The sequence below is a fragment of the Rhynchophorus ferrugineus genome, unplaced genomic scaffold (assembly GCF_030347505.1).
Source record: "Rhynchophorus ferrugineus isolate W39M unplaced genomic scaffold, kcgeb_rfMv2 rfM2, whole genome shotgun sequence".
Taxonomy (NCBI): domain Eukaryota; kingdom Metazoa; phylum Arthropoda; class Insecta; order Coleoptera; family Curculionidae; genus Rhynchophorus; species Rhynchophorus ferrugineus.
In genome coordinates, this window is record NW_027472581.1 from 43153710 (window position 1) to 44142189 (window position 988480).

The following is a 988480-nucleotide window of genomic DNA, read 5'->3' on the forward strand; positions in this document are numbered from 1 at the left end:
TCGATTTTTCGCTCAGAAAATATCCTAGAGGCTATAAATAAATATTTTAGATATGCATATAACAGATCAATTAAAAAAAGTCCCGGCCTACCATAGTTAAACACATTTTTTGGCAAAATTAGTTTTTCTTATTCAACATAATTTCCTTCAAAGGTGATACACTGATTATAGCGACCCTCCAACTTTTCGATACCATTTTTGTAGTACGGCGACAGTTTCGGCGATCGCCTTTTCACTCGACGAAAATTTCTTCCCAGCGAGCATTCTTTTGAGATCTGAGAACAGGAAATAGTTGCTGGAGCGAATACGGTGGATGATGAAGCAATTCGGAGCCCAGTGCATGGATTTTTGCCATCGTTTTCACTGACTTGTGACAAGGTGAATTCGACACGGTCTTGGTGAAGCAGCACTTTCTTTTTTTTTCAAATGAGATCGTTTTTCGGCGATTTTGTCCTTCAAACGGTGCAATAACGCTACATCATAGTCGTTGTTGATGGTCCTTCCTTTTTTAAAGTAGTCAATGAAAATTATTCCATGGTCATCCCAAAATACAGACGACATAACCTTGCGAGCCGACTGTTGCGTTTTCCCACGCTTTGGAGCGCGTTCGTCGTGTGCAGTTCACTCGAATGACTGTCGATTGGAATTCGTAGTGAAATGATGTCACATATCGACCCAAAATCTTGGGTTTATTACGCTTGATAATATTTGAGCACATCTCCGAATCATCAAGTAGTCGTTGTTTTTGGTCAAAAGTGAGCTCGCGCGGCACCCACTTTGCACAGAGCTTTCTCATACCCAAATATTCGTGAATGATATGATGTACAAGTTCAATTGATATCCTTAGAATGTCTGCTGTTTCATTCAATTTGAATTTACAGTCATTCAAAATCACGTTGTAGATTTTGAAATGTTTTCTTCGGTAACAACCTCTTTTGGGCTTCCACTATGTTCCCCGTCTTCGGTGCTCATTTCACCACGTCTACATTTAGCATACCAATCCTTGATGGTTGATTTTCCTGCGCAGTGTCCGGAAACTCAGCAGCAAGCTACGTTTTTGCTTCAACTGTATTTTTTCCCTTCAAAAAATAATATTTTATCAACGTGCCAATTTCCTTTTTATCCATTTTTTTTCACAATAACAAAAGTTGCTTGAGTCAAAATGCTATAATTCACAAACTAATGATTCGACAACTGTCAAATTTATACACGCATCTTTTGAGGGTTAGGGCTAACCGGGGACTTTTCAATTGACCTGTTATAATGACAATTAGGAAAATTAAAATACTATTAAAAAAATGTTGTCTACACTTCTAAACTTAAAATCTAAAATGTTAAGGTAATCTTATTGAATTCGCATACAAATTGCCTTCTATATGCTATTTAATATAAACAGGAAAAATAATCTATAAATAACCCAAACTAAAAAATGTATATATATTTATATCTACCCTGTATATTTAAAACCTACTTTAATGCACGCCTCTCGTTAACTAATGCAATACAAAATTAGATTGGGATCCTTGAGATTCATTAAGAGCAGACAAGAGACCGTTTTATTCGCTCAGGAAACGCATAGAGGTTAAAATTAGAGTTGTTTTCGTATATACCAATAATTTCTGGAGAAAATGTGGATTGATTATTTTAGATGTAGGCTAGCCGATAAAATTAATCACATTTATTTTTGTTTCAGGTAATGGTGCAAAGCATTTGCAACAGTATAATTAATGGAAAACTTCAAGTATTAATAACACTATTCGTAAGTAACTTGGCGACAGTTTGTTTGTTCGTTACCATAAATAATATTCCTGCAAGAAGACTTCATTAATTTATAACCATTATTTTTAAGAACAGCCAATACTATTAATATTAAATATGTTCGTCATAGAGAACATTAATTTTTATGTCATTTCCAACAATTTGTGAAATTGTCAACTCGATTATTATTCTTACAAAAAATTTAAAAAATATATAAAAAAATATTTAGAAATCTGCTTGATATTTAATTATGATATAAATTATATATTTTTTTAATACCGTGTCATTTCTTATTTGATTTTTTCACATACATATATTTACTTATACATTTGCATTTTCTGCGAAAAAGCTATTTCAAAGGAAATGTTTATTAAGCGAATTTCAAAGTAGGGAATAATGAAATAGAAATAACCTATAAATATTAGTAAGCTTTAGCGTGGCAGCTAGCGATTATGCACACACAAAACTGCTGGATATTGGCCGTTTATTTTGGGCAAAAGTTGGGCTTTGCGTGTACCCTTTAATTTATGATTTTGCAGCTTTTAGCCACTCTGGCTTAGAGTTTTGTAGGGTTATACAAACACTCACACACACACACACACACACACACACACATATATATATATATATATATATATATATATATATATATATATAATAAAAGAAAATACTCGAGAGGCTTTAACACATATATTAAAACAATAAGGGCGATACAATATATTCGTAAACATCAAGAGAGATATGTTTATTAGAATAGAGATGTGAACTATACGAGGTGATACTGAGAAATGTGTCCTCCACGCTCCAAACGCATCCTTTTGTAATCTATGCCCCTTTAATTGAATTGAAATTATCTTATTCGTCTAATAAAAATCGTTCTGCAAAAAATGTTTTGGAAAAAGTCTAAATTTAAAAATAAGAATTCCTACTTTAACTTACTAATTCTAGTGATGGTTAATAATATTTTAGGACCATTATTCCATTCCTTTTTCAGACAGTCAATTTCAAGTAATTTACAATGAATTGATCAATACAGCACAAATAATCAAACCATTATCTCCGTCCTTTCCTCTCTCAAAATTAGTACGGGAAGAATACCGTACATCTCCGTCTGTAAACACGAATAAAAAAAGAGTCCAAGCGTACAACCCATCAAATATTTCATCATTCATAATAAAAGAACCGAAATTTAGTTTCGTTGAAGATCAAGTGTCAGCCTGGATTTAACAATAGATAAAAGATTATTGTTGTAAACCTTTGGACATTATAATTGCAGTTACTAAAATTCTTAACAGGTAACTTGAAATGTCACCGGCCTACCATAGTAAAACACATTTTCTTGGCAAAATTATTTTCTTTAATTCAACATAATACCCTTCAAGGGTGATACACTAATTATAGCGACCTTCCAAATTCTCGATACCATTATTGTAGTACGATTTGTTGTTTGCTTCAAAATAGGCCTCAGTTTCGTCGATCACCTCTTCATTTGACGAAAATATCCTCCCAGTGAGCATTCCTATCAGATCTGAGAACAGGAAATAGTCGCAGGGGGGATCTATATATATATATATATATATATATATATATATATATATATATATATATATATGTATATATCTATATATATATATATATATATATATTTGTATATATATATGTATATATATATATATATATACATGTATATATATAATAAAAGAAAATACTCGAGAGGCTTTAACACATATATTAAAACAATAAGGGCGATACAATATATTCGTAAACATCAAGAGAGATATGTTTATTAGAATAGAGATGTGAACTATACGAGGTGATACTGAGAAATGTGTCCTCCACGCTCCAAACGCATCCTTTTGTAATCTATGCCCCTTTAATTGAATTGAAATTATCTTATTCGTCTAATAAAAATCGTTCTGCAAAAAATGTTTTGGAAAAAGTCTAAATTTAAAAATAAGAATTCCTACTTTAACTTACTAATTCTAGTGATGGTTTGTTGAATTATTCGAGTAGGTGGGTTAACCTAATGCAAAATGGGTTTTTTTTAATTTATACACCGATATTTTTAACAGGTCAATTGAAAAGTCTCCGGCCTGACACATTACATCCATATGTTTTTTAGTTAGCCCTAGCCCTCAAAAGATGCGTGTATCTGACAGCTGTCAGATCATTAGTTTGTGAATAATAGCATTTTGAGTGAAACAATGTTTGTTATCGTGAAAAAATGGATAAAAGGAATTGTGTTGATAAAATATTGCTTAAATAAAAACGGCCGCATTTGAAGAAAAAGAATGTCGTGCTTCACCAAGACCATGCACCGTGTCACAAGTCAGTCAAAAGGATGACAACAAAATGAATTGGGCCTCCAATTGCTTCCTCATCCACCATATTCTCCAGATCTACCCCCTGCGACTATTTCCTGTTCTCAGATCTGAAAGCAATGCTCACTGGGAGGATGTTTTTGTCGAATGAAGAGGTGATCGACGAAACTGAGGCCTATTTTGAAGCAAACAACAAATCGTACTACAATAATGGTATCGAAAAGTTGGAGGGTCGCTATAATTAGTGTATCCCTATAATACCCTTGAAGGGTATTATGTTGAATTAAAGAAAATAATTTTGCCAAGAAAATGTCTTTTACTGTGGTAGGCCGGTGACATTTCAAGTTACCTGTTAAGAATTTAATATCTGCAATTATAATGTCCAAAGGTTTACAACAATAATCTTTTATCTATTGTTAAATCCAGGCTGACACTTGATCTTCAACGAAACTAAATTTCGGTTCTTTTATTATGAATGATGAAATATTTGATGGGTTGGGTAAAAAGTAGCGTTGGGAACTATCGACTGTCTACGAACTAATCGATAGTCAAAAAACTAGCGTCTGAAAATAATAATTACTATGTTATTTAAATGTACGCTTGGACTGTTTTTTTATTCGTGTTAACAGACGGAGATGTAAGGATTTCTTCCCGTACTAATTTTGAGAGAGGAAAGGACGGAGATAATGGTTTGATTATTTGTGCTGTATTGATCAATTCATTGTAAATTACTTGAAATTGACTGTGTGAAAAAGGAATGGAATAATGGTCCTAAAATATTATTTATGACATTTTAACATTTGCAAAGTAACAACTATATAATATAATAAAAGTAATTGGTTTATTTTATTTCCTTTATTCGTTCCAACGTATGCTTACGAATGTTTTTTTAGCCATGCCTTAAGCGAGACGGTTATGTACGTATTTCTTCTAGAACTTTCTTTGTGAAAGAGAATAAAAATATGGTTGCTGGAATCTATTACTTTCAAAAGAATATTTCCATGTTGAATGATTATTTTTGTTTTTTTATATATTTGACTTGTTAAAGAGTAATGGAGCAATGATCACTGAATATTTGTATCGTATTTTCTCTGTCAACCATTTAACCATCGCACCCTTTTTAAATACAATAATAATTCTATTTTTCGTTCCTCAGGCATATTTTAAGATTATTATTACTTCAAACTTCAATGAAAGGAGTTGTAACAAACAAGAGGTTTGAACAAACATTGAGAGACTTAGAAAATTGGAAAATGAGAATTACATAAAAACAGTCAAATTGTGTTATTATTTATCAATCAAAATATTGTTTTTTTACCCTATTAAATTAATAAATAATCCTGAAAAATATAGTTCAAAAATGCAGCTATATTAATGTACAATATTTTGTTACTTACAATCATACTACAAAGAAGAAGAGAAAAAATTATATATTTTACATATAAATCTATGTATAGTGTATTCAAAGTTTTTTTTAGTAATGCGTCATTGATATTTGTGACGTCGAAACATTACAATGTTGCCGCATCAATCTGAGTTTTAGTTCAGTTTGGCTTTGACATACAAGAAAATTCTAATCTAATTTAACTTCTACATTTAGTTCTTGTTTTCTTCGATGGTGTGTTTACTTGTCAAGTCACCTTGGTATCACTGTATATTTTATTTCTTCTGCTACTATCTGTGTTCTAATCTGTCTAAAACATGATTTCACTATTTATCAATTACTTCCTCTGTATGTCTTATCGAGTTCATCCAAACCGAAGGTGTTATGGTTGACAACGCTTGCTTCCACATATCCAAACAGTTTTTGATGGAATATCCTTCTAGACCAGTAATATCTCTGCAATTAGTTATTAATAAATATTATGACCAACGAAACCTAATCGAATCCTATTGTAACTTTTACCTTTTCCCATCAATTTTTGTTGTCTTTACACTGTTTTTGTTACTGTCTTGCCGAGAGTGTCACAATGAACGATTTTGAAATATTCAAGTTTCACCAAGATACACAAATTCAATTAGTTTATCTTCCGTGGTCTTATTTTATGCCTTTAAAAATTGAATTCTTATTATGGTAAAGTCTGGAAGTTCCATTAAACCTCTCCGATGGTTATCTTTACACCATTTAAACCCTATGGTCTGTAATATATGAAAGGATGTCCTATCCCTCAAAAAGCTGCATGTCCCCAATTCTTTTATGTATACTTTCCAGACAGACAATTTTCTCTAAAATAATTTTATTAAATTATGTTTATATCGATAAAATAGTTTGTGTACTTACTATTCTTATTCGTATATTTGGTTTATTTGGTTTTTCGTATATTTGGTTTCGAAAAAAGCCAATATCAAGATGGTCAAGATGCGCCACCCATTTTGTGTGTAGACGGGTTTTATTGGGTGAATCTAAGGTATTATTATTCATTTTGTAAGCGATGTTGTTCACAGTACCCATACTAATATTCAGCGTGGCAGCAACCCGCTATATATAATATTGTAGGGACTTATATTATTTGCTATCATCAATAATTACCTCTCTAACGGAAATTATAGGCAAAAGGTGGCCTCCATTATCTCGTTCCTTTTCGAAATAACCTATTAAAGCCGCAATCAATTTGTGACCCTGAATATCTATTGTTTTCGGCATTTTCAAACAAAGTAATATGATATATTATGAAGTGAGTTAAAATTTATTTTTAATCAAAGGGCTAAAATAATGTTTGCCGGTTTATAACCTGTAGTAATTATAACTAATATTTTTTGAATAATTTAGCGTACATCTGACAACCGGACGGCGACCAGACCGGACATATACTGATGTGATATGACGGTTAATATACGAACTATATGTTTAAGTATGGGTTCATATACTGTTTTTTAAATATAATAATATGATAATATAATAATATTAAAATAATAATGTAGAAATATTGTAGTGCTTATATTTTGCATTGTGTCTTATTTTATGTAAGTGTTTAAGTGATATACATTCAGTTGTGGCTCATAATTACTTTAAAAGTAATTATTGCTCGCAATAGCGCTGTTCTCGCAGTCGATTTATTGATCTAGTAACCCTGTGTGGAAACTATAGTCACGAAATATTAAATTTTATTTCACAAACAAGCTACAATTGCTAATTAAGTGAAAGAAGCGGCACGATTCTCATTTTTTACAACTCATACGAACAGTTAGTGTGTGCACTATAAATATAGGTTTTAACATGCTATTATAAAATTTATTTTGTTATTGACTCAGTGTTATTTAAATTAGGCCATTGAGTTGACTAAAACTCCGATTGGTAACTAAAAAGTAAGCTTGAGTAGTTGATCATATATAAAGAACGGTGTTTGTTATTAGGAACAGTCCTTATTATAATTTGGTGTCATTTAATAACTGGCCAATATTGTTCAACCAATTTCTTAAAATATCGCTTTTCAATTTTTTCTGTACTTGTTTAAATATTTTAAAGTTTTAGTTCTACCTTAAGATTTTTTTTTCGTAACAATTACGGGTAATCACCGTATCGGTCACATTGATTACTATTATTGAATCTCCCAAGCAGCAATTAGGACGATTGATTTATGGAGCTATAATACGATTATATTTAAAGGTACTTTTGTAGCTACACAAAAAACTTACTACAATTGTAACATAAAAAGCTATTTTAAAAGCATTTAACTTTACTATTTCTTACTAAGGGTTTTAAAAGAATTATAATATATGTATAAATTAAAGCCGTATGCTGTTAGTATTAATTTTTAAATTTTTTTAATCTACTAATTAATCTACTAGACAGTTTGGAAGTGTATGAGAAATAAATATAAAATACATTGATAATATAATAGAATATAATAATATAATATATATATATATATATATATATATATATATATATATATATATATATATATATATATATATATATATATATATATGTCATATATATAATAAAACATACTTGTTACAAAAAATATTGTTTATTATTTATAATTGATATTGATTTCCAACTAGGTATTTAAAATATTTCTAGCTCATAAATATCATTCAATACGGCTTTGGAATCTGTTGTCCGTTTAAGATTTAGTGGGTGAGACTTGTTTAGTAACTACTGGTTTTTGCTTTGGTGTCATAACAACTTCGGAATATGTGTAGTTGTCATCATTTAATCGTATAAGAAATAAGATATATTGATGTGATTTTGATTACTTTGACTGGATTACGTGACATTAAAATAGATTGCATTTTATAATATTAAAATAATTTTGAATTATAAATTTTTAACATATTTATATTAGTTTTACGTTCCCTAAATATTATTTTCAGTTTAAGATTCAATATTATTAGGCATACAAATTCGTTTTTTAACTTTTTTTGGTTATTAATTTTTATTTACTTCAACAAATTAGACCTGTCTTGTTCGCAATTTAATTTTGTTTATATGTCACAAAATTATATCATTATTTTTGTATCGTTTAAGCTCGGCACCGACTTTAAACAAATCAGTTGGTATTAGTTAAAATAATATTGTAAATAGATAAATATATTTAGGTAGATATTAAGCTAAATTGTGTGTATATAGTAGAATATAAAATACATGTAATAGATAGGTTAAATAATGTTTTGTTTATTTTTATTTAGTTATAACAATGATTATTATGTACACATTTTTAACGTTTGTTTTTGTGCTAAAAATAAAAGTTTGATTATTCTTTACATTTTAGTGAGTTCCTTATTTATTTTTTGAAGTTTTCTCTTTTTAGTGTTTGATATGCTCAATAAATTAAGCAGTTATTTTATTAAGTATTACAATGGATAGCTCAAGCAAAAGTATAGCCCGTATGAGGAAAAATAGGAATAAAGATACAATAATTGAAAATAAGGAATGTTTCAAGCCCTGGGGTCCGCTACCTAGTCTAGGTAATTTGACAAATGTTCCAATCAAACTAGAACAAAAATGTTGCTGCTCTGTTGGAAATCGAATCCACGACCTCCACGTGTCAAGTCAACATTCTGACCATTACACCATATAAGTATTTGCCTATAATTTTTCTACGATGTCTCATACGATATGGTTAATGATAGGGTTATCGAGTGCGTTAAAAAAACTGACTGACTTTTACACTAATTTCTTCCGATTTTTTCCCACATCAGTTCAGCAATAATATTATACACCAATATCTGATTATTTTAGATAAAAAATATGTGAAAACATTGTACATTCCTTTGAAATTAGACGTTTTCACTCGATATACCCTCCTGTCCCCCATCAGATCATAACTTGGCTCCAACGGGTCTACCTCGGTCGATTTAAGCTAATTAATTAAATATATATACATATATATATATATATATATATATATATATATATATATATATTTATTTATATATATTTGGTTTCTGGAGATATATAATAATATTTTTATTGAATAGTAGATATATTAGAATATCACGGATTAGTTATTCAAAATTAGTCATCATCCTATTTATAATAGATATAATTTAAATAATAGATATTTGAAGTTCAAAAATTGTTTTATCATGTGAGGATATTTGCTTGATTGTATCTATTAGTCAGTTTATATTATGCTAGCATCAGTTTGAGTGACGTTGCTTTGACATTTTGCACAACTTTTGAAAATTATTTTTATCATGCTCAATTAACTGCTTTGCGTTTTTATTAAGCTTGACACTGTAATCTAAACTACTAAAATGTTGATTTAGAGTGAGCGAACGCAGGAATATAGAACGAAGCTCTTCCTTATTTTCATAAGTAAATTCATTTTGTATTTTTTTTAATGCCAAATATCATTAGATTAATACCATTAAAAGCAATGCGTACTTATCGAAATGTTAGTGAAGACTTTTCTAATTTTCATGAATAAATTTACCTGGAAAAATCAATTGCGCAAACTTTACTAAACCATTTAATTCGTTAATTACACATTGATCAGGGAATTTTGCTCATAGCAAAAATTAATCGGAGCGATATTATTCTTCCTTCGATATTTAAAAAAGAAAATTATAGCCGCCCGAATTTTCTCAAAACCGTCAAACTAATAATAAAGTTAATAAAGCGTGTTGCTCTGGTTTTCGGCTTAAGAAAATTAAAGTTTTTCTCGGCGAAAATCGACGTTTCAGCTTGTAGCAGTAGCCTTTCATAAAGAGGGCGATAAATTTTAAGTTGCTCGCCGCCAACAAGTGGCCTTGTTTAAGTTCTTTTCATTGCTATATAAAACCGAAAAAATAAGAGCAACCAGCCGGCATACATACACATATACACACACACGCTGCCGGATCGTTCGTTTTCGAGTGCATCGCCTAATTTTTACCATCGTCGTCGTCTTCTTTTTGTTTGGTCTCTCGCGTGGTGTGCCTCGTCGTTATTTATTAACTTGTTTGATGCAGATAACGCTTCCTTAGTATAAGCAGCTACTGTAACACCATATGGTTAACATCAACTAAGCCAATAGCATATAAATAAGAATTTTTAATTGTGTTATTTTTTATGTGTCCAAAATAATTTTCCTGGCAGTTAATCAACATCAATCCACAGCCGGTAGTCGGGGAGAGTTTATCTCTTCTCAACCAATACGCTGCGGTTGCAGACGCAGGAAATATTCTTCACTAAATTCCGCCGCAATTGCCGATGGGCCGCTGCTGTCCTCTCCTCGGACATTGTCCGCCTCCTATTTTTCAGATCGTTTCTACATCTTTTATCGGAACTGTTCGTTGTGTCTTCCACGTAAAAATCGATTTCGCCAATACAGAATGTCAAATTCGTTCGCCTTTCATTTGACAGACATATCCAAACCATTGCAATCTGCATCATTGAATTTCCTCAACGCTGATTGTCGTATCATAAACGGATGACGTCATTTCTAAAACCATCTCGGAGAGAAACATGCAAAATTTACCTTAAGCATCGTATTTCGGACACCTCAAGCTTACAGATGTCAGAAAGTAACAGAATGTCACCTCGATAAATAGTCAAATTACATAATGTAACATCTAAAGTAACAAGAATTTTTTATAAATGTGATTGTTTTGTGCTAAAGGCAAGTTGCCTGGCTCATTCCTACTCTAATAAAAATTTATCCCTATGTCTAGATATTTCACTCATCATATATTTCATTATAATATAAGCAAGCTTCCGAACAACCAAGGCCATATTAGTCGCACGATATAACACCTCTGTCCTAAAAGATACCATAGGAATTTATGTGGTCGTTTAGGCAGTTTATAGTTGTAGTAAATTTAGTATAATAATGAGTATTGACGAAGGTAGAGTCCATCAGTTTGGTTCATGATAGTAATCTTCTGAAAGAACTGTTTTTACCCAATTTCGATAGCACATCCTGTATCGAATGATTTCCCAAGTTTTTCTTCTCCAAATTCCAATAGGCTTCGATTGAGAAACTGAGCTATCGCCTTTGGTGGCCGCATGCCCTGAACTAGAAGCTTCTGTATAAATTTCAGTAAACGTTGCTTGTCCTTCAGTTCATCTTACACCCTAAACATAAGATGTTTGTGCCAGGAATACACTTACTAGGGGTTTTTCAAACGACGCATGTTTCGTATTTGTAACTGTTTATGTTACTACGGCCTTTGAGCACTTTGAATCCACCTTTTGTAACCTTATATCTTTAGTTATGATAGTTTTGTCCGAACTTCACTTAACTATATCAAGGAATGGTTCGAGTAACTGCTGAACGATTGCCAATCCAACGTCAGCTTGTCTTCTTTTCTTGAAATAATATAAAATGGGTAGCGTTTAAAACAACAAAAACTTTTATTTTCGTATAATAAGTAAACTTGTTGAACCAAGAATTATATCATTATTTAATCTTGTCTATATTATATCACCTATTCAAACATATACTACCAAAATCACATTTTTTAAAGAAAAAAATTCAGCTGATATTATGAATGTTTTGATATAAATAATTTTTTTTTCGGCTTGATAATGCATTGGTTAAAGTGACAAGACATTCCTGCTAATGCGAGTTCGAATCTCGTAGGGCATAGATGTATTTATATGTGTGATTGTAATTCGAAATATCTCTAAGTAACAGTTTAAATACAACAAGGAATAAGCTTCCTATGTTGGGTAAGACGGATTTCTTCTGAGATGGTTTCTAAATTGGTCATCAGCCAGTCGACAGGTTTAATGCCGAGTACTGTAGTTCAGCTCTTACCTTAAGTACAGTTTTATTTAATTGAATACATTTCCAATGTATATTATACATACATATATCATTTTACTCTATGCGCTATTTTACTCTCTATATACATTTTAATCATGCTAAATCTCACACTTCTTCGTGTGCACAATATATAAATACAAATGATGAAACGGATGGCAGCGGTGTTACCTGGAGACGAGGCTTCGGCAGTCGATGGTGGCACGTCTAAACCAAACGATGGTTGAGCACTGAATGAATGAAAATACCCTTCAATAACATCCCAGATATACGTCTCGGGGCTGCCGCCAGCTATTCGTTATCGGGTTCTAGATGGCGCTGCCGGCATCCCGCCCGTGTTCAACATCTGGGATTATATTTCTGGGTATTTTGTAGACCGTTATTCCACGATGTAAAATTCGACATGCCTCAAGGTCGCTACTAAAGGGAGACAAATTTTGCGTAGCCTTATATATAATTATTATTAATATTAATAAATAATCGATTAATTCGATTATTTCTAACATTTGTTGAAACTACAACAATTTTACATCTAAACCTATAATTATTTGTGAATTAGGCTTTACGAAACCCCTATACATAATTCTTACTGCTTTAGGCATAAAGCTATATCAAATTTGTATAAGCAATATTGTGAAAAGGTAGTTTTTATGATATTTTTTTCCTGCTATAAGTAGTAGCGATTTCCCGTTCTCGTTTACTCGAAGAGCCCCCGTCTTCACGGTTCGTCTACGACCACTACAGGTCTCGTCACAATATCGTCTACCGCTTTTACTGCTACGACAAGCTTTGCCGGTATACGTTCCGAGTCGTCGGCTTCCAAATATGCCAAACGCAAACAACGCGATATTTAATATGGGAGCACTAAGCGAGGCTAAAGGTATGACGCGAAGAACTACGTCTCCGAAGCTTTGACAAATTCGTTCCTGCATTTCATTTTTTGAAGGTCTTTGATTTTTTTTAGAGATAATTAAAAACAGTTTTTTCAAAATTTGTATAGCCTGAAAATTCATGTAGAGCCAATTTAAATGAGCTTCGTCGGAAAAAAGATATGAAAATCATTCAGTGATTCTCAGTCTCTGTGTAAAAATGTTAATATTAACACTACATTTAGTTTTATATAAAGTTATATTTATTAAAATATCGATTAAATATCAATTCATTAATTTCTTTCTTGTGGATCTTACTGAAAACTACTTCGCTACCCATATTTTGTTTATGTGCAGGTTGTTGTTTATTATACTACACTACGAAAACCCTGTCTGAATTACTAGAAAATACTTTCTTACCTCGGTGTTTAACAAAATTATTTCATTTCTCAAAAATATCCACCAATTTTTATTTTATTTTGTATAAAATATTATTTTATATTCATCTTCTATGTTCTTGTCGGTTAGTTTTAAAATGTTTGTGAAGTGATGTGATATCAATACAAATACCGTTCTTTCTTCTTTCAGATTCTCATAACTTGTATGGTGTATCCAAAAGTTTCATTGGATATACCGTAAATCATAACAAGTAGTGAATTAAATAAAAACATCAATAAATAATTGACAGTTACAGTTACAAAATGATTTAAAAATACATTTGAAAATGGTATATATAATAATCTATAGATAAAAACCTATACAAATTAATTTCCATTCCCTTGATCAGGTCTTAACTATAGAACGACTTAAGGCAAGATAATTGTGCAAAAAATTGGGAAATTTCAGAAAAGTTCTTAAAGGCAACATTGGAAGATCCGATAAGGAATAACCATCCCAGTCACGCCAGTAAGTAAGCTGGGTAAAACCGGATGTATTCTGTGATGATCTCTAAGTTGGTCACTAGTCAGTCACAGTAGTCTTAATCCCGAATCCAGATAAACCCTCATCGGTGAAAAGGAGACTGAAATATATATATATAGCGCTAGAGCTTATCCATTCTTTTACAATTTCGTGGTAGTTACCAGCTTTTGGTTTTGTCTTTTAATTACAAAGCAAACACATATTCGTTTCTTGTTTTATTCAACTTTTTATTCAAGAAACGCGATCTTCATAAGCTTCTCGAGCTTAAAGTGTTGTATTTGTTTGCCCAATTACAAATATTCTTCCTTTCAGTTTTGCATAGTTAATTTTTAACAATGGGAAATTTGTAATTCATACTTCATTTACTCTATATTTAAGAATAGACGTAAACCATAATTATAGACATCATTTTTATGCAAAACTTACTAAAAGAATATATACTAAATATAAACACGCTACTTTTCAGAATAATGACTATATCTTTTCTGTATTAGCATTTCTTTGCTTTGCTCACTGTCGGCTCAAACTAGCTTTGTATATATAAATATTTAAAAGTATTAAAGCGTTCTAAATAAATACAAAATATACGTGATAGTAAAATTGGAGTTAGCAATCGCCTAAGGTCTTAAACAAAATCATTTAATTTACTTTAGGACTATTTTATTTTAACCGAAATAAGTTGCGATTTATTGAATCGACCGCATAAATACTGCCGGTCAGTTCTTATTTTAATATAAACGAAATCCTTCATTCTAAACACTTCATTCATCATATGTCAAAGATAGACATAAATTACAGTATTTTTTCCGAATAACCAAGACCGTATCAGTTGTACATTATATTAAAACCTTCATAATGGTTTTATTATGAAGGACGATTTTATTACTGATATGTGTAATTAAATAAATATATTTTTATAATATAGTTTATTGATATAAAAGAGAGCTATATTCATCTAAAATTTTTGCAGTAAAAATCAAAATAATAACATTACAGTTATTAGTATATTGAATATAGAATATTGTGACTGTGACTTTTTTAGCAATTTTATTTCCTTTAGAATTAATGGATCATATTTTAATGGAAATTTTACACAGTCCCATTACGAATAACCGTTATTACGGTACAGTAAAACTAACAAGAATATATAATTTTAAATTAGGCTCGGCTATTCTATATTATTTTCAGCCATTGTCCGATAATATCCTCTATCAAGAAGACCATTAATAATTCATAAATATTACGAAGCACGTCAAACGAACTTTTGCCAACATTGCTGGTCTAATCCAAACTAGCCGTTGTGTGCGATGTATAATCTGCAGGATGCTTTTCCCGGGATTGCCGACTTTCATTTATAGTAAAATTTAATTTCGTCTCGTCGGTAGGAAAACTCATGCGAAAATGCTTCGTATTATAATGTGGCGTATAGTTCGATTAAAAATTGGCAACTTTTATCCAAGAGAGCTTTTATGCCATATACATAGAAGGAACGCTTTATACAATTTGGTGAATATGATGCGTCATAACAGATCAATTGAAAAGTCCCCGGCCTACCATAGAAAAACACATTTTTTTGGTCAAATTAATTATTTTATTCAACATAGTTCCTTTCAACGGTGATACACCAATTACAGCAACCCTCCCACTTTTCGATACCATTTTTGTAGTACGATTTTTCCTTTGCTTCAAAATAGGCCTCAGTTTTCTGGCTTCTTGATTCGACGAAAATATCTTCCCAGCGAGCATTCTTTTAAGATCTGAGAGCAGGAAATAGTCGCAGGGGGCCAGATCTGGAGAATACATTGGATGGATCGATTTTTGCCATTGTTTTTCCTGACTTGTGACATGGTACATTATCTTGGTGAAGCAGCACTTTCTTTTTCTACAAATGCGGCCGTTTTTCGGCGATTTCGTCCTTCAAACCAATCAGTCCAATAACGCTATATAATAATCGCTCTTGATGGTCCTTCGTTTTTCAAGGTAGTCATTGAAAATTAGCGTTTTCCCACACTTTGGGTTCATCGTGTGCAGTCCACTCGGATGATGTGCTTTTTTTACGAAAAATAACTCAGCGTTTCACAAGAAAATTTATATTGACGACTGCCCGGGTGTTACCCATAATTATTTACCATTGATAATGTTTTTTTATCAATTTTTTATCATCAATGATATTTCGATGTGAACATTTTCCTATTTTTGTTCTCAAAAAACTATGTAAATCAAAAAGATTTTCATCAGCCATTATTTTTACTTATAATTATTCCGAAAGTTTTTGGCATTTGATAAAAATAATAAAATGATGCGTTTGATATTTGTTTATATTGAGAAATTCCTTTAATTCTTTATCACTCATCGTTTCTTGCAAACCAAAATAATCACTTTTAAGATGCATAAACGATATGTAATCCGATGTTTTTTGTACTTACTTTTCAAAATATTAGAGGGAACAGCAATGTATATATTAACTACACCATCTTTTGTAAGACTCTTAATTCCGATACGTAATACCGATCATTTCGTCATATCAACGTTATATTGAATATAGATTTTTTTTCAGAATTATTTTAATTATTTTGTCTTAACTTGGTAATGTTAATGAAAAATAAAATCAATCAACTCTTTTAAAAGTTGGTAGGACTAATTGAAAGCTACTTGAAAGTAGGAACATTTTGGAAAGTGAAAACCTATGTTTAGCCTAATAAACACATAGTGTTGACTCTAACTACTCTGTGTTATAACAATTCACAGGAAATATATAATCATTGTACTAATGATTTTCATAATCATCATCAATTTATATCCCATCTTCTTATTAAAATATATCTAGGCATGGTTTTTTAGATATGTCTAATGTCTAGTATTTTAATAATTAGAATAATGTCTGAGAGAAACACGTGGACTAAAATCAGGTTTTGGGAGTCTCGGATTTATAATGGTAAAATAATTATTTCTAGTAAAACATTATTTAGCTCTGACTATAGTTCTCCTTTTTTTCGATCTTAAACTGCTTTCTGATTTTCTTAAAGAAACAAATCTCGATGCTGATCGCATCTGATTTTTTTCTTGGCTATAATGATCCTTCTGTTTTCATTTATTTGTGATAGTAAATGATGTTCATAGCGTTAAATAAAAGTGTCCAAATTAATATAGAAGTATTGACGAAAATAAGGCTGTAACAAAATATCAAATAGATTAAGAAATTGGTAGCATAGTGTTAATATTGGATAGCTGTTGCGTCTTTATATGTGAAGACGCATTTAATTGTATATGATTTGGGTTTGACAGTTGTAAAAAGTTAGGTCAAGTTTATATATAAGCGGAAAAACAGTAAGCATTAAAAGATATAACAAGAATGTAAATATTTAAGGTATCATGTGCAGTGTGTGGAAATTAAAATAAGTGAATAAAGTCCATAAACAGTTCGAAATATAGTTTAATATTTGGTGAGCCAAAATCGCGGGTTAACGCCCCAACAACAGCAAATATCTTGTTCGTTCATTCCTATTTTGTCGTTCAGAGAAATGTGACATATTGCGATGTTAAATTTGTATATATTTTCAAAATTTATTCACAATATTTAACGGCTAAACACATTAATATACAATAAAAGTGACAAATCAAAAGCTTGAAATGTTATACAATAATGATATAATTTTATATTTTATATGTAATAATTGTACAATATTATTATGTATTAATTCCAAAGAAAAAGAACTAAGCGAGCACTAAAATATGAATATATACTATTTTTATAATTCAGATCTATTAAATATCTCCTACCACTAGTTAATCTGTTTAACTACTAATCTGTCTATCTGTCTACTACTGAATATCTGCAAAATTAGAAAAGTATATTAAATGCGATAAAGTATGGTCTTCAATTAAGTTGTATTTTCATTAAATTAACGCTACAAGGGTATAATATTTGTACCAATCACTTACCAGGTGTGAAGGTAATTCCTTTAGGGTTTTTTTTCGCTAAAGATCATGTTATTTACAATGGATAGTTAATACATATTTATTGAAAATATTAGCCATTTAATTATATACAATAGTTTCTCCTTTGAGACTATTTGAGACTTTGAGACTACTTCTAATAGACTCCAACACTTCATCGAGTCATTTTTAACTTATTTAAAATAGACTAGAAGTTCTGCTTTGTAAGCGCGCTTTTAAGCCAGGTCTGGTGCGATTAAACTTCCAAGTGATTTCAATCACCTTGATTTCAACCTTGAGAACGGCACTTTTGGTTTTTCAGTATTAGAGGGCACATTATTATCATCTTATCATGCCTTTGGGCATATTGTGGACGTCTTGGCCGTATTGTTGATCAACACATAGTTCAAATTAATCATTTGTAGTCCATCGCGATCAGTATTAACTGTTTTTCCAAGTTTCATCAGTTCATAATATACGACACCAACCTGGCCCCACCAGAAACAGAGCATAATTTTGCTACTAAAGCGATATAGTCTTGCAGGGTTGTCGCCAAGTTATTGATGTTTTTTTCACTTGATATTTTCGAAATAAATCCATTTTTCATCACGCGTTACTATTCGATGACTTCAATGAGACAGCATTTCATTGATGAATTTTCGATTTTCTAACTTCCTGTTATTCAATTCATGCGACTTCCACCTTCCTATCCTTTGGATCTTTTCCATCGCTTGTAATGATTAACAAATTGCGACTCGGTTCACATTCAACTTCCTTTGAAGTCGTTTTTAATTTTTTGTTTGGTCTTTTTTTAATAACCCGTACAATTTATCATATATCCATATATTCTGCTGGAGGTTGTTTGTGTTGAACTTTGAAATCACCTCAACTGAATATGATATAATATATATTATGATAATTTATATGAATATAAATAATTTATTATTATTGTTCTGTTCTACTTATGTATCGATACAAAAGCAATATGGGTGGGATAAGATAAGTATAGTTTTTCCATATGTTTGCTTAATGAGTTATTAAAGTTACTTAAAATAATTAAGTACAGAAATAGTAGTTTGGTATAGATACGTCCAATAAAATACAGAGATTTTGGATAAAAGCTTCAAATACAAGAACGAGCAGTTTATATTCTTTATTGGTGAGATTATAAAGGGTATATTTAAACAGCGCCTAGTTTTCCTATATTATATGGGCCATTGTCGGATATCTGCAACCGAAGGCATTAATAATGAATAAATATTACAGGGTATGCAAGTATAACTTTCGGTCGTATAGCCGCTTCTAATCCGAACTAGGTCCTAGTATGCAGTGCATAATCTCCTCGATGCCCTTCCGACGCTTACCGGCTTCCATTTATAATAAAATTCAATTCTGTTTCGTTCCTATAGAAATCAGAAAGTACTGCATCCGATACTGTTCCATTAACGTTTTCGCTTTGGAGATTAACGAAACGTTTTCGAAATAATAAATAAATAATGAACATTTTGTTAAATGTTTACAATGTATTTAAATCAATTTAATAGAAATAAATATTTCAGTTGTTTTTTTTTTGGAATGCCTATTTTGCTATTGTCTATTTATATGACTTTAAAGTTAAACATATTTTGATGTTTGATTTGATGCTTTCGTATATTTGATTTACAGTCATCCCTTGTCCTACATATATCTACGATTTGTGATACAATTTTATTATTAATAGAACAAAACGAAGGTCAAACGAAGATATTGTTAAACTCATTAATTGTTATGTAAAAAGTGAATATTTGTTCTAACATTTTAGAATCATATTTCACATCATTGTAGTTGAAAAAGAACTTCATTTTCAACCCAAACATTTTGTATATGCAGGATTGTAAACCCAAATAGAATGCCGTATGTCTACTTATTACATCTATTGAGCTTGAGCAGATCATTGTTAGGAAGTTGGTTGTTGTTTTCTATCGTAAAAGAGTTTTATACCTTCATCGATAAATCATATCTTGCAGCATTTCTTAAAATCTACGTAAAAACCCTTAAGTAGCAAGTCTTACTTTATTCGCTGTATCTTTGCTAAAAAATTCGTCATTTTGTATGAGGGTACATTTTCAGCATACACATTTATTTTGGTTGGATGGTAGGGTGGTGTCTTGGGATCACTCCCAACAGCAGAAGAATCAGTACTTGGAGCACATACCGACGACACAATCATTACAGTATGATACACATCTTGACAGACATATCATCTAACTAAATCTACAGAAAACCTACCAAAACGATATCCACAATTATTTAAGTTCAAAGAAGACGTATTACAACTAGGTACTAACTACAACTATCTAGTAATTTTTTATTAGTATTCTCAAAGCCCATATCTAAGATTTCAGACCTAAACTTAATGCATTTGGCAAATGCCACAAAATGCATTTGATTTATGTATTCCCACTGGTCCGGACTAACCTCCGGACACGCCTACTGCTGTCGAGCAGTTTTAGTACTTACGCCGTTTTTATGTTCAGACTTCAACATCTCCTGGTGTTTTTTTCCAAAGCGTTTAATTTATTTGCTGACCGTTGGTATCTTAGATATTTGTGAATATCCTCATTTCTGACTGTTGTCTCCATGTATCATTAGCAAATGTTGCCATTTTTACTCCTTCATATTTATGGATATCACTACACTAGCGTAAATACATTTCTGGCACTGGGTCATGTATTAGATTCATACCCTGGAGTGTTTTTGATATATAAGTTTTTCTGAATTTCGTTGACGATTTCCTTTGGTTTTTTAGGTTTATAATTCTATTTTAATTTTTATTTGGATTAAATAAGGTATCACACCCGTTAACACAGTGAGTTCGGAAATTATTTGCTAAGTACTTAGCCAATAATTTCTCCTTCTGGCTATTTTTTTCCCACTCTCTGTCTTCTTTACGAATCGGTGAGTTTTGGCAATTGTTTACATTATTGCTAAGTTTCTCTTGAGCAGTTTATCCTGGATCGTTGCTTTTTTTTAGTGTAGAGGTTATTGTTTCATGCTGCTCTTTGTAAAGTAACCACAAACCATCGTGAGCCGTATTGTTTGGGTGGTTAGAATGGTGCAGCACGGGGTCTAACATTTTTAGGTAACTTTCCTTAATGAGATGTGTTCTAGATATTAGACAAATGCCTATCTTTTGGTTTGAAATATAAATTTATGGTTCGCGGTACCATGGGTCGGCATAAACTGCTCCATAAAAGTATTAAGGAATAGAAAATTCAGCTTAATATCTTGAAATTTCTACATGTTAACTTTATGTTGCGATGAAAAGGCGAAAACTTGATTATATAACTTGTATAACTTGTGGTATGACCCACTTCTCAAGCAGAATCGAAATCGATTAAACAAATAGCCCAAGAGCAACGAGACCAGGTAATAAAACTTATTTGGACTTTGGATTAACCTATATAGAATTGCGCTAAGACGCCTCACTCCAATTTTTGATGATGTATTTTGAAAATTAAGTGTGAGTTGCTCATAATTCCGGCTTCTGGAGACGAATATCTTCAAAAAAAATGGCAAGGTGATACAGCATACTCAACAATGTTTCTTAATCAGTAAGAAAATTTGGAAGGCGTTATCAAGAATATATTATTGAAGAATGATGAAACTACGAGGGGAATCTTGTTCATAAATGGTAATTTTATTACTGACTGAGCGCGAGGTACCTTCGCCTTTTGCACAACGCATCATTATAAAATATTTAACCAATGATGGCGTTAAATCATCGGAACAATTCATTCATTTGAAGGCACAGTTTGGGGATGCTACACTGCCTCAAAATCAAGTGTATCACCTTAAAACTTTTTATGACGAAGGAATATTCAAGCTTCTAAATCGCTGGCAAAAGTGTATAACGCATAGGAGACTACATTGAAAAATGTTAAATGTTTAGTTTGTCTATACCATTGATCAGTACACTTATTTTACTTATTATAATATAAACTTTATTTTATCTCAATTTACATTCGGGCAATATGTTTCATCGTTCACAAAATTATGCATTAATATGGACGATATGGTATATCTATTTTATTAAAATATAACGAAAACCAATGAATTTTACCCCAATTATTTTCTATAACGAATTATAAACGACTTCCCAATTGAAAAACGTACCGAAATAATAATAATCGTTGCCAAAACGATATATTTAACAAATTTAAACGCGCTGCGGTATCGTTTTGTAAAATACGTTTAATCGAATAACATTTTCGTTCCATTTTACTGGTACTGATCGGAATTAAATTGCAGCAGTTTTGCTGCAATACTATTTTTTATGATGTTCCGACATGGTTTTACAATATATGAATTCTGGCATGCGAATGGCATCCATGTCGAATGCATACTACATATCACACTTTTTCTTTCTTAACATATAACAAAATAACATATTGATTACTTTAAGGATAAAAATATGATACCTAAATTATTTTTGGTTTGAAGTTTTATTAATAATCATGGAACTTATTATCATATTGATGTATTTATTATGAAATTTGAACATAGTTAAAAATAGCACTAAACAAGTGGTGAAAGGTTATCTAAAACACGCTTGTGTTAGAGAGCTGTGTGGTAGAGCGGGCGACGTCGCTGCCCTATATAGTGATTGGTAAAAATATGATCTGCTTTTTCGGCGATTAACATTCTGCATATTTTTTGATTTCAGAGACTGTTAATATCAATTAACATTCACTAATTAATCAGTAATATGAATATTCGTATAACTTATGGATCTTTCCTATGGCTTAATCTTTTGTGGCCAGAAGTGGGTTTCTTACATACAAACGATTAATTTATTGTATGGTATTTGACATCTAATTCGTCCTATTTTTCTTGATTTTTACTTGATGATATGTGACCTAAGAAGCCAGGTATTGCTTAATAGAGTACTTGGTGCACTCTCAAGCATGTTTTTTATTGATTCATCATGTTCAGAAATATGAATAAAATTAGATCATTATGTGTAATATGTTATGTTTATGTAATACTAATAATAGTTATTCTTTTATTTTTCAAATATTGGGTACTTACATGTATTTAAATTATTAGTGTGAATAAACCTAACCTAACTGTTAAATTCGATTACTTGGATATTTATCTAATAATAATACAACAACATGCTATTTAAGATATTAAGCTTAAATGGAAGCTTAAAATGGAATTTTTGATATTTATTGTTTTTGTTGATTTTTTAGGAACTTACACTGCTCGGTTATATCCCAATTGTTGGTTTTCGTTCCAACTATTTAGGAGTGTCGGTTTTGACGGCAATGGCATATAATGCCGTGCAGGGCCAACATAGTTCGAAGTAAATGAATTAATGATGAAGGCTTAATACAACTAAAATTACTCTTTGTATTTATTTACCCTTAAAAAAATATATCGGTATTCTAGACCGATATATCATATTACATATGCATCCCTACCAAGACTACGTGGATATAATTCAATAATCGCTAGGCTACGGTAGATAAATTTTATTTTACTCAAATTTTTCTTCTTACAATATTTTAGTTATCTCTGCGTGTCTGGTCTAATCTGTTAAATTTGCTGATGTTTCACCACTTAGGCTCTTATTTTCATTCGAAATCATATCGTCTCATAAGATGAAATAAGTTCGAGTGCCAAATAAGGTATTCAAATTAAATCAAATGTAAAATCAATAACATTGGCTATTGCTGCATTGACATTGGGCATTGGCTGCTATTGATAAATTAAACATTAAAATGCCGGAGAACCTAGTTCAAATATGTCGCTATTAGTTAATATTAAATATAAATAAAATTCCGTTGAATGTTAAAACAGAACATTGATGTGTCTGCAGATACAAGAACACAGAAGGCACGTAAAAAGAGAAATGACGTACAGTCGAAGTTCTAAATTTTACATATTTCAACATGTCTATGCCGTAGATCCAAATCCATTGACGTTACCCTGTCTCTCAATTCCATTCCGAACATGTCATTTATTTCAAAACCGACTAACGCAATTTTCTTGCGGCGTCCCAATTGCAACGCCGCAAATATCAATTAGCGTGCGTTGATTGGCACGATTTAAAATTAATCGCGCCGCCGCCGACAACGAATAATTTTAAAACTAATTCACGACTTCCGACGATGGAGAGACACGCGATAAATGTGTTAAACTATTAATTTTATGTAAACTGTTTAAACGATTTCGCGAGCGGCCTCACGCATCGCACGCACCCACCGTCCCCGACATCGAAACCCGCCACCCACCACCCACTGTCCCCCGCGTAACGGCGAAGTGGTCGAGGAGGGAGGTACGCACCTCGGGGGGCAGTTATACACGCGAAATCTCCGATAAATTTCGTTTTTATTGCGGGCTCGTGTACACGTCGTTTCGTTTAGCGCCCGCCTGACAGTTCCGATTTAATTCCGGAGATTTTTTCTCTGTTGTAATGTGGCGTAACGGAAAAACGTTTCAAGACTTGAGTAGGAAATAGCGTTGGTGCTCGTACCAAATACGTGCTAATAATATTTTCAGTTAGGGTATAAATTAATTAAGGACGTCTTTTCAGTATAGTAACAGGTCAATTGAAAAATTCCCGGCCTACCATAGTAAAACACATTTTTTTGGCATTTTTTTTTATTCAACAGAATTCCCTTCAAGGGTAATACAGTGATTACCATTTTTGTAGTACGATTTGAACGACATGCTGCAAAATAGACCTCAGTTTCGACGATCACCTCTTCATTCGCCGAAAATTTCTTCCATGAAATTTTCCAGGTCAAGTGAGCATTCTTTTGACATCTGAGAACAGGAAATAGTCGCTGGGGGCCAAATCTGGAGAATACGGCGGACGAGGAAGTAATTCAAAGCCCAATTCATGGATTTTTGCCATCGTTTTCACTGACTTGTGACAGGTCTACAAGCGATATCAGAAATTATAAAATGTATTTCAGTATATAAATCTGCATCTGCATCAATTTTTTTTACATCTTCTAGAAATTCGACTTCTAGAAAGAAAAAAAAAAGAAAGAAAAAGCCAACAGCGACGATGACCTTACTTTAAATATTGCTACATCTCTAACGACTTTATATTTAGGTCCTCGAAATGCGGGAAGAGATGCAGAATGTATATTCTAATTTGTTTAAAGTGGCCATGAATCACTTACCAATTGTGGCCACCAGTGCATGTTCCAATCACCTTTTTCAAAGGCAGAAGCTACTGCTGGTATAAAATAATAAACTTTATCTTATTTTGGTGATGGTTGCCTAGACTAATATATTGATATATCAATATCGACTTAATTCGATATATATCGTTATCGATATATCGATACATTGCATTAGCGTTGAGAACTATCGACTGAAAATATTATAAATAGTCGGTAGTCGCAAAACAGTCGAACTAGTCGATAGTAAAAACAACTAGCGACTGAAAATAGTAATCACTATTTCAGTCAATTCCACACTTCGATTTCTATTTTTCATTTCGTGATAACAATCTGAGATGTACGAATTTCTTCCCGTATTCATTTTGGGAGAGGAAAGGATGGAGATAATTGATGCTCTGTGCTGTACCAATCATTTTATTTCAAAGAATTTTAAATTGGCAAGTGGTAGTATGAAAAATAAATTTAATAATGATGCTAAATATATTTAATCGTATTTTAATATTTGGAAAAACATAATATAATAAATTATTTTTCTATTACATTCCAACATGTGCTTACTAATTGTTTTCAACTGTGCCGTAAGTAAGACGGAGATGTAAATATTCCTTTTCGGACTCTCTTTGGAAAAGAAAAGGAAAGGGTTAATATTGCTCTAATTTGCTACCTGCAAAATAACAGCTTCATTTCGAATGAAATTTGATTTCATTTTCATTTGAATTTTATTTTTATATTTTATGTATTTAACTCGAAAGAGGAACCCAGTGATGATGACCACTTATTTGTATGGCATCTTCTCAATCAATTTTTATCAACTATTTAGCTATCGCACCTTTTTTAAATACAATAATAATTTTATTTATGGTTAATAAGAAATATTTTATTATTAAGAATATGATTATAGCTTGAATGTTGAATGACAAAAGTGTTAACATTCAAAAGGCTTACACAAACATCGAGAGATTTAGAAAATCGAAAAAGTGAATCAAAAAAGACCCAATAGTTGTCAAGATAACACAAATGAAGTCAAAATATTTTTTCTATTTATCCGGTCCGGTTAATAGGTCCGAAAATAGTAACTGGAAGTACACTATTGAAATAGTCGATAGTAAATAGTAGTCAAATCAGTCGCGTCGGAAATATCTACTGAAAGTAGTTGACTGAAACAGTCGATAGTAAAAAGTAATAAAATGAGTCTAACCGAAAATCGCTACTGAAACAGCCGATATTAAAAAGTAGTCAATTACTAAACAGTCGATAGCCGTTTTTAGTTACTTTGCATCCCTTGTAATGAACAATTCAATATGTTGAGACATCAATTTTAATTAATATTTAATTTGGAATTAATGTTATATACAAAAATTGTTCTATGCTGAATTTTTTTTATTTGGCAATTATTTTACGTACAATCAATGTTTAATACAGTCAAATTGCTGCTCTATAGTTCTATTAGATGCATATTGGTAAATAGGTGATAAGGTCAAAGTCAAGAAGATGTGAAACATAATTAATGTGTAGGTAAAATAAAAATTGAACAGAGGCTACTCCGTTACAGATAATTTAAAAAACTTCTTTAAAAATGGTCATACCTCTTCATGAGGTCTTAAGACATTTATTTATTTATACATTTAAATACTGTTCAAAATAATGTAATCTGCTATAATATATTAAAACAATGTTAGAAGGTATGAGCAAATAATACTAATGTAGCTAACATAATACTGCAAAAAAAATAAAATCAAATTTTTCAGAGAAATATTTAAATACATTCAGATGGTTGAATGTATAATGATCATTATTTCATTTTAAAAGGGATTTTTCCTATTCTTCTGGCAACATGGCGATATCATGTCGAAATATCTTTATTTCCTTTTAAAAGGGATTTTCTAGTTCTTTTGGCAACATGGCGATATCATGTTGAAATATCGTTATTTCCTTTTAAAAGGGATTTTTACGATTATTCTGGCAACATGGCGATATCATGTCGAAATATCGTTATTTCCTTTTAAAAGGGATTTTTCCGATTCTTCTGGCAAAAAGGCGATATTATGTCGAAATATCAAGTGGTAATTAGAAGGCTCCGGGTGTGACAGTACTTTTTATTCAAGGTGCAACAGTGTAGGCTTCACAACTCTTGCAACGTGTGGCCGAGCATGGTCATGCTGGAGGATGATTTGCGTCTATAACTTATTATATATAGTATTATTATATACAATATTATTATACAACAACACGTCATTAAATTTATTCATTGAAGTCGATAGCATTTAGCAAAAATATAATGCATATTACACCTTACTATCTCACCATACACATAACATGACTTTATGGCCAGGGATATTTGTTGTTGATGTGGATGGCTCTCCTGTACTGTGGAACTCTTTACATTTTACACTTGAGGTAGTCGTAGTAGATCTTGCTACTTTTCATTGCCATGTGATACAAAATTCTTCATTTTTGACTGGCCGTAATCAGTAATGTTGAAACTATTTGAAATGCTATTTTTGGTGAGCCATTTTCCCTCCTTCTCATCGCATATAATTGTCTGGAAACAGTTGATTTGTGAATTCCTAAGCTGTCTCAAAGTTCTTTATGAATAGCATTCAATAAGCTTAGACATTTATAGTCTTCGAACTTTTTTAGTTATCTATCCAATGGCTTTTTTTGATTCTAGGCTGTTAACATCAAAATCGCCACGTTTAAATCGCCGAATCCTATGAATCTGATATGAGAGATCAGCAACATGCTCATCTACCAATTTAACTCACTTTTGAGATAGATTTTTGAGTTTACAAATCAATTTCTTGACATTTTTTACAATGTTTTAGTAGTGGTTTTATATACACAACTATCAGAAACGGAAATCTCCGGTAAATTTCTGGACACTACTTTAGAAACAAGAACGTATTTTGTAATACCGTCTTTAAGTCCTCGTATATCATATATTTAAACTAAGGTTAGACCTCCACATATTCATCATGCTTTTTGAATTCGAATTTTAGTGACATAAATCAATGAGTTAAACCTTTATAATTTCAAAATAAAAAGAGCAATTAAAGGGTGGCATTAGTAATGTTACATAATAGTACTATATTAGTGTTTCAATAAAGTTCTTAGAATATGATCCCTATATTTCAGACTTATATTATAGGAATGTTTAATATTGCCATAATATTATATTTTAATGAATTATATTATTTGAACTACAATTACTTATACTTCTTAATCAGTTATTTATAGTGTTGTTTTGTAACATTTTTTATTAAGGACTAGCTGACCCTGCAGACTTCGTACTACCTCAATCGATAAATAAGAGATCTAGTAATCTGAAAACAGCTGTTATATATCTGAATGTTGGCCAAGAAGTCCTTAGAATTATTTCCAATCCCAGAAACTAAAGAGCGTAAAAGATCTGGTCAGCACGTGCAATCAAAAATGATAATTTTTTATTTGTTACTTGGATGAATTTTACTTTACAATTTTACTTTGCCTCCAGCACAACATAAGCCAGTAGATTCACCTCAGTATTTTAACGCCTTGCAATATTTACAAATTAGTGACATTTCCCCAATTGTTACCGATTTGTCGGCACAATAATCTATTGCTGCATCATAGTGGAAGGCAGCTCGTTCCAGGGTCACAGGAGCACTGTGTCTGTGGAATCGCTCAATTTCATTGTCGTGCTCGCTGTTGTTATGTTTGATGTACATTAGCTCGCTGCATTCTAAACCTATTTACTTTATTATTACTCTCTAAAGAACGCAATCCTGACATAGCAATACGATTATTTTCTTGATCTGTCTCTCTCTGGTCATCAGTGCGGTTAGCACGTGAGATAGCTCTTGCCTGCCTATTGACTGCGACGATCTAAGTCAGGTCGTCTTCTCCGCGGCATCGTAAATTGTAATTAATCAAAGTGAGAAAAGTTCTCGCGCACTTAGCAGTAAAGTGCCACTATTACAAAAAATCAACAAAAAAAAGAGCACATAATTTGAAATGTCGCTATCACAAAGGATCACCGAAGTTAAGAAAGTTCTCGCGCACGTAGCTGTTAAAGATAGAAGGATGCACTCTTTGTCTGAGGTATCGATCGACATAGAAGATAGATCGACATATTTGGTTTTTAAATGTTAAATATTATGTTAGCAGTTAGAAATTTAATTTGTGACCAGAAGACATATTGTCAAATGTCAAAACTTAAGATTTATCAATCTAATAAATTTATTTTTTAGCTCCTGAGAACAAAGATTTAAAAATTCGAATTAGTTATTCATTTTAAACTATTCTTTCTATTTGATTTCTGAACGACGGGGGATACATCAAAGAAAAAACAAAATTGTTGGTTTTATTTAATTTCGAGCGTTTTCATATTTATTCACCTTTTAAACCTTCCCTGAAGTTCCACAAATAATTTAAGACCAAAATTATCCAAATCGGTCTAGCCGTTCTCGAATTTTAGCGAGACTAACGAACAACGATTGATTTTTATATATATAAGTTTGTTTTGAAATTATTACATTTCTTTATCAATTAATATTTTTATAATATTCGCATCGAGTAATACTCAGCCGTCAATAAAATAAATTATTTTTATCGTTAATACGAGCTCTACGTTTTACGAACCAACTCAACAATAAAAAGGCGCCCATTTCGAGGTTAAGACAATAGCGACACTAAAACTACCCCCCGATTACCGTTAAACTGCAAAATAAAGACCTACTTTGCATAATTAAAAATCGCGCAGTAAGCGGCCCTTTAATTATCCAATTAATCGGCTAATTAAATTCGGTTTTATTGGCGCGTTTCGAAGGAGCGCTATGGCCGGAGCTGAAAGGTGACGTCTCCGAAGCGAAATCGCCCAAGAAAATAAATGTTATAACTAGTCCCGCGTGCTACTGCATGTCGACTGCAAATTAGAATCGGTCATTAATTACGCCGAATGTAATTGGTGGCAAATTAAATCGATTGTGTGAGATTTTCCGCGAAAACAGGTGACTAGATCGCTTACATATACCTACGATAACGCTTACTGATTATTGAGAATTAATTTGCTTAAAATGTCAGATGGTTTTGAATAACTGAATAATTTTTATGGTGGCAATAATTTTCGATAATAACAAAAATAAATTTCTTTTTGACGTCAAAACGTTCATTTTTACTTTGACATATAATAAAATACTAATCTAAATAAAATAATGAAACAAAAATAACGTTGTCAAATACAATTTATTTTAACATTATGGTATATCTAATGCAATTTCCTATCTATCTAACCCTTGTTTATGATTTCATTGTTCACCATTTGTCTGTTTCTTCTTCAGTATGTCTGAATACATTTTTCCAAACCGAAGGTATTACTGTTGACAATGCTTCTCTTCTTCATTCATTTCAAATATTCAAACAGTTCTTGCTTGTATATCCTTCTCGATTTGCATGTCTATTGTTCGATTCGATTGAAAGAAATATACAGTGATAAGAGTTTATCAGTTAGTTAATTTTTTTGGAGACCTTATTATTTTATGGTTCAACGAATAATAAGAATATTGGTATGATGGTATTTTCAATAGGATTGGTCTTATATTCGATGATACTATTTTGGTGTTTATAAATATCTTATGTAGTGGCACCTCGAATTTATTGAATTGAATTTTGTGGGAAATATCGGTCTAATTTTCAACCAAAACTGACAGGACAGTGTATATATAGTTCAAACATCGTTGATAGATACTCCTCTATCTGTTAATTGATTATGCTCATACACTTCTCTATATAAACTTTCCCACACTCATAGGGAATCGTGTACCTTTAGCTGATTCGTTTTAGATATGGTCCTAAGACATCTAACATTACAATTTCAATATAACTTTTTTTCTCCAGTAGTTTTCAATGCGGCCTGTTGTTCCTTCAGTAAGTAGGAGGACTGCTTGTTGGTGATTAATGATGAAGTGATAATGATTAATGATAATAATATGATCAAAGCCCTATAAATTAAAAAATCCAGGCTGATCATTTTTCTAATGGATGATGACTTGGACTAAAGATATATCTAGTTATGTATTGTTTCCTGTACACTTAACATCTTAGATGACCATTCTTTCGTCGAGGAATTAATAGTGTGGCGCCGAATGTTTTTTCATATAATAATAATAGTTATAATATATATATATATATATATATATATATATATATATATATATATATATATATGCAGATATATAAATTCAAGGCAGTTCCTTCAGGCTTAACCACATCAGCGTGTATGCTTACATAACAGATCGATGACGATATCTTAGTTTAGATGTAACTCCGTGTAGTTCTGATTGACGACAATTGTATTATAGCACCTGCGCCCGTAATCTGCAAGCACTACAACATGAAGGACGTTACAATAGAATCTATTCCGATAGAAATGCGCATCGTTGGCGCATTGTGTTTCTTGTTATATTAGTAAGGATGTGAGCGGAATGTAAGAATTAATTACGGAGCAATTAGAATGCGAATAATGAAATAATGCATTAGTAAGATAATAGGAAAGGAACAACTATTTTGTATTGATATTAATCAAATTTTAATAATATTCATTAATATATTAACTATAACTAAAATGATGATTTGTTTGAAACCAAACCTAGACGGACTAGAATTTATTTTTCACCTTTTGCAGTCCTTTTCCAACCTTTGAAGAATTTTTGAAAATGTATGAAATAAGATTTAAACTATTTTACAATTAGGTCTTTTATAATTTTAAATGACATCAAATAGAATTAAAAGTCTGACGGAGCTAACTCAGTTTTCAGAAGAATTAAAACGGTATGAGGAGTGAAGGAGACTTAAAACTAGACGGAAAATTATCGATATACAGTGTTTATGTGTTATTATTTTTAGTCGAAATAGTCGAAGAAAAGTATAAATTAAATATAATATAAAATAATGTATTCTGATCACTTTTTCGCTTTAAAAAGGTTATGCTATTATTACTGTGTACCGACCGCTACAACCCTTTAGGCTACCACGCATTCACCTACAACAAAGTCAAAGGTTGGCAACGCTGGTGGATTTGTACCATGCGGTTCCCGGCTATAAAAGACCACCACGACGACCTCTCGCTCTCTTTTCTTTTCTCTACCCCCTTGTAACTGTACACTTCCACAGCGCTACCATACTTCCTTTACCTGACCTAATGTCCTGTCAATTCTCCCGTCGACCACATGTGTCAATTATAAGTCGAAATAAACCAGTATTCCTCCAACCAGTGTTTTCATTTCTCGTGCGAATTCCTTCCACAAAAATAGTTGTAAGTGTTCGGACAAACAATCTCATCGACATCCACACATTCCGAACGACCGATCAGACGATCATTCCTACAACTGCAAAATATATTAATCAAAATAATTTCAATACCATTTTCCTCTCATTTTAGCGTTACGGTGTGGAAAAAACGGTATTGGCTTGGCAGCAATAAAATGCCAGCCAAGTCATGCTGAATTAATCTGGATAAGTGTTAATTAATTCGTTCGTTCGTAACAATTTTATTTCCTTTTGGATCTTCCTTATGGCATATATTGTTAGGGGCAGATCTGAATATTCTGATCGAGTGAATTCAGATCATTGATCATAAAACTACTAAGCAGTCTCAATATTGTTTGAGATTTGAGCTAGGTTTTCGTCCAATAACTCTTGCGATTCGCTGTCGCTAAATTTGCTTGGTTTTCTAGTCCGTTCTTTATCATAGATCTCAAAATCATCACTTTGAAATTATTGAAACTAGAACCGACCATTGGAATATGACGTAGCATCACCGTAAAGTTTATAAAAGTGGTTGATTAGTTTGAGCGGTAGATTTTCATGATTAACACGTCAGTGTACACTGAATAATACCAAATGGAAAACTGTTTTATGTCAGGTGAAATGTCAAAATCATCATGGATGTTAGGTGATTAAGATTAATACTTAATATTTTCACCAGAAGATACCACTGGTCGTATGAATATATGCAAGCACGTCATATGAAATTTTACACTTTTTAATAAATTTTTAACAGCGTCAAATATTTAGCAACAAGATCTTTTAGCTTTTAGTCATTAAGCTAGTTGTTTAGATTTCAAAATGTCAAATGAAGAGTATAAACCATTTTGAATCAATTTTTGAACCACAAATGTTGTTACTTCTTTTAATCTCCAAAGTTATTAGACACAGCTTTAGATTATCGCTGAGCATAGCAGCTCAATTGAAAAGCCCACGGCCTACCATAGTAAAACATATTTTTTTGACAAAATTAGTTTTTTTTATTCAATATAATTCCCTTCAAGGTAGTCAGTGAAAATTATTCCATGCCCATTCCAAAATACAGACGCCATAATCTTGCCAATCGACTGTCGCGTTTTCCCACGCCTTGGAGCGGGTTTATCGTGTCAATTGAACTTCGGAGTGATATTATGGAGCCATGTTTCATCCATTGTCACATACCGATGCAAAAACTCAGGTTTAGTACGCTCGATCATCTTCAAACACTGCTCCGAATCATCAACTCGTCGTTGTTTTTCGTCAACAGTGAGCTCGCGTGGCACTCACTTTGCACGGATCTTTCTCATACTCAAATATTCGTGAATGATATAATTTATACGTTCAGTTAATATCTTTAGAGTGTCTGCATGAAACTGAGTTTTTTTCGTCGGTAGTAACCTCTTTTGGGCGTCCACTGCGTTCACCATCTTCGGTGCTCATTTCAGCACGTCTAAACTTACCATACCCAACCTTGATGGTTGATTTTCCTGGGACAGTGTTCGGCAACTCGGCATCAAGCAAAGTGTTTGCTTCAACTGTAGTTTTTCCCTCCAAAAAGTAATAATTTTTTCACAGTAACAAAAGTTGCTTCACTCAAAATGTTATAATTCACAAACTAATGATCCGACAGCTGTCAAATTTATACACGCCTCTTTTGACGATTAGGACTAACTAAAAAACATATGGATTTAATTCTAGTAGTGCCATCTATGTGTCAGGCCGGGCACTTTTCAATTGATCTGTTACATTTAAGATTTTCATATACAAAAAAATAAGACCGCAAGTGTCGAATTAGGCCTATACATAAATGGAATGATCCGAATGAACATCTTTAGGTAGACAAAATAAGTTCTTGAAGTAAATACAAAAAGGGGAAATGAATGACCATATATTCCATTTAGTAATAAAATAAGCAGTCAGTTTTATAGTAAGCTAATATTTGAATTAATTCCAAAGCCAATAGCGAAAATAAATATACCCTTTTTTAAACTAATATGAGCATTATTTTCATCCAATAATTTCCCGTTTCAAATAATCGCTGTCGTTCGGCATAAACCCAGCTTTCAATTATCGACGTCCCACCTGCGGCCCGTTAAAAAAATATCGCGGCCAAGCCCGAAATCATCAGAATTTTCCAATTCAAACAGCCGCAGGCTCGAAAACAATAAACCAAAGCCCTAATTACGCGCCACCTCTTCAAATATCCGCTTAAATGAGAGATCAGTCCTTCTGCGTTTTTATTTATTCGACAAAAATCGATAAATTTAACCATTAAGGCTCGGTCACGTTTTACTATCGTGCTTCCCTTTTTTAATTTCCGATGAAATTATCTATTTTAAGGGGATATACTTAAACAGTCGATAACCAGATACCAGTGAACTGAATTGAATATTTTCTTCTTGACATTTATTATATTATGTTAAACATTTTATTATTGTATTTTTGAGAATATTTAAGAGATTTTATTTTTTACAAACAATTCATAGTTTTAATGTAATTATAACTAATAATATTCTATATATATATTCTATTCAAAACAGCAATGATCTCACGTCATTTGAACTGATGACGCAATGTTGCCGCAACAACTCTGAGTTTTAGTACATTTTGAATAATGTATTATACTTTCATTAGAGAGCAGAGCATATTTACCTTTTACGCTTAGTTCTTGTGTTCTTCGATAGAGTGTTTTCTTGTAAAGATATTTTGTTATTACTGTATTTCTCCCCAGTTTGTTCTATACATCTTTCTTGATAAATCTAGATATAATCACTGCATTCTACTGCATACATTTTACCCAAACTTTCATATATATTCTGAATAACACATGAACATAAAGCTTTCATCTTCTATAATACAATTTGCTGCACTTAAAGTATATTGATTATATACTGACCTCTAGTTATTTACTTTTTCATTATCGACAATGCTTCTTTCCATAAATCTAGGCAGTTCTGGTTTCAATACCCTTCTCGACTTGATTGTCTCTTGTAATAATTCTTTGCGATACCCCCATATCAAATCAATTGGATTAAAGATGCAGTAATAGGGAGGAAGCCGTAATACTATGTGACCATTACGTTCAGCAATCTGATCTACCATTACATAAAATGTAATTAAATATTTCGTTTATGTTTACCGAGTAACAATTTGAAATAATTCATTCTTTAACATGGTTTCTTCGAAACTTATTTATGTACTTTAAGCCATTTCTTAATTGCAGCCTTTGTTGATACACTTGTTGGGATCTTCTCCACCAGTATACTATGATATGGTGCATTGTCCATAACAATAATTGATGGTTCCTTTAAGTTCTTCAAAAGCTGCAAAAATAAGTTGTGGTTCATTTCCCCATTGTAGTCACCCTTGAACTTAGAGGAAAACACTAATTCGGTACCAGGAATAGAACCATTCCTGTCTCCAGCATGAAGAACAATATATCTGCAATGAATTATTAATAAAAGTTATGACTAACTAAACTTAATCGATAGTTATTCCAACGTTTACCTTTTTCCATCAACCTTTGTTTTCTTTACACTATATTTATTATCATCTTGCCATGAGTGACTCAATATACCATTCTGAAAAATCCTTGTCTCATCTAAATATACAAATTGATATAATAATTCTTCCTTGATTTCCTTATAAGTTTTTAAAAATTGTATTCATTTAAAAACAATGTCTGGAAGTTCCATTAAATCCCTTCGTGGGTTATCTTTACACCACTTAAATCCTATATTACCCAACAATGTATCAAGGAACCTTCTACATCCCTCAAATAGCTGTATTTCAGCTTTTTATGGATACTTTCCAGACTAACAATTTTCTCTGAAATAATTGTGAAATTACTGAAATTAAATTATGTTTCAATTGAATTAAACTACTTACTGTTTTTATACATTTCGTAGATTTGATCTCTAATACAGCTAACTTCAAGTTAATTTTGATTCGTGACCCGTTTCGCATCAAGACGGTTTCTTTTTGGTGGATTTATGGTTATATTGTATTTTACTTTTTGTGATATTTTAAGGACCATGCACATACTAATATTCAGTGAAGCTGCAAAAGACTAAAAAAATTGAATAAATACCGCTGCAATTAATATTTATCAGTAAAAATACTTATTTGTCTAACGAATTCTCTCTGATCATATAGTAACACATACTCTCTGATCACATGGTAAGCATTACAAATCGCTGGTTTCTCGTTAGCCCATATTTTCATGGCGCCACTAGATGCGATTTACTGATTGCGTCATCTTTTATTAATTCCTCAAAGCTCATTTATACATTCTATAGAATTAAGAAAATCTACAAATATAAGTACAAAATCGGCATATTAAAGTCAAGGAAAATAAATCTGAAAATATAATTTTTGCATTTCAGAAAATGGGTAACTGCAATGTAATTTCCCTTTTCTTATTGTATATTTTTAATTAAAATTGTTTATATTCTTGGTATAATTATTAATGAAATAATCAGATTAAAAAAAAAGAAAAAATTACAGAATACTAAAGGAAATTACAGATAACCTTAAAGTACCATTACTTCAAAAATGAAGGAGAAGTCATCACCTTGTGGCAATAATTGAATGTTTATTAAAAATATTCTGAATTAAGAAATATGATTTACTATACTAGCATTGTGTATTAGTCAGTAGAGTAGTAGGATATCTCGTCACTATCAGGGCTATTATTAATAATGCTAGAAAATAAAAAATACAAAGACATGTGGTATTTCTGCCGTCCGGATATAAAATTAATTTAGAATATCGCCTGTGCATTCGTCCGCCAGTTTGCCTTTAGTAATCTTCCTTTTATTGTTTCCAAGTTTTGGTGGCACCTAATTCTAATAATCTCCACATGAGAAACTGAATTACTTCAATCCGCCTTTGGTGGTCGTACATCCTGAAGAGAAAGCTTCTGTCCACATTTTACTATATTATGTTATAATAGTTCACTGTCTTGCACTGTGAAATTGAATGTTCGAATGTGAACTGCGAAACGATTGCCAATCAACCTGTCTTCTTTGCTTGACAATTCATTTGATTCTGGTTTCAAACACTACTGGTTCCATAACATTTGTAGGGCTCAGCTTCGGAGAGACTGTATGAAATTAGTATTAGCCAGGATTCAGAAATTTTAGTGTTTTGCTATTGGATCACAAATAATAAAAATGAGAAATCTGCTACGGATTTATAAGTTAACAAGTTTCAGTATATGAAAATATCTCAAAATAGCTAATCTGTAAACACAATACCATATTTTTAAACTTATCGGACTACCACCAAAAAATGCATAGTAGTATAACCAGGCACCCAAAATCTGAAAACATAATAAATTAAGTTCATAAATAATATTTTAATTTTAACTATTATTGTAATATTCAAACTATTTTACAGAAAAAAATAAAATTCCCAAGTTGATTCCTAATACGCAATATGTCTTATTTATACAGGGAACATATTTTATACGCTACATAATGTGTTTTATTTATTCGTTTGGCATAAGCAATTCAGACCATACATCCTTTCAAATTACATACGAATCGAGATATATCACGTGTAATATATACCGACAATGTGGATCACTGTTTATACTTGTAAACCAACCGATAACAATAAGGATATCATAAATTATTTACGACTTTTAAGCACTAAAGCTTTAAAACTGTATCCTAGATATCTACCGATATATATGGGAAATGTAAACTGTATAAATATTTAATGTTTATAACACCACTAGTTGCCACTTTAGAGACTCAATTATTTAATGCTATTATGTTCGTAATTTATAATACATTACGATAAAACCTTCGGATATATATATGCCATACATATATTAATTAGTAGTATAATAACTCATCATAAATATATTAAAAGAACTATTAATTTTTTAAGTTTTCTTTAGTAATTGTTTTTATATTAATGCTTCATCGAATAGCATTTTGTTTTAGCAAGCGAATGGTCAGTTGTCAAGAATTTGGTCGGTGGTGTGAACTCTATCATATAGGTTGCTCAATATCTGTATTAGCGAATAAAGCATCAGTGAACATCAGATTAGTCGAGGAGTTTATAGTATTTTATTGAACGGCATGCTTGTTTTTAAAAACTTTTCGCATAATTGCATCCACTACTATGTTCGACCATCATACATCGGGAGAACATCGGCCCAGATCTGAAATGGATTTCACAAATAATTTCGCACTCCCACACAACTAATGGTAAGACCCCTCAAAACGTTTAATAGCTTTTAAGGGAATACGTTCAGCTTCCAAAGCTGCCCAAAGTAACGGCTAGTGTATACAGTCGTAATCAGAGCGAAATCAGAGGAATGTGTTCCTCCATCACCTGGCATAAAAACCATCACTTGGTCTAAAATCCGTCTGTTCTCCTCGGCTTGTCTTCTGGCTCTTTGAAGTCACATTTGTATGATATTTATAAACACCTTTCCGAAAATTTACAGGAAACTTATACCTCAGCACTATTTGCTCTCGCCTTTTTTTTCGGGATAGGAACAATTATCGTATTCTTCCATGCTGATACTCTATTTGATCGCCAAATTAGCGTGAGCAGAAGTTGAAGCTGATGAAACAAGGTTTCCCTACCGGTGTTAATAATTTTTGTCATAAGTTGGTTGACTCCAGTATGTGACCAAGAACCAACATACTGATTTAAACAACTTAAGAACTTGGTCTCTTATGCCAGTTACTGTTTTTATCCTGTACTAAGCAAACAAGGTTTGTATTAAATAAATAATCTTATTGTTTCAATATTACGCGATGTATCTAATTCCTATATATTTTAGAAATTTGTGAGTAGTTATTAGCCAAGATTGTTCTAGTTGTCAATCGTTGTCACTAGTATTGATAATCAACACGAATACGCTAATTACTATAACACTTACTAGCTCATTTTGAATAAAATCATCCAAACGTTCAAATCACGTTCAAACAAAAAAATAATTATATTGAAGATATCTCAGTATGAAAAGGAAACCTTTAACCAGACATTAGTAGAAATAAATTACAAAACAATGTTGCTTAGAGCAGAAGTCCAAAAATATATAATATGCTAAGGATAGATTATAATTTAGACTCAAAAACTCGCCAATCAAGATTGTCAGTTGAATTCTCAATACAGTATAAATTTTTAACTAGTAATCCATACCAAGGCATGGCTACTATTTCAAAAATCAACGAAGATCTCATTAAAGCCCGTATTTCTGTAAGTTATTGAAAAATCCGGTTTAAAGTATTGCAATTTCAGGGTGCTGCCTTAAATATTATGTTGCTATCTGCATCAAAAAAGTTCCTTCATGTTCCCTATCATGCTACACCAGAAAATAAAAAGACAAAATAAAAACCACGGAAATAAACTGCTCTCAGAAGATAAAGCATTGAAAAAAGGAAGAAAGACGTTGAAAAATAGAATTAAAAAAAAAAGAATGTGGAGATGAAAAACTTTGTGGTAGATTCTTGTTATTTTAACAGTATAAATCTTAATAGTAAGTCTATGCTATGTAGTTCTTGTAAAAAAATATCGGCAGTGCATTAGTATTATCTAGAGCATATTCTATATGATAGCTAATAATAGTTTGATAACACAGCGACTAATTACAATAATGGGACTGACTAACTTAACTTTTCGGTTTATAAACTATATTAATTGATACAATAAATATAACAAAATTTAAGAATTGTTTTATTTATACGAAATTGTTTTGTTTGTTTATGTATAATTCAAATATACGGTTTTGGTATCGTATAATTGACGAAACAATTATTTACTTGAATCTAAAAAATTATTTTAACCAAACAATTGAACCGACTTCAAAAAATAAATAAGCAACTCACTAAATAGTAAAAAATAATCAAACTTAGATTTTTAATACAAAAAAAAAACGTTTGAAAATAAATCATATACATAATAATCGTTGTAATAACTAAATAAAAATAAACGAAAACCTTATCTATTTACAATATTATTTTAACTACCACCCACTAATCATTTTGAAGTCGAAACGAGCATTTACGATAGGATTTATTTTGTCGTAATATAATTTTCTGTATATGTTACAAAATTATATTATTATTTTTGTATTGTTTGGGCTTCGCACCGACTTCAAAGTGATCACTTAGTAGTAGTATGAACTGAACGCTCTCACCACTACGCCATAGAAGCTGTTTCGTGCAGTATTTCTACGGCTTCTCATATGATATGGTTAGTGTTTAAAAAGCAAACTGAAAGCTTTTGCACTGAACGATTTCCGGTCTTCCGTCACATCAGTTCATCAATAACATTAGACACAAATATCTGATTATTTTAGATAAAATAATATGTGAAAACTTTGTACGTGCCTTTGAAATTTGAGGGTTCCCCTTGATTTCCCCCTTCCCCCCCAGCATATCCTGACTTGGTTCAAATGGGTCTCATCCTTTTTTGAAGTCGGTTAAAAATGCTGGAGTATTCCAAAATAACGTACAGAAACTGGAGTACATACAACATATCTATTTTATATACTTTATTATTTTATATATCTATATTATAGGATTTTAAGTAGAGATAATTATAAAAAAATATTGTGTTTGTCATGGTTATTAATCCAGTATCGCTTTCATTTATTTTCCTTACATTTTCATATGTTTAAAAGCCTTTTGGCCATTCTCTATATGTAGTCTGCGATTGATCATGTTTTTCATACGTTATACTGTTTTCTACTCAGTCTGTAATATTTTTCCTTAAATAATAATGATGTAAAATACCTAGAAGTTTATATTTTCAAAAACAAAAATTGATCTTTATAGTGCGACAGAAAACTATTTTTTTATAGTTTAGAATTTTTAGGAACTACTGATATATCATGGACCCATTGGATACGCAATATGTCAGTGTGTTTATTTTTTTAGAATATTTATGAGGTTCATAAACTGAAATTTAAAATTATTATTTTTGAAAGGCTATATGTATAATATATATGTATATGTATATGATATATGTATGAAATAACCTGTCCTTACAATTCAAATTTGATTAAATAATACCAACGCGTCTGAAGGTGAAGTTTCTTTCTAATTAAACGTCTAAGAATGTCGTTGCTATTTGTACGATATTCACGAACAAGCGCCGAGCGAAAAAAAGATAAGAAATGTAATATATTTTTTCTGGGAGAGTAACGACGGGAAGATATGGGATTCGTGATGGAGTCTGAGAAGCGTGAGAAACGGTAGTTTTGTCGTAAAATTCTCGAAATTAAATTTCGGGGTTTAAGCACTTAAGGCAGATGATCTCATGTTAGGTAGATGAAAGCGGCAGTCATTAACTTGTTACTTTTTGAAGAGTTCGTTTTCGACGATAAAACATATGAATAGCTGTATTTTTCTCTTATATCACCTGAATCATTTAGTATTGTCAGAATGCTACAGAAAATATTATATAAGCATATTCAAAATAGAGTAATAATATACTCGATAAATACTAATAGAATAGTATACTCAGATTTTTTATATGTTATGAAGTAAGTTTATAATTATTTCACTTTTAAATTTGAATGTTAGTTCTAAGTTTTCCGAAACATATTAACTGCTTTTAAAAAATCATAAAAGTTACATTGAATAAAATACTAGTTTGTCACTTTATTAATACTTATTAATGGAATGACAACAATACGAAAAGGAACAGGAAAGTGTACCTGTATGTATTTTGATCAGCGTTTTATTAGTGAAAGTGCGTTAGTATCTATGCTTTTCACATTTATTTACAAACATTTTTTTTATAACATAACGGTTTTCCATTTACTATTATTGCATTATATAGTGAGTATAGACGCTAATTATATAACGCTCAAAATTAGACTTTCGGCATTCTTTACTTTTATTGTATGATTTGAAGAAATTGGCCACCAAAGCCCTTCATACACTGTCAAAAATGCATTATATTCATACGATAAGTGTACATAATGTTTGTATTACACTTTTACGTCAAATATCAATTGTCGTTATTCGTTTCAACGATTTAAATATGGTAATTTGATGTTAATATTAAAGGATGGCCTTTAGAACCAAAGCTGTTCAAAAACAATTATTATTCATTATAAAGGCTTAAATGCATTTCAAACAGCTTAGCTGTTGATGAATAAACTGTTTCCATGCCTCTACATACGATGGGAAATATCTAATAGGAGAGAAAATGACTGCCATAGGAATTGACTGAAATTTCCATTTCGAACCGTTTTAACATCGCAGTTTCAATGGTTTTCACGTAAAAAGAAAATTTTTGGTAGGTAGGCGTATTGTAACTGTGGTGGTGAAAAGTGTTGAAAAGTGAATCTACTGTCAAAATTTCAAGGACAAAACGAAATATTTATGGCAACAAGGTATATAAGGTGTAATATAGAAGCTACCAAATTGAATTAAACTGTTTCTACTGACGTCAATTTAATGACTTGAATGACGATCATTAATCATTATCACGTCATTATCTAATAATAGTGTGAAACGAATGGCTCACCTTCAGTCGATTCATAGTCACAACGTGATTTAAGCATTGTTAAGAATTCGGCAATTCTTAATAAACCCAGTTCTGAGAGATTGAAGAGGAAGGCTTGGTCATCTTGGCACTGTCGAGTCCGCTCTAGGTTAGTGTAAATAAATCTTAACTAATATATTAATCTCATCAATAATTTTGTGAAAGAGTAAATTCTACTCCAAGTTGTATATTAATCAATGTCAAAAACTCTGTCATTATTAACTACTACATCAAAGTCTGTTAACTTTCATTGAAATTATGAAATATCATTGTCATGAATTCTTACGATCGATAAGAATAGACCGTAATCAGTATGCTCTTTTTGGTACCACTTCGGGTTCTAGATACTGTTAATGTTTCAGCTCTTTAAGGACAGCTCTCTCTGTGAACGCCATTTTCTTCTTCCATATTGATCATATTCATCAACCATTATTATTTGAACATTCGGTTCACATTCTTGGTAATAATACATGGTGATATGATTCTGAGATAATGGCTGGTATCCATCTATTGTCATTATATTAGCTTTTTCTTCATTTAATCGTAAACCACTTAGTTCAGTTTAGTTTTTAGCAATAAGTAGTTAGTACCTAAGTAACTCTATGGACTTTTAGAATATTCCCGGGTACATATTGTTGTTTTAACCTTTACATTAATGTAGAATTATTGTCCGTAATTTTTTGCATCTTATATAATCTGTGGTGCCTATATATACAGATATTCATTGTTTTTAATGTAGAATCATTGATCAAATGGTAAATTTGAGCCATATAACTAGCTATAATATCATTATTTTATACTTATACTTTTTTTATTCATTTGTTATATTTTAAAGCCTTTTTTTTACCGAGTAAGGGTTAAGGAAGTTATACAGTCTTACCCAGTCGGCTATTGTCGTAACTCACTGGTTGATTTTCTAAAAAAAAAGATTGAATTTCTAATTTTACGTGATTGATATCCGTAGATGGAATTTTGAAACTTGTTTTAAATGTAGAATAATGAAGAGTCTTTTAAATTCCAATCAGAAATAAAAGCAATTTATTTTCTTAGAAGCAAACCAAATCGAGCAATAGTAATTGGAAGATTTTGTACTTTATCTGGGAACATAAGAAACGATATAAAATCGTGGTAAAGGTTTGTTTTACTTTAACTTAGAGTTTTACGATATAAGTTGAAATATAACGGAGCTATAAAAAGAGGGCTATAAATCGAAGAATTATTAAACCTGACCGTTTCGGGATCATTATGAACGCTGTAAAAGTCTATTCGTTCGTTGGTCGGTCGATGAGTTTTGTGGTCTAAAGTAATTTTTCCGCGGCTGTTAATTGAACCAGTGGTACCTACAAATTTCGAATAATATTCGGCGATTATTGGGTTTGGTTTTTTTTTGCCACTGGTTCAATAAATAGATTTTATATGGCGCCTATAAATTAGTTTTAAAGGATTGTTTTAATTTGAAGCTTTATTGTGAAAAGTCGATACAAAGCTACTTTTTCCCATCTAGAGATACCATCTCGAAATACTCATATGTATGACAATGTAATGTACCATGTCAATGTAATGTAAGACTCATATGTCGTAACAAATATTAATAAGAAGGAGCGAGGTCTGGAGAAAAGGTAGGTGGGGTTTCACTTCTCTTATTAATATTTCCAAATATATTTTCACCAGTTTTGCAACATGTGATCGAGTGTTGTCATGCTGAAGAATAACGTTGTTGTGTATTTGCTCGTATTCCGGTAGCTTTTCGCGCAGTATTCAGCTTAAAGGCATCAATTGTAGTTGGCATATCCCTATTGAGGATTTTGTTACGTTTTGGTAGAACTTCTATACCACACCAAGCTGATTCCACGAGATACAAAGCATTAGCTTGGAGCTATGGATATTTGGCTTTAACTTGATGTTTGATGCATGCATAGCAGCATAGTATTTGAATGCATAGGTCCCCATGATTTTTTTCATTTTATTACTGTAGTAGATCCACGTTTCATAATCAGTAACATTACGGTGTAAGAAATCTTTCAATTGTGCCGGGTTTGCAAAATATCCAAGTTTTTGTATCATTTCCATGTTCTTCAAGCGACTGTGGTGTCTCTTTTTGGTTGTCTATTTGTATTGAGTGCCAAAATCACCATTTTGAAACGTTGAAACTAATATTCTCATGTTGAAATCGAGGGAATCTGGTTGTCATAAGCTTTACACAGTCTTTTATAACCTTCTGCCCTCATTTTCTTTGAATTAAGTAAAACTTATGTTAAATGCCATTTACTCGGTAGAATCTCAGATATTTTCAATTCACTGACAAACCTTTTGTTCACACATTGATTAAATAACACTTACTGGGAAGTGACCAAAGCGGCCCTGGCTGCCATGACTCTCAATTCGAAGCAACAAGGCTGTATGATGTAATGAGTGAAACGTCTAGCGATAGGCGTTTGGTTTATTACAATATATTTCGTCAGTTTCGGTTGGAATCACAGTTCCATAAATCACCACTTATTTCTGTGAAATAAAATGTGTCATTTCTAAAGTCTCATTAATGACTTTGGTAGAAAGAAATACTATGTTAAGACTAAGAAATACTAAGAAATACTAAGTTATTAGTTCTTGGGAAAGTTTATTTAGGTATTTCATTCTAATTTATGAATATTGATACTAATTGTGAGAAAACGCTGGTAGCCTGGCTAGTACTGAATTTTTAGGTGTTATATAATGAATATTAAACATAATTATTTTGATGGAAATCCCGAAATATTCTGAACTTTATTGATTGCTCAAGTATAAATTGGTTTATAGAAATGATACAAAGAAAACATTTGGTAATATCTACGTTCATGTTCTTCGCTGGTTAGGGGAACCCCCTGAGTATTGATATTTTTGGATACAAGTCTTTGTGTTTCTTTAAAATCCAAGTGTAAGCCTTATAGCAAAAAAAATGCTTATAGCCAAGCCTTATAAACAATATACATATCCTATTATATAGAGAATTATTCAAAATGGGTATTTCGTGTTATATGCGTATATTGGTCTTTATGTTAATGAAGAAAATATGTCGTAATAGTATTCGTTTGGTAAGTAGTATTGAAACTTAAACAAATAACTAACAATTTGCGGAATCACTAGAACCGACTGAAATTAAAATAACATTACATATGGCATCTCCTATCGTCAAGACGATGATCTGGTTACCATATTATAGTTAATGAATATTTTGAACTCAATACATGAATGTTTATGTCCAAGTTCATTATTTTCAGTATAAACATATATATTAAAATAGACAAAAGATACATCTTTCTAAACAATATTCTCTTTTGTTTCAGGTAAAGCGCCTACTTCATTCGCATGCTAGGGTATGCTAAGATTTGTAATTCTAATAATACTATATATTTCTTCAGTATAGGGTAAAGTATATAATACATAAAAAATAAAATAGCTTAACCGGCACATTGTCTAAATGTACATCAACATTAACTATAATGAAACGTAGCTCATCCCGTACAACGTGGAAACTCATTTTCCGGGCGCCATAATTATATTTAATCGAGTGTGAATCTTGGAAGGCCTCGGGCATAAACAAAAGAGGATCGTCGGCGTATCTTTTGAATGTCGGCTTGCCGAAACCGCCATTTTCTTTTGTTCGACGGTGTATAAATCACGAAATGTGCTTCGCACAATGTGAAACGCACCCCTGCGGGTCATCGCAATCGAATCCGGCATCGTAAATCTTTTCGGGCCCCCATTGGCGTCAAAGAAAGGGTTAGGATGTTGCCGAAGATATTATATGTCGAAGACATATTGAACTATCTGTGGGATATATCTAATTTTAATTTAGGCGGGTCTTTTACCTGATTTTATCTAAAAATTTATTTTTATTGGAATTGTCTTTCTCTAATGTTGTGATCGTATTATTTGAAAATACTTTATGGGTTTAATTTCGAATATAATATTAATATGAAAATTTCAGTTTTATAAGGATGGTCCATAAAATTAAATCATTAATTAAAAACAAGCACTTTCATTCATTATTTAAAATTAAGTTAAATTTAAATTTAAATTATTTAAATTAAGTTAAATTATTAATTAAAAAGTTATATCTTTGAAAATTCAAATAATCTAGTTGGCGAAAAACTCTTGCAAAAAACTTCTCTTTATGCCAATTGCTGAATGTTGAGTTTCAATTAGCGTAAAGTATGTTGAACTTAATTAACTAAAATCATCGGAGACCGAGATATGTCATCCTCTCTTTTACAACATGTTTTGTCAATTCAAATTTGGCTTTAATTCCTTTAGTAATAGTAACTTATAGGAGGTATAATATATGCTGCAAAGTGGATCTAGATGCACCTAGACCAGAATACATTTAGGAGTCGACATTTCAATTCACCAATAAAGATTCTCAAACTTTAAATTTTTCGACCTTTCAGAAACGCGTGAACATTAGATCGAATTAGATCGTAACTTCTCTTAGTTCTCTTGCTTGCATAACTTTCTAAATTAAAATGGTCTTCGTCATTCAATATTCCATTATTTCGTTTGTGCTGCCGAAGAAACACTTTCCAATAGACTGTAGGCTTTGAAATTTTGGCAAATTGAAGAATAAAAAACAGGTTTTTCCATACTGTACACGTAGTAAATATGGACAGAGAATACTTGTCTTCCCATGTGACGTCTCTAGATTTATTAAATTGAAATAGCTATTGTAATGTACTTTTAATTTTTTTTTGGGCCACCGAAATATAGGTATACATATTTAACAGCAAACGCTTTTTCATGAATCGTAATATTTCGTCCTCACAATTCAAGCTTAATGTGATAAAAAATCTCTAATCCAAAAATGACGGCTTGATATTCAGACCTTCTTTATTAGTTCTCAACACTTCATTTGTTTGTTGAGTTCAATGACTAAAGTGGTTTCAATGAGTCTATATGTTACATGACAATCTTACAGTGTTAGTTAATACACAGCAATAAAGTGTCATTACTTTTTTACGCAAGACAATTTTTGCCAGCTTTTTATCCCTTCTCTTCTATGTAAAATGAGAATACGCCGACCCCTTCCCCCTTGTTTAGGATTTATTACGTTAGAATCTAAAGGAAACAAAAATTTTCAAGTCGTTTGTTTTGCTTTAATTTTAATTTTTCAAAGAAACTATTTTTATTAAAGTTTATGTGTACCTACAAAGGAACTAGTAACTTTAATTTTTGGTAATAATCAAGTTTGGTTTAATTTGAGTTTTTCAGTATAAGTGCTCAGAACTCATTCGGAATGTGGAATTGCGTCTGGAACTTCTCTGATAATAGACGTCGCTTCTAGCTTATTATTTGAGATTGTGACATTGTCGACTTCTAGTCTGTTGACATCAGCCCCGATGCGATACAACACTTTGCATCGTCTTGAATATACGGATAAAGCTTCTTTTTCAGTATTTAAAATGTCATCATGAAGTTTCTTATGAAGTTGAATGCATTGCATTTTGGGACGAAAAATATTTAGAAAATACTAAACAAGTTCCTCCTATGAACATATTTTGTATTTTTCTCTAATTAATTACATCTTATATTAGATAAGCTTAGTACAATGTGTAAAACGAATATATAAAACATATATATTTATACTATTTTTCAGTTAATATACAAGCAGAATTTAGCATAGAACCAGTATAGGATAAATACATCGCTATGCATTTCCCAAATTGAAATTAAATTAAACTACCGAAACTAAAGTTAAGATTAAACACTTATGCTCTGTACAAGCTTATGTCGTTTGGTTCGCTGCAATCTTTTTATTTCCTGCGTGTTGTCAGGTAGCTGTATAGCTTCTAAATATTAGATGGCTTTGTAAATTCATTTGAGTTTGAGGTTATCATGTGGTTGGTTACGTTGATACGTAATATTTTTTTGGCATGATTGGAATACTACTTGGTTTGACGTTTTAGTGCAACCCCATATTTGAGTCCCGTAATCCCAAATCGCCTACATAAACTAATCTGTTTAATTTTAGGTAAAGGTGGGAATATCTTTCGATTAACTAGTATTGTGATATTGAGCCTGACCTGCTTTGCTTTTTGTCTAACGTGCTGTATCGATGGATAATAAATATAGCAAGAAACAGTATTTAGTGAGGCCTCAACTTCTGTGTTTAAAGACTGTCGTACCAATAAAGACGTAAAGTGATCTGATGATTTAACATTCTCTCGGGCGTGAACCAGGAGCAAACTTTCACACCGTAATGGGTATGATGGAAAAAACTCTTGCAGAAGAATTTTATAAAAGGCACTTCTTATATCATTACAGTATACACTATCAATGCATTTTATAATTTTTAAAATGTATTGTGATTTTTGCATATGTCTTGCATATCAATGTTGAATTTTTCCAACGTCTTCATTTTTAAAGTATACTCTTAACTTGGCGCATTTTATGTGAATATATATGAGTGGCCCTCAATGTTAATCGACTATACAATTAACCTTAACGAAGACTGAAGAATGACGAAACATAATCAATTCTTAGTCATTAACTTAATTCATGTTAATATAGATACTTATGTAGCGAAGAATATCAACTTTCTTAAGGACGTTGTATCGTTATCCAACACATAACTTTGTTTTCTGCACAGTTGACAATGTGTTCAAGCTCGGTAATTACAGTTAAAACTTTCTAAAAGTCAATAAAAACAGTAAATGGTCGGTTTCGTTACCATACAAGTTGTTCTATTAAGTACGAAATTTAATGTATATTTCTTGAGCTACTTATAGAGACTCATTGATATAATTAATAGTAATATAATAACTGCCCAACATTTAATGAATGATATATTTTTTAGCAGTTTTTACACAGGATCTTTGTCTACCTTAGCAATCTTGCTGTACTTCAGTTGGTTTATTTCACTGTTCTTAGTTTACTGTGGGTTCATTTAAAAAAATAAAATCATTGGGATATTAATTACTAGCGATACTTCTAATCTCTATAACAGCACATAATTGTACATATGAATAAGAACTCTTCCTGTCATTGACATCTTCTTTTTTCACATTACGGTAGGTTTTCTTAATGTTCATGTCATGTACTTGATGTTTCGAAATGTTAAATAAGATTAAGAAGCAGGCTCTTAAAATCTAAAAAGATATCGCATTATATGTTAATAAAAGACTGTCTCTTTTTTGCTGATATTCAGTAATGCTTTTCGTTCTGGGTATGCGGCATGAATGATACATGAAACACTTTTGTTTTTCTTTATTTACTGTTGTAATCACTACAAGATATTTCAAAACCACTCTTTATTATATTTTTCAGAATAACCTATAAATAATCATACAATTTCGAGAATTCTAGATCTTAGAGCAATGCGGTCAGTTTGTCAAAGCAAATATTTAGAATGTGAATGAGTTTTATTTTTTGTTTAAAGTACCACTGCATACTGTATTTTTCCTGTATTATTAGTATATATATATATAGTATATATTAGTATATATATATATATTAGTATATATATTAGTATACTAATATAGACTGCCCGTGTCGTTAATATTAATATTCCGTGTCGATGTGGTTTTGAAGTCTTCTTAGATGTGAATCGACCCTTCCCACTATAATGGCAGTTATCGCACAACCCAAATTTTGTTTTACGAAAGCTTCTAGAAATACAGCAAAAATACCACCCCAACTTGAAATAGTTTGGAATTTTATTATTCTTATTGAATGATCTGTGAATTTGATTTGATTAAATTAGACAGTTATTTAATCGTAGGTAAATAGTTTTATTAATTTTTCGCAAACCGGCATCATAAGAGAATTACTGAGAAAATACTTTCGTCAACTACAAAATGCATGTTCCACTGGAAACAATCTACTATTATAAGAAGATCGTAAATATGACTAATTGCACATAAAACGTTCGGAACGCCACTGCCTCTAAGCCTTTTCCAAGGCGACCGTCCAAATAATGATATATCGTCTGTGGGGTATTTTAATTAAGGTAAAGGGGGATGCTCTCGCTGACAGGTTGGCTTTGGAATTAAACCAAACATGAAAATAATATGGGCGGCTTTGGACTTTTAAAAAGACAAAGAAGAATTACCATTGCGTTGATAAAGTGAAAGGTGCGGGTTGTTTTTCCGGACCATCGTCTGAAGTTATTACAATAATACTGTTGCAAAATATTTGTGGTTTTATAAAAAATATTTTCAATGCAATATTTTTTTAACTTCATAGCATGTCTAAACTATCATAGTTTTAATATTTTGTTGGCTTTTGTTATTTTCAAATCTTAAATATGTGATTTAACAATATATGATATTGTTCTTATGCCCGTTTTCCGTTGTTTAAAATAATGTTGCAAATTTAATAAAATGTGATAATTTATTATCCTTGTCGTTTTTTTTTCCTTCGCAAATTCAAAATTTGGAGTTGATATTTTTCCACTTTGTTTTTATAAAAAACTCTTTTCCATTACACTGCTGAGATACTGATTTGAAGCTTTTTAGTTAACATAGTTTTTTATTCCACAAGTTTTTATTCATTTGTCAGTGCATTATATAATATTAGTCATTTCAAACTATTAAATCAAGGAATGCTAATGAATGGTTGCTATTAATGTCCATGTTGTTATTTTTATTTGTTTTCTTTTGGAAATTCATTTTCTATTTTATGGCTAAATAACTCTAATTTCTCTTAACGCAGTTGATAATTTGTCTGTGATAGCGTATACACACTCACATGAGTGTACATTCTAAGTTAATGCGTATTTACACAATGCTTTTTTTGTGGTGTTTCCTGGGCACACATATGGGTGCACACAAATCTCACATACTCTGCAATGCAATTATTTATAGTTATTTAATTAAAATTCACATTATCTGCATCATTCCTATTTTGTATTAAGTTGATCTAGTAATTAAGATACTATTACTAACTATATAGTTTTATTATTCTTTATGGGATATAATAATTTCTACCTTGATATCTTGATAATTTGGAATTTTTATTGGGAATTTCATTGCCTAGTTCATGCAATGCATTCGGTTGCAGACAGAAAATATTTGACTCCTTGCAATTTAAATTTTACCGAAATCTTACCGTTTATTTAATTATGTATGTATGTATGTATGTAGTCTGTAATTTCTTGTTTGTTAAGGATAATTTAACCTTGATACAAGAGGTAGGACATACATTTTCACTTAAATTTTTTATATTGAAATTATTTTGAATAATTTTCTTTTAATGTTCTACTATATTCTACCAAAATAAATAAAAAAATAAAATATAAACAACATTTTTTATAGAGAAAGATAAATCTTATATTATGGTTCGTGTTCCTTCACTAACTGTTGGGATTTTAAAGACCGTCCTCTAACACTTTTAACTTTTACTCCGGAACCAGTTTCTCATTACTTCGCAGTAATGGCTCGGCCCCTCAGGGGACGTTCAGTTACAGGTTAACACTTCTCTGTTCCCTTATTATCTTACTTCCTGCTCAACACCTGCTCATCGAAAGTTTACACTTCTCTACAAGCATTTGATAAGAGAACTACTACTAGATCAGACTTCTTGAACTGCCTTCAATGGACAATTGTTTAAATTTTTCTTCTGTGAAATTTCTCGACTATTTGTAAATAAAAATCTTTGTTTTAAAACATGCAATGGACTTTCAAGGTATTTTATCAATTACAGCATATACTTCCAGTTAACAGTCACTTAATAGATGTGTGTATAAATTTGACAGCTGTCGGACCATTAGTTTGTGAATTATAGCATTTTCAGTGAAGCAACTTTTTTTTATCGTAAAAAAATTGATAAAAAGGAATTCCGCGTGTTGATAAAATATTGCTTTTTGAACCAAAACTATAGAGTTGAAGCAAACACTTGGTTTGATGCCAAGTTTCTGGACACTGCCCCAGGAAAATCAACTATCAAGGTTTGGTATGCTAAGTTTAGACGTGGTGAAATGAGTACTGAATACGGTGAACGCAGTGGACGCCCAAAAGAGGTTGTTACCGACGAGAACATTTAGAAAATCCATGAAAATTATTTTGAATGATCGTAAATTGAAATTTAATGAAATAACAGATACTCCAAAATATCAAATGAACGTGTACATCATATGAGTCACGAATATTTGGGTACTCACTTTTGTGAGCTCACTTTTGACCAAAAACAACGACGAGTTGAAGATTCGGAGCGGTGTTTGAACATGATCAAGCATAATAAACCCGAGTTTTTGCGTCGATTTGTGACAATAGATGAAACATGGCTCTACCATTTCACTCCGAAGTCTAATCGACAGTCATCCGAGTGAACTGCACACGATGAACGTGCTCCAAAGCGTGGGAAAATGCAACAGTCGACTGGGCTGGCGAGGTTATGGCGTTCGTGTTTTGGGATGCGCAAATGGTATAATTTTCATTCACTGCTTTGAAAAATCAAGGATCATCAACAGCCACTATTATATACCGTTATTGGACCGTTTGAAATCGCCGAATAACGGTCGCATTTGAAGAAAAAGAAAGTGCTGCTTCACCAAGACAACGCACCGTGTCACAAGTCAGTGAAAACGATGGCAAAAATCCATGAATTGGGCCTCGAATTGCTTCCTCATCCACTACCGTATTCTCCAGATCTGGTCCCCAGTGACTATTTCCTGTTCTCAGATCTCAAAAGAATGCTTGCTGGGAAGAGATTTTTGTCGAATGAAGAGGTGCTGATCGCCGAAACTGAGGCCTACTTTGAAGCAAAGGACAAATCGTACTACAAAAATGGTATCGAAAAGTTGGAGGGTTGCTATAGTCAGTGTACCACCCTTAAAGGGAGTTATGTTGAATAAAAAAATAATTTTGCCAAATAAATTTGTTATACTATGGCAGGCTGGGGACTTTTCAATTGACATGTTAAATAAGATTAACCGTCATGAAGTAAAACTCTTTATTCGACCAATAGCAGATATATTTGATAAAGTTTAAAATTTTATTATTTACTACATATTATTAATACCGTATCATCTTTGCCATAATTTATTATACTATACTAATATCTAATAACATATTATTTTTTATTAAGATCTATTATTCCGACAATTTTAAATAATCGCTGATAATAATGGTGTAAAATAGCCTATCACCGTTCATTATTAAAATTACACTACATAAAGCTTAATTACAGCCCACAACATAAAAACATGTATATAATATCGTAAATATTAAAAGTTAATATCCAAACCCGATTTAATTTGAAAAATACCGTTACCCATAACCGTAATAAATTATTAACTTGTACAACATAATAAATTATTTATACTTAATTATTCGAAAACAAAGCTGTGTTAATCGCTGATTTTTATCGGTCGTTTTTGTCAAGTAAAATGTGTTTAAAACAGTTTTAAATTACGCTTTTTAGTTGGAATTTTACATTAAATTGCTTCGCATGCTGTAAAATAATTTAATTCGAATTAATTATATTTTAAAAGGTTTTAAAAATATATTTTCACGTGATTTTGTTTCTCATTTACAATGCACACAACGACACTTCGTTGTTTGATGTATTAATTAATGGCTTTTTATTAAAATGAATCGAAATAACGTTTTCTTTTCGAAAAAACGTTATAATATGTCGCTAAAAAATATTGAAATATATTCCCGAAATTCGTATCGAATGTAATTTGTTTTAAAGTACGTTGCGTAATTGAATTTTGTTTTACTGGGTTTGGATGGGTCTATTGTTCTGATATAAAAGGAAAGTTTATTTTTAATTAATGTTTTTGTTAATGATACCTGTACAAGGGATGATAATATTATTTTAGTTAGTTGGAAGGGAACTAATTAACTAGCTACAGGCATTTGCACATTCACCAACATTTTCTGTTACTATCCATTGTTACAGTTGCTCTGAACTTTATAATTATTCTTCACTTTCTTAATTATTATTTCAAAGATTCTCTTAGTGTTGATGATTTTTTTCTTCAATTTAAGAGGCTCATTACGAAATTAATGTCTTCATTATATACAGACATTTAAATAATTGCTGCAATATATATAACATGATGCAATATGCTGGATCTGAATGATTTAGTTGTACATTGATTATTACAGATTCATCAAATGATTTTTAAATTTATTTTGAGCAGATTCATACTATTTAAAATATTTCGATTTTGTTACTATCGGATTTTAGCAATATTTAAATGTGTTATATGTTTAGAAAGATTGACAAAATGCATTGACAAGAATGAAATGCTGTATTACTAGTGATGGTGATGTTTCTTTTTTTCAATAATCTAGATTTGCTCTGCTCGTCAATAATACCTTTCATTAACACATTTCTTAGCACGGAATTCTTTGGTAGACTATATTATAATATGAAAGCTATTATAAAAGATGTATAGCTTCAGAATTTGGTGATTAATGAATGTAAAGTCAATAAATATGGCCAATTGAAAATTAAATCCGTCATTAAATATTATTTTGGTAATCAATTGTTTCATCTAGGTGGTGAAAAGGTTACTGCTACTTGGTTATGGCTGCAGGCGTTCTGGTTTTGAACAATGTCTGTCAGTTCCCTATTTCTCAGATTATTTTCGATTATCTTGATCCCTGCTGTTTTTCAGAGTTGTTTGCTGAGACCTTGACAAGTATTAAATGAAGACTTTGCTTTGTATTTGTTCGTTTGAATGACCTCATACTTACATATGCCAGACTGTAGCTGTAGGGTCCAAGTTCTGGAGTCATTCAAAAGAATTGGCAAGATAGGCGTTCGAAAGGGGCCGATTTTATTCGTGATCTAGTACTTCTTCTCTTCTACACGCACCACCTTAGAAAAGCAAAAGCTGCTGCAGCTTAGCCGATTTGGCTTATTATATTTTATGTTGTATAATTATGGACTAAAACATTAATGTAAATTATTTTGAAAGAATCTAAAGTAAACAATTGAGTTAAATATTATTTTTAAAGGCATTGTTCAACCCTAGCGATCTTTCTCCTATTCACTAGGAACTATCCATTAAACCCACTTTAGTTTCAGCAGAATCACGCAATACGTCACCCCATTTGCGCAACTATGGATTTTTGATCTACTAAATTTGGCAACTATATTATTAATCGTTTTGAATAAATCATTTTTAATATTGATAATAGAGCCAAACCAAACCAATCGATAGTATGATGTAAGTCTATGAGAAACTAACTATTGGTAAACTAGCTGTCTATTTAGCTAAAATTGTTTTCTATAAATATACGGAAATTGGACTGTCTGGCATAAGGAGTTGACTATCCTCCTAGAAAAGAATAGTAAGTAAAGAATCTACAGGAATATTTTACATGCTTTATGTATTGTCGTAATAGTACTATTAAAAAGAATACAACAAATGAATATGCTCTATTTTATGTATTTTCAAGTTTTCTTTTTCTGGAAAATCTACTAATGAACAATAAAAACTAAAACACTCTACTCAAATACTTAGAAACTGTTCAGACCTGGATGTGGTTTGATCCAGTTCATCATGGCCTTCTTAATGTAACTGTAAATTTAAAAATATTTCTATCAAGCAATAAACATTTGTTTTAAAGATCGATAGATATTAATAGATTATATCATCTATCTGAAATTAAGTAATATAATATAAATTATATAAATTCCAATCTTAACAATACTTGTTCAATGAGCAATATAATGTCCATAATTACTGAAAAAGTTATGAGTTTCACATTAAAATATTTTGGTGTCTACCACTATGCTGTTTTTAGTCAGTCGTCTAGCATCAACATTATCATGTTGAAGAGTATAGCAATCTATTGCTCAATAACAAATTGTTCAGGAATCTGGGTAAGATTTTTAATAGGTCCACTCCTAAATTCTAATAGAAATTATTGTTTCTGAATTACCACATGGTATTAAAAACACTCTTTAAGACATTGCCCTGAAACCGCTGATTTATATCCTTCTTGGCACAACTCATATCTGGATGGCACATGTCCATACAGCAGCAATACTTTATTGGATGTTGACGAGATAGAATTTCATCCAAATAGCTATTAAATTCTTCTAAATTTAATATTCTTTTGTTTTCTTTACATGAGCCTTTCTGCGCAGCTTTATCTACATTGTTATTCCTAAATATTTTGTTGTTTTAGCATATAACACTTGGATATTATTTATTCTGATACGGATATGTTTATTTTTTTATATGTAGAAATTACCGTGGACGGATTTAATTTCATTCACACTAATTCTCCATTGTTTGGTACAATTTTTATTTTTGTTGGCGTTTACACTATCATTGCTGCTTTCTCATGATCATTATTTTCAGCCATTTTGGTATTATCGTCAGCAAAACTAGTAGTAGACATATTTTAAGTAAAACTTGAATGAAAATAATTATATCAAAAACACGTGGATCTATAATGTGTTTGTCTAAATTATGTAGAAGGGTTTTGTTCCTTGTTGGGGTTTTTTTTTGAAAAAAATGAGAAACTTTTTAATGTTAACTGTGGTCGACTCCAAACTGAGAAAGAATACAAAACCGACAATTAATTATCCTCTTGCAACCTGTAACCGAGCTTCCTCATTATTTATTAAGACTCAATTTAGTAACATTTCCATCTGAATTTAAAAAGATCTGGTTTTATTTATCAAAAATATTAATATTTAATCTCGATTTAAAAACAAAAAAAAAAGCCGAGAAGAAGCTTCGGGCAAATTACCATTCCGTTTTATTTTCGCGGAACGCTAAACCTTTCATCTCAAAAATTACCATATATCGATTAAAGCGTAAAACGCGAAACGCTATTTAACGAAAATCTCTTTGGTTTAGCAGATAATTCAATCATTATTAATTTAGTATAATAAATGCACCCCAGGATATTAGCACGAGATGAGTAGGGCCCTATCCGTGGGGAATGTTAATAATTTATTTTGATACGGTAATTAACTTAACACTTCAACTTGCGCGAGTACCTTTAAAACTGGGAATGTTTTAGAGAAATCGGATCGTTTTGTTTTAGATTGTTTTAGTATATGACTACTGTATAACAAATGACCAGGTTTCGTTCGAACAGACACTATACTTAAAAAATTATCAGATAGACTCGTTTATCAAGTGGATGTTATTCTATATTCATTTTATAATTTAAAATAAAAATTAATCACAGAGTTTCTTCGTAATATTTAAACAACTGTCATCACATTCAGCATCCCAGGCGGATATAGACGGATTCGAGCATCAAATCTCTTATTGCCCAAGTGATGCTGACTAATGATCTTAAAGTTAGTTAGTTGTCATTGGGACAATAACAACAAACTATCGGAAAAGGTTTCACTGTTTAAAATGGAATTAAAGCCATTGAAGCCCATTGATATTATGAGTTCTATGAGTAACAACGGATCCATATCATTAAAGCCTTTATTTCTTTTCTAGGCTGGAGATTGGATGTGATTCCAATACGATTTTTGTTGTAATTTTGTACTTTTAACAGATTTGTTTTCAAAACTTTGGGCCTAGAAACATTATTAGCAATTAATTTTAGTTTTTCTTCATCATCATCAGTTTATGGTTAGCGTTTTAGTCACATCACAGTTCGCTCTTACCTCGGACAATGTTAGTCTCCTATTTTTCAAATCATTTTCGATGGCCTTGATCCAAGTCTTTTTTCAACATTCTCTCTGGGCCTTCCATTTCAATAGATCGATTTCACTACAGAAGTTCGTGAAGAGTTTGTTCACCTTTCATTCGACAGACATTCTAACTATTTTAAAGTGCGTATCAGAATGTGACCCTCAACTGTGAATTGATTGTCACATCCTGAACGCATGACTTCGTTTTTGATACGATTTCGGAATAGCGGGCGATTCGTCTGTTGTCAATACTGGTGGTATTTTCTTTACTAATTCTTAAGCTTAACGTTAAAGTCTATATCAGTGAATATGGAGTTGTCAGCAGCCAACATCAGATCAGATCAGCAGATAAGACATTACTATGTTGAAAAGCAGTGGAGAAACGAGTAGAAGTTTAATTTTTAGTGGAACATGTTCAAAGCTCACCAAAATGACCACCATTGCATGCTTTTTATATTCACCACAGCTACGTACGTCCACACACTAGCTAGCGGAGCTCGAAAATGTTATCTACACAACCGCAATTTAGTCTCAATTCTACTTTTCTCGGCTCGTTTCGTCGCAAGATCAGTGAGGTGTCATTTGTATGAACTTCAGAATATAATTTATATATTTACAATATTTACTGTCACCTTTTTCCAATGCTGACTATGATTTTCTAATATTTATAATTTTCGATCAAATTATTATCTTTATTTTTTCAATTGTATATTTATTGTGAAATTAATGTAATGTACTCAAATGCCCTTAATAATAATATTTTTGAGTGAAATTTTTGTGTTTGTTTTATTGATTTGTTTATTAATTACTTTTCTCTTTTTTTGTTTTGTGCTTTTTTCAATGCTGGAACAATTATCGCTTTTTTTCATGCTGACGGTACTCTCTAATAATGGTACTCTCTTAATGGCTGTAATCAATCCGTTGAAACAATGTTTCCTCACTGATGTTGATCATTTCTGCTGTCATTCGATGGACTGCAGCTATCTTGCCAGGCTTTTATGATTTTATTGTTGTTTGTAATTGGTTCCCTGTTGATCCATTAAGAATTGAAGTTTATAGAAGAGAAATTACCACTAGAGCTTAATCCTTTTTGTAAAGGTGAATAAAGAACTCCCTCCATCGTTCGAGACGCTCTCGTTACAGTGGCGGGTGAGATTTATAAGATAAGTTCTGCTGAGTCAATAGATACGTATTGATTGAAAGGTATACACACTCGCTTGGCAATGATGATGATAATTGTTGAATACCTAAATTAACACAGAGTTGTCATGGTCTCCACCATAATTTCATCATTACTGGTTTCATTGTTCAATTTAGTGTTTGTTAATGCAGGAACCGTTTGCTTATTTAGAAATATAGAACAAAATCAAACATTTATGTTTAACATTTTTAAGACAGAAAGAGATCAAAATCATTATTTTAGTTTTTAGATGGCCTCCAAAATTTTGTTTAGAAAATGCCAAAATAAGAAAAGTAATCATAGTTTAAAATAGATGTTCTAAAATCTTTCTCTATTCGAGGACAACAGAGAACCCAATAGAGTAATTTTAAAGTTTTATGCTCTATTTTTATTCTAATGAAATCTTACAACTAATATATTTTATTAAATAAATTATATTATCGACTTTACGCTCACCGGTCCCTTCTAATACCATATAATAGAAACTTAAATAAGATTGAAACAAGCAGTAAGTATTTAATTCTTGAATACGTGATATTATTTATTTCCAAGTTATATATCAAGTTCGTTAACCTCTCGTTACCTTTCCTTATTTATCGATTCGCAGAGATTAGAGTGTCACTGATTGGAAAGCTGATATTTGACGTCACATTTTTCACCAGTACGTTCTATGTAGAAGAGTTTTAACGTCAATTAATTGATTCTGATAGTTTTTCCACAATATTGTAACTCCATTTCTTATATAAATATTTAATATGTTACCTATTCAGTATAAATCATTCATATGTAATATTAAATTATTTTATATGTTTTATTTCTAAAATGTCGAATAAATCAATAATAAGAAATAATATAAGATTAAATAAATTCTACTAAAATTATATTTTATAATCAAACAGTGGTTAAGGCAACAGAACGGTCTTCACACCGGTTAAAATCCTGCTGGGGATGGCTGTAAAATTTATTCTGATTGTTCATATGACAAAAGTATAATATCCAACAAGAAAAATCATCACAATAATCTCATCAGTAACTATATCTAAGTTGGCCACTAGTTAGTCAATAGGTTTAATGCTGAGGGCCTTGGTTTGGAACCCAGGTTAAGCAGTACCTCCAGTCCAGATAATCTAAAATCTAAAATACCAATCCAAATCAAATCAATCAATTATCCAGAGATCTACGATATCAAAAAGCTTTAATTTTTCAATTATTTTATTTTTCTCGTCAAATGTGTTTATTTGACAGTTGTTTTGTATATTTAATTTCTGTAATAAGTAATTAGATATTCTTTTAAGGGTACACAAATAGAGCTTTAAATTTACATTTACAAAGTATTGTTTTAAAATCATTTCGCAAAAATAGCTGTTTTTTTATTAATTACTTATCTAGAAGTAAATTTTTTATGTTTTCATAACATTATTGCATATGATTACTTTTCCGTATCCGATTTATTTACTGCATTTTCCGTTAATCAGTTAATCAAAAAAATCTTTCAAATGAGTTATGAAATTAAAAAAAAAACTATTTTAGAACAATTTTCGTCAATTCAAATATTAATATATCAGTTAATATGAATCCTAATCAATAAATTAATGTTAAAACTACGTTAACCATTAGAAAATTTAACTATTAACTAATTATTTAGGGCCAAAGTAGAAAATATTCGTATTATAAGTCCACACTAACCTCATTTGAACACACCAGGATTATCTCCCCTATGTGATTGTTTTGCTTGACCAAAGCCTACATGGTATAGAGATGAATCCAAAACAGTATGTATTGTCAATGCATGTCATGTATTGTCAATGCATTCTGTCATTTATGGGAATGAAATGCGAATAATTCTCTGAACAGAAGAATATTTATGTTCAAGTATTTGTATATTGTATTATGTATCCGGAACTGTATCTATTGTACATTTGTAATGGCCGTCCATTAAGACATTCGATGAACAAAACAACTCAGCTGATGTAACGATTGTCATCAACTGACCACAGGAATAAAGTATTCATGTTAAAATTAAATTGATTTCCATCAACATAACTACCAAGAAATATATTCCTCTAAAAGCTAATAAATAAGTAGATCGTTCAAATTCAAATAAATACTCTACTCTTTTATTTTTATAGATTGTTAGTAATTACATCTATAAACAAAATTCTGAATACGTGCGAATGGAACAAAATTCTGTGGATGTCTTAAAAAATTCAATATCAAATTTATTCTGAATCACAAAATGTCTTATAACGTAATATATAATAACATTTGAAACTATATTAATGTAATGGTAACCGGATACGTACCCACTACATAATAAAATCATGTGGACATAGTGATTATCGTTATATAAATATAGGTATGAGTCACATAACGACCAACTATTGAACATGAAAAAAATGTAGGAAAAATAATTATATTCAATCTACTTATATTCGGATTTTCCTTTGGTGTTTTCCGTAAATCATATGTTCGAAATTTAGTAAGTAGCAATGAAGTTTATTCAAAAAATGATAAAAATATGGAATACATTATTATAGTGGATAACGTAAATCATAAATTCAACACATTAATTGGGTTTCTATTTTTTTACATACATTTATAATTTAGGAAGAAAGAAAAATAATGATAAAGAAATTCAATCGTGATTACCTTTTCCTGTTGTAAAATTACATTAAGATTCCTTATGCACATTAATTTCACTTTATTATGTGCTTATAAAGGCATGATTTGTTTCAGATTATCTACGCAATTTTAGTACCTACTCCCGCAATAGAATTTTTTTGCGCGAAGAAAAATGAGGCATTTATAATAAAGATGTGTTTCTCCCCTTATGTTTATTCTAATTTATGAAGCAAATATATCAAAGTAATCTGGTTTTTAAGCGACGACCCTTCGTGAATTAATTGGAAATGGCGGCGGAAAACTGCCGAAAATCGCCTTTTTATTTATCGTTCCGCGTGCGCGTCCCAATTTTCCAACAAAGCAATAACATTAACTGGGTAGGACCGTTTCCTGGGGCACACGAAAATAAACAGACAAACATTTTGTGTCTTTTTCCCTCGCGCCTAAAAGCCGTTTCGAATACAATCAAATTGTCCCGTTAAAAGCGATTATTAAAACATCAGACGCCGTGCAGAATGTTAAATCGTAAACTGTGTCGTCAAGTTTGTTTCGATTTTGTTTCCGGCCAATATTTTAACATTTTACTGAAATTTTTGGAATTACATAAACTTCGGTATTTTTCACGTTATTCGCTCGTTTGAACACTACAACTAATCTTATTGATAATTAATACTCTACACATACTTTCCCTCATTGCTCAATTGTGTAGGCATTATTATAGAATCTGATATTATATAATAGACTGAATAATTTCAATAACTGAAATTATGTTCATATTAATCACTTGCCATTGTTGATGATGATGATGATGATCGATGGATCACACTGCAAAACACCAAGATGATTCAGAAGTTAGAGGGAGCTAGATCTGAATAAACTGGATATTTAAATAGCTTTATTTACATGATTGTCTGAATTTAGTAGTTTTTATTTAGCTAGCTGGAGAAGGACTTTGTTTTCTGTAAACTTCAGTGGAATATTGTATATTATTTGTTCGCAGAGTTGTATCATCACCATCATTATTATTTATACGTAGGCAGCGCTTGGCGAGAGTTTCTTTTTCTTATTGATTGACCAGCTAGAAAACACTTGGAGTGGTACAAGTTGTCTCTCAGAGACATTCTTGTACCACACCTGCACTCCGTAGGGGCAGACTGGACGGACTAGCATTTTGTACAAATTCGCTTTCTGGGGGATTGCGAGTTTGCTTTTTCTGCAGAAGAGAGGAAATAGTAGGCTGTACACGCCATTGCCTTTGCGAATAGCGTGCTGGACTTGGGCTGACCATTGGAACCTTCGGTCGAACTGGAGACCGAGGTATGATACATTCTGGAGCCAGGAGATTACGGTGGAACAGAATAGCCTGAGTTTTGCTCGGGTTAATCTGCGGTCGCCAGAATTTGTACTACGCAATCGCCTGATTCAGTTGGTCTGCACGGATGGCGTCGAGACTGTAACCGGCGGTGAAGAAGGCTGTATCATCTGCATAAAATGCTGTGTGGGAATGTTTGTATAGTAGGAAATCAGCCATATAAAGGTTGAACAGGGCTGGGGCTAGTGGAGCCCAGCAAGGTGCTGCGGAAATCTGTTGACGAGAAGAGAATGCGTTACCGATCTTGATACTTGAAAGGATCTACCGTCCAAGTATGAATCAATCAGGGCTTGTAGAGATGTTTACCTCTACAAATATTCTTCTGCTTTTTCTGTCTGTCTGTATGTCTTTTTCGAACAGTTTCGCTACGTCTTCCACAAAAAACGCCTATTGGCTACAAAAGATTGGGAAGAATTCATTCACCTTCCATTCGACAGATGTATTTAAGCCATTATTACCCGCTTTTCTGAATTTGTTTCTCAGATTTGCCCTGATTGTCGCATGTTAAACGAATGAAAAAATTCCAGGACGTGACTTGATATATTTTTTCATCAGGATTGTTTTCCTAAATTCATAAAAAAAGCTTTAAAGCAGCTCTGCTTCACAATGGCAGTTTTTATGCTTTTTATTTTCAAGTTTTGCACATCTTGCTTTTTATGTGCTGTTTGCCAGACAACAAACTGTGTTGACCAAATTTCGTTGCTTTTTCTCTCTATGGTGCCAAAGAGTTGGCCGTCAAGGGGGCTTAAAGTTGGTGTCAAGAAAGAAAGTCCCTCAAGAAACATTGGTATCTTCACATAAAGTTATTTCGTCACCACTGCACATCAAGTTGTTATTGATGAAGCAATTTGTAAAATCACTTGCCTAAGATGGAGATTGCTTCAAATATATAATTTTAAAGAATTCGGAGAACATTTTAAGGTAGTGATACGCACCCTAACTGTAAACAAATTTTCAAAAGTATGCTAAAGGAATTTCAAGGTTTAGGTTGCTTAATTAGTCTAAAAGTACAATTCCTTCATTCCCACGTCAATTACTTTCCGAATAATTTGGGAGATGTGGGAAAGGAAATTAGGAAAAATTCGAAGGAAAATGGAGCGTCTCAAAATGATATCAGGTTACTGTTGGACGCTGCACGGAGAGGTTCCAGATTCCTCCCGCAAAACATATAAATTGGAGCCTGGTTGGAAAAAAGAAAAGGTTTTAGTGTGTGCTAGTGAACGTATATGGTTTGTAAATAAAATAATATTTTTCAAATCTACTTTCCTTTATTTTAATGTATGGTGATAACTCGTTTAACACAGTTACTCAAACTGCCAAGAAACATGTCTTATTACAAAAAGGAAGTTATTTTCGGATTTAGCACACCAAATATATAGAGGATTTTTTGACAGAAGATTTGTATAATTTACTGCTTTATGAGTTATATGAGAATTAATCCATAAACAAATTTCTTTTAGTATTCCAAAAACTGATTCTAATATTTTCTGACAATTTTAAAATACGAACTTCTTTCGCCTCCATAGTTTCCATTATGGATTATTCATCCATAGCTCCAAGGGGGTTTTCTAATAAACTGTTGTAGGCCTACGCCCATGGAAACCCATGACAGGATCAATGTAACAAAATGGTGATAAAAATGGAAACTCGATTAATTTATCTATTAAAAATAAAATATTTTAATTTCTTCCAATAATTTTAAGATAAATTACATAAAGGTCATACTATCGCTGCGCGTTTTGCAGGGATTAGATTTATGATTTACCAATTTCCATAATTAATATAATATTAATTATGTTGATATTAAATTGATTTTTAACGGAATTGAATTAAAAAGCGCTTTTGCCGCAAATTAGATCCATATATTATGCGGCAAATTGTATCATCATACAAACTGCAGAATAGCTATTGAATTATTAGCATATAAATCAGGGTAAATTTTGTAATTTATAGCTATATTATTAATATTCGCACAATACCTCAGATATTATTGAAATCATACTGAGGAAATATATTATATTATATTTTAAATTAAGAATTAGAAGAGAGCATTAAATTTTATTGTTATTGAAGTTAACATATTTATAATAGTCCTGTCGTCATTATTTATTACTTAAAGAGCAATAATTTGTTAAATAACAGATAACAGTACACATTAATTAAATATTAACAATATAAAGGACTATATAAGTTATGAAACGTATGAGATTTAGAACGTGAACCAATTGCGATTTATTAAATTGACTACGCAAACGACAGTATGGGTTCAATCTTCTTTCAATGTAAAAGAGACTCTTTTAATGTAGGCACTTACTCGTCGCAACTTTCTTAGAATATTCAGTACCGTATTAGTCGCGCTATGTAACATTAGGCACTATAAAGCAAGTTATAGTGCTTCCATTGTTTACATCTTGTGTTTTGTTTTTAATACTACAAAAAATTAATAAAAAGCCATAAATTTTTGTACTGTTTTAACTAATTTATGTTTGATTTATGCGTTGGTTTCAATTCCTTAGGACTGCGTTTTAACTCTACTGTCTGAAATATTGGTTACTATTGAATGATATTGATGTCTGTATTAAATTAATTACTGTATCCGCCATATATAGCTGTGTACTATACCATGCGAATTTAAAATCTTCGTTTGCATGAAACTGTACTTCTCTCTGAGTCTAAAATTCAAGAATTTTTAAACGTTATCAGGTAAGATTTTATTTCCATTGTATTATCAATAATTTTATGTACTAACATATCTAGTATTCAATTGAACTAGTGTACTGTATATATGAAAAATTACTGCTGAATTTGAATATTCAAGTTTGATTTAGCATCTGCATAATTTTTAATCCTAAATCTATTATAGAAAGTATGCAAGGATGTTTACATCGCGTTTCAGAAAATAACATTAATTAATGTATAATTATGTCAACATCTTATGTGCTGTGTTGGTATTGGCGTTGGAAACAGTTGATAGTCGCAAAACAGTCGAACTAGTCAATAGTAAAAAAACTAGGGAGTGAAAATAGTAATTACTATTTCAGTCAAATGCAAGGATTCCTTAGATAAAGATGTACGAATTTCTTTTCGTATTAATTTTGATGCAGGAAAGGACGGAGATAATTATTTGATTCGCTATACATATCAGTTTATTTAAAATAAGTTTAAATTGGCAAGTGGCACTGTGAAAAAGGAAATGGAACAATTATCCCAAATATACTTAATAGTATTTTAATACTCGAAAAGTAACAATGACATAATATAATAATAGTAATTGGTTTATTTCTGTTTCAATCCAACAAATGCCTACGAATGTGTTTTTTTCAACCGTCCCATAACTGACAGAGAGATATACGTACTTCTTTTCGAAGTTTTTTTGGGAAAGTTTTCTTTTCAAAATAACAGTTTCATTTTGAATGATTTAATTTTATTTTTATATTTTATATATTTGACTTGATTGTAAAGAGAAATGGAGTAATGACCACTAAATATTTGTATCGTATTTTCTTAATAAATCTTAGTATTTATGATTTATTAAATCAAGTATTTAAATACCGCACCCTTTTTAAACATAATAATAGTTTTATTTATCGTTAATAAGGAATATTTTAAGATTATTATTCGTAGAAATATCAATGAAAGCGGTTTTAACATAGACATTTCCAAAAAGACAGAAAGATAAAAAGGAGCGAATAGTTGCCAAGATAAGATAAATGTAGCCAAAATGAGTTTTTTATGTTTAAATAAAAATGTTCTTTTTACCTTATTACATTAATAAATTATCTTGAAGAGTGGAGTCCCCAAATGTTGCTATATTAATGCAAAATATATTCTTAATTTCAGTCATGCTACAAAGAAAACATAAAACCATATAAATCACTACATAATATAAAACAAAGTCGCCTTTTCTGTCCCTATATCCCTATGTGCGCTTAAATCTTTAAAACTACGCAACGGATTTTGATGCGGTTTTTTTCAATAGATAGAGTGATTCAAGAGGAAGGGTTATATGTATAATACATGCATAATATACTAAGGCAACATTGCTAATTTTAGAGGTTTCTAACGTGATGTCGTAAATTAACCTATTTTTTTAGGCTTATTTAGCAATTAGCAAAAACGCTGCCTAACCCTACGAGTTAGATCAAATTAATGTACTACAGTATTGTACACCATAAAAAGGTCTACAAAAAAGTCCGCGATGGTATATGTTTATCTTTTAGGGATAACCCACATTAACCATTTTTATTGTTTACTTTTTACGTGAGAAAATGGCTTATTTACGAAGCTATTTTAAGCAATACGGCATTAATCCTTATCGAATTAAGTACCTTAAATACAGTGTGCAATTAATATAGATCAATATGGTTCCTTACAGCATGTAAATTAAACAAATATTTTCGGAGATATTACAAATTTAAAATTTGCGTTTAAAAATGTGTAATGTAATAAAAATTGTATGAATTTAGATATTCCAAAGATAGCAGGAAATCTTCATAGTAAGTATAGGGGAAGAGGAATTGTTTTACTCCAAATTTAATGCGTGCAGGCCAAGGGCAGTAATGAATGAACCAAAAATACTGGATCGATTTTAATCATGTTTTCATTGAGTGACATAGCCATATATATTTTATGCCCGTGCAAAGTCGGAGCGGGCCGCTATGTTTTTATATACAACGTTCATATTTTTTCTGTAGTGTATTTAATTTAGTATCAGCATTGCACCCGTGCGAAGCCGGGGCGGGTCGCTAGTTACATATAAAGCATACATTGGGCATATTATTTTCAAGGTCGCGGCTAGGATGGCAAAACCAGAACGTAAAAAATCAATCGAATGAAACTAGTAGGTCCAAAAATAGTAACTGAAAGTATACGACTGAAAAAGTAGACACTAAAAACTAGTCAAATCAGTTAGACCAAAATAGCGACTGAAAATAGTTGCCTGAAATAGTCAATAGTAAAAAGTAGTCAATTACTAGACAGTCGTTATTAGTAGATAGTTACTAATGCTAATTTTAATATTAACATGGGAGTTTAATGTAACTATTATTATATTAGTTATATATAATTTAAATACAATTTGACTATCACATAAAATTACAAAGGATGCTGTCATTTTCCTGAATAACCAAATACGTATTTCCAGTCAGAAGCCGTTGAGTAATATTCCGTGTAGCTTTTTTATTCGGGAGCGCCCAACTTTTTCTTAAGACATAGACTTTTTTTGACCCAGGAGTGAAATAATTCAGGCATATCTCATCGCCTGGAGAAATTGATTCAAAGACGTTACAGCCTTTTTTATATATATCCCACCAGATTTCAACGGTGACCTTTAGGGGTCATTCTATATTAAGATTTTTGATTTTTTTATGGCGGATTGGTGTTCAAAAGTAAAAATGAAGGTTTTTTTTGTTATGTTTCGTAACGAACTGTAAAATTTAATAAGTTCGTTTTTTGATTCTGGATGCCATTTAGAGTTAAGCTTATCTTTTAGATTAATAATATTTTATTTGATATGGATAATTTTAGTAGAATTATTTATGTATCCATATTTGAAAATATTTTATTCGTATTTACTAAAATCAACAATATAGTAAATGGGAAAAAATGATTTGGTTTTTAATTAAAAAATGTCCTGGCATTTTTTTTGACTTCGTTATTGCTCATTATTGTATTTTGTTTAATAATAATTTTAAAGTAACAAAGTGCAAATAGTGCTATAGACAAAGTAGTTTCTATATGAAGTGCCTTCTTTTTGAGCTTCAGGGCAGAGAGATTGATAATGTTTTAGGGTCCTTATTGCTTAGTGAAGTGTGTATCCAGCTTTCTGAAGATATCTCATTCAACACTAATAGCATAGAGGTAAACAATGTTGAAAATTGAATTATATGTAGACTAATTGAAATAATTATTGCAGTTTTTTTTATAGGATTTATCTCGCAAATACTCTAGATTACACCAGATTTGGACTATCATGGAGGAATATCATCTTATACAGATGTTGAAAAAACTTTATTACAGTTTTGATAAGAAATTATAATATATATATACATATATATATATATATATATATATATGTATATATATATATATATATATATATATATATATATATATATATATATATATATATATATATGTTAATGTGAACTATTAATGATTATACAAATTGTATATTCTTCTTAGGACTTTTTAAATATGTTTTAAAGTGCCCTTTTTACCAACGAGGATTTATCTGGACTGGACCTACTGTTTCACGTGACCTACGAACCGCGGACTTCAGCTTAAAGCCTACCGACTGGCGAGTGACCAACTTAAAATCATCCGAGAAGATATCCGGTCTTAGCCAGCCTGGTTACTGGCGTGACTGGGATCATTTCCTTTGTCGAATTTTACACTGTTGCCCAGAACAATCACAAATATTAAACAATCATATGCATAAATTTACGGCCATGCCCCAGCAGGATTCGAACCCGCCAGTATGGCAACAGTAGGTGGACCGTCCTGTTGTCTTTTCCACTGCGCCAACCACAAGACAGCTTGTTCTTAAGACTTTACTTCTATATCTAAAAATTTTCATTTAATTGTAAAAATAGATGATGAAAAGTATATTTTTATTTTTTACGCATTCTTATGTTTTACTACGTGTCTGATTGATTTGTTTCAATGGTCTGTATTGGACCTGGATTGGTTGATCAGGGATTATTTAAGTTACCCTATTTGCTTCGGTTTCATAAATGCTTTTAATATGAATGAAAAACAAAAGAAATATGGCTTTCGTATCTCGTTGGACAACGCGCGCTTTCTAATTCTGGGAGGTTCGGATCAGTTCTTCAGAGTAAGTTAATGTCCCATCGAAGTTTAATTTTTTGTTCGTTGTTTGTGCTGATAAAATTAGATTTAATTACTGCATTCTCCGTAATGCACTTACATACCTTTAACGCATTTTATTGACAAGAAAGCCACCTATTATCTCATCTCTGTTCGAAGTAAATGATTGGAGGCGCAATATTTTTTTGACTATTTATTGTCGTCTTCAATATTCACTCAGAATAATCACAAATTTTATGTAGATATTTGAAATTTATCCAAACAAGCAAAACGTAAAAACTACGGTTTTTAACCTCTGATAATCTTCAGTAATGTTTAGAAGAATTTTGTAGATATTTGACAACTAGACAAATCTTTTAGGCAGATTCGCTTGAATGTTCGGATGTATCTAATAGCATTCCATCTCTTTTTAATTTGAATTAAAGGAACAGTTAAAAAGGTGACTCAGTTTAACACGATTTGCAAATTGCTGTAGGCAATATATTTGACATCGTGATGACGTGAGTTCACTGTTATTTTGGATTTACTATATGATAGATCATGTTTGGGAAATTCATATTTTGTTTGCTTTCAGAAGTTGCATACGCTCTTGTTATGGCGGCCACCGATATTTTGGCGCCTCACACAATTGCCAAGACTGAATTAAATGATATATTTTCTGGTACTTTTTTGTATATAGGTATGACGTTTTGTGCAATTTTTTTTCGCAAAAGAAGAAAGCAAGCATTTTAAACTATTTATTGAATCGATTAATTCTAAACACATAAGAGCTAAAAAAGTGAGAAATGGAACACTCACTCATCCACTGTTTTAAGTAAATATTTTTTAATCTAAATTTTTCACTTTTGCTGCGTTTCTGAAGTGAGAAGTTTACACATATTCTTCAATTGATTTTTGTGTATAAAATAATGTTCATTTTTCTCTTATCTTATCGTATTGATTCTGTTTGCCAATTGATCGCGTATTAAAAAGGCCATTGACATTTTTACTTGTCCATTTTATTTTTAGAAATAATAGATTGTTATCAACACAGAACATTTCCCTTTTGCTGAGTGAACTTACATTTAATTTCTTTTATTCATGGCTAAATACAAATAACGTACGTCTAATTAAATAATAGCACCTACGTAGAAACGTTGCAACCAAGGTGAGAATTGAATATGAGGCAGCATATTAAAACTGTATAAAGTAGACTGTTGGTTTGTGAGTATGGGAATCGATATTACCCGGGCAACGTAGACCTATGCTTAATTCAAACCGTCGATGGCCGAACGAATGTATGTGCGAGTACCACTGACACGGATAGCATGCATCTTTGATGAACTGCATATCGGAATCATGATATCGGACCATCTTTCTAAGTGCGTTGCATGTCGTCTATGGCTTTATAAAAGCGAACATCCATTTTCCAAGCCCTATATCGTATTTTTTAGGGATCAATTATCGGAAACTAGTTTTAGTTTTTTTACTGTCAGTTCGAGTTGAAGCATATTTTATGACTGTTTACCGTTTCAAGTTGCCTGATCGACATTCAGTTGCTGTTACATTTTTATGTATTAGTATAAATGTGGTTCGTTTTATTTTCAAACAGTTTTTATTAACCTTCTCAATAATTCGACTATATACTCCGCTCCATTTCCAATAATATTTCGTTATGCAAAACTTGGAGAATGGGAACTAGTCTAGTTTACGTTAGTTCATGTTTTGTTCTGACTTTGTATAGAAAAACGGTAAAAAAATGAGTTTTCACCTGTGTTTGTTTTTCAATTTTATTTCAAGTTTGGTGTAATATTGGACCCGTTAACAATACTGCCGATCTGTTGCGTTTTAATCTAAACGAAATCCTAATATATAAACGCTTCTACCACTTGAAAACATACCAGTAAAAAGAACATTGTCCTATGAATATGTACGTACGGATGCATAACATACATACGATTTGCCGCAAACAAATGTGATGGACAAAGTGTGAGTATTAAAATAATGCTACTATAAATGTTGCCTCTGCATGTAAAATCTGCAAGTTTTACAGTAGAAAATTGGACAAATAGTTTATTTTGGGAAAATATTCAACTGTATTTTGATTCAATTGTATTTATTATACTTGATTATGTTTGCCCTAAGTTTTCCTACCACCACTACACTTTCGAAAACCCCCAGAACAAACACGTTCGTCCATAACCATTATATCACCAAATGAAACCGTATTACAAAATGTTAAAAAGGAAGGATAGAACCAGACAGATAAAAAAATCTTTGAAAAAAGTACATGAAAATTAATTGAAAATACTTCCTATTTAAAGACGACACCAGCTCAGATAACATGTCTACATGCGTCAGATTTGTTGTGAATATGGAAAATCAAAAGGCTGTCTGATCATGCATTGCTTTCCAAAGAGATTTCAACTGAATATAAAGAATTTATATCAACGTATTTTTTTTTCAATCAATAAAACGGTTATCAATTAACAATCAATGGTCACAAATATTAATATCTTTATTAAAATCGATTGAACTGATCCAAATATTAGGATGTTAATAACAAGATATTTAATTGTCAGATATTTCAGTATTAAATCACACCTTTACTTAACGTGATAGTCATCGATAAGTATTTCAAAGGCGGTCATTACTTGTATAGTTTTCCATACAACCTGTTGCATATTTCAATAATTTATGCTAACCAAATAAACTTCTCTTGGATAGAGTATCATCACCAGAAAAATATTTTATTTAGTTTATAATTGTAATAGATTGAAAAGCCTAAAAATAATATTCAAATTAAATGGTAAATATCGTAAGAACCTTTCTTGTCGAACGAATGCAAGCGAATCTTGTTAAGTATTTACCACCTGGTGGCTTTAAAATTTGACACACATGGCAGTTAAAGTCAAATAACCAAAGTCCCTTATTCGTATACAATGTTTTTATATTTTTAATCACAATAGTATTTGGAGAGTTTGAAGTTAATGGAGTTAAATACTATTTCAACAAATCTTTATTTTCGTATGTAACAAAAATTTATTGCTATAATTACCATGAGATAACTATATGACTAAAAAGATGAACTGATACCTTATGATTAGTGGAGGATATTTATTTATTATATTATTTCTTTTATATATGTATAAAACGTTTTTAGATTATTCACGAAATACCATTTTTACTCACAAATAAAATATTTTCGTAAATTTTAAGATAATTTTAAATATATATTCCCTAAATAATCATTTATTTTCTTAAGAATGCAGGTGCCAACATTTTAATCTTAAGTTATTATTAAATTATTTACCAGACATATGATTCTTTGAAGACATAAATAAGTGATGAATATTTGGCACTGCATATTTTACAAAATATTTAAGTAGTATTGGTAAACTTTCTTTTATTGTTAGAAATATATCTTAAATATATGATTTCATTGTAATTGAAGATATGTTTTGCTATAATTGTGTAGGGATTTTACTCGCATATATGTTGGATTGGACACATTGTCTTTTTCAATTTCGGTTTTTTTTATTGGAACTAGACCAACTACTTAACGTTAGCTTTGAAAGAACTGTAGTTACCAATTATCGCCGGTGTTAACAGAAGGCGTTTGGTCTTACTCAGCTCAGTTAATGGAGTGATTGCAAAAACTAACTGGAGATAACTGTCAAGAAATTGGAAAACTACCTAATATTATGAAAACCACACGTTAAATATGAAGAGGGTAAACTAAAGAAAAACTGGTGATATGTTAGTGAAAGTGAAACAATCTGTCTCTCTTAGACTAAGCGTTTTTATCATAAAATAATGAAGCAGATATTTATGAAGCAGATGAATTGAAATATTGCCGACACAATCTCATATTATAAAAGAGAGCTCATATAAACTTAAATTATCATCTCGGATATTGTCTAATAACTAATATAGCAGTCGCATAAAGTAATATCTACATGGGTTAATATCGTATAGGGAAATTTTTTACTTGTTACAAAATTCACTGTGTTCGTTTACATGCGTCTGTCAGTATATCTTCTGAACTGCTATAGTTCTACTTAAATTTCCATGATCTACAGATTACAGAGCGACTATTGATGTTTATGGTATGGAATAGTCGTCAAATAGTTTACCATTAGTCTACATATACTTGAGTGTATTATTATATGACTAATTGTAATAATAATAACTATAATATATTAATGTTAACTTCGGTTCGCCTTTGTACTTTGATAGTAAGCTAGGTTAACGATACTTCCACAGCTTTTGGTGATGAAAAATGAAGCTGTCTTCCTTTCTTGATAAGTCGTTCGATTCCGGTTCATTTTATAATTTATTGAACAAATATCTAACACCAAAAGAGAAAAATAAAATATTTTAACAAATAAATTGAACCGACTTCAAGAAGTAAATAAGGAACTCACTCGAAATTAAAAAATAATCAAAATTAGATTTTTAACACAAAAAAAAACGTTTTAAAAGTAAAATATGTACATAATAATCGTTGCAATAACTAAATAAAAATTAACGAAAACCTTATTTAACCTATCTACTACATGTATTTTATATTCTACTATATACACACAATTTAGCTTAATACCCACCTAAACCTATTTATCTATTTGCAATATTATTTTAACTACTACCAACTGATCACTTTGATGTCAGTATGAGCAACAAATTATATTTGTTTTGTTCGAAATTTAATTTTGTGTATATGTCACAAAATTATATTATTTTTATAGTGTTTGGGCTCGGCACCTAGTTCAAACTCCGTGACCTCCGCGTGTGAGCTGAACTATTTAACTACTACATCTTAACAGCAGTTGCCTGCAATATTTCTACGGCTTCGTATTTGATATGGGTAGTGTTTAAAAAGTAACCTAAGTAGCTTCCCCTATCAGATCCTGATTGGTTCCAATGAGACCACCTTGGAAGTGCACTCTTTCGAATAGAAAAAGAATGTTGTAAATCGGTCCATAATTGTTGGAGAAATCGGCGAACGTGAATTTAAAATTGTATGGTTCCAAATATATATATATATATATATATATATATATATATGTGTGTGTGTGTGTGTGTGTGTGTGTGTGTGTGTGTGTGTGTGTGTGTGTGTGTGTGTGAAAATGCTCGAAATTAAATAAAAACAACAATTTTGTTTTTTCTTTGATGTCGAAGATCGAATCCGACAATCTACGTGCGCGAGAACTTTCTTAACTTCGGTGATATTTTGTGATAGTGACATTTCAAATTATTGGTAGTGACACTTATGATGCCGAGGAGAGGACGACCTGACTTAGGTCGTCGCAGTCAACCAAATGTGCGAAGAGCTACTTCACGTGCTAACCGCACTGATGGCTAGAGGGAGACAGGTCAAGAAAATAGTCGTATTGCTATGTCAGAATTGCGTTCTTTAGAGAGTGACAAGAACTAGATAGGCTTAGAATGTTATGAGTTCGTGCACATCAGACGCAACAACAACGAGCACGACATAAAGAAACTGAGCGATTCCGCAGATACAGTGTTCCTGTGATCTTGGCATGAGCTGCATTCCACTATGATGCGGCAATAGATTATTGTGCCGACAAATCGGTAACAACTGGGGAAATGACAATAATTTGTAAATATTGCAAGGCGTTAAAATACAATAGTGAATTTAATGGATTATGTTGTGCTGGAGGCCATGTAAAATTGCCACAATTGGTCCCACCACCAGATCCTTTACGCTCTTTAGTTCCTGGGATTGGAAATGATTCTAAGCACTTCTAGGCCAACATTCAGAAATATAACAACTGTTTCCAATTGACATTATTTGGCGCTACACATATTATACAGGACAATTTCATGGTCACTTTCCCACAATTGTCCCAAAATTGCATGCAGTACCAAACACATGATACATGGATCTTGCGGAGTTTTCAGCTACAATTCACCCTGTATGGTTGGCAGCAACTGTTCCAAGCGATACCCAAGACATCTGATTGCTGAAACCATAACGGGAAATGATGGATACCCATTGTATCGTCGGCGATCAATTGCGGGCAATGGGCGATCGGTAGTTGTGAAGGCTCGTGCCATACTTGCCTATATTATCCAAAGCTTTTAAGACTCACATCAAGGTGGAATTATTAGTTACAATAACTCTGTGAAGTCGACTAAGTAATTACGGATTATCAGGTCTTTTATTTATCGATGGAGGCAATATATACTGGTACGAGTTCTATTTCAGTTACTCAAACTTATTAAATGCCGTATACATATGTAATTAAACCTGAAGAGAAGTTTATAGATAATTTCTAAAAATGCTGATGTTAAAAATATATAGGGATAATTATTTATGAGTTATAATTTTTATAATTATTGTTCATTGCGGTTTAAAACAACAAAAATTCCACTTCAAATACATTTGTTTGATGAGTATGTATTTATAATATAATATATATGTTGCTGATAAATTATTTGCTATGCTAATATTGTATTCCGACCGTTCAATATTTACAATTACACGCACAATTCGCGGCCATTAGTTGTTGCGATAATATCGGCCATTAGAATGGCAGAAAAATGTTGTTAAATGAATATAACGCAAACGAGAAAAATAAACATATTACCAGGTTTAATGAGCATTTTATTGGTCGTTTAGCGGTTATTGTTAATGAAAGCTGCATATTTTTACATGCATTATGCAAAATTCGACCGTCAACAATAAACAATAATTATTATTCCATTTGCGTTTAACAATTTTAACGAGTGCGTAAACACTAGTTGTCGCGACCAATAGAAATAGTATTATTTGGCCATCGGAATGGCGTTCAAAAATGGCGATTTCTTTATATATTTTGGTGTGTTAGAATATGTTTTATGTTACAAGCTAGAGTTATATATTGATATATTAGTTTGAGTAAAAACGGAAGAATATGAGAATATATGTATACATTTGGTTCAGTAATTAATTATATACTAAATTAAATATTAACTGCTATCACTTTTTTTTATATAGTTTTCATCTTATAGCAACTTTGGTTATCTATCAAATATCATTTTTTTCATAGCTTTTACCATCAGTCCTGGGGCTACTATTCATTGTGTCTATAAAGTAATTTTAAAGGATTTACAAAAGATGGTATTACTGTGCATTAAATCGCATTGGGTACATTTGTAAACAAGTTCATTTTGAAGCGTCATCGACAGTCTTCACTTTTAAGTATGTTAAAAGTACTTTGAAAATGTATATCTTATATCGAGTAAGTCGCATTTGCGGGAAGTTTTCCATTTTTACTTCAACTTGAAGAAAAATGCGACTAAGGATAATGAATGCTATGTGAAGCTTATAGCAACAATGCTCCATAGACAATAACATGTGAATACTGGTTTCGACGTTTTAAAAGTGGTGATTTTGACATCAAAGTCATACTTGCAAAAACTAACATGAAAATTCCAGACCTTGCTCCTGATTACTATTTATTCTGACATATAAATGAACCTGTTTGAACAGCGCTTCACCTTCCTATGAAGGTAAGAAAAAATGGGTAAATTCGTGGACAGCCTCAAAAGATGCAACGTTTTCTCGACGTGGAATCCATAAGTTGCCCGTAAAGTTCCTGTAGATGGAAAAAAGTAGCAGTATATAATCACAGTAGGCATTGAAAATTCTTATAAGTCATTCTCAGGGAATGGGCGCACCTTATGATCCATCCAAGTAATATCGTTCACAAATTGTTAATACGGTCAAGTATTCGTTAATCCCGCTTTGTGCCTATCTTGTAGTTTTTTTATTTATTTTTCATAAATTTCTTTTACTTAACATACGTGTTCAAAATACTGTGGTGAGTGTGCTTAATTAATTACATAGCAATTATAGAGATCTAATGTCTCAGAATTTAAGAATCAACTAAATGACAAATCAACGAATGTACCTCGAGCTAACTAGATGGTGTTAAGGTGCATCACTATTGAAACATATAAACCAATCCTAGGCTACTAGAATTTGATGAAGTAGCTGCATCATAGTGATGAAAGTTCAAAAAGCAGAAAATGTCCTAAAGTCAACCAGTAATGACGTTTAAAATTTCATTTTTGGCGTTTCACCTTAAGGACTTAATAAAGGCTTGTAAATCGTCATTTAAAGATGAACTAGGAACTATATATAACTAGTAGGACTATATATTGAATTAAAACTATAGAGTTTAACAGTAAAAACTATTATTTATTATTAAAAAATATATATTATAATTCTATATGATTTTGATCATTCTTTTAAAAATCATAAGTAAACATTAAATGAATAAAATTTGCTACATTAACAATTATTAGTGTATTTTGCACAACTAAGTTTTAATACTAGTAAATGTGTATTTTAAAGGCAAAACGTTTAGAAATATTGTGTCGCTGAAATTTATAGTTTTTGGCAGGGTGCCCACTTTCTCCAGGTAAACAACTAATTAAAAGTTACGTGAAATATTCTCTCATCAATACCGTGGCCTTCATTTGAGTACTATTAATAAATTAACATCCCGAAATCTATTAATAAATTTCAAATACTAAGTATGTGTTATAATAATGTTATCAGGATTATCTTTTATTTTCTTGGATTTGAGACAAAATAAAATTATTTTATGCAATGCCTTTATTGTATTTTCAAAATATCTAATATATATCTGATAAGACTTCTTTCTATTGTAAGTATACAAAACGTGGGCCTATAATTGTTTTATATATTTATTCACAAGTTTGGGTTTATTAACTCAACAATTGACCAGGTCCACAGAATAATAGATGTTATTGAAAAGGCATACGAAAGTTAAAAAGTATGCTCAGTTATATTCTAAGATGTAGCACAAGCCTTCGATAAAGTTTGGCCTGAAGGCCTTGTTCATAAACTACAGAAAATTCTACCAAAACAACATACCGAACAATTAAAATACATTACAACTAGAATGTTTAGAGTCAAGCAAGAAGAAGCTTACTCTACAATAAAAGACGCTAAAGCAGGTGTACCACAAGGAAGTGTACTGGGACCAATGTTTTATCTACTTTACACTTGTGATATACTACAAATGGAAAATATCACGATGGCTACATTTACTGATGATACTGCGATTATAGCTGTCGGAGACAATTGTAAAGAAGCCTCATGAAAATTACAACAGACAGCTGACAACATAAATAATTGGACACAAGCTCGGAAAATAAGAATTAATGAAAGTAAATCTGTACATATGCAGTTCACCTATAAGCAGACTGTACAAGCACCAATAGCATTAAATAACACTATCATTCCATATAGCAACAACGCTAAATATCTCGGAATGAATTTCGATGCAAAACTTCGCTGAAAGAAACATATAAAGAAGAAAAGAAAAGAACTGGAATTGGAATAAAGGAAAATGCACTGGCTAATTGGAAAAAAAAGACAATTATCAGCACACAATAAATTGCTATTATATAAGCAAATATTGAAACCTATATGGACATACGGAGTTCAATTATGGGGATGTTCTGCAAAGAGTAATATTAATAAAATACAAATTTTTCAGAACAATGTCCTGAGAGGTATTGTGGGTGCACCCAAATACTATAGGAGTGATTACCTACATCGAGACCTTCAGATATCCATAGTCAGTCAAGATATCAAGAGAATTGCAAGATGGCATGAGGAAAGACTCCATTCTCATACGAATATTGAAATATTCCCACTTTTGGATACCACCAGAACAGGACATAGACTCAAAAGAATCAAAACATCGGTTCTTGTGTAGTGTTGTGTAGTGAGGTGCATATATTAAAAAATCTAGCAGTGACATGTACAAACATTATTTCACCAGAGACTGAGTTAGGGCCGATCGGTCCTCCTAGTTATATACCTAGATTTAAGTTAGCATAAAGACAAATTGTAGGTTAGACGGAAACGACTAGTAACAATGTATTAATTAAATAATTATATATATATATATATATATATATATATATATATATATATATATATATATATATATATATATATATATATATATATATATATATAATATATATAGTAACTGTAGAAACTTCTTTGGTTGTTGTTTATTAGGTCTATTAATAAATAATGTCCATGTAAAATAATCTAATCAGTAAGTTTCGAAACTATCGATTTATACTTTACCTTGAAATTTTCTGTCGTTTTCGCCTAATTCCAACACTCAATTAAGATTTTATAATACTTTATGTTAATATAAAATATTTTTACCAAAAAAATTGAACCGACGAAAAAATAAATAAAGCATTCATTAAAAATTAAAAAATAATCAAATTTGTATGTACATAATAAATAATTTCCACATTCCCCCCCTGAAATCTGAAGGGTCTGGTAACTTCGCAGTCTCAGACAGCGAAAAAGCCGAGCTCCTGACCGCACCGAACAAATGGAATGCCTACCTTTTAAAAAGGAAAGCGGCGCCACTCGAAACAAAAATGTCATCAGAGAGGTCAACAATCTAGGGAAAATAGCACCTCCAAATTATCTCCAAAACCATCTAAACAAACACCAAAGGTAACACCTTCACCAAAGGTGTTACAAAAAATCATCAGCAATTTAAACCCAAAAATGCACCTAGATAGATGACATTTCAGTATTCCAACCCAAAAAGCTCCCACACAAGCAGCTCTCGGAATTAACCAACATCATAAATTCCATCATGCGGTTGCAACACTTCCCAAAAATTTAGAAACTTGCAGCAGATTCTTCGCCTTCAGATTACAGGCCCATCAGACTGCTTAGTTCAATGTCCAAGATTGCTGAAAGGGCGATCTTTTTGCACTCAACCGGTTCACTGAGCAGAACAATGGTGGAAAAGCTTCAGGTAATGCAAAATAAACTTCTCAGGCAAACTCTGAACGCGCCATGGTTTGTCAGAATTACCCCAATTCATCTGGAAACTGACACACCGGAAAAGTTGGTTCGTTCTCTCCTTATACAAGAAATTGATGAAAACAAATGAAAACCTCAGCTCTCTCCAACAATTCCCACATCAGATCCCTGTCAGAGGAGTTCTCAATCAGGTAACCCCGAAGACTGTCCCCACAAAAATGGTTTTTCATGCCGCCAAAGGTACTCATACCCCAAAATAAAGCGCCTTGACGGACAATCCTCTCTTATAAATTGAGTTAACATCAGTAAGGAAACCTTTTCAGCTAGTAAATAAGGCCCCCAAAAAAAAAGACTAGTAGAACCTGAGACAGTCGATAGTAAATAGTAACAAAATCAATCGGGCCGAAATTAGCGACTGAAAATAGTCGACTGAAACAGTCACTGGCAAAAAGTAGTAATATCAGTCGAACCAAAAATAGCAGCTGAAACAGTCGATAATAAAAAGTTAATTAAATATAATAAAAAAAAACTCAATTACTAAGCAGTTCCCAACACTAAAAATTATCTTAAACACCGTTAGCCCTTCGTTTCTTACAATTCGCAATTTTAGCTCTGAAACTGTAGCAGTGGAAAGTTTTTAATACAACTAAGCTCAGCATGTCCAGCATCCTGGACACATTTGGTTAGTTCGTAATTTCTGAAAGTTTCTTAACCTATCCTAACGGAATTAGAGAATAGGTATGCGGTAATATTCATGGTTTCTGTTTAAATAATTTAACGAAACTCATCCCATCGCCACAGTTTTGTGCGGAACTTCGGATAGCGGAATAGTTGGAGAATTATATGCCATTTGAAATGCGTTAAGCCGCGGAATTCCTTTATCTGCTCAGATGCAGAGACCAGAATTTGGAATTTATCTTGTTTATGCGGTGTCATTGCTAACCCTTTATGTTTAATTGATAGTCCGTGATATCGCCAAAAAAGCTCCACGGATATAATAGGGCAAGCTCGGATTAGAGACGGAGGACGGGCAAAATGTGGTTTTGGAGAGAAATTGTCTCATTTTCTGGACAGACCAATTAAATTTTGTTGTTGGCTTTAAATTATACGGGCATTAAGGACAAAGCTGTAGTTTATATTTTAAACTATTTATTTTTATTAATATATTAAGAATTTTTATACATTTTATAGTATTTTAAACGAACTTTACGAATTACTAATAAACGTTTTTTATTGTTTTTATTAAAAATACCCATCTAGATATGATAAGAAATGTATATGATTTAAAATAAAAACTTTTAATTCTTTATAAAACTACACTGTATCTATTATATATTTATTTAAACCGAAATAAGTGTGATAAACGATACATATAATGTCAAATCAATAGATATTACAAACGATTTCTTAGAATATCCAGTGGCGTATTAGTTTTTACTATATAACATCTCTCTTCTTGAGAAACAGCTGAAGGAATATACATTTGTGAATATCGATTGTAATTTTGTTCGCCACTTTTATATTTCGCAAATATATATGGAATGGTTTTCCGAGTTTTGGTGCCTCCATATTCCAATAGTCTACAGTTGATGAACTAACAGCGCGTCTTTGATATGTTGAGTCATTTGTTTTTCAAATAATGTATGCTTTATAATTCTAATACTTCAAGGTTAGCGATTTTTGAACACCTTCAATAAGCTTTTAGTGGCCTTAACTTAATATAGCTTGAATTGTGTTACTTTTTCCCAAACTTGATATTTGAAGAAGCCCGGTCTTTACGCTTTTAACGAATGAATAACATTATTGGTACATAAGTTTTCGAGAGAAGTTATGTACCAGAAGAGAAGAAGAGAACTTGAGTTTTCAAAGGCTTTTTCAGAATTGGAATGAACAATCTAAGGATTTTGATATGAAGTTTCCTTAAATAATAAATTTCTACCATGGATATGGTTGAATTTTTCTGATATGATTTCAGTACGATACTTGATCAAATCGAAATATTATTTATTTCAAGCATCCAAAATATCATGTTAGATCCGTATATTCTTTTTCCAATTAACGACTTTATCACTTTTTTGCTGAAAAGATCATTATTTTACTTTATATTTAAATACAAATTTAGGTTCTTATAAACAAATGAAATAATTATTTCAGTGTTCTTTAGAAATGATTATCGTTTAAATATAAGAAATGCAGACAACAATATACAATAAGTGAAGGGCAATAAGTGAGGAATTTTGGTTAATGATGCCCATTCTTTAGAAAGCCTTTAAGGAACTACCTTAACTTTGGTGTATTAAAGATATATTAGTACCAGAACTTGGTTATTAGAACATGGTTTCTATTATTTATCCTGATTTATTATATCGCTTTCAAAGTAAGTGAAGTAATACGAAACACTTATACCTGAGAACCTGAGAGAAAAATGTTTGCCTGGGTCAGATCAGGTAAATATGGTAGTTCTTCGATTATGTTTCGAATTTGTTCAAAAAGTTGTTGACAATATTAGGTTTTGTGAGATGCTGCTTTATCATATTGCCAAATCCAAGAGCTTTCTTTCCACAATCTGACTTAAAAAAATCTTAGATATCGCATAACGTTGAAAAAGTATTTGTTATTCCCGACTGTTCAACTTCGGTTCGGCTTTTCGGATTCAGGTCTGTTTGAAGGTGCTATTGCAAAGATTGATTCGCATCTCAAACTTGTCTATCGATATCTCATCCAGTTAGGATGGCTTTCATGTGGATTCGAAATATTTACTTTAAGATTTTTATGCTATTGTGTCCTTAAACCAAATTGAGATTTTTGTATGTGCATTCCATTGCTTAAAACGATGCGAATTGATTTACGAATTGGAACTTGAATGTCGATTTTCAGTCACCATTTTCTTTACTTTAGTTAAATTTGGTTGGACACGGACACAGTGGGATCGTTTATTTTTAGCGGCAAACAATAAAGTAAAAGTTTACACAACATTCTCAGTGACTCGACAAACGCGATTCCACATATTTAGATAAAATTAAGAGTAATTTAACACTATTTCATTTAAATCTTTGAATATTTTTGTTGGTTAGATCGACATCAAAGTATAAAAATTATGTCTAAATTCCTGCCTTAAAACGACCTCATACATTTTAAACAAAACCAAAATTCGACTAAGCCCAGATCCCAGGAGCCTTTTCGTTACAATAATTCCGAACTGGACAACATTCCTGGTCAAACAATCTCAACCGTGACCACAATCAGAGCATTTTCTAATTCCCTTCCTACATTTCTGGGCCGCACCATTATCTCTAGAGGAATCTTTAGGGGATATAACGGGGCATTGACGATAAGGGGTAGTTGATAACGTCACGATATAGAGATGATAAATAGTTAGTTTAATTAATGTATATAAATGTATGCATGATCTGTTTTATAATAATCAGTTATGTAGAAATAACATATTCATTTTTTAATTAATAAAATGACAAGCCCAGTAGAATTAGAACCAGATTATTTTTTTCGTATTTGTATCAAAACAAGTGATCTATAATTAAATGGAAGTAATATCCAAAACTCACTTGTTATTATTAATTTGAGAGTATTTTTACCAACTGCGATAAGTTTTGAGTATATTTGTTCCTTAACTTCTTTTATCCTCTTGTTAATTAATGTCTGCTACAAACTTAAAAACATGTGCCGTATTGTACTGTTAAATCTCAACGGAATCGATCTAGAGCAAGTTCAAGAGTTCAAGTACTTGCGATCGGTAACACAAGAGAAGAAAAGGACATCTACTTTAATTTTTTAAGATGGTGCCTATGGAAGATTACAAGCAAAATCTGGCTCGGCACTGTTACTGTTTGACATCTATAAGCTTGAGCTCTTTTAAGTGTGACAACTAATGCAAATTGTACATGATTCTCTTCAAAGTAGTATCAGAAATGAAGTCATTCGTTTAAGATACTACAATCAATGCACAACTGAGGAACAAATCCAGAGACGCAATAATCTTGAGTTTAGTAGAGCGCCAGAAGCAGTTTCCTTTGGAGCAAATTTCGCCGTTCAAAATTAGTTACTGATTCATTAAATAATGATTATTTGAATGTCAGTACTGAGCAATTTTTTTTTCTGTCCTGGCCTAGAACCAGGCGGTGGAATGCATGACGCATACCTGGTCGCGGAGACTTGCCCTGGAGAGACAAGTTGAAGCGGGTTATGTGGGACTGCCCTCAATACACTGGACTGGGCTTACCAATACATTAAACCGCAACCGCCGCACAGTTGATCCTGTGGATCGCTACTGCTACTGCATTACATTTGGGGATGTGGCACCCGTTGATCGGGCAGCCGTTATTGGACCCGGCGATTCTATTGATTCGCGAACTTGAGTGAACACACGACTGGATAGTATTATATGGGGGCAAAAGTTATGAATGCAGCGACGGATGAGACCGCTTCAGCCTGGAAAAGGGGGGGGGAGGTTAACGGTGACGCGGTGCCAAGCACCCAGCATGTCGACCAGCTCGTGAACAAGCGCGTTTTCAAAAGAACTTGAGCTGAGTTGTTGTTTGTGGAATGATTGAGATATGAAGTGCTTGATTTCTGCAGTGTCAGTTTCCCTATGAATTTGATTATTTCTGACAAACCATAGAGCATTTAAGATTCTTATGAGGAGCTTATTTTGAAAAGCTTGAAGCCGTTGAACCTGGTTGGGTGTAACAAACTTGAAGTAGACATTAGATTGTAAAATAAGCATTTGATGGAGATAGGAAGTCTGCTAGAAGGACAAATCAGAGAAGGTAGCAGGTTTGCTATCCCCTAACCTTTCTGGATAAGCTTTCTGGATTTGGAAATGCCAACCGAACCGTCGGTCGAAGTGGAGACCTAGGTACGTGGCGTTATCCAGCCATGGAATTATTACGATGTCGATCATAAGTTACTAAACGCGCAGTCCCTAACGCTTCTTACGGAAATTGATGGTCTGGGTTTTCAGGGGGTTAATTGGAAACCTCCAGAATTTGAACCACTTGACCGCATGATCGAGCTGCTTCTATAAACGTTCATGAATTGTAACTTCGAACATGGCGGCCGTGAAGAAAGCAGTGTCGTCAGTGTAAAATGCGACGTCATTGTGCTCTTTTCTCGGCAGATCTGAAATAAAGAGGTTAAATAAGGGTGAAGGGTGGGGTCAAAGGGGAATGAGGTACTTGATATACTTGAGGTACGCCAGCATTGAGTTCTTTTCGACTGGAAAGTGTTTTCCTGATCTTGACCTGGAAATATCTGTCCGATAGGTAGGGTTTGATGAAAATAGTTAGGTCTTCTGGGAGGCCTACATTTTGCGATCAAACCTTCGTGCCAGACCTTGTCGAAGGCTTTGGTTAGGTCTAAAAGGACTACTCTAAGCTTTTTACGTTAGTTAAGGGCGTGATGGATGTGTGTGGCCAGACGGGTAGCCTGATGGACAGATAAGTGGTAAGCGCGAATGCCGAATTGTTCATCAGGAATTATGTTGTTTTCCTTTGTGAAGGAGTTGAGAGCATAGAGTATTATCCTCTCGGAAAGATTCGAAATGGCACTGAGAAGGCCGATGGGCTTGTAGTCAGATGGAGATGATTTTTCTCCTTTCTTGGGAATAACCGCAATATGTGCGTGTTTTCAAGACGCCGGGAAATGTTGCAGCGTCATGGTAGAATTAATGATGTTTGCCAGGTCCGAGCTGCTTATGTACGAGCTCTTTTAACTGGGTAATCGATATTCCGTCGAAACCTGGAGATTTTTTGTTTTGAAGTTTGCTGATCATAGTCTATAGAGACTTTGAGTGGTTAAGTAGAAATGCTGGGGTTTCTGGTCTTTTGATGGAGTTGGATTCATTGATGACAGTGTCGTTGTCTTTAGCTTTAGTGTTCTCTGCGGGTCGGGGATATTTCATCTGAGCCTCGTAGAACTCTGCGAGGAGCTCGGTTCTTTCTTGGACTGTGACTGCGACATTTCCTGTAACCGCGGACTTCATACTGATGGATATTTTTGATATACTGATTGAAAATCAGATTATAATGTAGATTTCATATAAGAAAAAGGGAGATTGAAAAATATTAATTATTGTTAATATACTAATATTATAATTATTGTTGTGCTGGCTGAACATAGGCTTTTTGTTTGCATGGAAAGTAAATAGATTAGACACGATGACTAGACCTCTAGATGACTAATTAGTTATTATTCCCTCCCCAATTGTACCAAAACTTCCCTCTCCTCCATCTGCTTGACGAATATTCAATAAAGGAAGTAACATATTTCCTTATGTGCAGTAAAGGCTAATTTACCTTTACCAGTCAACACATTGGGAATCAAACTGACAATGATAATATCTCAAAATATTATCACATGTCAGCAATGTTATTTTTACTATTCAATATATTACTGTAAAATAACACACATTGTATAATGTAATACATGCTATATCCCATGAAGGGACTAAGCCTCAAATATCAGCCAGGCCAGGTGAATACATATGGCATTTTTGGAATTATGTTCACTTTAGCTTTATCTGTAGGTGATAGCACGTTTTACTTTTAACGTTACAAGTAATATATCAATATAATATAAAATTTAACCATTTATGCCACACATAGCAGCGGCCATTATTGGGGTGGTTACCATGAAAATGCTACTCTAAAATATTTACGACAGTTGAAATCGAAAATATGTTTAAATATCGTTATCGTAACCACCTACCGGGTAACGGGTAATGCAGTAATCAGAAGCAGTAGTGCATGCGCATATAATATATTGCTTTTTGTAGATAAAAAATACAGTTGAAGCAAAAACTTGGCTTGATGCCGAGTTTCCGGACACTGCCCCAGGAAAATCAATCATCAAGGATTGGTATGTTAAGTTTAGAGGTGGTGAAATGAGCACCGAAGGCAGTGAACGCAGTGGACACCCAAAAGAGGTTGTTACCGACGAAAATATTTTAAAAATCCACAGAATGATTTTGAATGGCCGTAAATTGAAATTGAATGAAATCACTCTAAAGATATCAAGTGAACGTGTATTTTGGTCTGTATTTTGGGATGCGCATGGAATAATTTTCATTAATTATCTTGAAAAAGGAAAAACTATCAACAGCAGTTATTACATAGCGTTATTGGACCGTTTGAAGGACGAAATCGCAGAAAATCGGCCGCATTTGAAGAAAAAGAAAGTGCTTCATCAAGACAATGCACCGTGTCACAAATTAGTGAAAACGATGGCAAAAATCTATGAATTGGGCTTCGAATTGCTTCCTCGTCCATCGTATTCTCCAGATCTGGCCACCAGCGACTATTTTCTGTTCTCATATCTCAAAAGAATAGTTGATCGCCGAAACTGAGGCCTCTTTTGACGCAAAGGACAAATCGTACTACAATGGTATTGAAAAGTTGGAGGATCGCTATAATCAGTGAATCACTCATTGGAATTTGTTGAATAAAAGGGAATTACGTTGAATAAAAAAAAGTAATTTTGCCAAAAAATATGTTTTACTATGCTAGGCCTGGGACTTTTCAATTGACCTGTTCATCATTAAATCATTATTATGTCACTGGAGGTTAATGTTACATGTTTTGTTTATTCTATTCAGGACAACTTTTAATAAATTTGATATTTTCAAAGTATCGTCCTCTACTATGCTTGCATTTTTCAAAAACCGGTCTAATTTCTTCTCCTTTTCTAATTTCGCTTTTTTCAGCTTTCACTCAACAAATTCTAGCAACCCTTCACCTATAGCAGAAAATTTAAATCCTCCCTAACATGTATCATAAATAAAGTAAATGTCTAATTTTTATCGATTACTGCAATTTTAGCTACTATTTTTAATGGACAAACCCCGTTACGGTAACAATATTAATTGTAACAAAATATGTTTAAAAGTTATAATCACTTTTATTATTGCTTCTAGTCCAGTGCATCTTTACAATGATTTTATTTGGGCAATAAGAATAGTTTTCTTCTTTGCTTCTTGTTATTGTTTTGGAATCTGCCGCTATTTTGTGGCGAAAATTGTTTTGTTTTGTTTTGTTACAAATTTGGCAGCTAATAATCTCACTATAAAGAAATCTGATGGCGTTTTGATATTTTAACTTTAAAAAATTATACTTTAGGCTCCGCACTTACCCTTGTTATTTCATATTTTAGAAAAACACAAAAGAATAACATTTTTAAAAGTAACACAACAATTTAATTACTATTGTTAGAGAGTTTACATAAACACACACAAAAATTTCACCAAAATATTTCCAACCCTTTAGGAAGAATTCATGTATATACATACGGATAGAAGAATTATATATATAAAAATTGTTTCTTTTAAGGTTGTTTTTTGTTTTTTTACGTTAACAATAATTTTAACAGTATGTCTCGTACGTATAATAGCATGAACAACAATAACAAAAAACTTCTTTTATTTTTTAAAAAAGGTCCTTTAGTGCGATCTCCAAATGCTGCCCAATAATTTCTACAAGCTGCAGTGCATGCCCATAAAGGATATCTTTTATAGGAGCCCGGTCATAAACGGATCGTTCTATGCCTGGTCAGCACTATTTCCAATATGGCTTCGCCTTTACGCTGGTAAAGGTTTTTTTATGATTCGGGATATAAATTTGAGACAATTTTTTTCATAAAAAAATCACAATAGCAGCTTTTGAATTTATAACATGAAAAATTCCACCTTATAAGCAAATATTGCTTTTTAAGGACCGATATGAAAGCATAATTTTCAATAGATTCTTGGAGACATTATATGGTTTTATTGTTTTTACTACGAATAGTAAAAATACATTAAATTTTATTGACCATTAATTTCTAATGCGCTTAGTACGCACTTGTATGTCAAACATTTGTTTATTGACATGGTCAAATAATAAAATAATTCAATAAATATAATAATTATTATTATTAATTTTCATGCATATTGAAAAGCTAATGAAGAAGGGATAACTGAAGAGATCAATAGTGAATATGCTCGAATTGGTATATATTTATTTTCTATGAAATATAATGGAAAAAACTGTTATAAATATTATAGATTATTTTTTATCTGTCTGAAGATAATGCCATATATATCTTCCAATATACTAAACCCTGTTTGAGAGGGATATTGTTCATCAATAATATTTTATAGCACTGCTGGGGGTTCTTTTATGACTAGTAATAAAAGATGGCAATTATCAAGTTCCACTAGCCCCACCTTATTATTTTTATGTATAGAGAATCTATCTGTGAAAAATATAAACTATATATGTAAGGTTTATAAACATCTAAATATATACATATGAACATATAAATAAATAATATATATATATAGAACGGAATATATATATATACATATATATATATATATATATATATACATATATATATATATATATATATATATATATATATATAAATTGCATTTTGAATAAAATACATCGTACTAATTTATCTGAACTAAGTTCTCCTGTTACGAAAAAAACCTTCAACAGTTATTTAACAATTGTTTTCGTCAATTTAGTTCTTTCTAATAAGATACCAATTAAAATTAATGAAGTGAAATAAATAAAAATAAATGAATATAAAACTTATATTAAGTTAATGTTTTATACTGTTTTATTGAATTTTTTTCCTAGGTTGTTTAAACAACGCTTGGTATTACTATTAGCTATTAATTAATCAGAAAGTGCTGTTAGAATTGGTAAATTGTATTTAGCCATTTATGACAGGGTCTTGGCCGCCATGTTTAGTAATGTACGACGACGGGTAATTCCAGCGTTTCGGAGGCTATGATTCGCTACTGAGAAATCACAGTACTTGTAGTAAAGTGAAGAAGTGATTTTAAACAAGATTTAAAAACTAGAAGATTTAAATCCCACTTTACATCAATTGGCAAAAGAATCAAAAGGCGGAGAAGCGACCATCGTTCGCTCAATATATATTTCTACTATTTTCTATTGATCAAAGTGATAACGATATTTCACAATTTAAAATTCTCAATAGCATTAAATTAGCAATAGCTAGACGATTTTACTGATAATAAAATTATCTATTTGTTGTTTAAAAGGGCAGAATTTATATCTAAAAGATGATATATTTAGTGAAACAAAACGTAATTCAAAAAATTATTTTTAACAAGATATGTTAAGACAGCGAGGAAATAAAGATGCAGGGGTTGAGAAACAAAAGAGTACGTCAATATATAACAATTACAAAGACATATAGAAAAGGCACCAATGCTGATAAAATAGGCCTGGGACACAAGGGCCAAAAGGAAAAATTACAGAGGATCTAGAGCAGAGGATGAGTGAACCTAGGACAAAAATATCAGGTAGCATTAAATAATGTGCTGAATTTTTAAATGAGAGATAACACTTGAAAAAGGTGTTTTTGATATTAATGGTTTACTCGAAATTAAAACAATATACCTACTACATAGTTACAGATTAATATTTCTGGACAATTACTGAATAATCAGTATTAGATAATGGTTGATAACTAGATAAATTAATACAATTTTACAAATAATCTTATTATCTTAGCATGAACATCCTGATTTCTATATAGTGTATTTTCGCCAATGCAGATAGTTATTTTAACATTAATTGATATGCATCTAATTTATTATAGGGGAGTTGAGAAATATAACCATTCCAACGTACGTACTATCCATCTAGTATAATTACACGTTACATGCACAGCAAAAGATATATTCACTCTAACTGATATCCTCACGTTTGCTCAAGTATAAATATATTCCAGAGACATTCAGTGCAACTTGTATCCGCGTAATTCGATCATGTTGACGGTTCACGTGCCTCACCTGACACTCTATTAATCTTAATTACAATTAAAAGAGACTGGACGACGTAAAAACCGCCATTTCATCGTCATCAATCATGTTTACACGGATATGCCTTACGAAGACGCGGTACCATATCGGCAATGTTCTGAGGAACGCCTAAGTGTTTTTGCAGAAATTAACTGGCGTTTCCTTTCGTAAAAGGAGGGTATCAGTAATTTTCACACCTTTCATTGGCCTGATAATAAATTAGTGGATACTTTCCGCATACGGACCTCACCGCATGGAATGCATTTTACACCACATTTATCTTGATATATTGCATGCTATTAATTCGATTTAGTGTATTAGAGTTAGAAAGAGAGACATAATCAAGGAGAAAGCTTTTCGATTTTTTATGTAGTAGTTATGTTTCCTCTAATATTAATATCATCAATCCCTTAACAAATTCAATGAAACGGGGAACTCACGTCATCTAATATTATGGCTTCAAAAATTCGCAATGTTCCCACACTACCTGTGACTTTTAGTTTATTTTGGCTTTAGTAACATATATAATACAACTTTAAAGTAAATAAAATAATGAGACAACGTATTTTAACATTATAGTACATCTAATGCGTGTATTATCGAAGGACTTGCTGTTAGTTATACAGCCATAACAGTTTGTATGTTACAGGTGTTTCATTATATTTACATTGAATTATTTTCCAAGTTACGTATGAGGTAGAGTTCTAGGAATATTTTTTTATGTAGTGATATCCCTAGGAGATCTAAGCATTTATTTAATTAGTAATTTTATATCCAAGTAATATAGTTTACTTTCATTAGAGAGTACCAATTTTACTTTTTAGATTTAATTTTTGTTTTATTCGTTGTTGTGTTTCCTCCTACGTCGTTGTAGTATCACTCTATTTCTCTTTAAATTCTTATTTTACAGTCTGTGTACTTTTTTCTTGATAAAATTAGATTTAATGGTTACATTCTCCCTAATTAATTTGCCATATTTGCAAAATAATTAGGAGTTAAAATTTATTCTCTCCTCATACGTTCTACATAAATACTCATATATCTCTTTAATGCACATTAATCTTTCAAATTTTACAATACAATTTTCAAAACATATCCTATATTAATTTTATACTCACTTTTAGTTATTTCTCCACTCATCACTCTGTTTTGGTGACTAGCAGCATTGAATTATAATTCCACATCTAGAAAGTTCTATTCCGTCACTGTCACATTCTGAATCACTATTCAAGTACACCAGTAAACTATTAATTCTCCAAATTCTCCAATATTTGTTTACAATTCCACCATTAGTCAATTTTTTTTTCTATATATCTGATGGAGTTTTTCCAGATCTAAGTGTGTTATTGTAGGTAATCTTTCTTTATACTAATCGAAACAATTGTTTCTTATATATCTTTCTCGACCAGCTTGTTTATTGTAGTAATTCTTTGCAATACCACATAACAGTTCGATTTGATTGAATATGCAGTGATAGGGAGGAAGACGTAACACTCTCTGGCCATATTGTTAGCCATATGATCTACTGCCATCTTTTTTGAGGTCTAGTCCTTAAAAAGTAAGTTACATAAAAAGCAATTAAGTATTTCATTTATATTTACCGAGTTACATTTTGAAATAGTTTGCTCTTTAACATGGTATCTTTCGAACTTAATTTATGTTATGCAAGCCTTAAATATTAGTCCATAATTACAGGTTTTGCCGAATCCAGTAGCTCCACTATGGTATGGTGCATCGTCTATAACAATAACTGAATCCTCCTAGTTCTTTAACAGCTGATTTTGAAACCATAGCTAAATTTATGGTTAATTCTAAATGGTAGTCACGCTTGAGCTTGGAGGAAAACACTAACTCTGCTCGAAGAGTAGTTTCCTATTTCAAGCATGAAGAATGCTATATATTTGGAAAATCTAATGAAATCTTATTATAACTATTACCTTTTCCATCAACTTTTGTGGCTATACACTCCTTTTGTTAGCGTCTTGCCAAAAATGGTTTAATGGTCCATTTTGAAATATCTTTGTCTATACACAAACTGAAATAACAAATTTTCCTTAACGCTATAATATGCTTTTAATAATTGTATTATTTTAATAGCAATGCCTGGAAGTTTCGCTACACCTCTTCTAAGATTATCTTTATACTATTTAAATCCAATGTTACCTAACAGTGTATGAGGGGACGACTTAAATCCCTCAAAGAGCTACATATGCCAAAACTTTTTAATGGATGATTAAATGGTGTGTTGATAAACTTATAAGTATTGTACAATATACTGTAGCGATATTCCTTAATTTGTTATAGAGTTTGAAGAAATCTGTCACTGACGCCCATCAAACTACTATAAATATGATAGTGCTGTCCAAGGTTTATTGGACGATAGGGTAACTCAACGGATCAAAAAACTTTAAGACAGCTTAGCTGTTGATAAATAAGTTATTTCTCAGACAACCATATGCGATGGAAAAGATCCAAAATGATGCAATTTGATCTGCCACGATAATCTTAAGCACAGAAATATGTAGTATAGGAGAACTATCCCCATCGACAATCAACCTCTTGCAAAGGATAGACTAGTGTACCTTCTGATTACCTCTTGCTCAGATCGATGCAAAATAGCTTGGGTAGCATTCAGTTTCGAAATGCTGCAGAAGAGCGAAAATGGATCAAATATTATATCACCGCCAAACCAACATCATTCTTGTCCTTCTAACGCTATGTTCTTAGAAATATTAAGATATATTGTCAATTATTAACGATGCCTCTTAAATATCTCATATAAGCATTGTTGAGAACATTAATTTAGGTTTAAAATTAATTATTTTAAATTAGTAGTAGCATAGGTTGGAATACGAGTTGCAGCTGTAGTTCAAAACTAATACTTTAACTTAACAAAGAAAAGGACAGTTTCGTTTGGTAAGATCGCAAAAATTTTGGAGCCGCATTGGTCTCTCAATTCAAAGTCTTTCAATTAGAAGCTACATAGATATTATAACCGTAAAAGGTATTATAAATTAAATAATAAATCATATTAAATTAATTTGGAAAGCTTACGTACGTTTTTTATTTTGCTTCATGATAATTAATTTAAGCATATCGTAAAATGCACTGATCTGATTATAGTTTTGATTTATGTCGGTATGAAAATTCTTTCTCTGTAGTTTATTTCAAAAATATGTGGCCATGTGCCCTATACATCAAGGACATATAGTTCCCCTTTTATAATATAATTGAGCTTTAACTTTAGAGCACATTATTGTTTTTTCAAGTACGCCAATTTTATGCACGGAATAACTTCGAATATTATTTTATATTGGAATAACATCAGTACTTGTTTCCACCGGCTTGCTTGGCGCAGTGGTAAAGTCGACGGTCCTTAGTCAAGAGTGTAAAATCCGACAAGGAAAATTATCCCAGTCACGTCAGTAACCAGGCTGTGTAAGACCGGATATCTTCTGGGATGATTTCTAAGATGGTCACTCACTAGTCGGTATGATTAATGGCGAGGACCGTGGTTCGGATCGCGTTAAACTGTAGTTGTAGTACAGATAAGCCCTCGTTGGTAAAATGAGACTTTAAAATATTAAAAAAGTACTTGTTTCCAAAAAAATATTCAAAGGTGTGCAAATTTAAACTGTATGTTGTTTAATACATTTTTGTTGCTTAGCTTAATAATAGTTCTACTGAGTCAGAATAACATTGATTTCTAAATGTAATAATTGTTTCCTGGATCAATAACTACCGTTTTCGCTATACGTGAAACTTTACTTTCCGTTTTATTAAATATCAATAGATCAGTCACCCATTCTATTATTTGGCGCTAGGCATGACGACCCAAATCTCATTTTAAAATACCATTTTCCGATCGTCTTCCGGAACGGGTCTAATCCCGGAACATAATGCCCCGATAAAAGACCATCAAAACCATGGAGCGTGAAGCGATAGACGCGGAACGAGAGAGAGCCGGTAATTCGGCGCGATCGAGCCCATCTCCGACTCATCAAAATCCCGGCATCTGGCAAAATAAAAATGTGCAACGGTAATCCGGCCACACCGGACGAGGTCTTAAGAGATCAACGCTCGTTGGAAGCAATAATGCGCCGATAAAGCGAAAAACCGAGCTTCTGAGCGGCCGGTCTCGAATAAACGACCATTGGACCACCGATCCGACACGCGGACACTCCCCTGGTGCATGAAACATTCACCGGGACGCTTGCCACTGACTGTCTCCTTGAAAAATGCATAAGAAACAGATCCGTCCTGGAATATCTTCCAAAAAACTTTTAATTTAACATTTTACTTAACAAGTGATAAAGTTGAAATATTATTTAAATATTACATCCAGAATGTAGTGACATTATATTATGTATACTATAAATTAATAAAGCTCTTAATCAAATTATAACATTATCTCATTTAGATTATAATACCTTTAAACCGAACTAAAACTAAATTGAATATAATTGACTGGACATATTAAAAACAATTCAATTAATCACGCCAAAATAATTTACCAAAGTTATCAAAATTAATATGAATTCAAAGAAATTATTTTGACAATTGCTGTAAAATCTACCACGAAAAGGAATTATAAAACTCACTAACTTGATCAATGCCGTGTTTCAACTAAAACTTGTCCCAGATGTTTGGAAGATCGCTGAAACTATCTTTTGAAACCTGGAAAATCACCAAATGAAGCAGAGGCCTCTAGACCTATCTTATCATTATGTTTAAAAAACTCCTGTCGAAAAGCATAAAAACGATTATAGAGAGAAAAAAACTAATACCAACCCGCTAGTTTGTGCTTATTAACAAACAATTAATTAAATGCATAGAATAACAGATCTCTTTGATAAAGTTGAATGTAAAAATATGTTCAGCTGTATTTTTAGATGTATCATAAGCCTTCGATAAGGTTTGGCACTGGGGCCTGATTCATAAGCTACAGAAAATGTTATTGAACCAACACATTAAACTATTAATATCTTACATCACAGCCAGAATGTTTAGAGGCAAACAAGAGGAAGCCTAATCTCCAAAGTGTATTTGGGCCAATTCTGTAATTACTTTACATATATGATACCGTAAGTGGAAAATATTACGATATCTACATTTGCTGATGATACTGAAATTTTTGCTCTCGAAGGCAATATGCGAAGAAACCATCTGAAACATAAAGCAAGCCAGTGACATTATAAATAATTGGAAACAAACCTGGAAAATAAAAATTAACTAAAATAAATCTGTGCATGTGCGGTAGGGGTGTCGGCCACCGAAAAAAATATCGATATTTTTTTGGAATATGTATAAAGATATTTTTAAGTACCGATTTTAAAGATTTCTTCATATTTAATCTATTGTGAAAAATATCGGCTAAAAAATATCGATATATCGATATTTTTTCTTCATCCCTAATGTGCAGTTCAAATATAATCGTATAGCATAAACACCAATAATAGTAAATAATAACATATTATTATTCCATATAAACTAAAATAACGCTAAGTATCTCGGATTATTCTTCATGCCAAACTTCGCTGGAAGAAACATGAAATAACTGAAAGAAACAGCAGTGCTATAATACATAAACGTTATTACATTAAGATCAAGTTAGGACCGAGGCGTTCCTTAAGATATATATCTAGCTTTAAAAAAATTTAAAGGCAAATTGAGGATTAATCGGCAACGACTAATAATAATCTGATAAATAAAAAATTAGATTAGAATAATTTGATTTCGATGGATTCATGTAACACTACGGGATACAATTCAAACGTACAAGCTGATGAAAGTTGTCAAGTGTGCGATAAGTTGTCGCTAATTGTCCATTTTCAGTTTGTAATTAGTATTTTCGAGTTATTAATTCTCTATCTGAACAATACTTTAGTATTGTATTTATTCTTAATATTCTTCCATTAAATACTCTGGTGATGACTCAGAAGTTTTCTCTCTGCTCTGTGATTAGCACGATGTTTCACATGAGGGAAATCCAATTGCGACTTTCCTACTTTGATACGCCTTTTTTTGTCACAATATTGAATGTTCCGTATTCTAAATACAAAATGTACTCGTTATAATAGATTCTACTCAGAACTTACTTCAAATGCTTAAATAGGAAATTCTATTGCGGAAAATGATATATACATGAATATTTAACATGATATTGAGCTAATATATTATAATAAATATATATAGAATATTATAGACTATAAGAACACCTCTGCGCTATCCGTATACTGCATCATGCGAATTTTCCAATATTTAAGTTCTGGTTCAACTGTTTTTCAGTAGTTTTGTTAATGATATGTGTCACATTTTATTTCATAACATTATTGTTTAGAAATTTTGTTTATTCAAATTTATCCACATAATTTGGAGTCATGTGGTACCATGTCTATAATATAATACTTTCACTCAATGATTGTTGAGCTTTAACTTTAGAGCACATTATTGTTTTTTCATTGTATTTATCATTCCGTATTCTAAATACAAAATGTACTCGTTACAATAGATTCTACTCAGAACTTACTTCAAATGCTTAAATAGGAAATTCTATTGCGGAAAATGATATATACATGAATATTTAACATGATATTGAGCTAATATATTATAATAAATATATATAGAATATTATAGACTATAAGAACACCTCTGCGCTATCCGTATACTGCATCATGCGAATTTTCCAATATTTAAGTTCTGGTTCAACTGTTTTTCAGTAGTTTTGTTAATGATATGTGTCACATTTTATTTCATAATATTATAATACATAATTTGGAGTCATGTGGTACCATGTCTATAATATAACACTTTCACTCGATGATTGTTTTAATAAAGTGTTAATAATTTTTTTCAGGAAAAGCTAAAATGTTTTAAGTACCAGTGTTTTACAATAAAATAACATAAAAAGTGTTACAAAAAATTATACTTATTAAGATCATTATACAGGTCTGCTAAAATTTTTGTTGAATTGAGCTGAAATTTTTATGCTTTTAAGCGTGTTGAATCCGAAAATTACTTTTTGGATTACTATATCAAACAAGTTATTGCATTAAAATAAAACAGAATAGAAAAAGTAATACTAGTGCATTAAAACCTTTTTTATTCCCAGAGTCCTCATATTTTCGTATATGGGAAGAATCTGGAAGGTCTCCAATTTTCTTGGTATCTTTTTTTATCTCTTTACCTTCCCCTTCACTTTTTCAAAATTTTCCCAAATTTTCCGGAAAGTATTCGAGTTGGGAATGAAGAAAATGTACTTTTGATGATTTTTATATAGTTAGGGTCTTTATGATTGCCTAGATATTTTTCCTCGTTCTTAACATGTCTTCATGTTATGTTAACATGTCAAACATATCCTCCTTAAAATCAATCCACCCTTCTTTTTGACGATAAGTCATACACGATGAATGTATTCTGATGAATTTTAGGTCGTAAGCCGCCTAATATCTGATTCCACGTAAACACCTTCCTTCATCTTCATCATCTTTGCCTTCCCCTTCACTTACATTTTCCCAAATTTTCCAGAAAGTAGTCGAATTGGGAATGAAGAAAATTTACTTTTGATGATTTTTTATAATTAGGGTCTTTATGTTTGCTTAAATATTTTTCCTCGTCCTTAACATGTCCTCATGTTATGTTAATATGTCAAACAACCTCCTTAAAATCAATTCACCCTTCTCTTTGATAACCCGTCATGCACGATGAATGGATTCTGATGTCCACAGTCTAATTCTACGTAAACACCTTCCTTTACCTTAGTAAGTGAAAGGTTTGGAAATTTTCATACTACTTTTTATGCGGATGTTCCAAAGTTGTTGCTGTTCCATAGACACAATAAGCAAGGGAATTTGCTAAATCCAGCTTGTTGTCCGAACAACATGCACAACATATTATTTTCCTTCTCCGTATACCAAAACATATATAAATCAGTTGAAAATAATATAAATAATACTCAGATAAATAGTTTGAACCTGCCACAGTTTTGTCATATTGATGTAAAAAGTTTCGATATCAAAGATCAAATGCAGTCTGTTTATGTATTTGTCGTCTGCTTACAACGAGCACCCCCTCACTACTCTGCACCGAACTTTTTTCCTCTCTTTATAGAGCGAACAAGCCATGGTCTGTTATTTTCAACGATTGCGAGTGAGATAAAATGTTCGTTTCCGTGATAACGATCTCGTCTGCGGCTTCATGGCCTTTTCTGGTGCGAGGCGCAACAAAAACGGGCGCGATTTCATTTGCAACGCGGCAATAAAACAAAAGAAACTCGAAAAACAATCGGAAGAAGCCTTCGGGTCAGTCCTCTATCGTGAAAAAGGGATTTGTTCCGTTTTCTGTGGACGGGCCGATGTCCGGAACTTAACTTTAAATTGCTGAATTGATGATAAATTGGATCAGGGCCTTAGAAATCGGAGATTAAGTTGACTTAAGGTGAAGCTGTTAAGCTTAGTAATTATTTTAACTGACTTTTGGTTTATTTTTTATTTGATTTCTGATTGAATGATTCGATATTTCAAGGCTTATCATTTTAATTACCAGATTTTTCTTAAATACTAAATAATTACTTAATTAATGAACACTAAGAATATTATTATTATTATTATTTTTGTTTATCTAAAAGGCTTTTTTACATCTTATAAGAGAAAAATAAGCTTATCCCAGATTTCTAGAAGTATCAAAATGAAAATATGTTTTTTTTATATTAACATTCTTCTTGCTATTTTCTCTTCTAGATTTCGAACGTTATAATGAGCTTTATAGTTTCACTTATGGGCGCTGTCCATTTTTTGCACTGTTTTACAAATTCTACCGTAGTGGGTAGCAACATCATCAACAAATGGAACTCTCGAACTTTTTCGGCTTCTTTGTGTTGTATTCTTTTGCTCTGGGGCTGTAGTTGTTTCGAGAGCATATATTACCAGATGTGTAGGTAAAGCAGAAAACTGTGGAGGAGGCAGTGGATTGTTGGAACTGCTGACTACGCCTTACACTGATCCGACTCTTCTTATTAGTAGGCCGGGGACTTTTCAATTGACCTGTTATCATACATAACGTAGTAAATTATATAATTTTATTAGTTGTACGAATATTTAGTTTTCAATTCAAATGGGAATATCAAATTATTCACACTTTCTATGTGTAAAAGCCTCTGTGGAAGGTTTTTTTTGTGCAATGTCTCCTTGATCCTCCTGGAATTATTTAACGCTCAGAAACATTCGAACGTGACAAATATATTTCAGTCTAACACATACACACCATTTTATTATTTGAACAATTACGTCCTTATTAACCACGCTTATATAACATATATGTTATATCACGCGATTGTTAACGGGTGTGACTACGAAAACTGTGTATTTGAAGATTAGGCGAGGCGTTAATGTTAAGACTGAATGATGAGACTGGTGGTAATGAGTGAGACGTCCTAGACAGGCATTGGCAGTTTGGTTTATATTCGAATATGTTTAAATCATTGTCGTTTGGTATCAAGTCGCCTATTCTTACCATAAATAAAATAATATTTTATAGTAAAAGGGTTATTGTTTTAAACCTTTCTATATTGTAATTATAATTGATATGCATGGGTGAGCCAACTTCTATAAATCTTGCACTATTGCCAGTTTTACAATATTGACGCTTCTGTTTATAACTTAAATAAATAAAAGCGTAAATATTTACATATGGTACATTATACATGATCTAATGTGTATGCAGTCATTTCGAAAATATTACAACGAATTAAAATCTCTGTTTTAATAAGGTTATTAAGTTTTCTAGAAAAGTATTTCCACGACACGTACCATATTAGATTTCTGGTCCTCTAGGACATATTTCCCAAACTTTGAAATTGGAACTGTCTATTTTACGCTCCATGAATTCCGTATTTTACTAAGGAATTATGCAATTGATATGGAGATATCTATAAAAGTGTGAGGAAGTTAAAATATCTTCAGTATGAAAATATTCTTTATGCGCATAGGATTTACGTGCCCCATAGCGTAAAAATATAGGGTTCATTTGATTTCTGTGCATATATTAAAATCACTTATTTATCACTAGTTCAATAATATTATAAATAGGTTGGAGGTTATTTTAAATTTTATAATGGTTTAAGAATAATTTCGCTCACTTATTTTTCGTATAACATAAGTAAGATAAACCAATTGTAAAAAAGCTAGCTTATCACTGCCTGTTATCACTGCCTGGTTATCCAAACGAAGCAAATTAGTAGATATGGGTGATTGTTTATTTGTACCTTATATTTTATTTAATTTTCTATTCATTGTTCTAAAAATTAGAGCAACAATTTGGTTTAGCTTATTAATATATATAGAAATCTCCAACAAATTCAGGTTTACATATAAAGCTTGATTTATGTTTATAGGTTTACCGCTAACAGGATGACAGTAGCAACAGCTATAACTCCTATCTATTTGTTAAAAAAACATTTTTTCTCTGTTGTTTGTATTTCGTTTTTCAATGACCGAATATTGACAAGCACAGTTAAATACCATGAATAGTGTGCTGATTATTTGCATTTTAGAGTTCAAAAAAGCAAACTGTTTCATAGCCGATAAAATATATCCCTGTTGACGTGTATCAATAATGGGTAATGATAATTGTTGTTGATTATACTTTGTTTATTATAATTTTGAAAATTGGACACTTTTATCGATATATGGGCGGTGGTTTGAGGGTACCTTTTTCATTAAATTATTTAAAATTTCGATTCATTTGTTTCATCATTGCAGTGTATTTACATAAGGACATTTTTATCATTATTATAAATGTTATGTTAATTGTTTTTTTATTTATATTGGATTGGTAAAATTACTTGTGTTTTCATTTTGTAAAGTAATACCATATTTTAAATATTATAAAAAAATAAACTCTAATACATTAATATAATAATTAATAATTTACAATAAGCTAGTAATAAACTAATAAAGGCATACATCAAAACATGTTTTATCATAGTTGAAAAGCCTAATCAAGTTTTGAGATTTAGCATTTATTATAAGTTGTTTAATTTGCTTTATTCACCATTGATAATTGTAATTTAATACACAAACTACTAACTAATAAAAGAAATATAGGATAATGCATATTTGTCATGTCTATAGATTTTTGCATTGAAAAGAATACATATTGATGACCACACATTGATAACATGTTCTGGATTAAAAGTAGATAGGAATCTTGTCGAAGTTTGAAAGAACAATCAGGATCATGTTGTCGAGACCATCTATCGAGTAACCGAGTTTATCTGACAAACAAAAGGATGGAAGGAACTTTTAAAATATTTATACTAATATTTTAAATCCATTGAAAGTGCCTTAAAACTCTTAGAAATAATGAGGTCATGTGAGTCTTTCAACTCCATGAAAGAAGAAGACATAAGCAAGTAATAGAGAAGTTATGGATTATTTATCTGGTCAATTTTTTTATGGTTTAATATAATATGTAGAGTTAGGTACCACAATCAACTGATTTGACACCACGTAACTTTTTTGCATTTTAATCCAAGTATAAGGTATGTCGAACTAATTATTTCAAATAGCTGAAGTTGTGAAATAAACAAATATTTGAATTGTAAATAAGCTTACTGAAAAGGCAGTTTTGAATAACAAAAAAATACCTGTTTAGAATCTGCATATTATACTAAGAGAAATAGTTAATAAAAATATTTAGCCCTACGTCGTATTTTATTTCTAAATCATTATTTACATTTTAATTATGCAGCAAACAAATGTGATATTAAATTTTTCTGAAAAGTTTCTCAAAGGTATTCAACAACTTTTCTCGGCATCGGAAACATTTCTTTTTCCTGTACGTCGTTTAGGAGCAAAGATCTCACGAGTCCTTGATATGGACAAAACGTGGAAACTTTAGAACAAAAAAGGTGTTTAACAAATAATGTAACCAGAGGGCACGAAGTTCTCGCAATCCCATGGAGATAGGACCAGGCTACTGTTTGACGAGGGCACGGCACTGGGGCTCGGATCGGATTCCATTTTGGGGGTTGATTTCGTAACACGCCCTTGTGAGAATTGTTTTGCGCAAAATTCTTGATTTATAATGAACCGGCAGTTAATACACACCAATCTGAAAATGGTTTTTACCAGCTTGGGATAAATCAAATAAAAGTCAAGGAGGTTCGAATAAATTTGTAGAGCTGCTTTATTATTTATGGAACGGCCAATAAACATCAGAATAATTGTAACAACTTGAAGAATTATTTTAATATTTAACATGGTCTCTTACTTATTTATTATTTCTCTTCGGATATGTGTTTTTACTTGTTGACTGGAAATATACTAGATGCTAGGGCGGCGACAAGTAGAAAATTTGGCTTTAAGTAATATTTTGAATTACTATAGGTGGCTCAAACATTTGTTCGTAAAAATTTATTTATATTATTTTGCAAAATTCATTATAAAAACTAAAATTAAAGGAGACACACGTCTTTTTTCCCATAGTTTGAAACACATCTGTAGCCTTCAACTTTGTTATCATCCAGTGTAATGATACAATATTGCAACTAAGACTGAGGGTAATCTATTTCGAATATATATTTCACCAATCCTTTTATATGGCTCCGAGACTTGGACTTTCTTACAATCTGACATCTGTAATCTTAAAGTATTTCTTCACAGTGTTGTACGCTTACGCTAAACTTGCTAAGCTTGCTAACTTCACAAAATGCAGTCAAAATGAACTTATTATACAAAAGTCATCATGCATATATTAAAAGGCATTCACAAGCTCTCTTTCTATGTGTTTATATTTTACAGTTAGTCTAACATTTCGTGAAAAAAAATCACTGAAAACATGTTTTTTTTTCAATAGTTTTCAATAATTTATTTCAAGTATCAAAATATATATATTTCAACTTTTATGTGCATATTCCTGAATGTTATATATATGAAATACACATGTATATTTTTTTGAACATATTTGACCTATGACACTGATCAATGTGATTCATACATCCGTTGCGCTGACGCAATGTTGGGAGTTGCCTAGCTCAGCTTCGTTTAGTGACAAGTCGTGACCATGTTCATGAAATGATATGTGAACGAATTTCTCGCCGATTATTAATAAGAACTCGAATTGTATGTTTGGTGCTAATGAAGTGTTCTGTAGTCTGAAAGCTTTTTAAGAATTATATATAGGTTTGTGTCATCTTTGAAGGATCGGAACTTCGTTGTAAGTACATCGTGGAGCTTCACAGAAGACAATTGAAAATGGGTTTAGGTGAAAGGATTTAACAAACTTGTTGCAAGTTGTTCATGATCTTGAAAATCGTAGCATATTTTTTGATAACTTCTTCGCAAGCTATTACCTTCTAATTTTGTCGTCTGAAATGAAATTCTTTGGAGCTGGTACAGTAAGAGAAATCCGAGTGGCTTCCTGTTCGTTTCAAACAAAAGCCTTAGCGGAAACACCAAAGGGAACTTTGGAACTGTTAGGTGCTTTAACAAAACTATTGTAACAGCCATTACCAACTTTCTTACCCTTGAGCCAATAATGAATCTAAAGAGATACAGCCGGAAGGAAAAGAAGAACAACATAATTCCTTAACCAAATGTTATCCACCAGTACAACCAATGAGATCCTAGATCGCATTAAGTCTATTGAAAACTAAAGAAGAATCTGAACTGGAGGCAAACCACCAACCCTGGACACCTCAGCAGAAACATATTGTCAGGACCAGTTCGTATTGGGATAGTATTGATCACATAAAAGAAAATGCAAGGAAGAGATGCAAAAGCCAGACGATCTACATATGCAAGAAATATCAGGTTCACCTTCACACAGAGTGTTTTTCCAAATTACATGTTTTACAGTTTTATACATTCTTAGCAAATAAAAGCATGCGATCGAAAGATTAATTTTTTTTTACTTTTTTAACAGGAAACTCCCAACGTTGCCCCAGTGCAACATTATATTTAGTGTAGATGGCCACACATACTGCTAGTTTTTAATATTTGTAATGTTATTTCAATTATTTTAACGTGAAATTGATGACAAAATACCATAATATTTCACAATTTCTATTTTTGGGAAGAAATGGGTTAAGGCCACAATCATCAGAAATGAAGGAACACATTTGGATACACAAATTACAATTGTTTGGAGATATTGGTGAATTGATATGTCAACGAATTTCTCGCAGAATTTTGTGGCTAAAACGATCTTTGGTGTTGAGGATCCATCAGCTCTGACAGCACCCACAGCTCGAAAAGACATGGATGAAGATCATAGAAAACAATATGAATTGCCACCGATAGCCAACTCTTGCAAGGGTTGATGAAGCATGTTCGTCCTGCGGCATCAACAGTAGCGTATTGGATGGAAATTAGACACAATCTCCCAGAGCGTCCCGTATGTACTGATGGCAATGATTTAGTCCAGATAACTTTATAAGGATGTCGTTAAAGCCTTTCACCTTAAAATAATTGTCTTTAAAATATTTGCTTATTCTTAGGAACAGGAAAAAGTCATACCAAGCTAAGTGAAGGAAATGTAAAGGTAAAGTTTCGGGTATTTCCTTCGTATATCTCCTCGAAAACGTTTTAGGGCTTTCAATAAAAATACTGAGAGACCAAATACCCTATGATCAATTCTAGAAATATCAAAAATACAATGAATGAGTACGATAGCTGTGAGAGAATCTTAACACTATAATTGTTAACCTACAAACTGAGACCGCCTATGCAATTGTTTCTGATAAATCCATCTAGCAGGAGAACATAGTCTAGTTGTTAAACCTGCCTAGCATTTTCCAGATTTACTACTACTAGTTATGTCATAATAATTGATATCAGGTTAGCGCTGCAATATGGACAATCAATTAGTTTTAAAATGGTTCATATTTAATCATAAATCTGTATATTTAGTTACATGATATTAGTGGACCTCATTACGACTGCTTGTCTTAAATCAGATATTTGACAGGCGACATTTGTTTTAATAATAGATAATTTTGGGATCGAAGTGAACGAAGTATGTGACTCCAGCTACACAATTGGTAACTTATTAACCCTTGTCAAAACAGTAATAAAATAGCCTAAAAAACAGCTCTTTTTCAGGTTAATGTAATGCGGTTAAAGTAATATAAAAATTTTTTATTCAGTAAATCATAAATCAAGCTTATTTGCATGTTTCAGACCATCCAGGGGACAATTATTCATAAAGAAAGTATATCATTTTGTATGGAACGCTAAACTTAAACTGCTTTCTAGCTACGTAGATAAGTTATATTGGTTGAACTTAATTAATACTATAAGATTAAGATTATTTATATATTTAGAAGTTTGAATGATATAGAGTGCAGCTAGGACACATTTTTTCGATCACTTTCTCCATTATTTTTTCCGCGACTATTTATATTTTAGGATACAAAAAATAGTTGTTAAAGAAATAAAAAGCGAAACTTAGTGAATTAAAATATGGATTCTTTCAAGGTTAAGCGCTTTCTATCTTTTGATTGCTTCCTGCAAATTCATGCTTAAAAATTATATTCAGCGATCCGTTGGATCTATTTCAATAGTCATTCGGATTCGTCATATTAATATAGAGCTAACTTATTAGATTACTTAAACAATATTATAGAACTTCTGATATTATAGAACTTCTTATTTCAAAATAAAAAAAAATTAAAATAAAAGTTTCTACGATCTAAAAAGGACTGTATTGAAGTCAATGGTAAAGAATATAGTGAAGCAACCCAGTGAACTGTCAATAGCAGTTTCATTGCATGCTAGGTAAAAAGAGATGAGTTCTCTGTGCAGAAAAGTGAACCTGCTGCTCTGGTTCTAAGTACAAGTACAAAAGTCAAATGTCATGCGATATTCTACCAAACCACTTTTCTGGTAAAACCCTAATTCCGATATTATAAAATTTCTAAAATTTCTGGATAAAAACAATATACCAAGCAATTTTCACAAACCTGTTTTGAAGCTAGTTTTGTATAATAAGGAGAGTTTTGTATAGACCGGATCAGGACTTCTAATCCGGCTAGGCAAGATCCTAGCTATACCGTAAATGATTCAAAATTTTACAGCCATCTCTCTCAATTTTTCCAAGTCGCTATCACATGTGTGGTTTAGCATTGTAGTAATGAAAGACTAAACCTTTCATATAGTTCAATTCTGACAGCTTTTTCTAATCGCATACCTCAATCGTTGACAATATATAGTCGAATGGTATGTTGGTCGGGCTAGAGCAGCTCATGACGCAACAATCGCTTTGTACCCCACCAAATTTTTCTGTGGGCTTATTGACCTTCAGCAAGCATTATTGTCACTTCATTGCGCATTATAATTCTCTTTCAAAGTTTCGTTACGTTACGTTTTAGTAGAGACTCACAAATGAAATGGCCGTTTAAATTTTTCTCTCTTCAATCACACTTATAAGTCATCCTAGTGGTCATATCCTAGTGATGTCAAAAGATAAAATACGTAGATCGATTGATATAGCTTTAAACATTCTATTAACTTTGCGTGACACCCGGAGGCTCATCTTTAATATCGAAATTTCTGGAACAAAAATATGTCAATTCCTATACTGGGCAATACACAATTTTCAATGATCCTGCGCTGATGGTGTCTTTTTTAGATGGAACAATGGTGAATATGACGAATAAATATATTATTTTTATTACTTTTTATTACTCCTAGTGGTTCCACAATCTGTCCAATAGGCAAAAAGTATTTCTTATGTTTTTATTACATATACATCACATCTCCTGTATAAAATACTGCCTTAATTATTTAGTCTTATTCTAAAATCTATATATGTCCAATAATCAAATCAGATGGTGTTAAACGTGTTAGTCTACGCACTTCACTATCACGTCGCATATTTAACTGATTAGCGAGTACATTGGGATGCACTGAAACTCTTTCGAAGTACTTCACACAAACACGTTGAGTTACACCCATTATAGGTTCCGAAGGAATATCACCTTGTATGACTTCATTTGAAACATAGTACGGAGCATCAACAATAACACTTTATTTTGGATTCCATATGACCAAATAGGCTTCAGTATAGAGTCATACAGCAATACCTTGTTATCTAATGATAACTTGGATTTGCGCCCGATAAATATAACATAAATGACAATTTCAGTTAGATGTGGCAGAAAACACTTGTGTGAACAGAAATTGTTTGTTAAATAAACAGTCAAGATACCTAATTATAGATAATTTTCATATTAACATAGTAGAACATAGTTAACATAGACTAGTTTCTCCACTACGTTAAATAATTAATTCACGTAATTTATTGTGTTAAATATCAAATAGGAGATTTTATATGTTCTTGTTTACATATTTTAGTAGTTTAGTTGCTTAAAGGCCAAATAGCGGTAACAGTTTCATGTAATTCGGTTTGAAAACGTTCCAATTCTCTTAATCACGTTTGCTATTCTTCAAAATTAAAGTCGAGTTAAAACAGTCGCAACTGCAGCGTTTAGGGGCAATCTTAAGAAAATTACCCGTTGTTCAATAAACAACCCCGCCGGCACCGTTGGCAACCATTCTGCGGCAATACAGGTAATTCACGTGCGAGAACACGTGCGCCTCGAGAAGTTACAGCAAAAAAACTTTGATTAGCTTAAATTAAATAAAGATTAACGCGCGCCAATTTACCATTGTCTCACTTGCTCCGATAGCCGTTTCGTTTTAGAATAAATTGGAAGGGTCGATTTATTTCTCTAAACAATCAGTGTCGTGATCTATACATCACTCTTATCTTTACACTTATAAATAATGTAAGAGCCGTCTATTGCATTAATATTATATTAAAAAATACCGGTTTATTTATCGTCAGTAAATGCTGTTAATGCCTGAATTTGGTGCACAATAGTTTTTAATAGATTTAATTGTTATTTGACGCTAAGGTCGATATTATAATAACATTTAAGATCCTGTAATTTTATTTCCAAAATCAGTATTATCTGCATTTTTTATTTTTAGTTAAGACAGGATAACTAAAATCATTTTTAATTGACTTGTGCCGTACAATGATAAAAAATCGCCAATTAAATATTCCCATGAATCAAAATCAAGAAAAATGCTTCCCAAAGTGACAATTAAGCGTATTAAGGTTTTTGATTACTACCTATGATTCTATCTTTGGTTATTATATTCTTCAAATGGTCTTAGTAAAGCGGTAAACACGCATGACATATTCCATACTCGTGATATTAATTATTGAATGTTAAGAATAAGTGTAGTGTTCGACAAGATCTGGTGCTATTAAGTTCAACGCTATATATTTCAATTGATTATCGGCTTACCAATTACCGAGAAAGTTGCATAAAAGTATTAACATCACTAAGCGTGCTGGTTATAGATTTTTGCTTCAAAATGGGATGAGATTACTGTAAATCAGACTTGAGTCTACTACTATGATTCTAGAACAATTTACGGGATTTAAGAGTAATATGAGCACAGCTGTGAAGCTGGTTAGGATGGATGTTTTTTTTTCGATACAAAAAAGTTTTCTTCAAGAAATAATCGCGAACATCAGTAAATTAAAATACGAATTGTTTTACGGTTATGACTCTTTTGACTTGTGATTGCTTTACGTAAATTTGTGTGTGAAAAATGATATTCACCGATCGGTTGGACCTATTTCAAGGAAAATGGAGCAAATCTTTTTACAAATCACTGAAACAAGTGCATTATAGTGTAATGATAAATCATTTCAAACCATAATGTAATAATTTTTTATAGAGTGAAAAATTGTTTTGATACAATTGAGAGCGAAATTGAGAATTAGAAAATTCATTGTACTTTTGAATAAAATATTATTGAGATATATTTTTGCCCCAATATAGTGTTCTTATTTTGATTAATGATGTCTAACAATTTTAGAAAGTTGTAGTGATATTGCTCTATTAGAGTTCATATATAGTATAAATCATATATCAGTAGTTTTCGTTTTAGTAATGAATAGCTTAGAAGTTCAAAAAAGTTTGAATACAATGGTTTAGGGGACTAAAGGAAAACCCAGCTCAACCCCCCAAGGAACTCTCAGTACAAATAAAAGTGTTTCTACCACAATTCTGAGTATAAGAAGTTCATCAACAACGAACTAAAATATTCATGACCATGATGTCTTGTTCTTCATTTACTGGGATCACCATGTGTAGTGAACCAAATAAGTAGTTGCATACCTTTGATGGCATCAATCACTTTTGATGGCATTATCGTACTGTGTTTTTGGGTCCATTCTGAACGTTTTTCGGTAAATGCATGCTTTAAATTGATCATTTGTTGTCGGTAGCGTTTCACTATTAGCTGTCTCGCCTGATTCGTAATTCGCCGAGTTCATAATACACCACGCCACTCTGGTCCAATCAAATATAGAGCATGTTGCGACCAAAACAATTTTACCTTGGAGTCGATCGCCCGAATCATGGTTTAATTAACCATGTTTTTTTGCGCTCAGAGTTTTATATAAAAATCCACTCTTTTTCGATTTTCCGTATGGCTGTCATTCAATTGATGATGATCCATCTTTCTATCTTTTGGATTTTGCCGATTTCTCGTAATCGGTCGTTACATTTAATCAAAAGCATTAATTTTTGTTTTTGTCTTTGGGTTGAGTCTTTATCGACAAACTTTTTCGGTCTACCTGAACGTTCTTTGTCTTGCACATCGAAATAACGCCTCACGTGTTTTTATGGTTAGAGCATACTCTCCGTAAGTTTCTAACAGCAAACTATTACTGGCAGCGGCTTTTTTCTTTTGATTAAATGCGTGGCCCAAATGTTCGTTTTCAGGCACGAAACTTAACATCACAAAGATGTATAAATCTATGACGGAGTTACTTTCGCAAAATATAACATGTATAGCTTTCAAGCTTGATGTTATTAAAATAAAATGACATATGTGTTAAATATTGCATACTTACACTTAGCAACATCTTCTAGGAAAAACTGTAATGAGTTTCCGGTAAACTTGGTGGAATTTTGAAAACAACATTTTGTAACTGTATACGTAAAAAAATTATGGCAAAAATATTCTTTATATTTAACAAATAGAAAAAATATGATGTATTCTGAAGTGTTGTTTAAAAGTGGTAACTTGTCATTTGGTACGCACAATGTTATAGCTTGGACACCAAATTAATTAGCAGGTGAGGTTCAGTTAAAACCTAAATGATGAAAAATGTACACTGGTCACTGAGTCTCACTGGTCCTTCATTGTTTGTAATTGTTTAAGACTTTTCAAGAAAAATCTCTTGTTTTCGAGAAAAAGGTAGTGCTGCTACCCACATTTGCTCATAATAATACCTTTGCATTGATTCTATTATATACGAACATTTCAAAAAAAAAACAAATTTTCATAAAAAATACTCTAGTCAAGCCGGTTGTCCTTTGTTGTCGTCATAAGTCGCAGGGGAGTACGAAAAAAATCCCCCCAATTTGCACCGGTCTGATGTAACGCGTCATCGTGGGTAGCTTCTCGGAAAAAAAAATTGGACTAGGATAAATTTTCATTCGTAGCTGACTGTCTCAGTGGCGCTACCATCGCGTCTGCTTTATGAAGATACGGATTTCGCAGGAATATTCATTCTGGCCGTGCCATATATACGCCCCAGGATACTGAGCTAAATCCCTGCAAATTTCGCAGCGCGACGTTTTTTAAAATAGATCTGGAGATTGCTGCGCCTTTCAAACGGGGTCGAAATGAACGATTATACTCTTTTTCTCTCATTTTTTTATCCCTAGTAGATATTTCAATACGATGGCTCGTTAATCTCTTTGTTTAATAAACATTTTTTTTTGTGCAAAGGAAATTTTATGGATATGTCTTTTATAAGAGATATGTGTTGTTTAATTTTTGTTATAACAGATTTGATTACATAGGCATCAAGTTGACAGGTGAGATGGTAACTGGTTTAAATTTTATTAGATGTTTTTAATGAGCATGATGATATTAACCAAGAACCGCAAAAATATTGTTTTAAAATAATGATAGAGGATAGAATAATTGAAAACGTTATTATTTTTAATTACAACTGTAATTACTACGACTTTAGTAGGAATTATAAAAAGGCACAATATTTAAAAATTCGTGATATTCAGTTCAATATCAACATATCATTTCGTAACTATCATTTCTGTATTCCATCATTTGTATATATCCGAACTTCAGCTTTATTTACATTTATCTTATATCTATGCAGTCGTTATGCCCATATAGCTACAAAATCGGTTTTAAAGTCGTAATAGTTACACACCGTATGAGACAAAAAAATGGAGCAGTGTTTTATCAAGCCAAATAACTCAAAGTTGCCCAGATTCGACACGTCGATAGTGGGTACTCCATTCTTTTCATCAAACGGTGACTACAACTCGACTGTATATTGGGTTATTAAAACCCCCAAGTAAATATTATCTATATTTAATCACTAGGACACCATGTATAATTAAACTACGTATTTTATCTTTATTAAGCAACTATGCATAGGTCAATCTTCGCTCTATAACAGGTTAATTGAAAAATCCCCGGCCTGACACACAGATGGTGCTACTAGAACTAAATCCATATATTTTTTTAGTTTGCCCTAACCTTCAAAAGAAGCGTGTATAAATTTGTCAGCTGTCGGATCATTAGTTTGTGAATTATAACATTTTGAGTGAATCAACTTTTGTTAATGTGAGAAAAATGGATAAAAAGGAATTTCGCGTGTTTCGCGAGTTTCCGGGCATGCTAAGTTTAGACGTGGTGAAATAAGCACCGTAGATGGTGAATGCAGTGGACGCCCAAAAGAGATTGTTACCGGCGAAAACATTTAAAGAATCCACAAAGTAATTTTGAATGACCGTAAATTGAAATTGGATGAAATTACAGACACTCTAAAGATATCAACTGAAGGTGTACATCATATCATTCACGAATATTTGGGTATGAGAAAGCTCTGTGTAAAGTGGGTGCCGCGCTAGCGCATTTTTGACCAAAAACAACGAAGAGTTGATGATTCGGAGCAGTGTTTGAAGATGATCAAGCGTAATAAATCCGAGTTTTTGCATCGATTTGTGAGAATAGATGAAATATGGCTCCATGATTTCACTCCGAAGTCCAATCGACAGTCATCCGAGTGCACTGCACACGATGAACCCGCTCCAAAGCGTGGAAAAATGCAACAGTCGGCCGGCAAGTTTATGGCGTCTGTATTTTGGGATGCCCATGGAATAATTTTCATTGACTACCTTGAAAAAGGAAGGACCATCAATAGCGACTTTTACGTAGCGTTATTGGACTGTTTGAAGGACGAAATCGGCGAAAAACGGCCGCATTTGAAGAATAAGGAAGTACTGCTTCACCAAGACAATGCCCCGTGTCACAAGTCAGTGAAAACGATGGCAAAAATCCATGAATTGGGCTTCAAATTGCTTCTTCATCTACCGTATTCTCCTTGAAGTGAATTATGTTGAATAAAAAAAAACTAATTTTGCCAAAAAATGTGTTTTACTATGGTAGGCCGGGGACTTACAATTGACCTGTTATATCCTACATATATTATTATAAATTTCTACAAATTGAATAAATAAAGTAAATAAGTTAATTTTACTGTGATATATTTTTAAAAATTAACCAAGAATTTCGTAAATGTATAATCATCATTAAAAGAAAATATCTAATGGTTTTGTATTTTAAAACGCTGCATATATGAAAAAAATTAAAAACAATAAAACAAAATTGATTATTTTATTTTCAAAAATCAATCTTAAATGTTTCTAATTTTATTTTATATCTTATATATAAGAAGGTAATTAACAATATATTCGCCATTTTAATATAATAAACCTTTTTAAGGTAATCAAGAAATAAGAAAGCCAATAATCTGAACTACTAAATAAATCTTCATGTCAGTTTGAAACGATGCACAGATTGAGATTAACACTTTAAGTCATACAGTGACAATAAACTTTATTAAATATTAGTAAGCGCTTGAGCCTATACGAAGATACACAAATTGGGGACTGTACCAAAGTAATATAATAGTGATACAACGCTTAGGGAACCGGGCATGAATGGGTATTTTCGACGCTCGCCGATACGTTCATAAAAGTGATTCACAGGGTGTAGATATTACTGAACAAGCGATAGTCAAAATAGCCAGAAGCCATGAGGAGACATTGCCGACACCGATGTTGTACAATTGTTGGGTAATGTGGATATTGCTAAATACCCGGAGAGGATTAAGCCGTTTGATTTAGTAAAACGATTATGGGCAAACCTGTGTATTTGTGGAAGTAACACACAACATAATGCCTATTAAAATTATTGAACTTAAATAGATTCCCTATAAATAATAATCCTTCGTTTAGATTATTTATTTGTTGAGGCAGTTATAATTCATTTATTTCTTAATGTAAAATAGCTCAGAGTAATGCAGGTTTTATACTTCTATGTTGTTCGACAACTTTGTGTAGCGCTATCTAGCTTACTTAACAGTTGAGCTAAAAATTCGATGTCATTTTAACACTTAATTCGTTAACAATGCCGCACAAAAATATTCAAGTGCGATTTTTAAAATAACTAAGACGATTTTGTGCATCTTTACATCGCTACGAATAATCATGATAATCCTGACATGACATCAACCTGATTTTTGGTTTCAAGGTAAGTTCGTGTTTAAAATCTGCAAAGAAAGTATTAACGTGCTTTTTTAGGACGAAACTAGTGAAGCAGTGAGGTCACACTATTATTGCAATTTTTGCAAAAGCAAAATTCATAAAAAATATATTTTCCAGGTTAATAGGAATCAGCTACATCGTAATCAGCCCAATGGGATTTTTAAGTTAATTCTAGTTGTGTATATCAAAATAATTTATAATAATCACATATATCATACTTTCTAATATTCTTTAATTAACATACTTTCTAAAATTGTTGAATTAAAGTATGAATTTTCTAAATTTGTCTAAATTAAACTAGATTTCGAATTACAAATCTAAAACCATTTACAAAAAAAGCAAACCTTCTAGAAACTAGAAATATTGTATCACGAGTGATAAACTGTGAATGAATTTGATATATCTGGTTGTATCGTATTCTGGTGGTCTAGCACATCCACCCTGAGAGAATATTATTTCCAGAGGATGGACAAAATAATATGAACAACTGACATATACAATATTTATTTATTAATAAGTTATTGAGTCACCATTTGCTTTTAAAACAGCAGCAATTCTTCGCGGAATAGGTTGGTTGAGGGACTGAATATTTTTTAACGGAATATTATAATTTTGCATCAAAACATCCGTTAATTGCTTCTGTTATGTTGGAAAATGAGGACTATCATTCTCTGCCCTAGACATCTCCATAACAGTTCAATTATGTTGAACTCCAGTGATTGTACTGAGAGGGGAATATATTTTTTGATGATATTTTAATGCTCCACAAACCAAGACTGAACCTTTCTGGCTATGTGCCTGTTAGTGATAGTAAGAACTTCGCGTTTGCTTCGATTATTAAGCTTCTCGAAATCGCAGTCTGTTTTTGTCGAAACTGTCACTTTTGCTGAAGTAGTTTTGTGTTGTTTTGTAGCATTCCTTTTTAGTGTTTTTCGGTCTCTGTCCGTTAACTTCAAGTTTCGCCACCTATTCTTATTTGTGAATGATGTTTTGCTATATTTGGCAATTATGCGAATTGCACCCAATTCAGCGAAATGCATCCAAAAATTTCAAATTGTTAATACTGTTGACTCATACATCAATAATATACAAAAATGTAATTTTCCTGCATACATATACAAAGTATAATTTTACATAGTTTAATATATATACAAAGTTTCATTTTTTAGTTTTATTTAAAGAGGCTTAATAGCGGAGCAAAAAAATCTATAAAACTACGTGTTAAAATTCGGATTGTTTGATTCGAGAATAAGAACCAGGTTCCATTTCAAACAGCTCAGTGGCACACGTGACGTGACTTGAAAGAGAGCTCCCAAAACAAAAGGTTTTAGTCTTGCGGGCTGTCTGCTTTACATATTATCAATGGCGAAGCACCGAAAAGCTCCCTTTTTATATCTGAAAATATATATTTTCCTACTAACCCAGTTTTATTGCCTTTCTTATACATTTTGTTTTATGATATTACATTTTGTTCAATATACATATTATTTGATATTAAATTTCAAAAAAGCGAAAATAATCCTCTGTATTATAAGATATGTGATATGTTGCGGATATTAATTAATAAAAAACCAGGTTACCATTGAATATGTAATATAATAATTTATATAAAATTTACAATTATTATTGTTGCTTTTGTTATGTCACATTATTAAACTATTAATACTTTCGATCATTTTCAAAAAATATTTATTATTAAAATTTCGAAAAGCATAGTTCTTCAGAGGGCTGTGCAATTTATGTACGATTATTACTATGGTACTAACCAATTGATATCTCTCTTATTAATAATTAATGCGATTGAAGTCTTTAAATATCATATTTCAGATTTGATCAATAGGAAAGTGAGACAAAAATTGAGAGAGATTTGTCGGCATGTTTTGACGTATCTACCGTGTTATCCAGATCTTGCCCCTTCCGATTCCAGAGTGTCGCAATAGGTCATCGATCAAAACGCACATTACTGATTATAAACACAAAATGATTTACAAACACTTTTTCCCATCCCTCTATTCTCCATACCTTTTGAAATAATATTTTGCAGGGTAGGTATATTCCAATATAGAATATATAAATACATAGTTCTTTTAAATAACAGTCTTGTGCTAGAAGAATTACTATATTTAAAATGAATCACTACATTTATTGTCACTAAAAATCAACAAATAATGATCAAGATAATCATACATTCAGAAGTCTGAACAGAGAGACATCTTTGTTCCCAGTGTGATGAAGCAACCAATCATTGTACCACATATTAACTAAATATAGTAACCTATTAGCTAATAAGAGAAGAGAAAACCACAAAACATCCCTAAAACCGATGCCTATATTTTATCTCATACATGGGTTTCTTATAATGATATTAATCTGCACTACTTATATATTTTTTCTATTTAATTATTGTTCTCTATTTATCTATGACATTTTTTCTTCATTTGGAAGACGTATTTAAACACTCCATAGCCTCTTAGTTTTTTTGTGTGCATTTCTTAGTTTACACAGATAGTTTCCGAAAAATGCTAATATTTTGGAGGAGTTTAAATCACACTATTATTCACACTAGTGAATTAATTTAAATGTTCCAACATGTAATGTGTATCTATATAATATGCTAATACTACTCAACTGCGTTTTTCAACATGAGAAGTAGATCTATAAGATTTCTAAAAAGAAAATCCAAAGTAGCATTTTTAAAATAAATCATAACATGATTGTAAATTCGAATATAGTTATTAGTTAATTATCCTTTTAACCGATTTTATTGTTATTAGATTAACATTTTATTCAATAATTTTGGCCTGAAAATAGTTCATTTAACTTTATTTAAAATGTTTAAAGCTTACCGATCTGTTAAATTGTGAGGTAACTCAGCGTAATCTAAATACATGCTGCACCTGAGAAAGTAATTGCGTCGTACGAAATTAGAATCCAGTGGAAACGAGACAACATCTACCGAACAGAATTTATTTAGTTGAAATCAGCGAGACATGTCTTTAGACATTCGTACAATTACATATTATATATAGCCTGATGAGGCATAATACAATTACAGAACTCCCGGGAGTAAAATATTGATAATTCAGATCCATTAATATTAGAGTAGTTATAAATAAATTGATGAAAGAGGAAAAAACCTTATTTCCTTGTACAATACTTAATTTAAACAACAATTAACGTGTGGTAAGTAACCCGCCATATTATATAGTTCTACTCGATGTTATATTATGTATATCTCCCCATTACAAAATATTTCTTCGTCCTATCAACATCTCTCAAAATTCCTAAATTATATTCATATTTCACAACAAAAGAATCTTCAATCTATTGGCATTTATCCATTTTGCATTTGAATTGTTAAAATCACATTTTCTCATATGGGTAACACCAATTCACTCACTTTGGCCGGTCTTCTTCTTTCAACACTTTCTTACATTGCTTTTAACACTTATTTTATTAGATATATAAAATGGGAAATTTCTTAATCACTAATAGTATAGCAGAGAGGCTTTTCTTGTGTTTAAAGTATCTGTTAGATCCTTGTTCATAATGATGGACTGTTTCCACATTTAATCACATAGAAGATTGTTGTACTGATTGATATATTTCTAGAACTTACGAATATCTTCTTGTCTGTGATACTTACCAGCAATTGTCACAAACCGTTGCAAAGTCCGCAATGATGTAAGGAAGGTGGTATTTTGTGGAAATTTGAGATAAAATAACATTTGAAATTCCGATTCTTAAGGCATTCGTTGTCTTCTCTCATGGTAGCGAGGGACGTTATATATCTATAGTCACATCGCAGAAATTAAGAAATATTGGATCTGGAGTTTTTAAGAGTCAACCGTATAACCTAGATCTTGCAACATCCGCATATCATTTAGGTGGGTCTTTTATGATGAAATTATGGTTCTATTTGAAAAGTGACAAGTGTCGTCAAGCAAAATAACATATCAATATTATTGATTAATTCTTGAAGTTTATATGAATAAATTTGCTTTGAAATATGTGGAAATAATCAAAAATAGATTTTCCCCAACACTCTTTCTAAGACCTCCTTATATTTAATATGCAATACTGTTTATTAGCAATCAAATTGGATTATATAAACTTGTATAATGAAATATTCTAATTGTATTTTTTTCAGGTATGCAAAACATTTTTGTATTAAGTCAGTTCATGACATGGATGACCCAGCAGAAATAGTAAACCGTGAGTCTTTAGTTATATGTATATTATTTAATACTAACATAAATAATAGGTTAATTTTTCCTAAATATTTTGATCTTTGGAGGAAAGAAAAGAGAAGAAGAAAAAGTATTAGGCAATATATTTATTATACAGTATACATGGTATATAATAATTGTACTTTGGGATTCCATTTAAAAGTCAACTAAAATAATTGTGATAAATGTGATAATGTTATAAACTAACGAACCTATTGCTAACGAAATCTACCATTTTTTAAATCTTATCCTTATGTCTTTATTTTAAGTTTCAAATCATCAATTAAATATTATTATATTTATAAAAACATTACAATCTAAAAATATTATTTTTCTTCTATTATGAGATTGAGATAGCATAACAATAATTGTTTAATTAAAATATTTTTTTATTTGTTAATAATGTTTTTCATTCATAGAGTGTTAGAATAGTTAATAAAATTAAAATGCATAATATAACATCGCTTGATAATTAAAATTTACTATGAAAAAAATATTTTCGGTAATTTGCTGATTTAGATTTGTCAGTGACCTCATCAATATGATTTTTTTCCAGAAGAGCATTTTTTGAGGTATTAGAAAATCTAGAAGTTGTCTAAAACTGATCTTGATCAACTTTCTAAAGACGCATACGTTTTGTTGTCGAATATTGGGGTTCACATCATTCCTTAGCCTCTTGTTCTAAATCAGAAACTTGGTGACGCATAACAACAATGTCGCACTCGAATGTGTTTGTGAATGTGTATATATTTCATTGTTGGTGAATATAATACCCATTGTGTACACAGCTTAATTATATTTTAATTTAAAAAGATGTTTTTTTTTATTATTGGAGATAGAATATTAGTGTCCACTAATGGTATGGAACAACGTGATGTATGGTCATGGCCATGACCTAACTAAAAGCTAATTTAAATACATATATAATAAACACATTTAAATATTTTTTTATTATTTAGTTATTATAATGTTACTAGTCGTTTCCGTCTAACCTACAATTTGTCTTTAGGATAACTTAAATCTAGGTACTTAACTAGGAGGACTCATCGGCCCTATCTCAGTCTCTGGTGAAATAATGTTATGTCACTGCTGTATTTTCTATTATATGCACCTTACTACACAACACTACACAAGATCAGATGGTTTGATTCTTTTGAGCCTGTGTCTTGTTCTGGTGGTATTCAAAAGCTATAATATTTCAATATTCTCATGAGAATGGAGTTACATCTAAGAATATAGCTGAGCATACTTTCCTTACTTTCGTAGGCTTTTTCAATAACATCTGTTATTCTATTGACCTAGTCATTTGTTGAGTGCTTTTTAATAAACCCAAACTGGTGTGTTGTTATTAGGTTTCTCTCTATCTCTATGATCGGTTTTATTTAATTCTTGTCCATGGCCATGACCTAACTAAAATTTAATTAAAGTAAATATATTTAAATATATTAACGTTAATTTAATTAACATAGTATGCAAATGAATCGACTAAGGCCCATATCAAACCAAAACATTTGGATTTAGAGATAATATGAATTCAAAATAATTACATTAACTATTTTACAAGCTCTGGGGCTTGTTTAAGCAACTATGATCGATGGCTGGCCCTCGACAAGATATTCCTCGAAAGCCGAAACGAAAAACGGGGACCAACCGCATAGATGGTCGGGAAGGACGTCCGTCCTCACTCACTCACCTACGCCTCCTCTCTCTCGCACTTATTCTCTTAACGAGAAACAAACATGTCGTATGGGGCACGTCCTATTTGCATGTCTAAGATTTTATCACTATTTTACTTTGCTGTTCCGCATTCGTGTACCGGGGTTTTGTTATTAAAATTTATACTTTAAACGTTCTGTTAATTTATTTTCGCAGTACCGAGTTTATTATATCGGGACGTAAAACGGGCTTTCTTCGAAATTAATTTCGTCGTAAATTTCGTACGCGACACGGTCGATGTAACAAAATATCAAGCTCTTCATGGAGTAGCGCGCAGTAAAATTTCAGAAATTTTCCTCTAATACTACTTATGTCATTTATTTTGTTTCTATAATCTGTCATTAAATATTATTTCCTACATTGTACTGTTCGGGAGGGAATTTCAATTATTTCGCTTCTTTGATACAATAATCGTTGCTTTATGTATAATAAATTAACATACGCTAAATAGTTATTAAATAATTTCGTATTTAGTGCATATGGACATTGTGCTGCATTATTTTAGAAACTTCAAATTCGGCCGTTTTTCGGCGATTTCGTCCTTCAGACGGTCCAATAATGCTGTGTAATAGTCGCTGATGATAGTCCTTCCATTTTTAAAGGTAGTCAATGAAAATTATTCGACTCCAAAAATTCGGGTTTATTACGCTCCGAATCATCAACTCGTCATTGTTTGGTCAAAAGTGAGCTCGCACAGCACCCACTTTGACAAGAGCTTTCTCATACCCAAATATTCGTGAATAATATGATGTACACGTTCAGTTGATATCTTTAGAGTGTCTGCTATTTCGTCCAACTTTAATTTACGGTCATTCAAAATCATTTTGTGGATTTTGTAAATATTTTCTTCGGTAACAACCACATCCACTGCATTCACTGTCTTCGATGCTCATTTCACCATGGTTAAACTTAGCATACCAATCCTTTATGGTTGATTTTAATACGGCAGTATCCGGAAACTCGGTATCAAGCCAAGTTTTTGCTTCAACTGTATTTTTTCCCTTCAAAAAGCAATATTTTATCAACACTCGAAATTCCTTTTTATCCATTTTTTTCACAATAATAAAAGTTGTTTCACTCAAAATGCTATAATTCACAAACTAATGATTCGACAGCTGCCAAATTTATACACGCATCTTTTGAGGGTTAGGGTTAACTAAAAAACATATGACAATCGATGTATTTCAAAGCAGAGACGTTTCCTAATTATAATAGTTTATAGCTAGGGAAATATGAGCATCTTTTGTTATTAACTTCAACTGCAATACTTTTGCTCGACTAAACTTTACCAAGGAATGAGGAACGGTGGATCAATTACTATTCCTAATGCCAGCCTGTCTTTTTTTTTTGTTGATAAACACGTTGATTCCAGTTAATTGAATGAATTAAGAATAGAACAGTCTTGTGATCTTCCAAAAATTCTACGAACTGAGCCACTTATAAAATATATAGAGGTGTAAGTGTAGAGGGTATACATTTTTGTAGCGAATTCTTGGACCATCATCATCAGCGATTCTGCCGGATCTAACTAATAGATATAAAACTAAAAGTACTCATTTTACATTTTGTAATGTGCAGTGATGAAGTGATAACCTAAATCTGCTCTATTAATCCCTAATAATATTGTAAATTATAGTAGGAAACAGGAAATAAATAAAAACAGAATTAATTATATCAAAAATCAGCAAAAATAGGTCGAGTTTTAATGAATGATCATCCAAATAAAATAAGAAAATATATTAATCCGATAAGAAAATATTGGAATTTATTTGCTGCATATGCCTTGACTGATCAAGGGTGATCAAGGGTGAGACCTGTGTCGAAACAACAAATAATAAAAACAGAAATGTAATAAATATTATTAATTAAATAGAATATCAGAAATGTAATTAAAAAAATCATCGAAGTCATTATTAAACTATAATATACTTAAAAAATATGCAAAAAAGTTACATGTTTACTCTATCGATGAAAATATGGAATGGCCATTTTATAAGCTTAAGTACTTTAGCTTAATTAATAACCTATAAATGACACTTATGTACTTGAACAATACTTAACACTAACACTAACACTGAAAATAAACACACCTCTCCAATTCGAGAAAGCGGATTTTAAACGTATAGAGTGGTAATTTGAGAGAATATTTTCAATATTTTTCAATAAGTCAATATTCTGCAGGTTTCGATAAAAGATCAGTAAAAAGCTAATTTTTGTATAGTGCTTGTAAACCCAGGTCTATCCTAAAATCCCGGGATTAGAACATGTAATAGGGATCGAATTCTCTATACGGATCCCAGAGTTGTAACCTTCAATAATTCTGCCATATATATTCGGCTGAATTTGAGCGATATAAGAAGATATAAATCGGTCAATTGCGGATTATTGACATAAACCTACGATTTTAGAAAAATTTACAATAAAAAGTCTAGGGGAGTTCATTCGTACGATCTTGATGGTCAATTCTCGTCAGCTTTGTAAAATATAACAATACCTGCAAATCCTTCACGCAGAATGTCGATTGTGAAATCTACTGTATGATACGTGAAGTCCACAACATCCTGGAATAATATGTTATATTTTCGAAGTCCATATAATTCTATTTGGGTCAAGACAAATCAGTTATTAGCATCCTGAAGCCTTTATTACCGGTGTAATAAATAAGTACGAAACAATTACTCCATCGGTATGACATCTACACCAAACAGCACTTTTTAAAGGATGTATAACAAATAAATTGATTTTGACAGCAATATTATATATAGAAACTCATATATTAATTTATATTTCAAGGGGGTGTCTTCTATATTCACTGTCAAGCATTTTCAGTTTTGTTCGTATATAACTGGATAGGTATATATTAAATCAGTAATCATAGACAATATTTACTCTGACTGCCCATGTTTCACTTTTATGTATATAATTACTATTTATTACAATTATGTTATTTAGATGTTCGTATATTTTCTTATGTCATAAATAGTTTTGCCATATTTGAACATATTTGTCATTAATAAATTATATCATAAAACCAATATACTTTAATAATTCATCTCTCATCTAAAATTATTTATAGAATATATGTAGAAAATATATTTTCTCTATAAATAAATTGATTTTATTGTAGTAACAAAGTTTCTAGTTCACTTCATCATATTGGTCGTGATTTTTTACTAAAGATAATACAGTAAAAAACAGTTTGGTCTATTCCCAATATACTTCATAAATACAAGCTTATCTTCAAAAGATATGTTTTATTGTTCAGATAAAAAACGATAAGTACATTGTATTTTTATTTAATTTATTATTAGAAAAAAATACAAAAAATATAATCCAAGCGTTTAGGAAAGTTTTCGTAAAAACAAATTCTGAGGATAGTGGGAAGTTATATACTTTAATCGACATTTACTTAAATCTAATTTGTTGCTTACTAAAAATACTTTATGGTAGACAAGTTGGCAGCTTATATATTCAATTTTATGATATTCAACTTTATCAATTATTATTATTTATATCATTTATTGTTCAATTTTAGGAATTAATTTTAATGTAGGCTACAAAAGGATCTGGGTTTAAAATATTGGCGGAATAAGGGTATATCAGTAACTTCAAAATATCAACTTAGAAAATAAATACCGCTTGATATGCTACAAAGAAGTATTGAAGGTTGTTTGTGAAGATGAAGATGAAAGATGGAGTGGTTTGACCAATCTTGTTTCAAAGTAATCTTCATACCAAATTGTTTCTGGCATTAGATGTATGAGATTGTCGTTTTTATTGATTTTTCTCTTTGTTTTCTTTTTCTACTTTCGGCTGTATTACTTTACTCTGCTTTGGAAGCTGAACAAGTTCCACCAAAAAGTTCCAAGTTCTCCTAGGACTTATTAGACTTTTTGAGACATTTTACGTTCCGGGTGAAAAACAGCGAAAAACTGCGTAAAAACATGGATCAAGATTATCGAAAATGATCTGAAAATGGGAGACAAACTTTGTTCGCAGCCAGAACTGCTGCAGCTGATCGCTAACTATGGCGGGATTTAGTAAAGAATGTTCGAAATACTGAGGGACCAACAGACCGCATATCGGCTGAGAAGTAGGTACTCTCCCTGAGCGCGAATTATGGATTTATGATGATCATGACGATGATCATGATGATGATTGAGTGCCTTATCAGGGCTGTCAGGCGGTCATCTAATATTTTGGCCAAAGAAATATTGTAAAATTTTCATGTGAAATGATGACCTTTCTCTTTAAGATTATGTAAAGTATGATTCTTTGATTGTCCAATAACCGATTTTGAAATACCTTTAAAAAATCATGCTAGACCAAGCTGCAGATACCATTGAACTCGTTATACCAGTTTCTTATAGCACTGCAAGATGTACAACCGTATAAATAAACAAATTAATTGCCACACTTTTTTTTGATAGTCGCGCGAAAGTTATGAAAAATCATACGCAAATGTTCAGTTAATTTCAATTTCTGCTTCAGATATTTTTTAAGTAGCTATAAATAGCACAAATCAGCAAAATTACAAAAAATTTTGAAGAAGATTGTGTTCAATTAGGGCAAGTTAGTGCTGGCAATATCTGAAATATAAATAGCAACTCCTGTTTTATCATCGCGTTTTCTATCTATTTGTACTGTCTAATAGTTTACTATAAAACAATATCCTCTACTTCTAACGTAGATTTATTACTTATAACTAATTCAATTATATTGAAAATGTTTTCTAAAACTATAGTTTATATTGTTACTGTATTACGTAGTTTTCAAATGGTCCTAAAATATAACTAAAATAGATAACAATAAAATAAAACACGTAGAAGCAGGAACATGTAAAACTGAACGTCAAATTTTATAATAATTGTACAGCTTGTACGTGCTATTAACTTCATTTCCAGATCATATCAGATGTCATACGCGCAAAGATTCGATTCTATTCCAGGTGGGAAATATGGTTGCCTGAATCAAGTATTCTATTCAATAGTCGTCGATCCTGGCGGTCGAAAGACGTGCAAATTCGCATCGGTTAAAGGATAATTCGGAATTTCATCGGGAAACTGGTCACGGAATTCGTGTCCATCAACGTATGTTGATGACTTGACCGAAATTCGGCATCGGTCAGGAGAGCGACACGTTGATGTGCTCTTCATGGCTGTCATTTTGTTATCGGACCGATCGGGTGAGGGAGAAATGCGAAAAATGTCCGGGCGAAGGGAACGAATTGTTGGGGAGAGACAATGGCGGCCGTGAATAGCGGCTTTTTCGACAATTCCTGATATTGCCCCAGGGAGTTAAATGAACTTTTTGCGGTGCTGATTTTTCATTCCTTTATATTAAAAATATCATTTGCAAGATCTCCATATATATATATATATATATATATATATATATATATATATATATATATATATATATATATGTATATATATTAATATTATTGAAAATTGTTGGGGTAAGTTAACACATGAGGTGTAGTCATATATATTATATATATATATATATATATATATATATATATATATATATATATATATATATATATATATATATATATATATATATATATATATATATTAATATTATTGAAAATTGTTGGGGTAAGTTAACACATGAGGTGTAGTCAAACAATATAACTATATTGAACAACTTAAAAATGTTATCCACGGTGAGTGAAAATGGTTTGATCAACATTATGCTAAAACATATATGCAAAGCTAAAAATATAAAATCTTGATCAATTGTTTTTTACCTAATTGAACCAGAGTTTTGTAGGGGAATTCGAATGGCACGACCTATAAATTAACAATATTAATATAGGAACTTGAATTAATATGAATACCTTCACGAACTATCTTTAATAACATAATAATATAATATATGTTACAGTTTTGTCGCGGAGTGTATGTAGTTTGTTATTCAGCAGAAAAATTCTTGTTTTAACATATATGCCGATCTTTCAATGCAACAGTTACTATAAATACCTTGAACATTATGTGCTTGCATGTATTCTGAACATGTTTTCACTTAAAAAAAGCATTTATTGACAAAATTTTTTATCATCCTCTGCAACCTTTACTTATCTTTGAACGGTGCTGGTTTGGCAACGATCCAATCATCGATCCAAGTAGTATAAATTAATATGTAGAATAACATTAAATATTATATTATATTGCTACTTTATTTGTAATATTAAAAGTAAAACAGGCTGTCTTCGACAGATTGAACTAAACAAGTTAATCTCCGTAACACTAAAGTATTCATCAGGTCTCGCAGACATTCACCGGCTTAATTCTTTCATGGGATATACTGTGTGTTTATTTATAATAATATATTAGGTAATACAAATAACTTTTCCAACATATGGTATTTTTATATATAATTTTTCTATTCATGTGTCTTCGTCAAACGCTTGAACGTATTTTGATGTTTTGTATGGGTGTTTATGTTGATATGGAAGATAATCTACATCTACATTACTAAACACAAAAAGTCATGGGCTAGTATTATCCATATCAATATTATCCACGTTTTGTGGTTTCCTTAGTCAGATGTGGTGTATGTGTGTATTAGAAAGCTACTAAAACAGAATGAAACTGTTATTGCCGATGTGTACCGATGTCGAGTAACAGACGAAAAGTAAATGGATCGATAATTATACCGTTGCCGAACCAGAGTCGTTCAAAGATAACTAAAAGTTGCATGAAGATGATATTTTTTGATTAAATTATATTGTCCTAATTTTTGTCAATGAATGCTTTTTAAAATGAAAAAATGTTCAAAATACATGCAAGCGTCTAATGTAAGGTATTTATAATTATTGTTGCATTGAAAGATTAGCATATAAGTTGAAATAAGCATTTTTTAGCTGAAATAACAAACTACATACACGCCGTGACAAAACTTTAGCACACTAATAGTTTTCATTACAACTCTTAATTAAAATACATTCTTAGCTTTTAAATTATATTATTAAAGATTTATTTTTTTTATTAGTTCCAATATTAGTATTGTTAATTTATAAATTCGTGCTGTTCGAACTCCCCGACAAAACTATAGCTCAATTAGGTAAAAAACAACTGATCAATATTTTATAGTTTTAGCTTCTCATATAGGTTTTAACATAATCTTGATTAAATCTTTTTCACTCACCTTGGATAACATTTTTGAATTGTTCAATAAAGTCATATTGTTTACCATTTAACTACACATGTTATCTTACCCCACCAATTTTCAATAATATTCAAATCAGGAGAAAGAGCTGGCTTCTTTAAAATCTGATTATTGTATTCTGAAAAATAGTCTTTAACGGGCTTCTTAATTTCAACAGCAACATCGCCTTGCTGCAATATATAAATCGTGTCGATTTGTGTTCCATAATGGCTAGTTGTCCGTCAATCAAAGCGGTCAATCAATCATAGAGATTGTATCTGATCTGTTCTTAAATCATGATAGTAATATTTGTAAGTAAGATATATGTAGGAAATGTAATCTTTTTAATTGTTTAGGAGCTAAACATATCTAGTGTGTAATTTAGTGAATATCATATATAACAAATAATATATTCAATAAAATATTTGTTCTTTGCAAATTCATTTTAAATCAACCGAATGGACGGACAGCTCTGAAGATACCCTTGTAAGAAATTAATGATGATCTGATCTTTTTTTAAGTCACGATAGTAATAATTGTAAGTAAAGTGTAATACTTGAATGAAAACCATGACCAAATGTTTTTCGTATCATATCTTAGAATCTAAAAGTTAAAATGTATTTTAATTAGGAGCTGTAATTAAAAATGTGTTGAGGGCTAAAGTTTTGTCGTGGAGTGTATATAGCATGATGGTTGTCGGAATGTTTATTTGTTAGCGTGACGATTACGCATAATAAATAATATATTCAGTAAAATATTCTTTAAAAATATTTGTTCTTTACAAGTTCGTCATAAATCAATCGAATAGACGGCAACCTCTGAAGATACCCTTGTAAGAAGTGAAAGATAGGGGGCGCATAAAGGAGGGGACGCTCCCCGGCGACACTGTCGCCTCGTCGCTATTTCCGACCCCGCCCGAAAATAATGCCCTGTCATTTCGGCAATTTTTCCGACACGTCGAACACGACAAGCGGGCGGTTTTAGATTTTCGCGTCCCACTTTTTTGGCGGCTGGGACGGCACCGTCCTCTAGGGGGTAAAGGGTCGCGCGGATCGAATTACGTGCCATTACGGGTTTCGCGATCCGGATTTTTATCTTGGAATATCGTTCGTGTTTTTCAGCTCGGAACTATTCGAAAACTGCTTCGGGCTAATTACGGAAATGTATTTTAAAAATTCCAAAACAAGTTAACATCTCCACGTAAACGTCAACGACATAATCGTTGGAGCGGGGCGGGATTTTTGTTCCGGAACTTTTACCGTTTGATAATCGTTTTTGGACAGACAACTATTCGTGTCGCTGGTTTTAGAGGAATTATAAATCATTCCAATTGGTTGTTTTCGTATTTTTGCGTCAATCAGCAATTTTATTTTCGTGTGCTCATTCCTTTTTAGTATTCATGTTTTTTACCTTAATTTAAAGAAAGAATATAGAAAGAAACAAATAAAATAATTTCTAAATTTATTTATTACGTTGTTTGTAGTCGTACTACCTACTATTGTCTTTACAATAACTTAAATCTTAGTTTCTGGCATAATAATGTTTATATATTGATACTGCTGTTTTTCTATTAAATGCATCTTGCTACACAATATCGCATTGTTTGATTCTTTTGTATCCATATCCTGTTCTGGTGTTATCCAGGAGTTGTATTACTTCGATATTGATATGAGAATGGAATCTGTCCTTATATTTCCTTGCAATTTTCTTGATTGCCTGAGTGACAGTCGGTATCTGAAGGTCTCGGTGTAAGTAATCAGTCCTATAGAATCTAGGTGCACCTACAATACTTCTCAGGACTTTGGTTTAGAAAACTTGTATTGCATTTATATTATTTTTCGTGAAACATCCCCATAATTGAATTCCGTATGTCTATATAGATTTTAAAATCTGCTTGTATAATAGTAATTTATTATGTACCAATAATTGTGATTTTTTCCTAGTGACCAATATGTTGGGACGCAAATTTAATTATTTAAATTTGGGACAGTCCTGTAAATTTAAGTTTACGTTAACTGTAGAATTCTTTTGGTTGCATTGTTAACGGGTATAATTTATTAGACCTTTAACTGATGTTCCTAATACTTATGACATGAGAAAAAATTATGGCTTGATACAAAATATAACTTCGCATTGTATTGAACGTTTGAAATTAGCCAACCAAAAAAGGTATCGAGTAAAGAGAACATACATGTTCAACAAAGAGGAATCCCATCGGCTCGTTGACGAGTGTTTCGAATAACGGGGGTTCACATACCGAGGCTAGACGAAACGTGTCAGAAGTCAGACCTGGTGGATGACTTCTTATGGCGCCTATAACCATAAATATCAAGAAAACCCCAAATCGTGGAATTTTCGGGAATTCCTTAACAGTCCGAAACGCACATGTTTTGTCAGATTTATTATTACCGATATTCTCAGCGAATCGGAGTACAGAAAAGGGTTTCTTGGACTAGCCTTGTCCACCATCACCAAGAACTCGAGGGGCGAGCTTCAGCGATAAAACACTGTGCATCGACAACTAAAGGACAGAATTTGCATCGAGAATCAAGAAAGTATTTGCATCGACAACGAGGGAAAAAGTTGAAATGAGAAGAAGAAAGTATTCTTGAAAGTGTTGTTGAGAATTGAGAAGAAGAAAGTCTCGAACTGATTGAAGAAAGTATTGAATTAATTGAAGAAGTATCGATTGAATAGAGAACTAATATGAGCATTGATTGAAGAAAATATTGAAATAAGAATTGTTAAAAATATTAATATTCTCAACGGATCGGGGTTCAGAAAAGGTTTTCTTGGACTAGCCTTGTCCACCACCACCAAGAACTCGAGGGGGGAGCTTCAGCGATAAAACACTGTGCATCGACAACTAAAGGACAGAATTTGCATCGAGAATGAGGAACGTCGTATTGAACTGATTGAAGACAGTATTGAATTAATATTGCTAGAAGAATTGAGCTCAGTATGACTAGAAGAACTGAAGAGAGTAATGTTAACCGCATCTAACCAAGCGCAACCAGTAGAATTTCTGTCTATAATAGCAAAGCCCAGACCAGTCCTCATTAAGTACATACGATCTGAATCATAATTCTTTTTCCATAACGTATCAATTAATATCTTTAAATATGTATACACTGTATGTATACACTATATATATATATATATATATATATATATATATATATATATATATATATATACATACATTTAAAGGTATTTTTAATTAATCAACTCGTCTTTGGGTATTCATTTACTGAAAGAAGAGAGAAAATAAATTTTATTTAATTTACAGCCTTGTTTTCTCTCCCGCATCTCAACACAAAACATTTTCCTACATTTTTTTCCCAGATCTTTGCTTTTTTTACATGTTACTTCCAGCGAAGTTTTACATCGAGTTTCATTCCCGAGTACTTGCCGTTGTTCTATATTATTACTTATTCTTAGGTGTTTGTGCGGTCTGACTATACGTGAACTGCACATGCACAGATTTACTTTCATTAATTTTATTTTTTCAGGCTTAGGTACAATTATTTATATTGTCATTTGCTTATTGTAATTTTCGTAGGGCTTCTTGCAAAAGCGACAGCAAGAATCGCAGTGTCATCAGCAAATGTAGACCTCCTGGTACTTTCTAGTTGTGGTATATCACATATGTAAAGTAGGCAAATTGGATCCAATACACTTCTTTGTGATATACCTATTTTAGCTTCCTCTATTATAGAATAGGCTTCCCCTTGTTTGACTCTGAACGTTTTGGCTGTAAAGTAAGATTTGAATAGTTCAGTGTGTTGTTTCGGCAATGTTTTCTGTAGCTTATGAACAAGGCCGTCATTTCATATCTTGTCGAAGACTTGTGCTATATCTAAGAATATAGCTGGACATACCTTAAGTAAGCATACTGATACGATTAAAACAAATGCAATGTATGAACATTTTATATTAAATTTTGCTCTTTTTTTAGTGTTATATTTGAATGTTTCAATTTTAAATTAATTAATTTAATCCATTTAACTAACGGTGTATCAGTACTATCTTTTTTTGTTTGAACTTTAAATGTGTGAATGTTTTGACCATTGTCTTCGTGTCACTCTTTTCATATTATGAGATTTAAATCTAAAGAGCTTTTCCATAAGTTTTTTTTTGTGTCAACCTTGTCCGGACAATAACGAATATTAATATATAAAAAAGAATTATCCAATTTAGTGCAGTGGTTTTGAAGTTATACGAGTATTTAGGCGATGCATTTTAGGCAAATATTGATTAACTGTCTTTTTTTAATTTCTAAGTTTATGAATGGTCCGAATTCATTCCAACATTTACTATATTTATGACAGAAGATATTATTATAAGTGTCATCGCAATGCAAATGCTATTTGTTACATTATAATGGCAAGATCTAACCGTATTACTAATAAACGAATGGAAATTTCTGCCATATCACGATTCAAATGCTTCGCAAACCATCTACGGGTTTATCAAAGTTACGAGATGGAGTTGTTAAATTTAACTGGCCATAGTTGGCACAAAGCGAGAGGCAAAAAAACGAACGTAACCGACCATCCGGCTTTATCTGTTTCATCGGTGTGACACTTTAAAGCTTATTTCATTAACTTTAATACTTTGATGACTCGAAACTATCGCTCCGAATCCTGGCACTGCGGACTTTATCAGCGCGACCGGGGGGATAGACGGCTCACCGCTGATACTGTGTCGAGGTTGGTTTACAGAGACGATTTCAGTTGATTAGGTTTGTTGAAAGTGTGTATGCTTTTTATTATCATTTTTTTAAAATACCAGCAACAGCATTTTTTATTTAAAAGTATATTTATATAACAGGTCAATTGAAAAATCTACGGCCTACTACAGTAAAACACACTTTTTTGGCAAAATTATTTTTTTTTATTAAACATAATTCCCTTCAAGGGTGGTACACTCATTATAGCGATCCTCCAGCTTTTCGATACCATTTTTGTAGTAGGATTTGCCCTTTGCTTCAAAATAAACGTGGACTTCGTCTCATCCGACGAAAATTTCTTCTCAGTGAGCATTCTTTTGAGATCTGAGAACAGGAAATAGTCGCTGGCGGCAAGATCTGGAGAATACGGTAGATGCAATTCAAGCCCAATTCATGGATTTTTGCCATCGGTTTCATTGACTTGTGACACGGTGCATCGTCTTGGTGAAGCAGCAGTTTTTTTTTAAATGCGGCCCTTTTTCGGCGATTTCGCGCTTCAAACGGTCCAATGACGCTACGTAATAGTTGCTGTTGATGGGCCTTCGTTTTTCAAGGTAGTCAATGAAAATTATTCCATGCGCATCCCAAAATCAAGATTCCATGACCTGCGTTTTGTTGTGCCTAATTGTTGCGTTTTTCCACGCTTTGGAGCGGATTCAGCGTGTGCAGTCCACTCGGATGACTATCGATTGGACTTTGAAGTGAAACGGTGGAGCCATGTTTCATCCATTGTCACATATCGACGCAAAAACTCTGGTTTCTAACGCTTGATCATCTTCAAACACTGCTCCGAATCATCAATTCGTCGTTGTTTTTGGTCAAAAGTGAGCTTTCTCAGACCCAAATATTCGTAAATGATGTGATCTACACGTTCAGTTAATATCTTTAATATTTAGTTAGCTATTTCATTCAATTTCAATTTAGGGTCATTCAAAATCATTTTGTGGATTTTTTTAAAGTTTTCGTCAGTAACAACCTCTTTTGGGCATCCACTGCGTTCACCGTTTTCGGTGCTCATTTCACCACGTCTAAACTTAGAATACCAATCCCTGATGATTGATTTTCCTGGGGCAGTGTCTGGAAACTTGACATTAAGCTAAGTTCTTGCCTCAACTGTATTTTCTCTCTTCAAAAATCAATATTTTATCAACACGTGAAATTCCTTTTTATCAATTTTTTTCACAATAACAAAAGTTGATAAAAATTATATTTAATAAATCAATATAAAACATCTAACATCTTAAATAAGTACTGATAATGAATTGTATTGATAATATCAATAATAATGGTAGTTAATAACAATAATGGAATAACCAGGATGGTTAATAACCAGCTTAGTCCATAGTAGTGAATAGCAACAGACAATAACGATAACTGATAGCAATGATAAACTATGCTAGGATGAACTATGACATGTGCACAGGGTACGAAGGAATGCTAAACGCACCAGATTATATCCTAACCCTAACAATACTGTGCATGCCATGAGATGAAGGGAAGCAAAACACGCGAGCTCATGCCACTAAGGTTAGTACGCCTCGCTAGGATAAAGCCAAAATCTAAAATAAATACAAAAGCAATACTTTTGCTAGTGTGTACTCACTTCTCTAACTTCAGTTATGATGAACGTACAACACGCAGAAAGGAAAAAGCCACAGGCAGGCCACACGCTAGATACGCTGCCACCTAGAGCCAGCAGAAACCATTTTGTGTGACGTTTATATATGCTTCAAATTATCCATAGCTTATAACTACACATCAGCAGCTTTGGCTACTTCGGCGTTAGTTTCTGGTTTATGAAATAGTTATAATTTATATTTACAGTTGCAACCATAAAACTGTTATCTTTATTTTACCGTAATTTAGGAACTATTAAAAGAGATACGAAGAAATAATAAAATAGAGGGGAATAAATAGATACCGATAAATGGATAAATAAATAAATAAGTAGAGGAGAGTGAATAGAGAATAATAAATGGAGATTTAGGTAATAATAAATGGAGATTTAGGTAATAATAAATGGGAATTAAAAGATAAAAGAGGAATACTCTGTGAACAAACTCACTATTTACTTAAGCTCATGTTGGGCGACACCAAACATGAACTTTTAAGATGTCCTAATGTCACATCTAGCAAATACGGCCCATGAGGAATGTTAACAATGTTGCTATTCATGGTAATTATTTCTGCTTCTAAGTATTCGCAATGGCGACAAATTTCACAATTAAAAGCAAGCGGCTTATTATTATCATTCAACTAATGGACTAAAATATCGAATTTATTTCAACATATTTTAAAACCTTTTAATTATGATTAACAAAACAAATATTGCATATAAAAATTAGTTAACTAACTTAACAGTTTATTTAAACAATTATATGTTTATTTTCATTAGGACTTTAAGATAGAAGAGGCAGTTCGTCAAGCAAGCCGATACATGGAGACATTTTTACATTATTAATGGCCTATGTCCTCTTGTCTTAAATATCCACGTTGAAAGTAATAATATGTTTAGTATTATTGAGGTAAATCTTCAAGTCACTGTTAACAACATAAGTTATGTTACAGTAAAAAAAATCGACTGGGAATATTAGATAGTTTCTAAAAACAGAAACTATATTTTCAGATGAAGGTTTAAATATAGCACCTCCCATTTAGAGATATTTTAGATTTTATTAAAGAGATTTTATTAAATGTTAATTAAAAATATTTTCAGGTTGAAAATAAGTACAAATATTTTTTGAATTAAATTCATGTATAATTAAATTTATTCATAATTTTAGGTGCAGTAGTCTAGCTTTTTCTGATAAGACATTCCAGAATTTCGAGTACAGGAGTGATTTCTTAGAACAATTAAGAGATTCAAGATTTCAATTAAAATATTAAATTTAATTATAATTGTTCAGAATTTAAATTAATCCAATGTTATTTTTATGTATTGTAATTATGTGTCTCTTAACAACTAAGTATCTCAAAGTTTATATTACACACAAACATTTGTAATTTATAGAATTTTTTTATATCGGGTGTATATATCTCATTACTAATAGTGAGATATATGCCCGATGGTATGAGCCGTATTACACCTACATATAATATAATATCAATTATGTACCTAAATATATATTAAATATTTATGTAGTTATTATAAAAATGTTATAAACATATGACACATTGACAAATGCACATGGCAATGGTTAGATGAGTATATATTACTGGCTATTTCAAAAATATTTAATTATTTTTTAAAGTAATTGTTATTATTATTGATCCGTATACTAATAATTATGAAATAACTGAACTGTATGTAATAACAATGACAAATTGACGAATTCATCATTTCCTTCCCATCGAAAGCATTGTATTTCACGACGCCGGTCGCTGAATCCTCAAAAGTGAACGTGATCTGTCATCCGCCACACATCTTATTCCCATTAGGCCGGTCAGTTTACACGCAATAACGTGCCTGATCGAGTGTTTTTTACTCTTTACTGCTCAGTTACTCCATAAATCTTAAAGTCATTAAATACATTGACGTTCCCAAATGGCATTGGACAGTAAACAAAAAGAGAAACAAACAAAATATAACCAGTGAAACGACTACGATTTTATATATAAAGAAATATATCTCTGTATGTTTTATGTAGAATTGTAGCATTTTTATAATAAAAATAATTTTCAGTCATTAATATATTTAATATCTCTAATGTATTTTTATCTCTAATTTTTAATTAAACCTTATTATTGTATATATAATTTTATATTATTTTAATTCATTTTAAACATTTCGGTTTTAAGATCGTCACAAAAAGTAATTAATATTCCAATTTTTATTTTTTTTTAATTATTACATTGTTACTACCCTTCCTGACTAATCTATATTTTGTCTTTACAATAAAGTATATTTCAATCTACTTATTGACTATTTCTGCTGTGATGTGACGATATTTACGTATTAGCTCTGCTATTTTTCTATTAACTTCACTATACTACAGATCCAATGGTTTGATTCTTTTCAGCATATGCCCTATTCTGGCGTTATACAATATTTGTACTACAATATTGGTAGAAGAATTTAATCTGTCCTTATGTCTCCTTGCGATTCTCTTGTGCATTTCGTGAGTGACAGTCGGGTTTTGAAGGTCTTGTAGTACCTGGGTGCACCTACAATATTTCTCAGAGCTTTAGTCTCGGAAATTTGTGTTGTATTTATATTACTTTTCGCGTAACTTCATCATAGTTTAATTCCGTATGTCCGTATAGATTTCAATACTTGTTAGTATAATGACAATCTATTATGTACTGGTATTTGTGACTTTCTTCCAATTAACTAATACATTTTTTTATATTTAAACTCTAGTTAATTCCTCTCCATTTTACATGTTGCTTCCTGCAAAAGTTTCATATCAAGATTCATTCCGACATACTTCACGTTGTTTTTATATGGAATGATAATATTATTTATTGTTATTGTTATACCAGGTGTCATGAAAAGTAATTACAGAGTTTTCTAACAGATACCGCTATATGTCATTACGCGATCCAGATATATGTCATTCCTCACTGATATCAAGCTTCAAAGTTACTTCAAGTTTACGAAAGTAAGACTATAATATATTTATACCTCTTTGAAAATGTTAAGTTTTTGGTCTGAAAACGCGCATTTGTGGTACCCTTTATTGTTTTTATTTAACCAAAAGAAAAAAGCCGCTGAACGTCATCGTTTGCTTACTTACTGTAAGCATGCTCTCTGAATCAATCAATCTCATTGAAAATTCAAAAGTGTTAATGAAAACATTCTGGTAGACCGGAAAATTTTGAAGCTGCGAAACTGTAGGAGTTATTTGATGAAAACCCAACCCAAACTCAAAAACAATTGGCAGAAGCGTTAAATGTGACCCAATAAGTGATTAGCGACCGATTGCGAGCAGTGGGGAAAATCCAAAAGATTGAAATACGTGTGTTACATCAATTGAATAACAGGAAAATTGATAATCAAAATATTGTCTGTGAAATGCTCTTTCAAATATATATATGATCAAATGAGGAAGTAATTTTTGCATCGAATAGTGATGTGTGATGAAAGGTACATTTTATTTTAGTTTATTTCAAACATACCGTCTCATAAAGCAAACTCGGTCAAGGAAGCGTTGATAGGATGAGACATTTTATAGCAATCGCCATACGCTCCAAACCTTGTGCCGTCCGATTATCAACTTTTCGCATCAATTGTACACGTGCTTGTAGAGCAGCACTGCGTAAGTTAGATAATGGCTTGATGAATGGTTTTGGTCAAAGGACAAATTGTTTTCGAATTTCTTGGAAGTTATGTATTTTTTCTGAAAGAGACGGTAGTAACTTTTCGTCACACCTGGTAGTTATCATGATATTTTTACATGTGTAGAATAGGCAAAGGATTGGTTCCAATACACTTCATTGAGCTTCACCTGCTTTAGTTATAAAATGGGAAAGGGTTTAGGAAACAAAAACTATTAATTTACTTGAAAGAACTGTTTTATTTTACCTCGTATTACTCGTTCCTCATTCCGGTAGTTTTAAAACAGATTGCCGCATCGAAGTCTTATGCTATATCTAAGAATATGCTTAACATACCTTTTTACCTTCATAGGCAAAATTCTATCAATTGTTTTTTGCTAGTAAACTGAAACAACGCTTAATGACACGTAGTTTGGCTAGACATTAAGAGTGTATCTTGTTCTAATTTTAACTCTATGTAAGTAATAAACTTTTAGTTTTTATGTCAATCCGTTTGTATTTTTGGTTAAAGAACAACAATTAGGACAACCTAATTACATCAAAATCCAGTTTTATTTTGTTGTTTGAGTTATTTTTTCATTAAAACAAACTTCGTATTATTGTTTTCCGTTGTTTTCTCCCTGCCTTTAATATTTATTTAGCAGCGAAAAAAAGATCGCCTCCAGGAAGTAATCTCAACCTTACTGCTACAAACTTTTTATTAGTCTTACACCTAAAGTTGGAGCCTCAAAATAAATCATTAACGGCATTGTTTGGCGAAGATCGGGAGAACTGCGTGCGGCGGCACGATAACGCGAAATTGAAATTCTAAATTTCAAAAGAGTTTAATTGAGTCGACAGGGCACTCTAAGGGTCCCGGTCGTGACGGCGGGTGGTGGGGGGTTTCGTTGCGATGGAAAAAAAACTTTATAGAACAATGGAAACTTCCCGTTGCTCTCCACACCGGCATTGTGTAACTGGGGTTTTTGGGGATCGGTGTGGGAGCTTCGATGCTTTTTTTCTGATGGCAGTTAGCAACATTACAGTTGGTGGTAGATGGTAAAAAAACCGGGGATACTGCGAAAGGGTGGAGTAAGTAAACTTAACGCAGATAAAGGATATTTCGGATGATTTAGCAGATATTTTTTGTATTAGCAGGATGAACTAATGATGTCTATTTTTAACCGACTTCGAAAAACGAGGAGGTTCTATGTTCGGCTGTATAATTTTTTAATGTATGTTCGCCGATTTCTCCGTCGTAAACTGTATGTCGATTTTCAAAATTCTTTTTTTATTCGAAAGAGTGCTCTTCCGAGGTAGTCCGATTATAACCAAGTCAGGATCTGTTATTCAAAGGGGGAGGGGGCATGTTTACAAAATTTTCACATATTTTTTGATCCAAAGTAATCAGATATTTGTGTATAATGTTATTGCTGATGTGATGTGACGGAAAATCGGAAGTCGTTCAGTGAAAAAGCAATTCAGCTTGCTTTATAAGCACTAACTATATCAAATAAGACCTCGTAGAAACGTTGTTGACAACTGCTTCTATGATCCAATTATTTTTGACAATAACTTTTTGTTGTTGTTTTTAGTTAGAATATTTGTTAAATCACCTAGGCTAGCCTGAACCGACTTCAAAAAATAAATAAAGAACTCACTAAATATTAAAAAACAATCACTTATAGTGTCAATAAATAGTGTTACTGTGTATGAAATCGCATCCAGCAAATTTGTAACCAACTTCATGTTGAAGCCTCACTTACAGGTCTCGCTTTTCAACATGTGTCATTTCGTCGAAGCGCGAACAAAACATTTTTCAGTACGTTGAGAATGTTTGGATTTGTACCGAGCAATTAGCATTTGCGGGAAATTTTACTATTTTACTTCAGTTTAAATCATCTATCGATTTCAACATGTGAATACTGGTTTCGACGTTTTAAAAGTGGTTATTTTACCACACAAGGCAAAGTGCGATCTGGTTACCCAAAAAAATTTAAAACATTACTTGATGAAACTATCATTGCTGATGGCTATCGCCTACAATCCATTCATTGATGCGGGAACTGCGCTAGGACACAACAATGTTATTCTTCATCATCACAGCAACAATCCATATGTTGCAAAACCCGTGAAAACATAGCTGAAAGCATTAAAAGGGGAAATTTTACCCCAGTCGCCATATTCTCCAGACTTGAATAGCACTTGTTCCGACATATCAGTCCTGAGCGGTGCTTTACTTCTTATGAAGATGCTAAAAACTGAATCGATTCGTGGATAGTTTCAAAAGTACATCGTTCCTTCGAGATGGAATCCGTAAATTGCCAAAAAAGAGAATAAGTAGCTGCTATCGATGGACAATACTTTTAATAAATATATTATACAGATTTTTCACAATAAAGTTTCAAATTCAAACAAACTACAACAAGCAAACTAACTTTAAAACTAATTTATAGGTCCAATACTAATATGTTATCATTATTCTTAAATATGGGGCGTCATTGTTTAGGAAAATGTGAATTGAAATAGCAAAAACAGTACCTATTAAGCATTATGGAAACTATAATAGAAATTATAACATAATTTCCAAGGTGATCAATTAAACAGTAGTTTCTCATTTAGCCAGAACAATTGCTCGTTTTATTATCAGGTTTCTTGTTCTGTAATTTTGCCTATTGTCTCGTCTTCCAGGCAAAAACGTTAGCGAAAACATGGCCGGAACTGTTGGTACGATCCATTGTTATTCAAATTAAAACTATTGCATTTCGGTCGAAATTCAATTATTATTTAAAAGCGCGGAGACAGACGCAACTAAACTACGTCAGCGCCAACTATTGTTATTATTAATAGACTTTCGCTATCGCAGCATTGAATCGAAACTGAAGCCATTAATGTTCATTGTTCATTAGTGAAACGATTCCGGTCGAGACAGAAAAGTCGTTTTTCTTGACACCATATTAAATTGGCCCCGCAACTGTGTAGGCATTATCTATGAATCTATTTCGAGTTTAATTATATTCTATCCTGAGTCGAACCTTTCAAAATCCGAGGTGATTTCGGCTTAATCCTGTTATTCGAGAAATATTGTTCATGTTCATTTAATGGGATCATGATAAAAATTTGATTATGTTGAGTAAAAAGTGAAGTAAAAGTTTTCCAAACAACAAATTTGTTTATTAAATAGAGTAAGTGTGATGGTGATTTCGATTAAATTATTTTGAAAGAAAAACAATTCAAATAAAATATTTCAAATAATTTTAGATTATTGATTGCATTCAGAAATAATGCAGCAAAATTATTTTTTTTTTACATTTTTAGCTTTTTTGTTGTATAAAAATGCAAGAGTGTTATTTTTAATATAATTTAGAAAAATACTAGAATTGTCACTAGTCATGATATTTTAGGGTAAATGATATGGCTCGGTGAATGGAGGTAAAACGAAATGAAATATTGCTGTTTATATTATGTGACCGTTATTTATTGGTATAATACAAAATATATAATACAAAATAGATAAAACAGATGGCAGCGGTGTTACCCGGAGACGAGGCTTGGGCAGTCGATGGTGGCACGTCTAAACTAGACGATGGTCGGTTACTGAATCATTGTAAGTACCTTTCAATAACATACCAGATAAACGTATCGGGGTTGCCAGCTATTCGTTATCGTGATCTAGTTGGCGCTGCTGGCACCTCGCCCGTATTCAGCATCCGGGATTATATTTCTGGGTTCTTTGTTGATTTGATGTAAAATTCGACATATCTCAAGGTCGCTACAATTTTATAAAGAAGATAAGAAATAAACACTACGCTTTTTCAAATCAACGGATTTATTCATTAGATGAAATTGAATAAATATGCTTTAATGATGTGTGTAAGTTCCATAAAAAATATTTATAATGATTTAAACAAATCACAAAATTGTTCATCTCAAAGCAACAATGAGGAGAGGCATTGACAAAATGCTCCACAAATAAACAAATATTAATATGCCTCAATTTTTAATTTCGGTTCAATTCTTGGGATTGTTAAGAAATCAGCTTATATGGAAAAACTTTAATAACAGTAGTATTTTTGATATGAATTGATAGTTTGATACAAGTTTGATAAATATTGTGGTTGGTGTAAGATGTTTCCATTTACATTTACAAGTTCTCATGACATTTACAAATATGGGGGATAATTCCGAAGTAACATTTGTACGATTTTAAGGTTGCACTATGTCGAGCGTTGATTTCCAGCAGCCTTATCGTTAGAATTTCGAATGGAAGAAAAAACTGGATCGAGTTTGACCTATATTAAAATGCTTCGCTAAATAATAACAGAATAAATGTGGATAATGAGACATATTTAAGAAGCGAATTAGGGCCATATAACAAACTCGTAAGTTTGAAGAGAACTATTATTATAAGAAAAATTTGAAATGTAACGCATTGGCTAAAAATTCCCATGCCTAATACATAGATGGCGTTAGTTTTATTGCATTTGTAGGAATGTTCGTCTTTTCTTAGCTTACACTATGGAAGTGGTACTGTTACAAGGGGTAGAGAAAGAGAGAGAGACGTCGTTGTGATGGCATTTTAAAGCTGGGAACCGCATTCCACCGCAAAAAAATTCGCAAAATCGTTTTGAATGATCGGAAAGTGGAGTTGCATGAGTCAGCTAACATCGTAAATATATTAAAAGAACGTGTTGGTTTAATATTGCTTTAGCATTTGCCAATGATAATGTTCCTTTCAAAATGAGTGCCGCGTTTGCTCACTCTTTACCAAAAACAAGAACGTGTTGATGATTCTGAGCGTCGATATGTGGCAATGGATGAAACTTGGATCCATCTCTTCACTCCGAAATCAAAACTCGAAATCGTCATCTGAGTGGACAGCAACTGGTGACAAGCCAATTTTGGGACAAAGTATTTCTTTGTCTTTGTGGACAAAATCGTTCTACAAAAATGGTATTGAAATGTTAGAGCGGCTCTGGAATAATTGTGTGGCTTATGATGAAGATTACGTTGATGAATAAAGCCAATTTTTAACCATAAAAAAACGCGTTTCTTTTTTATGTGTTACAAGCTAGTGCCGAAGAATAAGTACTTTTTGGTGTACCTCTGGGTAGGTCTCTAATCATATTTATTTTTAACTTAATCTTAAATTTTACACTCTCATCGTCAAAATGTTATTGTCTTAAGGAATAACTATCGTATATTTGCTGACTTTATTTTCAAACTAATTTTTAAATGCATCACATTATACGCTTAATTATCTAATTAGTCTATTATATGCAATATTAGCTATATTGTAAGCTTACAAAGGCAGTTCATCTATATCCCTATAAAGCAGTTCAAGATCATTTTAAATATCCAAAGAAAGGCTTTCTTCTCAGTTAATATTCCTCAAATCGTCTGGTTCTATGGTCTAGGTCTTAGTAGATTTTTTGTATTTCAGAGATTGCAATATTCAAGTCATCAATTTTACTCCCGCCACTCATATGTTCTGGGTGCGGTGTAAAGCACACCATGAACAGCATGATGGAAAATTAAAAATTGTTTTACGTTTTCAATTTATCGTTATGTCAATATTTGTAGAATTCTTAAAGAAATATCCAATGTTTATCTCTGAAGAACGTTGAATGTTAATGTCTTCTTTTTATTGCAAATTTGTGTTTTATTTTTCACCTTAAAATATAAAATAAGGTTATTATATCTCATCAACCTGGAAACTACTGAGCAATGGGCACGACTTCAGAAGAGTGAAGCAAATCGAAGCCACATAAATTTGTATAATACATAAATGTTACTCTCAACTTTAGCTTAAGTAGTCTAATTTGTTTTTAATTTGATAGTTATATTGTATATTGCTACAAGTACAACAGAACAATATTTATTACTACTATATTATTATTTGAACAATAATAATAAATGAATTTGTAAATTAAGCTTGTACTAAACATTTTTAATGTAAGATATAATAAAAAATAGTTTAAATAATTAAATGCGTTTAAATGTAATAGGTACGTTTAAAAAAATATATTATTAGTAGTTTTCTGTCGGTCTCTTTTGTGACAAATACTAATAATACAGTTTTATCGAGCGTAAATTAAAGGGAATAGCAAAGTAATAAAACAATATATAAATATTAATATAACCGATCGATAACATTAATATACCTTCTTAGATTAATATTTTATCGTCGATTGAAAGAATTGGCATCGCGAGAAATGTAAGAACTGGCTGTCCGATCTCAATTATTGAACAAACGATATTGCAACATTAATAGGCAGCACCGCGTTAACAATTCATGGGAAAAATCGATGCACAATTGCATCTTGGCGAAGACGGCTCGCGCGGAACCGAAACAGCGAAAGCGAGAACTTTAATAAATTACGAATTCCGTCAAGCTGTCATTTCGCATCGTGAATTATTTATGCACTAAACTGTACTTGCCCAGGGTCGGAATGAATTAACTTCTGCGGGGCCGCGTACCGTGCTCTACTTCAATTAATAATGCTAATAGGCTTCCGGTTTGAAATAATTACTTTCGAGATTTCGGACTCCGTCGCAGGATTTGCTTTCGGTCGCTTTTATTTTGTTATATCCCTGTCACCCTGAAATTAGTGGGAAATGTAGCCGGTTTTAGCTGATGCTGAACAGGTGAATATCTAGACGAATTAAAATAATTTTTTAAGGGTTTGTATGTTTTATTCCATTAATGCCTATTTCATTAGAGTTGTAAGATTGCAAGACTGGCTTCTGCAATTATTTAAAAAACTGCCACGAAAAGCAGTCAATATTTTGAGATAAATATTTAATTCTTGTTTGTGATTGAATGATCTTCCGGGATGTTTTATAGTGATTTATGCTTAAAAATATGACAAACTAAAAGAGCAAAAAATTCTTACAGATCTATCTCGCTGTTCCCTGTGATACCGAAATTGTTTTAGAATTTACTGTTGAAATTTATTAAACCTCTTATAAGTACACTAGATTTTCAGTTTGGATTTCGAAATAATCTTTAAACAATTCAAGAAAGCTCAATACTGCTCTACAGTGTTTCTTGACAAAATGAGCCAACAGTTTTCCCGAAATTATTATAAATTGCTGAAGTCTATCATTTGGAAAGAAAATGTAGAATCTCGTATCTTCGTACATGGAATTCTCAATTCTATTTATATTGTAATTCCTCAGTTCCTTGACAGTATCTTCATTTGTGCTTTACACTAGCGATGCCCCAACAACAAAAGAAACAGTACTTGGATAGATTAAATTGATTAATTTCATCAATAAAAATTTGAATGGTCTATCAAATATAGAATTGCACATCACGAAATCGACTAGTAATTAGTAACTTTTTATAACAGTTAAAATAAAGTTTTTCGATGAATTGATTTTGTTTATGTAACAGAAATAAACTGCACGGTGTCGATGTTAAATGGATCCACCACGAAACACGAAATAAGGTTACTCACGCAATCACACATGGGTGCAATAGAGCTACTGGACAACGCACAGAAATCAGAAGATTTAAACGAGCCGAAATTACACGTATAAAAAGCATAATTATTATCGCTAACTTTATCGTAATTTATTCTAATTTTATTTTAATTTTAGGATTACGTACCGATGTGATATATTTATTACATTCGCCTTGCTTGTGCAGTTATCTAAATACAAATTAGAAGTAGCAATAAATTAATTTATAATATCTAATAAAAGATAATATATTAAAAAACAATTATTCGTCTGTAGTTTTTGTCACCAAATTCTCCTCTTAAGTTTTCTTAAAAAATGTTTTAATTTTAAAAAGTTTCTTGATGCGGACCAAAAGAAATCACCTCAATTATAGTGGTTTTAATATTGGAGATAGAGAACGCTTTGATGGAATTAGCTGGAGCTTCTCAAAATATAAGAACTGCCGTTAGAAATCGTTATGAATTACTAATGAGAGAAAAATTAAAGAAAAATAATCAAAAATGTATGAGAAGAAATAAACCAAGTTATATAATAACTTAAAAATATTTGAAACGTCACTTCAAACCTCGCACTTTAAGATGGAATTGGAAAAATCCTATCGTTATCGTTAAAAATATTTTGTCAAAAAATTATCTTTTTTTTTATGAGATAGAATGCATATTACGTGGAATATATATAAATATTTTGTTCTTGGATTAAAATTTTTATTATTCCAGTTCTAAGAACAACGTTGCTCCAAAATCTCGCATCTCTAAAAGAGAAACTGTTTACAACTGTACACGGTGACAGCATATTTCAAAGAACTCTCTGCTGTGGACCGATAATTTGTGATGCTCTAGATATAATCGTAAAAGCTAGAAAACTGCAGTGAAAAATGGTTAAACCTATTTATTTAACTATTTTTTCTCACTGTTAACACTTTTGAACCAACTATTTTGGTAATTGTTAAACAAGACTGCAATAATAGGTCAATTGAAAAGTCGCCGGGCTACCATAGTAAAACACATTTTTTTTTGGCAAAATTAGTTTTTTTTGTTCAACATAATTCCCTTCAAGCGTAATACATTGATTATAGCGACTATCCAACTTTTCGATACCATTTTTGTAGTACGATTTGTCCCTTGCTACAAAACAGCGATCATTCTTTGGAGATCTGAGAAGAGGAAATAGTCGCTGGGGGTCATATCTGGAGAATACGGTAGATGAGGAAGCAATTCGAAACCCAATTCATGGATTTTTGCCATCGTTTTCACTGACTTGTGGTACGGTGCATTGTCTTGGTGAAGCAGCACTTTCTTTTTCTTCAAATGCGGCCGTTTTTCGACGATTTCGTCCTTCAAACGGTCCAATAACGCTATGTTAATAGTCACTATTGATGGTCCTTCCTTTTTCAAGGTAGTCAATGAAAATTATTCCATATGCGATAACCGTTTGATCATGCGAAATTCATTTTTATTCATTGTTTTCACAATAACAAAAGTTGCTTCACTCAAAATGTTATTATTCACAAACTAATGAGAGCTGTCAAATTCATACACGAATTTTCTTAGGGTTGGAGCTAACTAAAAATATATGGATTTAATTCTAGTAGCGCCATCTGTGTGTCAGGTCGGGGACATTTCAATTGACCTGTTATTCTCAACAGATGTGGTTTTATTTATTGTATTTTCGATGGTAACATAATCTTTAGCTATTTGGTTTTCCGTGTTTTAATTAAGCACAGGACGGATAATGATCTCTATTTGTTCCCTTGTTTATAATATTTAATGACACTTTGTATGAATTGGGCTGTCGTGAGGGCTGTCCCGATGGCTGCATAACCATTTTGTCAATAGAATCTGAAAAATAAAAAATAAACTGTTAAGATGCTGTCCAAATAATAAAATTCCACCAATTCCTATTCTATAAAAATGCACTTTAATTTCTCCTTTTATGTAAGACTTCAATCATTTCACTGAGATCGCATAAACCGCAGAGTTCTCTCCGATCGATGCAACACACCCCTTGACCCATATTTATCTAATTGCCAAGATGTTCAGAAATGAGTAGATGAATTGATTGCGTGTTCTGATAAGTTACAAGTTATAAGTCTTTAGCCACGGAATTCAAGGCATGTTGGAACGAGGGAAAAGGTTAAAACAAGCTACAGAATATATTTAATATTTTTACATTCCCTTAGTTTCTTCAATAAGTAAAAATTATGTATAAGATCAGAGATTTTAATTAGTTTTGGTAAGCACATTAGATGCTTTTGACAATTTAAAACAATGTTAATTATTTTATGCTTTTTGATTTTTATACTTATATATACATATACAGATTTCTTTTACTTTAATATTTATTTGCCTGCACTTGTATATCTGTATAATGTTGAGAGTTTCGGATTATATCAAAAAGTATGAAATATTGAAATATAAATTTTAAAAATATTTCAAAAAAGACTAATATATAATAAACATATAAGTAGTTCTCTAGTATCTCATTAAATTAATGAACCAATGTACCTATTATGAATTAACATGAAATGGCATTCTAGTAAAATAATTAGATTCTAGATATTAGATTAGTTGCCCACGTTAAACTGTAGGTCTAGACCAGATGAACCATCGTTGGCAAAAAGGAGACTTAAGATATTTGCAGGAGAAAAGAAAGGAGATATTTAAAAAGTAATACTATCATACATCACTCAATAAATTAAAATAAAATGTGATAACACAACTGTTGGTGTGCCAACCCATACACCACTAGCCCTCACACGTTACGTGGCAATTTAATATTATTCCAATTTTTAAAGTTTCAGCCTAAGGCTCTTAAATATTTTTAGAAAACAATTGTCAGTTTCGGTTTCAACGATTTTCAATCGACGATTTTAATTGAATTGGTAAAAGAAGTCGGTAAGACCAAAAAAATTCGAAGTTAATTACAGGACTAGATGACAATCCAGCCCAAACTATCAAAGAACAACTTAGCGGAAGAACTGTTTCCAGATATGCGATGGGAAATATATAAAAGATCCAAGATGTTTAATTGTTTGCTTTGCAAAAATGGGAGTTTTCTGTGGCGTGTCGTGACAGGCGATGAAAAGTGGATTTACTATTATAATCTCATGCGCAAAAAGTATGTATCATGTAATATGTATCATGTAATCATGTATTAATCCAACAGAGCATTCTCTTAATTAATGCACATCGACAATGAAATGAAATATTTATGGCTATAACGTCTTGATATGCTAAAACCGAATGAAACTATTACTAAAGATGTCTACTGATGAAGTGTACAATTACGGATCAACTTTTGGACCCGAACAGATGAGAATAATTCTGAACGTTATTTGATTTCCTGAGCTCAGATATTGAAACCGTGTGTCAAAATTAGTTTTAGATTTCGAGTTTGCGCATGGTGGCAGCAGTGCGCTCTTATAATGGCCAACAGCTGACGACGTTGCTTTAAACATAATTTGGAACTTGTTTTTGTGCTGTGATTGTACTCCAGAATGTTTGAAAGTGCAGAGGAACGCTGTAAAGTCGATTTAAAGTATTCTTGTAACGTTTGAGGGCGTTATATACTCGGTAAACATGGAAATATCATGAATTATGCGCTTAAAGGTGTATATCTGCATACTAAAGTAGGCTTTGCTGTAGTAAACTCTGACAAGCCATGGATACCGAAATTGTTTTTTAACGCGAGTAGAACGAAGCTGTGTAAGTGGCCAGTTGGTGAAAATCTATACTTTTCATTTTTTGTGCCAATGTTAGGGAAATAACAGAAATATAGTGTAGATGATCATTAATTTTGCCTGATGAATGCCGTCGTTATAAATGCAAAAGGATCGTACAAGATAAATATCCTGACGTATTTTGTGTGTTGATTTAACATTGTTTTTGATACGTAATTTTTCAGACAGACAGTAATATGTAAGAATTATGGACACTTTGCGGCAAGGAGTTCAACTATTATTAATCAGCATACTAAAGTATGTCTGATCGTCCGTCCTGTCACTCAAAAAAAGGCAGATCTCAGATTGCTATGTAATAATGGATGAAAATCGGATCCCCTACTATGCACCTCAATCAAAAATATTGTCAACTGAATGGACAGCAAACAATAATCAAATATTAAAAAAGTCGCTGCAAAAAAGCTGATAGGCGAATTTCTAAAAACATGTTTTTTACTTTATTACAAAGACTTACTCAGTACTGGGTTATAATTTATTCGAAAATAAAAATGAGAACGATATATCAACTATAGTTAAATACACTATTCATTTATTGACTGTTATATAATTTTTTATTATTATTTGATAATATATCATACAGAGAATGAAATTAAATTTTATTATTATAATTTAGGTTACCTCAAACCAGATAATTTCTCAATATTAACTGTTTGATTAATGTACCACCACCAAGTTTTAGCGCTAGATCCATCAATCAATTAGAAAAATGATTTAGGTTGTTTTGGCCTTGTGTTTGTCTATGTCCAGGGATACGTTTCTTTAACCCTTTTTCCCGACTACATCTTCATTATACATCAGCGTTACTAATTGCAAAAAAACGCACATTCACACGATTTCGCAAAATATGGATTTTCGATGTTCGCTTATTACCGGCCGGGTAGGGTAATTAAATTATAGTGATATTGATGGTTTTTCCATCGATCCCGAGGAATAACCTCTCGGTGTGTTTTCAATTTGCCGATTCGAGAGAAGAACGTTACGGGGAACCCTTTAATTTGAGTATAATACGTCAGAATCTCATTATAATTTAACCTTCCGACCGTGGAAACTTACATAATAAGTCACACAATTCCCTGTGAATACGTGAATAGCGCCACCTGAGAGAGCAGGAAACATTACAACCGTAAAGTTTGCCCTTGTGGAAACGCCTTACAAGATAATCAGTGGCGTGCTCAATCAATACGCCATAGAAAATAAAAAAAAACTATTTAAATGCCCTTAAAATAGTTGCTCTGCTCCATGCATATATTGTAATAATTAATTTTAACGCTTTTTTATGATCTCAAGGTTTTGTTTCATTTATTTCAATTATTATATTTTAAATTTTTAATCAGCACTTTTTCTAACAAGCATTGTAATATCAACTCAGCAAAATTTTGCTGCCATTAAACTGCTTTATTGTTCAAAAACTGGCGCCAAAAACTTCTTGGTCTATTTCTACACATGAATACGTGTTGGAGCATATTGTTGACTTTGGATTATGATGGCAGTAAGGAAACGACGCCCGAGTTCTTTTAAAATCGTATTTGAATGCGTTTTGCTCTAGTATTGGTGAATGCGATGTCCATGCGTAGATAGATTGCTGTTTATTTAAAATATTAAAATAAAATTTAAAGTCAAAGTCATTGACTCAAATTTTTAGTTTTGTTATTGGCTAATAAATTCAGTTCAATAAATTAATAGAATAAAATCTAATATTTTGGCTTTATACATCAGTAAAATATAATTAAACCTAAAGTAGTCTTTACATTTATTCACGGCTTTTTTCTAATTAATTTATTTCAATTTATATTTCAACACAGACTAAATTCAGAAGTTCATGTATTATTTTTTAATAATTAACTTGGTCATGCATTTACTGTAAATTTCAATTTAATTTTTAGTAAAATATTAACTTTCTAATATCAAAGCTCTTCATTGAGTATTTTCTGGCGTGGAATTGTATATTTTGTGTTTCTACTCTGAAAACTTGTTTGCATTATATATTTTTTCATCCATAACATTATATCCATATAACAAATTGAAGCAATATTACACATATCTTCAGTAGAAAAATTTCACTATTTCGAATAATTTTAATCTCTAATTCTCTTGGTCAATTGTTACAAGTCAGAAACTTGGGAGTTTTATAATCCTGTCCTATGTGGGAATGTTAGAGAACAGACAACAAATACAAGTCGAAGAAGTCAAGGCGGATTTCAAGAAGTTGTGGCGGCAAAGACAATGAACAAGAAATATACTAGGTTTTTATATATAATTGGATGTACTGACACTGGTTTAAAAATTGTGTAATTTAATTGGTTTCAGTTTAATTTCCTGAACTTCTATACGTTCCTCCAATTTATTATATTTCCCTGTGATGGGGGAATTGTTGACTACGATAATTTTTTGATATATGAGAAAAGCTAGAAAGACCAAGTTAAATTTGTTGAATAAGCTGATATTAAAATAAATGTTACTTTGCAGCAGCAGATGCCTTAACTTAATACAAACACTTTTTTTTATAAATTGGAACCATTTTCACGATATTTTGAATCAAATTAGTCTAGAAGTTTAGAAGATGAATCTAGGAAAATAAATTTTAAAAAATGCTAATACTTGATTAATTCTTTGCCGATCCCTGAAAACGATTTTCCTTTAATGTGCCTATTTTGATATTATGGTAAGCACATAAGCATTTTAATCCGTTTTAAATCAACCTGAATGTATTTTTCCGGTTTTATAAGCACTGTTTATTTTAAATATGTTGCTCAATAGTTGGGTAATAGGTTGGGTCACATTAATACTCAATATATCTTTCCGTTTTGGATAAATCTGGAATACCTAAAAGTATGAAGGTAGAGCTTGAGGTGCATCCAAGAAATCAGATATATCAATACTAGTTGAATATTTTATTTAATATTTAACCTTTAAAAAATATTTTTATTTGATCACAGACTTTTACAATTTAGAACTATCTGTTCATTTTTTGATATATTGATAATTGAGACAATTATTGATATAGTATTTTGATTAGTTGTTGATACAAAATGATTAAGTATTAATTACTAATTAATTAAAAGTTAATCCAATATGTGGATAATACGAACATGAATATTGCAAGCGTTTTTTTATAATTCCTTAATATTTTTTAATTATTTTACTTGGAAATTATCCAAATGATATAAAAAATTTTTTATGTGTTGTGCATAATAAAATTTCCTTATTTCAGGTACCTAAATCTTTGAATGTTTTATTTTACTTTTTCAAAAATATTCAGTTTTTATACAGACTCTTAATATAATTTTTTATATACTCCGCGCGATGAGTTTTGTGCCTGGCAAATTGAATTTTAAAGGGAAATTATATTAATAGGAGGCTACGGTGACGCGCCACTGGCCGTCCCCATTTGCAAATAGAGGTGAGAAGTTCGGAACGAAATTACAACTCGTAATTGCCAACACCCAAAACCACAACTCAGCCGGGACCTCCGCTTTTGCCTCTCGAACGGCCGAATTTCGTAGTTTGTAGATATTCGGGAATAAGATAACCGTACACGGAGCCTTTGCCCTAACAAGCGCTAGATAAATTAACTGCAAGATAAACAGAGCAAATTTAGGGATTACTCCTTGGACTGTTCTGGCTCCGTCTTAAATAACTCTCTAAGAATATTATGCCAAAAAGAAAGAATATTTAAAAGAAATTTAAAATCTAATTCTTCAAAATCATCAAATGATCGAAGCGCCACATTTGCCATATTGTAGTGTGTGTAATTTTAAATGAAATTATTATCTTTTACTTTTCGCTTCCAATGTCTGTATAAATGTATTATGTTTTATTTATTGATGCTAGTAAGAAAGAAGTGTTGTCAGAAAGAACTATGGCCAAAACAGCGTGTGAGTGAGACACCCCAAAAAGCATTTCCGATATATGGTTTATCAGGTTTTTTCAGGAATGGTGCTAGAAGTTTGTATATTTACTTTGTCTTTATTTTAGTATTTTTTTCTTCAAATTAGTTTTTTTGATTTTTTATTGTACTCATTTACCAAGCTTTATAGTTCATTGAGATATTTTCTGTAATAATCTGTTTTAATATGATGCTATTAGTTAGTCAGTAGCTTAACAAGTCGTAGTATTCCATTTTTTGTCTTCTTATTGTAACAATTTGGGAACTACATATTGGTGTATTAATCCCGTATTCGCCTTGCTTGTGTATGTGAGAATTGAGAAGGGGCACGTGGTAAAACGATAGAAACTAACGGGATTATTAAATAGATTTATGGTTTATTCGAGTGATTGACAATTTACAGTTGAGCTTCATAGCTACTCGAGAGAACCCGGAGAAGAAGAGCCCGTTGAATTCTTTTTTAGGCCTGATTTACCAGCTGAAAAGGTTTCCTTGCTGATGTTAACTCAATTTATAAGAGAGGTTAGCCCATGAAGGCACTTTATTTTAACCTTTGGCGGCTTGAAGAACCGCTTTTGGCGGGATAGTCTTCGGGGTTATCTGACAGAGATCTGATGTGGGGATTTTTGAAGAGAGCTGAGGTTGCATGGAATTGTTTTATTTATCTGTGTTGACTATAGGAATATACGATAATAATGATGAGGCCGAGATATGTGGCTCTATGTCGCCACCGGATTGAGACTTTTTCCACTCTCAGCTGGTAGGCGTTGATGTCCCTCCGATTGTGAAAGATGGGGGGTTGATTTGCAACCTCCAAAAATTTAACCATCGAATTGTGGCATTTAATTGAATTTGAACTTTTTTTTAGCGGCATCTACAGAACGAGAGCTGGTGAAGAAAACTGTGTCATCCGCGAATTGGGCGGTTTCAACATCTTTCTTCGTTGGAATGTCTGACATGAAGAGGTTGAATAATGCTGGAGCTAATGGGCAGAGACCATCGAAATCTGTGTCGGGGTTTTTATAGGTCCAACTCGATCGTTGGGTGCTCGACTGAGGGCGGGACTTTCTTCATGGGTGTTTTCTCTTTTAGTGTTGAGAATTCCATAATTCTGTAAAATCCTTTTGTCTCCTGGCCAATACCATATTATTTACAAAGACCAATTCAGATTATTGTTATCGCTAATTGTTCTGAGACAGGATAGATACTCACTTGTACTAATGCAAGTACAACAGAACAGTAGTAATATGTTAATTTTTAAATAATATTGTATTTATAACAATCATGCACAATGGCCGTAAAAAAGGGCTACTATCCTCTTTATCCTCTGTTCTTAAAGATTATGAAACTTCTTCAGGTATTTTTGATTTCGTTATGCATGAGATGTCAGATGATTTATCGTATTTATTTGGTAATCGCCAAGATCCCCACTGGTTACATATGAGCAAATCATCCTTTACCTTCCACTTTCAGCACTTTAAACCATTTAGAAACTTGAAAGGACTGTATAAATATATTACGTATTTTTCATGAAGCAAATAAAGAATTAGTCGCAGTCGGAAGGAACTATGACCAATATAGCGTTTGACTTAAGACATTCCAAGGAGCATTTCCAATTTATGGTTTACCAGTTTTTTTAGGTGTCATTGTTTTTATATTTGTTTTGGACCTGTAATCGATTTATGTATTCACATATTCCCTTTATTTTCTCTGATACTCTAGCACTAAATTTTTTAAAATTGACATGATGAAGTAGATAAAAAGCTTCTGGTTTTAGATTCAAAAACCTACAGTTTCGAATTGAATAGCTTATTTGCTCCAGTAAATATGAGAAAAATACCGTGCATACTACTATATTGGTAAAAATATCACGTAACTTTAGCCACGTTTAATAATAAATAGTAAAACTATACTGTAAACAGCTTCTCAGAAATGTTGTTCTTATGATTTACTTAGATAGAATCAGTAACATTACCAAATAAATATTACTCAATAGATAGTTAATTAATATTTTTTTAAGTAAAGTCAAACATGTTACTGCATAATAGTAAGTTAATACTTTTATTGTACGAATGAAAATATTTATTTCACATTTACATTAATATTAAGATTTAAAGAAGTAATTATCACTACAATATATCATTTTATATTTTTCATATTTTTAAAAAATCGCATTTTTCTGCTTGTATCAATATTGTATTGTTTTATTTAATATAATATATATTCCACTATAGTAAGGATTTATATATTCAATATCAATTCTTGAACTAATATCATAAAATGCTCCTTGCGTCAGAGTACACATTTCCTGTAATGTCAATTAATTCTGGGAATAGGTATTTCTTCGTATGTTAGCTGTGCAAACTAAATTCAACATTTAATGTGTAAAGCTTTGAATGATAAAGTTACATCAATTACCATTTAATGGATAAAAGAGTAAACTAACACTTCGCTAATGACAGGCTTGTTTGAACTTCGACTTACTCGTGCTTGAAACAAATGATCAAATATTTGTAGTAGAGTTTGGGCGTTCTAGTTAAATTAATAATGAATACTTATTATCTGGGATAGTAAATTATTAATAATAGTTGTTATGGATACGTAAATATATATTGATTTTTTTACGCACTGATATTTTTTAGTACATTTTGTGTAATTACTGTCAGAAATTATTAAAGAAGCTCAGTTATTTAATCGCTTGTTATATGTTTTAAATTAAAAAATTCGTACTGGTCGATAGTCGTAGGTTAGAGTTCTGTGAATGACATGAGTATGGTTAATTTATGTTTGTTACTATTCATTGTTATCTATAGACAATGCTATACGATTTAACTGACAACAATAATTCTAGCAACACCAGTAACTAGCTCGACAAGAATATCTTCTGTGATAGTCTTTATGTTAGTTAATATTGATTTCACAACACCAATTGAAACTCAACACAGTAGGTATATTTTAGATAAACTCTTCTTACAGAAGAAGTAAAAAAGGATTGCGGAATAACTAAACAAATAATCTCAATTGTAATTATGAGAAACGGGTTATTTTGAAGTAACATTACTAATATTTATATCTGTTTTTCAAACTTGATTTAAAAACATGGAATGAACATGGTTTAAAACTAAAGAGAATTAAAGTCATAAGAGGTCGCCAAACGTTATAATTGATACTCTTGAACCCAGCGTTTAAAGAAAAACGCTTGTTATTATGTCAAGAGATATTAAAACGTGGTAATTTTCAGCTAAATGTAAAAGAGTCTGCAAAAATAACAATGGGGTGTAGAAACGTTTCAGTGGGAAGAATCCCAGATCAGGCTGAAGATCAATCTGTCTTATTTTCCAGATATTATTCTTTATAATTACTCATTGTTAACGGCTTCCTAACGTATAGTCTACAGAAGCAACATTTCATACACCACTAACTATGTTATATTAAAGTCGAAGCTCTGTGTTTAATCTTTACTTATTTCTTTATTGCTGCCGGTGCTCTATATAATCGCTAAATTTTTCTAAGCAGAACGTGAAACTGTTGAAATAATGTTTCCCCACCGGCCTGTATCATTTCTGCTGTCACTTGGTTAAGCGCTGTTAATCTGTTACTAAGCGTCTTCTTCTGTTAAACGAAAGGAACTTATATGTACACCTTATATATAAATTTTAACGTTTGTTATAGTATTTATCTATATTTCCTCATCAATTACGTTATGTAGTCCAATAATTGAAACAGAATCTCTATAGCTCTATAAAGTGTATACAAGCTTACCTAAAACCACACTTGCTATATATTGCATTATTATGACGACGGTGTTCAATAATATGCAGTTGTATTGATACAATATCATGTCAGTTGCACTTAGCACTCATTGTAACGTCTCTTATTCTATTATGCATTTGTCTTTCCAGTAAGATCTATTTGTATATTATGGCTAATAAAATGGTAATTATTCATTTCTATAGACCTTAAGATTTATTTAGAGATTGAAACCAACACGTGATATATTTAAAGATTGTTTTGCTTTCGCAAGTGAGTGGATTTAGTGACGCTGAAAGCAAAAAGCCTTTCAGTCCAATTACTCGGTCTAAGGCTAGTATTTGCCACCACCAGAGAGCGTGTGTATCCACGTTTGCGGCATTCATTAGATGCATAATATGCAATTTATCGACCTATGAATAATGCATATTACGTCGGCTACGTATTAATTTAATACTCGGGCACGTACATGTGGAATGTCTTGTTACAAGCTTGGAGTGCTTTAATTTTGTTGTGAATTATTGATGTTTTGAGTCGGGGTTGGTTCAGCCCTGGACACGGTTCCGAAACTGGTATAATAAGATCAGGGGATTTGCTCTTTTAATAAATTAAGTTTTTGAAAAATATTGATGGGTACTGTCCCGAAAAACAATACAGTTTATATTAACAGAGAAGATTTCCATATTTGCATCTCGAAATTTATATTTTTTATAAAATATAATCTGCAACAAATTTGGTTTACGTTTCCTTTTATCCCATAAATCTTGTTAAGAATTATATTTTTCTGATTTATTAAACGGCTTCTATTATAATATTTATTTATTAGCTATTTATTTTGTCCCCTGTTGTACTTATTTACTAAATTATATAGTTCACACTCTGACTTAATATAACGGCATTAGCTAGCGATTTTCTTAACAAGTCGTAGTATTCCGTTTTTTACCTTTTTATTTTAAAATGTATAAACTCCTCCAGCTTATGTATAAACAAATTGAATGTGGAAAGCGTGCTTCTTTTGTTAGATATGTTTCATTAAAAATTAGAAATATTCTTTTATTATATATAATAAAATTTACAAATAGGAATTTTACAATGGTATTATTAGATGTGTGCGAGTGCGAGGTAATTTGTCGGATTCATTTAGGATTTGCCAAGATCTCCACTGTTTTTCAACATGGTAGTAGGTGCCATTATACGAACTCTATTTAAAAAGAGAAATTGATCTAAAATGAGGTAACATTGTTGTCAGAATGGCCATGTTGACTAAGAACTAGATACTTTTTCCCAGTTCTGATTATGATTTCATAATGATGATAATGATATTAAGAAATTAGTTTTATCAACGGCACATTGTTTTAAAAAATAGAAACCAAATAGTATTGGTGTATCATAAGTACGAAGTAACAGTATATACTGTATTTGATGTAGTTCGTATAGTATATATTTCATAGGAAGGAAATATTAATAGTGGTATAAGTTTGAAGAACTGCACCTTTATAATCCTTTATAATAACTTCTTATTAGTATCTTATTAGTATAAATACTGGATATGTGTTATCTATCAAGTTATTTTTAATTTTAATACCTTAAATATATTACAGTTATACCTATTAATATTACAATTTTAATGACATTGCAACTGCTCCTTTTATACAAAATGAGGTGGATGTCGTTTAAAAGTTCTTCTTCTGAAAAAAAAGAGATCTATATTGTACTAATCTCTATTTGATAAAAGAGGGTTTGTATACCGACTATCTGGCGGTTATCTGTTATGTTTTAAGAATAGATCTGACGACTGTAAAAAGTTTGCGGCAAAAAGTCTATTACAGTCTTACTTTGTTAGAATTCCCTAAAGAGAGATGTCTGGAAGTTTTATATTATGTTCACTATTAGTATATTATTAATTGCATATTGATTATATTCATACACCAGTAACAATGGAGAAAAATACTAATTACATAAAGGTAACCTGATTTTTTAAATATCAGGGAATAGCATTTGAATTGTAAAACTTGGATTGAAACTTGATTCCAAGAACAAACAATATGAAGCAACAGTGCTCTACTATTCAACATATTCTGGACCATTGTGGTGAACACAACTTTTACTAAACAACACTAAATATATATAATATAAAAATATAATATGATAGAAATCATTTGTTAGTACTTATTTCTTAAATATAAGTTTATTGCTGATACATAATTAAATAAACGAGGAAAACCTAGACTATTTTGATAGCCCCCCGTATTATTTGTATTTTAAAAATAATAAATTCCTTTTTAGGCTATTTGTATAATCACACTCAACGCTATTTCTTGCTGGCAAAGACTGTAAAAATACCTAAAAATATAATGCGATACTATAAATCATTAGCCGAATAGCAAAGGACATTTTAAAATATGGCCCTAAATGTTGCGGATAGGTTTATGAGGAAATATTTAGGTGACATACATAGCAGTTTTCCGTCGTACGGGCCTCTTCCTTTGAAGAAAATAAGACCCTAAAGCGACTATATATTTTGCTAATTTATGGCTGTTCCGTTCCAACGTCTTAACATCCTTACAAAAGACGGCTCCAATTTTCAAAATTAAATTCCCTAAATCTACACGCGCCGCGACAAAATTTTCGTTACAGTGCCGTAACGAAAAGAATCGAGTTAGTGAAAGTGCATCACAGTTAGATAGTTGTTCAAAGTTACACCTAAAGGGGATACGAAAATTTAATAGGGTTTATCGGTTAGATAAAATAAAGGTATAGAATCCACGGAAAATTTTGCACATAGCATCCTGGAGGCATTAAAGTTTTGGAAACGTGGCATCAAGCACGTACAATAATCGGTCCGTTTTATTGGATATCAGAGTCCATCAATGTAATTATAAAAATGGTAAAGGTAAATGATTATACAATAGCGGAAGTGAAATTACAATTATTGATTCTCTAAAGATAGGTTTCAATGTTTAATGTTGCTAATTATCTCTTCTCTCTTCGAGACGTTCATGGATACTTCTTTGACTGTTCGTACCCACTACTCTATATGAACGTATTTATTTCGAATATACCAACAATACATCGTAGTATTTGGTTTTCTTAATACTTAGACACGTACAATTATTACTGTTTTACTTTATATTAAGTTTTGCGTATTGTATTTACCAATATTTTGTGTTAATTTTTAACCATAGAGCTCTTATAGTTTTGAAACATCATTCTATAATAAATATTCTGATGTATTTATCGTTTCTTAAAAATATATATACATATTTCAAAGTATCCTTTTTATCAATTAGATTTTATCTGGACTGCACTTACTGCTTAACATGGGTTCCCAACCACGTTTCTCGGCATTAAACTTACCGACTGGTACCTAACATTTGCCAGTAACTAATTTATAGACCATCCTTGACTACATGAGGTCCTACCTAGGCTATTAGCGTGACAGGGATGGTTATTCCTTATCGAATTGTACACTTTTGAGTAGAGGTACCTAAAATTACTATTACAAACTTTCATCTATTACAATACCGCCATGCAGGATTCAAATATGTGACTATCGCAGCAGTGGGAGGACCGTCCCGTCCCGTTTAGACGTATATAAGTATTATTTATAATCGAAATAAAAGTTTTTAGGAAGACCTTTTTCTATCAATTATATTTTATGACGTTGGAATTAGTAAATATTTCGGCTATGAATTAATTCTTATGTGCAAAAGTAGTATGTGATCCTATACAAAAGTTGATAAAATGACAAGCAAAGAAAAATAAAATAGAAATTGTGGAAGTTGGCATAGACTTCCTAATATATCGATATGCCTATGAAATCGATAAATATCCGGATATGAAAAAAAATTAATAACGGTTTTTTTCCAATAAATCGATATATATTCCAGGCCAAGGATCTTTGATTTTGGAGAGTCTATTTCTTAAAAACAACGACATTTGAAGGAATGTTCCGTGATGGAGAGCCCCATAGAATATTCTTCACCAAATCCATTAATTTTTGACGTCCGTCAATTCATTTGTACACTGATTATCGCATCTTAAAGGAATAAGTTGAATTTTAATATGATTTCTGGGACGAACACATCTAATCTGCCCTTCTGAAATATTTTCTGTGATTTAAACAAGTTATTTATTACATTAAAACTATTTAAATAGATTGCAGAGCCACATTTACTAAGAAAATCCTCTAAAAAAAGAAAATAATTTTTAAGTTTTAGCTTCCTGAATCCTTATGATAAATAGGATACTTAAAGCCTGTTTCACTCTCAGTTTTAAGAGCCGCTATCTCAAAATGAGGTTAACTTAGTCATTGAAACTGGTTAAATTATTTGGCAACAACTGGCTTAAAGAAAAATTAAGTGCCTTAAACTGGTTCTTGAAGAAATATTTGAATGTTCTCGAAGATGCAAAAGTGTTTTGGGTATCTTTTGTTCAATTATTTCGTCTAAAGCTCGTCCATATTTGAAGACTTTTACTTTTTTTACTTATAATTATGAATATTATTGTTGATTTTTTAAAATTAATTACAACTTACATTAGATACGGTCAGTAAAATCTTAACTTATTCCTGCTGTTTTGATGTGCTTGCATCAATATACAAGGAAGGCAAGTACTAATACTTACTAATTTTATTTCTAAAAAGAAAATAAAAAGTTCAAGAAAAAGGTTAAAATTAGCATCCGTGTTATTATTACGATTTATATTTTTATTATGATGTAGGTGTATTTGAGATTAAAATATATAAACCGTAATAATAAGGTTTTTCAAGCCTAAATATAAGGGAACAATGCCTACGACTTCTGTAGAATCAAATACGGCCCTGACAGACGCTTGCAAATAAAACTTTACCCTCTACAAACAAATAGCATCGCTGACGTAACAAGATCATTTGGAGCATCACTGAGAGCAGCAATATAAGTTAAACGAATTAATATGCAAGAGGGGTCCACGGATTTTCTCCGGCTTCCGACTACAACAATGTTTAATGTAAATTTGACATAATAGAATGTTTGGTATCGAATTTCGTGTCTTCTGGCGAATAGATTTTCATTTTACGTTGTTTGGGGTTGGGCGGTTTCCTTTTTATTATGACGATAAATTTCAGTTTTCGCCGAATTGAAGTGGCATTAAACGAATTGGTGGGAATTACGAAATTCAGATACTTTTTTAAGTTTCGCAATTAATATTTATGAAAAACTTTATTACAAAGTACCTGGGATTATCAAAAAGGGTAAAAGTTTTTTGGGCGTTTAGGTAAAGTTCCATTCGTGGGGAAAGTGAACGGTGAACTAGATACATTAATTATTCAGATTTTCTTTGTTGAATGATTTAACGAGTCACGTCGTATTTACAAAGAAATGAGTCGAAATTAACAATGAACCACTTGTACTATAATACAGTATCAAAATAATTTGTGTAATTTTAACAATAAATAATGGTCAAATTACATGTTACTCCAGCACAATTTTTCGATATTAATATTGATATTAGAAAATTTGATTCGTTTAAACAATTAAGTTAATAGGGTGATATTTAATCATGAAATATTTCTAATAGATAAGTGTGCATATGAGGATTGAAACACACTTAACTTACTTAAGTTGTTCTTAGATCAACAGGAATACAAATAGTGCTACCGATCGAATTTTATTATAAAATACTTTATTTAAAAGTTGCAACCTCTTAAATGAGGGTCTTTCGTCAAATTAACGGTGTACCAGTCACGTAGCAACATTTTTCTCCCGAAGATGACATGAGAAGGTTATTTATGTTTGTAGTCAAGACACTTCATTTGTAATAAAAGTATTTGTGGGTATCAATAGATTACATGTACCTTCGTTCGACAGATATTTGGCTTTTGGCTACCACTTACATTTTCGATGTAGCTACCCAAATTTTTATTCTATTGTGTGGTTTTTAAAGCTTTGATATGTCTAAACTCTAACGTTCCACATCTAGGGTAATTAGGGTAACTTTAGTACACCACCACCATCAAGCTGTTCTTGTTAACTTATTCGATTCGGAATATATTTATTTCAAAGGTTTTGATATATTTTTAAATATTTTGTTTGTTTTGTTAAGTTTGCGAGATCAAAATACATTTGCTTCTTTAGTTTTTCAGTTGTTTTTATTAAATAGTAAGGTTTTATTCTGCTTTTCCTTTCTAATCCGTATATAAATACAGGTTTATAATAGTGGTAAGAGTAATAATTAGTTTTTAATCATTGAATAATATTAGAAAATGTATTCGTCAAAAATAGTATTTAATAATATATAAAAGAATCATGGTAGTCAATTTATAATTTAAAAAAAATTATTTATTAAAAACCGACATTATTTGGCTAAATATCTTTACTGATTTTTTATGACATCGAAGCGAACAAAACATTAATACTGCAAACCGAGTTAAATGATCATTATCCATAGTTATAGCAAACACATCTAGGGTTTTAATTTTAATAAATAAGTTATAATTAACTTATTAAAATGGTATTTCTTGAACTGTACCTAACAGTCACGTATTACAAAATCGGATTAAGGTCGAACAACACCGTATAACATTATATTTTAAAATAACACTTTCAGTCTCACCAAGACATTGAATTTTTATAGAAGAGTTGTAAACATTATCTAGATTAAATTTTCTGGCCATTGAATTTTATTATATTGACATTATATAGAGATTTTTATAAAATAAGTTAAATGCTAATTAATCCTGACGATTACTTCAAGAAAATAGCCGCCCTTTTATATTTTCTTTAACAGAAACTTTAAAAAGAAGTTTTTCAAGCGAATTAAAGCTTTAATTACTTAAATATACGTCGTTGATCCTGAAAAATCCTTTGAACATTTTTCAAGCTTTTATGAATGCCTTCAGATTTTCAAAATTTCGGTTGGATTATTTTGTTGTGATTGTTGTTCATATTTTGTAGTATGTGCTTATAAAACTAAACCACATTATACGTTTCATGAAATAATTAGTTTATGAATCTAAAATTATGAATACAAGAATTGAATCTAGCCATTTAGAGATCCTTTAGGTTTTAGAAATTTCTTAAGAATACATTTTTTTGATATCCAGTATTCGATAAATTATTTGAATTGAATGAATAAAAAATAAGATAAATAGTAATAAGCAAATAGTAAATAAGATAAATGATTATAAAACCAGAACCCTTGCATCATTGCACTCTCATAATTTTCCTTATGCAATATTTAACCAATTTATAAAAAGGTGTTTTAATACCTATATTATTCTAATATTTATTTTATTATTTTGGATCATTTTTCTAATAAACCATAAACTATAATGTGAATTAATACACATGAGTGTGTTCAGTGAAACCTATAAAGAAAATAAACAACTATTTTCTTCAATCACTTATTAAAATGTTTCTTACTTACTCATTATTGAATATTATTATTTGTGTACAGTATTTAGCAGAAACTGTCAATATTCTTTCAGTACAAGTTTTTCTCAAAACATAATTATTCTTTAAGCCATGCTTTGTTCAACTTAATTGTCGTGCTGGCTGTTGTGTTTGATGTGCACGTATTCTTAGTATACTAAGCCTATCCATTTAAATTCCAGTCACTCCCGAACGGAATAGTGACATATCAATACGACTATTATCATTTTCTGTCTCTCACTGGGCGCCAATGCGGTTACCAGGTGAGATAACTCTTTGTACATATTACATACCTCGAGGACCTAAGTCTTCTTTTTGGAATTGTTAATAATAAAAGCAAAAAAAGTTTCTGTGCACTGAATTTGTGAGTAAATAATAACAAGTGTAAAATAGCTTTACAAAGTGTACTTTACCGTAAACAGTCACTATATGTTTCTATTCTATTCATGATAAATGTTTATTCGACCGTAATTAGAATACGATTCCAAATTCTAACATTTATTTTGGTACATAGTTACACCATATTTCACAAATATGTCCTTATTTTCCATTTGATTTTCACATTATTGAATTGATATCCTATCGACCTATCGAAAATCTACATTTATATGAAATATAAATCGTGTTAAAATATTAAACGGCCAGTACCAGGAAATTATCTTCAGCGCTTAGTACATTATATATTCTAGAAGTGGTCGGTAGTTTTAGTCAGTATTCAACATTTTTGAAAATACAGCCATAAATATTTGACAACCAACAACAATGTCGATTCTTTGTGATGGTGAAACTATTAACGATATTGAGAGTGTCACTTTGAATAAGAAAACAAAATTGTTTTTACTATTTTCTGGGAAATTATTCCATATCACATTCTATTCTATTCTCACCACACAAATCTTTCCTCTACTTCCACAAATATTCCAAAGCCAGAATTAGCCAAATTGGTCTATTGTCCAGTTTTACTCATCATCAATTAATTTTCATATTTCTTCAGCTTTTCTAAACCTGGCACTTTTCTCTCTTTTGATTCTTTTCCACAGTATGTAAATGTCTGGAAACTATTGATTCATCAATTGCTATCTGAAATATTTGATTATTTAAGTTGGATTTTTATCCAATAAGTCTTGTAGATCTATTTCTTTAACTTCTTTTATCCGCCAAGTCGTTTTTTTTTCATTACATTACACTTAAGCCAAAATCAATATATTAGTTTCGTAATTTTAAATTAAACAACAAATGTAATGAATATCTATGACCTATCTAATTTTGTGTACTACTCTAATACCGCAATTTGTAATATTGTAATCTCTATGATATTAAATTGAAAACTGTTATTTTTATAGATAAAACTTGAAGGAATGAAGAGTTATTTATATTGATATATTACATTTTAACTATTAGATATTGTTGATCAAAACACAACTTAATTTATGCCCCTGGAAATGACTTAATTTCCGTATTTAATGACGCATTACAAAATATATACAGTTATCATTTGAACGTTGATTGAAGTGTGTAAAAAGCATCATTTATGGGAGCTGTTATTTATATATTATATTTTAAAAAAAATCAGTCGATGTCCTCATTTTCAGTATTGTCCTGTTCTATATAGGTGTAGAAGTTCGATAATATCCCTTAGAGTATGTAAGCCCTGAGACTGAAATGCCGTATATAAAGCAATCTATTCCTATCGCCCGGTGTTACGTCACTTTGCTCAGCTCTATAAATTGCAGCCGTCGCAACAAAACCAAAACCGCCTTGGTATTTTCATTCAATCAACGTATCGACTTTGGCGTGAACTTTTGTGTGGCTCGCTGACCTTTCCGAAACAGGTCAGAACCTAACTCGCTTCAATTATCTGGGGGGTCCCAGTTGCGATAGAGGCGCAACGATCACGTGAATTCGGGCAAGAACATCTGCATACTATCCCATGCCCTACTTGGATGGGCTATAGGTATCAAAACCTGCAAACGTCCAGTGGCGTTCATTTTGTTTTTGTTTTGTATTTTCAATAATGATAATAATAGTTGAAAGCATTCTATCAGTTATAATGTATATGAAATTTTAATAGTCCTTACATATATTAAGATTGTCAGGAAAAAGTAATATCGGTTTTTATAATGACGATGACTTTATTGCATAGCACTAGTAACATTTACTGATCGAAGCCGAATATCGTGTTTGAAAGAATTTTAAAATTCGGTCCACGGTTGACGGAGAAATTGGCGAACATACATTTAAAAATATATATACAGCAGGACGTAGATAGAATCTCGTCCTTTTTTAAATCGGTTAAAAATAACCCCATTTATTTAATTAGTTAAAAGATATTGCGCTGTAATAATGGACTTTAGAAGGTCATTTTCACCATGTTCTGCCTTTTTATGTCCGAAAAGGGAGAAATGCAGAGCAAGCAGACCAAAAGCTGCTGTTGTGTATTATGGGTTATAATCCATGTTTTAAACTATTCACATAAAGCTGAATACCAAAAGAATCTTGATACCAGGGTGTATATGAATTAAGTAATTTAAGACTAAAGTTATCGTTCTTATCTTGCCAATCCTTCTGTATATCTTCGAGACTAGGACACTGTTACAATTTGACAGTAAGTAAGCTTGAACTCTGTCAAATGCGTTGTTTAAAGAAAATTCTACATATCTCTCTTCGAAATCGTCATACGTTTAATATGCGAAAATCAGTACACAGTTGAATTATGTAGTGAAATCGTCCTTTTGGGTGGAAGGTGCAGCGAACAGCTCTGAAGGAAACATGGTTCAAGATCGTAGAAAGATGTCTGAAAAATAGGAGCCTAATATTGTCTGAGCCCAGAACAGCTTCAGCCGATCGCCAACTGTGGAGAAATTTATTTATTTATTTAAGAATTTTCGCAATCTTGCGGGATCGACATCAATCTATTGGTTGAGAGGTAAACAGTCTCATATACGTACAAAGATCGAACGTAGATCATATACGACAGTAATATGCACAGGCGGTTTTGAAGACTGCAAGTTAGCATACATCTGCTAAGCGTTTGGTGGAACTGAAGATGAACTGTTCAACATGAACTACACAACTGACCAAAACATTGATTCGACACTACGATTGATATAGCTTGTTTGCGAAGTTTGGCTGTATTAACTTTATAAACCCAACCTTGTTCGGTTCTACTATGATTTGTTCCTATTTTCGCAAAAGTCTCTTATTGGACATGGCTTTAAAATAAGCTTATAAAAATAGAAAGGTCTACATGGATGGAATTATGGCATCTATGGCTGGCTAAATGTCATCGATTTATTTGCTTTTAAAGCATTATTGATTAGTATAACAGGTCAATTGAAAAGCCCCCATACCTACCATAATAAAAAACATTTTTTGGCAATTTTTCTTAAAACTAACTTTTTCTTAAACTTAATTCCCTTCAAGGGTGATACACTGTTTATAGCGACCCTCCAACTTTTCGATACCATTTTTGTAGTATGATTTGTCCTTTGCTTCAAAATAGGCCTCAGTTTCGGCGATCATCTCTTTACTCGACGAAAATTTTTTCCCAGCAAGCACTCTTTTGAGATCTGAGAATAGGAAATAGTCGCTGGGTTCCAGATCTGGAGAATACGTTGGGTGAGGAAGCAATTCGAAGCCCAATAAATGGATTTTTGCCATCGTTTTCACTGACTTGTGTTTCATCCATTGTCACATATCGACGCAAAAGTTCGGGTTTATTACGCTTGATAATCTTCAAACACTGCTCCGAATCATCAACTCGTGGTTGTTTTTAATCAAAAGTGAGCTCGTGCGGCACCACCAAATATTTGTGAATAATATGATTTACGCGTTCAGATGATACCTTTAGAGCGTCTGCTATTTTATTCAATTTCAATTTACGGTCATTCAAAATCGTTTTCGTCGGTAACAACCTATTTTGGGCGTCCACTGCGTTCACCATCTTCGATGTCCATTTCACCACGTCTAAACTTAGGATACCAATCTTTGATGGTTGATTTTCCTGGGGCAATGTTCGGAAATTCGGCTTCAAGCCAAGTTTTTGCTTCAACTGTATTTTTTCCTCTCAAAAAGCAATATTTTATCAACACGCGAATTTCCTATTTATCCATTTTTTTCACAATAGCAAAAGTTGCTTCATTCAAAATGCTATAATTCACAAATTAATGATCCGACAGCTGTCAAATTTATACACGCATCTTTTGAGGGTTAGGGCTAACTAAAAAGACGCTTGCTTCTATGCCACGCTTCTTAATGGCCTGCTCTAATGTCGATTTTCTTTGCATGTTGTTGCATTGTCCCCTTTTACTTCTTGCCAAACTTTATATGCTATGTTTTGCAAAGAAAGACAACGATAGATCACTAAATCTATAAATGTAATTTAATAATAGTAATAGTGATTTTATGATATATAAAAATCAGAAGCCTTGTTATAGATTTACTCATTTTCATAATTTAATTGTTTTTGTGTTATGCATTATTTATTCAGAATTGTTAATAATAATAAAATATTGTAAAATAAATGATATATCAACTAATACTGATATTAACTGAAACATTAGAAGTAAAGAGAGTGCTGCGGTTATTTGATATGCCTCAGAAAATGTTTTCACGTGTACCCCCAATATCGCTGGGGGGTGTAAAGGAAAAGGAGTCATATAAGTATGCCTTTATATCTATTGAAGTTTAGTCTAGTAATATAGAAGTTAATATTATCATAAACTTATGTTGGAAAATTCACCTTATCTCGTGTAACTGGAAAGTTGATTTGAAAACAATAAAGTTGCTATTTTAACAGTAAGCATTTAGATATTGACTTATGATATATAATATTATATAAAGTAATATGATGGTTAATTGATGTTATGACATTAGCCTAGGCTAGATAAATTCTTTTGACGTTATAATTTTCAATTATAAAATACAGTAAGTGTATTAATTCTTCTGTAAAACTATTATGTTATATATTAGAAATAATTCACTATAAAAACACGAACAAAGTAATAATACATATAATAATATAGTATGCATCAGTTCTAATATGTTTGCCTTCTTTTAATACTTTGAAATTCTTATTTAATTTCTATTGTGTATATACTGATTATATTTTTTTGTTACAGGTAAACGTTTATCGCACATATTTTATTAGATGGCAGTGGTAAGAAATATGTCACGCTTTCTTAAAAAGTATGCATCCTCAAACTACTAATTTGTAGTAAATCATCAAAAATAAGAGATATGTTATAAAACTCGGTCACCTTAAAATCTTGGTTTCTTCATACCTTCCGGCATATTCTAACTTCAAGTATTTTCTTAATTTACCTTTTTTGAAAGTGTTCTAATATTTCTTACATATACACGTTATCTGCCTCTTTATGCTCTCTACCTGGCTATTAGAAAAGGACCGACTTGCGTTGTTCTAGTTACGTCTATACTATACATAAACCTTCGTCTTTTCCAATTTGGTTTTTAGTTTATTTTTGAGACATCATAATGAATGTCAAATGATACCGTACCCAATTGTACATATCATTAGTTTGTATACGTTTGATATTTAACCCATTTGTTCATTGGAAGCTTGGCTTCTAGCTTCATTATATCGTTAATAAGTCGTTAATAAATCGAAAATCCTTTTAAATACGATTTGCTGGATCCAGTTGAAAATAATACAGAAAAAAACAGAGCTAAATGCTTATACCAACTCGTGCACTTCTCTAATTTTACAAAAGCTTTTTTGAATACTTTCCAGACAGTTTCTTTTGAAATAATTGTATTAAATTATGTTTATGTTGAAAAGAATTACTCACTGCTTTTATACATATCATATATTTCATCCCTGATAGAGTTCACATCAAGCTGATCTTGATTCGTCACCCCTTCGTATTAGGACGCTTTCATTCCGATGAATCCAAGATTGTATTTTTAATATTTTAAGATATTTCAGTGAACACGCCCATACTAATATTCAGTACAGCTGTAATACGCCAATAAATATCTTACCTAAGAACCGCAGCAACTTAATAATTAACAGTAAAAATGTTTACCTCTCTAACAAATTTTATGGCAAAAAGGGCCTCCTTTATTTCGTTCATGTTCGAAGTAACGAATTACAGACGCAATCTATATCTGACTTCGGCTATCTAATGGCTTAGGTATTTTCAATCAGAGCAATAATATGCGGCGATTTGAAATTTATCAAAACAAGCAGAGCGTTAAAACAAAGTTTGCCGTAGTCACTATAATTAATATTCTGAATGATCTTGCAGACGTTTGATAATCAGACGACTTTTGCAGGCCGATTCGGTTACATGTTCGAATGTATTAGATAGCATTGTGTCTCTTTAACTAGAATAAAATGAGAAGGAAAATATTCTCTGATTCTAAAACGAAATTATAAGTTGCGGCAGGCAATACCATAAACATATTGATGTAGTCCCACTAAGTAGTAGGAAAGGCGTTTTTGATTGTATATATTATTTATGAAAAGATTGAACATCATTATTTATTATATATTATTTATTTGGAAATTATTATTGATCAATACGCACTATGTAATAAGACTGAATGAAAATATGAACGTTCTGTACCCAACGAGTAGGAAAACTAAGTAAAACATAAATGTATCGAGTCGACTCTGACACACCAGAAAAGAGAAGCGATCGTAATAAACCTCGACGCGAGCAGCTGACATGAGTTTCTATGTTAGTATTTTTGGTTTCGATTGCTTTCGTTTTTGTTTTACCGATATTGGCTGCAATTTGAATTGATGTGTTGTTTAATTTATCGTGGGCCCGTCCGTGGAATTATACTCGATCATGTTAGAAACGTGGATTTCCGTGTTTATTTTGAGAATGGCGGCTCGAGCATGCAATACCCACATGGACCTGACGCAATTTGATTTCGTTTAATATTTTTAAGTAACTTCTCGTATCATTAGAACGGGATTACTTTACATCGTAAATTAGTATAGCCGCTCCGTTATTAAAATATTCTTTAGTACTTTATTACTACTATCGACGACTTAAATATGAAATTTGGAATGTTAATAATATGTGTTAGTTAAGTAGCTTAACAATTTAGAATAAAATAAAATTGATTCTTTGATTTTTAATTTATAGCCCAACGATAATTGTGTTATATAATTTATGTTACTAATATTCGGTTATACTAGTAGTCGCCCAGTAAATTTTATTCAAACTGTAATTCATTGAGGTTAATTACACAAGTTTACAAATTCGGATTAACTTTTGGAACCGAGCAGATGAGACCAATTCTCTAAGTTATTTGATGCCCTGAACTCAGATCTTCAGTGAATATGTCAACATTGGTTATACTTTTTAAGTTCGCGCATGGTGGAAATATTTCGCTCTTATAATGGCAGTCAGCTACCGATGTGGCATTAAACATCATTAGGGACTTGCTTTTGCGCTATGAATGTGCTTCGGAATGTGCGAAACTGCAGAGCTGAGGTTGTACAGACAGAACAACGTTGATTCAAAATCTCCGTTACATTTTTGGATGTTATAAGCATGGTAAAGGTGGAAAAATTCACAACAAATGAATTCAAAGATTAGTATTTGAAACACTTTGGTTTTGTTGAAGTAAACAGTGGTAAACCATGGGTACCAAAACTGTTTTGTAAAGCGTGCAGAACAGAGCTGTATAAGTAGTCACTTATCCACAATAAAATTTGGACGCCTACACAACAAAATGGTTAAAGTGAAACTGGGTTAAACGTCACAAAACCCACATGACGCGCAGTCAAAATGGTAGCGGGACTCTTGCCCTACCTTATAGATGATTGCTACTTTTGCTTAATGAATATCGTCGGTATGAATACAAAAAATAACACAGTATAAATATCCATTGCGATATTTACAACACTGGCAATATCCAAAAAATTGACCTTCTAAGAATAAGCCTTAAGAACTTTGTCTTCAATACTGGCGAGCAATGAAAGCGATTTCGCTATGGAAAAAAAATCACTTAATTTCAAAAAGTGAACTGAAAAAAGCGGCAAAAGTCCCGCTACCATTTTGATTGCGTGCCATATTGGTTATATGACGTTTAGCTCAGTTTCGCTTTAACCACTCTGTTTTGTAGACGTCCAAATTTTATTATGGATAAACATACGCCAGAAGAACGAGTAGAAATAGTGACAATATTTATTGAAAATAATCGTTGATCGTGCAAATGCACATCTTTCAGTGCAATTATCGTGATTTTTCCATGCTTATAACATCTTATAACATCTAAGAACGTAAAAAAGATTTAGAATCAACATTGTTCTGTCTACAACGTTGACACTGCAGTTTCACACGTCCCAAAGCACATTCATAGTATCAGCTGCTCGGTTCCAAAAGTTAATCCGAATTTGTAAACTTGTGTAATTAACCTCAATGAATTACGGTTTGAATTAAAATTACTGGGCGACTACTAGTATAACCGAATATTAGTAACATAAATTATATAAAATAATTATCGTTGAGCTATAAATTAAAACTCAAAAAATCAATTTTATTTTATTCTAAATTGTTAAACTAATACATAGTATTATTATTGCAGATTTCATATTTAAGTCGTCGATTGTAATAATAAAGTCGTAAAATGTAAACTAATCCCGTTCTAATGATACCAGAAGTTACTTAAAAATATTAAACGAAATCAAATTGCGTCACTATCTGTTTAGTCGGACCAAATAGATACTGTAAGCGTAAGAACTTAGCTCTTAGTCTAGGTCGCAAGTAATTCTTTTGAGTCGTACTTTATGGAAGAATGGCTGGAACATTATATGAAAACTCTCGGATTGTGTTTTATATAAAATTATATTATAATATTATGTGCTAAATCTAGGCTTAAACGTATATATATATACATTTATTATTAATACATTATACATAATATTATAGTTTTACATTTTTACGAAATATTAAGTGCTACATGTATCCTTACCATTTTTTTACTTTAAAAGGGAAATCGCATTTAAAAGGTTTTCGCCCAATAATTCAATCCAAGTCCTGCAATTCATTATCATCGAACATTTTATATACTTTTAAATCATTGAAACCAAAACTGCCAATTAGAATATGTTACAGTAGCATTACCATAAGATTTTAGAAGGGTTTGGTATGCTTCGACAAGAGATCTCTTCAAAAATCACATAAAAATCCACGTGCCATTGTTAGTGCTCGATAGTTCGAAGAACTAAATAGTACTAAATGGAAAACTATTGTTTTATGTAGAGAAATACTAAAACCACCTAATTGTGTAGTTAAACTCGAAATAGTACAAAAAATACATTTATTTGATATATAAAGGGTTATAAGATTCTATTTGCTAAAACATTCGGAACGTTTATTTGCAAATTATTTAGAGCGAGTATAAAAATCCCGTATTTATCCGGCCAATTATCCAGATCTTATTCGTATTCAGATCCACTCGTCCATTTACATAGACCGGTATCGGAATGGTGAAAATGGGCCACGTTTTCACTGAAGACAATAAATATTTCATGGCGAAATTGATATGAGTGTTTAGAAGACTCTCCACTTTGAAATTGTAAACAACACATTTACATGGAAACGTTCGAGAGGCAGATGAAATTTTTATTATTAGATTTAGGTAGTCAGCAGCTATTTTCATAAACTGCGAATGGATTTAAAACGTTTTGTTTCCAGGCGTGGCACCAATATTTTCACTTGTCGATAAAATGAAAATAGCCTTTTGTTATATTTATTTATTTATTATTGTTGATAGTAAAGCAGTTGTGAAATATCAAATTTATCCAATTTTATTTTGGCGTTTGGTTTAGCTTATTTTTTTTTATATATATATATAACGTTTGGTGGATTTTGTTCACGATCATTTTTGTCTTCAGTTTATAATTATAGCTTTGTTTTTAAATATTTATGATTTAACACCATAATATATTTTATTTCATTATTTTTTATATATATTTTAAAGTTTCCTTTTACCAACTATGGGTTTATCTGGACTGGACCTAAAGTTTAACGTGTGCTCCGAACCACGGTCCTCAGCATTAAATCTACCGACTGGCGAGTGACCAACTTTAGAATTTATATTCCATGTATATATATCCCAGACATCCGGTCTTACCCAGACAGGTTACTGGCGCGACTGGGATTATTTTCCTTGTCGGATTTTACACTCTTGCCTAGAACATTCAAATTTTAAACAATCACAAACTTAAATGTATGACCATGCCCCAGCAGCATTCGAACCCGCAGCTATCGCGAAATTAGGAGGACCGTCCCATCTTTGCCTTTACCACTGCGCCACCAAGCCGGCTTATTTTATTTTAGTTTAATTTCGAGTATTTTTCGGCACAATTTTTACAGTGATCCATCTCTATGTTACGCTTATAATACTGGTATTACACATTCTTTCGATAAATCCGTATTTTAGCAATTAGAGCTCTCCCAAAATTATGGAGAATAGGTCACATAATTTAACATTTGTGATTTTGTTTCAGTTGTGTGTTGGGTGTAACTTTTTTTAATTCATTTTATTCTTTTGTTTTATTTTGAAAGTAATGTATGAACAAAATTCCTGTTACATCTAAAAATTCTGATGATAAACAGTTTTTTTGCTGATTTTAGGTCTTGAGATGATTTGAAGTCGAAATACCAAATCCAAATCATTCTCTTTGCTCAGTGATGAAACGATAAACATACTTATTTAATCCTTTTTAAAATGACCTTTTCAACGAATGTATCATATTGCCTTATCCTGTATTCTTTGAGTACAAGATTTATTATATGCTTCATTCAAATCCAATTTCTCTAGGAAAGAGATCTATATAAACCAATCTTAACGCATTGTTTTTTGGTTATTGTCAATTTACTTATTATTTTGTCATCGTATGGAACTGTGTATGGAAATCGTATGGAAAAGTGTTCTCTAGGTCAATATTCTATATGTTCGACAAATGCAGCAACTTATTAACTGTTTGGAGAAGATATGGTTTATCTGGTTCATTTAAATGTACATAGATCAAGATAACACAAGGCGATAGGAAAAATAGACTAATATTTACTATTGCAAGATTACGTTAAGAATATTCTTACGGGATCAACAGCACCGTTTTGGTTTGAGAAGTATACACCCTCGATCAGCGCAATCTATAATGATTATAAGATAAAAGGCCTGGCGCTGCTGGATTGGGTGGTGGAAAGCAAGTTTCAGCGCCAAGATTTCCGGCTATTTCTTTAGGAAGGAGATCCATATAAACCAATCTTAATGGATTGTTTTTTGGTTATTGTCAATTTACTCATTATTTTGTCATCGTATCGAACTGAGTGTTCTTTATGTCATTCTTCTATATGTTCGACAAATGCAGCAACTTATTAACTATTTAGGGAAGACCATATCTTATCTGGTTCATTGAAATGTGGTTTCTTGCCACAAATTCGGTCTAAATTATTTGATGAGTATTTATTTCCATTTGGAACATCTTTTAGTTTATCATAGTCTCCAAAAATATTGGAGAGATTTCAAATCCCGATATTAATTTGATTGATTAATCAAGTAAATTCCCACTTTTACAGTTATGTTACGATATGCTTTTAAGTTTGTTAGACACATATATTACTATTTTAGAATTAAACGCGAGTATTATTGATCCTTGAAATATTGCATTAAAAATATATTAAATGATATATTTCTATCATATTTCTAAAGCATTACATTAAGGTGAATTCAGTCTCGGTGATATCCGATAAAAAATAATAAAATACGAAGGAAATGAAACCCAATCCATTCCAGATTAAAAAAGCATCGTTCTTCATTAAAAATCCATATATAACGTCCGTGAAGGAGCAGTTGCAGCTCAGAGCGATATATTGAAATATCCAATCCGGATAAGTAACAAATGGTTCGGCGGATGCTCCCCCAAAAAGAACTCTAAGCCTCAGGCGGCTGCCTGAAAAGATAGAAAGACCACGGAGAAGTCTGTCTGACTGGTTTCCGTGCTTGTGAAATGATCGCTTTGTAGAGGACGAGAAGCTCTTCGTCATCTCAGAGTCGGCATGGTTTATTTCCGTTCTGTCACTTTTGTATAAGCTGTAAAGTTTTCTTTTGTACAGTAGATTGTGGCTGTGATAAAAATTCCTTATATTATCTATATATTGTAAATATAGATCTCTGTCATGTTAATATCAGCAGAGAAATAATTACTGATAATCATAGAAAAACAATATATTTGCATATTTCTTATCGCAACTTAACGATGAAGTAGAATTTACAATTTTATCTCCTTCGATTTTGTATACTGCGAGGGTAATAGTATGATGGATTATTTCTACGAGGATTTTTTGGGAGTGGAATCTTGCGCATTGTGTAATATTAGTAAAAGTAGTGAGTACTATCGCCGTATTGTGTTATGTATAAGATAAAGCAAAAAAATTGCAAATATTTAAAACATGAATATATTATGTTTCACATATATATTATTTATTTATTATGATAATATGACATATAAATATGTGAATTATTTTTTTTATTAATTAATCTCCTAGAAATTCAATAATTCAATAATCTGGTTATATAATCAGATATATAATAAACTATCCTGACATGTAGAAGATCTCTTCACTAAGTGATCTGTTCTACAACTTATAATCGAAATTTTATTCTAGATACTATTCTAAGTTATTTAGAGATTATTAAATCTTACTCTATGTGATTTTTAATTAGTTCGTATGGTAGTTTGCGTTTGAGCATATACACTACACTGTCATAGTGCACATTTAACTGTTTGGCGAATGTATAGGGATGCACTAATAGTCTTTCAGAGTACTTCGTACTAACACTCAGAATCACACTCGTTATGGGTTTTAAGGGGACATCGCGTTGAATCAGTTTTTTAGACACGTAATATAGAGCATGAACCATGTCTCGCAACACTTTATTTTGAAACCTCTGGAGGATATCTATGTTAGATTTGCTAGTAGTACCCCACAGTTCAATACTATAGGTCCAAATGGATCTAAGTATGACTTATACAGCAAACTCTTGTTACCTAATGATAATTTAGATTTACGCCCTATCAGCCACTATACTTGGTTTAGTTTAACCCCAAGCTGTTGTCGTTTGTTTTTTGTGCGTTTTGTCACAATATGTTTTTTTTTCATGTCAAACGTCGATCAAAATTCATTCTCAGATATTTAACGTTGTTTGCTTGCAGAGGTTCATTATTATTCAATTTTACTGAGGGACATGTTTTTCTACAAAGGCTGTATGTCACATGGGTAGATTTTGTCTCATTTGCTTTGAAATTATTGCTGCATAAATCTATCGATATAAATATAGCAATTTAGACTACCGTACACTAGAGTCCAATAAACATGTTTAGGTCATCCAAATGATGTTTAAATGATTTAGTAATTACCCTCTTTACTTGGAATAACTGCTAAATATATATTAAGTCTTGTTTTAATTGCTTCTTCGGGCAACTTTTTACTAAAAAATTAAATATGCCGCTGAAAAATTGATAACTATATACTTATATATTTTGTGTTATTTAGGGAATATTTATGGAATTCTTATCAATGGACTATGGAAAATGTAACAGCGAGATGTCTAGATGCTTATTCTAAGATGAATTTCAGGATGGTCTATAAATAGGTATATTAATAAGCATTAATCCCTATTTAGGCACTAGGCGGTAAAAAAAAGTCTCTAAAATATAATAAAAATATTTTAGACGGTTTGTAAATATTTTGAAGACACACAAAAAGCCACTGGTCATGTTTGACGCAAAATGTGTTATAAACTATAACATTGCAACATTAATACGTGATTATTAAACGACTATTTTATTTTTTCTAGTGTTTTATTTCGTAATAAACTGATATGCTTTGTCAGATTTACTTCTTTTCTAAAATTACCTTGTTCTCGTGAATTATGTGTTGCCTGAAACGGAGTGACAGCCAGTGTTTTTCAAATACGTTTTTTTACAGTACAGTATCTCCGTTTCTTCCGCTGTCTGAAAAAAAAACAAGCAACATCAGAGCGATTTCTAAATTGAGAAATATGATGTCACTTAGTTTTACGTTGAGAACAAAATGCGTTGTTTTGTTGCTTATGATAGATTTGTCGAAGGTACTCGAAATTGATCTGTGTTTTAGTACTTTTATAAACACGGCAATTGCTTTAAGTGAATATTAGGTTATTTGGAAATTCTGACAGTAATATACGGTGCCATTAAGAGACCTTTCGAATAATATTCCGTGAAAAGGGAAATATGTTAAATTCCAATTGGAAAGCTTTCCAGCGAGATATATTACATCGAATCGAATTGAAGGGGCCTATATATTTTGATTTCTTTATTTTCAATTACGACAATTCATTTAGAAATACCAATTTTCAGTCGTATATCTAACAAGATGGTATACAAATTCCGAATACTTGGAGTCAGAGCAATGTACGTTTTCAATTAAATTGTCTAGTTTGATTAAATGAATTATCAAAATAAGTATATTGTATGATCAGATGTTATAAAGGTTTTCTCATACCTAAATATTCGTGAATGATAGATGTACACGTTCAGTTGAAATCTTAGAGTATCTGCTATTTCATTCAATTTCAATTTGCGGTCATTTTGTGGATTTTTAAAATATTTTCGTTGGTAACAACCTCTTTTGGATGTCCACTGCGTTCACTGTCTTCGGTGCTCATTTCCCCACGTCCTAACTGAGCATACCAATCCTTGATGGTTGATTTTCCTAGGGCAGTGTCCGGAAACTCGGCAACAAGCCAAGTTTTTGCTTCAGTTGTATTTTTTCCCTTCAAAAAGCAATATTTTATCAACACGCGAAATTTCTTTTTATCCATTTTTTTTTCGCAATAACAATAGTTGCTTCACTCAAAATGCTATAATTCACAAACTGATGATCCGACATCTAACTAAAATATATGGATTTAATTCTAGTAGCGCCATTTATGTGCCAAAGACTTTTCAATTGACCTGTTACTATGAGACATTCAATAGCATCATCAACATTTTATTTTGGGACTTCTGCAGTTTTTTTTTATCTAGCGTACTACAATTATGGAATACAAAAACTGACTATAGTCCTGATAAATTGAAGTATTTCATCTAAGACTGTTTATTCTACATATAAGAGGGACCAGTGCACCTGATACGCTAAAACAACTTAATGATTTGATAATTTAGAGACTGAAATTATGACTTGAATTATGTGGTGTAAAAAGTAAAGCTTAATGACAGACCTTTTACGTTAATCTATATATAGAAATATCCGATGCGATATTGTTAGATTATTTTATCTGCTATATATCACGATAGTTTAAAAAATTAGAGTACAAAATAGTCTAAGGAACATTAAGACAAGATCAGGTTTTACTAGAGGAGCGGTCCCTTCAAAATTCGTCTAATTATCAACATTTCAGAACCATAATCGATTATTGTATTCAATATCACATCCCTTGCTTGTCTCTTCCACGACCGTAGCCGAGCTAACAAATACCAGACACCAATTTTACACACCTCCGCACCGAAACCCGACACTTCAGTGCCGTAATTACGAGTAATAATCGCTAACCCGGCCAGCCCGGGGGTCTGATAGTTGTATCTAAAAGGTGCGTGTTAAAACGATTAGACCTGGCTGGTGGAACGGTTGAGCCGAGCTCAGAAAAATCCCCCAGGATAGATTAAACATGGAAAGTTACCTGGAAAGGGGAACAATTAATATGCAAATTTCGTTTTGATTCACTTTTCAAAGGGTCTAAGTCTTTGAAATTGCATTCGGAGGTCAAAGTAAACAAGTTTTATCGAATGAATTGTTTTTCGAGTGTCGGTGCAATTGAATCATTGCATTTTAATTACATGATTTGAAAACGAATTTTATTGTACCAAACTATAATAGGTATATAGTATCAGGGGATTAATATGGATAAGTATTAGTATATTCTAACATTAGCAATAAAATATATTTAAAAAAATAATACTTGACCCGATAAACGGCCTTTTTCCATTAAGTAGCGGGAGATAAAATTTTATAATAATAAACTATGTTTTGCATCAGTTTTTTTTAAATCCTTTAACCGTATAACTTACTGGTTTCAGTTGTTAATATAGACCATCTAGGGATTTAGTGAAACACATAAAAAATTACGCACACATGTGCAGAAAAATTATGCAATAGATGTACTCAGTATTCAGAAGCAGCAATATATGACGAACATGGCGAATCAATAGTAGTTTATAGAATCAATAGTTTTATTAGGAAGTATAGTATTATATTTTATTTTATTTTATTTTTTTATTATAGTATAGTTATTATATTTTATGTATTCATATGTAACAACAGTATTCTATAACTCGTAATAGAAGATAGAGGAAGCCAGGTTGCAATAGCTCATAATAAACAACACTTTTTTGCTTCAATCATTTTCTTAGCATGACTTTCGAATCTCGAATAAACCGTTTTGGCGTTGAATAAAGAATAATGGGTTTTGGTATATCTACCAGTTACTGGCAGGTAGAGAGTTACATTTCTACCCGTATTTGTTTCACTTAATTTATTTAATTGCTTTGTTTGCGTATCACTTTCATGGATATTAATCTTAAGGAATCTAGAACGAGAATCAACATTTTTTGAATATTAAAATTGACGTGGGGACTATCGACTTAAAAGGACTATCGACTATTATTGTTGGGACGGCCTTTAAACATAGAAGTTGAAGCCCCCTTTAAGACTGTTCCTTACAATTTTGACTGTCAATGAATATAAGATGCGCTCATTGGAAGAATATATTTAGTATGCTTTAATTACTTTGCGTGGAAGAAGGCTGTGCAATTTGACAGAATAACCTCATGGTTTTATTTTAAATATTAAAAAATAAAAAGCTTTAGATTTATTTACCACTGTTTGATACAATGATTGTAGTTATCCATATTTAAAGTAGAAATCCCCATGCTCGCTGCAATCTTATTTGTGGCGAAACAAAACTTTAGCTACTTACTACATCACCTACTCACTATTTAAAAATAAAATTAAACGTCCCATATTTTAAGTATATTTTTATAAAATATTTGTATTAATTTTTTAAACAAAAACTTTAATTTTAATTACATCTACACACAGCGGTACATAGTATTTTCCTTAGAAATTTTTAAAATAAGACATTCTTCTATTAAATACGAATTTTAAAAGTTTTAGTGAGCCAATAACAAAGTAATAAAAAAGAAAAAAATAATAAAAGTCGCTCAGGGATGACGAAAAGCAATCCCACTCCAAAATGTTAAATATAATATCTAGGCTTTTCTGCAATAACTTCGGAGTCAGAAGTTTGCCGAAAGGCGAAAGACGCTGAGAAGGCTTTCGTTACCTTAATTTCATTCGCCTCAAATTCCCTAAAAAAAGTCAAGCTGGAATTATCAGTGTGGCGATGTAAATGTTTATTTAAGACCCATTTCTAGCGATTAGCCGAGTTCTGATGAATTGGAAATAATTATATATTTTTGTTACTGATTTATAACGTTTTGGCTTGCATGTATTCTGATCATTTGTGTACTGTAAAAGTACATTAATTGCACAAAGCTGATACACTACATGTCAATCACTATTTACAAAAGTATTACTAAAATAATACTTACAAAAGTGTTAAAATACAAAATTAGATTTTAGTTAAACTAATAAGCTAAGTTAATAGAGACACTTATATATTTTAGCCAAGTCTATATTATTTGGTTCTTTTCAATCATTTGAGTATCTGTGCGTTGTCCAGTCGTTGAATTTAGTAACTTTCCTTCATGTCTTTAGGAAAACCCTAGAAAACTTTGTGGGTCTGTGGGTAGCTGTTCGTTCGTAAGTATTGATAATTAATCGAAGTATTCTATTTTTGGCAGCGTTATATTATCACTGGGTTTGATAACTCATTTTGGTTTGGCGGGTTTTTTAATTAACCACTACAGTTGTTTAATTTTGACTCTGCCCAGCTATAAGTACAAATTTGGTTTTTAGATGTGATGCTCTCAGTTCAGTTTGATATAGTGATGATTGTAGCTGTTAAATCGGAAATGAGAAATTAGTAGCTTAAACCCATAATAGAACATCACTATTGATTAAAGTTCAATAATCAATTTTCAATAAATGATTTTCGATATATTATTTCAGGAATAACTAATTATCAGAAGGAGATAATATGACAAATATAGCGGAGCAACAATTCATACTTTATTTGACTGATTTCTATTTTTTTAGGCTTTTTGAAATTGGAATTTTAGGCCGACCTTCAACCAAAAATTAGATCGGTAACATCTTGTCTGTCAATATCCGGAACATTCAATAGATCATATTGGCTATTCATTGTCTAATCTCATCGTCATTATCGTCTTTCTTGGTAGTAAGAGTCGTGGTAGTAATGTGTGTATATGTTTTTTTTAAACTTAATTTTAATTTTAAAATACCTTTACCAACTAGGGTTTATTTGGACTGGACCTACAGTTTAATGTGGGCTCGGAACCACGGTCCTCGGCATTAAGCCTACCGACTGGCGAACTTAGTCATGTTAAAAATCATCCCAAATTACATCCAGTCTTACTCAGCCTCCTTAATGGCGTGACTGGGATCATTTTCCTTGTCCGATTTTGCACTCTTGCCTAAGGACAATCATAATGGTTAAACGATCACAAACATAAAATTACGACCATGCCCCAGCAGGATTCGACCACGCGACTATCGCAATAGTAAACTGTCATTCATTTTGTTTTGTGTGTTTAGTTAACAGATCTATGTAAAACTACACATACGTTTTCAGAAAAAGTATTAGCAATTGGAGAAATGATAATAGCACAAATCTAATAATTCAATCGAACAACAAAAAACAATATATTACATAAGCCTATTTTAGCCTAGTTTTAAAAGATTATTTCTAATTTGAAGCATTTTTGTGAAAAATCGGAAAAAAAATTTGGTGAAAAATATTTCATTTAATATATCATCCGCTAGTTGATAGCCGCTAGTTTTTCGCATCTTTCAAGCAATGTACGGATTCCATCTGGAAACTACGATTTATCTTTTGAGGATGTCCACGAATTGGTCCATTTGTTGGTATCTTCATAAGAAGTCAAGCGCTGCTAAGACATAACATAGGTCATAACTCATATATCGGAACATGTAGTAATCATAAGGATCAAACTCTGGAGGATATGGCGGGTTGGGTAGTACTTCCCACTTTAATGCAAAAACAACTGTTTTCAGAGTTTTTGCACCATGTAGTTGGGTCTTATCATGCTGATAATCTTTGCATGCAGGATAACGTTGTTGTGCCTTTGCTTGTATTCTAGCCGTTTTTGAGCAGTCTTCGTCCCAAGTGCATCAATTTAAAACCCCACATTTAAACTTGTTTGGCTATCGCCACTTTTAAAACGCTGAAACCAATATTCAGTTGTTGAATATAAGCTTCATACAGCATTCGTTTACCTTCAGCTGCCTTTTTCTTCAATTTGAACTAAAGAGAGTAAAACCTTCCGTTAATGCGATTTACTCGGTACAAATTCAAACATTTTGATACACTGGAAAAAATATATTCACACTTCGACAAAATGGTACATATTTAAAAGTGAAATCTGTCAGTGAGGCTACAACGTGAAGTTGATTATAAATGTATTCAATGCTCTTCAATGCTCAGGAATACCATGAAATGAATGATGAAAAATGATTCTGGTGGTTGTACCATTGGAATTGGAAGATATCTACTATGAATCAATTCCCATGCATAATTTATGACAACAACGTCATTCATATCTACTCATTCAACAATGTCAACATTAATCTTGAAATGGTACATAATTTCCTGAAATTGTCTTGGATATACGCTTAAAGCATGAAATGTTTTTTTTGTAGTTGCACATATCGTTCTGGTGCCAGATGTTTGGTACATATTGAGTATATTCTTCCAGTAAGCGTATTTTAAACATATATTTGTTTCATTATTATTATTCGCAAAATTGTCATTATCTAATAAATGAATTAATAATCTTGAGACATTATTATGTTCGTAGAAAAAAACTATCAAGATTATCATCACCTTCTTGCAAGAAAAATAAAATTGTTCAAACCCCTCTTCCATCAAAATCTCCTTAATAAACGAAGAGCTCCATTTGTACGTTATTTTTAATAATAATTAACTAAATTAAAATTCTAATAGTTTATGTTAGTTCCCAGTAACTTCAATCCACTTTTGGTGTTATTAAATCTTCAACTGCAATATTTCTGCCGGAGATGTTTCCTAGTTCTAATATTTCATGACTAGGGGAGTTTGATAACCCACAGGTAACCTTGTCAGCTTGACCTGCGATACTTCTGTTCTAACTCCACTAAACAATGTCAAGAAATACTTAGACTAGTTGTTGAACGATTCTCAGTCCAATTCTAACTTTTAAACCATTTAATTTTAACGCAGTGAAGTGCAACAATTATTGGAACCACTATAAACTAAATAAGCCACTAATCCTAAATATTTCACTCGTCACATTTCACATGTTTTAAATTCTTTTTATCAATTAATTTATAGGCCTGATATATAAGTAAGCAATCAATATCAGATTAATATTTTATTGATATCTATGTTTTTGTTGTTCTTAGAATGATTTCTAAGTAATCTTATACTTATATTGCGTACAAAATAACTAAAACAAATCATCCCAAAGCAATCTAAACCTTTCCATTACTTACCTGATAATTCTAACACAACATTTTTTTATATAAATGAAAATTCTCGCTGGATAAAATTAAGGCAACGAAAGTCATCTCGGTCTCTCTGCCCCTCGGCAAACTTATTACTTCGAAGTTATCGCAGATAAGCCCCAGATATTTTATTTAACATTTTTGAGTCGAATTGGAACCCGCGAGCGTCGAGCGACTTTTAATATTTTTGTTCTCTTTTTTTTTTTGCGTCGGCGACGGCGGCGACGTCGACGGTGGCGGTGGCAAAGCGGATTTCGTTTTTTTCACATCGGCAGGAAGTTTTCCGAAAAAAAAACGAACGGTTTTTTTACGTTGCGTATTTATAACTAGAATTATAAAAGGGGGAAGAAAATATGAGCGAATGTTTCTGGAATTTATTATTTGATTTTTGCGATCCTTCCAGGCATGCGTTTCGACTGGCTGAAGAAGCGGGTTTAAATCCCGTTAAAAGCGTGGATATTTTGATAGTCCTTAAATTAAGTCTGATTGTTTTTCGATCGCGGAATATATAGGATGTTTTTCTACTTAATATAAACGATATTATCATAAGATCTATAGTAATTTGATTAATTAGACAAATTCTTGTTAACTCCTTAACTAGTTTCTAATGTTAATAGTCCAGTCATATGCCAGGTGTGCCGAACAGATGTCGCTAGGTTCAAGTATGCAATGTTGTGATTTGACACGTAGGTCATTTTATTCTACTGACATCAAACCTCAAAGCTGCCGGCTTTGTTGGCGCAGTGGTTAAGGCGGCAGGATCGTCCTCCTACCGTTGCTTTAGTCGCGGGTTCGAATGCTGCTGGGGCATGGATGTACTTTATGTTTGTGATTGTAATTGTAAATGTATTTATAGGCAACAGTGGAAAATCCGACAAGGAATAACTATCACAGTCACGTCAGTAACCAAGCTAGGTAAGACTCGATGTCTTCAGGGATGTTCTCTAAGTTGGCCACTGGCCATTCGGTTGGCTTAATTCCGAGGACTGTGGTTGGAAGCCCACGTTAAACTATAGGTCCAGTTAAGATAAACCCTCGTGGGTAAAAAGGAGGTTTTAAAACATTTAAAAAAGCTTACATGTGCAATTTTTACGCGCATTACTTTTCCTATTTAGTCAAAAGAAAAAAGCCGCTGAAAGTCATTGTTTGCTGGTAGAAACTTACGATGAGTATGCTCTAACCTTAGAAATATGCGAAGAGTGCTTTCGAAAATTCAGAAATGGTGATTTCGACAGAACGGTCTGATAGACCGAAAAAGTTTGAAGATGCGAAACTGCAGGAGTTATTGGAAGACCCAATACAGACTTAAAAACATGTGGCAGAGCATTAGATGTGACACAAGAAGCGACTAGCGACCGATTACCAGCAATGAGGATAATTAATTAATTGAATGACAGGCAAATAGAACAATCGAAAAATCGTCTGTGATATGCTGCTTCAAAGGTAAACTCGGAAGTCATTTCTGCGTCGAGTAGCGACGGGTGATGAAAAGTGTATTTATTTTGAAAACTCTAAAGGCAAGAAATCATGGTAACCACCTGGCGAAGCGGGCCGGTCGACTGCAAAGCCAAATCGTTTTAGTTGCAAGACAATTATCTGTGTTTGGTGGGACCAGAGTGGCGTTGTGTATTACGAACTATTGAAACAAAATTAATTGATGGAAATCTACTCCTCACTCCCTCCTCTAAAATTCCACGTAACCATTGATGTTGAGTTATGTAGATTGTGCTGGCAAAGGAAGATCTTTGATAATATTAAAATTTTTCTCGCATCAAGATTGAACTTTTTTGTATATAACTCAAGTTTGTGTTGAGTTCTCCTGTCACTTTTACCTACTATTCCTCTTCACTGATAATATTTTGCCATGTATTATGTCCTCTGTCAGTAGTCTTTTATAACACATGTCTTTTAGGTCTTGCTGTATTTTTTGCGTGGTATTTAACGAGAGATACGATAACTAGTAGCTACCACCACTAGTTCTGATATATACATAAATAAAGTTGTTGAACTAAGGAACTGGTTGAACTTATTTAACAATGACTGAACGCTACTTAAATGAAATTTGTTACATTGTCAATAAACATTTAATAGTGAAAACAGAAGGCATTGTTTTCATTATTTAATGTTTGCTTAAACAAAACCAAAAAGTTACTGCCAGTAATATAATATTATGAAATTGTATTAACCAATTTGAAGACTATAAGATAAGATACATTCAACTAAAGGCAAGCACAAATGTAAACTTTGTGTCAAATAATTTAAGTTCTGTCTCTATCCCTATTAATAATTATGATATTTATATTTAAATAATAAGAAATAAATACTAAACGATAGATGTAAACGATAATGTATGTTAAAACTGAAGGTATCTTCGGCTACGCACTCAAAGAGAATATTTTAATATTTATTTAAGAGAATATATGTAACTTTTATGACCAAAATATGCTTAGAAAAAGCCCCAAAATCAGGCAAATGACTGAAACAATTCTTTCAAGGCGTTGCCAACAAAGCCTCATAGTTGTATCCATGTGATCTATTGGTAGTTAATATACCATTTGGTTCAGGTTTTTATATATTTTTTCGGAAGTTGTACTTGTGACGTACTTCTATGTGTTATGAAAATGTATGGATTAGTTATGGATTACTTAAACCCCTAGGATATTTCGCTTACAATATTTTTCGTTCTAATGAAACACTGTTTTTCTTGAATAATATAACATACGTATAAGATAACTAACATGTATTAAATATACATAAAATGAATATAATCATTAATTCGAATCAGAAACAATATATCCACGGAAGACGTAAGTAAACAAATTAGTTACATGCTGTTAGGCGTGGAAATAGACCAAAGGGCTCAGTTACTTTCCTTAGTCGAACTTTTAATTAAGTTAAAAATACAATGGAGTTCTATAGGTGAAAACTTAACAAATCAACTGTCGTGGGGTTTGAAAAAAGCCGTAAATTAATTACGCGGCAGGGATCCCAGGGAGTGGTAATTAGATAAGAAAGGGCTGACGTATGGAGGTTTCTATTTTCCGAACGGCAAGAGGACTTTTCTAATTTTAAAGCCCTCGTTTCTGTGCTCTATCGCGGAAACAAAGGGTTTGATTAATTGTTTTTTTCGAAAAAGGAGACGCAAGCGGTGTTAGCAGCGCCGAAAGCTAACGATGATGTTTTATTGATTAATTAATACAACATTAAAAAATAAATGTTGCGTTTGGTAGCTATAATTTAATTATGTTTCTGTTCTGACCTATTAATAGGAAAGTGGTGAAATATAATCGAAATAATATCGAAATAAAATGACATTAAAAAAGTAAAGTCAAAACACTTCATGTAGATACCATTGACCTCTGGTTTTTCTATGTGTTAACTTGACCCAACGCTGACCTAAATCCCAAAAGATATTGTTCGGCTGCTTTTCTAGACATATCTCAGGCTTTTGACAAAGTATGGCATACGGGCTTGCAGGTTAAACTAAAGAAACTTCTCCCTCATCCGGACTATCAGTTAATAAAATTGTATCTCATTGATAGACATTTTATTGTAAATCAAGGCGATGAACATACCGAATTAAATCCCATATATTTAGGAGTTCCCCAAGGTCCAGTATTATATCTTCTGTATACGGCTGATCTGCCCACCACAAAAATAACTACTGTGGCGACATATGCAGACGATACAGCAATCTTAGCATCCCGTGAAGATCCAGTCACAGCATCAATAAACCTACAAACCCACCTGGAGCAAATACAATAATGGTTGAAAACATGGCGCATTAAAGCCAATGAAACAAAATCCACGCACATAACGTTTACCCTGCGTAAAAGAACATGTCCACCAGTGAATATTAATCATCGTCAACTCCCCAAGCAGAGCATGTTAAATATCTTGGTATGCACTTAGATCGACGCCTAACCTGGAAGAAGCACATACTCTCTAAACGGAAACAACTGGAAGCAAAATTATGTCAAATGTATTGGCTCATCGGGCGCAAATCCAACTTATCATTAGATAACAAGGTATTGCTGTATGAGTCTATACTCAAGCCCATTTAGGCATATGGAATCCAACTATGGGGTACCGCTAACAAATCTAATGTATGCATCATTCAACGGTTCCAAAATAAGGTGTTGCGTGCCATTGTTGATGCTCCGTACTATATTTCAAATAAAGTGATACAACGCGATATTCCTCTAGAACCTATACCGAGTGTAATTCAACGTGTTTGTGTGAGGTACTTCGAAAGAGCGTCAGTGCATCCCAATTTACTCCCTAATCAGCTAAATATGCAACGTGATAGTGAATTGCGTAGACTAAAACGTTTAACACCACCTGATCTGATTACTGGACATATATAAACTTTAGAATAAGACTAATTAATTAAGATAATATTTTATACAGTAGATCGCTTAATGAAGTGATTTTCTACATGCTATGTATATATAATATACACATAAGAAATACTTATTACCAATAGGGCAGATTGTGGACTCACGAAGAGTAATAAAAAAAATTGACCCGAGCAGATAGTAACGATTTTTGATGCCCTGAGTTTCAATCTTCAATCCGTGTGTCAAAATTGACTCTAGTTTTCGAGTTCGCGTCTGGTCACAACACCGTGTCAGCTGATGACGTTGCGTTAAACATCATTTGAAACTTGTATTTGTTGTGTGTCTGAGCAATTAAAAATATTTTTGTTAAGCTTGTTGATGTCATATACCCGGCAAACGTGAATATCATGAAAAATTGACTTTCAGATGCGCATTTATAATACTTTGGTTTAGCTGTAGTAAACAGTGACAAGCCATAGATATCAAAATTGTTTCGTAAAGCGTGCAGAACAAACCTATACAAATAGTTTTCATTATCTGTGCCAACGTTATTGGGGGAACAGACAAATTATGTTCATGATAGTTACTTTTTCTCGCTGAAGATAGTCGGTATAAATGTAAAAAAAAGTCATGGTATATCAGGATCATTAGAACAAAAGCCAGTTCCGCGTAGGCACTATGATTCATATATTCAGTAGTAAAAAAATACCTTAAAAATATAATACGCAAAAAACAAAGAAGGAAAAATATTTAACGCCAGCTGAAGCAACAGTATGGGCATCGTCTCAATATGTTGCTCACAAGTTTCTCAATAGCCACAAATTATGGGACTACAAGCACGTAATCGAGGACTTGTTGCAAAATTACTACAAGATTGGAGCTCGAATGTCCCTCAAGATACATGTTCTGAATTTACATATTGATTTTTTCCCACAAAGCTTGGGCAACACGAGCGACGAGCAAGGTGAACGGCTATATAAAGATATAGCGAAAATTGAAAGGTTTCCAAGGATTTTGGGACGAGAGTTTGATGTGCATTTACTGGTGGACTCTAATGTATGGAGCAGATCACAAGCAGTACAAAAGACTTAGTTCAACATCTGATCATTTCTGATCTATACTTTTAATTTAATAAGTGGCCATTAACAGCCCAATATAATGAGTAATATAATGAGTTTAATGAATATTTCGAAAACTGGAACCAATTTTACATAACGGGGTACCGATTTGGATTCAACCCTCCAATTGAAACCAATTTACTTTATAAGCATCTTTCGGTTGCTCAGATCCGAAACCATTTGTTCTTGAGTTAATTTAAAGAATTAGATTTTTTAAATAAATTATAAATATACATAAACTCATAAATTATATAATAAATAATAAGTATACATAAACTTATAAATTATATAATAAATAATAAATATTTTTGAAATTAAAAATTTGAATTCCCAAATATCTCCAAGAGCTCAGAGGGCACTAACAAATAAGTGAAAATTTAAAGCATTGTGAGTATGAGAAGCTTGTAGTTTTTATAAAGCTCTGCAAATTAATAGGTGGAATACAAAATAGGAATTAAATTATTTAAAATAAACCGATTATTGGGCCCTTTAGTTGATGTTATTTATTATGGACTTATATTTGCATAGATACATATTTTTGCAGCACAATTTCGTTTACAACAATTCTACAACATACAGAATGTTGAATAATAGAGTGCATTGTCCTCGTCCAAATTTTTACGTAACACACTATGGGTTCACCAGTGGGAAAGCTCATATTTCAAATTTATAGTGGGCTTTTTCGAGGTAGAGGGAGGGCTCTTCATAGACTTCATGGATGATTTATTAGATTTTAAGCTCCCTTTTGCAATTAAAACATATTTTCGATTTCATATTTCGATCATTCAGAAGTTTAATACTTGTTACAAAATTTGCTGACCATTAAGACCATTCAGTCTTAATTTGACACAAAAATGAATATACAAATTTCAAAGTTAAAGTGTCAATTACTCAACTATGACTATATAACGTAAATATGTTTTGAGAAAAAACTAAAAAGAAAGGCTTAAGTTAATACGAGAGTAAAGAAAGATAGGTAAATGTTTGATGAGCTTTATGTTTTTATGTTGTCTTTCGGAGGAACATACATTTAATCTTTTCCATTGATAGTTTTTTAGTATATATCAGGTATATGCGAAATTCTGAAAATCATTTCAATATATTGGCCTATAAATTATTAAAGGATTTTTTTATATTTGGATTTTTATTGTGAAAGATACTTACCTTGTATTTTATTCCAACTATTTTCCATCGATAGCCGGTACTTTTTCCCATCCTTCAGGCTATTTGCTGATTCCACCTCGAAAAAACGTTGCATCTGTATAAGAAGTGAAGAGCATATGTCATAGAAGTAGTGATCCGAAGAAGCAAGTCTGGAATAAAGGCGGATAGCGCAGCATTTTCCATTTTAATGTCCCCTATTATGTTTTCACTAGTATTGCAATAGGTGGTTGAGCGTTACTATGCTGAAGAATAACATTGTTTTCTTTGCTTGTATTCCGGTCATTTTTCACGCAATGCTCGGCTTAAACGCATCGATAGCGGTCCCTATTGATGGTTTCATCCAGTAATGCCTTCAAATCAACGTCTTCAAATTTGTTTGCCCGTCCAGAACGCTCTTTCTCTTCCATCTCAAACTAGCCACTTTTATAGCTTCGAACCCAGTATTCAGTTGTTGAAATCGATGGAACATCGTTGCTATAAACTTCAGACAGCATTCGGTGATCTTCAGTCACCTTTTTATTTAAAATTAAGTGAAATATTAGGAAATAATTTCCGCAAATGCGATCCTCTCAGCTCAAGTTCAAACATTTTTGATGCATTGAGAACATTTTTTTACATTTTTACATTTTTACATACCTTCTGAAAAGTTAGGCCTGCCACTGACGCACCTGCTGATACTGAATACGTAGTAACACCATCTGTTATAAATTCTTTAAAATTATAATTTTTATGTGTAAACCTGTAAATATTCGATCTGAATACTTTGTACTATATGTTTTGTTAATATCTTATGGCTACAATATTCAGTATTTGGCACAAAAGTAATATGCAAAATTACTTCTGTAAATTTAAAAAACTAAAAGAAAAAGATATTCAATAGAATGAAATAATGGATATTGTCTTTCTGAAATATTGATTCTTATATCTTTTCCAATATAAATTCCAAAAAAGTAAGGTATCACTAGGGGCTATAGAACGATACTATTTTTTGCAGTAACAAGACAAAAAAAATACATCAAACTTAAGAAATACAATGATATTTCTTCGGATCCATTAATATTTCTCGGAGATATTCCCAAAAGATTAATGTCCTTTTAATAGTAGTTACGAAGGCAAGCACGACTTACGAAAGATCCTTCATAATTTTATTTTAAAAGCTCTGAACCAAAATTCGGAGGGCTTGAAAATATCAATGTCGCTGATGTCGTTGTCCTTTAATTATGTTATCAAAATATTTGCCTTTCCCGTTTATTTTTTGTCCGTATAATGTCACCGGAATGTAAAACAGAGTGGAAGTGGAAGATTCTAAAATGGAGTAAACACCCGAAGTTTTTATCAGTGTGTTTTTGAGCGACTGTACATCTTTTAGCTGGTGCTGTTAATCATCAAAATGTTTTAAAAATCTTCGAAAACAGTATTTGGTAAAATTGATACGTCTTGATTTTTAATTAATACTGAAATGAAGTTGAATACTGATAACAAATAGATATTATCGATTAACACAATTGTGACACAATGATGGGGCATAGATAGCTTATGTTGTAGTAGACTATTTCAGATTAATAAATGTTATTGCGAACTAGTAAACATATATTGAAATAACACACGATTCCGGGGATCTAGAAGTATATCCTCTTTTTAAGAGATCGAACGACTTGCTAAGAAAAGAGGATCGACTGGTTTATTCTTCTGGTTCTGGATAGATTGGTTCGCTAATCGCTCTACAATTATTAAAAACATCTCTTAAAATATTTTATTATGATTCGGACATCGTACTAATTACCTATGGTATCCATAGCCATAAACCATTTGAATTTGGAAACACATAATCTTTTAAGACAGAACACAGAAATTCTGAAAATGAAGATCCGGAATACCACTTTATCATAGCCTACTCGAGTTTGTGTAGACCCATCACGTTTTTGGGGCTTTCGATAGTGAATTGAAATTGCTCGAAATACCTTTAGCCCTATACTTTTAGGGTTTAGTTTCCTTAACTTTGGTGTTCTCACTTCGACTGACTTAACACAATACACATATGGTTGGATACATATTTCGTTGGAAATATTGCACCATTATTACAACTAAAAGTTGCCCAAATAGTTGCTCGTAATACGGTTAAGTTGATATTGTTCTCAGTTGCGTCGATATTTCAGCATTTATCTAGCATCTAAAAAATAATTCTAACAGAATTTAGTTATTTTAATTAATATAAGTTTCGTAATCTTCATATTATTAGGTATTATGCGTAAAGTGGTCAGAAATAATAAATGTCTGAAGTCAAACAGAAAATTATATATACAGTAACTTAAATCTAGTTTCTACACAAGATCAAATGGTTTGATACTTTTGAGTTTGCCTCCTGTTCTGGTGTTATCCAAGAATTGTATTACTTGTATATTATATATTCATGTTTCCTTGTGATTCTCTTGATTTCCTGAGTGACAGTTATCTGAACCTCTCGGTCTAAGTAATCAGTCCTTTAATATTTGGGTACACCTAGTTGTATTGTGTTTATATTACTTTTCGCGGAATATCTTCATAATGATAATATAATTTCCATTCGAATTCTACCGCCGATTTGTTACACCATAAAGAGTTAAAATACTTTTTTATATTTTAATTCATAATATTAGATCTTTTGTGTTGTAAGACATCTTTTTATGAAAATTAAGGAAAGTGTGGAAAATCTAGAACAGATTAATATGTGGTAATTGTTTCTCTCTCTTGTGGTCTTATTATAGAGCTCATAGTTTTCAGTTTGTATGAAGTTTTAAAATATATTAGTTTATAAAAATTATGAGATAATATATATGAGGGCAGTTTGATATGTCAGCAGCTTTTTGAATGAAAAATATGTTTACGACAAAAAGCTTTTTATTTCTTAGCATAAGCTCATTTTAGCTCAATATATTTTGTTCAGCGTTCCAACTTATAGAAGTTGGTGGATTTAATTGTCATATATCTTGTGTTATTGTGGTGTTATGAGGCAACTGATAAATAACAGCGCATAAGTTTTTCCAAAACTATAGGACGTAGAAACATGGATTAACAAAACATGTTTATTTCCTCATCACTTAATAATACTTAATTATAAGCTGAATCAACGTATTATTGTTTTTAGTCTACAGTGTCATGGTAACAGACTAGCCATTCAAACGTCTTCATTTAACTGAGTGTCTTTAGGCCCAAAAATACTTTTTTGTATTTTTACTTATATTATGACCGTTTATCTTTGAATATTTTGTTACATTGAAGTTCATTAATTTGTTCGGTTTTAAATTTTGACTGACTAAACTGTCTCATAATAATTCTATTTTAGACATAATAATACATGAAATAAAGCTTAATTGTAAAACACCTTTAGTGCATTTATTAAAGTGAGTTCAATTATATTAATTAGTGAGTGGAAACCGATGTACACACTTTTTATAGCTCTGGTGTTGACTTTAAGTCTTCAACATTATGCGATAGTTTTTACACATAACAAATGAGAAATAAAATTTCCCACAAATGGTAGTTTATTAAGAATATTTTAACAGTTAAACTATATAACATGATAACGCATAAGCTACGCCATTTGTTGTAAATCCTTGAAATTATAACCGCGGCCGTTGTCTTAACAGCTGCATTATAACTTTACAATAAAATATGTGTTGTAAAACATTTGATTGGTTATTGGAATAACGAAACAAATATAAAGTATTTATAATAATAATAATTTTTCTATTTAATAATTCAAGAAATTATTTTATCACTTAAATAGAAAAGCCGCTATCCGTTTCGTCCTTGTTTGATGATGATATCGAAATAATTGACTTTTTCCTCATCTATATAATGTTCGTCAAGCGCGAAACAACTTAAGCGAAATTATTTAGAATACCGTCAACACACAAATGGCTTTAACTTTTAACCGATTAAATGCATTTTGTCGTCTCTGGGGCTAAAAACAAAGGGCCACCTAATTAAATTAACAAACTAATAATGAGCTCTAAACTGGCCGACGCCGATGCTGCTGACAACGGAATCTGCGTTGCCTAGTCGGCCTCCCGTCGTTTATGCATTTTTAAATATACCATTTACATTTTTATTGGGATTATTTTTTACCGTTTAGTTCAGAAATTAGTTTTCCTGATTATAAATTATTTCTTCTTGCAAGAGTTTCAACAAAAATCCCACAATAATTCTTGTTTAATTCCCTTCCAAACAATCTAAATATTATTCATAGAAAGCATAATATCTATGTCTCTGGTGTCGAAGGAACTAAAATAAAAACGTTAAATTTAATTAATTTAAACCACCTTACGTTGTTCAAGTTCTGTAAAATATCTAGTTGTACATGGCTTCTTCAGTTCGTATCACATTTTTATTTATATAAAATGTATCTACTGTTTGAACGCGAACAATGTTAAACTCCTATTTTTCAGGTTGATTTTCTGTGATGAATTTGTTCTTCAACTATGCATTGATTGCTGCATCTTAAACGAATTACTTTTCATATTTAATGCGATTTAATCGCATGCAAATTGGCTGTTTCTTTAAGAGTGTGGGAGTTAGGATTCTTCATTACCATCCGATAATTGATAAATGAAATATTTCGCCTTTAATTGCATATGTTCTTTTTCATGGATACTTTAGTTTGTTAGTAAACTACACCTTTAACTTATTCTCACATGAAAAATCTTTTGAATATAAATCCATCCTAACATGTGACCAGTTAATGCCTCTTTTAACCTTTTCTAAATATCAGTTTCTTTTAGATTGCTCTGACGAACTACTCTATAATTTAATTTTTGGAACCAGGTTCGTTGGCTAGATACCCAAATATCTTATAACGTTGATGCAGAAAAGATCTATAGATCGCAAGGTGTCGATCTGTACTAACAGTAATGGTTTTAATAAAAGCGTGGAGAAATAATTATATTTCCTGATAATACCTAAAATAATTATTTTCACTTGAGGCGTACTCCAATTACAAGTTGGTATCATTCCAGTAACTGCGATTATGACAATTAACTTAACCATTGAGATGAAAGTGTCCTTCATTAGAGAATAATATGTTATTAAGTTTAGAAAAGCTCTCCAGTATATCGTCATCAATATATATTTTATTATGATCAATAAACTTCTGAGCCTGATCTATTTAGATTTTGTGTGAATTTCATTGTAGGTACTTATGCAGAATGAGGATTAGAGGTTTTTTGAGAATATGCAAGCCAACTTGCTAGTAGATTACCTTAATGCATTTTCTCAAGATTTCCTAGTTGATTGAATTAGTGTAATAATGACATATCTGCCTAGCTGTAGTCGCAGAATTGTTTCGACAATATTAGCGAGCAGATATTGCACGTAATATGTTTTATTATTTATAGACACTCCAATATAGTTAAAATATAATAATTTTTCATGTTTATTAGTGTTCTGTTTGTTTTATTTAAAGAAATATGTTGGCAATGTTCATCAAATACTTGTTCAAATGTTTAACGTTATTAAGTAAGACACCAACTATTGAGTTTAGTTTTAACACTTTGAAAAGTAGTTTTAGTCATATAATACTTTAAACGATTAAAAATATGTCGAGTTGCAAGTTTTATTAGATTAAACTCAACATATACCCATCCTGAACTAATAAACAAGCTGGAAGTTGATGAATGAACAGCCGCATAAAGATTATCTTGAGAAGATCTAAAACCAAAATAGCTAGCAAAGGTTTTAGAACAGGTTTTCCTTTGGTATATTCTAACTGATGATCTATAACATATTTATAATGAAAAAAACATGGTTTAGCCTCGGAAAAGATCACTATTCAAAAAAAGGTGAAATGATCAAAACATCTTCTACATTTAATGAAATTAACATCCTACCTTTTGAAATCAACCAATATCAATTGAACAATTTAGAAATGAAGATTAAAAGAGTATCAATTTTGCCGGAGATGCAAAGAAGAGACCGAAAACTATTATTGTTAAAATTGTTGAAATATCGAATACCGCAAGCACATATGATTAATTGATTATAAAACTTTGTAGCGAATTGAGGCATGTCGAATTTTACATCGTGGAATAACGGTCTACAAAATACCCAGAAATATAATCCCAGATGTTGAACACGGGCGGGGTGCCAATTGGAACCCGACACCGAATAGCTGGCGGCAACCCCGAGACGTTTATCTGGGATATTATTGAAGGGTATTTCGGTCATTCAGTGCTCAACCCTCGTTTGGTTTAGACGTGCCACCATCGACTGCCCAAGCCTCGTCAACAGGTAACTCCGCTGCCATCCTTTTTATCTTTGTATTTTTCTAATTTTTTATATTGTCAATAAATAACGGTCACATCATGTAAACACCACTGTTTCATTTCGATTTACCTCCATTCACCGAGCCACATTCATTTACCCTAAAACTTTATACAGAATGTGTTTTATTTTAGGATAAAAGTTACTAGCCAGCATTGAAGTGTTGCAGCGATTGGAAATGATTAAATAAAAATATTGATGCTAGCGGAATTTTGGGAGATTCTTGAATTTTCAACATGTACACTAGATTTGATACCTTCAGTCTTCAAAGCTGATATTATTATATCAACAGTCATCATTTTATACGTATTATTTATATATACAGTCATTAACTAATTTATACCGAGTTTTCTTAATAAATACGTATTTTCGTGAAGAAATTATAAGAGTTAATTTCCTACCTAAATTTATATCTTAAAAAATCTCTAAGTCGATAAAATATTGTGGGAGTGTTTCTTATATGAATATTATGCTGAAGTTGATTATGCTTTCATATATTGAAATTACAGATGTATATTTTTTGAAAACCGACGTTATTACATTGGCACGGTATCACTATGTTGGCAGACAGGTGGTAAGAAGGCAGAAATAGTCGTAGCCAATTATAAAAATGTTTTTAATTTGAATTAGATTGTGTCAGTTTGTGTCAATAAATTCTTGAAGAAAAGATAACAGTTAATTCCTTTAGCCCATTATAATATATGTTCCCAAAATCTCTACAGTAGATAAAATATTGCCGGAGGAATATATGTGATTCATTTTATCGATCTCTTATATGAATATCGGACTGAAAATGATTATGGTTTTATATATTGGACGTACAGGTGTACATTTTTGCAAAATTGAAACTTTTATCATCAATAGAAGCGGAGGAAATAAGAGAAAACGAAAAAACCATGACGCAGAAATTGCCCCGAAACTTATTTAATCCATCCAGATTGTTGACGTCCGCATGTATTTTATGTATGCACGGGCACAAGCGAGTCCTTTGTCGTTTGCCATCGCGGTTCCGCTTTAGTGTTCATATACTTTTCCGCTCCTCTCCTCTCTCTCTTTTTTTTTTATTGGAAGGCAATTTCGAGACCAAATTGAAATCTTTGTGCTCGGAAACGATGACGGGATTCTGCAGGTCCGCGAGCTGCGCGATATCTGATCCGATTATGCCTGCATCCGCCGGGCGCAGTGAAGTAGAACAATGATTTTTATTAAAGGAGCAGCCATTGTGTCGGTATTATCCATAACTCCATAATGGAAAGGTTAAGGTGTTTGCTAGAGAAAATGGGGAAATATCGAATGGGACTTTGATTTAATGGATAATGGATTGCGATTTTCGAACGGCGCCGAGTTCTGACTTTTGTCTGAGCTTTTACATTTTGTTTAAATCGTAATATAATGTTTATTACTGTATCTGGAGACATTGTTTTATGTTTTGTATTTTTAGAAAAGTATTGTAAGAATTATTTGACATACTTTTTTTTGGCAAATAAAATACAAATATTAAACAAATACATTATAATGATCACTATTTTGATAATATAAAAGATAATACAACGATGACTACAATAATATTCGTCTATCAACTACGTTAACAAGTACCCTCCGAGAGACTCTAAGAAACTACATAATTTCCAGTCAAGGCGCCGGCCTATATATCCAAAACGTACATATTAGCATTACCATTGCCTGGACCCGATACCATGAGGATACATTAAAAATCATCGTGGTCCGGTAGATTGAATATACCGCGCTGGCGCCTGCATCCCCACTGTTAGAAATATTTGAATATTTGCAATGTTGCTTGGGACGCCGTGAGTAGCTCTGTGTCTTAATTATAACCAAACTTCTGATACCAGTATATTATTAGTGTTTAAGACATAAAATATTCTCTGTATTATTTTTTAAATTAAATGGTAATGTTCATAAGTTTTATATTAACCTATATATACCATACAGGTATATATATAGTAAAAATAACCTTTAAAAAACAGTAAGATGACATTAATTTACAAAACATTTTATGGAAGGTAAAAAGAAAAATACAGTATAATATTAAATTTTAATTATAAATTAAAGGATATAAAACAAGGAACTTTAACTATCCCATAAAGATTTATAAAACTACTACATATTTGGATAATACAAATGTATTATATATAAATAAAATTTTATAACAACTTCCTTGTAGATACCATATTTTCATGTTTTACAATCAACAGTGTTCTTTAGATTCAAAGTGAACAGCTCCGATAAAGTAATATTTGCGAAAATAAGACACAAGAACAAACAATACTAATCTTTGGATCATAATATAAATTAAAAACTTTACATTTATTAGATAGTTAGATAAATGTTGAAGTAATTATTTTATTAAATATTACAAAGCAATTTAGAGAATGATGATGAAAAATATGATGTGCTTTTAACCGTTGAAATATTAACGAGAATTCATTGAATAGATATAATAGAAAAGATACTTAGAATACTTCAATATTTGTATTTTGCCCTAATATTAATACATTTATATTTTAGAAATAACGTAATTCACTTAATTAAAAATTATATAGCTATCGATATAGATAATGTAGATAATGTGAAGAAGGCGACAAAATATACGCTATATTAGTGATGTATTATGTTTTGCTTTACAGATTGACTATGCCTTTAAGAATTAAATTTCTAAATATTAATATAAATATTAACATCTAAAAACTTCAACATGATAATATGCAATATTCCAAATAAATTCAAAATATATTTTATAAAATATAAATATTTCTTTTACATATTTGGTTTTATCGTTTCTCTATTTTTTTGTTCATTTATCCCATTAGGAGTACATAGGGAAAACCGCTGTCATTTTCATATTTTAAATTTTTATTATACAAAAATTATTACTGAAATACTGCCCACCACTATCCAGATCCTTATGCTATTTTTTTAGTAACAGGCTGGTTTAATCAATTCACTTTTTTATCCAGTAACTGTGCGCTGCGAATAACCTTTCCTCTCTATACTTTAATTCATGTTGTAGTTCGGTCCTGCATCTTGCACCTTTCTCAAGGATTTTAATGAATGGGAAGTGGTTTGCTAATGAGTACTCAAGACTTTTCTTAGAATGTGTTACACAATGAAAGTGTATTTATTATTATTCTATGCTTTGCAACTGCAGTTTCTTTTTGTAATTATAAGCAAAAATTAGCACATCCCTCAATTTCTGCTGTGTTGGTTTCGAAATTATTAATTTTTACGCAGATGTATTACTTTGTGTCTAATTGATAAATGTAAGATTCCGGATAAATATTTGCCATCGCATATCCTGTTCACCATTTTCAGTAGATATTTTTCGCTAATGCTATCTTTTGTAAAACAATAGGTGTCAGTTTGTACGCTTAACACCATCTATATTATATAAATATGTACTAAAGGTATTTACTAGTTCGACATGTGTTGTAATTAGTAGCTCTATATTTAAATAGCTTACAAATTTGTGAACTGAACATTTAACAAAAATATTTAAATGTAATACATTTGATTTTGTTAATATTTTTTACTATTTTGTTTTTATCCATATTCCTGGACCATCCCGTCTCTGTGATCAGCGTCATTGCGCCTGCCCAGTATGTACAAGTGTGCACTTACTATAATGTAAATATGGAGTCAATCTAAGACTTTCACTCAAAACATTTGCTCAATAATATGTTCTAAAAATCCTAAAAGCATAAACGCTATTTCATAACAAATACTGTTTTTAATAATAAATAACATATATTTTCGAGAAATAGCAACAATGTTTTGTAAGGATCAGATTACGTCATTCATCGTTTCATCACTAACAGCAATGAATATAGCAACAATTAAAATATGTACAAGGCGATAATTCCCTCCCACCTGTTTGATGGTACTAATGACTTAATGTTTCTAAAAAACCCAGCAAATTTTAATTAGTCCTCCAAAATTAGATCAAAAAATTTTCGATAAACCCAGAAGGATTTCACCCGGTCGGAGGTATATTTTTTAAGATTCATACGGTTGAACTAATGTTGCTGCAAAGCTGTCCTGCTTACTACAACTTCTGTGGTGTCGGGTTCAAATTGAACGTGCTTTTAAATTTGTTTGTTATTGTGTTTGGTTTTGTATTCACAGGAGTGTAAAAATCCGACAATGGATAATTATACTGTTGATAAGTCGGTGCGTTTAGTATCTAAATGCAAGGAGGTGTCTCCAAAATATAATAAGAAGTAAACTTCAATTCAGCTTTACTGTTTATATTGATACTAATCGCTTGAGACCTATTGGAAATACGAAAAGTATTTAGTTAAAGAACTAATTCCACTTTGTCTAATTTCAATTACTTTTTTATGGAGCAATATTAATAAAACTAGATCAAAAAAATCCCCTTACCTAAAATATTACTTTTCTTTTCGAAATGGCTTCTGAGGGAAAAGGCGTATTCATCCAAGTCCGTCGATAAATCCTGCACGATTCTACGGGACAACTGTATGGAAAAGGTCTATTGATCTGGCGAAAAACTGTCTATATAGGACGACTTAAAGGACCGTGTAAATTTACAACTTATACTCGAAAACAATAACGCTAAATTATTTTTATGGCCGTATCTTGATTTTATACACGGCAAATGTCTCGAAAGTGTTTTAAATCTAAGGAAAGCGAGAACGTTTTATCAAAAGTTGGTTACATTAGGGCATTTCGCCGTTATTTACGGCCGGGGAATAAAATAATGAAATATTTTTACGTTGCGAATATGAAAAATGTCGCCAGAACGTTTAAATTGAAATATACGTTTGGCCTTTTGTACGTACTATATTAAACATGGCCGAGTTAAAAAAGGCATTTGTTTCGGTTGATGTATGACCGGCGACAAGCTAGCGTACTGAACAAATATCTACGGATGTAAATGTGTTTAGATGGAAATGTCCGTTCCTATGTAGTATTACTTTTATAGATTATACTGCATAGCGGGAAACGTCGTCCATTAATTAAACTGCAAACTATATTAATTGTCCATTTTATTTACATAACGGTGCAAATAAAGCTAAAAATATTGATTTTGAAAAGACAATAATATTAATTTTGCCCGATATTATTAATATTTTAGTAAATCTTACATACATTTATAAGCAGTACTTTGGGTTAATTGATTTTGAAATAAGTTTTTTTTAAACTCTTTAACGCTGTAATAGATAGTTTTGTAGTTAAAGTATTAGTTTTTGGTTTGCGATTTGTGTTCAATTATACATTTGTCGTTGGTCATTTTTATCTAGCTCGAATTGTTCTTACTCTATATTGCGGCATATACTGCATATATTTGCTGGTTTCACGAAAACAATCACTAAATTACCTAACATAACTATTATTATAAATCCTTTAAAAATATTTGAATTCCTTTACATGAAATAACAACTTTCCATTATTATTATATGAGATTATATGATATGACAAAATTGTAAGGCTGATATTCCTTACTTTTGTCATTTGATTTAAGGAAATGTATCGCTTAGGGCTATCAGGAATTTTAGATTCTTATAGTTATGTTGCTGCGTCATATCCTAATTGTTGGTTTGGTCTCAACTATCTGAAAGTGGTTGATTTTGATGACAACATCAAAAAAGCAGCCTGGTTGGTCCTCGAACTCTCAAAGAACTTTCAAAACAATTTAGCAGTTGATGAATCAACTATCTCGAGAAATTTATATACATTATTACAAGCGATGGGAAATATCCGAAAGGTGAAGAATTGAGTGAAGTGGATTTTCGAACCCAGGCAACATCGCGGGTTAATTGGTTGCCAGACAAAAAGAAGATTTTCCTGTAACGTATTGTGACTGGAATGGAAAAGTCAAACGATATCATTTTGATAATATCAATTCAAAAACTATAAGTAATAGTTCTGAAAAGCATAAATGTTGACACATTTTAGCAAAAAAACTATATTAATATTTTCAGAAATTGCTCTAATCTTACAAACATTTAAAGGACAATCCTATAATACTTCAAATATTACACTACCCTGTAGACAAACCAGTCAGTGAAGTTTCCTTCTTTTCCAATGTTGTTACAATTCGGTTATATATACTACGATTTACCATTAACTCAGAACTAAAAGTCGAAGATATATCAATCTTTTCTGTTCATTACTTATTTGCTTCAGTAGGCTCTATTCTCATAGACTAGTGATAATGGTTAACACTACAATGTTCTTCATTATTAAGAGTGGTTATTGAACATATATTAAGAACTTAACTTAATCAAGCTTTACAAATATCAACCCTAGGATAACATATAGTATGTCACGAATGTCATAAAGTGGAGTTTGATTTGAGTGTATTAACATTTACTATGATATGTCAAACAAAAGACGTAAATAGTAATGTATAGACTGTTTAATAAAACTGTAATGAAACTGAATTGATGTCGTCAAAACGTCGCAGTGTTAACCGCATCAACTCTGAGTTTTAGTTCATTTTGGCTTTAACAACAAAATTCTAATCTAAATAAAATAATGAAACAAAACTATTATCAAATATAATTTATATTAACATTATAGTACTTCTAAAATATATGCTGAAGGACTTAAAACTACAATTGATTATAAATTATAATAGTTTGTAGGTTATAGTTGTGTTTTATCATATTTCCATTGAACTCTTTTCCACACCAGCTATAAGGTAGAGTTCTAGGGGCATTTTTTATATCGCCTAAATGCCTAAGTCATTATATATATATATATATATATATATATATATATATATATATATATATATATATATATATATATACCTGTATACATATTTTTTGATAAAACTAGATTTAATCACTGCATTCTCCCTAAAATATTTGTCATATCTGCAAAATAGTTAGAATTACTTCTGTCCTCATACATTTTAACCAAATACTCATGTATATTCTGAACAATTACACACATATCTATGCACGTAAATCATAAATCTTTCACTCTCTATTATAATATTTCCTACATTTATCGTATATTAATTATATACTCACCTTTAGTTGTTTCCACAGGGTGATGCTGTCTTATCATTAGATGTTGTCAGCATTGAATCATAATCCCACATTCAGACATTTTCATTCGAGTGAATATCTAAGCTGTTAATTTCCAACTGTCCAACATTTGTTCACAACTCCATCATATGTCAATTTCTTCTTCAATGAGTCTGATTGAGAACATCCAGACTCAAATGTCGAACGAATATCGAATATTGAATATTGAAGATATATTCAATATAAATTTTGAAATAAATTTTATGCCTAATACAACCTAATCAATTGTTATTCTAATGTTTACCTTTTTCCATAAATTTTTGTTGTCTTAACACTATTTTGATTATCATCTTGCCATGAGTGACCATTATGCATATTTATCCCACTCTGAAATATGCATGTCTTATCAAAATACACAAATTGAAAAAATAAGTTTTCCTTGATTTTATTGCTGCAACACGTTTAAAATATTTTCAAAAAAATATCAGCAGCTTAATATTTCAGTTAAAATGCTTACCTTCCGAACAAATTCCACTGGTAAGAAGGGACCTCCATTAACTCGTTCCTGTTTGAAGCAAATTTAATCCTGTTCAAAGCAAACCTATATCAAAACAAGAAAATCTTTAAAATAACGTTTGCCGGTTTATAACCTATAGTTATTATAACAAATATTTTGAAGAATTTTGCAGAAGTTTGACAACTGTCGTAGGCTGATTCCGTTATGTATTTGAACGTATCAGACAGCATTCTATTTCTTTTAACTAAAATAAAGTGTGAAAATCATCCTGATGACGTGAGTTCACTTTTATTTTGAATACATTATAGTTTTTATCGTCTAGTAACATTATTTTTCATTTAATCTCGTAAATTTTTCTAATACCGACTAAAGCAACATGTCAATTGAGAAATCCCCGGCATGACACATAGATGGCCCTACTAGAATTAAATCCATTAGTTTTTTAGTTAGCCTTAGCTCTCCAAAGATTCTTGTATAAATTTAACAGCTGTCGGATTATTAGTTTGTGAATTATAGTGTTTTGAGTGGAGCAACTTTTGTTTTTCTGAAAAAAAAATGGATAAAAAGGAATTGTTACGTGTTACACCGTGTCGCAAGTCTGTGAAATCGATGGAAAAAATCGACGAATTGGGCTTCGAATTGCTTGTTCTTCCACCGTATTCCCCAGATCTGGCCCAGAAATTTTCGTCGAATGAAGAGGTGATCGCCGAAACTGAGGCCTATTTTGAAGCAAAGGACAAATCTTATCACAAAAATGGTATAGAAAAGTTGGAGGGTCGCTATAATCGGTGCATCACCCTTGAAGGGAATTATGTTGAATAAGAAAAATTAATTTTGGCAAAAAAAATTTACTATGGTAGGCGGGGATTTTTCAATTGACCTGTTATATTGCTAAATCATGATGTAAAATGTTTTTTCTTCATATCAATGTAACAACTAGCCATTTACGTATTGTTACGAAAAAATTATCAGTGCCAATGCTGCTGAGCCAAAGGTAATGACTGAAAGCGGTCATGTAAAGTCAAAACCGAACGTCCATTAGATAAGGTTTTAAGTTTTTAGTGGCATTTCCCTAGTCGTAAACCGTAGTTCCGGGGCTAATTTATTTTTAAACGTTTCCAATAAGTTTTAACTGGATTTTATATCGACGGGTATCACTAACTTAAATTGTGTTATCCCAAGATAGGGTTCGTATAATCTTTGGCGAAAAGCAATTCCGTTCCTTAAAACCGAGATAAATAAAAGTTGTGTTTATAGGCAATATAAAAATTATGACATTCTTTATTTTTTTATACCGGCAGGATAAGTTGATATAATGACTTATCGTTATGCTTCTGTTTCACATTTTTCTATTTTTAGATGTATACGTATTATGTGACGTACGAAACTATGATCTATAAAATTTACATCGGAATTTTATGTTAATAATGTTTACAGAGGTTTTACTTCTGTTAGTATTATAGTCCCTTTATATTTATTGCTGCTTATTTATTTCATGTATCTAGTAAGCTCCGACCTATAAATTTGATATGTTTATTATTATTATATCATATTACTGTTTATCAGATTTCCTTGGTTTCAAAAATATAAGTGAATATTTAATTATAGATTTAGTAATAAATAGTTGTGGAAAATATGAAGTAATATGAATAGTCACGTATGAGTTCCAATAATTTTATGAAAATTATAATCTATTATAATTAAAAATTGTTTTGGGCTTTAAAGGGTTAATATTAAATATTGTGTTGAAATTCAAAAATAACTTTTTTTTAATAAACTAATCTTTTTCAGTTTTTCTCATGGCTGTTTTTACTGTTTCATGATTTTGTGGCGATAAATGTAATCAGTAAAAAAGGCGGATATCCTTCGAAACAAACTAATATTTATTGAAAATGCTCAAGTCTATAAAGTTTTGGTGTTACATTGCAATATTACAATAATCACAAATTTAATTTAAAGAAGCGTTAACATCTTTATTAGATAGGCTTAGTTCAATCTTAATTATAAATTAATTTATTACTACTTTTTATTCGTACTTGGATTAAGTCACAAGCAAGACGAGTGCGAGAAAATACATCAATATGGATTCCTCAATTATAAAATTATAATAACTTATAGCTATAGTTTACACTAAAGGTATACTCTTTATATAAGTTCGTATGGTTTGGTCCGCTTCAATCTCCTGACTTCCTGCGCGCTATCCAGCAGTTGTATTGCTTCCACGTTAATATGATTTAGTAATCTTCTTTCGTGTTTCAAGGCGAAATCTTGTATAACTTCGCAAATCCGTTTGACTTCCAGGTAATCGTGCGGTTCTTCTTTGGTTACGTAGCGACAGGCATTGGTAATCAATCGAAGAATCTTGTTTTGACAGCGTTGTATGACTAGTTGATTTTAGTTTTTAGTGCAACCCCATATTAGCACCCTATAGGTCCAAATTGGCTTTATAGGCAACCTCTTTGATTTTAGATCAAGTTGATAATATCTTCCGACTAACCAGTATAGCTTTTTTATTTTGGTTCTAATGTGTTTTGCTTTTTGTCTAACGTGATGTTTCTAATTTAATCTACCGTCAGTCATGAATTACAAGGTATTTAGCTGATTCTGCTTGAGGAATCGGGCATCCATTGAGTGCTATAATTAAGTTTGTATTATTTCGCTGCAATGCAAAATTAACGTGGACAAATTTGGAGCTATTAAGTTCAATTTTCCAATATTTCGTCCATTTGTAGATTTTGTTGACTGCCACTTGTACTTTTTCTATTGCCCTAGCCAGAGATAGGTTGTTTGCCATAATAAGTGTCGTCAGCAAAGGTTCCAGTTAATGTTTCTTTTGTTGTTCGAATGTCAGCAGTGTAGAACAGATATAGGAGAGGTCGTAAGACGCTACCTTGTGGAACTCCAGCCGAAATAGTTTTAAAAGTCGATAACGCCATTTCGTGCGACATTCAAAATTTTCTTCCGAAAAGATATGACTGCAGAAATTGACAATAGTTACGTGATAACAATTTGCTCATCTTACAGATTAATCCCAAATGCTAAACCCGATCAAAAGCTTGTGAGACATCCAGAAATATTACAGGGCAGCATTTCTTTTCATCAAACGCTTTTTCAATAATCGCAGTTACTCTGTGCACTTGATTGGTTATTGAATGGTGATTTCGAATACCAAACTGGAAATCTGGTATTATTACAAAATTATTGAACATTGAAAATATATTTAAAAATAGGTTTTTCTGAAATTATGAAATAATGCTTATTTGTAATTTTCCTGAAAATTGGTCGGAAGTTCTAGCATACAATGAATAAAAGTATAGCCATTTGTAAAGGTGACTAAATATATCTCGTTCTCTTAAAAATAACGATATCGTGTTTATATGTTTAATATATGTTTATATATTTATAAAATAGATTAATGATTCGATCTCATTTTTTCTAGTCAATCCAATAAAACAGCCGATGCATGTCATATATGACGTTGAATATAGTGTCAATTAATGTTGAGTAAAAATGTAAAATTCAATTTAAACTCGGAGCAGCTTTTTCCTTCTCATTTTATGCTAGTTAATAATGAGTAGAATGCTGTCTGATTCTTCGGAATATATAACCAAATCAGTATATAAAATTCTATTTGAGTTGGTGGGCGATAGTTCCAAATGTTTGTAAATTTTTTTTAAACATTAGTGGTAGTAATGAGAGGTTATAAACCGGCAAATATTCTGCTGATCTCTTAAATTTTGATGACGTGCATTGCCTGTTTTTTTCAGATGGGCTATATTTAAATATGTTTAAACCATTGAGTTATACTTCACATTACCACACTTCCATCCATAAGGGTTTTTATATATCAAGCTAATGTTGCAGTAAAGTGAAACAAGTTATTAGTGAGGCGTCAATTAAACTATTGTTTTGTTCTAGAGGCTCATATATTCCATTGTATATGAAATATGACATCGTTCAGATATCCGCCTCGACTTCTCACAAGTTCGAGTTGTTCAATTTCAATGATTCTATCGCATAATCCAGTAGAATGTTAGTTATGAATTTTCAGGTCGATATAGAACGATAGCAGCATATTGGCATTGCTTGAATTATTGGTCTTGCAACTTTATACTTGTTGGCAATAATTGCTCACAACATTTGTAATACTTTATATTTTAATTTCAACGTGCAATATGTAAAATAGTTTGAAGCGTACCTCCAGAACGACATGACCGTCACCATCGACTCATTCTTATTGAAAAATTCTATGATAAATCTTATTGATACAAAACATCATATAGAGGATTATATATAGAGTATACATGAAATATACATATCATATAGTTGGGTGACATCTGACGTGACTAGTGGTAGATGTAGACTTCGAATCGTGAATTTCCAAAACCGATTATCACCTTATGGCGCATCTGTGACAATAAAGCAGCCCTCAGAATTATTAAAAATTATATAGTACCAATAATCTGCTACAAATTATATCATTGGTGATTTGCTGGTAAATTTTTGGGTCAGGGCAGACTTGCGATGCTCACAAGTTGATTTAAAAGTGCCATATAGGAATGTTTCAGAAAACATGCCAGGCCTGTTGTTCCTTAATGGATAATAAATATTTAGTAATTATTATTACGTTGTTCTATTCATCAAGATCAAGCTTCAATAATCCAAGACAATCTGTCATAGGCCTTATTCAACTTAGTGACTGCAGCAGGTTACTGACTGCGATGATATTTCGTCTCAGATTTTACTAGTACTTGAGTCATAACATTCCTATTTGTTTTTTTTTCAAATAATATTATTATAAAGTTATAGAAAATATAGTAACACACTATCGGTATTTAGAAAGCTCTTGTTAATTTCATCGGCGGTAAATTCACAATTTTTGTTGACAGGTTATATATTCTAAAGGTATTTTCCGAATTTCTATATATACTATTAGTGAACAACATATGGGAAAAAATTTGTATTATAGACGTGTATTATAAAATATATAATTTGAATTATGTAATTTAGCAAGTTGCAGAATCATTTGTATTGTAAATTGTGATTTGTGTACTAAACTATAACATTATTGCTTTATCACTATATTTAAGTATTTTCTTTTTTATTATAAAAGCGCTGGTGGAAATAAAACATTAAAAAGATTGATTCGTAAATCTGTTTTCTTATCGCTGTTGGTAATTATATAATATCAAATCATTAACTAGTTCCTTGTATTTGTAATTACATAACCATTTCTATGAATCGACCAATCAAAATTATATCTTAATACGGATCAAAGACACAGAATGAAATGGGAAAAAATTGTTATCCGATCAACGGCCACGACTAAGTCGAGAACGGTGTTTTCTTTTTCGACATTAATTTTGTTTTCACTAATTCGTGAGTTTGTCCCCTGCTTTATTCAAATAATTAATTTAACAGTGCCACGTCTTCGGGAACGTTTGACTCGTTCCGAATGTACTCTGTATTTACGTGGAAAGAAATAATTATAGGACTAATTGATTTGTTCCTTGATGACGCCCTTTATCGTAATTACAACGTACCGAATGTGACATGTTTTCCAAACAGTCGCTTATTATTTATAGGTCTGCTCGTTCGTGTAATTTGTCACGTGAATTATGCTTTAATGTCGCTTGTCGCTCTATTTGACTTTGTGGCAAATATAGTTTTTGTTCGTCGACACGCACAGTTTAGACTATTGCGTAACACAAAGGTCATGGGATAAACGATTCAAGACGTTCGACTACTATTTTTAATGTCGGGTCATTTTTTATTGCCGGTTTTCACTTCGGAGGCAATATTTAATTCTCCTTTTTCTCTCAAACTCGAGAACAAGGACTATTAATCGCTTTTTAATTATCATTCCGACTTATTATTTTTTATTCAATTTAAATTTTCAACAAACTTTACTGATATTTTTTTCAGTAACTTAATTTAATGATTCATAAAAAATACATTCAGATATAAATATCCAGGAAAAATACCAGAAGATATGACCTCCTACCGACCTATAAGTTTATTACCAATAATCTCGAAAGTTTTCGAGAAATTATACATAAAGAAGCTAAACTATATAATAGAAAAAAGAAAAATTATTCCAGAACATCAGTTTGGCTTTCGCAATAAGCATGGGACTATAGAACAAGTGCACAGGCTTCTAAACAAAATAAACACTGACCTAAATGCCAAAAAATATTGTTCGGCCGCTTTTCTAGACATATCTCAGGCTTTTGGCAAAGTATGGCATACGGGCTTGCAGGTTAAACTAAAGAAACTTCTCCCTCATCCGGCCTATCAGTTACTAAAGTCGTATCTCACTGATAGACATTTTATTGTAAATCAAGGTGATGAACATACCGAATTAAACCCCATATATTCAGGAGTTCCGCAAGGTAGTGTACTGGCTCCAGTATTGTATCTTCTGTATTCGGCCGATCTGCCCACCACAAAAATAACTACTGTGGCAACCTACGCAGACGACGCAGCAATCTTAGCATCCCATGAAGATCCAGTCACAGCATCAACAAACCTACAAACCCACCTGGAGCAAATACAATTATGGTTGAAGACATTATAAAGTTTACCCTGCGTAGAAGAACATGTCCACCAGTGAATATCAATCATCATCAACTCCCCCAAGCAGAGCATGTTAAATATCTTGGTATGCACTTAGATCGACGCCTAACCTGGAAGAAGCACATAATCTCTAAACGGAAACAACTTGGACTTAAATTATATCAAATATAATGGCTCATCGGGCGCAAATCCAAGTTATCATTAGATAACAAGGTATTGCTGTATCAGTCTATACTCAAATCCATTTGGTCATATGGAATCCAACAATGGGGTACCGCTAGCAAATCTAATATATCCATCATTCAACCGTTCCAAAATAAGGTGTTGCGTGCCATTGTTGATGCTCCGTACTGTATTTCAAATAAAGTGATACAACGCGAATTCCTCTAAAACCTATAACATTTAACACCACCTGATCTGATTACTGGACATTTATAAACTTTAGAATAAGCTTTAGAATAAGACTAATTAATTAAGATAATATTTTATACAGAAGATTGCTTAATGAAGTGATTTTCTACATGCCATGTATATATAATATAGATATAAAAAATACTTACTGCCAATAGGGCAGATTGTGGCATCACGAAGAGTAATAAAAAAAAGATATAAATATATATTTTTTTATTCCATCTCTATTTGCTTACTCCCTCTTGAAGAAGAACTAAAATAGTATGGCACAGAACCACAAATGCTGTGGACAGAAATTATTTAACATAATTAGCAATCAGATAAACTAAAAGGTTGAAGAATATAAACAAAGTTTTTTCGAAAAATATATAAGTGAATTAGCCCGGAAGCAGACAAGAACATGGAAAGCAACTAGGAGATTTAAAAGACCAATTATTAGAATACCCCCTATTAAAAATCATCGAAATGAATGGGTTCGATACTACGATGAAAAAGCTGAATTATTCGCAGAACATATTCCAACCGAATGATATAGAATCTACAGTAGATATAAATTCTGTTTATCAGCCCTCTGTAGCTGTAAATCTGTTATCTCTAATGGAAGTCTCCATAGAAATTGACAACAACCTTAGTCTTAAAGAGACTCTTGGAATTGATATTTCGCCTAGTTTATTGAAAGTGCTGCCAGGAAAAGCAATAATCATGTTGACATGCATATTTAACGCCTGTTTGAGCCTGAAGCATGTTCCGGAATGTCTTAAGGTTGCTCGAATGATTATGCTTAAAAACTATGACCAACTGGCAGAAGAAGTTGGATCTTACAGGGCATATTTCACTGTTGCCTGAAATATCAAAATAACTAGAGAAACTGCTGTTAAAACGTATTAACACATTTATAGTAATACCAGATTTCTAGTTTGGATTTCGAAATCACTACTCGATAATCGACGAAGCGCACAGGGTAATAGCGACAGGGTAAATCGATTTTTTCAAATTTCTAGTCTACGATACCCCCTTAAAAATCTTAATAATATCTTAACATGCCTTACATTCCAAACTAACAATGTTGCCGTCTTCATGTGTTGGTAGCCCATATAGCATCTATATATATATATATTGTAATTATGATTGATTTCCAATCATTTTTAATAAACCTGAAGGCTAGTCTTTCCAATTGCAAAAACAATATTATTTCTTACGTGGACAGATCTTACGTGCTAGTTTTGACAAATCTGTCTATATCTATTATACAGACAATTGAATAACCAAATATATTTTGTTATATACTATATTGTATTCCTGTATTCCATTATAAATATCTGTGTATTATTTTATTTTTAACAGACACGTTTTACCTCATCTGGAACAGTTGTTCTAATCTACTGTGCCTGAATGCGCATAATATAGAAGTTATCGTTTTTTTTTTTGTAATAGAGCGAGGTACATTTTTTTCTTATGTCTTTGCTTATTTTATGATTAACGTATAGGCAAATATTATAGAATTATAGAAACTTGTATATCCATATTATTTCGAATAATTTTACAAACACTATTTGAAGTATATAATCCGAGCCCAGCGTGTTTGCGTACTTAATTCAATTATACAAAAATCATAAATCAATTCCCAACTCTTCAAACTCAGTTCTATATCTCGACGCGTCCCTTCCGCACCTCACTCCTATCCCTCCTACGTACTTTTCTTCCCGAATCGCTTCACTTTATAACGACGTCTCGAGAGCGTCAGCTGCTGGAGTTCGGACGAGAACGGAGAGGTAAGAACCAATCATAAACTTCTTAAAGTTGGATAACGTTGGAAAAACGACATATTAAGCGAAATTCTCGCCTAGGCGCGGCATGATCTTTCCCAGATCGGAAATTTTCCTAGTTTGTTTTTCTCCAGTTCAATCGATGTGTATTCGATGGAGTACGTTTTCGCAAAGAAACAACCGGAAATGTCAATTACCTTATTTAGTCCTTGAACGTATGTTACTAATTAGTGTTCGTGCTAACCAATAAATAATTGGTAAATGCGAAATAAATATCTTTAGGCCTATTAATCGTATATTAATTACAACGGAAGTCATATTAATTGGAGAGGGATCAATTTATATTCTACGAAATATCACTGCTTTCTATATTCGTACGTTTAAGTTTCAACGTTAATTATCATAAGTAATGAAACATTAATTTCACTTATTTGATAATATCTGTTTTTATTTACTTTTATAACTTACCGTGGCAATATCCTATAATATATATTATAAAACTAATATTTTCATTATTCCAAAACAAAGATATATCTATCCGTGAGATGTGATGAGTGAAATGTTTAGAATTATGGGTTTATTTAGTTTATAGTGGTTCCAACAAGTCTTACAATATTTTCCGTTAAAATTAAATTAATTAATTAAATTTGGCGTTGGACTCTCAGTCGCTCCGCAGTTACTATAATCATTTCTTGATATCGTTTAGTGGGGTTAAATTAGTAATGTCATGGGCTAGGCTGCCAAGGTTATCTATAAACATATCAAACTCCTCTCCTCCAAGTCATGAAGTTTTAGAATTAGGACACATCTATGATTTTAAAACCACCCTAGTCCTTGGATTCGTGGCTAAAATATTACAATTCAGGATTTAAGGACACTAAAGGTGAATTGAAGTTGGTAGATAATTAATTATAATTAACAATAACGTACTAATAGAGCTGTTTATTTATTAATTAGGTTTAGATGTAAGAAGGGTTTAAATATTTTTAATTTTCTTACAAGGGGTGACGATAGCCTTCATGGTTCTTTCCTACGAAAATAAAAATTGTTTTATATTATAAACGAAATTATCAAATAATGATAACCGTATAAATAATAATATTGAAACGTTCATCTGTCTAAAATATGCTTAAATTATGGAAAGAATATACTCAGTATGTTTTAAACATCTTGCAGCAAAACAATATGTGCAACTAAAAAATCACTTCCTGGCTTTGATCTCAACATAGAGAAAGAGCAGACTTTAAGCGTAAATCCAAGATGAGTTCAGGAAATTAATTAGCGTTGCATTAAACTTGACTCGTTGGATAGTAGATAGTAGATATGTTCCAATGAGAATTCTAGAACTAGAAACTAAGTTCAAATATCTATAATCAGTCATTGTTATGATTTTAATTTCAAAAAGCTTAAGTCGTAAGCTAACAAAAATAAAGGCATAGAATATTTCTGGAAATTTCCTAAAACCTTAACAATTCTCCTAAAATTTTTCTCAATTATATGTAATTTAAAAATTATTACGGGTGGATTATTTTTGTTCATTACGGTGAAAATTTAAAAAGTGAAATATTTAATAATATATATTTGATTCAAGAATACATTCAAAACATTTACATTACAATATATCATTGCGGATAATGTACTAACAGTTTATTTGTAATAAAAAAATTAAAGTACAATCTTCACAGTCAAGGCCTATAAAATAATTTTTAAGGATTTACAACAGATGATGCTACTGTAAGTTAAATCGCATCGCGTACTTTTGTAATCAACTTCATGATGAAGCCTCCCTGACAGAAATCACTGCGTTGAAAATGCTTAAATTTGTATGGAGAAAATTAATATATTTAACACTATTTATATTTTTCATAAGTCTGTTGTAGACTTCGTTCAGGTTATGTGATATATAAAAAGCAATTAAAGCTGGATACAATACATACATATCGTTATCGATCGCAAATCCATAGTTCAAAATCGATTGCTTGCTACAGATGACTAAACATCTGTTCGTTTGAAGAACTTGTATTACTCCAGACTAAAACATTTATTGATAATTCAAGCGTAACATGTAAGTGCAAACAAGCGACTAATTCTTCGTTTTAACCAAATTGTCTAATAGAGGTATTCGTTATATATGAAGTGCAACTGATAAATAAGATTAAAGGTAAACCATAATAAACACCTTCTGTCGTGATCAAAGTGAGCGGTGAAAATAACCGTTCTTGCGTTATAATCATGTATATGGGCTGGAAAAACTGTTTTCTATACTGAACCTGATATTATGGTAAAATCAACCATAAAGGTTAACTTGATACTAAATTATAAATATCCATATGAATCTAGTTGTAAATATAAAGAGTTTTTGATTTGATGTTACTGGTTTTCATGTAACGATGTCATAATAAAAAATATAATTTAATAAGTAAATATGTAAGTAATTTAATTTATGTGATTAGATAATTATTCTATTAATGTAGACATTGTCTTGTTGATTCTACTTAAATTAAATCACCATGTAGATACCATGTAACTTTTCTTTTTATAAAATTTGCCTTAGTAACGAAAATCTTTCTAGATTGAAGGCTTTATTATGAAAATTGTTGCAATCGAGATTTTATGTCTTTCTCGTATTATTTAATTTCCACATAGAGAAAGTTGTGCAGCATTGATGGTGCAGTTGCATCACTCTGGTGTTGAATGAAACAAAATTTCTCATTTAATTATTTCTTTGAAAAATCGATGCGTGAAGTAATGTGGAATGTGGCGTTAAGTCTTTAACAAACTTTCAAAATTTTCTCTAACACTTTACTCTCTAAAAAATGTAAATATGCAGCAAAAATATATATACTTATAGACCTCCATCACATGTATTGAAATTAATTTATATATAACTAGCGATCCGCCCCGGCTTCGCACGGGTGCAATGCTGATACTAAATTAAATACACTACAGAAAAAATATGAACGTTGTATATAAAAACATAGCGGCCCGCTCCGACTTTGCACGGGCATAAAATATATATGCCTATGTCACTCAATGAAAACATGATTAAAATCGATCCAGTATTTTTGGTTCATTCATTACTGCCCTTGGCCTGCACGCATTAAATTTGGAGTAAAACAATTCCTCTTCCCCTATACTTACTATGAAGATTTCCTGCTATCTTTGGAATATCTAAATTCATACAATTTTTATTACATTACACATTTTTAAACGCAAATTTTAAATTTGTAATATCTCCGAAAATATTTGTTTAATTTACATGCTGTAAGGAACCATATTGATCTATATTAATTGCACACTGTATTTAAGGTACTTAATTCGATAAGGATTAATGCCGTATTGCTTAAAATAGCTTCGTAAATAAGCCATTTTCTCACGTAAAAAGTAAACAATAAAAATGGTTAATGTGGGTTATCCCTAAAAGATAAACATATACCATCCCGGACTTTTTTGTAGACCTTTTTATGGTGTGCAATACTGTAGTGCATTAATTTGATCTAACTCGTAGGGTTAGGCAGCGTTTTTGCTAATTGCTAAATAAGCCTAAAAAAATAGGTTAATTTACGACATCACGTTAGATACCTCTAAAATTAGCAATGTTGCCTTAGTATATTATGCATGTATTATACATATAAACCTTCCTCTTGAATCACTCTATCTATTGAAAAAAACCGCATCAAAATCCGTTGCGTAGTTTTAAAGATTTAAGCGCACATAGGGATATAGGGACAGAAAAGGCGACTTTGTTTTATACTATGTAGTGATAGAAAGTATAACTTAATAACATAATTTTTACCTGGATATTGTTCCAGTTACATAAATCATTAAAATTTAGTTCATAGTGCTAGTGTTAGTAATATTAGGCGAAACTTGACCTGACGTGTTTTACAATGATAAAATCTAATTGAAATAAATCTAATATAATTTAAGCTTGAAACTAAATATGGTTTATCTGTATTAAAAATACCGAATAATTAACGTCCTCTATCAGCAAAAATTATTTTTTATTTCACTCGGAGATTTTAATAATGATCGTTGTTTCATTAAGTTGGTAGTATTACAGCTGCAATCTATGTCAACATTCAGGTGTGTTTCTTCAACAAAATGCGTTTGTCATGTTTGTCTTTTAACATGAATGAAAAAGTGCAACAAGTTTAAGTAGCATTCAATTTTGTTTTAAAATATTTTACAGTTTTAAAATATTTTACAGTTTTAAAACAGTTTGCCTGCTTGGTGGCCACAGAGATCACAGAGGTCTCTTACTGCTGTTATAGTCCATGGGTTAAAATGTAGGATGTAATATCCGACAATGAAAGCCAGGCCTCGGAGCTCACAGTTAAATCCGAGTTAGTAAAAGGAGACTCTAAAGTATATTTGGAAAAATTTGTTTGGTCTTCCCAACGTTGAAATAAAAATGTTACTTGACGAAGATGGTCTATCTAGAATAAATGTTTTTATTTGATATCTAGTAATACATATAAAATGGTGTTAAACTGTGTTTTAAGGTGTTTAAGTGATGTTAGTATTCACATACATTCTTGAATTTACATAGATAACCTCGGTACTTTTCACCGTAATCGACGGTGAGCATCATTCTATGGGTCTTCCATTCATTAGAATTATAAGGTTTCGGTCGTGTTTAGTCAGAACAAATATTTTATTCAAAACTGATTCATGTTCATCTACCTTAATCAACATAGTCGAATGCAAATTGTATCTATTAAAAATTACGAAATTCACTTCGTGACAAAACATTAGCGCACTAGTTTTCATTACAATCCTTAATAAAAAAAAATATAGCTTTTAGATGCGACGATGTCGATATTACAAAGAGACATCTATTGTTTACTTATAAATTACATCTATTGTTTACACGTAAAATCGTGCTAATCGTAAAAACTTTAGCACAGTTAGAATAATACTTTTCAATTTTATTTCAGTTATACATAGAACCTCCTCTAATTTTCACGACTTCAATCAGTTACTTTAGTAGCGTTTTATATAGGTTTTATTAGTTTTTTTTTTAGTTTTAACATAATCTAACATTTTCCACTCATATTGACTAGCATTTTTTAGTTATGCGATATTATTAAATTGTTTACCATTTGAGTATACAACAGTTGCTAGCTTATTGCAATAATTTCAAATCATAAGAAGCGTTCCTCAATTTTATATTTTAATATTGTGTTCTGAAGAATTTTTTAACGAGTGCAATATGGACAGCAACATTGCAGAAAAATATAATTTTGCCCGGCAATTTGTGTTCCATATTTGTCTGTTCGTTGATCAATTTAATGTAACTTATATTATTAATTTTCCAGAAATTCCCTAGATATTTCTGTCTTTCCGTAGAAACTTAACAGCCCAACACACATCACTTCCTCCACTCAATTGTCTGTGACTTAAAATCATGTGATATCTTTACAATAATAGTTCTTATGTGATCGTTGTATTAAGTAAAAATTGAAAACAATCTGATCATATTAAGTTTAAATATCATTCAAAGACGAGACATGAATAATAAATTATTTAAAAAATCATTTATTTAATTATTTGATTAACTAATATACATATTCTTGTTCCAGAAAGCTTACGAGAATACTTTAGCAAATATGGTGATATTTCCGAAGTGATGGTAATGAAGGATCCTGCCACTCGCAGGTCGAGGTAAGTCGATGCTGGATATTTGCATAAACTGTCAAACAAACTAACTAAAACGATATTTTATACGAATCTGCTTTATTAGGTGGAGTTACAATTTCAAAGTGTTGTTTCAAGTTGTATCATAAAGACATTTACCCGATCCATATAGTAAATCGGATTAATTATACAGAAGAAACTGTTAATAAACTATTCCCAAGTTCGTGTTCTGGCAAAACTTCAGTCCTGTTTTAGTTAGTTTGTTTGACATGTTACACCTTACGGTCCTGATCCCCCACCCTGTCCTTTGGGCCCTTTTTGACTTGTAGACCTTTCAAATTTAATGACGTGTCTGGGATTACTGACGTACAAGAGCGTTGGAAGAAACGTCGATTCCATGTTATTTCATTTATAATGTAGTTGATACTAGTTCAAATTAATGGCCTGAACACGTTGTTTTTTTTATGAAAAATGAACAAATAAAGATCATATAACCCAAAAGATAACGTTCTATTAAGTTACTGTTTATAAGTAATAATTAGTTTTACACTGTTAAATAGATTTTTCTATATTCAGTAATAATTATATATTATGGCTGGATCTTATGGTTTAGGAAAAATAAACCTTAATATGATTACCAGTACTACAGAAAATTGATGTTTTTATTGCTATAATAGTTGAATGTAATTTTTTGATTTATAATATTCGTTAATACATTTTTGTCCGCAGATTATAATTATTTATAATATGGATCTTCGTATTGAGTATATAAAGTTTTTCCACTATGATAACTGTCATATACTATAACAGGTCAATTGAAAAGTCCCCGGTCTACCACATTTATTCGAAAAAATAATTTTTTTTATTCAACATAATTATCTTCAAGGGTGATACACTAATTATAGCGACCCTTCAACTTTTCGATACCATTTTTGTAGTACGATTTGTCCTTTACTTCACAATAGGCCTCGACGATCACCTCTTCATTCGACGAAAATTTCTTCCCAGCGAGCATTCTTTTGAGATCTGAGAACAGGAAATAGTCGCTGGGGGCCAGATCTGGAGAATACGGTGGATGAGGAAGCAATTCGAACTCCAATTAATGGATTTTTGCCATCGTTTTCACTGACGCCATTGTAACACGGTCTTGGTTAAGCAGCACTTTCTTTTCCTTCAAATGCGGCCGTTTTTTCAGCGATTTCGTGCTTCAAACGGTCCAATGACGCTATCTAATATTCGCTATTGATGGTCCTTCCTTTTCCAAGGTGGTCGATGAAAATTATGGAATAATTTTCAAAATACATGCGCATCCCAAAATACAGACGCCATAACCTTTCTAGCTGACTGTTGCTTTTTCCCACGCTTTGGAGCGGGTTCATCGTGTGCAGTGCACTCGGATGACTGTCGATTGAACTTCGGAGTGAAATGATGGAGGCATGTTTCATCCATTGTTACATATCGACGCAAAAACTGGCTTTATTAAGCTTGATCTCAAACACTTCTCCGAATCATCAACTCGTCGTTGTTTTTGGTCAAAAGCGAGCTCGCGCGGCACGCACTTTGCACAGAGCTTTCTCATACCCAAATATTCGTGAATGATATGATGTACACGTTCAGTTGATATCTTTATAGTGTCTGCTACTTCTTTCAATTTAAATTTACGGCTATTCAAAATCATTTTGTGTTTTTTTTTAATATCTTCCTCGGTAACAACCTGTTTTGGGCGTCCACTGTCACGTTCACTGTCTTCGGTGCTCATTTCACCACGTCTAAACTTAGCATACCAATCCTTGATAGTTGATTTTTCTGGGGCAGTGTTCGGAAAGTCGGCATCAAGCCGAAATTTTGCTTCAACTGTATTTTTTCCCTTCAAAAAGCAATATTTTGTCAACACGCGAAATTCCTTTTTATCCATTTTGTTCACAATAACAAAAGTTGCTTCACACAAAATGCTATAATTCACGAACTAATGATCTGACAGCTGTCATATTTACACACGCGTCTTTTGAGGGTTAGGGCAAACTAAAAAACATATGGTTTTAATTCTCGTAGCACCATCTATGTGTCAGGTCGAGGACTTTTCAATTGACCTGTTATGTACTACACCAATTAAAAGGTCCTCTGTCCTGACGCCTGATTGCATCTGATTCTATATTTTTGCTTATCAAGCCAATGCTGTATTTGAATATTATTTTGGCTAATCCAAATTTTTCAATATCATTAATAAATAATGGCACGAACTTTGGTGATACTTAAATACTAAACTGTTTTAATGTATTCGAATTAAAAGGATTGATTTTTTTCTATTGGAGAGGTTATCGATATATTTTTGATACACAGTCTCTACAGAGTTAATAATTTACTGTGTTAAATATATTGGCTAGAAAATATCTAAAAATATATCAATAGAGATTATTTGGTATGAGTTGTTTCTTGACTATTAATATAAACATTTTAATATTGGATATATATTAATTATTTATAAATATGTTCAATGGAAAGTTGGCCCTGCAGGTTGCAAAAAAATAATGGCTTTCTAACAAATAGAGAGGCGGTTTCTCCGCTTTTGCTTGATGAATTGAGAAATAAATAATGCATATTGTATTGAACGGGCTCATTATTTTAGATATTTTCGTGTTGTACCGGCTCCGTAGTAGTAAATACTCGGTGTTCGTTAACGGTCTCTGTAATGATGTGGATTTTTATAACAGCGAGGCATTTTATTTTACCATGGCAAACTAGTTTGCGTATTTTTAGTTTTATTTTCGACGTGCTTTATTAGTTATAAATCAAGCGCCATTTTACAGCAGGTGCTATATATTTTTTTATCTACTACATATACTAGCATATTGAACCTTGTTTTTAGCTAATTAAGTTCATAGAGTTGAAATTATTAGGTGCACACAATTTTTTAATTGTTTATATGGACTTATTATACACCAAATCAATACATAATGACAAGAATTCTTTGGTATAAATTACTAAATTAGATTATTGCAGCAAATTATCTAAATTTTTTGGGGACTGTCTTGAATTAAATATATTTAATTATTATTTTCTATTTAATATTTTAACTATAACATGGGGTTTTATTTGTGAAATCAGTAATCTGTGAAACAGACGAAATACAATGCAGTCAGTGCCCTTGTTTATATTAGGATTAGACTATTTGTTGTGCATTTTCAGCCTAAACTACATCGTCTATTTTTTTATTTATCTCTTAAAACTTCACTAATCTGGCCGTGGGCAAAAAGTATTATTATATGATTTCCATTATACAGTATAACTATACTGATAGGTAGAAGATCGCTTCAGTAAGTGATCAACTTAGCAAACTTATAATAAAGTTTATAACTTATTCTAAAGTCTATCCTAACTTATTCTAAAGACTATTCTAACTTATTCTAAAGATTATTATATCCCACTCTATGTGTCTATTAATCAGTTCGTATGGTAGTTTGAATTTGAGCCTATGCACTTTACTGTAATCAAATCAATTACAAGTTAGATGCAAGCTTTTCAGTGTTCATTAAGATATCTTCTTCGATTTTTAATCAACATTTAACATTCCTTCCAAGTCAATTTCTGTCAAGTCTTCATTTTGCCATTCAAGCCTCTCTTGAATATCATTTTTTCTATCTAGAGAAACCTTTATGTGTTCAATTTACAATTTTTTTGCATAACATAACATTGCATCAAGATACAAATATTCACTGCTATTCTAATTGTAGTTTATTCCATTACACTTTTTGTAAATTCGGTATATAATAGTAATTATATTTTGTGGTAAATACTCACATTCTTTAAGGAGGAGTAAATTTGGTTAAGTGATAAAATAATGCCTAACTTTTTTTTGTTAAAGACATACAGATTACATCAAACTAAGTTTTATGTTTTAACCGTTTCAAACAATTTTCAAATACCCTAAATAAACTAAATATTCCAAAACAAAACACCGATAAAAACTTGACGATTTTATTACATGAAAATGGTAAATGAAAACATATTTCAAATCAATTTTCCAATATTTCGGTTATATAAATTTTCATCAGCCGATTAAACTTTCAAATATGGTCTGAAGGTTAAGTTGTTTCAGACAGTATTAACTTTTTAATATGCCATCATAACAAAATAAATCATTTTAATGCCGTTATAGAAAGTTCGAAGCTTGAAAGTTCCCTTCAACTTGAAGCTTTTGAATGTTGTTTGTAAACCAGGTGACTCTGCACGTGTATCAATTGGTCGACATATAAAGTTTACAATCCGGTTAAGGAGGGCGAATTGGAAATTGAAAAACCGTTAATAAAGGGCGAGAAATCGTATTAATTTGCGAAGGTCGACGGTGCGAGCCGAACAGTTCGAAACTGGCGCATGGTAATCGGGCAGCAAATTAAAACGGAAAATGTCGCAAATCATCTTGTTGCGACGCAAACACTATTTGCACCAATTTTAATCATTCTCATTAGGCATCACATGCCGGGATTTATCGATGTAGCGTGCAGTTTTCGCACTGGTCGGTTTTCGTTGCGTTACAGTAACGTTAATCTAAAGGGACATTGGCTTGATATTTGAGTTTCTAATATATTTTATCAAAAATAACTAGTGCTTATCATTAAATAATTTGTTCGACTTTGAAACATCATGTATTGTTTTTTATGCCCTCTACATCATTATCATCACTATAAATCCATAGCCGGCGCTCGCAGAAATTATCTGTTTATTAACAAATACAATGTTGTTATTTTGCACAAATTCTTGATTTCGCGACAGGAATGTGAGGGCCAATTCCACCTTTCATTTCAAACCAATGCAATCTGAGTCTCTGAATTTGTTGCTCAGCTGTGCTCTGATTTTCGCAACATAAACCAATGACTTCATTTCTAACATGATCTCGGAGAGAAACATATCGCATTTGAAAGACTTCAAAATTGGATTTTTTATCCAAGTTTTTTAGCCATACAGAAGAATTGGCAAGATAAACGTTCAAAAGATTCGGATTTTGATCTTGATTGTATTCTCTTCCATATTTCCATTGTAGAACTAAAAGTTACTACAGCTTGGCCTATTCGACTTATTACTTCAGTGGTAGATGTCACTTTTTTTCCTTTATTACTGATCCCAGGTACTTGATTTCTTGTACTTGCTCCAACTGGAGATTTACTATAATAGACGATCCGTTAGTTGCTAAGACTTTGGTCTTTTTTTCATTACTTCTTAAGCCATATGGTTTTGTGCGGCGAACAATATCATTATGAATGCTAGAAGCCCCAACAACTTTAACTACCATTTCCTATATACCATTTTCTTCAGTTTTTAAAACGGTTGCCTAATGTGGCCTCTAGAATACCGTGTAAAACCCATTTCTGACCTTATCTCTTTAGTCGGTTTAACATACCTGTCTTACAGTTTATAATTATCATCTTAAAATTTATTTAGTGTTGTGTTTTACTGCATTATTCACTGATACCGTGCTTGGTATAATGAGGAGATGGTTTTGTCAACATATTTGTTATTCTTTTCTTGCCATTTCCATTTTCTGTTTTCTAGTTATATTTTTGTTTGGGATATTTTTCCAACCAAACTTTTTATTTGAACAGTTGTTCTTCTATATTGAATTGAACAATTGTTTTTCTAAATTTCTCCATTAAAACTTAATTTACGTAATAATAAAAGCGACAATTTTACGTTATATTTAGCTTATATATGAGGTATATGCTGTTTAGTTCAAATTATAGGGTCTGGTTGTTACTTGAAAAAGTAATCTCGATTGGAATTTGAAGCCGGCCGCAAATAGACGATGCATCTAGATTCTCGACCTCAAAGATCTGGAATACTATTTGAACCTAGTTTTAACACAACTACAAAGTGAACATACCATGTTGTAGAATGCGTATTTCGATAGTATTATGGATATTACTGCAAGAAACTATAGAAGTTACATTTTAAATAGACGCATTTCAAAATAATGAATCTTCGCCGTAGGATGTTAACCATCACAAGTTCTTTGTTATTCGTCATTTTATCCTTTTTTCTCCGCCGTTTTACGGCCCCTTAAAATCAGTACTATATTCTCAGGATCCAAACGGTATCACTTAATTGGGTATCATTTTCAAATAAGGACATTTCAGCAGTGCTCGAGAGAGAAGCGAAGGTTATTCTGGTCGAATGCCATGTACTTTTCACAAGACGAAGAAAAGTCCGATAAAACTCCGAAATATTTCTTCTTCAAGGGATTCCTGCGTATTTGATGCATACGCTATAAATCAATAATTTTAGCAACATTTGACCCAAATTCTACTGTAATAAACACAGAACATATTTTTTAACATAAACATATATTTATAAAATTATTATTTAAACTTACACTGGTATATATTAGTGTTTGCATATTATTAGATGCTTGCATGTAACGAAAACATGTTTTTTTATGGCAAGTAATGAAAGAGTGATGTTGAAACGTTTCGAAATGTTATTTTCAGTAATTTCGTGTGGTAGTTATTTTCTTTCCTTTTGAATGTTTCCTGTAGCATATAATAGAAACAGTTCATTTATCAACTGCTAAGCTGTATGCAAATTATTTGTTGGTTTTTGCTAGATTTTCGTCCAATAAGTCTTGTTATTAGTTGTCTTCGAACTCTTTTGGTTATCCCGGGCATTCTTCGACACTAAAATCACCACTTTTCGAATCGTTGAAACCTAAACGGACAATTGGAATATGACAGAATCAACAATATTATTAAATAGAAGACTATTATTTTATGTTGATAAATGTCAAAACCATCGAATTTAACATTTAGATTAACCTTTTTATAGTTATTTACGTTGTTACTTAGCATTTTCACCAATAGATGTAGCTGCTGAAAATACTGAATATAAAAAATTGAAAAATTAAGTTAGTTAATTAGAATTAACATTAAAGTAGATCATCGGGTATCGTTTAGTTGTTGTTAAACAATTATAAACGTATTGCATCACAAATGTGCAAGTACTTTTTCCATTATAGTATACCATATTTAAATACTAAATATAAATTTGTTACCTGTTTACTAAAACTCTCCTACAGTTTCTAACCGGCTTTCCGAATGACCTATTAAGTACTATTTGTTAAATAATTAAACTGAATATGTGCCGTTTTGTTTAGTCTGTTGACCGTTTAAATTTGGATGGCGATTAACTTTACGGGATCGGGCGGTTGGCTGAGATAGGGAATAATAGAAACTTAATAGTCCTGCTTTGGATTATATGGGAATATATAGATATTGTAGTTTGTGATAATTTTACTAAGTACACTTGGGTCCTCAATTTTGAAACAACAATGTTTGTAAATTAAGATATTATTTTTATGTGCCCTTTTAACTTTTCAGTTCGGATACTCTAACAGCGACATGATTTCTTTCGTGGAAGTCAGGATGTATGATTTAGTCAATTTGGTAAATATTGACAAAGTAGGTCTTTATAATAGAAAACAGTGTATCTTTTAAATAAAAGATAATATTGGGTCATATTAACTTGATAGAGTTCTATAATAGCTGATTCTAGAATAGTCTAGGGAAATTAAAATCACTGAGAGAAGTCAAAGTGTTTAAAGAGTGGTAAAATTATAAAGAGATTTGTTACATGTGTTAACGTAATTAGTATAGATCTGACAACCGACTGGCGATACTGAGTCGAAATAGTCATGTCGGTTTAGCAGCGATCCAATCATTGGTTAATTTTTTTTCATTTCTTCGGGATTTTGAAACCGAATGAGTTGTAGTCAGAATGTCTGGTGAAAGCGTTGGGCGTGGCAGCACTTCCAATTCGAGCTGCCACAGGGCATCTTTCATAATTTATGCAACCTGTGGCGGAGGCTTGTTATATAAGAGTATGACAATGCGTCTGTTACGTGCTATTTATGGTTTTTCTTCAACCGTTTTGTCGTCAAATTTATTCAAGTAACGTCCGCAGACATCTGCAGTAATAGTTTCATTCGGGTTTACAATTCAAATTCAACAAAACAATTCATTCATTCATTCATTCAAAACAATTCAACAAAATTTTCAATCCAATTTGTTCCATTAATATTGATAGAAATTTCGAGCAGTAGCTTTATTCATCAGCTTGTAATATACTACACCTTGCTCATCTCACCATATATACGGACTCATGGCCATGACATGATGAATACGACTTTTTTCATCTAGGTTTATCGTACTAGATTCAATTTTCTTAGCCAATCACAATAAGGGCAGAAAATTCTTCTTTTTGTCTGAAACGCCATGAAATCGCGATGTTGAAACGATTCAAAATGGTATTTTGAGTCAGTTCATTTAGTACCCATCTATTTCCTCCTTTTGAATGTGAAAATAGCTGATCCACGAACTAATATGGTTTTGAAATTTCTGTTTGCTAAGCTGTTGGAAAATGGAACGTTTTTTGAGTAGTTGCGGTGGATTTTCATCTAATGTTTTCGGAACAGTTTGTTTTGTCACATCGTTTTTGTGGCATTGATATCGAAATCGCCACTTTTTAAGATATGAAAGGTCTTTGACAGCAGATTCCTTGAAATCAAACATCAGAAATACCGAAGATAGCAAAACTATCTAATTTGAGAGTTAGGTTAAGTTATCTAACAGTAGTTTTTATTGATATTTACGAAGTTTTCTTTACGGATTGTATTCTGTAATACTACCATTGAAAAATAAAAAAACTTTTGAAATAGTATACAAACGGTTTACTCATAAAAAAAATCATTTAATCCCTTTGAAAGCATTTGCTCTTGTTTGAATGCGATTTTTAAATTTCAGTGATTTAGCGAAGAAACAATACTGTATGTTAAAGCACATTTTATTGGAGGGCCTCTATAGTTCTTCTAGCAAAACAATGCATGATATTCAAATAAGGTTTTTATTGAAAATTTACCCAGTCAAAAGGGATTAAAACACACAGTCGTATTTAAAAAAAGTATTAAGCAAACTATTGACAGTTTAATGAAAACATACAAAACTATATATAATAAAGTAATCTTTCCAATCATACGTTAAAATAGAGTCGAACATGATCAAATTCTAGGTGATTGTTGATAATCAATTAACGAGTAATGATATAGAGCGCACTTGAACACCATACAATTTAAAGAGACGAAAAAGGTCCTAAACAAAGATTGTTCTTCCAAAGGTGTTAAAAAATACCTCAGTAATAAAATTGTCGTTTTAAAAATATAATATTGTCATGTACAGTTCTTTTTAAGCATTTGCTGTTGAAATGAAACTATCTAAATAAATTTATTAATAGCTAAAATTGTTTAATGATAATTAAGTGATAACGTGTCGGTTTATCGTAAAAGAACCGATTTATATACTTCACAGTTATGATAATATTTTGAAATTATAATAGCGAAATTACACAATATTGAATTGATGCGTTGAGTACAATTTAGAATTAATTGTCAAACGTCGCGTTCCAGTTAAATGCCTAAATTTAAACGAATCACAATAGAGTTCGCGACGTTTCCCATTTGATCAGCGCATTGATACAAATAAACGTTAATATTCGAAACCATACACCGGTATAAAATTAAATTTGGCGAATTTGTTCTCTATTTAAATTAAGTCCCGTTTGTTTAGCTGGCAGTTTAAAACGTGACAATAAATTTTAATTATTTTATTAACAAAAACGAAATGGAACTAGAGTTTTACATTTATATATACAGGGACGAATAAATACATACGCAAATGCATACAAGTTTCAAAAATGTTATGTGATACATGTATAACATAAATGTCTCTAACTTTAGCGTAAATTAGATGGCTCATTGAATAAAGGTAAAACGAAATGAAACAGTGGTGTTTACATTATGTGACCGTTATTTATTGGCAATATAAAAAATGCAGAAAATACAAAATAGATAAAACGGATGGCAGCGGTGTTACCTGGTGACGAGGCTTGGGCAATCGATGGCAGCACGTCTAAACCAAGCGATAACATCCCAGACTAACGTCTTGGGGTTGCCAGCTATTCGTTATCGGGTTCTAGTTGGCGCTGCTTACACCCGGCCCGTGTTCAACATCTGGGATTATATTTCTGGGTATTCTGTAGACCGTTATTCCACTATGTAAAATTCGACATGCCTCAAGGTCTCTACTTAAGACCTCAAGGCCTTTAAAAAAAATTGGTTTAAAATTCATATTGAAAATTTTAACTCATCTATTTAGATGTATATTTTCAATTCGTTTGTGTAATATTGTAGTTTCAGTTTTATAATAAAAAGACGATAATTTATATTTAGTTGAAGTTTATTAATTTATAATTTTGTACAAGATATTTTCTTTTATAATCATATAGCTGCCTTGGATAGCCTAAACATTATGCATTATGCATCTTAATTAGTAAGAATAATTTAACTTACTGAAAAACTAATAGTATTTGATTAGTAGTGACTTTCATTTGATTATTTCAAAATTCCGCGAAAAACCAAGCACAGAGATAATTTAAATTCAATTTATTGTTGATAGCAAACAAATATTACAATTGTATTCTTTTTTATTTCATTCTGTGTAACATTACATGTTCTTAAGAAAGGCATACTCAGATATTTCTGATATTTAAATCTTATTTGTTAAACATTATTAGTTCTAAGACTATTAAAAATTAGATTTTTTGATACGAATTTTGTCCCATAATCCACTGCAAATATATAGTAGCATTTCTAATTTTCTTTTTTTAGCAAGATATTTCTAGACGCTTTTTTATTAAAAGGTATAAGGCACTTCAATATTCCATGTTACATTAGTTATATGAACTTCAATTTAGTAAATAAATGATGCATAGTAAAATCTATTTGTTTATATCAATTTATTGTCTATATCGAATATAAATGGGATAAATTTAAATAAAAGTGTAAATTAAAAATTTACTATATCATAGAAATAGGTACAATTATAGAGTTCTATGGAAGATTTTAAATTATAATTTGCTTAAAAAACTATTTTATTTTAACGGCATTAGGCGACGGCTGTTGAAATGACTGCCATGACAACATTTTCAATCTAACCATGTTTTAATAACATATTATGGGGCAATGGTCAAAGTGATATGGTGTTACTATTACTGCAATAGTCGCAGGTTTGACTACCACATTGGCAGAGTTGTAAATTTATATTTGTAGATGTGATGGTCCATAAGCAAGAGTGTAATCCGATGTGGAAAACTAAACCAGTAACGATAGTAAGCAGGATGGGTATGATCGGATGTCTTTTGTTATAGTCTTTATGTTGGCTATCCATCATTTGGTATACTTAATATCGAGGACCGTGGATCGGATTTAATCAGAAGATCTACTCTGAAAAACTCGAGTTCGTAAAAAATTCTATGACATATAACAAAAAATATACAAACATATCCCTTGATTCTAAACACTCACAGACATAACAGACCGTTTCTTTTCTAACCAGCGCTGTATCATTCGCATTATATCAGATATAAGGACTTGCTTTTAAAACATCATTAAAATACTCAAATTTCGTTTTGAATATATGAATTGTGTTAATGTTGAGGCGATCTGACAAGTGACGTTTCTAATAGAGTGCCACTTTTTAAACATTTTATTGAAAATATTTTGAGACATGTTATTTTCAATAAATAACACTAAAATAACAGTAGCAGAGCATCACAGTCAATTAAAATGTTCTGGTGGTTTAGTGAATTCAGTTGTGATTGTATTTTGCCTCAGTGCTTCAAGTTCGTGAAGGACATACCAAATAGGATCCGAATATATTCAGAATAGTCTGAAATGTTTTCAAAAAGGCTTATCATTCTCCACCAGTTAAGGCAACTTTCGCAACATCTGAAGCACGGTTTGTTGCTTCGTAACACACGTCTGATGGTGAAAAGATGCTTCGGAAACTGGTTCAACTTCATGCAAACAACGAAGTAATTACACGATGAAGTAATATTTCAAATAACATTTTTTACTTGACTCAATATATGCATAAAAGCCTTTTGTATGTAGGCAACCAATAATTCGTAAAGATAAAGCCCTTAATTCAGAAAATAAGCATAGGTTAAAAAACGTTAAAAAGCGAGGAAAATAAACAATTGTCAGCAGTCGACATATTTGCTGCAATTAAAAGTCATCTAAACGAACGAAATAAAAACTGAGGGTATACCGGGTCCCCTAAGTAAAATCCGAAACGAGTCACTAATGGGGTTCACACTATTACAACAAAGTTCCTTAAAAGTTAGGCCAGTTAGGGCGTTTTCATTAATTACAAATGTACGTCTTGGCTCGCTGAGGCGGTCGCCGACTTGGCCGAGAGAAAAATTGGTATCTCGAGCTGGCTGGCTGGAAATTAACTTAATTTCTCTGGGAAATTTAATGGGTTTACTAAATTAATTTTGTGATTTGTGAAATGACGGCTCTTTTTAATTAGACACTTTAAAAGTATCTATTTAAATTTTTACGACGGAGTGGCCGCGACCAATTCGGAACGGCAAATGTGCCGGAAACTATTTTCGTCGCAGATAAGAATGATTAGTCAAAATTTACGGCGTGCTTTTTGTTGTTTATTAGCTTCAATTAAACGGAACGTCGCTCGTTGACGGCACCGCAACGAATATCTCTCTCAACTACAACATCGTGATAATTTTATCTCGACTGTGATGGTTTACCCGCAAGATGAGCTATTAACACTTAAATTGAAATAATATGGAAATTAATCTTTTCCAGAGTAACATTGCGGATATATATATGATTATGATTTAGGTCTTCGCTTTCATCTTAATTCTTTAACTTAAACTAATAATTATAAACTAGTGATTGCGTAGTGGTCGATATTCAAGCATGTTAAAAATTAAAATGTTTATAAAAAATGTTTACCGATATTTTCAGTAATAGTCACATAAAGTCGTTCCAATAAATCACCGAATATATGTCATCAAACTCTATAGCGTCAGAATTACTCATAATGAAATTTAAGTTTGGGTTTATTTTGACTCAAATAACGAAATATTAATGTAAATAAAATCGTGATAAAACAAAAATAACGTTTTAAAATGTAATCTATTTTAACATTATAGTACATCTAATGCATATATTATCGATGGACCTAAACTACAGCTTAATACAGACACAATAGTTCGTAGGTTAGAGTTATTTTATTATATTTACATTGAATTATTTTCCTTCAGATCTAATACATCTACTTGACAATTGTATATCCAAGTAATGTACTTTGAATTTATTAGAGAGCATATTTATTTACCTTCTTATTTCGTTTGTTTCGTGTTTCCTTATCAAGTCATCTTGATATCGGTGTATTTCTCCTTAGTTTCTTTTGTTACTAACTGTACACATTTTGCTTCAGAAAATTAGATATAACTTTTATATAATCATCACATCCTCCCTAATGCATTAGCCATATCTCAAAAATACTTAATATATATCTCTCTTCTTAAATTCTAAGCTAATGATCAAGTATATTCTGAGCAATTAAACACATATATATGCACACAAGTCTTTCTACACACACTTTATAATACGATTTTCTACAGTTATTTTATATTAGTTATATTAGTTATACTATTGTCTTAGCTGTGAACATATATTTGTTTGCCAGTAAGTAAAGTAATAATTAGTAATTAGTCGTTAGTTTAATTCCCTGTATTGATAGGCATGAAATTAAAAATTTAAGGACAGTTGAAAAGACACAACTAGCAGTTCTTTTGCAATATTTTGGCATATTTTTTGTCAGTTTTATCTTTCAAAAGTTATTATAGGATCAATATATATTTGATGTATTTAGTACCTGCAATGCAATTGGTGCTTTGTGCTTTGTGTATTTACTCATTAAACCTGAATGTATGAAATGAATGAATGAATTTGAAATTAGTTTTAAAAAATACAGAAAAATTCTAAGTAATAAACTTTACGATTACCTCTACTACAATGTCATACTGTGTCATCAAAATATTTGATTATCATTTCCTCCGCAAGAATATTATTTTCTGTTTATTTCGGTACTTTAACATTCATATTATGAATCTGAAAAAGATCTTTTCTTCTGCAAAAATCTACACGAGCGATAATTTACCTTTTGTGAAAAGAGAGAACAGACTGTTCTGATTTTTGTTCGATTCTGTTTGAATCACATGATGAAAATTGTTGTTCGCATATCTTGTTTTTTTGACAAAATATATATTTTTAATTTTTTTAGTTTCTGCTATTTTCCTTGCTATAAATTCTATTTTCAGGTTTGCTTTACTTTTACTTAATTGAAACTTTTTACTAATTGAACACAAAACGTAAACTAAGTATAAATAATTTATTAGCAAGGACAGCTAAAATGATTTCACGTAAACGGAGTCTAAGATTTTTTCTTGCTTTAGCTGATATATTTTTCATTCAATATAATACATTTTATACATTTTTAGATCCATTTATCATTTCTGCTGATCCTTTTTTCTCTATATGTTCAATTGCAAAGTTCAAACAAATCAAAAACACAGATCATGCAGAAGAAGTATTGCTGATTTGTGAATATAAAATAGTTTAATTTAGAGCAATTACATATTCCACTAATTGTTTATCTTTCATTTTATTTATTGGGGTGTCTGAATACGAAAACTAAAAGACAAACTGTTAACAATTAACTTGAGCCATACTTTGATAAGCAATATGATACATTTTTCTTTCCCATAATTTGTTTTGTTTGTTTTGCCAATTAATATAGAAACATAATTTTGCTATTAATATTATAGATGATCTGACGCAAGGTCTTCAATATAGTGTTTAATGTCTGGGTTTAGTGTCTAGGTATCTGATATAACGAAACAACCTGTTCATGAGTTTATAAAATTATTTTGTGGGTTTTGGCAGTAGATTTCTTTAAATCAAACATCGAAAGCAGTATATAGACATGGCCTATCAAAATACATCTAAGCTCATAATATGTTCCATGAACAATGATGAAATTAATATCGAAGACCGTAGATTAAATTGAGCTTTCATAAATATGATCATAATTTTTACTTTACTTAATAATAATAAAATATAAGAATCGTTAACATCAGCTATTCCCAAAGATTTTCAATTTCTGACTAATGAACTACACTATAATTCTAGACGTAAACTATTATGCATTATATATTCGACATAGACATTATATCAATTAAGAGTCCTCAAAATATCCTCAAAAGAATACACCGAACTATCTCTTCAGAAAATCAGCAACTGTCGAGCGCCAACTAATCCAATTAATGCAAAAACTCATCAGTCGAACAATTAAGCGCCATTAGGGCTTCAAGTCATCCCGGCCCGTACAGATACCTCTATTACCGGCAATTCCGAGCTTTTGCAGACGGGACGGACGAATCCGTTAGAGGTCTATAATTGATCCAGTGTAAAATGTCCGTCCCAGTGCATGAGAGCAAGTTAGCAGCAGTTTACGCTGGCTGCAAATGAATTGCGAATCTAATTGTTTAGCCGATTTCGTGTATTGCTTGGTTGCATTGAGATAATTTCTCCAATATTCAATAGATTTTAGTGTATGTTACTGACGATGCTTTAATTCAAGAAAGTCTGAAGATATAATCTGCAGAATGTAATTTTTAAGTTCAATATACTTCTCTATATATATTAACTAAAGTTATTTTAAGTTTTATTATTCAAAAATAAATATAATATATGTTAGATAAACTAATGATACTGATGATACTGAACTACGATATTGATGAAAATTGTTGAAAAATTGTTTGGAGACTATCTGTGTAAAATTAGGAAAAAGGATAATATCAATGATAAATCTAGCACAATAAATTGTAAAATAATCAATAAACAAACAAGTAAATAAATAAATTAGCAAAATTGTGTCTAGAAAAAAATATAACATAAAATAAAAATATGTATGTTACATAATAAAATTAATTTTGCAAATTTTGTAAATACTCTCCAATCAGTTGAGCTATATATTTTCCTAATTGTTTTCTTTATTCTAATTGATCTTTTTTCTAATTAATCTATATGGAAGGAATAAGTTAATCGACAATCAATCAACAATCTATTAAGCTTTGCTTTTGTGCGTCTCTTTCCTAAATAGAATAAGGTAGATTTCTTAATTATCTGTAACTGTTCTTCCAAGTAAATTAATGAGCAATTGAAAAAATAATCGTTGGATGAATTGAACGAGTACTATCCATAAGTCCACTCCTAAATAGTATTGAATCCACATGTCGATTCGAATAATGCGCTCTTACAAAATCCCACTGTCACATTGCATTAGTTTCAGTCAGTTAAAGCATCATGTATGTTAAACTGTATTGGGCTGATCGTGAATCGAACCAGAGCATAATAATTACTAGTTTGAACAATTATTTGAGGAATTCTGCATTATTCAACTGTAAATGATTTATATTGACGTAGCAATCTTGTCAATAAATAATAAAACACCCAATATTGGTGATGTAATATAATAGTTTATAACACGTTTTTCAACTTTTGGGACATTTCAAATAAAAAGAGAATGCCTTCTTCTATTATATATATAAAATTCAAACTATTTACTTTTTTGCTTTATTTAGTTCCAAAACTTTAACGTATATTTACAAGAGATGATATAGCTAATCAATTCTTTCTACGCAAATGATGGAAGTGCTTTATTAAACCAAGTTCCGTTGCTGACGCCACCTAATCTTCATCGATTAGCCGATATCCCCTCCAGACAAATTGCAAAGGCCGCCAAGTAATCCCGGAAATGTGCAAATTCCCCCGAATTCAATCTAAGTTCGTCCCTCCGAGTGTCTTAATCCCGAAAGATGACTCTTAAAGTGACCATTGTCAGCAGAATTGCAGGCATCTAATGATCCTCGACTAGCATATTCTATTATGCTAATTTCGAGCGAGTTCGTCGAGTGGGGCCGCCAGATAGCGCTTTTCAGACACTCAACGCAGCGTTCAATTGTTTACTTGAGCTTTTGTCGTCGCCCGTGAATATACATGAGCCTTACATATGGAAAAGGTTGTTACTTCAGTTTATAACGTTGCGAATCCTTTCGGTTTTTCAATAAAACGTAGAGCAATATTTATTTAGTTGTTTAGGCGTTTATTACCAGAATAAATAGAACCACATTATTCATTATCATAGAACGAAACAATATTAAATGTTTATACCATTATATATTAAAAATAAATGGTGATATGGTTACATTAAAATAATATTGTATTATTTACTATATTTTGTCGTAAAGATCTATCATAATTATTTTTAGTTGTCTAGAATATACTTCACATTTCATATTTTTGTTTTACATTGATAAAATAAAAAAACTAATTGTAGTTGACAATTTTTCAATGACTAAATTTCTTTGAAACCGAATGTGCTAAGTTAGCAAAATCACATCATAACTAATAATTTTTTATATATTTTTAAAATTTTCTTACTTTTTGGTGAAAACGAAAACACCCAGAGGACCGATATTTGACACGGTTAAAGCTTGTTAGATGGAAGAATATTTAGATCTAAAATGTTTGTGTAATTTGCCTACAAATAAGTAAATTCTCATTAAATAAAATAAGCCCTAATAGAAAAGATAAATTAAAGATGTGCCATTTGTGATGGTGGAATTCCAGAATATTACCTAAAATGATATCTTGAAATAAACAAATATGCTGACAGGAAAAATATGACAGCTACTGTTTTAAAGATTGAATAGTGGGTTAAACAAGTAAATAATAATTTAATTTTATTTAAAAATGCAGATAAAGAAATTATTCTTTCATAAAATAAGGTTTTTATTCAATTTAATGTGTTTCATTTTCAGGTGAAAAATATGCATAAAAATAAAAATTATATTAGTACATAAATTAAGTAATAAAAATATGCAGATAAAATCAAACTAACTACACAATTTTTCTAAATAGAACATATGGGGAAATTAGAAAAATATGTGAATCATTTACACATTATTTAATTTGGTAACTAATGTAAACATCTGATAAATTTTAAGATGTTTAACTATTAAGGCTATAAAATTTGCAGCTATATACCAATTTATTCTTTGAACCTTTTATCAATTATTTTAGTTGTTTATTTAATTTATAGACCTAAGTTTTTAGAACTCAATAGTTCATCTAATGCTTATAAATAAATTACTTCATTTAATATTCCATGTTTATGATTGCAAATATAAGTAAATAAAAATCATATATACTTATATTCGATGCTTTGATGAAGGAGTTGCTGCAGTTCCGAAAATAATATTGTTCTATATGATATTTTTGTTATAATGTTCAGTGATATAGTAATTTATTAGTAAACTTATTAATACTTTGTTGATTATTAACATTCAATGGAAATTAGATTTTATTAAATGTCACTAAAAAAAACTAGTGTTTGTTCTTGAGATAGTTTGCATGTATTTTAATATACAGACATGTTATTCTCTAGTTTATTATGAGGGAAAAATGATAACTTTATAGGATTCATTTTTACTGTGTTATAAATTCGGCTGTATTATATTCAGAATTACCGGGATCAAATATGGTTTCACTTAAAATATAATTCTAAATATAAATATAATAACTCTAAAATATAAACTATAATATTATAATCTAGTCAGTTTGTGATACAATTTAAGCTGTAAAACGAAATACCATTCTTGTTTCCGAAGTTAAATAATTCGGAAATACAATTGCCAGAACGGATTGTCATGGGAGGAAAGAAAATCGACTCAAGTAACAAGCAGGATCGACGCAAATTGAAAATTACCACACAAGAGAAGCGAAATATGAATTGCTGAAATTGACAACAAACAAACTGTGCATTCCATTGCCTGGCAGTAATCATGTCGACTAATAATCGAGTTCCGAGGTAAAATTGATGTTTTGCGGGGATGAAAGGGCGTCTGCCATGCACCGCCATCTGTCTGAGATGGAAACGTCGTTAGTCATGATCATTTTCTGTGGAATACTTGGAAATACACGGACTTACTCAAAGGACAACTATAATTGATTAATATATATGTTTTTAAATACGATTACTTTTAAAATGTATATTATTTATTATATTAGTAGATCTCCAGCTAATTATAATGTGTTGCCAAATTATAAAGGACAATATTGAGATTATTTAATTTTCCAATTTAATTGGATTTCTGTTTAGGAAAGGTTGGGGTCTCATATTTTTTTATTATATATTATTCTCTTATATATTTTTCTTTGTACCTGTATACTATTGGTGTCATAAAAGCTATAAAAAATATATATAAAAGTTTCATAATCTCCCTTTTAATAATTTTAATATTATTAAAAAATAATATAATTAATTTTAATATTTAGTAATGCCACCCTTTGCTCTTATAACAGCTTCTTCGCCCGGTCATGTTCTCAAAACCTATTTTCGCATCTTCTGGGGTTTGGAGTTGTGATGTCTGTGATCTCTGATGATAGTTTCAATTAACTACTTCTTGGTGGTAGTTACTTCTTTTGCAATCGACCATGTGGTGAGTTACCACATGTTCTCTATGGGATTCATGTCGGGTGAATTCCTTAGCCAAGACAAAATAGTAATTTTTCTACTAAATATGCTGTTACTGGCTTCGTGACACGGTACCGAATCATGCATAAAAATCTAGTTGTCATCATTCATTGATCTGCGGTAGTAACCGGGTAAGTACTCACTAGTATTGGTTCTGTTTCATTGTCCCTTCTACAATTTATATGCGTCTCATGCTCCATCGTTTGACTGAGATAACAGATCACGCAATGGCTCTAATCAGATATTTAAGCCTATCTACAAGGCAATCGGTGTGGAATTATTCACCAGGGCGTCGTCTTACAAACGAACTTTTATCAGTTAAAATTTGATTCAAAGATTGAATCGTCGGAAAAATACACCTCCAACTAATAGAATTAATACTAGAAAATCATTATTGACCATTTATGTTGTTCAATTTACTCAATTCCAGTCTGTAGTCGTTTATTTTACATGCGGTCGGTTATTCGTAGTTTTTTTGTAAGGCCACCATCTTATTAGTTTCTCTTCATTCAACCCACTATACATTGTCCTCTCTGAAATCTTCACACCCTCGGCGTTTATTACCATAGCAACGCTCTTTTTACAGTTTTTTTTTCGATCTGTACGAGATGTGCTAATTTTTTTTCTCTATGTTTGTCAATACGATTTACTTCAAAACGCTTTTTATTAGCAGTTTTAATTTTAATTCGATTGACAACAGACTCAACCTCCAACAATAGCTACTATCTCTCTCTGGGAATGTTTGGAATTCAGTAATAAGGTTTGTATCTCTCTACATTTTCTTGGAGACGTCTCCGAAACCTTACCTATCCTGAAAAGTTAAAAATTTGACGTAATCGCGTCGGACTATTAATAAAATTCGTAGGCAAAACGTAGCAAATATATTATTATTCGGAGTATAACTTAAATTTTGATTGTATAAGATACAATACAATAACAATAATGCACAGCGCGCGTTTTAACGGAAAATTACTGAATGAGAAGAAACGTGACACAATAAAACACTTTTTTTTTTGACAAAATTAGTTTTTTTATTCAACATAATTCCCTTCAAGGGTGATACTTTACCATTTACCATTTTTTTAGTACGATTTGTTCTTTGCTTCAAAGTAGGCCTCAGATTCGTCGATTATCTCTTCCATCGACGAAAATTTATTCCCAGCGAGCATTTTTTTGAGATCTGAGAACAGAAAATAGTCGCTGGGGCCAGATCTGGAGAATACGGTGGATGAGGAAGCAATTTGAAGCCCAATTCATGGATTTTTCCCACTTTGTTTTGCCATTTTTGTCAGTTTTCGCTGACTTGTGACTAATGCATTGTCTTGGTGAAGCAGCTTTTTTTTTCTTCCAATGCGGCCGTTTTTTGGCCATTTCGTCCTTCAAACGGTCCAATAAAGCTATGTAATAGTCGCTGTTGATGGTCCTTCCTCTTTCAAGGTAATCAATGAAAATTATTCCATGCGCATGCTAAAATACAGACGCCATAACCTTGCCAGCCGACTGTTGCTTTTTTCCACGATTTGGAGCGATCTCATCGTGTGCAGTACACTCGGATGACTGTCGATTGGATTTCGGAGTGAAATTATGGAGCCCTATTTAATCCGTGGCCACATATCGACGCAAAAACTCGAGTTTATTACGCTTGATCATCTTCAAGCGCTGCTCCGAATCATCAACTTACCGTTGTTTTTGGTCAAAAGTGAACTCTCGCGGCACCCACTTTGCACAGAGCTTTCTCGTACCCAAATATTCGTGAATGATATGATGTACACATTCAGTTGATATCTTTAGAGTGTCAGCTATTTCACTCGGTTTCAATTTATGGCCATTCAAAATCATTTTGTAGATTTTTTAAATGTTTTCGTCGGTAACAACGTCTTTTGGGCGTCCACTGCGTCTAAACTTAGCATACCAATCCATGTTGGTTGATTTTCCTGGGGCAGTGTCCGGAAACTTGGCATCAAGCCAAGTTTTTGCTTTAACTGTATTTTTTCCCTTCAAAAAAGCAATATTTTGTCAACAAATGAAATTCCTTTTTATCCATTTTTTTTTCACAATAACAAAAGTTGCTTCACTCAGAATGCTATAATTTAGAAACTTATTATCCGACAGCTGTCAAATTTATACACTCATCTTTTGAGGGTTAGGACTAACTAAAATATATATGGATTTAATTCTAGTAGTGCCATCTATGTATCAGGCCGGGGACTTTTCAATTGGCCTGTTTTAATTAACTATAAATTACATAAATGCGAGTACTGCTGTTAATAATTTGATCACTTGTATATTATTTTTGATAAAATATTAAAAATATTGTTCATTCTTAGCTACTATAACATTTTTCAATCTTTCGGACAAATGACAAATCTCACGTCTCATTTTTTAATCTTGACTTCAGAAAAGTTTCTGCATTGACATGCGATATGCTTTGATCCAAAAAATGGTAGTGGCACATGTGGAAAAGTGTTGTTAAACTGAAAATATTACTTTCTCTTTTCTACTGTACATAATAATAAAAATACCAATAATGTACTTTTGGAAAAATGAATATAGAAATTGCGAACATACTATGTTAGTCATGGCGGAGTGAAATTGAAAATTTAGCGTAGTTTCGACAACGCCGGTTTAATATATTTTTTAGCTGTATTCAATACGGAAAAGAAGATGTAAACTAAAGTAGGCACTCAACTAACAGGAGCTTTAAAACGACACAATGCGTTTAGAATAGAAACGTTATTTCACGAACTACACGATCTAGCTGGAAAAGCTCTTGACGAAAGCGTAAAAGAAACAAAATCTGATAAATAAAAAGGAGTAAATAAATACAAGCAGGAATTTCAGAATCTTTTGTTTCTAAAACAACGTTTTATATATAGCTATGAAGAACTAATTTGCCGTTTTTATGTACATGTACAGTTGAGTTATTAAATATTATATACATAACTAATAATTTCTATAATATCTTTATTTTTATTTATTATAATCTGGGTGTAAATAGTCATAATTGAAAAATATTAGTATAAAACATTTTTAGAGCAAAAATTATATTGGATTCCTTAATACTTTCTTTTAAGGGGTTACATGTTAATAATATGTTTAAACAATATTATTAGAAATCTATTTAAAATATTATTATTCAATTTGACGGTCACTAATATTTAAAAATTATTCTACCTCTATAATATAGCCAAGTTTTAAATATTTGTATAAAGGTGCCAGCTCATATATTAATAAAATATTCGAGCAAATATAAAATCATTTTAGTCTTTTTAAAACGCTTTTTTACAGCATATCTATCAGGGCATCGCAATGTTGCCGCATAAACTTTCAATTTTGGTTTACCAAGTTTCTTGATTTAGAACCTATAATTATTATCACTAATATTTTAAAGAATTTTACAAGCATATGGAAGCATGGTCTACTAGTAGCAGCCCAAATCGAAATGTATAGGCTGATTTTGTTACATGGTCTGAGCATTCTGTCTCATTTTAACTAGGGTGAAATGAGAAATGGTAAGATGAAAAATTGGCTCTTTTACTAGAAGGATTATAATTAAAATTAGTTGTATATTTAAATAAAATATTATATAAAACATGTACAATGTAGTAAAAAATGCAACCAGCTCTTTTTTATATTTATAAACCATTTTTATAGAATCAATTCATGCACATTTTCACCAATTCGTTGTAAAAAAGGCAGATCTGGCATTCAAGAATGTCAACATTGATGACAAAGGAACTGAATATATCAAACAATTAATACCAAAAATAATATCAAATGGTTGTTCATGATATATTTCCTACAAAGACATTAAATAAACTATAAATTTATATATACTATAAAGTTATTATATATATTAATCTTTTTAAATATTAATAATGCTATCTATGGTAATAGAGTACCATTTCTACACCTAAAATAAGTATAAAAAGCTGATAAATTATCATATATTCGATGTAAGTTGCAGCTTTGTTGCAATATATATTTTTAGACGAGTTTTCAATTAACTTTTTAAGATTTGTTAGAAAAAAAATTTAACACATTTTTCACGTCGCTGCCGAGTTTTTGTCCTTCAGCGAAAATATAAAAGATTAATGATATTTCTGGAGCATTTGTCATCTCCGCGCGCAATTTTCTTATGAATCTTCACTTAAAAATTCCGCCGCATAACACGACAAATTCTTTTTGCGCAATCGGGATTTTCACTTAATGACTTTGATTTTTTTCACCTCGTCGCATTGTTTTAACCAAGAAAAATAATGGACAATTTGTCGAAATATTATCGCCATTTTAATGGAGAGCTTTTTCAAAGGTTTAATGCCTTGCCGGGAACTATTTTGATTTGATTGCCCCAATTAATTTCACATACTTCAATAAAAACGCTCTCCTTACTATATATTTCAATTTTTTAAATCATAATTCGCTACACCAATTACAATTTAATGGTACAACTTACCATTTAATATTTTTGGTTTAATATTCGAGATTTGGAAACTTTTTCTTCTTGTCATAATTTATCTTTTTCTGATAAACCTTTTTTTATCCTAAAAATGGTTTTACTATTTTTGCTTTTATTTGAAATTACTGAAAATATACATTTAATAGTAATAAGAACATTTTTGTACATCAAATAAACTGTTCTTTAAGTTCATTTTTTACATTGTTACTACTAGTTGCTGACTAACCTTCAATTTGTCATTACTGTAATTTATATCTCTAGCCTATTCAACGTTTTTTTGTACACACGTCATCAAGATGTCTAATGTATTGCCTAATTTGTAAATTTGTTTTAGAATCAGACAAAATTTTTCTTCTCACTTTATTCTAGTTAAAAAAAGACACAATGCTGTCTGATTAGTTCGAACGAATGAGCCTGTCAAAGTTGTCAGACGTATGCAAAATTCTTGAAAGCAATAGGGATAAGAGGTTATAACTCTAACCTATAAAGTATTGTGGTTGTATAATTAACCGTAGTTTTTAGATGTACTGTAATGTTAAATTAAGTTATAGTTGATAATATTTTTGTTTTGTGATAATATATTTAATTAATATTTTATTTATATTAAAATTTTATTGTATGTCAAACCTAAACTGGACTAAAACTCAGAGTATATGCTGCAATATTGCGACGTTTTGATATCACAAATTTGAAAGACATATGTATAAAATAACTTTGAACAGACTATAGATATATATTTAGGACCCATGGGCTTTATCTTAGTCTCTAGTATAATAATATCTAAGTGTTAACACTGTGGATTTTCTATTAAATGCACCTCAATGCACTATACTAAATTATATCAAATGGCTTCGTTCTTTTGAGTCTGTGTCTTATTCTGGTGTTATCTTCTGTTGAGTTCTGTTACTTGAATTGACATGATATGATAATGATATAAAAATGGAGTATGTCCTCATATCTCCTTACAATTGTCTTGACTTCCTGGGTAACAGTCAGGGTAATCGGTCCTGTAATATCTCGGCACACCTACAGTTCTTCTTAGGACTTTGTCCTGTAAGACTTATATTGTACTTATATAAGTTTTCGCAGGATATTCCCATAATTGAATTCTGTATGTCCATATAAGTTTCAATACTTGCTTGTATACTAACAATTTATGCTGTATTGATAATTATAATTTTCTTCCAATTAATCAATACATTTTTCTATATATTTTTTTCTTTATGGTATGTGTTCCCTTCAGCGAAGTTTTATATCAAAATTCACTCCGAGATACTTCGTTATTGTCTCCGAACGAAAACATCGCAATTTCATTAGCAAATGTAGCCATTGTGATATTTTTCATATGTAATATGTCACATGCGCAGAGTAGGTAAATAATTGACCCCGATGCACTTCCTGGTCGCATACCTGCTTTAGTTTCTTTTATTTTAGTGTAGAATTTTTCTTATTTGGCTATAAATATTCTAGCTGTAATGTACGATTTCAATAGTGCATTGTACTGTTTCGGTAGCTTGTGAACAAGGCCGTTATACTATGCCTCATCGAAGGCTTGTGATACATCTGAGAATATAGCTAAACATACCTTTTTGTCTTCATACACTTTTTCAATTACATCTGTTATTCTATGCACCTGACCATTCGTCGAATGTTTGTTAACAAACCCAAACCAATGTATAGGTATTAGATTTACTCTCTCTAAGATAAATTGGCTCTGATTACTTTGGTTAAGACCTAGTTCATTTTTATGACAATTCTTTACTGCAATTATAAGTTGATGTCTTATTATTTCATATTTCTCATGACTTAGTAACTATCATGTTTTTTTTTGTTATAATTTGTCTTCTTATGATAACCATTTCTTATGTTTTCTTTCCAGAAATTGTTTTAATACTTTTGATTCTATTCAATATTAGTTGACGCCATTTAGATGCATTTTGAGTTACTATATCGCCTCTAAAATACATCTAATAAGATTTTTTTTAATAACACATTATAGTTAATAATTAATTAATTAATACATTATGTTTGCAACAAAAATTTAGCTTAAAACATTAACCAGTTTTAGTGAGCAAATTCGTGTCTGAATCCGATGCGTCTACCACTTGTCTGGAAAGTAAAAAGCAAATATTAAAGGTCCTAGTGATAATGTATACATCACGAATATGTTAATCGAGCTTTCAGAAATGATCGCAAACTAAAAACTTTCTCCTGGCCTAATGAGATTCGACTCCTCATGCCGCCGAATGAATATTTAACAAATCCAGAGGAGGCCGATGAGGGTATCTTACATTAATGCCGTAGCTGTAACAGTGTTGCGCCACTTAAAACTTTCGGAATGTCATTTTTCGGACGCGTGTGCCTCGACTCTCGTCCTTATTAGAATTTTAAATTGGATGGTGTATGATAAAGGTATGCATATAAAAAATGGACAGGTTTTCGGTGGGTGTCAACCCAGAGATTCCATTTTAAACCAGTATCCTGAAATATATATGTTGAGTAAAACTCCACTTTTACCCCATGTCCATTATTAGAATTTTATGCTTCACACATTTATTGTCTAAGAGCATAAATAAAATAGACATATTCAAAATAGGATTATTATGATCTAAATATGAAAAACTAAAATAAAAAGCTACAATAAATAAACCATTAAACAATAAAATATATCTTTTAACTTGTTAATTGTTTCTTTTAAATTTGCTAACAACTGTTTTTATATTGCTGATTACTAACTTCTTGAATGGAATTTGTGCGTTGAATTTGTTTTTCATTTAGGTGGGAGTTAAACGTTATTGGTTTGAGATATATGTTATTTTTGCTTAAAATACGTATATTTGATTAATTGATTTCCAGAAAATTTTACGTAGATAATTCTTGGAATTATATGAAAGCGTTGGTTATAGTTTTTGAAATTTATTCGACAAATAATATTTGTTTTTAATATACCTATAATTTAAATATTATTGGCAGAATTCATACCCGTGCTTGTACTTGTAGGTGAAATAAATTAAAGGTAAAATGATATATTTCATAATATAGGCTTTGGTATTTTTCAAAGAAAGAAAATGTTCCAAATTTCCCTTTTAAATTTATAAGCATGCATTGTTTCATGATAAAACAGTACGGAATATTATAATTTTCGTACTGCGGAAGCAATAGTATCAAATTCTATGTTTCCAACATTTAACACTTTTCTACTGATAATGATTGATTATTTTACATTCCATTATGTGGCCTAAGAAATTTTTACAGGTAACAAATCCGTTAACATTTACTATCAATACAAATAACGCAATAATTATAATTTTTCTCTGATGCTAACCTTTATTTCACGATACTTTTCAATACGATATTTATAAAAATAAATATATATAAATAATATCCAGGGTACTACGTGAACTACTTTCTAATCGGTCATGTTTGTTTGAATGAATCTGTAAATTAAATATTTTTATTTATCATGTCAGATATATGACATGAGGATGAAATAAGGTAAAGTTTTTTAGCAAAAATTGTGACTCAACATGACTTCTTTTTATGTTGCTAGTAATAGAAATATCTTGTATAATTTTATAAATTCAAGCACGACAAGTTCACAAAAGCGTAAGTGTCATCAATTCAATTTCATTCCAAGAGAATCTAATTCATTTTCAAATATGGTATGAATATTCAGTAGAAATAGCAGATACAAAGTTAATCTGAAGAGTTCCCGGTCTGGTACAGAGGTGACATTTCATGTTTGGCAGATAGCAGTAACCAAAAACGCATCTGTTTTCACAATTATGACAAGTTTCAATTTATTCCTTAAAGTAACTTGTTTATGCAAATTTTTATTGTAAACATCTTAAACGTTAAAATAGATAAACTTGAATATTGTATGGTGATAAAATTCTTATTTCTTGATGAATTAAACGTCAAGGAAATTTATCCGATGTTGACTATGTTTACAGCGCTCAACGAAAGAATCACCCTTTTGTAAAATTAATTTATTACCCATAGACACATATATCTATCACCAGGACCTATATACAAAGGTGCGCTGGCGATAGGAATTGTGGGATTTGAGGTTCTATTTGTTTTGCCTGATTTTCCCAAACTTGAAGAAATTTGCTTTTGGATAACACCAGTGAAGAATTTGAGAGATCTGTAGATGAAGATATTCTCACTTTGGGGAAATAATATTTGTGTTGCAGAAAAGTTGCAATAAATATTGATATTATGGAGATTATGTAGAAAAATAAAATAATTTTTGGACTAAAAGTTGCAGTCCGTCATTTTAAGGAACTTTTCATTTTACTCTTGTGAGAATTATAATATAGATATTTGGAGCGATTCCATTCCAATATGTTTAAATGTTGTGAATCATATAGTACGGGAACTACCAACGTAGTGAAAACAAGAATTTCAGATAAGCTAATCTTTTGACTCTCGGCTAAAAATATCGATAAGTATCGATGCTAAGCATATTATAAGTCGTTAAAAAATCCATTCTTAATTAATTTAAAAATTGAGTATTGTACCTGGCCGGGTGCTAACCGAGAGAGTTAAAAAGATGAAATGTCAAAATATCAGCTTACCTGAAATGTTCTCTCAAAAACGTTGCTAGCTCTTAGACTAATGGGACAAGCAAATCGAGTTTCCAAAATCGCAACTACAAATTAGAAATTTTCAGTATGTAGAAAGTGAAATCTGCTCACTATGATATAAACAAAATATTTAAGTGTTACAGTACTATATTCAAAGGCGTAAATGTGTCACCAACACAACTTGAGTTAAATCAAAACGCGTCGCGTTGGTTCGATTATTGTAAACCGATTCCCGTCCAACTTTTCAATTTCCCTTTCCATGTGGGAGATTTCGAAAAGCCATTTTTATTTTCGACGCGACTTTAATTTAAAAACATGTCGGCAAGTTGGACGGCAAGCATCGGCCGCGTACGTGTAAAAGTTGTATTTATTCTGTCGACCTGAAAGAGTACGAACATGAGTGCTCATTAAAAAGGGATAAAAGTTTAAATTAACGGCGTGGAGTGTTTAAATGAGCTGTTGCCGGGCCCGTGGATTTTGAATTTCTACGCGCCATCCGTAAGCATAACATGATATGGATTGCCTCGGTGAAATTATGTTTTCTACGTTTGTTTTCATTTTACGTTGTATTAGCAAGGTGGTGTTTTGTTGCTTTGTGAGTCAAGCTTGGTCGTAAAATTCCTTAATTATCCGAGAATTGTCCAACAAGTTGAAAATTGTAATTGTTTACCATGCGATAATAAAGAGTATAGTTTTTAATTTCGATATTATGTTTTAATACGTATTGTTTCCTAACAGTCATACTTTTTCTCCTTTTAGCGCTGCCATATGGCGCCTGCAACTACTTATAGATTTTCCATTTTTTTAAATTATTTTTATATTAAAACTGTTCTCCTACCTAGACCACCATCATTTTTTAGTTCACATACATTATAGTTCTTTAAACGACGAGTCGGGTTTGTACGAAGTGTATAACCTGTCAAAGCTTCAAAGCAGATTTCCTGAGTGAAAACCTTGATTTCATCTTTGACCGTAAGTACTACTTGACACACAATACTATACTTAAATATTCGGTGTTATTCTTGTATAGTTTTAGTGTAATCGCTCCTTTCCTATTAGAAAATGTATTTTTATGATTTCCAAAATATTACAATAAAAGTATTAAATAACAGCTGACTCATGTTATCAAAAATTATGACAATAGCACGTCGTGTATATGTTTCCAAATAGATACAATCAATATGAATAGCGCCAAAACAATCTTTACTGATTTATAACCTTTAATTATTATCACTAAAATCTTTCTGAATTTATTCCAAATCTCTTCAGTCTTATTTTTCCATTCTGTCATTATTATTGTTCACCTATAGCCCACAGTTGGAAATAGGGTTTACTTCTCAATCAATACATTAACTCCGCAGGACACCGAGTAACAAGTAAATTACATCAATAATTTTCGCACCTGTTGACTATGTTTTGCTTGCCCTGTTCTAACTGTATATTCACTAAAACTCTCAATAATTTCAGAAATGCATAATTTTCCAAAAGAATTTTTTAAAATAAATTTGATGCTTGAAAATTTTATCGTTGATCGTTATTAATAATCTTAGGTTTTGTAGATGAACTAATAAAACTATCCTAAATATGCTGAAAGACCCTACAAAATATGTATTAACTCCTATCTAAGCCACAAATTCAGTAGCCCAGGTTGTCATAAGAAGCGAGTTTTTAAAAATTACATTTTACATCTTAATCTATAAAATTAATTTACTAATAAATATAAAATAATATAAAATTAATATTAAACACTTATATACTATACAAGTTCATGTAGTTTTTCTTCGCCTCCATCTTCTGATTTTCTGCGTGATGTTCGTGACCTTTCTGTGATTAGTTTTATTTATTTGACGTTTTAAGGCGAAATTTGGATAACTTTGTAAATCCATTTGATTACCAAGTAAGCTCTTCATTATAGCAAGCGATTGACCAACTATAATATATCTTTCATTTTAAGAAAAATTATATTTAATAACCAAAAAATAAATAAAATAATATACCAGATATACAAGACAATTTCTATTGTATTTCAGATAATTCTATATATTTATAAACGGTAAAACTAAATGTGATGTTCATACATATAGAGAACACTATTGAAAATTTGTCCAACGGTGGCAATTCGGTACGATAATAACAAACAGAAATAAATGAATTCATATCTCGTAGGACCATAACATGGTCGTTATTTTAATCGCTTCGACTACCATAGAATCGAAAGGGTATTCCCCCATTTACAGGTGTTTATACCAGAGCAAATAATATTTAATATGACGATACCCGCAATCAACCGCTGATGATGGGGGCAGAGGGTACGTAAAACCACCCTGCGGCCGCAGGGAGCACAGGCATACACACACACACACACACACAAATGTACGCAGCACGAAGCCACCACCCCCGTACCTCGCAGCTTTACGTGCGTCATATATGCCGTTTTAATTACGCAGTATAATGTAACAAGAAAAGCTCGGTTATACGACGTTATCAGTTTCATCTGCATTTCCGAGCGTTTAAATAGTTTGCATACATAATTCGCAGTTTTATGAGCGACACTTACTTGCAGTCGTAAATCTTGTTCCGTTAATATAACTGTTATTGAACCTCGAATTGCTGATTCTCATAGAATGCATTCTTGTACTCTAATTCCAGTCATTTGTGTCGTGTAAACTTTTCTCATATCTTCATATTTTATATATTTCTGTTGTAATTAATAGTATGTATGTATGTATAATAGGTAGTTTAAAGCAGATTACGACCACCTGAGCAAGCTGCTATAGTAAATTCAAAATAGCAATGACATGGGAAACGTCGCAATGTTGTCGCACCTACTCTGAGTTTTAGTACATTTTGGCTCTGACATATAACAAAATCTTAATATATATAAAATAATTGAACAAATATTCTACATTATTATTTATTTTAACATTATAATACATCTAATACATATATTATCGAAGAACTTAAAACTACATTTAATTATACAGCCACAACAATTTACAGGTTAGGGTTGTTTTATTATATATACATTCCTAGGCGGGTTTTTTCATACAGTAGTATCCCTCGAAGGCTTAATCCACGTAATTAAGAATTGTATATCTGAGTAATGTATTTTACTTTCATTAGAGAGCATATATATGTTTTATGCTTAGTTCTTGTGTCTTTCTATGCAATGTATACATGTAAAGTCATTATGATAATACTATATTTCTCTTTAGTTTGTCTTGTTACTATCTGTATACATATTTCTTGATAAAACTACATTTCATCACTACTAAATAGTTAATGTTATTTCTCTACTCATACATGTTAACCAAACATTCATGTATATTCTGAACAATAACACACATATCCATAAAGCTTTCACACTCTATAATACAATTCCCTACAACTAAAGGATATTAAATGTATACTGACCTTTAATGGTTTCATCGCCCTGTCTTGGTAACCGTCAGCACTGAATCATTAACTAACATTCATAAGGTTTTATTCAAAAACTCTCACTTTCAGAAACACTAATCAAGTGAATAACCAAGCTATTTATTTCCAATCTTATCAAAAATTTGCTCAAGATTCTACCCTTTGTCAATATTTTCTTCAACGTGTCTGATCGAGCTCACACAAACCGAAGATGCTATTTTCAAAAATGCCTCTTCGGGAGATGTAATACTCTGAGGCCATAACATTCAGCAATCTGATGTTAGATATGGCGCATTGTAAATAACGATAACTCATGGTTCCTCCAACTACCTTAAAAGCTGATTTTCAAACTGCAAAGATATGTTATGGTTCATTTCTTCATGGCAGTCACCCTTGGACTTAGAGAAACGAGAAACACTAGTTCTGCACCAGATATAAAACCATTCCTGTTTCCAACATGAATATCTATATATCTGCGATGAATAAATGTTATGACTAACAAATCTAAACGATAGTTATTCCAAGATTTACCTTTTTCCATCAACTTTTGTTGCCTCTACACTATATTTAATATCATCTTGCCATGAGCAACCCAATGTACCATTGTGAAATATTCATGTCTCAATTTTTAATATATAAATTAATATATTTCTTCCTTGATTTTGTTATATGTCTTTAAAAATTGTATTCTTTTAAAAGCAATATCTGGAAGTTCCATTAAACCCCTTTGTGGTTTATCTTTAACCCACTTAAATCCTATATTATCCAACAATGTATGAACGGATGTTCTACATCTCTCAAATAGCTATATATCTTTTGGATTTTTATGGATACCTTCCAGACTAAGAATTTTCTCTAAAATAATTGTATTAAATTATGTTTCGATTGAAAAAACTACTTACTGTTTTATACATTTCGTATATTTGATTTCTGAAACACCAAGCTGATCTTGATTCGTCACCTGTTTCGCATAAACACTGTTTCTTTTTGATGAATTTAAGGTTATATTGTTTTTTATTTTTTGAGATATCTTAGTGACCGTGTCTGTACTAATATACAGTGCAGCTGCAAGGCGCAAAAAGATATTTTCAATAAAAACCGCGGCGATTTCAAATTTATTTAAACAAAGGGTCAAAAAGCAACGTTTGCCGGTTTATAACCCATAATTATAATATTTTGAAGAGTTTTCAGGCGTTTGGCGAACGGACAACTTTTGCAGGCTCATTCCTTTACATGTTCGAACTTCTCTACCAGCATTCTAACTCTTTTTAAATAGAATAAAATGACAAGTATGATATTGTCTGACTGTAAAACGAAATTACAACTTTAGACAGATACATATTGACTTTCGTGCCACTGCTATATTGAATTGATTATATATAAGATTGATTTGTTATTCCCAGGCGCATTTCGATAATCTACATCGATTTGTGTTTATTATTTGTGGAGGTGGCAACTCTCTACTGAACACAACTATGGACTGTTCATTCAAAAATTTTATATAATACTATTTCAATCGCGACATTTTATACTGATTATATTTTATATTATGGTGTTGCAGTCCTACTAGCCATAACATTGAAATTGATGTGCCGAGTGTATACCTTTATTTAAATATATGATTTTTTGTTTTGTCTGTAATATGATCGCAAAAAAAAACAATGTACGTTAAATTAGCATGATTTATAGAAGTCCTTTTTTAAATATTACATATTAATGTAATTTCAATGTAATTTGTAATTGGAAAAACATAATTTTGCGTCATTTCAAAAAATATTCTATAGAACATAATAGACCCCAGCAATTTCCTTTTCTTTTTTATTTCGTTGGTTTCCTTTCTCAAAAGTACAATTACAACGAGAAGTAATACTCTAATCAAATAGACAGAATCCTGATAATTTTGTTAAAATTTTCAAATCTACAGTATATTATAATTTTTATTAATATTTTAACTTTAGTTAGGTTTTTCAGTTAAATTTTCACTATAACATATAATATACTTATATACCTACATATACTTATTGGGATTAATAAATATTCATGAACTTAATATACAGTCTCAGCTTTGTTATAATTTTTTAATTATTTCTGTTACCAATAACAAAAAACTAATACTAATTAATGTATTTCCCCAAATGTTTCCATATGATGTAATGATTCCATGTAATGATATGTATGAATACCACGTATTCATTTGAAGTTTATTGTTAAAGATATTCTGCCGAGATGTACTGAATGTATTAAGAAGCACGGTTTTATTGTTCCATTTTATTTTATTTCTTATTATCTACTACAGTATTGCTTAGATATTTTTATAAATTAATTAAACTAAGCAATGCAATACTGCTATAATATATAAATTTTGTAGTGCTATCATGTCAAATAAAGCATTTGAGCGAAACTATTTTACTTTATTTTCAATACCTTTGATCTGATCGATAGAGTAGCCATGTAAAAGATACTAAAACACAATACGATCAATAATCCTAATAAAATCGTAAATAAACTTTTGCTTATAATAAAAAATAAATTAGTGTACCTTAGTTCATTCATGCGTTAATATTACCCAGTTTCACGACCTATATTTTAAGATGAGTTTTACATTTTTACTGATAATGAAAAGTGAAATATGATATCAGTGCTGTTATATTTTTATTACTATTCTGTTTAATATTATTTTGTAATCTATTAATGTTTATTTAAAGCTTAAAATTAAGTACACAGTTTTCGAGCGCAATGTTTATACTTCCATAGAAATGTGCAGAAAACATCCAGCATAATTACCGTTGTGATGACATTACAAAAGTTTCTTTAGAATTTTTTATGCGCAAGGTACCTCGTATTCTAGGAGAAAGACCGAAGTTAAAACGCCAAAGACAAACATCTTTGTTTTCTCGTCTACTACGATAATCCAGAGGACATATCGGGCAAAAATGCAGACTCGTACGTAAACATTCCCGTGTGCAGTTGAATAGAAAGATAGAGGGTGGAGGCGAGAGGTAGGGAGCGAGATAGAAAGCGAGGGAGGTAGCTCGCAGTAGGTAAGATATAATAAACAGGCAGATTAAAAAGGACGTTTTCTATTAAAAATTTAAAATACTGTCGGTCTGGGAAATACATGCAAAATAGGACCTTTTTATACGTACTCCACTCTACTAAATGGGGAACCTCCTTTTAAATTTGTGTCGTAATAACTTACGGCGTAACTACAAGGGAATTTAAATATACCTATTAGAAATTTATAAATGGGTTTCTACGTTTTCAGCGTAATTGAAATAGTAATAGTTATTTCAGGTTTTGAACTTCCTGTGGAAAACTATTCTTTCATTAAATGTTGTTTTACCAAATATTGCAAGTGTTAGTTATTTTTAAATTATGCACATTGAGCCATGTAATATTTCACCTTTTTAATTTTTACATATGTTTATTCAATACTAAGTTAATCGCTATTGCAAGCGCATTTTTATCAAAAACACAGAAATAAAGGAAAATTAATATGAGTCTGTACATCTTCAAATAAAAGTAAATTGTTTATGGGTTAAGAAATTAAACTATAATTAAACTTATATTACGTGAAGACATGTTTGGACTATAGTTGAAAATATTTGACGGAAATGATAAAATATTTGAACAGATCTATGATGACGTATAGTCACATACTAGCAAAATATTTTATATCTTTACCAATGATTTCCAATTTTCAGAAACTGTGTGAAAAAAGCTCTATATCTGCATCAAACTGCTACTAAATATTAGAGCTTTTTTTAAGTATTATTCCTCCTGATTTTACACATTGGCAAAGTGTCACATGTTGGTGTCTTAAATATTTGTGGTACCAGAAAACTTCCAAGTATAAGGCGCATTTTTTTCGGTTAATGGATGCTGGTACCATTTGTTTTTTTTTTGGCGTTTTATTGTTTTCTTATAATTGACTCATTATAGTTTAATGTCAATTTCTGGATACGCCAAACAAAAGTTGTAGTCGAAATCTAGCTAAAGTGACAAATACATTTAATTATACGTGGCTTTCATTAAATTCAACTGTTTTCATATTCAAATTCATATAAAATATAAAACATTTGTGAAAAACTGAAATCCGAAACCAGTAAATAAGAAATCATTAAAAAATGAGTTAAAATTCAGAATCATTAGAATTAATAATTCGAACAAAATAAATATTTTGAGCATTCCCTTATTTTGTAAATGGTATTAGACAATATAATTAAAATAGGAAACCTTTCTAAAAATATTCTAAAGTTTCCTCTTTATCAACTATGGATTTATCTACATTTGATTTACTGCTCCAACCGAACCACAATCATTAAGCCTACAAACTTGTGAGTGCGAATTTAGATATTATCCCAGATGATATTTGGTCTTACCCAGCCTGGGTACTCGCGTAACTAGGATGGTATTCTATTCGGTTTTTATACGTTTATCTAAAGGACAACCACAATTAGAAATAAAAACAAACATCATGTTACAACCTTGCCCAGGCGAGATTCATACTCCTGGCTAACAGAGCAGTAAGTAGGATTGCCCTGTTGCCTTAACTTCTGATGAGACAAAATTAGCGTTAATTTTATACACAGTTGTAACTTTTATAAATAATTTTGAAAAATTGACAACATTTATCATAAATTCATTATATAAAACCATTTAATCATTATAAACAATCTATTCATTATTGATTGCCAATTTAGTTGTATTGTTGTGTTGTATTTTGTGTGCAGTTTTTTTCAAATATCAATGCTAACTTTTCAGATTTAATTACTAGCCACTCAGTTAATAGTCCATATTTAATTTATATATATTCCAAATATTAGTATGTATTTTTAACATCAGTTAATCAATATATACTTTTAATTGATAGAACAACTTAAGCTATGAATAAAAAATAGCAGAGGTCTGCGTCAAAAAACCTATTTAACTATTTTTATATGATTATATATTTTGGTCTTCTGAATAGCAAAATAATATGGAAAAATCCAAGGGCATCAAGATTTAATACGGTACAGTATAATGGCGCATTTTCATAGATTCATCAAAAATAGTTCTATCTTAAAGCATTTCTGCTTCTCGACGGCGATTTTTGTTCTTCCATTCCCATAGATAATTCCGTATATCTGTAAAAAATTCTATAAGAACTTAGAATTGATTCTTTGCAAATTAAAATATGAATACCATGGTTGGAAGTTATGCGGTGATGTTAAAATGTTGTGCATATTGCTGAAACGACAAGTTGGGTTTATGAATTTTCTTTACCTTTTGTGTCCAAGAAAAGGATTTGCCCACCAAGGAAGCTTAAGCAATTTGTAAAATTACTCCGCAAAGATAAAAATTGCTTCAAATAAACAATTTCAAAGTTTCCAGATCAAAGTTCCTAGAACCAAAGATGTCTATGAAAGGATGTGTTTTCGACAGACCAAACATTAGACGGGTTATGACTGACCCACAATTTATCACGACCTTGGTGGATTCTCCAAAATAAAGGTCGATTATTTTCGAGGAGTTCACAGAGAAAATTTTAGGTCCTAACTATAAACAAATCGTTAAAAGAATGACTAATGAGTCTAAAAGTATATTTTGTCCTTCATCTCTTTCTGGAACATTTTTGAGAACAAGGTGAACAATTTCATCAGGATCTTAAAGAAATTCAGAAACTTACCAAGAAAAATGGAGCATCTAAGTTTCGATGCTTCAGAGAGCCCTTCATGATTCTTCTCACAAACAAACATGTATAAACATGCGTCTTACTGAGAAGAATAATAGGTTTGAGTATGTTCTCGTACAAGTATATTAGATAAAAAAGTATCGTTAATGATTTCTATATAAAATAATATTTTACAAGTACTCTTTTCTTTTAATGTTATAACTCGTTTAATATAATAACCCAAATTGTTAAGAAACATGTCGTCTTATGACAAAAAGAAAGTAATTTTTGAGTTCAGGACACCCAAAAATAAAAAGATTGCGCTATAGGACCTAAATGGCTTTTCCATTTTTTTCAGGCCTGTGTAGTTCAACCGAAATACTGGGTAAATTATTTTATTTAGCATTTTGTATTTAAAAGAACAAACAGCCAGCACATAATTTTATATTAATGAAAGTATTGTCTAGCTCTTTTTGTCCACGAATATTACAAGTATTGTCTTGAAAATTTCATTTAATCCGATTTAACCCATATAATATTTTCTGTCATAACGTAATATTCGTGTATCTGAATTATTTAAAATCAGAATATCGAACTAGAATAGCGAAAAACCAGACGAAAGAATCCATTATTAAAATAATTCGATCGGAAAGTCTAATACACGCGAAACAATACAAAAATAAAACACGATTTACAAATGAAAATGTGGCATCCTGACGGCCGAGTTTTATTATTTTAATATAAAGCAATTCGAAATGAGCTGAGCTTCTATTCCGGGGCTTTTCATAAATAATTCAACAGAGTAACAAATAACGCAGTGTTCGCCCGGTAGACAGATTTCAAAATGATAAATTAAGTTTAAATCGGCGGGAATAAACGGAGAATAAAAGTAACTAAAGCGAAGAATCAGCGTATAATTATATTAATAAATACAACGAGGAAATGCTTATTTTCTTCCACGAATAAATCGGAAATAAATTAGTTCCTTTTTTCGGATTACCATAAATAAAAGTTGGAGAATACCGAATATTTATTTATTTCATTAATATTACATACTGATCATTTTTTAATTATCTGTCTACCTTTGAATATATTTTATATATATATATATATATATATATATATATATATATATATATATATATATTTATATTTATAACGAATGTCATCAATTGAAAATTTCGAAAAACTTGAAGGAAAGAACAAAAATATTAAAAAAACAAATATTCGACTACTGCTCCAAAAAAAAAACTACTGTGTCACTATTCTGTTCAAAATGACCAGTGATCGTATTCCATGTGTATATGAAGTAAACAATATAAAACTGTGAACAAGATGCTCAACTGTTTTTTGTGCGATTTAAAATATTATCAGAAATGCGTATCGATATCACATATTGATAATTTTGAATCATATGGCAAGTTGGTGTATCAGAAGTGTTATGTTTTATATGATGGTAATTCAGATGCATCTGATGATTTCACCTTAGGATTGCATGAAAAGTTATGAAAATAAATTAATAATTCATCCTTTTATGTTATTATTGCTTCATAATAATTCAGCTTATTTTTGTTGAGCTTTTTTGACAAATTTAATCAATTCCTATTTAACGTTTTCTAATACCTTGTAGAAGGTTCTAGGAAGAAGCAGAGATATATAAGATAGAGAAAAATAAGAAAATTGCACAGAAATACTAAGGCAGTCAGTTTTTTTTTATTTGAATTTGGTTCTTAAAATTGCTACCAATCGGACGTACCAACTTAGGTCACAGAACTCGTAATTCTGCAAGTCAAATGTCAAGACAAACTTGCGAGCAATACGAAATGAAGTTCAAAATGTTGCTTAGAAATGAAAAAGCTTAGAAATGTTGCGTTGAATTATCATCGAGCTCCATAATGAAACATGGCAATCGATTTTGGTTCATAGCGAATCGTTGCTACTGTGCCAATGAACGTTGTGCCTTTCTGCGATAGTTCAAGTAATGCATCAAATCAAAGTGATCGTTTTGGGTGTTACACAATGGCGTGCAAACAGTTTAATAGGCATTAGACTGTACGATACAAGATTCACGAACCTGTAGCCAGATTCGTGGTACGATGATTCTATTGGTAGATGATTTTCGACAAACAAATATTTGCAGTGATTCTCTGCACGATCAATGCCAGCCGATGAATTTTCATCGTCCTTTGGAATAAAGAGACACATCACCTGATTAATTTTTGTGACTCTTTACTGAATCATAGATAAAACTCATCGAAATGGTGTTCCCAAATATTTCTCAAAATACGCTGATGTGTATGGAATGAATTTTCAGATTAATATTAATATAGCTGGAGAAACCAAGGTGATTTTGTCAACTATTGAACCGATTTTTTAAATTGTAAGCTGCAATTAAAGTAAGCATTATATTGCGGAATATAAATCAGACACGAATTTGGAATCGCGTTTGTCTTGTGTGGCGAATAAATTGATGACGTCGTCGAACCAAAAATTTTAAGAGGAAAGTACAAAGGCGAAGAGGTTGTGATTTCAGCCATCCCTATGATTCCGAACGACGTTCCGACTTTAATACCACTGCAGATACATTTACAATGTTGGTAAATAATTTAACGAAACGGCTAACGATTACCTTTATGACATCAATCTTGAAAAACTTCTTTCTCATATGACCAATTTTATTGAGCCGAAATTTTCTAGACAATGTAAAACACGTATATTGTGCTCAAATAACAAATTGTACTGAAAAGTTACGGTTAAATATGTCAAACTTATCATTAGAAACAGATGGTCAGATGGTGTCTATCAACACTCAGTATTGCCCTAATATAATATAACATATAATATAAATAACTCTCGCCTTTGTATAACTCCGTAAACAAATGCCATTTTTAATTTATATTTGTAATTGATATTAAAATTTTATATTTATTTTAATATCGAAATAAATTCTTCCATCCATATCAATCTATACTAACATACTATAATCAATCACAATCACATGATATAAAACAATTTGTGGCAGTTTATTGAATAGTTCTCGTAATAATATGGTTAACTGCCATTTCAATTATAAGAAACACTATTGGCCGCCCATAACAAATAGGCCAGTGATATAAAGCCAATATAAATTCTATAATGCCCTTCTAGTGGAGGGAGGAAGTCCCCGGGGCGGACTAGATTTGCGGGGCATTAATAATTTCTACCGACCCCTCCATTAAACCTGTTATGCTGAAGGGGAGGCAATAATAATTCGTATTATAACAGCACTAGGATAATAAGTGCTCTCGGTAACCTGTATATCGTGTGTATCCCTTACAATTAAGCCGTTTTGCCCAGATTCTTGTTAGAGTACGTAAAATATTTAAACATTTTCTGATTTCTGCATGTCAGTATATTGGCAATTCAATTATTATCGTTCTAAAATTGCTTACCATTGATCAAATATGTTCTTCCTCGTATGCTGACAATTTTGCACTTTAAAAAGGCATTATTTAATAAAACAATGGTTCAGTATATATTAATTGATATATTTTCCATCATTTTCTACTTCTTTCTTCTTTCTTTTCGATCTTTCTGACAATATGGCGATATCGTATCGAAAGAACGATGTTGGTTCTGTTTTATCGATCAATTTTTGCAATTCTTCGTCATTTCGAAACCATATGCCATACAGCAATAAGCATTAATCAGAAGGCACTATGTCTGGTGAGTATTTGGGTGCTTCAAAACTTCCTATTCGAGCTGTAAGTTTATCCTTCACAACTTTTGCAATATGTGGCTATGCGTCTCTTACTCACCATTGTTGGTCTCTTTTGCAACAATGCGTAATTTAGTTTGTTTAGCTTATGTCAGGGTAGTGTAACTATAATGGTAAACTCTGAGGCAATGTTTCGCTTCATCCAATCAAGAGTGGCGCTGACAACGTGAATTTGATTGGTTAGTTTAAAATGGTTATGTAAAACCCGTAAGGAAAATACTTTTCTTTAATTGGCCCTCCATTTCACATGATTACTTTATGAGGTCTCATTTATTCGAAATAATATTTAAAATGAATTATTTTTAAATGAAAATCAAATTCAATCTTTAAAATTAATTTTTTAAAATAAAATAAATGTTAATAATATAAATATATAAACAAAAACCAAAAATAAACAAACTATATAGTGTAAACAAAAAAAATTAAAAGCTCCATTCTAGGCAATATTAAAATATCCTTCTATAATGCCTTGTCGCTTTTTCGTACTTGTTTAGTATCATTAATTTTATCGGGTCTATTAGAGCATCTTCTACTTTAATGCCTTCACTGTTAATATTGCATTAACTGGATTAAACTAAAAATAAAATGGACCCCTCATAATAACGTTTAAAATTTGGTCTTGAAAATCATTATGGATTGGACAGTTGAAATACTTAATATGCATGTGTTTTTTAAAATATTTTTAAAAATAACTGATATGTAATTTTTATGGCAAAATCTGGGTATCAAATAAAAGATATAGCTTAAAGATCTACAAACAGTTGTTAATTTGGGCCTGCGCGACTATGAAGTTATTATCGAGTATTTGATCTGTGAAACTACTTAATATAGAATGTAGACGAATATTGCATGTTTTCTCTTTTTTCAGAATTTTAGTCAAATAGCCTAAAATATAGACTAGCGTGCAAAATTCCACTCTTGTTTTCCTCATGTCCTCTAAGAGATCCAAAAAAAAATTCTCTAAATAGTCTTTGTTAAGATTCCTTAAACAAATGTAGTTATTTATAAATTTAAACAAAATATATTTTTTAAGGAAATAAGTGCCCTTAAAGTAGCAATAAAATTTTTAATTGATGGCACCGTAACAAATATTTTCTTAACAAGGCAATACAATTTGGCACTATTTAAATATACTCTTAAACTAAAATTATTGAACACTCTGATTGTTTTTCTAAAAAGTTAAAGTATTACATAAGTATTACAAATATTTTAAAGATATTTTACACCAAAAATAGTATTTTTAGTACTAATTATAATTATTAATTGAGTTAATATTCTCATTATTACCACTAACATCTTCAAAAGTAAGTTGACTTTCACTAAACAACAATAGATAAACTAACATATAATAGATAATAATGCAATATTGCCTGCTTAATGCAATGTTGGATATGTATTTTCCCTAATACCTGTTCGTGAAGGATGGATAATTCTAAATTATTTTTATTTTGACAAAACACTAAAACTTTCAAACAGCAAACTTAAAAAATGGATGCCCATAAAAAATTATGTCTTCGCACAATTTGACCAACCAATCCATTTTATTTTACTGGCGGTTCCAGTCTAGTTTAAACTAGACAATTTGCGATCGCAGCGCTACCGGTAATTGAACTAAGCAAAACTTTTCCCCAAGGTCGCCTATACCGTGAAATTTCTATTTTTCTATGGTTTACGTTGACAAGCATCTTCAGTAATATTTTAGTTCGGGTATAGCAGGTCGTAATACTCGTATAAATAGCTATATTGCTGGTCCCATCGCTTATCCACGACCCACGACTTTATCGTCGCCCACTTTTCATTTCTAGTAACAACATGCCACAGAAAACACTTTTTTTGCCTAGCAGGCAAAGAAATCGCGAAGTCGAATATGTTTGAGATAGTGTCTTAGGTTGTCTCAAAGTTGTTTGATAGTTGCAAGTGTTTGGGATGACCATCTAATACTAAACCTAAATCTTTAATAAAATGGAAATTGTTAAATAACATCCCTTTATTAATTGTTTATAACAAGGTTTGAAGTTTATTGAAATTGATCTAAAAATGGTAAACATATTAAGTGAATTTGCTTTTTCAAACAATTAAGTCACATTCAGTGTTCACTAAACACAATAAGTAATAGTTTAACAGAAGTTTTCCATTCCGTGAAACTATATACATAGTTCAAATCGTATTATCGACAAATAAACATTTGAGTACTATTCTATATACCATTTAAGGAAATTGTGAGTGGTTTGATAACTATATATGATACTTGAAGACTTCAAAACAAGTAAAACGTAAAGTAATTTATTCCAAAAAATATTTCAGCTGGTCTACATATATATTTTAAAATATCCCATAAAAGTAGTTCATCTACTCACATAACCAACAAAGAATAATTTAAGTGAATCAGTGAATAAGGATCAAATTGTTTTAAAATTCAGCTCATTGGCTAGATTTAGCTTCCTTTGAGATCTGTCTCCTCTTATACCTAATGTACGATGGCTACTTTTATTTCTTATATAAAAATTTTCCTGAAAAACGATTTTCAGCATAGTCAGAGGTAATAGACGCCGAAAGGAGTCTTATTTATTATGAGAAACTGGAAGATAACGATGAACTAATTCTTATAATTTCAGATAGATTTTGTCAAATCCACTTTGGGAAACATCTATTCTTGTTTTTGAAATTATGGAACAATCTTTTAGTAATAAATATATATTAGGTTACATATATCATATATATACAAACAAGTGACTGTTAATATGTTTTTTTGAAATTATAACATTGAAAATGGTAAGAGCGTTTCTGTAAATGTGTATAAAAAATCATAAACCATATTTACCGTAAAACAATAAAAGCGTAATTACATTCTTATTACCTCAATAATAATCTATGATCTTATTTCAAGAATAGTAAATATATATATTTTTATGTGAGTTATGATAAATATTCAGGTCGTCGATTCCAGACTAGTTTTATTTGCAATTTTTGATTACCGAGTTCTTCTACGACAGACTATTGCCCATAAAAAAGCGATTATCGGGAATTTATTGGTTCTTTTTTAATAACATTTCGTATGGAAATCGATAAGGGTATTGTTTTAAGGTATTGCTTTCGACTGGCTCTTAAATCGGATGCGTGAAGAAAGCAAAAGAACAGACACGACGCAAAACTGTAATATAAAGCTGGTATCGAAATAAAGCCGTCTATATATTTGATTTGAAATACTCGGGAGTAATAAAACGGGCTTAGGCTGGCTGCCGAAAATATGCGATGGGGTTTTTCTACTTTCCCCAATTGAAATTTTGAGAGCTGAGCGAAATCAATCCGCGGATTGGTTTGCATATAGAGGCACAAAATACGATATTAAATTCCGCATAGTAGGAAACAAATATCTAATCATAAAGATGAAACAGTTTCGAGTGGATTTATGGATTATATAATGCATTTCATATGTTTTTAACTAGAAAATGTTGGGGTTTCTGAAAATTATAAGAGGATTTTTAAAAAATATATATCATAAATATACATATCAATGTATGAAAAATTTATTTAATTTATTTTTACTCAATTATTTTTGATATTTTATATGTTTCTTCAAAGATGGCGTATGAAAGCCAACGAAATTAAATCCAGCCATATAACTTTTACTCTGCGTAGGAGAACATGTCCCGCAATGAGAGGATGCTGAATATCTTAATATGCACCTAGATCGACGCCTAACTTGGAAGAACCACATACTCGCCAAACGTAAACAATTTGGACTTCGGACAATCGGGCACAAATTCAAGTCATCAATATACAAGATATTATTGTATAAATCGATACTCAAGCCTATTAGGTCATATGAAATCAAACTATGGGGAATATCTAGCAAGTCTAATATAACCATCACACAACGGTTCCAAAATAAAGTGTTGCGTGCTATTTTCGATGCTCCATACTATGTCTCAAATGAAGCGATACCACGCAATATTCCTCTAGAACCAATAACGTGTGTAATTCAATGTGTTTGTGTGAAGTACTTCGAAAGAGTGTCAGTGCATCCCAATGTACTCACTAATCAGCTAAATATTGGAGGAAGTGACAGTGAAGTACGTAAGCTGAAATATCTAACACCATCCAATCTGATTATTGGACATATATAAACTTAGTATAAACTTTAAATCAAGTCTAATTACTTATAATAATATTTTGTACATGAGATCACTAAATTAACGGATTTTCTACATGCCATGTATATATAACATAAAAATAACAAATAGTTGTTGCCCTTTGGACGGATCGTGGAACTACTAAGATTAAAAAAAAAATTTTTTTTTGAATAATGAAAATTATCGGTCATCAGCCGAAAATATCGATATCCTTTCACCACTTCATGTTGCAAATATATTCGCCATATTTCCAAACTACGTAGTCTCATATGTACTGTCAGCTTTTTATTATTTATTATATTAAAAAATTGACTTTTGTGTTTTCAAGATTTCTAGAATCTATAGATAATGATTAAAGTTAACAATGTGTTACTTAGAGTTAACAATTGTAAATTGCTGTACATAAACTGTTTGTTTCATTTGTTATTACTACATCTTTCTTAATACTTCAGTTACTATCTAACCTTTCACTTTATCATTATTCTAACCAATACTAAAATCTACACGCACAATATCTCAATACTCCACTTTTCGGTAAACATTTGAGATCTTTAAATAAAAAACAACGGAGGAAAATGTAATTGTTTTTGATGTTGACGCAAATATATTGACTTTTTATAAAAAAAAACAAGCAGCCTCTCGTATAGTAAGTTGCTGATATATAATTCAAACCCATAAAATTTATCTGGTGTCATCACATAACATAACATAACACTAATCATACATAATACTAATTAGTGAGAGAAAACGACAGAAGCTCAAGATAAAATTTTAGAACTTAAGTTTAAAGCTTAAGATATTGTAATTGTTAGTGAGTGATCGTCTAGGTGTGTTAGTTACAACAAAAGTTTTCTAATAACAATTAAATGTAAAATCGTTTATTTTACAAAACATTATTTATGCATATAAAGTATGGATTAAATAATAATATGAAAATTATATGGCTTAAGTATTTAAGAATTTCTGATCGACATTTCCGAAATGTGAATGAAACTAATTAAGGTTCAATAGAGCAAGACCTTTATTTGTTTAGCGAGTTAGCTATCTTTTCAAATAGGGAACTAAGATGTCATGTCTCCTGAGGATATCCTATTTAAAGAAGTTTTTCGAAATCACTATTATGTGTATGACATTTTGATAAAATATTAATTAAAAAGTTTACCAACCCCTAATAAACTTTCAATAATTGTCCTCTTCCTATTCGAGTTCGCACAACGTGAAAAATTATTAACTTGACGTCTCAAGATCAATAGGTGTGATGAAGATGAACTACCTCGTATATTAACGGGCAAAGATCAGACCCCGGACCCGATAAAATCACAACACTTTTGTTCTCTCTTTTAATTACTCCTCTGTCAATGGAAGACCTCGAAAATTCGAATGATAAATGAGATATTGGCTATTATTTTGCTTTTTTTCGTCGCATTTAATGATCGCTTTTGTTTGGCGGTCGTCGCAGTGCCCGTACATTGTTCCAGGCTTGTCATTTTTTTTAATGAGTTATTGAAGCATGTGTGGCGCTTTAATGTCCTGTTACGGGAATGTTTTTCACTTTAGGGGACCGATGGAGGATATAACTCTCTCAAATAGTACAAAAAATATACAACCGATAATCGTTTGTCTCATAATTTTGGTATAGGTTTGCTTTCAGATATCCATGTATGACATTTTAAGTTTAATTATTATATATTATTAATTTGTGTTACAATTAGAATTCATATTCCATTAATATTTAGTGTTTATTTATTACGTATATCGTTATACGTAAATATGACTTTATTCAAAATTTTAAAATTGCTGCTTCGGTGTATCATATATGACATATGTCATACAATAAATGTATCCAAAGATTAGTCAATTTATTTTCATCAGAGAGTTTTCTTTGATTGAAAATGCAAGTTTAGAAAATTTTAATTGTCTACTAGAATATGATGAAATCTGAGATTCATTCTATGATTTTACAATTATATAGTATAACTGACTTGAAAAGATGTTGAAAATATTTTTATTGGTGCATTGCTTGACAAAATAAACACGTAAACAGTAAGTGAGTTCCTATTACTTCCTGAAACAATGAAAGAAACCATTAATTAATTATAAACAATAAATGTATAATCGGTTTATTAAATAAAATCTCGAATTTGATGAAACGTTGTTAGAGGCAAAGTTATACTATTAATATAATATGCTTAATAGGTTAGTAGTGCTGGACATAGCAATTTGTATACATATTTTCGATATATGGATAGTGATGTATATTGACCTCAGTCGATATCGATATATTGTTATATGGCTCTGGAACACCGATATAGATTATATTATTATAGAGATATTAGAGATATAGATTTTTGTTATAAATTTTCATATATAATAAACCCAAAAAGTCATTTTAGTTGTATCGATTGTTAATCAATTATATAATTTCCTATCCGTAAAAGATAAATTAATATTATTATAAAAAAGGTTTATGTTGTTGTATCATACACTTATTTAAAAAACTTTAACCCCGGTAGTTGTAAAAGTTGTGTAAAAATTGCTTGTAGAGAACATATATCTTCAAATCATTTGCAATATTAGAAGTAATCCTTAAATAGTTTTATTGGTTATTCGCACAGCTTAACATAGGAATATCTTTTAAAATAGCGAAATAATTTTCTGTAGATACCTATCTCGTGATGGCTTCGAGTGGTCGTATCACATAAGCCACACCATTTAATAAACTCGATATTTTCGAACATCGATATATAGATAATTATCGGGTATCCGATATATCGTCACTATATATCATTTTTTATATTGAGAGAGTTTCTAATAATTTGCAGCCGTTTAACATAATTTACCAGATGAAAGTTCCGCTTGGTTGCTTCAGTGGTCAAGGAGACGAAGAGTTTTTTCTATTTCTGTGATACTAACAGACTCAAATCTCACCCAGACATGTTAGCACTACTTTCAGGCCAGGAAAATCTAATTAATAAAAAATATTCTACGATTTATAGATGTTTTAAAAAAATTAAATAATAAAACAACCAATTATTTAACTACCTCATAACTAGATAAGAATATATCATTCAGAATTCGTAAAAACTTGTTGAATCATACTCGATATAAGTATTAATTAAAATAGCCCAATAGTTCTTCGAAATATTAAATTATAACAGAGACTATATTTGGATTGGACTAAAATTGTTTTGTTTTTAAACATTATGTATATATAGCGCCTCATTAAACAGTTTGGACACATTTATAACAAATTCAATATTGTCGAACGTATTATCCGGAATAATTAAAATTAATATTGTGTATGCTAATTGTCCGAAAAATAACTATTTCTCGTCGCTTGTCTCTGCCAGGATGCCAAATAATAATTAATATGTAGGATTTTAATACGCGGATTATCGGAGTGAACGGTTTATTTTTCTCTGGCAAATCGGGGGGATTTCGAAACGGCATTGTTCGTTATAATAACAGCGCTTGGACGACCATAAATACAGTTTTAATTTCCAACACATAAACGTTTTGGTATAGCTTTTTCGTGCGATTAAAACTATTATTTTCATTGTATGTTTAGATACCTCAATGTATTTAAATAGCTAAATTATATACAATAAAATTAAATAATTATATAGATAAGTATTAGTTTGTTCGAAAAATTAATTGTTGTAAAATATCTAAATATCTTTCTTTAGCTTTTGACTTCATTCTCTTTAGAATTCGGTCAAGTTAGTATAGCACAACGTATCTAGAAGTGTCATTAAGAAGTAGTAAAGCTTTTGAAGTAAAACTCAAGCAGGTCTTTACATTTAGTTCGTCCCTTTAAAAATGGGTCACGGTCAAAACTTATTGGATTATTGATTCATAATTGTGGGCTCATGAAATGACTAGCTTCCACAACTTGAGGCGTAAAACTCAAATAATATTCTTTATTAGTAGTATTATTCAGCTAGAGAAATTTACTCTGGATAAGAGTATGATTTGCCGGCTTGGTTGGCGCAGTGGTAAAGGCGACAGGACGGTCTACCTACTGTTCGATAGTCGCGCGTTCGAATCCTGCTGTGGCATGGTCGTAAATTTATGTTTGCGTTTGTTTAATATTTGTGATTGTCCTAGGCAAGAGTGCAAAATCCGACAAGGGAAATATGATCGCACTCACGCCAGTAACCAGATTGGGTAAGACCTGATGATTTCTAAGTTGGTCACTCGCCAGTCGGTAGGCTTAATGCAGAGGACCATAGCTCGGAGTTCATGTTAAATTGTAGGTGCAGTCCAGATAAACCCATAGCTGGTATAAGGAGACATTAAAATATACATGAAAAAGAGTATGATACATTGAATGCTAAGCCAATCTTTAGCTAAGAGTGCTAAATATTGTGCCATATGTCTGTCATGAATCGAAGTTGTCCTCGAATACTAAGGTGTTCATAATTAATTCTAAGCCCATTTTATACATAAATAATATTTTAGAGGTATTACTAAAATTATAATTTGGACAATCACTTCTTCAATTCAAAACCTAAAGATTTTCTCATTAAAACCAAATTTCTATGATGGCACTATATGCTGAAGTATAGCACAAGAACTTCGATATTATTTATTCGTACAGAATGTATAGGTTTCTTTTATTTGTATAGTTTTTATAGACGGAACTGCCCGTTTCATCATACTGATGATATATTGTGAGTTCCGTCATTAGTTTATTTAAATTAATGGTTCATTATGATTTTATCTAAAGAAGTGTTCGGATGTATATAATTTTCTCTCATCTAAATTGATTGCCGATATTATAATTCGTTCGTTGATTTTCGAATGCCACAGTGGTAATAACGAACTTTCCTTTTATCCATTTAATTTATTAACTATTATATTTTTTTATCCTACTATTGCTCTGCATATTATTACAGACAGTTTTTTGTTATTTACAACACCAAAAAAAATAGTCAACACATTCTTCTAAAATCAATATCCACTTCATCTTTCTTGTTCTTTATATAAACTTTCCAGCATAGCTTGTCGTCCAGCATCACTCTTAAATAGTTTGCTGCATTATAGCACATAAACCTTCGATATTATTTATTCGTACAGAATGTATAGGTTTCTCTTATTTGTATAGTTTTTATGGACGGAACTGTCCATTTCATCATACTGACGATATATTGTGAGTTCCGTCATTAGTTTATTTAAATTAATGGTTCATTATGATTTTACCTAGAAAGGTGTTCCGATGTATGTAATTTTTTCTCATCTAAATTGATTGCGGATATTATAATTCGTTCGTTGATTTTCGAATTCCACAATGGTAATAACGAACTTTCCTTTTATCCATTTAATTTATTAACCATTATATTTTTTATCTTACTATTGCTCTGTATATTATTACAGACAGTTTTTTGTTATTTACAACACCAGAAAAAAATCTTTCATTAATAGTATTTCAATCACTCTCTAGTAAATTGCCATAAGCAATCAGACATAATGGGTTTCTGTTTGTATATTTTCTTGTATTTACTTTAAGTTGTATATAAACAAGAACGTCTATTGTTGTGTTTAGGTAAGTAATCATTGATTATAAAACCGGAAACTACATTTCAACGTTTGTATATCTGCAGTACTTATGCAAACTTTAATACGATATTATGTAACGATAATTTTAATTTTCTGGAAAGAATAGAATATTCTGTTTTAATCAAAATGTTGCTCATCGGTACTGTTTTGAAATTTCTGGCATTATACTTATACACTGTGCCAATATATTGTTTCATATTTTGAAAACATTTACAAATTCTCCTAACTTTTGTTATCTCCATATAATTTGACGTGGGTTTTCATTTAGGCTTTTGCGTTAGATGGTTTATATCAGACGACTCAATGTTCTCATGTTGAGAAATTAATTGAGTATGTGTGTACTTCTATAACTACCGTTTCTCTATCATAAGTAATAGACGTTTCAATTGATCTAGCATTATGGTTTAGTTTGATTTCAACTTTCAATATCATATCTTCATAATTCATCCTTATTAGGTTTTTTTTAAACTATTAACGATAAGTCCTGGCCTTAATAGGGCTCAAAATTTAAACGAAATAAAATGTGCTCATGTAAAGTACCTTACCATACTTATAACCGAAGAACCTCACTTATAAGCATAAACATTCAGTGTTATCATCTTACTTCACTTTATGTGCTACACTTTTTGCAACACAGTATGATATTGAGCAACTGAATTTGACTTTCCAATAATTTACTATCACCTAATGGTATTTAATAATAATTTTCCACCACAAGCCTTAAAATTAAATTACTTAGCATGGGTTTTGCAACATTATTTATAAGTAGTTGTCCCAATTGACAAATTGAACTTGAAGTGATATCAAAATATCTCCATGGTCAGCAAGAATCAACAGTTTTCAACAACCACAAGGCATATTTTAAAAAATCAAGGAAATTATTTAGTCCTATTATTATGGTTGTTTTAGTTAGTTAATAATGAGTTGTATATTGTGTGGTGACCTTCCTGGCAAATCTAATGACTTTAAGAATTGACTATCAATGTAACCGTAAGTTTGTATATATCCTATTATAGTTATTTTAAAATTGTATCTACACTATTTATTCCTTTAACCCCCCTGCTTGTGTTGTTAGTCTGATTTATTTGTTAATTTATTATTTTATATATACACTTTATGTATGTAATTTTATGTAGTAAACCAAGAGTGAAGCTAACTGAGGGATAGAGAACGCGAAGATAACACACTGAGTTAATAAACATAAAGTACTATAATATAACGTTGTATAACCTTTTTTACTACTGTTTTCACAAAACAATAAAATCGATTAGTCGATAATATGTAACAGCTAAAACAAGTCAACGCCAATCTGTCAATATTTTTACATTCCCATTCACAAACATTTTTATGTGGACTGTTAAAGTTTTACAGGGTTTAAATCAAATTTTTCACATTTCCTTACGATTTTTCAAATATTTTCTCATGCAAACCTTACGTTAACAAAAAAGATTAGGCAAATAGGCGCAGCTGTTCTCAAGTGATATCGTATTTATGCGTATGTTTTATTACTAAAATATTACATACACTAAAATTTACAAAAAGAAAAGCAGCTACTATGAACCTGACGTTTTCGATTACAGCCGGGACCTTTTTTTCTAATTTTTTATTTACACCATAGATTCTTATCGATACCGACACATCTGACTAGCAGTTGCCATTTTTAGGGTCAAGTGCGACTTAAAAAACAGAAAACTCCCTTGAACGGCGTTCAAAAAAAGGTATGGTAAGCGGTAAATACATCCCCTGCGGAAAAAAGTGGCTGTTTAAAGATCAGATTAGTTCGAGGGTCCAAAGATTTTTGGAAGAAGGTTTTTTCTTTCGAATTTAATCCGGACGAAAAGCGCCGGGGTGTGAGAAAAACGCGATGTTTAATATCAGGAACTGTAAATACTTAAATTCGGGACTCAAAAGAGATGAAAAAGAAAATGGCAAAAAGGAGTTTGCTCGATATTTTTTTATAGTTTGTATCAGAAAGGTCGGTATAAATTAGCGTCAAAGCACGAATCTTGAACATCACATCGAGCGCTGCCACTCAATTTTGTATTAATATTTTGCTTTTTCCAGTTTTATAATGAACTGAAACATTAAATTTCTTTGTAGCTGAAATTTACTACCTAGAGCACTCACTATTTTCTTTGAATCCTTCTTTTCTCTAAATTATTTATTATCACGGATACAGTGAGTCAGTAGAAAAATATCGCTTGAAAATCTTAGATGTTTAAGCTAAGCGCCATTGTTTCTTAGTCCACTTTCTGACTACTCCAATATTACGAAATATCTCTTCAGAACACGCTACGTAAAGCAGGTTAGATATTGCATCCTCTTGACGTATATTCGTCTCAAGATTCACTTTAACTGTATATTGGCCTATATAGAAAGAAAGTCGACAATTTTTTTCATATATTATGTTAGTTTCTTAAAAGTGTAATTAAATTGTGTAATGTAACAATTTTTGCTTTCCATATTATACAGGAGATTGCTATTATTGTGTGATAATAGATATTGTTTATAACTAGAAATTTTTATGAAGCACAGATAGATTGCGGTCTGAAGAAAATTAAATCAAAATGTGCAAAAAAATTACAGACGTCTAAATGTTGAACTAATCTAATATCCAAGACTAACTAATATTGAAGGCATTTATGCTGGGTTTAATTAATTTATTGATTACTTATTTGGGCTGATTGTTACAGTTTTAACAGGTTTTAAAAGTATATTTTCAAATCTACAAGAGTCCACATCATTGACTGTATAATTAACTATATATCGTCACAATACTCCATTCCATTTCATTATCTGTACTTTTCTGGGCTTGGTTCTTGATTGGTTAATTCTACTTTCTCCTAGCACGAGCGCTAGCTTCCAACGCGCTTGTGGGTGTGGAATTCTTGGTTGTTAGGATTATTTTCTGTCTATACTGCGTCTCATTTTCAGTCTGTTGACTATTAGTTTTATAATAACAAGTTCAGTTATGAAGTATTTCTGATGCGTCGTGCCATTAAGATTTTTTTGGATTTCATCGACAGCCATAGGACGTTGTTGTCTTTTTACACTTGTTATATTTGTTGGTATGCCCTATGTAGATGCGCTACAACTCGATCATGTTTTTTGTAGTTTGGAGGACTGTTCCAATCATTTATGCACGATCAGTTTTTCTCCTTCTTTCTGTTCTGTTTTTCGGTGTGGTCTTTGTGCTGTTTTTATTTTCTCTTCGGAGTAATAATTCTAAAATAATGTTTCTGCTGCTTATGTAAGTTTTCTTAAATTTTTTGATGTAGCTAGAAGAGACCGAATTATAATAATGTTTATTGTAGGAAGTGGCGGAAAAATTTATTTAATAATATTTTAAACACGGGAGAATAATGAAACAAAGACGAAAATATTATACGAACACACTAATTATATATAACAAATTATTTGTCTACAATCACAATCTATGTCACTGCTGTGCACGTGGTAGAGTTACCTTCAGGTGCTGGGAATTGCGAGTATCTCAGTACGTTTGATCACTGTTAAACTCAGAAACGGAAAAGAATATCGAGACTAGTACTAGACTAGATAGTACTCTGTTTCACTACCACTTGTTATCACCTCATCATTGCTGCTACCTTCAGGTATGTACGACGCTCCGAAGTAATCTGTGGACTATTGAGAACTGCGGGAAAATTCTAAACATCGGTAGGTCTCTACAGTTTACTATCACTTTTTATTTGTTCTGTAAATCGGATAGTCTTTCTGATCATGCAATGAGTCTTCACTAATGACTATACTTACGGCGGATGATGGTGCAACTGAACTTTTAACATAATTACTGCCCGATTACAGTACACTAAGTATCCATGGATTCTACTTTTGCTGTTTATTTACTAGTACATACAAAAATAGAAGTCTGTATATATTGAAATATGTCATACGAATGTTAACGGGTGTGACTGCGAAAACTGAGTATTTCAAGACTATGGTGGCGCTGAATGATGGTGATGTGTAAGTCGTCGGTATATAGAAAGTTTGGTTTATGTTTGAATACATATAAAGCTTCAGTGCCGTTTTGTATCGCCGGTAATTACGCCGTCAATTAATTACATCTTACAGTAGATATGCTTAGTACAATTTTACTTTACAAATTAATGTATTACCACTGCTCTGTTGTATTTGATAGTCAAGCAAGGCTAGTACGGGATTAATAAATCAGTGTGTGTTTACCAAATTTAAATAAAACTAATTTACTTAAGCTCTAAATCTAAGAATACACTACGTGGTTTGGTTCGCTTGAATCTTCTGATTTCCTGTGTGTTGTCCAGTAGCTATACTGCTTGCACTATATAGCTATAATTTAGCAATCTTATTTAATGTTTTGGTTCAAAATCCCGGAACACTTCGTATACTTATTTCATTTCGAGTTCATCGTGCAGATTTTCATTGGATACGGAGCGATAAGCAGTGGTAATCGTAGAACTTTGTTTTGGGTGTGGATTACTAGTTGGTTTGATATTTTAGTGCAACTCCATATTTGCACCCCATAGATCCAAATTGGCTTTAGGATTGACTGATGAACCAATGATTTTAGGTCAAGTTACCCTACTACAAGCAGTCCTACTTTTACTAGTTCAACATATATATATATATATATATATATATATATATATATATATATATATATATATATATATATATATATATATATATATATCTGGAATGGCTTTTTCGATTTAGCTTAACTCTAATCAGTTCGCTAAAGGCGATCACCCGATGCAAGTTCTTGCGTTTTGGAAGTATGCAGAGGTTAGTGAGTGAGAGGTGGTATTCAGAGTGCTACATTAGGTAAAGAGATACTTCTGCAGTGGCATAGGTCGAAATTTTGTTTGTGAAAAATTTCTAAGAACTAATGCATGTTATAGTGCTAAATAAATCGCTAGTTATCTCAGCCTTTTAAGAGAGAAATAGTTTCTCCTAAAGCTCACATAACACTCAAATACTGTTTAGGATTGGAAATTTGACCAAGCGAAGGAAAAATCAAAATGAACATCATTTTCGCATTTTTCTATTCAAAGTTATTTTGACAACCATTGACAGCGACTATTACATAGCGTCATTGGGCCGTGAAGGACGAAATCGCCGAAAAACGGCCGCATTTTAAGAGAAAGAAAGTGCTGCGTCACCAAGAAAACGGTGGCAAAAATCTATGAATTGAGCTTCGAATTGCTTCCTCATCCGCCGTACTCTCCAGACGTGGCCCCTACCCACTATTTCCTGTTCTCAGATCCCAAGAGAACGCTCGATGGGAAGACATTTTCGTCGAATGAACAGGTGATCGCCGAAACTCAGGCCTATTTTGAAGCAAATAACAAATCGTACTACAAAAATGGTATCGAAAAATCATCCTTGAAGGGAATTATGTCGAATAAAAAAACCAATTTTACCAAAAAACTTTGTTTTACTCTAGTAGGCCGGGGACCTCTCAACTGACCTGTTAAGTTGGCATGTCACATTTTGAAGAATCAAATTTCAATGAAGATATATTAACTCTAAAATCATGTATAATTATGTATAACACCTGTTAATTTATCAAAATACACTAAAATTTTATGTTAAATTAAACATTAAATATAAGCCTTAATAGCGACAAACTCATAAAAGTGAATAAAACCTTAGATCGAATGGGCTGTACACTAAGACATTAATAGATATATTTTCCTATAGATATATTTATATCTATATATGCCGATCGATACAGATTTCTCAAACTGTCACTGTCAAACTATTAGACGCACAAAGTTAAATACTCGTTAAGCTTTCTGAATATTTCTGTCTCTTTTCTTTCAGTAACTATACCACAGATTATTTTAAAACTGTAAATGAACTAGAGATGAATAATATCGGTCGGATGAAGTCATTCTCAAGTTATAGCGTACCCAAGGGGAATAACGACTCATTTTTCTATATATAAACGTAATATTATATCATATATTTAAGATTTTTCTTGCAATATATGAAAATCATAACAGCCAACAAAATAACATTTCCCCATCAGTAAGTCGATGCAAAATAAAGTATCAAAAGAACCACCGCAGACCAAAGCGAGCGAAAGCATTTGCCTGAACGGGGGCTGTAAAATATTACGCCGAAGATGTCTTAAAGACGAGTTTACGGGGCCTTTGAAAAGTGAAGCTTTGGCTTTAAGGTCTATGAGTTTCGATACGAACGAATGGGCGGTCACAGTTTCTCCGCTTTGATCGCATCAGCGTTTTCATCCGTTACTGGGTGGCGGCCCCTCAAAGGAAAGGATGCCGCGGCCTGTGGAAATAGAGAGAATTTCGAGAGATACTTGCGGCGGGACGAGGAAGTCCTGAAATAATGAGCGACAACAGTCTTGCTAGTTGCTGGAAATAGTAATAGAAGGGACCTCGGATGGCTAACAAGATTACGAAGTTGTAATCTTTGCATGTAATTTTGCGACACTCGGATTTATTAAAAAGCCTTTTCACATTCCCGATCTATTTGCATGCAAAACAGCAAGTATTTATGTCAGCACTAAGATCCTAGAAAGTCAATTTTGTATATACTCTCTAACTTATTTATTTATTTAACTAAAGATAACCAATAATCATCTTTAGGGTAAATGATGTGGCTCGGTGAAGAGAGGTAAAACGAAATGAAACAGTGGTGTTTACATTATATGATCGTTATTTATTGGCTATATAAAAAATTAGAAAAATACTATTAGATAAAATGGATGGCAGCGGTGTTACCTGGAGACGAGGCTTAGGCAGTCGATGGTGGCACGTCTAAACCAAACGATGGTTGAGCACTGAATGAATCTAAATACCCTTCAGTAACATCCCAGATAAACGTCTCTGGGTTGCCGCCAGCTATTTGTTGTCGGGTTCTAGTTGGCGCTGCTGGCACCCCGCCCGCGTTCAACATCTGGGATTATATTTCTGGGTATTTTGTAGACCGTTATTCCACGATGTAAAATTCGACATGCCTCAAGGTCGCTACACATCCTTTTTTTATCTCAAAAATCTTAACTGAATAATAAACGATAGATTATTTTGGACAAATCTAAATAAGTTTACATGCAAATGATCTTTTCCAGTTTCACATTTTGAAGAATAAAAATTTCAGTGAAGATATATTAACTCTATAATCATGTACAACTATGTATACCACCTGTTAATCTATCAAAATACACTAAAATTTTATGTTAAATTAAACTTTCAATATAAGACTTAATGGCGGTAAACTCATAAAACTGAATAAAAGCTCTGATCGAATAGGCTGTACACTAGACTACAAGAAACTAATAAATATATTTTTTGATCAACATATGCCGATCGATACAGATTTCTCAAACTGTCACTTTCAAACTATCAAACGCACAGTTTCCAGTTTCGTTTAATATTAAATACAGCACTGTGCGATTTATTTTTGTACGACAGTTTTCGATAATATAGGGCATGATTTTAACAACGTTCTTTGAGGAAGATCAAACTTTTCCAATAATTCTCGATTCTTAATGTAATGTTAAAGGTTTTCTTTAATTCCATATTTTATATGACGTATTAATATGCCACGTATTAATGAATTTTTGGAATTATATAGCGTGGAGAAGCATTGAATTATATCAACTAGCATATGTTTAGTAATTTACTAAATTTTACTGCTTCATTCGTCATTAATGTTATACTTAGTGGTTTTTTGGTTTTCCTATTTTGCCATCTTAGTTGCCAGGTTGGTAATATAACTATATATGTTTATGTTATATGATGTTTGAATTATGACAAATAGCAATATATATTATTAAAGTGATCGTTAGAAATTGTATTTTTAAGGGTTCTTAAATAAAAACTAGTTGCACTCTAAGCTCATCCATTTGATTTCCAGTCACTGATATTTTCGATCTTCCGCTGATAATCTGTATGGTTAGCACATAGCGTAGCTCGCCATATATTTGGTTGTTGATATTTTTTTTATTAATCTCTTGGAAAGTCAACAATCTGCTCGTAGGCAATAAGTATTATTGTTTGATTTCCGTTATATAATATAAACATACTTACATGTAGAAGATCATTTCAGTAAGTTATCTGCTGTACAATTTATAATCTATATCTTATTCTAGATACTATTCTAACTTATTTTAATGAATATTCTAACTTATTCTATAGATTATTAAATCTCACTCTATGTGTCTATTAACCAGTTCGTATGGTAGTTTGCCTTTGAGCCTACGCACGTCACCCTCATCGCGCACATTTAACTGTTTAGCGACTGCATTAGGATGCACTAATAGTCTTTCAGAGTACTTCGAATCACACTCGTTATGGGTTCTATGTGGATATCGCGTTGAATCAGTTTGTTGGACACGTAATATGGGGCATCGACGATGACTCGCAACACTTTATTCTGGAACCTCTGGAGGATATCTATGTTAGATTTGCTAGTAGTACCCCACAGTTCAATACTATAAGTCCAAATGGGCCTAAGTATTGACATATACAGCAAAATCTTGTCATCTAATGATAATTTAGATTTCCGCCCAATCAGCCAATACATTTGGTTTAGTTTAATCCCAAGCTGTTTGCGTTTTGTGACTATATGTTTTTTCCAAATCAGACGTCGATCAAAATGCATTCCCAGATATTTATATTATTCAGTCTGCTTGCGGAAGTTCATGATTATTCAGTTTTACTGAGGGACATCTTCTTCTGCAAAGGGTGAATGTCACATGGGTAGATTTTATCTCACGCCACGTTTTCAACCACAATTCGACTTTGTTAAGATGAAATTGGAGGTTTTTTGTGGCTGATATTGGAACTTCGTGTGATGATAAAACACCAGTAGAAATATGCTGTAAATTATGTGCCTTCATTGCTTTGACCAATTCTCTGCCTTTTGGTGTTATTAGTCTAGAACCCCACATAACATGTTTTGCATTTTAGTCTCCTCGGGCAATGAATCTATTACCCAGCGTGTTAAAGAAAACGTGGTCTTTTTCTGCCTATTTCTACTATTAGTTAATGGCCTTATGATATAGTCCTTTTATGACGAATTTAAAAGTTTTTTCGGATTTTGGCCGAAAAGTATGATATTGCGTGTTTCTATTTTCCAACTTTCTTTTATTAAAATTTTTAAATGTCCAGGGTTTGATTCTTCATTGTTTCAGATCCGCTTGTTTTTATTGTATAATGATTGGATATTGTCTTGAGCAAGTCATGCAGATGTTTAACAACACCTACCTTATATACTGTTATTGGAGGTGGTCTGAGACGGTCTGTGACCTTTTGGTTGGTTTTCTTTTTTATTCTGGTTTTCTTCTGTCTCTTCTGTCAGGCCACTGAAACTGTTTTATGTTGGGAGTGGTTTTTCAAGCCAATAGTCGCTGATTTTCGTCTGTTTTTGGACTAATTGTTCTTCGGGACTTCTTAAGCGTTTTTTGTTTGTAACCGTGTTCCATTCGTGCATTTGAGGGGTTTCAGTTATTGGTAGTTGATTGTTATTTCGATTAACGGGTGATTCAATTGATGAGTTGATAGAAAAATGTTGTGGATTAGCCATTACGTATTGAAATTAACAATACAGATCACTTAATAGTTATTAAATGTTTAATTTAATTTTTTTACGCGCGTCATATTTTGCTCGCTCGATTTACCGTTCTGAAAATAACAAAGAAAATTCCAAGAAGGTAGAGTCTTACTTGTAAAAAATAAATTTTAAATTTCACGTTCAATAGTGCACGTTTTAATTCACGTTCTCACCCTACAATGGTTGAGACTAGGTTTACACTTTTTATGACCGGCGCTTTAATGACACTATCAGTAACACAGATGTTTTTTTTACAACAGAGCGTTCTGAAAGGTACGCCTGCACTCCGCGGTGGTTTGAACAGAACTGAGGTTGTTGATAATAAAAGTATTAAAAGTTCTCACGCCGTAAATTTGCGAACGAATAATAACACACATGAATATATTTACAAAATATGCTTTACCTTAAACAGTCCCTACATATTTCAACTCTATTCTCGTTAGATGTTTACTCGGCTGTAATTAGAATACGATTTGAAATTACCTTAGAAACAAAATAAAATTTCGAATGCAACCATAAATATTTGATAACCTATAACGCCAGTTATTTATGACAGCGGAACTATTGATAGCGAGTGTAATTGTACAATGTATATGGAAAAGTAAAATTGTTGGTTTTATTACTATTCTTCGTAATTTATCCATATTCTCTTACCATATAACTCCTCTCTGTACTTTCAGAAATATTTCGGGACAAAAATTAGTCAAATCGACCGAGACATTCTCCAGTTGTAATGATAGGTTATAGATCAATGTGCTTTGAAATTAAATATAACATTGTGCGATTTACTTTTGCCCGACCGTCTTCAATAATATATGGTATTATTTTATCGTCATTCTTTGAAAAATATCACATGTTTCGAATAAATCTGCTTAGTTCTTACTATATGGTCAATTGTTATGTTCTCTCGGCATCTTTAATTACGGTCTTAAGAAACGTGAAATTAATTCAACCATCACATATTTAGTATTTGACTTTTTTTTGTGTTTTTATGATATCTTTTAATTGTGTTTATACTGTAGTGATTATGCTATTGTCGTGACTTTTAGGAAATCTAGTTTTAAAGGTAATTTATTAATGATAAATAAAATGTGATTTATAAATAGGAAAAAATCCTTAACTGAAAAGTAATGGAAATAAATAAATAATATATTTAATGAAATAAAATAAGTACATTATTTATTATTAAGTTAATATGCAGCTCACTATATTATAATATCGATCTTTAGGAGTCCATGAAGTCTGTTTTTGTCCCTCTGTTTTTTCTAGTATTTTGAATGATATAGCTTTTTTCTTCTTGAATCTTCATGTTTTAGTATTAAAGAAAATTATAAATCTTTAGTTAAAGTTAAATTTTCATTATATTATCTGCATGCTCTTATAATACATTATCGTTGATTTTTAAATATTATTAAAATATTTACACTAAAATAGAAAGCTACTTTTCTGTCAAATATTTTTTATTTGTGAATCAAAATTTTTAACAAATAACCTTTACAAAATGTATTCGTAAAAGTTATTATAGTATTATTTAAACTGTATCTTACAACACAATGAACCCAACAGTTTTTTCGGTCAAAATTATGAGTAGGAATTCATATTTCTGCCACAACATCACTTTAGAAAAAACAGGGCAGACCAGGCTTGGAAACAAAGAATTTTACTGGTTACTTTAGTTGATATCAAGAAGATTAGTTTATCAATCAATCAAAAAGCCTATTTGGACATATGGGATGTAAATGTGAGGTTAAACTAAACCATCAAACCCATTAGCAATCCAACGCTCTCAAATTAAAATTCTTCTATTAATTAGCAGTACTTATCGCTGTGTAACCATCGAAGAACTGTATAATGATTTCGAAATCAATTGGATTTACGAGGTTATCCAAAGCTTGCAATATTTGCAATACCGAACCGTAATCGCAGTAACGTGGAGCAATACTGGACAACGCACAAGAATGAGAAGATTGAAGCGAACCAAACCATACGAGCTTGTATAGTGTTTTTTTGCCCCTTTAACGGATGTATTCATTTCGCGACTATAATACATTACGGACTATTACGGATTAAAAATATAAATAGTATATATACAATTTAAAAATAGACAAAAATACAGGTTAACAAACACAATCATACAAAGTCTATACAGACATGACACACTAGCACCCACACTGAAGTGGTAATGTTTATTTGGTCCGCTACACTTATCTTATCATAGGCTAGACTCTATGAAGATAATCGATTTCTCGTAGAAATACGAGGAGTCTGTCTGCATTTTCTTCTGTTAAGGAATTCCTGAAGTTTTGCAGCCCATACATAACCCTAAGCTGGGTGAGTCGTGGACAGTCGCTCAGTATATGGTAGACTGAAGTAAGGGCTAGATAACAAAACTCACAGTGAACAGACGAGTTCGAAGTCATATCAGTCAATCTCAGCTACGGCATAGTAACGAAGGGAAGGAACGAGAAGAGGGGATAAAAAATCACTTTTAATTTCAAAGAGCTTGTTATGGTTGACTCCCGGGGTCAAACGACGCTGTACCTCGTTTTTGGTGAAACACGAAATGAATGGGATAGGGTTAGTTGGGACATTAACATTGGTGATTGCAAAGGAAGATGAGGGAACGTGAGAAGGGATCCACACTAAGGTTATCTTGTAGCCATTCAGATAGAGGGTACGGATGATTGACAGTGAATGGCTAAATTTCTGTTCCAGGATACATTGGAGGGGTTTTCGGGAATAGGTAAAGATTAGCCATTCTTTGTAAGATTATGCTGTATTGTAGAATTTTACTTCTTGTAGGAAGTTTTGAGTTCAGTGGTCAATATTGAACCTTGTTCAAGGAGCTTGAAATGGAATGCCCGAAGAATGAATGTCCATCACAAATACACTGCCAAGTCCACTGCAGAACTTGAACTGAATAATACAAGGACAATGTTCCCTCTTATAAAATTGACATAAGGATGTGTTTATAAAAGGAGTAGTTAAGGTCCAAGGGGGGTAATTGGGACAGTAGATAGGGATAGGGATAGATAAATATATAGATAGATAGATAGATAGGGATAGATAGATTGTATAAGTGTAATTTTAGTAATTAAATTTAATTTTAATCTGGAAAATATATACGGACGTATTTATCCCACACTCCGTACTTGTAGTAGAAACACTAGTTAAAATACTTGTAAAAATAGTGTGTTAATTAAAAGTGTGCTAATAATATCTAATATAAGATGTAATTAAAGAAAACTTGTGTTACGGTTGTAAAAATATTCGTAACCATGTCTTCGAATATAGTAATAATTGTAATAGTTGGAATGTCTTTCTTTGATTATCAAGGCTAGGAATAAAAACAGGAACCAGATAAATTAAATCAGATAAAATATGTTTGATTTTCTTTTATCTCAAGAGTAAACGATTTTTTTATTATAATTTGACTAAGAAAATAATATATTATGGTTAATAATTAACATAAACTAGTATATTTCCGTTACGTAACAAAAGATTTCGTTTAATTTCGTGTTATTTTTTCTCCCCCATTAGTACTGCCTGAAGTTAGTCGATTTATCATGGCAGATGACGGGCGGTGGCCAGCGGTCAATTTAATCTTTGCTAATTTACCGTTGGACGTGAAGGCTACGATCCGCTCTATCAATCCTGCTATCAGTGCTGATAAAGTCAGTTTTTGTCTCGTCGTCTAGGAAAAGAAAAATGACCGATTGCAATGCTGCTTCGTCAGGCGGTTCGTTCAATATTCGAATTCAATAAATGTATTTGGTTCGCCGGGTCGGAAAAAGAAGATCCGTCGAAAAAATGCTATCTCTCTCCCAAAACATCGGACGCTAGCTTTATAAATAATTGATTAGAGATGACTCAGATTGAATGGAAAGTAATTGTCAAATTTTAGAATGTATATCTTATACTAAGATATTTTTCTCCTAATTTAGATTTATACATTTTATGTGATATTTCGTTACTAGTTTAAAACAGAGTCTTATAGTAAAGGGTGTTATTAGCAACAATGCATATTAGACCTATAAAGTAGTTTAAAAGGATTTTTTTTCAAGTTGAAGCTTGTGAAGTGAAAAATCGGTATTTAGTACGTACTGTTCATCGATGATCGTACTTTTCTTACCCATCCTTCAAGCATTTTAGGATCCATCTTGAAAGAAAGTGTATCTTTTTAGTCTGTCCACAACTTGACCCATTTTTGGTACCTTCATAAGTAGTGTTTTTAACTATCGATTGAAAGTAGTACAAATAGTCGATAGTCTCTAAACAGTCAAAATAGTCGATAGCAAAAAACTAGCGACTGATAATAGTAATTACTATTTGAATCAAATGTACACTTCGACGTTTTTTTTTCCACCGTAAAAGTGCCATAAGTGAGAGAGAGATGTATATAATTCTTTTCGAAAAAGAACGAGATAATTGCTGGAATATATTACCTTCAAAATAACAATTTCATTTTGATTGATTCTCATACTACCAACAAAATATAAAAATATAATATAAATCAAAATATAAAATAATATTCTATAGTAACTGAAAGTACTCAACTGAAACAGTCGATAGTAAAAAATAATAAAATCAGTCGAACCGAAAATAGCAACGGAAAGTAGTTTACTGAAAGAGCCGATAGTAACACATGGGTTAAAATGTACTGAGAGATGTGTCTAGGTATAAATGTTTACTTAGAATGGGATTGAAATAGCATTATCGTTTGTAATTTCGGTCCAATAAGTTACCACTTCCCGTAAAATAAAATAGTTTCAGGTAAAATAAAAGTTTTTATTTTTCAACCCTACGTTTCATATTTTATAATATAATAATATAATGCTATAAATATTCTCGCGTTTAATTAATCACAGTAATGAACCGCATATGTTATATATATAGTCAATTCAAAATAGCACTGACACTCGAGAAATATCAAAACGTCGCAATGTTGCCGCATCAACTCTGATTTTTAGTACATTTTAGCTCTGACATATAACATTTTAATATAAATAAAATAATTCAACATATTTTATTAAATATAATTTATTTTAACATTATAGTACATCAAATGCATTTATTATCGAAGAACTTAAAACTACAATTAATTTTACAGCCGCAATAATTTATAGGTTAGAGTTGTTTTATTATATATACATTGAGCTTTTTCCGCATCACTATCGGTAGGGTCCTAGGCACGTTTTTTGTATGTGGTGGTGTCCCCCGAGGGCCTAATCCACATAATTAACAATTGTATATCTGAGTAATGTATTTTACTTTCATTAGAGAGCATATTTATGTTTCATGCTTAGTACTTGTTTCTTTCGATGCAATGTATACTTGTATAGTCATTATGATAATACTATATTTCTCCTTAGTTTGTCCTATTACTATCTGTATACATCTTTCTTGATAAAACTACATTTAATCACTGTATTCTCCTGAATACATTCGCCATATCTGCAAAACAGTGTTATTTCTCTCATTCATTTTAACCAAATGTTCATGTATATTCTGAATAATAACATACATGATCATAAAGTTTTCACACTCTATAATACAATTCCCTACAACTAAAGTATATTAATTGTATACTGACCTTTAGTGGTTTCCTCTTTCAGCACCCTGTCTTGGTAATCGTCAGCATTGAATCATTAACTAACAATAAGGTTTTATTCAATAACTCTCACTTTCAGAAACACTAATCAAGTGAATAACCAAGCTGTTTATTTCCAATCTTATCAAAAACTTGCTCAAGATTCTACCATTTGTCAATTTCTTCTTCAATGTGTCTGATCGAGCTCACACAAACCGAAGATGGTATTTTCAACAATTCCTCTTTCAAAAATCCATATAGTTCTGGTTTGAATATCCTCCTCGACCTGAATATCTATTGTAATAATTCTTTGCACTAGCCTGTATCAACTCAATTGGATTAAAAATGTACTGATGGGGAAGAAGATGTAATACTCTGTGGCCATAATATTCAGTAATCTGATCTACTATGTATCTTTTTTCAGGCTTATTTCTGAAAAAGTAAATTACATAAAATGCAATTCAATATTTCATTTATATTTACCAAGTAACAATTTGAAATAATTCATTGTATAACATTATTTCTTTGAAACTTATTTTATGTACTTTAAGCTATTCCTTAATTGCAGCCTTTGTTGATGAACTTGTTGGGATATAGATATGGTGCATTGTACATAACAATAACTGATGGCTCCTCCAAGTTCTTAAAAAGCTGATTTTCAAACTACTGCAAGGACAAGTTATGTTTCATTTCTTCATGGTAGTCACCCTTGGACTTAGAGAAACACTAATTCTGCACCAGGAATAAAACCATTCCTGTCTCCAGGATGAAGAACTATATGTCTGCAATGAATAAATGTTATGACTAACAAAACCTAATCGATAGTTAGTCCAACATTTACATTTTTCCATCAGCTTTCGTTGTCTTTAAAATATTTATTATCATCTTGCCATGAGCAACCCAATGTACTATTCTGAAATATTCATGTATCATTTAAATATATATATTAATATATTTCTTCCTTGATTTTGTTATGTTTTTAAAGATTGTGTTCTTTTAATAGCAATCTCTTGAAGTTCCATTAAACCCCCGTCGTGGGTTATCTTTACACCACTTAAATTCTATATTATCCAACAATGTATGAACGGATGTTTTACATCTCTCAAATAGCTCCATATCTTTTGGATTTTTATGGATACTTTACAGACTAACAATTTTCTCTGAAATAATTGTATTAAATTATGTTTCGATTGAAAAAACTATTTACTGTTTTATACATTTCGTATATTTGATCGTTTTACATTTCGTTATACATTTCGTATATTTGATCTCTGAACACCAAGCTGATCTTGATTCCTGGTTTCGCATAGACACGGTTTCTTTTTGGCGAATTTGCCGCTTTATAAACCATAATTATAATATTTTCAAGAATTTTCAGACATTTGGCAGACAACTTTTGCTGGCTCATTTTTTTACATGTTCGAACTCGTCTAACAGCATTCTATCTCTTTTTAAAAAGAATAAATGGACAAGGATAATATTGTTTGACTGAAAAACGAATTTACAACTTTAGACAGACACATTGATACTCATGTCACTGCTATTTTCCGTTGACTATAGTACAAAACGTAAAGTACAATATGTATATTATATAAATGAAATAATATAAATAGTTTGTTGATTTTCTCTCATTAATTTATTTCTTATCTTTATACATTTGCATCAACAGCTTTTATCTTATTTATAATATGTTACTAATTACAATAGTGTTAATTTCATAATGGATAAAAAATATATAATGATTGGGATGCTAGTTGTAATAGGAAAAAAGAACATCATTTTTATTTATTAAATTTTGCATTATTCAAAATTAAACTGTTCTTTGTAACATAACGGAATCTAGCAATTATCTCTTTTCTTTTCTTTCCCGAAATTAACAGGAAAAGGGATACGTACATCTTCGTTTCATTAATGGTTTAAAACATTCCTAAGCGCACATTGGAATGAAATAGAAATAAACCAATTACTTTTATATCGTCCGTACTTTTTAAATATTAAAATACAATGAAACAGTTGGCTCTTTTATTCCATTGTCTTTTTTGCACCGCCACTTGCCAATTTTAAATTATTTAAAATGAATTGATCTATATAGAAGAGATATAAGCAATAATCTCCGTCCTTTCCTCTGTCAAAATTAATACGGGAAGGCATTCATGTGTTGTCATCAAAAAAAGCAGTCGAAATGTGCATTTGACTGAAATAGTTATTACTATTTTCAGTCGATTATTTTTTTTACTATCAACTACTTCATATCGATTGCTTCAGTCGACGAGTTCCCAACGTTAATTTTAACTATTGTATTTGACTTTAACATGAAAAGCATTGTGATTTTAAAGGAGCAAAATATCTAATCAAATGTGTATCCAAGCAAACCATGCACACGAAGTAATCCCATGGCCTTCTCGTCTCCAAAGATAAATATCGCACGACAAAGCGTCGTCCATATCATCCCCGCTTTTTCCGCGGGCCTTATATCCCGCCATAAGTATAACCAAACAAAAACGAGCCAAACCAAACATTTTAAACCTACGAAGGAGGCATTTTTCTCCGGTTGGTTATTTATGACCGGCCGTCATTGAATATGACGGCAAAATTGCGTCATTGTTTATTAAGGTCGCTAACTGTCTCGGGCGAGGATGAGGAGCGTTGATGTTTTTCAAGCGGTGCTTTTTTTTGATGGAGCGTTTTACAGAGTGAATTCGTTCGAAGATAAAAGGGAAGCAATAGGGGTTTGAAATATCTTTGACTGACGCAAAAGGAGAGCTGGAAATGTTTGATGAAAACCTTTTAAAATGTTTTCTGTTTTGCCGGACGACAGTAAATTGTTTCACAAAATTGACAGAATATTAAGTGTTTTCGTTATATAACTGATTTTACCGTTAGTTGTTCCATGCGAATTCATAGTGATCTCAATTGCAATACTAGATACTACTGCGATACTGATCAATATTATTATTGTATATAATAAATTAATTACTTGCGTAACTGTTTAAGTTCGTTTTACTTAAGATATGTTTTATTTTTCGTGTCATTCTTTTTATTTATTACTAACTGACCTAGTGAACATCGTGTCACCTACAATTATTTTGCAAATTTTCTTTGACAATAACAGTAGCCACACGGCATGTGTTTTGACAGGTTTCAGGACGATATTATCACTGTCAAATGGCATTCGATTATTGCTTGTTATTTTGATGAAGATACGTTTGCAATTATTGGACTATATTTTGCTTCACTGTTGGATTGTGAGCACAATGATGATCTGCTTCTCATAGTGGTAACAGCGCTCCTGGTAAGTGATTAATTATACCGTGATTAATGATGTTATATCTCCAATCGTTTTGATCGTATCCAATTGTATTTCTGATACTAATTTGACTCTTACCAACAGCCTTATACGGTATGATATCTTGAAGGTAGGCATGAAGGTTTCTCCAAACAACAGATAACTGTAATGGATTTGGTATCGATTGGTATCGGTTGTGACAATTTTACTTTTCCACCTGTACAACATAACCCGATATTTTCACTGCTGTATTTTAACGCCTTACAGTATTGACAAACGATTGTCCTTTTACTAATTAGTAGTGACATTTTGGCACCAAAATCCATTTCCGGATCGAAATGGAATGCTCCTCGTTCTTGGCTGACAGGAACACTACGTCTACCTAATCGCTCAATCGTTTTGCCGCTGTTGTTATGTTTGATGTGTATGAACTCGTTATATTCTAAGTTTATATACTTTATTTCTAGTTGCTGTCGAATGTTACGTACCAATTATATCATTTTCTATTATACTCTAATCTCTGGCTAGTTCATAGTTTGGCCGATGTACCGGTGGCGTGGCTATTTGATCGTATCCAAAAACCAAACTTACATAAAGAACTGTCATGTTTGACCATTTATTATGAGCTCTCTCCTCAACTCTCCTATATATGCATTTCCGAGGTCATAGACGATCATGCTTGAAAAATTCGCATTCTGCTTGGGAATACTATTTTCGCCTTTATTCATTGTCACTGACTTTGCGCTGAATGATATTTAGACCCCTCGTTTGTCTAAAATGTTCTTAACCATGAAATAAACCAAGGATGAACGTAACTGTGATATAGATAGCACAGTGATAATACACTGAATTCTGTAAACTATTTATGATGAATTTAAATATTTTTAAAAAATATCCAAATATCAAAATGTTTTTCTCCTTGTAATGGTCAAAACAATATAACAAAATGGAAAGACTCACTTCAGTCAATCAGTTCTCTCAATATTGATACAAGTTATGTCAAGATCTCTTTACCAAATGTTTCACTATTTTATTTACATGAAGACCATTGCAAATTGTTATATTAACCTTATTTAATTCAAAGAAATATTGTTGCAGGAAAAAATCGCCATAAAAATGATCTAGATGAAATGTTTAATTTTGCTACTTCGCATAACTATGATCAATAAGATTAAATATAGACTATGATATTGGCTAACGGTAATTTGGCCGGAAACTAACCATAAGTAATGGCTAGGAACATTATAGGGTAACAGAAAACCTAATATTATAGATATGTTGAAATTATGATACATGTAAAAAAAAAACTTAATTGCAAGACACTCAAAAACCTTTAAGTTTCAGATTTATTGGCAACATTAATATTTACAGTTTACATTGGGCACTTATCGTTAATTACATTACAGTTATTTAGATAAACTCACAATGATCAGCGCATCACACAATGTCTGAAATACAGCGGTCACCTTGAGCTACATTTCATACTGATTCGCTATTAAATAAATTATATTCGTTTACATTTTTAAAGATCAGAAAATCAAAAATATTTAGACCATACTGTAAGGCTTTAAAAACAACGGTTAATCTAAAGACTTATGTTGTCCTGGTGTAAAAGTAATATCGGCATAATTGGTCCTATCACCAGATTCATTACGATCACTAGTTATAAGAAATGATCTTAACCACTTCTTGGCCAAAATGCAAAAATATAATAGGTGTTTTCGAATGACGTCGTTTGACGCAACACATATTGTACAGGACAATTTCATGTCGATTTTCAGGTTTTTATATCATAATGGACAAATTTGTCAGCCACTAAGAGCGCTATTATCACTACCAGACACGGATCATCAGTTCTTATACATTTATTTTATGCGGAAATCCTGATGCGGGAATTGATAGGCATTATACTCACAGTTCATCAATGAAGCGAATTCAAACCTTCAACAAGTTTTCCAAAAGCAACAAATCTTCACCAGAACACAAGTTAATAAAATAATTCAAAATAGCATTGTATCGGATACCATCTGACGGTCATAATATCTTCATCAGAGCAAGAAAACCGGGTGTGTCCTTGCATAGGTTTAATTCACCGAAAATCTGAAATTATCTGCTAATATTGTCGTAAAAAATTTGGAAGATAGATGTAGGTGATACAAAGTTCACCTGATCATCTAGTTAAAGATAAATGATATGATATCATTATTTTAAACTATTAAATCGAGATTACTGTATTATTTTTCTGTATGTAAATATATAATTTTCTGCTGTATATCTAAATAAAATATTAATATTATGCTCCGATGTTTCCCTACTAACAATGAAAAACTTTAAATTTTATATATGCAACCATGAATCTGCCTAAACTATTTTAATAACATTCTGAAGCATCTATAAAACCGAGTATTCAAATAGTCTTATTTTAATATGCGGTTAAATGTTCCCTCAATGAAATTTAAACACTCTTAATGAACGTTATATTGTTTCAGAAAATCTTACAGCCACGGCTAGACTTCTAAACCTCTCCGCTAATAACATTTCGTGATATACTACGTTTTGGTGCTGTTTTATTACAATTTAATTGAGTATGATATAACGTCTCCATCTAATTCGAATCCTTTCTCCCAGCTTTGTAGATTTAATATCATATTATGTAGGATGGGTAGTCTATTTTTTTAATGTTTATACATATACAGTTATAATAGAATTATATAACTACGCGAGTGCGATTTTAAGAATAAGATGTGTCATGGTTTATAGCAAGGTAAACGTAAAAACAACAGCATCAAGTGTCAGTCAAATAGTTACTTTAGCTGTTTAGGGGTCACACTTAGGAAAAAAGTATAGCAAAAAAACATGGAATTGTGACTAATGATCTCAAATGATTTTATTTAAAAAAAATTATACATAATTAGAGGTGAACTGTTAATATATACTTGAACATTAACAATGAAACATTCATATTGTGAATTTGTTGAATGTTATGTAATCAATTATTCATTAATGTGTAATTGAAGTCTAGTGAAACTATTAAAATAGAAAACATCTATCTATTCAGTTTTAATTGTTATATTTTTTAATTATCCTAGCACTCAACAATAGACTCAGTGGATATTAGTATCTTATGTTATTTATAATATATAATGATAGGTAAAAAATTGCTTCAGTAAGTGATCTTTTTGAGGTTATTTTAAGAAGTATAAGAGTTATTATCTATTAGTTAGGTCGCATAGTACATTTTAGCCTATGTTGTCCATGTAATTGTTAAGCGAAAATATTCAGGTGCAGTGATACTCAGACTACTTTGAACTGCCACTTTGGATCGCACTAGTTGTGGGTTCTAAGGGGACATTAGTTTTATTACTTTGTTAGATACGTAATACAAGCCTCGTATTAGTCTACGATGGCATGCAGTACTTTATTTTGGATCTTGTCCTAATGTTTGTAACATTGATCCTTCTGAATATTAATTATTCAAGTTCTGACTGGGAAATACCCCACTTCTTAAGAATATATAAAAAATCTAGTCCAAAATAGCCTCAATATTTTCATTCTTTAGAATCGAGGATTCCAACGCCTCAATTATTTCCTGTGGAATTTGCTTGTACTGTTAGTAGATAATTACCGGAATCTTTCACATGTTCAAAAGAGTTCGTCTTTGGGAGCATATTCTAATTATTTTTTTTGTTTGTTTTTAATTTTTCATTAATTATATGAATCACAAATCACCGTCAGTAGCAAAGTTATTAATAATATATTATCGTATATTTTATGATTCCAAATTCAATTATGTATTATTACTCATTATTTAAACATTATCCAGTGGTAATATATATTTGAGAATGTAATTATTAAGTAAGTTATAATTTTAACGTAAACTCTAGTTAGTATAAAATAAGGTTTGTGTAAAATTAATTACCATTGGAATGTAAAAAAGTAACTGAAGTTTGATGAAAACTGGTTTTGGTTCTTCATAATAGATCGACTTGACATCGTATATGTCTACTAATATTTATTCAATGAAGCCATTAAATATAGCCATTCTAGTACATTCTATCATTCGTTTATTCAGTCAAAAGAATTGAAATGTGAAATATTAAATGAACCCAGTTTTCATGTGAATGGCTGATGAAGTGAAACTAATTGAAGGCATTTCAGTATTTGCTTTATGCAGAAAATTAGGTCACATACTATAAGGTGCAAAAAATCGCGCTTCATGCCTGGAGAAGTCAAATAATGCTAAAAGAGGTGATGCTAAATGTTTGATAGGATTGAATATGAAAGGAATTGTTTATGATCTATTCAAACGTAGCTAAACCATTAATTTGATAGCTACTGTTAGCAATTAACGCGAATGAAGCATCTCTTTAAAGGACGACCAGAATTAATCAATGAAAAAGCATCGGCTTCCATCGCGACAATGCTGAACCGTCTGAGGCGATTTGTGATAGCTCGGATCTTTCCCCATGCAACCACTACATTTCCCACCTCTGCAAGAAGTACATTGCTAAAAACGCCACATATAATATTGATTAAAGCTTAAGTCACCAACCCTTTGTATGTTGAAAACGTTATTAGTACAAAACATTTTACTGTTATTTTGAAATTTTAATTTGGTAAACTTCTCCTTTTATTCAAATTTATTAATTTTTATTTATTTTCAGTAAGTTAATAATTTCAAATGTTTTTTATATACTAATGTTTGTTAAATATGTTTATTATTGTTGATAAAATCACCTAAACAAAGATTTATTTAGACGTCGCTTTACAGATCAAATTATCCTACATTGAAGAGTGGTAAATTCCACTAAAAAAATAAAGCACAAATAACGTTCAACATTATTTCGACAAATACATATATCTATCTCAATTCAACCGCAACGTTTGGTTTACACATCTAATCTGCTTTCTCAAACATGTGTACTTAGGATATTCTAGGTTAGGGCAATGTGTCCCTTGGCGATAGGGTCTAAAATGATGTTACGCATTATATGGTTGAAATCTGCTACGAAAATCTTCATTATCTTAGAACACATGTGCAAAAACAACGTCATGTTTTATACTCCATTTTGGGATGAATATTAGTGTAAACTAGATTTCGTGGGTATATGGGTAAAATATTATTTAGAATTTACATGTTAAATCAATTTAAAGTAGATGAACCAAAATATTTCTTAAATATTTATGGAATATTGTTAACATTAATAGCTGTTTACCAGAAAACATTGAGAAATTAATGTATAAGTTGATTATCCTTTTGATAAGCCCTTCTTCTATTGATATGAAAATAACTTCTTATTTCCACAAACTCAAAACTGATAACTGTTATATGATGTAGAAGCATTACCATATTCCAAATGTATTCCATGAGCTTTCGCAGCAGATTTCTTCAAATAAAATAGTAAAAGTAGTGAATGTTGAGAACTATATGTTCGTATTCATTTTGAATAATTCAATAATACTGAATGTAAAACTGTTATTTTTTAAAGAAAATTAACTTAAATTGTTAAAAGGAAATACCCTGACGCCTTCAAAATTAATACATAATGCTAATAGTACAAATTAATTAAAGAAGCAATCATTATTAATAATGATATTTTATTTAGTATTTCTAAGGATGAAAATTAGATAAATTAATTATTGATGAATTAGTCACATGTTGGCCTAAAATTTGCAGTTTTATTAAATAATTAAAACTCAATTTGATAATCAAGAACGAACTATAAGAATCTATAAACTGGAATTGCGATTTTATATATTAAAAATATAAAGAGTTATAATATTATTTTATAAAAAAATATGTATTCATAAGAAACAGGAATTTAAAATATAAGTTTATAAGAAAATATTTTTTTCTATATTTTATATTTCCTGGGACCCAGAGTTTGCTATAACCGTACGTCAGTTGTAAACTTATATTTTACTAAAATTCGCATTCGTATACTTGATGGACAAAATATTATGTTTGGGACCTAACCGAACAGTATTTTATACTGGACAAAATTCACTCGAAAAATCTATGCTCTCTCTGTGTTGAGACATTTTAATCTGGCATCTATTGTGTGGGTTTTATAGAGGGTCCACAACAATGGAAGGACAAGACAGACGAAAATGTCCATTTTCTGGAACAGTTGGGATATTTTTCTCATCAGAGTTTATTACAGAACCGGACTTAGTATGTTCTTTTGTGGTAATTCATTCATTATCCGGGATTATTCCTCAATACGAGGCTAAAACTCATTCTTACATATCAGTTTATCAAATAATGCCGACAACAATATTTTCTAATGAATATCTTTATTATGTTTCCTTTTCAAGGGTTTTATTGTATGTTAAACAATATATCCAACTATTATTTTTATTACTATTTTGTTACTATTTCAATAATCAAGGCAACAGTACTCCAAGTGTTGGGCGATGGTTCGAATCTTTAGTCGAATCTTTAATCGGTTTTAGTTGTGATTAATTATATTAATTTATATTTGTGATTGTTTGAGATTGTTTATAATTAAGAATATAAAATACTACAAGGAGAAAACATTCCAGATACACTAGTAATGGGTAAGACTAAATATCTTCTAGGTTACTCCTAGTTGCCTCTAAGTTGCTGCCTCTAAGCTTAATATTGAGGGCTCTGGTTTATTGTCCACCTTAGGCTGTTGCCCCAGTTCAAATAATCACTAGCTGGTTGTCAAAAGACTTTAAAGTACGATAATAGAAAAACTATTTTAAGTAAAACACTTTAATACTAATTAATTAACGCTAGTTACAAATTTTCAAAATTTTATATGGAATATTCACAAGATGAACAAACAGCATCTCGGGCAAAGTAAAAATCAAAGTATTTCAAATTGAATTGATCGACATAGTTCGTGTGCCGAAATTGATACTAAAGTTATTGTTATATGACGTTTTTTAAAAACATCATGTCATATACTTTTTATTTATTTATTACACATTTCCACTATTAATTATCTAAAATTATTGAAAGAGCAAATATTTTTAGTCGTAATAATATACTTAATGGGTACTAGATAGAACAGACATTGTAATTTATTCAACTGTGATATTATTTATTAAATTAATATAACATGTATCATAAACACATATCAAGCATGTCTATCATCACTAGGACAAAAAATTACATAGCAAGCATTTACTATATAACCTCATCACCAAAGGTTCATTTAAATAAAAGAGTTTATTCGTCATTGGATCAAGTTGTTCTTGTAGTTCTAAAACATGACATCTTATATTTTATTCGAGGAATCAACAAATACAGTTTACAAATATTGGCCTAATTTTTGAACTTGAAGTTTGATTATTATAGAGTAACAAAAAGGAAAACTTTGCACTACAGGCAAATAATAAAACCTAGTGAACATACCTACATGGAGAATAAGATGTTATACTTACAAAAGAGTAGCCAGTGTATGCGTCCCTGTGGTACAGGTACTGAACGTTGATGGCAAACATTTCTTAGCTAATCTAATTGTTGGTAGGAAATATTAATGCTTGCTGTAGTTATTAGTTAATTGACGGGAGTCTAGCGCCACCATGATATTGGTTATGTTGTCAGATATTTTGTTTGAACGAAAAATGTATTGACTGGACGAATACATCAAATTGTATCCCTGACAGTGTTCACTCCGGTTCCTTGTGGCGGTACAGAAGTTAGGATTAAATGCTTCTTTCTGCAACTTGGTTTCTTGACATTTCTACGGATTCTCAACAAGTTCAACGTATTAATTGAGCTTTGTATGGTCATTATCAAAATTACAGATCCTCCATTGGATCAAATTCGCAGTGCAGTTCGTTCATTTTTAGGCGTTTACACTTCCATTCCTCTAATATCTGCTTGATAATAAGAAAATCCTGTGTATTCTGTTTACATCTAATTTTCACAACTAATAAATTGTTTTTAAATATTATCTAAATGGGCTAATAAGACAGACTCCCAATCTGTCTTAAAAAGTTTGTACAGCTTCATATAAAACAAGAGTTTGATAACCAAGGGAAGGGAATATAAAAAGTGCTAAAATTTCAGATCTTTTCACCGTTTTTCAGATTTTTAGTTAATATTATATATTCTTATAGCATTATCGTTCGATAGAAAATAGGTAAATAATTGATTGGATCTCCATAGGATTTAACTGTACATTGTAGATTTTTGTCTATATAAAATAGTTAAGATGGCTGTACAATATGTTTCAATGAAGGCCAGTCCGTCTCTGTTAACACGTTGACAAATGCACCTAATCAAGACCGATCTTCCTCACGGCAAGAACCATTTATTTTATCTCCTTTTGGACAATTAATTCTTTTTACTTTGGAACGGAGTCTGTGGTTTTTTCTCTATTTCTTTTATTGCCGTTGTATGTGGTATAAGATTTTTCTCTCGACTGCAAGAAAAATAAAGACGCCTGAAAGAAACATGGAAATTGCTTCGGAGAGAGGACCATATTACATTCCGAGGGTCGAAGAATACAGTTTACTTACTTAACTGTTTAAAAAACATCGAAGGGAGCGGTTTTTCTTTTTTTGTGCGACTGTCCCTCGAGTTTTATAAATAAAGAAAAGTGGAAACTATTTTCGTTGAACAATATGACATTTGGGACTTTTGGTTATCGTCCGAGCTTTTCGTTTTTCTCATATTATAGTCAGCATTGTGATAAAACCACTGACGATTATAACATTGTTTATATGATATAATATTTCTTGTTAAAATTAATATGCTAAGGGTTTCAAAAACAGTTGAGTAAATTATCATTTAACATTTTGAGAACACATTTCATTTCAGAAACATATTATTTAATGTTTTATATTATGGTTTAAGTTCATATAGCAGTTGATATAGTTATCGCATTGAAATAATATTTAGAAATTAAAATATATTTTAATTAAAAAGAAAATTTCAAAAACTGCCAAATACATGCCAGGTTTTTTAAAAAATGAGACTGATATTTAATTAATTTAATATGTTTACATTAATTCGAATGCAAAGAATATTAATTACTGTATGATATTGTCAGATGACAAAGATTTAAGTAAGTTAAATACTAGGAATTGTATTTTTTAATTATTTAAATCGATTTTGCTAAGACCTATTATGTACTTGTTATGTTTTAGAGTTTCTTTTTTACCATCTAGGGTTTATCTCGATTGGACTTAACCGACCGTGGGATCCGAACCGTGGTCCTCGACATTATCCTACCGATTAGCAAGTTACCGACTTAGAAATCATACCAGAGGATATCCTCTATTTTACCCAGCCTAGTCACTGGTGTGAATGAATTATTTTTCTTGTCGGATTTTGCACTGTTGTCTTTTGGACATAATTTAATGACGATATTCACCTTTTTATCACTGGAATATTTTGACAAAAATATTCAGTTACCCTCGATTATTTTCATAAATTGTGATGCCTTAATCCATTTTGAGATTTCCAGAGTTCAGCAAAATATATATTGTTAACAATCTCGCCAATATGCATAATAATACATAGCAAATAATATATATTTCACATGAGTATGTATCGTTATAGCATACTGGATTCGTCCAGCCTCGCAGATATTTTATCAACAGAGCCATTTTATGGAATATACTGTATATTACAATATACGGTGTGGGTTAATTTACACTAATATATCGAATAAAAAAGATAACATTGCCTACACCGTGTTTGTTAACTTGATTACTTTTATGGTATATTTAATAATAATGTTGTAAGACTTACAAGGACGAATAATAGACCCTTGGTGAGAACATCATACAAGATAGAAAACTAACATAAATATTGAAAATGGAACATACCTTAAAAAGTTACACTATTAAAAGTATTTTGGAAAAAAACATATTCAAACAAAACAAAGAGTGTAAACATAGGATCTTCTTTTATCTCGAAATATTCTCACATCACTTACATAAACAACAAAATAACGAGAGACCGCGTTAAGCCGAATGTGCATTACAAAGCTGGGATTAACAGTTTTTTTAGGCGCATTCTCAAGTCCGATGCCAAAACTTGAGGCGTTTGCCACTTTTCTTGGTCATAATCTACTAAATATGCAAATGCTAAATCCACACGGTTCGGCTTATAGAGAACAAAATGTGCCGTACGTTTCTATCAAAGTTGCGGTTGCGGCAGGTTTTAGTTTCTGTTAAAATACCTCCCTGTCGTTCTCGCGGCGTACGGAGCTGACAGTTGTGACGAGGATTTGCATGATATCTTTGGTCGTATTAAATTAAGGATTTAAACTTATACGAATAAATAGATAGTTTAATTGCGTTGAACGGTGTGAAATGTGAAAGCCGAATTCTTATAATTTTGAATTTCATATTATTGTCCATAGAAAAAATGGTATACCATAATACTGATATCACATTCAGCAAAATAAGTTCATATTTTTGTTAATGAGATTACAGATCAAAAGTATTTTTCTCCTGTGACTTTCTAATATTGACGCAAATTTTTCAATTAAAAAAACTCGATTTTTTATGGTTTGCAAAATGACAAATGAATTTTTTAAAATATTTCGATTCTAGATCCAAGTGAATTGTCAGTTAAATTTAAAATTTTAGATTTACTAGAGGTAGAACATCCATATTTGTACATTTTTTCCCCACGAAATCTTGTCAACTACCGAAGAATAAATTCATTTAACACTTGTTTTGCTAGATTCAGATTAATATTGTTTTCATTCGATAGTTTTTATGCTTATTTATCGCTATAGTCGCTGCTTGACATTGATCCATAAATGCTGCTTTCTTATAAACAGCACTTCATTTTACACTGTTTCTTCCCTCATATTTTACCCCTCTAGAAAGATATACTACTTTTAAAATATAGGTGTCCTTATATTGTTCATAGATTATGATTTATTTTATTTTATCTATTAAAAAATAATCATAATAGTATTTTAATAGAAATATATGGGGAACATATTCCAGTTGAATATAAATATTCAGGCAGGTTCGTAAAGTGGTAATTATGATATGCAAGATAGGAAACCATCTTGGCAAGGAGTAGAAGCGTTTAAAAACTGTGTGAATGATAAAAAAATAGGTTTAAATTTTTACTAATTAAAGCTCAAGGATACCGAGAGGTGTTTTTTTATGAAATGTTGCTTCTGAACGATAACTAAGGAAGAAAATATGGAACTCTTTTGTGGGATTAACAGCTATACAAGAAACTATACATTCATAAATAATATTAAACACATTAAAAACCCTTGTATGTACTATACTACTCCCTGTATTATTACGTTGAAATAGTTTTCAGATTCAAATTTGATCATTTAGTTGGATTTGTATACATTTAATGCATTATACTGTTATATTGTATGTATATTATCATATGTAGGTTATTAAAGGTCTTATGTTTTACAGCCGTTAGTTATGTTTCGCCAAAGTAGGAGCGTTATAGATTGATAATGTTTGGAAAATGTCGAGTTTTGTGTATACAAACGTTCATTTGCGATACGCATGGCTTTTTCTGTTTCGTCAAAGAAAGAAGCCGTTGAAAGCTATTGTTTGCTGATAGAGATTTACGATGAGCATGCTCCAACCATCAGAGCTCGTGGAACGTGGTTTTGGGCAAAATAGTGGTTCAACGTTCAAGGGAATAACGTCTTGGTATGCTAAAAATATTTGAAGATGCTGATTCGCAGGAACAATTAGTAGAAAAGTTGAATGAGGATTGCAAACAACAAGAAAGATAAATGATGGGTGGGAGAAATGCGAAAAATCGTTAGTGATATGTTTTTAAAATGTATTTCTGTCATAACTCCCGTATTCGATCGATGGTGTACCCAAAAGGGTATAAATAACTCGAGAGATGGTTTAGCTCAAATGATAAACAGTTTCTTTACAACAGCATCGTTTAATTAGCTGAAAGATGGGCTATATATATAGAATCAAATAGCCAATAAGTAAATTTTAGCTCTCCACTGTTTTCTAGTGAAAAAATAAACGCAGAGGAATTACCGATATACCTGATATTTAACCACTTCAAGTAAAAGAAGGTCGCAATTACCCCCTATCGTTGTTGAAATAACGTCGACTCGCGTCAACATAGAATCGATATTATTTCATTAAATGGAGGTATTAGAGCGGCGACCGACAACATTCTCGTTATAATTTATGAACGAGTGACGTGACGTTTCTTATAAATCACGGCCGTGAATATGGGACAAAGTGCATTTCTGTACGCCTCGTCACTATTAAAGCGAACCGACGTACTTACGCATCATACATGCCACTTTAACAAATGGCGCGCCATAATCGATTTACATGTGGGAAATTGCTATTATATTCACTTAGCGTTTGTTGTATCTTTGCTATAATAGAGCCACATTAGCGAGTAATTGCTGTAATGGATTAGTTTGCGTTGTTTTATTCGTCTTGACGTAAACCACGTTTTCCTATCTGTGCTCTTTAGAAAAGTTCTTGATATGGAAAGTAAAATTAATAAATAGTGTTGTATGGAAATTATCAGTAATATTAACAATCATATTTGGAAATTATTTTTATTATAGTATTTCATTCACACCCAGCGGTCGAAATTCAAACGAAATTTATCCTAGCTAATATATTTTTTTAAAGTGTTCTACTGAATAAACTGCTAGAACTACTAGAATAAATAAAAAACAGGAAAATAATGTACTAAAATTGTACTAAAACTTGTTTGTGTCTTAAAATAACTTCAAAGTTTGGCAATGTCTTTAAAATTGTTTTTTTTTTGTCGATTTTTTACTAGATAATATTTTGGCGTCAAAATTAAATTACGAATATATAAATTACGCCCTTAACCAAATAATTAACCTTTTTAATAATAAAATTTAGTTCCACTAAAAAAAATGGTGAAGACCTAATTTGTAACACATATTAGCACACATAAAAAGGCATGCCAATTTGGTTCACTCGGATACGATCGGGTTGCGATTGCAAGTACTGACACTCCCTAGTTTTCATGAACATCATTCTAAAAGTCAAATTAGACTCCTTAATATTTATATTGTGTTTCTAAAGGATGTGTTTGTGGAAATCTAAATGGGCGGGAAACTTTATCTGTTTTGAATAGAATGGGAAGATGATTCTTCTTATTTTCGACTTCTGTTAATATATTTTTGGCGGAAATGTTCCCATGTTTTTCTTATAACTGAATGTAACTTACCTTAACAATTCGACGATACCTAATATATAAATAAATAATAAATAGCCAATACATTAATTTGCTGTCATGAAAAATATAAAATGTGTTATTTGAAAAGCCATCGCCTTCATCACTAAGATTACTAAGCCGATCTATATGAATATGCAGATTCGACTTGAGAATCTGTCCCATTTTAATCAAATTGGATTTATTTGATATTAAGCTTGTTTACTGGCGTATAATTAACTTAGAGAGCATTTGCAAGAAAAATCCGATCTTTCTTCCTTGTTCGGTTTTACATTTTTATCAATAAATAATCACAAATAACAAACTAAAAGCTTTTCGAGAACAGTATTCTATTCTTTGTCTATTGTCTTTATTTTCATGTTACTGAACTATCTTTACTAATTATATTTTAATGTACTTGTTTATTTTATAAGAATTTTATATTCACATTGATAGTACAGTGTTTATTTAATATAACGAACTTTTATTGGGTCAAATTCTGTAAGTCTATACGAGAATATGAACTGCATGAACGACATCTTCAGTATGATTGTCCTCTAATATTTAATACAGCTATCTAATATAATATACAAGTTATAAAATGGGAAATGGGTATAAACACAGAAGAACCATAAATTTATTTTAATGTTTGTGATTATTTAATGGAAAGAAGATTCATTATTAATTGAAAATAAGATTAGAAAACAGACCATCTTATTCATCATTCGAAATAGCATTGTTTTTACCTAAATTTCCATAGTATCCCTCGATGGAATGGCTTTCCAAGTTTTGCTGATTCCAAATTCCAATAGTCTAATGGCTAAAAAATGGAACTACTACAATCTGCTTTTGGTGGCTCTTCACCCTGAACTGCAAGCTTCTGTTCTAATTATAGTAAAGTATGTTAATTATCAGCAACTTCAGTCCGCCTTTAGTGGCCTTACATCTTGAAATGTGAAATACGTGCCGGTAATCCACAGACTATATTTCGTTTTCGAAGCTTGAATGTTTCTTATTTTGTTATTGTATGACTAGAAATCGTGATCTCGCAGCTTCATCTGCGACACTTTTAACCAAATTCCACTTTACTACGCCGAGGAATGCTTCGAGGAACTGCGAAACGATTGCCAATCTAATATCAACCTGTCTTCTTTTCTTGATAATTAATTTAATTCCGGTTACTTGATTGCATTCAAATCTAGTAATTTACTTTAGATTGTTTTTTTTAACGGAAAGAAGAGCTAATTTGTCGAACCGTGATTCAAAGAGACATTGGCGGTTTTTATCTATTAGAAAACAGACCAACTCACACACATATACACAGACCACATATATATATATATATATATATATATATATATACACACACACACACACATATATATATATACATATATATATATATATATATATATATATATATATGTATACATATGTATATATATATATATAATCTTGAAATGAAAGAGATAATTATTTTGAACCTTTTTAAAGTCGTAATAGAATATTTTTTATATATGTTTAATATTTTTAAGTGAAATTCAATAAAATCCTTGAAATTTCTATTGTAGTTGTATATGTAACATTGTTATTTTTTAGTTGCTAAAGGAACTGGGATCGAATATGACGTAAGTTTAACGTTGCAGGATCGTGAATTATTTATATTAGAATGCAATTACGACATATACTATTATTATTACACCACGTGTTGTTGAATATTGCATTACAAAATTGTGATTTATTTTCATTTATATAACTCTATTTTACCATTATCTAACTCGATAGAGATTTATTAATATTCCATGATGACGTACTTTTCGACTGGCGTGTTTTTTATTATTAAAATTTGACGTCGTTAATAAATTATAACGCGAACCACTTCCAACGCAGTTCCAAGTGAAAACGTAATAAAATACTATCGATTCGGCGCTCGTTAATTAATGTTAGTTTTCTTGGACGCTCTATTATCGCGTTTTTCTTTATTAAATCGTGGATCAGATAAAGGATTTCGTGTTTTTCATTTCCTTATTTCCTTTCTTTTTTGTTTGTTTGATTAGGTTTTTTTTTGTTTATATGTATATATAAAATTGGTCGATTCTATCGCGAACAAATAGTAGAAAGTAAACTTTTTGTTGTACATTTATCGTTTTCGTAGTTATTGTATTATATGTAAAGATCGTAAAGTTACTTTTGAGTAAATATTTTTCTTTATTTTTAAAAAATATGGGCATTATTTTACAATATATTGTTCTTTACTTGTTTATCTCATCTTAACAACATTATAACATCTTTGTAGAAGAACATATCCTTCAGTAAAATTGAATAATCATGAATTTCCGCAAGCAGAGAAGCAGACGACAGGCCTACTTGGACCTATGGTATTGGACTGTGGGGTACTACTAGCAAATCTAACATAGATATCCTCTAGAGGTTTCAGAATAAAGTGTTGCGAGTCATCGTCGATGCCCCATATTACGTGCCCATCAAACACTTGCCAAACAGTTAGATGTGCGTAATGACAATGAAGTGCGTAGGCTCAAACGAAAGTCCAATCGACATTTACAAATAATTTTACTGCAAACGAACAATGGCTAATGTTCAGAATGTCAGAGAGATAAATTAGTATAATTGTTAAGGATATTTATAAAATTTTTATATTTATTTCTCAAAATGCCGTTTTCGTAACATCTGCCTTTTTATATCTTAATGATGGTATTTTGTATCTATCTGGTAGGTCAGTGCTTCAGATTTTATTGCCACTGTCTGGCTCCTAGCTTCAGAGTGGGTGTGACATGCACAGCATCTTAAATATGGTGAAACAAAAACGTCGCAAGCATTCACGATTAGTTGTTACTTACGCTAAGTTTATCAAATAAGATCGATCCGTATGATCTAAGATAGTTCAGGTATTTTATTCAGGTTTATTTCGACTTCGACTGACACGTATGGTCGACGGGAGAATGGACGGGATATTAGGTTAGGTTGGGGAAGTACGGTAGTGCTGAGGAAGTGGTACTGTTACGAAGGAGTAGAGAAAAAAAAGAGAGCGAGGCGTCGTCGTGGAGGTCTTTTATAGCCGGGAACCGCATGGTACCAATCCACCGGCGTTTGACTTGCACAACCTTTGAACTTGCCGTAGGTGAATGCGTAAAGGGTTGTAGCGGTCGCACAACTCTATTGAGCCAGCGTTCTGATAATTAGTTTAATGAATTACACCAAGCAATTCAACACAAAAAAACGAACATATGCACATCCCTCTGGTCGTTTATTTAAAAGAGAGTTGTTATCTAACCCGACTAAGACGGCATTGATATTTTTAGAAATTGGTTTGATGTTTGGTGACGGGATATGATGCGTGATATTGATGATGCATTTTAAAAATTTAAAATTTATGATTTCTTTTATATGGTAATGGTACGGCCGAATCTTTCCGACCAATCACCACTGTTTTATTGTAGCAAAATATTTTTTTATGTATTAGGAGGGGATAAATTCAAAACAAACAACTGGAAACATTCTTTTTTCATCACGAGAGTTTGAATGAACCAAAAATAGGTATTTTTTCTGGGCATCTTTATAAAAAATCTATTAATTTCACTTATAATTACTGAGATAAATAGACAGATCTAAAATAGTGACATAGCGTTCATACGATACAATCTAATTTGATGAGAATGTAACAATGCAGAAATATTTTTTGGATTTTCAATTTAAGAAAATTATCCGGTTCTAGAGCCGTTGATAGAATTTTCTTCAGCGTCTAACAAAGACACAAATTTACTCGGAATTCAATTGCGATAATTAGTAAATTAATAAAAGTCCTTCCTTTTGCTAAACCGAAAAGAATAGAATTTCCTTTTCAATTTATTTTTTATTTCAATTAAAATCTCGTTTCTTCTCGGATTTTAATCAATGGTTTTTGCATATTTTTTATAAAACGATTAGAAGAAGAGGAATCAATTTCGCAGCTGTTGCTCGCGCTCAAGACGGTTGTCAGGTTGAATTTTTTCATAATTTGCCTCAGATTTTTATATTTAACATAATGCGAAATATATTGATAATTATTTGACTGTTATATAGGCGATCAGCATTGTGTAGATTCTTTAAAATTCTTCTACTTAAAATATTTTACCGTTTAAATCTGAATTTATATAATTTGAGAGCTAACAAAAATTCTTTTTAGAAAATTTCACGTTTAATTTTTTAAGATCATCGTTAGTAGATTTTGATATCATTATATATAATTATGCATTTTTTAAAAACAGAATGTTAAGTTGTAGTTATAGATAATAATAACAGCCTTCCACTTCAAAATTAAAATATCATTGTAATACCATGTTTTTGGTTGTATATGTTAGCCTTTCTTGCTACAATAGCACTATTGCTTTATATCTGCAGTTGCAGCATTCTTATTTTGGTTCCTTCATTTATTTGGATAGTGCACAACGCCTTCCATATTTATAGAATTATTCGCTCATCACCACCAATCTTTAGCTGACACTTGTTGCTATTGACACTGCAGGAATACTCCTCGCCAAATATTTTGCGACAATTTTGTCTTCTGATCGCTTTGCATGATTTTCATCCATGTCTTTTTTTGGAGCTCCCCGTTGCATCTTTCATACAAAAGATTGATTTCGCCACAGAAATTTGTTTGACACTACTCTTCAACTTCTACTCATTCGACAAACGTGTCAAAACCTTTGTAATATGAGTTTTCGGAATTCATTCATAAATTGTAAGTTATTGTCTCATTTTTGGCGAAATAATTTTATTTTTTATAGGGTCTCGGAGAATCTGTCTTAAACATCGAAATACTTTAAGCTTATCGGTTAAGATAGCAATTTCCAGCAATAATAATCCAATTCTTGGAGCATTATATAAAGAGTGATAAATTGTAAGTTTGTTCTTCCATAAGCACCATCTTAGAGAAGCAAGAGCTTCGGTGGCTTGACCGATTCGGCTTATTACTTCAGTCGAAGAAGGAGGCTTTCTCAACTTTGGTTACTAATTTAAGGTACTTAAACTAATTCACTTTTTCTCAACGGCATCTAGAGATTTACAATAACTGCCAATCACCAGTTGTCAGTACCTCCACCTTTTCTTCATTTATTCTATATCATACAGAAGATTAATTATTTCAATATTGTTCTTTTCTTCCTAAACCACCACTATTTTGATGACTTCCATCTATATTTTAATATTAATTCAGTATATTAAACTAGAAATATTTCAAAAACCAACTAACCATTTTTTTAAACATTTGTTTTCATTTCAAGACCTTAAACCATAATAGGATAGTTTATTTATTTTCACCTCATAGGTATATGTTATGAAAGCAAAAATAATTATATGATTAGCCCGATTATTTAGGATAGAAAAATGAACTCTAACGAGGCTGATTTAATTGTTTAAGGTTTGGGCGTGAAAGAGCTCGAATCCTGCTAACGATTTAGGTAACTTACAGGCACGGAAACGATCTAAATAAATATAACCGAAACACAGTGGGACAATGGGCCATAAATTTTGGTTGTGGTGAATTAGGCCAGGAAATCCATTCCATTACGATCTAATCTAACCTAATTTAATATTGCATACCCCCGTGTGCTTTATTATATGCTAATTCCTATGTTCAAATCCCGGAAATGTATTTCTGTTAGTCTTGAAGTTCGGCCAACTCACGTAATCTTTATAGATTACTCTTCTTAGATCGTTCAATGTGGGAATGACTGATATCTATTAGCTGATTTTTCGAAGGATTATTTTTGTCCAGCATTCAACTATAGTTTGATTTTTACTTGCAGAAATATCAAAAGCAAAATTACGTGTGGATTATTAAAATAATTATTTTTATAATATTGCAATTTAACTAAAAAAATACGAATTTATCTAAGTTAACCAAGCATGGAATATTTTAAATACTTTGAAAAAATTATTTAATGCTTTTAATAATATAAATAATAACAATACATATTACATTTTTATATTGTGTTATTATACACATATAAAGTAGTTATATATGACAAGTTATAAGATATTTATAAATTTACCAATACAGTCAATCATTTCACTTGATAAAAGTGTATTTTAAATTTGAAAATCTAAAGGTATATTTGTATTTTGTTGTAAAGGTATATCTAAAAGTAATAGTAAGTAAAAATAATACAATGTATTCTTTTAGAGTAGCATAATTTACGGTTCATTTATTATCCACTAATGCAATTGGCTAGTAACTGGTCATTAAAATATCATCAAAATGTCTCTATTAACTGTCTGGGTTATCTGGCTTTTAATGTGACCGATATTGTATATTCGGCCATGAGAAAATAATTTATGTTACCTTGATTGAACTAAATTATGTTTTATTACTATTACTATTTGCTATTTTAATTAAATGCTGGTTTATGAAACGTATGATTTTATAACAAAGAGTATATTTTATATTAACAAACTCTAACTATTTGATTTTTATTATACTTACCATGTTATAAAATATATCTCAATTCCCTATCCAAATATGGAAGCACTGAAACACCAGAATAATTTTAATAGGAAACCACAGAAATATTAGCTATATAAATATTTTTATCCTTTTTGAGAGCATATCTTTTATCTGGTTACTATACAAATTATAATTCAATCTTTTTAGGAGTTACAGATTCTCTTGATAAAGAATTTCTCTCTTAGTGATATTCGATATTCTATTTAACCACTCTTGTGTTTTATCTTCACAATTCGTTGTTAATAAATTTACTGTATTTAGCACATATTATATTTCGACAGCATATTATAATCATACATCCTCTGCTTATTACTGCAAGTTGTATCTAATTCAAAACGCAAGATATAGTTGCACTGAAACAAGCATTGAAACGAGCACTGGATTTTTGTGGTTCTATTTCTTACACTAAAACTTTTTCTAAATGATGTTTGTTGTAATAAACTTGGAAATTCCATTTCATTCAGGCTGATAAAACTAGTACTTAGAACAAATGTTATAAACGAAAAGTAAAATTCTATTGACAAAAATACACTAAACTAAATATATTTCTTTAGAATGGCCTGCCTGTTTATATTTTTAAAACAAATAATATTAACAATTATCTTTTTAATAATATTGAATAACCTTTAGTGTTGGAAATTTCTGGACCTATTTCCTTGGGATGTATAAATTAGTAACTAGCATGTATTGTAAGTTTTTGGAAAATATACGTTTATGTTTATACCAATAGACGGATTTGAATTCGGAAATATTTAGTAATGCTGATTTAATGAAATTATACTATTTTTTTCGCGTTTGGCAGGTAACAGTCCAACTTGTAATTCCGAACTTTTGAGCCGTAAACGCTGCCTTTCACGGAAATTAATCACTGAGGACAGCTTCATCTATCAGAGGAAACTCAAAATGAATAATTTAAAATAATATTTTAATTGTATTATTTTGTACTATTATTTTACTAAAGACGATCGGTTACGAATAATTTCATATTATTAATCGCCCGGTTATCATTGAAACACCATCATAATAACCAAATAACTGTATTAATTGTTTATGTCGCGCAATGGCTTTTAATGGAACTGATATATGTAGTCGTGAAAAACTAATTCGCTTGACCTCGCCAAAGCCTAATTATGTTTTATTGCTATTTGCTCTGATTATTTTGATTAAAGTTATACAGTCATATGCATGTTCACAACAAATTGTGTATTTCATATTAATTAAGCTATAATTACATGATCTCAAGTTTTAATAGTCGCCAATTCGTGTTTATATTTACGAATTTTTAAGTTTGATTTAGTTGGTTCTCTTAAAATGTAATGCTGGGATATATATTTCTTTTTTAGGTGTATTATTTTTTTAATAAGAAATTAATTTTAAATATAAAGAATTAATATTTTTATTAGGAAATTTGGGAAAATTGTAAAAAGAAATTAGTTATGATTGAAAGGCTTAAAACTGAAGGAAATCTGTCACACCGTCTGATGTGCATAAAGTTTATGTCATATTCACTTGATCTTACAAAAAAAAGTTTATTTTCACACATTTAGTTTAAAGCAGGAATATTCAGTATCAATCATTCGTAATATAATTATATTCTTACGAAGCATAAATATTACAAAAAAGTGAAAATGGCATTCGAAAAAAGTATTCCGTCTTTATATATTTTATATATTTAACCAATTCTATTATTTACTCCGTCTCTGTATATTTTATAGCAGCAAATATATTTTTAAAGAAAAATAATTTCATATTTATTAAAAATGTTTTTTTTTCATCATTTATTGGCAGTCAAGTTTATTATAAAATTATATAAAATTGACGGACTCGTTATATTTAATATTAGTTTGATACAGATTCATATAAAGGATGGCTATATTTGTTTTCTGGTGGTATTATGAACATTTGTAATGCTCTAATATATTACATGCCAATTTTGTTGCCGTAGTCTGTTATTTGACGGTTTTAAATATAACATCAGAATACCAACAAAGAATATTATCAAATCTTACTACATTTCGAAATTTCGGTCTTAGTCGGTAAAAATTCCAGATATTATTTCAATATACAGAATAAAATTAATAAAGTTAAAGCGTCCAAAAGTAATAAAGATAAATATCCTGAATAACTCATTAATATTAAATGGAATCTCAAACATGGAATTTGACAGCTCCTTATATTGATACCTCCCATTTTCGCCAAAAAATATATATGATTAAAAGACATGCAGGTACCTATTATTATATAAAATAATTAGTGTTTGCAATTACTGAAAATATTGTTTAGTAATTAACTAGGAAATATATATATATATATATATATATATATATATATATATATATATATATTTTTAGTATTCAACATAGTTATTAACAACAAATAAATGTAGTAATTGCAGGAAAATTCAACATTTAAATAGCGGTTTTAACGGAACATTAACACCATATTTACATTAACTTCCACGCACACTTCATATACGATTAATAGGAAATGCACCAATATCGACTCTCTCCGCATCGACTAATCCAATATTGCCTCGATACTAATCTTGTATAGGCTCAGAATTGCCCATCACGTCGAGTAGATCCCTATCAATACGTTAATAATACCTTAAATTCAAACGCAATCGGAATGTAGCTGTATATATGAGGTTTCGGCTAAGCAGACTGCCTGGATCGTAAACCTAGATATTGCTCGAGTATTTGGCGGTCGCGCAAAGAACATTGAAAGTGTGCCAAATTAATTCAGCTCATTTTAATTGGTCCCGTTTTCAGGTAGCACATTAGTAGCGTTTCAGACCTTATTAGAGGCCATTAAGTTAGTTGTTGTAATGCTTCCCTAATGAACTTAAAATTCGCCGTAATTCCTGTTTTATTACGGGGCTTATAGACGTTATTAACACTTTTAGATATCTAAATCCGAAACACGAATTTGGAATTAAAAATTTTTCAATCGATAGTGAAATACTAACGAGAATTATAGAAATATGCCATATATGGTAGGGTATATCGTCAATTGACTAAAACAGTCAACAGGCGTCATCAAAATTTATGACGTCCAATCGTGGCAATGTTGCCGCATCGACTTTGACTTTTAGTTCATTTTGGTTTTGATATATAACAAAATTCTAATCGAAATAAAATAACAAATCAAAAATAATGATTTAAAATATAATTTATTTTACCATTATAATACATCTAAAGCACTAAGAATTTAAATTACAGTTAATTATACAGCCACAATAGTAAGTTAATTGTAGGTTAGAGTTGTTTTATTATATTTGAACTGAATTCTTTTCCACTATATCTGTGAGGTATGGTTCTACGGGCGCTTTTTATGTAGTGACTATGTTTTATGTAGTAACATTCCCTAGAGGCCTAATCTACATAATTAACAATTGTATATCCAAGTAATGTATTTTACTATTAGAAAGGAGTATTATTTATTAGTAGTTAGAGTATATAACAGGTCAATTGAAAAGTCCTCGACCTACCATAGTAAAACACATTTTTTGGAAAAATTGTTTTTTTTATTCAACATAATTCCCTTCAAGGGTGATATACTGATTATAGCGACCCTCAAACTTTTCGATACCATTTTTGAAGTATGATTTGTCCTTTGCTTCAAAATAGGCCTCCGTTTCGGCGATCACCTATTCATTCGACGAAAATGTCCTCCCAGTGAGCATTCTTTTGATATCTGAGAACAGAAAATAGTCCCTGGGGACCAGATCTGGAGAATACGGATAATGAGGAAGCAATTCGAAGCCCAATTTATGGATTTTTGCCATGCCATAACAACCTCTTTTTGGCGTCCACTGTGTTCACCGTTTTTGGTGCTCATTTCACCACGTCTAAACTCAGCATACCAATCCTTATGGTTTATTTTACTGGGGCAGTCTCCTAAAACTCAGCATTAAGCCATGTTTTTGCTTCAACTGTAATTTTTCCCCACAAAAAGCAATATTTTATCAACACGCGAAATTCCTTTTTATCAATTTTTTTCACATTAACAAAAGTTACTATGCTCAAAATGCTATAATTCAGAAACTAATGATCCGACAGCTCTCAAATTTTTACACGCATCTTTTGAGGGTTAGGGCTAACTAAAAAGCATATGGATTTCATTCTAGTAGCGCCATCTATATGTCAGACCGGAGACTTTTCAATTGATCTGTTATTATTTACCTTTTATATTCAGTTCTTGTTTTCTTCATTGCAGTATTTCTTTGTTAAATTATTTTGATATCACTCTATTTGTTTTTAATTTCTTCTGTAACTACCTGTGTACATATTTTTCTTGATAAAATTAATTTTAGTCAATGCATTCTCCATAATGCATTGGCCATATCAGCAAACACTTTAGTATTTATTCTCTCCTCAAACATTAAAACCAAATATTGATGTATGTACTGACCAATTACACACATATCTATGCACATATGTCTTTCGCAATCTACAAGGTGATTTTCTTCAATTATCCTTTTAATTGTTTCACCTCTATTCGCTTTGTCTTGACGATTTTCAGCATGGATCATAATTCCACATCCGGAAAGTTTCGTTTATTCTGTCTGCTATTAATTCCGAATCTATCTAACATAACACTTGTTCACGATTCCATCATTTGTCAATTTCTTCTTCAGTGTGTTTTATGGAGTCCACCCAAATCGAAGGTGTGTGTAGGCAATGCTTCATTCCATATATCCAGAAATTTATAGCCTTCTGGACATGCATGTCGATTGCAATAATTCTTTGCTGCACCCCATATCAGTTCGATATGATTGAATATACATGAGATGATACATGTGTATACATGTGTATTCAGAATATACAGGGAGGAAGATGTAATACTCTGCTATCATATTTCCATCTGATCTAATTTATTTATTTTTCCAGGCGTATTTCTAAAAATTAAATGGCATAAAAAGCAACTAAACATATCATTTATATTCACCGAGTAACTTTTTGAAATAGTTCGCTCTTTAACATAATCTCTGCAAAACATAATTTCTGTTTTTCAAGCTATTTCTTAATTTCACCCGTAATTCTTTAACTATTAAAAAACATGAGGCTATATCAAATGTTATTATAAATTTTATTTTTTCACATCAACTTTTATTGTCGTTACACTATTTTTATTATCGTCTTGATATCTGTTATACTAAATATACAAATTGAAGGAACAAGTTCTCCTTGAATGTATTATTTGCTTTTAAAAACTGTATTGTTTTAAAAGCAATAGCTGGAAGTTCCATTAGATCTCTTCGTGGGTTATCTTTACATCATTTAAATCTTATAGTTCCCAACAATATATGAAGGGATGTTTTACTCAAAGAGCTGCATAAGTTTTCTACGAGTGCTTTCCAGAGTAATACATTCTTCTGAAATAATTGCATTAAGTTGTGTTTATATTGATAAACTACCTACTATTTATATATATTTCATAAATTTAATCTCGGATAGAGCTAACATCAAGTTTATCTTGATCCACCGCCCGCTTCATTAGAATTGGTTCCTAGTTACCTTACCAATACTTCATTTCATATTCCGTGAATGCGTTCGATCCATTCTTCCTCGCTTCTGCGCAATATTCTTGCTTCAGTCGGTCTTTTTTCTCTTTTCTGCAGTATCCATCCCTGTTTTTCCAGATTATCTTAAGCTATTTTGTCTCGTAAATGGTCCCACCAACTAACTTTTTACCAGCCTCTTTTTGTATCATCTTCAAATATTTCTGCATTAATGTCCGATTCTATTTTTATCCATTTCAATCAGGCAACGTTACAGATGCAAAACTTACTTGTGCAAAGAAAAAAATAGAGTTAGTCTATATACCCTTTTGTATCCTGATTTTTTTTATTTTGTTTGAAATTTCCTTTGATTCCAAATTTATTATTCATTATGAATTTTAAATTAATAGCTTTTTAAATTCTGACATGAATTTCCGGCTTTCAGTTACTTATATTTTCTAGTCTCAGATTAACGGATCTACTTGCTCTATCTTTTGTTTTTCAATTCGAACATTTATTTAATTTTGACTTTCCCCTCACAAGATTTTATTTTACTTTTATCCTCCAAATTCCCTGCTTGAAGGTTTCTGCATGGATTCTAAGTTGTTATCATTAGAAAAAGCTTCTTCCGATATTTTTTGCATATTCTTTTTATTTACATTTTAATATATTAAATAATATAATTCATACTTTTTTATATTATCATTTTTGCAAGAAGTAAAAGAACTAAAAATTCCTGAACACGGTTTACATAATATGAAACACATCTGAAAGTGATACTTTTTGCTTTACACCAACGCTTTTCATAATATCACAGATAACAAGAAAATAGTAATAGCATCGATCTCGCTCTCTGATAGCAGGACACCGGATAATATACAGGAAGTACGTTAAATATTCCTGCCTTCCCGAACAGATGCCGTAAATAGCTAGACGTCAAGATTTCCGTTTGCCTTTCCCGAACAAGAATAACTATTTGTCTCTGATTCTGACCATTGTGGCAGATTAAAGTTTCTCGACATTCTCCCAATCTGGATTTGTTCACTGCCACGCCTGTCAAATCGAGAACAAGGGCCTCTTTTATTATTGTAATAAGCCTGGCCGTAATTGTTTCATGGACCTTGGAGTTGGAGCCGATTTTGTTAACTTTCAACGGCTGTTGATTCGCTTCCTTCTCTCATTCTGCTATTTACTAGTTAGGGTCGATATAAACTCCCAATTTAATTCTGCTCCTTTCTAAGTATCCATGTCGGATATTTATGTTAAAATATTCATAATTAAAAGTTGTTGGGGTTGAGTTTCATATAACAAATTATATTTTTATTTTCAGAAGTAGATTTATAATAATTAATATAAAAGGAATTTATAATACATTGGTAAAGAATGATTAGTGGGTTTATCATCATTAATATCAAGCTAGAATTTAGTCTCGATTAATATCACTATTCACTATATATAAATTATGTCCTCTATATCTTTCGCCTTTAAAGATACTTGTAAGTATACTAAGTTCAGAAATTTAAATTAAACTGTAGTTGTTAAAGTAACAGTATTTAAAATAACAATAACTTTTAATTTACTTTAAAACTATTTTATTAAAAAAAAAACACATTGATTGCCACTTTAATGTAACAAATAAAAATAGGCAGTTGAATTGTATTTTCATCCTTAATTCCTGAATCAAAGATAATTAAATATTTAATTTTATATAAATATTTTTTGCCAGTTGCGACGATTTCAGTTAATTCATTTTTATCTCCTAGTATTCTGAAATAAGCACTTATACCGCATATCAAAATAGGAACTATATGATATATTTGTTAGAGCATATAAATATTCTGAATTAGTCCTGTAACTATATAAAACGAGTGCTAAACTAAGGCTGTATAATTTGGGAAGTCGAAGAACTAGTATCTGAAAATTACGATTTTAGTGTAAATTTATTGGCTGAATCGATGTAAAAATTAATAGCTTTCTAATTTAGGTATAGTGAATCTTCTATCATAGTACTTAGCTTTATGAAAAAATTAGATAGTAAGCGCTTGTTCTAAACCAGAGTCCATTCTGATAAAGGCGCCTAAGCGATAGTTGTTGAGACGCAAGTGATGATCAAACTGTTGGCTAAATCTATGATAACTGCAAAATAAATAGCAAAAAAGTTCAAATCGCAAAAATATGCTTAAGAGACGGTGCATTATTATAATGGAAAATCCAAAAGTCTTTTTCTCCTAAAAGGTTGCTCAAACTTAAATTACAGTTATCGGCGACGATATCTGTTACTTTTTATGTTAATTATAATAGAGAACTTTGACTGCTGCTTAACGTGAGAGAAATAATCCATACTGTACCATACATATGTGTATGATTTTAGTTTCTGAGTTTTAGATACATCGTTTCTTCAATGAAATACCATTTTTAATGTTTAAGCCAAATTCTTTGTTCGAGCAACTGCAGAAATTTCAACACATTTGGGACGAAGTACATACATCGAACATTTTAAACAAAATTAATAATAGAAGACGTTTTAATTCGGTAGTTAGAAGACAATTAAGCCAACTTATTCACAAAAAATATTGAAAACTTTTAAAGGTTGGATTGATTAATATTTATACTGTGAATCTTAAAAGTTACTTCCGAAAATATCAATACATTTTGAACAGAGGTGAGACGATTCTTGTTACTCTGGAATTTTGTTAATTTATATTAGTATCTAATTTGTATTCGTATATGCTTCAATAGCTGAATATACCAAGTACCATTGTTCTTTAGTCGTTCTAAAAATGCGAAAATAACCGCAAATAATACCAAATATTTAAGAAAAACATTGGCAAGGCAAATCGCTTAATAATGTTATAATTCACTGACTCTGCATGTTAATATCGTTTCAAATATGAAACGTAAGGTTTTTCGATTTAGAAATTGCTCTGCTGGCATTTTGCGATACAGTGCTGTCAGATTTACGCTACAACGTAAAATTATATGTCCGTAGTCGATTTACGTACAACAGAAATGGCAATAGAATTGGAATTGGCAGCAGGTCGGCCAGGTCCATTGAAAGCAGAGCCTAAAATATTTGTTATATATTTTATGTCACCAATATGGCGGCTCTTCCAGCCTGCTTGATCTAGGCGTATTTCATTTTATTGGAATCTATTTATTTATAGGGTATATTACATGAATATAATATGTCTAAAAATTCTTCTCCCGTATAAGCTTTAACTTTGGCAAATTTGGCCTCTCGGTGCTCCCATTGTCGTCAAAAATGCAATAGCAATATGTAAATTTTGCTTTTTTTTTGCAAGGAATTTTTTTGCAAGCGACATTTTGTAAGGGATGCAATATTTTTGCTAAGCCTATTAATATATAGATAATATTAAAAATCTCGTAATATTATGTCAACACTTTTAATTTAATGTTTGGTTTGTATAATTAATAGATCCATAAATAGTTATTTAATCAGTATAAATCCAGAAACAATGCTTATTCCATGTATATAATGACAAAATACCGCATCCAGGTTGATTAGCACCAAGCCCTATCGTTGCAGGTGCGTTAATCTACGGTCACAGGGCGTGTCTGAGGGCCCCACATGAAGCCTCTCCGGACACTCCTCGGACCATTAAGATTAATCCGAATCGATTCGTCCGTTGTGCAATCAATCAATCAAGCGCCGATGTCTTGACAGGCCAAATCCGATTTCCTCTTTGCCCACGCTTCGAGAAAAGTTCCGCGGTAATAGCGGGCCCCGGTTTCGAACAATGCCCGCCGAAAAAAAAAGAAGACGTAAGAGGGGTACGCGGGAGGGAAGGGTGGCGACGACTTAATGCAGATTTTTTGAACTATTACGGCCCCTTTTCCAAAAGGAAATGAAAACGTGTTTATATGTTTCATTTTGGATATGGAAATTCGGTATGAGGGGTGAGAAAAGTGGATGTGAAAATCGAATATGTACATGTACCGATTTTGATCGATTTAACAGTAATAGATATGTAAATAAAATGACAGAAAATTTTCAATATTATTATTGGCCTATAAATTAGTATTATAGGATTATTTTTAATTTGAAATGTTATTGTAAAAAATTAGTACAAAGTATTATTCAAAGTATTGTCCACCGATAACCTCTACTTTTTCCCATATTTCAGGCAAAGAACGATGAATTGAATTAGCAATTATTGATAATAGAGGTAACCGTCACAGTTAGTACCTTTCAGTTAGCTGCTGCTTTTATTTACCTGTATATTTGATCTTTAAAGATGGAATACGTTAATTCAGACCATGTTTTGTCGGGTTTATTATATTTACAATACGATTTACTTTCTGGTATCAGGTTTATTTGTTGTATGACTGTTCCTTGATTATTGTATATTGGTGTGAGTGATACAAGACGGAGTATTAACAGTAATTGTGTTGGGTTGGATTGTTATATATTTCAGACTCAGCCTTCAACTCCGGTAAACAGTCTTGATCTTTTACCCAAAATTGCTCTTTTTCGGTTTAAAGTTGTAATTGTGTTTCCAAATTTATGATATGACGTAGACACCATAAGATTTTTAACAGAACTTCCACTGTCTATATCAATAAAATATTTTCCTGCATCCTACGTTGGATATGCCTAGTACGATCAATAATTTACAAATTGATTTATTGATATTGGTTTTTTATACTTGCTTCAATACCCAAGCAAGATGATTGAGGAAAAAATACATCAATATATATATATATATATATATATATATAAATATATATATATATATATATATATATATTACCTAAACTAAAATTACATTAGATTACTTCGCGATAGTCAAAAATAACACTATAGTATTTCGTGTCGTTTGGTTCGCAGTAAATACTGGTCATTAATAGAATAATTTTATTTTGGCAGCTAATTGGTTTCATGTTTTAGTTCAACCCCATATTTACACATCATAAGTTCATATCGCTATTATAATTAACTTATAAACCAATTGTTTTGATCTTAACAACGGCTCACTTTTTACCTATTTAGAGTTAATTCTTTGCATCCTCCAACAAACTATTCTTGAAAAAATAGTTTAAAATAATTTCCTAGGAAAGTTTAAATTAGAACGATTTACACTATTTTAAATACATTAAATTTGCAGTAAAATGCAAAAAAATATTTGAAGGCCTTACTTTAGCGTTTTAATATGAAAATAATTCCTTAAACAAGACTTCCAGAGATCAAGAGCGATGTAAACATTAAATTGGGTGTTGATTCATTTATTAACTAATTCCGAAATGCCTTTCGAGTGGCAAACATGGAAACGCTGGAATAGTAAGAAGTGTGATTGTGTGTGTGATTTGAGCATTTGTGACAGAATGTTAAAAAGGGAAGAATTATCATCAGTGATGGAAAATAGATCTACTACATTCATAACAGTTGTAAGTACAGTATTCCAGGTGCTGGATGTTGTCAAATGGACAGAATCTACTATAAGCTACTACACCTATGTGAACCATTAAAGTATTAAATGAAAAATGGCGTAGATAAACGGAAGGTCAGGTCAGCATCATATTGTAGCACAATAATACAGCATACAGTGATTGTCTCCAATTCCATTCACATTTTAGTTTTTATTGCCATGGTAGGGCTGCTATTCTTCATGCTGCTGCTTTTTCAAAATACAAACATGAATGTTGAAACACAAAATGAACACACTATACCTTTCGTATTATTTTCGGGGCACTGGCAATTATATAAATTTAAACTTTTTTTCTTTTGTAGCATTACCTACGTGACAGTTCTTTTCGCATATCGCATTTACCGAAACTAGGTTATATTTTTCAGTGTTTTCATATTATTTAACATAAATTAACTTTTGTTTCTTAGCAATCTACAAAATTAGTGTTACTAAATAACCTATAATTCATACTTTACACGCGTATTGTCTGCTGTTAATATTCTCTTTTAAGTAACAAATACTTAAATAATATACTATATATAAGTTAATCCAGGAATAATGTAAACAAACTAACAAAAAAATACCACCTAACCACTACTATCATAGACAATAACGCGTGGGTACTAGGCATTGAAATGATAAACAGGAATATGGAAAATTTAGAAATATTTGAGAATGCGCAGGAGTATGGAGTCGGTGAAGCAATACATATCCATACTTGGAATGAAATTTTTTTTCAAATGTACATTTTCAATCTAATCTAACTATTATTCAAAATACTTGGGGCTTTTCTGATTTGTCGCATCAGAAAATCGTTGACTAATAGCGATGAATAATATTTTTATATGAATGTTGTAATATATCAAGTGATTTATCAAAAAAAGTGTAACGAATTATTTGTTGTGATATTTGAATATTTAAATTTTAAAGAGAACCTTATTTTCTAGGGTAATTAAAAATATATATCGAAAACATTCAGCGACGTATCGCGATAAACCTAAAGTGTTGAATTAAAGCTATCGGTGGCCAAATCAATAAAAAAGAGTAACCGCATACGCGTGAGTAAAACAAAGCAAACAAAAGAAGTCTTTGAGCTGAAGAAAAATGGTGGCGGTAAATCATTTAGACGATACAAAAGGCCACTAATTTGGCCTATATCTAGACAATGGCGTTCGGGGCTGCCACGTGACAAGATTGCTTAACGTCCAAAGCGTATTTTGCGTGTTCCGCGGCGATAGATTACGGTCAGTACTTGTTTGACGGTTAAGTAAAGTAATTACCCGTTACGGCGGGGCCGGGGCTGGATAGAAAAGGCATTCGCCATTTATGGCGCGGCAACCTATGATTAACACAATTTGGGGCGGTTAAAGCCTCCGAAATGGACGATGACGCGATTAATGGAATTTCTTAATACGATTGATTTTTAGCTCCCCCATCGCATGGATCACTTTACAAATAGGATAACGAACGGCCGGTATCAGTTTTATGATGACATCGCATTTTATTTACGCGTATTCGCTTGAAGGGGAGCGTCCATGAGCGACATGATGTATCTGAATCGTTCCACATTTTGAAAAAACTTTACATAAATTGAACGACTATGTTTAGTTTATCTGAAATCAATAAACAATTGTTTTTTTGTTGTTATGTATTATATTATGTTTAGAAAGATTACTATCTACTATTTAATATATAAAATAAATTTTACTATCTCTTGAAATACTGTTTAAATACACTAAGAAAATAGATATTTAACTTTATAGGCAATTTTGGAGATATGTTCCGCGAGGTCAAATATCTAGATATCACAACTTTGAAATTATTACTTGTGTGTTTGTTTTTATTTTGGATACCATTTTCTGCGTGCAAGAGTACAGAACAGTGCTTTTAGGGTTTTTCTATGGTTTCGTTATAACATATATTCAAAATTACTTCATTATATACGTTCATATGTACGTTCCAAGAAGTATAACCAGATGTATAGAAAGTAATATAATGAGACTTACTATTCCTTATATTATTTAAAAAATAGATAGGTCCCAAATTATTTGTAATAAGCATGTGTGATTGTAACTCAGAATTGCTTTTAACTGATATACATACAATTATATATATAGGGCTTTTGTATATATAAACATATACTGTTTTATCTAGATAGTTAACCTATTTTTTCATCATGTTACCAATAAATGGGTTGTATTCAAATAAAACAAAATCTAAAATATTAGAAGGTAAATGTCACTACACTAACAAGCAAGAATGTTTATATAGAAAAATCGGTCAACATTTGAGTCCTGTGAAGTTGCATTGATTTTTAAGAAGTTAATTTGTTTAAAGAAATATTTTTGGCTAACTATCCAAATTAATATGTTGTAGCGTAAGACTATTTAGCTAAGACAGTTTGGAATTTTTGTTTTGGGTCTATTAGAAACCATGGGAGTCAAAAATATGCATGCCTCAACAATTATGTTAAAAAGTTAAGGAGTTAAGAGAGAGATTTCTATTTGAAGTTTGTTATGGTTAAATCGGTAGACCAAGATGAGATTAAGTCTATAGAGCCAAGGAAATTTCATGCTACACTTAGCAACTCTATCAAGATTGTTTTGTTATATCGTGTGTAAGTTTTTATTTTATTGCAAAATTCTGATATGTCAATAACATCACAGTAAAAAATATAAATTTAGTTAATATAAATATGAATTTTAGACCTTTTCGTTGTATAATATACAAGGATTTTCAGTTATTATGTTAAGAATATGAATGATAAATGTGTATTTTTGGAAGTTATTAGAATTACAACAGGGTAAAATGAGGAATTTGAATTTGGATATAATAGGAAAAAAGATAGAAACCTAAAAGAATCTGGTAAAATAAAAAAACCGAAGAAATGCGAACCATTCTCTTCTCGCTTTTTTACTAATTAACTCATCACAATATGACTCTTATTATCCTATGCGTTAGAGCTTCAGTTTTTTGAAATTAAAAGTAAAACAATACCTTCAGCCATATAATATTCAGTCACATTATATCTTTCAATTATCTTACATTTTCATTTTCAAAATATGACGTCAATGTTAGTCACGTGAAGCCATGATGTTACGTGACGCATCTGCGTGTAAAATTGGTTTAAGAACCAATCAAATGTCTTCCCAACAAATTCTTCATAGATGTCTGTAATTAATATTTAAGCTAACCAATCGAGTTACTAGAATGGCGATTATAGTACTACCTGCATATTGCAGTTCATGATGTGAACTTATTCGCCATTTTTATTTCCCGTTTTTCATCTTTTGTAAAGAAAAGAGGTTTCAATTTATATCATTTATATATTAATTTTCAGTGTATCAATTTGATGTTATTGTCACAGGTTTTAGTGGTCCATACTGTTCTTGAGTGCAGCTTTTTTCGACTGTTTTGAGTTCTATAGTCAAGATAGTAAATAATAGAGCCAAGTATAATGTGTTTTAGGCGTATATATCTCTACAATTTAATAAATGATAGTCATATCTTTCAAATAATGTAAAATCTCTTAGATCTCGAAGACCAAGTCGAAGCATTTGTTTTTTTACTTAGCAATCCAAGAAAACGTAGCCAATTGGTTTTCAATTACAGCCTTTAATTTTCACTTTCTAAACCAACAACAGTCGTGATGTACAAAATAACTAGGGTGAAGAAAAAATCAATAACATCATTATTTATATTGGCGAATATGGTATTTCAATCTGCAAATATCGAAATTTTTATATCTAGCTTCAACTGCCACTACCGAATCTTCTCTTAAGATTCTATGGCCGATATTTCATATTATTTTGCATAGAACAACGTCAGTTGATAAAGTATTAGGAAAGTGTTAGATGTCGTGCGACTGGTACGCTACTGGTAATTTCATCATATCCATAGAGCGGTATTCCTTTTCAAGTGTTTGTTTTTAATAATCATTAAGCTTATAAAACAACACCTTAGTCTGAAGACCATGGAAATATGGGTAGAAACATTGCAGTTCAGAAAACATCGAAACCGAACAGAAAAAATCTTGTAAAAATTATAAGTTGCCTAAATCGAGCTACGAGCACGAACAAACCATTGGTAATTTTCTTCAAGAGGGTGGTGCATTATACCCGTAGTACTCAACGTTATTTTTGTATTTTTTTAAAGTAGCCTTTCACTTAATATGAACATAATTTAAAATATGAACAGGTAAGCATTATTGTTGGTGCCTCATTGAATCGTCTTCCTATGCTTGAAATAAAATTGTTTTTGCCAAAATAAATGTGCGTTTTTATGTCTAACGAATCAAAACTTATTATATTTGCCAATAGCAGAGAAGACAATATGTATCAAAATGTAACAACAAATCTAGTTAGCCATGATTTTCAATGCCGAAATTTGAGATGATCATCGTCTATTGATTATTTGTTTCTCCCTTCGCTACGTTTTCCTAACAAAGCCCCGACCGAAACCCGCATTTAAATCTCACGTCAAACTTAAGACTACTCGCCGAATTAGACGGCACGGCACGGCACTTCCGCTTCCCCGCTACAAATTCCTTCCTTCGAAACGGCGCTCGTCACAATCCATTCAAATAGCGTAGCCGAATATTAAAATTGACACATTTAAATTTTGTGTCTATCACATCTGCTGATGTTCAGTAAAATTTAATACAGCGCGCCGCGCTTTCTAGTTAAACCGTTTTCTTAATGACGTGTAATGAAAATGACAACCGACGCTCGGCTGCGGAGTGTTTCCTCGCGAACGGCTATAAAGGACTACTTTTGCTACGTTTGATCTAATTTTCGACTAAAGTAGCGACTACGAATTAGACATCTCGATCTCGGAGCAAAGAGTGTTCTAAGCTGAGAGTTGGGGTTGTTTCTAAAACGCAAACTCGCATTTTGATTATAAAAAGTGTATGTTCTAATAAAATATAGTTCATTCTAGACTTGTTGGTGTATTAGTGTATGAGCATTTTTAACCTACCTGTCCTTCGAAAAATCTGAATGGCATCAACACAAACATAGTGGAGGTTAGGTTATACCACGTTACTTAAGCTAGGCACAAGCAAGATGGAGAATGATGATTATGTGTTATTATGTCCATTTCTCAAATTCAATTATTATTATCATTATTACTGCTATTAATTGTTTATTCATTGAAACCCATGCCTTTTTTGGGAGATTGAGACATCCATAATATATTATATTTCTAAATGTTCGAAATAACTTAAACGTTAATTACGAATTAATTGATTTAACATTAAATTGGTGTAATAACTTCCATTTAGATGAGACCCGATAGAAATATTTATTCTTTATGTATTATTTATGTATTACATTGTTACTAGTCGTTGCCGACTAACCTACAATTTGTGTTTGCAATAATTTAAATCTAGACATTTAGAAAGATGCATGGCCCTATTTTAGTCTCTGGTGTAATAATGTGTATGTGTTTAGCTGTTTTTCAATTAACTGCATCTCACTAGACTACTCAAGATCAAATGGTTTGAGTCCGTGTCCGTGTCTGTTCCGATGTTATTCAAGTGTTGTAGTACATGAAGTACATGAAGGTATCTATCTGAAGGTGTAAGTAAACAGTTCTTTAGTATCTGGATGCACCTAAATTACTTCTCAAGACCTGGATTATGAAAAACTTGTATTGTATTTAAATGTATATTAATGTAAGATTTAGACTTGAGATTAGTGAGAATAGTTCAGTGTGTTGCTTCGGTAACATTTTCTGTAGCTTATGGACCAGGTCGTCATGCCATAAGTTATTTAAGGTTTGTGCTGCATCTAAGAATATAGCTGAACATACCTAGGATAGGATAGGATTTTTCATTTACATCTCATACTCTATGTACCTGGTCAATTTTTGAATAAACACTAACTGGTGTGTAGGTATTAGTTTTTTTTATCTCTATAGTGATTCTTTATATGATATAAAATAAATTGTGTCTTAATAATTTACAATTATTGAATAATTATCGTTTCTTACTCAAGTCAGGAGCATAGATAATGAGTACTAAAAAATATAATAAAATCTTATATAAGAAGAAGTCCTTAGAATTTTCAAGAGATGGTACGGTGTAGTGACTATATGGTTTTGAAGTATCACAACAGATGTTAAAGTTTAGTTATGTTCAGCAGATTTACATTCAATATAAGCAAGGAAATTGTATTAAGAAAATAAATAAAAGTTCCCCCGATTGTAGTTTGTTGAAATCCATGGTAATTCTGCTTGTGGGGAACTATTTAGTGAGCTAAGTATGGTGTATAGAGTTAATGTTGCATCAAATCCTACTGTAATTTAGTTATTTTCGTTATGGTCTCTAAAGCTTTGTACTACATGTTAAACTTTGCTCTACTAATGCAGAATGCATTTCAAGAAAAGTTATAGGAAATTTAAAAGAAAAACGTTAATTTTATTTTGAAACCATCTTCTTTTAATAAAAATACTTCTATAAATCTCACTTAATTATATTCTCTTGACTCATCACATTTCACCGTCAGAATAAACACACGGTGTTTTCCGAACAACCAGCGGTGTATCCCCCCTAAAGACACAACCAACCTATATAGATCGTTGTTCTTTTATTTGGACAGCTTGTAATTTTAGTAAAATTATTTCAAAATCTTCTGTATTCCACTGTTTTTACCGAAATTTCTATGGCCTGTACGGAATGGTTTCTCAAGTTTTAATGTCCTAAAATTCCAATAATCCATGGCTGAGCAACGCAGCTACTACAAGCCGTGCCGTGACCGTACACTGTAAGCCTTTGTCAAAGTTTTAGTAGACTAAGTTAATTTGAAGCAATTTACTAGGAGTGTTTTTTAAAACATGAATGTTTCCTGATTTTATACCAGGGGATTTTGAGCTTTTTCAATTTCCTCTGATGGAATTGCAGCTTCAACTACGATGCTTTTGTTAAAATTCTAAAGGAATTGATTAAACTATGAAAAGAAATGCTTCAAGTAATTTCGAAACGTCTGCTGAGATTTAACACCATATTGTCTTCTTTTCTTCATAAGTTGTTTTTCTAAAAATTATATTTAGGTTTATTCCCAATAATTAAATTAATTCAAAAGAGCCAAAAGTCTTATGTACCATTGATATTATAGTGCCATTCCTATTAATAGCGCCAATCATGAAACATATAGACTAAACTTTTATTATACTTGAAAATTATTTTATTTTAATGGTACAGAAAATACTGCCGATCCAATCCTGTTTAATGTAAATAAACACTTAACATTTCACTCATCGTGTAAGCTTATTACTTAATATTCTAAAGTCTGCCTTAGGATAATACTTTAATAATATTAAACCATATATTAACACCATATTGTCTTCTTTTCTTCATAAGTTGTTTTTCTAAAAATTATATTTAAGTTTATTCCCAATAATTAAATTAATTCAAAAGAGCCAAAAGTCTTATGTACCATTGATATTATAGTGCCATTCCTATTAATAGCGCCAATCATGAAACATATAGACTAAACTTTTATTATACTTGAAAATTATTTTATTTTAATGGTACAGAAAATACTGCCGATCCAATCCTGTTTAATGTAAATAAACACTTAACATTTCACTCATCGTGTAAGCTTATTACTTAATATTCTAAAGTCTGCCTTACGATAATACTTTAATAATATTAAATCGAAATATTAAAGATCACTAATTGCCTAGATATTAAGATGTACTACTAAATAATTTCAGTACTATAAGTGAAGAGTTTGAAGATGATTACACCTTCTTGTAACTGATTTGTTAGAAGTTATTAGTGTCATTTGTTTGTAAATATTTGATGTACTTTAATATATTAATAAACAAAGGTTATTTTAACTTTTTATACACTATATTTAATACACTAAATAGTATACTAAACAACAAGAAATTAATGGAGTAAGAAGTTAAATATCTTCAATTTAATACGTCGTATAATAAAATACCCACCGTGCTAAAACTCCGAATTTATAGAGGAGAGTATTCGCTTTACTAATAGCAGCTGTAAATCTGGCATATTTGAGAATCGTAACTCAGTTATTGCAACTAAGCAGCGCTATTGTACTTCAGTCTGGATGAATAGATAACCAGATTCAAATAGCTTTTAAATTTAGATGGCCCGAGGCGTCAGATTTGCTCATTAAGCGAACAACTTCAGATTAGGCAATTAATTAAATATCTATTTTTCAAAAGACCATTCGCAGCATAATGCTCGTTAAAGGGATAATGACGTTCTTTAGAAAATTCTACGGATCGCATATCTTAAGATATTCAATGCCCCCTCTTACCATCACTACTAATCATTTAAATTTATATCAAAATTGTAAATCAAGTTGTTTTTTGTTCGGTTGATTTGTTGATATTTTTCGTTTCGTCATTTTGAAAATTTTAACTAAAAATCAATTGTGGAATTATGTTGATTTGTGGCTAGCTTATTTTATCATTTCTAAAATTATTCTATAATATTTCTTATTTATTATTAAAATATATACACAGATAATATACACTAAAAATACGAAGAAAGTCTTTAAAAAGTCCAATAGATGGTACCGGTAATTAATATCATTTGTTTTCTGTAAGTATCATGCAGGTGTCAAAGTCTCGGTTTGGTCAAAGCCATATTATTAACGTTTGACATTCATTTTCGATTTAGCAATAAAATTTTAAATTATTTGGAATTATATGGAAGAAAATTAGTAAAATGAAGAAAATTGGATTTCATTGCTGATTAATTACTTACAATAAAAATGTTTAGCACTGACGTATATTAATATATCATTTTGTGGAGTTCATAGCGAATAGGCTCGTGCGCATCCAATTATAAAAGAGACAAAACTGTTTTTTGTGTAGGGATGAAGGCACATTTATTTTACTAAAACAGTTTTATTTCATGAATAAGAAACGGTGACATGTTGGAGCCACCGAGGTTTTAACAATCTTGTTTATCTGTTCGTTTTTTAAACTAATTGAAAGTTTAAAATATAAACACTTGTTACCACTTAAAGATATACGCCTGAAGTTGCTGTGTCTATGGGGTTGAAAACCGTCAAAACTGAATGTGAAAAAATATCTTTTCTGTTGTTGGGGCAAATGGTAAATTTTAAAACATTTCTTACATTCAGTTCATACCACCAATGTTCTTCTTTTTAGTGGAGGGTAAATGGCTTACTGAATAGATCTAAATTAAAGTGAAATTTCTTGTTGAATTCGGCATCAGTCTTCCTCCAGCAGCTCATTCAATGCAGCATTTTCATACTTATTTACTGCTCCGGTATACTCTTTGTCTTTAGGAACCATTTCTGCCACACTCTTTTACGTATACACTCGTTAACATATGTCTATTATCATTATACGTGCTTTTACTGCAGTTACTAGAAATTAAAAACAAGAAGCAATACTTGCCTATAATAAATACTTGCCTATACTATATATAATACGAAATGTTTTTTTTGCATCTACTTTTTTTGATACAAATTGTAGGTTCGGTAGTATAAAAAGTTCATAAAAAATACCAGCATAATGATGGACAACGAATAAACAAGCTTGCTTTCGTGAATTATTCGAATGTAGTCGTGGTAACGCTACTTGACGGAGAACAGCGAGAATTTTTTCAGATTCCCAATATATATTGGAATTGAGTGTATTTTTATTTCTTTTGTTAGAGATTTAATTATATCTGAAAGCAATGACTACACTCGCTTTGATTCTCATCGATAACAAAGTTATATCAATAGGGCGGCAGAGTGAGCGAGATAAATAATGAGAGAAGGATGGCGAACGAAGTAGAGAGTAGGAGATTGCGGATTTAAAAACCAACTTTTTAAGCCCGCTAGCGTCTGCTGGCCAACGGGGACCAGTAGAATCCCTATATTGCCAATTACTTTGGAAGCAATCCGTTAAATTGACGGAGAGTGGGGTAAATCTCGGTTCTGAGTCTAAAATTGGGCGTTGGAAAGCACCGGACCGATTGACAAATATTGTCAATTGAAAAAACACAAATATTATTAGATGTGGCTTTTTGTCTTGGTAATTGCCGCTCACAATGGGGATATGGCTGACAACCGACAAACCAAGTTGGTAAAATGAGAATCAAACGGAAGTTATTTTATCCCATTACAATAAAACGAAATATACGAAATTATAAATAAAAATTGAACTACACATTAAGTTACATTAAGAAATTAATTCAGCTATTATAATTTTGTTTTCTACATTATTGTTGTTGAGAAACGATCTAATGTCCACTAGTAATTTAATTTTATTACTTACATTACGTTAGTTACTGTATTCCATTGACTTAAAAAGTGAAGACCGATTAATTTAACTAATTAATTTAAAGTGGCTAGAAAACGTTTATATGAATAGAAATTTTATATTATAGAAGCAGCCAAGGAACCCTTATTCATTATGTAAAGAAAAATAGACTAGCGTGATTGAAATTTGCAACAGGGTGTATGAACTGAAATTATCTCCAGTGGTAACAAGAACTATGGTCCCTCGAAAACCACCAAACCACCAACAAAACCATACAAAAAAGCTGGAGGGATTTAAGTTACAGGAGTACAATGCTATCTTGTTGCAAAGACAATTTGTAATTGGTTTTTTTCAACATAATAATGCCCCTAACATGGACTGGTCCCCACAGAAAGGAATTTTCAATCCAGTTGAAAAATAATTTTAAAAAAGCACAGATGGAGCAATCTCTTAAACCTCTGCTAAGTTCTTCCATGTGTATTGTAAAAATAGTAGTTGTTTTGGTACTTAGCAATAGCAATTTTCCCTCTAGTGTGGATTTTAAAATGGATTCTAATTCTAAAAATGGATTGAAGCCTCATTTGAATAAAGTTGCTCTTGAAGTTCATCAAACTTTTTTGAAACATATGGTGATGTTATCTCGTTATATCCCAATCCTAGATTCGAGTTTCAATAATTTAAAAGTGTTGATTTTGATGTCTGTAACAAACAGTGACCTAAGAGAGCAAGAAGTTCGAAGACAATACATTTCAACAATTATATGACGAAAACCCAGCGAAGACATTTAAAGAACTTTCAGCCAGCTTAGCAATTGATGAATTAACTGTTTCTCGCTATATTACTCAGTGAGAAAGGTTAAAGAAGGGAGAAAATGGCTATCACATAAATTTACTGAAAATGTATTTTCGAACTGTTGCATATCGCGAGATTAGCAAAGTGTAGTGTATTAAAATATTTTAAAACCAAATAAAGTTGTAACTAAATTATATATTGTTGCAATAAAGACCAGCAATAGTGAGTAAAGGCGCAAAGGTATGTTCTCGTATAACTACGAAAGTTTACATGTTGTAAAAGTTGTTGCAAGTATAGATTGTCACAGCTCCAGTGAGAAATTCTGTTTCTCAGTGTCTGGTGAGACATAACGTCTTCTCAGTATCACTTGTTTCAGATAGACGCAACATGGCTTAACCGGCACACGGTTTCGAGATACTAAACAAGTGTGAAAATGGATCGCCATGTTGCCAGAAAGATATATAAAATATAAAATTGAGCACAACCACCTAATATAAACATAGAAATATTGGATGGAACCTGAAATGAAGTGCACAAAGTGTGGGTACCAGTTTTCTCTTGATTTTATTTCATATTTCAAACTACATAAATTCGAATTATTCAGGTATACATTCTTTTATAAATTTTCAATGTTTAAAGGATAGCTTTATACATTTATTAATTAATTTTGGTAAAAATATTGGCCTAATAGCTTCATAAATTAAAATATAATTTTTCGAACAATTTTTCAAGAAAAATTACCAATATTAACGCAATTGAAAACATTTGCTTATTAACTTAGTAATAGTACTATATCCAGTATTTTAATTGATTTATTTACAGTTATTAAATATCAGGTAGCAAATTAATTTTGTGAATGTAACCATTTCTATCTATTTCAAGTTCTGAACAGTGATTCAAAAATAAATACTTCTTCTCATCGTTATCATTCCTGTTATTTACTACAATATTTAGTATTTTATATACACACTTTCTATTTATACTTTTATCTTACCTATTTCACTATTCACATTATTATTGTGATATATATATATATATATATATATATATATATATATATATATATATATATATATATATGAATATATAATTCACATTTTGCAATTGGTGTTCTGGCTTATTATTTCATGTAATTTATTTTAAAACTGATGCAAATTGATGTCGAACCTAAATGGATTACCCGTAGCTTATTTGTTTTACCACACATTTTATAAATTTTATGATTTAAAAACTATGCGAATTAGAGTATATATTATAGTTTTTTAAAGTTTTTATTGGATGAATTATGAGCGAAGTTTTGTTTCTATTGGCCGATCTGATGGGAAAAATTAAAACAAAAGCGGCAATAAACCCATTTTATCGAGCCAACGAAAAGATTATTATCGGCGAAAAACTTCGAAAAACTCGGATAATTCCCGATTAAAGAACGACCCTCAAAGAAATTTAATTTTGGAAAAGTTAATCAGTGCTTTTCCTAAGAGTGCAATAATTTAAATCGCGCGCGTCCCGTCTGGCCTGCAGCAGAATCGATTGCAGCAAACTTATAATTGCGTTTTAAGCCAGCCCAAGACTGAAGAGAATTCCGCCCTCCGATCAGCGTACTTAAACCCGCGCCACTCTTTGCCAAATTGTTGTTAGCTTTGTCTGAGGAAGCTGCAAAATGCTAACAGCGCGAAAGGTTTGAGTGCAGAATTAGGCGCGGGTTTGTTCGGGCGAATTCTTATTGTTTTGGCCTTCATAAACTGCTTCAAATTGACTACGAAAAGTATCGAAAATTGTTTGGCGTGTTTCCGGTTCCGAATTCAAACGACTCCCTGACGTGGCTTCCAGAAACTTTAATGAAATTCCTAAAGCGATTGTTTGCGTTCGGTTTGGGCCACGATCTGTAAGTGTGTATTTGTCATACATGAAAAATAGTAGATATATTTACTATACTTCAATACTATACTATACAATCGGAAGCCACTAGAAGTTATATGTAGTCCTAATTTTAACAGTGAATGAAACATCCTTTTAGTGTTCATGAATGTCATGAACTATACTATAATATACTATACTTACCAATTGGAGTACTGGTGAAGCCACTAGAGGTTATATATGTTCATAATTTGTAATGGTGAACGAAATATTATTGGAATTAAATTTTAATAATAACCTACAAATTTTTAAATTCACTGAAGCTTCATACTTGTATAGTAGGGGCTTGCACGTATTCTTTTAATTATTTGACTTTTAAAATGCATTTATTGAACAGAAATTGATACAATATATTTTAAAAAGAATATGTTTCATAATTTTCTATACTTTTTCCCATTCCTCTGGTAATATACCGTGTGGAAACAATTAGGTTCGAATTTCTTAAACATTTTGAAACCGTATGCCTGCAATGCTATTCTGCCTCGATCTGAACAAATAGGAACCAAAAGGCGCTATGATTGGTGAGTACGCTAAAGTTCCAATTCGAGCTGCAACTGAGTATCCTTTACAACTCTTGCAAGATGTGGCCGAACATTGTCATGCAAGTGCCTGATTTTGTGTATGCTATTCGCTATTGTCGGATTTGTGCAAATGAGATTATTATAGTAGACCTATGTTACGTTTTATTGCTTGTTACAGTTAGCTATAATTCTATTCTGAACACCCAATAAAACCACGATATTTAATTAAATTATTTATCTGCCATGTTTTTTATCTGAAGCAATGAAGCCACTTGACTGACAATATTTGAGAGTATTTGATTAAACTCAGTTTTTGTAGATTTATTCATATCGAAGCAGAAAATTAGAACTTCCTCCTCTTTTTTTTCTAATATATAGAGATTTTAATCAAAATTGCCTTAATGATCTCACTGGTTTATCGTATACCAGAGGTTATTATATAAAATAAGTTTAGATTTGCTAAAGGACGGAAAATGGTTTATGCGAGGTTGTACAGTGTGTTGTTGAAAAGCGAAAAAATTAATTAATAGTCAAATAATTTTAGATACATAAAATACTCTACATTAGCAAATTACAACATCTCTGTACATAAGTCCTGAATTGAATAAATTGAGAAAACGCTTTAAACACAGAAATACTATACAAAGCGACACTGAGACAGGAAGAGGAATTTTATCTATCAGAACAGACCACACCCATCTTACTCGTTCACAATTCAGCCATTCTATAGACCAACTTTTTTTCCAACTGTACTGTAAGCTTCTGGTTAAATTCGAGTAGACTATGTCAGTTCACAGCAACTTTAGTCCACTTGTGAACTTGATGCTTATGCCGGGAATCCATGGACTAGTGCTGTTTTTAAAATTTAAATGTTTCCTAATTGGAATAGTTTATAGCTAGTGACTTTTAAGCTCATTCAATTCAACTTTTGTGACCTTGCAACTTCAGCTACGTTACCTTTGCCTGAACTCCACTTAACTACACTAAGGAATGCTTCAAGATTCGGTAGTGATTTAACTGTGAAACCATAGCCAATCCGACACCAACCTGTCTTTTTTTATTTCTGATTAGTTTGAGCCCGGTTGATTGAATGAATTTAAAAGAGAACAGCCTTATGATCTCCCCGGAATCCTAACGACTGCACTAGTTATAAAATGAAAAAGAATTTGAGAAAACAATCATCACAGAAAAGCTAATAATTACTTTAAGAACTGTTTTATTCAAAGAGAGAAGACTGTTGAACGACGACACAAAATCACACTGAGGGGTTTTATCTACTGGAAAACAGACCAAATCTATCACACTTATTCACTATTCAACCAGCTTAAAAACATGATATAACATGTTACATGATATAATACAAATACTTGCTAGGCTAATATATACCATTGTTATCCTTTAGTTTAACCAAAAACTCAACTTATCCGCCCACTGTTTAGCAAAAGGTACGAGTTTCAAATGTTACAGTTTACATCCAGGATCATTTTTTGAATGGACTTCCCGGAATCCTAATAAAGCGGTTTCTGAGTTCTATAAATTATTTAAGGCGTTCTGATGAATTGTTTTACCTTGCTGATATTAAAAACCTTCTTTAAATATCTCCATATACAGTTGATTTCAGGAAATCAAAGAAATTATGATTTCCATCCCTAAAAGACGTTTCATCATTGTCAGTGTTTCGAGTTTATTAATATTCTTTTATAAAAAATATCGTTTATAATTTTTGGCATATTAATGTGGATTACTTATGCTTTTAGAGAATTGCGGGATATACAATATTATATACCCAATAGAATTCTTTCAGCTAGATATTCCGAGTCACTAGAAATATTAGAGCTGTTGCAATCGTATATATTTTAGTAGCACTATGATAAACGTCGGAAAAATTAAATTAAATATTTTATGACTATGTCTTTTACAACTGCCGTGCATATTTCATGATACGACTGCGGATAAGTAATAAAACACCCCTGTGATGTAAGACCTAATGGCCGAAACGGACATTTACATACGGAGCTTATGCATCAAAATAAATTGGCTGCATTTTCAGTGATTTCGACAATTTTTCAGACGCGCCAACGGTAACATGCAGCAGTTTTCGTTCCAGCGCAGGAGAGAAGTCCAGCGGAATGGACGTTGATTTGAGGTCTATTTGAGAATTCGTTGCTGATGGTAATAGTCTATTTCCACTATCAGGACGATGTTATTGCTTCTTGGCTATTATATATCGTTGCAGTTAGACATGATCCATTTATATATTATCTTCATTTTTTACAATTTTAATATCGCTAGGGTTATGTGATATACGATATAGATGATTTGTTGATATTTTTTATATTAATATTGGTAATGGTATTAACGTCAGAGAATGTAAGAAGTTATACAAATTTAAAATACATGACTACGTTTAGTATATCTTAATATTATTATAATTTTTTTAAATATATTTTAAAGTCTCCTTTTTGCCAATGGGGGTTTATCTGGACTGGATCTACTTTTTACCGTAGGTTCCGAACCACGGTCCTCCGCATTTAGCTTACCGACTGGCGAGTGATCACCTTAGAAATCATCTCAGAAGACATCCGGACTTACCCAGCCAGGTTACTGTCGTGGCTGAGATCTTTTTCCTTGAGGGATTTTGCACTCTTGCCCGGGATACTCACAAATTTTATTTAAAATTCACACAATAAAAAGTGTCAAAATCATGAATTTACGACTATGCCCCATCAGGATTCGAACCGGCGATTATTCCAACTGCAGGTAGACCGTCCTGTCGCCTTTACTATTGCGCCAACCAAGCCGGCATTATAATTTTTGATAATTTATATGAACAAAAGCGCTATATAAACACGTATATGAGAATATATAACGTAGGTGCTGATACTATTGCAGAATAATTCAAATTATATTGTTTATTATATTAACTAAATATAATATAAAGATATAACTAAATATTGGTCCAAGTAATTAAAACATCATAAATAACAAACTGGATTGAAATGTTATTTATTTTAAGTGCGTATATGCTTAACTTGCCAATCATATATCATATATATGGTTGTTTCCTTGAGAGTAATAAATGTTACTTCCTTATTTATAAACAATTACTAGCCTCTATATTCTGAAATAGATGCATACTCGATTTTTCGTTTTAATTAGTTATCTATACATTTTTACTTTAGTCGTCATATATTTTTGGATACACTTGAAATATGAATTATTATTGCATTTCATCTCTATTAGATAATAATAAAGTAGCTCTAAAATGAAATACAAAAATGTCTTTCCTTTTCTTAATTAACTTTTAATTTTTTTTTCTATTTTATATTGATATATTTTTTCTCTCTTTGATTTGTATTTAATTTGAAATTATATTATCCCACGATATTCATTTTCTCGCTACTAACTTTAAAAACAGGTTTTTTTTCGAAAAAAAGTAATTACGTAAAGGAGTACAATACAAAATTGATTACGGTGTGGTAAAAATATTGGAAGACATATGGTGATATAGATGAAAAATTTATTATATGAAGACGCAGTCCAAATAGAATTCTGAGTTTATCGTTTTACTATTTTGGAAATCACGTGAATCAAAAGTACATTATTCCCACTTATTTCGTACACCATTTATATATTACATTACTTCCACTTTCTAGATAGTTCATTCATTTTTGCGTACATAAGAAAGTGGAAAACTGTATGATTTTATGAAGATTGCAACAAATAGTTCAATATTTTTTTCTCACTTGGTCCTCGAAATTGCTCATTTTTTCGTACACTATTCGCGTAAACTAAGCAACTAAGTACAGCGTCTCCTCTAGAGTCATGTATGAGATTTATATTAGGCTCGTAGAGAATTTATAGCCGTCGACAGTCTTCTTATAAACTCTATCACGGGCTTCGAAGTAAATAGCTACCATAACTTTCTTGGAAGGCGACAGAATTAAGTAGGTAAAAAGGAAAATATTACGGCGTTTGAAAAGCTTATAACAATTTATCAATTTATGCTTGCTACTGCTACTCGCGGAAAGAGAGCTAACCACGTACCTTATCTTGAAGGGGACATAATTTATATTTGTTGGGTTATGCGGCGCAATGGAGACGATTTTCTTTTTATCTTTAAAATATTCTCACCAAGATTAATATTTTACTTCCTAATTGCGCCCGTATATTTAGCGGTCTTCTCCCGGAACTGCCATAAATAACCCACTGTTACAGTTAACAAGTGCATTGTGTAACTCGCCATTTAATCACTCAAACATGATAAAAACTTTACGAGAGTTTCGATTTATCTCTGAAATATAATTAATGTAATCATCAAGCTGCAGTCAGAAGAATTTTCAATTTTAAAAATAAAATTAGTCTGTAGTAGGGTCAAAAGATAATTTTCATGAATACGGATTTATTTCAAGTTAAACGTTACTAGAGTTTAAACTGGTTTAATTTCCTGGTGAATGATAAAACATTACAATTAGTTAAAATGTTAAATTCTTCTGAAAAATATATCGCTTGTTTAAATCAATATTTTTTCACCACCTTTTTTGGCTCTAATAATGTTAAAGTTTCCGGAAATATAAATGTTCCGCTAACATGTATTATAATGTAATTATTAGCATTAACAAAACATTAAGTGTAACTGTATTCTGATCATTTTCACTTTGGAAAGGTATTTACTGCGAAAAATTGGTACAATGTATAATTAAAATATTTTTCACCATAATCTATAAGTTTTTACAATGTTTCTGACAACATTACAATACTGTTCGATCGACCGATTTTGGTCAAACAGTCATTCATTTTTGCAATTTTCAACCTCTTTGCCAACCAAACTACACTATGTAGATCTAAACAATTAGTAATTAAAAGGTGCTATGGCTGATAAGTGGGTGGGGTAGATTTCTATCCTATTCCTTCCTAATCAACCAGGAACAATGAATATGTCACAACTCTTACAATGTGCGTCCAAACGTTGGCATACAGGACGATGCTATTGCTGTCTTTTTTAATAAGACGGTATTAATTGCCTTCCCTTTCCGTTTTCCATAGTAAAATATAGATAGTGGATATCTATAGTAAAAGTTTTATTCAGTTTCAGTCACTCTTATCACCTTATATCTTACTAATCCAAGCTTTGAGGCCATAAATATTCCCGTTTAGATTCCGACGTGAAGAGCTCTGCTGGAGTCATTTTGGAGAGATTTTTTATTCGAGGTTATCATAGAGAATGAAATGAGCGATGTTAAAATACTTTCAAGTAGCATTTTCGGTCAATTCATGTGGGTTCCTCCTCACAAAGTTCTCGAATTGTGTTTTTACCCGGGAAGCCTTGCAATTTTGCTAATTAAGCTTTTTTGATATTCTGGGCCCTTCTATCTGATTTCTGACATCAATATCATGAAACTTAAATCATTGAAATTAAAACTAACAATTAAAGTATGAAGGGACAACATCACCATCATTTTCTAAAAATATTTTATGGGCTGCAGCGGTAGATTTCTTCAAATAAAACGACAGAAGTAATTAAGCTTATGATTAGCTTCTGCGTAAGTTTTAAAACTCAATAATACTAAAACTGTTTATGTGGTGATTTCAATACCACCGAATTTAACAATTGTTCAGGTTTATACTTTTTTACCAATAGATATCACTAATCAAAATACATTCAACTGTATAATATGTAGAACAAAGTCGTTCGATTTCATTGTATATTAATTCCTTTTTGAAAATTAGATGAGTGAATTTTTCGTTTATAATAGAATTATACTATAGCGGTAGTATAGTTAGTATCACACACGATGCTAATTCTTGCTATTTAAATTATTTTAAATAAATAAATAATGTGTTTTGTCCCTAAATATACTAATCTTAATTTATCATAAAATAATATTAAATAAGTGTAGATAATAATGAAAAAACGTTATTATTCTAATCTATTGTTTCTAAAAAAATATTAATTATTCGCCAGTTAGTGCCCGTCGAATGTAAATGGAATAATATTCCTTTAAAATCTCGGTAAATGGACGAGTAATAGGGTTCTATCGCTAAATCGGCTAAATTCTTTGAAAACCTCGGGCGAATCGGGGAATTTCTACATTCTATTGAATTCTAGCAGTTATATGTTTGGTTTATTGTCTTGTGTCCACTGCAGCAGCTCAGTTATTTCCAATAAAATGCTTAATATTGCAATACTTGTCATGTGCAGATTTTCCAACAGGACGTAATATTGGTGCAGTTTGCTAGCTTTCTTTTTTTTTCATAATAACTATTGTCCACTTATTGTTGAAATTTTTGCATTCTCGTTTATAATTAGAAGTACAAGAAAATTCATTAGAACTGAATTGATTGTTACAGGGACGATGGATAATTTTAATCTTTTTAAGCTTAAAGATTATTGTTTATAAAAAGCTTTTTGAAGAACTTTCAAAATTTAAAATTTTAGGACGGTAAATATGTAACTAAAAATCTTTACTGTTCATTATTTTTAACAACGTATCTAATTTGTAGTTCTATCTAACGCTTTAATTGTTATCGCTGAAATTAGCCGAGTTGAAAATAAAACAAACATATATATTGTTTGTTTTTTTATAAAACCAGTTGGCTATATGGTTCATAAATGACTACCTACAGCCAGAACAGTCATATAAGGGATATTTTCTAACAAGTTATTACTTAACGGGATTGAGACTTAGGAATCACTACGGATAGAAAACTAATGAAAAGGTTTTCTGGGAAATGCACAGCCAGGCTACACCTCCAAGGAAACCTAGATGTTCTGGACTTTTGTAGGTTCTGGACTACAGTGCATCTGAACTCACAAATATTAGGAATAAATTTATGTTTGGTTTCATAGACCAGTTTTAGTATAGAATTAAATTTAAAATTATATAAACATCGCTAAACCATAATATTTCTGCCATAATATTTCGTATATTAGATATTAAACTCTCATTTAGTTAAGCGACCCCAAACTTTATTCTCTAATCTGAATTATCTAACCCATACTATTCATACTTGCTTTAGTACAATAATAAAACCTTTCCATTGATCATAGCAGTAGTCCAAGTGCTCTATTGCAAATTATCTTTACAAAATAACGAATTGTTAGTTTTAATATACTTACCATCATTGAAAAATTAATTTATATCTTTCATTATTGTTTTACTAAGGTTTGACTAGTAATTCATTTCAGTAAAAAAAAACTTTTGTCACATGTAACATTTATGTCGTTTAGTCGTAATATTTTATTACATTTATATTAATATATACCATGTTTTAATATTTTTATAGTAGTATAGAAGCATTCATATTGGAATAAAAAGTGAAATGTATATATTCGGATAGAGTCGTACATAATTCATGTCCATATAAAGATAACTGGAAATTTGTATAACATTGGACGCTAATGTTAATATATGGACTATAAATTTTGTCAGAGTCAACCCGCTATTCACCTCCTTCTACTTCGCATATCCGTATAAGATTCATGCTCAGGTAAGCACGTATACTTGTGCAGCAAACCCATCAACTTACGGTAAAAAATGGCCGGTTTTTCTTTGTTTTGTGTGGTATTAACACGAAAGACGTTTTAGAATTCTCTTTTATTGAATGGCTTTCAATAAAACTTGAGCACCTTAGAAACTAGTGACATATCTCTATCGTAGTTTACCACCAATTTTTTTTTATTCTCGAAATTTTATTTATCCTACTTTTAATTCAGCCCAGAAAAAAGCAATAGAAAACGTATCTATTTTAATAATCCAAGAATATCGTATGTTGATTCCTGGTGAGGGTAAAATTGGGGCGCTATCCTTATTAAAATTCGTGGGGTGATGTGTTTTACCCTAAAGATTATAATAACTGAGCGGAATAACGTTGTATGTCATCCGAAAACCCTTACAAAATTGGAAGTTTTATGAATTAAATATTTTACTACGGTTATTTTCCTATAAGGAAAATGTACACAGCAAACTTTTTTATTTGTATATTATAAAAAAATGTTTAGTTTTAGTATCATTTTAGTTAAATACTTGTTTTATATATGACTTAAATTATTTTCCATATTATATATAAGTAAATTTTACATCCAGGCGTTCGTTATAGTTTTTCTGTAACATGAGAACAGGGAGACATTAGATTAATTTACTTACTCTAACTTTTTTTATAACTTCTAACGTTTAGTACAATCTTAATCTACAATTAATTTATGACTACTTTTTCTATGTACTTGGATTGATTAACAAGCAAGACGAGTGCGAGAAAATATATCAGTATGTATTCCTCAATAATAAAATTATAACAACTTATAGCTGTTGTTTACACTAAAGGTATACACTTTATATAAGTTTGTATGGTTTTGTTCGCTTCAATCTCTTGACATTCTGCTCGCAGTCCAGCAGTTGTATTGCTTCCACGTTAGTCTTATTTAGTAATCAATATTCTTTCGTGTTTCAAGGCGAAATCTTGGATGACTTCGCAAATACATTTGATTTCTAGGTCATCATGCAGTTTTTCGTTGGTTACGCAGCGATAGGCATTGGTCATCAATCGAAGGACTTTGTTTTGACAGCGCTGTATGATTAACTGATTTGAATTTTTAGTGCAACCCCATATTTGCACCCCATAGGTCCAAATTGGCTTTGTAATTGTATTATAGATCAACCTCTTTGATTTTAGATCAAGTTGGGAGTATCTTCTGACTAACCAGTATAGTTGTTTTATTTTGGTTCTAATGTGTTTTGTTTTTTGTCTAACGTGATGTTTCCAATTTAATCTACGGTCAAGATGGATTCCAAGGTATTTAGCTGATTCTGCTTGAGGAATCGGGTATCCATTACTTAGTTTTAATATTTTTTCGTTTTTTATAAGTTAGCTATATTACGCTAATTCAGTGATATTCAAGAATTGTCTCGGTCTACGTAATTGTTTCTATGATATCTGGATGCATCCACAATATTTAACAGTGCCTTATACTGAAACAGTTGTATTATATTAATATTACTTCTCGCAGAACATAACTTCTCCATAACTGAATGCCATACGTCGATATAAGTGTTAGCAACTGTTTATAGCAATTTATTATGTACGGAAAATTTAGATATGTCCGGCATCCTTTAACAATCTATCCAATAAAACAGCCAATGCACGTTATTAAAATATAATACGTCAGCATGCCACAATGTTGCCGCATTAATTTAACGATAACGAATTTTTTTACAATATTTGCCAGCCTTTAATATCTAATTAGTATCACTAAAGTTTTGAAGTTTTTTTCTGCTAACTATCTGCTACTACCTCTTCTAAAACCTTTAACTAATATTCTTTATTGGACATTAGATTGCCAGTAACAACGGCGACCAATTAAGTCGCTAGTTAAAAACCTTTAATAACACTTCTATTTAAAGCTCTAATTATTTTTTATTTATAATAAAATGAGCGCCAAAGAACATTTATACACGGTATATTTCACGATACAGTTCTCCTACCACGACCTACTAGCAATTTTCTGTTATTGTTTATAAACAGAAATAGATAATATAATAAGGAACAACGGTTAAAGCCAGTAGTCAGGCTGGGTAAGACCGGATGTTCTATATGATAATTGTACGTTGGTCACTTGCTAATTGGTTATCTGAGTCCCAAGAACCGTGGTTTGGAGAACACTTTAAGTAGTATATACAGTGCAGGTATATTCTGGTTGGAAAAATTATACCTGTCAGAAAATGTGTTTAAAAAAAGAGGGTGTGAAACGTAATTAGAAATAATCAACTCTTAAAACAAATATAAGTTATATATATATATATATATATATATATATATATATATATATATTCACATCTACATGTTTTTACTATAACTTTTTTGTCCTTCTATTAACTTTATCATATATAGGCCATTTTTATGAATTAGTATTACAGTAATTATAGTTTTTATATATATAATAAAAATAATTTCTATATATATATTATATTGTAGTCTACATTTCAATAATTATAATATGGTAAAAGATATTTGAAAACATTTTGTCCCACATTTAAAATGCCGTTTACCGTTATCCATTAGAGTAGTTAGCTTTGTAGTTATCCACATTAGACTAGATAAAAACCCATAGTAGTTCCGCACATGTGAAAGTTAATACCAAAGAGGGGGTTGTCAAGTGAGTTGATCTCTTTCAGCGGCAGCGTCTGTTTCGCTTCAGGCGTGCAGGACAGCGGCCCCGTGGTGTGCACCCCCAGGTACGTTGAAGGTCATCGACAGTGTGCTAGTTGTAATCTTCCTTGACAGCTTGGAGTTGATTGAGGAAGACGGAACAAAAAGCCGATCAATAAAGTATTATTTGTAAATCAACTTCAACCTTTCAAATAAAAACGGTTTTTAATTATTAAGAAGATATCTGCAACTCATCATTCATTGGTCGGGTATAGAACGACACCAGTAGATTATTATTATTTTTTTATTTATCCTGGTCCAATCATTCACCCATAACAGTAGTATCGTTAATACTTTTGCAGTGCTGTCTTTCTTCTGAAGATATTGATAAACTCAACAAATCTGTCACTGAATGGTCAATCATCTAGTATCATTTCATACTGTATACATTAGTTAATCTATCACACAATTATGTAGAAAGAGCAATCCTTATTTTTTGTAGTAACCTATAAAGCATCTTAGAGAAGTGACGTTTAAATAATGAACGGATGATTTTTGAAAGACTCTCAGTAGATATCTTCACGTGGAATATAAAGTAGATCCGTGTAAACTTTTATGTTTTCTGTCTGCTTTTAGGGGATTTGGATTTATCACTTTCACCGACCCATCCAGCGTAGATAAGGTATTAGCCCAGGGATCACATGAGTTAGATGGAAAAAAGGTAAGGTTTTTATTAATATTTATAGTCCTATATACTAAATAATAAAAATATATAGTACCGTAATTTAATATCACATATTACGTTACAGATACGAATATACCATTTAAATAAATGAATAAATGTTCCTTTTTAAATTACCTGTCTATTTTAATATAACATTAAATTTGATTCAAAAGAAAATTCTTATTAAATATTTAAAAATAATGTTTAGGTATTTTTATAATTTGTTGAATTATTTCTTGAATTATTTATTTAAGAAAACAGTACCTCACAGAAATTAATATAAATTATTACACGTAATTTTTTGTCATTTATTTTTCTAATTCGAGTATATTGAACATAATATCATGTGTTGTGATACACATTTACTGTCTTAAGTATATTCGTCAAAATTATTGATTCATATTTAGTTTAAATGAATACTTTTCATAAAAAAATTTGCACATGAAATTTAATCCCCTTATATATTCCCTTTTATAAGCCTTTAGTAACTAACTTCCTAATAGGGAACTTACTTTCTGGTTCATTAAATATTTTGGTTTGAAAATCCGAGTTTATTATTTTATATTACATCACTTAATAATATGAATTATTTATATAGCATGATAGGTGTAATTATTTGTACATCTGTGGTGTCTAATTGATACTAAATACATACGCTGTATGTCCCTATAGATCCAATATCTATAAATTCAGTCTCAGACGAGACTCTAAACTAAAATTTATTTAAATGTTAGATATATATGGGCCTCCGAATTTATTTAATAGACAATAATTTGATTATTTCTATCATAACATACAACTAGATATGTCAGACCTGGAAGACAATGCTAGTAGAAGGACAAAACTTAATTGAGGCCAGAAAACATTATCTCAACGCATTACTTTCGAACAAGATCTATATCAAGAAAGGATACCTATTTACATATATTTAATATATTCAATTATGTTTATATTTGCGAGAATGCCTGAATTATTTGTGGCAAATGGTCTGTTTATTTAGCAGTAAATTTTTTTAATGAAACAATCTTAAAAATGAGTACATACAATTATTCTGGCTGAAATATCTAGCTCTAATTGTTACAGAAAACCTACTTGTTATTGAGAGCAACTTTTGAAGATACATATGTCTTTCTAGAACAATTTACATTTAACCAAAAATGGTTATTTATTTGTGTATTAGCTACTACTGCTGATTTAATCCTACATCAATCTAGCTAATGAATAATATTTTATACTTTTCTCAAATATATGACGGTCTTTAAATTTTCATTCGATTCTTCTATTTCTTGTATTTTAAAACCATTTTAATTCCATTTATAGTATAATATATTAAATCCGCCTCACTGATACTTGGTTTCATAATATGGAAAAACAGATTTAGTTATTGTATAAAGTCTATTTCATTATTCCAGATAAGTATGTTTTTACTTGATAAAACTGCGAGAGGGCCCATTCTTATCATAATCTCACGTTCATAATATATACGGCCTGGGGTTTTAATTTATGGCCATTTAAAATGAATTGATTTTTGTTCATGATAAAGTTTTTTAATAAATACGGAAACCATTCTGTCTAATGATCGTTAGGTTATAAATACTTGATGCTGACGTAATGTGGAATTATTTTATTGAACCTAAATATATGGAAAATATCAATAGATTTGTTTAACAGGTATTATTACTTGAAAAGTACAAATTACAGTCAACGGTTTGGGTATATGGCATTATATTAAATAGCTAGATATAACTATTTCCATAACATCTTTTAGGCTTCTTACTTGCTGGAAAATTATTATTACCGGCACGTAATTTACTTAGGGCGTAATTTATTTCATTACTTGACAGTCAAAAGGCACAGTCAAAACATTAGTCTATAGAAACCCCACGCAAGATTTTACTGATGACACACACATTACTGTTAAATCTTAACTTAAGCGGAAAGAGATGAAACCGGTGTATTAAAATATCTCCCAACTGTTGTCAGTTATGAGAATAATTATATCAAACGAAATATAAAGTTGGGAAACTTCCAAAACAAATTTACAACATCGTATTATTACTGTCCTAGGAGACATGGAGTTTCGCATTTTCTTTCTCGAAATTCGTCGTCCGAAGAAGGAGAAAGAGAGAGAGAGAGGCAGAGAGAGAGAGAGAGAGAGAGAGAGAAAAAGGAAAAAATGAGAAAACGATAAATCGCAGGCATACGCAAAACGCTTTTCGTCCGTGACACTGGCTTGTTTGCAAGTGAAATTTATGACACCCTCCCCCTTTCGTCACAAATCAGTCAGAAGAAAATACCTCCTTTAGCCGTAAATACGATGGGGACATGCCTTATAAATAACGTTAGTTTACGTTACTTTGAAGCTTGCGTTTAAAATTGTATAAAGTATAAGGTGAAGTCAGAGCCGTAGATTGTCACATTAATAAGAAACTAAATTTAAATTTAATTTAAACGCCCCAAAGCCGATCCTTTTAAATCGATATTTTCTTCATCGTAACCAAGAATTAACAAAATAAATAAGGCCGTAAATGCGAAAGGATTGTTCAGCTCATTCCTGGACATATCTCATTCTTTTGACAAAGTATGCCATACAGGGTTGCAAGTTAAATTGAAGGAGATCCTCCCACCTCACATCATTTTATTTACTAAAATCTTCTGTCACCACAGTCATTTCACTTTTTAGTAAGAAGATGAAGAATGAATTATATCCAATATATTCAGTACTACTCTCTGAGTCTACATATTAGAAAATTCACTACTCTGGGAATATATGCAGACAACACAACAATCTCAGCATCTCACAAAAATCCAACAACAGCATCAAGGAACCTTTTAGCATGCCTTGATAAAATACAGCTGTGGATAAAGTCATCACGTATTAAAGCAAATTAAGCAAAATCTACCGATGCCCAGGTAATATTTACTTTACGTAGAAGAACATGCCCGCCAGTGAGTATCAATAATTGTCAAGTTGACCAAGCCACGGACGCAAATATCTTGGTATGTATTGGTCCGACGCCTAACTTGGAAGAAGCACATATTTGCTAAATGCTTATTAAAACAACTTATACATAAGCCATATCAAATGTATTAGATTACCGGATGCAAATCGAAGTTATCATTAGATAACTATGTATATAGATATTGGTATTAATCATTAAACAATGGTTCCCAAACAGAGTGTTGCGTGCCATTGTCAATGCTCCGCACTATTCTCTAATTAAAGCTATACTACGCGATAACCCATGACGAGTATAATTCAAGATATTTGTATTAATTATTTTAAAAGAGTGTTGGTACACTCTAGCATACTCGCTTATCAGCTAAATGTGTAACGTGATGGTGGAGTGCATAAAGTAAAATGTTTGACGCCATCCGATTTGGTTAAGATAATATTTTACCCAGGAAGTGATTTTCTAAACCATTCCAATATAATTCAGTGATCAGTGATCATAATTGAGCGCAGCAATTTCAATAAAAAAATCGTAATTTTATCAATTAGGAATATTATACATACTTCTGAGATATCGCTGTAAAAAAACTTTATAAAGAATATTTCGTAATGGGCCTTGTATCTTTAAGAAACTGGAGAAATTGTGGGTACTCCAGACTATACTGTGAATGTGTCAAATTTTCCTAGCCAATCTTACTCAATTTTTGTGTTGTCGCGATATAAAATATAAAACAAGGACTAATTAACTATGGGTGTTTTTTTAATGACATTATTAGTTGATAGTAGATAATAATGGTTTTCTTTCTGCTTTGTAACCGTTTATGAAGTTTGTCCGGGCTTTGGTTCCGTAGCGATATGTTGAGATAAAATATGCCGATTTGCCTCAATATATTTAAAAAAAAAATACGCGCAGCATTTAATAGTCGGAAAATATTTATATTGTGACTCTTCCTAATAATATTGAATAGAATAATATTGAATATTGAATCAGATTCTTAATTTCCAGTATATTAAGGCCGAAAAAAATACACAATAAATGAGATAAAATTATTGAAAATCCCAGTTGATTTGACGGCTTGACAAGAGTATAACTTCCGAATATCACAGAGATCAAAGGCGATAATATTATCTGGAAGGATTTTGAGAAAATCATCAAAGCTGCAAGAACGGACTTCCCAAATCGGGCACCCATTCATCAATAAAGTCACCTGATTGGCAAATGAAGCAAAGAAAGCTGCCCACGCAAAGAACAGCACAGGATTAGCAAGCATACTGAAAGATAGATTAGCGAAAATATAGTCTCAGCGTGAAAGAGCCCGTCCTTCAATGAGCTTCAGGCAAATTTTAAGAAAAAATAACACAAGTAAAGGAGAACAAGATATGTATTGACTACTGTGCTTACGCCAGAGGAGGGCAGAAGGTATTTAAAAAATCCATGGAATTAGTGGAAAAACCGGGAAGCTTTTCATGACCCGACCCAATACAATGCTCAAACGATGGCAGAAATAGTTAACTAATTATTTCAAATGAAGAGTTCAAAAATCGAGCTATTCCAGCAGCCCCTATAACACAAATGCAAATCTCCAAATGGTTGGAGAAATTGAAGAAGCGATAAAAAATGAATGGACTGATGACATAGCGACTAAGTCTTAAAAATCAACTCAGTATGTCTGGCACCATGACTCACCATTTTCTCAAAGAAAATTATAATGGATAAAAAGGAATTTCGCGTGTTGATAAAATATTACTTTTTGAAAAGGTATTTACCCACGAAAACATTTAAACAATCGCCAAAATGATTTTGAATGACCGTAAATTGAAATTAAATGAAATAGGAGACACTCTAAAGATATCAACTGAACGTGTGCATCATATCATTCGAATATTTGGGTATGAAAAAGCTCTATGCAAAGTGGATGTCGTGCTAGCTCACTTTTGACCAAAAACAACGACGTGTTGATGATTCGGAGCAGCGTTTGAAGATGATCAAGCGTAATCAACCCGAGTTTTTGCGTCGATCTGCGGCAATGGATGAAACATGGCTCCATTCGAAGTCCAATCGACCGAGTGGACTGCACACGATGAAAACACTCCAAAGCGTGGAAAAACGCAACAGTCGGCTGGCGAGGTTATGGCGTCTGTATTTTAGGATGCGTATGGAATAATTTTCATTGACTAAATTGAAAAGGAAGGACTATGAACAGCGACTATCACATAGCGTTATTGGATCGTTTGAAGGACTAAATCGCCGAAAACGGCCGCATTTAAAGAAAAAGATAGTGTTGCTTCACCAAAACAATACACCGTGTTACAAGTCAGTGAATACGATGGCAAAAATCCATGAATTGGTCTTCGAAGTGCTTTCTCATCCACCATATTCTCCAGATCTGGCCCCCAGCTACTATTTCCTGTTCTCAAATCTCAAAAGAATGCTCGCTGGGTAGAAATGTTCGTCGAATGAAGAGGTGATCGCCGAAACTTAGGCCTATTTTGAAGCAAAGGACAAATCGTACTACAGAAATGGTATCGAAGGGTCGCTATAATCAATATCACTCTTGAAGGGAATTATATTGAATAAAAAAACTAATTTTGCTAAAAAAATATGTTTTACTATGGTAGGCCGGGGACATTTCAGTTGAACTCTTATATTTATAATATTGAAAAATAATAGTTAAAGCACGCCAATGCTAGGTTCAGAAATAGTCAACCCCTCTGCCCCTCCCGCCCTAACATACGTAATCATTCCTAGTGTCGTATCAAGTTCACTGCGCTAAAACATTTCATTCGGGAACGCGGAATTTATTTGAACAAAGCACGCCTCGTCGAGGGACTTTTAATGGAACCGAACTGCGCCGAAAATTGCCGAAAGGTCAGTGACATAATGACCAATTCCATATAAGAAAAAGCCAGGTCAGTCGTTGACGTACGGATGTGTATTGGGGTGTATCACGAATGCGAAGGATTCGTGTTCGTCAGGTATAAATATCACCATTTTATTTTTCGTTCCGTCCATTCTTTTACGCAAACTCACTGGACTTGGTCGGAATCGGGTCTTAATAGTATTGTTTTATTCGCAATTTATTCGTATATGATTAGATTTTCTTTTAAGGCTTATTTGCATAATGGGCTTTGTCAATGTTGCATTGATTTGAATAATATTTAGATAAATAAGCGTTTCTGTTGTGTAACGCTCGGGGTATTTAATGCTGAGAACGCCTCGCAGAACTCTTGTTTAAGGCATCACGATAGAATTAATAGTGTTTGGTGAAAATACGGATATTTTTTTAAGATAGATATATTTTTTCGTTTTTGTAGGCGTGTGCGTGCTATAACAAGATAAATTATCGCTTTATTCTAACGAAAAAAGCAATTATTTAGACAGTAATAAATGTTTCTTTAAATATGTACAGTGTATCAGTGGCATTCGATCTTTTATAAGTGTTTTAGACAAGTAAAATTGTACTAAAAATATACACTGATGTTCTGGAAAGAATTTTCAATTAAATAACCGATTTAGTTATCTCTGTTTATGAATATTGAATAAAGAAAGAAATTGATATAATAGTTCCCTATAAGCAAGGGTGAATTTTATGCCAATTATTAACATCATCATGTTCTTATTAAAATTTTATACAAATCGAGTACTATCACAATCTGTTTCACTGTTACTTTCTCTGATTCCATTAATAACTCTTTCTAAAGTATTGATTATTTTTACTATAGCTTATTAACTATATAATCTATGAAATAATATATATTGTATGTAAAAATATTCGGGTATCTACATGGTGGACCTAGCGTAATAGTATTGAGAAATGGAACAAAATACCAAGATTTTTGTCCAACTAACTTAAGGGATGATGAATGATGTTCCAAGGCAGAATAAATTCAAGTATTTTCAAATATATTCATATCGATCACGGCAGGATGTATAGTGTATATCTTTTTCATCTATTAACTTATATTCCTTACGGTCACCTGAATTCAGCTTATCGACTGGCGAGTGACTCATTGACTTCGAGATAATCTCAGAAGATATCCAGTTTTAAAAAACTTGGTTATTGGCGCGAATGGGATCATTTTCCTTGTTGGATTTTACACTTTAACTATAACTTTATTGGTCTTAAGGATAAACAAATTTAGAAACAATCGCAAAGATATAGTTAGTGTCGAGACCTAGTAGGATCGAACCCTCGATCGAACCTATCCCAACAGTAGGAGGACCGTCTTGTTGCCTGACCACTACGCCCACCAGCCAGTCACTTCTTCATTCTTATTTAAATTTTCGAATTATTCGAAAGAGTGCACTTCCAAGGTGGTCCCATTGGAACGAAGTCAGGATCTGATGGCGGAATCCATGGAAATCGAGGGAAAACCTCAAATTTCAAAGGCTCTTTTTTTCAGTTTTCACATGTTTTTTATATATGATAATATATATAATATATTATATAATATAATGTATATATTATAATATAATGCACAGAGTAAGCGGTAGTTGAAGGGGCATTAATATACAAAATTTGCAAATTGCTTTCGCGGAATTACTGCCTACTACTGGAAACATATCTTTTCGAAAGAAGATTTATAGTCCCGCATGAAGGGGCATTCTCTACACTTAAACTTATTTCGGTTGGAACTCCACAGGGTAGTATCTTGGGACCTCGCCTATATCTCCTCTATACTGCTGATTCCCAGTAACAAAGGAACAATACTTGAAACTTTTGCTGACAATACATTTATCATGGCAAAACCTGTATCTCTGTCTAAATATATAGAAAAAGTACACGTAGCGGTCAACAAGATCTACAAATCGACTAGAGACTGTAAAATATAGCTTAATAGCTACGAATCTGTCATGTCAATTTTGCGTTTCGGTAAAATGACAAAAAACCTGATTATATCACATGACGGATACCCGATTCCTCAAGCATTATCAGCCAAATACCTCGGAATATATCTCGATGGTAGGTTAAACTGGAAATATCATGTTAGACAAAAAGCAGAGCAGATCGGACTCAAAGCTAAGCAGCTGTATTGGTTAGTTAGAAGAAAGTCTCAACTTATCAACTAGTAATCCAACATACCCAAAAAAAAGTTGTACAATTAATTAACAATGCTTATCGTGACGTAGCCAACGAAGAGCTACATTATGACCTGGAAATCAAATGGATACACAAAGTAATATAAGGTTTCACCTTAAAACATGAAATAAGGTTGCTAAATCGCAGCAACGTGGGAATAATACAGCTACTGGACAACACGCAGAAAACCAAACCATACGAATTTGTTTAATGTCTAAGTTTATTTTTAACTTTTGCTTAAACAAATTGGAAGTATTAGTGTTAATCCCGTACTCACTTTGCTTGTGTAATAATGCAACTACAGCAGAACAGTAGTAATAAATTAATTTATAAATTCAGATTGTACTAGGCATATCTAATGTTAGATGTAATTAATTAAAAAAATTAAACATTTCCCAATGTTATTTCTGAATAAAACGATCCGTTTTTGCTCGACACTATATATTTAATATTAATATATTTATTAATCATAAGCACAGTGGGGAAATAGGTACACACTTCAAAAATAAACCACTTGATATCCTATCCGTTACATGTTTTATGGGAATATATAAGTTTTATATTTATAAATCAATCAATTGCAGAGCAATTTACTGGTTATCCAACAAAATATGAACAACGATATCGTTTACTCGTCACCTCAGTATAGTTTTCGTTAGAATTAGCGCGGCTTATATAGTATCTCATAGATTTACGTAGCTCAATCAATAGTTCCTTTTCCGTACATGAATTATCGCTTAAGCAGCACAGCGTAAATGATTTTCTGTCGCGCGTTATCGCGAATAATTAGTGGATTTCTGACGATACAAAGAGGATCTCTTGTCGAGACTGCGACACAATAGCAAATGGAACGGGAATAATTCCGTCTAGGAGATAAGACAATCGCGGCCCGATTGTCTTAATCAAAAGTGTAGCCTTTGCCTCGTCGGGAGAGCCCTTCGATTTTTCTTCGTCGTCTACGAAGATAAAGGAGTTTCATGATTAGTGTAGTGTCAGCGGAACGTCGGTCCGCGCTAATTATTTCGTAAAGTCGGCTGTTTTGTCACGGATACTCATTCTTCTCGACGGTATAAGGGTGTCCTCGTCGAAGAAATCGCCCGAGAAGTGTTTTTGCCAGCGAAAGAAAAAGGAACCGGCGCTGTACAAACAAGACATACAAAGGGGACCCCTTCGAATTTAATGATTAAAATGTATTTATTCAAAATTAGTATATTGTTCTTTAATTGCCAGACATTTAATTATATCTTGGGCCTAAGCGGCATACAAACATCTCGTTAAAATCCGGAGGGTGAAAGATATATATTCCCCTGTATTTTTTCTCATCTTTATTATATACTGATCATTACTTGTAGGTTAAAGTAATTACTCTAGTTAACTAAATGTATAAAAAACAATTGTCAATATAAGAAAATGTCGAATTTAATATACATTTTTATGCAAACACGCTTTGGTAAATCTTATATTCTAATTTCAAATGTTACATGTCAGTGACCTTATTAAAACTACATCAATTCTATTTGGCTAATAAAAGAAGCAACGTTATTTGTCATTAATTCAGTATTTGTAATATCTACATGGTCACGGTTCCGAATTCCGTCAGAGCACATTGATAAAGGTAATTATCCATAGACATCTAATTATATAGTATTTTATTTAGTAATAGTAGTATGTGGATTTATAATTATAAACTTGCTACCATAGGTTAGATATGATCGGATTATGATCATGAATTATGATTATGATGAGAATTATGATAATATGACTGGTCAAAGTTACTCTGTAAGCTAAATGTTGAGGACTGTGATTCGGAATCCACGTTAAACGATACGTGTTATTAAATATATTAATATTTTAAAGTAACTAAAATTTTATTCCCTTATTGTAATTATTCCATAAAACATATTCTATTTGGAATAGTAATTTTAACTATTACTAAGAAACTACTACTACTTAGAGAATTTCAATGTGTTGCTGTATTGTAGATATTACATGTTCTAGTTAAATTCAGATAAAATTAATATTAGGAGTGATACTTAAGTGATTATAAGTTATTTTTAATAGTTATCCTTACTAATACTTGTTACCTTTTTGGCACCCTCGGGGGAGTTTGAAATTATCTTTTATATGATATAAGTTGTAATTAATTATTTTAATTTTTATTATTTTAAAATATAAAAAAACTGCTAACTTAATTGTGCTTCACTACGTACCAAACATAAAATATATATTTGATAAGCAGTATCTTTAATTATCAACAGTATTCAATAACTTAAGTAAAATTCGTTGAACATTTAAATGTCTGGTAATTGGGTAATGGGCAATTAAATAATTCGAAAATACACTTACCTCTATCAAATAATCCGCATGTCATAGAAACATTATATTGTGAAAGATAATAATTAACTATCCCTGTTTTATGTTAGATTTTCAGATTTTTTTCGGTTCTTTACTTGTTGGAAATGAAATTTTCTTTTTGCAGTCATTTTCATTTCATTTTGATATTCAAAAGTCTAGTTCGGATACTTTTTTTATTAATAAGCTTAGTACCTAATTTAGAAACATAAGGTAGACAAATATCAATCACTACAATATGAAAGCGACTTATACAATAAAATATAAATAGTCTACTATTATTAAATATTTGTTATGGAACTGCAACATTCTTACCATTGGTGCCGTTTTAATCAATCCAGAATTTACAACTCCAGTAATTTTGAAATTATTATGATTCGCGAGTACTTTCTAAATTTAATTAACTTTTTACTTTTTAATCAAAAGTATCATTTCGATGTAGTTGTCTGTAATTCTGGATAACAAACATAAACAATAACTAATTAATTTTATTGAAGCAATCATTAAAATAAAAATGTCCTGAATTTAAACCAGTGTTTAAAAGTACAAAAATATGCTGCAATTTCATATATTATCCTCCATACTCATCATATTCGCGTATCCATTGTTACCTCAACATTCACCAAATATTGGCCTGTTTGCTTATTTCTATTAATAATAGACGACCTATCTACATAATACTGAGGTATTTATGGAAATAGGAAAAATGCATTGCAAATGCTGCATTGGCATCTTTAATACATTTACTACCGTATTTTTAACAGCGTTTTTCCTAGTATCGCATGCTTACACAATCATTACAATCATAAAAAAATCCAATATACTTCATCTCGCAAGATTGCTGTGGAATTAAACATCATTAAACATAAACAACCAAGTACAAAAACCTTGAATACCAGAAGAAGCTCAATATTTCAATTCTACATGAGTTTACAATCCATCCATACTGTACCGAAACAAAATCGAAGTTTTGATGAATATGAAGCAATAATGTTGAAAGAAGATCGTGATCGAAGCCCATGAAACCTTCAGAAAAATTGTAAAGCCAAGAAAGACGGTGCTTGAAAAAATGTTTAATGGAATTTGAAAGTAATTGTTCATCACGAGTTACTTGAACCTGTTCAAATCATTAATTTGGCTTCGGACTAATTCAATTGAAGCAAATGAATAAAAGAAACTGATAGAAGAAGAAGACTAACATGAACTTTAACATATTTTATAATAATAACACATCTATAGTAACTTGAGTGGCAATATTTATAAGATATCGGTTCAGATGTTTGAATGCATCCTCCACAAAGCCCTGGTCTTGCTCCTTTCGATTACCATTTGTTCGAGTCTCTGCAAAACTCTTTTAATGGGGTAAAACTGATTTCTACAAGAGACTTGTAAAATTGGTTCAATTGTTAGCATTTCCAGCTATTTTTTACAAAAAAATGGAAAAAGCGATAATTCCGTATAATATTGTTATACTTAAAACGGTGTTTAGAATATAAATAAATTTGTATAAAACATGAAGAAAATTTAAATTACTTTTGCTCAACACACTATATATTAAATATGAGTTTTCTGGATTAGATCTATATATTTATCTATTACCTAACGTGGCGGAACAGTATGTTAGTGTTGACAACCAGTCTATTTTCTGATATACCAAAATGTTTTCTAAAATATTTCATCTTTGTTATAAAGAGATTGTGCAAATATTTGCAGCAAAGATAAATAGTGGGTATATGTTAAAAAGATCGCCGAAACACTTAGTATTAAATAACGATAGAAGCCTCTGAATAAACACCAAGAATATTTACAGCGGTACACTAATCAGCGTGCCATTAAATGTTTAAATGAATTTTAAAATATTTCAATAATTTGACTTTCCATTAACTTCCCCGGCGTTTTTATTAAAATCGTCTTAACGGGAGATTTTTTATTATGCTGTCATTTTTACTTTGGAGACATGCAAACGTTATTACGACATCTTGCGTATCCGAGCAAAGCAAAAACGAGAAAAATCTTTTGAAATATAATTGCGGTCCATTTTTCTCCCTCCCCAGCGACATCGAAATCCTACACCGTCTCATTATCTTACCTCCCGGTACTAAATTACCAAAATCTCATGAACTTTTCAAAACATCGCCGAAAATAAATTCCGTAATAAATATCGTGCCCGACGTCAGCCTTTTGCCCATTAGCCAAATAAAGTTTTTTCTCTACCGCATCAGCGTTTGTATTCTTGAAAGTTGAATAATTCGATTTGGTTGGATTCCATTTCATGCCAACGTAATTGGATAAAATAATAATTGCGATAGCGTTTCTGCTTTTCGGCTTGTTCCTGTTGTGTGCAGGAATTCACTCGTCCAGCAGCGCCACGGCACAACAGATTTCCTTCTCCGTTATGAAATAATTGCGTCGGAATACGGAATATAGTTTGCGGTGTTATATTGAAATAATTTATTTTCGGTTGAAATTTGCTTAGGTTGAAATCGGTCTTAGATGAGGTGAGGGCGTAATGACGAATTCGAAGTATCTTCAGGCCATTTAATCTCAACCTCATTTAACTAAAACTAGCTCTTTCTCATATTTTTATTACTTAACACATGATATTGAAATGTCAATGACACATCCCATTTATATTATCTCTTTTTTTATAACATAAGTTTTGTTATGATATCCAAGAGTCTTTATTAATGACGCTTGGCCATTACTAGGATGTCCAATAAGATCGTGGAACTTCATCTGTTTATCAAGAGTAGAACAAAAAATACGATATCACTCTCATATTTCATCTGTCATTTAAATATATTAAACGAAGTCGGATTAGTTACACCATTTATAACTCAAGAACATAATGAGATGAGAATGTATAAAATTTAGGTCCATCGTTATGGTTCGGAATCAAGAGAGAACGATTACGAGTATTGTGAATCAGTTTTTTGAGTTGCACAAATACTTTTGCTCATGGATTACCTCTCTTAACTGACAAAATACTAAACCAAAAATTGTTATGGTAGCCTTTCGAAATACGGATATTTTTTTAAGATAGATATATTTTTCGTTTTTGTAGGCGTGTGCGTGCTATAATAAGATAAATTATCGGTTTATTTTAACGAAAAAAGCAATTATTTAGACAGTAATAAATGTTTCTTTAAATATGTACAGTGTATCAGTGGCATTCGATCTTTTATAAGTGTTTTAGACAAGTAAAATTGTGCTAAAAATATACACTGATGTTCTTGAAAGAATTTTCGATTAAATAACCGATTTAGTTATCTCTGTTTATGAAAGAAATTGATATAATAGTTCCCTAAAAGCAAGGGTGAATTTAATGCCAGTTATTAACATCATCATGTTGTTATTAAAATTTTATACAAATCGAATTCTATCACAATCTGTTTCACTGTTACTTTCTCTGATTCCATTAATAACTCTTTCTAAAGTGTTGATTATTTTTACTATAGTTTATTTACTATATAATTTATGAAATAATATATATTGTATGTAAAAATATTCGGGTATCTACATGGTGGACCCAGCGTACTAGTAGTGAGAAATGGAACAAAATACCAATATTTTTGTCCAACTAACTTAAGGGATGATGAATGATGTTCCAAGGCAGAATGAATTCAAGTATTTTCAAATATATTCATATTGATCATAGCAGGATGTATAGTGTATATCTTTTTCATTTATCAATTTATATTCCTTACGGTCACCTGCATTCAGCTTATCGACTGGCGAGTGACTCATCGACTTCGAGATAATCTCAGTAGATATCCAGTTTTAAAAACCTTGGTTATTGGCGCGAATGGGATCATGTTCCTTGTTGGATTTTACACTTTAACTATAACTTTACTGGTCTTAAGGATAAACAAATTTAGAACCAATCGCAAACATATAGTTAGTGTCGAGACCTAGTAGGATCGAACCCTCGACTATCCCAACAGTAGGAGGACCGTCTTGTTGCTTGACCACTACGCCCACCAGCCAGTCACTTCTTCATTCTTATTTAAATTTTCGATATTTAAGAGGAACATTAAAATAGTTTCGGGGTCGTCTTGCTGTTTCGTGGTATTAGCAAAGCCTACCATCATCCTAAGATTCTATCTATGAACAACTTCAGAATTAGCTTGATACACCTTTCTGATATACAGCTTATCTTATTAAATTTATTCCTGTTCTATCTATTCTTCTGCCTTGTTTTACTATTAAGTGTACAAATAAGTATCTTATTTTCATCAAAAGTAAACGCAAACAGTTAATTTAAAACTGTCTATTTTAAATAATATTATAAGATTAACCATCTGTCAACTTTCACTCTTAAGCGGTCTGCATCATATAGTTTTTATTGTTTTTACGAATAGATCATCACACATCGTCAAATTGAAAGTTCAATAAATTGGAATTGATACACTTGTATCAAACATTAAATACAAACTGTCGTTATATAATTAAAAATGTGACTAATTGTTATATATAATATTTGGTCACGTCTTTTCAAAATGCGTTAAAATGTACACATAAACGATTAATGTGAGATCCTCACTCTATCTCTTCTGGAAGACGTTGCTTCTTATGACTATTATTTATTCCGAGTTATAACACCTGACCTAGCTCGTTACTTCATATGATAGTCCAAACATAGGAGAGGTTTTGTCAACCTAGGATACATATGATTCCTCAAAAATGAGGTAAAATCATAGTTAACGAAATTCTCTTATTCAAGACTTAGAGTTGCAAAAATCCCTCAAAACTTTTAGTATCCAGAAACTACAATCGTATAATGAAACTATCGAAAATGTATGAACATAAAGATATTGAGTACCTTTATATATATAAACAACACCAGTTTTTTCTTAATCTTTCTTCAGAGTTTAATCTTAATATTGTCTGCCGTAATTTAAAAAAGTTGCAAACTTAAGGATAATCTGATGGAGCCATGTTTGGTGAATATGTACCACAACGATTAAAGTAATGTCTATAAAAAATCAGATCAGTTAATAAAAAAAATATTTTTATTTTCTCAAGCATCACTTATGTTATTCTAAGTAATTATTACTCATCGCGCTTTTGCTAAAGGCAAGTAATTGGTAATAATAATAGTATTTTGGTTAGACATATAATATTGTCATTCCATTAGTCCTGGAATATATACAGTTGTAAGCTTACGTATATTGAAAAGAGGAAATTATTCTCTCTTTAATGAATTTGTTTTTTGCTGGCTTTTATTTTAGGAAAATAAATCATATAGCAACCAAGACGGGATTTATATCCGAAAATAAAACCCATTATACTACTGACCAATTCCAAACCTTTAATCGGTAGACCATCTAGCGAAAAAAAATTTCACCGAAGACGAAGAAGAAAAAAACGCATCGTCGTCTAAATTAAATTCTTTTGCTCTGTTTGAACAGGATATTATTTCAATTATTGAATCTCGTTATGCCACGTTTTCTTCGAAGATTTCGGCCGTATTACGTACCTCGAAAAATAGATTTTAATATTTATTCGTTACGCGATCCACTCAGCCTCGTCGATTACACGATAAAAATTAATTGAATTCAACCATCCAGTATCCGCGTCGGTTCGGTGAATTAACGGCTTTTACAGAATTATTGTATATCGAATTTCGAACGAAAATCTCATCGTTTTGGTGTCCGTTTAGGGGCTGCAGTGAATATTCCGTTGAAATTATGACTAACCCAGCGTTTTTCAGTTTCTCGGATTCTAAGTTTAGCGATATTTCGACCATTTATGCATGAAATGTGTTTTATGTGATATATCGATAGTTATTTTATACCATTTGTTACACCTTTATTTTACACCATAGCCCTGACTATTAACGTGATAAATACCAGGAAAGTTTTTTAAAAATAAAATGTTTAATATTAATACTTGGATGTTCCTTCTGAAGGAAATTATTGTTCATATTTTTATAGTTTCAGATCTTGATTCAATGAATATGGTTTAAGGTAAATGATGTGGCTCGGTGAATGGATGTAAAACTAAATGAAGCAGCGGTGTTTACATTATGTGACCGTTATTTATTGGCTATATAAAAAAATTTGAAAAATATAATTAGGTAAAGCGGATGGCAGCGGTGTTACCTGGAGACGAGGCTTGGGCACTCGATGGTGGCACGTCTAAACCAAACGAGGGTTGAGCACTGAAAGAATCGAAATACATTTCAATAACATCCCAGATAAACGTCTCGGGGTTGCCAGCTATTCGTTATCGGGTTCTAGTTGGCGCTGCTGGCACCCCGCCCGTGTTCAACATCTGGGATTATATTTCTGGGTATTTTATAGACCGTTATTCCACGATGTAAAATTCGACATGCCTCAAGGTCGCTACAACGGGTAGAATAAAATTTCGTATTACATAGCGGCTGAACATTATTTAGTAGTAAAACAAAATTTGATTGAAAATAGTAGTGACAATAAAACAGAAAAAACCTAGCAGAGCACCTTGTACACTTTGTGACTCGATGTTATCTTATCTTACGGCCACAACTGCTGATACCATTCGTGTACTTTTGTTGATATCACCATTTAATGTTTTTTTAAATAACATATATAATTTGAAATAGCAGAGGTTGGCTAGACCATTAATGTATTTTTTGTATTTTTATTTTATATATTTCTAACATTTAATTTACTTTAAGGAAAGGAAATGATTTATTGAATCGATTGCACAAACGAAACCATAACCGAAACCTTTAATTTTAAACACTTCACTCATATGGTAATTAATATTTTGAACATTTCAACTACCTGAAAATTTAGTGACAAAGCTAAATAAGTTCAGAGTCATTGATATACCTATATTACAAAAATTTAATTTATCAAACTAATACTACATCGAAAAATCAATAAATATCGAATAGTATTCCTAATTCAACAATATTCCTAATAGCTATAAACATTCAATGTTGTCTGTCTCTTGTAACTATAACAGTGAATGCAATTACGCATCTCTTGACATATTCAATAATAAAACAATATTTTTAAAGCTTTTAAACAACAAGTTGTTACTTGATTGCTCTATTTTCCGACTGGTGTAATGAATCTTTAAATACTTAAAATTGATCTACAAAAGAAACAAATACATACTTTTTCCCGGATATTTTTTACTCCATAATAATGAGGAATGTAATTTCTAGTAGAAATCGAGTTGTTGCACGGAAGATACAACGATCTACTTCAATAAATATATATTAGGATTAGAAAAAATATTAGATATCTCTTTTGAATATTGACAGGAAACACTATTAAGATTTATAGATTTTTATTTGTCGTTATTAAGGTGATGTACTTGGCAATTGAAATGCTTAATTAACTAATAACTGTTTAGGAACTTTGAGGGTGCGTTTTTATGTACCACTCGTGTTTTTTCGAATACTCTTCACAGTGCTTATTAATGTTAGTACCGAAACACTCAGTTGGTATAGCGTAGTCTGAATTTGACATGGCCATTGTGTTGAATTGCCACAAGATTCAAGATTCATAGGAAGTTCGGACACAGAAAGCCCTTTGTTCCACTGGTGCAGCATATAGTAAGAAGCACCTCACATATTGTCGAAATATTCTTTCGGGCATGTTCTATCTCCTACATGTACCTTCTAGGGGTAGTGACCGCGGAGAAATATATGGATATATGGGAGAACTAAAAATATCAATATTTTGTTGCAACAGCTGGGAAAAATATCGATATTTAAAAGAAATAATATAAGAAGTTTTAAGAAATATTAAAAATCAAGTACAAACATTCAATAAGTCTTAAAATTATATACCAATTTAATTTTAAAAGTTTATGAAATTTTTCTATTTGGAAAAATACCGATATGTCGGACAAAACATATTATATTAATATCGATAGTTTTTTCAAAAATATTTTTGCAGCATCCCTACTTCTTTAATTCAGTTCATCCTAGAATATCAATCTAATATGATACGTGATGTTGTTTATCATAAGATTGGATTGATTGCTTTCGGTCAACTTTTAACATGTGCATTGTTTTGAAGCGGATCCTACAATGTTTTAAAAAATACATGGGGAATGCTAAATTAAAATAGAAAACCCGTCTTCTTGAATATGAAGTAGATGAAAGAGTTACATTTTCATATAAATAAAATCAATGATTTTGTAAATTTTTTATCGTCTTTTCACGACTATACAATTGTGCGTTTGGGCTTAAAGTAGAATATTGCATGCAAAAGGCATCAACAAACACAAATATTTATATTGTGTATTTACATATTTTCAAATGTATATTGTATGTTCAAATGTATAATTCATTGTATATATATTAAATGAAAGTAAAATAAATGACAAACAAAATGTGCATAGATAAAATTTAGGTATGGATAAAATCAACGCCAACAGCAAGATTTCAACGTTCATGATAACAGGAAGGCGTAAACAGTTGAAGGATACAAAGACAAACGACAATTATTGACAGTTAAGGAAACGATTCATATTAATTATATTTTATGATAATCAATTTATTGTAAAAATTCCGATCTACTTATCACTATCCTCGCCGACCAATCGTTTTACAATAATTATTCAACCCGAATCTTATTTTTAATTTTCAGGAACTAACAATATTTTATTCAAAAATAGAGATTAATAATAACAAGTCATTTGAAAAGTCCCCGGCCTGACACATAGATGGCGCTACTAGAATTAAATCCATATGTGTTTTAGTTAGCCCTAATCCTCAAAAGATGCGTGAATAATTTTATAGCTGTCGGATCATTAGTTTGTGAATTGTAGCATTTTGAGTGAAGCAACTTTTGTTATTCTGAAAAAAAAAGGATAAAAAGGAATTTCGCGTGTTGATAAAATATTGCTTTTTGAGGGGAAAAAACTGTCCTAGGAAAACCAACCATCAAGGATTGCCATGCTAGGTTTAAACGTGGTGAAATGAGCACCGAAGACGGTGAACGCAATAGACGCCCAAAAGAACTTGTTACCGACGAAAACATTTAAAAAATCCACAAAATCATTTTGAATTACCGTAAATTGAAATTGAATGAAATAGCAGATCCTCTAAAGATATCAACTGAACGTGTACATCATATCATTCACGAATCTTTGGGTATGAGAAAGCTCTGTGCATAGTGGGTTCCGCGCGAGCTCACTTTTGACCAAAAAACAACGACAAGTTAATGATTCGGAGCGGTGTTTGAAGAGAGCGGATGAAACATGACTCCATCATTTCACTCCGAAGTCCAACTGACAAACGATCCGAGTGGACTACACACGATGAACGCGCTCCAAAGCGTGGGAAAACGTAACAGTCGGGTGGCAAGGTAATGACCTCTGTTTGGGATGCGCATGGAATAATTTTCATTGATTACCTTGAAAAAGGAAGGACCGTCAACAGCGACTATTACATAGCGTTATCGGACCCTTTAAAGGGCCAAATCGCCGAAAAACGGTCGCATTTGAAGAAAAAGAAAGTGCTGCTTCACCTAGACAGTGTCGAAGGCACCGTGTCACAAGTCAGTGAAAACGATGGCAAAAATCCACGAATTAGGCTTCGAATTGCTCCATTATCCACCATATTCGCAAGATCTGGCCCCAGCGACTATTTCTTGTTCTCAGATCTCAAAAGAATACTCGCTGGGAAGAAATTTTCGTCGAATGAAAAGGTGATCGCCGAAACTGAGGCCTATTTTGAAGCACAGGACAAATCGTACTATAAAAATAGTATAGAAAATTTGGAAGGTCGCTATAATCAGTGTATCACCCTTGAAGGGAATTATGTTGAACAAAAGAAAAACCAATTTTGCCAAAAAATTGTGTTTTACTATAGTAGGCCGGGAACTTTTCAATTGACGTGTTAAAATAAAATGTTATAATTTTGTATTCGTTTGGCTTAATATTTTTGTTGCTGAAATTATACTTTTTTAAAATTTATATCAATTATAGTGGGTAAAAAGACAGCGAAGATTCGAAATTGGCAAGTAATAAAATATTGTTATTTTATATAATTTCCCCCTGAGTCTGGGGTCAATGTACTTTTAATGAGAGTTTATTTTTAAACGCCGAGAACTAATTGACCATCTGAATTTTGTAGTAAGGAAGGCAGAAAACGGTGCTATCCCTCATCATGTCTTGACATTCGCATAAATATTTAATAGTAATGAATTCGAGCAGTCATGATTTCGCATAAAAAGGAATAGAGCCGCGTCATGTCGGAATTATACAATTCCCGGAATGATTCGGTGATATTTTGCCTAACGAAATTTCGAAAATATATCAGAAAAAAATCCACGATAATAAGATTTCTCTGCCATTCTATTTGGATATACCCGAACTTTTATCGTAGACGTACAAAATATACTGGTTTATGTATCGGCTTGCTTTAAATGGACCCATTTTAAGAGCGCATATTTTCGAACGTAAATTCAGCTTAGCGAGATTTAATCTAATACCACCAAATCGTTTCTCTTAATAATCCATAAATCAGTTTTTTCAACCGAGTGTGTTTTTGATAGCTATAATTGTAATTGTTACTTATATAATCCTGTCAGTTTTACGTTTTTCTTATAGTAGTTCACGTGGCCATTTAACATCAAGATTCGAGATAGTTTATACATATTAAAAAAAATTAAACCGACTTCATAAAATAAATAAGGAACTCGCTAAAAATTTAAAAATATATATGGAACTTAGATTTTTTTTTACTTTAGATTTTATATTCTGCTATACGAAGACTATGTAGCTTAATACCTATGAAAAGCTATTTATCTATTTAGAATATTATTTTAATTATTACCAACTGATCATTTTGGACTTTGAACGGTACGAGCAACAGATTAGATTTGTTTGTTCGTAATTTAAATCTTTGTATATATCACAAAATTATATTATTATTTTTGTATTATTTGAGCTCGGCACCGATTTGAAAAATTGATGAAAACTTTGTACGTGCCTTTGAAATTTGAGGGTTACTCCTCCCCCTTCCACCGATCAGATCCGGAGTTGGTTCCAATGGGGCCACCTCAAAAGTGCACTCTTTCGAATAAAAAATAATTTTGAAAATCGGCCCACAATTTACGGGGAAATCGGCGAACATGCATTAAAAAAATATACATATACAGCCGAACATAGAAGCTCTTATTTTCAAGTCGGTTAAAAAATATATGGGAATATTTGAAATGCTACAAGCATTTTTATACAGGAATATTAATTTTATATCATCTGTATCTTTTTTTATTTTATATTATCTAAGATATTATTGTTTTTATGTTACTTTATATCATTTCTATTCTATCAAGCTCTCGGGAAGGGTGTCTAATTTTCAACAAATTTGCTAGAATTGGTAACATTTATTTAATTTATTTAATAACGAACTTTTTGAAATATTCTTTGTATGATTTTCATAAATAGTTATACGACCATTGATTGCATTTTTGACTATTATAGTGGACTATGTTATGGTAATTTCACTGTTTGGTTTTTTCTCAATATTGGAAAATTATTGCCTTCTTCTTTTGATCATGCCCGCTTGATCGACTCGGGCAGTCGTACCACATTTAACACTCCTTAATAATTTTATTTTCAATCGACCCATTACTCAAAATACTGATCATGTAAATGTATGAAGGTTCAATCCGCATTTTGACTGTTTTCTGTGGTATAATTTTACTCACCCAATCTCCTAAGTGTTTGGCACAACGTCCGATATTCTTGTTTTAATCCAATACTTTCAAATCGTTCAGATCCACCATTTAAGTTAGCTTCTCTTCGTGGTTCTGTTTTTACCTTGGATAGCTATCTTTAATAGAATTTTGTGCAGTCTTAACTTAAGCAACATCAGCTGGTGTGTTATCAGTCATCATCAAATAAACCTCATTAGTACTTCATGGAGAAGCGAGACTAGACTAAACTAAATTTTACAGGTATCGAAAATGATAAAAATCGTAAATTTGATTCAGAACATGCACTGAAGCGTCTTTTTGTAAGTCAAACTATGCGCAGTTATCATATAAGCGTTCAGAACTTATTTATTGATAAACCAGACACATTTATTTCATTATCACAGGAATATAATTTGTAACAGAATGTGAAATGAACTATAACTAGTTAAAACTTTAAGATTAATGTTTTAGTACTATTCTAGAGAAAATGCTTATATTTGAAAATAGGATTTACTTGGTGGTGAGCCGGCTTGGTTGACGCAGTAGTAAATGCGACAAGACATTTCTCCTGCTGTTGCGATAGTCGCGGTTCGAATCCCGTTGGGACCTAGTCATAGTTTTTTATTTGCGTTTATTTAACATTTGATTTCATTAGGCAATAGTGTAAAATCCGATAAATATAATGATCCTTGTCACGCCAGTAACCAGGTTTTTAAGACAGGATGTTTTCTAGGATGGTTCCTAAGTTTATCACTCGCCAGTCGGTAAGTTTAATGCCGAGGACCGTAGTTCGGAGCCCATGTTAAACTGTCTAGATAAACCCTAGCAGGTAAAAGGGAGACTCTATAATATATATAAAAAAAAGTTAGTGATGAACACTGAGAACGCTTTCAACAAAAACTTACTTCGAAACTAGTTACCAAAAGGAAAAAGGAAAAGGGAGTTTATAATATTGAAAAATTTTGAAGACAAGTTTAGTTATTTTTATCCCTTTGGTATTCTAACACTTACCAGTAGTGTGCATAGAGAGATATAGAGTACGTTTTAGATTATTGAGCACCTAAACTATTTTGCGGACTGCTTTAGTATTAGAGTATGCTATTAACTCCACCTATAAATGGCTAAATCAACATAACAGTAAGTTCTATAAGACTTATATATTATATAAAACATATTCTAAAAATCGACATACATCATCTGATCATCAGAATAACAAATAACACTTTGTTCAATGCATTGGTGGACATTACTTCGTGCTCTCAAAATGCACTTACGAGAATTAATATATAATATTTACTCGTTACTTATACTTCGGGATCTTGTGATCTAGACTTGTATATCTGCTACAAAACAGGAACTTAACCGTAATAAAACTCAATAAAACAGATAAACGTGAAATGTTGATATTTGAAGTATATTATATTTTAATTATAATTATAATTATAATTACGCCATCTAGTTAAATCTGAATTTTATATTAAATTATTTGAAGCTGTTTTTCAGCAAGTATACAGTTTCGAAGACATCAGTTAATAGCGATTTTGTGTATATTTACACTTAATCTCGAGCTGGTCTTCAACTATATCAACGACTCCAGGAACTGTTCCTTTTAACACTTTCTGGATGCAAATATGCTCAAGTAATATACATACTACTCAAGTATAATTACAGATTAACATTCTTTAAAGGGGTTTGGCGGGGGTTGCCTTTACATTTTCTCGTAAGAAATATCAAAAATCCTCGCTTTATATCATAATCGTTTTTGACTTAACATTTAGTACCTCTTATCTGTCAAAGTCACTATGATCTACTTTACACAATAACCAATTATTCTTGCATCTGGCGTTCACAGGATTTTGAACTCGTACTCTTTTATTAGTATTTTGCCATATTTATGAAGACAAACTTCTGAAATTCGACTAGAATAAGATTTCAAAGAACTTTAAGCGAGCCCTGAAAGCGCCAACATGGCCCGATCAGGGCTTCTCTTCTTTCCTTGTTTCCCTGACCCGTAAACTCCGTTATTCTTCAGCGAACTACTGACTAAACAAACTGATTCTTTAAAGTTCAGACGAGGCATTAAAACAATGTAATTAAAGTTCGTAAAAGATAAAACCGGAAGTAAAATGTAACATAAGAATAATTGAAAAGAGACCAAATTGAATTAAAAATGCACACAGCATTTTTGTGACTTCCGAGCTGAAAAACCTTCCGAAGACGGACGGAAGGAGCGAAGAAGAAAAAACTTGCCAGAATAAATGTAATTTAAGTTATCTGAGTTTTCCACGCGGTTGCATCGCGAAATTAAAATAATAATAAAATTTAGTGTTCTGCTCTGAAAAACTTCCAGGAAAAAAAATCGGCTCGGACTTTTCGACTGACGGTCGAGATATTGTTCAGTTTTACGGTTGAAGTTGTTCACTTTGTAAAGTATAATGACAACTTTACTCATTGTTTTGTGTCAAGATCATTTCCTCTAATTGAATATTCTTCGGAATTTAATGTCAATGTTAATATTTAATTTTTAATTGTTTAACCATTTGGTGAAAAACGCTATAAGACTATGATAACGAGGACACAGATGAGTTTGAGCAAAACTACTTTAATTTATTTAAAACTTGATGTTCCGGTATCTCGTTAGTATTATATTCATATTTCTTGTATTTTTTCCTACAGTAACAAAGAAGTGGTCTTTGTGGTCGATTGTGGGTGAATCAAACCTGGCGTGCTCACCTGCAGATGTTTTGTCAGATCTGATGATGATGTTATGACTGTCAGATGGTATCTCATCCAATTCTCTTTTAAATATTTTAACCATATCGTTGTTCCAATGAAGAAACGTTTGTAGTTCTTGGACCATAGTTTGCTTCACTGTTGGATTGTGAGTAAAATCCCTATCAATTTCCGCATCCGAATTATCTATAAAATACACTCATAATAATTGGTGATATCCTTGTATATGCGATTGCTTCAAATGTAAGAAACTTATTTATGATAAAAATTTGATCGCAGTGGAGTGCTGTTCCTTCCTTGATCATAGGAGCACAGGGGGTGCGAAGTTGCACAATTTTATTGTGTCGTGCTCGCTGTTCTTGTGCTCGATGTATAGGAACTCGAATTCTAATTCTAAGCCCATTCACTTCATTTTCACTCACTTTGGGACTTAACGTAACTCGTTGCAAAGTAATAGCAACTAATCGTCTTCTGATTGTTGTTTCATCTGTTAAAAATAAAAGTAACGAAGGTTCTCACGCAGACAATGTATCACTAAATAATATCAAACGTGAAATACATTTACAAAGTACGCTTTACCGTAATTTCATTAGAATATGATCCGAAATTACTGTTAGCACATAGTTATATTATATTTGACATATATGTCATTATTTTGCCGAATCCATGTACCTATTACAAAATATCTATAGTCGTTGAAGCTGGTTACTGCCGAGAAATTATCTTCAATGAAATTATGTATACGTTATGTATTCCAATCGCGGTTTGATAACAGTAGCGTTTAATTTTAATCAGTATTCAACATTTTAGTTACAAAACAAATTTATAAATGCATCCGTATACTTGACTAGCAACGACAATGTCCATCTTTTATGGCAGTGAAGTTATTGATTACACTGGGAGTGTATAGGAAAACAACATTGTTGCTTCTACTATTTTCTTCGCAATTATTCTATATTTTCTTACCAGATAAACCTTCTGTAAACTTCCACAAATATTTTAAAACCGAAGTTAGTCAAATTGGTCCAGTCATTTTCGAGGTTTAGCGAGACTAACGAAAAATAATTCATTTTTGATATATAATATTTATATAAAAGATAATTTTCTTGAGACCTATATAATGACCATGATTTGTATATTCAAAGGGCATTTGTATTTTCATAGGTATATGTGCTTTTTGATTTATAAGTTTATTAATGCTTTTATTAAAAAGTAATTTTTGATCAAATCGATTCTTGATCAAGATTTAAGCAAATTCAGTTCCGTTTATATTAACAATAATTTAATGGGAATATAAGTCAGCTTTTCTTGTTGCCACAAATAGTCATTGACCAAGCTTTTATTTGTATAAGCATGTCAGCATCCATCCCTTATATCAATACGTGACTAGTATTAAATCCTAATGGGTATTCTTAGAAAACACACAACAGATGTTGGATTCATAAAGAGCTAACAGTTATGATCCATTCATATCATTGATTATATAACATCAATCTGTTTAAATAAACTCTATCGTTCTATTTAAAAATACTCTACGCTCATCTCAATTCTCACACTCATGGAAACTGTCAGTAGAAGTTTAAAGTAAGTGTCTTTGTTGGATATTTATTTTTAGATTTTAGTCCTGATACTTTGACAGAGCATCAATGACGAATATAAAATCCAACATGTATCTGTGAATTCTAACATCCTTTGAACGTCAGATTTGTGACATTAAAAAAAATGTGATCCATGAATATAATTGTGATCAATTGCTAATTAACGTTATGCATAATATATTATTTGTACCTTAATGATTATGTTATATCTTGATACAACTTATCTTCCGAAATCATTATTAGCTACTTTTTAACTGCTGTTAGGTGAGCTACTGCTCTTGTATAGAAAATAATTCATTTTGTATAAATTATTACTAAATCTAACATTCATAGAATGTTGAAATTGTCCTTAAAATTGTGACTTACCGATGGCTTACCATCCGTATGCATATTTATTATAGTAGCAGTAAAATAGGAAGATATTTCCTTTATTGATTCATATTATATAGATACCATAATAAACTAAATCAACAATTCCTTTGACCATTGATATGGGCTAATAAATTACTTACCGTAATAATGGATTTTGTGTCCGCTATGCTCTTGTATCTGCAAATTTAACATGATTGTTATATTTTATATTATATTACTATTATTTTAGGAAACAAAATCAATCAAATTAAAATACCAATAAAATGCAGTCTCTTAGTCTGATCATTAGGTCTTAATGCCACGGTATTAATTTATAAATTAATATTAAACTTATATGATTATAGGTAGAGGTAATTGTAGGTAATTTTAGTTGGAATTAAAGATGCTTTTGGTACATTTGAGGTACCAGATCACTTTCAGATAGACAATATAGATTGCCATCGAACAGACGCTTTGTGTTTAATGAACCCTCGATGTACTTAGTCGATCTAGCCATGGTTAGGTCATTGTTGAACATACAAAAATTCCCCATCCCCCAATTTTTAGACCTTTATTTGGTTTTGGGTCTGTTTATTGTTATGAGGGCAACAATTTTTCCGTCTAACTTATAACATTGACGATTGTTATCATGCATGTTCTGTACCGATGAATGACATCAGAGTACTATATTCCTAGTTGTCACTCCCATCGTCGTTCCTGTTTTATCTAAAGCTTATATGCCTTAACTTATATTATTAAGTAACTTAACAGTACCATAATGCATTTTTAACTGACGAATTCAAAATAAAAGTTGTTGAATGTAACGAGCATAAATTATGCACTTAAAATTTACTGGTCGTTTAAAATGATACGTAGGTAACAGGTAAACAGCTTAGATCAAATTTTATATGACTCCCAGATGGCCCCTTTTGGGTTACATAAAATACTCCGACAATTTTATATTCTAAAAACGTTTTGAAGTATATCATGTAGTATAGTTTGAGACCAGTATGTAAAGTTGTACCAATTACCCAGCAACCAGTCTGGGTAAGACTGGATGTTTCGTGAGATGGTCTCGAAATTAGTCACTCGTCAGTCTGGACAGTCACGATCGTGGTTTAGAGCTGACGTTAAGAAATAGATTCAGTAGCTAAACAATTTAAGAGGTTGAAGTGACTAAATCTCGTAAAGACACATATTTCACTTATCAAATATACTTTAATATAAAATACTAACTATTATTTTAAAATAATTATAAATAGATATACAATATCTATTTTTATTATATATTATATATAATATGACACATTTCAAAATAATTATTACATTAATTAATTTTTGTTATGGTTTTTCAAATGATTTAATGTTTACGTTTTAATTAAACTTAAAAAACTAATGATTGAAAACATATAGCTGACCTATTTAATTTAATTTTAATATATTATTTAATTAATTAGCAGAACTTAATATGTTATTTTATCATAACTGTTTAATAGTGACATAACACACTTTAATATCCAACATATATGACTGTATTTAATAATTTAATATATCAATAAATAAATTAATTACCTTTTCAGTGTAAATTAGGTTTAAAATGTATAAAATAATGAAATGTGTATTTGATTAAAACAAAATAAAATATCTAAAAAGAATAATTCTTGTTACATGAAGCCGTATAATAAAACTATTAGAAGGCGTTTAATTATATTTAATAGTCCGTTATTTTACTCAAGTTCAAAAACCTCTTGCAGTAGTAATATTGTTTAATTTATTAAGATGTTCAACGATCAACTCCAACACAACATAATCTTAAATGCTTTCTCAACATTGAAAACGGTTTAACGAGCAGAAATGAAAAATATAAAACTTTTTACTTCATTCAACTTTATCAACTTCGTAAAGCTTAACGTAAGATTAAATAAAAAATCTTGATGTTATGCATTAAGAAAAATCCGTCTTAAGCACTTCCCAAAATGATTTGTCACGGCTTATCTTAAATAAGTAACTTTGCGAAACTAAAACTTTTTTTTTAGTTTTACGGAATCAATTAAATGCAGTAAATTTGTCAAAGTTAAATATTCGAATGAATAACTCTTTTAGTTCGGGTCATTCTAATTTGTTTTTTTTTTCCAAAATAGAGCACGAAAGTTCACTTTTTTTCGTTGGTGGATCAATATATCCGTGTGCACTGACATAAATAACTGACTAGCGACTTTTTATTACAGCAAGTCATTACACCGCAATTCTTTGGGGAGTTAGTATCTGATAAGATGGAATTTGTGATTATATTGACACCATGGTGTTTACTAGAATTACAAATGTAGTGATTTGACGTTGTTTTTTGTATTTTTTAGTGACAATTTTAATATGTTTAAATTTTTATAACAATATTTAGTTATAACAATTTACAGGAAAGAAATTATATATTTTAGTTTATAGTATATTGATTCTCCGGTATATATTTACATTTGAAATTTCCTTTTTGATTACTATCTAATTATATTTGTCAGGCAGGAATTGCTCGGTGGAATAATTTTGATTATATTATTTTACATCAAAACATTTACTTAAGCTTAATTACTGCTTAACTGATAATTTTTAATTTCTTAACTAAGAAGAGCATAATCTAGGACTAACTTCAAAGGAAAGTTTATTTTAATTAGTTGTAATGTAATCGTTTTATGATCTGAACTAAATAAACTTAAAACAGTTGTCAGTCTTCAATCGTCTTTGAAATAGTAATATAGTTCGTCTAACTCTTTCTCAGTTTCCTATACCAATTTAGTTGAATGTTCCATGGTTTCTTTATACACACTTAGGTTACTAGTTCATGCTTTTTTTCAGTTTTAAATCCAGGGATTAAGCAAACAAGTTTATTGTATTTCAGGACAGCAGCCCATTCATTCTTGATATGTCTTCTTCATTTCCTGTACCAATAGAGAATATTGAAAATTTGGAAGTGGAAAAAAATCCTCAGGCCTACGTGATATGTGAGGCACCCACATACAATGCATTTAATACTAGATAATGTGTCATATGATCCAGCTATGGGGGTTTTTCTGTACATTAGCTTCACTAGAACTTCTTTCGGTTTTTTATTCTTCAGCCTGTTATCTTCTATTTTCTATCAAAATGAGTGTTCATTGTTCAAAACTCCAATGTTGGCCAACAAACCATCTTTAGTGAAGAGGAGCATTTCTAATTACATTAATAGTACAGTTAATAAGCTTAAATGAATCTTGTGTTTTCAAGTTTGGGATCGCAAGTTAAGGGATTAATTTTGTTGATATTGTTGTAAATATTAGGCACTTACATGTATTGTGTTAATTTTTTCACTTTAAAAACGGCAAATCAAATCATCGATCCTTTTTGGTACTTTTCAGCATTTTCCGTTTCGAACAAATAGTAATCAGAAAGTGCTAAGTTTAGTGATTATGCTGGGTATGACATAATTTCCCATTCGAACTGCAACAGCATTCCCTTCTCAACTCTTGCTGTTTGTAAGAGAGCATTGTCATGCAAAAAGATAAATGCGCTTGTTATTGCAACATTTTTTTAATAATACGCGGTTCATTTTGTTCAATTGTCGTCGGTTAATATCTGCAGTAACAATTTCATTCGGTTTTAAAATTTCATAATATACTATACATTATTGATTGGGAATTTTTTTCCCATCGGATTATTGTAATAGTTCCACATTTCGTCGCCAGTCACAATACGCTACACAGTTTTCTTAATTTATCTGAATTTCAAGATATTTCAATCAATTTGTATGGTATCCATTTTCTATATATTTGGATCTTTCAATTGCTAGTAAACATCTAGGAACAGTTGGGCTATCAACGTTTAAGCCATTTGAAAGCTATTTGAGAGTTGAGATGGGTTTTCGTCCAATAAGTCTAGGAATTAATTTCAAACTTTAATGCTCCAAACTGTACTTCGCCATTGACATCAAAATCACCATTTATAAATTGTTGAAACTAAAACTGATGATTGAGATATGATGGAGTAATATTCCCCACAGGAATATTAAACAAGAGTAATATACATAGAAAGTGCAATGTTGGACATTTCGTATTAGGGCCTTTACATACAGCATAATTCAGTAATACATATAATATATGTCAATACCATCGAATTAACAGTTAGATTAGGCTGTTTATTAGTAGTGGTATGACATTATTTATTAGCGATATATTGAAATTGTGTTTCATTGTCTATTTGGGTTTACTTGTTTTTTTACATTAAGGGATATTGTTCGAGATAAAATTAAACGACAAAAATGTTACAGAATAAGAATAGTATAGGAACGTAAACCGTACGGATCTATTCTGTTAGACAATTCTCCGACTAAACTTTTACTATTCCGTTTTTGCTCGGAACTAGCAAAACCTGCATTGTTATTTAATGCCCAAACTTTCGACTCTGCAATGGCGAAAACTCAGCAATTATCGACATTTAAACGAACTTTCGCGGAACGCAACACACTTGAAGACCCTCTTCCGGCAACTCCTTCAAATATTTCGTTTCAGACGGGGGGAAATTTCCCGGTTTGGCTGCGGCTTCCAGTCGTTAATGAAGCAGGAAAATCATGAAGTGGAACGCTTTTCCATTTTCGCCGTTTTTAAGTTGTTCTTCGACGAACCGGGTGAGTGACGGGCGTCACGACTTGGCACGGTTGCTGATCTTAATTGCTTTTTTCCATGGTTTCAGAGTTTTTTTTTGTTCGAACCGTGAATATTGACTAAGTGAGGAAAGTAATTCGGATAAGTTGTTTCAGTTCTGTTAATAACAAAAAATTCCCTTTTAACCATCGAAATAAACTTCAATTTCTATTTCCTTCGCGTGTTTTTATGGAATCTTTATTGGATATCATCATCATTTGTGTCATGTGGCAATTTAGAGTGTTCTTTCTATAACGTAATAGAATGATCTCTAATTTAATTTGAAATATTAATTAACCCGATTATCTTCCATTGATATATAGTTAATTCAAAACAGCAGTGTACCTACGTGACCTGTCAAAACGCTCGCAAAGTTGCCGCAACAACTCTGAGTAATAAGATAATAATGAGAAATAAAATAATAAAAACAAAAATATTGTGTATTATTTTAACATTATAGTACATCTAATGCATATATTATCGAAGAACTTAAAACTGTTATTAATTTAATAATTATAAAATTATACAGCCACAATAATTTATAGGTTAGAGTTGTTTTATTATATTTACATAAAACCTTTTTCCATACTAGTATGAGGTAAAGTTCTAGGCGCGTTTTTTTATGTAGTGGTATAACCCCGGAAGGCCTAATCCACCTAATTAAGAATTGTATATCTGAGTAATGTATTTTGCTTTACTTTTAATAGAGAGCATATTTACCTCTTATGCTTATTTCTTGTTTCCTTCGATGCAATGTTTCCTTGTAGAGTCATTTTGATATTACTATATTTCTCCTTAATTGGTTCTGTTACTACCTGTATATATCTTTCTTAATAAAACTACCTTTAATCACTGCATTCCCCTTAATACATTTGCCATATCTGCAAATCAGTTAGTATTATTTCTCTCCTCATACATTGTACCCAAACGTTCATGTATATTCTGAACAATAACCCACATGCTCATAAAGCTTTCATACTTTATGATACAATTTTCTACAATTAAGGTGCATTAAGTATTAATTTAATACTGGCCTTTAGTTGTTTCTCTTCATCACCGTGTCTTGGTAATTGTCAGCATTGAATCATAAACCAAAATTCATAAAGTTTTATTCATTCACTGTCATTTTCAGAAACACTAATCAAGTGAATAACTAAGTTGTTTATTTCCAATCTACCAAAAACTTGCTCACAATTTTACCATTTGTTAATTTCTTTTTCAGAAAAGTCAAGGTGTTATTTTCGACAATGAATCTTTCCATAAATCCAGTCAGTTCTGGTTTGAATATCCTCATCGACCTGAATGCCTATTGTAATGATTCTTTGTAATGCCCCATATCAACTTAATTGGATTAAATATGCAGTGATATGGATGAAGATATAATAGTTTGTGGCCATAACACAGCAATGTGATCATAATTTAATCTTAATTCATCTTTTCTCAGGCTTATTTCTAAAAAAGTAAATTACATAAAATGCAATTAAATATTTCATTTATATTCATTTGTTTAATCTTTAACATGGTTTCGAAACTTATTTTATGTATGTATTTTCAACCATTCCTTAATTGCTAGCACTTGTTAAGATCTTCTCCACCAATGTAATATGATATGGTGCAGTGTACATAACTATGATGGTTCCTTGAAGGGTGACTTTCAAACTACTACAAAAGCAGGTTATGGTTTCCATGGTAGTCACCCTTGATCTTAGAGGAAGATACTAATTTTGAACCAGGAGTAAAACCATTCCTGTTTCCAGCATGAAGAACTACATGTCTGCATTGAATTATCAATAAATGTTATGACAAACAAAACATAATCGCTAGTTATTCCAATGTCTATTGTTTTCTATCAACTTTTTTTTGGTCTTATATTTGTTATCACCTTGCTATGAGTGACTCAATGTACCATTCTGAAATATTCATGTCTCATCTAAATATATAAATTGATATAATAATTCTTCTTTGATTTTGTTATATGTTTTTAAAAATTGCATTCTTTTAATAGCAATGTCTGGAAGTTCCATTAAACTCCTTGATAGGTTATCTTTACATCAGTTAAATCTTATATTACCCAACAGTGTATGAAGATATGTTATACATTCATCAAATAGCTGCATATCTTTTGGATTTTTGTGGATTCTTTCCCTGCTAACAATTTTCTCTGAAATAATTGTATTAAATTATGTTTCGATTGAAAAAACTATTTACTGTTTTCATACCTTTCGTACATTTCATCTCTGATACAGATAACATCAAGCTGATCTTGATTCATCACCTGTTTCACATAAAGACAGTTTCTTTTTGGTGAACTTAAGGTTATGTTGGTTTTTATTTTTTCAGGTATTTTAGTGACCGTGCTTGTAGTAATATTCAGTGCAGCTGTAATGAGCAAAACATGTTTTTCAATAAAAACCGCAGCGATTTGAAATTTGTTAAAATAAAGCTTTAAATCTGTTAATGTGTTTGCCGGTTTATAACCCGTAATTATAATTTTTCGAATCATTTCATGACGTTTGACAGACAACTTTTGCAGACTCATTCGGTTACATGTTTAAATTTGTCAAACAGTATTATAGTGGAATGAAATGACAATGAAAATATTCTCTGAATGTAAAACGAATTTACAACTTTCGACAGGTACATACTGATGACGTGCGTCACTACTGTTTTGAATATACTATATATTTATAACCTGTTGACAAAAAAGGTGTTTTATATTATGATTAGTCGGTCAGTCTAATATTCGTACGGATATAGTGTAAGGATTTGAAGTACTAAATCGATTCCTTTTTCACACGATTACTCTGAAATACTCTCGAATCATTACTACTGCATATTTATGACATATGGTCATATTGCAGCCGTCATTGAAGCAACGCAGTTTTGAATAAACGCTGCTAGTCTGTCGTTCATCTTCCGCTTGTCTAATGCATACTCAACGGGAGTATCCATTCTCCGTGGATATTTTTTATGCATGCAACTCGTATATCTATATTATGAAGCTTTAGGTTATAGTTTGTAGAATTAGAATTGGCTAGATTTTATCATTTACTGAATTTGTCATTTCGTATGGTTGTACAGTTTATAGAACACAGTTTTACTGCTAATAGATAAAAGATAGCATTAGAGTGATTTTTTAATTTTTGATTTAGATTACATAAAATTACAATTAGATTTTTTGCATTGCATAAATTTTTTTAAATTATTGTAGTTCTATTGCGCAAAAATACATCATTCAGCAGTTGACAGTTATTCATTATATCATTAATTTAATGCGTAATTTATGGAATATATAATTTAGAGTCTAATATGTATATGGATGTAATGATTTTTAAAAAATGAAATGTTGATCTAAATATAAAAATAATAGCTCTAAATAGAACTTCATAGAACTTATAATCGGATAACATATAATCAAAAAAAAAGAATATAAAATTTACTTTAGTTGAACAACATTCATTATAAACTCAGGACGAACTTGCTGAATTGCATTACATTGCTGCATTAAATATTGATCACATAACATTTTCCATGATCATACGAAGCCAAGAAATATTCTCTCTCTCTAATGCGTTTGAGCAATTGTCTCGAAAGCAAATGGTTTATAATCGATAAGCTACAACAATCTTTAATATTTGTGGAATGAAATTGTTGGATAATAGATAGTTTTTCTAATTGAATGCACATGATACATATATCGCGACTAGCTTCTATTATATAATAATTATGTTTTAATAATGTTACTTATTACTAGTCAATTATCTAATTTATTATTAATTTCTGATTACTAAATGACGGACTACAATCTCAAAAATAAATGGTGTTGAAATCGAGAAATTTGCCTGGTCGTGAAACAATATTTATGGCAATGTCCCTTGTAAAAAATGATACACATGTGATAATAATTTCTCTCTAGTTTCTCCATAGTTTTGAATTATTACAATTAGTATTTTGTAAGAAATTTGTTGGCGTGCATTAATATTTAGGACAATGTCTCTCGTTCTAGAGAATTTACTTTTCAAATTAGAGGGAACTAAATTTAGAAATAGAGATGTCAAACTTTGTACAGTAATTCACTAATTTTCGTTTCAATACAGTAATAATACACTTTATTAGTTGAAACTACAGTAAGAATTCACTAGTTTAGAGATATTTTATGAACATGTTTTTTACGTCTCAGAAACTATCTTTAGCCCTATTTTTGTTGATTTTTGGGGCTTAGGAAGATTCAATATTTTTACTCAAATCCAGAACAGGCTCAAGTTCAAAACCATCTTAATCCTCTCGTAAGTTACAATCCAATGTGATTTTTTTAATAGTAAACTAAGTTACAACCACAACATTGCGGACATTTAATTAGATGAAATTATCATTGCTAAGTGCTGCCGAACATAATGGAATCATTTAAGCCATATATTGAACGAGTAGGCTACGAAATTAGAACAAGTGCTAATGTTTAAAAGACTTTTGATAAAATAAGACAATAGTATTTCATTTATTGAGATTCCTAGCCTTTCTAGATTTTCCACAGTTTTAAGCTATTCTATTAGGCATTTTTCAGTTTTAATATTTTAATGCTTTACCTGTTACCTTTACCAATTAAGGGTGAATCTGGACTGAACCTTTTGCTTAACGTGAGCTCCGAACATTGTCCCTGCCGTTAAGCCTACCGACTGGCCAGTGACCAAATTAGAGATTAAGCCCTAAGACACCCAGTCATGATTACGTTAACTACTGCACATATTAAGCCATATTTTTGAGTTTTGTTTGATAAGATTGTATCTGAGTTAGACATACTCTTATTGTTGAAGGCGATTATTTTCAATATATTTAATTCCACTCCATTTTCTTTCTTTTTGTTCCTTCATTACCAACCGTCACCCATCGAAATAGTGTTGCCTGTTCTAATATAAAGTTTATGAGTAAAATTATTTTTACACTGCTTTAATTTTGAATGAAATCAATTTATCATTAATAGCAAGTTACTTGTGATTTGTTCGGCTCTATTTGATAGGCCAGAAAGTCAATTAATGTGCTGAAATTTTAATGTCGATAAATTTTATTTGCTAAATTAAACCTAATTAAATTATACGTCCTATAAAAGTGATGGAAATTCTCATTGGACTACACCCACCTTTGGAAGACTTAAACGTGAAAGTGCAGAGGGAACAGATAATCAATACATGTGGAATGGATTCGACGAGCACGTAAAATGTTTATGGGTAAAGACGCGTGCTAGACAAAATGAATGCTCGTCCTGAGCCTCGCAACACATTCAAGTCCTGCTGAAGTGATACTACCGCGTTTTTTTTGCGTCTCTTTCGGAAGATTTGTTTAGTCACGTGCGTGTACATTTAACGAAATGTAAATGGTGTGTCTTTACGTGCCAATGACCGTCGTATTTTCTGGAGACAAGAATATTAAAGTTTTTACGATGATGGACAAGTATAAAGACTGCTTATATAAAATTGAGGTGATTACTTTACAAGGCGGTAAAGAAAATGAAAGTCGGTATACAGTGTATTTTGCACTAATTCAAATTAAATTTTAACCTTTTTATGTTTAAAAAAAGCATATAATTGCTGTCGAAGATGTTCTATGTCCCAAAAAATACCTAATTAATTAAATTAACATTAATATTGTGCTTACCTAATACTAAATATTTTGACACCTTAAAAAATCATTTATCGAAAATAATAAGTACAATAAATTTTAATCAAAATATTTTCCATAATTTTATAGTACTTTTCTCATCTTTCCTTCTCATATTACGTGGTGGTCGATGTGAAGAAGCATTAATCAGAAAGCACCATGGAGTACACTGGGTATACCCTTCACAACCCTTACAAAGCGTTCACATGTTCGTTACTTTTCTTTTTGCAACAAGATGTTATTTAATTAGAATTAATGAAGTTTCATTTGAAGTTGACCGAAAATCCTTTGTAGGTTTGAGCTGGGTTTCCGTCCAAAAAGCCTTGCGATTCACTGAATACGAACCTTTCTTAATCCTTGAGGTCGTTCTTGTGTTGTAAGTGCAGCAATTATACCTTCACTGTTAGCAGTAGTATCTGTAGTTTTATTAAAATTATATGTAATAAAATCATTAAGTATTCATGGATAATTTTATATTTAAATAAAGACTCATATAAATAATTTTTGCTTTGTTATCACTTAATTCCAGTAAGCACTTTTAACAATGTACAATTATTTAGAAATTCAAATTATAACAATCGAAAGAAATAATATAAACGAAAATTTTACCAAATATATTCCTAGAAACCCAAAACATAAATGACTTATTATTTGAGCAGTTAAGTAGCTGACTATTTAAATTATTATAATTTATGATATTGATTGATTTATGATTTGATATTATGGTATTGTGGTTTTTAATGTAAAAAGTAGCGTTGACTCAACGTCAACTACTTAATAATTCTAAAAATAATTCAGTAATTTTTTTATCAAAATTTAATTGAGTTTAATGCCCAATATTAGGGTAGTTAACTAATATATTTAGTTTTTTATTTATTTATCACATTGTTACTAGTCGTTGCTGACTAAACCTACAATTTGTCTTAAATATTATATCTTAAATCTATCTAATATATTACACTACATAAAGCCAAATGGTTTTACTCTTATAAGTCTGTGTCCTATTCTGATGTTATCCAAGAACTGTCTTACTTCGATATTGACATGGGAATGGAGTTTAAAATCTAGTCTTCTTGTAATTATATATCTCCATAATTGAATTTCTTATGTCCATATAGATAGCATTTTATTATTAACTGATAATTATTTTTTTTTCCGATTAACTAATATATTTTCCTATATTTTAATTACGGTGACAATGAAGTAAGCTCAAAGTTTACATCAACTGTAGTGCTGATAGCAAATGCTACTAATACTTGACAAACAAACAAAAAAGGCATCATCAGCGGTCACTTTTTAATAATATTATAATAGCACAATCCCGCAGCAGTAGATAAACATGCATCGAAACTCTAAAGCTGAAGTTTTGAAAATTGGAACTAGAAAGTGAAGAAGCACAATTGAAACAAATTTAGTAAATTGGTTAAATGAAGGTAATTTATTAGTCGTTATATATAAAATGCTGTTTTATACAAGGACAATAATAATATATAAAAGGAGCAAGTTTTCGTCTTGATATTTTAGCATTCTTATTTTGTTAAAGATTTACTTTATAACTTTAGAACGGAGAGAATTAATCAAGATTTTCTTAGTTCAGCGTCCAATGAAATACCCACTCCTTTAACAACGGCTCCTGCTTAATATCCGTTTAACTGTTTCGAATCAATTTTATTTGCTTCTCTCTAAATTACCTCGGCGAACTACTCAAACTGAAGATGAAACAAAATACTAATATCGTAATCCTTTTAAACATCTCAGCGGCAAAAAGAAAGATGAAACATCGCCTCCATTGTACTTAGTATTTTACGAACTAGATACACACAGAATCCGAATTTTCTCTTGTGTTTAATTTTCAACTGAATGGCGTCAGCTGTCGGAGAACATCCGAGTTAAAAGCCGGGCCATCCACTCGAGAACGAAACTACTACGTAAAATGTAAAATATGTTACAAAGTACGTTTTCATTCGGTCTAGTTATCGCTGCCTGTATCGTTAGATTGTTAATTCAGCTTATAGCAAGCTGCAGAACATTATATATATATATATATATATATATATATATATATATCCAAGAAGTCCAAATATATCCAAATATCCAAAGAAGAACAAAATTCTAGTGTAAATAAAATAATGACTCAAAAATGTTGTCAACATTATAGTACATGTAATGCATATATTATCGAATAATTTAAACTACAGTTAATTATACAGCCACAACAGTTCATAGGTTAGCGTTGTTTTATTATATTTACATCGAATTCTTTTTCTCGCCACCCATGAGGTAGAGTTTTCTTTTTTATGTAGTGTTATCCTATGAAGGCTTAATCCATCTAATTAAAAATTATATATCCAAGTAATATATTTTACTTGCATTAGAGAGCATGTTCAATGTTCATGTATAATTCTGAACAATTACACATATATCTATACACATAAATAGTTGGACTCTCAATACAACTTCCTACATTTATCGTATATTAATTATATACTCACCTTTAGTTGATATCACTCTCATCGCGCTGTCTTGGAAATTATCAGAATTGAGTCATTTTCCCACATTCAGAAAGTTTAATTCAAGTGAATAACCAAGCTGTTAATTACCAATCTATCATTATTATATAACATTTGTTCACAATTTCATCTTTTATCACTTGCCTCTGCAATGTGTCAGATCGACTTCATCCAAACACAAGGTGTTATTAACCATTGTTTCCAGCACAAAGAGCAATATATGTTATGGCTAGTAGAAACCTAATCAATTATTGTACTAACGTTTACATTTTCCATTAACTTTTGTTATCTTAACACTAGTTTTATTATCGTCTTGCCTTAAGTGACCCAATGAAATTCTATTCTGAAATATCGATGTCTCATCTAAATACACAAATTGGAATAATAAGTTGTCCGTGATATTAAAAATCAATATCTGACAATTCCATTAGACCTCTTCGAGGGTTATCTTTACACCATTGAAATCCTATATTATCTAGTAGTGTACGAATGGATGGTCTACATAACTTAAAGACCATATCTCATAGCTCTTAGCTATTTATGGATACCTTACATACAAGATGACATTTTTGATTTTTTGAGATATTTTAATAACCATGCCGATACTAATATTCAGTGCAGCTTCAATATGTTAAAAATATTTTCAATACAAACCGTAGCTAGTGTGCCATAGAAATTATGTTCTATACCATTTTATTCGATTAATTTTGGCTTATACTACTACTGTAATGATTTTCTTATAAAAGTTTTTATCATAAAATTTTCTGTTATTCTTTTCAGTAGCAATTTTAAATTTCAGATACTCAGTAATATCCCCAAAAATACTAATGTAGTAATAATCTCTCTAATTTCTATTAATTATTTCAAATATTTAGAAATATATTTTTTTACATCGGACTGTCCTAATGTAAGTTATTTTATTATTTACATATTGATAATTATTATTAATAGTTATATTTGGTGCTGGTATGAGCTTTAGTCTATATATTTATATTATATTTACTAATTAAAATAAAAAAAGTCAAACATACAATGAATAAAAAGTGAAATGAAAGGTATTCTGTAGCTTATTGCCAATAACAATGCAAAGTGTAAAAATTCATAGGTCAGTCCAGGAGCGCAATCATCATCGACACTGAAGCCTACACCGTGGCCTTGCCATGAATATTTAGTTTTATTTTAAGGAAGCTTATTGATTATATTAAGTATAAATATTAACCCTTTATATTCAGTCTTGCTGTGTACAATACCGAAATACTTCAACCTTCCATTTGCAGACATTTTACCAATTTCCTACCTACTACTAAATTGAACACAGCAAGTAAAAAGAAGATCGGTCTAGAGTTAAGGCTGCAGAAGTCGGATCTTCCCTTAGCTGCATCATGTCAAGGTTTCCAAGTACAAACAATATGAAAAATATCTTATTTCTTTTTTATAATTAAAACTCAGAAGAGGATAAAACTATAGAACTAATTTTTTCTCTCCCTCGCATTCGTCTTTATTGCCCGAAAATTAGTAGAGATTGATTGATATTTTTTTACTTAAAAGGCACTTATTACTAGTTATCAACCACAACTACTTAATAATGTTTCTTTCACATGGCTCTTATTGACCAGATCTAAAATTTCAGACCTATATTGGAATTTCCATTATATTATACGATTATGGAAACTTAATTGAAATTAAAAATCGGTTAATATATTGCCGGGTAAAATTTATGTTGATCTGCGTGTATGGGTGGTGGGCCTATGTTACGAATGTGAATAGATCAGGCCGTAGTCTGACCGCACACCAACTAGAAACGATCAAAACAAAATAATTCACCGGCCGGCCCCGGCCCTGTTGTATATCAGAGCAGGTCGTAGCCGACACAATATAACAATAAGGCTAACCCCCGCAATGAATCTTGGGCGTCGGGTCGCGTCTGCAAATGATGGCCGTAACCGGCCCCGATGCCCATATATTAGCGGAGTCTCGTTCACCCCCCGTCGATCGATACCGAACAGGCCCACTCGGCCGCGGCACTCCTGCCCGAATTACCGCTGTCTCTCCCTGCGACTTGATACAGCGCGTTGCTCTACCGCCACCAGATAAATTGCCAGTTCGACGTCTCGCGCAATTGCTACCGCGCTGATTTATTTAAGTGTTGCCCGGGTTCTTCCTTTTGTCAACGACTGTTCTTCGTATTGTCTAGCCACTTATCAAAGCTATACCTCGATGATATAATCGGTTGTAATATGAACACCCGCTCTGGTTGGTTGGCTGCCTGATTATTTTCTAGTATTATTGAGACAACACAATGTGTACTATCTGCACCCATTGTGTAATTCGACAAAGATTAACATTTAAAATAAGTTAATAAAATAACATTTTTAAATATACATGGACAGAAAATATGTTGTAGTAGTGAAAATGATTTTCAATTTTCCAATCAATAGGGTGATGCATTCAATGCTGATTGATTCAAATATCAAGAAAATGTTTGAATTTATTAATCCTGTTAATTACCAGACACTCATTAGTAGCGTATTATTTTATTTTCCTATTTTCTGTAACATATCATCAAATAAGACATACCCTGCTACTGGTTTATTAGTTATATGGTCGAACACAACTATCACCATCATCTTTTAGGCCATCGGTCTTTTTTAAAATTTATATTTATGTTAGTTTGTGGTTGTTTAGAAGAATGTACAGTTATCTCGCTAACAGACTCAATATCTTCTGTTATAGTACGAAATTTAGGATTTACAGTAGGATTAACGCTAATGGTTATAGATCAGATTTCACGGGAAGAACTAGATCCAGCCCAGCGAGACTAGAATACAATATTTATAAATTGATATTTTATTGACTGTTCAATCTTATTATTTAATCGGAATATAATGTTTGAAAATTATTATAATATTAATAGATTCTGTTAATTTGTCTAGTATACTACCATAATACTACATATTACGTGATGCCTCCAAGGCGCCTTCAATTAAAGTTGCTTTGTTATGATTTGTATTAAGTATCATTATTTGATGTTTTTATAATATGACATTATTTTTTATTAGTTTTTGGAGATTTAGAGTATCGTAGGAAATGCGATCATTCATTGTAGAAATTATCGGTTACCGAATAAGGCCCGTTTTTTGATTAAAATTAGCCGACGTTTTGCAATCGGTGCAGATTGCATCTTTAGGCTGGAAGTTCTGATATTGAAGATTATGTCTGTTTAAATGATCAACCGATAAGAACTCTGATTTTTCATTGTCTACTAAATAATTAAGAACCGAAAGGATGGTACTCCAGAAAGGATTAATCTTAACCTTGTCATTGATATCCACTCAAAGCTGATTGGATGGTGTGTCCATAATTTATATCGATGGTGTTCTTTTTTCCGTATACTTATCATTCTCCTATGGACACTTTACCACATTCACAGCACACCTAGCACATTTCTGATACTTTTAGCGGATGCCATTTAGCTTTGGAGTTTTCCGACAACAATGAGGACTACAAAGGAAACTTCTTCGGTTTTATCTTCTCCTGTTTTCTCTTTTTATAATACATTGAATACATTATATATTGAACATTGAATGTTAGTGATTACTTGGAGGACGCTTTCATTTATATCCCTCAAGTTGTATCCATGTTGAAGAAATACATGTCTGTAATCTTTCCTCAAATTATACTCGATACTTGTATTTGATATCTAAAAAAAAGACTCTAGAAGACAGTTGAGTAATCATAACCACTAGTGTACCTAAGCTTTTATGGCCGTTTTTAGTAGCCACAAACTTTTCTTACAAATCATCGCTGATTCAAAGAAGCTTCTGCCATTGTCTATGTTATTTAATAATTGTGCATCTACATTTATTCACTTTTCAACAGTATTAATTTATAAACCGAAAAATACCAAACATTTTAAGGGCTATAGGAGACCCAGAAAATTAATATGATTATCATAATGCTAAATTGACTTAAGTTTTTCTTCCACAATGGTCTATTGTGCCACAGAAGCAGAAGAACTAGAAGTATAAGAGGAATTTCTCAGCTGTGAGAATTATTTAATTTCAAATAGAGAGAGGAACATGACGAATAAATTTTCTAGTATTATGTACTGTATAGAATGTCCTATTCGGCATAAGTCTTCCTCATTATTGCTAATTTCTATTGCCAGAAGGTCCTGTTCAGTAGAAACTTTTAGAGATACCAGAAAAGTCTGACTTAATTTTAAAATTTTTTAAATCTTTAATTATCGCCAAAGCAGCTTCTTTTTGGGCACATTAGACGCCACTTAGAAATTTTGATGCGTGTTTGTGTTCCATTCATTGCCATTTATCATTCGTTCATTTTAAAATCTATTTTATTTTACACGAGTAACTTCAAGAAGCATTTCACGATTACTATTAAAACCATTGACACGTTGTTGTTTTTATCCACATATATATCCTTATAATGTTCATTAACTTCTATTGTAAATACACTATCTGGTTATAGCCTCAAATTCTCTGACATTTTCATTGATAATTTCAGTTTTTTCCATAGAGTTTTCCGCAACTATTTTGGTTTTTATGATTCCTTAAAAAGATTCCTATTTTAGGTGACCAGAACATCAGCAGCATGAGTGTTTCTAATACTGTATTTCAATTCAGCAAACTAATCGATAACAGTAGGTTCTAGGAGCAGAACCTATTTTTCATGCTACTGTCTGGCTTCAACTGTTTACGAATTAACAAGCAAAGCATAATTTTTTTTACAATTTTTGTTGTTTTCAAAATTTTAAAACTTTTAAACAGATAGTTGGAATGACATCCAATTTTTTTTATGTAGCATTTATACTATTATTATCCAGATTTTATATATCTATCAACAATGGCACCTCCATCATCATCATCACTAGATACTGATTGAGTAACGAGTTGTCTTTTTCTGTTAATTTTCCTTTTATATAAACTATCTTCGAGACGATATACCAATTTAATTAATCAAGATTGTCCAATATCCGAAAGGAACCTTTTATATATTTCACCAGAAACATAGCCATAACTTCTTTTTTTTAAACTTTTGTTAATTTATTCGGATCTAAAAAATTGCTACAGAGAAACATTAAGGGCGCCAGCAGTCATCGGCGGGGCCCTAAAAAACCATCGCCCGAGTTTTAAAACGAAAACGGGTTTTTTGCCATTAAAACTTTTTTCATTATACGATTCCAGGGCCCGGTCGGTTTTTAAATGCACGTTCGACAGTACGTCAGAACGATTTAATTGGGAGAAAGTTCGAGGTTTTTCGGATCAGCCCTCGGAGGAAAACAACTTGGAGAGAGACGACGATTGAAGAAATACGAGGGTCGTGGAATTTACGGAATGGCGTGTCATTTCGAATATTATACGTATTGTTCCTAATTGTTTAATGGTCGAAATAATTTGCCGGGGACTTTAGGACAACAGACCTAATTGTGATTTATCGATTTTATTGTTTAATATTGGGTTTGGTGTTTAAAAGTGAGACTAAGAATTTGGTTTCCTTTGTATTAGTTCATTAAATAGCTTTACGTGATCATTATTATTTCACTTTTTGCCTTACATAAATCTATTATATACTCCATAAGTTTTGTGATGGGAATAAAACACAAAAATTTATATTTTACTTGAAAGACTACAAACGACATAATGGGTTTGTAGCCATTATAAAACAGACCAAATCTCTCTTGACGTATATTTTTACATATTTCACTTGTTGTACCAGTCAGTCCTAATGCGCATGGCCCCGTTTCCTCGAGTACAGTACAGCCCGTGATCAATGCCGTTACAGTTAGGGATGTAACACATCCTTGCTACAGAAACAACCACTTGTATATAGCTGTTGTATCTTCTGGACAACTTGTTAATTGTATTTTTTTTTTAGTCTTCGTCCGACGGTTTTGAAATAGCACTGTGTTTACCAAAATGGTATGGTATCACTGTGTGTAATTATTTCCCTAAAACTATTACTGGAGCATTTCTTTGATATATTTATCGTTGGTTCAATTAGGTAGCAGTTTGATTTTTCTCCTCCTCATCTTTGCTTCTCATATTCTCTTTACCTGTTTTGCGTCCTCTGTGAGTTCTAAATGTCTCCACCAATAAATTGTATCCTTTAATTATCCTTCCATTGACTCAATGCTTAGGTTCCTTCTTATTTCTTTACTTTTCATCCTGTCTATCTTTGTTACTTTTCTGACTCATCTGAGATACCATTTCATTTTTGCTGCTTTTTTTCTATCTACCCACATTTCACAACCAAATGTAAGGGTTGGTCTATTTGTAAATTGGTTTGTACACTTAAATTTTAGCTTTAATTTCCTTCTCCTGGCTTTCTTTACTTTAGATTTCTATACCCACATATTTAAATACCATCACTTGTTCTATTTTTACATTCTTAATTTGAATAATTATTGCATTTATTATTCATTATCATTCCTTATTTCCCTATTCCATTTATATTAGGTCTATAAGTTTTTTACATTACATCATCTGTAAAGCTTCCTATCGACATTTAATTTTTTCTTAATTTTGTACCCTATATGTAATTGCGTTTTGTCTACTCGCCATTTATTTTTCCATTATTTGTCTTATGCTAAGTATATCGTCTTTTAAACTGATTCTATTAGCGTCTCTGTCTATTTCTGATTTTGAACGATTTTCTATAAATTGACGACTATATTTAGGTGGTGACTTATTGGAATTAAAATCCACCTCTGGTGGTCTTATAGGTTGAACTGTGTTAGATTTGCCCAAGTAACGATAGCCATTCAACCTATCTTCTTTTCTTTATGCGTAATCTGGTGCTGATAAATGAAATGAACAGTTTTATGAACTTACCAGAAACCTACTTAATGCCCCAATTGTGAAACGTGTATAGTTTAAAACCATGAACATTAGTTACTTTAAAATTATTTTACATAAATGGAAGGAAACTACTACTTATTAGAAATTGAACAGAAAATACTGCTGGTTCATTCCTATTCTGTCAATCTAATCTTTGTATTATGAACAAATCTCTCAACACATCAAGCCGTGAGACATCATTCCTAATACTTAAAATATTCATCCTTGTATAGTTTGTCCAGTGGAACGGTTTCAATTTAAGACTTCTATATAACAAAAGTAATTACAAAAACATTAAGTCATTGCAACAGACACAATAATAATCTCTCCCGACTGAGAAAAAACTGAAAAATGCTGCTGCTGCTGGTCATCTTTGTTAAAGGCCGTCCACTTGGTCGGGCATGCCTTCACGCCTATCTGCGAGCAAATACGAAAATGAAATTTGCGCTCACACTTTCTATGCGTACTTCATGTACTTCGCTTAATATTTCTTAACATCTTCGTAAACTCTTTTTACTAACAAAACTTATACGGCATTATTCTTATTTCTATTTAAATGTTATTTGCCTTTTAATTTCTTTTAATGCTTTTTAATTTTAAGTAATTTTTTAAAGATGCATCCACCGAAAATCTATGAAAGTGAACGTTTGGCGTAGGGTTATTATAGACATGTATATACTTACTTGAAAACCTCTGATGATCTGATGATAGCGAGTGTCCTTAGAGAGATAGTTCACCAGGGCCTTCATATTGCTAATATTACGTGACGCAAACTGTCTATATTTTCACGTTTTTGAATTGACCATTGAAGGTTGACTCATGAATTTCTCCTGAAGAGAGAGAGACTCCACCGAGACCGTTAGGCATATATTGATCGAGTACTGCACGCACCCTTCACGGAGGTGGCTACTTAACCTAGGAGAAACGATGGAAGAGTGCCTTCAGCTAAAATAAGTAGAATGAGCTAATGAACTTTCAGGCCACAAATGGAATATTGCTAAATGTGTTCTTGAGAGGAACCGTTTTCTTGCAACTTTACATTTGCTCACTTCTACTTGTTCAACGTTGGGTTATCAAAGCTTCTACAAACATAACCAGCCCAATATGAGAATCCTAAGGTACTATTAAGGACTAATATATTTAGAGCTTAACTATTTCCACTCCACACCCTGAGAGGTCGGAAAAATACTAAAATCATTTTATGTATGAATCCTCCTTAAACAATTTTAATAAATTATCATGCCCCCAGCATGTCTTTCCCACACAAAATTCATTTTCTAATTTGCCTCGTGCCCACAATTTTTTGTCACTTTGATAAGTAACCCACGGAAATAAAACATAATAAATCATTTCGGGCAGATAAACAAGTCGTTAAAGTTTGATTAGGGTTTTAGATTGTTTTCTCGTTTCGCCATTTTTTTTCTTTTACCAAAATATTCTCGCAAAAAGAAATAATAAAAATATGTTTTCATTTTTCCAGTTGTTTAATTTAAATATTTGAAATTATTTTTAAGAGAAGGTCGAAAAAATAGCCACAAATATACAAATTCGCTTTTTAAATATAAATATATCATTCGTAACATAAAATTACCTGTTCTTTATTATTTTTGTTCATTTTTTTGTTTTTTATAGACATTGTTTAATTATAACATTAATTAGATAATAAATAAATAACAATTTAAATACAACATTAAATGATACACTGCTATTAGTCGTTGAAGGCCAACCTACAATTTTTTAACATTAACTTAAAAGCCAGGTATATCTATATGATAATATTGTATATCTAGGACAACTTATTCCTTAGCATCTACAGTAGTAATGCTGTTGTATGAATTAACAATATTGTCTCTTCTGTTAAATTGCACTACCCAAGATCAAATGGTTACATATTTTTGAATCTGTGCCCTGCTCGATTGTTATCCAGGACTTGAAATGCCGCGATATTCGATATATATGAGAGTGGAGTGTCTTCTCATGTCTCTGCGATTTTCCTGATTTCCTGAGCGAGAAAGGATTTTGACGACTTGACCTCTTCTGTAAGCCGAAGAGATCAAAAAGAGAAAGAAATTAACTCTATAAGTTTAAAGTGAGAAAGAGAGACACTCTGACGGCCGTAAAATTTCAAAACGCCCAAATAATTAAATTATTGTGTTATTACTATATTCTCTACTTAGGATGTGATAACATTGTTACAACTCCTCTTATGTTAAAACAATGATGCTGAATAAAGTCGGACAATTATACCAGCACCGTAAGTTGTCAATTATAAATTGAAATTACTCTAAATATATTAAAATATAATAATTAAAGTATAATATTTAATTTATAATGTGTAAAATTATATTTTACAAAATTGATTTAATAACCAATATCGAAAATTTGAAAAATATTCCCCAAATATTATAATATATTTAATTCATTTGTTATTGTTCATATTTTAGTTGTTAATAATATGTGCCATATTAAATAATTTTAGTATATATAATAAATACATTAATATTCTTAATGTTATAAATACTCTATCTTGTTATTTACATATATTTTTATGTAACAATGCACTTTCATTATGCAAAAAAGGCCATTTTATTATAAAATACTATTATTATACTCTATACCGTTTTAATTGTTGTAAAACCGTAAAATGCAATGCTGACAAAAACCGTTACCCTTAATATACTTTCATTTTTTAATGCAAATTGTAATGGTATACTGATTTATTTAGAACGATTTTGGCGACTTGACCGCTTCCGTAAGCCGAAGAGGCCAAAAAGAGAAAGAAATTAACTCTATAAGTTTAAAGTGAGAAAGAGTGACACTTTGACGGCCGTAAAATTTCAAAACGCCCAAATAATTAAATTATTGTGTTATTACTATATTCTCTACTTAGGATGTGATAACATTGACACAACTCCTCTTATGTTAAAACAATGATGCTGAATAAAGTCGGACAATTATACCAGCACCGTAAGTTGTCAATTACAAATTGAAATTACTCTAAATATATTAATTTATTCTCCAATTCTAAAACAGTTTTTTTATTTGGTCAACTACAGCCCTCTTTATACTTAGTTGACCGTATGAAAAGTTCTCCATTAACATCCCGTTAATACCATTTGAATTATTTGGCAGATCCTTTTTCCAACAGTGGTTGTAACGTATGTGTTACCAATATTTTTGATTTTTGTTTTAAAGATTGTGATAAAATAGTTTTCAACATTTTAACGGGGTTTATTATTATAATATATATATATATATATCTTTCATCAAATAGTATTCCATATTTAAATTATAATGTATATTTTACAAAATTAATTTAATAACCAATATCGAAAATTTGAAAAATATTCCCCAAATATTATAATATATTTAATTCATTTGTTATTGTTCATATTTTAATTGTTAATAATATGTGCCCTATTATATAATTTTAGTATATATAATAAATACATTAATATTCTTAATGTTATAAATATTCTGTCTTGTTATTTACATATATTTTTATATAACAATGCACTTTCATTATGCAAAAAAGGCCATTTTATTATAAAATACTATACATTACCGTTTTAATTGTTGTGAAACCGTGAATTGCAATGCTGACAAAAACCGTTACCCTTAATATACTTTCATTTTTTAATGCAAATTGTAATGGTATACTGATTTATTCAGAACGATTTCGGCGACTTGACCTCTTCCGTAAGCCGGCGGCGGGGACAAAAAATAGAAAGAAATTAACTCGGCAAATTTAGAGCGAGAAAGAGACACCCTCTGTCGGCCGTAAAATTTCAAAACGCGCAAATAACCAAATTATTCCGGGGCATTTTGCCCTCCGAACGTCGGAAAAGCGACGGACGCGAATAAATTTAGCAGTGACATGTAAAAACCCCATATTAAAAGCGGAGGATTGCTATATAAAGCGGCAGAGTACGTTACATTATGTGTTTGTCGTTCCGGTTAAATTGGCTCTCGACGTATTTAATTATATTTTTAAGCAGCGACGATGGAATTTTTAAAAATGTTTTGTGCCAAAGCGTACGGCACCCGGACGGGGTTGCACGTGAATTTATTCCGTTAATGTCGTAAAAATTCGAATGAAATTTTAATTGATGTGAGTTGATGGTCGTTTTCAGCATGGTTTATAGCATACAAATCAATGAATCCTTACCGTTAACGCAGAAGTATTGTTTTTGTTTAGCGTAATTATCTACTATGCTACAATCTAATTTTTTTGATATATTGAAATTTTTCACTTTGGTATCGACATTCAAGTAACTTCCTTGAAATTGAGATAAGTTCATGATATATTAATCAAACTAATCATTTCGTCTGAGCAGAATGTTTAGAGTCAAACAAGAGAGGCTAAGACTCTACAGTAAAAGAAGCTACAACAGGTGTATCACAAAGAGCTGTTGTATTGGAGTTAATTGTTTACCTACTCTACCTATGTGATATATCACAAAAGGAATATATCACGATGTCTACATTTGCTGATGATTTGCGTGATTTTTGCTATTGGAGATAATAGCGAAGAAGCCACACGAAGTTCAAATGCAGGAAAATGTATTGGATAGTTCAAAATCACAATTATCAGTACATAAAAATTGCTATTATACAAGCAGGTATTGAAACCTATATGGATATATGGAATTGAATACAACTTTTTTAGAATAGTCCTGAGAAGTATTGTAAGTGCGCTCAGATATTACAAGATTGTTTACTTACACTGAAACCTTCAAATACCGACTGTCAAGTAATCAGGAGAATCGCAAGGAAAAGATACTCTATTCTCATGTCGATATCGAAACAGTACAACTCTTGGATAACACCAGATCGAAATAGAGACTCGAAATAATCAAACCATTCTTGTGTAGTGTAGTAGTGAGGTGCGTTTAATAGAAACACAGTAGTGTTAATACACATAAAGAGATTAAAAAAAGATTAAAAAAGGGGCCCATAAGTTAATAGTCAGCCAATAGCTGATGTTTTTGGGAGAGTATCTGCTTCTCAAGAAATGCTGCTTTTGCTCTTGCAGGACTTCGAATATTTTGCCCAAAATCTCTCCGCAGTTGCCGGTGGACTGCAATTCTCCCCGAACAATTTTAACACCTTATTTTTTCTACCCTTTCTTCCTGTCTATGATCCGATGATTTTAAGAGCTGTTTGCTGTCTTTCACCCAAAACATCGCCAAGTATGCAAGAAATTCATTCATCTGAAATAAATATCCCCATTTCTAACGCGATGATGGAGACTAATTGTAGAATTTGCCTTAGGTATTATATTTTTTAGGATTTTAGTATCGATTTTAATATTTACTTCCTTCCGCAAACACCATCTTAGAGAAGCAACAGCTCCTACAGGATAGCCGATTCGGATGATTACCTCAAAATTCGATTTAATTTTCATTTTCTGAAATTTTCTGAATGATATTGCCTTGAAGCCGCTACGTTTCTTTTACAGCGGCATTCGTATGTATGAGTGTTGACGTAAGATCATGGAAAACAATTGACAATATTTCCAAAATAGGTTTGTCCGTTACGTAAATTTGCTGAAAATTTTTGACATAACAGCTAATATTACAGCAACTAAAAAAAGATAATTTCTGCTAAATAGTAGTTATGACTGACTTACTCTATTTTATTTTTGCAGAAAACTTTATTTTTCTTTGTGAATAATTAATTAGAACAAAATATCATTACCAGCCATCTTAACATAATCATACACTAAAACATATATGAACCTACTGAATACAATTATGGGAATATTCCACGATAATCAATATAATACAGGGGTTTCGGAACAAAGTCCTAAGATACTTATAGATGCCAATTGACGCTAATTAGACAAACTCCACTGTCAATGTTAATGTACATATGTCATTGGATTCAAAATTCGAGTAGGATGTTACTCAAATGAATCAGATAATTTGATACTTCTGTTAGAAATTAGTTTTCAACATTTTTATAGAGTCATTCTTGGCTATATATATACATATATATATATATATATATATATATATAAATATACATATATATAGAGTCCTTGGATTTTTAATTGTTTATATTTTAAGTGTTAGTACTAATATGTATTATTTTAAATAATTTTAGTTGTAATATTCTTAATTTTACAAATATTATGACTTGTTATTCGTACATTCTTCGTTTGTTTAAATTATAATATATAAAGTAGTTACAAAATATATTACTAAATAATTGAAAGCCTAAATATGGCTTGCTAGATTTTATTTTGTGTGTTCTAATATTCATTTTATTTTTACTCTAAAATGAAATGTATATTTAGTTAAAGAATTAACTATATTTCCAAGTCATTTTTAGGATAATTATATAACTGATATTGATTTAAAAATTGTTGACATATTTATTTTTACAAAAATGTATATTACGCTTTATCTACTCCACGATCTAAAAGCGTATTTCCAGCTAGATTAATAAATTATATTTTTAAAACTTTGCATGACGTATCTATCCATATATTGATTAGAACTACTTAGTAACCTTTTTAAATGTAAATTAATTCGATTTCGACTACAACGCCCATAGTCATATATAAAATATAAATGTAGTTTCATAATGGATTTTTAGGGTAAAATTATTCGTATTTTTTTATAACTAAAACATGAAAAAAAAATGTGAAAAGAAAATGTGAACAATAAAATTATAGTAACATCTCCAACAAGTACACAATTGTAGAGAACAATAGAATTTGTAGAAATGGTACGCATAGCCTAAAAATCTTACGTACATTTTGTATAGGATATCCCAAATTTTAGTGGAGCAGTTCTTATCCCCGATAAAGTACACAACCAGAGAAGGTGTTTCTCTAGCTGTAGGGAATATGGTATCATCTTCCTAGAACCACATGTTACCTTCATCAGTATCATTCAATTTGTCCCAAATCATTTTTTCACAATTATAAGTGGGTCCTTTGAACTTTATTAAAATGATATTTATGAATTCGGATTGAAAAACTTACATTATTTTTGAGTTATTGTTCAACAATAAACGTTCCTTTTTTCAATGCCAAATTGATTAGCTTAATTAACTTGCCTTAAACAACAAGTGGTCCAATTATTGTTTTGTTTACGGACAATTTAAAACAAAAATTTTCTTGAAAAATATTTTATTTTAAGGGGAAAATTGTCGACATATTTAATCAACTGTACTAGAAATAGAGCTCATCCAATTTTATTTTAGTATAAAGAAAATTCTTAGTTTTTCACTCATCAGATCTCATATCCAGACTCGTCATTTCAGTTTTTACCCAAATTTCCATGGTATGGTTTAGCTAGAACAGGTTTATGGTTTCCCTAAATTCCAATAGTCATACGTCTTGAAGTTTCTGGCTAAATTCTGAGTATTTTCAGTTTATGTTTGTTAATTTTTATAAGTATGCATATCGAATGTATACAATTCAATAAAAAAATTGCACTCCACACTAATTGTTAAAAGGAACGAATTTTAACCCAAGTATTCTTCTATTCTTCCATATCAAGTTAGGCCTATATTTTAAATCCTTAAATCCTTAATGTCAATTTTAGTTGGCAATGAGTTAAGAGAGTATATGTTTTGACTAATTTTGTTTACGCGAATGGGGCCACTAGAGGACTAATGTAAGACCAATATATAAGAAGCTGAATATATAAATTAGATTCAATTTTATAAATAGGCTTATCTAGGTCAAGGAAAATGGTAGCACAGCCCAGAAATCTATTTGTTTTAATTTCTTCAGCATTATTTTGATTTTCTTCTTTCAAATTCGCATTGTAATAGCCATTTAATTGCCATATTTATTATTTTTCATCTCGATATTTGTTTATGTTTTTTCCAGCACGCAATTATGGCCTTTATGATAGAAAAAGTCCGATATGATCATTTAATGTAATATTTGATGTATTTTAATCAATAATCGTTAATTTGTATTGCCGATAACTCCAGTAAGAAATCATACCGTGTTCCGCTTCCCTTTTATCAAATAGGATTGGAAGCGACAGTCGAGTAGAAATCGAAGTCTGCCTCGTCTAACAACCCCTACCCACTACCGTACCAAAAACAGCGCCAAGTTTCCATGAAACTTTATATATCGCGTGTAATCCAGTAGCCCATTTTCTGCTGCTTACCAAATCGAAAGTGATTTATAATTCTGTTTTAATTCGTTCAAATATTAAGGCAATTAACCAGACTTTGGGTTTCGCGCTGAATAATATTTCACGTGTAAAATTTCATATTGGGAATGGAAAATATTAATTCGACGACTTAATGGCGCTCCCATGTGCCCATATGGTACTTAATTACCGAAATTAGATTGGGAATAAATGAGTGTCATTAGAGTGGGGCCCCGTTCCTAGGCGACGCGCCTCAAGAGTTATCGTCCGGAATTCTTGAGAATCGGAAAATATTTTCGACACGCTCGTTTTATTATTACGCCACGCCACCGACAGCCGAAAAACTATTTCTTTTCCTATCGTTAAGATAAGGGTACCTTCCATAATAGTCATTTCGTAATAGAATAATAGCGGCACTCCAATTATATAAACTTTGAAATTTAGTTATTCCCTATTTTGCGTGTCCGTTTATTTTGTAGCTTCGACACAGAGAGACAATGAGTGCTCAATAGTTTTCTAGCCTGCTCAACATTACTCTTTTGTTAATAATGATCATTCTCTCTCTCTTCTTATATTAAAGTATAATTTTCTCTTATTCCTTCAGTACTCCTCCATTTATTCTATAATCTACAACTTTACTTCTTGTTGTACTATGGCATTTCTATTATATTCTGTGACCTTTACTTTAAACAGTTTTGGATGTTATATGTAAGTTATTGTTGTGTTGGTCTGTATTGGCCTTCTCAACCAATTGGTTTCCTTTCGATAATACTATGTTCGTGTGCTAATAATTCGAGCAGTTATCATAGATGTCTATATGTGATATAATTCGGTCCTGACTTTCTGACCATGTGTGTAAAAACTACCTGAATGGTGAACGAATGAGAGAGAGGAGTCTGTTTTCTGTCAAGTTAAGAACCCACAGTGTCGCTTTGTTTCGCCGTCCATCCAGTGGCCTCTTCTTGAATCCTCCCTGAATAAATCAGTTTTTATGTAAAATAGTAGTTTTTGTTACTTAATATTCTTTCTCATAATTTAACTTATTAATACGATTACATTACATTATTGACTACATATGGATCATCATTTAAATTTCAATGACATTCACCAAGATGTAGTAGAATGCAAGAAAGTAACAATCATTATTGAAATAATAAGCGCTATCTACCAAGCAAACCAGCCCTCTCAGATTTTCTATGGTGATGCATATAGACAAAGGGAAATATTATAATCAAGGTTAAAACCAGAGTCTTCCAAATGCATGTTTTGTTAATTCTTAACATTTGTCCAAGTCAGAGACTAAATTTTGTATACTTGCCTCCGAGGTGATATAACTCAGAAATATATTAAATGTTGAAATGCTAAAATCCACGTAACGCTGAAGAAGAGTTCTAAATGTCTAATCTTTACTTTAATACTTTGCTTTTATTGTTATTGTCAATGGAATAGACGATGATCAATAAAAGACAAAGTTTAACATCACAAAGAATATTTTAATGAATAGATGATTAATAACATAGTAACAATGTAGCAATATACGAGTTTCCAGTGATGAAATTTATGTAGTAATTATATAGAATTCGAAATTCTGGGGAACCAACAGCTGCGTATTGATTGAGAATTGGACATTTTATTAACAGTTCGGTTTCAGTAACATCTAAATCGTTTCACCTGGTTATTACTAATCTCGCCATATAGCAAGACATTGAATGTAGCTATATAGGATGGTATTGTATGGCTCTATAGGACTAAATCATGACTTCCTGGATTTGGGGTTATCGTGGCAAATTCACTTGGCAAGAGGCAAGAGGTTCGAAGTTGCATTTTCTGTGGGTTTCAAATATTTTATGCATCATTCCCTAAAGTGCCTGACTACTATTTGACAGTTTTTCTAGGTTTTCATTTAATAAGTCTTGTAATGTATTGTCTTCTTTGTTACTGACATACCACCACCAGTAATTCGTTGAGACAAAAACAGTAGAACAATAATCATATAGCACTAACACTATAAGTTTCTAAAATTATTTGATGGGTTTCCGCAGCAGATTGCTACTGATCGGGCAACAAAAACAATAAATATCAAAAATATAATATTGAACGTTTCATGATTACTGTTCGTTATACCGAATAAACCTATAATATTAAATAGAAACCCGTTCTTTTTTATAGAGAAATGTCCAAAACCATAAACCATCTTAACGTTTAATCTTAATATAAACTAATATTAACATATCAATATATAACAATATATAAACTAATACATAACATATAACATTAAATAAGACGTTAAATTATCACAACAAAAATCAGTCAACATATAATGTATTAGTAATTGTTAAAAAATCGGGTATATATCGAGTACTGTTGTTGTTTTCATTTTGAGCTTTTGCAATAGCAGGTCTGCTTTTTTGTTCGGTTTGTTACGGGGGTATGCTATTTCAATGCACAATCAATCACAAATTTCAAGCAATGTATTTCAATAGCTCATAATAGACCGATTTTTCAGATCCCACCTAATAGACAAATTGGGTTTTCAATGAACTTTGATAGCTCGCTCTGCTTATCGCTAAGGATCTAAAACGTAAAAGACTAAATATAATTTATAAATGTTTAAATGTAATTTGTAATATTAATTATGATAATATTCATAATCTTATAATCGTGTTACATTTTTTAAATAACGGGTTTAGTCTTATTTAGCGTTGGGAACTGTCCACTGTTTAGGAATTGACTACTTTTTACTATCGATTGTTTCAGTTGGTATTTTCGGTCCGAGTGATTTGATTACTTTTTATTATCGATTGTTTGAGTCCCTATTTCCAGTCCGACTAATTTGTCTACTATTTACTATCGACTATTTCATTGGAGTACTTCAGTCACTATTTTCAGTCGGACAAGTTTCATTTTATTGGTTTCTAACGTTCTAGCTTTTCTGTCTTAGTAGAAACCTTTAAAATAGTGTATCGAATTTATACCTACATAGATTTATATTTAATATATATAGTTTTAGGTTTTGATTATAGCATTCTGGATCTATATTTTTGAAGAGTATTTATTAATGTAAGAAGGTAAAAAGAACAACATTTTTATTGATAACTAGTAAAATAACTTCGGTTGCATTTATGTTATTTTGGCACCTATTAGGTCGTTTTTGATTTATTTTATCGATTTCTAAGTCTTTTGTTGTTTTTTTAAGCCTTTTTAATATCAAAATTGAAGTTTATACGAATAATCATCCTAAAATATTCCTGATTAATAATTAATAAAATTATTACTATATTCAAGAAATGCGCGTTGGCTAAATAGTTGATAAAAATTGATTGAGAAAATACGATACAAATATTTAGATGTCATTATTACATTTCTCTTTACAATCAAATTAAATATATAAAATATAAAAATAATTGTACATCATTCAAAATGAACTGTTCTTTTGAATATAATGGTATCTAAAAATTATCTCTTTAATTTTTTTTCCCAAAAAAGTTCGAAATGGAATACGTACATCTCCGTTTCACATATGGCATGGCTAAAAATACATCCATGAGCACCTATTGGAATGAAGTAGAAATAAACCAATTAATTTCATCACAATATATCATTGTTGTCATTATCTCATGTTGCCTCTTGCCAATTTAAAGTGATTTAAAATAAACTGAGCTGTTCAGTACGGAGAATCTAACAATTATTTCCGTCCTCAAACTAAACATGGGAAAGAATTCGTACATCTGCGTGTGTTATCAAGAATAAAAAAACATTCGGGGTGTGCATTTGGTTGAAAGAGTGATTACTAATTTTTTGATTATAGACCAGTTCGATTATTTTCAGTCGACAACTCCCAGCGCCGATCTTATTCCATATCGGAAGATTGATATCATTTCCAGTTCATATTATTGGGTTACATTCAACGAGAGGTTTAAAAATATAGCGTTTAGTTTTCTGGTGTTGTCCTGAAAGGCATTAGAAGTAGCGGCTGCCAAAATTATTATGAAAAATGGAGTAATATTTTTTATATTTTTTGTCCCTAATTTAAATAATTTAACAAAGAGGTCGTCGTTTCATAGAAGTAGAATGATCTGGCGTAAAGTATTCAGCAGTTAATATTCAGCGAAGACGTGGAAAAATCGTGACGAAAAACTTGGCTTACGAATACAAATTGTTCGAAAATGAGCTGCAGAAAAACTGAAAACCAACAATAAAACTTTCTTAGTCGACAATAACCAGCGAAGAAATTGGACTTTAAAAATTTACATTCTTATTTACCCCTTTTCGTCGGTCTTCGCGCGCGCTCCAGAGACTTTCGCCGCGTAAATTACAAAATACAACGTAAAATTTTTATATCTTTTTAATTTGTTTTGTGCGTACCCGCGGGCGTCGCTCAAAAGCCTACAAAAAGTTTTATACGTTTTTAAAAGTACGTCAACTTTTATTTGCCTACGTAAAAACACAATATCTCTGTAAGCGCTTTATTTGTACCTTTCAGGCCGGCCAAAGGAACAAACGAGTCTGCTTTTAAACGATTTTAATTTTTGATAAATTTATTACGACATTATTACGGCTATAAATGTTCCTAAATATCTTGTGGTTTTAACACATGTTATTTTCGGTTTTACAGTGTTTTCGGTGTAATTTATGGGGATATTACAATGTTGAACTCTCATATTATCGAATAAAGATTTCGTTCCGTATAAAATAATTAATATGAGGGTTGTCTTTTATATTTTGGTATTATACTAAGTTAATCAATATGACCATAATACTGATATTCTTAACGGCCTTAATACTCTGAATTTACTAATTTTAATTAGCAGATTATATAATATTTAAGTTGTTTGCAGTAGCTTAGGGAATAACCTTAACTATACTTGAAATAGGTGAAATGGATGATTTCCGTAGTGCTTGTGAATATGCCTAAAATTGAGACGGTTTCAAAAGACGTGTCATTTTTTGGTTGAGATAAGCACTCTATTATTCTTATTATATATAATGAATTTAACTGTTTCGATTTATGGATTTATGGCTAGTCGAATTTCAACTTTTATGGATGGTATGGTCTTTGAAAGCAAATAATTTTAATGTTTCTAGATATTTATTTTTAGGCTTACTGGACAGTTTTCATACACTTTGCAGTTGAATCTGCAATAAGGATTTTGTATTGAGTTTAAATAAGATTTATACATTTGAGGTAACCCAAAACAATAATTATGTAAAAGCAATAATAACACAAGTATGTAAGGTTTTACACATGATGAAGTAAAAGCTGTTTATTAAACGTGACAAGACGGTCCACCTACTGTTGCGATAGTTTCGAGAGTTGCGTTCGAATCCTGCTAGGGCATGGGCACAGGTTTGTCGACTACGTGCTTATATTCCGTTGATTTGTCTTTCAGATAATGTTGTGAAAAATACTTTGCAACGGTTCCCATACCTCTTCTATATCAACATTTTATAAACTTTGCGTCAGCCATTATTTTTTGAATATCATGTCCAATAGATATTCCTTAAAATGAAATTTTATTAAAAGCATTTCCTATAAATGAAATACTTTGCTTCCATAACGAAATCGCTTTCATTGATCACTGGTGACAAACACAAATTCCTTAAGGAACTGGTACCAGGCCAAATTGGCCGTAGATTAGTGTACTGTGCTATTTATTTATATTGTGCAACTTTTTTGCATTTATACCGATGAAATTTATAGAGCATTCAAATGAAAAGTATATATTTTTTTCAAGTAACGACTTCTACTGTTTTGTTCTGCACGCGTTATAAAATAGTCTCAGTATTCATGACTGGTCATTCACAGACTAGAACCCAAGTACTGCAAATGCGCATCTTTGAGTACACTTCACATGATTTTTCTACTTTTACCGAACATAAAACATTGTCAAACGTAATTCAAAAAATTGAATTGGCGTGTTCTCTGCATTTTAACACGTTCCAAAGCACAAACCTAGCACAAAATCAAAGTCCAAATTATGTTTAAAGCAACGTGTTCAGCTGACAGCCGTTATAAGAGCGCAGTACTGCCACCATACGTGAACTCGAAAACTTGAACCAATCTTGACACACGGATTGAATATCTGAGTTCAGAGCATCGAATAACATTAACAATATTTCTCAGCTGCTCGGATCCAAAAGTTGACCTGTATTTGTAAACTTGTTCGATTATTACAGATTAGTAAGCATCATAGCATCATATTAACAAGTAACAGGTCAATTGAAAAGCCCTCGACCTACCATAGTTAAACATATTTTTTTGGCAAAATTAGTTTTTTTATTCAACATAATTCCCTTCAAGGGTGACACACTGATTATAGCGACCCTCCAACAGCCTGATACCATTTTTGTAGTAGGATTTATCTTTTGCTTCAAAATACGCCCCAGTTTCGGCGATCACCTCTTCATTCGACACCAAATCCAGAAAGCAATCCAAAAAGTTTCGGGGATAGCAAACCTGCTATCTTCTCTGATCTGCCCTTCTAGCAGACTTCCCATCTCCATCAAATGCTTATTTTACAAGATGTTAATTCGGTCCATATTCTGTCCTCTACGACTCTAATGTCTACTTCAAGTTTGTTAAACACAACCAGGTGAAACGGCTTCAAGTTTTCGAAAATAAGCTCCACAGGAGAATCCTAAACGCTCCATGGTTTGTTAGAAATAATCAAATTTATGGGGAAACTGACACTCTAGAAATCAAACACTTTATATCTCAATCATTCCACAAACAACAACTCTAGTTCTTCTAAAAACGCGCTTGTTCGCGAGCTGGTCGACATGCTGGGATAATAGCACCGCATCACCGCTAAACCCCCCCTCCCTTTTTTCAGACTGATTCGACCTCATCCGTCGCTGCAGTCATAACTTTTACCCCCATACGACAGTATTCATTCGTGTGTTAACTCAAGTTCGCGAATCGATAGAATCGCCGGGTCCTCGTGCCCAATAACGGCTGCCCGATCAGCGGGTGCCATATCCCCAAATTCAATGCAGTAGCAGTAGCGATTCACAGGGGTCAACTGTGAGGCGGTTTTGGTTTAGTGTATTGGTAAGCCTAGAGGCAGTCCCACATAACCCGGTCCAATTTGTCACTCCAGGGCACGTCTTCGAGGCCAGGTATGCGTCATGCATTCAACCGCCTGGTTTTAGGCCAGAACAAAAAAATTTTCATTCGACGACAATTTCTTCCCAGCGAGCATTCTTTTGAGATTTGAAGACAGGAAGTAGTCGCTGGCGGCCAGATCTGGAGAATACGGTGGATGAGGAAGCAATTCGAAGCCCAATTCATGGATTTTTGCCATCGTTTTTACTGACTAGTGACACGGTGCATTATCTTGGGGAAGCAACACTTTCTTTTTCTTCAAATACGGCCTTTTTCGGCGATTTAGTCCTTCAGACGGTCCAATAATGCTATGTAACAGTCGCAGTTGATGGTCCGTCCTTTTTTAAGGTAGTCAATGAAAATTATACTATGCACATCCCAAAATACAGACGCCATAATCTTTCCAGCCAACTGTTGCGTTTTCCCACGCTTTGGAGCGGGTTCATCGTGTGCAGTCCAATCGGATGACTATCGATTGGACTTGTGAGTGAGTGAGTGAACTGATGGAGCCATGTTTCATCCACTGTCACATATTGACGCAAAAACTCGTTTCTATTACGTTTAATCGTCTTCAAACACTACTCCGAATCATCAACTCGTCGTTGTTTTTGGTCAAAAGTGAGCTCGCCTGGCATCCAATTCTCAAATATTCGTGAGTCATATGATGTACACGTTCAGCTGACATCTTTAGGGTGTTTGCTATTTCATTCAATTCAACTTACGGTCATACAAAATCATTTTGTGGATTTTTTAAATGTTTTCGTCGGTAACAACCTCTTTTGGGCGTCCACTGCATTCACCTTCGGTGCTCATTTCACGACGTCCAAACCTAGCATACCAAACCTTGATGGTTGATTTTCCTGGGGCAGTGTCCGGAAATTCGGCATCAAGCCAAGTTTTTGCTTCAGCTGTATTTTTTCCCTTCAAAAAGCAATATTTTATCAACACGCGAAATTCCTTTTTATCCATTTTTTTTTTCGTCGGTAACAACCTCTTTTGGGCGTCCACTGCATTCACCTTCGGTGCTCATTTCACCACGTCCAAACCTAGCATACCGAACCTTGATGGTTGATTTTCCTGGGGCAGTGTCCGGAAATTCGGCATCAAGCCAAGTTTTTGCTTCAGCTGTATTTTTTCCCTTCAAGAAGCAATATTTTATCAACACGCGAAATTCCTTTTTATCCATTTTTTTTTCACAACAACAAAAGTTGCTTCACTCAAAACCCTATAATTCACAAACTAATGATCCGACCATTGTCAAATTTACACACGCATCTTTTGACGGTTAGGGCTAACTAAAAAAACCTCTATGGATTTAATTATAGTAGCGCCATCTATGTGTCAAGCCGGGGACTTTTCAATTAACTTGTTACATTATTTTATACAAAACTGTGAAACACATTACCTCGATAAAGTAAATTTTAAAAGTTTCATTGATAAAAACTAAGGTTCATAATATAGAAAACTGCATTGAAATTTTCAATCTATCACTTACAAAAGATAAATAATTATATTTTTTATTGTTAATTTAGTATTGCTATAATTATCTGGTTCTAACAATGCTATATATATATATATATATATTTATTTGTAAAGGGTGCCTCAGAAAAAAAATCTAAAAAGCCTAAAATTTGCTTAATTCTAAGAAAGCTCCATATTAAATTTTTAGTTACAGAAAAGTATCTTCAATTATCCGACAAAATATGATTTCAAATTTACAACATGATTTCGTCCTTAATAATTTTCAAAAAGTAATGGTCAATAAATCATTGATTTTAACATAATTAATTCTTCTATTAGTTTTAAACTTATATATGGAACACATTACATTCGTAGTTAATTATTATATTCCTCAAAATATCAAAAAACTGTTTTATTCATATATTTTTGTTAATTTTTCAAAATATGGAATAAAGTATATGTCTAAAAATTACGCCGATTCTAATTTTATTTACTTTATTTGTTATTCAATTTAAATAATTCACACCGAGCTTTTGAAACAACATTGAACTGGATTGAACTATTGGATTTTACCCCGCTGAATATTTTTCGGGGCAATCGCGGTCCCTTCAGGGACGACTCCCCTTGTTGATTGCATACATAACGATTTCAAAGGAATTCCTCCCAAATGAAAATCCGACGTGTTATTCTGTTTTATTAAAAATTAAAGCCTAAATTATTAACGATGTATTTTCCTTATTATTAGCTATTTGCGACTTAGTTCTAAAGTATATGCTATTCTTAATAATTTTTTGTATCTTCCAAATACTTTTACGAAATATATATCTTCTATGAAATTATTTTGACTGCTAATATATTTTTAAATATTTTGAAGGTAAACTATTCAAAATTATATTTTATTATTACCGTTGGTGGTTCAACAATTTGGTATCATTTGACTTGTAAGTAATTAACCCTATAATATATAACTAAACAAGTTAAAATAATTAGTTTACGGTATAAACCATATATTCTTATAAGTGAAAAATCATTTTCACTAATTCATATATATATATATATATATATATATATATATATATATATATATATAACAATAATTTTAGAACACTGAAAAGTACAATATTATAAAATATAAACTACTATATATAAAATTGTGACTTGATAAAATAATAAGTAAAATTAAAACTGTGATTATATTTGAATTTTTTTCGGGAAATCTATATTTCATATTGATACATTTATAATATTAATATATTAACATATTATATTAACATATTATATTAACATATAATATATATTGTTGTATTTTATTTTGCATTTTTTTCTATTAATTTATTATCAATGCTTTATAATTGTTCTTCTTCACTACCACAACATTGTTAATATGCCAAACGTAAGGTCTTAATCGATATATTTTACGATAATAAATAAATACCGATTACTAAATCTAAATACTAAATCTAACTGTATCTGATTAATATTTACGTCATTGTGTGTTAATTTAAGTAGTTTGGTCAGCTGTTAATATCACAAGGGTATATTTTGTTTCATTGGCTTTGGTGCCAAATTTTCGACCATAGTTGTATTTTGTTAATATTTATCTAAGGAGTTTTTGTTGTTATTATTGAATTTTTGTGAAAAATCATCATCTGTCATTTCAATAATTATTTTATAGCAGTTATTCTTGTGGTTGGATTGGAACTAGTATATTGATGTAGTTCAATGTTTTCCTCCATTGTTTTATTATTTTGTATGAACATATTTATAATAAACTGCCGATATGTAAGATACGATTTAATTAGGTTTCATCATAAATATATTATAGTATATATTAATCAACAACAAAAAATATAGTTAATCTTTATTGATAAGTAAGCAATGAGCATTTAATAAAATGAAATACTAAATACCGAAATTTTGTTACAGATTGATCCCAAAGTAGCATTCCCACGAAGAGCACATCCTAAGGTAAGATATATTTTTATAATTATTTACATTTTTGGTCCTTTTGTAGTGTTATAATAGTCATATAAATATCCTAATTGATAAAAACTTACTTTATTAATAAAATAATGTATATCTTATTAACAGTTATAATTTATAACATCTGTAATATAATCTTGAATGCCAAACAATTTGGAGCGTTTTTCGTTCGAATTATAACAGAACTACGGTAAATATTATTGTATCTGTTTAGTTCTAATCATATATTCGAGGTAAATCGAGCAAAAAATCACTTTTCTTTATTCGGTCTTTTTTATACCTTTGCTATCACGAACCGTCGTTTATTTATAGTCCTGATGGGTGAACTAGTTTTCTGAAAAAGATTGATTATAGGAAAAAAGTAAAAATGGGTGCAACCATGGCGAAAACGTTGGGTCATTCTTTATTCTTATTCATCGGGTTTCGCCTTCGTGACCTTTACATGTTTGGCTAAATTGAGGTTAAGAAGAACTGACATATATATGTATATGATATCAGTTTATAATACATGCTAACATATAGTTGGTAAATATTTAGAGTTCGAGAAACCCTCAATTTTATATAGTTCAAACTTCTGGAAAATGAATCATTATATATCTTTTCTAATATATGTAATGACAGCCTATAACGACTGTCAACTAACGACACATGATTTCGAACTTGTTTATGTACTGTGATTGTGCTTCAGAACGTGTGAAAATGCAAAATACAAAGCCGATTCGAAGTTTTTTTTTATTACATTTGTGGGTGTTATATGCTCGGTAAACGTGGAAAAAACATAACGATTGCATTCGAAGATGCGTATTTGCAGTACCTTGGCTTGGTTTTGCTGTAGTAAATACTGACAAGCCATGGTACCGATATTGTTTTGTAACGCATTCAGAACAAAGCGGTAAAGTGGTTAAAAATTTATACTTTTAATTTTCTGTGTCATCATTATGGACAGAACAGAAAAATCGCGTAGATGATTGCTAATTTTGCTGCGTGAATGTCGTCAGAATAAATACAAAAAATAGCACAGTGTAAATATCCTAACGTATCATCAGCATCGAAGATAAAACTATACTAAATAAAATTGCATTGTTCTTTGCTTATTTATTTTAGTCTTCAATCTCGCCATTGCAGATAGCTCATCTTTAATTGGTTTGCATGTTTCCATTTATCTATTGCTTTCTACTTTGTCTTACGTCCCACGTAGGAGCTAACACCTCACCAACAAATGAGTAATTTGAATTTTATGAAATTATTTTACAAGTGATAATATTCTGCGGAATATATATTATATTTTTTGATTTACAAACTAACGTATTTCTTACATACTATATTCAATTATTGCTTTTTAAGAAATACATTTACTAATGATACCTGAAATTAGTCAAAAGTTAATACCACTAAAATGTACAGCAAAATCTTAACAATCTTTAGAATTACCTCTAGTTTATCGATGTACTGTGTATCGGGAACCATATCGATTAATAACAGTCCTTAAGCAATAAAAGGTTTTCCTCAAGAAACATTAAATTAAATCATATGCTGATTTTGAAAATCTAAATATCTTGTAAGCAAATAACAGTTATATGCCTTCCGATACATAATCAATTAATCAATAAATAAATAATTCCGGAAATAATCGAAAGTAACATATAATCTTATATAACACTGCTTACATATTTAATTGTAATTGTACCTCGTTTAATAAAGTTTTAACCACTAACTTTTTGATTTAGCATTGATTTAAATGTAAAATTTAAAAAAAAATTCTAATTTAGCCTGCCACCATTTGGTAATACAACGTTGCTAGATTTTGATTTTAGAAATTACGCCTCTGGTTACCAAAGCCTAGTGAGATTCGATCCTAAGACCTTTTTGTCGATGAGCTAAGCCCTTAAACCTCGTAAGGTTTGTTTATATATTTTGTGTCACCGATCTATTTCTGCTTAATTTGAGCGTTTTTCGTTTCATCGGAATATATTTATAAATCTAAAAATTCTCCGTCCATATAAACTTTAATTGTGCCAATTTTCTAGCCTCTCGGTGCTACCGCTATCCCCAAAAAGGGAGGTAAAATTTTCGCTAAGCCGATTAGTATATATGTTAGACGATATTGATGAATGGTATAATACGAATATTGATAAGTGGTGTAGAACTAATTCACAGTTAGTATTATTAAAATTTAAATAAGAATCTCTGAAATTCACATATATTCCAAATAGCTGGCATACGAATTACCCACATATATTTTATATGATTTTTAGTATCGATATTCTCATGAAATTATTACTAATTTATGTAAAAAAAAACAACAACCACTCTGCTGCCTTTTCAAAAACCATGATAATAAGTAATATTTTAGTCTTTTCCCGGAACGCCATAACTTAATTCAAATTTAGTCAACGTCCCTCTTCCCCTCGACGCCATCGCGATCACCACTAGCGCGCATAAACAAAAACCTTTTCGCGTTTTTTTTTTCACCTTCTTTAAAACCCCCGGCGCGACCATCCCGGCAATAAACCAGTCTCGAACGTAATCGCGACCATGCAAGCAATTTCCAAAAAATTTCCATGCTCAAACTTAACCGGATATTTTAAATTTCAATGCAGAAATTATTCAAAAGTTGGAGGCGTCGTTCGGGCCACGCAGCTCCCCAACTTTTTAGATTCTTAAAACAAACACTAACACAATAAACGTTATAAAGCATTCTCTTCCGTGTTCCGATGTCGAGTACAGTTTTATTAAAACTTTTTTAATACATAAATACATACATTTTAAGGTAAGCGGGTCCGCTGCTATGGTGGTGTTATAAGATTTCTTCGCAAACTCGCTTGCTTTGGAGTTTTTAAATTAAAAATGTGTGGAGTTAAAGAAAGGACACCAACTTTTCATATTTTAAACTACCTCTATAAACATCCGAAGCACTAGAGATATCACTAATTTAGTACATTTAACTTTTATAAAATTTATTTGGCCAATAGTTGTAGTTAGAAACACTTTTTATGATATTGTGCTAAACAAGTTCTGAAACCTCCTAATAGCACCTCTAAATAGTTTTATTTATTTACTATTTATTAATAGTCGTTGCCGACTACCCTACAATTTGTCTTTACAGTAACTTAAATCTAAATATATATTTAGGAAAACCCATTATAGGCCCTTAGTATCTGGTGTAATAATGTGTATATATTAGCAAAGCTATTTTTCTATTAAATACACCTCACTACACTACACTATACAAGACCAATTGATTTAATTCTTTCGAGTCCTGTTATTTTAGTTGTTATACTTCAATTTTAACATGAGAATAGAGTCTCTTCTCATGGGGCCTCCGTGCGATTTTTTTGATTCCCTGAGTGATAGTCGGCTTCTGAAGGTATCGGTGTGAGTAATCTGGGTGTCAATTTATTCTACAATACTTCTTAGAACTTTGTTTTGGAAACTTGTACATATATATATATATATATATATATATATATATATATATATATATATCTGTTATAATTGAATTCCGCATGTCCATATAGGTTTCAATACTTGCTTGTATCAAGCAATTTAAAATTAATTTAAATACATTATCGTATATTTAAACTCTAGTTCTTTCCTTTTCTTTTTTACATATTCATTTCAGCGAAATTTTGCATCGAGATTCGTTCCAAGATACTTGGTGTTGTTGCTATATAGAATTATAGTATTATTTATTGTTGTTGGTGCTTATGCGATTATTGTACTTGAACTTTCGTTAATTTTTATTTTCCAGATTTTGTTCCACTTATTCATCATGTCACTTCCCTATTGTAATATTTGTGTGGCTTCTTCCTTATTGTCTCCGATAGCAGGAATCACAGTATCATCAGCAAATTTAGCCATCATGATATTTGCCATTTTTGATATATCACATGAATAGTATGGGTAAATAATACGTGGCTCCAATTCACCTCTTTGTGGTGCACCTGTTCTAGCTTGTTTTATTGTACAGTATACTGTGTCTTATTTAACTCTAAATATTCTGGCTGCAATGTAAGATTTTAATAGTTCAGTGTTTTGTTTCGGTAACAGTTTCATTAACATGCGCAGTTGCATAAATCCTTAGTAGAATCCTTACTTCTATATTTTTTAAGAAGTATATGAACAATCTTGTATTTAATGAGTTATGCGCAATAACTACCGCTACCGAAAATCAACATTCGATGTCAAAAGTCTCCTAATGAGTTTATTCCACTCGATGCTGCATTTATAAATTTTGCATTGCTTTTGGTTTTGTCATCTACCTTCATTTCCATTAAATATCGTAATATATTAACTTCGTATTTCCTAGAATATTCAGTTCAGAAAATTATAAGATAATGCACTGGAAATATTTAGATGTGTAAAGGCATTTTAAGTATATTAATATTTCTATAAAACCTGCAGAAATTTGAAACCTGAATCCCCTGAAAATCTCCTTTTCTTTCTTCTTTTTAATTAGGTATACTGAAGAATTTTCTGCTGACATAATATCAGTAGTAGTAATTTAATATGTTTAAACATTAAAAATATGAATATATTTTAACTCTTTAATATGTTGAGTAGTGCTTAATAATGACTAATACCTAATTTTTAATAGAATGAGTTACAGAAAATCTTTGCGGAAGTATCCACAACAAAAATTGTTGCAGTGTAAATACATTTTTTAGGGGAATGCTTTAAAAGCGTAGATGCTGGTTGTTCGGTATTTCACTAAAAGCGACAATTGAAATTTCTTACATCTTGTGAAAGTCAGGTTTGATATTTCTTATTTCGTAAAAGAGCGAGAATAACTAAAGTTTCGCTGAAAATAACAATATTTGTATTATAATATACTTAGAGAATTTCAGAGGTTTAAACGAAACTGGATATTATATCAATATACAAATAATCTTTACTTTACTCCTAACCTATTATGGTGCTTTCATTAAGCCACCCTTATCTACATCACAAATATAACTAATATTTTATTGTATTAATAATTATAGAAGCAAAACATGGACTAAATGAACTTTTAGCAACATTTTCATCTGCTATTTTATTCTATAATAGCTAGCGAAGAGTGCACCAAGTCAAAACGTATAGTTTGCTTATTTACTTTTTGACGGCTATTTAAGCAATCAAGCATCAGCAAGGATATCGACGTTTTAATATGACGTTTAAATTCTTGTTCTATACGTCAATCTCTTTTAATATTACCCTGAAGGTGAATTTTCATTATTGGTTCGACATAAAACACTGCTCTTCAAGGCTGTCCTTAAGGATTGTCAATCGAACTACTTTTGGGTCTGTGTTTCTGCGATATTAGCTTTACAATACTGGACTTGTAAAATACTCAATGTTTAACCTAACTGTATCAAGTGTTACTGGTAATTATATATAACAATATTAGACCAAAAAACACATAAATATAAGATAAAACATATACAGTAAATATAGAAAAGAGATAAACAGAAAGTAAGCCTTGTAAAATGTTGCAAAACATCGGCAAATCATATAATTCTTCAGGTACGCACTAGACGTGACTTCTTTGATTCTTTTTTAACATACCATAACATTTAACTATATATCTTTTTCTATATCATATGCAACTTCAATGGTAATATTATAACAAATTAAGATTATAATAATATCATCAGTTCTTGTTACATCAACCAATCTTTTACAATGTTATCTTGAAATGTTACAAAATGTTTGTAAATCATTAGTCAACTTTCAATCACGGTTATATTTAACATTATATAAAACTGAAAGCCTTGGTTAAAATTATCAAAGTGTTTTCATCAAAAAATCGACATAGAGTCCCCCTCTTCAAGGATATTTATTATTGAGGCGTGTCGATCCAACCCCTGTTGGGTCGGTTGAAATTATTATTGACGGTCGCCGGTCGAAAAACGGCTTCCAGAATTCCGCGGCGCGAAATTCGCCCGCCAAACAAAACGACGTTCCGCTTCATTAGAAACTTCTTAATGAAAATTACGTTTCGTCGAGCGAGAAGGAGACAGATCGAGCAACCGGTCCTTTTTAAATTAAACACAGCGGAGTTTATTTGTTCATAATTATTTCTGCTGCAAGTCGGCACTTATCCGCTGAAGTGTAATTTACCTAAATGTATTTTGCATTTCGCCGTGTTTTTATTCCGAAATCTTTTCGCTCCGTAAGGAAGGAACCAACTTTAATTGCTTGTTCTCCGGGCTTTCTATGCACTAGAATAATTGCTGGAACTATGCGGATAACTCGAATAAAACGAGTCGCCGTTTCCATATCTTTTCAAACCTCTCGCTTTATATATATCTCATTTCTTAATAGAAAACTTGTTATTTTTGTGCCTAACGCGAATTAAATTGTTCCTAAAAATAATAAATTCATTTTAGGTTTGATGAATGACTGATGAATTGGAATTTTTTATATAGATCTTCATGTCTTTCCATCCGTGATATTTTTGATAAACATGCGAAGTATCTTTGTAAGCAACTGTTAAGCAGTATAATATAATTGTTATATGCGATGTTATTGACTTTATAAAATAATACTTTATTATTTAGTATAATGGTGTTATTTAGTTTACACAAACGCTAGTGATGAAACGTTCAAAAATCCATTCCCGGTCTGCATTACTTTTATTGTTTAATTTGAAATCTGCTGTGTAAGACTATCATGACTTGTTTGAAACCTTGCTACGAAACTGATACTGATATTGCTACGTCACATCTCAGTTACAGGGTCTGAAAAGTTAAAAGACAATACATTACAATACCTACTGGATGAAAGACGAACGAAATCGAAATCAAATTTTCTAAGAACTTTCAGATGGTTGATGAATCAACTGTTTCAAGGCATTTACATTATGCAAAAGGGCATGGCATGTTCGGTTCAACATGGCGGTTTCTTTGGTTTCCAAACAAAAAAGAAAAAAATTCCTGTGGTATATTATAACTGTCGATGAGAAGCGAATCAAGATGTCAAGGGCATAAAGTAATGGATTAGTCCGGGTAAGCCATCTACTTCATGGCTTGCTTGGGTTGTATTAAGATTTTGGAATTGAATAACAGCAGGCTACAAATTGCAACTTGTAAAAACCGTGAAAAAATAATTCCGTGAACAAAATAAGGACGGGTGTACGTGTTAATTATATTAAAATACTTTTTTTTAATTCGAGGACATTGATATATATTAAGTGAGACTATGTATAATCATATATATGAGTATAGCTCAGTATAATTTCCATTTAAGTTATTGATAAATTAACAAAAATACAGAAAATCTACGAAAACTATAAAACACCTGATCTGATTTCATTTGCAATATCCTGAACCAGAGTACCATTATAAAATTATAAAATCGTTATAATTTTCACTGAATATTTTAATACCCCAATTTTCAAAAATAAATCATATAAACAATAGACATGAGACAATCAGTTCTAATATTTATTGATCTAAATAAATGAAGAAAGAAGAAAGAATAACCTAAATTGTTTAAACATGTTTCTTATTGTAATATAGCAATCTACGGACTAAAAATGGCACAATCCCTAAGATTACCAATATTTATTAAAAATTATTAAATATTTATAAAAATTACCAATAAGAAAATATACATTAAGGTAATCGTACGTAATTAAAATGTAAGTTATCGTACGCATCAACCTAACTCATTTAATGTGTTTTTCTATCGCATTTCACTTTAGAAAGTATTTTATGAGCGTTAAGGATTCGAACAAATGCCTTATTTTAAATTTATTTGGATTTGCTTTATAAGCATTAACTTAAAATTTTTGATTTATTAATTAGCTTTTAGCCAAAATATGCAATATTAAGTTGTCATTTAATTTAAATTTTCTAAATTAGTATACTGTGAATAAACTGCAAAATTATATTGCTTTAAATCTTGTAAAAACAATGTGACATATTTTTTCTTCACTAAATTAAATTCAAAAACTAATTTCAGAACTTACTACATATTCTGGATGACAGTCTTGAAATGTTTAAATAGTAAACAGTCGTTAATAAATCGACAGGTAGTAGTTACAATTTTTCAATGAAGAAACTAAAATTGTTTCTGAGTCTTTTTGTTATCTATGCCAATGGTGGAAAAAGGGTAGGCGATACCGGTCAAATGCCACTAATATCGGCAAATCATATACTTTTCAGTTATGAACCTTCACTTACCTTCAATAAATATTTCAAGATAGTATGATACCAATTAACTTTAATGTATAAAAGAGTAATACTATAACAGAATTAAGCATACAAACGATACGTTTTATTTGTTGAAAAAGATATACATATCACTACAAAATTTTCTTTTAAAATAAGCAGAGCTCTTTTAACGCCAAGCTCGTCTCCTTGATCGCCTTCGACGGCTTTTTGATCGCCGACGTCTACCTCTTTTTGCCTCTACGATACAGTCAGCCTCGCTGTCAGAAGAAACCGACCTTGTACGACTACGACCACGCCTTCTTCTACGACCCCTACGGGATTTTCTACGACGACGACGACCTCTGCGAGCTGCTTGTTTCGCCAGCGCGCAATACGGTTCTTTCTCGTGTTTGGTCATAGATCTCCAAATTTCTGCTCCTTTCGTAGTGATTTCGATTGGCGTAAGACCTTGTGTTCTTTTTCTCATTTCGCGTAAGAAATTCAAGAAGGGATTCTTGGTGACTCGACCAGTCTTATGTACACCTCTTCCATCTCGTCGGTTGTTGATGGGGTTGTTGGCGTTTTTAGATTTACTGGAACTGCGTTGTTTCACCATTTTCCACTTTACTCTTACAATTTAATTTTATTTGCGAAATTTACCACATTATAATAATTTTTCTTCGTTTTTCCTTCCGGGATGATGTGTCAAAAATTTGCGACATGTATGTCATGTTTATTTGGAAATTCATCTATTTTCACAGCATCCTTACTTTTTAAACAATGATCTATTACCTTGGCAACTGTAACCTTTTTCGCTCATATAAGGATCTTAATATGAGGAGTATATAGAATGGAATCATAGAGTAATATATAGAGTGTTAACTTAATACAAATAATTCCAGAATTGCTTTGCGTGGTCTCAGCAAGAAGGCGCTGAGAACCTCATTTCGCTGAATTTCATTGGTTAGTTTAGATTACCATTACAGGCACCTAAAATATTTTTAGGAGAGCACTTCATTGGCCGACGATTTCATACGCATCACGTGACTAACTTCTGACGTCACATTCCGCTGACCAATTAAATTTCAAATAAAACCAAAATTTAATTTTTCAAAACCATTTATTGGTATAAAATTCCATATGAATACAAATATTATACAATATCAAAAAGCTAAAATATAAGTATATAATGAATATAGATGGCTGAAATCTAATTTAAAACCTAAAATATCTCGTGGAAAATAGTAATCAAAATTGTCTATAGCTCTTTTTCCCTATTGCATATTACTTTAGCGCTATCAATTCAAAAAGATGTATTATATTCTGTAGAGGTGTAGATGTAAGATGTATTATTCAAAATGTTTCTATCTTTTTGTTCCCTCATACTGAAAGCAGAACAGCTCTAAGTCTGTGTCTGAGAACATCTTGTTCACCACAAAAATGTATTGAGGCAATTTACTATTATATTTACAATGTTTTTGCGAAAATTATGGAGTGGATAATTACAACTGTTAAATCGTATGATATACGTCAGAATGGAGATAACATAACAAAGTAATACTTTAAAGAACAGAAACAGAAAATTAAAATGTATGATATATATAATATTAACATTATTATTATATACACTCTTATTAACAATATAATAAATCAGGAATGATAATTTCTTGTCTATAAACTCAAGAGAAGACCAAGGAAGACCTTGTTAGTCTACAAATTGTATTATACTATTTTGTATTAATGTATTTTATTAACATCCTTATTGAAAAGGTTAGCTCGGTAAAGAAGTCTTACGACACAATTTTAATATAATATCTTTATATTAAAATTTTATTATTTAAATTTTAATATATATAAGTATCTTGACCAATATACATTTGTGTCAGGTAAATGAATCCCTTCAAAATAATTAGGTTTTTAATTGATGGCACTTTACAAACAACTTTATAAACGGTAACAAAATCTGTTCGTGTAGTATAATCACATTTACCTTCAATATTATTTTGCCATCGCCCCATCTGGGCACATTTTCTGTTTCAACTATGTGTAATATTTTCATGATATCTTCTGTTATATTTCTGTAGATAATACGTACCAGGTAAGGCAATGCTAAGTCACACTCACATCCTTAATCTAGCTAACTTGGGTTGTTTCTTGCAATCTGGTTTTTTATTTCCGCGCATACACTGGATACACAACGCTTTTGAGGATGAAGATACATTATAATCAAATAATAGTGATTATCTTTAAGACACAAAACTGCTAATTGTATTTTATGTCAGACACAAAAATGGTGACCTAAATAAACTGAAATAAATAATTGCGTTATTGAAATGAGCCAATAAAATGCCTTTGTAGCACAATTCAAATAATGAACCAATCAAAAAAATCGTCTCACAGCCAACGTTGAATGAACCACACAATGCATTTCCTCGGTTTCCCCTAATTAAGTAAAACCTCTATATATACTTTATCAATGGAATCTTCCATATAGAGCCTAAAATTGCTCCTATATAGAGCTAAAAATTGTCAACAGAGGACGCGAATAACTTTGGCAGGAGATTTAAAACTATTTTAGTTAAAAGCTACTGATATATGAATGAAATAATTTGAAAATATATTAAAAATACTATATAATCTTATAATTTATTTAAAACTTATATTAAATTGGTATAATATTAATTGGGATACAAACTGCTCATTCAACATCAATGAAATTTCTATAAAAATATTTCATACGAAGGTATATTCAAAAGGTCTAGCCGAAAAGTTACGTATATTTTTTTAGCTTTAGATACAACAAAATATAATATAGTATATATTTTATTTTTAAAATATCGTTTCTGAACTTTGTAGTTCACCAAAACCTACAACAATTTATTATTTATCTAATTACAATTTTTTTTAATTATGCTGATGCACGGTTAACCAAATATAATTGAGATAATTTGTTATATCTATTATTTGCTACCCGATGCTGCGGTACATAATTTTGGTGTTATAGAAAAGCCGATATATTGCATGTTTGCTATTAGATTAAAATGTGCTCCTGGATCCATTAACTAGTGTAAACTAGTAAAAATCAGTAGAAAATAACATTTAATATATTTTAGTTCAATTTCGAAACTTCCAATCTACTTAATCTACCTTTAAAAGAAAATTATTTGTATTTTTTATTGTTTTTACAACTTCATTTTTGACTCATGTAGTCGGGACAACTTTTGGTAATTCTAATGGCAGTTGATGCAAATGCAAATTCTTATCGACTATTAAAGCCAAAGGTATAATATTATGTATGTAAATTAAAGCGTGTACATCGATCTTGATAAAAGACATTCGCTTGTACAGTGAAATTCCTTTTCTCTCTCTAAAATGACAAAAAAAACTATAAATTTCTGGGAGACTGTCTTAAGCTTGCTAATATATCGAATATATAAATAGCCCTCTAAGAAATGATTCTGACTAGAAATTTGAAAAAAAAACAAAGCTAAACATCAATAAATAATGTTGCTGGTTTTATACTATATCCGTGACCATTGGTGGCAACTCTGCAGTAAACTTGATTCGAGTTTCCATATGGAGGTTTCACTTCTAGATACTTTATATTATGTTGCATATACATATTTTATAAATTATAAATTATCTACTCTCGTAAAATGGTTACAGAGAATTAGGAAGAATGCATAGAATTAAGTATTGTTTATTGCAATAGTGTATGAACTGCTGGTATACTAATCAGCAATATAAAACATATATAAGCATATATAAAATAAATTCAACGAACACTCATATGAAATGAGATATATATACCAAAAAAGAAATATAAACAAAAGAGTACAGAAAGTCGTTAGTTACAATGTAAACATCAGCGAGAAAAGCGTCCACTCTCCAAATCCCACTAGTGTTTTAAATTTTCGCGAAAATACAAAATCCCGAACTGGTCGCATACCTCATATGGAATTTCCTCAGTTCCGTTTCCGCTTTGCACTCTGCCCGATATAAACGCTCGTCCAGGGATGAGGCGGCCGTATTTAAAAAGATGAATGGTCCCATTCAGTTGATTCACTTATCTGGGAGGAGTCGCAATCTTGGGTCCGCACGCGGTATATATTCGCCGAAAAATCCTCTGTCACCGTTACCCGAATAATTTGTGACTAGTACATATGGCTGGATGCTATAAGATTTACTTTGACCCAGTTTATCAGGATGCGCTAGGCTGAAACAGTGATTAGTACGGTTTTAACCTTTTACTAATTTAGTGTAATGTACAAGGATTTTTGTTCATACACACAGTATATATAACGTTAAATTCTAAGGATAATTCAATTCTTGTACAAATTTCAAAATACAAATTAGGTCTTTTAGTACCAAGAAAATGTGACTTCTTCGAGTTATATTGCTCTGGTTCTATTGCGATGTCATTACGTTTATTTAAATTTAAGAACATTGTTTAAGCTTACGAAAATTATAATGTTTTTTCTTTTATATAGTTTAGGGTTCTAACCTATTAGACTATTTCACTCTTTTGGTAATATTTGTGACGTACGAAAATAGTTATGACTTGAGACGATATAAGATATTGCTTGTATTGAATGTCTGAAGAAGCTAAGTCAAGACAAAAAATTCATTGAGCAAACAGAAAACACTTGCCTAGCAATAAGGATGTCTCATCAGCTCATTGTCGAGTAATCCAAAGACTAGACGAAAGGTGTCACAAGTTAGATTTGTTAGAGGACCCCTTATAGTGGTTGTAACCATAAACTTCAAGAAAGCCCTAGATCGTGGAATTTTCAAGAATTCCTTAAGAGTCCATAACATACGTGTTCTATCGGCGTGAAAAGTTTCTAGCTGGAAGAGTTTCCGAAACCAACCTTCCCAGTCGCCACCAAGAACCCAAGGGAGGAGCTTCAGCGATAAAACACAGTGCATCGAGAACGAGAATCAGAACTGAATAAAGAATTTTGCAACATAATTAAAGAGTTACAGGACGAAGGACCGAAACAATAAAATGTCAATGAGTCGAGAATGGCAGAATTAAAATAGCAAAATAGTAATAGAATTAGTCCAAGAATATGAACTACGAAACAGTCAAGAGAATCAAAATTTAATCAGGGTTAAGAAGAAAAGGTATCAACAATGAAAGTTAAGAATCAAGAATAATAGAATTGTTATCTCAAATCAATCAGACGATTTATATCAAAGTCATTTCTATCCAATTCATAATACTTTCACCTTTTATTTCGATCGATTTAACATCTTTGGTTGTATATATTTTTATATTATTCATTTAAATAAACAAACTCGCTTTTCTACATTAATTTTCGCAAAGAAGAAGGAAAATAATTTGTATTTAATTTTTAATATTGTTTTATGTTCTTTGCAACTCAACAGGTTCCTTAAATTTTGATGAGGTACAATTGCAGTTTTATCATTAACTGATCAATTGTATTTGAAATGAGTTAACTAAATCGCGAATATTCACATTTTACCTAATATAGATAAAAATCACTAAAGTTCAATTTTCTTTTTGTAACGTCTTTATTAGATACGCTTAGTACAATCTTAATTTACAATTAATTTATTACTACTTTTCCTATGTACTTGAATTAATTAACAAGCAAGAGGAGTGCTAGAAATTACATCAATATGTATTCCTCAATTATAAAATTATAATTATTTATTAATTATTAACTTGTAGCTATAGTTTACACTAAATGTATACACTTTATATAAGTTCGTATGGTTTTGTTCGCTTCAATCTCCTGACATCCTGCGCGCTGTCCAGCAGTTGTATTGTTTCCACATTAGTATGATTTAGTAATCTTCTTTCGTGTTTCAAGGCGAAATCTTCGATAACTTGGCAAATCCATTTGATTTCCAGGTCATCGTGCAGTTCTTCGTTGGTTACATAGCGATAGGCATTGGTAATCAATCGAAGAACCTTGTTTTGACCAACCCCATATTTGCACCCCATAGGTCCAAATTGGCTTCATAATTGTATTATAGATTAACCTCTTTGAGATTAGATCAAGTTGAGATTATCTTCCGACTAACCAGTATAGTTGTTTTATTTTGGTTCTAATGTGTTTTGATTTTTGTCTAACATGATGTTTCCAATTTAATCTACCGTCAAGATGGATTCCAAGGTATTTATCTGATTCTGCTTGAAGAATCGGACATCCATAGGTTGATATAATTAAGTTTTTATTATTTCGCCTCAATGCAAAATTAACGTGGACAGATTTGGAGTTATTAAGTTGAATTTTCCAATCTTTCGTCCATTTGTAGATTTTGTTGACTGCCACTTGCACTTTTTCTATTGCCCTAGGCAGAGATATATCTGCCATTACTTGCCAAAATAATTGGGTCGTTAGCAAAGGTTCCAAGTAGTGTTTCTTTTGTTCATTGAATATCAGCAGTGTAGAGCAGATACAGGAGAGGTCCTAAGACGCTACCTTGTGGAAGTCCAGCCGAAATTGTTTTAAATGTCGAAAACGCCATTTCGTGCGATACTTTAAATTTTCTTCCGAATAAATATGAGTCCAGTAATTGACAATAGTTACGCAGAAACAATTTGCTCATCTTACAGATTAATCCCAAATGCCAAACCCGATCAAAAGCTTGTGAGATCCAGAAATATTGCAGAGCAGTATTTGTTTTTCTGAAACGCTCTTTCAATAGCCGCAGTTACTCTGTGCGCTTGATCGATTGTTGAATGGTGATTTTGAAAACCAAACTGGAAATCTGGTAGTGTTACCAAATGTTTAACACGTTTAAATCTGCAAGTTTGTCAGGTTTTTTTGAGCATAATCATTTGTGCCACCTTAAAGCATTCTGGGACATGCTTCAGCCTTATGCATTAAATATATATGTCAACATGATGATTGCTTTTCGTGGCAGTTCTTTCAATAATCCAGCTGAAATGTCATCTATACCAGATACCTTTTTAGGATTGAGGTTATCAATTTCAGTGGCAACTTCTGGTGGAGAAATTAGATTTAGATCTACATCGGATTTATAAATAGGAGATGTATCCATGGTAGATTCTATATCATTAGGTTGAAATATGTTAGCTAGTATTGTGCGAACAATTCAGCTTTTACTTAAGTTCAAATGAATCAAAAAATCGTACTCAATCTATTGAACAGATTAAACCCAAATCAAAGAGTGTTTTAAAGTCAATCAATGAAATATACTTTAGCCTAAATGTATGGAAACCAAGGAATATAAAACTTTGCAAGGAACGGCATTGATTTTATAATGTATATATAATTAACTATATGAGGCTTACTATTATTTGGTCTAAGTAACATTTCTATTTGATCTATCGATTTCCTGGACTTATTTCATTGTCATCGTCCGCCATTGTGGACAGTCGGCCACACTCCTCGGTTCTTGTTAATTCAAAGTTAGTCTCCTATTTTTCAGATCGCTCTATTAAATCTTCACCCATGCCTTTTCTTAAGCTGCTCGCTGCAACTTCAGTCCAAAAAGTTTATTAGCAGATTATTTACAAAACAAATGTAGGATTTCTAAAAATACAGATATCAATATAAAGCAGAAAAGCACAAATGTTTGGTAGACGTAATATGAAGTTGATAAATTATACAAGTATAGATATTATTTTTGTAAAAACAATGTGACTAAGTCTGTCTGTGTTAAAGAAAATTATTAGTCAGCTCAGTAATGGTCAAATAAGAGAAAATCTTATTTTGGTATAGCGTTATTTGCCAAAGGCTACTCTTGGACTTATATGTTCGATGATAAGGAAAACGATATGTAGATGATTGGAGGAGAAAATCGTAGAACAATTTCCTATAGACTAGTGTATTCGAAATCTCGTAAGTAGTTTAGCTTTTTATGAACCAAATCAGCAAAAGGATGTAAATATCCTGTTATAAGGAGAAAAGGTCATTAGAAAAAGAACTCAGGAGCCCTGTCAATAAAATATGTAGATATACAAACAAAACGTTTTTATTTCAAGACCATTAACACTAAGATTTTGTTTTGACAATACCATAAATTTATTAACGCCTACGACGTCTCCTTGATCGTTTTCGACGACTCTTTGATCGCCTTCTGCCTCGTCTAGCTTCTATGACACTATCTATCTGACTGTCAGAAGAAGCTGACCTGCGACGGCTACGTCCACGTCTTCGCCTACGACCTCTTCGGGATTTTCGACGACGGCGACCTCTTCGAGCCACTTGTTTGGCCAATGCGCAGTATGGTTCCTTTTCATTCTTAGACATAGTTCTCCAGATCTCGGCTCCTTTCGACGATAACTCCATAGGTGTAAGGCCTTGGGTTTTCTTTCGCATCTCTCGCAGAAAATTTAAAAAGGGATTACTGGTAATACGTCCAGCTTTATGCATGCCTCTTCCATCGCGTCTGACGGTAACATTGCTGTTGGCGTTTTTACTGCTGCTGGAACTGCGTTGCTTCACCATTTTCCCACCCCCTCTAACACAAATTTTAGTACATTTGGAAGTTTTACCACATTTTATTAATTTTTTAATCCTTATATTTCCGGACTAATTGTTAAAAAAAACTAATGTCACAATGTTTGGAAATTCATCTATTTTCACAGCATACTGACTTTTAACAATAATATGTTATCATGGTGATACATTTATATTTTTTAATCATGTCACGTCAATGTCAATTTTTGTTGCAATATTTTGACACAACATTTTTTCCTACTGATAATCTAAATAATTATATAGAGCACATTTATTGTATTTGAACTAATCGTTTTATAGCATACCATAGACAATTTATTTTTGATGTATATAATATATATCTTGGAATCCTTGATATCTCTTATATAGTGAAGTTAGTTGTGTCCTTAGAGTTATAGTTTCATGGGTAGTTTTATTTAAAATTAAAATGGAAATAGTAAACAATAGGAAATAGAACAAGCTGTTATACTGACAATATTGACGGTAATTTAACAGAAGTTTTTTACCTTGAAATTGAATAATTTAAAACATACGGAATGTTTTTATTAATTTAATTGAATTAATAATTGTATAAAAACATTTATCAGTGTAGTTTTAATTTTGTTCCAAGACCAAGAAAGTGGCTTAGCTATATTATTATTATTGTATCCAATCTTATTTTGAAACGATATGGTGAAACTATCAGTTATCATAACATCATAGAAACAATATTAATTGAATTTGACAATACAATTAAACCTATTTCATAATTTTAATATTTAATTTTAGATTGTCCTCTATCAGTTCTCATATAACTATGATAATGTAATTTTATTTCTGAGTAGGCAATTTTAAGTACCATATCATCATCACCATACGTTCTTGGCATTTGGAGGGAACTGAAATCAAATTACTGCTACGCTTTTTGCTTATTATAATATTATTTTGTGTATTCGTATAATAGTTTGAATATCTGGTAGTTTTCAAAATGCATAACATATGCTACTATATATTACTGATAGAAATAGGCAGACATGTTGTCGTCAAGGAAAGCAAGGAATCAACCGCTTGGCTCCAGGGACCGTTTTCAAAGGTTATTATTAATACTATAGTAAGCTCAGTTTAGTATTTGGACCTACAGCATGTCTAAATAGCTCTTAATTGACTAATAATTGGGTATTGTAAATTAACGTACTCTCATTTGATATTAAGAAGCTCCTCTCTAACACGCAACCACTGTGGAGTTGAAAAATTTCATGTAGCCTATGTACAGCACTTTGTGTCTAACAATTTAGATAGTCTTCAAATTCTTTCAGAAGATGTAGTCGTTAACCTAACTAAAGAATATGTTTTGAACTGACTATAAAAATTGTCTCTTTTCAACATAACAGTAGATGTAGCTATAAAAAAAGATATTTGAAAAAGATGACATTTGATGACATTTAATCCAGTCCATCTTATGTTCGCTGATGATGGAGTTATATTTATTCACCCAGATGTTAACGCACCATTTTTTACAACGAGAATTTTTTACGACTAATAACCAGAACTATGTTGCTTGAGAATTAATGAAGAAAGATCAAAGAATTGATAATTAACATATCGTCGACTATTGTAACGGCATAAGGTTAGAGAAATGCGGGCTTCAAAAAATGTACAGTCAAGTTATCTTTGCCATGTTTATTTTACTAATTCTTTTGGCTCTTAGAACTGTCTAGGAGATTATAAATGAAGCCATTAGGTAAAGAAGTAACAAATAGTGCACAGTTGAGGGACGATCTAGATTTCAATCGTTTGGATATGTCTATTAAATGAAAAGTGAACTAAATTCTTAAGATAATGAGGCGATTTCTGTGATTAAATCACTTTTGGGATTGAATATTCTGCAACAGAGACAGCGGCATTGAAAAACTCACAACGAGCAGTTCCAAATAGGATCCAGATCCAGATCCATATCGGAACGATCTATTAAATATGATATTAATACTGCCTCAGGTTTAGAACCCAGGTAAAACCCTTCCTATTGAGTCATATATGGAGACATAACCCCAAACATCTCAAAGAGGGATTACAAGTATCAAATTATTTTCATTGTACACTCAAATTGAGTTACATTATTTTTGGCTACATTTACATTTTAATGCATTCATATTTACCATCATATTAAGCATTGAAGCCTCTATACTGATATTCATAGTGAGTTCTTAAAGGCAATATTAGGAAGACCTTGAGGGGAGACGAATTCGATTCCTTTCTCATCAGGTCTCCGTGTGTGTAGGACACATCTCTACCAATTACCGGCCTTATTAAATTAGATAAAGCGCTCCTCTACCGTTCCACCATCGAAATAAGAGCTTGTTGGTTTTAAATTTTCGCGACGGCGTTCCGAATTTCGGAAAACAAGTTATCTGAAAACACGAAACGCCCGTTATACCCGACTGTATACATATTTCTCATAGCGTTTCCGTATTTCCCCCACCGTTTCAGTTTAAACTTCCCGTTCCCGTTTGTGGATAATATAAATTTAGGGTTTCGGATGGAATATCCACGGTTAAAAAGATGTATGAGAATTTAAGTTGTCGAGGATATTGGTTAAATAGAGGCATGGAATAATAGGACGGAAGGTTATTTGAAAATCGGTCGAGAAAGGGAATTTTCTCGGTTTTCGAACAGATATTTAAGCAATTTTACTGATTGTAGGGTTTCGTGCCTGAATTATTCATGCCCTGACGTCAATTAATGACTTACTTTGATAGCTATATGAATGTTATGTAACGTTAGTCTATTTTAGTTATCTATATAACAAAACGCTTCCTTTTTAACCGACTTCGAAATAGGAGGAGGTTCTATATCCAGCTGTATATTTTTGCAAATGTATGTTCGCCGATTTCTCCCTTAATTATGAACCGATTTTCAAAATTATTTTTTTATTCGAAAGAATGTACTTCCGAGATGGTCCTATTGGAACCAAATAGGGATATATTGGGGAAGGGGGGGGGATTTGTTAATCGAGGGAAACGCTCAAATTTTAAAGGCGCGTACAAAGTTTTTTATCTAAAATAATCAGATATTTATGTATAATGTTATTGTTGCCCAAACAATACAAAAATAATAATAAAATTTGGTCACATATAGACAAAATTAAGTTAGGAACAAAACCAATTTAATTTGTTGCTCGACATCAGCTTCAAAGTGATTAGTTGGTAGTAGTTAAAATAATATTGTAAATAAATAATTAAGTGTAAGTAGGTATTAAGCTAAATTTCGTGTATATATTGGAATATAAAGTACGTGTAATAGATAAGTTAAATAAGTTTTTTGTTTATTTTTATTTAGTTATTGCAACGATTATTATGTACATCTCAATTTTCTTTTGATGTTGCAGTGAAACAATCATTCATTTCTCACTGCATATCTGTATATTCATGCTGTCCGTGACTAGCACTACTTTACTTTATTATATATGAATTCTTTAGCAATTATCTTTATAAAAGTATATAAAAATATATAGATAAACCAGTTAGAAAGTAAATCATGATAACGGCATAATTCCTGATGATTTTGGTGAGCACTAATTACTTAATTAACATATAAAATTCTTAATAACATAAAAGTTTTACTTCAGAAAATCTGACATCTCACTGATCATTCCACTTTATGATGCTGACTCAATAGCTGCGTCAAATATATAGTTTGTAGCGTCGTCCTATAGGAATTGCATGCCATTTAGGTCCATATTGTTCAATTTGACGTGATGATAAAATCTGTAAAATCCGTAGCAAACGTTACTTTTTGTCTATGCAGTCAGTATAGCTTGGCCAAACTCCTGAGATTTGGTGTCGTTCAATATAGAGCAGTTATTATTATTATTTATATTATAATGTTTATATTTTTCGAAGATATCTTTGGCTCATGATACATATTTAAATAACAAAAGCTTGAACGCGCTGCTCAACTTTATATCTTGTTAAGGTAGCTTATTGATTGGATGATAGGCAATTTATAAATGTTAGCCATATGTCATATTGCCTTTCGGCTTTAGGCCTTCGCCAATGCCACGAGAATCCTCCGGTATTGCAAGTAGAATACACTGCCTCCACTCAGCTCTCCTCGAAGCCATTACATTTCTCCTTAATTTTACCACATTTAAGAAACTAGATAAGCTCCCTGTCTGTCGTACCATCATGTCTTACTACTCATTACCCTATCAGATATTCGAATACTTTCCCGCAAATTATTATTTATATCCTATATTTTCTGTCCACTGTTAAAGAAAGAATTAACCCCTTTCCAAATTGACTATTCCCCTTAATTTAATCCATCAAGATTTCGGTCAGGTCCTACTGAAGGTAAAACCCTTCCTGGCCTGCGGTACCAGAGATTTAGGACTGATACACGTACTATCGGTATATATTCCCTTTAATCATCAAAACTTCCCATTCAATTTTTCTCTATAGGCTAGATGATAGAAAATATTGATTAGTACTAATAATATACTATAGACAAATTATTAAAATTGTATTTATTTTAAAATTAAAAGTGGGATTACTAAGATTTTGACAAATTTTAAAAATTAGCCATGTCAAATTAAAAACCAATCAGAAGCGCTACTAAACATTTACGTCTCTTGCCGTTTCCTAGCTATCATTTTCTCAATCCAACCTTTAAACTTTTTAGCGCGCTTCGATTTTATTTAGATTATTTATCTGATATTTCACAGTTTAAAAATTGGTTTTGTACTACAAATGGAAACAAAAATATAAACGAAAATATTAAACACTTGGAATTTATCAACGCAAATAACTTAAATTTTCCAAGAATCGATTCGTCGATAGTCACTGTAATGTGAGACTGTAGCTGCAATAATAATTTTAAAAAGAAAATATAATTCTCTGCAAATAAAAAATCTGAGTTTAGGCACGCTTTAACATATTAAGTTATCCTATAAATTCTTAAACTCTATCTCTGCTTAGTTTCTTTTACTTTATTTGACTTCAGTGACAACATTTGTGTTCACACAATGTCCAAGTACGTAAGTATTGTTGTAAGTGTTTAACATATCTATTTGACATGGGTCATATTTTTCTTTGTTTTTTTTTATGAAATATGGTCGTTTAGTAGTGAATAGTAGTGAGTATTTAATGAGATCAGTTAGAACCACATTTTTTTCTATTTGGTTGGAAATCAAATTTTGTAGGAATATATATTGACTTCATGCACTTTTTCATAACCAAACCCATCACATTATATTAAATAAATTGTTTCATATTATTTGGCAACTGAAAAAGAGGAAAATTGTTAAGGACATATACACAATAAACAAAACAAATGACGCCGAACCTCAAATGTTATCCATAGGGTTATTTATCTGGATTTTACTTTAATTACACTCTAGACATAATTTAAAGTACTTAAATTAGTAAATAGTTATATTAGAATGGTATGTCTGCTGTGAATAAATTATCGATGTCCAAATTGTACCAGTTTCTTCGGGCCTTACAAGACTTAACTACATTTCTCTAACATGTTTCTGACTTGGAATCAAAATACACAACGTCATCACACCATTGATACAAATTAGAATGTTTTTATAACGCAAAATTATTACAATAATGTATAATATGTCATATATATAAATATACACACGTACAGTACAACCGAAATAACTACGTCATGAGCAGATTTGGAGTGTTATGTAAATTATCATAAAGTAATTGTTCAAAAATGGTCATCTAACCTATTGTTGCCAAAGCATTAAAGATGGTATGGTAAATATTGTCGTCATGGAAGACAACGTTTTTCCACTTCCAACCAATTTTGACCGATTGGTTTTTAAATCGATTGCCTCAATTGTTTTACCATTTATTTTAGATTTAGAACACAACGACATGACGATAGCATTTTTAAAATAATTTCTATTAATTTTCTATTATTTGATAATCCACCTCTTATTCGTACCGCAATTACATTCGTCTTCAATCAAATTACTATTTGGATTTCGGACTCATTAAGTCGGGAACAGAAATGCTAAGAATCCCAAGGAACCCTTAATATACGTGCTTATTATACCTCTACACCTAAGAGGCGAGACCGACCCCCGAGAACCCTAGCGAGGGGCTAGGCCGAAGGCGCGAGGTCGACGCCGCCCTTCATTAATGACTTTAAAATTAGGAGGCGTATAGGCTAGAGTGTGTAAAATTTAATAAAATATCCGTCGACGGGAAAGATCTTAGAAATTTGGAAAGTAATTTTGTTATCTGGGAGAAATAGCGGTATTAATTAGTAATCTAGGTTTAGAAGGGTTGGGTTAGGAAATTAATTTAGTTGTAAGATATAATCGGTAGGCATGTCATTGGCGAAAAAATACAAAATGAATATTTTCCAATTAGCCTTTACAAAAAAAAATTAGCGGACGTCCTTTTCGCTTTTTGTTCTCAAGAATATTTAAATCGGTAAGACCTATATATATAATTGTATCCCTTTATGATAATATCAATATTATCCTTTATCAAAAATTCTTGATTGTGATGATTTTAATTTCCCTTATCGAAATCTGCTTTTCGTTATCCATTCATCATTGTTATCCTTTTTATATTAAGAATCAAAAGGAAATTCAGATTTCAATAGTTTCGATATAGTCATTGAATACAGAGTGAATCCCTTCTTTACAAACGTTGGGAAGATTTAGGTTAATATTATTGGGAGTGATCCGAAAAATCTAAATTTCTAGTGTTGGACGTAATGGATATACAGGAGATGGACAAAAGAATATAAACACCTGACACAATAAAATATATTACAATACACAATATTTATTAATAGTCACCATTTGAGCCACCATTTTCATTTAAAGCAACTGTTATTCTTGGTTCTAAAACATACGCCAATTGCTCCAGTGATATTCGAGATGGAAATCTAATCCTCTGTTCTAAAGCTCCCTATATCAGTTCCATTATGTTGAGGTAAAACGATAGTCCTGATCAGGAAATATGTTTGATATTATTCTGATGTTTCTCAAACCAAGAGTAAACCTTTTTAGTTGTATGGCATGATAGAGTTTGGAGACATAATAATAACTTTATCATTATATTGTTATATTATCATTATATTGTTTATCATATATGTTATTTATATTATATCTTCAAGTAAAAATAGCAGAAATCCGGCCATTGACATGAATGAGGGACGATCAGTTTAATGCTACGATGTTGCTGCTCAAATCATAATGGAACACCTCATGTTTGATTGTAGAAAGTAGGTTACTTGTATGCTTTTTTGGAGTTTTCCTTAGATAAACCCAGCCACATTCTTCCAATCGTCATGTGTCCTGGTTTTGTGATCGTTGTATCACTTATTTCGTAGCTTAGTGTGGGCTTCGATCAATGTTAGCTTTGTGAAATTTCTACTGTTTTTATTTAAATAGTATTACTTAAGTAAGTATTGAGTTCGACATAGTAAAAATAGGAGTTGAAAAGGTAATAATAGCTTTACAATATATTTTATTTTATTTCAGGTTTTAAAATATTAAAAGTATTTCTGCAAATTTGCTTCACCTCATTTTGTGGTGAATCATATTATTTTTTTATATATATATTTGTATACTTATATAAGCAGCAAATTTTTTGATGCAAAAACTTATTTTTAACTTTATTTTAGATTTTCTATCGATGAAATATATTGGCTGTAAAAATGTGTCATATTAATTGCTCAAGAATATCAAAAGGTTAGCTTTTAGCAGATCACATAGAGTGGGTTACTTTCAGAGAACTAACCAAAAATACTGGTAACTATAAATAAATCGTAGAAAAACCCTTTCTTTTTTTAAAGCTCTTAAAATCTTGATTAATTTCCTGGATAAACTAGTTCTTAAATTTTGTTTTCTAAATCAGCTCCAGTCCGAATATTTTTACATAGTATAAAAATGCATATATACTATTCTGAAGATATCACTATCAAATGTCAGACGTCAAACTTTCTTACTGAAAATGTCAGCTATTGATTGACAACTATTGAATTAAAATTATTAGTAAGGCTCAAAATATCACCTCCGTTGCCTTGGTTTTTATTATAGTACTCAAAAGCTATATAATATTAAATATTTTCCTTGTATTTTGCATATTTGATTTTGAAAATTTCTATAATATTTATAGCCACAAATAATCTATAAAATCCTTATTTTACAAAAAATTTAACGAATTTATATTAAACATTCGTTTTGTTCTAATTGAAACTGTTGCGCTTCGTATAGGCTTCTATAAATTAATAAACATATTACATTTAAATGGAAGCAATTTATTCGCAACGTATTGCGTAACGAATTCATATTTACAGCAAAGAGTTTTAATAAAATAAATGGTATAATTTTGTAGATAACTCTATTTTGTAGTGGTTTAATGTTGGTTATATGCCAGATTGTATTACGCGCTACTTTCATTTTTGGCGTTAAATAAATAATTCTCCAACATGGTAACCGCCACACAAATTAATAGAGTTAGTTCGGGCCTTGAAATATTAATAAAGTTGAAATTCAAATTTATGTTGGGTTATTTTTGAAATTATGAATACCTTTGTGGCGATATTGAGATATGTCGAATTTTATATGTTACAATAGCGGTATATAAAATACCAACAATATTATCCCAGATATAGAACACATTAGACGTGATAGCAGCGACAACCAGTAAACGAAGTTCTGGCATCCCGAAGACGTTTATCTCGGATATAATTGAGAGATATTTTGGATGATTCAGTTACCATCGTTCGGTTCAGATATGCCAAGAATTATCACTGTTTAATTTCATTTTAACTCCATTCATCGAGCTATAACCCCCAAACATTGTTACCTTAATTATTTTTAGAGCCGTGTTTTGCTACTAATGCATCACAGATTTTATTCAAAACTTTGGAAACATTATTTCCATTATTCATAAAATGTCTGAAATTTCACAGAATTTCCATTCATCTATATACCAATATTGGAATTTCTGAATATTGGGTTTTAGTAAATAATTGAAGGCCAGAAATACGTCCTATCACGAGGCGAGAATTCCGTATAAGATTATGAAAGCGATACAAGAGACAGAACCAACTGCATCTATTAGACAGTACTCATTTTTGTTATGAATTGTTGATATGAGTGGCTCTCTGACTAGAGCAATGCTTTTCCAAAATCAAAATTGATGTATATTATAACAATAACGACTTGAATAAGAAGTATTTGGGATGAGCAATACAGGAGAAGAAAGTGGCATCTACCGCTGTAATAATAACATAAATCGCCTAAGCTACGGAAGCTTTTGCTTCTCTAAGATGGTTCGTGTGAAAGAGAGAAAATATTATAATCCGGACTAAAATAACACATCTTTCGAACGCTTATCTTACGAAACTTTCTCTATGGCTCCCAATCTTCAACACTGTTACAGTTTTTGAGATCTTGTTAGAAGTGAAGTAAGTCATCTAAGATGCGACAATCAGTGCACAATTGGAGAACAAATTCAGAGACGTAAATTGCAGTGGTTTGGACACGTCTATCGACTGAATATGAACGAATTCGCCACATACTTCTGTGGAAAATCTACCTTTACTACTTTACACAGTCCAAAATTATAGAAAGAGATCAGAAAAACAGGAGAATAACATGTTCTGGGGATAGAACAGCTGCGGTCGACCGCCAACTGTGGCGAGATTTAATGAAGAATGTTCGAAGTCTGACGGCATCAACAGCAGCGTATTGGTTGAAAAATAGACACTCCTCCAAGTGGTCGCATGGATTAATAATATTAGTGAAAATATGGCAAAATTAAAAAGTAGATACATTCCTCTAGTTGCTGGACTTCAGCTTCGAAAGAAAACGAAGACGAAGAAAACGAAGCAAATTCAGCTTCGTTCAGAGCTGGTGGCAAAAACTCCCAAAGACATTTTGAAGTGGAGTTCTGCACTTAGATTCAAAAAAAAAATCAAGGCTTCTTGTGGCTGTTATTAGCTTTAGCGTATTAAACTTAAGACTTAATTAAGATCAGCTTTACTAAACAGTATTAGTCCAACGACCAAAAAACACATGATACCTAATTTCAATTATAATGTATGTCAATTGTTAATCGGTTTTTCATATATTTTACCGAAATCGATATATTTCGACTTTATAACACATAATCGAAGAGTACTCGAACATTTACGTTAACAATGGATTCATGATCAAAGAATTAGTCAACAGTATTTGAGAATTATACACTCTTCTAGATTTAATGATAATTTTAGGTCATTAAAATAATATATTCGTAATATTAAATTGTTAAACCGCCCAACTCTAAATTAATAATTTCATATAATTCTTTTGCAAGAACCGTTTAAAATCGGATTATTTATAATAAATTAATTAGCTTATTTTTTAATTCAAGCTTAACAATCGTGGCACCCCGTTGATCCGTGTGTGTTTGAACGTGAGCTTTAAAATAAACAGTGGCAAAGTTCAATAAGGGCGCGATATTACGAAGGTGCTAATGTGCAGGACGAGCCCGTAGGTGACGAACGCAGTTTGAATTGATTGTTTGTTGACAAAACAAACCTTTCATTAAAACACACAGACACACACATAAGCTTCAGGCACAATCTAGCTTAATAGATAACGTTAAAATAATCTTTCAAGCTTTATTACTAGCTAGACATCGATTTTCATTCGATTCATAATTTTTATAACTATGATTTATATTTTATTTATGTATGTTATTTAATATCTCATGTGATCTATTAGTATTCCATTGTTATTATACTAACTAAACCCAATTAATACTGAAAGTATAGTCCTACTAGCTCGAAGAATTTAATTGTGTATATTTAAGTTAATATAATGTAATGTTATTATAATGTATAAGTAATGTTATTATATAGTAATTGTATTATACAAAGAAAGAAGGGACGACTTTTTGTACGGTTATACAAAGCGCCACTGATATATTTTATCTATTAGATAACAGACCCTTCCCACTTGTTCACCATTCAAATAGTCCAAATTAAAACATATGGCCTTTATACATTTATACATCATTATACAGAAGGCCGCGATAGTCAGGTCCGTAGAGGTATTTAATACCTCCCTCCGAATAAAACAGCCAGAGGGATGTACGTGGTCTTTGTCCCGTCCGGAACTTATAGTTGCCTCTACCTGTGCTCCCCAGTTTGTCTTTGAAGTGTACTATCCTCCTATTGAATTGTCTTCCAAATTAACTAATCAGTGACTCCAGATTCCAATGGTCCACGGCTAAGAAACTGAGCTAAAACAATCCGCTTTTGGTGGGCGTTCACGCTAAACTGCAAGCTTCTGTCGAAAATTCGAGTAGACTATGTTAATTTACAGCAACTTCAGTCCGCCTTCGGTTGCCGTGCACTTTGATTTTGTTGTGCATATGACGGGATTCACGGACTAGGGATATTTTTCAAAGCTTGAATATTTCTTCAATCTTCTTTTTTCTGTCTTCAATCCACCTTTTGTGGCCTTATAGCTTCAGTTGCAATACTTTTGACTGAACTTCACTTAATTACACCAAGGTATACGTCGAGTAACAGCCCAAAGATTGCCTCTCTATTTTCTTGATAATTAATTTGATTCGGGTTAACTGTGAATTCAAAGGAGAACAGCTTTATGACCTTGCCGGAGCCTCCCCACTGCGCCAGTTATAAAATGTGAAAGGGTGTTAAATATACAAAAAATGTGTCAGTTTTTGTTCAAATACTTAGTTACATATTGAATCATAATCTGGAGCCTTCTTGATACTGGTATGTTTCTGGATTTCTTTCACAATGTTGTTACGTATCCAGCAGTAGGGTGAGGTGGAAAAGAAATTGCTAAATATTCAGGAAATAATTGCGTTTTCTCGTTATGTTTTATTCCCACTCTCGATTTTCTTGTACCGCTTTCAAAAGAAAATGATCCGTTTCTTGATCATCTATAAAATTCTCTACAAATACAGAAAATTATTTTTTATTTAAGTTGATACAGTTTCATCAACTGATTTCTTTTTTTGTCATTTTTTCTTATTTTGCCATGAGTTCTCTAATTGATTTTTAACATTTTATCCCTAGTGTTTTTATTTTTGATATTTGGGTATTATTTCCCCTGCTGCATTTTGCAAAATTACCACAAACAATTCTGTTTCCGTATACAGTTATTCAGTTATTTTCAGCGGAACATGCAGATTAATATTTTCTTCTGCGTCCGCTTTAAATCCGCTCTCGTACGTCGATTTATATTTCAGTGATCTTAGTCTACTTTTCTTGAAATTTAAAATCTCAATACAACCGACGAAGGGGATCCCATACACTAAATAAATGCGACTATCAGAGGGTTTATGAAAATATGAGATAAAATATCATAATATCTCTATTAACTTATATTGTACAATATTTATAAGCCTAAACTAATAAGGAATACTATTCAATTCTAAATCTCCAATTCTAATATCCTACTAGAAAATATAATGTTCTCAATCTCAATCATATTAATTTCTATTACTAGTTTCTGAAAATCAACGCTCAGACCAATATAGACAGATCCCAAACTAACACTATAATGACTTTTTATAAAAATATCCTATTATGAGGTGATATCCTATGACAAACGATGTTTTTAGTCCTTTTACAAGAAAGAAAATAAATAGCTTACTTCAAGGAACCTTTTTCTATGGGGCGGGGGTGTAGTCCAGGTGAATGTCACCAATCGGCAGACCCCAGACCAAGCCACGTCTCCACAGGATCTGAAGTCCAACTCTCACCGAGGCACCTTTTCGGATGCGATGTAAAAGTACGAATTCTGATATGACTCTACACATTCTTCAAATATCACAATATACAAGACATGAGGAAACCCGAAGGACAGTTATTATTGTCTCACTTATCGTCAAAATAATTAAAAAAATTTACTAGTATAAAAATTACAATGCATTGAACATTGTTATAGAGATTTTATTTATTTATATGCAGTGTTACCTTAAGATGTAGCATAACATATTTCGTTTCTAGAAAAACGATCCAATAAACTGTTCGGCAAGTTTCTCGCAACTACCAACAAGCCTCTAAGCCGCTCATCGACGTGGTGTCTCAAATCGACGGAAGTGCATCTTGTTTCTTCATGCGGCGAAACATTCATAAATTATCGAACGTGACAAGTGGAAGCTGGCAAAAATAAAACGGCGGCAGATTCCCTTCAGTCGGTGAAAAATCGCGCGAAACACTGCTGCACCGGACTGACGTTTAAAGTGTGAAATCCGTTTTGGCGCATCGTCTAAGGGGCCGTCGCTTACACGAATCCATTTTCCCATATAAATCCATCATTCGCCGAGGAAGACTGTAACGTCTCTTAAGGGAGACCGCGGATGCTTCTCTCTTCTTTGTCCTTACCCCCCACGTCGATATTAGACGTTCTCTCTTTCGCTGCTTTTTATGGCGGGTGTAAATATTTGATAGGACAGTTGATATGCGGTGAAAAATGAGAACTGAACCGTTTAAAGCAATGGGAACGGTTGAATTTCGGAACCAAGTTGCGTTGATTTTTCTTTCGGAAGAATATGGTATAATGGAACGATGATAGCATCCCTTAGTGTAAAGAGAATATTTCATTTTATGATAAGACCTATCGTGTCAGCTCTAAATAATCTTTCCTGAAATTTTTAATGAAACTGATATCGTTCGCTGCTCTACCAGAAAATATTATAATTATTTGTAATTTCGCTGTAGAAATTAAGACAATTATTTAGACAACACAATTAAATTTGATTAACATAAAAGTATAAATCCACATATTCTGAAGAGTCGTAATGAAGGTTACGATTATTTAAACTAATTACCCAGTGCATTGTATTACTATATAAATTAATTTACTATGACTAGAGAAACATCACTACACTAAAATTATTTTAAAAGCAATTCCAACAATCATAACAAATAAATTTAAGAAGACAATCTAAGGTTTTTCAGGATAGGAGTAGAAGCTGCAATAATAGAATCCACTGCATAAATAATTGTACACAGTTTATTATAGATGTTTTATTATTGGGAGATTATGCCTACACAGGATATGTTTCACCCATCTGATTACTTCTTGATTCTTCTCCTGTCCGAGTGATTTACTTCTCCTTTAGATATATGACTAAAATTGTTTACAGAATACATCTGTTAGAGAAGTGTGTTTATAACTGAAATATAAGATATTCGGTAGTGGTTTTAATTACTATCTTTCTGATAAATTGTTTATGTTATATATTTGAGCAATAAAAGGTGAATTTTCTGTAGCTGATTCAATATCTTAGACAATTAATATCCAATACTCAATGAGTGGCAGTTCAGGCGCTAAAAATTTGTTTACATAATAACTTTATGATTGTCCAAGTCCTGCAAAGCAAAATTTGTTGAATATTTGAATATTATATTATTGTTGACTTTATACACTATCGATAACCTTATACAAAAGGTTGGGTAGAATAAGGTAATTAAAAACGACAGTAAAACAAAATAATAAAAATATGTTACAGTTTTCGTTAAGTTTTGGTAGCGTTAAAATAACCATTTTTAGTTACTTGTACACATATTTTGCTCATTCTCTTACTCTTATTAATCGGTTCTCCACTTTTGTACCAAGTTCATCCTATACTGCACGATTGTGGCAATTATGGCGGCAATTTAATTTTATGCAAAATTTCTTCGCTTGGTTTCGTAACTTAATTGACCTGACATAACATTATTGAAAAACAAAACTTTAACAAATTATATTTACTCTAAAACTAATATTATTCTCTGCTACATCAATTTTAATCCTACAGCCAGGCACATTATCACTAAAGCATCCACAAGCCATCACACTACCGCCACCATGCTTAACAGCCTGCACAGTGCATGCTTCTGTAGCCAGATTGCCCTTTCATTAACACAAAAAAATGCCTATTGGATCCAATAATATGAAATTTGCACTTATCCGTCCATAGAACATTTTCCTTTTTTTTAAATCCAGTTTTAGCACACTCCAATCCATTTCTCTTACCAGTCCTCAATAGCCTGGGTATTTTGTTCACTACGTATCCTCTCAAGACAACAGTTAGTAAACGTCTCTCCACACTTGAAACTAACTTTCTTCCTGTTTCCTTTAAAGTGAGCGTAATTTCCGTTGTCGTTAAACGTCGACTTATTTTCAAAATTCAAATCATTATACAATGTTAATATAAAGGTTAAAGGTTATAAAGGTTCTCTCTCTCCGCCAATTCTAAGAAATCATCAATTAGCATTATATTTTTGACAATAAGGGACGATTCATAATAAATTATTTATGTTGTTCATTGTTATTGATTATTTTCCAATATCATATGAAAATCAAATAGCAGTATGTTTATTTAAAAAGATATTACAGTATTTTTATAACGGCTAAAAATATGGTTTTCCAGAGTTTTGAACAGTAGTGTATATATGGTTGATGAAACAGGCTCAGGATTTATACAAGAGTGATAAAAAACCGCACTATTAGTAAATATCATAAGTTTAGAGTAGTTAAATTTTTAAAATAATAAATCCTGCAAGCAATTTTGTTATACTTATAAACATCGTTATATATTTTCTATCATCGGTATTTAAGAAATAGAGATTAGTACTTTATTTAGATAAAAATCAATTATGCAATAAAATACCCTTAATATATTAAATTTATAAGTACATTTTGGTGTTAGTTGGAAATATGGATTATATAATAATACTGGAACGTTCTAAAAGCCCTTAGGTTATTTTAGTTTACGTATATATAATGTTGAAATTGCTATTCTGAACTCTAGTTTAATATTAATTATTATCTGTGTAATGTGGTTTAATAACAGAATATTCATTTGCAATATATATATATATATATATATATATATATATATATATATATATATATATATATATATATATATATATCGTGGACAAAATAATATGAGCATCTGATATATTTTTTAGTCTCCTTTTACCAACTACGGGTTTATGTGGACTGGGCCTAAAGTTTAACATGTGCTTCGAACCACGATCCTCAGCATTAAGCCTACCGACTGGCGAGCGGCCAACTTTAGAAATCATCCCAGAAGACATCCGGCCTTACCCAGCCTGGTTACTGGCGTGACTGGGATCATTTTCCTTGTCGGATTTTACACTCTTGCCTAGAACATTCACAAATTTTAAACAATCACAAACATAAATTTAGGACCATGCCCCAGCAGGATTCGAACCCGCGGCTATCGGAACAGTAGGAGGACATCCCATCGCTTTTATCACTGCGCCACCAAGCCGGCTACAATATATTTATAAATTAATAAGGCATTGAGCCACCATTTGCTTCCAACAGAATGTTGTTCTATTTTGTGCCAAAACATCCGCCAATTGCTCATATGGTATTGGAGATGGAAGATACTCCTTATTCTCTTCTCTAAAATTTCTCATAATGGTTCAATTATGCTTAAAAATATTTGATGATACTCCTCTGATACTCCTCAAATCACGACTGAAACTTTTTAGGTGTGTGCGTGGCCGCATTGTGATCTTGTAACATGGTAGCGTTTGCTAGCTGGGGATGTTGAAATATTCATTCGCAGTAATCGCAATGGATACTGTTGCTTAAACTGCTACTGTAACTGTTACTGTCACATAAATGTTGCTGTACTACATATAATGTTAAATTTTTGGCTTAACCTGTTTTTTTTTTCGTCGAAAAAATTTTTTCGCTTTAATAATGATTGTATTCCACTCGACAGACAATATAACCTTTTTCTAACAACATTTCAATGTACACAGTGAGAGTAATTCACAATTAATTTTGTATATATCAATTAACCAAGGATAGGAGACGCTTTCCTTATATCGAAATGAGAAGTGGAAGTTTTTGTCGTTATTCCTGTTTGGCTCGTTAAATGAAGTTAGGATAAATATTTACCAAATTGGGCTCAAGAATCCAACTAGTGAGAATATACAACTCCATGTTTATATTCATATCCTTTTAATCTGCGAATAATGGTACTCACTTTTCGTGGTAATACCATTTCGTGACATACGCAGGAAACAGATACTTTAATATACTATATAGATATTAAATACTACCTGCATTTTCCACTTATACCCTAATTAGATATATTTTTATTATTTTTTAATAGATACATTGTTACTAGTCATTTCCGTCTAACCTAAAAAATGATAACTTCAATCTAGGTATATAACTAGGAAGAGCCATCGGCCCTATCTCTGGTGAAATAATGTTTATACATGTCACTGCTGTATTTTTTAATATATGCACCTCACTACACAACACTACGCAAGATCAGACGATTTGATTATTTTGAATCTGTGTCCTGTTCTGATGGTTTCCAAAAGGTGCAATATTTCAATATTCTCATGAGAATGGAATATTTCCTCCACCCCCTTGCAATTCTCTTGATTTCTTGACTGACAGTCCTATAGTATTTGGGTGCGACCACAATACCTCTCAGGACTTTAAAAAATTGTATTTTATTTATGTTACTCTTTGCAGAACATGCTCATAATTGAACTCTGTATGTCCATATAGGTTTCAGTATTTGCTTATATAATAGCAATTTATTAGGTACTGATAATTGTGATTTTCTTCCAATTAGCCAGTATATTTTACTATATTTCAATTCCAGTTCTTTTCTTTTCAGCGAAGTTTTGCATCAAGATTCATTCCGAGATATTTAGCGTTGTTGCTATATGGAATTATGGTATTATTTAATGTTATTGTACGGTTTGTTTATAGGTGAACTGCACATGTACAAATTTACTTACATTAATTCTTATTTTCCAGGCTTATTTCCAATTACTAATTAGATATAACAAGCTCTTCTTATATGAACTAGATTGTCAATTATCTGTATAAGAAACAAAATGCAAAAAAGGAAATAAGCTTAGTAATTCTGAATAATTCTAATTTTAAAATAATTATCAACTAGCTTACGTTCGTTTATAATTTATGTGACAAGCGTCTCTAAATTAATATTTTCTAATCGACAAAATATTCACCCATTATTTGTCTGACATTATCTTTTAATTAAATAGAATAAATTGTTATTAGTGCAAATGTTTATGTTCGTTTTCTATCTATGACAGCTTTTATTTTCGGCTCCTCCTCGTTTGTGTAGCGTCGTTACAAACTCAAAGCCTTTTTACACATATGATACAAACAGTCTCGGTTTAAATAATAGACATCACGCACGGAAGATTTTATCGCGAACCTTGATAAATCTTCATTAGGTCTTTATACCGAGTCAGGCCCGAATGAAAGAGAGACGGAGGCGACTCGGGCCTAATACTGAATGTATGCCTATTAACCCTACGGCCAGCGCTTCATCTGTGATAATAATCGTAATGGGAATAAAAAATCACACATGCAGTGGTACAAACGATTTTTTTTTCGTTAATGAGTTTAAATATCAATTACTAGTATACAATCGATTTATATTTTTTTTTAAATCATGTTATAGAATGTTTAACCCACCAAAGAAAAAATTTATATATTTATAACTTTTGGAAACAAATGCTATAAATAGAAACAATTGGCTTATCAATGAATTGTTAAGTGAGTAATCAAAAAAATTACTAATTACTTAATAAAAAAATTACTTAATCAAATTAATTAAAAATCAAAAACAATCAAAAAGAATCAATATTTAAGAATATATATTTAAGGATTTAGTTAATTTTAGGCAAACCATTCAAGGGTGGCCACTGACACCTGATACCATTCCAAATTGAATCCTGTAGTAATAACTTACTCGTATATCAAAATTTCCATTTTGAAGAATATATACAAATGCTTCATGAGCCCAAGCCTGGAAGCCTGGCCATACCTAATCTTTGTGGTAGTACATTAAACACTTTTTATGTTAGATATTTAACTATGTTAATAGTTATGTTTTCTCTTAGGCTTCATATATTTCAATGGTGCCCAAAAACTTACTACTTACTATTTATTAAACTTAATCAAAAACGTATAAGGTTACTTACTCCTCGCTTATGTGAGAAGATATTAGTGAATATATCACAACAGTGAATATACATTATTACTAGTACTAGTTTACTGCACTAGTAGTACTATTAGACTAGTATCACATGCAGTATTGTAAATATTCTGATTTTTTCACTTTAAAAAGACACCAATTGAGAAGAATTGGCAAAATTTTTCGAAGATTTTCCCATTTTTCTGACAATATCGCAATAACTGTGTCAAGCATTCGCCACAACAAACCTTTCCTTTATTGCCTGGTAATTAGTATAGTGTGTAGTGCCTATTTTCTGTCCTTTTGAGTCTTTCCCATAGCATGTAAACATCTTGAAACAGTTGATTCATCAACTGCTATCTGCTAAGCTGTCTTAAATCTCTTTAAGAACTTTAGCTAGATATTCATTAAATAATTTTTGCAATTTATTATTTTTGATCGTTTTGAACCGCCGGGCCGTTCATTGTATTAATATCAAAATCATCATCAGCAATAGCTATCTATTGAATCAACTGCAGAAACGATACTACTGATTTTGAATCTGAATGCATATTTTAATAGATCTCTGTCCAACTTATTGGCAATTATGCTGGCTGCATATTTCTGCAATACGTATAGAAATTTATAAATATATTTTAAACAAAGGATCTTGTAACAAAAGAATAAATAGCACAAATATAGATTTAAAATTAGAACAACTGTCAAATCGATTGGTCTCAATCATCCCATTCAATAATCCGTACCGCAAGCTTAATAACACAAAATGGATGACACTCGGCACATTCCAGTACCATTGCTGTCAGTAAATCAGTTCATTTGTTATTTAAATTATTTACTTTAAATAATATTTTAACACAGTAGGTTATACATTAATAATATTGTTGTTGTATATATCTTCTTGCATTTATTTTGGTTTGAGTTTGAAAGAAAATTGATGCACAATAATGCCGTGAAGATGAAATTCCAATCTTTTATTTCGTATTTCACAGAGTGCATCACTAAAGAAAATCAACCCCCATGCAAGCCATGTAATATATACATAGTTTTAATAGAGCAAAAGTCTTGCTTGTTGGTGTTTTCCTTTATTGTCCGAACATATGTATTATACTTATAAATTATTGAACTTAATAGATTATTTACATTAATTTTATTATAATAAAATCATAAATAAAATTTAGCAAGAAGTAAAATTGGCATTCATTGACTGTTTAACAGCTAGTATTTTATATAACCTCAACTAATTGTCAGTTACTAGAGCCCAGTGGAGCATGGAATCTATTTATTACTTAAATGGTCTGTGTGACTATTACATGGAACATTTATAGCGTCATGAACATTGCTTTCAGAAAGCAGTCTATTTCCCCCATTGTACAAAACGTTAAAGAAAATCTACTGTACGCCTCTTATCTGACCTACCGCCCACTTTCCATTTTACTTAACCTACTTTTTCCTGTGTCCACCCCTTCGGGTGGGAGCAAAACAGCACTTTCACACTCAGTTAAATATAAGGAGGAAGCACTCGAGGGTCTCTAGTTGAACTAATATCGTTCATCCCTAATGCACTTCACATAATATGTTAATGACGCAAGAAATTCGAAACGGTTGTGGAGATGAAATTGTCTGAGGACCGCATTAGTATTTGGTCGATTGGCGGTTATTAGTTGGAAAAACTATCTACTAGTGCTAGTCCGGGTAATAATAAATTAAATTCATAAAATGTTGCTCTGTTATCTTTTGAACTATATTAAGATGAGATAAATAATCAGTCGGTATTACAACAGAGCAACAAACATCAAAATATAAACGAACCATTCAAATATTATATTTTTTAATCATTAAACATGTAAAACTTTTTTGACCTTTTAATCGATATACACAGTGTTCGCACACATATTTCAGTGTATACACACATATTTCAGTGGGAAGGAAACATCGCGTCACGTATATTTCCAGACCAAAAGTTTATGTGAAATTGTCGATAAGGATAGATATTATATTAATGTATTATAATTTGATAGTGTTTTATAATTCGTAATTTTGCGGATCCGTTATTTGATTTTGATCGATGATATCTGTTAGTGAAAAGTTGAAGTAGCAATGTAAAAAAACTATCAAACAATCTAATCTAACTGTTAAATTTGATGGTTTTTTCATTTATTTACATAAATAGTATTTTTTTCTTTAGTATTATTGAATTATTTATTGTATGTATGTTACTTTATGAAAGCGTTTTGAACAAAAAATATGTAATTTTACTTATATGGAAACAGATACCCTCGCTTTACTCGTTCACTATTCAGGTAGTTTTTCCATAGATGGCCGAATAGTGCCGTATTATATGACACCCCCTCCAAAATAAATTTCCACAGGGTCGTGGTCGTTATTCCATCTGGAGTTTATAGTTATTATAAAATTATGTATAAGCATCGCCTGTACCTTTGTCTGCCAATTTGCCTTTGAAGATCTTAGAAATGACAGTGTCTGATGTCTGATATGTTCACAGCAACTTCAGTCTGCCTTTGGTGGCTTTACAACTTAAACTGTGATGCATGTGCCGGGAATCCACGGACTAGGAGTGTTTTTCAAAGCTTGAATGTTTCTTACATAGAATAGCTTATGGTTTGAGTTCATTGAGCGTCTTCAATCCACCTTAACCTTACAGGTTTATCTGCCATACTTTTACCTGAACTCTACTGAACTACATCAAGTAACGCTTCGAGTAACTGCGGAACGATTGCTAATCCAACATCAAAGATCCGAAAGGAGTGAAAGTTGTTACAACGCAGTTTTCTGAAGCATATTGTGGCTAGTGCTGAAAAGTCTACTACGATAATTATAAGCGCAAGAAACCACGGGTTAAACTAGAAGATTCATCTACATAGACCCTTTCCTGTGCATATCGTATTAGCAAGATTTAGTGTATTACGAGGTGTTATATCCGAAAGAAAGGGTTACTGCAAGATGTCTACCGACATCAATATTGTATTGTTATAAAAAACTTCTTGCATAACCACGCTAGATAACATGTTTGCAAGTATTGTGAAGCATGCACTATTACAGCTCTAATAAAGAAGAAGTTCTGCCGAATCCAGACATGTTGCTCACCAGATATTCAGACATTCAGTGCACTCGCACTTGTTCAGACAGGTGCTGCGGCACTAGCTTGGCTAGCACATGGTTTCGAAAGAGAAAGAGCGAAAAAGGGTCCATTATTTCAGTGCTGGAAAGCGAACATTGTTTTATCGAGACAGTATCGTCATATTGTCAGAAAGATGTATAAAATGACGGAAAAGTTTAAATTATTATATGTTCCAATTTTTATCAATAAATGTCTTTCAACTGGTTTCGTTACGATGCCAGTAACCACCCTGATTAAGACCAGATGACAAGTTAATCATCACTAGATAATCATACCTTGATAAATTGGGCATCCAAAATATAGCAATAAAATACCTTTTAAAAACTTCAAGTTTTAACTTAAGATTATATGTCAATAAACGTTAATAGATAGTTTTAACAAAATATAGTAATATACACTGCTTGTTTTAACCACAGTAACATTAATAATTGAAAATATTAAAGAAATGTTATAGGGACACGTTTTAACAATATGTACACTGCTTGTCTTAACGACAGCAAGATTGCTAAATAAAAATATTTAGGAAATGTTATAGAGGCGCTTGTCTGACAGAATATATGTTTCAGGAAATTAATTCTATGAAAAAATCACATTTCTGAAAACATTGTTTTATTGGTCAGATTTTCGATTTTAGCGACCATTTTTAGCAGATATGACCATTTTTAACAGATAGGTAAAAGCTGAATTTATGTCTGAAGTAATATCTCCATGTGGAGCGTAAATGCGTTAATAACTCCAGCTTGGTACAGTTAGACCGAGTTGAAAAAAAAACGACATCAAAATTTCAACCGTTTCCTTGAATTAATTTAATAAAGTTGTTTTCGTAAAAACCGCAAATAAAACCGCCATCGAAACGCCCCCTCCGCTGTCCTTTTGCCACCCACGCACCTAAATTTATATTAATAATAATCCGACTGGCGGCAAGCGGTTCCGCGGCCCTAAATAAGAATTTGCCGTAATCCAGTCGCTGCAAAACGGATTAAGGTGTATAATGGGCCGCCCTGGTGCCATAATTAGTCCAGCATTGTTTTAACGTTTGCCTTTTGTTAAGGTGCGTACACAATAAGCGGTCGCTTTAGGCCCCAGTCAAATCGAATGATTCATTACGTTCCTATTCATAATTACATTGTTTTGCGTAGTTTATGCTGTGGTAATTAATAGCATAGTCTGCAAGGCAAAATTATCCGCAAGATATTTACAAACTCTAAGTTCGTTTTTGAAACGAAAACTATTTATCCACACATGCTTATCATATTACGTTTATTATTTATGCATAATTTTACATTTATTCTATAAATTTGACGAGTGTTTTTTGTTTATTTATATATTAAATTATTACTGGTCATTGCCAACAAACCTACAATTTATATTTGAAATAACTTAAATCCAAGTATATATCTAGGAGAACGCTTCGTCTCTATCTTAGCCTCTGGTGTAATAATGTTTATGTATTAACATTGCTGTTTCAGTACTAAATGCACCTCACACTACACAACGCAATATCAAATGGATTCCATATTTCCAATCAAATTTACAAATGTTTCAGTTTGTAAACTGTTTTGGTATTATCCAATAAGTAATACTTACAGTAAAACTTTGACATTGACATGAAAATGGATTCTCTCCTCATATCTTCTTACAATTCCCTTGCTTTCCTGAGTGACAGTCGGTATCTGAACGGCTAGGTGTTACTTACGGGTAGTATTAATCCGGTAGTGCGCACCTACAGTACTTCCAAGGACATTCTTCTATAAAACTTGTACTGTATTTAGATTGCTTTTCGCGGAACATTCCCTATGTCATTGAATTCCCTATGTCCATTCCAATACTTGCTTGTATAATAGTAATTTATTATGTACTGATAACTATGATTTTCTTACAACTAACTAATACATTTGGTTTATAAAATTAAATTATTTCATTATCAAGTCATCTAAATATCATAACACATAGGATATGTTATTAAGCATCAAGAAAAGTTTCAGTTAATTACATTAGGTGCTTGCGTCTATTTTGATTGTTTTTCATTTCATTTTGATCAATATATGCATTTCATTGTTTTCTAATTTTGTTGGTCCTCCGAGCTGTCTTTTGCCATTTATAACAAAACCACCACTTTTAAATTAGTGAAAATAAAACTGACCATTAGTATAAAACGAAGCAGTATCTCTATAAACTTCTAGAGATGATTAATGCACTTTTCAAGCAATCTCTTCAAGTCAAACTACAAAAGTAATGAACGTCGAAAATACCATGGTTTCATTATTAGCGTCTATGTCGACTAAATAATTCAATAATTTTGATGAAGGAGTACTATACTGGCCTACGTAAATGGATATGTAAGAATTATCGATTTTAATGGATAAGTTAGTGTATTTAACAGTTTTTACATAAATATTTCGCATTTTATCAATAGATATCGCTGATCTAAATATATATAAGCGTCTACTATTCAAATATGAATGTTCGGCCCTATTGTCTGTATATTACTTCCAATAAATCACCATTTATTTCCCTTAAATTGAAATAGTTTTTAGCAAATTTGTTATTCGTATAGTTATACCGTATTCATCGTAATAACCAAATTAATTTAACACGAAATCGCAGAATATATTATTTTTGAAGAATCATCATTATGACACATGACACGTACTGATATTTTGACGAAACTTTGTTCTTCGAAATGATCGTTTGAAAGTAATTTATTTCTTGCAGTGCTTTAACAGTAACACAAATGGGGAAATCTCCCCACTCATGTCAATAACCAGGCTGGTAAAGACAGGATATTTTCTGCGATGAATCCACTAGGTTAAGTTCAGATGAAATCCATTTGGTAGAAAAATAATCTAAAATATAACAAATAATTAAACTAGCACAATGTGCGCAGTGATCAAATGGGGCATTGTTGTAAATGTATGTTTGTGCTTGTTTATAATTGTGTTTATCCATAAGGCGTAATATAATAAGTAATATCATCCAAGTCACGCTAGTAATCAATTCGGATAAGACCAGATGTCTTCTCACATGGTCTTCAAGTTGATCAATACTCAACCAGTAGACTTAATACCGAGTACCGTAGTATGGAGCACGCATCAATCAGTAGGTTTAGTCCAGATAAACCTTATTTGGTAAAAATTAAACTTTAGGGTAAATGATGTGGGTCGGTGAATGGAGGTAAAACGAAATGAAACAGTGGTGTTTACATTATGTGACCGTTATTTATTGGCAATATAAAAAAAGTGAAAAATACAAATAATAAAACGGATGGCAGCGGAGTTACCTGGTGACGAGGCTTGGGCAGTCGATGGTGGCACGTCTAAACCAAACGAGGGTTGAACACTGAGTGACTCGAAATACCCTTCAATAACATCGCAGATAAACGTCTCGGGGTTGCCGCCAGCTATTCGTTGTCGGGTTCTAGTTGGCGCTGCTGGCACCCCGCCCGTGTTCAACATCTGGGATTATATTTCTGGGTATTTTGTAGACCGTTATTCTACGATGTAAAATTCGACATGCCTCAAGGTCGCTACAATACTCCCCTGCCAGAATTTTACATAAAATTACTCCAAGCAACAAAATTACGAAAATGTATGAAAAAAAAATTCAAATACAAAAAAAAATATACCAAACAAAATGTGTTGTGTGAAAAGGGCTTTGAAAAATATGGTACATCGAAATGGTTGTAGTTGGTACGGTCGCGATCCGGTACGGCTGTTGATATCTTCCGGCCCTACAGATACCGTTGCTCCATCATTGCTTTGGCACTTGAATGTGATCCATCGACGACGTTGAGAACAAGCTATTTTTCGGACAGGGCTCCCGTAATCGACGCTGTGGGAGGATCGATTGTTCGACGACGTGGTAGCTTATTTTCTTCGATGACCAGACGTTAGCAATTCTGGTACCTCGGCGAAGACATGACGAGTCTACGGTGACTGCAATCGGTACCTAGCTTCTGGAGCTGCTCTGTGACTAATCCGTAGTCACATACGTTACAGTAATTCAGAAAAGACAAATAACGACGGTACCCGACCGAAGCTGCCTAAAGCCTTTCAAATTAAAATGTCTGCCATTATGACGGAGACGGCAAGCGAAGGAAGACATTATGATTTAAACATAGCGCCGAAAGAAATGTTTAGCCGAGACGTTGATAAATAAACAGTGATGTAAAAATATCTAAAGTAAAAATATTGAGTTCAAAAGATTGTGAAAGAAAATTTTGACAAAAAATTTAAAAAAATTAATTGGAAATAATGAAATGAATAGGAATAAAATGAAAAGGAATATTGAAGGAATAATCGAAAACGAATCGAATTAAAAATATTTAAAATTTTGAAAGAGAAAATATAACGGCCACGTAAAATTCACCATGTTCCACGTACCCTCCATTAACGAGTCCAAACCCAATTTTGCGAAACATCACGTCGGGGTCACCACTTTAGGGTAAATGATGTGGCGTGAATGGAGGTAAAACGAAATGAATCAGTGGTGTTTACATTATGTGACCGTTATTTATTGGCTATATAAAAATGTGAAAAATACAAATGATAAAACGGATGGCAGCGGTGTTACCTGGTGACGAGGCTTGGGCAGTCGATGGTGGCACATCTGAACCAAACGAGGGTTGAGCACTGAGTGACCGAAATACCCTTCAATATCATCCCAGATAAACGTCTCGGGGTTGCCGCCAGCTATTCGTTGTCGGGTTCTAGTTGGCGCTGCTGGCACCCCGCCCGTGTTCAACATCTGGGATTATATTTCTGGGTATTTTGTAGACCGTTATTCCACGATGTAAAATTCGACATGCCTCAAGGTCGCTACAAAACTATAAAATATAAACAAAAAAACTAGCACAAATGTTAAACGTGGTGTCAAATAGCAACAATGCCTCTCACATCCCCACACTAAACATAAACTATTGCTTTTCTCTGCCTACTATGAAATAAAATTGTACATTTTTAATAGTGAAATCTACATCATAAGTTTCTATATAGATTATAAAATTCTGTTAATTAATTTTACTATCTTGGTTTGATTAAACTAATTACATTTATTTCCAGTCCTTATTTACATTTCTAAGTTAAATTATTAGCCCTTCTTCGGTTACCATACTAGGAAATCTACTACCAGTCGGTGGATCGTCGTCATAAATCAGGGCGACGCAATGACGCCGATAAAGATAATAATTATTGCCGAGCTAATCGCGACCGTCGCCTACTTGATTTGCGACCGCACCGATTCCAACTGCAATCTGGTGGCGACTTCCTGCCTGTACAGTACATCTGGTCGCACCCGACTACTGTATTACTGGTTTTTTACTTGGCTACCGTAACAGTGTAATTTTATGGCCCATTAAATTAAAGGAGTTTCAGCAACGTCCTTTAGTTTTGAATCTTTTTCATAATTATGTAATTCGGGGGTAATTACACAATTATATAATGTAAAAATATAGTTTTCCTATTAGAATATGTTATTTTTAATAGGCAGGGGCCGAGGAATACTTGTCGTATACGGCATATAAAGCCAATTATACAAAAGTATATCATACCTGTGATATTTTTGCTATAATCAACATATATCATAATGGAATAATGGTAATTAAAGAGTTTGCTTTTTGTTAACTTCATTCATGATAACGTATGTATAGATACACATTTGGAATTTATACCCAATTACATGGGCCTAAGTCTACAAATATTAAGACTGTAAAGTAGTAGCATATTTTAACATTTTATTTTAAAAATTTTAAATGTAATGAACGTTTTCTTCAATTATTCCTCCATTTCTTCGAAGGATTCGTTTTTAATTTATTTTTTTATATCTTGTGCCCTATTACCAGCTACTATTACCAAGTTGTTAGTTGTTTGAACTGTATCAGCAGCTTAACGCGGATTCTAAACCACATTTTTAGGCGACAAGCGATAAGCGACTGATCAGTGGCCAGCTTAGAGACCATCCCCGAAAAGACCCGATCTTACTCGTCTTTCTGCCTATATCTAGTTGTCAGATATTACACTGTTGCCTAGACGTACAAAACATATACATGCCTTGGCATGATTTGAATTTGCAACTCTTCCAAGAGTAGGAAGTCCTAACCACTGTGGCTGCCAAGCCGACCATTCTTTTATTGTAATTTTTGCTCGTTGTGTTGAGATCTGAAGGTATTAAAGGAACACGTGGTAATTGGAACCACGAAGTAATCTTCCCCTAGTTTACATGTATTTAAACAAGTTAGATTCTGTTTTGTTTTATCTTATTAAAAGTGTTGCCTCTTTTAACTGTATCATTATAAAATTTAATATAAATGTTAATTTATATAAAAATGACAAAATAGAAGAATAATTGATATTATCTCATTTAATTATTATTGCCCTTAGTTCTACTGCCACTTATATGAACAGAACTATCAACTATTCGAAAAGTCGGAAACTAAACACATAAACAACATACCTACATAATTATTGCCTTTTCAAATAAAACTGTATTCCCAGGAAAAAAGAATAAATGTCTGAAAAAAAAAACAATTGAAGGCAACAAAAAACAACAAAAACATTATAAAAAAAAGAAAAAAAGTAGGTAAATTGAGAAAAATGTCAACATCTTAAATGAAAAATCTAAAAAATTCCTATTTAAAGACGATACCAGATTGTAATGACTACGTCGATTTTTAGGTAACAATAGCATAATAATATATAAAACTATTTGTAATTTTACATGTTACAAAATAATATAAATATTTTTCATATAAAAGTGTTGATTATAACACTTAACAAAAAAATTAAAAATATAATATTCGTGCATATATTCTTATTGCGGACAGTGGGTGTAATTAGTGTAATTAATTGTTTTTTTTTTTTAATTTCTATAGGTCCTTAAATTAGTTTTAAAATACTTCTTTTTAACTTGAAGCTTTATTATGAAAAATCAGCACAATACTTTTTGTTAAAAGAATTGTCAATCGACAGCCGCTATATTTTCTCATCTTTCAGGCAATTTACGGATTCCATTCCGAAAGAACTATGTATCTTTTGAGGATATCCACCAGTCGACCCATTTTTGGGATGTTCATGAGAAGCGCAGCTGTTCAGACAGATCTCGACTCATATGTTGGAATAAGAAGTAATTAAAAGAATTAAGGTCTAAAGCATACCGAGTGTACGGTAGCATTTCCCATTTTAATGACATTTTTTCTACACAGGACGCTATTTGCCTTCGGTGTCAAAATCACCACTTTTAAAACATCGAAACCGGTATTCACATATTGAAATCGATGGGCCATGGTTGCCATAAGATTTACAAAGGATTCAATGGTCTTCAAGTGCCTTTTTCTTCGTATTGAAGTAAAAAAGTAAAACATTCCGCCAATGCGATTTACTCGGTACAAATTCAAATATTTTCAACACATAGAAGAAATGTTTTGTTACAAAATTAAACTGTTGTAAATCCTGTAAAAGATTAGGGAGCGATTATACGATGAATCATGATCCCATTATGTCTAATTTTCCTATGGTCTGTTTTATACCTATAGTCCGGTAGTACCGTTATTTTCTGATAACCATTGCTTGCAGATTTCTCTTTTTATATTATATTAGGAAGTAAAAGTCTAAAATCTCAATTTTAGTTGTTGTATATAGTGAGATTTTACTTAGTTCTGGATACTAATTACATATATTCGAGTTATATCTCTTTTATATATTATAACATAAAGATAAAGATTTAGACTATTGAGTAATAATTACCATAATAAGTAGTATAATCAAAACAGTTATGTCTATTATTCTAGAGTTTTCCGCAGAGTCACAACAGATTACCGATACGACATTTTCCTGGCCAATTAGCTCCGAAACCGATTCCCCAAGTCTTCCGAAATGTCTCGTAACCGTTTCAAGCGACACCTTTGAGTCGGTTCCCTTGGAAAGCCACCCCGGTGTACAACCTCAATCCTGGACGTGACCGGCATGGAAGCGGGCTGCCGTCAGTCGTCCTTGAACTGGGTTTTCTTGCTTGTTTTGCGGACCAAATCGAGTTTTCCACGAATGCTGTGTTCCAATTTTGCTCGTTTTTTCCATTGAGCTCCGTGAGACTTTGCCTTTATTTATATACAGTGAGAATTAACCGAAACGATGAATTAAATACATCACGTTCCTTACTAAGTCTGTGTAAGGGGATTATATTCGTCAATCTTAAAATTAATGCAATTATTTTTAACATATACGCGTTATGAATGGAATTGAACTTGAGTTAATCTTATAACAAAAATTAACACTTTAGTGTTTCTTTTTATATATATTATATATATATATATATATATATATATATATATATATATATATATATATATATATATATATATATATATATTATAATTATTACTTCATGGATGTTTGCCTTTCGTAAAGGAAAACAAAGCATGCTATTAACGGCTAAATTATCTTCTGACGGGGCTGACCATTTTCCCATCTTGGGTTCGTAAGCTACGAGTGAGTAGGGTCTTGATTATGTCAATGAAAGTTCATGTTTAGTTTCCAGCGCAAACAAGACGGATCGAACGAGAATCCTATATTTAAAGAACATGCCAAAAGCTGTTGAATATGTTATTCTACTACCAACTAATCTTGGTAAAACAAAAATAGTAATATAAAAAAAAATCTTTCAGCTTTGAATATCAGAGACTCTTAAAACTTAGAATTTCCAGTTTAAAAGTTGACCATAGAACAGTCCCGAATATCTTAATACATTTAGGAAAAATTCAATGGATTATGTAAAAGTAACAAATGTGTATGGTTCGAAGCTTCAGTTTTTTATTTGGCGGGATTAAGTTAACATGGTTTAGTATAAGGTACTTCACTTTAATAACTTCATTACGGAAAACGAAACATTTGATGTATTTGATGTATTAAAATAAAAAACATATAAGGAAACTTTATGTTAGGTGAAGAATATTATGTGTCAATTTAAAGTAAAGAGGCTTCCTCCTTTCAGTTTCAATACCGACATTTTCATTTATTTCTAGTTTCTTGAGGATGCTCAAAATATTCAAGACTATCTATATATAAAATATCTAAGAAATATACTGGTTCTCCTACCACAACAATCACTAATATAACAATCTAAGCTGACGACATAATGTTCGCAACAATCTTCTTCAAATATAAAACATTGAAACAAAACCTCCCAGGCTCTATATATTCGCATCTATTGATGAAACGACGCTTAACTTCATGAAACTGAGGAGACGCATATTTGCAAAAATATAAACAACTTACCTCTAAGGTATTATTGAAAAATTCAAATTCATAGGCTTCGTGTTGGGGCTACTAAGTGTAACTCAACACCTATGTATGTTAGGTACCGAATGAGCCGATTCTATGCCATAAACCCTAACACCTATTATGAGTGTGTAGTCCCATAGCCATCAAGGTTTTAGTAATAAATGGACTCGATGAGTTTTAGTGCACCCAAAAGGTCACCCCGAGTCAATTAAATGTGTTCCATCACAGTGCGACGTCACTAATATCTGAACTATTGTCTTCCAGATTAGGTCGGTGTTGACTTATTAAAACCATTAAATAGTGTGCAGAGGGTTAACTTAATACATATAATGCTAGAATTGTATTGTGTGATCTTAGAGAAGACGTTGATATCCCAATTTATCTGATTTTGACTCGTTAGTTTAATGTACTATTTTAAGTATCTGTATAGAAAATATTTTGTCATTAAGGCATTTTATTGGTTCAGGATCCAACGTGACATTAAATATATATATCACATGATATTTTAGTGGCCAATTTAGAATAAAATACAAGTATAATTTCTGTAAATACTGATATTTATTAAAATAAAATTATAGAAATATATAAAGTATAAAATGTAAATAATATATCTGCTAAAATATAAATGAAAAAAAGAACATATAAATAAAAAACAATTAAATATAAAAATCTTAGATTTTTTCATATTTCTTTAATGCTATTAATTTAAATAATATATTTAAAGTTCCTATATTTTTATTCCTTTATACTGAAAGCTGACCAAGTATGTGCCTGTTACTATCTGATTAACTTGTCCAAGACAAAAATGTATTGAGGCAAGTTATAATTATTTTTTAGATATTTTGGCGAAAACGCACCAAAAGAACAGCAACAAAAAATTAAAATGTATCATATGTTAGAAAATGACTGCAGTTTCCTTATTATACCAAAATCGAGGAGTTAAATCAGAGACATTATCTATTAAAAATGTATTATCAATATTATCGAACAATCATCTCAAAAATATCAGTCTTTACTTGTTTTTCTACAAGTTGTATTATTTTAATTTGTATTAATGTATAATTGAATGTAAACAAAAAGAGAGTTCAGTTTCTTTTTTGAATTAGATTTGTTGAAGAATGAATATTCCTGACGTGTTAGATCCAGAAAAAGAGGCACCTATCTTGGTTAAGTAGCGTTAAGCCAAAATATTGATTCACTATCTTAACCAAAATAGATTTCTTTAAGTAAATGAACCCCATAAATATAATTAATGTTTTCAATTGATGACACTTGAGAAACATCTTATTGAATGGCTTTGCCACTAAAACTTCCCATGTAGTAGTAATTACATTTACCTTCAATATAATTTTGCTATCACCCTATCAAGTCGCATACATACACTTAATCTAGCTTACCTGGTCCGTTTGTCTAGATCCATGCATTTTTTAAATACAGCTGAAAATTTATTCCTAGGAAAACGACGTCTGGATACAAAACACTTCAATAGCATTGTGAGTACAGTGAGTACAAGCAAAGTCTCCTGCATCGCCTACTTAACTTAATCCTCTATATACTACTCTATGACTAAAACTAGCTGATGTTTCGTAATCAAAACATATTTCATCAGATTCGACAATCATTCGACTGACTAATCAGACATTTAAACCTTGCTTTCCAACCACTCTTTCAACCTGTTATTTATGTAATAAAAACCATAATGAACCATAGAAAAGAATATATATATATATATATATATATATATATATATATATATACACAGAAGTAAATATTTTACAGTAAAACAGGTACAAGCAGAAAATCTTAACAGAAAATAACTTTTAAGCTAATGAAACATCGTTTAAAGCAAACGACAAAGTATATTGAAATTATGACGTAACGTTGTCGCAGTCTGTCTCATAAAATCAGTCCCTAAAGCTTAATCCGTGATTTCATTAAAATCAGACTTTCAAAATTGCTAGAAAGATTCCCATTCAGTAAATACGATCACCGGAAGCCATATCCATACCCATATCAGTATTCCGCCTAGTAAGGCAAATTCCATCTCAATCACTTTTAAACCGTAAATCCCTTCAATTTTAGGGATAAAAGTATATTTTTACTCAACCCTCTCCTCCCATATATTTCGATTATGTCGAAGTTATAGATACTGCTAGTTCCTAAATCATAAAAATATGTCCAAAACGATATCGATTGGAAAACGATGTACATTATTTCTGTCATAAATTTAAATTTTTTATAGTTATGCGTTATCATAGATATATATAAAAAAACTATAGCCCATTTTTAAAATGCTTAAATATTAAGAGAAGCTAATAATTCCCCTTAATAATATATTTATCTATAAATTATTTATTCTTTGTTCAGGTTTGGTATCTAGATAAATATAAACAATATAACGCTCATAAAAATAATCGTAACTTAATATAGATATAACACTTTCAGTGGAAAGGAAAATCAGGAAAAATGAAATAGAATTACCGAAAAATGAATAGTTTGAATGGTCAAAAATATGGTGGAATGTTTGTTGCATTTGTGACTATGGCAATCCGTTGTCAGCACTTTTTCTTTTTTACAAACATATATCCATGACGGAAAAGCTTATGTTATTACATATGGCAATACGCTGTGTAAAGAACTTATATCAAGACAGCATTCAAGTTATTTTACGTTTTTAAATGTTTACTACATAGAGAGAAAAAACCTAATACCAACAAACCAACACACCTAACTATTAAAATCGTACATTACAACCAGAATGTTTATAGTCAAACAAGAAGTTTGCTCTACAATAAAAGAAGCTAAAGCAGGTGTACCACAAGGAAGTGTACTGCGGCCAATGCTTTATTTATACTACACTTATGATATACCACAAATGGAGAATATTACGATGGCTATATTTGCTGATGATACTGCGATTATAGCTGCCGGAGACAATAGTGAAGAAGCCTCATGAAACTTACAACAGGCAAGTGACAATATAAATAATTGGACACAAGCTTGGAAAATAAAAATTAACGATAGTAAATCTGTGCACGTGCAGTTCACCTACAATCAGACCGTATAAGCACCAATAACATTAAATAATACTATCATTCCATATAGAAACAATGCTAAATATCTGAATCTTGATGCAAAACTTCGCTGGTAGGAACATGTAGAGAAGAAAGGAAAAGAACTAGAATTGAAATATAAGAAAATGTACTGGCTAATTGGAAGAAAATCACAATTATCAGTACAGAATAAATTGCTATTATATAAGCAAATACTGAAACCTATATGGACATACGGAGTTCAATTATGGGGATATTCTGCAAAGAGTAAGATAAACAATATACAAATTTTTCAGAACAAAGTCCTGATAGGAATTGTAAGCGCATCCAAATACTATAGCACTGATTACCGACATCGAGACCTTCAGATAACCCCAATAAGTCAAGAAATCAAGAGAATTGCAAGGGGCATGAGGAACAACCACTAGTAACAATGTAATAATTAAATAATAAAAAAAATACTATAATACCATTTATAGAATATTTTTAATAAACCCAACACTTTTTCCATATTAGGTGTATTATTTAATGACAAGGGTTATCTAAGTTACAAATAAGGTTTATCAAATTATAATCGGAAATAAAAAAATAGGTATTATATAGCGTTACAATTACATTCCAGAAATGTAATATTTCTTTAATTAAAGGAGAAACGTCGCAGAAAATCACTAACTGTTCGTCCACACTTACGATGATAAGATCTATCGATTTCATCACGTCAATTAATCAAGTACAGTTTACAATAGTATTAGATATCAATCAATAAACTAAATCTATGGTAAGAAACATCGAAATAAAGCAGGTGAAGAATGTTCAAACGATTAGAGACTTTCTTTAAGGAAAAATAATTACCATGTTTACATCTAGTTATAATCGGTGATCAAAAAAGAACTATTTTAAGTCTCAAGCATATATTGATATATGCAAGGGAAGGTCTGTGTCAGTGACGTCGATTATAAAACTAGAAATTCGTACTACAACTTACGTTTAATCATTGGTATCGAAAAGTTGCATATTGTATGGGGCTGAATAATTTTGTTTAAGCATCAGGATATAAACTCAGGTATAAGCAGTAGATAAAAATATTGTTAAAGAAAAAGTTTTGATTTAATATTAATCGTAATTGTGCTACGCCTTCGAATTCTACTCTCCAATGGTTATTTCAAGGAGAACTGTTTTTTATCGGATATAATAAAACTACGAATTCACTATTACTTAAAGGAAAATAAAATGGTCAATAAGTCAAAAAAGGTAATCAAAAACGGAAATTGGAATGCATGTGAGTAGAAAAGTCTAAGGAATTCATATCTATAATATACATCCCTCATTTCATGAGTAATTTATTACTAATTTTGGTTTAAGCGAAAACGAATAGAATAACCAGTTTTATTATCTCTAAATTTTGTGTTATGTAAGTGATAAAAATATATAATGTTAAAGGAAATGATAAATTAGCATACGTTAGTAATATTCGAAGTATAATTCTTGCTTTTCATCAAATTTACATTGTATTTCGTTATAAATCATCTAATAGGTGACTGGATTGTAGAAATGTTCGTCTGGTAGGACTGCATTTGGGGCTGTCGATGTGATTGTTTGTTCGAACACTCACTGCTATTTTGTGGAAGGAATTCACTTGTTTATTTCGAACTTGAATGATACATGTGGTCGACGGGAGAATTGATAGGATATTAGCTTAGGTGAAGGCAGTACGGTGGCGCTGTGGCAGTGGTTCTGTTACAAGGGGGTAGAGAAAAGAAAAATGAGCGAGACGTCGTTATGGTGGACAGCGTTGCAAACCTTTGAACTTGCTGTAGGTGAATGGGTGGTGGCCTAAAGGGTCGTAGCGGTCGCTACAGGATCAACAAAGAATATATTAATGGCTCAGGAGATTGATATCTTTTGACTTTTCTCTTGAAAAACACATCATCATTAGTCTTATGAAGAGCTCCACCAAAGAATTTCCCTCTGTTGTAACGTACTCTCTAGAATCCATTATATCATGTGACATAAAAATGTAGATCGCTGAAAAAATTTACTTAATCTATACAGTTTATCTAATATTCATACTGTCTTCATTTCTTATTTTGGACTCAATTCTACTCAACTTTCAATTCTAATTTTGCTTTTATAGATGGAGTCAAGCAAAAAATAGCATTCATATCTATTATGGTTTTGATATTTCAACCATTCCCTTTAATATTACTTGAGGTGCTAGCACTACTTAGAAACCCAGGACTTTTTCATTACCAAAATCTAGTATGCTGTCTGATTGTGTATTAAATTTACACATTTCCATAACACTTGCACTTGCATTTCTAAAATTAATGAATAGTGTCGGTGTAGCAAGTATCTATATATTCAGGAAGTTCTACTATTTGGACAATCACTCATAGATTAAAGTTAATTTATGTAATAATTAGTTTATATGTTTAATTATATTATCCAAGATTCTAGTGTAATGAAAGTTGACTTATGTTGTGTCAAGTTATCTAAAGTAGCAGTGAACATTGAAATATAATGTTAAAATAATTCATGTTTTAACATTTATTTTAATACTTTATTTGCATTATAATGTTGTACATATAAAAACGAAACAAACTAATAGTCAAAGTTAAATGCGTCAACATTGGGACGACAACGGAGATGTCGTAAATTGGGATGACGAGCTCTGCGTTACTTTGAATAGACTATAACATAGTACTTCTGAAAAAAATAAACTACTATTAAAATGAATTTTTTTTAATTATTTTAAAGTCTCGTTTTTACTAATGAGGGTTTATCTGAACTGAACCTACAGTTTAACGTGGGCTCCGAACCACTGTCCTCAGCATTAAGCCTACCGACTGGCCAGTGATGAACTTAGAGACCATCCCAGAAGACGATGGCTATTCCTTGTCGGATTTTCCATTGTTGCCTAAAGACATTTACAATTAAAATCACAAACATCCACGTCCCAGCAGGATTCGAACCCGCGACAATCTCAACAGTAGAAGGACCGTCCTTATTATATTATTAATTTTAAAATAACAAAAGATAATTACGACTTACTGTATATTTTTACTATATTTTTATGTATAAAATATACAATATAGTAGGGTTCAATATTTCAATATAATAATTTTATAATTATTTATAATTTTGAAATAATTTTAACATTTAAAATATAAAATATATGAAAATATACCTTATTTTAATATTTAATTATTTGTAGATAGTAATTTTAAATTAGTTCGTGAAATGATTTCTATGTGGTTTTACTAGATTTAGATTCAAGAAGATTTAATTCTAAACAATGCTTCAATATTAATAAGAGATAATTTTCATGTATTCTCCCTTCACCTATCACCTGATTACTCCTGAATGAAACATTTTAAATTATAATGAACAATTAAATTATTTATAAATATTAAGTTTTTAAATAACACAAAGATTAAACAGTGCCAAATAATAATCTTGTACAATTTAATTAAAAAGTTGCAAATAAACTTTTCATGACCAAACCCGTAATATTTTAGATCGAGTTAATACTGCGATTAAATTTACTTAAACTTGTAGAAAGTTGGCTTTTAGTGTTTAATCGGTGTATGTAATATGTGTAATGGATAAAATAAGACAGGCAAGTCTCGCCTTTGTCTTTTCGTGGCTTCCAGATCGTTAAATTAACTTGGCGTCGACCACTTAACTACGAACCCAACCTAAATTTGTTGCAGCTAGAAGTTTCTCGACTGCCGCGCCTAATAGCTGAACTAAACAGTTTCGGGTTCCGCTGTTTTATGAAAGATTTAAGTAAATTTATGCCCCGTATTATAATTCGCTGAGTCGCACCATCTAACGACGTTTTTGCCGCGACATGTGTCGGTTTATATCTGTGGAGCGTTTCGGATTCAGATTACCGCACTGCGTGTTCTCAGTTCCATAGAAAACCAGACGATTTTGCATTTCTACGGCGGCTCCATCGGATTCTGGCTGCGGTCCCTTTTCAGAACTTGACTGAATGTAATGCTGGAGCTGTTTTTACCACAATTTAATAAAAGGGATTAATGTTAATTCGGTTCTGATGCTAAGTGTACGTGAAATCTGCTCGTTCTCTTTCTTTAAGGGAGATATAATTAAATTACTTTCTTATATACAAAAAGTGAAGAACACGTGAATTCGGAAGGACGCTTGGAAGTCTCTTCAATTATTTATTTAGCATAGAACAATAGAAATTGATATGTTTAATTGCATCAAGTATTTTCTATTATTTCTGATGCTTTTTTTCCTTATAGTACTAGATGATTTAGTCTAATAGACATGTAGAAAAATTTATATGTGAATAAATAGTAATACAAAGTAATTACCAATTATAGAGTGTCTATATTAACCCAATAGTCCATTATTACTGAAACGCGTGTTTATGTTATTTATGATTTACGATACAAATCCATGATACCATATGTGTCCCGTTGACCTAGAGTAGTTGACAAAAAAAAATTGTTCTCTGTAATTCACTTCTGTCGGAAGCGTATATCCGCTTCCATTCCTTCTCTCTTAATTATACTTCACTTAAAACTGTTGATCGTATAAGATTCCTGGGACTCATTTTTAACTGCCGGCTGCCCTAGAAGCATCACTTCAACGAACTTAAAATTCGCTATTCCAGGGACATCAAAATGCTGCGTTGGCTAACCGACATGCAGATGCAGAGCAGGAAGCCATACTTAAACATATACCTCCATATTGTTTCCTAAGTTAGACTATGGCTCCCTATTCTTCGTTGCTGTCTCAAATCACTAGATGTTATTTAAAATACTGCACTTAGAATATCGCTGGGTACCTTTCGATCCTCTCCTGCAATTAACTTGCACAGTCTTACATCCACCCGACCTCTTTCTTATCGCAACTTTCACTGAAGTTCGCTGTGAGTTCGCTTGCTCTACCATCTTCCTTAAATCCGACCTCCACTTGGAGTCAACTGTCCGTCCTGGATCGTCTTATCCCTAACTACTCCTCTCGTGCCTCTCATATAATCGCTGATCTTCTTTCCAGAGCTAGAATTGGTTTGTTGCATCTCCTGCTTGTCCACTACCCCAATTTCCTCCCTTGGACCTTCACTACCCCCTTAATAGACATATCATTATGTCAATTTTATAAAAGAGGAAATTGTCCTTACCTTATTCGGTCCAAGTTCTTATTTTATCCCATTCCTTTCTTGTTTCACAAATAACGAGGTCGTTGGGCGCAGGAGGCCTACCACAACTTGCTATTTGAAGTTAAAGCTGATTTTTTCTTCTCTCTTGGCGTTCCTTCCCGTCGTCACCATGCCATAGCTTTGAATTGGCTGAGATTGGGTCACTGTCGTTTCTTGCATGGTCACTTGATGATTTCGAGTCCGCCTGCTCATTGTAAGGTTGTCACCGTGCTCTTATTCCAGTTACCCAGATTAGTAAGTATGGGCTGAAAAATTTTAGAAATACCTTAACAGTAGAAAATATAGACAGAGTCTTCGGATTTTTACGAGAAATCGATTTTCTATATTGAATCTAGCCTATACTAAATTTAGTGATATTAACCAGATAACCATTACCACTTCGGTATGGGTGCTGATATGTGCTGTCTGGATATAATCTCTACTTAGTTATGGTTGTGTTTGTAGTCCTGTATTTGTGTTCATTTTTCAATTGCATACACACAATTTATACTTTTAGCCACCCTGTTTGTGTTATTAAATTTATATGTATATTGATTTAGTATTTTATATAAACACTCTGTCTGTTCGTGTCCCCTTTATATTAACACCGTACTATTGCGTAGTCGCGAAGTATCAACACTCGTCAAAGCGACAAAGAAAAGAAAATTGTCTAAAGGTTTGGGGATCATTATCGCGCGCCTTGGAGAAGGTAGTTCCCTTTTTTCTTACGAAGAATTTATCATTATCAATTAATATTTATCTCGACTGGACCTAATTAACCACGATCCTCGACATTAAACACATCGACTCGTGCGTGGCCAACTTGGAAGCCATTACAGAAGGTCACATAAGATCTCACTAAATTAATTAACTTCATCGTGTAAATGCCTCTATCGTATCATTCCCTCAAAGGACTAATGCATCTGAAAGCGATAACATAAGTTATCAGTGTAATTCTTAATACTTAGAAAGTTTAATACAATAAGTCAATCCAACCATGTTGAAGTAACAGGCGCTTCAAAAAGAAATTCTTTTATTCACTCTGCATCTAACAGCCATGTCAACCCAAAATTCATTACTAGAAATAGGAAACACGTGATTACTTCGCGGTCATTTTGTAAAATGATTAAGAGCAAAAAATTATCGAAAATCTGCACTGAATTATTTTGATAAGAAATTAGGACCAGTTTTGTTCGATTTCACATTATCTGGTTACAATTTTCAATATACTAGAAACTGACCTAATTCCACAATATTGAAAATCGAGCTGAAATAGTAGCGTTAAAATTACAGTATATATAAAATTAAGTTAAATTATCAATCACATTGAAATTAGTTAAGAGGATTTGCTATAAGAAGTGCTAAGAAGGTTGTCGATACGACTTAATTTTATTGTTTTAGTTACAAGAGTTTGTAATCGTTATATAGCCATAACCATGACATTAGTCTAACCTTGTCATAACTACTAATTCTTTAATAACTAATCTTGAGCTCCAAATTTCTTACAAATAAAAAATAATTATTTCTTTAGTTATAATTGAGATATTCTTAGATAAATTCCAATGGCAATTATTTTACTCACGTGGAAAATGTGCAAATGGACTAATTGTTACCGCGGAACTACTGTCAATTTTTGGAATCCTATCTTCCCGAAATAAAATTAGTATGAATTGGTGTTTAAAGTAGTGTCTTGGGATTACTCCCTACATTATTCGGAATATTTGCGAATAATATAGTAATTATTGCAAAATATATACAAGAGTAGAAAAAATAAGTGGTCGGTAATTAACAAACATTGACAACATAACAAACTATTGAACTAGATACTTGAAAATTCATAGCTCGAAATATGTATCTATATGTAAGTGAACTGTGCGTTGCGCCAAAAAAAAAACAGTAATCTAATTATATCATCTGAGGGATCCTCAATTCCTCAATAGTTAAATTGGAAACATCATGGTAAAAACGATCAGATTAGGCCAAAAATTTAATAACTATACTAGTAACGAGTAACCGACAAACCGACTTGTAACGATACTAAAGTGATATTATTCGGTTATTTATTTATCAATACTTATCGTCATAATACATTAAATATGTTTGCTATATCACACTAACGTGAAAGAAATACCACTACTGGACAACGCACAAGAAATCGAAACATTGAAGTGAACGAAACGACACCATCTTGTACAAAGTGTACTTTCAAATTTAGCTTAATTTTTATTTTATTTTAACTGGAATTGAGGAAATACATACTGGTGTATTTATCCTCCATTCGTATTGCTTAACGATTGATATATAACTATGAATCAAATGAAAACTAACAAATTAATTTATAAGGATCGTACTAAGCGTATCTGATAAAAGATTAATTATTGTTAGCATATAATGAATTCTCACCGCACATTAAGATAATCATTATTCAATAATAGCTATATAAGTAAACGTTACGTTGACCACAATTAAGATAAAAACAAAGCAATTTCTGATTATTCATCGGTACGGTATTAGGTGTGCGTAATTGGGCAATTTCGGGCAGTCGCCAATTAACGGTTAATGGTTGCATCTGACTTTATGGGCAATTATGCGACTTTATACCCATACATTGCGGTGGTAAGCCCATGTAATTATACCCTCCAGTTTAACTTGAGGTTATATTAAGTCGAGACGCCGGATATCCTTCTGCCCAATAATCACAGAAAGGTTTACTCAACAGAAAGATATTTTAAAAAATATCGTCCACTTAAACATAAAATAACGGAGGCGAAATGTGATGAGTAATATTTTTAAGTTAAAATATAACTTGTGTTATATTGTAATTTTTTGGCATTTTTTTGGTGGTAGTTGGATTGAATATCCTTGGAAACAATATCTGATAAATGCTGGTGGTATGAGGTACTGTTCCTTATATATATATATATATATATATATATATATATATATATATATATATATATGGTCAATCACCAGGTTTAAATGATCATCCCTTTTCACTTAATTACAGCAAAATAGCCGACTGTGTTTGTTTCTAATAACTATATTCTAATATTATTTCTTGGTACCAAAATATTTTACGAATCTTTTGCGTATTGGATTGTATGGTATGTGTTTTATTTGTCACGGTTGTTAATATGTTTACATGTATTAAAACTAATTCCTAGTGCAAGTTATATAATCATTAAATCTCCATTTTTCATACCTGCTAAATCTCTTAAAATAATTTTAAAAGAGGTAGTTAAACCATCTTCGTTGTCGTGTCTACTCCGTGCTGTTTACTGGGTGAGAAGTGACACCAGTAGACACATGGAGGGGATAACCTATCAAGTGATAATAATTGATGTTATCGAGCGGGATAAATATTGATAAAATTATTAAAATGACAATTAAAAAGCAGGAGTTGGTGATAGAAAAGTGAAAATTTAGGGTTGTATGTATTTTTAATGCCACATAATAACAAAAATTATCCAAAAAAAAATGGGATGGACACCCCTTATCACTTAGTGGTTTGAAAAATATATAGTAGCCGATTCTCAGACCTACTGAATATGCGGTCAAGCCGTTTCGGAGGAGTATGGGAACAAACATTGTGACATGAGAATTTTATATAAGATGGTTGGAATGGTTGAACATTCGAGTCAACGCGAACTAAAAGAAACAGAAAACAGCGAAAGTATGAGTTTTATCTCGTTACGATACTATTGTTTCCCTATTGCATTCTTCTTCCTATTCTTAAAAGCAAACGACGTGATTAGCGCCTATTTTCCCCATCGCTGAAGTACACAACCATTCCTCGTTCTTATCCACATCCCCCGCCTTAAGTAAAGCGTTTCACCGAAAAAAAAGCGTCCCTTCGTCGAAATCAAAGGCCGCCTTTCTACACCTAACGGCAGCAGACGCACCCACACTATCGCAACGTTGAAACAAAGAGATGAAACGTGTGCATAAAAATTCAAAAGCAACGACGTCACGAAGACCCTTTTGTCCGATACGCGCCAGACGAGGTGCTCGGGATGCATCCTTTGCAAACAGGATGGATGGAGGGCCGCTATTTCGCTAATAACCCCCTCTCGCGCGACGGGGACCCGGAGTGCTGACGCGGCTTGAGTGCGTGGGAGTACTTCAAGCGCGAAATGAGGGGATGAAAATGAGGAGGCAGGGGGTGAGGCCAGGACGGAAGTCATCGCCCGGATTTCGGACAAGAATTGATCACGTACAATGTTAATAAGTGATAGAGGTTCGTTTTTCAAGAAGCGCCACTTTTGGATTTTTTAATACAATAGAACTAAATTAAGAAAAATTAATTCTAATATTGGTTTAATTTGTCAGCGCTCTTCGTTGTCATTGTGTTATTTAAGTAAGCAATATAATCCACAAGTATAATAAAGTACTTTAAATTGTTTTTAAGGATTTTTCATTCAGCTTTACATTCAGAGACGCATAATCCACATAGTTTTTTCTAGTGGGACCTTTTTAATAGGATAGAAAAAAACAAACTTATTTAAGATGACGTTGATCGAAATCAAGTGTAAGTAGTTTTAATAAGTAAGTAGTAATATTCAATTATATTGATGGCAAATTGAAAAATGTTATGATGATAATTTGAATATACAGGGGCAAATCTATTTGACAGAGCTACCTAATAGAAATTACAGCACAAAAAAAGGTTTGAATTATATATATTTTATGATGGAGGTTTGACTTTCTTAAACTTTTAGCCGTATTGTGTATCAAATAACCTTGTAACATTTTTTGTATAAATAAAATGTACAAATTGTAGTTTTGAAGTTTACTTTAATAATAACCTTACGATCTTATTAGCACGTGCAACTGCAATACTTCATCGAGTACTTTACAAAATCTGTGCTTAGACATGCTTTGACATATCATATTCTTCTATGAATTCTTAAACTAGATCTTTGCTTAGTTTATTTTACTTTACATGACTTCACTGACAACATTTGGGCTCATACATCATCTATACGTAAGTACTGTTCGAAATGTTTCGATCTCCTATTCTTCATAACACACATATACCAGGCTGTTAAAATTGGATACAATAATATTGTTCCATCAAATATGTAGCAGTTATCATTAAACTGCTGAAGTATAACCCATCAAACTATTTGATGTAACAGATCTAGATCTATTTGATCTAGATATTTGAGTTAGTTTGTTGAAGGCTTGAATTTAATTAATATTTGCTTTTGTATTCGTATATGTTTTTGTATTTGTATTGAGAATATAGGGTAGTTCAATAGTGAACTGCAGTAAATATTTTGTGAGTTTAGGTAGAAGCCCATTTCCTTTTATCTGGTTGGCAATCGAATCTTGTGGAAATATATACTGACTTCAAACACACTAAGCACTATACACAATCACATTAGATTAAGCATAATTTAATATATTATTTGGAAACTGAAAAAAGAACAAAATCATTACACTATAGACATATTTAAAGGTACCTAAAATGGAATTAAATATGTGTGAATAAATTACCGTTCTTCAAACTATATCGCGCCATACATGCATTACATTCCTCTCAAATTTGTCTGCCTTAAAACACACCCTAAATATACGTTACAATATATAATTATAAAACAAAATGATTAAAAAGTGCTTAGATAAGGCCTGCACTCATACAACAAATGGTCCAGTACTACCAAATCAACTATGTGACGCCCATATATGGAGCATTTAAAATTAAACTATTTCAAACATATTTTTTTCTTTCAAATCCATTTTTTTTGCAGAAATAACTTTTATTCCAGGTAACGTAAATACTTAGACTTGTTATAAAGTAGTTCCAAAACTAGTCACCTAGCCTATTGGTTGCTATATATAAACATTTAGTAAGAAAATACATTTAGATAAAACTAGTCTCCTTACGAATGGAAACCCAGAAGCTTTGAAAATAATTAAAACAAGAAAGGTGTTACTTGCTCCAAGAACACCTCCAATACCTAATATCTTCTATGGTAATACACCTGGTGCACTCAGCGTGACGTGCATTTGTTGATCGATTTTTTAACTGTTTGTTTTCTCGGCTTTTTGTCAAGAGCGTAAGATTTTCATTGGAAATATACAATTTTCAAATGCTCCAAAGTTCCGTCGCCATTCATCTCAACGTATAAAAACTCATACGCGAACCAAAACTCGTCGACACAAACGAGAACAAAAGCCAGCCGGAGTAATAGCAGGCAATTTTACATTGCCTTATTAAATGTCATTGGATGGAGTGCAAACCTCATCAGCGCGCAGCCCGGTGAATGGTATTGTGCATCCGTCGTCGGTCGCATTGTCTCCGTCTACGCATTCACGCAGCTAGCGCGAAGTCAGCGAAGCGTCGTCCTTCGATTATGGTTATTAACGAAAATGCAAATATACACTTCGCGAGAGAGAGACGGGCGCGCATATATGAAAGCTCGTTGTGATTCCGCCATTGTTTGTTCGCTTTTTAGATGAGGCATTTTTGAGGCATATATTACCGGGTAGAAATCTTCCAGCCGCATTTTATTTTTCTCATTTTTATAAATTCATTTTTGCGGTAACTTTCCCAGATATCTATTTTCTTTATCATTCTCTTTAATTTATACTCGCTGTCGCTACGCTGCTGTTAATCCTCCATTTTTCTCATCGGTTTTTGATCTTAAAGGTCGATTTCGCCAGAGCGCTCCATTATAATCTGCGTAGCTGAATTTGTTTCTCAACTATGTACTGCTTGTTTCATCTTAAACGAATGACTTTAACTTCTCATAGACATCGCATTTGAAATACGCCACGATTATAAAGGTGAGATTGTAACAGTATTCAAGAGCTCAAGTGTGACTGCTTCTCATTAAAAAAACTGATAACCTGAATGTGTTTACACACTATACTTCTGACATTATTTTACAGGACACTAACAATTATATAAATTTAAACATATTTTTCTTTTGTACCTTACTCGGTAGTCCTTTTCGCATATCGCACTTACCGACATTACGTCACATTTCTCAATATTTTCATATTATTTAACATAAATAAACTTTTGTTCCTTGTCTGCTGCCAACTTTCTCTGTTTAGTAATAAATAATTATATAAACTAATCCAGGAATAAAGTAAACATAAAATTAACAACAAATACCACGTCGGAACTAGGCACTGAAATTATACAGGAAATCTAGAAATATTTGAGAATGCGCTATACTATGGATACGGTGAAGATTACTGTCTGCTGTGTCCAAGTCTCGGAGCTATGTAGATCTTAGTCTTGATTGTAATAATCCACTCTTCCCCACGCACCATCTTAGAGAAACAAAGGCTCTTACAGTTTGGTCCATTCGGCTTATTACTTCAATAGTAGAGGTCAGTAGATGCCGTTTAGCTCATTGTCTTGATTTTGGGATCATGGAGGTAGAACCGAATCTCCAACGATACAAAATATTGTTAACAAACATTTTGGCATTTATCATATACATAAATTGCTGTGTCTGTAAATTTTTTAAATTGAATATCGTTTTCAATGGCTAGATTGTGTTACGAGATCTTAGAACGACCTAATAATTGTCACTCGATTTTTGAGTATCAAATCCACATTTGAAGCGCCTTACACATACTCCGAAAACCGAAAAACCATTTTTAACAGAATATTTAAGGCGACACCTTTGCTGATATTTTGGTTATGTTAAGAACCTGAAGGCCCACATTTGTTGCTGAAAAAACTCTATCTTATTCACTACACACTCTATAGTCTTTAAATGAAACATTGAAGATGTTACCTGATATTCTAATAACCTATCAAAAATGAAGTTTAGATTTAATTTGGATCATTAAGTATGAATTGAAGAAAGTTTGATTTCTTTACTCTTTTAATTACAAATTAAAATATTTACATACTCAAAGCATAGAATGAAGTCAGCTGGTTAATAGAAGTTACTTAAATGAAAAGAAACCCTCATTAGATATCTGCAATTAAGGACAAAATAAAGCACGTTTACACCATAACAAGTTTCAGCCACATGAGAACTTATTTGAAAATAGTTAAAGTTGTTGATATTCAAAATGATTTTATTAATTTTTAAATAACTGTTCGTATCATGGCTTATATTTGGTATCATTCTATATACCAATTACCAATACAAGTAACTAAAAAATATTAAAATCGTCGAAATATTATAATATAGTAAGGTATATATTGTTTATTTTTCTAAATTACGTTAACACTGAGTAAGAGCACAGATACGAAAAAAATAATATAGATTTAATTTATTTACATAAGTTTTTAAATAAATTAAATAATTTAACTTCGTATTAATATCTTAACAAATTTATTTTAAAAAATACAGGAAAATAACGTGGATCCAGAAGGTTGTAGTGTTAAAAGGACTTATTATGAATTAACAGCTTAAACCTATTTGAAAATAGTCAAATTGTAAATCTTACCCCATCTTGCTATCTTTACCGCCTTTGGTGCCACGTGGTCTGGATGAATATCACTTCCATTCATCTGAAAATATACGAAAATATATCGCTCTAAGATAGACTTAAAAAAATCTTACATAGTGTTTAATGCATAATGTGCAAAAATGATAAGTTAGGGATTGAAAATATTTTCAATGACACATTTCAAGTTATATATTGATATTAATCAACATATTTTTAAATATAGAACATTTAGAATATTTACTCAAATTAACCTAACAGAAAGAAACATAAATTAAAAGTGACTAGCTCACTGAAGGATCATCTGTTCAAAAAACACAACAAATAATACGAGCTTGGGTTTGCTCTATTAAAACTTTCCTATTTTTGTTTGAAAATTTTAGATATGAATCGATTTTTTTTAAATTAAACCAGTGCATGATATGACATATTTCTAACATGTAATATATAAATATTTTAAGTATTTTAGAAATGGTAACTAAAGCTTCAACAGCAACATTTTGTATATTTTTTGATACTTTCTATCGATTTAAAATTGGGTGCTGAAAGTTCTTTTTTTGTATTGGGATCTTCGACACATAAACACTTTAACCCTTTTTCATTGAGCATTGATGCACTGTGGCTCTAGATGCGCAATATTGATTTGTCTGTTTCATTTGAATTATATCCTCCGCAAAATATAACCAATATAATGATATCTTGAAAATTTATCTTTTCTTATTTATGATAATTTTACAGTTTTTACGAGTAACTTTTCTTTTGTTACTAAAATCGAGGTAATCGTCACTATATCAATATTCTGACAATGTAACTTATGTTACCTGAAAAATTTATGGACTAATATGAAAGAGTGTCAGTGGTATAAGTCAAGATGGAAATAATTTACACCTAAATCACGGTGTGGTTATAAAAATCACACCGACAACAGGCGAAAATGGGCAGATTTTATTGTTTTCGAATATTCACCCTCCCTATTTCTTACGACCCTTTGGTCTTTCCGAAAAAGGTCAATATACTTATTAGGAACATTCTTAAGGGCTGTAGGCCGATTTATAGGGGAAATTCGAAACCGTTTTCCCAAACTGTCGGTTTTATAGAGGAAAAACTGCGCGCCATAAACTCTGTCGTCTATTTCTTATAACTGTGCGGTGGTTGTGGTATGTGCCCAAATAAAAAACGGTCGCATTTTCGTCCTATTTTATTTTAATCGCGCATATCGCGACGAAATTTCATATTAAAAAATTCTCAAACATGACGTTGAGGGTTTTTGTTTTGTTTGGGACTAACGAACTAAAAGGCTTACTACATGGTTGTCATTTTTAATTAAACGGAAAATTGTAGAGAAACTGATTACAAAAAGCCTTTTTTGTCGTTTTCTCCGCCTTTGTTTAAGCTCCCACTGTTTATTTTAGCAAATTTACAGCTCCCTACAAATTTAAGCCATTACACAAATTTATTATGACACGAGTGTACATTTTTAGTCGTTGCGGAGTTAATATTTACTATAATATTAATATATATTGATAATATTTTTATGTATAGTTTTAATACACATCATTCAGGATAACACCATTCGGCATGTTGATCAGCTTCAATGTTGATCATAACACAAGGTGCAGCCGTTCATAAGATATAATTAAAAGTTTAGGTTGGAAAAATTAAGTTAAAGAACAATTAAATGTTATTCAAAAAATACTTGATATACTATTAAATGCTCGCATATGTATTGATCTGCGATACTTCTTACTGAAAATGCCAGTGACAATATAAATAATTATCATAAATCCAGCTGTCTGTTAAACAACCTAACCTAACTATCACATTCGTTGGTCTTTCTCCACAAAGAACAGAACAGTTTCAAGTGCAAGAAGTAATGAAGCTAATCATATCAGCACCGAAGTGGAATATTCATTGATTATCAATCAACAATGATGATGAAATTATATCATAAGTCATAAAAATTGGTTGTGCATCTGATGAGATCATAAATTAGTAGTGTATTACGAATTACTGAAACAGAATCAAATTGTTACTGTAGATATATACCGATGTCAGTTGAACAAATAACAATAGAACAGCAATAGTGAGTAACAGGCGGAAAGTCATCCTCTTGCATGACAACGTTCAGCCACGCGCTGCATGACACTTCTGATGTATCCAACCTACTCACCGAATGTAACATCTTCTGATGCTACTTATGGACATCAATATAGCATGACTTGGCTTGTACCCATTTTTAAACTGTTGAAGAAGTACCAAATTGGATCACTGCCAAGACAACATCGTTCCTTTGGTACGGTATTGCCGTCTTGCTAGAAGGACGGAAAATAGTTCTAGACAATGATGGAAAAAATGTCGGTTCTAGAAACAATTTTTTTTAGTAAAGAAATCACCAGAATACACGCAAACGTTAAGATTAAATTAGAAATAGAAATTGCTGATATTCAATGTGATTTTAATAATCTTTTAACCGTTTAGAACAGGGATTATTTTTAACTACACTCAGTATACCAGTTATCAATACAAGTAATTAAAAGTCATGATAAAATGACCTATCATCGAAATATAATATTTTAGGCTATATATTTTTTTCTTGTTTTAAATTATGCTATCACTGAGTAAGTAACTCTCTAAATAGGATAAAATTAATATGAGTTGAATTCAATTAAATACATTAAATCACACCGATATATCAGCAAACTATCTATTTTAAAAAATGCATGAAGAAAATATAATGGATATAGAAGAGGATATTATTGAATATGAATTAATAGATATTAAATTTTGGATTTTGATGTATCCTATTTTGTCAGCTATGTATATCACTCTTCAGTAATAGAATTAAGAGAACAGGTAAAATTAAGAGATTAATTAAGAGAATATTTATTACATAGTGTATTGATTTCAGATAAAGTTTTAATTTCCTACAATCAACTAGTTTACTGAATTTACCTCCAAGCTACAAGGTCGTTTCATCTCTTAGTATTTCGTCAAGAGCACGAATGTTTTAATATTTTAATCCAGGTAGCGATTATGATTCTAGTTTTAGATAACCTGAAAGAATTTAGTTTAACTGTGTCAAATTCATCTATTAATACCAGTTTTCTTGTAATAAATCATTTATAATGTCCCAGGGCATTTACTTCCTATATTGTTTTAATACTTATGATTCCAAAACACTTTATCTAAATTAAAGTAGTGTCTGCAGTAAAGATGATGTCTAAAGTGATGTCTATATATTTTTTTTTTATATTCCGTTGATATTTCCATTGTTTTTTTTTCTTGAAATTAATTAAATATATTTCTAAACTAATGTTTTCTTCATATTGTATTTTTAAATATTATCAAATTAAAAAATACGTTAAAATAATCTGTGCTCCTAGTATATTCCACAGCCCACTTTCATTTTTTTATATAAAAAGTAGTCCTGCTTCTAACACCTAGAATAATAGCAATATAATATTCAATTAGATAATGTCTAAAACCTCTAGGCAAATCCTTAGACTTCGATTTTTAACTATTATGAAACATAGCAATTTGAAAAACGTTTTTAAAATTTAACATAAGATATTCTTCTTGAAGGATAAAATTAGAAGATCCTGATAATATATGTAAGGGTACCGAACTGAACTAAGTTATGTGAATTAGTTTCGATGAACCTTCACCCATAGATGTCGAAGTTAAGGACTGGCAACGTAGAATAAGTGACTTGAACTTTCCCTAATACCCCTACAACGGCAGAATCAAAAACCGCTTTGTTACCCTCAAGATAAACACTTCCGGACAAGATAAGGCTTGAGTGTAAAAACCGCCATTTTAAAATTAGCGTTTTTCCTCTCGAAAAAAGGGCCGATCGGCCGAGGCCCATTAATCTTTTCGATATTTACGAAATATCAGATATCAGTTCCAAACATGTTTTTGAACGGGTTTGTCGTTTACAAGTCGACGGGGCCGCCCACATTTTTTGCTGCTTCGAAATTTAACAGAGGCCGAAGCGAATGGCCACGCCCTTGTTTGATTTGCTCCGTATTTTCGGCTTTCGATCGACAGTAATTTGCTATATTTCACGCTTTAGTGCATGAAATTCACCAAACTATGTAATTGATTATGTAGCCTGTAAATCCTGTAGCTTATTTTTCTGTTATTAGATTCTACGAAATATATATTCATCTGGTTTAGTACAAATAATAAATCTTGATTTACCATATTTGCTATTAAAATCTGAACCTCTAAAAAAAATCTGTAACTAAATTATTGAACACTTATATTGGGAGTTACAAAATTAATACAATAACTGATTCACACAGAAATCATATTTAGCTAGTTTTAATTATTTTTTAAATCAGAAAGTACATAGGATACAGTTTGGTGTAGGATATATATCGAGCAATGACCATTTTACATAAATGTGGATGAATTTTTATGCGACGTTGAGTCTGTTCATCCTATACACGGAAGTTGTGGGCTTATTGGTACAGATATGTTGAGCCACATTATAATGTCTAGGAAACCATTTCTGATTACCTAAGCATATACGTTACGACCAAAGAATATCAGTTATTATATTAGAATATGGAACATTTTTTATTTCAAAACGTAAAATAAAATAATGCCTTCATACAATATCCTAAATGTATATGCATCACAAGTGCATTCTCTGAGCTCCGACGAATTTCGACGATTAACAAAGCCATAAAATGGCATTTCCTGTAAAAATATAACAACTAGTAGTAGCCAAAAAAACAACAAAATTTTTAGATATTTTTATAATGTGAAACATTATACACTATATATTGTTTTCGAAACACTACTTTTTCTACATTCGTTGAATTATACGTTGGATTATGATATATATTTTTATGATACCAAAAACAAATAGTAATCGAAAAGGGTAACGTATGGAGAATAGAGTAGGTAAGGTAGGATTTGTCTTTTAAATTTTCTTAAATATTTATGGTTATGGTTTAAGAGGTGATCATATAGTAAAATCATTTATTTGTGTATCACAAGCGTTACTCTTTGGATTATCTACTAAAAAGCTTTTATTGTAATGAATACCGATGTCTTATCATCCATCCATGGAATGTATTCGGTGTTCTAACTGTCCTATTGATTATTTAAATGATGCCGGTCTTACCATCATATTATCTTATCGTAACATATTATCAAGGTTACGATATACATTATGTCTACTCTGTTTGAAGCACTTTCGAAATAGAAACGGTTACATATTCCTTATTAGCTTATTACATATTCCTTATAACTTATTTACATGAAATATTTAAATATCTAATATAAGAATTTCATATTTTACATAAAAATATTATGGCATATTATGTCTTGTCTTTCATTCATGTTTAGTTTTCAGGCAGTTTGTAATAAAACGTACTCTTTATGTATCACCGGATATGCCGCAAAACTTTGTTTAAGTGAATGTTCTTTTCTGTCGTTGATGTACTAGTTTTGTTGAGATTTACATACCAATTTTTACAGGCGTAAGTTTGTACCTGTCCTTACTCAACACAATTTTCCTAAAAAGGTCTCTTATTTGTTGCCATAGTGAATCAATGAAGATGCGTGTGCATACGTTGATGTAGATCTTATTCGATCAAGAAATGTGAACCCCATGTTTCATATTCATGTATATTTGCCTTTTGGTGCAAGTGGATGGAAGTAACTGTTTGCATTATTCTTGTTTGACCAGCGAATTCTTGTTAGGTTTACGTCGAGTCTTAAACACAATATCACAGGAGAACACCAACATTATTTTCATTTTAAATATAATTATAAGTTAAAATACTGCACGTAATGATCTGATATAAATAATAAAACTTTTTCTCATTTGTTTCAGGTAAGCACGATTGAACCGCTTCCTCCGCCAACTAGACCTACATACTTGGTACCCGTCATACCGGTCGTTTGGGTAAGAAGCCCAGAATATCAATCGGAAGAAGTCAATTTTTGAAACTATATCTTAGCTTCCCCCAGCGAATCTTGTATATCATTAAAGTTAATTATAATATGACAGTAATTAAGTCACTAGCTTTTTACAAATATCTGTTGTGTTTATCACACAAAATAGTTTTGTTAATTTTCGAGTTAAATTGTATAATATACTATTGAACAAGTAATATTTAAAATTGTGACTTAAATGAACATTAACATGGATAAAATGGTTTTAATAAAGAAACAATTTTAAAAATAATTGCACATATGTTTTTTTTCGAACATCCATCAAAAATGTTGTTAAGAAATTCCACACTACTGTTAATTAGCACCTTCTATCACTAAATATTTATATTGCCAGTAAATTAAAACCAAAATATACAACTAGTTTTTTTAATGTAGTTTCAAATCAATATAGAGTATATTAGTAGTAGCAATAAAATTACTCTCATTTGCACGTTATATGTTCTAGATTGTCAATTTTTTTAATCAAATTTATGTTTACAACTCTTTCTTGTATTCTCGATATTTATTTATGCACGATATTTGGTAGGAATTACGTAAACTAATAATTGTAAATGATAATAACTACAAAATATATTTATTTCTTTTATATTCTACCAATTGTCGTAGTATTTTAGTTCATTTCTTCTTCAAATAATGTAATAAAATCACTAGTTTTTCCTCTATATTTAATTTTAGTAGAGATAACGGTTAGTTTGTGGATTTCTATCATCAATCCTATCCCAATTTCCGCCCCTATTCCATAGCACTTTCTTTTTTCGGTTGAAATTGATCCATCACTGTATTTGTTTGGTAAAATTGTATACATCTAGAGTGGGTGATTTATGCATGTTCGCAACTATTCCTTCATCATTAGCAAAGTGTGTTCAAAGAAAAACATTTTAAATGCAATTAATACGGTTTTATTCAAAAGGAAATTATCCTTGTTAATACTAACTACCTATTTGTTGAATTACTTTATTATAAATATTTTTATTCCTATATTTAAATGAAAATGAAGGAATAATAATTAAAAAATGAAGCTCAATAGTATAGGCATAATAAATTCTATCAATTATCTTAACATTACCATGAAAGGGCCTTATGACATTTTTAATATTATTGGGAACAACTCACAACAGCTAATAACACAACAAAAAGTATAACTTGAGGAGACTCATTCAATATAGCTACGAAAATGTACCATATCGTAACTTAATTTTTAGGTTAATTATGTATATACAAGGTATGAAGAAAATAATATGTATACCTTACATATACATAATATTCCTTTTCAGTAGGCCTTGACCCACCATTCATATAGTTTTGGATAGTTTCCAACGGAAGGTTATCCCATTCTTGTATAAGAACATCAATTAGTTGCATCAATGATGTTAGAAATGGAGATCTACTCCTTTTTATCTGCTATAAAACTCCACATTACGGTTTAACTATGTTCAGGCCTGGTAGTTGTATTGTACAGAGAAGATATTTCCGTATACCTTCATGTATATTGCGAATACATCTGGCCAGTAATGTCTACGAGAGGATCGATCATATCATTGTCACGACATTACCGCAGAAATCATAACGGAGCCCCTATGCTTTACTGTAGGAAGCAGGCAGTCCGGATCGTAAGCTCCTTTTGGGGTTCTCCATAGATAAACCTAGCTGTTTGTAGGATACAATAAAAATAATGGTTATGGTGATTAAATGATGACTATACTACATTCTTCCAGCAAAAATGTGTTTAGGTTTTATGATTGTTGTACAACTTGTGGCTTAACGTTGCCTTCGATTATAAAGTGTTTCGCAATCACAGCTCTCCATAAATATTAGTTTTGTGGGACTCCCATCGTACCATTGGTATCGAATCGGTATTACCCTGTCAGTACCAGTTGATATAGCAGTTGATGGGTATTACCCATCAACTACTATATCAACTGGTATCAACTGGCATTATTATATAATAACATTAGTTGATATTTACCCGCTTCTCTATCACAGGATAAGATTTGATTATGGAACCTAGGTGTATAATATGAAGATAGTTTTTAATTAAAAAAAAAATAGTAGAAATAATTTTAAATTCGGATGTACTGTTTGTAAAATAAATAATATAAATAAATAAAATAAATAGTAACGCAAATAATATCCAGTATTAGAAATTTAGGGGTTTATAGCCCAGGTTTAAGTGGTCAATAAAGAAAATGAGTCACATGTTCTGAAAGAAAATGTCAAAATATTAACTTTTCTTCTGGTGAACAGTAGAAACCTCTTTTATTACAAACCAAAAGTAATCTGCTAATATTTTAGCATTCCATCTTCCTTGATGATGCTATCTGCTTTATATCCTAGTGAAAGCGTCCACCTTGTTCTTCACTGACCATTCTGAGATTAGAGCGAGGGGGATTGAAATGGAAATGCAAGAAATGTATTTTTTTTTAATTCTATACCCCATCGTTTTAAATTTTTATCCATATTAAGGGACAATGTTTTTAACAATGGAATAAGGAATTTAAAATACTTAATGGTATTTATGTTGGAAAAATTGTGCCACACAGTGTTATTTGTTTAAAATATGGTTAAATTAACTGAACTGATTCGTTGACATGCCACGTAAAATTTTACCATTTCCATTACCATGACTATGAGAGAAACAGTCATTTTACAATTCTACATGACGAAACAAAGTCTAAGTGGAAATTACAACCGTTAAATTTGCCCAAATTCTTTGAAAATTTTTGCCTCTATTATATTTCTCAGCAAAGTTTTCACCTGAAGTATGGTGCTCCACTGGGTGGATTTAGATTACGCGCATACGATTAGATTACGACATATTGGTGCGCCATTCTTTAGAAAAGAGTATGAAATCTGTGCCCAGTTGGTTAAATATATGCATAAATTATACATGATCGTGAACACCATCTTCTACGTTTATTACGGAATTCAGGGATTCATAGTTTATATCTTCCATTGTCAGTTTCTCATCACCGCCTACCTCTTTTGAATTCAGAATAGCTTTTTCCTTTAATCATGGGAAACTATTTAGAATGGTATTTTGAAAATTTATAAAGTAGTGAATTTTCCCACAGTATTACAAAGGTTATTTGGCACAGATAACTTACCTTCTTTCCTGATTTTTTCCCATGATTATGTCAAGCAATAATTAAAAAAACTCTTTCAATCTTAAATCGTGTTGAACGTGGACTCGCATGTTAAGTTTCAACGATAGTGCTTTTACACCTTATTTTTCAACTTTTTAAAGTATCTACGCCATGTCTCTTTACTTCAAGATCTTTCAACGGGATTTTTACGAAGGGCAACTCCGGAGATGTTCGAATCAAGCGGTGAAACCGGTTTCAGTTATTTAGTTTGTGACAGGCGATAAGTTTTCTTATTTCATTAGTCTTTAATACGTACAGCGACAATAGTGACAGAGTAGAAAATAAACATACAGGGGAATCAGTTATTTTGACAATTTTGAAGGAATAAACTCATTAACTCTCTATATATTTACTAAAAATTAAGACATTTTAAAATTTTATTAAGAGTGGAGACGTTAACGTTCATAAAATATTAGCATATAATAAAAATAAGTTTATTCAAATACATTATGTAAAACATTACCATGAATACACCCAGATATATATTAAGACTGATAATTAAAGTTCTGGTTTATAGTTTCATCAGTCACTCAATTCTATTTCGCATATACAGGGATAGATAATATATTTAATTAATTAAGTTAACAGATTAAGGCCGTGACTTCCCCGCCACAAAGTGATGATTATAAATTGTATTGATTCTCTTGGGCACCGCAGAATTCGAAAAAGAAGCAACCCTCCATTAAACGGGAATACATTTTGGAAGCGAGGCGAAGGAAAAAAAAATTAACGTTTTTCACTCAGAAGGCGAAATTAATAATTAACAATAAACTTTTCCGAAGGCTTTTTCGAAACAACCTCGGAGACAAAAACTCATCGCCAACAAACGATAATGAAGGGGAGCACTTTTGCTTTCACGGGAATTTCTTCGATTCACATCATTTTAATATCCTCGCCCGACTAAATTTTTCCTTCTTTCATGTCATCTCGTCATTTTTTTTTGTTCTTAATGTGTCACAATTATTTTAATTTAATATATATTATTTCCATTATTTCTCGCAAATTCTTTATTTGAACGAAATATTTTCTTTGAATGCACAATTAATTTTTCGATGGTTTTTAACCCTGGAGGCATAATAATAACTATCAGAGGAATATAAACAACTATTTAAAATCAGAAATATATCTCTTCTTCAAATTTAGTTTAAAATGTTTTCAAATATTTTGAATGTTTAGATGGTGTTTTGTTATTGAAATAACAAACATATACCATTGTCACTGTGATTATAAAGATTATTATTGTACAATAATAAATCAAACGTTTATATTAATGAATATTATTATTGTTAAAATTTAAGTTATGTTATATAGCATAACTAAAAAATGGTTTCATGAGATTATCTAAAGTATGTCTAAATAACTCACGGCGTAATAAAGAAAACCCGTTTTTTTTGTTTGTTTAAAATTGGCTTTGTTCATCAACTTAACCTCCTATCAAGAGAAACATAATCATTCCAGCGCGGCCCTAACATTTCAGTACCCCTTTTGTAAAACGATTTATCTTTTGTCTCAAAATAGGCTTCAGGTTCAGTGATAAATTCTTCAACAGCCAGTAGCCACAGGGTGCTAAATCTAGCGAATACGGTGGATGTGGGAGCAATTCTAAGTTCAATTCATGTAGTTTTGCTATTGTGACTTGATTGTGACATGTGACACGGTGCGTTGTTTTGATGAAATAAAAAAAAGTTCTTGTCCATATGCGGTCTTTTTTTTTCAATTCCGGCTTTCAAACGCTCCAATAACGCTATATAATATTCACTGTTAATGGTATTTCCTTTCTTAAAACATTCGATGAAAATTGTAATATCACTTCACTCTGTGGTGTACCACGCACATTCTAAAATACCGAGGCCTTTATACCCTTTTGTTGTGCTTTCGGTTGCTTTGGACGAGGTTTACCAGTTGCTGTCCACTTAAATGACGATCATTTTGATTCCGGAGTGAAGTGATGGATCCATGTTTCATCCATTATCACATATCGACGCAAAAATTCGTATTTATTACATTTAAACCTGGCCAAACACTGCTCATAATCACCAATATGTTTTTGTTTTTGTTCAGCAGTGAGCAAACGTAGCACCTACTTTGAACAGAACTTTCTCATAGCCTAATGCTCATGCAATATAAAAAATTCTGGTGTTACCATCTCTACTTGGGCGTCCACTGTGTTCTGCATCATCTGTGTCTCTATGACTACCTTTGAAGTAAGAAAATCAACATTTTATTGTTGTTTGTAATGGAGCGAAGTCCTTATAACACTTTTCAAGTCATTGCTTCACTTGAACGGTATTTTTTTCCCATCAAGAAGCAGCGTAAAATTAAAACACGAAATTCTTTTAATCCATTGTTTCGAAAATAACAAAAGTAATGTCACTCTTAGCACAATAACTCGCAAACTGATGAGTTGAATATCATGAAATTTGAACAGCTTGCTTTTGAATGTTAGTACTAACTGAAAAAGCAAATGCAATAAAACTAGCGCCATATATGTGTTAGGCCCGGGATATTTCAGCACATGTATTCGATCGAAGCCTCGCCAAAAAATTTGTAATATATTGTATTTATATTATAATGGATCAAACTTCAAATAAAGCTATGTTTGTAGGAATAAATTTATATGGTGCTTTCAAGCTATCCAATATATCCCTCTTCCGTTTAGCAAAATTTTGAAGAAATCTGTCATGCTTAGCGTAATTTTTTAGGTTAATACTCAGTTTAGTACGATTAATTATAATATATAAGTCTTGGTAGATTAAAATAGAGATTACAGAGAGATTCTCATATGTTTGATCACGATTGGAGTCTTTAAAGTAAGTTAATAAAACCTCGTGTTTTTATATAAATTATTGACAATTTCTAATTTTCATTCGGCAAACTAATCATTGGTGTGCCTGCCGAGTGCTGAATATAATTACTTGTAATCGACCAAACCGGCTTCTAATAAATTCGATCCCAATTCATTCAATTTAATTGTCCTATTTTAAAAATCATATGACTTTATCCTAAGGTAATAATGCATTCACCCTTAATTACTGTTTTAAATCAGAATATAAAATTATCTATAAAGTAGAAAATACTCCTTCTTCAAATATCAGTTATATATAATCACACTCCAATTCTCCACTCTCTGCGATTGCTTTATTTAACGAAAACTACTTATGACAAATACACGTCCGAAGAAATACGTTTCATGTAAAGATGTTTCTATCTTGTCGCATAATAGAAAACAGAAATGCTACCTTCATCCAAAATTTCAAAAGCAATATTTTATGGACCATTGTCAATGAATCTCAAAAATATTTATATGACACCTGATGGTTTTATTTCGAACTATTAATCGATTTCTGCAACTAACATAGTTAAACTCTGGTGAGTTATTAATGGAACAAATATTAAAGCTTAGTTTTTCGGAAAAATTGAGGTAACGGGATATATAATGGCATATTAGCACAGATATAATATATACTTATTAGCATAGAAGGGTATTAACAGTCACCAAATTCTTTAATTTAGTAATTTAGTTTAGTTATTCTCTTTAATTTAGTGATATCATTGCATATAAAGAGAGTTGATAAATAGGGAAAGATTAAACGAGAAAGAGAAACCTACCCAAAGTTAAAAAACTTACCTTTATTGTTTCATATATTTCATCTATACAGGAATAATCCAAAGTAATAGTTTAAGTAATTTTTAATAGCTTGACCAACACTCATTAAGCAATATTTTAATTTCACTCACTAGCATATCATATGAAATTGAATTGTTGCGTCGGAAAGGTACTTTAAAGGTATTTTAAAAAATATATCATCTTCAGAACAGAAACAGTAATTCTACCGTATAATAGGTGAAACTAGCACCACCAAATTGACATGTATGGGAGGTTGCCTGTCTATGTGTGCTTTTTATTTTATGTTATATATAGCCATACATATTTTATTATATAATAGTTCCACACATTTCTTTTTCCTATCAGCTTTAACTATACTAAATTCCACTTTCTAAAAAGAGGGGGTACATTTTTGGGTTAGCGTATTAAAATAGATATGCCTGTTTTACTTTTTTATATATATTTTAAAGTATTTCACCAACTAGGGGTTTACCTGGACTGGGCCTACAGTTTACCGTGGGCTCCGAACCACGGTCTTCGGCATTAAGCCTACCGACTGGCGAGTGACCAACCAAGAAATAATCCGGGAAGACATCCGGTCTTATCCCAGCCTGGTTACTGGCGTGATTGTGGGATCATTTTCCTTGTCAGATTTTGCACTCTTGCCTAGGACAATCAGAACTATTAAACAATCAACAGGATTAGAACCCGTGACTATCGCAATAATAGGTGGACCGTCCTGTCTCCTTTACCACTATGCCACCAAGCCGGCCTTATTTTACTTTGATATTATTAATATTTTACTTATACAGTTACTTTAGTGTTTTTGGTACTCTACTATCTAAATAATATATTTTATGCAATTATAGATATTCGTACATTTATTTAAACTACCTATAGTTCAAATATTGATTCAATATATAATAAATGATTAAACTAATTATCTATTTTAAAAAACTAATGATCCATTCACTGAAGTTAATTAATATGAAAAGAACCAGAACATAAATTCTCAGTTTTTTTTAAGTAAAAAATATCCATTGTAATTCATCAACATGCTAGAGGTGATCGATATGAAACAACAAAAAACCTTTTCCTTTGCGTAATTTTCGACTAGATCGCTGTTTTTATTGTACATAAAAATAATCGTTATCCGTATACCCATTTAGGAAACTTATTAAACGTGAAATCAATAAAAACGAATACTGCCGCTTAAAACTGAAAGTGTTAGGGCTCGAGTTTCCTGAAACAAGTGCTTAACTAAGGCGCAATTGTAATGAACACACTCGAATTTCTCCGCTCAAAATGACAGTAATTTACATAAAAGACAGATTTAAACTACTGTTGTTCGTCGGACTAATGGCGGCAATCTAAAAACAGTAAATCTGCCTAAGTACCGTTCTGTACTGCGTAGCTAATGAACAGTGTAGATTCGTGAGGAGTGGATAAAACAAGGCACTGGGTCAAGTTCAGGGGTTTAATTAATTTCAATTTTTTTATAATTTCTTTATATAATAGGAATTTGGAAATATATCAGATTAAATATTAAAATACATTAAATATTTTTATTGTTATTATTTTATAACGTCGTATTGGTGATGATTATGCCTTAATTATACACAACTAAGTACTATAAACGAAACTCATTTAATTAGTGCTTTAGTAGTAATCTGATAAATGATTTACAGTTTCTATATTAGCTAGCTTCTTTGGAAAACTCTTTTATACTTATCAGGTTGAGTCACTACTTTCTCAACGAAAAATATGTTCGGGGAATTTGGAAACACTAGGGTATATAATGATTGTATAAAAAATGTCTACGCTCATCTTTCACAGTTCTTGTTCTTTCCCTAAAGCTCAAAATATTCTTTTTTTATTATATTCTAATAGTCGCCCCAATCATGTACTTATTTTCATATGAACACAATCCTTTTTCCAACTTTTTAATCGACGTTAGCCCCGTGCTAGTTTCTATGCTAGTACTAGTGGCAGTATTCTTGCTATAGTTATTACATATTCTAATAATAGTTAATACCAATAAAACCATTTCAGAAAGTTTTCTTCTCAAAATCAGTGGTATCAAATAATTAACTCCTCAATAACTATGTGTATTAGTTTTGAGGCATTTTTATTTTATTAGGTCCTTATATGTGTTTTTATAAGTTGTTTATTTTAAAAAGGCATTTATTGGGAGCAATTGGCACAATATCTATTAATCAAAATATTTCCATCATGATTAATTAATTCTTCTCATATTTCAGAAATATGGCGTTAGAATGTTGAAAGAATGCTTCGAACTCCAACAGTGTATCTTTCATAAATTTTGTAATCTATGGCCGAAAAATGTTATGCAAGAAGATGACTTTGTTTCTGTTACTGGCAATTTTTTTCTTCAATATTTTGTCGTTTAGCTGCTGTCGATAAACATTTACATCTTTTCAACTAGATTCTACTACTTATTATTGTTAACTACATTCTAGCAGATCGTAATATATAGTTATATACAGCATCTTGTCATATGTACAACAAGACTTTAAGGTCATGAATATTCCATTTCAATATGGATGTGGATGTTTCTCCTATACTAACCCATTACTTATTGTGCTTTAGATTATCGTATCCAATTCTCATTACCAATTACAGCAAGTTATAGAAAATTGCTGTTTTCGTCTGGCAAATAATGTCATATCTTAATATCTTAGTTCCCTCTATTTGTATCATTCCAAATCATGTCTAGGAGCAGCTAATTCATCAATTACGAAGCTCCATAACTTTTTCTGTTTAAACTGGATTTTCGACCTATAGGTTTTTTTATTAATCTCTTAGGACTTCACAATATGCCTAATAACTATACTGTGATGTAGAACTGTACCGTACAAACTTAATCTTCAACTTCAATTTAGTCTTAAGTGATCTAAATCTTAGTCTAGATACTATTCTAACTTATTCTAGAGATTATTAAATCTCACTCTATGCGTCTATTAATGACTTCGTATGGTAATTTGCGTTTGAGCTTACGCACTTCACTGTCATCGCGCACATTTAACTGTTTGGCGAGTAGATAGGGATTCAGTGACAGTCTTTCAGAGTACTTTGCACTAACGCACTCGAATCGCACTCGTTATGGGTTCTAAGGGGATATCTCCGATTACTCGCAGATCTTTATTCTCGAGACCAATAAGTGTTGCAATGTATTGTTTTGGGACTTTTTCACACAATCACCGATTTGAAATCATTGAAACTAAAACGGACAAATTAAAATATGCCGAGGCAGTATGATCATACCCTTTTAAAAGTGTTTTAAAAATTTATTTATATCAAGTCACAAAAGTAGCAGGCCAATAAATATTGCTGTTTAAAATATATGCATCTAATGTGTCTTACGACTACAACGTATATTAGTGTCTTGTTTAAATATGATGTGTGAAGATCTAGTTAGATATTAGAACTAGAGTGAATCGATGGTGTGTTTTGTATCAGCAGCTAATAAGAAACTGTGAAAATTTAGCTCCAACGAAAGTGATAACTCTTTTCCGTTTTCTGTGATCTGAATTGCAGCAATTTTCTTAATTAGTAATTTTTTATTGTAATGGAGAGGTGGGCTTATTTTAATTTATTTTGGTACAAAATGTAGGATTTGCTTATGCTGATGGATTAGCAATATCGTCTTCAATTTTAAAATAACTTTTTATAATTTTACTTATTTATCAAAATGTTCATGTTTCCACATATTTTTGCCTTTTTTTAATAAAAATGCCCTTTAAATGCTTTCCATCCACTTTCACACATTTCACTTACTGAAAGCGTAAACACGTTCATTGGAACAAACAGTTACCTTAACCTCCAAATTAAAGATGGCGTTCGTCACTGAATAATACCTCATGTATGTCCAACTGTTATGTTATATAGGCTGTCTAGGAAAAACTTGCAATATTCTTTCAGTGTTTTCTTTAAGTTATAATAACTTTCTTTTAAAATTAAGGTGTAAAATGTATTTTTTTGTGTCGACAACAATGCCTCACGTATCTGTAAGTAACAATGGGTGTATGTTTAACTTATTTATTGACTTTGTGTAGCAAAATAGTACTGGAAGAAATTATTTCAAAAAAGTTTGAGATTTGAAACGTAAACTTTCTCAATGGACATCCTCTATATACTTTTAAGGGTTTTAATATTTTGTCGTATTTTCTACATATTTTTGCATCATAAAAACTATTAATAACTGTGACATTGCATCAAAATCATAAGAAGTACAATTTTTGTTGCAAGCCATTAATTTTATCTAGAATTATTATATCCATTAATATTGTATCTCGTCATATTCTAATAGTTTTCATATATTTTGATTGCGTCCGATTTTCTGTAATCCCTAACCTCATAAAGACTCGTTTCTTTATTACTCATAAGTATAAAATTTTAATATCATTTTTTACCTCCGTTCTTACCTTACGAATTCTATTATCTTTTGTCTACCTCCACCCCATCAGTAATCCCGATTTAACCTAAATCAGTCCTCTCCACGTCGATTAGCGCCGCAGGTCTGGTGCGTTATCGCCCCAGCAGGAAGAAAAAAATGTATCAAAATAAATAACAAGATTGCTAGTATCTCCGTTGGACTGTTATAGGGGTTTGGGTCATTTCCCGGGGGATAGCTGCTATAATTACAGAGATAATATCTCGTTTCTATCCATTATTAAGGAAACGTTCAAGTTGAAACGATAGCCGGTGGTCCGAGCTAATATGAATTAAGTTTCGTAAATAATTGAGGTGGGTCAGATTAATATTGGATCTGTTCTCGATTTTACTTTTATTTAATTAGATGAGTCGATTATCGTCGATGCTGTCGTGATATTAAATTTATGTCGATCCTATCGAAAGGTGAATGGCGGAGTTTGTGTCGATAATATATTAAATAAGAATGTTTATTGATAATTTGGTCCTTCTAAGTTATCAAACAAAAAATAGATACAAATATTTTCAGTATAATAAATACCTTTTAAAGCTGTTATATAAATTACTAATTATATTATTATAATGAACTTTTTTATAATTTAGTTTGGACGTAGTGTTCAAGATATAAAATAGCATGCCAAGATATCACGACTGATGTAAAAGTATATTAAAGTCCTTGAAAATTAATTTGGAAAACGGTATACAACATAATAGATGATTAGAAATAATAGTTTTTTTTCTTCTCAAAGCACGTAATATAAAAATTACCTCAAATATTGATGAAAACAATGCCTGCTCTTGAGCATATATGTATGTAACTAAGCTGATTTTTATTACTAATTTTAATATCTTCAAACTGTTAAATACCTTTTAAAGCTGTTATATAAATTACTAGTTATATTATTATAACGAATTTTTTTATAATTTAGTTTGGACGTAGTGTTCAAGATATAAATTAGCATGCCAAGATATCACGGCTGATGTAGGAGTATATTAAAGTCCTTGAAAATTAATTTGGAAGACGGTATACAATATATAATAGATGATTAGAAATAATAGTTTTTTTCGCCTCAAAGCACGTAATATAAGAAATACCTCAAATATTGATGAAAGCAATGCCTGCTCTTGAGTATATATGTAACTAAGCTGATTTTTATTACTAATTTTAATATCTTCAAACTGTTAAATACCTTTTAAAGCTGTTATATAAATTACTAATTATGTTATTATAAGGAACTTTTTTATAATTTAGTTTGGACGTAGTGTTCAAGACATAAAATAGCATGCCAAGATATCACGACTGATACTCTTAAAGATATTGTCTTTCGAAGACTTACAATGATCGCTTTGTTAGTAAAATATATATTCTCAAGTGGATTAACTGAGGATTGGTATTTTGCAAAATTATATGACATTTTATCATTAACTTCAGTCCTAAAAGCCAATTTTCACAATGAAGGAGACGAAAGGTTCTTAGGCTTAAACATGTCGAATTAAAAGTCGACCATTGTTATTTCCCAAAATTAATTTTTCAAAATATTCTCTCCCATCTTTTAGACATTTCATGTTAACTGTATTGTAATCGCTATTTTTCGCAAATAGTAGCAAATAGATACGATAGGAGGGAAAGGGGAATAAAACCTCAGATCTAAGCCTTGTCATGAATATAGATACAGTACTATTACTATTATTAGTATTATACTATTAGTATTATATATATGTATATATATATATATATATATATATATATATATATATATATATATATATATCACTGTGTTGTAAACCTCCTGATGATACGAAACACAAATCATAGAAACATATTTTTTAGTATCGTATAAACATTTATTTCAATTCAATACCGACACTGTTTCTGTTGAAAGAAACGCCAAAAGAAACACAAAAGATAAACGACACTTTTCCAAGTCGATAATAACTTCGAACGCATTTTATAGAACATTCCATACAAAGTTTTTTTTATTCCTGACATGTCATCTTCGGAATACCCCTGGGATTATGATATACGGGTTTATCAACGGAAAAAGAACTTGTTAACATACCAGTTCTTGTAAATATAAGTGTGTATGTAAAATATTCTAGTTGGTTTTGGATGTTCCTGTTATATGTTAGATACAAACAACATCAATAGGAATAATAAGTGAAGACATATTTTCTGTCTGTCATGCTTTTAGCCTTTTGATATGTCAATATTGTAATTTTTTTTTAAATTAGAGGTCTTAATTATATATTTTATATATTTTTGGTCATTGGTATTGGTGGTCAGTTCTTTGTTTTATAAAAAATTTAAGCTGTGAACATCCAGTATGGATTAATGACTAACTGAATAAATATAATCGTAATTTTTTTAAATAACAATTCACATTGATATTGTGATTGTTTAATGTGATCGACATAACTGTCAGTTTAACCATATATTGTATTCTATATTTGAGCTTGAAGTTCTAACAAGACAACAAATAACAAAGAGCACCCCTCTGCCTGCAAGAACTATATAGTAATAGATTTTTTCGAAGATTGGATATACTTAATGGACATATCTACATAATATCTGAAGTGAATGTGCTTCTGTTATTATATACGCAAGTTTTGTTACAAATCCTATTAGGTTATTCAAGAAGTTCACGTAACTTAATCCTCTTAACGCAATGCAGACTGTTTCAAGAACTAACATTCGTTAACATTCTTTAAATATAATTTAATTAAATCTAATTTCCATTAACTTTCAATTATGAACAAAGTATTAATAAGTGTAAAATACAATGCCACTCAAAATTATAACAAAATGTCATAAGTAAGTTTATTTTCAGAAATGATTAATACAAGATTTAAAGAAGAAAATGTCATAGAGTTACATAGCCTATTGCATCATTAAATACCTTAATATTTATCAATGCTTTAACACGTTTACAAGCCTTCTCATTTATGTATTCATATAGTCCTTATTTTTCGCACCTAAAATATATATTACAAAAACAATAAATAGAGCAGGCTGATTATAAGAATTATTTCTATTCCTAAATTTTTAAATAAAATTGCATTGTTCTTTGCTAATTTATTTCACTCTTCGATCTCGCCCTTGTACATAGCTCATCTTTAGTTTGTCTTCTATGTCTTTCATTTATCTATTGCTTTCTATTTTGTCTTATGTCCCATGTGTCGAATGAAACCATACTACTCTTAATCATTTTATATCCAAACTTGCCATAACTCCTTAATAATTCTGACAATACCGAAATAACCGGAAGTAAGACAAAATACAGCTTAAAATTAAATAACTTCAGTTAGTAATGTTTTAATGACTCGCTTTTCGTTTTTATATCGTTTCAAGTGTAAAAAAGAAACATTTACTTATTTTTAACGAACACTATTTTTAATTTTATTTTATGAACTTTTAAAAAGCTTTCGATACTAGTTGGCTATTGCTGGAGAGTTAAACACTTAGCCTGCACGGCTATCCGATGGGTGAGTTTATATATTTTGTGTCACTCGTGATCTGACGGCTACTCCAGGTTGCTTTATTTGGGCGTTTTTCATTTAATTGGAATATATCTGTTTGTAGGGCATATCATACAAAAATATCAGAGCTAAAAATTCTTGCTCCATATGAGCTCTACTCGCACCAAATTTCGTGCCTCTAGGTGCCCCCGTTTTTGTCAAAAAGGAGGCAAAATTTCGCTAAGCCGATTAATATATAGATAATTTGTTATCTCCCAGCAACCAACACACCTAAGTGCATTTGTTCAGTATTAAAGAAATTAAACATATAGGAAGATGTTGTGCATCAATTCCAGGGAAAAACTGTCAAAGAAGAAAAAGTGCCGACAGAATAAAATCCCATTCCATCCTAAGCTCGCACTCATGTTTTCACGTCCCCTTGACCGGGATTTGCGTGGGTCCCCCACCTTCCCCCCAAAGAACTGCATCGTCGAAGAAGAAGTGCGTAGTGCGTATCCCCACCCGGTCGCTCCTGCAAGGGAAGCGTCGCGGCGCCATCGTCAGCGCCGCCGGCGTCGTCATGGCGACGCGCGCAGAACGGCAGCCGGCGCGCGTCCTCGTCACAGTGCCGAAACCGCCACCGAACATCGCGCAACGTTGCCACTCGCCCCTCAGTCGTACGTTGTTGTCCGATCATTTCGCGTCACGTGGCGATAGTTAAAGTGCACCATCGGTGAATCAGACCCCGGTCGAAAGGAAACTTCGCAACTTTTCCGCGCTCTCGACGCTAAAGATCGACGTCACGACGTTTGCCGGGAACATTTCCGACGGCCTTTTCGTTTCACCACAAGTTTTGCCGATTCTCGACAAAACGGCTACCAAAATTTCGGAGAGCAACGTAAGTCCACGATAACAAAAAAAAACCAAAACTTTATCAATTTACACCGAAAACCAAAAACCCGATCGATAAAAATTTACCCACTGCCGTAATAAAAAAAGGGAACAAAAACTCGCCAAAACCGAAAGGACCTGAAAGTCACTGAAAAATCCAGGCTCAAATTTTCCAATTGCTGTCGGGGAACACCAATCCGGATTTTTTCCCCGTGACACCTGAGACGTGAAAATCGACTCTGTAATTTTTTTCCCCAACAATCCCTTTTTCGATACATTTTTCGGTTGTTTTTCCTCGCACTTCGATTTTTCACTTCTAATTTTTTTCTCTTTTACGTAATTAGTATCAACAAAGTTTTAATTTTGCCAGTTTGAAGGGATTCGAACGTTTTTCCATTTCCCGTATTAACTTTTAAACTTAGACGGGCGGTATTTTTTTAATCGGATTTTAAAGTTTGTATTTTTTCTGGATTAATAGTTTAGCTCAGTAGCGTAATTAAAAGTTTCCCAGTATGGAAAACACTGAACTGGCGAACGTCTGCCTTCAAGGAAACATTTTTCCACTTCCTGAGGTACTTGGAAGTTTGAAAAGTTGTAATAGGAGATTTAAAGTATTGCTATTCTTTACCCTTGAAAAAGAAATAACGATTTTATCGCTCCGAAAATCCACCAGGCTTTAAACGTTCCTGATTTAGTTTCAGCTCGAAATTGAACAATTTTCTTCAACATCTAAACTTTACCACATTTTAACCGAGAATTCTCTCTTTAATTCTCAACATTATTTCTATTTTTCATCATCCACATATTTCATGTCAATAAATTTATTGATATTCAATACGCATTTCGACGTATAAAATGAACGAATACCTATTTACCAATGTTTGTGTTTTCGTTGAGTTGATCCAGTGGAAGTTACCATAAACCTGACATAAGAAAAAGTTGATAACGTTTTTTTTTTCATAAACAAATCAGAAATTTCAAAAAGCGCGCATATTTAACTTTTTATATAAATTACAAAATGCTTGTTTTACAAAAATACTTCCACCGTCAATCTATAAAAAATATTTCACGAAATTAATTAATTGTTTCCTATCTCCAAGTCAAATGAAGTACCTTCAAACATCGTAACCTAAATTTCAAACGATTAAACTGTCTCTTTAAACTTATTTCATTATATCTGTCTCTCTATCTCGTTCCCCCTCCCCCACGTTTTCCGTCTTCGTTTCACTCGTTCTTCTTCTCTTTCACGGCTTCAATTTTGTTTACGATCAAGCTCATATAAATTTTATATCCGAACTTTGCGTGATTCCCGAAACCACTAGGTCCTTGGTAAAAGTTTAGGCGTCAGCGTTTTCCCTGCTAAATTCGCAGGTTTATTTTGGGTTCGTCACAAACGCAAGAATATTGAATAGGGAACGCCAAGGCGAATGTGATGTATTTCCTGTTGTTTGTTGTGAATGTGTTTGGGTCCTAAAATAGGAATATATATCATAGCGGCGTTAAGTTTTGTGATTCGGTTTTTATGTATCAGTATTTCGATATTTTTAATTACTAATATATTTCTATTATTTATTGACAATAAGTAATAGTTAGATGTTTATATTATTGAGTAAATATTACAGTTTTTTAAATAGTTATTATGGTTTTGTTAGTTTCAATTACATAAATATTGTCAGTTTTATGTTTTCCGTTAAAGAAACATAGAACTGAAATTACTATATGAACAGTGAATCGATTTTGAAGTATATTTTATAGGTTCATATCTGTACGTTATTGACTTTTCAAAATATGCCTCGATAGCCACAATTTTTCACGTCTCATGTTTGTATTCGAAATTGAAAAGTAGCTGTTTTAGGGATAAAAGTGTGTTATTTAGACAAGCCATGTGATATTACTCATCATAAGTGAAATAGGGGATGTGAGGAGGGGATGATAAATATGATGGGAGGGGTAGAACCACCCTTTTAAGTGTTTTTAGGTAGGATTGTCTGGATCGATGAAAATATCTGCATTTTTTAATTATCGGATGAATATTTTTATCAAAGTTATTGAAATCACTACTTAATATAACACCAGTATTCACGTATTTTTATTGATATTGAATATTGAACATAATTTACCAATAATAGTTGCAACAAATTTTGAATTATCGTTCAAAATAATAATTCTGTCCAAACCAAATTTTACTAACTTAAGTTTCTGATAGCTTTCGATACCAAATATGATAGCTAACACTATAAATGGCATAATCATCAGTTAGATTAAGTAAAATGAGAAAATAAAAAGCCCACCAGAAATTTTCATGGTAATATGAAACGATATACAATATGGTATACTGTAACTTACAATTTTAATATTATTGAATATTTAAATATGAAAGGTGAATCTAAAACATAACATATATAGATAGATAATAGATTTATAGACCTAGGCATAGTTATAGAACTATTCCGCGATAAAGCAACAATATCTTCAAAATATTCTCACAGACATAAATATAACGTGCTGAAAGTTCAAACGACCGATAGTACTCTATAATTTAAAGCAGTCTTTTATTTTAGAGAAGAAACAACGGCTGCAACGCGTTGTAATTCCAGCATACTGATAAGTTATTTATATTCAATTCAATCTTAAAGTTTTCTTTTTTTTTTTGTTCACTTCCAAACGAAATCAAGTCTTTGAGGCGCCGTAACCTAAATATCAAACGAATGTTTTATCGAATTAAAGAATCTTTTTATAAATATCTCTTTTCTTTTACGTTTTTGTTTATAACTGAGTGTTTAAGTAAAATACGGATCGGTCGTCTAAATAACACTTGTTATTTCTAAAAGAGAGTTAATATAAACTGATAAATTTGGTTGTATTAAGAAGTAGTGTTTTTGCACTAACATAAAACCCATCGAAAGAAAAAATCCAGATTTAAATAAAAAACAAACATGTTTTGAACAAATATCATGCGGTTTCATTCTACTTCCACTCTGCAATATTTGGTTTCGCTATAGCTTCTTCATTTAATCTTATTCTGATGTCTTATAGTCTAGTTCTAATGTTGGCGCATAAATAATAATAAGTGAAAAGCAAATCGAAATAATATAGTAGAGGAAGGTAATTCATATTTTAATATAAACTAATTTTCCTATCAAATAGGATATATTGTATTGGTGTACGACTGGCTTTTTCTTGTCCATTTTGAATTCATTTAACATTCATCAAGACCCTGGACCCAATGTCATATAAGGGTTTAATAATATATTGTTCCTTAATATAATAAAAAATCCCGCCCAATTATGAAGAGATTGAGCAAAAGCGAGATTCGAAAAATAATCAAGATTTTCTGTACTGCAATGCTCTCGTAAAATTTGGTTAATAAGTTTCCGTAATATCCTTAGTTTTCATGTTAGGTGCGTGACTTCTAATTCCAATAAATCAAAATTAGTTCATGGGTTCTTCACGTATTCCCTCGAGAACTATATGAAATACAATACAGTACTTGGTTACTAAACATTAATTAAGTATGTTAGTTTTCTAATGTGGAGAATTTTGTGTCTTAAATTCTCTAGAAGAGCCATTTTCTTTCTAGACTAGATCTTCCATTGTTTTAATTGCCCTATTCTCAAGTACTACTATACTACTCCAGTGTCTACTATACAATATCTTATTCTATAAGTTATATATAAGTATACTTGATAAAAGATTGTTCTGTTACACAAGTATACATGATTTTGGACCTAGGGAATTAAAAGCTGTTTATAAGGTAAATTGGGGAATTGAAACCATATCAGCACTCCATTTTTTTGAAAATTGGTTCTGGTTTTTGAAATATTCCATATATTTATTATTTTACTACTTTTAACCATGACGAGTATTTATTTATTTAAATAGTATAAATCAGAAATGAACATAGGTTGAACAGAATCTTCAAAATCCTTGATATCGCCTTCCGTTTTTTGCCATATCTTACTGTAGCCGCTCTCCTCGCTCGTCACTTGTGTCGCCCATTTTCTGTGGGAAAAAGTCAAGGTGTGTATTCAGAAAACGTATTTTGAGAGGCGTTCGTGCTGCTATTTTGTGGTAATTTTGCAACAAATTGTCGATTACGTGCTTGTAATCTAGTCATTTTTGGTTATCGAGAAATGTATGAGCAACATTTCGAAAAGATGCCCATGCTGCTACTTTACCAGTTGTTAAATATTTTCTAAACTTTGCATTAGCAATTTTTTATCCAATATCAGGTTATACCAACGATATTCATGGATCAAAAGTAGCAATAATCTACAAGATTTTCTCTATAACGTCACAGAAAAAGAAAAATATACATTTTCACTAAGTCACTACTTGTATAGTTTTGTTCTGCATGCTTTCCAAAACAACTTCAGTGCCTATGGCTTGCCAGTGTTGGCTACAGAGTAATCAGAGTACCTTGTAACGTTTCTCTAAATTTTTAGACGTTCCGAAACACAATCACGACACAAAAACAATAAATATCACTGCGCGAACTTGAAGATTAGAACTATTTTTGACATGCGGATTGAAAATCCGAGTTCAGGGCATTAAATAGCGTTAAGAATCATTACCATCTGCTGGGGCCTAAAAGTTCACCCAAAATTATAAACTTGCACTTTTTAATTAGACAATTTTTTTTAAATTTAACCAAAGAACTTATTTTCTAATACGAAATCAATTATATATTAACTTCTTCAATAAGTTCTTATTCGACAAGATATTTATTCGCTCGCGTTCTCATTGTAATTTCTCTCATCAGGAGGATTACTACTTTAATAAGGTTTAGAATAGAGAATAGAATAGAGAATATAGAACAGAAGTTTAGAATAATAGAAGTAAAATAACTTTTAACGGAAATCAATTTAATGAACGTAATAAATCTAGTATAAATAAAATCGATAAAATATTTAAATTGAATATTTAAGGAAAACATAATAAGTGCTATTATTAAGAAAAATATCTCATTAACTAATAGAATGGAAAATTATTCGTTGATATCGAATATTCCTATAGCAGGATTTAATTTATGAAAGTCGTAATAAAAAATGCAACTATTCGAATAGCAAATTAGATCGTGCCGTACATCACAAACCACTATTCAGAACGGCACGAATTTAAAAAAAGGTTTTTTTTTGGAAAAAAGAAACAAACCGTTGCACCGCCGCCTCGTAATTCCAGAATGCTGATAAGTTATTTATGTTCAATTCAATCCCAAGGTCTTTTTACTTCAACACAAAAAAAGTAATAAAACGAAAGGCCCTGGAATATCGTAAGCCAAATATCAAATGTTTACCGAATTAAACAGTCTTTTTAAAAATATCGTTCCATCGGTTTTATTTACGATTGTAATCATTTTAATTTTATATGTGATCTTTGCGTGATTGACTTCCAATCACGGAAAAGTTGGAAAAAATTCCGATGGAAATTTTATCGGATTTTTTGGTTATGTTATTTTCTCGTGTTTAAAGGAATTAATAAAATGGCTATTTCCATAAACCGAATTTGATTAAATGTTATGTGTAATTCAAAGTATATTTTTCATTTTTTTGTTGTAGCACATTTAGATAAATACAAAATATTAAATCAAAAGGAATAATATTACAAATCAATACGGAATATAAAAGGAACAGTGTACGATAAATATCTAATATTTAAAAAACCTCACTATCTTCAAAAACTCCTGACATGTAGTCAAAAACTTCCTGACATGTAGTCAAAAATTTCAAGAAGTGGAAACTAAAATTAATTTAAGTCATCTTCGTATAATAATTAAAATAATTTAATGTCTAATAATAAATAGTATATTCAAGTTTGTCTAACAGAACATTTTAAGTTGTATTATAGCTTCCATTGGACTTAACTTTAAGTTTAGCAATGGTCATATCAATATGAAAATGCACTGCAAATGCAGCTAACCAAAGGCAACTTGGCCTTCAATATAGCATGTTAATGTAAAACTTTGTATACCTTTAGGTTTTTGAACCTTGAATTAGCTTGATTCTTACTACTCACATTTATATTTATCCGACTATAATAACAGGTCAATTGAAAAGTCCCCGGCCTACCATAGTAAAACAAATTTTTTGGCAAAATTAGTTTTTTTTATTCAACATAATTCCCTTCAAGGCACTGACTTACCATTTTTGTAGTACGATTTGTCCTTGACTTCAAAATAGGCCTCAGTTTCGTCGTTCACCTCTTCATTCAACGAACATTTCTTCCCTGCGAGTATTCTTTTGAGATCTGAGAACAGGAAATCGTCGCTGACGGCCAGATTTGGAGAATTAATAAATTTTTGACAGGGTGCATTGTCTTGATAAAGCAGCACTTTATTTTTCTTCAAATGCGGCTGTTTTTCGGCGATTTCGTCCTTCAAACGGTCCAATAATGCTATGTAATAGTCGCTGTACATGGTCCTCCTTTTTCCAAGGTGATGAAAATTATTCCAAGCGCATTCCAAAATACAGACGCCATAACCTTGCCAAACGACTGTTGCGTTTTCCCACGCTTTGAAGCGGGTTCATCGTGTGCAGTCCACTCGGATGACTGTCGATTAGATTTCGGAGTGAAATGGCGGAGCCAATGTCACATATCGACGCAAAAACTCGGGTTTATTACGCTTAATATCTTCAAACACTGCTCCGAATTATCAACTGCTCGTTGTTTTTGGTCAAAATCGAGCTTGCGCGGCACCCACTTTGTACAGATCTTTCTCATACCCAAATATTCGTGAATGATATGATGTGCACGTTTAATTGATATCTTTAGAGTGTCTGCTATTTCATTCAGTTTCAATTTACGGTCATTCAAAATCATTTTGTGGATTTTTTTATTGTTTTATTCGGTTACAACCTCTTTTGGGGGTCCACTGCATTTACCGTTTTTGGTGCTCATTTCACCACGTCTAAGCTTAGCATACCAATCCTTGATGGTTGATTTTCCTTGAGCTGTGTCCGGAAACTGAGCAACAAGCCAAGTTTTTGCTTCAACACGCAAAATTCCTATCCATTTTTTTCACAATAACAAAAGTTACTTCACTCAAAATGCTATAATTCACAAACCAATGATCCGACAGCTGCCAAAAATGCATGTTTTGAGATTTAGTGCTAACTGAAAACATATGGATTTAATTCTAATAGCGCCGTCAGGCCGGGGACTTTTCAATTGAGATGTGACTCGTTGCCACTGGTCATAATTTCAGTTCGCATGCTTTATTCTAATTAGTTATTTATTAAAATTCTATTGTCAGGTTATCTAGCATAATTTCTCAACATATAAGCATCTCAAATGTATAATATCAGATAATATGAAACATGCACAACAAATGCATTATATCATTAACCTATTATGTAAGATACTTAAGAGTTAATGATAAAAATAATTTATTAATGATGTTTAGTTTTGAATACAATTCTACTAACTGATAATATAATTAATTGTTATTGGTTATTTTACACATTAATGAGCAAAGTTAATTTGTTATTTTCACAAAATGAACAGTGTATTAAAAGTCATGCCCTGTAAAATATTTCTTTACTGAGTGTCTAAAGTTAAAACCATTTAGTGGTGCGTCAAGAATGAGGCCAAGCTCATTCAATGAGTTTTTTTGGTTAAATAAATTTAATTAATTAACCTGCTTATAGTTGTTATATTAGTATTAATTTGCTTAAAATTCTACACATCATTGTTTGGATACGAGGCATATAACTATGGGATTTTATAATAACAAATTGTAAATATATCATTATATCGGAATATGTCATAATATGTTTCATATAAGTTTTAGATGTGAGGAAATATTTAAAATAACATACCTATTGCAAAAATTACACAGTTGTCTCATACTATTAAATGAAAAATTCTTGTATGATATATTTTAACGATTTTGCACACCGCGGCGACAATTTCTACTAAAATCTAAATTTAGGGTTTCTTGGGTCTTCAAATATGTGAGGGTTTTATCTTTGAATATACTCACTTTAAATATTATTGCTTGTTTGTCTATGTCTCCATCTTTGGGAAAAGCGAATTATCAGATACTATTAAAGGATCGATAGTGTTAGTTGAAATCAAACAATGCAATAAAAATAGGATTCCGTAATTTTTTAAATAATTTTAAGTTCAACCAGCCGCAAAACTTATTTGTTTGATTAACATATGGGAATATATGATAATTAACAAGAAAATAGAAATTTATAGTGTCTTGAAGCAGATATATTTTTACCTATCTCTTTTTTGTTTCCAAGTCAGGAATAAGAAACTCATTTTTATCATGTTAAAAACGTAAATATTAGTCGCTCTTTCTTTATCAAACTCATGTCCATACAGTCTAGCAAGGCTATTGAGCTTTATTGAAAGTTCTATTTAACTAAATTCATGATATCGTAGTTGATTGATATAGTTCTGATTTAGAGAAAAGGATATTGCTCCAAGATTAGAACTCCACGAAGAAATAGCCATTATAGTTTTTTAACTCCGCGAAGTCAAGTTGGACCTGTCAATAAATGTTCATACGATTGCCAAGCTTTATGAGAATTTTAGTGGATTAAAAGAGCTGCTAAACCATACAAAAGAACAAAATAAAAAAATAACGCGTATTACAATCTATATCCAATGAAACTAGAGAGCAAAGAGTAACGGTTAGAATATTTCTGCAAGACAGAGTATGATCAAAGAGAGTAGCGCTTCGGACATGCTGTACTAAAACTTGGGGTCGTTTATGTATACACTATGATACTTTTTACTTTTTCCAATGAAACATTTTAGTAGTCATGTAAATCGTAATTATCTTGATTACTGTTGTTTATACGGATGAATAAACTCACCATTGTTCCCCAATGGCTTAATGCGTCTGTTTTTTTCATCGTTTATATAATAAAAAGTATTTCACAACAGAATAAGGAATATAAATGAACTAGAATATTTTAATGCATGGTAGGACCTGCAAGTGCGTATGAAGACTCCTGAGAAATAATTGAAACGGCCACAATCACGATTACCAAGCAATGAAACTATCGTTTAAATATTTAAAATAATACCTTTTCAGCGGAACCACTATAGTATATCATTAAATTGCGTAATTTTACTATTAAAACTACTCTGGCCCATGACGAACTGTTCTATTACCGATTAGCAAGAAGATGAATTATTAGACCATAAATATTTCCCCCAAAAAATACACGTTAATTTAGTTAATCTAAAGTACCTATAGTTTCATTTTATGTAACAAACGTAATAAACATTAAACATTTAAACCGTACATGAAATCATCCACAAAACGGTATTGTAAAAAAAATCGACTCTACTTAAAAAACATTAATACGACAAAATTAAATACGGTTTAAGTTCGCTTACACGTACACCTCATGTGTTAATTTAACTAATTGCATAACTCATAACCGTAAAATCACATGCAATCAGCAAGTTATTGTTTCGAACACGCACTGTTTACCTGTAACGAGATTGAAAATCGTATACCATTCAAAGGGCGTGGAAATAGATATAATCGCCTTTTTCATCGATCAATCTTTATATAAATCTTTACTAGGACTATTTTTAATTAATGGAAACCTCTTAAACTCGTTCTGCTTATTATCTTTTAATTCTATTAATGTTTCATAGGGGTATTATTATATCTGATTAATACATCGAAATCGAATTATTTATTTTATTTTAAGTGGAATTTTTAGAACTGTGTCAAGGGCAAGAAATCAGAGGAAGCTAAATCTGACAAATAAGTTGGGTGCTCAAATAGTCCACACGTTGATTTACTATTTTTAGTTATGGATTTTTGAGCTTTGTCTTATCTTGAGTTGTTGCTTGGGTTGGCCCAAAAACCTTGTAACCTTGCAAGATAATCCGAATATATTATTTTAATAGTTTGAATGTAAAGACATCACATTACTTCTTAGCTTCTTGTTTTGATTCAGTGTGATCATGCTAGATCCAAGCGGTACTCGAATATGTTTTGGTTCTATTGTTACTGAATACGGTGTCTGAATTGTATACACAGATTACTGTGTCTTTAATTTCATATGAAAGATTAAATATTCAAATTACGTCAAAATTTTAACTCAGTGAACTTATTGAACGATTCAGTAAATTGAATCAACAATTAAAATTCAGATAAATGCATCACTTCTGGCTTCCCATGACTTGTGAAAACTGATCGATCGATCTCGGAGAAGACTATCTTCTCTGATATTTCAATTCCAATTAAAAATACTCTGTACTCAGTATTTTTATGGAAATCTCAGGAATATTTACATGCATCTGGATCACGCTGTGCTGAGAATCAGAATTATATTTTAGGACATATGTTCCTTCTTTTCGTCCTTTTTTGGTCATTTTATATAAAAAATTATGAAAACTAGATATGTCGTAGGAACGCATGAAAATATTGATTGACAGAAAATATTTTCTTGGGAGCGATTTCTATTTTCGCGAAATTACCTTTTTCCAATATTATCATATAATGAAAAATGATGAATAAAGATTAAATTTCCAGTTAAAATTTAGATACGATTTTTATGGAAAATTTAGGAATCTTTCTCAAAGTTCTGGCTTTATATTTTCCGGTAGAAAGTTTTAGCGAGCCAGGGTTGGAACTTAAAAGATTTTCGTGAAGTTATTAAGGTATCAGATGAATATAGAGTAATAAAGAAAACGAAGAAATGATGTTTGTAATCCGTAGGAATTGGATTAAATGTATTTCAATCCAACGATTGTAAATTCAATAAGAAAGATATGATGTTAAAAAAACATATTAAAGAAGCATTTTGTGATAGCAGAAATATTATGGATATATTATAAAGCAACTGTTGAAGGTCAACCAAACTATTGGACTTGATTGTTTCGATATTTCTCTATATAAGAGAAGCATTTTATATTTATAAGTTATTCAGCGTATACAATTGTTAATAACGGATCACTAACATGTGTTAGACGAAATGTGCTAATAGACCATTAAACATTTCTAGAAATATGTGCTAATAGTCGGGTTTGGTTCGTTGCAACCTTTCAACGACTTAGAAGTGGTGATTTTGTTGCCAATGGCAAAAAATGTGCGGGAGGAAAAAATGTTGAAAGACATTGAATTGCAAAATTTATTGGACTAAAATTCAGTTTAAACAGTTCAGGAAACACTTCAAAAATCTAGTAAACCTATAGATGAATTAGGAGATAACATGTTCGTGGTTGATAGGCTTCACAAACTGACACATGTTTATACTCTATGCAGCGGTTGGGAAAAACAAAAGAACAAGGAAAACATTTTAGAGAGTAAAAGTCTAAAATAACAGAAACAAATGCGTTATATAATAACACTAATTTTAAAATCATTTAGTATATTAATATGCTCTCAAACATATTAATTTTGAGTCTGAAGTTATTAATTTGTGATCTTTTTGCCTGTGATGACTTTACCTCTTTAGTCATTTTTATGCTAAATATTGAAAATCTTAAGAAAAATATTCCTGTCAACATATTTTTTGTATTAATATTTTGAAGGGAATATTAATCGCAATATTAATTATGCTGCCGTATTACCATAAAAAAACTCTAAGTACAGAAGTCCAGAAACCCTACATATATATTCTCGTAATTAGCAAAGTTAGTAAAATAAATCGTACGTATAAGTTTCCGCGAATCTTCCCCGACAAACATAAACCACGCGAAGCTACAGGAAAGAAACGGAAACAAAAACGCAAATTCACTCGACCCACATTTACAAAAACAAAAATTGACCTCTCCGTATAATTTATAAAGTCATTTCCCGAAACAGAAAAAGAGAAAACGGCATTGTTTGCTTCCGAGGAGCCCATTAAATTTATGCAATCTGGAGGAAATTCCTTTTAGAAAAATAAATCCGAGATCTGGCCTATATCAGGTCGCTTTTCCGCTTGGGCGATGAAGCGATCCTATTGAAATCGGTTTACTGGGTCAAGTCCACTATAGTTTGATGCCAATGACTTTCCAGAAGAAAACAGGCTTTTGTTGTCATGTTTTTCACGATTTTCAGGCCGATATCGCGTGGAGAAGGAGCGTAGATATGAAGCTTCTCGAACCCGAATTCGATACGGAAGTGATTTTTTTAAGATATAGTTTATAAAACATATTTATCTTCACATATTTTACGATATAATTTTACAGATATGTTGCGTTCGTTATTCTGTCAATCTTTATAATTTATTAGTTCATCTTGCGCACATACAAAAACTAATAATCGACATTAAAATATTTTAATAGTTATCGATAATATAAAGGTATTTTATAGTTAGTAGTAACAATTAAAATATTGTTTTGTGATAATTTATTTACATATAGTATTTATTATTAAATAATAATTATTGGCCTTAAATACTACAACGTTAATATTGAAAATTAATATAACGATATAATGTTCACTAGTGTTTCTACATTTCTCGTAAACTAATGATAATCTAAAAAACAACCCAGATTTCAAATTAACGTAAATATAATATAAAAACCTTATTTACACAGTTATCGGTTAAAGTATATTTTTTTATATTTGAAAGTATCCTTTGTACTATCAAGGGTTTATCTGGACTGGACTTACAGTTTTAACGTGGATTCTGAACTACGGTTCTCGGCATTAATCTTTCCGACTGGCGAGTGACCAACTTAGAAATCATCCCAGAAGACGTCCGGTCTTATATCCATGGGATCTTTTTCCTTATCGGATTTTACGCTCTTGTCTAGCAGAATCACAAATGTTAAACAATCACAAACATACATTTACGACCATGCCCCAGCTGGATTCGAACCGGCGACTATCATAACAATAGGTGGACCGTCCTGTCGCCGTTACAACTTTAGCCGGCAGTTTAAGTCTTATTAATATGGTAGAACCAATCAGATTTCTGAACTCATCGCAGGAATATACTCGACATAATTCAAAAAAATATATTCTCCGTTTTATATTGGTATTTCAATATTCGTTTATAAACGAATTATAATGGACCTTCTATTTTCAGAGTTCTTATAGGAATTCTTCTCTGTAATTAGATTATTCTCAGATACGACTGTTTTCTGAAAAATTCTGGAATTTTACTTTTATTAATATATTTTATATATTAATTGTCCCGGTTGATTCAAGATTACTGGGTTTGTTACACACTCCATATACATTCCATATAATGTTAGAAATCATCAGGGTGGAAAGAACACCTTTTATTTCTTTTATTCCTTATGTGTTATATTGAATGTCTGTATTCCCATGCTCCATGTATAAATTCCTCTCTTCTGTAGTATCTCCCTAAAACATACGTCTGAGGTTCTCTTAAGTCGCCTTATAGTTCTCTTCTTCTTCCTTGTTTTCGATATTTTCTTTACCAGTCTTGTATCCTTCATACATTTCAAGTCTCCACCAACTGAGTTGTCTCCTTTCTATGTATTGATTCAGTATTTATCTCTTTTATATCCTTACTACTCATCATGTTCGTTCTACTTACACCTCTAACTTTTCTGCGGCAATTCTTTTCTACTACTTCTATGTTTCCCTGATTTTTTCTTAACACTATCCACGTCACGCAGCCAAATGTTGGGATTGGTCCACATATTGTTTTCTTTTACATTTTTTTTTTCTGATACACTTCCATTTCCGTTTCCCTCTTTGCTAATTAATTTACTAGGTGTAGTGGAGTACCGTTTATGACTTTTTTAGTTATTTATTTCCCTCTCATGGTTTTAATTACCTTTTTCTATACACAGATATCTAGATGCATTTACTGTTATTTCATCTTTATTTTAGATATTTATTTAGTCTGGCCATTCCATCGCCGCAACTTTCATTTTGGTTTTATTTATTATTTTTCTATATTCTCTCACATCCATCTGATTAAAATTTTCTGTAGATATTCTGGGCTCTCAATTGTTATTAATACATGATACGCAAAAGCTCCTGCCGATATTTTAATTTTTTTCATATAGGCTATAAAACCTCCCGTTCCTTGTATTTAATATTTCTTTATTATTTCATCCTTAATATTGTAAGAAAAGTTGGGCTGGAAGATGCGCATTCTCTTAGTCTAGGTTGGGTTTTTAAAGGTAATTGATTTTGTCTTCTGTGAAATGACAACATTGATATTTACCTCAGATATTTCTTGAATTATTCTTAATTTATCTTCTTATTCTGTCAAATGGCTTTTCCAAATTAATGAGTCATAGTTTTTTGGTTATTTTAAACTTAGTAGTTAAATATTTATATTTAAATGACTAGCTAAATAATATTTATGCCGGCTTGGTGGCGCAGTAATTAAAAAAATAAAAAAAAACAAGAAGATTGAACGAAATAACGCATTAGGAACATGCAAGAGATCAAACGCCAATGTCAAAAACTGTTTAGAACAACTTTAAAAATTATTGAACTGAAGCCCGAGTCCGAGTGACAGAAATAGACTAGGAATTCATATAATACTGGTGTTTTACTTTGGTAAAAGTAGTCGTGGAATATAGTGCAAAAATAGAACATGCTATGTAAGCCGTGTAAAATTAAAAAACAAGCAAGTAGAACGAAATAATGCATTAGGAGCATGAAAAAAACCAGACGCCAACGCAAAAAAACCCTTTCAAAACAACCTTAAAAGTTGTTGAATTGCATTTCTAACATACGTACACTAACTTTCGAGTTGTAGCCGTTTAATACTAGACTCTGCAGAAATAGATAGGGATTTGATATCTTATTGGCATTTTAATTTAGCATATTCGCTGGAAATAGTGCAAAAAAATGGGAGATACCATGGAACCCGAAATATTAAAATAACCAGCAAATAGAAGTAGGTAATGCAGGGCCAGGACCATCAGCGCTTTACACGGTGTTAATAAAAAGGTAAGCGGATGTTTCCCCGTTACCCATCGTCGTCGACATCGTAGTCGTGCCGGAGAAAAAGGGAATATTTTATTTATAAAACCCGGGACAGAATTATCTACTCAGCAAAGTTCTTTCAATTCCGGTCCGGAATCGTTGCGGCATAAAAAGTTTGCGTTGCTCGTTGCCCCCGGCACGGGATTATGTTATGTATTATGAGGACGACAAATTTAATGTTGCGATAAAAAGAATGATTATCGGAGAACTCGGAAGTGTTTAATATCGCTTTTCTCGGTAAAACGTTGAATTTTAAAAAGGCTCTTAAGACCTTTTCTTTTAAATTTTTCCTTTGTTGCGGATTTTTCGATGGTCTCGAGACGGCCTCGGGAAAAAACCTTCGAAAATGCCAGCTCACGAACCGGTTTATTCTTAATCCCGATTCGACATGACGAAACCGACGGTGATGTACCATGATATACTAAGTTTTAAATAAGTTTTGTTTTTTTGCTATGAAAAGTACTAATCCTAGTGAGAAAAATAATAAATGGATGAATAAATTTAATGAAAATCGTTTTCCAATCATAATATTTTATAAATTTGAAATGTTACCGGTAACTAACGTTAGTGAATCAAAATAATTTTCTTGATGAATTTTGAAATTGTATGCCTTAATATTTTCTTTTATTTTCAAAAATAATAAGTCTCCAGGAATTCACAAGTTCGAAAACCTACGATATCATACTGTTAGTTTCTATTAATTAAATCGTTTATTGTATTAAACTGTTTAGTTTTATATTATAAGAAAATTGCTGGGCTTCTTCTTTTCCATCTTCTTTTGCTTTTAAACCTTGCCTCGCTTTAATGCTCGAACACGTATGGTAGGAATGTCGGCTGACGAGAAAAAAATATTGATATTTTACAAAAGATATATCGGGCCAAAAAAAATCGATATTATCCAAAAATTTTATTCAATATGGGGGATCATTAGGTATTTCTACTCAATCTTTTATAAGTTTGATTCACATCTATTTTTATATATGTAGTCCTGAAATAAACATAATTGCTGGAGTTTTAGATAAACATCCATTCACCGAATTATATTTATTATTTTTTATTTTTTATTTAGCTCTTATTTGAGAATTGTAGGATATCAATTTACACAATCCCAAATACTTTTACAAATACAACAAAAATATTTTAAGGCTTTCGTAAGTTTAATAAACTCAACAATTTTCAAATAACTATAATATAGCATTTTACTACCGAGGAAATATACATTAGTCTGCATTTTAAACTCTTTTGTTTAAGTATTCTTGTTTGGAAAAAAGAGCAGCATTTCACTAGCGTCGTCAAATCCAACAAACTAATATTAAAAAGAAAAAAAGCGGTTCTGTTTGGTTTTATTTCGCCGTTAGAAGTGTAGCAAATAAAAGCGAGCCAAGCCAGCAAAACACAAACAAAAACCTTCAATAAAAGACGTTTTTTAGTTTACTAACTCGCCGCCTAATGCCGTAAGCTGAGCGATTTTCCTCGGAGTAAGACGGAAAACTTTCGGCTCTTTTAAAAATCACTGAAGTAAAAGTTTTTCGGAGAATTTATTCAAGATGTTTCAATGGTTGATTTTATCGATTTATGCAAATTTCTACCTGACGTTCGGGCCGGATCGAGATGGCGACGCTGGAAGTTCTAAAGGGGGCGATAGGGATAGAAGGATTAATTCCCTTTCTATTACTTTCTTTTTTTGGTTGGGTTTGTCTACCATTTTTTTTTATTTGTTACGAATATATATAAATCGATTTTTTAATGTTCAGCAACGAATTTATTGGGAAGATTTTTATGGACTGGAGCTGTTGTTTAATGTGTTCTTCCAACCACGACCTTCCAGGACTAGCGAATGACCCATTTAGAGATCATCCCAGAAGACATCCGGTCTTCATACGTCCTTGTCGGATTTTACCATTGCTTTGTGAACAATCATAATTTTAAACAATCACAAACATAAATTTAGCAAAACGCCCAACAGGATTTCGAACCTGCGTCTATCATAATAGTATGATTACTCTCCTCTCGGTTTAACCACTGCGTCAACCTAGCCGGCGAAATAAAGCATTGATGGTTGTTTTGTTGTATATCATGTTATTGTATAGATAATATAAATGAAGAATTTGATAAAAAATATAATACACTAAGCAAGAGAGGCACGCAAAACTACTACATGAAAGTGACCGTAAATTTGTAGATAACGTTGTGTCCTGAACCTATTCTTTGGTTTCAAACATGACACAAGGTTATATAAACTGTTTTTATATAAAGAAATCTTGAACAAAATATACATAATAAGCATAATGATAGGATCCAACAATCACTAATAGTATGGGTGTAACTAATGAAATAGTATTAATAGATTATGTTTTTCCGTGGTATGTTTGAGAGAAAAAAATGTATTTACATATTAAGAGCGAGATTGACAATTTATTTAATACAATAAAGATACAAAATATAGCAGTAAACAATATCTCTGTATTTTAATAATTTTACCTACTTTTGATAAGGTTTCCATGGTTTCCAAAGATCAGTTGTCTAACGTTTGAGTTCTCAAAAAAAAAAAATTAATAGAATGAGGATTCACCAAGGTAAATATTTTCTGGGGCCAAAATCAAAAACTTTTGTTCAGCAAGGTTTAGAATTATCAAATGCTCAACGTAAACATAATTCTATTCTTATAGAAATTTTTTTCAAAATGTAAAAATGAGTATATTAAAAGCACTTCCTAGACTGTCATTTAACTTTATATTTTGTAAATATATTTTAATAATTATATATCACATACTTACATACTAAATTCCAATCGTTTCTATTTCTTCTATTCTTCTTTTTTTCCTATTCTCTATTTTTCTGGAATTCACAACTTTAATTCGCATTGTCTTGTTGTACAGATTGTAACCCAGTAATTTGTTAGGCTGGCTTTTCATTCTATAGGGTGCTTTGATTGGAGTTTTTATTGACCTTTTTGCATCTTTCTTGGGGAGTTGATATTACTTGTATGCGTTGGATTTGGCACATTTATTATGCGAAATGGATGCGTCGTCTACTAATGCTTTAAGGTTGATTTACATAGAGGTTACGTCACAAGCAGACTCTATGGAACGGAGGAGGTGGGAGTGTTCTGGCACACATTTAAAACTTATTATGGGAAAGCTTGGGAATTGGTCTTTAATACAAAAGCAATTGGCTAATAAAGCTCCAATCAAAGAATCTTGGAAATGAAACTGTTTTACATTGAGTAATCTATACCAGATCATATGCCGGATATGGCTATTATTGCGAGGTAATCATGCTAAACCTTTTTTTATTATTTAATTATTACATTGTTATGACTTCGTTTCCGACTAACCTACAATTTGTCTTTATTATAACTTAAATCTCTTAAATCTACTAATCTAGTATATAACTAGGAAAATCTATCGGCTCTAGGTCAGTCTCTGGTGAAATAATGTTTATATGTCACTGCTGTATTTTTTATTAAATACACCTTACTACACAAGATCAGATGGTTGAATTTGAGTATCTGTCCTGCTCTGGTGGCATCCAAAAGTTGCAATACTTGAATATTCTCATTAGAATTGAGTCTTTCCTCATGCCTCCTTGCAATTCTCTTGATTTCTTGACTGCCTGTCTGTAGGTAGTCAGTCCTGTAGTATTTGAGTGGACCCACAATACTTCTCAGAACCTTGTTCTGAAAGATTTGTATTTTGTTTAATTTACTTATAGCAGAACATCCCCATAATTGAACTCCGTATGTCCATAGAGGTGTCAGTACTTGATTATATAATATCAATTTATTATGTACTGATAATAGTGATTTTCTTCCAATTAACAATATATTTTCCTATATTTCAATTCCAGTTTATTTCTTTTATTCTTTGTATATGTTTCTTTATATGTTCCTGTCGTTCTTTATTAGTCTTGTTTTAAAAAACTTATATGATACTGGTACCAGTGATATAGGTCTGTAGGCTTTAATTTCTTTTGGTGACTTTTGATGTTTTGAGATCATTATAATTTCTGCCATCTTCCAAATGCTTGGACATGTTTTAAACTAAATGCTGTATTGATCAAGTTGGTGAATTTTATAATTTCCTTTCTTGGTAGTTTTTGCAGTAACTCTCATGTTATTAAATCATAGTCTGGTGATTTCCTGGGATTAATGTCAGTTTTAATAACTTTGGTTAGCTCTTTCGGCGTGACTAATTCAGACATCGAATTTTCAGCGTCTATCAAAGTTTTTCTAGATATTCAGCAAAAGCCTCCGCTTTTTGGTGATGATAAACATGATGTACACATTAAAGGTTTTATCTAAGAAACAATAAAATTTAATATTTGGACATGTGTTTGTACCTAATGCCTTATTTATTCGAATTAATATATTATAATAGTGCTATTTACGCAGTAGATAATTGTGATATAACTTTTCTTGTTATTCTTGTTTTTGTGTTCTTATGATTTGGTCCATAATGTCTGTGAATCTATAAATTGTAGAAATAAAAAAGCAAACAATTACTTCTTCAATTACGGATTACGTTAAAGAACTAATTTTAAAATATCCAAAATATCTTTAAAAAAATAAAATAAAATATTAGGCTTGATGTATTTCGATGTCTTCTATGAGTATAATTCACTCAATATATTTAATTAATTCAGTCAAGCATTAATTCTCATAATAAATTATGAAAACTTACGTCATGATCCCCTTATTTGCTATGAATAAACCCTAAACATTCGGTTAATATAACGAAAACTAAAATAAGTCGCGTGAAAGAATTTTAGTCCAAGAAAATATTTTCGTCGGGTGAAATCAACACGAAGCATCGCAAGGTATTTATAATGATTGACTATGCAAATCAGCTTACCTTCCATCACATCCAATCCGGACATAGCAAATTTAAGGCGTAACGGCAGCAGCGTCGCGGCGCCTGTCTAGCGACGTTGTCGCTATCCTGCAGCCACTTCATCGTATTAAAATTAAAATCGATCGCCGATGGACGTCAGGTTATCGGCCGATTACCAGCTCACACAATCAGCTGACGCTAAATGTAATTATTGGTAATGAACAGTGCCGGGCTATTTACGCCATGGACGAGGTCATTTCGGGTTTTTGGACTCGATTTGTGCGTGAACGATAACGGCGTCCATCTTGATAATGGCTCTTTTAATTTCGACTGGCGCTGAACGGATAAAATGGAGGGTCGGATGATTTAATGTCGTCATCAGTGGAAAATGCTAAAACTGCTTTAATTGAAATGTTTTTTCTGTCATGAGTAAAATCGGTCAAATGATTATTTATCTTGAGTAAATTGTATCTACGTGACTGTAAGCTTATTTATAAGGACTACAAATAATTCTACACTGTTTTTTAAATAATTAAATGCACTGCTTTAACTTTAAGAACATAAGAAGGATTGTATTTGGCTTCCCATTTAAGCGTTTCCAAGCAGATTTTCACGATTTTCATTTTTAAGATAGAGCTGAACGTTTCCATATCATAGAGCGTATTATTTTATCAATTGCAAGTCCACCCGTTTTCCTTTCTTTTGAACTAACTGCATGAAAGCATCGAATACGGTTGACTCATCAACTGCTAAGCTGTGTGAAAGTCCCATAAGAGTTTGAGCTCGGTTTTTATCCAATAAAGATTGCAATTCTGAGTTTTAGCAGTATATTTTTTTAAATAAAACAACAAAAGTGCAACGAATGTGAAAAAGGAATGTCTTAAATTCAATTTTGAGTTTGTACGCTCTGAATAACTCAACAATACTAAATGAACATTTGTTATTTTGCATAGAAACATATTAAAACCATCGAATTTAACAGTTAAGTTATTTAATAGTTGTTTACTTTAATACTTTTGCATTTTCGCCACTAGACACTGCGGATCAAAGCAGTTTCAAGCACCTAATTTAAAAAAGTTCTTTTTGAGATTTCTGTTTCATTTCTTCGAATACTTTCATTATTAAGCTCAACTTTTAAAGTCATTAACGGCGTCTTCAATTAATGACGGTGGTAAGTCAGAGCTATAAGGAGGGTGCTCGAGGGTTTCCCAGGGCATTTCTTCCAATTTATTCCTTGTCAGAAGTGCGGTGTGTGGCCTGGCATTGTCATGAAGGATGAAGACGCCTCGAATGAGCATACCGCGTTGTCTGCTTCGATACGCGATTTTTGTAAACTGTAACAACTCAGAATAGTAAGCCGCATTGACTGTTCGTTGATCGTTAAGGACATCAATGATTAAAAATCCCCTTGAATCAAAGAAAATAGTTGCAAGCACTTTTTCGCCTGAGGGACGGGTTTTGGCTTTGGCTGGACAGACTTCATCCTTTCTTCGCCACTCCTTACTCGTCATTTTTGATTGGGGAGTGTAATGATGAACCCACGTCATATCACAAGTGACAATACGCTTAAAAAATGATGCGGTGTGTAACAGACGAAGGCACCTCGCGCTCAGTCGAGCATCGAATCCTCTAAATTGGAATTACATGCTTTAAATTAATAGTAAATGTATCGCTTGTATTTGATTTCTCCTCGTAATAAGAATTAAAACACAGGCTAATTACGTATTTTTTTGGCCAAAAGGTTGCGATTTTTTAAAAGTTAATTCAGGCGAATAGGGCTGTGGAAAGTGAAATGAATTCGATAACTCACACTTCATTGAAGTAAAAATTAGCATATGCTTCTGAAACAAGAAAATATGTAAATATGATCAAATCAATTAGTAGACCATTTTCTGGAATCTATCATATTATAAAAAATAGTCATATTATATTTAAATTTATTGTTTATTTTTACAATTTCTTATAAATTACATTCACAGTTTCCGTAGTAAATCCTCTATCCCTGAAAGTATACGTTGGATGAATCTGTGTAATGATTAACATAAATATTAGGTCTCTTTAAGGTATTTCGATTTATTTTTATAATTTCATAATAGTGTATGAAATAAAATAAATGTAACCGAGTAGGAACAAAGCGTTTATTTCGATACATTTTTGTATTTTATTGATTTGTTTATTACTAATAAGTTTAAATATATAGTAGATTTTTTATATAATACTAGTATTTTGAAATACTTACGCACAAAATGTCACCTGTATTATGAACTATTTTTGCGTATCCTCTTTCTCGTTCATTTTTCCAGCAACATAGTCTTCAAATTCAACCTGACAGAATCACTGAAAACTGATCCGTCCTCTCCTCAGGAAAGCACTTGAATACTTCAATTTTAATATCGGCCCGCTCTTATTGAAAAACCCAATGTAAGGATAAAAGCCGCATTTGATTTAAATTGTCGACATATCCCCACACATTTAAAATCCAACCAGTCTTTAATGTTACCTAATATTATTCATGCAGTGTTGTTTGTTTTACTATACCGTCTAATGTAACTTTGTACATATATAATATTTATATAATATATTAATAGCCCGTTCATCAATTCTATTCTAATTATCCTAAGGAATAAGAATAAAAATTACTCAACTTAGAAAAAGAACATAACCTTTAATCAAAGCGCTTAAATCATCTAGGTTGGCGGTAATAAAAGACTGTCATGCATAAAAACGTCACGAAATCAATGAAATTCGACACGTAATGCTGACAAAGGGGATCCTTAGCTGAGCGCGCAAACCTTCGCTTAACTTTTCGCTGATTAATTTAACTTGGGCCGAATTATGAAGTTCACATACAAAGAGGCGCGTATAACGTATAATAGAACGTTTAGGAATTTTGCATATGAAAGGACGCCAGGGCCAAACTCGAACCTTTCCCATTTATCAAGACGCGTCAGTAGCTTACGCACATCGACTTAATTAATCTTCAACAAATTAGAGACGTTTCTGTTTATTGGTCCGTACCTCTTCACTTAAACACACTGTTCTATTATTGATAACAACTTCCAAGATTACGTGTCTGATTTATTTATTTTTATTTAATTAACGCCAATTAAATAGTCCATGATCTCATTAACACACCATTTTCAACAGTTATTAACTTATCTATTGTAAAATATAATTTAGTAGTAATATTATTATTATATAGTATTGATATCTAGTTTCTAACATTGACGGTAAAACGTGTTGTCTTCTATAGATCAAGCTAAACGTTCATATGATCTAACTGATGATTTAATTTTAATTTATTTTCAATATTTGAGACATTCATTGATGATATACATAACATTAAGTCTAGTAAAGGCAACTCCATTATTTTTCTAATAGATGGCTTAAATAAATTGTGTCTAATCTAATCTCGCGCCATAGATGTCCTATCACTTGACACTGCATGGAATTAGAATGTACTAAAAAAATTATCTGGCAGTTTTGAGGGTGGCTAAGTATGTTTTCTTTAAATTCATATTAAACATGGACACCAACAAAGAGAAAGTACTCAATTTCATAGTTTTTCTTAGATAAAGTTTAAAACACAAGCCAGAAAGGATGGTGCATGGCAATGGATCACTTGCGACTAACGATTCAAAACATTGGTGGTTCGAGCATATACTTTGAATAATTGGGCCACCCGAGTAACGGACTAGGATAGGAATTATGTTTCATTAAGACATTGCTAGGCCAGACTTATCGATAACTAGATGTTTATGAATACACTTTATAGTTTAAATCCAACACCGAATACCATGGATACCAATGAATGCCCTAGATTTCTACCCATGGCGAACTATTTTGCTCTTGAAGTATTGTCCTAAAGAGAAGCTATGAGAGATTAATAATTAAAAGATTTACGGTTACAATTTATTTTATTTACACCTCATATCCATTATACTGTAACTATATTTTCAAAGTTGTCAATGATTAATTTCCTAGACGCAGCAAAATTTTTGGTGCTAAATTCATATATCACATTCATTTAGCAGACATCAAATAGCATTTTGAATTAACAAGTAAACAATTACTAGTTACTTTATAGTCTTATTGTTTAACATATTATTAATAATAAGACTTCAGAAAACTACATTCATGTTGTAATTATTTTATTTATTTGTTTAAATAAATTAAATCCTTGAATATATTTAAACTGGAAACAATACTAATAAAAGGCTTTTAAACTAATATTAATATTGATATTCTCATGACACATAAGCGTATGATGGATTAACAAAAATATTTATCCAGAAACATCAGTATTCGTCTCGAAACGTTTACAGTGTTTTTCTTAGAAATTTACGTTAGCCAATTTAAGTTGTTTGATGGTATCTATTTGTTGCAAGTGTCAGAATATAATCACCAGGAAGCTGGTAAGCAAGTCATATTTCATAGTTTATGGCTCGTTTATCTTTATTGAATTTTGCAACGAAACTCGACGAAAATCGATAGCGAGGTTGGAAGTGTAGAAATAAGGTAAATGTAGTTGCAACTTAGAAAAACGATTGTTTTCCCATATCTATCCGAACCTAATAACTCAATGCATCGAAGATCAATTGCTGTGCAGTTTATTACGGCAAAATTGTTACAAGGGTATTTCTAACGTAAATCAAACATTATTGCGCTACCCACATAGAGCAACAACAACATTAATACTCGAGTTATGTACGATTTTTCCTGTTTTCGGGCACGATCGCCTCGTGACAACTCGTTATTTTTACTATTATACCTTTGAAAAACTACTTTCTCGCGTGTCAGCCGGACTCTGATACAATATGTTTGATTTCCGTTTACCCCTTAAAATAGTTCCGACCCCAGCATGATTTTTTACGTTGGTAATAGGGTTTATTGCTGGAGGAGTATAAAAATTATATAGATTATGAAAATGACGTTTTTATAGGCCATCGTTAATTAATATACATGTTAAACTAAAGGATAGACTAGATAAAGTACAATTAGAATGCAGAGAAATCAACAACAACACAAATAACATAACATTTTACGTTATTTAAAAAAATAATTTTATTTGGGGTCAACTGTTTTATCTTAATATGATAATATATAACATATTTACCACAATCCCTTTAAAGATATTAGCCACATATTTTTTTGATTATCTGTTAACAAACTTATCTATGGAACTCTAGATATATATTTTGATGAGTAACACATATAACCACTTAACGCTGCTTTTTTTTACGCTGCAGCGTAAGCTACTCTTTTCAATTGTGATCAAAGATGCAATGATATTTGCAATAGACCATAATGCACTTTTCCTTCAGGTATGCCCCTTAATGCGAGATCTGTTTTATTTACCTGCCTATATATTAAATATAAATCCTGATTTATTAGATCCAAATGTTAGTTTTAAAGCAGTATTTATTTGAATAACTTTGAGGTGCACAAAGTATATATAGTCAATTCAAAATAGCAGTGACACGGGAAATGTCGCAATTTATGCCGCAGCTACTCTGAGTTTTAGTACATTTTGGCTCTGACATATAACAAAATTTTAATACAAATAAAATAATTGAACAAATATTTTATATATAATTTATTTTAACATTATAATACTTCAAATGCGTTTATTATCGAAAAATTTAAAACTACAATTAACTTTACAGCGACAATAATTTATAGGTTAGAGCTGTTTTATATTATATATACATTGAGTTTTTTCCACACTAGTATCGGTAGGGTTCTAGATGCGTTTTTGTATGTAGTGGTATCCTCCGAAGGCCTAATCCACTTAATTAATAATTGTATATCTGAGTAACATATTTTAGTTTCATAGGAGAGTATATTTATGTTTTATGCTTAGTTCTTGTTTCCTTCGATGCAATGTTTCCTTGTAAAGTCATTATGATATTACTATATTTCTCTTTAGTTTGTCCTGTTACATATATATATACACCTTTTTTGATAAAACTGCATTTAATCAGTGCATCCTCCTTAATGCATCTGCCATATCTGCAAAACAGTTAGTGTTAGTTGTCTCCTCATACATGTTAACCAAACGTTCATATATATTCTGAACAATAATTAGAATACAATCCAATACAATTAAAGTATATTAATTGTATACGAACCTTTAGTGGTTTCCTCTTTCATCACCGTGTCTTGGTAATTGTCAGCATTGAATCATAAACCAACATTCATAAAGTTGTATTCAATCACAGTCACTTTCAGAAATACTAGTCATGTTAACAACCAAGGTGTTTATTTCCAATCTATTAAAAACTTCCTCAAGATTCTACCATTTGTCAATTTCTTCTTCAATGTGTCTGATCGAGCTCATACAAACCGAAGGTGTTATTTTCGACAATGCCTCTTTCCATAAATTCAGACAGTTTTGATTTGAATATCCTCCTCGACCTGAATATCTATTGTAATAATTCTTTGCAATACCCCATATCAACTCAATTGGAATAAAAATGCAGTGATAGGAAGGGAGACATAATACTCTGTGGCCATAACATTCAGTAATATGATCTACTATGTATCTTTTCTCAGGCTTAATTCTGAAAAAATAAATTACATAAAATGCAATTAAATATTCCATTTATATTTACCGAGTAATAGTTTGAAATAGTTCATTGTTTAACATCATTTCCTCGAAACTTATTTTATGTACTTTAAACCATTCCTTAATTACAGCCTTTGTTGATGGACTTGTTAGAATTTTTTCCAGCAGTGTACTATATATATATATATATATATATATATATATATATATATATATATATATATATATATATATATATATATATATATGATAATAACTGATGGTTCCTCCAAGTTCTTTAATAGCTGATTTTCAAGCTACTGCAAAGACAAGTTATGGTTCGTTTCTTCATGGTAGTCACCCTTGGACTTAGAGAAACACTAATTCTGCACAAGGTATAAAACCATTCCTGTTTCCAGCATGATGGACTATATGTCTGCAATGAATAAATGTTATGACTAAAAAAATCTAATCGATAGTTATTCCAACTTTTACCTTTTTCCATGAACCTTTGTTGTCTTTATACTATATTTATTATCATCTTGCCATGAGCAACCCAATGTACCATTCTGATATATTCATGGCTCTTATAAATATATAAATTAGTATAATTCTTCCTTGAGTTTGTTATATGTTTTTAAACATTGTATTCTTTTAAAAGCAATCTCTGGAAGTTCCATTGATCCCTTCGTGGGTTATCTTTAAACAACTTAATTCCTAGATTACCCAACAATGTATGAACGGAAGTTCTAGATCTCTCAAATAGCCGTATATCTTTTGGATCTGTGTGGATACTTTCCAGACTAACAATTTTCTCTGAAATAATTGTATTGATTTATGTCGATTGAAAAAACTACTTACTGTTTCATACATTTCGTATATTTGATCTCTGAAACACCAAGATTGATCTTGATTCGTCACCTGCTTCGCATAAACACGGTTTCTTTTGGGCGAATTTAAGGTTATATTGCTTTTTATTTTTTGAGATATTTTAGCGACTCTATCTGTACTAATATGAAGTGCAGCTGCAAGGCGTAAAAAATATTTTCAATAAAAACCACGGCGAGTTCAAATGTATTAAAACAAAGCGTTAAAACAACGTTTGCCGGTTTATAACCCGTAATTATAATATTTTGAAGAATTTTCAGAAGTTTGGCAAACGGACAACTTTGGCAGGCTCATTCCGTTACATGTTCGAACCTCTTTAACAACATTCTATCTCTTTTTAAATATAACAAAATGACAAGGATAATATTGTCTGACTGTAAAACGAATTTACAACTTTAAACAGATATATATTAACACTCTTGTCACTGCTATTTTGAATTGACTATACTTGTTTCCATATTTGAAATAGTATAATGAGTGCAACAACTTAAATATAGTCTAAATATATGGTCGGCACTGAATTTTTCAGAGGGACTACCATAATCCACAGCCATGCTATTCATTAAACCAAGGATTTATAAACATGCTAGGTAATTAATATTACAATGTTACATATTATGGATCTACGAGCATACGACGTAGTTAATGTTGTTTAAAGAAGAAAAAAAAATTAGACCTTATGAAGATAAGATGAAGATAAGATAAGAAGATAAGAGAATAAAGGCATCGAGATATTTCCATCACTTCGAGGATTGACTGAAACTATTAAATACTTATACTTATTATAATATTGAAAAAGGAACATTGGTTAAGAAAAGCAACTCTATTGTTTAAAATTCTAAACACAATGTATATACTACTTACTTCTTTATATGGATTTTAATATTTTGTTAGCGTATCTAGACTGTAATAATTATCTTAAGAAAATAAATTGATTTCCTTGCTAGAAAAACAAGTGCAATTCAATTAAATAAATAGACTTCTACTAGGTAGGTTTCAAGTTAGCCAACAACACACATATGGTATTACCCATGCCGTATGTAAAATCTACTCTAGACTTATCGCCTATACTGCGAGAAACTTAAAACTTAAGGGACTAGACTTAACAAGCCGGGATAATTTTTTACAAAATTAACAAGTGCTAAGATCAGTATATTATGTTATCACAATATAAATTTAAAATTATGTTAAAAATGTGATGTATAGTCATAAATTATAACAAAAATCATCACATCTCAATATTATGTATAAATGAAAACCTTGAAGCAAGAGAATATCCCAACTCCCGACATAATCTACCAGTAATAATTCACCACTTTAAACAAATAAGAAAGGGTAAATATCCCATTTTGCACCCTAAATAATTCCGACTGGTTATATCCCCAGTTCTGAAACATCATCCTTTTTTTCTTGCTCTGTATCCCGTCCGGACATTCTGCGCCTTAAATATTTTAAAACAAGTTTTTCCTTAGACACCCGTTTGAATAGCGTCCTGCTAAAAACCGAGCTTGTTTGCCGTGCTTGCAGGACAAAACATTCAAAACAACTTTTAATCTAACCAGTCCTGCCAGCGTCCCAACTTGCTTTCCTGTAAGGACATATTATATGTTACGGGAAAAAGTATCCAGGACCGTAATTAATTATTATTATATATATATCATAATATTGGATATTAAATTATATATAAAATATATATAATATAATATATTATATAATCCTTAATTATAACATATATTTAGACGCGTTAAGAACATAAAAAAATTAATAAAGTATAATTATCTATGTTGAGCATTACTTAAAATTTTATACCTATTATATATATTATAAGAGATTACAATAAAAGACCAGTTATAGATTAAGGTCTCATTTTTACCAACTAGGGTTTATTTAAATTAGAGCTATTGCACAACGTGGTCTCCGAACCACGTTCTTTGGCATTAAGCCTATTGAATGGCTAGCTACCAACTTTGAAATCAATCCAGAAGACATCCGGTCCTACCTAGCCTACTTACTGGCTCGACTGGGATCATTTTCCTTGTCGTATTTTGTACTCTTGCCTTTTGGACACTCACATTTATCAACAATAACAAACATAAATTTACCACCATGGCCCAGCACGATTTGAGACTGCAACTATCGCAAACTATCGCAAAAAGTGGACCGTCCTGTCACCTTGACCGCTATGCCAACCAAGCCGGCAGAAATTATTATTGTAATAAAAGACACATACAAATAATTATATAGGTTCTTTAAACTTTGGTTCACAAATAAATAGGATAACTTAGGTATCAATAGGGTAAGAAATATATCACTACATAGTATAAAACAAAGTCGCCTTTTCTGTCCCTATATCCCTATGTGCGCTTAAATCTTTAAAACTACGCAACGGATTTTGATGCGGTTTTTTTCAGTATATAGAGTGATTCAAGAGGAAGGTTTATATGTATAATACATGCATAATATACTAAGGCAACATTGCTAATTTTAGAGGTTTCTAACGTGATGTCGTAAATTAACCTATTTTTTTAGGCTTATTTAGCAATTAGCAAAAACGCTGCCTAACCCTACGAGTTAGATCAAATTAATGTACTACAGTATTGTACACCATAAAAAGGTCTACAAAAAAGTCCGCGATGGTATATGTTTATCTTTTAGGGATAACCCACATTAACCATTTTTATTGTTTACTTTTTACGTGAGAAAATGGCTTATTTACGAAGCTATTTTAAGCAATACGGCATTAATCCTTATCGAATTAAGTACCTTAAATACAGTGTGCAATTAATATAGATCAATATGGTTTCTTACAGCATGTAAATTAAACAAATATTTTCGGAGATATTACAAATTTAAAATTTGCGTTTAAAAATGTGTAATGTAATAAAAATTGTATGAATTTAGATATTCCAAAGATAGCAGGAAATCTTCATAGTAAGTATAGGGGAAGAGGAATTGTTTTACTCCAAATTTAATGCGTGCAGGCCAAGGGCAGTAATGAATGAACCAAAAATACTGGATCGATTTTAATCATGTTTTCATTGAGTGACATAGGCATATATATTTTATGCCCGTGCAAAGTCGGAGCGGGCCGCTATGTTTTTATATACAACGTTCATATTTTTTCTGTAGTGTATTTAATTTAGTATCAGCATTGCACCCGTGCGAAGCCGGGGCGGGTCGCTAGTTTATAATAAATGAAATATTACCATCAGATTGAATATTGTTGCCAAAATTTATCAATGAATTCGTTTAATTATTTATATCAACAATCATTTTGTATCATACATTATTCGTGACACTGAAAACAATGAAATGTATTGAATACTATGTAATATTGAAACAAGTATATCGAAGAGATTCTAAAATTTTAAACTGAAATTGTAGGTATTTTCCGTGCTTTTCTGTGCAACTGTTGACAATTTTTCCATGTATTTTATTACCTAGAGGTAATTATAATTCTTTTAACCAGGTTGCCTTACTCAGTAGAATAACAACACTGTAACTAAACTAAATAACTAATTTTTTTCCTTGGTCTGAAAAAGATATTGGATTGTTGAAAAAATATAATTTTTACTACCTTTATATTAATTAATTATATTAATAATACATAACCTAAATATAGATAATTCTATAAATATATTGATATTTTATCAACAAGCCTAGGATGTAATCGTATTTTCTATGCCAACTTTAACAATTTCTTGGTTTTTATTCATCTGATGTTTTTGATTCCATTTATACAGAACCATACACAATTTTTACCTTAAAATTTATACTTAACACCCAACATGAATTATATTGATGCTTTTGCGTCCAAATTCATTGTTTACGAACTGGATGCTAACGTCATATGATACCAGGAACCATTTTAGCGTGAATTTAAATGTTAAATAGAAGAAAAATTTCTTTATTTTCTGCAAATATATTGAAATAATTAATAAATTGAAATATTGTAGAATAGATTTTTAAATTTAAAGATTAGATTTTTATTTAAATTTAATCTCAAGTTATGTATAGATCGGAATACATTTAAACATAATATATGTATAATTACTTACACGATTTTACATAAAAAATCATTGATTGTGGTGATTTAGATCGATCTAAAGTTACATGGAATCATTAGGGCATTATTTGTGGCTTTACACAAATTAATAACAAACGTTGTATTTCATGCGCGTGGGTTGTGATTTTGAAACAACATTTAGTGGCGAAACATTGCTGAATGTTGTTTCGGACGTCCTCAGTTTGCATTTGATTATAACGGCGAATTAATGGTGGCTGTTCAGATAAATTAACGGACATATTAAGCCATATAATTATACACGTAGAAAACTCCAAGCCGGTGGTATATGAACGTCGGAAAATACGGTGTTGCCGTATTAACATATAATCTAATTCCGACCCTGGCTTTCCGCGTTACGTTGAAAAGCGGGGATTTCAATAACACAGAGTTTGCAGTAAAAATTTAAATGTAACACAGGCACTTAAGGTGAAAGGGACTGATGATGGGAAAAATAAACTTAAAAAGGGGCCCCGTTGTTGTGGAAATGAGTTTTTGAAAAGGACTCGCCGGTTGCTGGATACGAATATTACTTGAATTGAATTTTTTTGCTCGGGAAAAAATATGTTTGAATGCGGCGTACGGCTCGAAATAATTAGGTGCGCGGTTTCCGAATCCATTTTTCGTATTTACTGTTGCGGTTAACTCTCAGGATTAACTCTAACACCCAGTTTTATCTTTCAATTTCATCTCGGATCGAATTTGTTTTTAATTAAATGGGAAATTAACAAGACATTCGCCTCTTTTTTCAAGATGGAGAATGAAAACTTCTTACCACATTTGTGTTAATAACTTACTATTTCTTGAGATTTTGCTGTTGTTGAAGTTCCTATTTCGGGTCAGTTTTAAATACTATTTTCTGAGTAACACACGGTTGATGCTCATTGTACATTTATAAAAAAATATGGTGAAAAATTATATATTATAGTTGACGATTGCGTATGCTTTAAATAAATTATTTTTCACACTTCTTCGAAATTAAATATTTTTTCAGAGCTCAATATGTCTTTATACTCTCATTAGATTTGTTGTTGAATGAACTATTAACACAACTTCTTAACTCCATTAAATATATTCCCGTGATCAATCATATTTTATTAGCTATTCCTTTCCTAAATTAGCCTGGAAGTAATACGAGGTTTGCTATTTATATTCTAAGACTTGGCAATACTAAGTGTTTCATATCCGTTTCCATCTGACGTTTTCAATTGGAAGTTCAATCTTTTCATTCACTTACTTACCTTCAAACATAAACTTTTTCAGAACATCTTGTCATTTGAACGAGTGAAACAACTATTTTATTTACAGTTGCTTCGTCTCAATGAAAAAATGGTGTTAACTAAATGAAATGGTTAATCACTTTCGTACCATGATTGTTAGGACTTTCAAGACAGTATTGAATCAATCGAGTTACCTCGACCTTTGGCGATGAATCACCATCTTAGGATACTTGTGTCTAAAAACCTTTGTTGCAGAAAACATTTATTCTTGACTCAAAATCTACTATATGGGTCTTCGAAATCGGATAATAGTAATTCGAAGAAACAAACGATCGCACATTTCTCCGGAATAATGTAGATGGACAGCATTCTGAAAGGTATACAACCATTTATTTACCAAATAGACTTCGTAAAATATGATAAAAGAAGCGGCAAGAAAGGATCATTCTTCATCGTGACAAGCACGTGGCAAGCACTTACACATTGCTGAAACAATTACTTATTTGATTGGTCAAGAGGTTTGATTGATAGAAAGGATCCATACCGGCTTGAGACCAAATGACTTATCCGCATATCAAGAATATATTGCGTGCCCAAGATTTTTCGGTTCCTGTATTAGCCGTTAATACATTTTCAAAAACCATATTTTGGATGTACCTTAATCAAAGTGGAAAAAGTGTTACGAAGAATGGTTCAAGCGCATGCAAAATTGTATTGGTCATCATAGTAAAACAACAAAACCATTTTCATTAAAAAAATTACTTTTCATTATTAAGATTAAAGTATATATAGTCCATCGTCTACCATATTGTTCTTTTTTAACTAATATTCCTTTTTAATCATCTATTATTAAATTAAATTAAAATGGACACAGACGAGGTAAGAGAAATGACTATGCTTGATTTTAAGAGTGATTGGTTTTATTGGTTCACGTATTAACAAAAAAATCATATAAAATTCAGGGCCTGATACTTGTTTTGAAATCAATTTGCTCTTTCAGAATAATATAAGTTTTATAATTTGGTAAAAACATAAAATATACCGCATAATATTAACAGAGAAAGACGCAGAATCATGTAAATTTAACGCAATGTTTCTTTCAGTTCAACTGAAAGAAAAATATCGAACCCATAAAACAAATTTCTTTATTAAAGATAATTAAATTTTTCCGACCAGCTTAAACAGAAACGATAACTTGGAACTAGCATTCAAAGCGAACTTATTAAAATGGATCCCGAGAAAAATAATCATCTAGAATATTTTAAAAGGAGTTATTAAACGCAGAAACTCCTTTCGATAAATAAAAGCTCAGCGTTCTCCGTCGACTTTCTTTACGGTTCGCCCCTTTGAGCATTACGGAGTAGCTGATTTTTCTGGTAATTCTAAACAAATAAAAGTGTTGAATTTCGGTAATTCTGTTCAAACAACAGTTTTCGTCCAGGTCTGTGTCGACAATAAGAAACGGAAAAAGGGGGAAATGTTTACGGAGATTTCTGTATTTTCTATGTAATTCAACCGCATTAGGGTGTGTTTGCGTAGAAGCTTATTATGAGTTACTAATATAAGTAAAACGTTACTGATGATAATATATTCTTCTTGGTTAAGTTTCAACTAATTTCGATAATACTGAATTAGATATGAAGGAAAGGAAGCAACAAGGAATAATAGACAACCATTTCTGTATTTGAGTAAACCATATTAGTATTTCAACCAAATACGTTGTGGGCTTAGAGTTTATTTATCCATCCAATATATAATCACACTAAAAATTTAAGAAACGACACATTATAAGATACATATACCTTATCAAAATGCCACACTTGTTTTATGTTTTGTGCCAGTCTGTATATAAACAATCAGGTTAACGTACCTGCTCTATGGCTATTTGGATTACGGCTATTTGAACTATTAGTTCTAGCTAGAGTTGGACGTAAATTGGGAACGCTTGTTGAATTTATTGAGAAATGAATAAGACATTATTTTTTTTATAATTTTTGAAAGGGATTAGTATGAATCCGTAGTTTTTAGTCTTCCCTTATAGCATCACTTATGTTTCATTTGCTAATAAATTATTAGTGTAAAGAATATCATATAGTCCATCCAAAATAACGGCGAACTCAGTCATCAAAATGTATAACGACACAATGTCGCAATGATGACGCATCAGTTTTGAATTTTGGTTTATTTTGGCTTTAACATTCAACGAAATTCTATTATAAGTAATATAATGAAGCAACTCCTTATTTCTGTTTGTTAATAATTCCGTACACCTTTTTGCAAAAGTATATCAATTTTCACTAAATCTTTTAGTTTAATAACTGCATTTTTCCTAATATATTTGCTATGTCATCTATAAAAGAGTTAGTATCCATTACTTATATCTATTACTTACATTTTTACTATTAACCTATATTCCCCCAAGCAGAGTATGTTAAATATCTTGGTATGCATTTAGATCGACGCCTAACCTGGAAGAAGCACATACTCTCTAAACGGAAACAACTAGGACTAAAATTATATCAAATGTATTGGCTCATTGGGCGCAAATCCAAGTTATTATTAGATAACAAGGTATTGCTGTATGAGTCTATACTCAAGCCCATTTGGACATATGGAATTCAACTATGGGGTACTGCTAGCAAATCTAATATATCCATCATTCAACGGTTCCAAAATAAGGTGTTGCGTGCCATTGTTGATGCTCCGTACTATATTTCAAATAAAGTGATACAACGGGATATTCCTCTAGAACCTATAACGAGTGTAATCCAACGTGTTTATGTGAAGTACTTCGAAAGAGTGTCAGTGCATCCCAATGTACTCGCTAACCAGCTAAATATGCGACGTGATAGTGAAGTGCGTAGACTAAAACGTTTAACATCACCTGATCTGATTACTGGACATATGTAGAGTTTAGAATAAGCATTAGAATAAGACTAATTAATTAAGATAATATTTTATACAGAAGATTGCTTAATGAAGTGATTTTCTACATGCCATGTATATATAATATAGACATAATAAATACTTATTGCCAATAGGGCAGATTGTGGGCTCACGAAGAGTAATAAAAAAAAACCTATATTAACTATAGATTACTAAATTATATATTCATTACTATTTGAGTCATTGTTCAGGTTTCACTAAATTGTTAATTTTCAATATATCAAACCCTTGTTCATGATGTCTGATGTGTGTCTGATGGAGTTTCTCCAAACCAAAGGTGTTATTGTAAATAATATATCTTACTAACACGTAATATTCCGTGAGCATATTGTCTGCCAACATTTAATTTATATTTACTTTTTTTGTTAATCTCTTAGAGCTTCAAAAATCTGCCCGTGTTCAATAAGTATAATTTCCGTTATCCTGACATGTAGAATATCGCTTCAGTAAGTCATGTGCTGTACAACTTATAATCTAGATACTAGTCTAATATATTTTAATGTCTATCCTAACTTATTCTGAAGGCTATTCTAGATTATTCTAGAGATTATTAAATCTCACTCTATGTGTCTATTAATCAGTTCATATGATAGTTTATGTTTGAGCCTATGCACTATACCGTCATTGCGCGCATTTAATTATTTGGCGAGTGCATTGGGATGTACTAATAGTCTTTCAGAGTACCGCCTACTAACACTTCGAATCACACTCGGCATGGACGATGACTCGCAACACTTCATTCTGGAACCTCTGGAAGATTGCTATATTAGACTCTCTAGTTGTACTCCACAGTTCAATACCATAGGTCCAAATGGGCTTAAGTATTGACTTATACAGCAAAACCTTGTTATCTATTGTTAACTTGGATTTGCGTTTAAGTTATTTGCATTTTGTCACTATATGTTTTTTCCACGTCAAACGTCGATCAAAATCCAATTTATATTTACTGAGTGACAGTTTATTCTCCCTCAAAGACATATATTTTCTTGAACTTACGGATAATACTTGGCAGATTAACGGTTTACTCTGAAAAAACTGTATTAAATATCGAATATATCTACAACTCAATATCGAACTCACTTTTTCACCCGCTTCGCATGCTTTCGACGGTTTCTCTTTGATGAGTCTAACATTGTATTGTTCTTTTCTTTTTTAGGGGATTTTAATTACTATGCCCGTACTAATATTCAGTGCGGCTACAACACGCTAAAATAAATTCCAATGAAAACTTCAGCAACTTGATATTTAACGTTATTAATACTTACCTCTTTAACGGATTTTACTGACAAAAAGGAGCCTCATTATTCCGGTTTTGCTGAAGCAATTGATTAGAGGCCCAATCTGTTTCTTACTCTTGGCTATTTATTAGCTCTGGCATTTTCAATCAGAGTAATTAGAAATATTAAGGAGCGATTTAAAATATATCAAAACTGGCAAAGCTCCTTGAGGGTAAATGGTATGGCTCGGTGAATGGAGGTAAAACGAACTGGAACAGTGGTGTTTACATTATGTGACCGTTATTTATTGCCAATATAAAAAAATGTGGAGACGAGGCTTGGGCAGTCGATGGTGGCACGTCTAAACCAAACGATGGTCGAGTACTGAATGAATGGAAATACCCTTCAATAACATCCCAGATAAACGTCTCGGGGTTGCCAGCTATTCGTTATCGGGTTCTAGTTGGCGCTGTTCACCCCGCCCATGTTCAACATCTGGGATTATATTTCTGGGTATTGAAGAATTCTGCAGAGATTTGACAACCATTTATTCAATTTGATAGCCTGATATATATTGCCTCTTCAAACTTAAAATTGGAATGCTAAACATATAAAGTAACTATCATTAGTAAATTCAAAACCTGCTATCCTAATTTACTCACAAAATAATAAGAGATGCAATCATAGTAATGGTATTAATATCTCCATTAATAAATTTTTCTAAAAGTAAAATTTAATAGTACCTTCAATTGTGCATGTCTAGAAATATACTATTTAGTCTACGTATAGCATTTTGCTAATGACAAAACACAAACAACAACCCATTAGTAATCGTTGAACAAAGCTATTTTAGCGAATAATAATAAACATACCAGCAATAGAAACCAATCTTTCCCATAATTTCTTAATTCGTTATGATGCTAAAAAAATACATTATGGCGTGGTTTGTTTATAGACGGCTGCCAATTTTATTGATAAACATTTTATGCTTCGCAAGCATATGCTGTTTACATTTTAAAACTAGGTCTCTATAGATAATTTTCGAAATAATTATAAAAACAGGGGATATAGTATGCCATTAAATGTTCTATTTTAGATATATTTTATATATTGAGAGTTCTGGATTTGAATATCACTAATAGTACAGTGTTTACAAGTCAACAAGTATAACATTCGAAAAACATCCCAATCATGGTGCTAGCTAGGCCAGTTAAGTCTGGATGTTTTCTGGGGTGGCTTTTAATTTGAGATTACCTCAGTCGGTAATATAAATGACGAAAATTATAGCTAATCATCTACGTTGACTAATAAGTCAAATCCAGATAAAACCTGGTTAGGAAAAAAGATTTTAAAGCATAGAAACGGCAATTTTAATAAGAAAATATTATATATTTATCTATGACATAATTGCATTATATCATGTAATAATAAAACGGTACTACAGATAATTTAAATTTAATTTTTAATTTACATTTAATTTAAACGTTACGACCTTTAGGTTTTTTTCAATCACTATATATTTAAGTTATGACACATATATGGTTTAAAATAAAATCTATTTTTTAAATTTAGCGCTCTTATGTATCATCGAAAGAAGTGATTACTTATTGAATTTACCGTACAGACAATAGTTCCGTCACAACCTTGTTCAACTAAACCCGCAATAATACAAAAGCATTATGTCACGAGACAGCAAACTAATTTCTTCTATCCAAAAGAAAACATCCAGTGCTGAACCCTCATGAATAACCGACCAAAGGGATATTACGTGATCATTATCCCCTCTGGACAGTTTTCAGTTATATTAAGTTATGTAAGATCATTTGTCAGTACCATTGTACCTTCGTCCGCTAGTTTTCTATTGATGATCTGAGTGACACTGTTTTAGCTAAATGTCCGTGGAATAGTCTGTATGGAACGAATGGTTCACAGCTGAGAAAATGCGCTATTGTAATCTGCCTTTGTGGCCTCCTTTCATCCTCCAGATCGTCAATCTCCAGGATAGCTTGCAGTAACACAAAATATCGTTATACATTTAAGGGCGCTTTCTTCGGGCGTGTTCTTCTATATCCTTTGTGAGATATCTTTAAAGCTGATAAAATATTTTGATATCAAACTCTGTTCGGGTTCATTGATTATATATACATACTATGTATTTTATAGGAGAATCATGATTATCTCCCAATTAATACTTAATTAAGCATTTTTTGGCTCGATGCCTTTTTCTCATATACAACTATTTTGTGACATTACGTAGATGACAACATGTATGGATGGTAAAAAACTTCCGAGTATGTTGAAACATATCCCAAGATAGCATTTTCCTTTCCAATAATATAATGTAAATTTTCTGTTGATAAATTATATGAATGTACAAATAATTTTAGTGTGAATTATTTATCCTATTTAATATTACAGGTTAATACTATTTTGAGAAAGCCTGTTATCGATTTAATGCACTTTGTTAGTTACTAAAGTTTGTAAAAGTCGGATAAAACTAGACCCCAGCGGTTTATATTTTTAAACTATAATGGCTGAATTTTCTTTTAAGTTTGTTATCCGGCAGTTTATATACGATTATTGTTAATAGTGGTATAAATATATTATAAAAATAATATTTTTCTTTATATAATGAAAATAAGGGTTTAGCAAGACACATTACTATAACGTATTATTTGAAATTACTTCTGAAAATGTAAATTGTCGTTATACTAAAATGTTAATTAATATTACAGTGGCTACGTCAAATTACTACAAATGTCTGTATTAACTCAGAATGTAGATTATGTAGAATCCAAGCATCAAATAAAGCTATAACGCGATGCTGACGTTAAATATGTATGTCTTAATCAATTTTATATTACCCCATGTAATAAATCAATATCAATCGCCTATAAATGATTAAATATACCATTAAATACAAACACATTGCCTTTTGACTGGGAATAGCGACGTTGCGGTTCGAAAAAAAAATCAGTGTGTATAGATTTTATGACGTACTTGTGTGGCTGTATTAAAATTCTGCTCGGTGATTCGCTTAACGCTTTTTTAGTCGTTCGCTTAATATATTTTCATGCCGTATTTCATAAAATTTCACTGCACCGCTCTTACAAAAGTTCGCGTTAAAAGCGGCTACTAATTACCCGATAGAATACCCTTTTAAACTCTGTTTATGTCGCATTACTCGTTTTGATTAACAATTGCGATCAAAAATATAATTTTTACGTCAATGTAAAGATTATAAATGATATATCGAAGTTCAGTAACAATGTAATGATTTTCCAATCGTGCCGTTATTGTTGTTCGATTTTTCACCGGCGCTGTTTTGTAGAATCGTTAAACGTTAATCGGGCAGTTCAGTTGGAAATCATAGAATCGTTTCTGCAGACAACAATATTATATAATAGATCTTCGTGTTGTATTAAAGCTATGGTATCAATCAGGAAAATTTATATTTTAAATATGAACTGCGCAGCAACGATCAACGTGGGGAAGTGGGAAGAAATTTTGATTAATAACATGCTATAATTGTTATATAATAATTTATACATATATAGACCTACCGATAAAACATCCAATGCACATCATCAAAATAGTTCAACTTTGTCGCACCAAATTTAAGTTTTAGCGGGAGGCTGGATTATTTTCAGTTATTCATTGACAAATATAAAATAGATACCAAACAGGTAGTAATAAACTATATTTTACAACCAGAAATCAAAATTGTTCAGCCAAGTCAAATGTTTTAGTAGAAACAGTAAACTCTTAATTTAGTACAACATTTTTATACCGAGAACATATTTATTTTAATTTGTTTCATTATAAACAGCCATTAATTAACTTTTCAAGTTTATCCTCTTGATGTAGCTGGATCATTAATATAATATTGTAGAATATTGCATCAGAATTAGGTTATGTTGAATCTAATTATCTGAATGGAATCTAATTATATGAACAAGTATCCTGGAGGGCACTAATACTATATCATAATGGATTGTTGCATATGACATTCCCGGTTTTAAAATAATTAATTCATTACTTGGTTAAAACGCCGCTCAACCAAATGAGGTATAAACAGAATGCACTGTGAACATATTAAGCATAGAGTATTGTCGATTTTTTTGGTAGCCGATCGATTATATAACACTTATTTTCTTTTTTCTTATTATTTCTAAATAGTTACGTACTGCTACTGGTTTAAAAAATACGTTTGTTCCATAATTATTTTTACCTCTATTCTAGTTAATTACTATTAAAATGTCGTGCCAAGAAACTACCTACTAGAAATCTTACTATATACATTTACATTTTCGATTTGCTCTTAAGAAATCATTATACGCGGATATACAATATCACATTTTTATCTAATCTAGGAAATGTCTAAGTAGCTTATAGAACATTGAGTGTAATTTTCATAATCATATTTACTGTGATATAAAACAGTATTGTGAAAATGTGTTTAAAATATTTAATATTATACTTAACAGCATCGCCAAGCAAATGTGCCTATAAATAATGCTACAAACGGAATCATAGGAAACAAACTCCAAATTTAATTTAAAAGAAGGACAACATAAATCAGAAAATAGAAAAGTACAGCACATGTCCTGCATTTCACTTTATTATATGAATTTCCCTACCACTGGGCTTTTAAATATTTAAATTCTTGCATGGCATGTCGTATAATTTATTTAATGGACGGTATTTTGAGCTGAATTTTATAAAGAAAAGTGGAATTACACTGTCTACAACTTAAATTTATTTGAGGCCTTCGTTAATAAGTAATTGGCCAGTTTGGTCATGTGGGAACTGGCTCAATAAAATAACTAAATTAATTTGACGCTAGTAATGAGTAACATGTACTTAGGCATTTTGTTTATTTTTCGTAATTCATTGGTGTTTTTATATTTGTATGTTGAAATATAGCTACCAATTATATTTCGTAAAAAAGTATATTGTTTTTCCTTTAAATTAATGCAAAGAATAAATACTCAATCGATTTCAAATTTCTTCTGCACCACTTAATTATTACATGTTCGATGAATGTCATTTTCTCTTCAAATACAATGCTAATGTCTCTAAACTTCTCTACTGATAACCCCTAACTGCAGCAGTTTCATCTTAATTAAACACTTTTTTGATTGTTAAAACAATTTTTGTATAACACCGATCCGACCCACATATTATTATAAGAAGTCTCTCATCATCTAAGCCTACGGATGACGTTGAAGTCATTTTCTATTTCTAAATATCTACATATCTGAATACAAGAATAGTGTTTCAGAGAATTATATACATATAAAAACGTAATTTTTAATTGAACTTACTGGTTAATTTTTGGTTCTGCTGGTGTAAAACCTGTCTATTGCAGATTTATTATTGATTAAATTTTCTGCAAAATTTACACATAAATGTAAGCAATATTTAAAGTAGATTTTGAAGAATAAATAAGTTCAATTTTTCCCTTTTAATTAATTTGGATAATTTTATCAAGTTCTCTGTTAAAAATGAAGTAACTAAAGCACTTAAAAATATCATAAAACCAATAATTTTCACGAGTGTTCATATCTTTTATTTTGTTAACGTCAGAGCCTTCTCATCTCATGGACGTCATCAAACCGCGTATATATTAAAGTAATAAAATGAAATGGCTTCAAATAATATTTGGATTAAAATATAGAGTAGTTACGGAGAAATAATGTTACTGTACGCCAAGCAAATAACGGTGTTGACAGTACATCCAGCAAATAAAATAAAATGACCGTCTTTTGGCAAAACTCGTCGACGCTCTGACACGTCAATCAGGAAGAAAGGTGACATATTTAGGAGACCGCGTAATACTCTTTGCCAAATTATTTATCAGAGGTTTATACTGGCAGCAAAATGCGAAGCAAAACTAAATATTTGGCAAACATGATCAACCCAACAGATATGATATCTTCATAGACTAAAGCAGATATAAACGTAAAATAAATACGTTTGATATTAATCTTCGTCATTGTTGAGTACTTTGTATTTATCTTCTAGTATGAATTTAATTCCTAGTAACAGTGGCTCTATTTTTAACCGACTTTGAAAAAGGAGGATGTTCTAGGTATGGCTATATATATTTGTGTATGTTTTCTCGCCGATTTCTCCGTCATTCGTTGACCGATTTTCAAATTTCTTTTTTTTTTGAAAGACTGCACTTCTGAGGTTGGGATGTGGGGGGTTTTGGTAAATTGAAGGAAACGCTCAAAATATCAAAGGCATGTATAAAGTGTTCACATATTTTTTATCTAAAGTAACCAGATATTTGGGTATAATATTTTTGTATAATGTGTGTGTATTTGCTGAGCTGATGTGACGGAAAATCGGTCGTTCAGTGCAAAAGCCATTCAGTTTGCCTTTTAAGCACTAACTATAGCATATAAGACCTCGTAGAAATATCGTAGCGGCTTCTTTGATGTAATGGTTTAAGCGTTTAGCTCCGAAACGCAGGTCACGGATTCGATCCCCGGAAGAAGATTCAAGCTGTTTCAAAAATATTTTATATTACTTATGGTTAAAGACACAATTGGCAACAATAACTTGACAACAATCGACTACAAATGATTCGTTTGTACTGTATGGAATCGACGGGAATACGGGCAAAGTTACGACAATGTTTTCCTTCAGCATGGCAGCGCCAATATGTTGAAAAATCTAGACTTTGCTCCTTCTGATTCGTTCATCGTTCTTTCGAGATGGAATTCGTAAATTTCCTAAAAATTTAAAAGAAGTAGTGGCTATCGCTGGGCAATACATTATATTGTAGGAATGTTCGTCGGGTCGGTCAGTCGGTCGAAATGTGTGGCTGCCGCTGCTATTATTTGTCAGAACACTCACTACTATTTTTTGGAAGGAATTTGCACAAGAACTGAAAACACTGGTTGAAGAAATACTGTTTATTTCAATGTTAAATGATACATGCGGTCGATGGGAGAACTGAAAGGATATTAGGTTAGGTAGAGGAAGTACGGTAGCGCTGTGGAAGTGGTACTATTACAAGGGGATGGAGAAAAGAAAAGAGAGCGAGACGTCGTCGTGATGGTCTTTTATAGCCTGGAACTGCATGGTACCAATCCACCGGCGTTACCAACCTTTGTACTTGTTGATGAATTCGTGGTGGCCTAAGGGGTCTTGGCGGTCGCCACAATATAATATATGTATGTTGTCATTGTAGCATTTTTACAATAAAGCTGCAAATAAAAAAATACTTTAAATCTAATTTATAGGCCTAACATATTTTTAGTAACACTCTACTGTGACAATTAAACCATCCGAAATGTATTCAATATTAAGAATTGCAAACCAAAAGTAATCAGTCATAACTATACAGTATTACCACTCGTAAATATGACCTATAACATAAATCTATTATCGTAAATAGATGTATTATCGTAAATGTAAATAGATCTAAACGGAATTAAATCCATCTCAGGAATTAAATACATGTAAAAAGATATAAACGTAAATCAAATAAGTTTATAAACGAAATAAGCTGTCGGAATTTGTAGTCGAACAACTCTGAACAACCAAGCAGGCGATATTCATTAGTGCCGAAACTAAACACGTACCATGGAAAATAGTCTAGTTCACAAGCCATAGTTAAAGTTTATCTTTGGTGAAGATTGTTCAAGTAACAGTGGAGGACGAGAAGGTAAACATCTCGGGCCGACCGTTGGCAGCAAAACTGCTCAGCATCGCTGAAACAAAGATAAGGACTCTCCCTGTATCTCTCTCGCTTTCTCCCGGTCGGTGTATGTTTGTGTGGGTGTGTGTGTGTGTCGAAGATTCGCAACGTCATCACGGGAAACTGCCAAATTTGGTCCTAATGACGCTTTTGTTGCTGAAACTTGGATGATGGATCGTTATAATGTTCAGATTTGAAGTGTGAACGAGGAAGTTTCATAATTAGTTGGAGATCCGGAAAAAAATAAGCGGGGGTGTCTGGAAGCTTGCATATTTTTAAGCTGAAAAGCTCGGGGATCTTTTTATTATATAGTTGAATAATATTGTATTAATATTTTTATGTTTGTGCTTTTGACGTTGGTCAGCATAATAAGGATTTTCATCATGCTTTTCATGATTTTATCTTTTAAAACATCTCTAACATAATCTAAAGTTCTTTTCTTTGTTTATTATCGTGTCGTATGTTATGTTTGTCGTACGTTTAATATGCCATACTGTATTTATAAGCCATATTATATTGAATGTTATATTGGAGATCAAAGAAAATCTATAAAAGTTGTGTTAATTTAGGAGTAGGCAGAAAATTGCATCACGGCCTCCCGTATAAAATATTATTCATTTTATATAAAAGGCTTCCTGAAGGAAAGTTTATATTTAGTAAAATGTTTAAAAGAAAGCAAGATATCTACCAAAAAAAAAGGTATACTACAGGATCAAGTACTTAAATTACGAAATTATTTGTTAAAAATAATACCTCTAAATGAAATTGCATGCCTCCTTTCATATTTGGAAAAATAAGAGCCGATAATTTATTTCGCTCACATCGCATCCCATATGGTCAATTTATGCGAATGAAGGGATCTCTGTTGGTTTCTGAATAAGTCCGTTCTGCCTACTTATGTATCCATAAATATGAAAATGAATAAGGTGATAACAAGGTGTTGAATGCCTGGTCTACCTACTTAGTCCAAGTGACATGCAGAACAGAATTCTTGCAGAACTTTTCTGAGTCGCTTTGTTCAGAATGTCCCAAGGATAAAAAGAAAAAAGTAAATATGCGCCGAAGTGCCAACTAAAGGAGAAGTCCAGAAATTCATGCACATACGGTTATCTTGATCTCTAGTTACTTTTAGTAAGAAAAAATATTTTATCTGATTTATATCATTCGGCCATTTTATAAACAGCGATTAATACTGTCTTTGGAACCAGGAGGATTTTGAGTGTATATAGTTTCTCTATCAGAAAGAAATTACTATATTAGAAATATATTAGCCCATATTCCATGGGCCAAAGATAACAACGATAAACAGGATTATTTCTAAATATTTGTTTAATATATATAATTCTAAATTTTAATTTATCAAGGTAATAGCCGAAGAACAAAGCTGAAACCAAAGAAAGGGGTTCTAATCATTGCAGAAATGTTAAAACAATTGCCAAAAAAGTCGTAATAAGATATATATAAAGCAGTTTTTAGACTAACTATTTAAAATACGTACCTGAAGACTAGCGAGTATCGGAAGTGATTACCATACTAAAACTTTCACAAATGATTGAGAATAAGTATTTTCAACAATCGACTTAACCCATAGAATAACGAGCATCATTGAATGTTCTTTGGAAGAAATATATATGTTTTGTAGTTGTAGTTAGCCTTGGATAAAGTTTGCCACGAAGGCTTGTACTTGTAAATAAAATAAATGAAATGGCTCCAAAGCAAAATATTAACATCTCTAACAAATTGTTCAGAATTAAGCAGGAAGCTGCATATTCTAAACTAAAAGTAGCACAAGGAATGTTTCAAAGTATCCTAGGACTTATTCTTTATATGGTCTTTACAAGTGATATGACTAAACTGGAGGTAATTACGATATTAACAGTGTAGTGAGTTGGAGCCGAGAAGATTTTATTTCAGGCAGCTAGCTAGCACATCTAAAATGTCAATATATAATAAGATTTTGAGTAAAAAAAATTAAGATAGTTCTGCAATATTTTTAGATGTTGCTCAAGCCTTCGATAAAGATTGGCATGAGAATTTAAATCATAACATTAAAATACTTCTGTGTGACTAATATTCAAACATTTTAGAGTCATATATAACTGACTGATACTTCAGAGTCAAACAAGAAAATATTAGCAGGTATACCACAGGTGTCCTTTATCTGCTGTACATTCGGAACATTCAATGAAAATGTTGTTGATACGTTAGCAGATGATACTGTAATCCTATACATTGGAGATAACAACACTGAATTAACCGAAAAGTGATTAACAGCTATGGCAAAATACAATGTTGAAAAGAAAAATAACGTATCAAAATTAACTAAAATAAATCGGTGTATATTGATTTCACCAACAAAAAGTCAACCATAAGTAGTTCCGCATGGAAACTAGAGCCAAGTATCTTGGCATGACACTTAATGTTAAAGCCGGGTTTTCAGGTGGAAGCCACATGTTAAGAAAAATGTGAGGAACTCAAGCTGAAGTCCAAGAAAATTACTAGTTATTGTGTAGATATTCGTCCTTGTCAGTATATTGCTTTTGTTTTACGTTTTGAATTCAGTGTGGACCTGTTTAACCCACTGACAGTGCGAGATTTTGTTGCATTTAGGGTAAATGATGTGGCTCGGTAATGGAGGTAAAACGAAATGAAACAGTGGTGTTTACATTATGTGACCGTTCTTTATTGGCAATATAAAAAAATTTGAAAAATATAAATAATAAAATGGATGGCAGCGGTGTTACCTGGTGAAGAGGCTTGGGCAGTCGATGGTGGCACGTCTAAACCAAACGAGGGTTGAGCACTGTATGAATCGAAATACCCTTCAATAACATCCTAGATAAACGTCTCGGGGTTGCCAGCTATTCGTTATCGGGTTCTAGTTGGCGCTGCTGGCACCCCGCTCGTATTCAACATCTGGGATTATGTTTCTAGGTATTTTGTAGACCGTTATTCTACGATGTAAAATTCGACATGCCTCAAGGTCGCTACACCCGGTATCTCTGTGCTTCTCTGCCCTATCGGCTTCTGGACGTGTTAGTATTTACCAAAAAGTATTTTATAGTGATTAGATAAAAGTCTAAATGAGATATGAGGTGACATGAATAAAAAAGAATTCCAACAAAACAGAAGGGCAAAACTGGATTTAACAATTTAACTTTTAAAAGTCGGATGACACTGGAAATACTCCGTCATCTCAAATACAAATTTAGTGCAAAATTGTTAAATTACCAGATTGCTATATTAAATAATAAATAAACTAAAGGTTGTATAACTTGTTAAATAAATAAAAAATGTTATTTTATTTTTTATTAATAATGATTTGGAAATAATATAATATCACAATTTAACATATATTAATATATTAATTACCGTTATATAAATGAAAGCATATAAAGTGTGGGAGGATAAAACCCGAAAGGGGCCGGATTGTTGATTTTTACAAATAACTTTGGAATGCGTGCTAAAATATTGCGCGTGGAATGTCTAACTTTCCAGCAATGTCTGAATTTAAAAGACCGCTCTCGAGTCGCATACAAAGAATGGCAAAAACAATACGCCGCATTCAGGAGAATTTGTCGTCGTGATACGATACGACCACTTACGCAAATTAGATATGAAAATGCCAACGGAAAATGAAAATCCCAAGACGGATCGGAGGGCCGCAAACCCACGTCAACCACGTCACAGTACAAATATTTTAGGAATAGAGACCCGGCCGCGGTCCGTTCCGCCATCTCCGTGCCCCCCATCTCCGCCCCCTTCGCGTCGAAAGGATGGACCGCGAACGACCGCGAAAGGGAAATTCGGCCTGGTGGTCGCCGGACGATAAAATATAATACGTCATCTCCATTCTGCTGTGGTTGACGTTTATTTTTCGGCGTGTTTCGCTAATAAAAGCGATTTGTCTCGTCGACGAACACAAGCGCGCGCCTCCGAATCGATCGATTGTTTCGACTCGCTCACTTTGTATTTATCATTTTTTACAACTTATTTCTTGTTATCCTTCCGTGTTATAATTCTAATGACTTTTTAAATACAAACACGTCTCAAACACTTACCAGCCAAATTCTTAACATAATAATTGTTATATTTTATTGTTAAAATTAGCGTTGGGAACTATCGACTGAAAAGAACAGAAACACTCGATAGTCGCAAAACATTCGAACTAGTCGATAGTAAAAAAACTAGCGAATGAAAATGGCAATTTCTATTTCAGTCAAATATATATTTCGACTGTTTTTCTATTCAGCGATAACAAACAGAGATGTACGAATTCCTTCCCATACTAATTTTAACACAGGAAAGAATTGAGTTAATTGTTTGATTTTCTGGGGTGTACAGATCAGTTAATTTTCAATAATTCGAAATTGGTAAGTGGCAGAGTGAAAAATGAATAGAATAATGATCCTAAGTATATTTAATCGTATCTTAATATTCAGAAAGTAACAATGACGTAATATAATAAAAGTATTTGGTTTATTTCTATTTCATTCCAATATGAGCTTATTATATTTTTCAATCATAAGTGCGACGGATATGTATATATCTCTTTTCGAACTTTCTTTTGGTAATAAAAGTGAATAGTTAATTGCTGTAATTTATTACTTCATTAAACAGTTTCATATTGAATGTAATATTATTTTTATATTTCATATATTTCACTTGATTGTAGAGAGAAAATGGAGTAATGACCATTAAATATTTCTAATGTATTTTTTCAATTAATCTTTATCAACTATTTTACCACTGCAACCTTTTTAAACACAATAATAAGTTTATTTTTCGTTAACAAGTAATATTGTATTATTAAGTATATTATTATTCGTTGAAACTTGAATAAAAGATGTTCTAACATTCAACAGGTATGAAAAAACATCGAGAGGCTTAGCAAAATGCTGCTGTATTAATATACAATATATTGTTACATGCAATCATACTACAAACAAAATATCAAACTGTTTATATTACATAAATAAATCTACGGAATCTACAAAACGTTCTAAATTAGTCGAGTGAAACTAGTGGGTCCGATAATTGTAATTGAATCTACACGGTAGTAAAAAGTAGTCAATTACGAAAAAATCATTAGTCGTTTTCAGTCGATAGTGCCCAACATTAATTAACGATTATATACCAGGAAGGTTTGAAATTAATTTTTTTATTACTGTGACTTTAATACTCTAACGTTACTGTGAAATCACTTCAGCCTCCCCCTTCATCGGGCATATAAGTAGCTGAACTACCAGGTATCTACAAAGCTCCAGATTTCTTTAAACATCTTAGAGTGATAGCGTCTCGTGATAGTTATGGCAGGTGAAGAGAGAGTTCTACCAGGGCCTTATTACTGCTAATATTAGGAGATGTAAACTGTTTGTATTTACACGTCTTCCAAATGGCCAATGTAGTTTACTCATGAATTTCTCCTGAAGAGGGAGCCCCCACCGTCACGCAATGAGTGCGTATCGTCACTGACCATTAGTCATGTATTGACTAAGTGCTGTATGCCTTTAACGGGTGGCTATTTATCTTGGGAGAAACGATGGAAAACTACCTAGAGCTCAAAAACTTAGATGGGCTATGGAACTATCTGGCTGCAACTGATATATTGCCAAATAGTAACACATTTTATATAGTGATAGTAACCAGTTTTTTTGTTTTACGTTATTGTCAGTTTATAAGTATATTTATGATTTTTTACCTTATATGTTTTGCTTGCTTGTACATACATTTTATATATATTTATATGTACTTCTTTTTATATTTATACTTCATATTTAAAAATTGTTTTGTCTTTTATATTTTATTTATTGTATTTTATATACTTACTCACATACAATTTATTTGAATGTTATACAAATACAAATACAACAAATTGGTAAAATTGGGAATAGACCCTAAATGGTCCGATAGGTTGATGAGGAGTCGTTAATAAATGAATAATAATATTTAAAATCAACTTAAATGGCTAGTTACCATTTCCTCCACTTTAGTCATGTTAATTTAAGTTAAAAATGTTGAAGAAACCAGATGCAACCAATCTTCGGATACATCTCCGCTCTTAAATATTTTCGGCCACTCTGTACGTGAAAGTTCATTAGTAATACTAAATTCTCCAAAAAAAATAGCTAATTATTTGTTCAGTGTCTTTTATCCGTTTGAAATAGATTGATAACATTGGACACAAATTGTTAGTATTGCAACAGTCAATATTATCAAATACCAATATTTTTTAATTTTTAATAAATAACAGACAGGACAAATTTCAGAATTTCAGGTGATACTACATAAGTGGTGAACTCGATAAAGTCACGTTAATGTTTAATTTACTTTTATTTCCAATAGTATAAAAGTAAATTAATATAATTTTCATTCTTGTATTATTCTATTCGAATATATACTTACTAGAGAAACTTTTAAATAACATATATTTGTTTTGCATGTAACCTCTGTAGAATAAAGAGAGTGAGATAAGTAAAGAAATAAAAATAAAAATCATGCAAAAATAATTATTCTATACGAGGAAAGCTGATATTTAGACATATTATTAAAGGTTATTATCCTTATTAAATCTTACGAAATTTGGTTCCAAGCCTGTGCTAATGCGACTCATATAATTGTTTCTTCCGAATTTATTAGCATTTCTAGTTATTAGCATTTCTAGTTGTGTTTAAATCGAGGATTGTGGTGGTCATGCTAACACAGCAAATTTCCCTTGTACAAAAAGATTATTTTATTACTTTAGTTGTCGTTTTTATTATATCATTGAGACCATAGTCTCATTGAAATTTCCACGCCAAAGTTAAGTTTTAAAAATAAGATATGATAATACTGTTTAAGATATCAAGGTACATATCATTATCTAATAACTAACAATTGATAAATATTAAAATGGTTACAATTTTTTTTACTATATTATTTAATATCGCGATATCAGCAATTTCATTAATAGTCAAAGTTCTATTAAAGAAAACTGATATATTACTGGCCGTTATTAAATATTGCTATACTAAGATAATCTAACTGTTCAAAGTTCAAATAATAAAAAGTAGGAAAATACTAAAATAAACTGTTGTTTATATAAGAATTAGAATGAGTAAAATATCAAAATGCTGCTTTCCTAAATACCTATTTATTGTTTTACTGCCTATTTTAAATATTTATATAAAGTAATGATAACCATCATCAACTTTCGACATATTCCTGTTTTTTTTTGTTGCTTCTTATTTGTTATTATGACAATTTGATGTGGAACATTTATAAAATGCAGTGATATTTCCATTTTTAGAGTATGAAAATGTATAGCATGAAATAAAAGCAGAGTAGTTATTGTTATGAAACAGATGCAAAATTCCTGCACAATATACATCTGCAACTGCTTCCTGCGGAATATTTAATCTTCTTTTATATTTAAAATAAGACAGGAAAACCAAAAATTAAGAGCCTAACAAAATAATTTGTTTCTCGACGCATAATTTCACCGACGTATATCGTCAAATTTTACCCCCTCCAAATTTGTTCTGCTTAAGTGCACAACTGTTGATGTTCATCCACCTTAGAGCCGAAACAATTGATGATGTTCATCCACGTTGGTGGAGAATGTTAAAATCCAAAATATATTGTTAAAATCGTCATATTACAGCATGTTTTAAAGTTGATTTTCGAAAAGTATACACAGCGACGTTGTACGCCCGAAATTATAACGGGATTAGACAGACAGACCGGAGGGGGATAAAGCGAGCAAAGTTGCAGATTTTGTGCGTGAAAACGATCGCTTTGACAGTAATGAAGTGTGAACAAGATAGGGATATGCTCAGGTAGTCATATTTAGGACCTTCTAGTTCGTAGAAAAGTTTATCTGGCCCCTATTTAATATTTCATTAAATTTCAAAGTGCTGGGGGATTTTTGGATAAAATCGATAAATCCGTCGTAAATTGATGATGGTTTAATAGGTCGACGTTTTAATATTTTCTTGAACGCTGCAGTTTTTTTTTCAGTTTAAAAACTTAGAATATTTTCAGAATTTTACTGAAAACGTTATAATTAAATCAAGGGAATTTATATTTTAGGGCAAATGATGTGGCTCGGTGAATGCAGGCAAAACGAAATGAAACAGTGGTGTTTATGTGACCGTTATTTATTGAAGTAATATAAAAATGTGGAAAATACAAAATAGATAAAACGGATGTCTGCGGTGTTACCTGGAGACGAGGCTTGGGTAGTCGATAGTGGCACGTCTAAACCAAACGATGGTCGAGTACTGAATGAATGGTAATACTCTTCAATAACATCCCAGATAAACGTCTCGTGGTTGCCAGCTATTCGTTATCGGGTTCTAGTTGGCGCTGCTGGCACCCGCCCGTATTCAACATCTGGGATTATATTTCTGGGTATTTTGTAGACCTTTATTCCACTATGTAAAATTCGACATGCCTCAAGGTCACTGCAATATTTTATTTTATCCTTAAAATTGATCCAAATAATAACGTTTCAAAGGTATTAAGCACTTGAGATAATTTTTTAACCATCTTCCATTACGACTATTATATGAAAACTATCGTAAGTAATTATGGAAAATTATATATCGATATAAAACCTTTACAGTTCTTCATTTTCCTTGAAATTCTGAAGTAAAATGCTTGGAAGTAATTTTCTGTTACAATGTTACATATTTAAAATACACCTATAGACTATTTCCCAAGTTTTGTGGACATACACAGGATGTGATTTTTTCTATATAAATAAGAGTTTAACTACATTTATAACCATTTATTTAAATTTTACTTTTTATTGTGTGTCATTGTATGAATAAATAAAGAACCGTTTTGCTCAACACTGTTATTGACTGCGACAATCAATAGAACATTTCAGTTACAGGCTTCACCTTTTCATTTTAATTTAATTTTTTTTGTTTATATATTTTAAAGTCTCTTTTTACCAACTATGGGTTTATCTGGGCTGGACCTAAAGTTTAACATGGGCTCCGAACCACGGTCCTCAGCATTAAGCCTACCGACTACCAAGTGACCAACTTTAGAAATCATGCCAGAAGATATCCGGCCTTACCCAGCCTGGTTATTGGCGTGACTGGGATCATTTTCCTTGTCGGATTTTACACTCTTGCCTAGAACATTCACAAATATTAAACAATTACAAACGTAAATTTACGACCATTCCCCAGCAGGTTTCGAACCCGCGGCTATCGTAACAGTAGGAGGACCGTCCCATTGCCTTTACCACTGCTTGGATATGTCTATAGGCGTCATTACAATAATTACAGTCACAAAAAATAAACAGCCAGATATTATACATACGACCAATAACAATTAATATTTTAAATTAATTTATTTGTTATATTTGTAGCTGATGGAACTGTATTTTTTGTCAACCGTATAGTAATCAAGGAGTAAGTGAACTTTTTAATAACCAATTAGCATTAACTGTAATATATAAACAGTTAATTAGAGCTATTAAAATGAATTTCTAAATTTCTTACGAAATCGTCTGGGAAACTATATTTTTTCACCATTAATTGCCATCGGACACACCATAAATTGTCCTCATTAATTCGTAAAGCGTTCGATAAAATGGTCGCATGAGCGATGTCAAAAGCGGTCAGCAATTATTTTTGTGTAATTGAATGTTCGGCCTGCGATACTAAATACTTCAATTACGGTTTTGTTTTGTAAATATTAGTTACACTTAACTCAGGTATTGTTTTACTTTATGAAACGTAAGTATCACCTGTTCATCGTATTGTAATATGCAGTAAGTCAAGTAAAACCTCATTTACATAAACGGTCGAGCTGGAGTTCCAATTTATGTTTAAAGTATGTCAAATTTATTAATAGCGATTATTTTGATCGGTAATGTCAGTCAGCGATATTATTGATAAATTTTGATGATGAGCTTAATAATGTTATACTAGTTCAGAGGGTCACCAAATCGAAACTTATTTAAATGTTACTTTCTATTGTGTGTCATTGTGTGAATATATAAAGAACCGTTTTGCTCAACACTGTTATTGACTGCGACAATCATTAGAACATTTCATTTCCAGACTTCACCTTTTCATTTTAATTTAATTTTTTTTGTTTATATATTTTAAAGTCTCTTTTTAACAACTATGGGTTTATCTGGACTGGACCTAAAGTTTAACGTGGGCTCCGAACCACGGTCCTCAGCATTAAGCCTACCGACTACCGAGTGACCAACTTTAGAAATCATGCCAGAAGACATCCGGCCTTACCCAGCCTGGTTATTGGCGTGACTGGGATCATTTTCCTTGTCGGATTTTACACTCTTGCCTAGAACATTCACAAATATTAAACAATTACAAACATAAATTTACGACCATTCCCCAGCAGGATTCGAACCCGCGGCTATCGCAACAGTAGGAGGACCGTCCCATCGCCTTTACCACTGCACCACCAAGCCGGCTAATTTAAATTTGCTACTTGCTGCCATTACAAATATTCGAAGATGAGAACTTGAAAGCTTAAAATCTTAAGATACTTAATATTTCTAATATAGCACTGATGTTCATTCGATAAATAAGATTTATTTTCAGTTATATCATTCTATTGTTACTAATCGAAATGTCTAGAAGAAAGTATAAAGTTACTACTAATTTGGTTGTAGTTTTACGCATCGGTGGTTTTTAAATACTTTGGTTTACATAATTTTGAAGAGTACCAAGAGATATCGCCATTATCTAAATGGAGTAATAGCATTTTATTATGTCGTAGATGGTACAATTCGTTTCAAAATTTAAAGAAATATAATATGTAAATTATATTTTACACATTAACTATTTTACAAAACCAAGTTCTTGTAGAAAACTTGTATAAATATCCGTGGAGTACAGAAAATAAAATTAATTATTGTTAATTAACATGAATATCTTGGTTTGGGAAGCTCTAAGTTTAAAAATTGTAGAAATAAAATGGATACAAAACCGTAGTTATGTTATTTTTCTGTAGATCATGTGGTACATCGATTTTACAACAATAAGCATTGCACTTGCTATCATAGTGCCAGTGATAAAACCGAACGGAAAAACGGAAAAAGGAAATTCCGCCGGCTATAATTAGAAAAACGTGTTCGAGCTTGAACCGGGCAACGTAACACATTTCTCTTTTCGCAATTCCTCGAGCAGAAATCATCAAATCTCGACCGCGGGGTATCAGCATGTGCTACAGCGATTAAGCTTTTATTTAAGCGCGAACCAACACGAGAAATCGTCGTTAAAGAGGGACATTTCTGTTTGGATTTGCATGAGCCCACATAATATAACCGCCCATTTTCCGTTTTTGGCTTTGGTGCTTTGTACAAACAGAAAACCCCCCGACGAAAAAAAAATATTGATTCGGCTTTTATCCGGTAAATAAAAGTCTATTTAGAGGTTGGTTTGCCGGGCTTTTTCGGTTAGTTAAGTCATTAAGTTGTTGTTTTTCTTTCTTTTGTGAAAATAATAAGTCGGTAAAAACAGAAACACACGCATGTTGTTTGATTAAACAACGCCGTAATTAAATTGTACGCTCTACATTTTTAATGAAAGAGAAACAATGCCTTGGGAATGATTAAATATCGTGTGATGATTACGAATTTATAACGCCAATAAATTAATGTCAATGATCATGTAGTTGCTCCGAAAATATGTCATAGAATGTATAATTGTTTGTTAAAGAATATTTACGTATTGGCTTTTTATGTTAAATGTTTGCTTCCTTATTAGTTTTGATGCTTGAAATATTTTTTAGTGCTAGGCTAGGGTAAAATAGCTACTTTTTATAATAATCTGTCATTTTCAAGAGTATCTAAATGGTGTATTTGAGGGATGGTCAGTTCCTCTAGGAAAAGGAGAAGGAGGAGAAGAAAAGCTAAACTGAAAATATAACACTAAACAAAAAGTTGAGCATATTTAACTCAATATAAGTAGAAAGATACTCCAAACTTGGCCTAAGATCAGAGAGATTCATTTATCAATCAATAACAAAGTTTATTTTGATTAACTTAAGTGTATATATGGCATTACATCAAAGTAAGACATCAAACCGATTAGAATTCAACGCCGCCAAAACAAAGTTGTTGTCCACGAATTTATTCAAGGTTTCGTGCTAAACCATGAAAGATTACTAAATTACAGCAATGTATCTAATACTATTGGATGACTTGCAGGAAATCAGAGGATTGATGGAAACCAAACCACACAAACTTCGTATGAAGTGCTATTATGTGTTTAAAGTGTATACATGTTGTTATTGACTCTAGTTTAATCTAATTTTATTTTAATCTGAAAAATATATATTACTATACTTATGCGTCTGGTTTGTGAATTGATCCAGGTAGAAAAGAAAAATGGTAATAAATTCATTTATAAAATAAGACTAGCGCATCTAATAAGATGCCATGAGTCACATCAGTTACAACTACTGCTAGTAAACGCAAAAATTAGTTAAATGCACGCTGCAGACTTTCTAGCTGCATAAAATCAGTTTTAAGTTTTCTTCATTTGACTGGTGATAAACTGTAGCTCTAGAAGCGGAAGAATCACATGTAACAGGTCAATTAAAAAGTCCCCGGCCTACCATAGTAAAACACATTTTTTGGCAAAATTAGTTTTTTATTCATCATAATTCCCTTCAAGGGCACCGACTATAGCGACCCTCCAACTTTTCGATACCATTTTTGTAATACGATTTGTCCTTTGCTTCAAAATAGGCCTCAGTTTCGGCGATCACTTCTTCATTCGACGAAAATTTCTTCCCAGCGAGCATTCTTTTGAGATTTGAGAACAGGAAATAGTCGCTGGGGGCTATATCTGGAGAATTCGGTGGATGAGGAAGCAATTCGAAGCCCAATTCATGGATTTTTGCCATCGTTTTCACTGACTCGTGACACAGTGTATTGTCTTGATGAAGCAGCGCTTTCTTTTTCTTCAAATGCGGCCGTTTTCCAGCGATTTCGTCCTTCAAATGGTCCAACAATGCTATGTAATAGTCGCTGTTGATGGTCCTTCCTTTTTCAAGGTAGTCAATGAAAATTATTCCATGCGTATCCCAAAATACAGACGCCATAACCTTGCCAACCGACCGTTGCGTTTTCGCAGGCTTTGGAGCGGGTTTATCGTGTGCAGTCCAGTCGGATGACTGTCGATTGAACTTCCGAGTGAAATAATTGAGCCATGTTTCATACATTGTCACATATCGACGCATATTCAGTTGATATCTTTAGAATGTCTATAGCAGACATTCATTCAATTTCAATTTACGGTCATTCAAAATCATTTTGTGGATTTTTTATGTTTTCGTCGGGAACAAACTCTTTTGGGCGTCCACTGCGTTCACTCTTTTCGGTGCTCATTTCAGCACGTCTAATTTCCCTTCACAAGCAATATTTTATCAACACGCAATATTCCTTTTTATCCAGTTTTTTCACAATAACAAAAGTTGCTTCACTCAAAATGCTATAATTCACAAACTAATGATCCGACAGCTGTCAAATTTATACACGCAACTTTTGAGGATTAGGGATAACTAAAACATATGGATTTAATTCTAGTAGCGCCATCTATGGGTCAGGCCGGGGATATTTCAATTAATCTGTTATGTGAGGCGTATTCTATAGTCAATAAGCCAACCTATATTCACAGATGACTGACTATATTTGTATGTCAACAAACATTGTGAAGTTGAACCTATTCAACATGTGCGGTTCTTTCTTTTACTTTTAATAGAACGAGTCACAGCTTACTGTTTTACATTATTTCTGCAAGGTATTCGTATACGAGAGACTTACTTGGATTGGTTTTGATAACATCAATGATAATTTTTCTGTGACTAGATGCTTCAATTTTCTAAATCCATGGCAGCATACGCCATGAATTTGTTTGGTTAGTTTTAAGAGCTCATAATGATTTCTCACTAACTTATGATTTCACGAAACACAAAAACAAGGATATACAAAATAATGCAACGTGTTCAGCCGCCATTTGGTTTTAAAATAGTTATAATTCTTTGGAGAATAGAGTCATAGTGTATCCGAATCCTTTCCAATAGAATGTTGCCCCATTCTTATATCAAAGCATCCCTCAAAGATCTCAATGACGTGCAGATGAAAATGTACTCCTCACTCTCTGCTATAAATCTCCCCATAACGGTTCAATTATGTAATGATTTGGCGATTTTGGTGTGTCCGAACCTGCTTGGATGTGTCTATGGGCGCACTATGTTCTTGGAATATGGTAGAGTTTGGCAGCGATATGGTGTCATATTAAGGATTTCATCATTACAATAATTACAGTCACAAAAAATAAACAGCGAGAAATTATATATACGACCAATAAAAATTAATATTTTAAATTAATTTATTTGTAATATTTGTAACTGCTAGAACTGTATTTTTTGTCAACCGTATAGTAATCAAGGAGTAAGTGAATTTTTTAATAACCAATTAGCATTAACTGTAATATATAAACAGTTAATAAGAGCTATTAAAACGAATTTCTAAATTTCTTAGGAAATCGTCTGGGAAACTATATTTTTTCACCATTAATTGCCATCGGATACACCATAAATTGTCGTCATTAATTCGTAAAGCGTTTGATAAAACGTTTGCATGAGCGATGTCAAAGGCGCAATTATTTTTGAGTAATTGAATGTTCGGCCTCCGATACTAAATACTTCAATTACGGTTTTACTTTGTAAATATTAGTTACACTTAACGCAGGTATTGTTTTACTTTATGAAACGTAAGTATCACCTGTTCATCGTATTGTAATATGCAGTAAGTAAAGTAAAATCTCATTTAGATACACGGTCGAGCTGGAGTTCCAATTTATGTTTAAAGTATGTCAAAATTATTAATAGCGATTATTTTGATCAGTATGTCAGTCAGCGATATTATTGATAAATTTTGATGATGAGCTTAATTATGTTATACTAGTTCAGAGGTGGGTCACCAAATCGAGACTTCATTCCTCTAATGTTTCTATTAGAGCTTATTTCACCACTTCACTAATACAATATTAATGTACAATTAATATTGTATCAAAACAAGCATCAATATTGATAAAGAATTATAATTATATTAAAACAATATGATTTTATGTATTTTATCTTGGACTAAAACCTCTTGCTACAACTTTAAGTAAATCATACACTTCAAACATTGTCGAAAGATTCGATTAATATATAGACAATAGTTACAATACAAAATTTGTAGGATCTCTCCTTATTTATCTAAATCTTGTGATTTATTTTTTTTGTGAGCTCTTGTCAACTGAAATCATATATAGCTAAACTTTAATGCAATTACTGCACTGGATGAAACCTTTAAAGCAAATACATAGTCATAGAAGATTAAATCCCTTTATCTACTTACAAAGAATGTCTCCTATAAAAACGGTACTAAGCTAAGCTAGTGTATTATATATTAGCATTACTATTTTGTAATGCCCATTTACATTGTTATCGTGATAACTACAAGATTAATATGATAAAAAGTTCAATTAGACTGTTCCTTTATTTAAGGAAAATATTTGAGTCCCCATCTTTCTTTATACTATTTTCTGTTTGACATTTACACGATATAAAAAATAACATTTTTTTTGGTGTACAAATATTCTCGATTATTTTCTTTCGTGCCGTTCACTTGTGATATCATCACATAACACAAGAAGTTTTGTTTGTTCGCTTCTTGATAAATTACTGCGTTAAAAATTATAATTTTAGATATAAGTACTTTTATATTTAGGGTTGTTTTAATTGTTTTATGACTGTATGAAATATAGCTATTATATGAGAAAATAATTTCAATGATTGATTTTTATTTCTACGTTTTCAGATTCAGTGGGTCTCCGAAAGTTCAATCACCAAAATTACGAAATTGTTTGGGTAAACAGTATAACTCGATCTTTTCAGATAAATATCAGCATAGGAAATTTGGCCAAAGAAAGTTTTCCCGATAAAATTTGTCGATCAATACAAATTTAAATCCAAAGAGTGCCTGAACGCTGCTTCTTTAAAAAACAGCAGAAACAGTTTCTGTCTGTCAATGCTCGATATATTTCGTAGTATAGTTAAATTAAATCCAGAAATCCCTTTAGTCACATTCGACTTTTAAACAACTTTCAGCAATTAAAAAATTGATAATTTCCTTTTGTGTCTTCATAAAGAATGTGAAATGTAATTCAAGTTTGTATGGAATCGTTACGGTAAACAATTATTGTAATTTTTAGATATTTATAATTCAGTGTCTTTAAACAGAAAAATATCTTAATTTGTTGACTTAAATAAAAGTATTATTACTCTAGAATAATACTCTTATAGAAAACATATATTTTATGTTTCTTATATCAATTTTTAAATTTTTATCGCACTTATATGCTACTTACAATGTGTATGATATTTTTGTCTACAGAACATTCGTATACTTAATTAATATATCAATAAATTTTGAGATATTTATTAATAAAACAAATATTTTAAATATATTTTACAAATTACATCAACTTAGGAACAGTCACAGTGAAATCAATGACATTTCTACGGCAACGTTTTTGTTTCTGGTAACTTCAAAGGTTATTTCTTTATTATTTACCACACTTCCAAGATCAAAATAGGAAAATATAATCTAAACTAATTCAAATTCAGGAAGTGATTTTTAAATATTGCAATGTAGAAAAAGACACATAAGGAGATCTCCCTCATAAGAAGATTTAAAGTTGTAACCAAGTGTTCCGCGTCACCAGATGGCTAATTGTAAATATTAATAACGAGAAATTAAAAAAAAAAGTGTTAACACTTAAACAAAGTTTCATTAATCAAATAACGTAATTTTAAAAGGTAATATATTGAAATTTGTATTATTTAACGCATTAAATATAATGTATGTAAATTATTTCTCCTTCGTTCAAAATTAATGACACTTTTTCCATTTCTACAACATTTAATTTCAAATATATGTATATAGAATTTAAAATTCCAGTGACTTCCTTGCACAAAAAACAAACAGCACTAATTATTATTTTTCTTATTCTTATGTATTTTGAGGCAGATAATCCAGACCATTTTTATCGTTTATACTATTTTTTACCATTTATTGATTAAAAGAAATATATATCGAAATAAATACTAGCAAAATACATTCCTGACATAAAATATGATTAACAGTTTTAGTTAAATTTGGTGTACATAACTTTGGTAATTAATATAGATATATAATATAGATGGTAATCTAGATGTAGCATCATCTACTAATGAGTTAAAATAGATTCCCTGTAGTGTTATATGATATTTAAATAATAGGACATAATAACAACAGCAGAATAGTAAAAATATATGTAACAATTCTTGCTTATCACCAATAACAATTCTGTATATCACCATGTATATAGTTAGTTCTTTTTTGGTCTTTTTGTGCTGTACAGCCTAATTTCTATCTACCTAAAGTTGAAGGCACATATTCATGTGTTTCTAATGAACCTGTGAATATCTCTCCACATTTGGACCTTTGGATTTGTAGCCATCCAGTCTAAAATATGTAGTATATGTACTCTAGTATATGTAGCAGTTCATAAAAGTTCTATTTAAGTTTACCATTAACTAATGTTAGAAACTTTTTTTGGACTAGGGCAGCATACGTTGTAGAGTAATGCACTCAATTTGGACCTTTAGATCACATGGAGCTGAATAATTTCTGTTTCATTTCTTAATTTAAATAAGTCATTTTTGTCGTAACTGCTATATAAATGATGATATAAAAATAAATTTGGGAAAATTAAAACAAAGACTAAAATGAGAAAAAACTTTGGAAAGTAACAAGATAATATAATAAAAGTAATTGGTTTATTTCTATTTCATTTCCATATGTGCTTAAGAATATTTTTTTCAACCGTGCGCTAGCTGAAACGAAGATATACCTATTCATTTTCGAACTCTCTTAGAGAAAGCAAAGGAAAGCATTAATGGCTGCATTATGTTAAATTCAAGAGAACAGTTGAATTCTTTGTTACAGTTGAATGTAAAATTATTTTTAAATTTTAAATATATGACTTGATTGTAAATAAAAATGGAGTAATGACCAGTAAATATTTGTATCCTATTTTCTCAATCAATTTTTATTAAGTATTTTACCATCCCACTCTTTCTAAATACAGTAATAATTTTATTTGCCGCTAATAAGGAATATTTGAAGATTATTCGTTAAAACTTCAACGATAGAAGTATTAACATCAAAAAGCTTGGACAAATATCGAGAGACTTAGCAAATAGAAAAGGTCAATCAAAAATTAACTTAATAGTTGCCCAGATAACATAAATGCAGTTAAAATTATTTTACTAATATTGCGGCTAGAACAGCAAAGGCAGAATATTAAAAACCAATCTAGTGAAACTAGTCGGATTGAAAGTAGTCGACTGAAACGGTCGATAATAAAAGTAGTCAATTACTAAACAGTCGATTTTCCCAATGCTAGTTTGAGGCATTGCAAGAAAGCGGAGGTTTACATGAATTTCATGAAAGTGACCACTAACATATATGTCTGTGATATATTATAGACTGTATATGTTAAATATTTTTTAAATATATAATATATAGGATAATTAATATTGGACATATTATTTAAGTTAAACTTTTTCTAATCTTTTTTGACATTGATTTTGTAATATAATATAAGTATAGAGTGTATATTTAATCTTGGATATTCATTAACATATTCTGGATATTTTGGGATCCATGGTATAAGGTAATTAATCTACTTAATATCTTCATGTTGTAGTGAAACGACAGGTGCGACAGCGTCACCGACAGATCCCCTTTTTTAATAAACGTTTTCCAATCTGAATCGGATCGAATATCTCCTTTTAATATCGGGGTCGGGCTCCCCATTTTCGGCGAGAGAGAAAAAAATCCACATCTGTCGAATTACCCTCTCAGCGAAACAGAGCCGTTGTTTTCGATAATTAAATCTCCTTATCAGATGACCCCGTCTCCAGGCAAGTCGAGCGAGAAAGCGCGGGGATTTCCCGGGGCCGAAATCTTAATCGATAGCCCCGAAGTTCGGATTTATTTCCTCGAATTTTTCCGCCGAGAGGCTCGAAAACTTTATATCGAGCTGACACGGGGAGAGGCGCAAATTTGGGACCTTAAAGTTTTATTTGGGCGCTGCGGGTTTACGGATCCCGTTGGGTAAATGAAGAAAAAATTGGACCAAGTCGTCGTCTTCCATATAAAAAACCGAATTTAAATATATTACATCCTTGTTTGAAACGTAATGTGACTCGGGAAAGCCAATTTCTCACACGAGCCGACGCCAAGGAAACTTTTAATTTTTTCTTCCTTTAACTTGTTTTACTTTTTCAATCAGGCATAAATTGTCGAAACATTAAGCATAAATCAATCAATAAGTTTTATTTATTTTCCTTATATATTATTTATGATATTTTTACAACAACCTTTGATTTTATGTTTTTTTAAATTAATTTCTAATTTTATTTTTATATTACAAATAAACGTAAGTAATATTTTATAGTTTAGTGACGTAGTGAAATCAATTGATATACCACAGCAATAAGTATATTACGTAACACTCTGGTTTTGATTATTATAAATTAATTTCGCCAATCAAAAAAACCTTTTGCCACTCAACATTATAACATTTCACAGCAAGGATTGTAATTAGACCCTTTGCTGAGAGCTATTCTCCTAAAGGGGTTGACATTAGGGCTGATAACTTTTATCACTATAATATGCTTTCTCACAAGCTTAGATTCTGTGTGGAAGTTTCATCAACAACTTCTCATCCGCACTACACGCTAGATTTAGTTTATAGTCACTTGAGTAGTTTAAAACTTGCTCAAAAAAGGTTGTTTTCTATTTACAGTATTTCACCAGTTTTATGGATTTTATTTGTGATTTTTGTTTACCTTTTTATATCATTTATTAGATCGATTTTGCATAAATACCATCATGTAATAATGTAATAATGAAGAATCACATTTTTTCATTTAGTACAGTTCTTCCAATAAACAGCCAATCAGAGATGAAGTCGAATATACTGCCAAATGGAGTTTTATTTTTAACATTTTATTTTATTTAACACATTTTATCCTACTTAAAAAAAGACAGAATGCTGTCTGATGTATTGGAATATGTATCTGAATCAGTCTATAAAATTTAAATTGTGTTGGTACTGGTCAACCCTATTGTCAAATGACTATAAAATTCTTCAAAATATTAATAAACAATAAATACAGGTTGCAAACCGACAAATGTTGTAACACAAACGTTGCAACGTGCTGATGTCATAAATTTTGATGATATGCATTAGCTGTTTTATTGGATAGACTATAGCACAATTATTTTAGCTCAGAGAGTCACTAAAACGAGATTTTTCATTTCTCTAATATTTGTATTAGCGCTTATTGTTTTAATAATAATGTCAATAAAGATAGTTATATCTTAATAATATTAAATATAATTTTATATATTAAAAGTAATAAAAGAATGTTAATTACATGTAATAGTACTATAAATATTTTCTGATATTATTCTTAGTTAAGTAATCATAATAATGAGATATAATAATAATAAATTCCATGTGTATTATTATTATGATTTAAAACCACGAAAGCTCAATGTAGTTAGTAGGGTTAAAATGTCTAGCCCTGTTCCTCAAATATAATGTATTAGGGAAATAGAAGAATCGGAAAACACAAAAAGCGTCTGAAACTTCATAATAATATATTTATTTTTAAATATAAGTACCGTATTTCTAAGGTCAAAATTTTACTTCTAAGAAATACGATTTAAGATTTTTTTCTGGTTTCCCATACATTGCTCTTGCCGAGGTAAAGGTAGTAGATTGCTAGAGTCTTAGTACGTATCCTTGAGGCCAAGCATCATTACAATAGACACTATTCTTTATCACTTGTAAGGTTGTCAGATATCCGTCTTGTGGTACGCTTTGGGCGTTTTTACCAGTTACTTTGAATAAAGACTTTGAGGAATTTTCTTTGTTTATTTTTGGTTACAATTACTTTTTTATATCATTTTTGAATTGATTTTGCATAAAGTATTTCAGCAAAGAGTTGGATTTTCCAATTTCGCAACCCTTAAATTGTAATATTCGTGGATTCATAATAAACCTATGAATAGAACCTTCTCCATAAACAGTATAGAAATCTAACTAAACTCATTAGTAATAAGCTTTTTAGCAATTAAACATTGGTCTCCATACTTCCGCTATTGACATTACTTTGAATAAATGCAGAATATTTGTAGTATATATATCCAAGAAGAATATTATTTTCACATATCACCTGATGCCTCTCTAATGTCACTCATTCTCGTTTTACTACTTTTTAAATCACTATTTGTAATACTACTGTAATACGTTTCAAGAAAACTAATATAATTTTAATAAAAAAGAAGTCATGTAATTTTCAAAGTAAACGTAGCGTTAGACAACAATAACCCAAATCGAATGAATATCGTATTAACAGTATTTTAATGGCGACGCTTAAACTTGAAACTATAAAAAAGCAACGCCCGTAAACCTCCATCATGAATATCAGCATCCCTCGCCTTGTCGAACAGTTTAGTTATCGGGAACAGCGTAAAACGGGCAAAAAATCTGCCACGTTCGAATACAACGCAACTCACAATAAAAATCAGAAGCTCTCCCAGTTTTACAGTCCGTTTAATGCAAGTTCGATTCGGCCCCAGTACCGAGAAAAATTCCTCGTCGTCGACTACCGGCATTGTTGTAACTCTGATGGTGGTAAATTTTTAATTGCCCAGGTTCGTTTTTCGAATTACATCGCGCAGAAAAGAACGATGGGGATCGAACTGCCCCCTTTCATGATAAAGTAAACTGGGGTCTTTAATTCTTGCACTTAATATACCGTAGTTTTTTCTTCAGGTTATATAAAGTATTAGTGACATTCAATCTTTATTGTTTAGATATACTTATCTTAAAGACTATGTTAGATGTGTGGCTGACTTTTTAAAGATTTTTCTTGACGATTTGTGGTTATGAAAGAACGGTTATGAAGAAAACACAATATTTCAGCACATCAAATGGCAATTGTAATCACCCTTACGGCTAACTATAAATTATTTTGTAGGATTCTTGGTTCTGTTATTGAGACGTGTAATTATTTTTACAAATATTTTGGAAGTGGCAATTTTAAGCTAAAATGATCAACCTCGCTTTTAACCTTTGTATAGCATTTAACATTAAGTTTGAAGAAGTATGCTGGATGAAAACTTGCAACAATGACAATAATATCAACCTTTGGAAGGCGGAAATATCAACACGTGTTTGAAGAAGTGAAAAAAGAGATTTCATGGAACATTTTAATACATGATGACAAGGATATTTTTTATGAGAATTCTAAAAAGGACATCCACTTAAAGAAGGTGCTTCTGTATCTCGTGCAGCATGAAGAGCGTGTGCACTTAGTGACTGTTTAACACTACAGAGTACATAGTTTATTTAGTATGTCAAGGATTTGATCAGAAAAAGTTAATTATATTTTGAAAACTCCCCTTGAGTGTATATTGATTTCAAATTAAGGGCAAAAGAAAAATAAATATTTAAATTTAACTTGAAATAATGAATAACAATGGATTGGAAGACATTAATTTTTTTAAAATCTCTAGACAAATACCCTTTGAAATTAGCGTCCATAAAATGTATATAATATAACAGTTTTCAGATAACGATAACATACCCACATTTATACTGATTATATTACTCTATTTAGTTAACTAAACAAGCTACTAAATGAATGACTTATATAAAGTATTAGTGACATTCAATCTTTATTGTTTAGATATACTTATCTTAAAGACTATGTTAGATGTGTGGCTGACTTTTTAAAGATTTTTCTTGAAGTTTCTTGAAACTAATTTAAAATAGATGTATTTTCGTGACGATTTGTGGTTATGAAAGAACGGTTATGAAGAAAACACAATATTTCAGCACACATAACAGAGCTGTGAAAATCTTATTAATTTTATATTTATTTAAATAAACTTTAGCCATTTCTTCATCCTTTTTCTGGTAAAAAAATGATCCCATCAATTGTAATAAGTGATAATTAGAAAATACAAATTATCCTATGTATTCTGAGAGTGAGTATTAATAATTATTCTATCCGGTTTTTGTTAAGATTTACAATTCTTGATTATCAGTATAGACTTTACTGAGTAAAACCTTGGCTTCTGCTGACTTAAATAGCTTAGGAATTGAATGATTTAGCAACACGGACTACATCATGAAAACTGTTGCAAATATAGCGATCTCATAGGCTATTGTACGATGAATGAAGAAGTTAGTATTATATTATTAGACTCTTGCAAATGCAATTATACTTGTCATTACACACGAACAGAGCTTATCTCTCAATATAATTTACAAACTATGAAGTCCGCAAAAATTTCAATAGTAAAAAAAGACGACAAAAACTTCGCAAAAATATTTTTTTGGTTAGTAAATAAACAATGCATTAGTTAAGAAGTTATAATTTAACTGAGTATGTAGATCGTATTCACGATTTTAACATATGCGTGTTTTAATACAATTTCCAACACATACACTGACAAGCAACAACAAAACCAAAGTAGAAGAAAAACAAAACTCGTTTTCTTTAAATCTGATTTCCTTGTCTTGCCTGTGCGAATATTTTTTCGTCGCTTTCAAAATCCTCAAAATCACGTTTAAATCAACGATGGCTTTTTATTTATTTAGGGTGCGCTAAAAATACATACCAATAAAGACCGCCTCACAGTTTCGCTGATAAAACGGCAAGCACGGAAAATAAAAAGAGAGTGAGTAAGCTGGACGTGCGAAGGGACGGTCGGCATTTATTTAAAACCTTCCAGGCTTGTGTTTTTGATTGGGCCGAAGTCGCCAGCTTTTTTACCAAGTCAAATCTGCATTTATTTTGATGATAGGTTTCGACATAAATAACACTAAATTGATTAAACTCTATTGCTGAAATAACAATGATCATGTTGATCTCACTTTTTTTTACTACTCGATATCGTGATTTGTGGCACTAGCCGTGAATATCAATAGCCGATTTCTATGCTACCCGATAATGACTCAATACATACTCCATATCACCAACACCATTTAGATTCACTTGATATTCAGAGAATGTTCAAAATTGTATGAACACCATCAAATACAATCAGTTTACATGCCAAGTTTTATTGATTATACTTGTATTATACAGTGAATTATATTCTTTGTTCTGAGATGGTTGAATCAAACGATCGGTGAAATGTGTGATCTCTCAGAATTCGAAAGAAGGCAAATCCCTTGCTGCTCAGAAAGAGCGAACGTAGTTTCACGAGCGACAGTATTCTTGATAATGATAGCATATACAAAACATGGAAGATCATCATTGGCGAACAGAAATAGTGTGCAAAACCCAAAGTTAACTGACGAACATGGGATTATGACGCCATACAAAACGACACTGACTTTTAACACAATCGCTTGAGTACGCAGTACAGTTCATAGCGGTGGCATAGCAGTTGCGCTGTATAACACATATACCATTCTAAAATATGTATACCTCTATATAAAGCTCAAAAGAATGGTCAAATAACTTGTCCTCTCTTCTTATCTTCAAAAATACCAAAATTCTATAACAGAGACAAAGCTTTACAAAGAAATTAACTAACAGAGTCGATAGGCTCCGTATAATGAATATTGTTGCGAATTCGCATGTTTCTCAGCATTAGTAATACTGCAGCCAAAATAATTACAAATTTGGAAAATATATTTATGTTTGGTTGGTTATTTGTCGTATTAACACAACATTTATCATCGCCCAAACCTGGTAAAGCAAGAGTTAAATAATTTACTTATTTCCAAGTGGCAATATTTATGTTTTAAATGGAATCTATAAGAGTACTTGCAATGTAATTGTAATCCTTTAGTTAAAGTCAGTCAGAAACTGTAAAAACTGTAGCTTTTAAATGTACAGGTAACAGAGTATATACAAGTAGTATAGAGATTTCATGATTTTATTAAATGCTTCCCTAAAATCATTCTCTAGGTTTTATAAACCAGAATAAGAAAATTATAAGCATATCTTAGAAAATGATATTCAACAAGGCTCCTCTAACTTTCGATAGCTTTTAGGAAGGATTTCTTGTAGACTTGATTGGACCGAAGTCGCCAGCTTTTTACCAAGTCAAATCTGTATCTATTTTGATGATAGGTCTCGACATAAATAACACTAAATTGATTGAACTCTATTGCTGAAATAACAATGATCATGTTGATCTCACTTTTTTTTTACTACTCGATATCGTGATTTGTGGCACTAGCCGTGAATATCAATAGCTGTTTTCTATGTTACCCGATAATGACTCAAATAACTTTCACATCACTTACTCAATACATACTCTGAATCACCAACACCATTTAGATTCACTTGAAATACAGAGAATGTTCAAAATTATATGAACACCATCAAATAATGAGACGCGTATGTACTGCTCAGTTTACATGCCAAGTTTTATTGATTATACTTGTTTGGAGTACGGGTGCGGTTAGATAAAGACAACAATATTCGGCGATTTATTTCGGTACAAATGAAGTCTAATTATATGCAGAAGGAATATTTATTTTTAGACGAACGGTTATTAAATAATAAACAATATATTAACACTAAACACTAACCCACTATAAGAATATAAAAACAGAAAGAAATGCACGTGGCAGGGTTACCTTCAGGTGTTACGAACAGTGGCACGTGTGATCACTTTTTTAGAGTCAGGAACGGAAAAACCTAACCTTCCAGGCGTCGCGTTTATTATTTATTTTATACAGTGTTTATATTACGTTTATATTATACAGTGAATTATATTCTTTGTTCTGAGAGGGTTGAAACAAACGATCGGTGAAATGTGTGATCTCTCAGAATTCGAAAGAAGGCAAATCCCTTGCTGCTCAGAAAGAGCGAACGTAGTTTCACGAGCGACAGTATTCTTGATAATGATAGCATATACAAAACATGGAAGATTATCATTGGCGAACAGAAATAGTGTGCAAAACCCAAAGTTAACTGACGATCATGGGATTATGACCAGACGACATAAAACTACCGCGGCAAAAGTGGCGATACTCACTTGAGTAATACTGTTTCAATAAAAGCAGTACTGCGGGAACTTCATAAAGCTAATATTCATGGGCTGCAATTACGAAACCCTTCTTAACAGAAGGTAAGCTGTGAAATAATTTGCGCAACAATCCTAAAACTTGATTGGAAGAATGTGGTATGGTCCTATGACCCATTTACATTGTTAAACGGCTCGATTTATGTATGGAGAAATTCAAAATTAGCTTATGATCTGGATTACCTGCTTCCTACACTCTAGTCTGGGGAAGATTTCGTTATCATTTGGGTGGCAGTATCTTGGTATTCAACTGATCCGCTCACTCACAAGCCTTAATTATGAAGTTCTTACTATGACTATCAAATAGTTACCAAACACTTCTATACTCCAAGATAAGCTTTAGATTTTTTATGTATATTATTTTATATAACATTAAATCACTTAAAATGAAAATATTTAATACTCTAAGAATATTAAAATTATTTACTGCTATTATTATAGCAAAAAAAAAGTAGTTGTCAAAAGTTGTTTATTACAGTACAATAAAACGATGAGCTATCAACCAAAACTAGGTAAATAACTTCTTCTGTGTTAAAGAAGATGATAATAATAATTAATCTAAATAATAAATCGCTTTAATAGCCATTATTTAATTAGAATTGCTCAAATTTATGATCCAAGTTCGAGAATTTTAAGTTGATCTTTTGTTTTTCGTCGCTTGTCCGATTTTATTTTTGATTTGTATTTATTCGCTCTAAATAATTTCACATCTCGCAGCCAGGTCGAGTTTCTGATCACATCAGCCAATAAACCGGCAATCGATGACGATAATGGTCGTTTTAAACCATAAAGATCAGCATTAAACCCCGGTAACAATCAGTGTTTACGTTTATAGGCAAACAAGAAAACAATAGGAAAGAATTTCTAATTTCGCCCGGAACAATTTAAATTTAATTAACAACCGAAAAAACAATTTCTCTGGCTTCCTTTCGATATTTTAATGTGACAATCCTTCCACTCTTCAGATTCGACCCCGGAAAATATTATCCAGTAAAGTGGAAACGGTTTTATCTCGGTAGTAAGCTTTGGAACGGCGAAGGTAGAAATTAAGAGGGTGAAAAATATCACTCTGAATTAAATTTAGCTTCATGGGCTGGAATTTTAAAATTTATTTTCGACCCTGAGCGAATTAAAAGTTCTAAGTTTGGGGAGGGACACAAGATAAAGTTCATTTTTGAATCTCTATTACCGGGATGCTAAATGATATATGGTCTGTTCCCAAAATCAACGTAGGCCGTTGCGAGAAAAAAACTCATTTTATTTTTTCATTATAGGTTCAGTAGGTTTGATTAAAACTAAATTAGTTTATTTAATGAGAGCTAGTTTTCTAAATATATATATTATTTAATAACCAAGGCAATTAAAAGCAAAATCAGGAAATTGTATGATCAGTCAAGTTGTATCATACCGTAATTGCATTACTTTGTTTATAAATATCGTATTCTTATTTTCGTATGGTGTAATTTTACCTAAAAATATTGCTGATTTTAATTTATTTTATCATCAAGAGTCTTCGTCAGTGTCAAAGTGTCAAAATTCATTGTAATTATGTTTTTCGCAAAACTATTCGTTTTATTCGTTTGTATACATGTATATTTACAGTTACAGTACTGGGTTGACAGTGAAATGAAATGAAAATGTTTTGCGATTAATCGATAAGAAATTATATGGATCGATATGTCGTAAATAATTCTTTATTATTAGTTTACTTGATGTACAAGAATTAAAAATTTCTGCAAGGCTATCTAATGTTGTGGAACTGTGTTTGACTGAAGATTTTAACAACTTTTTGTTTAAACAATTAGTATTTTACTATATGGTATATATGGTTGACATATGTAATGCTTTAGTAATTCTGCTCCCTGGAATTCCTAGCTCTATTACTAATGAGTAATGTATTTAAATGTATTATGAGCTATTAGATTTTTTTTCATAATTTACCTAAAGTTTTACATTGTATTATAGAATCAGACATATAAAAATGCATATTTAGATGTATATTACTAATAAGTAAACTATAAATAGAGAAAATTTTAAAATAAACATACAGTTATTTTTCGATCCTGTGTATGTTTTATTACTGAACATATTTTATAAGGTTTACTAAACAGAATAATGTATGTAAGAGTATCATTTGTAAGCAATTACTATAGGAGGGAAGAAATATCTAAGATACCCACAGCCTATAATATCCTCACACATTTACATTGAATGTTAATGTTTATTAATTTTCCACTATGAAATTGAAACTACCAAAACTAGCTCCAACAATTTAACTATGAACTATTAGGCATAAGAAATAATGACATAGTTGTTTCAAAATTAATTGTTTTTAATGTTTATTTGTTTACTTTGCCTCCGTTCAGCTTACTTTAGACAATATGATAAATTAGGTCTTGTTTGATACGTGTAGGATTCATATGGTAATGTCTTCATATCAAACATCAAATGTTACAATGGTTAGAAATTATATTTCTAAGGCATCATTTTTCCTGTTGCTCTCGAATATCTTCAAATGTAAGCTGAATTCTCATCTTTGGTTTAATAGTTTATTCACACGTTATCTGATATTATGCCTTCGTTAGACATAGAAATATGTTCTATGCGTTAAACAAATCAAGTCACCAATTAAGTGAAACAAAAATGTTTGGTTTAAAGCGCTATATCGTAAGATCGGACGTCAAGTATTACCCATTTTGTATCAATATTATTATCATTTTTTAATTTATTGGAAATTGATTTGGTATTTCGTTACTTCGAATCAGGAATATGAATAGGCACGGCCAAAAGTAATGATGACGCTGGATCAGATATTTACAATGAAGTAAATCAGGACATCAGAAAATATTGAAATTGACGTGTTTGATTCAAGCATTTAACATAATCTGACAGTATAAGACTAATCATACTATCAAGTCACTTTACAACATAAGAATTTTAGCGCAACAGATATTGCGAAATTCGTGAAAATCTATATGGAAATAATCAAATTGCACTACCCTATCAACTGTATTTTCCAGACATTGCACCTCTTACCTATCACTTGTCGGCATGGTTAATATCTCAAAGTATAATAAAACAACACTTCAAATGTTACAAATGTCAAAAAGTAGCTCTAATCTTAAATTTCCTTAAGAAAGCATTTATTTAAAGTAGCAGCTAAGTATATATAAGTATTCTATTAGTCAAGTTAAACGTAATTACATATGGTACATACAACAAGAACTGGAACTGATTTAATGTTCTAAGTGAATAAAACAAGAAATAAATTGCCTACTTCTTTCGTATAGAGGAAAAATCGAACTTGCACTCATATTCTATACGGAACTAAATTATAGGTTGAGAATACATCAAAAAGTACCACATAAAAAGCCTTTCAATTGCAGTAATCAAATTGTAACTTATACAAAATAAATGTTGATTACTCAAACTGATTGAACTACATCTATAAAGGGCCCTCGTACGGAACAGCTTCATTGATTTTTTCCCTCGATGTGTCCAATACACCCACGGCTATTAAATAAATTCCTAAATGAAGCGTAAAAAGAAAAAATAAAACACAGAAACAACGGGAAAAAAATACATGTCACTCGCGCTTGTTTTTCCTGCGCATAAAGCCAATCAAGTGAGATTGATTGGCGGTCAGTCCCATGTCGTAGTGTGCTCTGATCGACAGCGGACAAAATAGAGTAGATATTAAATAGCAAAGTCAATAAAGCACCGGAAAACATAAAAAGACACTGAAAAGCTATTACAGTTCGAGGTTGATGTAAAAGCAGTGTTCAGATTTTTTTTATTTAACAAATAGAGCCTAATAGTCAAAGTTTATTGATGATAGTGGGGATCGTATATAGTTTCACAAAAAAATATTGATATTGGTTCGGTCTATTTTTGGGTGAGGAGAATTTTATCATGACGTAATGTGTTTTTATTTTCCGATATAATATTTTATTACTTGTATTTAGAGTGAGTATAAAAGTTATTATTCTTTTTTATGATTATTAAAGGTAACGTAATGCCTTTTTTCCCTAAATGATTATTAGTTACGTAGTCCAAAATTCGTATTCCCGATAAATATAAAAATATATATAAAATTTTTATAAAATAATTAAATTCTGTTTCACTTATTATCTTACTATCACTGTTAGCAATTATTATACTTCCATCGAAAAATGCATGTCTTTATTGCAACATTTTGGTATAGAAATCTAGCGGTTTACATAAATAAATAATCTATTGAGCCAGCTTAACTGAAATCTAATAGACGTAACCCCATTAGTAATCCTTAACATGGCTATAGTTTCCCAGTTCTATGTGATTGTATAAACTCGCTTGAAATTCATCATTGTAAAATGATTTATAATGAACGGAAACAACTGGAAAAATACCATTGACTCCATTTGAGTAATGTAGATGAACCAAAGTTGATGAAGGTCTTACGGGGATCCCAAAAATCTATTATTAACGTCTAATATATTTTTTGATAAATTTTGAAATCCAACATGTAACTAACATAACATGTATCTATAATGGATGTTTCAAATTTAGTTATAAATCTTTAAAACGTATGTGTTTATAACTTTATCAGTTAACTTTTATTCTAACATTATAACATTTTACATTTTTAAATATAAATATTCTATGTTATGTTATCTTACTTTACTTTATTAATATAACATTAGTTAAATAATTAATGACAGTTCCGTAACAAAAATTGTACAATATTTTATATATATGCAGATAAGTTATGAAATGTTAAAGCTTTTAGATCACAAAAACTGTTACTACGCGATACAAAACGACACTAACTTTTAACACAATCACTTGAGTACGCAGTATAGTTCATAGCGGTGGCATAACAGTTGCGCTATATAACACATATACCATTCTAAAATATGTATACCTCTATATAAAGCTCAAAAGAATGGTCAAATAACTTGCCCTCTCTTCTTATCTTCAAAAATACCAAAATTCTATAATAGAGACAAAGCTTTACAAAGAAATTGACTAACAGTGTCGATAGGCTTTGTATAATGAATATTGTTGCGAATTCGCATGTTTCTCAGCATTAGTAATACTACAGCCAAACAAATTACAAATTTAGAAAATATATTTATGTTTGGTTAGTTAATTGTCGTATTAACACAACATTTATCATCGCCCAAACCTGGTAAAGCAAGAGTTAAATAATTTACTTATTTCCAAGTGCCAATATTTATGTTTTAAATGGAAACTATAAGAGTACTTGCAATGTAATTATAATCCTTTAGTTAAAGTCAGTCAGAAACTGTAAAAACTGATGTAGGTTTTAAATGTACACGTAGCAGAGTATATACGAGTAGTATAGAGATTACATGATTTTATTAAATGCTTCCCTAAAATCAATCTCTAGATTTTAAAAACCAGAATAAGAAAATTATAAGCATATCTTAGAAAATGATATTCAACAACGCTCCTCTAACTTTCGATAACTTTTAAGAAATGTAGACTTTTATGATTCAAGAGCTGCTGTTCACTGACACTCTCCTCACAATTTTTTGAATATCGGTGTACAGTAGCGAATAAAACTTTTAATCTTTTTGGAAATTGTAAATATCATTTCTTATTCTTAGTGCCGTTTGTTATCAAAAAAAGAATTCTTAGTAACACACGAATTTATCTTTTAATTTGAATCTGTTTGGCTAAAATCACTATAACCTTAAACTAAAAGTTGGAATAACACGATATTTTAACACATATCATTTAAAGTCTAATAGTATCCAGATAAGATATGAGTCAGCCGTCTTGGTTGGTGCAGTAGTAAAGGCGACAGAGCGGTCCACCTACTGTTGCGATAGTCGCAGGTTCGAATCTTGCTGGGGTGTGTTCCTAAATGTATGTTTGTGATTGTTTAATGTTTGTAATTCTCTTAGGCAAGAGTGTAAAAGCCGACAAAGAAAATGATCCCAGTTACACAAGTAACTAGGCCAGGTAAGACGGGATGTCTTCTAGGATTCTAGGCCGAGGACTATGGTTCGGAGCCCACGTTAAACAGTAGGGCCAGTCCAGATCAACCCTATATATATTGGGTGATGTATTGTTTATCAAATATTGCCATTTGCCTTTAAACATTGATTTAATTTATTCTGATCGTATAATATCATAATACGCTGTAAGCGATCTAGGCATGGCTGTGGGATATATTAAATCTGAAATCAGCAAAAACTAGTTCCGGAATCTATTCATTCTTTTATCTCATAAGTTCTGAGAAAGGACCGGCGGGCGCGCGCACAAAGAAAAACTGTTTCCCGAACCTTTTCCCGAATTTAGTTTCAATCTCGTGTGTTTTCCAGGCGCCATTTGTGTAAATCACATTTGCCCGTTCGCCTCGTCCCTCTCTACTTTTTTTTTATTTCGTTACCGATGTATTTCTTTTCATCGCACACTTATTTAATAATAAATACGTCTTCCCGCTTCAAATGCCGCCTCCAGTATTTCTATCTCTTTCGGATAATAATATATTATCGTCTTTATTGCCTCTTGGATCTTCTGTTTTTCTTTCCCTTTAAAGGTTAAACTTTAAATTTCATTTTGCCCCGTTATTTGGGTTTTGTATTCGATTCATTACTTTTCGTGAGATGAAAAAGTTATTCGGTAAATTGAAATTGTGGAACAGTGTATGTTCAAGATATCAATCGGTATATATTCGCAATACACTATCAGCGAAGACAAGTGTTTTTCTATTGGGCCGCTATATTAGTTTTAACAGATTGTTTTTAAATTTGAAGCGTTGTTGTGAAAAATCGGTACAATGTATTTTATTCTTTTTCCCATCTTGCAGGCAATTTACGCATTCCATTTCGAAATAATGATGTATCTTTTGAGGCTATACACGAATTGATTCACTCACGATTGATTTTAATATTTCCCATCCGTATATCTATTCTATATACCATTTTAATTTTAATTTAAATGCATTTTCGCTGGTTTTGTAACATGTGGTCGAGCGTGGTCATGGTGAAGAATAACATTGTTGTATATTTGCTTCTCGGCGAATAATCAGTTTAAAATCCTCGCCTTTAAAATATTTTGGCTTTATAGAACGATCCTTGTCTCCGGTGTCAAAATTACAATTTTTAATACTTCGAAATCACTATTCACATCCTGAAATCGATGTTTCACTGAAAAAATATTTTGTTAATATTTCAGCGAAATGACACATACTGAAACGTAGAGCCATAGAATAAAGAAACTTAGAAGCGCATCTCCTATGTTAAAATTAGTTCTAAGTTACACTCGGAATCCCCGTGTGAGGGCACTTATGCATGCGCCGAATGACAGTTAGTTACGGCGGGAAATTTAAAAATGTATAGTAAAAAATGTTAGCGGGAAATTAAAAATAAATAGGGAAAATAAAAAAAATAAATATATTTAAATATATTTTATTGATATATTACAAATACATTAATTTTCCGTGACCATAAAGGCATCGATATAATCACAAAGATATCTCCACTACCCAAAACACGTAATCTACTGATATTATCTTCTCTCTAATATCTAAAACAAAACTAAAACAAACATTAAAATAAGATGATATAACTATTAATGGTTCTGTTGTATTATTTTTTAGAATCAAGTAAATTAACAACCTACCTAAATTGACGTACATTTTATCAAATATGACAACTGCAATTCGGTCTATACCGTCAAGTTTCTGAACTAACGACCAAAATTGGAGGTTACCACTCCAGAAACAAAAAGGAACCTTATTCAGTATCTGCATTAATGTTCTTCTAGAAGGCAAGCAGAATATCTTCGGTAACAGTTAATATCCTCTGCCACTGCATTTCAATAAGGATAAAGCCGTTAGTTTTTCATCCAACCTGAAACGAAGCTGATGGGACAGGCTGAGTTATCTGTAAATGAACATAAAAATTTCAAGTTAGAACTTCCATTCTCTAATAATAAACATAAGTTTCTTATTATATACTTACTTCTGGGTCTTCTTAGTGTAGAAGAATCTCCTATATATCTATCAGCTTCAAAAAACTTACGTGATTGTAATATTGCCATTGGGGCATATTTACCTTGTGTTGTAGTAAAGGTAAGGAATCTCAATAAATATTGCTTAATTATTTCAATGCAATAAATCATTACTATTTAATAAAATACTTACTATTTAAACTACTAATAGGAATTACATCTTGTTTCAGCCATGGCTTTCCACATTTTAGTCTATTGTCTTCATCTTTAAAATGATTACAAACTTTCCTGGACCTACATGGGAGATCGTAAGAGATCCCCTTAAGGTTTTCTTGTTAATAATTAAATAATAATTCTAATAATAATAATAATTAAAAATTAATAATAATTCTAAAGTAATTTTCAAATATATATAAAAACACATACCGAAAAACTTGACGTAAATAAACAACACAAATTATATCATCTAAAAATGGCCGTTAACTGCTTAGGTTAGAATTATTAATACGGAAGCCGAACGAGAGAGAAACACACATATAACTGTTGCATTTTTCATTTAAATATGGCAGCGTAACGGGGATTCCGAAAAGCTTAAACGTGGGACCCGATTTTTCCATATAACTTTCACTTCTAAATTTCTTTATTCTATGGGTAGAGCCTTCACTACCTGTAAATTAGACTTCAACATGAAGTTGGTTTTGATTTGCGTATCCAAATATCATGTAACAATTTATGATATTGGATGAGCAAGAAATAGTTATCATTTTATTTTGTGATGTAAACTTTTTCTCTCAAAAATTCTGTTTCTGTAATGGACTTCAAGCACTTTATTCAGGGACTAGCCAGAAATAATGTACGCATTGAGAAATCACGATCATGATGAATCAATTAACTATCATTTGGTAGCTCTTTGGTTTTTATAGCTACCAGGCCTCCTTATTGCTGCGATAGTTATATATATCCTCATATAAATTTTCGGTAAATTTTGTCTCAATCAGTACTTCTAAAGACACTTCTATACACTCTGTTATATTCAGCAGCACCATTTAAATTAAGAAAGAAAATTAATAAATATTCTTCAACATTTTCGTAGTTAATATATTGGTGATACTTTATATTTTTTCGCTATTAAAATGGTTTACCTGAATATAGTTAGTATTACAAATCACTAATGGGATGTTATTTTGATCATCTTAAGTATTTGTTTTATTGTTGAAATAAATTACTTCATCCAAACAAATACCCAATGTTCCGATAACGCAACATCTTTGGGCCAGCTAATTTATTACAAATCCTAGGTTATCATGGTTTATAATGCAAAATTCTTTCAAAATGTTTAACAGAATATCATTATATAAATCAAGAGTTAGTTTAAAAATATAATAGATTTAAAAGTTGATATGACCAAACGTAATAATGAAACTCGATATATCTCAAAACTTTATTTAGTTGAGTTATACCTGCAAATCTCATAACAAATATATGCTAGCAATTATTGAAATATTGAGATAAAATATTTCACTTCAATCATCAGTTTTACGAAATTATATTTTTACGAAGGATTTATTTGATTTTTATTAAAAAAGAATATCTATTTCATCCCCTTTCGGTATTTTCCTTCTGTTTCACCCTTTTTTTATTTTTTAGGGAGTTTGGCCATGTGTAACGATAAGAGAGAGCCTCACAAAGAGGCTTTTTCCAGTTTGGTTATGAAATCGTCGAGATAAAAATTGCATTTTGTTTTTGTTGGGAATTGAATTAAATTTTGAATAGTAATGATCTCGGGACGCGAATGGAAAAAAATGTTATTCTTGTTCGAGTTTATATGATTGAGTGAGATTAACACGAGCGTAGGAGGAATAACTGGCGAGAAAGTTTAATTTTATATATTCCTAGATCGTAAAATTGATAAACTGAATTTTAATAAGACGTTTTGCCTTTGTTTCAGATGGTTACTCGAACGAAAAAAATATTCGTAGGAGGTCTGTCGGCTCCGACGACCCTCGAAGACGTCAAAAGCTATTTTGAACAATTTGGACCGGTAAGTAACGGCTTTAAGATATTATTAACCAACTCATACAAATTTAATAAAGGTAATTTCTTCAATGAATCACTATTTTCTTTTAGAATTTAAGTAGAACTTTATAAACGTAATTCTAGTTTTTAACAGAATTTTTTTTCTCAATAAAAACATTATTATTTAGGTACTATGAAATAATGTTCAATCTAATACTTTTTTACGTATTGAAATTCAGTGTTAACATCTAGGCAATTGTTTTATATTTATTGGTAGAGCAAAATTACCTTAATAATTATCTTAGCCATTCTAAAACCAGTCCTTTTATAAGACTTTTTATAAGTAGTGTGGGTGTGTTATGTGTATGCTCTCTTGCTTCACATATAAATTACGTTAATTTTTCTCCGTCTCTATTCAGTCTTCTTGCTTCGGCGGGACTATTCTTCTCTTTTGGGTGACTATTCTGATATATTCCACCTAGACTCGCTTAGTTCGCCCTCTGATTTTCCTCCTCTCGGCCTTTCTATGCGCTATAAGTGTTCCCGCCATCTGAATTGTCTCTTTTTTTAATACATTTCAACTGATTCAATATTAAGGTCTTTTCTTATTACTTTATTTCTCATCCTACATTTTTCTACCTTCGTTACACCCTTCTATTCTTCTTATTTCATTTCATTCTGTTCTATAATATTTAACTTCCTCTACTTGTATCTTACTTTTATTCTTGCTTGACAATACCTACGTGTCACATATTGCAATTGATCTATAAATTGCTCTGTATACTTCCATTTTGATTTTGGTTTGATATTTAATTTTTGTTAATGAATTTGCTATTTACACCGATGAACAAATTCATGATCTTATCAATTCATTTATTTATTTCTTTTGACTTCTATTACCTTCAATTTCTATACCCCGATACATAAATATAAATACATATAAATGCATTTACTTGTTGTATTTTTATAGCTTCGGTGCACATATTTGTTACTTTTAGCGCTTCCATCACCATTAATTTCAGGTTTTTTTAATTCAGTATCATTCTCTTAGTGTCATCTTCCATCTATTTGAGATTTTCTGTAGGTGGTGTAGTCTATTTAACTAACATTATCCGCAAAAGCTCAAACCAATACATCTATTTCTAGTTTTATACTATTTTTTAATTGACAATCTACTAAAGAAAATGGTTCAAGAAGTTTCTTCGTCGTCCACAGTTGAGATAGAAATGGTCTTCAGATAAATATTTTCAGCAATGCATTAATCAAAAGCTAATTAAATAATTCCGTATTTAGAGTGCTGGTATATTCTCTAAAGTTCCATATTGAACTGAGTTAACTTATTTGAATATTTGTGATTGTTTTATAAAGTACAGCTACAGCAGTTTTTATATTTCTACGGTGCAATAACAGCATCACTTTTCTTGACATTTTAGAAATACATACTATAATTCATTTTATTCACTTTTATTCCTCATATTACCTACTTTCACTTTATGCGAAGTAGTTATCTGTTCATACTTGAACAAAATATACAATCTAGAGCCCAACCGTTTTGATTTGAAAACCTATTTTGGTATAATCGGGCATTCACCTATACTTAAAAAAATGGCTCTATAAAGGTCTAAACATAAAAAAGGTCTAAACATTTAAAAATATTTTTCAACGCTTATCTTTAACACAAGACCTTGTTTTGCTATAACCAAATAATTTTTGGCACTCTATGACCATTGAGTTACATAATTCTTTCAGAGATTCTACTTCAACTTTATATATACAAACATTGATGAATTCAAGCCAACATAGCGACAATCTAAAAGGCAAATTATTTTCTTGCAGTTAGATTTCGCAATTCTCAACAGTATGGATCATTTGTTTTGGTATCTTCCAGTATTATATTTCACCAAACTAGGTCTTATACTCTTTACTTTCCTCTATCTTCTTTATCGATTGCAAACTGTTTTTGTGTTAAACATGACCCTTCCACGTGTACACACGTTTTTCAATGCAATATGTACGTTCTACTTTAATATTAGTGTTTTGTAAATACTTTTAATTCACCTTAAGATATTAAAAATTCCAACTTTTTGATATATCCTTTTTCGTTCGAGTTTTTTCCTCTTATTATGGTTACATATGGTTATTAGTTATTACATATGGTAGTTATGGATTATAGCAGAAATAAAATCTTATATAGATTGCATTTATATAAACGTAGAACATTTAATTACAGAGTAGTACCATGCTAAGTTCTTTATAATCCATTATTGCGTCTTTTAAATATATAATATACTTGGTAGTTAATATTCTCCAATATGTTTGTTTAGAAAAGTGCGGAGTATTTCTGCTGAAGACGATAATAGCAAGTAGCAAAGTTTTCTTATTGTAATCCCAAATATTAACTTTATTAACATTTGCTGCGTATTTACAAAATAATGCAACATCGATGCTTTAACATAATTAGTATCTCCACCTAATTACCAACAAAGACCCGGCAAAGCAAAAACGGTAAACGTAAGGATAATATTTCGCCATGTTTACTCTTGTAATTCAAGGTAGACGGGAACAAAACAGACTTGGGAATTCTATACAAATATCCTCAACTTATACGCAACTTTTCGTTCTGAGGGCGTTATGAAGTTTGGCCAAGTTTTAACGGCGTACTTCGTCAGCAAACGAAACTTTTTATATCTCTCCCCCGAGTTCAATTTGTTCTATTTTTTAAAAGGATGATGTGTTGTAAAAAAACATTGCATTATAGATTCGATCGTTTGTTCTTAAATGTCCCAGAACGACTCTCAATAAATTCTGATAGAATGGGAAGAGATAAAATAATATAAACATTCAACAACTGTCTATAAATCTGATTCAAAAGTTAAAATCAATTGTTTTATACGTTTAGGCATTAAATAATGTAAACATACATATAAAATTTTAAATGTTATCAAATTAATCAACAACATTATTCAATATTTATTATTATTAAATTATTTTTTCCTTTTAATTACTCAATATCTAATAATCGAACAAAGCTACAACAAAACTATATCCACTACGTTTACAAGAGCTGAACAGTAAGCGAGTATCTTCTACCATCATCAATAAAAACATTCTAGCATAAAATATGTATTTGTTCCTTATTCTGTAACAAAATTGTTTTGATGAATGATTATTTAAAAACAGACGCATTAATTCTGTGCTATCTGGTATCACCATATCTGGTCTATTGTTAATGACTTAGTCTCCAGTCACAACATTGACTAGCTCTTATTTTCTTTTTATTTATGTTAAGAATATTATTTTTCTTCCAAATTTTATCTACTTTAACTGGAATACGAAATATAGTAATTTTCTTATGCAGCAGCTTGTGTCAAAATGCAGAAGTTTACAATGAGCATCTAATTATATATCAACTTTGTACATCTTGATCTGTAGGCACACCACCTATTTAGGAAATCCGTAATGATTAATTACCAATTATATATCTCTAAAATATATTAATTGCTCAAATTATCAAGATATTTTAAGAAATATGCTTACGAAATTAGTTTAGCCCAATATTAATAGAGTATTTGCAAATATATGAAAGTCTTGTAATCTTGAGAGAAAATATTCGCTGTCATTAAGAGAGTGAAAATACATTTTAATTAACACCGAATCAAAAACAATTTATTATGATTTATTATTCAGAAAAAAAAACCCTTCCTGAGATGAAATTGTAACGAATCAGCCTCGGAGAAAATCCCCATTACTTATAAATAATGACCGCCATCGAGAATTAGTGGAGGATGTTCCCCTATAATTTTGTCCCGAAGAAGGGGAATTTTACAGGAGTTGAACGAGAACCAGGACTATGTCAAGATAAAATTGTTAGTTCTATATTCGAAGTACGAAAACAACGTTAGTTAACATCCATTAGTTGGTTTTTGCCAATATGTATTATATGGAAACTAAAAACATGTTTGTATTTTAATAACTGCATCATAGATATTAAATAGAAAAGCTTTATATCTCTAGTTCTATAGCTATATATCTATTTCTTTATTAATAGAAAAGATATTTCTATAAATAGAGAGATATAGTTTGCTCGATTTAGAAAAAATGTTGTTTTTAATGAATAATTACGTTGGTTATTAAAAACTAATTTTTTTCTAAATCAAGCAAACTTGAGCGAATGCATTGAAATAAAACGCGCATTGATTGAAAAGCTGTGTCTGTTATTTTTAGAATACGGATAAAAGGAATTATTAATAAACGAATAACCACTCACAATGCAGTTGCTTTTTCCCTGTACACTTTCAGGAGTCATAATTGTAGCTAAAGCTAGTGAGCTATGAAATAAATGGAAAAAATATATAAAATACTTAAAAATCTTTATTTTATAATTTATGCAGAAATAACATTTTTATTATTGTACATCAGTTTCACAAGGTATAGAGTAATACTTCTTTTAATAGCATATTTAATTCAATCTATTCTTGAATATAGATATTATATCGATATTATAGTCAATTGTTATATAAATGTTAGGCCGGTATGGTCGTCAAGCTTATAATGTAGTTTTATTATGGATATACTGCATCACTCAATAACTGTCCTGTTGTCTTCTGACTGTTGTGTTAGTTATTTCATCCAATTTATTTTTTCCAATAATCATCAATGCTTATTAAGCGACTAATGTTTGAATTCAATAGTATTTTATCCATATAAAACAATAGTTTAACAACATATAGATTTCTTCACAAATCATAAGGTTTGGTCAATAATTTCACCACCAATATGTTAGGCCTCAAACAATATTAGATTTGTTATGTTTTATATATATATATATATATATATATATATATATATATATATATATATATATATATATATATATTAAAGTCTAAAGCCTAAAGTTTAACGTGGGGTCCGAACCACGGTCCTCAGCATTAAGTCTACCGACTGGCAAGTGACCAACTATTAGAAATCATCCCAGAATGCATCCGGTCTTACCCAGCCTGGTTACTGGCGTGACTGGGATCATTTTCCTTGTCGGATTTTACACTCTTGTCTAGAACATTCACAAATTTTAAACAATCACAAACATAAATTTACGACCATTCCTCAGCAGGTTTCGAATCCGCGGCTATCACAACAGTAGGAGGACCGTCCCATCGTCTTTACCACTGTACCACCAAGCCGTCGATTTGTTATGTTTATTATTTACTAAATAAACCGGTGTAACTTTGTATCACATTTATCTGGCATTTTTTTCTGACGATATCTATAACCATTTTTTGTGCACCAGTTATTTTGTCAGATCTGGTGACTATATACCATTAAGAAACGTTTATACTTCTTGGACAATAGTTTTTCAATAGCTTCCCTATTTGATTCTAAGCACAAACAATAAATGATCAATAATATTTAGCAGCCAACAACCATTCAATTCTTTAGGACAGTTACAAATAGTTATTCATTTATATATTCATTTATACATAAGTGAGGATATATAACAATTTAGATGTTGGAATATTTTTAATGATATTATATAGAGAAAATAGCAGTTATTTGTATTTCAGTTAATTAATTTCATATTTTTATAGAACATATTACAAAAATATATAAATTATTTATGGTGACCTTGTTATTAAGAACGTTAAATTTAATGTTTGCTTTGAGCAACCATTACCAAAAAAAGAACGATGTTTGCATATACTTTTGCAATGTCTATTGAACGTTTCATCACTCAATAAAAGTAATTTGAAAGAACAGGCGTAAAATCGAATTTATGAGGTGTAGTTAATTCGCGGGCACGTTTTCAATTTTTCCAAGAATTCGACATCAAAGCCTCGGTACATTTTATTGGCTTGTTACCCCAAAACTAATTAAAATGACTGGGCCCAAACTTCATTCTCTTTCCAAGTGATTTAGGCCCTGTACAAGGGTCTTTCCGCCCGCACTCTCCGTAGAAAGCTTTTAGTAGACTTTCGTGATTAAATTCTAGCACAAGTATTTGCCAAAGTAAAGTCTGTTCCAGAATCCAGGCACTGAGAAATGCGTTACTATAAATGTACGTTTCTTTTATTTCTAGCGTTCGTTTTCTATCAATTAGTGCTTCTATCAATCATAACCGAACGCTTGGTATAAATACTCTTTAATATACATTTTGACTTAAATTTTAATATATCATTTCTATATAGTTATGTATCTTGATTTCATATGTATTGTATACATGTAACTATATATAGTTTTTACATTTCAATTCCATTTATCATAATCTATTATTACTGAATAAGATACTATAGGAAACTATATACTTTAATATCGCGAGATATAGATACTTAAAATCGATTTGTTTTAAGGTAAATTATTCCAATGTAGAACTATTCTCTACAGTAGAACAACAATTTTAAAGATAACATATTGGACTTTTCAGTATATTCTAAGAATTTGTTATTGTCAATATATTTGTATTTTTATTTATTGTTAGTCAATTGAAAATAAACTTTAACAGCTGATAATCTAAAAAGAGATAATGAAAGTTTTTGTGACAAAATCCTAAATGAGCATTGTTTCCTTGATTGCTTCATTAATGTAAGCTTTTATTAACTGCGTTAATTATTTTGTAACCAAACCCATCAATAGCATGTTCCTCTTTCACGTGGCCCACATTGGCCCTTCCTTCTTCCGAAACGAGGTTTATTAAGTAGTTATTGTTACTAGTAGTCTATATCGTCACTTATTTTTATCTATATTGTATGATATAGATGAGGAGGACGAGGCTTTAACAAGATCCATACAATTTGGGAAAAACTGTACGATACATTTCCCGATCGAATGTTCTTTTGTTTAGATGATCATAGTTGGACGCCTATATAACGTAATTCAGCATCACTTAATAATTTTATGTAATTATTTGAAAATTTCGAGAAAGAACGCATGTATGTTAGCAAAAACGCATTTTCTATAGTATGCTTTACATAATAGTAGTGATAAAGTTAAACTAGTGAGCCTTATGTCTTTAAACTTTGTTATTAACAAACAAATTACTTATTTTATGTTATTACCATTTTATCTTGTATATCCTTGTATATTGGCAGACTGGTTTTGTGTTTATTATCAATAGATTAATTGGTATATTACACCTGCTTTGGTTTTATTTACTGCAGAGCAGGCTTCTTTTTGCTTCTCGGTTAGATAAGATGACATTCTTGCTGAGATATAATAGATGAAGGGTTCTGGGAGGTATATATATATTAACATAACAGGTCAATTGAAAAGTCTCCGGCCTACCATAGTAAAACACATTTTTTTGGCAAAATTAGTTTTTTTATTCAACATAATTCTCTTTAAGGGTGATACACTGATTATAGCGGCCCTCCAACTTTACGATACTATTTTTGTAGTACGATTCATCCTTTGCTTCAAAATAGGCCTCACTTTCGTCGATTACCTCTTAATTCGACGAAAATTTCTTCCCAGCGAGTATTCTTTTGAGATCTGAGAACAGGAAATGGAGAATACGGTGGATGAGGAAGCAATTCGAAACTCAATTTATGGATTTTTGCCGTCATTTTTACTGACTTGTGACACTGTGCATTGTCTTGGTGAAGCAGCACTTTCTTTTTCTTCAAATGCGGCCGTTTTTCAGCGATTTCGTCCTTGAAACGATCCAGCTCATGACGAACAGATCGAGCGCTATGTAATAGTCGCTGTTGATGGTCCTTCCTTTTACAAGATAGTCGATGAAAATTATTCTATGCGCATCCCAAAATACAGACGCCATAACCTTGCCAGCCGACTGTTGCGTTTTCCGACGCTTTGGAGCGGGTTTATCGTGTGCAGTCCATTCGGATGACTCTCGCTTGGACCTCGGAGTGAAACGATGGAGCCATGTTTCATCCATTGTCACATATCGACGCAAAATCGGGTTTATTACGCTTGATCATCTTCAAACACTGCTTCGAATCATCAACTCGTCGTTGTTTCTGATCAACAGTGAGCTCGCGCGGCACCCACTTTGCACACAGCTTATCATTACCCAAATGTTCGTGAATAATATGATGTACACGTTCAGTTGATACCTTTAGAGTGTCTGCTATTTCATTCGGTTTCTATTTACGGCCATTCAAAATCATTTTGTGGATTTTTTAAATGTTTTCATCGGTAACAACCTCTTTTGGGCTTCCACTGCGTTCATCGTCTTCGGTGCTCATTTCATCACATCTAAACATAGCATACCATATTTTGATGGTTGATTTTTCTGTGACAGTATCCGGAAACTCGGCATCAAGCCAAGTTTTTTGCTTCAACTGTATTTTTCCTTTCAAGAAGAAATATTTTATCAACACGCGAAATTTCTTTTTGTGCGTTTTTTTCACAGTAACAAAAGTTACTTCACTCAAAATTCTATAATTCACAAACTACTCACAGACAGCTGTCAAGTTTGTACACGTATCTTTTGATGGTTAGGGTTGTAGTATTGACCGATTTTCAAAATTTGAAAGAATGCACTTCCGAGGTTGTCCCATTGGAACCGTGTTAGGATCTGTAGGGGAAAGGGGGGTAAATCAAGGGATACTCTCAAATTTGTTGTTATTTTAGTTTGATTGAAAAATTTCTTAAATCTCTTAGGCTAGTTAGTGGACCCCGGGACCTTCAGCGTTCCTTATTTTCAATTATTTTTTCTTAATTCCTATTTTTCCTCATACTGGCTGCAACTTTACTTGGCCTACCCATTATAGTACTTAACAAAATAACTGCGTAATTTGTTGAGTAAATATTTAACTCTAAATAGAGAAAAATAAAATATTTTTGATAAAAAAAATTTAACCCACTTCAAAAAATAATTAAGGAATCCAGTCAGATTTGAAAAAAAAACAAACTTAGATTCTTAACACAAAAAAAACGATTTAGAATAAAATATGCACATTATTGTCGTTGTAATACCTAAATCAAAATAAAGGAAAACCTTATGTAACCTATCTGCTACACGTATTTTTTATTCTACTATACACACACAATTTAGCTTAATACCTACCTAAATCTATTTACCTATTTACGTTATTATTTTAACTATTACTAACTGATCACTTAGAAGTCGGTGCCAAGCCCAAATAATACAAAAATAATAATATAAATTTGTGACATATACACAAAATTAAATTACGAACAAAACACATCTCATTTGTCGCTTATTATATTATAACTAACATGAAGATGAAATCAGAAAGTTATTATTGATCATGCATGTTTATTCAGCTATTTCCTATTTTAAGCCTTTAAGCATAACTATTTCTCGAATGGTATAAGATACCTCTTTTTCATGTTACAGTTGAATAAGGAATATTATATAATATATGTAATAAATAATATTATTAAAAAATGGAGGCTTAACATTTAAAATTGATATTTTAATAAATGATAGATTTACATAAAAAAAAGTTTATTACGGCATATTTACATTAAAAATATGCTTAGTTCATTTCATAATTTGTGCTGACTATAAATGTAAAACCGAGGATATGTTATCGTTAAATTGATAAATAGCTAATTGTTGGTAAAAGCTTTAATATCGGATACAAAATAATAAAGGGAATTATTTCAATTAATTTTGGGACGCGAGCTTCTTCGTGCGCGTAACATGAATTAAAACTATCGATACGCCGTAAAAACGCCAATAAATATTCGAATTAGCTTTAAGTAGGCTCATAAACTTTCGATATCGAAACGGAGGCAGACCAGATACTCCAGCCGACCCATCTGGGCACTTAAAGTGTTATTATTTATGCTTCGATTGGCTTGATTCGGTTATTAGGCTGCATCTCGCCGCTTCGACAGGATTTGTAGACAAATTGCAGGTGATCGTAAAACACCAAGCCCATTTCCTTGAATAATTACCCTTCCGGATCGCGGGACAGTTTTAAGCTCAAGTAGCACGATTACTTTCCAGGTTATGGCGATATTAAGGGTTTTATAGTTATTTCTGGACGTTAATTTTTTTATACTAGGATCCAGTCAAAGACCACTTCAGAACAAACTTTAATAGCTCCACGGTCTACATCGTTCTTATAACTCGGCGTTATAAACTTGGCTCTTATTATGATAAGATTTATTTTGGTTTTCTCTTAATAAACATTATATCTTTCTGCCAGATAAAATTACTGAATATTAGTGGTGTTTTTATGCTTTTTGGGTTTTATCTTTCTCAATATTCCTAATTTAGCTTACGAACAACAAAATAATAGAATCAGTTTTAATGTATTTATTTGTATTTTATAGTTTCAGATAGGTTTCCTTAGTTTCATAAAGTATTAACAGTAAGGATTAGTTTGATATTATACGTATGTGAAGTATTTTATGTTTTTTTTAATCATTAGAATACTTGTATATAACTGCACAACAATAGTTACTAATTTCTAATAGTTACCTGCATCTATTCTAATCATTTTTTCACTTTCAAAAAGACTATTCAGAAGAAAGGATTGTTTGTTCTCATTCATTCTCATATGGCTGAGTTGTGTTTACATTTTGTTGCAACAATACGACTTTCACTTTGTTCAATTGAGTTTGGTAGATATATACAGAGAGTTTTATTCGTTTTTAAGCTCGTAACAGCAATCTTATTTTTATGGTCTTCTATTTTTATATTTCCCCTATATAAACTCATGATATTTCACGCTTGGGATTTTTTAGCTGCAAGCCATGGATCCGCGATGTCGAAACAGTTCCAAATAATAGGGCCAGTTAACCCTTGACTTAAAATTTTTCCCCATTTTGGATATTTTCTATCACATACGAATAGTAGGAGAGTGATTTATCAACTGCCAAGCTATCTGAAAGTTCTTTGAGAGTTTCAACCAGATTTTCGTTTAATAAGTTTTGAAATTCATTGTCTTTGAACTTGGTTGGTCCTCCGGAATGTTTTTTATCATTAAAATTAAGATGTCAATGTTTATATCGTTGAAACCAATATCGACAATTGGGATATGACAAATATTATGAATGTCAAAAATACAATCTTGATTTCTATGATTAGTGTCTGTATATACTGAAGAACTCAATAATACGAAATACGTCACTGTTATTTTACGTAGAGAAATGTCAATATCATCGTTTTTAAAAGCTGGACTAGATGTTTAACAGTTATTGCTACTTCGCATTTTCACTAATATATATCATTTTGTACTTTTTCGTTGAATTTAGAATACACTCGTGGCATTTTATAGCATATATTTAAATATACCAAAACATTCTGTAAGTTACAGAGCTGATAAAAACACACTCGGTACTACACTCCAAAGGAATTTCAACAAGGAAAGTATATTTCTAAAACCTGGAAGTAAATTAGATGAATACGGTAAATTGTTAGTAATTACGTAATTTTCGATCAAAACAATTACAAGCGAATAGCAGTCAGCTTAAATATAGCTATATATAAATATTATAGCTTCTGCATATAAATTGTGACTGCCTAACATATTGGTCATTCTTTTACCTAACTTAATTGAAGGTATGGTACCACTGCAGTAATTTTGTTCTTGTATGGTTTTATAAAGGCCAAGTGGGGAATTATCAAAATTATTTTCTTTATGTAAAAAAGGATTGACCTAAAGAGAAGAATCGCGATTAGTTAATACCTTATAACAGCGCAAGTTAAATTTAAATAAATTAGACTTTGTTTCAAATGTAAATTATCCCGCTTTCGACTCGAAATAAATCGCGAAATCTCTAAATCGCCTCAACTTCAAATACTTACGAGAGAGAATAAATTAGAATTTAAATATCGTTCAGCCATGAGGGCAGGAAAAAAAAGGCGAAATAATAAACCAAAGTAGAAACAGTATCATAAGAGTGTTAGCATTTCGTTTCGGTAAAAGACCGCAAAAAGCGGTCGACATGGCGCGCTTATTAGAGCGCGCAGACACAAACAATATCTTCTCCGACAGTGACAGAGCTGCGCGCCTAATCCTTTGTAGGGCTGATATAGATTCCGGCAAATCCAGCCGATCTACTAAAAGCGACATGAAATGGGTAGATCTTGACGCCCCGGACTCGAGACCCTTTCCGAAAACGACGTCTAAGTCAGTGTCGGCACGGGCCAATGGCTTTAATTAGTTTCCAGCTAACGAGGCAATAAAATGTACGGCCAAACTTTTTACTTAGCGAAATGGGATTGGGTTTGTCGGCGAAGTCTTAAGGTCGTCCCTTGGTTCTCTCCCTATTTCGTTTATCTGATTAACTAAATATAATTTACATTGTTCCTCCTCCTTCATAGTTCGTCTCATACAAGAAATTTCTTCATTCGGTTTTCGATATCGATTACTCATCGTTTTTCGCTAAAGGTGACCTATCAGTGATAACTAACGAGGAATACTGAGTATGATATAAAGAACTAATCAGTATGTACTATTGAAAATGTATTAGATACAATAAGCAGTTAATTTTTACAATTTTATATAATTATTTGACATGACTTGACTCGATGTTATATTGTAAGAAGTACACAAGTATATCATGTTTTGCACATGAGCAGCCAAAAGCTGTTAAGGTAAATTGGATGACTGAATCCAAATCAACAGGCCGTTTTTTAAAATTGATTCTAGGTTTCCAAATAAGCAATACATTCATTATTTTACTAGTTTTATCGACTAATGACCAGTTATTGAAGTAAAAAGTACAAGTCAGAAATGAACAGAGGTTGAACTGAGGCTTTTATACTGCATGCGTTCTGTTTCACATATTAGGGTCCAACAGTAATCGCTCATCAGGCCTTCGTCTCAAACTTTTTGCTCGTTGCTTGTGTCACCCTAGTTTTAGAGAGAAAAATCAAAATGTAAATGCTGAAAATATATCTACGAAAGTCAAGGTGATCATCAGGCATTAAATATTTTGTAAACTTTGCATCATTCATTAGCTTTCGAATGCTAGTTCTGATAAATATTTCTGAACAAATTAAATGCTTTTCTTCTATAACAAAATGGCTTTCATTGCTCGCCGGTGATAAAGGCGAAGTTCTTCTGGTATTTTTTGAACTTGTACGTGGACAAATTGGCACTGTCCGTACGTGAAACTCTCCATTGATGATACATCAACTGCTGTGCTATTTTTTGCATTTATACCGACCTATTAATAAAGCAAAATACTTGTACAGTAAATACACATCTTTGAGTGCATTTGTCATCATTTTTCCATTTTTACCGAGAATGTAACATCCACAAACTTAAAAAAAAAGCCTTGAATAGACTTTGCTATGTTATCTCTGCATTTTCACGTGTTTCGAAGAACAGTACAAACACAAGTTAGCGCCATTAGCCCAGAGCCGTTGTAAAAGGACAGTGCTGCCACTCGACAACTAGAACCAATTTTGTCACACGTTTGTCAAAAGTTGACCCAAATTGGTAAATTTGTATTATTGATCAAAAACTGTTGACTTTTATCTAAACTTAGCTGATTCCGCAATACGCAGTTAAGCACTTCCCTGTAAAAATATTGTAATAATTAGTCGCCACATCTAGTGCGTTTTACTTCTTTTATAGTTTATAATTAATTCAGACAATCAGATATTGTCACAGATTCATCATATTTTCGAAACACATGGTGTTCTTATCTAGCCAAACGAATAACTTTTATTTTTCCTGTATAAATAGTTCAAATGCAATCTGTCTGCTGCTATTGACGCTCTCTTTGTCTGTGACTTTAGAAGAACTAACTAAATACAATACTTATATATTATTGTTAGATCATATAGTCAATTGTCACTTAAAATTATCAAATTTAATATAATAAACAGTGACTTCTTTGTTGTATTAACCAACGTGACAATTTATGTTTTACTTTTTTAGATGGTTTCAACTATATCTTGAATAAATTATATACTGTTAAATTATAATTTTTCAGATCTTCCTTTGCTATCCTTTATTTATTAATAACCTTTATTTATAGCATTTAATCATACCGAGTTACCTAATTTATTGATTAGTTTGAACGTTGGTAAATTATTTATTTGGTTAACGTTAACGACTGTTGAAATTTTCTGATCAATCAATATATGTATTTGGGAGATATAAGAATTTATTCTGGTTTTGCTTTAATATATTCTTTAATTATCAAATTTTGATTTAAAATCAAATTAATAATATATATATATATATATATATATATATATATATATATATATATATATATATCTTAATGTATTCTAAATATATCTTATAAAATTGCTTGATAATACAAAAATTAATTTCGAAGTCTGTAACCTATTTTTTATAACTTATTTGTTGTAAATAGGATTATTTTAGCACTATTATTAACTTAATTCTATACGTTTAGATAAAACCTGACTAGTGATTAGAGTCGTAGAATAATATTATTAACAATTTTAATGCGTAATGTATAGATAGAAGTATCGGGGAGAATGTTTATTTCTCAACCAAAACGCTGCTGTAGGAGGTGCATCAATCGTACCAACAAATGACTATCAGTTGTAAACATTGTGCCCTCAAACAATATTAATCTCTTAGTTTTAGATCATTTTTTGTGATCTTGATGGATGTATTTTTCGAGATAATTCGCTACGTCTTCCATTCAAAAGGTCGTTTTTGCTACAAAAACGTATGAGGAATTCATTCATTTTCACTCAATAGACATACCAAACCAAACCATTGTAATCCACACGTCTGAGCTGGTTCCTCAAAAGATAGAAACCTAATTCGATTAAAATCATCAAACACGAACCTCTGTGGTGCACTGCATGTTTTTATTTATACAGCTATTTCCATTATTATTTAGACAGCGAAAGAACGACATCAGTATATCACATAATCATTTGAAGATCTTTACTAAACCGTAGTCCTTTCGTGAATTAGTGGCTGCTCTACCACTATATGTTGATTTATGATATAGGAAAGTTGTACAGTTATTTTTGTTTGTATAAGAACACCAATCGCCGTCTTTTGATTTTTTTTTCATATATTTCGAAGTTATTCGAAAGTAAAATGATGTCAGGCTCGACAGTGTAACCAAAGTCAAAATAATATATATTTCAACAAAATAAATCAACAGATAATCCACTCTATAAAAAATACCGTCAAATTTGATGAAATACAAACGAAGTATATATTTCGAAGTAGTGCAAATATTTAAACAATTTTGTTATATAAATATTTAAAAATCCTGTTTAATTTCAAAATAATATTCCACGTACAATATTGATTCCAAAATCGAGAAATTTAACATTTCATTGCAGCATATAATATAAAACACACAATAGATTCGTTGAACAAAGAATAAAGAATTTTGTAGCTACGTAAGGCTAAAGTATTTCTGTTTGCATATGTGTTATTACCAAATATTACACCTTATCCTATAATCCATCCGTAATTACTAGTACAGTGAAAACCACATCAAATTACAAAGAAGATATATGGAGCATGGTGAGATTATCAAGGTTTATTAAAATTACGACCCTATTGGATAGGAGAAATAATAAAGCATGGTAGTCGGTATTCTTCAAAGAAGAATTGGATTAAGAATGTATATAGAAGTTTGGTTAAGTCGCACTGCGTCGATCTGAACAAGTGGTAATCCGACGGCTCTATATTTCATAAGTACTCTAGGTGCAGCAAAACTTGAACTGTGATACTGTATTCTTCACAACTCTTTCAAGGTGTTGTCAAGCTTTGCATTCAGTAATATATTTTTTAATTTATTTTTTGCAACAATGCGTCATTCAATTGGCAGTTGACGTTGATAGACGTCTATAGTAACAGTTTCATTAGAGTTTAAGAACTTGTAAAACATTACACCTTGCTAATCCTACAATATGCATATGCTCCATAAATATGGATATCTCTTCTGGAGTAAATAATGACTGTTTATCTTGGTGGATTCACTTTTCATCGACAGTAATAATACGCCATAGAAAATTCTTCTTTTTTTTGCATCACAAACACTGAAATCGCGATATTGAAATGGTTCGAGGTGGCATTTTCAGTTAATTTCCTACCACATGTAAATATCTGAAAACAGTTTATTGATCAACTGCTAATTTGTCTCAGAATTCTTCGGGTGTTTGAGTTAAGTTTTCGTTCAATAAGTCTTATATTTCATTGTCTTGGAACTTTTTTGCTGATCAAGGTGGTTCCTTGTCATTGACATCAAAATCACTACATTTAAACCGTTGAAACTAAAACCGACAATTGGGATGTGGCTAATGTGGGATAAGTCCCAATAAATAGACTATTTTATTGCTAAGCCATGATATACATTTTTGGGATTGTTTTTTACTTGTGTTCTTTTTCTTTAAAAGTTTTGGTTGTAAGTTGGAAATAAAACGCATATTTTGATTTTATTCAAGAGTACGCTGACTTTTTGCCATATTCAGGAACATCAATCCAGATCATGTAATATCAACTAGAATAAGTTTTAATGTGAAATATTTGATAAACACGGTTGAATATTTCTCTTTTTTTTTTCAATCAGTTCTAACGCAATTATTTCATATAGCAGCTATTTGGGTCAAGAGCTTAACCGAGCTCTGATATTTACTAATCAATGTCCTTTTAATATAATACTAATTAATGCAGAACAATTCAGTGTAGAAGCTTATTTTTCCGATAGTTTTGTGAATATAATTGTTTGTGGTAATTAATCAATAAACGCTAAAATATCGCCCTCATTCGGTTTTCGCGCGAACTCGAATTATCTACGCACCTCTTTAATTAAAAATCTGTTAAATTGCTATAAATTGGAGCAATCAATCGTTGCCGCTTAATTATCAATTTCCCATCGGTTTTTTTTTCTCTCTCTCGTGCTCGCCCACCCCCCTTCGGCGATAAAAAATCGCTTAATATAAATCGTCGTCTCATTACGGCTGGGACGACTCATCAGCAATGCAACGAATCAAAGGGCGAGGCGAGAGCCACGCTGTCATTTATTTCTGCCAGCGGCGACGTGGAGGCGCATCCATCTTCCAGCGTCGAGTGGCCTTCTCCGTCAGCTTACGGCTCCCGATTATATGGAGACCGGGAGAGAAAGAGAGGAAAAAAATGAGACTGGCGGACGAGAGAGTTTGTCGCTCTGAGTTATGCAATGAAATTTTTTTAATTTGCCCAGGATGCTTGGGAATCTGGGAAGACGTATATACCAAATGAATCTTACACGATTTATCCAAAGGTTTACATAAACTATTTTGCTTCCGAGGGCAATTCGTTATGCAGTAAAGGTAACTAATTATATAGCAGTAAAATTGTACGTTTATTTTACAACAATTAATTGCAAGAATTCAATGATTATATTGAAAATAGAAACATTGAGTTTAATCTTTTTTATTTTAAATATATTCTGATGGATGTTGATGCTAATGCCTTCACAACTATTTTTATTATTTTGGAATATCGCCAAGAATTTCGCATTGTCTAACTTGTTGATTTGGGACAATGTTCTTTAACATAGAGATGATCTATGTTAAGTTCGGGAAGTTTAAATATGGTATGATACACTAACACACTCTTGGTTTTGTACACCCTGTATTATTATTGAATAAAACCAAATGTTTCAGTGCAAATATTCGTTGCATGATAATCTCAATTTCCATATTTCCGTGGTACATCCATGGTACACCATAGGTAATTCGTTTATTCTTCAACCGTGTTCAATGCCGTGATGTTCACAATATCGGATACTATTAAATCAGCAGTTGTTCTTTTCTGTTCTGTTTTAATACGGCAACTCAATTAATTAAAAAATTGTTGTTTTGCATCTACTCGTTAAATATATTGATGGTTACTTCAACTCCTCCAAGCTACTTATGGCGTGACCTAAAAGTCTTTTGATGCTCTAATTTGTAGTATATAGTTAATTATTATTGTTATGATAAAGCAGTACTTTCGTTTGAAAAATCTTTGGATCACATTACCCTTATTACACGATAGTCATATCTACTTGGTGTAATGGCAAGGTCATTTGTGTGAATTGCTTAAGGATAATTACTTTCGATAAATTAAATACATTTTTTTCACTCTGGTGTTAGAGGTTAGTTTTTTTCTGGGAAAGCATTATTAATAGATATTTATATACATTGTTTTGCTGGACACCACGCAGGAAATCAGAACATCGACGCGAACCAAACCACATGAACTTGTTTAGTCTATAAGTGTATTCTTAACTTTAGCTTAAGTAGTTTAGTTTTATTTCATTTTGAGAAATACATACTGATATTTTCATCCGATACCCGCCTTGCTTGTGTATTAATGCAAGTAGAACAGGACAGTAGTAATAAATTAATATGTAAATTAAGATTTTATTAAGCATATCTTATGTAAGATGTAATTAATAAAAAAACATACATTGTCCAAAAATATCTTAAAAAGTATAAAATGGTTAATTTAATTTTTTTGTTTGTTTTTTTTTAATCTAAAATACCGGGAGTATAAATTAATGTAGTCTATATTTTGTCAAGCAATGAGAATTTACTGTGAGAGTACAAGACCTGTGGTTTGATTCTCTGAATCGCTCAAATTTTCCTTGTATATTTTCAACTATAATCAAGCGTTGCCATCACCTAATCACTAAAATTATTCTACAAGCAATCGATACTCCTCATCAACTACGTATACAAATTAAAATAATTTCCCGTGCGTTTACAGAAATTACAAGAAATTGGTCTTATGAATTACGGATTTCGTTCCAATTCACATTCCAAGTAATATTCGGCATATTAATTATGTTATCGTTTGCTAAATTGCATTATCTCTTATAGTTTCCGAGACACAGGCTATCGAAATTTTACACTTTAGGCTCTATTTATAACTTAGACCAAAATTGTAAAATGGTCTTATGAATTACGGATTTCGTTCCAAATCACATTCCAATTAATATTCGGCATGCTAATTACGCTGCCGTTCGCCAAATTGAATTGTCTCTTATAGTTTCGAGATATAGGCTATCGAAATTTTACACTTTAGGCTCTGTAAACGCTGAGACAAAATACTTCTTATTCTCAAATTCAAAATTTGCTTATATTCCAAGTTTATGTTATTGGCAGATCTAACTTCACGACATACGTTAGACATTTTGAGCAGAATTTATTACTGACGTCTTGCTTTGTCGAATAATAGAAACTTACTCTCGTGTAATGTTAACCAACGGTATCGAATAAAAATCAAGGAATATAATTTGTGGCATACTCTATAACATTCAGAATTCTATACAGTAATAAATCACTAGCTTGAAGCGAAAACACAGAAACCAGTAAACGACCAGGCAATGAAGAATATGAGTTATTACGAACTAAAATAACAAATGGGAAAGGGCGGAAAAGGAGAATGGGGGTGATTTGAAACAGGATTGTGCGAAGTCGACGACACAGACAAACGCCCCAACCGGAGACATCAATTCGCATTCTAAATCGTTTCAATATACATACCCATTAAATTTATATGGTTGTCAAGTGCAAAGGGCCGCCTCAGGAACAGAAACTCAGACGAGCGGAGCAGCTGGTAAACAATTCGGTTTTGATTAAAATCGGAGGCGAATCGAATGGCGAATGTCACAACAATGCCTGAGCTTAATGGTTTATGAAAATTCGTAAAACAAATCGTTTCAAAATTGTTATTTTCGAAAAAAAAAAACACTTACCTACACGTAGTTGGATCATTATGTAATCCAAATTTCATACTTTATTTACTATAAAAATCTAATTCAATCCAATTAATGGGATTTAAAATAGAAAAACTATTATTTGCTTTAAAATGTTAATTTATTTAACGAAAGAAGCGATACAAATCGACACAGAGGGTTTTTCTTTATTAGAAAACGTACGTCTCCTCTCGTGGTCTATTTTTGGACATCTCTCTTTCGTTACGCCATTAAAACTTAAATTACATGTCTCCGTTTCCTCAAATACAGTGCACTATGTAGCCACTGCCATAGCAGTCGCGCGATGTAAAAAATGCGTGCAGGTGGTTGTTGTCCCGACTTCGCAACTTATGGTTATATATTAATTGGGCCTTTATTAATACTCTAAACGTCAGTGTTCTTACCCAAATTTTTTATGGTATTCCTCTACGGAATGGTTTCCTGACTTTTGATGTCTCCAAATTTCAATAGTCTACGGATGAGAACCTACCGCAATCAGTCTTGGATAGCCGTACGCCTTGAACTCCAAGCTCCTGTTTAAGCTGTAGTAGACTGTATTAATTTACAGCAACTTCAGTTTGCCATTGGTGGCCTTATCTCCTGAAATGTTATGCATATTCCGGGAATTCACGGACTAGGAGTGTTTTCCAAAACAAGGATATTTCTTACTTATAATAGTTTATGGTGTCATTGAGCACCTTCAGTTCAACGTTTATGACCTTACAGCTTCAGATGGGATAATTTTGGCTCAACTCAACTTAACTACACCAAGAAGTGCTTCTGGTAGCTACGGAATGATTGCCAATCTAACGCCAACATATTTTCATTTCTTGATAATTAATTTGATTTCAGTTAATTGAATGTATTCAAAAGAGAACAGCCCTTTGATCTCCAAGGAATTCTAGGGACTGCGTCAGTTTTGAACTGTGAAAGGGATTAAAACACAAAAAATATTATAATATGATTTTTTGAAGGGCGATACATAACGACAGTCAGGATTTATATCTATTACAAAACGGGTAGACAATATCTATCTCCACGGCGCAATTTGATAGACACCTCACGCGTTGAATCTCTTAATCATTAGTCATATATTTTTCATATTCTTAATCAAAATAATTAACATAAATATTTGAATATGCAGTGTAGTCCGTAGCCAGTGACGCAACAGACGTAATAATGTAACATGTAACGTGATGTAATAAATGTAGAATGTTCTATTGTTACTTAGGTGTAGGGTGATAGAATACAGAACCTTATAGTTGTACATATACACAACTATAATAACAAAAATTGCACTTGGCTTTTGTAACAACCATAAGACAGTCAGACAATCTGTAGATAAAACTAGACAGAAACAAACATTCTATTATCCAATATGTCCATTTTTTTGTAGAATTTTGGAGAAAATGAATGAACAGGGCCACCAAATTATATAAAAATCTGAAAAGTTGGAAAAGAAACTCTACTATGATTAGATAATCTTGACTATTTAATTGCTTTCAATATAATAACTAATAATATAATAACCGTATAATTTTAAACAATCACTTTATTTTACATCCTTTGATAAATTAAACAAGCTTGACTGAGAAGTTTTAAGTATTTATATATAAATATATAGAGTAGGAGAAAGTGAGATTAGTTGATATCAGAGAGAAACAAGGCGTACCTCAGAGAGTAATGAATAATAAATTTGGTGCATTCACGAATGTAGCCTACAAGCAGATGAAATCACAAACCCCTACAATCCGAAACAAAGGCGAAGATCGACCGTAATTCAGTACAGTAATAGCATACTGGATAGGCGAGGTATATTAAAAATCCGAAAAGAATAAGATATAAAATATGAAAAAAAAAAGATGAGGAAATAGTGATCAAGATTAAATCCCAAAATAGGGAATAGATGAATTTAAATTAATAATTTAATCGTATAATAAACAGGCACTTTCAACCAGTGTTAATTTATTTTTATTAAAAAAATTGGGTTAAATGTTCTCTAGAAAATCTATTATTTTTATTAATTATTAAGTAGGCTACGCATATTTTATTATCAAAACCATTTATGTTCGTTTAGTTTTGATAGATTTTAAAGTAGCAACGAGAGAGATACTGAGAAAACATGTGTCGTATATCTTTCAGGTTAATTATTTCAATATAGACAATCAAGTAATATAAAATTGTATGGGTAAAATTACCAGAGTATTTATTTATTAAGTTATTAGGTTTCTAACTTTGATCCTTGTATCCAAAAATTGTTATGTATAAAATAATTAAATAGTTATTATTTCTAGATAACTCTGAATAAAATATTTATTATAATTCAAAATTAGGTTTAGATAGAGCATCAAGACATCATTTTCTTCGTATTTATTTGTATTTTTTTGCTAATATCTTCTTTTGGCTACAAAATATTTAATGATATGTAAAAAATTTCAATTTTTAAAATTCGCCTTAATGACATATTCATAAAAGGCTCAGCTTTGAAATAAGTTTGAAAAATCGATTTTTTCAAAATTCTAAATGTAATATCTCTTTAAGTTTATTAAGTTCCTCCTTCTCTGTGACTCTTATCCATTTAATTGCTAAAGAGGCTCTGGGTTTTCTGATGTACTACACACTGAGGCTACACCTGAGAAAACGGGAAAATGCTTTAAACTTGAGGACGCTTATTGTTGGATAATGCTGCAATTTATCCTCATGAGCAAATATATAGGAAATAATTATATATCTTTTTTTACGTTTTAGATAAATTCAACTCACCGACAGGAAAGAGCAAGTCTGCATTCAATTGAAGAAGTTCTCTAAATATTTCCCCAAACGTGACAATAATAAATGAAACACATTATTAAATATCTCTGATTATATTGATTGGTTGAAGTGATTTGTTGTATTAGTTATTTTAAATTTTGGGACGCATCCCCTATAATTCCTCACAAATTAAAACTATATTAATGGTTGTTGTATTTGCGGCATATTTCCAGGTCATATATTCAGTGAATAAGGAGCTTTTACTATGTGTTATTAAAATACCTAAACTTTAAATATTTTAAAAATTACCATACGCTAAACTTCACCGAACAATTTTAATCTGAAATAATTAACCAATATACGATACAAAAACTCCAACGAAACTACGTTGGAAACTGCACGAAATTAATCGAATATAAACTGACGGGTTCTCGCTCTCTCGTCAATAAATAAACAGAATTTCCGCTGAACTTTTATCTAGATGATTAACATCATAATTTTCGGAAATAATATCTCACGACTTTAACTTAAAAAGGAAACTACTTTGCGCGAAGTTCGCTAAAACCATTTAGCCTGCCGCAAAAGGTTGAAATTTGTGCCCTCATATCGCCGAGATAACCGTGCATAGAGTCGACGCAAACAGTTTTAGCAAGGGTGGTTTGGAAATTTTCTAAATGGGAACATGTATTTTAGCATTGTATTCACAATTTGGTGCGCGAAACATTTGATTTTCGCACTAAGTTGAAAGATTTACGAAAATGAAATATAAACGCCTTTTTTATTAAAATGTATATTGCGTTACATATTGTCTTTATACAAAATAGCTTTTGCACATATTTATGAAAGTGAACATAACGTATTTTTGTTTTTATTACAACTTAACATATTCACGGCAATTTTGGAAACGCAATATTTCTACGACAAAGTTTCAATTCATATTATTTTTATAAGAAAAAATTTAATGGAAATTCTCTGAGCTATTATCAAAAAAAATCTTTTAGTCTATTCTAAGTAAACAAAAATGATTCAGAAACAGAAAATGCAGTAAAAAAGTTCTACTTATAGTTACTGAATGAGGCAATAATAAAATAATATTAAGATGCAATGCGTAAACTAATGTAACACTGTCAGATTTGCCAAAAGCAATCAATTTGGAATATTAAATATAAAAATTAAAATAATTTATAATTAAAAGATCAAGAACAATTTAATAGTCGAAGTATATCAAATATCGTCACGTACATAAATTTGAAACCAAAATGTGTGTACAAGTCAAATGACAATCGATGAATCCAATATCATATTGCCAATAAAACGTTTGTAAAATTACGACAATCATGGAAGAAATTATTCATAATTTTTTCCAAAATATCAGTGTATGATCTTGTTATATTACCAGATATAAACAAAGATGTCAATGTTACAAGTAACAGTATTATAAACAAAATACCAGAAGATACGCAAACACGTAAGATGGTAAAAATATGGGAAAAAACATCATTGGGCTTTGGAGGTAATTGGAGGAAAATTAAAGGAAAAGGATACTGTTACCTTACATTCCAATGATTCCGGCAGGTATGCTATACGAGAAAAAGCAAACACACTTTATTAAATTATAATTTATTTATTATATATCAAATAAATTCAGAAACAAATAGTTAGTAATAATAGATAATTTTCTTTAGATCTATCTATTCTATAGGTCTTGTTGTACTTATGGAATTAGTATATAGTTGCTTAATGACTTAGCCTATGTGATACGATGCAACAATTTATAATCAGAATATTAGAATGAATGATGGTTTCAATAAGTCAAACTTGAAGTAATTATTTCAATATCTTCAGGATTTACAACTGAATTTTTAAACGACAGCGAACCAGTAGATGAATTAATATATAAATCAATTTTATAGCCGCTTCAGGAGTCCCATTATTTCAGCTATTTGATTATAAAGATGATAAAACATTTTGATTTTCAAAGAAAGCCATTTCACAATTTGGTTCACTAAGGTCGAGAGACAATTGTGCTGAAATTATTCATCGTAAAACTAATTAAATTGGCTAAATAAAACTCGGACTACCAAACAGAATGATGTAATCAACTTTATCGCGACAATTAAATAGTTTACCTTTAAACCCAATTAAAGTTCTATGGAAAGTTAAATCCTCTTCCGTGTTCTTCAAAGTAAGTGATTCATAAAATCTTTCCTTAAAACATCACGTTCTATCTTGTTGTTTTTCCCTGGTGTTATTTAGAATCATAAACGCGATAAAATGAATAGATATTCATTGAAAACTGTGAACGTTTATCAGATTACCGTACTTTTTTTAGTAAATCAAACTTAATCTTAAAAGGGGATTTGGTGTTTATTAGATTCTCTACTTTTATAAATCTCTTGTAGAAGCTTCTTGAGGACTGAATTTCGACAGAAAAAAAAACCTAACTTAAAAACAGTTTTATTAAGGTACCGCTGGTCGTATGGAGCGCGGTCGAAAAGGCAAAGGGACGATCCTCCTGCTGTTGCTATAGTCTCGCTTTCGAATCTTACTGGGGCATGGTCATTATGTTTGTGATTGTTATTAGGTAAAAGTGCAAAATCCGACAAGGAAAATGATCCTAGTTAGGCCGGTACCCAGGCTGGGTAAAACCGGATATCTTCTGGAATGATCTCCAAAGGTGGTCACTCGCCAGTCGGTAGGCTTAATGTCGAGGATCTCAGTTTAATTTTCTATTTAATTAACCCACATTAAATAGTAGGTCCAGTCCAGATAAGGCCTTTGATATATTCTGATATGATAGATAAAACTCTAGACTAAGAATGCAGCATGTTACACATGCAGGCTTTCTTACTTAAAACCTACAAAAAAACCTATACATATTAATAATTTTATTGAAAACTCTCTGCATGTTCACGGAATAACTCATTATTTATTTTTCAAAAAAAAATATTGCAAATTTTTTTCAAATTAAAAGTAAATCTTACGTTTAAAATTATAAATTCTGAGTCTTAAATAAATTATATTAAATATTATGTAAGTTAAACCTAAACGTTAATTCCACTAGAGCAAATATATTAACAGCATTATTCGATACACTGATGTATATCGTTTATATGCAGATCGAGGTCTGGGAATAATGTATCGAAATAAATAGCTAAATGAATCGCACAATAAATTAATACAGTGCTATAATTAATAACGAGCCAGGAAGTTGATGGTGGCATAAATATCGAGATATTTTGACAGATTTAAATCGCACTATTTTCAAAATCAAAACGTGCAAATTTAATTTTAAAATCGAGTTTATAGAGCATTGATTAAGTAACTAATTTTTTGTTATAAAATATTTATAAAGTGAAATACATAACTGATAAAAATGTCTCTTACATGCAATTATACTTTCAATATATTCAAATACCTTCACCAAATTGTCGTGGTTGTAGGTGTTTTAGAATAACATACACAATTTGTTATATAATGTATCAAAATAATGTTAAAATATGATATGGCTGAAGTGGCTACTCTCATAACTTATCAAGTATGTGTTTTAAAACACTCAGATCAGAAGTCATTCTAGGGAGCATGTATATATTCCTTCCAACATTCACCTATTTTTTTGGGCTTAAAGCACTTTTTAGCATTTTTTATATATTCAAATTATGTTTTTACTTATTCAGGTGATAAGTAATGGATCCATTCTTCATCTATCATTACATGTATACTTAATTTTTCCTGATATTTATAAGATACCCATCTCATGCTACTTCATTTTATAGTTTTCCATAATTATTTTGTTGATATCTTTATATTTTTCATTACAGATAGTAGCTTTAAACGACTAGACCTTCTAACATGCCGGTCTGGAATAGTTGATTTATCTGCTTTTCAATCTCTATAATGCTTAGCAAGTCACTGTTCGGTTTCTCTGACTTTTTTTCACAAAGAACGTTTAATCAACATATGATATTTTTCTATTATTTTGAACAAAAAAAATTAAACGTAATTAATTGTAACTTAAACGTAATTAACTATAAACTAATGGTTGATATAATAGAAAATATTGGTTCCTACTATTTAATATTCAGACTATGTAGAAATAATATAGTGCTCTCAATAATGGTGCCATCTATGGGTCTAAACAACTCATTGCCAGACCACTTTTTATATAAAGTCTGGATTCGTCAATCTAAATAACATTTGTCGAGCAACTGAGTGACCAGCAAGTTTATTTTCGGTCTCAATAATTAATCTAACCTATAAAAAAGAGAACGCTTAAATAGAAACTCATTTGAATTTCAATGTCTACGCGATTTTATTGGAACAACTGATACGATAACTTTGCGTGGAAATTCGTTGATTTTTTTCGCTCGTATTAGTTTCCATGAACGAACCATTATCCACTTATCAAGTGTAGTGATAAAAGAACAATTCAAAGTCGTTTTTTTTTTCTAAATAATAGAATGAAAGAACTTGGGTGATACCATTATGCGAACAGCTTTTTATCGAGTTTTGTTTTAAAATAATAGAACAATAGTGAATACCCTAAAGTCAATTGCCTCCAAAAAATACGAAAAATATAGATTCATAACAATTTATAATTAAAATATCTATATCTATATGAAGCTAATATAGTTTGGATAATGAATTAAGTAATTTGATTCATTCATCCATAGTGAAATACTTTTTGAACTAACATTTTAACATTTTGAATACTGTTGGATATAAAATTTGTGAAAAATATCGAAGCAGTTTACAGCAGCAAAAAATATTTCCCATTAAGATACCCAACCACACAGAGAAAATTAGCTTCCTCTAAATTTTCGTCGAACTGAGAGTATCTTTTTCGAAGGAATATTTTACAGACCTTTTAGAAATCTGCTGCAGTGGTGACGTCGATAAACTGAACAATTATTCAACTTCAAATATGTTATTAATTTCCATTTCCAGATTTCATAAGACTTTATGACATATTTATTATTTGCAGCTCTATTCTATAAATATCTTTCTGGATATACTAAAAATGCGTACATTTGACTAATTTCACTTTATATAGTACAGTCCATTTTTTGAAACGCCTTTAATTTTCTGTGCCTATTCCTTTTGTGTATGTAACATTCAAGCTAGGAATGGATTGTGTTTGATAAAATGATTTTGTAATAAAATATTTTGATTATTGATCAATATATTTATAATATATGTATTTCTATATTTATAAATTATTATTTCATACATAAAATAACATCAATAATGTTTATCATACCCACCATCAAGAATTAAACAGTTTACTGATGCAAGCTTACTTGCAAGCTCAATTACTGACATTTAGTTTAATAAATATTTGAAAATGTTTTGCCAAAATCTCGCAGAAGTTTTAAATGACAAATGGAAAAAATCTATTTAACTTAACGCATTACAAAAAATATGTAATTTTTTCTTTTACAAATGTATACATGAATAATTGTGCTTTTTAATTAAATACATTTTTGTCGTGAGCTTATTTAATACGACCAATTTGCAACACGCAACATGACTATTCTCTTTATTTCTGTTTTGTTCCGTAAATTCCGTTCGACACTGGCCCTCCTCAAATTCCCCAAACGAGAAGTTAAGCTTTCATAATATTCAGTTTGTATTGTGAGTTTCGAAGCCTTAAAGCAGGTTTATTTCCGAATGAAATTATATAATTAATTTTGATATGAGCTTTATTCTTTCAATTTATTTATAACTATATATATATATATATATATATATATATATATATACTATTTTTTACTATTAGCACTATTTTTTAAATTAAATCATGCAATAATTAAAAGGTAAGCAAAGTAATTCGAAAAGGCAATTCCGAATTCGGCTTCAATCAACCGAAATACAAAAGTCTCAATGGCGGACGAAAGTTACGCAGATTGGCTGATGTAGCACGACCGGGAATCAAAAAATAATTGGATGCAGAGGCTTTTTCGCTTATCAGCGTATTCGAAAAGGGACCCTGAAGTAGCCCGGGCTTTTGTTGACTGCCGTGTCTTGTCACGCGCGCTCCTCGAGGGCACTTCTCGCCATCTGGGAGAGCGTTTTGGAGAACCCATCCAGCGTGGCCGCACCGCAACCGCTAGTTTGCATTGTTTCGTGGCGTCTTCAAGAGGACGCCTCCACTCGTTTTCTGGTATTTTAATTATTTCCAGCGTGAGTGGACATACACTGGCAGGCTTAAGTAGACAACTCGTTGTTTTCGCTTTGTGGATTATGTATCCGACTATATATGTGTTATATATGTGTGATGTAGGAGGGAGGGTTTATATCGTTATTTAAACATCTTACCATTTAGTTATTTCAGATTTTTTAAAGAACATTCTCATAGTAGATACATTTCCAAGAAACGTTCACTAAATGTATTGTATGTATGTACATAAATTCTGCTTGCGTCAACCTCTTGAATTTTTTAGCGTCATGCTATATAATGTGTATGTATAATGTATTAGTAGTGCCCCTAGAATGATTTTTCCTTAGTGAGTTTTATACTTCTGCCTTGTAATGCGGTCAACGTAGACATGCAAGGTTACCAAAATTCCCATAGAGCTGAAATTGATACGAATAGTCGGGACTCAATTACAAATTAAATAATGAATATGCCAAATAATTTATGTTAATTTAAGTTTGACCTTGAATTCATTTTTTAAATTAGGCCTATGCATTAGTTTTAAAGGATTTTCTCTTTAATTTGAAGCTTTATTCTGAAATATCGATATAAAGTATTTTATTCAAAGTATGGTCCATCAATAAGCATTACTTTTCCCACGAATTCTTTCACACTTCACGATTCAAATGTCAGAACAAGTAGTAGTCAGAAGGAGCAAGGTCTGGAGAATAGAGCTGGTTGGTCAGCACTTCCCATTTGAATGTTTCCAAATATGTTTTCACCGGTTTTACATCCTGCGGTTAAGCGTTGTCATGCTGATCCTATCGAATACATATTCAGTTTTTTCTTTGATGTTTATGCATGACTGGGTGGTTCCAATGATTTTTTGGCTTTGGATTTTCTTAAGGGACTATTGTTCATCTGATTGATGAACATTTGATTTTTACAAGGATCGTCATCGAGTAATGCCTCCAGCTCCTCTCCTTCAGTATTTTTTGGTTGTTAAGAAAACTCTTCTCTCTTCGGTGTCGAAATAATAGAGCGTGGTTTCCATAAGCTTTCTTCAGCATTCTATATGAGGTATTAAATTAAATATGAAGGTTCCCAGATTGCGGAAATGTATTCAATTAAAATGTAATTTTTTAATGACTTCGACGAAATGAAAAATAATGAAAACTGATATACTGACTTCAACATGAAGTTTATATTTAAAATTAATTTGTAAGCCTATACAACTATGAACCTATGGGATTCGAATCCGCAATAGAATGAATGTCCCGTCACCCTGACTACTACGCTAAGTAGGCTAATAATTTTATTCTGGTATTTGAAAAATCTACTGACACTAGTAGCTTTATTAATCATTAACAGATTCATTAAAATTTATAAACTAAGGCTTTAAACTGTTGGTATTACATTTTTCATGATCTTTATATATGGAAAATTTTATTAATTACTTTTCTCATGTGCTGTACTTCATTCTCATTCAAAATTTATTTGTGAAATGGAGGTTAGTTTTTACACAACCCTCTGAATAACTAATAAATATTTTAATATTCAACTTGTATGTATATTTTTAAGCATGTAGTTATAGAAAATGTAGTAAATTTATATGGCAGAGCTACAGAGAGACATTTGGTAAAGTGTGTATCTGTATACTCACTGCATGTTTATTTGCTTCAAGTATAATATTTTTGAATAGTCAATGGACCGCTATTGACATCTATAAAATTCATAATCTTATATCTATAGAAACTCATAGGAATTAATAAAAAGTTACCACCAACATTTACACTTATGATTTTTACCTCAGTAACATGATTATTTCGAACTGCTAGGTATTTAGACAGACATACCGAAACAAAAAAAAAAAATATACGGAAAGGGTTGTATTTATACTATGATAATGGATAAATTTTGAATGAGCTTAAGCGCGACCTTTGCAGATAAATTTTTAATGGCACACGAAGTTTGGGCGGGAGCTTTTTTCGTTATTTCGCTTTTTTATTTCCGACTTTGAACTCGGTTTTTATTTGAGGAGGCTGTCAACTTTTTGAGCTCTGTCTGGATTAATTTAATTTGGCCCACTCATTTGGATTTATTTTGGTTTTCACGTGTATGAAGTTCGGAATTCATTGACGATATTACCGTCAGTTTATTGTTCCTCCTTTATTACGCTATATTTCGTGACTATTTATACATTTATTGTTGATAACTACAACTAGTAATAAATATATTTAATTGTGAAAATAATAGTATACCTCTGTTTTAAGTTCTACTATTGATATTCATAAGTACTTATTGATCAAGTTGATTTTTTAGACTTTGTGTCCTTCACAATTAGGTAGTGTATGATACCCATTTCTTCATTATAAGTTCATTTCTATGTATACAGATAGTTGAATTTGTGTTATTATATTCTGTTATCGTTTCTTTGTCAATAATTAATCAACTAATATTTATAAAACAGTATATGAACGATATATATATATTAAATGTTTAACAATTATATAACGAGCAATATATATTTATAATTTTAATATTTCTGTACTTCATAGTCTTTCATATGTTTTTTATAATTTTTAAATATACTTTTGTTCTATAACCATCATATCACCTATATCCTGAAAAATTATATTTGACTTTAATTGTTTCGTAATTTCTTCGAATATTTTCAGTTTCGTTGAGAAAACTTGCCTTTGACACACTTTAACATATAAGGCATTTAATTTAATAAACGCTATATTAATTTAAATGTTATAAATTATATAATAATTATTATTTTTTGATCAGGAATATTATTACGCTATATGTAATCAAAACAAAGATTTCGACAATATTTATATGAATGATAGAAATTTAATTTAAATATGGAAATAATAATATTAACATTTTTTATTAATATTTAAATATGAATGCTTGTTGCTATTGTAAATATTACCTGAGATATTCACAATTTTCCTTTCCGTGATGCACGTTTCTTTGTCAATTTTACCTTATACAGTACACTTCCACTTTAATTCTGTTTATATCACGAAAGATATCTAGGTTAATAGACCAAGATAATTTTCTTGGACTCACGTTGTATAATATACGTTGACCGAATTTCACGAAATAGGTGTGGAGAAATAACGGCGAAAGCTTTATTGTCGTCGTGAAAGAGAAAGCACGTCGAATAAGGTTACTGTATTGACCGATTAGTGGACACACCCTTGAGAAGTAAGCTATGAAACAACTGAGCGCCTGAAAGGGATTTGTTTACTTACATTACTGGCCTAATCTGTTTTGAAGTAGAAACGAAGATTGGCGCTTTTCGAACCGAAGTAAATATAAAGAAGATATTAATTTATATTCGGAAAATAATGGGGAATCAACATTAATTTTATATTTTTTATAGTTTGTTGTTGTATATATATTACAATAATACTCAATGTTTATAATAAAATTAGTATAAAGTATATATTAATTATATATTACAGAATATTTTTCTAGTGCTTTTTGTTTTTTGCGGATACCAGTGTCCACACGAGAATTTTAGCTTAGTTTAGATTATTTAAGAAAAAGTTTAATATATTCTAATAATATAATTCTAATATATTATGTTAAAAAAATTTACTTATTTAATGAAATCTTGAAATGAACTAAATTAATTTGTTGTAATTTTTATATGTTTTCCATTGAGAATATGAGTTATAATAATTATTAATATATATATTACATTAAAAACCAACATAAAAATTAATTATTGGTTAGTAAATGAGGCTAAGTCAATAATTGTTGTTAAATAAAAATGGAAATGGAAATCACCAATGGTGTCAAGCTTATAAACTAGAATAAATTGGGATTTTTAAAGGATTTACTAAAGTAGCCAATCCGTGTTGAAGCCTTACGAACAGGCGCACTTTCAGTCTCAAATAAGTAAATCATTTCAAATCATCATCAGTAAATAAATGCGAAGAAAAAAATTTCATAGCGTCCAAAATATTTCAATATTTATCAAGTAAGTTGCATTTGCGGGAAGCTTTACTTTTTCACTTCAAATTGAAGAAATTGTCGGCAGCAAGTGATCGAATACAGTTTGAATGCTGTTGCAGCAATTATACCAGTTCAGGCGTTTTAAAAATCACGATTTTGACACCAAAGACAAAAAGCGTTCTCGCTCATGACCAAGACCATTGCATTACGCAGCACTTTACTCCGGAATACTTGAACCTTATTCACATTGCTATTCCGGGCAGAGCCGCACAGTTCTATACCATATGGCCATAATGGTCTGAACACTAGATTGTAGATTAGTATTTTACTGAGGATTGGCATTTTATAACTGTTTATAGTTTGAGTTCTTTTTAATTTAACATCTAATTCCATACCTATATATTTGACACTCTTTCACATATCATAGTATAGCACCATTCAGTGTCAAGACTGACGGGTTGTTTAGTCCCTTGTTGGTAAAATTAATTGACTATATCGATAAGTAGTCGACTTCCTTAATTTTATTCTCCATTATTTCGTCCAGCATATAACTTTATCTCTAGCTAACTATGACCTCTTTATGAACGTTTCTTGGTTTTTGCACAATACTGAAAGTGTTGTATCATATACAGCAGATAGATGCGGTATTATGACGCGGGTTTATAGTACTCCTGCTTGTACTTATTTTAGTTTATGAAGTTTTATTAGTTTTATTTCTAAAGAGTATGTTGGAGATATATGATGTTAATATCTCTACATAATGCTTTGGCAGCATTTTTTAAAATTTATATATCAAGTCCTGGTGCCAAACTTTATCGACGTCTTCTGCTACATCTAGGAAATCAGCAGAGTCTATTTGTTTTCCTTCCAAAGAACGTTCAATTATAGCCGTTATTCTATGGACCTGATCTATTGTTGAGTGTTTTTCGGCGATTCCAAACTGGCAGTCCGGAATTATGTTGCTTTCTTTTATTATTTCACTTGTTCTCTTGAATTCTCGAAAAGTTTCGACGCAATTATAAGTAAATAAATAGGTTTAGACTATTTGAGATCATTAGGTAGTTTACCAGACTTTGGTATCTTATTTACTTGCAGGCATATATTTCAGTAAAAACCTGAGTTAATGATAATTATGAAATATAGCAAGAAATATAACTTGAATGGGGGGAGATAAATAAATAAAATCCCTGTTCCGATGGAGACCACGCGAGTTCCGGAAAACTTGGTCCACGTAACACGACATAGCAAAATGTAAAATCATGCGAGAAGCCTATATCCAGCGCTAAATTTTACATATAGAAAATCATATAATAATTATTATCTGGAGGATCGTCATGAACATTTAGGAAGTTGGGCAGCTTATTAGACTGTACTGTAGAAATCAGTGTTTAATCTGAGCTATTCTCCACTTAGTTTTCTTGAATTGTCTTTAATTGTCACTTGGTCGAAAAAAACTAGAAAAAATTCTTTGAGCGCCCCTATTCTTATACACAATGTATTTTTTGCGAAGTTAAAGTAGAATTCCTTAATATTCAATAGATTCCTGCTAAGAACGAAAGTTACTGCAGCGACATGCGGTGAAATGTGACAAACGTTAATAAATTAGTTCTGGGAAGCAGTTTTCAAACAAACTCGAACGGGAAAATGTATTAATTATTAGTTAATGCAAACAGAAAGTTCCGATAAAATTATAAACAGAAATTATGCCGGCCGTTGATTAAATTGAAATAAAAACGGGACTCGTTTGCGAGGCGCACGGCTTAAAAGTTTAAATAAGTTTGCGTCCGGGAAGGCATTTGGAAAATTTATTTTATTCCCCAGCGATACGATATTTACAGCACACGTCGAGGCCGAGCCGAGCACAAACAGAACTGTTAAAGTCGGTCCTCTTGACGGCGAACTCGTTTTTAAATTATGCGATGCATGGGTATTTTTATTTTGTGCATTTTTAAACCGTTTCAAATTCGAAAACTAGGGAGACATGTTCATATCGTATTAGTTTGTTCGAGGAGTTTTATCCCTGGATAATAAAAATACTCTTTAATTATTTGAAATACATTATAAATATTACGGATTACTAGATTTTATTATTCTACTTGACGACTCAGTGAACTTCGTATTATCGACAATAACAATAGCCACTTATGGTGTAGCCACCAGGTATTTTGTTAAGTCTGGTGACGACGGTATGGTTGTCAAATGGCATCTGATCCAATGTTAGTTTAATATTTTGCCGAAATGTTTGTTCTGATGAAGAAGCCTTTGTAGTTCCTTGGACAATAGTTCGCTTCATTGTTGGATTGTGAACATAACGTCTCTCAAGTTCCGCATCTGGATTGAGCATAAAATAAATTTATAAGAATTGGTAGTTTTGATTCTTCTGGTAGTAGTAACAGCGCTTCTAATAAGTGATAAGTTTGTCTTTGTATTCACAATTATTTAAGATTTTGTTAACTTATTTCTGATGGAAATTTTAATGTCAATAAAATTATTTTATTGTATAATACCTTGAATGTTATCATGAAACAGTTTTTTGTAATACGCTTTTCGCCAGGCGGCGTTATTTTAAATAACCAAAAAATTGTTAGAATAATTTTCCATCCCAGAGACTAATGAGCGCAATGGGTCTGGTAGCGTGAGAAATTGTGACAATTTGCACCGGCAGTATAACATATATGCCTTAATATATTGAGAAGCAATTATCACTTCTCTAATTGTAACTGATTTGTTGGCACCATATTGGCATCTATTTCCGAATTTTAGTGAAATTTTATTGGAATTTTCCTCGCATTTACACCATGTTTTCTCACCATTTAAATCTTCTCTGGACTATAAATTTTTCGAAATCAAAATTCGCCTAATCGGTCCAGTCGTTATCGAGTTTTACTGAGACTATGGAATAATAATTGATTTTATATATCTATTGAAGATATAATCACTTTGAACTTACAATATTTGTACCAATAATCTTCTAATTTCATCTCTAACCTACGAATCTTGGCTGTCAAGAGACAAACATTTTTGGATTCCATTCTACAAAAAGGTTTTCGCTGATTTAAAAGACTACCAACGAAATGCGTTTCTGGAAAAACTACTGTAACTTCTTTTCCTCTTGTGAACTTTCTTTTGGATTTTAATGTTTTCCATCTCTGTGGCACATGAAGTTAAATACAGGTTTTCAAATAATTAAAAGTCATCGCACTAGTCAATATTTAATCAAGTGGTGCTTACATGTGACTGGAGATACTGTTTCAAGTAGTAATTTTTCTTTTATTGGTATTTAATTTAATCAATCTGACCTGAAATAATTCTTTTCACTGTTTATGGATCACGAAGAAAATTAATCAATAAAAATATCTTTAATTTTAACTGAGAACTTGATATTTGCTTTGCATAACTGAATTATGTATAATTTCTCAATGTCTTAATCCTGATTGATAAATTAATTATATTCAGACTGAATAAAGCAACAAAAGGCTTTTTCTCCGCGCACTATTTTCGGTTAATTAAGCCCTTTAATTTATAAACTAACGTTACAATGGAAAGATTATTCCTTCCGTTGTGTTTGACCATTATGAGCAACTTGAAATATAGTGTGGGCAAGTATTATTTTATTTATATTTATTATGTTAAAGCAGTGTTCAATATTTTTCAATTTCAATTGTAGAATTGGATTCTAATTTCCTTTACGCTTGTAGTCACATGGTGATCCAATCAGTATTGTTGATTTTTTATTTTTGTTTTCAGTCAATTGATAAGTTAAAATAAATTTTGGTATTCAGGGAAATGAATACGAAATTAAAAATAAAGCATATTGCATGCAACGAAACTGTTTTTAATATTATTTTTAACATATTTTGAAATTTAAATAATACACAGCATTGAGGGCATTAAGTGCTTCACATTGTTGTTTTGAATTTATATTTATATTTATCTATGTCTGTATTGCGTGTTTTTCATGTTAATTTATTTGTGTTTTTTTTTATTCCAAATGTATGCAAAATAATTCATATTAAATTAATTTAGCGGACTCCCGTTGTGCCCAGTCTCCAAAACATCCCCATCAATAAATAACCAATCTTATAACATGTACGTTTTTTTATTAAAAGAAAAAAAAAGGAAACATGGAAGCAGAAGTCAAAGATAAATGTGAAATAACTTATAACAAAATAAAATATAAAGGAATCCAGCCTTCTCCATTGTTCCTTCTTCCAATATCGGCTATAGGTCAAATCAATATCGGGGACCTTTTCGGAAACGCCCGAGCTAAATAACAACCGCCTGTAAAACATTTATCTTGAGCACCTGCATACCAAAAAGAACATCTGGCGCCGGGGCCCGTCACCGCCAAAGTCGTAGAGCCGTCGACGCCGCCGCCAACGCCACCGCCGCCACGCTCTCTTCACTACCCTGTTTTCATTTTCCGTTGCCCGTTTCAGTTCACTGGGTTCGGTTAATTGCTTTATTAAAAATACAGAAGGCAAGAGGGTCTTTAAATTATTAACGCTGCCTGGTTCCCGACGAAAGAAATCGCCGAGGATTGTTCCGTATTGTGTGACCTACCCCGAAAAGGGAAAGGCTCCTCGATCAGTCGACCGACTTCTCGATTTTCGCTTTGATTATCTTTAACTTTATTTAAGTCGTTTTGTTCATTACGGATATTCCGTCCATTTTTTATAGGAAATAACATTTTCGGACATCTTTTGATATAATAGAATATATTCCAACGAATGGTAAATATAAAAAATTCTTCAGACAGGTAACCAGATACAATTACTGGTCTATTTGAGCTGTTAGTGTATTAGGCCATTTTACTATTATGTTTGCAAAACTATATGGTTTAGTGACATAAATTGTCGTCGTACAGTTATGTACTTTTTGTAAGTAGTGGCTATTTCTGATCAATCCCAATCGTATTCGACAAACTTCAGTAGTTTCCGTCTGATTATGCGACGTTTTCATTTACTAGCAATTGGGATGTTGTATCCAATGTAGTATAACAGCCATTTTGGATTTGACTCTGGTATTGGTTAGAGCTTTGTTTTGTAAATTTAAGTTTATATTTTGATTATAAATAGTAGGCAGTATTCCAGAACTAGGCTCCTGTCTTTATGTAAACCCCAATCCATGTCACACCACACCAATCCTAAAATACCACGTTAGACTATAAATTTGATGTTACTAAATGTAGTATTGATAACAGAATCAATAACAATATTGAAGCCATAAGTGTCACTTTCTAAAGATCATCTGGATATGCATTTTGGATTGCTTACCATACATATATCTATAAAGTTTCTCTACAATCACATACATTTTTAGTATTTTCCTGCATTTTTGAATGCTACAAAGTAACATGATAGATTCACCCCGTTATACTATAGTATTTATGTAAAATTAAAGCGATCATCTGTTCTAACTAGACTTGTTACATAAATAGGCATACATCTAAACAAAGTCCAGATTGTAACTTAGTAACCGGAGTGCTAAAAAATCTACTAAGGAAGACAGTTATAAAATTCGCCAACTTGATTAATGCAGCAGATGTTTGGAAAATGGCGGAATTTATTATGATTCCCAAAATTTAATCAATCAACAAATGAAGTAACATCTGATTGATCAATTTTACTGCTACCAGTAATATCCAAAGTATTTCAAACACTTCTGTTAAAAAGTTTAAAACCCATCTTATATAGAAAAAGTCTAATACCTGCACATCACTTTGGTTTTATGAGCAAACATTCAACAGCTGTCCCGGTACATAGAATCATACATATTATTGAAAGAGTCTACGGAGAAAAATTCGCACAACTATATTCATTGACATATCATAAAGGACTTATGTATAAACTCCATAAAATTTTTACGAAACAATATGTTGAACTCTTAAACTTCTACATCTCAGCCTGGATTTTTAAAGTTAAATCAGGAGAATCTTGCACAGCGATAAAAAAAACAACCAACAAGCAACAAATAAATGGAAAACACGCAAGTAATAATATAAATAAGTGGATGCAGACATGGGGGATAAAAGTTAAGGAGAGAAAATCAGGGAACCTATAAACATGGATAATACTATTATTCCATGCAGTAACAATGCTGTGGACCTTAATGTATTTTAGGATTAATCTTGACGCAAAACTTCTTTGGAAGAAACAGATCAATGAGAAAAAAAGTGTAATTAAAATACAAAGAAATATGTTGGTTATTTAGAAAAAAAATTAAATTATCTCATATAACCAGATACTGAACCTACGCATTTGCAATAAATAATATCAACATATTACAGGTATTTCAGACTAAAATCCTGATTAAAGTATTGTGGATACATACAGATACTGACAGAGCTTTTCATTTAAATTTTGAACTAATAGTCAATCGTCCTATCTATCCACTATCCTACTATTGGAGGGCCATTCCTAAGCCATTATTTTGTATTGTAGCTACAGCTGAAATATTGTTCCTTCTCTGAAGTTAGAAAAACTTGGTATATATAAACTTAGAAAAGTTTTCCTTAAAACTAGATAATATGATTTTTAATCTTTTAATTTTTTAAAACTTTTCTCCTATTTTATTACCATGTAGTTGTATTATTATGGTTGATATTGATTTATATTATATATATTTTATATAGGGCATTGAGCATTTTTTTTTAATTAAAATAGAACAATTTTTCTGAGCAACTCCGCCATACATTTAGGATAGTTTGAGAAAAGTCAATGCAGAGAAAGGAGGAAAATCCAACATATCCAAGAATAAACGACGGTAAAAAAGATCCGGACATGTAAAGAAAGAAAAAATCGAAAGGCAATTTCAATTTTATTAGACAGGGAGGGTGAGTTCTTTTATAGGGTTTTCACACGCATTGGGAAGAGAATATCGTAAGATATACATATTTCGAAGGGGCTGGAATCATTTTTATAATAATACCGAAAATCCCACGTAGAAAACCGAAAATATAAGAAAGGAAGTTTAAGAGAAAAAAAACTGGTTATACGTTTGGTTCGTCTTCTTCGGGGCACTCTTAATAATTCGAAAATGCACTACGGTTTTTGTTTTTCTCCTCTTGCTGTATCACTATTTTATTACAGTTTTTTTTCATAAAATAATCACAAAAAATATCTATTGTATTATTATTTTAAGAACATACTATAAACAATTTTATATTTGATAATTATTTAGAATATTCAAATTCAAATAACTGAAAAATTAAGAATTTACATCTAACTTAACACTAATTCAAATTTAGTTGGAAAATTTTATTTTTTTCTGATATATGGAAGAAGTACTAATAATGCATAATATATTACCGGATTTGTAGTAGCTGTGGATTAGGTAACCCTACGGACCTAAACGGTCCCCTACTGCTGCGATAGTTGTAGGTTCGAATCCCGCAGAGCAAAATATCTCTAAGCAACAGTGTAACTTTCTACAGGAATAATATCACCACAGATACACCAGTAACCAGGCTGGGCAAGGGTAAATGTTTCTAATTATAAGAAAGCAAGTCGCTGGCTAGTCGGTAAGCTTTATATCGCAGATCTTGGTTTGAAGTCAAAGTTAATCAGTAGGCCCAGTCTAATAAACCTTGGCTAGGGAAAAGAAGACTTAAAATGTAAAATATAATTTAAAAGGTCTCTTCTGTTACATGAATTATTTGCTTTAATTCATATGTCTTAATGAAAATACCTAAACTCTACTTAATCAATTAGAGCTATAAAATAAAGTGTGACTATCTAAACTATCAAAAACAAAAATATTTTATTCTAATCAATATAATATTTAGTCTAATTAATATAATGAGATGTAATTATTCTGGTATTAGTTGTATTTTCATTTTCCTATATTATCTTAAAATCCAAATTGTTAAAAGATAAATAAATGCTGAACCATTAACCCAAACTCCTGCCCCAATTGCAACTTATAAAAGTACATGGCAATATTAAAATTTGAGTTGTTTTATTTTTACGAAAAACTCGACCAATGATTCACACATTTGAAAATATGTCTTTAAAACACATAAACCACCTTACTTTTCTCCACAAAATGGATATATATTATACATTTTTTTTAAAGTAATTACGTTTTACATTACATACGTTTAATACAATTTCAAATTAGGAATTAATGTATTACTATTGTTCTGTTGTACTTGCTTAAATGGACAAAGGAGGCTAGTATGGGATTGATACACCAGTGTGTATTTGCCAATTTAAAACAAAACTAAACTACTTAAGCTAAAGTTAAGAATATGTTTATACTTCAAGTACGTTCGTATGGTTTTATTCGCTTCAATCTTTTGATTTCCTGCGTGTTGTTCAGTAGCTGTATTGCTTCCAGGTTGCCGTGATTTAGCAATCTTATTTGATGTTTAATACGAACTCTGGGATCATTTCGTATATAAATTTGAATTCGAGGTCATACGTTAGTTAGTTGTTAATCGTATAATTTTGTTTTAGGTCCGTCTCTTTAATCTATCTACTCTGCTTTTTATCTAATACTAGCGACCCGCCCCGGCTTCGCACGGGTGCAATGCTGATACTAAATTAAATACACTACAGAAAAAATATGAACGTTGTATATAAAAACATAGCGGCCTGCTCCGACTTTGCACGGGCATAAAATATATATGCCTATGTCACTCAATGAAAACATGATTAAAATCGATCCAGTATTTTTGTTTCATTCATTACTGCCCTTGGCCTGCACGCATTAAATTTGGAGTAAAACAATTCCTCTTCCGCTATACTTACTATGAAGATTTCCTGCTATCTTTGGAATATCTAAATTCATACAATTTTTATTACATTACACATTTATAAACGCAAATTTTAAATTTGTAATATCTCCGAAAATATTTGTTTAATTTACGTGCTGTAAGGAACCATATTGATCTATATTAATTGCACACTGTATTTAAGGTACTTAATTCGATAAGGATTAATGCCGTATTGCTTAAAATAGCTTCGTAAATAAGCCATTTTCTCACGTAAAAAGTAAACAATAAAAATGGTTAATGTGGGTTATCCCTAAAAGATAAACATATACCATCGCGGACTTTTTTGTAGACCTTTTTATGGTGTACAATACTGTAGTACATTAATTTGATCTAACTCGTAGGGTTAGGCAGCGTTTTTGCTAATTTTTAAATAAGCCTAAAAAAATAGGTTAATTTACGACATCACGTTAGAAACCTCTAAAATTAGCAATGTTGCCTTAGTATATTATGCATGTATTATACATATAAACCTTCCTCTTGAATCACTCTATCTATTGAAAAAAACCGCATCAAAATCCGTTGCGTAGTTTTAAAGATTTAAGCGCACATAGGGATATAGGGACAGAAAAGGCGACTTTGTTTTATACTAGGTAGTGATGATGAGACAATTGAGACGTATTCCGAGGCAATTCTAATCTAATTGTAGATCTTGTGACCACTACTTGTACTTTTTCTACAGCGTTAGACAGAGATACATCTTTTGCCATGATAACTGTGTCGTCGGCAAATGTCCCCAGTACCGTTTTTTTTGTTGTTGGCATAATAACAATATAGGTCAAATATAGGAGTAGTCCCAAGATACTACCCTGTGGAACTCCAACCGAAATAGTTTTAAGTGTTGAGAATAACCCTTCATTATGCATTAGTGACAATGTACTTTGGATTACAGTTTAAATATTGTTAAGTTGATTAGATGCAACAAAATATTAGTAAATAGTGGTGCCATCTATTAATTATATTTACTAAGTAAAACTGTACTACTGATATATATTTATTGTTAATATTAATGGTCCTTTTTATATTTGTCTATAGCCGTATATTTTCTCTATGTTAATGTTAATTTTATAATAGCTATATTAATTTCATAATAGCTACTAAATAACTTACGATAATCATACTTATAAAAAAAATTAGTTGTTCGTTACGATTTAATATTTTTATTTTATGATTTATATACTGAAATTACCTCTAACTCTAAGTGGCATCTGTGTTTTATTACATAAAAATTAGATCGTAACCAGAAATATGCTTCAGTTTACGGTAAGTACGTTCGCAGTGCAAACTTCACTTTAAATCGCACATCTAACACAAAAGATTTATGCGGACAAAAATCGTCCCGTCCTAATGAAGATAAATTCAACCGGTTCACTTTTCTCCGTCATATCGTCGGAAGAGCGGCGTATTTCACGGAAAACTGTTCGACGAGAAATTGCAACGTTTCTGAGGGACATTACCGGGGTTTTCTAATCTCCGGGGGAATAAGAGAGGAGCCTAAATACGTTAATTATTAACCTCTTTCTAACGTTTTCGCTGTGGCCACCGATACTTGACGCTTTCATTTTTCCTCGCTTATTAAAATGGAGGATTTTCCAAGGGAATAGGGTTAAATAATTTATGGTCTTTTTTGTAGCTCGTTCCAGTTTATGCTGGAGATTTATTTCGGTCTGTAAAAATTTGTTTGCATGCCTATTGTAAAAAGAGATATACTGTTGGCTTTTGGAAATAAATATAGGCATTAAACCGGATTGTTTTCGTTTCCGTCAGGGTTTTTTTGCTCTCGAAAAAGAATTTACCTTTTCTCGTTTTTACCTTAAAGTGTACCTCAAATATTATATAAAATATTAAATGGTATCCATTTCAGCAACCTCATGATGTAGAAACCTATTAAATCTTGCGTGTGGTCTTGTTTAATATTACATATATTTCATTCAATATTTTTTATAATTTACATAACATATATCAAACGGCATATATTAAACGTTATTATAATATATATGTATATTAGGAATTACATACAGATCCGGAAAAATCTGGAATCATCTGGAAGGAGTTGCAATAACTCTAAAATTAAAAGCCATCAGGTATGAAGGGAAAATAATTTTTGTTTGTCTTTTTTTACTGTTTTTTATTATATTATATATATTATATATATAATACATATATATATATAAGAATTAATTCTTATTTACCTTATTCACGCCATAACTTGAGAACAACTTTACGGATTTCATTCATCTTTTATTAAGTCTTCTATTACTTTGTAAAAGGATCCTGCGACAAGAAGAATTAAGAAAATTGCACCGAAAATTTGGAAATCTAAGAAGACTTGCATTTAACTTCGCCCTTTTTCCAGTGATAGCTTGATAAATGTCGTTTAACATCTGTGTCAGTCGGCATATATCGATCAAAAAATATATTGGTTAAATTCTCAGTGTAGAGTCCATTTGACCTGAGTGCTTATCCACTTTTGAGTCTGTTGAGTAAGTTTTTTTTCATGGCAGTCAGTTCACCGTAATCATGCTTTATATTAATTCCAATTCAGTATCAATTTTTAGTAAGTTTTATGTTTGCGCGCAATACGTAACTGCAATACCTGATGAAGCAAGTGCAAGTGCAATTCCATTTTACAATCAAATCTCTGTCAGATTTCGCCAGTTCTATTGTTCATTACTTTAGAATTTTAGGCATATTTTTGTTGCTGATTTGAAAGGGGAACGTTTCTTTGAATTGATTTTCTTAATACTTCCAAATCCTATTGGGTTTCAACTCTTGATTAAATACGTTCTACATTGACATTGGTCATTCCTAATTGTATCATTGTTTTGTTGGTAAGCACCAACCATATGGCCAATTAAAAGAAATGCTTCATTATGATTTTTTTTGTCCAAATGGTTTAAAATCATTAACATTATTTATTTCATCGCCAGAAAACCAAACTAACAATGTTGTGTATTAAAAACATTGCTATAAATATTATGTTTTTCTTTTCGTAGTTCAGATAGGACAACGTCTCTTGTGTCGGCTAGTTGTTCATATATTCCTAGTCTTGAAGAGCAAGACGGACTGTATCGAGTAGAACTTTTTGGAAACTAAAAACCTTATGGAAAATTAAGTGGAATTATGTTTAATACAAAATAGCAAAGATTAGGTAAGGTTATGGAATGTGGTTAAATAAATACACATCTATCGATCTACTATTTCTTCATTTAATACCATTTATAAATGTTATGCTAATTTCATTCCTAGAAATTTAATTTAGTAATTAGCATCAAGGAATATCTCTTTCAATAAACTTTTTTCGCGGATATTGTGAAGTATTAAATAAATTTCTAACAACAAAAGCTAAATAATTAACAAAATTAATGGCCATTAAGACTGGCGAACATACCCCTGCCAAAGAGGACGAATCGAAAGACAAGCACTGTTCTGAAAGACATTTTTTAATTAAAAATTTAGGTGGTTATAAATTTCAAGTTTTTGGCTTGGAAGTTACCGTAGATCCCGCAAAATTAAATTAAAATTTTCATTATTACGGAGTTAATTATGAGATTTTCGGTTTCGTTCATTTTTAAATTTATATCGATCCAAGTATTTTATTTGGGAGTTTGAATTTCATCTCAAAGGGTTGACTATTACCCGAAGATTTAAAGAATTCTTTTAGAGAAACCGGCACTTTATTTATTGAAATAATCTACTAAATATTATAGAAATTATAAGTAGCAGTATTATAGTATATACCATGGTTACTGCTTCATTTCAAATCTAATAATGGCTAAATATTGATGATCGAAATAGAATTTATTGTTTTGGAAAATATTTTAAGTAAATATAAATGCACTTTTCCATGTACTGAAATCAATTTTCGTAACACTTTTTCTATTCAAATTGGGATAAATTCAAAACACACATTTCATTGACCACGTAATGTGTTTTTGATGCAGTATTCAGGAATACATTTAACTGTTTTTTGATGATCTTCACGCACATCGACTTGGGACGAGCGTCGACCACAATTAGATGAAATATTCAGGAGTTGATTTCATTTTTGACCCAGGAGAGCTTACAAATCACAAAATATTACTGGAGAGGGTTATATTCAACAGAACCAAGTTTGCAATCAAAACGTTAGATGACATTTGATAACATATACTGCTAAAGGCAAAAATATATATAGCAACACTCTTACAAAAAAAGTTATCTTAATAATAGATGTTTAATATACTATTAGTCTTTAGTATTTGTGCAAAGCTGAATATTTTATTACTTTCAGTTGTATAAGTTTTATGGCCTATTAGCAGTTGCTCTAAAGTTGTTTGTTCTATATTGTTTTTTTGTCAGATATTCTAGTTGCATGTTGATTTTTATTTAAAGTATCAGTTTAAAAAATATTTCAAAGAGCAAAAACAAGGCTTAATATCACTTTTTTTCTCCAATTCTTATGAATTCACTCCAGTTTATTTATCAAAGAATATTTATAGTTGCATGTTGATTTTTATTTAAAGTATCAGTTTAAAAAATATTTCAAAGAGCAAAAACAAGGCTTAATATCACTTTTTTTTTATTTATCAAAAAATATTTAAATGTAAGTTATACATTCATACGTTATATATAGTGATATATACAATTCAATTCACATTACAGATTGCCACTGAACAAATGTTTATCCTGTTATTCAAGTAAATACATATATTGCATGTCCGAAATACCGCCTAAATATCACTAATTTAGATATAAAATGTGAACTAACCCATGTATTGTAGCCAAGACTTAGACAAATAGATAATAACGAATATGACGATCAAAAAATAACGATAATCGGATGGAAAAACATCTAAAACATATCGCGAATTAGGTAAGATTTCCCATTTGAGAGTGCCTAGATATCTTGGACTAGTTTTAAGAAATGTGGGCGGCATGAGATTGAACTATTAATGTTCATAATGAAACAAGTAAATTTTTCACATGACAGAAAAATAATCAATTGCAAAAATTTATGTGTTTTTAGTTATAGAAACAGCAAGTCTTGGTTGAAATGTCTTGGACCGATCGAAACATTTCTCTAGTTGTTCTTCACAGGACTTGTCAGCTCGCTAGGACGGTGATTGTCTAGCAAATCACAATCACAATTTTTAAAACGCTAAGGTGCTCTCTAGTATTCGATGATTTTCACCACATTTTTAAACACTTTTTATTTTAAATATAGTGAACTAAAATTCACTGGAAAACTCAACATAATTGAAAGTCCGAGATATTTGCTAAACAGTAAATTATTTTTAGATTATCTGTAAATATTAAAAATTATAGGGATGCAATAAATAACAGTTGATTAACAGGAAAATTATTTTTCTCTAATTCCAACAACTAATATGTAAGATGCTAAATATCGTATATTCTACGATGCATACGATATACGACTTTCGACTATTTAATGCATAACAAATATAATATTTTATGAAATTGAATAAAGCCTTCTATTTTGAAGTTACCGTCCGAAATTAAATATTAAATATGAAAAATGAGTTACTATTTTCTGAATATTTCTCTATGAATATAGCCATTTCGGTTTCTATAGCGCTTTCCGTTGATATGAACGAGTTCTTCCCGGAGATGTATTAACAAATCCTCCAATTTGTTGTTATATCTCCATAGAATATGTTCCTGAGTTCGGCATAAAATAGTGCTGCCGAAATCCAGACGTATATTAAATTTCCTACCTTTTCGTTCCCCGCCTGGTCCACATTTGCTACGTCTTCGTCTTATTCATTCGAAAATTCTTTCATTATTTCCCATCGGTACACTCCCGTTAAATTTTAAAAAGGGAATAGTGCATCTGACGGAATTATTCTAGCGTACGACGTCCCGAAAAATACCAATTCTAAGATAGGGATTATAAATATTTCAATGGAATAGCCGGACCGGGACTATCTAGCACGTATGGAGTAATTTAAAAACGCGGAATACCTCAGCCCATCCTTTTTTATAACATTTTAAATGGCGGTTTTGATTTTCGTCCGAATAACCAATTGCGGAACTATTCTGATTTTACCTGTCTAGTATTGCCAAAGCTCTTATTAAAAATAATATTAAATATTATTTAAATAGCTGATTAGATACATTTATTTTAACTCTTCATTGAATAAAAAATTTACAGTAAACCTATTACACAAAATAGCTTTACGTCCATTCTCTTAATTTTAGTTTTAATTTTACGTTCACTGCATGATTTGCCGTACATAAAGCCATTATTATAATAATTTAATTCTAGTTGTAACTTTAATTTATTCAAATTAACTTGATACTTAAGTTTTAGATGTTTAAGAAGAGTATGTATAATCTATTTACTAAAACAATGAATTTACGTCATCTGCCTTTACGTCAAAGTCAAAGTCGTCAAAGCTCGCAATGTTGCCGCACCAACATTGAGTTTTAGATTATTTTGGGTTTAATAAAATAACGAAAAAAAAAGAATCCTATCAAATATTATATATTTTAAGATTATAGCATATCTGATTATTTATTTTTACTATCAAAAGACATACTACAGATGATTATACAGTGAAAATAATTTGTAGAATAGAGTTCGTTATTTTATTTACATTTAACTATTTTCCACATTACCTATGAGATAAATTTCTAGGCGAATTTTTTATTTAATTTATTACCTGTAGGCTTAATCTACCTAATTAACAATTGTATATCTAAGTAATGTATTTTACTTTCATTAGAGAGCTATTACCTTTTTACGTTTAGTTCTTGTTTTCTTCGTTTCCGTTTTTCCTAGTAAAGTTATTCTGATATCACCATATTTCTCTTTAGTTTGTTCTGTTACTAGCTGTATTATCTTTAATATGTTTTACCATATCTGCAAAATAATTGGAGTTTAAAATATTAATATTAATCACCTGATCTAATCTGTATCTTTTTTTAGGCGTATTTGCAAAGAAGTAAATTATATTTTATTTACCGTTATCCAGTAACAGTATTTAACACCTTATCTTGTATAGTGGAATAAATTTAAAATCTGATCAAGAATATGTTATGGTTCATTTCTCCATGGTAGTCACTTCGAGAAAAACACTACAAATCTGCACCGAGAATAGCACCATTCCTATTCACAGCTTAAAAAACCATATATCTACAATGAAATATTAAAAAATATTATTACTAACGAAACCTAATTTAATGTTATTCTAACTTGAACTATTTATTAACGTCTTGTCAAGAGTAGCCCAATGTTCCTTCTAAAATATCTATCTTGTTTGACTGTCTTAAAAACAATATCTGGAGGTTTGATTTAACTTATGTGTTTGTTAAAAATTTATGAAGGGATGACTTACATTCCCCAAGGAGCTGCATATCCTTTGGTTTTCTGATGGAAACCATAAAAAATATTTTATGGATTCAGTGTCGCTGTAATACTTTTAAAAATTATTTAAATAAAATAAAACAATAAAACTGCCGAAACTTAAGTCTAAACAGAATCAATACTTCTCTAGCTCCTTTTACTGACAATTTTTGGGATAACTGACTAGAGAGGCAATCTCTTTCTGACTGACTCTTTATTGGTTTCGGCATTTTCAATCAGACTACTAACAAATAATCACTAACGATTTTAAATTTATGAAAACAAGCTTAAACAAAGTTTGCTGCTTCACAACTTCTGTTACTCATTACTAATATGTAGAAGAATTTTGCAGATATTTGACAACCACGCGAATTTTATAGGTTGATTCCGTTCCACGTTCGGGCGTATTAGACCGCATTCTATTTTTTTTTAAATAAAATAAAATTAGTCCTAAAACACTTTTTCAGTTTACAACGAATTTAGAAATTGCGATAGGCAATACATTTGACATTATGATGACTTGATTTCACTGTTAATTTGGATAGACTGTAATTTAAAGTTCCTAAGAATAGTTAAAAGTATATTTTGGCGTATTTCATTATATTTAGGGGTTAATTGTATTTCGATATCTTTTCCATAGATTATAATAATTTATTAATGTTCTGTTAAATTCATGCCATTATTCTTAGAAATAATAACATAATTTCGAATATGATTGGAATTGCATGAAATATATTATTTCTTTATATAAAAAACTTCAGTTTACTTTTATATTATTGTGAATGTAATCGGAAGTGCCCGACTTTTACTGTATACACCGTCGTGGAAAAACATGTCGTTCCCGATATGTTGTCCTCTCTTTCCGCTCCATTTGTTCGAGTCCTGTTTGCACAAACAATAACGTAAATCGAAATCGGACTCCTATTTCAGAGACAAGTTACAAGCTGAAAGGCTTATTAGATTTGGCGGTTTATTTATTTACTTATTCGACCATTTCGATGCTAAACCGCCACGGTATTTAGTTAATGCCAGTGCCGCATTTGGTCGGCATTTATTAGCCTGTAATTGATATTACGAATGCCGAAACAGGCCCAGGCAAAAATTCCAGCCTGCCCTTAATTGCACCAATTACGACGGACCCTTTATTAAACGGTTTATTAGTACTTTTAAAATTATCGCCGACCGTTGTGTTATATATTTGTTTTTTTTTGTGTTGTATATATATTATGAAACTCTTCTGGATTTTCATCCATATATGTTTCTTAAGAAAACCGTTGTTGTTTTCGCGTATTTGAACTATGCAAAATCTTCTTTGCTTCGAGACACATAAACCTTACGAAGTCATTTGACAAAATTCAAAGAGACAGATATCAACTTATATTACAGACTTATCTATAATTAACATAGTAGTCCATGTCTTGATTTAGATGGCACTATAGCTTGAATGAAAGCACACTCTGAATGTCAGCACACTAAGTTTTCTATCTCATTTAATCTCACATATAATTATATTTACTAATTACTAATTACTTATTATTCAAATATGTTTAAAAAATATTTGTTAAGAGCTCCATATATATAAAGGTCTATAAAGTAATCTATATTGTATAATTGAGATTCAACTTGAAATACTAGTGCTTACAGTCTACACTAGATATTATTTGACGAAGTTATAAACCCCTTGTTCAAAAAGCAGTTACTAGCTTTGAATAACAGAGTAAATAAAGGGTTATTCGATACAATAAATGTTAAAAATTGTCGAAGACTTAAATGTTGGGATAAGTTCCCTTTGTTTGATACAAATCGGATCTTTACTAATCGTGAGATTAAGTATTTATTTATGCGAACATACAGTCGATTGCTTCAACGTAGTGTGGAGTCAGCCCAGTTGCCGAACAACCTTTATTGAGCGAATAATCATATTGCAGTTTCGATGGCACTATCGCCAGCAGTTAGGCTACCAGTATTGGTCCATTAATAAAAGGCAAAAGGTTTTTGTTAGTTCAATCGTACACGTATCAGATAGCACTAACAAACGTAGTTTAATATTCGCCGAACAATAAGCTCGATATCATTGTTAGTTTCGTTAGTGTTCTTTAGCACACGTTAATAATGGTAATTATGATTTTCAACTGTTTCGCAATAATCAATTTGTGCATAGCTGGCTTATTATCATTTAATACCACTGAATGTAAATCGCCTAGTTTCTGGAAAATGGTATAATAGCTGATCAAGAGTACATTTACACGTTCTTTTCCGTTTAAATCAATTATGTATTTGCATATATGCTCAATCATATTTAATATGTTTGGGATATAATAATCTGAGAATAAGTATTGTTTAAAATGGTGAAAATTTCTCACAAAGATCAAATGTGATTATGGACAAAAAGTGAAGATTTAAACTAATTGAAAATAAATCAGGACATTTATATGTATCATATTAATAATAACTAGTATTCACCTAATAGTCAAAATTCCATTACAATTTGTTAAGTTAATAATTTTTATCTCATAATAAGAGTATCTAAAGAGAATGATTTAGAAATTTATAATATTCATAATTCATAATATTATTATAATATTTTTATTTATAAATTATATAAAATCATAATATATTCAATATAAGACAAGAAATATACTTATACATGATATTAATTAAAGTAATATATGTTTGCATGTTCGTATGTTTGAGAATATTAACATATTAAGATAGAAGCAGTTCAGAAAACATTTATTAACTTACTGATAGATAAACAATTGGAAAACGTTAAATAGTAAAATTGCTTATATAATTAGCTACATATTTCATTGTATTAAGTAATATATTTATTAAATTTCTGTGAATTGAAGAACATTGTATATATGAATAAAACAACTTCGAAATTATTCTTCGACTTTATCATGTATATTAGAACAATAACCAATGCAAATAGCTAATATCTTTATTTTTTATAATTTAGAAATGTATATTAAAGAACTGTATTTCCAATCATTAAATAAACTGTTGACTTCTGAAAACTTAAAGTAAATATGAAGTAAATAATTGAAATACTTGGAAAAATTAAATTGAAAAAATATTCAAAGCTTAAAATATCATGTAGTTACATATTTTATATCATTAATCGTTTATCACCTTCAATTTTATCACTCCTTTAAAATATTTACCAAATTAGTGTGAATAATTCACAATATCTTCTATTGGTCCTATTTGTTCCATCTTTTCTTCCATCCAAATTTTAAAGTTAATTTAATTTTTTCTGTATATTTTCAATACTTCATACAATCTTTGTCTTTGACAAATAAGGAATTAGAATTCACTAAAGCTATTTTATAGTTATTCAAATTCTTTAGAGATTTCACTTTAACTCTTGATGCACCAATTAACTCATTTATTATCTTCAATATTTGGATAGATATTTCTTTATATATTATATGTCACCGGTCCGACAGCTATTCCTGGTGGCTTGATTTAAGCAGATTTCGTTTTATTAGAATTTACTTAATTGTAGCGCATATTTTTAGGCCTATGAATTCTTCCTCCATATAAGCTTTACTTTACCAAATTTTACGCCTCCTAGTGCCCCCGTTTTCTTTAAAGTTTTTGCTAAACCAATCTATATATAGGTATATAAAGCGTTCCAAGTAATAGAGTAGTGTATTTTTCAAAGGAACTTAAAACAATTTGTCGATCACGTATCTAAACAAATGAATTAAATGCATATAGAAATAATAAGGGAAGATTAACAAAATAATAACATATGCGAAGGTGTAATAATACAGAAATCTTGAGTATAGTGTTATAAATCACATACAGATGTGGTGATTTGTATATCAAAACAAGTGTATCAAAGCTTCTAGTGCACTCAGAACAATTTAAATAAAGAAGACTATAACGATCAAGACTATATTCAAAGGAACTTAAAACAATTTGTCGATCACGTATCTAAAGAAATGAATTAAATGCATATAAAAATAATAAGGGAAGATTAACAAAATAATAATATATGCAAGGGCGCAATAACACAGAAATCTTGAGTATAGCGTTATAAATCACATACAGATGTGGTGATTTGTATATCAAAGCAAGTGTATCAAATCTTTTGGTGCACTCAGAACAATTTAAATAAAGAAGACTATAACAATTAAGACTATATTCAAAGGAACTTAAAACAATTTGTCGGCCACGTATCTAAAGAAATGAATTAAATGCATTTAAAAATAATAAGGGAAGGTTAACAAAATAATAACATATGCAAAGGTGTAATAACACGGAATTCTTGAGTATAGCGTTATACATCACATACAGATGTGGTGTATATGAAAGCAAGTGTATCAAAGCTTCTGGTGCACTCAGAACAATTTAAATAAAGAAGACTATAACGATCATTACAGTTTGGTAGAAAAGACAACGTCATAGAAAAGCAGATATGTTAAAATTATGATTTTATAGCAAAAAATGAGAAAGCGCAATATTTTGTTATTTAGTACAATACAATGTAATTATGTTACTTTTAAATTATGTAAAATTTGCAACAAATATTTCAAATTTATTCTTCAGAAAAACTTCAAAACGAATTCTACTAAATCGGTTATTTGTTCTTTTGTTTTATAAAAAATATAATACTTTTTCACTGTGCTTATTTATTTCTTGTATATATAAGTCAACTATTAATTCAAGTTAACCCACTGTATAAAACTTCTTGCCAGTGTAGCTGCATCTCATACGGAGGCAGATTTTAATTAAACTAATATCTATTTACTTGCCTCAGATCTCGTGAATGCAAATAAGTTGAGCTTCTCTTCATTCTCCATCATGGTTTCAAAGGTTCGGCGAAATCACACTAATGAGAGCTCGCGCTGGTGTTAGTTTATGATACGTATTCTCCTTAATAAACTTTGCTGTCTACGTTCCGTTTTTGTTCCGCGAAACAGAAACACGAAATTACGAAGTTTTTCCCTTTGGAAAGATAAAAATGAATGATACAAGTGCCCAGATGAATATTTTAATATTTTAGGTTTTTTTTTCGGTTCACGTATACTTCAAGGTTGCGGCTGGCCATTCTCTTAGGTCTCACTTTTGTGATGCAAATATAAAAATTCAATAACCAATTCCGAAATTCGATAAATTTACATTTCTATTATAAAGGCCTTTTTTGTGGGTAGAATCTCTATAAACAACAAATTTCTCAGTCCCTGAGAAATTCTTTTATGTAAATTTCATCAGCTTTTAATGTCTCGGCGTGGGTTTGATCTCCACGGAAATTTACATAACTTTTCCGGGCTCATTGCTGAAGAAAAACGTTTCGCCGTTGGCCTAATATGAAGGGAGGTCTGTTTTAATCCCATAAATATAGCGTAAATTCCATAACATCAACATTGTCGAAAAATATGCTCCCTTCTAAGCTATTACTTCTGAATACTTCAAGATATTTATATGAGACATACTGGAAACTATCACATTGCCATAAAAGGTTACTTTGTTACATCTTTGCTTGCATCTTTTAAATTTAAAAATCATTCCTATATCCAATATATTTTAATGTTTTTTATAGTTATTGCATAATAGTTCAGATATTTATGAGAAACTAAATTGTTTTTGTTAATATGAATTCATGTATTATAATATGTTTCAATTGGTTTTTTTGTTTTTTTTAATATATTATATGAAAACTGTTTCTTTCAACATTAAAATATTAAATAAGTAGTGTCTGGTGATGAAAATGACGAAAATTCTAAACCTAAATTGAAAAAGACAGAAGAATGACTACCACCAGCGCCAATATGGTCATCAAAACAAAATATTTGGATTAAATGAGATTATACAGGATTATAGATCATTAAGAATTAGAAGTTATTATATGATGTATTAAAGTATCCTGATTCTGTTACTAAATAATTTGAACATTTAAGTAAAATATCGTGAATATGTCAATAGATATTTTAGCAAAACAGGATAGATATAACCTTGAGTATTCCCTATCTGCTGTATTCAGTATCATCTTTTCTAAGATTTATGTCCACATGCAACTGTTAGTCTTACCAAGAAATTCAGTTATTTATTATAACATCATGCGCTTCTTGCTTTCAACATTTAGACCATGCAATAATGCAATAATGATTTTATTTGACCAGCCTGCAGGACAACAGCATTGCCTAACAGAATTATCTTGCTAGTACATGTAATATACAAAACATTTTCCCGGGTATGGCATTTGGGATTAACCGACAAGATGAACAAACTGATAAGCAGAACTACTGTCAATTGCAATATGCGCAGGTAAGAAGATCCACAAAAGGACTACAACCTGGAAATATAGCTTAATAAATCGATTTCTGTCCAGTAAATATTAAGGGATGCCAAAGTCCTCAAGCAAAATCAGCGAGATATATTGACGTCCATATAGATGGTAGGATTAAACTGGAAACATGATTAACATGATTGAAAGCAGATTAGACTTAAAATTAATGACGCTACTGATTAGTCGGAAGATAAATTCAAGTCGACCTCAAGTCATTCAAGTTCAAACAAATGTTTTGGTTAATTGTCAATGCATGTCATTATATAACCATTGAAGAATCTGAACGAAGTTTTTCAATATGTCGCCTTAAAAGAACGAAATTATTACTAAATCACAGCAACGTGGAAAGACTACAGCTAAATCTATATAATGTATAAGTAATTTAACTATAACTTATGTAGTTTTAATTTATAATATCTGCCGATGTATTTATCCAGAACTGGTCTTGCTTTTCTCTCCATACAAAAGCAATAACAAAACATAACATTAATAACTAATATTGTAGAAGAAGCATCTTATGTAATATATAATGAAAAATATATTAATAATAAAGTTATACGCATATACTAAATTATGTTTACTGACTCAGGAACATATTTTAAAAATATTTTGATCAAAGACGATACCAAGTTAAAGACATCAAAAAAATATACGGTTCACTTAAAAAAACTGAAGCTTCCTTTTCTACCTTAAACTACAAGTTGCAAAATAAAAACGACGCCATGACTTCAGAGAAGCAAAAATTCGCATAAAGCAAGCAAGCCTTGATTAAAACGTTTTTATTAAATCAACGAGGTGTGAGGAGCTTTCCCTGTAAGGCAACGGTAGAAAAATATTATTCCTTTGCTGAGGATGGTAACGCTTTTGAACCGATCGAGGCACAAGTAACGATAAAACATGTGGAAGCTGACGGATGTAGAATCTGTAAAATTATGTAGAATTTATGATTTTTAATGACATTTCCTTATATTATATCATAAGTAAATAAATTTAATAAAGAATTAACATGTTTTTATTAAATACATATCAAGGTACTGTCATAACAAATACTACTAATTTTTTTTCAAATTGGAGTAGAATTTTTCAAAATTTATGGATCATTGCTGAAAATGATATATATAATTTAACAGTTGTAGGTTTAACAAATTTTAAGCTATTTTCAAGTGACTGAACTATATTAGAGTCATTTGTTTCAATTGATCAGAAGTAATAATCATAGTCAAAAATCCAGTAAGTTATTTGCAAGGTTTGTTTTTCTTGTAATTTTAATTATATATTAAAAGTATCGTCTAGAGCAGTTATTAATTTATTCATAACATGTAGAAGTTAATATACACTATAGTTCCTCCAATGATAAACTGTAATTTTGTTCCCCCACTTTGTTATGTTGTCCATCTAGTAGCTGTAGATCTTTTGAGTTTTCATGAGAAACTTTTGAAATATTTGAGTATACAGTATTTTACTGTCTAGGGTGCCACTCCACAGCTTTATACCATATAGCCTTATTGATTCTAACATTTGACAAAATAGTAGTCTCTATTTTATTTCCAGCTCGGCCAATTTCCTTCTAACATGCTTCTTCCATTTCAACTTAACATTCAATGTCACATCCTAAATAGTTAATTTCAAGACCGCTGAATTATTCAATCTTTTGCTGATAACATTTATAGGAATATATTTGAGCTGGTTTAGTTTTACTCATTAAGTGCTTCCTGGTTCTTGTTTACTGCTAATAGTGTCCTATCATGTGCGAAGGTGGGCTATCGTAACTGGTAACTAAAACGTCTGGTTTACGGATATCACTGGCTTAGAAGATATGTGACAGGACGCTACCTGGTGAAACTTCTGTATTTTATTTTTTAATTATAAGGGGTCTGATATCTCTACATTATTTCTGAGGTATTTCGTTTAGTCTTTATATCAAGCCTGTCTGCCAAACTCTATCGAAGGCTTGTGCTGCGTCTAGAAACTGCAGAGCATTTTTTCGTATATTTGAGTCTCCTTTTACCAACAAGGGTTTTTCTTGACTGGACCTACAGTTTAACGTGGGCTCCGAACCACGGTCTTCGGCATTAAGCTTACCGACTGGCCATTGACCAACTTAGTGATTTCTAAGTCCCAGAAGACACCCGGTTTTAACCACCCTAGTTACTGGCGTGACTGGAATCATTTTCCTTGTCACAATCACAAGCACAAATTTACGACAATTCCCCAGCAGGATTCGAACCCACGACTATTGCAACAGTAGATCGACCGTCCTGCCGCCTTTACCACTCCTCCAACCCAGCCGGCACAGAGCATATTTGTTTATTTTTTAAAGATAATTTAGTGATGTGTGTTACTCTACTCATCTGGTGGGCCATCGAGTATTCTACGAGTGTGCAAACTGAAATTATAGGATTAGGTTATTCTGTCTTATTATTGGCTTGAGTAATATTTTATTTAAAATGTCTCTATAATTGTTAGTCAAGAATTGAGTCTGTGGGATTTAACACTATTCAATTCCTTACCAGGTACTAGTATCAAACTAATACTAGTACCAGTACTAGTTTCTAGTATCACATTTAAAGTGTCTTATAAATTATGTGGTCAGATGGATTCTAGTGTAGATCTTACAAAAGTGTCTCCTTGCAGAATATTCAGACTGAGCTGTTGACTCAATTTATAACTGTCCTAGGATATGATAATAATATGTATATTTAATGAAATTTAGATACCTACTATATTTAAACATCTATACAGCTTCTCTTTCAGACAAATTCATGAGGATGAAAGAATCTATGTTAGACCTTAAATAACCATTTTAATCTATATAACTTTTTTGATGGCAGTATGTTTAGTTAATTAAAGTTTTTGTCTGCTTTTTGATTAACAATATAATATAATAATATATAATATATAATATATAATATATAATATATAATATATAATATATAATATATAATATATAATATATAATATATAATATATAATATATAATATATAATATATAATATATAATATATAATATATAATATATAATATATAATATATAATATATAATATATAATATATAATATATAATATATAATATATAATATATAATAAGAATATATATATAATAAGATAATAATATAATTGATAACACCATAATTTTATCATAACACATCTTTAAATTCATCAACTTTTCGATATACGACATTATTGTCAAGTTTGAGTCAAGGTGTTCTAAATTTGGGTCTAAATTTAACATTTTGTTATGAGAAATATACATATATACAATACTTTACATTATTAAAATTAGTCAAAGGCCCATAATTTTTAATTCAAAATCTTTGAGAAATATTTCATAATAAAAAGTAAAGTGTACTGTCGATACAATATAGCAGAGATTACGGCGTATAATTTTATTTTTATATTTATTATAGATAGAAGATATAGACTAACATAAAATCATTTGTTTATTCTATATTGCACAAAATAAAAAAAAAGTCAAAATAGTAAGATGGTAACTGGGTCTATATTTTGAATTCTGAAGTCTCTATTTTTTCAACAATATTTACTAAAAATTTATGTTATTGATTTTATGTTTTGGGCCACTATTAGATATCTAATTTTTGATATTAAACTGCCTAGAGGATAACGTACAGTTACAATAATGTTTTCGATTCTCGATAAAAATAAATGGAGGTAGCGGTTGCGGCTTGTGTCGATATATTTCATGGACGCTGTATTATAAATGGAACCTTTCGTACATATATGGAAGAGGAACAAGAATAAGAAAAAAAAAAGGAAATTTTGTTCGTCCCAATGAGTTGTTTGTAACAAATGTCGAGCGAGACAGAGCGCGGTTCCACATTGTTGTGCTCCCCCAGAACGCCGGCTGCGGTTTTTACCTTGGGCTCCGACGGAAAATCTTTAATCGAAAATGCACGGTGCCGGAAAATTGCAACGGCAAAGTGTTTTTATGTCGCTGCGATCAAGGAAAATGCACTTTTAGAGCTGGCGCGGAGGCAAATTCGGATCGCGGTAAAAATACTCTGCCAAGACTGAATTTACAAATGGGGATGTTGGTCGAATCTGAAGACTACCTTCTGATTGAGAATTTTCTGTTTTTTATCTACGGGTAAGATAACAAACTGGAAGATATCGAAAACCCGACACTTTTCACATTGCTCCACATTCACATTGTTAAAACAATAGTTTTATAAATACATTGTAAGTTAATATTATTAAATATTTCGAAGTTTGAGAATTGAAATTCTTCCTAACATCATCCTCATACTTAGAAAATAAAACAGCAATGATAGTTAATAATCGCTGCATAATCATCATTATCAATGGTTTTTGATAATCTTGATATATGTCTTTTTCTGATTTCTTCACCGTGTCTTCTACCCAAAAGGCTAATTTCGCCTTAGAAGTTTAGGAGAAATTCGATCATTTTTTATTCGACAGACATGTCCAAACCGTTGTAATTAGCACCTCGGAATTTGTCCTCAACAATGCTCTAATTGTCGCATCTTAAATAGATGGTCGCTCTAATACGAGATCTGAGCTGAAAATATAGGGTTTGCCTTAAGTATCGCATTTGCTAGACCTCAAGCTTACATATGCCTGACATTAACAGAGTTCAACTCTCAGAGCCATACAGAAGTATAGGCAAGATAAGATTCGGAAAAGGCGGATTTTAGTCTTAAATATATATCTTATTAAGAGATTTACAATAGCAGGCGATCCGTCAGTTGTCGGTCCTTTCTTCATTAATACCCAAGCCGTATTAGTAGCCAGTTGTGTAGCGTGAACTATACCATTGAGAATGGTACAAGCATCAACATTCTTATCAATAAATATAGCTCTATTATCAGCGAATATCAGATCGGTCAATAAGTTTATAGTATCATATTGAACGCCATGTCTGTTTTTAAAAGCTTTTCTCATAATTTTATCCACTATTATGTTGAAAGGTAGTTGAGAGACGAAATTTCCTTGACGAGCACCCGCTCAGATATCAAATTGATTTAACAATTCATCAAGTTTGACAAAATTTAGCTGTACATATAGATTTTATAGCCGCCCAAAGTGAGGTCCAGTTTACAATTGAATACAGAGCTAAATAAAATAAATTAAAAGTATGATCGCACTCTATTCACGTCTAATTTTAAAAATAAAATTACATACTAGTAATTTCAACTGGCACTACACAGATTTGTAATATTTTAGTCCTTTCAATTATCGAATATGTCAAATAGACAATATGAATATATTTATTGGCTAATTCAAATATATGTAAACTTTGCTCTATTTCTTTATCTTTGTCTTATATATTTCAAATACACTTCTCTTCAAACACATTTAGAAAATTTCGGTGTTACTTCTCCCTCATATACCATTTATGTGTTTTGGTTTGAACGATTTAAACGTGCTGATTCTGATGTCAATAACAAAGAACGGCTTGGAGGACTACACAGTATATCTAAGACTTATTGGGTCAAAACCCCGCTGAAACTCTCAAAGAGCTTTCAGAAAACTATTCAGATTTAAATTAATTGCTACTATATAACTAATATTCTAAATTACAATTCAAATAGATTTTATAAAATTGGAATTATTTAATAACTGAAATTGTGACCGTAACAAGTTATAGTTTACACTACAATTACCTAATTCAACTGAACATTACCCGCTACTAACACATCATTCAATAAGTTATCGGTTTTTATAAATTCGACTTTGTTCATAAATACACTCTCCTTAAATTCATTCCAAATCTAGAAACATATTTTCATTACAAGACAAGTCATTTTTAATTCGAATATCTAATATTGTAATAAATATGTCATTTGTTATTTCGTATCGACGTAAGAACTTTGTATTTAATACTTACCTGTTTTGAGTGGCTAAGGGATTAGTAAGGTGTTGTTTGACGGCCCCTCTCTAACTTGCAAACTTATTGTTCGAGGGACTTGTTACTTAAAACGTATCGTCTAATGGTTAGTGCTCCGCGGAAATATGACAATTGACATACGTTATCTATATATCACACCGGAGACCCACATTGAATTATGTTTTATTCAAAATCAATTCATCAAATCAGAATAGATAAAGATAGAAAGATAAACCAATATGTGCTCTAAATCTGCCCTATTAAAAAATAGTATTAAAATAGAAAGCTTATAATATAATAATAACATATTAACAAATAAAAATGTGTTATTAATACGGAATTTATCAGGGAATTGTAAACTATACTTGATAATCATTAAATAATTTAATTATTTCGCATAATTGTAAAGCCAGTGTTCTATTTAAACAAGTATTTGCCGAGATATGGATTATGCATTAATTCATTAATTGAAATTGATCAACAATGAGTAATAAAACCATTTATATTCATCGGACCCAATATATAGCGTCATTTTTATTTTCTAATTGAGCGAGGATTAATATTTAAAAGACAAATATTGTTTATTCAGGCCGACCAGGAATATAATAATAAAGCTCATTATGGCGGGCATTTGGGCCTGGCATGTGATAAAATTTAAACTCACTAATTTTAATCCAAATTATATTAATTGCCATTTTACATGTTTGCCATCGCAGTGTTCGGACAGAAAGAAATTAATTAACTTTTGTCCAATATTTAACATGTTCATACCAGATAAAGTACTTAGTAAAGTAACCACAATCGTAATTTAACCGATAATAGATTTAAATTTAGTATTCGACAATTATTTGTATTGCTATTTATCTTCTGAATAATTTCGGCATAGATTGTGTATATTTCGATATTTATGTTTTTCGTTTAGAGCGACATTAACAAGCGCTTATTGAACGTATTGTTACATTAAAATCAATTTGAAGCTCGAAATATAGCTTTAACTTTTTCAGGTTTAGGTAACATCTAATTATATATTGTTATAATTATTTAATTAAACCCTCTCAAATATAATTTATATAAAATTCTCCTTCGACGTATCACAATATTTATAAAAATGATAAACGAATTTATATAAAGTTGGGGATAAAGTAATTTCGGTTTTTCCTAATAGAGAGTTTTACAGTCGCATATCTTTAAAAACCGTATTCAATGAAACCTGCCATATGGCGCACTTATCATGATTATACACATATTTTTGTATGTTTTGTTGTTTTGTTGCATCCACCTTATAGACCTGACATTGCCCTGTTAACTACTATTTTTTCCAGTCTCTTAATGGGGTTTAGCTGGTTTCTAAAGTAACACAATCATGGTACTACCAGAATACTACCAGGTAATAAAAAGTCAGAATTGTATATATATCATTGATTGGTGTTTGAAAATTGTATGAATAAATGAAAGGATAAGAAAATGTAATGTCTTGATGATACGTAGAATATAAAGTTTTTTCTTCTCATTTTATGAGTTTCCTATTATAAGATTTAAGAAATTAATAAAAGTAGTTTTATTGTGCAGAATGAAGTATGATGTTATGAAGCCAAATCTAATCCTAAAGAGATAATATTGCAGTTATAACAGAAATTGTTGGAGTGATATTTGGTACACCTATTATTAGATTTAAGTTTGCACGGAGTTAGTTGCATCGGCATCAAGATTTTATAACCAGAGATATTGCACGAGGGAGTCACTATGCCCGGAATCTAAATTTAGTTTTCCACTGTTTATACAACATTACTAGAATAACGCATAATAATATCCATATTATTAAAATATATCTCGATTCTTATTTCAACTATTTTGTATAGTTCTAATATCATTTTTAATATATTTAAAATAGATGTAAATACTAAATATTTAAGATAAATCTAAAGTCAACTTTTGAAGGCGATAGAATAATAAACATCTACGATTAAAACTCTCAAGCCTAATTTTAGTTGATCAAAAATTGACTTTGGGTGACAATTTCAAAATTTCGATTAAGAATTAGTTTTTTCAGTTTATATTTTGACCAACCTTGATAGTTTGGCTGGGTATGAGGGTTTGAAGCAAAATATTAAAATACTTTTCCCTGATCAATATTTAAAAATTTTAGCGGTACATATATATGAGAAACACTTCAGGTTCAAACAGGAAGAGGCCTATTCCAAATAGAAGAAAATACAAGCAGGTGTGCCACAGGGAAGTATATTGGGGAAGTTCCTTATTTGTTGTATAATAGTGTACACTTGTTTCCTTTCGATGAAAATGTTGTGGCTATATTTGTAGATGACACTGCAATCCTAGCCATTGGAGATAAAATATTGAATCAACCGAAAAAAGCAAACAGTTATGGCCGAAATACAATGATGAATAATATCAAAATAAAACTATGAGTATTGATTTCACCAACAATAAAATAAAGCACGAACAAGTGTATGTAAATAAATTAGTAGTGCCGTATGAAAATACAACCAAATATTTTATAAGTACAAACACATTTACTTGGTATTAGATAGATATACAGCCTTGTCAGTATATAAAACGCTTTTTCTTTACCAACAAATGTTGAAACCGGCGTGGACCTTTGGTTTGATGTTGTTCAACTCTGGGTTTCTCAATGATTCCAAAGCAAGGTACTGCAAGATATTGTTTCTCCAAGGTGCATTCGTAATGACAGTCTTCATAAGGACCTGAAAGTAGAAACTGTCGATAGCGTTACAAAGGATTTTGACATGAACAGAGGCTCCATCAGCATAGGTTGGAATGCTCCAACTCCTAGATAGTGATTAGTCAGAAGACTAAAGGGAGTAAAACCATTTGGTCTAGTTCAGTGAAGTTATTAGTAAAGTTCAGTGCATATTAAAAGCTGTGACATAGGTGTTAAGCCCAAAATGTCAATCGTGGTATAAACACTTATTAAAGGAATTTTGAAGCTGTAGTAAATTAGGATAAAAACAACCAGCTTATTAGTGTAATTCACTAGATTGCTATAATAAATAACAAATAAACAATATAATTTTTCTACGATCTAGGATTTATCTATGGTGTACTAAATATATTGCTTAAGATGGATTTCAACAGATATGTGGCCATCATAGAGACTATGCCAGATGAAATCCTATGGTGCTAAGCTTAGTTCCTATTGTGAGTGGGATAGTTGCCCCTTGCAGGGCAATCTCAAATATTTTATGGCCCGAGTGGAATTCGAATCTGCGATTATAGACACATTTTTGCATTTTAACTAAATATATGTTTATTGATATTCGGATATTTTGGATACTAAAAGTGTTCAAACTAAACTAGAATAAATAATGCAACTAGAAATAATTCTGGTGCGTTTCACAATTAATTAAAAAACATCCTTAGCAGAAACAAAAGAAAAACGACTACCGCTTAGTTTAGAAACTTTGTATGTATATTTTTTAATAAATTAATATATAATTTTACCAAGATTCTCTTCCAAGGGAGCGGGAGTTTGAACCTTCGAGGGGATTTTACATTTTTCACCGTGGGGTTCCTTAGCAGCAAGCAGGCCTCATTTATGAAAAATGAACGGCATATATATAATTCCGACATCGCCACCAAGGCGGATATTAAAACCTATGTAATTCCGAGAGCAACACTTTTGCGGGGCGGTTTTTGCGACAGCGGCGCGTCTGCGTTAGCTTTTTGTCGGGCCTAAAGACGCTTTTTGCTCTCTACCTAGATTAACGGCGGCCGTTCGGCATTAGAAGAAGTGGCGAACACACCCAGGTAATAAATTGGTGCGTCCGACACAATATATAATGAGTTTCGGGCTACATTTATCATCCAATGAAACCCCATCAGCGACTGACGTGGCCGGAAAAGCGCCATTACGGAAAGTCTCATCCATTGTATCTTTGAGTGGGGACCTGGCGGTTCTTATTTCAGCGCCCCGACCTATTTTGCCCGCTCGTTTGAACGAACTAGGAACGGCGACTGATTTGACGTTTTTAATGGTCTGCCACCTTTTTGTAGATGCATTCGAACGGTCGCTCTCGCACCTCTCCAACTCACTTATTTTCTTTGCTAACAGACCGATTCCCAGACCGCTTTTTTTTTATTGTTTTCAACCCCTCAATTCGAAACTGAACGGAAATCACAACATATCCACTTCATCTTCAACATTTAAATATCATTATTGCTGAGAATTTCCAAATTATTTTAAAATCTCCGGATAACTTATTTGGTTTCAGGAAGAAATATTGATTGATCCATTGATCAGGTTCACAGAAACTTTGAAGTCATAGAAAAATTACTAGCAGAAAATCAAATTTATTCTGCAATACATTCTGCATACATATTTAGATATTTCTCCAGGTCTCGATAAAGTTTGCATGTAGGTTTAAAACATAAGATTTAAATGCTTCACCCTGCCCATTCTTTAAAAATTTTGAGGACATATATAGCTGAGCGATACTTCAGAATGACACAAGAAGATGTCTATTCTAAGAAAATACAAGCAGGTGTGTCACAAGGAAGTGTGATGCGACCCGCACTTTATCTGATTTACACTCGGGGCTTGCCTACATTCAGCTAAAATGTTGTTGCTATATTTGCAGATGATACTGGTATCCTAGCCATTGGAAGTAACAACACTGGATCAAAGCGAAATGTTTCAAACAGCTATTGTCGAAATACAATGCAATGATAGGAAATCGATAGCGCATCAAAATGAATCAAAGTAAATCAGTGCATATAGATTTAAGCAACAATATAATCAAGCATAAGTCAGTATACGATATATAAATAAACAAGTATTCCCGTATGGAATATTGCCAAATCTCTTGGCATCACCAGGTGGAAGCCACATGTTAGAACCACAAATTTTAAGAACTCCAACAGATATTCAGCACTGTCAGTATATAATAAACTGTTACTTTACCAACAAGTCTTTAAACTAGCCTGAATTTGAGACCAGTGTTTATCGTAGAACTGTACCGTAGGACTTTTTAGAAGAGTAGAAAATTAAAATAAGAACCAATAGCTTATTAGTGTTAATAATAAATAATAACAAAAAATCTTTAACATTTATATATTGTTTTTTATTTTTCTCGAAGAACACTAAATATATAAGCTTTTATAAATTATCTATGAATCTACAACAAAAATTCTATAAAACACGTCACTCAATAGGTCTCGGACACAACATATTGATGATGGGTATCTGCCATCTTTCTTCGACCTAACCTAATCCAAGTCCCAATCCTAAGTCCCAATCTTCAACATACATTACCATACATAAATTACCGTTGTTTCAACAAAATAATTTTTGTTATTTTTATAGCAATGAAATGCGTCACAAGTTGAAGAAATCTATGGTCAGACTGAATTAATAATGCCTCCTATCGATCTGCTGTTTTTTTACGTTCAAAGAAAATTTAAAATATATATGGTGGTTTTGTAGTCTCTGATCAAGGCGACAACACGGTCCTGCTATACCTTCAATTGATGATTCATTGACGTTGATATAACTTTTTCTTAGACTATTTGTGTTGCAATTGTGATTATCAAATATATTATCCCCATCCATGACCTAGGCTGCGTAAGAATACACGTACATTACAATAATGCGTACATTACAAAGATACGTGACTGATATATATTGCAAAATAAAGATGCGACTTTCATGGCCTGATAAATTATGATAAATAAGATGGAAAAATTAAATAATAAAAACGAATTGACTAATGTTGAATATCTTGAAGTTGAGTCATCTAAAAATATACTAAATGCATCAGTACATCAATATTTTTCATCACAACATAGCAGTCTTATACAGCCCAATAAACTATCGTGAAAGTCGGTACCCGAAGACACGATTTTTATTGTAATAACACTCCAATAATTTCACAAAATTTAACTATTTTTAACTCGAATGTAAACAGCTTATTCATTTTCAATACAAAGTATTTATACTGACGATTTACCATATCTTGATCCACTTCTGCAGTTCCGTGGATCAATCTCGGTCGACTAATATTATCCTCAGATGACATTCTTGAAGCTGCTTTTGAATTTTGAAAATAGCCATGGAGCGAAATTAAATAAACAGAATTAATGTGGAATGATAGTAATTTGTATAAAAATTTTGGAATTTTCAGCCTATATTTGGAGATTCCTAAGACAGATAATTACACCCAAATGGGAAACAACATCCTATTAACACTAGTTAATATTTTGGTGATGGAAGAAATTCAACAATGAACAACATAATTATTTATACTGATGTCCCATTATTTTTTTATCGCAGTGGTACAGTGTATTTGAAAATATATTCAAAACCTATTGAACAGCTTAGTAATATCAAAATGTTAGAAAGAAAGCATTTAATGAAGCTATATAGGAAATTGCACGTATCCTATATGCCGCAGAAAAACTAATTATTTTCTGAAATGTTGTTGAAACGTTTTTTCCAAATGTTTACATTCCGAAATATGTTCACGATAGACAAAAAAAGGTTTGTTTAAAACGCCGACATTTTTTGATTAAATGCTGATTAACAAAAAAACATTTGAGCATTAAATTCGGCAAAATTTCGAGAGCACAATGACATTATTATTCAGGAACATGTTCAAAGCTTGTCAGTTTTCCGTTACTATTCCTGGTGTGATGGAGGCTCGCATTAAAAGTCAAAAGTTAAAATTTCCATGTCGCTGGTTCTTCCTGCAAGTATACATTACTGGGATTAAAAATGTTTGCAGAGCGTGGATCCCGTTCCCGGTAGTTCTCTGCAGGGGGTACAGAAATTTTCCAGAAATAATTTCACACGATAATAAAAACTGTTTTGAAGTTGACAGTGTCATACCGTTCGATGGTCAAGGGAAGTTGGCTCGATAAAATATTATTACAAAAATGACGCTGACAGTATTTGATGTCATTTTAGATATAGTAACATATTACTTTATGTTTGATCAAAGATAATACTAAATTACGTTAGATTCTAGATTGCTAGAGTACTTACATAGTAATATAATTTTCTGTCCAAAGGAAAGAAACAAGAATGACGACAGACGATCGAGTATTCTGAAACTATTTAATGATATTTTACAGATAAATAACAAAATATCTTATAATAACAAACTTTTTGGGTGTATTGAATCAAAATGTCTTCCTTTTGTAATGATGTTAAACAAGTTATTACATTAAATTAAAAGAGAACGGTCGTGAAATATGTAATTTTATTTACAAATCCATTGACGATACATTTTTTAAACGTAATACACGGTAATTAGCACATAGAATCTTATTGGATTCTCATTGTACATTTTCGCTTATAAAAATATCCCTCGGGGTCTTTCTGAGGCATCCAACACTAGTCTTATATCATTGAGACGTGTATATCGAGATCACATGAAAGACGAAACCGTTTACTTTGCTTTTCAATCACTTCTACATTTTTTGGAAGATACTCTAGATTGGAATGAAGATAATTTATTTACACTCATTAGGCAGCTTTAAGCTTGAAACTATTTAGCATTATTTGGGGGTTTGTTTATGGCCTCTATGATTGCCTAAAAATCTCTATGACTTCCTTAAGAGCAATCCGCCCTTCTTTTTCAGAATACGTAATTGTCGTGATGAATTGTGGCGGTGGAAAAAGAACTTTATACTGAGGTATCAATGCTTGTTGGAGAAATTATTTTCACCGACATTAAATTGCCACCGCTTCTACCTCCTTTTGGTCCGGTGATTTGTTCGGTCTTTGGTATTCTATAAACACAGAAAACAAGTTAGTTGAATACATGAGGCCTGATTTATACACAAAATTCTATAATCCAAACTACCAACACAACTAACCAATTAGGTTCTTGTAAGTTTCTTTGAGCTGCACGACATAACCTACAGCAATAAAAGCACAAAAAACCGCTGATGTGAAACAGAATTTCTTTAAGGTTTATTTTTGATGAATCGTAACGGTTGTTTTTTCATATTATTTTTGTTTTCAGTATACCAGAATCTATAAAAATCCATGAAAATATTGAAACAGCTTTTATTATACCGCTATATACATATATATAAACATATTTTTTAAAATCTATATCATATTAGTTACTTCATATTTTGTGAAAAAGATGAACGCCATAAGATTAAGCTTATAATACTACAATTTCATTCAGTCAAGGAAGTAGATTTTAAAGTATGAGTTGATTTTATTCACACATTTCGCTCGAATTTTTCTGAAATATATTCGGATCGGGAAGATTTTATAATTTGACTCTATGACTTCTCAAGTTTCATTTTATTGCAAGGAACATTGCTGCTCATATATCAAAGAAATTCGACGTAATCTTATCGGGGTATATTTTATCGGCTCTAACTAACTTTATTACAGGTTGATATTAGTCTACCTCTCTGATACGCAACACATACGTCCCCTTGTGGAACAGTAATCGTAAAGATAAGGAAGGTTGACTACATTGCAGGAACTTTTCACTGCAAAAAATTCAATAACATCCCGTAAAACTTATCGGGTATGTGTGCCCTGCTAATATAAGCATTTTTATTTTTCCTCGCAGGCCTGCCGACCTTTCTGGCCAATTTTACTACAAGATTTATGTTCTGAGGACCTTTTTCTCCCCGGGGTCTCATTTATAAGCTATTAGAGTGGTAAGGCTTTTACTCAAAACTCACGCTGAAAAAACTTGACTGCTACTATTTTATACTTTATCTGCGTTTAGGGTCGTTTTATTTCACGTTCGAAAAAAATAATTGGTGTCGATATATTTACTGCCCGCCTTCCGAATATTTGATCTCATTTTTTTTATTGGGAAAGCGAAAAAATGTGCAAGTCGTTTTAATTATATTAAAAAGATCGTGATATATATGTCCGTTTTAAATTGATGTAGGAAGAAAATGGCTAGGAAGTATGAGCTATTAATTAGAAGAAGTTGATCTGGGTACTCAATTTCACTCAGGGAATATGAGTTTTTAGGTGATGCTCGTGATTGTCGGTAGAAAGATATATAAAAATCGATAGTTATACAGTTAATGGTCTTCTGGAATTATCAATAAGTTAGTAATTCGTTAGGCAACGTATTTTATGGCAGCTAAAATATAGTTTAAATATGAAGCAATAAAACATATCAGATTTCGCCTCTAAGTACATCTTTTATAAAGTGTATTTTGCATTATATTGATTGAATTTAGTGTTATAGATTCATTATATATAAATAGATTTATATTTTATATTAATTAAATATAGACATAAATAGATATATGATATATAATATTTATAGATAAAACATACTGGTTGCTATTTACGCGATTTTACAATAGCAATTTCGTTTTTTAGTCTTCCTCTTCTTCTCTTCTACTCTATTTTTTTTTTATTTCTATATTCGAATCATTATTATTCAAGAAAACACCAGGATTAATGTGATTATAAGTGGTCGTGTCGTTTCTTTGGTTTATTTTCGATGTTATCTTATATGTTATTTATATGTTTTCTTAAAAATAAATATAGCGTTCATGATGCAGTTCCAAAAGGCCAAAAGATCAAAGCCCTGATCCCTGCTCGAGCGCCTGCTATTGCAAATCTTAACGTGGTCTAGTTATAACACGTTGGGATAGGTAATACAGGAAAAAAACGGCATCTACCACTGAAGTAATAAGCCAAATCGACCAATGCGGTAGTTTTTCTTCCTCTAAAATGGTGTGTGTGTATGTGGATGAGAAGAAGTACTACAATCAAGACTAAAATTCAACTCCATTACAATCTAACATCTGTAAACTTGAAATCTTTCAAATATGATGCCTAAGAAAAATTCTATATATTTCTCTACAAAGGCGTAGGGAATGCAGTTATCCGTTTAAGATGCGATAATCAGATCAGAGTTGCGAAATAAATTCAGTAACGCAGATTACTTATACTACTTACATCGATATAAAGCATTAGCGGTATATACTGGATAATATAGGTATTGATTCTACTATATGGCAGATCACTAAGATCATCAAGTTTGCATGAATTATTGATGAGCAAAAATGAAAGTAGCTTAAATAATAATAATTTATTCAATTATCACAGAAACTGTGCCATTACTTAAAATGTCAGGTAGATGTATTTACTGATTATGATAAAATTCATTGAATGAAAATAATTACATATGACGAAATTACACCAAGCAACTTGGGTTTTTGAAGACACTTTGCATTAACACTTCTTGTGAGAGGAAATATCTGTCCGCGAGAATTCATCTTTTAGTTCACCCAATTAATTTTCCTAGAAGCCACGTATACATATTTTTTACTTTGTCCTTGTGATTATAGTAATTCTAAGAGTTGTAAAAAATCTCACAACGCCAAACCTAGACTATGTAATTGAATAAGTTTGTTCAGGATATATATATGTAGGTGTATGTGTGTGAGTGTATGTGGGTGTACGCCGTTCGGGTAAGTGTTGTTAAATTGCATGGAACTCGCCGGCCCATAAACATCAGTTCGGGTAGTTGGAAGGGTTGGCCGTAATTAGCGGACGCTGTTTCAGCATGTCAACGGCAGGAGGTACATCCGACTTCCGATGTTCTACGAACCAACGTGGCTCGTGCAAGCACATGGCACAAATTATCCCATCAAAAAGTGCTGCTGTCTGTTGGTCTCATGTTAACGAAAACTTAATATTCACTCATATAAACTATTACACTAGTTATTATGGTATATAAGCTTACAAAGTAGTTTAAACATATTTTATAATATATCCAATGGCAATAATTCTTATATTATTGGAATTTTATATCTTCCATTGACAAATATGAAACATATCTTTTGATAATGCCCTTTGTTGGCGATTTGTTATGGTTTTTATACTTTAAATTAATATTATCTCGTTCAATAAACGATTGTAGAAATCGGTAAATTTAACCAGATATGTTTAAAATTGTCTGGAAGAGTACGAGGTGTATTAAAAAATAAAGGATATATTTATTTATTAGAAGGAATTGGGTGATCATCCGGGTTATTTTTATCCCAGGCATGGGAGACTAACATATTTCTGAAACTCTTTCTTTTGCATAGTCTTGAGTGTTTTTTTGGCATTTCACTTTCAACCTTATCTATATATGTTAAACAACGTTAGGTGTTTTCAGAAAATAGTTATATGGGTGACTGCGTAACCAATATGGAGGCTTAAACATTATTACAGTGTTGCCTTTGTAGCCGAATAATTGACGAACATGCACTAAATAATGAAAAAGTGTATTAAATTGATGTAATTGATTACTAATTGAGTAATTGTTGAAACACTAAACTGGTATGGCATTGTAATACATTCATGATTTAATTCTTTAATTTTCAATTCATTCTTTATTTTGTTATGTTTTCATGGGTTAATAATATACTTTGCTCGTCAACTTTATGGCATTTAATGGTTATATCAATTATAATATAATTTTTATACTACTATACCATACAAATACTTTAATCAATTATTTTAAAAGTGTACTAGTGTTCGTTGGTTGTTGGTTGCTGGTTGACTTTGTTTGTTTATTTGAACACTTACTTTCATTTAAAAAAATGCACACGGTTGACATTAACTTCTTTATTTGAGTTTATATTTTACATTGACGAGAGGATGGAGAGGACGGGTTAGGTCAAGGTTATGCAGAAGGAATAAAACACAGAGAAAAGTTTTCGTACTGATCTTTTATACGTCAGAACCGCATGGTAAAAATTATCGAGCTTTGACAACCGTAGAATCCGGTGGTTATATTTATGGCTGCCTAAAGAGTTGTAGCGGTCACTACAAAAAAATGTACAATTGCCCAATATCGCCAAGAACCAATGCCACGCTGTCCACGAAATTTTCGTTACTGTTGAAATAGTGATATCTCGTAATTCGACACTTTTTCTCATTTCAGTGGACTCCGTAAAGTGGAGGATCAATGAAAGAGGTTCATTGTAATTTATTTCAGGAGAATACTGAATTGTATAATTGCATTAAATAAAATGTATTTGTATCTTCATAGTCAATATATATGTATAACAGTGGAAGTTATTGAACAACCTGGTATCATGTCTTTTATTCATTTTCTTATACTTGTTTGAAAGTGTTCATTTATAGATTAGTGTTTGTAAAAAATCCAGCAAGCATGTGCGCTAAAACGGTAACAAAACTGTAGTATTGGAACAAAGTAAAAGGAACCGATTCCAAAGTACGAAGGCGTTAAAGATTTAACGAAGACTCCGGACGTGTTCGCTAAAGAACTTGAACTCTGCCAGAAACAAATGCGCGACTACACGTGCTGTAAGCGTCTATGCAGTCAGACACAAGACAAGGCGCGGTATAATTTTATTATGGTCCTGAATTTACGACGAGAGTCAGTCGTGCCAAGATGGCTTGTTGTGCAGGCATTATTGTAACAAGATGGGGATGGAGAAAATAGCTCCGTAAATTTGGGGAGGCCGATTAGTAGGTAAATGTTTTAATTAACATGCAAACTTTAGCGGTACGTGCACGGCTTCGGCTCTCGTGTTTACGGTCGAGTAGATGCTGCCTGTCTTGAATTTTTGATTGTCGTCATAAATTCTTCAGGTCTATTGATATATTATACTGGCCGGTCATGTGTTCGGTAAAATTGCCTCTGGTTATTTAATGACGTTCCAGGCGAACCGCAGCAGCTTACGAAATAAATAACAAGCCGACATTAATGAATGTTTTCATTATGGGATATGATTTAATTATAATTTAATTTTCCTAACATCCATAATTTTTCCATAACGATGTTACTTAAAACACTAAATTATATATAATTGTTTTCACTTTTACAATGCTTTCCTAGATTTAAGAATAGTATCATTAATTAGTATCTATAACCCGTTCAATAAAACAGTGTACTCATGTTTAGTTCATTTTGGATTTGACATATAACAAAATTCTAAGCTAAATAAAATAATTAAATAAAAGTAATGTTATCAAATATAATATATTTTAGCATTATAATATAATACATACATCTAATGTATACATTATCGAAGGACTTAAACTACAGATAATTATATAGTCACAATATTTTTAGGTTAAGTTTGTGTTTTATTATATTTGTATTTATATATAACAATATATCTGTAATGAATTATTAATAAATATTATTACTAACAAAACCTAATCAATTATTATAATGTGCACTTTTTCCCGTCAATTTTTGTTGTATTTATGCTATTTTTATTGTCATGTTGCCTTGACGGATCCAATGTTCTATTTTCAAATATTCATATCTTATTTAAGTACACAAATTTAAATAACAAGTCGTTGTACATCTCTCAAAAAGCTATATATCCATGAATTTTCTGTGGATGCTTTCCAGACTAAGTTTCCTCTGAAATAATCGTATTAAATTATGTTTTTGCTGTTTTTAAACCTTTCATAAATTTTATCTCTGATAGAGCTAACATCAAGGTAATCTTGATTCGTCACTTGCTTCGCGTGGGGATGGTTTCATTTCCATGAATACAAGACTATATTATTTTCAATTTTTTTAAAGATAATTTATTAATCGTAGCCATAGTTAATATTCAAACCGGTAACGCGCTAAAATATTTCCAATAAAAACCGTAGCAACTTACTATTTAACAGTATCGATACTTACCTCTCTAACGCGTTTTACTGGTCAGAGCGGGCGCCCATTACCTCGTTTCTGTTCGAAGTTATTGACTATCTAATGCCTTCGCATTACTACATTACTGTTTGCAAAACTAAACCGTGATATAAAATTTATGAAACTAAGCAAGCGCCAAAACAACGTTTGTCTGTTTATAACCTGTAATTATTATAACTAATGCTTTGATGAATTTTGGAGACATTTGACAATCGGGCGACTTTGTAGGTTGATTTGGTTACATGCTCTAACGTATCTAGCGACACCATTATATCTCTCTTTAACTAGAATAAAATGAAAGGAAAATATTGTCCGATTTTAAAACAAATTTACGATTTGCGAAATTCAATAAATTAAACATCTTGATGACGTATTAGTAGTCCTAATCTTCAAAGGAGTTTGATTTACGATCCGAAATTTACTTTAGAAGTTATAGTGGCTTTGGTGAAATAACTTTTATTATTTTCAAAAAATGCATTTTATCCCATGTTGATGAAAATGATTGTCAAATTGTTTTTCGAATTACTTTGCAGCCCACCTTGTAGCTTATTTTAAGGACAAAAGCACAAGAAAAGGTACAGAAACTATTACAAAATTTAGAGGACCACCGAACTGAACTAAGCGTTCTTGAAATATGTTTCTTCACGTTTTCTTTTATCAATCACATATATGTAGAACCTTTTGTGCTATAAAAGTTTTGTTCCGATATCTATATTGGCACTAATTTTCTTATAAAATTGTCAATATAAAAATATCTTAGTCTATATGAGATTTCTTTTTTGATTGTTTTGGTTTTATTCAAGTGAGTTAATATCAGGTGGTAGATGGTACAAAAGTTAAGATATAAATTTGAATTATCAAAAATGTTGAGAAATGCTCATCCCTTTTGTTAAACAATTTCCTCTATATTCTCCTATTTAAAGAACTACATAATTCCATTTAGTTTTGCATAATTTAAATGGACAAAAATACCTAAAGCTATATTTGATTCTCCGAAACTAGGTTACCACCAAATGCAGAATGCATTATGTAATACCGTTTCGATTTACATTATTTAAATAGTCCGCTTCAGTAAATAGTCATCAATTTCAACTTATTTTTGTCAAATTAGTAGTGGTATCCCCCGAAGGCCTAATACACCTAATTAACAATTGTATATCTGAGTAATGTATTTTGCTTTCATTGGAGAGCATATTTATATTGTACACTTAGTTCTTCTTTCGATTCAATGTATCCTTGTAAAGTCATTATGGTATTACTATATTCTTCTTTAGTTTGTACTGTTACTATCTGTATACATCTTTCTTGATAAAACTACATTTAATCACTGCATCCTCCTTAAAGCATTTGCCATATCTTCAGTGCAGTTAGTGCTATTTCTCTACTCATACATGTTAACCAAACGTTCATGAATATTCTGAACAATGACATACATGCTCATAAAATTTTCACACTCTATAATAAAATTACATACAATTGAAGTATATTAATTGTATACTGACCTTTAGTAGTTTCTTCTTTCATGACCCTGTCTTGGTAATCGTCAGCATTGAATCATAAACCAACATTCATAAAGTTTTATTCAATCACAGTCACTTTCAGAAATACTAGTCAATTTAATAACCAAGTTGTTAATTTTCAATCTATTAAAAACTTGCGCAAGATTCTACCATTTGTCAATTTCTTCTTCTTCAGTGTGTCTGATCGAACTCTTACAAACCGAAGGTGTTATTTTCGACAATGTCTCTTTCTATAAATCCATATACTTCTGGTTTGAATATCCTCCTCGACCTGAATATATATTTTAATAACTCTTTGCAATACCTCATATCAACAACTGGATTAAAAATGCAGTGATAGGGAGGAAGACATAATACTCTGTGGCCATAACATTCAGTAATCTGATGTACTATGTATCTTTTCTCAGACTTAATTCTACAACAGTAAATTACATAAAATGCAACTAAATATTTCATTTATATTTACCGAGTAATAATTTGAAATAGTTCATTCTTTAACATTATTTCCTCGAAACTTATGTAAGCCATTCCTTAATTGCAGGCTTTGTTGATGAACTTGTTAGGATTTTCTCCTCGATATATATGGTAGATATGGTGCATTGTATATAACAATAACTGATGGTTTCTCCAAGTTCTTTAAAAGCTGATTTTCAAACTACTGCAAGGACAACTTATGGTTCATTTCTTCATGGTAGTCACACTTAGACTTAGAGAAACACTAATTCTGCACCAGGAATAAAACCATTCCTATTCCCAGCATGAAGGACTATATGTCAGCAATGAATAAATGTTATGACTAAAAACACTTAATAGATAGTTATTCCAACGTTTACCTTTTTCCATGAACCTTTGTTGTCTTTATACTACATTTATTACTAGTTTGCCATGAGTAACCCAGTGTACCCTTCTGAAATATTCATATTTTTTAAATATATAAATTGATATAATTCTTACTTGATTCTGTTATATATTTTTTAAAATTGTATTATTTTAAAAGCAATCTCTCAGAGTTCCATTAAATCCCTTTGTGGGTTATATTTCACTTTTTAAATCCTATATTATCCAACAATGTATGAACAGATGTTCTACATCTCTCAAATAGCTGTATATCTTTTGGAACTTTGTGCATACTTTCCAGACTAACAATTTTCTCTGAAATAATTGTATTATATTATGTTTCGATTAAAAAAACTACTTACTGCTTTATACATTTCGTATATTTTTCTGAAAAGAAGATCTCTGAAACCAACGGCCAAGATTAATCTTGATTCGTCACCTGTTGTTGTCGCATAAACACGGTTTCTTTTTGGTGAATTTAACGTTATATTGTTTTTTATTTTTTGAAATATTTTAGTGACCGCGTCGGTACGAATATGCAGTGCAGAGGTGAGGGGCAAAAAATATTTTCAAAAAAAACCGCGGCTATTTCAAATGTATTAAAACAAAGAGTTAAACCAACTTTTGCCAGTTTATAACCCATAATTATAATATTTTGAAAAATTTTCAGACGTTTGGCAAACGGACAAATTTTGCAGGTTCATTCCGTTATATGTTCGAACTTCTCTAACAGCACTCTATCTCTTTTTAAATAGAATAAAATGACAAGGATAATATTTTCTGGCTGTAAAACGAATTTACAACTTTAGACAGACACATATTGACACCCGTGTCACTGCTATTTGGAATTGACTATATATTTAATTCTCAAAAATATCAAAAAATTCTTGGTGCCTGATTGGGATTTGTCCTTTCCATGTCCTTTTTTTATTACATTATATTGTTAGCATCACGTTAGACAAAAAGCAAAACACATTAGGATCAAAATAAAACAACTATACTGGTTAGTCGGAAGATACTCTCAACATGATCTAAAATCAAAGAGGTTGATCTATAATACAATTATAAAGCCAATTTGGTTTGGTCTACTAGTCATACAACGCTATCAAAACAAGGTTCTTCGATTGATTACCAATGCCTATCGCTATGTAATCAATGAAGAACTGCACGATGACCTGGAAATCAAATGGATTTGCGAAGTTGTGCGGGATTTCGCCTTGAAACATGAAAGAAGATTACTAAATCATACTAACGTGGAAGCAATACAACTGCTGGACAGGTCGCAGGATGTCAGGAGATCGAAACGAACAAAACCATACGAACTTGTGTGAACATTTAGTGTGTAATATTAGTGTAAACTATAGCTATAAGTTAATAATTAATAAATAATTATAATTTTATTATTGAGGAATACATATTGATGTATTTTCTCGCACTCGTCTTGCTTGTTAATTAATCCAAGTACACAGGAAAAGTAGTAATAATTTAATTGTAAATTAAGATTGTACTAAGCATATCTAATAAAGATGTTATAAAAAAATTATATTGTTGTACAAGTTCGCAAGAGAAATGTATTGTGTTCACTTATCTGATTTGTCTGTGTATCATCTCTATTATAGTGGTAATTAAGAAATACAACGGTTTAAATGATATAAGTTTGCCGTATATATTTGCAAAAGCCAATGGACGAATTGAAAACTTTCCTGATGAAAACAAAACTTTGGACGGGAATTGAATTGTAAGAAGAATTACTACAATCAGCGTTTACTTGCTGGAAAAAGCTAGTTTTCGACGCAGATCGGACGGAAACAACGCGATGAAAACTCGACTTTTCATTAAAAGTTTTGACTTTTGACCCCGAGATACGGCAAACCGAGTTCCTCACAGGAAACTCGAACAATTAATAAAATAATACAGGGGCAAGAACCGGCCGCGAAACCATGATATTTGAATATTCTCGAAATTCAATTATGGCAAGTCACTGGCGTCGTCTTTATAAAACTCATGATTAAAACATCGTCCAGATCGAAGCGTGAATTGTCTTCTTAAAACAGAACTTGCCAATTTAGGGTTTTTGTTTGTGTTCCCCGCTGAAAACAAAGTTTGACAAAGAATAATTGTGTTGCCCGTTCTCTATTGTCATCCATTAAGTTCTTTCATTATAATGTAATACTCAAGAGTTCGGTATAAACACCTTTTTAATAATTTGAATTATATATTAGGCGTTTTTTATATTCTTTGTCAGGTAATTTATGAAACCAATTCCATGAGACGTTTTCGTCTTTACTGTGATACTCTCAACTTGATCTAAAATCAAAAAGATTGATCTATAATACAATTATAAAGCCACTTTGGACCTATGGGGTGCAAATATGGGGTTGCACTAAAAATTCAAATCAGTTAGTCATACAGCGCTGTCAAAACAAGGTTCTTCGATTGATTACCAATGCCTATCGCTATGTAACCAATGAAGAACGCACGATTACCTGAAAATCAAATGGATCTGCGAAGTGGTGCCGGATTTCGCCTTGAAACACGAAAGAAGATTACTAAATCATACTAACGTGGAGGCAATACAACTGCTGGACAGCGCGCAGGATGTCAGGAGATTGAAACGAACTTGTGTGAACATTTAGTGTGTACTATTAGTGTGAACTATAGCTATAAGTTAATAATTAATAAATAATTATAATTTTATAATTAAGGAATACATACTGATGTATTTTCTCGCACTCGCCTTGCTTGTTAATTAATCCAAGTACATAGGAAAAGTAGTAATATTTAATTATTAATTATAAATTAAGATTGTACTAAACGTATCTAATAAAGATGTTATAAAAAATCTTTATTGCAAACGTGGTTGTAACTCAAAATGTATTTTGAATGAAGCAACTTTTGTTATTCTGAAAAAAATTGATAAAAAGGAATTTCGCGTGTTTATAAAATATTGCTTTTTTTAAGGGAAAAAATAAAGTTGAAGCAAAAACTTGGCTTGTTGCCGAGTTTTCGGACACTGCCCAAGGAAAATCAACCATCAAGTATTGGCATGCTAAGTTTAGACGTAGTTAAATAAGCACCGAAGAGGGTGGACGCAGTGGACGCCCAAAAGAGGTTGTTACCGACGAAAACATTAAAAAAATCCACAAAATGATTTTGAATGAGCGTAAATTGAAATTGTGAAATAACAGACACTCTAAAGATTTCATCTGAACGTGTACATCATATTATTCACGAATATTTAGGTATGAAAAATCTTTGTGCAAAGAGGTTGCCGCGCGAGCTCACTTTTGATCAAAAACAACGACGAGTTGAGATGATTCGAAGCAGTGTTTGAAGATGATCAAGCGATGGATGAGACATGGCTCCATCATTTCACTCTGTAGTCCAATCGATAGTCATCCGAGTGGACTGCACACGATGATCTAGCTCCAAAACATGAGAAAACACAACAGCCGGCTGGCAAGGCTATTTACTTTTAACTACCTTGAAAAACGAAGAGCCATGAACAGCGATTATTATATTTTGTTGTTGAACCATTTGAAGGACGAAATCGCCGAAAAACGGCCACATTTGAAGAAAAAGAAAATGCTGTTTCACCAAGACAATGCACCGTGTTACAAGTCACCGTTTTCTCTAGATCTGTCCCCCAGCGACTATTTTTTGCTCTCAGATCTCAAAAGAATGCTCGCTGGGAAGAAATGTTCATCCAATGAAGAGGTGATCGCCGAGGCCTATTTTGAAGCAAAAGACAAATTGTACTACAAAAATGATATCGAAAAGTTGGAGGGTCGCTATAATTAGTGTATCACCTTTGAATGTAATTATGCTGAACAAAAAAAACTAATTTTGCCAAAAAAATGTGTCTTACTATGGTAGGCCAGGGACTTTTCAATTGACCTCTTTAGTTAAGAGCTTAAACTCTGAAACAAAATAATCACTTGAATAATGAAAATAATAAAGTTCGAATAAACAGGATACTCTATGTACCGATATCCATATCTGTTAATATTAATCAACGACCGATATTTCGCAACTCAGTTTAAATAGTTAAACAAAAGTTAACATGTCCTAGTTTTGAAATATTGAACTTACTATTGAGAAACCAATATTATAACACTTTAATAACAAATATTTTCTACAATGTACTTCTATTTTTATTATTTGTAAATATTTTAAATTATTGTGATTCTATATGGAAAGTATTTATTGTAGCTGGTTTAGTAGAGCAATAGTGTAGTGGTTTTCTGGTTTCATGTAACTGCTATATATCACAACTGTTGGTTAGAAATATATTTCTTTCGCGACTGGTGTAACATTAATCTTCTTCTGTTTTACCTTCTGTAAACATAATAAAATCTAAAGCGTTTATAATTATTGACATGGTCATTTACTAAAAAAAAACAAAGAAAAATATACTTCGCCTACAATATATAATGCTATGACTATAAAATCAACATTATACTGTCACCTGTATATTATACCTGTTTGGTATGTAATATTCTCCATCAGTACACATTGTTGTTTACTGTCCCATAATTTTAAATCTTCTAAATTAAGTTCTTTTATTTTATTTTAATAATAATTTAAGTTATAATAATAATAGTTTAAAGATAAAAAAGCATGTTTGGAAATAATTTTTCATTCTTCTCTAAAGGTATTTATAATTAAATACATCCATTTCTTATAATTTATATTTACCGACCTAGAAAGGACACTTATCAAACAAATAAACCTACAGATATTTTAATGTTAAAATTATAGGGAACCTTAGCGAATAGTTGGAAAGTTGAAATATTAATGATCCTTAATAGATCAAAAATAGATCCAATTTTATACGACTTTTCCGATAAAAACAGTAGTCGCCAATTTAGTTCCAAATAGTATTTACACTATCTGATATATTATTGAGAGAACTTAAGTAAAAAGAAATAAAAGAACTTCAGATTCTATCCAATTTTGTGAATTTTTTCCGTACTGAGGAATTTGTTGAAATGTTAATGATCTCTCCAATTTTTTATATGGCATCCGTTATTTTCAAATATTTTTTCTATTTGTTTTATTTTCAATACAATTATTTTTCTCTTCTAAATAACATATATATTTTTTGTATTCATAGGTAAGTTCTTTTTTTATATGTTGAAGGTACTTATATTGTTACTGTATGGATAAATAGTATTACTATCTATATGTATTGATTTCGTGCGATATGATGTTCTTCGAACCCAGTTTCACAGCTCATTTAGTAAAAAATGTTGCGTCAAAGGCCAGCAATCGTATTTTTATTTGTGAAAATTCATTATTTTGTATGACAACAAAATATTCTATATATATATTTAGAATATGACTATGGAAATTATTGTTATTAGGCCGGCAATTTCAATAATTCCTATGTGAATTATTTCTATTTTATGTATCAATAACTTTCAATGATTAATATTAGTAAGATATAATTTCATTTAATCACGCTCTAATAATAGTTCAAAATAATATAAAATAAAATTATCCCTAATGAGTTTTATCGATATTCAATTTTATACGGAATGATACAAATTAATAATACGAAACAATTGGTTCCTTATGACACTCTCGTATTATTTTATGAAACTGATTCTCAAATGTAAGCTATGCCTAACAACCGACACGAACTGCGATGTTGCCGTAACCACTGGATGCCCAAATTGTATGGTATCTTAAAATTGTTGGACCGGGCCCCTTTTCTGTCTACTCTCGAACCAAAATCTGTATATAAATGTTAAACTCTTAAGAAAGTGAGCTCCGGTAATTGCCATTACGCGCTTTAAAGCGTATATACTCCGAATCACAAAAAAAAAACGGGAATTACAATCTGATCTCACCTTATATTACAAATATATATATGCTATTTATTTTATAAGCATATATATGCCTTATTTATTTGATACGTAAGCTTTATATTAATTTTTTTAATAAAATACAAACGAAAACCGAAGAATAGTTAATTTAATTCGAATCTGACGATGAACAGATAAAAAAAATGATGGTAAATTTGTTCGTAGTAATCAAGAAATCCCAGTAAGAACATGGGATCTTGTTATCAACGCATTTAGCGTTTATTTAAGTAGAATCTAGGAGGAAGCTCTGGTCTAAAAATTTAAAAGAACAAGGATTTTTTATGCATATGCATGCATGCATATTTTCATGATTAGACCTTTAATTCCTTATAATATTCTCATGAGATTTTTTCAGATTTCAAAATATTCTCTGACTTACCGCGACTTTTGTGACATTTCTCGACTAGCGGAGACCGAGCCATGTCGGGAAATTCCTTTATAATTCATGTATACTTAACATCATATATATTCAAAAACATTTGCTCTGAAACATACACGCTAGGACACGAACAATGAAAATAGCTAATCATTTAGCTGTTACCTGAAGCTGTTGCTTTGATTGCCTGATTGTTGTTCTGTAAAGGATTATTATTAATGTTCAAAATTGTGAACGTTGTTAACGAATAATTTTAATTTCGAAGTGTTATAAATGAAATAAAATAAATGCAAAAAAAATGTATTTGCAAAAATGTTTATAATTACAGCAGGTATTTTTTGTAAATGTCTCGCGCCTCTAACCGAAAGTGCATGAAACGGTTATCTTTGGATTTAGACCTGACTGGCAATAGTCCTTGATACAGATATGGAGAGAAGAAAAAGGTTGTTCGTTGAAGATTATGTTATTCACCTTACACTGCCTTGGAAATTCCAATGTTGTTTTGATGCAAGATTTTCTTAAACATAATGATTTTCTTTTAAAACAGAGATTGATTTGAAATTTTTTTGTGATAATTAAGTAGTGACTTGGAAATACCTAAAATGGTCGATGGTTTACATGAAGAAAGTATACAAATACAAGATGAGCTCCATATCATTAATATGTCAACCCGAGATCCACTCGATCCGGATACAATAATTTGATTTTCATTAGCTTTTTAGCAATAAAAATAGAACAATTTTGAAGGGGAAAACTAAGGGCTGAGTTAAGCTGGCAGTCTGAATGCCAACTATATTAATTAATTCTATTTTATATACCACTTAAGTTCAATGATCATTATTATATAAGATATAATATTATATAATCACATTATAATAAAGTTCAAAATAATATAAAATAAAATTCAACCTAATGGTTTTTATGAATATTCATTTTGGTATGGAATGATACAAATTAACAATACAAAACACATGGCTCGTTATGAGGCTTTCATATTATGTTATGAAAGTAATACTCAAATGTAAACTATGACTAATAACCGAGCCGAACTATTCTCGTCTATATTGTCGCATATATCGGAGCTCACCTTGTATGGTTGTCCTTGTATATGTCCTATAGTCTATTGTTGGTTGGCCTCCTTACGGTCAACTCACGAACCTAAATTTGTATATAACTATTAAACTCTTAACAAGAGGAGCTCCAGAAAAAAATTTGCCATTACGCGTTTTAGACCATACTCCATACTCCGAATCACTAAAAAAACGAGGATTACAACTCGAGATCCGATTTCGGATATCACCTTGTATTACAAAGATCTATGTATATCTATGTTTATATATATATATATATATATATATATATATATATGTATATATGTATATATGTATATATGTATATATATATATATATATATATATATATATATATATATATATGTATATATGTATATATGTATATATGTATATATGTATATATGTATATATGTATATATGTATATACTCAGATCGATGCAGCATAATAGCTGATATAAATTTCCTCCTTCTTCCTTACTGTCTTTCTTTCACAGTTTGTAACCAGACACTCTCTGATTTACTGGATATTATATAGTTAGGTAGTCGGATAAAATCGCTGAAATAATCTGAGAAAATACTGAAATAAAAAGTGTGCTAATTCTTGATTATTCCTGAACAAAATACAAAGGAACACAAGAACTTCAAACAATGCCCAAAATCCAACAAGCCGTTATTTTGCATCAAAGAATGTAATTAAAAGAAAATCCTCCAAGAAACATAAAAAACAAACAAACATGAGTGGACAATTAATTCGGTTAGAAAAAAATCCGTCGGGCGTTAAATTTTTCAAGACGAAAATCATCTGCTGCTCTCGGTAAACACTGCGTCCACCTAAATAGAATCGGGGATAAACCGTTGGCCTAAATAATTACGCGGACCGGAATCTCGGGGAAACTTCTGAGCCTCGCTTAGTTGGATGTTGGGGTCACTTTGGCCGTCGGAGATTAACGCCTGAAAAATGAACCAGATAAGGTTAAAGATGAAAGTTAAAAGAGGATTAGTAACAGATACGGTATCTAATTATTTGTCACGGTGAGATAAACCTAAGCCGTGAGGTTCGGGCGAGAGCGAGAAAGAAACAGCAGGTCGGAATAATCCTAATTTATATATAAAAGTGGTGTGCGCTGGGACGGAATCTTTTTAATCGATTTTGGCTGCGGTGGAATATCAGAGGGATAATCGTCATAATGAAATAGGTCGCCCTTAAAGACTATCCATAATAGTTCGAAATAAAATATATTTAGCTCTTTATTTTAGCAGAATAATATTATGAAAAAATTAACTTTGGAAATTTCAATTGATATGTAGGGTGAGTAATTTTTTGCTATTATTGGTAATAATTTTATTGGCTTGATATTTTAAAAAGATTGTTATTTATTCAATTATTTGTTATTGTCTATCAACAATATCGTAAGATCCTTCCTCCTCTAAAAGAATGATCTTTAGCCAGTTTATTTATGAACTAACCCCACTCTAAATAAACAATGCCTTTTAATAGCCACTGTGTATAAACCTATAAAATCTATACTAGAGTGAATCTGATGTTATAGGTAATATATTTTAATATGTTAAATCTTATATAATTATTTAGTTTGTACAGTTTTATTAATAATTAAGACTGAAACTGAATAATAACACTTTTACATGATTAACTGACTTCAACAAAGAAGGAGGTTCTATGTTCGACTGTATATATTTTTTTAATGTATGTTCGCCGATTTTTCCGTCAATTGTGGTCCGATTTTCAAAATTCTTCTAATTTTTCTTTTATTCGAAAAAGTGCCCTTCCGAGGTGGTCTTGTTGGAACCAAATCAGAATCTGGTGGTCAAAAGGGGGGAAATCGAGGGAAATGCTCAAATTTTAAAGACACGTACAAAATTTTCACCTATTTTTTTTTAATAATCAGATATTTATGTTTAATGTTATTGCTGAACTGATGTGATGGAAAATCGGAAGTCGATCAGTGCAAAAAATATTCAGTTTGCTTTTTAATCACTAATCATATAAGACCTCGTAGAAATAATGTAGACAACTGCTTCTATGGTGTAATGGTTAAAGCATTTAGTTCCCAAATGGAGTCACGGGTTCGATTCTCGGTGGGAACAATAACTTTTTGTTATTGTTTATTTAGAATATTTAGCGGTAGAAAAAATAATCAAACTTTCAATCAAATCAGATTTGTGTTAAAATATAAGAAACTTTTTAAAATAATAGATGTACCTAATAATCATTGCAATAACTAAATAAAAATAAAAAACCTTATTTAACGTATCTACAATTTAGCTTAATACCTACCTAACCCTATTTATCTATTTACAATATTATTTTATGTACTATCAACTGATCAGTTTAAAGTCGGTGTCGAAGCATACCAGGAAAATGTCGACGTCGTAGCTTAGAACTACTGGTTGTATCAGGAGGGATGTCTTCGAAAGGGGAAGGCCACGTAGTGGATATACAGGATAAAGCTTTTCCAACCAGAAACTGTGTAAAGTATATAGTCAAAGTAGTCGATATAGATGCTAAAGCTTTGAAACAATACGACATAATAAATTCAGAGGGATACCACCGATTATTAAAAGCGAAATGATTCCAAAATAGTCCACCAAGATCTCGCTGACCTTCTGGAACTACACCAATCAATATATTCCATATTATTAATACGCACCTGAGACTATTTTAGAAATTAACGATTATAAATTGTACTTGGACCTCATCTTGCTGACAGATCCGCGGTTCTACTGTAATAAACCTGATATTATAGTAGTTAATAAAAAATTAATGCTGATTCGAAAAAAAACATATCGAAATATCTCGTGATCTAGAAGAGTAATTAAAAAAAGCATTGTTTAATAAAGGATATCCCGACTATATCGATCATTTAGACAACAATAGGTTTAATACCTGTTAAAAAAGTTAAAAAGAATGAAGACAATACTGACAAATATGTTCCCCTATGAGAGAAGAAATATGTATTTCGGCTAAATGAATAAAAATTAACAACTTAATCGCTGCAGCTGCCTAACAGTTACTATACAACAGGAATTAGTTTATATCCTTCAAGAAAGTATATCCTATTCTATAAGACTAATAAAGTTCTTAATCTAGGATTGCTTCATTATATGCTACATACAAAAATGAAAATTTTATAGAAAATCACAATTTATTACAAAGCGTCCATTATAAAATAAGCGAATATAAAGAAAGTAATTACTCTAGTACCACTTAGTCTAAGTTGCAAACCCTGTGAAAATACACTTCAAGAAAAAAGCGCCAAAAAATGGAGAAAAAGAGGGTTCATATAAAATTATAATGAGAATTTATACAAGATTATTATCAAGATATTATTAATACTTTTTACTGTAGTAACGAGGAAAGTTCATTCGCCATCCAGTTTCCTGATTTTTATCAGCAAATAATGATCTAAATAATAATGACATCAAATCAACACTTTTTAGTAAAAATACGAAATTACAGTGTTATTGCTTAACTTATATATGAGAAATTCCTGTATATTAAAATATTTCTGCATGTGAACTGTCGTATGTGAAACTTGATTAATGTTTCACACATCGTGCCGCTACAATCTGGGTCGAACAGATTACGATAACTTAAAATCAATACCCCGATATAGGTTTAATTAATTTTAGATGAGTAAGGACATTGCCTTCAAATTATATAAGTAAATTTTTAAAATGGATGATTCATGGCTTATTTAGGACATTAGGGAGTAATGATGTAAAATAATATAAAGGTTAATATGGTGTATTTAAAAAATATTTATGTTTATAATATAAAGCTAATATTGTTCTTTTTCTTTTCAGGTAAGTTGATGAATCTTTAACTAAACCTGCTATTGGTAAGTCATTAATGTCAACTTTGATATATATTTTGTTGATATAAAATATTAAACTAATTATAAAAACCTATTTTATCATTATTGACAAGGAAAGCAATGCTCAGGTAATTTGCAAGGAGCTTTACTTATAAAAAATATAAATTAACATAAAATGTCAATCCTTTTGAGCTATTTTTTACAATGCTGCTGTTAGTTTATCTTCTAATTGGAAATTATATTATCGTATTTGTTTAATCTTTTTATCTATACTATTCATTTTCTACTTAATACATATTATTTAGTTAATTAATTACCTACGTAAAGATGTGTCTTAATATACGTATAATATGATAGCCAGGCAAAAATTTTCTGAGTAAATCACTTAAAATCCAACATATGTTAGTTACTTAGGTTGTTCACATTTTAATAATTATCCAAGCACGCCTAATTTACTCTTGGGATTATTAAGATATTTAGATTTTTAAATATGTCAAGAGCAATTAGAATGAATCTGCTATTAGTTCATCATTATTCGTTAAATATTTAGTGCAAAAAAGTTATTTAAATGAATAGCTTTGATTATGAATATTGCTAATATTTGTTTCGTACTGTAGGTCTTAAACTGTGACTCTGTGTCTAAACTTTAGTAGATTCTGTTAAGAGGTTTCTTCATAATTTCCAAGTTCCGGTAATCTAAAGATGCATAAACGGACTATAAACCTTTTCTAAAGGTTAGATGTCCCAAAATTTCTACAGTTTACGGCTAGGATTCCCCGTGAACTTGGAACCGTATCCCACCTTAGCCTGTTTTCTTTTCTTATTTTATTTGTCAGCTTTACTTGTCATCACCTCTTGAATGAAAAACTTAGACATAGGGATTTCGTAGGGTTCACCAATGGTACAGCAATCCCACAACATTACATATAAATTTTTCCAATGGTATTACATTTTTAAATAAGATTTAAACTTATTATCAATTCACACACATAATTCTTGTTGAAACCGATGAGCACGATGTGCCAATAACAGAGATTTATTTAGATGCTTTTAAAATCATAATTTTTACATTAAATATTAATGTTTTATAGCATTGAACTTTTTTGAAATAAATAATAAGCGTTATTCTGTAAAAAATTCTAGGTACTTACAGTGTTATCAAAAGTTAATTATCCAAGTATTGAAATGTTTGAAGAGATCATAGCATGTAAAAATAAATTAAAGATAAAGATATACCATATAATAAAACATATCAAAGTTTACAATGAGAATAGTTTCAATGATAATAATAACGAACAAATCTAGCTCAATGTTCATTAAGGCAGTTGCAGTAATATGATGATAACGTTTCCTATCAGATTAACGTTAACAGACATAACATAATTTTTAACTAAACAAGTCTTCTAACTTTAATTAATCAAACTTTTTATCCCTTCGCCGTATCTTTTTTATATTACAACCCTTAACTCTGCACCCAATGGGATTTCCGAATATTCTTAATAAGGAACGCGGGGACCTGCCTGTCCTTTACCGCCCTCTTGCCAAATAAAACACTGATACAATGTTAAGTTGGCTACAAATACTTTAATTAAAAAAAGAAACCCTAATGAGATGTCATAAGCACCGCAAAGGCCCGATTACAAAAGAAATTTTGATTAAGTATCCATTTTTTTTGTCTTCTCGCGGACAGAAATACCGCCAGAGGCTTGGGCGAGATTTAACGAACTTTTTGAAATTATTTGTCTTTACGCTTGACGTGAATTTTTAATTGCAAGAAATGAAAAAGTTAATATTTTTCTGGGTTTTAATAAATGCCGAATTTGACCGTCTAAAATCGGACAGGAAATTGGGGTAGTCGCGTTCATTTTTATAATTCCCACTTCCATCTGTTATTTATTTAAATATTTCTTGTTAGGTTCGGCTATATTCTTTGTTATAAAGGCTAACCAGTGTGCAGTAACTGAAATTGTATTAAATGTGAAATATTAACTTAGTTTTCTTTAATATAGGATTTGACATATTAACTTCTTTTTTTTTATTTCTGTCCATACTGCAATGTATCCTTCTTGTTCGTTATAGTAATTTTTATATAAGAGTATTTGTTTGATATACTCCATATATTATTAAAAGACAACTCAATAAATTGATATCATACTTTTTTAACTTTGCTTATTATTAAAGATTATATCAGAATATTGTTTAATTATGTACAAATGGTTTAGATAAAGTATTCATAAGTTTAAAATTAACTGTGGCGGTTTTTAGTGTACTTCAGCTTGAACTTATTTTCGAATTTTGAGCAGCTAGAAGTAATTTATAGTTTGACTATAAACTTTAGCTTGAAAACCCTCTAAATTAGGCCTTAGGCTCTCTGGAATAAGTAGAGGACTTGAAATGGCATGGCATGAAATTTTTTTTTAGAGATATAATTATGATTGTTGCTTCATAGGACTAACGAATGGTACCTTGTATTTGATCGCTAAAAGAAAATAAATCCAGCTTGTTTCATAAGTTATATTACATTATATTACATTTCGTTAAATAAGTTCAAGAAAATCCATGTATCATGAAAAGATTAAAATTTCAATTCCTTATTTCTGTAATAATTACCCAGTTAAGCAAAAATAACCCTTTTGTAGCTCTGCCAAATATATTTGGACCTAGATCTGTGTATTACATTTTTCAGTAGGTTTTGTATCGTTAACATAACATGTAACATATTTTAATAATTTTAATATAGCAATTGCGAGATATTTGATTTCATTCAATTTTGACACTATTCTCATATTTCGCATATGGTGACCGTATTATCATTGTTTAATTTTCTTAACTTAACTTAACTAAAATATTTCGTACTTAATTTTCTAATATTCAACCACGGTTCGTGACTGATATGTCTAAATTATTCTCTCTCGGCGTAGTTAAGTTCCACTATTTTTTTATAACTAAGTAATGAATCTTTGAAGATCGCAAATATGTGAATTAAACAAAATTGCTAGTAAAATATTCCTTCAATTTATACGAAGCATTTAAGCATAACCGCTGTGTGAATGTAGATTGTACATTGTATCTAAATTCCTAAATATAGGCAATACTTGCATAGAAGTGTGTATATTTCAATATTTAACCGGGAAAAAGTAATTTTTCGGTGCTAAGTATTAGACTTCAATAAATAAATAAGGAACTCACTAAAAAGTAAAAAATAATGAAATTTAGATTTTAAACACAAAAAACAACCTCTTAAAATAAAATATGTACATAATAATCGTTGTAATAACACACACCTCAGAACTCTTGAAGTTGTTGCCCTGCTGGGAATCGAATCCACGATCTCCGCGTGTGAGCTCAAGGTTCTAGCTATTGCACCATAGAAACAGTTGCTTACAACTTTTTTACAACGTCTCGTATGATATGGTTAGTGCTTAAAAAGGAAACTGATCGAATTCTACACTGAACTACTTCTGATTTTTCATTACGTCAGTTCAGCAATAACATAATATACCAATATCTGTTTATTTTAGATAAAAAATATAAGAAAACTTTGTTTTTGAAATTTGAGGTTTTCCCATAATTTCCCCCCTTCCCTACATCAGATACTAACTTGATTCCAATGGGACCACCTCGGAAGTACACTCTTTTGATTAAAAAAGGGATTTTGGAAAGGATATACATTAAAAATATATATATACAGCCGAATATGTAACCTCCTCCTTTTTTGAAGTTGGCTAAAAATAATTTTAATTAAAGCCTGATAACTTAGAACTATATATTGTGACAGATAGTAGTCGGTGATATTTTGTACATAAATTAAATATTACGCTTTAGGGTAAATTAGATGGCTCGGTGAATGGAGGTAAAATGAAATGAAACAGTGGTGTTTACATTATGTGACCGTTATTTATTGAAGTAATATAAAAATGTGGCAAACACAAAATAGATAAAACGGATGGCAGCGGTGTTACCTGGAGACGAGGCTTGGGCAGTCGATGGTGGCACGTCTAAACCAAACGATGGTCGAGTACTGAATGAATAGAAATACTCTTCAATAACGTCCCAGATAAACGTCTCGTGGTTGCCAGCTATTCGTTATCGGGTTCTAGTTGGCGCTGCTCACACCCGCCCGTGTTCAACATCTGGGATTATATTTCTGGATATTTTGTAGACCGTTATTCCACTATACAAAATTCTACATGGCTCAAGGTCGCTACAACGCATTTAAAACAACAACATCCGATATGTAAAGTAAAAATTTTGCGATACAATAATATCCCGATTAAACAATATGAAAGCGGAATAAATACTTAACCGTTATGGTTCATTCATTACGCTCATTTGTTTGTTTATTATTAAAGCTATGTTTTATACAGCGGCGTGATATCAAATCGATATCAAATTGGTTTATTTCAAATAGATTTACCTATTGATAGGATTTAGTTTATCGCCTAACCATCATTTCAATATGTACATAAATTAAGGAGGGCCTTTCGAAATTTAGATAGAATATATTAGGGAACAAATGGAGGCCTACCCTTATTTCAATATAATGTCATATTTGTAATAGTCAGATAGAATTAACAATATTAATTGATTCTAGATATTAATTAATTATTTTAATATTACAGCGGCAAATTCACGGAAATAAAATAATAATTTTATTTTGATAAAATGTGATATTAAACTAAGTTTCGTATCATTTTTAATATAATATTCTTTTTATGAACCATCCTAATTAAAATAGTTTGTGTTTAGTTCTTTTTAGTCATCGTATAAAACAACTTTTATATAAGCTTCACAACTATGCTTTGATTGCATTACCTGCTACTTTCTAATTCCTTCTAAAAACCAGTGAATATTTATATATACCTTCCTTTTGTATTATTTTAAAGTTTTTCTTCTGTTTTTTTTATTTATAGTACAAGTTAAATAGAAGGTTTCATTATATTAATGAGATTAAATTTCTTCCTTTGATCAAAAATTATTCATTCTTTTTTGACAATTTCACTTATTATCTCGGCTGGAGTTCCACAAGGTGGCGTCTGCTCTACACTGCCGTCATTCCAACAGCCAAAGAAACACTTTTTGGAACCTTTGCTGACGACACAATTATTATGGCAACAGATATATCTCGGACTAGGGCAATAGAAAAAGTGCAAGTGGCAGTCAACAAAATCTACAAATGGACGAATGATTGGAAAACCGAATAGCTCTAAATCTGTCCACGTTAATTTTGCATTGAGGTGAAATAATAAAAACTTAAGTATATCACTCAATGGATGCCCAATTCCTCAAGCAGAATCAGCTCAATACCTTCAAATCCATCTTGACGGTAGACTAAATTGGAAGCATCACGTTAGACAAAAAGCAAAACACATTAGAACCAAAATAAAACAAATATACTAGTTAGTCGGAAGATACTCTCAACTTGATCTAAAATCAAAGAAGTTGATCTATAATACAATTATAAAGCCAATTTGGACCTATGGGGTGCAAATATGGGGTTGCACTAAAAATTCAAATCAACTAGTCATACAACGCTGTCAAAACAAGGTTCTTCGATTGATTACCAATACCTACGCTAGGTAGCCAATGCAGAACTGCACGATGACCTGGAAGTCAAATGGATATGCGAATTTATCCAAGATTTCGCCTTGAAACACGAAAGAAGATTACTAAATCATACTAACGTGGAAGCAATACAACTGCTGGACAGCGCGCAGGATGTCAGGAGATTGAAGCGAACAAAACCATACGAACTTATATAAAGTTTATACATTTAGTGTAAACTATAGCTATAAGTTAATAATTAATAAATAATTATAATTTTATAATTGAGGAATACATACTGATGTATTTTCTCGCACTCGTCTTGCTTGTTAATTAATCCAACTACAAATGAAAAGTAGTAATAAATTAAATGTAAATTAAGATTTTACTAAGCGTATTTAATAAAGATGTTATAAACAAATAAAAAAATTCACTTATTGTGGCAAATCAGTACCCCCTTAATTAGTAGAAAGAAAACATTTTTGTTTTGGCTCCATTCGCAATTTAATCGTTTTCCATCCGATTGGACAATTGCCAATTTTAAAGGCGACTTTGATCAGTTGCTTTAAAACTTTAATTTTTTTATGTTTATATTTACGTAAAACCACATAAACGTGCCTTGAATTGAATCCATATTTTTTTCTGCTTTTCATAGTAACTATATAATTTTTATTTTCAATTATTATTATTAAAGCATGACATTAATGAAATGTTGAAAATAGAGAAAATGTCCATCTTAGAATTTTTTTGATCTTAATATTTCGAAAATCTTATGAAATCTAATAACATGAGGACGTTTAGTAAAATTTTCTAAATCCGTGAAAAAGTACCAGCTGTTTCGGAGTTGCATTTGTTATTGCTGGAGGCCTATTTAAACGTCGAAATATACAAATACATACGTGGACATAACAAGGTACAAATGATCGAAGAGAATCTCCGTTCATATGATGTTTTCAATATTAATTTATATTTTAGAAATCAGAAAATGGACATAATATATAAATATATATATATATATATATATATATTATGTTTCTCTACGTAATTTTGTAAAAATAAACCTGGAAATATTAGATGTACCACATAGACAATAGGAATCACTATCGACTTCAACTCGTGCGTTTGAACCAGACACTGCGCGAAAAACGATGGAGTACGAACAAAGACACAACAAGTGAAAACTGTGAAAACATATTTGACAGCTTTAAAATGGAAAGTGCTGTCATACCCTCTGTATTTTCTACACCTTTCACCTTCTGATTACTTCTTGTTCTGACATATGAGTCGTAACCTGTCAGAATAGCGCGTCACTTCTTATAATGATGCCAAAAAAATGGTGATCTTTCCTTCCAGATGGAATCCTTAAATTGCCTGGATAGTATTTTAAATAAAATACATTGTACCGATTTTTTCACAATAAAACTTCAAATTAAAAAAAATTCTTTAAAAGTAATTTATAAGCTTGTCTTGGTCTTTATATTATCCATCATATGCAATTATCCTTGAATTTTCGATCATGCCTCTAAATCGATATATATACGAAACACGCTACCGTATAAAAACTCAACAAACAGCAGAGAAATAAATGTATTAAATTGCGTTTTGTAATTTTAGTACAGTAAATAAAAAATAATAAGAGCAACAGCACATAAATAATAGGGATACTTAGGTCTTTGTGTGTTCTATTTACTTCTCCGTTGTCCGTTCAGTGGGTATTACATGGACGATTTGTAACCACTTTAAAATCTAACAATACATTTCGCAGAGCATCCCTTTATGTCGCGTTATAACAGTCGTCCTCGTCGTCGTCTAAAATAAACCAGGAAATATTAGATGTACTACAACAAGAAATAACATTAGAGGGCGCGAAGAGACCCCTCGCTCTCGACGCCATCACTCTGTCTCAACGACTGCGGCCCGAGCTTGTACCAGAGCGGAATTACACAAGTTATAATTATTGTCATTATTTATTTGCTCTCGGGAAGTCGTCGTTCTAGTCCGGGTGGTAGTTTAGATCTGCGCCGGTTATCCTAGGGGGTGAGGCGGGAGATAGGGGTGGGGAGGGTAGGTCTAGCAGGCCTTTAAATATTGATGTAGCGGCGGAATATGAATGAGGGTGTTGGATTGGTGGTTTCTTGACTGGCTTGAATGTTGAGCTACAACTATTTACCGACCGAAATAAGTTTTTGAACTGCGGTAAATTATACTGAATGTGGAGACGTGTGGCGGCGCTGTGGCACTGATATTTTATTAATTCGAATCAAATCCCCCATAAATGAATAATGCAGAAAATTATGTACATGTCTGAAATGTGTACAAGGCGCATTAATATGTATGTTTATCAGTTACCAAAATAAAAAACCTATTCATTTAATTTAACTTCACGTTAGCTTCATATATCTATAACAACTCAGTTGAAAAGTCCCCTCCCCATTTTTCTGGCAAAATTAGTTTTTTTTTATTCATCATAATTCCCTTCAAGGGTGATACACTGATTATAGCGACCCTACAAATTTTCAATACCATTTTTGTAGTCTGATTTGTCCTTTGCTTCAAAATAGGCCTCCGTTTCGGCGATCACCTCTTCATTCGACGAAAATTTCTTCCCAGCGAGCATTCTTCTAAGACCTGAGAACAGGAAGTAGCCGCTGGGGGCCATATCTGGAGAATATGGCGGATGGGGAAGCAATTCGAAACCCAATTCATGGATTTTTGCCATCGTTTTCACTGACTTGTGACACGGTGCATTGTCATGGTGAAGGAGCACTTTCTTTTTCTTCAAATACGGCCGTTTTTCGGCGATTTCGTCCTTCAAACGGTACAGTAACGCTATGTAATAGTCGCTATTGATGGTCCTTCCTTTTTCAAGGTAGTCAATAAAAATTATTCAATGAGAATCCCAAAATACGGACCCCATAACCTTGCCAGCCGACTGTTGCGTTTTCCCACGCTTTTGATCGGGTTCATCGTGTGCAGTCCACTCGGATGACTGTCAATTGGGCTTCGGAGTGAAAAGATGGAGCCATGTTTCATCTGCTGTCACATATAGACGCAAAAACTCGGGTTTATTATGCTTGATCATAATCAAACACTGCTCCTAATCACCAACTCGTCGTTGTTTTTGGTCAAAAGTGAGCTCGCGTGGCATCCACTTTGCACAGAGCTTTCTCATACCCAAGTATTCGTGAATGATATATATAAGCAATATTTTATCAACACGCGAAATTCCTTTGTATCCACTTTTTTATAATAACAAAAGTTGCTTCACTCAAAATGCTATAATTCACAAAGTAATGATCCGACAGCTGTCACATTTATAAACGCATCCTTTCAAGGTTAGGGCTAGCTAAAATACCTGGATCTAATTATATCAGCGCCATCTATGTGTCAAGCCGGGGACTTTTCAATTGACTTGTTATATCAATAAATAGGATAAAAATTAAGAATATTACACACATTTTACCATAGTATAACTAATAAATATGTAGTATTAAAAGAGTTGCATTTTTGTAATAACATCCATACGTGCCACTATGAACAGACGTTACTATGAAGGGGTTATTGAAAATCTAAAAATAGTTGTATAGTCAGGGAATAATCAGAAATCAGACCAATAGTCACGATATGATATTAGTTGAATTATTAATGAAATACTCTACTAATGCCTTGAGAATGTTGTAATCCTAAGCGTATATTAAAAATAAAAAACCGAGGATCTTAGCTCACCAAAATACTCAAATAATATTCCTTTAACTATTTTTTATATGTCTCAGTGAAAATAATTCGTAATGCACACCACAGTTTTTTGCACCCTACTTTTATTGATCATAGTAGCATTTATCTATATGTAGTAGATAATGCATTATTATTGTAAGCTCCTAATTTTTCGCTGTCTTTTAGACTTGTACTGTTTCGATATTAAATTTTTTTCATATATATTTGCTTCTCACTCTTTACATCTTTGTAAGAGACTCTTCTGAAGCATTTCCTTTTAACTGCTGATATCTTGCTTCTTTAATAACGCCTATATCTCTCAATCGAATGTTTTCATTAATATTGAACATAATATTCCCAGCTACTCATTTATATTTTTCAGTAATATTATTTCCATTTATATTAACGTTCTAGAGCCATTAATTAATACTACAGCCTAGTCCATAATTCCATCAACGAGTCATATATTATAATATAACTTATTTAGGAACAGATAATCAGAACTTGGAATCTAGAGTATGTTATTTACTCTAAAATGACCGGTTTACTTGAACAGAATATTCGCCTGACTAAAACTAAATTTTCTTGTATATTTATACTGGAGTGAATGTATTTAATCTGAATAGAGATAAGTATTTCTTATATACCCTTTTAGGGTATTTATATGGCTCGGTGAATGGAGGTAAATAAAATGAGGCCGCTATGGTTTACATGATGTAACCGTTATTTATCGATGATATAAACAGCGGATATTAGCAGCAGTGTAACCTGAAGACGGAGCTTGGGCAGTCGATGGGGGTACGTCTGAACTGAACGATGGTATATATATATATATATATATATATATATATATATATATATATATATATATATATATATATATATATATATATATATGGATACAAATATCGTCTATATATTGATTGTGACTCCTATTCTACTATGTATATTTTGACTTTTTTAAGAGGATGGCTTACTACATAGCAGCTGGGATTTGATGCCGTTTAAATATTTTTAGAGCTGTTTTGAAATGAGTTAAACAAATTAATGTTGTGCTGCAACATTTTGTTAAATTGAAATTGTATTTATTTAACTGAAATTATTTAGATTGGAAATAATATTTTCTTTAATAATCATATATTGATTTAGTAATCAATTAATTGTTATAATATTACAAAATAAATCGTTGACTAGAATTCAGTCTTTCAGAATTCAGATTTTCTATATAGTCGCCATCAGTTTGTTCTCATTAGCCCTCTTATAGCCCTGATATATTTTAATAAAGCTCCGCATTACCGTCGCATATTCAAGGAGCGATTTTCACAATTTTTGCAGTGCTGCACCATTGTGAATTCTAATTATTCCAAAGAGGATTTGCCGAGAGCGTGGCGTCGCCGAAAGAACGAACTCCAGGAAGACGATTAACATAACCATGGCTCCTCCGGCGGGGGTTTCATAGTGGGAACGCCGAAGTTGGCACTTCTAACCGAGCTAGAGAAATGTTAAGTATATTTAAATGTGACGACTACCGTATCATTTCGGAACGAAATTAGATATACGGAAGATTTATGAACTGGTCGGGTTTGTTCGAGAATTACGTTGCCGTGGAAAAACGTGTTGCATTGAAAGAATAACGACTGACAAATTGCTTTAAATTATTTATATACCGATTTGTCGGTGTTTTATCGATTTCTCGCTTTCTTTTGTTACTTCGTATTTTTTTATAACTATAGTTGGATTACTCAATATTAATAATTTATGTTTAAATATATTTTCTAGTCGATATTATTAATAACTTTTATGTTTGTTAAATTGATACACGTGACCTCAATGAGACTGATATTATAGCAGAAAATAATCAACTCCAACTGATGGGATGCGGGAAGATGGGATCTAGTGAAGATTGAAATAAAGTCTGAGGTTTCACGATGTAACTAGAAACGATTTTACATTCAAGATTTCTAGTTGTTTTGGGGACTGCTAACATATTTATATTTTAAGCCTAATTATTTTCCATGATGCTCAATACACTTTCGCATGCTTGAACCAACACTTCAACTTTACTTTGTAACATAATGATATAAAATACTTGTCAAATTATGGGGATTCAACGCGAATGAATCATTTTCTCAATTGTTTGTCTCCTTTTTACCAACTAGGATCTATCTGGACAGGACCCACAGTTTAACGTGGGCTCCGAACCACAGTCCTCGGCATTAAACCTACCGACTGGCCAGTGACCAATTTCCGGATACGCTTGTTATTCTTCTGTAATTATTAATTATATGTTTTTATTTATTTATTTATTATATGTTAATTATATGTGTTTAAAAATTTTGAATAAGGTGTTTCGACATAACGTACAGTACATCTGCGATAGGTTTTCACGCCATAATACAGGTTCTTCAAAATGACCCAACTATTTTGTTGAAAGTAATATTAGACTTTAAAAAATTAATAAAACTAATAATATTTTTTAACTACTACTTTTTATAAAGGCAGGAGGTTTATAAAAATCGGTACACTACCAGGAAATTTTTCAAAAAGTTGTTAAAAAGGGTCCTAAGTCTCTCTTAAGATGTCTCCACAAGAAACAATTGTTCAAAGCTCTCATAACATTTTATAAATAATTACGTACTCTACGTATAATTAGGACAATTCTTACGAAAATTTTATATTATGTCAACATTCCTTTATTACTTTATTATTTCACTTAATCATCAACATTAATAACACATTTGCAAGGGTGTTTGGCGCGTTGTTAAATTTTCTTCCCATAATTATTAATGCTCTGTCTACTTAATCACTACTCACTATTTCTGTTCCCATATAATTCATTCGTACATTTCTTTTATGGCTACTTGATTTGTCATAATCGTACTATGTAATATCATATGCTATCTATTGCTATGACAATATGTGCATTGATTTAAATTTTATAAATTTTCCTCCTTTGATCTTGAAAATTCAGTTTTTTTGTTAAAACATAAACTATTACCACTTTGTTACCACTAGCAATTTGAGAAATATTCGTCCAGATATTCATCAATTATTATACTCAGATTACCAAACTTCATATAAATAACAACAAACATATTTTACACACTCGACAACATGTTGCCACCAATTATCTTCTATCAACTTCTTTCAAATGAAAATAGATGTCTGGAAGTAGCATATTTATTTATATATTATTAAGTTTTGTATAAACTTTTTATTCAAAATTTTGTTCATATTGGGTGATAGTGCGTTGCTGGGAGGTAAAATCTGCGAATTTTCTCTTTCGGTGAACACTCATATGCATGTGTTTATTATAAAGCCTCTTCAATGTAAACGTTCTCCAATATTTTCAACTACTCGGCATAAAAAATCTATATTTAATGAAAAATTTAATACATTATTTGTTCTGTATATTTATCTACAGTTGAAAGCTGATGATTAGCGAGATGATGAAATGACAAAATCGCGAAATATTAATAATTAAATGACACATAAAGTTCGTTATTATAGAGATCAATAGTTGCTTCTCATTCTACCTTATTTCCGAGCTAAATTTTAATACTTCACGTGCACTCTACTTCGTGCACTCTACATAAAGTATATAAATAACAACTGACTTAAAATAGATCAACAAATATTCCAAATTTAACATATGGACCCCATTATTCCAGATGCAATATAGTGACAAATTACCATACTTAATTCTATAGATCATTTCGACAAGTCGAACATTAATTTAGCTCTTTTTGATTACGAAACCAGCTATCATCGAAGTAATTAATCATATATATCATAAGTTTCTCATCGATAAAACTGATCCTGCATCATTGACAAATCGAAACTATTCCAGATAATATTAATTACCGGTCCACCAATCAAACCGCAATTTCAACCGCTTATAGTGTTCATTGACTAGCGATAATATTTAATTAAACACTTCAGCCATGCTTCATTATCATCAGAGATATTTTGATAAATTTAATAAATAATATTGCTGTTTGTTTGGATTATCATAATAAAATACGTATTTATAAAATTTGCTTTAATCCTATAAAAGAAAATGTTTCACAAAGAAAAAATAAATATATTTATTTTTAATAATTTTTCATTAGTATAAAACAGAAATATAATCGATTAAATTGGTAAATAAAATACTGGCTTTCGTCCAGTGTATTTCGACAATATTTCCATCCAAAAATACGTATTCAGTATGGATCAAAAGCCGTTTGGGAATATCAATTGATTTAATTTTACATTTTTCTATACGTAGTCGGAAATAGACCGTTAATTAATAAAATATGACAAATATTATCGATACATTATTTAATTATTAATTTAAATTTTAGTTATATAAACATAGAATAAAGAAACTTAGAAGCACATCTCCTATGTTAAAATTGCTTCTAAATTACGGTCGGAATCCCCGTGTGAGGGCGCTTACGCATGCGCCGTATGACAGTTAGTTACGGCGGGAAATTTAAAAATGCTTAGCGCGAATTTTAAAAATTTGAGCGGGAAATTTAAAAACAAATTAATTTTACTGGGAAAATAAATAAATAAATATATCACTGAGATATCTCCACTACCCAAAACACTTAATCCACTGTATCTATTTTATTTTATAAAGAAATGTCAAAGCCCACTAATTAGCAGTTTAATTAGACTATATAACAGTTATTTTTGTTAACATTTTGCTCTTTCACGAGTTAATCAAGTGTTAATGTTTAACTGTTCTGTCTTGACCTAATTGAGGAGGAACATGCATACCCAGAAACCCGTTGTTGAGTATGCGTGCATGAAAAAATATGTTGCTCACTAAAAACCCCTTAACAATTATTCAAATAGTATTATCGGCCTTGAAAGAAATGAAGAAATGTGAGCTCATGGGCTTGAGTAACTATAACAGAATAGACAATAGTTGTTACTGGATAGAGCTTGTGAGAGGTTGAAATAAATGGGGAACCAAAATATCTTTAGATTTCTTCAGGTTTACCATCAATAATTCTTTAGATTACCATCAGTCCGGAGATCGTCCGATTCAAAAAACTGTAGATCGTTGGGTGTTTTTTTTTCAGAAAAGTATTAAATAAATTGACTTTTAAATAATCTTATTTCAAACTTAACGTTCATGAAACACACATCGTTAACTACATATTTACATCAATAACATACTTTGATTGCGTCTATTGTTTCAATAATTATACGCTCTGAATACCAATTTATGTATAACCATCGCGCACGTATTTTCTATCCACCTGTCGAGCTCATGCAGCTTCATAAAGTCGTTGTTCGTGTTTGGCGAAGAAACAAATTGAGCGCCAAACTGACCCACGTTAGCCTGCGGGAATATCGGCCGCTGACGCTATCGCAACACTGACATAATCGCATTTATTTTGGCGTCAATACGACCTGATTAAATAATTAAACTATCACAATAATAAATTATTCCGGATATGCGACGCCATTCTCTTTTTCTATTACGTTAATTAACTATATTGTAACGCAGCAGGCCATGCATAAATAATGCGAATCTAGCGGCGAACGCGCAAAATGTCAAATTCTGCAGCGCGCTAATTTCACAGGTGGCCAGTTTTGGGCACGCAGGAATCGGGAGCCGCAGAGGCTGCTTTTGATTTATAAACGGGGTAAAAAAAGTGATTGCGCGGCGTTTGCCGTTACCGCAGCTTCAGTCTGTATTTCGGACGGTAGTAATAAATCGGTCCAGCTTGCAAATTCAACACAGATTGCGCCTATGACCTCAATTAAACAACCTTCACAAATACACCGCTTGTTCTGCCATGTTCCACCTCGAACACTTGACATTTTAATGGACACTAAATGCTACCCAACGTAATAATCCGTTCCAATTATTCCACAATCGCATTCAAAATTACCTCAAAAATGCTATGGTTCGTTATTAACTAATACAATAATCTTCAATCGACAGTTGTTATACATACGTCATAAAATTTTCCACAATGCTGTCAAACTAATCGATAGTTTTACAATACGTCGAATCAAATATTATAATAGTTGGTTAAAGTCCTGCTGAAACATGGTATGTTTATGATAAATCTGACGAAGAAAATCATTCCAGGTATACGAGTAACCTGATTGGGTAGCACCGGATATCCTTTGGAATCATCTCTAAGTTGGTCAGTCGTCATACTTTATGCGGATGACCGTGGTTCGGAGGCATCGGAGGATATGCAGCAGGTCTAGGCCATATAAACGCTAGTCGTTAAAAAGGATACAACATATCAAGAAAAAAATTGAGATTTATTAAATAAGAAAACTTAAGCAAATAAGTTACGTATAAAAGTAAAATTTTATTAAATGACGTAAATGCAATTGAAATTTAATATAACTTTAAGGACATCGACTAGAGGAAGAAAGTCTGATAGTTAAATATGTGGGTTATTAAACTATTTAGAGAACGACTCACACTTTATAGCAGATAATTTTTACATTAACTTTTGTTACCTGTTACCTGTCAAAGTTTCTAGACGATAGTTCCCACCTGTAGCAGTATACTTCTGCAGAGTGACTTAAATTTTATATTAATATCTATAGTGTAGCATACATATAAGATAAAGGAGGCAATGCAATAGAGACTTATTTCAAAATTTCTTACATATGGAAACAAAATAGCAAAAAAGCATAAAGTAATATTTTGCGGCCCAAGCGTAAAAATATTGCAGAATTAAAAGATTTGAGGTTTGAATTATTTGTGAAACGTTTGAAGAGTAACCAAAAAAGTGTAATTAATTTAGTAATTAAAAAGTATTAAGGAAAAATGTATAAGATCCTATGTAAAAGATCAAAAGATTATTCAAGTTGCTTGAATGGAAAACGTAAATATGAACTACGTAATTTAATGTTAATCTGCAAGTTCTATTGCGATTGAGTGTTATTCGATGCTATAATGAAAAAAAGCTTCAGTTACAATGAACAACTACACTACTACTGCCCTACATCAGTTACAATACAAGAATTGTTTCATAAAAATATTTTAAGCTTCTGAATATATAAAGTTTTTAACAATTGTTGGGTTTTAGAAAAATTAGTTCTTTAATAAATTTTCTATTAAAATTATTTTCCCAATACCGCTTTTAGAAATGTATTAATACCAATTTACTCCAGAATTTATACACTCTGTTCAAATTTGCTATCATTCATTCATTGTCTCCTTAAACGTTACTTTCATGTGGATATAAATGTTTCGGAAACCTCCTGAATAAATAAAATTTTTTCATCATCAATACCCAGCTGGCCGTTGTTGGAATTGTGTAGTTCTCAATCAATATGCTACCGTTGGTGCCACAGGACTAAATCAGGCCACATTTAGCGATTGTTTTCTCCTCGGATAATGCCAATCTCATGGTTTCGGAACTGCTCACTGAGCAATTTGTTCACTTTTCGGTCAACAGACATGTCCAAATAAATGCAATGCCGGATTTGTTTCTCAACCGTGCACAGATTGTAACAAGAATTACTTCATCTATTATCCAACCTTGGAGAGAAATATGCAGTATTTGTCATGGCATCGCATTTGCAAGACCTAAATGTTTCTCATGGCAGTGTGTAATAGATCGAAAGAGACGGATTTTAGTCTTTATTATATTATTTACATTCTTTCAAGCGCTCCATCTTAGGTAAGCAAAAGCCCAATTGGTCGATTAAGCCCGATTAATATTACCTATTTCAAATATTTGTAGTCTTGTATATGATCTAACAAGATTCCTTTGATATAATACCAGGCAATATATCAATTGTCGATACTTTGGGTTTTCTTCATTAATTCGTAAGCCATATGTTATGAATAGCTCTACAATGTAATGAAATGAATCGATATGAACACAATGTATGCTTTTAAAACCAGTTTACAATTTATATTCGCGAGTGGAGAGCGATTTTCCCTGAGTAGATCTGAATAACTTTTTTAATAGAAATATTTCGTTATAGACTTTTCAGTTATAATATTAAACGTAACTTATTCTCTTTGAAAACTGTTTATCAGGCATGTTTCCATAGAACAAAAATGTTATTGAACTTGAAAGGGTATCGAAGACAAATCAGGTCTTCTTAGACAAAAGAACAAAAAGAACGTCCTTTAAATACCATTGAAATCCCTTCATTATAAGTACAAGTCACTTTGTAAACTACACTGCAATTCATAATTTCTAGTATACAATCGGGAAATACAATGGCGATAATTAAAAATAATTGTTTTCCGCGAGCAGAATTACTGGTAAGATTCACGTAAATATTTCAATTTTGATGGAAACAGTTTTAAGTTGCTGCTACTCTATAATATTCGATCAATAAAAAACAACCTTTTGTTTTGTTTGTAATAAAAGCAACTTTAAAACTATTTACCATATTGTCGTCAGGTTCTCTATCATTGAATGGATGCTTCAAGGGATATTTGCGTAAGCCCCGCCATCGATCACTATGAAGACAAGACTAATAGTTCCATTATCTCGCGATTAAATTAACTTTTTTCCTGTTAGTCGGCACAAAAAATAGGAGATTTTTAAAATTATCTCTCGAACGTTGTCGTCTCATTCAAATTAAGCGAGGAATATGGCCGAATAGACTGCTTCATTGTAGAGTTAAAAATCCCCGCTAAATGATTTCCCCAGACAAGGGTTTTTAAGGATAATCAAGAGTTGGTAACTTGTTTGGCGGACTCCCTCGGGACGGTGCGAAACGAAATCTGATCTTCTGCAGAAAAAAAAGGAGCAACAACTCGTTGGGAGATTTGCCATACCCTAATTTCGTTTTCCAATTTGGCCTGATTCGGGGAAACATTACCTTAATTATTTTTTTTTGTGTTCAGTGGGGTTATCTGGCTGATGCACCATATGTGCGCTTTTATGTTCTTAAACCAACCGTGAATCACTTTATTTTATGTCTCGTTATATGAAATTATTAGAGGCCTGTGGCTTTATGTGATAATGATGAAAAGATAATTTGGTAGTATCAAAAACGAGATAAATTTATCTTCAGACCTTTTTTTTTAGTAATATGAGCTCTGTGATTTCTAATTTTCTATTGAGGTTCCGTTGATTAATTTTTATATAATATATTTTAAGATATTATATATATATATATATATATATATATATATATATATATATATATATATATATTAAGATAGATTTTTTAGAACATTTTCAATAATTTCACATGTACCTTTGGTATAGACAATTTATTATTGGATCTCCTCTCATTGTACTATTTCTTGTACATAATGTATTTAACTATATTGTTATGTATAGTTTAGGCAAAAGTATCGCAGTTCAATACATATGAAGTGACATGATCATAACATGTCAATTCACAAGAACGTGAAAGGAAAACTGGTGGAAGGTGAAAGCGATGCGAATAATTGATCATCACAGAGATTTAGTTTTCTTCAAGAGGGAGGTGTTCTATATAATTCAACTAATATAACACTGGATATACTAAATTATCGACATGGTGTCTGCTGCCGTAATATGCGGATGATGTCTTTGAATAACGAAGAGTTTCGTTCACATTTTATTACAACCGGCATTCCTTTGAACAGTCTATTCAATAAATGTCCACTTTGAAATAAAATAAAATGGTTCTCAATTAAACTGATTTCATTGTTTTATATCCTACATATTTAATAACTTACATACACCGAACTCACAAACCTAATGCCAGTCCCTTTATATTTCATTTGAGATTTATTTATTGGACTTTTTATATTTTTGATCAAGTTTTTTTAATTTTATAATTGTGAGAGAATTTGCTTTAATTAAATGCACATGTTTATTTGGTTGTATAACGTGTTAGTAAAAGTTGCTAATTAACATAATCACAAACAATAATATTTTATTTAATAAATAACCATTCTTCAAATAACCATTGGTTCTAGTTTTTTTTGTCTATAAAATGTTAGAGAGAAAAAACCTAATACTAACCCACCAAGTTTATTAACAAACATTAAGACAAGCATACAACAATTGATCAGGTGCGTAGAATAACACATATCATTGACAAAAACTATGAAGTTAAAAATGCAGATTCAGCTATATTCTTGAATATAGAACAAACCTTCGATAAGGATTAGCCCGATGATCTTGTTAATAACAGAGAGAAAAAATGCTAACGCAACAATACAATGAACTATTTTCACTCTTACATGACAGCCAGAATGTTTATAGTCTAACAACAGGAAGCATGCTCTACAGTAAAAAAGCTTAAAGCAGGTGTACTTCAAGGGAGTCTATTGGCGCCAATTATTTAGCTACGTTACACAGTTTACCATTTATTTTCTCATAGTGGAGAGAGATTTTTGCTGAGTAGATCTGAATAACTTTTTTAATAGAAATATTTCGTTATAGACTTTTCAGTAACAATATTAAAGGTAATTTATTTTCTTTGAAAACTGTTTATCAGGCAACATTTATCAGGCATGTTTCAGCTATATTATTGAATATAGAACAAACCTTCGATAAGGATTAGCCCGATGATCTTGTTAATAACAGAGAGAGAAAATGCTAACGCAACAATACAATGAACTATTTTCACTCTTACATGACAGCCAGAATATTTATAGTCGAACAACAGGAAGCATGACCTACACTAAAAAAAATTAAAGCAGGTGTACCTCAAGGGAGTGTATTGGCGCCAATTATTTAGCTATGTTACACAGTTTAAAATTTATATTCTCATAGTCGAGAGCGATTTTCCCTGAGTAGATCTGAATAACTTTTTTAATAGAAATATTTCGTTATAGACTTTTCAGTAACAATATGAAACGTAACTTATTTTCTCAGAAAACTGTTTATCAAGCAAAATTTATCAGGCATGTTTCAGCTATATTTTTGTATATAAAACAAGCCTTCGATAAGGATTAGCCCGATGATCTTGTTAATAACAGAGAGAGAAAATGCTAACGCAACAATACAATGAACTATTTTCACTCTTACATGACAGCCAGAATGTTTATAGTCTAACAACAGGAAGCATGCTCTACAGTAAAAAAGCTTAAAGCAGGTGTACCTCAAGGGAGTGTATTGGCGCCAATTATTTATCTACGTTACACGGATGCAAAATATCTCAAATGGAAAATATCACGATGATTATATTTCTAGATTCTTGTTCGGAGATCGGAGAAGCAACACAACAATTAAAACAGGCTAGTGGCAATATAAATAATTGGGCTGTACATATATCATTCGTATACAATCAGGCCGTACAAACACCAATAATAATAAATGATACAATCATTCAATATAGCAACAACGCAAAATATCTGGGAATGATTCTTGATGCAAAACTTCGCTAGAAGGAACATGTTAAACAAAAGGAACATGTAAAGAAAAGGAAAGAACTGAAAATGGACTGTAGGAAAATGTATTGGTTAGTTGGAAGAAAACTATTAGTAATTATTTAATTACTGTTGTACAAACAAATATAAAAAGTACTAACATTCTTCGGGTAAAATAAAATAGGTCGATGTATTTAAACAAAATCTAAAATGGTGAACTTCCTGTTCGCCACATACCCCGATGTGGCAACATACTTTTTGCTTCGTTTTTTTATATATCCCATTCTAAACCCCTATTAGATAGGATACCTTTTTCACGTGGATTTCCATCTGAAAGAATTTCCTTCGTTAAGAACCTACGTGTACCTTTCAACTAAATTTCGACGGGACCCTACGACGGGTCAATCTCAAACAGGAAACTCGAGAAGTTCTCACTTTTTAACACCCTTTTCATAGTTTCTGTTCGAAGAAAGCGTTTGCTCAGTTGAATCACACATACTCCGTTCACATAATGGTCCTAATCGAAAGAAAATTGCTCCGAAACTTTTGGGTCAGTCAATACAACTGAGATTTTGCTACGCGACAAGCATTAGCTCGTTTCTGTATAGTACAGTTTGTACAGTTAAAAGGTAATAGCTCCTAGTTAAGAAACTTTTTGTAATTTACTATCTAATATATATATTTCCCCCTGAAAGTCGAGGCGAAGAGACGAAGCACTTGTGACCCAATTACAATCTAATTTATTTTTTTCACTTCCGGTTCGATTTTCCGTGAATATTTTATTAGGGTTCCATGGATACTTAAATAATACATGTGACTAATTCATGTCTTATATCTGAAAAAGCGTATTTTATTAGAAATTCAGCAGATTCTTTGGCGATATAACAATCTATTATTCAAATTTATAACTAATAAATATTAGCTTTTACTATTTTTAACCTTTTGAATTGTAATTTAAATAATTCCAATTTATAATATTATTATATTATATATTTTAAATAGTGACACAAAAAAATAATTGTTTTTATCAAAAAACTTAATAATGGGTTATAAGTATTTTGTTGCGGTTAAGATACTAGAAAATAAGGTATTTTCAGGAACGATTTCTGTTAGATTCTCATCATATCAATATTTTTAATTTTTTGGCATTACTCTTGAAACATATGATGAAATAATAATTTCTTATATATCGAGCGAATAGATAATAAATTACTATTATTATTATTTAGTGGTAACTTAAAAACTTCTTACAATTTTTAGGATTTTTTTAGGATAGTATAAATCTAAGTGGATGATATTTAATAATTGTTAACTAAAGAAAATACGAGAAAAAGACTAGAAAATTATTATTGCCAGTTGATACCTTCGGTAGCGGAGATAAGCGTGAACAGGCGTAGAAATGGTAAAATATGTGAGAAAAATCAGTTTAAAATCAAAAATATTTCTATAAATAAAAATTATTTGCAAAATTATAATAGTATTTTCATAAAAAGTTTTCTAAATCAAATCAGATCTCTGGTCAGCTAATTTAGATTTTTTATATATTAAGAATGTTGAGTTAAGTGTTTCGGACTTAACACAATTGCGCAGTTCTGACAACTCATACTCGTTCGTACCGTGGATACCAATACCGAAAGGAAGACATATGAAGTTGTTTTGAGTAACGACTAAATTTTATGCCCACGTAGCATAATCCAAATATATTATTACTTGATTATAGAACAAATTGTTGAAACTTTTTACACTTTTACATTTATAAACCAATTATTAAATTGCCACTTTTTGAATTTTTAGAACTGTCCAAATGGAATTCCTTTTTCAGCTGAGGTATTATTATATGTTATCTGTCTTATTCTACGAATTCAAGATACTTGATCTAAGAGACAGTAGTTTCTTCACGAGTTTAGGTCTCTGTATTTACACTAGTTATTAAATATAAAATTATTTGGAAAATTGCGGTTAATTTACTGTATATATTTTTTTATTATGCAGAAGTGAATATTCTAACTACTTCAATAAAATGTAAAATTTTCGAAAAGTAGTCGAGTTATTTATTTTTCAGTTTTGCAGTTTCTTAATTGGATTTTTGGATTGTTATTTAACCCCTTCCTCAGCCGGTTTGGTTGGCACAGTAATCAAGGCAACAGAACAGTCCTGTTGTAGTGATAATCTGCTGACGTGCAATGATTATTAATAATTATATTATATATCTAGACTGTGTTATTTTATAATTCTGGTTCTCCGTAAGATAAGAGTATAAAACCCGACAAAGAAAATCATCACAATAACGCCAGTGACCAGGCTGGATAAGACCGGTTATCTTGTGGGATAATCTCTAACTTGTCAGTTAGTAGTCGGCATTTCGGAGCCTAAGTTAAACAGTAAATCCAGTCCAGATATACCCTATTTGGTAAAAAGCAGACTGAATATCAAAACAAACAATCATCCTCTTCGACATAATGTTATTTATTTTAGTGCACTCAAAATTGTACCAACGGGATAAAATCAGGCGAATAAGGATGTTGAGGAATAACATACGTTGAATTTATGAAATAATACTTAACAACTTGAGCGATAATGGGAATTATAATGAGAAAACCGGAGTTATAGATGCATAATTCGTACCGCTTGGGACAGAGGTACAAACAAACTGGTAGACATTCCTTATAAATGACACAATTATTATGCACAATATATATCTCTGCCTAGGGCAATAGCAAAAGTGCAAGTGGGTGTCAGCAAAATCTACAAATGGACGAAAGATTGGAAAATTCAACTTAATAACTCCAAATCTGTCCACGTTAATTTTGCATTGAGGCGAAATAATAAAACTTAATTATATCACTCAATGGATGCCCGATTCCTCAAGCAGAATCAGCAAAATACCTTGGAATCTATCTTGACGGTAGATTAAATTGGAAGCATCACGTTAGACAAAAAGCAAAACACATTAGAACCAAAATAAAACAACTATACTGGTTAGTCGGAAGATACTCTCAACTTAATCTAAAATCAAAGAGGTTGATCTATAATACAATTATAAAGCCAATTTGGACCTATGGATTGCAAATATGGGGTTGCACTAAAAATTCAAATCAATTAGTCATACAGCGCTGTCAAAACAAGGTTTTTCGATTGATTACCAATGCCTATCGCTATATAACCAAAGAAGAACTGCACGATGACCTGGAAATCAAATGGATTTGCGAAGTTGTCCAGGATTTCTCCTTGAAACACGAAAGAAGATTACTAAATCATACTAACGTGGAAGCAATACAACTGTTGGACAGCGCGCAGGATGTCAGGAGATTGAAACGAACAAAACCATACGAACTTATATAAAGTGTATACATTTAGTGTAAACTATAACTATAAGTTAATATTAATAAATAATTATAATTTTGTAATTGAAGAATACATACTGATGTATTTTCTCGCACTCGTCTTGCTTGTTAATTAATCCAAGTACATAGGAAAAGTAGTAATAAATTAATTGTACATTAAGATTGTACTAAGCATATCTAATAAAGATGTTATAAAAAAAATTCTTTATAAATAAAATCAAGATATTATATAAGGCTATTCGACTTATTAAGCAATTCATAATACAATCATATAAGATAATTTTATTAAGTACCTAGTAAAATCAGTCCCAAGCAATACAAAATGTAGGGTTCAGAGAAAAATAACATCAAATTTATAAAGCAAATATTGGTTAAATCAAGATTAGAAAATGAAAAACAAGTTCTATTAGTTACAGCGTGGCATTTTAAAATTTTTCAAAACTTCTTCAATACGGCTAATGGTTTTTTTCCAGGCTGACGATGATCAATCAGGATAAATCGACGGAAAATATTTTTTCCCTCTCACACCGCCCCTATTAAAACCATTTTTATACGCTAATAAAAAGAGAGTTGGGCATTTTTTCGCCGAAGCTGAATCTATTTAATTAAAGCTTTTTTTGTTTAATTTTCGGTTAAATTAGCAGCTGAGGCGTAATATTTTGAAAGCTTCGCCGATATAAAAGCGGCACTTAACAGGAAACTCATTGTTCAAATTTGGCCCATCAAATGGACGAAATGTGTTCCCTCTAATTTGATAATGGTTTTTTTATTTGTTTTGTTTACAGAACGTTCAATTAATTATTTCTTAATAAATATTTATTTTTCATCATTATTTTTACCGTGAAATGATAACACTTTGTTTTGTTTTATCTTCTCTTCTTTATGCACGATAAATTTTATGAAAATTAAAAAATATAAATCATTTTGATTGAGTTGTTCCTTTTATAAATCTATATATTTTTTTATTATTTATATATTATTATTACACTATTTACATTTTTATACGGTCTTCTAAACGTAAAATTTAAATTTTGCTTTCCACCTGTTATTTTGTGTATTATATGTTATTGGTTGTTAATCAGCAACAACATTTTTACTTCATAATTTTAATTTTTTAATCTAATTTTAAATATATTTCGGTATATGAATCTCTCCCATTCTATCTTGCTTATGATCAATATTCCTGCTTCAATCGCGAGTTATCCTCTTTTCTTCGGTACCTTCCTGGTAACTTTGTCCGATCGTACTATGAAAATTTTCCTTTTCGTACTTGCTTCCCAGAATCTCTTAATCTTCTCCTTTCGTTGTATATGAGCATACTTAAGTGGTTATCTTTCCTATATACTATTCAAGAGGTTCTATATTGAGACATTTTCTTGCTGCTCTACTTGGCTTTTTTCTTTACTCCCGGTTCTCCGCCGATTCGCCGATTTCTCCGTCAATTGTGGACCGATTTTCAAAATTATTTTTTTATTTGAAAGAGTGTATTTCCATTGGAACCAAATCACCAAAGGCACCTACAAAGTTTTCACGTATTTTTTATCTAAAATAATAAGATATTTGGGTATAATGTTATTACTGTAATGATGTGAAGTAAAATCGGAAGTCGTTCAGTACAAAAAACATTCAGTTTGGTTTTTAAACACTAACTATAGCATATAAGACCTCGTAGAAATGTTGTATGCAACTGCTTCTATAATGTAATGGTTGCAGCGTTTAGCTCCCAAACGGAAGTCGCGGGTCCGATTCCCGGCGAAGGCAATAACTTTTTTGTTATTGTTTAGTTAGAAAGTTTGTCAAATCATTTAGGCTAGATAGTGGTAATTTTCTAATTTTTAGTTAGTTCCTCATTTATTTTTTGAAGTCGGTTCAATTTATTTGTTAAAAATATTTTTTATATTCCATGTTTGTAGCTTGGGCTATGATTTTATCTTTTTTTGATAGTACGAATATAACTCATTCGAATTTTCGAATTATTCTATCTATAAACTTCGACGTTAATTTCCACCTCCTGGCTTCAATTGCCATGAAGTTTTCTCCTAAATATTTAAATGAAATTATTTGCTATATTTGGCTCTCTCATCGCCATAATGTTACTTTTTTACATGATTTGTATCATTCGATGTTTCCTCAGCATCATGTTAAACTTGTTTAAAGTATTCTGTGGGTGGTCTGGGCTATATCAGCAAAAGCTTCTCCCAACCTTTCAGTTTTTTTCATTTTCATAAGAAATTTCTATGAATTTCTAAAAAATATGTGCAGTATTGTGTCTTGTATCTGGTGCTTCTTTATTATTTGATGCATAAAATTCATGCAGGCTTCAGGTTTCCACCTTAATGTGAAGTGATCCACCAAGTGATAAGAAGAAGCTGGATTAGAAAATCTGGCGGATGAAATAGCGCTTCCCATTACAATGAAACATTTAGCCGAGCGTTGTAAAGCTGAAGAATAACATTATTGTGTCCTTCGGTGTTTCCACCGTATATTAGTACTACTTAATTTCTGATGGTGTTTGCTTTCTTGTAAGCTGTGATTATAGCATTTGTTCATCCTGCCTTTTTGACGGAATTACTATTATTATATTATTATATTTCTATAACATCAATTGCTCTTATCTATTCCAATATAACCTATAGTATTGTCTTGGGGTTGCACTTTTTCTTACACTTGTGTTAGGCTGAACATATGATCTTTTTTGGACCACATTGAGAGTCTCCATTAATGTCTTATCTATTGGTGTTTTTATATCCTATTATTTAATTTCTATTATTTATATCATATTAAATATTCACACATTTTCATAGTACTGTTTATTATAATAGTCTCTTTATATTAGTTTCATTACTGTGTTCTCATGTTCATTTCTTATTGGAGGTTGTATTTTTTCATAATGTCTGTGATTAATCTTAGTTTGTGTTGGCACAAATGTTTTAGTTTTCCTTCTCATGACGTTTAACAATTCCAAATATTTCTTCTTATATTATCCCCTGAATGTCCTTATGTCTAACGTACCTCGGAACATTAACAACACATCTTAATACCCAATTCTGTCATTTCTTCTGGTATATCATTATTGTGTTTGGTACTTAGAAGAATATATCTGTATAAAAATTAGTATTATATATAATTTATAACAGAACCTCTAATTATAAAGCAGCAATAAATATTTAGCAGTAAATCTTCTTATAGGATATTCAAAGAAGCAAGGCGTCATAAGCACATGATAAGCCAATAATGTAATATAAAAATTGTTGTTATTTTTATTTGACTATGAATTATTAACTATGAAATTAGAAACCAAATGATTTAATTAATTATGATTTTTGGATCAACATTTTAGTTTTCAAACAAACTACCCATAATGAATTATACCGAAAACATGAGCAAATACTTATTAAAGAATGAAAAATAATGGTTATTAGTTATCGAAATGTGGCGTTTAAAATTTTTCAAAACTTTTTCAATACGGTTAATGGTTTTTTTGAGTCTGGCGACGATCAATCAGGGTAAATCGACGGAAAAATATTTTCCCCTCTCACGCCAAACGCCCACCCCCATTAAAACATTTTATGCGCTAATAAAAAGAGAACTGGGTATTTCGTCTCCAAGCCGAATTTATTTAATTAAATCTGTTCTTGTTTTATTTTCGGTTGATTTAAACGCTAAACTGAAAATGTAACGTTTTGAAAAGCGACAAAAATACAAAAAAGAGTAACGATCGCAAAAATAAACACGCTTTTAAAATGTGTTGTTTTATTCTTGGAACCGATTTGCTTTGTCAGAATTTTAAAAAGTCATGGTTCAATAACAAATAATTAAATTTAAAACAATAAATGTTTACCTTCTATGTATATAATCGTAAAAAGCGTAACCTGCGAATGTGTAACTGGCTCTTTGTTATAATAGAAATAATTTTTGTTATGTAATAAAAAAAATTATAAATACATAATATTAATATTCTAATTCTTAAATGCGTTGACATAGCTAGTTACTTATGTAATAAGAATATAAGGACTACTATAATAAGTTAAGTAATTAACGATTAAAATAATAATATATAATCAGGCCTATAAATTAGTTTTAAGGGATGATTTATTATTTGAAGCTTTATTGTGAAAAATCGATACAATGTATTTTATTCAAAGTATTGTCCCCGATGGCCGCTTTTCCCCATCTTTTGGATAATTTATAGATTCTGCCTCGTAAGAACGGATGTATCTTTTTAGGTTATCCACAAATTGATCTTTTTTTTTTGGTATCTCCATAACAAGAAATCAGAAGAATCTAGATTTGGAGAATACGGCAGATGAAGTAGCGCTTCCCATTACAATGTTTCTGAGTGTATTTTCACCAGTTTTGAAATATTTGGTCGAGCGATGTCATGCTGAAGAATATCATTATTGTGCCTCTCCGCCAGTTTTCGCTCGGCTCTAACGCGTCAGTTGTAGTCTATAGAGATCCCTATTGATGGTTTCATTGAGTAATGTCTTCAAATTCTGGTCTTCAACTTTATGTGACTCTTCAGAGCGTTCTTTATCTTCCGTGTCAAATTCACGAATTTTAGAACGTGAGAACCACTATATATGTTTTAAAATCGCAAATGCTTCCATAAACTTCAAACAAAATTCCGGCAAATTCGATTTACCTTATAGAAATTCAAACATGTTCAACGCTCTGAAAGCATGTTTCTTTCAATCTTCAAGAAAAGTAAAGTGACACATACTAAATAGTAAAGCCTGTGAAGTCTTCAACATGAAGTTAATTACAAATGTATCCGATGCAATTTAATACACAATAACATCATCTGTTCTAAATTCTTTAATATTAATTTACAGACCTGATAATTAATATTGTTTTTAACTGGAATGTATAATATTTCTAAATTATTGTAAAAAATAATAAAGTTATTACGATAATTATAGGTGAGATTATAATTATTTGTGAGTTTATAATTATTTGTTTAAATTGAAATATAAAACTTATTGTACTCATTCATTGACTATAATAAGAGTTCGTCCATTATTCTGCTATTCAGCTTTCTGGTGTAACTTTGACATAAATATATTTACAAGCATATGTTATAATTAAATTAATGTAGACATTGATCTCCACGGTCTGGTATTAAGCCTACCGACTGGCTGAGACCATCTCAACACATAAGATCATAATCAGCCGGGTTACAGGTCTGGTATGGTTTTGCAGGGATGATTTTTCGGATGTAATCGGATTTTATATTTGTATCTTACCTTATGAATATTCACAGCAGAAGCACTGCAACAGTAAGAGGACCATACTGTAGTCTTAAAATGCAAGCACAAATTACATAATTAAACATCGTGCAATGTTTTTTAGACTTGCTTTTCATTTTCCCTTTTCTTTTTTTTTTCGTACTTTTGTTAATATTTTCAGTACTGTCAGTATAATTGTTCATGCCTGAAATACAACTAGTTTTTCTTGTAGGTAATTGTAAGATATTCTTGTGAATGTAAGATAACTTAATATGTTACCCTGTAATTCGTAATAGAGAACTATTTAGATCATAATATTGTAAAAATATTTGATTGTATGGACGTACACTATGACCAAACCTTTCTATTAAGTTACCACTCTATGTGAATTTAGTGTCCAAGTAAATTGCGAAAATTTATTTATTTATTTTTTACAAGTTGAATAATGTTTAGTTAGCAAAAAGACATTAATTATGTAAGATAAAATATACTAGTTTTACTAAAATTTCTAATAAAACTCTTTTCCAAACCAGCTATGTAATTAATAAAAAGGTTTCAGTTAGATTGATTTAATTTGCACGTGTAAGAAAATATAACCAATTAAAAATTTAATTCTGTTAAACCTAGAGAGAAAAATATATCTCTCGCACATATCTAATCATGCGGTCATTTCAGCAGAATCCGTATTGGTCAGTGGGCTGCACGGCAAATAGAAAATGATCTTGGGGAACTCCTAACTATCGTGGGAGTCGTTTCGCTGATATTCTTATTGCAAAGAAGCGGAGCAAATGGGACCGTCGAGACCGTCCGCATCTTCGACTGATAAATAAACTATTAAAAGTTTGGAAAGGGCCCGGGAAACGGGTGCGGGCGACAGGAAAATGGAATTTCCGCTGTAAAATTAGAATTTTATTGAGGCGTGTGTGACCGTGAACGGCAAAAGGTGGACATTAACGATGTCGTTACCGGTTTGGCTCGACGCTGTGAAAGTATTATGCAGCCGCTTGTTATAGGCATCAAGAATGGCTAGCCTTACGGATATTTAAATGTACGTAAAAACTCAAATATTATATGAATATTAGAGCAATACGCCAATAGATAACGATAAAGGGGAGGAATATCGGATATAGTTAGTTTTTCTTATGGATTTTTCTTGACTTTTTAACATTTTCTGTATTCGATTTACACACCATCATTCATAGTATTTTAGATGTTTTTAATATTTCAATGTGTAGTTTTTTACGATATTTCAACAGTGACTAAGACATAAAACTAGATTATAATAACATATTACCACCTGACAGTTTTACATATAGAGTACAAATAGTTGAGCACAATTGGACAGATATTATTTACGTGTTAAATTGAAAGTGTGCAGAGATTTCGTTAGAATTTTTCCTATACGCTAGATATTTATTGAATTCGATAAAATATTTAATTTTAACATATTGCTGTTTATTAATATTTTTAATATCAACATTACTCATTTATTAAACAAGTTTAACAGTAGTCTTGCAGTATTACACTACCAACTGAACACTCTCCCTCTGATTGATCACCATTGTATTTACTATATTAATTCTTCTTATTACGAGGATAGAATAAGAAATTAAGAATAATAACACAACTAAATTTTTAAATTTGGGATCATATATTTACATGTATTAAGCAATTTTAACTGTATTTTTGCACTGTTACAGTACCAATGGGTTACTATTTATTAGTATTAACAATTAGTATTCTGTCTTGTCTGAGGACCCTTTAGAAATTGTGTAAAGAACACTCTTGATGCCTCGTAATATTCCGTTTAACTTTATTTTTAGCTCTGAGAAGGCATCATATCCATCCTATACTGATTACGATATACTTTAAAATTGCCAGCGCTTTGTATTATTTATTAAGGTGAACGGATGTCTACTGTGTGTCTGATCGTAAATTTGGTCTTCTCCGATTTCAGAACTATTCCTAAATTATAAATAACATTGCCACCACTTTTCAATGAACTTTTTCATTAGAATTGTTTTTTTTTCGTGAAAACTCGAAATCCCAAGATGGAAAAACGCTTGATGCTTACCGATCCGGCGAGATCTTCACCTAAGAGAAGATTTGACCGAATCATGTTAGTCTGACTCTGGGACGAAGATACAGCGAGTGCTAGATGAGGTACTTAAGCAGGACAATAGTCCGTTATAAACAATGAGTGTTTTGCGTTTAATTGGGCTTCTGTGAAAAGCGTCAATGTCTCGGATTGTAGAATATCAGTTTAGTGTTAAAATTTCAAGATTCCTTCAATTTAAAAATTACAGTGGTTTTAGTTAAACAACTTTTTTTTTGTTTTCAAAACATTGCAGTATCTCATAAGTAAATTTAAGCGATAGTTAAGTTGGGCGAATTGCGCTCTAATTAATTTGCTACGTATCATAAAATCCAGATCTACTGGTTCTTTGCAGACCTTAAAATAATGTCTTACGAAAAACATTTAGCTAAAATGGAAAAGTTATGTAGGGACTTATTGAGTGGGGTGTTATTTCTGCTACTCAAAATACATTGGAGAGACTAAACTCATTAATATGTCAGCAATGTATAGCAGGATTATTTTACATTCCGGAGCATAGTGACACATTTCTGAAGCATATTTTTTTTATCCAAGACTATTCCTAGAATTTGTGCATTATTTCTTAGTTTATCCTCAATTATATAATAATTCCTTTATTAACGAATCAGTTATCAGCATTGGTTTGACCCAACTCATCAAATAATTACAATTACATTTACTTATAACTTATTCACTTTTATTACTTTTATAGTAAATAGCAACATGATTTCAACCAACTGAATATAAACCGGCTGCGTTGAAGCAGTGGTTAAGGGGACAGGACGGTCCTCATACTGTTGCTATAGTCGCGAGTACAAATCTCGCTATAGTATGCATATACTGAATGTTTGTGATTGTAACTGTAAAGTCTTATGTAACAGTGGAAAATTCGACAAGGAATGACTATCCCAGACACGCCAACAACCAAGCTGGGTAAGGCCAGATGTCTTCTAGTATGGTCTCTAAGTTGGTCACTGGCCAGTCGATTGGTTTAATGCGGAGGACCGTGGTTCGGTGCCCTAGATAAACAGTCCAGATAAACCCTCGTTGGTAAAAAGGAGTCTTTAAAATATTACAAAAAAAACTGGACATAACTATTCCATAAAAATCTAAGGGCTTTGTGATGCGTTATATGTTTTTTTTATTTAATTATAAACTACTTTCAGGTATTAATGTCAATGCGTAAATATGAAATATGGTCAGATTTTTGTATGTCAGAGCTACTAAAGAATTTGATTTATATCGGAAGATATAGTCGTTTCCAACTTTCATTTACGTATCCCATTAAACTGAAAAGTTACCAACGTTAAGAAGGTATCCGGCTGATAATTTATGAATGATAATTTTCCATCGGAAAGGTTACGTTATTCGAGATCGTTAAATAAAACAGACGATGTGTGAAACTATAAAGCAAGGACGGGGTAATGATTTGCGAAACGCCTCAATAAAATAATGCTGTAATAGACCATTCTGGCTGGTCGTTTGGCCAGAAGTGAAACGGTTATACTTTCAGCAGAACGATCGTTTTTGCATGACATAATTTGCCCTTCTGGTAATTGAATACAGATAAAATTCCATCTAACAGCCAATTTATTTTTTCGAATACACAACGGGGCAGATCATTATTGGATAAGGTCGTTACACTTTATTGGACATTAAAACATTTTCTCGCCCTTTAAAGCGTTTTCGCATGTAAATGGCGAAATCAGGAGGTTGTTTGATCGTAAAGTATCGTATTATTAATTCCTATTTATTTATTGTTATTTTTACGATATACAAAAACTTAAATCTATATATTAATCGGCTTAGCGATAATTTTGCCTCCCTTGCTGAATAAAATGGGAATATCGAAAGACTTGAATCTTGGCCCGCTTAAAGCTTATAAGGGATAAATAATTTTTAGGCCTAATATTTTGTGTAATATGCACTAAAAATAAATATATTCCAATAAAACTAAAAATGCCCGAATCAGGCACCCTGGAATAGCCGTCAGATCGGTGACACATAATTATAAACAAACCCAGCGGGTAGCAGCGCGGGCTAGTAGTAGTAAAGTTTAGCTCATCGATAATGACGTCCTAGGGTTGAATCTCGCAAGGGCTAAATATATTTTTTTAGTTCATAAAGTAAAATAAAGAATTGTGTTCGTTAAAATTAAGTGAGTGATTGAAGTAGCTAAATAACAGAACTATAAATAAATAAAAATAAATTTAAACAAATATTTTAGACTATGGTTAATATGTTGCTAGCTCCAACTCTTATATGGTAGATTATTCGGCGTTTCTGTTGTACGTAAATCAGCCAGGGACGCGTAATTTCTATAATCAAAATATGGCAACGTTGTATCGCAAAATGCCAGGGGACAATTTCTAATCGGAAGACCATTCTTAAATCTTACATTTGAAACGATGTTAAAACGGAAACTAAGAAGTTATTAAAATACTATTAAATGAATTTATTTAATTTAAGCTATGTTAGTTGAGATTTTATGTTACTTTCTATTATTCCCGTAATGTTGAGATTATTAAAGAGTTATGACAAGTTTGGATAAAAAGCTAATAAGAATAGTACGGTTATATAAAATTATATGTCACATTTAGTACATTGTGCTTGAATTTACTACTGAGATATAGCTCCGAATTAGTTAAACAAGTAATTTTACTTTTGTGAATTAATTTTCATGCTTTTATAGAACAGTATATAAACGTCATATATACTATATTCTTCGTAGAATTATCTATTGGTGAAAATACGAAATATTAATACTAATGTTTAACAGACGGACCGTTAAAGTTGATGCTTTTGGCATTTATCGACAGAAAATAACAATTTTCCATATTATTTTATACAATACAGAGTTATTCATTGTATAGAGACACTAAAATTATCGAACACACAAAATTACAGTTTCTCCATTCATTAATTTTGTTGTTTGATTTGAAGAAATCTGCTGCTGATGCTCATCAAATGCTTTTAAAAGTATATGGCTGATGCTAATGCTGCTTCGTAATATCTCAATTGCTAACTATGCTTTCAATGATTTGAAATTGTTCGTTTTGGTGTCAATGACAAAAGAACAGTTCGGATAACCAAAAAGTTTACGGATAATGGATGGAAGACTTATTAAGCGAGAATTCGGGTAAAACTCAATGAATTTTCGGACGGCTTATTAGTAGATAATGAATCAACTGTTTTCAGGCATTTACATGTGATGCTACTACTCGAATTGATTCAAAATCTAATTTCCAATCGTTTCAAAATCGCAGTTTCGTTGCTTCTCATGTAAAAAAATATTTAAAATTATTCCCATAGTAAAAAGTTAAATTATATTCATATATAAGCCCCTAATATAGAGTCTCTATGTGTTAATTCACTAAAAAATTATTTTAACCTTCCAAACGAACTGATTTTTTTTTAATTAACATTTTTTGAAACACAAGTAACTATTTCCAAATACTTTTGTATAACGCTTAAAATATTTTATAATCATATACGCTATAGAGCACATGCAGACAGATGCAAAAAAGTATTTCTGATAAATCGATAAACTTTTTAAATATTTTGGGTGTAACCAGAAGAGCTTAATATCTTTAACTTCTCCGTTTACTTTTTGCGAGTTATAACGTAATTTATTGGACTATTAGTCGGTGGTATATCATATCGAATTATTCTACTTTAGTCATAAGTAGTGTAGAGTAACAAATCAAAAAGATTCTACGAAGGAAATATTTATTCAATTTTTCTCTCAATTATTTTAAATGGGTTTCTAAATATCCCGTTATCCTTGTTGATTATACCTATCTATATACCAGAGTTATTATTCAAAAGCATACTTATTATTGCAACTTACAAAAATGTTAGATCCAAAATTTTACAAAAATGTTAAAAATAATCAGGATTTAATCGAATTTTCAAATTATATTAAAATCAAGACGATTTGTACTTTTTTTATAATACTTGGAACTCTTCAATATGCACTCTACATATTATAATTCATTTATAATAAAAAGATTATTATTTTCATTCATTCATTTCGTTCAGTGTTGCCGTCAAGTATATAAAAGTACACACTTATCTTTTTTTAAACATTTACTTGAGGTACTTAGTTCACTAGATATATAAAAAAATCAAAAATGTAAGACGATCCTCTTTCATAGAATGAAAAGTTGAAAACAAAATTAATAATACGTAGATCCAATAATTTAACGAAACAGGCGATCAAGAACGACGAAGATTTAACAAAATTTTAAAATCAGTTCTGATTTTAGAGTTGGCGTTATATTGTCGGCACATTTCACAATAATATATATCCATTTTGTCAGAACGGTAAAAACTCCCGCTTTGTTTATATTTCAAGCAAAATATTTTTAATATAAAGCCAGTGATGTTTTTGACAAAGCATTTATTCAATATATAACAGAACAGAACTGTTATCATTGACGGCAAAATCTATATTTCTGTCGCAAATGGTCTTGCAAAAAAAATAAGCCATATCGTAATTTTAATAGGCAGGCTATATATTTTGATTGTCATTTTTTGTCCGATTCATTTTTTTTTTGTTTATTTTTTCAGGCTCACGTATTTTGACATTATTATTTCTTATTATAGACGTAGACACAATTACATTGGCGTATACACTGATATAATATAAATTCACCGTAATAAATATGCTATGTACTGTAAATATCTGCTACATGCTACATCAATTGCTACTACTATGACAGGTAGTAAATTAAAGTAATATTTTGCTTCTGTACTTGAATAGCGGAAGGATGCTGTTTTTAGGTACTCCGTCAACGGGAGTTAATCAGCATGTCAACTGATACCAAAATCTGTAATTATTGAAAATGTGATTACAAACTCCGTATTGTTAATTTATTAACAAGTCGCCACTCCCACTTGGACTTGAACAAAATGATGGTATACAATACCATTATCAAACCAATGTGGACATACGACAGATAACTTTGGGGCACAGCAAGAAATAGCAATATTGAAATATATTCCATAGCAGAGCATTAGCAAGGTCTTTTATGAAATAGGAAATGGTTTTTAAACACAAAAACCATTTATTTACTTGAAAAACTATTTTATTTACTATAGGAAAGAAGACACCACTTGTTGAATGGCGATACAAAACGGCACTGAGGGTAAAAAAGTTAAAAAAAACTTTCTCGACATCTATATTCTATATTAAGCATTCTTAAGAGCCAGTTCATACTAGTCACATGCTATAACAGCTCTATCCTAATGAAAGGGATGGACGTGATTGTTGTCCCGTTTAGACAGTTTATAGTTGTAAAATTATTTTTGAGTATCACCTGTATATTCGTCTGCCAGTTTTCCTTTGAAGATATTTGAAATGGCACTGTTTATACCCAAATTTCCACGATATCTCTCCAGATTCCAATAGGCTGCAGCTAAGAAACTAAGCTTCTACAATCTGCCTTTGGTAGTAATTCACCCTTAATTGCAAGTTTCTGTCGATATTCCAGTAAACTATGTTAAATCACAGGAACTTCAGTCCGCCTTCGGTGGTTCTACACCTTGAACTGTGATGCATGTGCCAGAAATTCACGAACTAAAGATGTTTTTCAAAGCTTCAATCCAGACTGTAAGGTTTTTGGGAATCTTCAATCCAACTTTTTTGACCTTACAGTTTCAGCTGCGATACTTTTGCCTAAACTCCACTTAACTGTACACACTTTACACTTACGTACACTTACATTACGTGTATCCAAGTAATATTTTTAATTGATAACCATCCTGATTGATTCAAATAATTTCACCAAAAAGACAGATTGTAATATCACAATAGTATAGATTTAGTTAAATAATGAACTAGACTAAGATTAAAAACAATTGTCTAAATGTTTTTTTTTAAATTGGCATTGTTAAAGAACAAAATTTGTGTAACAAGAAATTTTTCTTAGAGGTACTCATAATAATTATTGGAGAATTTCGTAACCAACCCAATTATCATTCAAAAACACCTGTATTGATTATATTCCTCCTGTAGGCAGACGTGCCAGAAAAAAGCAAACGAATTCGGATCGACGAGGGCGAAATTCCGGGTCCTGGAAAGGTGAAAAAAGCTCGAAAATTTGTTTGGTTTTATTGCTACGTGCCTAAAGTAATTGTCGGAACATTGCAGAGAAGCGAACTTTAAAGCGGAAGAAATGTGAGCGGCTAAATTAAATGATGAGAACGGAAAGACAGTAATTTTCTTGAAGAGGAGAAGGTCTCTACTTTTATGAGTTTTGTGTTAAAGCTTCACTTTTAGTTTAAATGACAAATAGAGTTATTATGTGAATGTTTGTTTACTGGCTGCTGTTTTGAGTTGTTTATTTATTTTTTCAAAATCTTAATATTCATATTAGTTACTTATATGAAAAAGTAATTCTCGTTTAAATACAATAACATAATTATGTTAAAATATAGTACGTATAGTCTATTTAAAGTTTTTTTGTACGTACTTCATCAAGATGTTTAGTGTATTGCCCGCCTCAATTTGTAAATTCGTTTTAGAATCAAGAAATATTTTCCTTCTCATTTTTCTCTAGTTAAAAAGAGACACAATGCTGTTTGATTAGTTCTAACACATAAACGAACGAGCCTGTCAAAGTCGTCCGATTGTCAGAAGTATGCAAAATTTTTGAAAGCAATAGTTATAAGAGGTTATAAATCTAACCTATAAACTACTGTTGTATGTCAAAGCCAAACGAAACTAAAACTCATAGTTGATGCGCCAACAATGCGAGGTTTTAATGTTACAAATTTAAATGACGTATGTACAAAATAACTTACTTAACCGAAATAAAAAAAAATTCCTAGAATTATATTGATATCTTATTTACATAAATTATATTACTTCTAACAATCATTACGCATTACAGGGTTTTATTCACTACTGCTGCTTTCATATTACAGACAATTTCATTCATACATTCTTTCGACTGTCTAACCTCTTATATGAGTCTTGATAATAATGTTTTGATACACTCTTTTTACCCTGAAGGAAAGACATCAATTTAATATTTTTGGTGATCCCGAACTTTCCTTAAAAAGAGAAATAATTTTTTACCCATTTAATATTAGCACTAACGGCATATGTCAGTATCAATAAAAGACTTTAGTTTTCAATTTTAATGTGGTCGATGCATATTTTTCCTATATCATAAATTCATAAATTGTTTGAGTTACTCAGCTCTTAACAAATCTTCATTAAATATACCAATTCGAAACATCAATGAGAATGTCAGGCATAATATATAAAGGCATAATAAATATGTATATAAGATGTATAGAACATTGTATTATTTTGCCTAAACATAATATCTGTTCAATTCGGTTGTTTAGTTAGTTATTGTTTAATTAGTGCTTCAAATCTAACATTTTTGACATTCAACATTGAGTTTTGATTCATTGTTATGTCATCTTTTACTAAAATATCTAAATTTTCTCTAATTGGTAATCAATAAATTATTTATTACGATTAAATATTAATTAAGAGATAGGCGATAGGCAAATAAAGAGATAAGCATGAATGTATTACATTACATTACTTATATATAATATATAATGCATCAAAATTTGATCCCATAATAGGATTCTGGGATAAATATGGCAAAATTGTTTACACTGACTATAAGAAAGGCTGAAAACTACTTTCAAATAATAACCTTTTTGAATACTTAGAACATAGATTTGATTGGTCATCAGGAGTTTAGTTTTCAATAACTTCCTGTAGTTTCTACACATCATTGCATATTCAATGTATTTGTAGAATAGATAGCATGTTTTGGAAATGTCATCAAACATATATTTTAATAAGTTTGACTTCAGATTCCGAAATTTTAATACAAATTTTACTATACCTAGTTATTCACTGAAACACTGACATACCGTTTATCATTATAATTGTTATAATTAAAATCATGTCATTTCTAACATGTTAACACTTTCAATAAAACATAAATACATAAGGTAACCTTATTATTATTATAACAATTTGGAACAGTAAAATTGATGAAGTTTCCAAAGATATTTTTTGGAATATTCAATAAATTATTCGTATTACTAACTGAATAATACAAAAGCACCTAAGTTACTATATTTAATATAATTTCATATCGATTGAGTTTGGAAAGCGAAAAAACGATATAAGAATGTTATTTTCTAAGGATCTTCTCGTCTTTATGTCCGAAAATTGATATTAAATCAACGCACAAACAAAAACAAGAAAAATCATTATGCTGTAATATTAAATGAGGGTCCACTAAGTCATCCTTTTACCGTCGAACGCTCCCGGAAATCGCTTTTTATCAATTGTTGGAAAATTATGTTTGCGATTTAGCCTGGTTTATCCGAAAACGATTATATGGATACAGTCGCCTTCCATCATTTCCCCGGGCACATCGACGATACGAGATCCATCCGTCTGAGGAAAACCATATCTCTCCATTCCGTTTTATGTATCTATTTTATGTTCATTTTCTAAATGGTTTACAAGATATTGCTTTTCTGCGGTAGATGTGTGTACAGGATAAATACACGACTAGTTTCTGTATCGATTAACATTTACGTTCTCCAATATCTGGTTTTTAATCAAGATGTGATTACTTCCGGTGTATTATTTGACTTAGTTACCAATACTATCGAATAAGAATATCATAATTTTTATGATTTAATTTTTTTAAAAGTTTTCATGTTATACAAATGACTACATTTTCTCTACAGTTATCATTATTTACTATATTGTTTATTATTTCATAATGTAATAAGTATATTAGATGCTCGCAAGTATTCTGCTTATTACCAAGCTTCATCGATCTGAATATATCGTAACCAAAAGGCACTATGTCTGGTAAATAGGTTGGTTGCGGCAGAAATTCCCTTTTGAGCTGTAACAGTGTATTCTTCACAACTCTTGTAGGATGACTTCGTTTCACGTTGTTTAATTACCATCGGTGCACATCTCCAGTAACACTACACTTTATTGTTCTCATCATATGCACAAAAAGACTTTATAGCCATGAATATTTCGCTTCAGTGTCGATGTGGATGTACTACTGGATTCACTTTTCATCGCCTGATATGCAATGAAACGGCGATGTTGATCGCTGTTTCCGTCTAAGTCTTGCAATTCATTGTTTCCCAACCTTTTTGGTCTACCAGGACGTTCTTTGTCATTGATGTTAAAATCGCCACTTTTAAATCTATGAAACCAAAACCGACAATTAAGATATGCAATTATTATTAAGCAGCTTAGGCTGTTGACCAAGTAATAAAAAGAACTAATAAATATAAACTTTGTTAGAAATATTTCAGACCACTATTTCCGGTCTTTTTGTAATATTGTTTTGCTTAATATAATGTAATAGTTGAATTTTCTTATTTTATATAATAATTATAACATACTTGTGTATTAATTCTACGTTACAGTACAATATATGATGAGATTGATCTAGAATCCAATTTTAAAAGAATTAACTCATTTTAAGTGACTTAAGTTGTCATCATTTTAGGTTTTCCTATATTATTATTTTTTTGAAATTATATATAGATGGTTATAAAAAATAACCATGTGGATATAATCACATCGCGTTTCTTTATCATTATCTTTATTTAACATCTAGATTAATATCTAGATGTTTTTATACTATCTGGTTTTGTCATTAGCTTAATCGATGTTTCATGTTACTATTATATATTGATGATAAAGTTGAAATTAAGGAACATATTATTATGTTTAAGGTTTGATTAATATATCTCGCATTGACAGAAATATTAGCTTTAATTTTAGTCTATTAGAAAGAGCTGCTCTATTACAAGCAATCAATAATTTTTGTGTATATTAAATATTCATTGTAAATTAATCCGAGCTATATATGGTTCGCTGAAAATGTTGAAGAATTAGTATGATTTTTTAGAAGTGATTTAAGGATTATACCCAGTATTATGATATTTAAAGCATCGAAAGTGGTGAAAAGTGAAAGTGAAAATAAATCTGTAATACGGAACAATAATTATCTGAAGCATTTGATAGCATCTAAATGTCATATTATTCTATGAGTTATTAATACCTAGAGAAACTATTATAGCCGTTAAAAAATAATTGTTTTCTTTCTTTTTAGTTTAATCTGCCTCGAAAGCATAGGAGTTTACTATATGGAAATAATTTTTAAGTCATCCTTTTTTTTGCTAGTATACATTACTAGTAATAGTTCTTCTTCAAACAGTGCTGATCATTTTTTTATTAAAAATGTTTTACTCTCAAATGAGTGATCAGTAATCAACTAGTGATGTATTAATAATTTTAACAGGTTAATATATAAGTTCTATGTTGAATAAGTTGAAATTGTTATATTAGTTTTGTTTTTACATAATCCTTTAATAGAAGAACCTAAGCTATAATGTTAGAGCAAAATGATGTATATATTTGTATTTATTTCTTAAATTTAATACATATAAGTTCAAGTTTTGGCGTTTCTTATATCATTTGTATCATTAAAAAAATAAAAATTAGTTATATGGTACCTCAAAACTTTTACTAAAAAGGTAAACATGGAAGATACATAATAATTGATTGCTATTTAAAAAATAAATACGCAAGTATAATAATACCGGAATAATATACACACATAAAATTTTTAAGTGCTTATAATAAGACCACATACATATTTAAAAAGTCCCCCCCAAGATTTTAATATATTCCAAAAATGTATTATAATCTGGTTAAATGCGTCAACACTAAAACCATTGCATACACCTCTGTTATAATTTAAAATGTAACTTAGCTACGTTTAATAATCCTGGCAATACAACGAACAAGTACGTACTTTTATATGTTAGCAAGTAATTTCATAGCTACAATTTTAGAGATACGTGAGAAACGCAATCTTTTTAATGGTTTTGAATTATGGAGAAGCTTTTAAATTTTAGCCAAAAAGTAAAATAGCGTGAATTATAAAAACGCGACTGTTTTAATTATTCTCGTTTTTTTGGAGGTACGTGTTTCTAGGTTATTATATGACAGTAGACATAGTTACATTGCACAATGGGTACTGATTATCTAAAGGTTTTCATTGATCGTGACGTCCATACGTAAATAAGTTACGAACTTACTAATGTGACACATATTATGTAAACTAATAAACTGATTTAGATGTTTAATTGTAACGTACAACGTACAGGATGTTTTGTGATCTAATTAAGAATGTCAATTTAGCATTTAGCAGAAGTTTCGGAACTATTATTTTGTATTGGAAGAATGTTTTGATGAAGAGTTTTTTTTGTTAGGAGAACACACTTGGTTTAGTTTAAACCAACCTTTACACATTTTAATTTTAATTAGATTAATATTTTGTATTATTTTTAAGCAATTATAAATTATAGTATTTACAACATTTTTACATATAAGTTCAAATTTAAAATATATATTTATTATTATATTATTTATTTATTATTATATATTTAAAATACATAAATAGGCCAAACAAAATTACAAATAACTAAATTCAAATTTTCATTTCATATTCATTTCATATGCTGTTCTTACAATAAGTTCGTTAATTTTTCAAGCTTTTTAGTGCTAGGTACGTTTCATGATGTATATTGTGAAATTCCTCGCAGTTCAGTCAGCAAATGACAGTTTTTTAAGATAATTTCAAGAATGCTCAATGAGACTGGAGTTATTCAAAATAAAATTATTCCTAAACTTCAATCTAGAAGCCCACCAAATAGGGGAAGGAAAGCTAAATGAGTTATAGTGATAGTGCAGACTGAGGCCTCTTATACTGTGAAACTCCTTAGACTTAGAAATGTGATATTTAGAAACTACCAAGTTAATGATTTGGTACTCCTTAAATTTGATACAAAAACGACAAAATATAAAATTATTTTCTATGTTTGTGCTTAAATAAACTTCAGCTTATTTCGTAGCTATCACGAATTTGTAGAATTTAAAATGATTTAAAATTATTATTGGTCCCTTTTGTGCTTTGGCTACTCACCAACATTTTGCAACAAACCTACCCAATTATATAGTCAGTTAAACTATGTTAGGTACTAAATATATATTATGACAATGAAATATATTTTTAATATATCCAACAGCATAATATAAAAGTTGATTTCTTCATTTTCATATTCCTACATATCTGAACTACCGTTGTATTTGTGTACAGTTGGACCTCAATATTACATGTTAAGTATAGTAATTCTATATTCTATATATATATTATATTTTTTCATTTAAACTTCCGTGAATTTTTAAAAATATGTGTCTCTCACTTCTGTTTGCTGTGTTAATATTATAAGTATTTCATTAAACCTTTTTTTATTATATAATATTTAAACAATATTGCTTTTCTTTTGAAGTTTAGAAGTTTTAGTTTTTGCTTTTAATTCCAGAGAAAGGTTGGCTAAATATAGTGGAAGCTACTAGAAAGTTACAATGAGTATTGCGTATATATGGAATAAAAAATTTTGGAAGGAAGGTATAGAGGTACTTTTAACAAGTAATATCACCTTAAGCAAAATGTTGGGCAGATTATACCCACATCAAATTACTGTACTGGTTTTGGAATATTTCTAACTTGACATAAAATCAAAGAGACTGGCTTATCAGTCAATTATAGAGCCCATTTGGGCTTATGTGGTGTAAATGTGCCTTTGTACTAAGACATGAAACCGACTAGTAATCAAACGCCGTCCAAACAATACTCTTCGATTATACTTTCATAGGATTATGTTTGCATTAAGATCTTTGAAGTAAAATTAAAAGTTATCAAAAATTAGGCACTACATTTGAAGAAATAAGTTCCGGAAGAGTCATATAGTTTTTAAACATGTAAGTAGTAAATATGGTATAAAATTTAAAAACAAATATTAGATAAACTAATTTAAAATGCACATGGTATAGAATACAGGTTTAAGTCTTAATACATAAAATTTACATTTGGAGATAAAAGATAAGGCCAAGGGAAAGATCTTGGTAGATCTTGATATATCAGTTTCAATTTCTACTAATCGACATTCAGCCCACATCGTTAGGATCCCTAACGTGCGATAAACCATCGTCCCATTTAAAACTCCACCTGAAAATTGCTAGGACCTAATTTTCAGTGTGACTTCATCTCATGTAACTACGCTCAAGGTTTAATATAATTAAGGATCCCGAATGCCGAGACCTTTTTAATATTTCACCAAGTCTAAGTAGGGAAAGTGTTAATGACGCTAAATATTTTATGACTTTTAAGGACTTAGGAATTGTTTCGTTCGGAATATTATCTTGGAATAGCTTTATTTAGTTAATTATCGTGGAAGTTTTTGCTCGGTCGCGAAGTTTTTGAAAATTGACGCGGCCTATCCTATCGGAGTTTCCTAATGAGAGTGCGCAACATAATCGTTGGGAATCAATTTACGGTTTTTGGGGGTTCCAATTTTTTATTCATGCTGTAATTCCGTTCCCGACGTCTATACGATATCGGGGTAACTGATTCTTGAATTGTTAATTTCCTAATTTGAAATTCAATTCATGCTAAATTGAATTCGATTAGTAAATTATATTTCTTTCAGCTGAATATTTAATCAATATACAATATATTGGGTTGGAGAAAAAACAATATTTCCTTATAGATAGTTTTAAAGAGGCATAATTCTAATATAGCTTATGGAATGATGCCATATACTCGCCAGAAAATCGTTTAAGTATTATTTAATCATCCACAAGTGATAACGTTATAGAGGAAATGGAGATTGCAGAAAGGCATTTTTATCATATTTTGCATTTTTTCTTCTGAAGAGAGCAATATGCAGCACTGTTTCATCGTAAATTGTTTAGTATTTATGGTGTTGAGTGCTCAAGTGATGTCCAAAGAGTGAATATCGAAAAAAGCTTTCTACAAGGAAAAGTGACAAAAAGTGCATCGATCAAAACGGTACACACAGGAAATATATCTGACATATAATCAAAATTGATTTATTAATGAGGTGTTGAAACGCCATTAGCTTTTAAATTATTAGCGGAAGGGATTCGTGAATGATATTCTTACTCATATCATTTTGTACATCCCTTGCATATCATTAATAAATGTTTGAAGTTAGTATGAATGAATTCATTTTAAAAAACATATCTTGGATAACTATATAACAACAAACCTTTCTTAAAGCATAAGCAAAACTGGATGGAAACTGAAGTTCAAAATTCTAAAAATCTGAGGCTTCATTGTCTGTTGAATACAGCGTATAGGAAGTTGTTAAGTGTACTTACTGTAAATCGACTTTATCAAGAATACGTTTATATTATATTGCACCTAAAAACGGTATAAATAATTAGTGAAATGAATTATAATCGTCATTTAATAATAATATCGTAATTCGTAATATCGATAATCGGGATTATGTATATGTACGTTGGTCTTTCCGTATGTCACTATTTTTGAGGACTACTACTTAAAAGCCTGAATCTTCTTCAGAAACTAAAAAGCAAAAATATTCGCAAAAATGATTTGCGATATTACTTCGATTCGGGCTCTCTTTTCAAAACTCAAATTACCTCTCCAAGTTGCCCGTTTTGAGTTGATAGAAGACACAAAAGAGAATTTTCGATCAGAACCGAAATTAATTTTAGTTTTCATAATTGATATATTCCTTGACGTAAATACAATATTCGAAAAGTTAAATCAATCAATTTAGTTATGTACTATATTATATATCTTGTGCCTGGTACTTTTCTAACACGATTTGACGACTCTGGGGGACCAACTAACCAGTTGGTTAATATCGATCCTCTATGATATTCTTTTAATAACCGAACAATATTCTTTTCGTACGATTGTTGGATCGGTGACAAACCGTATCGTACCTTCCTTATTTAAACTTTTTTTGTCTGTTTTTGTTCAGTTAAGCATGTTGCTTTTCATTTTATGTCTTTCAACGTTTGGAAAGGATTCTTATTCTATTAACTGGAACTACATCTTCAAGCTTTTTCGGTTGATTATGAACAGTTTTATGTGTCTGGCATTGGTTGATGCTTTATTACATGAAATAAGTTTTATGATATCTACATCCTAAATTATTAATTTGCCGGCTAGGTTCGCACATCGGTCAAACGATAAGATGGTCCTGCTGGGGCATGTTTGTAAATTTATGTTTGTGAATATTTAGAACTCAGACTATCCATAAGGCAAGAGTGCAAAATCTAACAAGGAAAACAATTCCAGTTAGCAGGCTGGGTATGAGAGATGTCTTGTGGGATTATCTCTCGTTGGTCACTCGCCAATTGGCAGGCTTTTGATATCAAAAATCTTGGGTCGAAGTCCACGTTGACCAGTAGATCTAGTCCAGATAAACCCTAGTTTGTAAAAAAGAGACTCAAAGTCAAAATAGTCTAAAATATCAAGAAAAAAACCTTTTAATTCTTTCCAAACATACATATTAAAGTTTTAAATAATAGAATAAAACAAATATAATTATATTCAGATAATTTCGCCCATTTTATCATTGCTGTTGATTTTTAATCAGGATCCAGGCCGAAACGTACGAAAAAAACGTCCAGACGTTAATGCAGACACGTTTTCCATGATTAATATCGACCCCAGTGACAGAAAAAAAGGGAAATTGGCAGCATATTTTACGGTCTAAGTAAATTACACCTTGTCGTTTTTATTTTCGCTGCCCCGTAACCCGCGAACAAATTGGCGCGAATTTCGGACGGCAATTTTTATGCGGAACAACAACGAGCATCGTTAATGAAATTATTTAAATTGCCCCCGAATGAGATCGAACGCCAGAATTAACATGCGTGCGAAATAAATAATTGCAAATATTTAATTTGTTGCTTGAAAATGGTATCGGATAATATCCGGATATTTGATATTTACGATTTTAAATTAAACAAAACTTTTTTTGTTTGTTTTTTATTGAATTCTGGCCATTGCTGTGAGTTATGCATTAAACAAACAAATCGTTTAAATTCTGGTGTATATATATAAATATATAACTTGCTGGTTTAAACAAAAAAAATTTTTTTTCAGAATATGTCGATTTATAGAACTGTGTAATTTGAATTAATATAACAATTCCCCTTTTAACCTCATGTTTCTATTTTTAAAATAACCAATTTTTTTTGCTCCGAGTTCTGTATTTAAACAAATTGTTATTCTATGAACCAATATTTTGAAACCTATGAACTTCAGTTGATATAATAACAATTAACTAAGAACTTGGCGTATTTAATATATGAGCAACTAATTTAAACTTTTATTGCCACATATTGGTTATAACTGAAGCAGACTTTGTCATAGTATTTATTTGTTGGTCTAGATCTAAATATTTTTTTACCTTGATTATTTCTTACTTGGCATTTTTTGTTAATGGATCTAAAATTCAGGCTAGGAAATACCTGCGTTATAGATAAATTAATACGTACTGAAACATGTAAACCCGCGCATTATATGAAATAATGCAATAATAGCTCATATTTTATTATCTACTTACCAACTTTACCAGACCATTGTTTTTCATATAATGATATTTTGATTATTCAAATGGTTAATTATACTCTAATCAACCTATCTGATTATTCACATCAGATTGCCAATTATATACAGACCTTTGATCAAATAATACAACTTATCTTCATACAATTAAAGGAACTAATTTGATATGATATATATAATTATAAGATATTTTTCTAATGCTAAGATCTTATACAAAATATCTTGCATTTTAACAGAAATAACACTGCATTTTAACATTTTAACTATACAATGACAGTTTCACTGTTTTCTTAATAGTATATAAACACTCCTAAGAAGAAATGTTTTAATTCAGTTTAATTTTAGCTAACTAATAACCACTTATCGAGGTCTTCGTGTAATTTATTGAATGAAACTATGTTTCCCTTAACACTTAATTAATAACACTAACTATTATACAACTAATGAAAATGTATGAATGTTTGATTATTGAATATTGAATTGATTGTTGACTGAATGTAAGATGCTTGGACGTCGAAAGATGAATGAATCTGCTGTCTATTTTTCTGCATGCCCTTGATCGTTTTTGGTCAATCTTATTCTGTGGCCAGTTCGCGATAAGAAGAAGAGGCCTGACGTCACCACAGTGCCCCCCCCCCCTTAGCGAGCTGGTCGCGGGAAATTTTGAGTCCTATAGATGGGTCTTATGGCTGGTTGACAGTAGGAGTATTCTTTATATATCTGGGACTCCTGAGAGATATATGCTGGTTTTAAACAATCGATCGATACGTTATCTTCTTTTCCATTTTTATCAATTTTTCTTTCCTGTGCAAGACTCTGAATATATAAACAATTTAAGATTTGAATCTTATTTTAAGTTGATCCAAGTCTAAAGTTGGTCTTTAGTAATATAATAATTTCTTTAAATATATTAATTTCTAATTATAATTGCGTGTATGTTGTTTTTATTTGAATTATTGTCTGAATAGGTGCGGATTAATTAAATGTGGAGATATTAACGAAATTCTTGTTGCTATGTACGTATGAATCCAGATAAGTGCCAGCCCATGGCTTTCAGCAAGCGATTACGGTTTATTAGTATATATCTACTACTTCACAGCTTATAAGAAATAAGGTACTACGATTAGGTGCCGTGGTCTTAGTGGTGAATTCACGTCAATGCTGACAGTAATAACTGTACCAAATCGCTCATATAAGTTGTTTGTAATTTATTGTCACATCACCTCAACATTAAAAATTCAAATCAAACAGTATTTTTTGGTAGAAGCATTTGCACCTAGTGATTTGAGGCTTATTAATATAAACAGCATTTAGAATAAAACATGTCCCAGATATTTGGAAGATGGCGGAAATTATAATGATCCGAAAACCTGGGAAGTCAGCAAACGAAATAAAAGCCTGTAGACCCATATCACTGCTGCCAGTATTATCTAAGGTTTTTGAAAAACTCCTGTTGAAAAGAATAAAACCGATCATAGAGAGAAAAAACCTAATACCAACACACCAGTTTGGGTTTATCAACAAGCACTCAACAATTGACCATGTCTACAGAATAACAGATGTTATTGAAAAAGCCTACGAAAGTAAAAAAATATGCTCAGCTATATTTTTAAATGTAGCACAAGTTTTCGATAAGGTTTGGCATGAAGGCCTTATTCATAAACTACAGAAAATGTTACCAAAACAACACCAGAACTATTAAAATCATACATTACAACCAGAATGTTTAGAGTCAAACAAGGAGAAGCTTACTCTACAATAAAAGAAGCTTAAGCAGGTGTACCACAAGGAAGTGTACTGGGAACAATGATTTATCTACTCCACACTTGTGATATACTACAAATGGAGAATATTACGATGGCCACTGACTGCTGATACTGCAATTAGAGCTGTCGGAGACAATAGTGAAGTAGCCTCACGAAAATTACAACAGGCAAGTGACAGTATAAATTATTGGACACAAACTTGGAAAATAAGAATTAATGAAAGTAAATCTATACATGTGCAGTTCACCTATAAACAGACCGTATAAGAACCAATAACATTAAACAATACTATCATTCCATAAAGCAACAACGCTAAATATCTCAGAATCTCGATGCAAAACTTCGGTGGAAGGAACACATAAAGAAGAAAAGAAAAGAACTGGAATTGAAATACAAAAAAATGTACTGGCTAATTGGAAGAAAATCACAATTATCAGTACATAATAAATTGCTATTATACAAGCAAATACTGAAGATGCATATATTAAAAAATTCAGCAGTGACATGTATAAACATTATTTCACCAGAGACTGAGATAGGGCCGATGGGTCTTCCTAGTTATATACCTAGATTTGAGTTATCATAAAGACAAATTGTAGGTTAGATGGAAACGACTAGCAACAATATATTAATTAAATAATAATAAAAATTAATATAAACATTGATCAAAAAATAAAGATTTATTTAGTATGCTATACGGTAATTTACCATGACTGCCTGCATAATAAATAATAAGCCATTTAATAAAAGCCATATAAAAGCCATAAAGCCATAAATAATATACCATTTACTAGAATTCGGTACAAATTCCAAAGTTTTTCGTATGTAATCGAATAAGTTGATAAAAGCAACCTTCCAAGATCATTTAGTTTGATTTGAACTTGCAGTTTTTTCAACACAACTTCTTTGAGCTTTTGGTTATCAAACATTGTTCTTAAACTTACCAATACCAATATCATTTTGAAAGATATATTCATAGGTTTTCTGTATCAATTCGATTGTGTATTAATAAAATTGTTAAAGAAAGATTATTAAGAATTAATACAAATTAGAACTAGCTGCGTTTTGAACCTATTACATAAGACCAGATACGAATTTTATACTTAAGCTTGAATATACATTACAAAATTTAATTTCGTTTCTTCTCAGTGGTCATTCGATTTGTATGGCAAATTCGAGCAAATTTTTAGATTATCTAATATTTTATTCAATATTTAAGACTTATATTACGTGTGGTGAAAAGTGGATCACGTACGACAATAACATTAGTTGTTTATAACCAGAAATGTTCAATAGAAAAGATTAGTCAAAAATTGGAAGAGGTTGACTGAGTGGTTTTGCCCGAAAAGTAAAAAAATAATTAGTCATTGATTGATGGTGATTGATAAAAAGCACACAAAAATTACATTAAAGCAAAAGTATTTATTTAGCAATAATATTAGAACTGGTCTATAATATTTACATACATTTATTTCATTGTTTAAAAACACATTTCCTCTTAGTTGTTGACAATAACACAAATAATTATCAATCTATATTCCAATTGAAAGCAAAAAGCCTATAGAAATCAAGTATTAAAATTTTCAAAGACCAACCCTCCCGTTTTGCATTTCCGGGCTGGGCTTCTTAATTTCATCGTAATTAACAAATTAAAACAAATTTATGAATATTTACTTTGGCCACGCCACTGGAAATCCAAACGGCAGAGGGAAAATCGGGGGTAATTATTTTAAAGCGTCTTAGGGAAACGGTTGTCTACCTCCATTTGCTCGGATGTCTTGAATTTTAGGGTTGAAGGGTTTAAATGGAACAGTTTAAGGAGAACGGCTCGAACTTTGTTTCCAGTTTAAGAATAACATAAATATTGATTTATATTGTTGTTATTTCTAGTTTTAACAATGTGTATTGCCTCAAGAGTAGCGGATGTCTTAATTTTGGAGTTTTGGTACACTTTATGTTTGACGCGATGTTTATTATTCTTTAAGTCTTGAATTTTCGGTGTTGATATTTGATTCGAGACATTGTTTTAATATTTATAATGAGACGGGAAAATTAACAGATAAACGGGCATATTTATTCTAACCATTTACACGTTCTACTTACAAATAGAATTAATTAAGTAGAAAAATAAATTTCAGCTATAAGAAAAAAAGAATACATATTAATGTTATTAAAAGCCTTAGAGCATATAGTTTTTTAAAATATGTTCTATTTCCCTAACTATTTTTCTCCATTAACTTAATAATGTGATTACAATATAATGTGATTAATATTAGATCACATTTCAAAATGTCTGATATTTCTGGGAATCATTATGTATGTTTCTGAGTACCCTTGAAGTTCAGAAACTACTGCTTAGTTATGAACTATTTGAGTTATAAACAGTGTAAATATGCTAAATGTTTTCTAAATTTACATAATTCTGGAAAAAATATATATTAACGAAACATAAACAACTTAAGTAATCCTTTCTTTTTTATTTTTAAAACAACTACTTTGTATTATTTAAATCTGCAAATTGAAACTTTTATTATCTGCGATTTGATTTTAGAAAAACTATGAATTACGATATACAACATTTTATGCTATTGTCACGCCAGTAACCAGCCTCCGTAAGACCGGATGTCTTCTGAGATAATTTCTAAAGTTGGTCAGTCGCCAGTCAGTAGGCTTAACGGCGAGGACCGTCGTTAAGCTGTAGGTCCAGTCACTAAACAATCCAAGAAGTTGATGAGACTAAAAAAAATATAACATTTAACACTTTTATTTAACACGAAGATATGCTAGGCAGCAATAATATATAAAGCTAAAATGTCCACCTACACCTCTCAATTCGGCTTCTTACCCTTGCATATTTAAGCGATATTTGCGTACAATTATAGGTGGTATTATAGGTGGTGCTCAACCTGTTGTAGATTCACTATTTCTGTTTAGCGTATACTGACTATCGGAGTATATTTTCAGTTTTGACACAATTTCATTTCAAAATTCATTGAGTAGTTTTTAACAATGTTTAACAATAGTTTTTAACTATTTTGTTTTATTACTAGGAAATATTGATGAAGTTTTTACATTGTATTATTCTAACACTCTTGGAACTATGGACTATAGTTAAAATACATTAATTTATCTGCTTGGTTGAATGACATTTTTAGCTGTAAATAAAAAAAAAAGACACAGGAGAAAGTTACATCGTGAAATCGAACGTAAAATTTGAAAATAATAACAACCATTGAAAATTGGACAACAACAGTTTTTGATTAAGAAATGATGGCAATTAAAATAACTTTTGATACAGCCTCTAATTGTGTTTGAAGTAAATGTAAAAGTTATCAAGATTATTCTGCAAGTACTGTTGCGTTTCAAAAGCTACTAAATATTTATTTATATTATAATAGGTAATACATGTTTTATATCGTTTTGGTTTTGTATATAATGGATAAAAATGAGTCTTGCGAAGACTATTAACAATAAGAAACTTATAAAAATACTGTGAACTTTATAGTGATGACTTTTAACTGTAGCAAGTGTTTTAAATAAAAGTTGTGAATGAACGATTCTGAATTCTATATATTCAAATAAAATTATTGACACAGTATAAACAAATTTGCGAAAATTCTGTTTATTGATAATACCTGATCGACATGATCCTTTAACATTGGGTTAATGTTACTTAACTATGTATACAGCAGAAAGTACAACGAGACCACAAAGAACCTTTCGCCGTTTTGATGTATATTTAATTCGGGGAACGTGTCGGAAACCGTTTTCTATTTGATTAAATATCACGAGACAACAATCGTTCACGTAAACAACTTTGCTTATATGGGGTCTGTGTATTTAACAAAAAGAGAAACCCCAGCAAATAAAAACGAACGTTTTCCTTTAAATCCGAACTCCCCCCGAAGCTTCAAAGTCGCGAAATATTAAAAGGCTTCAAGCTCGTTAATTCGGCCCCCATTCCTCAACCTTGACATCGCTCCCGACTGAATAGAAAAAGCAATTAAAACAATAATCGCTTTTTCATGACGCAGCGCTAAACTTGGAAACCGTTTAAAACTTTTATTGTCTAATACATTATAAATCAGGCTTTCGAAGTTCTATTTTAAAAGCCCACTTTCCATATTGCGGAAGCTCTGGATACGCTTTATGTCGGATTGGAATCCAGATGCAATTTTTTGCTTGAGAAGCTCTCCCGTATATGAATCTGGCGATGGAAATTGTCGAATAAGGCTTTGGAGGGCTATAACTATATTTCCGATATCGATGAGGCACGCGATTAATTCGTGATTTTCATTTTCCGAGTTGATATAGAATATCCTTGTTCCAGAAATTAAATAGTCATTAGCTTTATTTATATTAGTGTCATATGGTTCATTGGTGGCTTTAATTTTCCGTTGTTTTTCTGTCAGTGTATAAAGTGCGTGATTAATAAATGAAACTAGTAACCGTCCAGTGATATAAATTCAACATTAATTTACTCATTTAACTATGTTTCTTTTATAATTATTAGAGTAAAACGGAGGAGAGCGATTATACTGATATTGTTGAGCGAACGTTGATAATATTCTCAAAGATTATTTAACTTCTTACATTCCTGTCACTACAATTAAACTATAAATGTCAGTTAATACAAGTCATCAAAAATCAAGGATTTTAACCGAAGTTAAATTAAATTTTAAATAATATAATGCACTCACCCAACCCAATTACTCGTTTAAATTATTCATGGGTAAAAATCATTTTACGAGACGAAATTCAGTTGAAATTATCTGTCAGGAATTAATAATAATAGAAAATATGATATTTTTTTAATTGATCATTATTTCTTTATTTCTAACTACGTAATATAGTTAATTTTAAATTTAGGTTTGAACCGCAATTTCAACAAAATCAGTATAAGTTATATTGATCATATAACTTTATAATTATAAAATAGTTATGTAGTAATATATATAATATTTAATCGGGAGACAAGGTGACTTGCTTAATACTTATTCCTCGTTTTTACTTACTATATGAATATAATTTGGCAGATTTCAAGAGTGCACTTGTAAGTAATAGAAAGATTTATAGAGAACTACTGGATGAAGTTCCAAGTTGTAATTAGGGCATTTCAACCAAACATTCTGGCTTGTGAAAAATACATTCTGTTTACTGTGTATAATTCTGTTTACATAACCTGATATGTAAAAAGAGGTGAATTACTAGAACCTAGTAACCTCAACACACACGCTGAAACGAGTTCATACTGCAATATAGAAGTAATTTACTTCTTTTATAGGATCTTAAGACAATATTATTTTATAACTTAATACTGAGATCAAATTTTTGTAGACTCTAGAGATTCAACAACATACTGACATTGCTGAATCTCTTAAAATTACACTGAAAGCGATTATCTGGAACATTTAATTTATCATGTTTATCACAAATATCTTCTTACTTCTTTCTTACAAAGATCTTCTTACATCATTCGCTTAACAGTGCATCATGGCTATTCTCGAAAACTTATGAAGAACATTCAAATAATTCTCCTCGGAAACCATTTACTGCTAGAGAAATGGAAATATGAGTCTTTTTAAGTTATTTATAATAATTATGGCATATACAGCACATTTACATAAACATCAGTTAAGAGGTATAAAATCAGAAAACAACCAACATTAATATCATATTTAAAAAACACTTTTTTGAAGAATGTTTTATTTTTCAGCAAAAACTAGATTAAATAAGATGTTGATATGATCACAAGATGGAATGACCATTGAAATGAAACCTTAACGAATTGTTTCTTTTGCAAAACTTGTCCCTCCAATTCCTTTGCATATAATGCCAACGTTTTTCCTTGTAATATTTTTAATATTATAACTAGTATTGGAAACAATCGACTGAAATCGACTATCGACTGTTTAGTAATTGACTAGTTTTTACTATCGACTTTTTTAGTCGCTATTTTTGGTTCGACTGTTTTTAGTCGCTATTTTCGGTCCGACTGATCTTATTACTATTTACTATCGACTATTTCAGTAGTTTACTTTTAGTTACTATTTTCGGTTCTACTAGTTTACTCGACTAATTTTTACTCGTTCTGGCCTTGTCGACCTAGCAGCGACATTCAAAGTAATGCGCCGAATTTATTCTTATATAGATTTATATGTAATATATGTGGTTTAATGTTTTTTTTTGTAGTTTGCTTGTGAATAACTATATATTGTAAATTAATATAGCAGCATTTTGGAACGCTAGTTTTCGAGGGTAAGAATATAAAATTGTAAGTGATAAATACTAAGATACTTTGGGCTGGTATAATAGGTAATACTTTTTTGATAAACTCGCGATTTTTGTCCAAGCCTTTTTTTTGTCAAAATGTTTTCCTAAAATCTTGAAAACTAAAATTAGGTTCCAAAGGTTTCAGAAATTGCATAGATTCTAGAAGATTTGAAGAATTTTTTGCAGTAGCAGTTTTAAATTTCTTTTAAAAAAACGGTAAAGGGGTGAATAAAGTATATTAAATATTTGTATTAAATACATTTTCTGATAGGAAAACTCTATTTTACTATTCAACAATTTATTTTAATAGCTATTAAGAAGAGCACCACAGTTTTTGTTTGTTGACGAATGGACTACCTTAAGAGAATGTGTTCAACTTTTAAAGCCCAATGAAATAATGACCACCGAGTAATTTGGTGAAAGATATCCCACGATCTCTTACAAATTATTACAATCGATTACGATCGATTACAAAATTGTCTATTAGATGTGATCAATAAAAGACTGGCAATTTTAGAAATGCACATGATATGCGGGAAATCCAAATTTATAGATCCTAGATTTAAAAAAGCAGGATCTGGTATTGCAAATAATCCTCCATTCTAACTTCAAAAAATGTAAATTAGTTCCACAACTCGGAATTTAAGACACAACTACTGACCAAGACTTTATAATATTTGGAAATGCAATTTATTGGGCGTTTAGAAAACCCTTTGGATTTTACACGTAAAATATTGCTCTATACCCGCAACATCTATCCCCTAGAAACGAGTTTTTTCAAAATTTGGGCAAATAATTAACGATCCGAGAAATCGCCTCACGGGAGAGTAGTTGAACATGACAATATCCCTGAACAGTAATTTAAAAATATTTCCGTTCAAAAAAAAAAAAAACTTTTATTTGAAAAGGGTCTGGTAGTTACTGTACCATCATTTTTAGGTTCGTCATGGATTAGATTTTTCAATGATTAGGTATACGTTTATATTTTATTTAGTAGTTATGGTTACTGAAAATCTTTAGGTTTTAGGTTTTGTTTAAGTTGTATTGTATTATTTATATTTATTATATTATTTTATTTAAAAATAGCAATTCATATATTAAAACACGATAGAACTTTTGTGGTGTTATTATTCCATTCCTTTTTACAAATCCACAGAACAGTATAAAAGTAATTCTACTTGAATTATATTATTTATTACATGTTAATAGAAATTAGTAATATTTTTTCCTTTTCTTTTTTAAAGTTAGCGCGTGAATGAATATATGTACATCTCTGTCTCGCTTATACTACCATTCGAGAATATAAACACATTTAAAATTAATTGCTCCAAGCATTTATCTCCGTCCTTTCCTATCTCACATTTTATACAGACAAGAATTCCTAGATCTTTGTCTGACATCACGAATGGAAAAAAACAGTCGAACCGTGCATTTGACTGAAAATAGTAATTACTATTTTCAGTCGCTATTTTTTTTGACTATCGACAGTTTCGACTGTTTTGCGACTATTGACTGTTCCGACTGTTTTCAGTCGTAGTTCCCAACGCTAATTATAACAAAATTGTCAAAGAAAAAGCATTTAAGTTATAGGGTTATAATTCACACCTGTTGTGATTAACGGCTTCAAACAAACGATACATAACTATAATAATATTTCTAATAGGTAGTTCTGCTTCGAAAAAGAAATTAATACACCTCATGATTTTTGCATCTATTTATATTTAACCAGTAAATAAAATGATGCCTATATGAGCTTAATACATTTTTTTTTATTATATATAAAATACAGTGTAATACAAAATTACTAAAAACCTAATAATATCAATGAGCAAAAATGAACTATATCAGTAATAATTAATTAGTCAATATTAATAAATTATTTTCTTGTGAGACATTTTATTTGAAATAAGTTAAGTAGAATCAGCGAAATATAGATCAAATGCGGTTGATTGCGATGGAAAATTTATAATTTCATCTAGGATATGCTTAATCTCCAAAAAATTGCAGATTGCATTAGTGATAAGTTTCGCGTTAAAGGAGGTGCGCCCTAATTGAGCACCGGCCTAAGCCAGGCGGTTTCCAATCAGTCAAGTTGCTTAACCAAAGTCCTGTGGGAGATCCGCATTAGCATTCTCCAATTCCGGGTCTTGCACTTTCTACGGGCCGCAGTATTTGAACTTGCTTTAGAGAAAATTACGTACGGGAATGTAATTTCAGCTTTCCGGGTTATAAATTTTGTGGCCTGGAAAAAACGAATAATCGCCCAAATATTGAGTTTTAATATATAAGGGCATTAAATAGGGACTTATATATCACGTAAAATATTTTTTGTATATGTTAGAATATATACAATTACAAGCATAAAATAATATTATAAGATTAAAAAATTAGGTTATGTAATAGTTTTGTCTAAATATATTTTTTGTTTACAGATAGAGGATGCCATGCTTATGTTTGACAAACAGACAAACCGACACAGAGGTAAGCAACAATTTATTTGTTATTTTGCGAAGAACTCCACTACTTGTTTTATATTGGCCTCCAACAATTTAGCTCAAAAGTCAATAAGACCTTATCATACTATTCTATTTCTTCAAAATATTTTTTCAGTTTCACCTTGACAACTTTACTAGGTTGCCCAAATAAGGGAAAACTAGGAAAACCTAAAAATGGAAATAAATTAAGGGTTTTATAAGAATGTTTTTTTAGAATAATTATTCTTGTTATGTTAACTATGCTTCATTTGTGGAACCTGCAGTGATGTGTCGAAAAGAATATAAAATGCCTTTGTACGGTTGCCATTACCTTATTTTAGCAATGGTTTTTCTGAGTGGTGTGATTTTTTTCTCTAGGCCTTTTTTCTTACATTTATACATCCAATAGCTCCGAAAGATTACAATAATAATCTAATTATAGTTATTTTCATGAAAACTTTGTATACAATTCACAAAAATATTTCCCTTGCAAAAACTCATATTAACACTAACAAAAATTAACACAAAATGGTTTCGCTGTCAAAGGTCTAAATTCACACCGTTTCAGTTTTGTTTTTAATCGACTTTGAAAAAGGAGGAGGTTCTACGTTCGGCAGTATATATTTTTTAATGTATGTTTGCCGATTTCTCTTTCTACTGTGGGCCGATTTTCAGAATTATTTTTTTATTCGAAAGAATGCACTTCTGAGGTGGTCCCGTTGAAACCAAATCAGGATCTGTTTTGGGGGAAAGGGGGAAATCGAGGAAAAAGCTTATTTTTCTTAAAAAGCTTATAAATTCAAATGCACGTGAGTTTTCACATATTTTTTATCTAAAATAATCAGATATTTGGGTATAATGTTATTGCTGGGCTAATGTGACGGACAATCGAAAGTCGCTCAGAACAAAAGCCATTCACTTTGCTTTTTAAGCACTAACTTAATCATATAAGATCTCGTGGATATATTGTAGACAACTGCTTGTATGGTGTAACGATTAGAGCGTTTAACACTCAAACGGAGGTCGCGTGTTCGATTCCCGGCGGGGATAATAACTTTTCGTTGTTAGTTAAAACATTTGTCAAATCGATAAGTAAATCAATCTGAGGTAGCGGATCCCGGTGCCTGAAGCGCTCCTTATTTTCAATCATTGTTACTTTACTTGGCCTGCCCATTGTAATATTAAATAAAATAACCTCGTAATTTATTGAGTAAATATTTAACACTAAAAAGGGAAAAATAAAATATTTTTGGCAAAAAATTTGAACCGACTTGAAACTCACTAAAAATTAACAAATATCAAACTTAGATTTTTAACACTAAGAAAACGTTTAAAATAAAATATGTACATAATAATAGCTGTAGTAACTTAATAAAAATAAACAAAAACATTGTTTAACCTATCTACTACACGTATTTTATTTTCTACTGTATATACACAATTTAGCTAAATACCTACCTAAACCTATTAATCTATTTACAATATTATTTTAACTACTACCAACTGATTACTATGAAGTCAGTGCCGAGCATAAAAAATACCAAAATAATAATATAATTTTGGGATATATACAAAAAATTAAATTACCAACAAAAAAATTTAAATTAATATAAGCCGGTTCAATTTTTTGTCAATTTTTTTTTCATTGTTAGCAAATGGAAGACTCATTGCGCCCACAGGTTGTTTTATTTTTATATGTTTCAAATTTTATTAAATTTAATCCTTAAATTCTAGTTATATTCTAATAAAAAATTAAATGTTTAAATCTCTTGAATTCCTTGGTTTTACTCTTTAAAATAAAAATGAGAATTATATAGTATCACTCAATGTTTCATAAACCAGAATTAGGTTTTATAATGATATTTCAGGAAAAAAATTAAATTCAGTTGAACTTTTGTTAAATTGTTAAACCAACTAGGCATTCAATGCAATGAACCAAAGAACGATGAAGAAGTTGAACCGATTAGTTAGTTCGATGAATTTGGCTCGTTCTAGGTCAGGTATTCTTTGACTTATAGTGGAAAACATGTAATAAACGTGGTAAATTAAGCTTATGTAGATTACCAAGTTTTAAAGTAATAAATACCGAAAAGTTGGGCGAGTTTAGACGCGGTGACTTTAGCGCGAGCCTTATATCATTCCGTTCGCTGTAACTGGATAGTTCTGGAGCGGAGTTGGAAAAGGTTGCGATATTGCGCCGAGGAAGTGAATAATGTTGTATGATTCAACTAGTTGAGCTGAACTTTTGCTTGCCATCGTATAGCTTTTAACCCTGGTAGACTTGGCTTTCTTTTACGCCTTGCCGGAAAATTAGTACATTGGCTTGTTGAGCCAATATTCGCATTCGCTTCCATTCCAACTTTAAACATTTTGTAACTCTATCAAGATATTTTATAATAGGAAGTGTCTTATTGAATTGAATTTTTTTAATTGAGAAGTCATTGGAAAAGATTATAAAACAAATTAATTTAGGCAGCCTTTTACCTTTCAGTTATTTATTTTAGTTATTTTCAGTGTTTTAATACCTTATCAAGATTTTTTATATCATATAATAGCAAATAAACATTGTCATGAAAATAAACCCCAGACTAACCTACTGTCTAAATCTGTTGGCGCAGAAATTCGTTAGTATTGTTGTGAAAAAGTACCAAAATATCCACAAAGAAAATTGAGGACAAATATCAATCTTGCCGAATTTCTTCCACGTAATTTCACGGCCATTTCAGAATATATTATGGACCGCATTTGCTTTTTGTAGATATACGGTCACGCTTATTTCATCAATTCTAAAAATATGTGAGCAATGGGGAGGATTAACTTAATTCAACTTCCCCATTGGTACTAAAGCTTTTAAATGTTTAGTAGCTACTTGATTTTTTTTGTCGGAAACTCATTCTTTCACGAGTTCCACGACCATCAACAAAGATGAAACCTAGAAGTTCTAGCTGACGTCTAGTAAATAGTGAGTCTTACTAATAAAATACCATTTTGGTTGGTTAACAAAACATTGGTTGACGGGCGTCTTGAATCATTTAATGTATTATATATTATTAATAATATGTTATTAATGTTTTACTATTATTTTATTATTTAATTTCGGATTGTTATAGTTTTTTCTACCTATATACCGATCCCTTCATATAGTATCTACATCATTCATTCAGTATTATTACTAGGTCTTATTCCTTCATCTTATCAGTTACCTACTTGCTATTTTTATGAATTATTATGGCATTTCGTGTTAGATTTAAAAAAGTTAACATTTCAATTTATAAGAAATAACTGACAGAAAATCTGAGTTTCTGTAAAGATGAGTTTTAATAGTCACTATAAATAATTGTACAGATTAAGAATTGAAAAGCTATGCTTAATAAATAAAATAAAGAAGAGACAAAACAATAACATGATGATTTAAAGATATGATTTGACTATAGTTTCGAATATTTATGTTCAATCAATTAATTTCAAATTGAATTCAATATTCATATTTTAATTAGTTTTCTGACCAAAACCAAAATCTTTAGGTACTGCTAAGAGAGTCACTATTGCAAAGATCATGGAATATCGAAAAGAACTTATTGAACTAATCTTAGGAGACTTGCTGTGTACCAGCCAACTAAAATTATCTATGTGTTTTAGTATTTACGTTGGTAAAGCCTATTTAACGTTATGAAGTCTCTCCCGAACCAAAATCCGGGAAGCTACTTTCTTCAACTTTCTTGTTGCCTTATTACTGTCAAGAAACTGGACTATTATAAATTTCCGATGTCAAGAAATTGGATATATTTATTGGTCATTCGTTATATATTATAGACTGGTTCTATATATCAAGATCATTAAATATTTCTTATTGAAACATCCATAGAGTGGTATGCAATAAGTTGATTTTGCATTTTTGTTGGGTGGCTATTCAGTAATATCGAGAAATCGAACTAGAAATATCTCATTATCATTGTTTCAATTTTTCAAAAGTCGTTAAGGGATCATTATAGTGGCTTTCTGGAAAACCTTCAGACTGTATAAAATACTCTGCAGCCCTTATTAATTTTTCGTTTCGTGAAAAGCATTCTTTACGAACGTAAAAAGAGCGATCATTTTCCTACTACTACTATTACTGTTCTCCTTTTGATATGGAGTGCCTTACTGGAAAATCTACATTACTCCATATAGCAGGCTTTTTTTACATTTTGGTGCCTTATTGAAGAACATTATTTTATTTTATTATTATATAAATCTTATATATAATATTATATAATCTTAATATCTTGTAATAGCTTAATAGAACTACTTTTTTATTTGTTTTGTTGACATTAATATTATTTTATATTGAGAAATTATGTAAATTAGAAGTTCATTGTTTTTCCTTTGAAATTATATTCTTATTATCAATTCCTTACCAGCAAGTCTCCACTTATTTCAAACTTTCCAATGAAATTAGACTCAATCCAGACAATTGAAAATATATTGCTTATCTCGACGAAATACGATTATGACCGAACTTTCTCGTTACAGTTTCCGATATTGATAATTCGTTTCAAAGGGAAAACGAAACAAAAAAGGAAACGCAGCTACGAATCCATTAAAGATACGGATATTATAGGATCCCGAAATTGGTCTTAAGGAAAAAATCATATAAATACAATTTGCAATTTGCTCGGAGATCTCGACGATGTCGATAAAAAAGGGGTGAGGTGGAACGGCGGAAACTTTGCTACTTCGGTCGGACGTCACAAACGTCAGACCAGCGAGAAAGTAACTTTTTATTGCAAGGCCTTTTCAATTATCGAAATGCATTCTTCGTAAGTTTGCTTTTTATTTTCGTCGGTTTGTTTTGAAGCGGCGGGCACGGTTCGCGGTCAAAACATGTCGAGAAATATTTATATCAAATCCTGCCAAACTTCTTCCTTCTTTGATTTCTTTGTCGTTTTTATTCGAGAGAAGAGTTGTTTATCGACGGCGTCCGTTCTTGTTGTTCCAATGGGATGGTTCGTGTAGTTGATTTTCCCTCCTCGGTCAAAAAACACATCAACTTTCCCGGAACCGGAATAAGATAAATGATGTAGACCGATGAATTTTTGGACACTTGTTTATTATACAACTGTCGATGGGGGATAAAACATTAATGCTACACACGACAAGTTGTTGATTTTCTTCTTTTGATATCGTTCGTTCAGCTGTTATAGTGTGTAATTTATCAATTTTTCAAATAATGTAGAGTTTCATAAACATTATTTATAATAGTTAGCGACTGGATTACTTCAACAATATAATCATTAATATCCTTGTTTTTTTAATTGTTTTACTAAATTATGCGTGAAAATATTTCAGGATTTCTTATTCTGTATTAGCTTCTCTTTCTTCACCTTTTTTCTTTCATATTTGTAATACTTTTTCCACATCATCAAAATAAAAGATTTTTCCATAATTCATAGCTACCTTTGGATCTTCTAATCAGATTATAGTACTTGAGACAGTCATTGCCATGGGCTGCAACAGACTTTTATAATGAAATGACTGTTTATATTGTAAGTCAATGAAAGTCGATTTAAGCTGATAATTTGATGCTTTCAGCTGGACTTCAACTATCGTGGTACCTCAAAAAATAATTCCATTCACATAATCTTACTACCTTGAAACGTTTTATATCTATTATGTAACCGATCAAGTTCATCAAGTTCATTTAGCACCTTACGTCTAAAAGCGTCTAAAACAAGATATCTCAAATAGGTCAATTGAAAAGTCCCCGGCCTACCATAGTAAAACACATTTTTTGAGATGTTTTTTTTTTAATTCAATATAGATGTCTTCAAGGGTGATAGATTTTTGCCATCGTTTTCGCTGACTTATGACACGGTGCATTTTCTTGGCGAAGCAGCGCTTTCTTTTTCTTTAAATGCGGCCGTTTTTCGGAGATTTCGTTCTTCAAACTGTCTAATAATGCTGTGTAATAGTCGCTGTTGATGGTCCTTCCATTTTTAAGGTTGTCAATGAAAATTATTCCATGCACTTTTGCGCAGAGCTTTCTCATACCCAAATATTCGTGAATGATATGATGTACACGTTCAGTTGATATCTTTGGAGTGTCTGCTATTTCATTAAATTTCAATTTACGGTCATTCAAATTCATTTTGTGGATATTTTTAAATTTCCGTCGGTAACAACCTCCTTTGAGCGTCCACTGCGTTCACCGTCTTCGATGCTCATTTCATTACGTCTAGACTTAGCATACCAACTCTTGATGGTTGATTTTCCTGGGACAGTGTCCGGAAACTCGCCATCAAGCCAAGTTTTTGCTTCAGCTGTATTTTTTCCCGACAAAAAGCAATATTTTATATTTTTATAAACATATAGAAAATTGTATAACATGCGAAATCCATTTTTTTCACAATAACAAAAGTTGCTTCACTGAAAATGCTGTAATTCACAAACAAATGATCCGGCAGCTGTCAAATTTATACACGCATCTTTTGAGTGTTAGGGCTAACTAAAAAACATATGGATTTAATTCTAGTAGGGCCATCTATGTGTCAGGCCAGGGACATTTCAATTGACTTGTTAGAACATAGTGGGCATAAGTCTCAACAAGTATTATGCGTACTTCATGCGCTTCACCAGTTTGGCCATTCAGCTTGTTTTCAAATATATATCTCTTGCTAAATTAATATTGTTTCATAATATCTGTGCAGTTACATTTTTTCAGCTGTATTTGTTAATATTATCTGCTTGCTTATTTTTTAATCAGAGATAGCTATGTGAAAAAGCGCAATATCAATATAAACAATTGTTACACGACCTAGCCTAACTGTTAGATTCGGCTGTTTTGCTTATCTATCTAAAATAACAGTATTAAATTTATTATTATCCAGTTACTCAATGCTACACAGACATTCGTTCATTTATTCATTTTATAGTTTGATTTAAAGAAATCTAATGCTAAGACACATCAAAATCTCCATAATCACAAAACAAAAAACTTATGGTGATGATGCTCCATCGTATACCATTCGTTGTGGACTTTGATTTAAATGCGTATTGCAATGCCAATGCAAAAAATGAGGGTATCTTAATAAACTCTAAGTGCTTCCGTGATCATTTACTTTCAAATATATTTCGTCATCCTTTCTATAAATGCTACCACGCCTACATATGTAGATTTCACATTTTAAAAACTCTACATACCAGTTTGTATACCATAATTGGTTCTAGATTAAATCTGTATATGAACACAACTAAATAGTTAGACATGACACAGGACACCAAGCTCAAGTGGAATGAGCATATTAAAAATAAACCAGAACTTGTATGAGGCTCAAAAAAATGTGGTTATTGCTTGGACTACAATCCATATTATCACTCTAGAATAAATTTTGATTATACAGGCAAATCTTGAAGATAGTGAAGAGCTACGGTGTACAATTATGGAGTTGCACGAATAAATTTAATGTTAACATATTCCAAACTTACCAAAACTATGTTCTCCACAGTACTGTTAACGCCTTATAGGATATTAAGGAAGAGGAAAGATTGCATGATCACGAAAACGTCGTAGTTCTAGAGCTGTTTATAAACAGCAAACTTACCCGGAGGTTGATCAAATAAAAACCATTTGAACTAATATAATTTGTGAAAACTATAATAACTAAACAATATGAGGGAACATTTACTTTATTTAAATAAAAAAATAATCATACTTTAGTTCATAATGATTTATTTAATTGAGAATTTTATGATTTATAAATTTTATTTTTAATACATAACAGCATTAGAAGCTTAATATCTATAAGTAAATCCTACCACACTATATAAGATAAAGAGATAAGAGTAATATATCAAGTTCAGTCAAATACCATTCAAATATCCAAAGATCAAACGATAGGCGTAAGTCAAAGTACAGATTTAAATCGACATAGAAAATACGTCTTTATTTTACAGTAGATAAGGTCTTTCAAATTAGACGATTTTCTTCGTTATTGAATAAAATGCGTGAATTTAGCGGAATACAGCTAAATTTCAAACTTAGAATATAACATAGCGTAAAAGTTGTAGGCTTTTTAAAATCTGTTTTAGAAAATTATATGACTTTTATGTTTATACAATCTTAAAATAGTACTAATTAAGTTGTTCCCGAAATTAAAACAACTATACGAAATCGGTAGATGAAAGAAATATTAAATAATATAAATAAACACGTGCGTGAAAATTAGGTCTCTTGGTTTGGATCTATAGAGTAATTTAAGACAGGATATAACTTTGATGGCATGTACGAGTATTGTAAATTTTCACAGGAACATTCCAAATGTCGTAAAATTTCGCGAACAACTTATTAAGGTTTCAATGAGTCCCATTGTGATTTGACACTAGATATTTTCTTTAGTGTTGCGTAAGATATTTCTAAATAAACATCATAGCAAATCCTTAGACTAAAAGATGACATAATTCGAGACAAAACTAACCCATAGCTTTGACAAAATGTCCAATATTTTGTTTATCTTTAAAATAGCGGTATTTGTTGGAGATTGTATTATTCGTATTTAAAATAATATGCATTATATCGTAAATATCACTTTATTTAAAAATACTGTCAATTTGGCTCTAATTAAAAAAACCTATTTGCTCTTTTGAATTTAACGTCGCAACTATCTCACTGAAACAAATTTAGAACCGAATTTTTTATTAATCCCATCGGTTAAAAAAGTTTTCTGAATAAAACCATCTATTTTAGTTAGGAGCCGCATCGATATCTCAAAGGTCACATTTATATGATTAAAGTACGTCCATTTAAATATGTTCCTCCAGGTAAATGCGATTAAATTTTTTCGAAAAACTCATAGGCCCGGAAAAATACATCATCGGAATGAAAGATCTTGAGTCGGCATTTTGTTCGCAGTAGTTTCCTTCGTTAATACCCGCCATTCATCGTGAACGGAAAAAATAATACTCGGGAGAGTAAGAACCGAGGCCCGTTTCGATTTTTTCTGCCGATAGGGCTTACAAAAAGGAAGTAGACCATAAAAAATAAAAAGAACCAGCCGCCACGCATCCATAATCCAGCCATATATCTTTGGAAAGGTCCAGAATTGGAGAATTGAATCGCAAAACTTCCAACTTTGACCAGGCCAACTGATCCCCGCTTTTCCTGCTTATTTATTTTCTTTTGTGTTTTTAGTGGCAAATTTATTTTGTTGAAAAAAGTCAAAAGATGGGAAAGGGTTTCCGAACATGCATGTGTGCGAGGAACGTTTTGCTATAATTTTCCTTCTTGCCATAATTTTCCTTCTTTCCGAACTTGCTTAAATCCTTTCACGGGCATATGGTACCCATATTTAATAGGAATTTTCTTGCTGTTGATACTATTTCTTTTTTCCACATATGAAATCGACGGTAAATTGTACAATTTTTTTCCGTTTGTAGGAACATTTCGTCTTTTTTTGTCTTATTTTTCCCTTGGTTTCGTTAATTTTTTTTAATCAGACGAATTGTTTTTAGCAATTCTTTATAATTCTATGTAAAAAAAATATTAAATTATATATTAATAAAAATATTTTTCATCATTCTTTATAGCCGGTTACCACGTTTGTGATAGCAAGATGAGTTCGTATCGACAGAACGATTTTGCTTTAGCAATGATCCACTTATCGACCCATTTTCGCGATTCTTTGACATTTCGAAAAAGTGTGCCAGCCAAGCCATGTTACATCGACCTGAACAAGTGGCAATCAAAAGGATCAATTCAGTAGACCAATTAATGCTGGTAGAGATATACAGTAATAGATTTAACAGATAACGAAATTATTCGGTTTTACCAGCTCGTAATATATCAAATCTTACTGACCGTATGCACAGCAAGATGCTGTGACTATAAATATTTCTCATCGGTGTCAATATGGATGGTTCTTTTGGGATAACCCATGACTTTTACACTTGTACTAGTCATATTAACATGCTTTTCCTTTTGTTATTAACACGCAATGAAACCGCGATGTAGAAATTACATTTTTAGTTAATTGCTCTGATAGCTCTTTTCCCTCCCTTGGATATTTCCCATTGTATTTATGGAATTCATGGATGGATTTACCAACTGCAAAACCATCTGAAATTATTTTAAACATTTGAGCTGGGTTTTCGTCCTATTCGTTCTTGTAATTCATTGTTTTTGGATTTTTCACTCCTTTACACTTCAGTAAAGTAACTGACTTATCAAAATCGCCACATTGTAGTAATTGAACAACACCCACAATTGGGATATGATGGAGCAGCATTAACGTAAGTTTCTGATCTCTAAACGTTTGACGGGCAGCAGATTTCTTCAAGTTAAAAAGCAGGTAATGAATGTCGAAAATGTAATTTTGAGCGTTCTATGATTAGCATTTATATACGCTGGATAATTCAATAATACTAAATAAAAAACTCTAACTTTGTATAGAAAATTTAACAGTTGTTTATATTGATACTCCTATACTATAGCATAGTGTATTTAGATATATCCAATTAAGGATATTATTAAATTAAATAAACTTGAAGTAAACTTCTGTAAACGTTTGTTTTCTTCTTCTGAGTTAATTGCATCTACTACTTTCAACTTGTAGTTAGTTATTGTAAGATTTTACACAGTTTAAATGTACATGAGCAGTTATTATTATGTATAAATAAACTTGATAATATGATTCCTTGATAATATTAGTTTCACAATTTTTCTTATAATGTAATAAATATTATATAGTCTTAAATAAATTGTATCAGACTTTTATACGAGTACTTTCTTTGAGATAAATGTGTTGTCTTCCTAGTAATTTTAATGTTTGTTAAAGTTTTCCTCATTTAAGTCAGTAGCTTTTTCGAGGAGATACTGAAAATTGCTCTTTTAATGGGATGATGTTCCACGCCAATTTTGTTTAGATTGTTTGCACGTTAAGTTATCCATTAAAAGTTGGATTTTTACATTTTTGTTCTAGAATGTTTCTACATAGTATTCAGAAACTTTTCTGTTCTAAGAGTAAGCGTTTAAAATCACTTTTATATTCCATTATATGAAATAAATATATTGTTTTAATTGCAATATTAATGATTAACGTAATACTAGGAATATATTGAGACATATTTTAATATTAATTATAGCGCTGTGTTGGAAATTTAATTTATTTTAATTTATTATTTAAAATTAAACTTATTTAACTTTCAATGTTTCAAAATTGATGTAAAACCAAAAGTTCAGATTCTAACGAATATTTCGTGCTAAATGTGCCCTATTTCTCAGCCCTTTTTGTTCCTAAATATTTTATTAATGTTCTTCCACGAACTCTTTTCCTGTCTCTTAACTTATTCGGATGCTCTATAAACCTTTTTTAGTTCGCCATTCTTATCAGTTAGCGTCAGTTGAAGAAATCCCATACACCAAAATAAAAGATCGTCGGTATAGTGGCCAAGCAAAAGTCAAACGAAAGCCGGACCGACGTCGAATCCTTCTGAATTTTTTAAAATTAAAACCTTCGATAAATTTCCGGTGGCCGATGCGAATTTTATTCTTCAGGTTTGTGGACCGGACGAGCGAAAGAGGAGGAAAAAAACGTCTTGGTGTCGACATACGTAGTCTCGCCATAAATTCAACCTACACGCGGAGACCTTCGGTAAATTACGTTCAACTTTTGTTTCTGGACGCCGGCAATGCCTGTAATGAAGGTTCGGAAGAAAATAAAAGTTTGAAAATATGGCTGTTTTATGGCCTAAAACTTTTAGCCTTTTTATTTTTTACGAGTGATTTTTTCGTTTGCAAACGCAGCCTCGGTCGTAAAAGTATTCCGGGGGCCTCCGTAAGTATTTATAAGTTTTGGGACAGTTTTGGTCTTTTTTTGAGATTTATGAATTCCCTAGAATTGAATGGCAACATGCCATTTATTTTATGACTTAATGGATATGACAACTGCTAATATATAATAACAAATATATTTTAGATATTTGTTACATATTATATGAGATTGAGATCTTCCAATTAATGAAAGCTTCTTTCTTGTAAAAAATTAAATCGATCGATTAAGTATTAACATTCTAGCAACATTTCAAATATTTTATTTGCACAAAACTATCTTTGCTAAATGATGATAGTTTTATACTTATTTTAAAACAAAATTAAACGTACCATATTTAGAGAATACACAACACAGCACATAATTTAAAATATTTTGCCATTCATATAAATGGTTTAAAATTAAATAGTGTAATCATAATGTAATTTTATATAAATTAGTAATTTACATTAAATTGTTTCAATAAATAAATGAATAATGGGGATTTGTTATTTTACTGCAACACTAAAAATTCCTAGCGTATTAAAATAACTAAAATAGTATACATACTAAAATAAATAAAATATTTTATGTATATGAGAATATCTTTTTTCTAACTAGGGTTTCCCTAGAACGGACCTATTGCTTAACATGTGCTCCGAACGACGGTCCTCGGCATTAAGTCTGACGACTCCCTGGTGACTGACATGATTGGGATAATTTTCCTTGTCGAATTTTACACTTTTGAATTTCACATACATAAATTTACGGCTATATACCAGCAGGATCCGAATAGGCGAATATAGCGACACTAGGAGGGTCATCCTGTTATCTTGATCACTGCGCGTATCAAGTATTACAGCCAGCTGAATCACTTATTCTAAAATATTTTAGCTGGTATACATTCAAAATTGACTTTTTTATAGCTATACCAATTTTTAGCAATTCTTAAAGTAATTTGACCGTTTGTTATTACTAAATTATAAAAATTTAGCTCATATATAGCTGATTGGTTCACAATTCACAGCCACATGTTGCTAACAAAACGATTTACTACTTAATCTTTTTGCATCATTTCATTTTAAAAGATGCTTTTAAATATTCCTTTCCACTTGATCATATAGTATAACACTCTTCCGAAACTCTCCACGACTCCTGGATCTTATATTAGTTTAATTCATTTACAATTTAACAACACATTTAAAGTTTCTAATTTATTGGCTTCTGAATGTCCTAACCCAATATTCATTCGCAAATAAATTTATAACAATAAAAATTGTATTTATTTTATATCCGTGAAATGACAATATCACTCAAAGCGACGAAAACGTTATTTTTCTGGAATATAATAGAAATTTTCTAATGAAATAAATATATTTGTATTAAATGTATTCTGTGGAATAATTACTACTAGATAGTTAGGTGTATTTTAATTTGTTTTTAATTTAAAAAGGTATTTTTTGAAAATAATTGTTGGGACATCTTTCTGAAAACATAGCGATACAGCATGAAAAGGGTGATACTGTTTTAGCAACGGTCTAATGAGAAAATATTTTTGCCCTTCTGCATTTCAAAACCGCCATGATGCAGCAGTCTGGTCCGGTGGCTATTATATTCGAGCTGCAACAGTGTATCCTAACCCAACTATTTCAATGTATGGTCAAGCGTTATCATGTATTAGGATGATTTTGCATTTATTACTCTTCACTGGCAGATTCTCTGCAGCAATAGTTCAATTGATGTCGATAGACATTTGCAGTAACAGTTTAATTCAGTTTTATGAGCCCGTAACACATTATATTTGATTTGATTTGCTGATGCGGTGGGATAACTAAACAGTGTTATTGTTTGTGTTTTTTGCATACTTGTACTGCAACAAATTGATTGATGCAGAGCAAGGCTTTATGACCATTAATATTCCGGACTGGACTTACAGTTTAACGTGGCCTCCGCACCACAGTTCTCGGCATTACGCCTACCGACTGGCGAGTGACCAATTTAGATATCATTCTAGAAGACATCCGGTCTTACCCAGCCTGGCTACTGCGTGACTGAGATCATTTTCCTTGTCACGACTTTTGCCTAGGACAATCACAAACATAAAATTTACTACCATCGCCTTTACCACTGCGCCAACCAAGCCGGCGAAAACTTTTATTGTTTGCTTGACAAGTGTGGTAGCCATTTCCGTCTGGATCTTTCTCTTCGTATCTAAATCACCGAAATCAGTTGTTTCATCAACTACTAAGTTGGTTTTTAAGAATGTCAGCCGAGTATTCGCCTAACAATCTTTGACCCTTTTAACCCTATTTGGTGTTGACATCAAAACAGACACTTTTAAATTTAACATTTCCATAAGTTTAGAGGTAAAATTCTTCAAAACAATAGAGGCAACGAATTAATGAATCGAAAGAATTGAATGAATTTACGTTGATAGTTCACATTTTCCACAATAAATATCGCTGACGAAAATACATGCAAGCCATTAATAATCCGAAACAACGCCGCTCTAAACGCCATCTAATATTAATTATATGTAAATGTGTCGTTAAATATTATATGTAATGTACAATGTGTAACAAAAAAAATAGCAGAGAGAACCTAAAAGAGACGGAATGATATATAAATTCTAATATTTATATCTTATCATGTTTCCATCGTCTTGATCCATACGTATACGTCGACGATGCGACGGTTATTTGGCAAAAATGAATACTAAAACTGGACGGGGTAATAATAAAACCGAACCTGAATCGTAAAATACGTCCTTTTTGATGTCCGGGCCCGTACCGAAATCAATTTCTTTGTCATATTCGAACTGTTTCATAAACAAGACGACTAACGAAATTCCTATCCATAAATCGGATCATACGTAAATACAAAGGAAACTGTTCGGGCCGACGATGGAAGTGAATTAAACCAGCCATTGTTATCTGTTCCGTAATGGATGTGGATTTCCGGGTTAGACCAAGGCCGGTATTTCATAGATATTGTCGCTGGGGCTCCGCGTGGTAGGGTCAAAGCCATGGTTTTTGCGGTGTCGGGATAACGGGTAATGGAAGACGGTGGCCTCGCATAAAGATTACGATAGACGGTTGTTCAGCTGAAATACTGTATCAGTTATGATGGGCTAAACATTGATAAAGTTTTGATATCGGCTTGTGCAGTACACGGATTGAGTTATGTCCCCTTTTTATTTTTGTAAAATACGATATGTTCGCCTGCTCTTTTAACCACTGCTTATCATGTCTGAAATTATTATTGAACATATCAGTTACTGAGTAATCGATATGTTGATGTCAGTCGTAATTTATAAAGCTAATTAAACTTCTATAAAACCGCCTCAATTCTTATGCTTCTCAAACATATATTGTCTCATCATATTGTCTCTTGGTCACTTGATCTAATGTAATGCCATGATTGCATGAAGCAATACATAATTTACCTTATAACTAGTTTTCATTTAAAGACATACAATTTAAAAGAATACAATCTTTTTCACAATTTATTAACATTATTTCACTATTTGATAAATGCATATTTCGGAGTAATATTATTACGTATGATACCAGTTTTTATTATATATTTTAATATGTATATTATATTGGTACTGATTCTAATGATGGATTAAATAAATGGAACATATAATCCTGTAATTGTACAAATATATTCTAAAATATTTTACATTAAATAAAGCACTTGCTCACACATTTTTAAATATTTTTTAAATATGCCTACTATTATTATCAAAATAATAATATATTCGATTAAATAACCATAATTCGATTACTGTGAAACTTTTGAAACTTTTCGTTAATAAAAACTGAACCCACTGTTTGTCGCAAGCATTTCCAAATCTAGCTTTATACAACTGACAAATGTTTCTAGAGTTATATGGTTAAATTTTCAGCCAATCTCCCTCAATTTTTACAGAATTAATCACTAAATATTTATGTAATTTAGCATTGTCGTGATGAAAGGTAAATATTTTCCTACTGTTTAGGTTCGACTGGATAATTGTTGAATGTAGAATCAAACTAAGGGTTTGGCTAGATTCTAGCCTGAACATTTCCTTCCTAAACCTATCAAATAGTTAGTATTACCTTCCTTGGGAGTCAATGTGAACTTTATTGTCCATAATTTTTCTCTTGTCTTCGGATTTCAATTACGTTTTTTTTACATGTTATTTATTAATTAGCACGTTTCATCGCCCATAATAATTTATTTTAAAAATGACTCCATTTCGTTTAGCAATTTACAAATGTAAACCTGGATCATAACATTTTGCACTATTAATTCATATGATAACCATCAGATAAAGCTTAGTTTGGTATCCAGTTTTATGACTAAGACTATTCAAAAAACTTTTATAGTTGAGGTTTCTATATGTTTAAGAATTTTACCGACTATTTGCGGGTCAGGGGGAGATTTACCTATATTATAGAAGTTTACAAACCGATAGCAAACTAATTCTGATAATAGCCTTCACTTATAGTCTATCCAAAGTAGAAGTAAGCTCAAGTCATCTCAATTGTATTACAACATTCTAATGCAAATAAACTACTGAAACAAGGTTAAGGTTAAAAAATATATAGTTTAACATCATAGTTCAATGTTCTCTGCTGCTTTGCATAAACTATCAACATCCATCTCCACAAGCATCATAGAATTTATTGTATTTTGATAAATCTTTTAAAACATAAAAAAAGCCAAACTTGCATCGACTATTTCAAAGAATGATAGGTCAGGACGAGGTTCATCTATAAGATCGATGTCTCAAAAATGAGTCCAACCCAATTCATCAGCATTCACTAACTAGTATCAAGTATCAACTAGCATTCACCTAAGCGTTCATCTCCATAAACATCATACAATTGTTTATGAGTCTGAACTGCATATTTCGCTTTTAGAAAATAAAAAAGTAAAATATGACAAAAATTATCTTCTCAAGTCTAAATTTTCAGAGCACAATTAATTTTAAATGTTGGCCAATTTGTTTTGAAATGGACTAAATAAAGGACACTACCTTTATACCTAGAATATTCCATGAACTGTTACCTTTAAAACGTGCTATAGTATAGATTCACTGAATAAGTATTTCCAGGGGTATGTGACTTCAAAGATAATACAACCTTATACAGACTAGATCATACTTATTTTGCAAATTGTATATAAGTTACATAAATAATATAGTTAAGTCTATTTTACTATGAAATTATTGATAATTTTTCATTAATATTAAATTAAATAATTGAAATTTGAAATTAATTAATCTAAATGTTTCATGATTGTTACAATAAATAAAGTGACTAAACATAATTTTTGTTTAAATTTTTCATTGAAATTTGAATTAGGGTCCACTTGAAACATATTAGAAATAGCTGATTGCACATAATCTTAGAGACGGTTTAGCTTTACAAGTTTAGGGAAAATATTCAAGGAATCCATATCTCAGGATTCGTTGAATTGTTGTTATTGTCCTAACTAATGATTAATATTGTGATTCTCCCAAGTCTTCCCAACTCGTTAGTGCTTTTCCCTATAAAATTAAGAAATGTCAACAAAAACTATTCTAGCATTCGTAATAATAACTCATCAAATCATAAATAAGTAAATGGTTAATGGCATAAAAAGTTTGTGTTTAGATAAAGCTATATACAAGATGAGATTAAATTTGAAACTAAATGGCGATTGTATAGAGGAAATAAAGCAACTTATTCAGATTTTGTGCTAACAAAATACTCTCCAAACGAGCCATATAAGCCATATATTCTCTTAATAGTTAAAAAAGTTGTTGCATTTAGTTAAAATGTTTTGACTTATAATTAATATACAATAAAACAATGCAGGAAATTACGCTGGCCAACCGACTAATCCACAAGGCAGAATTATTTTTTGTATCATACAGACCAACAATAACCGTTGCCTAACTAGCATATTCAACAGAAATAAAAGAAGACAGAACGTCAAAATAAACAGTGATAAACAAATTCATTATTTAACAGTAATTAACAGATACAAATATCAAAAAATTACTTTCTTCATGCTTATTTCATCCGATTATACGGTTTGACGTAATTTAAATAATCCAAAAGCATCCTTGTATATTACTGATTTTAATCTATTATATAGTAGGAGCCGTGGATATGACTTTCCTAGCGACCCTCATGTTGTAAAAAATTTATGAAGCCCGACAATATGAAATTTTCATCATTCGAGAGTTGACATTCGCTCAACGAACCTGAACTGTAGGTACCTTTCATTTTTTTTCTCTCTAATTATTCGCTCGACAACAACAAGTATAATCCCGTTTAATTGAAGACGCAAGACGGCACGTCAACGGCCTAATTTCGACTTGGGATCGGGTATAATCGTCGCTGTAAAATTTACATTGAACGTTTTCAAGTAAGCAAAACGGCATTAAAATTTCACGGAACATAGTTCGGCTTTCAGTGACCTTTTGGCCGGGGAAACCGGGTCAGAATAAAATATCAGTTGGGCTCGGTACGATTTCAGCCGGAGCTAATACGGGACAAATGTGTCACTTAAGCGTCATCTCGCCCTCATAAATTTTTAAGGGCTTGGAAATGGCGCTCGGTGATGACGGTGACGGACCTGGCCGATTTACAAAATTGAAGTAGGAAAAGTAGATAAAAGTTATCGAGAATATGCCGCATTAGTAGCATGTCTAGAATACAGACAAATGTATGTGAGCTATTACAGTTTTATCATAAAATATATCCATAAATGTAGTACAATGGCTACTTAACTTTTCAATTTGTTACTGTATGGTATGTTCAACAACAACATCTATTGCGACAGGATGTCCATTTTAAAAGTTAATATTTAAAATATAAATTGTGAGGCAAAGCTTAAATGACCTATATTTTTGCGTTTGAAACATATTTTAAGCGTAATTATTTATCTGTACTCTGTACATTATTCGCCAACGATGATATGAAAGTGAGTGTGAATTTACTAATAAAATAGATGCAGAAGTTCCATTTTCTCTTCAATTATCTAAAGTCAGGATCTGCGCCTAGTTTGATGAAAACCATTGAACGAAAGTTTTTGCCCATTTCGTAATTCACCTATTACAGGTACTTTCTTTACGTAAACATTCGGCCATTTTAGGTATTTCTAAGTCCCTACTTCACTTAATTATGACGAAAAAATTTCAAATCAATCTTTGTGAGACTCAAATAGAGCAAGTTTTAAAAGCAAATCATTATATTTAAGAAAATCTTACACCAAAACAACATTGGAATTTCCAAGGCAGTGTAAGGTGAATAACATAATCTTCAACGAACAACCTTTTTCTTCTCTCCATATCTGTATCAAGGACTATTGCCAGTCAGGACGAAATCCAAAGATAACTGTTTCATGCACTTTTGGCTAGAGGCGCGAGAATTATACAAAAAATACCTGCTGTAATTATGAAAATTTTTACAAATACATTATTTTAGCATTTATTTTATTTCATTTATCAGACTTCGAAATTAAAATTATTCAAACGGAAACGGAAATAATATGTCAATTTTTCAAGTAGGTTTTTGATGTTTTTTATGGTGGTCATAACGTTAATAATTTTGAACATTAAGAACAATCCTTCACAGAACAACAATCAGGCAATCAAAGCAGCAGCTTCAGGTAAAAGCTAAATAATTAGCTATTTTCATTGTTCGTGTCCTAGCGTGTATGTTTCAGAGCAAATGTCTTTGAATATATATGATGTTAAGTTTACATGAAGTATAAAGGAATTTCCCGACATGGCTCAGTTTCCGCTACTCGATAAATGTCACAAAAGTCGCGGTAAGTCAGAGAATATTTTGAAATCTGAAAAAATATCATGTGAATATTACAAGGAATTAAAGGTCTAATCATAAAAATATGCAAAAAATCCTTGTTCTTTTAATTTTGTAGACCAGAGCTTCCTCCTACATTCTGCTTAAATAAACGCTAAATGCGTTGATAACAAGATCCCTTGTTTTTACTGGTATTACTTGATTATTATGAATAAATTTACCATTACTTTTTTTATCTGTTCATCCTCAGATTCGAATTAAATTAAATATTCTTCGGTTTTGTTTTGTATTTTATGAATAAAATTGATAAAAAGCTTACGTATCAAATAAATAAGGCATATATATGCTTATAAAATAAATAGCATATATATATATATATATATATATATATATATATATTAATTATTGCGCGTTTATTAATTAATTAATGTAATCCGCCTTTTTTAGCGTTTCGGAGTATATACGCAATAAAACGCGTAATGGCAAATACCGGAGCTCACTTTCTTAAGAGTTTAACATTTATATTAACATTATAGATTTAGGTTCAAGAGTAAACAGAAAAGTGGCCCGGTCCAACAATTTTAAGATACCATACAATCTGGGCATCCAGTGATTATGGCAACATCGCAGTTCGTTTCGGTTGTTAGAGACAGCTTACATTTGAGAATGAGTTTCATAAAATAATACGAGAGTGTCATAAGGAACCGATTGTTTCGCAGTATTAATTTGTATCATTCCGTATAAAATTGAATATACATAAAACTCATTAGGGATAATTTTATTTTATATTATTTTGAACTATTATTAGAGCGTGATTATATGATATTTTATCTTACTAATATTAGTGACACATAAAATAGAAATAATTCACATAGGAATCATTGAAATTGCCGGCCTAATAACAATAATTTCCATAGTTAGAATTGTTGAATATACATATATATATATATATATATATATATATATATATATATATATATATATATATATACATATATATATATATATATATATATATATATATACATATATATATATATATATATATATATATATATATATATATATATATATATATATATATATATATATATAAATTGGTCTACCTATGATATTAAATATTAAAAAAAGACAGCATAATACCGAGGCCAATTAAATAACTCCGATTTTAATGACTATTAACAATTTTATAAATAAAAACCGCTCGGGTTGTACGATCTCGTTAAAACCCGCGTAAATCACTCGTCGCCGGGTCGCCAACAATTCCTGCAATTAAAATTTTTAAAATGAAAATCCAGACGCGAACTCTCCGTTAGTTTTCAGTAGGCCCGGTTTAATGAGCCTCGCGTCGTCGGTTCACTCTCTTCAGCGTCAACAAAAAAAAATTAATGAATGTCTAGGTGTTGAGATGCGTGGTGTTGACCGGGCTTTTGCACCGGTGTTTGCTGGTGCATACGTGATTTTCATGGAAGTCTGTATAGGATAATAAAGCGCCGTCTACGTTGTACCTACAAGGGGTTATAAAAAATGTTTTCTTTTTTTAAAATTTATTCCCTGCTATGCCTATAAAACCTTAAGAATGTATTTTTTGATTGATTTGGCATTCATTTATAAAGAACATGAATAAATGTATTAAATGTCTAGTACAACTAGTTTCTCCTTTATCAATTACATCATATTTTATTGTTATTTGCTATATTTAAAAGTGAAAAAGTATGCTTGTAGATTGGTTGGTGCAGTAGTAAAGGTGACAGGATGGTCGTCCTCCTGCGATATTCGCAGATTTAAATCCTGCAGGGACATCGCATGGTCGCAAATTTATATTTAGAATAGTTTAACATTTGTGATTGTCCTTAGGCAAGATCCTAAAATCGACAGGGAAAGTGATCCGTATCAGTAACGCCAATAACCAGGCTGGGTAAGACCGGATGTCTTCTGGGATGATCTCCAAGTTGGTTACTCGCCAGTTGGTCGGCTTAATGCGGAAGCCCGTGGGCTAATTGGTAATGAGGAGACTCTAAAATATTTTTAAAAAATTTTAATTTTCTTAAATAAATCTATATAAAACAATCCAATCAGATTATTAAAACGTTTATAGTGTGTTAATATATTATCTGTTAAATAGGAAAATTTAAATAATAAAAATAACCGTAAAATACGTCAATATTTTTTCGTGTTATAAACACATAATGAAATTTAAAAAGAAAATCCATCTTAGAGCCAATCTTTCCTTTCTCGTTAATCGGCCTTTCTATAATGATCCATCAGAAAAAAATGTTAAATGAACGTCAAAGTGTTGAGAGGAACGTTGTACGGTGAGGCGACAGTGTTTTTTCGTCGCGCTCGTTACGATTGGCCGCTAGAGGGCGGCGCTGTGTCGCCCTTTTTTCGCACATTTTTCAATACTGTATCTAGACGCCCGATCTTTTTTATCCCCGATTTAATCCCGGAGATTGGAAGACAGCGGTGGGGGACGACGGGAGGGGGTAGTGGCGAACGGTAGGTGGAGACGCGGCGGGCGGAAAAGGGGGGGAGGGCGAGTAGCGTCACGGCGCCGACCCTGTTAATGAAAAACAGCTTTTATGAGCGCTTGATAAATGATGGTATCTTTCAGAAGCGCTGATTAATTAACAAACATTAAAAATAGTTGTTGCGCTGAAACTAGAGGTGCCATTTATCAATCGCGCACCTACAGCTGGCTTTTTGCTGGTTGGCTTCTGTTCGGAAATAATATTGTGTAAATGAGATTACATTAAGCCTGGAACAAAACTATAATTCATCTCGCGGCGGTTGCCCCCAATTTATCGCTCTCATTTTTCTTAATTGCTGCACGGAAATTTCGATCCCGAGTGTATTTTTAAGAAACTCAAAAATTATTTTAATAAATGTAAAATATTACTTATATGTATTATATCAAATGTTATTTATTGAATTAATAATGATATTGTTAGCGACCCAAGATTGGTTTTATCAATTTGGCCGAACTATTTACCCTTTCCACCATGCCAATGGTGATTATAAAAGGACGCTTTTGTAACGTCGACATACTCCACCGTACTTTTTTGTAAACTTTACATCTATCTTGTAATAAACATATTTCTCTTAATATTTACTTTATTGTTTGACCCTTATTATTAATTGTCTTTATAATATTGTTCACATTTGCTTTGTTGTAATTATTTAATGAAGAATTTTAATATGTATGTTTAACCCGCTCCAATATTTTCCTCTATTTTCAATTTTTTTTTCATATAGTATACCGAATTCCTGGTTTCCTAGCTCCACTGCTTTATTTTCAATTTTAGCTATGCTGCACGTAAACATACAGAAATAAGTTGCTTCCTAACCACAAGCTGCTTTACAAACTCTAGAGGAGTTTTCATTAAGTTTGTATCCAGACAGCCCTTCCGTTGTTACTTTCCAATATTTCGGGATTTTTTAACATGTGGTTCGCAAGGCGAACTGACACTACTAACTACAAGTTTGCGGAAAGTTTTAATGCATGAGATATTCTCCAAAAACAAAATACCGGTGCAACAGATAAAGTTAAACTAATTAATTTTCCTTTTATAATGTTGTTTTTAAATATTTTTAGTATTTATATTGACAAGATTGATAATCATCCCCTCTAATTACTAGGGTCTTCAAAAAAATTGGTGTAGCATTATGTATTTGTCAACCGTAGAACTAAAAATGTATCACTATTTTAATATTATTGTCATTTTATAGAACAATAGTATTAACAAAAGTAAGATATAAAAATAAGATAAGAATGAGATAAATATAAAATTTGAAAAAATAGTTTTCATTGAGATAACGTTCAAACAACTAAAAAAAATAATCACATAAATCAGTGAATGAAATTAATTGTTCGAACATTCAGGATAACTTCATTTGACTTATGGCTCCCTGCACACTTCATTTCCTGCCAAACAATTTTTAAAATTAAATTAGTAATAACTGGTATCACACAGTGAATTTGGAAACTCGTTATAGTGTTAAACAGTTTTTTATACTCAAATATGCTTAAACCAAAACTTTTTTAAAAATTAGCGTTGGGTACTATCGACTGAAAATAGTAGAAGCAGTCGATATTCACAAAACAGTCGAACTAGTCGATAGTCAAAGAACTAGCGACTGAAAATAGTAATTAATATTTCAGTCAATGCAGGCTTGGACTGTTTTTGTACTCGTGATAACAGGCGGAAATATACGAATTCCTTCCCGTACTAATTTTGAGAGCGGAAGGACGTAGTTAATATTAATAATTAATTTTTTTAAATCAATTTTAAATAACTTTAAATTGGCAAGTGAGAGAGTGAAAAAAGAATTGTAATAATGATATTTGTATATTAACAATGGCATAATATATTCTATAATTAGTTTATTTATATTTGATTCCAACATGTGTTTACTAATGTTTTTAGCAGTGTCATAAATAAGACGCATAAGAGAATAGAAAAGGAGAGAGATACTCGGTGCAATTTATTAGCTTCAAAATAACAGTTTAATTTTTAATGATGTAAAATTGTTTTTATATTTTATTTATTTGTCATGATTGTAACGAGGAATGGAGTAATAAACACTGAATATTTGCATCGTATCTTCTCAATCAATGTTTGTCAACTATTTAATCATTTCACTCATTAAAAATAATCCAAATATAATAACTATTTTATTTATCCTTAATAAGGAATATTTATTGTTTATAATATTATTATTCACTGAAATTCGACTGAAAGAAATTCTAACATTCAAAAGACTTGAGCAAATATCGAGAGACTTTAGACCCAATAGTTGCCAAGATAACATAAAAGCAGTTAAAATTATTTTTCTATTTATCAATCCATATCTTCTTTTTACTTTACTACATAAGTATTTAATTTTGAAAAATAGAGTTCCAAAGTGGTACTATATTAATCTACAATATATTGCTATTTACAGTCATATTACAAACAAGACATAAAACCATATACATTACGTATAAACATATGTAAGCTTAAATAAATTTGGGACATTGTTTTTAGGTCATGGCTAGAACGGCAGAGCTAGGATGTTCAAAATCAGTCGAATGAAACTTGTGAGTTCAAAAATAGTAGCTGTAAAAGTACACTACTGAAACAATGAATAGTAAAAAGTAGTAAAACCAGTCGTGTCGAAAATAATGACTCGATAATTGATCATTGATAATCAGTCGATAATTCCCAACGCTACTTAAAGCTCTAAAAGTTATTATTTAAATTGTCTTTCTAGAAATTACCATTTGACTTCCTCGAACTTCGATACAATTTCGATAAATTCGCAAAGGTATTATGTCTTCTTCCATAGAAACTGTTTAAATATTTTGAATAATTATTATGGTTTAAATTATGAAGAGCATTGAGTGAATTAAATGTGACTCTAAACAGAGGATGTCATCTTTAAATCCCTTCGATATATGGAGCTAATAAATCATAGAGAACATTTTAAAGTCCTACTTAACACTTCCACCTAACTAATATGCGAATTCCCCTGCCAGCTCGTTACTGTAACATGGGTTCGGCCCTAAAAGTTGGCACATTCTCCACTGCCCGCCAGAAATCTCCAGCGCATTAATTTGATGCGATCTTTACAACCGTATTCGCCTCCCTGATGAGAATATATAGCCTGTGAAATTTGATACTCGGAGAATAGTTCCGAACAGACCTATTACCTTTAAAGGATTGATGTGTTTCTGTTAATATAACGAGGGATTGTGCTATTTGATCTTGAGTGACTGGTTGCTTAAATCAACGTTCCGTCCAATCCGGCGAAAAATTTATTCTTGCTTTTATTAAAGTCGTACTAACGGATGAGATTTTACAAATTCCCTGCTAAAATTTAATTAGTTTAATTAATTGATTAGTATATTAAATACGTTAAAGATTGTGAGAATTAATATTCTGTGCAATATATTACTTTAACAATATCTTAATTCTGGATTTTTGGGAAATACATACTGACAACAGAACAACTACTACAAGCAGATCAAATCCACCAGAACAGTAGTAGTAATTTAATTTGTAAATTAAAACTGTACAAGCATATTTAATTAAAAATGTAATTAATACAAAATAATCTGTTTGTCTTTTGGGACTATTCTAAAACTGACTCATCTTGATATATAATTATGAAAAATGTCTATCTCTTATTTGCTTATATTGAATAAAGTATTGCCAGTTATCTTGGAATATGTATTAGAAAGTAATACTCACTTTTCCATATTTTTTTAGGCCGAAAGTATTTAAATGAACCTATAGGTTTTTACATAAGCCTGAGTGTTCTATTTAGGTATTTATTATTAACAATATTATTATATGTAATTCCCAAACTAGATTGAAAATTATCTTTGATTTATTTTCTAAATTGTCAGTGTTTATACATTTTGTTTTTATATAAACTATATTGTTCATTAATAGGCCATTCTTTTCTTAATGTAAAATAGTGTTTTTTTAATATAAGCTAATATAGTTATATAAGAAATATTCTAAATTATTTGTTTCTATTTCAGGTAAGCTACAACTGCTGCTTGTCTAACAAGTTTAATTATGTTTGGTGAGTGATTCATATAACTTATAATATATACTGATTCATATAATACTAATATGTTGCTATTATTAATTTTAAATTATTTTAATGTTTTAAAACAATATATGCCTAATATATGTGGCTATTCTCTTTCATATTTTAGGACTTCAGATTAAAAAAAAAGTATTTCTCAACCGCACTTATTTATTAAATAAACTATTTATTTTTCAAAATATTATTCTTGCAAATGAATAAAATCAATCACTTTGAGGCATCAAAAAACATTGTCAGACAACTTACAATTTCGAGTATTGTGCATGTTTCTTTTATCGAACTTATTCATATGCATTTAAAACACTAATACATGATACGTTATATATGATGGACGATGGAAGATTCCTAAAGTCAACATTATAAGTTTATGAAGGGTTAAGTGATTGTGGATCGTTAAATCACATGATCTGTTTGGTGTAATGGTGAATACCTCCTGAGGAAAGGTCTAATCAGATATTTAGTGAGGAGCTGCCGGTTGTACTTTACAGTATATAGTAAGCCAACCTGGCATACAAGGCTTATAGCACCCGCAACGTGGACTCGAGTCTATGCAAACAACAAGAAGTAGTTAATCCAATAAATTATTTATTCAGAGGACCCAAAACAGTACTGCTGTATCGTGCAATATCCAGTGTAGATTGCTTCACCTTCTTAAATTTAAAAGATAATATCATCAAAAAGTATTATGAGATAAATGAAGCCAAAATATAAGCTAGGAAGGGAAAATCCATTCATAGAGGCACTACTAGAAATTCGCTAGGATAAAACGCCAAGAATAACTCAAATATATAGTTAAATATTTTATGGTTAACGACGAAAAATATACATACTATGAATGGCAAAGTAATGAAACTATAAATACATTACAGAGACACAAATCAGAGGCATTGCCCATATATACTATAGTACTGGATAATAAAGTAAAAAGAGGAATAACAAATGCTGATAGAATGCCGAACAACAATTTATAATCGAGTAAAAATATCAACAATCCGGAATCTTAATGATCATTTAAAGAAACAGAGACAATTATAGAATATCCAAACTATCTCAATCGATCCCTATCAATAGTAATTTTAATCCCTAACTGCTAACAAATATTGACAACCTGGGTATACATAAACTATCTACATCTACACAAAACCATATGTTATCGAAATTAGTTTTATTGACAACAGTTTGAATACTCCGGAGATTCGTATAGATCTCGTAAGTAACAGTTAAGGTCCATAACCTGGAAAGAAGCCTTTAACCCTTCTGATATTTGTCACGTAAAATATATAATCCAATATTCACCTTGGAGGATGTAAGAATCAATTTTGGTTAAATCTTCATAATAATTGATAATTGTCATTAATAAACATCTAAAATCCGCAAAAACTGGTACATACGAAAAGAAATTAAGTGACAAACTGAACAAAACTCTTATGGGTTGTCATTAAATCGGTACAAAACTAGATCTTGATAAAATATGGATCTGTCATTTTTAATATTTGCAATATTGGGTTCCTTAGTTCAAGTAATTGATTCCAAACACAATTGCCTGTTATTTCAGAATAAAAAGCCTCTTCTGGAAGTAAGAATAGATTTACTACTATTTAAAAAAATATCATATTAATGAAATGTTAGAGGATCGAAATCTATGCTTTTGTTTGCCTCACAATCTAGGCTTTATTTCATTATAAGCAGCAAAAGGAGTAGCGAAACTGAAATAATTTCTCTTGGAAAATAATAATTTGCTTTTATAAATACCACGTTGTAGTTTAAAGGTATTTTAATATGCAACTCTTCGGTGTACGCCAACACGTATTAATTCCATACAAAGCCTCTAAAATCGTTCCTAACTTCAACGCCGCTAACTTCTGCCCTTTCAGCCAAAGAAAATTAACATAATGTTACGGCGAACTTTCCAACTCAGTCAAAATTCGACCGATCGTCCAAATCCAAACCTATTTATTAGTTAACTACTCCGAGTCGCACCAACTTTTGGGATGCACTTGTGCTATTCCTTTCACTTGTGCCAATCCATTTTCGAGAGGAGATAAACAAGTTTGATAGGCACCGCGCGAAATTTAGTTTGCTAATGTACCACAGACCTATTTTCGTTTGATAGACATTATTGGTAAAATACATTTACCCACTTTACGTAAAATATTAATACATTTTATGTATAAAATTATCCTGTGTCGTTCTAAATCTGTTTTATAAATTTAATCCGATTAAATTTAAACATTTTACTAAATTAGAATTCAAGATTTTTTTCAAAACACATCCAAATCTTAATTTCAATATCATTCAACATAATCACTTAAAAAATAAAATTTGTAGCAGCTAACAAAGGAAGTAGAATATTGGGAATGAAATTTGAGAAACATTAAAATAACTAAATATGTAGAAAAACCATTTTTTATTCCATTGAAAGTTTTAAAAATACTATCTATTACTATATAAATAATACGCGCGTGTCAGCCAACTCATGTCGCATTGATGTAAATAAGTGATAATGATAAGTGTGATAAGTGTAAATATGTAATAAGTTAGTGCTTGAGGAATTTTCATTCTAGTTACAACAGTGTATTTTTAGTAAAGTCTGACCGAGAGTTATCATGTAAAAAGATGACATTGCGTCTGTTGCTCGCTACTGCTGTTTTCTTTTGCAACAATACGTCACCCAATTTATTGAATTCGTGTCGGCCGATATCCACCTTAACAATTTCATTCCATTTTAGCAGCTAGAAATATACTATACCTTGCTGCTTTTACCATATGCCCATTAATACATTAGTTAATTAATACATTATGAATATTCCGCTTCGACATCGATGTGGTTGACTCTCCTAGAATAACACATGATTTTTTGGACTTGACATTATCGTAGTAGATCCAGTTTTCATCGATGGCCACAATACGCCAAATATCTTTTAAATTTCTTGTTTTGGATTATTTGGCAATGTTGGAATGGTTCGAAATGGCATTTTTATTAAGTTCGAGTGGTAGCTATTTTTCTTCCTTTTTTATTTTTCTCATCTCATATAAAGGCCTGGAAAAAGTTAATTCGGCTGCCTGAAAGTTCTTTGAGATATTTCTTCAAATCAAATAACTAATGCAACTTTAAGCGTTCAATGATTAGCTACTGTATACATTGAGTAATTCAATAATATTGTTGGGGTTTCTAATCCGGGATTTTGGTTCACCACATACAGAAATTAACACGAGCATCAAACTCGAAAGTCCTATGTACTTTTAACGTGCTAGTTAGCTTTACCAAATAATAAGCAATGTTCTTAACTCTTTATGGATTTTATTCCCTAATTTTTTTATTTTATATTTTATGCTAGATAATTTATTCTCTATTTTTACCTGCTGCTATATTGCCCGTCGGCGTATAAACCACAAATAATAACAACGTCTTTAAATATAAACACGCAATAAATATTAAACTGAAAACTCTAATTTAATCTAGAGAATGAAGAGAAAATAGAAAAACAAAACAAGTCAAGTTCTAAGTTTTCCTTAATTTAACTCCTTTTTTTCCTTCATTTGGTGTTCATACTGCCATTTAATGTTTGCTATGGGGATTCTTTCCAAATAGGATGTACATAATTCCAACGAGCTAACGTCCGTGAGCGTTAGGCTTCATTGCATTTGTTTTCGGTATCATATATTGAGCTTTAAATATAAAATATTTCTTTTGATATGACTTATGGTAGCATGTCTCAAATTCGCCGTCAATATTTTCGCAAAAAGAAATCTTAGGCGTTTAATATTGCATTCAAAATCAAGGTGTTAGTGTGTGACGGATCTAAGACCGTTATTCCGTATGACCAAAGCGTTGCTGTCGAAAATTAGTTTACTTTTACTGTTTCCTGAAACTTTTGTTCTAGCGCATCACGTATTGTTATCTAATAAACTCAGTAAGGGATGGGAAAAAAACTGAGCCCGATACACCTACGTCCCAAAAAAGAATAAAAAAGCGGCAGAAAGAAAAACATCGATCACGATTTCGAATGGGATTCTAACGCTCGATCCCGCGCTCTCTCTCGGCTCGGTGCTGCGAAATATTTTTTTCTTAAGCGCCCCAAATCCCCCGGGTTGTTAGCATAAGTGGAAACGCACACGTAATTTTTCCACCGGTATGTGGTGTAACTTCCCCGCAAGGCCCCGAGATAACAATCGACCTTGTTAAGACAAAAATTGGAGCGTTTCCCGCTCGGTTGATCCGAGCTCAATTGCCGATTCATTAGAACACTGAATTACCCGGCCACGGTATGTTTAAATGGCAGGTGAATGCGTCAACTGACTCCTGCATATATTTCTCGTGTGCTAACAAGATCGTTTTTAATAATGTCGTTATTCTAAACGAGCGCGAAAGATAATAGGGGAAACGTTGACTGGCTGAGCTGGAACGGTTCGTTTTATTGGCGAATTGTTCCCAACCTGGAAATGTCAAGGTGAATTAGTAACATTTTTCTTTCTGCCCCCTCGTTCTAATCTAACCCATATACCAAATTTAAGGGGATACTTGCCTTTCCTTATCGGCTTATAAAAGCAAAAACACCACGCAATTGAAACGAAAAAAACTGAAATGTCACATATTATTATTTCATGCACTATATGCCGAATTTTATCAGAATATGCTTTGCATTTTTACTTTAAAGATGATTTTTGAGAAAGATTCACTTAACATTTTTCCAATCTGACTAATAAAATTCTGTGTGAAAGTGATTTTCATTGTATACCTTTTTTTTATTTCTGGGAATAAATTAATTATATGATGTTATTGAAATTAAAGGAAAATATTTCTACTTATATTTATTTTGTCACTTTTGTTTTGTCAGTGGCGTTATTTTGTAATGCTAGCGAAATTCTGAAGGCACACTTTGAAAATTCGTGTTTTTTATTTGTCTTTCACGTTGCGTTTCCTGTCTTTTACATTGTAAACAAATATCTCGTCTCAAAAATAACATTCATTAAATAGACACAAAACCCCTTTTGAAAATCATTCACACCTTCAAAAGGGACCCATGAAGCATCTCCAAATTGGACCTAAACAAATTGGCAATGGATCACTGTCCATACGTGGAACTGGCTTCTATAGTGATTATACATCTGGATATTTATGCTGTGTTATTTTTTGCGTTTATTCATTGCAGTCATTGAGCAAAAGTATCTCTCATCTACATGATTTTTGTCTTCTTTTCCTAACGTTGGCACAGAAAATTAAATATATAGATTGACGAACTCGTTATAAAATATCTTCGGTACTTTTGGCTAGCTTACTAAAGTAAAACCAAAGTACTGCAAATTCGCATCTTTAAGTTAACATTTGCTATGATTTTTCCTGATATTGATAACATCCACAAACGTAACAAGAACACTTTCGAGTCCACTTTGCCGCATTATCTTTATATTTTCATGCGTTCTGAAGCTCAAAGGTCAGTTCCAAATAACGTTTAACACAACATCGTCAGATGTTATAAGGACGCAGTGCTGCCAACTACGTACGAAATCGGAAATATGGATTTGTTCTTCTAAGTATTACAAATGTTTTCAAATGTGATACAAAAAATCAAATGCCAAACCTATATTCCAATCGGTAGCTCTTCAATATTACAAGCTGCAAAAGACTTTTAGGCATGAACCAGAAAAGTTAGAAATATGAAGAGTTCAGATGTCGTCGAGATCATCAACATCGTATATAAAGATTCATTTTTACAAACCATAGCCTCTATAAAAATCGTTGAAAATAAACCAATACTATTTATCACTTTATGTAATTGCGATAGGTTTCTAAGATTCCCCAACATGTTTAAGGGTAGTAATGTATTTTGGCACTTTAATTTTCGATTTTTGAAACAGTTGTTAATGTCGTTTTCCAGAAAAATCCTTTAAAACATTCTTCTATTTGAATAAGATATCTTCAATTGATTCAGAATTTTTTGATTAGAAATGGCAAGTCCAGTGTTTTAGAACAAATAAACTATCGCATAATAACTGAAATACCATTCCTTATTAGTTGTTTGATATGACAAAACGAATTTAGCACAACATCAATATTACGCCTACTACTTTTTGATTACAATCCTGAATACGAATGGGAATAATCAAACCTAAACCGTTTCTAAGGCTGAGTGGTACATGGTTTAAAAATTCTGAAGAAGTTTAAAAGTGTGCAGTCATGCATTTCCATTCAACAAGATGAGGCAAGTTGTATAAAATGCCATAAATTCCTGAACATCCCCAAATAACTTTGCCTAAAAAGTAATATCTACCACCTACATATATATTTTACGAAAGTTTAAATAATCTAAATCACAGACTGCCACGTACCTTTAATCACAGCAATGCCCGTAAAACAGCACATATCGCTAACGGCATAAAAAGAATAAAACCGACATATTTGCACCTAAATCTACTGAGTAAAACGATCTTAAAAGAGTTCCGTCTCGTTAATTCCTTTTATCTCCTTAAATTTTATTGTTGGAAAATTCTTTATTTTATATCTCCTTAATAATACCGAACAAGTTCATTGTGAAACGGTTCTTTGAAGTTTTAAATTGTCTACGGTGTCGTTAAAATTTATGTGTGTAAGATATTACTGGTGCTACGCGTTCTGCGTCTTTGATATAATTCTTTTTTCTTTTGTATGCGGCTTATTTGGCGACGGTAACCAACTTTATGAGATTACTTTCCGCCGGCATTATATATGGTAAATGTGTTTGAATGATGTTCGAGATTTAACGTTTTTAATTTGTACGATAATGAAAAGATTTAAACGGCTAGAACATATTTTTGAAGTTTACAACGTTCCATTTAGGAATATTATGATATTTAATAAGGTGGACATTACCATACCAATTACCATATTAATATTACCATGATGATTACCATATTAATATTAAAATGTGATACTAGTTGACTCGTTTATTTCTATGAATTTATTGTATTTATCTACTTTACCAGTTTAACCATATATATTAAATGGCTTTCATAATCTACTAAATTATGAAAAATGTGATACAGCTTTGTATAACAGTTTTCTAAAAATACATATCTTTTTATCTTGTTATTACATATAATATAGGTGCCGAATTTCGATATAAAGTTTTTTTGTGAAAATGATCTTTAATTTTTATATCATTTTTTATTAATTACATTTTACAGTAGATATACTTAGTACAATCTTAATTTACAAATTAATTTATTACGACTGTTCTGCTGTATTTGTATTAATACACAGGCAAGACGAATACGGGAATAATACATCAGTATGTATTTTCCAAACTAAAATAAAACTAATTCAAACTACTTAAGTTAAAGTTAAGAATATACTTATACACCAAGCATGTTCATGTGATTTCCTGCGTGTTGTCCAATAGCTATATTGCTTCCACGTTATTGTGATTTAGCAACCTTATTTCATGTTTTAAGGTGAAATTTTGGATCACTTCATATATCCATTTGATTGCGATCTCATCGTTTAGCTCTTCATTGGTTGTGTAGCGATAATCATTGATTATTTAGTCATAGAACTTTGTTTTGTGTGCGTTGGATTACTAGTTGGTTTTATGTTTTATAGTATTTGCGTCACATAGGTCCAAATTGGCTTTATGATTGACCGATAAACCAATCTCTTTTTCTTTAGATCAAGTTGAGAGTATTTTCCGACTAAATTTTTTGTCTATTCTATTCTATTGAATCTATTTATAGTCTATTCTGTATTTTATAAAACGATGTTTCGATTTAAGCTACCTTCGAGATATATTCTGACGTATTTACTCATTCTGCTTGAGGAATCGGGTATCCGTTAAGTAATATAATTAAGATTTGTTTTTTTCGCCGAAACGCAAAATTAACATGGACAGATTTGCAGCTATTAAGCTCTGTTTTCCAGTCTCTACTCCATTTGTGGATCTTGTTGATTGCTATTTGTATTTTTTCGACAACCTTAGACAGGGATACATCTTTTGCTATGATAACCGTGTCGTTGGTAAATTTTATATATCATGGCAATATTTATGTTCATATTTTCAATAAGATTTTTTAAAGCTTTATGAAACCTTGTGAAACTTCTAACTTATTTTATCTCATTTCTTACATCATGTTCTTGTCAATAAAAATGTACTTCTTCTTTTTACGCTACCATTGTTATCACAACCGCAACTTGTGGCCTGAAGGAATAACCATTGTATCATTCAAAATGCATGTCAAATAGCATGTGTAATTTATGAGGCATTATATCATAAGATTCGATATCTACCGACCACATACAATATACCAATCAGAGTCACATATTCTTAAAACATACAAACTTCGTATATACATTGTTCTTTATTACGAGGAGCATTTAAGATTATATTAAGATAACAAAAATTAATTGAACCGAAGAGTAGTCATAAAAGAAATATTTTTCCAGTGGGTAATGGACTTTTTTAAAAATTCTATATAAAAATTGGTCTCCTAGCCGAACCATTAATTTAGTCTAAACATACGTTTCATTCGACTGGTTTTGTAAACCGCTGGCTTTGCCATCCTAGTCATGACCTTGAAAATAACATGCACGAATTATTTTTTGTTTATAATGTCATTTTAAAAAAGAACATATTGTACATTAATACACCTTTGAAACTCTATTTTTCTAAAAAGTATTTTCAATAAAACCCGCTTCAACTTTATATTTAATAGTATCAATCCTGGCAAGAGGGGGCCTCCATTATCTCATTCCTGTTACAAGTAAATTATTAGAGACGCATTCTATTTCTAACTCTGAGTGTCTAGTGACGTTGGAATATTCAATAATAGTAACAATCAGCAGCGATTTGAAATTTGAAATTTATCAGAAAAGTGCTAAAATAAAGGTTGCATTTTAATTAATATAACTAAAGCTTTGAATAATGTTGTGATATATAACAACCGGAAAAATTTTGTTCGCTGATTTGGTCACATACTCGAACTTATCAGATATCATTGTATCTCTTTTTAGCCAGAATAAAATGAGAAGGAAATGAAGGTCTGATCTTAAAACGAATTTAGAAATTGCGATAGGCAATACGTTAAACGTCTTGATGACGCGAGTTCACTGTTATTCTGAATAGACTGTACATTTTCCGTTGAAGTGACTTATATTACATCCAATCAAAATATTATATATGATCAACCGGATCATGAACAGCGTGGATTATTATTCCGCATTTCTGATAGACACGGAGCAATAAATAATCGAATAATTAACCCGGTTCTGAACGAGCGCCCCTACCGATTTAATATCGAACCGCACCCTCTACGAAATAAACCATTGATCAGACCGTCAACTTAACAAACAATAACGTATTTATTCGGCTGATCTGCGGCCCGACCGTCTGCCGCAACCTGTCCCGTTTCCGATAATTTAACTCAATCAAACAACTCTGCCTGCTCGAAGGCACACGGCACAGGTAATCCTCTTTCGAAAATTGCTCGCCCGAAACAAGACAGATATATGGCGGGCATTTGATCACGTGTGTCTCTAATTTAATTCGATATTGCGAGGACGGAGCAGCTTCGGCCACCGCAGATTCAATTTGTTTGTCGTATCGTTATTGACGGTTATCGGGACCGATGGGACGCCCGCTGGGACGATAATGCCGATGTGCAAAGGGATGCACTCTGGCACTTGTTGGAGTAGGTCGTGGATTGGTCGATGAAAGCGATTATCGCTGGAAATTGTGGGGATGCGCATTGTTCCCCGATTATTGGATTTATTTCCTATTATTGCGCCGAGTATATGTTAATTTCATTTGCTGGTCAATGATCACCTAGCACAAGTTTATTAAGGATGCGTCTTTGTTTTTTTCTATTTTAACCGCTTCTGGAATATTGAAATTTCAAGAATTTTTGGTACTACAATATATCTAAAAATGTGCTTAAAATACAAATTACGTAAAACTTAACTATTTATTAAATTAATTAATAAATCAGTTAGTTAATCATATTTATCTCATGGTAATAGAGTGATAGAAATAATTTATAAACCGAATTTTATGTAATTTAGTATAAAAAATTAAATAATAAATGTAATATATTAAAATATATGCAAACTATCTCAAGAGCTAATACTCACTCACCAATTATTTCAAGTGGTATTTCATTAAATATAATTCTTATTAAGTTTAAATAATCAATAAATATTTATAAATTTAAATTAACACATCACTGAACATTATAACAAAATATCTAAGTAAGATTCTTTTCAGAGCTATAACAACTTCAGGGCATCAAATATAAGTATACATAATCTTTCTTTGCTTTTATGTTATAAACATATCATGAGAATATAGAGAATATATGAAAAAACGATTTTGAAATTGATATTTGACTTTTGCATGTATATTAAAACAATAATGACCACAATTAGGCAATTTATTTTTTACAATTTACAAATGTATATTAAAGATATTATATTAACTATAAATTATAAGTATTTACAATCATTAGATGGACTATTGATTTTCAAAACACCTTAATATTTATTCATAATTTCTTTTATTTGTTATGTGTTCCATCTATGCATATTACGTAGTTAGTTTCACTTAAACGGCTGCATATTTTCATTACTTCATTTATGTATTTATATACTCTTTACCTTTTATCCATATTTCTCACCTACAATATATATTTCAAAACCAATAAGTACACCAGGCTGATTAGAAGAATGTTTTTGTACTTAAATTCTTAATTAAAATTATACTAAAACATAATAATTTAATATAATCATCAAGCTTGATTGAATAAATGTTAACATTTTAAAAGTAGAGGAAGTAATATTGAAACATTGAGTAGGTATCGATTAAGTGGTAGCAAATTATTTAAACATAACAATTTCACATAACATGATTTGGTACTATTACAGCTATTATTTAAGCAAACTTGTTGTAACTTGTGTACCGTAGTAAAACAAATTTAAAAAAAAATTAATTCAACATAATTTCCTTCAAGGGTGATGCACTAATAATAACGACCCTCCAATTTTTTGATACCATTTTTGTAGTACGATTTGTCCTTTGCTTCAAAATAGGCCTCAGTTTCGTCGATCATCTCTTCATTCGACGAGAATTTCTTCCCAGCGAGCATTCTTTTGAGATCTGAGAACAGGAAATAGTTACTGGGGGCCAGATCTAGAGAATACGGTGGATTAGAAAGCAAATAGAAGCCCAATTCATGGATTTTTGACACGGTGCATCGTCTTGGTAAAGCAGCACTTTCTTTTTCCGCAAATGCGGTCGTTTTTCGGCGATTTCGTCCTTCAAACGGCCCAAAAACCTTATGTAATAGTCGCTGTTGATGATCCTTCCTTTTTAAAGGTAGTCAATGAAAATTATTCCATGCGTAACCCAAAATACATACGCCACTCGGATGACTGTGGATTGGACTTCGGAGTAAAATGATGGAGCCACGTTTCATCCATTGTCACATATAGACGCAAAAACTTGGCTTTATTTCACTTGATCATCTTCAAACACTGCTCCGATTTATCAATGTCGTTGTTTTTGTGAATGATATGATGTACAAGTTCAGTTGATATCTTTAGAGTGTCTGCTATTTCATTAAATTTCAGTTTACGGTCATTCAAAATCATTTTGTGGACTTTTTAAATGTTTTCGTCGGTAACAACCTCTTTTGAGCATCTACTGCGTTCACCGCCTTCGGTGCTCATTTCACCACGTCTACACTTAGCATACCAATCCTTGAAGGTTGATTTTCCTGGGACAGTGTCCGGAAACTCGGCATCAAGCCAAGTTTTTGCTTCAACTGTATTTTTCCCTTCAAAAAGCAATATTTTATCAATACGCGAAATTCCTTTATATCCATTTTTTTCGCGATAACAAAAGTTGCTTCACTCAAAATTCTATAATTCACAAAGCAATGATCCGACAATTGTCAAATTTATACACGCATCTTTTGATGGTTAGGGCTAAGTAAAAAACATATAGATTTAATTCTAGTAGCACCATCTATGTGCCAGGCCGAGAACTCTTCAATTGACTTGTTATAATTTAGTGTTTCATATTTTCGTCAAATAATTTGTACAATTTATTAAATTAAAGCATATTTATATTTTTTGCGCGTTTTACTTTACACGCTATGTGTAAAATTAATATTTGAACATTTATAAAATTAATACAGAAATATGTTCTAATATATTTATTCGAAATATAATTAAACCTAGAAAAAAGAAAATGAGACTTTCGAATGATATATCCTGATAGCAAAAAACGCAATTTTAAATTAAAACCTGGTATAATCATCGAATTGTCAAAAGCCGCGTTTGGTTTAACAGCTTAATCAAATATAAAGTTTTTAATCACTATTTGTTCAATATTTTGCGGCAAATTATTCGTACTTATTCCATTAATAATTTTAAATATTTACCTGCTATGAAATATAATGCAATGAATATAAAATAAATAAATAAATTCATAATATAACTCAATAATTATTAATTACGTATATTAGCTATTAATAACGCCGACCTCATCCATTGTTTGTTTTATTTAATTAGTATAATTTAATGTACCAATATCGGATGGAGTATATAACGTGGATGAGTTTGAATTTTAGTGACAGATTCGCGCATATATTTTCACTCGTTTTATGTTACGTTTTACCCATTTCTCGTTATGTTCAATAATTTACGTTTTAATGTCACGTAGTAGCTTTAAAAATTGTCTCGATGCTGAATCACCTTGACAATTTGTTAAAATTATATTTAGTAAGTTTTTAAAATATCTATGTTAGTACACGTTAATAATTAATATTATCTTAATATTACCAAATCGTATTTGTTGTAAATATTAATTATAGTACGTATAATAAAAAATAATTGAGGTTGTTTCCTTTTCATTTTGTTCATACTGACTCGTCATAATCTTCATAATCATATGTTCTTGTTTTTTTTCTGATATACAGGGGATAGACAAAATAATATGAACACCAGACATAATAGTACATCCTGGTCCATACTGGCAACACTCCCTCCTGTACATAATGCGACGATTATGTGTTGTTCAGTTAAAATGTCAAGTCTTGTAGGTTATATTTCAATGTATTATACGGTTGGTTCTACGACCTCCAGAAAGCTTCACAAAGCCAATATACAAAGAAGGACTAGTATTGCAAAACTTTTTATAATAGAAGTAAATGCTAAGCGGCGAAAGAAGAGGTGCACTAATAAAACCCGGGTACTTCATGATTGAAAGGATGTGATATGAATCATCATTTACATGATTTGTTACAGACTGCCAGGTTTACGTAATGATAACCTCAAAATAAGTCCCCGATCCGGACTGATTGCTTCCTACAGTCAAGCATGCGGGAGGTTTCATTATGATATGGGCAGCATCATGATATACAACGATAAGATTACTTCTTCCTTGGCCAGCACATTCGCTAGACTTTAGCATAATTGAACCGTTATGAGGAATTTTATAGCGCAGATTTGGAACTGGATGTCCATCTCCAATATCACTGAGGCAACTAGTGAATGTTTTGGTACAGGAATATTACAATTCCATTCAAAACTATTTAAACACTCTAACTTATTCCTTGAAGAATCTCCGCTGAGTTTGAAGTAACTGATGGCTGTCTCATGTCTCATCCAAATACATAAATTGAAATAATACATTTTTTGGTTTTATTATATGCTTTTAAAAGGTGTATTCTTTTAAAAGCAAAGCCTGAGAGTTCCATTAAACCTCTTTGATGCTTTTCAGACTAACTGTTTCCTCTGAAATAATTGAATTAAATTATGATTTTATGGGAAAAACTATAAAAAAATGTTGTACATTTCATATATTTGATCTCTGATAGTGCTAACTTTATCTGCTGATCTTGATTCGTCACCCGCTTCGTATGAGGTCGGTTTCTTTTCGGTGACTCCAAGATTATGCTTTTCATTTACTTAATTATGATTATGATATGTTCGAGATATTTCAGTAACCCTGTCCATACTAATATTCAGTGCAGCTGCAACACTCTAAAATATATTTTCAATTAAAACCGCAGCAAATTAATATATAGCAGTAAAAATGCTCTAACGAAAGGCAATCTGTTGTGTCTGGCATCGGCATTTTTAGTCACAGTCATAATAAGCAGCGATTCGAAATTTATCAAAACAAGCAAAGCATTAATATAACGTTTGCCGATTTATATCCTTTTAACACTATTGTTCTGAAGAATTTTTCATACGTTTAACAACTTTGACAGGCTTGTTTTGCGTGTTCGAGCGTATCAGACAGCATTGTATCTGTTTTTAACTAGAATAAAATGAGAAGGAAAGTATTGTCGGATTCCAAAAACGAAGTTACAAATTTCGACAGATAATACATTAAATATCTTGAGGACTTATATTCACAGCAACTTTGGATAGACTATACATGCTAGGGGTTCATATTATTTTGACCATCGTAAAATATGTAAATATAATTGATTAAATTAATCAATTATATTGATAGTTGTTGTTGTTGAATGTTGATAGCCCTAGTTAAGTGACTACATCTATAAATTATTTTATCATATTTAACATTGTTTAAACTACCTTAGTATTTTGCTTGTAACATTTCAATATAAGTATTCGTTTCTGGGAAATGTTTCTGCATTATTGTCTTGTGAAAATAACTGACTCAGAAATGTGTCTTGTTCTTATGAGGCATTTGGCCTATCTTTCATAGATTTGTAGGAATGTTCGTCTGGTCGGTCGGAATATCGGAAGGAATTTGCACGAGAACTAAAAACACTGGTTGAAGAAATACTTGTTTATGTCGATTTTAATTGATACAAGTGCTCGACGGGAGAATGGACAGGCTATTCGGTTAGGTAGAGGAAGTACGGTAGCGCTGTGGAATTGGTACTGTTACAACGGGGTAGAGAAAAGAAAAAAAGAGCGAGACGTCATCGTGGTGGTCTTTTATAGTCGGGAATCGTATGCTACCAATCCACCGGCGTTGCCAGCCTTTGAACTTGCTGTAGGTGAATGCATGGTGGTCTAAAGGATTGTAATGGTCGCTTCAGATTAACATCGATACTTCAACGATGGTTATTTTGATTATTTAAAATGTTCTAGTCCATCACAAACATGAAATTTTAGAGACGTCGCTGAATTGAGACAATTACCAAACCTACGTTGAAAAGTAATTAGAATGATTCATAAACAGAAGAAGTTGGTGAATCGAGAGGCGTTTGAAATCTGTTTTGTGTATCCGAAATATTGCTGTAGCAAAAGGAAAAAAACCATTGCTGCATCTCTTTTTGTTTACTAAAGCCAAATTTATTAAAGCAAGAATATTATCGACGAAATATCTTTTTTCGACCTGTTCGTTACTGAATCGCTGAATTTGTTCCTCAATTATATTTTGAAGCAGTATTTCGGGTGTCTATCCGGTTTTGGTTCTAAAAAGAACCTTTAATATTTTGACGACGTTTCGGCAGAATCTCATTCACCATCTTCAGGTCATACTCTAGTCAAGTACTACTAGTCTATATTCGAGCGGCTGCACGTCTCTGTGCACGTTGACTTCACTTTGTGTATCATTTCTACTGTTAAGATTCTTGAGTGTTTTTGAATCTCAATAAATTCTGTTATGATCCAATTCAATTTATGCATCACATTAGCTATGTGTTTTTGTATTGTCAAAATTAAATCAAGTCAAAATAAAAATTAGTCCTGTGTGAAGACACTCACACACACACACGCACACACACGCACACACACACACACACATATATATATATATATATATATATATATATATATATATATATATATATATATATATTTATATATATACGTAAATAAATATCTATTAATAAGACCAGGCTCAGAAATAGACTATTTCCTTTTTAGCCGTTTTCGTTTGTTCGTCCTTCAGTTGATTAATGATGAGGCGGCTGCCTGAGGTTCACCTGCGTGTTTGCGTTGTCTTATCGGTCGGACGCGGAATAATAATCTTTCTGGGGGACCGGGGTAGGTTTCCCTTTTAAATTCAGATTTATTAAACGAAGAATCGGGAGCGCTCGGACTTAATTAAAAAACCGTGACGAATCAGAAAAAGACGAGACCAAAAAAAAATTGACGAATTGGCGACGATTTATTTTCGTTTACGCCATCGCGAATCTCTAACTGGTTGGTTGAAACAAAATATGCCACAATTTATGTTGAGTATTGCTTAGTTTATATTAGAGTTGTTATATAAATAAATACCTTTTATTTTTTTACAAGTGATATATAGATTTACTATAAATTTATTATATAAATGCCCATAAATATATTTATATTGTTATATATTTGTGCATTATAAAAATTTAAGTTGTATATTAGTTATAAAAAAAAGCAATGTTTTGAATAATAATTTATATAATGTTTCTACATTCCTACTATTTATTGCCATAAAAAACCATTGAGTTTGTGGCATATTTTTCCATTTTCTGAAGTAGAAATTCTATATGACGAAAATGGATGTTTATATATTTAATTTTTTAGCGAATATTTTTCCTTAATAATTTTTCCTTTATTATTAGTGTTTGTCTCATCTTAAAATCACATTTTATACAACTTATCCTTTTCCTATACCATAATTCAATTCTCGTAACGATAAGCAACTACTACTCGAAGTAGCAGTAAATACTGCTGTACTTACTACTACGGTAAGCAACATTTGCTTACGAATAACCATTTGTTGTCTCCTTCCGTGCTTAATATAATGCCTTATAATTATTTTTAGTTTTCCGTATTATAATGTAAGCAACTATATGTTTGCCGAAATTTGGCCTTTTTATTATTTATTTAAAATGGAATCTTAACTTTAACAACCAGCACTGACATGTAAATATAATGCGCCATTGATATCATATATCAATCATTTATATAATATTTACACTGAGGAGAGACCAAATCATAGTTTGCTTTTTTTAACTCATCTTCTGTTTCAAATTTATTATTCTAAAATATATATTATTAAATATGTGCTTATAATTTGTTGTCAAAGTTTGTTACGTATATTATTAAACATTTAAAGGTTTTTATATGTCATCATATGTAAAGTTTGCTTAGTATGTATACTGTAGAAGTGATACTGTTGCAAGGGGTAGAGAAAAAGAAGAGAGAGCGAGAAGTCGTCGCGGTAGTCTTTTATAGCCGGGAACCGCATGGTACCAATCCACCAGCGTTGCCAACCTTTGACTTTGTTGTAGGTGAATGCGTGGTGGCCAAAGGAGTCGTAGCTGCCGCTACAATATGTAATTATAAAAAATACAAACTTACAAGATGACTATTTAAAGTTTAAAATGATTTATATATAAATATTGTTTGCCATTGTTATAACTGACAAGTAGTAACAAATTCTTACTTAATTATATATTTAGTATATGGTTCTGCATTTTTTTAATATTCATAAAACCTATTATTTGTTATATTTTGCTTCAAGTTCATTTTCAATATTTAAGTGTTTAAAATTAAATTAATTATTACGTTTAAAATGCTGGTTCTTAAAAAGAACATATATTGAACAAATTATATAAAATATATCTAAATATGTAGCTAAAATAAACATTTTTTCGACCTTGAACCTATTTATTTTTATTATTTTCTTTTTAAATCTCGTAGTTCTAAATGTTTTAACAGGTTTAGTGTTATTTATGGTTAAATTTATTTTACAGTTAAAATAAACATTTTTACGGTTCAAAGATAAAATACTGTAAGCTGATAAAAATCTGTAGCTAAAATAAACATTTTTTCGACCTTGAACCTATTTATTTTTATTATTTTCTTTTTAAATCTCGTAGTTCTAAATGTTTTAACAGGTTTAGTGTTATTTATGATTAAATTTATTTTATAGTTAAAATAAACATTTTTGCGGTTCAAAGATAAAATACTGTAAGCTGATAAAAATCTGTAGCTAAAATAAACATTTTTTCGACCTTGAACCTATTTATTTTTATTATTTTCTTTTTAAATCTCGTAGTTCTAAATGTTTTAACAGGTTTAGTGTTATTTATGGTTAAATTTATTTTACAGTTAAAATAAACATTTTTACGGTTCAAAGATAAAAAACTTCCGTTACAAGTTAGTTTTTGAAATAGTTTTTGTGTAGTAAAAGCACAACGTCTCGTTCCAGTTTATATTTTGTTCTGTTGCTAATAACAAAGTAAATACGACAAACTGTTTTGCGCTTTAATTTAAAACCTTCTCATAAATTTTTATGGGAAACTTTCGCTGGCACTTCGTGAAGACTTTTCCGTAGAACCGTAAACTGGGAAACTCCCTTGGTCGGGCTAGGAGTAAATCACAAAACGAATTTTTCGAAAAAACGACTGTGTACAGACGTTTTCTCGACGGAAAAGCAGTTAATTTCCGTTCTGGACGTTAATTGTAGTTTGTTCGGCTGCTGCCAATAACATCTTGATTTACAACTGCGGAGGGTTTTCCGTTCTGCTCACGAACAACAGGATGAAAAAATCCGACGAAAGAAAGATTATATTTCAATTCAAGGAGGAACGTAACCGTCATCGTCAACCATATGCCTGTAAATCACCACGTAACATTGTGTTTTTATGTCTATATGATTTATGTAAAAAGTTTGAAGAAAGTGACAGAAACGAGAAATCATTTATTTATAGTTGTCAGCTGATTTTTTTTCTTAATAATACAATTTATTTGCTCAATCTTACATATATCATAGCATCAATATTATACGTGTTATATTTTAAATGATTCTATTTTTACTTTGGAATTTATTTGTACCGATTTTTTAAATATTTCCCGTATAGCTTAGAATGACATTTATGAGTACGAACCTGCTGAAATATTATTTTGATATGTCTTTTGAAGTATTTCAGCCAATGAATGCTCTCATTTAAATATGTTGCTGATGTTTTTTGAGCTAGCTTATATTCTACAGGCGCATTGTTGTGATAGAAAATATTTTCTGTAATCTTTGGACCCAGTTGGTTCAAATTAAGTTACAACTTATGTCTGAATTTGTTGTCTTTTGTAAAAGAGCTGACACGAACATTTTCTTGGACTATTTCTGGAAGTGAACTCACTTTGAACCTTAACTTTTCAGGTTCAAAGAGGTTCAAAGTTCATTCAAAACTTTCCAGGTTTTCAGATTGACACTACTACTCAGCATCTTCCAGTCTAGATCTTCACAGTATATCCAAGTATATTCAAAGATAATGATGAAACAATACACAGAAACGTTGTAATCATCAAGTCGCACTGGAATGTGTTTTGTTCCATTGTTAGGAAGTGGGGCAACAATTATACACACAATATGTGTTTTGTTTTATCAAATTTAAGATAAGATTTAAATTTACTATGATATTTTGGTTATGTGCATGGATAGTAATCCGAGAACTTAACGTATATATTTATTATAGTATTGATATTCATAGTTATTCATACATTCAAGTTCTTTTTTTACATATTAAATTTGACCTTTTAGAGTGTTAGTGAAAGTTACTACCCAATGTACTACTTTTAATTATAATAGTATTTAGTATATGCTAAATAAGCAAAATCCTCTGTAAAAAATAATGGAAACAATATTTTCTTTATGTAAAATAATTTTATGTTTGTGCTTCGTAAAGGGCAATAGTTAAAAACTAAATCGTTGTTTTTAGGGCACCAGGAAAATAATTTGTTTATAAATTTTTTTTAAAAAGTAATTTATTCATTGCCACATTGTTTTACTGGCGAGAATTAGTTTAAATTTTCGGATTTTATCAAACCTGTTCCTATAACTGATCGCAGTTCTTCCTGCGTACTGCCCTTGTTGTTGTAAAAAAACTTAGCTAATATAAACCTATCTCTTATTTTATTAGATAACATCTGAGTTGAGAACTTACAATACGATATAATAAGCGTTTGCATGTATTCTGATCGTTTTTGAGTTCAAAATGGCATTAGAGGATTATTGTTAAGAAAATACAATATATGTTAATCAAAATATTTTCCATCATTTTCTACAAATCTTTCTCACCTTTCTGGCAAAACGATGATACAGTGTATCATTCACAACTTTTGTAAAGTGTTGCAGGATGTTGTAAGAGAAGAGGATGTCATGTGGATGTGTTTCTATTACTGGCTATTGTTGGCTTGTTTTGCAACAATTCAGTCACTTACAAAGACTTTACGGTCATGAATATTCCGCTTCACTGTCGACGTTCTGGACTAACACATGATTTTTTATGCTGAGAATTGTAGTAGATATAATTTTTGTCGCAAATCATAATAGACCGCAGAAAACTCTTTTAGTTGGCAAGCGGAACCAAACCATGATGTTGAAGCTGTTCGAAATGATATCCTCAACCAATTCGTGTGGTAACCATTTGCCTTTCGTTTCTTCTTTGACTATTTCTGCTTTTATTGGTATAAATATTGAAGCAAAATCAGAAACTGCTGAGATACCTGAAATTTCGTTGAGAGTTTGATCTTTGTTTTCTTGTAATAAATCGTGGAATTAATTGTCTTCGAAAGTGTTGATTCCTTTAGGGAATTCTTTGTTATTGACATTAAAATCGTTGAAGCTAAAACCTAGAAATTGGGATATAATCGAACCGCATCATAAGTTTCTAAAAGTCTTTGATAAGCTTTAGCAACAGTTTCCTTCTAATCGAACAGCAAAAGCATTGTATGTCGAAAATGTAAGTCTGAGCATTTCGTGACTAACATCTCTAAACACTGAATAATTCAATAATACTAAATGGAAAAGTGTTATAATAGCGAGAGAGTTATTAAATCCATCATATTTAACAGGTCTTACTGCAGCAGGAAAACTCTGAAGTTACATTTTATTGTGATAAATAGGTTAACTATGCATAACTTTCGTATAACTAACGTATAACTTTCTTTTGTAATTGGAAAATGTCCATTTTTAGATTTAAATTTATATTTAGATTTAAATATATATTTTCATTGTAAAATATTCATGAACTATATATAATATTATATTATTATATTTATTATTAAAATTCATTAAAAAATTCTTATAACTCAACATTGCTTAATGATCAAACATTAACAGGTTTAAGAAATATGATTGATAAATACATATTTTTGATTTAATTATAATAATAGTTTTCGTTTATTTAAACAGCATGACAAAGTATGCGCTGCAAAAATATCCTGAATTGGGACGAAAAAAGCGAACCAATATAGCAGAAAATCTAGAACAGTATGAATCCAATCGGAATGTCAACAAATAGTTGAGAAATCAAAGAAAAGTCGCGATCATTCTTTATGAAGATAGTAGAGCTTGGCAATATATATATCAATAAATCGTTTCACCGTCTGAGAAACCGCAAAAAACACGCGAGGCTATGCCGCCGGTGACTAGCAAAAGAAGATAATACAGGCCGCCTTTGATTTTTGTTGTGGAAGCGACCCGGTTTCAGTTTTATTGCAGTTCGGTTTTTCAGCCGAGAGAGTTCCCTTTGGATGGGAGCCGGCAAACGAGAGAGCGCGAACGATATATGAAAATCCATATCGAGTGCAAAATTTTCTCTCTTTGTGCCGAAGCAAATTGATTTAGGTTCAACGAATTGAACGTAAATTGACAGAAATAAATGTTTTTATTGGGTATTGTGAGAATTTCTGCGCCAAATAGGAGAGGGATTTTTACAAAAAGAATACGAATCAAAGGTGATTGGCAAAAAATTTACAATAATGCCAAAGGAAATCTAAAGTGAGAGAAATATCTTTTTATTGGCAACTTTTTTGAGATCCGTTCATATTGTAACTTTGTCGCTTTTTTTTCCTTTTCGCATCATAAAAAATCGTTTTACGTGGCATATAACAATTTTCTTTTATAAAATTACATGCTATCCATTTATTTAAATATTTCTTATGTCCTAGACGGTTTCGTGTTTACTTTCTTCAAATAAATTTTATTATATCAAATTCTGGTATATTTAGCATCTGGCAACATCGTATTATTAACTAATATTATAAATGGTTAAACATTTCAATTTATTTTCATTTGACTTAAACCATCACTAGTACTTAAACTTCAACAATTTTTAGTAATAACACGATAACTCCTCATTTATATTTGGAGTCGCTGATTATATGTTGGTTGTGTTGTATTGCCTATGCCAGATTAAAAAAACAAATGTTTTTACTAAAATTCTTTGGTATATTAATAAATATAGATAACATCTACCTCAAATCTATTATATATAGATTTTATATTATTGATGTCGAATTAAAACTGTTTTCTATCGTTTATATACAAGATTTATTTCTTAGAGCACCCATAATTTCTAATGATGAGTCTTATATAAGATTTTTTTTATATATTTTAAAGTCTCCTTTTACCAACTATGGCTTTATCTGGACTGGACCTACAGTTTAACCACGGTCCTCAGCATTAAAGCCTACTGGCGAAGGACCAACTCTAGAAATCATCCCAGAAGACATCCGGTCTTACCCAGCCTGGTTACTGGTGTAACTGGGATCATTTTCCTTGTCGGATTTTACACTCTCACAAATTTTAAACAATCACAAATATAAATTTACGACCATGCCCCAGCAGGATTCGAACCCGCGTCTATCGCAACAGTAGGAGGACTGTCCATCGCCTTTACCACCAAGCCGGCGACCTTATATAAGGTTTTGTAGGTACAGTAGTTAAGGCGACAGGACGGTCGTCTTAATTCAGCGATAGTCGCTGTTTTAAATAGTGTTATAATAGTAAATAATAATATCCCAAAATAAGCAAGACAAAAACTCTTAGCAAGCGATAATGATCAATGATTTTCTTCATGTGGAATTTCAATGGCACCACAGAAATATAGTAATATATAGTTATTAAATATATACTAAAGCTAATATTTTAATCGATGATAGACATAATTTTATTATAAAACGTGTAGTCAATTCTTTCAGATTTACTTATGATTCTATATTTAGTTATTAGTTAACAATATGCAGTTAAAATAACAATTTTGTTAATCAAGACTATGGAATATGTTTGATCGAATGTAGACCTTCTAATATATCCGTACCAATTTTTCTCAATTCATAATCACGTTTTCAGAAACTCGACTTCTTTCGGTCTGAAGATGCTGTTTGTGTCTTTCTTTAACTTGTGAGTGTTTATAAGTACTGACTCTACTGTTTAACGTGGAGTTCTATTTAGACTTGGACAGTCTAGATAACTCCTCGAAAACATTCCGTTTTACATAACCTGGTTATTGGTGCGATTGGTATTGTTATTTCTTGTTGGATGTTATACTCTTTAAGTAGTATGAGCAATCAGAATTACGAAAAATCATGAAAATAAATTTATATATTACTACTAGCAGATCCAAGCAGACGTCCTTATTCAACATTATTTATAACGTAATGATTAAATTAAAACCCTAATACGTAGTAAAGATATTAAAAGAAGTATTTTTTTCTATAAATTTAGCCATTGATGTGGAAAGCGCAGTGAATAGCTCAGATAGCTCATATAGATATTTTCCCCGAGCGCCCGTGGATTGATGATGATGATTATCATAGGATGTAATCGTTAATCGTTGGCAAAATAACTTCTATATCGTCTTGACAGTTCCGGAATCCATAATATTTGTGTAACTTATTAATTGGTTATTATAGTTCCAAATAGTCAAATTAAAATATTCCATCCAAACAAAAAAACCAATTTTCTGTCTGTTTTTACATCTGTCTGTCTGTGTCATCGTCTGTGTGACATTTGGTTATTATATATTTTCCTGGAATCCTACCATAAAATTACCTAATTTGCTCAATTGTGAATATAATCCATTCCGAAGCTCATTCAAATACAGCGGTTGAGAGTAATTGAGTGACATTCAATATATTATATTATTTTTGTACAATACAATAATTCAGAACACATTCTTTATTATATTGCCAACAATTCTTTCTTATGTGTTAAAAGTTATAGAGATTTTTAAGTAGGATAGTGTTTTACTCCTATTCTCAACACAATGGAGGCAAGAGTTTTATTTGCAACATTCTGTGGTGATATAAAGAATGTGATAAATACACGCGTAAAATAAATCCTGCGTATTCTATTAAAGCAAGTGATGAAACGTCAGTTACATAAAATTCCCCGTGCAATATAATCTTCTTCCCCTTTTCCAGCTCGTAACTCTCAAGAAAATAACTCAGAAAGAGTCGGGATCCTTCGTTTTCGGCTACATCCATTACGGCCTCTTCTTTCCAGCCAGAAAGGTAGAGACGATGTGGGTTTAATCTAAAGCCTCGTTTAGCTAGATCATTAGTTACATAACCGATGTCACGGCTGGATTTCGAGGGAAAAGCGGTTTAATATCGGATTAATTGTACAAAATACAAAATAGGTTAATTTCTCAGTGACGACAGTTCTTCCGGTTCGAGCCCGTAATGAATTGGGTCGGCGAATAGGTATCAGTTGAACTAGAGGCAAAATTAATAAAGTAATGGATTGTTCCGATTCGTTAGCGACACCGGTAGATGATTGTAAGTGACAGCTTTCGTCGTGTTTGTTAAATTGTTAAATATGATTGGAAATAATAAGCTGTCAGGAAAATATTTCCGCGTATAATTACTTTCCTAGTTTAGATCTGGAATTAATATATTTTATTTTACAGCATTAAGGCGTTTACGTCATACATTCTTATTAAATTACCAAATGTATTATCAATTCAAAACAGCCGTGTACCTACGTGATCTGTCAAAACGTCGCAATATTGAGGCAGAAACTCTGAGTTTTAGTACATTTTGATATTGCCATATAACAAAATTCTAATCTAAATCAAATAATGAAGCAAAAATGTTGTGTATGAAGAATTTTATATACATCTAATGGATATATTATCGAAGAAATTAAAACTATAGTTAATCATACAGCCACAATAATTTATAGGTTAGAGTTGTTTTATTATATATACATTGAATTTTTTCCACACTAGTATAGGTAGAGTTCTAGGCGCGTTTCTTATGTAGTGCTATCCTCCGAAGGCCTAATCCATCTAATTAAGAATTGTATATCTCAGTAATGTACTATACTTTCATTAGAGAGCATATTTACCTTTTACGCTTAGTTGTTGTTTCCTTCAATACAATGTTTCCTTGTCATCTAGATATTACTATATTTCTCCTTAGTTTGTTCTGTTACTACCTGTATTCATCTTTCTTGATAAAACTACGTTTGGTCACTGTATTCTCCTTAATATCTACGAAACAGTTAGTATTATTTCTCTCCTCATATATTTTAACTAAGTGTTCTTGTATATTCTGAACGATAACACACATGCTCGTAAAGCTTTCGCACTCTATAATACAATTTCCCACAATTAAATTATATTAATCATATACTGACCTTTAGTTGTTTCCTCTTTCATCACCCTGTCTTGGTAATTTCAGCATTGAATCATAAACCAACATTCATAGAGTTTTATTCAATCACTACCACTTTCAGAAACACTAATCAAGTGGAATAACTAAGCTGTTTATTTCCAATTTATCAAAAACTTGATTTAATAATTGTTCCTTGATTTTGCAGTATGTTTTGAAAAATTGATTTATTTTAAAGGCAATGTCTGGAAGGTCAATTAAACCCCTTCGTGGGTTATCTTTACACCACTATATTACCCAACAGTGTATGAAGGGATGTTCTACATCTCTCAAATAGCTGCATATCTTTCAGTTTTTTATGGATACTTTTCAAACTAACACTTTTCTCTGAAATAATTTTATTAAGTTATGTTTCGATTGAAAAAACTACTTACTGTTTTTATACATTTCGTATATTTGATCTCTGATACAGCTAGCATCAAGCTGATCTTGATTCGTCACCTCTTTCGCATAAAGACGCTTTCTTTTTGGTGAATTTAAGATTATATTGTTTGTTATTTTTTGAGATATTTTAGAGACCGTGTCCGTACTCAGTTCAGTGCAGCTGCAATACGCAAAAAAATATTTTCAATAAAAACCGCGGCGATTTGAAATTTATTAAAACAAAGCGTTAAAATAACGTTTGCCAATTTATAACACGTAATTATATTTTGAAAAATTTTGCAGACGTTTGCCAAACGGACAACTTTTGCTAGCTCATTCGGTTACATGTTCGAACTTCTCAAACAGTATTGTATCTCTTTTAAAATAAAATAAAATGAAAAGGAAAATATTGTCTGACTGAAAAATTAATTTACAACTTTCGACAGGCACATATTGATGGCATGCATCACTACTGTTTTGAATAGACTATACACTGTGGTATACGCTGTGGTACCTAATAATATAATAGTGTCGTATAATAAAATCAATTTTAAAAATTCTGCTGCATTGACGTTACAACTAACTTTCTATAGTCCTTTGAATAAAATAGCCAATGCACGTTCTAGATGACGACGAATATACTGCCAAATACCCTAGTTAAAATGGACAGAATTATATCTGATGCGTCGAAACATGTAACCGATCACTTCTGTAAAATTCGATTTGTGTTAGTACTGGATAAACGCTGTTGTCAACTGTCTACAAAATCTTTCAAAACGTTAGTGAAAATAATTAGAGGTTACAAACCGGTAAACGTCTTAAACCAAAATTTTCAGTTTGATTTTGAAATTTTAAATAATATTTTTGTCTAGTCCACACATTTCACAGTTGATATTAGATGATGTTACCGTTGATGGCTGTTAACACTACATTTTACGTGACATACTAATATTAGTTTATTATTTCATTGTTTATATATTTAGATATCATCAAAAATTAAAAAAGGTCACCTATAATTGTTTTTCTATTTTTACAACGCAATACACGTTATGTTTTATTTATAGAGATTTTTTTGTGCTAAGAACTTTTTGGAGGAACTGGGCTTTCTAAAATTTGAGTTAAGAACTTTGGATAAACTGGACTTTCTTACGCAAAACAACCTACTAATCTGTTATCACAGTCGGAAAAACGATTTACAAACACTTGGAAAACAAAACAAATAACAAACATTATGTCCGGTGTATATGTCCGGTACAGCTATTTCATTTCATTTTTTAGATATCATCAAAAATTAAAAAAGGTCACCTTTTAATTGTTTTTCTATTTATACAGTGCAATACATATTATGTTTTATTTATACAGATTTTTCTTGTGCTAAGAACTTTTTGGGGGAACTGGGCTTTCTAAAATTTGAGTTAAGAACTTTGGATAAACTGGACTTTCTTACGCAAAACAACCTACTAATCTGTTATCACAGTCGGAAAAACGATTTACAAACACTTGGAAAACAAAACAAATAACAAACATTGTGTCCGGTGTATATGTCCGGTACAGCTATTTCATTTCATTTTTTAGATATCATCAAAAATTAAAAAAGGTCACCTTTTAATTGTTTTTCTATTTATACAGTGCAATACATATTATGTTTTATTTATACAGAATTTTCTTGTGCTAAGAACTTTTTGGGGGAACTGGGCTTTCTAAAATTTGAATTAAGAACTTTGGATAAACTGGACTTTCTTACGCAAAACAACCTACTAATCTGTTATCACAGTCGGAAAAACGATTTACAAACACTTGGAAAACAAAACAAATAACAAACATTATGTCCGGTGTATATGTCCGGTACAGTTATTTCATTTCATTTTTTAGATATCATCAAAAATTTAAAAAGGTTACCTTTTAAATGTTATTCTATTTGTACAGTGCAATACATATTATGTTTTATTTATACAGATTTTTTTTGTGCTAAGAACTTTTTGGAGGAACTGGGCTTTCTAAAATTTGAGCTAAGAATTTTGGAGAAATTGAACTTTCTTACGCAAAATTAAAATATTTATGTTTATATAATAAATTTAAAAAATTAAAAAAAATAAAGAAAATTAAATAGTGTAGAAGAATAGTGAGGTGTAGTGTGAGTTATAATGCGGTTTGAAATATTCTGTAATACGCCTCGAATTCTTATTGGTTCTTATTGGTAAAAAACATTATAACATTAAATGAACATATTTTTATATATTGAAAATAACACTTTGCTGATACGGCAGGCTGCAAATAACCTTTCTGAACTGACCGTCGTATCCCGTTAACTGATAAGTAGTCCACTAAACTTTCTTTTAAAAGGTTTCCCTTCTTTTTTGCACGTTTTCCATTACGTCGTTAATAAAAAATGCATTTTCCACAAGCACAAGAAATTCCAGATTAACCATTTTCGTATCGTTCGGGGTGGGAGCTTATCGTTTCCTCGTCAATCATGCCAATGAGGGCGAAAGCTCGACGGAATTTTACCATCGAATATCGAAACGGTTGAGGGAGGCGAACGGCATGGCTGCCATTTTTTACGTGACATGGTCAGCATTCGAACGTTTTTTCCCCTTCGCTCGGCTTACGAGTTTTTCTCGATATCAAAATGAGATAGAGGGAATATTTGTTTAATAAATTTACGGCGAATTGGGAGGCGGGACGTTCTGTCTGTCGTTCTTTTTGTTTTCCAATCCTCCGGAGAGATTTATTGATTCATTTATTAGTTAGTTGAGCAATTTATTGAGTTCTTATATTGTTCAAAAATTTTTTATGTTGAATATTATAATATTGGGTAATTAATTGATATAAATCAAATTAGAATATCAAATATAAAAATATAAATGACATCTATATATCAATATTCAAAATAATTCTATAAATCTTCTATAGATGTACAAATTAAATTATCTTCGTTAGTGTCGCTAAAATTTAATAGCGGCTGGACCGATTTGGCTAATGTTAGTTTCAGAATATATGTGGAAGTCTAGGAAAGGTTTATGTAATATGAAATTTGGTATAATTTCTAAGATAATAGTAAAAACAACAATTTTTTCCTATACATAGTATCTCTGTCATTGTCATCAATAAATTCATTATCACGAAGAATCGACATTGTTGTCGGTTGCCAAATAGTTATGGATGTATTTTCAAAATAATTACGGATACAAGATCACACTGATGTCTTGACTGGGAGCGCTGTTACGACTACTAGGTGCAGATCGTTAATTCTTTCAAATTTATTTCTTGCGCACAATCCAATATTGCGAAGCGAAATATTGTTCAAAATGTATACACTTTTCTTCATTAGACGAACTATTTAATAAACATATTCAAATTAGCATTGGATCTGATACCATCTAACAGCCATAATATCATCATCAGACCTGATAAAACATTTGGTGGCTATTATTATTATTGTCGGAGAAAAATTAAAAGAAGGATGTAGTTCATCACCGGATGATCTAGTTACATAAGACATTCTCAAGTTTAATAAATATATCGTTGTATATTTATTTTTTCAGCAAATTTTATATTGCGTATATGTACAGGTCACATAGTAGACACAACACAACAGTTGTGATAAAAAAATAGTAATCAAAACCCGTAGTGAATCCAAATCGTGTCATTTTTCTTTAATAGTGGCTTTTGTCAGTTCAGATATGCACTAAGAATATTATTACAGCATTATGTGTCATTATGATTCGATTTCATATTATACACTTCTATTATCATTTTAATATATTTGAATATGGAAAATAATATATAAAATGGGATTCATAGTAAGACGAATTATGCCCGCACGGATTATTATAATAATAATAGGATATTAATAAAATATATTGCAGGATATTATATCGTAAAATACTTAAGTAATACACGTGAATCGTAAATTCGTTCAATCATTGCGTGGTAAAATGACGATATCAACGATACCGGTCTTACATCAGAAATTATATTAACTAATTGATAATGATAATGATTAACGATTGATAATTATAATATAATTATTTTATATTAACTGCAACTAATTGATGGAATTTGTTCTCCTGTCAATTTAAATTGGGATTAATTTACAGTAGGTTACAGTTGCTTGTTTGTAGTTAATTTCTAGGCTAGTTTTAAATATAAAAAAGATAAAATAATTGATTTCAACAATATGAAATATTACGGATCTAAGCAAATTATCACATCGCATCAAAAATTATTTAAAATGTCAAACATTGTATAAGGGTATTAACCATGTATGCACCATATTTTGATGTTCTCGAGCTCAATTATTTAAAAAGTGAAGAAAACTTGAATCTGTTGATTGTTATTCCGAATTAAAAATGTCCTTTACATATTTCATGACTGGAATACAAACAAAAGAAACTAATGTTTCTTTATTTCCGGGATATAATACGGACCCCTGCTTGGACACCTACACATTTTGTTCCGATATTCCCTATCAAATCCCCAAAGAATCCGATTTCTTCCTAAGAAAACCGCTCGCCCCGCTTTAGTTCGAGAGAAAAACCCAAAAACATATAAATCAATGCAAAAAATGTATGTGAGGGAAACCAACCCTTATAATAAATCCCAGAACGCCCTTATTTGGGATATAGTTTGGGTTATTTATTATCGTTATTTCTGTTTGGGAAATTGTTTTATAGCTGTCGTCGAGGAAGTGGAGACTGCGACAGATTAGAATCTTTTTATATTGCCCGAAGGAACGGCAGAAGCACTAATTAAATCGGTTTATTACTGGGCAAGATTATTGTTGTTATAAGTTTATGAATTTTCCAAATTTCCATTAAGAATACCGAACTCTAAACTGTTTATTGATGTTATTATAGCAGTTAATTCAACATAGTTTTATCAAAATATTTATGTTTGTTTACTGCAGGATAACAAATAGCCTGAGAGGTCCGCAATTTGATCTATACATTTAATCTTTAGTTCAGAGAATTTTTTGAAAACCCTTTTTGATCTAGAATTAGCTTCGATTTTATAAGAAATATTTTATATAGGCATAATAAAACTTCTAAAAATATTTGTTTGTTTGAAAAATGACGTCAATAAGAGATGTTGCATATACCTAATATAACGAAAGGCATTCAATTCGGTTTTGAGAGCGATTATTTTGTATCTCTCTTGGAAACATTAAATTTATATGTATCAGAATTCAGATACATATATAATCCGCATCTAGTATCCACACTCTCCGTAGATGAATTTCCACTATGGGCAGTTGAAAATTGCCAGTTTGCTACCAGTTCATGGATATAAGTAAGTTATTCTTGTGTTTTACGTAATATGAACAAACAACACTCGAATATATTGGCTGATATATGCATTCTTGGGTTCTTACTCGTGAATTACTTTACATAAAGAGGAGAATGAATCCGAAGAAGGAGACCATTCTATCTTATTCTGAAGTCTATCCTAACTTATTCTAAAGTCTATTTTAACTTATTCTGAAGATTATTATATCAGACTCTATGTGTGCGTTTGAGTTTATGCACTTCACTATAATTGCGCACATTTAATTGTTTGGCAAATGCATTGGGATGCACTAGCATGACGATTTACACCCGTTATGGGTTATATTGGGATATCGCGCTGAATTAATTTGTTGGAGACATAATATGGGGCATCGATGATGGCTCGCAATACTTTATTTTGGAACCTCTGAGAAACAGCTAGGTTAGATTTGTTAGTAATACTCCACAGTTCAATACTATAAGTTCAAATGGGCCTATGTATTGACTTATGCGGCAAAACCTTGTTATACAAAGATAATTATATGTATGCCCTATCAGCCAATTAATCAGCCACATTGACTTATAGCAACGAATAACTCAAGCCAATACAAAAAGCTCAAGCCATTTGCGTTTTGTTACTATATATTGTTTCCATGGCAAACGTCGATCAAAATACATTTCCAGATATTTAACATTCTCTGCTTGCAGGAGTTCATAATTATAAATTTTAACTGGGGACCAGTTCTTCTACAAAGGGTGATTATCAATGGGTAGATTTTGTCTCATTTGCTTTGATACGCCATGTTTTGAAGCACAATTCGACTTTGTTTATAGAAAGTTGGAGGTTTCTTGTGGCTGATATTGGATCCTCGTGTGATGGTAAAACCTATGCATTGTCAGCATATATTGTATCAGTAGTATTTCTTGAGGTCGGTAAGTCAGGTGTATGCAATCAATGTGACAATGGATTAAGAACACTGACCTACGGAACACCTGAATTGGATGTAGTTCAGTGTATTCATCATCCTGTTTTACAATAAAATGCCTGCCTGTGGTAAAGTGGGTACGGGGCAAAAGCTTCTTCAATTTAACCTGCAATCCAGTGTGCCACTTTCTTGTTGATTGGTTGTTCCGTGCTTATTACAAAAGCCAAATTGATGGTCTAGAATAACATTTCTCTCTTCTGTGATTATTTTGAGTCTCTTAATATATATTTTTTCAAAAACTTTGGAGATCCCAGGTAACTGGCTTATAGGACGATAAGAGGAGACATTCCTCTTCTTCTAGACGTCTTCTGATTTTTTCGCCATTTTAAGAATCCTAATGATTTAAGTCAACTTTCAAGTTTCATGATATATAACAAACTATAGGAGAAATACATTTTATATTGGAGAAAAAATATGCATAAAAGAAATTCAAGTTTTTCTTCCAATGAAGTACTAGCTTGTATAAATTACAGTTATAACATTGACATATTTGGACATTAAACAATTACATAATCAAAGATTCCTGTAACAGTGGCTTCATAGCTATACTTCCGTATAATGGAAGTTATTAAATAACTCACTTACAAGAATAACTAAGTTCTTAATAACTTTCCCTCACTTCCTTATAACATACACAAATTAACAACAATAAAATTATTTCTCGCTTATCCTGTATTATAGGCAGTATAGATGATATATAGGTAAGTTTCTTCTTAATCGTTGACTAATTTAATAGCATATAATCACAGCTAACTAGCATAACCAAGATAACCAAATAAATTGTTTTAATATTTGCTTAAGTTATAATTTTGAAAGTTCCTTTTTCAGATGCACTCATTGTTATATACGCGATTGAGTTATATAAATTAGATATATCGACATAAACCTACTCTCAGTAATATATTTCATAATAACTGGGGCATGCTCCAGTTTGAGTTCGATAACCATTAAAAATTTTATCGATAAAATTTTGCATACACGATATTCCCATTCAGTAATCCGCTATCATCATCTCTCCAACTTCGACATAGCGCTCAACTTCGTCGATCTCATCAATTAACAGCTTATAATACAAACACTCGGAGCATCACATTGCCAGCGACTGATAATAATTATAGCTGATTTGACTTGTACGGTTTTCAAATTATCTCCTCGCTAAAATACTGATCTGATAGTTTAAATTGGCTACATCGAAACTCCATTTATACCTGAATCTGCCCGGATCGCTATTATTTTATTCGTTCAGAACAAATCAATCGAAATGACTCCATTTCTAAAGAGGCGTTTTGTTAAATAGCACGTTAAACACTTCGAACGTTACAATGTTTTTGTTGCACAATTATTATCTATTCTACGTAATTTAGAATCATTTTCGGAGTAAATGCGATAAAAAATCACGAATACGGAATCGTTTAAATCAGTAACTCGTTTCGCATTTGTAATAATTGATTTAATGAAAATGGTTGTTCTCTCACTAATGCCACTCGTAATGTAATTACTTTCGATAGAGAATTGTTCTCTTTTAACAGTTTTGAAACTTGTTACAGGCATGTAAATATTCATTTGTACAAATTCGAGAATCTTTGGAAGTTGTTCACCATCTTCCTTAACTTTGTATTGTAATACATGTAAATTATTAAATAGTTTTTATTTCGATATCACAACTGCCGCAATAAAGGCGTAATTTTTTAAATTATATTAATGGATTGTGAAATTCTAATAAGAGAATTTGTTTAACAAACGCTGTTGTTACATATGAACGTGTTTCAAGGACCTTGTAAGTTAATTAACCATAAAAAATAATAAACAAAGTAGATCACTTTACCATAGAAATAAGACTGAACTACTAAACTTTCTTCTCGAGTGTCGTACAGCTATATAAAATTACCAGCAAAATAATTTAATTTTTATGCTTTAACAGAATGAATAATAAATTATATCCTCTACTGATGGTAACGATGAATTAAATATACATCCATGTCCCAAGCTATAAGGACTTCTTTCCAAAAATAATTTTTTTCTGGGTTTAATATAATAAACAACAAGACTCCTTCAGAAAAAGGTGACTTTCACATGCACCAAGTCTTAATTCCGGATATATCCAGTCGGTAAACAAGTAACAAATACTGGATATAAAAATATATGGTAAATATGTATGCAAAAGTTTAAATAGTATGTTTAATTTTTTATATGTTTAATCTTTTGGAATCAGATCAGCATTATCCTGAAGAATAATTTAAATTGTGACGTCCATTTGAAATGATGGTGATAAAACTGTCATTGAAACACAACGATTTTTTCGTATAAATCTACAGATAATTCACAAAATATGTATAGGTATGTTACAATAAACATCAACCAAGCTCAGATATAATCAACAAACTAGACAATTCCTGCCAATAAACTAAATATACATAATACCACAAATATCCATAATACCATAATATAAAATAATTAATATAATATACACGTGTAAGCATTAAATAAACTCTTTTTTCCTTTTTTTTATTTTGTTTTATATTTAATTAAACTGGGTCACAGCTACGTATGTGGTAAATTCATTTAAGAACAAATAAAGAACATATTCAGTCACACAGTCATCTATATTAGGCTGATATACACCGCTATGTAAATTCTCTTTAAATCTTGAATCCAGCTTTATCTATTTACCATTAAACAACAAAAATGACATGAGGAAGTGAGAAGAGACTACAGAAAGCAGATATGTACTATTTTTTCACATTAATCATCTTTCTTCATACATAAAAAGTATAAACTTATGATTTTCCTCAGACAACTGCTACTCCTAATACCTTAATAAATCTCTAATTAGAAGTTTTCATCTCTCAACATCCACAAACAAGAAGGCCGCCCATTCCAGACAATTTTGACGTTATCCCACATTTCCACTGCATAACCAACGGATAAATTGCTCGGCTAGGCACACGCATGTATATTTAAGTGGTCATTATAAGCGAATTCCTGTTTTATGGCCGGTCTCGGTCCAGCTCGCGTTACGTTATATTTTGCTTTAATTAGATTTCCTGGAGAAGGGTCAGGGCAGAATTGGTGTTGAATTTTTGGTGCAGTCTTAATTACGGAATAATTTAACATTAAAGCGAGAGAACGAACATCCAGGCAAGCGTTCTTGATATATATTTAAGTGAATTGTCTTTTTGTTGTGTACAGCTTCAAATATCATGTATTATCATATTTGTAATTATTGCAGATAATATGTGACGAAATATGAAAACTATTTAGTATTTAATTTTAAATGTGCTACATGCAGTCAGTAAAGATATATTTTGTAGATACTAAATCATGAGAGGAGATAAACCGTGTTTAATTAATTTAGTTTAAATGTAGTTTAATCAGTTTAAGGAGTCAAATGGAGTTAACTAACTACTTTAGGTTGGTTGTAAACTATTTTATAGCTAAACTAAATAAAATACATGTAGTGATATTTTAATTACTTGATACCACAGCAACTTCTCCCATTCAAAAGTTGTTACCAGGTTGTTTAACAATTTTATCAATTGAGAAAAATGTTTGTAATATTCAGTGTAACTTTCTCAAATTCACATAGTTCTTTAATTTTTTAGATATGGGACAAATTCGTTTACAGAATGATTTAAATCTGGTGAATCTGTGATGTGATAAATTGTTGTTTGCTTTTATACCATGATTTTTGCAACTAATTCCAGGCTAAAAAGTTGATGCGTTATTACCTTAATTAAAAGTCACATTCTTGGCATGTATTTTTATATCCAGCTGATTTAAAGGTTTACCAAAATAATCTGAATCTATTGTATCATCAGTATGACAACTGTTTGTTGATTCTTACACCATAACCCTCTTTTGCTGAAGCTCTCCACGTCTCTCCTTCAATTTTTATTGATTTAAAATCTTAACTAAAAACTCAACTTTCATCGATAATGTTGAAGGAATATTATTTAGCTTTCTGAAATTCCACTTCGGCAGCAATTGTTCAAAATAATTTTATCTGCTTTTGTTCGAATTTCTGGAGATGGGCTCTTATTTTCTGTGTGATGATTCTTCACACAGTTCCGCAACCCATCTTATTAAAAGTGAGTTTTTCTATAATCATCATTCCTGGATTTGATTAGACATTTTACCTTCCAAAAGATCATATGTTATTGCTGTATTATGTACATCTTTCAAATTTGAATAGCTTGCTTCTGAGATTGTAACTACACTCTACGCGTATTTAAAAACTTAATTACTATTAATTTAAAAAAAATAATACATTGAATACTGTAACCTTGTTTAAATTATTGACAGCCAGCGGAGCTGTCATCACAGCTAGATTATCCTTAATTAGTTTATTTAAGTGACCATGTCTCTTAACATACATTTCAGTCAAAAGTTAATTAATCCCAGTAATGTTTACCTACCTATTTCCGTTATATATTTTGTTTGTGTTTAGTGTTGGATTCAAACTTGAAGCATGCAAAAATGTGTATAGTTAATATTAAGCTAATAATTACTAATTTTGTAATAGTAGACTTTGTGTAATACATACTTGGGTCCAAAATTTTCATATTAATGAATGCTGGATAATAAGCATTTTCTTATATTCCAAGTCTATAAAAACATCGTAGAATTCTTCTAACTGAGTATTTACAATTCTCAAAAAGTATTAATAACATTAATTGGTGGTAATAATTATATATTCTGTATAAACATAAAAATGTTCTTATTATGTAGCATTTAATATATTTCAGTTTATTATTTCGCATTTCACAATATAAGAAGTATAAAAGGATCTACACTCGTTTAAAATAAAGTTTGGGATTTAAACTTTATATTCTTTGATTGCTCTCCTGCTGTTGTTTATTTTTCCATTTCTATTAATTAATAGTAAATTTCCATCGTAAGAATATTTAAAACATAGCCAGCTTTGTTTGTCGCCTTGTCTATAATTTAAAAAAGAAAGCATCTGGATTTTCACAGGAAAATGCCAATTAATTAAATTTCGACTATTGTAAAAATGCAGACAATTGAAAGCAGAGTTCTTTAATAATAGTAGATAATAATATGCAGTACTATAAAATTTAGTAATTATTTGCTATTCCAAACAGAATTTTTAAATTAAATACATTCATAAGTATTAATGAATGGTAATTAATATTTCTGGTGTTTTTATCTACTCCAAACTTTGTATATTGGAAATAACTTCTATTTATTGCAAACAAGCACACATTTTATGAGATTGTAAAGAAGCTTTTTTGCTTCTTATATCTTGAGTTTTCTAAATTGGGCTAACCATTACAAATTAAGTTCTATTTATGTCAAATATACAATTCGATTGGATTAGATTTTAGATAACTCTTTTTTAGATATTTCTTATTTATTATTTCTAATATATCTTTATCTTGATCGAAATTCTCGTTTAGTTTACTCATCAAGAATTAATTCTTATTTGATTTTAGTAATAACAAATTGTTTTTATAATCATGTTCATATGAACATATATTTTGATTTCGACTAAAACTAAGGAAGTTAATAAAATACTTATTTCCTTAAGAAATAATACACACTAGATTAGGCAAATGTGGTTAGAAATTTTACAAATGAAAAATATTTTCAAAAAATTAATTTATATATATATATATATATATATATATATATATATATATATATATATATATATAAATTAAAATCTCCTTTTACCAACGAGGTTTTATCTGGACTGGACCTACAATTTAACGTGCGCTCCGAACAACACTCGGCATTAAGCCTACCTACTGGCTGTTGACCAACTTAGAAGTCATCCCAGAAAACATCCGGTCTTACCCATTCTGGTTACTGGCGTGACTGGGATCATTTTCCTTGTCGTATTTTGCAAACTTGCCTAAGGACAATCACAAATGCTAAACAATCGCAGCCATAAATTTACGACTATGCTCCAGTAGGATTCGAAACTGCAACTATCGCAACAGTAAGTGGGCCGTTCTGTCGTCTTCACCACTGTGCCAACCAAGCCGGTAATCAAAATTTTCTTATTGTTTTACTTTGATATGATATAAAAGTGTGTAACGAAGGCTGACACCAAATTTCAACTAAAGCAGTTCAGTAGAACTTGGGATATCATGTCAAATATATCGAAAAAATTAGTTTCGATAAAAAGGCATTTAAAGTTTTTTCTCTAGTTAAGCTTTGAAAATATTTTAAGAAAAGATTTTTAAAAGTTTCCATACTAGAATACCTCCTTAATACATATACAGTAATTAGGATTTTTAATTATTAAAATTATAATTATATGTCAAATAATAATAATATATCAAACTCTAATAATATACATATATAATACATTAGAATCCGATGATGCTAGAATTAGAGAAAATTGCCTTCTATTAGATTGAAAAATTGGTGGGCATTTTCGATAATTTTCTTTCGCCCCCGTCCGTCGATGGCACACAGACGAAAAACGGCCTCGCCATCCACGAAAACTATTGACAAAAATGCGCCGGGCTATCTTTTACGGCATGTTTCCATTGGAAAAAAGCGGGCAAAAACACTTCGGGCGGACATTTTTGAAGCGGCAGTTTCCATTAGACTCGTTGTCGAAGCTGGCAGTTATTCGGAGACCCCGCCAGATAGCCACAATAAAATATTTCATATTCACAAATTGAATGTCGTTGGGAGACATTTATTAAAGCGGGTCCGTGTCGGCTTATGGCTACATTGACACCGTCCCATTTATCAAAAATTCAGTGCCGGGCGAACGTAGCGCACCCTCGTGGTTTATTTTTAATTTGATCGTCAAAGCAGTCGGCGTGCAACGGCTCGATTTACAATAGCCGGCGAACTTGTTTCTCTCCCACCTAACATGCAAGAACATTCTTTACATTTTTTTCAGCGGTGTCCGCTATTTTAACCCTGGAACATACAGCATTATGATTATATGAATTAGTCTGTGTTATACTAACGAGATATATTTTGTTTATTCGTTGATATTTATCTGATATCCTCTATTTGGGCTGATTTGATTTTATTCACCCACTCATTGTACTCATTCCGTATAATCGCGGATGGAATTGCATCCACACCATGCGTCCAATATGTATTTACGTGCTTTATGTAAATAAAAATAAATATAGTCTATCCAAAAGAGCAGTGAACTCACGTCATCTCGATTTATGACGTCTTTTACTTTAAATTATATTTACATTGAAATGTCTACTCACAAGTTTTATTAATTTCATAAGTTTATTCTGGAATAGCACTAGCATTAAGGTATGTAGTAATTTTTTTCGGCAAATCCAAAATTATAGTATATTTAAATATTTACAATAAAAACCCTAGCAGCTTAACTTTTAATTATACCAATAATTCATTCCACTCTCATTACCTCCCTCCTGTAAAAACTTGTTGATTAGAGACTTAATTTGGTTCTGACTGACCATCTGGCATTGAAAACTTATTTCTTAATTAATCACAAATACTAACCAGCGATTTGAAATTCATCGAAACAAGCAAAGATCCAAATAATATTTACAAATTATAACCTCTTATTATCATTAATATTTTGAAGAATTTTGCAGACATTTTTACAATCGAACGACTTTTGTAGGCTGATTCGGTTACATATTCGAACGATATCAGACAGCGTTGTGTCTCTTTCTAACTACAACATAAAATGGGAAGGACAATATTGTTCGGTGTTAGGCAATACGTTATACACCTTAATGATGTACGTTCACTGCTATTTTGGATGAACTATAGAATCATTATTTTCGTTCATTCTGTTCAGTTGATAGGCCCTAGAGAAGCGTGCCTATTTTAAATTAACTAACGCCATTTAATATTAGCGGTGTACTTAGGTTGGATGTTTTTTCCTTATAAAACGGCATTTATTGGAAATATATATTAACATGCATTGTAAAATTGATTTTTCATTATGTTCTTCCTTCATCCTGGCAATATGGCTATTTATTTTCGTACTTTTCAACCTTTCGAAACCATGTGCCAGTTTTGTCTACTGCATAGACCTGAACAAGCGGTAATCGGAAAGAGCTATATCTCGAAGTACGCTAGGTTCTGCAGTAATTCCCAATGGAATTGGAACAGTGTATCCTCTGCAACTCTAGCAACGTGTAGCCGAAGGTTGTCACGCAAGAAGATTGGCCGCTATTAGCTATAGCTGGGCTTTTTGAAACAGTTCGTCGTACAGTTTATTCAATTAACGTCGGTATACATCTGCAGCAAAAGTTTCAGTTTTAAGCAACTGTGTATTACCAGCTGATACACCTTGATCCAACCAACACATATTGCACAGCAAGACTATTTAGATGTAATTTTTTTTAAAATTAATGGCACATAAAGTTCTAGAATCAGTCGATTCATCAACTATTAAGACTTCTGTAAGTTCTTTAAGAGTTAGAGCTGGGTCTTTGTAGCAAATATTGAATTTCGTTCAGTAGAATTTTACGCAGAAGAAATAAAGTTTGCTACAGAAGCTTTATTTCTGATTGATACGTGCTAATGACGTTATTTACAAATTTTATTAGCTAACTTTGTCTTAAATATTTTTATAATTGCGTATTCAAGAATTACAATGGATAATGTATTAGTTATTCTATAATTGCAGAATATAATTAAATTTATCATTAAAAATAATAAGAAAATTAACTAATTTCGAAGACTATGATGCACCGTAAGTTTTTTAAGAATAAAAAGGGAAGTTTATGGAATCGTTGAATCTGTTGATTAATTTAATATTACAACTTAATAGTAATAAGTGGTTAGAAATTTAAGGCAATCAACAATTAAAAAGAACATATATTCCGTAAACATAAATAAACGTAATAATTTAGATTACAAAAGTAACCGATGTTACAATATGGTACATTAGGGACAATTTTTCTATCTGGTCTGTTCTCAGAATTGTCATCGCATACATTTGTACGTCATTCATTTTTGACATCGCCTGTACTTAGTATCCGAAATAACTATTGGGAACTTAAAATAAAGAACTTCCTATAAAATATTCCAATTGACCGGTGTTATTAGCTTTACACTACAATTTGAGGAACTGGAATGAGTGAAATCGATAACGAAAAATTACATTGTACGCACTGGACACATACGCACTCGCCTCAACACGAGTATCCACTGAGGACATAAAGGAAAGGAACGGACTATTATACAGTAATCCATTTTTTAGACGGTCGACTTGGTATCTAAAGTTCTACAGAATCGACTTACTTGGTGTCGGCCTTCTCTATACTTTCTCTACATATATTTTCTATCGTATTAAAAAACCATTTTATTCCTATCCATATTATTAGCAAAACTTTACCGAATTTTTTAAAAGTAGAATAGATGTCACACCAATGTGATATAATTTATCATATGTGTAATTTATTTACTATACCAAATCACCCCGGTATTATCGTATCATATGATATCGATCGATATAATTTTTTTCACGAATTTACTTGCTTTTATTTCTTCTGTATTTTTATTTTTTAATACACTAGTTAACTTCATTAGAGTATCTAATAATGCAAGATATATGCAATAGAAGGAAATATAAGGAAGAAAATATGTTTGGCCGATATATTACAAAGTATAGAAAGCAATATCGATATTTTTTAACACTTAATCTCGAAAATGTGGGCTTTGTGATTCAAAGTTAACAGTTAAGTATATACTGTAAGTTGATCTACTATCTGAAATAGTGATTGAAATTTGCAAAGAAAGTTGTAGAGGTTTGTGAACTATAAGAATATTTTCTAGTCCTAAAAATTCTAAACCTAAATCAAGTTGGTTCAATTTAATATAGGAACTAGGAGCGACCAAATTTGGTGTATGTTCCTGTTACTCAAAAGTTTTATTTGCTGGTAGGTTATTATTTGTATATCAATTCTCTACCGACAATGATAATTTAGTTCTTATTTCAAAACCATACACATAATATATGGCATTATAAATTTGATATTAACTTTTTAATTCTGTTTTATAATCCAACGTGTGTCGAGTTATAAAAGCGGACTCAGTTTTATCGAAAATACGACGGTGGTATTCACCAAAAAGCAGTTTTTTGTCGTTCGGAACTGGCAGTGTGTCAGGAGTATATTAAAGGAAAAAAGGAAATACCATGACGCTTATGCGTATTTATGTAAGCTCACGTTTCATAATGGGGGCTGATATAGACTCTTGTCAATCATGCAAGCAACTCATTTCAATCTGACTTCAAAAAACAACGCGCCTACTCTCCATAACGTCAAATCGCAAACAAAATATATTCAAATATAGATCTCGGCAACTTTCATATATTAAACGGGCATACATTTTAATATCTCTATCGCATGCAAGTGAACCCTAATATTCAAATGATAATATTTCATATCAAATTGTAATTTTCCTAAAACATGAAATGTAGGAGCTACGAATTGTGTATGGTTCGTTTTTTTTATCGTTTTAATATGCAAAATTAATACGTTTTCAATTTAAAACGTTTGCCGTTTGCGCTTGGACGGGCTTTTTTTTTAATTGTATTTTACTGCCATGAATATTTTTTTTTAGTTTTCGCATTCACCGCATCAAAAAGGTCGATCGTAACCTAACCATTTCAACTTTGTTTTAAAATTTATGTCGCCCGCAACGAACAAAAATTCATGTGACATGTTATGAAATATAAATGTATTTTACGCTCAATATATTACTTAAAAAATTGTTTAAATAAATATATTTGTTTGTTCAATAATCTAAATTATTTACTATTCGTTGGTACAACACAAAGTTATTTTTCCAAAAAAGGTCACATGAGGTTTTACACTTATGTTTATTACAATTATACTCTTATAATCTGTATAATATATGTAGAAATGAAATGCTATTCGTTAGTCTCGGTAAAACTCAAAAACGGTTAGACCGATTTGAGTAATTTTGATTTTTAAATATTTGCAGAAGTCCATGGAAGGTTTGTATTTTGAGAAAATATGGAATAATTGCGAGGAAAATAGTAAAGGCAACAATTTCGTTTTCCCCTACTAAGTGTCACTGTCACTATCATAAATAGTTTCACAGCCTCAAGGGATCAGCATTTTTTAAAATATTTATAGGTACGTTCGGAAATTATTTTGTGAATAAAACTATCTACCGACCACTGTTATGAAATCAGTCCCGCAATTAGAATACATTAATATAATATAATATATTCTTATGTAGAATATATGGCAATGAAAGGTACTGACTCTTAGCACTGACCGTTTAGTACTTTACCATAATGTGTATTTCATGCAAATAATCTAAATATGGATAAAAAATAGGTATTTATTGATATATTCATCGATTCGATAATGTGTAAATGAAGTGAAAAATAATGACATATGCTACATAATGCTAATGGCAATTTCAAATCTTATTCTAATTACGGTCGAGCAAATATTTTCCATTACTTTTATGGTTATGCATACTTTGTAAATTTAGATCACATTTCTCCATCATTAATTAAAGTATAAAGTATTTCGAAAATAATGTTTCTATAATAATAATATCTTAAGCTCTAAAATAGCGATTTAAATTTTTTTATCTAATTTACATTTGTGCACTCCAAATTATGTCTAGTATTGAGAATTACAAAGAGTTTTATTGTTTTGATTTACCGAATTTTAATGATAAAATCTATAAAAACCATAAATGACGTCTCCGTCCGTCTATTTCAAGCGTAAATACTTATTATAAGCAAATATTATGATATTTAATGGAATAATCCCTTTAAAAATAATTTACCTCTTGGATAGAGCAGCGATCAAGGCGACTGGACTCCTAGATTAGAGTCCAGTGCCAAAACTCAAAATAACTGGCATTTGATTCTTTTGTCATTCTATTATTCATTGCTTTATATATTTTGCTTTCAATTTAATCAACTCTCTGCTATATTTGGCCTATCCAGAATGTCAATCCCGTGCCATTTTAATCTTTGGGTGACGCACTTTGATGGATATAGGAAAGACATTAATCACTCTATTGTCTCTCTCGACTGATTATTTAGAAGGATTCTTATCAGAGTGTCACGGATTATAAATTGTCATTTTATTTTAATCTCAACCTTTTCTAGAAGGTTAAATCAATATAATTATACTTCAAAATAGATTTAAAACACTTTTTTGCATTTTTCATCAGATAATATTTTCAATAAGTCTAATAATACATAATTCTGAAGTTAACAGCAAAACATAGTGGAAATTTTTCTCTTACTCAGTTTTGTCTATTTATTATTACTATTATAATTTAATTAGAATGCTTTCTCACTCGTTCCAACAGAAATATTAACATATCTCGGATATTCAGATATATTAAAATTATTAGGCTCTGATGGAACTCTTTCTAGGCTTTCAAGTCCCTAGTGTTGTTTCTGAAGCCGATAACAATTTTTGGGTTGACATTAATAACACCAGCGTCAGCAATTTTTGGTGAGCTAAACCTGTTGTTGATAAGATTAATAAAACAATTGGAATGCATGTAAATTTCTCTTAATTCTTCTAGATTTACTTGTTTTAATGTTATTTTGCTTATGTTCTCTATCGGTATACGTGAGCACTGTATTCTTGTCCATCCCCTTAAAGTTATTGGTTATTAATTATCAATGTTTTAGGATAATTTTCTTTTTCAATTAATGGGATTAAGTAAATATCAATCATCGTCAACTCCCCCAAGCAGAGCATGTTAAATATCTTGGTATGCATTTAGATCGACGCCTAACCTGGAAGAAGCACATACTCTCTAAACGGAAACAACTAGGACTAAAATTATATCAAATGTATTGGCTCATTGGGCGCAAATCCAAGTTATCATTAGATAACAAGGTATTGCTGTATGAGTCTATACTCAAGCCCATTTGGACATATGGAATTCAGCTATGGGGTACCGCTAGCAAATCTAATATATCCATCATTCAACGGTTCCAAAATAAGGTGTTGCGTGCCATTGTTGATGCTCCGTACTATATTTCAAATAAAGTGATACAACGCGATATTCCTCTAGAACCTATAACGAGTGTAATCCAACGTGTTTGTGTGAAGTACTTCGAAAGAGTGTCAGAGTCGAAAGAGTAACCAGCTAAATATGCGACTGATTAATAAATGTGATCTGATTACTGGACATATGTAGAGTTTAGAATAAGCATTAAAATAAGACTAATTAATTAAGATAATATTTTATTCAGAATATTGCTTAACGAAGTGATTTTCTACATGCCATGTATATATAATATAAACAGAAGAAATACTTATTGCCAATAGGGCAGATTGTGGACTCACGAAGAGTAATAAAAAAAAAGAATTAATGGAATTGGTTCAATGGATGATAATTTCCTTTTTACTGGAAATGAGATTGGACTTCTTCATTAAATAACTTAGAGTAACATAAATAAAAGCTTTTAACTGATATATTGAAAATATTAATGAAAACAAAAGAAACAAAAAAATTGGCGTCAATTATCGTATATAGCAATATTGAAGAAACATCACGTTATATGTACATGTACATTACATGTATATATTAAAATACGAGTTATTGTTGTATTTTCTTTGAATTTTGTTTTTTCACCTATACATATTGCGCACTTCAAAGATGTACAATATTGTCCGATGGACACGTACAATATGTTATGATGTCAAAAGCATAAAAATTGTGATGTAAAAATACTTGACAAGATAAAAAAGTCTATTAAAACAGAGCAACAAGCGTAAATAACTGACTATTGTGAACAAATGAACAATAAAAGATACGTTGAGCCGTCAATTCTGCTGGACAGTAATCGCGTAACTAACCTATTAGAGACTACTAGTTTCAGCAAATATCCATTTCCCAATTAATATTCCTCTTTTTGAGCATCGCCATCAGCCTGTCCGGCAATTTAATCACTATTCATTTCAGACATAACGCAGTCATACGGCACAATTTCCTATTTTCATTGCCGGACCAGCGGCAGATGGTCTAGCCTTTTACTCAACGAAAATGACTGTTTAAAGGTTTAATTTGGAAGTTTCGACGCAGCAGTTGATTGCGTTACGATATCGGTAATTTGTAATAAATTACAAAGCTGCAATATGAAATTCTAGAACATGCGATCATATTGGGTTTGTTATACAACAAATATTCATCTGTTGATTTGTAGTTATTATTAGGTCCTACGTCAATCAATTTATTTGACAAATGATACTGAATGCATATAATAATATTCAGTATGAAAATCTTCAATGAGTTTTCCATTAATATCGATGTCAAATTAAAAAACCAGTTACAACAACATTAAGGACTAATCGAGAATCTCTGGTATAACAGGTCAATTGAAGTTCCAGGCCTACCATAGTTTAAACACATTTTTTGGCAAAATTAGTTTTTTTATTCAACATAATTCCATTCAAGGGTGATACACTGGTTATAGCGACCCTCCAACTTTTCGATATTATTTTTATAATACGATTTGTCCTTTGCTTCAAAATCAGTTTCGGCGATCACCTCTTCATTCGACGAAAATTTCTTCCCATCGAGCATTTTTTTTAAGATCTGAGAACAGGAAATATTCGCTGGGTGTAGATCTGGAGAATACGGTGGATGAGGAAGCAATTCGAAGCCCAATTCATGGATTTTTGCCATCGTTTTCACTGACTTGTGACACGGTGTATTGTCTTGGTGAATCAGCACTTTTTTTTTCAAATGGTCCAATAACGCTATATAATAGTCGCTGTTGATGGTCCTTCCTTTTTCAAGGTAGTTAATGAAAATTATTCCATGCCCATCCCAAAATTCAGACACCATAACCTTGCCAGTCGACTGTTGCGTTTTCTCACGCTTTGGAGCAGGCTCATCATGTGCAGTCCGCTAGGATGACTGTCGATTGGAATTCGGAGTGAAATGATGGAGCCATGTTTCATCCATTGTCATATATCGATGCAAGAACTCGGGTTTATTTGACTTGATAACCTTAAAACACTGCTCCGAATCATCAACTTGTTTTTGGCCAACAGTGAGCTCGCGCGGCAGCCACTTTGCACAGAGCTTTCTCATATCCAAATATTCGTGAATGATATGATGTACACGTTCAGTTGATATCTTTAGAGTGTCTGCTATTTCATTTAATTTCAATGTACGGTCATTCAAAATCGTTTTGTGGATTTTTATAATGTTTTCGTCGGTAACAATCTCTTTTGGCATTTAATGCTTTCACCGTCTTCGGTGCTCATTTCACTAATATAATAGTATCTAATATAATCTAAACTTAGCATACCAATCCTTGATGTTTGATTTTCCTGGGGCAGTATCCAGAAACCCAGCATCAAACCAAGTTTTTGCTTCAACTTTATTTTTTCCGTACAAAAAGCAATATTTTATACAATATTTCACAATATTAAAAGTTGCTTCACTAAAAATGCTATAATTCACAAACTAATGATCCGACAGGTGTCGAATGTATACACGTATCTTTTGAGGGTTAGGGTTAATAATTAATCCTTGTAGCACCATCTATATATCAGGCCGGGGACTTTTCAATTGACCTGTTATATTATGTACATTTAATTATAGATTAATCTTTTAGAAAATGAAGCTAAAATATTTAGTAACTTATGACATGTTGGTTGGAAGTTATTTATGAAAGCTCATGAAAATGGTCTTATATTCAATTTCATATTTAGAATAGGTGAAGAATTATTTATATTAGTTGTGCAGTGCATCTATTTTAATCAGCGGTATTTATTACAGAATGAGAGACGTACAAAAAGCTGCTAAGAATCTAACCCAACTTTTAAATTAAAAATTTTGAAATTTCCCTAGCTAAAGTAACAGTGTTCTATTTAGTATTATTGACTTATTCAGTGTATACTCAATGATTTAATTTTCGAAATTCATTACGTTTTTTTTTGCTGATGCTGCTCCGCCCTATTTCAATTGATGGTTTCAGTGTCAGTGATTCAAAAATGGTTATTTTGAAGTCAATAACAAATAATGGTCTGCCTGGAGGTCCAAGTAATTTCAAATACAATTGGAAAACATACCTTTGAAGAATTTACTAGACGAAATCTCAGATCATACTCAAATCGATTTCAGGTAGTGAAGCAATTAATGATAGCAAGTAGTTAGCACTTAATGAATCCTGAATCAACTGAATATTTAAATGCATGTGATGGGAAATATTGGAAAGGAAGGAAAGCAGCTACTAAATATGCCATTTCATTCGCGTTTCGTTCGTTGTTAGAAAAAAAAGGATAGTTTTCTGTGCCATTTTGACTAGAGAGTGAACCTATAGCGCGCAATCCCAAAAGCACACAGGTTATGGGGGCAACATCAAGGAAATTAATATTCATAACCTCAAAGTATTGTTTTAAGTGCATATAGTGGAATAAGCAAGGGGCAGTGTATTAGTTATGAGCTGCTAAAACCGATTAAAGCTATTACTGCAGATGCCTACCTGCGTCAAATGAACAAATTGAATGATTTAATTGTTGCAAAAATGACCAGTAATACTAAGTAACAAGTCCCCACTGCATGGTAGCATCTGGTCACACGGTGCAGGAGTTATGAAGCGTACAGTGCTGCAGCTCGAATAACAAGTTGTACCATACCCAGCGTATTCATCAGACATAGTGCTTTCTCATAACAAATTGTTCGGATCGATGCAGCATGGCTTAACTGGTACACGGCTTCGAAACTCTGAATAAATACGAAAAAATTGTAGAAAATTATGGAAAGCATTCTAATAAATATATACATTTTACGATTTTTTTCTCAGTAACTGTCTTTTTAGAGTGAAAAAATCATCAGAGTACATGGAAGCACGTTATACTACTTATCCCAGTAATTTTAAGTTTAAGGTATCAAGGGGATAAAACTCAGTAAAATGGTTTTTTAATTTTGGAGGAGGAGGTTATTTTACTTGTTAGCAATAAATTATAATAACCCAAATTGAACGGACTTAAAGCCTGATTTAGTACTTGAAATTTTAATGCACAATAGTTTGACGTCCCCATGTAATAGAAATTTATTTTTAATGTTTAGGCAATAAAATCATGGTTGTTTCGCTATTTTTATTATGGAAAATTGTGGTTTTGCTTTTATTAGGGCTGTTTCAAGACCATTAAATAGAAAAATTTATAGTTTATTTGCTTTTACCATATTTAGTAATAAAATTGCCTCGTAGAGAAATAAAATCAGGTTTATTTTGTTTATGTGGTTAGTTCAAAAATTGATCTACATAGGTGTCCCTATTAATTGAAAATTTGAAGTATTTTTACCTGTTAGCATATTTTTATATAATTTTTATTCCAAAGTTCCAACAGGAACCGAAAATTCTGCGCATTTCAGGTTTTTCCTTTATTTATATAATTAATTGATGGAATTCATTCAGATTCTGTTTGAATTTCTTTTTAGAAAACTTTGAAATAGTGTTTGGAATAATTCGATTAGGCAATATTTGTTAATGCTGTCTGCTAATTACACAAGTATACACGGTTTTGGACCCCACCAACCAAAAGCTAAAATAAAAATAGGTAAAATAGGAAGTTGGTTATAAAATTGATTATAGTTTCATTGTTTTGCTATTTTTTGCCGTTAACGACCATTTATTGCATTAAAGAGTATAAATCGGGAATGATCACAGGTTGAACTGATTCTCTTAAACTGTTTGAGATTTGTTTACGCGTTAGGACCCAACAGTAATCGCCTATCATGTCTTCGTCTCAAAATCCTTGCCGAGGTTTTGTGGTAAAAAATCAAATTGTGAATGCAGAAAATGTATTTTTCTTTTCTTTTCAAAACGTTGACACAGAAAATGAAAAGTATACATCCTCACTAAGTGACTAATTTTCCAACTTTGTTCTACACGCATAACAAAACAATTTTGGTACACATGTACTACAAATACGCATCTTTGAATGCATTTGACATGATTTTTGAGTTTGCGCCAATTTTGCAGCATTATCGCTGCATTTTGATGTATTCTCAAACATAATAATAGCACGAAAACAAATTCCAAATTAATGTAATGTCGTCACCTGACATACGTTATAAGAGCGCAGTGCTCTAACCATACATGAACGGGTCCATCTGCTCGGGTCCAGAGGACGACCTGAACTTGGAAATTTATATTATTAATATAAATAACCTTTAGATAATTAAAGAATTATATTATATATACCTTGATATCCAGAACGACTGCGCTCCGGTACAATTGTTAGTTTTTCTGCCAGACAGGATTTGTAGGAATATATTTCCGCGTCGCAGAGAAAGATCAGCGAGACCGAGGACCCAGGGGGAGACCGGGATCGGCGGGATGATGGGTGGAGGAGCGCGGGCCCGTATCTGGGAGTTAGAACAGGCACCGACCCGTATTCCAACTTCGCTAGATGTTATTTAGGGCTTACGGGATTTCGGGGGTTTGCGGACCGCTAAATTCGCATTCTAAACTGTCTTTTAATCCACCCTCTCAGTTTCGGAAGTCCTCGAATAAAATTTAACGTTTTCGTTTTTGAGCGCCGGGCTAATCCGAATCTTCGGCTGATATTTTCGGCCGACAAATTATCGCGCTCTGTTTCATCTTTTTGATTCTAATTCGAGACCGAATCGAAGCTCGTACCTCTTCGGACGAGAATTTCGCTCGATCGAAATACTAATGGAAGAAAAGGCCTTAATTTTTATTTCGACGAACTGCTTGATGAACCCAATGAGTCTAACCCAATCTGCTTTCTAAGGACTTTTTGCTAGCTTTAAACTTTAAAGCTTACGAAAAAGTAATTTCTGCTTTTCCTAATTGCTTTAAAATGTCGGATGTGCAGCAATAGTTATTCAATGAAGCCATACGGTGGTGAAAATGAAAGGTGACGTAGAACATCATAGAAATAAAGTTAGTTTCCTTGTTTCGATTTAGAGATTTCGATATTAAAATGAAGCTTCGCACAGTCTAGCCATTTTGATACATGGAAATAGAACTAACAAAGATAATAAAACAACATTGAACAATTTAAGTAAGGCCATGGATACCAAAAGGAGCTCGGTATTTGGGTTCCACACGAACTAATAGTGAAAATTTTAATTTACTAAGTTGCTATTTATGAATCACTTTGTAATAGAAGTGCGATAATAATGTGTAAAAAATTGATGGCCAAAGTTCGGAGGAAAAATAAAGAAAGCCCGCATTTGCTCTAAAGAAGGTAATACTTAATGTTTTGGTGGGATTGGAAAACAACGGTTGCGGTTTCTGCAAAACCTTTTGAAGCTGTGATCTCTACTTTAAAGGAGACTTAGCTTTAAATAAACAAGAAAAAAACACGAAATGTTTTTCCCTAGCCCTATAATTCGATTTAAGAAAGAAACTCACCTTATCAGTATACTTTTAGAGCGCTAACTAGCAGGATTGTTTCATATTCTTACACTGTTGGTCCAACTTGTGCTCGCTTCAAAATTACCGAGCGAAAAACTGTCGGAATACAATCAAGACAACAATATTGTTCCTCAGCATGATAAGGCTCGATAAGAAAACATACTTGTAGTCCTACCTAGATCTTGTTCCTTTTGGTTACTACTTGTTACGATATATGGGTTGTGAACTATCTGAGCAGCGCTTAACTTATTATGTATCAAGAAATGGGTCAATTTATAGATAGCCTCCAAAGGTTCATCATTTTTTGAGATAGATTCTGTAAATTGCCTGAAAGATAGGAAAAAGTACCGACTTTAGATGGACATTTTAACAAAATAAATTGTACCCATCTTTCACAACAAAGCTTCAAATTAAACAAAAATAAAACAATTTATAGGCCTAATATGAATGTTTATAATATAAAAATATATTTATATTTACATTTTAAATATATTCCTTATTTGTAATAAACAAAAATATTGGAAAATTGATAGGAAGAAGCATCCTGGTCACGCCTGTACTAAGCTGAGTAATATCGGAACTCATCCGAAAGCTATTTATTCAAGAAAACTAGGCTTACGTTGGATTGTATTTAATAGGCTTAACCCCCTGGAGCCCCCAATATAGATATAATGATATATGATTTAAAATCATTCGTTTAAAATGCGACAAGTGCAACTTTAAATGAACAAGGAGGAAAATAAATTCAGCGACACAGATTAGAATGATTTGACCATGCCTGACGAATAAAAGGTGAATGAATTCCGCACAAACTTGTGAGGAGGAACGAACGTTTTGGAAAGAAGAAGCAGTGAACAGATTCGAAGAAAACTTGCATCAAGATCACAGAAAGAGACCTGGAAGATAAGAGACTAACGGAACCAAAAATTTTGAGACCGATCTCTATTACTAAACATTCCTGCAGCACTAAGAGCGAGCAGCATATTGGTTGGGAAGTAGACACTCTCCCGGAGCGCCGGCTATAGGTCGTGGTCAGTGCAAAAAAAACCTACTAGGTGAAGGAGGCTGTAAAATAAAATTATTAAAATATATAATCTAAAAACATCATTTATGTATTTCAAAATTACAAAATAGTTAATGATAACCTGAATCTATTTATATAAAGTATTTAAAGTTTAAAAAATCGATTTATTCTATTTTAATTTGTGTAAATTATTTGTCTAAGCAGATTTAGTAAACCTACACATATTTTATGTTACGTTTTCTCGACTGCTCACATTCTGTCTCTTTTGCCCTAAGGTCGTCATATGTGTTGACCCTTTATCCTATAGAACAGCGAAGCTACACGGAAACATATTGTCGTAAATCCTCGTGGGCTAACAACTAACAATTCTCGTGTACAAAAACCGGGTACGCATATGGCCCCTGCTCTTTGGCCTTTTTGTACGAAAGTTTTCGCCTTTGTACCGTTGCGCCGGTCGCTCGGTGAACAGATTTAAAACTGTTTTAAAACGCGGTAGGCTAAGCTGCTTAGCCTTAGTTTGTTTTCGAAAGTAGTTAAGTTGCTAAAGCTTGACATTTTCCCACTGACTCGTTAAATTTAAATAATGATACCTACTCGCATTGTTATTTTTGGTTTTGTCTCGTCTTCGTATTCTACGTTTGTCCGTTTTCAATTTAGATTTAAGCATTTTATTTGAATTGGAAAGTTGGGGATGATTTTTACCAAACAATTAAATATTATTTGATTATGTTTCTACTCATTTTCACTTAATAATGTTTTAAACATGTTACTTAAAACAGAAGAAAGCAAGATAGCTTACAATAAAAGGTTTTTTTAGTAATGAATTTTATAGAGAACTATTTTCTAATACGATATGAGAGAAACATGTAAAATATGCTTTAGGCATCTCGTTTGAAAAGCCTGAAGTTTACTGATAACAAATCGTAAAAGTATCCAAGTCTCAGAGTTATGCAGAAGAATTTGCAAGCTAAGAATTAAAAAGGCGGTTTTAGTCTTAATCATAACTACTATCGCTTGGCCAATTCGGCTTATTACTTCAGCGGTACCCACTCTCCTCTCCTGCATTACTGATCGCTAGTATTTGAATAATGTAATCATACTCCTGTACTTGCAGACTGAATAACGTTAAGACTTACAATAACAAGCATTCAGTCAGAAAGGAAGGGATAGAGTCAAAATGTGATCATATTTTTACAAAAACTTTTAATTATTACTATACATTTATCTATACCTAATTTGTAACCTCATGATAACGCGAGGCCCCGCATATCGTTAAAAACTAAGAATAAATATGAAAAGTTTAATATATAAGATGTATTTACAACATATAGATATTGTTCCGTGTAATTTTTGCAATTCTCTAAAATTGTATTCAATATTTCAATTTCAGGGAAATATAAAATTTGCTATTTAAATCATTATATTGTTTGCAAGAAATTGCTCTTTTCAATAATTATAATAATTAACTATCAATTAAAATCTGTAATACTAATGATAATATTTTACGAATTATTCTACGCCTTCTTGAATGATAATTAATTCTATAATTCAATATATATACAGATATAATTGGATATTCTATTGATGCTGTTTTCCTCAACAACAATCCTATGCAATAGTATGAATCGAAGGTTTGGTTTAGTGCTTTAAGTTAATGTGTTTAAATCCCTCTTCAATTCCTTAAATTTATCGCAGGATTAATTTTATTTCGATACCGCCCAAGAGATAGTTTTGTGACTACCAATCAAGAATGTTCCCACCCTAAAATGTTCGTTTCTTACGTTTTATCTAATTTGTCAATATTCAATTTCGAAATTATGTTAAATTAATCGTCACAATATTTGGTAATATTTCTATTTTATCTTACAAATAGCCAAATAATTCTATTGATTGATCTTTGCTACTGATTTATTCTAATGTTGATGTTGTAAACCATGCTTTAATAGTGGATAAACGCACTATGACTTTCATTGGTAAACGTTAAATTGTAGTAAATAATATAGTATAATATAGTACACCTACTAGAATAATTCGTAAAAAAATAATTAAATAAGCTCAATGCCTATGGTATATCTGAAACCTGACCAGATCCATATTATTTCACCAAAAATGTTAAAAATACATCAATAAAATGTAAGAATGTTTTGTTACCTGATGATAACATGTGACCACATATATCGTGGAGACTATTATATTTGCACGTTTTAAATAATAGTTTTTTTGTATGATCCATCATATAATTCAGATATCGTTTCGTCTGCTTTTTGCATTTCCCTAAAGTTTTATCTAATGTTTGAATTTCAGAGGAAAGATCAAGCTTGAGATAATTGTTTGCTTTCTTATTTGTTTAAATTGCAATGTAAACCTTATTCGAATCCCTCTGGGGTATGGTTGTAAATTTATGTTTCTGATTGTTTTACATTTGTGATAGTCCTTAGCAAGAGTGCTTGGCAATAGTGCAAAATCCCACAAGGAAAATGATCCGAGTCACGCAGGTAACCAGGCTGGGTAAGACGGATGTCTTCTGGGATCATTTCTAAGTTGGTCACTCGCTAGTCGGTAGGCTTAATGCCGAAGACCGTGGTTTGAAATATACATTAAACTGTAAGTCCAGTGCAGATAAACCTTCGTTGGTAAAAAGAGACTTTAAAATATTAAAAAACTAATAATAATAATAATAATAATATATTTAATAATATTATTTAAATAATTTTTGTTTGTTTTTTTTTTCAGGTGAGTTTCGTTCAGTAGTTTAATCCAGACAATACTTGGTAAGTTAGTAATTAGATAATTAACGATTATTTTGTGAAAGTTAACTAAAACTATTAAATGCGAAACAAAATTGCCTGATGTATTCATTCCAACAATTTTCTGTCCTACGTAATTTAACATAAATATAATTTCGCCGTGAAAAAAAACAATCTCATGGAAAATAAAAGTACCCGTAAATTTTAAATATTACCCCCGTACATCAAATTCAAAAGTATTTATAAAGATACACATTATGAGATCGCAACAAGACGTGCACTATAAAACATTTTAACGCTAAAAATACGAACAAACGGTTGCACGAATGGCTTTTATAGCGTATGCTTTCTTGTTGCCTTCTTCGGAAAAGATATTACAAGCAACAGCACTGTTTAATTTAAATGTGTTTTAATTATTCCTGCATTTTTATAAATGAAGATTATGTTTTGTTGCTGCTAATTTAGATAAATTATAGTCTTTTTTTATTCATTACTCTCGATAATGGATAAGTGCATTTACGGCATGGCTAAAAGGGGATAACAGTAATTATCGTTATATGGTTATATACAAAAAAAAATTTTTGTTGTAGTTCTCTAAATTTTTATGTAAAACTTATTATGACTAGCTTTAACAAATACTAAATAGTAAAAAATAACAATCTGTAGTTGTTTTCATAAACAAAATATACCATATAGATATTGTTAAAAAAACAAAAGTTCGATGCTGTCCTTCGTAAACCTTAGGTTTTTAGTATGGAAATTTTATTTTGCATTAAAAGTTCGATACTCTCTTTACAACTATCAATACTTATTTGAAAAATATATCAAAAAATATCGATATATCGACCAAAAGAATATCAACGAAAAATATTAATATTTTTATCTAATAGAAAACAGGCAAACCCATTTCGCTCGCCCACCATACAGCCTGTCTTAAAACACATAGCGTTTGCACAGTACCGCGATATTCAATGTCATACGTACGCCTATACCCTCGTCTTTCAGTTTGTCTTGTTGATGTTCGAAAAGGCACTGTTTTTACCCGAATTTCCATGGTATCTCTATAAAGAATGGTTTCCCAAGGTTTGGTGACTTCTTATTCCAATAACCTACTACCGAGAAACTAAATTTCCACAATCTATCTTCTGTTCAAATTCTGGTAGACTATGTTAATTCACAACAACTTTGGTGGCCTTATGTGCCGGGATTCCATGAACTAGAGGTGTTTTTCATAGCTTTAATGCTTGTTTGTTGGAATAATTTATGGCTAAGAGTCGTTAAGCACTTTTAATTCAACTTTTGTGACCTTACAGTTTTAGCTGCAATAGTTTTGCCCGAACTCCACTTAACTATACCAAGAAACGCTTCGAGTAACTACGGAACAATTTCCAATCCAATGTCAACCTGTTTTCTTTTCTAATATATATAATATAATATCTAATACGATAATTAATTTGACTTTTGTTAGTTTTGGATTAATTCAAAAGAAGCCTTCAGTTATAATATGTGAAAGGGTTTAGAAAAGCTATTATTTTACTTAAAAATATATTTCTTTTAACGAAAAGAAGGAGCGACTGGTCGAATGCCGATAAAGAGCTCTTACCTATTGGAAAACATGCCAACCTGTCTCAGTTGGTTGTCATTCAGGTTGTTGTATATATATATAAACAAGGATATTTATGTCATATGTTTTTTAACAATTTGAGGCAAGAGTGCTCATAATACTCATTAATATAACATTTTTTAAATTATATCTTGTTATGGATATATAGTGGAAAAGCTCTCTACCAAAACAAACCTCTATATGTACCGATGCTGGTATGTACATTGATAGATCGTATTTTATTTCCTTTCCTACAGAAAAAATGCACTTATGAACGTTTCCATCGTTAATCATCGAGAAGGGTAATTTTTCACGTTACGACGGGGATTAATCTTCTATCGGTTCGGTAACCGACTAATCCTGCTTCCGAAACGGAAAATAATTAAAAGACAATCATCGAAACCTCATAATTTCTACGAATGACCGAGATGGAGAAGTAACAGCTCCACTGCACAAAGCTCCCAAATAATATTAATGAATAATTAACTTATTGTTAATCTAAAAACTCATAAATCTTATATGGCTGGCAATTTAATTCTTGCTAAACCCAAAACAGATTAAGGAAAAGATAAGGAATGAATAAATATCGGAGTCGCATTAATCTCTTCATAATTGAACCGAATTACAAAATATTTCGAGCACTTCGTATTGTTCCGTTTTGCCGTTTTGTTGGAATGCCGATTCGTCGATAATTAAGGCAGGAAAAGGCGAAGGCTGTACACTGAAATAGTTTTTGAAATTCACGTTTCTCGAACACTACCTTCATTATAACTTAAGTTCTTCTGTTATTTGTTTTATTCATATAATTTAATAAGGTAATGAACCAATTAGTAGTTAAATTTATCGTATTTTAACATAACTTGACTGAGACTATGAATTGATAATGTGACTTACTCATCAGTACACTCATCCTTCCACATGAATTCAGTACTCGTACTAGTTAATGTTATGTTCTTTTCAATCTTCAATAACTGTAAGTATCATTAGCATCTGTTGCTAATGCAACATGAATAAATAATGAAAAATATAATGAATAAAATAATGAAGCCTTTATGATAACAGATTAACTTGCCTATGCAATTTTATTTTTAGAAAAGTAGTGACTAGATTATAATAATTTTATTTTGTATTTGCTAACTACTTCTTTATTAATTCTAGTCAGAGAAAGTATTCACATCTTTACGAATATTTTACGCTTGGTATACAGCAGTTAACTATTCTTCTTATTGATATCCCTTAATGACTTCTTTAGTGTGTACAAATTGTTAAAATAAATTTCATAGAAGTTTATTATATCGACTTTACAATATGATTTATATATTATATTTATATGTTACGTTTTATAACTTATTATGCATTAATTTTTTACTGAACTTTAACATAAAAATATTAACTTTAAAAACGTTTTATGTATTCAGTACGACCGAGAAAAATACAGTTGTTACTATTTAATTAAAGAGCCTCTAACTTCGAGAACTAAAAAGAATAGTGAAAATCACTTAATGAAACTTGGAATTTATCACGAAAATGTTTTTGATTCGTTTAATGATTGTCATTTAATCAGTTTAATAATATGCAACTTTAACTGACCATTACAACCATAGAGGAGTATTATTTAAATGGGTTCATATTAATATAGTTATTGTAATGCATTTAAGCTATAAAAAATTAAGGTTAATAGAAGTTTAATAATGTGTTAAACTCGTAAATATAAATATGCAATGTAAAAAACTGGATTTCTGAAATTGTGGTATAATAGCTCTTTATAGATGCATTATAGTTATTTGTAATGATATTTCAACATAACCTAAATACTATTGTAACATCATGATAAATATGAGTGCTTATTTTTATTGGATTAAAATATTTTTATGCATTTTGTGTCTAGAATTTGTCTAGTATTTTAAATTTTATATGGGATGGCATAATATTGAACTAAACTAAACCTATATGTAAATATTTGTGTATAGATTAATATATATAACATTTATTAATGAAAGCCATTAGAAGGAAATTAATGGCAGAACTTAAAAAACTATGAACTTGCACATGCTTGTAAATAGTAAAGTATTAAAAAATATCAAATAAAAGGAAAATGGAACGGATGAATGAAAGATGTAAATGTAGAATTAAAGATGTAACAATGATTTTTTTATTACTCTCTTAGAACTTCAACAATCAGCCCGTGGACAATAAGTATTATTATGTGATTTTTGTTATATAATTTAACTATCCTGACATGTAAAAGAACGCTTCAGTGAGTGATCTGCTATACAATTTATAATCTAAATCTTATTCTAGATACTATTCTAACTTGTATTAAAGTCTATCCTAACTTATTCTAAAAACTTTTCTAGCTTATTCTAGAGATTATTAAATCTCACTCTATGTGTCTATTAATCAGTTCGTATGGTAGATTCCGTTTGAGCCTATGCACTAGAGTGTTATCGCGCATATTTAACATAACTGTTTGGCGAGTGCATTGGGATGCACTAATAGTCTTTCAGAGTACCTCGCACTAACACTTCGAATCACACTCGTTGTGAGTTCTAAGGGGATATTATATACAGCTGGATCAGTTTGTTAGAGACGTAATATGGGGCATCGACGATAACTCGCAACACTTTATTCTGGAACCTCTGGAGGATAGCTATATTAGATTTGCTAGTTGTACTCCACAGTTCAATACCATAGATACAAAGGGGCCTAAGTATTGACACATATTGTAAAACCTTGTTATCTAATGATAATTTAGATTTACGCCCTACCAGCCAATACATTTGGTTTAGTTTAAGCCCAAGTTGTTTGCGTTTTCAGATCAAACGTCGATCAAAATGCATTCCCAGATATTTAACGTTGTCTGCTTGCGGAAGTTCATGATTATTCAATTTTACTGAGGGACAGGTTCTTATGTTCTACAAAGGGTGAATGTCACATAGGTAGATTTTGTCTCATTTGCTTTGATACGCCACGTTTTCAACCACAATTCGACTTTGTTGAGATGAAGTTGGAAGTTTCTTGTGGCTGATATTGGATCCTTCTGTGATGATAAAAACACTGTATCGTCAGCATATCTTGCAAGAGTAGTATTTCTTGATGTCGGTAGGTCAGCTGTATACAAAGATATAATATAACAGCGCATCAAAAACACAAGCCAAGTAAAGATCTGTGTCATGTAAGAAACGAGAAGTTCATCTATCGATGGTTGCTTCCTTGTCTAATAAATAGCCTTCTGATCGAGTACTTTGCTGAGTTACACCATTTATCCTCTATTCGTTATAAATTACCTCCTGATCATCCCACCAGATACACAGAAAGGTATTTTTAAATAATTTGATTGATAGATTTTGAGCTACATGGGATACATACTAATGATGCGAAACTTCCACACCTATGAAAAACGACATTAATACAGTAACGTTGCAATATAGGTTTTAATTCTACATTTGTATTTGTACTTAGTACAAATGAGTGGTATAATAAAACACTTTCTCGAATGCTCATTTCGTTTTAATAGAAATCCATAAAAGTGCCGTGGGATACGTTTTCTGTAGTCCTCGACATACAAAACGAGCACTATCTCACTGGAACAAGTGCACCAGGATGCTTTACTTTCGATTTTTATATAAAGCTAACCTCCAGAGACCATGTTCCGGGTTTATGGTCGCCGCTGACACGCCGTTCGTTGCGAAAACAAAATAAATTTCTCGTAGAATGCCGTACACAAGGTACGAATAAAATAAATTGTCGTTTCGGGCACATGTGCTCCGCGAAACAACGCCAACAAGAACGGGTCTACCTTTTCGAACGACACTGGAGCGACAGCAAAACTGCATCCGAGATATACGCGTGAGAAAAGAATGAGTTTTATTTCTATTATATAGGAAATCGGAATTCCTGGCGAAATAATGATAGCTTTAGAAGCTGTTTGCTCGTAAATCGACATTTCCTCGTTTCGCCATGAGAGAAAGCTTGAAAACATTCTACAAATATATAGTAGTTATATTTTATTTAATTATCTTACTTCAACAGACATTTGAATGTGTGTGAATGTGAATATTATATGGTGGAACACCTTTTCATTATTTTTGGATGAATATCTTAAGAAAATTAGAAGATTCAATTAAGAAGATGTAATTTTATTTAGTAAGGAAACATCACGTTAGACAAAAAACACATCAAATCAGAATCATAGAACTGTACTGGTTCGTCAGAAGGCACTCCGAACTAAGATCCAGAAGAGTGACTTGTAGTCCAAAGCTTCCAAAACAAAGTTTTTTGAGTAATTACCAATTCTAATCAATCCCGATGACCTCTAAACCAAATACATATTCGAAGTTATTCAAGATTTCACTTTAAGACATGAAATAAATTTGCATAATTAAAAAACTATACTGGCTAGTGGGAAGATACTCTCAACTAAGATATTGGTTTGTCAGTCAATTATAGTATTTATTTGAACTTTTTAAGCTTTCACGTTGCTAAAACTACTATAGCTGCTGGATAATTCGCAGGATATCAGAAGACTAAAGCATATATATATATATATATATATATATATATATATATATATATACATATATACATATATATACTATAGACTAGACTAACAGTTTCATCAGACATAGTTCAATAAGTGCATCTGCAAACTTCTTGTCTTCTGGAGCTACGTTCGACAAAAGTAATCTACAAATCAGTGGTTTTCTCGGAGTTCTGAATCCCCCATTTACCTCAATCTACAAATCTCATTATTATACTAGTTATTAAGTTTTATTACCACATACTTTAAATGGTCAACGTTAGGCTTTGATTTGGACTCTACCCAAATACTTGGACACAAGTAAGTAGACCGAATACATAACTGCTGGTATTACAAGACTCCGATTATTCTCCATCAAATCTTAGCACATTTGGCATTTGGCATCTTAACACAAAAGGCCGATTTCGTCACAGAATCTAGCAATAAATTCGTTCACCTTATACAGACTTAATATGCGATTCTGAATTTGTTTCTCATCTGTGCATCTTAAACGATTAAACTAGTTCAATAAATAAGTAACTTTTTCTATTTATAATGTGGAAATATTAACAGCAGATATGTTGCATTAATTATTGTTCTTCGAATAATGGTTAAGACATTTAATATCACAAAAAAATATCCTTCAATTACTATAAATAACTTAAAGAAGACGGGTAACATGTAATGTTGTCTCCTAGTTTGTCATGGTAATAACGTGTATTTTTACAGATTTTTCCTGATATTCTTTAAAATCAAAAAGAAAATGTTTCGATGACATCGTTTTGCGTGGATAGAGAAGATTATGTGTAACAGAACACGTAATTTGAATGTAAGAAAACCTAAACCCAGCCGTATTAATGCTTACTTGTCGAGCCGAAACCGCATAGCAAGATTTATTTTTTGTTTTTCCTCGCGCTTTTCTCCCTCCCCGTCCTCGGGCGGGAAATCTCACCATTCGATAAAGTAAATGCGCCCTAAAGCCCGGAAACGTCGAGGATGGAGACGAGGAACTGGATTAAAACTGTCTGCATGTTACGTTAAGAGTTATGATAAACAACCGGGGGGCCTCTTCTACTCCCAACTTTACGAATGAGATCGCCCGACGACGTATAAAGGGTGGAGGCCAATTGAATTAGCGGTTTTAACCTCCGGAGCGTTTGTTTTCCACTTTTCGCCCTGTCATCACTATTAATTTCTTGTGTGTTTTGTTGGAAGTTGCGTTAAACATCCAGGTAATCATTTACATTAAAGTTTACGACATCGTTTTGATTTATTTCGGGTGAATATATTCTATTTCATTAAATAAGGATATTCGTGTGGTATATCAAGTTAAGTGCAGTATATATTACAATACAATATTAATTTTAATTTAAAATTCAAATTCTGTACATTGAAAAAATATGTTCCAAAGCAAACAGAAATTTGTCAAAACACCTTATTTCACAGGAACTTTTATTAAGGATGGTACAATCTCTATTTGGTACAATTTAAGTGCCCAAGCATTTATAGCATAAGTGGTGAAATAATGGTATCTACGTTAGTTAATAAAATTAGTTAATATATTTTTATTACTTCTTTATTACATATGCTTAGTACAATCTTCAATTATAAACTAATTTGTTACTGTTGTTCAACAGTACTCGCATATTATACATCAGTACTTCATCAGTATATACCAAATTAATATTAAAATAACCTACTTAAGCTGAAGTGTAAAGTAACAGTTATACACTTATAAATTAGTGGTTTGGTTTCTTTTTGTTTTTTGTTTTTCTTTTGTTTTTTTTTTACTTTCATTTTCCATATTATATGAGAAATTATAATATCGTTAAAAAATTATGTCAGCCAGATATTGACATCATTTAGTTTTCGTTTGTGTTCATTCTACAAATAAATCTCCTCGCAGTTATGTTAAAGTTGTTGTTTTCAGCATCATCAATACTTTCTCTTTTTCTTTTGAAGGTTAATGTTCAAGCCGAATAAGCATATTTTTGCGGAATTTTCTTTAATTGAACAATTTGAACTATATAGCTGAAGATTGCATTTGAAATTATATAATGTATTTAGAGAACTTCGGTTAGTCAGAATTGTGAATTTGGCTGCGAATATAAAAAACGTAGAACAAAATCATCATGAGATCGTTATAAATTATTAAGCATTGAAATACAAATTGAAGAATGTTTTAAGCAAGATATGTACTGTTTAATAACACTTCTTATCGACTGAAGGTGATTTGGTACAATAAATGAGGTATTGTCCTACATGATAACCCACTGTTAGTAGAATTTGGGAAAAAGTAGTATCTAAATGAAGAATATACATAGATAGACAACAGATTTATTTGTACCCTTTATAGCTGTTAGATATCAAGCAAATGAGTTTTTATTATGTTTCTGATAATTGATAATTATTTTATTTTTGCGTATGCTGGTACCAATTTGAATTAATTAACACAAATAAATCTGAAGTCAATTAAGCGAAATAACGAGTTTGTAAAAGTGACTTCTAATTATGAGAGAACAAGTACGGCCGCTATTTTTGTTTAATTGGTTTTAGATGTTGTTTTGAAACTTGAGCATACTCGAAACATTTCCTTTCTTCACCCCTATTTCGAAAGTATTGAAACTTTCCGAAATAAAATAAATTTTCGTAAGAAGGCATTTGATTAATTAAGATGTCGATTCTCAACAGCAAAATTAAGCATTAATACGTGTTAAAGATCGCTTCCCTATTGACGCAAACATCTTGTTACGTGCTCGAAGCGAATTTAATATCATCCAGAAAGGTGGAAATCATAAAAACTACATCGGCAAGTTCGAGTGAAAAAAAAACTTTGAAAAATGACCGTTTTTTTGCGTAGTTTCTTTTTCCCGGTTTATATTCCGATTTTATCCTTCTTTTTCTTTCGATGATTTGTATGAAAGTTACGGTCGTCGGAGATATCCGTGCCGTGTGACTGTTGTTCAGTGTAAGGTGGTACAAAAGTTTCATTTTCATGTAAAAAATTTTTGATAAAGGAAATTTGCGATTCCTTGACATATCTCAATCAAGTCGCCTTTCATACGAAACGATATATTGCTATAGATTAATTTTATGTTTGTTAATTTCAAACTGGTACGTATATATCTTTTTTTTTCTTGTACACGTTTAATGGCTTGCTCTGAATTTTTATTACACAAAATAATAGCTTTTAGGGAGGAGGGAAATACAAATACGAAAATATCAACTACTTAGACGCTTCTATGGTAAAGTGGTTAAACCAGCTGAAAAATGGTAAATAGTATCGAAATTAGAGGACTTGAATCGATTCGATGTTTCCTTCTTTGGAATCATTCAACGAATGTGGCTTCCGAGGAGTAAGAAGATTGAACAAAACCTTCTGAGCTACCATTTGAGACCCAAGGGAAGAGCATCAATAATACAAAGTTAATAATTAATTATTTAATTAAATTATTAATTATTTAGTTATTCAAAAGGTAAGAACAGAAAAAAGTACGTTTGTATTTTGACTCTTCCCCATATCTGCATATTTTTATATCTTCTTAATCTGTATCTTAATAACAGGTCAATTGAAAAGTCCCCGGCCTACCATAGTAAAACACATTTTTTTGGCAAAATTAGTTTTATTTATTCAACATAATTTTCTTCAAGGGTGATACACTGATTATTACGATTATTACGATTTGTCCTTTGCTTCCAAATAGGCCTCAGTTTCTGCGACCACCTCATCATTCGACGAAAATTTCTTCCCAGAGAGAATTATTTGGAGAATTGAGAACAGGAAATAGTCGCTGAGAGCCAGATCTGAAGAATACTGGATGAGGAAGCAATTCTAAGCCCAATTCATCGATTTTTGCCATCGTTTCCACTGACTTGTGACACGGTGCATTGCCTTGGTGAAGTACTACTTTCTTTTTCTTCAAATGCGGCCATTTTCTGCGATTTTGTTCTTCAAACGCTATGTAATAGTCGCTATTGTTGGTCCTCCAGCCATGCGCATCTCAAAATACAAACGCCATAACCTTGCCAGCCGACTGTTGCGTTTTCCCACGCTTTGGAACGGGTTCATGGTGTGCAGTCCACTCTGATGACTTCCTATTGGACTTCGGAGTGAAATGGTGGAGCCATGTTTCATCCATTGTCATATAGCAAAAATTCGACTTTATTACCTTTGATCATCTTCAAACACTGCTCTGAATCATCAACTCATCGTTGTTTTTGGTCAAAAGTGAGCTCCCGCGGCACCCACTTTGCCTGTGCAAGTTTGAGAAAGCTCTGTAGCTTTGGTGAATTCAATGAATTCGTGAATAATATGATGTACACGTTCAGTTGATATCTTTAGAGTGTCTGCTATTTCATTCAATTTCAATTTACGGTCATTCAAAATTATTTTGTGGATTTTTTACTCCAACCTCTTATGTGTGTCCACTGCGTTCACCGTCTTCGGCCAAGCCAAGTTTTTGCTTCAACTGTATTTTTCCCCTTCAAAAAGCAATATTTTATCAACACACGATATTCCTTTTTATCCATTTTTTTTTCACTATAACAAAACTTGCTTCACTCAAAATGCTATAATTCACAAACTAATGATCCGTCAGCTGTCAATTTTATACACACATCTTTTGAGTGTTAGGGCTAACTAAAAAACGTATGGATTTGATTCTAGTAGCGTCATTTATCTGTCAGGCCTGGGACTTTTCAATTGACCTGTTATACCAATACAATATACCATTTTTTATTAATATGCGTAAAGAGGAGAGCAGATATACTTTTCTTATTTATTATTTCGTCAAGGACTATTCGTCTTCAAGTAATCGTATATCCAACAAAATGTCATAGTTAATTCTTAATTATGGTTAATTGTTAGGAATGACAGATTTTTAACTTCAATTCGACTGTGACTTTTCTAGATATGGCATCATAAAGTTATTGGGAATTGAAAGGATGAGGAACTTTTTTTATATTTTCAACATGTGTTGTATACATCTGTGAATGATTGATAAGAAATTGTAAACATAAAATAAAATGAATTAACAAAATATTTATTTTTACCAGTGATTGGTTATAATAAAAAAGTCGCAGATTTTTCCACAAAATATATGAAAACACAAAATGAAACTAGATTTATTATAATAACCGAAAGTATTTTAGTTTATAGGTACTTACTGACTACCCAACAACTTAAATATATTATATATATGTATTATATAATATATATATATATATATATATATATATATATATATATATATATATATATATATATATATTAAAGCTTATCGAATTGATATGCGATCAAAAAATAAGCCTTTTTAGGAATAATTTTTCTTTACTCGAAAAATCAGATCGTATCTAACCCCTTTCCGTCTGCGCCCTAATCATTACATTCTTTATCGGATTATATTCGAAACTAAGCTTGTTTCGTGAAGAAGTATTCCTCCAGATGACACAAATATCGCGTCACAAATTGCCGACATAATGCTGACTAACGACGCTGTCATCCGTTTTGTAGATCACGAAAATGCTTTATCACTTTTATTGCCAGGCGACGTAAGTTATCTTTAATATCCGACTCTTGCGCAAATGCTCTTTCCCGTAAACTCACTATGAAATTTAAGGACTGTATTAGTGCGCTTATATCACAAATGAGAGTTTGTAAATTGCTTCCAATGTTGATTGGATTTGTCGTTGATAATATAGGCAAGCGTCGCCTTAGAGGGTTGATAATTTCATATTTTACAGATATATTAAGCTTTATAATTTACGAGTAGTTAATTTAAAAATAAAACAGATTAATCTAAATTGCTCTATGTTACACATGCTTATAAATTGGATTTTTAGTATTTAATATATGAAAAAGTAAAAAGCTTCTTAGATTAAAAATAAATATGATTTTGAAAATATACTGATATAAGGCAGATGTAGGGTCATTAATTTAACATATATTTATTCTATATATGTCATTCAGCATTATAATTAATCATTATTAACGAAGACTACATAACCCGTCGATCTAAATTACACTTATTCCCTTCTGAGAACTGACGTGCCCCTCATCTTTTTAAAATCTGTTTCAGATCTAATTTTTGGTGCAATATTGAATTAGCTAATTGCTCCATATAATAAAATTATATAATTATTGCGAGTTTGACACATTTCAATTAATTTACTCAATTATAAACAATTTTAAACAAGAAAACAGATCAGCAGGGAACTCCCTCTAACTCAACCTTGATATTTTTCGATGTTCAGTCTTTAAATTTCAGAGGTTTCTATTTCTCTAAGTATTTGTAATATGTCTTGCTTTAACCAAGGGTATAAATGACATTATATATGTTAATAAATATAACGATAACGATAAGATTTTGAGCAGTAAGTATATTAAGTGTATACATAAGAATTATTAAGAATATATCATTTTCAACCGTATATCCTCCATCACTTGGCTTATTGAGCTACGTGTATTAAAGGATTAACTAATATCAGTATTGATTTTACTCTGATTTTTTTTTCAGTTATCATTATCTATATAATATAAGCTTAGGAATACTAAAGAATAAATAATGTCAATAAATATTTACGTCTTGGCAGCAACTAAAGTCATCGAGCCCGTATACTCTACAGATAGTAAAAAGGGTGCGGTAATTTTTATTATATAGTTTAAAAAATACTGATTTAATTAATACTTTTTACTTTATATATATATAAGAAAATTTCTTTTCAGGATACCGACTAATGTATCATATAATGGAATTTGTATATTGCAGTTCTCAAGAAGTAGGATTACTAAACGGGCAATGATAAGTAAAGCCAGCTGAGGTGAAAAACTATTTTCATTGTATTGAATAATACAATAAAATAAGAGTAGTCCTGAACTGAAAACTGAATATATAATTATTACGAATATTCCTGATAATATTTTTAGCATATATGTTTAAAATGAAAATTATACATCTATTTATGATTCTCTCACATCTTGAAATTATTTTCACGCATTAAGAAAGATACTTTGATATGATATCGGTCGGAATTGTCTAACAAATGCTAAAATTAAATCCTCTTAGACAGCCTCGATTTTAAGTGGTCAAAAGCCTTTGAATTACTGGGAACGGACGTCTTGTTAGTCGACCAAATAGCATGGCTAGGCAACGTCCCCGTAAAGCGCAACCTTTCACCAAAGCCAGCTGGAACTCTAGTCAAAGTGTTTAATGATCTGAATAAACGCGCACATGCACCATTACATTTTCCGTAGTTTGTTCTTTGTGAGCAGTTTTTCTATCGGGGTTTCAGCGTCTGTTCCGTTCGGACGTTGGCAAAGAGCATCTCTGGTCAACAATAAATGTTCCGGAATTTTACATATACGTGTAATGAACCAATCTATCTACGTTATTGATATGATTTCGAATTTTCGCATAATTTGTGTAATATTTATTATATTTCACTTCATCTTTTAAAATTTAAAAAAATTAACCTGTTAATATTAAGATACTTTTGATATTTTTAGTAGCTTAAAATGAAAGATATTTGTTATAAAGTAATAGGGGTTATTAGTTCCTAAATTCATCAGTTTGTTTTACTATATTCTATAATAAAATTAATAACGTACTTATTAAAACTGTTAATTAACTATAGTAACTAATTATATTATTGCTGTGTATTAGAAAATCGTAACCCTTATTCCATATTCACGAGTTGGTTTCTTTTTGATAATGAACTAAAAGCTAAAATCTAATAAACTAGGGAGATGATACAAATATGTGTTTGAAAATTGATGCATATTTGTACGCATAATCACAATATATATATATATATATATATATATATATATATATATATATATATATATATATATATATATATATATATATATATATATATATATATATATATATATATATATATATATATATATATATATATATATATATATATATATTATATATACAAAACAAAATTCATGATAATCAATATTATTACCTAGAAGAAAGGTACGCATGCAAAAAATTCATTATTAGATTATTTATTGTATTAAATTTATTGTATTAACTAGATTTAGACGTATCTAAATATTCCTCTTCTATATTAAGAAGTTTTCAAGAGAAGTATTGTATAATATTTTATTAATTCTGAATTGATATATTAGAACACTAATAAAAAATATTTAAAAAATACATAATACATATATTATTGAAAATATATTAGCAAATGTATTTTCACTAATGTTGAACATCATAAGACTAATGCATAAGAAAAGTAAATATAGGTAAGAAGTTGTGGCTTCCCTGTGTTTATAAGTATTGGATAATATTTTATTACTTTTAAATTGATATATTAATGTTAATCTATTTTTACTACTGTTAAACATCATAAGACTAATGCATAAGATAAAGTAAATATAAGTAAGAAGTTGTTGCTTTCTTGGGTTTATGTTTTTGGTTCAGATTAAAATTTTTCGATTATTCTAATGTTAGAAATTTGATACTTCTTGACATAATAGATGATCAATAGTTGATAATAGATGATCAATCCAATCTAAAATAAACCTATATGGAGTTTTAATTCAATGAAATTTATTGCCTTACAAGTTTTTGTTTCTTTAATATAGGTGCATGGTCCTTACCTTCCGACATTTTTTGTATAACAAGAAATAGATTTGTATCAGATAAAATTAATGATGCTCACCTGGATTCTCAACTCTTAATGTTCTCTTTTCTACCGTCGTCTGCCTGAAAAAAATGCCTGGTCGCCTAAATCGTCAGCCTTGAAAATAATCATTGAATTGTAAAAAATATTTAGGTTAACTTTTGCTTTATTCGTTAATTATTTTGTTTTTATTTGCTTGTTTTCAGATATTATTAATTTGTTAATAATCTTCATATTCCTTCGGGAAATATATAATCATACGCTTTTATTTTAAAGATATATTACGATTAATATCCAAACAGGTATATTGTTTTTTATTTTCATTTCTAACAAATAGTAACCGTTGACACTAAGATCTGAATCAGTATATGTAATATTGGCTATTGGTCACTATCTAACGAAAAGCTTGTATTTTATTATTAATTATTAATTCTCTTATAATAAGCATTTAAGCAGATTTTATTTCTTTTACTGTATTTATATAACTAGTATTTTAAAAAATGTAGTTCTTGAGATAATTTGCATATATTTTAATATATTTAAAACATCAAGACATTTATTATTTCAATTAATGTTATGTACCAAATTCGTGTTGTGATCTTATAGTGAAAATACTGTGAAAACAAGTTTTAGTAACATTTTAAAATTAATCCTCTCTACCTGAATTATCAGAGAAACATCACTAATTTAATATATCGGTCGAATTTCGGCTACAGGGCAATCACTAGTAACTTTAATTAGTTTATTACTATTATTTCTTTATTATTATATTTTAGTGTTGCCGATTTCATGCTCCGAAAACACAATTATTTATAAATGATGCCGTATGTAATAGAGCCGTAGTGTAGAAATATAGGTTTTTGTTACGACCTTGTTGATATCACGAAAATAACCAGAACAAAAAAGGAACATATAAAATAGCTCTCCTCTTCTTTTACCCTTATAAAACATCGACGGCACTTAATTCGACCACAAGCTATCCTCGACAGAGCAATCTTGCGAGCGTTTTGGGACGGTTAGCATATTGTTCGTTAGAAAAGCGAGATAAATTTTACGTAGTAGTTCTTTAAACGGCTCATATACCACGCGAATCGTGCTCGAAACACACAGCAATCTCGCAAACTGGTTCCGTCACTACCGGAAAAATGTTTATTCATGCCGAAACTGAGTTGATATGGTGGTGCAATATTTTTCCGGAGAAATAGTGGATATCTAAAGTACTAAAGTTATGCCCACACGTAGTAGGTCTTGATGCATATATATTTGCGATTGAAATTATGAAGATTTTCCAAGTTAAATTAAAGCTTTTGTTAAAAATTAAAAAAAAATTATTAAAAATAAAAATTTGTAGAAAAATTATCATTTTTTAAAAATATATTTTAAAGTCCCCTTTTACCAACTATGGGTTTTTCTGCACTGGGCCTAAAGTTTAACGTGGGCCACGGTCCTCAGCATTAAGCCTACCGACTGGCGAGTGACCAACTTTAGAAATCATCCCACAAGACATCCGGTCTTACCCAGTCTGGTTACTGGCGTAACTGGGATCATTTTCCTTGTCGGATTTTGCACTCTTGGCTAGACCATTCATAAATTTTAAACAATCACAAACATAAATTTACGACCATGGCCCAGCAGGATTCGAACCCGCGGCTATCGCAACAGTAGGAGGACCGTCCCATGGCCTTTACCACTGCGCCACCAAGCCGGCTTAAAAAGTTATTAAAACCTACGAAAGTTTTTGTTGCACTATTAAACTATTGATTGCAAACCATTTTTATTATCTTTTCATGATACTTTTCTGTATATTAATTACTGATTTATTGACCTATATATTTTTACTCCACTTTCTTATGCAATTATATTATTATTTAAGTAAAATTTCCCCGTTAGCATATATATTTAACTATGCAGTAATTTTCTGTATATTTCTATTTATTAGACATATTGTGAACTCCACTTCCTTATTTTGTTATTATGTTGTTTACATCTTTTAATATTTTTTCACTTTAAAAATAAATTTATTTTAAAAAATACCAATGGGTACAATGTATATTCATAAATGTATTTTGCATAAAATATTTTCCCATGTTTTCCCTTGCCGATACCGTGTTGAATGAACGTCAATCTGTATAAGTGGTCATCAGAACAGCTTACGTCTAGTGAGTACGCTGGAGTAACTTTGCTTCTGTTGTTAGCTATTGCTGAGGTTTTTTTCAACAATTTATTTAATGAATATCTATATATATCTGCAGTAACGGATTTATAAAATTTTATGAGGTTGTAATACACTTCACCTTGCTGAGCCCATCGGCATCATTTGTAAGTAAGTCTTTATGTCCATGGATATTCTGCCTTTGTGTCGATATGGTTGTCCTTAACCAACCTGTGCCTTTTATTTTTGAGATTATCGTAGTTGATCCACTTTTGATCGTCATTCGCAATATGCTACAGAAAATTATTTTTGATACTAAAATTGCAATGTTAACATGGTTCGAAATGTCACAATTCGTGTCTTAACCATTTTCCTTCCCTTTGGATAATTTCAATCGCATGTAAACTCCTGGGAGCAATTGTTTCATCAACTGCTAAACTGTTTAAAGGTTCTTTGATAGTGTCAGTTTTAGTTTTACTTCCAATAAGTCTTTTAACTATAAGTTAGTTTTGGTCTGACTAGACCATTCTTTCTCATTGACATATAAATCGTTACCGAAATCAAAATTGTGACATAGCAGCATCACATAAGTGCATAAACATATTTTATGGACTTCAGAATTTTATCAACTCAAACAATTAATGAACTTAATGAATGGAAGTATTGAATAACAGCTCCATTTTTAGCATTTGTACACAACCCAATAATGCTAAATAGAAAAAAATTATTTTATGTATGGTAATGTCGAAACAATTGAACTTAAAAATTAGTTTAAGTTATTTAAGATTTGTTTACATTAATATTTCGTATTTTCATCAGTAAATCTTTAATATACTAATATTTATATTCTCATACAATATAAAAGTTGTTATGGTCTTTTCTTCATCAGTAAATCTTTAATATACTAATGTTTATATTCTCATACAATATAAAAGTTGTTATGGTTTCATTTAATTTTCAAACCCTTTTTATCTAATAACAACTTTCTTCAATAACATCAATTAAGGGATTTTATATAGAATTTAGCATATTTAGTAAAATCATTAACCAAGTTTAATTTAATTAGAAAACTAGAATAATTTATCAGAGAATATGTTTTAAATATTTTTTTATCTTACTACTAGCATTGACATAATAAATATGTCACCCGAATATTACAAGTAGATTTTGTCAAAACTCTAATCGCTTAATTAGTAGATCTGTAAAAGCTGGCATAGAAGTTTGTTTTTAAGCTTTCCTAGCAACAAAACTTCTTATGACAAATTTTCAGGTTTACATTAAAGTTCGAGATTTACTCTAGTACAACCGCTCGCCGTAATACAAACACGAACTTTGGCATTAAGACGTGGTGAATTTGGGTGAAAATTTAGTAAGTCTTTTCGATTTGTTGATATTTCGGTCGTAAATCTTCCCCGCGATCTCTTCTCTCTAATCGGATGGATTTGAAAAACAATAGATCTTCCATTGGAAACGAGATGTTGTACTTTAGCTAAAAGTCGTTATTTTTCCTAATAATAGATCCCACTGTATGTTGTGCTGTTTACTTATCGTTTCCACAATATTGTTCCAACTGTACTGATGTCTTGATATAATAACATATTTTTTTTCCTCTGATGATATTAAATAACATGCCACCAAAACGCCATTTCGTTCCAGGTTCCAGCTTAATTAAATAAATAGTATAGAGTATGTTATTGATGATAAACGTGATGATAAAGGCGAATTATTTGCGATGTACTAAGAAAAAAATTGTTTTATTTGAAAACAGTGTATGAAATTAGACATTAACAATTATTTAATAATTTAAACTGTGAACAATTTTCTGTCAAGAAAATATCAACCATCGGTTTTTGTGCTGATAACCTCGCCAGTCCATCTTTCTGATAATTGCAAGTACGAATTAACACAAATAGTTGTTTTGGTACGATTATGAGGATGATGTCAGATCGCAATTCTATAGTTCTATATGTTCTACGATCCTATCTTGACCAATAAAGTAGAACTTTTGTTGAGTAGAGGCTTTTTATTTAAATAAATCTGGCCTTTTTATTTTGATTTCCAACATATGTAATGTTTTTTTCACACAAAAAAAAGATAAATTATTTTATTGCAATATAAATATTCGACAAATTATAACACTTAACCAAACATCAATAAAAAATTTCAGGAAGACTTTGTACAATCGCTAAAAACCAAATGCGTTAAATGCGTATTCCTAAGAGCATTTTTGTTTCGTCTTACCTAATAACGTCATCATCTCCCCACCGTTTCAATTTCCAGTAATCTATTTTGAATGGCACCAAATGCGACTTCTGGCGTGGCAAAAACAGCGGAACAACGTTGCCAAACGTCGAAAAACAAAATTATGCAAATCGGTGCTCGTAGCTTAACATAATCTGACACGTTTAGTTTCGATATCGACCGCGGCGAGCCCGAGGCGCTGCTCGGCTGTATTTTTATGGAAATTAAACGCAATTTATCTGCCGCTTATTACTACATAAAAAAGATAAAAGGGACGGGCATTGTTACCGATTTCGATGGTTTATTGGCTCTCGCTCTGCCGAGGACGAAAATATTAAATGCGAATTGGAGTAAGTACTTTTTATGCTCGCTCTCTCTCTCTTTCTCTCTCATTTTTTTCTCGCTGTGGATTATCGTTCTTTTAAGTTCACGAAATCCCTAATCTCTTTCAAATCATCTTTTCTTTTTTTGACAAAAGTTTCATATTTGCAACGACGGACAAAGAGCTGAAATGAAAAAGTGACTTACAAAGTAAAACCCATTTCAGTTCCTCTATTCTTTCTGATGGCAGTGAACAATGTGGGTTCTGATTTACTGTAATATCTGTGGTATTAGCTTTATTACAGATTTTTGAAATAGCGAATTCATTAAATGACTGAGTGGATTAATTATTAGTTGATAAATCAGTAACTATTCAGCATGCTAAGAAAAATTGAGAGATTGAGGGTGCAGTCTCATTGTACTACTAATAATCTAACCAGCTTTCACCTCATTATGTTTTAAGAATATTATATTGATTCTAAGAGTATATTTACATCCTTCATCCTTCATTCAAAATTTTAATTCAAAAACTTACTTCGTCACGTTTTTTTATTAGTATTGTTTTGTCGGTTTTCACTATAGTACCAACATATGAATTACAATTGGAGAAATGGTAATTGTTTGTCGATATTAACTGTATCACTAGGGCGCCAAAATAATGCGGTGAATCTACTGAGTTATATTGTGCCGGTAGAAGCGTAAAATTTTCACATTGGTCCCAGCACGAGATCCATTACACTCATCAGTTGCTGAAGGGGAAATTATTCTAACCGCCAACATTCAAAAATATATTCGTTTTTCCCAAGTGACGTCGTTTAGCATAACGCATATTGTGCAGGACAATTTCATGTCCACTTTCAAGTTATTACACCATAAAGGTTTTCTGGCAACATTTAAATTTGTAGCTGAATAAGTTAATAAAATATTAAACAATAACAGATTCATTTTATGGACAATTTGGACGGGGAAATTGATGAGCATTGTGGTGACAGTCTAACAGTGAAGCGAGCTATTGCCCCAGAACTACGACCGTTACTCCACCATAACAAAATGTAAATTGTAAAGTGTCATCGAACTTAAATAAACACCTGCCTGCTGATCAGACGAGTAGATTTAATTCACCAACATTGGACGCAATAGTTATTGTGAATGTCGAAGAAAATTTGCAATATTGATGTGGTTCGAAGATGGAACTCGATATTTACCACCCATTTTCTACTCATGTATGACCCATAGACGTATTAAAAGTTGTTCTTCAGTTTTTCGCTCGCTTCTGTTCACCAAATTGAAAACATATTTGCTTCAAGTATGTGATAGTAAATTCATAAAACGTACCAACTAAAGAAACCCTTTTTAATTTGTTTAAAAAGCACCATACAGTATGCCGAATCGTAGACGTGTTGTATGTATTGCAGAATGTTTGTGCAATATTTCAAGCAGCATTCAACATCTTAAACGTAGCAGTTCATAAAATTTCGCTCTAGGATTTTCTAATCTACTTTGTCGAATTTTTTTATCATTTTCCGTCTATTTTAGGCATCTTCGCTTTTGCCTACATTTGGTTTCAGCAACGTTATTTATAAGAAACAACACGTGAAACATTTTGTCCACTAATAAAAAGAGTAGTTTCACTAAAACTGCTATAAACATATAAATTAACAACTGGTATCTAGTAATATAGTGTCCAATATGCATATTGATTGAAAGTTAGTATTACCCAGAAAGTTTTATCGAAAGTGATGCGGTTGTAGGTTTGTAAACATTAAATGTCGAAAACGTTCAGAAGTTACAACTTTATGAACAACTAGCTAAAGCACGTTTGGAATTGCGAAAAAGAGTAATAAAACTTCTATTTTATAGCTTGTGCAGAGTAGTAATCTGACTTCAAAATGCATGTACATAAACCGTGTACAACAGATAAATACAAATGAAATGATTTCACCATGTTACATATATTCATATACTCTTATATTCATATCGACGTATTTAATATTAATACACTTTATAATGAAATAGCTAGATTTCAGTTTCATAATATCTATGATAAAAGAAACTAATATATTTATTTTTACTGATGTTGGTATTTAGAAACGAAATATATTTAAAATTGACTCGAAAAATGAATCTTTTATGTTAACTATCATATATTTAATATACTTAAATATAATATAGTATCAGTTTTCTAACAGAAGGATATTATAACACTGTTATAATTATATAGTTTTAATTAACATAATATATATTATAACATAGTTTTAATAAACACATAATTATAGTGTTTCTAAATATATTTTTACGGAAAGTAGAATAAGACATCAACAGAATTTTGATATATAACAAACGAATTCAAGAATTGGACAAACCCAAAGCCACAACGCACATATTGCATTAATAAGACATTTTAACTTTTCCTGCCAAAAACATTTCAGCCATCGGTTTTCGTGCGAATAACCTCATCCATACAAATAGAGAAACAAACAGTCATCCTTAAACGTTTTCGAAATCAACCCTCTTCAAGTTGTTAACCAAGCCGAAAGCGGTCTTTCAGATTCGTCTCGCTTAAAAAACCATTCCTCCGTCCCCGACTTATTTTATCTATCAGATACACACTCGAAATCATTGTATATATTTTCTGGTAAATTACTCAATTTGTGGAATCAATCCATTGTTTTCAGCTTCCAGAAATCTCGGATAGAAACCCCCTCTATTATGTATGTTTTGTCGATTTTTTTCGGATTTGAATTTATATTAGAATAAAACTTATAAGAGATTTTAGGAACAATTTGCTAGATAACAGAAATATCTACACCTGGTTTCAAAAGTTGTAGAGGCATTTTGATCAACTTTGAAGCGATATTTATTACCCCATTCATCATCTTTAATCTATATAATAAACACTCTTTCCGTAACCTTAAAGTATGCGTATGTTATATATAATTATATATTGATACGATTAACGATAAAGTAAAAAATATTCAATCTAGTTGGAGTATTAGTAGTAATTATGTAATTAGATCAGGCCCTAAATACTTCAACATTATGTAGTAACTGTTTCTTTGGAAAAGACTCATAAAAACTGATAAATCATTAATCACACAAGAAACCACACCACAAGAAAACATTCATATTGCAAAGTGATGTTACATATTCTACACTTAATGGCTTTAGGATTTTAAAAAATCCACCTCCGCATATTGCAATAACAAAACTTGGATAGATTACTTATAATCCAAATAGTTGCTATTCAATATATACCGTAGACAGCGTTGGAAAAATGAATAAAATTATTGTTATTTTAGAATTAGCTAAAAATCTTCTCGTACATTGCCTTACCCGAGATCTTAGAAATATCAAAAATATTAAACTCTGACGTTGATCTCTTCACTCACTGACGTTGATAAATTAATATTTCCATAAAACAGTAAACTCACGTCATCTAAATTTAGGACGCCAAAACGTTGCAATATAGCCGCATCAACTTTAAATTTTAGTTCATTTTGGCTTTGATATGTAATGAAACCCTAGTCTAGAAAATAATGAAACAGAAATGATGTTATCAAACCTAATTTATTTTAACATTACAGTACATCTATTACATATATTATCACTTATAAGAACTTAAACTACAGTTAACTATACAGTCACAATAGTTTGTAAGTTAGAGTTGTGTATTTTCATTAAATTCTTTTCCACGTCACCTATAATTTCTGGAAGCGTTTTTTAATATAGTAGTATCTGGATGATCTGGATGCCTAATCCACCTATTTAACAATTGAATATACAATATGCAAGCAATGAATTTTATTTTCACCACAGAGAATATTTACCTTTTACGTTTAGCTCTTGTTTTATTCGTTGCAATGTTTCCCGGTTAAGTCATTTTAATGTCACCGTTTTTCTCCTTAATTTTTTCTGTTATTACATGTGTTGATCTTTCTTGGAAAAACTAGAATTAACCACTGCACTTTCTCTAATATATTTGCCATATCTGCAAAACATTTAGTCTTTAGCCTCGTATATTTTAACCAAATTCTCATGTATTTTCTTAACAACACAAAAACAAACAACCAATAGACATAACTATGCATACATTTAAAATACAGTTCTATATTGATAATATGGTTGTTAGTAATTATTAGTTGTTTCCATGTTATTATTAGATCATTATCTCACATTCGGAAAGGTCCAGTCAGACACAGTCACTTTTCTGAGGTGTTATTCAACAATAACTATCATGTTATTCTCCAAACTATCTAACACTTGTCTAATCTAGGTAATATGATTCCATCATGTGTTAATTTTTTCTTCAGTTTGCATTCATCCAAACCAAAGGTGTTTTTGTAAACAATGCTTTTTTCTATATATCCAGACTGCATATTTATTGCAATCATTCTTTGCCACACCGCATCTCAATTCAATTGGGTTGATTATGCAATGATAGATGGATTTCGGCATTTCCAATCAGAGTAATAATAGACAGTAATGTAAAATATATCAAAACAAGCAAAGCGGAAACACAGCATATGCCGGTTTAAAATTCTAATGATTGCGATTAATATTTTGAAGAATTCTGCGGACATTTGATAACCGAACGACTTTTCTAAACGATTCGGTTACATGTTCGAACCTATCAGACAGCATTGTAGCTCTTATTATAAACTGAAATAAAATGAGAAGAAAGATATCGTCTGATATTAATGGAAATAGCCAATAAATCTCAGTCATCATTTACTGATGATAAGTTCACTGTTGTATATGTATCTAAACTCAGTTTGCAAACATTTGTCAACCGTTTCTTGTATATTAAACCTAGTAATAAAATGATAGAGCGGATATGGATGATGTCATTATTATTATTGTCATTATAACTTCTACTTAATTATAATATTATCGGTTTAATATTCTTAGTATAATACTTGCTTATTGAATAATACATTTTACGGTTATATCTTTTTTTCTCATGAAATTTTTAAAGTGTGTCAGATACTGAATGGGTTTAGGGGGCAGATTTCTCAAATAAAGCAGAAGCATTTTCCTCTATATGTTGTGAAATGAATCATTGAAAGCACAACGTAAAAATGAATGAAACAATATAGAATGTTTCATTTCGTTGAAATCGTTATGGTGCCGTCTGTGTGCTCCGAGATCTAATAACGACCCCACAAAAACATTTTTGCACCCTATCCGGGAAATTTTAAAAAACAGCGGAAAAACTGAAACGCTCTCCGAAGGAATCGCATAAATTTACTTTCCTATTCGCCGCCTTGTTTGTTTTTTCCTCTATTCTGACACAAAAAATCAATCCCTTCGGATCGCGTTCAGCACCACGTAGCACAACAACCCTTCACCCTTCATGAATAACAAAACGTGAGAGGGAGAAACACTGTCGTTTCACTATCGATCCTTTTCTTGCACGCGCTACATTACGTAGTAATGGAAACCCACTTCACGTGATAATAATGTCAATGAAAAGGACAGCGACACTCAGATTTCTCTAAGAATTTTAATGGGCTTGTCGAAGGGTGGAGATTTCGTGCCGTGATGGAGGTAATTTTTTTCCTTTTTTGAAATACTGCGGCTGAAAGGCAATTTAGCTTGGCGATGTGCTAGAAAATTGACCCCAATTTTTCTCTCACCCAACTCACACCTTCGAATACTCAATAAAACTATTAAACACTGCTTGTCGCAGACACTAAAAACGAGATATTCTTAAAATGCTTAAAACACAAGATGGAGGCGAGTATAACTAGCACAGTGTTAAGGCTATAAAATCGGCAGAAAAAATTAATTGAAATTGATACATACATTTTAATTATAGCTGATCTTTTTTAATTTTAATATCTTTAAAATTATTAATAATTAAAGAGATATTCTCTCTCTTTCTCTCTCTCTCTCTCTCTCTATAATATATATATATATATATATATATATATATATATATATATATATATATATATATATATATATATATATATATATTATTTCATAAATTCATTTATTTATATTATAAAAATTCATAAAGCTGATTGTATTAAAATATACTATGTTTTCTAAAATTATTCACAGTAATTTATTTACGACAATAAGACCATTTTAATGTTAGTATTTACTATTTTCAGTACCTTTGATTATGCCTAAAGTGTAATTAACGTAAGATTGATGTAAATAATCCTATTGATAATATTTAAGGTTAGGCCTCATTTGTTTTGTATATTGTTTATATATGGAAAATTATATTTAATAAAGTCTTATGAGTCTAGTCGTGTAAGTGTATGTCGTCAAATCGTATGACGGTTAGATAATAAAAAGCTAATATCATTATTATTATTATTATATATATCACTACATAGTATAAAACAAAGTCGCCTTTTCTGTCCCTATATCCCTATGTGCGCTTAAATCTTTAAAACTACGCAACGGATTTTGATGCGGTTTTTTTCAATAGATAGAGTGATTCAAGAGGAAGGTTTATATGTATAATACATGCATAATATACTAAGGCAACATTGCTAATTTTAGAGGTTTCTAACGTGATGTCGTAAATTAACCTATTTTTTTAAGCTTATTTAGCAATTAGCAAAAACGCTGCCTAACCCTACGAGTTAGATCAAATTAATGTACTACAGTATTGTACACTATAAAAAGGTCTACAAAAAAGTCCGCGATGGTATATGTTTATCTTTTAGGGATAACCCACATTAACCATTTTTATTGTTTACTTTTTACGTGAGAAAATGGCTTATTTACGAAGCTATTTTAAGCAATACGGCATTAATCCTTATCGAATTAAGTACCTTAAATACAGTGTGCAATTAATATAGATCAATATGGTTCCTTACAGCATGTAAATTAAACAAATATTTTCGGAGATATTACAAATTTAAAATTTGCGTTTAAAAATGTGTAATGTAATAAAAATTGTATGAATTTAGATATTCCAAAGATAGCAGGAAATCTTCATAGTAAGTATAGGGGAAGAGGAATTGTTTTACTCCAAATTTAATGCGTGCAGGCCAAGGGCAGTAATGAATGAACCAAAAATACTGGATCGATTTTAATCATGTTTTCATTGAGTGACATAGGCATATATATTTTATGCCCGTGCAAAGTCGGAGCGGGCCGCTATGTTTTTATATACAACGTTCATATTTTTTCTGTAGTGTATTTAATTTAGTATCAGCATTGCACCCGTGCGAAGCCGGGGCGGGTCGCTAGTATACATACATATATATATATATATATATATATATATATATATATATATATATATATATATATATATATATAATATATATGTTGTCACTTGAACAAAATAAACTAAGTAGAGATCTAGTTTAAGAATTCATATCAGAACTTGATATGTAAAAGAATATCTAAACATGGATATGGTAAAGTACTTGATGAAGTATGGCAGTTGCTTGTGCTTATAAGTTTGTAAATATATTATTAAAATACATGTCAAAATTGTCCATTTGTTTACCCAAATATTACAAGGTAATTTGACACTATATCGGTTACATTTTTCGTTTTAAAATTAATACATTTTGTGTGTTGTAGTTATTATCAACTATGTAAAATGAATATTTTGATAGCCATGTCAAATACATTTGCATTTGTATCTTCAAATTATCATCATAACATTTTGCAGTAGATTTAACATCCATATAATGTAATGTGTGTTAGCACCTGATTTCAATAATAATATCATCGCAGTTCCAAACGGCGATTGAGCGATTGAGCTGCACCTAATGATTTTTTGGCCAAGTCTTTATGCTGATATAAGTTTACTTATGTTCTTCAATATTCTACCACGTTTCATGGTTACTATGTCTAGAATTATTTACTATTTTATAAAATTTCTAATATTATTTTTAAAATTATTTTTTCAGTGTCTGTTTGCCTTGATCAAGCTTTTTTAATATTATTTTCTTTTCTTCTCTTTGTTGGCACAAAACCAATGTTTTAACTTAATATAAAATAATTAATCCAAATAAAATAGAGGCGCGCTAAAATGTTGGTAGCGGTAAACAATGTCAACATTTCGTAGAGTACCCGATTTTAAAACAAATGCAGTTTTAATAGTTTATCTATAGGGCATAATAATTATAAATCAATGTATTATATTTGTTTACATATTTACCCTGTTATATTTATATTTTTTAAATCTAATTGATGTGATCTATGTTTAATTAGATCTCTCAAATTATTCGCTTATTTACAGTTGAAATAAATTAATGGCTCACAAATTTTAATGGTAAAATTCTTATTTTTGAGTTATAAACCAAAACCTTATTTATCAACAATATTAGAAGGGTATAATTATCTTCAATTGAAATAGCAGAAATATAGAATGTAAACGGTTCTGCAACTGTTAAATTGTGTGACTAAGAATGCTGAAAAACAATAATCAGGTTATTACTAAACTAAAGGATATACAATACTAAATATTATTGGTTCAGTTAGCAGTAAAATATAAAAAATGTACTGTGCATCACTGTGAATGCGAGATATCAAAGTAGTGAATCAAAGTAAGATGGTAAAAAGTAGTGTGAATTCAATAATTCAGCTTCAAAGCAAACTAGACGCTGTTAGAATCAGTTTCCTGGAATTTCAAGCGGAATGTTGTTTGTGAATTAGATCCAAACAATAAACTCAGGTTATTACTGTATATTTTTAAATCATTTAATGTAAAAATTCATCAATCAGTTTTAATCAAGAGAGAGATAATGTTCTTTGTTAGACAATGCTGTAGGTCTTAGTCTAAAACCTAGTCTAATTTCGAACTGAAAGCACCCTGTATAAAGTCACATTTTATCCTTAATGTACAAAGGTCATTTTCTTAAACTACAACATAAACTTTGTGCTCCAAACTCTCTTAACACTTATGACTGATGACATATCACGTTATTTATCTTCACAACACGTTTAGTGCAGCCGGAGCTCCCAACTTGGTCGTAAACTGAGAGTCGACCTCCCCCCGAGCAACTTTTCACCCGGCCGATCGATCAAAGTAATTAGATGAATTATCTTTAACGTGAGTGAACCGGGAAGCTTTCTTCTGATGCCCTTATGCATTTTAAAATAGACTTTTATTGCCGTTGCGTGTAAGCCCGATATCGGTATTTGTTTTTCTTTTCGTTTGTTCTACGACTGCTTGGATCATTAGCTGGAAAAACAAAATTTAATGGTCGGTTTAATGTGCCCTACGTTATTTTGCATTTAAAGTGTCCCAGTTATTTTCTGGGTGTGATTTGAGGTGCGTCGTTGGAGTTTACATTATTTGTATTTCCTACTTTGTGACCTAAATTTTTTAGGTCACCTAAAAACATATATGGTGATTATAATATGATATAAGTTTCTGTTAGATGTTAGTTTCTGTTAAGATGAAAACAACGATTTCATATAAAAGTTACTACTTAATTTGGAGTGTATTTTGTATTTAAATGTCTTATTGTTATTAATGTGTATTAGTGTGTAATAGACGTTTAATGTTTCTCAGGATGTAATAGACGGTCTATTCTCTAGAATGCGAAATCAACTAATTTATATTTTGAAAAATTACGTGTAGCTCTATTTACCAAATTACTTTCATAGGTCATATTTTTAAATTTGTTTGTCAATATATAAAATCAACAGTTTCTATCATAATATTGAACATTTAACATAATATCCAGAGTCACATATTCTTATATTTTTATATTTATTCTGCTATGTCATAATTTGATGATTTTTTGCCGCATATATATACAAAATACGACGTCGGTATATATATATATATATATATATATATATATATATATATATATATATATATATATATATATATCGAGGTCGTATTTTGTCCGTCCGCGCTAGGATTTTTGTACAATGTCTACTGGACAAACAATAAGTACTGTCCTCAGATTCTAGTTAGTTCTATTTAAACATTTACTGCTCCTTGGAAGGATATTGCACTAGAACAAAAACAATGAATATTTATTATTTATCTATTACGATGTTTAGTGACATGAAATTCTCAGAAGGATTGACAAGGTAATCAGGTTAAAGTCAAAATTGTAGTGGAAAAATGGAAAGAGAGTACCAAACATGGGCTCCATCCAAACATACTAAACTAACCATCATTTTATACTCATATTATATTTTAAAGGTACTCTTTAAAAGAATTCAGAATTTACTATTTCTGTAGAATTGCGGAAGCTTACTTCACACGGCATTCCCTTTGTAGATTGCGTAGTGAATTTGGACTCATCACTAAAACCTGCCGTCGAATTGAAAACTAGGATATGTTGTAATCTGGAGTCAAAAGATGTGTTGAAGATGATATTCTCAATATGAAAATGGTTCTGCTCCGGTAATAAGGAGAGACGTAGTAATCCTGCTCCTTTTTATCCGCAAGGTACCAATTCTTGCGCATTTTAATGGAGTCGTAGCAATCCCTCATATGAAATGTGTGAGAGATGAAGGCATCTATTGTGAAACAGTGATAGCTTGCGTATATAACATATATTGTGCTAGATTACCTCTATTTTGTCTTACTTTGGTGAGAATCAAAAATAATTTATTACTTATTTATTTTGGTGTTTTATTACCTATGATCGACAGGATGATTGACCGGATAATTGGGTTAATATCGAAAATGATTTTGAAATAGTAATGGAAAGAGAGAGATGGTTTTTTTCCTAATTGCATTCCTTATTGCAATTGCATCTTACATTAGATATGCTTAGTTTAATATTAGTTCAATACATAAGCAAAATAAATATGTCATTATGTACGAGTATTTCCTAAAGAAAATTAAATTTAAATTAGACTTACTTAAAATAAAGTTAAGAATAATATTAATAACTCTACAAGTTCGTGCAGCTTGGTTCGCTTCAACCTTCTGATTTTCTATGAGTTGTCCAGCAGCTCTATTGCTTCCATGTTGCTATGATTTAATAACCTTATTTCATGTATTTAAAATAATAATAATTTAGTAGTGTTAGACGGTGTCATAGTATTAATATATTTAAACAAAGCACCGACCTAATCTTGTTTATGCTCCAGCATCACAATAAAGTTGTTTCATACTGAGAGAAATAAATTTAGCGAAAATCCACCGGCAAGCGTAAAGGGCGGAAACATTAACGACGATTTATATCTGGTTGAAAAAAGCACAACGTCCAAGGAAAAAAATAATAGCCGTAATTATTGTCTATCGGTGGGCGATATCGTCGTTGTCTCCCAGTAATTCCCCTAACGTCCCCATCTTCTGGCGCGGGACAGAGGATGAACGGAAAAAATAGCGGGACCAACATTAATTCCGCTTAATGAAATTTTAAAGCCTCAAACGCATAAAGCGGACCCGCTGTCCTCCGCGCACTAAATTCTGGCCGGTTCCGAATTTCGCATTCCGGCCGGGGATTACGTTTATGGCCCCGGCAATAATTAGGTGTTGCCCATGCATATTTCAGAAGGCGGTGCCTGTTTAGTAGGCTCGTAACTTTGTTACGCAAGGCATAGGGTAATTTGCGGTTTATTATGTATTATATTGTTTAAATATGAATCCATCCAGATACTCCCACGAGTTCGAATCTACCGCTTTCCTGGTCTGACCATTATTTAATATTCAATACCGATGTTGGCCTGACAAATTTCGCCACGAAACAAAATAACAAGAGATGTGCAGAGTTTATGTAAACTAATGGTGAACACAATGGAGTGAAATTAAGGTGAAATCTTGCTCCTTTTTCCTCAGCGTTTATCTAATATCATGAACAGAGAATAATGGAAACTTAAATTAATAGACTGTAATTAGTTTCATTTTAGTTAAAAATAAACTTTTCTATTTTCGCTGTAAATATTTCAATTTTTCGTTAAAAGAATGACTGGCCTGGTGAAGCTTTGCTTTTGATATTTTCCTAAAGTTTTAGGGTATTTGAGCATTCAAACATGATCAAATTCTCAAGCTTTTGCAAACATAGTTAGCATGTAGCAAGCATTGACGGAACCATGCATCTAGTTTTTCGTGTTCAAACCGTTTGGTATGGACTCTTAGGCTTCCAGGAAATGACAAAAGAAGCTTTGCTTTTGATTATTTCCTAATGTTTTAATGTACTTGAGCATTCAGACATTATCAAATTCTAAAGCTTTTGCAAACATAGTTAGCATCTAGCAAGCATTGACGGAATCATGCCTCTAGTTTTTCGTGTTCAAACCGTTTGGTGTGGACTCTTAGGCTTCCAGGAAATGACACAAGAAGCTTTGCTTTTGATTTTTTCCTAATGTTTTAGGGTATTTGAGCATTCAGACATGATCAAATTCTCAAGCTTTTGCAAACATAGTTAGCATCTAGCAAGCATTGACGGAATCATGCCTCTAGTTTTTCGTGTTCAAACCATTTGATATGGACTCCTAGGCTTTCAGGAAATGACAAATAATGAGTTTATGCTTGCTATCTATTTATATATTTGATGTGAATTTAAAGTTTTTTACCTTCATGTTTCATAACTGGTGCAGTCGGTAAACTTCCGATAAAATCATAAAGCAGTTTTCTTCTGAATTTGTTCAATAAACGTGGATCAGTTTACTTATCAAGGAAAGACTAAATTTTTTAAGAAGAGAAATGAGGTTGACGTTGGTTTGGCAATCTTTTCGCAGTTACTCAAAGCAGTTCTTGGCATTATCTAGTTGATTTTTATTTCGCAAAGTTGATTAGTCGATTAGCAAAGCGTTGAAGTTCAAGCCGTAAGGTCATCAACGGCAGCTTGAAATTGCTTTGTAAGCAAAACTGTAGAATATTGGAATTTGGGACCCCAAATCTTGAAAAACAACTTCATAAAGTTAAATTTTATGTAAGAAGTAAGTAAGTACTATTCAGAAAAGTATTAAAAGCAAAGGGGTAAACGAAGGAACAGTCGATACTCACAAATAATTTTACTACAAATATAAGCTGTCTAAACAAGACATGCATATCCTTTTGTCGCTACTGAGTTTCTTTAGAAGAGAGGTGTTATATCTTGCTTCGGATATTGCCCTGACTGTTCATAACAAACGGTGTGTTTATGTCGAATCGAGAGATATGATTTTGAATCTTACACTTTTCCCATTTTTGAAGTTTCATAATTTACATACCCATGTTTAACACGTAAATTACTGTTGCCACTTTTAGTACCACTATTGGTTGAATATGATGTAAAATTATTAAAAATAATTTTATTCGCGTTAATTTTCTCTAGATATATCATATTGTTTGATAATGAACTAGCAGTATAGCTCACTTATATGTAATAAGAAAATTATCTATTTAACACATCCAGTATTTATATCTGATAGATATTAACGATTAGAAAAGCTATATTATTAAGATATTTTCAGAAAATAAACATCATCATATCAATATGATTGGTAATTTCAAGTAATAATTTTTAGAACAACTTTGTATTTAACCTGGTAAAAAATCATATTCTTACGCATATTTTCAGGTATAATGTGTGTATTATATAGCGGTAGCATATTATATAGGCGGTAGTATATTAAAAAAGGGCAGATCTACCTATCCTATAGCTCTGGTTCAAAATATCAGTACCAAGTAATAAATAAAATAAAGCCGTTATAAAACATGTATTTATTTCTACCGGTACTACCTATATATATTTGCTTATTACATTTTGGAGTTTTGAAGCTTATTCATTAAAATAAAACTATTATTTACAGATTTAATAGGTTTATACAAGGAATATATACAACAAATACAACAGAAAAAAAGTTGTTTCCTTTTTGGTCCGTTCAAGTCAATTCAATTCAAAATTGATAAAAAGTGAAAATAAAATGGGCGTTATTTATGAATTATCGAATTATATTCATATAATTCATATGAACACAATTCCTATGTATTAACTGCTACCAACTGATAAATATGGTATTTTAATTAAATTACTACTCTCTTAACAATATATGTGTCTTATAATAGGAAATATATATTCCACATATTATATTATAGTGTACATCTACATATACAAGCCAAAATTCCCCTTAACGCATAAAATTAGTCCCGATTAAAACAAACTAAATTACGTTTGGCCACGCCACTGATCTAGTCTGCCTTTCTGTCAAAATAACCGTAAATTTGGCAATGTTAAAACCCATTTCGGTTAGGCCTCCTAAAGGAAATGGATATCTCCAAAATTATATCTGAATATTAGGCCAAAACAATAAATCGTACTTTGTAGAAATGTGCCAGAAATAATAATCATTTCTAATTCGTTTAATTACTTGGTAGCACGCACTTCGGCCATAAGAAACTTGGGGCCAAACTTTGTTCCTGGAGAATATCCGCAGAGTCTTTAACCTGAAAGTGGATCAATTCCGAAATTTAAATCGTTTAAACACTGTTTGACTTTGATGATGTTTTCTTACTTCTCGTTTTATTATTAAGGCTCAATTCGTATTTAAAGTTGGCGGTAAGTTTAATGATCTGGAGCATAACGTTTTATAAAAACGATTATAGAAGAAAGGATGGCTGGTCTAAAAAAAGCTTTAAAGAAACTTGGGCTGAAACAGTTTTTCTTATATTTTTTTTGCTTTCCTGCTAATAAGTCATCAATTATCGACTCACATAAATTTTATATTTTTTATAATGTTGTTAAAAATAAATTAAGCTACCAGAGGATAAGAAGAGGGGATAGTCTTCCCACTATTATAATTTCATTTTTGATTTTACTGAATGAAGAGTGTAAAATACCAAAAGACAAAAAAGAACAAGGCTTTTAAATGGTATCTAAAGTATTCCTCTTTATGTCAGCAATAAAATCAGTACAAGTAAACCATAGTTTGTAAAAAGGCAATTCTAAAATATCATAAAAGGTAACATAGTTTGCAAATTGAAAAACTTTGAAATTATTTTTTAATCTCTTGTCTATTTGGATATTAATAGCTTATGTCTTTCACTTAAAAAATATCTCCACATATATTTGTTTAAATTTTAGCATCAGCATATACATGGCTTGTGCAACCCATGTTTTGAAGCAGTTTTTAAATTTAGCATTAACTAGACAGGCTTACTAATGAAATGTATTTCAAATTAAATTGAAACATATTGTATTGTATTATATTGTATTTGATCTTGAATCATTGCATAGTAGTTTTTTACCTTTTGTTCATACCTTTTCCACCTGCAGTTTTCAATCAAAATATTTTAACTTTTGACCTATTTCATTTGGTTTGCAACAGGATAAGCTTACAGCTCGCTTAAACATAAGCTACATTTTTAATAAATAATATAATGGCATATAGATAAATTGGAAAAGCTATATATATTCAACGGATTGTCCATATATTAATTAAAAATATGGTCCTACAAAAACTATTTGACCTAAAAACTTTTGATCTATTTCATTTGGTTTGCAACAAGATAAGTTTACAGCTCGCTTAAACATAAGCTACATTTTTAATAAATAATAATAATGGCATATAGGTAAATTGGAAAAGCTATATATATATATATATATATATATTGAATGGATTGTCCATCATATTAATTAAAAATATGGTCCTACAATAACTATTTGACCTAAAAACTTTTGACCTATTTCATTTGGTTTGCAACAAGATAAGTTTGCAGCTCGCTTGAACATAAGCTGCATTTTTAATAAATAATATAATGGCATATATATAAAATTGAAAAGCTATATATATTCAATGGATTGTTCATATATTAATTAAAAATATGGTCCTACAAAAAATATTTATTTAAAAAACTAAACATATTTAATTTCATTTGTATTTGCTGTCATTGCTAATTGTAATTTCTTTTGTTTCAGGTAAGAACCAACAAAGCAAAGAGTAGCCACCGATCATGAAAGAAAAACGAGATATATAAGCATAAACTGGTACTGTTAAAATAGATCACTTTTTTCTTTCCTTTTGGTTTTGGTTACGAAAAAATAAGAATTTCTAGTCTCCGCATTTTAGATTTTACATAAAATAAATTATCTATTAAAATTTATGAAGAAATAGAACAAGTAATGAAAAAAAGGAAAGAAATGTAGAAAACGATTGCTTACGATGATAAATTTTAATATTTTGGAAAAAATTGTTTCTCAAAAGAAAATATTGTCATAAATTTTATTCAAAACAAAAACCTGATGGGCTTCAACACAAGTTAAAATGCTTCTTTAAGTAATAAAATAGTAAATGTGGACAATGACATATATTAAATGGAGCAATTCATAATGGGACGACACAGTAAAAATCAAAAAAAAAATTATTACTTGTAGTCTCAGAGGAATTAGACATCCCAGTAATTAATTCAGATAATGAAAAATCTTGTGGCTCTTCCCAAATTGCAGGAGTCTAATCATATATCGCTAACAATATATCGTTCTGATCTTTCCTTATGCTCAGCAACCACTCAGAAAGTAAATCAGTCACTATAAAACCTCCACTATATGTCTCCTACCTTATTTTATGATATAATAATATCACTGTAATATCGTCTGGACATATGCATCATAACATGCTCTTTTTCGGTCATGGTAAAACTGTACACAAAATTAGAATGTAACTTGGAGTGTTGTTCATCTACTTTTCTTTTGAATACATCTTGGAGTTATCGAAAATTTTGGTTTCTTCTTAAGAATTGAGGTGAGATACTTTGAAGAGCGATGTCTAGAAAATTCCTCAGTCAGAGTAATATAATAAGTATTTCTAAATATAATTTCCCCAAAAATTACGCATACTCACCATAAGACTCTTATAGAAATAAGTATTAGTATATAATATTTTAAAACAAACAATTGAGCATTACTTAAATGGCGCGGCGTCTTCTTTCTTCGAGAAAAGAGACTTATTTGTACTAATACCTATAATAGCCAATAATATATATAATTTACACCTACTAAAATGATACTTAAATTATTATTAAGTACAAGCAACAATAAATTACTAGTTTATATCGCGGTATTTGCGACATAAACCTTGCGAAGTTGTACCTCAAGTAATTATACCAAAATAATTAGATTTTAAATTTGTAATAGTTTTAAGTTGGATCACGTACGCACAGCCCCAACATCATCCCACTATTAAATTTACAATCTCGACGATTCAACGGGGAGTACATCTCTGCCGCCTTACTATTAGCCATTCATCCCCTTTTACGCATTCGTGTATTTCCGCTGGGCCATGACGTCATAGGCGCCAAACAACTTTTGTTTTGATACGCTTGCTTATCAAGATGACGGTCCTAACGATCAGCCATAAACCATGTTTATTCCTAAAATACCGGTTTGGAAATATATTGCAAATTAACTGAAACGATATGACATATCACTTTGCCTAATGTAACTAATCGACTGAAAAGTAGCAGGTCCTATTTATCCCGAATTATTTCTTTGGAATGAAACGATTTAAATTTTAATGGGAATGTTGTTAGCGGCTCTCTCAGTGGATTCACTTTGGATTAGTATCAGTTAAATATAAAGCATTTTCTACTCGAGTTTTTTTTATTACTTTAGGTGACCCTTATATAAATATCTTCATTCTGAACATGGCTACTATCTCTAGTATGTAATAATCTTATAATAATGTTTTTATCTTTTATATTCAGGTGTCAGCTTACGTCTACACTTCGGCTTATAATAATTTTCTGAAGCAGTTTTGGTGATTCGAAAATAAAATATAATAAAACATAATAAAATGCTATATTTTAACCTCCTATTGCCTATGCTTTTAGCCAAATAAGATGCTTCTATTCAATTAGTCATTAGTCTATTTTTTTTAATTAATATATTTAGAGTATTTTTTCCAAGAATATTTTTTCAATAAATTAAAAATCATCATAAAATTTACAAAATAATAATATAAATTAAGAAAATATCAAAATACTGTCTAATATATTACGACAACGTTAGAACGATTATATATTGATTATACACAAAAAGTACTAATAGTGAACTACCTATGTGGGAGTGACTAGGTATACTAACCTCAATATACCTAAGCAAAGCTAAGTAGTTAAATTATTGCGTAATTTCTCGCTTTTTGAGAGGCTTTTCTAAGAGTTTGTGTAAAAGTTTAAGAAGCAGGTTAAGTTTCTTTAATTTTACAATTTGATTTTATTTTAACTTTTTAAATATCAATCTCCAACCTATTTGTATAGTGATATACAATAATATTTGCTCTATTATGTATATAATACATATACTTAAACAACCTTTTATAGCATTAAGATGCGTTATGTTTTCTCTTGCTGGATGTATACATTCAATCCAATTTCCAACTCTGGTCAGCTTTCTTGGCTCGGTCAGGAGTTTCTCTTCTAAAATACATATTTAACACGTTCATTACGAATTTCCTAAGGTCGCCCTCTATTTTCTCTTCTCGGTCCTTGTCTCGGTACTAGCTTTCCATATTCCCTTTACCTATCTTGTCTCCTTCATGCGCGGTAACTGTATCCACCAACTGACCAACTGAGTTCACTCCTGATTCTTGTAAGGTATTTAATTTTAGTCATGAATCGAAGGTACTGTAAGGATGTTTGTAAGGGTGTAAATGTTGGTCTGTAAATTACTTTGTTTACTCCCTTTTCAGTTTGTATGATATTTTTTTTTTATTAATGAATTATATATATATATATATATATATATATATATATATATATATATATATATATATATATATATATATATAACTAAATATCTTGTAAAGATTGGTACATTAAAATTGGCATTAAAGTGACAAATTACTTTTGTCCTGAGAAGGTTCTATATCAAGATGATAGTACTCGGACGAATGACGATCACGCATAAACTATATTTATTCCTAACTAACCGGTTTGGATATAAAATGCAAACTAACCGCTAAACGACGTGGCCCTTCAATTTGTCAAAAGTAAAAATCCTAATCTGACTTGACCGCATTTCTTGGTTGCGTTTCATGTCGTGTTTTTTGTTCCAGATCGTTTTTCTTTTCTCCGAGCTTATTGTCGAAAAGGGGCGAGAAGTTGTGTGTGTTTTCGCCGCCAATCGTTCTTATTTACGAACAAAATAAAAACTTTTTTTTCTTCTTTCTCCAGGGGAAAAAATATATTTTCAGAATAATAGAAATTAATAAAAGATATGAAAGGAGAAAGAACCAATAACGATGATTTAACAATCTTAATAATAGGGTAGCTATGGAGTTAATGAAATGAGGGTTTAATTCATTTGTTTCAGTTCCATCTAACATATAAGGGTTACTCGTTGTTTTTTTTTCAGAGATATTATTCCATGTTACGTTATTACAGTTAGAAGGTTTTGTAGTGCATCTCAGTCAAATCAGTAATCAGGCTGGGTAAAACCGAGATCTAACTTTATCAATGAGTTAAAGTTAGAGAGAGATAAATATATATAAACAACTAGCTGACCCGACAGACTTCGTCCTGTCAAAAAGATTTGTAATGTGGCAGTTTTTGTGCCTACGTATTTTAAAAAATTCTCCTGAACAGAACCATCACCCTGGTGATAGGGCGTGGTGAATAAAAAATAATTAAATAAAACATATATAAGGATTGAAAAGTAAGTAATCACTTTATTGTTAATCATGTGAATCATAATTATTATTATTATTATCATTATATTGCTTTGTGGTATACGATGTTTTTTGTTTGATTACCTGGCGCATAGATAAACAAATCTGATGGTTTTCCAACACGGGAACAGGCAACATACAATTGACCATGTGAGAAACATGGGTTTTCTAGATTAATACCACAAACACTTAATGATTGCCCCTGGGACTTGTTTATAGTCATAGCAAAAGCAAGCCGTCAACATGTCTATAGGAAATTTGCCATTACCAATGTCAATGAGTTGTTTAGAGAATATGTTTCCAGATTGGTCATTTTGCAACTCGACACGCATATTCTTGCTTAAATGAAGTACTTTGATATGTTTCCACAAATTGGAGGACTTTAGACATGCATTGAGCTCATCAGCTGGCGTTGATCGTGGAATCACTGGCAATGTTTGACGAAAATCTCCTGCTAATAAAATCATTGCACCACCAAATCGGTTATTATTGCTACATAGATCTTTTAAGGTTCTGTCTAAAGCCTCCAAAGATTTTTTATGTGCCATCGTGCATTCATCCCAAACAATCAATTTACAGTGCTGCAAAACCTTTGCCATTGCAGAGTTCTTCGAAACGTTGCAGGTTGGAGTTTCATTGCTTTGCATATTTAATGGCAATTTTAGTGCTGAATGGGCTGTTCGACCACCTTCAAGCAAAGTTGCTGCGATTCCCGACGAAGCGAGTGCAAGTGCAATTTTATTTTGTGAGCGAATTGTTGCTAATATTAATGAAATAAAAAAAGTTTTTCCTGTACCACCAGGTGCATCTAAGAAATAAATCCCTCCAGTTTCATCATTTGTTACTTTCATAAGAGTTTCAAATATATACTTCTGTTGTTCATTTAACAGTGGAAGATTTGTTTGAATTTATTCTTTCAAAGCGTTGAGATCATACAGTCTTTCTCGATGCAACTCTTGGTTAAAAGCGTCATGCATTGGACGATTGGGCGCGGTCAGGCCTAATTGAATTAATAGTTTGTTTGACATTATCAAGCACATGTCCTCAATTGAAATCAATGCTTCATTGTAAATTTCTTCACTGATTTGTATATTTGGATTTCCCATTCTATTCCGTATTTGATACAAAATATCATCACACATATAATCTTTGTACTTCATCCACAAATCAATTGGGTGTGATGGGAAGCATGTAGATATGATTATAGAAAACAATGTTCGTATTTGATGAGTGTGTGATCATATTACAGCATCATTGAGAGTTTGATCCCAATGAGCGTCATTTTCAAGCAATTGCAAACGTTGACAGGCTTCTCTGTAGGATCCACACAATTCACCATCAACAGTTCGTAACTGTTGGAATGATGTTGGGCCACGTACATTGACTAATAGCAGTCGTAAATAAAAACATTCATCATTGCTTGGATGTACTGAATAAATCCGGCCAATCGCATCGGTGGAATATACATCTGTATATCCTGGAACTGGTTTTCCTTGTTTCCGTCGTATAAATCTCCTTGAGGATTGATTCCAGGTATAATATTTTGGCATTTCAGAATATAGCAATGTTTGTGCGAAATCATCGTTTTGGCATGTCTCAAAAAAACTGGTTAATGTAGTAGATGGTGGCTGAGCAGCTCTTTGTACTGCGTTCTGTGCTGTAAAATACACTCTTTGTCCATTTTCTAAATGCACAGCTAAGTGAACAACAGAAGGGTGTCTCTCATGAATAGGAAAAGAAAATATTCGCCAAACTGCTTCATTACTACTGACATAGCGGCCCATTTGGTATTGGGTAACTTCATCATTAGAATTCTCTGCACCAATTCCAATCACAGCCATATCACTCCCTTTGGTTACATATTTGCAAATGTATTTAATCGATTTCACTGAATGGCAAGATTCAACGTTGATGTGTGCTTTGAATGTCTTTGATAAAATGGGTGAATATGGAACAATCCAACGATTATCTATTTCAATATCTTGTTAATTTAATTTGACAATTGTTGATTTTCCATTGTCTGCTGTCGATCTGCGACGATACAATGGATAACCGTCATTACCAGTAATTGTTTCCGATATTAATGTCCGTGGATATCGTTTTGAACATTTACCATCCATCATACACGGTGAATTTTGATTAAGAGTTCCACAGGGACCATGTATCATGTTTTTGATAACTACCTCATGCAATCCAGGATCTACTTGTACATTAGGGATTTCAGCTGATATCACTGCATCAACTTCATTTGGCCTTATCTTTTCAACCAACCAAATCAAAATGTGTGCATGTGGCAATCCTCGTTTCTGCCACTCCACAGAATACATCCAGCAGCGTGTCTCACCAAACACATTATGTTTTACAATGAAATTCATTAAAGATTTCAACTTTTGTCTAAAGACTCTGGCTGTAATATCATGACGATCAATGGATGATTTCCCAGGTAATAACTCCTGCTTAATTTCTATCCATTGCGGATTGCATATAAATGTGATGAACAAATCTGCTGTACCATAATGACTAACATACGACATGGCATCTTGAGCATATTCGTGCATATGCCGAGGGCTTCCGATGTATGTTGCTGGAAGAATAGTCATCCGACCGACATTCTGTGCATTTCCATCAGTATTAATCGCATCTCGAAGGTGAATATACTCTTCAGATCGGAGTTTGGTTTGATTCAACCTGATGAATGTTAATCTCTCCGTTTCAATTTTAACATACATGTCATCAACATATTTGTGATATAATCGCCGACATTTCAATATGTGATTATCTGCATTTTCCCGAATCATTAGGCGGTATGAATAATAGTTCATTGAACTGACTTTTTTGTTGGTTTCAGAACCTGTAAACAGATTTTGTTTTAATAACATTCAAATATAAAATTAAAATACATAATATAGTGACTGAGATATTATCGCCATAGCTAAACTAATATTTTAGTTACCTGTAATGGGATTTATCATTTTTATTGATAAATCGTAGCCATCTTCACCTTGCCAAAATATAATGGGATATTGCAGTGCATCATATGAGCGGTGTGTTTCCTTTATAGGTTGTAATTGAAAATTCCGACGATGTAAAACAATATCACGGGATTCCAAGTTTTCTCCAACTACAACGATAGCAACTTCATCAATAGTTGGTGCATTAAAACGTCTTGTATGTTGACCTGCAGGTGTTTTATCAGCTCTGATTACAATTTTGTGATTATCGGATGGCATCAGATCCAGGGCAGTTTTAAACAATATAATCAATTGATTGTGTTGATGAAATAAAGTTTGTAATTGTTCTACAATAGACCTTTTTACTAAATTGTTATGTGCACAACGCAGATCAATTTCTTGTGGTGAATTGCCCATAAAATAAATTTGCAGGAATTTGTTGTCGCTATCTGACACTGGTAACAGTGAACCTGCTCTGTGATATATTTGCCCTTGTATCTGTAAATAAAAAAAATATTATGGTGTGGTATAAATTAATTTGTTAATTAATTAACTTTGGTGACAGAAAATTTTGTTCGCTAAAATAATTATGAGTAACTGCTATAATACATACCTTGAAAGTTGGCATAAAATTTTCCCGAACTGCATTTGTTGCCCCAAATGAAGTCATTTGAAAGCAATTGTTATATTGTTGAATATGTGTCAAAAAGTGTATAGAATCTGTTCCTATTCCTGAAACCAATGAGTACAATGGTTCTGGTGGTGGATCCAATTGTATCAATTTCACTTTACCATTTGCGCAACACAATCCATTGGCTTCGTTTTTGTATTTTAATGCCTTACAGTGTGAGCAAACCAAGTTCATAGAACCAATAACAACACATTGGTAGTTACTGTAGTCAATTGACACATCGTAACTGAAAGCAGCTGGATTCAAACTTGCGCGATTATTAGTTGAATGTCGCGCTCGCGCTTCACGCGTTTGTGATATCCGAATTCTTTCACGTTCATTTCCGTCGTCACGTTCTTGTGCAGTACGATTAGATCGGTAATTAGCTTGGTTTATAGCATTTCTGGTTCTTCTACCTAAATTGCTTCGTCTTATAGGAGGCATATCAAATATAAATTATTTTTTCACTAATCACGAACTAAACAAACACTAACTAACTAAACACTCTGCACAAAACACGATATACGAATTTGTTTCGTGTATCACTTGACAATTCATCTGTCATCTGTCAAAAGTCATCTGTAACAGACAACTTTTTTTTTTAAATTTGATATGACTTGAACTCAAATCCTTTTAAGCCGTACGAATTGTTTTATTTATTTAAAATTTGAATTAAATTTTAAACAAATAAAAAATTTTAAATAAATAAAACAATTCGTACGGATTAAAAGGATTTGAGTTCAAGTCATATCAAATTTAAAAAAAAAAAGTTGTCTGTTACAGATGACTTTTGACAGATGACAGATGAATTGTCAACTGATACACGAAACAAATTCAAACAAAAAGGGCTATTTTTAGGGTTTTTCCAGCAATAATTCTAATTTTTCTCGCCGTAAAAACCATCCCTGAACTTCAACGAACATTTTAAAAAAAGATTTGGCCAAATTGGTCCAGGCGTTGTTGAGTTATGCGCTTAGGAACATATTTTGCGATTCATTTTTATATATAAGATGGATAAAGTGAAATAAACTAATGGAAATAAAAATGTGTTAGTTAGTTGTTAAAGGAGAAAAAATTTAATTGAAAATGTAAATAAAAATCAATGACATCTTAACAATTATATATTTAAATTTTATTTCTATCTTTTCATAAATACGCATAAATTTAATTAAAATACTTAACCATATTTTGCCAACTCCAGAAAGTGTTAGAATTGAAATAAAAATTGAAATATAACTTGCAATTTCTTCCCTACTTTTCAATTAAGAATTATGTCTAAATAAAATTTGCTTTGCATGAGAACAAAAATATAAATATACAATCCTTCAAATACATTTTAAAATATTGTGCATTCTACCATAAACCTTCCTTACACCCTTAAATAGTTTACAAGGGTAAAAACGTGCCGGGCTTGACGGTTGTCCGAAGGAGTCTAACAAAAACTAGATCAAGAAGTTGAAAGTTCAATGACCGCATTCGTCGTTACATCAGGGTGGGTCTCTTAGGGTGAATTCTAAAGCCTAACCCTCAGTTATTGACGTCAGTGCTTCCCCTACCTAGCAAATAATTTACCGAGCTGGTTACATCCGCATGAAGAATTATATTAAAATAGTTTTATGTTCATTTTGATTCGATACTGGTTAGAGTAATAACAAACAAGAAACCCTAAACTGAGTTTTGAATGCAAATGCATGAACATATATAAAAAGCTGTAGTTTTACCAAGGATATCACCCTAAAACCCTTAGGGCCGCCACTGAGGCGCCTTTCTATCGATTCCAGTAATCTAGATCAATTATTATCAGTGCGTTTCCGTTTCTTCTTTCCGGTTGGTAAATCTGAATTGGGCAGATGTTTTTCAGGCGAAACTTTTTGGTGTCCCGATTATTTATTCAGGCTATTTCCGGAAACATTTTGTTTATATTTGTTGTTAGTTCGTTATAGTTTTTTGTTGTAATCCCTTTATAATTTTTCTGCAAATAATTCAAATAACGCAACGTATATTCTAGATCTAGTTGAAATACATATGTTTCGTGAACTATATTCTTTATAAATTATATTTTTGCAAAATTATATTATATTTTATCTTATATTCAATTACACCGACTTCACGAATTCCATTTGTCTGTTTTAAAAGAGGAATAGGTGTATTATGGAGGAATAGTGTATTTGATCAAATATCTATTTTTTCTATAAATTAGGTTTGTTCTCGTAGCTTTTTGCTTTCAACTGGTCCAAAGTCTTACTATAATAATCTGAGTGGATGTTTCCATTAGTTTATACTCCAAAAAAACTGATTCCTTTGAACACATTTCGGACTAATTTTCCTTCCTAACCAACTAATCCTCACTCGCTTTGTAACCCATACATTAACCATTCAATATCTTTCTTGCTAGTACTTTGGAGTTTGTTATTCTTTTCGCTGCTTAAAATAGTGGGACAGTTATGTGTAATTCATAATAATGCAGCACCAGCCTTCGATAAGGTATTGCCTTATTCATAAACTACAGAAAATGTCACCAAAATAACACACCGAACTACTAAAATCGTACATTACAGCCAGAATGTTTAGACTTAAACATGAACAAGCTTACTCTAGAATAAAAGAAGCTAAAGCAGGTGTACCACAAGGAAGTGTGCTGGGGCCAATGCTTTATCTACTCTAAATTTGTGATATACCTCAAATGGACAATATTACGATGGCAACATTTGCTGATGATACCTGCAATTATAGCTGTCGGAGACAATAGTTAAAAAGCCGCACGAAAATTTCAACAGGCAGGTGACAATATAAATAATTGGACACAAGCTTCGAAAATAAAAATTAACGAAAGTAAATCTGTGCATGCGCAATTCACCTACAATCAGACCGTCTAAGCACCAGTAATATTAAATAATACTATCATTCCATATAGCAACAACGCTAAATATCTAGGAAAGAATCTTGATGCAAAACTTCGCTGGAAGGAATATATAAAGAAGAAAAGAAAAGAACTGGAATTGAAATATAGGAAAATTTATTGGTTAATTGGAAGGAAATCACAATTATCAGTACTTAATAAATTGCTATTATATAAGCAAATACTATATCCAATATGGACATACTGAGTTTAATTATGGGGATGGTTTGCAAATACTAACATAAACAAAATACAAATTTTTCAGAACAAAGTCCTGAGAAGTATTGCGGGCGCACCCAAATACTAGAGGACTGACTACTTACATGGAGACCCTTGAGATATTCAGAATCAGTCAAGAAATCAAGAGAATTGCAAGGGAGCATGAGGAAAGACTGCATTCTCATGAGAATGTTGGAGTATTGCAACTTTTGGATACCACCAGAGCAGGACACAGACTCAATAGAATCAAATGTTCTGATCTTGTGTAGTGTTGTGTAGTGAATTTGAAGTGCATATAATAAAAAATACAGCAGTTATATATAAGTATAAGCATTATTTCTCCAGAGACTGAGATAGGGCTAATCATAAAGACAAAATGTAGATTAGTCGGAAACGACTAGTAACAATGCAGTAATTAAATAATAATGTATATATATATATATATATATATATATATATATATATATATATATAAAGTTTTTCGATTAATCCAGATAGCGGATTAGATAATTGTGCATTTAACTTTGATGTGCAAATGCACCTAAGCCAAGGGAGTGAAAGAGACAGACATCTTGCGGCGATTTAAAGAGCCACTGGAAATTGCTGAGATAAACGAAAACGATGAAGTGCGACGTTGCCAAACTAACGTTCCTAATAGTGCAATTTGCTGTTTTTCCAGCGAAAATGTATCCAGTTATTTCGTTAGCTTTTTACGTGGAACGGCTTGTTTAACTTGTATTCCTGTCCCTTAACGAGCTCGCCGACGTTGCTGCTTCGGTTCCCTTCCGACTCGTTTTTCGAAACTTAAGATTTTTACGTGAATCGAAATTAAGAGTCTAGACGCGTAGTTTCATCGAAAATTCTAAAGTGCAATCGCCTTTCCCATACCAAATTACCACCCTTCACTGCCAATTACCGTCATTGGACGGTGTGCACGCACGCAACCTGGCTGAATAGAAACGGCAACGGTGCCGCGGCTAAACCGAAAGCAGCTACATTAGCATTACCGAATGTGGAGACGCCACATAATACAGACTTGTTCGGAATTGGATTGCGAAATAAAAGCAAACACTCAAGTGCGGCTTAGACATTCAATTACCGAAGCTTTTCGGGCGACATCTAGCGGCGAATTTTGATTGCTTTTCGGTGCAGCTTTCGGGGCATCGCGAGTTTAATTAAAATGGCGAATAGCCCGTTTTTAACTGCAATTCATCGGATATGGAGTGGGCTGGAACTGGTAATGGATTTCGTTTCGAGCATTTTATTGGTTTGATTTGATTTATTTCGAAGGTTCTTATGCAGCCTTTCAAGTACTACAAATTGATCATTAAAAATCACCCAAATATGTGCTTCTATAGCACTGAAACGAAATCACATTTTATGCTAAGCCAACTATGGTTCTAAAATGATTCAAAAATTCTTTCCACTGGGAAAATACTAAATATTTTTGTCACAAACTTGAATTCTATTATATAAAAATTATAATATGATACAGAGTTCATAAAATAGTAATCTCAAATCATCTTATTGTTCATTATGAAACCCTTTCACTGTGCGAAACTGTCAACGAAGAATATTATTTGAATATGGTTAATTCCGGATACTTCATGTTTTTTTGTGGAATAATGCACCTTCTTTTATAGCATTTCACAATTTTTTCGTCATCAAACCACTTTGCGTAGCTAAATTAGATAAACATAGTGATTACTGTTTATCTAATTTAGCTTCGTCAGGCTCGCTAATCGCTAAAATCATAAAAATCGCTTTCAGTTGATTGAGCATATTGACTCTGAACAAAAGATAGTTAAATTATAAACCATTCCATATGAAGATGTTTGATACTTACAGAAACAAATATCAAATAGTAATAGTAAACTATAGTATATATCATATGGATCAACGATGCTTGTCAGTGCTTGTCAATGCAAAGAAAATGAACAATTTCTGAACTAACATAAATTCTATAAAATACACTTTCTCTATATTTGTTCATATCCAATATTTTAATACAGTATATGTTATCATTATTGTTATAATAATAGTAATGAATTCAGGTATTTTAATACACTTTGGGTAATATTCTAATTTAGGAATTCCATCTTTACAATCACAATCGAAAAGATTGTCGAAGTAATTTTTAAATACACAATTTTAGTGCACTATATCTGGGGCGTAAGACTGATAGTAAAACAACTGACATATTCAGGGATCTTTTCTATCACTACAATATTTTCTATCACCACAATCACTATCCAAAATATTGTCGAAACAATCGTTTTTGCAACTTAATTTTTAAATATCAAATTTTGACTCTCTGTATCTGGGGAATAGGACTCATAGTAAAATAATTCGCATATTCAGTGATGGTTTAATTCAGGAATTCCATCTATGTAGTTATATTTCAAGATATTATCAATACACGATTTTGACACACTATATCTGGTGATTGCAAAATTATTCGATATTGGTATCCGATTTTTGTGAGTATTTAGCTGTATTTTAATGAAAACTGACTCTTCCTGAAAGGTTACTAAACATATAACGAATACCGAACTCGAATATTGCATACTCTCTATTCCAGTACTTTTTCCATAAATTAAAAAGAAATCTGATACAAGCAGCTTTTTCGGATTCGATAGGAAATTCACACAGCTATATTAAATGAAGAAAAACCTAACCTATAACTATCTATATTCAATACCTTATCTAGAAATAGAAAAAACTTTAAAAAGAAGAAGGACATCTAAGTCGGGTGAAATTTCACAGTTATAAAGAAAAATAAGAGAACTCGAAATACAACCATAACCCTCTAACTTGCTTTATTATATTATATTATATGCTTTACGATTTTGAACGTTATCCAAAAAGGAAATTCCTTTTTCATCTCAAAAAAGTTGATGTTCTCGTTAATCGATGAACCAATAAACATGAACTATTCTCACCGAACCGAATTATTTCTTCGGAATGAAACGATTTAAATTTTAATGGGAATATTGTTAGCGGCTCTCTCAGTGGATTCACTTTGGATTGGTATCAGTCAGCTTTCTAACATATTCTATAATATAAAGTATTTTCTACTCGAGTTCTTTTTATTACTTTAGATGACCCTTATATGAATATCTGCATTCTGAACATGACTACTATCTCTAATATGTAATAATGGTTTTATCTTTTATTTACTGTCCTTAAATAGCCTGGTAATAAGCTTAGTAGTAATCTCTTCTATTCGAGTGTCAGCTTACGTCTACACTTATAATAATTTTCTGAAACAGTTTTGGAGATTCCAAAATAAAATATAATAAAACATAATAAAATGCTATATATTAACCTCCTATTGCCTATGCTTTTAGCCAAATAAGTCATTAGTCTATAATTTTTTTTTTAATTTAATGTATTTAGAGTATTTTTTCCAAGAATATTTTTTCAATAAATTAAAAACCATCATAAAATTTAAAAAATAATAATGTAAAGTAAGAAAATATCAGAATAATGTCTAATATATTAGGACAACGTTAGAACGACTATATATTGATTATACACAAAATTTACTAATAGTAAACTACCTATGTGGGAGTGACTAGGTATACTAACCTCAATATACCTAAGCAAAGCTAAGTAGTTAAACTATTGCGTAGTTTCTCTCTTTTTCATGTTTTTTATGGAATAATGCACCTTATTTTATAGCATTTCACAATTTTTTCGTCAGCAAACCAATTTTGCCTAGCTAAATTAGATAAACATAGTTGTTACTGTTTATCTAATTTAGCTTCGTCAGACTTGCTAATCGCTAAACTCATAAAAATCTGACACAAGCAGCTTTTTCGGATTCGATAGGAAGTTCACACAGCTATATTAAATGAAGAAAGACCTAACCTAAAACTATCTATGTTCAATACCTTATTTAGAAATAGAAAAAAACTTTAAAAAGAAGAAGGACATCTAAGTCGGGTGAAATTTTACAGTTATAAAGAAAAATAAGAGAACTCGAAATAGAACCATAACCCTCTAACTTGTTTTATTATATTATATTATATGTTTTACGATTTTGAACGTTATCCAAGAAGGAAATTCCTTTTTCATCTCAAAAAAGTTGATGTTCTCGTTAATCGATGATCCAATAAACATGAACTATTCTCACCGCTATCGTTCCCCCGAAACAAGAATTATTTAACCACTTATTATATGTGTACGATATATCTGTCTTAATATCTGTTTTTTGTGTAAAAATATAAGATAGAGACGAATAAACACCTTTTATTTAGAAATAGAACTCGGTCCTTTTTTTAACTTTACTATAATCAATACGCTATCTACCCTTTCTCAACACATGTAATCCCATAAATCCCCTTTGCAGGCCTAAAAACTTCTACTTTTCTCATTCGGTAGCGCGCTATTGCCCATATTTCTTCTTATTGTTAAGCCGAGATTAATGATACCGTGAAAACGAGTCTATAGCGGGTTTCATCGACTAGAAAATCCTTCCCCGTCTCAGCATTTCCGCCGAGTAAACCAACAAAATTGCATTCGCGAATTGACAGCTCAAAAATATTTGTTAAGACCAACACTTTTTTTGTTGCGTTTGGCATTAATAATTATTCAGTTGTCTATTTTACTGATATGTTAAGTTTGTATATGATCCTATTGCTGATTTTTAGCAGTAAATAAAATAGTACTTTTTTGTTTTGATAGATGATTGTTATGATAATGCTTGTATTTCATTTAGGTTCATAACTAAGAAATCATTTTTTAAAATACCATTCTTGATTCCTAGTCTGATGAATAATATAAGAATTCCCTTCTGTTTCAGTTCTTGATATAACATGAAAGACAACGCCTTTCCGGTTAATTAGTTGCTATTAATTTTTCATTCCTAATAACTATTAAGTAGCACCTAATAAAAAATTTTATTGTCATGGTATGTATTTTGATCAGTGATATATATATTGGAAAATGTTTACACCTTTGTTAAACAGCCTATTTGTTAAATTGGATTATATTTAGCCTTATAACAATTGTATTGAAATTATCGTTAATTATAATCCTATCTCAGTTTGACAATAATCTAATAGTATTGAAAGCTTCCTAACGTTTACTACGTTTGCCTACGTTCATTCATTATTTTATTCATTATTATGCTAATTTGTCTTCAGTTATTCACCACGCTTGTTATTATTTTTAATGGAACTACACTAGTTTACTTTCCACACTTAATTCCAAAACCAAATGTTTAAAAACTAAATGCATTAATAAATGCAGCCGCTTTATTTTTCGAATTCAGTCGTACACTTTCCATAACTATTTCAATACTGTTTAACTTAGTATATTTGGTAGTTTGTGTACCTACCTTGTTTGTAAATCAGATAGTGCTACATTATGAACTCCTAACATTTATTTTATAAAATATATTTTATTCAAAATGTAATCAGCATCTGCGAAAAATTATGTGTGTGCTTACTCCCCCTTTAACTCTCCTTTTTTAATAATCTTGTTATTATTTTACTTGCTTTTGGTAATACCTTTTTAATTAAATAGGACTAAAAGGAAATTATATAGAAGCGTACGTAGAAAGAAAGTTATTTAAGCATTTTATTTTATTAAATGATGAACGAAACTTTAGAGATTAAAGGTTTAAGATAAAGTCTAGGAATTGATGTATCTTTCAGTTCTTATTCAGTGTTTTTGCCCCATCAGTAACCCGTCATTTAATTTATATCATGAACGTATCGAGATTTGAGTAGCAAAAAGTTTAAAAAGTTCAAACTTAATATTTAAAACAAGGAATTTAAAGAATGATCGAAATTATACGAAGACAAGTGATATAAGATTTACTCTAAATCTAAATAATAATCACAAGTGACTTCAGATATTTCAGCCATGCACTGAAGTAAGAAATGGTTACTATAAAAAAAATATAGTCAAATAATTTTACAGTATAAAATTCGACCATAGAGGGCAAAATCTATCAAAATTGATATAGAAACACTTTAATGGATTATCTTCCACCCTGCGTCACCAAGTATTTCTTCCTTGTTAAGACAATTTATTTCGATCACATGGATTATCTTAGCAATATTTTGAATTTTATCAAGATACCACAAATTGAGCATTTTTTCAGGAAGCATTCTAACAGGAAGATAGGATATTCTACCATAAATATTTTCAACCAGTCCAACCAGCGACAGTTTGTGATTGTTTATAGGCAGGAATGTAAAATCCGATAAGAAAACTCATTTCCCATCATGCTAGTAACCGATAAGACCATATGGTCTGTAAGTTGGTAACACCAGTCAGTAGACTTAACTCAGAGGACGGTGGTTTGGAGCCCATATAAAGCTGTAAGAAAATGAGTAGTGACTTTATAACATTGTTTATTTTTGTAATTTGATAGCGCTAAATATCTGTCGGATATTTCCACTTAATGGTTTTTTAGCCAAAAATGGGATTAACCAAATGTGTTACGATTACAGTTCTATATAGTATATATGATTTTAACTGCTCTGGTGTCTTTTAGGAAAACTTATCGGTACCCATAACATGAACGGTCATATTTTAAACCACCATTAGACCTAATCCTTTCCACTATTACTCAGGCTTATCTTGTCCTCGCACCTAATAAAACTTTTTTATCAGACTCCCAAGATCTTAAAATATTAAAAGGTTCCTACCTCTATTCTGAGTGGGTCTCCTTTTCTGCTGTAATGACGGATTATTGCTCGTAAAACTGATTGCGGTTTATGGACTATAAAACCTAACGCTCTAAATAATTTCATTCATGGATATACAAAAGTGACAGTTTCAACTGCGCACCTTATTCACCGCCCAAGGAACGAGCGAGACAACACGCTATTGATTTCTTGATAAAAACCATAACCATATAACTTTTAATTAGTGGCGAATCTAAAACGTTAGTTACAATGTACAGTTTGAATCAGATACGTATCATAATTTATATAAAATAAGGTCTTGGTCTAGTTATAAACATGATTTAACTACAACTTTTATAGCCCGAGTAACACTAGGTAAATAATTCTCATGTATATTTCGAGAAGTTATGCGATGTTGAAATATTCATCAAATTTAATAACGGTGTATATCGTAAAATATATTGTATTCGTGTAGGAACTTTTTAACTAAAACGTTTTATTGCTTTTTTTATTTGTATATAAGTTGATTTTCAAACATGAACTGTATTAAATTTATGAATATTTTAGCTATATTTTACTCAACAAAGGGATCCCTAATTAAATCCTAAATATAGCTTAACATGAATTGGTTCTCAAGATAGAATTCTGTTTATTTTTTAAAGATTTAGTTTATAATTTATCTTCACATTTTAGAGTCAATGGTCCAAATTTGAAATACTGTTGTCTTCGTTTTTCAATTTACTCTTCACTTGTTGGCTAGTTTTCTTGTCATTCTTACAAAATATTCAAATATCTCAGCAATATTCAATCTCTTAATAGTAACAAATAAACAAAATGGTTGGAATAAAATATTGACATAATGAAGAGGCACTGGAAGTTTCTAAGTTTAATATATTCTCAGGAAATTTCCTCAGATAATATTTCAGATAATATGTAAGAACACTTAAAATCTTAATGTTATCTTTCCGTCCAAGATTTTGCAGCATACAGATACGTAATACAGACATTGATACACGATATGTTCATACATGTTCATACATATGACAGTTCGTTATTTTGTTGTTGAATTTAAGTTGTAGTTTTTTTCATATAAAAATGGATTTTAAGATGAATATCGCCTATATAACTACTACTTAAGAAAATTTAGAGCAGAAGCGGGTAGTGGAGGGACAGATCAATATCTGGAGAAAATGGTTGTTGGTATAAAGGTCTCCATTTGAAAATTTCCAAATATTATGTGAACTACTTCAGGCATCATCCGATAGTTCTAATAGTTGTGTGTTAGTGTGATTTGATTTATCGAATTAATTTGAGATATGAACATATGTTCACCAAGGAGATGTCATCTCTCTTCTGCTTTTTAATACAGTGGTAGCAATTGATCAGATCAATTAATTGACGTGATATTTAATATGATGCTTTACATTTTTTGACCAAGTTTCTCCGACTGGAATCACTAATACTAAAAATTGGAGAAGAGGGTGGAATCTACAGCTTAGGTACTAAGCTGAATCAGTTAACTTGCGATCTGTGCATTACCAATATTATGAATTTGTCTAGAATCTATCTCTTTCGAGTGATATTTATCATGGTGTATGGCTCCCAGACTTGGAAACGGCTATAGTCTGGCCACTCCTGCTGCCATGAAATACACAGAAAGATCATAGAAGAGAAATTGTTGCGCTTTTTACGAATTAATAGTTTATGATCTCTATATTTTGGGATTACTGTAGTAGATACGTTCTTCAGAGCTGGTGTTGATCCATTGAAAATATTCCTTTCATTTTACCAACCCAATATTGTCTCTCAATGTATTAGTTCGTTTCGAAAGAAAGTAAATTTTCATCATTACTGAATTTGATCAATTTGTCATTCCTAGTAAGACATTTTTACTAAAAATGACGACTATTGGCAGTAGTTTATTTCGTATTTAAAAAGCAAAGCAGAATTCGGTAGACAAATATTTTATCTGACACAAAATCGGACATCAAACTCCAGAAAATTAACAAACTGAAATAATATTTGATAATAAATCTTTTATGTTTGCGAAGTTACTTGATGGGGAAGGATCATATTATTGTATCACGTCATATTTTGTAAAACGCTACGAATTAAGTACAATATTTTATAATCAGTATGTCAGATTAATATTAATTAATATTTTAAATGAAACCTTCAAATTATTACTTCATAAACTGCTCAAAAGGAATTCATATTTACATAGGTATCTTCACAGAAATATGACAACCGGCACATTTTATCTCCAACTAAGAACAAATTTAATAAGGGAAACGTCCGTATATTACGACGAGAAAAAAAAGATGCTCGAGAAAGAAACTGTGCAAATTACGCGAATCCTCTTTGTCCAAACGTTCAATTTATATACTGTCAGTTGCATGGCCTTTATTCTAATCATAATATAAATGCCTAAATTTGGCAACGCAAAAAAAGGGGAAGCGTCTGAACCGTTTCATTTGCAAGGCGTGACACAGAAATGTCAGGCCCGCGTTCCCGAATTAGATGGGTCCCAGAGGAACCCTGCAAAATGTCAGCACTCGCGGAGACGACTGTATATACAATAATGGCTTCCTGGGGGACTGGGATTCGCCGCTTGAACGGGGCACTTTATATAAAATTTTAATTTTCAATAATGCACTTAATGTTATTTCACTAAATTATAAATCGGTGAATGACACCTACGAAAGTGTTCTCATTTGGATACTGTCCATGAATATTACGACATTAAGTCTTTCATAAATATATAACCGTCTACACAGCATGAAACAGACCTTTTAATATTACTTATATTGTATTATATAAAAATCCGCAATATATTCAATTTCAGTAATCAATGCTAATTTTCTGAAATTAATTAAACTTACAGGATATAATAACAAATAATTCTAAAGAAAGTACAATACTGTAGGTAATGTAATAGTAATTCTATAATTTCCATTAATATAATACAGCTTACAACACAAACTTACTTATTTATGCGGAATGGAGTTCTTCTTTAAGCTCTGCAATAATTACCGAATTACCAACTCCACTAATAATAAGCATTCCCGAAATTCAAATTTCTGATTGAGGAGCTTACAATAGATAAATTACAAACAATAATAAAAAGTATGGTAAGACTACTGAAGTGGGCTAGGTAACAACAGAAGCGATTGACAACATGAGGAATAATGACAGAAGCCCGGTGATTTAATGGTTTCACATGCTGCAATTTGGGAGTGTACTGACAATATTAGAGGAAAGTGATAATATTTACTTTATTGAAAAAAGAAATGGGTGAGGATTAAAGTCTTAAATTTAATAGCCTCCTATCAAAAGAAAATACTCCTAAATTGTTTATGATTAACGAATATCAAAAGAATACCCTTTTGTGAGGAGGAGATTTCGGAAGTTTTTCGTATGGATATTTTAAGCTAAATATCTAATTTTCATGTCTAGTCGTTTAAAGATTTTAGGTGAAATTAATATTGAAATGACAGTACTATTTTGTTGACTATATATACCTTTTAATGAGTGGTAAATTATTAATTACGGCTGGTAAATTTTAAAAAGAAGTGACAACATTAATTAGATTCAAAATAAAATGAACCGGGGAAAGTTTCTCGTTTTGGACAGCGCAGGAACATGAAAGACAAAAAAGACGGAAGTGTTGCATTTACGCAAATTGCAAGAATATAAAAAGGACCATCTTATAAAGGAGCTCCTCCAAACAATCGTAATATAATTAGGGAGGAATTACCAAAAGAGACTTCATTATTTACTGGTAATCTCGAAACAGAAGCAATTTGACTAAGGCTCGACAGTGAAAAATAGCATCATTCCTGCAAGCCGTATAAGACAGGTTTTAACAATTTGTGTAAACAAGACCCCGGATTATTAATTTCATTCTTTTTTTTCTTAAAACGGCCGTTGCAACGAAGGATCGCCATATTTCTTCTTAATGCGTGACATTTGGGAAACCAAGGAAAAGTAATAAATAAGAGGTTGTGAAATAAATACCGTGAATTTTAAATTACCAAATCTTTTTAAACCAAGGAAATGCACATACGTAATTAATAAGTCTCTTTTCTTAAAATATAGCTTTTCAGGAAACATGTAGAATAGTATTTTTTTAACAAAAATATTTCTACTTTAAGCTTGTGTACGACACGCCAATAGTTTTACTAGGTTTTTGTTCGAAAAACACGACGAAAACAACAACAAAACACAACAAGCAACTATAAGACTGTGTTTTAATAACAATTAAATAGTTTTTACTCCTTCAACCCTCGAAAGTCAGTCTTACTAATATCAAATATCATTAATTATAATTAAAAAACTATATTTTTGCCTATTACGTCTCCAAAAAATTTCTTGCGCATAGGTTTTACTTATTATATTCTTATATACATAAGCAAAATTATATGAAAAGTGCGATTGGACATTGAAAATATTTCCTTTCAAAAAAGTTATAGCTATTTAACCATTTTTTATTATCGCACCCAATTAATGTCGGTCTTTGCGCGCTGTCACTGTCGAAAGAAACAAAAGAGGGTGGGGAGTAGTGTTTCTAGCATCACTAATATGTGTACAACTGTCTGCATTTGCATATTACAGAGGCATAACGTATTTTACATATTTTTTACCAGTTCAAAATGGCTTCGAGAGTTTGTAAACAAGACACTAATACTTTTTGCTATATTTGCGGCGAATTTATTAAAATAAGAGAAAAAAAGTACAATTTAGTTTCAAAATTAAAGATTTTTAAAGCTTACATCAATCTACCTGTTAAAATCCACGACAGAAATGGGCTGCACATGTGTCATGTAACTCCTGCAGATATGTTCTGCTGGCTGAGTTTATTTTCCTTTCATTTTTTTTTTGTATAAGACCATTTATTAAGTTATGGGTTACGTCTTATTGTAGAGTGGTACAGAGGTGAAAAAGTAGCAATGAAGTTTGCAGTGGGCAAGAATTTGGAGGTAACCAAGTGGCCATCACACATATTGTTATTTTTGCATTTTAATTCCATTTAAAGATAAAAATTTAAAGAAAACATTTTATTCTGATCTATCATTGCCATTCGCTCCAACACTCCATATGGAAATCTGCACCTGCTTCTCCTGTATTGGAAAATCAATTACTCTCTCAAGGTAGTCATCCATCATCTATATCTGTACATTCCGAACTCGGTATTTTATCTATAAGCCTACTGACTGGCGAGTGACCAATTTTAGAAAACATCCCAGAAGACATCCGGTCTTACCCAGCCTGGTTACTGGCATGGCTGGGATCATTTTCTTTGTCGGATCTTACACGTTTACCTAGAACATTCACAAATTTTAAACAATCACTAACATAAATTTACGACCATGCCCCAGCAGGATGCGAACCCCGAACTCGCTATTAAATCTGATCCAAAAATACCAACCCTCGGCAACTCTAAAGATCTCAATGACTTAATAAGAGACTTAAATATTACAAAAAATTAAGCAGACTTATTAGCAATGCTGTTAAAATAATGGAATTTACTTGATTCTGATGTTCCAATACGGTAGACCTAAACCATGATAGGGGATTATATTTGGGGGTTGATAAGAGAAATTTCTGACGAATATGAAAGGAAAAGGAAAACTGTTTATTTTTAAACATTTGGATGTGGAAGTTCGTTATATTTTAATAAATCATTTAGATGCACAAGTTTTATATATTCTTATTGAGTTAGTTTTTAGAATTTTCCTCACACATAAAATCAAATGCGGAACTATATATTATTCTTATTATTATTTCTAGGTATAAAAACAACAAAAATTAGTTAGACATCTTCCATGCGCAAAAATGCTGTATACCGGTGTTATTAATGTCTGAGTATTATATTACTAATATGTTTCGAATTTACTGATTGATTATTTTTTAACTGAAAATCCTAGTTACAACAAGATGAGATAAAACGTTAAACTTCTAATGATTGAACTTGTACTCAAAGCTTAATGTTTATATAATATAAATAAATAATCATATATAATAAATGAAAAACAATTCGTTAACAGGGATGGTTGTTGAAAATTCCATTCCAAATTACAGAAGTGTAAAAATCAACAAGATTCACACTTTTAAATAACTAAAAGACCAAGGTGCCACCTAATCCAGCTCTCTAATGCATTATCGTTGTATCCAGGAATTAAATATTTCTTGATTTGCATGGGATGTTTAATTTTAAAGTTTATTTGAAATGTTATGAATTACGTAATTGATGGAAATAACATATTTGAGGTTGACTAAGTAGCTAACTATTAAAATAATTCAGCCATCATTCTTTATTACAAATTTCAGGAAGACATACAGTTAATTCATTCATTTTCATGAAAAAAATGTTTCTGTCGCAATTTCAAAATTGTGGAAATCAAATGAGAACCAGAAACTATTTCGCCACTTTCGTTACAGCAATTAAGCATGACCGAAACGAAATTCTGACCTCTCCTCATCCAATCAAATACACAAAATGATCATAAAACCGGCGTTAATCCATTGCAAAAATTCCTTTCATTTTACCAATCCAATATTGTCTCTCAATTCATTGTTTTGTTTCGAAAGAAAGGCAATTTTCGTCATTACTTAATTGATTCCATCAATTTTTCATTTCTAGAAATACATTTTTACTAAGAATGACGACTATTGCCAGTAGTTTATATCATATTTAAAAAGCGATGACACAAAATCGGATCAGGAAATGAACAAAATTAAATAATATTTCATAACAAATGTTTTATGTTTGTGAATTAAACTGATGGAGGGATCAACAAAACACTGTATTGCCTACATCATATTTTGTAAAACACTACGAACTAAATCCAATATTTAATAATCAATATGTCAGGTTAATACAAGTTTTACGAAGACATAGAGTTAATATATTCATTTTCAAGAAAAAAATGTTTCGGTCCCACTTTTAAAATTGTAGAAATCAAACGAGAACCAGAAACTATTTCGCCACTTTTGTTGTAGCAATAAAACATGACCGAACCAAAATTCCTAGAATAATTAAACCGAGAAAAAAAGAAAAACCAAAGTCATTTTTGAACTCGTAATCCATTTTCTGTGGCAACTAAACCGATCCATTTTGCGAGAAAAAGTGGAGAGTCGTCGGTTTTTCGTGAAAAATTTTGTTGCGCCACCATTTTACGAGATGGCGATTAAAATGTCATGGGACATGTAAATTGTTAAGGTTCGGCCTTGGTGCTGCAACAAAAACTTTCCGGTTTCCAGTTCTCTAATGCAATATCGTTGTATCAAGGAATTAAATAAAACAACAACTAATGGATGAAGTTTTTTTCGCTAAGTTTTAGGTGTCGCCGAAATTGTGGTGACTTTAAAAAGTTATTTTTAATATTCGCAGCATCAATTAAAATTAATGCATTTTTACTGTATGCGCAGCATGGGGCATTTTTTACGGTCGCAAAGAACAAGGTGTGTTTTAAAGAATGAGGTTACCCAACACAAAACAGCAATTTTTTACTTATCAAAGCATAGCGTCATTGGAATGACTTGATATATAACGCTAATGGCAATATTTTTTTAAACTCAATTAGTTTGTTGAAATCAATGATAAATAATGTTGATAAAAGCTGTAAGTGCTTCAACCCCCCTGGTAGTACTTTTTCATTAGTAATTAGTAGATTTGGATACCATCAATCACCCAGTCGATACGTCCTCAATCGTTACACTTTTCAAATTAAACTCGATGTTGTAGTGATATATCAAACATGTTAATCATGTGTATTTAATTGTATTGTTGCGAAATAGCAGAAGCCGTATTATATCACTTGAGGGATGTCCTATTCCTATCGATGGAATCGAGCTAATAGTTTGATTTAAAAGTGAACACTAAAGCTTATTTCCACTTTTGGAGTGCCCCTATAGAGTTACCCAAGTCAATAAGGTAATTAGAAAGTCAATATTATCAAACAAACTTCCTCAATTAATTATCAATGCTTAAAACTTGAAATAAGTTTACTAAATGCACAGCAACGCACAGAAAATCAAGAAATTGAAACGAACCAAACAATATGAATTTGCCTAATGTTGCTAGTAGTTTTAGTTTAAGTTAGTCCAATTTTATTTTAGTTTAAGAAATACATACTACATTATACTATACAAGCTATAAAATTCGAAAGGGTTAAGGAAACGAAACTATTAATTTACTTTAAAAAACTATTTTGTTAACCGTTGAAGAGTTTATACTGGTTGAACGATGCGATACAAAGCGACAATGGGAATAAAAAGAGGTAGGTCATCCCGACGTCTATTTAATCGAATTAGTCAGAGTCAGATATAAGTCACTCAGATCACAGTGCAATCCATAGCCAGTGTAGTATTAGTCGTATAATCTAACACATAACGATACGCAATAATATCACTCTGACAATTTTTTAACATAAATAAGATTACGTGTTTTGAATTCCCTATTCTATTTTTAAAAACATTACGTTCCTTAGTAATACTATAAAAATACTATTTACGCTTAAAGCTGAATTACTCCACAATAGCAGCCGATATCCTTCCATACCTAGTGCATATACGGTGATTTTTAAAAGAAACGTATGAAAACATCAAAGTAATCTTAATCAAATACAAAGAATACAACTGGAAAGTTTGTGCTGATTTAAAAGTTGTTACTAGATAGCTTGGACTATAGGGAGGTTTCACGAAATATTGTTATTTTCTCAGTTTGTGGGAGAGGAAAGACACCCAAAAACCACTATGAAGCTAGAGAGTAGCCCAAAAGATCTGACTTAGTTTGTTATAAAACAAACGTTGAATATGAACCTCTTATTACACAAGAAAATGCGATTCTTCCTTTGCGTTTGATGAAAATTTTTTTAAAGGCCATGAATAAAAATGATGAAGGATTTTTGTATTTGTATTAACCGTTTTCATTAAACTAAATGATACTAAATTATAAGAAGGCATTTTTGTTGGCCCACAAATGAAAATAATTATAATGAATTCTATGAAAATACTATCGTGAAAGACTTAGTGGCTTGGTTATCTCTAAAGAAAGTAATTCATGGATTTTTAGGCAATCTTAAAGCTGAAAATGCCGAGTGTTTTGGCGAATGACTTGTTATAAAAATATAAAACGATGGTGTGCAGAATGTCTTTAAAAATAGCTTTGTTGCATTCCCGTTTCGATTTTGTCCTTCCTAATCTTGGAGTGGTGAGTGACGAACAGATAGACGAGCGTTATCAAGGAAGATGAAACGCTAAACTGTTTAAAATTTTCATATTCTTTTTATTTATTTATAGTAATTTAATTTTTTTTATAAATATTTTAAAGTCTCCTTTTACCAACTATGGATTTATCTGGGTTGGGCCTAAGGTTTAACGTGGGCCCCGAATCACGGTCCTCAGCATTAAGCCTACCGACTGGTGAGTGACCAACTTTAGAAATCATCCCAGAAGACATCCGGTCTTACCCAGCCTGGTTACTGGCGTAACTGGTATCATTTTCCTTGTCGGATTTTACTCTTGCCTAGAACATTCACAAATTTTAAACAATCACAAACATAAATTTACGATCATGCCCCAGCAGGATTCGAACCCGAGGCTATCGCAACAGTAAGAGGATCGTCCCATCGCTTTTAATTTATGATAACTTTAAAATGGTACGTGTTATATTCAGCAGGTACAATTTGGCACAAAAAGCCGTTCTATTTAAAGTTATAGAACAAAAAATGTCACACAGTATATTTTGCAAAAAATTGACAATTCCTTAACCGCCAGTGTTTCGACGACGACACAAGAAAATTAACCTAAATTCAAACGTACGACGAAACGTACATGCATTCTGCTTGAATTTATCTATTAAATCCAGCTCAACTGATCTGAAAATTTATTCGCCCACTCTAAACTGATTGAGTTGCTGCAGATAAATTCAAAATGGTTTTGTTCGGGACCATTGAGAAAGATAAACGGGACCGCTGGCGCAATTCCTTACTAGTTTCGATTTTTTCCTCTTCTGTTTTGTTAGTTTGTTTCGGTTCGCGGGCCACTTTTAACCAGTTGATTGCCTCGTAATTCTATTTTGGGCGGTTTTCCTATTCGCCCCGAGGCAAATTTTATTGGACTACGCCTCAAAGTTGCGCCAGGAACGATACAAGATTCATTAGATTAGGGATTAATGAGGAAACAGTAAAGGATACGTTCGTATATTTTAACGACAAATTGATTTAGACGATGTTTGGTTAAGACAAATGCTCTCTTCGATCGCGTTTTACACTTGTTTGTTATCTGAACGTATCTGTTTTTTACTATAAAACTAAAATAATCATCATAAAATAAAAAAATTATACTATATTTATAATACAAATAGTATACGTAAGTTTGCGATGGTTATGTATTATTTTAAACATTTCCAGAAATGTACACAGATTCTTTTTATATTTTAAAAATGTTTAGTTGAACATCAAAAAAGTATTTTCTTAGATTTATATTAGAAGTTGATTTTAGAGATCCAAATAGTTAAAAATAACTATATAAGCAAATTGCTAAACGTCAGTAAAACGAACAATATGTTTAAAACCGAAGCTAGGAAAGGAAGCAATCAAACAATGAAATAGAATAAAATAGAAAAAAGTATTATACAAAATGCTTGAAAATATGCCGAGTACCTCTAAAATAATTTCCAACAGAGTGGGGTTTAAAACCACAAAAATTTTGTTATAAAGGTGGTGATAGTAGACTTACCACTCGAACATAAATTGCAACAGAAATAAAAGAATAATGCAGTTTTGAAGTAAAGCATATCATAAAACTTATACATCAAATGTGTACTTTTTTCTATTAAATCATGTACCCAAAATATGGAGAATAGAGGAATTGATAATGAAATATGGAGTAATATATGAAACATCTGCTTCCACGCTGCTGGTAATTTCCAAATTATATGCTGAAATCTACTTTAAAGACTGGAGCTGTTAATAGGATACAACAACGTAATCGCATCAGATAAAGTTGACTACAGGAAGACTGTAGGCCGAACCCATAAAATTACCTTATATAATTGAACGACATACGAGAAAAGAAGATTGTTCTATCATATTGCCATAATATCTGTGGGTAGACTCCAAGAGGAACTGAAAATGAGAAATATCAGCAAAATCAGGAAATAAAATTAACAATTCGGTCAGTCACAATTCAAATAATCTGTCCACGTCAATTTTTGCAGGTAAGAGAAATCTTACATCAACACATCTCTGCCAACATAAATAATATGCATATGCCAGATGCTAATACAGCAAAATCAGGAATGGCATAAACGAAGATACGAATTTACACTCGAAAGTGTATGTTAGTAGTAATTTTAAAATCAATAAAACATGGTTGAAGTACACAATGTACATTCTGCGATTTTCGGTGTCAATGCTTTCTCATAAATAACATACAGTAATTCTAATTAATATTTTGTTTGTGTAAAGTTGTAAAAATAAACCGAACCGAAGGAAATAATTAGAAACAGATATTAGATATAGTAGAACACGATTTTTTAACATAATAACGGTAGTATAGTGTATGGATTCACAATTAATATTAAAATTACAAATAAACATTTATTACAGAAATAAATGTCACTAATAATAATAATAATAATTATATCAATATTGTATAATAATGTAAATCTATATTAAGAAAAAATAAATTAGATTTGCTGCTTATGACATTTTTTTGTCAAATATAGAAAGTTTTGAATTTCTAATGAACTGAAGAAGAAATAAAATAATTTTTTAGCGTGCTATATTTAATGAAAATGTTTCTCCTAAACCGTCCTTAATATATTAACCTATTTTAAATACCTCTTTTAATTAATTAAATAAGTTCATGAAATGAAAATGCTTTAGTAGTGATCTGTTAAAAATTAAGTTTTAGTATGTTTTGTATTATGTTTATGAAACTTAAAATTTAATGTATCTCTTTTTCTATTATGCATTTTTTGGTTATATAATGTATATAAAAATAATACTTATAATGCTATTTGAAATTCTTCTGTTGGTTTATTGGAAGATTATAAATGCCAATAATTTATGTATATTTCATATTTTTGTAACCTTGAATCCAACAGTAAATCTTTGCATAACATCAATGATGAAAATGAACTTCCTCGCTATCGACTTAATAATATTGTAATATCTCCGAGCGTTGTTGAAAAGTACAAATATCAATTTCTTACGGAAGTTTGACACTAATAAAATATGTTGATGTCTGACATGGTAGTGTTTCCATTGCCGAAATAGCACGCACCTTAATAATAAATCAACAGATGACCCACTCAATATAATGAATCATTATTCATCGTGTTTTTGTATTCATTTTAAAAGATTGTTATTAATAAATTGTTACTACACTACCATTATACATTTTTCCATCGTTTCCCACAAATAGATCTTTAACCGTTCATAGCAAGAATAATTTTGGTACTATCATTCTCAAAGGCCTGTTTAGTCATCTTATTTCGCTATATCCAAGCTATTAAGTTTTATAGAGGGAGGGTTCCAAGTTGTCCGAGGGAGTAGGCGCAGTTGTCTGTGGGTCCTTTAGAATAGAAACTCGTAATCGCCATAAATATAATACTCATCCAGACTTTAAGAACAATTAATAAATATCTGAAAGGCTTTACAGATTGTGCTGATTATCTGAGCTCTATTCTGACAATTAAAGATGTATCTTTTAGACGCCCTGTTATCGTCCGAATCTATAACACCTACCACTTCTATTCACCACCTACCTTCTTATTATACGAAGAGAAGAGTATCAACTGTCTGGGTCGCCGGTCATGTAGGCATAGAATGTAATGAGAGAGCAGACCTCGCAGCTAAAGAAGCCACTCTAAGTGGCAGAGATATTCCTAGTCTCCCATTTTTTATGGACCTATATCCCATTATCGCAACTAATATTAATAATCTTATTCAACTGGAATGGGACTTGCTGGAGGGTGATAATAAATTATTGTCCATTAAGCAAGAATTCTTTGCCTGCTTATAATAGTCTACTAAAAGGTATAAACAGGTTCAGTTAAGTAAGTTACTCCCATTACTACAAACCACATCAATACATTTTTCAATTATCTCGAAGAAATACATTTAAAATATTCTATTTAATCCTTGTAATCCCATATTTAATTATATTTTAGATTTGTTATAATTAGAATAAGACTATTTTATCTTTATAAATTTTATGTTATATTTCATCTACTGTTTTTGTCTGAATATATTTATATATTATGTATTATGAACTATATTTTTTTACATTATTTTTATTTTACATCTGCTTTTATATAATAATATTTATATTTTGTCTATATTTTTACATTTGTTCACTGTGTAGTTACACATAAATGTTAAATTTTTAACATTTAGTTATGTTTTATATATCTTATTTTATAAAGAGTACCCGTCGGTGCTTATTTAGTCTTTAGAGTAATAATGTTCATGTATTAAATAACTCTGCTGTGTTTTTTCTCTATTCGGGTCTATCGAGTGTTATCGAAAAGTTACAATACTTCGGTATTAACAACAGCAAGTTGTTATATATCGAAAATAAAGATTTTCTTCCAACTAACCAACCAAATCTGATACTTTTCCTCTCTTTGTAATGTACTTATTATTAAAGTATTGATGACATTAATATAAGTCTAGTATATACTATATCAAATAATCAGCTTTTTAATCAGAATACAGCAACGTGTATAATTCATGGTTTCGAACAAGTAAATGTTCCGTGCGTATCCTCGTCCGATCGTTTGGCACAAATCCTAATTCATTATTTGCGTACTCCGCTTCTAATTTTGACCCGGAGTAATTAAAGGCTAATTCGTTAATTCGTATGGCTTAAGATCGATCGTCCAATGTATTCGGTGTCGCTGAAAATTAGATGGCTCGATTTGCATAAATGCATCTGTCCCCGTAGCACAACAAACACCTACTGAATTAACTAGTGCGAAAACCGTGACCCATAGAGATATATATTTGTTCCGATAATAGATCTTGTGCATTAAATATAAACCACATGGCCACAGTTTCGTGTCTAAGAAGCAATTAAGTGTCTTTAAATGTTAACTTTACTATATTGGTTAATTATTATTCATTTATATCAGTTTAAGAGGTATCCTTTTTTATAATTATTTATGTTTTATGGAAAGTTATTATTAGGGCTTTCCATATTAGTACCACTTACTATCTTATGACTGACTCTCGGTCATATCAATTTTAGTGTGTTTGCTTTCAAAAAGAATGATATAGGGCAGGATCTCAAAATATCCCTGCATGATGATCTCGCTTCAATTGATCTTGATTCAATGAAACATTTGTGATGGTCTTTAAGTTAGTTGGCAAGCTTATTGCCACAGTTCAAAGTTAGGAGCTCATGTTAATAACTCGGTTCAGTGCAGATAAATCATAGTTAGTACAAAGAAAAGGAAACTCTTAAGTATGATTTTAAATAACGGCCTAGTCGCCATTGCGTCTATTATTAAACCAGTTATTATATATTTCAATTACAGTAATCGAAAATTGGAATAGGTAAATTGACTAAAAATAAACCTAATATTGAATTCTTAAAATCAAATTTAATAATCTAAAATTCTTAATAAGAACAATTGAACAAATTTAAAGCAATCAATTATAATATGATCCTAAATTTCATTTCAAAATAAACGTGGAATAAATCAATATACATTATATAAATATATATAATATTATATAAATAGAAGGTTTTTTTTTAATTCTTCATCCAATTGTTTTCTAATATTTTTATGGAATTGCTTGTAATCAACTGTATACATGAATAATAATTAATTTGCCTTTTTTATTTTTCAATACTAATGTTCATCATCTTTATCTAGTATCCTTTTCATAAATCTATATCTAAAACATTATAACGTCGAATTTGTATATTTATAATATTGCATTTCAATGAATTGCTGATATAATTTAGTATTTTCTTGATTTGATAATAAATTAATAAAATCAGAAATAGACATACAAATAGTAAACACACTAGTAAATAATTCACAGTAGTATGAATTAATATAGATGTACAAAAGTAAATAAAGAAATAGTTTTTTATATTCTCTCGTATTCTATTAATGTTTATTCCTTTATTGGTCATAGTATATAATGACCCTAAAATAGGTAACATTTAACTAACCCTATTAACGATACAAACTGTTCTACAATTTTAAACAATATTCAATGTGAATAAATATTAAATTACAATTGTTCATGTTAAATTTATCGTTGACACGGGATATTATAAATGAAACTCTACGCCGTCTAAAAGTGATGGTAACCACAGGGAAATAGAAAAATTAAATTTACATAGTCAAGGAAAGACTTCTATTATACCATTAAATTTTAATAATTATTAGTTTGATACTTGTCATAGTAATGGTGGTAATGTATATCTAAGATTACATCAGATATTTCTTGCATTTATTAATTTATCATAACAGGTATCCAATAGGAATATAGTTTGGTAATGAAATATATTCATAGCATATTTATTTATGGTATCCAGTTATTAAGCAGTCATTAGATCTTTCTCATTATTTCCGATAAGAAATTACCAATTTGTATTTTTTTTAATATAATCTCTATACTAAAGCAAAGTTTTCATTCAACAATATTGTTGTCGAAATAAACAGATACGTTGATAGCAAAAGATGGATCAAGAAAATTCTCGTCAATAAACATCGATCTTATTCAAATCGTCATTCATAACGAAATCTACTCAAGGCAACAAATAGATCATAGCGGTAGATTATCATTAGTTAATAATCGATCGTATTAAAGTTGTTGCAAAAGAGTTGCAGTTCATAAAGAATGAAGGTAATTAATCTCGTATGAAACTCGAAAATGTAAATTCGCGATGGAAGTCAAAAACTTATTTATCATAATACTATCTTAGCTAACATATAGTAACTTATACTTGTATTCAAAATTCTTCACTATTTTGTAACTGTTTATGTCTATACATAGTATTATTAATTTATTAATTTTTAGTTTAGTTTTTTCTAAAAATACTGTTAAATTATTAAAATACACTTGTATTTCTAAATTCAACTTGTCTAGTTGACAAAATCTAAAACAGAATAAACGTGTATCAAATACATATACGATACAAACACAAATTGTATAAATAAAATAATAATCAATCAGTATATAAAACGAGATAAAACATAAATAAATATTATACATTTAAATATATCAATAGATAGATAGAATATAAAAATAAATAAATAAATAAAATTAACTTAAAAACACATATAAAACAATAACAGTATAAAAAATTAAAATTCATAATACATAATATATTAATATATTGAAACCAAATATAAAATAGATTGGTTTCTCTATAATAAAATTAAATATGGAGATAAGAAATTAGTTAGAATATTGTAAATGAATTTCATGTAAATAATCAAATATTTTATCGATGTGATTTGAAGTGAAAAAAGTTTTCAGATTTCTAGGTATGTTATGTCTATTTCGAATAGATCGTAGAGCCTCACATGATTGTAAAACATATCGGACTGTTTTTAATAGTCCACAATAATTACACAACGGAGGAACATCGCCAGTCATAAGATTTGAATGTGAGAACTGACAACGCCCGATCATTAGCCTATTTAACAGGACCTGCTTTACCTATTAATAAACAACGAAGTGTTAATTAATATTTCTCCTGCTCTAATAACTATTAAAATCAGCAAGAAGGGTGGTAAAAAACGAGAATAACAAAGAGTGTGAAGAGTTTTAATTGTTTTATGGCGTGTATGAGGAAAACAACTAAACTATTTAAGTAACAATATCTATATCAGCATGGATGGAATAAAAACATACACAAACCATGATAAAACACGATCTTCGAGGAGCAATAATAAACCAAATCCAGAGCTGTCTAATAGAGACCGAGAAACATTGAAAGGAATTTCAAAAGGCTTAATATTTATTTCAGAACTACCAGAATATTGTAACATATTCCTTTGCCTGTACAGTTACCAGACCACAAATTATGAAAACTAACTAAAGTTCATAATTACTGATAAAATAGATGATCCAGTCAACTTCGTATCACTTAGATCAATATTGAAAATCTTCTTCGACAGTAAAAATAGAGACTTGTTAGCCAGCCTAGGCCAAACAATATAAAAATAATAATATAATTTTGTGGCATACAAAAAGTTAAATTACCAACAAAATAAATTTAAATTAATATAACTGTTTGGGTTCGTTACCGACTTCAGAGTAGTCAGTTGGTAGTAGTTAAAATAATATTGTAAATAGATAAATGGGCTTAGGCAAGTATTAAGCCAAATTATGTGTATATAGTAGAATAAGTTAAATAAGTTTTTTGTTTATTTTTATTTAGTTATTACAACAACGTTTTTTTTGTGTTAAAAATATAAATTAAATTATTTTTTACATTTTAGTGAGTTCCTTATTTATTTTTTGAAGTCGGTTCAATTACTTTGTTAAAAATATTTCGTAGTATTTTTACTAAATCGTTGCAAAAATGTTCTTACATTTTGGACAACAGTTTGCTTCACACTTGGATTGTAAGCAAAGCGCCTATCAATTTCCACACCTGGAATATCCTTAAAATACGTATGCAAGAATTGATTATCTGCATCTGGTAGTAGCAACAGCGCTCCTAGTAAGTGATATATTTCTGCATTTGTTTAAGATTATATTAACTTATTTCCGATACAAATTTTATTATTACCAAAAAACTGTTATGCTATAATACCTCGAAAGTAGGTATGATATTCTCCTTTACAATATGCATTGCACCAAACGGCATCATTTGGAAACAACTATTAAAATTTTTAATGTTGGCCAAGAAGTAATTAAAATCATTTCTCATCCCAGATGAACACTAATGAGTGTAATGGATCTGGTGCGGGGACCAATGCCTTACAATATTAACAAACGATTTTCATAGCCCCAATTGTCACTGATTTGCTAACACCATAATATATTTCCGGACCGGAATGTTTTTCGGAATCGCTCATTTTAATTGTGTCGTGCTCACTCTCTTTGTGTTTGATGTACATGAACTCGTTACATACTAAGCCTATCCACTGCAGTTCCTGCTACTCTCAAACGTATTATTAATGTGATTATCATGTGAGGTAACTCGTCGCACATTTAATATACTTCGCCGACCTAATCTTCTCTGTAGTATTGTTAATAACAAAAACAAGAATAATTCTCGTGCACTAAATTTGTGATATAACATACATTACAAATGTGAAATACATTTACAAGGTATGCTCTATCATAAGTAGTCACTACATATTTCAACTCTATTCTTGGTAAATGTTTATTATGGCCACAGTTAAAATACGATTCGAAATTCTAATGATAATTTTGGTACATAATTATATCATATTAGATATCTATATAATTGTTTTTAACTTGATTTTAGCTCTATCGAATCGATGTACCTATCAAAAACCTACATTTGTATAAATCATGGTAAAGTATTAAACGGTCACTGCCAGCAATTTAACAGTGACGTTATTTATGATAGTGACAGTAACATTTTATATGGGAAAACAAAATTGTTGTTTTAACTATTTTCCTCTCAATTATTCTATAATTTTTCGTATAATCCTTGAATTTTAACCAACATTTCAAAGCCAAAACGAAAGAGACTAACGAACAACAATTAATTTTTAACTATACAAAGGATTTCCAGTACGATATTTTTGACAATGAATCAAAATATTCAAACACTATAAAATGTATATTGCAAAAAATTGCAGCTCTTCTCTAAACAAATTTTGACATAATGCCTTATTAAAAAAAAGATTAGTGTATATGTTAGGTATGTCCATTCGCATTAGTGTGTCTATCGTGATAATTGATCAATTCCAATCAAGTGCTGTAATTTTAAAAGGTTGGAGCATTGAAGAGACCATTCTATTCGGTAGCGACAGCGTATCGGTCCACGGTCCTGAAAACGATTGTTTTCGGAAATTGGATAAAAGCTGAAAAATAACCCGGGCCGAAACAAGACTTTCCATGAACGAAAAGGGCACGTCTTAAAGGATTAAATGTTGGTATTTACTGGGAATAGGGTCAATTCTTCTTGGCCATCTCTCCGATTCGAGAATAAGCTGTGCCTTTTCGTGGTTCAGGTGTGATTTAGGATTTGTACGGAAAGGGGGCGTTTTAACTTCTCATTAAACCGGCGAAAGGATTAAGATTAATCGAGATTGAAAAAGAATCTTCTTCGAAATTGCCTTTCGACCTTTCGGTTTCTAATTTGGATTTTTTCTCTTTTAGTTTCGGTAGATTGCAAATTTAATCATCGATTTTCAATGACGCGTTGGCCGTTTCGTCGGGATTCAGTTTTACTTTTATAATAACTGTGCCATTGAAAATAAATTGAGTTTGTAAAATATAGGGTAATTCAGTAGGAAGTCCAAATTCAAGAAGAAAATAATATAAACAAACCATGCTTATAATTTGAAATAATTATTATATTTTAAACATTTATAAAATATATAGCCTTTTTATACATTTTCCTCTGATATTTGTATCTAGATTCTAATTAGAATATGTCCATAGTTTAATATATGCACATTTCAAAATATTTCGTGCATTTATTAAATGTTTTTAAGAATAACCCTGTTTTCTATTAAAAAAAATATAGATATTTTCCACAGATTTTTTTTGCCCGATATATCGAAAATTCTTTAACCTATATTTTTCGATATTTCGTCAAAAAACTTAAATATACTACTTGAACATTTTAAAAACCTTTTAATTATTTTTAATAAGCATTCATAATTGATTCTTCATTTTAAAGATTTAGTGCGTTTTGGTACTTCTGGACCAATATATCTATTTTTTACTTAAAATTTTCGATACATCTTTTGTAAAATATTGATATATCAATATTTTTTTAAAATATTGATAGTACTTCATAGTACATCCAATGAAACAGCCGTCACAAAGTTTCCAAATCAAAATTGGGCTTTTGATTTACGTATACCAGTATATAACCTTTAATTATTATCACTAACATATTGAAGATTTTATTCAGAAACGAACAACAGAAACAGAAATCGATCTTTATTCGATTATATGTTCGGAAGCATTATACATTCTGTCTATTTTTAACTAGGATAAAATGAGAAGAAAAGATCTGCTCAGAGTTTGAAATGAATTCTGCATTTTTACAAACTGCATTTTGTAATATATTCGACATCGTCTTTGAGGTGCATTGGCTGTTTTATTGTATCCATATAAATGGCCTTCACTACCTTGATGTGTGAATATAGTACATTTCATTAACAACATTTTCTGCATGTTATTTATTTAAGTACTAATATACAAAAATTAAGCATACTATACAGTATGACGTATTTAAAATGAAATATTGAAAAACGATAAGTTAAAATTTCAGTCCACGAATAAGTTCTTCAAAAGACAATAAAATAAGTTGAGATGTTAAACTGAAATAAATTATATCATAACCTATTACGGTTCAGCAGAAATAATAAAATAATATTTTTTTCGTGGCTTTCTAGACTTCCCAGACTATATTTTTTCGTTCAAGTCGTCTGTCTTATACTTGTCTAGCCTTTTTTTAATTGTTCTTCTTCCTGTTATTTTAGCTTCCCATAACTATTTTAGATATATTTTGCAAAATTTGTCTGATGACGGCATTATTAACGCAGTTTTCTCATTTATTTCTAAATCCTAGTGCTTGTTATTCTTTTATTTTTGTATTTCTGGTACATTCAGGAACTGTAGTTGTTATTGGTTATTTTAGTTAGTTAGTTATTTGTTATTTTATTGTTATATTATATTATAGTTATATTTGTTAGTTATTTTATTTTTTGTGATTAACAATTAAATATCCGCACTAAATAGCCGAGTGTATTCTATATTATAAATCACTGAACCAATCGTAGACTCAGGAACTATCAGTGCACGAAGTAAACGTGGAAAATAATAAAATCATAATTACAATAAATTATAATTATATGTCAAGAAAACAATGCGTCGGTTCAATGAGGTAATCAGGAATAAATTCCCGTTAAAGAACGATGCAGCTGCGGGAAATGGAAGGTAATATCGGCCCGTTTTTGTTGTAAATAATAATTTATCGAAACGGGAGGGGAAGACGGAGAATGGCAACCGGCAATCTCGAAGCGTGCTCATTTCCAAAATGAAAACTAGAAAGCAAGGTGGGAGACTGTTCGGACTATTGGTGGAATTCGACGATGTATCGAGCGGTTCGACCAAGGCAGATAATAATTTAGTAGCGCGTGGCGTGACGTGACTGGTTTGCGTGATTGGCAACTTCATAAAATATAACAATAAAAAATTCCTTATCGGGCTCTTCCATTTCGAAGCTCCTTCGACGAAATGAATTTCGTAATAATAAATCGGTAGTAATGGTGCTTTAGTTAAGTGTGGCTGCGTTGGCTTATTTTGCTAAGAGCTAATAGAAGATGTGAATTGACCTGAAAGCTAAGATATGTATCAAATAGTTATTTCACCACTACAATGTAGTTTCTGTTTCTAAGGAAGAAAATAACTATTACTTTTTTATTTGTATAACTGATTATATGCTATCTTGAGCCTGATTAAAATTAAATAAGAATATTAACAGTTATATAATAGTAATCAAAATGGGTGTTTATTATATAAAAAAATTAAGTTATTGATGTATAAGTATGTATCAACGATATATTTGTATATTAAGATACATTCAACTAAAATTGTTCTAAGAATGGATAAATTATATTCCTTTTGTATTCCCTTAAATCTTCTTTGTAACATAATTATTACCCTTATTTTATATATTTTATATATTCTATATTTTATATTATATATATATATATATATATATATATATATATATATATATATATATATATATATATAATTATATATATATATATATATAAATAAAAATGTTCTGTTTTAAGACTTGAACATATCTTTGTTTGAACAGTCGCAATTCATAATCTAACATGTTCACAAACTGTTAGGTAATTTGTAAAACCTCATTAGAGTAACATCATTACGTTATTACAATATATATTTCTTATGCTTTATGTTTTATCACGGCATACTCTTTGGTATATTGTCCCCTTCTTTAGGATCTACTTATATAACTCGAAATAATGACCTGAAGACGTAGTTCCGAAAGTTGTCATATAAATAATTGCTTCCTATGGCTAAAGACACTATAATATTATAAAATTGCAACACAACAAAATTATATTACTTCATACGCAAATATCATAAAGGATGATATTTCAAGTGTATATTGCTTCGACGTACACCTTCAACTGTAAACTTCTGCTTAGATTCCGGGAACTAAGAAATATTTCTGCAACTTACGAACTTCCTATGGTTCACTGCTAAAGCTTCAAAATATTTCAGCAACTTCACTCTGGCTTTGGTAGCTCTGTAATTGCGACACTTCTATCTAAATTCCAACAATCTAGAATTAACGAGTACTTCTTCGCCTTCTGATATCTAAATCTCAATAATTTACGACTCGGTGTGTTTTCAAAACTACGCTAGAGCTGGTTTCATCAACTTCTTATCAATTATATTGCAATAGCTTCTTCCGTCACTTTTCCTTTGTCATCCAAATTTTAATTATACGAAAACCTAATACTATTCATAACTGTGGAAAGATTACCTGTCCACCTTCAACCTGATTTCTTTTGTTAACAATTTGTTCGATTGCGGTTAACTGAATAAATTAAAAAAGATAGATGATCTTCCTGAAATAATCAGCTGCGCAAGTTTTTATTGGTGTAAGGATGAAAACACGCTTGTATTGTACTGAAGCAATTTTACTTCAGGAATAATAATTAAAAAATAAATTGGTCAGCAGAATTTGACAGTCTTTCATTGAAATTTTATGGAATAATAATATTTGTCCAATTTGAATCCTTTAATATTTGTCCTAAAATTTATATATAATCATTATAATCTATATAAACATTTAGTTGATATTTTTTTAAATCCTGATATATTAAAATTGTTATTATATATAACATAAACTAATTATAATATTTAGAATTGGTGATTAAAACTTGTTTACGTTCCATTAGTGATATTTTATATCATTGGTAAATTGAATCGGCGATCTACAAAACTTATCGTCAAGTTTCATGTCACTATAAGTGATGTAAAGAAAACTATCAATAACGCCGAAGACATGCCTGAATCTAGGTCTGTCATAAAAATCCAAATTACCAGTAATGGTTAGTAATAATGAAGATGGAAAACGAATCGTAAATATTTTCCCGCTGTAAAACAAACTTCGCTTAGACACTTTTATACTAGGAAAATATAAGGAGGATAATTGGTTTTCTTTTATTCCCTGAAAACATGTTACAGCAAAAACATAACTATATTATAGGGAAGACTTCCAGTTATTTAGTTTTCAATTAATACAAACATTTATTGATTACGTGCTTCGTTATAAATGAAAAATAAACTAATTATCGAACGTCAATTTCTATCCAATATTTCCGTTTATACCGCCATAATTTAAAGAAATATAAATTTATTTGTGGTAATTATGAAGCACTTTTTCAAAAATATACTATGGTATAATAATATGATTACACTGTCTAACAGGATATAGGAAATTACGCTAATTTATCACTGCTGGCTCAATCTCATAATATGAAAAATATGCGCCCACTATAATTAATTTTAAAAATATATGATATGTTGAGATGATATAGTGATTGTCAGGTTAGTCAATGCTTCAGAACCTAACAATTGATTATGGAAATTGCAAAGTATTAATACATAACTGCATATAAAGTGGTAGAATCATCAATTTTCGGACACTAATTTCATCTCGCAAAACGATGTTTACTCTGACTCTAATAGCACCTATGGTGGTTAACATAAATAACAATCTTGTAACCTCAGTGTTTTATCATATTATTGGTTTAAAATATATAAGTAATATATCGTAAATTCCAACTCCACTCCGAGTTTAAAGCAAATTTTTCGGTTTTAATGAATGAGCTGTATATAATTTGCCATGTCAAACATATGACTAGAAGAAGATTATTGAAACATTTTGGGATAATTTCTTTGTATTATATGATGACACTTTGATGAGAGTAAATACGACCTTTGAAATTTAAAAAAAAATGCACTAGTTCCAGACTTTATAATTTATCAACAATAAATTCTTTATTCCGCTTGCTTATTCACTATATAATCATCTCTCACACGTGTAATAGCTGTTAAATATCGGGTTCAGTTTTTTATTAGTTTATTTCAAAGGTCCTTAATTTCTTTTTGTAATTTATAATTGACACAGACAAACAAAAGCAGTAGACAAAAGCTACAAATAGTATGCATATTTTAATTAAAATACATATAAAATCCACAATATCTAAGTAAGTAACTTCGCCATTAAGTTGAAATCAGATATGAAATTCGAATACATAAATCGATGCGGATCATTCAAACTGATTCGGATAATTTCCATAGCTACTAAACTTTAACCAAACCGTTAACGTCATATTTATCGATAACTTTAAGGCATTTTAGTATGAAACTGTTCTAAAGTTACCCGTACTTACGAGACGTATACCGTACAAGATACTGCATAGAGCTAATGTCATACTTGGAAACACCTGCAGATGGAAATATTCCTTGCCGAATTTCGATGCATACGACCGTCTAAATCTTTTTTATGTGTGCCAATTTTGCATTTTCTTACCGGTCCAGGCTATAAGTTACCGAAGCGCTCGCTTTATCGGGCGCTTTAAGAAGATAGGAACTGTTTATTCAAAATCGTGCGATATTTTAAACTCGAACGCGCCCGAAGCTTCGATATTTTGATTAAAGTCCCGTAAATCCGAGAACGGGAGCGGCTCTCGACCCGAGAGATTCTTTAATCAATTAGAGATATAGGGCTAACTCGAAGGAACGGTAATTTTTGCAAGAGCGGAAGGGAAAGAGCGGAGACTGATTGAGTAAATGTGATTTGCATATATATATATATATATATATATATATATATATATATATATATATATATATATATAATATTTCTTCACAAATAAATTGTTATGGTGCCATTTGCCACCGCGATTGTACTTCTTCGGTTAACAAGCGCATAGAATGTCTGCATCAATTTCAATGGATGATTCCAATCATCATGTGTCTAGGTTTTATGATTGATGTTCCACTTCTTTCACAGATCAACGTTGGCTTGACAACACATCCAAACAAATATACTATTATCGTGATTAGTGGATAATATAATTATGATTTCTCTAATAAGATTGGATGTTAACAATCATGTTATACAACACAACACGCTTGACTATTATTATCCAATTTAAATGATCATTCTAGGTCGAGGTGATATTCGAACTAGAATTAATATCTTATTGCTTAATTATATCGTTCCATTTTATTGTTTAATATATAAGTATATTATAGAATATTAAATATGGATAATACATATAAAATAGTTGAAACACAGATAAAAATATATTAAAATTAATATATAAACGAATACTAAAATTACCTTTTATTCAATGTTAACTTCTGAGCAGTTTGACATATTAGCTCTCTAGGTGTATGGCATCACAAGATTTTTTGCACCTGTATGGTAAATATTAGATAGCAATTAATATAAATATACATATAAATAATATAGTGGAATCATTAAGCGAAGAATGTCCAACAAAGCAAAATGTACCTGAAGCATTACTTTTATAATCTCCTTGAGAAAAAACTATCACTGAAAGTTATCCTTTGTTTGGTATACTGGTGCTCTTTAGTCCTTTAATCAAAGGCAAACCAATTTAATTTCAATATATTTAAAGCCGATAATTTCAATATCGAACGAAAAAAGATAATTTTCCTATGACAAACATTTGGTCTTTGGAGATGTAAATTTATAAGGTCTATTTTTATAATGTTATTTACAAAAAAGTATATGGAAATAGAAATAATCTACTGTAACTGTCTCTGAAGCGAAATCTTAATTTCTGGACTTGAAAATGCGAAGTATCAATGTAAACAATTATTAAGCCACTTAACTTAAATGGGTCTCGTCTAGTATTGGCTTATACAGTCTAAATCCTAAATACGTAATACTCAATATTATATTTTTTATTTAAAGAAATCTGATTATGATGTCCATGAAACATTTTTTAAACTTATAGTGATGCTGTATAGTCATATCCGAAATGTTAGTTTTGTGTTCAACGATAGTTACTATTTTAATGTAATTTTAATGTGATGTAAATGGCAAAGAAGGATCTGACTAAAGAAGTTGTAAGAGAACTAATTGCAACTCTTATCAGGCGAAAATCTAGGTCAAACTCTTAAAGAAACTTCAGACATAAGCACAGATGATCAATTAACAATGAGCAAGACACAATTTAACTGAAAACGCCATTTCTACTACTTTAAAAATGCAGTTTCGTTATTTGTCAAGTAAAAGTTTTTCAGAAAATAGTGTTTTCTGTAACAATGAGCATTTACTATGACAATCGGCTACAATTTCAAAAATGGATTAGCCCAGGGAAACCATCCAGTTCGACGCTAGAAGAATATAGATATAAAACTAACTATGCATATGGTGATATAAGTGGTACTAGAATCAAATGAAATTTTTGCTGCAGCAACCTATTGTTGTAAATAATGACAAGCAACAGCGAACAACAACAACAGCAACTGCTTTTGCATAATAACACTCGACCACACGTTGCAAGAGTTATTGAAGTATATACTGATGTGGATCGAATTGGAAATTCATCCTCAGTGATCGTACTCATCAGGTGTAGTGTCTTCTGAATACCATTTGTTCAAATGGATACAGCAGGGCATAACTCACACACGGTCTCAATATGGTAAGTAATTTAAAATGATGCCCTATTGCCAGAAAGAGAGAAATGTGAAAAATGATTTAGAATGCTGGTATCCAGTAGTTGATTCTATATGTCGTAATTTAAGTTATATTAATTCAAAAGTCATTATAATAAATCAAGATGGTCACTAGGATTAAAATATTTCCGGATAAAACGAGACTATTATCAGACCTATCGCTATTTAGTTTTACCATATCCATTTAACATTGTAGTTGTACATCGTAGAACGTAATTGTGTCAGCGATTAATCTGACCCCCTCCTAATAATACAATTTAACACCCTTCACTCTTAGCCAATAATAAACGACAACGATCTCCAATAAATCGACAACGGTCCAATTTAAGCCACCCACGGTAAAAAAAAAGCGGCCAAACACGGTCCGAAGTCCGGCAGTGCATTTGTTAGCGTCGATCTGCACTGTGCGGTGTCGTGTGGTGTTAATTAATAACGGCAGTCCGAGCGGGGCAAATGGGGTGCAAAATGCCTCCCCCGGCTATGAATCAGGGGGGTTATTTATTGCCGCAGATCCGACCTGAACTTCTACCGTACGTATCGATATTGGTCGGCGATCGGTGTCGATAATTGGGGCGTCCCAAAGCCGTTTTCCGGGGGGAAGGGAGATGCGCTGGTTACCGAAGGAATGCAGATCGGGATAGGATTGTTCTGGGGGGGGGGGCTATTAATTTTCTAATCTATCCGATCTATCCGGGAAATTTATTAAGACATTAAGAAGGTTTTATAATTTTGAATTGATATTACACTAGTTACCTTAAAATAAAATGGAAACTTCTAAAAAAACACAGTGAAAACAAATCTAAAGTAAGTTCAGTATGCTTTTATTTTTCAGCATAATTTCTGTTAATTTTAATGACCGTATGCCAACGGTCCATCACGACGACTGCATTTTGTCGAAAATTGTTTTATGTGAAAGAAGTTTTGGAGCTGAACAGGGAGGGAGCTAATATTTTATCTACAATTCTTTTATTTTTTTACATGTTCCTTCCAGCGACGTTTTGTCTTAAGGATCATTTTGTAATATTTAGCCTTGTTATTATATGAAATGATTTAGAATTTAGATTTAGAAATATTTATTGTTATTGGTGCTTGTGTCGTCTGATAATACGTAAACAGCACATGCATATTTACTTTCGTTAATGTTTATTTTCAAACTCTGTGTCCAATGGTTTATATTGTTACTTGCTTGTTGTAAATTTAGTGTAGATTCTTCCCTATTGTTTCCGACAGCAAGAATCGGATTGTTATCAGCAAATGTAACAATCGTGATATTTTCCATTTGTGGTATATCAGATCTATAGAGTAGATGTGTAAGAGCTCTCTTCTATAAACCAAGCGGTTGGTCTAAGAATTAGAACGTAATAATAATTTAAGATTATAAGTTATTCAATATGAAGGGTACTCCTGGCAAAAAAATATTTATTATGCCAACATTTTCTGAACACGAATTTGGTTCAGGGCTGAAGCCGCAAGCATACAGCACTTAATTCAATAACCTTGACGATGAAACGAATCACGAAATATTTTTATCCCTTTTAAAGTCTAGATATAAAATAGTTTTGTTTCCTTGTTGCTTTCACATATCACTGTTATCTCGTTCTCAGCATAGTTCTACTGTTGATGTGTAGACGACACTCCGCAAATTTATTGAACAACTTTATATATATACTCTTCTCTGACTTCTGTCACACTGAATATGTGACTTGTCTAATTTTTGTTCATTAATAGTTCTAAAAGATTACCGAATGCCAAAGTAAATAAAAATAAGTAAAAATAAAATAAAATAAAATAAAAATGTAATATAGAAGAAAACTAATCAAAAAGGATCCTTGTCAAAACTGTTACCTATACCAACCATAGACTAAGAGACTGAAGGACTGAACAGATGAATATTTTGGGACACAGAGAACTGGTTTCTGTGCCTTGGTATACTTGTACACTACATACTTCGATTTATTAGTGGGTACAAGATATAGGTATATTAATGTCTGGTTTAAATTGTGACGATTGTCGTCTCTATCAACAATTAAACAAGTCAACTCTTCTTGCCATTAAAATACATTTTAAATGCTAATTAAAAATTTTGATCTATATATATTTTATCATAATTTATCGATATAAAGTTGACTATTAATGTGTAACAACTGTTGGACTAGATATGGAAAAGCATAATTTGAGGAGTGCTTTAGCAACATATTAATATACATAGACTATCAAAATTCCCATATCCATGTTTAATAATTCAATTAGCACTAGATTTCAAACCTCTTAAAAGTAAATAATTAATTATTTTAATAGCTTTTAGATTAGTATTATTTTTTGAAATTCAAGTTATGTTTCTTTTTGTAGTTGCGTATCATTGTATCATCGTTTATTATTTGTGTTTTAGTATCGATATGAGCTAATTAGTTAGCGATATAGACACTTTTGAAAGGTCGATCCAAACTTACGGCGAATTTTGAAAGAGTAGGTCTTATTATATATATATTGAACCTAAGAAGTTAAAAGTGAACGTAATTTGAGTGAAAGGGGCCACATAATTTAATTTTAAAACCACAATATTCTCCACTGTAAAAGAACATTAAAATTTTCATCGCAAAAAACAATACAGAAATAAGCACTCACTGGTTTTAATAAACTAATATAATATCAACGATATATTTGTTTACATGGAATAAAAATCGTCTTTCTAAAAAACGAATTATATACTGTTAATCCACTTACTTCAACTTACGCGATGATAATCAATTTATCTTTAACCTAGTCCCAACACTAAACTGAAGCATTCTCATGAGCTTGTTATTATAGATAACGTTTGCATTTGCCCATGTAATTCATCTCTCACGTATACGAACCGTTGACGATCTTGTCTTTTGAGCCGCCAATTCCACGTTGCTCCAAGCGGATATGCTTACTATTGAGTATAAATTTTCCGCTAATGAAGCATTAATCACCATAGATATTGCTGTTGATATTCCTTTCTGATAGCTACTTAATCTGTCAGCGCTAAATTATATTCATCGTAAAGCCATAGCAATTTGCTCAAGTGTTCTGTTTAAAGAAATCCACTTAAGATATGTATTTTAGTGAAATAATAAGTCTTTGTGAAAGCTTTGGATTATAATGTAATACATATCAAATTTCTCTAGATTATAATTTAAATCAATACTCGATTACTAGATTGTGCCCCAAGTAGCTCTGATTAAAGCTCTCAACAGGAGTAAAACAAAATATTCAATACACAGTTTATAGAGTAGCTTTAACAAGTTTTGAGGTTTTTTTGTAACTTAGTTTTATTCATAGATTGTTAGAATTGTTTTTATTTAAAGTGCAGTTTAATTTTCAATTCCTCACAAATACTCTTTAGTATACTCCCACATCAAATTCAACATTCCTAGGCTTTTTAAAACATTCGAAAACTTGTTTCACCCAAATTAATATTACCATATGATTCCAAAAGCAATCGAATTGTCTTTCTTGAAATTAAAATTAAGGTACATACAAGACTCGAAAAGATAAAAACAAAAAAATATTTGAGGCTGATACAAATATAGTACATAGTTAAAAATATGTTGTTGGCTTTTAAGTCTTTTTGCATGCATTATGATCATGTTTTCTGTTTAAAGTTTATCGAGAAAAATTAGTACAATATATATTAATCAAAATGATTTCCATCGTTTTCTACTATTTTTCCCCATCTTTCTGGCAACATAACGATTTCATATCGAAGGAATTATATTGATTTGTCAGAGATCATCGATCTATTTTGACAGTACTTCATAATTTCTAAACCGCTTGTCATCCGTGCATGCTACATTAATGTGAACAAACGATAATCTAAAGGCACTATGTCCCCATTCGAACTGCAACAGTGTATCCTTCACAAATATATGTATTCTGGTTTGGCAGAAACAAAAATATATGTTGAATAAATTCAGGATTTATAAATTATTAACTATATGATGAAGAGAAATCAGTTAACTTTTTGAACTTTTTAACACTCTTCACTGCATAATTTAGTAAGTGAAAATTATATAAATATTATTATATTACTACGCTACTCAAAATATTGCTGATATATGGTATAATGCTGGTATTTTTTTAATAATACATCATTCAATTTCAAGTGACATCTGCAATAATAGTTTTAGCAGTTTTATTCGGGTTTAGCAGTTAGCAATACACCTTACAGTTACAATTGCAGTTACAATAACACCTCACCGATCCATTCATATGCGCAGCAAGGCTTTATGGCTACGAATATTATGCTTCGGTTTCAATATAGATGACGGTCTAGACACCTTCTTTGTCGAATATATGGAATTTTTATATACTCAATGTAAATCGATTTTAATATATTATTGTATTAATTATGAGATCTTATAATGACGTTAAATTGAATATATTAAATAAAAATGTTTTCGATGTTATTGAAAAATATTTGAAATATAAATGTACTATGTGTACGATCAATAATCAAGTATTTTTTATGTTTTAAAACCAATCCAACAGTCCCATATATAGTTTCATATACATTGTTAGATTTATATATAAAAGGACCCGAGAGATCTAAAACCCTCATAACAGGCAGCCAGCTCTTAATCCTACCACTTTGTTGCCAGAACAGCCAACGAAGCCAAAACAATAACGGTTTTCTCAATCCCGTAACGATGTCCAATCAGAGAGATGTACACAGACCATATTTTTAGCACAAAGGTGCGAATTCTGAGCGAGTTAAGGGTAGTATCGCATCTGGTACAAGACAAGACAAATTGTTCTAAACTATCATTTTGTTTCGATCCTCTTAAGGTAACAATTAATCACAATTACGGCTGCCGTTGCCATCGTGTTTAATTTATTCGTAGAGGAATTAGGTCCATTTTCCAGGACCAACAAAGCATATCTAAAATAAAATGTACACGTGTAATATTATAGAATGTAAATAATATATTCATATACTTAACGTTTTAATTCAATTAATCTTACTAAAAATCATGTTTTCAACAATCAAATTGCATCAGAATGAATATGTTCCGAACATTTTGAGGTTTTCAAAAAATAATCTACACCTGCTGAAGACAAAAATAAAAAAATTATGATGTTAGGCTATTTAGTAGGTTTTTGTCACACGTCAGATGCCAAACTGCCACCTTTCTGACTAGTCTAAGGTTATAAACATAATTTATAATTTTATTACAGCTTGTGTTATCGAAATTGAAATTATTAGTTCAATAGTAATCACACAATTTTGAAATTGATATGTTAGTTTTTGCTGCATTTGTGACGAACTGGCATTTTTGACACTAAAAAAGATGCCTATGATATATTATAAAGGGGAACGCAAATGCAAATGATTTCCGCAAACATTTTTCAAGCCAGCTTGGTTAGGGCAGTGATCAAAGAGACAGGGCGGTCCTCCTACTGTTATGAAAACAATATGTTCGAAACCTGCTGGAAGTAAGTTAAGGTGCTTTGTAAGATCAGTACTTTTTACAAGATTATTGGAATTTAGTGCCTGTTGAAGTGAAAATCAGTATTCAGAAATGGCATATTGTTCTCATCTACGGTGGTGATTAATATTTTCGAAAATATTTACATTATCTATGATTTGAGGTAATTGCTACAATAACGAATACAATAATCAGTCTGATATGTGTAATCAAAATTATCACATTCTACTCGAAATATTGTTAAAATGTTCAATATAGTATATTGAAATTTGTTTTCAACATTTCGAATTATTTTTGCTATTTTCTACTGATCAAAATAAGCATGCTTCGAAAAGCAGATTGAGGTTGAATGATCACAGATAATATGAAATATTATCCCCATAATAGACAGATACATTTTCTGGCTGATTATATAGTTTTGTACTCGATCTCATATAAGAAATAAATTCCGATTTTGTTACTTCATGACTAAATTTCGATACGACAGAAAACAATAGTAATGTATCAAACGTAGAAACGCGGTCATCCCTTAAAGTAAATCAATCGAATGGTATTTTTACAGCAAACAATAAAAGTTTTACACGGCAACCGAAACGAATCACGAGGGGACACTTATTGTACCGAAGTCTGGAATAAAATAACAGAAGAAAAATTACGGGGAAAAATGTTTGCTCATTGACCCTTTTTTTTTCAAGCTATTCAAACCTTATATATAATCTATCCAAAGTAACAGTGAACTCACGTCATCACTATGTCGCACGTATTGTTTATTGGAGATTCTCATTTTATTCTAGTTAAACAGAGACACAATTTTATTAGATTTTACTGCATATTCAATGGAATTGATATTGTGAGCGTGGCAAAGAATTACTACAATGGACATGCAAATCGAAATGGATATACAAGAACTGTTTGGATATGCGGAGAGAAGGTTTGTCTGCAATAACATCTTTCGATTTGGATGAACTCCATCAGACACACTTAAGAAGAATGTAGTTGTGAACAACTGTTATATTGGAAATTATTAGTTCAGTTCCTGACATGAATATTACTCAGTTATTACTCAATATTACTCAGTTAAGTGAAAGTTACAGTGACTATATGAAACTTTTGGTATTGGATAATTGTCAAACAATTATTGTAGAATGTAAAATATTCTCTGCATAAATATGTGTGTAATTTTTAGAACATATGTGAGCATCTGATTAGAATGTATGAGAAAAGAGCAAATACTGTTTTGTAGATATGGCAAATGTATTAGGAATAAGATAAGATTAGGTAAGAAAAGAAACGAAGTAGAAATTAATAATATCAAAATGACTTGACAAGGAAACACAGCAGCGAAGGAAGCAAGAACTAAACGTAGAAAGATAAATATGCTCTATAATGAAAGTAAATACAAATACATACAGTTACTTGGATATACAATTTTTAATTAGGTGAATTAGGCCGCCTTCAGGAAATACCACTACCTAAAAAAGGCACCTCTGGAGGAGTGGAGTACTTCATAAGTGGTGTAAAAGAAATTCAATGTAAATATAATAAATCAATTTTAACCTACAAAACATGGGAAATTACCTGTAGTTTAAGTCCTTCGATAATATATGTATGAGGTGCACTATTATGTTTTCTTTTTAATTATTTTATTTACATTAGAATTTTGTTATATGTAAAAGAGAAAATAAACAAAAAGTTAAAATTAATGCGGCAACATTGTGACGTTTTGACATTTTAAATTGATGACGTGAGTTCACTGTTTTATTAGATAGATTATATATACCATTCCCTGTTTCCTTAGATCTCCACTTCAAACGCCAGTTCGACAACGCAATGAAAAAAATTCCGAACTCGATTATTTCAGAGCTCACCGAAATCACCACAAACTCCGCCGAATATAAACTTTTATATTGTCGTACTTCTCCCATAAATAGTTTTAAAAGATTTTGCGGCGAGGCTTAATAGAATAATACCTTATAAAAACTTTTTAAAACGAATATTCGGCCTAGCGTAACGGCCCGAAAATTGGAAATGGGAACTAACTTTCGTTTTTTTTGTCTGTTGCAGGTTTCGGTTTTGTCACATTTCAAAGCGAAGATGTGGTTGATAAAGTTTGCGAAATTCATTTCCACGAGATTAACAATAAAATGGTAAGTTTTGTGGCATGTTCTTTTTCATTATTTCTCTATTTCTGCTCGAAACTTTTCGTGGAAGTTATTTCTGACGTTCCGCAGCTACAGATAAATTATAAATTTGAAAGTTTCAAACAGAAATAGGAATATTCGATAAGGAATTCGGTGCATGTCTATGTAAATAGATGCCTCATATTTTCTTACTTCATTTCTAATGTAACACTACGGAGGATAGATATCAGTTTGTATTTCAGACAGGAAGCTTTTTGCTTCACTGCCTCCTAGCATGACTGATGCATACTCTATTTCTATTATGAAACAAAAACTCGCTTCCGAAAAATATATTATTCAATAATATTACGGAAATATCTTAGTAAAATCAATATATATTTCGATTAAATTAACAAATGAGCTCATAATTAGAATTAGTAATTAATAGCGGATATTGTTAGTTGCAAATAAATCATTAAAATATGTTTATAACAAATTTTAATCACATTACTCTTAATCTACCGGAGATGGCAAAGCATTCTAAATACATAAAGTTGTATTGGAGTAACAATTACGTATGATTATAAAATTTCGAATGTATTTTTGTTATCCATCTCTCTGGGGGCGAAGTTATCTAGCAGCAGTTACAAATACAAGATATAATAATAATATAAATATAAGATGGTTTTCTGAACCTTTCACGCTAGTTCTCGAAATGTGGAATTTCGAGCTACAATAGCTTCTCAATCTCTACATTTTTTGCGAAACCTAAAATCTGACAGTAATATTTTTTTTATATTTTTTATAATTTTTTATATTGCCACCAAGATCAAAATTCGAATTTAAAAATGGAAATAGCAATATCTGTGTATAAATAATTAAATTAGGAAACATATTATGTTATTTATATTTATTTTGCTCTTCAATCATAATCTTATTTCGTCGAATTTAATAAAATATAAAATAGTATACGCACATTAATGGAAAACTTAATATATTATCTTTAGAAACTTTACATAAAACATTTAAATCGTTTTTTTTTTATCGCAGAGTACTGCAAATCATATAATGAATGTAATGTCTTAAAACAAAATACTTATCTGGCAAGGTAGTATCTAAAGGAATAATACTTTATTTGTAAATTAGCTAGTATATTGCGCTACTTTTTCTACTAATTTAAATTACAATAGTTTGGTTCTCTTTAGCTGTATTCTCTGTATTTATTTATTGTTGTTTAGTATAACATATAAATAATGAAATTCTAAATTAAAATCAAACAGGACTCTCTTCTCATCTTTTAATTTCATCATCATTTCGTTTTAGAACAACAAAATAGCAATTAATATCTGTGTATATAGTATGTAGAAAAAGCATACAACTAATCCATAATATATGGAATAGCTTCTACGGAGCTCAGATATACAGTACAAATACAACAACTTGATCATTAAAATTAGCCAACATCGTCAGCATAATCACTCTATAACCGACATTCGTGGAAAGAATCCATTTCACAATCCACACGCTGCAGTTGGTACCGTAAATTTTCGAATACTCTTGAATAAATATCGCTACAGTTGACGCTACTTTATGATTTCACTACATATCTTTTTTGAGTTTTCTCCCATCTAGAAGGTTAATTTTGCCGCAGCATTTGGCCACGTTTCATTCACAATGGCGTATAATATTAGTCTAAGATGTATTGATGGTTTTCCATCCCGTTTATATCTTGATTGTTCACAATAATTTATTATTATTAGTATTGTAGGAATGTTCGTCTGGTTGGTCGGAATGTGTGGCTATCGATGCGATTGTTTGTCCGAACACTCACTACTATTTTGTGGAAGGAATTCTCACGAGAAATAAACACTGGTTGAATAAAAACTTGTTTATTTTCATATTGAACGATACATGTGGTCGACGGGCGAATGGACAGGATATTAGGTTAGGCAAAGGAAGTACTGTAGCTCTGTGGAACTGGTACTGTTACAAGGGGTTGAGGAAAAGAAAAGAGAGCGAGACTTCGTTGTGGTGATCTTTTATAGCCGAGAAGTGTGTGGTACCAATCCACCAGTATTGCTAACCTTTGAACTTTATGTAAATGAATAGGTGGTGGCCTAAAGGGTTGTAGCGGTCGCTACATCACTCCCCTCCTAGTGGAGCTGCCGTGGAACGTACCTTCATGTGGTACAGGTTCCTGAGCATACCTGCAATTACGCAATAAATCGCCCAGGGACTGCCTGTAAGATGGGGATCCAACCTTAGTCAGGAATTTTACGGCATCAGCTGCCATCAAACGAGAAGCAGGAAGTCTTGGGCCGTTTCGATTTGCTTGAGGGTACCTATAAGTGTGGTGCCTTACTTGTCCCGTTTTGTGATGCAAGAGTGTTCATGTGTTGATGTTGATGTTCGAGTGGTCATGTGTTAATGTTAACGTCGACCTTGTGATGGTGAAGGGTTCCTCGCGCTGTCCTTCCATCAACGTGTCGAGTACCTGTCGAGTGGCTTGTGTTAAGCTGGTTTATCTGTTAGGCACACGTCGGGGTCACCAATTGTAGGAATGTTCGTCTTGTCGGTCGGAATGTGTAGCTGTCGATGCGATTGTTTGACCGAACACTCACTACTATTTTGTGGAAGGAATTCGCACGAGAACTGAAAACACTGGTTGAATAAAAACTTGTTTATTTCGATATTGAGCGATACATGTGGTCGACGGGAGAATGGACAGGATTTTAGGTTAGGTAAAGGAAGTACGGTAGCGCTGGAGAAGAAGTGTTATTTGCAACTTCTTTCAACACATTAAAAGTAAAACTTAAGAAGCATCGTAGATTTATTTTCCAATTCTTCCAAACGTAAAACTAACGTCCACTTAAACCTCATAAGTTGAAATCAAATAAAAAATATTAACATAAATATGCCTTCCTTTTAAGCATACGCCATGTCTGTGTTTTTTTTTCCATAACGTTACTAGAAGCAATAAGCGCAGGGAATTGTAAAGCAACAGAAAAAATCGGCATAAATCGGTCGGATTTAAACCGAACAAAGGGCTACTTATGTGGCCTTTGTAACGTAAATTTCCTGCACCGCTCTTTAATAACCGTTCGGCATTTTACAATCCTGAAATGGCGAACCAAACATGTTCCGTACACATCCGGAATCTGGTCACGTTGCGTTTTCACGGCTCATGTCACGTTGGCGTTAAGCAGCCGTCTAATTTTAACTTGTTTTCGCATCGAAATAACAAAAATGTGTTAACGATCGGTGGTCGACTGTATTGACCTGAAATATTCATGCGAACCGAGAAAATGAGAAAGACAATCATTGTGATGTGGGCGTTTGTTGTGATAAGTGGATAGCGTGAGTTCATTTTATAGAAACCGCTGAAAAAACAGATGATGTATTTGATCTCTTACACATATAAGCTATAATCTATCCAAAGTAGCAGTGAATCAGGTCATCTCAATTTGTAACGTATAAACGGTGCAATATTGTCATATTTAACGTTGACATTTTACCCATTTTAGTTTCTTTTAGCTCCGATATGTAACAAAATTTTAATAAATTCTAATAAATGAAATAGTGAAACAAAAATGTTATAATTATAATTTATTTTAATATTATAGAACATCTAATGCATATATTATAGAAGGACTTCAACTACAGTTAATTAAACTGCCACAATAGATTGTATGTTGTAGTTATTTTGTTAAATTTACATTGAACTATTTTCTGAAACACCTAGGGTGTGCCCTAAAGGCTCAATCCACCTAATTAGTAGCAGTACATCCAAGTAATCTATTTTATTTTCATTTGAGAACCTATTCCCTTTTTATGTTTAATTCTTGTTTCCTTCGTTGCTGTTTTCTTGTCAAACAGTTCTCATATCATTGTATTTCTCCTTAGATGCTCATATATGTACATTTTTCTTAATAAAATTAGTAACAATTCTGTTTAATTGAATATGCAGTAATAGGGAGGAAGATGTGGTCAAATTATTCAGCTATCTGATCTGCTGTGTATATTTTGTCAGGCTTATTTTTAAAAAAGGAAATTACATAAAACACTGTTAAATATTTCATATTTCATTTGTCTTACTATTATAATTAATATGTTGAAGAATTTTGCACATGTTTAACAACCGGACGACTTTTGCAGCATGGTTCGGTCTCATATTCGAACTTATCAGACAGCATTATGTCTTTTTTTAACTAGAATAAAATGAGGAGGAAATTATTGTCTGATTCCAAAAGCAATTTACAAATTGAGACAGGTAGTTCATTAAACATTTTGATCACGTAAGTTCACTGTTATTTTTAATAGACCATACATATATTCCCATAGGCATATTTATATATTAACAAAGCGTTGAGCCACTATCTGCTTTTAAAACAACTGCAATTCTTCTCAAAATAGATTTGCACAATATCTGATTGGTTTTCAATGGAATATTGGCTCATTCTTGTTCCAAAACATCCGCCAATTGCTTTCATGATGATGGGGTTGGAAATATACTCTTTACTCTCTGTTCAAAAACTCCCCATAATGGTTGATTTATATTTAGGTCTGGCGACTATACTGTTGTAAGGAACAATGTAAAAACGATGCGTTGGACTATATTACATTCTTGCAATCATCAATTCTTTAGGTTTTATTATTGCATCCCCTTATTCGCAGCTTAGCCTTAGCTTCCATTTTAAAATATTTCGCAATTGCAGTCCTTTCATGAATGTTAGCTTAGTGGAACTCCCGCCATACTGTTTTTTTTTGTCAAAATGGTATTACACAAATGAGTATTGAGTCCCAATGTCACTTTTGTCGCGGTAATTTTATATAACTTGTGAAACGTTAAACAATATCTATCGCTCATTTTGACGATCGATTTTTGAAACTTGACATGTAAACTTCCCTATATAATACATATTTTATTGATTTAAAAAGCTGACTTGAAATCGTTTACATATAGTCGTGATTATATACAAAACTTTCACTGTTTATTATTTTTATTTCATGTAACTCATCTAACTGAACTATTTTTTCATAACATAATTACCATTTTACTAGTTCAAGTGTGTAACGACAGTTATTCTATTCAAACCAAATTAGAACTCATCATGTCTATAGTCGTACAAAGTATTATTCAATTTTTTACACAAAGTATAGATTTAATATGAATAATAGAAAGAATTTTTTTGTCATTGAAACATATACACAATTGAGTATTATAAAATTAACTATATTTAATATAAATATCAGACATAATAACTTGGTATTTACAACAAAGGTAATGTTATCTTAACTCAGCTTTAATAAGTATGTATTACTTTTCAATTACGTTGCACAAGCGCTATATATACTCACTACATCGTATTTACCATCAGACCGGTCTGCATTGTTAATAGCACCAGCTAAAATATCTTGGGCGATAGAGTTTCGGTGGAGATGGCGTAGAACCACGAAGCAAAGATAAATGTGAACAGGCTGCACACGCCACATCGTTGTATTTTGAACGGCGTGCTGCAATTCACTTGATAATAAACATCACAGACCGGACCCGACCGAGGGATTTATTTAAAATGGCGTTTAATTAAAGCCAGAGTGGAAACTAAACCAGACTTCTGGAACCGACAAGGACTGATAAAGGGTTATCAAGCCAATAATTATGATAATTTTCTAATTTCTCGTTAAGTACTCTTTCTTTGATGAACTCAATACTAAGTCTTATTGTGTTTATGTTAATTTTTGTAAATTTTCTGAAGGGAGTCATTATAGACATTTCAATTTTATGCAAGAATACCTAAATTAAAACTATTTTAATTTAATATTTTTTCCTATTTATTGTAGTGATTCCATTTACGATACTAAACTATTTCTAATATTTAATTTATATTTAATAACACAAAACAAGACTAAACATTCAGATATTTTAAATATTATCAAAGAATAATATCGCTATATGCTATATAATACCTATTTATTAAGTACTAATTAACTGCTGAACTAATATAAAATAAAAGTAAATCAAAACTCTGACAGCAATCTGATTTGATTTCATTTACAAGAAAATAACACTACTTAAAAAATACACAAAAGACCACTGAAAATATAAATTTTAAAACAATTACATAAAGATTCTGCTATAGTATATTAATTTATATATAAGCATAATCATATAATAGCGTATAATAATATCTCAATATGAAAGGTCTTAAATCTCATGGATCTTTAGTTTCAGTGGTATAATTAACTCTGTTATACTGGTTAATTTTATACTTCCTCACTTATTTGAGATGCATAATTTTCGAAGCCATGATAATTCGTTTATAAAATACATTGTACTGCCTAGTTTTTGATCCATATTTCATCAATATTTATCAAATATAATATAATTTGAACACAATCTATTTTCCTTCTTGACTTAATAGCCTTGTATTTTATTAATTTATATTTTTTAATTTTTTCGTTGTCTGTTTAAAAATTGGCCTTTATCCAATTAGATAACACAGGTCTGCAAAACAAAGGCGTTTAGGCTTTGTAACGAAATTTTTATATTTTTATATATTCATGTGTACACTAAAACAAAAAAGAATGGACTTGAAAAATATTATTTTATTCACAAACCATTACGTATTTTTTATCTAATATACGTTCACTTGCACAAATGAAAACCTTTTCGTTCCCCAGTGTTGCTCCTCTCTGTACATTTTCTCTTGTGGAAAATTCTGGAAGGTCTCTCTGAAGCTTCCAAGACTAACCTGCTCTCATTGATATGTTCTATTTTTCGTGGTATTTTCTCTCCATCTCTTTGATATCCCAGTAAAATCGTTGATTTTGCTCCGCACCTACTTATCTCCCGCATTTTTTGTAAGATAATCGAAATGGGAATGAAGAAAATCTTCTTTATGATTGCCTAAAACGTTATATAGACTATATATATATATACTATCTGGCCCGACCAGAACTCCTTCCTGTAACTTTGCTTCGGAAAGGATTTTTAATGAATCTATAAAAAGACGTACTCTCTCATATTCAATCGTAGCAAAAAAGCCTGATGTCGTATATTTTTTTCATGTTATTTTCATTGTCTGGATACCAAAATATAAAGATATGAGTTGTAAATACTCAAACATTTTTTTACATACCTGTCTAATTAACATGAACTTGGTGAATTCGATAATGTATTAATTTGACTCATTGGAGAGGGTATATTAATTTGATGAAAAATTGGCCTTGTGCTAAATTTTACCAAAAATATAATCTAAAATCATAAATTGCATCGGTTCCAAACTATCTACCAATAAAATTATTTATATATCCCAAGGAACTTATTTAAATTTTAGAGCGATTTGAACATTCAGATATTTTAAATATTATCAAAGAATAATATCGCTATATGCTATATAATACCTATTTATTAAGTACTAATTAACTGCTGAACTAATATAAAATAAAAGTAAATCAAAACTCTGACAGCAATCTGATTTGATTTCATTTACAAGAAAATAACACTACTTAAAAAATACACAAAAGACCACTGAAAATATAAATTTTAAAACAATTACATAAAGATTCTGCTATAGTATATTAATTTATATATAAGCATAATCATATAATAGCGTATAATAATATCTCAATATGAAAGGTCTTAAATCTCATGGATCTTTAGTTTCAGTGGTATAATTAACTCTGTTATACTGGTTAATTTTATACTTCCTCACTTATTTGAGCTGCATAATTTTCGAAGCCATGATAATTCGTTTATAAAATACATATTGTACTGCCTAGTTTTTGATCCATATTTCATCAATATTTATCAAATATAATATAATTTGAACACAATCTATTTTCCTTCTTAACTTAATAGCTTTGTATTTTATTAATTTATATTTTTTAATTTTTTCGTTGTCTGTTTAAAAATTGGCCTTTATCCAATTGGATAATACAGGTCTACAAAACAAAAGCGTTTAGGCTTTGTAACGAAATTTTTATATTTTTATATATTCATATGTATATTAAAATAAAAAAGAATGGACTTGAAAAATATTATTTTATTCACAAACCATTACGTATTTTTTATCTAATATACGTTCACTTGCACAAATGAAAACCTTTTCGTTCCCCAGTGTTGCTCCTCTCTGTACATTTTCTCTTGTGGGAAAATTCTGGAAGGTCCCTCTGAAGCTTCCAAGACTAACCTGCTCTCATTGATATGTTCTATTTTTCGTGGTATTTTCTCTCCATCTCTTTGATATCCCAGTAAAATCGTTGATTTTGCTCCTCACCTACTTACTACACTATCGAAATGGGAATGAAGAAAATCTTCTTTATGATTGCCTAAAACGTTATATAGACTATATACATACTATCTGGTCCGACCAGAACTCCTTCCCGTAACTTTGCTTCTGAAAGGATTTTTAATGAATCTATAAAAAGACGTACTCTCTCATATTCAATCGTAACAAAAAAGCCTGATGTCGTATATTTTTTTCATGTTATTTTCATTGTCTGGATACCAAAATATAAAGATATGAGTTGTAAATACTCAAACATTTTTTTACATACCTGTCTAATTAACATGAACTTGGTGAATTCGATAATGTATTAATTTGACTCATTGGAGAGGGTATATTAATTTGATGAAAAATTGGCCTTGTGCTAAATTTTACCAAAAATATAATCTAAAATCATAAATTGCATCGGTTCCAAACTATCTACCAATAAAATTATTTATATATCCCAAGGAACTTATTTAAATTTTAGAGCGATTTGAACTATATGTTTCAAAAATCGGGTTCACACCACTTCCTAGTTTCCTTTTTCGGTGCAAGATTCTTATTTGGTAACAGAAGCTTGCTAAAAGTTTCCCTCATATTCATATTCATATTGATAACGCAAAATAAATACTATTTCGAACGTTTTCAAAATATTAGCGAATGTATTTTCTAATATGCACATAGTTTAAATAATGCCTACATTTCTTAATAACACGTCAAGATTTATAAAGAATTATTTTTGGTTAAATAAAACCTAATACCATAATTTCTTATTGAGCACATGGTATCATCACTGGTTAAACTACTACGCTAAATCTTTAATTTCTTAATATTGTATTCGAAAGAAACTTTCTTGAAAGTATTACTTTCTAGCATTATTAAAAACACCATAATTTAAAATCTATATAATATTAAGCAACATTGTAACAAAAGCAGTATTCTACTTGCTATCAGCATATTTCATTATGCTATAATTAATAAACAGTTCCATACTTAGAACATGGCGAGTTCAGAAATGAGAATACTCTCAATTATAAATAGAATTTAAGTGCTTCCAGCAATTCGAGATGAAAAAACTTTCGCAACACTTGTTAGAGAGTCGTAATACTCCAGCGACTCGATTCGAAACCAAATAAATATAGCAAAAGAGGAAAATATAAACCGCCTTTAATATTCATGAGGAAAACCATAGAAAATCCACTTGATTGCTGGCAGTCGCCAAAGCCAGTCCACCAACGAATTTCGTATTCCTTCTCGCTCGATACTTACCATATTTCGCCTTAATTCAATCCGCAATCTTTTAGACTTGCATCCGCTCTCGACCAAGCGGAATTAATAAAATTCTAAACAGTTAAATGATTAAAACTGGTGCCTTAATATGCCCGCCGAACGATAAACTTTATAATTTAATCGTTTCGCGAGATAACGCGCTCCCGAATTAACGACACTTTACATGACCATTGCATTTCAATTATGGAGAATTTACTGCGAAAATTTCGAGCTGTTAATCCAGAACTCCATATCTGGCATCGTCTCAGTTCATTTGCGGATCCCGCCCCTGCCTCCCCGCCATTTTAATTAAACCCAATTTTAAATAAATCCTGACGTTGGGTCCGGTCTAACTGTTTATTCTCTGGTTGGTTGCCATTTTATATACAAAATATAGCCAAGCGACTGCACGTATTCATCCTTGTTGAATTCAGTGTCGGTCTTTATGAAAATTTCACCGTCGAGATAATTTTGATCATCTTAGTAACACAGTGAATATGAGATATTACTCCCATTCCCAAAGAAACTATAATTAACATAAAATTTAATAGAATATTCCAATATATAATCATTATTACATATATTTTGTGTTTAAATATATATTATACAAAATATGCATATATAATAGCTTGTCCAATAAAAAGCAAATGCACGTTATATAAATTTATGGCGTCAGCACGTTGCAATGTTGCCGCATCAACTTAGAATATTAATTTACCACGTTTACTGGTTTATGATTTGTCAATCACTTGTCAATTCGGTCCACTAGTGCCAACCCAAATAGAATTTTATAGGCTCATTTTATTCACTCATTACGGATAAGTCAAATTAAATTATATTATTATTCTACATCAAAGCGCAGGTGGTGATGAAATTTTGCCATTCGTTGATATATCCTGATGAAAAACGCTCTGATGTCAAAAATGCAACATGTTCTCCCAATTTTTAGAATATTTTAATATTTATGCAAATAGATTTAGCTTCTACATTAAAGATAAATTTAGATTTCCTAGTTCTACTCAAAAATATACAAAATTATTTTAAATATATATAAAATCACGAGTTAACACGGACAACTATTACGTAAAGTATTTAATAACTAACACATGCGAGCATCTAGATTTTAGCAAAGGTTCTTATTTATTTGTGTATATATATATATATATATATATATATATATATATATATATGTATATATATATATATATATATATATATATATATGTATATATATATATATATATATATATATATATATATATATATATATATATATATGTATATATATATATATATATATATATATATATATATATATATATATATATATATATATGTATATATATATATATATATATATATGTATATATATATATATATATATATATATATATATATATATATATATATATATATATATATATGTATATATATATATATATATATATATATATATATATATATATATATATATATATGTATATATATATATATATATATATATATGTATATATATATATATATATATATATATATATATATATATATATATATATATGTATATATATATATATATATATATATATATATATATATATATATATATATATATATATTATAACATACAGTTGATGTGATGATTTGGTACAGATAGTCTTACTGTATATCAAATCCCATCGGGTATATTTGTAACCAACTTCACGTGTTGAAGTCTCTTTACTTTTCAGTATGTGTCATTTCGTCGAAATGTTAACAAAACATTTTTTCAATCGCTAGAAAATGTCTGAAGTTTTAGCTAGTAAATTGCAGTTGCGGGAAGTTTTACCTTTTTACTTCATTTTGAAGAAAAAGGCAGTCGAAGATCATGCGGGGCTGTGTGAATCTTGTGGAAACCATGTTTCATCGAGTTTAACATGTAAATACTGGTTTCGACTTTTTAAAGGTCGTGATTTTGATACCGTAGGCAAAGAGCGTTCTGGACAGCCAACAATAATATAAAACGAGGATTTAAAGGCATCATGGGGATCACTATAGATTACAATTGATGCGTTTAAGTCGAGCATTTGAAGCGAAAAATTAATGGATAGGAGCGAAGACACAACCGTGTTATTTTTCAGTATGATAATAATCGACTACCTATTACAAAATCGGTGAAAACATACTTTGAAACATTAAAATGAGAAGTGCTACCCCGCCCGCCATATTGTCCAAACCTTCCTCTAACTCTTGCTGATTACTACTTATTCCGATATATAAATCTTGAACTATCTCAGCAGCGCTTCACTTCTTATGAAGATACAAAAAAAAACGGACCGATTCGTGAATAGTCTCAAAAGATACATCGTTCTTTTGAGATGGAATCTGTAATTCACCTAAAATATGAGAAAAGGTAGCGACTATATTTTCAACAAAATATATTGTACCAATTTTTCACAATAAAGCTTGAAATTAAAAAAAAGATACTTTAAATCTAATTTATTGATCTAATAACAACTTTTGTTTGTCATAGATAGTTTAATGAGTTGTTAAATTAGAGATTATTACTTAGAGAAAGATAGATTTTTAAGGCTTTAAAATATTGATCGTGGTGATAATGACCAACTCGTCCAAATATAATCGATTTTGTACTGAACTCATAAACTCTGATGCGATTATAATGCAGCGTTCTCTCGTCGAAGATTACTGTCTAAAACATAATCAGTAAATATTCGATTTATAAGCAAAACCGTTTCTGCTTGTAACAAATAAAGATAAAAACTAATCTTCCATCGTAAATACACACACACACACACCCACACGCACGAGAAGAAAAAGGCTAAAACTTTCCCCACTCAATATGTAGAACCAGACCGCGCAATCAGATGGAGATAAATTTAAGGCACAGCAAGAAAGAGCCCATCCACTTCGGGAAAAAAACCATAAAACTCTCAGGGTAATCTTTCGAAAGCACGTTTAATGATACAAACGTTCCCCGAAAGGAACCCCGGCAGCAATTTTAATGGGCCCAGTTGTGCTGCCGCAAATCATTCGACAACTTGGCATATCGGACCAAGCAACGGTGATATATGACAGTCGGGTGTTTGTCGTCGCCATTCTCGGAATAGGAGCGGGATTTTCGAAGATTTCTATTGGGAGAGGGTGATCCTAAATCGATGATGTTTTCGTACTCGATAAAATTTATGAATTAAATTAAATATATATATATTTTGTTGATATTATACATTTAATCAATACATTTCATAATATTTCAATCATAATACATTTGGTTACATTCATTACATTTAGTAGTTTCAGAAATGCGTAATATAATATAAGCATTTTCTTGGTATTGAAGTTTCAAAGTTGTGATATTAAAACTTAATAATCAGTATTATATTTTAGAGTAATCTAAATGTTGAATTGGAAATAGCTACTTCAGAAAACATATTTCAAACATTCATTCAAATATTTTTATGTTCCAAAAAGTCTTAGAAGAGTATTATAAATAACTCAAAGGAATATGTTGATTAGGAAGCCAGAACTGGTTCGCATTTCTGAGCTCTCAGATCTCAACAAGACAATAATAGCCTAAACAAGATATTAGACGATAGACTATATTTAACATATGAAAAGTTTTACAAGAGAACACGATCACAGATAGATGGAGGATCTATATCGTTTATTGCTCAATCCGTTCCGGCCGAGCCGGTTTAGGTGCCGCGTCTCAAACTGCTATATCTCCAAAAATAATTTATATTTGAAAAAATCGCTTAAGGTCATATTTTTAAAGAGTTAACCTTTTAAAATACGAAAATAAAATTATTCAATCTTCTTGGCTAGTATAACCCTTTAAAGATAGGTAACACTATTTTATGAAAAATTAACGAAAACACATTTTGCCGTCCAATTTAATTCACTACTCCATAAACCTAAAAGCTCTGGTTTTCTTTTCTGAACTGTAGAATATCGTTCGGTACAATTAATAACTATATCGACAATGTCATTTACAAAATCACTTTGTCACGCTTCAAAACTATTTTTTTTTATTCAATTGCATCCATCATTCCATCATTTTTAATCAAATTATTTAGTTTCACAGCGTGAGAAATAATAATTTTTTAAGAAGATAATTCAAAATAATATGCTTAGGATGATTCTGAATGCTTCATAGTATTTTAGAAAAAATCAAATACAATGAGCAACAGAGATGTTATTAGTCTCTGAGTTCGCAAACATTCAATCACTGAAAAGTTTATAAGTGAACTTCCGGCCGGAGTTATATCGACCATAAATAACCAAAAGCCCTTGTCAAGCAATCTCAAATTCTCAGCGAATACTAGTTGAGTATTTATATTATTAGTATACTATGTGGCGACCGCCACGACCCTTTAGGCCACCACCAATTCACCATCAACAACTACAAAGGTTGGCAACGCCGGTGGATTGGTACCATGCAGTTCTGGAGTATAAAAGGCCATCACGACGACGTCTCGCTCTCTTTTCTTATCACCGTCCCCCTGTAACAGTACCACTTCCACAGCGCTACCGTACTTCCTCTACCTAACCTAATATCCTGTCAATTCTCCCATCGACCACATGTATCAATCGTAAGTTAAAATAAACAACTTTGATTCAACCAGTGTTTTTAGTTCCCGTGCAAATTCCTTCCAAAAATAGTAGTGAGTTTTCTGACAAATAATCGCAGCGGCAGCCATACATTTCGACCGATTGACCGACCCGACGAACATTCCTACAACTATATAGTATACTATTCGCCAAGTACTTCCACTGCTAGTGATGTTCACTGATCTTCAAATCTAAGATACTGTTAGCCATCTCTTTATCAATTCGCTCTCTATTATTCTTTTTTGTCTTCTATGAGACTCGGATTCGAAAGGTTAGCTCCACCGCACAACTCTGTAAGGAAGTCGTAGTCTCTTCAATCCTATAAGCATATCCAAATCGTTTTAATTACATCTTTCTCAAGTCCATATTTATTTTCATATTTAAATCTTATAACTCTATTTCTAATAATCTCGAAATTTTTCACAAGTATAACCAGCATTTGAAACATAATTTAGAGAAGGCAGATTACATCAATACCTAAATCTTCAAGCCTTCCTTAGTATTGATAATATACAAGTTGAAAAAGAGTCTGATTTTAGTTTTGATTATAATATTTAACACACCTACATCCATGACTATATTGATAAAAGTAAATAAACAACATATCCTTCATAAACTGTATCTAAAATCCATAACATCGTTTCGCACTCGTGTATAACTTGTTGAACCATGCCTGAAAGAATTAACTAATTCTAAGGAGAATCCAAAATAAGGGCAAAAATAAACATTAATAAAAAAATAATAATAACCCTATTGCGGACCATACACCATTACTAAAGATGAATCATTTTGTTTACTCATTTTTCTGTTTGTTGTAGCTATCACAGTAAATCTTGTATCAAAACAAACAAACATTCGCAAACATTTCTCGATATATACAACTTTTGCTCTATAAACATTTATTGATTTATTACACACGTTCACCACACCGATTATTTTCAGTCCATTTTTTTCGTGGTATATACAAACACACGCACTATTAGGAACTCGAAAAGTTTTTATTTATTTAAACGCTGATCATAAATTACCTATCGACCGGAAAATTTCCATCAGGGACGCCATATATTTTTTATATGTTTCCACAGAATGACGAAGGTAAAACATATTTTGACTCTCATTCCGAGGGCGTCGAATCCATTTCAGGTATCCTTTAGTCGGCGATCCGTCCTTTATTGAAATTCAGAGAGCACCGGCCGAAATTCAAATTCCCGAAGTAATATTTATGACCGAGATGGTAAGTGAAGAGCCCGGACTGGACCGGGGGAAAACTTTTAAGTGGCCACCGCCATCCGCCCGCTTCAAGGCGTGGACCTCGAGTTGTCCGTGTGAGTTGCCGTATACCCATTCGCTCCTTATTACCGGCTTCATTAATAACCCACTGTCACGCCGAGTTTCCTTGTGTCATTATCCCACGGGTGTAGCAGAAGACGCCAACATAATTCTCCCGGGAGGCATGTAAATTGCCAGTTATGCGTTGTCGCACTTCCAATGGTGGTCGAAATGAAATAACCGATTTTCTCGAACAGCATTTAAATATTTACTGTTTAATGTTTTTATTAAGGCATAATCTAAATAAACCTACATTTTATTTACAATATTAACGGTATAATCATTAGAACTATAAATTAAATTTTGAGGTGTGTGAATTTAAATTCTTCGCGTCCTTTCATCCGATTTTATCATCTTGAATTCAGTCGGTAAGTATTTTATGTTACGGAACCTTATTTTTCTATTGCTATGGCTCTCCGCTATTAATTATTATTATAAGCTTTTAAATTTCAAATATCCTTGACAATTATGGTTGATAAAGTAGAAAAGTTGAAATATAGACAGCGTTAGAATGCGATCTCCCATATATAAAAGTGTAGGCAAGTTTTGTTTATCTAAACCACCGGAAGGTGCAACAATCGTGTTTATTTACTACACGAGTTTTTAATAAAGTATTTTATTTAAATACTAAATAATATTTGTGTAAAGCATTTTGAAAAAATATCAAGAACAATATCTAATCTGACAACTGATAACTTATTTTCTAGTTGCACTTTGTTATTGCATTAAATATATATACATAGTAAAACACTATACAATAAAAAATCCATTATGTATTGAATATAGTCATTATATGTTACAATTTTGATTACGCAGCCTCCTTTTCGTTTTTTATATGTTTTTATGGGAATTTAATGTATACTCTCCATATAATATGTACCCATGCAAAATCTTTAAGAAAATATTTAAAAACATTTTCTGTGATAGAGCAGAATCTTTTGCAAAATTATTAATTTAATTACAACCTTCATATCTAAGAAGTATGAAGTATACAAAAGTAATGTCATAACAAGAAATTTCCTTAAAATCATAGACAAAAATAGGAAAAAGAAACATAACCTAATATGTCTTACAAAATTTCTCATGATTTTTTTTATCATATTGTATATGGTAACTGTATTCTTTCATGATTGTGATCAGTGCCATTTAGCTACGTTTTTATATAAGTAATTATTTATTATTATAGCCATTTATTAGAAGTTGAAATTGAGATTTTTACAAATTCAATTTAATCCATAATGTTTTTCTTTTGATGGATGTTTTGGAATTTTTTATAAAACCATATTCTGACCCTCTACAACTCAGATGACACTTCCTACATTATTTTGAGTGTTTTTCAAAGGCCTCACCAAGATCAAGGTGGATGGTGGATGAATGAAAACTTAACAGCTAGTCTCTATGGGTCCTATTTCGTTTCGTTGCAGCGTCTATTCGCTAATGTAAACTCAGCCCATTAAGTTTTTCATTGTTAATTCCTATAGAACTTAAGTATCGAAAGAATGATTATTATTAAGTTTCGTAGCGGCCTAGTTGAATATGTCTAAACTGTTGGTCGGTCAAGGCGGTCCATTTTTAACATTGAAATTCCTAGATCTAACGCGAACAAACCAATTCTGACTTTAGAGTTTACTTAAAAACCGCATATTGCCATACACACGGACAATTCTTGATAAACTTAAGCCACATATTATACTTTTCAAAAATATAAAAACGAAATATGAAAATTACTTTGTAAAATGTTCATTTTCAGACAGGAATAACTTTTATATCTTCAATATTCACTGAAATGCTCTATGTTCTATGGTTATTTTTCAAACTCGCTCTAGCCTGGCTTCATGAAACAATTATTACTACAGATATGTAATATAAATATGAGCTTACTTGGAATTACTTTATAATTTAGTGTTACTAATTCAAAATTCTGAGTACTAATTGTTAAATAAGCAATAAAGACACATTTCCGAAATATAAAAGGCAAACCACATATGTACAACCTAATGGCATTCTGATCGGTTTTCATTTAATATAATAAATTCGTGATCCTTAGAAATGCTCTTAAAATTCGAAACATTACATTAATCTAAACGCTACTACTTGCTGAATATCTAACATTACTATAGGGCATTACTCAACGTGGCCTAATTCTAATCGGTCTTTCAAGAGTAAATCTCGGACGTAAACGGATACGCGAGCCTTTTTACCGAGATTTATAAGGGTTTATTTCGCAGTGCATCCTACACAATTAAACAGGTCCAATTAAGGGCGACAAAATTGCTGGAAATCCTTTTCTGTCGGAAGCAATTCAGGCTAGCGGATAAAAAATACTGAAGAAAATGACTTTAAAAATAGAATAAGAGTGCTGGATTTTTTATGTAACTGATTGTAGGTTCGTTGTTAAGTTGTTACTTTAAAATGAAATCTATTTATGATACCATTAGTAAAGTTTTTATTTTTTAGAACCAGATAGCTTAGATACTGTATTGAAATTAGAGATATTCAAATTAATTCGTGCCTTTTCTAAATGATACCATAGGTCAAACAACATTCCGTCGGACCCACGAACTATCTATTTCCACCAAAACTGCTACTATTCAGTCATCTGTTTAATTACATTTTACTTGGTCAAAGAATAAGTAACAATATTTAATAAATTACTAAAAATATAGGATTTTGTGGCTAATAATGTGTTTTTGCAAAAAATGTTACTCACAATGTATATAATATAGCAATGATACCAAAAGTGCCTTGCTCATCTTGGTGCAAGTGGTGGTTTTCATTTGTAAAATAAAGGACACAAAGTTCCGATAATATTTAGCCATGAAAAATTATAAAAATGCTCACACATGAGATATCGATAAGGGTTACAAAGCAAAATATCAATAAGTAATCGATATGCTCATATTATGTATTTAGTAGTACCAGGAGGCTTTACTAGAAGTGCCAAAAAATTTCCATCGACTACAATGAATACATTTGAATCCCAGATCTCAAAATCGGTTGAAATATATTTGCATACACTTGAACGAGATATCCTAGCCTATCTCCCGATTCTCTAAATATTACTTCGACTATTTGTTATTCCGACCAATGGTCCATTACGAAAACGAATTAGTCTTATGTCTATAGAGTCTTATGAGATTAAAAAAATGGTCTACTCGTGGGTGTTATCTAAAGGAGAATAAGGTATCTAGGCACATATTTTATATTTTACACAAAGGATAAAAAAATAAGAGCTAGCAATGAAAAATGCATTTTTCATCAATTATATTTGACATAAACTTTTTTTATTAAAACATGATATCAATTAATTACAATATCTAACAATTAATAATTTGACAATCTTGTCTTATTCAATAATTTTATCTCCATGATATTGAACATTGATATTTCGGTCAATATAAGTAACTATAAATATATTGGTGTGATTGATACGTACTTCTACGTAATACTTTCTGATGAGCTTGGCTAGAGTTGCACTTAATGAAATCAATTTTTAGAATGTATGTAAACATGTAACGAATTAATTCTACAGAATATATTTTATATCATATATAAGATGTACAAATTCCTTCTCGTGTTAATTTTGAGAGAGGAAAGGACGGAGATAATTGTTTGTACCTCTGTGGCGTAGAGATCAGTTAGTTTTCAACGATCCCAAATATATTTAATTGTATTTTGATATTTGGAAAGTAACAATGACATAATAAAATTGATTTATTTGTAGTTTATTCGAATGTGTTCTTAATACAGTTTTTGTTTTTTCTTCAAAACACGCTATAAGTGAGACGGAGATCTCATACTAATTTTAGGAAAGAAAAAGAAAGAGATAGTTGTCGGATATTATGTCCCGCCACTTATATATTTTATATAGTTGATTTTATTGTAAAGAAGAATGGAATAATGACCTCTAAATATTTTTATTGTGTTTTTTCAGCCAATCTTTATCAGCTCTTTATCTGCTGCACCCGTTTTAAATCAAATAATAATTTTATTTACCTGTAATCTGGATTATTATAAAACCATTATTCCTTTTAACAAACGATTTTTTAAGGAAGTTTTAATGTTGAAAAAGCTTAAAAAAAGCTTAAAAGGCTTAGAAAATTGAAAAGTCAATCGAAAAGGGCATTTCCAAATAGTAAGGTAACGAATATTTTAAAGAGCACTTTACTATTTATCAATCGACATTTTGTCCTTTTTACCCTATTATATTATTAAATAATTAAGCACAATAGAGTTATCCACTGCTACTACGTTAATGAATATTGTTTTTTAAAATCATACTACAAACAAAACATAAAATCATATATTTTCATATAAGCATAAGTTCGGAACATCACTTTCAATGCCACAGTTAGGACGGCAAATCTAAAACCTTAAAAATCGGTTAGGACGCGACTGAAAATAGTATCACACAAAACATTCGACTGAACTAGTCACGGTTGGAAGTAGCCTAATCAAACAGTCAAAAGTCATTTTCAGCCGATAGTTCCCAACGCTACTTATAACTAGCTTATAATTACTTGGTCACTTGGCCCCTTTTCACCCTTGCAGCCATCAAATTCCGTTCATACTTCATCACCTTCACCATCATCATTCACACTATATCATCTTCTCACATTACATTTCAGGATTTTTTAATTATTACCTTTATTGTGAAAAATCCATACAGTTTAAAGTTTTGTCCATCGATCGATTTCAGACCATTTACGGACTTCTTCTCAAAACGATATATCTTTTGAGGCTATCCTCTAATCAACCCATCTTCAAAGGAAGCAAGGCGCTGCTCAGAATGCGGAATAAACAGTAATCAGAAGGAGCAAGACCCGAAGAAAAAAATCATATTATTAGAAGTATATTTTCACTGATTTTGCAACGTGTGGTCGAGCGTTGTGAAGCTTAAGAATAACATTGTTGTGTTTTTGGTCGTATTCCGTCCATTTTTCGCGCAGTATTTGGATCAAACGCATTATTTGTAGTCTATAGTGATCCTCATTTGTGGTTTCATCGAGTAGTGCCTTAAAATCATCGTCTCCAATTTTTTAGCTGTCCAGGACGCCCCTTCTATTTGGTATAAAAGTATCCCTTTTTAAAACGCCGAAATCAATATTGACATGTTGAAATGGAGCAGGGTTGCCATAAGCTTCACACATCACTCAATGACGCTCAGCCGCCTCTTTCAAAATGAAGTAAAAAGGTAAATCTCGTAAATGCGATTTACTCGGTACAAATTCAGACATATTTAACGCACTCAAAATATTTTTTTTACGTCTCGATGGAATGACACATGCTGGAAAATAAAGTGATAAATAGTTTTGCATATGTTATTTCGCGATAATACCTAATATGTTTTTCTACTCTATTACTATATCACACAAGGCAATCATACATTATATACATTAGTTGTAACTAATAATTAATATTTATTAAATTTAGTGAGACTAAAGAAAATCAAAACTGATCGTGTATTAATTTTTTGTCTCTTATTTCAGGTGGAATGTAAGAAGGCTCAGCCCAAGGAAGTAATGCTACCCGCCAATTTAGCCAAGACACGTGCCGCAGGCCGCGGCGCATACGGTGAGTTGCTCGTGCTGAACCCAGCGGCAGCGGCAGCGGCCGCCGCCTCTTCTGCCGCCTCCGCCCTCCGCTACGCCCCCTACCCCGTGCCGCACGGCGTGGCAACGTTGCCCGCCGCTGCCACGGTCCACCACGCTCCCTCGGCCACTTTGCCGCTCGCGGCCATCGCCGTTGCCCCGGCATCGGCGCCGCTGCACTATGCCACGCATGCGCTATACGACGTTACCGGTTGTAAGAGGGTGTTTGCTGCTGCGCCCGCTCTGAGACCAATCGCTACCCGAGCACCCCCTACTTTAACTTACAGCATGAGCGATCTCTTGGGGGTGCAAGGCTTGGACATCTCCACGGTATACACTACGCCAATCTAAATAGCGCTCTCTAAACACTCTCTGATTTTCTTCAGCCTAACATAAAAACAGCAATATATAACAAACAATTATTTAGGTTTTTTTCAAAACCATTAATTAATATATAAATGTGAAGAGATAAAGAAATGTGACTTTTGTTTCGAAACAAATAATGCAAATTATAAACAAACTTAATATATCCGCTCCATTTTAATACGTGATCTAGCACTAAAACGTTACTGCTTTAATATCCCTCATAATTTCGTAGTAACGCTATTATCCTAATCTCACTTATAATTCATCTCTCGCCGTTGTAGTGCATATAAATGTATAAATATGCTTACATTTTCGCAAACTGCATTTACCCTCATCCAAATACGTATGTCTTCTAAAAACCACGCGTTGTGTTTTCATAATTGTCACAATATATATTAATATCACGTGGATCATTAACTATTCTGTCATATATATGCTATATTATCTAAGTAATACCCTAAAATTTTGTGGTAATTGAATACTCTTTATAATAATAGCCATATATCGATATATTTTTAATTTAATAATTTTAATATTTTATTTATTACATTTATTAAGCTGTTTTAACGTCATTCATTATATAAATGTATCCTCAGTCTAATTCAAATTTGCTTGGGTCAACTGTCAATTTCATCAAGTAAGATTCGTATATTAATTTCACCTTATTAAGGATTTTTCTGCTACGGTGTCATCATACATTCATCACTGGTATATTATATATGAACATTGATTATAACACAATAAAATTAAAATTTTCATCTTATTGCATCAAAAAGTTTCCCAACTACAAGAAGAAAGTGAATAACAAAAACTACAAAAAAAATTGGCAGACAGGTTATTCCTTCCACAATTTATCGATTACATCTATTACTCTTTAATAGTATTTTGGATAGATCCTAAAACGAAATAAAGATATGTATTAATATCAAGTGAGAAGTAACAATTATTCCAACTATTACTTTATTACTTCAGTTACTGTTTCAATAGTATTTTTAAGGAATTATGAAAACAAAAGGTAAATAGTTATAATTTGAAAATGTTTTGAAAAATGTCTTGAAATTAATATCAGCATGTCCCTTATTTTTATAATTTTTATATAATTTAATGAATATTAATGACTTTAAAATCTAGCTATTTGGTTAATTATTCTTAAAATATATTTCAGTCGAGATATAAGAGAATCTCTATCCTAAGCAATTTTTAACAGCGTAGATCTTATTAACTGAAATTGATAATAAAACATGCATTTTAATGATCAGTATTAAGTGAGGCATAAATTTTATTTTAATTTAAATTTAGAATATCTATTCTTCGATATTGACGAACATTTATTTTCAAAAATATCCGCATTCTCTGGATCTAAGGATTCTTTTGAGCCGCAAACTATTGCTTTGTTAAGTTTTATTAGAAAGGAGTGCTCAGTACCAACCACTTCATTTGGTTATAGAAACTTTTCAACTCACTGATATGTTGCACATAAGTTTCCGGAACTATTTAAATTAAAAAAGTTTGCTACGCTTTAGTTGGTGTATCTGAATTTACTATTATTGTACCGCTGTTATACTCTGAAGCCTATATATAAAAATTGTAATCAATGATAGACAACTCTAACGTATTTTCTTTATTCTTCGAACTATTATATGACTACTGAATTGTTGATAATTCTAAAAAATTATACATATCTGTTGTCTTTTCACATTTATCGCCTCTACATTTTATCAAGTTAAGCTTTAACTAGTATAACAAGCGTAAACCTTATTTCATATTATAACAGTACAAAAATTAAGACTGTCATAGAAACCAACAACGAGTAGGTGCAGACAATATTAAATAGATAGAATTCCATTAGTTTCCAAGGCATCACATATCATTAATTTGTTAAATAAATAACAAAACGAGATCTATACGAAAACCTAGTTTGTGAGATAGAGAACCGTAGCGCTTAGATTTTCAGTAGTGATATCGAAAAACGAAGATATATTTTTCCACTGGTGGTAGCTTTCTTATTAGCTGATTTACATCTGCATCTAGTAGAAAACACCAACTTACGACGGTAACGATCGATGGTGTATTTAAATTACACTGCAGCTTGTGCCCCACAAATTGAGGTTATGTTCATGAAATTTCATCGTGTCTACGTAATGAAAAACTGGAGCTGTAATGTGTGAAATTTAAGCAAAATTAATCAATGATACGCGGGGAATGAATATTCTCGAATTGACTTAATCTTGAATCACTATACCACACTGATATCTGGTTTTCCGGTATAATCCTTAAAATAGACGCAATTTGGATTCAACCTCTTAATTATTATTCCACTCTGAAAACTGAAGTAGATTAATTAAATATAGGATTATTTTCTGAATTAGGATTGAATTTTGAATCTTTTATTTATGCTTGCCCTTCCTCTTAGTTTTATGTTAATTCTGGAATATTTCCCTACTATTAAATAGAGTTAGATAACGATGATTTTTGCTTAAATTTTCCCAAAATATAATAAAGTACTGTTGTAATTTAACTAGTTAGTGAACTAATTTTTTGTATAGAAAAACAACTGATAATTAAAAAGTCGGGGCAGTAGTTCATCCGTTTCAGGTCCTGGCGCTTATGTTCCCTGGTCCTTTTGGGGAGTACGACCTGGTCTCATATATGTAATGCCATAGCCCTACAAAGGTGCGACCTAATCTTTTGTATAGTACTTCTAGATTAGTGAGAATTTCCTTCGAAACATTAAAAAAAACAGTCGTTTTAGTTATGTATATTACCTTTTAATTAAATTATTAATTATTAGGTTGAGGATTTATTTTAATTTTGCTAACGATACTTATTGTCTTATTGAAAATACATTCAGTATAGATCGAAACTATGCGATTATTGGCTTAATCCCCTCGGCAGATTGTGCTTAAAGCAAGAAACTGCTATCTTGTAGTTCCCGCTACTTATTAAACGAAACCTTAGGGTAGCATCTTCTGTATTAATTAAGATGGAAATATAATTGAGAAATTCGAAACCATAAATTAAACTTGTATACACAATAAGACAATATTCTAATCTTCAAATGCTAAAGTTACACAGTTTTATTTACTGGGTATTTTATAGCGTACTTAACTGGCTAGTTAGGAACTAATCTTTACACAATACTGTACTTTCGACTAGACAAATAGCATAGATTTATTATTATAGTTGAGGAATAGTTCGAAGATAAGGTAATGTAAAATATTATGTGTTTTAATGTAAATTACTCCGTTATCTAGATAGTTGAATGATTAATGTTCTCGACTTTTTTTCGGTCGGTATTTTTTCATTTTAATGGAGATGATTGCGTAGTTTATATAGTCATGTTATATTCCAATTACAACAACATATATATAGTTAATAATTAGCCTTCCCTTATACTATCAGTTTCTGACATTATTTCTCCATTATTTGACAAAATATTCTCCGAAATAAGTTACCATATAATTACTAAAAATATTTTTATAACCATATAAACTAAATTCAGTGGGATATACCAAACTTCTAGTTTATATTCTTGATAATAATTTATTAAAAACGAACATAGCATAGAAATCGTTTAGCTAAAGAGTGTATATTATTCTAGTTTCTAATTTTTTATAATTTTTTTGTTTTTTTTCCTATGAACAGTGCTAGAAATATATTTTATAACAAAAAGATAAATTGATCAGTAGTAAATGTGAATGGATTTTTGAAACGTGTTCCATTCAATCGATTCTTTTTGTTGTAAAATATATTAATTAATATCAGTGTCTAAATGATATGGTTGCTATATGTTTCAATTCAAATTTTGTCCACATATAATGTAGAAATATGTGACCTATTTCATTTAGACGCAATATTAATGGAGACTGTTATAGCATAGTTGTTAGTTAAACTTAGTTATTGTAGCTTAGTCGAATGTACTGCAGAACCAAAACAATACTATTCCATTAACAAAATTCTAGTTAACAAACTTCGATTTTCTTTAGTTTACGCTTACGCGACATAACGGTCTGAAAAGTAGTTCTAGACACGTAGTTGAAATTTCATGAATGCTAATTTTCGATTTTCTTAGTTAACAATAGTCTCTTTTTTTCCTTTTTGGCGTATCTTAAATGTCTCCACTGACGCGACGTCAATACCAGTTTTGTACTAATGGTTCTTTTCTCGTTTTTTAGATTTTATGTGGTCTTTGGGTGCTCTACCAGAGGGTAAGTACTTATTGTAATTTAAATCTTATTTATTTAATGTATAGCCAAGATATATTAAGATCTATTACGTTTGGATATTTTTTTCAATAAGGGCCGATCGATGTTGCCAGCTTATATTTAATTATGTTAATTGTTACATCGCCAATAGCAAATCTCATCATCAAGTTAACAAAATGAACACTCATTAAAACAAAGCTTTAATGATATATAATAATAATTTTTAGGGATGACGCCTCATATGAATGAACAGCTATATTAACATTAACCTGTTATACCTTAATTACCGTTCAACAGCACAATGTGTGTAATTCTGGAGAATTATGGCATGTATAAAAGAATTTGAATTTGCAACGTTGTCAGTTCTTGCTAATTATACGTAAGTCTAAAAAATATAATATAAATAGATTAAATTATCTAGAATTCATAAATTAACCTAATATTTCCACTAAGACTCAGAAGAGATTTTTTTTGGTACTATGGTCATCTGCTATAATATAATAAATGTAACATGAAAAAAGAAAATAGAACAATATATAAGATAATAAGTACACATGCGAATGGAAGGTTCCCATATGTTTCTTCAGATTAGAAGTGTTGCTTTTTTGACCATATGGATCAATCAATTATTTTCCCATTATTGCCGTATAATGAAAATATGAATAGTACAAGAACAAATAAGCTCTATTAAGCAACAACATTCTTAACCCTATAAAACAGATCTCTTACCAGTGCAAGATCAAAGCTAAAATTGCCGTTGTAGTTCATTGGATTCTACCTTTCGATTGTTTGTAATGACAACGTTGCAAAATCAAGTAAAAACTATCAAAGTTTATGGAATTTCTCCTAAGATTCTCCAAATCTAGTTGTTAAAAATTGAATCATTTGGATCAATCCTAAGAAGCCACGATTCATTATCCATCTAAATTTTCTAAATAAAAAAGAGTTTGGTTGATATCTCCCGCGTAGCTTGTTTCATCCTATTTCAACGTCGCCTCGCTCTTATTGACAATATAACCTTATATTATAATAACAATTTAAATTCAATTAAAATACCGTAACAGCAATAGAGGGACCAATTTAGGATAGTACCAACTGACTTAAATAAATAAATTATTTTAACTTATCATACAAATTTAGTAACATATTTTCATTTATAAAGTGTACGCAAATTAAATAATCGTCCCACGCATTTCATCAGAGATCTATATAATAATATATTTAAAGCAGCTTTATCTTTATTGTGTGACAATCAAACGATATGATTACATAAATAGCCTTAAACTTGCATACTCCTATTTAAGCCAATTTTATCCGTTTCTGTCAACATAAAAATAAATATTAAATAATAGGTTTGACGTAATGCAATAGGAAAACTGTTATTCTCTATGTATATAATTTTTCATGGCCACATGACATTCGATGCTTGATTTTGGTCTGAAAGTCTTAGTGTAGCGCTTTGATCCGCTCTTTGTTAAAAATGCAGATAAAGCTAAGATATAATAATTTAATAGTATGAAAGATATTTACAAAAAATCTATTATTTTAATTTTTCTTCTAGATAATAGTACTTTTAAACATATAACATTGAAAATTGAACAGATATATATAAAATGTTAAATTTTGGATTTACTTATTGACTTATTAATACTGGATAAATAGCTCTAGCCTTACTTATTCAATGTATTCATTCTAAATCGCGTTTTGAAGGTTGTTGTGATAGGCCCTAAAATAAATATACCACAATTTTCGTAAAAAAATGCAAGCGTTAGGATCAAAAACTGTATCATAATTATAATAACGAGTGCTTAAGTAAATACCATATTCTAGAGTCAGTTCGACTTAACTTATTCTCATTCCAGAGACTCCAATATTAAATACTAATCCCACTTTGGCCGCCTAATTGTTGAAAAAGTCGATCAATTTCTTTAAACATAACGGAAGAGACTGACAATTACTGTCACGATATCCCTACGTACCTAAGGATCAACACAAAACAGTTTTATTTATGACTGAATACCGAAAAATGCTAGAAACCTGAATTTTACATGCATTATCAATGGAACGTTTAATGGACCTGTTTCTAACACTGTTCGCTGCTCAAACGAAAGCAAATTAAACTATTTTTTATATAAAACACTAGGTGCTTGAACCTGATCGAAGCCTTACCGACCATTCAATGCCAGATTGAAGCAGGAGATTAAAAATCACAATTGATCAATAGAAACTCGGAATTTTAGAAACTCGGCAAAATTTGAAGGAAATTGTATCCTATGTTTCAGGCTTTGTCCCGTCCGATTACCATTTGTCACTCTCAACAACTTCTTGGTTTTCCTCATTTGATCTCTCAAAAGCTCCCTTAATGATGTAAAGCCTTCAAAACAAGCTTCTGAAAATCACCGAGTTCAGTGTTTCGCACAGAAATATCAGCATTTCTACAGTGACAGAATCATACTTTTACCAGAAAAGTGACAAAAAGTAATCGAACAAAACGACACATACTAGTTTTTGGAACTTATAGGAATAAATGCACTTTGAGAGTTATGAAGAAAGAAGAAATTAACGTTTTCCTCAAATTAGTATAGTAGTCTACCTAATTATATGAATCCTCATTCTAAATATATATTCTTTTCGCGTTTTCAAAGACTTAAGAATATGTCCTTGAAAGGACAAAAATTTTTGCCGAAGTTTTTTTCTCATCGCTAAAACAGCTTCTAAAATAATTAAAATTTTGAAAAGCTCACTTAAGGGCATATTCTTAAAGGGCTGAGCGTTTAATATATGAAAAAAATCAAATTTCTAGACTGGAATACCGCCTTAAATTGTTGACATTCTGTATAAACTTAAAGTAATAAAAAGTATAGATTTCACTCAAATAATGCTAATCAAACATTTTACGATCCATTACTTAAATATCTTTCAGAAATTTATTGATCGCTAAAAGTTATTTACGTTTTCGTGGGCTTTATTATTCTTTATAATGAAAAATATACAAAAGAGTTATTCAATACCTAAGCGGTAAAACGTAGTTGATTGGAGAAATTAAGTGCTGTTTTGGCTTTGCGGCTTTCAGAAGTTAAGCAGTAATTTAGCCTCTTATTAAGAAAATAATTTGATGCCAACAATAATGGCCTTGGGTTATAGAATATCATTGGAAATTTTAAATTAATATATTAAAAAGTTACGTGCCCTGTGTCTTTTTTTAATCAACTACATACCAAAACGGGCAAAAATTAATTTTGTAACTTTACCGTTTATACGCAAAATGTATTAATTTTTTAGTTCGGGATGATGATGTATTATACATACTTTTTTCAAACTTCCTCTGGTAATGATATTTTTGAAACTCTAGTCAAATTGAAGACATAATCTAATTCACAAATTGGCTTCATAATAGCTAACTTAGGATTAATATAATATTTATTATATTATTATAATTAATATAATGTTTATTTAGATCTTAATAGTCTGTTCTAGTATAAGTAAATTTATTTTCTTTAGGAAATGGGAACATCAATATGCATTACATTTCATTCTTATTAATCACTCTAATGTTTACTATATTGTGGTTAATCCGGCGGTCTGTGAGTACTATATGGTCTTAATTAACCAGAAAGCCATTACCGGGTTTTCTAATAAATGTCGCAATAAATACGCCATTTTATTCTACAGGCATGAAGCTTCAAAGCTATACATGATATATTTTGCGAAAATATCAGTGTCATAGATCTATGCCTCTTTAAAAATGTCGATATTCAAACATAAGTCAGGGACGCATAACTTTTTTTATTTACTCGAAAGCAAAAAGGCGGTGAAAGTCATCGTTTGCTTGTAGAAACTTACGGTGACTATTCCCTTACCTTAAAAACATGCAGACACCAAGAGAAAGAACGTTCTGTTAGACCGAAAAAGTATGAAGATGCAAAGCTGCAATAGCTATTGGATAAAAACCCAACTCAAATGAAAGAGAAGCCTTAAATATAGCATAAAAATCGATTTACGACTGATTAAGAGCAATGGAAAAAATCTTAAAGATTTCTGCACCGAATTGGGTGAAGAAAAGTGGATTTGTTTTGAAAACACTACCCAAAAAAAGTTACGGAAGTTTGTTTTTTTATGGAAGTTGCTTGCCAATATCTATTAACCTTTTTACTACTAAAATTTTAGATAAAGTTATTTTTTCAACGTTGGATTAGTCCACTGTAAAATACCAAATGGATAACTCAAAATATACTACTAACTAGATATATACTACTCTACTAGATAGGTAGATATCTACCTGATTACGTATAGACTCTGTAATCCTCCATATATTATGTTTTAAATCCAATAAAAGTTGATTCATTAAACCACTGTAACTTCAATTAGTAAATCAATCATCAGTTTCAGTCATTTGTCATCTTGTAAATCATAAATTTATGGCAAAGACCGCCTGACATATACACAATATTTATTCATTACAGGTTGCTGAGCTACTATTTGATTAAAATAGGTGCAATTAGGTAGAATGTTTGGCTAGTTTCCAACGGAATTTTGTTCCATTCTGGTACCCAATATATCCACCAATTGCTTCCATGATGCAGGAGAATGCTCTTCATCATGTGTTCATCATCATCATCTGTTCGTCATCTGAAGACTGAACCATTTTGGTTGTATGGAATGTATGGGCATTGTCATCTCGGAATATGTCAGTGTTTGGTAGCAAAATGCTAGTTATAGTAAGAACTTCATAGTAATCGGAAAGGTTCTTATCTTTCACATCACTGTCATCAGAATGAATATCACGATTTTGCCGCACAAATCAGAGCAGAACCTCCTTCGCGTTTAACCGTAAGCTGCTGTTGGAAGTTCTCCACACATAAACCTGACCGTTTATAGGAAGCAATAAAAATGATAATTGGTCTGACTATTCCACGTTCTTCCAATAGCTCATCAACTGTTCAAGTTTCAGATAGTTGCGCTATTACTTATGCAGGTTAGCGTTGGCTTCCATTATTTAGGGTTTCGCAATAGCAGCTCTTCCATGAATATTAGCTTTGTGGAACGCCACCGTATTGTTTTTGTTGAAATAGTATTTATCATGTAAATGCTAATTTCTGCTGTAGTGTTTACCGCGTTAATTTTATGTTGTATGGCCACAATCCTTTTTAATGTTCCTCCGTCTCTGTCCATTAACTTTAGGTTTCGCCTACTATTCTTCCTTACCGATAATATTTTACCATGTCTATATTGACATGTTATCATATATCATCAAACTCTTGAATTTTTTGTGACTGAACTTACTGATAGACGCACTACTGCCTAACTATGGTTCTCCGCATTAAGCCTATCGACTGACAAGTAATAGGTCAATTAAAAAGTCCCGGGCCTGCCATAGTAAAATAATTTTTTTTGGCAAAATTAGTTTTTTTATTCAACATAATTCCCTTCAATGGTGATATACTGATTATAGCGATCCTCCAACTTTTTGATACTATTTTTGTAGTACGATTTGCCCTTTGCTTCAAAATAGGCCTCAGTTTCGGCGATCACCTCTTCGTTCGACGAAAATTTCTTCGCAGCGAACATTTTTTTGAGATCTGAGAACAGGAAATAGTCGCTGGTGGCCTGATATGGAGAGTGCGGTGGATGAGGAAGCAATTCGAAGCCCAATTCATGGATTTTTGCCATAGTTTTCACTGACTTGTGTCACGGTGCATTGTCTTGGTGAAGCAGCACTATTTTTTTCTTCAAATGCGGCCATTTTTCGGCGATTTCGTCTTTCAAACGGTCCAATAAAGCTGTGTAATAGCGGCTGTTGATGGTACTCTCTTTTTCAAGGTAGTCAATGAAAATTATTCCATGCGCATCCTAAAATACAGACTCCATAACCTTGCCAGCCGATTGTTGCGTTTTCCCACGTTTTGGAGCGGGTGTATCGTGTGCAGTCCACTCGGATGACTGTCGATTGGACTTCAAAGTGAATTTATGGAGCCATGTTTCATCTATTTTCACATATCGATGCAAAAACTCGGGTTTATTACGCTTGATCATCCTCAATCACTGCTCTGAATCATCAACTCGACCTTTTTTGTCCAAAAGTGAGCTCGCACGGCACACACTTTGCACAGAGTTTTCTCATGCCCAAATATACGTGAATGATATAATCTACACCTTCAGCTGATATCTGTAGAGTGTCTGCTATTTCATTCAATTTCAATTTACGGTCATTCAGAATCATTTTGAAGATTTTTTAATGCTTTCGTTGGTAACAACGTCTTTTTGGCGTCCACTGCGTTCACCGTCTTCGGTGCTCATTTCACCAACCTTGATGGTTGATTTTCCTGGGACAGTGTATGGAAACTCAGCATCAAGCCAAGTTTCTGCTTCAGCTGTATTTTTTCACTTCAAAAAGCAATATTTTATCAACACGCGAAATTCCTTTTTATCCCTTTTTTTCACAATAACAAAAGTTCTTTCAAAAAGCTTCAGTCAAAATGCTATAATTCACAAACTAATGCTCCGACAACTGTCAAATTGATACACGCATCTTTTGAGGGTTAGGGCGAACTAAAAAATATTTCGATTTAATTCTAGTAGTTCCATCTATGTGTCAGAACTTTTCTGTGTTTCAGTGACTTTTCAATTAACCTGTTACAGTGCGAGTATACACTGCAGTCGGTCATTGTTCGGTTTTGCTTTCTTGTCTGTGGTCAGCCAAAATTAGAAAGAATGAACATGAGTATTCACTTCCTATTCAAATATACTAATCTATTTTTAGAATTAGGTTAACATGAAAGTTTTGACATATTTTCTTGAAATCAACAATTGGCAACAAATTAATATTGAGCAATAGAAATAGTTAGAATGGCATATTGTTGGAAGATTCCAGTCCAAAATTCCAATGAGTTTGTTAACAATGGTGATTGTGATGTATTTTGGGCACAATAAATCGAACTATATTTATACAACAAGAAATTGTAAACATATAATTTCGATATATATAGAACGTCAAATATCCACTATAAAATGTATTTAATATAGAGGTATTCATCAAGATATATATAGTCATCTATAGACTAAACCAAGGACTTTTTAACCGATGTGTATATTGATTATATATTCTGAAATAACGATTGAGTTTTTATATCTTGATTAGGGTTCTTTTTCATCGAGTGCACTACACTTAAAACATTCTCGATGTTTTATGATTGAAATTCAGATAATAATTATTCATAACGTCAATGCAGTAATGCATATGCGTTACGAAATGGAACACTGAATTGCTTTTCGTTTCCTTACAAATTATGCTTTTAGCTGGAGTATTGTACGCAATCGGTTCTTTAAAATGCTTGCAATTGAAAAATCACCATAAAACTCGAATGTATTCGTGCTTTTCTGTTGTCAAATGTTCCAGAGGGAAACTTAATATTTAAAAGGAATACTAATATATTTGTTGTAACGAAATTAGGTTTTTTCTTTTTGTATTTTGATTTTTTCCCTTTTTGTAAGGGCTTATCTTACGTAACGAAGAAACGTATGTCGACATATACTGTAAAATCCTTGAGAACTTGTCTCATGGTATGCTAATAATAGAGATTCTGCTATAGTTCCAAAAGGCTTGCCATCTTTCCCAGCAATAATTAAGATGTTAACTATGGTTAATACCTAGGAACAATAAGTAGTAAGATAATATTATGGACATTTTTTTAAATAAAATCTTGAGTTGAACTAAGACTTACTTATTATGATTATTCTGATCAAATGTTTATGATTACTTAGTTTTCTTATACAGATGTGATTATTTACCTTTTCTTTCAAATAAATATCTAAAATATTTATCAAATTTAACTACATATAATAGAACCTTTTTTTATAAATATTTAAAGTTTATTTTTACCAACGAGGGTTTATCTGGGCCGGATCTACTGTTTAACGTGGACTCCGAACCACCGTCCTCAGCATTAAGCCTTCCGACTGGCGAGTGACCAACTGAGAAATCATCCCAGAGATATCCGGTCTTACCCATCCTGGTTACTGGCGTGACTGGGATCATTTCCTTTTGAACTTTTGTCTAGGACTATTACAAATATTAAACAATCAGAAACGTAAATTTACGACCATGCCCCAACAGAACGAATTCGAACTCGCGACTATCGAACAGTATGTGGATCGTCCTCTCGTCTTTACCATTGCACCAACCCAACTGACAAAAACGATACTTTTACTATCAATTTTTACTACATATCAAACAAAGGGCAACTATAGTAAAAAACGTACAAAGTAAAAAGTCTAAATCAATGTCAACTATCTCGAAAAAAGTAGCTTTTAGAGTTTCGTTTTTAGAAGGCGCTTCAATAAAACAGTTATAGCTCGGAAATTAATTTAAATTTTGTAAAATCCTCTTAAGTGCATTTTCTTAAAGCGTTAAGCTTTGATATTTTTTCAAATTTCTAGGCCATAATACCTCTTGAAGTGCACCTCGAGTTCTTGGTTTCTCACAAAAGTATAATTTAGATCATAATTACGGTTATTTATTTCTTTATTAGGAATTAACTTGAATATGGACGGGAATATTCAGAAATGCAATGCAATATATATTAATTAAAACCTGCAAATATTTAAGTGGTAAAATGTAAAAATTCGAATGTATTAAGCTTTTAACTTTTAGAGACTCATTAACCAGATATTATATTTTTTTGGAGTAAAGTTTGCAAGAAAACTTCACCATCAGATGGTTTTATGGCACAACAACAACGATAATGGCTCAGGATTAATTAAAAGATTAAGGAGATCAAATAAATCCACCGTAATGAAATTTTATATCGATGTTTACGTTTAATAATTTTTACCTTTTTACCAATTATGCAAAGTAATTGTTGGACTTCGTTTTTAATTAAAATTTATGGTCGCCCCAGCAATATTCCTGGACGATATAAATTGGATGTTTATAGCAAAATAACATTTAGTGCTATTTAGTAAATAGCATATTTTAGTACTGGATATTTTCGTTTTGGGTTTTGGTTAATCTAAATGTATAAATAACGTCATTATAGAGCGTTTTTAGAATAAAATAACTTAAAATTTCAATAACTTAACATATACTTGATGAATGATGCGAGATTATTTTAATATTGATCTTCGGTAATGATTGACGAATATTATGGAATTAAATAATTATTCTGGTCACCAAATTTTTCTATATTCTAAAAAATAAATTACTAAATTAAGTAAAGTCATGCGGAAATATTATTTTATAATGTATGTCAAAAGAATCCGGTAATTTTTTGTTCACTGTTCAATTGCGAATTAATTATACACTGTAGTAGCTTTGGGAACTACCGACTGATAAAAACTAGCGACTGTTTAGAAATTAGCTAGCTTCAGTCAACTATATTCGCTGCGACTAGTTTTATTCGATTGGGTTTTAAATTTTGGCTTTGCCGCGACCTTAAGAATAATGTACCGAAGTTATGCTTACATAGATTTATATGTAATATATATGGTTTTATATTTTATTTGCAGTATAATTATAAATAACAATATATTTTGCATTAATATAGCCGCATTTTGGAACTATATTTTTCAAGATTATTTATTCATGTAATGGGGTAAAAAATCAACATTTCGATGATAAATAGTAAACAAAATTTGACTGCCTTCATGTTATCTTGTCACCTTTCTGACAATATGGCGATACCGTCTTGAAGGAACGATGTTGGTTTGATAGGCCATCTATACACCTCATCAATCGATCCATTTTCGCACCTCTTCGTTACAGGAACAAGTAGTAATCAGTCAATCACGTAGGTTCTATGTCTGGTGAGTATACTAGGTGCAGTTCAATTTTCCATTCAAACTGCAACAGTGTATCCTTCCTAACTCTCTCCATAACATATGCTGTAAAAACAACCTCTGTACAATCATATTCTCTCACTATTCATTTTTGTTATCATCTCAATATTTTTTTTTTAGATTTTTTTCCGTGATTTTTTATGATCATTTTGAGCTCTTTCATATTTCTGTCTTTATTCGTCCGTTATTTCCATCACTTTTTGCTGTACTTCCTGTTTTAAATATTCAATTAGTGGCAAGGAGCATATATAATTTCTATTCCAACCTTTGGACTTTTTTTAGTTTTTGCTGTCTATCTAAATGCCCTTCTGCGTTGTAATTGACTCCATTTACTCTTCTTCACCTGTGGTGTAGTTTTTCTGTACTATTCATTTTTCCGAATGAATATATTACGACAGTTTCTCTTAACATATTTCTTATTATTTATGAGTAATAACGCACTTCTAAGATTTGTTTTACATTATTCGGTATCAAATCACTTGACGAATTTGTCTTCTACTAATGATTTATCTGCTACTTCTATCCTACTCGAAGGACCATGTTAAATTACTTTTTATGGGCTATTATCTTCAACTACTACTTCACGGATAACTTAGTTTTCATGAACTTGCAACTATCGGAAGCTGTTAAGTTCTTGACTGGACTACTTAAATAGTTTTTTTTCTGCATTACAGGAAAAAGTCACAATTTCTCTTAACACTTCACTATTTACTATAAAGTTATTCTTGAAAATCCAGGCATCTGGCTCGAAGGACCATGTTGAATTACTTGTTTAATTCATTAAATAATTTTCGGAACGCTGGTTCAATGAGGTCAAAAATAAGTTGTTCTTGAAGATGTCAATGATTCACGAAACTGACATCAATTAGTTCCTGGGTATCGTTCTTTAGTTAAGTAAACTGTTTCTTAATTACATATATTAAACTTATGTTTACAGTTACAATACACTGTAACACCATAAAATACCCGAACTATCTTCGATCATACGGATCGATCTTATTTTACATATTTGCCTAATAACCTGCCTAACAATTATTAATGAATAATCCAAATATTATAATGTGTTGACTGATATATCTTGGACTATGTTGAACAATATATTAATGCAATCTTTGTTTTAATCTATAGTATTAGGGAAAATTGAAATAAGTCGACTAATGTTTTCGTTTTCTTTTTCAGGTTTCCCCGCAGCCGCTTATGCAGCTTACGCGGCCGGCCGTGGTTACTCGGGCTACCCTAGTTTCGGACTACCCTACCCTACAGGTAATGCCCTGGCGGCCAGTTTGCATCATCACCCTTTGCCGCCACTCCTGTCGCTGCCCCTAGAACACCATCCCTTGGGAGTATACGGGGGAGCGACCGCAGCAGGCGGCTTGCATGCCTTGCCCCTGTGAACGTTTCATCCGGCTCTAATGCGCGCCACCTCTGCGCAGCTCTCGCGCCGTTTGTACATGGTGCGTGCGCGTTAAGGCCAATTTCTCTTTTGTTTAATAATTTAATATAACAACTGATTTTTTTTAAATATTGATAAGTATGACGTTTACTGTTGACGTATACAAACAATAACCAATCGAGCACCTTTCAAATATCTTCGAATCCTTCACCATTCTGTTATTAAATTCTAAAATTCTATTACGAATTTAATTATTCGGTTTGCTATCACTTAAAGTAATAAATAAAATCAATATCAAGATTTCTGCGATTTTATTTAGGAGATTTATCGTAAAACATTTCGAAAATTATTAATTACTTGTAAATTATTAATAACGGCTTTACCGACAAATACATTACAACCGTTCGAAATATTCCAAATCCAATTCTTATAACACAAAAACGTTTGTTTTCGTAGTTGTTTTATCCGCGTTGATGGTTGGATTTATTGTATTTAAAACAAAAATAGCTATTTTCCGAAACTATAACGTTATGACTTTTCGAATTTGTATTAAAATATTGCATTTTCCCGATAAAGTATTACGAAAAATGAATATTTTTGCTTTTATACTTTAATAAAGGGGTTATTATAAAAATTAAACCTATACATATATATGAATACTTTATATATTTTTTGATATTTTATCAAAAATTCTTTCGTAACATTAAATAAAAATTTAATCATATAATAGATTCCCCTTTCGCTAGATAATATCGCATATCGACGTAATACTAGTTAAATAACGTAAATTATAGTCGAATAATTCTTACTATAGTCAATAGCGTATATAAATCTAAACGGTAGACAATTTTAAAAGTATATAAGTACTACATAGCGACTGATGAGTAAAATTTGCCAAAACGTAATATCATAGACATAGAATAGATATGGAACTATTAATAAAATATACGTTAGGCATACCCCTTTTCTCCAAACTTGGATATTAAAAATTAGAACTCTAGATGTTAGAAAACGAGGTAAACTTTTTGCTGGATAGCTTGTTAGCTTTCAGTTCATTTTCAAGTAGCGTATTATGTAGGTGTAGGTGCACTGGAGATTGAAATAAGTAAAAAACGAACTATATCATTCCATATGTGATCTCAGCAGTTCGGACCTTTTGTGTATCATGAATGGAAAACCAACAGATATGTTATTATAAGACGAAAAAGTACATAGATCCAATTACATTAATTTAAAGTAATTTTTTGAATATCATTATTTTGATTTGATTCACTTAAATGTTTTTTATTTATTTTGTAAAATTATAATGACTTCAGATGTCTATCGTTAAAAATGCTTGATATTTAATATTACTGCTGCTGCTTTATTATAAATAAAATAAATATATATAAAAGAGAGCTACATTTAAAATAAGCCACGGTTAATACATATTTTAACTATATTTAAATGATTTATAAATCTACAATATGTAATCTTTAATTAGTCCATACTTGAGTATAGTTTTATATCAATAATGACAAAATTCTTAATAGGTTCCTAATTATCTGTTTATTTGAACAATGATATTTTACTGATTGGAAAATTTTGCTCTCTTTTTGTTTCTTACTGAAGTACCTATTTTAAATATTTTAATATTATTTGTATAACATATATTACATATAAATATAAAAAATAAGTAAAATTTCTAGAAAAATCGAGCTTTTTTAATACAAGAACAAAATTTTAAAATAAATAGATTTTTATTGATGTGTACAAAAAATTCGAGAATCTTATCGTGGTACAAATATTTTTCATTTGTGGTACCATAAGGTACGATGCCGAACTGTTTTGCCTATGACGAAGTATGTAAGCATAGCCGCGTTTTGTATTTCGTACGATAAATATTATTGGAATAAAAACAAATTAAAGTGTACGCTTATTTATTGTAATGGAGGATTATTTATTGTTAACAAATGCTGCCTCCACAATGCCAAAATTCGTCCCTTTCTCCATCCATTAAGGTTTCCATTGTATCGATCGGGTCAACGCCTGAACATCTTATAAAAACAGAATCAGTAAATTTATATAATATTGGAATAAAATGTTCAATAATCTTGATCAAATTACTATACATATTATTTATTAATACAAATAATAATATCGTACATTAATTGTGAAAATAAATCAACTGTATTAAGCTCAACAATTATTTATCAATTCTTTATTATAGTGAACAAATAATTATATTATTTTCCTTATTGTATGTTTATATAACAAAATATTATTGAGCTCAATACAAAGTATAAAGCGTTTTATATAAAATTTTAGGTTTGATAAATTACTGTCATTTTGTTTAAAACGTTTAGTAACAAAACAAGGAAGTGTCTTTAAAAATTTGCGAAGGCGTTCACAGGAGCACGGTATCTGTTTTGTAGCTTCCCAAATATCAAGTAACCCATAAAATAAACGAAATTTAACAAAAACGTCCGAACACTAGGCGTACCCAATCGTATCGCGAAATCAATATTATCATTTACGACTTTTTTTTGGATCTTTTATAAAATAGTTAGGAGAATTTAATAACCGATATTTTTGCAAATAAACGAAAGTGAGCAAGGCCTCGGGGGCAGAAACGGTTAATTATCTCTAAAAATAATTTCGAGGCGACACTCTGAATGAAGTTACCCGCTGCCGTAGCGGAAATTCCCGTATCGCAATGAAATTAATTGCATAAAATAAATCGCAAACAGAACTCATTGTTCGTACGCTGCGCGTGTTTATAATTATTCTAACGATTTTACCCTGGTAATTAGATTTGTAACAACCTGCCATGTCGCGTTTCAAAGGTAAATAATTAGCATTAACTCGTTATAATATTTGATATTTTCGTTCGAACGTTAACGCTAAAGTTTGCGCTTCAACAGAGATTTATTTGCTGTTATAATTGCTTTCTCGATATAACATTCAGTTTTTTCCATTGCAATATATTATCTTAGTAATTCCAACTAAGCAAAATTAACAGTTATGCCCTTTTTTATCAAAATTATATTTTATTACTTATATATAACAGGATAAATAACCGTTAGAGTTCCCCCAAACAAACTGTCTCCCTTTCCATTTTGCAAATCTATCGGTCGTTACTGGTTTGATTTCCTACTATGCATCTGCAAACATTCGACTGATTAACATTTTATTTTGGTTCCCCCCTGTAACCCCTCACATCGAAAAACCCCGGTCTCCGATATCTATAAAGCGAGTCGAAGTAATCGGAGGCCGTTTGTCAAAGAGTGCACTATTTTACTATCAGCTTGTTGTATTATAGAAAAGGGGGAGCCACGTTTAGTAGCTCTGTTGGTCCTAAATAAATTTTAGGGTTTATTTGGTCCATGCAATTCATTGAGAATGAAATACGGTAGCTCGTTTGCCTTTTCCCATTAAACTACCGATTAGTTAAACCACTCTGTAATGTGTAGTGAGTTCATTTAAAGAGACCGAAATTAAATGAAAGAAAAGTTAAGCGAACCTACCGGAGTAAATTGGACAGCCTTGTCTGGTGACTGACTATCTTTAATATATTTACCGAAGATTAACTAGAACTAATTACGATTATATAGAGAGGAACTGGCGCTGACCTGTAATATCTCAAGCACTACGGGCTTGATAAGACCGCAAGAAATACGATGGTCAGTCTGGAGGAAGTTGTTTAATGGTTTCCTGGAGGGGATTATAGACATTTCCTGAATTATTCGACCTTAAATTGTGATGCCTTAAATTGGTTAGTTGACTTCGCCTCGACGACCATATTCGAAACGTGTTAATGTTCAGCATGATTCGGAACCAGACAAGGTTTTCTCTCTCAATAATCCTCACTAATATTTGTTCTTATCTACGAATGCGTGTGTATGGCTGTAAATATATTTTTTATTTATAATTCTATAATGGTTTATAAATATTACAAGTATTCGATGTTACGAGACTGTTGCTTAACGTAAATGTTGCCAAATTATTATTATTACTATTATTATTGATTATGCAACGCAAATCTTTTTAAGCAATATTGTGAAATAAACGTATGTATACTCTAACGAAGGTTCTGCTGTTTTCTTTTTTCAATTTTTAATAATAATACATTTATTATTGGACGTAAAATGGAGTATAAAAGTAAGCAATGCGCGTTTTCGGCGAGGAGATTTTTGTTTTAGTGTCACGATTAAATTTTTATGTGGCAGGCGTTTTATTAGGTGCTAATCTGTTTTCTTCTTTTTTATTTGAAAGTGCCCATTTTGATTTAGCAGGAGATCGGTTCCTTTTCTCATAACCGTTAAAAATAAATTCCTAAAACCTTAATTAAGTTTCTGTAATAAGTCAGACTACCACTTTTGTTTCAGTGCCAAATAGTATCTAACTATATTAGAATATCTTTTTCGTAGGTATATTAATCAAAAAAATTTAATATTTAAATTGATTTCTTCAAAAGTAATAGAACTAAATATATTTCGTCCTTATTGCATTTATATATGAAATAAAAACGTTAAAAAAAAAATAAAAAAGTAATAGTGTGAACTATATCCAGAGCGATATTGTTTTTTTTTTGACTAAGTTTGCTTTTTTTCTTCTAAAACTTGTATTTTTTGCGAGTAAAGTATTTTTACATATATATTTTGATGTTTGTTCTGTCAATGATAAATAATGTTTTGCAATAACTCATACAAGACAACTTAATGAGAATTATCTGTGGACTCTATGTTTCTCTGATTATTGATGTTTTAGCATTATTAACTCTTCAAATGCTCAAACAAAATAATCGTCCATCTAACTATGAAGAATATTATTAGCTTGTAAACAATTATTGTTGTGATTGTTATTATATTTGAGATCTAAACTATGTACATATTTGGCATACAAATATCAGTATTGTATAGAAACATTACTTTGTGGTTATTTATTTTCATATTTTGATAAATTATTAATAATAAGATGACATTGTTTTTAATTAGGTTTTTATAATAATTGCATTTTCATTTACCGATAATTTAAAGTTTAATTTCCAATATATGGAACATTCTGAAATAACTACAAGAGCTTTCATTTTACAAAGCTTTTTACGGTAAATTCCAATCATTATATAATTTTGTTGGTTAATGTACTTGAAAATATTCACGTCATTTGTTCTGTTAAAATCAAGTCGGTTCTTCTATTCCAGAAAAAAAGATAATCAGAAAATAGATCGAAAATAATTGAATCGGCGAAATTCGACCCGAAGGCATGCCTCCTAATCTCTTTCTTTTGCAAATTATACAGCCATTGCATCCTTTTATATTCCGTTCGAATCCAGTTATTTCTTTCGCGCTTGATGACGTTCAATTCGGGAAGTTTTGCACCTGGACCGGACCCTTCGAAGACGGGCAATTCGGAGCGAATGGCACCCAGTGCTACAGTTGATAACTTTTTCAAAAGTTCATTAAAAGAGCGAGAGCGAGAAGTTCGCGTCAATACTTTTGTTTGTCGACGCCATATGGCACGGGCTTCATGTATATTACAAAGCCGTTCCATTAAAACCATGCTTTCTGGTCTTGCACAGAAGTAACTATTTGCAAAACTTCTACCTGTGCTACTTTAACGTAATTGATTTTTTAATAGAGTGAGTTTCTGGTATTACAATAGGACAATTCAAATAAGAAAGTAACAAACATAGTTTGTAACAATTATGGCTTAGCTAATTGTTTAACAACTTCGAACTTCTATTAGACTAGTGCACTTATGAAACATGTATTTTATAAAGTATAAAATTCAGTTTAATTATTTTACAATAAATATGTATTATAAGTAAAAAAGGCTTAAATATTTTTAATTTTCTAAAAACGTTATGTTTTTTCATTTTAAGTTTAAATATTCATTATTAAGTTATTTAAAGAGTTAAATTTATAGCATTGAACATTGGAAAATTTTCGTGGGTTTTTCGACACATCAAAATTAATGTATAAAATTGCAAATATCAGGGATATATATATATATATATATATATATATATATATATATATCCCTATGATATATGAATATGAATATATCTCATTATACCATCTAGTTAGATTATTCTATTATATATATATATATATATATATATATATATATATATATATATAAACCAGTTGTTCAGAATATATTGATAACTATTTACCGATTTAGCACGAAGGGTTCCTATATTACACTCGCCAATCCTATATTTACACTTTTCGTAATGATTGGGAATGTTTTCCATCAAAGATAACTGACGTTCTGTTTGATATGAAATCCTATTTCGATCTCACCACCATTTTCATCAATCTAAATGAAAATTTTCATGCTCTATCGAATGTTGGCAGGGTATACTAGAAAACCCTTTAATACCTTTGTGCAAAATTTTAACTGGATCACGTATACATCCGAGGTAGTTAACAAATTTCACCCCCAAAACCTTAACTAATTAGCCTACGGTTTTTTCGTGGCGCTAATAGCCGGCAAACTGTCAAGATTAATTAGTAAACAGATTAATTATTCTTAATTGTCGAGCACAGTTCTCTGGATAATGTTCTAAGTGAGGAAAATATTGTTTTTAGTGAGAACCGAATATGTGGCTGTAATGTTACATAAATATAATTTCCGTTGTGTTCTCTTTCATGCAAAGTTCAAATATTTTTTTATAAATATAGTCGCTTCCGTATAGAACAGTAAATGAAATAGAAGTGGTTTTCAAATGGTATGCAATTCAGTTAAGATTCATAATAATTCGTCTTTTTATCGTCATCGTCAACAGAAATATATTTTCTGATGGTTTATTTCCCCAGAGTGACTTTTTTTGTTTATAATTCATCAAAATAAATTCCTAATTCTCTCATTATCTATTACAGATGTATTTATTAGTTAATTTATAATATTTTAGCAAATATCATCGTGAATAATTTCATCATCTATACTCGCTTATAATAAGTGATTATTTCATTTATTAAATTTTCAACATTTTCATTTATTATTTCTATTACATTAGTATTACCAGCCTTATTTTATCTATAATATAGTTCTATATATTGCGTAAAATCAGCAATACGCCTCCAAGATATCCAAGTTGTCAGAATGTTGATTTTCGGCTATATTTAAATTACCCCATTCGGGTTTAGACATTATAGGCAAAATACTCTGCATTATCCAATTTTCTTTAACAACCCCATCAATATTGGGAGTTTCTGTGAGATTTTAAGGGTCGATTTGGCCCCTAATCCGAATTGAAATTTAACAGTACTTAACCTAGTTCAAGGAAAATTAGTTACACTGGGTAATTCACCAGTTCATTTACGAAGAAAATACCCTAAATTCCGCCTGGATACGGGATAGATAAAATAAAATTACTTAGTAGATATAAACTATAGGTTAATTATATTTTTTCTACGTTGAATTTTTTGTTTAGACTATTATTTCATTAATTTATTTATGTGGTTTTCTACTCGTATAGATTTTTCTACCAAACTATTTAGGACTATCTGTTGTTTATATCGATTCATTTTTATATGTTTTTAATTTTTATGTTATCTACGGACATTCGAAATTACAATAGATTCAACATTAGTAGTAAGAATGATTCAAAAAATTGGTTAGCTTTTAGTGGTTTTATGAGTATATTTAGTAACTATAAAAATAAGATAAGGTAAGCTTCATCCGATAAAAATATGTTGCTTGTTTCGCCAATTTAGAAATAATACGTATTTCAAAAAGAAACTGATTTTAAAATTTGGATCGTTAAATTTTTCTTCGCCATGCCACTAAATTTTATTCAGGATTTATGATCTCGTAAGAACATAAATGTTATGTAATATTCGCCAAAACTGAAATTATAAAAAAATGTTATTGGATTACGAATTGTTCTCCTATGTTTGGTAGTTTTAATCATATTCTAGAATGAAATTATGTTAGGGATATCAGTGAAACTTGTCCAGTGAGTATATTTCAATTTTATCAAAAACGATATGTTTGCACTTTTTAACCCTTATATAGAATACATAAACCTTAGCTTGGCATTCGAATTTTAATGTAACTGAAGAAGTTTAATACTATTTAAGGGAATATTATCAACTTGGAAAGCTTCCCAATTTGAGTTTCAGTGTATACGATCAAAAGCAGACTGGAAATAAATAATAACGGCAACATACGCTTTCCACATCCAATATCTTCCATCCATCTTCTCGAGCTCTTTGAAGATTAATATTATAATCTCGTTTTCTTAAATTTGAAATAATTATTTCTTCCTTCGATGTTCCCTACATCTACTTCGGTCATCATCTTATCTATGTACACTGTCCAAAGTCCAAATTAACGTAAGCATTGAACTAAATTTTCCCCGCTAGTCTTCTGCTATCTCTTAGTCGACTACAATGATTTTATCATATTTTAAAATTTTGTTGTTCGTATTTCCGTTCATTATTGACTCGTCATCAAAAAATACAGTTTCTGGAGTTTCAATTGTTGACGGTATTTCTAATCGCTGTAGTTTATCATGATTGTAAAGCTGCACGCTCTTCCTCCAGGCTCAATGTGCGACTTTACGAAAAATCTATCTATTCTTTAATATTGTTGATTATAGATTTACCTCCACCGCTCATTGTCCTAGGTGTTTGGTACAACGTCGGATATTTATGTTTCCAAGCTTCAACTTCCAGACCGACGGCCACACCCTTCCCAGTAGGCCTTTCATTCTAACCTTAATTTTTGACTAACAACTCTATTTAATTTACTACAGAATTTATTATGACATTGATAACATGGCAGATACTGTTATTTAATAAAATCGATTTTCTGATGAAAAAGAGATTTATTATTATTTATCATAAAATATAAAAGAAAAACATATTATATATTTTTATTATATTATTTTTTAGATCATTTATCTAGTTGGAATAGAACTCGACGTAATATTATCCTCCAACATACTTAAAATTCTACCTGCAAGCAATGAGAATATGAAAAATAGTTTGTGACAGAATTGTTTAAAGAAACCACGTTTTATAAGTGCACTTAGCTAATGAAAAACGTCACTGAAAACAACGTTTTATTTAATACATTAACGTCGGTATCTTGTTACTATTTCAAGAAGATACTTAAAAAGAATACCCAGAACAATTCTTATATGAATAATATAAAGCAAATCGTGGCAACTACAAAGCAAATCTGCTATGAAATGTACGTACCGTAAACGGAGAGGTCCATGTTTTATTCAGCGGGCGTCCATTTTTACAATGAAATGCAGCTTCGAGTACCAGCCTGATTTATTTATGGCAGCGTCGTGCCCTCTACAAAACTTCGCAATTAAATCCGAACATTTACTAATGAACTTCACACTTAAATATTTATTACAGTTTTGTCTGCTCTGCAACTTCTCGCGCAAGTTTTTTTTCCTCCTCGTTCTTGCTTTTGATACCCGCTGTCGAGTTTTGAATCCGTCCATCGTTCCCCGGAACCGTCCAGGTGTAAAACTTCCGCGAAACTGGTGACAAAACATGATATTTTTCTGGTTCTTTTCGTTGCAATGTTTTCGCTTCAAGGTGAATAATTAAATAAAGCCGCTGGAACATTTCTTGTCACCATTGTGTTAGTTCTTTTTAAGAGATATGCAAATATAAAAGGTTTACGAAAGGTGTTAAACAGAATGTGTACCCACGAAGACGACGCCATATTGGATCGTGCCAACACTGAGGGGCGAGTAATCAACTAATTTTAGTGACATTATTTTACTAGTCATGTGATTTTTTTAATTACAGATAGACAGTCAGTGTTTAACAATAGCAGTGATTATAGATGTAGACAAAATAACAGTAGCCGATTTATTAACAATAATTTCATTAAAGTGTCAGTAGCAGCAGTTTAAAATTTGTTAGTAGTAAATGTATTAGCTTTTATATTAGCTACCTGTTAATAAAAACAATACAATAAAATGTATTACATTGAAATATTCTTTAAGAATGTCAAAAGAAAACTGAAGATTCGTTTTTGTAATTTTTTGAAACAGCCTACAAGTTTATGATATTCTTTATGATTATGATTTATAATTAATTAATATGTTTTATATATTGCGATTATTTAAGAAGTTAAATGGAACAAAAACACATTCAAACTTTACAAAGGACTACAGTAATGTTCTACGTCATTTCAGCATATGGTATTAGGGTATACATATATTTTGATCAGTTATATGTATTTTCGATAATAATATTATCAATATAAACAATGATTAAATAACCTAACCTACCCATTAAACATGACTGTTTTGACATCCCTCTACATAAAATATCTGTCTTCTACAAAACCTACTACTGACGCCCATCAAACATTTCAAATACTTATGATGCTTCGTCATATCCAAATTTTCATTTTTGATTTAAATGGTTTAAAAATGGCAATTTTATTGTCAATGACAACGAACAGTCTGAGGAAGTCACACAAATTCTTGGAGAAGATGAGCAGTGGATGAATCAACTGTTTTTAGATGGTTACATACGATGGAAAAGATTACAAGGCAGGGAAAATAGCTACCAAAGGAACTGATCGATGTTGTCATTTCCAGCAACTTAAACATCACTAAAACCGAATGGGACAGACTGCCTTACTGCCGAACTCTACTGATATCATTTAAAAAAATTTAATGACGCATTCTGGCATTAAAGACCAGAAAACCGAGTAAGAGACGCAAATTAATCCTTTTAAACGACAATGCTCGACCACACGTAAATTTGTGTAGGATACACTCTTGCAGCTCGAATGAAAAGTTCAGCCACATTCAGCATACTCGCTGCATAAGGCGCCTGATGGGTACTTGTTCAAGTAGATATAAAATCTGGCATATATATTAGGTGGAACATTGTTTCGAAATTCAGAAGAAGAGCGAAAATGGATCGATGATCCACGACGAGTCGCATCCGCTTTCAAACACAGTATCGCTATGTAACCAAAAAGATGGGGAAAAGTTGTGCAAAGCGAAGGAAAATATTTTTATTAATGTTATACCTTTAATAATGACTTTTTAAGAATAAATCAGCCATCAGAATACATGCAAGCACCTAATATCTGCTATAGATAAGACTTCAGCCTAAAACTAAATTCTAAACCAAAATATAATGCAAAAAAAATAGTGTGATTTGTAACTTCAACACTAAAGCAAACTAGAATAAAATAATCGCCTAAGAATTATCTCCGAAATGATAAAATAATAAACATAGATTATTGTTGCAAACAATTACATGAATATTTTAAAGATTCTATGGTTCAATTCGACGTACATTGGATTATAAAATGTTTTTTGTTGCCATAAATCAAATGACAAAACTTATTGGAAAACATCATAAACATAAACATAAATATTATTGAAGTATTGAGTATTGAAATAAAGAAGAATAATAAATATTATATAAAGAAGATATTATTTTATTATAATTACTATATATCACTAGTTTCTATACTTATAATATACATATGTATGTAATGCATTTTATTATATTGATATTAATAACTAATACATTTACTGTAATAGAATATCAATAATATTGTAACAAAAATTATATAGAATAGACCAACGATAGTATACAGTAGTAGATTACTAGATAACTAGAAGCCGTAGTGATTTCATACGATAATTTTTTGTGTTAAAGAGGCAGAAATTTAGATTTTTCTTAGATGTCTTTAAAGGATTAACCAAAATCAGTCGATGTGAATAGAATAGTTTATGTTTTTTTTTATTTTACTATTATTTAACATTAGTGTCAGGCTTCTAATAATAAAAATAAACTTGTTTTCGGCTTTTTAATAGTCCCCCAATTTATTTTTGTGATTAGAAGCTTAATTTAATAGATTCAACGAAATTTAATATAGTTATTACATATCACACAACACCTCTCTACACTAACACTTCTTTTATACACATTTCCACCAATAGCTGGACGCATTTTCTTGATTATTATTTATTAGGATACCCTATTTTAAAACAAATTTTATTTAACTTCTTATAACCTAAGAGTTTTAGAACACTTTAGTGTCCATTAAGACACTACTGCAACTCCGTAATTGAATCTATATCACAAAACGAACTCATTTCAAAATAGTTTGAGAACGTAGTTGCTGGTATGTCAAAAAATAAGAAAGATTAATCAAATCGAAACCGACCGAGCGTTGAAAAAAATTAATCTGGAAAAATACTAACTTTTTCCGATTTCTCTCCCTTTCCTGCAGCTAAATTAAATTCCTTTGGTGATAAATTGCATCTGTAGAAAGTACAAAAACTGTCATAAGTTCGAAAACATATTTTTTTCGTAGCAGGTATTCATCCATCAAGTGTCTATATAAAATATCGATGGGTCCTTTGCTCTACCCCAAATTTTTATTGCGAAAGTTCTAATTCAAAAGAGAAAGTTGCAAACATGCGTCCAGCCATTGGGACTATCAGGTTTGACATGAAAGAATTCGATAAAAGGTAATAAAACTTAAAAAATCAGCAAGGATATTTGTCAATTTTTTCAGACGGTAAGGGTAAAAGTTCAATCCAACGAAACTCGTGCTGTGTGGACTTAATATATCAAAGTTGAGCGAAAATAACGCTTGTTTTTTTGCGTATATTATATATCAATTAACGAATGATTGATTGTTGGTTAATTTATCAATGATAAATTGATTATTACTCGTACATCAAAAATGTCCAAATAAATTAATGCATCTAAAAAAACACAAAAGAAAACTGGTAAATGAAACGAAAAGTATTAATTAACAAAACAACAAAGATCCAAAAACAACAAATATCTACTGTTTTTGCTCAACTATCCTCCACTATAAACAGAATTCTTTAGTGCAGCGTTTTTAGTTACTATATATATTTCTTATTACAAAGTATCATTATAATAATTACATAACAACACAATAAAAGTTTCAAGTTATATTTATAGATTTGTATACACTAGATCACTATACAGATTTCTTTAAACAGTCATACGGAAATCCTTGAATACTTATAGGCAGTAGTGTAGTCAGACTGGTTATTTAGAAAATATATATTCTTTGAGTGATTATCCTCTAAGTAATTTATCAAGTGTCGTTATTAGACAAAAGTTAAACATTATAGTAGTAACTAAAATTGCATGCACTATGTTACAGTTGATCAAATAGTTTCTGGTATAACAACCTTTCAATAATATTTAAGATTATATTAATATTTTCATATTTTAAAATAATTGTTGTGTTCGTCCTACTGTTAAAATCCCTATTTATGTTTACTAATTAATTAACATTACTAACACATTATATCAAATATAAAATAACGATGTTATTTAGCAACTTTTTGATCAATGTACACAAAACATTCTCATAATGTCGATCTAATAAGCCGTCATGTCAAATCTCATTCTAAAAAAACATCGAATACAACACCAAATTACAGTGTACTATATATATATAATTCTTTCATGCTTTGTCGGAGTAATAACAAGCGGAACGAGGAATCTTGAGAAACAATGTATTTTAAAAGAAGGAAACTTGTTATTATTTTGACTCGGCTTTATTCTCGTTCAACAGTCGCATTCTTAACGTATGCTCATGCACCTATTCTAATATTGTATTCTGTCTGTGTTTTCAGTGGACTTAACCAACGGACAACTGACACCGAACAATAACACTCCATTGCTGACTCAGGCTTTGTCAGGTAATTAACACAATGTTTGCACCATATTTACTAAACTGTATATGTATGTATGATGTGTATGGATATAAAACTGTACTAATCACATACTTTACAAACACATTTTACTTCACAATATTCTAACATTGTTATAAATATAAAAACTGATCGACAATAATATGCTATTTTATTATTTGAACATACAGTGATTTTTGTACTTAAATATATTTATTGTCTATTAATTTGTGTTTATATAATATGTGAAAAATATTACAAAATTGTAAGTCAGTGGTCAATGTATGCCAGAATAATTCTAGTTTATGATAAAATATTAATACAAAGATATAAATGGAATATTATAAAATTAATTGCATCAATTGATGAAAAGTTAAATTATAAATAATTGTGTATAAAAATAATTACTAATAATAGTTTGGCAATTGCTGAACAATTCTTGAACTTTGAACTAATGAAGTGAACTAATGAAGCTATGAAATAATTTTGAAAACCAATACAACTCCAATCTAACTTTATACCATTTTTTCGAATTCACAAAAATGTTTAATATGGTTAAATTATCGTTTTTTTTATTTACAACAATTGAGTTATTTAAGAAAGTATAACCATAAAGCATCCTATTTATGATTATGTGACGTTTAGTGGAATTAATCTTATAAAATTTCATCCGAATATTCTAGATTCGAGATCAATTTAATTTATTTTTAATAAAATATAAAGACACCAAAACCATGTCTTTGCAAAAAAATTACAATTTGTCTAGCAGTTACAATAAAAATAATGGGTTGAAAAAAGTACTTTCGGTTTTTCTCATAGTTTATTCATTCATATAAATTTCAAATAATAATCAATGAATATGTAGAATTTTGATAGATAACATTTCTTTGGTAAAACCATAAATCTGCAACTGTAGGTCTTCTGAGGTTTTTGTGCTAAAAGCTGAACCAAATAAAGGTAACTTTACACCATTGTTAGAGGTTACAGAGACCGAAGCAAATGGCAGACGAATGTGGTAAGATCTGGGCTATTCGACAAATGCACAAAAACTCTCTAGTCTCTCTCGATTTTTGCAGTGTTACTAAAGATGTAGGTATTCTACTCTTGCCGTGATAGAAAATAACGCATTTTGTATTGGTTTGTTATGGCCATCCACCTTTTTTGACATCAACACGAAACTAGTAGCCTTTATTCAAGCTAATCTGATCGTCGACTATGATATTTTCCGTATTTTATTGCCTCTCATCTGCCATGTAGTGCATGTGCTTACAAAATATCACTATTTCAGTTCGTTTAAGTAGGGATTGGAAACTCAGCCCATTAACATTTTCATTATTAATTAATATCAAAACTAAAATAAGAAGCTTATTTTGATATCCCGTCCCATTATCCTAAACTGTTTCAACATCGATGTTTAATTCTTTAACGGTGCTTCCTCGATATGTTTATAATGAAATCAATTTTTTCAACGATTAAGTGAGGCCTCTGAAATCGAAATTATTGAAACAACAGCGACTGAACCAATTCCGATACTGATGTTCACTTAAGTGCTTCACCATAAACACCACAAATGTTACGATGAGCCTGCGTCCCATTTTTGTCCTTTCCGGAAGTAAAAAACACAACATATAATGAAGATTCTATAATCTAAAATTTCAAATACACTGTAATATAGTACATTACTGAATAAATATTACAAGAGAAATATAATTTGAATACCTAGTAGAAACACCCAATATTGCTTTATGCCCACTCAACATAATTTAATGTATTATGCTGGATTGTATAATAGTGTGGTAAAGCATAAATACAACTGATAGTAATGGTACTCTGTACACACATTCTGCGTAGTACTGAGTGAATTAACTATTCATTTCTGACTGGTCGCCATATTTGCTAAGTTCATATAACTCTTTAATGGGGTAAAATTATTATTTTTAATTGATAAGAGCTACATTATTTAAGAGAACAGAATCATAAAATGTACATATGTGATTATGTGACTTCCAATGCGTTTAAAATAAATAATTACAGTCAATTTTTACACCATGCGATCTAGTACATCTTGTTGTATGTTAGCAACAGTGATTCCGTGTAAATAATGTAACGCATATATATTGCTCAGTTTACGGCCAAGTCTTGTAGGTTATATTTCAGTATATTATAAGCTTTGTTCTGCGACGGTTAAAACAAGCCATCGGCGAAATGTGTGTTCTCCGTGAAACTGTTTAACAATTCACGACCGACAATATCCACAATAATTTCAGCATACACAAAACATGGTCGGCGAAAAGGAAATGTGGATGAAAGCCAAAGTTAACTGACAGAGACCAACGAATCTTAATAAAGATTGTGACCAGACAGCATAAAATTTGACGACAGATCTGGAGCTACACAAAGCTAACTTTATGGAAGGGCTGCGATTACATACTTACATAATGGAATTGTATCACAAAACCTAAGCACTGGATAATTAGAATAATTTGGTATTATATATGAATATTTCCTACAAATGGCAATAGGTTTATGCATGGACAACCCGAAAAGAGGCCTACGATCTGGACTGCCTGCTCCCTTCAGTCAACCATGAAGGAAATTTCGTTATGATTTGTGCAATAATATCATGTTATTCAGCAGGTTCTCTTATTCACATCACATGCTAAATAATAAAGTTGTTACTATGACTAGTATATTGTTGCCAAGCCATATTTTAAAGTCACCATACCCCCATACACAACAAAGGATCATCAAAATGTAATCAAATATATTTTCTAACCAGCTCATTCGCCAGAGTTCAAGATAACTGAAGCATTATGAGGAGTTTTAGATTAGACCTCCAAAATCCTTGAAGGAATTAGCGGGTGTTTTGGTGTAATAATAGGACAATATTCCGTTGAAACCTATTCAGACAATTTACGAATCTATTCCGCAAAAATGTCAACTGTATTAAAAACTGATTTTAATAAGTATATATTAACCGGCTTCGTTTGTGTAGTGGTCAAGGCGATATTTTATATTTTTCGAAAGCTGGCCAGTTCCTGTATCAGCAACGAAACAGACTAAAAGGAAGACATCTGTCACAGTTATTTTTTTAGATACTGTTGCTATAGTCGCGGATTCGAATCTTGCTTATGTTTGTGATTGTAATTGTAAATCTATTTATAGGCAACAGTGAAAAATCCTACAAGAAATAGCTATCCATATGGCGCCAGTAACCAGACTTGATAAGACCGGATATCTTCTGGGATGGTCTTTAAGTTGGTCACTAACCATTAGGTAGGCTTAATGCCGAGGACAGTGGTTGCTCGGAGCTATCGTTAAACTTCATTAGAAGTTAGATCTTATCGTTAGATCCAATCCAAATAAACCCCCGTTGGTAAAAAGGAAGCTTTAAAATATTTTCAATATTATGGATATAGCTTATCCATCCTCTGAATATTCTACTGATAGGCAATCCTACTAAGTGTTTTTTTCACTTTACTCATTATTACAGAGTTATTGAATTACCATAAAAAGAAAATGGGTTTCGTGGTGGCCATTTTTCGTCATCCCTGATTGAAATCACCTTTCCAGGAAATATTTCCGTCCGACCTCCCTACCAACGTTAAATGTCTGACAGATCTAAATTTGGCGACAACATTTCAATTATTCAACAACAATTTAATTTAATTTAACAGCCCTCCGCTGGGAGTATATTTCCGCGTTTCGTAATTTAATTCTTAGAGCAAGTGAACTTCATCCTAGGCTACCTTATACAATTTAATATTGGAAATATTAGTGAATATGAACAGTATAAAATAAGAAATAGGGATTTCTAAATAAACAGATTTAATACATGCAGATAGCATAGAAAAAAGGGTTACACAAATAATTATTAGATAAATATATTTAATATATCACATATGTTATCTCCATCAAAATCGGTATATCTCCAATCTTATGTCAAGTTGCCATGTTACCAATTCTACATCCTATATTTAACCAGAGAATATACTTCAAAGGAGAGTATTCTCCCTTCGGAACCTACTCATCAGTTAGTTTGAAATTATTCTCAGGTCTGTAAAAAGAAACATTTTATTAATATTCTACAAATTATACAAAACAAATATTTCCAATTCAATTAAATTGCCCCAACTTCTTATAAATCCCTACATATCAACTGGTGGTTTGAGTTTGGAGTGGTTTCACTAAAAAAATAATCGATATGTTTAATTTACTCATTTGACAGAGTGTAATAGTAACTACATAAGGACTAAAACTTATATGTAGATAGACAAAGACATAGATAACAAAAATAGATCATTAAAAACATTCCATGCAAAACACAAAAAAAGAACAAATATTTACTTAAAAATTTTCACTAACTAAAAATGATCCATCCCTTAATTTCCTGAAGTCATAGATTGATAAAGTTACTATGTAAAGACTAAAACATAAATGTAGATTGACAAACGTGAGTGAGACGTTCGGATTTCATGAAGAACACCTTTAATAATTATCACTAATGACGTTGTTTCTGTATTACGAAAAAAATCATATAAGATTTGTGTAGTTTTTTGAGTTACGCGTTATGGGACAAGGAGGGAAATGTCGACATCACAATATAAGTTTTCTACCCAGTTTCGTACCCTCCTAAACCACCAAAAACTTTACAAATAGGAAAAATATACAAAAAATATAAGTTTATCCCATACTAAACTTTGAATAATTTTCTTGTCTCTTCCATAAAAGTCCTAAATATATTAGGTACCATGTTATTTATGCCATAATATTTAATACGAATTTATAAAATGAAAGCCATTAAGTAGATTTAGTAGATTTCATTGGCAAAGAAAAAGAAAGCAAGAAAGTACAAATGTACAAAATACAACAGCCAGATAACTAGTTGAACAGAAACTGCTATGGAATTCGACGACTAAAAATAGATCAGTAAAGACACACCATCGAAAATACAAAAAAAGGACAAATATTTATTTAAAAATTTAATTTTCTCTAAAAAAATAATCCACACGTTAATTTCCTGAAATCGCAAATTAATAAAGAGATTATATAAAGACTAAAATATAGATGTAGATTAACAAATACATGGATAACAATGATATAACAGAGATGGACAGTTTGGATTTCATGAAGTACACCGTTAATTATTATCACTAATGCGGTTGTTGTTTCGCTGTTACGAAGAAAATTCCATAGGATTTGTGTATTTTATTAGGAACACTTCACGTTATGGAACAAGGGGGAAATGTTGACATCGCATTATAAGCTTTCTGTCTAGTCTTATACCCTTCCAATCCACTAAAAATATCACAAATAGAAAAAATATATTTAAAAGTATTTAATATATACATAAACATAAAACAACTTTATGGTTTATCCAAAAATGTTTTAAATCATTAAAGTAACAATATTAATAGGAACTTATGAAATTAAAGCTATTAAGTGAATTTTTATTGGTAAAGAAAATACAAGACACAAAATACAAAAACCAGGTAACTAACATAGTTTTAAACAAAAACCGCGGTGAAATTCAAAGACTAGAAGTAGATCAGCAAAAGTACACCGCCTGAAACACAAAAAAGAAGAAATATTATTCAACATTTTCAATTATTCAATTTTCTCTAACAAAATGATGGATACGTTAAGTTTATGAACCACGATGTAACAGAGAAAGATAGTTCGGATTTCATGAATTACACCTTCGATAATTATCACGACTGTTTTTGTGTTGGCAAGAAAATTCCATATGATTTGTGTATTTTATTAGGAATATTTCGCGTTATGGGACAAGGAGGGTATGTCGACATCGTATTATAAACTTGTATATATAATCTAGTCTTGTATCCTTCCAAACCAGCAAAAACATTACATAAGTAGAAAAAATTTAAATAAAATAACTTTATCTTTACTAAACTTAAAATAAATGCTTGTAGACTGCAAAAATGTCAAACAATTATCTATTTTTCTACATCTTAAGATCATGTCTTCTAGATCACAATACTGATACGGATTTATAAAATTAAAGCCAATGTTTATTGACAAAGAAAATACAAACATACCAAATAACAGGTTAATTGAAAAGTCCCTGACCTACCATAGTAAAACACATTTTCTTGGCAAAATTAGTTTTTTTTTAATCAACATAATTCCCTTCAAGGGTGATAGACTGATTATAGCGACCCCCCAACTTTGCGATACCGTTTTTGTAGTACGATATGTCCTTTGCTTCAAAATAGGCCTCAGTTTCTGCGATCACCTCTTCATTAGATGAAAATTTCTTCTCACCGAGAATTCTTTTGAGATTTGAGAACAGGATATAGTCGCTGGGTGCCAGATCTGGAGAATACGGTGGATGAGGAACCAATTCGAAGCCCAATTCATGGATTTTTGCCATCGTTTTCATTGACTTGTGAAACGGTGCATTGTCTTGGTGAAGCAGAACTTTCTTATTCTTGAATAAAAATTATTCCATACGCATCCCAAAATACAGACGCTATAATCTTGCCAGCCGACTGTTGCTTTTTCCCACGTTTTTCAGCGGGTTCATCGTATGCAGTCCACTCGGATGACTATCGATTGGACCTCAGACTGAAATGATGGAGCCATTTTTCATCCTTTATCACATATCGACGCAAAAACTTTATTACGCTTGATCATCTTCAAACACTGCTCCTAATCATCAACTCGTGGTTATTTTTTCGTCAAAAGTGAGTTCGCGCGGCACCCACTTTGCACAGAGCTTTCTCATACCCAAATATTCGTGAATGATATGATGTATACGTTCAGTTGATATCTTTAGAGTTTCTGCTATTTCATTCAATTTCAACTTAGGGTCATTCAAAATCATTTTGTGGTTTTTTAAATGTTTTCGTCGGTAACAACCTCTTTTGGGCGTCCACTGCGTTCACCGTCTTCGTTGGTCATTTTACCACGTCTAAACTTAGCGTACCAATCCTTGATAGTTGACTTTCCTGGGGCAGTGTCCGGAAATTCGGGCTCAGGCCAAGTTTTTGCTTCAACCGTATTTCTTCCCTTCAAAAAACAATATTTTATCAACACGCAAAATTCCTTTTTATCCAATTTTTTCACAATGACAAAAGTTGCTTCACTCAAAATGCTATAATCCACAAACTAATGGTCCGATAGCTGTCAAATTTATACACGCATCTTTTGGGGGTTAGGTCTAACTAACAAACATATGAATTTAATTCTAGCAGCGTCATCTATGTGTCAGGCCGGGGACCTTCCAATTCACCTGTTATAACAACCAGACAACTAGCTGAACAAAATCCGCTACGAAATTCGTTCACTAGATATAGATCAGTCCATCCGTATACAAAAAGAACAAATATATATTCAACAAATTCAATTTTCACCACCAAAATTATTGATATATTAATTTCCTGAAATAGCAGATTGAGAAAGTGACTATGTAAAGACTAAAATATAGATGTAGATTGACAAAGACATGGGTAACAATGATATAACAGTGAAAGATGATGAATGATGGATTTCATGAATTACACCTTCCAGAATCATCACTAATGGCCTTGTTGTTTCTGTCTTGCGAAGAAATTCTCATAGGATTTCTGTATTTTAATAGGAGTATTTCGAGGTATGGAACAAGAGGAAATGTGGACATCGTATTAATACGTTTTCTATCTAGTCTTGTATCCTTCCAAACAAGCAAAAACGTTATAAATGGAAGAAAAAACTTAAAATGACTTTCTTGTCTATTCCTAAAATGCCCTAAATAAATTTCTATTTCCTATAACTTAAGATGTTATGTTATTGAAGTCGCAATATTAATGCAAATTTATGAAATTAAAACTATTAAGTGGATTTTTATTGACAAAGAAAATACAGACACACAAAACGTGACAGCGAGATAATGAACAAACAAAAAAAACGCATTGGAATTTGGAAATAGATCAGCAAAAACATACCATCCGAACACACTGAAAAGAACAATTATATATTCAACAAATTAAATTTTGTCAAATGGCAGAGTGAGGAAGTGACTACATAAAGACTAAAACATTGACGTAGTTAGGCAAAGACTAGATAACATAGATATAACAGAGATAGTTCGGATTTCATGAACTACATCTTCGGTGATTATCACTAATGACATTGCTGTTTCTGTGTTACAAAGGAAACTTCATATGATGAGTGTATTTTATTAGGACCATTTAGCATTGTAGAATAAGGGGGAAAATGTCGACGTCACATTATAAGCTTTCTATCTAGTCTTGTACCCGTCGAAACCACGAAAAACATAACATATAGAAAAAATATGCATAAAATATGTTCCTTCAATACTAAATTTGAAATAACTTTATTGTCTATTCCAAAAATGTTATAAATAATTGCATATTTCCTACATCTGAATACACACAATATTATTGCGAATTTATGGAATTAAAGCTTTTAAGTCGATTTTTATTGGCAAAAAAAATACAACAGCCAAGTAACTAGCTAAACAAAAACTACGATGGAATTCGACGACTAGAAATAGATCAGTAAAAACACACCATCCGAAATACAAAAAAGAACAAATATTTATTCAACAAATTCAATTTTCCTAGTTTGGAGCGACGGCGGACGGGGCCTCGCTTGGACTCGTCGGCTGACTGACAGGGATTTTTATTTGAATACGTCCATCGCTCCACAAGAACACCCCCTCACTCGTCCGGCCGCTATCCCCCTTGCACCCCGTCGTAGTCCGTTTTGTTCGTTGATGATTTACGATGGCCGAGAGGTCTGAAAATGGATTTAATGGCGCGCGAAAAGTTTGTTTTTACTGAAAATGACACCTAACAAAGTGCTTTAAGAATACTTCATCGTCCGAAAAATAAAGGTCGATGAAAAAGCATGGAGAGGACTGGCCCGCCTGGGTCATTTATAACGATTCCTATCGTTTTTTGAAAGTTGGACCGATCTAGCACAAAAGACCACGTTTGTATCAACGCTGGAGTCTTTTATGTATCAGCTGTTCCGCCGGTGAACTATCATTTATACATTAGTCGTACTGAATTCGTGAATTCGATATTATTAAAGATCAATTTTATTCATTTCCAATAGTAATCATACCCGATTAAATAACTTTCGTATTAGCAATATTATCACCAAGCACAATAAATTGAACTATTTATAAAGATATGGGTAGAACTTTGTAGCTTACTCTTCTTCAACAACTACAATATTTATACAACGCAATCAAGGCAGGCCCCCTTTGTCGGGACAATCTGGAGGTCGTGAGATAAACCAATTTAACGTTTTGGGTGGGCGCCACGTGGTTTCTGACTCTCTCCGATTTCCCAACCCACGAAGGGGGTACGAGATGCACTAAATAATGGAGACTAACGATAGGGTACAAGAAACGATGAGATAAAATATAGATATATCTAGATTAACTTATATGGTACAATATACACAATCCTAAACGAATACTTAATACTAATCTAACTAATCTCTAATACTAACATGGTACTAAAATAAGAATATTCCCAATTGTAGTCCAATTAGTCTCCATTAAGACTCCATTATCAGAAATAAATCATATCATGCAACATTAAACCATATAACATCCCTTCATGAAATATGCTACTACAAAAAATCCGATCATGAAAATACATCCTATCCCGAAAATATACTCGCGGCAGATATCCTATCCAGTAAATATATCCGTCCCGAAACCTTGTGGACAAATGGTGTTCTTAGACTACAAACCAGGAAACAAAAAAAAGCCTTATCTCTACTAAGGGTTTGACCGCTTCAAGGAACCTTCGTCCACGGAACCACTCTCCCTTTGGCCGAGAGTCACCTATCGCCAATTGCAGGCCGCGTTTTCGCAGGAACTCAAGCCAAACGCTCTCCAAAGCACCTTTTCGGATCTGTTGGTTCAAATTCCAATAAGATTCATTATATTTTGTTAACTTCACTGTTTACCAGGCATGGCGGAAAATGAGAACGCTACAAGCTTATAAGAACCCTGACAAAGTTTCTGGACCTTGAAATTCAATTGATTCTGTTGCCATAAAAGCCGTTCAAGCAATATACTCTCAACTAAAAAGCAACACTACAAATACATTCACTAAATATCCAAAATATTCGTAATAATAATAAAATGGGATCCATTTTACACAAGTTTAAGAGGTGTGTTATGAACCCTCATTGCAATAATCAGAACAATAATTTTCCTTGTATACCATTCCTAGAGCTTTTAGACATTTAACTACAGTTAATATGCCGACTTAAAATAACTTATAAATTTTTGAAGAGTGGTCTTGTTAACATTTTGATACAAGCCTTTGTTAAGCAATATACCTATAGCTCGAATTATAATCACTGGACTTTGCCAACAGTCCAGATCTTTTATTGTCGTTCTAGAAAAATTAGGGCATGCGCATTAGCTAAGTCCATTACTAATTTTCTGGTAGTTAATTTCAATGCCTGCTATGTTTCATTACCGTATTAATATTTATAAATGTACTAGATTCTTGCATATACTCTAATAATTTTTTTCATTTTAAAAATGTCTTTATTGAGAAAAAATATTGCACCATATATAGATAAAAATATTCTCTATCGTTTTTCTATAATTTTTCCAATCTTTCTGGCAACATAATGTTATCGTATTGAATAAACGATGCTGGTTGAGCGATCCAATAATTGATCCATTTTCAAACTTCTTGGGTATTTCGAAATACGTCATAATCAATACGCTATATCTGATGAGTACGCCGGTACGGCTGCACCCATTAGAGCTGCAACAATTCTTAAAAGTAAGATAGGTGCTCCAGCTGTTACTGTTTGTCTTTTTATTTAAATACGTTATTCAATTTGGTCAAATAACGTCGGCAAAATCTGTAGTATCAGTTCCAAGAGGATGCTTTTTGCAACAACACGTTGTATCTATTTTCCCTCCTTTTGGAAGAACCTGGAAAGAGTTGGTTCATTAACTACTAAGTTGTCTGAAAGTCCTTTGAGAGTTTTTGCTAAATTTTCGTCCAATCAATCGTAACTATTAGTAAAATACATAATGCACCTAACCGAAATTATCAAAAAATAACTTTTCCTCTACTTCTAAGATATGGTAAATTAAGTTATGTTTATAATTAAGAATAGGAAAATTCAGTTTGGTAATCTTAATTAAAAATAAACCTATCAACAAAACTATATACCTTAATATTTTAATGATATCTAAAAATCAGTGAACTGTTAAAAAATCGAAAAGATACGTTATTAGGAAAATATATTGGTATAAAGCATTTAATGTATATTTTATGATGTTTATTGAATATCATTTATATATAAAAACTTTTCTGGAATATTAATTATCAAACAACGTTGTTATTATCTAATTTGTATTTCGTCTATTTTACAGTCATGAACAACTATCAGGCTGCCGCCGCAGCTCAAGGTTTTGGTCCACCGGCTTCCCCACATGCCGCCGCTGCCGCTGCCGCTCAAGGGGCTACCCGAGCTGCATTTCCCGCCGCCTCTAGCCCTGGACCGGCCATCGACATGTACAGCAGCAGTGGCGCAGGACCTGGGGATAGTGTGGGATACGTACAAGCCGCCAGCCCTCAGCCGTCCAGCTTTCCGGCCATCGCCGTTAGTCGGGCGCCTTTAAACTACAGTCCGGTGAGTTTGAAAGTAAGCACTTTCATTTTTTTTTGCTATTCAAACAATATTTTATCTATTACCACGGAGATTGCTTTTTATATTTCCATATTTCAGATCAGAAGCATTTATTGAAGTCTTTAACAGTTTAAAAAAAATACAAATCAGTTTCTTTGTATTTGTATTGAAAACATGAATTTATTTATAATCCATATAAAAATATATATATAAAGATATAGAAATGTGTATAAAGATATCAAGGTAGACAATCATTCATCAAGTCAATTATTTGTATCATCGACATACAAAAGTAAATACAGAACATTTAAAACTTTGTATAATATATAATTAAACTATTTTATTTCAATTATAATAATATTATTTATTAATATATTAGTTATAAATAGCAAAACTAGCATGCATCACTATATTCTCAGTTGAACAATATTCTAATTACCATGTAATAAATTTAACCAATCCTGGAAGATCTGAAATATAAAAGGCAGTACTCGTGTTGTATTATCCCCTATATCCATTCTACGTCATTTTCATCTATATATCATACTATATAGTGTAAAATTATATAGCAAATATTATAAGCAAAAATGCCCTAATTATATATTATTATAAAAGCACTTGTTATTTTTGTACAGTGATATTTTTAAAATAAAAAATACTTTTGTTGCAAATTACCGTTCGTTATATAATGAAAACTAGAATTTATCCTTCCCTTCTCATATGTTGAAATTTAATACAGTTTTAATGTTATTTTGTAGCTCTATTCCTACATCTAAGTATTGTCAGCATGATGAGCTTATAGTCAAGACCCTACGGAATATCTAAGTAAGTAAGTCTGAATAACGTCATCTCTCCTTCGTCTTTTTAGTCTCAAAGTTCCTCCTCATACGCTGCTGTAGATACTGCCGACTCTCGGATTTTGATCATTATATTTTTCTTCAGGAGTTTATACGATCCATATTTTCTCGGGCGCTACTCTTTTAAACCAAGGAATTTGGTCGGTTATAATTAATAAATCATTTATCTAATCTTAGAAACTTTGTTGTTTTTACCTAAAGCCGCGTATTTCAATATATGTTTTTTTATATATGTAGTTTTCTATCAACACACTCTGAGACATAACCTTTGACATGATACTGGATGCAATAAGGAGAGAATGACATTGTCATAATATTATCAGATTCTAAAACTATTAAGAGATTAGCCATCATACCTTTTCGGATATAAAAATCACTATTAAAATTGATTGAATTAGATTCTTTTATAATTATATATTACTGCTTCCCCATTTTTTGAAGCCTGATATATATAAAAACGTACCTACTCTGAAATAAAATAGAATGTAAGGCATACATAATACCATACGCTACGTCATCAACTAAGGAGATGTTTCAAGAGTTCAAAAGCAAATAAAACCTACCTCATGTACAGTGGATTTTTATTATATGCACAATCTTCAACATATATATTATTTAGTAAATTATTATGTATATTCAAATTTTTTTTCTAGTTTCATTTAAAATATAAAACAGCAAATAACAGGAGTTATCACACAAATATCCTTCCACCTATTTACCGGATTTCAATTTTTTTCAATATTTCTAATCTATGTATTTTATATATTTATCTATATATATATTCTTTTTTTTATTTCTGTCAAGCTGATCATTAAGTCCTGTAGAATGGGTTGATTGAAGCTTATAAAAGAATAATAAGTTTCATAATATAAATAAGCTTCGAACCTGACTAATTTTAATCTTGATTATAATATTTTGATTATTTCACGCACACCAACTTAAAAAAACTAAAAGTTTAGCAATTCGACATATTACTTTGGTGAATGATACTTTTCTCTCTTATATTACTGATTTGAAGAGCTCGATAAATTTTACTTGCTCTATCAGGATAGCTCTTGCCAATTAGTGTTTTCTTGTCCTCTTATCCCAGTGTCTAATCTTCTACTATGGGTGCACCTAAGTAATTTTGACATCAATTTCTTCAAACGCCTATATTTATAAAGATTATTTAATATTAAGAATATCCTAGCTTGATATAAAGGCAAGGCTTTAAATTCCAACTTTATTGCATTGTTATTAAAATTTTTATTGGTTGGCAGTGATCGTGTTTCTTGAGTTCTGAAGTTGATAATACAGTGAACTATGAAATCTGCCTGTTGTTGATCTAATATGCTGATCACAGTTAAGTTGATAACTAAACCATGAAGACATACAACTTAATTTCCTATATTGAGATATTTATTATTTCGATATGTGATTGTGTTACCTATTAAAGGGACATAATACACTAAACTATATATTCAGTCTTTTTATATTATCTAATTCTCGGTTTATAATAATATAAGACGCAAACATCTCATTTAATCACGTTAACGGGTAACAATGTTGAACAGCCAGCGGTACAAGCTGACGATGAAGTTCCATTCTTGGTTAATTAGTTTGGCGCAACTGTAATGTGTTAAGTATCAGTTTATGAACAAAACATTCTCGACAATATTTTTTAACTATTTTTATTTGTTTCGCATAAACTATCAAAAGCCTAACAACCCACCACTTCAATAATAAAGGCATTTTTATCTTATAAAAGTAATAATTGTGTAATAATCACATTTTAGCACACCGAAAGCGTAAATCACTCTTGAGTATTACTTTAGGTAAAAATAAATTTCCCTTTAAATTGTCAAACACAGAGCAGGAGCTATTAATATACTAATTTGGTTAAGTTATACTCTGAGGATTTTTTTAAATTTGAAGCTTTATTGTGAAACTTTGTCCCATCTTTCAAACAATTTATGGATTCCATCTCGAAAAAACGCTGTATCTTTGAGATTATCCACCAATCGACCCACTTTTTGGTATCGTAAGGACCGAAGCGCTGTTCATAGGTCACGATTCATACGTCGAAACAACTTGCAATCAGATGTAGCAAGGTTTAGATAATATTGCGGATGGTCACTCCAACAAAATCACCACTTTTAAAATATCGACACTAGAGAGTATGGTTGTCATAAACTAACGCCGTATTCGATGACCTTCAGCCGCCTTTTCCTTCAAATTGAATTAAAAAGATAAAATTTCCGGTAAATTCGATTTACTCATCAATTTTACTCAAATTCATACGTTTGCAAGGTAATGAAAAAATGTTTTATTCACGCTTCGACGAAATGACACATACTGAACCCTGTGATTATTTTCGTAATATCGTAATTATTTTACACTTATTTCATTTACCTTATTACCAAAATTAATTATACATACATATAAATAATAAATTATTTAGATACAAGATATTTAATAAATAATTAAATTAAAAGTTCCTAAGAAGTTATTAAAAAATTAAGGCAGCTTAAATGCTAAAATTGAAAAATATAAAATAAATAAATGGTAATAGGGTAATTTATAAATAAATATTATTAAATTGATAAGGTAACTGACTGGTATTGTTTATCAAAATATTGTGTTCTTTTTCTTGTTCAATTCTTTAGGCTTATAACAGTCCTATAGATATAATATCTAGCTCTATTCTCGATTTTAATATATTTCGTATTTCGCGACAGTGTTCTATAAACGATAATGCTAACAGAAGACATTACGCAGAGTTGTACAAAATTTTACAAATATTACGATATCGTTTATATATTACATATCTTATACATTCATAAAAGGTTTTTTGACAGTCACTTTTATTTTTAAAAAATTACTAAAATTAAATAAAAATATATTAGAACTTAACTTAATTATACTAAACTGATAATGTTAAAGATATAAATGGTACAAAAATGGTGAATATCAGTATTGTGAACGGTTTAATTTATTTGTTCATATGTAATTTATGTAAAGATGAAAACCTACCACTCTGAACGGACGAAAATCTACCGCTACTATGAAACTGATTGCATTGTTTGGTTTCGTTTTGAACACACACTTACTTGTAAGCACCGGTGACGAGCACTTTCTTACGCACTTACTATGCTTCTATTCAACTGCTTTTTATATAGTAAGAATAATATGTGCTTAATACTATTCCTAATTATCTGTACATGGTTAGAACTAAGGCTCTGCCGATTTGATGATTATATTACATTTCATCCCTGATGCCCATCACTCAAATTATTGTAAGCCTGTACATTCTCAGAGATTCACGTTCACAAGTTTTTGAAGGTCAATGTAATTCTCGATATTTGATTATTGGGTCGTCGGGTTAAATACGCTATATTTTATCAGGATCTTGGAGATTGCACTCCCAATTTTTGATAAGAACGAAAGCCTGCGTGATTTTTTCGACTATCTTAAATGCGTTTTAATTTGTTCTATATAAATTCCACACCCAATTTTTCATACCAAATAAGTCGTTTTAAAGTTTATCTAAATGGCTTAATATATTGTTGCGTTGCAAAAGAGTGTGAATAACCCGCGTAAACTACAATTATACAGCTACTGTTAAAGATATCTCGGAAACTCTGACTCGGAAGAACTGGCATAATAAGCATAACATCCATAGATAACATAACTAAATGGTCAATAAAAAGGAAAGTTAAAAAATGAAAGTCCTGTACGATTGAATTGATGCCTGACATCTGAGTCGTCATCGACAGAGCCTGCTTCCTGTGTTTTCCTTGCTTTTTGACTTAGGTTGTCCAAGTCAATTTTAATACCTAATAAGTCGTTTTAAAGTTTATTTAAATGGCCTAATATATTGTTGAGTCATAAAAGGGTGTGAATAACCTGCGCAAACTACAAATATACAGCTACTGTTAAAGATATCTTAGAAATTCTGAGAGAATTGGCATAATAAGCATAACATCCACAGATAACAGAACTAAATGGAGGATATAACTGAAATGACCAATAAAAAGGAAATTTAAAAAAATTAATGTCCTATACGATTGAATTCAGCGTCAAGCGATTGATTTTCTGATTCAGACCACATATATTCTCCTTCGTCTGAGTCGTCATCGGCAACGCCAACTTCCTTTGTTCTCCTTACTTGCTGACTTAGGTCGTCGAAGTCAGTGGATTAATTGAGATAGAAAATTATCAATTGCGATCTAGATTGACGAGAAATGAAGGGAATATAACAACAGCGAGCACGATACAATGAAATTGTTCGATTCTAGAGACGCAGAGCTCCTGTGATCCAGGAATAACATTCTACTACCATCTGGAAATAGATTATGGTGCTAACAAATTAATTACAGTTGCCAATTTTTTGTCAATATTGATAGATGTTGTGTCGGTTGAAAATTAAAATATTCAAATTTGTCCCACCATCAGAAAATATATAACAAATCATTAAACAATTGCAGATAATAGGACACATGTATTACTAATGCTGATCGTCAATTCTTAAAATTTTATTTTATGGGCAATCCGGATGCGGTAATTCGTCAGAACAACGATTTAATAAAAATGTTCAAAATGGCATTGGATCTGACAGCTACATCATCAGTCATCAGACCTAATATAACGCCTGCCGGTGAGCACGCGAAGAAGTTCACCAACAATCAACGAAGTGGTTATTGTTATTGTCGGAGAAAATTTTCGAGATAATTGTAGGTGATACGACGTTCACAAAAATTAATGAATTTATTAGATTAACACGTCCTAATCCTGGTGTTATATTAAACAAGCAGAATTACAATAGACTCGTATAATAATACCTAGCAAAACCATCACCGGTTGATATTTGTATACGCCACTGGAAATCAATGACTGTACAAGACGATCGGTTCTGCAAAGGTCGTCCTTAACAACGTTAACGGGTAACAATGTACAACAGCGATCAGTACAAGCTGGCGATAAAGCTCGATTATTGGTTAATTAGTTCCGTTTAACGATTATGTAGATCAGCCCTAATGTGTGTTTATGACCGCCTTTTCTGAGCAGATATTAAATTTATGCCCTTTTTACAACAGTTTAATGGGCGCAGAAAGGGATCCTCGACCGAGGAGAAAAAAAGTTGAGCAACGACCGACGATGGTTCTAAAGTTTTTGTTCGTCGAAGTTTGCTTAATTTTACATTGTGATCACTTTTCTTTAGGGCCAGTAAAATCTTTACTGTAACGGCATGGGCGGCAAGAGAGGCGAATGTTTCTGAAGGAGGACGAAAGGAATTCGGGTCGATCGCAAAAAAGCTGCCATTTAATTGAATTAACTCACGATGTAATAGAAGGCGACTGTCAACGGAAAATGTTTTGTTTAAATATTCGATCTTAGAACAAAACGGCTTGTTTTTCGTTGTTGTTAAATTATTTTTCCCAACCAAAGCAATTGAAAGCTACGGAATTTACTCTAATTCACAAAAGAAGGTTTGGTGCCTTTATATTCTGTATTAAAACGAAACAACGATAAAAACTAATTGGGAATATATTTTCTACTCCCTCTTATGCCGGTCTTAAATAGTTTGAAACCTAAACTATCATACACCTTCTTTTATATTTGGCATTATCCAACTTATTCAGCTATTAATTCAATAAACAAATTTCAACTTAGTGAAAGCTAGAAACTAGCTAATTACTGGAAACTATTCCAATTTTTCAAATATACATCTCAATAAGTGCTAAGGCACTCTATCTGGTCAATAAGCTGCGCATTAGAAGTGTGTATCCTTTATAACTCTTCCAACATGCAACTAAGCTTTGTCTTGCAAGATGATTACTCAGTGTTACTTACTAATGCTAATTCTTTTTACGAAAACATGGTTCAATTTGTTCAAATGACGACGGCAGACATCTGCCACAAATATGTGATTTGGTTTTAGCATCTCATAACATACTATACCTTTCTGATCCTTATCCATATGTGCAAGAATTTATAGTCATGAATATTCCGCTTTGATATTGTTGCGAATGGTTCTCCTGGACTAACTTATCACTCTTGAGATAGTTGTACATCAGAGTGAGATCCACTTTATATCTTCAGTCACAATATGCCAGAGAAGATAGTTCTTTAAGCAATCAATAGAACCGTGATGTTAAACCGACTGGAAATTGTATTTTCATTCCATTCCTGCGATAGTCATTTCTTCCTCTTTTTCTTGAAAATGTCATTTCATTTAAAAGTCTAAGAAACAGTTGATTTGTCTACTCCAAAACGACGAGAAAACGCCTTGAGGGTTTGACCTAGTTGGTTGTCCTATAAGTCTTGCAATTCTTTGTTGTCAAACTTTTCGGCTGCTCCAGGATATTCCCTGACATTGACGTCAAAATCACCACATTTTAATATTTGAAATCAAAACCAAAAATTAGGATTAAACGGAACAGTACCACTGTAATTTCCTAAAAGTGCTTATGGGCTTCGGCAACAGATTTCTTCAAATTAAACAACAAAAATATTGAACGCCGAAAATCCCATTTTAAGAATTCCTCTACTACTGTTACCTTAAATCTGTCATTTTATATAGAAAAATATCAAAAAATTGGTACTTCACAGTTTAGCCAATAAATGTTGCTAATCAAAGTACACAACTTAGAATTATTTGTCGTAAAGCTTAATGTTAAAAAAGTAAAGCGCAGCTTTTCACTTTAAAAATAAAGAAAATTCTTGCAGCAAATTTCCTAGTCAAATTCCTTTTCTTATGGAGTTATTTGAAGCAAAAATTATATTCCCACTATCATCCATGTATGTAAAGATATGTATATATATATCCATGTATATATATATATTTATATATATTTATATATATATATATATATATATATATATATATATACACACACACACATATATATATATATATATATATATATATATATATATATATATATACATATATATATATATATATATATATATATATATATTTATATATATATATATATATACGAATATAAGAAGTTTATATAAAATTTTTAAAACGACATCTATTATTCTCTCCTAGTCATTCCTCCATTGTTATTATTTTTATTTTACTTTTGAATACCTTTGTTTAAAAGTGTGTTAACTGTTTTAGATATTGTACTGCGGATTTGGATACAGCAATTTTGTTCAAGCAATCATTTCCAATATGAAAATATGCGATTATTTTCTCCCAATACCATGATTCGGTATATTGTTTTTTTTTGTCTTTTAGTCGATGATTAACTTCATATGTATCCCCAAATAATATTCTGATATTTTGTTTTTAAACAGTGTGAACTCTTAATTGTTTTTTTTTTTTTTTATTACTCTTCGTGAGTCCACAATCTGCCCTATTGGCAATAAGTATTTCTTATGTCTATATTATATATACATGGCACGTAGAAAATCACTTCATTAAGCAATCTTCTGTATAAAATATTATCTTAATTAATTAGTCTTATTCTAATGCTTATTCTAAAATCTACATATGTCCAGTAATCAGATTAGGTGGTGTCAAACATTTTAGTCTACGCACTTCACTATCACGTCGCATATTTAGCTGATTAGCGAGTACATTGGGATGCACTGATACTCTTTCGAAGTACTTCACACAAACACGTTGGATTACACTCGTTATAGGTTCTAGAGGAATATCGCGTTGTATCACTTTATTTGAAATATAGTACGGAGCATCAACAATGGCACGCAACACCTTATTTTGGAACCGTTGATTGATGGATATATTAGATTTGCTAGCGGTACCCCATAGTTGGACTCATACAGCAATACCTTGTTATCTAATGATAACTTGGATTTGCGCCCGATGAGCCAATACATTTGATATAATTTTAGTCCCAATTGTTTCCATTTAGACAGTATGTGCTTCTTCCAGGTTAGGCGTCGATCTAAATGCATACCAAGATATTTAACATGCTCTGCTTGGGGGAGTTGACGATGATTGATATTTACTGGTGGACATGTTCTTCTACGCAGGGTAAACGTTATATGCGTGGATTTTGTTTCATTGGGTTTAATGTGCCATGTCTTCAACCATAATTGTATTTGCTTCAGGTGGGTTTGTAGGTTTATTGATGCTGTGATTGGATCATCATGGGATGCTAAGATTGCTGTATCGTCTGCATATGTTGCCACAGTAGTTATTTTTGTGGTGGGCAGATCAGACGTATACAGAAGATACAGTACTGGACCCAGTACACTACCTTGCGGAACTCCTGAATATATGGGATTTAATTCGGTATGTTCATCGCCTTGATTTACAATAAAATGTCTGTCAGTGAGATACGATTTTAGTAGCTGATAGTCCGGATGAGGGAGAAGTTTCTTTAGTTTAACCTGCAAGCCCGTATGCCATACTTTGTCAAAAGCCTGAGATATGTCTAGGAAAGCAGCCGAACAATATCTTTTGGCATTTAGGTCAGCGTTTATTTGGTTTACAAGTCTATGCACTTGTTCTATAGTCTCATGCTTATTGCGAAAGCCAAACTGATGTTCTGGAATAATTTTTCTTTTTTCTATTATATAGTTTAGTTTTTTTATGTATAATTTCTCGAAAACTTTCGAGATTATTGGTAATAAACTTATAGGTCGATAGGAGGTCACATCTTCTGGTATTTTTCCTGGTTTAAGGATCATTAATATTTTAGCTACTTTCCAGATACTAGGGAAGTAATTAATTCGTAGCATAGCATTGAATATATATGTTAATAGTTTTATAGCCTTTTCTGATAGTTCTTTTAAAATTTTGCCAGTAATTAAGTCATAACCAGGAGCTTTTTTAATATTAATCTCTCTCATTATTGTATGTTTAACTTTTTTGACCGTTAATTTCTCATGCGGTAAATCCATTTGAAATGGCGAATCTAGAAAGCTAGTAATTTTATTTTCGTCATCTTTATGTAGCTGAGACTGGAAAGGTTTAAAAACATTTTTTAGGTGTTTTGAGAAAATGTCGGCCTTCTCTTTATTGCTTCTCGCCCAATTATTTTCGCTTGTTTTAATAGGTGGGTTATGCTGCTGGGATCTCCTAAGCTTTTTTGTTGCTTTCCACAACGAATAGTCTGTAGCCTCAGTTGATGTCAAGTTTTCTAGGTATTCTTGAATGCCTTGGTTCTGTTCGATTTGGATTAGATCTCTCAGCTCTTTTATGGCCCTATTAAATTTTCTTTTATTCTCTTCAGTCCTTTGCTGTTGCCAATTTCGTCGTAACTTTCTTTTTTCTGCTATCTTTTTCTGTATTGTACATGATATATGTGTATTTTTTCTTGGAAATGTTTCACTGTTGGGAGTCGCGGAATATGCTGCCTCCTGTATATTTTTTGTAAGATTTATTGCTGCTATTTCTATATCCATTTCAGTTTGTAACGGTAAATTTAGAGAGATATTTTGGTCTAAGTTTTCTCTAAATGAGGGCCAGTTAGTTATATTATTGCACAGAGAAGGGGGTCTATCTTTGATGGTAATTTTTGAAGAAATTGTTACTATTATTGGTGAATGATCAGAAGACAGGTCGAAGCATGATTCTGCCTGACACTTTTTTGGATCAATATTTTTTGTAATACAGAAATCTATTGTATCTGGTTTTTTATTTCTGTCTGAAGGCCAATATGTTGGTTCACCAGTAGAGATATGTTGTAAGTTATCTTTCCTTATGGCTTTGAGCAGTTCTCTACCTTTTGAGGTTATTATTCTTGAACCCCACATTAAATGTTTTGCATTATAATCTCCTCCTGCTATAAATCTATTACCTAGCGTACTGAAGAATTCTTGAAATTGTTCTGCCTTGTTGTTATGTTTGGGTGGGCAATAAATCGCAGAAATTGTTAATGGTCCATGGGCTTCCTCTATGGTTATACTGGTGGCTTGCAGGTAGTCTTTGCGGAATTTTTCTTTTTCGAAATGCCTTATATCATCTCGAATTATTATGGCTGTACCTCCATGTGCTTTATCATCAGGGTGATTTGTATGATAAAGCTTATATTTAGGAACTTTCAGATAATTCTTGTCCGTAAAGTGTGTTTCGGAAACCATCATAATGTCAATATTTTGTTCATTTACGAACATTTTTAGTTCCCTGGCGTGTTGTTGGAGCCCATTGGCATTCCAGACGGCGATTTTGTAGCTATTGGTTTCAGGCATTAGGCAAGTTTGCTTACGACGGTTGTGAGTAGACCAAGCATCGTACTCATTTGATCCATTAGTTTGGCCATCATATTTTCTAATCTTGAGATGTTGCTAGTTTCAGTAGGTTGAGATATTGTCTCTCGTTTTTGTGCTGAACCATTTTCAACTATTTGGGCATAAGTTATGTCTGGTTGACTTGTTCTGGTGGGTAGTGGTAGATTGGTAGTAGTGGATTGTTTTTGTTGATGCCTTTTTTCCCTTAAGGCAGGATACAGTTTCTGCTGTAGTTGCTTGTGAACTGCGCAACCCTTGTAGTTCGCTGGATGATTTCCATTACAGTTAACACATTTCACTTTTTCATCGCGAACTTTACGAGTACAATCTCCTGTCTTATGTTCTCCTGCACATTTTACGCATCTATATGATTTGCGACAGTAAGTCTTTGTGTGCCCGTGCGCTTGACACCTTGTGCATTGTGGTATAATTCTCTTTATATGTGGTGGTTCGCATTTAATAATATTATTTTCCAATTTGGTGATTTCGTACACCGCCTTATTATTTCCATTAGGTTTTATGTCTATATAAAACATAGGCAGAGGTTTTTTTGTCGTGTGATGTCGTATATTGTGAATATTTACGACCTCGTGGCCTTTTTCAGTTAGTGCTACCTTGATGGTGTTAAAGTCCGTCCCGTGATGTAATCCTTTTAATACGAATTTAAATGTTCTCTCGGATTTTGGCCTGAATGTATGGTATTGGGTGTTTCTTTCATCTAATTCTTTTATAAGAACTTTAAAGTGATCCGCTTCGAACAATTGGATTTTAATTGTTTCATAGCTCACTGTTTTAATTGTGTAGTTCGTAGTAATGGTTTTCAATAAGTCATGGATGTTTTTTATTATTCCTACCTTATAGACTGTTATTGGTGGTGGTTTGGGAACAACTTTTTCAGGGCTTGGTTGTATGTTCTCTTCAATTTCTTCCGACAGGTTGCTAAAACTGTTTTTTGTCTCTATCGGTTTCTGCAACCAATAGTCACTGATTCTTGTTTGTTTCCTCGCGATTTCTTCTTCTGGACTTCTCAATCGTTTTTTGTTAATGACTGTAGTCCATTCTGATGGTGGAGTTTGCGTTATTGCTGTTTGTTCTAATCTTATATCAAAGTGTGCAGGTGATTTGGTTGAATCGCTATGGTTTGCCATTTTTAATTTTTAATATTTTATTTAATTTACTTCCAGAGGATAAAAAAATAAAATAAATACATTGTTTATTTCACGCACTTCATTTTTCACTTACGTTATTTTAGCACTAGTTTTTTACTATAAATACTATAAATGAATTTCAAAAGGACTGTTGTAAAATAAGATGAAATAATTTTAAACACTAATAAAAATGAGATGCAGTCCTTTTGTCTGGTCACGTAAACACGTATTCACTACACTTTAGGTCCACTGAGAGACGGGTAGCCGCGTCTGTTATGCGTTTTTAACACTCAGTTAAATAACCGTAATAAAATACTGGGTTTTTTTAAAGAAAGGTATCTTTTTATAGCTTGGACCGTATTGAAAATACGTCTTCACCCTACGAAGGTTGGAACTGAACTCTCTTAATTGTTAATGTTAATTTCGACTTAATTCCTATAATAAGGATTCCAGGCTTCATGTATTATTACACATAATATACAATGACTCTCTTGGATTAGGCGAATACATATTTTATTCATTGACCTTATCAATTATGGTACCAAACTCTAAAGTGGCAATATGTCGTTAGTTATTAATAGCAATCTTAAGATCTTAGTTATATGCTTCCGTCAAAACCCATGCTTTCTATAACACTGAGTAACACTGATAAATATTTTTTATATATGAAGATAAGATGTTGTAAGAATAAAGTGATTTATGACAAATGTATATTTAATTGATTGCTAAGTAACATTATAAAGTGTACATTAAAGTTAAAATGTATAGTTCTTGACCTATCAACGAATACGAATACGCGATTTTCTTTTTAAAAATTATTTTTAGTTTTTTACATAATCTCCCTTAAGTTCAACATACTTGGTCCAGTATTTTTTCAACATCAGCAGTGCTTCCTGGGAGTGACAGTCTGGGAGGCCGTGAAAATGTTACTAAAACTGTCAACTTCTTCATTGGACACGAAATGCTTCGTAGAAATAAATTTCTTCAAAATTGAACAAATATTATCTCAAATCCTACAGTTTCTCCATCATCAACGCACTACAATTATGCCTATGACAAATAATTTTCTTCTTTTTTAAATTACACTTCTCGCAAATTTTGGCATCAAGCTGGTCAAAAAGGTTGGAATAATATACGCCTGTAATTCTTCTGACTCTTTCGTGGTAAACAGTTTAATTCAAGATTCATTTTATAACCCACAGCAGGCCGACCATGACTTTTCCAGCAAATCCTATCGAGTTGGCTTTCTTTGCTAGTTTCCACCCACTTCTTCAATTGCTGTGCCATTTCTGACGTATAATAATCGATGCATATTTTATCCCTAATAACATATAGCCCGACAAAATCGACCAGGTCCTTTTTAATTCAAAGTTTTCAGCGAAAGGCAATTGTATTGCATTTGCTTATCATCTTGGTCAAAGCTTTGCATCTCTAATGTTTTTTACAAGATGTTTCGCTCCCGGTTTCCAGTCTGGCTGCGGCTTTTGGTTGTCATCTAGGCCATCTTCAAGGAACCTGCGACCATGGTTGGCAAGGATGAATTTCCTTAAGGGGTAATCCATCCGAAATGAAGAATTTTATAACCGTGCGATATTCAAGTTTATCCATTTTAACGAAACACATAAGACGTCTGCCACAAAAGGTCTTCTAAACAAATTATTTGAAGGAACAAATTGAAACTTGCCACACAAAGTTATAAGGTTTTCATTCAGACTGCGTACATTTACACTAAGTTAAACGCCATGTTTATATCAGGTTGACGACTTTTCACCTTATGCTTGTGTCAGTACACGTACAACTATATCTGAATAATTAATTAATAATTTTAACAATATTTTATATCTGAAATTAAATTTCCATTCATCTTTATTGCATCATAGTATACGAATCATCATATCATAGAAACTTTTTTATCTAATGTTATACTCATAATCTTTATTTTGTTGCAGGGTCCCCTGATTCCAGCAGCTTTTACCAATGGTTACCACTGAGCTGCTTCCGTCGGACTATCCCAAGTTTATCCGACCTCTGATTTGGTCCTCATCGGCAGCTGCAGCTGTGATTACGTTATCACAACCAAATCTGCACTTGTACATTCACCTCTATATTATGTATATTAATAATATATTACTATTTAGCACCCGCTGAGCGGTTAACACTTGTTGTTGTATATGTTTGGTGTTTGCGATTTTCTTTCTACCGCACGACAATTACCGAAACCTCGTCTATAAATCGGCAATCAGTTCCAACACGTGTTACTCTAAACAAACAAAAAAGTCCACTCAAATATTCACACACCTGAGACACAGTCGTTTCGGTGATGGTCGTCGAGAAGCAGTCTTAAGCCCCCTCCACCAAACACAAGCACTATTGGTTAACACATTACGTTTCAATAAATTGCATATGATATATTACAGGGTATCTTTATAGGATACATTATCCTCACATATTATTATAATTAAGGACCAAAATGGCGCTCATCTCGTTTATTGTAAAAACTGAGTCGAGACGCCTTGGTATTCTTTTATTAAGTTCTCTTTGTTGTTTCCTTTTCTCTATAGAACGAGAGATAGAGAGAGATAGAGAAAATCCACAACCAACGTTATCGCTTATAACAAGTTCCGATTTTTACCACACTTTTATCAAACATCCGCATAATAGTATTCGAAAAGAAAAAAAAACAAGCTGTTACAGGACCCCGGTCGTGGATTTGTCTCTTATTGTAAGTAGTTGTTTTATTTGAATCATAGTGTTTTATTGTTTTTATTCTTTTTGTAACATGTTCTTTAATACAGTTACAGAACATTATACATTATTTAATTTTAAGAAATATGTATATATTTGTTATAGGTTTGGGGAGAGTCCAACGGATGCTCACATGAAATCTCGGGGTTTAGATATATCGTCGTTAAAGTATAAATTAAATTAATTGCGTCTCGCTAAATTCAGAACAAAAATCAGTTAGATAGTTTAATGCATAAGAAAGAATCTCAACTCAAAAAAAACAACAACACGGAGAAGCGACGTTATATCTACCACGTAATTTCATAACTGTTTGAAAATGCACAAGATAAATTCACAGATTGTTCACACGCTTTATCCAGAGAAAGAACGTTTCTTAGCGCTTCAAGTAGAATTACGATTTACTACGGTATAAGAGTAGAATACAATTTTAACGAGTAAACATTCGAAGCTTTTCGCCGATTTCGCTTGGTCGCTCCCCGAATTTTTTCGTAGCTTTTAGATTTTCAAACCTATTCGTATTCCCCCTTAAACATATAAACATTGAAAGGTAGATCCGTCGGTAATGTTTAGACGAGACGGGATCTATTTAAACAAATATAATATATTAATGTTTCTTGTTATTATGTGAATATTCTATATAAACAATTTGGATGATGGATCTCGATCGGATGTCCGTACTCCATCGGGAGTATCCAGCGGGATTGAATAAAAACATCAACAACAAAAAGTTGATATCCACCGTCCGAAATCGTAATTTTTCCATACGGTTATAAGGTGTGTTATTCTATTAATTTCGTTTTAAGTTTTATGTTTTGCCAGTCATGGCTTGTTATATGGATAATTATCATATAGAAAAAAAATTCCGACTGAATGAAATAATGATTGTGTAAAAGTCCTAAGTACAAACCACCACGATATAATAATGTTACATTAGGCCGAATTATATACAAGGTGAACAAAAAATAACAGATTTTTCAATTATCATTTAATCATTTATAAAGTATTTACTAATAAGGTGGCGGGATTAAAGTAGTTAAGGCATATAATATACTTTTAAGAATTAAATATTACCGATCTTTCCTATCCAAGGCGAAAGACCTATTATTTTTACCACCCTGTATATTTTATAATGTTACTAACGATTCTTTTGCATTTCCAAGCGAGAGCGTATAGTAGTATTGAGGATCACTCTACGAAATGTAAGTATAACGGCGTTAGTTTTGCAGGACGAATGAAGCATTGAATTGAATTTCTTCAAAAACATTTTTATGTTCGTTTTCGGCGAAACATATGGTGGTTTTTGTATTGTTACCGATAGAATAAAATGAAGCAAAATGGTTTACTTTTGTCGTACCAAAGTACCTAATCAAGTTTCGTACAAAACCAAAGCTCTAACACTTCTAATTTAAGCTAGGTAGGATAAAAAATAACGTTGCCAAAAACAAGAAATAACAAATTTTAGCATTCTTACATAGTTTTAGTTACCGCGATTGTAGCTACTGAATGCAAAAGACTTTAGTAACATAACAACGATCTTGTAGTTATCAGAGCAAAAAAATATTGTAGTTGATAGAAGTTTGCGTTTCTGTGAAATGCATCATATTAATCAATACCTCATTAAGTTGTTTGAAAGGCAACAAATTCACCTCTTAATTTTTGGCGTAACAATCGTGACTTTAGATTAAATCAAACAGCGAATACCGATTATCATCAAAGAGAAACCGCAAAACAACTTGAACCGAAACTAAAACAGAACTTATCATTTCTTTGTTGCCTTTATGACTCGAAAACTTTTGAGGCAGTCAGCTAAGAAAAAAACAAAACCGATGAACAAAAATAATGACGTTTAAAAGATTATCGTATAATTTTAGCCTATTAGTTAGAAGAAATTTATATGCGCAGGATTTAAAATATATTCCGACGTTATTTTTTTATCAAAAAGAAAATAAATATGTATACATGTCAATTAACGAGGTTATTTTAGATGTTTAGTGGCCGATGTTAATACAGACACGTGTGAGGCAAAATGTAGGAATCAGATGACCTTAGTGATCGCTAAGTAAAAATCGGTTAGAATCATATAAAATTAGAAAAAAATGCAATGAATCGTATTTAAAATTAATTATCTTCATTCCTTTAATTACTATCTTGCAGTATTATAGGTCTTGAGGTCATTAGATTATAGAATTATGCGCTGTAGCCAAATTTACATCACCTTTTTCCAACTCTCACCCGATGTCACCCAGTCTCTCTAGCTGTCATACGTTCTCTTCTTCGTCATTTGTATTTCGATTAGAGCATTGGTTGCAGTGCATTCTTAGGCGGGTTATTTTTTTAAAGAACGATGTGATTAAAATTGATCTATTTAGTCATTATATTTGGCTGTCGGTGATCGAACAGTAGCTAGGTTAAAAAAATGACGATATGTAGCCGTTAGTTAATAACTACGGTGAAAAATGACCAAAGGTATATAAAATGTCAATACTATTGTCAATGCAGATTCTCTATTTAGTTTCCCCATAATTGACCTCCGCTGAATTAAGTCTCCTATCTATGAATGAAACACGGCTTCGTTAAAACCAGCCTACTCGATTCTTCTCACAATAATTTTAAAACTACGAGGGAGTTCGGTGGGGGACACTTTCTTTAATAATATTATGTCAATGCAGAGCAATACGTAGATAGTTAAAAAAGAAGTATATACGGTTCAGTTTTATATATTTTGATATCCTTGAATCTGTGTTATATTTGCATTAAGTGGTAGGAGTAAGTTTTAGTAAACAAAAGACATAATTGTAGAGAGTCGGTCCGATTAGTTTTCATCTCCATCAATTTCCATTTGTGTAAGTTCTTCAGTCATTTCAACAGTAATTTGCATATAATATTTGGCCAGTTTTTCTTTAAGTATTGTTAGTTACTATTCAACACAAAAATACGAATATTGTTTATGTTTAAATTACCTCTTTCTTTTTTTTTATATGCAAATGACTGTCAACTAAATAGTTGAATAGTTGAAGATTCTTTTACGTAGCGAAAAATAATCCCAATGATCTCAATGACTTTTCCGTTTCCTTTTTTTTTGTGTGTATCAATTAGTTAGAAACGTTATTTTGTGGCCTAAAATTTAATTGAGACTAAAACCGGTATGATGAAAACGGACCGATTCAAGAGCCGAAGCTTACTATCGCTAGAGAGCAAACGCAAAACCATCCGACTACTGATAGGGAGCACCCGCGGTTTTATCATCAGAAACGGTAATAATAAACTCACCGGGCCGGTAAAACGAACTAAAAGACAACGTTGTTCGCCGAGCAGGACCGTAACTCCCTAATGTGGCCATAAACTGCGTAAAGTAGGTCCGTGTAAAGGGCAATACACAAGCTATATGCAAAGCGCCTAAAAGACGTAAAATAACAACATATCAGCTAAATAAACGCGGACAATTCGGCAGATAGCAGGAAGAATCACCTCAAAAATTACTCAATAACGCTTGGATATTTGTGGAAGGAAACGTATAAATTTTGGAGAATATGTCGGAGATAAGTTTTATATCTGTGAAATTAAACCCACCCTCACGTATCCTTTTTTAACAACCCATAAAGGAGCAACTCAATCTCTTTGTAAAAGGGACGGTATCGACATATTTTTCAAAATATACGGAATATTCGAAATATAATCGATACGACAAAAATATTTTTTTTTCTTTTTAAATAACCAAGTTCTAACAAATAACTTTAACCCAGAATAGCAACTATTTTTCATTTTCGCTTGATTTATTATAGAAACAACTCCATGTTAAAACTCAGCATCAGGTATCCATTGTAATCGAAATATCCCGTATTCAAATAAAACCTAATTACTAATAAAAGTTCTTGTTTAAAAATATTCTACGCGTTCGTTAAGAGTTTAATGTCAATTTAGATAAGAAAATTATTAGCAAAATATAAATGTTTAGATTATATTCAAAAAAAAAACAAATATGTATAAAACGTACTTAAAAGTCCTTTATTACTTTTTAAATAACTGAATTCTATGAGCTTTTGATGTGATTCTTTTGTTTTTTATTTTTAATTTCGGGAAAAAAACGTCAGCTTATTAAATACGAAACCATCATTAATCCGTGTACTACATTTAATGCGAACAAACCGTGAAATATTTAACAAGTTGACGGACTTTTCAACAAAAGGGAAAAAATAGTCCTTTTAGAGGCTAGTTAATAAGGTATGTAATACATAAAGAGTTATTATTTTGCAAAAAAAATATCTCGACAATATTAAATTAACTGTTTGTGAGTTTTTCATTTGATTGATTAAAAACTATATCGTGGGCCTTATACTATACACTGAAAATTTGTGCTGTCCATTTTTTTTTTAAATATTTGATTTCTCGAAGTGTAACAGGAACTGGATTCGACTCGATCGATGAGTTTCCGATTTAGCATGTAGCATAAAAAAATAATGAAAAAGTACAAGAAATTTTGATCAGATTATCGATATTGTTTTTCCTTGTTTTGTCGTTGTGTTTGCGTAAATACGAGTATTACGGCGTAACGTATCGTAATACTCATGTCCATTAAGCAGTCAATTTGTATGACGTTAAGATTGATCTTATGAATGAAGCCCATATCGATCGACGAGAATTGAGAATCCTGAAAAGTATTATTACGGGACGTTACGAAGTTTAGTTAGATTAAAAAGAAAAAAATGAACGTAACGTCCTATCTTCCTATTAAAACGCCAGATGGCGTTGTTATGTTAATTTTTTATATGTTGATTTCTTTATATTGAAACGGTTATTTTATTGAATGTATACAAGTTGTATATATTGATATTATGATATAATTGATATACATATATACTCTAATTTATAATAATTATTATAATTATAATAAAAGTAGCTGATAAAATATATTGTGGTTTGGTGGTACCACCTTGTGTATTACCACCCTCCCCTGTGTCCCTGTGTTTTGCAAACCCCCGATCCATTCCTCCATACTTACACCACATTGAAATGAACGCCTTTGTGAAACAACCAGCATCTGAAACTATTTCTTATAGTCGATATCCAAGTCTAAATAAACACCAAGAATATAGCAAAAGGAACATTGGATTTGCACGTATAACAAATAGTTTTAGTTACGTGTCAATAGATGGTGTAAGTACGGTATCAATGTTTAAAAATATTTCATTGTATAGCCAGTAAAGGCTTGTATATGCAATATCAAATGAGCAATAACCATATTCCTTCTGTGGACGCTTTTAACTTTTAAAATTAAGAATTATATAATACTAAACAAGTTATTGTAAGTAATTTTAATGATCATGAATTTTACACTATAATACGAATGCGAATGGTAATTTTGACAAAAAAAAAATTGCTAATAGACCCGACTGTACAGCTAGGAGTTTGTAAAATAAGAAAAAATTGTTGTTCTGGCCAAGTGGACTGGAATGAGGTCGACTTTAAGGCTACTTTAATGCCCCTTTAAGGGCCTTCATGTATATCTAATAACAGTGCGTTCTACAATGTACATACATATTATTATTATTATAATTATGACATGAGGTTCACAACGTGCCGTGTGTATGTGGGATTTAAAATATAATATGGACATTGTTCAAAATATAAATGATGTTTTATTTATTTACCAATCCTTTATTCCTTTTTTTTATTACCCTATCCCTAAAAATATTCAGTAAGATATTAAAAATATATAAATAATGGACGAATTTATTAATCATGGTACTTAATTTTATTAATTAAAAATTATTTTAAAAATAACAATGCTCATAAATAAAAAAAGCATTTTATTTAATTTATTGAAAAACAAATCTCGCGAAACTAAAAATTTAATATACCTTGAATCGAGCGTATTATTCAACATCAAAAGGCAGTATACATAAAGCTAGTGATGAAGTTCAGTGGAACAACATATGGTAAATAGGTAAGTAAGATAAAATACTTTAATAATAAGGTAATAAGGCAATCTATGAACTATAATTATATTATTTAAAAATAACCAGTTTATACACTTCGTCTTCTTTTACTAACTATGGCTTTATCTGGACTGGGCCTAAAGTTTAACGTGGGCTCCGAACCGCGGTCCTCAGTATTAAGCCTACCGACTGGCGAGTGACCAACTTTTGAAGACATCCGGCCTTACCCAGCCTGGCTACTGGCGTGACTGGGAAAATTTTCATTGCCGGATTTTACATCCTAGCCTAGAACATTCACAAATATTAAACAATCACAAACAGAAATTTACGACCATGCCCCAGCAGGATTCGAACCCGTGTCTATCGCAACAGTAGGAGGACCGTCCCATCGCCTTTACCACTGTGCCACCAAGCCGGCTGAAGCGACTTTTGTTATTATGAAGAAAATGAGTAGAAATAATTTCGCATGTTGATAAAACATTGCTTTTTGAAAGGAAAAAACACAGTTGAAGCAAAACTTGGCTTGATGCCGAGTTTCGGACACTGCCCCAGGCAATCAACCATCAAGGATTGGTATGCTAAGTTTAGACGTGGTGAAATGAGCACCGAAGACGGTGAGTGCTGTGGACGCCCAAAAGAGTTACAGACGAAAACTTTTAAAGAATCCACAAAATGATTTTGAATGACCGTAAATTGAAATTGAATGAAATACCAGACACTCTAAAGATATCAACGGAGCGTGTACATCATATCATTCACAAATATTTGGATATGAGAAAGATCTGTGCAAAGTGGGTACCGCGCGAGCTAACTTTTGTCCAAAAACAACGACGAGTTGATGATTCGGAGCAGTGTTTGAAGATGATCAAGCGTAATAAACCCGAGTTTTTGCATCGATATATGGCAATGGATGAAACATGCCTCCATCATTTCACTCCGAAGTCCAACTGACAGACATCTGAGTGTACTGCACACGATGAACCCGCTCCAAAGCGTGGGAAAACGCAACAGTCGACTGGCAAGGTTATGGCGTCCGTATTTGGGGATGCGCATTTTTTTTTTTTTTTTTTTTTTTTTTATTACTCTTCGTGAGTCCACAATCTGCCCTATTGGCAATAAGTATTTCTTCTGTTTATATTATATATACATGGCATGTAGAAAATCACTTCATTAAGCAATCTTCTGTATAAAATATTAACTTAATTAATTAGACTTATTCTAATGCTTATTCTAACTCTACATATGTCCAGTAATCAGATCAGGTGGTGTTAAACGTTTTAGTCTACGCACTTCACTATCACGTCGCATATTTAGCTGATTAGCGAGTACATTGGGATGCACTGACACTCTTTCGAAGTACTTCACACAAACACGTTGGATTACACTCGTTATAGGTTCTAGAGGAATATCGCGTTGTATCACTTTATTTGAAATATAGTACGGAGCATCAACAATGGCACGCAACACCTTATTTTGGAACCGTTGAATGATGGATATATTAGATTTGCTAGCGGTACCCCATAGTTGAATTCCATTCCAACCAACATATTGGCCTTCAGACAGAAATAAAAAACCAGATACAATAGATTTCTGTATTACAAAAAATATTGATCCAAAAAAGTGTCAGGCAGAATCATGTTTCGACCTGTCTTCTGATCATTCACCAATAATAGTAACAATTTCTTCAAAAATTACCATCAAAGATAAACCCCCTTCTCTGTGCAATAATAGAACTAACTGGCCCTCATTTAGAGAAAACTTAGACCAAAATATCTCTCTAAACTTACCGTTACAAACTGAAATGGATATAGAAATAGCAGCAATAAATCTTACAAAAAATATACAGGAGGCAGCATATTCCGCGACTCCCAACAGTGAAACATTTCCAAGAAAAAATACACATATATCATATATAATACAGAAAAAGATAGCAGAAAAAAGAAAGTTACGACGAAATTGGCAACAGCAAAGGACTGAAGAGAATAAAAGAAAATTTAATAGGGCCATAAAAGAGCTGAGAGATCTAATTCAAATGGAACAAAACCAAGGCATTCAAGAATACCTAGAAAACTTGACATCAACTGAGGCTACAGACTATTCGTTGTGGAAAGCAACAAAAAAGCTTAGGAGATCCCAGCAGCATAACCCACCTATTAAAACAAGCGAAAATAATTGGGCGAGAAGCAATAAAGAGAAGGCCGACATTTTCTCAAAACACTTAAAAAATGTTTTTAAACCTTTCCAGTCTCAGCTACATAAAGATGACGAAAATAAAATTACTAGCTTTCTAGATTCGCCATTTCAAATGGATTTACCGCACGAGAAATTAACGGTCAAAAAAGTTAAACATACAATAATGAGAGAGATTAATATTAAAAAAGCTCCTGGTTATGACTTAATTACTGGCAAAATTTTAAAAGAATTATCAGAAAAGGCTATAAAACTATTAACATATATATTTAATGCTATGCTACGAATTAATTACTTCCCTAGCATCTGGAAAGTAGCTAAAATATTAATGATACTTAAACCAGGAAAAATACCAGAAGACGTGACCTCCTACCGACCTATAAGTCTATTACCAATAATCTCGAAAGTTTTCGAGAAATTATACATAAAAAAACTAAACTATATAATAGAAAAAAGAAAAATTATTCCAGAACATCAGTTTGGCTTTCGCAATAAGCATGGGACTATAGAACAAGTGCATAGACTTGTAAACCAAATAAACGCTGACCTAAATGCCAAAAGATATTGTTCGGCTGCTTTCCTAGACATATCTCAGGCTTTTGACAAAGTATGGCATACGGGCTTGCAGGTTAAACTAAAGAAACTTCTCCCTCATCCGGACTATCAGCTACTGAAATCGTATCTCACTGACAGACATTTTATTGTAAATCAAGGCGATGAACATACCGAATTAAATCCCATATATTCAGGAGTTCCGCAAGGTAGTGTACTGGGTCCAGTATTGTATCTTCTGTATACGGCTGATCTGCCCACCACAAAAATAACTACTGTGGCAACATATGCAGATGATACAGCAATCTTAGCATCCCATGAAGATCCAGTCACAGCATCAATAAACCTACAAACCCACCTGGAGCAAATACAATTATGGTTGAAGACATGGCGCATTAAAGCCAATGAATCAAAATCCACGCATATAACGTTTACCCTGCGTAGAAGAACATGTCCACCAGTAAATATCAATCATCGTCAACTCCCCCAAGCAGAGCATGTTAAATATCTTGGTATGCATTTAGATCGACGCCTAACCTGGAAAAAGCACATACTCTCTAAACTGAAACAACTAGGGGATGCGCATGGAATAATTTTCATTGACTACCTTCAAAAAGGTAGGACCATCAACAGCGACTATTACATAGCGTTATTGGACCGCTTGAAGGATGAAACCGCCGAAAAACGGCCACATTTGAAGAAAAAGAAAGTGGTGCTTCACCAAGATAATGCACCATGTCACAAGTTAGTGAAAACGATGGCAAAAATCCATGAATTGGGCTTTGAATTGCTTCCTCATCCACCGTATTCTCCAGATCTGGCCTTCAGCGACTATTTCCTATTTTCAGATCCCAAAAGAATTCTCGCTGGAAAGAAATATACGTCGAATGAAGAGGTGATCGCCGAAACTGAGGCCTATTTTTAAGCAAAGGACAAATCGTACTACAAAAATGCTATCGAAATCTTGGAGGGTCGCTATAATCAGTGTATCACTCTTGAAGGGTATTATGTTGAATAAAAAAAACTAGTTTTGCCAAAAAAATATGTTTTACTATGGTGGGCCGGAGACTTTTCGATTGACCTGTTATATTTACTGTTCTCTGAGCACTTTCAATCCATCTTTTTTAATTGTAGCACAAGTTTCTAATGAGTGGTTATCAATAGTTATTATTGATTTTATTAAGTACTCTTAGTTTGTTCTAATACATAGCGATAATAATCAATTTCTTTTAATTAAATTACTTACTTTATTTTTAGAATATAATCTGAAAGTTTAGGTTATACGAGTGACTTTGTCTTGTCATCAACAGGTCTCAATAAATTGTTATTAGCAAGTATGTTTTGAATAAAAACATTTTACAATGTATATTAATACATATTAAACATCTCTCCAGAGCTATGACAAAATTATAACCTCAACTCAACCATCATTTACTATGCATCAAATCAAAAAAAAAAAAACAGAATAAGACACCGATCGCCGTATCATGTAGGGATACAAAACACTCCCATTGACTAAAAATCGAAATCGTTGGATGCAATCGGACATCTGTATCCAATTTATCATATTTACTTGAGAGTTTCATTACTACGTGTAACACTTTCAAAAGGAACGTTCTTTTTTATTTCGTATTGTCCACAGCTATAACGTATACTAAGTAAAAATCGTTCATTTTAATGATGTACTTAAATGATATACTTAATTTAACTTAAATAATAGCTTAACATAAATTAAGTTATATATAGTTTTACTTTTTCTATTGTCAATATACACATTTTGCTTTGTTATGTAAAACATCCTAGGACTTTAACTTGGAAAAAGTTATTTGCAAATTAAAATATGAACATCATGCTACTTAGGCTACAAACCGGGTTTACCAAATTCTCTTGCTTTTTATGCTTATGTAATATTTTAAAGCTAAGCCTTGCTATGAGATAGTAGAGACCGAGCAAACCACTTCAAATATAGTTGGCCGCCGAAAGAGTTTAAAGTTGGTGAAAAGACCATCGTCCAGGAAACATTGGTATCTCAACAAAAGTTCTTTTAACACCACAAGGTTGCAAGGTTAAGCTGGATTAAGCAATTTTTAAATGTAATCCCCATTAGGCTTCTCAGAAGCAAAGATGAAGAAAGGTATTTTCGTCCGAACAGACATTAGAAGCCTTATGACGGACCTACAATTCAACACGGCCATAAAAGATCATGAAAAAGAAAAATTAAAGGCTTTTAGGCTATCATAAATTGAACCATTAATCATTAATCAAAAGAATGCTAAAAGCATTTCAAGCTGTATGCCACCTTACTCACCTAAAATTACATTTTATTCATTGCCACCTCGACAACCTCTGGAAAATGTGGGAAATGTGAGTAACATAACCATAAAACTACCGTAACATTAAAGTGTTACCGAAAAAATACCAACGATAATCGAGCGTCTCAAATATATTAAGCTAGTGTTGAACGTTTCAGAGAAACCTTTCAGATTCTCCTCGCAAGCGAAAATGTACATAGAGGAGCATCATTGGGAAAAGAAGCTTTTAGTGGGTACTAATAAACTAATTGGTAACACGTATAGATACGAACGTAGATAAAATAATATAGACTTGTGTTATTCTCATACTCAGTAGTGAATGAATGTTGAGAATAAAACGAGAAAAATGAGAATTTCGGTGTGGATCGCCTTCCTGGACTAACCCATAACTATTTCCACTTTCATATATTGTCTTAAAACTTGCAGTGGTAGATCCATTTTTATCGTTAGTAGAGATACTCTACAAAACCTTTTATTTTTCGTCTGGCAAACAATGAAACTAGCAATAAAAAGCTATTAAAAGCTATATAGCTATAAAAAGCTATATTGAAATGATTTCATTAATTAACTACTAAACTGTCTGAAAGTTCTTTGAGACATTGATGAGTTTTCTTGACTTCTTTGTTATTGACAACATAATTACAACTTTAGAAGCTTTAAAACCAAAATAGTCAATTGGGATTTGTCAAAGCAGCATCTTAGTAATTTTCTGAAAGTATTTGATGTGCAGAAATCTTCAACTCAAACAACAATACTAATGAATGTCGAAAATACAATTTGGCGCGTTTTATTTTAACAATATTAAATAATACATCGTTATTTTATGTATAGATTTAAAACAATCACATTTAGTAGTTAGGTTAGGTTATTTTACAGTCCTTTTCATTGATATATTGCAGATTGTATTTTCACCTATATATAACTAGATAACTAGACCGCCTGAAAGGTTAAGCAAAACTACCTATATAATATTAATAATATAATGTTAGATTAAAAAATTATGGTATAACAATAAATTTAAAGTATTATCATTCTTGCATGATATTTCTGCTTTTCGGTAATTGATTTTTACTATACGACAGAGAAAAAAAACCGGGTACGATCCTTATTATTGGCAAAGAAAACCTTTAATACCAACCCTCCCTTTGGTGACATTATGTATATAACGAAACGGAACCAGAACCATAAAATAAAAAGGCACACTTTGACGAAAACATACGCTTTAAAAACAGCTTTTCCCCTGAAACCATTGTTTCCCGGTAACAGGCTTCCTCCCCATAAAACCGTACTTGAATGGCCGTTTTTTGCGTTAATTTTATCTTTCGCTTCGCTTTTCAGGAGGGAAGGGAAGAGGATATAAATGCCGCGGGCCAATTTATACCTACGCGTTTCGACGATAACCTCTATTTCCTGCCTGTTCAACCGGAAGTCCAGCTGGTGATCCAGACGTTGCCCGCCATCATAACGTTTCGCTTAAGAAATAATTATATTGAACGTTCCAATGATTACTAAAACCATTTGCATTCGACTAATACCATTTTAAAAGAAAATTTCTTTAAAATATTGTCTTACCGTTATAAAATCTATTAAAACCAATAGTAAAATGGAAAAATATATGTTCAATTACAATACCGACACCTACATTCAATTGTTATTACAATAAATAAAATTAATAGGTATTGATCTACATATGTTATTAATGGATTTTCGCGTATTTTAACAGTAAAGTGGTAACATCGTCATAAAAACTACCAGAAATCTGAAGAATATATGAATACGATGCCAGATGAATACAATGACTTCGGTAAAATTTCCCACTTACAATACTTTTTCTCATATTTCTCACTCATATTCTCATATTTCTCATATTGAATCACCCTTACTAATCAATTAACGCTAATATATTGTCTATTCAAAGTTTTTTGTACATACGTCATCAAGATGTTTAATGTATTGCCTATCGCAATTTGTACATTCGTTTCACAATCATACAATATTTTCCTTCTCATTTTTGTTCTAGTTAAATATAGACATAAAGCTGATAAGTTTGAACGTGAAACCGAACTAGCCTGTTAAAATCGCCCGGTTGTCAAACTTACGCAAAATTATTCAAAATATTATAAATACGGATTATAAACCGGCAAACATTGTTTTAACGCTTTTTTTTTTAATAAATTTGAAATCGCCGCAGTTTTTATTGCAAATATTTTTAGCTTGTTGCATCTGCACTGAATATTAGTACGGGCACGATCACTAAAATATCTCAAAAAATAATAAAACCATATAACCTTAAATTCGTCAAAAAGAAACGTCTTTTATATATATATATATATATATATATATATATATATATATATATATATATATATAGGTGGCATATAGGTGGTATATATTAGGCAGAATTCAATGATTAATTTTATCAGATGTGGTGTACACAGCTAGCAGCAGAAGAAGTAAAAAATACATTGATATCAAGTTTACTTGACAAGTAAACACACCATGAAGAAAATAAGAACTAACCGTAAAAAGGTAAATATGCTCTCTAATGAAAGTAATATACATTACTTTGATATATAATTGTTAATTAGGTGGATTACGCCCCCAAGGGTATACCACTACATAAAAAAACGCACCTAGAACTCTACCTCATGGGTGGTGTGGAAAAAATTTAAATGTAAATATAATAAAACAACTCTAACCTACAAACTATTATACCTGTGTTCTTAATTGTTGTTCGAAGTCTTTCGATAATATATGCATTAGATGTAAAATAAACTATATATGCTTGATAAAATTTTGATTTCATTATTTTATTTAAATTAGGGTTTTTTGTATGTCAAAGCCAAATTGAACTAAAACTCAGAGTTGATGCGGCAACAATGCGACGTTTTGACGTCACAAATTTAGATGACGTATGTACAAAATAACTTTGACTAGACTATATATTGCTCATTATAGAATTGCCATATTGTATCAACTTATGGTATACAACACTATTTTGGCTCCAGTGACTCTAGAAAACTCGAATAGTGAATATTCAGCTCTCGTAGCTCTCATATTTAGGTCGATGCTTATAATCCAAATGTTCAAAAATTAAAAAGCCTTCTATTGAATCTATTTGAACTCTATACTCTATCCTATCAATGATTCCCCAACCTCGTCTTGTATTTGGATCTTTGTTTAGCAATGCCTCATTTTTTTTGCAAGTATCTTTACTGCTTAAAGCTAGACTTGTCAATATTAAAGTTACTTTCTTTGAAACTTCGAAACCATTCGCTCCACCTTTCATCAGCTGGAATATTTTCTTTATTTATTTATTACATTGTTTCTAGTTGTTGCCGACTAATCTACAACTAATGTACAATTTAGATTACTTTGTAGAGCTCATCTGTCCTAACTTAGTCTCTGGATTAGTATGTTTAGTATGTATTAACACTGCTGTTTTTTTATTACATGCATCTCACTCCACTACACTACACAAGATCGAATGGTTTGATTCTTTTGAGGATGTGTCCTGTTCTCTTGTTATCTAAGAGTTTTAATAATTCGATATTGACATGAGAATGTCTCTCCTGATGTCTCCTTGAGATTCTCTTGGTTTCTTGTGTCATAGTAAGTTTCTGAAGATCTTGGTGCAGACAATCTATTGTATTAACAGTAACAGTTCTATTGTATCTGGGTTAACCTACAATACTTCTCAGAACTTTATTCTGGAAAATTTATATTGTATTTATTTATATTGATTTCGCGAAACATTCCCATAATTGAATTCTGTATGTTCATATAGGTTTCAATATTTTCTTATATAGTAGCAATTTACTATGTACTCATATTTATAATTTTCTCTCAATTAACTAATACATTTTTCTATATTTGAACTCCAGTCCTTTCTTTTTCTTTTTTATATGTTCCTGCCAGCGAAGTTTTGCATCAAGAGTAAGTAATTTACAGAATGAACTTCTGTATGGATGTGCTTCAACTAAATTTTTGTTCGAATTAAAATAAATATTAAAATGAAACAAACCTCTTGGATACTTAGTCAGCATAAAAATTGATATATTCAAGAAAGCAAACATAGAGGTTTAGTGGAAAATCAAATAAATGTCTAATCTTTCTAAAATCACCCAAATTATTACCACCAGAGCTATATATTCAAAACGGCCCAACGAATTTGTACTTTCGATAACTCATAGGTATTTGGAGACTATTTTTATTAATTAACGCAGCGAATCGCAACCGTAATTCGCTTAAAACAAACTTAAGGTCGCTAAAATAGTTTATCTGATTCTACAACATTGTTAAAATGATGAGAATGCCTTGAATACTTTATTAAATTGGCCATTAAAAAAGTAATAGTAGTCATTTAAATAATTCCTGTGTCGAATATTATGAATAATGTTAGAAAAAGTCATTGCACTCAAAATACATATTTTTGCACATATTTTTATAGGTGGGCAATCGAAATATAAAAAGAGTTCAAATACTAGTTTAAATTAATAAAAGTGTGTAGATATCAACAAAATATACTTTTTAAACACTAATACAATATTAATATTTAATTTTATAAATAAATAAATAGTTATAAATAATTTAATTAATTAATATGATTTGTAAGATACCTCGAGGGATGTTTCAACCCCTCACATAGAATGACGTTAAATCTTGCATCCCTCACACTATGCATAGTGTACTATGCATCCCTCACATGATATACTTGGATTTGTCTTTTCGCCGAAACGCAAAACCGATATGAACAAATGTCTAGCTATTAAGCAGTATTTTGCAGTTAAACATTTATAGATCATAACTATAACAACAGTAGTTCTATATACAGTGGGTGGCCAAATTATTACGGACAATATTGAAATTATTCAATTTTCTTGGACTTTCTTGAATTGGATTTCTGTAACAAATGATTAGTTAGGACTCTCTCATATATTTTTTATTTGTATCTGTAATCTATTGGGATACAAAATAAGTTTTATAATTTTCGTTTTGGTAATTAAAAAATATAATAAATAATAAAAAATATACAATTAATTAAAAAATAATACAAATAATTTTAATATTTAGTGATACAAACTTTTTGCTGCAATAAGAGCTTCTATACTTGAGGGCATGCTCTCAATACATGTTTTCGCATCTTCATGGATTTTCGAGTTGTGATGACATTATCTGATCAGAATTTTAATTAACTGCTGTTTGGTGTTAATGACTTCATTTGCAATCGCCCGTTTGGTGAATTCCCACATGTTTTCTATGAGATTCATGTCTGACAAATTCCCTATCCGAGGCAAAATAGTGCTTCTTCCGCCGAATATGCAGTAATACTTTTGGCCTTATGTTGACAAACATTTTGATAAAATGATCCATTAGAATGTTCTTGTCACCGTTTAGCGAATTATTTCACCAGCGGTAGTAACCGGATTTCTAGTACTCGCTTGTATTGGTCTTGTTTCATTGTCTAATGCCTTTGGATGAGATAACAGACTACACCATGATACTAACCGGGTATTTAAACCTCTCTATAAGGCAATCGGCCCGAAAATGTTTACCAGAGTGTCGTTTTCAAAATAACTTTTCATAACATTTAAATAACAATCAAAATTTACGATACGTTACTCCTCAAACATCTCCACCTTTGACGCATGCGCACTATCATGCATAGAATAAACCATATTGTCTTCCTTGTCTTCCTTTCTAATGGTAGTACATTCTTTTCGAGTCGATCGGTACAGTCAATCAACTCCAAACACAACCTAGGATATTTAGATTTTGTGTTACATAATAATTCTATAGTAATAATAATTAAATTGTTGCGTTATTCTTGGTAGTTTAACATACATTGGTTTTAAGATATGGAAGAACGAGGGTAAGTGCAGAATGTAAGATTATATTTCTAAAAGATATAAAATCCAAACAGCATCAATTTTATGTATAGTGGGAATGTTAGCTACTAAATTTAGAGCACATCATTTTCAACGACATCGAATAGGTATCAACTGGTAATAATTAGACATTTATTTCAAACATAATATATTTTAGTAATGATTGAAATTTTATTTTATAGGTAAGATGTAGATAGCATTAGTTGAGAGTGAAAATCGAAGAATGTGAAATTCAGAGAAGAGGAAATTAGAAGATATAAGAACAGTTTACAGTGATACTATGAAATAATTAAATTTGTTAACAAAAGTAGACCTGGATCAAATAAACAAAATATAAAACTATCAACCACACCCTAATGATCTAATGACAAGGAAAAATACAACGCATTACTATATAAGAGCATAAGTAAACAAATAATTGTTTTGTAAAAATAATGATGCATTGACTGAGATTTCTTTCAGCTTAAAAATACGATAATCCATTCATTTAAGGCTAGTAAATGTACAATATGTTAATCGAAAGCTCGAGGTAGTCAATTTATTAATAGGATTTATGGATCAAGAATAGTAGCTATCATAGTAGATCATATTTGGAAATTTTTAGAAGAATTTCACTGCTTTCATATGGTGGCATTTTCATTTGGTTTGAACTATATTGACTGGGTTTGATCTAAACGATTTTGGTCTTTTTTATGGTAACGTTTATTTATATGGGTCTTGGAGATCTTAGAAAATTAATTTAAATATGATGTTTTTATAAAAATAGAATGGCAAATAGAAATTATTTTTATTTCATTTTATTCAATAATTTTTTAAATAAAATATGTTATTTCAAAAAATGTTCAATGTTTATTTTCCTCCTTATAATTAGTTCCAACATTAAATAAATTATTCATCAAATTTGTGTATATTTATTTATAAAAACTGATGATCTGTAATATGAAGTTTTTGTAAAAATAAAATGGCTGGACATGCGTCAAACTCGGATTATTCTGTTTTAAAATTAAATGGAGCTCAATATGCGCATGCGCCGAACCCGGAGATGATTGAGGAGTAACGTATCCTTCAAAATTTGGAATGTTAATTCGTCAAAAAATTACACCTGTAATTATATAAAATTAAGAGTAGAATATCGTTATTAGCCATATATATTGTTCAAAAAAGTTACAGTTACTCGGCTCCAGTCTGCAGCAGTCATATTTCGATGTTGGCTAACCCATTGAAGTTTCTTTTCATGCTGTCGGTTAGGAGTGCCGTTTTGGAAGCCCGTCGTCTTATTAGATTATCTTCAACTAACCGCCTCCGCATTGTTATCTCCGAAATCTTTTCACCCTCATCGTTTATTATCGTAGTCAAATGATCAACGCTTTCTTTACGATTTTCTAGGCAGATGCTTCTGATTTTTATATCGTTTCAAGACGTGGTGATTCTTTTTCTGCCACATTTGCCAATACGATTTGCCTCAAGAGACTTATTATCTTATTATCAATTTTAAATTTGATTCGATTGACGACAGACTTTGAAACTCCAGCAATAGCTGCTATCTCTCTTTGGGAATGAGCGGAGTGCTGTAATAATGTTTATATCTCTCTACATTTTCTTGGAGACGTGTCCATCCCATCCTGAAATTTAAACATTTGAGGTAATCAAATCATTTATAAAATGTAAATTTATAGACAAAACATAGCAAAAGCGGAAGCGAAGCGGAGCATTACTTATATTTTGATTATTCTTGACACAATAATTGGTTAAATGTTATGAAATTATAATATCTAAATAATAGAACAACAATACAGCAAAGCGAGCGTTTTAACTGTCACACTGTTAACAAATGACGTGTGTATACTGTATTGCCCCTTCAGAAAAATAATGATAATGAACCACTACCTATTTAAGATAAAATAAACCTATAAAATAATATCATCATAAACAATAATTAACAGTAATATGAATGTGTCAACCATGTGCCACCTATATGTTAAAATAAATGCTAATTTAATATACATTGTGGATATACCCTTATTCATATATTCGTCCTTATTTATCCCTAATCTATATATTAATCGGCGTAGCGAAAATTTCGTCTCCCTTTTTGAAGAAACCGCAAGTGAGAAATAGGCACAGTTAAGCTTATATAGTGGAAGAATTTAGGCCTAATATATTTGTGTAGTACGGGCTAAAAAAATATATTCCAATAAAGTAAAAAACACCCAAATCAAGCAACCTGGAATAGCCGTCAGATCAGTGACACATATTATATAAACAAACCCAGCGGGTAACAGTGCGGGCTAAAAGTTCAGCTCGCCAACAAACGTACTAGGATCGAATATCGAAGGTATTTTTAAAGTTTATAAGCTGTACGTCGACTTCTTGCACACCCAACGTACCATTAATGCTGCATACTTCTGAAAACACACGTGAAACGCGCTTATCAATTGCTCGAAACTGAGGAGCATTCCAGCATGAAGTGTCATTCTTCTCCAGGATAACGCACGCCCTTAGACCTCGCGTGTCATGCTTGATACACTATCGGAATTAGGCTGGGAGGTACTGGAACACCCCCCCTACAATCCAAATTTATGATGTTGCGACTACCACATGTTTGATAATAATAGTAATTATCTATTATATCCTCATTATTTATTCAGCAAATTCTATAAAATATCTTAGTATAAAATAATTTAAGAATTGCATTAAAACATATTGCGGAAAATGATTTCCACGTATGAAACAAACATAACTGTAATATTTTAGAAACGAAAGTAGTCTTCCTCTTGCTTATTTTTCTCTGTCATTCAGCAAAGTATCCACCATAAAACACATATATTAAAAACCAACAAAAATATGATGTTGCAATGTTAACCGCAACCTGAAGCTGCACTTGCCAACTCGTATCACGATAAATAATTAATCATTTGCTAAAAACAGATTGAAATCGAAGAA

General features: G+C 31.3%; 3 protein-coding genes and 1 long non-coding RNA gene across 12 annotated transcripts; 2 read left to right on the forward strand and 2 right to left on the reverse strand.

Moving 5' to 3' along the window:
* The first annotated feature begins 220795 nt into the window (after window positions 1–220795).
* On the forward strand, window positions 220796–973564 carry Rbp6 (RNA-binding protein 6). 9 transcript variants are annotated; one of them, XM_076395620.1, is made up of 14 exons: window positions 220799–220879; window positions 344635–344694; window positions 345245–345329; window positions 410353–410394; window positions 577015–577107; window positions 723226–723274; window positions 891477–891559; window positions 912495–912579; window positions 917138–917170; window positions 928181–928264; window positions 942013–942078; window positions 953459–953730; window positions 954474–954540; window positions 967864–968070. In XM_076395620.1, exons 1-13 carry the CDS (start codon window positions 220845–220847, stop codon window positions 954489–954491), a joined length of 1005 nt encoding a protein of 334 aa, XP_076251735.1. In that variant the 5' UTR covers window positions 220799–220844; the 3' UTR covers window positions 954492–954540; window positions 967864–968070. The 9 variants fall into 9 exon arrangements, with proteins under 9 accessions (XP_076251739.1, XP_076251737.1, XP_076251741.1 ...); XM_076395621.1 differs by having other exon boundaries at window positions 953459–953718; XM_076395619.1 differs by lacking the exon at window positions 954474–954540 and having other exon boundaries at window positions 953459–953718; window positions 967864–970403.
* Window positions 418650–419283, reverse strand: LOC143190993 (uncharacterized). Its single transcript, XM_076395627.1, has one exon. It carries the CDS (start codon window positions 419161–419163, stop codon window positions 418735–418737), a length of 429 nt encoding a protein of 142 aa, XP_076251742.1. The 5' UTR covers window positions 419164–419283; the 3' UTR covers window positions 418650–418734.
* LOC143190994 (uncharacterized) lies at window positions 749382–753202 on the forward strand. Its single transcript, XR_013004373.1, has 2 exons — window positions 749382–750191; window positions 750245–753202. It is a non-coding gene; the product is annotated as an uncharacterized LOC143190994 (long non-coding RNA).
* Window positions 845466–847037, reverse strand: LOC143189910 (uncharacterized). Its single transcript, XM_076393904.1, has 3 exons — window positions 846789–847037; window positions 846564–846731; window positions 845466–846461 (listed from the first exon to the last, which is right to left on the reverse strand). The coding sequence occupies exons 1-3, from the start codon at window positions 846976–846978 to the stop codon at window positions 845596–845598; spliced, it is 1224 nt and encodes a 407-aa protein (XP_076250019.1). The 5' UTR covers window positions 846979–847037; the 3' UTR covers window positions 845466–845595.
* Window positions 973565–988480: the final 14916 nt, after the last annotated feature.

Excerpts from the sequence above, each read along its gene's own strand:
- Rbp6 (XM_076395618.1), top strand. The coding sequence starts at position 220,845 with ATGGTAATGAAGGATCCTGCCACTCGCAGGTCGAG. Across the intron at positions 410,395-577,014 it reads CACGAAGAGCACATCCTAAG|ATGGTTACTCGAACGAAAAA; the intron begins GTAAGATATATT and ends CCTTTGTTTCAG. Across the intron at positions 723,275-891,476 it reads ACAGACAAACCGACACAGAG|GTTTCGGTTTTGTCACATTT; the intron begins GTAAGCAACAAT and ends TGTCTGTTGCAG.
- LOC143190993 (XM_076395627.1), bottom strand. The coding sequence starts at position 419,163 with ATGGTGAAACAACGCAGTTCCAGTAAATCTAAAAACGCCAACAACCCC.
- LOC143189910 (XM_076393904.1), bottom strand. The coding sequence starts at position 846,978 with ATGGGCAATTCACCACAAGAAATTGATCTGCGTTGTGCACATAACAAT. Across the intron at positions 846,732-846,788 it reads AGCTGATAAAACACCTGCAG|TTGGAGAAAACTTGGAATCC; the intron begins GTCAACATACAA and ends CTATCGTTGTAG. Across the intron at positions 846,462-846,563 it reads AATGATAAATCCCATTACAG|GTTCTGAAACCAACAAAAAA; the intron begins GTAACTAAAATA and ends ATCTGTTTACAG.